This window comes from Neovison vison, chromosome 7 (assembly GCF_020171115.1).
Source record: "Neovison vison isolate M4711 chromosome 7, ASM_NN_V1, whole genome shotgun sequence".
Lineage (NCBI taxonomy): Eukaryota > Metazoa > Chordata > Mammalia > Carnivora > Mustelidae > Neogale > Neogale vison.
In genome coordinates, this window is record NC_058097.1 from 132,016,068 (window position 1) to 133,169,500 (window position 1,153,433).

The 1,153,433-nt window shown below is 41.2% G+C and overlaps 2 protein-coding genes, 1 long non-coding RNA gene and 1 pseudogene across 6 annotated transcripts; 2 read left to right on the forward strand and 2 right to left on the reverse strand.

Annotated features, from left to right (window-relative positions):
- Positions 1 to 9,067: 9,067 nt before the first annotated feature.
- Positions 9,068 to 14,498, forward strand: LOC122914066. The gene is made up of 3 exons (XR_006385767.1): positions 9,068 to 9,127; positions 9,265 to 9,332; positions 14,336 to 14,498. It is a non-coding gene; the product is annotated as an uncharacterized LOC122914066 (long non-coding RNA).
- Positions 14,499 to 34,902: 20,404 nt separating this feature from the next.
- Positions 34,903 to 46,996, reverse strand: MTNR1B (melatonin receptor 1B). The gene is given in 3 exon segments (XM_044260196.1): positions 34,903 to 35,467; positions 35,469 to 35,751; positions 46,774 to 46,996. Coding segments are annotated over 3 exon segments (1,071 nt in total).
- Positions 46,997 to 96,265: 49,269 nt separating this feature from the next.
- Positions 96,266 to 737,351, reverse strand: FAT3 (FAT atypical cadherin 3). Of its 4 annotated transcripts, XM_044258324.1 has the most exons (28): positions 737,290 to 737,351; positions 591,261 to 594,569; positions 437,187 to 437,501; positions 273,650 to 273,711; positions 217,317 to 217,631; positions 214,741 to 214,951; positions 205,719 to 205,858; positions 192,779 to 193,054; positions 190,165 to 190,375; positions 181,486 to 185,559; positions 177,645 to 177,841; positions 176,514 to 176,667; positions 174,058 to 174,291; positions 153,500 to 153,889; positions 150,699 to 150,913; positions 149,083 to 149,220; positions 147,980 to 148,123; positions 144,950 to 145,147; positions 142,797 to 143,595; positions 130,768 to 130,902; positions 128,768 to 128,925; positions 120,978 to 121,446; positions 107,055 to 107,208; positions 104,507 to 105,162; positions 100,721 to 100,834; positions 98,557 to 98,616; positions 97,975 to 98,010; positions 96,266 to 97,367 (listed from the first exon to the last, which is right to left on the reverse strand). In XM_044258324.1, exons 2-28 carry the CDS (start codon positions 594,550 to 594,552, stop codon positions 96,745 to 96,747), a joined length of 13,770 nt encoding a protein of 4,589 aa, XP_044114259.1. In that variant the 5' UTR covers positions 594,553 to 594,569; positions 737,290 to 737,351; the 3' UTR covers positions 96,266 to 96,744. The 4 variants fall into 4 exon arrangements, with proteins under 4 accessions (XP_044114259.1, XP_044114261.1, XP_044114260.1 ...); XM_044258326.1 differs by lacking the exons at positions 437,187 to 437,501; positions 737,290 to 737,351 and having other exon boundaries at positions 591,261 to 594,817; XM_044258325.1 differs by lacking the exons at positions 97,975 to 98,010; positions 98,557 to 98,616; positions 737,290 to 737,351 and having other exon boundaries at positions 591,261 to 594,817.
- Positions 437,524 to 576,371, forward strand: LOC122914630 (annotated as a pseudogene).
- Positions 737,352 to 1,153,433: the final 416,082 nt, after the last annotated feature.

Consider the following 1,153,433-nt stretch of genomic DNA (forward strand, 5'->3'; position numbering starts at 1 on the left):
TAGGTTCAAAGGAGGTTCAAAGCAGTAACTCTCTAAAGGGACAGTCCTGTACATGGTACTGACTGTCTGATACTCTCAACCCAGTGGGACACCAGTGCCTCCTGTTTGTGACAGAGGCAGTGAACACAGTCATCACAAAGCTTGGTGGGAATGCTTTCTGTTCTCTGACAGAACCCTCCGGTACACCAAGAACCTTCTATGGCTTTCTGTACGTAGAGGGTAGAGCACAAATATTAGCCTTCCACCCCCTCCCCAAGAGCTGGGCAGAGAAACATCCATGAAAAGTGAATACAATTTCACCCTTTTCAGATCGAACTATGTTTCACAGTATGTGCACAATGATGGTAATTAATCCCCATGTGTATTTCACCTTCTTTATATTAAGTAATATAAACGGGCACTGTTGGAATGGGCACAGTTTCTCCAGGCTTCGAGCTGTGGTGTCAGCTGGTGGCATCCGTTCAACACCCTGGGCAGCGGTGCTTGGGCTCCAGAAGGCCCCTGCTGAAGGGAACCCTGCTAGAGAATGTAATTACTGTAATTACTGACCTGGTGGGGGTCATTCCACAGGCTCCTCCAGCCACAGCACTGTGCTCGCCCCTGAAGCCGGGGAGGCAGCCGAGCAGGAGAACAGCCAGGATATTCACAGGCCACGCTGGCTCCTGGGACCGCACCTCCCACTGCAGCATGGGGGGCACGTGGAAATGTCCTCCCTGAGCACCCAGACCTCAGTGCTTGATCATCATGGAATGATGCTTCAGGCAGAGGTGGCCGTCCAGGGGTCTCAGAGTTGATGTTCGTGTCTTAAACAGTGAAAACTTCTCTCTTGCACACACACAGAAGCTGAGTACAACAGAGAGATGACAGTGTGCCTCCCGAGAGGGTCGTGCTCACCGCGTATGTATTTGAAAAGACACAGGCAAGTTGTCTGAGTTGTCTTTACAATACAGAATACCAGCCCTCTTCCTCACCTGTACGTTCTCGCCATAACTGTATGGATCAATTTATTCCCTTCCTTCCACAGCAAAAACTCTGCTCCATCAGCTGACACTGTCTGCTTGAGCTCTGCTAGCCCATAGCTATCATGGACCTGTTTCTGCTTCTGAAACACTTTCTTAGAACAGGGACTTGCCCCATATTCTCAGGAAGCCTGGAGCTTTCTCACCAGGCTTTCTCACCAGGTGGCTGTCTGTGGTACTCACTCCAAGGCTTGTGTTGTGGGTCATATGTAGTCTTGAAAATCAGCTGTGATCAGTCGGTTTAGGGATTATTAAAATCGGTCCCCAAGTTCTCCCTTGATTTTGAACACGTGTGCTGCCTAATTTAATACAAAACATATAGCTTGGGTTCTTGGGTACATTCTAAGTATTTTAGAAGTCTAAAGCAGATAGATACTTCAAAACAACCTTCCATGATTCCATAGCAAAGCCTCACACTCATATGTCTTTGAGGAAACACATCAGAGGCACTGACCACGCCGTGTTTTTTCTTGAAAGCTAATTTGTGCTTTTCTGAAGGAGCTTAGGTGGGGAGCAGGGTAAGTCGCTCCTCACACTGTAATGATAGACAGAGGCTAGAAGAATGTGTTCGCGATCACATCCGTGTTTATTCTTTTGTTCTAAAAAACATTTGTAAAATTTTTATTTGTTTCCTTAGAGAGAGAGCAAGAGTGGGAGGGGTAGAGAGAGAGAGGGAGAGAGACTCTTGAGCACACTCCACACTGAGTGCAGATCCTGACAGGGGGCTTGATGTGGGACCCGATCTCACCACCTGGAGCCATCCCCGAGCCAAAACCGAGAGCTGGACACTTCACCCACTGAGCCCCTGGTGTTCATTCTTATAAATGACATGGCATTGGGCACAGATCTGAGTCAACCCAGAAACATCCCCATATTTCCCATTCTGTCATAACCTCAGAGTATAAAAGTCTCAAAACCAATTAAGGCATTGCTGACACCTCCAGGAAAGAAGCATTCCCATTCACCACGGTGACGTGGGAGCCGCATCCAAATGTTCTCTCCACCTCTTCGCTGGGTCACTCTCTGAAAAGAAGACCCCAGACCTTGTGATGTGCCCCTGCGGGGACACCAGTAGCGTCTTTGTCTTCTGTCGGAGTTGCATAAAGAGTGGGAGCAAAAATACACGTGAGCCTCCAAGTGTCGAAAATCTACAAGGTGCTGCTCATTTGATGAGTCATCTGAGGACAAAGAATAGATTGAAGATTTGTCTCCACGTTCCCCTCTTGCTCTTTACCACCATCATGAAATCTTCACCATCTAAAACTAACGAGGTCACGTTAGTCTGCTACGAGGAGTCTCACAGCATTCTGGCTTGTGCAAGGACTGTGGCTATTGAACTTCTCTTGACAGTTGGAGCTGGGTCTAAACCTCTAGGGTCAGTTCTGCTGATGAATTTGTGAAACTCCCCGGGGTTCTGTAAAAGATAGTGTCTGGTTTGGAGAAGGAATTCGTGATTCTATTCCATGCTATGAAAATGTCACATGGGAATTTTTGGTTTCTTTAAGAATGAAAATCTTTTAAACCTTACCTTTATTAGGTTGCTTTGGAATCCCTGCCCTAGAGCCTGCATGTTCTCAGGTCCCTGAAATTCCGATTCAGGTGCTTTCTCTGCACAAGGCTTGTCCCCCGAGTGTCTTAGGAAGGCTGGCCAGCCCCTGGCAGCTGGCGCAGCTGCAGGCTGTATCCATCTGAGAAATGATCTGTGTGATTCAGAGACACCCTCTTTGTTCTGATAGCTCAGGGCTCTGGGGGAGAAAAGAATAAAATAAAATAAAATAGCCAACAGCTGTGCCCCAACCAAATCCTTGGGGCTCTTGGCCACACTTCCCACATACTGTCATATTCATTTTTAAAAATATGTTATTTATTTACTTGACAGAGAGAGAGCACAAGAGAGGGGCGGGGAAGAGAGAGAAGCTCGATCCTGGGACTCCAGGACCATGATCTGAGCCAAAGGCAGATGCTTAACCAACTGAGCCACCCAGGCACCCCATGCCATATTCTTAATAATCTGTGTTTCTAACTTTAATTCTCTTGTTGTGAGCATCCAAGCACTTCCTCCAAGATGGATAGATAGCCATTAACAGTACAGTCGCTGGGTTTTCTGGTTCTTTGTTTTTTGTTTTGCTTTCTGCCATCGTACACCAATATTATAATCTACATACATGTTATATGTATGTACATGTGGTATATGTACATATTTGTAATATTAAAATGTCCAATAACACATGATTGTGTCACAATTTCCACCTTTTAGCAGGCTTATCATTCGCACATTTTGGGCACATTGGGGAGGGTTAGAGGTGGTGTCAGCAACTATTTTCCTGTCTTTATTACAGCTTCTCATACATTATATTCATACATTAACCATCACCACTCTACAGAAGACAGGAACATTTGTCAAAAAACATAGTTTCTTTAAAAAAAATAAGTATACACAACCGATTTTAGACATCTTTTCCTTCTGACCTTCAAAAACTAAATATTTTCACATCCCTTATGTGGTAGGTATGATCAGATCGGGTGAAAAAGTACAACAAACCAACCTCCCACCATTTCCCATCATACAAGACTCAAGCACATAAGACCTACCCTATATTCCCTCCCAAACATTTGCTTCATGGGCTCCCGGGTGGCTCAGTTGGTTAAGCACCCGGCTCTTGACTTCAGCTCAGATCACGATCTCAGCATCGTGAGATCAAGGCCTGTGTGGGGCTCCATGCTGAGCCTGCTTGAGATTCTCTCTCTCTCCCTCCCACTCTCTCTGTTTGCACACATGCTCTCTCTTTCTCTCCTTAAAAATAAATATACAGAATCTTTTTGAACAATTTTGCTTCAGATTGCTGGCTGGTGAGGTTCAGGAATCAGTTGGGATGACGTGGTAGAATCATGAGGGGGGTCTGTGGCCTGTAAAATGGAGAGTAAGGGATTGGTCTCAAGTTAGCCCCGTGAAGGCAAAAATGAAACGTAATTCAAAAGACACAAGGGTACCTGGGTAGCTCAGTCGGTTAAGCAGCCAACTCTCGATTTGGGCTCAGGTCATGATCTCAGGTCATGAGATGGAGACCTGCATCAGGCTCTGCGCTCAGCACAGAGTTTGCTTGAGATTCTCTCTCTCCCTCTCCCTCTGCCCCTCCCATCCTCCCACCCCACCTCAAATAATAAATACATATATCTTTAAAAAAAAAATTGAGAGGCACATCTCTTCCTACAAAACGAGCTTAGTTACCAAATCTTTGTGAGTCTTGGCTAAGGTTGTCTCCTGCTGTAGCCTGAAGAATAAGGAAGGTCTGAGCAGTTGCTAGCCAGCAATGTGTCCATCGTTCTAATATCCCCAAATAAGATCACTGCCCCGTTCCCAAAGATCTGTTTGGCTTCTGTTTTCTTTCTGAAGACTTAAATCCTATTGGAGTTGCCCTGTAAGATCCAGAGATAGAGCCCACCCAGAAAGCTTCTTTCTTAAAAACTGCAGGAGAGACCAACATTAACCTCTCTGACTGCTAATCCAACTTATGGTCCTGATAACAAGGTCATTCCCTTAGTAACTGGTTAATAAGACACACTTTTGGAACTACTCTGTCCATGAGAGTGCAGGCAAATGTTAATCCATTATTTTTTTAAGCAAAGGATAGTATGTTCACATGCTAACAAGTTACCCTAATACAGTTGACAAAATACATTAATGAAAATTACTACTCTCCCCACCCAAGTTTGACAAAAACAGTACTTAGGATAGCAGAAAGGAATCTGTTAGGAGTTATTTTAATCTTTCCCAAAATAATCTTATTGGTGAAGTTAGTGGATTTCTATGTCAGGATCTTTAGATCCAAAGCCTTTCCTTCCAAAATCATGTCTAAAATGACCGATGTGTACGTTGACGGACTGTTTTGTTGGGTTGTCTCATTCTCCCTTTTTGGGAACATTTTAATTTTTTAGTGGTGCAGGAACAGGGGGGTACATGCTTGTATTACCCACTGTGGCCAGAATCATCAAAGGTCAGTGGCGAGAACTTTGAGCTTCACCTGTGAACATGTTATACTTTGAAAAAATTCAGTATGTTTTCTATATGGTAATTTATTTAAAAATACTTCAGTAGTAACAGTATGGTATAAATCCATTTGCAGAGTAACCTTGTATCAGTCAGAAAAATGTGTTTCCCTGAGAGCGTCACTCTTCCCAACAGCCTAACAGCAGAGCTCCCCCACTCCCTCAGCCCCACCGGGGAGAAGATTATCTTCAGAAGTTTGTCCCAGTCAGAGCCTGATTCCCTCTCTCCGCCAGGCCAGCAGCTAATTGCTGGTTTCTGCTTCTCCTAGTGTTTGAAGGCAGCTGTTCTCATTAGCAGTCACTCAGCTGTGATGTGAGTCAGAGGCTAGAGCTCCATCGGTGCTCAGATGCCGGTAATGAAAGGGAAGAGTCACTCCACATTTCCAAAGGAGAGACATACCTTCTAGTAGAGTTCATAGGGAAGCAAAAAGTATTTTTCAGAATAGATAGCACTCTCAGAATTAAAGACCTAGGACATCACGATAGGACTCTACACATCAGCTCTTATCTAGAGAGAAGAGAAACGTCCACCTGCTTTGTGGGCCTTCCCATTTACCAACAGCTTCAATGACCTTTATAATAATGACAACTCCAGGTCTAGCCTCCTCAGCTGGAAATGCTCACCTGAGTTCCAGACAGGTCCACCTGCTGTCCACCAGCTCCGATGTCTCACACATGTTCATTATTCTGTCCCCAGGACCTGTTGCTTGCTGCTGCCCCCTTCCCCTGTGTCTGTCCCACCCAATGTATCATTAGATCACCTACCATCTGGAACTCCATGTGTGTCCACACCACTAAAATGTGAACAGCTTAATTCAAGAGAATTTTTCTTTTCATTCATCAGGGGTGTGTGTCTCCTTTCTGCCCATCAAGGGCCCAGGCAGAGAGATGCCATTTTCACTGTGGCTTCCAAGGTCACTCTGTGCATGGATGTCCAGGCAGCCAACAAAGGCACAGAGAGTAGATGTGGCCTGCAACCTATGGTTTGCTGACCCTTGCCTGAGAATGTCGGCTCTATAAATTCAGGAGCCTTCTCTGTCTTGTTCATTCTATATCTCCTGTATTCAACATACAGATCTGCTGGAGGAAGAGAACATCTTCCTATTAGCTTGAACTAAAATCTGCTAGAGGTGCTCTTTATTTCAAGCAGGATGCAAAGAGAAAAATCTTCACTGGGATCTGATTTTTTCTTGCTAATGGAAGAAACCACTACATCTACGTAAAATAGTGAATTAATAGGAGATGTAGTGAGTGCATTTAAGACTTGCCAGCAAAATCAATTTTCTTTAACAAATATATTCAACAATCTAAACAATTATTTTTCCCTAAAATGAATGCTAAACCCACTTTGTAGTTATAATGGATACCTGGTTAAGGTTTGTAGTCCTGTGAAAGTAAGTGAAATTTTTGTAGTTAAATAACTAAATATCTTGGAGAACCAACAATTTGCTTTTCAACACCCTGAGACTATTGGTGAGATAGAGATATTTTAATCAAAAGAGATAACGTACAATTGTGGATATCAGAAAGCATTAAAAAGGACAACTAATGTGGCCAAAAGATTATGTAGTCCAACTTTCCTTCCAACTATAGAAATTTCACATAAGTCATGCATCAAAGAAGAAATCATAACAGAAATTAGAAAATGTTTTATACTGAAAATTAACAAAATTCAATGTATCCAGCTTGAGATGCAGTTAAAACAAGACTCAAAGGAAAATGTATCCTTTTCCTGTGTGTATAAGAAAAGAAGGGAAGCTGAAAAATTAAAGATCTAAGCATTCAAACAGCCCAAAGAAATTTTAAAAGGAGACGGTTAAATTCTAATAAAATAGAAAGCACACATATAACAGAAAGATTCTTTGTAAAACTAATAGAACTGACAAATTCCTAACGAGATTCATAAAATAAAAAAGGGAGATGGTACAAAAGAAGGAAATCTTGTCATTTGTAACGACACAGGTAGACTGTAAGGGTTTTAGGCTAAGTGAGTCAGACAGAGATGGTAAATAGCACATGATCTTCACTGATACGTGAAATCGAAAAACAAACAACAACCCAAACTCACGGATACAAAGAATAGATTGGTGGTTGCCAGAGGCAGGGACTGGGGCAGGGGGAGCTAGGCAAAATGGCTAAAGGGGGGCAAAAAGTAACAAACTTCCTGCTATAAAGAAAACTGTGGTTTAGTGCAGGGAGAGATAAATAGGTCCATAAAACAGAGTAGAGAGCTCTGAAATAAATCTATTAATATGTGGGCAGAGAAACACGGACACCACAGAAAAGGTATTGTGGGTTCATGGGACAAGGTCAGTGTTTAGAGTGAATGGTGCTCAGACAACAAGATATTGTATATGGATAAAAATGGAGTTGACTTCCTATCTTATACCATACAAAGTTTATTCCATGGGGAAGGCAGGATTCTAAAGAATACAGGATGATTCTTTCAAGAGGTTAAAAAAAAAAAAAGGTAATAATGGAGGAATAGTTTGATAAATTGGACCACATTAAATGAAGAACTTAAAAAAAAAAAAACCAGAAAACAAAACAAAACCAAAAAATACCATAAAGAGAATAAAAAGGCAAGCCACTGAGAGGAGAAAGCTACTCTTATCTCATAAAACCAGTAGCACAATAGAATGCAGAATATATGACAAACACCTATAAATCAATAAGGCAAGAGAACAACCCAAGAGAAGAGGAGAGAAAAATGCTCAATAGGGCCTTTGCAAATGAGAAGATCCAAATGCAGAATAAAAGGCTTATCCATCAACAAGTCAGTCTTTAGGGAAGTGCAAATTAAGGAGATAACATTGCATATCCTCCCGATTGGCAAAATTAAAATATCTTACACTACCCAAAGGTGGCCAGGACAGGGAGTATAAATTGGCACCACTAACTGGGTAGTATTCAGTAAATTTGAAAGTGCCCATGAACCCAAGACCCCACAGCTCTGCTCCCAGCCATATTCTCTAGCAAAATATGCCCACGTGTGCCCCAGGATACACAGATGATCACGGCATGAAAAATGACACTCAGTATGATGCCTTCATAGTAGATTCTAAATAGGCAAAACTAAATAATGGTATTTGGTTATACCCATTGGTCATAAAATGATAAATGTAAACAAATGATTTTTACACAATTTAATGCAGTAGTTAACTCTTTGGGTGGAGACATTCGTGGTAGAGAATGGGCACGAGGAGAGCTTCTAGAGTGTTGACAAGATCTTTTTTTTCCTGACTAGAGTGGTAGTCACATGGGCATTTGCCTTGTAATTATAACCCAATCACGTATGGGTACTGTATGTGCTGCTTCGTATGTTACATTTCACAATTGAAAGAGAAGCAGAGCTTGCAACGTTTTTGATTCGAGCAGTAAATTATATTCTCTATAAAATATTGTGGTAACATAATTTCCCTTAACATTTTTAAAGACTGATTCAAAGTCTAGGCTTATCATTTAGTTCTACATAGAGCAGGCGCTCAGATTTGTAGAACAGATGCATAGCCTGATGTGGGAAACAAAGGCAGAAGAAAATTTTAAAATTTCCTTACTACCTGCAGCCCTTTGACAAGTCCTTGAAATGGGCAGAGTGACCTTCCTCTAGGGACTCAACTGCCTCGACTGTTGACACCCTGCTAAGGGCAAAAGACCCACCTAGCCTTTAACTTACGGAAATTCCACCAGAAACTTCCCCAAGATACGTGTTGGCAACCATCCCCCAAGCATATGGCTCACTGACAGCCACCTGAAGGGTCTCCTGACTAAGGTCTTAGTAGATAGTAATAAAGGACCTTTCCCAACAAGAGCTAGCCCCCTCAAGGCCCTGGAAACCTTGCTTCCCAATTCCTTAGAGACTTACCCCTCCCAACTTGAAAGTATATAATGGGCCACTTCTCATGCTCCTGGTGCAGATCTTTCTGCCCAGGGATCCTGTTCCTGTGCTTTAATAAAATTACCTTTTTGCACCAAAGACGTCTCAAGAATTCTTTCCCGGCCATCGGCTTCGAACCCTAACATCTCTCCTACATCATAGCCCATGCATATAATCCTTTTTGGTAAGAAGAATCAATGTCTTTTTTTCTTTCTAGAAATTCCCTTGGGATTTTAAGTAGCACCTGAAGCCTCTTTGCGAACTTGTAAAACTTGCTGAAAGTACTAGAAACCAGCTGAATTAATTCCACATTTTGTGCAGAGGAAGAAAGTGGATTGTGCAAGCCTCTGACAGGTGTGGATCTTCCAAGCAATATTTTGGAGTTAAAGGTGAGCATATTTGCTTTTAGTATTCTTAACAAAACAGGATGTGATTATTTTCTTATAAAACTAAATACTAAAAAAGACTTTTTTCCTCCTGAGTACCCAGCATGAAATTTTCTCCCCCATTGTGATAAGAATTTTGTCAGGTCTCAAACAGCTTTGGGCTCAGCCATATCAACTATGAAAACCTTTACAGTCTGCATAATTGGATTTTATTTTCTGCCTCTGGTCAGTTCTCCTATTCTGCTTTAAAACTCTTGGGCCCTGCTTAATAGTGCTTATTTGTGCCTTACCATTATGTTGTAGGTTTTCCATATAAGATATCCCAAATCCTTAGTAAAACAAGACAAGGAAGAGAGAGGGAGGCAGGGAACATAAACTTGGAAGAGAAAACCCGATGATGGGGCGCCTGGGTGGCTCAGTGGGTTAAAACCTCTGCCTTTGGATGGTGTCATGATTCCAGGGTCCTGGGATCGAGCCCCGAGTCAGGCTCTCTGCTTGGTGAGGAGCCTCCTTCTTCATCTCTCTCTCTCTGTGCCAGTCTCTCTGCCTACTTGTGATCTCCCTCTCTCTGTCACATAAATAAAATCTTAAAAAAAAAAAAAAAAGAAAGGAAAAGAAAACCTCATGATAAGTTTTGGCATAGTTTCCTTAAGTTACAAGTGATGGAGGACAAATTTAATGTCTTTCTTTAACAAAGGAATTAGGTTGAACCAATAGATAAGGAGGGTAGGAGGTAGAGGTACCTCTTTTGGGCAAGACCCTCCATGAAGTGCCATGACCCCTTCCTACTCAACATGGAGAAATCTATAGGAAAAGCAAAGCACCAGGGAGGTTCAAACCATGGCTAGGCTAAGATGGTGACCTGGAGGAAGCTTCCGAGTAGTAGGGTTTGTGCTTAGTCCCAGGCGCTGGCCCCAGGCTCATGACCTCCATTAGCGGCTTGAGTGAAGATGTCAAAGGCATCCTCATTGAAGTGGCTAATGCAATGTATTATAATCTGGACAAGGCATGGGCTGGGAGTGAAACACAGCGGTGTCAAACTCTGCCTCTAGCGTGTCATCTCGGGTGAGCCACTGCTGAGCCGGAGTTTCATAGCCTATCAAATGAAGATGTTAGTAATACTTACCTTTGGGCTTGTTACGAAATTAAGGGTGATCCACAAAGTACCTGGCATGGAGTAGACACTCAATAGATGTTGAATATTTATTGCAGAATTAAGATTGGGGAAGATTCAGCAGGCTGGTGAGGAATCAGATCTAATAAAATAATAGAAGGTGGTTTTATTGTATCATTTTGTTTCTTTTTTGTTTCTTTTTTTTTTTTTTAGATTTTATTTATTTATTTGACAGAGATCACAAGTAGGCAGAGAGGCAGGCAGAGAGAGAGAGAGAGGAGGAAACAGGCTCCCTGCTGAGCAAAGAGCCCAATGCAGGGCTCAATCCCAGGACCCTGAGATCATGACCTGAGCCGAAGGTGGAGGCTTAACCCACTGAGCCACCCAGGTGCCCCTTATTTTATAATTTTGAATTTGGCTCAAACAAATAAAGAATAAATGAACAAAAACAAATTGCAAGAGCCCAGGGAGGAGACGCTGTGGGACTAGCTCTCTCTATGAACTCGTCTGCACCAGACTCCAACGTTCACGTTGCGCATGCCTTTTCGCCAAACTCGGAAACTGAGAGCTTTTAGGCAGAAGCAAAGCCCCCATGTGTCACTGTGTGACCTTACACTGTCAACAACATGAGCTGGTGGTGTTTCTGCTCTAGCAGTCACTAAATGGCAACGTTCCAGTGGCAGATCCCATGATCCTACACAGGTTTTTACAGCCCCTACTCCTCCCCCACCCCCAACGAATAGGAAATACTCTGTTTTTCCTAAATCCATCTGTTCAATCCTTTGAGCATATCTGAGGAAAATTCTGGCCTTCTTTTAAAGAAGTAGAACTTACTGTTCATGAGGACCGAAGATCTTTTAGATTCTTCTTGTACCTTGGAGGATTAACGACAGTTCCCCAAGCATAAAGAAAAGAATACAAATAATCTCTTGAATGTCCTTCTTCAGGCCTGGAGAGGCTAGGAGGGACAAGAGTTTTCCACCAGGTCTCAGGAGAAACAGCAAGTCGATTCTTGATTCCCTAGGCTGACCCATACAGTCAACAGAACTGGGTGAGAAGCTACCAAGTATCGGGTTCTGTTTTTGGTTCCTCGACTGTCATGAGTCAGTCTTGCCAGTGGCCACAGACATCCCTTAAAAAGTTACTGCTCATCCCTGAATTCTGGCTCACTGCCTCCAAGCTCCTCTTCCCTCCATCCGCTGTGCTATCACACGGCGGAAATTCTCCACCTGCTCGATTTTTAACCCTCACCCCGTCTCATCTTGGGCCATAGCTTGGGTTCAGACGGAGTCATAGCTTGGGCCCAGACTGCTACCTAGGCTCCGGGCCGGAAGCCCACAGAAGGTTCCATCTCATGGTTGCCTCTCCATCCTGCACGCTGTCTCACAGGCCAGCTGAAGCGGGACCTGGGTCCTTGCAGGCCCAGCCAGCACTTCCCCGCCCCCTCTTCCTCCCAGGAAGGGACAATGGGTATACTTGGGGGGATTTGTCCACTTGCAAGGCCCTCGCACCCCCTGCCCATCCCACAGCCAGCACCACGTTAAGGCCTCCCCACACACCTCCCGGGAAGGACCCCCACGGGCAGAGCAGGTGGTCTCTCTGAACTCCCCTGGGGAAATCATCTATGCAAATGCACAGTAATTTAACTGTGGTGTGAACAGTATTCTGGGACCTGAGTGACACAGGGAACCTGTTGGATCCCCGCTTGTCTTCAGCTGCTGTCTGATAGATGACAAGCCTGTGCCCGCCGCCTTCAAAGGCAGCCTCGCCTTTGCTCTTGACATCCCACAGCTTGGCAGCTCTGCTAACTAATGGTCCACACAGCTGGGGCCCCGGCTTCCGGGTGACTTCCACTGTGAGCAAGCGACAGCAGCATATGCTCCTGTTAGAGCTAAGGAGTCCTTCATAGGAGCTCCAACTGCACCTGCCTTTCACAGCAATGAACTGTTCTGTAATTAACATAGCTCATCAGAAATGAGGGCACCTGGGTGGTTCAGATGGTTAAGTGCCTGCCTTCAGCTCAGGTCATTGTTCCAGGATCCTGGGATCGAGTCCCACATCAGGCTCCTTGCTCCTAGGGGAGCCTGCTTCTCCCTCTGCTTCTGCCTCTGCCTTCTCTCTCTCTCTCTCTTTCTCTCTCTGTCACTCATGAATAAATAAATAAAATCTTTAAAAAAAATGAGAATGTTATTCTCTGGGCTGGAAGGGGCTGGGATGTTTCCATTAAGAGAAACTGCCGAATGTGGCCTAAAGAACTCTGATCTGAGGGATGAAAATGGAAATTTGCTGAGCATCTAGTCTTCTCCACTAAACTTTTTTTTAAAAAATATTTTATTTATTTATTTGACAGACAGAGATCACAAGTAGGCAGAGAGGCAGGCAGAGAGAGAAAGAGAGGAGGAAGCAGGCTCTCCACTGAGCAGAGAGCCCGATGTGGGGCTCGATTCCAGGACCCTGATATCATGACCTGAGCCAAAGGCAGAGGCTTTAACCAACTGAGCCACCCAGGTGCCCCTTTTCCACTAACTTTTATCAAACCCAATTAGCTAAATACTTTTATCTTCATTTCATGGCTTAGGAAACTCAGAAAATTAAAAAATACACCTCACGCCCAGTGGTGGATAAATGGCAAAAGCAGGATTCACACCCAGGTCCATCTGGAAAGCCCATGCACCTGCTATACCAACAGCCGCCTGGGAGCAAAGGCCCTCTGTGGTCCCTTGCTGTGCTCAGCCCCTTCTCTCTCAAATGGGGGTGCCTGACCTCAAAGTAGACGTGATAATCAGATGCGAAAGTGGAGGTGAAGGCGTTTTGACAACTCTGAGGTGCTCCGGCCAAGGAGATTAGCACAAGCTACCTGCATATGCCTTCAGGGGCTGGGAAGTGGGCCACAGTTTAGAATTGAAAGGCAAGTTCTTGGGCACCTGGGTATCTCAGTTGATCAAACGTCTGCCTTTGGCTCAGGTCATGATCTCAGGGTCCTGGGAGTGAGCCTTGCATCGGGCTCCCTGCTCTGCCTGGAGTCTGCTTCTCCCTCTCCCATTGCTGCTCCCCATGTTTATAATCTCAATCTCTCACAAATGAATAAATAAAATCATTCTGAGAAGGGGGAAAAGACGGCCCTGTAATCTTCAGGAGAGGGCAGTGGCAGTGGTGAAAGCCAATGGCACTGACAAGGTCAGTGGGCAAAAACAGCAGGAGCTCCTTGCCTGCAGAAGCCAGGAATCATAGTGGTCCAGAAGAGCGGACGTCAGGATGAGGGTGTTCCAGGAGCAGTGGAGGAAGAAGTAAAAGTAGGGGAAAACCTAGGAACCCCGCTAGGGACTCCCACAAAGGGATCTTTGAGACCCAGCAGTGTCTGGGGCAAGAGCACAGGAAGGACTGAAGGGTCACCTTTGGATTGGACTGTCCTGCTGAACTATGCAGAAGAAATTCTATTTATTAGGGTTGGTTAGGACTCACCCATGTGTTAATTTGTTGGGGAAACTGGACTTGTTTTTTTAACCACACCAGGTTCACTTTATGTCTACACTTCATATTCTGGACATGAACGAGGTCAACCTGACTTTTCTTGTGAGGGCAGAAACCAGTTTACATACAAGTATACGACACCAAAATGAAACAGCATGGTCATCTTTTCAAAACAATATCCTTGTGCCAGCATGGAAACAGAATGCTGTGTATGCATTCTAGATCACCACAAAACACTTCTGGGTTTCTACCTGACATAAATGCGCAAATTTGCACTTTAAATGACCCCTCTCTTTCCTTTAATGGTTGGTTAAAACTCCTGGACTGGAGGAAAATTATGGTGAACTACCAATGGGTGTTTTTGTCAGGCTTCTTTTTTCCCATTATTAACCTTATTTTGTTGTCTTTTCCCTTTCTCAAGATTCCTTCACTTCCAGCTGATAGATGATCCCTTCTACTCAAGAAGTTTCATATACGTCGTCTGTGTTGGATTCAGCTGTCTTCCCCTTTCATAACTCCCCTATATGTTCCCCATCTAACCAATATTGACCATATGTAGGGACCTCTCTACACCCCTATTCAGCAGGAAGACATCACAGAAGATGAGACCTTCCACCTTCAGCAACCTTAAGGATTTAAGGGTCAAAATTGTTCAGGGGCAAATGAGGAGGGAGCCGGAAGCTAACTGAAGACAAAGCATAAGCTGCCACCCTGAAACCTTCGCTCACACTCCCAGTTCTGGGTGGGACACGTGTGCTATTCCTCCAGGAAGCTCCCAACCTAATGTTACTGCTTTGCTAGAGGAAAAAACAACCTGAGCTTGACAATGGCAAGGCCTCTGTTATCTTGTAGTTCCTCTTTAGCATATGAAAGTTATTTTGAAAACCTCCTTTTTAGGGGTGCCTGGGTGGCTCAGTGGGTTAAGACTTTGCCTTTGGCTCAGGTCATGATCTCAGGGTCCTGAGATCGAGCCCCACATTGGGCTCCCTGCTCAACAGGGAGTCTGCTTTCCCCTCTCTCTCTGCCTACCTCTCTGCCTACTTATGATCTCTCTCTGTCAAATCAATAAATAAAATCTTAAAAAAAAAGAAAACCTCCCTTTTCCCTTTCTCTCCCAACCCCATAGTGTAAAATCAGTTGCTCCTCACAACCCCAGTATGGCCCCTTCTGCCCATGGGTTCTATCCCTATGCTTTAATAAACCACCTTTATGCACCAAAAACAAAAACAATAACCCCCTTTTCCCCGTATAACAAAGTCAGTGCACATTCATTGAAGAAAACTGGGAAATGCAGACAAATAAAAAGAAGGAAAAAATATCCACTATTCAATGACCCAGAAATAGCCCCATGGTGGAATTTCTTGTGGAATTATCCTTCCACATATTTTTTTTACACACATTTTCTAAAAATAAGATCACGCTACTCCTGGTGATTTATTATGTGCTTTTTATTCACTTGGCTAGGTTTTTTTCTTCTTTTTAAAGTTTTTTTTTTTAATTTTTTAAAAGATTTTTAAATTTATTTGTCAGAGAGAGAGAACAAGAGAGTGTGCACAAGCAGAGAGAACAGCAGGCAGAGGCAGAAGCAGGGTCCCTGCTGAGCAAAGATCCTGATGTGGAACTTGGTCCCAGGACCCCGGGATTATGACCTGAGCCAAAGGCAGAAGCTTAACCGACTGAGCCACCCAGGAATCCCTCACTTGGGTAGGTTTTTAAGAAAATACTGATGATACTCCAGCCCAGAGGAGCTGAGAGCCCGGGGCCCCACTCCTCAGTGCGCCCTCAGAGTAAAGCGCTCAATCACTCCTGTCTCCCTGGTCTCCGGCCGTGCTCCAAGGTCACCCGGCCTGTGACCATGACTTTCTGTCTCTGGCGCATGGTCCTGTTTGGAGTCTCCAAACCCAGCAGATTCCTGCCGCGCTGCTCCTCCAGAGGAGAAAGCCACAGAGCACTTGAAAACTCAAGCATGTGAGAGAAATAAGAGAGAAGGAGCAGGGACTGCAGTCTTGATGTGCCCTCAGTACGCACTTCCAGGCTGCTCTCTCCAAGGATAAGATCGAAGGAGAGTCTATTTTGAGATGAAGGCTAAGGAAATACAGAATAATCTCAAGGCTCTGAGATCATGACCAGAACTGAAACCAAGAGTCAGATGCCCAGACAACTGAGCCCCTCAGGCGCCCCTATCTGCAAAGTCTTAAAAAAAAGGAAAATAAATAACTTTTAGTTTAAAAAAAATACTGATAATATTCATATCCAACATCATTTTTGATGGTAAAATAGTATTTCATAGTATTGATATAACTTAATGATTCTTTCAGTGCTTGAATATTTAGATAGTTGACAATTGAATTTTATAATTTGGGGAACATATTTAAAATAGATCTAAAAATATAAAGAATGACACAAAAATATCCATGTAAAAATTGCATTTGACTATGATAAAAAAGATGAATAAAAATCTTGCAGTTCTTTGAAAAAAAAAAAAAATGGGTCACCTGGGTGGTACAGTTGGCAAAGCGTCAGACTCTAAGATTCAGCTGAGGTTGTGATCCCAGGGGATCATGAGATAGAGCCCCATGTCTGGATCTGTGCTCAGGGTGGCATCTGCATGAGATTCCTTCTCCCTCTCCCTCTTCCCCCACCCCCCCGTGCTCGCTTCCTTTCTAAAATAAATCTTTAAAAAAAAAAATTCCCATAGTTTCATCTTTGTGCTTATCTCTAGTTACATCACTAGGATAAATCCTTGGAAGGTAATTATTGGCTCAAGTTGCATGCACATTTCCTCCCAAATTTTTATTTTAAAATTATCCAGATGTATAAAAAAACCAAAGTAGGGGCACCTGGGTGGCTCAGTTGGTTGAGCGTCTGCCTTCAGCTCAGATCATGATCCCAGTGGCCTGGGATCGAGTCCTGCATCAGGCTCCCTCCTCAGTGGGGAGTCTGCTTCTTCCTTTCTTTCTGCCCCTCCCCCTCACTCACGGGCTCTCTCTCGCTCACTCTCTCAAATACAATCTTTTAAAAAAGTATTAAAAGACCCCAAAGGAATAGAATAATAAACACATAACCTTCACCAAAATTCATTAAATCACATTTGCTTTATCTTTTTCCATAAATTTATGTTGAAAGGTGTTAAATACTACAAACATTTCACCTAACTAGTCCAGCTTGCATCTCCTGAGAACAAAGTCATTAACTCCCTTAACCATAGTGCCATCAGCACACCCAAAAACTTAAACGTTAATTCAAAAATGTTATCCAAATTTCCCCAGTCATCCTCCAAATAAAAATCCTGTCAGCAATGTCCCCCCTTCCAGGATTCAGTGAAAAGCAATACCTTACCTTTGGTTGTCATGTTCCTTTAGTTCTCCTTTAATCTGGAATCATCCTTTTGCCTTTTTTTTTTGGTTTGTTTTTCATGATGTATTAGTCATCTATTGTTGCCTAATAAAATAATAAGTTGCTATCTAACCACAAAACTTAGTGGCGGAAAACAACTATAAACATTTATTATCGCATAGTTGCTGCAGATTAGGAATCTGAGAACAGCTTAGACGTGCGGTTCTGATTTGAGGTCCATCATAGGGTAGTCAATAGTTCACCTGAGAATTCAGTTATCTGAAGGCTTGTTTGAGGCTGGGGAATCACTTCCAAGGTGGCTTTCTCACATGGCTAACAAGATGGTTCTAGATTCTGGCAGGAGAGTTACTCCCCAGTCGGCCTCTCCACAGGAATATTTATGTGTCCTTCTCAGGTCATGATGATTAGCTTTCTCCAGAGCAACTGATCCAGGAAGGTACAAGGCTGACTCCAAAATGTCCTTTATGACTGAGACTCAGAAGCCAGACACAGTTCATTCCACTATACCCTAATTGATGTGGGAGGGTGCTACATAAGGGGATGACCAGGATGCTAAGATCATTGTGGGATGACCTTGGAAGGTAGCTACCACACTTGTACTGATGTTTTTGAAAAGATCGGGCCAGGTGTCTTGTAGGATGCCCAGGCTCTGGATTCTTCTTATTGTTTCCTACTAACTAGATGCAGATAATGAGTATTTCCCATTGAGTTATGCCAAGAGGGTTATCTTGTCGGTTTGGTCCATTACTGGTCATGCTAAGTTCAGCCACTTAATTCAGGTAGTCTGGTTCACATACCAAGTCTTGGATTCACTATTATCACATGTCAAGGCCAGAGATAATTTCTTCAGAGAAAAATGGAAGGTTTTATTGTAGTTTTACACTCCTAGTCTCTTAGCGACGACAGCTATGTTTGTGTGTCTGTGTGCGTACGCACATTTGGTGTTGATACCGATAGACATTCTGAACACAAGAATGCAAATTCAATAGGCAGGAGGGAAAGGGCATGCAAAGGGATGAACTCCTTGAGAACAAAAACTGTTTTATTCTTCTATGTGTTCTGATTGCCTTCACAATGTGGAACCAATAATAGGCATTTAAGAAATAAGGGTTGAATAAATGAAAGAAAAACCAAAAAGGGAAAAAAGGCAGAAAAGTAGAGGGGCACATTCTAATTTATAAAAATGTAGAAATCAAAATACCGCTTTCTACCAGAATAAATGAGTAAGTCCCTGGGAATCTCCTGCCTTCCCAATCCCCACTCTGGGTGGCCTTGGGGGCTTCCGGTCCTGTTGTCCTCGGGTCCTGCCACCACAAGGCTCCTGATCAAAATCTCCAGTCTCCTTGCTTCCTTAGAAAGCTGAATCTTCCTCTTTGCTACCATGGTGATAAACTGCTTGCCTGATGACTTGAGCCTCGCTCATACACTCAGTCATTCTGGGAAGGAAGCGAAGTCTGGAGGAGTGATATTTTGCTGATGGAAGGGCCGTGCTAAATGGAATTGCCTGAGCTCATCTGAGGGCACTTCCATGTAGCCTCTCACATTCAATTTCATCTTTACTTTGTTTGCTCTCTACCATATTGATTCATGAGCCATCCCTCTGAGATGCATAGAACTGGGGTAATGTGTCCCCTGGAGAACAATAATTAAAACGATGGGTCTCATTCTTTAACTGCCTTTTCTAATATAGCAAAAGGGCTTGGAAAAGCGTTGGGCACCATGGAGGTAAATGCCTCCCTCTTCAAGTCTGCCTCAGTGAACACTCTCTTATCCCGCTAGATAAGGACTGAGTAAGAAGAGGAAAGAAAAAGGAGGGTGGGAGGGGGATTTATTGAGAGTCCACTGTGGCCGGAAATGGCCCAAGCACTGTCCTACCCAGGCCAGGAAGTGTGGGGTGGGATTCTAAAGCTGGGTGACATAAGCTTGATACAGAGAAAAAGCCTGCATGATCTCACTTTTCCATGGAATGTAAAATAGTCAAACTCATAGAAGTAAAGAGTAGAGCAGTGGTGACCAGAGATTACTGAAAGTTTATATTTATTTTTTATTCTATGTTGTCCACTTTGTTTACACATATAGAAGTCTTCCCTACCCACTGTTCACCAGCTTGTGCTTTTCCTTAGTAATAGATCTTGGAGATCATTCCAACTCAGATTATAAAGAGCCTTCTCTCTCTCTCTCTCTTTTTTAAGATTTTATTTTCTTGTGACAGAGAGAGATAGCCAGAAAGGGAACACAAGCAGGAAGGAGTTAGAGGAAGAAGCAGGCTCCCCGCTGAGCAGGGAGCCCAATATGGGGTTCGATCCCTGGACATCAGGATCATGACCTGAGCCAAAGGCAGATGATTAACAACAGAACCACCCAGAAACCCCCAAGCCTTCTCGTTCTTTCATAGCACCACAGTGTGCATTGTGCGACTCTGTCCAAGTTATTTGCCTACCCCTTATGACATACACTTCAACTCTTTCCAATAGTTGGCTAGCACAAACTATGCTACAATGATTGACCTGCTACAGTTTGCACAAAGATGAGTGTATCTCTAGAACAACTTCCTAAAAGATGAATTGCTCAGTTATGCACAGGTGCATTTGTGATTGTGATCGATCTGCCCAGTTGTCCTCAACAGGGCTTGGACCAGCCTCCACTCCAACCAGAAGACCTGAAAGGGCTTGTTTCCAACACTGTTACCCACACAGTATCATATGCATCTTTTAATGGCTGACAATCTGATAGGCATAGACTCAGACTATGCGTTCCAGGCTTCTATGCCTTTCCTTTGCATTTAAGTCTGCCTTATCCACCCTTCTCCCTCTGACCAGTGACCTTCTAACTAATCAGACCACTGCCTGAAGGCGTTGTTTCTAGGGGACATCTACAATCCCATAAGCTTACAAAATGTTCCCACAGCACTTTGATCTTGCTGGGTTACTGTACCTTCCACATTCTCTGTTCAGATATCTATCTCCTGACCATGAACCTCTCCAGGACCAGAATCTTGACTTACTCATTTTGGTGTCCTCAACCCCCAGCAGGCCTGGCAGGTATGTACCTGTTTAATGAATTTGAAAAATAACTCGGTCACATATCCACTGGTAACAAAATTAGAAAACTAGATTTTAGGAATCTGAAGGAATTTCTCCCCTCTGACATACTTGGGTGATGCCCTGCTCCCTGAAATCTAAGTCAGGACGCTTCTCTGCCTTGCCACTGAGCACCCATTCCTCGCAGAGAACAAGGAGACGGTGCCTGGGAAAGAACTGCGGACTTGCTCATCAGATGGGACTCTGCACTTCCTGGGGATGGTCTGGCTTTGATTTCAGCGTGCACTTGAGCCAGGCTGGAAGAATACCGAATCCCCTGCTGTCATGTGTGCCAAGCCTCAAGGGAGCTCATTCCATCCAGGACTTAACTAGAAAGGTGTTAATGCTCTAATATCTCAGCCATCAAAAACTTCCCCTGATTTTCCTCACAAATTTGTGTTGCTAAAATAAAGGATTTTATTATTGCCAGACAGAACAAGCCACATTGTTTTAAAATGAAAACATGGAGCTTGTTTGTACCCTAAATATGAATTTTAGCTTCACGAGAACAACTCTCGACAACTCTGGAGAGGAAATGAATGCAAATGTATTACCAACCCTGCCCATTTTTCTCATTTATGAGATGCGTCTTCCTCTGGGCCACCTCTCAGCTGGATTAAATGAGGAGGAATGATGATGTATCACATCTACTTTCCTTAATTTCACTGTTTCTCATCATAAGCAATTTATATGAGGACTGACATTAATTAATTCGGCTTCATCTATCATGTAGTTCAACATTTAGCCTAGTCCCGTGCATCAGATAAGAATATAGTATTCTGAATTCTGGAGTTCTTACCTTGAGTGAAAAAAGAGGTCATAAATCTAAGACAGCATTGGTGTCTCTTCATTTTGTTTGCTCCTCCATCCATTACAGGCAGATACTGGCTTCCGGAAAGATTGGGAGGGAGAACTGCCAAGATTGATGGGCTTGGACCTAATGTGGAGATGTGTGGCCGATCTCTCAACGCCTAACGACCCTCAAAATAAGAAGCCATTTCTGAGGAGTATCTATCAGAGATTCTAGAAATCTTCAGTTTGAGTCAGCACTAGTTCTAATATTTCTTCAGATTATGTTGTGACATCCTATTTTCGATCCCCGGTCTAGACCAATACCTTCTGATTGTACAGCTCTGGAGAGCCAACTCAGGGGCCAACGTCCACAGCACTTTCTTAGTTATCCAGAATGGCACTAACACTGGCCTGTTTGCCCTCTCCACAGTCTTCTTACCCCGAGGTCAGAACAGGTGGCTGTCTGATGTAGGTCCAGCCCGGCCCCCCACACTGGTCAGTGGTCATGCTGTATGTGAATAAATAACTTATTACCACTGTTCTAAAACTGGGGTCTGCCTTTCTCTTTATGGGCCCATAACTGTGGCCTTGTCACACTCTCTGACTCAGGTTGACGTGCGTACTCAGAAGGTTCTCCTTCGTTCTTGCAATCTGCCATGGCTTCACCCTAGGGCCTGAGGGGAACCCCCTGCACGCCAGGCTTTTGGATAGGCCTCTGATTCCTCCTTCCAGCCACATTCCAGGTTTCTTTCCTAGTCTTCCACCTGGGAAGAGGAGGGGAGAGGATATTCTGTAAATCTCTGAGACCATAGACACTTGCTATTAGCCTTGACCTGTATCTCTCACCATTGTCCCTGAACACCTGATTCTACATGTTGGGTCTCCTTCTTCCCAATCTTCTCAATGCAAAAATATATGCCTTGGCCTGTCCCTTGCTACACCAATAGCCTCAGAGAGTTCATCCAGACCCTCTTCTGTTCATCTTCTTTTGCTGTGGTTAAGCCATCTTTGTTCAGTGACTTAGTGATAGATGACAAGCTAGTGGGACACTTACAGAAATTTTTATTTTTAACTGTTATTTCCCCAAATAAGACATGTTAGATTGGAAAGAAAATACAGAAAGAAGTAGATAAAGTAAAACATGGAAGGTCTCTTCCTACAATCACAGTCCATCCCTTTCCCCAAAGGTAAAAATTAGGTAACAGAATATAAATAGGTGAACATACGTACACAGAAGATATAATATGGGGGATCTTCAGTGTGTAGGTTCTCACTTACCTATGTAACAGTCCATGAACACCAGCACAGTATCCCATAATTTCTATGCTGCTTTCTGTGTGACCATGATTCTGTTGATATATACCTAAACTGAATCTAATTTATCAGCACAAGAAATAGGGAGGTGTTATACATTATTATACTAAATGGTACAGATAGTTTCACAAGTTAAACTCCTAGGTATATATGTATAAAATTTTGATGAGCACTAAAAAATTATTTTACAAATATTTTATGACAACTTGCATTTCTAAAATAACAAATGACAATGTTCGTATCCTTGCCAATATTGAATACCTTCAATCTTTGATTCAGTTTGCCAATCTAGTGAGTGAAAAATGATACCACATTGGCATTTTTAATAATTTTTGGTTGAATATTTTTTCAAATGTTTAAAAGTCATTTCTATTTCTTCCTCTGTGCATTATGTCTATTTGACCTTTTGTTTTTACATTTTTATATTGTACATTTTTAAATAAATTATAATTTAGATATCACTGCTTTTTTAGGTATTGCAAATATTTTCTGCTCATCTATTGTTTGCTTTTTAAAAATTTATTCATAATATATTTTGCCATCTAGTGGCTTTAGATTTCTATGTAGCTAAATCTGTCAGTCTTCATTTAAGGCCTCTGGATTTCATACCATTCTTTAGAAAAGCCCTCCCTGCCCCAAATTATAAAAATATTCTTTATTTCCTCTAGACCTCATAGTTTTGTTGCATTTTTAGTTCCATAGTTCATCTCTGTATACGGTGTGAGTAAGGGATCTTTCTTTACTTTCTGCAAAATGAAGAGATAGCTATCCAAGTACAATTTACAAATACACCATTTCCTTATTGATTTGTAATAACAGATTTTGTATTCTAAATCCAAATATATATGACTCTATCTTTGGATTTGTTTCTGGTCCACGGATCTACTCACATATTACTGCAGTGAGCTTTATGTGAACCCAAGATTAAATGGTTCATGCTGTATTAAGAGATATTAAGGTTGCCCTTCATTTGTATTTGTATCATACTAATGAACATAACTATAGTGCTCTGTAACAATTTTTAAAAGAGGGTTTGAAAGTGGCTTTCCTTAACCGTGGTCCTTTTGGATCTATACTATCTTCAGTTGGGCATAAAGAAAAGGAGTTACATGAATCTAAAATTTGAGGACAACTTAAAAGATTTCTTCTCCAGATGCCCTAGAGTCTATCAAAAGATCCTCAAGAGTTCTGTTCATTCATTCATTCATTCATTCAGTTGACATATATTTATATTGCACACTTACTATATACCGCGTATACTGTATTAAGCATAGGAAAGACAAAACTAGATACAGACCCTGTCCCCAAACTATTTAAAGCCTCATTAGGGGACACAGAAATATGAACAAGTGTTGGTTTAAAAGGTATAATGGAGGGTAAATACAAGATAGAGTGTTGATCCAAAGTGAGGGTGGATGAGCCCAGGGGAGGGGACGGGATACATAGCTGGGTCCTGAAGGTGAACATGAGCTCAGCAGGTGGCCAAAGGCAGGACAGATGATCCAGGAGAGCCAGCGCAGACACCAGGACAAGCCACTGGAGCGCTGAGGTAATGGCTGGAGGAGAGACAAAGAGTGGAATGGAGCAGGGGATGGTGCTGCTGGAGAGAAAAGCAAAGATAAAAATCAGGAAGGGCTTTTGAACTTCAACAATGTAAAGAAATACGAGAATTATTTTCCCAGGAAGATGAAAGTGCCATTTTTACATTTTGTAAAAATCACTTTGGTTGAAGTATGGCAAATAGATTGGACAAGAGTGAGATTAGAACCATGGAGACATTTAAGAGGTCGTCATAACATCCAGACTATTGTGGAATAGACAGACAGACAGACAGATAGATAGATTTGTGATATATCTATGTATAAAATGATGTGTGGATATATACGGTTTAGCTACACATGTATCTGTGGAGAGTTGTTTACACATCATCTAATGGGTTAAATAGCCATGTTATTTTTCCTTCAAGCCACCTTAATAATGATTCATTATTTGAAAAGGAAAAATAATTAATCCATACCTACTCTGATAGCCTATTAAGATATTTTTATTAATAATGGGGTAAACCAGCCAACAGAGTATATACATGAACAGAAAGTTGGGCAATAAAAGTGGCTTACAAATAAATTCCAAGAAAGATTTCTCTGAGTCATTAAAATAAGGGAGACTAAACCTTGGGCTACGTTTAAAGTCTATCTTCTCCCTGATTAAAATTTTGAGAAAGACCCACTATCCTTTTGAGACCCAAAACATGCTTTTAGGTCTAACCAATTCCAAGAGATGGGTCTAACTATGGTATAGGGTAACTGGTAAGGTTAACAGTACTCTTCAAGTACTCTTGAAAGGAACCCCAATTCGATGGGGGTAGGGGGTGTTCCCCACTTACACAGCAGAGGTCTGGAGGTCAAAACACTTGGAGTTTGTCCCTATTTCCCTTGGGACACAAACCACTGCCCGCCTGCATTTCCTATTGTCTTAGAGTGCTTGCTTCGGTAGCACATATACTAAAATCCTATTGTCTTAGAAATTTTCACCTTTGCCTTTATACAAATTGATATTTTATATTCATTTAATATCAAGTTGATCTGTTCATATTTGGAGAGGATCAAAGTAACACCCCTGATCTGGTCGTAACATGTAGAAGAAAGCTCGGATCTTGCTGGGAAGTTTTTAGTGACCCACGGGCGGGTATCATCTATCTCAAGATACAGAAGCTCACAGAAAGAGACCGAGACTGGAAATTCGAGGCTAAACTCAATGGGAGAGTCACTGGGTACGTTTGGTTCTTCTGTCTTTCGCAATGATGGCTTCGTCCCTTGTCATAGGGTGTGGTTGTTAGAGTGACAGGGTCTTCCCTGTCCCTGGCTCTCAGGCATTCTTGCTGAGTCTGTCCCATGGTGTCTGACATTGTACTCACTGGATGGTTTTTCTCTCAAGGTCTGTCATTCCCCTGATGCTCTCTCACTTCCACGATGAAGCAATCCATCCATCTTTGTCTGTTTATGCCTAAGCTTTAATTAGAAACACGGTGTCTGTGCAAAATAAGAAATCCATCTGGATACTGGTGGCATGCTGCCCCCTGTTCTCCCCCAGCCGCTCTCCCCCAGTAGCACGTCCAATCCTGCCCTCCATGCAGGCAGGATCCTCATGATGTACACAGAGCACCCAGCACAGTGCATGGGACGTGTTCCTAGTAGGATCTAAGATAAGGGAAAGAAGCAGATAAAGATCTAAAAACACAAAACCAAAGATACAGAAGACAGAAGAGAGAAAGAAGATAGTTGTACCAACAGGAAAGGACAGTCCCAGTACCCGGAAGCTAACATGCTTGATGTCTGTGCATGTGCACATGTGTATACACGTGTGCACGTGTGTGTGTAAGCAGTACAAAAGAGACCAAAAAGTAATAATCTGGTACTCTGAAAAGAACTAGAAGGAACCTATTTTGTAAAGCCGGAACAGCTCTGAATTATCCCAGAGATCTTGGTTTTAGAGTTTTGCATTGAAGGAAAAAAATTAAGATTTTGCATTTCCTTTGACTTGTTCTCCTTAAATGCTTTGGATTTCAAAAAACTTTTAAAATGAGTTTGGTGATTCCCGGTCATGGGCAAGGCACAGGATTGGCATCTTTCCCTGAAACACAGAGGGTGCCACAATCAGCAATAAAACAAATACGTTAATACAGCTCTAATATGAGGCAAAGGAAAGTAAGTAACCCCAAGAGCGTGGGGGGAGATGGGGGTAGGTGGTTAGAGCAGGGAGCGGTCTCACAGCTGGAGGGCAACAGGTGTGGCGTGCATGACCATGGTCTCCGAGCAAGCAGGCAGCGCAGACAGAAGAGGGGGAATCGGGTGTGGCTGTGGATTTCAGGTTGGTGGATTTGCCTTGACACTGTCAGCTCTGCAGAAGGTCCGCAGAGGGTCTCTGGGCCCAAGTTAGGTTCACAAGGTTGTATGCAGTAAGGGAGAACTCCTACTGGGTCTTGGTAGGGTCTCAGACGGGGGAGGTCAGGGACGGCATTTGCAAGGGGTGGGGGTCTGGTTTTAAGTGGTTTAGGGACAAATGATTGCCAGTAATGAGTTTTATGACATAGTAGTTTAGAATTAGCAGTTCTTGAGAGGTAAACTGGGCTAGTGAGAAGCCGTTTATCCAGAGGAGCAAAATCTATCCTTCTCAGAGCTGTTTGCCTAGATGAACACACTCTTGGCCTTAAACCAATCAGTTTATCAGCGTATAAGAATTCCCAGAAGCGGGGGCACCTGGGTGGCTCAGTGGGTTAAAGCCTCTGCCTTCGTCTCAGGTCATGATCCCAGGGTCCTGGGATCGAGCCCCCCATCGGGCTCTCTGCTCAGCAGGGAGCCTGCTTCCTCCTCTCTCTCTGCTTGCCTCTCTGCCTACCTGTGATCTCTGTCTGTCAAATAAATAAATAAAATCTTAAAAAAAATAAAAAAAAAGAATTCCCAGAAGCATACAGTGAAACGCGATATGGGCATAAACCTTACCCTCCCGTGCAAGCATTTTCACGGAACAAATAAATTTGTATGGACGCTGGTGGGCTCATCTCTGTGCTTCACACCTAAGCCAAGACGAGTCAGGTGGTCAGGTCGCTGGTTGGCATTTGGGATGGGCTGGAAGATATTGGGACTGAAACCTGATGGTGGGTTGTCCCAGCTCACAATGACGCAACTTCCGGTGGCAGAAGGACCTTGTTACAGCCTATTTGAAATCTGTAGATGTGATCCCTGCCATGTTGCTCCTGTTGAACACCTGCTCTCTACATGGCTACAACCCCTCTTTTTTTTTTCTCTGCTTTTCCTGGAATTAGAGCTTTTTAAATGGTCGCTGCCTTCCAGGCTTTCTCTTCCACACATCCGACTGGAACACCCAGATTAATTTTGTCAACATACAGCTTGGGCCATGTCACCCGCCCCTCGCCCCCCCAACTCTGGTCCTTAACACACAGCTGTTGAACTCTGATAAGTAACCTCTGCCAAGTCCTGACCCTCCCTATCTCCTGTAATACCCTAGGCGTCCACAGGCACCTGTCATGCCTTTGGACCTTACTCTGAGATCTGACTTCCAGCCTTTAGACATAGTGAAGCCTCAGAGCTGGGGGACACTGTAGACAGGGCCTGGCCTCCAAGGTAAGAGGAAGGGTGTAATTTACAAAGGCACATGCTACCAAAGTCTGTGAAAGAGTCTGAAACAGAAATCAGTGCATGACGCTTAGGGTTTAGTGAACTTGAGATTTTATTATTATTTTTTTAAAGATTGTATTTATTAGAGAGAGAGAGTGTGTGTATGTGCACACACAAGACTGGGGTGGGAAACAGGGGAAGGCCAGAGGCAGAGGGAGAAGCAGACCTCCTGCTGAGCAGGGAGCCCAATGTAGGGCTCGATCCCAGGACCCTGAGATCATGCCCTGAGCTGAAGGCAAACGTTTACCCGACTGAGCCACCCAGGCATCCCGGATTTTGTATTCTTTAAAAGTGGCTTTTTAAGCCATGTGCTCAATGTATTTAAAACAACAACAACCTGCTTTCAAGAGAGTGTGAAGCTCATGAATTTTCTTTGGATCTCACCTACCTCAGTTTCTCCCTCAGCATACATGAAATTCTAGGGACGTGACCACTACTTCGCTGAACAAGAACTTTGTACCGGCTGCTTGACGATGCACAGTCATTCAGCACCCCCTGGGACCCGCAGAGGAGGCTCTTACCCTCTGCGTGTCACAAATAGGGAGCCCGGGAGTCCGAGAATTTAGACAGTGAGGCGAAGTTCTCACTGCCGCTAAGCGGCAGGTCAGTGTTTGATTTCAGGCGTATGAAGGCCGTGCCCTGCCGCCTTTGGGAAGCTACACTGACAAACCCAGACTGCAGGGGGGCCCAGGGGCTCTCCACCTCACTCCATAGCAACTTGCCCCCATCCTCTTGTTCCTGCTCCTTCCTCTGGGGACAAGCTGGCTCGTGTTGACCAGCTATGGTGCCGTGGGGAGGCCTTCCATTCGTTCACAGCTCTTTGCCCACAGCACAGAAATGTCGCCATCAGATTGTGACACACTGCTGAGACTGTCCCTCTCTCTCCCGCCACCACCACCTTCGGCCACAGTGCTGAACGCCTTCCCTGGCTCAGGCTCAGCGAAGCGCTCAACAAACACGACGTTGAATGTTCGCAGCAAGCCTTGTGCGCATGGCGCTGGTGAGGCATTTATAGATGTATGTCCGTCTAATGGCTTGCATTCTTCCATTTTTCTTGCAAGCATTTGGCTTCCTGTGCACAAGAGGAGTTTTCTCCTGGCTTTGAAGTCCTTCCCCAGGACGGTGAGCTGCCCAGAGGGCAGGAACCCCGTGTGACCCCATCTGCACGTCCTTCTCCCAAGCCCAGGTAAGGCAGCCCGTGAAAGGATCACAGAGCGCAGCTGACTCAGTCCGTGGCAGATCAATGCCACCGTCCCTCCCTCTGGCCTGGCCTGTCGTTTGGCTGTGCACACTGGCCACCCAAAGCAGGTCATGGGCGGACTCCGTCAGTTAGCCAGGCTCTCTGTTGACCTTGCTTGGGGCGGAATCAGCCATCATGCACAGTATGGCTTCATCCAAGAGCATGTCAAGTTCCTTGCCCATCTCCAAGCTATACCTTACTACTATAAAAGAAATTACACTGATGCTTTATGGGTATATTTCAGATCATTTTTCAGATTTCAGATTACAGTTTGTGACCATGAACTCTCCCAAAGAGAAGAGACAGACAACTGTATTACTAGTTACAATCTTCTCCATTGCCCCAAACTGGAAAAAAGCAAAGAATCATTATTACTTTGTCTGCTTTAGAAAAACAGAAGTGCATTTTTGAAAATTTTATATTTAATCCCTTGAACTTATTTCCTGAGGAAATTAGGCCAGCCAATAGATTTTTTTACCTTTACTGGCCCTCTGCTGGGTCTCTAAACAAGTAGGCAAACATTTGTCAGGAAACGCTCTAAAATGCAGACATTCAAATGTGCATTATTCTTCATAGTAGTCCTCCTCTAGTCACTGGATACGGGTTCCTACAACCCTGTGGTCCCAAGGATGGGTGGAAATTCCTTTTTGGGATCACTTTTAGAAGTCAATCTATAAATTGCACAAGAAAATCAACCTCAATTCCAACCTTAGTTTTCAACTCCGTCTGTACCTCAGATCAGCTAAGGAGTTTTTTTTGTTTTGTTTTTTTTGTTTTTTTTTTTTTAAGATTTTATTTATTTACTTAACAGACAGAGATCACAAGTACGCAGAGAGGCAGGCAGAGAGAGAGGAGGAAGCAGGCTCCCTGCTGAGCAGAGAGCTTGCCGGGCTCCATCCCAGGACCCGGGGATCATGACCTGAGCCTAAGGCAGAGGCTTTAACCCACTGAGCCACCCAGGCGCCCCAGCTAAGGAGTTTTAAAACCCAAACTGGGGGCACCTGGAGCGCTCAGTCAGTTATGCATTTGCCTTTGGCTCAGGTCATGATCTTGGGGTCCTGGGATCGAGCCCCACATCCAGCTCCCTATTCAGCAGGGAGTTTTCTTCTCCCTCTGCCTCTCCCCTACCTCTGCTTGTGTTCTTTCTCTCTCAAATAAATAAATAAAATCTTAAAAAAAAAAGATTAAGTACTTAAAAAACAAAACAAACCAAAACCAAGGACTATCTCACTGCAAAGTAATATCAGTAAGCATGGCTGGGCACTCACAGCTTTTTAAAATTTCTTAGATGATATTTATATGTGGCAAGGATTAAAAATTACATCTTTTCTTTTAACCCAGCTTCTCTTTGAATGATTTTTCTCACTTCCAAAATTTAAATCTATCATCAAAAGACAGAAATGTATATCTTTGACAATGCCCCTTCCCCAAAAAAGTGCTATAGTTTCCCAAAGCAACTCCCAAATTGTTTGGAACCATGGGATCTTATTAGAATAAACATGTACCTTCTTAGGGGACCATTTAGAAAAATACAAAAGTTGTCACTTGCTCATTCATTCTTCCATTAATGAGCATTTGGGTTGTTAAGATTTTGGTAAGTGTAAATAAAGCTGCTATAAACATTTGCGTGCAAGTCTTTGTGCAGACATGTTTTCATTTATTTTGCATGATTACCTAGGGAGAGAATAGTTGAGTCATAAGACCAATTATAATAAAAAAAATAAAAGCTATGTGTAATAATGTAGGATTACAAGGAACTGTCAAATGGTTCTTTGAAATTTAATTTTACACTCCGTCCTATAACGTATGAGAGTTTCAAGAGCTCTACTTCTTTGTCAACGTTAGATACTTTTCAGGCTTTTTGATTTAAGCCACTCCAAAAGGTATAAAATTTGATGTAATTATGGTTCAAATTTACATATCTATGATGATTAATGATACTGAACATTTTTTTCTTGTTTTTATAGGCCATTCATCTATCTTCTTTTTCAAAGTGACCAAATCTTTGGCTCATTTTTTAAGGTAAACTTTTATTTTGAGACAATTGTAGATTCACATGCAGTTGTAAGAAAGAATACAGACATTGTGTTCATCTTTTACCTAGTGTGTCCCTTGGTAACATCTCGTACAACTGTAGTACAACATCATAGCCAGATACCGACATTGCTATAGTCCTCCCATCACATTCAGATTTACCCCCCGTCCATATACTCATTTGTGCGTATGGACTAGCTGGGCATGATTTTATGACAAGCATGGGTTCCTGAATCCGCCATCACAGTCAAGACCCACAACAGTTCCATCATCATGAGGATCTCTCATAACCCTATCCACCCATCCCTAAACTCTGCAACCACAAAGCTGTCTCCACTTATAAAATTGGTCATTTAAAAAATGTTGTGAAAACATATATGTGTATATAATCTTTGGGGTGATTTTTTTCACTCAACATAATTCCCCGGAGATTCATTCCAATTGTTGTTTGTCTTGATCGTTCATTCATTTTTTTTTGGTTAAGTGGCATTCCATGGTGTGGACGTACTACAGTGTGTTTAATCATTTACCCACTGAAAGACATCAGGGTTGTTTACAGTTTTCACTATTATTTACGAAGCTGAATGAATGATCATTCATGTACAGGTTTTTTTGCTGGGTCAGGGGGTCATTGCATGGCTAGTTTATAAGGAACTGTAAACTGCTTCCTAGAGTGGTGGTACCATTTTACATTCTCACTAGCAATGCATATGGGATCCAATTTCTCTGCACATTCACTGACATTTGGTGCTATTTTTTATTTTAACTATTCTGATAGGTATATGGTGACATATAATTGTGGCTTTATTTCATTTCTCAATGGCTAATAATGTTGAACAATTTTTTTCATGTGCTTATTTGCCATCTGTATATCCTCCTTGGTGAAATTTCTGTTTTGTTTCCCCCCCCTATGTTTTAATTGAAATGTTTAGGCTTTTGCTGTTGAGTTTTTAAAATTCTTTATATATGTCCTAGATACTAGTTCTTTGTCAGATATGTGATTTGCAAATATTTTCTCCCAGTCTATAGCTTGTCTTTTTATCCTCTTAACAAGGTCTGTTACAGAGCAAAATGTTTTCACTTCAATGAGGTCCAAATAATCCATTTTTTTCTTTTATGGATTGTGCTTTTGTTGTCAAATCTAAGAACTCTTAACTTAGCCCAACATCTCAAATATTTTTTTTCCTTAAAAACAGTTTTACATTATACATTTAAATGTGTGATCAATTTTGACTCAATTTTTATATAAGTAATGTAGTTTAAATCAAGATTGTTTTCTTTTGTCTGTTTTTTGAATTGTTCATTATTTTGTTGTTGAATTGTATGTGTTCTGGATACAACTCTCCTGTTAGATATATGTATTGTGAATATTTTCCCCAAACTATTTTTTAACAGTATCTTTTGATGAACAGAAAATTTTAATTTCAGGTATGGAGGTACTTCGATGAAGACTATGGTTAGTTCTTTCATTTCAGCTAAGAAGTCTTTGCTTACTACAAGGGCATGAAGACATTCTCCTATATAGTGTTGTAGAATATTTATCATTATGTCGTCTATATTTAAGGCTATAATCTATTTTGAATTATTTTTGAGTATGGAGTAAGGGAGGGATTGAAGAGAGTTTTCTCCTCCTTTTGATATCCAGTTTTTCCAGCACCATTTGTTAAAATTAGACTACTTTCCTGAATTATTTTTCTTATAATTGTTTATTTATTTGAGAGAGAGAGAGAGCAGGAGAGAGGCAGAGGGAGAGGGAGAGACTCTCAAACAGACCTCCCACTGAGTGCAGAGCCTGACATGGGGCTCAATCTCACAACCCTGAGATCATGACACAAACTAAACAAGAGTTGGCCACTTTACCCAGTGAGCCACCCAGGTGCCCCAAACTTGTCTACTTTCCTATTGAACTGATTTGGTGGCTTGGTTCAAAGTCAATTGACCACATGTGTATGGGTTTATTTCTTGATTCTAGTCTGTTCTACTGATTTTTCTCTCTCTCTCTGTCAAATAAATAAATAAAATCTTAAAAAGAAAAAAAAAAAAAGAAAAAAAGAATGAAAGGCGAATCCCTATAGCTGGTGTTTGGGGAGAGAAGGCAGAGAGACCAGAAAGCAAACATGTGCCTGACCTGATGAGCTCAGGTTCTGCTCAGACTCAAGAGAAATGGCCGAAGTTCGGGGAGAAGCCCTAGGTCTCCTGTGTTTCCCTCTCAGAGACCTTCCTGGATCAGACTCAACACCCAGAAACGGGATCCCAACAGGCAGGCAACAAGGGCTGAAACCTCTGTATTCCTAACAGTTTGGTAAAGGACTTCCAGGGTCAGAATCAGATTCCCAGGCCCTTCTGCGATCTCCACACTCAAAACGTGCTCAGTGGAGCCAAGAGTGCATGCATGTTTAACAAGCTCCCGGGTGACAAGATGACTGGGCACATCACTCCATCTAACAACTCAAATGACAAGGGGAGGGAGAGCATTCAGAACGCCAAGAGGTCAGTGTTCCAGGCTCTTGGTTCTGCAATGCAGCCAGCTGGCTGAGATAACTTTTCTCTCTTCTGGGAACCCCTCCTGGCACCCTATGTACTTGGGGTCCTTACCCTCCTCCACTTTGTTCCTTCCACACATTCTAAGGTGGGGGGTGAGGGGCAGAAATGGGGTGTTGCCGTCAGACAGACTTGGGCTCTGTGAACTCGGGAAACCATTTAACTTCTTTGAGTTTTAGTTTCTTACTACAAATGTAGATAAAGATCCCTTTTCAAAGAGTTTTGTAAGGATTACATGAGATAATGTGTATCAAGCATTGACCACAGGGTCTGGTCCAAAGCGAACATCCAGAGAGTGTCGGCTGACACCATTCAGTAACTGACTGTGATCTCCAAGAGGGCAGGCAACATGCCTTTTGTTTCTCCTGCTGGACCTGGTTACAGACTAGTCAGTCATGTTCGTGGAGCTGAAGAAGGAAGCTCAATCTGTCGGTGCTGAAAGAAGACCTGAGGCACCTGCAAAATAGGTACATGTGCCCTTCCCCCCCTCCTCCACACACAACCTTCCTCACTCGCTTCCTTCCACTTCCTGTCTTTGCGCATCACCCCTTCTCTCCGTCAAGATTATCTCTCATTTTGTGTAGTGAGAAGAATAATACAGTTTGTGATTACTGAGGGCTAGCCCCTGGTCCGGCTCTGTGCTCAGCTCTTCAGCTATATTATCCCAGCGAATCCTCACCACGGCCCTGGGAGGCAGCCCCTGGCAAGATCTCCAGGGCAAGGTAAGTCAGCCTCAGAAGACAGAGGTCACGGGCCTGCCTCAAGTCACACAACTTCAACATGGTGGAGAAGCCAGGCCGACTTCGTGCTCCAGATGCCTGCGGACTGTGTGTGTGTGTGTTGGAGGTATGTGTATATGTGGCTGTGGAGGTGGGGGGTGTGTGCTTGTGTGTGTGTGCGTAGGGAGAGTCCTTGGGGGAGAGTACATAACACGTGCCCTCTGAGCCATGCCAGCCCCCTGCGACCCCCTCAGAGCTACCTAGAGCTCCCAGCACTGTAGAGCTCGTGCTTTCATTCTTGCCAACAGGAAGACATCCGTTCCTACTGCCCTTTGGGGAAGAGAGAAGAAGAAACAAAGAGGCCCAAGTAGGAGGAGAGAGCAGCTCACAGGAAGTCATTGGCTTCTTTGACCCCAAACCTGTCCTCGTTCTGTCCCTTCGTTGGTTGACGAAGGCGCCAAGCGCCCAGCGCACTGACAGAGCATCTGTGGGAGCCCGTGTTGGGACACGACCCCCCCTCCCCCACCCTGTAGCTATTGGCCTCCTTTGACCAGCCTGAACCTGTGGTGCTGACAGGCTTCTTGTCCACATGATGATGTTTCACAAGCTGTATGCGGTCACGTCAACAGGACGGCGTAGCCCAGAATGCTGCCTGATCTCCCCCTTGGGGCAGATCTCCTCCTACCGCTTCATGAATCTGGTGCCGGTGATCCAGGCTAGAGAGTGTCTAACCGGACTGGGTGCTGGGCTTTCCCCAAAGGGAGAGCTTGGCTGCCCTTGGAAGCATCCTGAATGCAGCGCCAGGGGTTCCAGAGGGCCGAGACAATCCTCCTGTATTCCCTGCGGAAGTTCTGGTTCAGGAGGCCATAGACGACGGCATTAAGGCAGCTGTTGAAATAAGCCAGGAAGTAGCTAGCCACGAAGAGCCCCTCTGGGACCCGGGGAGCTATTGCCTCCGGCTTGATGGCCACCGCGAGGCCGATGCCGTTCAACGGGGCCCAGCAGATGGCGAAGACCACAAACACCACGAACATGGTCAGAAAGCTCTGGACGTCGCCGGGCTTCAGGCGCGGCTTGGTCTCCGGCTTGGCCCTCCTGCGGGCCTGGAGCACCAGCACCCAGATGCGCAGGTAACAGAAGGACATGACAGCGACGGGGAGGAGGAAGTGAACGACCACCACCGCCATCGTGTACCGGGCGCTGGCCGTCTGAATGAAGGGGCAGCAGTGGATGCGCAGGTCGTATGCCAGGGACCCCGCGAAAAAGCTGGGCACCAAGGCCCACAGTGAGGAGCCAGATGAGGCAGACATAGAGGGGCGTGTGCCAGGACCGGCAGATCTGGTGGTAGACCACGCTGTGGCAGATGTGGCAGTAGCGGTTAAGGGCAATGGCAGTGATGCTGAAGATGGAGCCAATGGCACTCAGGCCCATCACGAAGGCACTGGCCTTGCAGTGTGCCTCCCCCAGGGCCCAGCCATCTTGGAAGATGGCCGCGAGGATTAGCGGGTATGGGTACAAGGCCGCCGCCAGGTCAGCCGATGCCAGACTCACCAAGAACGAATTGCCTGGAGCAGGAAAGAGGGAGCAAGAGTCAGCAAGAGACCCCACAGCTCCTAGCCTGGAGAACATTCTACTCTTTATCCAGTCGCTTAAAATGAACTATGCCACTATTAGTATTGGGGTTGGGGACCTAGTGGCTTTTAGGGACATGGAATTCAGGCTCAGATTGTGTTTCTTCTCACACATTGTGAGGCTTAGGCAACTTACCCAAGTGCCCCAATGCCTCAAGCCTCATTTTCCTCATTTGTAGAATGGTAATAGTGATTCCTACGTTATACTATAGTTGTGAGGATCAAATGATGGGGCAAAGTCCTGGGGGCACCATGGGTGCTCACGGATGATGACTGTTTTCACCACAAGCACAGATCCTCTGGAGCTCTGCATCACTGACGCTCCGGCAAGGGTTCTAAGGGAGAAGCATCTGAATATCCAGAAAGTGGCTTCACTAGCACCAGTCCCCACCCACACTCCCACCTTCCCACAAGTGTCTCTGGTAGTCTCCTTTTGTTCCTTCTCCAGCACTGGTCAACAGGCTACTTTCTAAGTGTCTTTACCTCAGTTTTCTAAATGAGAATTGCATCTTGCAAGTGGGATCGAAGAAAGTTCTGGGAGTAGGAACCATGTGTTCTGGCGTTCCCCTGCCTGCCTCATCTGGGGCCTCCACTCACAGTCAGGCGGCCTTGTTGGCGGAGAGTGCCATCCTGTGAGGTCTCGCGGCTTCCGGTGGCCAGCCTGCATTGCCCGCACCTTCTCCAGCTCTCTGAACTGCCTTCCTCCTCTGAATGCAGAGTTCTCTAGCGCAAGAGAGCCTCAGGAGCCATCAAGAGAGCCTCTGGAAACCACAACATCCATTGAGTGATATGCTTCAGGCATGCTCTGGGCCAGGATCCTAGGGAAGAGCTGGGGCTAAAGCCAAACTGAGAAATCCAGTATTTCTATTTCTCAAGCATTTGGAGTCTAAAGCAAACACTGACACATGAAGAAGGCACCAAGAGTTCAGAAGGGTGGCCAAAACAGAGCTCAGAGCACGAGAAGCTCCAACCTTGATGTGACTCATTCCATTCACCAAGTGTACGGTTTTAGCGCCTACTGCATGCCCAGGAGCTGATATCCTTTCCCGGCATGCAGTAGGTACTAGTGTCGTCTTCCAAGTCCTCTGGCCTCTTGCCATGTGGTGAAGTGCGAGCTGCCAGCCCTACAGTGGCTAGACACAGAGAGAGGATGGAACGATTGCAAGAGGGAATTCCCGAGGAGCTAAGGGTGCTCACTCCCCCATGACCACGCGTGTGCTCTGTGTGCTGCAGAGGCTGATATAACCTTCTCGGGGATGCAAAAGCATCGGGAAGATGGAAAGGGTCCAAAAGATGCAGCAATCAGAGAGGCCAGTCTGTAGTCTGGCTTCAAGAGGGTAGGGGGAAAGGGATGCTCAGAAGCACCCGGCTGGGGTTCCACTCTCCCCAAGTCAGACCTTCAGGTGAGGGAAACTCCACTATTACAGTTATAAACCCACAAGGCAGAGAAAGGGCTGCTTCCAGGCTTCCCCTGTTCCCACCCACATTCATTCAGCACACCTCCAAGAAAATTCCACAGGATGCACTCCATGTGGGTGTGGGAATATGGAATACCCCCTGGCAGCCTTCGTTTGGATGATTAAAATGCTTACAAGGTGGTGAGCTCTCCTGTCTCTCCAGACATTCACGGAGATATGGGGTGTAAAGCGGTCTGGCCTCGGCTTGAACTGCTGCTGGCTTCCTTCTCCTTCAACTCTGTTAGGGATCTATTTATTCAGTGGGGTAAATTCTGCCTGGTACAGCCTGACAAGAAATGCACATCTGAGACCTACTCCAGGGGCGGAGAAGGTTTCCTCCTTTTCCATTTAATTCCCAGTTTTGTTTGCGTTCTCCACTGGTGGATGTCAGCCTCTGACTCTCCTAGGCAGACCTCACCTGGTCTCAAGACGGTGAGGCATTTCCCCTCTCAGAGTTCTTGTTCTCAGCTGTATCACTTGTCCTTGTCTCTTCCCAGAATCCTAAGTGTCTTTTTGGCATTGGGAGGTGGTGCTGGAGGGTGGGATGACCTGGGGAATCTGTTTTGCAGCTTTGAATTTGGACAACTTCCTGAAACTTCTTTCTCCATGACTGTTCCTTTGCAGGTTCCCCCCTATTCTTTGGAGGCCCTCCTTCCTTTTCTTTACACGCACTTGGTTGCTTCTGGGAAGAAAATCTCTTCTTTCTGACACAGGGATATTGGTCCCTGCAGGGCCCTCTGCGGTGCCAGTAGAGCCGCAAACAGGCTTTTGGCACTTGCAAGCACGTGCGGAGGAAGTCAAGGGCTGCTGGGAGCGGCTGCCAGCTCAGCCAGCTGTTTCCCCCCCGAAAGCCAGTCAAGCTCCACCGTGTTAATGTGGCTCATCCCCTAATAATGCCCCGGAGGCTGGCGAACAGCTTGTAAATAGGGGGAAGAACACATTCAACTCCACAGAGAGAGTGATTCAATTACTCTCCCCTATTACTCGGGCTGTTCCTGAAAGGCTGAAATCAACCAGTTCCTGCTGTAGGTTCACCCGCCCAGACGTCGTACTGTCTCCCAGATTTCTTGACATCATTCCAAATTAGGCAAATAAAATTCTTGTTTTGTCTCCCATCTGTAAGAAGCCAGGTCCTGTCTGGATGGTAGTCAAGGGAGACCTAGTCGTCTATCCGTCTCTTCCCCAGACAGGTGAGAAATCCATCAGGACACGCACAGCACCGCTCAGCCCGCTCTGCGCAGGCGTCTAATGAATATTCATATCACACATCCTGGCGTGACTTCTTTCCATCTGCCTCCACCAGACAGGGTGTGTGAGTGGAGACAGACTTCAACAGCAGGCCTTTGTTCACTAATATGGAATTCCCTTTTAACGATCATAGGAAAAGCACATCCCTCCACAATCCACTCCTGCTTCCTCTTCCCTTTTTTCCAGGAAATCTATTTTTCTTTTTCTTTTTCTTTTTTAAGATTTTTAAATTTATTTATTTGACAGAGAGAGAGAGACCACAAGTAGACAGAGAGGCAGGCAGAGAGAGAGAGGGAAGCAGGCTCCCTGCTGAGCTGAGAGCCCAGTGCAGGACTTGATCCCAGGACCCAGAGATCATGACCTGAGCCCAAGACAGACGCTTAACCCACTGAGCCACCCAGCTGCCCCAAGAAATCTATTTCTTAAGAAGGATCTGGTAACCCTGGGGAAAAAAAGCCAGCAAGCCTTGAGTGATCAAGTCTTCAACAGATAGGAGAGTTCCGAAGGTCAAGCCACCTCCATCCCTTACCCCTTCTCCCTGTGACCACCCAACATGCCCAAAGAGTTTGTTAAATTTAAATTGGTCACTGAGCTAAAAGCCAGTGTAGAAATAGATAGTCATGGAGTCATTTCCTCAACAGATATTTCTGAGTATCTACTAGGGAAGAGCTTTGCCTTTGCCAAGGCCGAGGGAAGCATGGTGAGTGAGAGAGGCATGCCTCCTCCCCTTACAAAGCTGGTGGTCTCAGAGAAGAAAATAAAAAATAAAAACAAGATGTGCAAAGGTTAATATAGGGAATTCAACAGAGAAGCTATCGTTTCTAACAGGGCTGAATTTCCTGTGCCTTGAGGCTTTTTTCCATCCTTTACCTATTCAAGCATACAATATACTTGCTGAGTGCCTACCTCATCTGTCTTGCAGGGCACAGGGATGGGTCAAAGACATGGCCCCCGCTGGGGAGATGCCAACAGGGCTGTTGGGCTGAGAAACAGAGAAACAGCAGGCAGACAGCCCTTCAGTCTGCTGAAAGCCAAGAGGGAGCCCAGGATAAGGGAACAGTGAGGAAGAGCTAAGATGGCCTGGAGATGGGGTTGGCCCGGCAGGAAAATTCACCAAGGAGTTGAAGAAAATCACAAAGACCTTTGCCACTGGCCTACTTCCTTCCTAGAATGGCTGTTTTCCTCAAAAGGGATCTGTATGGGAAAGGAAGGACATAGGAAACACTAGTAGTCTCGAAATGAATGCGAAATATTTTCATCAGTTACTTTCTGGAGATAAGCATTGGAAGTCAATAGGCAGATTATTTCTTAAAAACCTGATTTCCTTACAAATACTTAAACAAGGCATTTTTATATTAAAGTAAGCTCTTAATTTGATTCCCAAGTTCCTTGAGGGCAGAGATTGTTTTCCACTAAAATCACATTATTTTTGAAAATCTTAGAGGGGCAAGTTGAAATATAACTGTGCTTTAATTAAAAACAAAGAGGCCGGCTAAGTAAGCTCATCGCGTAAACAAAAGCAAGATGGGGGTATTCCAACCACTTAAAAGAAGAGAACATATTTAAGAGCATAAGCATCTATTTTTTTTTTTTTAACTGAGATGCCTATTACAAAACATCCTTACATAAGCATCACCAGAGATCATTTGGAAACTCTTCCGATAGCATTTTATTACTTCAATTACACTTAATACTCACAACAAAACCACAACTGGTATAGCACCTTCAAGTTTATAATGTGCCTTTACATAAATTGACTCAATTGTATCTCAAAAGAATCCTTTAGGGTTGATTTCGTGATTTCCATTTCTAGAAACTGGCACTCAGATTATGTGACTTGCCCAGGGCCATAACAGTGAAAGAGTGAGAAAGAAGAGACACAGGAGGAAATCAGGAAAAAGAAATGTCAAGGGCAACCAAAGTGAGAAAGAACAGGAAAGCAAGCCCATTTAACCCGGCAGTTAGGAAGTCAGCCACCTCTGACTATTCACAAGGGCACGGTTCTGTCCAATGTTGGAAAATAAACTTTAGTACCGTGGGTTGTTCTCCCAGTCGGCTTTGGCTTTAAGAGAAGAAACGGAGTAATACTTGCAAAAGGATATCCCTTTGGTGGGGGGTTGTACAGGGTTTTTTTCTTTTTCTTCTAAATGGGAGAGATTTTATCTGGCATGTAGTGAGCACACAGTAATAGCAGCTATTTTTTATTATGGCGGCTTTTATATTATTAGTGGTGTCAAAAGAACAAGAAAGAGACTCCAAACATTGGACTACAATCCCTAGGAGATAAGATAGAAGTCACAGTGCGGGGAGGACAGTGACGGGCGGGAACTCCCTAAGCACCGGGCAGCAAGAAGTATTTTAAATCATAAGACCTAATCCAGGCATTGGTATGTCCAGAGTTTTGTGATGTATCGTGCTAAATACAGACCCGCAATTTCGGCGGGTGGGGTGGGGGGGATAAAGCAGTCAAACACGAAAGTTCTCCTACCCCTGGGCTACTGAGAGCTACACGGGAGGAATTAAAGAGGATTATGAGCTTTCCTGATTGTTCAGCTAAAGACATAATTATGGGATTTAAAATGTGTTCGTCTTTGCTTGGTGAAGAGATAAGAAAGGATTCAGAGCAGAAACCGGAAGTTGGAGAGCTCAAGTCCCATCAGGGAGGGAGTCCAAGTTTAAGCCCAGTTTGGTGTTCAGCTGATAATAGGCACTTCAAACCTCTGCAGGCTGAGCGGGTCAAAAGACACCCGTCACCAAGTGGCATCTCCGTGAGTGGTCGGAAGCCGCATAAAACCGGGATGAAGTGGGTTCCACCTTACCCTACAATGCCTGGAGCGTAGGGACTGTGGATCTATTAAGTATTTCCTCCAAGCTTTCCAACGGCCTTTATCCAGAACTAGTCTATGTACTCATTCATCATCTACACCCTCAGTCAGCAAGTGGGGGGAAAAGGTGGGCTCAGCTCCCCCCTGACTAGGGATGCAAAACACCTGTCAGGCTGAAAATGCCAATCAGGAAGCCTGCAGTGCAGTCCCTATGTCTGGTTAAAAGATGGTGTGGACTAAGCATCCATGGGTTCCCGGAGACAGGACAGACTCTAGAGGAGGACCTGTGTGTTCAGAAACCAAATCCTCCATGTTTTCCTGGGCAATTCCAATGTCAATTTCATATCCCTTCTCTTTACATATCACCCAACTGTCCTAGATACGGATTCGTGTCCATTCATTCACAACTCCTCCCAGACAGCCCGGGAAATCAGGCACTGTGCCCATGGGCCAGGAATACCTGATACCCTTTGGACTTTCCCCCCTGTTAGCGGAGATTACCTTGACTTTCCAGTAAGGACATGTTTCTCTCAGCTCTCTTCTGGGGGGTCAACTGTCTGGATGGTGAAGGTAATGGCCGGAGGCTCACATTTTAGGGGCAGCCTGATGGGGGGCAATCTCAGGACAGACCAGCAGGGGGCAAACTCCCTAAAGAGGCAGGGAGGCGCAACCTGGGGGAGGCCAGGAGGCGCTGGAGACCGCTAGCCACACAGGAGCAGAGGGAGCAGACACACCTCTGAGCGGATGGTGCCAGTGAGGTCGACTATGGGCTTTTCGTGCTGGAAGCCATTCAGTTCCACAAAAACTCTACCGGTGGCATGAGCAAGGCTGAGTGCTGTCACTGAGTCCCCCCTACCTTGTGACACAAAATCTATTCCTTCTGTCCCACTGCTCTCCTGATGTCTTGTCCATTTTCAATTCATTTCAACAGACAGGTGTTTTTGTCTTACTGTGTACTCAGCTCTGTGGACAGAAAGGGCGTACAAGTTTCCGCTCTCAACAGATTCTCAGTGCCCTGGGGAGAGCGGGACATGGACAACAGCAGGGCGAGGTGGATTCTGTCTGGGGAGGGCATGTGGCAGCCAGAGGAGGGAGACCAGCCCCACACCCTGCTTGGTATTAATAAGCAACATCAACCACCACAGAGGGAAGCTGAAGAGGGGTCTGAAGGAGAAGTTCGATGGCAGAAGAGAGGCAGGGAGTTCTCCAAGATGAGGCAGTGCACAGGAGTCTGGCGGCATGGGAGCAGCAGTGGCTCACAAGCAGGATGAGAGGAGGGAGGCAAGGCTGTCTTGTTAGACAGGTTAGAGGGAGAAGGGCTGTGTGGGCAGAGTCTGATGCTGTATAGACAGCGCAGCCACTGATAGGATGGCATGCTTCCGCCAGCGGGGTCAGCCATCGGAGGAGGGAGCCTGGCAATCTGTCTGGACACTACAGACGTAATTTGTTCCAGAGATGGTGAGCATGGGGCGTGACTGGTCGGCTCAGATGGTTAAGTGTCTGCCTTTGGCTCAGGTCATGATCCCATCGGGTCCTGCATCAGGCTCCCTGCTCAGCGGGGAGTCTGCTTCTCCCTCTCGCTCTGCTGCTCCCCTATTTGTGCTCTCTCTTTCTCTCTGTGTCAAATAAATTTTTTTAAAAAAAGATGATGAACGTGTAAAAGGAGGCAGTGAGAGGAGGGAGGGCCAGAAAGGAGAATGTTGAGAAATATTAGAAGACAAAAATCATGGGAGCTTGGGGAATGAAGGAACCAGGAATGACACCCAGAGATCAGGTGTCTGGGAGAGGAAAAGAAGGAGATCCAAAAAACTAGCATGAGGTAAGCCAAAGGAATGAAAGTTTTCAAGGAGGGCGTAGGCTTGAGAGTCACACACTGCACAGGCGGGCATTTCAGAGGCCAGTCTCCAGAACCCTGAAGAGGAAATGGGAAGCCACGAGGTAGCCAGTGCATGGAAATTGATGTCTGGCTGTGAAGGGAAGGAGAGCGTAGTGATGAATTCAGAAACAGGCATAAAATCAGGGCACCTGGATGGCTCAGTCAGTTAAGCGGTTGCCTTTCTGCTCGCTCCAGTTGTGATCTCAGGGTCCTGGGATAGAGTCCCAAACCAGGCTCCCTGCTCAGCGGGGAGTCTGCTCTTCCGTCTCCTCACTCCCTCTCTCTCCCCTATCTCCCCCTCCATCCTGCTACCCTGTGCTCCCTAGCTAATGCTCTCTCTCTCAAATAAATAAATAAAATCTTTAAAAAAGGGAAAAAAGGATATAGAGGCGCCTAGGTGACTCAGTGGGTTAAGACTCTGCCTTCAGGTCCGATCATGATCGCAGGGTCCTGAGATCAAGCCCTGCAGCAGACTCTTTGCTCGACAAGGAACCCGCTTCCCCCCCTCTCTGCCTCTCTGCCTGCTTGTGATCTCTTCTCAAATAAATAAATAAAATCTTTAAAAAAAAAAAAAAAAAAAGAACATAAAATCAAGGGAAGATTTTTTTTTTCCTAACACCGAAGACCCTTGTGTGTACATGCCTGCATGTGTGGGTGCATGTGTGGGCTAAAGGGAAAGAGACAAACACTGAAAACACAGAAGAGGGAGAAAGAACTTGATGGGGGAAGGTTCCAGAAAAGCAGAGAAAGGAAGAGATGAAAACTGAAAACACAAAGATTATTATTGGCAAAGTCTAGACCAAGGCAAGCATGGCCATAGCAGGCACATGAATGTCGTCAGATGCTGTCAGGACAGCCCTAAATAGGACAGGTCCCCACGAAGCACGCACTCAAGTGTGAAATGCACACATAGTCTTACCTTCCAAGTTGGGTCAATGTTCTGCATCTGTCTCCCACCTTCCCTCCATCCCTCCCTCTCTTTCTCTAGTGCCATCTCTGAAAAAGTCAACCCAACACATGCAGCCAGGGGGGGCGTCCAGCAGCGTGGTCCTGGGAAAAAAGGACAATTCAGCTAACCACTCAACCTGCTCTCAGGATCACCACTGTGATGGATGATAAAAAGAGCTGCTCTTGCAGCAGTCACATGAAAGATACGGATGCCTGTTGAGAAAGGTCTGTGATCGTAATATGGGCTGTGTGGCTTGGTTATGGGACCTATAAGTGTTTTCATTGCCACGGTCCTGTCTTCTTAATAGCAGTGAATTAAGGAACCAGACTTAATTATAGAAAGGTCTGAGATGAGGGTTTCTTTTTCTTTTTATTATTATTATGTTCAATTAGCCAGCATATAGTACATCATTAGTGGCTGATGTAGTATTCAACGATTCATTAGTTGCGTATAACACCCAGCGCTCATCACCACACGTGCCCTCCTCAATACCCATCATCCGGTGACCCCATCCCCCCATCGCCCTACCTTCTGTAACCCTCAGTTCTGTTCCTGGAGTCCAGAGTCTGAGATGAGGGTTTCTTAAGGTCACCCTAAACTCTCAGTAGAGAGACTCGATTCCTAGAGGAAAAAGGGCAAATTCCAAGTGCCGTCAGTTTTTAAGCACCTTCTGAAATCTCACTGTGCCAAGGGTTAATGGAAGTCAATAGCAGATTTTTCAAGACTGTTACCAATAAAGCCAGTGTTCAAATAAAAGCTGGTTAAATTGCAAGGCTGGAGCAGATACCAGCGTATCAGGAATTCATGTCATTTAGCTATGATGTTAGCATTTGCTTCTGGTGCTGGGCTATAGCCTACTTAACAGAGTGGAGGAAGGAGAGAACAGGGAATGGGCCGCCAGCTGAAAGCCCAGTACCCACCCCCAGCCATGCTCCCCAAATCAGTAAGGTTTCTGTGAGCCCGGCTAGGAAAGCAGAAGAGGCCAGCCCTCCTTGGGACGAGGAAGAGGAGAAGATGCCTGTCTGCCTCATGTAAAAGGAAGCCACACTCCCCCTACTCAGCCACCCCTCCAACCTCTGGCATCTCAAATTACTGACCACGGACCAATAGCCCACCTCACCAGGTTAGTCAGGGAGAGAACTGGGTCAGAGTCAGAACCTGGAGGGCCCAGCCCTGCCTCCTTCCTGCCTCGGTGCAGGAGATGCATGTTTGTGGTGGCTGAAAGGGACAATGCAATAAAAAATATCAAATACATCTCTTCCCCCAGCATGACTTGCTCTTTCCTAATATATAAGCTTTTAGTCAAAGGACATGACAATATCTTGAAAAAGGTATTCCAGATGATTCTAACCATCACTGAGTCAGAAAGCTCAGTGGCTTTCAACAACAGCGTTGTTTCCCATATTATAAACAGAAGCTCCTATTTTTATTTTTTGTTTGTTCTGTAGATAAAAATACTGGAGCCAGAACACAAAATATATATACCCTCGGGGTGCCTGGGTGGCTCAGTGGGTTAAAGCCTCTGCCTTCGGCTGGGGTCATGCTTAGGAAAGCGTGGTTAAAGGACATGCCTGGCTTTCTGCTGTTGTCTTTTCATTGTAATTCACTCAAATTGGAGTAACGCCCATATTAGGAATTACAAATTGACAACCAGGCCATGAGCTTTCCCTGATGAAATGGTCAGCATGTTCCAGTGACCTCTCAGGGTCAGAGTTCAGAGTTCCCCCTGGTTTTATTCCCTTGCAGACCTAAGGAATGCCTGCACCCCAAGTCATCCTCCCAAACCTACATTCTCTCTATCCCTGCCCACGCCTAATTACTCCCTCTAGGTCCCTCTCTACTGGTCAGGGCACACTTGGGGATGGCAAGAACTCCCAGCGCCCCGGCGACATCGGCTCCCTCCAAATTTTCCCTCCAGGAAAAACTGAAATGAGAGTGAACAGAAGGGAAAACATACTTTTCCCCATTGCAACACTACTTTGCCGAATCGCTGTTTTAATCTTCATTTAATTCCACGAATTCCCTATCTGCAGAAAAGAACACGTTATCCCAAAGTAATGTTGTTCCACCGAAGCAGAGCCTGCAGATTTCTGCAACTGCACTCTCTGGGTTGGAAATAGGTCTTCAGATGACCTGGAGAGAAGTTTCTGACACAAAACTTCCCCACCCCACCCCACCCCTGGGCTTCCTTGTCTCACCACCCACGGCAGGGGAGGGAGAGAGGTGTTAAAAATCCCGAGATTCTTGTGGTCGGATACAGGCAGCCTCTGGACCCCTACAAACTGGGGCGCCCTGGATGACAGAAGCTTCCAGCCGCGTGGGTTCCCACAGAGCGCACGCCCCGCTGAAAAGTGCACAAGAAAAGCTTTGCTCAGTTCACGCGGCACAGATGTGCCCAGTGCGCTCCGGGCAGCGGCGAGAGGTGGGCGCCAGAAACGCACGTTGGGGAAAGGCAGCAGCACCCCCACCTTTTGAACACAGGGCTCAACTTGGGGACGAGGTTAGAGAAAAGGGAACGGGGCGCCGGGGACCCATGAAGGGGTGAGGATGGAGACCGGACTTCAGGGAAGGGTCTGCCCCAGACGCGGGCGTGACGCTCACCCGCGTTCCGCAGTTTGCGGTTCCTGAGCACCGAGAGGATGACCAGGAGGTTGCCCACGACGTCCCCCGCGGTGGTGATGATGAGCACCGCGGACAAAGTGGGCGCCACCCAGGGAGGACGGGCGGTCCCGGAGGGCCGCGCGCTGCCCTCCCCCCGCCAGCCCGGGCGCCGGGCCAGTTCGCCCGCCTCGCAGCAGTTGGAGAAAGAGCCGTTCTCCAGCATCGTGGACCGTCTGGCGCCGCGCGCCAGCCACCGCGCCACGCGCTGTCACCCACTGGAGGGAGCACGATGTCGCAGCGGCACCGGGAGTTATTGCCACTCCCAAGTGGGCCCGGACCGTAGGGAGGGGCCTAGAGGGAGTAATTAAGCATGGGCACGGAGCGGAGAAAATGTAGAAATGGGAGGAGGACTTGGGGTGCAGGCATTGCCAAAAGGAGTGCGTCCCTCCCTCTCCTTCCCTTGGGGGCCGGCTCAGGGGCACCTGAGTCCTAGAGCCCAGAACTGCTCAGCCCGGTTCAGGCCTCAATTCCTGAGCGCACCTCCACACTCAGATCCCAGATTCCCTCCGCCCCTCCACTCCCAAGAGAAGCTGTACCCAGGAAAGGACAGCCAAATTTGTGGATTGAAGAAGGTGCTGGTGGTGGGGACATGCCTTCCTGTTGTCCCAAGGGTCAGGTTTGAGGCCCCCACGGTGGGTGGGTGGGTGGGGTTAGCTCCAAAGAGAACACAATCTCCAGGGTAAGGGGGCAGATCCCAGGGCAAAGTGGGGTAGAGGGTTACATTCCAGGCAGCAGCAGGAGAAAAGCAAACCCCTGCTATTTATTGAGCACTTGTTTATCCTGGGAGACATTGATGATGACCCTGCCCTGTCCTCTTCATAAAGCCAAGACATCTATTAATATATGAACATCTATTTAAATATGACAATACTTAACTAGACACATGGTCGATGCTGGGGGGTTATTATAATATGGTTTTGGACAGTTTTTGAACAAAGAGTGAAATATGACTCCTGGAAAGAAGGAACTCAGATGCCCTTTATTTAAAAAATTTGAGCACTTTCTTTGATAACAGCAACAGCTTAACCTCTTCCAAGGGTGAATTTTACGCCAAGTGCTGTCAGTGCCTTTCACATCACTGGAACCACTAAAATCAAAATGATGGACAATTTTAAATTTGAGGAGTCCGTGAAGCATCTGGATACATTGCTTCCATGAGTATGCAAAATGGTCCAGCCACTTGAAAGAGCTGGTTGGTAGCTTCTTAAAGAGTTAAACATACACCAACTTACAACCAGAAATGAGACAAAAATGAAACATATGTCACAGAAAAGACTCGTGCAGAATGCCCAGGGCAGTCTTATGGATAGTAGCCCAATCCGGGAAACAGCCCAAATATCCAGGAATAGGTAAACAAATTGTGATATACTCCTACAGGGAATACCACCTGACAATAAAAACTGCTGAGCCGCACATCGAAAAATACTTCATTGAACAAACGAAGCCAGACCCAGAAGAGTATATACCATACAATTCATTTATATGAAGTCAAAAAGTGAGAAAAAAATTAATCTATAGTGATAGAAAATTAGAGAACAATGGTTGACCATGGGGGTGAGGATGGACCAGGACAGAGTGCAAAATAAATTTCTGGGGTGTTATTTGCATGTTGTTTTTATATAAATATGATTCTGTATTTCATGTAAATCGTACTCTCCCACTTGTTGCCTATCCCAGCTCCCAAGAAACAAAAACAAAGGAAGAGTGCGGTAGAAAGGGGTGATGATTCCGGAGAAGAATGTGAGAGTTGGAGGACAGCCTCCCTGAGCAGTGAGCCCATCCGGAGCCCAGAGAAGGAACAGCAGGGAGAGGCTTCGTTCCTACAGTAGAAGGGAAGCAGAAGCCAGGGACAGATTCGAAGTGTTTCTAGACTGGGATGAACAAATGAAGGAGCTGCCTTGTGTCTGCTTTAATCTCAAGGAGTTTGAGGCTACCTCATTGGCCGGGACTGGGGGAAAGAATGTGGGAGGTCTGAAGACAGGAGAAGGTACTGTACGTCGATAAGTCATAAGTCGTTTCAGAAAATAGGTACACTGACTAGGATCGGAGGCAGGTTTGTGAGGAGAGGGAGTACCCCTGAGCGGCTTCAGATGTCGCTTTAAGGGAAGACAGTCAGCCTCTTGGGGTGCTTTTTAATCAGCAACTTGGATCTGCTCAGGACAGGCACTGAGGAGGAAGGGGGAGGATCTTCAGGAGGATCGGGTTTGCTGGGGAGGAGTAAATAGCAGGAGGAAGTGGGATTCGTGATGGCAAGAGGGATCCCGGGAGCTACAGTATATGACGGATGCTGGGAAAACGAGAGAGCGGGCTGATGGGCCATGACACAGAGATGGGATCATGGGCTCAGAGGGGCTGAATTCAAAGACTTGTGGTGGGTGAATGGGAACAAGTAGGCTGTGCTGTTGAGAGAGTGACTGCTTGGAAGCTTGTTTGGAGATTTCTTAGGAGTGCAGCTTCTTTCTGTTGAAGGGAGGGCTCTGAGTGGGATGACAGGAGTGGGTGGCCGGAGGAAGGCGAGGGAACGTTAACTGGAAATGAGGAGGTCAAGGAACAGAAAAACCCAGGTACAGGTATTGTGGTGGTGAGAGAAAAGAGAAACTGAGTCAGGGGGCGAATCCCAGTGAGGGGAGAGGAATGACCAGCCAGTTGGTGAGAGAGATGTAGGCAAGAGGAGGAGCAGAGACCTCAGGTGGAAGGAAAATGTCACAGGCTGTTTTCAAAGAAGGGGCAACCTTCCTTGTTCAGACAATGCAATATCATTCCTCCCTAAAAAGAATGCTCCAAAAAAGCCACAAAAAGATACAGAAGAATCTTAACTACATATTCCTAAGGGAAAGAAGTAAACCGAAAAAGGCTACATACAATATGATTCCAACCACACAACATTCTGGAAAAGGCAAAACTATGGAGACAGTAAAAAGATCAGTGGTTGCTGGGAGATAGATGAACAGGCAGAGCACAAAGGATAGTTAGGGCAGTGAAACAACTCTGTATGATACTGTATGGTGATCTGGTGTCATTATACATTTATTCAAAGTCATATAACACCAAGAGTGAACCCTAATCTAAACCATGGGCTTTGGGGGATGACAATGTATCAATCACTTTAAGTTCATCAATTGCAACAAATGTACCACTCTGGGGAGGAGGCCGATGTTGACAATGGGGCAAGTCCCTGCATATACAGGCAACATATGGGAACTCTTTATACTTTCCCCTCAATTTTGCTCCGAACCTAAAACTCCTCTAAAAAATAGTCTATTTAAAAGGGGGAGAGGGGTGCCTGGGTGGCACAGTGGGTCAAAGCCTCTGCTTTCGGCTCTGGTCATGATCCCAAGGGTCCTGGGATCAAGCCCTGCATCACATCCCATTGGGCTCTCTGCTCAGCAGGGAGCCTGCTTCCCCTTCTCTCTCTCTCTGCCTGCCTCTCTGCCTGCTTGTGATCTCTGTCTGTCAAATAAATAAATAAAATCTTAAAAAAAATAAAAAAGTTAAAAGGGGGAGGAAAGGGAAAGAAGGAGCGTTGTCAGGGTCTGTGAAAATGCCCCCAAGGATCATACCACTTCAGCAAAAATAGAATCCACACCACTGAATAGCAGCAAGACCAACTAAAGCAAACCCAGAAAGCAAAATCCTGATGGTAAAGAGGTTGTAGCTAGGACACCCACGGTGATGGAGTGGGGGGTGCCCTGATTCAAGAGAGAGGGTATCACACTGCAGAAACAGAGAAGACATCCAGAAGGAGTGAACTCAGGGCAGAGAGGCTAGACGGGGCTGGAGAATTGGGCAGGAACTGGACCAGGTAAGCATCAAAGCCAGGAATCCAAGGCTCCGGACTTTTCCCCTTGCAGAGGAGTCTGTTGAGGAGTGAGACATTTATCTGTGCTCTGCCCTCCTTTGCAGGCTGCCCTTCCAAGGCAAAGCGGATGTCTGCCGCAGAACAGTTCCCGTGCCGACTCCTCGGAGGGTAGAAGAGCTGTGATTGCTTCAGCATTCCATGTTGATGGCCTCGAAATGGGAGCAGATTCTTTTCCCAATAGGTGAAATCCACAGTGGCTGCCGACAGTGAAATGAAACTATATGGGAGGGAAAATTACACCCTGGAGGAGGAAGGGGAGAGAAACAAAGGAGAGAGGTTCAAGATTCCTAGCTGGTTTCTCAACAAAATAAATCAACATGCTGAACCTAAGGAGAGTTCTAGTGTTACAAAAATGAGGACTGGTGGCCCTTACACCTGTCCCCAGTTCCAAATGCAAATCAAAATATGCTCGAAGCAGCCCAGCCTCCTGCAGCCCACCAATAATACCTTTCAATCTGGATAATACTTGAAACCCTTCCCAAACCACTTCACTCGCGGCCATCTCATGTCCCCTTTCAACAGCTCAGTGAGACTGGGAGGCACATATGAAGGGTCCATCTGGAAAAGAGAGGACAGGCTCTCGGGGATAAGTCGCTTGCCAAGGCTGGTGGCCAATGAGTGGCCAAGATGAGTCTCTATACCAGCTGTCTAACAGAATCCGTTTCTTTTACTGAATTACAATGGTTTTTCCTCCTTCAGTATGAAATATACAAAGACCGTAATCAAATTTTTCTGCAGGTCGTCAGTTTGCCATGGGAGTAAAACAACCCCTTGCCCTTTTAATAATACTATACATGCTAGGGTCGCAGCCCCAGCTCATAGGGAGTGTTTGCCGGACACACGAGTCATATGGAATCCTCATTTAACTCTCACACCTCTAAGAGATGGATACTTACTGCTATGTATGCACTGTGAAGGAGCGGAGACGCAGAGAGGTTAAGCAACTGGCCTCACATTGCCCACCTAGTGGATCTAAGAGTTAAAATTAGGATCGAGGCTGATTCCAACACCACGTGCAGTCTTGCTATGGCATCAGGGAATATTAAAGCCTCTGGACTATTCTCCCCCTCAAGAGAAGGATGGGGAAGCTTGATGTCATTGGGCAGGTTGAACCTTGGGAGAGAATAGATCTGTCAGTTTTGAAAAAGATGGTTTTTATATAGATCACTTAGAAGATATCCACTGTCTAGCATTGGGAAGCTGTCCCATCTTTTCCTGATGAAGAATAGTCTGGAAAGGAGATATTGTGCAAGAAAAAAAAGTATAAAATAAACAACAACAACAACAAAAACCATCCTCTGGGCAATCTTTGTCCTGTTACCCAGCATGCAGAACCCTTAGGAGACCTAGTGACCTTGCAGGGCCAGGCAGGGTCAGAGCCTCAAATTCTCTCTACTGCTGGTCGCACGATCTTTACCTTTTCTGACTTTTTCATTCCCTTCAGAGGAAACCTCAGAGTGAGAGTTAGTGCCCTGGTTATTTCAGATGTGAATCTGATCTAATAGTTCAATGTTCAAGCAGAAGGGGCTGACCCTTTCCTCAGAATCTGCTGAACAGCAGTTTAGGGCCTTTTTATTATTGTACCTGTCCAGAATAGATTATTTAAGGGGGAAATTTATATATATATATATAAAATACATGCAATATTATATATATATTTATATATACAGCTAAAAGTTTTTGTTTTATTAGAAGCTTTTTATTGACGGTTTACAGTTTACCAGAACACTATACTTTCCTAGTAATTGCATAATGTAATTATATTTTATATAAAATATATATTATATATTACATGTAATATATAATTTATAATTATACTGCATAAATTTAAATTAATATAAATTATATATAATATATGTAATATAATACATAACATATAACATATAATATTATATAATATATAAAATAGAAAATAGAAAATATATAATATTATATATTATATAATTACATAATTATAAGCTGCAAATCATAAGAAAGGTTCAGGGGTAAGAGCTGGACCAACGTTGTGATGGTTTTAACTTTTATAGAGGAAATTTGTTTTGGAATCTTAGTGCTTGTTTTTAAAACCTGGGATGAGAGGATCCAGTCATGGGGAAATCAGTCCAAAGACAAGCTGTTTGGGGAGGGAGGCTCTAGCCAGACCAGTCTGGTCCAGGGGCCAATGGGCACTGTGTCCCCGGGGTAGAGGGAACTCCACATGGTCCTGGAGCCTCAGCTGGATGGGATATGTACCCAGCCTCCTGCCTCTCAGGAGCACGTTCATTACCAAGAATACCCAGTGCCCCGCCAAGATGCTGGTATCAGCCCAAGCACTCTCTGGGGAAGAGGCCTCTGTCCCCTCGGTCAATAACGTATCACTTTTGTTGTTAAGGCCAATAAGTAATAAACTCGGCCTAGGACAGACTTTTATTTATTGTTTTTTGTTTATTTATTTATTTAATTATTAGAGATGGAGTGGAGAGAGGCAAAGGGTGAGGGAGAGAATCTTTTTTTTAAAGACTTTATTTTATTTTATTTTTATTTTATTATTATTATTTTTTATTGAGATGGAGTGGGGAGAGGCAGAGGGCAAAGGAGAGAGAATCTTTTTTTTTTTCTAAATATTTATTTATTTGACAGAGAGAGACACAGTGAGAGAGGGAACACAAGCAGGGGGAGTGGGAGAGGGAGAAGCAGCCCTCAGGCCGAGCAGGGAGCTGGATGCGAGGCTTGAATGGACCTGAGTCGAAGGCAGATGCCCAATGCAGGCGTCTGAAAGAGAGAATCTCAAGCAGGCTCCATAGTCAGCATGGAGCCCATTACAGGGCTCGATCTCACAACCTTGAGATCATGACCTGAGCTGAAATCAAGAGTCAGACACTTAATGGACAGAGCCACAACCCAAGCACCCCCAGGGCAGAATTCTAAACATGAGTGATTCATTCTGGCTGTGGCTGCCTAACTAAAGCAATTTTTTTTTTCTAGCCAAGCTAATTGGCCAAGACCTGGCTTGGCCTGGTCCCCAAACTCACGTCCACATGCACCCTGAAGCGTCTTTATCACGGGTTTGAGTCTGCTGCTCTGCTTGGAGGACCAGTTGCTGGTCCTACAGGGAACGCCTGTACCTTTGACCCCAAAGCCACCTTTCCCGGAAGCTTTGCAAGGCCCCAAGGAAAGTGTGGATTAGACGTGGAAAGCCGGCTGGTCCATAGGGCCCATCACCACCTGTGCCATCAGGAAGGAGCTGGGACATTGCCACCCACCAATCGTATGGCTGACTCCCGCAAAGCCGTCATTGAAGGTATGGATGGATAGATGTGCAAAATGGTCCGTCTGCAGAGCAGAGCTACCTCTTCTCTATCCAGGGCTCGGGACATCACAGCCCAGAAAAGCATTTCATCCAATATGCCTATGGCCCACCCGCCCCAGCCTCCATTCCCACCCACAGGATCCTCCTGGCCTCTAGGACCTACCTTCACCATCAGGAGGAAGCAAAACGAGGTTGGATCTCTTGTAGAGTCCCCAGACCAGCCATGGGCACTCTCTCCCATACCTCTTCTTTTTCCTTCTGCACCCACAGTCCCTGGCCAGTCTTCATGGACTACTGACTGCTGTTTGTTTAGCACATCCAGTGACATGTTACCACTTCCTCTGCGTTATCTCAAAATAATCCTCAAAGGTCAATAAAGTCACGATCCATATCTTAGAATTGAGGAACCAGGCATAGAAACATTAACTGACTTTCCCAAGGCCAGAGAGCTAAGAAGGGGGTTTGTCTGATGGCTCTTGACCATGATTGTCTTCCTGGTAGTAGCATCTCTGAGACACATGATGTAGTAGTTAACACGGAAGCCAGATTACTAGATGTGTGACCCTGGGCCCTCTGCTTAACCTCCCTGTTACTTAGTTTCTTCATGGGCAAAATAGGGATAATAACACTGAAATCACAAAGATTTGTGAGGATGAAATGAAGCAAGATAGTGCCTGGTTCATAAGTTAGCACTAAGTGTATTTCGGGTATTATTGTTCCGTCTTCAAGGATGTTCACATCTATATCTCATTGCTTCTTCAGATACAGAGACAGGAATGTTCTCATTTTACACTCCCGGAGAGGAGTTGGCCTGCCCAGCCCTTGACAGCTGGTGGGGAAGCCAGGGGCAAAACCAGATTTCCAGACTCTTCTTCTGGACCTCTCCTTTCTCACCTTTGGGAGCGCACGGAGATGGGCGGCCCGCTCTGAGTTCAAAAACATCTCCTCAGAATCCAACATGTGAGTCTGCCATGTGCCAAGTTCACAAGATAACCAGCTCAGCAAAACAGGTTGGCTCCTGCATCGTAGGTCCAGACCCACATTCTGCAGGCATGAAAAAGTATAACCAGTGACGTAACAGATACTGATGGCACACATAAAAATGTTTCTAGAATCCAAACCTTGGAGCGACCTTGTTGGATGTGATATTGAGAGTCTTGCCTACAGTAGGTCCCCCTTCTCACCTGAAAAGAAGACATATTCTCAGCATAAGCCTTCTGCTGACCTCCCACCATACACCTGCTGGGCTGGACCAGGAAGTACCTCCCCACTTCTCAGTGAGCTCTTCTTGCTACAAAAGCCAATTCACAGAACTAGATTTTCCATGACACTCTTTATGGTCAAAAATATCTTATCCTGGGCACCTGGGTGGCTTACCTGGTTAAGTGTCTGCTTTCGGCTCAGGTCATGATCCCGGGGTCGTGGGATCAAGACCCCACTCAGGCTTCTTGCTCAGCAGGGAGCCTCCTTCTCTCTCTGCCTGCCACTCCCCCTGCTTGTGTTCTTTCTCTTTCTCTCTCTCTGACAAATAAATAAAATCTTTAAAAACCAAATAAATGAGGGCAGGGCAATTGGGGAGGGAAATTGTGTGGGTGTTGAAATGGCAATGTAAGTTGATCACTATTGAAGTTGAATAATACACAGGAGTTCATTATACTAGTCTTTCTACACCTATACATGTTTGAAACTTTCCATAATGAAATGTACAAAAGAAAAAATTCTTAAGCATTTTCAGAGAAAGGGAGGATGACAGAAGGAAGGTGGAAAAAAGAGGAAGGGAAGGTGGTCTGTGAAGAAAGTGAAAATGGGCCTGGCTGGGTCCTCCAAGGAAAAATGGGCAAGAGGCATTTCATTTGCTTTTATAAATTTTATAAGGTTAATGCCAAATCTAAAACATTTGGGGGGCTAACGGTGCTTTCCTCTGAAATACTTATGGGAAGGTTGTCAGAACACAAGAAATTGTTGCCAGGAAAAAAAGAAGGGAAAGTATAATTTGATGTCCATTATATTGCAAGATTATTAACACATATGTAAGGAACAAAACATATGTCAAGCCATTTCACCTACATTGTCATCATATTCACAAGAACTCTGTTGGCACATTTCTCCATTATCATGATTCTCTAAAGTACAAAAAATCCAAGTGATTAGCCCGACATCACTCAGTCAAAGGCAAAGACAAGACTTAACTCTCTTATCTGGCTGTCAACCCAAACCTCTTTCTTGTGGGGTTTGCATGGTTAGTAAACCGTCCTTGAGTCAAATGGGGTCCACAGAAGCCCATCAGGCACTTTTCAGTGACTCTGTCCTAACAAGATGCCTTCGACACATCGCTGGGAGCTGATCTTGCTGACCCAACGCTACGACGCTTAAATGGAGAAAATCGTTACTGAGAAAAGAGCTTCGGTGTGAAGCTCTTGACTCAAATCTATCACATCTTAAAGGGCACAGAGCCTCTGGAATGATCACTGCTGTCAGTACAAGGAATATGTGCAACCCTCAGATGCAAGGACTTCTCAACTTGGGGCCCTGTTTTAAAACAAAAAAAGAAAACCAAAATGCTTGACTAGACCATGTTCTCAAGAGCAAAAATGATTTTATTTACCTACATCTTGCCAGTGCCTGGCACAGGGCATGGCATATAAAAGAAGCTTAAGTATCTGTGAGATAATTACAACGACAGCATGCCCGTGTTTAAAAACATGAGAAGCAATTAACTTCTCCAGAGTTGTTGAAGACGAATGCAAATATTTGCATAAAGATTCCTGCATATGCACAGTGTCTCTGCATTTCCGGAGAGGCATGGGACATAGAGTCATTAAGAGCAATGACCTACAAAAAGTCTGCTCCAGACAATCTACGATTTCTCTCAAATCCTTCCAGTCTCCATCCCCTGCCTACTTTTCTGGGAAGTAGAAAGTCACCCCCTATTTTTTAGGTACCCACATCTCTGTCAGCTACCTGGGGCTGCCTAACAATTTTGTCATAACATCGACGTTTTACAATAACGTTTGATTACGGCACCGTTTCCGTGGGGCAAGCGTCAAGTGTAGTAAGCTGGTGTCTCCGACTTGGGATTTCTCACAAGGCTGTGGGAGAGATGCTGACTGGGGTTGTGGTCATGTCAAGGCTCACAGGGGAAGACCTGCTGCCAAACTCACGTGCATGCTTGTTGACAGAACTCGGTTCTTCAGCTGTGCCCAGAGGCCACGGGTCCTTGCTGCCCAGTCCGCCCTGTAGAGCAGCCCACAACTTGGCAGCTTGCTTCCTTCAAAGCCAAAGAGTCAGAGAGCAAGAAAGGGTGCTCAAGACACAAGGGACAGCCTTTTGGTACCTAATCTTGAAAGTGAGTCCCCATTACTTTTTCCATGTTCACTTTTTTAAAAGATTTTTTTTTTTTTTTTTTAATTTATGAGAAGCAGGGGTACAGAGGGAGAGAAAGAATCTCAAGCAGACTCCCTGTTGAGCCTGGAGCTCGACGCGGGACTCGATCTCATGATCCTGAGATCATCACCTGAGCTGAAATCAAGATTGGAGGCTTAAGCGACTGAGCCATCCAGGCGCTCCTTTTTTTTTTTTCCTTCCATATTCTGTTTATTAGAAGTGAGTCACTAGGACTGGCCCGCACTCAAGGGGTGAGGGGGTGACACAAAGTCATGGACAGCAGAAGATGGAACTCACGGGGGGCCGTCTTCCACAAACACCGTCTTAGCACACATACCTTCCTTTCTTTCTGTCTCCTGACTTCCTCCATTCCCTCCCCACTTCTTTCTAGCACTCACTGAGTGCCTACCAGGGCCCAGGAGCTACACCAAGCACTGAGGTCCCAGACTAGTGGAGGAGAAAGGTCCAGTAAAATAAAGGTTTCCCATGGTCACTTACCCTTTTGCCACAGACAGATTTCTTAAACCTTTTCTTACTCCGAATTTTTTAGTCTATTTGCCTCTAAAATATGACCTCATCCTAAGCCAGTTCTTAGCCATGGTTGCCCATTAGCAGCCCAGAAGGAGGCCATTCATCCTGTAGGGAAAGGAGATGTGGTTAAGGTCGTGCTCTGAGTGTGTGGAGTTCTTCCGACTGCCCTACAGGGGCTTTTTCAATATCCCCAAGCGGTCATCAGGTGGCAGGTGGCAGCCTCCCAGGGAGGAGACCTCAGCTCCAGCCCTGTGGCTTGAAGCTCCGCCTCCTTGTAATTTCCCCTCCCCACTTCCATCCCCACACAAAGGACCCTGACCCTCTCCCATTAACACAGAGGCAGAATGACCTCGTTTCAGGGAAAAGGTAACCTCTGCTTTCTTGAAAGGAGACGGAGCATTATTGTGGGTACTTGTGACCCCCAGTGGTAGAGAAGGGAAATACACGCGGTGAGATCCGGTAGGCGAAACAAAGAGCTCTCGCCAAAGCCCCAGTGGCAGGCAAAACCGTGTCTACAGGGCGACATATAACGATAAGACATCTCTGCATCTCACCTCATGTCCCAGGGAGTTTTATTCACATCGAAGCAGTCAGCACCTCCACCAGTACAAAAATGCCCAGAAGACACAAATGCCCCCCTCGCTGTCTGCATTTTGTCCCTCAGATGCTGGTGCATGATGCAAAAGGAACTTCTCAAACTTCCCGAGGGCCAATCTCCGTCCTCCCTGGGAGCCTGGGGGAATGGTCCTTAGCTGCAGCAGCAAAGGCAAAATTGTTCTGTTGAAAGCTTCATTTTTATTCTAAACACTTACATGAACACTACACACCAATGCGCTGTTATCACTATGTTTAACATAAACATATTTTATCCAAATCTCTGAATAAAATCAACTCTGCAGAAGGATACCCCATTTTTATGCAGAGCACCTTAGTCAGTACCCTTGAACCTACAGCCACCACCCCCCCCCAAGGGCAGGGAGACTGTGGTCTGGGGCGGGACTCAACAGCTTCCAATCCCAGCTCTCCTGTTTCCTGTGTTCCTGTGTGACGTTGGCAAATGAACTTAACTGCTCTGAGACAGTTTTCTTACCGGTAAGGCAATGGTACCCTGCGAGCTCTGGGGACAGTCAGAACTTCTGACAAAGGTAACACTGTTGTTATTATCAGTAGAGTGTTTTGCAAAATGCCAAGCAGTTCCTTGTGCTACTTTATTTTGACAAGGCACCTCGATGTGGGAAGGAAGAGAACAAGCTTTGGAAGCCAGAAACTTCAGCATCCACTCAGCTTGTCCACAGAGCGCCTCTGTGCACTGGCGCGAGTGACTTAACCTTCGAGGACGTCCGCAGGCTCAGCTCACTCAACAAAGAGACGTGATGCTGATGTCGCAGGACACTGGGATAATTAAGCATAATTATTATAAGGTGGGCAGTCCACAATACGGGGTACATTTCCCTGGTGGCTGGAGGCCGCTGTGGTGGGTGGGTGAGCACACCAGTTCTGCATTCAGACAGGATCAGCCCCTTTTTTTTTCTTTTCAAATTTGTGTTTAAATTCTAGTTAGTTGACATATAGTATAATTTTGGTTTTAGGAGTAGAATTTAGTGATTCATCACTTTCATACAACACCCAGTGCTCATCAGAACAAGTGACCTCCTTTTAATTTTTTAAAGATTTATTTATTTGAAAGAGAGAATGAGCATGAGAGAGAGAATGAGTGGGAGAGGAGGGGAGAGGGAGAGAGAGAATCTTTCTCACTGTCACCTCCAATTCAACATGGCTTGCCCCATGAGCCATGCGCCACCCACCCAGTTGCTAAGCTGGACACTTGAAATTCATCCTGCATGTTTCCACTGCTTTACCTCCGCATTTACTTAGCTCCATGCCTTGAAGCCTTCCACCTCTCTCTACATCCTCTAGAAGCCAGCAACGTGTTTGTGCCAGTTTCCCAAATAGCTCACAATGTGCAACCCTGCCCACCTCCCCAGCATCAAATCATCCTGCTTAAAACCCTTACGTGCCCCTCCCCCACTTCTAGATAGGTCCTTACAAAACAAAATTCCTCTCATACCCTGAAATGTCTCCGTCCTTCCTATGTCTCCCATCTTTTGCCATTCCTTCTCCATGTTTCTCTGCCCCCTAGATATACTAAGTTTCTTCAGTTCCTTCCTACTTCAGGGTCTTTGCACGTGATGCTTCCTTTGCCTAGAAGAATCTCCCATGTCCTCCAGCTCCTGGCTTTTGGAGCTTCCCAGGAAAACCTCCCACAAGCCCCAGAGGAAGTAAGTCAGAGCTCTCTCTCCACATGCCCAGAGCACCTTGGGTTTCTCTTTCATGGCATTGTCCCAAGTGGAGCAATTATTTAAATAGTTATTCAACTACTATTGTTAAATTGTTGTTTAATTATTAACCAGTTGTTTATTCGTATTATCTGCTCCATACCAGGTCTTCTCACTGTGGTATCTCCAGGGTCAAGGGCAGTGCAGGCAGCAATGAGAGGCTTTACTAAGCGGTACCATCCTTAGATGCAAACCAGAGGCTCCTCCCTGGCATGTGCTCCCACCCTCCTCCAGTGATGCCCCTTCCCACAGGATAAGGAGTCTACTGGGCCACGGGAATTGTTTACCCTAGATGACACCCTCCTTCTAGATGCCCAGGACCTGGATTTATGTATTCCAGTGGTCCAGGATTCACTTCCATTGCCTACCTACACCCCTTTCCTGGGTCTCTCCTCACAAGGGGGGGTTGAGGCCATCAGGGTGAGCAGCATGGGGTGCGTGCCACGGGGACACGCAAGCTAGAGCACCCACATGCTTGTGCTCGAGGACGCAGGGGGAGGAACTGAACTGGGCTGGGAAGAGCAGGTGTCAGATGATGGGCAGGGCTGGCCATCCTCACACTGACACATTTGGGCCCAGAACTTGGAAAGTTCCAAGAATCCTCAACTCAAACCTGGCTTTCTGGGTCGTCTTAAAAGTGAATTTGTCAATGTGAGAAAGTCCAATTTATGCAATGACTTGTGACCTTGATTTGCGATTATTAAATGTTTAGACACATGGTATGCGGACCTCTATGGGCACTCTAGCCCAGAGCCTGATGAGTATTTAATGAATTAATAAATGAATAGATTTTATCCCTGGACCTCAGCATTTACCGCATGGAGTGACCACATGAAAAACATGTCCATAGTTCATGCAAATTTGCCCCCACAATAGCATATGCATTTTGTTTACTCAAAGTGAAGATCTAGCTGTCAGGTCAAGTTTGCCCACGAAGGGTGAGATATTTTTTCTCAAGGCAGCTTGGACTTGGGTGCATCCTTTCTACAGTTCAATGACAATTAGAAGTAAGCCCAATAGCAGACATTCATTGGTCACTTATGTTCAGACACTGTCTTAAGCCCTTTATGTGGATTAATTCATACGATATTCATGATCATAAGAGAGAGGGACTATTATCACCCTCATTTTACAGATGAGGAAATTGAGACTCAGAAAAGTTAAGTGACTTGACCAAGGTCACACAGCTACTAGGTAGCAAAGCGTGAGTTCTCAGGCAGTCTGTGCTCAGGATGTTGTGTTACTGTGTGGGCAGAAACCCTGGCCCTCCTGTGCCTCCCCTTTGGTTATTGACCTCTGGGGGCTCTTGGAGAATGAGCCTGGATCTGTCGGAGTCAGAGCCACACCTCCAATGCTGAATTGCCCTTGCAATGGGTGAGAAACAATAAGGGATTAAATTTGGAGTTTTGTTGGCAGGGAAGCATTCTGTCCAATTTCTACATTCACTATCTCCTCTTGTAACCATACAGGAAGGTAGAGATAAGACAAAGACCAACTCACTGTAAAGAAAGTTATTGGATTTTCATTTATGAATCATGACATCAGGGAGCCTGGTGGGCAAAATAAATCATAACCCCTTAATGGTGAATTTTTTATATGCTGTAAAGTTCCATTGGTAAGAATATTGAACCTCTTTAAAAACTCTAGGCCCACCTGGGTAGGTTTCCAAAGTTAGGCTGGGAAAGCCCAAATCCCAAAGTGAAAGTGAAAATCCCCTTCTTATTCCCAAGCCAGAGGTTCGCCAGCAGGAGCTCCAAGGACTCCAAGGACCCCAGGGCTGGGCTAAGTGAGATCAAGGTTGGGGAGTGAGATAATTAGCATGGGGGAAAGACAAGGCAGAAGGGACTGGGCACAGACTCCAGGTTCTGGAGCTCCCAGAATATTACATCTCCAGGTACACATTTTCAGTAGATGCTCAGGGTCTCCTTTGCGTGGGAGCAAAATGGGTCCATTGCCAAGGTCAGGCTCAGTATCAGAATGATACACACTTTCCCCGGGGGTCGCTCAGAAGTCATTAGAGGAATACAGACTAGTTTCAGGCAGTGTCAATGTTAATCAACAATTTAGATCAGTATTTTTACATGACAAAATGTTTATTATTTCAGTGTTATTCTCTGCAGTATATTTCAGAATAGCAAAAATGGGAAACACCTTTTGAATTCTGTAACCGGCACTCAACTCAGTTCTCTCTTCCTCTTCCCTTCTCATCCTGATCTTCCACTTCCAGATTTACAAACCCATATTCCATACGATTGAGATGAAACATTTAACCCTTCCACACAATTACCATTTACTAGTAATGATGGTAGAGTGAAATGGTGTCATGGGAAAGTTTCGACACATGGCAAAGGTTTAACACATTTGCTAAGGGGCACCTGGGTGGCTCAGTCAGTTGAGTCTCTGCCTTCGGCTCAGGTGATGATTCCAGGGTTCTGGGATCGAGTCCTGCCTCGGGCTTCCTGCTCAGCCGGGGGCCTGCTTCTCCCTCTGCTGCCACCTGACCCTCCAACCTCCCTACCCGTTTGTGGTCTCTCTCTCTTTCTCTGACCAATAAAAAAATAAAATCTCAAAAAAAAAAATAAAATAAAGAACACCTTTGCTAAAACCAAACCAAATCAAACAAAAATGGTTGGAAACTGACTCAACTGGAAAGGCTGACAGTCTCCCTCCCAGGCTTCCACAGATGGGTCCCGAACCAAACCTGAGTGGAAATAAACCAGACTGCGAACTTGGGGTATCCCCAATGACTTCAAAGCAGGTAACGAAATCCAGGCATTGGCATCAGGTCCCCTAAAATGCAAACAGCACAAAATTCTCAGAAGAGTCACTTGCAGCCCATAAGAAATTACCTACATTCTCTCATGTCATTCAGAAGTCGTATTTGTCCTGTACTAGCAAGCACTTTGAGTTTCCACTCCCAGTGGCTGTTTCCATGACTGAATCTGATCTATTCCTTGGCACAGTCACCTCGCCTTTCCAGACTTGTTCTCAGATTTGTTGAGGAGGGAGGCATAATAAAATTATCATTTATTCAGAGTTTAATATATGCTAGACACCATCCTATGGATTCTTCCTTGAAAGCATCAAAGCAAATGTAAGGGGGTAGGCAACAGTATTATTTCAACTTTGTGGTACAAACCAAGGCTTCTGAAGTTCCAGTTCAAAATCACTTACCTAGGAAGTAGTAGAGTGAGGTTTTTGCCCAGCTTGTCTGATGCCTCCAACTTCTAACAATTCTGCCCCACAATCTTGAGGCCACAAGGGCATCTCACCCTTTTCCCACCATCATTGTAAAGTACTAAGTCCCCTCATCTCTTTCTTTTATATGTTTAAAATATTGCTTTCTTTTTCTTTATCTTTTTTCCCCCCTAAAGATTGTATTTATTTATTTGACAGAGAGACAGTGAGGGAGGAATACACGCGGGGGAGTGGGGGAGGGAGAAGCAGGCTGCCCAGCAGGGAGCCCAGTGAGGGGCTCGATCCCAGGACCCTGGGATCATGACCTGAGCCTAAGGCAGATGCTTAAGGACTGAGCACCCAGAGGCCCAGATTTATTTTTCCATATTCATTTAAAATTTTCTTTTTTCTCCCAGTACTGGGATTTAAGGCATTTTCTCCTTCTTTTATTATGACCTTGAACTTGAAATCATTTTATCAGGGTGCCTGGGTGGCTCAGTCGTTTAAGCATCTTCCTTTGGCTCAGGTCATGATCCCAAGACTCTGGGATGGAGCCAGGTGTGGGGAAATCCTTACTCAGTGGGGAGCCTGCTTCTCCCTGCTGGTTGTGGTCTCTCTTGCTCTCTGACAAATAAATAAATAAAATCTTAAAAAAAAAAAAAAAAAAAAAAGAGAGAGAGAAAGAAGTCATTTGTCAGTTCTGTGTCATGAATTGATGAAAGTATTAGAGGGCAGAGGGCTATTTTTTTTTTTAAGATTTTATTTATTTATTTGACAGAGAAAGGGCTAGAGAAGGAACAGAAGTAGGGGGAGTGGGAAGAGAGAGAAGCAGGCTTTCCACAGAGCGGGGACACCAATGTGGGGCTCAATCCCAGGACCCTGGGATCATGACCTGAACTAAGGGCAGACGCTTAACTGGCTGAGCCACCCAGGCACCCCAAGGAGAGAGGACTATTGAGATAGTTTCCAAACTTGGCTTGGTGACATTCATTTCAAGCTCAGTGGGTCTTTTAAATCTCCTTTTGCTTAGAGTCCTGACCTGTCCATTATGATTAAAAATATCCAGCGTTCTTCTTAGGTGCCTGGGTGACTCAGTTGGTTAAATGTCTGCCTTTGGCTCAGGTCATGATCCTAGAGTCCCGGGATCAAGTCTTGCATCAGGCTCCCAGCTTCATGTGGAGTCTACTTCTCCCTCCGACCTTTTCCTCTCTCTTGCTCTCTCTCTCACTCTCTCTCAAATAAATAAATATAATCTTAAAAAAAAAATATCCAATGTTCTCTCCTGGACCAAGAAGAAATTACACATCTACCGTAAAGATCCAGAATTTAAGGTCTGGGGACATCTCTTTTGATTAATGCCAAAAATAAACAGGAGCATGACTTACTTACTTTCTTTCTTTTTCTTTCTTTCTTTTAAGATTTTATTTATTTATCTGAGAGAGAGAGAGCAAGCACAGGGAGGGGGTGATTTGTTTTTGATGAGAACTATGGCCACCTTGGGACCACTCTTCTGTCCTATTTTTTATGTGCTAAACAAGTATTTTCTAAAACACCTTTCTTAGCACATTGGTTCCATGAGTGGTTAATAGTGTGCTTCTAAAAATGGGCTCCGCAACCAAATGTACGTGGTGAACTCCAAGATGAGTTTTCTTTCTCTAAAACTGATTCTTATAGAACCTAGAATGGCATGCTCTCTTCATACCACTGACAATGCTGCTGCTCTATCCACACTAATGAAGACACGATTTTCCCAAGATTACATTTTTATTAGCTTCTCAGGCACTTAAAACCTACAGATTATTGCTCAGTTGGGGTTACTTCTCCAGTACATTAACTTCCCCTATTAGTAGTGAATTTTCGTATTCTTTCTTCTCTTCCAGTTTCACTTTCTGAGGGTTAGAAAAACAGATTTTTCACCACGCGCTCATGGTAGCCTCAACCCTCCTCCCTAACCTTAGTCCTTGCCAAGTCTTCAGACTTCTTCAAGGCCTCATCAAATGCTATGACCTTGACCTTTTCCACTTCATGACCATCTCCCTACCCTCATTCTCTGCATGAAGGCAACAAATGTTCATGGGTCTTGTTAAAATGCCATTTCATTCATTCATTTGGATATTAAACACTGAGGACCTACCTTGAGCTCGGCATTGTGTCAGGATCTGATTGAAAGGCTCAGTAAATGAATAAATTTACTCATCCCTGGGAGTTGGGAAGATGTGTTAAACAATACATGACTAGGTATGCTTATCTTTTGGGGAGAAGAAGGATCTATAAATCAGGGAACAGTTTGAGCTTTTACAGGCTGGTCCCATGAAAAAATGGTATAAGCAGTTTTCACTATGCTACAAACCCTGATAATTTGCATTTCTATAGCACATCATTGGCACAACAACTCTGTCCCTTTGAGTAGCTTCATTGAAAGTTGTTTTGCTTTCATTATCTCTCACAGAGCAACCATGAAATGATTGTAAAACAGCTCTCAAGTATGTGTGTTATCCATAAATGCTAAATAACAGTTAAATTATCAACACTGCACAGTGGAATCTGATGTTCCTCGGGATAATATTTTAATAGTTCAGCCTATGTGTTGTCAACCCTGGAGTCGGGGAATCTGGATTAGGATAGATACCAGTTTGGGAGGAGGGGAGGGCGAGAGGTGTACTGAACCTACAAGTTTCCCAGAGGAAGGAGAACCTTGTTTTGCCTTATAATTTTTTTCCCCTGTCTCTTACTCTCTCTCAACAGACCAAATAAAAGTTACTTCCAAAAGCAAACCAAAGTATTCATAAAACATGCATGTGTTCATGGGCTAATAGCATGAGTTCAGATGTGTAAGTGCTTTAGATGGAACCAAAGTATGGACACTGAATAGACATTCTGAGCACTTCACTGATCCTTCATGAATGGACTATGTGAAAATCACTGTGAGTAGCATCTTGGAAATAGAGATGTATAAGTCTGCCGTGATCCCTGAGCATCCATCAAAGGAAGTCCCTGGTCATATTTACATAATCACTTTTCTCCTCCAGTGCTCTGGGTATGATGTCTATTCTTCCCAGCACAGCAGAGTCAACATCAAAGCTCTCGGTCTCTACTCATTTTGATTCTAGTTGCTCTTTGGGTCCCTCATGGAGCCCGTGGGTTCACTCCCAACCACTTGTCTGATTCTCCTAAGGACTGGTAGAGGGATGGGGCAGGGATGGTTATCAGTCCTGTTCTACTGGTGAAGAGCTCACCATTCAGTGGATGGGTGGCTTATGGAAAGTCACAGTGATCGATGAAAGGCAGAAACTGAACTGAAATCTCTAGAATCAAAGGTAGAAAGGGTGCAGAAATAGATGGGGTATCTACAAACTGATTTCCCCCCCTATCATACACTTTACAATGAAAAAAGGTATGATTGGAAATATGTACTTACCCATTGCTACATAGATGAATGAATGAATGAATGAATGAATAGGCAATTCTATGCTCACTTGCCTTTACTGACTTCCCAGACACTTGCTGTTTTCAGAGTGAAAACTCCCAAGACAGTTAACTTGAACTGTGTCCTTAACATCCTCTTCTTACCACCACCTACTACCACCCTCTTCTCATCCTTCTTCCTTCTCTATCCGTTGAAATGCAAAGGAAAGGAGCCTCTCCTTTGCTCCAGTCCTTCCCCTGAAAGATTATTCTCCGAGCTGACTCTGGGGCTGGAGGACGGGCTGCCTTGACAGTTTTAGTCACCATCCTGGGCCCTGCCCTGCCTCTGGACTGAAGTTCAAAATCTACTCACTTTTGGATTTATGTTTCTACCTGGCCTATAATCCAATGTGAATAGAGATTGGGAGCCTTAAAATTAACCGTGGTCCTGGCAGAAAGAGATATTAACTCCAGAGCACCAGAAGAGGAAAGTAATCATGTAACTATTACCAGGGGCTTTCTTTGTTGGATGGACGTTGGCTCCGGGGAGGCACCTAAGGTTAAGTGAATCAGCAGGGTCTCCTGAAGGTTTGTGTTTTCCCCTTCCAAGGACAGACCTCTGTATTGTGAGAGCCTACAGAGTGTGGGTGGGAGGGCATCACTATAGCTGGCCTGGGATTTTCCAGAAGCATGGTTCCTCCTTGCTCAGTGCCTCTCACATAAATGATTATGGTCTCAAATCAGATTGAAACATCCTTACTCCGAGCCTCATCAAAGATGAAGGTACCATACTAGAACAATGTCTAGGGGACTTCCAAAGAGGCAGCATATTTCAGCAGGGGTAAGAATGGTATTTTTAAAAGGAATGGTTTGGTTGGTTTAAATGTCACACCCCCACTCCCCCACACTCCCACCTACAAACTAGTTATGTGGTTTGGACAATTCGTTTTACTTCTCTGGGCCATTCCTAAAGGAAGGTTTGGCAAAAATACCCAACCACGGCACTGGCGGGGTGGTGGTGGGGGTCCAATAGCACAAAATGCTCAAGAAATTTTTGTTTAAGGAATGATGCCTGGATGGTTCACAGGAAAAGCTCTCTGCTTTACTGGGGCTTGGCCAGAACTTCCATAATGCCATGTTCCCTGGAAGTGGTCATGCTCTGGGACATAAAGGAAAGGACCCTCTTCCTTTGTCTCCGTTCCAGACCTGAGCAAGACTTATTTGAGCAGGAAGATCACCAAATTAGAGTCACTACAACATTAAAGGCTTTGTTTCATCTAGAGTTTTGACTTTGTGCAGCTCCTGGGTGCGATGGGATCTGAGCCTGTTGAGTCAGTGGGAGCAGATCATCAAGGTCTATCTACTATTCCAAGACTGCCCGAGAAAAGGCATTTTATAAATATTCATTCCAAAGAAGTAAGTAAGGCCTTCCTACTTATTTGATTTCCTATTTCTGCGGGTCTGTAAACTAGAACTCTCTTTTTTGAGGCAATCAGACCCTGGGAACAAGTTGGCTCTATCTACTTGTTCACACATTTGAAAACCAGGCTGAACTAAGTCAAAACAACTGTGAAGTTGGGAAAATTCCATTTTATAAATAAGAATACCAGGAGCTTGGTCAGTAGAAGGAATCAGAAAAGGAGTCTTCCCCATATCCACCTCAACCCAACCCCTTGTGGAAGACACCCATAATCTTACTGAAGCTTCCCCCAGAGAGAATGGCTTTGTACCTACCAGGGACACAGAAGATAGGTCTATGGTGCAGTGAATCCATTTTGTTCAAATCAGATCTAATCCAGCCGCCCACCAAAACCAAAGTGCTGGTGGCTCTTCTGACTTGTCGGTACGAGGTGTTAAACTTCCATCTTTTAAAGGTCCCCATTGCTAACTCTGGTTCATTTCATTTGTTTGTCAATGTCCTGGTGCCATGAACAGACTTGGTCTATGTCTGCAATGCGTTCTGTGCCTAGACGCTCAGACAAAGTAGCGGAATCTGATAGCTATATCTCTGCTCACTAGCTTTAGAGACCAAGGGGCTTTGGTTAATAGTTATCTAGAGAGAGAAATTACTTGACAAATGTATTTACTTCATATGCTAAAATTGGAGATATCTTCTAGTTAGTCCTTTAGGAATTAACCCCCTCGGCGTGGTGCTCCCCAAAGTCACTGCTCTTCATTTTTATGCAGCTGCCCAGCAAGTGTCTCTCGACCGTGTCACTCCATTTATCTCAGCATTTCCTCACTGCCTTGGCTTGTCCATCTAAATGATCTTATTTCATCCCGTCCAAAGCCTGCATGATAGTCACTATAGACTCATTTCTAATTTGTAACCATCCCATTCCAGAAACTCTGGTGCCTTATTGTTTATGAATTGTAAATACTATTTCCAATAAACACATAATGAATGGCTGGGTCCTTTCAAAATTGTAAATAGTGGGGATATTTCCCCTAGCAACAGCCAATTATACTAGGCAGGAAAAGTCATTCTATCAGGAACACTTACCCTTCAGTTTATTTCAAAGTCAGAAAACCTCTTAATTCTGATTATTCCTCCAGTTCTGAGTCAGCCAAGACCACAGAGATACGATGTAAGTGGCTCAAATGGAAGAAGTGTAACAATAATTCTTAATGAGGAGACAGTCTGGCTCAGAAGAAGCCTGGAAGCCCAGGGACTGAGAGGTAGCCTCCTGTTTCTTCATTAATGTAGTCTGTGACCTTGGGCAGATCGTTTTGTCTATACAGGAGTGCTTCCCCTCTCAGTCAGAGGAGTCTGGCCACACAAGACAGGGAGAGGAAGACGAGCTAGTAGGTACCCATTATTTATCACCTGCCATGGGCCATGTGCCATGTGTCATGTGCCATGTGCCAGTGGGCAGAATGATCTCACATAATCCATCCAAGAAGCAGGAGGCAGATATGTTCCCTACTTTACTGATAAGGAAACTGAAGCAGAGAAAAGCTAGTTCACATACCTCATATGAGTAGGGGAAGCAGCATTTAGATTCAGGCCTGACTCTGAAGTGAATTTGTCTTATTTGCTCAATTTGCCTCTGTGTGACTTTGACAAGGCTGAAATGAGATGTCATTACGGTTTCACGTTAAACCTGGGGAGTTTCACTCAGGGAGGGATCAGTTCAATTGCACATGTGCATGGGATGCAGAGCCGGGGAGAGGTCTAGACTCCAATTCCTTAGAGCTCACAGCACAGTTCTCCAGGAGCTGGGAGCTGCTTCAAGGGTTTGAGCCTGACTCTGGGAGGAGGGAGAAGACATTGCGCTCCCCATCCTGATGACAAGGGCCCCCATGAGCGCTCCTGGTCTCCCTCCCTGGCTTCTGATTCCCTTTCCACTTACATCCAGTGCACATCCGTGGCTTGGCGTGGCTAGGGCCCCACCACCTCCCTCCAGGACTCCTGCATTAGGCTCCTAAGGGACCCCCTGCTTCCAGTCTCAGTCTCATGTAATGAACGGGTAATTTTCCCCCTGAGGGCAATAAAGAGTAATCAAGAGATTTAAGCAGGGGGATTATATAATTAGATTTACAGTGGAGGAAAATTAAATGCTGAGGAGTTAATGCATAATCTTTCCCTCTTCATCTTTTTAGCTACCATTTTCTCCAATCCGTTCCCTGCCCTCTGGGCAAATGGAGTGTAGGCATCGTTGGCTCGGCAGACTCCTTTGCCTGGCGAGTGGCCCTCCCCACTCCCCCCATCCCCGCCCCCCCCATGGGCCCCAACATGCTCACTGTCTAAGACCCAATGAAGTCCCTTCTCTGTGAAGTCGTCCTCACCTCCTCACATGCCTGGGACTCTCCTAAACCAGCCGGCCCCGCTGACGGCCCTCCTAGTCCTATACCCTTACATCAAAAGAGCTTTGTGGGGTCCAGAGTGTGAATCCCTCTAACAGTCACAGGGGAGTATCGTCCATATTTGCATCTACCGCTCCCAGGGCAGAGGAAGCAGGGCTACTCCTCGATGTTAGAGGAATGGACAAATGGGCTCTGCCTCTTTTCTTCTAGAAGGTGAATGGATGAGGGGAACATAGTGACAGTGCTGAACATGGAGTTGCTGAATCTTTGAAGAAGCGTTTTATCACCTGAGACCTTAGTTGCTTCTGCAACAAAGGACGATTTCGATGTTTCCTAAGGCCCTCATGTCTCCGACACTGTAGTTTCTTGGTGCTTTAAAAAATGGCATGTGGGCAATACTCAGGGATGTGGGCCTCCATGGGACCAGGAACCCGGAAAGTCCAGATGCATCCCAGGCCTCCCATCCTCCTGGGCCCAAGCAGGAGCTGGGGCAGGCGGCTGGGGAAACAAGGGAGCATTTACTGTGTGTGACAGAGCTCTGCCAAGGACCTCCCAGGGGAAGGATGAGGACATACTTGGCCTCGGAGAAGGCTCCAAAGAGCCACAGCCGGTCTCAATGCAATCCAAGCAGCCCCCTCTTTAAGCGATTCTGGACTGCTGACTTGGAGGAGACCCAAAAGGGACTGCCATCTCTCCAGGGGCCCAAGATCTTCTCAAAAGAGAGGCCATGAGTGCTTCCTAATTTGGGGGTCCTCATTCTTCTGAAAAGTGTTGGATGCTGTACTCCTCAATAAATGCTGAATGAATAAATGAAAAAAATGACCACTCTGCCTTTAGTCTTTTTTTTTTTTTAAGATTTTATTTATTTATTTGACAGATAGAGATCACAAGGAGGCAGAGAGGCAGGCAGAGAGAAAGAGGGGAAAACAGGCTCCTGCTGAGCAGAGAGCCCGATGTGGGGCTCGATCCCAGGACCCTGGAATCATGACCTGAGCCGAAGGCAGAGGCTTTAACCCACTGAGCCAACCAGGCGCCCCCTCTACCCTTAGTCTGGAGGGAGCACCTGCACAAATCTGGTCTTATGCACCTGTATTGTATATTTTCTTTTTTCTCATATCCAGCCCTTCTCCCATCCCACTCCACATGCCCAGCGAGTCTACTTAAAAAAGCATTAGGGATCCTCACCCACACTTTCTTCATCCAAACACCCAATCAGTCAAGGTCAAAGTCTCCCAAATTGGGCCTGGAGTTAGGGAGTGGCATTTTCTAAGCGGTTAGCTGTGGTTTCAGATTTGGTGGGAGCCAGAAGGAGGGTCCGGTGCGAGCTTAACAAAAGCAAGATGCAAGATGTTCTCTGCCTTCGCAGCTACTGTCATTCTTGCTGGTCCCTGGATCAAGCTTGCCTCTTTTTCTTTAAGGTGAGGACTAAAGGGAATTAGCTGCAAACCAGAGAGCATCAGGGTCTCTTGCACTAGAAGTGAGCCAGAGGGGGTGGGGGTGGGGTTGGAGGGGTAGAGATTGACTGAGACTTGGTATTCTGGGGAAGGCCCTCATAGGAAAAAGGACGAGGTAGAACAGCTTGGAAATGCCCAGCAGGGCCCTGGGACTCATCCCCGCATGTGAGCCTAGGCGGGGTCAGTGTTACTTGTCAGCTTACACCTGCCACCCTATCCTGGACTCTGGGCTAGGCTTTGAGGTGGAAAGGGGTGCTGGACCCAAGCTGTGTGGAGGGAAATAAACTAAAAAGGAGGCAGGATTGGAATGCTTTGGCCTCATCCACTCCCACTGTCTGTCCAGCAGGGACTCGTGAAGCCTCAGCCATGGGCAAAGAGAAGACCCATTTCAATATTGTTGTCATTGGCAATAATGTGACTCCGGCAAGTCCACCACCACTGGGCGCCTTGTCGACAAGTGTGGGGTTATCGATAAGAGAACCATGGAAAAGTTTGAGAAGGAGGCAGCTGAGGTAAGGCACCCACTCTGGCTAGGAATAGCAGGGGTTGGGGTCCGTCCCCTCTCTGGGTGGGTCTAGTTGCAGAGTGCAGAAAGCAGGGTGCACGCTGCAAGTCAAGGTGCCTGCAAGTTGGCTGTGATCAACTTGTCTGCTTGCCGTCCATGCAAGCTACCCCTCCCCAGATGGGCAAGGGCTCCTTCAAATATGGCTGGGTGCTGGGCAAGCTGAGGGCAGAGAGAGAGAGTGGCATCACCTTCGACATCTCGGTTCTGGAACTTTGAGACTGGCGAGTACTGCATCACCATCATCGATGCCCCAAGCCACAGGGACTTCAAGAACATGATCTCTGGCACATCCCAGGTAAAGCAGTCTGCCCCCAGGAGCCTCCTTGGGCTCCAGGAAGGACTAGAAGCTCATTTGTGGAACTAGAGGAGAATTTCACTAGGAGGCAGGACCCCTGGGCATGGCCAGGCTGGGCAAGGGGAGACTGTTCACTCCTGAAGGAGGAAAGGTTAGGAAAGAGCTCTGGTGTGTGATGGCCAGGGTTCGCACCCCGACTTGAATCCACAGCTTCTGAGCTAGGATTCAAAGTCTAAGAGCACCTGGCATTTCCTGCTTAGGTCATTTAAATGCTTCCCAGTCCATTTGGTGCTTCATACCGGCTCTGTAGGTGGTCCTTTGTCCTTGACTGCAGACCAAGGGACCTCTGGAGAAGTCGTTCTCTGGGGGCAGAGCTGTGTGGGACAACTCTGACTTCTCTGGGACAGGCATTGGCACCATGTCTGTGGACTTCGTGGAGACAAGCTCCCTGAAACCTGGCGTGTTGGTCACCTTTGCCCCCACGAACATCACCACAGAGGTCAAGTCGGGAGATGGCATCGTGAGGCCCTGCCCAGTGACAACGTGGGTTTCAATGTGAAGAATGTGTCCATAAAGGACATTCACCGTGGATTCGTGCGGGAATGGCAAGAACGATCCACCCCACTCCCCCGCCAACCCCATCCCCCTCCACCCCACACGGAGGCTGCCAGCTTTCTAGCACAGGGGATTGTCTTACACCACCCCGGGCAGATCCACAATGGCTCTCGTCCCCTGCCGGACCGCCATACAGCTCACATCTCCTGCCAGTTTGCCGAACTGAGGGCAAAGATTGACCGGTGCTCGGGCAGGAAGCTCGAGGTCAACCCCAAGGCCCTGAAGTCCATCGTGACGGACTCCATCGTAGGTGGTCCCTGGCAAGGCCATGTGCGCAGAGACCTTCTGCGCAGAGTCCCCACCTCTAGGTGAGTCAGGTTACTACTGAGTCACGGGAAAGAAGCATTGTCTCCTTTAGGCGAGGCACGGGCTAAGGAGCAGCTCCTTCCTTCCATACCACTTTCCAGAAACTCATTCTTCCTCTTCTAGGCTGCTTTGCCATGTGGGGCAGGAGAACAACAGTGGCCGTGGGAGTTATTAAGTTATTAAGGCGGTGAAGTCCTCTAGGGCTGACAAGGTCACCAAGTCCATGGTAAAGTCCAGCAAGAAATGAAGCATGCAGTTTCTATAGCAATCTTCCACCATAAAAATAGATTGTGTGTACCTACTGAATAAGATTAATAAAAACTGAAGTAACTGTCCTGGTTACTGATTTCTTCGAAAGAGGTAAACAGGGAACCTCTAGGTAGGCTAATGAGTTATGATTTAAAGCCCATTGTCTGCAAAGCGTTTATGCCCTGGGCTGTGATGATTCAGGACCCTCTACCTCATTCCCAGCCACGTCTCTATCCCAGCTTTTCTCATTTCCCTCAGACTTAGTCACTTCCGGCCTATCCTTCCTCCGGGGAGGTTAAATTGTTCTGGGATGTGAAAAGTATACTCACAATGGCATAGGACAGGATCTCAGGAGTGCCTGTGGGTTAGTCCAGCATTCCTGTGTGGTTCCTGCTGCTAGGTGCTCTGTTATGCAGACCCTGATAGGGCAGGACATGTCAAGATCACTCAGCCAACAGTGGGGTGGGAACTCCAAGCAGCTCAGTTAGAAGCTTGGGCTCAAGCTGTTGCCCCACATAGTAGTCTAAGTCAGATGCCTGTAGGAAGAGAAGTGAACAGATATAACTCAGTGGCCTTTGTTCCCTAACTTTTTACATGAAACAGGATAACATCTCATGGACCCTAAGCTAAATTTTATGCTCGTTCAACATACACTGGGAATCAGGTCCCCAGGGTCTGCTGGGGTATGTTCCTTGTCCATTTATCCAATACCAGCACTTAGCATGAGCCAGATGCTGTTCTCACCCCATGGCCTTGACGTCGTTAGAGATAGAGGCAAACATCAAATGCCTGAAGAAAGTGAGTCAAGAGAATGGTAGAGGGTGGGGAGGAGACTATGAAAGACAGCACAGTAGAGGCTGTTCCAACAATCCAAGCAAGTGGTGACTCGGACCAGGGAGGAGTTAAGTGGTGAGAAGTTCCAAATGTTTTGTAGAATTTCCAAAAATCTTTACAGACTGATACATTCCTAAAGATTGCATGTGTAGTATGTAGAAGTCAAAGCTGATATCTGGGTTTGGGGCCTGAGGATTTGGAATGGTAGATCTTCTGTGAAAGGTGGAATGGTAGAGCTTCTATGAAAGGCAGGAGCGGATTGCCAATTAAGCTCCTGGGGTGGAGAGAAGGGAGAGGCTCAAGTAATCAGGGCATTCCTTAAAATATGGAAGCAGAATCCCTTGCCCATAAGCATCTACTGGGAGGAGTCAGGACAAGCATATGGATCTTTCCTGCTGGAGGGTCATGAAATCAATTATGTGATTGCCATCAGTTATCTATTGGGAAAACCATTAGTTTTACACTTAAAATGTATCAGAGAACTGTGGAATCTTTTCTTATTTTAATTCCAGTATAGTTAACATGCTGTGTTACATTTCAGGTATACAATATGATACAACACTTCCATACATTACTCAGTGGTCATCACAGTATATTATCATTAATCCCCTTCAGCTATTTCCCTCATTTTTCACCCCCTTCCCCTCTTGTAACCTCAGTTCTCTGAGGTTTAGAATCTGTTTCTTAGTTTCTCTTCTTGGTTGGTTTTCTTTCTTAAATTCCATATAGGAGTGACATCCTATGGTATTTACCTTCTCTCATGGACTTACTTCACTTAGCATTAAATTCTAGATCCAATTTTCAGTGTGGCAAAATTTCATTACTTTCTGTGGTTGAATGATATTCCATTGTGTAGATGTATATACACCACATCTTTATCTATTCATCAGTTGTTGGACACTTGGGCTGCTTCCATCATTTGGCTATTGTAAATAATGTTGCTATAAAAAAAAGGCACAGTTATCTTTTTGAATTAGTATTTTCATATTCTTTGGGTAAGTATCCAGTGCTGGCATTACTGGATCAGAGGGTGTTTCTATTTTTAATTTTCTGGGAAACATCCATACTGTTTTCCACAGGGGCTGCACTGGTTTGCATTCCCACAAAGAACGCGTGAGGGTTCCCACTTCTCCCATCCTCACCCAAATTATTGCTTCTTGTGTTTTCTATTTTAAGTCATTCTGCCAGGTGTGAGGTGATATCTCATTGTGGTTTTGATTTGCATTTCCCTGATGATGAGTGAGGGTGAGCATCTTTTCATAGGTCTATTGGCCATATGATTGTCTTTGAAGAAATGTCTGTTCATGTCTTCTGCCCATTTTTGAATTGCATTATTTGCTTTTTGGTGTTGAGTTGTATAAGTTCTTTTTATACTTTGGATATTAACTCTTTACCAGATATGTCATTTGCAAATATCTTCTCCTATTCCATAGGCTGTCTTTTAGTTTTGTTGATTTTTTTTCCTTTGCTGTGCAGAAGCCTTTTGTTTTGAGTCTCGATAGGTTATTTTTACATTTGTTTCCCTTACCCCAGGAGACAGATCTAGAAAGAAGTTGGTATGGTCAATATCAGAGAAGTTACTCCCTGTGCTCTCTTCTATGGTTTTAGGTCTCAGGTCCTTAATCCATTTTGAATTTATTTTTGTGTATGATGTAGAAAGTGGTTCAGTTTCATTCTTCTGCATGTTGCAGTCCAGTGTTCCCAATACCACTGGTTAAGGAGACTTTCTTTTTCCCCTTGCATATTCTTGGCTTCTTTGCTGAAGATGAACTGACATGGGTTTATTTCTGGGCTCTCTATTCTGTTCTATTGATCTATGTGTCTATTTTTGTGCCAGTACCATTTTTTTTTTTTGTAGTGTATCTTGAAATCTGGGATTGTGATACTTCCAGTATTCTTCTTCTTCAAGATTGCTTTGGCCATTCAGAGTCTTTTCTTCCACACAAATTTTAAGAGTCTTGTTCTAGTTCTATGAAAAACGCTGTTGGTACTTTGATGGGAATTGGATTAAATCTGGAGTTTGCTTTTGGGTAGCATTTTTACAGCATTTGCTCTTCTAATCCACGAGCATGGAATATCTTTCCATTTGTTTGTGTCATCTTTATTTCTTTCATTAATGTTTTATAGTTTTCACAGGTCTTTCACCTCCTTGATTAAGTTTTTTCCAAAGTATTTTATTATTTTTGTTGTAATTATAAATGGAATTGGTTTATGGATTTCTCTTTCTGCTGCTTTGTTATAATGTATGGAAATACAACAGATTTCCATGTACTGATTTTGTATCCTGAGACCTTAGTGAATTCATTGATCAGTTCCAATACTTTTTTTTGGTGGAGTCCTGAGGGTTTTCTGTATAGAGTATTGTGTTGTCAGCAAACAGGGAAAGTCTTACTTCTTCCCATGCAGTCCTTTTTCTGAAGCCAGTTTGGGAAGATCACTTCCTGCCCTTTCCTGAGACTTTGATGTTCAAGATTTAGACTAGGAGTCCGGTGGCCTCTTCTCACTGATCAATCACATTACCAGTCCATGCCTGTAGAGTTGGCTCCCTCTCAAGTGTGACCACCTAGGGAAACCCCAGACCTTGCACAAACCTAGAAATAATATCCGGATAGCCCACCAGAGCTGTCATCACATCAGGCATCAAGAAACTCAGCTGTCTGTGAGGCTGGGGAAACCGTCAAGTTCCAGCTATTGTCAGCACAGATCTGCCTGACAGGACCTGGAGCACCTCAAGCCAGTCAGTGTCATCAAGGGCCATCCTTCCTGCCTTGGGGTGACAGGCTTGTCACAAAGCTTTGGTGGGGAGAGAGTGCAGATCACCTGCCTTGCCCTTCCCCACTCCCTCCTGCTACCTTGCAAAATGACTAGTCCTTTTTGTCCTCAGAACTCTTTCTTAAGGATTCTGTAACTCCCCTCCACAGCTTTGCTGAAAGTGATCGGGGAACTGAGATCGTAGCTTTGCTGGATCTGGGTCCCTGATAAGTCCTCAATAAATATTTGTTGAATAGTGAATGAATGAGTGTCAACATGTGTGTTGAAGTCTGTGAATGACTGTGAATGCCAACTTACTCTTCCTTCTCAAGAATGATCACGGTTCTGAGGCTTGTTTCTTAAAAATGCTTTGAAAAATTCAATTTGAAAAAACTAGGGGCACCTGGGTGGCTCAGTGGTTAAAGCCTCTGCCTTGGGCTCAGGTCATGATCTCAGGGTCCTGGGATCGAGCCCTGGATCGGGCTCCATGCTGGACAGGGTGCCTGCTTTCCCTCCTATTTCCCCTTGTGTCTCTGCCTGCCTCTCTGCCTACTTGTGATCTCTCTCTGTCAAATAAATAAATAAAATCTTTAAAAAAAAAAAAAGAAAGAAAAGAAAAGAAAACGAAAAATATCTTTATTAACCCTCCCAAGTGCTGTGTTCTCTACTCAGTAATTCCTCACCAGGTTGGGAGGAAATGTGGCTGGTAGGAGGGGGAATCTTGTCTCATTAGAAACTCTGGTAACATTTCTGTGCAGTGATGCCAAGGGCTGCCAGGATTAGCTGAGATTTTGCACCCAAGTCTGACTATAGCAGTTCAGACCAGTACATAAGAGCTTTGCCAGTTGGCCTGAGAAATATTCCTGCTGGTCTAGGTCCCCCTCATTTAGTCCTTAACACAGTGTTGCAAATGGATCTGAGGCCACTCTCTTAGTCATGATGATGAGGTTCTTTGTTGGCAGGTGTGGGACGCATCCCCTTACTTGATCTCCCTGCGCCCACCCCTGAGACAGGTGGGTGTAGTGAGGCAAGCCTCAGGCGGAATTCTCCCCCACATACTTCCATTGAAAGGACTAGAACAGGCATGACAGCTGTGCAGTTTGGAGTCTCAGCGGTCTGTCCTTGCAAACCCGACAAGCAGCTTGCAGGGAGATGACGGCATCTGGTGGTGGGCTCGAGCGAGGCTTCTAGTGCTGGACAGGATCCTCTGAAAATGACTCCATGTAGGGTGGAGTCCCGAGGCCCTGGCTGCCACTTCAAAGGGTAGAGGCTTCTAGCCCCTTCTGGGCTCCCCTGTTCAACCAGCAAATTGCCTAGGTAGTAACTCATATGTTAGAGACACCACCTGGATTCATTTCACTGAAAAATCTTTCCTAAAATCCGTTAGGACAAACAACAAAACTCCCTGTGCTAACTGGAGATAAATAGGGTTGAGGTCTGCCCGAGGCTCCCGGTGAGAGCCATCCCACCCCCAACCCACAGCCTCTCTGCCCCTGTGGGACATTAAACAACCACCTCTCGAGGGTGTCGTCCCAATTAGGGGACTTCAGATATTAAACAACCACCTCTATTGTGTAGAATAAACTATCCTACAGACCATAGATCAAATCAGAATGTGCCGTGAAGTCCTTGGGCCCACCGTCTCCTGGGTCTCTCCTGTCTGATTCAGCATCCCCACTCTCTTCTGGGGAAATCCTGCCTTGCTTTGGGGCAGCAGCTTTCCCTCTAGGGGTAGATCAGTGCTGGCTGGAAGCTTCCTCACTGTCCCTAGATCACCCTCTCAGGGAGAAGCCTGCTGCACCCCGCCCCTGTCTCTGTTCCTGATAGCCCCTGCGGCAGAGTGACCCAATGGTCTCGGACACACAAGGAGCTCCCTGGCTGCCAGATTCCAGTCTGTTCTGTCAGGCTCTTTTCCGGTCCAGGCATCTGAAAGCCCATCTCCCCAGGCCCATGTGAGGAGGCTCAGCAGCTCCCGACCTGCTCCTTGGGTGTTCTGTGAGTGCTTGAAGGGGGCTGCTTCTGGGCTGACACCCAGAAATCACTGGGTCGGGCCTCTCAGCAGCCTGTGCTGTAGCTGCTCACCCGGGACCCCTGACACTGAGGAAACCCTGCTTACCTCAGCTACGAAGACTGGGAGGACAGGGAATCACTATTGATTTATTCATCTTGTTATTTTCCAGATGTCCATTGATCACAGACATGATTGAGCTGGGTGGGACCATTAGTCCTGCCCACCCAGACCTCCTAGTCTGGCAAGGAAGATACATAAATAGAACACTGTAATATCACATGAGAAACCTCTGGTATGGCTAACCTCAGGAGGCTATGGAAGAATGCAAGGGGCCAACAACAGAGCTTGAGGAATTAAAACAGTTCTTGGAAATACCAGCCTCTAAAGAAAAGCATGTCCAAAGGCCCAGAAGGGAGCAGGAGCCAGGAGGACAGTATGGCGGGTATGCTGATAAGGAATGCCAACATGGGCGGGCCTTGATGTGAGGGCAGTGGGGAACCATGATGTACCCACGTGAATGCCTTTCCTCTAAATGAGAAAGGTGGGCTCTGAGCGGACTCAGAAACTTAGGTTGGGCCCTAATGCAAAACCCCACAGTGGCTAGACGTGACCTGATACCGCCATTCACTGCGAGGTGGTCAGGGAAACTCCACCTCTCATTAGAGCTCAGAGGGCCCAGAAGTGAGGCCCTCATGTCACTGACACAGAAATTAATGATCAAGTCTCCATCAGACTAAGGGTCCCCTCCCTGGCTAGAAGCTAAATTGAAATTCTAAAAATGACTCTATTGTCATTTGTCTGAACACAGAATCGATTTCTTCTGGTTCTATTAAACCAAGGCCCAGATTCCAGAAACAGACACCCAAGCTGTCATTGCCCATTCATTTAAACAATTGGTATTTTGGCCTTGTAGGGAGAGGCACGAGCTCATGTTTACAGAGCTGTTTGCATTCAATGATGACAACACAACGCCACTGAGAGAAGTCACCCTATGGAAAAATCTGTTTGCCTTCTGTTCTGAAAAGGAGGATCTTGCCCCCTCAAACAGAACAAGCATGCCCAGCATTTGGAGAAAGCAGTAGACTCAGGCCCTCCAAGATAAATCCGCCCTCCTCCTATTTACCTACAGGCCAACTGGGGCTTGGAAATATTTTCCGAGGAAAAACTTCCTACCTTACTCACTCACGTTCCCATTTCCCATAATTAGCCAAGTCCTAATTACTCCCTGTACTGTCTCCGCCACATTAGCTTTGTGAGACAATGGTGGGTAAGACAATGGTGCATAACTCAAACACAGAGCCAATCTGAATGAGAAACTGGCAGAGGACTCCCGGGATGATTGCATTATTCATGAAAAGACATCAGAACAATTGGAGGATAACATTAGATTTTAAATCACAGCAGCAATTACAAGACAATTATCCAAAATGGTGTAATTGCCACAGCTACAGGGCGTGTGGCGGAACCTATACAGCCCTCATGTCACTTTCCTTTAAAGCCATGATGAAAACGGGTGGCTTCGTTGTAGGAGGAAATTGTACAGAAGAAAACATTTGTGTTCCTCCCTCTGAGCCACATAAAGCTAGCAACCAGAGCCTCAGGAACAAAAACGGAGCCCGAGGCCACCCTCAAGTCTTTTAGGATCCCTTGCCAGGCTTACTCCAAAATATACCATTCTCGGATACTTGACCATGTCTGGTGTCGATTTCAATCCGCGTGGAAGATAATCCCACTTTTTCTAAATGACCAAGGACCTTGGTCTCCTCGACCAAGGACACCCCATACGAGGCAATGGGAGGTCATGTGCTCTGCAAGCAGCAAACTGGGATTTGCTCACTTTCCAATGCTTTGTGCCAGCATGATTTTGTATCTGCTATAATAAAAGCAGTTACCGTGTGCTGAGTGCCTAAGACGCACAATATCTTTTTCCTATCTTATTTCCCTTAAACTCAGTGGGTCTTGGTTTTCTTTATACCATTATCCAACAAATATTTCTCTATCTGGCATCTTCTTTTTATCAGGCCTGACGGGGTTGTATCAAGGACAAAACAGCCCTGTCTTCTTGGAACTTGTCTCATGGATACAATGTATTGTCTACAGCAGCAGCTCAGCCAAATGCAATTAGTATCAAAACATTTTCTACGGTCTTTCCTAATCTCTCTTCTTTCCTTCCTTTTCTCTTTCCTTTCCTTCTCTGCTGGTCTTTGCTTTAGGACTCTGTCTTTTCAAATCAACTCAACGAGCACTTCTTAAGCATCTATTAATTTGACAATATCCAACAATATCTCAAGCGGGTATATACTTTGATACAACTTTTTCACTATTAGATCTTTATTGTACAATAGGCTTGTACAGAATTGCTAAGATATGTTCAACAATATACACTGCGGTGTTGTTTGTGATGATCCCAAACTCCAAATAATGCAAAATATCCATCGCTAAGAGGACTGCTAAGTAAATTAGAGTGCTTCCATACAGCAAAGTAGTATGCAGCTGCTAAAAGAATGTACAGATTATGGGAAGATGTCCAGGGAGTCCCATGAAATGGAAAAAGCAAATTTCAGAAGTGTATGCAGTTGGATCCTGTATTTGTATAACAAGTTTATAGAAATTATAGAAAAAAGGCTGGAAGGATGTGCATCAAGTTATTATCTTTGAGATTATTATTATATATTAATATATATGGGAAGTATGTTGGAGATAGGAAAGATTTTAGCTTTCTTCATTGTCTTCTTTTTTTTTTTAATTTTATTTATTTATTTGACAGAGATCACAAGTAGGCAGAGAGACAGAGAGAGAGGAAGGGAAGCAGGCTCCCTACCAAGCAGAGAGCCTTATGCAGGGCTCGATCCCCTTATATTTCCTTTCAAATATAAGGAAAGCAAATATAAGGAAATGACCTGAGCTGAAGGCAGAGACTTTAACCCACTGAGCCACCCAGGCACCCCTCTTCTTTGTCTTCTGATTTAAAATATGTATAGATTACTTTTACCATTAAAATAAAAATGTATTTGGTCCAACATTATTTTGGTCAAATATTACTTTCTTTTTTTAAAAGATTTTATTTTTAAGTGATCTCTGCACTCACTGTGGGGCTAGAACTCACAACCCCAAGATCACGAGTTTCATGCTCTACCAACTAAGCCACAAGGTGCTCCTCAAATGTTATGTTCTGAAGGTGTTTTAGATAAGATTAACATTTATTTATTTATTTGTTATCATTATTATTTTTAAAGATTTTACTTATTTATTTGACAGAGAGAAAGAGACAGAGAGGGAACACAAGCTGGGGGAGTAGGAGAGGGAGAAGCAGGGGGAATGGGAGAGGGAGAAGCAGGGTGTCCACTGAGCAGGGAGCCTGATACTGGGCTCAGTCCCAGGACCTGAGCTGAAAGCAGACGATTAACAACTGAGCCACCAGGCTCCCCGAGATGAACATTTAATTCAGTGGACTTTGAGTAAAACAGACTGCCCTCCATAATATGGGTGGGTCTCATCTAACCAGCTGAAGGCCTTCAGAAAACGAAGACTGATCCCCAGAACAAGAAGGAATTCTGTCAGCACACTGCATTTGGACTTGAACAGAAGCTCTTCCCTGAGCCTCCAGACTCCTGGTCTGACTTATCCCCACCTTGTAAGACTTTGGAGCCACAAAACCTCCATAGCCACTTGAGCCAGTTCCTTAAAATAAATCTCTCTACATACACACACTTCCTGTTGGTTCTTGTTTCTCTTGGTAACCCTGACTAATCGAAGGAGCATGAGGGCTCGTGGTCTAGTGATGGTGCCAGCAAAGGGCTTGTTCTTCTAGGCAGCCCCTGAGGCTACACAGGTATTGGCAGGCACACCAAGGGGTGGCTTTTAGGGGTGTTTTGAAGCTCCATAACTTCCTTCTGCCACACCAAATAAACCAAATGTCCAAGAGTGTGCTGTGTTTTTTCAGCAAAAGCAGTTTCAAGAAAGTTTTCCCAGGATAGTGATTGCCTCTGGAGAGTAAGGCCTGACGTTTTTGAAAGCATCCATTCCTTGTGACGAGCAGGGTACTGGACCCTGGCCTCCAGGTCTTCCAAGGCCTTTCATTCTCTACATAAGACCTCCCTCCTGGTGGACAGGTCCACCATCTGGGGATGTACCAGGAGAAGGGGGCTTCTGTGATGACCAGCCTCAGCAGGTGAAGGGTTCCTACCTTCTACCCCATCAGCTCTCCAAGCTTAGGAGAAGTTCTATCTGCCTTGAGGTCATCCAGGGACCTCAAATATAAGGAAAGCAAATCATTCCAACTTAAATATGATGACTTGCAAATGCAATAAAAATACCTAAATACACAGAGTGAGAGAATAGGATTGGAATGTAAAAATGATGTCAATATTGCAATTACAGCTGTGAGAAATCATGCAAATGAACGGCTGTGTTCCTGCAAAGTAACGATGGAAAATAAAATAAATGGAAAATAAAAACAGAGATCACTAGTGTGGTAGAGGGATGGTGAAGTCTCCTCTTATTATGTATTATCTCCCCTTATTTAGAGCTTATTTTGTATTGCTTTTGTTGCTTGTCAGTCAAAATGGAAAAACCGATGAGGCCTTTTTGTCTGAGGAGGACAGGCTTGTTTATCTCTACCTGGCTTCTTGCGTCCAGGCCTCCTTGAACTGAGGCTGGAAGGTGTTTGTAGCTACACTTTGTATCGACAGCATGTAGCGACTCTTACACTATTTGCACCCGCTGGAGGCTTCTCGCATAACCGCCACCCCAGCTCTGTTCCGACCCTCTCTCCTAGTTTCTGGTGGTTATGACAATCCCTGGGGTTGCTTGGCTTGAGACCTGTCCCTTCAGTCTGTCTCCACCTCCACATGGTGTTCTCCCTTTTGTGTGTGTGGTTTCTCGTCCCCCCCTCCTCCTTCTCTTCTTCTTCCCCCTCCTCCAGTTCCTCATCCCCTCCCCCTCCTCCTCCCTCTCCTCCCCCTCCTCCTTCTTCTTCTTCTATTGGGTTGGAGAGAACTAAGACAACAGTTCTATTGGGTTAGGGACCACCCTAATCCAGTGTCACTTTGTTTTAACTTGCTTATATCTGCAATGACCCTATTTCCAAATAAGGTCACTTTCTTAGGTTCCCAAGGCTAGGATTTTTTTTTTTTTAAGATTAATTTATCTATTAGAGAAGGGGAAGGAGCAGGCAGGAAGGGGTGGAGGAAGAAGGAGAGAGAATCTCCAGTAGACTCTCCACTGAGTGCAGAGCCAGATGCAGGGCTTGATACCAGGACGATGAGATCATGATCTGAGCTGAAATCAAGAGTCCAATGTTTAAAACACTGGGCCACCCAGGCACCCAAGGCTAGGACTTTAACATATCTTTTTAAGGAACACATTTCAACCTGCAACAGAAGGAGTCAAACCCAGTCTCTCTGAAACCAAAACTATGCTTTGGGTGAGCCTTCAGAAATTTTAGTATACGTGGTGCCGAAGCGAGCACGAGGCCTTCAGAAATCTTGATAGTGCGATGAAAGTAGGGATTTTATAGGTACAAAATGAGGCAATAGATATTTGGGAAATCACTGTAATAGCCTGAAAATGCATACTGGATAATTGATGCATTAATAAAAAGCATCACAAGTACACTTAGAAATATTTAAATAAGCAATGCCTGAAATAATGTGAAAAATGGGTAATTCAAGTACAATAGATTACGGCATCGATGAATGCTGAGTTCATCCGAAAAAATAAATTTGGCTCTTCACTTTTAACTCTATGAGTACTAATTGGAGACTAAAAAGTGTTGACAGCCTCCTCCTGTCAAAGAAAGTGAGTGTAATTTGTTGGTAGCTTGACATCACCTCCATTATATATAGGAATAATTTATTCATCCCCCTTGCCCCAGATCATAACATCAAATAATGCAATAGAATCACACACACACACACACACACACACACACACACACATTACAAAGGGAGCAACACAGGCAGCTTAGTATTAAGACGGGAGACTCGACTGTAATTTGTACATTTTCCTCTCAAGTATCTTCCAGCTCTGACAATCAGGTCCATGATTTAGATTCAATCACATGATGCTGATTTTTGCTGGAAAATCAAATCAAAAGAAATAGTTTAATTTGCTGACTGCACTGTATGAACACTCCTCGTCACATTACCCGAATTTAAAATCTATGCCACATGATGGGAAAATTAAATTTTCTCGTTGTTAAAAATGATCAGAATAATTCAGCAGCATGCCTCCAGGTTACGGTTCCTCTAATTACCTTGTATTCTGAATTCTTAATTAATTATATTCTAGAATGTGAAGAAGTCCCTTTGTGCTCAGAGCCTGAGCCTTTTTCTGTGCGAGGTGAATTATTTACACGGTAAATCTTATCACGGCCTTTCAGTTTTGTCCCTGAAGTTGCTGCCCTTTTGGTCATTTCAATCTCACTCTTCTCAGAGTCAGTTTCCTACCATTTAGAACAAGCATACCCACCATGAGCCTTCCCCTACACCAACATCTTGTCACCTGTCACTGAATTCCTTTGTGACCCAGTTAAATGCCAGTTCTTTCTGGGTCACAGAAATGATACAGTCTTAAAAATCTCTGTCTCAAGAAGTAGGACCTGGCATTGATCAGGGACTCAGCTTCATTAGGAAATGCCAGGACGAGAGGAACGGTGACCTCGGTAGCGATAGGCAGCCGCCTCAAAGCTCTGTCCCTCCCATCTGTTTAAAACACATTTATTTAAACACAAGGCTTGATCATGCACCGAGGAGTGTTCTCAGAAAGCATGACTCCAGAGAACGTCTGAGCTTGAACTCAAAGGATTTTTCTTTTTTATTAATACTTTCAATCACTATGAACTGAACGGTTTCTCCAGTAGCCAGACGAGATGGAACCCTTGGAAACGATTAAAGCCCCTTCTGCACAGTGGGACCGGGATGGAAATTAGGAGAAACAGTATGGGGCTACTATCTGAGTGCTTGTTATGTGTCAGACATTGTACCAAACTCTTTGCATGCACTGCCTCACTGTGTTCTTGTAAGCTACCTATCTTCTAGGTTATGCAGCTCAAATACAGGGGGATTAAGTAACTCACTCAAGTTCACATGGCTAGTATGTATCAGAGTCCAAGTCAAGAATCTGGCTGCACTTCCCAGACATGAATGTGCATACATATGAATTGCCTGGAAAACTTGTTAACATGCAGATTCTGACTCCATGGGTCTGAGATTCTGTATTTTAAACATGGTCTTCGGTGAGATTGATGCTGCTGGTCTGTGGACCACAATTTGAGGAGCAAGGAGGTAGACCCTAATTCCACAGCTCCCAAAGCAATACATACTGGTCCTTCTTTGGTTTTGACTGATGGAACCTCATATGGAGCTTCACATTTTAAGGATTCCTTTGAGTTATTCTACAGCTCAGACGTAAACAACTTCAAGGCTAACAGTTGCGGGAAAACGATTGTTCAGATATGACCTGTTGGTATAGGACCCTCAATGTTCAGTCTTTATAGAATCTGATTATGTTTTTCTTGGTAAGGTTTATCCCTCCTGGATAACCTTGTCCCCGTGGAGGGCCTGAGAGCTGGATATTCAGTGTCTCAGAAAGAATGAGTCCTTGGTGGTTCTACCAGCCAGCTCTCCGCCCTCCTCTGTGAGGCCTGCCCCACAGATGAGCAGCACACATGACATGTCTAAGGAAGTAGAGACTTACGAGGTCAGTTCTCAAGGTGGTGGGAGCCTGCCATAGCAGTCTTCAGCCTAGGATCTCCAGAGAAATCTAGAGCTGCACATGGCTCTGGAACATGGGGCCAACTCCATGGACTGGGTGGACAGAGTGAGTTACATTGTTTTCTACATACTATGTGTAACTACTGATAGGATTATTAGTTGATGAAACCATTTTGAAGGCAAATTAAAATAGGAGAAATTCTTGGACTTAAAAAGGGACATACTCTTGGACTCAAAAATTCTGGCTTCCAGAAATCTATCCTTCAAAAATACTAACACATGTGCACTTTGGCAAAAGGAAATGCATGGGAGCATTATCTGTAATATCCAAACAGCAAAACAGTCCATCAATAATGGCATGATTAAACAAATTATGGAACGATCGTTATACGGAAAACAATGCAAACATTAAGAATATAGCACTAACTGCTAAGACATCTAAGGTAGATGGTTAGGCAAACAGCAAGTTTCTGGACAATTAGATCCCATTATATCTCTTCCTCCTATCTACATATATGTATTTGTACATATACAGGGAGTCTCCATCATCTGGATCTTTTACCATGAAGAGGTTGAAGAGGGAAGAAAAGGTATTTACGCTAAGGAAATATTCACCAATGAACTGTAAATTCTCTATTCCGATGTCTCTTCCTGCTTGGGATTGGAGTTAAAATCTGTACTGTTCTGGCTCTAGCGGATTGTGGGTTCCCTAAACTTAACTGCTAATTCAGTGCCAGGCAGTAAGGGCACAAAACGAAAGGGAGCATTTGGCAGACAATGCAGGATTTCCTGAAGCTTGAAAAGGTGCTTGAATCTGGTACAATCCTATGGGTCAAACAGAGGGCTGCCGGATCAGAAGCCATAAAAAGGAAATCATCAGGGAAGATCACAGAAGGGTACTTAATGGAGGATTATTTGCATATAAAGTGCTGAAAATGTCCCCTCCATATTTAAAGAAGTGATATTTTGAAGGTAGAAGAGATGTGGGAATGTCAGTTGTGAAGTGAAGTGAACTTTCATGCCTTGTTTTGGATGCCTTTTTTATTTTTGTCTTTTCATGAGAAAGTAGTCATCTATTGGAGTAATCTTTTTTTAAAAGATTTTATTTATTTATTTAATAGAGAGAGACAGTGGGAGAAGGAACACAAGCAGGGGGAATGGGAGAGGGAGAAACAGGCTCCCCGCTGAGCAGGGAGTCCAAGGCAGGACTCCATCCTGGGACTCTGGGATCATGACCTGAGCTGAAGGCTGACCTGAGCCAAAGGCAGAGGCTTAACGACTGAGCCACCCAGGTGTCCTACAGCAGTAATATTTTTTAAAAATTCCCAAAAGTAAATTAATAAAGATTTTCCTTTCAAAAACGTGTTAATGAGTATCTACATAGAATGATATGAAAGAATAATATTAATAATAATAATAACTGTTTTTAGAGACATATAGGGGTTCTTTATGACCTTCTGTTCCCTGTCTTCATTTTCTTCTTTGTAAAGAACTTGCACTGGTTTGGAGTAAAAGAAAATGAGGAAAGAAGGGGGGAAGGAAGGAAGGGGGGAAGGAAGGAAGGAAGGGTGGGCGGCAGTACAAATAATTAAGGGAACACTAAAAACAAAGTTCTGGAATTTTCTATTTTTAAGGCACTTGTTCCTGCTTGGCTTGTTAGGCTGTTCTAATTTTTGTGCCAGTTTGTTCCAAGTTATTATTTATTGTTAGATAGTAAGGCTGTTCCAAATCTTCTTATTAAAGACAGTATGAAATGGGCATAATTGGCTAAAAATTCATTAGAATTTAACAAGTAAAATAATGGACACAAGGGGTAACTGACTGGATTAGCAGAGCATGTGACTCTTGATCTCAGGGTCATGAGTTCAAGCCCCACATTGCATGCAGCACTTACTTTAAGAAAAAAAAAAGAAAGAAAAAAAGAATGGAGACAAAAATGGAAGAATTTGAGAAATGGGCTAAAATGCTTCAAGATGCAGACGTAGGTGGAGAAACTGCCCTGCTATGCACCCAAACTAGCAGTTATCCAAAGCTGGTGACTGATGATGATAATTTTTGCTCAAATCACCATTGAATAGCATCATTCTAATGACCAGCTTGCATTCACCCAGGAGGTTGTGGCAGAATTTATGTTGCTGCAATCCTTTGTTTCCAAGGAGAAGGCCGGATAAAGAGTTGAAGAGCAGTACTGTGCAGGCCACATGGAGGGTCCCATGAAAAATGTAAATTATTAATTACTATGAGTTTGGAGAAACAGAGGAGTGTCCATTTGGTAGAAATTTCAGGGGTCTGTGGGTAACTCGATTTAAGTCCCACATCTGCTCCCTGCTCCGTGGGGAGTCTGCTTCTCCCTCTGACCCTCATCCCTCTTTCTCTCAAATAAATAAATAAATAAATAAATAACATTTTAAAAAGAAGGAAATTTCAGAGGGACTCTGCAGGGACCAGCCGGTCTGATACTATTCTCTGAAAAACCTTGTTAACAGGTGGGCTCTTGGCTCGTGTCTGGGAATGGAACTTAGGGAGGTGCTCCCCACTTCCCTATCATTAATGCCGAAGACCTGCATTTCTTCTGGGAGTCTGGAATTTCAGTACATCCTAGGCAGAGGCTGCAGGTGACCCGAGCCTCCAAAAAAACCTTGGAATTTATAAATACAGTGTATAAATATTTTATATATAAAAATATTAAAAATGGAGTTTATAAATATAGCTAAATATCTAATGAGCACCCCTGGTTGGCAATATTTCATAGCCATGAGTACGACTATATACTGAGTCCTGGGTCCTAGGGTATCATCCAGACCAGGAGTGGCACTGGGGACCCCTGACCCGGGCATAGAAGAAGAAGTGACTTTTCCATGGAGACCTAGGTCCAAGCTAGGACCTGACCCCTCTACCTCAGAGAACCAACAGAGAATAATTACAGACAGGAAAAGCCTTTTTCTTCTTCTATTTCCCCAACAGAATGGACCAGTGCTATTTCTTAAGTGACGTCTCTGGATTGCTATCATTTTTGAGGCACGGATGGAGATGTAAACAAATTATCTTTCTTCTAAGGGTGGCCACATGAAAGGCCCAGACATGAATATTTTCCTGGTGCTCAATTCTTGACCCTATCACTGTGCTGTTGGCTTGAAAGGCAAAAGACTTGGCATATTTTCAACATCTGCCTCTCTGGAAATCCTTCTCATTGCAGTTACCCAATCCAGCAAGATGAGGGAGGACCGATGAGGTCCAGGGGATTTCGCGGTAGACAACATCAAGTATACTTAGCGGAGGGCTGGTATTGTACTGGGAACCTGGAACCAAAGCCAATGAAGACACGACTTGACTCAGACTGGCGTGCATCAGCCAGGGTTGGCTTGACTTTCGGGAATTCGTGAGCCTCTTTACATTACCTGAGTAGGTTGAAATCAGCCATGATTGGAGTATTTATACCATGGAAGTGGTCTAATGTGCTAAACTGGTGCCCCCTTTCTCTTATCCAGTGGTTTAGCATTTACTTTTGCTGAGGGTGGGTTAGGGGGTGGCGCTTATTGCTGCTGGGGCTCAGACAGGGCTGCTCTCTCGGCCTGCCAGCCCTCCCTCACCGAGGCAAAACAGAGGGTGCCCTTCTGGAGTCCTTCCTGGTCTCAAATTAACCTCTTGTAAGGTCACTGCCTCTTCAAAATATCAAATTGTCTCCCACCCCAACTTCTGTATATCCTTTGACTTTGGCTCAGTATGGAAAACTTTCTAGAGCTTTCTGGCAGAAACCTGAAGTGCTAATTGTGTTTTAAATTTTAGGATTTTTTGTTCGTTTTTGTTTTTGTTTTTGTTCGGGGAGACGAGTACTGGAGAAGCTGCCTAGAAGGTGTGGGGAGGTATATAGGAGACATTTCTGTAGAGGTGGGGGACTCCACAGCCCCTGTTTTTCCAAGTCCACAGGACTGTGTTCCTTCTCATCAGGGCAAATCCCAGTTGTGGGGTATGTGCCCAGTAAGAAGCTACCTAGGATTCCAACACGAGTGCACCAGAATCAATGGAAGGATTTCTGGAGATAAGAAGTCTCTGGAGAAAACAGCATCCCCTGCAAAATAGGACTGCTCACGTTCCAAAGGAGCCAATAACTGAAGGCGAATAAAGGAAAACACTTAAAAAGGGTCAACACAATTGCTAGTTTCTTTTTTTTTCTTTTTACTTGAAAACTTGTTTTAACCATCAAATTTTGGCAATTACAAACCTGTACACTGTTGGGTTTTTTTTTTTTTTTTTTTGGCTGTCTTTTTGTTGTTGTTGTTCTGTTCTTTCTTTTCTTTCTTTCTTTTCTTTTCTTTTTTTTTTTTTTAGAAAAAGAACACAAGACTGAATACTGCCAACAGCAATATATGCAGAAACAATCCATCTGTAAGGGACAAGGCTCACTTGAAGTGCTAGCTTTCCCCTTTGCATAAGGTTTGGTGTGTGGTGTGTGTGCAAGTTTAGGGGAGTTCACATGTGCACGCATGCGTGCGTGTGTGTGTGTAAAGAAACGACATACTTCATCTGAAACTGAAATGGCATAAAAATCAGATACTTAGTAACTGGGCAAAACACACTTTTTAAAAAAAATGTCAATACAAACATTTTCTTGGAAACAGAGAAAATTAAACGAAAACAGTAGAAACCCAAAAAGATTACAGTACATTTTGAAATGATTAAAAAACATCCTTTTCAAATTTAAAATCCTGTGTGTTTGTTTGTATGCATGGAGTTACCTTAAAAGTTTGCAGACCAACAGCATGGGTGACTTAGAAGTATACTCGACCCCCCAAATTAAAGCATCCTGATAGGCATCAAATACAGTATCTACAAAAAGCCTGGAAAATTGTAACCGTTATATACAATTTTATAAACATTTTAAACACCAAAACATACATCTTTTACAAACCAGCCTGTTTGTAACAGGTAAATTTACAAGACAATCTCTCTGATACAGTGCTTCCATTTCCTGAACACATTTGTCACCTCCTGAAATGCAGTAGTATGGGCTCAGAAAGTTGTCAAGTAGTAGCAATTCTGGTATTTGTTGGCTGGAAAGGGTGCTACGGTCCATACCAATGGGTCCAAACACACTTTGAATGGACTGTACAATTCTCTAGTGCATCTTCAACACTGGAAGAGACTAATTATGGCCTTTGTGTAATATTACATACTTGTAATTATTGCTTTTCATTATTACGTAAGGAAAAGAAAATCTTACTTTTCCTACCTCGTAGCCAGCTGGCTAAGTATTAACTGATGCCAAACCCACAAATGGTGACTTTAAACCCTAGAATTATGCAACCAGAAGCTCAAAGCCCTTGTGGATTTCCACCAGAAAAATGTGCAGTTGAATGTCACAGGACGAACACCAGCCTAAACATGTAACCGCTTTCTCACAGACCACACAAAATGAGAACTCTGAAGCAGCACCTCTTCAAATCTCCCTTTCTCATGGTTGGAAATGAAAAATAGAAAACATGCAAGCCTAAGGACTTTTAGCAAAACCTGTGCACTGGGAGGGCAGAAGTGTGAAGAAACCAGACAGTTATCTGGGCAGCCCATGCAAAATGAACATCAGATCTTCCCGAATTCGTTCACAGGGAAGTGTTGTCTGGATCTCACATGATTCCCTGTGGTTCTCTCTCTTCTCAGTTCCCCTGACTTTGATGATGTAGACACAGCATTCGTGGGGGTAGCGGGCGCAGGGGAGGGGACGGGGACGGGGTGGGAAGTAAGTGGGCGATGGCCAGTGGTGTCTATCTTTTTTACCTGCTTCTTTTTTAGGCTGTGCTGGGCATTCTCGACGGCCGTTCCAGATAAGTACCAGGAATGCATCCTAAATGCCCATTCCAGGTCTTCTGACTGATTGTCTGATAGAGTAAACCTCAAATGCATAGCTTGACCCGCTCTTCCCACTGTCTTCTACAACGGCATTTCACGAATGGGCAGGACATGAGTAAATGGAAAGCTGGCGTGGAATGAAACAGCAGCAAAACGCTTGCAGGAGAAAACAAATGAACACCTACTCTATGCATCTTTTACAGCCTCATAGCTTCTGCTCGCTACATGACAAACATCAAAGGTCCAGTCCAGCTACTCTCAACCTCACAAGAATGTGTGTAATACAGGTAAAGTGCCCACAACAGGCTATGGGAAATGGTTCCTCAGAGGTAGCACATACGTGATCGAAAAAAAGGCAAGACACTTATCGGCTTACATATTTTCCATGTGGTTCATCATGGCGGAGGGGAGGAGGGGGAGAGGAACAAACAGCAGGACTGGGAAGGGGAGGGAGAACAAAAGAAAAACAGAACTGCATCCAGTAGGTAACACTGTAATCAAAGTCTCACTATAACTGACGCCTGGTCTGAGTTCATTCTGTAATTAACATTCCATCCTCATTTTAGAAAACATTCATTTGGTAAAAGCAGCATTTTGATGAGTGTCCAAAGAAATGTGTGAATTCTGAAGCTACATCCTTACTGGGGGTGGCTGCAAGGAAACTTGAGATCCTAAGGCTTCCAGAGAAATAATCTCCATGAATTCTCTTTGCTAGCATATTCCAAAGCAGGAGTACGGGATGTCGGACGGTCCCGCAGAAGCAGGCAGATACCACGTCCCCAGAGGTTTAGTGGTGAACAATGTTATATAGAAAGAATATTAGCCAAATGACGGGTTCTGGTCCCTGTTTAGCTCTTTCACTTCCTGCATGAGCTTAGGCAAGTCGTTTCCTCTCTCTGGCCATGTTTCCTCTTTCATAAAAAAGTAAAAAGGGGAGGGGGATTAGATAAGCAGATTTTAAAGACCCTTCCAGCTCCTTGGATCAGTGGTGACCCCACCCAGTTCCATGCTGGCCGGACTGCAAGCCATTCTGTAACCTACAGGGAAAACCGACTATCCCCCAAGTGAAAAGATACCATGTGCTTAAAGGTAATGAATCAAAACATAACACATGCTTGTCTGGTATACACTTAGCCGCAGAACTCTTCTGCAGAAAATCAGGGGAAGATATGCTGAAAAAAGAGGTATTTTATATAGGTCAGAGCGAAAAGAGTGGGCACAATTTTCTTAGTGACTTCACAACCGCATTAGGGTTCTATTTATTCCTTCATTACCGTGTCAGTCAGGCATTCTCCTGGAGGAGAAGCTGTGTAAGCAGTAGGGACTCATTGGCATTAATCTCGTTCTAATATTTCCTGGGGGCAAGAAATGAATTGTTGGTTTTACTTTGACGGTTTTTATGTCATTGCATTATTAAAAGTGTAGCAGTGATTCTATTCTAGACCATTAGCTCATCATTTTCGCCTTGATTCTTGCAAATGTGCTTCTTACATAAGAAAAATACCAGAGACACTATGCTCAAAAGCAGCCTCAGTGAAATTTCATTTATTTCAAGACCAGAGTGCGGATAATGCTTCCACGAGGAGGTCTGACCAAGAGAAGGGGAGAGAAGAAAAGCTGGAAAATCTGTGAAGTGTATCCTGAACTCAGGAAGCTTGGAATGAAAAGGAATTTTTTTTGCTTGTTTTTGCAACGAGCTTCAGAAACACTGACTCCCACAGAGCAGTGGACTAAACACAATGGAAGCAACTAAAAATATGTCTTTGCGGATGAGACACAGAACCAGGACAGAACAGTCGACACACCGATGCCATATGCCACCAGAAACCGTGGACACAGAGATTTGCTCACGAAGCAGATAGTGCAAATATGCATTTATTTACCACGGCCGCTGTGCACGCAGCCATAATCTGATTGAAGCAAAAGAGGAGAGTCACTAAACTTGTAAGTTTCCTCCTCGAGGATGGGGTTACTACATTTCTGCTGGAAAGATTCTCCTGTCAATTTAGTAAACTCTTGGCCGAAGCCCACACGTCAGGAGAGAGAAGAACCCCCGGGAGGTGTAATTAAACATTACACATCTTTCAAATAAGAGTTTCATTCTGGAAAACTGTAACAAAATATTATTTCTTCAAAAACACAGTTTTAAGTCACTACAAATGGCAATACCAAAAAAAAGTTAAGTGAACCGGAGCAAAATATGGCATTTGGTGTTTCTCTAACATTGTAGAGATCAGAGAAATTGGAAGGTCTGCCTCTGGCAGGATTTTTCAACACGGTCCTTATCCTAAAACCTTCACTTTCGCTTTCCTCAAGAGCAGCCTTATGGAGTGCAAGCACATAATTGTATATAGGCCCAGACACACACACTACTACAATCTATACACGAGAACTACTCTACTTTCTTCTTTTTGCAAACATAATTGCATTTATAGTGATGATGCTACCGATTTAAAATAACACTTGGATTTTATCTGCATTATCAAGAATTGTGATTATCCAGCTGAAAACTTTGAAAGTATATTTTTCCCTTCCCCCCCCCGAATTTGAATTCTGCTTACACCCCTAATTCCTCTCATTGTAGAGAAGAGTGTATCAAAATACACTTTTTTTTTTTCTTCCCTGATCCTCAGAACAAAAGCCAATTTCTGCAGTAATATTAAAGTTGTAGCTATGGCCAGGAATATTTACTGGAAAACACAAAAACAGATAATCACATTCTTTCTAATGTTGGAACAATGTTAACCTTCTCCCTGACCCCCAAAATCAAGCCCAAGTATCCTCACATTCCTTCCACTGATACCTTTCTCAAAGATCATAAAGCCCAGCTATATTATATGGGATGCTTAACACAAACAAAAATAACTAAGCATACAAACCATGTTACCCAAACCTAATTTTATAGCTGAAAACTGGACAGCTTATTTAAAAAAAAAAAAATAGAGTTGACTTTAAAGGCTTCAGCCCATTTTCTTGTGTTTTTTTTTTTTTTTTAAATAATATGTGTTTCTCTTTTCTTTCCCTAAAAGACTAACTTTTCCAACCATCATAACTACTGTTTTCATCCCCTCCCCCCATTGGCTCAAAATGACATGCGACGATGCGTCTTTGCTCGTTGCCAGTACTAATACTGCCCGCTCTGCTGCTGTAACCCTTCCCGGGTCCCAATACTGCACAAAGCCATACGAGATGGGCTGTATAACCCAGCAGGTGGTTTACTCCCCCTGCAGAAACTCGGTGCCCGTGCTTGGTCGTGAACGCAGGTACCTACTGCAAGGCTATCCGTCCCCGCTAAGAAACTCTCGGAGCCTTTTCTTTTCACCGAGCTGGACAGGAGCTCGCCAGTGACCACAGGACTTGTGAAGAAGTTCCCCGGGGGCAAGTCCCTGTTTCCGTCCGGCTGCTGGCGGTGCAGATGCGAGCCCCACCTCCTTCCCGCGGTCTGGCCACGGACTGTGCCGAGGGCCCTGGGCAGGCGTGCTGTCTACACTTGGGTCTGGTGCTGAGTCTCCAGGAAGGGAATGTGCAGGCTGGCGAGGCTGAGCTCTCCCACGCTCTCGTAGTCACTCAGGGCGGCTTCGGAGTCGTCAAAGCCACAGCTGGCCGACACATCCGAGGACGAGGTGCCTCTGGAATTGTGCAAGGATAGAGACGGGTTGTCGGCGGGGCCTGCCGTCTCTGCGCCCTGGTTCATGCCCACGGCAAAAGTACTAAATTCACAGGCGGCAGGTGGGCCCACCAAATCCGTGTCGTTGGGGAATGGGTGGGGAGGGAGGTACTGGCTGGGGTGGAACTGGGGCCTCCTCCTGCAGTCGGGGCTCAGTGTGCTGGCCAGTGACACAGGCTGGGAGGGCGGCAGGGCCTCATACTGGTCTGGGAAGTCCTCAGGCAGGGGCGGGGGCAGCTGGTCCTGGTTCAGGAACTCCTCCTCCTGCGGGGGAGGGTACTCGCTGTCGATGTCATAGCCGCCCAGGTAGTAATCGGTCTCTAGCTCCCGCGTGCTGCCTTGCTGGGCCGACCCTCCCTCCTGGTTCTCATAGTTGGGCACTTCTTCTATGTCCGACAGGCGGGCCCCGGGCATCCAGTCGGAGGTGTCCCAGTGATAGGCTGTGGGAGAAAAGACGGGAAAGTCAATTTCCTCCAGACCCGAGCTGGGGCAGGGCTCAGGAAAGGAACGGACGCGGGGAGCTGACATGCAATTAACATCCCAGAGACACTAAGACTCTGGGGTCACGTGCATGCTCCTTCTAGGGCTCTATCAGGGACCCGCCATGCTCCGGCTTCCTAGACAGTGAGGCTTTGGCGACTCAGAGAGAGGGTGCCTGGTGCCACAAGGGATGGCCTACCAGGGCATGTGGAGTAAACCCGGTTCCCGTACCCCCTCCCTGCTAGCCTCTCTTCCTTTCTATATGCTAAATGCAGAGCGAGGCTGGCAGCATGCTCCCGGAGAGAGGAGGGGTGTGGGCCCTACTGTGGTCCCCGGAAGGCAGGGGGATGTGCTGCAAACGGATGAAGGACACACACGGTGGGGAGGCCAGGGGAGGGAGCCGGTGGGACTCTCGCTTCCAATGCCAAGCACACAAGACACCTGGAACATGCAAAATGCAGATCAAAGAACCCCCGGAAAGGACGGAGGGAGAGGGACGGGGAAGAACGAACTCAGCAATTCAAAACGTGGAAGTGAAATGTTATGCTGGGGTCATGGCAGAGTCACCTCGGTTGTAGTTCTGTCCTTGGTCCATGATAGACACTGTTCAAATACAAAGCGAGAGGTAAACCCGATAATCTGGGCCACATGAAGAGGGTAAAACAGAACATTTCAGATGACTTAAAAACATGCTCCTGTTTCTCCTCCTTGTTGGGGGAATAAAAAGGTAAACCACACCTGTTCCCACCCCTAACTGTACTAAGCCACTAATAAAAGTTACCTGATTTAAATCAATCCCCATAAGATTACAGCTTGGAATGCTTTCTTAAGTATTTCCAGCTTATAATAGGAGCTCAGTACATACATGTTAATGTAAGAACGAATTTCTTAGTAATATGGATTCCAACTGATTGGGTACTCTTAGAAGGGCTTTTATAAAAAAGAGTACCTCATCTATTTAACAACTTATGAACTAGATTTTTTTTTCCTCCAGAATGGTAAAATTCACTCCAATGCCTAGAGAAACAACCAGTGTCCCCGAGGTTGCCAACCGATTAAAAGCAACCCTGGATCAATGCAACAAGGAAGCCGAATTTCCAAAATGATAACTCTTTTACACGAGAGGCTATGGAAGAAAAAAGTAAATACCTTCATTCTCTATAGTGTCAACTACATTGTTGACAAGCTGAATGACAGTCACAATGGACGCTTGTGGCCAGGAAAAGCAGACAGAGGGGAAGGGAAGGACAGTTTTTGGTTAGTCACGTATTTCAGATAGAAGAGAACTTCTCTTCACAACAATGGCAACATCAAAGGCACAGCAGGCAAACATCCAAAGCCTCCCCAGTCTGTCCATTAGGCAGTGTTCTGGTGCTCGCTTTTATCTGGGGGGTCCCGGGGCTCTTCAGAATGGAAGGGCCAGGGCAGCAAATCTGGAGCCGGTCCTCGGAAAGGCACGGTCGACAGGAAGGGCTGGATCATAAATTCACACCTCATGGCCCAGTGAAATCAATCTAGGAAGGCAGTGGCTCATCAAGTTCAAGCTAATTTCTCATTAATAACTCCCAAAGGCTCTCAGGGGAAGACCTCGCTGTTCCCATGGATAATTATTTGTCAGTCAGCCATGCCGCTCTAAACCAAATGCCAGAGATGGAGGATCAGCTCTGCAGGACGGATGGTGTCACGCTCCCATGATGGCCCGGAGAGCTTAGAGCAAGCCCGAGGCCCAGCGTCTACCAGTAAAGCACAGACGGAAGTCAGTGTCTGGCCTCTGAAACTGTTAGACTCTGGGAAGGAGAATTCTGTGCTCCATATGGGGTTGCTTTCGCACCCAATACCAGCAGGTTGCCAGAGAGGCAATCAGGCTTAAAATTCAGTTGCTGAATATTCTTACTACCACCCACTTTCATCAGGAATGATCCAGAAGGTTGAGCATGAAGGGTCAAATGCGTGAGCTTAAGGGCGCATAGAGCAGAGCCCGTGAGAACCATCAGCCAGGTAGCATCACGAGAACTCTGGCCAAAGTGAAAGATACCTGTTCTCGGCTGCTTCTATACAAAATGCCAAGCAGCACCAGCTTTTCTTTGGTTGGAGACGAGGGAGGGAGTAAGCATCACGGCAAACAGATCTGGAGGTATGACCCTGACCTTCTGGGAATGGTCAGAAGAAAGCCACTGTTACGTGGTTTGTTACCCCAGCAGTCAGATACAAGCAGGCTCTGTACCTCTCTGGAATGCCAGATATCGGGGTAGAAGAGATTGGGGGACGAGGGTTGTGAAAATAGACTATTTTACTACCGTAATTGTATCTATGGCCTTGGAGTTCCCCTTTTCCTCTATTTACCTGCGGTGCAAAGACGACATCTTTTCCTTTTGTACTTCTGGGCTCAAAATACTCAGCACAGGGTTCAGTATGTAGGAGAAACGTGGCATGCATACGGGTTGTGTGATTACGTTAATTGATACCTATTCAATTTTTGCCAATGGCTTATTGGGAGGGAAATGAAACAAGGTATTGACTAAGAGAATGTTGTCTCTGGGGATGACAACTGGAAATTAGTCTTAATTCACTCCATATAGTAAACTCTCACTGTTTTGTGACCATTTCTGCCACACCTCCTGGCCTGGGGAGACCAACCCATCCTCCAGAGCAGGTTCCTGAGCTCAGAAAACCCAGTCCAGCATTAGGACCCTCTCCAGAAAGATAAGTTCCCAGGAGTTAATGGCAGCTTTGGAGTGTCAATGAGGTCCAGGAACCATATGGAATGTCCATTTTTCTAACTGTGGATTGACAGTCACAGTTTTCATAGAGACTCCAAAGGCCCATGACCCCAGTTGCTTATAAGGGGACTTTAGCTGAATGACAACGGCACTTCTAGGGGAAGAAGGTCTCACCGCTAAAGCAATTTCTAATGATGCGAGGAGGTTGGATACACAGTGAAGGGTGACCAGATCACCAGAAATTAGAAAGAAAGAAAGAAAAATAAATAAATAAATAAATAAATAAATAAATCACAGTTTTCTAGAGAGGATCATTTGGGATGAGGCAGTTCCAGCAGGAAAAATTCAAAGTGGATGCGTTCTTGGAGGTCACGGAACTTGGTCCACCTCTGATAAGGACCTCTGGAGCACCCATGGCAGGTGCTCCTGCTGTGATGACACCCCACAACGGGACCAGCCCAAAAAGCTGGTGAGCATGCTCTGAAGTCCATGATCAGGCCCAGAAACAGAGCTGGTCACCTTACCCTCCTCCCTCCCCACTGTCAGCACATGAGGCAAAGCTACAGGGAACACAGCTACTACCCAGGGCTTACCATTGTCGTCGCCAGAATCCGACTGGAAGGAGCTCAGGGACTGAACCTCAGAGTTGCTGCCTTTGTTACTACCTGCGAAGCAGGTCACTTCTCCGGGATCATCGACCCCTTTGTCTTTGTGGACAGCCAGGGAGAAAGCAGAAATGACACCGGTTACCTTGTGCGGATGTCTAGCCCGCCTGCCCCCGGAGTTCACTTCTCTGAGCTTTCTTTTGCTTCGAGAAAATAATTTAGCTCCACAATAGAAAATTGATTGTGCCACTGGGGGCAAAGGTCTGTCAATCAAGTGATTTACATTATGGATTCGAAACCCTTAACCCATGGTAAATGAGCTTCCAGATCGCTGACAGCCGAAAGGAGCTGTTCCCTCCTCAAAGAGGTGACTAAGTGAAGAGTGAAGGCAGGATGAAGCGGCCGGGCTGCTCTTTGCCATTCAGAGTTAATTTAAATCATTTACATGAACCGACATGGTGTCAACACCAGGTTAAATGAGATTACTTATAAAATAAGGATATAAATATTTTATAGGTAAGAATGCCATTACATTCATCCCAACTTTCATGTCTGGGGAGCGAGTGGAGTTCTCCATCTTGCCTCCTAGAGGGCAGCGTCACACCATTTTTGGGAACGGCAGTGTTTGGAATCTGTGTGGTAAGAGGGCAGTCAGCGGTGTAGACCTGTTCTCATCTGCCCACTTCCCCCTTTTGGCTATCCAGAGACAGCCTGAACAACACACACACACACACACACACACACACACACACACTCACTCTACAGGGCTATTTTCTTATTTGATGGACTAAAGAAAGCAATAAAAACAAGCCGTATCTTGAAGTTGTCAAGTAAAAAAATGAATTAGTTGCCTAGAGATTGTCTTGCCAGCTAACTCTGCCTTGCTTAACAAAGAAGGAAATCTACTCAATAAAAACATAACAATACTTTTGGGGGAAATGTGAGTTTTGGCCCGAGGTAAATTCTGGAAATAAAGCTGTCACATTAGGAAGGAAGTAGAGGAGAAGGATCACCAGGAGAAGCTTCAAATCCTCACGAAACATGATGGAAAGAAGAGACAGGGACTTGTGATTAAGGGGGAAGTTGTTCCCCTTTGTGACGGTGGAAATCACTCTCTCCTTCACGAAGGGTGAGGTTAATATTGGGTACTGAGACTCCACATCCGCTGTCAGATGCTGAAAGCATAGCGGGACCAGGAGCTGGATAAACAACTGATCTAAGCAGAGAGAGACGCCTGAGAGGAGTTCACCCCCCAACAGCCATGCTGCCCCAAATACCAAGATATGTCTCCGAAGAGCACGGGGTAATGGCCGAGCTTAGCGCCGAACACCAGGAAGGGAACAACAAATGTTCCATCTCAGTGAAGGCCGTGCATAAAACTCCTTCCTCCACCTCATTTTTTCCACCCTCTCTCTTTTTTCATTGTTAAATAAAAAAGAGCCTTTCCAAGAGCTGTTTGACTGGCAAGGCTTTAGTGAAGTCATTGGACAGGGAATACATTTATAGTGAAAATCCAAGGGCAACAACTTAGAAGAGTGTCTATAGGAAGACAGACTCCGCAGGTAGTGTGGTTGGGTGGCCCCAGAAAAGAACAGAGACCCTCTTCTGTCATCAGGGGTCCTCTCCCAATTTATCCCTCTCCCTCCTGCTAAAGCTCCCAACAGGAGTGTTGGTAAGAGCACAGGCTGTGGACCGTGATGGGTCAGGTCCTAGTCCTCATCACTCCTTCTACTAGCTATTTGTTCTTAAGCCGCTATCTCACTCATCTACTCCTTCAATTGGATGCCCACATGGGCCCCTGGGAAGATTTATGAAGATCCAAAATATGGCAAATGTTCACCTGCTGCTTCCATTGTCTCCCCAAAGCTCTTTGTCCTTAATGTTTACATTCCGGATTCTCTCTTGACGACCTACTGAAACACTCTTCAGATGACCAAAGATCTTCTAGGTGTCAAGCACACTGCTGTTGTTGCTTTTTTCTTAAGCCTGTGTCCTTCTGGACTATTTTACAGTACTCAACCCCACTAACCTTATTGACAGTCTTAGCTTCTGCACAGCTGCCATGTCCTCTGTCCCTGCTCTCTTTGTTGGCAACTGTTTGCCCCCCTTCTTGGCCTCTGACTTCTGCCCACCTCCCACATGTGGGCATCTCCAAGTTCTTTTGGAGGTCCAGTTCAGCCATCTTTATTCTTGCTCCCTCAGTGAGCTTATCACTAACCCCCTTTCCCAAGATTTAACCATTGTGCATCCAGATGGTGTCCAAACTTTCATCTCTAGCCTCCTCTTTCTCCTGAACAAGAGAACCTGTCAGGTAACCCTCATGTGCCCCCTACCTTCATCAGGCTGCTTCCTGCTTCTGGAAGGCCCTCTCTAATAGTTTCCTACTAAGATCTAACTTATGCTTGAAGACATAGCAGAAATTCCCTCTTTTCCCCCAAAGATGCCCTTCACCTCCTCTGCTCATAGGCTCTCCACTTGAAAACAGTGTTCCCCGACCCTCTACCCCAACATGTATCATAGTACTAAAACCCCAGCCTTTGGAAACTCCTGCTACAAGGGCAAATCTGCTACTGAAATATAAAGCCATATGGCCTGATGAAAAGCCACAGGTTACAATAGAGCTTGCCGTAGCTTCATCTTCACTGTGTTAGGACAGGGAAATCAAGCACCATTGCTCAATTAGATGTTCATTAGCTGTTCATGGAAGATAGCTAACTAGTCTCTGCTTTCCCTCCTCTTTGGTCCTTTTTAGTCTGTTCTCCATGGGTCAGTCAGGGCCATCTTTCAAAAATGTAAATTGGATCATGCTGCTTCCCTGCTTAAAAAACTGCACTCATGTTGCTATTAAAATGCATTCCCTTTCTAGGCACCTGGGTGGCTCAGTGGGTTAAAGCCTCTGCCTTCAGCTCAGGTCATGATCCCAGGGTCCTGAGATCGAGCCCCACATTGGGCTCTCTGCTCAGCAGGGAGCTGCTTCTCCCCCTCTCTCTCTGCCTACTGTCTGTCAAATAAATAAATAAAATCTAAAAAAAAAAAATTGCATTCACTTTCCCTTCTTGCTCACCAATCTCCAACTACCTTGACCTCCTTTCTGTTCTTCAGCATGTCAAGGCCTTTCCCACCACAGAGCCTTTGCACCTATGGCTCTCGGGCTAGAATATTGCCCCATGAGGCCTGAAGGAGAGGGAAATACCACTATCTGGACTGGACTTTTCTTACCTTGAGGTTCACCCTCTTATTTCATGGATGCTGCATTCCAGCCAAACAGAATGGCTGGTCTTACAGTTGTGTGGGTCCCTCTGCCTTTCCCCAGACCTTTAATCCACCATGGTCCAACTCAGATTTCTCTCGGCTAACCTCAAGTCTTCACCTTAAGTCTAGAAATACTCTCTTCTTCTGACCTTCTGGAACACGCTTTCTGTATCTCACTTCTGTCGCCACACTGCTTGCAATACCCCAATGCTATGCTAGTGTGAGTATAGCATGGGTTTTTAGAGCTGGCGGCTCGGGACTGGCCCACCGGTTCTGCTGCCTAGCTCTGTGGCCTGGGGCACCTGATGCACGCTCCCGGAGCCTCATTTTCCCCATCTGTCAAAGAGGGATAAGAACCAGAGCGATTTTTCTGGACACTCAGTGCCAGAACATGTCACAGGGAGTGCTCTGCCCAGGCGGGTTCTCTCTCCTTTCCCCGATTTCCTTCCCCAGTGCCAGGCACACCACAGCTCCCCAGCGACACTAAAGGCACAAGCCGACCCACGAGGGCCTCCTACTCACTGTCGGTTCCTGCGTCCCAGCCATTCTTCCGGATGGAATCGCAGTCCGAGCGGCAGGGCGACACGGCGGGCAGGTTGGGGGCCACGCTGCACACGACTACACCACGCCTGGCCGTCAGGATGCGCGGGGACTCCGGGTGGAACGTGGTCATCTCCTGGTGCTCGCCCCCCAGCCCGTCCACGATCTTATCCAGGTTGCTCCTGGAGTCGCTCTGGAAGCACGGCGTGTAGGCCATGGGGCGCACGGGCACCTGCGGGGGCCCCACCTCCTGGTAGACGTTGCGGCCGTCCCCGCTGCCGCGCAGGTTCCGGAACGGGATGCCGTTGCTCTTGTTGAGCAGGGCGGCCGTGGCGGGGTCCTGCACCAGCGTGATGTTGTTGCGCGAGTAGTTCTTGCGGAAGACCTTCTTGCGGAAGACGATGAAGACGATGACCAGGATGAAGATGACAAAGAGGACCACGGCGATGCCGATGAGCTCCTCCTTGCCCACGTACGAGTGGCCGGCCTGGATGTTGGGCACGACCACGGGCCGCAGCCCGCAGTACTGGCCCACGTAGCCTGGCGTGCAGTTGCACACGAAGGAGCCGAACACGTTGACGCAGGAGCCCCCGTTCTCACACTCCTCCCGCTCGCACTCGTTGACGTCCTCCTCGCACCTTCGGGACAAAACACAAAACGCCTCTCAGACGGCGGGCCGCGCGGCGCTGTTCACCGCCGCCTTCTTTACAAGGAAGTCCAGCGCCCCAAAGTCACGTGAAGCGAGACAAAGATAGAGTGACGGTGTGCGGGTGTGCGTGGGTGTGTTGGCGGGGGGGGGGGGTGGCGGGCCCCTCGGCAGGTGGCCCGAGTTGTCGTGGTGAGTGAAGGTTCTTCTCCCAACCCACCGGGTGTCTCCCGGATAGTCCGACCCCCTCCAGAAGGGAGTAGGGCAAAGGCGTCGGGAGGGAAGAGGAGAAAGAACAGATGCTGTTGGAGAGGGACTGGTCTCCGAATCCCCGGGGCCGGATGCACTTCAGGGTTTGCATTTTTGTAATTTGAGAAATGTCATGCAGTACATGTCTTTCCCGTTCTGTAACACATCCGCCCCGCTGCGGGAACGGGTGCTGCCATAGGACCCCAGAATGAAACTGTACCGTGCCTCTATGACAAAATATACGGACATTCACACTGAATCAGAGAAATAAAGACTAGAGATAGTCTTGGAGCAGTTTTGGCCGGTTTTGCCACCAAATTAGTTTGCCACTAACTTATCCTCAACCCTTTTAGTTCTCTGAGCTACTAAGATTGAACTGCAGAGGAAAAGCAGTGAACCTGTATAACTTACACAGGCTTTCCCAAGAGGAAGAAATCCTTGGTTCAACAGTTCCGGTAATTTTAGGTCCCTTTGGGAACTCTGTGTGTGTGTGTGTGTGTGTGTGTGTGTGTGTATGTGTATAGGGTGCATAACAGAGAAAGTAGACTGGTGGAGGGCTAAAGATCTATATATCCTACAGATTCTGTGCTTACCATAAAGGTTAGTACTAATGCAGATGACCAGGAAATAAATGATTAAAGCATTCTAATGAAAATAATTAAATCAACTTTATTCTTTTTAAAGCAATCCGTGACTCCCATTGAGTATAATTATAAGGCAAACATTTCAGTCCTTTTCTTTGTTAATTTAACATTACATGAGAACATAGACCTTACTCCTTCACTTTTCTCTTCACTTCAGCAATTGCTTCGGTGTGTTCTTTTAAAAGGTGTGATCACTTATATCTTTGGTAATCCACCTTTTAAAATGTAGTCAAACGTTCCTAATTTGAACAGATTGAGGCCAGGTCATTTGGAAATTAGAATCACAGAGTATTTAAAAATAAATGCAGCTTTATTACTTTAAATTACATCCAACCATTCAAAGTCCGCTAAGTATTTCCTGGTAAAGTCCTCGGGAGATTTGCTTTAATGAATACATAAGACTGATCTGTAATTAGAATATCACTTGCTTGAGATTACATATATATACTTCTCAAACGATCAAGGATGGTTGGAAGTGGCGTTTTACTAAAAGCTTAAAACATTCCCTTTCCGTTTGGCTCACACTTTAATTTCCCTCATTTCTTGGGGGAGAAAGAGTTTGCAAAGGAAAGGTAGGCTCTAGTTTCTCAGAACGATCATAAAACATTAGGCAGTAGAGTCCAGTTAATGAGTTCTGGGGAAATGGGTAGTATGTCTGTCTCAGAATTATACTGGAAATATAAGAGGTTATAGATGATTTTCTTTAAAAGAACTGTATTCCTAACTACAGAACACATAGTAATTATGTAAAAATTTGCAAATAGAGACATATAAAGTTAAAAAAGTATAAATCACTAACAATCCCATTACCCAGAGATAATCCCTGTTAACAGTTATATCATTTGTAAGCCCTCTTTTTGTAAAGATATTAACCTTATGCCTGTCCTACTGTGGTAGGTAAGTCTTTTATCCCCTCTAATTGTTTACTGTTTGGCTTTCTTAGCAACAAGAAGCAGAGGAGAGGAAGGCTTGTTTGCACAATCTCACTTACGTGACTCCAGTGAGCCCAGCTTTGCAATTGCAGATGAAAGTGTTCCCTATGGGGTCGCAGGAGCCTCCGTTCTGGCAGGGGTTTGGGAAGCAAGCTGTGATCTCCGACTCACAGTTTCTTCCGGTGAACTGTGAGAGACAGGTACACTGATAGCCTAGAGAGACAGAGGTCCTCATGAGCCATGTACCATTGGCAATGGTTGGAGTGCAGGGACTTGGCCATCACTCCTCTTCCCGACTCCTCCTAAACCAAATCTTCAGCGGGGCCCAGATTCCAAAGATGATTATCGTATTGGTTGTTTTGAACTTAGGACTCATTTGCCACAAAGATGCCAAGTAACGCTTTGGATCCCCCACTAGTCCACAAAAACGCGCCTAATTAACCACAGGGCAAATGAGAGTGAGACCGGTAAGAGACACCCAAGGAACAGACTCGGAAGAGCAGAGGCCAGGATGGGGAGAAGATGCTTTCCCCAGCACACTCCTTCATAAAAGGCAGGGTGCTTCCAGGGATAAGCACTTTACCTTAGGTACCGTTCTGGCTCCTTTCCTGAACCCCTCTTCCCAACCCCATGCCGCTTCTCTGCTTAGCCAAGAACCGCAATTCCCGCCTAGAGAGGAGGTGAGGAAAGGAAGGTAACATGCGGATATATATAGACTCAAATGAGCCTCAGTTTCACAGATGCACAGGGAAATGGAAGAATCCCAGCCTTCACCCAGCTCCTGTATTTGGTCCCTGATTTTCACATCTTTGTCCACTTTCTCTATTTCTGCTCATGAACCCATCAGGAGGAAATGGGGGGTAGCATCCTTACCACCAGGAATATTAAGTGTCAGAGAAGGTAAGAGTCTAAGAGGACAGTGGCATTATTTACCTCTCAGAGATGGAAGGGATGAATAATTAGTAAGGGCTTTCTTTTGCCTACTTTAAAAAAATTTAAATTCCTTTTCCTATTAAAGGTGTAATGCACACAGTAAAGAGTCTGATGGTTCTCTAAGTCCCACTTAGTACAACAGCAGCCCTACATGCCATTGAACAGGAAAGCTGACCTTTGAACAACATGAGTTTGAACTACCTCTGCTCACTCATGCATGAACTTTTTATAGTTCGGTACTGTAAATGTATTTTCTCTTCCCTATGATTTCCTTAATAACGTTTTCTTTTCTCTAGCGTACTCTATTGGGCGAATACAGTATATAATACGTAGAGCATACATGGTATGTTTTCATTGGCTGTTATGTGATCAGTAAGTCCTCACGTCAATAGTGGCCTATATTCAGGGGTTAAGTTTTGGGGAGTCAAAAGGTATACAGAGATTTTGGCTGTGCAGGGGATCGGCATCCCTAACTCTTCACGTTCTTCAAGGGCCAACTGTACTTACTGCTAATTCAGCACCGAATTCTTCACATACTAGTTCTCTCTGGGGGTTGCTGTTTGGCCTGGTGTTCTGTATTTTTATACGCTGGAGAAATCTTTCCTCTGAGGCCTTCTGACTGACAGCCTTTGAGGCTGCTGTCCCTGGGATCGCCCTCTCAGCTCTCCTGGGCTGGATCTAGTGTTTTTGGTATCCCCTATCAATCTAATTTCTTGGCTTCTTCTCTATTTCCTTCGGATCCATCCTACAGTAGCTGAGAAAGGGTTTGCAAGTCAATGTTGTGAGACTGTGCATAGCAGGATATGTCTTTGCTTCACCCTTACCCCTCTTTGGTAGGCTGTGCCCAGAATTCTGAACAATTCCTTCCATGTGGCCTTTGAGAAATCCAAGGCCTTTTGGTCCCTGAAGTTTGTACAGGACCTGGTTTCTTTTCCTCTACAGCAACGTGGAGGATCTACTCTTGGCCCCCAATTTTCTGAGATTTCACCATGATTTGCTGTAGTGTGGGTTTATATCAATCAGCCCTGGGCACTCTGGAAATTCTTGTCCTTTAAATTCTTCAGAAAATTTAATTATTTCATTGATGATTTCCATTCCTTTGTTTCCCCTGTTCTGTCTTTATGAAAGTTTTATGATTTGGATCTCAGATCTCCTGGACCTTCCTCTAATTATTTTTCTTATATTACATATCCGTGGGGTTTTTTTTTTTCTTTCTGTGCTTTCTGAGATTCTCATCGTCTGAAACTTTTACTGAGATTTTCATTTATGTTGTCATTTTCCAGGAGCTCTTTTTTTGTTCACTAAGGTTGTGTGTGTGTGTGTGTGTGTGTGTGTGTTTAAACAATAGCACAATAGCATCCTGCTTATGTTTTGTGGTTACAATATCTTATCTCTTGAGGATATTAATATTTTTATGAAGTTTTCTCCCTCCATAGTTTTGTCCAGGTTGTTTTTTCTCTGTTTCTTTGCTTTGGTCTCTGCGATGGTGAATTTCATGTGTCAGTGGGACCAGGGTATGGTGTCCAGCTGTTGGACAAATACCAGTCGAGGTGATGGTGTGAGAGTATCTGTGGATATGATTAACACTTACAGTCAGCTGACTTGAAGCAAAGCAGATTGCCCTCCATGATATGGGCTAGACCTTATTCATTCATTTGACTGCTTTAAGAAGGAATTCTGCAGCAACAGAAATTTTGCCTGAGTTTCCAGCCTGCTAGCCTGCCCTGTAATTTCAAATTCAAGACTACAAAATCAATTCTTCCCTGAATTCCCAGCCTCTTGGCCTACCCCATAAATAGGTGATTTGCCAGCCCCACAATTGTATGAGTCAATTCCTTAAAACCCATCTATCTGTCTATCTATCATCTATCTAATCATCCTATTGGTTCTGCTTCTCTGGAGAAGCTTGGTACATTCTTTATCTTCCAAATTAGAGGATTTCCTACCTTGTCCAGCAATCCCTCCTAATCAGCTCAGATCGCAGAGTGGGACAGTAGGAAATTAGAAATCTGATGGGAAGCTCTGAGACATGAGTGGGGTTTGTCAACTGTGATACTGTGATACTGTTTCAGTACCACTGGGTTGGTAAATTTCCCCACTTATGACCCTTATCACCTGCCCAGAGGGAGAGTGAAGGCCTGGTTTCTAACATTCGGGGGACTGGATGGTGGGAGAGGAGGGATGGCTGTGGGTCTCAGCATCCAATGAACACATGAGATTCACTTCTACCCACCCCAGTTCTGACCAAGTGCAGGGCAGACCCAGGCCCTCCCTGCACCCTGTCTTCTCACCCCTGCAATCCACCATCACCTTCATCACCCTCTGCCAGGGCATGGGGGGCGTGGTCACCTGGCTGCACAGAGAGAAGGCAGGAATCTAGGGTTCTGACTGCCTCTCAAATGGGTTTTTGACCAACTCTTATTTTAAGCACTTCTCCGCATCTCTTACCTTTCTAGAAGTGACTAATGCCTCCAGTTCCTGAGCCTTTTGGGGATTCAGTTCCCAGACTCCCTTCTGCTGGTCAACATTTCAGCCTCTTGAAGCTTTACTTCTCTCTTCCTTACCACCTGTCCCTTTGCCTCCCACCTTCACCCTTGGTTGATGCTGTCTCCTTTTCAAGTCCCCTTACTCCTTGGGGCTTCTGGATTATGAAAATGCTCTTACTCATGTGATGGTGGGATTGTGATGGAGAGCGCCACATTACCTGGAAGTGACCAATGAGACTTTCCTCATTTCTAAGATCTTTTGTAAACGCTATAAATAACCATTCTCACTCTTAGTTGAAGGGTTCCTGGGCTAATCTCTGTTCCCCAGTGACTGAGGTTGAGATTTTATAGATTGATTTTTTTAAAGTTTATTGATTGATTGATTGATTTTAGTAATCTCTACACCAAACATGGGGCTCCAACTCATGATCTTGGAGATCAAGAGTCATATGGTCTTCCTGCTGAGCCAGCCAGGTGCTCCTATAGATTGATTTCTATAGGCATAACATAGTTAAAAATCTCTAGGTTGAAATAGTATATATGTGCTCATTTATGTGTACTCAACCCACAATACAGAAATCTCTACATTTAGGGGGAACTTATGACTCTCTGGGTGTTCCTACATTCCGAGAAAGACTTGCCTTTGGGAGGCAGGTGCAGGAGGCAAGAGAGAACTCTTTACATTCACAAAAGGAGGGGGCCGTGTGGTCCCAGCCTCCCCGGTACCAAGAAGCATAAAGGGCCAGAGATTGAGGCTCCGAGAGAGACATGGTGCTCTTGAATGCAACAACGGTGAAACACCAGGGAACTAACTCTTAAGGAAAGAATGTTGTTGATTCAAACTGTGTCCAAAGGCGGTCGGCCTGATGTCTGCGGACAGGCTGCAGGAGTCTGAGGTATGCTTGCTTTAAATTATGCTGACTTGGAATTTTTTTTTTTTTTTTCCAATTTGGGAAGCTGCTCGCCCTTAATGGAGTCAAATGGGATTGATGAAAACAGTTAGAACTGGGAAAAATGTGTCTTTGTGTCACCCGGCTAGTCCTTGGCCAGAAAAGCATGCCATTTAGAGGTGGAGTAACCTGTGAGGATGAATTAGACTCCCTTCTTGACTAAAGGGACGGATGCCACAACCACAGGAGAGAACTTAAAGGAACATCAATGATGAGGTGGGAGGGAAGCCAAAGGGGGGTAGCAAGGTAGGTTGGGGCAGGTAAAACTCCCCCCTCTCCTGCTCCTATGGGCAAGCTTCCTGCAATCCCCCAAATAAAGCCACAGCAGAAGACGTTGGGGGGAAGGGAGGCACAAGGAAGTCCTGTCTGGAAATAAGGGACATTTGAATTACTATCATGGAAACTGGATTCTAACTAAGGTCATGGGTTTGATTTCTTTGATTTGATGTCTCGGTGCCTTGGAAAATCAGAATTTAAAATGAGGCAATACCTTTAGTGCGCTATTTTACTCCCACACATTCCCTTCTGCATTTTGTCATTTTCATTATCTTTTGTGGGCTAGCTGGTGTTACTGGATGCGGCTGCCAGGCTGACTGATTAACCTATTCACTGACAGTGCCTAAGCCACAGGCAGTGGTCGGCTGGCGCCGGCGCACAGCGTTGTGAGAACGGACTGCTAAATGGTTGGGAACTTGGCAGGCCCGTTGTAATACCCTTGGTAGCCTGACGTGAGTCACGGTGGGAGTATCTACCTTACAGAAATCAACAAACACTATCAACTGGGGCTTCAATTTCTAGAGAGCTGGTTCCCAGCACACCCCGCAAGAGGGACTAAGGTGCGCACTGGGGATATAACGATAAAAATACACCATCTACACACATAAAGGCAGCTACAAGACCACCATGAGAGCAGGCACGGGGTGTGGCAGGAGTACAGAACGGGAACATTGGATCTAGGCTGGAGCAAACCACACCTGACAGAGGGGATCTCTGCTTTACATCTGAAGGTGATGATGTCAATGACGAGGATGGCAGCTGACACTTGTAGGACGTTTATTCTGTGCCAAAAACAGTTCCAAGCACTTCGCATCTACTAACTCATCTAATTTTGAAAAGAAGACTGTATCGGAGGTACTGTTTTTCCTCCTATTTTCTAGATGAGGAAACTAGGGTACAAAGAAGTTGATTACTTGTTCACGATCATGAAGCTGGTGCGGATCTGACTCCAGAGTCCCCAAACTATTCAATATCCTCTGAACTGTATTTTTAACAACTGTACTACATTACAGCCTCTTTCTGGATTCTCTGCTTATCCAAAGACAGAAGGAAGCTGTCTGGTATCTGCTTGCACCATCTTAAAACCATGGGGCAAAGGAGGCAGAGACTGTTTGGAAAAAAATAATGCTTGTAGAACCTTGAATTTGAAGTTTTTATGTTAACACAGTGAGAGGAGAAAGTGACTGGATCTTATTTTAAAGTGGTCAGATTTTTCTTTAAATGAAAGAAGAGTGAGATCTATTGTGAAAGAGGTTTCTAGATCAAGAGTCACTGTTATCACCAAGTTTTCCTTATGATCTCATTCTCCTGGCCTGGGCCTATTATTAGTAATTTTAGAATATCAATAAGTCTGCCACAGTGATACTAAGGGATCTAATGCTATAGTGGTTTAAAATCACTCTGAGTCATTTTATGAAGGACCACAATAACCCTAGGAAGGAAAAATGAAAAGCCCCATTAACATTTCATCTCCATGGGGGCTGGAGAGGTTAGTGGTTCGTTCGAGTACATATAACCAGTAAGTGATTGAGCTTGAGCTTGAATCCAGGCTTTCAGATTCTCAAACATTTCTACAAGATGATATCGGCATTGAAACTCATCAGGAGCGGGAACTTATCACTAGCTAGGAATGAGGAGGGGATTGTACTTAGACCCCACAATGCTCCAGGGAGATAAGGAAGATGGACATCAGACATCCTCTGGGAGCCAAATAATCATTAAATAGTAAGATACTGGCGTCATAAAGTTTCTGCTCTTCCCAAGCATTACCATATGTAGGTCTAAAATACAAATCAAGGGCGGGGGGTGGGGCGCCTAGGTGGCTCAGTTGGTTAAGCATCTGCCTTCGGCTCAAGTCATGATCCTGGAGTCTTGGGATCAAATACCATGTCAGGCTCCTTGCTCAGCAGGGAGTCTGCTCCTTCCTCTCCTTCTGCCCCTCTCCCTGCTTATGTACGCGGGCTCATGCTCTTTCTCTCTCAAATAAATAAAATCTTAAAAAAAAAAAAAAACTCCTACAAATCAAGGAAACGGAATTTCAAGAACTATCCAGGCATTATATGACCACAAATAATATTTTAACACTTTGCAAATGTGAAAGAAAAATAAAATGCAGTGGATATTATCCAAGTCTTATTAAAAAGAGTAGTTTTTTTTTTTTTTTTCAGGGTTAGGGGAAAAGGCCAAATAAGGAAGTTATTAGCAAGAACAACAGCCTAGGGGTGCCTAGGTGGCACAGTCGGTTAAACAGTTGACTCTTGGTTTCATCTCAGGTTATGGTCTCAAGGTCGTAAGACGGAGCCTTGTTTTGGGTTTCCCGCAAATCTGCTTCACATTCTTTCTCCTTTTCCCTCTGCACCTACCGCTTGGGCTCCCCCTGTCTCTCTAAAATAAATAAATCTTTCAAGAACATTTTAAAAAGAACAACAGCTTATTATGCACTAGGAAAACGTAAAGAACATTCTGTGCATTAACTCATTTAATTCTTGACAATGACCCTATGTTGTAAGTACTATTATTACAGTTATTTCAGAAATAAGGGAACTGAGGCTTAAATAAGATGGTTTGCCTGAAGTTACATAGTCAATAAGTGGCAGACACCACTTAAAGCAGTTCAGTTCCCAGGTTCAAAAAATACAAATCATATTCTTAGCATTGGATACATGTTACAAAAAAATAATACTGTTATAGCCTCTCTTGCCCGGAATCCTGGCAGAGTGAGAAGTGTATTTTTAAGCCTTGCCTCAAAGCTGTGCTCTTGTTTACAATCCTCTAGTTACAGCAGATGCAGATGGCTTTGAAATCAGCACCCAGACCAACTTAAAATGCCCCCTCCTTTCCTCGTTCAAAGAAAACTGCAAAACCTATTACATGCAAAAAATAGAAACGGCTTAAGCAATTACAGAGTGACTAGGGGCTGGGTAAGCAAATAGTCAAGATCATTTCTATCTGACTCCTTTGACTTATTAGTTGTTCTCCAAGCTGATTCATCCAGGTAATGGCCTCAACCCTTAGCCTTGCTCCCTGGTCTAGGTGACATGATTCCAATCAGGTATGGCTGCCTCGATAAGGTGATATCTGCCTGGTGCACAAAGGTGGACGTAATGACAAATGTGAGCTGGCATTTGGGATCTGAAGTCAGTATCAACCACTACGTTGCTGGATTATGGATTTCATCTAGAGACTCCAAGAGCTCACGTGATCTAGGGAGGCAGCCGTAAGGGGTTAGGGAGCTCCTGGGTCCTTTTAAGTTCTGGCTGTTACCCACCAGCCAGATATGGTCACAGCTGAGCTGCCTGGCCTCCAGGAACCTCCCTATTTTTATCTGGTAATTGAATCTCACTAATACCCACTTCACGGAGGATAATAAGGCTTTTGGATTCATCAGCTACAATGTAGCACACACACATTAGGTGCTTTGTTGTTATAATTATTGTAATTACCAGGGATTCTGAAATCAGCTGCGTTTCTGTGTTGCCCATCAACCAAAAGACTGAAAGCCATGGGAGTTTCTTACTCTGACTTTTAGGCTTAATCTTGGGAAATCCTGAAACGTCTAGTCTGTGTGAATCTCAGTAAGCATGAGAAAACTCATACTTAATTCAGTGGGCCCATTATGAGATGCTAATCACAAATGGGGAGGGGTTTTGGCTGTAGAACATAGCCTCTGTCATTCCTGTGTTTTACCACACAGGGTGCAGAATGACCTTTGAAAGTGAGACCTGTAACTTTCCCTAGGACAGCTTGCTTACATTTCAACCACTGTATATTGGGCTGAGCTTCTAGCTTTTTTCTTTGAGGATCTGGAAACACGTAATGTGTTAACAACATTAGGCACACAATAAATTCTCACATTCCAGCATGTTCTTTTGTGTTTGCAAACATTCTGACTGCTTTTGGGTTTTGAGAGTTTGGGTATTTTTTTGTTTTATAGCAGTATCTATATGATTAATGCTGTTACCATGAGGTTTTTTCCAAAGTACCAAAAACAAGGTGCCTCAGGAAAAAAAAATCCCCATAAGCTGCAAAGCTCAGGCAAAGTGTGTCCACAGTAAGTGCTCCTGGCGGGCTCAGTCAGTAGAGCAAGTGAGACTTGATCTCTAGGTTCTGAGTTGGAGGCCCACTTTGGGTGAAGAAATTGCTTAAAAATAAAAATATTTTTACAAAAAAATGATGTCCACAATATATCGACTGGGAGTCGGTTCCTCCCTTCTCTGTCCCACTTCGCTCAGTGGGCCAGCGGGCTAAACTCATACAGGAACCCTGTTCAATTCCCTTAAGCCAGTTGGGAGGGGAGGGAGGCCACACAGTGGAATTTGTTGGTCCAAGAGACAGCAATGGGATTCCAGAATTTACCAAAAGTTTGAAGGCCTGAGCTTTTCCGGGCCCTTAACAGTTAGGGATGCAAAATACTCACTAAAACATCACTCAAAGTATCTCGGGTAGCTTTGTTGTTGAAAACACTTCTACGCCCAACTCCTGGCAACATCCAAGAACTTGCTGTCCTGTGCAACTTACTTAGAGGGAGTAGGTAGACACTCTCACTTTCCTCTTCAGAGGGGAGCTCAGGGGGACCTCAAACTCCTGACCAACCAGGGGTCAAATTTCAAGCTTCACACTAAAACAGTGACAATCAAAGCAGGCCGCACACCTAATGTTCACTCCCTGAACATCCAATGTCTGCTCACCTCTCCTGGAAATCATTGACTCACATTCCTGCAAACATAGAGTTTATTGGCATCCTCAAACGTCACTGGTTTGCAAGCTCAGATGTGCATAGAACTACCTTGGAGACTTGTTAAAAACAGAGATGTCTGAACTCCCTTCCTTTGCAGATTCCGAGATTCCAATTTGTATGTTTGGGTGTTGTTCCCCACCCCCCCACCAAACTTTCACTGAGAAATTTTTCTTGGTAGTAAGTTTAGCAATTTGCAACTATGACTCAGTGATCTAGCAGAAGGTTCCTTTGACTTGGGCAGCGAATGAAGGAGGCAAGTAAAGAGATTCTTCTCTTCCCTTAACAATCAAGAGACTCTTCCACAGCAAGGTTTCCTTTTAATAAGGTCCTCAGGTGAGGCAGGTGCCTCTCAGAGACTGAGAACCACCATATATGTGTATGTGAAAACAAAAAAAGAACTAGTTTTCTTAGGTTTCAGGGCAGTTCAGAGATAGAGAAAGATATCAGCCTATCACCTAGAGATCTTGTTAAAATATAAGACTTGGACTCAGTGGGTTTGGGGTGGGATCTAAGATACATTCTTAGTATTTGCAGGGATGCCGATGCTGTTGGCTCCTAGAATACATTTTAGGTGACAAGGATTCCAAGAGCACAGGCTGGAGGGGGGTTCCACAAACCTGAATCAAATCCTGGCTTCCCCACTGTTCTAGCTGTGTGACACAGGGCTAGTTCCTGAACCTCTCTGGCCTGTGTTTTTAATCTGTAAAATGGGGGGTGGGGAAGACTAGTACTGAGCCCAGCGTATTGTAAGAATTGTCACAGCATGTAAGCGCCTATCAGGCAAGCACGTACCACAGTACCAAGCACAAAGTAAGAGCGTAATACATGGTAACTCTTAGCATTTACAAATTTACCAAGTTTTCACTTTAAGAGTTAGGCTTCTGGTCTCATGCAGAGCTGACAGAATGGCTATTTCTGGCCTGGTGCCTGCCTGGCTCGCTGCACTGCTTTGCCAAATTATAGCTTAGCTTCAACTAGGTTTTTCCAGTAATGGGCTTGAGCAGAGCAGGACAAGGCAGGGAGGACTGAGGACTCCTTATCCAGATTGTGGGTGCTCAGTGGGCAGCTCCCTACCCCACAGGGTCTGGAAATGCAGGGGTCAGCGTGGGACGAGGCCGTTTCTCCTCCACGGTGGTTGCTATTTCCAGTTCATGTTTATGAAATATATGTAATTCCAAGGCTTTAACAAGAGGGAGCCTTCCTTTTGTGGTTGATTTACAGAGTCATATTTACACTCTTATTACAAGTTAGCATTCCGGGCTCTAATTCCCTCGGGGCTCCCGCAGATCGTTCTCAGGACAGCTAGAGTTATACGCTGGTCAAACCTGCTGACCATGTCATTCTGAGTGAGCAGACGCGGCTTCCTGGCTGCTTCCTGCCAAGGGTCTGCTTGGGTTTGGAGGAGGCTAGAGCACAGCCCCGCCTCTTTGAAATAGAATGCCTCTTGCTGTGGGTTGCTGCTTTAAAAAGTCTGAATGCTCTGCAAGCTGGGATAGCCACAGTTGGAGAGTGAAGCCTGTCCCCAGGAGAGCCGATGACCAAGACGCCAGCATTCTTCAGTGGTCAAGGGGGTGATTATACTCAATTATGTGTTCTGGAAATTTAAAGCGACACACAGCACAGGGTTCGAACAGCAGGAAGACGCTGAGTCAATTAACTTTTGTCACCAGCCTCCTCCCTTGTATGGAGTCACACCGGAAGCACCTCACTCCACTTTCTCTAGCCCTCTCCCCCTTTTTGAATACTGCCTGTATCCCAGCCTTTGATCTGGGGGAGGGGGGCTCGCTCTTTCTGTGATTACACACCTCTGCAGCCAGAGGGCATTCTTTAAGGCATGAATATTCTTCCATTAACGACTGAGGGTTTTGTTCTTTTTAAACCATCCCTCACAACTAGGATGATTTTTTACTTTCTTTTAAATACCCTTACAATTAGCTGCATAGTTTCACTGACAGGAGTTAAAGGCCAAATTATTGGTTATTTCCTTCCTGGCTTTTCTCCCCCAATTTCAGGCGTTCACAGAGAAGATATAAGGGCCTAGCAAAAATTCCTCTCATAGGTACCCTGGGTGGCTCAATCGGTTAAGCGTTTGCCTTTGGCTCAGGTCATGATCCTGGGGACCTGGGACTGAATCCCACTTTGGGCTCCCTGCTTGGCAGGAAACCTGCTTCTCCCTTTCCCACTCCCCCTGCTTGTGTTCCCTTTCTTGCTGTCTCTCTCTCTGTGTCAAACAAATAAATAAAATCGTTAGGGGAAAAAAAAAAATTCTTCTCATATTAACAGATAATAGTGGCAAGAAAATGGATTTCCTCTCCTCTTCTTTTAGAAGCTGAGGTTTTAATCCTGATACCCAGTAGCAGGTGGATAGATACCTCCCCACATATCAGAGGAGGAATTCTGTGTCTTTGCTTTAACAGAAACCCAGTTCTTGGATTTCCTGGTAGGTGGTGAGGAGTTTGCTGGCCCTACATTCAGTACTACTGTGCACGAGACCCCCAGATTGGGGATCATGGCCTGGGGGTCGCTGAGGTAAGAACCACTGGGCCTCCTCAACTCAAGAGAAAGTAGACTTGAAAGAAGAGAGTCATATAGATGGAGATGAGGAAAGATACTTTGTTTTAGGAAAACATGAGCCTCCAGGCACAAAGGAGACATTTGAGCTGATGGAAGTCTCTATCGCCTTGGAAGAAAGGGCACCTGTTGTGGAATCCCAGTCCCAAACCCAAAGAGAGGGCAAAGTGGGGAGCAGGAACAAAGAAGAATAGGAGAGAGAACCAACCAGGCCAGGGCAGGCCTGCGGGGAGAGGAAAGCAAGCGCTTGAGGCCACGTGAAAAGCATACAGCATGGGGGGTCCTCAGTGTTAAAATGTGGTTAAGCCAAATGAGATAAAAAAAAAAAAAGAAGTAGAGGAAAATTGCCATGTTGACACGAGTCACATTCACTTAATGAACATACCTGCACTGAATACTTAGTTCACGGATTTCAGGCAATTAAAAAACACTAAAATGCATGTCGCAGAGCAAGATTCCCTTTTTCCTTAAGAGGGTGATTATTATCGTTACTATTATTTTAAAGATAACCCATGGTGGAAGCCCATAGCTTTGCCAGCAAAAACACCGTCCTGCCATCGCTGAAAGTATGTTACAATTTGTGGCTATGCACCGGGCATTTGACATGGAGTGGTGTTCTGTTTCAACCCAATTTAATTATATGCTCCTTTTATATATCGTGGATGGCTCGCACTAGCAGAATTGTTTTGCCTGGTGAAAAACTGGCCATGACTTGTCATAATGGGCTGGTTTATAGAACCACTGAAGTATAGTTACTGCCCATCAGTCGGGAATTATGGCACCATAACAACCCTTTATTTACATATACTGCTGAGACAGTAAAAACAGCAAATAGATTTCTTAAATCGAGACGGCAGAAATTTCCCCCCAGGGCACTTGGCCCTCATTGTGGCAGCAACATATGCAAGTCTAAATAACTTTGGTGTCTGTATTTCGGCAGTGTATCATTTCATGGACAGTTTATAACATTCTAATAATAAAATGGACTCTAAATTCGGAGTTGGGCTTCACGAACATTAGATGGTAATGCGCACAGCAGAATCTCTAAGTGATTTGTGAGGAAGGTTTAAATTTGCTAATCACACTACTGCTGAGAGACTCTGCAAAGGGGCTCGAGTGTGATCAGGGGCTGTTGGGAGGCAGCAGAGGCTTCAACCAGGGGAGTGCCTGACCCAGTTTATGTCAGCGCAGGAACCGCAGCTGGGGAAGTCAGGGATTCTTTTACTTCCAGACTCCCAGGACTTAGATGATGTTGGCCTTTCCCTCAAAGGGCAGAAGCCCTCCATTCCCTTCCTACGCTTTTGTCGTCTCTCCTGTTCTTTCTTTCTTCTTCATGATATAGGTTTGGGGAAAAATTTTATTGCCGTAGAGCCTCGTACCCTCACTGTTTATCTGTCCTGAGATTCCCTGTAAAATGCCCTCTCTTTAGTCCTGACCCTCTACCCCTTTACAGAGCAGTCACTGGATTTATTTTTAATGCGCATGTTTAAAAAGCATTCTCCAAAGCATCTCCACTCTCTTTCCATTCCTGGAGTGGTGGCTTTAACCCTTCCCTCCCTTTCTAGTGAAGTTCCATGTCTGGGCGACAAAGGATCGCGTGGGGATGTCATGATTCAGACTCTGCCACCAATCATTCTGCAGTGACGCCCACGTGGCTCAAGAGGGCTGATACCTCAAAGAGGGTCCTAGTCCTCCCCAGGCCTGGAAAGGTGTGGGGGGACAGGGGACGGCCCCGGTGACAGCATCTCTGGACCCCTGAGGTCACAGCCCTGAGCTTGTAGCTTGCTGTGAAAGGACCAGTGACACTGGACACTTCTTAAGCTCCCGGACCTTCCTAAAGGAAGCCCGGCCAGTGTCTGAGTGGGAGAACACTTGAGTGGGGGAAGCCTGTAAAAGCCAGTCCCTTGCAGGTCCATAGGTCCCTCTGCCTCCCCACCCCCACTGCCCCTACCTTCTCTACCCCTATCCTCCCACCATCCCCAACCCCCCACCCCTGCCTGGTGCAGGAGGGGAGCGAGGTGCACTCACCTCCGGAGGGCAGGCCGGAGCAGCTGCCCCCATGCTGGCATGGGCTGCGCTCACAGGCGTCAGGGTAGAGCACGCAGCCCAGCTTCAGCTCGGTCAGGCCCACCACCTCCGCGAAGCTGCTGCGCTTGTTCTGTAGCGGAAGCTCGTTGTTGTTCAGTACCACCGAGTCCAGGCAGCCCTGGAAGCCGTTCAGCACCTGCGTGACCCGCGCGTCCGTCAGGCTGCGGATGTTATCCGCCTGCACCAGCGCCCCGAAGTAGATGGTGCTTTCCGTGCTCAGAGTCTGGAAGTAGAGGGGTGCCCTGCGCCGCTCCACATAGCTGTCGTCCAGGGACAGGCTTGTGAAATTGCGGTTGAGCTCCAGGAAGACAGAGTGCCAGCTCCCATCATTGACCGCCCTGCCGGAGATGCCCAGGATCCCCGGGCCATTGCCGCAGTCCAGCTGGAACCACAGCTTGCCGTCCACGATCTGTGTGGGGGAATGAGCACCGGGCGCTTTTCAGTATGCATCTGGCAACAGACTCCTGGACACCCCGGTTTCCGCCCTGTCCACGGGAAGCCTCTAGGATAGAGGTTGCTTTGGGGGTCAGTCCTAAGTCTGTGGTGATTTGATCTCTCCCCATGATGTGCCGTACCCATGCCTGAAATGTCCCAGATCTTGCAAGGAGTAACACCAGCACATCTGCATAGATCTGCCATTAAATTTAAGAATGTTCCTATTCTTTGGATCTGTGCCTTTAAGAGGTCACAGCAATATCTTGTTGAGGGGGTCTGTTGATTCTCTGCACCCTTCTTTGTTATTACCACCACAGGAATGATTTCTGTGAACTCAACATTGATTTACAAATATTTATTGAACATCTACTATGTCCTAAGCAGTGTTCCAGGTGCAACAGAGACCACTCTGAGCAAAAAGAGTTACTATCTCTGACCTCAGGGGCTTATGTTTCTTTGTGGGGGAGATGGCCATAAGTCAGATAAGCACTGAAATAACTAGGTACTCCATAAGCAAGTCTGTGTGAAGTTTCTAGAAGGGAGGAAAAGAGGCCAGGCAGAAATAAAAGATCCCCTACTTCCCGGCTTCATATATAGTTAAGATTTAAAAATGCTTCTATATTAAATACTCGTATATTCTTAAGACAGTTCTTAAGGGTATGCCTGGGTGGCTCAGTTGATTAGGCAGCTGCCTTCGGCTTTGGTCATGATCCTGGGTTCCTGGGATTGAGTCCCACATCGGGCTCTCTGATCAGTGGAGCCTGTTTTTCCCTCTCCCTCTGCCCCCTGCTCCCTCTGCTTGTGCTCTCTCTCTCTGTCAAATAATAAATAAAATCTTAAAAAACAAACAAAAAATGGTTCTTTAAGATGGCTGCCCATCATTTAGGTTAAGATTATCCCACAAAGTGTTCAGGGCTTGGCCATTTGCTTGGAATATAGCAATGTATGTTTAATGACATCTGGTCCCCCAGAAGGGTTTATCTGGGTAACTGTTCACACCTCATCGATGCTCCCAGCCCCGGTCCAGAGTCAGCTACAACAGAGACCTGCCTACTTTGATTGCACTGGTGCAAGGAGGGCATCCAAGTCCGTTCTGGGAGGCTAACAAACCACAGGGGGACATTAAACTCAGAAAGTGTGTGCTGTTGAGTGATGGCGGCCGGCCAGGACCTGTTGGCCGGGGACCGGTCCTCCATGGAGACCCAGGTTCAACTGTTGCTGAGGAGACAGACTGGCCTTTGAATCCCCGGGGGTCCACCCTCCCCTCTGCATTTCCTAGAAACGCAAAGTGGCTTGAGGATCCAGGGAATGATGCTGGATCCCTGTCCTGCCGACAAGCCGATACTGGGCCTTGCAACGACCTGCAGCTAGAGATTGTGAAGAAACAAAAGGTACTTTGCAGGCCTTTTTGTGTGACCCAGCAAGGGGGTCTGGTGGGGGCCAACATCTGAGTCATGCAAGGCTGACAGGCCTTCATTTAGGATCTGCTGACATCAGTATTCTCGTGCCAGAATGTGGGCAAAGAACACAGACGTGGGGAGAGAGGGAAGGGGAAGTGAAGGGAAGGCAGACCTTCCAGATCTCGAAGAGCGAGGGAGGTATACACGCCAAATGAATTCATGGAAACAGACTGACCCACTCTTCCCAACACGTGCTTGATTTAGGATGGCCTGATGGGGATTTTTCACAGTATTGCTCATCCTCACGAATGAAGTATTTCTCTCCCTGTGCTTCAGTGTGTTCCCCAGGCAACGAATTCTCAGGGACTCACATTCCTGCCTCTGTGGATTCTCTAGCCCCTTCTCTTCCTGCATATAAAGTCATGCTGTGGGAACCGTGCACAAATGGAAGGCAGGGCGCTGTGCGAATAAGACAGAGCCCTGGGAAGTATGAATGAGGACTCTCATGCAGGATTTGTCGTGTCGCACCCAGGTGACCTGGAGAACACTGGATGACCTGTCTGGGCTTGGGACCCCTTATGTGGTGAGCAGAGATCGTTGCTATGGCTCCTTTTCCGAGGAGCCCGTGCCCGCTGCGGAATGGTTAGCTACCTGGTATGCAGTGCACACATACTCCACTCTGAAATGCAATTGTATACACATAAAGAGACCGGAGGCAAATATTTGTGTGTTTTTTTCTAGAGTTTCCTATGTGATCTATGCTGTTTTGCCTCGGTCATTTTTTGTTTCCACAAAATGGACTGAATGGATATTGTAAATCATACCAGTAGACTTGCTCAGGAAAAACTCCTGGGTAATATCCATATTTTTATTTCAATGTAAGTAATAAAATGATCAAATGCGACGTTGGGGACTTCCTTCCTCTGGCACAGTCCATCTGCTGTTATGCTCTGTGGCTACAAAGGGGTGTCCCCAGACTATCAAGGAAGATCTGATGGTGAAGCTGCGATTCATCGATGGTTTTGTAAGACGGTGTATTCCATTAACAGATTTCCTCGGTCCATTCCCTTCTCCATCCCCACTCCCTACCTCTTGGGATAATAACCAAGTTGCAAATTCATCCAGGAGAGCCACTGTAGCTCTAATGCACTCATATACATCGAAGTTCTGTAACTAACAGACATAAAATGATCCCATAGGAACAGTGAGTACGGTTCCGTTTCTTTTCTGCTGAGAAAAGTAACAGCAGCGACCTGCTGAATGATTAGGAATCCTGATGCCTTTGGAAAACAAGAGTGATTAGTACCCTCAAAATTCTAGGCATTTGGAATTATAAGCCTTGTTTAGGTGACACGCCAGAGTGCTGATGTCAGGGGTAACTATGTAAACGTTCACCTTTTCCTATGTCACAAGCCTATTACGCCAGGGAGGGAACACTAGTCTGTTCACACCGGAAACTCACACTCTGATCATATTTAGCTTCTCTGTCTCCAGAATAGAGTAGACCTCATTTGAAAGGATCTCTCTTTTAGGAGGACAGAGCCTTCTCAAGCCAGACAGCAAGCTATTTTAATAGAAATTGTATTGCAGGTGAACGTGTAAAAAAAAAAAAAAGTTTGCAGCAATGATCTGAAATGATGTGCTTGGAGGAGGCAGGTAGGCAATTCGGTCAATGAAATGCAAAATTCTGAACAGGACTCTAATGTTATAAGATATTTAGGTCCTTAGTTTTGTCTGAAATCAGAGATGGGCTTTAACCTGGATCTTGAGTGGCTTGGGGCTTGGAAGACAAGCCGTCAGAGCTCTAAGTCATTTTGTAGGAAACCAGGATTTTGAGTGAAAAAGTTTATAAATCATGGCACAAAGTCTTCCTGCTTCGAATCTTTGGTTTGTGGCTCCAGCAAATGCACTGATGCCCCAAACTTGTGAGGATTAGGAACTATTCTTTGTAAAGGGAACTTTTGAAAAACCCGTTTTCAAGGCTGTCATCGATGGTTATCTGGCTCAAAAAATATGCCTTAAGGGTGTGCCTGGGTGGCTCAGTTGTTTAAGAGTCTGCCTTTTGCTCAGGTCATGATCTCAAGGTCCTGGGATCGAGCCCTGCATCAGGCTCCCTGCTCAGTGGGGAGTCTGCTTCTCCCTCTCTCTCTGCCCCTACGTCTCTTGCTCTCTCAAATAAGTAAATCAAATCTTTAAAAAAAAAAAACCTCATCATATGTTTTTACTCATATGTGGAATGTAAGGAAGAGCGTGGAGGACCACAGGGGAAGGGAGGGAAAACTGAGTGGGAAGAAATCAGAGAGGGAGACAAACCATGAGAGACTCTGGACTCTGGGGAAACAAACTGAGGGTTACAGAAGGGAGAGTGGGGGAGGATGGGGTCCCCAGGTGATGGGGATTAAGGAGGGTACGGGTGGTTCTGAGCACTGGGTGTTACACGCAACAGAAGAATCTTGAATGCTACATCAAAAACTAATGATGTACTATATGCGGGCTCATTGAACATTAAAAAAAAAAACTTATATGAATGAATAAATGATCACCCCAGCCCTCCCAAACTCTTCTTTTGATAAACACCTTCAGTACTCCTGACCCGCTTGCCCTGGTCAGAGGATCAGATCCACTCCTGACTGGTTATGTTTGGGTAAGCCCACCCATTTTCTCTCTGAACCTGTTTCCTCACAGGCGAAAAAGGACGGGCTCCTATCTAGGCACAGGAGAGTACAAAAATACATGCATGTATTTTGTGAAGTAGTTTGTAAACTTATAGGTATCTTATTATTATCATCCTGTAATTGCTATCAGTTAACTCACTTCTTAGGGATACGCTTACACAGGTCCTGGAAACTCTGGAATCCTGTGTGGGCTTCCTTGCTAGTTTTCTGTGTTAGAAAGATCCGGCCATTCCAAGTGGGCTGTTTTAAAAACTCAATGAGATTTCCCTGACCATCTTCCTTTTATTCCTGGGGTTTTGAGTTAGCTGTATTGGAGAATCATCGAAATGAAACCATGTGTCATCTCTAACTTCCCCACAAGATGAAATGATGACATTTCTAGATTAACAAGCAAGGACTTCTTGTGCTTTCACTATAATATTGGACCCAAAAGACGGATACAGGGGGAAAAGCTGTAAATTTCTCCTGGTGATCTGACAGGTTTCTTACACAGGTTTGAGAACAGGCAGAGAACCTATTGCACCATTTTTATTCTTGTTTGGGCTGCCTGAAAATTCACTCATGGTTTGTGTTCAACTGATATAGCAACCCTTGGTCTAGATTTTTTAACAATGATATTCTGCTCTTCCCCACTTCATTGGCTGGGTCTTAACCTTTTATTTTCATCTTAATGGTGCTCTGATCTTACTGCATTTCGGTATTTATGGTAAGCCTGGGATCTCTTCTGGAAGAAGACAAGGATCTCTTCTGGAAGAAGACTTCATTGGTCAACTGAAGAATGAGCACCTTCACTGCTGTTAAGAGACAGTGGTGCTCCTTGTCCACGAGCATTTTTAACCCTTGAGGTCCCACGCAATACTTTGACGGTCTTCAAGGGGTTCCCTACACCCCCAAGGATTGTCTCAAGTACTTTTTAGAGAACGGGCTCTAACTGGGAAAGTATAAACAACCACGAGGTGCAACTTAAACAAAGCATTTCAGTATAGTCGTTGAACCTGAGTACAAGGCACATACTGTACCTAAAGCCAATGAAATTAAATCTTGCATGAGGCTGGAAATGTTAAGCAAACAGATTCAAATCCCCTAAGTGGATATTCCTGGCAACTGTAGGAGAATATCTGCTATAGTTCAGTACAGCTGTGTCCTGCTTTAGGCAAACTCAACATATGAAAAGCAAACGTACCGAACAGACAGATTGGGGGTGATTATTCACATCACAAAGGGATTAATGGAAGGGTTCCTTCAAATAGCCACCATCCACCGTTTATTAGAATTCCATTTACAGAGATTCAGTTTACACAACTCTCAGAAACACGCTTGTTTCGTGAAATACAATATACCTTAGGAGCCAGAGCTGCCTAAAAGGTTTAATTATTCTTCTTTCCCATCCCCAGGGTCCTGTGCGTTTTAGACCTTTGCCAGCGAAGTGTCAAATGACAAGCTCCGTTTTTAAGATCTGGCCATTCAGGCACAGTAGTTTTGTTCGCTCTCAGATTCGGTGCTCTAGAAGAGATCTGCTAGTAGGAAGTGTCTGCCTCGTAAGGAAGGTCTGCAAACCAGAGGTCCTATTAAGAGCTTGAAGGAAACGGAGGCCGGTGACACTTCAGCTGAGGTCTTGGAGCTAGAAGCTCTGAAGGGCCAGAACCCTTCCCCAGCAAGTATACCAAACCCCACCTCCCGGGGCTATTTAGAAAGTGATCTGCTGACCCAAGGCAGGCGGCTTTGGGGCTAGAGGTTAAAAAGACAGGACTTGGGTCTTTGCCTGTGTCTTCCTCCACCACAAATATTGGATTTGAATTCACTGTTTGCTAAAACCGTGCCTCGAGAGCTTCTCCTTTTGGCTTTCCGAGAGCTGAAAGGATTCTCTGAGTTCAAAGAGTGCGGGTAGAGGGAGAGCCCCCCACGAAAGTTTTAAACCCTCCCTCTGGCCACCACGGCAGCTCCCTGCAATACCAGAAGCAGGCGAATAAAAGCCAGTGTGATAGGAGAAGCCACAGGCACTTATTGTCCTACATTCTTTCTCCCTCTGGGATGAAAGCCTGGGACACCTCATCGACTTGGATGTGACCAAGCTAACGATCAAAGGACAGACACTCTAAAGGCCCACCATAATCCTGATTAATCCCAGTGATGGAACCCTAGGAAGGAAACAATTGCCGGCCATTTCCACTTGTCTGAGCACTTCCTACCGGTCAGACTGCACTGGCCTCTGAACACACCATGGACTGGTACAGGGACCTTGCAAGAATGGGAGAACAGCATCAGATTAAACATCGCCCTCCTTCTTCTCCCTTCTTCTCCTGTGCTGGAAGGCTTCCTTGGGTGGACAGATGCCCAGAATGTGACTTCTGATGAAATGAGGGTAGCAGCAAGACTGAGAGCCCTGAGAGCCGGAGGAGATCAGGCAGGAGAGCAGCATCTACAGTGAGGGAGACGGGAATGCAGGTCCCGGCCCCGGCGTTTATGAGCCGGCTGACCCTGGGTAACGAACTGAACCTTTCTGAATCTCTGTTCTCTCTTTGATCAGATGGGGCTGATTGTGTGTCATAAACGTATCATATTAACTTAGTCATAAAAAACAGATGAGGGAAAAAAAAAAAAAAACAAACGAGGGGCACAACACCGTTAGTATTCGTGTCGTCATTGGTTTCACGAAGGCACCAGAAGCTGTGAGCCAGAGACTTGCTCTCAGGGAGATCTGGCTGCTTTGGAGCGTTTCTGAGATTGGCAAGGATTGCAGCCGTGGACAACCAGTGGGGGGGGGGGGGCCGCGACAGGACGCAGGGAACCTCCTCCACCCTAGATCTCCAACTTCCTCCCCGAGTAAGGACAGAAGTCACCTTCAGGGTCAGTGGGGGATAGGCCCGAGCGGGAGAAGAGGAAACAGCCAATCTTTTTAAAGGACCACCCCTGCCGTGGAATTGATTAGGAAGTGCATTCTAATGAACTGTGGCATGATTATAGCTCCAAGGAGGGCAGCCCTTGAAACCACTCTAGAGAGAGATGCCCCAATATCCGAAGAGCCTATTCTGAAGCCGAACGTATAAAAAGGAAATGGGGTGTTGGCGCACTTCCCAGGACCGCGGCTGCTCCTCTCTGCCCTCCAGCCAGTTTCTGGTTTTCAGAACTTAAAAGACAAAAAAGATTTCAGGCCCCAGTCCGAGAGCCAAAATATTAACATGAGAACTGACTGCAGGAAAAGATAACCCATTTTAATTACCTTCAGAATTATGCAGGGATTTGCTCTGGTGTACATTATAATCCCGTTGCTTTGCAGGGTGCGCAGACGCAGAGCGAGCCGAAAGTCCTCTTCTTTGCTATTTTCAGACAGCCGGTATTTGATGTAACTGTTTCCAGCAAAGCTGAGAGAAGTGTGCCCTGAGAAGACCATTAGGAGAAGACATATATACTGGCAATATCCAGACACGGTCAGAGACACAAGAGATCACCCAACAACCACCAAGCACGTTGATGAAAGACTGTGGGAAGTCAATGAAGGCATTGAGGAGAAGCCGCTTTTGATTAAAAACGGGTTCTCTCCACTTCAGGTCACAGCCTAATTCCGAAGTGAAAAAAAAAAAATTAATTCATCAGCTACCAAAAAAAAAAAAAAAATCCCAGTGGTCTCATGCCAAGGGAAACTTGGTGAATTCTATAAACTGGTTTCTCTTAAAGTCTCAATGCCCACTTTCTAAAATTAGCACTGTTAATAGATAATGCCCTTCCTGCCCACCGTCAGCCACTCAGACACTCAAAAACTTGCCACTCCATGAAACAAGGGAAAGATAAGGCCACTTGCAAAGAGCAGCCACCTTCCCGAGTGTCTGAATGCCAAACAGCCAACCGATGTCATTTGCGCTAATGTTGGAAGAAGGAAGTTCACGTCTTGCTTGTGTGTCATCACAGTTCTACTTTTTGACCGTGAATTTTAAGGCTAGTCCTTCCAGAATCCGAAGTCCTACCCACGTCGTCCCATTCTGAGTTCACCCTCTTTTGTACTGACTTCAACCTTATGTTCTAATGAGAAAATTGATGCTGAAAAGCTGTCTTGCTGAGGTAAGAGTTGGCAAGTGTGAAAATACATCCAATGGATGAAAGTCATGGACAATCACAAATTTTCTAGATAGAAAAGAGATGGGAGATGGGCAGAAAGTGACATCGGAAGTCAGGAGACGTGCTGGTTTTCTTGTCACCCCTACATACCCACCTGCTGTGTGCCCAGGGTATGTGTAGGGATGGGATCAGCCTAAATATCTTTCAACTCTAAGCCCTAGAGGACTTCAAAGGCAAGTATGCCGGTGACCTCTTCACTTTGCAGGCAGCTCTGTTCCTGACATCACCTATGAAAGAGCTTTGGCTTGAGAACAGTTCTTTCTCTTTGCAGAGACTGAATTTCTAGAGCCCACTGCTTAGGAAAATGCCTTGCATGTGGCAGGCATCACTGTTCTGTATTCCCCCTCTAATTGCTATTATAATCACCACTTCATAAATATTTCTTGGATTCCAAGAAGGGTATCAGTGTAACTGTATTTTACATAGACTTTCTACCAGAAAGAGTCCTACTGGTACCAAAAATGAATACTCCTAGATTTTAGATGTGATAGGGAATATGCAAATCAACTGAAGTATTGGGATTAAGGGAGGATCAGAAACAGGATATTTGGATCAAAATAACATAAATACGTTTCTTTCTTTCCTTTTCTCTTCTTTTTTTTTTTTTTTTTCCCAATTTAGGAAACAGAGGTGAGCACCTGCCCTTTCGGGAACATGAAGCAGAGAGTCCGCTCCCTTGGTGATCCAGGCTGGGCTTACCCCATGGGAGGTCCACTGCACTAGGTCAACTGTACCTTCTGGCGAGCTCTGCTTTGGGGCTCTGGCTCTGCAGCCATCTGACCATCAAAGGCCGTGCCATGGATACTCTGACCCTCTGCCTAACCCACGGCCTTCTATTTTCCATTTTACACTTTTAACGTCCGTGCGACACCATCGGAAACACATGTTGTGGTCCTCTTGTTATACAAGGAGTCCATGGTCATTGCACGTTTCCTGAACACAAGCTGAAGCTGGACTAAATCCCAAGTACAGGGAGGGCGGATGTTAGCTGGGGGCCCCTGAGAGTGAACGTTGCATGCAGACAGAAATGCTTGCCTGAAGAGCTAGGGCAGAGTCATTTACTCAAGGACAAGTGCTTCAGATTTAATAATTCCACCCCCTCTGCACCTGAGCACTCTCCGAGCTTCCCTGGTGGACACTGGCAGAGGTACGGTCTCCTGCTGGCTTCGTAACCAACACACTGCATGTCTCCCGGACATGGCTTCTCCATGCAAGGATCGTTGGACCCCGGGCACAGTCCTCCTGTGATGAAAGGGAACACACATGATCAGTACGGAGGGAATCACCTCACATCCTAGGTGGTACTGGGATGGTTCCAGGGCTGGGCTCTACAGGCTCTGGGCTAAGAGACAAAGAGGCCACCCAGAAGTGAGAGCACCGAATGAGCTTCAGCTGCTGTGAGTGACCATCCAACGTCCCTGCATCCGCCAAGAGCTCACAGCCAGCCAGAAGTAGGTTGGGCCTCGAAGAATAAATGGAACTCTTCCTTTTCGGTTCAGATATGCTAAGGTTGTAACTGCACCAGCATCAGCTGAGAAAAGGGCACACTGCACGGGCTCTGGACATATTTATTAGAGCGGGGTTCTGCTCACGGGGAACTACCCAGATGCATGGCTGGAGTTCCCAGTTGTCTTACACCGTTTTTCTTTCCTGCCCTGAAAAAACTTCAGGGGATGCTTCGGAGGAAGTTGGCTATTGTTTTCAGAGGGGAAAAAAAAGGTGTTTCTAAAGAAAAGTATGACTAATTCTAAATGGGGCAAACACAATTCCCATTGTTTCCTAATCCCTTTTGCTACCTGCTTGTGTATTGATTTGTGATAAAGGTGCCCCACCGTCTATCAAAAACAGTCGAATTATAGCTGGCAAAAGCACGTTTTCTTGCTACCTGTTCGATGCTCACAGCACAGTGAGATGGAAGGTTAATCCCTCAGAAAGAAAAGCCTGGAAAGCAGATTAGCCAATGAAGGCAAAATCCAGGACCCAAGTGAGTCATTTCTGAACTGCAGTGAGGATAAATGGGGAGTCCACAGGAGGAAGGGCACGTTTCAGAAGTCTCAGCTATTTCAAACGAGTAGGTCACTTTCCATGTAGTGAGAGTTTAGACAGTAAAAGGACAGTAGGAAAGGAGAAAGGAATGAAAGATTGTCGGAACTGGGTTAGCAGTGGCCTAAAGCGGCACCTTCTCTATGAACCACGAATGCCCGGACCTCAGCAGCTTTCTTCCTTGGGAGGATGTGACCCGTCACCAAACTCCCATCCATCCTCCTCCTTCCTCGTCATTAAGCATATTGTCCCCTTATACAGTAATTTCTTTGTCCAGGAGGAAGCAGACATTTAATGCTAACTACATATAAACATTTAAGAACTGTAATCCTCGAGAAGAGCAGTATAAGTAGCTCCAGAAAACTCAGAATTCATAAATCCTATTTTCCACCGGTTTAGAGCTCAGCCATAAAAGATCCTCCTGGCAATGATCCAGCTTACAAAGTCTTAGAAGATGAAGGGATTTGCAACTGAAAATTTGGAATGATCTCTACAAATGGTTCTAAAAGACATAAGTACCCCAAAATACATCTTCCTATTTTCGTCCCAAGAAATCTTTACTCCTGCCATGTATTTATCAATATTTATGCAGCTTCAAACAGCTGTTCTACCACCTTATGATCTGCTTCAAAGGGCTTTGGATAACCAGTTTTAAAATGATTTTTGGTGCATTCATTCAGCAAATAATTTTTTTAGGGCCAAAGAAGTGAGAAGCCTGGACATGTAGATTATATATTTCTTTCTTTGGAAGAAAGAGAAAGAGAGAGAGAGAGCCCCTGCCACGGGGCTCGATCCCAGGGTCCTGAGAACATGACCTGAGCTGAAGGCCAACACTTACCCAACTGAACCACCCAGGTGCGTGAAGCCTGGACATACAAAGATGAAAGGAAACCATGCCATCTCTTCCTCCCTCCAGGAAACAACCAGCAAACACATGAAGACAATGCAATGAGGTAACTGCCTTGATAGAAGTCTGGGAATGCAACCAGAGAAGGGACAACTGTGTTTCCTGGGAGAATGTCAGAGGTCCTCACCAAAGAAGGGAGTGTTTTAAACTTCAGGCTTGAAGAATGAGGTCCTTTGAGGAAAAAGGGGCTGTGTTCCATGGGAATGAGCCAGCCGTAGCCCGTGGCTTGACTGCTTGCGTGTGTTAATGCTCATTCACGAAGAGTTCATAACTCTGCCAGCTGACTCTTTGCTGTCCCCATACATGGCTTCATTTCAGTTTTGGGTGGCCTTTGGCACTTCCAGGTTGCTCCTAAATGTGGACTTGGTAGTATATGCTCAGAGATGCTACCTCAGCCCAATGCTAACCTTGGCCACATGGAGGAGGCCATGTGCATAAATGAATAACAAAATGGATCTCATCCAATAGATGTAATTCTGAATTACCTGGGCCTCGCCTTCCAGTTGGACACAGAAACAGTAATTTACGTAGTTAAGAAGTCCATTTCTTCCCATTCCATGGACATGACTTTTTCCATGTCCTACTTTTGCCCACCGACAGATAGCTTTCTCTACATTTCTACGTTTCTGAGACACAGAAGCCTAGACCCCATTTCTGCTCTAGTGCAAGTCTCCACTTCTAAGAAACCGTGCAGTATTAAAAATCCTATTTAAAAGCCATTATTTCAGAGGGGGAAGAGAGGGCTAGATGATTTCAGACTCATGACAGGAAAGCTATTTTCTTCTGCAGGAATTATGGTGAGATTAAAACAAACAAACAAACAAACAAACAAACAGCTATAAGCATATATAATAAAAACTAAACAAAATATTTCATATTAAAACAGGATTTGAGTACTTCTCCCTTTATCCACATTTTTTTTTTTTTTTTTTTTTGCCTCTTCTCTTACCATCAGCCCTGCCCTGGTGGCTGGCACAGGCTTCTTACTCTGTCACCATTTCTCTTATCTTGGGGTAAAGCCAAAGCCACTCAGACCAGCAGCTGGGGTTCAAACTCACAGCTTTTTCTTTTCTCTCGTGTTATAACCGTGGAACCCATATAATTACATCCACTAAATTAATGGATTATGTAAGATTCAATGCCCATTATAAAAACTCTAGCTGGAGGATATGTAAAAAAAATTACATTAAAGTATTATAATATGTGCATTTAAAAAGTAATAACATTAATATCCATATTAGATACATAGTAAGTATATATCTATTCATTCTAGCAGCCATTGACTTCAATAGGCTCTTTTTCTTTCTTTCTTTCTTTTTTTTTTTTTTAATAGGCTTTTTAAGGCAAAGGGGACAGTTCTTGGCAAAGTGAACTATCTCTTGATGCATTAAAAATCCTCCGGGGCCTCCCCCCTGCCAAGTCCCAGCCCGGGCCGGGAGCAGTCGTAAACATTCGGACTCCAGCGGCTGCTGTCAGCTCACTCTGCTCACAGTTGGTTTGCTCTCCTGTGGCTCAAAAGAGCAGGAAGGCAGATTAGAAGTCTGGAGGTTGGTGTAAAACGTAATGTCCTCCTTAGCTGGGGACAGATGTGAGCACGTGTGCAAAAGAAGGCCTATTCCGAATAGAGACTTCTGGCTACAAAAAAACAGTTCTCCCCAACTGAATAACCCCCATGTACAATATTGTAGTTCTTCCTTCCCTATCAGTTAGGATAAGGCATTAGGTCCTTTCTGACATGTACGTTGTCAGAGGGACTTGACCTTTGTATACCAATGCTGAACACTGTCATATGTCCCTCGACTTCAGGTATATCCAGATATTTGGGTCCTGGGGACACTTTCCTGGGGATAATAAGCCTCTCTTCAGCCAAAGCCCTACCTTCTCCAGCAACAAGGAACCCAGTATGCTTTACATGGATGCTGATGGATGAACTTGTTTTTAGAAATCCCATGTTTATTCCATTCCCCTCTCATGGAAGTATAGACACTATTGTGAGTCTGAAAGACCCTCTTTCTGGTAGCACTCGGTGCCTTACTATAGTAATAGTTACGAGACAGTAGGGTCAGGTCCCATTGGCCTCTGGGAGGAAGTTTATCTTATTAACTATCATTAAATAAACCAGGTTTAATTAACTTGCACTGTGATCAGTGACAGCTGGGGAAGGGGAACTCTCTAGACCTACACATTCTGCATCTCCAGGCATCACTCAGTTTGGAGCCAGAGCGAGTGTGAAGGGAGAAGGGGGCCGCTTGATCAAACCAACTGATGCCGGTTTGCTGCAGCAGTACAGAAGGATGGGATGTTTCGCCGCTCTGAGAACACGCAGCAGGCAGAGAACTCTCTGCTCCCCATGCCCAGGTCCCCTCAAGAAGCCAGCGCAGTTTAACAGGACAGGATCTGCAGTGCAAGTAGTGGGCTGGATCTTGGCTCTGACCAATTATGCCACTTATTCATTCACTGTGTGGCTCTGAACAGGTCACTTGACTTCTGAGAGTCTCGATCCCCTTTTCTGAAAAACGAAGCTAATAATTGTTGATGGAGTTGTGAGGGTTAAATGGGTGTATAATGTGTGTGTATGTGAAGGCAATTTTTATTCTACTTTTTAGACTTTATTTATTATTTATGTGTGTGTGTGTGTGTGTGTGTGCGTGCGTGGGTGTATGTATGTGTGTAGGAGAGACAGAGATACTGCCGACACAAGCAGGGGGAACAGCAGACGCAGAGGGAGAAGCAGGCTCCTCGCTGAGCAGGGAGCCTGATGCAGGCCTCGATCCCAGGATCCTGGGATCATGACTTGAGCTGAAGGCAGACGCTTAACTGACTGAACCACCCAGGAATCCCACGAAGGCAATTTTTTTAAAGGGAAAAACTGAAAGTAGAAACAAATTAGTACAAGGTCTCAAAACTGGAGATGCTAGTTGGATTCAGCCCCATGGCAGAAACCTGAACTCAGATGTCATCTTTCTCTTGCTGTCTTTTTTGGGTCAAATTCATGATTTGTAAATTGATAGATGATATGAAATACTGTGTGCCTGGGAGGTACAAGCTAAGGCCTGGAGCATTTTTAGTCAGCGTCCCAGGCCACTATGGGGGGTCAGACCCTTGGCCACCTTGTCTAAGGCAGAGGTGGCCTTGTATGCAGCCTTGGACAAGAGAAAGGTGCAGAGGATGTGGCTACTGTCCAAAAGAAGGTTTCCACATTCTAAAGCATTGCTCAGGTGGAAATTTAGGTCACTTTTCACAGAGCTGACAACGTTTAATTCCCTGGAGCAGAAGCTTCAGAGCTTTGGAAACTGCCCAGAGAATCATGATTCTCTGGGGGTTTTGGAGGTTCTTGCTGCCATATTTATGGCTCTTCCCCTTGTCTCCCCAGAATTCTCACAGCCCCCAGGATAAAGTCTATGCCTTGAGCAAATACATCAATATCCAGCAGTCATTATTGTCGCCAACACTTTGAGCTAATTCAACCCCTTGATGTACGTTTTCTGCCTCATTATACTTAGGTTCCAAAACCTAAGGGTAAATATCCTACGCCCTGAATTCACACACTTGGCCAAGGTGCCATGTCTTAGCAAATACTGCACAAATTAGTAAGCTCTCCTCCTAATTCTTGGCCTGCATGAGGTTTTAAAACATATTCTCCAGAGGTCTCGGGTTTGAAGTGGTCTCTTAGGGTTCTCCCACAAGCACAGAATCATCTGGAATGGTGTTTGCTTGGCTCAGCTGTATTTTCCAGATGATTTCGCTTAAATTTCATTTTAAGACATCCTCTCCGGGGCAGTTGTGTGTGGGTGGAATATATAAGGGAAGATCCACACTCTGGGAAGCTGGTGTCATCACCAGTGTAGACACCTCTAACCCTCTCCTGGCATTTGGGGACTTGTGTGTGTTGGAGATGAGGGAACTGCAGAGACATAGCTGTTATGAATGTAAAATGGAAATGTCCTGGTTTGCAGGTTAAGATTCAAAAACTACACTGAAGGTTATTTGAAACCACTGGGTTGGGGACTGTTGGCTTTCTTCTCTGAGCGCTAGCCTTAACGAACCCCAGCCCAAGGCAAACCCGATCTCAGATTTTTCTCTGCTTTTTAAAAACTCACCAAGGCTAAGTTTAACATGTCATACTGCCTCACAGAACTCTTCATCATTTTATTTTATGGTGCTTATTAGAAGTGCATTAAGGAGCCCCTGGATGGCTCCATCGGTTAAGCGTCTGCCTTAGGCTTGAGTCATGATCCCAGGGTTCTGGGATTGAGTCCTGCATCAGGTTCCCTGAGTGGGGAGTCTTTTTTTCCCCACTACCCCTTCCCCTTGCTCATGATCCCTCTTCCTGTCAGGCTCTCTCTCTCTCCTCAAATAAATAAAATCTTTTTTTTTTCCCCCAATTTATTTATTTTCAGAAAAACAGTATTCATTATTTTTTCACCACACCCAGTGCTCCATGCAAGCCGTGCCCTCTATAATACCCACCACCTGGTACCCCAACCTCCCACCCCCCCGCCACTTCAAACCCCTCAGACTGTTTTTCAGAGTCCATAGTCTCTCATGGTTCACCTCCCCTTCCAATTTACCCAAATTCCCTACTACTCTCTAACGCCCCTTGTCCTCCATGCTATTGGTTATGCTCCACAAATGAGTGAAACCATATGATAATTGACTCTCTCTTTCTTGACTGATTTCACTCAAAAAGTTCATTACTGTGATTGCCTATCACAGACTCCATGTGACTGTCCCCCTGTACTGGACTACCCTGACTCCTAACCATCCTTGCCATGTGTCCAGGGCATGATGTCGGTTCATGCTTCTTGAGGACAGGAACCACAATAGCCTCACTTACCCCTATTCCTCCAGCATCCTGCCCAGGGCCTGGTAAAGTCTTCATGTCACTGCTGAGTGAATGAGCAAATGAAAGGATGCCCCAAATCTCTGGGCCCTTCTCTTCACTGCATCCCCTGTCTGGCAAAGACCCAGTAGGACACGCTTCACTGCTACTAATGCCTTTCGTGGACTCCTCCAGTAGGACCGAGGACCCTCTCCTTTGTCCCTCTTCTCTGCCCTAACACCACCACCTACAACTGTTTCTAGCTTCTGTTTGCAGCCAAGGAGCAAGGGAACTTCTGCAGTTTGCCTAGGAAAAGAGGATTCAAGGCGTCACAACCACTGCCCTTTAATATCTGGAGGGCAGCTTGTACAGGAGGAGTTAGACAGGTCAGGTTCTGGATGGTTCTAATGGATGGAGCTGGGTAACATGAGAAGAAGGTGGATTTGGGTGTACTAGGAGAGAGAAGATCATCTCGGGTCTATATTGCGAGGTTGTGAGGCTGGCTGAATTGCCCTGTCAGGAACGTAGTTAACGGGATGTCTGTCGTGGGAGAGAGGTTGGATTGGAAGCCTTGAAGGTCCTTTCAAATGGTTGCAGAAGTAGTAGGGAGCCATGTTTGAGGCTGCCCGCTATGAATCATGGTGCAGCCATTGGCGTAGCTCTGTGAATTTAAGCAAGTCCACTGATCTTCCCAAGTCTTTATCTCCTTAACTTTTGAGGAAGGTGAATGATACTCTGCCTTTACGGTTATTAGGAAGGTTAAATGCCATGATGTATGTTGGAAAAACAGCACAGTCCCTGGTCACCACTCAATAAATGTTAGTTGTTACACTTGTTGTTGCTTCTCCCCTCCAGGCCTTGGCTCTCACATGCTTCTCGGCCTGGAGCACATGTGTGATTCTAGGCATCCTTTCAGATCTAGCTCAGTGGGCATCACACTCAGTGATGTGCTCCAGTGTGGCTCTCCCCTCCCTGAACAGTCTCTCGTGACAGCGCCACAGGCCACGGTTGAGAACAGGACTGCTGCTGCTCACACTCAGCCTGGCCACCGCCATGCTTCCCCCATGGCCAGTGCTCCCTTTACCTTGTTCAGAGCTCTGGCTGTCACCGCCATCAACACCCTGGTCTTAAGCTCCAGTGGTCTCCTAGGGAGTCCATTCTCCTGGACAACTGTCTCCTTTTTGACAGATTTTTATTCAGACTTCTGTTTTTTTCTTTTTAAAGAATTTATATATTTATTTGTCAGAGAGAAAGAGCCAGAGACCACAAGTAGGCGAAGCCAGAGGGAGAAGCAGGCTCCCCACTGAGCAAGGAGCCCAATGTGGGACTCGATCCCAGGACCCTGGGGATCATGCCCTGAGCTGAAGGCAGGCGCTTAACCAACTGAACCACCCAGGCATGCCTATATTGAACTTCTGAAAAGTCATTGACATTTTTAAAAAAATGAACAACTGGCACAGCCCTATGGGACAGCAAGGGGGCAGGGCATCAGGGACAGCCCACAGGGCACCCATCGTTCCCTTCGGGCTTTCTTCCTGAAGTGCTGATGTTCACTGAACTTGTAAAGTTCACCAGGCGTCATCTAGTGACATCAGAACTCTGTGTCTCTTGAAGTTCAGTTCAAACATGACGCTTGATGGTGGCTGGAATTTAATGAGCTGATTTGGCACTAAAATTCAAGTCTGCTTCCATTTAGTCAAAGCCACTCAGCATTTTGGTTCATGATGCTAATTTTGTTAATTGGACCTAAAAAACTGTGCAGGAGAGAAAGAGGAGGTGGAAGTGGGGAGGGGTATATTGAGGCCAGATCTCTATAAATACTGCGACACAGACCAAAACAGGCAGCTACCTCTCCTTACCGTTGTAATTATTCCACCAAGTGGTGGAAAAGTCCATTTACTGTATCTGCCAAGCTCCCAGGGTAAACCAAGGAGCAGTGAATACTAGTTGTGCATATGTGTGCACACATGTGTGCGTGTGTGTCTGTGTGTTTTAAGGGGGGAGAAATTCACTGAATTCAATTACTTCCCTATCCAATAAACGAGAAAATGTCTAAAATGCCTAGTGTTTCCTTAACAGTTCCTCACTGTATTTCTATCAGAGGACACCTGAGAAGAAGTGAGAGCTATTTCTGTTCCTAAGAGTTTGTCCCTGAACTTGCAGAAAATCTTTCCTATTTTATCTTGCTATGGGATTTCCCCACGTTTGCTTTCCTGACTACCAGCGTTAGAATCACCCAGGGCTATGTATATAGACTCCTGGTCTGCACCTGAGACCCTCTGTTATGTTGGAGTGTGGGCCTGGCGGTAGGTATTTCTGTTCAGACCCATGCTGGTCAGTGGTCTGCCAGGGAAAACGGGGCCATCTGAGTATTCTACAAAGCATACAGCACTGGGCACGTGATTCACACAGGGAAGGGAAGAGCCCCTGTTCTTAAGATGCAGGTAATAAAAGAGGGGCCCAAGAAGAGACAATTGAATCCACCTGCCACCCCACCAGCCACACAGCCTTGGGCAGGGCATGGAGCGACCACATTCCATCAAACAGAGAGGCTCATACATCACCTGCGGAAGATGGGTCTGGGCGAGGTGACCTTTCAATGTCTTTTTACTATGAAAATCCAGTATTTAACTTTACAGCTTAATTACAAGAGTGACTTGGAGGTGAGAAGAGACCCCAAGATGAGTCCGAATCTACATGTACAGCCTTCTTTGAGGAAATGCTCTTTTCAAACCAAGAAGGCCTCTTCGTGGGATGCTTGGGGGTTGAACCACAAAAGCTTCTGGAATGGGGACCTGGGTGGCTCAGTCGGGTAAGCCTCTGCCTTTGGCTCAGGTCATCATCTCAGGGTCCTGGGATCAAGTCTGCTGCTCCCTCTGTTTGTGCTCTCTCTCTCAAATAAATAAATTAAAATAAATAAATTAAGCTTCCAGCCTTCTGGATTTACTGGGAGTAGAAAGGTGTATGGGGACCACAGAATAGAAGTCCTGGGCGGGGACCCCACTATGAAACTAGCTGCATTATAAACATTAGTGTCTCAGGGCTCCTGGGTTACGCATCTGCCTTCGGCTCAGGTCATGATCCCAGGGTCCTGGGATTTAGCCCCGCATCGGGCTCCTTGCTCTGCAGGGAAGCCTGTTTCTCCCTCTGCCTCCCTCTGCCCCTGCTTATGTTCTTTCTTCATCTTTCTCTCTCTCTGTGCTAAATAAATAAATAAATAAAATCTTAAAAAAAATATTAGGGGGCGCCTGGGTGGCTCAGTGGGTTAAAGCCTCTGCCTTCAGCTCAGGTCATGATCTCAGGGTCCTGGGATCGAGCCCCACATCGGGCTCTCTGCTCCTCAGAGAGCCTGCTTCCTCCTCTCTCTCTGCCTACTTGTAGTGTCTGTCTGTCAAATAAATAAATAAAATCTTAAAAAAAAATATTAGCGTCTCATGAAAAACCTCCCTCTCTCCAACAAAAAAAATCACCCTTCTGAGTTCCTTCTTTCAAGGAATTCTGCCCATTTGGGCCTCCTCTGACTCTTCCTGATGAACTCATACCCATCCCTCAAGACCCAGGACGCAGACCGTCCGTGGTATAGAAATGTCACAGAGAGCTTCCCTCCGGCGAGAGCAGGGATCCCGTCCTTTCTACTCCTTGCATGTATTTTAACCTTATTATTGCAAATTAGTACTTGCAAGCTGACCTCCCAGTGGCCAGCTCCTAAGGGCAGGGTCGGGTCTTTTCCACGTTGAAGCTTTAGTGCCTCGCACACGGCTGCCACCACACACTTCTACTGGCTGAAACGAGTTCTCAGAGCACAGGGATTAATTAGCTGGTTTAGTTTCTCCCGCAGCGTCTGCCCCGTCCTGTAGTGAACCTCTTTCGAACCCTGCCGTGAATCACTGCAGGAAGTCCCCAGCAGAGCTTTGGTGCATAAATCAGTTTGCCTACAAAGGAAGTCTAGGTAAAGCCCGGGACAGCTGGCGCTCATAAATCCTGCATGTTGGTGGCACCTGCCAGAAACGCATCCTTTCCAGCCGGCGCGTTTTGAGTTACTTTGGAGCTGATGTACATATTCAACAGGTCAGACACACTGCACCCACCTGATGCAAACACAGAATTCACCGGGTACCACCACGGGGTGAATGGCGAGCACCTTCTGTGCTGCCGGGAGGCTGTTGGAACATCTCTTGGCAGGAGCTGTGATCTCAGGACCTGTGCTCTGATGGTCTTGTTTTTCAAGCTGCAATCAAGAACTTTCTAAAGGGAAAGAGGCCAGGGGCCCTGCCTGTCCCCAATTTACCTAAAGGGATGTTTTACAAATGGCCTTTCTTCTGGCCACAGTTCTTTTGGGTCAAGTTCATGCTGGCTAGAAAAACTCTGGGTGCAATTTTCTTAGAAGAGGGCAGTGAATCTATGGCTGCACGTGTCAGAGAGGAAAAGAGGCAGAGGGTAGCACTTCTCACTGACCACCATGGGCACAGGACTCTGAACAGCTATGGCCTCTGACCGGGAAAGGTCAAGGTTCAGGGACTCTAGTTACATCAACAAACTTGAGCCATTCCATTTCCTCTGCTTTGAGGGCTGACTCTCTCCCTTGGCTGTGCTCCTCTCTGTGTGGCCCGTTTTTCTCGGAAGCAAATTGAACTGCCCTTACCCTCAGCCACGGCTTCCTAACTTGTTGACCTGCCTTTTGCCTGGGCCCAGCTAATTCATTCCCCTCTGTAACCAGCACGCTTTTTGCGAAAGACAGCTCTGATCCTGTCACTTCTTCACCTCACATCAGCCTACCACGGCTCCTCCTGCCTTGGAACAATTTCTACCACGTTCATCCTGGCTAATGGCCCTTGTGTGAACCCTGGGCCTGCTCACAGGTCTCATCTGTCATCATGCCCCCACTTCCAGGAACAGAACATCTCTGTCACTCCCCTGCTGTAGGCTTCTCTCCTGCCCTGAACCTTCCTCATCCAAGCTGCCCCCTGGCCTGGAATGTTCTTCCTCCCCTACCCGTTCCCATGTGTCTGTTTCCTACTTATCCTTTCTCCCAACTTGTCAGGAGACCTTCCTCCTCGATGGGTCCTCTTGCAGGATTTTGTACTTCCCTTAGCAATACTTGGTGCCCGGGCACCTGCTAGCCTGCTGGTCTGTGCTGCTCAGTGAGCTGTTTGCTCCCCGGGAGGAGGGGATTCCCTCGTCTTGCTTGCCCCTGGCCAGGCATCAGTGGTTTGACTCACCATAGGTGGTCAGTAAACACTTGCTGAGTGAGCGAATGCACGCTTATGTGAAGGGCACCGGGGTCTATGCAGACCGGCAGAGGTGCAGGAGCCGGGGTGGGGGTGGGGGTGGCGCGAGAGGTGGGGGCCTCCAAATCAGACTCACCGTTACAGGTGCAGCGCACATTTCTATAGAAACGTGGGCACACGAAGCTGATGCGCGCCGTGCTGTAGGTCATGAGTGCGTGGGAGTCCAGGGACAAGCCCTGCTGGCAGTGTTGCTCCTGACAGTCCAGCCCCGAGCAGTTTTTCTCCAGGATGGCCGAGATGCGCATGACGTTCTCCAGGTGCCGCCGGGCGTTGGACAGCTTCTGGATCAGGTAGGCCGGCTTGTAGAACTCACTGCTGTGCATCTCCACGGCGAAGAGCATGTCCAGCTGGGTGGTCCCCGCCACGGGCTGGATGCTGATGATGCGCAGACTGTCCTGCTTCTGCGTGAGGACGGCGTTGCGCAGGGTTCGGCGGAAGCCGTGCATGTGCAGCCCCACGAAGTCCTCGGGGGACGCGTTCTCGAAGCGGATGGTGACGGTGTTCTGCAGTATCTCATGCACCAGCTGCTCCACGTGCACGACTACGTCGATGGGCACCTGAAAGCGGCCGTCGCTCACAGACACGTTCAGCACGTACTTTCCGCTGTCCAGGCCCCCCAGGGCGATGATCTTCCCGTCGTGACTGTTCACTTTGAACAAGCTCTTCTGCTCCGATTTCAGCGCAAAGGTGAGCACATCATACATGTCTTGGTCCGTGGCATGGATCTTCCCAATGACCCCACCAGGAAAGTCGTCCTCCATGGTGACGATGTAAATCTCCAGTGGAATGGCCGTGGGCTTGTGGATACTTTCCTCGATGACCCGCACGCGGATGTAGGAGTGGGAGACCTGCTGGGGTTTTCCCGAATCTTTTGCCTAAAACAGCCAGGAGGGAGAAAGGCAAGAAACTCAGAGAGAGCGGAATCGTTGGAAAACCAATCAAACTTACCGAGAAGACGTTTATTCCTTTACCCGTGTTTGCTCCTTCCTCCATCCCCTGCTCCCGTTTGGCGAAATTGCCGAGGACGTGCATTGCAGGAAGAGAAGTGATTTCTCACCTTTGGCTCCTGCAGCAGTCAGCATGCAGGGCGGGACAGGACACAGTGAGGCAAAGACAAAGGAAATGTAACTGGTGCACTCAGGGACCTCAAGAAAATAGAAACTCAGCACCTGGAGGTAGTTTCTCCTTAGGGACAAGGACGAGAAAGCTCTCTGTGGTGTTCCCAAAGTCTGAAATGCAGAATCTACTCTCTACCAGTCTGAAAGTGTAGGCAAGGAACCGTACTAGCTTCTGTGAGAAGGCTCAAAACGTCTCTCCTTGCTCTTGGTGCCTCTACTGTGATATCAAATTATTTACATAGTATTGTTGGAGGAGTGGAAAGCAACTGGAGCATTCACAGATGTGCTCAGAGCCAAAAGTCATTAATCTGCAAGGTTTCTTGGACCAGAGTAAGCTGTAACTTACCCTAAGAAATAATGAACACAACAAAATGCCATCCAAATATAATTATTATTGTTATTATTGCTGCCATTAATAATGACTTTGGGTTGCCCTCTGTGGCAACTGTGAGTAAAAAAAAAAAAAAATCACTTGGTTTCATGGAAGGGACCCAAACCTTCGTATATGCAAACTTCAATCCTGGGAACTCACTTCTTGCTCCTGGCCAAACCCTTTCCATACCGGCCACTTTTGCCTCTTCGTCCTATTTCACTTTACACAGGCCACTGATCTTGAGTAAGCTGACATGTTGGGAGACCATGGCCATCCGACTTGGTCTCTCCTGTCTCCCTGGGATAACTCACCAAACAACGGTCTCCTCAGAAGCAGAGGCCATGATACGCCTCAATCACATTAGGTAGCTTTGACAGGTGGAGTGTGTGGCAATTTCTAGTGGGTATAGAGCTGCAAGCCTTGACCAGCGAGTCATCTCTGAGGGTCGGTTAGAATGCCAGGAACTTGGAGAATGCAGATTTCGGTCCAGTGACTATCTGCCTGGCACAGGCTACAGGAATGTCCCTTCTGAACACGGATGTTTCCCTTCCTTCCTGTTCAATTTCACACAAAGAAGCTGCTTTTATTGGTGTGAAATTGAATTTGAGATTAAAAGGGGAACATTCCTGCACGGTAATGAATTATGTTGACTCGCTCAACAAAGAAAACCCATCCGACGGGCACAGAAACCAGCACGAGGGAGCGGGGGCCTGATGTGGACAGAGGACGGAGCCGTACCTGGACACACAGCACGTACTCTGGAGACCCCGTGTGCTGGAAGACCACGGCGGACCGTAGGATCCCATGCGGGTCCAAGACGAACTCCTCCTCTTCGTTTCCCGACAAAATTGAGAAGGAGAAGGGAGGCCCGTTGTGAAAGGAGTCTCTGTCTGTCACCACCAGCTGCAAGATGCTGGTGCCTACCGGCTTATTTTCCTGCATAAAAGAGGATATTAAAAAGGAAGATAAAATTACACCTCTCTTTACACTGAAAAAAAACCCCATCATTACCGGCTAGAAAACAGGGCTTTCAGCAGAAGGGATTCCCTGTGATATTATCTTGTCTTCTGAAAACATGCTGGCGTCTGTAAGCATCATGTTCGGCATCCTTGGCTGCCTCCCCACGACTGCCCCGTGCATTGAGGAGCTGCCGGTATGCATACGAGGACCTCCCAGACTGGCGCCGGCTCCATCTTGTCCTTCACAGGTTGGAAAGGCCCTGAGTTCACCTCAATGGCTCTCGACTACAGGGTGCCCACCAGCCTTTTGTGGTTGGTCATAAACCCTCTCAGGCCAAGAAAACATCCGCCTTTCAGAATGGGAAGGCCCTTTGTCACATCCTGTCACCAGGAGATCATGCTGAGGCCCAACACTGTGACACAGTGTCACAACATCGAACTTTCTGGGGAGAATGTAAAGAGACATCCTGGCAACTTCCCAGTAAACACACAAAGGCACATGCCAGGTGGGAAACGGGCCTTTACGCCTCACCCCTCAGAACACGGGTTTGCCATGTTCCTCGAGGAAAGGGAAAGGGGGTGGATTGGTTCCTAGGCCAAGAATGAAGAGAACAAAAATCCTTAAAGTCATCAGAATTTTTGGAAACCCTCATGTTAGCATTGAAGCATTAGTTCACAGAATCATCTCTTGCCTGTGCCCCAGAATAGAAACACAAAGGCTCTTTGTCACTCCTCCGAGGGTTGAAGGTTCTCCTCACTCCGATAACGCCAAATTAAATTTCTCTGTAGCTTAGGCATTGGTTTTCTGGCCCCCCTCTGTTTAGACTTCAGCAAGACCACAGCTTTGGGCCTGAAGTCAGTTTCATTAGTCAGGCCTGCTGATGACATTGATTCAGCATTAAGTAAGTTTGGGTCACAGAGATGGAGACCGTGATACACGGCCGCGTGGACGGGAGTCATGCTTGGGGCAGGCACACTCAGGCTCTATGTGCTGAATTCGTCTTATGAAAACCATGTGTTGGGATAAGGGAATTATCTTGGGTTGGAAAAAAGGGAGGCACATTCTTTGAAGGAGGAAGAGAAATGGACTTCAAAGACTCTTATTTTGCTCCTTCTCTCAAGTGGCCTTTTGGTCATCAAGGACTAGACACCAGATCCCCCTGCTGTCCGCCACCGCGTGGCCTCAGCGCAGGGTAGATTTACTGTTTCATGGTGACAACACACTCAGCACCACACAAAACAGCAGATTTATTGATTTGTTTGCTCACTTTATAAAGGCCATTTCCTCCAGTGGAGAGAGGGGGAGAGAGAGAGAGAGAATGGGTGCCCCAGGGGTTAGCATCTGAGAAGGAAGGGGGAGAGAAAGCGCAGACAGGCCCCAGCGCTGCTGTGAGCCACGGTCACTGCTCATGGCTGAGATTCTTGTTTCTTTCACTGCTGACTTCCCGTGGTGCACGTGAAAACAGTCTGTCAAGCTGATCGATGGGTGTCATAAACCCGAATGTTGAGGAGGCGAACCCATTTTGTTTCGGGGCGAGTGTGCAGGGGCTGTGCGCGGCGGACGGTGCCGCTGTGGGAGGCAGCCTGGCAGGAGAGCGGGGTTCCAGGAGGGGAAATGCAGGAGGGGGCAGACCCCAGGGGCCAGTTTGGTGGAAGCGGGAGAGGGAGAAGCAAGCAGGACTGCTGGGAAGAGCATCAGAGAGGAGAGGAAGACCGAAATACCACCAGGGAAGGAATCAGATTTCGCGGACGAAGTGGGAGGCGAGAAGCAGAGGGGTGCGTCCTGCACATCTTGGCGGAGGAGGTGGGGAGCCGGCCGTGGAGGGCCAGTCTTGATGTTATTCCAAAGAGGTCCCTCAGGCCCCGGCTCACTCTCATCTCACCTTCTACCCACAAAGCCTGCAGACCCCGTGGGAGGCTATTCTGAGGCCAAACAGGATGAGGCAACTGGCTTGTTCTCCGGACTCTCTGAGGCCCCCCCACAACTTGCATATCAATCCCCATTGCCTCTAGCTCCTCCCTGCTCACGGCATCCCCAGACTGGATCCCCTGATCCTCCCGGAGCTGGAAAGGTGGGGGCGGGGGTGGGTAGCTCTACCCCTAGCACCGGGCTCATGAAACAACTTTTGAATTAAAAAATGCATGGGAAGAAGAGGCATCTCTGCCCCACCCCCACGCTCCCCCCTACCCCACCACAGCAGAACACCAGCAGGAAGCTACTCCATCCTGCAGCGTGATTTTAAGGAGCAGGTGGATTGAAAGTGCTAAGCAAATTGCTTCTGGAAGATTGATTTTAATGAGTAGCAGCTCTTTCCTGATACCCGATCTGTCTTGGAGAGATGAGACAGTTTGGAGCAATCTCCCTCTGCTGCCGGGACAGCATGGAGTGGCGGAAAGCCAGCCTGCTGTGGGGGGATAAAGAGGGTGGTTTCTGCAGAGGACTGACTGGGTTCAAATCCCGACTCTGACACTTACGAGCTGCAGGATCTTGGGGGAGCTACTGAACCTCTTAGGCCCTCAGCTCCCTCACTGTCAAGTGGGGGTGGGGTTGCTGCTCCCTCCCACTTCACTGACTGGGCTGTGGTAGGGAGAGGTGGTGCCTGCAAAGTGCCGCACCCCGGAAGGACGCCACGGGCAACAGCGCTCATCAGTGGTTCTCAGTCAGCTGCTATGGTAGAGTCAGGCTCTTTTCATCCCAGGCTCGTAACAGGTTGAGTTGATAGGAAAAAAGAAAAAAAAAGTGGACAAAACGATGAGTAAACCATAGCAGAGGAAGAAGGCTGAGTGCGTCAGGCCCAGATGTGCTCACCTGGATCACAGCGCTATAGTTAGCAGGCGTGAAGACTGGGCTGTTATCGTTCACGTCGGAAATGTCAATGTTGACAGTGGCTGTGGATGACATCGCAGGAATGCCGCTGTCGACGGCCTGGACGAGGAGGGAGTATCCGGACACCTGCCAGAGCACACAGGGCCCACCACAGTGAGGAAGGGCAGCCTTTTCGTCCTGCTGCCCACACTCGGGGGAGCTGCAGGCTCGGCCGCGGGCTGCTGAAAACCGGCACCTTCTCTCTTGGTTCTCTCGATTGGGGTTTCTCAACCTCGACACTCTGATATGTGGGCCTGAGGTAATTCTCGGCTGCCGGGGCCTGACTTGTGCCTTTGTAGGATATTTACTGGCACGCCTGGTCTCGGCCCACTAGAAGCCAATGTCCCTTGCTGCCCATTTGGGACAACCAAAACTGTCCCCATACATTGCCAAGGGTCCCCTGGAGGGGCCAAACCACCCCTGATTAGAACTGCAGCTCTCGGCCTTTGTTTCAAACACAATAGCTGTCTCCCGGACATTATTTCTCTTCTGATCCGTCAGGAGTTATGGGTCCCTGCCACGTAGGGAGTTTCTTTTTCTTTTTAGTGACATCTTTTCCCATATTTAATTTCACTCCGAAGGCGTATATTTTTAGTCAAAACACACAATGTTTAGAAACTTAGTTTAACCTTGGCAGAGGAGGAGTTTTCTGGATCATTCTTTCTGACCTAAATATCTTCAGATGGTCCTTTTGTAACTTCTCACCTAGGCCTAAAGCTGCCGATGAGACCAGGGCCACAGGATCCCAATGCTGAAGGAATTTTCTTGCCTTCTCACTCTAGGAAGGACTGAAATTCAAAGCACCCAGAAAGACACACCTTTGCTCTTTCTTGAAAACACCCATAAATAAGAAACTGCCCATATCTATTGGCAGAAAATGCTTTCCAGGACTTAACCCCAATATGTTATGCTGCCCTTCAGGCCATTCTATTTACTGTCATTATCTGGCGTGGAGAATCTTCCTGCATGTTCCTCAGGGAGCCTGTGCTGAATTCCAGTGAAGGGACAGGGGTGGATGTGAGGGGAGCTGGCCCAGACTAGCTTACCCGTTCCCGGTCTAATTTCTTCTTAACCTTTACAAGTCCTAAGACAGGCTCCACGGCAAATTCATTGTCCCGATCTCCGTTCACAATAGAAAAACGAATCTGTCCGTTGGGCTGGCTATCCGCATCTTCTGCTACTAGCTTCATGGGATATAAGCAAAAAAAAAAAAAAAAAAACCCAAAAAAAAAAAAAAAAAACCAAAACAAAAAACACAAAACAACAACAACAAAACCATTACATGAGAGACCGAGAAAAGGTTTATTCTTAGGGTCCCAGGTCTTACAAATGGGCATAGCTGGGACAGTCTTCTTAGGCACTGTGCTCATGTGCCAACGATCACCCCCCACTGGAAAAGCTGATGGCTTGGCTGAATGAGTGAGGTGCCATTACTGGAGCCACCATTTTCTTTCCAGTGATTTCTGTCTGTCTGCCATTTGATGCTTGTTAGACATGAATTTCCTCAGGCCTTGAGCAGGTAAGGGTAGAGCCAAAGCTAACTGATAGGGATAGTTGGGTGATTTTTTTTTTTTCTCTAATTCTGCAAAACAATGGTCTCTGTCATGGAGTCAAGACATTCTCTAAATCTATGCATTTCCATGTTAAGGAAGCCAAAGAGAATTCCCTTTCCCACGTGGCAAACACACTTGCCCCACTGTCTGCTGCTCCATTTTGGGGATATTGGGATTTCTTTGTGTGTGCAAGTAGTCTCTTCACAGCCAGGAAGGGAAGAGGGCCTGGGAAGTCCACCACTGGTACTGCAGGAGCCAAAGATAGGGATAGACGGAAGGGACTTGTCCAGTAGGGATGGTGATGATGGTAAGCGTGGGACTGATGGTTTCCAACATGTAATTTGTAAGTCTGAAAGGACCCATGTTCTCCTAACACATGGCTTGCTCTTACTGGTATTAGAAAAAAAATTCCTTCCAGAAGGAGTTCCTTTAAGAGTGGCCAATCAGGGACACCTGGGTGGCTCAGTTGGTTAAGTAGCTACCTTCAGCTCAGGTCATGATCCCAGCGTCCTGGGATCGAGTCTTACATCAGGCTTCTTGCTGGGCAGGGAGCCTGCTTCTCCCTCTGCCTCTAGCCTGCCACTCTGTCTGCCTGTGCTTGTGCTCTGTCTCTCTCTCTCTCTCTCTCTAACAAATAAATAAATAAAATCTTTAAAAAAAAAAGAAAAAGAGTGGCCAATCAATCTTAATCTTGCTCCTATATAAGCTGTCCTACTCTTTGTGCATGTGTGTGTGTGTGTGTGTGCTGGTTGGGGGGTGAATTTATTTTATCCTTAGCCATGTAATAACTTATTATCTAAGGTCAGAAACTGGTGAGAGCTATCATTACAAATGTATTCCATGGTCTGTTTTGTTTTCTTGGAAAACATACACTCCAAGAAAGAAAGTAATTATTGGTCATTTATACCTTGCTATAAACGAATTTATCAGACCCTTCCAATGTATGAAAGAAGGAACAGCTGAAAGATTGGTGACTGACTAGAGTTCTTGGGGACAAAAAGACCCTGAAAACAGAAAGTATGACAAGAACCCAAGATACCTTTTGCTCACTTTTTCACTCTATTTGGAATCATGAGTCCCAGGCATCTGGGCCACCCACTGGCACCTACCAGAATGACAGAGTCACCGACCAAGGCGTCTTCACTGATGACAGCACTGTAAACATCCTGGCTGAACCTGGGAGGGTTGTCGTTCACATCCGTGAGGTTGATGCTGACGGTGGCCACCGCACTGAGAGCTGGTGTGCCCCCGTCTTTGGCTTCCACCACCAGGAAAAACTTTTTGCATAATTCATAGTCCAGGACCTCAGAGACAGAAATACCCCCTTTGAAGAAAAATGGGAAGTTTTTAGATTTGATTAGGGAAAAAAAAAAAACAACACTGGTCAGCAGTTCCGTAATCATGGGAATATTTATAACATCATCTCCAGCCAGGAATTGTAGATATTCAGGAATCTGTTTATTTAATGCTCCGCGGAAGGCATTTCAGAGTCTGATTAATGCTGTCAGTTAAAACACAGCCATCCATCAGATGCAACACTGGACAAAAAAAGTCTTTGACGGTTTTTACAATAGTTTCTGAACTTCTCTCAAGCAGCCCTAAACTGTCTGGCATTATTCGCCTCTATGCCGCTGGGGAAAAGGGACAGAAACAAGCTTCCCTGATAAGGGTTTCCTGATGATCCCTTAATTGGACACAGGCAGACAGAGAATGAGCTGAGATGTGGGGCTGTGATTTCATGACCCCCCCCACCCCGCCGCAGACTTCGCTGAATTCAATTAACCACTAACGTGCTGTGCCAAGTTATGATGTGCTTATCTAAAGCTATTACAGCACAAAGAGGGCAAAGAGCTCAGACAGCTCAAGGTACAGTGACCTAAAGAAAAGCAAATACCTGAGATTAGCGGTCAAACAGTAAATGTGAGTTTAGTGTCCACAACTACAGGACGTGGTGTCCATACCATAGTGCAATTCAAATTAAGCCAGTAGAACAGGTGAAAGTCCCTGGTGAGATGCCACCCCTTGGAGGGGCACTGAGAGTGCCTCTCCCTCCCACTAATTGCACCCTCCCACCCAATCCTGCATTCCGCAACTGGAAACTGGTCACAGTCCTGCCTGCAGAGCTGTTCTCAAGGGCATTCACCTCTCTGCCTACTGGAAAACAATCATTAGGACCAAGATCAGTAAGTCACATCCATTCACATCTCCAAACCATCACCTTCCCTAGCTGCTAAACTTGCCCTTCTATTTAAGGTGAGAAACAAAGTCATACCTATAACGAGAGCCTCTTTTCCCCCATAATTAAGTTTTCTTAGCAGTTACCACTCTTAGTGCTTCGTTTTGTACTCAGTCTTGTTGTCCAGTGCCAAATTTAAACAGCACTTAACCATTTCCCCATGGTGTTCATATACAATGACCGCAACTAGACAGACCAAGTCTAACACGTATTTAAATGAGGGAAATCCCATACATTTTAATTTGAAGTAGAGACCATAATAAACGGAGTTATTATGCTGGGAGAAGCTGCTAATGCAATTCTTCCATCAATATCAAAAAATGAAACAAAGCAAAAACAATTCTTTCCATCAATATTTCCTAAACCTGATGGCAGGGACTGTATCTCCTTCCCTTTTTTGCACCACCCCCACCCAGCAGAGTAGGGTCTAATGGAGTGAGAGCGTGTATTCCAGAATCAGGTAGATCTGGGCTCAAATCGTGGCTCCCCCACTGACTCCCAGTGGGCGCTGGAGAACTTACTTAACCTCTTCGAAGCTCTGTTTTCCTCACACGGGAAAGGAGAGAAATAACTAACAATTTAATAGGAATCTGGCGTATTCACTATGTTAAGTAAATGTTGCTAATTATGATAGTTTCCTGTTCATGTTAACTGAATTATTCAAAGGAGGATTTTGCCACCTTTGCCACCTTGCTCAACAAGTACATTTTCCTTGTGTCCAACGGACGGAAAGTGGGAGAGACTTACCTTTCTTAGCTGAAAAATGGGCCTGCTTTGACTAAGATTATTTATAGGGGAATAGGTAAGCAAATGAGAGTATCTATGAAAGTGCTTTCAAAACATTAATACAAACATTATAAATCATAGTGGAAAGTTATATTTACTCTTCAAGGAATACCCAAACTTGTTTCTTGAATTACTATCTTTATGGTCCTAAGTGCCCCCAATAGTTAACTCCCTAATAAAAAGAAAGCCCTAGCGTCTTCATTTTGTTCTCTTGATTTCTTTCTAGACACGTTTTCCCTAGGTGATGAGGCACCTTCCCTGAGTTTGCAAAGCACGAGGCCTGGGAGTCTTCTGACTGGGAGTAGGGGGCGGGACTCCAACACAGGGCGGGTTCCGTCTGACCAGGGTGCTGAGCTGATGAGGTCTGCGTGTCACCGTGCACACACACACCACTTTTCAGTGTCTGCTTGGATGGGTGACCAGAGAGTGGAAGCCTGAGCGTGGACGGGGACAAGCGCTCCTAGATTCTAGGAGCACTTGCACACACATAAACACAATGATCCAGGTAAAACAACAAAAACAGAAAAGACAGGGAAAGAAACAAGCCCTTGTGCTTGGTATGCAAATACTACTTCCTGTCCCTCATCTATGAGCAACATAGCTGCTCCCGAGCCTTCCTCCAAGACATTACTAGAGCCCACCTAGAGGTCAAGTGTTTGCTGAATGAGCCCACAGCTAGAGGCTTTAACACTTGGCAGTGGGCATCCCCAGAAGCAGGTACCAGAAGGACCCCTCACATCAGCATGCAGGCCCAGCCACGAGAAGATGTGCTTCTAGTGGGAGGGAGGGAGGAGGAGGAAAAAAAGTCCACCCAGAGTTCAGTTAGAAGGCTAAGAGAAGCAGGATATACTGAAGCTGAGAGTTCTGAGCAGGTTACCCTGTACCCACCTGTCTTGGGGTTGATTCGAAATCGCCCTTGCTCATTCCCAGACCGGATGAGATATGTAATCTCAGCATTCGTGCCGATATCTTTGCTGGTGGCAAAAACAGCAAGCACTTGGGTGCCCGGGGAGGTGTCCTCAGGCACGCTGACCAGGTAGTCCCTCCTCTCGAACACAGGCGGGTTGTCGTTAATGTCCAGGACGGTGATGGTGACCGTGGCAAGAGAGGACAGAGCCTGGCCGGGGCTCTGGTCGGTGGCCTGGACGCTGATATTGTAGGAGGGTTGCAGCTCTCGGTCCAGCGGCTGCTCCAGGATGACGATGCCCGACGAGCTGTCGATGGAGAAGAACCCGTCGGCAGAGTCCGCCAGGGAATACACCACCTTCCTGTTGATGCCTGAGGGAGACGCGAGAAGGTTAGTGACAAGTGCGTGGCTTGACGCTCTGCACTAGAATTTTATGGCCGTGCTGACTTAGGGGGCTGCTCAAAGATCTGTACTGACAGAAACCAACAGTTGTGGTCCTACAAAAGTTTTAAAAAAATATGCAATTAAATTAAATGGTACGGAAATGTAAAATATTGGCAAGAAATGTAAGTAGTCGCGTATTCTTCACATATTAAACAAGTCCCCATATTTTTAAAGAAAAAGTCCAAGATGTCAATAGATATACGGGTAACGATGTGCCACAGAAAGAGAAATACAAATTCATCCATTCCATCAACACGTGTGTGTGTGGAATCGATCAGGCACTATTCTAGGTGCTAGAGATTTTAGCAATGGACAAGAGTCAAACATTTCTTGAGAAAATTATTACACTTAGTGGGAGTAAATAAGAAATTAACAAGCAATAAAGAGTAAAATAAATGGTATGTTAGGGGGTAAAAAGAAGGAAAAATAAAGCCGTAAGGGGTGATGGGAATACTACAGTGAGAGAGCGTGTGTGAGGTGGAGGGAAGGGTGGTCACTTTAAACAAGGTGGTCACAGAAGGCCTTGACATTTGAATAAACACCCAAAGGAGGGGAAGGAGTGAACAGCACAGTTGTTGGTAGGGTGGGGAAGAGGGCAGGCAGAGGGACCCACGAGGGCAGATGTGGAAGCCCCTTTGGTGTGTTTGAAGACACCATCCAGAAGGCCCATGTGACCACAGTCAGGAAGAAAGGAGTAGAAGATGGTTTCTGGGTGAGAGCAGGCTGGGGAACAGAAAGCGTGGGGTTGTGGTGCTGAGGTGGGAAGCACCTCTCTGAGGTGGGAGGTCATGACATGGGACTCAGATTTTAACAGGATCACTCAGGCTGCTGGGTGCAAAGAGCAGGACAAGCAGCGAGCCAGCGAACCAGCCGAGACAGCGGGTCGACTCCCGGGAGCTCAGGCGTGTGACAGCGGTGGCTCACTCAGGCCTCTGAGATGATGAGAACTGGTCAATGCCAGCCTGTTCTGAACACGTAGGTGATAAGACTGATTTCTGATAGTGGGGCTGGCAGGATACAGGGTGTGAGAGGAAGAGAAGATCCTGGGATGACTCAGGTTTGGGCCTGAGCAGCTGAAAAGAGGGAGCTGCCATTGGCAGGGTTGGAGGGAATGGCAGGAGGACGAGGACGACAGGCCAGGAGCCCCATTTTTTTTTTAATGATTTTATTTATTTATTTGACAGACAGAGATTACAAGTAGGCAGAGAGGCAGTCAGAGATAGGAGGAAGCAGGCTCCCCGCTGAGCAGAGAGCCCGATGTGGGGCTCGATCCCAGGACCCTGGGATCATGACCTGAGCCGAAGGCAGAGGCTTTAACCCACTGAGCCACCCAGGCGCCCCGTGGGAGCCCCATTTTGGACAGATTAAATTCAAGATGGGCATCTTATACATAAGTGGAGATTCAAGTAGGGAGCTAGCGTAGGAGGCTGGAGATCAGAGCAGAGGTCCACGCGAGCTATGAATGGGCGGCTGCCAGCATTCAGATGCTGTGCAGAGCCATGAGAATGGGTGAGGCCATAAGGGGATGTAAAGAGAAAAAAGAAATCCAGTAGCCAGGGAGCCTGGAGCACTCCATCAAAGAAGGGAGAATACCTGCTCAGAAGGTGACCTCCAGCTCTGTGATTTAAAGGAAGGCGCTTACTTAACCAAAATATCATTTTACCTTAATATACACAAAAGCTAGAACATATCAGCCAGGACACGTCTACCAACAACCAACAAATTAGTGAATGATGATCTGAGTGAGTTCTGGTTCTGGAGACCGATTTAACTCTTTTCATCAGAGGACTTTAGCATTTCAAAATAGTTTATGCACCCCAAATTCAGCAGGTGTGAAGATTTGTAAGAGGCAAAATGTAATAACTTTGCAGGAGGAAAAAGCATTATTTTGATCCTAAATGCTTTTTTAAAAAGATTTTTAAAAATTTATTCATTTAAGAGAGAAAGACACACACAGAGAACACAAGCAGGGGAGGCAGTGGGAGAGGGAGATGTAGACACCCTGCTGGGCTGGGGGTCGGACATGTGTTCGATCCCAGGACCTGAGATGGTGACAGATGCTTAACCATCTAAACCACCCAGGCGCCCCTTGATTCTAAATGCTCTTAATGAAGACAGCCATGAATCAAGGGTCTTTAGCTAGAATGGCCAACTGAAAATGTCTCTTGCAAATCATGGACTCCTAGAATGTAAGCTTTTAGAGGGGAGGGCCTCCGTCTGTGTTGTTTTCCACTATAACACCTTACCATGGGGTCAGGCATTTGGCAGTAATAAGAGTTAAACACTTTACCTCCCCCTCACAATGTGTAATTTCCCTTAAGCCAAAATTCCCAGCAAACCAATAAAATCATATATCTAGAGGGAATGACATAAATTGCAGTATGTGGCTTTCACCAAAAGGTCAACACTGAGAGAGCTTGTTCTTGGTTCCATTCCAGAGAGTCCATTTTTTCCCAAAGTTTCATCATTTACTTTTATTCCTCTTTCAAAACAACTACCCTGTGATATATAAACATCAACTTCTGATTTTATTGGTGCGGGGATTAAAAACAAGAAGGCTTTCCTCTTCCCTTGCTGCCCCTTGACATAAAGCCCCAGAGCAGAGGGTTCAGGGATATTTTCTGACCCTTTACGGGGTGGCTCCAAGTTTAAATTCTTCAGCGATTCTGGGGGTGAATATACCCAGTGTTCCAAGATTGCTGTCTGGGTGTCAGACCCAGAGGTGGCCTGGACTGATTAGCTGCTCTCAGGAAACTTTTCAAAGTCACAAGCACAGATTTATGGAAACACATCGGCGATGGACATAAATATACCACACGGCTTTTCAAATCCCACACGCGGCCTATAGCATGCCCAGCATCTGGAAGACCAACGGCTCTTACCAATGACGAGATGGAGCAGGAAATTCACGCAGGGGCTTTCATCTGAGCATCTGCTGACAACTACAAGACCCACTTCTCTGAGGCACAGACCAAGGACTGAAGGATTTGCTCATGGCCACTAACATTTTTAGGTAAGCACAAGGGACAAAGTCCTGGGTTCCCTAGGCAAAGCCCCTTGAGGATTTCCAGAGATCTGCTCCCAGACATGATGCCTTTAGGTCTGGAGATCGTCCAGGAAGAAGGGAATTTGTGACTCGCTGTTCTGACAGCAGGGGCACTCAGGACGAGCTGAGTGAGGAGAGGAAGGGGTTGGAGCCACGCATGGCTGCTCCCTGTGGCAGCAGGGCCTGAAGGAAAGGTGCCTCTCACGGCTGCCTTGGGTTTCCTTCACTGGGACAGACAGCTGAAATCTAATTAAAATTATCACATATGTTCCCCGTCTGCTGCTTTCTCTTCCAGCCTTTTCCGAGGAGCCGGGCTTTGCTCCCATCCTCAAGCAGGAGATGCTGTGTTCTCTGAGCATCCTGCTCAGCGGGCTAGCCAGAGAGCGGTGTTGTTGGAGTTCCGTGTACAAGGCTGACATTAATCAGCACACAAAGACCACGGCTCCCCTCCAGGCAGAGTCTGTTAATTAAAATTCGGTGACGGGTTTTTTTCTGCTTTACCACAGCAGAAAACCATCCCTTTCTCTCCCCCCACCCCCACCAAGCTGCTGACCCAAACTCCCCCCAACTTCCCATACATTTTGCTTCTGACAGTACCTTGGGCATTCACACCAGGAGAAACTGGGAGATTTATTGTTTCCTTCTCCTCTCTGTTACCAATCAGACTGATACGGAAGCGAGACCAGAAAAGGGGAGGGGAAAAAAACACCTCAAACCAACAAACCTGCTTAATGGTATCACTTATGATTTGGTAGCTCTCAAGAAATGAGCAGAATATATTTTTGGAATATTTTAAAATTCCCATTTGGACCCAACTGCAATGGATTTCGATGATTTCTAGAAATAAAGTCAGATGGGTAAATGCCAATTTGGAGGTGCAGTACTTGGATCTTTGCTGTGTTACCATGTGATGGGAGCTATCTTTGCTAAATGAATGAAGGTCATGTCGCTGAAGAGGTAACTTTCTACCCAAGGGCGTATGATAAATGCCATCCTTCAAATCACCATCCCTTTGCTATGTTCCCCAGCAGAAAAGATGAACCCGAGTAGAAAACTTGCTTGCTAATTGGTCTAATGCTCTTATTACATGACACCATGTATTATATTAAGGTATAACATTAATCCATCATTTTGTGTCTGTGTTTTTAAGTATGTAATTCTCTTCTCCAATTTGAGCCTAATTTAATGAGGACGGAGCTACTTAGCTTCTCAAAATGCTGAAATGACAGGCTACTAAGAGAAGTACGCCTTTCACTGTAAGTGAAGTTTCTTCGCCTTAACTGTGGCAAACGGAGCAGGCAGGTCTTCAGAGGACAAAAATCAAGTAAAAAGAGAGTGATTAAAATCCGATTTGCTCAAAGGAAGTCAGAGGCGGTGGCATTTTGTGGAGTGGGCTGGGAGGGAAGAAAGAGCCTCTAAAAATTCCAAGTTTGGGAATGCTGTGAGACTGTGTGTGTGTCGGGGGGTCGGGGGTCAGGGTGGCCAAGGGCATCTATATTCCCTTCCTTGGAAGGTTTCTAAATGACGGTTAGGTTCCTCTCAACTCAGCCAAATGGATGATAGATCTTTTGGGCATGGAACAGCACATAAAAGTCAAAGTTGTGAATGCTTTCAGATAAAGTGGTCCAGTTCTGCAAGGAGATCTTGCCTCTGGCCCATGGTTTGCCCAAACTACCCAAGCGTATTTGGACAGGTCACTTCACTTCTTCCCTGGGTCTCAGGTCTCTTCATTTTTAGAATGACAGAACCCAGGTCAGTTGAGGCCCAGGACGACCTTCTAGACCGTGCTTCATGTCCAGATTAAACCAAGAGAGCGAGTTTCGTTTATATTTCCAAAAGATCATCCCCCACTCTCAAAGTGCTCATTAAGTTGCAGGCATGGGCATACATGGGCTTCATCACTGAAGTACAAAGTAAACCTCATCATGATGAGCTACTGGAATATCCTGGATGGGAAGAAAACTTAGCACAGCCATTCTTACCACTCAGTTAAGGGTTCTGAGTTCACATATACAGCTTCCAGCAAGGTTTTATCACTTCAGTGAGAAAGAACGCTCACTGTAGGATCATTCCCAGGGATCTAACCCAGTGTCAGAAGAACTCACCTTTACGTTTGAGATCGTTAAAGGTGTTAGAATCAGCACTGAAACTGAATGGCGACGCAGCAGGTACATTGAGATTGTTATAACGTGGAAAAAAATGTTTTCTGCCCTCCCTTCTAACATAAAGCTCTCTAAGCTTAAGGAAACTGCAAGAGCCCTGTCATGCTTGCTTTGGGGTTTTTGGTCGGAGGCTGTTATGACTCTGTCAGGACCTTGCCTGTGACATTCATACCCCCACCAAATACACAGCATCTGGTCTTTAGGAAGCCCAGTAAAAATGGGGGCTCAATTCTTATAAACTGGCTTTTTTAAAAAGATGCTATTTATTTATTTGACAGAGAGAGACACACACAATGAGAGAGGGAATACAAGCAGGGGGAGGGGGAGAGGGAGAAGCAGGCTTCCGGCTGAGCAGGGAGCCAGATGCTGGTCTCCATCCCAGGACCCCCGGATCATGACATGAGCCGAAGGCAGACGCTTAACGACTGAGCCACCCAGGCGCCCCTAGACTGGCTTTTAATAAAGGAATTTGAATTCCAATGGAATAGCTATCTGGGGAAGAAATGATCTGAAACAATCTCGACAATCAGACTCTAGTAACCTAAATTTTGGTTCTCATCACTTATTTTTTTTCATCAACTTTATGGTTATCCTGAGGCATCGTAATTAGTGTATTGCCACAGGAACACATTTTAAGTGTCCAGCCATAAATTCTAACAAATGTATACCCCCATGGAACCGTGGCTCTCATTGGCATCTAGAACATTTCGATCACCCCTGACAGTTCCTTCATGTTCCATTTTGGTCAGTCCCCCGATCCCACACTGCAGGCAATCTAATAATGTTGGTTTTGAACCAGCAGTTTTCCGGCTTTCATTAATGCCTATTCATCAGTGCCAGAAATCCCACAAGTATATTGAGTTTTCACAGTCTTTATGGCCCAGACTTGGTGACTAAGGCACGCTCTTATTTAAGCTAGAAGGATTATCCCTTGAAGAAAAATGATAAACAAAGCTTTGGTTCTTGAGTATGTCATTGTATTCTTTTTTGACGGCCTTATCCTTAAAAGACAGTAGTTACTTCTGACAGGGGCAAGGGTTCTGTCTTTCTCACAGCAGACATTGGACATGACCCTTGCATTTCATCAGGTTTTGCCAAGTGCCACCTGTTTGACTAGTCTGAGTACAGCTCTGAGGGGAAGGGGCGCCCAAAGGACACCATCTTTAAACCTAGGAGTTTAACAATTGATGAGGAATTATTTAAACTAGAGGGTTTATGGTGGCACCTGGGTGGCTCAGTGGGTTAAAGCCTCTGCCTTCAGCTCAGGTCATGATCCCAGGGTCCTCGGATCAAGCCCCGAATTGGGCTCTCTGCTCAGCAGGGAGCCTGCTTCCTCCTTTCTCTACCTGCCTCTCTGCCTGCTTGTGATCTTTTTTTGTGTGTCAAATAAATAAATAAAATCTTTAAAAAAATAAAATAAACTAGAGGGTTTAGATTTTCCTGAATGCCTTCCCTCAGTGTCCTTCTCCCCTTTGAATTGGAATGGCGGGTTCTTTTGATTCTGTCTTGGAGACATCTCTTGAAGGTCTGTGGCCAGGTCTCGCCGCCAGGGGAAGCTCCTCTCTAGTCTCCCTCAGACTGTAGCCAGAGACTCCTGATGGCTAACTACCTCAGAGGCTTTCCCCTCGTGGCCAAACTTAACCAGAGGTCAGCGCTTAAAACTCTCCATCCAGTTTTGCCTCAGCTGCTCAAGATAGTCACTGACTGCTTACTTCCTCTTTTTTTTTCTTTTTTTTAAATTTACAGATTTTATTTACTTATTAGAGAGAGAGAGAGAGATTGCAAAGGAGAGCACAAGCAGGGAGGAGAGGGAGAGGCAGGCTCCTCACTGAGCAGGGAGCCCGATGCGGGACTCGATCACAGGGTCCGGGGATCATGATCTGAGCCAAAGGCAGATGCTTAACCGACTAACACACCCAGCCTCTCTGACTGCTCATTTCTTATAGTCAGAGGTGGAGACCTTTGAGGACGGCTTTCCAATCCTCTGCCCTCCAGTCCCAGCCCACTTTTTGAGTGTTACCTCTTGTCCCTTCCACTGTGTGCTGCCTCCCCTGGCTACCCCTAAAGACTCCATGCACACTTACCCTTCCAGGCCTCTGCTCATGCTTGTCCTTTTACTCAGAACACTCTCTTCCCCTCCTTCTCTTATCAACATTCTGCATGCTCTCTGTAAGGTTTCCTCGGGACAGCTTCCTTCAGTTCCCCAGTTACTTCTTTCTCTGTGCTCCCTTACCAGGATTTTTACAGTATCATCAGTTATGTCCTCTCTCCCACTTGATTAATGTAGCTTTTAGGCAAAGGGACGTGTCTTGTGATTTCTGTATCTCAGTGCTGAGTCTAGGGCCCCGCACACAGTCAGAAAGCAAGGAACGCTGAATTATAGAAGGAACAAGTGGGGGACCAAAGCAGGAGTATGAGCTAACACAGCACAGGGAGGCGGGAAGCACACGGCACACACTGGAAAGTGTGTGTGTTAAAGAACAGAAGAGTCCCAAACGGCTGCATCAGAGAGAAGTTGCGAAGATTTGATATTAAAAATGTACTGGGTGGCTCAGCTGATTAAGCGTCCAACTCTTGGATCTGAGGGTCAAGCCCTGCGTCGGGCTCCACACTCAGTGGGGAGTTGAGTCTGCTTGAGGTTCTCTGTCTCTCTTTCTCTCTCCCTCTGCCCCTCCCTTGTACTTGCTCACGTGCACACACACACACAGCCTCTCTCTAAAATAAATAAATAAATAAATAAATAAAATCTTTAAAGATGTACACAAAACGTTCACAAATATATACAGAAACTATTGCCAAATGGATATTTGTGTTTGTGAATAAAATTGGCAACTACCCAATTGTCCAAGAATGAGGACTGGCTGAATAAGTTACAGTACATTCATATCACAGAATACTACATACACAATCACACAAAAGCATGAAAGAATATAGAGCGACACAGAACTATGTTTCTGAGCCAGTGAAAAGAGGAGGTTACAAAAAAATATCTAGTTTTTGGGTCCATTTTTGTAAAGAAAAAAGGTGGAAGACACTTCACCCAAACCTCAACAGTGGTTAGAATTGACTTATTTTTCCTTTTGCCTATCTTTCTAGGTTTTATAGTGGACACAGATCATGTTTCTAGCAAGTAAAAGGACTATTATAATAATGATGTATGGAAAATTTACTACCAATTTTGGAAATTTTGGAAAACAGTCAAATTTCGGAGTTATTTTCCAGGCCAGTTCAGTTCTCAACATACATGTCATTTGAAGTACTTGTAGAAAAGGATATCTATATATTGTATAAGCATTCTTTTTCTGGGTATTTCCATTCCTCATTTTTTTTCTTGTGCTCTTAAACACACTGACTTTACTTAGAAAATGTTTTTTGGTCAAGGTTTCATTATTGAGTTATTTCAAGTGATACACTGTTTTGAACTATTTTGTATCCTTAAATTAAGTAGTAGAAAATGGTTACTCTCAAATCTCCTCTCATTGTTTGTGGAAGGCAAGTAAAATCCCATTACAGCAAAAGAGCTCAAACTGACCACTTTTTTATATCTTTAAAATAGGCATCCAGATGATAGAAAATAAAAGAAAGTTGTCATTAAGAGGTCCATAGAACTGCAATTACTTTTCAAGTTAGACTTTATTTATTAATTTTTTAAAAGATTTTATTTATTTATTTGACAGACAGAGATCACAAGCAGGCAGACAGGCAGGCAGAGAGAGGGAGAGGAGGAAGCAGGCTCCCTGCAGAGCAGAGAGCCCGATGCGGGACTTGATCCCACGACCCTGAGATCATGACCTGAGCCGAAGGCAGCGGCTTAACCCACTGAGCCACCCAGGCGCCCCTCAAGTTATACTTTAAATAGACTCTCTTGATTATTTCTGTTTTAAGTGCCTTTTACAAGTTATTCATTGGGTGATGACTGACACTGGAGCATTCCCCCAGGCGAGATACCAACTCTGGGGTCAGGAATCCCCCAAATCGTCAAAAAGGACAGAAGGAGCCCCAGTCAGGGTTGGAGAGATCCTGACGATACCACAGAGACTGGGGACTCTCCAGTTGGGCTGGTACCAGTTCTGCTGGGCAGCACCGGCAACATGATTGAGATGTTCCATGAAAGATAAAAATGCAAGGCCCCTCGTTTTTAAAAAGTTGTAAAGTTCAGCATAGCCCCAGCAGAGTGATAAACCAACATGGTGTCCTTCTAAGTAAAGGACTATATGCAAAGGCTGCAGTCCCATATAGCCAGCCCCGCTGGTGAGCGACACTACCTTCCATGATACCTCAAAAGCTGCAATTCATCTAGACATAAACCCTCTCAACCATCTATGGCTTGGCACTTTCCTAAGCCCAGAAGAGTCAAGTGTGGGTAAATGAATTCATCAAAGTACTTGAAACTCTGACTTTATTGGTGCATAGAACTTCTATGTTCTATGCAAACACAGAACATAGAACTTCTATGTTCTATGTGATAATACTAAAAATGTTTCCAAAGAGGATCATTATGTATGACCACCGGATCAATCATTCATCGCTCCAATAAATCACTTCCATCCAATAAATCCTCACAGAACTCCTGCCAAGGGTAGACACTAGAAGTGTGCAGAAAAATCACAGCCCCTCAATGTCTCCCATCTGTCAGGAGACAATCATGGATCTAGTTGATTGTTGGAGAGGGACGGCCAATAGACATTTCCCAAGGAAGAAAACAACTCAGTTGAGTCATGAAGGAAAGATAGGAGTTGTCAGGAGTACCAAAGTGGAAAAGTGTTGAGAAGAAGGGGCATTTCGGTGACGCACACACACCTGAAGTCAAGAATGATGATACTGGGTGCTTGCAGAAGGGCAAAGGGCTCAGTACTGTTAAATGAGAGGTTTAGAAGGGCAGAAGCTAAAGCTGTCCATTTTCAGAACCACTAGCAAATTACCATAGCTATGATAAACAGAGCTAGAGTAAATGGAAAGCTGGGAATAAGTGAATGGATGAATTAGCTGAGAGAGAAGGAAGACTAGAGGAGTAGGAGGAAGAGGCTGTCCGAGTGGGGAGTTTTTTGTAATCTGTGAGAAGTTATTTAAGGAGCTCCCCACAGGTGACGGACAACATCATGGGGCCTGTCAAGAAGGCTTCACAGGTGAAATGATAGTGAGTATGCTGATGCAAAGCTGACGAGCACACTCCACTGAGCCTCAACATACCCGAAGAGGCAGGAAAAGTGGGGGTGTAGGGGGTTCGTGGTGTCTGCACAAAATGCCCAGCAGTAGGTGGAAATTCCCCAAGACACCAGCACTCCTGTAAATCCATACCCTGAATCCCTGCATGCTGGATCAGAACTGACCCATGGAGAAGCTCAGAAGCTGTTACCCAACCTCATGGCACCCAGGAGTGAAGTCCTGTGTGAATGGGTGAATAAGTGGCAATGAATCACTACCATCAACCATAGAAATCCGAATTCCCTGACTATTCCCTCCCTATAGGGAGTGGTGCTAAAGCCCTTCATTTATATATTCCTTTCTGGAAGGAATTAGCTATCTTATTGGTTTAGATTCCCTGTTTGAAAGAAATTGGATTTTACTTTATTTTGTTATTTATTCCTTTTTTTTTTTTTTTTTAGAGAGAGAGCATGCCCATAGGTGGAAGTGGGTAGAGGGGCAGAGGGTGAAGGAGAGAGAGAGAGGATCTCAAGCAGGCTCCAAGCAGGCTCCATGCACAGGCTCCTAACACAGGGCTCGATCTGATTTCATGTTCCCACGACCCTGAACTGAAATCAGGAGTTGGATGCTTAACTGACTGAGCCACCCAGGCACCCCCCGAAGAAACGGGGTTTTAAAAAAACATAATAATGACAACAACTTATATGTGACAAAGGCAAAGTCTTCTAAACCAGGAAGGCATCACAGTCAAAAAGAGGAAAACAAGTGCTTACCCAGCCTTCTCTCAGACTTTCTGAATCAGATTTTGGAGATGGAGCACTCAGCTGTTTGTGTTTATTTTTGGCTGTTTATTTTTAGAAACTCCCAAAGGGATTCTAATGCACAGTCAGGGCTGTAACATGTTTATCTGGTTCTTGTGGGTTATTTTTCTTCTGGTGTTGGATCCTGGAATTTGGGAGGGAGTAGTTTTTGTAGGGCTCTAATCAACTGAAGGGATCCTAATTTCTTAGGCATAGAGGGTCATTTCATGGTCCCAAATTAAGCCCCGTGTGACAGAAAGCACTCACATTCTTCCCAACGGAGATGGAGAGATTAATTTCCAGCACCTGAGGCTTCCTCCACGAGGGAGTTGAGGCTCTGTGAGTGGCAGAAGGAACCCATATACGCACTAGACATGACATTAGAAGTTATGTTGGAATGGCTCCCGTGGTTCATCCAACAACTTGGCAGTTCAGCAGACAGGTGTGGGGTATGTATTGGGTGGCTGGTCCATGGCAGGGCTGGTGCCACAGAAGGCAGTGCCCTAGCCCTCCAAGAGCTCATGGTCTGGTGGGAAAACAAGGAATTCGTATCTCCCATTTTTTCAGAGAGGAAGTGGGGTTCAAAAGGGCTGTGGAGCTTATTTAAGATGAGACAGTAAAGGCTGGAATTGGAATATTTCATCCAGTCTCCTCCCAAAGCCACTGTAGGATGTTGCTTCCCAAAGTAACAGGCAAATGTGACAAGGAGGAGATAGGATGTCACAGTCCACCATTGAGCCACAGAGACTGCAGAAGGTATCCTGAAGCTGGTGGGAGCTCAAGAATTCAGGGCTTTATGGGGCCATGGAAACCTTTGCTCAGGACCACCATCTGTAGACCAGATGGCTTAAGAGGAGTGACCTAAACTTTTTGAACCTCAGTTTCTCCATCTGAGGTGAGACTGTCAGTGGCTCTTTGGCCATAATAAGATTACATGTGTCAGCATGTGGGACTCTCTGCAGACAGGCTTTAAGCATAACATTATATTTTTGATATCCCCAAGAGACAAAGGGTTTCAGAAATGGCTTATGTCTCCAAGTCTTTAGGGGATTATTTAATTTTTATAAAAATTTTAATAGTCCCTCAGCCACTTTCAAAGATCTAATACTTTAGAGAATAACAGTGCTTTAGGGAAGAAAAAAACCACATTAAATCACTGACCTGTGCAGCTTAGAGGTAACAAGCTCTAAGGCTTTAGGAAAGACATAGAAAAATGGTATGTAAGAGCATACAGGCTGAATCAGAATTGAATTCCTCTTGAGTCATCTGATAGAAATTACTAGAATACAGAAAAGAGCCTTGGACTGAAATGTCAGGATACCCTCCTTTTAGATCCCATTCTGCCACTAAGAAAGTCATCTTGGATACGTCTCTTTATCTAAGGGTCTCAGTTTCTTCTTCAGGTTTAGAAAGGGTTTGAATGGATTTTGTTTCAGGGCCTTTCTCAGTGTAATATCTCAAGATCTGCTAGACTCTGATGCCTATGGCCTCAGAGAAAATCCAGGAAACCATGAGAACAGCGACAAGGAGCAGCCAATGCTGTGATATTACCACTCACCATGCCACACCAAAGCAACAGGTTCTCAGCTTGGCTGAACCACTCCTCCTTGAGGGAGGGCCCTGTTTTTATTGCCACTGCCCTGCACAACAGTTCTTCTTCCTCCCAGAGTGGAGCCTGTGGGAGGGTAATGGCAATGCTAAGGGATTCTTAAGGATATGCGGACAGAATTCAGAAGGCCCATACACTTGCATTAAAGTGATCATTCTCTATTGCTCCATGCCAAATTACCTCACAACTTAGCATGAAACAACAGATATTTAGTATCTCACAAGTTCTGTGGGGGCAGGGATCCAGGCATGGCTTAGCTGGCTGGCTACGCTCAAGGTTTCTCATTTCCCTGTTGAGTGGGGCTGCACCTTCATCTGAAGGCTCAAACGGAGGTAGGGGTCCACTTTCAAGTTCCCTCATCTAGTTGCCAATAGGGATTCAGTTTTTTGTCATGTGGGCTTCTCATAGACCTGCCTCGATATCATAGCTCTCTTCCCCAAGGTGAGTCATTCAAAGGAGGGAGAGAGAGTTCTATGCAAAGAATTGTGTCTCCCTGAAATCCATATGTTGATGTCCTAATCCTGATGTGACTGTATCTGGAGATGGGGCTTTTAAGAGATATTAAATTAAATGAGGTCATAAGGTTGGGGTCCTGATTTAATAAGATTTGTGGTCTATAAGAAGAAGAAGACAGAGAGAGCTCTTTCTTTCTCTACTACATACACCAAGGAAAGAACATGTGAGCCTAAGGATGCTGTGAGGTTTTTACAGATTAATGTGAATGACACTCCCTTGAGTTTGTCCCATGAAGATGTAGGAATCTGCTAGCCCAGAGCTCTCAGCGTGTTTTCTGTCATAGTTCTAGCACCTACTCCACAATACTTTGCTGAGAACTTATCTCCTCTCTTGACTTTTCTTCCCAGATCACTTTTCATGGCTCTCAGTAAGTGGCACATACACAAGGCTAGGATGAGTCAGAAGAGATTAAAAAACAATGGGAGAGATCCATGTAATGTGGTTTGGTAGAAAGATCTCTGCTTAACAACCCTCATGGATTATTTTTATGAGCATTACTCAATAAATAATCTCTGCTCCTTCATAAGGAGCTACCCTCTTGGAACAAATAATGCTCCAAGATACGAGGCCAGCCATTCAGTTCCTCTGACAAGATTGGTGCTTCGGAAAACCAAATTCATTCTGGTATCTGCTCCATGAGAGCACAGCGCAGAAGCCATAATATCAACTCCCTCATTAAATATTCATAAAACGAACCCTCAACATGGATAGCAAGTTTACATTATTATAGTGAAGGACAGCACAAAATTAAGAATTCTGAGGGCTGTGGCAATACAAATATTTGGGTCAAAACAGGAAAGTTCTGCCACAAGATCATCACTTTTTTCTGTCTCTTTCCTGTACTCTGTTAATATGAGGACCTAACCATTCACTTTAGAGGGAAAGGCATCATTCTGGAAGACTCTAAGAGAGACTTTCTGTATTTTCTGTTAATTCATTCCTTAATGTAATGCACCATCTACACAGCCCTCACTGGGAGAGGCATTTCTTCTCATTTCTTGGTGAATTCCTCTCACTTTTCTTTAAGCCCTTGAAGCGCACTCCCTGCTGGTTTTAATTATTATGTGTTATGGTGTGAACCTCTTTGGGTTCATCTTGCTGGGGCTTTTTGTGCCTCCTGGACCTGGATGTCTGTTTCCTTCCCTGGGTTAGTGAAGTTGTTAGCTATTATTTCTTCAAATCAGTTTTCTACCCCTTTCTCTGTCTCTTCTCCTTCTGAGTCCCCTATAATGCAAATGTTATATGCAACATGCTTGATATTGTCCCAGAGGTCACTTAAACTACCCTCATTCTTTAAAATTCTGTTTTTGGCTCTTTAGTTTGGGTGCTTTCTGTTACCCTGTCTTGTAGCTCACCGATTCATTCCTCTGCATCATCTAATCTGCTGCTGATTCCCTCTATTTTTCATTTCAGTTACTGTATTTTTCAACTCTGGCTGGTTCTCTTTTATATTTTCTATTTCTTTGTTAAAATTCTCACTCTGTTCTTCCACTCTTCAGTCCAGTGAGGATCCTTCTGACCATTATTTTGAACTCCTTATCAGGTAGATTGCTTATTTCTGGTTCTTTTAATTCTAGGTTTTAAAATTTTTTTTCATTTGGATCATATTCCCTGCCATGTCATTTTGTCGGCTCTCAGTGTTCCTTTTCTTCTCTTCTCTCTCTCACTTTTTTTTTTTTTTAAGATTTTATTTATTTGAGAGAGAGAGCATGAGCAAGGGGGGTGGAGGCAGAGAGAGAGGGAGAAGTAGACTCCATGCTAAGCAGGGAGCCTGATGTGGGGCTTGATCCCAGGACCCCAAGATCATGACCCGAGCAGAAGGCAGATGATTAATCAACTGAGCCATCCAGGCACCCCCTCTGTGTTTGTTTTTGTGTTAGGTGGATCAGCTGTGTCTCCCAGTCTTGAAGGAGTGCCCTTATGTAGAGGGCCCCTGCTGGTGTCCAGAATCAGGTACTACAGGGGTGTTGCCTGTGTGGACTGTGTGGCTGGGCCATGACAGCTGTGGGTGCACTGGTGTGGCTAGCTGAGAGGTCCAGCCATGGCCTCTGCTGGTGTGCTGGTGGGGAGGGTTGCTCCCCTTCCACCCCTCCCCCTCTTCTCCTATGCCACGAGAGTCACTTTGGGTGATGGCCATGCTCCTACTTTTTAAATCCCAAAGCCACAACTCTAATTTTGGCCCTTGTGGTCTTTTTCAGTACCCTCCTGGGAGCTTTCCTCACCTTCAATTTAGAGGCTTCTGTCAGATTAACATTTCCCAAACCTAGAATTGATGAGTTCTTTTCTCAGAAGTACTCAGTAGCTCTTTTCCACTGATTGGTTTAAGTACACAATCCTGGCCTGTTTGAACCACCACAGTCAAGCACAGATGACTTTTCTCACCTCATTTACTTCTTTCCATCCCGGCTAACATGATACTCTCCCAGTTATTGAGTTGGGTCCATATGTTCCAACTTCACAAGTTTATCCTCATGGTTCCTGTCTTCCTAATGCCTTCCTACCCCTGCCTGTTGAAATCTTATTCGCTCTGGGAGCTCTGCCTTTTGTTAAATGTGTGTGTGCTCCTGATTCATGTTCTTCATTCCTGCATATGACCTGAGGCCTGGCACTGCATATTCCTCATCTTAGAGAATCTTGTGTTTCCTTCTGTAGTGTCTTCTACATAGCTACTCACTAAATTTCTGTTAAATTGAATGGAAAATAATTGTAATGTGTGTTATGAGTCCCCAAGTTTCTCTGAAATCCCTAAAAGATGTTCCAACCCTTGCAGGAAATAGTCAATAAGAAAGAAGTAATTGAGTTGCTTATTAGAACCTTTCTTTGTTTTATGTCCCCGGTCCATAAGAGGAAAAATATGTCTTCCTGCATCTCAAATATGTTGGAAATTGTCCTCTCAATAAATCATGAGCTATAGCATATTTTGTAGAGCATGTTTACATTTTATTTTCATATAACTTTGCCTAACATGGTCACAGACTTTAGCTCTGATATTCATCACTGCATGTTTCCTTTGTTAGCTTAGAAAACCCTCAAAATTAGGAAGCTGGACACAAATCCTATCTATATGAGGTAGACTAAATAGGGAGATATTAACCCCAAAGAGGTAGTACAAAAGGTCCCCTAATCTTTACTCAAAGGATCACATTTTTAAGCATGTTAGGTCATAAAGTCATGCCATTAGTTTATGGGATTGAGGATATTTCCATTTTACAGGAAGACTAAAGCTTTGATATTAAAATCTAGACAGTTGCCATATTATTTCTTAGAGCTCATAAAATGGGTGTTGAATTTATCTTGTCCTCCTCTGTTTTGATTTTGTTCCTAACGTAGGCAATTATTCTAACATTAGTCTGGTTGTATTATGAATAATGAATTCAGCATAGGAAAGAGATGTTTGGCTAAAAGTAGTAATATTTTTTCAAATTAGAAAATCAGGCTATGAAAGTTTAGCAAGTCTATATAAAAGCTTTGAATTCATGAAGTTATAGAATCAGATTTCAGAGGAATATGCCCTTGTCTTTTCTCTGTAATTTACAGTGACTTAGTATATGCTGTAGCTAAATGGTGATGAAGTAATTTATATCTTCAGGTAAAAGAATATGCTGAACAAAGGAAATTTCATGAACCAAACAGTCCCATCATCTACACAGATGGAGCCAATGTTCTTTCCTCACACCAAAAACCAATTGGGGCAAATCTCAAGGGAATGGGCAACTAGAATGGATCTTTGTTTCATGAAAAAAGCCAATCTCAGAAAATGATAAACTATATAATTCTTTTTAAATAATGTTTTTGAAATAATAAAATTATATATATGGAGATTAATGGTTGTTGATGGGTTAGAGATTGGGAAAGAAGCACCAGGAGGAGGTTGGTGTGGTGATGAAGGGGTGACAGGGGGGAACCCTGTGATGGTGGTTACATGAAGCCACACAAGTGATAAAATTGTATAGAACTAGACACTCACACACACACATGCACACACCAAATCAGATAGTGTACTACATTATACAAGATGTCCTCACTGGGGGAAAGTGCTGGGTGAAAGGTACATGTGACTTTCTGTACTTTTTTTTTTTTTTTGGCAACGGCCTATAAACTGCTTACTATTTCAAAATGAATTTTTTTTTAATCAGCTATTTTCTTGTCCCAAAGAGGCCCAGAGGGTCAGGCAGTAACATAAATTAATTAATTTATAATTAATTAATCAATTTATAATTAATTAAATCAACTAATAATTAATTTATAATTAATCAAATCAATCAATCGATTAATTTATAAATAATTAATTATGATTAATGTTAATAATTAACATTATCGAAGTGGCTGGAAATAGAGTGGGTAAGTGATGGCTCCTGCTTCTCCTCCAGCTCCTGCCACTATGGAGCTGTGTATCTGAAGTCTTCTGAGGGCTGTTGCTGTCTTGATAATATGCTAGAAACTGGAATTTTGAATAAAAATCTCCTGACATTTATTGACAAGGGGGTCAAACTTTTTGGAACACCATTAAGCCAAACTAAAGACACGAGAGGGCTGGATTCAGTCTCATGATGAATGTGCAAACTCAGCTTCGGCTCAGAGGTTCACCTTGGCCCCGAGATGAACTGTCCACTGGATGAGCCGGTGATCTAGTACACAGCTCAAGCTCCTCTGTGGTCCGTCATGACAGATGAGAAAGAAAGTGTTCTGATCGGGCTGCTAAAGAAAATGGCCGAGGCCACAGCACACTGATGCCCAGGGACCCGGAGGAAGTTGGCTTGATGAGGGCTGAGACAGATGCCTCCGTTGTGGGAATCCCCTGCAGGCTTGGGCCAGGACTGGCACACCCACTTCCTCGGCCTGGTGCCCGAGACATGGTCAGATGCCTACTCTGCTTTTTCATGTGTTCATGTGTTCGTCTTAGCTATCTCAGCTCTTTTATTTTTTTATAGCTTAATGAGTTGTACGAAAACTGAGAAATAGAAACCAGGTTGCTATGCTAGAATTTTTCTGAGACAAACACTACGGCTGGGGAAAGTTTATTACATGAGCAGCACTCACAACCTCAGGATCTACCTGAAGAGCTGAACATGAGACTTTGGCTAATGAGTGCAAATGAGCAAAGTCAGGTGCTGATGAGATCATTATTCTGGTTTTGGTCCTTTCAAGGCTTTATCATCTCTTCCCAGCTAAAGGCCCAGAATCTAGTCATCCCTTCTGCCCCAACTCCCAACCTGGATGGCTGACTCAGAAGAAGCAAAAAGGAGGATGGAGCTAACTGTATGTTCTTCACTATAAGCTGCATCTGGGAGCCCGTAACATCCCCCCACTGTCCACTGGTCATGCTACCCTGTGCACTAATCAGGCTCCTTCTGTCTTCAATCTCTGGGAGACGGAACTGACCCAACTTCTTCATGAAGGAAATGAGTAGAAACATTTCAATTTTTAAAAATTAGGATTTTAATATAACTTAATTGAAAAAAATCAATCTTAACATTTCATCTATGGCTCAACTACACATTCTCAAATTTAAATTATTAAAAGATTTATTTGCATAATTTCCATTTATGTTTTCCCCCCAGAAGTCTCCTCCTACAAGTCCAGAGAATGTTTTCTAATGATCCTTTAAAAAAGAGTATTTGTACAAGACCGGTGGAGCAAGGTGAGGGACATACATGAACCTGGGTGCTTGGGGCCTTGTTTTGGAAGAAACTTGAAATACAGTTACAAAGAGGAAAAAAAAGAGTATCTGTAGGTACTCCATAATTATAAATCCCAAATGAGTCTTTTCCTGCTCACCATTTTATACCAAGCTCTACATAATATGCAGACTTTTAAAGGGTTGGTTCTTAGCCTGGAAAATTATGTTAATGAGATAAGAGCAATAATTTGAAGTAGCCACTAATTTCTTGAAGGGGAAATATGCAGAGACCCCAGGTTCTATGCTTGTTTTCAACTAATTATCATATATTTACTTTTCCATTAGTCCAATAATTTTTCTTTCAATTCAGAATTAAGCAATAAGACACTGAATTCTATAAAGGCCTGTTTAGCATCGCAGACACACCCCATCATTCTCTTGTCCTCTGATTTACAGCTCTTAAAATGCACACGCAAGAGGCTCTCTATATGCCCTTTTGTATTTACACTCCATCATGCAGTCACCTCGATAACTTATGCATTCTCCAAAGGACTACCTCGCAATTAACTCCAGTCTTCTCTAACCCACCATCTCATTATGCAAAGTGGATTTGAACACAAACTTTATTAGCAACTTTCACTTCAAATTCCTTCTTACTTCCACCACCCTCGCTCTGCCTAGTAATGTCAGGATCTATGTGACCAAAAGACTATTGGAAAGCGGCAGTTTAAAAAAATTGACATTGGACCGGCAGCCCATTTAGTAATTGTTCTTTGCACTAGGGGGCTCTCCCATAAATCGTGATTGTCATATGTCAGCTGAAGCATGTGATGCAATTCTTTTAGAAATGGAAATGAATTCTTTTGGCCACACGACACAGCATTTTAACTGTGTTCAGGAGGAATGGGCAAATAAGAAAGCTATTATTTTTATTCTAAAGGTTAAAAAAGCAAACAAATCCCAAACTCTTTGTTAAAAGGCAAGGACATTCAAAGCATCACTTCTTTAGATGCTAGAAAGTGGGGAGGACACCTTGCAGAGTTCTTGTGCACACGTGAAGTGTATCAGGAGAAGAGCTGACACGTGGTCATTGGTTTAATGCCAAGGAACCCAGGTCGGCTGGTGACACCAAAGAAAAGGTGAAGATATGCCAAGTGCATGAAACATGGAGGCATTCCATCAATTCAACTGACTTACCAACGTCAGGATCCACAGCTTGAACTCTGGTCAACAGAGCCTTAGTGGCTGTGTTCTCATAGACACAGGCATTGTAGTGGTCGGAAGAAAACACAGGTGGGTTATCATTCACGTCCTCCAGGATCAGGTGGATGTCGGACTGGCAGAACCTACCACCTCCGTCAGTGGCCCTGGCAGTCAGGCTGTACACGGGGACCCTTTCCCGGTCCAAGAGAGCCAAGGTTTTTAACTCACCTGTGAAAATAAATGGCCTGGCTTTTCAAAAAACCCTCTTTCTTTGAAGAGCAGAGAACCAAGTTTATAAAGAATCCCCAACACAGGAAGGAGCAATGACATTTGGCCCAAGTGTCTCATACTTAGAAAGACAGAGGAAATTCAATGTTAAGCACCAGGGAAACATTTATGGGATTCTCGAGGCAACGACAAATCAACTGTGTGGCCTTTAAATTAATTAATCCCATTGTGAAACCTCTGGTATTATGATTTCCTTCTTTTGGCTACCTTGGAAGGCTCTATGCCCCTTGAAACCTCTGAAAACATGCTCTGGGGACCAGCAAAGCATGTCTCTAGATTTCTGCTCAATTTTCAGAAAAAGCATAGCGAATGGACGAGCATCCTTAGTTCTCCTGTGGTCAGACATGTCAATAATCCACAGACCCAGAAGGGGCTGGGTCTCTGCTTCCAGAGACTCAGTATCTTTTTACTCCATGTTTTAGAGGAAAACAATCAAAGCAGAAGCTGGTTTTAGCAGAAAAAGGTCTGGAAGGAATTCTATCGTGTCGGGGTAAACCTGACTTGCCGGGATACAGAAGGGCCTATGGTTGTTGGGGGGAGGATTCTTGGTGGAGGAATATTTGCAGAGTTGGGATTGGCAGGTAAGTCATGTCTGTACTTTATCCACTGGATCATCTATGCTCCTACTGGGCATCAGTCCCTGTGGAGACTCCAGGTGGTTGTTTAAATTTCAATGGACAATGGCAACGAGCAGAGACAGACCCAAATAAACGCGATTTGGGGAAAAGTATGACTCCTGAAGTATAATTATTGTTGAATACAATTAGTAGACCTTCTTCCAACCAAGCCATCTAGGCTTATAAAGCATTTCCTTCTGTGGCCTCCTTGCTGTAGCCAGTTCTCAAACACGGTTTGGACTACTTCCTTCTCCTGCTCAGAAACCTCCAGGGGTTTTTCACTGGGGCCTTAGGGACCTCCCCACGATTGGCCTGCAGTTCTTCCGCCCATCACCAGCCCTTCCACAACTCTTCTTGCCAGGGACAATGTCACAAGCGGCCCTCCCCCGCTGTGCTGTGCGCTGTTCCTGCCGCCGCTATGGCCTGCAGGAACCTACTTTCGTTTCTAGAATCCTGCCTCGGTTCAGATGCTAGCTCTTCTTTAAAATAGTTTCCTCTTCCCCCTTGTGAGAATATTAGCACCTTTTTCCTCTGTGCCCAGATATAACTCCCTTAATACCATTCTAGGATACTCATCTCATTCTGCCTATTATTATTATTATTATTATTATTAGCTTACTGGTCTGTGTTTCCCACTGGCTTATAATATCCCGTGGACATGGCTGGTTCTGCAGCCCATCACAGATATCCCATCAAGTGCTTTTATATCTACTAGTTACTCAATGAATGTTAGCTATTTAATAAATAATTGCTAGGTCTATGTAGCCAAGCAGTATATTTCCGTATAGTTAAGTGCTTCCTAGTAGGACCCAGCTGACACGGGAGAGGAGCAGGGAGAAGCCATCATCTTTGGAGGCTCAATAGTTAGTTATTATTCATTAGGACCAAACACAACATTGGAAATGTGCAAATTATTCAGTCTTTACACCTCATTTAAAATTTGCCATTGGACTAGACATCCAGTATACAGCACTGAAATGACATACCTCCATTAAGAAATGTCTTTTCCATTAGCTCTGGCCCTCAATGTGGGCATCTGCCATTAACATACCCAACCTTTGACCTTATAAATTTTGTCTGAATATCAATGCTAATCTGAGCGCTCATAGCTTTGGAGAAACTAGGCAGGAATATTTAATAAAAACCAGACAAGTGTATTAATAAGCATTGGGAAGGGACCCAAAAGGGATTTCAAGAGAGAAAAACTCTTCCTTCCTATGCACTGATGTCTGGTTTGCGACTTATATTTGTGATGTAACTCTATATTCTTTACAGAGCAGATGCCTAAATCAGATATGAAAAACAGGAAAACCACATCTGATTACTTGATGCTAATAAATGTAAGGAAAGTCAGGGCAAATTTTATAGGCCAAATACATCTTCAGACACCAAGTGTGACTAGCATTTTTTAGGGTCCTAGAGAGCAAGGGCATCATATCAAAGTTCTTGTATGCTAACTACCCAGTAGTGATGAGACCACATGAGAATTCAACTTTTCTCACGGATTAGCAATGGCATTTCCCCAAGGAATACATTTCACCTTACCACTTTCTGGATCTAGAAAAAATTCGTCATTTCCAGATCCATAGAGTGAGTATTGTATATCTCCATTGGACCCAATGTCGGCATCCTTGGCACTGACTTTCAGGATAATTTTATTTGATGGAATGTCTTCAGGAAATAATGCTGTATATGCAACCTGCCAAAGTAAAGAAAGGTAATGAAGTCATTAGTATTTGTGAGGCGATAGTCATCTTTCACATTATAAATGGTTTCTTTAAAAATGCATTCATATAATTTAGCTCTGGCTATTTCTCCCTTCACCACAGAGCTATCTTACAATATATGATGAAATGCGGTATGTCTTTTGCCCTGCCCTAGTCCCCGGCCAATCTCATTCATTCGACAAATACTGATTGAGTCCCTCCATGTGCTAGGTACGATTTAGATGCTAGGACTACAAGGGTGAAGAAAGCAGACAAAGGTCCCGCCACGTGTTGATCACGATGCCCTTTTCTGTTAAGCAGCAGGGACTCTTTGGACCCTTCCACTCTTTAAAGAATGCCATGTCTGGCGTTCGTGTGATAGAGTCAATCTATTTGCAACGGTTTTCTAAGCTATAGACTACCAATATTGTCTCTTGGTCCACATAGTAAGGCAAAGGTAAATTAACAGTGATTTAAGTTCAGTAAAAAAGAAAATAAAATTTGTTACTGGTACCTTGTGCTGGCTGTCATGTTTTGTATTGTGATGGACAAGCTATTTCATGAATTGCCTGGAGACCTGGGTTCATAACCAACATTGCCACTAACCAGCTGTGCAAACTTATTAGAAAAACAATTTCTACTTTTGAGTGGCCCATTTTTCTTTTATAGAATCAGTGATTTAGACCTAAGTCCTTACGTCATTAGGTCTCTTATGATTCCTTAAACACTATTTAATTTTAAGGTTTTGTTTTGGGGTTTTTTTTTTGGAGGGTGGGCAAAATTAGGTATTTGAACTTCCCACCTATGCCTTTTCCTACCCTCTGGCATCCAAATGGAGCTCACTAATTTAAGGAGAAAAGCGCAGAAAGGAGCTTGACCCTAAGGAGAAAAATGAAATGGGCTCTGATTTAATTTTAGAAGGGCAGAGTAAAAAGCAGCAATATATATAAGACATTTGCGCATATCTCACCTGATCGCACACTGGGCTGTTGTCATTCACATCACTGACGGTCACTTCCACCATGGCCTGGGTGACAAAAAGCCCGTCAGTGGCAGTGATATTGAGGAGGTAAATGTCTTGTTCTTCTCTATCTAAAGGTCTCTTCACATAGACCTTCCATTCACTCTGCACCAGACCCAGGGCAAATCTTCCTCGGGGGTTCCCTCCTACAGTGAAAAAAGCATTTATGAAGATGTGCAATGAAAAGCTTTGATCTACGCCTCCACTGAGAGGCCCGTGTGGGGTCATCCAGCTGGTCTGCCGATTGTATCATTTACAAAACTGAAAAAAAAAAAAAAAGACAGTCACTTCCTTCTGATTCTCTTGTAACAAAACACGATATTTATATGCTTCGCTTGTAAGGACCGTCAAACAGTAACTTTCCAAGAGAACAGAATGCACTAGAGAAGCTGGAGATGATCTCTTGTTTAGTCCCCCTGAAGGACAATCAAATTCAAACTGCGAACAATCAATCCTCTTCCCGGGATGATACAATTGTCTTTCCACTTTGTCTCAAGAGAGGATGTGATACACTATAGCTCTTGTTACCAAGACAATTTCATTAGCTGGTGATTATGCAATCAAGGGAAGGCAGTCAGTTCTATTAAGGAATCCTTTAATGAAAACTCTCTCATACAGCTTCGTGCGTCTTACCAGCCTGGGTGTTTGGGGGAAAAAAGTTTGCATGACCGAGGAAGACCCATCAGTATTAAATGGCCCTAACCAGGGGTCACGGAACAAGCGGTTCAAAGATAAACGCTGCAATTAGATGAAATTTATCAGAGTGACGCTGGTGCTTAGAACAGCTTTTTATGATACGACACCACCGACAGTGGTCCCAGCAATATGACTTCCCTACGTCATTACGTGACCTGGAGACAAAAAGCTGCGTGGACAAGACGGGAAGAGGAAAGGAGAAGACAGCTGCGTTGACCTTCTAATGTTAAAGAGGCAAACAGTGTCACTCACGTCACGGAGGAAGACCGCACAAGACTACTGGCAAGAAGCCCGAAAGCCAGTTAGATCATCACTGTTTTCGTTGGGCATTTAACAAGTATCTATCACCTGCTCCAGTCCAGGCACTGTTCTGGGCAGTACGGCTAAAGCGGCGGACAAAACTGACACAAATCCCCGCTCCTGGGTTGGAGCGCACATTCTAGTGGGGGAAGACCGACCCTAAACAAATAAATAAGGAAAGCGTATATACTGCTTCCTGGCTGAGCGGAGCCATCTCAGCTTCTCACAGCGAATCTTTGAAAGAGCAGAGGGCCAAGACTTGGGTCCTGCCCGAGGGACTGAGGGGGAAGTACAGGGAATTTAGTGCCCCGCTGCACTTCTCACTACTCAGGCGTGGGGCGGTGTCAGTCCAGGGGCTTCTGCCGTGGGGGGACAGCCACGGGATAAATGAACGATATTGGGGGTAGACGGTACAGAAATGATGAGGGCCGTACATTCCTCTAGGGCAGTGGCTCTCAGCTGGAAGACCCCCCCCCACCGGGACATTTGTCAACATCTGGAGATATTTTTGAATGTCATAATAGCATCCCCGGTGGGTGAGGATGGGGCTAACTGGAGTCTCTTGGGCAGCGGCCGGAGATGCTGCCAGGCATCCATCCTACAAAGCACAGAGCGGCCACCTACAACAAAGACTCATCCAGTCCCAAATGTCAATAGCGTTGAGGTTGAAAAGCCGGCTCTGGCGAGGCTCAGGGTCCTCCCTGGGATATCACTTTCCTTCAACACTGGCTAGGATTCAATTATGCTTCAGTTGAATATTACTTTAGCATGCACAAATTTAACCTCTCTCTTAAATGCTTTCAGTGCAGGCCCACATCTTTTGTTAAATAAAATGATTAATGGTCCTTTGTTAAACTGCGGCAGCACAGCCAAGTTGTGTTACATCAAGAGCAAAAGTTAAATCTAATTAAAATCGGTTGGTGGTTGGCAGGGCTAATAGTAACAGTAGCTTTAAGCTACTCTGTTCTTATTACTTTGGTAGAGTTGATGGGAGGGTCCCTTTAAATCATCCATTGACAATTCAGAGATGAAGGATAAATAATTAAAGCTGAACATTCAGCAAGCCTTTCCAATAGGAGAGTATCCCTCAGAATCTCTAAAAAGCTTTTTGTCTGAAACTGAATGCCAATAAATGCAAGCGAGTCTTTGCTCACTTTTCTGCCCTTGCCACTACGGCTCCTGTCTTTTCTGCAGAAATATACATTTTAATGAAAAAAAGGGAAGGCATCAGATAATGCACCAATGCATACAGAGTTTAAACAGAAAGCACTGTCAGGAAAATAGTTTCAGGAAGAAACAGGAGAGGAGTAACGCGGAAGAGTGGCTCTCCCAAGCACTGACACATGCTCTCCCGTGGATCTTATTCTGCAGTGATTAATTAACTTTCCCACTAACGTACTTAAGCAGATTCTGTGTCCTGAGGGCATTCTAATTAATTCATTTTTCACTTTGAATAATGTAGTTTTTCTAAAGGGAAGCCACCTGACTACAAGTATTGATGGATTCTTTAAAATCTTTTGGCACTTTGCTTATGTTCTGCCTTTGAATGTCACAACATCAAAATACTAGCTTTAAAACACTTCAGTCGTTTTTAGGAAGACTACTCCCGTCCCACCAACCTTTCCACTTGCAGTTTCAAGCCAGTCACCCCCAGGAAGCGACCCCTGCTGAATGACACGGACATGATATCCTTTCCCCCTCAGCAACAGTGACACTTTTTTGGTCCGCTCTGGGTGACTTCCTTGATCTAGTTTGGCTTTTCCACTGAACTGCTACTTATTATCAGGAAAGACAAAAAAGGGATCCAAGAAAACTGAGTTATCAGGAGAAATACCCTTTGATTTAGAGTTATAACTTAAGAGTTTTAGTAAAAGGTCAAACCACGCCCTTTAATTGGTACAGGTATGTACGTGTGCAGGCATAGGAATTTTCAGCACTGGGAGAAACTTATAAGTCAAGCTTACTGGGATCAGCTAGTTATTTATTTAGTTTAGATTTTTTTTTTTCAAGATTTTGTTTATTTATTTGAGAGAGCATGGGGGCGGGCAGAGGAAGAGGGAAAAGCAGATTCTCGCTGAGCAGGGAGCCTGATGCGGGGCTCGATCCCAAGACCCTGAGGTCATGACCTGAGCTGAAGGCAGTTGGTTAACCAACTGAGCCACCCAGGAGCCCCAGCTATTTATTTTTCTTACCAATACAAGAAGTAGGATTAGAGTTAAAAATATATGCGCCCTACCCCAAAGCTGTTATTTTTATTTCTTCAAGTGAGATAATTGGCTGGACTCCTTCCTTCCTTCCTTTGACACACACACACACACACACACACAGAGAGAGAGAGAGAAAGAGAGAGAGAGAAGAGCACAAGCAGGGGGCATAGCAAGCAAAGGCAAAGGGAGAAGCGGGCTCCCCAGTAAGCAGGAAGCCCAATGCGGGGCTCCATCCCAGGACCCTGGATTATGACCTGAGCAGAAGGCAGCCACCTAACTGACTGAGCCACCTAGGCACCCTGGCTGGACTCCTTTTTAAATGATATAGCAGCTCAAGGACTGGGTACCAATCTGGGTAAAGTGTCATAGGTGAAGGAATGGACTCCAAACTAAGGCTCATTCAGCCACAACCAACAACTGAGAAACCCTGCCCACTCGGAGATCTTTTACTCAGCCCCAGAAAGGTTTTATTACTCTCAATCCCCATCTCATCTCCCTTCTTCTCTCCAACTCTCACCTCCTGTCACTTCCCACCTTTCTTGGGAGAGCAGAGTACACAGAGTGAAAGCCAAGTGTGGCTGACTTACCCGTAATATGGTAGCTCACTTGGCGATTAATGTCGGAAGTGTCTCTGTCCCAAGTGCTGAGGACGGCTACCACCTCTCCAGGAGGGTCACTCTCCTTCACATTCCCTCGGTACACCTCGTGGGCAAAGACTGGCGCATTGTCATTTATATCCATCACCCTGACAGAGACCAAAGCTGTGGACGAAAGAGAGAAGGCCTCTCCAAGGTCAGAGGCCACCACAGAGAAGGTGAAGGTGGGATCTGTTTCGTGATCCAGGTCCTTCAAGGTACTGATCCAGCCTGTGTTGCTGTCAATGTTGAAGGCTTCCATGACCTTTTCAGGCTGGGAATCTGAGTGCAGGGAGTAAGTGACCTGCCCGTTGGCTCCCCAGTCCGCATCGATGGCTCTCACCTGTGTGAGTCTGGTGCCCACAGGCATCCCTTCCATTATGATCGTCTCGTAGCTGGAAGTTTCAAAGACTGGCTTGTTGTCATTCAAGTCCAGTACCTTGATATCTACATCCACAGTAAACACAATGTCTACCTTGTCCAGGGGTATGGTGGCTGCTACTTTAAAGTGGAATGCTGGGCTGACTTCATGATCGAGGCGTTTGTCAACCTTGATCGTGCCTGTTTCCTGCTCTATGATGAAGACACCCCCTTTGTTATTTTCTGGCCGTTCCCCATTAACTGTGCTGAACCTGACATTCTGACTGGGCAAAATCCTCAGGGTGTCCACCGTGCTCCCAATGGCTGTATCTTCTGAAACAGTGAAAGAATACTGAGACTGGGTGAACGAAGGCAAGGACGTTTCAGGGGGCAGGACATGAATATAGACAGGGATAAGGGAGTGCTTTACTGGAATGCCCCCATCTACTGCTTTGACAAAGAATGACAGCACTGTGCTTTTCAGCTGGTTAAAATTGCCCTTAGTGACCATCCAGCCATTGTCAGGATCAATTTCTAGGAGGTCAGCCACAGAGACCGAGGCCTCGCTGTATAGAGAATAAGTAATCCTTGAATTTGCTCCATCATCTGGATCCATGGCTTGAACTTGAGTGACCAAGTGGCCTCTTCCAACGTCTGCCCTGACACTGGCTCTGTATTCCAAGGTCATGAACTGGGGAGCATTGTCATTCTCATCCACAACGATCACTCTCACGGTGCAAAAGGTCGTCCTCCCTCCGCCATCGAGGGCCCTCAAAAAAATACTAATGTCTCCCTCCAGAGGGTTTTCCCGGTCAAGCCTTTCTGTTGTGATGACTTGTCCATTGCTGTCTATGAGGAATCGATCCTTGGCAAAGTCGTTGATGATGGCGTAGCTGATCTGCCCATATGGCCCAGGATCCCCATCTGTGGCTCGAACGTGAATGACCTTTGTCCCAGCGGCTGCATTCTCTCTCACCTCAGCTACGTAGGTGCTTTGGGAAAAGGTAGGGCTGTACAGGTTAGCCCCGAGTACCCTGATGTGCACCTGTGCAGTGCTAGTGAACAACCCATCAGAGACTGACACATTGAGACTGTACAAGGGCTCCATCCGCTGCTTCCGGTGGTTGGACAGGGTGATGACGCCACTCTTGCTGTCCATCAGAAAGCTGGTCCGGTCATTCCCAGATAAAATGCTATATTCCAAGCGGTCAAAATCAGAGCTGTCTGCATCAGAGGCTTGAACACAGGTTACAAAATGGCCCCGGGGGGCTAATTCACTCACATATGATTCGTAAATGAGCTGATTAAAAATGGGAGGGTTGTCATTTATGTCCGAGATATAGATATGAACCAAGACCTCGCTGCTCAGTGATGGGAAGCCGTTATCTGTGGCTCTGACTTTCAAAATGCAGTGTTGCACTGACTCATGGTCCAGCATCCGCGCTGTCAGGATCAAGCCACTTGCGCTGTCTATGTGAAAATAATCTGTGCTGTTGTAAGTATCCTGGATGATCTGGTAATGTACCATTTTATTGTTTTCTGAGTCTGCATCAGTAGAGACAACTTGCAAAACAGGTGTCCCAATGAGAGAGGCTTCTGATAACGTCGTATTGTATGTGGGTTGATCGAAAATAGGGGGGTTGTCATTTACATCATTAACCAGTAAGTCAACAGTGACTTCAGCTCTGGCACCAGTAAGGGCATCACTGGCTCTTACTGTCAACTTGTAAACAGAGGTGATTTCATAGTCCAAAGGGCTAACCACTTTCAAGACCCCAGTGTCAAAATCAATGTTAAACTGTTTATAAAGATCCCCATCAATAATGATGTATATGATGCCTTGGCCTTCTGGACTGGTGGCATTGATGCTTAGAATGGGGGTATCCATTCTAATGTCTTCATTGACTGATGCTGTATAAAAGGGCTTATCAAACACGGGCATCGCTTTGTTGACAATTGTGATGGGAAGTTCTACAGAGGTGGATAAAGAGGGCTTTCCACCATCTTTGGCTAGGATGGTGACTTCATACTCAATGTTGGATAAGTCAGAGTTGAATGCTTCTTTTAAAATAACGTTCCCTGAATTAGGATTAATCTCAAAGTGGCCATAGTCATCCTGTAGTACATAGGTCACTTCTCCATTTGCACCTTTATCTTTGTCAATGGCTGTCACCTGGTAAATTAGAGTCCCGGGCTCAGCATCAACTTGCACAGCAGCATAGTAAGGGAGGCCCACAAAGACTGGAGAATTGTCATTGATGTCTTCAATGTTAACCCTGACCACCACTCTAGCCACACGCAGATGGTCCAGCTCTCGGCTGGCTTCCACCACCAGCTCGTATAACTCTTGTTCTTCACGGTCAAAGGGGACTCCAGTGGTCTGAATGACCCCTGAGGTAGATTTTATCTTGAACTTATTTCCTGGGTTTAAGATGCTGTATTTTAAGGGCTCATTAAGGCGATTTCCAATGGCATTGACAATAGCAACTTTGGTTATGTTAGTGTTGTTCTCTGAAATTGAGGTCGAGTAAAAGCTTTGTGTAAAATGGAGGCCGCTATCCATGGCTTCTTTAACCAAGATGGTGACCATGGATGTACTGTAGAACTTTCCATCAGACACTTTAGCTATCAACATGTAGTGATCTTTGGAGAGGTTGTTGTTTTTTATGGTGAGCACTCCACTATTTGAGTCAATTAAGAAATGATCCAAGCTACCTTCCATTAAGCTATATGTCAGTTCCGGGGGCACCTCGGAGTCAGGATCCGTGGCACTAACTTTCAACACCTCCACTCCAACGTAGGTGGGTAGAAGTAAGACAGTCTCAAACACAGCCTGGGTGAAAACAGGTGGGTTATCATTCACATCCATTACCTCTATGTTGACTTCAACAGGACTCTCTGCTGTCAGCTGGGGGCTGCCACTATCTCTCACGTGGACATGGAAATGGAAATGGGCAATAGTTTCATGGTCCAGGTTGGCAATTGTTCTGATTGCACCTGTACTGGAGTCCACTGTAAAGAACTTCTTGGCCGTGGACTCCACAATCTGATACACCAGCAGAGCATTCCGGTTGCTGTCGGCATCAGTGGCTCGAATCACCAGCGGGCTATTATCCGAGCTCCTGACAATGCTATTGACTGGGGCAGCTTCACTCAGACTGCCTGAATATTCAGAAAAGAGAAAAACTGGGGCATTATCATTTTCATCAACGATCTGAATATTGACTGTGGCATTGGAAGCCATGCCTGCCATGTTAGTGGCCTGAACGATGAGCTGGTAGGAGGAAGTACGCTCATAATCCAGTGCCTTCCGGGTGGTGATGACTCCAGAATATGGATTTATGGTAAAGATCCCATCAACGTTTCCATCTTTGACTTCATAAATGAGGGTAGATTGACTGATGGCAGCGATTAGAATGACTGATGTTCCAATATCAACATTTTCATTTACTTCTGCTTGGTAGTCTTTGTGAGTGAACTTGGGATGAGAGTTATCAGACATGGTAACAGAAATGCGCACAATTGCAGTGGCAGACATTGGCGGGGAACCCTGGTCTGTGACTTTGACCGACAGGACAAACTGACCCGTTGTTGTCATGTCTGGTTCTTTGGAAACGGTGATGATGCCCAGGACTGGTTCGATCTTAAATGTGTTCCCAGTGTTCCCTAAAATACAGAGATAAATGGAGAAATAAGTCACACATCATGTTTTGAAGATTAATTTTTCATCTAAAGGATACTTCGCAGCAACATGGCAAGTTGAAAGCAATTATTTGTATTTGTTCCATCTCATTCTGAAATAGAATGAAAGACTTCTCTTTTAGGGGTATTCAAAAGCAACTGAAGTGAGTTTTTTAAGTAAAATTGTGAATTTCAGGTCAATATCCTCAGGTCAGAATTTCAGGTGGTGGTAACATCACTACCACCACAAGATTGTGTACGATGCCACTGTTCAAAATGGATTTTTGCCTAAACCAGTGCCATAGTCTATGTTTAATGTTATGAGAAAGACATTTGTAGGAGCTGTTTCAGAACATTATCCCACAGATTATCCCAAAGGTGGGCTTTGCTATATTTCACCCTATCAAAACCAACTTCACTCCAAACACTACTTTGGTGAGGGGTGGTCTTTTGTTTGGGTCTGAAGGACTCTTCCCAAGCTGTTTGCTCTGTAAGTTGTCAGGATATTTTCTGCCACCCATCTTGTTCACCCCCTCAAACCCTAAAAGACACACGTGCATGCACACACTTAAAACTAGATGTAAAAATTATAAGGCCATTCCTCCAATCTGTAACTGTCCCATTTGCTAAGTACCAGAGAGGTTTCTGGTGACGTAGTGAACTGCCAATCATCTGAACCAACCTTAAAACCCAAAACTGGAGGCATCACCCTCCTGAAGCCGAGGAACCGGCAATGGGAAGCTCAAATGGGAAGGGCTGTGAACCATGACGCCTCAGACGTTTAGCGCCTCACGTCTGAAACATGCCGTGGTGTGGAGTCTGAGATCGCTGAGAGATGAAGATAATGAGAGAGGAGCAGAGAGTGAGCAACACGAGGTTTGAAGAGTGTAAAGAACCTGGCTGAAAAGTAGTGGACAGTGTTACGCAGAATCCTTCAGCAAGCTGCTTTTGCTGCTCTCATCAGGCTTTCTGATACTTCCCCAAGAGCACACATGCTTTCCTGTCTAGATTCTTCGAAAACAAAGTGAAAAATCTTGGTCATTCAGTTATAGCTGCTTTTCTTTTTTTTTTCCTGCTCAAAGGACAGCAGTATCACAGACACAGAGATGGTTTAAATGTCATTTTTGTTAAGACCGGCTCCCTTCCTGACGGCACTTATATGTATCTCCTGAGATGTGAAGCAAATACAGCTGTATACATACTTCTTACAATGTACTTATTCATTAAACTTTTCCATGTCCGAGAATAAAAAACTCATGTTCCTATAAAACCTGCTTATTTTTAAACAATTAAGTTATTTTATTTTTTAAAAGATTTATTTATTTAGAGAGTGAAAGCATGAGCAGGGAGTGGGGCACAGGAAGAGGGAGAGAGAGAGAGAGAGAAAATCCTCAAGCAGACTCCTGCTGAGCATGGAGCCCGACTTGGGGCTCTATCCCAGGACCTGAGATCATGATCTGACGCAAAATCAAGAGTTGGCTGCTTAACTGACTGAGCCAGCCAGGTGCCCTCAAGAATTAATTTAACAAACAAGAACAGGATTCCAGCCCCCACATGTGAATACCGCATGGTGTCCTCTTCCGTGTCAGCATGATAGTTTTTCCTTGCCACCTGAACATGAGCACTTTGTGAGGTCAACATAAAGTTCAATGATCTCATGAGTAAGCGTGCAAACTTTCAATAAATAGTGGAATTGAGCATGAGTTCAACGTCTGATTCATAGACCCTCGCAAGGAGACAGGAATCATTTCACATCAGCATATCCGAAGAGGAAAATGTAGAGATTGTAGAGATAATGGGGCCAACAGTCAACCCCAACTGATAAATGCAAGAAAGTCAAGTGTGTCTGTGTTCCTTGTCTGTGTTCCCCTGCTGCGGAATCTCCAGCCAAGTCCTCCCTTTCTGCAGACCCAGCACATTTCTTCATGCCCAGCAGGACGTACATGGCAGGGACCAAGGGGAGCCAGCTTCTGGTTTCAAGTAGAACTTCATAACCCTGCTGCCCCACAGCTGCTCACCTGCCTGGCACACCACTCCGGGCTGCTGCTCTTGGACAGCAGGTCGAAAGTGGGCTCTTGGCCTCTTCCCCTCTTCAACATACTCCCTGCCCATTTTCTTAGCATCTGCTTCCTGCTTATTCTCTCCGGCTATCCTTGAATCCCCGGAAACTAGCGTCTGCTTATTTCCTTGGAATCTACAGCTTCTTGTAGACTTTTGGCAGCTGAGCAAAAGCTGGGCTTATCTTACATATCATGACTTATTTAGAATGTAGCACAGTCTGGCACAAAGATGGTGTTCAGTAAATATGTATTAAATGATTGAGAGGAGAGGTGGATCTGAAGAAAGATTGTTAGTCTTCTGTCTGCATGCCCCTTGGGATCCGAGAGGCCCCCGCTGTAACTTAGTTCTTAGTCCTCGTGTCTCCTGTTTCGGAGCCACTCATGAGCCCTTGTGGCACGAAGGAGAAACCTGAACCAAATACAGGAACTGAAGCTCCACACTCAAATATCCCCTTAGTTCTGTGGGCCCAGATAAAAGCTTCCATAGTTACTTCCGAGGCCGGGCAGGGGTTAGGAAGCATACGGCCCACCAGTAAGCAGAGGTTTAGAAGAGAACCTACGGAATATATACACTCTACACAACCACCTGTCATTTATTTCACAATGTTGTGGCATCTGGGTCCTCCCTTTCTCCTACCAGGATCAGGGAAGGAACTGGCTTGGCCAGGAGCAGTCCAGGGCTTGTGGAGGACTGTCTGTCCACAAAGGAGCCCCAGGAGCACTTGGGACTTACTGTGTACACTGAAATCCTCATTATCTTCCTACACAAACAATCAGAGGTTGGTTTTTTGTTTTGTTTTGTTTCATTTTTTTTAGTTACCGATCATTCCTATGAGTTTCTGGAAATATAAGTTTTCTACAGAAAAGATGTTTTAAGAAAAAAACTTTTCTCTCTATTTTTAGTCAGCAGGTAAGGGAACGACGGAATCCTTTGTCTACCCATAGCACCAGGCCTCAGCGTGTGGCTGTGGAAAGATAAGGAAAGTGGTCTTGTCAGCAGGATGGGAAATGGCGCTCCGGCATCTCCTCAGAACTTCCCGATTGGCTTAGAAGTTATCTGCCTAACTAGGAGACTGTAAATAGTAGCCTTAATGACAAATACAAAATCAAGCAGACACCGTAGACAATGCTTAAGGAATGCTAAATAAAAAAACAGAAATCAAACTCCCCACCTCAATGAGCACAGGGATATGGAAAAATGTGAGCACGTGGATGAATACCAGAAAAAGAAAAATATATCTAAGATTAGGAAAAAACTGTAGAAAGAGTCCAAAGAGCTCCTGGATCAGGCGATACTTTCTGTGACATAATTTAAACATTTGTATTTTTAAAAGAAGCTTCCTTACATTATTTGTGGAACTAGAAGAACAAGGATTATATAATTAAATAATTAAAATTTTCTGTGGTAAACAACAGATGCCAAATAGCACTTAAAAAAATACTGGTCAGGCTTTAGGTTAGAAGAAAATTCCATAAATATCTACAAAAGAAACAAGTTGCTTGGGGCAACTGGCTGTTTTGAACTACTCTCTTTTATTTCTCTACCTTTTTTTTTTTCTTTATATAGAGCTTAGCTTCAACGCTGATAAAATGTGGGTGCCTAATACAGGAAATAGTTTTAGATTATCATTTGTTGCAGTGGCTTTTGTATAAAGAAGATGGTTGGCTTTTCTTTCTCTAATATTTTTTAGTCCCAAACTGTCATTCTAGCATTCATATTTTAATTCAACCACTCACAAAAATGCTCCACATTTAAATCATGGGAAAGAGGCCTTTCCAGCACTGGCATAAAAGGAGACATCATTTGGCATTATGCACGACAGACATAATGTTGCAGAACATTTTGGAAATACGTGGCTTGAATATTAAAAAAAAAAAAAAGATTGAAGAGGGGAAGGGAAAATACAGCAGATAAGGGGTATTTGTAATTGTTAGGTTCATAGTCTCATCCCTCACTTGGACAATCATCTCTTCTGTCATAAATGTTTTGTTCCTGTCCATCCTCACACCATCGGGGAAGTAGAGTCTGGCCTTAAGGATGTCAAAATTGATTTTAAAAATCTCAGATTTAACAGAATGTGAGCCTGCATGAATTCATCTGTCTGCTTAAGCAGGCAGTTCAGTATCTCCCACCGAGACATGTAGGATTCAATTCATGGAACAGCCTGGCAGCCCCCAGGAGATGGGAAACTTTGGTTATTTTTGTCTGAGGCCATGGCTTGTTGACCTATCGGTAAAAGCCACTGAGCTTACCATGCACTTCTTCTCTTTCCTCCATTCCAGAAAAATCCAAGAACACCACCGAGAACACCATCAAAGGGAACTCTTTCCTCACCGTGAGTGCTGGAAAACGTATTACCAAAAATGCCAAGAACTTGATAGAGCCATCATCACGCAGCTGGGGCAGTGGCTTGGCCACACAATGCTTTTGGAGCCATTCCAGGGTGACTATGTGAATGTCACATGGTGATAACCACTGCAGAGGGTCAAAAGCCATGCATTATGTTGCAATCTGTGCAACAGCTCTCACCTGCTTCTATGGTATATATGAGTTCTGCGTTTTCCCCTTTGTCTTTGTCCAGAGCGGTCACTTGCAGAACAGCTGATCCCAGAGCAGCCGATTCAAACACAGATGCTTCATACAGCGGGTTGGTGAAATAGGGGCTGTGATCATTAGCATCTTCCACATTCACAATGACGCGGGCCAAGTTTCTTCGATAAGGAAACTCCTGATCTCTGACCTTTAGGCAAAATACAAGAAGTGGTAGGACTAAAATCTTAAGTTGCAAGGAGCTCGCACGGCTATGTCTGTGGCAAACAGAAAATGAGGTAGCTCACGGAAAGTGCTTGATGCCATCCCAGGCACGGGGCAGGGCCATGTAAGTGATGCTGTTACCAGGGGAGGGCGCTAATGGTGAGCAATGGAGAGCCGCGGCCCGGGGCCTGTGTTCAGCCTGTGTTCCTGGAGCTGCCACTGCACTTTCCTCTGAACCACCGCCCACAGCCGTTCCCCTCTCGTTCGTGTATCTAGCTGCTAATGGAATGGTGGATGGACGCTCTTCTGAAAGGGACACTCGAACGTTCAGTGAGAGAACTCATAAATGCAAAGCAGGCATTGCCCTCCATTCATTCATTCAACAAACATTTATTGTCACCTATTATCTGTCAAGCCCTGGCTTCGCTTGGGGGGTTCAGCAGTGATTCAGATCTGGTGCTTGCCCTCCAGATGCTAACAGGTGGGTGGGGGATAGAAACAAGCAAATGGGTAGGAGGCCTGGTGGTGAGTGCCGGAATGGGAGGGAGTCATAAGAAGTAGATAACTGGGCGCTCAGCTTCTTGGAACAGGTAACAAAAATAAGTAGAAATGGCCAAACGGTGGTGTGGGCAGCATGTTTCAGGCAAGGACAGCCTCCAAGGCAAGGCCCAGGACTGAGAGAGAACCCTGATTCCCAGGAAAATGAACCAAACCTTAGTTTCTAAAACGCCAGACCCCTCCTCGTGACTTCACTGAGCCACCTGACTGCTTTAAAGCCTCCCCTGGTTTGCATATGCCAGAAACTTGCAAATAATCAACCCTTTAACCCTCACTGTGTGATTTTGCTATAATTTTATGTTGGGCTAATCAAATGTGTGCTTTGCGTTTGTTCAATTTTAGACTCCATAACTTCAGAGAGATGTGGAGAAATTAGAAAGCAGACTGAGGAGAGCATCAAAGTAAAAGGGCTTTTCAGAAATAGTACCTAGAAGGAATGAGCAAAAGGACTAAAATGGCTTAGCACGGAGAAAGGCAGCCTAAAGGACATGTTTGCGCTAAATAATCCATTACAGCCATGACAAATGATACAGGGTGACCAAACTGAATTTTGAGTTTGTTAAGGAAAGCATGAACAGAAATGCATTGAGTCGTGAGGATGGAGTTAGTCCTTGGCATACGGTTTCTACCCCTGAATAAAGCTCATGCAAAAACAACAGGGTGAGTGTGCTCAGTCCTCCTGCATGTAGACTGGCCTGCCACACCCAGGGACCAAGCTGATCTCTGTATTGGGGGATTATTGAGACCTAGGTCTGCTCCAGTGGAATGTCCAAGGGTACAAGAGTTTTGTCTCTTTCCCACTCCCAGGGTTTAGAATGGTGCTTGGTACACCGTAGGTGCTGGAGAAATATCTGTTGAAGGAATGAGAGGGTGGATCTGATCGTCCCTCTGAGTCCCTCTTGCTCTTCCCACCTGGGGTGGGTCGGGGCAGGAGGATGTTCTCAGCTGGAAACTTCCAAGGGCATGGTCTTCTTCCTCTGGCCCAGGAGTGTTTCCAGACTTGGGGAGAAGGAGGAGTAGCGCTTAAAGGAACATCACTTCCAGCTGCTAGGAAACTGGTAGCATCTTAACATGTTTTAAAAGCAATCAGTACCCGAGGTTTAGTCTGTGTCTCAAGAAACTTAGGGGGTCTGTTAAGCAGGGGCTGTGCCATTTCCCCCAGGTTTCTTGGGTGGTCAAAGGGATAGATTTTGGTCAATAAACTAGTCAAGGATGTTTCTTATCAATCTCTACTTCTCATTTATGTGAACTAAGAAAATTCCATTTTAAAATTAAAGCAACTTCCACATAATTTGGAGGTCCCATGAACCCAAATTCAGACTTAATGAACACTGTCCGCAGGCTTTGGTATGTTTTGAGATCTGTTTTGGGTGGCGGTATTTACGACTAGATCCAATGCCAGTGCAGTAAGTAATAAATCAGTCTTCTAAATGCTTCCAAGGACTGAGCAATGCATATTTTGAGTAAATGATTACCCTTGTGATTAACTTCTCAAGGAACTTCTTTTAAACTTTTCCACAGAATCTTCTGGATGAGAACCAATATCATAGCCTGGAAGATTTACCGAAACATGGCCTGTTCCTTCTCTTCCAAGTCAGCCTGTCAGCAGCCACTGTTGCAGAACTCATCTACTCTTTCAGTCTGGCATAAATATCTGGTCACTCCAGGAGAGTAGCCATTTTCCTCAGGGAGATAAAAAGGCAGAAACGAAGGTGGCCCTGCTGTGAGAAGACCAAATTCACTCCTACTTACAACATTTAAGGGCCCCGTACTTCTGAAGACCAAGGGTGACAGACTGTGTTAGGAGACCGCAATAGCAGTGTGGTCCTACCATGATGTTGAGGATATGCTTGTCCTGGGCCTCGTGGTCCAGCCTCTCAGCAGTGTAGAGCACGCCAGTGCTAGGGTCAATCCGGAATTTCCTCATGCTGGCCGAGTCGATGCTACTGTGGACAGTGTAGCTCAGTTTGTGCTTCTCGTCTCTATCTGTGGCTTCAATCTGCAAGATCTCTGTATCTGGAAGCACGTCCTCAGAGATTGTGACATCGTAATTCGGCTGAGAGAATTCTGGGCCATTATCGTTATTATCCAGCACTTTGATAAATACCTATAGTTAAAAGAAGACAAGAGTGATGGTGAATGCCAATTCACTCATTGCTAATAAAGAGGCCCCCTCCCTCTCTACTCCCTCCACATCCTTGGAGCCCAGCTTCCAGTAGTAGCTATCTCAATATGTAGGAAGATCTCATATGAAAACATTCCGTAATTAGAGGCTGACAATAAACCAGTAGTTCACATAAGCAGGAACATAAACTATGAGCTAATCAATATTCTCACTATTAATTGAACAGCTGAGACAGGCCCCCGGGAGTGATAAAGCCATGGACTATCTCAGGCATAATGTAAGAGATCACAAGGTGACCTTAGTCTGGTATGTTTCTATTATCTTAAGTTTTATTATGAGCTCCTTCAAGTGGATGCAACATGGAAACAGTGATGGGATAGTAAGAGTAATAATGAGGCAGAGGAAGGGGAAGCCCAAACACAGGTGTGGTTTTCTCAGAGCAATCAGAACTCAACTGCAGGGGCCCCACACAGTGGTTCTTCTTCAAATGGGAGACATCTGGCAAAAAGCATGTTACTGATGATGGTGAAAATATGGCATTCCCAAGTTTTTTTCTTTTCTTTTCTTTTTTTTTTTAAAGAGTTTATTCATTTGTTTGACAGAGAAAGAAAAAGAGTGTGAGCACAAGCAGGGGGAAAGAGAGAGAGAGAAGCTCCATCCTAGGACCCTGGGATCATGACCTGAGCTGAAAGCAGACCCTTTACCGACTGAGCCACCCAGGTGCCCAAGTTGTTTTTTTTAATAAGGCATTTTCTTACAAAACATTTCAGGCAGACATAAATAAGTAATAGTAATAAAATAACCAAGTCATAGTTTAATGAACCCTCACATATTCATAGCTCAGCTTTGATGGTGATCAATTTATGGCTAATCTTGTTTTATATATGTACTCACTCATCCCTGTCTGCTCCCCATTTTAGTTTGAAGCAAATCCCATCTTTTCAGTATGTATCTTTAAAAGATAGGGACCCTTACTATTAACACACAAACACATACACACTACCATTACTGCACCTAAACCAAGAAAACAATAATTTCTTAATATTAAATATTTAGGGTGTTCATAGTTCTATAATTTTTTAGGGTGTTAGGTATATTTATAAAAAGAAACAAATTTTAAAAAATCAGGACATGTAAATAAGGTCCAAACCTTACATTTGGTTGGTATGTCCTTTAATTATCTTTTAATTTATAGGTTCCCCTTCTGTCTCTTTTATTTCCTTGCAATTTTTATGTTGTTGCTGCTGGTGGTAAACAAACTGTACCATTTTCTCTTTAGGTGTCACAGCCCAAATTTTGTTCATTCTTCCCCTTTGTTTTGTTCTCCATGTCCCTTTGTTTTCTGTATTTCTTATAAACTGCTAGTTTGATCTAGGAGACTTGATAAGATTCACATTCAATTTCCTTTCTTTTCCTTTTTTTTTGACAAAAAAAAATTTCTAATGAGTGAGACAGTATATTTCCATCTGGATATATATGCTATCTAGTTATCATCCTTGTTTTGTGGTATTAGCAACCACTGAAGATCATTACAGAGATAACATTTGTTTGTTAAAAATATGAAATGGTAATGTTTTATTCCTCATTTCTTAGGTAGAGTAGTTCTAAAAAGAAAGTTCTTTCCAATTACGTGGTTTATTCTGAAGGACAATTTATGTAGTAAAGTCATAACAAATATTTCATTCTTTGCTTTCGTTTACTATTTCAAAATAACAAATTGGTTCTCCAACTCATTATTTTTTTTTCAAGCATTGGTATGAGTGCATGAATTTAATCAGATGATATATTTCTGTCTGTTGCAGGTACTATACTTACTGATGCACGAATGGCCCTTCCTTGGCCAGTGGGAGCCTCTTCAAGTTGGCCTTTGAGATCTTTCAACACAATTCTTAAAGTCTTTGATAGCTTCTTTGCTTTCTAATAATTGCTACTGGTGATTTTTTCCAGGGTCACCTTGTACATTTTCTGACTCAGTCTTACATTATCCATTTCTCTCTCCAAAAATCATTGATTTCTTTTTAGTTAGAAAACGGTGCTAGGAATGATCATGGCTATTGGATTTGCTATTGTATTTATCTTTTTTCAGTGGACGGTCAGCAAAGGTCTTTTGATTTTAATAATCATTTCAGGAGTTCATACTGACATTTCCAATTCAAAATTAGGGTATCACATTTTTTACTTAATCTCATTCTTTTTATATTTGTATCTCATGCTGAAACCCCAACCTAAAATTTCTCATGCTGACTGACATCATCACAATTATTCACTGTTTTATATGAAATACATGCACACAAGCCTCAAATTATAATACAATATTGGCACTGCAATTACATTGCAACTATGATCATTCAAAAGCAATTTAATATTATTTTTAGTTCTTTTGGTCTTTGAGATTTATTGCACTAGGGATATATAGTCACATTAGTATGTTTAAAGTCACAGAAGAGTTCTTCTTTGTGCAGCTATGCCATCAACATATATATGTTCATTTGCTTCCATTTACTTTCAAATTTCAAACTTGTTTTAATATTGAATTTTGTTTTACATTATATGTAAAAGTACCAATGTCAAATTTACAAAAACAGTATAATTAAAGTAGTTTAGCTTCTGTCTCTTTCCCCCTCATCCTATTCACTTCTTCTTTTTATAGGTAATGATATTTTTAAAAGATTTATTTATTTATTTGAGAGATAGAGACAGAGAAAGGGTGGGAGGGGGGCAGGGGCAGAGGGAGAGAGAATCTCAAGCAGACTCTGCCTTGAGCCTGGAGCCCCAGCTTGATCTCATGACCCTGAGATCATGACCTGAGCCAAAACCAAGAGTTGGTTGCTTAATTGACTGGCCACCCAGGCACCCACCCCCCAGGTGCCCCTGGTGAATGATTCTTAAAGTTTAATGTTACGTTTTATCCATCTCTTTCACTAATATAAACATATTGTATACAACCCCTGCCCCCCACCCCCGGGGCACACCGACATGCTATGTCACTTAACATCATATCAATGATTCTCAATTGAGGATGACTTTGTCCCTAAGGGGATATTTTGCAATATCTGGAGACATTTTTCGTTGTCCAGTTGGGAGTTGGGGTGTTCCTGGAATCTAATGGATAGGGGGCAGCGATGCTGCTAAATATCCTACAATGTACAGGCTTGTGCTCGCAACAAAGAACGATCTGACCTGAAACATCAATAGTGTCACTGTTGAGAAACTCTGCATTATCATATTCTAAAGACTAACCCACACCATACAGAGATACTCTTCCGGTGAGTAGGTGGGTCACAGTTTATTCAACCATTCCTCTATTGATGCTCACGTAAGATGTTTCCAATTTTCACTCTTAGAAAGAATGAGCAAAGAGAAGTCTTGGGCTGGGGTCTTTTTATATTATGCTTGGGTCCCTACAATTATGAGTGTTGGATCAAAGGATAAGTGCTTATATAGTTTTGTTAGTTATTTCCATATTCCTCTTCCTGAAAGTTTTATTAATTTGTATTCCCATAGCAATATATAAGAATGGCTATCTTCCATAGCTTTGCCAACAGCATACATACTCAAACTTTTGTATTTTTTGCCAATCTGATGGATAAAAAATAGCATTTCAGTGTACTTGTAATTTGTCTTTCTCTTATTATGAGGATGAGCATCTTTTCATATGTTTAAGAGTCATTTGCATTTCTTTTTCTGTGAAAATTATATCAGCTCATTCTTTTATGGGTTAGATGGCCTTTTACTTCTTTATTTTTGGAAGCATGGTGATATAAATTGCAAATATGTTTTCAATTTTTGTCACTTAACTTCATTTTGCTATGGTGATTTTTTTTTGCGGGGGTCATGCAAAAGTTTTTATTTTTATTTTCTTGGAATTGAATACATCAGTCTTTTCCCTTATTGTTTCTGGAAGCTGAGTCATAGTTTAGAATATTTTGTACACTTTCAGGTTACAGGTGAATACACTCATTTTTAAAAAAATAGCACTTGCATGTTTCCTTTTCTTACATTCTCTACTCCATTTGGAATTTTTCCTATATTATGTGAGGAATGGATCCAGTTTTATTTTTTCCACATGGCTTTCCCTTTATTTTAATACCACTTTTTACAAGACCATCAAATTCCCACTGATTTGAGAAGCTTTTATTGTATGCTGAAGTTACATATGCAAATGGTATATTTCTAGATTTTCTATTGTGTTTCATTGTTTATTCATCTTTTCATATGTCAATATAAAATATTTCAATTACAAAGGCTTTACAGAATGTCTTAACTGGAAAAGTTAGACCCTTTCTTTGTTCTTCTTAAGGGTTTTCCAGGCTATGCTTGCTTTGTTGTTCTTCAAAATGAATTTTATAATTGACTGGTATAGCACCTGACAAAAAATTGATAGTGTTTTAAATTGCTTTATGGCAAAAGGATAGGTTAACTCTAGGAGAACTGATCCTTTATGATGGAGTCTTCCTATCCAAGGACATAGTTTGTCTTTTTTCATTTATTCCTATCTATGGTTTCATTTTTCAGGGATGTTTTAGTTTTCCTCAAATAGGTTTTTGTTTTGTTTTGTTTTAAGAATTACTTATTCATTTAAGAGACCGAGAGAGCATGTATGCAGCGGGAGGGGCAGAGGGAGAAGAGGAGAGAGAGAGCCTCTTCAGCCAACAGCACTGTAAGTCATGCCTGAATGAAGCCCATCAAACACACATATTTTCTTTTCAGGCACATTACGTCCTTCTTGCACTTGGGAACACCAGATTGCACTTCAGTACTATGTTTTGGGGTCTTTCTTTTATTTTTTTTATTTTTTAAAGATTTTATTTATTTATTTGACAGAGAGAGAGAGAGAGAGAGAGATCACAAGTAGGCAGAGAGGCAGGCGGAGGGGGGGGAAGCAGGCTCCCCGCTGAGCAGAGAGCCCGATGCAGGGCTCGATCCAAGGAACCTGAGACCATGACCTGAGCCGAAGGCAGCGGCTTAACCCACTGAGCCACACAGGCGCCCCTGGGGTCTTTCAAATCATGAGATTACCAACAAAGAACATAAAATGCAAAAAAATGTGGCACTAAATAGACTGCAAACAGGACACTTGTACATAGTATTAGAGCTGAGACAAGATGGTGGAACATTACCTTGTTCAACAATAGCAGGGAAAATATTTTGCTGCTCTGCACATGTCAGGGAATGAATACAAGGGTGCTGAGAACATTGATTTTGGGATTATAGATAAATTTCAGAGATCATCAATGCATACCCAGCATCTTGCTCAGGGATGGATACTTCACAGGCACTTGATAATATCATAGTTAAATATTTGGTATCTTGGTACATGCAGGTACTTTAGGCATAGATGGAGATACCACAATTATATCACAAAATCTTTGATACCACATATTTTATTCTCTTAAGCCATGATCCAGGTGAAATGATGATTATAAAGAGGATGATGATGATCACAATATTAATAGTATAATTTAACAATAACAATGACAACAATAAAACTATTAGACATTGTAGTAATAATAGTAGCAGCAATTAGATCAATGATGATATACTTTTTTAAATTTTTATAGTACTTAAAAAAAGCTCCTTTATTTTTGTTGAGTTTTCTTGAATTGGGGACTATCTTAATTATTAAAAGCACTGAGGGGTGCCTGGGTGGCTCAGTTGGTTAAGTGTCTGACCCTTGATTTTGGCTGGTTGTGGGATATAGTCCCATGTCTCGCTCTGTGCTGGGCATGGAGCCTGCTAGGGATTCTCTCTCTCCCTCTCCATCTTCCCTTCCCCCACCTCCAGCTCTTGCATGGGTGTGAAATGACTCTCCCAAAAACAAAACAAACCAAAACAAAACCACCCAAACTCATATATCCAAAATGCACAAACCCCAGGGAGTCCATGTTGAAGGATTAAATTTCTTTTACCTTTTTTCTTTATAAATTTTATAACACAGATTGCTTTATCTCATCTATTTGCACTGGCTAATAATTATAGCACAATGTTAAATAGTAGTGAAGATGGTCACCTTCTTGTCTTATTACTGACTAGCAGGAAAACTTTTACCAATTGTCCTTGAAAAGTAATATGCAGGCATTTGGCTGCATTCTACAAAATTATTTACTTTTTAAAATAAATGTGGTCAGACCACGGCTCCCCCTATAAATTTCTGCACGGTCATTCATTTTGGTGCATATGAGCTTTTCTGAAGAAAAGAAAAGGGCAGTGCTATGACCTCTGTGTCAGGAAGACTTGCCCACAGAGTGAGTCTGACATGGGAACAAGATTTGCCTGGAGTTTATGGGAAAAAAAAAAAGGAGGGGGGAAGCAAGAAGTGTGCTGTGAGTTTTAGGTATTATTTCTAATCTTCACTGTATTTGGAAGTCATACTAGATTCTTTGATTGCCAATTCTTCCTTTTAAAAAGTTCAAGTTAACTTAGTCAAGATGCTAAAATATTTGTGTTTACAGAAGCAGTTATATTAACGGAATAAAAAAGCCTTTCCAGCCAGCAAGGCTGCCCTGACCTTCACGAAGTTTCTAAGTTGAAGTGCTCCTGAAAAGCTTGCCTCTTTCTGCTTGCTTTGTCTTGAGCCTAATCTACAGTCAGAACAAGTGTTTCTCTGTCAAAGACTTCCTTTTCCTCATTTGCTTTTTATTTCCCACAGTTGGGGCCATTTGTGAGCTCCTGAACTAACAAACAAAGCAAAGTAACCCTCAAAGACGTTGTGCTCAAAATGGTAATTGAAAGGCCTAAGGAATTACAATGGAATCAAAGTGGGAGGAAACCTGAATGTAGGAAGTCTCTTCAGAGCTGGATTCAATGCTGCTCCCCACAAACACTTTGGGTTTTGCAGGCTCATCGAAGCTAAGTTTGGGTAGATGCCAAGCCTGGCTTTACAAAGGCTCATGGAATGAAGTGTCCATGGGGTGTGTTAGAGGGTAAGGCCTCCGTCTTTTATGAGAACCAATTAAGTCTTAAATTACTGAACCTCTGTTATGCCCCTCTTGGCATTTCAAAACCATACTTAAAATACTCAATGGTTGTGATGTCAAAGGTAGTGCCCCTTTTAATCTCCCCAGGTTTACAAGTTTTGCAATTGAACGTGTATATAGAAAAAAAATGTTGGTATGTTTGTTTAACAATGTATCAATCCATATCATATATGTGTCTTAAACTTTATGGTCCCCAGGGTATTAATGGGAAAAATGAGAATCAGAGAAGTCAAAGGTTGTGCCCAAAGTACCAATGGCAAGGCTAGACTTAAACTTGGTCATATGGAGTCAAATTTGACACTCATTTTATTATACCATTTCCATATACCCTTAAATTATATACACACTAATTATAAAAGCACTAACATGTATGTGAACAAGTACATGTGCAAATATTATATGCTTTGCTATACAGTAATCCTAACTGACACAAGAGATAATTGACATGATCATTGTCATTTGGGGAATATTAATCGTAGGATTATTCTAAATAGAAAGTTCCCTGCTGCCTTTAAAATTGGAATCCATCTTCCAAAATTGATTTACTTGTAAGTTGTTAGGCACAGATCTATGACATATAGTGAACTTTTATCATTACTATTTTTTTTTAACAGAAAGTCCCACCTTGAGTGCTGTGAAGTGTGTAAACCTGGCGATTCACAGACCTGTACCCCTGGGGCTAATAGTACATTATATATTTAAAAATATAAAAAAAAATAAGAAAGTCCCACCTTAGGTTTGGCCTACTGCCTTTTTTTTTTTTTTAAATCTCTATATTAATTGTACTAGTTCCAGTATTTTCCTAATGTAAATGTATAAGGAGGCTCGTGGCTACTTCCTTTCTCACCTACTAAGAGGGAGATGACACTAAAGAAGAGAAATGAAAAGCTTTGACAACGAAGGTATCCCTTGGGAGTTCCTTCATCTAGGGAATCACGGAGCAGCTTTGGGCAAAAGGATTCATTCCTATCCTCACCGGCCTTTGAGCAGGTATAAGGTAGAGGGAAAGGATAAGACAGAGTCTAAGTCTTCAGGACAAAGTCTGCTTTTTGAGGAAGGAGGCCAGTTAGGAATGCCCAACACATCCCTTAGAGACAAAAGAATGGAATCCTCACGGCTGTGGAGGGCAAGGTCAACCCAGGGAACGCTAACCAGGCTACCCAAGGCTACCCAAGGCTAACCAGACCCCCCAGTCCCAGTGCATACACTCTTTCGGTAGAAAACCTCTCTGGCTCATTAACTCAATTAACTGCTTTTGTGGAGCTGAGGAACTTTGGAGATTATCTGAAAGAGATTTTTAATCTCAGGTTTGGCTATGGAGCATACAAATACAAGCTGATTTTCATATCTTTATAAATCAAAGCAAGACTTAAATAAGAAAAGCATATTAAAATCACAAAAGCATAAATCACAAGCCCCTGAATCAAATCAATGTAATTTTTATATTATTATTTGGGCATGAATATCTCTGCTGTCTTTCATGAATAACAATGAAAGGCACACACACAGTATCTTATAGCTATCAGGTATATTATTCCAATTTTAAGTTGAGGATTAGACTAATAATAACAGCTGCATATGTCCAGCACATCACAGATCTTGAGATAGCTCAAAAAATCTTATTTTATTCTGATAATAACCTATGAAGTATGGAAGGTGTTATCCCCATTCTACAGAAGAAGCTGAGTCTCACAGAGACAGTACTACATTTCACGAAAACAAAGACAAGAACTGGTTCAGTGCTGACTTGAATTTGGGTCACCTGATTCAAGGTCAGTGCTCCTTCCTTTATACCAGATGCTTCCACTAATGAATCATATATTCTGCATAAAAGTGTAGGGAAAAGTTTCTGAAATCTGATTTTGAGAAGGAAAAAGTGGGTTTGGACCTCGTTACCTACGTACACCGAGGATAGACACCCAACCCATCTGTGTGCCAATTTCTCACTAGAAAAGTAAGTGTAGGGATAATACTTGATTTAACTATTCCCAGTAAGACAGGAAAATAAAACAAGAAAGAAGCTTGGTTAAGTGTCATTATGCAAAGACCAGGCATTATATATTACTATATATTTCTATCCATTGGTCCTTTGGAAGAGCCGTGTTCTGCATTTATTTAAATTTGTTATGAAGATGCAGTAGCTCAGATGGACTTGATAGATGTATGGGGAAGGTTTTTAAAACTCGTAATTTCTCATTCTTGGTAATGTGTGTCCCTGTGGCACATAAATGCATCTGGCTAAGTGGAGGCTCTGAGGAGACTGGGATATTTTGCTTTCTCCCCAGCATGGCTGGCTGGCTATGAGACATTCTACTAGTCACAGGTGGCACTATGTTCCCCAGGCAGCAATCGTAACTGGTGTCCCCCTCATAACCAGGAGAGCCAGGTGGGTTTCTCTGGCTAAGTGTTCTAAGGTGGCTACCTTAGATCAGGTAGCAAAGATTTACCCTTGCTTTTGAGAGGCGGCTCAGGGCAGTGGTTGAGAGAGAAGGTTCTGGAATCTAGCTACCTACCTCTGAATCCTGATCTACTCAAGTTACATAAACTTGCTTTGCTCAGTTTCCTTTTCTGCAAAATGAAGATGACAACAGTTTCTTATTTCTAACATAACAAATGACCACAAACCTGGTTTAAAACAAGACCCATTTGTTATCGCCTGGCTTGGTAAGTCAGAAGTTTGAGTACAATGTGGCTCACTTGTTCATGAGACTCTTACATAGAGTTCCACGAAGCCAAAATGAAGAGGTCAGCGGGGATGCGTTCCTTTAAGGAAGTTTCTGGGGGTGAGTCAGCTCCAGGCTCATTCAGGTTATTAACCAAATTGAGTGCCTTGAGGTGAGAGGCCCGAGGTTCCCGTTTCCTTGTGGGCTGTCAGCTGGAGCCCCTTTCAGCACCTCAAGGTTACCTTCATTCCTTGCCATGTTGTCCCCTCCCCAACTCAACTAGTGATGAGGTTTCAAATCATCTCACATTTGGAATCTCTGACATCCCCCTTCGCTGCCCCTCTTCCTATGCCAGCTGGAGAAACTCATCTTATGTGCTCATTTAGTACATCTGAATCTTTAGAACTCGAAATCTGCAGAATCTTTTTATATTCTGTACTCACGCTAGGGAATCTCAGTAAGGAAAAGGATATTTATTTGCCACCAGGAATTGTAGCTCTGAGGCACAAGAATTCTACAAGTTGGGACAAAAGAACAAAAAGGAAGATGAAGGGAGGGTTTTCATGTAGACACAGAGATCCCTGAGGCTCTGATAAAGATGACATTTGTGAAGTGAAATTCTACATGTTGTTTCTGGCTGATTTGAGCCCTTGTCATAGATGTTTTATGATTCCAAAGGAACAAAGGAGAGAAAAGTTCCCAAAGGAAAAACTGAACAGGTGTTTTGGGCTACAAAACATTGATTTAGTTATATGGTGAAGGGTACTGTTTGATGATGGAATCATGAAGTTGGCCTTGGGTCATGGGTTGGAGTGTGCTTTAGTGATTTCTAAAAGAAATCTAGAATGCCTTTTCTTTACCAAAACATCTTTTTGTAATAATGTCCTTGATACTGAGGGCTTTGACTAATTGAGAGAACTCTTTCTGTCTTTATTGTCAGAGGTGCTGTGGCAAATGTGAGCAGAGGCCTGGATTGATATAGGATGGACAGGGCCTGGGTGGGTGTTCAGGCCCAAACACAGCCTTATGGACAGAGTAATGGTTTTCTGGTGATAATAATGATGACACACAAGTTTATACTTTGAAACTGGTTAGTTCTCACTTCTTGAGATCCTGGAGACACAGAGTGACTTGGAAGGTTTTGACAAGAAAATCTCTTGCTATCCTTCATTAACCTACTTAGCTCGCCCTTGCCAAAGGAAACCTCCAAGTTCCCCCCCATTCTCCCACTTTCCCATCTGCTCTGGAGATATGTATGTTAGTCTGAACTAAAAATCAGCCAAAGTAGGACTTGAACAATGTGTACGTTCAAAGTCTGATAATATATGCTTCCAAGTTAACTTTTAAAGAGTGTGTGCCTATCAGTCATCTGGTTTTAAAATTCTGAATCACTGTGACCTCAGGCATCTAGCATAGCTCCTACCACATGGTACGAACCGAGAAATACTTGTGGAATACACGCCGTTCAGTGATTTCTCATCTGGTCCTAATGAAAGTCTAAAAGAAAAGTTTCATTGATAATTTTTTTTTCAGTTAACACGAATCAGTTGTGTGCTTTCAAGATCCGGCATATCTGCCATGCAGACCCTGCTAGCTGTGTCCAACCTACCATTCGCTCACTCATCGTAAACATATTTCATGTGTATCTAGAACATTCTGGACACACACCAACTTACCGTTTCATTCAATTGTTGTAAAACCCTGGAGAAAAGTGTGAGAATGAATATGGCTCCATGCTCTATTTGTATTTTACTCAAATCCGTCTTGTGTTTTTAAGTGGTGCTAAAAAGTTGAGGTTGACTGTGCTAAGAACTGGTGAATTCCAAAAGTGAATGAGCGATAAAGACTTAGCAATACTGCAAGTGGGTTGTTTTTGTTTTGCTTTTTTTTTTTTTTTAAAGACTGTATTTATTTATTTGACAGACAGAGATCACAAGTAGGTGGGGAGGGAGGCAGAGAGAGAGAGGGGAAAGCAGGCTCCCCACTGAGTAGAGAGCCCGATGCGGGGCTTGATCCCAGGACCCTGGGATCATGACCTGAGCCGAAGGCAGAGGCTTTAATCCACTGAGCTACCCATGTACCCCACAAGTGGGTTGTTTTTGTCTTAGTCTTTAGGACCATGATTGATGAGTGATGGCATCTGGGGTTGTGAGAACAGGAGAGAGAAGTAGGGAGAATGGAAGGGGTATAGGACAGGTGTGTATGCCAGTCCTAATATAGAAGACAAAAAAAATCTTGTATTTGGGGTAAATCTTCCCCCGCTGATATCTAACACTGTTTTAATTTCACCCAGAGATTTTCTTCTCGTCCTTGCTCTGAATGCTATTTCATCAACACTCACATGCCAAAGTCCGAGCAGTGGTCCTCACCTCTGGCTGCTTGTTAGCTAGAATCCTATAGGATCTCTGCAGGTGGGGCCCAGGCTTCACTCATTTTAATACCCTATGTCCCACGACCAGGGGATTCCACTGGGCAGTAGGGATGAAGGGCCACTGGCACAGAGACTAGAACCAGAGATGGGATGCCGGGCACCCAAATCTCAGTCCTTGTACTTAATGAAGTCTGTGTGACCTTGAACATATAACTCATCTGAGTTTGTGGAATTAACTTGGACTCTTTGGTGTGTCTAGCTCTAACTCTCTGAGACTGAAAAGTGAAAAGGTGAAGAATATAATGGTGTGTTGACTCAGATGATGTACATGTCCTCTTCTATGTAAATTCAAGGAAAGCTGACTTTGTTGTCTAAGAGGGCAATCTATAGTCAATGATCAGGAAGAAAATACTTATCACTCTTCCATGCATGAATAGTCACAGCTAAGTTAGACAATATCATTGATAGAATCCTTTCCTAGGTTGTTCTCTCCTATGCTTTTGCTTTTTTTTTTTTAATAACAGTAGAAATCCATGGGCAACATTTACAAATTCCAATACATTCTTTAATCACTTGCACCACTGACATTAGCAGATCGTTGGGCATTCTCACCATTTAGTAATTTGACATCTTACCTGAGTGACAGCAACATTTGTCCCATCGGTGACTTCCACACTCATATTATAGATGGACCTCTGTTCTGCATCCAAAGGTTTTGCAATGACAATGGTCCCGACACCCTTCTCTGCGTCAAAAGAGCTGTCAAAATTCCCCCCTGATGATTTCACAAAAACAACACAAAATTAGCATATCTGAGAAGTTATTACATCTGTTGAAGCATATAGCTTTAAAGGGAGATCTCATACAGAAATATTTTTTGACAGGCATCCCCATGGTTCAATTTTATACATCTTAAATGGGACCTCTTTATTTCCAACTTAATTTGTATTTCCAAACACAGCCTCTACAATGCATAACAAATGTCACAAAAAAGAACGTATTACAAAGAAAAACCTCAGCACTAATGTTAAAGAAGTAAAGCATAACCTGACTCAGTAAAATATTTAGAAAGCTTAAGGCCCTCCAACCCCTTGTGGTTTTTCTGCTAAGAATTTCTAGACCTTTCTGCTTTTTCTAAAATAGATTAAATTCTAAGTAAATAAGTAGTCTAGTTATTAACAAAACTGTGTAGACATTCTTAAATCTAGGATTGATGGTAAACATTTGGTTGACAGAATTCAGATTCCCTCCAGTAGATGTCAGAAATAAAAGTACAAATAGTAGAAAATAAGAAAAAGGACAAAAAAATTGAGTTTCAAGTAAAAAACTTTGTATCTGCAAGTTGGGGTGTTTATAGAAAAAATTTTTTTTGCCATTTTGACAGTGTGAATTATTTTTGTCCCCCATAAGTAGCAAGTTTATGGGAGATTTGTAAAATAAAATCTGGAAGGAAGTAGAAGAACACCTCAGTTTATGTGACATCACTCATAAAGCAATCAGTACAAAAGTTTAAAAAACTTTCCTCTCTAGTCTGTCGGCCCAAGTACAGCCCACAATCTGTGAACAATGTGCAAAGACAACACAGGCTATTTTGAAATTACTGTAGCTGTTTCCATCTCTGTGAACTAAAATGTGGTTTATGATTTTTCCCAAAATGATTTTTTTTCTTTTTAAGGAGGAGAAAAGATAATGGTATAAATGCTGGACTGACTTTAATTAAATATCAGTACATGTTCACAAGTTCTATTTATTTTAGTCTGAAATTTAATGATGTCAATTAATTTTGTTCTTGGATAGTAATTTTATTTAGCTACAGCATAGAGGGCAATGCTTTCACTGAATTTCATGTTTTAGGAAAGAAATCTTGGCTTCTCTTATGTTCACCATACTCTGCATTTCATTTTGTTGATCAATGAAAAATACCATATACAATTTCTATGATACTACAATTACAAATGAGTGGATGACTGACTTCAGAGAAAGGAGAATTTAACCTAAATTAGTAGAATGGGATGTACGGTGATACAAAATAAATCATATGGTTTTCTTAAAAAAAAAACAAAAAAAACACCGGTGGTATATATTTCAAACACTTATTGCTTGCAGCTGTCATATACACTTAAGATTATTTAATTGCTAGAGGGAACATAATTGCCCTTGACATTTAATTAAAGTTATGGAGATACGGGGGGACCACAGAATTACTTGGAGATGATATATTTTTCAAAAATTTCATCTAAAAAGAGACTCATCTTCCAATTAATATCTTTAATTGATTTACTGAGGAGCACTTAATGTTAACTCCAAAAAAAAAAATCTTTTGAAGAACAGGACAAGGAGAAAGGGGAGGAAATCAGGGAAGCAAACCTCAGGTCACTGTTTCTCTTTCGAAGGGAGTGCTTCCTGTTGATAACTACATGAAATAAAATGTAAGACTGTTTCAAGCACCTTGAACTACCACCCTAATGAGCAAAGAAAAATCATTTGCTATCAACTAGTACATTCTGAAAAAAAACTTTGCCACCGAAAGTTTCAAAGGAAGGACATCAAAGACGTCAGACCTGTGTGAAAGGGTATACTGCCATTTTCTGGGCTGTTTTGGGTGGGTGCTACTTCATATTTTAAATCACATTTAGAATCATTTTTCGCATGTTTTCCTAACCAGGTTGTTTACTTTCTTAAATATGAAAACACATTATGTTGGCGGGGGCAGGATTAGGATCTAGGAAAAGGTCATCCTTCTATGTCAATTAATTTCAGGAGGTGGAAATTGGTAGGTCAGGGCAAAACAGAAATTATGCAAATTATAAAACTTTGGTTTGCTCCCGTTTAAAGATGCACGAAAATGAAATGCAGAGAACAGACAAGCCAAGATTTCCAATTTCAGTTCCTGTTTCAATGGGGCAATCCTATGTTCTCTCTCTCACTGCCTGGGATGCACATTTTCCTCAGGGCCCTGTGCTGAAAGACATAATCATTTCACAGGCCGAGTGGCATAAAAGTTGCATAGTTTACAAATGGCATATAGATTGTGTTTTCTTATTAGTCATTTTTCATGTGAAAAAGCATTTTTGGCTACTTTAAGGGTTGTGATTTTTTTAAGTTCTCTCTCTTCCTTTTGCTGTGTGTGTGATTTTGTGTATATGTGTGTGTGTGTGTGTGTGTGTGTGTATCTCCCTCACACCCCGTTACTGTTTCCAATACTCTAGAAACTTCTAAAAGGGTGGGAGATAGACAAATGAAAAGCAGGTCAAGGAGAGCTTGAGAGACAGGGTCTGTGAAGTGTCTCTCAGCCCGTCAATATGGTGAGCAGCCTTTGAGAGTTGCTTCCAGAGCTTGTGCTCCGAGTTAAACCAAGATTGCATGCGAAAACAAGGCTCCCCAAATCTTCCCTTGATTTTAAATTGAATTTCTGACAAGGGAGGCAGAATCCAGACCAGCAGTGCACCATCAACCCTCACACGATTTAATAAGCTACCACTTAGGCATCCCATTTCATGAACGACTCCGTATCTCTCCCCCAGGGCTCATTTCTCAGGCTCCCTTTTAGCCTGAAAGGTGATTTCATTTCACGGGGAACCACGTCCCATTCATCTGGGGTGAGACTATCAAATGGAAGGAGTCTTTTCTCGCTAGCAGCATTCTGTTTCAACAAGATGTGCTTCCTCAGAGCCAGTAACACAACATGCAAAGCCAGAGTGTGCTAGGGCAGCAGCGTTAGGCTAAACGAAAGGTGGGGACAGGGGAGGACACCGCCGAGCTGGTCTGAGCTTCAACAAAGTGGGAAATTAGAAAAGTCACAGCCTGAATGTTGCTGCGGGGGTGTGCGGCAGAGATGGTTAAAAGCGAGGTTGTGAACAGCCCACATAACAGATAGTTCATGTCAGGAACATGGCTCTGTGACCATTTTTGGTCAAGACGGGTGTAATAGAGTAAACGAAGAGCAGAAGAGGAGGGTTGGGTTTCTCTTGGATTCTCAAGTTAAACATAACAAGTCAGAATATCCTAAAAAGCTTCAAAAATGGGACAGGGGTGAAAATACTTGAAGCCAGCAGTTACCGCTTAACTATGCTGGGCAGCAGGGCACTGGCCTGTGATCTGGTCAAGCCTTTCTTTAAAGAAGGGTACAAAATGTCACCATGTCTCCATAATGAGATCCAATGGCGGGTACCCTACCGCCTCCCCTTTAGAGAAGCTTCCAGGCCCGGCCCCTAGCATATGATTCCGTTCTACTCTGTGTGTAATTGTAAAAACACCAACCGAAATCTAGTAGTCACCAAGGGGGGAAGTGTTATGTGAGAGGCTTCCAAAACACCGAGCTGCTGAATCTCAATGAATTAAGGGAGTCGTTCACAAGCTGTTCATTCAAGTTCGGCATGTATGTCGAACTTAAGGAAAAATGCTAAACACCGATTATGGTTTGATCATGAATAATTTTCTGTCTTGGAATGAAGCAAGCACAATATGGGGCTGAAAAGGATATTTACATGGAAGGCAGGAGATGCTGGGTAGAGGTCAGGAAACAGTGGTAGGAAGGAAAATCCTTCTAGAATCTGGTTTTAAATTCATTTTCTTAAAATAATTGATGTACGAGGTGCTTTTGGCGCTTTTTATTATTTCACTGAAACCTCTTCAGATGTGCTCCTATGGTCTGTAATGTCACTATGGAGAAACGGGAGGGCTTTGGGGGATCAAATTAGGGACAGAGTGCAGAAGAGGAGAAATGAAGTATTTGAGGTCCACTGAATGTCTTTGAGCAAATACTACTCTAATGGGTGTGCAACTGTGTTAGAAATGGTACACAGACATGGCTTCTCTCAGGAGGGCTGGGTAAGAGTTTTGGGATAAGGAAACATGGTTGCTTGATTAGAGAAGACTCAGTCTATTGTCAGAGACCAGACCTGCTATTAGCGCTACCAAAGAGTTACACTTGCCCACTTGATCCAACTCTAAGGGATGGCTCCACTTGGGGACAAGGCTCGAGAAGGACAGATGTAAGCTCATGTGATGAAAGCAGCCCAGAACCCAAAGTCTGTAGGAATCTATGACCATGTATGAGCCAAGGTGATCTTTATATACCTACAACATGGACAGGTCTTTTGGCTAGAGCTGGACCTTTGTGCTAGCTTGCACCATCAGAGAATTGTTTTCAAGGAAAATAAGCAAGATATTTCAAGTGCTTTCTGTCCATAAGAAAAGCCATTTTCCTAACCGAAGTACCAAGTAAAAAGCAAGAAGAGTGGGTGGCAGCATCCACCATCAAACTGTGGGTGAAGTGGAATTGTTTAAAGTGTATAATAATGGTGGTCTTTACAATACAAATATTTGCCATTGGGATAAAGATATGTGGAATGAGCTGCGAACCAGATTGCCTGCACATTAAAAAGAATGTAAATCAAGGAGCTGCTGAGTTGAATCATAGTCTCCTGAGAAGTGTGAAGATATGTGATAAAAACCACAAAGGATTATGGGTTATTTTTGTTCCCTTCATTTCTCTTTTAACACAGAGAAGGAACATGCTGTGCATTGGGCTGTTTAAATACAGAACAGCTGAACTTTATGGTGTTTCCTTTTAATTACAGCTTTCTTTATTGGGTTACAAGTAGGGCTTCTGTTTCTGGAAGCTGAAGAGGGTCCCGCTACATAATATTGTAAGCAGTGGTCTCTTCGGAGGAACAGGAAAGTGACTGGCTGATCTGTGGTAAAGGGGTCCACACTTGGGAATGAGATCTCGCTTGCTATAGTTTTTGTGAATTTATATTACGGTGGGAAGAAAAGGAATGCGGTTAAACAAGAATCGGGTAGATCCGGAAATATGGAAATGAGGAGACTACACTCCCAGGGGGAAAAGCATGCAGAAACACTATTTCTGCTTACTTAATGAGAATTCGTTTGTTACGGCATCTGTAAACTTCAAGTGCTAGGCCAGGATGCTGAAAGCTCTGGAATGTCTGTATAGGTGTCTAGGTGTTCTAGGTGTATAATGGAACCAGGTCTTGACTCTCTTGGAAGAGTTGCTGAGTATTTACCTAAGCAAGACCGCAGCTTCAACATGAGATCTCATTTCAGATCTATGCTGATGGTATATGCCAATATTCCTCTATAGTTTATTGCCAAATTTCTTAAACATCAGGAAGCCATGTTCCCTATCTTTTCCCTCTGAGTTAGCTTGGCTGAGGAAGACACTCATTTACCAAAGGGAAAAGAGAGTAGAGCCTGGATGGTCAAGGATAACTATGCAAGAAATACTGAAAGTGAGAAGGAAACATCTGAATATGATAAAGAAAACAATAGATTTTTAGAGAAGGGAAAGGCATTGTCAGCAGATTGAAAAAAAAAAAAAAGACTCTGTTTGATTAGAAAGGATTCTAAAAAGGGGGATTTGGTGGAAGGGAGACCATATTGATCGTGAGAGCCACCACAGCACGTGGGGATAAGATTTAATGTCTGTGGTGAAACAGAATCGGTGTTTCAAGATATTGTTGGCTGGATGTGGGGATGGAAATAAAATCATGTTCTGTTTGGGAACTGGGCCCAGTAATTTCAGTTTGCAGAAGAAGCTCAGCTAGAGGTGACCGGATCTACAGTGAAATCTCTGTGATGGAAGCATCTAGACTAGAGGGACAACGCTGTAGGCTTTTGTTAGGAGAACTGACACCGAGAGGATTAGGAAGAGGGTAGCATTTAGAAACAGGAAGGTGGAGAAACCTGAAAACTGGTGCTCTGTTTTTGATGATTCCTGGCTATGTATTTGGGGCAGCCTGAAGGATTCCATCCGGGGAGGTTAGTCACCTATAAACTGCCCCTCTCTTCTCGGGATAGTTCTCATTTTGTCCACGGTGCCATGGTTGCTAAGGCTGGGAATATAGCAGAAGGTCATGCTAACTCTGGATTGGTCTCAAGAGGTGTTAGTAGGGTTAATAATTGACTGCCTGGAGCATCTCCATGGGTCACCACTGTTTATCCCACTCACCCTGAAGCAATCAACATAAGCATGGGCAGGAGGAAGGGATGAGGAGACAAAGGCCTTGACTGTTAAGAATGGAGATTGGATCAACACAAATGAAAAGACACCATTGCACTGAAAATGCTAACGTGAAAACATGCAGGTAAGGTGACATGCAGCATTACCAGCATTACTACACACAAACACACACGCAGGAAGGCTGAGGAATTGCAAACTGATCAGGATATCTGGGATCAAATGGCTGGTGGGACTGAATGTCAGAGAAAAGTGTGCTTGGAGGATTTTTTGAAGTGGGTACATGTGAGGTGGGGCGGGGGGGATGGTAGCAGGCTGCGTCACGGGGCAGGAGGTTGCATGTGTGGATCACACAAGGGTGTGAAGCAGTGCTGTTGGGTGTAGAGGAGCTTGTCAACTGGAGTGTCAGGGGAGGAGGAAGATAAACGGGTGGCTAATAAGAGACAGTAAGCCCTCCCACAGCAAAGGACAGCAATGCCAAGAGCCCTGCTGCCTGCTGGGTTTTGACTACACTCATCTCTGGGCTATTTACTTATTTCTTAAAAGATTTATTTATTTATTTTAGAGAGAGAGAAAGAGACAGACAGACATCAGGGAGAGGGGCAGAGGGAGAAGAGAATCTTAACTAGATGTCATGCTGTGTGCAGAGCCTGATGCAGGACTCCATCCCACAAGCCTGAGATCATGACTTGAGCTGAAACGAAGACTGACACATAACCGACAGGTGCTCCTGGGCTATTTAAGAGAAATCCCTCTTGCACATGCCCCTGGAGGCCTGGCGCCAGGGACACAGGGAGAAAGCGAGATGCGTTTCCCGTGACTCCAGTTGGAAGTGGCAGTGAAGTAACCACCAAAGGGGATGGCATAGAGAACGAGGAGATGCGCGCGTGCCGTTCTCTGTTTCACTAAGAAAGAAGCAGCATCAGATAAAAACTTAATGGACTGAAAACTACTGAGAAGATACAGACTCAAAGACATCTTTCACGGATCAGAAGAGGTTCCATTTCAAATGCTTTAAAAAGTGGAGATGAAGAAGGAGTTGAAAGCTTGGAATGAGGATGGCCAGGTACAGGGATGGTAGATTTAATGCCAACTAAGCAAAACAGAGACATTCTACCGGCATTCCAGCAAATGAAATAATGCAGAAAACACGCCTATTTTGGGGAGTTCAAAGGACCTTCTATGGAGGTTTGATTGGAGGCCAGGGGGCATTCTTTTTCTGTGCCTCATTAAAACAGATGTGGAATGTTCTCAATGCTTTCTGCAGATCCAGCCATTCCTGGGAAGAGGGATAGGATCTTGCCCATCCCATCCAGGCAGGGACATATGGAAGAAAATGATTCCCCCAGACCAGGTCTCTGGATTTCTGGTCTCCCACAAAGAAGCGTGGGAAGTCAGCTCCCGCTCGACCCGGTGTCCAGTCCGGGGTCAGCATCCTCTCCCTGCTGTCTCCTATGAGCTATGGCCCATTCTGGTTCCTGGTCCTCGGCACTTATTTGCCCTGCCCTGCCTCTCCTTGCCTGTGTGTGGGGGGACAGGGGTGCTCCTTTGCCCTCTCCTTTTGCAGCCTGCTGTGCTTGCTTGCTTTCTTTCAAGGAATGTAAAGGTTGGCTCCCACGGTCTGTTCTGCACGCTTCCATCTGCTTTCTCTATTCCGTTCTCGTAGGAAGCGCTCACTGGCTATATATCTAGGTTCCATTTCCTGCCTTTCCTTTTGTGGACAGCAGCCAGGGACCCTCTTGGTGGAGCTTTTAGGTCTATGAATGGCGCTACTGCTGCAAAATAGAGGTGTTGGAAAAAATTTTAATTCTTTTTTCCAATTGGAAAAGGCCCCATCACATAACCCAACCTACCAAATGATAGAAACAAAACAACCAAAAACCCATATACCTCAAAAGCAGAGAAAAAAATAATTTTTTAAGTAAATCAAAACCACCCCTCCCCCAAATCCAAACCCCATCAAACCTCAAACAAAGGAGTCAGTGGATTCGAGTAATGCAATAGTTGTTAGAGGCATTGTATGAAATCTGTGGGCTGCACTTGAGCCTGTCATAGGCAGTTATGAAAGATGTAATTTAATTTGCTTTAAAAAAAAAAAAAACCGTAAAAGGCAGATTGGATAGCTGTATTTTAGCAAATGTGTTTGCACTAAGGGTACCTTCTGTTGAACAGTTCTGCCCACAAGCTGTCTGTAGAATATAGAACATCTCTCGAGCATGCTTGCCACCTTGAAGCAGGGCAGTCGGGAGCAGAAAAAAAAAAAGAACAGAATGCAGAAAAAAGGTGAAGAAAAGAGAGAAATGAAGGACAGCAAGTCTAGTACCATCAATACATTTAGAAATGAGATTAGCCAAGTGTGACAATAGAATTTAAATGACACACAGAAAGACATTAAGATTGCAGTAAATAACATACTATGGAAAATCCAGCCAAAGAGCACTTTCTGTTCAGCTTAGCTACAGAGTTGGAACGAAAGCACAGGTCGATTATTCATTTTACTGGCTCTTTTGCATTCCAGCACTATACATCTTTTCATCTTAGCACTAATTGTTAGTGGGTTGTTTTTTTTATTTTTGTATTTTTTGTATTTCTTGGTATTTTTTGCATTTTTTTTGGCTAGTTACTCCAGTCCATGATTACATTGCCCATTACTGCTCTGGAGGACTCGAACTTACCAACTATGTCAAACCACAGAGGGGTGTTAGCTGGCTGCACAGACACCACCCCTACAATCTCGGTGACTCTATCGCTTTCCATGACTGTGAAGTTATAAAACGGCTCGTCAAAAGTCAGCGGTATAGGTGAAGGGGGTGGTTTCTTAATCCATTCAATGTGGAGGCGGGCCGTGGAGGATTTCTGTGGGCGCCCATTGTCCACTGCCTTTATCTACTCACATATGGAGAGAACATAGAAAGAGGTCTTAGAGCTCAGATCCCTGTGGAAATTGGGGTCTGTCCCTCATCCATCGTGGGCCCAAGAATCCCTCCTCATCACGGTGTCCGCAAAGGGAAAGGATGGCAGAGTCTGGGAAGAATGTGCTCAGGAATCAGGGGACACAACTGAGTCATGTTGTGGGGGGGGTCCCATACCACATTCACTGGAAGGTGATCTGAACCACCACCAATTTTACAGATGTGGAAAACTTGAAAAACAGAAGAGGCACTTACCATTTGTAGTGTTTTATGGGCATGACTGATAGTCACATAAGTAGGAATAGCTCATTTGATTCCTTGTACCTCTGGTGGTGATGCTTGAAAGGGAATGAAGTGCGCCGTGAATCCTTAAGTGTGGATGAGAATGTGTGTGGTCGTGTTGTGCGGCTCCTTCCTTCTGCTTTATTCTGGTGAAAGCATTGTGTTCACTCAGAATCCGAGGAAGGTAAGGGGATAGGTGTGGGAAAGGCAGCAGCTTTGCTCATACTGCCTTGGAAGCCCCTCAGATAGGCCAACTCTGAAGGGGCAAACAACTCTTTTGGTGAAAGCATGGGTTCCTGGAGACAGCAGGATGGGGAGGAGGGTATTAATGACTCTTTCCTATGGTCTTATATAAGCACTGAAGAAAGCAGTTCTGCCCACTCAGCTGTGCAGGGTGAACTGCTATGTTGACCTGGACTTCAATGTCGGTTCAAGTTCAACAAGCAAAAACCATGGACAGAAAATTTTAAAAAATCAATACATTAAAAAAAAAAGGATTTTAAAATATCACATCTTAAAAATAACACGTACAAGTGCATGGTCACTTGTTACAGCCTTTAAAAACAGTGACAATTCACAGCACCCAAATGCCATGGAATCATGACAACCACTTTGCCCCAGAAATTTCCTGTGGGATAGAAGACCTACGAGGATTCATGTCTTAGGTCAGGTTTCCTAGGAGCAGGGTCTGAGACAGGGATTTGAGTACAAATCGTTTTGGGTGGAAGTGTTCTTGGGAAAAAGGCACTGAATGAAGCAGGATGAACAGGAGAAAGAAGGTAAACATAGGTGTGGTCTCAGCTGAAGTTTAACCTCAGCCTGATCCCATGGGGGGGTTCTGAATCCTCAGTTGTACTGCTGGGTTGAATCCACCTGGAGGCAAGGGGTTGGCCTTTTGTACCACTTAGTCATTGGCTATGGGCTGCTGGCCTGGGATGGGAGTGTGTAACCTCCTGGGTCAAGAAGGTCAGCCAAGGATGATTCTCTCTAGAAGGGGGCAAATATGAGCCCTTAGCGGCCAACACTCTACAGCAGTTGGGGCATAGCAGCACCAGCCTATGGGGATCTGGCTGGGGCACAAACAGTATCCACTACAGTTCATCTATCCAGTCTTCAGAGTCTCCCATTGTCACACAACTATAGTAACACATATTACATCAGAGCTGCTAATGGTAGAAACAGGGTCACTTCTCTATTATCTTCTTTTCTCTGCCCACAGTTCTGGATAGGTTATTGAGCAGGGAAAGAAACCCAAGTCCAGACCATAAGACGGTAAAGACAAATCAAGGAACTCAGACCATCCTTTAAAATAATACAGGACTGACTCTATACAGCAGAGAAGGCTACAAACTAAGAGAAGGACGGCAGATGGAGCTGACTCTCGACAGTTGTTGGGACACTGGCAAGGACCCATCACTCATAAGGATGATCCATCCCCTTTCTGGCCTAGATGCTACCTTTCTAAAGTGTTGGGGGTGGTGAGTGCAGGTGGTACTTTTAGATACAGGAATTCTAAGTCTCTATTTGAGATAGTGCTCATTTTTTTAAAAATTCTCTAACAATGAAGAATGTAGTCATTTCTTACTTAAGTTTTTTCACTTTGGCAGCTTATGCAGAATAAGCATAGCTGAGATTCGTGTCTCAATTTTCACGGCTAAATTCATGTCCTATTACGCTGTCAATGATTACAAGAGTTGTTTTCTTTGGGAAGTGAATGATATGTTGGGTGGTGGGTGTAACATGTCACTCTCGTGTTCCCCTACCCTCAGTTTTCATCTATGCTGAGTACCTTACAATGGCTTAAGGCTGTAGGAAGTGTGGCTGAGTATGTGATGGGGCAGGCTGTGTACTGGAGATGGAGGAGGTTTGCTTATAGGACACAACGGAAGGAAATGGTCTCATTATTTAAAAATTTCACTGAAGGAGAAAGTAGTAGCCTTCCACAGCCATGTAGAGTACTTATCACTCTAAAGATTTATTACTCAAATGCATATGCATGAGAAAGAAAGGAAGTCCCCCCTTCCCATGAATGTTACTGAGGTTCAGAAAGATCTTACCGTTAGGATGTCATAACTCCCTGCTGTAAACTGCTTTCTGGAAGAAACCATGCCAGTTTTAGGGTCAATAAAAAACTTTCCATCATCATTCCCATCCACGATACTGTAGGAGATTTCTGCATTGGGGCCTTCATCTCTGTCAAACGCAAAAGCTCTATAAATGGGTTCTCCCCTTTTTTTTCGGTCACGTTCTGGCAGCTTGATCTGGTAGACCTTCTCTGGGAACTGTGGTTTATTGTCATTTTCATCCAAAACCTGAACCACCACCCAAATTGTGGACTGTTTTGGAGAGGAACCGCCATCTGTCACAGTCACCTGAGTTTTGAAAGAGAAAGCATTTTGCAATCAGAATGGAGAAAAACCTTTCTTGCTACTCCTCCCTCCGTCTGCCCACAAAAGGCCTCTTCTGTGCCTTAGGGCAGCTCAACTTTTCTTATTCCTGCCGTTCGTAGTCAATGTATAACTTTTCTTAGTTCATCTGTAAAAGCAGGGACTGCTCTACATCCAGTAATGGAAATCCTTGCTGAAACGGTGGGAGGAAAGCAGAGTTCTCATTGTGCTCTGGAGTGGAGAGGGAGCGGAAAGTAAGACTGACTTTACAAAACGTACTAGCTTATATAAGCTTATGGTCATGAAGTATGACCCTCGACAGACACAAAAAACCATATCATCATTAGTACATGTTAACCAATGGGCATTTATTCTAATTCTTGGACAATGATATCACCATCTTCCAATTTCATGGAAAATTTGTGAGTTTTGCACTGCCCCTATACAAAAGGAAAACCGAAATATATGCTTCATAATTTTGATGGTTCATTATAAGTACATTTAACAGTTATAATACATTTTTTTAAACAGTAACAAAATAATGGCTTTTCCCCTCTGGGAAACTTGAGGGGGATGGACACTTCTTTCTGCATCTCTGAGGTGCTATTCTTACGAGTGTCTGGGAAAACTGACAGAGAGGAGAGAAATGAAAAGGAGACTTGGTGTCTTGGTCATCTTCTTCTTGGTCATAGTGATAATAATTACTAGCATAGAAATACTTGTACATGGGGATGGCAACACTGTTTATAAAGAACTCTTGCATATGTTGTATCACTCACTTTCCAAAACACCATCTTCACTAAGTGGAAGTTTACTTGTTCCTATTTGACAGATGAGTAAACAAAGGCTCAGAGGCCCCCTTGTTACCAAGAGTCAAAGCCAAGTATTAAATTTTTGGCGATTCTTAATGTTGTGTGACCACAAACCTGGAAGAACCTGTGTTTCCTTTTTAAATCATTACCTAGAATAAGACAGCTTATTCCTACAAAATACATATTTGGAGGCTGGAAGGAACATGAAGACATATTCGGCACCAAAAGGAGAAAAACAGCAGTAAATTACAGCACCTGGTCATCCAGTTTTTCACCTAATAAAGCAACCTGACAGGAATAATGGAAACAAAGGCCAGAAACGTGCAAAAACAAATTAAAGGCTTTTTGCAAAATGGAACTGCAGTGTAGTTCAGTTTCTCTTACAAGCCGCCTAGGAGAATGGCTTTAATAGACTTAAGATAAATTTTCATAGGAGTTCTTGCTTTCTTTGAGAAATCAATCAAGTTTCCTTCTAAAGTTATTTTCCCAATTGGTTTGTTATGTTTTACAAAAGATCACGTTGGGACCACTATGTGCCAACGCTGGATTTTGACTCCTGAGATTTTCCCAGACACGCTGAGCTCTAAATGTTACACTCCCAGGTGAGCTGTGTTGACCAAAACGCATTGATTTCTTGGCCGCTCCACTTCCCTGCCTCTCTTTTCTCCTTGAACAGCCTCCTTCCAACACCAGACAGCTCTTGCAGTCTTCACTGTGCACAAAATCACCTCCTCATAGCTTCTCAAGAAATCCCCTGCCGTGGACTTGAGATGGGGCCCTCGGGCTGGTTCAGGGCCACGTGGCTGCCAAGGAAAGGAGAGGCCCTCCTGCCTGCAGTTCACCACTCACTCAAGGATCCTGCTGCTGTAAAAATGGTTTCTTTTGGGGGCGCCTGGGTGGCTCAGTCGGTTAAGAATCTGGTTCGGCACTGGTTATTATCTCAGAGTCCCGGGATCGAGCCCCAGATCGAGCCTGCTTCTCTCTCTGCCCCTCACTCCCCTTGTGCTCTGTCTCTCACTCTCTTTCTCTCAAATAAATACCTAAAATACTTTTAAAGAATGCTTTCTTTTGGAGTAGAGCTAGATTTATACACCCAGGTCTTCCAGATGTCTGCTTAGCAGGGAAAGGTGGGTCCCCACAACCCCCTCTCACCTCAAGCACCCCGCTGTCTTGCTCTCTCAGTCCACAAAGGCGTCCTTGGGTCCTCCAGGGAGCAACAGCTCTTCCCTCTAGGGCTTTTGCACACCCCGCCCTCTCTTGCTGGAGCGCTCTCCCCATCCCTTCCCCTCCGTCTTGCCTCCTCATCCCTGGGGTCCAGCTGAAATGTCATTTCTTCAGGGGTGCCTTCTCTGAACCCACAGACCAAGCGCCATCCTCCTGCCCCCCTCGCCATCCCTTCCTGAAGCGTACGCTTTACGTTACCCTATACTTTTCTTTCATCGCGCTCTTTTGGAAAGTAACTAAATACAGTCTTCTTCGTCTGAGCTGATAAGCTGTATAAGGGCAAAACAGACTTTGCCTGGTCTGCTCGCTGCTCTCCCTCCTACGTCAAGCCGCGCAGGTCGAACATGCACCACAAAGGCTTATTTACTGAATCAGACTCTAACTCGGGTCTTACTTGGGCAATCTCTTCAGCCAAAGCAGACTCACCTTATAAAACTGGCAGAGACCATTCGAGGCCCTTTTTACAACAGAGCCCAGCTGCCTTTCCGGCCTTCTGGCCTGGGGCTCCTCCGTCTTATCCATAGCTTCCAGCACCCACTGCAGCTGATCCTTCCCCAACGTGTGCGCCTGTGCCTGTGCCGGAGGCTTGTTCTCCATAGCTGACCAGTATGTCCAACTATATACCAGCAATCTATTCTCTGGACCTCTCATGTCACAGACTGAAAGCATTATCTTCAAACCTCCTCCCTCTCCTGTTTTGCTTCTCGTGAAGGACACCCCCTACCTACTTCCACGCTGGTTTGTCCCAGAACCCCGGGCATCCACCGAGAGTCCTTTCTAGAGTCCTGTTCTAGCTATCCACATCCAGCTGAGCTTGGGAGGCCAGCAGGTGCACATTTTCTGACACACTGCCCCAGGTTAGACCTGTTGTGCACCCTGCTTGGACTGCTGCAGTAGCCTCCTGGTCTCCCTGTCTCCAACCTTCATCTTTGTTGTAAAGTTATTTCTTCCTTAAAAATCTGATCATGTCACTGACCTTGGATGACACCCTTCCAGGGCTCCTTGAGGACAAGGATCTGGCCAGATTACTTATTACTGTGCCTTATCCATCCCTTTCCAGCCTCTGTGCCCGGTTACACTGTGAGCCTGGAAGGTTCTGAGTATGTCATGTTCTTAATATCCCCATTCCACTATACAGCTGACTGTCTGCATGGAATGTCTTCTCTTGGGAATACGCCTGACTCATTCTAGAAGCTTCAGTTCCAACACTCCTTCTCCGAAGTCAATCCTGCCTCCGGCGGACAGATGGAAGTGCCCTCGCCATGTTCCCACTCCACTCTGTGCATGACTCCAGGACATAGTAATTATCATCTGTGTTTTTCAGTGTCTGTACGCTTGTCAGTCTCCACTCAAGCCTTCCAGAACAACCCTAGGTCAGGGATTGTCTCTTATTCATTATTATGCTCTGGTACCCTATGCAGCCCCAAGTGTCAAATAAAGGTTGTTAAATGAAATTAAGAATTAATTTATCCAAAACTCTTCCTTATGATAATAAGTGGAGGAAACATTCAGACACTGAAAAGTCTCTGTTTCTTTATCTGTAAAAAAAATTAAGAGATGGATAACATACAATCCCTAAGTGCTCCTTGCTTTATGAATCTAGGAATCTAGTTGTACTAGACAGAGCTAGAACAACTTTCATACCCACCAGACATCACGAGAACATCACCAATCCCATGATTACTCATAGTGATTTCTAGCCACTTCTCAAACTGTGCTGGTCATTGCAGACACTTATCTACAATCTACTGAAGTGATCTATTCATGTGTTTTGGCTCTTTCAACAGGCTCAGAGGCAGGGACCTTGACTTTTTCATCCTTGCTGTAACCTAGTGTACTCTCAGTAAATGCTTCCTCAATGCCTACGTCATTTCTGACCTCAGAGTCTTCATTTCCATTTTTTATTTCTCTAGACCCACTCATGTGTCCAGCTCTGTTTGTACCTGGAATATCAATCATCAATGATTCCATCAGCTTTTTAGACTTCATTTTTCCGTGTTGCCTTAGGGCTCAGCCCACTAGCTGGAATCAGTCTCTATGGAAAAGGAGTAGCAGCACCAGGGACCAAAGCAAAACTAACGTAAGTCCCCACCATCTCTCCACTGAGCCATTTTTCATTAACGATGAATTCTATTGTTTAGAAAACTCTCCCTTCTGGCTCTGCCACAATGCCACAGGGGAATACCAAGCCATCCTAACCTGGATTTTCTGTTCTCATCAAGGATCAATAATCAGTGGTTTGGCAATTAATCAAAGCCTGAAAGACTCATTTCTTTAGGTGGTTACAGCGAGCGCCTAACAAAAGGAACCACAACACAAGCAGTTCCACTGAAAGTACAGTCCAGTCCATTTCATTTTCCTGTGGTGTCCTTGGGGTCTGTGATTAACAGGTAGAACCAGAGGAAATCAACACAACCCAGTGGATTATAACGATAAAACCACAAAGAGGAACATGTTTATATGTCTATCTCTGGAAGATGCAAAAACTTTATAAGACCAAAAATGGATGGACATGGGGAATTCTGGATTCATGGCAGCTGTGGAGGCCACGCTTCTTACTCACTGAAATTTCCTGATGTATTTGTATTTATGGTCTCTCTCCCTACAGTAGAATAGAAGTATGGATGCTGTCCGAGTGTGGAGACCTTGGGTCTTGTCCACTACCTTGTCCCCGGGGATTATTGAAAGTATCTGAAAATATATTAAATATTTCTAAAATGGAGAGTCCAATTCTGACATTCTCCTTAACTATTAATTAATCATAAATGGCTATTTCCAGGCCATTACACTTGGCATTGTAAACCTCTCTTCAGGGATTACATATCCCTCTTCCTATACTTTGTATTTTATCCTTGACATTTTCTCATTATCAGACATATATTTAACTCACAATCTTATTTATTGCATGTCTTCCTTTATTAGAATATGAGCTCCATGTGCATTGGCATTCATCTATTTTGTTCACCCATGAATTCCTGGCACGCAAGTATTCAACAAATAAATATTCATTCAACAAATGAAGTTTTCATCCAGTGCCGTGTAGTTACACGGCAGTTTAACTTTTCGAGGGAAATTGGGAGATAACACCAACCAACAAACCACCCAACAAAAATTCTGGATTCATACTAAATTCACCCTTCTTGCATGCCCCAAATCTTCTATAATATTCTGGACCTACCATGAACTGGCCTCAGTTTACATGCTTTCAATAAGACACACTCACTGTCTTAGGAAGCGGCCCATTGGTTGTTTGACAGGTACATTGTTCCCAAAGCTCTTTTTAATACTGAACCTGAATCTACCTGCCTGTCATTAGCCCAGACTGCCTGTCGCTTCCCAAAGACCAGGTTTACCTTTTGTAACTATACAGAAAAAGTCAAATTTCTCTTGCACCTTGTCTTGGTAATCTGCTGCTGTGTAACCCAAAACTCAGGGGCTTAACTAACCCATAATGATTTATTTATCTCTCCTGCCTTCTAGGGCTGAACGGGGATGTTCTTACTTGGGGTCTCTCATAAGCAACTGCAGTCCCAGGGAGCTGGGTCTGTAGGTCACTGGACATGTCTATTGGTTGACACTAGCCACTGCTGTGACCACAGCTGGGGCTGAGCCTATGCTTCCTTGCAACACGGTGGCTGGGTTCCTTTCATTATTTCCTTTCATTCCTTTGATTGTCCAAACAGTCTCATGAGATAGATTACACCTATTTGATAAAGAACTTTAATTTAAGAACTTGTCCTGGGTCACAGTGCTCTTAAGTGGAAGAGATTGTTTTAACCCTGGAAGTTTGGTTCTAAACCAGGGAATTGGCAAACTATAGCCCTGAGGCCAAAACCTGGCTGCCTGTTTTTATAAATAAAGTTTTATTGGGATGCAGCCACACACTCATTAACATGTAACCTGGAGCTGCTCTCCCGCTATAAATACAAGAGTCCAAAGGTTGAGGCAGAGACAATGTGGGTCCCAAAGCCAGAATAGATGCTATAGTTGTTATTTGGCTCTCTACATAAAGAATTTGCTGAGCTCTGTTGTAAACCTTACATTCTGCCGCGTCTTTGGTCACAGGGCTCTCACTTAACAGCATGCCTGCTTTGCTCAGTCCTTTGCGTGGTGATTTATGTTGTCCCTACTTTTTACAGGAACCTGGTAGACATCGCCACTTGGATTCTACAGCTAGTAAGACAGTGGGGCTCAGAAGTTAAGTGAGGAATTTTTGCAAGGCCACTCAGCCAGTAAGTGACAAAACACAGGTTCGCACCCAAGTCAGTTTGGCGTCACAGCTCATGCTCTTTTCCCCACCCTGCAGAGTCTCCGGAGAAGCATCTGCTAACCATCTGTTTGAAACTCCCTCTCCAAACATGGCTCCAGATCAACACCGAGCTCGGAGCCCTGCTTCTAGAATCCAGCTTTTCCCTCCTTTGAAAACTGGGACCATCTTGGATGGGCCCTGGTCTTTTGGCACCTTTCCTGTTCTCCTCAACTGCTGAAAAACTGCCACCAGGTCTTGGGCGGCCGCTGCGACTTCCTTCGGTTGTCTGACTTGAGACGCAAACTTCTTCAGCGCAGTTCTGTCTCCTGCTATTTTCTTACAGTTCCGAGCCCTCAGTTCCCGCTCAATTATCTGCTCTCCCCTCCTCCCTGATAAAGGAGCCCAGGCAGGAGGGGAGGGCTTCAGCTTCCCTGTTACCTCTTATTTATCCTGCACTCAGTGATGTTCCTCTGGGCAGGACTCTTCCAAGTGCTTACAGACACTAACCCATTTGTCCTCACGTCCCGGGGGAAGGAAGGTGGGGGGATGATCCCTGAACTACAGGTTATAGACAGGCAGGGAAAGGTGAAGTAGAGTGGATTCCATCCAGTCCAGGTTCTGTGCCCCCAACCACGACCCTCTGCTGCCTGTCCCCTAAATGCTTGCACCAACTCGCGGGTGTGGCCACACTCCTGACTCTGAATGCCTTCCAATCCACCCTTCCAATGGCCTCAGCACATCCTAGCAAGACATCAACGGTTTCCTCTTTGCAGTGCAGGTGGCCTCAGCACTCCCGAAACAGAGCCCTTATCCTACCAGTCCATCTGCCCACAGTCCAGGCTGATCACGCCCCAAATACCAAGTATCTCTATGTTCACACGTGGGTGCCACATACTTTCTCCCCGTCCTGGCAATGCCCCTTCTTCCTGAGTACTTTGCGTCCTTATTCTGAGTCTCCTGATTTCTAGGAGCTATTTTTTGTCCCTGAAATTCTTCTAAGGCAGAAGACAAAGCGCAAAGGGGATTTATGTTTCTCTCCTCCATCTCATTATGAAAAGTCTCAGGAACTAGCTCATAGATTTGTGCGAGGAAGAAATCTAAAGATAAAGCCATTTAGACCAAGGCAGAGCTTCCAACCACGTGACAAGTAGGTTTCAGATATCCTGTGACACTGAACTTCTTAACTCTTGGGTAGATGAGTGTGACCTCACAGAGCTGGATCCCCGGGGCTGGTCATCTCTGGCTGGGGTTAGCCTTTCTCTTTACCTGACAGTCTTGTACAAATATTATCATCTTTTTGTGCACCATAATGGGACAAAGGTTATGAAGCCTGTAATCAATTACTAATAATGTTACCCTTCTCTTGGCTCCGATGACATTTTAAAGCAATATGCCTAGGGTAGTCACTGGGTGCAAAGGACATATTCTCTATGCAAAGGATTTGAGATGCTACGGCTGTTACAATTAATTCCAGTGAGGATGCCTATCTATTTTCACGCTTTTCTCACAAGACCAGTTGTGGATAGCAATGCTCTTACCCTCTATGTCTCTATTCTTGATCATCAAGAGTAGGCAAACAGATGGAAGGGGACCCACTATTGAGTATTTTCTTTTCCCTATAACATTCTCATATGCACTGAAGAGCCTCAGAGCAAAGAAACTGGCTTTCCTTACCCTTACACTCAGCAAAGCACAGAGTCACTAGACACTAAGAGAACTCACAAGTAAGTGGGAGTTTAGACATCATTCTGGTTCATTCCGCCCGCTTTACAGATGAGGAAACAGGTCTAGACAGATGAGCTTCTTAGACCAACATCGTATTACTGGCAATAACCTTAATTTTTCCAAGACATTGGCTCCAGAATTCCAAGCTGCCTTTTGAGCTTCAAGTGATGCCTCGTGTTCATAACTTCTCAGCTGTGTGATTTCAATATTGCAGAGGTTTTAATTTCGGTATTTTTCAAAATGCTACATGCTTTTTAAAAAGAAGAGATGCGTTTAGAGGAGAGGCTCTGTTTACTTTCGTCTTCAAAATGTTTCCCAAACATTAAAAACTTAATCTTCTCAAGATAGTAGAGAAGTTGAAAACAACTTTATCTCCTCCCTACCAGGGGAGAAACAGAGAAATGACCTCCTCCAAGTATACCACGGCATTGAGTAGTCATGTGGGGGTCAGAATCCAGACCTGTCTGCTAGTGGGCGCAGATGACTGCACTGTTGGGAAGACAAGTGTTTTCTTCCATTTCTGGAGAGGAAACTATGTACAAACACTAAATTAAGGGTAGGTCTTGAAGGAGGAATAGCTCTTGAAGATAAATCTTCTGAAAGGTAAAAATCATTGAGCTAAAATTAACCTGTACTATCTCCCATATTTTCCATGGAGGGAAAGAAATAAAAAGCCTGTTTTATACCACCTGCCCTCGGTTTTATTACATGTGATTTCTCTGATTTGCCCTATCAGTTGGCATTAAGAAATCATCTGGAGGCGCTCTAGTCACTCACCATCCTGCCTAGGTACAGTTGAGGGACATATTCTCTGGACTGTGAAAGATTCGTGTCCCTGCGCTTTCCAGTTTGCAGTAAGTTAGGTACTTCAGGAGGTGTATTCAGTTGAATATCTTCGTGGAATGGTTTGTTTTTTTATGGGAAAAGTCTTCCTTTGAAATAAGAAAAAGGTAGGAATGAGGAAAAAAAGGAAACAAGGGAAGAAGGAAGAGATGAGAGGAAGGAACAGGAAAGGAGAGTGAGGGAGGTAAGAAAAGATAGGAAGGAAGGATGTAGGAAAGGCAGGCACACAGGTAACGTCCTGCGAAGAGGTGAATCTAGGAGGCACCGGGCAGCTTTCTGAAGAGAATGGGGTGTGTTCCCTTTCACATAAGGAAGGCTGGTTACAAAGGCATGGAAACAAGAAAATCTATTCACTGAGTGGTCGGGTTAGCAATCTTTCAGGGATCAGATGATGTTAATCTGATGAGAATTTACTCTGAACTATTTTCTAGAAAGTTTGCCCTGAAAAGTTAAAAGCACAAACCAGAGGGGGATCATGATCCCTGGAACCTAGGTCTTGGGGTCACTGAATCATGCTGTTCATTTTTGCACACTCTTTGTCCCAAGATGTCACATTATTGGAGGGCCCCCAGGACAAATCTGCTCACGATCCACCCAGAGACCCCTTGTGAGCACTTGTGGTCTGTCTTCTGCAGGGCATGGGTTCCCGTAAGTCTGTGAGCCATTCCAGGGGCTGGCCCACACTAGCACACAGTGGGTCCTCAAAAAGCATTTGTTGGTTGGATGCATGTGGGAACCTTGCATCTCAGGACAGTGAAGGTACCTTTTCACTGCCATGTTTAGACCCGGCGATTTCTAAATGGCAACTTTTTTAGAAAGATCCTTGACCAATTCGCTTTGGCAGTGGCGAAAAGATTATAAAGCTTTGTCCAAATCTCTTCTTGGCACTTCAGGAAATAAAGTATTTCCCAGCCTGACATCTCTTAAAGCTTTTTTTTCCTGCAGAGAGGTACACATCAGCTACTAATCTCATCACATTTCCATTTCCTTCCAGGCTCATCTGCTCATCATTTTCTATTCATAAAACTTGCTTGATTCTAATCTTCCCGATCAGCAGGAACTAAACACCTCCTCCAAGTTTCTTTAGAATGATGGTGATTACCACACATGTGCTAACTCCCCCTTTCCAACAGATGGGTCCAATCTATGTGCCCACATGTGGGCCATTAAGAAAGTTCTGCTACGAACTAAGAGGTGACATCATATTAGCCCCAGGACTCAATCCCCCTGTATCATTTCGTAATTCCGCCGACATTAAGGCCTCCGTCCGTATACTATTCCACACCCCCTTCTCTGTGAAACCGAATCCACCAGGTATGAATTACTATGTGAAGTGTATACTGGTAGGCTCCCTACTTCCCAGCACCGGACCTCACACTTTATGTTACTTTTATCCTGCAGACTCTCGCGTCTTTAGCTCCACTGATGATGTTTTTTTGGATTTCAACGCTAACACTTACACCAGACACCAGATTTTTGGTCTTTCTTCCCACAATCAAGACTTAATGCAAAAAAAAAATAAAGCTTTGCTCCTCTCGCTTGGTAATTCAGCATGGGTTTGTAGGACAACTCAGCAGGTCCTTTAACACTTTATCTACCTAAAAATACGAATTTTAAATCAATCCACTTAAAAAAAATTAGGCCCAAGGATATGTATGAAAGCACATATAGACTTAATGTAAAAGTCATGAAGAAATTGGTGGCCCAGAAATAGGATTTTCCTAGGCCTATGCAGGGTAGTACAAAAATTTCTGCCAACATTCATAACTATAGAGGTTTCATATAAAAATTCCAATTCTCAGCTTCTCCTGAAAACTCAGAAGGACCGGCCCATCATCTCTCTCCTCTGTTCCTGATGTTTCCGCCACGTCAACATCATTCAACAACATCGTGCAGAAATTTTTCTTCGAATGCAGAAATACTTCTCACTGCCCATATTCTTATCAAAAATGGTTAAAAAAGATAGATGGAGAATTCTGCATATTCGAAGACAAATGGAAGAGAGCACATTTCTTTCGTAAGCGAAGTACACTCCTGTAAGCTTCATACGCAAACACTCTGCCTGCTATCCCTCACTCACTTACGATGCCAGAGTGGGCTCTGCTGACATTTGAGCTTGTAACCCTTGGTTCAAGGTCTTGGTAAAAATCTTTCTGTATGGATAGGATGTATGTTTTAATATGTTTCAGAGATAAAACTGCAGCTCTTGGCAGAGACCAGAGCAAGGGGAGTTGAACATACATCATTCCTACTCCGGGTATGAGGATTTTAGGCACTACGATTTTATAAAAATCTAAAGAACTTTCCAAAAAAAAAAAAAAAAAGAAAGAAAGAAAGAAAAAACCAACTGAAGGCATCTTTAGCCCTACAGTCACCTAGACAACAAATATGAGTCATCTGGAACACTTCTCTGGCCCTCCTCCCATATCTCATCAGTCATTAATGAGGGACATTGCCAGGGGTGAATCAGAAATAGGTGAAGATGGGGAGCGGCTTTGCACCAGGATGCAGGACTTAGGAACAAAGTGTGGGTGGGCTTCGGTGGTGGCTCCGTGACCGCCTCGGCCAAGTGTCCCTGAGCAGGGCACCACCTGTGTTGTTCTAATAGCAGCCCTGACAATTCTACCGCTGAAGGGTCAGTTGTATCTCTCAGTTCTTTCTTCTCCCTTCTTGGGGTCAGGCTCTCATTATCTCCTCCCTAAATCATCTTGTGCCAGTCTTCAGCCTGGTTTCCCTGCCTCTAGTTTTGCCTTATCCCAGTCCATTCTTTAGAAGACTGGAGAATCTTCTAGCAAGAAATTCAGATGATGTCAGTCCCCTGCTGAGAGGACTTCAGGGACTGCCCACTGCTTAAAGCAAATCTAATAAAATGTGTCATGGAGAACATCGGTCCTGCAATGAGCTTGCCTTAAAAAGAGAGGGTCCAGGATTCCAGAAGCCTGAAGAACACTGTAGGTAGAGCTTTCTATCTGAGGGAAACGAAAGCAAAGAGGCTGGTTTAATTTTGTTTAAATCTGTGTGTCCCAAGCTTATGTGACAATAAGATCCTTTCGTTGAGCGATGCTTATTAACATCCTTTAGACTTGATATTTCAAGGAGCGTACTTTGGGAAGTGCTGACTTACAAGACTCTTCAGGATTAAAATGTGAGATTCTTTAGTATTGATACAGCCTGTTACTGTTACTCTCAGCTTCTAGCTTTTACCCAGTCTTTACCTGAAGTTCTTCCTCTTAAGATTTTACTTATTTATCTGAGAGAGAGAGAGAGAGAGAGAGAGCGAGCGCACAAGCAGGGGAAACAGCAGAGGGAGCAGGAGAAGCAAGCTCAATCCCAGGACCCTGAGATCATGACCTGAGCCTAAGGCAGCTGCTTAACTGACTGAGCCACCCTGATGTCCCCATACCTGAAGTTTTAATCACAGAGTACATTGTTTCAACACACATAAGCCAGTGCTTTACAACATGCCTTGTTTTAGACAAACTGGATATACGGTGGTGAGCAACGTGGGCTCCCTTCTCTCGGGAAGCTCCCAGGCTACTTCTTCCAACATGGGACATGTATTTCAATGCCCTTTTGCCTTTGATTGGGATTCCCACTTCATAGAATACCCTTTATTCCCTTTTTCTTGTAATTCTTGTAAAATCCTTCAAGGCCAGATGCAAATGTCTGTTCCTTTATGACACCTTCTCAGAGACCAGGCTCAAATCCCTTCCTTTTTATGATTCACTTGTCTCACTGATCACATATCTAATTATTCTGTCTGTCCTCCTTAACACCCTTGCATTGAACGAGCTTCACTTCCCTGGCGGTGAAGACATGTCACATCAATCACGATATTGGCAGCACCAGGCACGATGTGCTGATATATAATAAATGCTAAACTAACATCAGTTCCCTTAGGTTTTCATAATAGGGATCAGGAATGCAGCTATGGATTGGTGAAGGAATTATTTATCCTGCTTTGTTTTCCTACTTCTAACAGCATGTTATTTTAATTTTGAGTCATAGTAAGGATCTTAGATTGCCAGTAAATTAGGATAAATTAGGAAGATATCCTGTTGGTTAGAAACAAACATTATTCATTATCCCATCAACAGAGCTATTAAAAATCCTGCATACTCTTGTATTTATTGCACAACAGGTAGGGTTTGTTCTTTGCACATAATAAAATTAAAATCCCTGGGGAAGCATGTCTCAGGATGCAGATACTAAAAGAGAAAGATGGGTCATCTTAGATACTTAAAGTATCCTAATTACTTTCTCAAGATGAAAGGGAGTATAGGGAAGTTTTAAATAAAGATCAATTCATTAAACTTACACGGATTCGGAAAGACAAACTTGACAATGAACATAATGGTCAATATGCAATATTTAGGAATTCTTATAATGTATCCGTATTCAGCATATTTACCAGATGTGCAGTTATGTTCATCCAGTTCTTGCCTTCCAGGAGAATGTAAACACGTCCACCCAGTCCCAGGTCTGAACTATATTCTTCTTCGAGAAGAAGAATTTCTATCAAACCGCCTGAAATCGCTCATTTCTATCAAACTGCCTGAAAACTATTTGTGAATTCCCCAAGGGCAGAAACTTTCTTTCCATTCTCAGGAATGGGATGGATGAAAGCAATGTAGGGAAAACTAAACGGCCAAAGATACGGAAACTCAAATAAGACAAATAGCAATGAAATAATTCCATGCTGCATCCAGAAAAGGAAACCTAAGCACACGTGTAAAATATAAATCCTACCCATCAAATGAAAAGCCTGGAAATGTTAATAAGATAGTAAGGAATTAAAAAAGCACAGACCTGGGTGCTCTAGGAACCTTTTTGGTTAAAAATTCTTGAGTATTTGAATGACTGTTGCAAAATAAAAAGGACGACTGTCTTCTTTCTAAGGATTTACATGTTTTGTTTTGTTTTTCTTAAAACTCTTCTCCCAGAAATAAAGGAGAAAAAAATGCCAAGTTGTCTTCTGACCCTGAAATCAACTAGACTCAGAAATCCAATAACTTGAGACAATGAATAATCACCTGCAAGAATAATTAGAAGAAATAAAAGCCTAAAACTTGCACTCTGCTCCCAGTCCACACTCATCTGTTTAAATTCCATTTAAAATGATTCTTCACTTTTTACTTTTTCAACATTGGAGGCAGAGGGCTCAGCAAGAACATTCTCATCGTCATGCCCCAGAGGCAGCTCTCCCCACCAAGCCTAAGTAATGTAAAAAACAGTGGCTGGTGAACTTTCTGCCCACGTCAAAAGCAAAATAGATTAAATGTGTTAAATCGTGGAAGATAAATGAGAGTCACACTGCCCCAGGAGTCAATTAAAAATGTATAACTCAAGTCGCGCATCTGTAAACTCTAGAAATAGTCGTTTTGCCCACGCAAAAATATTGAAAAGTCATTTGAAATGCAAGGCCTTCCATAAGTACTCAGTTTCTCTGCTGGGTGAAAATGTAATACAGTAGTTTTTACAGATGACACTCTACGATGTTGAATTTTTATTCTCAGAGTACGATTATGATGATCAAATATGACTCCCTACTATGTGTTCTATTCACACAGGCCAGAGTCCTTCCCGTGCTTAACAGATATACCCTCTTTGTTCATTTTATGAACCAGGGCATAACATTGCCAGGACAGTTCTCCCTCCCTCCTCCCTCACTCCCTCCCTTCCTTTGTTCTTTCACTTCCTGCCTCCCTCCTCTCCCCTCCCTCCCTTCCTCCCTTCCTTTGTTCTTTCACTTCCTGCCTCCCTCCCCTCCCCTTCCTCCCTCCCTTCCTTTGTTCTTCTACTTCCTGTCTCCCTCCCTCCCCTCCCCTCCCTCCCTCCCTCCCTTCCACTCTCTTCTCCCCCTACTTTCCTCTCAGATGATCAGGCCTACAAGCACCTATGTGTGAAAGAGATCCCTGGTGGGCAGCACTGTGAGTCATGAATAATGACTATCTCTTTGTAAGACTCTACTTAGCAGGCAGCTGATACTATTCTGACTTTATGGCAAAAGCTCTCAGGGAAATATATTCCCAAACCATGTTTCAGCATGTGAGAGGCAGCAGGGATTGCCAAGCACTTGGCAAGATTTACCACCACAACGCACACTCAGAGAAGGTTGAGTGATTTGCTCCAAGCGTCCTGAAAAATCTCATTCCAGATTTTAACATGTAACTTTGCAAGTGAGCATCTTTCTTTTCCTTCTGGTTTTGTCAAAGGAGTATGTCAAGGATTCCAATAGCTGACCAATGTAAGAAACAATATTTCACTAAAACATACGGAGAATGTCCTAGGCAGCCTTCCATGACAATAAAAGGAACTAGCGTATAAAGCTTCCAAACTGAGTAGACTTTTACCAGAACGAAAAACTCTGTAGAAAGCTTATGATAAAAATGATTTTTGAATAGACTTAAAGGCGATGAAGATTTCTTTTGATCATAAAGATGTATTGGTTTCCATGCTCCAATGAATAGGCCCATTACCAAAATATACAGGCTCACAGCCTTCCCCAGAAATCTCTAGAAATGATACAAATAAAAGATCACATGAGACATCAGGTAATTGTGTGGGCAGCAGTTGAAGGCTCCCTGGTGATGACATATGGTTGTTATCCAGGTTCTGGTCCTTTTTGGTCTTGAAATCCATTGGTCAGGGGTCCAGGACTCACCACTGAAATCAGGGCAGGCTGAGTATGGACGACCTGTGTGCCCTCATCCAGCCGTTCCCCTGACATACTTGGGGTCCTCAGGCCAGCTCCAGTCTTAGTGTTCTTTCTCAGAGCCTTGTGGAGTTTGTGGGTTTGCCATCAGGGGTGAAAACTATAGGGTGACAGGGACTCTTCATATTCCGGGCCCCTAACCCATTTCAATAATAATATTGTGGCCACATCTTTCATGCCACGCCTTCAGAGCACTTTCATATCTGTGATCTCATTTGATTCTCCCAACAATTTGACAAGGGAAACTGGTCAAGCAGGATTAATTCCATTTGATAGCTGATGGAAGACTGAGCAAGGTCAAAAGCTTTTTCTAAAGTCACTCAGCTCGTGGGTGACAGCATGGTCTCAAAAGACATAGCACTTTGTAAAATCCAGGCTAATGCTCCCACATCCTCCTAGACTCAGAGGGCTTGAGCTCAAGTTCATGGACACTTGGAAAAACCAGCTAACAGTGAGGAAGTATCGTCTTCATATATTTATATGAGAATATATATTCATATATTTCCTAGTCTCATATATATAATTCATATATTTACTAGTCTCAATCTGAAATATGTATTTTTTAAAGATTTCATTTATTTATTTCACAGTGAGAGAGAGAGTGAGAGAGAGAGAGAAAGAGAGAGATCACAAGCAGGGGTTGGGGCAGAGGGAGAAGCAGACTTCCTGCGGAGCAAGGAGCCCGATGCAGGACTCTATCCCAGGACCCTGGGATCATGACCCGAGCCAAAGGCAGATGCTTAACCAACTGAGCCACACAGGAGCCCTGAAATACACATTTTATGTTCAATAATTACTCCTTGGGGACCTGCAATGTGAAAGCACTGTGGGGGACAGAGGGATGAATACATCCAAAAACATGGTCTCTGCCCCTACATGAGCTTGCCACCTAGAAGAAGTAACAGGCATGTTTACAAATAAGGAAGAGATAATGGAAGTGGAAAGAGCTCCATTATGTTGGTTGTGTACCAAAGTCCTCAGTCCAAAAATTCCTAATGGCAACATCTATCCTATGGTACCATTTTAAATGCCACCCAAATGTCCTGGGGAACCTGGTGTTTTGAAGGAATGCCTTCTACTTTTGGAAAATCGAAGTCCTGGAAAAGGAATCTGTATCATCGAGTTCTCTTTTAAAAAGTGATTATGGAATTCAGCCTTATAAAATGGGATGTTTTTAAATCTATCTGGGGTGATGTATTTGTGTTGTTTTGGAGGGCTGCCCAGAGGGTTTCTTAAGGTTCTCCTTACCCTTAGGACGTATATTTCTCACAAAATGCTACAGAAGAAAAGATCATAGGTTTTACACATCTTTTTTATAGGTTTATTGGATACCAGGTTTATTTGCTACTTGTTCCCTGCACCTCTGCCCCTCCCCTATCCCTGTGTTGGTGTGAACAAGCGAGCACGTTGTTCCAGCTGTTTCCTCTTAGCCTTCTTAGATGCCGGCTTCTGGGGGGACCAACACTGAGGACAGCCAGTCAAGAAGCATCAGAGTTTTCGGCATTATCACATAGCTGAACAGTTCCTAACCCGGCATGGCTCCTGGACTTCAGTTATGTCAGTTATGTGAGTAATGCATATTCTGGCCTCGAGTTTATTCTTCCCAAATGCCAGTAACTAATTCTATGAAATTTTATTTTATCATCATCGTTTTCCCAAAGATTGATTTATTTATTTATCACACACACACACACACACACACACAAGTATGCAGCAGAGAGCCTAAAGCAGGATTCGATTCCACGCCCTGAGATCATGACCTGAGCCAAAGTCAGAGGCTTAACCGACTGAGCCTCCCAGCCACCCCAAATTTTAAAAAGCTGACTGAGATAGATTGGGAATTCTGACTGCTTATGCTTAGTAATTCTGTGTAAAAATGAAGCTAATCAGGTAAATTCTTATCTAATGACTGGGTTATCCACTTTCGTTACTCACGTAACTATCTCATATGTTCCTTTATAAATAAATTTTTCTACATAGACAGTGATGCAGGCGTGTTCATATAGGTGGCTAAAGAAGGTCTTTCGGCTGAGGTCCTTAACCTGCCTTTGCATTGCTGTAGGTATGGATTAGAATCAAATTACTTGCCTCTGACATCACCACATTATAAAAGAACAAAGTGCCCTTTGCTCTCCTAGACCACCAATCCTGTGCCTGCCCAGACAGAAACCCTGTTTGTAATGAAAGGACCCCAGCTGAATGGCAATCAGAGACCAAAGTCACAGGCTGGTCTATCCTCTTTGTTACAGAGTGTAATCAGTAGACCCCACGGATTACTCGAAATTCCAATTTCTTCCCCCTCTGCTGACAGTACGCTTCATCTTCTGCTTTTCCAAACATTTTGAATTGTGACAGAGAATTCGGTGAGGCATTACTGTTTCAGTCTTCTGAAAGCTGCAATTAAATACCCTGTAAGCGGATGTCACTTTGCCACCTTTTTGGAAAGGTATAAGAGAAAAAAACAAAAAACAAAAAACACAACAACTAGCCATCAGAGGAAAAGTATTCATAGTTAAGGATCTTCTTCAGCCAAATTTTGTTGTCTCTTTATGGCAACAAAGGTCTGCAATCAGAGTCTGGTTCCAGCTTACTAAAGACATTGATGACATGGGCAGGGGTGGGGGATTGAATCTCCGTTTTACATGGAGTAGAGAAGGAAAAAAATAAAAGACCACCCTAGAAGTGACTAAAATTGCATGGGACGTTATAGCGCAAACACTTGGAATCTTTCCTTTTCGAAAGGGGATGGTGTTGCTATATGTATGACTTTCTTTTTAAAGCAAAATTTCTACACTATCAGTAGCTAAATGACGCTTGGGTGCTTTCTGGAGAGGATATTTTCTGTTCTGCTAGGACAATGCTAATACCCTTGAGTAGGAATTCACAGAGGTGCAGGTGTCTGAAAATGATTTTGTTCTTTCACCAGTCTTCTGAGAGGGTCTGACCAAATACCTAAAGGGCCAACTGGCATGATTTATCTTCTATTACTCAACAATTCTGCCTCTGAATGCCATTCTTCTACTCCATGTCACTCTTCTGCCGTGTAATAGGACTGCACTGAATCAATGGGAACCACTTTCATGGATATCTGAACGCAGTCTGGTGGCCCACAGGTGAGGAATGACGGCGTGTTCAGCAGAGGGTGCACATCTCGGCTTGGGGACCAAGGCTGGGGTCAGGAGAGTCACTGTCTTGTTCATTTCACGAAGCGGGTGGGCTAGGCTCCCCCCCAGCTCAGGCTCTCTGTTGGGGCCTTTCCAACAGCAGCTCCAGATGGAGACATGAAATGTCAGAGTCAGCACAGACAAGTTAGCAGCCAAAAATTGATGAGGCTTCTCCAGGACGTGAAAGAGTAACTTGGTCTGTAACTAGGGAACTGTGTGGAAGTGTTCAGTGGGATTACTGTACCTTCAAAGGGCCATGTTGGAGAAGGAGAACAGGGCTTCTGGATCATGTGGGCTTGTGTCCCATTCCGAGTTTTCCCACTATGTCCAAGCTGCACCACCCTTCAGCAGATTGTTTAAATTATGTCTCAGTATCTACGGCTATTAAATGGGAAGAGTAAAATCACCTCCAAGAGAGTTTTCTGGAGTTAATGAAATATCGTATGCAGTCTTCAACAAACAGTTTTTAGGGCACTAGCTACCTTCCCCGTAGCCACTGGGGACACAAAGGTGCAAATCTTCCATCTCTGCTCCCAGGAGTCTTCCCCCCACAGCACTGCAAAATGATTACCACCGTAGCTTAGCCCCCCCGCCCCGATCACATCACATAATGACCATTTTCTTTTTTGGGGGGGTGAGAACATTTAGGATTTAGTCTCTCAGCAACTTTCAAGTATATAATACAGTATTTCCAGAGAAGACACCTAAATGGCCAACAGGTGCATGAAAAGGTGTTCACTAACCACCGAAAATGCAAATCAGAGCCAGAATGAGCTATCACCCCATGCCTGTTGGAATGGCTACCCTCAAAAAGACAAGAGATAGTAAGTGTTGGTAAGGGTGTGGAGAGAGGAAATGCTTTTGCACTGTTGGTGGGAATGTAAATTGGTGCAGCTAAAAACTGTGAGTCTAGTAGTGTATGTAAGTGTCTAAAACAGTACCTTGCATATAGCTGATGTTTAATAAATGTAAGTTCAGGGGCTCCTGGATGGCTCAGTCAGTTAAGCATCTGAGTTCGGCTCAGGTCATGATGTCAGGATCCTGGGATCAAGCCCAGAGTGGGGGTCCCTGCTAGATGGGGAGTCTGCTTCTCTATCTCCCTCTGCCCTTCTCTCCACTCATGCTCACTCTCTCTCAAGTAAATAAATAAAATCTTTAAAAAAAAAAATCTAAGTTCACTTTTAATAAATCATTTTCCTCTAAAAATATTTCTAAATAGTCCTGGGGCATCTGGGTGGCTCAGTTGTTGGGCGTTTGCCTTCAGCTCAGGTCATGATCCCAGCGTCCTGGGATCGAGCCCCACATCCGGCTTCCTGCTCGGCAGGAAGTCTACTTCTCCCACTTCTCCTCCTTGTATTCCCTCCCTCACTGTCTCTCTCTGTCAAATAAATAAATAAAATCCTTAAAAAAATATTTCTAAATCGTCTTTAAATTTTTTTATTTTATAATCACCCTTTAAAATTGTTAACATGTCTATGGAAACAGAGGACTAACTGCTATTATTAATTTCTGTCTATCTCTATTTATCTATCTATCTATCTATCTATCTATGTCCATCCTTCTAGTCATTCATTCATGTGTCCATTGGTTTAACACACAATCTCTGGAAGGAACAGGGGATTTAGCATTCCGTGGACCTCTGGGGTGGGTGGCTAAGTATCTGAGAGCAAAGGCTGTATATATAATGTTTTTGATGATAGTGGCCTCACTGAATGGTCTTAATGCAAATGACTTTGTCCTTATAAGAGAGCAAAATCCTCTTCCAAGAAAGAACCCTGTGCCAACTGCAGTGATTATTCTCAGAACAGCAATTCAACTTTACAGTCATAAAAATGGCTATGATTAGCCCCCTAGTGACCTGAAAGTGTTAATGCTTCTTCTCAAAGTGTCAAGCAAACAGTCTAGGAGAGCAAGGGCTATAGTGCTGGAAAAATCGGGCTCCTCATTCAGCCGTCAGGTGGGTCAGACATGACTTGCTCAGACTCCCCCAGGAGTCCCTGAATGGCGGCATTCTAGAATCCTGGCTTGTTTATTCACACATTCCATCAACCACCAAATTCTTTCAATCTACCATCAGAGTCAACCTCAAAGACACCTCTACTTCCCCACCCAACCTTAGTTCAGATCCCCTTCATTTTCTTCTAGACCAGAGCCATAGCTTCCTGACTTGTCTGTTCGGTCTGGTCTTGCTCTGGCAGTAATCCATACTCCCCATCCTCAGCTCAGGGAACATTTTAGAAAGCAAGTAAAATCATTCGCTTGCCAGCATTTTCAGCATGATCGCCCAGCAAACTTGCATACCATACCCACTCTTCCTCTAGGTTTTTGTACCCATAAGGTTGTTCCCTCATCGTGGAATAAACACACTCTATTCTTTTTTCTCCTTGCCCACCTAGCAAACATTTTTTTTTCATTTTTGAGTAGTTACAATGTTCCAAGAAAACAAATATGCTGTTTAAAAAAAAAAAAGTAGCTTTAACTTATGTTTTTATAGTAATGTTAGGTTTACAGAAAAGTTGAGAAAAGTACAGTTTTCACACACTCCCAGTTTCCCCTATTATTTGTATCTTTTATTAGTGTGGTGCATTTGTTACACGTGATGCAACACTATTGGTATATTATTATTAACTAAAGTTCCTAGTTTACATTGGCGTTCACTCTGTGTTGCACATTTTGTGTGTTGACATGAATAATGACATGGGTCCACTGTTAGAGTCCTAGATAGATTGGTACAGAGTATTATATAGATTATATAGAGTATTAGGTAGATTAGTCTCACTGCCCTACAAATTCCCTATGCTCTATCTACCCATTCCTCTCCCCCTCCCTACAAGATCCTGGCAACCACTGACTATTTTCTGTCCGAAAAGCTTTGCCTTTTCTAGACTGTCCTGTAGGTGGGATCCTACAGCCTACAGCCTCTTCAGATGGGCTTCTTTCTCTTAGTGATGCGCTTTCAAGTTTCCTCCATCTGTTTTGGTGACTTGTGAGCTCATTTCTTTTTAACTCTGAATAATATCCCATTGTGTGGATGTAGTACCCTTCATTTGTCCATTCACCTTTTGAAAGACATATTGATTGCTTCAAAGTTGGGGTGATTATGCATAAAGCAGCTATAAATATCCACATGCAGGTTTTTCTGTCACCGTAAGTGTTCAACTCATTTGGGTTAATACTAAAATGTATGATTGCTGGATCCAATGTTGAATTTTGTAAGAAGCTTCCAAAGGGTCTTCCCAAGTGGCTGTCCTATACGGTGTTCCCAACAGCAACAAACGAGAGTTCCTGTTGCTCCACACCCTCACCAGTGACCACTGGTATCAGTGTTTTGGATGTTAGTCGTTCTGAGAGGTGTGTAGGGTGTATCCCATTGTTATGTACCTGCTCTTTTCCCCAGCTCAAGTGTTCTACCTTTGTGATGCCCTCAGAACTCTTATACCAAGTGTTGATGATCCTAAACCATAACCTCTGTGATGATTATGAATTTTAGAAATTTGTATGCAATGCAACTACCATTTCGGTGCTGAATGAATATTGTGTTAATCATGACATTGTCAACATTAGATAAGTTTTTGATGTACACTTAGATAGAGACTAGATGCTATTGATGATAGAGAAACCCAACTTAGACATCACTAGTAACGGCAACACCTCTGAATCTCAGTTTCAAACATAATTATCACCTCCTCTGTGATTATCACTTCCTCCCCCAGACAACTTCCTATGTACTCTTGCTCAAACAGCCCACATGAGCCCACATCCAAGGGTCCTCTGTCCACACTCACTACCCATCCATCCTTACTCAGCTTGGACTCCCCACCCATCCACTCAGGGGCTTTGCTCCTGCAATTTCCTCTTCTTTCTCCTGGAGCACCAACATTAACTCCTTCCTTACTCGATCATTCACTTAGAAACAACAATATGCCTTCACAGTACACCTTAAAAAAACAAACCCAATGGGGCACCTGGGTGGCTCAGTGAGTTAAAGCCTCTGCCTTCATCTCAGGTCATGATCCCAGGGTCCTGGGATTGAGCACCGATTCGGGCTCTCAGCTCAGCAAGGAGCCTGCTTCCTCCTCTCTCTCTGCCTGCCTCTCTGCCTACTTGTGATCTGTGTCTGTCAAATAGATAAATAAAATCTTAAAAAAAAAAAAAAGCCAAACAAAACCCTTCCTTGACTCAAACCTATTTGATGTTGTTGTTGTCAGTGCCTCATTTGCTCACTCTCTTTTCTAGCAAAACCCCTTGGAAGAGTCGGTCTGCTTGTTACCTCTATTTCCTAACTCCCCCGCCTTTCCCCCCACCATTTAACTGGGCTTTTGCCTCCACAGCTCCACGTTAAGAGATCTTATCAATGTCACCAATGCCCAACATTAGCCAAAGTCAATGGTCTGTTCTGTCTTCATCTTACTTGACGTCTCACCACTTCTGACACCTCTGACCACAGCTAATTCAAAACACTGTCTTATCTGGACCACCGAGGTACCCCTGCTTCCCTGCCCTCCTCCTGCCTTCACTACCTGCACCCCTGCAGTCTTACTAAGATGTGGGACTGCCCGGGGCGCCTTGCTGGCTATGCAGGTTAGGCATCGGACTTTGTTTTTAGGTTATCATCTTGAGGTCCTGGGAGGGACCCCCCGCATCCGGCTCTGTGCTCAGTGGGGAGTCTGCTTCTCCCTTTCCCACTACTCATGCTCTCTCTCACAAATAAATATATAAAACCTTAAAAAAAAAAAAAAGATGTTGGACTGTCCAAAGCTTTCAGCTCTTTCCTCTATTCTATCTACATACTTTATCTCAAGGCTTCAAAACTTATCCATGGAATAATGACTCCCAGCTTTGGATCCCCAGCCTGGGATCTTTCCATAGGGTGCCAATTCCCAGTGCAAAATCCTTTAATGCCTTCGCATTGCATTTGGAGTACAATGACAGAGTTTTTCTATGCATGTCTCCTAAGGCTCCTACATACACTGCCAGTCCTCCAGCCCTCCCCCAGCTCCGTCATCTGTTGCTGTCTTACCCACTTAACTGGTTCTGGCCACTCCCCATGGCTGTCTTTCTTCTTCATCTCCTGAAACATACCAAGTTCAGTACTGGTTGGGCCTTTGTACTCACTGTTGTTTCAGCTGTAAGTCTTCTCTCCTACCTGCCTTCTTCTTCTCATTTAGGTCTTAACTGAGATAGGACCTCCTCAGAGAGGCCATTTGCTGACTACATTTGCTAAAGCGACTCCCTGGTCACTCCAATACACTATTCTACTACTTTTTTTTTTTTAATTAAGATTTTATTCGTTTATGTACTTGGGGGGGGAGAGAGAGAGAGAAAGAGCATGAGTGAGCACATGGGCAGGGGGAGAGGCAGAGGGACAAACAGACTCCCCGCTGAGCAGGGAGCCTGATGTGGGGATTGATCCCAGGACCTTGGGATCATGACCTGAGCCAAAGGCAGACACTTACTTAGCCCACTGAGCCACCCAGGCGCTCCTGCATTGTTTTACTTCTTAACATATTTCCTGCTCCTCTCGTCCTACTTCCACCAAAGCATCAGGAAGATGGCGACTGGGACTTTCCCATCTCTGCTACACCCTCAGTGCCCAAATAGTGCCCAGAAAAGACTAGATGCTCAACATATGAATTTGGCGCTAGCAGACAGTATCTCATTTAACTGTTAAAGCACATGTCACTTGGCCTTCAGGGTTCAGGGCAAATGATTAACTTTTCTACTGCTCTTCCACAGACAAGGGTGGCCTCTGCTTCCTTGGTGCTTCTAAAGCCTTTGGCACAGACCCCTCTTTGAGTCCTCATCCGTGCCCACTGTGTTTGCCCGTGGGCCTCTGCCCCATAAGAACTTGCTGTATCTCCAACGTTTAATCCAGTGTGTAATCCATATAGCTTCTCAAATACGGGAGGGCCCCACTGCCATAAGTGACACCAAAGGGAACCTCGGCATGCTTCTCTCTCTCCCCACCAAAGATTTTCTTTTTCTCACAAGAGGCAGGTGGACTCCCCTACCTGCACAGGGTCCAGTTACTAAGAGCTCTCACCATGACTAAACTAGTGTTGTTCCCCTAGGCACTCAGACACTTGGGGAGGGCTCTGGAGGCTCGAACAATTCACACAGCTCCTGAAGGTGTCAATTTATCACCAGGGGGTTACATAACATAGCAGCCCTCACAGAAAGGACACTTCCAAGTGTTGCTCTGTAAATCAAACACCAGCCTAAAGCAGCTATTGAACGCTAGAAAAACTTTTAAAAACTGACCTGAAGAACAGGAAGAAGCGTTTATTTACTCTTAAAGCAATCATCTATGATTTGATAATTCCTAAGCCATACCTCCAGATTCAATTTCTTGCAAATATTTTTGCCACAAACAACTCATGGCCAAATGGGGCGTTTCGCTTTTTTGGCTCCCTTGCTTCTAAAACATAATGCATCAAACTCAACTCACTAGACTCTTTCTCAAACCACCCCATGTCAGCTTAGGTCACCCAGGGACTACCCCGCTCTCATTCACCTAAGCTGAGAGCTACATGTAGGTTCCCCTTCTCCTCTTCAATCTGTCAATTCTTCCTCTAGGCAAGATTGCCACCCGTCCTGTCGTTTGTTTCTGTGGCTCTCCCCTGCACTTGGTCCGCGGCAGGTAAATCACAGTCACCTATCTGGTGTTCAAGCTCCACATCTGTTCTTCATCTAGGCTACCGCAGTTGTGGTGTGAGAATGCTCTATTGCTTCGCAGCTAAGAGGCCACCACAACAACCAAATTACATTATAGTCTCATCTCTGCTACTTATTCAAATTGGCTTCCTGAACTTTCAAACAGGAGCCCGGGACCAATAATCCCAGGATATGTCAAGTTCACTTGAGTCTTCATCCCGAACTCCTGGAACACAGAATTATGTATTCATCTAACAAGTGTTTACCAAGCAGTCTGATTCTTCCAGTCTGTTCTCCCAGTTGTACACTAGCTCTCTCATTGGCACACAAAACCTGTTGACGTACAGCTTTGCTCCTCTCTTCACTACTCTTGTGTTCTTACAGTCCTTGTCCTTTTTTGCCCCTCATGTCTCTCCTTCTTCTAGGTCCCCGTCAACTACCTACCCCTTAACAAACCTGGTTTAGTTTTGTTTTAGATTTTATTTATTTATTTTATATATATAGAGAGAGCGAGCATGAATGGAAAGAAGAGCAGAGGGAAAGGGAGAAGCCGACTCTCTCCACTGAGCAGGGAGCCTGACATGGGGTTTGATCACAGGATCCTGAGATCATGACCTGAGCCAAAGGCAGATCCTTAAATGAATGAGCCACCCAGACACCCCAGACTTACTGTTTCTTATGTCTGGAACACTCTACTCAGTTTTTCCCTAAGACTGACTTCCAATCATTTTAAACAATAAATTCAGTGGTTTTCTCCTCTGGGAAGCTGTCCTTCATCACCTTTCCACCAGTCAAGCAAACCTGCTCTGTAATCCCTTGGATGGAACTTATCAAACTATCTTGGGAGGTTTGTTTACTGTTCATTTTTTGCTCACTAAATCATGAGCTCTTTTATTCATCTTTGTATCTCTAGACACATGGAAGGCACTCAAAACATGCTTACTGAATCAGTGAGTGTGTGAATGATGGACGAAAAGAACCTGTTCCAATCCCACCTCCCACTCCCCACCCCCCTTTTAGGAGTGTAGACTGAGTCATGTCACTTCCACAAGCTCCTCCTCTGTGATTCAAATTCTGTTTCAGCCTTTGAGTGAACAGATTCCTATAGCATCCAGACATTCTCTGTGTAATTGAATTATATATTGTCTTTACTTGAATCTTGCTTGCACATTCCTGAAAGACAGGTCTCTTGCACCTTTTCTGGCAACGCTGCCAGCACCTATCACAAGAAATAATTAGTAAATTGATGAATGGACTAACTGGGTGAAAAATAGATCCCCCGATGACAAAAATAAAACCAATGGAAAAAGTGAAATTGAATTCAGAAGACAGAATAATTCTGAGGAAGATGACAGGAAACCATAGGCAACTCAAATTTATGATCTATAACTTGTATACAAAACTCTGAACAATACAATTAAAGTCATCCACTCAACAAATATTTATTATGTGATTTTTATGTGCTGTCATTATGTTAGGTACTGGCATTATGCCCTCATTTAATTTACGGAGGAGACAAAAAAAGCCACCCTTAAATTATACATATAAAAAAGCAAACCTCTATTCAACTAGGGATGTAGAGAGAGGATACAGAAGAAGGAGCTACCAGCTGAACTCTTGAGGATCTTCTTATTGTACTTGATACTTTGTTTTACCCCCAGGGGACTGAAGCTAAGGGCTGACAGAAATCCTTGAGCCACCACAGACAGAGGAAGCCACTTCTGTTATCCTAGACTGGAGATGATATGAAAGCCATCTGCTATGGGAAAGTTGCTAAGAAGTAAGAGTGAATCTGGTTCACTGGAATAATGCTGGGTCTCCTGGTCTAAATGCACGTGCTGTAAAGCCTGCATCTCTATGCAGTTCAGTGAGATAGAGATGAAAGTTGGGGGCTGCTGACCTATGCCTGCATTTCTTATTGTGGGCAGTGCTGACATCTGAGCTCCATAACTCTTCGTTGTGGGGGGCTATCCTGTGCATTTGGGGATGTTTGGCAGTATTCCTAGCCTCTAGCCATCAGATATCCCTGGGTTCCCCCCACCCTTCAGTATGGTGACAATAAAAAATGTGCCCTGAATCTGGTTGAGAACCAGAAATGTCTCTAGGCTTGAGATCAACTGGAAAGCAAACCATCAGTTAGTTTTCTCATACACATATCCATATTTTTCCTTTCAATGACTTTGACTAAGAGTTTTTTTTTTTTTTAACATAGCTATTTAGAGATAGGTATGTCTTAATCACACTGTACATACAATTTTATCTCTGGTCTTTATCTTTTTTCCCCCGACAAATCCTAAATATTCAAGACCTCTCTCTCTTTAAAGATTATATTTATTTCTAGAGAGAATGCAAGAGGTGGGAAGAGTAGAGTGGGAGGGAGAGTCTCCTGCAGACCCTGAGCTGAGTGTGGAACCCTACACAGGGCTTGATTCCACAACCACAAGATCATGACCTGAGCTGAAATCAAGAGCTGATGACCCAATCGACTGAACCACCTGGGTACCTCAAGGCTTCTCTTAATACTATGAATAATTTCTCTTCTAGTATTAGTTAAGGTCAAACGTTGGTATCCTCAAATCTAGACTCTGACAGTCCTGAGATTTTTAAAAAAGACTACCTGGGAATAGAACAGTGTAGTAACCTTAAAACACTCCCTGGAAAGTGTCAGCAACCCAAATCCTACATATAATGAATTTTAGGGGTTCAAACCTCCTGCCTAGAGGCATGGCAATGCTATGACTGGCCAGCATGTTCTCTCAAAGGCTGAGAACAGGGAGAAGAGCACTAGGTGACAGAGAAGAATAAGAATAAACACAAGGAGGACAAGGAAAGGGCAGTGGGAGAGCAGCCTCAGGGGAGGTGATGGCAAGTGGTCACAGAACAGCAAACAGCAGGTAGAGAGAAGCTGGGACCCACAGGTGAGGCCAAAGACAGACACATGTGGGAAGTCTAGAAAGTCACTTTAAGAACAAAGATCATCTTTTGGAGACATGAGAAGACCAGAAAACGCCCCTGCACAAGATGAACACTAGAGAGTTTAAAGAAAGCCGGCTCCTGCTCCTCCGGATGAAGCCCTCTTGGCCCTTGGGCTGTCCCTGCTCCTGCCCAACCCAGCACCTGTAACACCGGATATGGTGACAACACTTAGCTCTGAGCCTGTGGTCTCTTTCAGCAGCTAGAGACCGCATTTCCTATTTTACAGAATTCCCAATTGCAACCCAATTAAAAATAAAAAGTTCTAACTACAAGAGCTTCCTCTATAACCCTCTCCTTTCACACCCTACCTTTAAAAAAACCAACAACACTCATTACAATTTCAGCTAAATAATTATTTGTATAACATTTATTTGATGAGTCTTTTTAACATTTTGACTTGAGCAGCATCTTTGTGAGTGTTCTTTTCATTTTATGAATTTATTTGCGAGACAGAGAGAGCACAAGCAGGGGGAAGAGTAGAGGGAGAGGGAGAAGCAGACTGTTGACTGAGCAGGGAGCCCAACAACAGGGCTCCATCCCAGGACTCTGGGATCGAGACCTGAGCCAAAGTCAGACACTTAACTGACTGAGCCACCTACGTGCCCCTAGTGAATGTTCATTTTATTGAGAGTTTAGAACCAGAGTGATTGAAGACTTCTATGAAATAGATTTACTATTAAGATAAATTTGATAGTGTCCTGATATTTTGAGTAATTCCATCCTTATTTCCTTTCTACTGCATTAGACAGTTTTTACTTTTCATGTTGAATCTGTCTGCCCACTGCTACTGAGTTGACACATTCCGTTTATTATATACCCCAGTTGCTAGATAATAACAAATGAGCTTATCATTTGAGAGGAAATGGCTTTAGACATTCTAGAGTTCTTTAGTTGTTTCTGAATGTCATTTTCTATTATTTCAGAGTTTAACGATTCTTCTATTTTCAACCAGAATGACTTATCAGCTATAATTTGGTGCTTCTGGCAACTCACTTGTTAAATTTTATCAAATCATGTGTCAAGAGGTTGTTCTGGGCATCTGAGTATCTTCCCTCCACTGTCATTAAAACTATTTCAAATGTTAGGCATTTCATCATTCTTTTACCAATTATTCAAAGGGTAAATCAGCTGAAGATTTGTATTTCTAACAAGTAACCAAAATGTCACCATTTCCTATTGATATGGTTGCTCTCAATCTTTCCTCAGCAAATTGCTATTTATGACGATTATATGGGAGACTAGTATCATCTTGAAATAGTGGCTGCTATTAAAACAATTCCATCCAGTATAAAGTTCTATGAACTTTATAGTTCGTATTATAGTAAATTTAGTGAAGTGACTTAAAGCTCTAGATAGCAGAATTATCTTGGTAATTGATTAGTTAAAATTTTTTACAAGTAGAAATTTTTACAATTTTGGGGTGCCTGGGTGGCTCAGTGGATTAAGGCCTCTGCCTTCTGCTCAGGTCATGATCCCAGGGTCCTGGGATTAAGCCCCGCATCGGGCTCTCTGCTTGGCGGGGGGGCCTGCTTCCCCCTCTCCCTTTCTGCCTCCCTCTCTGCCTACTTGTGATCTCTGTCTGTCAAATAAATAAATAAAATCTTAAAAAAAAAAGAAATTTTTACAAATTAAAATAAACACAAAAACTGTCTACTTATAGAGGACTAATGGAGAGATGGAAAGTCTCTCCAGTGTGGAGACCTGGCAAGAATTTTGTCATTACTGCCCTCTTGACTTAGGAGACAGGCATGTTGAAAAGGAGTCTTTGTATAAATCTACTAACCTGAAGATGAGAGCATAGAAAAGTGTTCTCTGTTTTGAAGGGGGAAAAAAAAAGCTTTTTATAATCCTGCATTAACATGCTACTCAGAAACTTGTCTACTGCTTTTATTAGAAAAATCACAACCATATCTGAGGTAACAGATTATAAAAAGAAAATGGCTTTTTAGATACTTTTAAAATACTAGGTTTCTATAGCCATAGCATCAGTTAGAAAAAACAACTTCTGAAATAAAGATATTCTTTTTTAAAAAATGCTTTCCCCCTTATCAGATAGTTTGGAAGCAGGCATTTAATTTGACAACATCACATTGGGACCTCTATTCACAGAAAATAGATGCCTAATTTGCCTATCCTACGATAGGGAATCAAACTCAACACTATACTTTCATGGGGCACCTGGGTGGCCGTCAGTTAAGTGTCCAATCTTGATTTCTACTCAGGTCACGATCTTGGGGTCCTGGGATCGAGCCCTCAGTACGGTTTTGTGCTCAGTGGGGAGTCTGCTTGCTTCCCTCTCCCTCTGCCCCTCCCCCCACTTTCACTCTCTCCCTCTCTCTCAAATACAATCTTAAAAAAAAAAAAAAAACCAGCAAAATTGTGCACTATACTTTAAGTAGTTGGAAGATAGATTTTCCTGAGGCTCAAACTCAAAAACTCAAAAACAAAAACTCAAAAACAAAGAGGATTTTCAGAGTTTGACTATAGAACATGTTAATGGATGTACACACAGCTCTTTGCTTCTGATGTAGCTAATGTCAAACGTTTGTGGAATTGAGTGGTTTTTCTGGCTAGACCCGGGTGCTCTGCCCTCCATTCATAAATTGTTCTCTCTCAGGGACTACTGGAAGTGGGATGATAATCTCATGTCTTTAACAAGGCTGTCAGATTGTACTTTACAATTTCTTACTACCTGCTGCTGATTTGCCTTATGATGGGATTTTATTAATTCCTTCTCTGGCATTAGTCAATAAGGCTTAGGGTGTTATTTCCCACTCCAGTCTTGTGTTTCTGCTTGTATCCTTGTGAATGCTTTGGAACTACTCCTTAACTCTTCCCATCGCTGGGAGAAAAGCTCTAGCTGGCAAATGACCAGAATCAGAACATAAATCATAATGCAGTCAATCCTCAATAACCCGATGTGTATTAACCACTGCATAATTTTAATCACATCTTGAATTCCCCTTGCTCTTCTGGCTTTAGGCTCCTTTTTAATGATGTGCAATTTAGGAACACAAAGAAACCTTGTTAGATAAATCGGTGGCAAAACTCAAAGGCAAAATGTAAATAATGTCTGCAATAGCTGCTGTTATTACTGCTACTTCCAGTGGGGGGATTAATCCAAAATTTAATACCTGTGTAGTAGTATGACTGTATTTTAACAACACTCAGGGCCAAATCATCTTTATCACGAGACTTACTTTATTACAATGGAGCAGGTAAGCTGGATAGCACCAAACTAGATTCTGCTAGATTGATGGTCACTGTGGATTGTAAAAATAGCCCCCAAACCACTGTAGCTCCTATGTCAAGAGGTGAATCCTATATCCCCACCTTTTGTAGTTGGGCTAGCTCAGTGTTCTAGAATAAGTGTTTGTGTCCTCCCAAATTCCTATGTTGAAATCTAACCCCCGTGATGGTATTAGGAGGTGGGGCCCTTGGAAGGTCTTTAGGGTGGAGAGCTCATGAGTGGGATTAGTGACCTTATATGAAGAGCCCAGAGAGCTAGTTGACTCCATTTCCTTTATGTGAGGGTAAAATGAGAAGCTGGCAGTCTGTAACCTAGGAGAGGGCTCCCACCAGACCCTAACCATGCTGGTACCCTGATCTTGGGCTTTACAATCAGCCTATGACACTTAGTTACAGCAGTTCAAACGAAAACATTTGGAGGCTTGATTTGACCAATAAAATGCAGTGGCAGTGACCCTGTATCAGCTCTGATCCTGAGCCTCAAGACACTTGGTGTGCTCTGCTCTTGCTATACTTAAATCAAGAGATCACTGTGTGACCAAGCTCGAGGATGAAAGGCCACATGGAGGAGAACTGAGCACTGAGCAGTGAGCACCTGGGATACCAGCCTGCCAGCTGCCACACAAGGGAGCAAATCTACCTTAGATCAACCAGTCTTCTCACCAGCTGGCCACAATCCTTGGAAAAAGCCCAGTGGAGATCAAATGAGCCAGCCCCGACAAGTAGAACAATCCAGTGATGCAAAACATCAGGAGCACAGTAAATTGGTCATTGGCTTAAGCTGTGAAGTTTTGTTACAGGGAAATAGGTTAACTGATGTAATTGTGTTTTACATTTTATACTTTTGGTTCTCCGGGAGCGGCTCCTATCCCAATGGGCCTCAATGAACACCTGCCAACGGCATTAGCGTCAAGAATGGATCAGGTAAACTGGATCTGTATGTCATAAGATACAGCCACAGCCAAAGACAAGACAAAACTTTAGCAAAACTCCTTGGGCTGCTGATGTTCACACCTTGAATGTTGCAATTACTCGTTGTTTCACCTGAAAGTTTATTGGGCTCACCGATGACCTATATGTAAATTATATGTATGTAAATGTACATATGTAAAATATGTATATGTAAATGAGAGCATTATTTCAGGGGCGCCAGGGTGGCTTAGTTGGTTAAGCGGCTGACTCTTGATTTTGGGTTCAGGTTATGATCTTGGGAGGTCCTGGAATCGAGCCCCACACTAAGGTTCCCGCTGAGCAGGGAGCCCACTTCCGGATTCTCTCTCTTCCTCTGCCCTTCCCCCGTCAAATAAATAAATAAATCTTAAAAAAATTATTTCATTCCTTTACCGGGACTTAGCTTTTTAAAAAAAACAGATTTACAGAGATACAATTTATATGCCATTGAGTTCATATGTATTTTTACACCTGGTTTAGTGTATTTTTTACAGAGTTGTGCAATCACCAAAATCTAATTTTGATGCAGCAATGTGGATGGAACTAGAGGGTATTATGCTGAGCAAAACAAGTCAATCAGAGAAAGACAATGTCATATGATCTCCCTGGTATGAGGAACTTGAGAGGCAGGTTGGTGGATTGTCGGGGGTAGGGAAGGAAAAAAATGAAACAAGATGGGCTCGGGAGGGAGACAAACCATAAGAGATTCTTAATCTCACAAAACAAACGGAGGGTTGCTGGGGGGTGAAGGGATATGGAGAGAGTGGTTGGGTTATGGACATTGCGGTGGATATGTGCTATGGTGAATGTTGAGAAATGTGCAATCCTGATGATTCACAGACCTGAACTCCTGGGGCAAATAATACATTATATGTTAATAAAAATAATTTAAAAAAAATCTAATTTTGAGTATTTTCATTTCTCAAAAAGAGACTTAGCTTTTGACTTCAAATTTTTCTGTCATTAAAAGCTGGTAAGATACATCCCACTTCATTTGTGCTAATGTATTTCCTGCATTAGCCCAATTAACCCATATTGCAACACACACAGGTCTTGTTACTAAGCAATGCCATAGCATTTAGAATCCTGGACTCTCACACAGAAATCCTAAGAGGATAACAAAAGCCAAGTTTAAATACTTGCCTTAAAGAACTTATTTAGCAGATTTTTAATTTGAAGCCCTGGTATAGTTTAAATCATTTTAATTCAATGCAAAAAAATTAAGCAAATGTGGATAGCTATTAAGACCCTTGAAATTGCTGGAAAGGCAGGGAGGAGTTAGCTTCCAGAAGATGGGGTATGGAACCTAGAATTGGGGATGAAGAAAAAGGGGCACAGGAACAGAGTGGGGGATGTGCTGCAGATTGTCAAGGTGTCAGGGACCCTTCTACTGCTTCCCCCACCCCAGACTGCAGCCCTGCCAAACTGCAAGTCCTTCTTCACCAAATGCTTCACAGTCCAGCATCTCAAGACTTGCTTTCAATGAAAACGTATCTCCAACTGTATGGTAAGAAATAACGGGCAAATAGATTCATTTCATGGACACTATCTCTATAGTTCACTGTACATGTACCCATCTGTTTCCTTAAGAAAAGGCTAACTGGATTATATTGTTCACACATTTTAAATTATAGGTTAAAACTACATTAGGAGCTCCTGGGGGCTCCTTCAGTTAAGAATCTGCCTTTGGCTCAGGTCATGATCCCAGGGTCCCAGGATCAAGCCCCACATTGTAGTGCTCCCAGCTCAGCAGGAAGCCTGTTTCTCTGTCTCCCTCTGCCCCACCCCCTACCCCCATTCCAGTGTGCCTGCGTGCTCTCTCACTCTCTCAAATAAATGAAATCTTTAAAAACAACAACAACTATATTAACAGTGAGTTCTTGGTTCGTTTTCAGTGTATCAAGCTGTAGGTAAAAGAAGACAACCAATCCCAAAGTTTCAAAGATATTAAAGTGCCCCAAAGGTCAGTAAATAATGAGTCCACAATAGCTTTCAGGGCCTTAGAGTCAGGCACTGTGTTCAGTAGTGAGAGGCTGCAGATGAAAAATCAACCTCTATTCTACTTAAAAGATAGCCTCTGAAAGATCTCTGAAACATGGATGCATTTGAAATTCTAGATCCCTACATTCTCTACATTCTGGCCATCAATGGCATTAATTCAGCCTCAATGGGATGGACAAAACCTCATGGCAGAATAATGCAGCAAACATTTATTGACTACTTAAAGCTTGCTATGGGAAACAGAAGGGTGAATCACACTGACCTGATAGCATTGCACTCAGTTTCCCCCTAAGCACCAGCCCTCCCTGAAACAGAAGAAGGGTAATGGAAAGGAAAGTCTTCCTTGGACTTCCTTCCAGTACATCTCCAGAGTATGTGTCCTTTTATTATATATATGATATATATTATACATATGTTATACACATTATAGATATGATAGTAGAAAGGTACAAAGACAAGAGCTGGGGTATGAGAGTGGATAATACTATGAGGAAATCTAGGTTAAGGGAAGCTACTATTGCCAGCACAGCAGTGAGTTTTATAACAGATGGCTAAACTCCTCATGTAATAGAGGAGATGCCCCTTAGCCCCAAAGGTAAACTCTGAGACCCTGCTGTAGGGGTCTTTTCAAGGAAATAGGAAATAGTGGGAGGGCAGTGTTCTGAGTAGGACTTCTACAAAATATTCAGTGACAGGTAGACATGGCTGTGTAACATAACAGCTTCAATAAAAACCAAGAATGTAATGCTGTAAAAAGACTTCCATGAGAAGCCAGAATAACCTGATCTAGGTTTATGATGTTCTGGAAATTTAACTCGATATAAGGACATAGCACAAATCATAGAGAAGAACCAAAGACTAAGATCTCTGAACCATTCTTTTGGGGGTATCAATTCATCGGAGATGCAGAGCACTATTTTCAAACTTAAGATCGTTAAAATTACCTGCAGTACAGCTATTCTCCAATAGGACTCTAAGCATCAGAATTGGATGCAGAGAAACTAATGTTCACTTAAAGAAATCCTTTCAGACACAAGTATTTATTGAGCATCTATTATATGGTCAGTTATCCATCTAGAGGGAGGAAGATTCAGTGGAGAACAATGCAGACTTGATTCCAGCCACTACTCAGTTTATAATCTGTAAAGGTAGATACAGGAATAATAAATTACAAAGAAAAAATAATTTCAGGTGTGATATGCTTTGAGGACATCTACACTAAGGCGGAATAAAGAATTTTATTACATTTTTCAGTTTGACTGCAGCCAGCTTTTAGGCCCCACACTTTCTTCCCCTTCTGCTCCACAATCAGGCAAGCTGAAAAGAAAGCTCAGCTACTCCTGCCTTTGGTGCTGGCAGGAAGTTCAGATCATGTTTGCCCAGCCCCAGGGCAGAAGTGCTCACCCTAGCTCCAACCACCATATAATCCCCAAATCTGTCTCCTTTCCCTAACTTGCTCAAGCCATTTGTGAACCAACTTGGAAGTTTATCTTGCTCTCCCCTGAAAGGGCATTACTGGAGTAATAAACCCTTCTATAACCAATGTGTATGTGTGTGCGTGTGCATGTGTGTGTGTGTGTCTGTGTGGCATCATGAGTCCACATTCAAACCACTTTGTATGGGAGGTCTATCTGGCCTCTGAGGAGTGATCACATCACTAAAACAAGCAAAGCCTCAGAATATACAAACATAGTAAGAACAGAAGCAAGGTCTCTTGGGACTAGGCTCAGCAACTGCACACCACTACTGCAGGAGGATTTTGGTCCCAGCAGTCACCAATCCAAGTCTCCACCTCCTGACAAAAAGGAACTGTGAACATCTGTGGTCATTTTTACAACCCACCATAACCATCTAGCTGAATCCCTTTTTGGCACCACCTAGTTTACCTCTTTCCCAATAATGTGAGTAAAAATCTTTTGATGAATATCGTGACAGATAATTTTGTCCTGATGGAGGGATCCCCCACTCTGCAAGTGGTGAGAGCTGGGGGACTCAGTGGGCCAAGTCTTATTCACCTACTGTTCCTATCACACGAAGCACAGAACCTGTCAATCCTAGGTACTAAAGGAATTGTTGTAGACATGAACTAAAACCAATTTTAAGTTAAAGAACAATGTAACAGCTAAAGCACAGGAGTGAAAGGAAAAAAGTCTGTCATAAAACATTTTGAAAAAAAATCTTCCATATATGTTCATACATCACCTCATATATCATTCACATTTTTTAGGCATTTTGAATACAGCAGTATCAAACTTACTTCTCTTGTTAGGTGGCTGACAGAACCATTCCAGATAATTCTGACATTCTAATAATATAATTAGCCCCCTGATCTGTAGGAGGGTGAGTCATCATGCGCCTCCTGACAGACCTGTGAGATGGGATAAGACGGCTCACCTTTAGAAGTACAATGTGCACATCCACAATTATATGGAAGAGCTTTCCTAGGTTTTCTTGTTGGAAGGCAAATAGGGATATTTGACTGTGGATACTGCTGCTTTTCCTAGTCCTCAAAATGTACTTCTGCTTTTGCATCCACGGAGCAAAAATACTTATTGACGATCCTAGGACTGTGCTAGGTAGGAGGGTATTGAAATGTGCAGGAATTTTAGCCTTAAAAAAAGATGGAAACTAATAGTAGTTGATACATTGCTCTATGCAAGTCATGTTGCTATTCTCTCTACATAAGCCTTCTACATGCTCCTTACAACAAGCCAATGAGGTGGCTGTTATTAGTCCCACTTGACAGTCGAGGATACAGAAACTATTGTAGAATCTGAATTTGCTCCAGATCATTCAGCAAATAGATGGCAGAATCTTGATTCAGACCCTAGTCAGCTTGAGCTTACACCTAGGCTCTTTCCAGCCTATAGCAATGGACTTCTTCCAGCTAAGGAAATGCACCACTGGTTTCTCTTCTCCATTATGTTAGACCATTACTACAGTTACAAAAGGGAAACTTCCCTCCCTTCCTTCAATGAATCTCTCTCTAGATTTCATCTCCAAGCCACTGGGATTCCGCTGGGATGTTGGGCTCATCAGACAAAGTGGCTGTGGTGAGTGAACTGTCTACATCTCCAGGATGAACCCCAAACACACATGCAGTGAGGGAGAAAATTAAAACACTTGGACCCTAAGTAAAAATCATGTGTGCTCGAAACACTGCAGTTGTCAGAGTGGTCACAGTGTGCAGAATCAAGAACTTTATGGAAATGAGTAAAGCTGAAATACATGTAAATTTACAATAAAAGAGAAGGACCTTCTCTCTATTCCTTTTCAGAAAATGCTAATGAAAGTCTTCTCTTTGCACAAGGCAAAAGTAGATCGAGCTTGAGATCATATCTGATGGCGAATGAGAAGGGGCTAACCAAGCAGGTGGCAGCTGGCCTGATGGCGCGTCACTTCATCTAAAGGGAAGAAACATGGATGAAGCTATCCACTCTTACAATATATCTCTACTGGTCTGCTACTGAATACCAGCTTTTGACAACTGTGGGAAATAACCACCCTGGTTCCTTCCCTAAGTCGCCCATTTAGTCCCAGAGCTTTGCCCATGTTCCTATGTCTCTTTCATCCTCCTGATAGCCCCATCTGTGATTGGGTAGTCACTCCCTTACACCAGAATCCACCTCCCAAATGACTGGTCTGATCCTAGTCCTTTTCTTATTCCAAAGACCCCTTTTACCAGAGCACTTGTCTTTTTTTTTTTTTTAAAGATTTTATTTATTTATTCATGAGAGATAGAGAGAAAGAGGAAGGCAGAGGGAGAAGCAGGCTCCCCACTGAGCAGGGAGCCTGATGTGGGACTCAATCCTAGGACCCCAGGATCATAGCCCCGATCCAAAGGCAGATGCTAACCATCTGAGCCACCCGGACACCCAAACCAATTGTCTTTGTATACAACTTTTATCATGTCTTCACACTGCTCAGAAACCTTTCATTGCTCTGTACTTCCTCATGTTTCTGGTCAACACTACTACACCTCCGTCTCCCCTTCTACTGTTCTCCAAATCCTACTTCCCTCGACAGGTAGGCTAATCTTGTCTCAGTCGGCCAAGGTGCCATAGCCATTCCTCTCTGTGTCTGCATGTGGATCGTGCAGGTTCTCTTGTTTTACACTGCTTCCCCTCTGATCCAAAGCCCAGGCCAAATCCCTTGTTTTCCATGAGGTCCTCCCAGATAAACATAGCCCTTAACTCGTATACGATATATATATATGTTATTTCTCACAATTAGGCATGTAATTTTATTATGTATTGCCCTACAATTAATTACTGTTTCATGTGCTAGTCTGGTGTCTCCCAATTGCTTCAGGGTAACCTTGAACATTACCATGTTGTATGTGTTGCTAAGTACTCACGTGTGTCTAAACATGTGCACATACCTATCTCTAGTTACTTATTTATTGTATTAACCATGGCTGTTATGCAAAGTTTACACCACATATTTGCATATTCTCACAAATGATAATTTATGTAGATTTATTATCAATGTGGATGTTCTTAGAGCATTTTATTGCATTTATTGATGAAGTCGATTTCTAAAAAGTAGGCATTGAGCCTCAAATGAGATGAAAGAAAAAATTAAGAATTTTGTCAGGAAACCCCAATAGTTCTTTCCTTTTAAAGAGTCAATAAAAATAACCAAGATAACCAAGACCAGGGTTTCTAGAACAGTTGGGAACGTCCCTTTATGGATGATCCATTCATCTATTCATTCCACTAAAGAGATTCAGAATGCCTATTAGATACTAAGTACTGTGCCAGATATCAAGGATATTATTTGTATCAAAACTACCTGTGGAGATAGTTTTTATTAAGCCTAAAGGAAATTCAATTTCATAGAAAAAAAATAATAATTGAAAACTGTCAGATACTCCAAAGTCTAAAAACAGCTGAATGAGGCTGAGGGACAAACTTGGTTGTCCTAATAAAAAATAAACACATAAAATAAAAATAAACTCATCAGGTCCATCTGATTTCTATTTCAACCTGTACTGTGGGCACAGCTTGGTTGAAGTTGGTCAGAGCTACTTAATTGTCAGAGATATTTTTGTATTTTCTCTATTTCTCTCTCTCTTTCTTTTTTTTTGGTCTGTTTGGGGGGGAACTATGATGTGGATGGCTTGGAAGGTAGAGAATGGAAAAACCAGTACACTGAGCCCCTGAATTTCAGTGTGGGAAGTAAAATTTCTCTGCTTTTTAATGAATTCTTGGACAACCCAATGGCTTTGCTCCAAAACTGTCCTGCTGGAATGGAGGATTATCTCACATGGGTCATTACACTTCCAAGCTTTAAGCCTCAGAATGAGCATTAAATTAAAATTCCCTGCACCTAGTAGGCAGAACATTGTGACACTTAAAAGATGTGAAAGCGCTAAATGAATTCTGAGCAATAATATTATCACCACCGCATATTTATTGAGTTCAAGAGGGTGCTAAGTACTGTAGGGACAGATAATATAAGCAGCCGATACAAAAAAGCAACAGCAATACTCTTATAAGAACTCTCCCATTCATCTGCTTTAGGAACAGACAGTGTAACTAGACTTGTTAGAAATAGTCTCCTCTTTTCAAAAGTATCCTCAAGGTTCTCTCTGCTTTTGTTTGATTTGAAAGTGGTCGATTTTCTACAGTTACCATTTATGAATGTGGCCAAGTCTCCCAATTTCAAAATTACCATAAGAATGCTGCAGGCATTACAACTGAAGAAATTCATCCCCTTGCAACGGGAGATTACAAATGGCGTTTCCTGAGAAATCTTAAATAAATCGGTTGTAAAATATGATATACGTACCATTGTGTTTTTTATTCAACAGGGGAATATGCATTTTCAAAATTAATAAATTGCTCTTTTTAACTAGCCTTCAATTTTCTGTGAAAAAAATGCATACATTTGCATGCCAAGAGAATTTAAATAGTTTAGTCTAAAATCGGAGAGCACGATTATTCAACGCAGAGGCATGAAGCAAATTTCCCGTTTTTAACGAATCTGGACCCAAATGGAGGAAGAGTTAAAGTACGATGTACCCAGTATGCATGTGCGAGATCCAGTATATGTGGAGATAAGCACAAAGAATAACTCCGCATATACAAAAACTAACTGAATTTCAGAATCCTGACTTTCTTTATTTGAATGCCAGCCCATCAGGCTTGTAAGAAAAAAATTAAGCACTTTAGAGAAAATGGGTTATAAACTGTCATTGTTGAGGTTAGTGTTCTGACAACTTTGAAAGTAACTATAACGTAATTTCCCAAGTTGGTAGCTAAAATAATGGAACATCTGGGTGCCATTGAAATGTATGACAATCAAAGAGAGAACAGAAAAGGAGTGTGAACAATGCTCTTCCTTTGCTTTATCATTCTTCGCGGTTTTGAACTCTTGCTTCAAACCTCGGTTGTGGCAGTCAAGGGCAACTCCCTTCTCAAAGCCCCACCCCTTGAGTCCTGATCCTAGAGTCCCTCTCCAGGCCTCCCTCTCAACTCCGGCAGCTGCCCTCCCTTTCCCCCTGACTTGCAGTCTTTATCTGCTATTGGAGGTTAAGCCCCAATACCTGCGTGAGGCAGGAAGCCAGAAATGTCATATGCAGCCTGGTCAGATAGCTGCTGATGGGCTCCTTGTACGCTCTGTCTGGCCTTTGGAAATGGAGGCATCTCCAGATGATATAATTTATTAAGCAAGCAGAGCCTACCATGTGCTGTCCTTCTGGGGACAAGTGAGCCTATCGTGGGCAGCATAATGAAGTTGAACTGTGTAGAGACAAATGAGCGAGGTACATTTATCTTCCCATCTGGCAGCCTCATGTACGGAACTTTCCTGTACAGTTTCTAGATCGGCCTTGCCATTTGTCAGATGTCCAATGTTACATACTACGTTGCTGGAAATAGCCAGACGTGGGCCTTCTGCTATAACTCAATCTCCCCCTGGATAAGAACTCGTGGTAACCGAGTTGGGATTCCTCTTCTCCCCCCTTTGTCTAACCACAACAAAGAGGATGGGCGAGAATATTTTTTCAGTCTTACCCAGCCAGGACTTACCTGTGGGTCTAGTCAGTAACACCTCAGTGTCAGGAGGAAAACAAAAACGGTCCTTAAGGACTTTGTACTCTCTGGTCTCACAACAGATGCCCATTCATTGATTATATATTTATTTACGTTTTTACCCTCAACATGGGGTATTTCAGTGAAGCAGACTGTTTTTCCTGCCCTCTCCTACCAACCACCACATTTCAAGGTTGTCTGAAAATGGAGTCTGTCTGAGGACAGAGCTGACTGGTTCTTGGCATACATGCTAGAGTCTTTCCAGAGTCCCTTTTACCGAACGGCTCCAAGTTGAAACTTCTGTGCTATGCGTAAAGGCTGCCCTTTTTTCACTAGGTCTGTGTGCACATCTGATGGTAGCCTGCTTTTCAACATGGGAAGGCATATGTGCCCTCTCAAAGACATGTCAGACCTGAGCTAGTTTGTTTTGGATCCTTTCCCTCTTTTTACTCCTCACTTTGTCACCAGCAGGGAATGTAGACAGCTATGCCAAATGTCAATGTTGCCTGTGTGCCCACATTTGGCAAATGTCTGCCCAGATCTTTAATTTGGGACCTAAATAGTCTATCATTCCATAGACAATTTCCGAGGTACTATTTAATGCTGACGTTTCATGATTCTGTGGGATTTACTTGTACTTTTGTGAAAAGACTCTTATGATGTGTCATATTCCTCTCAATGAGAAAGTGTTGGAATGTCGACTATTAATCTGCAGTGCAAGAGAGGAAAGTAGTTCCTATGTGTGGGTAAAGTGTTCATATGTCTGCGATTCCATATCAAGCTTTCATGATCGGGCTTCTGATGTCATATTTCTAATGACATGAGTTAATATACAGTAGACTTTTTTCAAGTGTTTCAGAGATACCTAATGTGAAGATTTTCTTACATTGTGCAATTTTTCCTTTAGTAAGTGAATACTCAAAGGTAGAAGATCATAACTCCAGCTGAAGGAAGGATTTCTGTTCATATCTGTGTGTAGCTGGATCAGTGCATGAAATAATCGCTAGATGACCTTAGATCATGTACAGCAGTTTTGTTTTTTTTTTTCCCCCAGTTGATCTACAGGCAGAGGTAGAGGTAAGTGAATTTTCAGTGCCTGAAAGTGGGCACCAAACCAACTTACAGAAGTATCAACAGGGGAGCTAGGGGGCTGGACCGTAGCCATGCAGTCTTCCAGAAACAGCGATGGATGGTCCATTACTTGAGGTCATTAAAAGCCAACCACAGACTGCTGTTTAATGCAATCTCACACGAGTAAAAAGGAAATTAACACTAACACATGGAATATAGAAAAATGCCCATAAATTGAAAAATGCAAAAAGGAGGTTACAAAACAATATGTAGAGTGTTAGTTATTTCAATCTTTCTGACAGATTTATATAGGATTATATGATCTTAAATATACATAAATGCAAAAAAATGTCCTGAAAGTTCATATTCCAAAATGTAAAAAGGGACCATCATGGCATGGATAAATTATGAGTGTGAAATTCTTCTGTTTTGCATATCTTTATGTCTATCTCTCTCCCACTCTCCCTCTCCTTCCCTCCTGGGTCTCTCTTTGTTTTACAGTAAATATGTATTATACATTATATGCTTCTGGTGCATCACAGTTACATGTTTCTAATTACTCTATAATTAGAAACAACTATATTTAACAATTCTACTATAGGCTCTATTTAATTTCTAAAAGGACTGTTTTCAAATAGACCCAAATTTCCTTCCTTTCACTGAGGTACATATACGCGTGTTTTAAACCATTAGACACTGAGTTCATTCTTCCCTACATACTGATGTCCTTGTGATATGACAGGAACTTTTAAATGAGTTGCTCCCAGAAGCATCATTTTTGAAGATGGGTAAATGGTTTTGTGCATGTATCAAGGCACACATCATGGGTCTGTCACGGCCTTGCACAGAGAGATTTGTAATTCGTCATTCCAACGTGGGGCAAGCATGTCCTGGGTACTGCTGATAGAGACAGAACAACATCTCCTGTTGTAAAAACGCTAAATAAAAACCCCGTCATATCCTCTAGCTGAAACCACCTGAGCGTGTTTCTAACTCGTGCATTTCACAAGAGTATCTGCTGTAGCCCTGCCTTCTGCTGCAAAGGCTATAATGTGGCCTTAAATTTCACTGCAGAATTTCTGACTTCGCTTTCACCTCATAAGAAGAGATCTGAGGCCTTCGGATGGTAACCCTGGAAAGGTGAGGCCTCGTCAAATGTACTCTCAAGGCGCAAAGAGGCTGTCCCCACTCTGAGAAGAGAAAAATCCCATCATTTATTTGGTAAGCCAAGGGAGAGAAACGGTTGCTTTCACAGCACTCAAATTAAAAATAAGGCAAGTACAAATGAGGCCCCTCTTTATACGAAGAAAGTAAGAACACCGGGCTTGACTGGTCAGCAGCCCCTTGCTCGGCTGGTGCTCTCTACTTTAGAACGTCTTCATAAAGCTTCTTCAGACGGCTGTTAATGAGCACTCGGACATTTTAAAAAAATATCGAACTTTTAAAATTTTATTTACAAGTACTGTCCTAGATGTAGGGGTTGTCTCAATTACATAACAGCAAAGTATACATTCGCACAGAGTTTAGCCCCATGTCCAATTTCAAGATTGATCAGCATCTTTAAGAGTGTACAGTGGCATGCCAGGAATTACAACAGGGCACCTTATGAAAAATCTATGATCTTCCTTCTGAATTATATATTTACGACTTACTGAGGATGATAGATTTCACCACAGGTAAATGTGATTTAGGAACTGCTTTTAGGCTCCGAGCACTCTGGAGTTGGCCAGTGGGGCCTCTACAGGGACTGGAATGCAGTGGGGTGAAGCCCCCCTCCCCTTCCTGCGTGCTGCCTGGCATGGCAAGAGGCCTGCCAACCTCTTGCCTCCTCGTGGACTTTCTGCGAATTTCTGGGCAGCACAGATCTTGGTAACCCGGCAAGCATGCATTATCTGGTTGGTGGGTGACTCGTGGCCTTCATCTGAAAGTTCATCCCATTCACAGTGGTTATGATGTCCCAGGTATTGTTCTAGATTCTAGTACAAAGAGCAATACTACTCAGCTGCGGCATTCCAGCTTACAACGGACCTTCACCAAAGGGAGGGCCAGGCAGGGAAAAAACAGATGCAGACTCTCTGGGGAGCTCATCCTGAGCCTGCTACCAGTGTTGAGGATGGTCTGAAGGAGGGGCAGAGCTCGAACCATCTGAGGGCAATGAATTTTGAATTATGCTATCTGTCCTGTGTGTTTTCTTTTTATTATTATTATTAAATATTTAATTTATTTATTTGACAGAGAGAGACACACAGTGAGAGAGGGAACACAAACGGGGGGGGGGGGGAGTTGGAGAGGGAGAAGCAGGCTTCCCACTGAGCAGGGATCCCAGAACCCTGGGATCATGACCTGAGCCGAAGCTAGCCGCTTAACAACTGAGCTACCTGGGTGCCCCAATTGAAAGATTTTATTTATTTGAGGAAAAGTAAGAGAGATAGAGTAAGAGCACACACAAGCAGGGGGAACAGCAGAGGGATAGGGAGAAACAGACTCTCTGCCCAGCAGGGAACCCGATTCGGGATTCCATTCCAGGACCCTAGGATCATGGCCAGAGTGGAAGACAGACGCCTAACCTGACTGAACCACCCAGGTGCCCAACTGTGTGTTTTCTTGACGTCTCATGAGCAGTCTACTATTTCCTAAAATTGAGGTGTAGACATCTGAATAAAACAGAAAACAAAAATCCCAATATTTGTTTAAATATTAAATATACTTACTCTGTTAGCAGCTAACCCCCATTTAAACTCTTAAAATGGTTATAATTCTGGGGAAACCTTGGGAGTTAGTGACAACACTGGGAGGGCCTAGAGATAGCTAACTGGAGAAATTAGCTATCTGTCCCAAGCTAGTCTCAGGGATAATCACTTTACTGAGTCCTTCCTGGGAACACTATAGCTGTCCCATATGATCTTGGATGCCTTAGTTTCCTCTCAGATTCTGACTCAGAAAGCCAACAAGACTGCAGAGGAGGCTCAATGACGTTCTTCACAGCTGGGCCAGGCCCATGGCTGACTCCTCATTCAGCCTTTCTTAGGAGAATGAGCCGTTCCAACTTACTTGGTCACAATCCTTTTAAACGGATATTGGCAAACGGAAGTTGAGAAATCTCTGAAGCTTTGGGCTCTTCAGAAAAGGAAGGAAGAAATTAATACTCTCTTGAGGGCATATCACGTACCAGGAGCTACCATTTATAGCTGTCATCTCATAAAGAACCATACGTGTATTCAACAACTACGAGAAAAATTCAAAATACATTGCATAATACAATGCACTGTATGTTCTGAATTTTTCCACTAGAAGACCACTTCAGAAATCCCAAGGAAAAATCTTAAGCTGCGTCACAATAGCCAACATACATTAAACTCTTAACGGGGAACAGACACGCAGCATGCCTAGATAAAACTGGACAGAGAAAGCTGGTACAGCTGGCAAGTGGCGAGGTCTGTCTCCAAAGCCCCTCCAAAGTTTAAACTGTCTCTGTCTACATCTGCAGTACAAAGGACATTGTTTCATGAGATATGTTTTATTTCTTAAGTGAGATTGAAGAACTGTATATATACATACAGTGCTACATTCCCAAAGACAAAATAACCAAATTTACAACAGGTTTTCTCAATTTCAAAGGAATTGATGGTATTTGCCCTCACATAACAACCCGCTTTCCTTGGCTGTGACATCCAGGACTGCCCCCACTGACCCTCCTCACAGTAACCGGCATCCCGCTGCCAAGACCTCTCAGCCTTTCCCTTACTACGGTCTTGCCCACAAAGAGATGAGGTTGGTAGTCCCCAACCCATCCCCCCCACCCCCAAGCAAGTCACTCGGAAGGTCTTGCAACAACAACAGCTCACTTGAACAAAGCTGTCTGCAGCCAGCAGGAAGCAAGCCAGAGTCGGTTTTCCTTTTTATTAATAGAGATCCCACTTGAGTTGGGATCTCATGTTCTGAACCTGCTGTCATTATATTTTTATTTCCCCCAAGACAGACTTAACGTGCTCAACTGGGTCATACGCATCCGGTGTTAGGCACAAGCTTGGATGATTTCTGAAGGGTCCAAGTGAAATCAGACTGGACAGATCGTTCTGTGGCTCAGAGAGTGGGCTGCACAAGATAAACTAGGAAAGCCACACCAGGCAGCACGAGAGAAAAGGAGCTGCGGAAGCCCAGGGCAGAGGGTCAATTTATCATCACTGTGCCAGGGGGAGAAGTCAGCCTGGGCTTCTGGGACGTGAGATTCATGGTGGGGAGTCCTCAGGATTATGCAGAGAGCCATGCAAGGAATCTGGCCCTCTTCTCTGAGAAGGGATCAGCCCCGGATGTGATCCCAGACCCGCTGGGAGAGAGGTTCTCTCCCATCCCTCCTGTCTCCCCCAGGACCCCATTAGCGCTTGCCCAGGAAGGAAGCCACCACAGAGCATGGCTTTCAAAAGGATTCACAACTGAAAACAAAAGCAGAAAGCCTCAGTTCCTCGCAGCTTGTGTGCCCAGCTCAACAGGCTGTGACCGGCCTGGAGAGCTTTCTGCCCGCCAGCACCACTAGTCAGCAGCCTGCAGAAGCTGGCTCATTTCCATTTCCAGGCGGGGCCACTGGATGGAGGTACCTTTCCAGGTCCAAGGGAACAGGTTTCATTTACTGTTGCTCGACTAATTAGTGTTCTGATTTAAGGAGAAGGAAAACAAACGCCATCTTTCACCAACTGATAAATTAGAGGTGGCTATTTATAGAATCAAGGACTCATTCCAGACAACTCTCCCAGCGTCTAGAAGTGACTGCAGATTATGCACGGGGAGGCTAACCAGGGACACAGACAAGCAAAGCTAAGACGTACAAAACTGCCAGGGGCAGACAGAGCAGGCAGGACGCCCTCGAGACTCTATGTCATCCAAGGGGCCAAAAGAACTCTTCCCTTCCTCGGTTTGGATGGAGACAGAGTGGGAAGGGGGTCCTCAGCTAAGATCCTAACCAAGTACTCACATGCTGTCATTTCCAACCTCAACAGGGGCTCTTCAGACATGGCCCTGGGCTCATTTCTTGTATTTTGAGGGGCTCAAAAGGGCACAGTGTGAAAAAAATGTGGGACAAAGAGATGATGAAAAACAAACTGCATTTTACAATATATGTAAATTTCTCTACCGTGAGAGGATTACAAACTATGAGGCAGTAAGAAACAAAATCTTTCCCTTCTATCAAATGTTGAAAAATAGGAGTTCATTGGCTCATTACAGTATTAAAAAAAATGCAAGTGTCAACGATAGTGTAGAGAGATGTGACATATAAATCGGATTTGGGAATTTTTTTGTTTTGTTTTCGAAAAAACAAGGCTTCCTAATGAAACTGGGCCCACCTGCTTCCACATTTGCCACTGGCCAAGCCTCTTTGGAAGGGGCAGGTGAGACCTGCCATCTTTCCCCTCTGCGCCCGCATCCACACCCATGATGTTCCTCTGAATTATCAAACCAGGATTCTCTTGCAATTTCCGTTTTGAACAAACTATCTCTGAGAATTAATATTTGCTTGAAAAAATGTGTGTGTGTTTGATTTAATACTTAATGTTTGGTCAGTTGGGAGAATATAGTGGTGTGTGTATATCTATATCGATATCGATATCGATATAGATATAGATATTCACAATTCATAGTGCTGGGAAGATATCTCAAGAGATCGTTCTTGAGAGCTCTCACCAACCTGGACTCTTCTGCAGGATTGGGACCTGCAACCCTTATTCCTACCTCATACGCTCATGTTCCCACACACAAGTAGACATGCACACACACCATCTCCACCACGACCATCACCACCACCATCACCCCAGGACCACCACCACCATCGTGATCACCACCACCAACACCATCATGGTCCCCAAAACCACCACCACCATTACCACCAATACCCCTTATTTAACTGTAGCTGTGGTGCTCAAAGCCACCCCTGGTTGGCCTGCTTAAGCCCTCTTGGGGCACTATTTGAAATGCAAAAATGACATTGATTTAGAAAAATCTAAAATGAATGGTTTGTTCCTGAGCCAAGCTACAGGATTTCTGGGAAAGATGGGCTGGAAACCCTCACTGCAGACAGTGGAGGAAGCAGGCCCTCAGAAAAGTAGCCACTTGAGGGGAGAGAAGCAGTTAGAAACCAGTACATGCCATGAGGGAGACTTCAGTGAGGACTTTTAACTTGGGGATACTTCTCATACACACTCATAGTTATGGAGTGTGCAACATGGAAATGACCAGATTTATGTGGAGGTTTTTTCCTTGTTGTACAATATTTATAGTTACCCTTGCCCTCAGTAAATAAAGTTGGATGCGTTTCTATAGCCTTGTGAGGGGGTGGTATGAGGAGAGAGGGGCAGGGGTGGGCCCATGTAGGAAGTCGGCCTGCTGCAGTAGTGAGCTCAGGCGGCCATGACAGATGACAACAGGCTGGATGGAGTACACAGCAATGTATTTTCTCACAATCCTAGAAGCTAGAAGTCTGGGGTCAAGGTGTTGACAGGATTGGTTTCTTATGAGGCCTCTCTCCCTAGCTCATAGATGGCTGTCTTCTCTCTGCGTCTTCACATGATTTTCCCTCTGAATGGGTCCTTATCCAAATTTCTTTTTCCTATTAGGACACTGGTCCTACTGGATAAGGGGCCACCCTCATGGCCTCATTTTAACTAATTACCTCTGTTAAGACTCCAAGCACAGTCACCTTCTGGGCTCCTGGGGTTTAGGACTTCAACCTAGGGTTTAGGACTTTCAACACAAGCAATCCAGCCTTAATGCCTGGTCTATTCTTCTGCTATTTTGGCCACAGCATCCTCTCAGGGGGACTTGGTCCTGGAGCTTGGGGTGGTAGCCAGCAGGGTGAACCCCTGCTCAAAGCTGGGCAGGCAGTAGAAGGCAGAATAGTGGGCACAGAGGAGCAGCTGAGGGAGTGGCAAATGGAAAACCAAAGAGTCTAAGAGAAAACCTCCTCTTATCATACATATATATGCTGATGCTTAAGGGTGGGCTGACCTGACAGTTCAGTAAATGTTCTGTGATCCAAGAGTGGGAAAAGATGATTCCATTGGCCGCCATTTTAATGTGCTGATGGGCGTGTAGGGCCATACTGTTCTATGAGGAGAAGAAGACATATCCTGGACACGACTATGAAGGAACTGTGGGACCTTGGCTCTCTCTTGTCTAAGTCTTAGTTTCTACGTCTGTATAGTGCAGGAGCAGCGTCTGGAGGATATGAATGAAAAATAGCCCCTTGATAACAAGATAGCAGCTAACTACAGTAACTCATGAATAAACAGCAGGTTAGACTCTAATGACCTCATTGTGAAAGGCAAAGAAAAATATGTTCAGTGGGCAAAACATACTCGCTCCAGTAACAGAAGCTTGGTGTCTTGCCCAATGCCAGGCCTAGAATCAGCACATAATAAAGCTTTTAAGACAGGAAGGAAAAACAGTGAATTTTCATTAATTCTGTCAAAGTCAGCATAACACAGGAAGAAGGAGAAGTGAGGACCAACTCTATCTGAGGCCAACGTCTGCCACAAGTACTGTTTTTGCACAGGGATAGACCATCTTTTTTCAAGGCCTGCTGGTACTTTCCTCAAAGTTTCTTGAAGGTAGCAGAAAGAAGAACCTAATGAGAGAAACTTCTATTGCTCTCATAGTTAAATCATCAAACTTCGGACTACTTAATTGAAATAGGTCTGCAGTTCTTCACCACCAGAAATTACCATCATTTCAAGAGTAGAGGCTTACCAAAGGAAGAAACCACTAAGGCAGTACACGCACGGAAGAAATCAATTTGCATCCTAAGGCAAGAGGAACTGTTACAAAAACTTACCCAAGAACAGTATTTTTTTTTTTCACTCAGAAAATAAGACTATAAAAAGGGATGAGAATTTCAAATGGGAAGAAAAAATAGTCATATGAGATATACCTTACAGAGGACAATGGATGATATGCTAAAGGGACAGACAGTAAATAATTTACATTCTTAGAGCTCTAGTGTATCTCTCTATAATGTGTTTTGTTATTTATATCAACTGTACTCTAAAGTCTCACCACGTTCTCTGAGCTACTTCAAGTAATACACACACACACACACACACACACACACACACCATAATTTCCCATCCCCTGTCTTTATGCTGGTTACTCAGCCTTGTCATCTTTTTTTTGATTTGCAAATAAAATCACGCTCTCTGTTCTCTCTGGAAGACTTTTATCAGAACCATCCAGCCCTGAACAGAGAAGCATTTCAAGATCAAAAGGGAGGCAAATAATACTCTTTCAGACGCAAGATAAAGATTCACACATAATTAAGCCGGAACTATAGGATTATTTAAGTGGCTATATCTTTTAAGAATAATTGAACTGCAATAAGCTTTTCAACATACTGGGGCCAGGACTGAAAAAGAAAGGGAATTGACAAGGTGTTTGTTGAGGACAAGGGGAGAAGGGAGTGGATGGGGAAGAGGGAGGGACAGGTAATGGTTTAGCAGTGTCTGTGTGTGCCGGGCCCTCTGTGTGGTTCATCAATGAGGTAGGGAATCATTGAACCCCACTTTAAAGATAAGGAAATGGGGAATCAAATTTAAGTTGACAAGGTGGATCGAAAGAGGCAGTGTATTCCATTATTTCTGTCTCCAAGCCCATGCACTTCATGGTGTCCTAAACTGCCGTCCATCACCTCCTTGAGGGTAGAACAAGGGCCTGTTAGAGTAGTATTCATTCACAGGACATTTCTTGAGTGCCCCCTGTGGATCAAGTGCTAGAACAGACACTCTGAAGACAAGTAAGACACAGAACTGACAACAGCTGCTACTGTTCAGGGAACCCTTGTGTGACAGTCAGCGTTCTGAGCACTTTTCACCTTGTCATTCCATAACTCTTCACATCAAGTCTGTGTTAGGGATTGTTATCCTCACCTTGCAGGCACAGGGAAGGGGTCAGTGATCCCTGCAATGATTCCTATTTCACAGCTGTCTTCTCTGATAGTGAGTGGGGCTAACATCCTAACTGTTAAGCTAAAACATTCATTATATTATTTATGCATTTGTTATCAACGTCCTGCATCTATTTCCCTGAATTATCCTTCTACCTCTGCTACAAACATAAAAGGCCATTGAGGAATGTATATCACTTTGAGTAAATGAACTAAAAAATGCCCTATTTTTGCATTTTATAGTAGGGACAGAAGACCACTCCAATGTTTACATCGAACAGACTTCAAATTTGGTAAGAGTGAACACTTAGAATTCACCAAAGGAGATTATGTTGAACTTGCGAATCTTTCTACAGTTCTCTGCTGCTCTTCTTTAGCAAATCCCTCGGATTCTGATTGTGACGACAGTCGTCTTATCATCCGACATGGAAGGTGAATGCTTACAGACTCAAAAACCCTTACGGCCCATACGTGGTCAAGTTAAATATCTTAATTCAGTGTACAGGCAGAGTACCAGCAGTATACAATTGAAGCACCTTCTATCATGGGGATAGCAAACTAGAAACAAATCATTAATGCCCTTCTGGTTACGCATTCAGAAGTGTCCTCACCAGGTCAGCCTCTGAACGGGTCTTTTCAAGAAGAGTCAATTTTGTTTCATTGGGAAGGAGAGATATGAAATAGAGCCAGAAGGTTAATATGAGTTTAAGAGGAGCATAGGGTTATCTTGGCAATTAAAGGCTCTCCAGGAGGTTAATTACCCATACCCAACACTTAAGACTCACACAATGTATCAGCAGTTACAAAAAAATCTGTGGATAGCAGAGAACTCTATTCTGTACTTTGAATGATACTATTTTAACTCAGTGTTTGGAGGACTGAGTTAAAGCAACACCCTTTCCATGATCCATCCAGAAAAAAAGAAAGGAATGTTACTGAAACCATCACAACAAAGTTATGCAGGGAAAAAAGTAGCCTGACAAGAACTATACAATTTAGAAAGTAAGAGCAAGAGAGGGTGCGTGTGAGAGAGAAAAGGGGAGATGGAGGGACCGAGGGAGAAAGAAGAAGGCTGGGATTAGCTGAAAACCTCAGCCACAGAAGTCACTAAAAGAAAGAGCAGAAACGATGGGGATCCTGGAAGATGGGAAGAATGACGGTGGGAGCTTGGGGCTAGTCGGATTGGTTCGGCTGACTCCCAGTGTTTCAGATCTCCACACTGAGAATTCAGAAAAGCCAGCGTGCTGCCGGTTAGCCAGAATCATGACGGGGTTTTTTTTGTTTTTTTTTTTTTTTAAGATTTTATTTATTTATTTGACAGAGATCACAAGTAGGCAGAGATACAGGCAGAGAGAGAGAGAGAGAGGGAAGCAGACTCCCTGCTGAGCCGAGAGCCTGATATGGGACTCGATCCCAGGACCCTGAGATCATGAACTGAGCTGAAGGCAGCGGCTTAACTGAGCCACCCAGGCGCCCCTCATGACGGTGTTTGTATCAGCAGACCCTTCCCTCTGACCGACTGCCTTCACCCTGGGTGAAATCAATTTCTAGGCCCAAGAGGGAACCGTTCTGTCCAAGGTGCCACATCAGCAAACTAAAACCTAGGTAACTTTGGTGCCCCTGTAAATGCTCGGGTTGACCAGAACAAAAGGGTATCCAGTCAGTCAATCTCCGAACGCCAAGCCAACGCTGAGGCTGGCTGTGTGGCCCCAGCCAGGGAGATATTTTTAAATCGTTCTCTTCTTTGTTCTTTACTCTTCACCCTGTGGACACTTCTTGCCTCCCACTGCATTTTCAGCTACTAAGTGGAGACACCTGCTTCGACATTTGTTTTTAGAACCTTACCTGCCTCCTCTAGTTATTTTTTTTAAAAAGCCTTCATCCAAACCCATTATCATGACTCATGCAGATCCCTCTAGAAGCTCCCTAGGGTCTCCCCCACTACCCGTGCGCTGTCCCGGCCCATTCCGGCTCAGCTGAGTAGCTTACACTGGGGCAAGCATATCACGTCACCCAGGCTTGCTGACTTTCCACTGCACTCAGGGAAAAAAAAAAAACAAAGTCATCCTTACAACAAGAAGGCAAACAACCCTGTTTGCCTTCTGCAACTTCATTTCCTACCCCCTGTACCCAGTTCCACCTTTAAACCCTTAAATCAGACGGCCTGGGTGATCACATTGGCCTTGAACAGAATCTTGGCTTCATGTCCCAAATGTCACCTACTCAAAGAGGCTTTCCTCACCAGTGTATTGGGTGTTGTCTATCATTCCCACTTCAGACACTATCGTGGAGACTTCTTTGAGTGGCCTCGGAGAGCTTGTCTCTGAACTTACAGCCTTTACTTGTTTATTATGTGCCCTCCTGCCCCTTCCTGTTTACTTTGTATCCCCTGCATGCAGGGCAGACCCTGGGACCCAGGCCAAGTCCAAGGGCTGCTGTCTGAGGCTCCTGTCTGCACATCAGCTGTCTTGGAGCTACTCTCTCTTCTGGAGCGCGCAGATGAAGTCGGATGTTTGGAAGGCTTAGGAATCATGACACTATATGCTAATAATAAAACTGCAACAGGTACAGCAACTCTTCACTGAGTACCTACTTAGTGCCAGATCCCAGACGCGGTGTTAAACACGTTTCCCCCCGCAGCAACTCTAGGGAGGTGGATAGCGGCTATGCGGCACGACTTCCCTAGGCAGATTAATACCTGGTACTGGGAAATGATATGCCAGATACATTGGTGTTACCCTCACGATGGAAGTATTTGGGCAGTATTTATGTAAGTCTGTAAAGGATGCACAACAGTTAAGGATTCTTCTGGGAAGTAAATTCAAATGCCTGGAAAACACTCTTCCCTAGAGTCACACTCTGCACCAACCTCCCCCCTCCGGAAGACACCACCCTTTCCAGGCACAAGGCAGTAAGCAACCTCGGGCAGATTCCCCAGCTAATGAGACCCCCTCCTTTTCCCCTGTGGGCAGGTAAAGGGTTCAACTATATGAGCACGCCACCTCCCCAGGAGTCCTGACCTCTGTTGCGAAGAAAAGGAGCACATAAATATAATATAAGGTGTTATTATTCTGGCAAATGTACTCTAATTCTGGACCAGACGCTAACTGCAGCCCAGTGGTATGATTTTGAAAAAAGAATTATAATAATTATTTTTTGGCAGCCTGGAGTCTTTCATCTTTATGAGATGATAGCAATGTTTTAAAAGGATTATCACAGTGCTACATGGTAATAATAATAATCCTTTATTATGTATAATGCTTTAAGAGTTTTAAAGGAACTTTGATATAAAATATAAGGGTTGGTTCTAATAGCAATCCTTTGAGGTATATGGAGTGGTAATTATTTGCCACATTTCACAGTAGGGGAAACTGAGGTCCAGGGCAATTAAACAGCTTTTAGCCATGCAAGATATCTTGGCCGGGCAGCTCCCGGATCCTTAGGCACCACTTCCCGGTCTAGGGCTTGTTAAAGAAATCATTGCTGGTGAACTGATTTAAAGGAAAACACCAGGAGAGATTTGAAGAGAGTGTGTGTGTGTGTGTGTGTATAGGACCTGAGGATGAGAGATTTGAAGAGTGTGTGTGTGTGTGTGTGTGTGTGTGTGTAGGACCTGAGGATTCTAGTAAGCGATTCTTAGGGACTAACAGACCATTTTAGAAGCGCAGATGTGTGATAAAACCTTAATAAAGCCCTAACTTTCAAGCATTGTCATCTGTTCCGTATCAGACTGTCACACTGAAATCCCAGTGCCATACATACTACCCAGGCTCCAAGCTTCCCAATAAAGATACTCGATATGTATAGAAAGAATGTTCCACGAAGCTCTTTCATGTCTATTTTCTCATTTCTTGCCTTATGGTGGTTTTTTTCTTTCCCTCCAGAAATAACACTCTTCCAGTTTATATTGCTGCTGTTTCTGTCTTAATGAATTATAGGAGTACATTTTATGGTTTCAGAAACAGTTGTCTCGGGCAGTGAATCAACTAGCAGGCTTCTCTTCCTCAACCCTCTCCCCAGAAAAGAAATGAGAAGCAAAAGCAACTCGCGTCTTCACAAATGATGTACTTTGCTCTGATCACAGCCCTTTGGCTCTTTCTCCCTTCACATCCCAGGCCCTGGAGGCTTCTAGGGCTCTGCTTCTGAACCTTCTTTTCTGATGATTGACAGGCTTGTTTTCAGAGGAAGGCATAGGCTGCTCGCTCTACCACCCCCGCTTGGCACATAGGAGTGTGTTCGGAGGAAGGTACCAGAAATCTCCACCTTCAGAACCAAGCAGCCCAAGAAAGATATCTTTATTTAGGAATCCGTAGTTCAAATATATTAAAGTTCTAGTTTACACGGAAGGTTAAAGAAGTTTAGTGAAAGTCAGTTTTAATGAATGCTAGTTCCCTCTATGCACTTACCTCCAGAAAATGTTCTGCCTGCTGTTCTCGATCCAATTTCCTTGAAGTTGTTGTAATCAGACCTGCGTAGAAATGAGAATATTTGACTTTTAAATATCTGGGGCAAGTAGCTTACTGAGCATGGGAAGCAAATCCAGTTAAAGGAAAAGCAAAACTGATGGGGAACAGTAACTCTTCCATCCCCGGTGCCCATCAAGATGGTCTCTGAATTTTTCTTATAAATTTTATAAGTAAAATTTATAAAGGAAACCTGGAAAATTTGTTCTGGTTCTGCTTACCTCCGTTAGGTACTGTAATCACTCTGGGGATGCAGAAACTCACTGAAGAACCATTGTTTTCCTGATAATGAGGAATTTCAATGATTCATTTGCATATGACTGAAATTCTACAGTAAGAACCTCATTAAAGATTTCAGAGTTCTTGAACACTAATAGGTTGTTGATGCTGATCAGAATCAGGCTATGAAACAGCCCTTTCTTATTTAACTTTTTAATGCTGATACAATTTTTTGTTACCCTTGACAAGGAAGGTTACTTCGGTAATAACTACTTGTACACATAATTATTTCAAATTTAATAACTTATATACCAAAGACCTCGCACTGTAATTTTATCATTTTGTTTTATTTGTTGAAATCTTTACACAAAATCAGTTCCACATGGGAAATATCTCTATATCTTTCTTTCGAATGGTGTTTTCCGTAAATGAATCACCCCTTTGAGTATAAAGACAAAGAAAAGGCAATGAGAAGCCACAACCTTCAAGGCTGCCCAGTTATTACACCAATTTGTCTTTTGCAGGTATTATTATTATTATTGTCAAATGGCAATTAGGAGGTCAAATTTATATTCCATTTCTTGATGCTACACCGTCCCTGAAGATGAGACTATGGATTGGGCTGATCTTGTGACCTGTGCTGATGGACAGAAAAGAGCAGGGGAAATCGCATGTCAAGCTCGCTCCCTACACGAGTGAGGTACAGGAAGTATGGAAAAGGCATTTTACCAAGATCTGCTGAGAAGCTCAAGACCTCTAGCTTTTGTTTTACATGTACCTGGTAGGTGGGAGCACGTGGATTCTAGAGAAAGCCAAGAAGAGGTCCCAAGAGGTGAAAGGGGCATCAAAATAAAATCCCACTGAGGGTAGCATATCTCTTTACAAAATGGCCCCACTCCCCTTTGCTCTCATCTGTCCACACACCCCATGGGAGGGAAGGCTGTGTTCCCACTCTACAAATGATCTGCCTTCCCATAAATTCTTTCTGGAACATGCCCCACCCCCCACTGCTTCACTTATAGATGGTTTACATTTAGCTCAGATGTTAGAGAGGTGACCTGTCTTCCAGGGTTAGGTGTCCATCTGGTGTGTCCCAAAACAACCAGTACACGCCTCCATCACGGCTCTTTGCTCTGTGCTAGAATCCGTTGTTCACATGTGTGTATTTCCCCACTAGACAAGTTGACAGAGTTCCTTCATGGGAAGGCTCTGCCTTTTTATTTTGAAGCCCTGCTGTCCCCCTAGCCTCCGGCCTGTAACAAAGAATAGGAAACTTCATTAATGCTCAGTTGACAAAAGCTGCTATAGAGGAGATTATTAATTTTCTAATCTCCAGTTTTGCTGCAGACTTAGAATGTGTTTCTTCAGGAAGGTACTGGTTTGTGTGCCAGGAGAGGGTTTGCAGGTGGACCGGGGGTGCTGGCTTCTCATATTCATTTGAAACCACATTCGGAGTGTCTCCATGGGAATGGCGCACCGCTAGGCACCCTTGGGATACAAAGATGGGCTACTGTCTGAGATTTTGGAGAGAAGACTGGTATCAAGACTTTGAAGTGGGAGAATCAGTAACTTCTCTTCCCTCACTGCTCATCAGAACCCCTCCGGGGAAACTCAAAAACTCAGATTCTGTGCCCTAGTCCACCTCTCATTTACTGTGTCCAAGTCTCTTGGGACGATGCCTGAACAGGTTCTCTAATTCTGAAAGGTGGCTCTGTGCCATTCCACTCTCTTTTGTTGACTCTCAGCATGACTTTTTATTGACATTAATTTTTCTGCCCAGCCACATCCAAGAATGAAATGCATCGAGCTGCTTTAGCATCTGGCTCAGTGTGTCGGTGGTGGGGGGGGAGGGTTGGGGACGAATGTGGGGGAGACAGAGATGGTGTGAGTGCCCCGGTGGCTGAGGTGATAAAGGAAGAATAAAGCGGGGCACAGCTTTCTGGTTCAGATCGACTGAGGGTCAGTGTGGTCACACCAAGGGGCGTCTCACACAGAAATCTGACTCCTTCGTTTCCAGGCTGTTCTTTCTGACAGGGTCACATGTCACAATGGCACTGTCCAAGTGAGAAGTAACCGTCTTCTCAGAAAGGGAAGGGAGGCTTTCGCGAACTTCAGCACCTCCTCAGGGGGCATCCTCTGTGAGAAGTCACAATGGGAATGAGGAACACTTATTAGAGGGATGCTATACATGGATGAAAGAGCCATCAGCCTTCACTCTGCTGGTTGCCTGCTGCTCTTGCAGGCACAAAAGACCAAGAGCCCTTTGCCCTCTGCTCTCCCTGAGGACACTTGTGTCACGTCCTCACTGGGTCGGGAAGCCATGGACCCCGTGACGTGCTGTGCACAGGGAAGAGGTCAGGCTTCCTCTCCTGATTCGTGCTAGGGTGGTTTCTTCCTCCGTCCTTCTTTCCTTCCTTCCTTTCTAAGGAAAGCCTCTTATTTGCATAATGCTTATGTAGGACTGAGGGAGCAGTGCAACACCCCTGTCATCTCCATCCCGGGATGTGTTATTCACATACTTAACAGCCAACCGAGAAAGAGACAGCCTTCCTGAAAAGTCTGAAACACACGCAACAGGGAACCTGGAGCATGACAAAGCCAAGCTGACTCTGTTCCTGAAGAAAGGCAGGAAAGCCTCTGTAGGTTTTAGTTCCCTGTGTTTCCATTATTGTTATTTTCACAGAGAGATGGTAAAAGGCAGGTTAAAAAAAAAAAAAAATCTAAGTCAAAAGTGAAAATCGGTGGGAAATCAGATGAGGTAGGGTGTGGACAGGAAATGCTATTTGTGGGGACAAGGTTTCTTCTGGGGTGATGAAAATGCTCTAAACTTACAGACTGTGGTGAAGGTTGCACGGTTCCACACGCATTCTGAAAACCACTGAATTGTATACTTTAAATGCGTGAATGTCATTGCATGTAGATTACATGTCGGTAAAGCTGTTTAAAAATCAGGAAGAGATCACAAACTGCCTTTTAGATTTTTAACAAGCCCCTCATGTTTGGAGAAGACAGGCATTTAAAAATAAATGAATGAACGGACAGAGACATTACTTTAGGAATCAGGCATGAAGAGGGAGGGGTTGGGATGAATGGTGTAATCGGGTGTGTCCACAGGGAGTCAGGAACATAAAAATAATGAACAGAATGTTTTGGGGTTAAAGCTACAACTGGTAGTTATTTGTGCTAGGAAATAATCCTTGTTATGAAGATGGGACCAGCTACACTAAGAAGAGGCAAGAGCTCTCTTCTCTTAAAGAGACACACTTGGATGAGCTCTGGCCCTTAGCAGCACTGGTTTTCAGTCAGAAAGGAATGCAGTGAGCCATCCTCACAGTCCAGAGGAATTTGTCAAAATAGCCAATGCTGTGTCTTCATTTTTAACAACTCTGTGGTCGCTGAATGTAGCTGGGCCTTAGAAAAGAGGAGAGAATAAAACAGAGCACACTCTCTCTCTTCAGCTTTTCTGATGCATCATGGTGGATGGCAATCCCATTGTGTAATTTCAGCAGGAGAGAGGCGTGGACATCACACATGTAACTGAAGACCCATTGGGCACAGTAAATTGGGGACTGACATGATGAAATTGAATTTCAAAGATAAATCATAGGCGAGCTTTTGAGTGTGGTTCGGAGATATAAACAAACACATCATTTGATATAATTACATATGCAAACCTCCAATTTAGGAGGGGAGTTGTGCCAGTACTAAGTGAATGATACTCACTAAAGGGGGGGGGAGCATATGGCTGAAACCATGCAATTACATTAAAAATGACTAGCTTTGATTTTTTGTTGTGGAGACGGGGGACTCTTACAATCTCTCTGAGAAACAGCCTGAGCATGAAAATGTCACTCCTGTTCAAAAGAGAACATAGAGTGTTCTAAGTAGTTATGGTCAGAGAAGCCATACTTGTGGGAAGGCATCTTTTCCTGGCTTTTTCTCCCTGTGGGTGTCCTGGTCGCAGCTGTGTAATCTAAGTGTCATGACATTCACATTTTGTTTAAGTGCTACTTGAAGCAATGTGGGTCTTAGCTACTTCAGCATAATTTTCCAGGACTGTTGGAAACTGTGTTTAGTATCAAAAAAACACAACTAGAATTATCAGCCCTGTAAGCTACAATTAGTACTGTCTGTCCTTCTTATCTCCATTTCCTCTGCTCTCTACTTCTCCTCGTCCACCCCCGATACCTGGAAAACCCCTCACCATCCTTCCAAACAATTCACACATTGCCTCTCCACGAAGCCTTCTCTGATTTTCCCTCTAGCATTTTTCGGGTAACCCATCTGTCATCAGGATCCCCTTCCAGACCACAGTTTCAAGAAGGCAGAGATTTGGGGGAGTTTACCTGCTGATCTCGGGAACCTAGGGGAGAACCCGTCACAGGTGTTCAACATACAAATACTATGATCACTGCACCCAATATGTGGCTCTGTTTGTTAGTGAACTGTTCCTAATATGATACAAGTAAAAGGGTAAAAAAGAGATCTTAGTCATCTCGTGTTCTTGGTACTTAATAGAAGCTATCACCTTGTAAGCAGAACTTGTTTGAAAGAAGCTTCCAGAAAGCTCAGAGCTGTTTTATACAGAGTGGCCATAATGGTCCCAAACCACGGGAGTTGAAGTGACCTAAACGCTCTATTTCATCCTTTGAGTAATTTCAAGGTCTTTCCAATTTCTGGAATTCTCTCTCATGCTGAATGTTGAAGGTGTTTAGAACAACTCCTGACAGCCTGTTCCTTTTTTATTTTTTGTTGTTGATGACAGCTTTTTAATCTTTAATGTTACACACAAAGGCTTTGTGGCTATTTCCATAGTCTTCCATATCCTGGTTTCTATCAAATCGATGCAGAAATGATCTCATAGTATCCCACATTTGCTGAGTACTATGTGCCAGCCACTGTACCAAAGAGCTCACATACATGCTGTCATTGAATCTCACAGTGATGAGAGAGATAAGAACTATTCTGACTCCATTTATAGGAGGAAATTGACTTACATAAGTTGTCCAAGGTCACCAATGATTAAGCCATCATTTGTACGAGGGACACTAATTCTGAAGCCTCTTCACTATCTCCCTAGCAGATGAGTACGTACAGTGGTGGCAAAGCCCCTGCCTGGGAGCCAGGAGACCTGGGTCCTGGTCTCAGCCCTGCCGGTTATTGGGTGAAGAGTCTAGGCAATGACATGGTTTCTCTAGGCCCCTGTTACCTTACCTGGGAATACGCTAAGTCTCTTTTCAGTGTAAGGAGTCTAAAATAACACAAAAACATTAAAAGGAGATCATTCTTTGATCTCTCACTGACCCTGCTTTCTTCATGGTGGACCCGAGCCCAGCTGAGCAGGACGTGGGTAACTCATGTCCCGGCGGGAGCAAGACGGGCTGCATTATGTTTTTTATTTACCCACAAAGTCTTTATATAGCTTGAATATTATCCCCTTATTGGGTATATCATTTACAAATATCTTCTCTCATTCAGTAGATTGCCTTTCTGTTTTGTTGATGATTTTCATTTGTTGCACAAAATCAACACTTAAGGATAAACTTGTCTCTCAAAAAGAGGAAAATGAAAACATCAGTTAACTATAAGTGTGTTTTTCTAAGTGGAAAAAAAAAAAACCCTTATTCTCATGTTTATTGTCTCTTCCATAATATCCCAACTTCTAGAACTTCCATTTCCACCTTTCTGTTCAGCCCATCAGGGAACCGTGAAATGTCGCCTGCGTATTTACACATGGATGTAAGGCTGTGAACTGAATTTGGAGAATGAAATAGACACACGATAAGTGTAAATTTCCATGCAAATGCAAATTCAAATGCAAAGATTTTTATAGGAAAAATTAAAGTTGGAGTGAAGAGACCTATTAAATTTGTTTTTTTTTAAATTTTATTTATTTATTTGACAGAGAGAGATCACAAGTAGGCAGAGAGGCAGGCAGAGAGAGAGGGGGAAGCAGGCTCCCTGCTGAGCAGAGAGCCTGATATGGGGCTCAATCCCAGGACCCTGATATCATGACCTGAGCCAAAGGCAGAGGCTTTAACTCACTGCGCCACGCAGGTGCCCCTTAAGTTTGTTTTAAAGAAACAACCAGATAATATGTTTTTAGACTAAACAGTGTTTCTTTCTTTTCTTTTTTAAGATTTTATTTATTTGACAGAGAGAGACACAGTGAGAGAAGGAACACAAGCAGGGGGAGTGGGAGAGGGAGAAGCAGGCTCCCCACTGAGCAGGGAGCCTGATGCGGGGCTTGATCTCTGATAGAGGACACTGGGATCATAACCTAAGCCAAAGGCAGATGCTTAACGACTGAGCCACTCAAGCGCCCCTCTTTTTTTTTTTTCTTTTCTTTTTTTGGAGGGGGTGGTTTAAGATTTATTTATTTATTTCAGAGAGAGTAGGAGAGAGAAGCTCAAGCCGACTCCCCGCTGAGCACAGAGTGGGGTTGGGGCCCAATATCATGATGCTGAGATCACGACTTGAGCCAAAATCAAGAGCTGGACACTTAACCGACTGAGTCACCCAGGTACCCTAAACAATATTTCTTTAAAAAGAAAAGAACCACCAGAAATAAAAAATATATACAAGAGTTAATGCATTGGTTATGATGGGGTTAAAAAAAGGGTCTGGAAACTGGCTCCAGCAGACAAGCTTCTTAAGTAAGAGCTGTTTCATGAGGTGTAAAGATTTGGAGTTGCTTGACTGAGTACATAGTGCCACTATTAAATTTTCTTAAGAAAATCTGACAGGGAAATCATGGATAGAGCTTCCCTCTGCAGCTTGAGCTTTTCTTTATAAATAGTGACTTTGAAGATGTCAGTAGAAACTTCAAAACTGCATGAGTGAGGATGTATCCTGGACCAAGGATGGAGACCCTGTGGCTCACATGTGGTGCAGAGCTGGTGGCCTTCTGGCAGTTAAGTTTCATTTTCTTTCTTTGCAAGCCAATGGATGGCATTTCTCAAATCTGCCTGAGCAGCACGGAAATTGCAGTCAGGATTCTTCTGCCAGAAATGCTTTCTCCCTTGGATACAGGATGTTGCAGCTGCTACAGGTAGCAAAGGGAGAAAAGCCAGCTTGTGTAGGAAGAGTGTTGGGGCTTGGCACACACCTCTGTATCTTCATTTCAGGCCCAGCTGACGGATGCAGTTGCCCACAGCCCGGAGGGAGAGGCCTAATGTTCTGGCAAGCCCTGTTCCCTTGCTGTACCACTCATTACAGACAAGATTGATTAAGGGCTTGGGGTCAAGGTAACTTGTCATCAGGGTGAAGGATAAGACAGTGGCCAACGAGGGAGGAATAATGAAGAAGATGTTGTATGGTGGAGAATATTCCAAAGACCTCTTCCCCTGAATAATTCTCTCCCATATCACGTGTTCCTGCCACATACATCGACATATGCATGCACACATATGCAGACATATACGTACACACACAGATACACACAGGACCAGAGACGCTGTGTATGAGTCTACTTTAGCCCGAGTACCTGGATACATACCAGACCCATCTGTTCTTCCCTGAGTTTCTCTCCTCATCACTAATTCTCATGGCTCTCCCTCCTGATCTCATACAGCCCTCTGGCTCTGCCTTCTGGTTTGGCCTAGATGAAGAAGGATTTATGCACCTGAAGAAGTCTCTAGGGGATTTAGCTAAACCTTGAATGCCATATTGGATTTCTTCAGAGAAATTAAGCTACAGATGGTGAACCCATATTAAGGATGTTGTATGAAATGATGCCATCTTTAGGTGCCATTAACATACCACTGACGTGTGTGCTCAGATGTGCAATATGGAACACATCTTCCTCTTTCTCTTTCTGCCAAGGTTTTCTTCTGCATAATTCTGAATATTTGATGATCAAGATAAGGAAGAAGTAGTGGCTAGAAATCTAAGGACACTCTGTGGATGGGCCTCCGAGGTGACCTAGTCTGGGAAGCATGATGGGGGACTGGTTAGCAAGCACTAACCAACACTCAGGCTTTGGCCTTAAACCATCTACTCTTGCCTCTCGGTCCTGCCCCCAGGCAACTGCATGTCTTCAGCAAGTTACTTAGCTTCTCTAAACAGCAGCTTCCTTAGTGGTAAAATGAGGCTTCTTAAATTAAATCATCGATTTAAAATGCTTAGTTTGGTTTCTGGCACATACTAAATGCTCAAGTGATGTAATTCTCATTATGAGCTCCCCAAATAATGCTTGTTGTATCCTATGCATTCAAGGATATAATCGTGCTTCCCTCCGGTTTTAAGACTTCCCACCAAATGTGTCTGAACATCTGGGCCACAAAAATTGTAAAATGTCTCTTACTCACAATGTCACAGGACAGATACGAAAACTGATGGTTACAGTTTAAGTAACTTGTTCAAAGACTTTTGAGAAGTCCTTCAGCCACACATTGTTACCTTTCATCCAGGAGGTAGTATACAGACCTGCAGCTCAAAGTGCGGCAAGGGTCGCAGCATCAGCATCACCTAGGAGCTTGGACGTGCAAACCTGCAGGCTCCTCCCAGACCTAGGTGATGTACTTTGAGAAGCCTGGTTCAAGACCATGCCTGGTTTTCACGCTTGGTGGTAGTCTGGAATCCCATGGGGAGCATGAGCAAACACGGATGCCAGGGTCCCACGTTCAGAAGTTCTGAATTATCTGGGATGGGCATAGGTCAGAGCATAGAGATTTTTCAAGAGCTCCAGGTGATTCCAAAATTCAGGCAAGGGTGAGAATCACTATATAGATAGTTGTTCTTGCTGGTTTTCTGTTTGTTAGTTTGTTTGTTTTTTGCTTATCCAAATGGTCTAGTTTGTTTTTTTGCTTATCCAAATGGTCTAGTATGAAAAATACTCCATTTTTAAAATACAAAAGAATTTAAAGGCCAATAAAATGGGGCCCCTCACGCATAGTCTCCTGTGTGTCCTCAACTGAATTTGCTAACGTTCTTTCTTTTTAAATATTTCATTTCTTTATTTGACAGAGAGAGAGAGAGAGAGAGAGAGAGCATGAGCAGGGGGCGGAGGTTGGGGAGGAGAAGCAGACTCCCTGCCGAGGAGCCTGATTTGTGGCTCATCCCAGGCCCCTGAGATCATGACCTGGGCAAAAGGCAGAGGCTTAATCACCTGAGCCACCCAGGGGCCCCTGAATGCTACCAAGTTCTATTCCGAATCCACCCAGCAAAGGACGAAACCCCATGATTGCCAGGTTTAGATCGAACTTTAGGTCGGACACATGCCTTGTATCTACCCCTAACATAATGGCTATCTCAGCTACAATTTGACCTCATTCTGGGGGCTTTCTTGTGCTTTGTGATGCCTCTCTTGGCTCCATCTGGCCCTCAGGTAGCAGAGGGAAACATCCCCTCTGTGGCGACGCTGTCTCTTCACCACAAAAGCATACTGAACACAAGGCACATTGGGAAGAGATAAGACGATACAACGGTAAGCCTTTACGTTGGTCTCCGTGGCACCCAGTGAGGGAGACACACACCTGTGCAAACAGCGATGATACACGGTGTGATCTATTACATACCCTGGGGAGGTCCAGGTGCCCCAAAGAAAAAAGATAAACACTGAATCATGTGACTGGAAAATTTAAGGGAATAAATTGAATGTTGAATTTGCACTGGGCCCTAAATGGAGAACCAGATTCCAAAAATGGAGAAGATGGAAAAAAACTGAAGTAGCAAATCTGTAACTAGGTCTGAAACAAATTAATGAGAAAGAGGAGTCTGGTTTTCAATCCTGGCTCTCTGATTTCTTAGCTGTGTGACCAAGGACAAGTTATACAACTTCTCTGTTCTAAGTCTGTAGTCTCTGAAATGGGGATAGATCTAACTCCCTTACAGGCTCTATGTAGCTAATAGTATAGACAAAGTGTTTGGGGTAGGGCCTTGCACTTAGCTGGGCTGTTTAAAAAACAGAAGTACCATCTATGAAAAGCAGTGCATTATCTTTTATTTTTATTAAAAGTGGGGCACCTGGGTGGCTCAGTGGGTTAAGCCGCTGCCTTAGGTTCAGGACATGATCTCAGGGTCCTGGGATGGAGCCCCGCGTTGGGCTCTCTGCTCAGCAGGGAGCCTGCTTCCTCCTCTCTGCCTGCCTCTCTGCCTGCTTGTGATCTCTGTCTGTCAAATAAATAAATAATAAAAATCTTAAAAAAAAAAAAAAAGTCCTAACAGCATTGGGATGCTATTTATAATTACATTCAAGAGGGACACTTTGGGTAGCCTGGGAGGCTCAGTCTTTAAGCATCTGCCTTCGGCTCCTGTCTTGGTGCCAGGGTCCTGGGATGGAGCCCTGAATAGGGCTCCCTGCTCTTCGGGGGGCCTGGTTCTCCCTCTCCCACTCCCCTTCTTGTGTTTCCTCTCTCGCTGTGTCTGCCTCTGTCAAATAAGTTAATAAATAAATAATCTTTTAAAAAATTTAAAAATAAAAAAGAGGGACACCTTACTGTTTTCAGACATGTCACCTCCGAAAATGTCTGCAAATGTAATAACCAAGTCCGTGAGAGTTAAGTTTCCTTCTACTTATTCAAATGAACACTATGAAGTTCTTTGATTTCTACACACTCCAGAGGTGTGAAAACCACCACTGCACTCCCCTTAGAAATGATTTCACTGCAAATAATTTGTTTCTACATCTGTTTTCATGTGACAGATAAAATCAGAAGGTTGGAGAAAGTGCAAATTACTCAGAGGATGTGCAAAGTCTTGAAAACACATTTGTGCTTTGTAGGCGTGCCATTCTGTAAGATCAGCTTTGCTCTGTAATCTGTACAAGGTCTTGGGTAGGAGCAATGTTTTGCAACTCAATTTAAAAAAAATCTAGGAAAAATATCACTTGTTATGGAGAGCTTTGAATGTTATCAGAAGACTGACAAGCCTCTCCCCTTTTTATATCACACGTTTTCCAATTAATTTCCACATAATTCAATCCTTCCTTTTGTCCTAAATTTATATATACACTGTAAAACCTCATTATTTTGCATCCCACCTATCTGAGGATTTGTAATAGTTCTGGGGATAGTTGAAGTTTACCTTTGTACTACCTACGTAAATTAATAGGGTGGAAAGGTCCCAGGGGAATATTTAATGTACTTGAGACAAACCATTTGCAAAGCACTTGAATTTTAACAACCCCCATTTTGATGTTCTAATTGCATATAACCTATGTAACTATTCATTAGAGTCCGTCCAACCAGGTCTTTTGTTTGGCAACACTTTAATAGTTGCATTAACCTTATGTGTTGATTGGAAAGCAGTAAACGTGTGTTTCCTGAAATATTCTAGAATCTGCATTTTCAACTGCTGTAAAATCCTCTTCCACAAGAGTCTGAATTAATGGAATTTCATGGTATTTCTGTGCTTTGGGAAGAAGTACCACCTCCCCTCCAAATGCTGAAATATGTGCTTAATCATTTGGAATGCAGCAACTTTGTGCAAGTCTCTAAAATGTTGTGTCTCTGTTTCTTCCTCTGTAACACAGCAGTGATTTAATAGGGGAGGAATCCCCTTTTCCTCACCAGGAGAAATATATAATATTTTTCTTCCCTTGTAAATTGAAGTGGAAATAGAGGAGAGGTTAAAATTTTTTAGAACTCCTTGGGAAAAATTGCTGTATCAAGTCAGTGAAGAGATGTATACTCCTGACAGTCTTTTATAGAGGACTTTATAAATAATTGCATTCTAGCTTTATTACTTTGTATTTTGTTTATTGTTTGTCTCCCTCAGTAGACTGTGACCTCTCCAGAACAACTATGCTTTTATTCATTCATGTTCATTAAAAAAATATAGGAATCAGGGCGCCTGGGTGGCTCGGAAGCAGGGCGCCTGGGTGGCTCAGTCAGTTTAGCATCTGCCTTCGGCTCAGATCATGATCGCAGGGTCCTGGAATCAAGTCTCGCATTGGGTTCTTTTCTTAGCGGGGAGTCTACTTCTCCCTCCTCCCCTGCCACTCCCTTTCTCTCTGTCAAATAAAGAAATAAAAACTTATAAAAAATATAGGAAACTAGGCTAGTCTGTATCTTCCATGCCTAGCAAAGTGCATATGGATGGGGATCAATCAGTATTAGTCTATTGGATGAACAAAATATACTATTGAAAATGTGAACGGAAGCGTGTGTGAATGCCTCCACAGGTACCACCACCCAGAGCAGGTGACGGCCCATTATCTATGGGAATGCTCACTCAGCATTGAAACTACAGCTTGTAAAAGCGCCCATGTCTTTTGGGAAAAGCTTCCAAATAAATTTCAAAATGGAATTATGTGCTGTGATAATTATTATTTTGGGTTTTTAACGCAAAATGTTACAAGTTCATACAGCCATGTTTTTTTGGATCACATGTCAGAGTCTGCAGTCTGTGTGGTTAATTGAGGTTAATGGGGGGAAATGGCAGATTGCCAATGCTAATGAGTTTTTCTTGACTCTTTCTAAAATGTATTTTATTTCTCTTTTGCCTTTACTTTTTGTTTAACTAAATTATGTTATTTATCCAAGAACCTGTCACATAGAAGTAGGGTTGCTCACTGCCTGTCAGAGAGGGCTCAGCCCATGTTTCATTTCGCAAAGAACATTAGGAGTGCGTATGTGGGGATGAAAAATAGGAAACCTCTGACTTCCCTAGGTCCGCAAGGCGCTCCGCAGTGAGTATCAAAATGGAGGACAAGTCAAAGGGCCTTGTAGGATCACACTCCCAGCTAGAATCTGATGAATGAATTCTTCCAACATGCAACCAATAATCTAGTAAGGAGTGTGCTAAGGGGGAAACTCCGCCATGTTTCATCACAAGAGGGACTTAGGTGGCCATTTTAGCTTCTTGTTCGAAGAGAATAACTGAAAGAGTAAGACTGGGGAACAACCAAAGGGCAGCAAATACTGGCTCGTGGGATGGGGTTTGGTGTAATGAGGAGGGGAGGTAGGCAGCCTTGAAGACCATCATGGAATCTGTCTCTAGATCTTATTTATTCCCCATTTATCCAGAAGATCAACATAAATACGTATCAGTTGTTAAGAGCCACACAACCAAGTGACCATCAAATTTAGGAGTGGGACTCCTAAATTTGAGCCCTTCACCAGTGCACTGTAATTATTTGCTTGGTTTTCCTTTCCTGGTTCCCTTAGGAAAGGTGGCAGAAGCTTATTGAAATTTTCCTCCTACTTCAGGGATGAGAAAGGGACGGCTGACCCTGGAAAACTGAAAATTAAGGGCTGCAAGGACTGGCAGGTGTCCTGGGCACTTATGTTCAAGTCTCTGTCTGTCTTTCCCTCCTTCTTTTCTTGGCATCCCAACCTCCAAGCCCTCCCACGAAGTCAGGAGAGGGGGCCAGTAGCACAGTTGCAAACGTTTCCTCTACATTTTTAGCAGTTTCATATTTTGTCTTTGGGGCTAACAGTTTGTAATGGGTGGGTACACAAGAGGGACCTATTTAAAAACCCACTAGCCAAATAAACACGCCACCCAGATTAAAAGAAAATGTTATCTTCTTTGTTAGCCCTCCGAGAAATTCAGTATCTTCTCAACAAATGGCTGAGCCTCCAGAGCCTGAGAGTAGATTTTTAAGCCATTCACAACACTGTGTCAGTCCTTTCTCCGTGAAAATGAGCTCAATTCTACTGTGGTTGTGATTAGTGGGTAATTAGTACTTGTATATTTCAATGCTACATGTCATGGAACTTGGCGCCTGGTTTAGCATCCATTCCACAAGATTATTTAGTTTTGCTGCAGTTTTAATTCTTCTGAGTCACACTGGTGTCCTGGCACTAGAGAGACTGGGGCTCAAGCTAGAGAGACTAAGGTTTGAAATTATATTAATGGGATTCATTTTTCCCGGGGAAAGGAAAATTGTCAGAAGGCTTTGCATTAACAAACTGAAGCAGCGGACAGGAGTGCACAGAGAAGGCATTCCACAGTCTCAGCAGCCATTCTGGGCTCTGGGTTTTTAATAAGACATGAGGTACAGACAGTGTATTCCCACTGCAGACTTGGCACCAACGTACCTGCCTTCAGAGAAGCCTGGGAGTAACGGCGAATGGGCAGTGAATACATGATTATAGCCAAGGGGTTAAAGACTCAGGTAGAATTATGCAAAAAGGTAACATGCGACCCAGAGAGGCTTCCCAGGATGGGCTCTCTTGGGTTAAAATGAGGAGTCTGTCAGGTACACAAGGAGGAAAAGGGCCTTTCACCATGCTCTGGTGGGATAGAGACAGCATGCAGGCAAGAAGGACTACAGTTCTGTCCCAAAGTTACTTCGAGAGGCCTTCAGGGAAACTTTGGAATTCTGTGTTATTTATGATACATTTCCCCCAGGGACACTCAGCACCGCAAAGTGCTCTTTTATGAACATGGAAATGTTTTTCATCTTTACACGTCAAGAAATAGCACTGCAGATGCCAACAGCAACAGTCAGCTCTCCATTCTTGCAAGACTCACAATGGAGAGACCAAGACCACCTGATAAGCCAGTACCTGAGCCTAACACAGAAACAGATAGAGGATGCTAGAAGAACACCACTCAGCTCCCTCTGAAATAGAGCCTTTCCTCACCACTCCCTTGGTTTCCTCTTGGAAACAACACTTTTGCATGGTGAGCAACCATCCCAGTGTGCCAGAGATGGTCGTGTTGTGGCAATCAAAATCCTAGTTCCCCGTTCCACAGAATCCTCAGTGTTAGGGAAACCAGGATGAGTGGTCACCCTAGTTTTAGATCACAATGTAATGCCAGGTCTCTGGGACTGACTTAGTAAACAGACCTTCGAGGCTGGGTGCATGTGAGAGTGTTTGCCATCTTGCCGTGGCATCCACTTTGGCTGGCAGATGGGGAAACCGAGGCACAGAGAGGGACAGTGCCGTGTCAGATTCCACAGTGCTCAGCTCTGACTAGGTAATAGCCCTGTTCAAAAACACTCAGAACTGCTTTATGACTTTCTTTTCTCTTCCTCATAATCACACGTTTCTAAACAATCTCCTCAGCTCCTCCCTGACCTAGCTAAGAACTGATATCCTTTTCTGATTATTCTCTACGCAACCGGGGTATTCTGAGCACTCTACAGGCAACACTTCAATCTTCCCCCAAATTCTAAATTTCTGTTACCAAATTGCTAAACACCATTATTGCCCCATTTTTCAGACAGAAGAGACTGAGTCTTAGCAAGATCAGGAAAGCTTGCTAGAGGTTACACAGCTAGTGACAAAGATTGGAAACTCAATCAAATTGTTTGATTCCAGAATCCTTATCCTTACCACGAGGATACAAGGCTCCTCCTCTTATTCAATTTGACCTTCTGCTATTTAAGATTATTCGATCATTTAACCAAAATATTTGCAAAAGGTAAAGGAATGGCTTTCTCATTTATTCCACCTTCCATTGATTATTTCATTCACCAGAAAGACATCTTCATATAAGAATCTCTATTTGCTTTTCAGTCCCAGTGGACCTGGGGCCACATCAAACCTTCCCACTACAACATTGCTTCAGAAAAATGCAAATCCGATGTGTGGATAGTGTTTTTTGTCTTAAGCCACTGAGCTGTTGTAGGACCGATCCAATTAAACATCAATGACCCACCATCGACCGATCCTAAAGGAATCCAAGCGCCATGCTTCTCTTAACTCTGTCAAGACCTTCACCATTTGGATTTCTAGTTCTTCTCTGAGCTCTTCTCTCCTTAGGTAATGTCCTCTTCCAGATTTCCTCTTGCTAGTCTTCCTTTTGAAAGTCTCTTACTTAACAAATTCAATTCAATTCATCAATGTATTGAAGTTTATCGCCAGATTCTAGCTACTCTGCAATTTTTTCTGTTCCTGGAGCATGAAAGCTTACTTCTGCTTTAGGCCTTTGTCTTTGGCCTTTCTTGGCAACATTCTTCTCCCCGCACCCCACCCCCATATCTGCATGGCTGATCCCTTCTCTATCACATAGAGCTCGGTTCAAAAATCCCCTCTTGAGAGAGAACACTTCTCCTCTCTCTGGTCACCCTGCTGAAAGTCTCTCCCTCCTGGTTTTATTTTCTTCTGACCTTCTCTGTCTGTAATCCTGTTTGCATATGTGTTCATTTATTGATCGTCTACCTCCTTCTATAGAATGTAAGGCTGAAAAATATAGGAGATTCACACGCACCTGCCGTATCTGTGGTACCTAGAAGAGTGTCTGGCACATGGTAGGCCCTCAACAAATGACTGCTGAATGGAAGAAGGAATGACTTTATGCAAAATACTTATGAATGTTACCGATGTCCTCCTGTCCTTGCATTTGAACATCCTGCATGGTTTTTGTTCTTTCATCATTTTCACAATAAATGTTTTCAGTATTGCTTTCAACTCGAGTCGAAAGTTTCTGGAAGCCCTCCGTCTGGGAATTAGTTTAGAAGGACAGTCAAGGAAGATCCAGGTTTGTTTCTACCCCTTCCCGCTTCCCAGCTGAATGATCTTGAGAAGGTGACTCCAACTTCCTTGCCATAATCTAGGAAGGCTCCTATTGTCTCATGGGACACCTGTGACTATGAAATGAGATGCACACCAAAGCACCCGCCATGCAACACGTATCCTCTCATGTCATTGTCAAGTATATTTCACTTTTATAATTTCACCTAATTACCTGCACTGAGTACACAATTAATTTGTTACTTTGAAAACAGAGAAACTGGGATATATGGAAGTTCAGGAAAACCTCAGGATTCTCTATGCTTTTTAGGAAAACCAGGAGCCTTTAAGGACAGAGAAGGTCAGTTAGAGGTTTGGTTGCATGGCAATGCAGGGAGGACAGCGGCCTGTCGGCAAGACATTCCTGGGAGATGGATGTCACTTCTACCACTGGACCTAAGAGGTTTGGTGAAGGTTAAGAGATCCAATATTATTTGAGTCAATGGACTGAATTCAAATATCAGGTTGATTTCAATCCCTTGCAAATGAGATCATGAAACCAGTTCTCTGCTCTCCAGGGAAAGCATCTCTGGCTCTCAGATCACTTATGCTCAGTTGTATTCTTCCACCTGGATAAATGAGGCTCGTTTGTGCCAAGAGGCAGAAGTTTCCAGCTATCTCTTTTCTTTTGCACTGTCCCTGCTTTGTGGCAAGGCACTGGTGGCATTAGTAAGAAAGATGGTTGCTGAAGGTAGTGGAGAAAGCTCCAGAGTCCAGAGAACCAGGCTCTATGTCTGTTTGTCCCCTTAGGTAGTCTGTAGCCTTATGCAAGTCACACAACATCTCTGTGACTCCACGTCTGCACTTGCCACGGGGTATCAGTAACCATCCAACTGCATGGCTCCACCATTTATCACCATCCATGGCTGCCCTACCACCGTGTCTCAGTAGCCTATGGAGTAAAATCCCAGTTCAACCTGACATCCAGGGCCTTTTGTGATTAGATCCCAGACTTTTTATAACCTTCAGTCTCCTGTGCCTAGATAGAGTGCTTTCATAGATACCAGTGGAGAGAATGAAGGAAAACGAGAGGACAACTTTGAAAGAGCTATTTCAAAAAATAAAAAAATAGTTCTATTATAAAAATAGGATAGTCACGAGAGTCACTCACATTTCAGGTCTCAGTATAGAGATATAAATAAAAAAGGATGTGTAATGATAAACTCTCCAACTGTCCCACAATTAGACAGTCAGGGTTTGACTGACACCAACTTCTCAACCTTTTCCACTTCAAAATCCCGTTTAAATTTCATCCCATTCATTGATTTGACTAAATGTACTGAACGTTTTCAAGGTTTTCAGGCTACACACAAAGGATTATTACCTTCAGGAATTTCCCATGTGTGACCCTTTGAGTGTCAGGCCTGCTGTTTTATGGGCCTGAGTGTGAAATGCCATCATGGCCATCATGGTGACCTAAACCAGATCTCCAGAGAGATGATCAGAATCAGACAGATTGGATTTCCACCCAAGCTTTGCTATTTGCTTTCCAGAGGAGGTTGGACAGATTTCCTTTCCTCATCTGTTAGGTGGGGAATACCAAACTTATATGATTATTGGACATATAAACTACGATCATACACACAAAAGCATGTAGCATGAGGGTTGGAGCACTGTGGAGGATGAGCCTGTGTGAATATCTGCCTTACCCTGGCCTCAGTTGGACCAAAACAAAACCATTCCTAGTTGTAGTAGAGTCTTTATCTTGGTGAAGCACATTGTATTACAGCAAAGCTAGCAGTTATTGTAAGCCGGTACATAGATGTACTACTCATTGCTCTACAGGCATTCTCTATTTCTTTTTTCTGACCCCTGTGGCCTCAATCTCTACCCTCATTGCCCCCACTCCTATTATTATAAACTGTAAGGAATCTCACAAAAGGCTGCCCCTTTCAAGTGGTCTCAGGATGAAAACAGAAAAGACAGCAATAGGATATCCCTTTTACAGCTTTCTCACCAGTGCAAGTGAGAGGCTGAAGGCATCGCCCCAAATTGCCCAATCAACCTAAAGGGGGAGATCATTTGTTTTCCTCTGGCAGAAACTTTAAACAAGGAATAATATGAGAGAAATGAATCTTACTTTCCTCCTCTAGGAATGGTTCTTAGCAGAGAAGGATCAAGTGAAATTTAAGTTCAATTTGACCCAAGTTCTTGTAAGATAAACACACCTCAAATGGAGGGTGATGGGAACCTCATTACTTAGAATTGGACAAATAACCCAAGGCAGTATGATTATAACCTGCCAGTAGTAATGGTTTGCTCAGCAAACCGCCTGAACCTCTACTGGGAACATTTAACACCACTTGTATTTTGAAATCACAGGCTAGATCTACAGGCAATAAAGACTGTTATCTCTCCGATTCATTGCAGTTGCACAAACACCCAGTTAATTCAGCTATAACACATCTGCCCAGAGAAATATTTACTTTTGGAGCCTCCCAGGTATGCTTTAAATTTCTCCTAATTGCTACCCATTGAGTTCTAAGTTTAAGTGCTGTTGAGATGGACCTCAGGTCCTTATTCTGTACAGAGAAGTTCACCACTATACAAACACAACGAGCACATTCTCGAATGACCTAACTGTGCATTTAGGAACTGCTTCTTTTCTCCAACTGAATGGATGAGATTCTCTCTGAACCTAAGAAGATAAGTCTTTCTCACTGCTCATTTGGCTTCTCAGTAGAGCAAATGGATGATAAGTGTTTCTCAAGGATCACAAAGAGAGTAGCATTCATGCTTCCTGCCTGAGAATTACCTTTCTTGACTATTCAAGCTGTAGGAAATGAATTCTCAGGTCACCTCTTTACATTGTGAGGGTAACAAGTGTTCTTATACCATTAAAACGACAAGAAAACTCGAGTTAAGGGAAGGCCAGTTTCAGAGGAGGAAAAAAGAATAAAACCTCCCAGAGGTTTATAAAAACATTTTAATGAACATAACTTATTTATCTTGTTCCTTCCAAAATCCTTAATTATATATATATATATATATATATATGATATAAAGTCACAAAAGGATCTGGGAAAAAATAATTTTATATATATATGTATATATATATGTAATTTTTTTTCCAGATCCTTTTGTGACTTTAAAAAGCAATGTAAAGTAACCCAATGTGGAACCAAGAGTCAGGACTGGTGTGGGTAAGGGAGAAAAGAGAGAGAGGTTACATATTGACTCTGGGTTTGCAATGTTTTTGCATGAAAAGCTGCACTTTCCTGTGCACCAGAACACACACCGGTAAATTGCATTCTTTCTTTCCTTGTCCTAAATCTCAGGAACTCACAGTCCTTGGGAACACCAGCGTCAAGTTCTCTAGGCTCTATGCCTCCAAGTTCCTTGCCAGTCCTCCCATCACAGCCCACATCCCCTCTGGACAATAAGAAGTATTTCTATTGGTAAATGTGGAAGAGTCTGGGAGAAGTCAAGGGGTGCTCCTCACCTGCCCCAGTTTCATAGCTATCTTCATATTTGGGGCCACACCCACCCCAGATTTCCAAGAATTTTTTTTTTATTACAAGACTGGAGTCCAGGCTAGGTGGAAAGATAATATATCTTATGTGTGTGTGATCACATCATAGCCCAGAAAGGATGTTGACAGTCCAACACTAAGAACTAACATAACACCTTGTGAGCATTTAGACATCTTCTGGTTAAAATACCAATTTAATTGAAAACTCATGGAGGATGAAAAACATGTCTCATGCTTCTTTTCATCTGGATACCAAGCAGTTCATCTCCACTTGTAAGATTTCCTAACACCATATTCTCACACAAGGTGACTTCTGTACTGTTCTTTGTACACACATAGTACCCTGGGCAAATGTCTATCACAGCACTTACCACAGGGGCTGTTACTGCTGACATACTTGTATGAAGTTGACCATGAGTTCCTAATGACAAGGTCTATGTTCTCATTGTTTAATACAATCTGGCCCATAGTTAATATGCAATAAAGATTTGTAGGATGAATGCACATAGTAGATATTCATCAGCATTTGTTTAACTGAACATAATCAAATACTTAGCAGGAAAGATAGAAATAAAAATGATACTTGGAAAAAGCTTTTCAGGTTATGACTTATTTGCAGAGTACTGAGTATGAGTTGTTTACATAGAACTGAAGAAATAATCTAATTTCAGTTTGAGTCCCCTTTTAAATTAGTTGAGAAAATTAGCCTGACCTTCTGATCCCAGGGCCTAAATTAACTTAAATCCAAAGCTAGATCAGACTAATGGATGGTTTTTAATAATAACCCCAAGCCGAATAAGAATTACTAACTCCTCGAGCTAGAATGACCTTTGGAGCTCATCTCAGAATCAATACATGAATACTTTTTGCTATATCCCTACCAGATGGTCAACCAATCTCTACCTGAATTATTCTCACAGTTTCATGACAGGTCATCCTTCACTTCTGAATCCATAAAGGGGCCATAAGTTCCTCCGTGTAGTGATAGAAATGCATATCCCTATCATGTTCTCCTCATTTGGCCCTCCAGCAAAACACAGGGAAATATTCTTCTGTCCTACATATGCTTCTTTGAATGCTTAATGACAAACACTGGATTTCTCCTTCATTTTTCAAGAATAATCCTTATGCTCCAATTCCTCACTTTGAGTCAAGGATTTCAGACCATGTTCCGTTGTGTTCATCCTCCTCATTTTTTTAAAATTAAGATTTTATTTATTTACTTGACAGAAAGAGAGAGAGCACCATAAGGGGGGAGCAGCAAAGGGAGAGGGATTAGCAGAATCCCCACTGAGCAGGGAGCCCGACTTGGGACTCGATCCTTGGACCCTCAGACCATAACCTGAGGGGAAGGCAGCTACTTAACCAACTGAGCCACCCAGCAGCCCATGGTCATCCTCCTTTTAATAAGATTCCCAGTCTGAATATCGAGTAGATCACAAAAAGGCAAAGATATGAGAACAACTGGGCTGGCTGGAATTTTTTGTTTATTCATTTGTTATTTTTAGTTAGTGTTGAGACATGCCCTCCTCTTTCTTGGTATGTCTGTTATTGGGGACTAAACAACAATATAGTTGCCAGAGACTTTCCATTCATAATAACTCACAACTATTTAAAACAAAGGGCATTCTTCTCCGTATTACTTACTCCAAGGCTTCCAATGTTTGGAAACATTGCAAAATCCATTTCTGCTATAAAGATACTTCTGTTAGATTTTCCATTTAACAATGGGCAGGTTGTAGACCAGGTGGATGGAAAGCCCGACTCTAAAAAGTGTCTCTGAAAAATAATAATGACACCAGGTCAAGTGAACCATGAGCAGATGGGTAAGTGTGGGGATAAGAGGCACCCCTATATATTTTGTCCTATTTGCTTCACAGTTAACCCTACTAAACACCTCATTCATTCATTCATTCATTCCAAGGGTTGCTAATAAGCCACTACTGCTATAAGCACTTTACTCAGATACAAAAGGGATACAATGAGGAGCAAAACCAGTACAATTCCTACCCTCACAGGAAATACAGTCTACTAGGAAAGTACACATTAAATAGATAAGCACACAAATACAGGATTGGAGACTACAGTCAATGCTTTGAAGGTAAACCAGTGAGTGCATTACAGTGGATAAAAGAAGATAGAATTTCAGCTGGTGTGTACAAGGGAGGAAGGCCAGTTTGAGTAAGAGGGCTTACAGGTGACTTCCAGAGGACGGGCACAGTTTAGCCCACCTGAGTAGGGAGAAAACATCCTAGCCATAACTGGCATGTGGTAACAATCTGGAGGGAAGGGATGTGGGGGGAGGAGTAGGGAAAGCTTGCTGAATCAGTGGAAATTAAAGAAGGCCAGTGTGGCTTCAGAAGAAGGAGCCAATGACTCATGGGCTGGGATAAGGGACAGGCAGGGGCTGCATATGCTGAGTTTAAGATTTTTTTTTTTTAATAATTTACTTTTACAGCAATGGAAAGCTACTTAAGGGTTTTTGAGGAAGAAGGTGACATGACTGATTATCAGCATGGGATCTAGAAGCTTCCTGATCCTTCCTGTTGTCCTATGAGTAAGCTCTGACTAGACACGGAGCGTTTCTGAGTCCAGACACTCTGTCCATCCTAACCTGTCTCGCTTTCTGCCACAGGTGTGACCCATTTATTAAAACGCTTTTTCTCTTTTGAAATCCAAGCCATTTCTTCTGCAGATGTTATCACGGTGTAAATAATCTAGTTCCCGCTTTGCTGCAGAAACTTTCAGGCGATGGAATTCAGGAAACCTGTGTCATGAAACACTGTCTGGCCCCAATTCCCAGGCACTCGGGCACGCTGGCTCAAAAGGATATCTGATATGTCAACACAACTCATCCTCCTACGCGAGGCAGTTCGGCTCATTAACAAAGTACTTCCTCCCAGAGGTAATTTGAGTATCCTCTAAAAGGATGCGATTTGCCGTGTTTCATTAATAAAGAAACATGCGAAGCGTTTGCAGATCCCTATCTGGAGAAGGCTGCATGGTGTTTTTGACTAATAGCACTGGGGCAGCCATGGGGGTTGGTACTGATCAGCATCGGCTCAAATGAAATTTGTGAATGGGAAGTCAGCTTTTAAGGAATGCTCCAGGATGGAAAGCAGATACTTCAACCGAGACGACTAAAATGTCCCTATCACAAACATGAAGATAAACTGAGGACGGCCCACGCCTCGAGAGCATGTGTCTAAAGCAGATGCCAAGCCATTAGGAACCAAAGCCACCTCTGGGCAGTGCCAAGAAGAATAATTAGAGCATTAATAAGGATACTGACACCATTTTTATGTTATTTCCTTTTAGCCAGAAAACACCACTATGGTACCCCTATGAGAATTATACCTTTTGCCAGCCAAGAGAACAGATATGGAGGGGTTAAATCGCAGACGTCAGTAAAATTGGGTCTTTGACTTCTGACCCACTTCCCACCCATAGACCATGCTGCCTTTCTGAACGACGATAATGCCATTCATTTACATCCTCTTACGCGATCGCCACAATCACACTGCAAGGTGGCATGATTATTCCCATCTTATGGGTCGGGAATTAAATTAAATAAACAGAGTTAAATGATCTGCCCTAAGGCCAGCAGCCAGTAAGTGATGGGTCTTGCTGGTCTCCAAAGAACATGCTCTCAATGTCGTCATATTGCCACCCAGTCCCTCTGAAAGAAGGCTTGCCATCTTATCCTCACCCGGATGGGCAAATGGTCTACTTGCTCATGTGGGCCATGACAAGGACAGGTTCAGTACGGAGGAATGCTGATCAATGAGTCCAAAGTGTAAATTCTGTGAAGAATAGATTAGGTCTGATAGCAACAGGCACAAAAAGGTATGTGGTCAAAACCTGTATATTCGCAATAAACATGGGTTTGCCCATGAAGTTAAGAAGGGAACTGTCGTGTGTTGAGCTCCCTGACACAATGTGCTTTCAGAGGACAGAACACAAGTTATTTCATTTGATTTACACAACCACTGGCCAATGTAGATTTTGTGGTCACCACTCTAGAGGCTCAGAGTATTGAGTGGCTCTATGAGATCACATATGTCTGTCTGAAACTGGGCTCAAGCTCTGAAGGATGAAAGAATGAGTTCTACCAAGTAAAAGAAAGTATTACTTAAGATGGCAAGAATCAACTTAGACCCTTCATCCCAGGGCAAAGAAGAGAGTGAAACCATAAGAAAGCTGACAAAGGATCTAGACAAGTCATCATTGGTTTGGACTGGACAAGGGGTCTTCGAAAACCAAGGATGTTTTACAGGACCCCCTATAATCTTATAAATTAAAGTCCCTGAAGACAATTATGTTGGCATGCACACAGCCTTTGGTGCTGATGTCTCATTGCCCTATTTGGTTCATGTCTTCCACATTTCACTCTAGCCAAGGGACTCCTTCCCTGGCTGGGGAATATTGCATGCTCCTTAGACACAGCCTCCTCTGACATTTGACATCAGTACCAGAGGAGAAACATGGACTGCTAAAGCTTAGGAGGTTCTGAGAAGTCATGTGGTCCAACCCTCCCATTTTACAAAGAAGAGACTGAAGAAATAGGCCTCAAGTAAAGACAGACCTACTTACTAAGCAGTTCACACTACTTCGGGCATAGGGCTAGGAGCTCAACACACATTTTAGAATATATGTGGATCCCCGAGCAAGGGACTATTCTCCTTGTTTGTAGATAATGGAAAGCCATGTTCAGAAGAGTCAGATGATTGCATAGGGTCACGTAGCTCGCGGGCAGTAGAGTCCAGATTCAAACCCTCATTGTGTGAGTCCAAGTCCCATATGGTATTTTCCATCTCAACCGCAATCTCTTTTTCTACTCAGGAGGTCCAGACCACGTGTTGAGGCCAGTTGAATGAGAACCACCTGAATCACAAATACAGAGATTCCCAGGCCTACACACAAAATCCCTGACCTACCAAATCTTCTATGGGCAAGGATTGTATCTTATTCTTCCCACTTCTTGTGTATGTGGAAGGTACAAAGATGAACCTTTGTAAAAGCCTCTGGTGTAACAGAATTAAGGGCTATCAATTTAGGTCATGTTCAGCCAACCTCGATCTTAATACAGGTTACCATGAAGAAGTCCCAATTGGTGACTTTCTATAAGAACTCCAAGGGAGTCCTCTTAACTCTGTTGCCATGCTATTCAATCATGAAGACATGCTGTGTTCCCAAACCAGAAGAGACAAAAAGGCAAAATACCGACCCAGCAATCAATGCAGGTCTCTTGCTGACCTGATGATCTTTCCTAACGGGGAGCCCAAGGCAGGCTCACGTCCCACTACCCTTCCCAGAGGCGGGTTCACGTCTATTTGCACAAGGAGAGCACACACATCACTATGCTCCTATTGAAAAGGCCTCAGTGGCGAAAGTCGCTCATGATCCACTTTTATATGAGCGTCTGACATTTGGGCAGCAGAAAAAAAGAAATCAGTTCAAGCCAATGACATTTCTATGGGAAAGGCCCCAGCTCCACAAAAGAGCAAGTGAAAGTGGCAGTTAACCCTGTGGTCGCCTTATTGTTCCTCATTCATGACTGGGAACACTAGGACCTTCTCAAGGAGCGCTCACAGAAAGAGGGCTGCCACCTGTTGCCAGGGATGACATCACCGCACCAGCAAGAGCCAACATTCTTTGGGCAGCTTGTGTGTACATCGTTAATCAGCACTGGCTCGTCTGCAGGCCCATTCACTAAGGTCTCAACTGTCAGCACTCTGGCTTCAGAATTCCAAAGGGATCTGCCAAAATGCCTGGCCTCCATCCTAAAGGGAGTTGGCCCGCATTCAGAATTACCTTGGACGGGAGGGGTGACGGGAACGTGCTGACGTCCTCTTGGTTTTCTGTTTCTGCTGTGTTTGTTTACAAGGCTGCTGGAGTTAAGTAGGAGAGGGGAAAGGGCAGAAGGGGTTGGCGGGAAGAGCAAGCAAAGCCCACCTCATCCCACGTGTTGGGAATAGGAAAGAGGTCGGACGGGACACTTTCTTTTAGCATGAGTGCTCTCGTTCGCGTCTCACCGGTTCTTTTTTTTTTCTTTTTTTCAAAATCTAAATGCTGGGAAATTCCTCTAAGAATTAACTACAATGGCACGCCAGAATCCGATTTGCCACGGAGTTGGAATCACAGAAGTTGGAGTCACAAGCAGAATTTTAGACATCGCCCCTTCGTTGTACAGGTGCATGAATGGAGCCCAGAGATGATGTGTCTTGGCCCGGGTCCTGTGTTGGCAATAGCTAGCTGCTCACCAGAGCCGGTCTCCTCTTCTTCCTGGGCACGGAGCTGGGCTGGATATCTCAGCTTCCCTGGCAGCTGAGTGTGGCCACGGAATAGCCCATGGGTTGTGTGTGACTGTCAGGCTGACCCAGGATGACCTCTGGGCCCCAGCTCCAGGATCCTTCCCCTTCTGCTGGCTTACTGCAGTCAACATAAGGCTGGATACCACTTAGTTCTCCTACCCACCCCCCGCCTCCCCGCTGTGCTGTGTCATGCTGCTATCTCTTGCTTTAGCAGAACAATTTACAACAGCAACCTGCTCCTTAAGAACATACTTGAATGACCTTCAGATTCACCTTTAACTATGCATCAAAAATAAAATACAGATGAATTAATCACCCAAGTCTTATCTATTTCTTGCCAAATTAACATGTTTATTGATTACATCACCACACAGACATTTTACCCAGACTCCCCTCAACCTCGATGTTCCTGGCTCACTATTTTTACTATCTTCATAATTCAACTTTTTTTTGAGCCTCTTTTTAGCCGCAAGTTGCCAACAGGCAGTGTCATAAAACTTGCACCAAATGAGGCAGAGAAGGTGTTTTCGAATAAAGTGCTAAAAGGTAAAAGATAAGTTTGGAGTGCAAGTGATTTTGAAGTGGAAGAAAAGGAAGACCCAATTAGGCAAGTTGCGTCTTCCCACCACAGAAATGGCCAGCGTCCTCATGGGATCGGGCTATACAGCACATGAATGGGAGGTTTTCAAGGCAGCCTGGTGGAGAAGAGCAGGAGGGAGGGCCATAATGAGTCAGAAAGGAGAATTTGAGCCTAAGGACGGTGCCCCCAGGAGTCCGGAGTTCACACCAGGAAGTGAGAACCACTGAGCACACGCTCGACTGATCTCTGGTCGTTCTCTTAATTTTTAGGGTTTCAGGGACCAGCAACTGAGATAACACCACTTCTGCTACAATTCAAGTCAGGCAAGTTACTAGAACGCTCTCAGAGGCTCTTTGAGAAACATACCTATTGCCATCACTCGCTTTTCCTATTCAGGGCTATTTTCTTCCCTCATTTTATTAATTAACAAGAGAAACCTTGCTGTCAGTAGAACCAGATGAACCTAACTACAGCTGGTAGTTATTAAATTTTCAAAAATCTGTTATTTTTACTGGAGTCATCCTTCTGTACTTGACGATGTCATGTTGCGAGACGCACCTGGTCAACCATTCCTCTCTGGCAAGAGCGCGACGACGATGAAGGGAGATCAGGTCGAGTGGGGCTACGGCATTCAAACCAAACGTCAACATGATCTGTGGGAGGCTCGGGGGGAATCTCAATTTATTTCTGAGGCAAACAGAGACTCTTTTAAGCTCTTCTGTGTCACAATATTAAAATGATTTTGACTGTAGAACATAATTGGATGAAAGTGACCTAATAAGCTCTTGGAGGAGTCTGAGCACAAATCAGCATGGCGACTGTCACGGATGGCAAATGAGACAAATGCGACTCCTTCCTGGGGACTTTTTTTTTTTTTTTTAAAGATTTTATTTATTTATTTGACAGAGAGACAGACACACAAGTAGGCAGAAGGAGAGGGGGAAGTAGGCTCCCCACCTTCCTGGGGACTTTTAGGGTAGAAATTTCAGACCAAAAATAGGACCAAACACAAACTATTCCTTCTTCATTAAATCTAAGCCCACAAACAAGAGTCAAAACAAATAAGAAATCCACCCTCACGGGGAGTGAAGGGGGTCGTGGGGAGGGTTAGGGAGAAAACACTAACTAGAGGAATAGGAATTAATAAAAACGCCCACTTCAAATGGCAAGCAAATAAATAAACATTCTTCCTAAAGGCTCAAAAGTCAATCTGTTGTCTAAAATTCTGAGATGGAAATATATATAAAATTCATTACATATTTCATGTTCTCTTTCATAAGCTACATTGGCCAGTTGTCATTCTTTAGAGAAATATAAATTATCTCTTAAAAATGTGTGTATGCGTATGCATGTTGGTGGGAATGACTCATTCACCGAGTGCAGACAATGTGTGAGACTTTTTTAAAGATTTCATTTATTTATTTGGAGGTGGGGAGCACGAGAGGGAGAGGCAAAGGGAGAGGGAGAGAGAGTCTCTGGCAGACTCTGATGTGGGGCTCGATCCCATGACCGTGAGACCACGACCTGGGCCGAAATCAAGAGTCAGATGCCCAGATGACTGTGCCTCCCAGGTGCCCCCAACGTGTGAGGTGTCTTATTTTAACTAATTTTACAGAAAAGTTTAAAAAGTAAATTTCAAGGAGACTTGGGAAGCTAGTTAGGAAACAGGACACCAATAATCAATCACACACCGCGATTCTGATTGTGCTCGTCCCTATCCTTCATTGATTCCACATACACTGATTAGTGTCTCCTGCATATTAGATGACAAAAGGAGAACTAATATCACTCAGACTGTGTCACTACCATAAAGCAGCTAATAGCCTGGTGGGAGAGACAGATAAGGAAAATTAGTTTGTTAAAATGCAACAGATTTTAAATGCTAAGCCATCTGCTCTGTGCACTATGCCCTACTGGAGCACGGAGCAATGAACGAATCATTGTCAAGAGGAAACAAAGAAAAGGATCCAGTTGGGTTTTGAAGGATGGGTAAGAGTTTGCCAAGCAGGCAAAGGGTATGCCATGCTGAGCATGCATTTTATATAGAAGCATGAAGATGAAGACAAGCATGAGCATATGAAAAACACAAGGCCAGACACGTGTGTGCTGGTGAGAGGGGAGCAGTGATTAGAGTTGTTGGGCTTGGAAGGAGAAGAGGTAGGAGAGGTCACATTGGGATGGCTCTTTTTGATACCCTATGAAGCATGATTTTGTCCTTTGGTACTGGAGAGCCAACAGAGATTTTAGAATCTCCAAGTTATATGAGCTTCTCTCTGTTTTCAAACAATAATTAGCAGCCACATAAAGCCAGGACTGGGGAGGAAAAAACCAGAAACAAAAAGTAGAACTGAATTGGCTGATGTGGGCCTGCCTTAAGGCAGGGGGGTGGCAATGACTAAGAGGAAAGACACAGATTCATGAAGTGGGAGTGATCGTCTAACAGATGTGATGACTGGTGTGATGTGGGAAGTGGGAGACGGGACCCTGAAGGATGAGGAGATTTTTTTTTTTCTTTTAGTTTGACCAACTGAGTGGGTAGATGTGCTGTTTCTCAAAAAGCAGGATTAAATTTAGATTGGTTAAAACTTTTGGATATGCTGGATGCAAGATTTTACAGGAGAAATCTAGGTGGAGCTACTGCAGAGGGGGTATCTGGGAGTCTACCAGCAGCTACTCTTCATGAACTGAAGATCTGTCCCTTTCCTGCACTAACTCCTTTTGGCTCCTCCAATGCCTGCAGAATGCAGTGCAGACTCCTTACCCAGGCCTTCTTAGACCACTGTGGTTTAGCCTCAACCTCTCTTTCCAGCCTAGGACCCTCACCCTGTATGCCCAAGCCAAGTAAACCACGCATTGCTTCTCGAACACATCCTTAGGTATCATCGGCTACCACTTGCTCAGCTTATCCTTCCCTTCTGGCCCACATTTACTCCACTGGTTGAAATCTGATTCATTACAGGTTTCAGCCGAAATTCCATCTTGTCCTTAAGTGTTCCCCCAGCAGCGCTCCCTTAATGATAAATAACTCCTTCTCCAGGTTCCCAGGACACATGGCTCCCACCTCTGATGTATGGCCTTGCCTCCTCCACCTGCCTCCTCACCATCTCCTTCAGTCACTTTCCTGTCCTGCATTGAGGGTTTATCTAGAGCAGGACCATCCCTAGAGGACATGCTAAAGGCAGGCAGGCTGAGTGGAAACGGATCTCTCCTTGGGCTTAGAGCATATATATAACATCCTCGCTCCGATACTGGGTACACGGTCTAGCTATCACCTTGGAAGCTAAAAGCTTCAGGGCTGATCACTTGTGCCCCAGCGGGGAGCAGAGAACTCAGGGTGATGTGATGAAACATGACAAATGACTTAGTGAGCTGACAAAATGGCACAGATTAGACCTTCCTTCTTCCCTGGTGTCATCTGACTTTCGACTTGTTACGACCCCTCCTGCCAAGCCCAAGGATCAAGACTTCCGCGGGCAGAGCACATGAAGAGGGAACGTGTGTTTTCTTTGGCAACTTGATTGTGAAGTTTTCATGTTACAGGACGCATTAACACTTTTTAAAAATGATTATTGCTACTTGCATGAAAACTCAAGCCCCTGCAATCCTGACTATGGCTAAATTCAGCATCTACTGTAGCCTCTACTGTCAACAGTTTACAATCTTTCCAGAAGACAGCACAACTTGGCCTCTAATTATAAAGGAATTACTCCAGGACGCTATCAGGTTAAACAGGTGGGGAACCTCAGAGTAGAGGAAGCTGCTTCTTTGTGAATTCTCTCACCACCCAAGAGCTAGGGATCTAGAAACAAGGAGAGAGCTGCCCTCTATCCCCCTAATGGCTTGCCTCTACTTCTTGCTGTTTGTAAGGCTGATACCACATTTGCGCCTTCTCCTGATAATGGCTCCCAGCATATGATGCCCTTCCCTAGTGTCTTTGTTGACAAGACACTAGCAACTTGGATTCCAAGTGTCAACATGAATAGATAGGTCCTTAGATTATGCTCACAAAATATAGCTCCTTTTATATTGATACTGGTCAGGCACGTTAATGTCATTCTAAAAATCACAGTGACAGCACTGATAACATCAATACAGGGGTAAGAGAAACACAGATCATCTTCCTGGCTACCAAGAAAGTCACTTTTCTGTATGATAATCACCCCCCTCCCAGATGTGCAAGGCAGACATCCTACATCTGCTTGGAGATATTCCGACTGTCAAACGAAATACAAAGATTCTTTGTATTTCTCCATCTTCTAATTCCTTGCTCACAATCTCCCGCTGGATTATATAAATAGCCAGAGCTTATTTTAGTAAAAAATGAGATGCTGATTTATTGATCATTTGTAAAACACCTCTCCCCACTCTCCAGTTCTTTCTGAGACTTTGGCTTTTTCCATTTCTAAAGACAAATGAACTTCCCCCTCTGCCACGTGAATTTCTCGATGCTTCCAAACAGATCAGTGGAGATGGGAACATTTATTCATTTGAATGGACATGTGTCAACACGCTCTAAAAGAGAAAAGAAAAAAAAGAAAAAACCACCAGTGCATCGTATGAGCCTTGCCAAGCACACACTTTAATGTCCATCCATTATGCCTCGGAATCCATGTGTGAAACTGTCTTCGTGACTCTAGGGGGTGTTTGGAGGCAGGATGTGGATTTTGGAATTGCGTTCATTTTGAGCCTTTACTACATATGGTAACAGCATCTCCCCTCAGAGCTGCAGGGCAGTTCCGGACCCATTATGGACCATGGCTAAGGTTCAAAAGACCACACACCTTTCTGTCCCCTTAATGTGATCACATTTCATCAAATTTATTCCACAAATATTTCTTCATACTCTTGACTCAGATGTCATTGGGTACTGAACGTGAACTTGGACAAGCTGAGTCTGAACGACTTACTGGTTCCTCTTAGGTTCCCAGGCACTTCCAACAACACCCAGCACATTTCTCTGGCTATTTCCGCCTCATTATCAAGACCTTACACAATGAAGTGCCCGGATTAAAATACAGATGTGGAGATAGAGAAGTAGAATAACGTTTTTTCAAAAATTAACTTTTACTACTCTTCTCGCCACTGGACCTAAATGTGAAAGAAGCCCCACTGTGAAGACAGCTGTTGCTGTTTAAGACATAATCTAGGGCGCCTGGGTGGCTCAGTGGGTTAAGCCGCTGCCTTCAGCTCAGGTCATGATCTCAGAGTCCTGGGATCGAGTCCCACGTTGAGCTCTCTGCTCGACGGGAAGCCTGCTTCCTCCTCTCTCTCTCTCTCTGCCTACTTGTGATCTCTCTGTCAAATAAATAAATAAAATCTTTAAAAAAAAAGACATAATCTAGAAGATGAAACATTTTATGGGCTTATGATTTCGGAGCAAATTTTAGGTGAAAGCTGTACGATAAAAGCCTTTCGCCCCATGAGGTCAGTGACAGTTGACTTTATTATTTACCTTTTTGTCTCCACGCCGCAGAACCCAGAGCAATGAAAGGGCACTTCTACAGTTGAAGACCACAATATAAATCACAGCATGAGAGACCCAAACTTCTCATCCCCTGTTCTTTCATATAACACAAACTTGCAATAATTACCATTGCTCTCAAAAAGTAACTACCATGGGACACCCCTCTGTCATGCTTAAAACATGATTTCGCTAGTGCACGCGGGATGCAGGCTGGGGTAAGTGTGACTTTTCTTGGTGTAGGATCAGTTATCACTTGGGGATATCTTCATGGACAGACCTCTGCACCAAACCCCAAAGGATAATGCTGACTGATCTCATCACCCACCCCTGACGGCTGCTGCCACTGCTCTCCTGGCACCCTACCCCCCCAACCCTGGCCCACTACCTAGTAAGATGTCAAAGAAAATGAAATGCTCTGGGTATCTTTCTTCAGTCAAGGCTCTAATGTTAATTTAGGAGACCATCTCTTACATGGATTTAAAGACACCTTTATAAACCTGGCCATGCACTGCCCCTGGCAACCTAAGCACAAATGTCAGTCTATTTTATTTTATTTAATTTTTTAAATTTTTTAATTTTTTATAAACATATATTTTAATCCCCAGGGGTACAGGTCTGTGAATCGCCAGGTTTACACACTTCACAGCACTCACCAAAGCACATACCCTCCCCAATGTCCATAACTCTACCCCCCTTCTCCCAACCCCCCTTCCCCCAGCAACCCTCAGTTTGTCAGTCTATTTTAAATCAGCAATTTACACTTAGTTTGGATGCTAAACACTTTGTATAAATAAATAAATAGCAGTAGAAATCCAATGAGTTCTTCGGGTTTTAAATTATAGTATGCTATACCTATGCACTCCCTACAGTTTATCAGACCAAAAACAAAACAAAACAAAACCAGTCTTAGGTGATACACATTACTGCTACATGAAGCTTTGCCCCATTTTCCTCTCCTGTCTTTCTGTCTGCCGCCTAGAAAGTACTATCACGCTCTCAACGTGTGGCTTGAGAAAGCCCCAAGAAAGGTCTCTATGTCTAGGTAGGTGCTTCCGACTTTTTTCCCCCTAGAACATTCCAGTTCCTCAATCAGTTACTATGTAAGAGCAGTATGTACCCTTCCTGGAGGTCCCGTGTGAGATTTCTAAGTGCGCTTGGCAGGGGCTCCGTCGTCTCTCTGGCTTGGCTACTCCCTGCAGTGTCTTCATCACTGTCAATCAGCACTTGTCACTCACGTTTTGGGAACAAGGCCATCTTCTACCATCAGCTTCACACTTTCTTTCTGTTATGCTCCTGACTTTACAAAACGGAGTCTGAAGCTAGGCAGCAAGCAGCCCTCCTGCAGTAGTATTTCTCCAGAAGCCAAAATTCCTCCACTAACTTTTTGACTGCTTGTCCTCTCAGAAACTCCCTGAAGTTTTCCGCAGCAAAATTGGGGTAATTATGAGGAAACCATGAGATGATATTTGTGAGCATTCTTAGGAAGAAAAAGTGAAAGCAGATCCTTATTTGAGGCTCAAGGACATGACTATAACAAACGGGTGGGAAGAAAGTGTTGCCAAATCAGCTATGTCATCTAATGGCCCCACCTTCATCTGGGAGTAGAAACCCAACATGCAACACAATTGTGTGACAATGACGACTGGATATATTATTACCTTCCCTGAGAGCTATTCTCCGATCGCAATGAAATAGCAGAAGTGGCATGGACTTGGGAGTCAGGCCCCTCTCAGAGTTAACCTGAGCCCTGCCGTTTAATCTTGGGTGAGCTAGTTCCCCTCGTGAATTTCAGTTTTCTCAACTGTTTGATAAGAGAGCTAACAGTCTTGAGCTCTGGCTGGATACTGAGGGCTCGAAAGATTGAACGGGAGCAAGGGAAGATAGCAACACTGATGATCATGAGGAGGAGGAAGGGGAGGAGGAGGACAATGGCCAATACAATGAAGACAACAACAACTCTTAGCCCTTTTACCTACAAGGCGCTCACAACTCACTGAACAGGGTATAGGCTCAGCTGAGGGCACAGATCTAGCCAGCTGCCTCTTCGAAAGAGGGTTTACCTATTCAGAAAATGCCTTGAGGAGTCCTTGAGGAGTGATAATCATGTCTACTTTTAGAGAAGAACTTGAGAAGACAAGTGGCATCGTACTAGGCTCTGACCCTATTTTATTCACTTAGCACTGAGGCAACGCCTCTGGGAAGGCAGCAAGTGAAGGTCACTGGATGGGGTTCTGACAAACTGGATGAACTTGAAGCAAGGTAGCAGTCATTTAATTCTATTTCCTTCCACTGTGTCCCGGACGGAGGCCGAACAACTTCTACTCTGCCTTCTGTTCCTGATTAAGACCTTGCCTCATCATGATGCTCACAATGGAAATGATGATGAATCTAGGCCTTGCTGTCCAATATGTGGGCCAGCATCCTCACCTGGCTACTGAGCATGTGACCTATGGCCAGTGTCGCTGGGGAGTGAACTTTTAAATTCCACTCAATTTTAAATAGTTTCAACTTAAATTTAAAAACTGCCACTTGATTCCTTTTGGGGAGAACTTAAATACATTTGGAACAACTTGGATACATGAATCTGTTTTTTTCAACTGTAATTTTATGATATCTATATAGAGTTGAGGCATTTCTGATGAAAACAGCACTGAAATTGAGATGTGCCACTAACGTAAAATGCACACTGAATTTTGAAGATTAAGCATGAAAAAGTACATAAAACAACGTGTTAGTATTTTTATATACATTATATATCAAACTTGTGTTTGGGGTATATTAAGTTAAACAAAGTCATTAATTAATTATTACTTCATTATTAAATTAATTTTGTGTGTTTATTTTTACTTTTTATGTAGTTATTACATGTTTTTAAATTGTACAGAGAGCTCATATTATCTTTCTACTTGACAGCACGGATCCATACACTCCAGAAATGGACATAAAATTTCAGATATTGTCTCACCACTCAAAATGTGCTTGGAATATCATATCCTTTGTAATGGATTTATCAGGTCTAATAGCACTCAAGCTTCAGAGCCAAGAGTTGAATTTGAATCTGTCTTCTACCAATTTAAATATCATCAGCCTCTTCCTGCTGTCCAAGATCTCCCTGAACCCTGATGTAATATTCAAAAGTATTTGCTTTCCTTTTTATCCTTATACCCTCTGAAACTTTGATAAATATGTCTTCTACTCTTTGGTTCAATGACAAAATACCATGAAACTCATCTGGGAAGGCTTCAAAGAAGACATGCAAATTCCACAGCACATTCCAACTTTCCACCATCATTTGTAACAGTGAAGACGTCTCATCTCATAGTCCCATTGAAGGGGCTTTTCTGTACTCTGGTTGCTGATTTCACAGCCCTCATCTTAAACTCACCATAAACCTCAAAGACCAGGGCCACAGCCACCATTTCCTTTCTCTGTGCCCACAGTGCAAATAATAATCAAATGTTGCCTACTGAACCTTTACCATCAAAATGATTACTCAAGAAATCTTAAATGAATAAATTCACCCCTTCAGGATTACCTTTATTCAGCAAAATGTATTCACTCTGTTTATCAGGCATATAAGTGGGGCATTACAGAAGATGTATTTTGGGGATGGCTAAAAAGGATCAGCCCAATCCCAACCTGGGGATGGTTGTAGGTCTTTTGGGGATGCCACAGACAGATATGGCTTATCCAAAGAGATCTGAAAAAGGCTTAACAATGTGGTTTCCTTGTGGAAATATGAGCCTTTGTTTCAAACCATCTTCTTTCCTAGGGCATGGTCTTGTTTAACTTTAGTCTTGGTGGTGGTCATCAAGTTTCCTTTTGTGCCATAATTATCCCCTACCTTTCTCCCTGCCCCACTTCACACACACACACACACACACACACACACACACACACACACACACGGCAATCTGTAAAGCCAGGTGTTTAGGAGGAGGGAAAATGTGGTAAACTAAGCAGAAGAGGGGACAGAGAAGTACATAGTAAGTGACGGGGCTCCAAGGGGCACGTCTGAGTTAATCAGTTTTGGTTCCTCCATCTCTAAAATGGAGTCCAGGCTGATAAAGTCTTTCACCCAGGGATGCTGTATTAATTGGCTAATTAATGACTGTAATTCACTCTTAAAAACCCAAAGAATGCCATTAATGCTAAGTATTTCTTACATAGAAACCATTTAAAGTAATTAGCAAAACTATGATTGCTCTGAATTAGAAGATAAATTTAAATTTGAGAATCCATTATTGGGATGGCAAAATAATAGCTGAATTAATGGTGGTCTAAGCCATCATAGTGGGAATTTCATGTCAGTACCTGGTGATTTAGTTGGATCATGACATCAAAAAGTGGGGCTACATGCAATGAACACACAGCTTGGGTTATAAAAACAAATATGTATGCATGCATGCCAAGTGCAAAGAATAAAGTAAAAAAGAAGGCATCTGTATTTTGGAGGCTGATGGACCTAGCTCAGGGCAAGGAATCACTTCTGAGCCACCAGATCACTAGACTGGATTTTAAGGGAACAAAGCAAAATCATCAGCAGTTGGTTCTCCATGTACTACAGTGAGACAAAGTGAAACTTAACGACCCTGCTCTATCTTCATACCACTGAACACTATAATTTTGTTTCTGTACCCAAGGTGATCTAGTGATCATAGTTCCCAGTAGAAACATTTGTCAAAGGGAGCAGAGCAAATGTTTTGAATCAAATGTGGGGTCAAGCAACTCAATTACAAACCAAAAATACAGAGGTCTGTGGGCCTTTGCCACTATATAGGCAAAGATCTCAAGCATCCCATAGCCCAGTGTTTCCTGAGTTCCCAAGAAAAGCAGTGACAGATGGGGGGGAATTGTTTTAGTGCATCTAGCTCCTTAAGATTCAGTTAAGGCGATCCACTCATCCATCTATTAATTTAGTGCATATGAAATGAGGACTAAATGCAAGGTGTAATACTGGGCAACAAGAGGTTAGAGTGCTGAACCTGGCCTACTTTCAAGGAGCTTCCAGGCAAGCTTCAGAAAGAAAGCAAATAATAACCTACAAAAATAAATACCTTTGCACCCAACACAGTGCTCAGTACCTTGTGGGCACTGAAAGAATGCTGAATGGCTGAATGCGGGGCACAGAGAGGTAAATGCCACGTTCAAGGCAAATGCTCTGGGAAGTCAAAATCGGGAGAGAGCATTTCCCACCTAACATGACAGATGAGCCTGAACGAACTAGAGTAGACAGATGGAATGATGAGAAAAAAAAAATGCTATGAGAAATAACAGCAGAAATAACAAACATTTATTATTGCTTATTTTGCTAAGAGGTTTATACAATTACTATACTTTGTCCTGACAACAGACCCATTTGTAGATAAAAAAAAACAAGTGTAGTAGAAGTAAGCAGTAAATCTATGGGCACCGAGTGATAGACCCAATACTCCTTCATTGATTCCTTCATTCATTCATCCAGTATTTAATGAGCGTCTACAAAGTAACAAAAATTGTTCTAGGCGCTGGGTATAAATAGCTTAATGAAACAGATACTGTTGCTGCCCTTCCGGTGGGCTGGAATTCTGGAGGAAATATATAAGAAGCTCATTCAGTATCAGTTTATCTCTTGAACACTACAGAAGTTATAATACCTACAGTTCCTTAAGTAAGTGGATTTCTGCCGTCATTGGTAAGGAAAGATATCCAAACTAATATGAAAAGATGCCACAGGAAAAGAAAGAAGCAATGGCTTAACCTGGAATCATCTGGTAATTTATAAGCAATTTTAAATACAGAATATCAAAGGACTTAGAAATATTGCAATATCTCCATGAGATTTATAGAAAGCTTTGAATAGTGGTGGGCATTCTGTATAGGGAGTTATTTGTCTAGGGCCAACAGAGGCCTGTTTTAGGGGTGGCACAAATACTCTATTTTAGTGAAAAATATAAAAGGAAAGTGGATATATTTAAAATTCACTGACGATTCAATGCTAATTAGGCCCCTGCTTTGGCAGCCAAAAAGAGGAGATGTAATTCGGTAGGTTTGTTCACAGCAAGAAGGAACAGCAAGGAACTGGCCTTTCCAACCACTCTATACAGAAACAGTGACCAAAATAATGATTAAAGATGTATTGTGAACCAGACCCCATTGCTTAATACTATCAGAGTGACCAACAGCTTTAGGAGAGGAGCTCTGTAGGCTCCCCAACCCATTGATATTTCAGTGCATTTTTGGAAAGCAGAAAGCGGATCTGATAGCTTTACTGAGCTCTGATATATCCAAGCATCATATTGGTGGGAAGGTGAGCTGCATAGATAATTTGGGACTCATGCCTCCGAAGAGCTTAGAGTGGCGTTCAGGAAGTGAGCTATGCCCCCGTTGCTAATACCACAAGGCAGCAAATGAGGGTCCCTGGAGTGGCAGACTGGGCAACGGGGATGTAGAAGCGGGGCTCAGTAAATTCTGGCTTGGGGCTGAGAATAAGCTTCACGAAGGAAGAACAATTTAGCAGGATCCTGGAAGACATATACATTCACCCACACTTTATGACAAATAGAGAAGGAGGTTGTAAGCGGCCTGTGAGCCCAAATATAGGACAAAAGCCCAGGAAATATGGTAGGAACCAGGGCCAGAGTAGGTGGAAATGCTTCCGGGAGCATTTTCCAAACTCTTCTATTTAAACGGAAGATGCAAAATTATTACGCCAATACACATATATACAAGAGAACAGCTTTCGTTTCGCAGCCAAGTGCCTTCAGATCCCCACCCCCATTTTTTCTTTTCTGTTTCTGAGGAGCAGTGAAAGCAAAGGGAAACTTTCATGCGAAGAAGACAGGCTCTTGGGGAAACCGAGAGTGAAAAGGAGAAGCCAGCATTGGCACATTTTTGTCCCAGGTAGGCTAGTCGTTTCTGAGTTTTAATCAAAGCCCCATTGGTAGATCTGAGGGACACAAGACGGGTTTTATCGGAACCTGTGGGCCAGAGTTTTGCATGAGTTTCTCTCTTCAAAGCGGCTTAGTAAACTCTTGAAAGCAGAATCAGTTAGATAGCCTTACGAGCACAGTGAAATTAAATATTTAAAAATTAAGTCAATTTGAATATCTGACCTCCTTAACTAGAGAGGGAAATGTGTGTGTATGGAGGAGGGCTTTGATGAGAACCCAAATCTGTTCTGGCGTGGATCTGAGCAGCCAGAGGCAGCAGAGGTAGTCAGAGCACAGGCCTTGGGACCCGGGCTTCAGGGTCAGGCCACCCTGGCTTTACCCCTGCAGGAACCAGGCCAACTCTGGAGCGTCGGAGAGCCCGCATTTGTTGAGAGGCGTTGCAATAACACTTCCCTCACAGGACCGCGCAGTAGCCATGGAGAGTCCACGTGGTCTTTCGTTAATGGCCACTCTCCTTGGGGATCTGGCAAACTAAAGCACACTCCCTTACTCTCAAAGTGTTTACCATCCATACAGGAAAGACAGACCATTAAAATGAATTTTAAAATCTAAAATTTCTTTAAACCAGAGCATCCCCTGAATATCAGAGGCAACATTTGCTGTCTCAGAAATTCAAGAGCTAGGGTAGGAAAAAGCTGACAAGGACAGCTTTGGCATGGCCTAAAGGAGATAAATGCTGACTGGATGGATGTTCGTTCCCCTCACAACACAGATGAGGTGGACAGACCTGAGGACAGCTGGAGAAGCCAGAAGTATGCAAGGAGCCACCTATTCTCTCTATAGAGGCATCCTCTCTCATCCTTAGCATTAATTTGGCATGGTTCCTGTCCACCTCTTGACTCCAGTGGGCAGGGATGGAACTCTGTGGGGTTGGGGGCATGTCTTCGATTCTGAGTGAAAACAACTGTCCCCACAAACATTAAAAGTCACCCCCGAGTCTCTAAACCCTGGACCATGGGCTTAGAAGAGCAATGGGCCTTTTCCATGCCACACTGAGGTGGGGCTCACACACTGGCATAAGCATATTCCCCATTTTACCCATCTCTAAAGATGGGTAGGTGGACCAAGCCCGGCAGTCTTCTTGGAAGAACCATCCAGTAGCACTGAGAGTGCTGTCCTGACTTACCTCAGCCCAATTCTTCCCAATTCTGTGTCACTTGTACACATCTGCCTCCCTCCACTGAACTGTAAGCCCATCGAAGTGTAGACTGCTCCGGATTTCTCCTCACATTATCCAGCACTGTATATTCTTTTGTCAAGAGCCATCATTTAATAACCAAGAATTGGTCATTAAGTAGAATGATGGAGTTGTAGGAGGTGAGCCGGCCTGCCAGCCCCACTTGATAAGAGTCTCCCCTAAGCCAAGGGAGGTCAGTCCCATTCCTCAGCTGAAACCAAATCATGAACTGGGTGTGTTTACACTGGAAAGTTCTGCAGAAGGAATGCTATTCCAGAAAGAGAGAGAGCTAGATTACTGACGAGGTTAAGGTGCCCAGGGTATCCAGCTGACTAGGGATTCGTCAGTGGATTATGAGGACATTCCCCTCCTAGGTTCTATATATAAATTAATTGTCAAATGTCACAATAACCCTTTAGGGCCATATTTTCATACCACCTCCATGTCACACATGAGGAAGCTGAGAATTAGAAAGGATAAGCAATGTTCCTTGGGATTGGCAAGGCTCTTGGGTCCCTTATGAGAAACAACAGTTCTCCTCTTGTCCCAGTTCTGTGTTCAGTGATTTCACTTTGGTAGCACAGATGTGGCCATGTGGGGAGTATTTACACCATGGAAGTCAACAAACACTACAAGTCAGAGCTTCGTGTGTATGTGTGTGTGTGTGTGAGAGAGAGAGAGACAGAGACAGAAAGAGAGAGAGAGATCCAGTTCTTACCACTGTACACACTATCTAGGGCTCTAAGACTCTGACATCCTTGTGCTCAGGGGCCACTATTCCACACATAATCAATAAGTAATAGTACACGGACTTAGCAATAGTTGTCCATTGAGACAAGAAGGGCAATGTGTAACGAGGGCAAACAGGACAGAGGTATGCATGTGGGGATCCTAGACAAAAACACTGAGTATTAATATTTGCCAGAAAGTCCCCAGAACACAGCACACACAGTATCTGGAAGACCTAAGACAGCGGAAAGTTATGTTCTCAAAAAGCAGAAGGAATAGTTCATTAGTTTTCACCAGGGGCTGGAACAAATAAGTATCTCCCAAGATCATCCAGTGCCCCTTCTTTGTTTCCTAGCAGCCTTCTGATACCTGGGACGAAGGGCAGACCCCAGCTTCCAGATCATTAGAAAAGTATATTCTCCATTGTAATGACAGAAAATGACTTATATCAGCTTCTTACTGATCTGGTTACTAGGTCACTGATGTTTGATCTCTCCTCAGTGAACTAATAAAACTGTCTTTCTCCAAAAACAAAGATAAGAATCCAGAAGTCTCCTTGGAAGGGCCTGATTTCCTCCTCATTTATGTGCTGTTGCAATGAAGGAAGAAGGGAGAAAGAAGGGGGATAGACAAGGAAAGGAGGGACATATGTATGACGATACAAAGTGGGTATTCAACAAATGCTTGATGAAGAAATGCAGCAAGACAGTGAAGAAAGAACCCATGATTTCAGTTTGATCTCTAACCATCTAATATCTAGATGTCTCACATCAAGGCATATCTAAGACAGATCAACCAGGCTTTATTGGGACGTTTCAAGGCCCATTTTCAATTTTGGATATCCTTCACATTCCACGGCAAGCTGTGTAGCCCTCTGAGATGAGGGTCTAACAGAGTGCTCAGCTGAGATGCTAATGGCTGCCTGTAGCTTTGGATCTGATCCTTCCAAAACATGGGTGATGGATGTCCAGAACGGGAAGCTCCTGGCAATAGGACAAGGAGATAATTCTTCAATAACAGCTAAAAAGGAGGGGAGTTAAGGAAGAAAGCAGCCCATCTGAAGAGAGTTCTAGAGCTCTGCATTAAACTTTGTAGTAGCCTCTGCCTCAATCAGGCAGGTATTACAAAGTATGACTGGGGAACATTTGCAGAGAAAGCGCAAGCAATTTTTTAAGCCATAAACCCTCCAACGAGCATCAAAAGCTGATTTTTATGGCACTCTCTAGAGTCTTGCTTGCTATAAAACACTATCCTAAGGTATCTATAGCTGTGGGCTTCCATTTTAAGATTCATAACTCTGCACAAGTTAATGGAAATCAATAGATCCAGTGATCCTATATTCTTTCTAATTAGTGAGAAATGCCGGTCTTCATCACAATCTGGAGTGAGGCCTGTTTCATCATGTGTCCAGACACTCTTCCACACACTAGATATGAAAGACAAATATCACCATTTATGCCTCACTGGGCAGGAACATGGAGCTGAATCATAAAGACAAATAGAGGTGGAGAGACTTTGAACAGGACTGCTGAGAAAAGGGACGGGAGACAGAAGGAAGGGAAAGCCATGGTTCATTTCCGGAGGGAGTCGCCCAGAGATGCTTGCAGCATTCTTGGCTGATCCCGGTTGTTTCTTGACAGCTTTGGATGGTGGAGTCCCCCAACCTGAAATGTGCATCTTCATGCCTGCCATGAGTCCATGGCACAAAACATAGTTTGGCCATTGTTGGCTGGATCCTGGTTGTGGGACACCATTTTGAAAACAGCCCATGTTTTGGGCTCAGCCGCCCCAGGAAGCAGACCAAGATAAAGAGCGGCGTGTAGGGAGTTCACTGGGGAGCGTGGTGGGATCAACAGTCGCGGGGCTGTGACAGGAGCAGGATTAGGCAGATGGACGAACAGAAATGCAACAGAAGCCTCCGCTGATCCAGAGAGTGCTCTGGAGCGGGGAGGCAGGCCTCTGTATATCCCCAGATGGGGACTGTCCCTGGAGAGGATGAGGTGGCTCTCTTCTGCTAAGACTATTCCCAGGGCTGGGATCAACTCAGCATCATCAGCTGCCAGCACTCCTGGAAGCAGGAGCAATGCTGTCTCAACCCTGAAGGGGCCGCACGGCACGCCATAGTGTCAGCCAGAGGCCGCAGTAGAGAGCGGTTAAAGATGTCACCCATATGCAATGCTATTAAAGTGCCTTATCTGGTTTTCAGTGGTGTCCCTGACTAGTTACCCTTCAAGTAAGCATCTTCCTGTACCTTCTTTGCAGAAAGTCACATTACTCCAAACGAACATATGGCTACTTCTTCATCTGCTGTGTACTTTACAACCCACCAAGAATTTTCTGATTGCCCAGAATACAGTATGGCAGACCAAACCATCAAAATGAAGATAGAAATGCCTTCTCTAACTCTAATATCTCTCCTGGTCTCTTGACCGCTTTCTTCTTCCTGGGACGCAGACAGGGGAATTTCTACTGAAATCTCCATTCAGGCCATTCTATGTCTGGGAGGTGAAAGTAACCTACTGAAATTCAGGTGCACCAATGAAATAAGACTGAGTGTACTTTGTCCCAGGGTGAGCATACAGCGTGGGAAATAAGCATGTCATTTCATTTAGTAATTTCCTGTTCTGTACGTGTAACATTAAGAACCCCTGCTCACGCATCACCCCCATCAAACCTATGATAAATGTCTACAATTTCCTGTGTTCCTTGTTTAGAAAGCCAGAGGAATTAGGATCCAGAAATAGGGTAGGTGAAATACAGCTCGATGGGCTACTGGTTGTTAATAAGCTACAGGGTTGTCTCCTCAACTCTACGATAAGCTTGCTGGAAGTACAATATGTAGTTTGCTGCTCCTGATGTCTCCCAGATCCCCGAGCAGAGGTAGCTATTCGTGTTGGGCCCTCAATGCTAGCGAACTGAAAAATGTTGTAAGAATTCTGACCTATTCTCTGAATGAGGAAACAATTGAAAAGAAAATATCCTTGACAAATTCAGCTCCTGAGGAAAGCACATGTTGTATCAGTTTGAAATACTTTGTCATAATGACATCAGGGTTTTTTCAATTTTCCAGATAAGACAGGCTTCTCATTCTAGCATGCAAGAACTCAGGTGACCACTCTTCTTGTTCACCTTATTTAAGAAATGACCTCACAATGGAAAAAAGAAAAGAAAAAAAGAAATGACCTCACTGGAAGTCCATTCCTCAAATCTACTATTGTTCTTAACATTCTCCTGGATCCCTAGTTAAACTACATAATTATGTAATTCTTTTTAAATAAGGTTCTATGTCATTGGCTCATAATTACTTATATGTCTTTTTTTCAGACTCTAAGGATTAGCATAAGTGCTCAGTAAATGTTGTTGAATTTATTTCGTGGACCATTTTTGAGGTAGATTAAAGCAAAAACTTCATACAAGGAGCTAGCAAAATAGGAGGAGAATTAAAACATCAGGATCAAAGACAAGGAGATGCTGCAAAAATGCCAAATGGACATAACTGCCAGAGTTTCAGTTTTGGGTTTAAGCCTGAAAGCCAATAGGAAAAATAAAATAGGAATCCTCCTTGTTCTTATCAGAAGGAAAAAAGCAGAACAGATCTAACAAAGCCTATTCTTAGCAAGATTCTGAAAGATAACTCTTAGCAAGGGATTCTATAAGGAGAAATGCAATCAGCATTTCACAGGAACTGCAGTTGGAAATTACATATGCTGCTTCCAACAGTGCCTTCCCCCAAAATGGTGATGGTCATGTCCTTTTGTCTTTAATTTATTGCAAACCAACAGGTGCCAGATCAGCAAATCCCATCAGTGTTGACCACCCCGGTTCTACTTCCATATTTAAGCAAAAAAAACCCCAACCAAACAAACAAACAAAAACTTTTTCTGATTATACTCTCCCTTCCATTAGCTTCAGGTTCTGAAATCTTATTCTTTCTTCCAGGCGCAGTTCAAAACTCAGATGTGATTTCCACAAAGCCTTCCTTTAGCATGCAGATTTTCTTACTCCGCAACCTTATGATAGTTACATATAGGGGACTTGCCATTCTTGTCTAAATGTCGCTTTAAGGTTGATCAGTTGGCATGCCTTTCTTTTCAGTTGGATGGTATGGTACATTAAAGATGGCTGTGGTTATGTTTGCTACCTCCACCACTGAGAAGGGGAGTTAAATTATCCTCTCATTGAATCCGAGCTGGACTGAGTGATGTGCTTAAATGATAAAATATGGTGGAGATGACCTTATGTCTACTCTAGGCCTCTCCTCTCAGACATCTGGCAACTTCTGTCTAACCCTCTTGAAACTCAAGAGCGGCCGTTCTGTGGGCAGCTTAAGCCACATGGAAGGGTCAGGTTTATGTTCTGATCAATGGCCCCAGTGATCCCAGCCTACGACCCATCTCTGTCAAGGACCAGGCATGGGATGAAGTGGTCTTGGACCCTTGAGATCAGTTTATCTGTCAACTGAACACCACCAAGTGAGCTCTACCAATGCTCATTCCCAGGTGGGTCCTGCCCAAACATCTCGTCAGCAAAATTCCGAGATCTCCTAAAATGTTAGTTGCTTTAAGCCACTTGATTTTGGGGATGGTTTATTATGCAACAATTGATAGCAAATCGTAATCACCCTGAGGCTGAAATTGTGCATTCTACTTTATTTACTTCAACATACCACCTTGGAGTAACTATCAGGTACCAGGCATAACCACAGGAGCTGGAGATACAGTAAAATGAATAGACAAAATCTCTGCCCCTTTTAAGCTGAGATTCTAGTGGGAAGATGGGCACTGAACATGAAAACAAATAACATTACTTTTGTAATATCCAAATTGCCAGGGACAGTGCTAACTATAGAAAGCAACTAATGAATGCCGTACTTCTAGGCTCGTAGAATGCAGCTAAATGTGTCATTCTCAATTTTACTTACAACAAAACAACAACAACAAAACTTAACCGAATCCAAGTATCTGGAAGGCTAGGTTACAAAGAAGACAAGTCAGATAAGCCAAAGAAGTTTATAAACAACACATTTCTGGAACAATGGGTATAATGACACAATGTTTACCTGTGTCACCAAAGCAGTGTCTCTTTTGCCTGTGGAGTCCTAAAACTTCCAGTAGGAAAGAGGGGGCGAAGTCCCAGGTTTTAGAAATGTAGGTTATTCCCTAACCAGGGTAGAACGTATTGCTCCATAAAATGTCAACATCAAAACAATATAGAAAAAATAATTACAGACAGTGTTAGTGTTGTAAGCTGATAAGGACCAGATGGTCTTTTGTATTTATGGTTTTCCTTGTGCATACAAATGCTTTGGGGATCTAATTAGCCTTCTACAAAACTCAAACTGGGTAATTACTATCATTATCCCCTTTTCAAATAAATCTGAAGTCTAAACTGCAATTATGTTTTTTATCTTACATTTGGTATTCACACATTTTAAGAATTGTTCTTTGCCATCTACTCAGAAAACTTCTTCACATGGACCGAAGTAAATAAAGTACAGGAGGATGATAAAAAACATGTTTAAAAAATGGATCACTCTGTTCGAGGAAAGTGCTGACACCCACTGACGCGCTTTCTCGGTGAGAGTCCTGTTTCTGTCACATTTTCACTCCAATCAAGAATAAAGTCCCCGTTCCCTGCGACTTTATATTTCCACTTGTGCTTTGCACAGCAAAAGAGAAGAACTTCTACACGGAGGCATAACCAGTCACGCATGTTACAGAAAGGATTCTCTGCAAGATGCAATGTGGCAGCCATTTCAATTAACTTCCGACTCTGCCCCCAAAGTGCAATACCTGGGCTGTGGGAGAGTGGCGACGCACGTAACAAGGCTGCCGTGTCATCTTTATTGGATTTTTGGCCTCGGGACAGTCAAGTCACATGGTAACAACATCTCTGCACTGCAGGGTGAAGGAGACGTAATCGCTTGCCAGTGAACTCATAATAGAGAATTCATCAAAATCTATCTCCAGTGAGAGGTCTGGGAGAAGAGGGTGTTAGGAAGCGATCATTTTATTTCAGGCGCAAGGCCAAGGATGAGAGGTTATGGGGGGATATGTGTGTCTTCCTTGACAGGACAAACCATGGACTGTGACAGGTGTCCAGAATTACCGCTTCTGCACCAGCTCCCAGTGAGGAGGGTCAAGAATACGCAGAACGGCTGCCTGACATCTTGAAAGGTAGCATCATGAAAACTAGTCCAGAGGGCAAAATCCAAAAATAGTTGACGGAGGGAGAAGAGAAATCAGATACACTGAAGACGAGGGGGGTGCTTGGCACTGGGGAGGCGCTTTACTACAGAGGAATGCTAGACGTCAGCACAGGCTTCAGAGGTACACATTGCCCCCCCCACCCCCCGCCCCCAAACCCCGGCCTGCCTGACAGAAGGAAGGCTCGAGGCTGACATCTTGGTTCTTCACCACAGAGACTGCCCTGGGCTGACCTGGCAGGCAGCAGCTCAGGCGTCCAGGCATTGACAAGGGTGGCTGCAAGGGGAGCACGTTTTCCTCCCTGCCAGAATCGCCATACGCTCACAGCTCACAGACGAGAATCTCGGAGGCACGCACTCACTCGTCCATTCATTCAACAAATAGTTCCTAGGCATCGACTTAGTGCTATGCCCTGTATAAGGTGATTGATGCAAGCTCAGGTGTCAAGAAAACACTGGCCACCATCTGGTTCCCACTGTAAGAGATGTCTAGAGGCCCAGCTCAACATGGTGCCTTGGTCAGGGTCCACGGAGCGTGGCTGGTGGCCTGGAAGGGGGTATGCACAGCAGTGGTGTGCTCTCTGCATCTTGGGCTTCTGGGCCAGCCTGGCGTGCTCACAGTTGTAATCATGGTGGGTGGATCTGGGATGCACCAGACTCCGTGACTTCATGCAACTCCTCATAATAGCACTTGCTTCAATACCATCACCATCGCTCCAGTTGAAAGCTTGGCAGGTGGTATTCTTGTAATTTTATGGACGCACAAGACAAATCAGAGGCACTGAGGGCCTTTCCCAAAGTCAATGGGTGAGTAAGAAGCCTAAGCAGGACGCACACCCAGATCTTTGCACCATAAATCCAGATTTTCCAGACACTGCACCATCTAATGGGGGTTTTGCTGAAGTCTCTGAACAGAAGCTTGGGCACCGAGGCAGCTCACTGCAGGGTTTTTTGGCTGACTGAGGCTGCTTGACGTCTTGAATGTCCCTCCTGCTTTTGAGGTTGAAAGTCTAGAACCCAGGAATCTGAGTCAGGTTGAGCCCAATAGGCCTGTACTCATTAACCTCCAACCTGATAGATCAGAAAGAGCCAAGGATTCCAGTCGGCAAGCACATGGTGAGATGGAAAAGAGTTTCCAGTCTTAGCCTGTCCCAGAAGAGCTTCACAGGGTAACTTAACTTCTCTGGGAGTTGGCTTCCTCACAGGTAATCACATGTGAGGGTAGGTAGCTGTTGGCAGTAAATCATAAGCACCTGGCCGCTGACCTCATGCGATTCTTAACACCTCACAGGGCCACTGTACGGATGGAATCAGTAATACCCAGGTGCAAAGTAGGGCAGAGTAAGCGCTAGTTTTGTTCCTTTCTCCATCAGACTCTCAGGTGGATTTTGTTCTCCTCTCTAAAGGGGGAGGAGAGTGTTTTGAAGATTTCCCAACATGAAAATATCCCTGGAACTCTAGGAGTCTAGGGAAAGCCTTGTTCCGGCTCACTGGCCAGGAAGTTTCCAGAAGGAAGTGCAGGGCATGACGAAGTGGGCTGCATCCCAGGGAGCGAGGTGAGAGAAGCCATGGCCCAGGGCCATCCAGACACAAAATCCTCCGAGAGACTGTACTGCTTCACCGTGTGCCCCTTGTTTAAAGTTGTGAAAGAAAGGGGAAAAAAAATAATAGCAGCCACCTTTGCCATACGATCAGCATTTCTTGCCAGTTTAAATATAGTCTCAGCTCTCTGGTGAGAATGAAATCCACAAAACCTTCTAACATCCGCTGAGCAGAGTGGGCTTCCTGCCAGTCAGGGGGTTGTGTGGGGTCCCGGACAATAATTGAGATGACAGTCCCATTTTGCACCAGTGGTTCAAGTATCAAATTGTATCAACTCTGTGTCCTGATGGTGATATACCCTGTCAACGTGCTGGACTTTGCTGAAAACATCTAAAGGGCCAGGCTGGCCTTGCTTGTGCATGAGGGTATCTGAGTCAGGGTCCTCATGGGCCCAAAGGCAATCATGGCACATGGTGAGATGGAAAAGAGGCTGAGGTTTTCCGCGAGGGAGGATGTGGCAGGAACCATTTCTCTACTTGCATCTATGGCTGCCTCAGATCCGTTCCTGAGGTTTCACAAGGGCAAATCACGAAGGGAGACTCACTGGCCCCTGGGTCATATCTACACATCCCATGCCCTTCTCTGGCTGCTCCCACTTGGGAAGACAGACATGTGGTCCCAGTTGGATCAGTGCCTTTGATAAGAATTCAGTCTCCCTCCAAGGACTCAAAGAGTGTGTTTTGTGATCTTCAACTCCACGTTGTTCAGATCTCAGCATCTTAGTAGTAATCAGAATGTTGAGAATTTTTTTCAGCCAACCTAACAGCTATCATGTTGTTTGTGCTTTAATTGTAGTAATAAACTCCACTGCCAAACTGAACACAAATCCTAGAGTAGCAGAATGGTTATAACGGGTATGAAGAATGGGTTAGAATGTGTATATAGTAAGTTGAAGGCTGGCTTCCCCCCCAACAAATGTTACGTCCATATCCTATTTCACAAAATCGGTCTAGGGGACCTTATACGGGAAAAGAATCTTTGCAACTAGAATTAAGGATCTTGAGACGAGATCATTCTGGCTTATCTGAACCCTAAATCCAATGACAGGCATATATAAGAAAAAGGTAGAGGGAGATATGAACCAAAGAAGGGAAAGCCATCTGAGAATGGGGGCAGAGATCAGAGTGATGCAGCCACAGGCCAAAGAGTTCTGGAACCAAGGAAGCTGAAGGAAGCAAGGGAGAATTCTCTGGCAGAGCCTTCAGGGAGAACATGGTAACCTACCACACCCCGATTTTAGGCCTCTGGCCTTTAGAACTATGAGACAGTAAATTTCTGGTGCTATAAACCACCAGATGTGTGATAATTTGTTACACCAGTCCTTGGAAACTAATGCAGTATGTTTAAAAAAAGTATATATTTAATCTATACTTATGTCTCTATCTTTATCTCTCTGTATGTCTATCTAGTATATGTGTGTATTACATGGTGAATGTGTTGGCTTATTGCACAGGATATACATCCTTTCAACATCCTGGCTTGCATGAGGGGCTGAGAAGGAAGAGGTTGTGCCCCACTGACCAACCATATTCTATAGCTAAGGCTTACATGGGGGAAAGAACTAAATACACTGGGTCCCTAAAATGGGAATGGAATAGAAAAAAAACAATATAGGGCTATATTTCCTTCAGATAGAATCATTAAATACTAAACTAGGCTTAGGCTACCTAAAAGAATTTGAGCTAACTATATTAATAAGATATACATTCAAATGCAAAGGTACAATACATTCAGTATTCAAAAAAAGATGCAGTATGAAACACAGAGTAATGGTTCATATCATCCATTTTGCAATCACATGTCCTTATTTTATGTATTAATTTAGAATAAAATTTTTTATATACTTTAAACCTGTTCTATAAATAACAATAAAGTAAATAGTCATAGTGGTTATAATTAATAACCTCTGAGCATTTGCTATGATTCTGGCAGCAAATGTACATAAATATGTACATTTACATACATATCTCATTTACCAAGTCCAAATACAATTCCTACAAGGAATGTGTCATTATACCTGCTTTTCAGATACAGAAGCAAATGTCATGTTTAGTGGGATGAAGACACTCACGCAAGCTGGCATCGGTTATAGCAAGTAATAGTGATAGGCCTCTGCTTCTCAGCTCCAAAGCTCCTGACCCTAACAGGTACATAGCAGGCCTGTTGGCAGGTAGAACTTAAAATCTGTTATGAAATTTTCTTGTGTACTCATAATTGGTGACAGGACCTTGATGTGGCCTCTCCAAACTCCCTGTCCTAATTTATTTGAAGACAGAAAATGACAAAAAAAAAAAATCGCAATACTAAATGCTAAGCAAAATAAGTCATTATTAAAGAGATGAATAGCGTTTGGACAAGGGGAGTGGTGGAATGGACATGCCAAGAAGAAGGTTATATGGGAGTGGACTATGCAGGCATGTTTGGGAATCTGTCTTGGCATCAACCACGGAAGCTTCCAATGCCAAACTCATGAGTCTGAGTAGAGCCAGGTCCTTTCCTAGAAGATGATTCAACTTCCACTCTAGAAAACACACTTGTAAAGTGGTTAAGTGTGAGTAAAACCCATGTAACTCGTAAGGCAAAGTGGTAATGCTCAATAGTGACAGAGTCTACCTGTAAATAAAAACCACTACTGGCTGGTAAAGAACTGAAAAGTGTAATATATTCAAAAGCAGAAGTCCCCCCACAACCCTCCATCTCCAAGGCCATCAAACTCATGCTCCTTTCTGGGAGAGTAGAGTCACACAACCCTTAGACATTTCTGCTGCTGGGTTATTTCTATACTCAGGTATATCATCGGGTACCATGCCTTGACATCAAATGGCTTCCAGCACAGTGGGGAGGCCAGGTGGGTTAAGGGGGGAGAGAGAGAGAGAGAGAGAGAGAGAGAGAAATTTTTAAAAAAATTTCAGTTAGTTAACATACAGTGTTATATTGATTTCAGGTGTACAGTACAGTGTCTAACCCTTCCATACGTCGCCCGGTGCTCATCACAGCAAGCACCTCCTTAATCCCCATCACCTGTTTCCCCATCCCCCCTCTCCCCTTTGGTAACCACCAGTTTGTTCTCTATACTTAAGAGTCTGTTTTTTGGCTTGCCTCCCGCTCCCTTTTTTTGTCCCTTTGCCTGTTTGTTTTGTTTCTTATATCCCACGTATGAATGAAATCATATGGTATTTGTCTTTCTCTGATTTATTTTGCTTAGCATCATACTCTCTAACTCCATCTGTGTCATTGCAAATGACAAACTTTCATCCTATTTTATGGCTGAATAATATTCACACACACACACACACACACACACACTTTTCCATTCACCAGTTGGGCTGCTTCCATATTTTGGCTATTGTTAATAATGTTGCAATAAACATAAGGGTGCATATATTCCTTTGAATTAGTGTTTTTGTACTCTTTAGGTAAATAGTATTGTGATTGCTGGATCATAGGATAGTTCTATTTTTAGCTTCTTGAGGAATCTTCATACTGTTTTCCACAGCAGCTGCACAAGTTGCATCCCCGCAAACAGTACATGAGGGTTCCTTTTTCTCCACATCCTCACCAACTCTTGTTGTTTGTTGTATTTTTAAAGATTTTTAGCTATTCCGAGAGGTGTGAGGTGATATCTCATTGTAGTTTTGATTTGCATTTCCCTGATGATGGGTGATGCCGAGGATCTTTTCATGTGTCTGTTGGCCATCTGGATGTCTTCTTTGAAGAAATATCTCTTCATGTCTTCAACCCACTTTTAATTGGATTATTTGCCTTTGGGTGTTGGGAGTTTTATAACTTCTTTATGTATTTTGGATACTAACCCTTTATTGGATACGTCATCTGCAAATATCTTCTACCATTTCATAGGCTGTCTTTTAGTTTTGTTGATTGTTTCCTTCACTCTACAGAAGCTTTTTATTTTGATGTGGTCCCAGGAGTTTATTTTAGCTTTTATTTTCCTTGCCTCAGGAGACATAACTAGAGAAAAGCGGCTATGGCCAATGTCAAAAAGGTTACTGCCTGTGTTCTCTTCTAGGATTTTTATGGTTTCAGGCTTCACACTTAGGTCTTTAATCCATTTTGAATTTATTTTTGTGTATGGTGTAATAAAGTACTCCAATTTCTTTCTTTTACATGTTGTTACCCAGTTTTCCCAGCACTGAGAAGGAACTGGCTTTTTCACAACCACACTGCAGAGCTATTTGCTGAGAACTACAGGATGCTGTGGTGCCTTGTGAACTACAGGAAGAGGCCTATGCATCAGTCTATGTATTCATGATCCTTAGAGTAGAATCTATTAGATCAGAGCAATTAGGTTCATTTGTTTCCCAATACAAGGAGAATGGGTGGATCATTAAAGACAATGTCAGGAAATCTTGCTCTCGAGTAGCAGACACTAAATCTGAAGCTCTCACCATCCTGGGAGGGCATTGCTGTTACTTTCTTTCCGCCTTGCATGCATATGCTGATCTACATATTAGGAAAGGGCTAGAAGGTGGATTCCAGGACAAGAGGGAATTTGATCAGGAAGGCACTCTGTGCCTCAGGCAATTAGCATAAATATACTTACCATGTTACAATAATTAATTAATGAGATAATCTGAAGAAATGTAGGTACAGGGGGAATGAAATATTTTGCTTGGGAGTATTTGACATGGCTTATGTCCTACTATTTGGGGGGGCATCTAAGAGATTAATAGTGTATGGATGAGCAAGTACCTTTATAGTCTGAAACATACTAATGTTATTGCCAGATCAATCATTATTGAGCTGCTTTAGTGTATCAGGTTGAACTTCTGAATGAAGGGTTAAGGAGTACTGGAAACCAGGTATGCTGTACACAATTGGCTAAGTTTCACTTATTCCTTCATACATATAATCCAGGAAAGCAAAATTCACATCAGTGTCTTCATGACTTCTGAAAACTGTTACTAACACTGACTTTGCAATGATGCATCTTAACAGGTTTCCAATTAACTGCAAAGTCAACAGTGAGTCCTAATGTGTACAAAGAGGTGGAAGAAACCAGACTTCAGAACTCGTTCACTTGGATTTACATACCACAGGGCAGACCATCGCTTTCCTCATTTATATTTATGAATTCCATGAAATCCTAACTTATAACAAGGCATAACTTATTCCATTCAGCTAGAGGTAAAGGGAGAATTACAGAGATGTTATCAAGGCTGACAGTCACATGGGACACACTTGCGATCTTAGCACAGGCCAAATGACACGGAAACAAGAGTTAAGAATGCTGAAAAACCAAAGTTCTGTGTTAGGATTCTGATTACCTTATTGCATTGAGGTCAAGATCATGTTCAGTAGATCATGAAAAGACACAGGAGTTTAGGGTCATGTATACACTTGCATATACATGCCTATTTGTTGTCCATACTTTTCAATGTAGCTTAAATTTAACATTCAAATAGTCACCCTATCACCCAGTCAGATGAGTATCACTCGACCTTCCAGAAAACATTTTAGTGACATCTATTATAAACTGAAGTCAATAAAATATGATGAGATTCCTCTTTTCACATGACTGTGATCTGAGTCACCAGATGTGCCAAACATCACACGAAGCACATGGGCTTCCAAACCCTCAACACCACCTGGCACCTGAAAGAGGAATTTGCAATATAGTAAGGGAAAAAAAGGCAATATTCCTACAACATGTAGCTTTTTTTTTTTTTAATTGCGGCTTTTTCTCAGAGTCACATTTGTTTCTGGTTGCTTCCTATACCTGACATGCCAGTTCATTTATATTAAAAACAAAAGCTCCATGTACAGTAAGGAGATACCGTTATCCAGACACATAATAGAGTTTGAATTATTTCCATGGTATAGAAAATATTCAGAAGCTCAGCAAGGTAAGATAAATTCTATTATTCACAGTTACCTTGCTCTTGTTTTCTTGGGAGATTTTCGTAACCACATGGAGGTGAACACTCACAAAATGCCTACAGGTCTTACGGTGCTTAACAACATATGCTGAAATCAGACTGTAAGTGACTCGGCTACCCAGTGAACATGAAAATTGTGTTGTTATTTGTCAAGCTCTGCTGTGAGGGAAGCATTGGTGACTCCAGTGCCATTAATGACAGAGATATCATATTGTTATCATTATTCTTTGCAATGATTCATTGCAAAAGTGAGAGAAAGTAACAATCTTTACAGCAAGATAGGAGGCAGGGTACATGGTCTTTATTTTGTTGTTAGTAAAATGAATGTCTTTATTCTCTTCTGAGATGACAGGACAATAGATTTAGATGGGGCTTTAAGAAGAAAGGATATGTAAGAAGTTTGGTATTTTGTCTTAAACCAGGATACAGTGGAATGTTGGTTGTTCGATGCCTCACACTACCCACTCAACGAGTTGTCAGCTTCACCAGAGCAGGGTCTGTTTTTTCCTTTTCATGTCCCTTGGTGCCCTGTCCCTTTTCTCACTTTGGTCCTGACTCTCCCAACATCAAAACTGGCACTGAATATGTGGACTCAATAAGGGATTGCTGAAGTTGAAAGAGAGATCCTTTGAATGCCGACAGAAATGGCCAGACTGGAGAAATCACTCTGAGGAGAAAAATGGGAATGGGTCGGCACATGTTGAGTTTGCTGTGACAGCCAGATGTCCAATTACAGAGGCTAGACGGGGCCCCCACTGAAGTCATGGGTGATACTGATATCTGTAGCCAAGATAACTTAATTTTACTCAAGAAAGATCAGTAAGGCATTTGAAGAATGAAAATGATACAGCTGGACTGTCATCATGGTTCTGTCGACAGAAACAGGCTTATGAGTAACCCAATTTGCACCCCTCACCTAAACAAAAGGAAGGGTTCAAAAACCTGAAGTTCATCCGGTTTAAGCAGAGTCTTTAGTGAATTCCAAAACATGCCATCCATAGAAAGCCCAAGAACTATGTGATTCTTGTTGACTTTTTTTACTTTTTTTTATAACTCACTGATTTCATCTGTGTTGTTGGATTTTTGTTTTTCAGAAACTAGTACATGTCCAAAGATGCTTATGAGAGCTGCTGAGATTCATCGCCCAAAACTTAGGATGATCTAATAGTCTCAGTTCTACCTGAACCTCTCAAGCCACAGTTGTCCCCAGTGCAGCAAGTGCTTTAAGAAGATGTGATGACTGAAAGGAATGGTAATTTCTGAAGAACTCTGACAGGAATATGGATTATGAATAAAGTAATGACAAGCCTCTGATTTATAAAAAGAAGAGTCTCTGGTTATAACTTAGCTTCACCTTCTGCTGCTCAATCATGTATCACGACCAAAGTCAAAGGATGTCTTTGCATCTTTTAAGAACAAAGAGTCCTGTAGGAACTGCTTAACGTCTGTCTCTAAGGCTTTGTTACCGAACACCCAATGACCCAACACACTTTTCCTAACGAAATTATAGCCACTTCATTTTGAAATATTTATTTTGAGCTGTAAGACAGAACACGTTTCTCCGATGCTTTAATCTTCCCTTAACACAAAAGACTGTAAGTATTTAAGTCACTCCAGTTAAATCAAAAGAGAATAATCAGTTTCTGTTCAGTACTAGCTGAGTTAAATAGCAGCTCTGTTTCCAGAAAGATAATAATGTCAAAAATTAGAGCGAAAACAGCAGGCATTCTGGGGAATTTAACTGTTGAACAAATGGCTGGAAGGTGCTTCAAAGTCAATTTAAATAAATTTTTTAAATTACACCCTGACTCTTTTTCTCCATATATAATTAAAACATAATGCCGAAGACTCATCAGACAGTGATTCCTGATATTTTAATAATAAAGTAGAATGCCCTCATGATATGGCTTACTCTGAAAAACACATGAAGGCATATCAGATTAAACCAATTCCAGTGGAACACTAATGACAGCAGCCAGTAAAATCCTGGTTCAGCGAACTTTTCCATGTGATGGACTCCTCAATATCAACGACAGGAAAATATTCTGCTGAAGATTTTGCCTTCAATAGTCTGCTGGGGAAGTGGGTCAGAATGACAGGGAGGAGAAATCTAAGCCATCACGGTAGGTTCAGTTGGGAACAAACTCTGTGAGGGTCAAGGTACAAATGTGTGGTACAAAGATTTCCCCAGAATTGCTTGTATCTGCTACCATAAGAGCACCACAGACCAGATGGCTTAAGCAACAGAAATGTATTTTCTCACACTTCAGGAGGGTGGAGGTCTGAGATCAAGTTGCTGGCATGGTCCGTTTCTGGTGAGGACTGTCATCGTGGCTTGCTGATGGTCGTCTTCTCACTATGTCCTCACACGGCCTTTCTTCAAGGCCTGTGAGTGGAGAGAGTGTGAGCTCTCTGGGGTCTCCTCTTATCAGGTACTAATCCTACCAAATCAAGGCTTTACCTTTTGACCTCATTTAACTGAATTACTTTCTTAAGGCCCCATCTCCACCTTGTCATATGGAGAGTAGGATGCCAACACATGGGTTTTGAGAGAACACACACATCTAGTCCATAACTCTGCTCATCACATTCCTTTTCTGGGTGGGGTGCCAGGATCACTAAGTGTGCAGCTAAAGTGGGCCTGGGAAAGATCTCCCTGATTTGCTGAGGCCCTGGAAAGCTCCTGTAGCTCTATTCCTTAGAGTCAGTGAGTAACACACAATTCAAGGATTAGAAAATGAAACTTATTTTTTTTTTAAGATTTATTTATTTATTTGACAAAGAGAGAAAGGGAGAGCACAAGCAAGGGGAGCAGCAAGCAGAGGGAGAGGGAGAGGCAGGCTCCCTGCTCAGCTAGGAGGCAGATGTGGGGCTGAATCCCTGACCTGAGCCAAAGGCAGATGCTTAACCAACTCAGTCATCCAGATGCCCCAGAAAATAAAACTTAAGAAGAAAGATCAAAGGAACATGAATTGTATAGATGACAGAAGATGGAGATGGCTCCTAAGCTTCAATACAGGAAGGGATACCATGCACGGAATTCTGACCAGGAATTCTCTACTGCTATGGGGGGCGGTGGCGCAGTTAGGAGAAAACAGGTGTAAGTTACAACACTGATAGAGATTTAAATGAGATATAATGGAGAGAGTCCTTGACAGCACAAATTTGTTGCCAGACAGTGAGGATTACGAAGTGGGAAAATAGATCATAAAGGGAGACTTGAGCTCTCAGGAGGTATAAGAAATAGGCAGGGGTCCAGAATGGCAGGAAGACACAGTGGTAGGTCAAAACAAAACAGAGTCTATTACGCCAGCTCTTACGTAGGACTCTGCTGTATTGAAATGCTACCCATTTAAGACTTCACTGTTAGGATCTCTGCATTTCCAAATCTGTCCTGGGCTGTGCAGGGCTATCATGGTCAAGAAGATGGCTGTTGAAAGCACAATATTCTGGTAAGCAGGTGTCAGAAGACCTCAATTCCTTGGCAGAAGGAATAAAAGGTTATGGGTATACCGTGATCATTACATGCTCCTGTCTTTCTTTTAATCCAAGCTCCCAGAGAGAAGGAACCGTCCATTTTATGCCTGTATTCACAGCACTTGGCACAGCAGTCCATATATACAGACAAAGATAAATCTATCTTTCCCTCTGGGAGTAAAAATAGTGACCCTTACAGGCAGAGGATGAACCCAACTAAACCCTGACATGTTCAGTTTTACTCCATTTTTAACCTTGCACACTGAGGATCTCTTTGGAAAAACACCATTGGATCAAACTCCTATCTATCAAGTGATACATTTCCTCTTTTACCTCCAAGGCTAATAAGCAGCATGATGAGCAAAAGCCTGATAGAACTTGGTTTGCTGAGCAACGTGTTCTTTAAAATGGGGAGCCGTTCATTGCCTTTCATACTTATGCCTAAATTAAACCGTTTGTTCTCCTTTTTCCATGTCAGTCTCCCAAATCTGAGCACACAGAGAAAGAATGACATGCTGTGGAATCATTCAACGTTCTATAGACTACGCTGACCCTCTTGATCAATTGACCTTTGTGGAGTTCATAGGGGCATTATCCTGATTTTTAGGATGCTAGAAGATAAAGAATACATTTGAAGTCCCGCTCTGAAAACATATTTGGCTTATCTTGGCCTGGAAAATATAACCATCACACTGACTGTTATCTAGAAAGAGGCATCAGACCAATAAATGGCTGTCTGAGACCACATGGAGCCATGACTCCCTTATATCCAACTTGGGAAAACTCTGTCTTTTAGATTAAAAACTCCAGACACTTGAGGGATTAAAACCCCCTCAACTGTTGTCCTCTTATGGTGTGAAAAGTTTCTTTTGTTTGTGAGGCTACTTATGCATAGACCTAGTGACACTAATTCAAGCTACAAATGTGTCATAAAGCATCAGAGAAAGAAAAGAAGCAGGAACCTATACAACTAATTTAGTAATTATGCATTATAAAATAAATATTTCAGATAATTATGATCAGTGAAGGCAGCAGGTGCAAAATAAGGAAGAATATGGAGAGGATGAGCTGGTAATGTTCCCTAAAACACGAGACACTTGCTTAGAGGCAGTGCAAGTAACTGTACATACTTAACAGGCTAGTGCTACCGTGTGCTCTAAGACACGTGTTTCTCCAAAGACCGAGGAAGAAAAGACACGCTTGCTTTCTGACCTTAGGCCCAGAATAAGAATTAACCTCTGATTATACATCCACAGTGAAATTTGGAAGAATACATTTACAGGCCAGAAGGTGAAATCCCATCAAGATTTCTCTGCCTCCTGCCTCTGAACCTGTAACACACGAAACTTTCCTCATGACACCGATCGGGGGCTGTGTTCTGTTATAGGAATTTGTGTACAATTTTGTGTATGTCTTGTTTACCTTCTCGACTTCTCTCCTCCCGTGTGTCCCTGAACAGAACCTGGCTCTGAGGAGGTCTCAGTGAATGCCTTGGCGAACAGAAGCAACTGCCTGCTTTCAGGAGCAGTCAAGACGAGTTTAATAATGCTTTTTGAAGCCGATTTTCAGGAGCTGATTATCCAGTTGTTGCCTCAGCTCATCCCCCAGCTACAGCTCCTTCCCCAGTAACCCGCCTGCCTCTTGGCCATTTTGCCTCTCATTAGCGCCTTTCATGAAAGCGTACTGGGAAGGAATAGAATGTGAAATTCAAATGACTGCCGATTTGACAGCAGGCAAAGATAGATAATACTGAGTGACTCAAGATTTTTATATTATCTGTAGGTTTAAATTATCCATACCATGCCTCGTCCTCATTAGCATAGATAGTCAAGGTCTTGCTAGAATGGTTATATTTACGACATGGCAGATAGTGCAGCAAACTAGCTTACAAGTCTTCACAGATGTTCCACGTTGATGATCTTTCATAGGGAGTGGCTGAAGCCAAGAAAAATACTGCCAACAGAATCCTAAAAACAGTAGCTGTAAACATAGACTTTCACATGTCACCCATCACCCATGACTGTACGAATCATCATGCATTCCAGCTGACATATTTCCTCCAAGAAACTACCAATGCTTTTACACACAATGCAGCTATCCACTGAAGGGCCAGAAAAGCCAGCAGGTTTTACTGATGGTGACACAGAGTCAGAAGGAAGCTGAGTGGCTTCCATAGGGTCAGAAAAGAAGATGGACGCTTTCAGTGCTCCCAAGTCAACAGCAGATTGAGCAAGTGTCTTATGGCCCCCAACTCCACTTTCTACCCGTGTGTGACGTACAGTGGGGAAAATGGAATGAAGGATTTTAATTTTTCAATGGTATTTTATGACAGCAAGTATTCCTACTTTGTGAAAGATCCAACAGGAAAATCAGAGGTTCACTGAGGAGACTGCCATGGTGACACTTTGTGACAGAGAGGACCCAAACCACACTAACCAGGCCTGTCATTCACTGCTAATGTGAAGAGAGCAGGAAAGAATATATAAAAATATACAAAATACACAGTGAGTGACTCACTGTAAAGTGGAGAGTGGCGGCAATGGATCCATACTTTCTCTCAAGGGAACTTTGTCATTTTAGATGAAATAAGCTGACTCTTTCAGTGTGGAGGAAATATTCCAGCTGACCTAGTTTGGTGCTGAAGACCTAAAGGAGGGAAATAAATTGCAATATTCTCAGCCTAATACCAACACCAACCTGGTTGTCGGCAATTTGGGGTTTAAACACTCGAGCCCTCAAGCTCATTGCTTTATATGTTTGATCTGTAAGTAAGAATTTCCAAAGAAGCTGTGTGCTGGAAAGCTCATGCTTTCGTTTATTTCACTCTATTGATCACCTGCCAGGCATTCAGCTAGATGCTGAGAACAGAGCATGAAGAAACCATATTTTCTAACTTCATGGAGCTAACCATCCAACGGGGTAGTGGAAACATAAATTCCTCCTGGATATCTGGGAGAACCTGTTAGAAGATTGTCACTAGGGGTAATAAAGGGCTGAAGTCTGGAGGACACACACACACGCGCACACACACACACACACATAGAAAAACTGCAAGGATTTGGTAATGTTTAATGTTCGGGGTAAGAAAAATTATATAAGGGTGAATTCAAGTTTTTGGTTTGATTGACAGTGGGATCTCTCCTGGGAGAAAACATGCTGTGGAAGGTTTAGTGAAGAAGACAATGGATTCAGGTTTAAACAAGCTGAATGTAAGGAGCTTACAGGGCCTTGGGACACAAGTGTCCAGGGCATAAGGGTATCCGTGAATCTGAAGCTTAGGTAAGAGATGGTCAAGTCGGAGACACATCAACATAACTGGTACTTAAGCCATAAGAATGGATGAAACTGCTCAGCATCTGCAGGGAAATAAGATTAGAAGGCTGGACATAATATCTGTGGCAAAACATTTAAGGATAGGATGAGGAATCAGAAAGAGGCAGGGCAGATGATGGGACAAGAACAGTGTCACAGGTACCAAATGGGGTGAGAGTTGCAAAGAGGAAGTGGCCAACCATGCCCAGCGCTCCACGGCGGGCTACCATGCCACCGCACTCAGCAGCTAGGAAAGACCACAGTGACCCTGGCAAAATAACTTCCACTGACATGAGAGGGATGAAAGCCAGATGGGGGAGGGCTGATGAGCGAATAGAAGAGGCAATGAGAAAAGTGGAGTGTTCCAATACCCAGCAGCACAGAATTACTACCCAGGGAGCTTGCCAAAAAAGAAAGCAGATATCTGAGCCATACTTCGGATCTTCTGAACTGAAACCTAGAATCCATATTTTATCAGGACTTCCAGTGATTCTGATGAAAAGGTTGGTTGGGAAGACACACGGCACAGCAGAGTGAGTGAGATGGGGCGGAAGCCTGATTTAGACAGCAGTAGGAAGGAGAGGTCAACATGAGGGACAGTTGAGCTTTCTTTACAGGCTGGTGTTGCGGCAGGGGTCGGGGGAAGGAGACGTCATGGTGCCGGGAGAGAAGAGGCATAAGATCCTGAGCATGTGAACCTCTTATCACATAGTAAGAACTTCATAAAATGTTAGTCCTTTCTCCTTTCATTTTTCCCTTAAGGAGAATGAGATTTCTAGCAGAGTTAGGAGTAACTGAATTCTCTCACTGCTACCACATCTCAATTCATTTCCAGTTACGCTGATGAATAAAGAATGACCCGTTTGTAGGGAAAGAACTGGGTACATGCTACAAATTAACGGGTCTGCTACAGAGCGCTGCAGTTTTAGTAGAATCTGATGTTAAGAAAAGCTGTACATGCTTCTGCTTGTCCCTAGCTCTATCCTGAATGATTGAGCAGCTATGCTGTCTGAGAGCAGAGTATGAGTTCAACTAAATTATGAAAAGATAAACGGATGTACTTTTCCCTTCAAAGATCTTTGATAGAATCATTTCGATGAAGACCTCAGCAGTGCCATGTGTGTGTGTGTGTGTGTGTGTGTGTGTGTCTGCGCGTGAGTGCATTCAGCCTCCTTGTTTTAGAAGATCCGGCTGCTAAGTCACCACTTTAAATAATAGCTCCACACACATGACATCATAGTAGTCTCCACAGCAACCGTGAATGATATTACAAACCTGTCTGGGATTAAATGGGAAAGATAAGCAAGAAGACAAGAGTGGACAATCTCCTAAGCAACAAATGCACTTTTTCCATGGAAACACCGCCTTGTGGAAAAGAGATGGAAACACAGACAATAGACATAGGTATACAATAGTTCCTAAATATAGCATTTCACTAAGCACTCTGTCAATTGCAATTTAAAGAACATTCAACCTGTGAGAATAATCGCTGGAAGAAAAGCTTCCCCCAGTTTAATGTTTCAAGAGAGGAGGGCAGAGGCATTTTTCTTGAAGTCAGTGATCACATATCATCACAGCTGCTCACAAAAAAGGGCAAATGTGAACGGAACAAGATATTAGGAAGCTTTCAGGCTTGTGTCACTTTAAGAAAACACCAAAGAACAGAAGCCAAACTTAATAAGCCAGATAAATTATGAATAGATAATTAGCATCATAAAAATCCCCTTCTGAAGAGAACAGAGCTAGATTCCTTTGAAATAGTAAGCTCTCTAATGAACATATGATAAAATTTACATTCTAAGACTTATGTAAACCCCAATTTCAAGGGCTATTTGCTAAACATGGCAATGACATAGGGCACATTTGCATTACTCGGAAATTAAAAGCCCACTGCTAATAGCCCACTGGAACGAGACGCCATGCTCAGCCCTGGGCATCCAGCAGCTGAACTCTCCCAGTCAACAACCAAATGAGGAAGAGAGCGGCCTAATCCTTGTTATCTATTGTTGATAAATTATTTTCCTGCGTGGGCATCTCTATCCCTTCTTCCTTCCCCTCTCTTCATCCCTTTCAGCTCTAAATTCCTAGAGATTTAAGAGCCTTTTTCTACGAGGACAGTTTGCATCCCAGGGAGCAGTTTCACAGAGGACTGCCTTCCACTTGGCTAACTGCTGCTCTCCAGGAGAGGTTCAGAGGCAGGGGCAGCTGCCTCTTCCCATCCCTCCCCAGCCCATCTCAGAGCTGTTCTTCTCAGGTTGGATTCATCTCAGAAGCAACAGAACCTTCCCCCCGAAGCAATCCGCGGACTTTATTTGCTCATTGAGGGCCACTGAAATCACTGTGTATGTCTTTCTTGCCAATCTTTATTTCATCTTATTTATTTTATCTTTTAATAAATTTTATTTACTTCTTTATTTGAGAGAGAGAACATGAGCGTGTGATGGGGAATGGGGAAGAGCAGAGGGAGAGGGACAAGCAGATTCCCGGAGCCAATGCGGGGCTCGGTCCCACAACCCTGAGATCATGACCTGGGCCAACATCAAGAGCCGGACGCTTAACCAACTGAACCACCCAGGCGCCCTTGCTAACCCATTTTTCTATAAAGAGGTTTCTCTCATTAATCTGTGATGAGCACTGATTAATGTTAACATGAGTTAAACGAGTTTCAGAGAAGACCCCAATGACTCGACAACATTCACTTTTCTCCGAGGGTTTTTAAAAATTAAGGCATCTATGGTGAGTGCTGTGAAGTGTGTAAACCTGGCGATTCACAGACTCATACCTCTGGGGATAATAATACATTATATGTTTATAAAAAATTAAAAATTTTTTAAAAAGTGAGACATCAATAGATTACCTATCACTAATACATGGGGATTTGCAGGCTTATTAAAATTCACAGGGTGAGGAAGTCTACACCTATTTCAACAATGTTGCAGCTTCATTAATAAAATTCACTCATTTTCTTCTTAAGTATATGTCACTGGGTGAATTAAAAGCATAGTCTTATCAAGTGACTCTCACTGGATGAAGAGCATTAGGAATGGGGTGCCCTCTGTACCAGAGCAAGTACCATGTATAGTTCATGAGAAGTAAAATAAGCAACCCTAATAGGTGGCGGAACCAATGGAGCGGAGGAAATCTGCCTTGACAGCCCTATGATAGCCATCCCACTGCCTCCACACTCTCCCGAGTGTTTTGTCGGGCTGGAGAGAAAACCCAAACCTCGGCACAATCATCCCAACTCCTCGTGAAAACCCACTTCATTTCTCCACCAAGAGAAAGTTCCAGAATTATTCCCCATTCATTCTGAACTTGCCATGTATGAGAAACTTCAGTATCTTTTGGGATCTAACGAGCATCCCAACAAAGGACCCAAGCAAGTATCAGAAACAGAAGCCATCTGGCAAATAACTCATTAAGGAAAGCCTAAGGTTCTTTTTGAAGAACCGAAAAATTGGGTCATGCCATGACAATGTCAAACTCCCTTTTCCTTGATCTAAAAACACTTTCTGTCTAGCCAAACAAAACAAAACAAAAACCCCAAACAACAAAACTAAACTAAACTAAATGAAAAACGCCACAAAAACAAAACACATATGTTCTTTCTTTGGGGAATTCTCTTAAAAAGTCCCAGGAGGGGCACCTAGGTGGCTCAGTGGGTTAAGCCGCTGCCTTCGGCTCAGATCATGATCTCGGGGTCCTGGGATCGAGTCCCGCATCGGGCTCTCTGCTCAGCAGGGAGCCTGCTACCCTCTCTCTCTCTATCTCTCTGCCTGCCTCTCTGTCTACTTGTGATCTCGGTCTGTCAAATAAACAAATAAAATCTTTAAAAAAAAAAAAAAAAAAAGTCCCAGGAGGCTCTTTTTCTAAATTCCCTGACCAACTCAGGGAATTAAACCAGGCTACCAAATTAAATCCCAACTTTTGAAACTACTATTTCAGTGGTCTTCCTTTAAAAATGAACTCTCAGTAGCAATAATTTAGACAAATACAATTCCTTGCCTTTCTTCAGCTGTGGAGAAAAACTACCTTAGATACGTCCAGTTCAGGCTTGGGGGCTACTCCAGTGCCTATCATAAAAGGAGTTTCCCAGAGTAATGCTTGGTCATTCTCCAAACCTCAGGCATCTTCCAGCTAATCCTCTATTACAATATCATTTGTTTGGTTCACTTCAAAGCTCTGACTACTTTCTTGCATTTTTCTGAAAACAAGGAGTTTTCTGTGGAAATCATTTCGTCCGGTAGTTAGGCAAGTCACTTACAATACTCATCAATTTCAGTGCTTTAATTAAACTCAGGCAGTCCCTCTGCCCAGGGTGAGTCTCCTCTTTGGGTCACAATTCATCTCCATCTTCAGCAGGACCCAATGTTTCAAAGTGACAAAGGAGAGGGACTGCAGGCCTGGGGTTAGCTAAGCATGCCTCTGGATTTGGGCGATACGGAGCACCCTGCTTTCAAACAAGACAAAACAAAACAAACCCCCAAATAACTGAAGGACAGATACTTCATTTACTGACTTAGGGGCTGACAATCTACCTACCCTAACCCGCCCCACAGAGCATCAAATGACCAGAGCCAATGACAACACTGGGGAAAATAAAGAATCATGTGGTGTCTGAGTATATTTAGCTGATAAATTTGACAGCAACATCTTTGCTCTCTGGGCTATCGGTCTGGGTTTTGTTGGGGGCTCCTGCTGATGATATGTTTGTGGAGGGCTTCTGGAGGCTGGTTTTGCTGGCCTCAGGTGTCATTCTCAGCAATGACAGCCACGATCCTGAGGAGGGGGAATTTGAAACATGGATTAATGTCATCTAAGAAGAATGTCTCCAATGCCATAGAATCTGACAGCTCCTGTGTAAGCTGGCCAGCCTGTGGTTTCCCCATAGCACCACTCCTTTAGGCACTGTCGGAAGACTGAGCCAAAAAGCCACATAAACACAGAAATGAAGATGCTGCATAGGCAGAAAGTAAAAGTCACAGAAGCAAGCAAGCAAGCAAGCTTCTGTGACTCCTGTACTATGATGCATTTAAGCAAAACGTGGCATGGGCAGTATCACATGAAACCAATTTTGTCCTCTTATTCCAGCTCTCATCGAATCTCCTTCTGTGTTCTCAGCACACGGTCCCACATCAACTGTTACGGGTTGAATTGTGCCCACCAAAAAAATACGCTGGAGTTCCAACACCTGGTACTTCCAAAGATGATCTTTGTTAGAGGTAAGGTCTTTACAGAGGGTATCAAGTTCAAATGAGGTCATTAGGGTGGTCCCTAATCCAATAAGATTGATGTTCTTAAAAAAGAGAGAAATTTGGTTACAGAGACAGCTATACCTAGAGGAAAGGCCATGTGAAGGGACAAAAAGGGAAGATGGCCAGCCACACACCAAGAAGAGAGGCTTTGAACAGATCTTACCCTCACAGCCCTGCTGACTTCTTGATTTCAGACTTCTAGCCTCCAGAACTACCAGACAATAGATTTGTTTAAATCATCCAGTTTGTGGTACTTTTTGCAGCAGTCTTAGCAAACTAAAACACTCACCAAGCCAGACACTGACATTTCCTCTCTCAAGCACACTCTCTCTCTCTCTAAATGTATATCTATATATATATATTTCGCACACATGCATGCATGTGCATGCTAACTAGGGGCCAATGATAAGGAGAGAATCATAACTTACAACAGAGTACTTATGGGAGAGAGAGAGAGAGAGAGAGAGAATTTTCAGACTCTGTTCACTTTTGTCTACTTCATTGTCAGATTTCAGTTCAGACCACATCATATTTCATGTGGATCACCACCCCAGGCCTCCAGCTGGTCAGCTGGCCTCAAATCTCATGGTTTTCTAATACTGTCTCTTAACAAGGTGGTCTTTTTTTTTTTAAAAAAGATTTTATTTATTATTTATTTGACAGACAGAGATAGTAAGTAGGCAGAGAGGCAGGCAGAGAGAGAGGAAGGGAAGCAGGCTCCCTGCTGAGCAGAAAGCCTGATGTGGGGCTCGATCCTAGGACCCCGAGATCATGACCTGAGCCGAAGGCAGAGGCTTTAACCCACTGAGCCACCCAGGTGCCCCGACAAGGTGGTCCTTCTACAACACAAATATGTTTCTCAATCTTTAATGCATATATCCTGGCATCAGGATGGAGAAAGTGTGCTTAGCCTACACTCTGTGGGCCAGACCCTCGAGGATCTAACTCAGATGACTTCTCCCAGACATTCATCTGGTTAATTTTCCCTCCCTCAAATCCATGGGTCCAGCCTCACCTAGTTTCCTAGACCTGCCAGGCTCACCCACCTCTACGCATTTGTTTATGTTGTTCTCTTTACAGGGAACACCCTTCCCCTTGTTCCTCGCCTAGCAAATTCCTGCTCAACTCCAGCCAGGTGTCATTGCTTCCAAGGACTTCCCTGGGAAGATCTCTCTGGCCCCAGTTGGGCTTAGTTCCTACTGAGAACTGTTCCCATAGCACCCATGCATGGCTCTGTCTAAAGACTTATTAGATTGTGCAGTAATAGGGTCTTACTTGTTAACAGTTTGGGAGCAGAGGGCATGTTGAGTGTGCCTTTGTATCCCTTTTTATGGAGCACAGTGCTGGGCACATAGTAAGAGCTTCACACATATCTGTTCCCCTGTGTGACAAAGCTTCAATCCTTAAAAGCAGGTGATATTAATTCTATAACACTCTAAATGTTATAATCCCCGAACAATCACAGTATCTTTCTTCCCCCTGACACAATTTTGTATGCTTTATAAAGCAGCGATATATCATTTTACCCTTATACAATATCAATATGGCACATTCCCATTCTCTTACAGTATACTTAACAAAAACCCAAGCTCACATATCCTCTGCTAATCCATCTGACTCAAGACTAATTAAGACCAATCTGGTTTAAGTCAATTTAGTGCAGTTCTAACCAGCACATATGTACTGTGTAGTCCCGCTGTACATTGTATATTAAAGCATTGGAGGGGGTGGGAGTGAGGAAGGCAGGTGGTATGGGGAAGATTAAAAATATTCAAATGAATGAGACAAGAGCCTCATCTTCAGTAAGCTCACAGATCAATGGGGGAAGCATACTTCCTTCTCTGCAATATTTAATTAGACTGCTACATGGAACCATGGAGGGTCAGCATGCCAGGAACGGACTGTATTTGGGTTCTTTTCGGTTTTTAAGATGGCGGCAGGTACAACACCAAGGCTTTCAAGAGCGAGTAGTGAAAGATACTCAGACTCCCTCAGAGAGCCTTATTATGGGAGCGGTCTTGAATCCAGACTGGCTAGGATATTGGGGATCCCTTGGTCAGGCTCCCACAGATCACAGAACCACCCAGGAAAAAGACCACAAGTCTTCGGGAGAAAGCTTGTTCAAAGCAAAAGCAGACATGCTTTGGCACCCAAATTTCTTAATGGGAGTATTGGGGAAGAAGAGCCTAATTTCAGACAGAAGATTTAAGTTCGTTTTTGTTAACCTCTATGGCTTCACTCTGAAACTAGTAGGGCTTGAATGAGAACTCTATGTGACCCTGCTCTCGAGAAGCCCTCCCTCCTCTTCTTTTAGCTGATTGTTCACTACTTCTTCCTAAATCTCAGGAAAACAGGTCACACGTAACTCCTGATGTGTGATGCTTCCACTTGAAGGTTGAAATAGAAATATACACAGCAGGCCTGCTTCTTATCACAAAGGAAAACCTCAAATGCTCCCAGGAGTCAAGACTGAGGAAGCAACAAGACGCATTCACAATCAAATCTCACTCAGCAAGGATCTCCCCCTCTGCCTCTCTCTGTTTGCTTGTCTAAACACTTGGTGTGGGGCACACTTTGCTGCCTCCAAAAAAATGCTCAGCAAGGAAGTTTTTGGAGGACCGTCTACAACGAACAAGTAATATTTAGTACAAAACATAACAGCCTTCATACAAGAGCCAAACGTTCTACAAAGTTTTTCATGCTTACGTTCTACCAGGTTTTTTAAGGTGCCGGTAGAAAACTAATCAGGGGCTACTGATAAGGACATAATTGTTACTCACAATGGAGTACCTACTCAACAAGTCCCTAAATCCATGGATTAGGAAAATTTCAGGGCCTGAGAATGGTGTTGGTAAAATGCAGATTCCGGGCCACAGACAAGCCAGAGTTCCTAGGCCAGAATCTGATTTTTAAACAAGCATCCCAGGGGCTCTGCAGATCAAACTGTGAGAAACCACACCCACTGTTCACTCCGATTGGCTCTTAGCATACACTCATGCAAATTTAATGCCATTCTTATCATATGAACTCACGTAACACAAAGAAGAGACTTTCGGAGTCACAGCATTCACGGAATAGCATGGATTCGAAGGCTGCAAGTAGAGGGACAATTCTGATCGTTAACAGTAAAAGAAAGAAGATGGTCACGAGCTACATGTGTGGTGGAAACTAATGAGGTTGCAGCGGCATCTGGAGGAGTGAGCCAGATCTCACACACAGTGAAGCTTTTGCCGGAAGTCTTTGTGGGACACTTGATTCTCTCCATCTCCCCAAAAGAATTTGTCTGGTTCAATGAGCTTCAACATCTCAAGGAGGAGGATTTGGGAATGAAATACAAGCCTGAAGGATAAACAAGAAGTGCTGGTGACTTAATCCATTGGGAAATAGTTGTTTTTTAAAGATCTTAAGACTAATTTTTTCTTTTCTTCTGACATCTTGAATAAGACAAAGAGTTTTTCGGCTCTTTCTATTTCTCTTTGTTTGGATACTCTTGCTACCCTGATGAACCTACAGCATATGTAAGTGGGTTCTCTGGGAGACTGTGAAGGAGGCGTTCCGATAGGGATAAAAGGCATAGTTAAATTTTGGAACCAAGTCAGGAAGTTGTTTTCAAGATAAAGCCTTGATTTAAGATAGTATTTTTCATTGATCGCACATCGTATCCTTTCTCCCCTAAAACTCCTATGTTGAAATCCTAATGTCCAATGTGATATTTGGAGATGGAGACTTTGGGAGATGATGAAGTTATGCGCATGGAACCCTCATGATGGGTTTAATGCCCTTATAAAAAAGAGACACATGAGAGCCTGTTTCCTTTCTCTCTATTGTTTACCTGGTAAGGATACAATGAGACAATAGCTACCTGCACACCAAAAGAGGGCTTTTACCACACACTCAATCTGTCAGCACCTTGATCTTGGACTTCTCAGCCTCCAGAACTATGAGAAATAAGTGTTTGTTGTTTCAGCCATCTAGTTTATGGTACTGTTACAGCAGTCCAAAACCAGTAAGGCATGCTGGAGGGAAAAACCAAAAAAAGAGAAAAGTCAAATAAGAGAATCTTTGATGGAAATAAACCAGTAGGCTCAATCTTCAATTAAAAATGTAAGTTGCAAAAAAAAATTAATAATTGGAATAAAGCTATAGGAGAATGTACTGAATAAAAGAAAATGACTACAATTTTCTCTAATTACCATAGGAGATGGTATAATTGAAATTTGGTTTAAAAAAAGAAGCTAACAGTTTTGCTATAGGAAGCAACTGGAGAGAAAGGTGAAAAAAGTTTAAAACGCGAGCTTTAAGTCAGTATGAAACTTACACTATTGAGATTTCTATGTCAAAGTGCATACTCCACGGAGCAACTAGGCAAAAGTCAACCAGGAAACAGAAGACTTGAACAACACTATAAAGCAAATAGATCAAAGAGACACCTACATAATACTCAGCAACAGATTTCCAGAACATATGGAACATTCTTTGGGATAGGCCATACAAAATTTGATAAGTTTAAAAATATTAGGATCATGCAAAATATGTTCTTTCACCAAAATGGAATGAAATTAGAAAATAATATAGAAGGAAATTTTGGAACTCCTTCTATATGTGGAAAATCAAAGGGAAGATTAGAAATACTTTGAGATAAACGAGAGCAAAAGCATAACATATAAAATGTATGAGATACAGCAAAGGGGTGCCTGAAAGGGGAACTTATAGCTGTACAGATCAATAACCTAAACTTCCTTCCATAAGGAGCTGGAAAAAGACAAGCAAACTAAACCTAAAACCAAAAGGAAGAAAACAAGAGCGATAATGAAAATTAACAAAATAGAGAAAAAAACGGAAATTGTTTCCTTGAAAAGATTAACAAAATGGGCAAACCATTAGCTAGAGTGACCAAGAACAAGAAGAAAGAAGGTTCAAATTATAAAATTCAGGAATGAAATGGGGTCAATTACTAAATTGACCTTGCAAAAACAAAAGGGGTTATAAAGGAAAATTATGAAGATTTCCAAAACATTTCCAAATTAAAAAAAAAAAAAGAATATTCTCCAAAATAGATAACTTAGAACAAACAAAAATTCCCTGAAGGAAATTACCAAAACTGACTCAGGAATAAACAGGTAACCCAAACAGACCTATAACAATTATAAAGATTGAATTAATAATAATAGTAATTTTTAAAAATATCCTCCCAATAGATAAAAGCCCAAGTTCCAATTATTCCACTGATAAATTCTACCAACATTTAAAAATGATGTAATACTGGGCGCCTGGGTGGCTCAGTGGGTTAAGCCACTGCCTTTGGCTCAGGTCATGATCTCAGGGTCCTGGAATCGAGTCCCGCATCGGGGAGACTCTCTCTCTCTGCCTGCCTCTCTGTCTACTTGTGATCTCTCTCTGTCAAATAAATAAATAAAATCTTTTTAAAAAATGATGTAATACTAATTTTTCACAAACTCTGCCAAAAAACATGGGAGAAGAGAACATTTCCCAATTCATTCTATAAGGGCAGTATTACCCTGATACCAGACCATCATTAATAAACTACTTACCTACCTCTTTTATGAATATATATGAAAAATTCTCAACAGAATACTAGTGAACTGAGTCCAGCAAAGTATAAAAGTGATTTTGCAACAAGTCCAACTGAGATTTATCCCAGAAATACAAGGTTGGTTTAACATCTAGTAATTAATTAATAAATATTCTATTTCAATAGATTAAAGAAAAAAAAATCACAGGACCATCCTAATAGGCTAAAAGAAAAGGGGGCTTTCCAAAATTCAACAACCCTTTCATAATTAAAACACTAAACAAATTAGGAATAGAAAAGTTCCTCCACTTGATAAAAGGTATCCATAAAAATGCCCCACAACTAACATAATACTTAATGGTAAAAGACTAGATGCTTTCTGTTTAAGTTCAAGAGCAAGACAAGAGCATATGCTATTGCCATTTCAAATCAACTTTGTATTAGAGGTTCTGGCCAGAGCAATCAGCCAGGAAAAAGAAATGAAAGGCATCAGGGTTGGAAAAGAAGAAGTAAAACTATCTGTATTTGTAAATGACATGATCTTTTTATAGATAAACTTAAGGAATCCACAAAGAATGATGAGGACTAATGAGTTCAGCAGGGTTGCAGGGTTTAAGATCAATAGATGCCCCCGACCAAAAAAAAATCAGTTCTCTTTATATGCACTGTAAATAAATAATCCAACAATGAAATTAAGAAAGTAATTCCATCTACAGTACCATCAAAAAGAATGAAATACACAGGAATTAATTTAACATAAGTGTATGAACTGTACTTTGAAAACTACAAAATATTGTTGAAATAAATTAAAGAAGACAAATGGAAAGATACACATCTTGTTCATAGATCAGAAGACTAAATATTGTTAAGATGGCAATACTCTCCAAATTGACTTAAAGATTCAATAGTACTTACCAAAATCCCATCTGGCTTTTTTTTTTTTTTTAAAGAAATTAACAAGCTGATTTTAAAATTCACATGGAAATGCAAGGAACAAAAAACCAACACAATTTTGAAGAAAAAGAACAAAGTTGGATAAGTCAATTGCCAATTTCAAAGACTACTACAAAGCTTACTACAGTAATTTAAAAAGTGTGGTATTAGCATTAGGATAGACTTTCAGTTCTGTGGAACAGAATAGAGAACCTAGAAATAAACCCTACATTTATGATCAGCTGATTTTCAGCAAAAGTGTCAAGACGGGATGGGGGATGTGGTCCTGAGGAAGATGGTGGGTTAGGAGTACACTAACCTTACCTCATCCCATGGACACAACTACACAACATGCGCATCAACAAAAATAACCCAGTAAAAGACCTGAAGACTCACAAACCGACCCTCTACAGCTAAATGTAGAGAGCAGGAGGCATAGAGAAAGACAGGAAGAGTAGAGATGTGCTTGGGGGCTAAGTGGACTACTGGATTGTCTAGGGGAGGGAGAGGGTAAGAGAAACAGCTTCTTACACTGTGGAGTCCACAAAGGAAAGACAAATCCCCATAACACTCAGCTTTTTCAGACGGGTGAAATTTCGGGAATTCTCACAACCAGCAAACTTAAACCCTCGAAGTTTAAAAACCAGCAAGCTCAGCTCAGGAAGAGCCAAGAGGACAAGAGGAAGCAGTCCCCACCCTTAAAAGGAGATAACAAACAGCCCTGAGGAGATATAACAAAGAAGCAGCACTTTGAAAAAGTGCCTGGGACATAGAAGAGGGACATTTATTTACTAAACTCACCGCCTGTGTTGGAAGGGCAGGGATCTCTAAGACACTTCTCCAGGAACAAAAAAGCTAGCAGCAGCACTTCTCTTCCCCGCTTCTTCCCCCAAGTCTAAGCACAGAGCCTATGCTAACACTCCTTACCTAATTTGCTGAATCACAGCCCTGCCCTTGCGTTCTCCTGTGGACACATTCCCTCCAGCCAGGCCTAAGCTCCAGGTTTCCTCCCACAGCAGATCAGCTCAGCATTGCTAATAATCTGAGGTCCCCCCGCCCCATTCTGTGTGCTTCTGCAGATCCACCTCTTCCAACAGACTCTTGCCTAGATCCTACCCTATGTGGTATCACAACCCTGGCAGTGTGCAAGCAGCCGTGACAGTGGCCAGCACCACTCCAAAGTGACTCTCATTGCACAGAAAGGGAACGATAACCACACATACAAGTCAGACTGGTGGTCCCAGCAGCGGGTTGGGGGCAGAAAGCTGTTTCACTGAAGGTCCCACTTACCCATGAAAGCTTCTCAGGGGACAAAATAGGGAAAGCTCCCTGCATTCAGTGTTACTGTATCACTGGCAAATGCCTGGTCTGACTCCACACGAGCACAACGTGGTCCCAGACTGGCCAAGTAACAAAACAGGGACCAAACCCTGCCCTTAATGGGTAAGGAGAGTCACTATAGATGACTGGACTGAAGGCAAAAGCAACTCAGCCATAAGGCATGGTGCATGCTACACACATAGGAGATCTCTCTGAAGTGCCACATTGTGGTGAACAGGGAATACTATATTGCAGGGCATGACAGGACCTCTTCTTCATAAGGGCACTACTTTCAAGTACAGGAGATATAGCTGATTTTCCTAACACAGAGAAACACGGGGAGTTAGCCCAAATGAGGAGAGAGAGGGATATGTTCCAAATAAAAGAAGGGGAAAAAAATCACAGCAAGAGAGTTAACTGAAATGGAACTAAGTAGATTCCTAATGGAGAATTTAAAATAATGGTTATAAAGATATTCACTGGACTTGAGAAAAGTTGAAAAGAACTTGAGTGAGATCTTTAATGAAGAGACAGGACACATAAAAAAGAATCAATTAGAGATGAAAACTCAATAAATGAAATTAAAAATACATTAGATGGAATAAATAGTAGAGTAGAAGAAGCAAAATGGATCAGTGATCTAGAGAAGAGAGAAAATATAAAGCAATCAAGCTGAATAGGAGGAGAAAAAAGTTAAAAATGAAAATAGAGAACTCAGTGACTCCATCACTGATTTTATATTTATATTTTACATTACATTTACACGGTAGGGATCCCAGATGGAGAAGAGAAAGAGGGAGCAGAATATTTATTTAAAGAAATAATAGCTGAAAACATCCTGAATCTGGGGAAGGAAACAGAAAGCAAGATGCAGGAGGCACAAAGGATCCCCAACAAAATCAATCCAAAGAGTTCCACACGAAGACATATGGTAATTAAAATGGCAGAGTAGTGATAAAGAAAGAAGTTTTAAAAGCAACAAGAGAAAACTGTTATATACAAGGAAAACCCCATAAGACTATCAGCTTATTTTTCAGCAGAAACTGTGCAGGCCAAGAAGAAAGTGGCATGACATATTGAAAGTGCTGAAATGTAAAAACTGCAGCCAAGAATATTCCATCCAGCCAGACTATCATTCAGAAGAGGAGGAAAAAATTGTTAAATTGATAATTTTAAGAAGGAAGACAGAGGATCACAGGGGAAAGGAGGGAAAAATGAAAGAAGATGAAACCAGAGAGGGAGACAAACCATAAGAGACTCTTAATCTCAGGAAACAAACTGCTGGAGGAGAGGAGGTAGGAGGGATAGGATGGCTGGGTGATGAACACTGGTGAGGGTATGTGCTATGGGGTGTGCTGTGGATTGCATAAAATTGATGAATCACAGACCTGTATCCCTGAAACAAATGGGTTTAAAAAATTTTTTTCTGGCTAGACAAAAGTTAAAGGAGTTCATGATGATTAAACCAGGCCTCCAAGAAATATTAAAGGGATTCTGAGTAGAGAGGAAAGACCATAAATAGGAATAAGAAAGTAGGAAGAAAAGAGTAGTTAAAAAAATAAGCATATCTATAAAAATCAATTAAAAGATTCACAAAATAAAAGGATGCAAAGTATGACACCATACATCTAAAATGTGAGGGGAGAGGAGTCAAGAATAGGTTCCAGTTAAAACCACTTAATACAGACTGCTGTATGCTGAAGATGTAATACATAAACTGAATGATAAGCACAAATCAAAAAAATCAGTAACTGTGCAAAAAATACAGAGCAAGTAATCAAATAATATCACTAAAGAAAACCAATTAATTGTGAGATAAAAGAAAAAGAGAAGAAAGTTCAGAGAGGAACTACAAAAACAACCATAAAGGAAGTTAACAAATGGCAATAAGTACATACTTGTCAATAATTATTTTAAATATAAATAGATTAAACACTGAAATCAAAAGACACAGGGTAACAGAATAGATAAAAAACAAAATTCATCTATATGATGCCTACAAGACAGTCATTTCAAACCTAAAGACACAAGCAGATTGAAAGTGAAGGGATAGAAAAATATTTATTGTGTAAATGACTATGAAAAGAAAGCTGGAGTAGCAATATTTATATCAGATTAATAGACTTTGAAACAAAACTACAAACAAGAGACAAGGAAGGATATTATATCATAAAAGGAAAAATCCAACAAAAAGATAGAACAATTGTAAATATTTATGCAGACAACATGGGAACACCCAGATAAATAAAATAACTAGTAACAAACATAAAAAAAGTAACTGATAATAATGCAATAATAGTAGGTGACTTTAACACCCCATTTACATCAATGGACAGATCATTCAAACAGATAATCAACAAGGAAACAGTGGCTTTGAATGATACACTGGATGAGATAGATCTAATAGATGCACTCAGGATATTTCATCCTAAAACCACAGCATACACATTCAAATTTCCATGCGACATTCTCCAGAGTAGATTGCATAGTAGGCAACAAATCATCTCAACAAACTCAAAAAGACTGAAGTCATATGATACATGTTTTCTGACCACAACACTATGAAACTAGAAATAAGCCACAAAAAAAAAAAAAAAAAAAAAAAAAAAAAAAAAAAACCTGGAAAAAACCACAAATATATGGAGGTTAAATAACATGCTACTAAATAATGAATGGGTCAACCAAGAAGTCAAAAAGGAAATCACAAAATACAAAGAGACAAATTAAAATGAAAATATAACAGTCCAAAATCTTTGGAATGCTGCAAAATTAATTCTAAGAGGGAAGTTTACAGCAATACAGGCCTAACTCAAGAACAAGAAAACTCTCAAATAAACAACCTACTCTTGTACTTAAAGGAGGTAGAAAAAGAACAACAAACAAAACACAGAAGCAGCAGCAGGAAGGACATAATAAGGATTAGAGAAGTAATAAATGCTGTAGAAACTAAAATACTCCAATGGAATATATCAATAAAATCATGAGCTGGTTCTTCAAAATGATCAGCAAAATTAAAAAAATCTTTAGCCATATTCATAAAAGAAAGAGAGAGAGAGAGAAGATTCAAATAAAATCAGAAGCAAAAAGAGGAGAAATAACAACTGACATCAGAAATACAAAGGATTATAACAAAATATTATTTAAAAAAATTATATGCCAACAAATTGGGCAATCTAGAAGAGAGAGATAAATTCCTAGACATATATCTCCTCCCAAAACTGAATCAGGAAGAAGTAGAAAACTTGAAGATATTGATTACCAACAATGAAATTGAATCAGTAATCAAAAAGCTTTCAAGAAACAAAAGTCCAGTCGCCTTCACAGATGAATTCTATCAAACACTTAAAGAGTTAATACTTGCTCTTCTGAAACTATTTCAAAAAATTAGAAGAGGAAGAAAAGCTTCCAAATTCACTCTTTGAGGCCAACATCACCCTAATACCAAAACAAAAGACTCCACAATAAAGGAGAATTACAGACCAATATCACTGATGAACATAGATGCAAAAATCCTCAACAAAATATTGAACTATCTAACCACATATTTAAAAAATAATTCACTCCAATCCAGTGGAATTCATTCCTGAGATGCATGGGTGGCTCAATATTTGCAAATCAATCAACATCATACATCACATCAACGTGAGAAAGAATAAAAAACATATGATCACTTCAACAGACATAGAAAATGTATTTGACAAAGTACAACATCCATTCATGATAAAAAGCCTTAACAAAGTAGGTTTAGAGAGAACATACCTCAACATGATAGAGGCCATATATAAAAAACCCACAGTTAACATCACAGTCAATGGTGAAAACCTGAGGGGTTTCCCTTTAAAATCAGGAACAAGAAAAAGAGTTCCACTCTCACCAGTTTTATTCCACATAGTACTGGAAGTCCTGGCCACAGCAATCAGACAAGAAAAAGCAATAAAAAGCACTGAAATTGGTAAGGAAGAAGTAAAACATTCATTATTTGTAGTTGACATGATACTATATACAGAAAACCCTAAAGACTCCACCAAAACCTACTAGAACTGATAAGCAGATTCAGTAAGGATGCAGGATACAAAAGTCAAAATATGGAAATACAGAAATTATATATATATTTATAAATATATATAATTATATATAAAATAAAAATAAATATTATATTATATCATATCATATTATTATATATAAATATATAAAATAAAAATTATAATCTATACATAATTATATAATATAACATTATATTATTGTTAAATATTTATTATATAATAATATATATTATTATATATACTAATAATGAAGTAGCTGAAAGAGAAATTTAGAAAATAACTCCATTTATGTTTTCCCTAAAAAGAATACCTAGGAATAAACTTAACCAAGGCAGTGCAAGACCTGTACTGTGAAAACTATAAAACGCTGATGAAAGAAATTGAAGAGGACACAAACAAATAAAAGGATACTCTATGCTCGTGGATTGGAAGAAAACAAATACTGTTAAAATGTCACAATACCCAATGCAATCTATAGATTTAATGCAATCTCTATCAAAATATCAATAATATTTTTCACAGAACTAGAACAATCTTAAATTCTGAATGGACCCACAAAATGCTTTGAATGGCCAAAGAAATCTTGAAAAAGAAAAACAAAACTGGAGGTATCACAATACCAGATTTCAAGTTATATTATAAAGCTGTAGTAATCAAAACAGTAATGGTACTGACACAAAAACAGACATATAGATCAGTGGAACAGAATAGAGAGCCCAGACATAAACCTACAATTATATAGTCAATTTAATCTTTGACAAAAGAGGCAAGAATATGCAATGGGAAATAGTTTCTTTAATGAATGGTGTTGGAAAAACTGGACAGGTATATACAAAAGAATGCAACTTGACCACTTCCTTATACCATACACAAAAATAAACACACAATGGATTAAGGAACTAAATGTGAGACCTGAAACCATAAAAAATCCTAGAAGAGAGCATAGGTAGTATTATCTCTGAAATCAGCCATAACAACATCTTTCTTTATATATCTCCTGAGGCCAGGGAAATAAAAGCAAGGATAAACTACCGGCACTATATCAAAATAAAAAGCTGCTGCACAGCAAAGGAAACAGCTTACAAAACCAAAAGACAACTTAGTGAGTGAGAGAATATATTTGTCAATGACATATCTAATAAAGCTTAGTGTCCAAAATACATAAAAAATTAATATATCTCAACACCCCCAAAACAAATAATCCCAATTAAAAATGGGCAGAAGTCATAAAAAGACCATTTCTCTAAAGAAAAAATAAAGATGGGCAGCAAAAACAAAAAAAAGATGCTCAACATCATCCAGATCATCAGGGAAATGCAAATCAAAACCACAATGAGATGTCACCTCACACCAGTCACAATGGCTGAAATCAACAACACAAGAAACAAGTGTTGGAGAGGATGCAGGGAAAAAGGAACCTTCATGCACTGATGATGGGAATGCAAACTGGCGCAGCCACTGCGGGAAAACAGTATGGAGATTCCTCAAAAAATTAAAAACAGAACTACAATATGGTCCAGTAATTCCACAAGTATTTATCCAAGAAACATAAAAACACTAATTCAAAACCCCCTGTTTATTGCAGCATTATTTAAAATAGTCAACAAATGGAAGCTACCCAAGTGTCCATTGATACATGAATGGATACACACACACACACACACACACTTTCGGTTCTGGGGCAACTGAATTTCCACATGCAAATGAAAAATGCTGGATCTCTACTCACACCATGTAAAAACAACAACAACAACAACAACAACACACACACACACACACACACACACACCTCAAATGGAATCTTAGAATAAAATACAGGATTAAATCTTTGTGACCTTGGATCAGGCGAAGCCTTCTTAGATATGACATCAAAAGCAGATGTGACAAAACAAAAAAGATAAATCGTAGATCATGAAAATTTTAAACATTTGTTCTTCAAAGAATACAATCAAGGAAGTGAAAATATAACCCAGTGATTAGGAGAAAACATTTGCAAATCATGTATCTGATAAAGAACTTGTATCCAGAATACCTAAAGAGCTCTTACAACTCAATGATCAAATAACAAAAAACGCAATTAAAAATGACAAAGACTCTAAACCGACATGTCTCCAAGAAAGAAATACATATTGTCAATGAGCACATGCAAAGATCCTTAACATCATTAGCCATTAGGCAAATGCAAATGAAAACCAAAAAGAGATGCCACTCCAAATTCAGTACAGCTAGAATAAAAAGAAACATATAATGACCAGTGTCGGTGAGGATGTGGGGAAACTGGAACTCTCCTCATACACTTGTTATAGGAATATAAAGTTATAGGAATTAGCGGAATTTAAAATTATAGGACTCTCCTCATACACTTGTTATAGGAATAAGAACTATAGGAATATAAAAATTCCATAGCACTTTGGAAATCAGTGTAATGGTTTCTCAAATTGTGTAAAGAAATAGTAATCGTACGATCACATTCACTCCTAAGTATATTCCTAAGAGTTGTGAGAATACATATTCACACAAAAAGTTGTACATGGACTATTCATTATAACAGAAATGGGGAAACAGCCCAAATGTCCATCTACTGATTAAATGGGTAAAAAGAAATAGAATAGAAATGGTATTCTTCAATAAAAAGAAATTAAGAGCTGATACATGCTATAATGTGGATGACCCTTGAAAACATATTGGTAACTGGAAAAAGCCAGTCAGAGAAATCATCCGTATATTGGATGATTCCATTTATATGAAATGTTCAGAGCAGGTAAAAGTATAAAGATAGAAAGTAGATATGTGGTTACTGAAGACAGGGGATTTGAAGGAGGTAGGGGTTGACTGACAATGAGTATAAGGTTTCTTTTGGGGGTGATGAAAATGTTTTAAAACTGACTGTGGCGACAGGTACACAACTCTGAATACAGCGAAGACAATCAAATTGTACAATTTAAAAAACAAATAAGGTACATACTCTCTCATTTATTTTATGCCCAGAGTAGCAATTATCAGTTTCTCAGTGAAGTTGTCTGACTCTTCAGTGAAGAAAGTTCTTAGAGAATCAGCTTCCTCATTTTTCTTGGCCAGTTCCCCAACGGAGGCTGACAGATGGGGTTTGAAGAGTAATCCCAAGCAGTAAAGACAAAGAAGAGTTGGTGCATATTTAAATACGCACACACGCTCAGAGGTTTTAAAAATATGAATACTGAAAAACACTGATTAAAACAAGAGACATAAGCATGTTTTCCTTCTCATTGCTTTTAAAATCAATCCAAAGTAGGTTTAGAAGTTAACTGCAGTATTTGTAAACTCAGTTCATTTTTTTACAGTTCATTATTTTTGGACTCAATGTTTTCATCCTCAACAAAGGAATTTTGAAATGAACTTTCTTAAGTCCTGAATATGATAGATAGAATGATTTCTGAGTTCCACAGATGAGGAGAATCGAAGAAGTCAGAGGAAACAACTGAGAAAGAGCTCATCTCTTGAGTTCCAAAGCCTTCCTGCCCAAAGAAGGCCAGGGAACATGACTTAAAACAAACAGAAACAAACAAACAAACATTTAAGATGGATGAACTAGAAAGGCTGCACATACAGACCCAATTAGGTACTCCAATATGAGCTGCGGGAAACTGTCTTAGGACCAAAGAAGGTGATCCTTGACTTTGATAGACTATGACTTTCATTTAAATCACTTTGATGATTTAGATTTAGGAGATACTTTGGTGTGGTAAGTAAGGATTCTTCTATGACCCCATCCTATGTTTTAAGTTCTATTACTCAGTCTTCTGCTCCCAACACCTGCATGGTATACATCCCTGCGTAATGGAAACACCAGTATCCCTCATATGTCTCCCTTTATTCGGATAAGAGAAGGCCCTGCTCTCATTTCTTCCCATTTTTCTTATCCTGCTATGTCCATTCCCCAGTTACCCAGCAGCTCTGTTAGTCTCCAACTTTCTCCCACTCCTCTAATTGAGCCATAGTTCCATTGGTAAAACTTCTGAAGATCGCTTCTTGTCACTGTCATTTTTCTTAGGTGCGGACCCAGAGTCAGTTCGCAAAATGGGGGGTATTTAGGTGAAAGCGGGGCAGGAAGATAAGTAACCAGTTGTCATTTTTATGGGTCTTCTGGGACAAAGAAAATAAATGTTTACTATAACACTGAAATGATTTTGTCCAGAGAATCCTATAATAAGTAAAACAAGGAAAGAAAGAGGTGGAGGGCACCTGGGTGGCTCAGTTGGTTAAGCCGCTGCTTTTGGCTCAGGTCATGTTCCGAGGGTCCTGGGATCGAGTCCTGCATCCAGCTCCTTGCTCAGCGGGGAGCCTGCTTCTGTCTCTGCCTCTGCCCCTCCCCCTGCTTGTGCACACGTACACGGACGGGCGCTCTCTCTCTCTCTCTGACAAATAAATAAATAAATGAAATCTTAAAAAAGAAAAAGAAAGAGGTGGAGATGCTCTCACTCTGGGTGAACTCTAAGTAGCCAGAAACAATAACAACTAATATTTTTTGAGTGTCCCTGATGGGCCCAGTATTGTGTTAATGAGGCACTTTTCAGATATTATCTCTTTTCATATCTTTTCACTTACTATCAAGTAAGTGCTATTGTTTCTCCCCATTTTGGAGATAAGGAAACTGAGACACAAGAAAGTTAAGACACATGTTGAAGGTCAGGCAGTGAAAGCAAATGTGCTCCTCAAACCTTCTCACACAGTCTCAGCCAATTCCTCAACCCTTCTCTGTTATGACGGGTACAGATGTTTGGCTTCTGGGGGCCCTTCACAATATTTTCTGAATAACCTCTGTGGAGACCATTGCAACGCGATCTCTTCGCTCTCCAAATTATCCCTACCCCATAGGAATGTATCAAAGAGCAGAAAGAAGGCAGTCACTCAATAGTCTTGTTTGGATGGTTACTACTTTTGCCTTCAATTAAGGAAAAAAACTATTAAACATCAGAAGAAAAAAAGAAAAAGCCAGTGGAATCGAACATATTGGAGATTCAAAGTCAAAGAAGGAAGGTGAATGTGGTTTAATCCATTTTAAATTCTGGACTTGAAATCCTCTCCTACTCAATGTGTTCAGACAAGAACATCTTGTATGAAGGAGACAGAGAACTGGAACCCACGGCTGTCTTTGCAGATTTATTCCCCCCATAAATACCCATTAGGGGCCTCCTTCGTGGCAGGCACAGTCAGTGAGCAGAATAAACATGGTCCTTGTCCTGTGAAGCTTTTAGGATGGAGGGGAAGGGGCACTGAAGAAATACCTCTCATTATGTAATTTCCATCACGGTAAGTGCTATAAAGAAATCTAGGGTCTTCCAGATGATGAAGGGGGAAACCCCACCTGAACTGTGAGGCCAAAGAACACCTCCCCGAAGGCAAGACACTCTGACTGAGTTCTCATGGATAAAAAGGAAAATCAGAAGGCTGTAGTTTAAAAGGAAAAAAAAAATTAAAGGACACTAAACAGAGTAAAAAAGAGATGTTGGGCCTAACTCCTGGTCTGAAATATAGAAATGACTGGACTTTATAATATTTTGAAAGGAGCATAGCTTAATACTTTTCAAATACATATTACAGCATAAAGTAAAAGTCACCAGAGTGTTTCCAGAGAGAGCGCAAACTTGTCTTAAGGACTAGAGAGAACTCATTAGAATTACTTTATAGAATCCCATTAGTGTCTAAAACAAAATTTAAAAGAGAACATCCTTAGGAAGACTCTGTGCCTGACAAAAGGCTCTACACAGAATAGTGGCTCAAAAAATACTTCCTGAAAGTGTGCGTGAAACACCCCCTCTCACATGGTTTTTACTACTAACCTCGTCTAATAACTTAGTCAGCAATCTTTCATGCCAGTGCAATTATCAATGTCAGTTCAATCACAATGAAATTACCTCAAATTTTCACTTAACTTTGACTTACTGGAGTTTAAATCACATAAGAAAAAGAAATTCAAAAGGAATATGCTTTAAAATGCTTTGGGCACTATTAATATGGAAAAATAAGGATGAATGGGAATTTATTTCTAGAATTATTGACAATTTCAAACTTAATAAATACTTCTTTGTTTCACTTACTAACACGAAGGGACAACTTTAGTCTGCCAATTTCATGTAGTTCAATGTCAATTATCCAATGTCTGAACCTACAAACTGATAACAAATGAAACAGCTCCCACGTCCCAGTAACAGCCACTGAAAAAGGTATCGCTAGGAGAGACGTACTTACATTGCAGATAAACACACACATGCTCTCTATCTTTTTGGTATAGCTTTTATTCACAAGATGAACAATATTTTATTTGCATCCCTGATAATTGTTGGTTTTCACTTGTGAGTCTGTTCTCTAGTTCTTCTTCTTTTTTTTTTTATTCCCAACAAGCTTTGATATCAAAATATATTGTTTTGCCCACCACTTCCTTCAGCTTTGACAGTACCTGAGCTATAATGAGCTTTGGGTGCACTTGTGTTTCATGAATTCATAAAGCAAATCCAAATTTAGATTCAGCCAGGGATTTGTGAAGTGCACATTTAAAACAGAATTTACAAATATGTGCGCATCATGCCAAACATACACACCGTCTCGCTCAGGGAAAGCAAAGACATCCAACAGCCTGCAAGTTCCAAACAGGTTTTAACCCACATTGACACTAATTATTAACTAGAAACTCTCCCCCGCCACTCCCCGTTTTGTGCCTCTATATGCACTCTGTTATTATCAAGGAATTACTTCCAAGTTTACTTCTGTTCCATGGAGTGAGAAGTATACAGAGTGCATTAGACTTCTGAGTGCCGAAGGACCCACAGTTAATTATTCAGCAATCAGGAGCAGGTATCAGTGGGAAAGAAAGGACCTCCTTGCTCAGTCAGTGCTCAAGGACACACCATTCAAAATGTATGCAAAAAAAAACAGTTGTGTTCATAAACAGTGGCATTCATGAAGCCGCAGATGCAAAAATGAAAAATCAGTAAGTGTCTCTGGGAAAGATTCCCATTTATCTTAATAGTCTCCCTTCCCTGCTCTATGCCGTGGAGCCAGGGCCTTGGCAACAGCTGGCTTCCCATCTTTCCATCAGGCTCCGATAAAGAGGAGGTTCTCAAGTGCTCCCTGCCTGGCTGGCTCTCTAAGATTCCTTCCATGCTCTCTGAGAGAGTTGCTCTTTCCGACGTATTGACTGCTACATTGAAACCCTGCCGGGTTGGATAGGAGGCTTTTTTAATTGCTGAACTCAGAACTGTATTTTCACGGAGAACATTATCTCACTACCAGGTTCTTTTTAATTCTCTGATTGTTATAGGCATAATTACCCAGGAATACTACTGCACAATCAGCTAGCCCATTCTAAAAGCTATATCCTGTTTCATTATGCTGTCAGAAGAGAGGGGATAAGCTAGAGAAGTTTTGAGGTATGATAAAAGGAGAAGAAACAGACAGGAAGTATGTAACCTGCAAATTCACATATTTCACACTCAAGCAGGATTTTTCCATTTAGTTTTCTATTAAAAGCTGAGTAATTGCAATATGAAAGCGTGAACACAAGATTGAAAAGTAACAACTAACAGCATATCATTCCATAAGGAGTAGAAAATGAAAAGTAAATTAACTGAGCGTTGGCAAGTATCAATATCCTGGTAATATAAAACCCATCAGAACCCATGTGTGTAATACTGCCTCAAACAACTCACTGGAAATGGAAATAAAATGCATTAACTTAACGTTTGAAGATTTTAAGGTCAGGGAATTGGCATTTGTTCACAGCAGAAAGCCAGTGATGACTCAGCTCTTTCAGAGAGATGGAGAAATTTGTTACACTTATCACCCATGGATCATTATCTTACGGTTCCTGCAAGGAGCCCAGCTTTTAATTTCCTGAACACACCTTAGAACCTCAACTGCGATGTTCGATGTCAAGGTATTTCATTTTAGGGTGGAAAATATAAGTGTTCAAAAATGGATGGCACTCTGCTTACTTGACCAACATATCTAAGGAAGTTTGGGTAGATAGGAGAGATGTGGGTCCAAAGTCTTATCAGGATAAAGGAAATTACACAGAGCTACAGAGAGTGGAGGCCGGTAATATTAAGGGTGACCAAACATGTACTCATGGTTAGGCATGGGTATATAGAAAGCTTGCCTCAAAATGAATCAGCAAGAAAAGTAACCTGTTGCCTTTTCCACTTTAAAGGTAAATGAGAAACTGGTAATAATTTTTTGACTATATAACATGACTCAAGTGCAAAAACAAGATTATAATAATGTATAGTACATGAAATAGGACAGTTTTTTTTTTTTAAGATTTTATTTATTTATTTGACAGACAGAGATCACAGGTAGGCAGAAAGGCAGGCAGAGAGAGAGGAGGAAGCAGGCTCCCTGCTGAGCAGAGAGCTCCATGCAGGGCTAGACCCCAGGACCTTGGGATCAGGGCCTGAGCCGAAGGCAGAGGCTTGAAACCACTGAGCCACCCAGGCGCCCCAAAATAGGACAATTTTAATCACATGGTGTTCAGAAGGATTCTCCACATCTGAATTGTTTATCTTAGAGTTAAATACACGTTTAAAATATAGTTCTGCTTGGTTAGTTTGTTTTCAGACCAAATAGCAAAGCAGTAATTATTCCTTCATATATACAAGAAATTCCTAAACATTTGATTCAAAGCTGGTTGGGAAATAGTGTGGGGAAAACAGATGAAAGTCCTGAAGAAGACAAAATTTTCTGTTTTTAACCAAATGTTCTATTAAATGTTCCCTAGAAGTTAATTTCTAAAAATCGATGCAATTGCTGCCATCTTTCTTTGATCATATGGATAACAAGTCAGTCAGCCCACTGCATGCGTTGGGGCAAGTCATTTTCCCTGCCTTTTTGGGTCTCTGTCAACAGCCAACCTGCCCTGCGGAGCAGGAAGAGGTGATAGAATGCAAGAGAGAGAACGGGTTTCTGTGGGAAAATATCGTGAGGCATTTCCAGTGAGTACTTTCCTTGACCACCAGTGAAAATTCCTAACATTACAGAAAATTCACTTCTACCAAAAATACAAACTGGGGTCTCCACTGAAATCTTTCAACCAAGAGAGAAACAAAACATTATGAAAGACTACACGGGTGAAAACGAAGGACATCCATGAGAGGCGGTGGTTAGGTGTCACCTCTTCGTTGTTAATGGCAGGGTGGCTTGGAACCGAAAGGAAGAAGACGTAGGAAGCTGCTAGAGCTGCTCTGTAACATCAGCGTGGCGGGGTCGCTCCTATAACTTCCATTCTCCCCGCTTCACTCTCTGGTTGGGAAGGGGTACCCACGGTGACCCAAATGATAAGAAGTCGCAGTGAGGTACAGGAGGGTGGGTACTTCCCACTCCCATCTGCTTCAGAGCCCACACAAACTTGACTGGGAACCAGGCCTGGGATTCAGACAGAGCCAGTTTTGAGTCATGAGCCAATCAGCTGACCCCCTTGAGTCTCCGTGCCCTCAACTTTCAAATGTGGTTTCATCATAACGACTTCAGAAAACTGGTGAGGCTACAATGAAACCACACATGTGAAGCAGCTAACAGACTGCTGGAGAGAAAGCACTCAACAAGTGGAAATGCTCGCATTATTGCTTTTACCATCATCGGCAAATGTTCGCTCATCGGTGAGCTGGAAAGAGAAGGTGGGAGGGCAGAAGCAGTCCAAAGCAGACCACCTCCTCTGCCTGCCAGGGGTCCTGGCCATGCCCAGCTCCTGGGCCCTATGGAATGTCAGGGTCTGATCTCCAGAAATATCCATTTTCCTTCAAGGACGGGTGTGTTGCACTCTGGTCCCGATAGGAGGAGGGATAATGTGGTTCCATCCAGATGAGATGGAACAGAATTTTCTGCTTGGTAATTTTTAAAAAATAAGACCTCACGAGGAAACTCCTGGGACAGAGTTAGGAGGTACAAACACAGCCGTCACAGAAATGGTACAACTGGTGTGACGGAGAAAACATGGTGATGCCCTCTTGATTTTACAGAAAAGAAGTCAACAGGAGGGAGTGGAGGCCTGGGGATCAGTCATCAGTGGGTGACAGCCTTATGAGGGGAGAAGGCAGAAGCCTCACCACAGGACTAACTCACTCAGCTTGTAAATGGGGAGAGTACGGCAGGTCTTGATAATTTGGGGTTCACTGAATTTCCTGTCTGCCCCACTCTAGCCTGCTACCCTGGCCGGTCACCCATTCCAAAAACTGATGCTCGCTGGCAAGCTAGTGAGGGGCCCTGGCAAGGAGACTCACAGACTGATCGCTGACCCATGGGCCCAGGACTGAGCCCAGGACTGGGCCCTGGACTGGGCCAACGAAGAGGTGACACAGTCCTGGCTCTTGCTACTTCATAGAAGTTGACTCGGTAAGAATTACTCTCCCTGAAGTTTCAGTTCTCTCATTTGCAAAAGGGGGATAACGGTAGCTCTCGATTGCCTTACTTTGAGTTTAATTTTTGTGATGTGTACAGAGTACACCAAGTAACCTCCAAGTCATTTCAATTGTTAGTCTGCCATGTGTACCATTCAGAGGGTATTTGTTGAATTTCCAAACCATACTCGTCTCCTCTCCCCTTATTCTCTCTCAAGGCACCCTCTTCTTTTCCTCAATATATATGTTAATATGTGTATACTGAAGCACTTTCCCCCCCTTCCAGATGATAACCTGTTTAGGGGCAGAGGCTGTGCCTGTTCTGTTCCTCATGGCTTTGCAGGGCTACATCATGGCTGGGAAGAGTCAGTGCCTGGTCAATACTGTGGGGTGAGGCCCAAGGACCCCAGTCACAGCATAGTCTACCCTGGTGGTCACAGAAGCACGGTGACAGGTCCTCCAGAATGGCCTCCTTTTTTGACACACAAGCTGCTGACTTATATACCTGGCGGGAAGAGGTTGGATTGCTTTTGTCACTTAGATCAGAGTCTGTAAGCACTTGTGGAGTCCCTCTTTTATATCAGTCGAGGTGGCATGTGGGAATTCAGAAGAAGACAATATTCAGGCTTCTGCCTGTGAGGAAGTCCATGACTCAGATTCCGAGGGTGGGAGGAAGTTGGAGGAAGAACATTAGAATGTTCTTCCTTCTAATGCGCTGGGGAAGGCTTCAGAAGCTGGAACTTTAAAGCCAAGCGTGGATGGACGGTGGGCCAGGCACTGCGTTTGGTGCTTTACTTACTTAGATCATTTCCGTCTTCATGAACATCTCATAGGAGGCACTACATTTACAGAGGAGAAGAACCAAGTTCAAAATGTTTAAATAATGTGCTCACAGGCACTCAGCTAGCAATAACAGAGCCCAGACCTGCCTGACCTGAATTCTCTGCTCCAACCATATCATACCTCAGCATTTCCTCAGCTTGTCCAGGAAATGCCCAGGGAATGGGGGTGCCTTACCAGTGAGGGGTGCAGGGGACCAGAGGCCAGCCTTCCTGAAGCCCCATGCTGCTGCTGGGAGCAGAGAGAGATGATGTAGGATGGGTATGTATGTATATATATTGGGGCCAATTACCACAGAGCAGTGAAAGCCAAAATCCCCACATCAGGTTTAAGTCATAGAAGGAAATTTCCTTCTTGGAACAGTGATGCGGTTATGAAGTATAGCATGGTTTGGCTTGGGGGAAAGACCGTGGGACTGGAGGCCACCCAGGGAGGATCATAAACTATTCACTTGCAAAAAGGACAATTCTTATGTCATTGCTTTCTTCATGATTCCCAGTGTAGTACAGTAGGTGTAGAAGATATTAAAGTATAATTAAATATAATGAAGTTTACAAGGTTATTCTGCACTCTAAAGGCACAAAGTCATAATAAAAATGAAGAAAATAATCCTTAAGCAGCAAATTGGTCCATATATATTAACACTTGTGTTTTTACAACTCATTTTTTGAACATTTTACTATGTCTTCAGCAGTGTTATTCTGGGAGGTACACTCTGGTGGGAATATTGAAAACTCATCAGTATTGCTGATGGGCACACTCACAGGATAAAACAGAACCCTGAGCCTATACAAATACTGAGGGGCACCTCATGGAAATATGTACATGATCTCCATTTATTGTAAATGAAAACCGTTGGTCTCTTCCATGTAGGAAAATTATGATAGGTGCCTGTCATAGCATTTTAAATATAAGTGGCCGGGAGGGTACTTTAGACTGAGGATTAAGGAAGAAATGAAATATGTATCTTAGTTTGTTTTCAGCAGACAGAATCTAAGAATCTAGTCCATGTGAAAACAGATCTCAGAATAGCTAAAAGTCTGGATGAAAAATGTATGTTGAAAGCATAAACTGTGCCTCCTTGGGGTATGGTATGTCCAAAGCCAGTTACTTAAGTGCAATCTGGTGAACTCCTCAAAGGTGTTCAAGTCACAAACATGTAGTCGATATGTTCTACCTCCCAGGCTTAATGTTAGTTGCTGTGAAAATCCAAAGATGAAGCAAGATCTGGGGACACGGAGAGGTCAATGGGACTGTAGTAGACCCCAGTGAGGGCTCTCAGGGGAAAAGCTTTCAAACCAAATGGCTAATGATTTAAGTTCAATCTATATCTTGATGAGAAATGTGGAACTTCTGAAATTCCAACTCCTTGTTGAAACCGAGGCACAGGTTTATCTCACGGAGCTCTAATGAGAAGCAAAAGCCTTTTACTGAAATGACCAAGGAATTAACCTTGAGAACAGCAGATGAACACACACAGTTCTTTATTCTCCTGTCGTTTAGAGTCTGATGAGTTGAGGGCTCTTGGCCTAATTCATTCATATACAATCGAGTCATTCGGAAGGAAGTAGAAGTTACTATGGAAGTGTGCAGTCCTGGAAATGTTTTTCCCAGGGCAGGACGTGACAAGAATATAGTTATCACCGGGGCAGACTGGCAGTAGCAGAGAGCTAGGGAAAGCCTGCAATTCTCAGTAGGGAGTTGGAAGCTCGGGGAAGCTTACCTTCCCTTGGGGAATTACTGAGACAACACAAGCCCCCACCACATGACTTCTGTACATTTAGTCTGATTGGCAAAGTTTGGGTTCATGATTTATCACCGCCTCTCACAGTATGCACACTGAAAGTAATGAAGTCTTTGCAATATGAACTTTCCTGAGAGCACAAGGCTATTAAATCTTTGGTGAAAAGCAGGTAGAAGCCGCCAGGATGATTACTTTTATTTTTTGGCCGATACCTGGCAGTGCCAACAAATAAATGAAATTAAAATTCCCCAACCCTTTGTTCAGGCGTTCAGAAATCTTGCTCTATATTCTTTTTAATTTTTTTTTTTAATAAACTCAACAATGAATGGCTACCATACTTCTATTAAGGGAGAAGACACTTTGGGGCTGGAGTGGGTTACAGTAGCTGTTTAGCAACAAGAAAAACTCCCACTTGTGCTCTCTCTCTCTCTAATAAATAAATAAATCATAAAAAAAATTAGGGTGCCTGGTGGTTCATTGATTACGCATCCGACTCCTGCCTGGTTTTGGCTCAGGTCACAATCTCAGGGTCTTGAGATTGAGACCTGCATCAGGCTCTATGCTCGGTGGGGAAGTCTGCTTGAGATTCTCTCTCTCCTTCTGCTCATGTTCTCTGTCTCTGTCTCAAATAAATAAATAAATCTTGGGGGAAAAAAATAAAAACCAACGGAGAAAAACAAACAAATGGGCATTGAGCGGAATAGCCAGCCCTTTTCCAGGGCACTGATTGGCAGTTCATGGGTAGTGCTTGAATTTGCCACATGTTTTATCTACATTTGTGTCCCTAAATATTACCACAGAAACATGCCATCAGCCCATGAGGCCCGGGGGGGTAGAGTGGACACTAGTGTGGACTGCGAAGTCAAGCTGGCTGGGTTCAAATCCGGACACACCTCTCAATTTCTGTCACCTTGAACAAGCTAACTAGCCAACTATGCTAGTTTCCTCATCTGCAAAACCAGGACAAAAGGGGATGTGGATAGTAAACAAAATAATATACATCAGCACATGGGACTGTGCCTTCTACACAGCATGAACTCCGTGAATATAAGCTGTTATTCTTACTGAGCTAGATGCAGAGTCAAGTGTGTTTGCAAACCCCAGCTGCTATCTGCCCAGATTTGTCTTCCAAAGCCCCATATTCATCTGGCAGCAGAGTTTAATAGCTGGATATACTGGAATGAAAACTGGATGCAGTGTCACTTCTTTTATGTGAATTTTCAGAGGCAATCAAGTCTTGGTGCTAGAGTCATGAAGACCTACCGTAAGCTGTTCTGCAGAAGGCTAAATGGAGACAACATGCAGCCTTGAGAGCTACAGAAATTTATTCTGCATGTAACAGATTCCAGTCTAAGATTCTACCCACTGAGGTCCCTCCTTCTAACTTTAATATTCTTTGTCATTCTTCTCAGACTATCTGCCCAGAGCTCACACTTTCTCTCTCTCTCTCCCCTCATAGCTTCTATGCTTCCTCTGCCTTTTTCCTTGAAGATTCCTGCTTGAAATGGCTCTGCTCGTCTTTGTACACATCTCCACTCTTGCTCCCAACCCCACCTTCTTCTCCTCACCACAACCAGGTGACCTTTTACCAAAACAGGTGGTTTGCCTCTCTTCCCATGTAATTCTCTGTCTCTGTTCTTCCCGCAGACTGCTCCTTCTGACAATCCAAGTTTCAGCTAGTACCTCACCTCTGCTGTGGCCTTTCCCAGCCACCTTCCTTCAAGTAGCCCATGAGCCCCCCCCCATCATCCTCAGCTCCAGTTGTATACCGTGTTTGTTTCCAGCAACCATGCTCCTCTGATACGCTCTTATTTCTTTTTTGTGTACTTGTCTGTATTTTTCTATTATTACCTATATGTTCCATGAGAACAGAAACCTTGCTTGGTTTCCCTCTTATGTCTTCTGTACCTACAACACCAGCCTGCCCCTAATAGGCACTCAGTGTTATTGAAAGAATGAATGAATAAGTGAACACAAGAGTCAATATACTACTCTAAGTGGTTCTTTGGGATCTTACTTAGGTTGACCTTATTCTACAAAGCCTTCTCCAATGGATTCACTTAACCTGAACTCCTAATATATTTACTATCCAAATATAAACATATTTGTCTAATTTCAGCTGTAGGAATATGTTTTTCTCTCCCCAACTGGCTTTTCTCCCTTGAGAGCAGCAACCTTAACCATGTCAAATGCAGGGTAAGTCAGAAGGAATCAGAAGTTCATGCGTTTCATTTGGAAGTGAGACTGCCTGGGCCTCACTAAGCTCCCGTATATTCTTATTTTAGGAACAATTCCAGCCACTTGGCAGATTCTGACAACAAGAGATGATAGTTAAGAATAGAGATGAGGAAGACAGCTATAAAAAGCAAAAAGTGGGGTGCCTGGGTGGCTCGGTTGGTTAAGTGTCTGATTCTTGATCTCAGTTCAGGTCTTGATCTCAGGGTCAAAAGCAAGTTTAAATCCTGCATTGGACTCCATGCTGGACATGGAGCCTATTTGAAGAAAGAGAGAAAGTAAAAAAAGAAAGAAAGAAAGAAGAAGGAAGGAAAGGAGAGAGAGAGAGAGGGAGGGAGGGAGGAAGAAAAAAGAGGGAAGAAGAGAGGGAGGGAGGGAGGAAAGAAGGAAAGAGAGAAAAAGAAAGAAAGGAAGGAAGGAAGGAAGAAAGGAAAGAAAGAAAGAAAGAAAGAAAGAAAGAAAGAAAGAAAGAAAGAAAGAAGAAAGTAGGTATAAGAAGTTAAAGGCACAACCATGTGTAGAGGGACAGCAATTCCTGGTCAAGGCCCACATTCTACCTACTGCAAGCATGCCTAAGGTGTCATGAAAGCTACTATGTTACAGCAAAGTGTGATCCCGGATGGGGTTAACCATCACAATTAGCTTTAAAGGGCCCAGGAAAGTATCATATATCCTGGAAAAGTTTATAATCAACGAAAATTCTTTAAGGACTAAGCAATTAAAGGTATGGATTTCTGTTCTCTAGATTTTTCCTCTTTGTGTGGGGCACCTGTTCCCCTGTAACGTCAAATAAATAAGGCATTCTTTTGCTGTATGCTTAGCACAGGCCTGGACCCATAAGTTTTACTGATGGAAGTATTTACTTGGGAAACCAGCCTAGAATGTTAAATTGAATTCCTGCAACCAACAGTTCATGTTGCTAGGGGACAACGGTTTGGTCTGGTATTTACTGGGTTAGTGATGGACTGATGCTTGGTGACTGGAATTTCTGAACTTTTATACCAAATGTTTCTTCCTGGGACGTTGAGACCATTCCCTTGGGCAGGAAATTAACTCCCTGGATAGTAACGCCAAGAAGAGAGGTCAAAAATAGCAGAGGACTATTCTCATCCCTAGATGTGAAGCAGTTCAGAGGGGATGTCTTCTGTAGCCAAGCACATGCAGCATGGTGTGGAGGAAAGAGCACAGAGTTAGGAGTCAAAACTACTGCAAAAGGATCTGATATTTGTTGTATATTTTGTGCTAGGGACTGTGCTGAGTTCTTTTTGATCCTTACCTCACCTAAGAATAGCCCTATTGGGTCTTGTCTATCACCGTTATTGCCATTAGTGCACACAGAGGAAGAAACTGAGGCACAGAGCTTAGTCCTGAACAAGGTTAGCCAATGGGAAATACAGGGGCCAAGCTCCACTCCACACTGTGTGATCCCAAAGTCCTTCAGCCTACCCTTATACCACAATACCTTGTAAGGTCTGGCTTCTCTTGTTCCTGCCTCTTTCTAGCTGGATGTTTCATAAACGTCTTCAACTCTCTGAGCCCCAGTGTTCTCAGCTATAACATGGAAATAAATGTAGCCATTGTCTCTCCTTCACAGAACTGTGTGAAGCCCAAGTGATGTCTCACATCCTTGTGGAAACTTACACATGGAACACAAAAGTAAGCTCTATATATCTCACTATGCAGATGATTTTTTTTTTTTTTAAGATTGATTGATTTTAAAGAGAGCACAGCAAGGGGGAAGGGCAGAGGCAGAGAGAAATTCAAGCATGGAGCCAGAGTCGGGGCTTGATCTCACCACCCTGAGATCATGACCTGAGCCAAAACCAAGAGTCAGATGCTTAACCAACTGTACCACCCAAGTGCCCCATTATGCAAATGATTTCTATGTGAACACCTACACAGCACAGAAAAAACACGTTTTTCTGAAACCTAAAAAACCCGTTTTAAAAAGGAAAGTGCTATCTAGCCTTTAGACCTCAAGTTCACATGCTTGATTATTTTCCCCCTATCTGATTCTTCAGTTTGGATTTTCAAAGTTGTTCTCCAACTATGTGCTTCTAAGAAAAAGTTTTCCTGCAGAGATTGTTTTCTTATAAAACTCCAAATAAAATACAAATGTTTTAAATGAATGAGGCCATTTTTATTCCCACGGGCTACTGATGAATTTTTCTTTTTTTGCGTTAATATTTCAAACATTTTCTCAAAGGCCTTTTTTGATTCCTATCAGTCTGGCATGCTGGACTTAGTTATAAACTTGAGACTAGTCATGGATCCCTGGGTCATTTAGTTTTGTATCCTATTATCAATGATATATAATAGGAACTACTTCAGATGAAAAGCCCACATTTCTCAGAATACACTTTGAATCAACATTTTCGGCAATTTCCTGGGGAGGAAAGAATATGCCAAACTCTTTACGCCTATTTCCCATGCAACTAAGCAGTTGAGGAAGATTGCTTGAGAAATAGTCAACTGGTTTCTAAAAACCAAGAGTTCTCCACCCATGAAGGGGGCCTCCATAACACAAATAGTCGACTTGGCAAAGTCAGAAAGACCAGAGTTTAAATCATGGCACTGTCCCCTCACCACTAGTGCAAGTCTAGGAAAAAGATTTAAACTCGGAGTCTCGATTTCTTCAGCTGTAAAATGGAAATAATTATATCCTATAAATTGCCTGTTACTTGTAGGTTCTCAATAAAATGTTGACAAGAAAAAAGGGGGCATTTATTCACTTCAAAAAGATCTGATGGAGGTGCCTGAGTGGCTCAGTGGGTTAAACTGCTGCCTTCAGCTCAGGTCATGATCTCAGGCTCTTGGGATCGAGCCCCACATTGGGCTCTCTGCTCAGCGGGGAGCCTGCTTTCCCCCCCACCCCCACCCCGCCTGCTTCTGCCTACTTGTGATCTCTCTCTCTTTCTGTCAAATAAATAAATAAAATCTTAAAAAAAAAAAAAAAAGATCTGATGGATCATCATGTAAAGGCTACTGGTTTAAGCAACAGCCTGAATTAGCATTCAGACCCACCTAGAGTCTATTTTTCACCAGAACACTACCCATAAATGACCCAGGTATAAGAGACATCAGACAAGTTTTTAACAATCAGGCTAATTTATGAAAGTACTCTGTAAACCATCAGTTTATCCAAGAGGATGCAATGAGACAGGTTTAAGGAGAAAGAATGTTGAGGAGGTTGTAGAAGGTGAGAGAAGGGACAGAGAGAAGTAAGGAACAGACACAGGGAAGAAAAGAAGAGCTAAGCCGAAAAGGGAAGGGAGCAAAATCCACACAGATGTCAAGGTTGGTCATTCAAGTGGCAAAGAGGAGGAGTATTGGGATAAAAAACTCACAAAATCTTAATAACACAAGGTGGGCTCATGAGGAGAGAACTACACTGTGACTGTGATCAGGCTCATGAGAACTCAGGTGGCTTGCCGGGGATGGGGGGGGTGTCAAGGGTGGGGTGAGGAAGGAACAGGGCACCTCCAGCCTCGGGTACTGTGACAGGCTAGATGCCTGACAGTTTTGAGGCCTATTGTAGGCTGTTTGGTCAAATCTTTTTGACAATCATGACCGCTAAGAAGTTGGGAGGAAAACAAGTTTGTTGTTCTTATAACTGGATACCAAAGAGCATGGTATCTGACTCCACAGAATAGAGAAAGAAGCTCATTCTCACTGTGCCCACGGAGCACTCTCTTGCACTACACACAAGAGGGTCAACAGCAAGATGGAGATCTCTCTCATCAGAAGTAATACGTGGTGGCCTGGTATGCTGAGTCATGGTATCTGCAGAACACTCAGTTCAGAAGAGCCCTTCACCAAAGCAAGGTGCCAACAATTTCCATTAGCCCTCTAAGTCTCCTTGAAGTTGCCGCAATCTGAACAAAACATTGTGTTGGTTTCTAAAAATGTGTCCCAAAGCAAGTCCCTGGAGTCCCTACTAATCTGACCTCTTCGCCCAAACGCATCCTATATCGAAATTCTAGAGCTGCTACTGGTGTTCCTCAGAAAGTGAGATTTGGTGGTGGGAGTGGGGTTGAAGATGGAGTTAGTTTCTTCAGCTCCCTCGACGGGAAGGCCTCAGAAACCCTATACTGACCTAACATGGCCAGGCTCACCCCTTAAAGTTTTAAAGAAGAATATATGTTAAAATATCGTGTATTTCTTATCCAAAAAGTGGTCCCCTTGTGGAAATTGTGTATTTCCAGAAGGATGACCTAAGAAACGTCACCCTCATAAGCCTTCTCACACCAATAAGCTCCTCACCACCCTGATCCCCCAGTCTTTCCTGGGCCATCTACACAAACCCTGCTCAATGTTCTCTATTTTTCTGAGCTAATCAATACAAATGGAGTGTTGATTCCCCTTCAGGCCCCTGGAAAGTGGATCTCTAGCATGAGAACATGATAGTGGAGGGGAAGGAATTAGTCTAGGGGTTCTGACCAGCAATGTCACTTTATAATATTAACAGCATTTGAGAATGTGCCTGTATGTACACAAGGTGTCCATCTCAGGGGCAAAGCTTCCTATGAATGAGGTCATATTTATTTATTCTTTCTAATGCCTGGTACACTACCACTAAGTACTTAAAATGCCTCCTAATGAGAAAGTATGTCCTGTACCTTGGAATCAGATGTGGGAATAAGCTTGCCTTTATAAAGGACTTAATTATAACTTCGTCATTTGAGTTCCAAAGGTCTTTTTCTTTGCTTTCTTAGTTCTCAAACCAACAAAAGAGAGACCAAATTCAACAACCATGGAAATCCTGGGCCAGGAAGTACCACTATAATGTTCGGGAAGAAAAGCAATTTGTGTTGTGGACAGAATGCATTTCTCTCCCATTATAACCACAGCCTGTTAAAAGTCTGTCAGGAAATAAATAAAACACTTTTTGTTCAGTTGCCCACATCCCTGTGCTCAATTCAACAGATTCCAGCCTTCTCAGAAATTCAGTCTTAGGTGAAGCCAAAGAGGACACAGGGGCTGAAGACTGGAAGCTTCTCAGAGGAGCCTCAGCGGGGACACTGGCTTATTACTTGCTTTACCAGGGACTCTGCCCTCACCACTCCCTTCTGAGCTCATGTGCTGCTAAAATTGGATTCAACCGAGAGGTTCACGTCCCTCTCAAGTCTCATCCTTCCTGTCAAAGAGAAGCGTCCAGAGTGAAATTAAAGAGCCCATGTGGTTTATGTGGAGTACATGTGGACAACAAGATGATCCTTATTTGTAGCTCTAAAGAAATAATAAATATATGAGTAAGTACTTTAATATGGGTGCTTTTTCTACTGCTATACTTTAAGTGAAACCTACTGTGTGTGTGTGTGTATGCATATATATATGAATATATATATATATATTTCCTTCCTGTAAGAAATTTCCCTCACACCCATTTAGAAGCACTACCAAAACAGAAAACGTTCTGAAACACACTGTGGATTTTGGCAGAAAATATTAAGGGTGGGGAAAGGAGGGCTGGGTTTACGGTAAGGCAATCTGGGGTACTATTGCAGAATGTATAGGCAGTCTTTCAACTAAGAGGCTCTTCCTTATGAATAATCCATGAACACGAGGAGACTCTCAGTGCCATCATGAGTTCAGACACCGTTGTCTTTTTCATGACCATATTGTCCGTGCCCAGCATAGTGCCTGACCCATACCAAGCACTGAAAAGACATATTCACTACAAGACTGGCCTGCTGAGTGAAGGATAACTAAGGTATGAGGGGAATTAAGTACACAGAGGTGAAAACGGGCCTTGATTTCATGTTCCAAACACCTAAGGAACAAGGAAGACTATTCGTGCATTCTCTTACGCAGATGTACAATGAAATGATTGGTATCTGGAAGTTTCTGCAGCACACACTCTCCACCCCACCACCCCATCTCCTTAACTCCTGCCTCTACACTCTTTCTGTTTCTAGCAGTGGTCAGGGAATTAGTCTAGGAGTTCCGACCGGCACTGCTGAAAAATAGGGGAAAGGAGAGTCAGGGAAGGGGGCTCCCGCTCCTCCTGTTTCTGTCAAGTGTGCACATCAACTCAAGTAGGGACCTCTGTTTCTGACATCACAATCTGCAAATGGGACCACACATGACTCAAAGAATGTTTTACAACAAAACCTGTTATACCTGGTTATCATTTTTTGCTCCAGTAGGCTTTTCTGGTCCCTCCAGGTAATCAAATCATATGTAATATGTTCCCGTAAGCGATGAGTAAATACAGTTTAAGTATAATCATAATCTTAGGACTGCTCATAATCTTAGGACTGTCTTCCCATGAAGTCTGAGTCATGGTTGTTAGTTCTTATGACAGGGTCAGTGTAGCAGACCCTTAACCTTGTATTAGTTACCCTTCTAGAATGTTCTAGAATGTAGAAGGTACACCATGTCCCTGACTGTTGGCAGCTGCCACTAGGTAACTGTGAATCAGTCAACTGATTGTAAATTGAAACATTCTCAGAGGTCCAGACGACCCTGCCCAGTGTCTTTTGCCCAGTAGGCGCTCCATAAACATTTGCTATCTGGCTAATTAAAATAAAATCAGACCACCTCACACCCATTAAGATGGCTATTATAAAAAAAATACAGAAAATAACAACTACTGGCAAGGATGTGGAGAAACTGGACCCCTTGTGTACTGTTAGTGGGAATATAAAAAGGTACAGCTGCTATAGAAAACAGAATGGTAGTTCTTCAAAAAAATTGAAAATAGAATTGCCATATGATTCACAAGTCCCATTCCTGGGTATATACCTAAAATAATTGAAAGCAAGGCTTCAAAGAGATATTTGTACACCAACATTCATAGCAGCACTATTCACGATAGCCAAAAGGTGGAGGCAGCCCAGGCGTCAATACGCACATGAATAGGTAAACAAAATGTGGTATGCACAGAAGGTGGAATATTATTCATGGGAATATTATTTACGGAATATTATTATTCTGTAAAAGGGAAGCAATGTCTAACTCTATATTCTGATGCTACAACATGGATAAATTTTGAATGCCTGATACTATGTTAAATAAACTTGTCATAAAAAGACAAATAGTGTATGATTCTGCTCATATCAGGTACCAAGGATAGTCTAATATACAGAAACAGGAAGTAAAATAGTGGTTGCTAAGGCCCACTTCCTGGGTATGAAGTTTCAGTTTTTCAAGATGAGAAGACTTCAAGACATTGGTGCCAAACGGTATGAGTGCACTTAACATTCATGAACTCTACATTTAAAAATGTTTAAGATGGTGACATTTATGTTCCTATATTTTGCCACAATTAAAAAAATAAAGTCCACAGAAAGAAACAAAAAAGATATCAATAATACCTAAAGACACAGAATTCCTTAATATCATCAAATATCTATCAGTAGCCAAATGTGAGAGACTATGGACTCTGAAAAACAATCTGAGGGGTTTGAAGCGGCGGGGAGGGTGGGAGGTTGGGGGACCAGGTGTGGGTATTAGAGAGGGCACGGATTGCATGGAGCACTGGGTGTGGTGAAAAAATAATGAATACTGTTATGCTGAAAATAAATAAATTTAATTAAAAAAATGTTCAATTGTCCTGTAAATACAACGAATGTTTGAAATATAGCTATTCTTTAAAAAACAGAATTATAGAATTTCTGATCTGTTGCAGGCAATATTGCTGTCTATGAAAGAGCTGGTAACTAGACAAGTTTAAAAATGATACGTATTCCTTGACCACGAGACTATAAAGACTATAAAGACTATAAAGGCAGGGGGCTGTGTCTTATTTACTCTGTGTCCCCAAAGCCTAAGAAACAGTGCTAAATAAATGACCAGACCGTGCACTCTCTTTCAGTTTCACTACTGTTGAAACAAGACAAGTCCAACGAAACAAAGAGAGAAAATGTTCATTTTCCTTTGCAACAATTCATATGTCAGAAGCTAGATGCTTGCTATTCTGCCTGTGGCTAAAATGATAAAATTCTATGCCTTTTTAGGAGTAGAAATATTTTAAGCCCCTGTTACAAACTTTGTAAAATAGCTGATATGCGTATAGTGTAGCAAAAAAAGGTATTTCTTCTAGTCTCTGCAATAGAGAAACAGCATTAGGCATTTAAATTCTGAGGAGATAACATTATAGGTGAAGTAAGGAGATTAAAAGTGACGTCATTGACATGCTTACTGGCTGCTGGGCTTCGTTGTGGTGATGTGGTTGTTTACGTGAAGCTAATGGATTCTTTGGATTGTTGGTAACAGATGAATATGTTTCACAGTGTTCCCGAATATTCCAAAACCACCTCTCCTGAAATGTTCCTCTCTGATAGTGCTCTGTTTCTAGAGGGTCCGTACTCTGGAAACCAGCCCAATGTGGAAGCCCATCTGGGCAAGCACAAGGGCCCATTCAGACCCATCAAATATTCTGGCACTTACGGAGATAAGGGATACTGAACTTTAGTCTAAGAGGATCTGAGGTCACCCAAACAACATTTTCAAAGCCAGCAGGCCATCTCAAGTACTTCAGTGGGTTTTATCATTTCATTCCTCTGGGCAGGTAGATTTACATTTGGCTTGGTAATAGAATTCTTTAAAGGGTTCTGAATTGGAATGAGCACTTTGGAGACTTTGCCTTATAAAATGTCCAGGCCTGTAGCCTCCCCTCTCTTGTATCTGATTTAGAACACACACGGTGGTCAGCTCAGTTGGGCTTGTGATGGAATTATCTGTCGAGTAGCGGAAAGGGTGGGGTGGATGGGGGCCCCCAAATGTGGGGCAACGGTCAGGTGGAAGCCAGCAAGCAGCACAGGTGGTGAAAGACCACCCAAGGCAGAACAAAGAAGATAGAATGCAAAGCAGAGACTGTCTGCAAGGAGGCCTTTTTTAACGGGAAAGATGAGGAGGTATGGGGACTTAACAGAATTCTCCCTCTGTTGGTATCTATGCCTGGTGGTAAGTAGCCCATTGTTCAGTCAAGGCCTCTGGGTATTTTGAGGTGGATCACCTGATGGGCCTATCTGTATTCAGCCAAGGGGTCCCCATGGGCCCTCTCTACCTTCCATCACTCAAAGGCAGCCTCTCCAAATGGGTTATGTTGATTCCTTCCCAATTTCTAGCCCATGCTCCCTTGTTAACCAATATTGTACACTTGGGCTCTGTGTCAAAATCCTAGCTCCTCTGACCACAGAAATGGAGATGGGGAGAAGGAATGTCATTAAAAGATTAAGGAAAAGAAAGAACATACAGAAAAAGCAAACACAAGAAAAACAAAATTCTTCTTCTTCTTCTTTTTGTTAACCTTACACTGAGTAAGAATAAGCTGCAGTGAATACTCAAATGTTTTTGAGACATTTGCACCTGACCAAGCTAGAAGATTACACTACGACACAGAGAGGACTATTCCATGGATAAATAAACATAAGTTTTTGAGTGCTCTTTTCTCTAACCATTTTACATAAAGTCAGCTGTGTGTAGGGTATCACAGAAGTAGCAATGGCCATAACTGGATTTTACGATGAGAAATTGTACTTTTAGGAGCCTGACTACTTTCTGTCATACAACTTGACAGGTACGTGCCCTTTTACAATATGGCCTCTACCTATGTACGTGGTTTTTCTCACTGACCTTCCACTGCCACCGAATACACCAGGGCACTGTCCTTTTACATGTTTGCGTCTCTGTAGCTCAGCTCTTCAGCCAGGCCAGTCACAGCTGACCTACTGTATGTGCTCCTCTAAAGTTTAAAGGTCAAGTTCAAATCTTTCTCCCAAGAAGCCTCTGCCACTTTCTCACTTTAAATTAATCTGTCCCTCCTTCATACTCCTACAGTATATTTTTTGTACTTTGGTTATATTACTTATGGGTAAATTCTCTGGACTAAAAACAAATTCTTTATGTGACAGCCTTTATGTACAAAACACTGGAATTATACATAACCCCCAAATAATAGCAGCTTCTTTAAGAATATGTACTGAAATGATATTCAATGGCACCAAAACACCACAATGAAGGAAAAGGTGAGGTTCCATAGGAAGGGAAGTTTGTTCCAACTTAAAAACCTTCAAGAATTTAATTTGGGATACAAAGGAGCCTCTAGGCATCCATTTATATTGGTCTGATGTAGCAGGCTGGTATGCCATGTGCTTGCTGATGGTACAAGATTGATTTCCTGTATTTAAGCATCCTTTTTATGACAAACGGTGCTTGATATAGAAGTAGACAGCAGCCTCACAATATGAATAGCCTCAATTAGGCCTCAGTTATACGTGTCACATCTTTGTTATTGAGATCTGAGAGGAAGGAACACTGTTTATGTGACCAAAGAGAGAGAAAGAGAGGGACCACCAAAAGTCACTCGAAAAGATAAGCTTATTCAAGTAGAGCAAATATGATATGTCCACTTCGCTGAGCAAGTGAGCAGATTTAGGCTTAAGTAAGCAACACAAATACATTAGAAGAAAATTGTGCCTAGATGATGTATGTTTGTACATGGGGGGAGGGTCAGGACTTGGTATCTGTAGAGTAGAACTTGCCATACTTCATACCTGAATCAACTCATCCAGTGAAAATATATTGGGTGCCAGGTATATGATGTTTGACAAAACTTTTAGTGGTCAAGGAGAAGTGCTCTAGGAAAAGAATCAGTGGTGGGTCCTGCCACTGTCCATGACTATCTCTTCTCTTCTTCCACAGTAATGGAAAATCATGGCCACTCTGTTGGAAACCACTTACATTTCTCAGCCTCTCTTGCATCTGGGTATGACTAGTGCAGGCCTATGGGATACAAATTCCAGGTCATCCCCAATGTAAAAAATGTCAAGCCATATGTCCTCAAGTTCCTGTCTTTCCTTTTTCCATGAGCTAGAACATGAACTTCGTGTCAACCACGGAGATTAAGAGTATACCCAAGGAGATGATGGGTCATAAGATGGTAAATTACTAGTTCTGGATTTATGACATAGAACAGAGCCACTCCATATACCTGGACTGTCACCTCATCCCCATTACATTAAAGAGAAACAAATGTTCATCTCTCTTATGCCACTGCACTTGGGCGTTTGTTTTGACAGCTTACTTTGTATACTAACTAATATAATTTCTCATTAACTCCTTAATACAAATCACCCTAGAACTATTGGAAGGTGGCTGCATTTAGCCTTTCCATCAAGACTCAGACTGGGGACCAAGTTATGATCATGTTTTATGGGAAATGTACCACATACTATTTGCTCTTCTATAGATCTTTGTCTGCCTTCACCTAAACTCATCTGGCTGATGTGGAAAAAAATAATAACTGTATCTTTCCCATCCATCTGATGGGTACCAGTGACTTCCCGAGTGATCTGGAACAAGTCTCTTAAACCTTTTCATCTGTGACAGAATACATACCCATTTTCCTCAATGAAGGGCTTTGTTAATTAATGTTGATAGAGCAGAGAGTGTTCTAAAGCAGGACTATTACTGTAAGCCTCCTTCACTCCAACTGCATAAGCAACATTGGAACTAATCACTCAGGAAGTAAAATCAGTAGGAAGTTGTCAAGAGGGTCAGCCTGTAATTAATCAATGAGGTCACTGCCAATAACAATAGTACATGTGTAACTGGACTTAATGGATGTACTGCACTAGCAAGTTACTGGAAAAAGAAAACATTTCATCTTTGTCCTGGAACAGCATCTTATTGCAAAAAAGAAAATGAAAAATCTGTGCATCTTAATAATAATTAAAAGATTTGTTAGAAAATGACATTACAAAATAGCAACAGAGAAAAATTCCATTCTAAAAATGGACTTAAGGTAAAGCGAAAAAAAAAAAAAGTGTTCCATAAGTCGAGCACAAATCTACTGGAAAAGATCAGAACATGGAGATCTTTAGGCCTCAGTGGTTATCTGGATGATGCCAAGTAGGAAGCCGACTGCCAAAAGTCCTGGAAATCTTTAGGTGGCTTAGAGAGGTAGCAAGGGATTTTCCAAAAGACTTTGAGTAAGTGGAGGGTTGTTAGTGTTGCTGGACAACCTTGTTCCAATTCTGCTTTTGGGGAAAAATAAAAATTTGTCCCTTATAGAAATCTGGCTTTAGAGAGAGCTAAGTGAAGGCTTACAATGGAAAGGGAGGAGATTTGGCCTCTAATTTTAGGTCTATAACTAAAAGAGCAAAAAGGCAAATGCTTGGCAAGAAGCGCCAAGTGTTTCTTAAAGGAAGGAGAAGCAAACCCACACAAGCCCTCCCGGCCCTCTTCAGGGGTCGGAACCTACACTCCCAACTTCACTGGAGCCTCCCCAGGAATTAGGAGTTCTGCTCTCCAGCACCATAATATGATCTGGGTCACCAGGGTCTATTCTAAGAACATAAGGGAACATTCAAAATCAAGGTTTTATTTCAGTAAGTTAAATATGCCACACTTTAGATATTGAGAATAACATAAATAGCTAACCTGAATGGGGGGCATTTTTGTTTATAGTAATTTTGCAACATTTATCAAGAGCCTCAAACATGTGCATTTCATTGACTAGCAGGTCTGTTTCTAGGAATTTATTCTAAAGGGAAAATAAAAACAGATTAGCTTACAAGGATGACGATCACAACACCTCCTTAATCTGAAATTAATATGCCTGGTTCAGTTGATTATAAGGGTCTGACTCTTGATTTCAGTTCAGGTTATGATCTCAGAGTTGTGAGACTGAACTCTGTGTTGGGGTCTGCACTGGGCATGGAGCCTGCTTAAGGTTCTCTCTCTCCCACTGCCCTCCCTTGCTCTCGCTCTCTTACCCTCTCTAAAATAAAATAAAATAATATAAAATAATTTAAAAAGACATAAAAAGAAATATTAAGAAATAGTACAAAATTTAAGAACAAAACAAAATGAAATGAAACAAAAAACAGAACCACCTTGGCTCTTGGATACAACAGTAATGGTGATACATGGGATCTGCTGTAATAAAAGTCTATGAATAGCCAATTTAGTGTAATTAAATATTCCACTCTCTGCAGATCAAGGTCCCTGTCGTGAAGATCCTAAATATAATTTAATGAATTCAATTGAATTTAAGAGGACTGTAAAAGTGAGCCCAATTTAACATCAAACAAAAAGATCCTTAGAAAATACCATATTGGTATTTTCCCATCTCTGGAAGAAAGTGAAGTGAAGAGCAGAAACCCAGATGTAAGATTCTCATAGCTACTAATCCAGGTAAACATATACTAATAGGAAATCTGTTGTGGAGTTTAGTACAATTCACTTCTGCCACACCTCTTATATTTGAAATTATTCTAAGACAAGGAAAACACCTTTTCCTTAATTACCTGGAGCCTCTGTTCTAAAAATTCTCCAGTTAGTATCATTCAGAAACATGTTTTCACAGAAGCGATTCAAGGAAAAAAGTTGCTGAAATGCAGCCCATTTCTTAAAAGCATGGTATTTCAGTGAATCAAAGTGTGCTCCCAAAAGAGAGCATATAAAAATATTGCCATTTTCAGGGGCGCCTGGGTGGCTCAGTGGGTTAAGCCGCTGCCTTCGGCTCAGGTCATGATCTCAGGGTCCTGGGATCGAGTCCCGCATCGGGCTCTCTGCTCAGCAGGGAGCCTGCTTCCCTCTCTCTCTCTCTGCCTGCCTCTCCATCTACTTGTAATTTCTCTCTGTCAAATAAATAAATAAAATCTTTAAAAAAAAATATTGCCATTTTCAGACTCATTATTTTTAATTAACAGAAATTCATTATAATCCACAATTAGTGGAATTTAATAATCTCTGATTCTGGGGACTTGGTTAAGTTCCACAATTTTAAATTTACTGACAAAAAGAACTAGAAAGTAACAACTATTATCCTGGCCATTTTACTTTCTTTCCTTCCTTCAATTTTTATTTCAAAATGATTTTTAATTTACAGGGTTCTTTATGAAGAACCCTCACATATCCTTCATTTAGAGACCTCACTTAAATTTGGTGAGTGGTCCTAATTATTCCCTTGACAGTAAAAGGATCCAATCCAGGATTGCATCTGACACTTACTGGCCTTGACTCCTTCGTCTTCTTCAATCAGGAAGACATTCTTTAGTCCTTCTTGACCTCCATGACTTTGTCCTTTTTGATGATGTAGGGTGGGCTCCAGTATGCTTATTGCTATAGAGATGTCCCTCCTCCTAAGTTTTTTTTTTTTTTTTTTTTTTACTGGACAGAACTAAGAAATATCTGGACAAATATACATACACACATCCTTGCATCTGTATTTATTTCTATAACTAACTATATACCTTGAAAACATACTGATACCTCTCATCGCAACCCAACACCATAGTCTAGCCCTCTTCCTCTCGTATTTGCAACATCTTCTCCTCTGACAGTAAAAAAACAAAAACAAACAAACAAACAAGCAAAACAAAACAACACAAAACATTTCCATTATCCACTTACTTATTTGTTCAATAACTCTATACAACACCAATCTCATCTACTGACTTGACCAGCCACTGATTTTCTCAGCACCTTCCTCATTCCATCTCTGATCCCCATGGGGCATCTTGCTCAGGAACCTTCCTTGAGTGAGCTCAGCCCCACTCTGTCACCTCCCTTTACATGGGTCTGCTTGTTTTCAACTAAAAAAAAGGAGGAAAAGAGGGAAGGAGAGAAGGAGAGAGGCAAGGAGGGAGAAATGAAAGAAGGGAGAGAGGGAGGGAGGGGGGAAAGGAGGAAGGGAAAAATCTGAAGCAACAAGAATGGTGCATTTAATGGGGGAAGAGAAGAAAAAAAAAGGAGTTGAGGAAGACAAGAGGCAGCAGAGGATAATGACTAAGAGCATGGGCTCTGGAATCAACCTTCTTGGGCTTGAATCTGCTACTTCCTAGCTAGAAAAATGTGGGCAGTTGACTTTACCTCTTTGACCTTCTATTTTCTCTTATTCTTAAAACACAAATCATGTACCTATTTTACAAGGCTAATGCATTATATATATAAAACGTTTAGAACAGCTTCTGGCACTTTTTAAGAACAATTGAATACGAACGATTTTGTTACTTATCTTTAGAAGTTCATAATTTATCTCTTTAAAATAGTATTATAGAAAGATGTCACTGTGAGACATCTTTTTTTGACACAAATCTGGTCCACCAAACTTTCTACCACATGATGTCCTGGCAAGAGTACTACTGATGGGAACCACAGGGAGATGCTGCAAAATTAGATTCACAGTCACCAGAATTTGAAACGCGGGAAATGAAACCCACTCTCCTACCATCACTAACTACTTGTTCTCCAACCTCTCACTTCTACAGAATGTCCACACCCTAAGAATGGTCTGGCTTATCTTAGTTATCAAGGATTTGCAACTATTAATTACTCTTCCAATAACTTACCTGTCAATGACTGCTATTACCATTTCCGTCATTTTCTTTCCTACAGAACAAGGTATATTTCAACAGCATTCCTAAGATGGACAACCTCTACATAAATAAATACAAATGAGTATCATTTTAAATTAAAAATCGCTAGCTCAAAGATTCTAAGTAAATTCCACAGACTATTTACAGTACAGCTCAGGGCAAAATACCGACCTCCAGCAGACATAATGACTTCATTTTCCAATCAGTCGTTCTTTTCCCCCCAATCTACTGAAACCATTCCTCAGCATGTTCGAAAAGTGAAGTGGTCCCTAAAGAAATATTCTAACGTATAAATAGTTACCACACACACCTCTGTGAGGATCATGGACTATCAGTCAAAATACTTACATTCCCACGCCTTGGTCACATTTTCCTTTTGAGCGTCACCACCACCATGCTGGCAGCCGAGCGGAAGACCGGTTTCAGCCTCCGTCTGAGTCCTGGGCGGAGCTGCGTCACAGAGCCACGGCACCGGCGCGCCCACGGAGCGCAACCCTAACCCGGCACACACTCTCACGCTTGGCTCTATGCATCGGCCGCTGCTGACCGAACGTTTGTGTGCGCCCCAAGTGCACATGGTGAAACCTACTCCCTCAGTGTGTTGATACTCAGTTTGGTTGGCAATTAGGTCATGTGGGCAGAGTCTCCTGAAAGGGATTTTGACCGAATAAGAAGAGATATGAGAGGAGCCTTGTGAGGTTGCAGCGAGAAGGTGGCCATCTAAGGAAATGGGCTCTCACCCGACACTGACTCCACCGGCGCCATGATCTTGGCACTCCCCCATATTTTTTTTCATTCAGACTGTGAGAAATAAATATCTGTTGTTTGTACGTCACCCAGTTCGTTGTCTTCTGTTACAGCAGCCCGAGTGGACTAAGACAAGCACATCCGGGTGATAAAACGATGTGGCGAGAAAGCCTCTAAAAGTATTGCTTAGCCTTCAGAAGCCGACCTACCTACATGTTATGTGGCAAAAGATGCTTTCTCTACCATAAAAACCACATCAGTAAATTCCACAAATCACAGTTACATCAATTTTAAAAAAAATGACTAAAAATACAAACATTGGGTCTTGGCAGAAGCCAAGGACCGCCACCATGATCACCAATGTCATGAACGTAATGTAGCTGGGTCCTGGGGGGGGGGGGGGAGATGAGGCTGCGGCTGAATGGCTGCTGGGGTGAATGGCGTCGCACATAATAAATACAATAATGACAGTTATTATTTATGAGAGGCAAAACTAACCGAGCCATATAATTTCCTTTAATATTCTCAGAACTCCAGAAAAGCAGCTGTACTGCATCACAATTTTTTAGACAAGGAAAGGGAGAATCAAAGAGTTTATAAAAATTGCCTCAGGCCACCCAGATTGCACAAGGCAGAGCCGGAATTCAAACCCTTTTTTATCTAAGGGTGATCCTAATAAGAACCGCATTTTTCTTTGCCCAGTACCAGTGAGAACTTGGTTTCACCTCGATGTCTCAATTAAAATATTTCATCTACTGACTCTCTGGTTTTCAGGATGCTGTTTGAAGCTGTACTCCGTAGGCAAGTAGTGTCCAGTAACCTCAGTTCCAGAATTCCTTCCAACAAAAGAAGGAAAGAAAGATAGAAAGAAAGGAAGGAAGAAAAAAAAAGGAAAAGGAAAGGAAAGGAAAGAGGAGAGAGGAAGGAAGGAAGGAAAGAAGGGAGGGAGGGAAAGGAGGGAGGGAGGGAGGAAGGAACAAGGAAGTAAGAAGAGTGAGAGAGAAAGGAAGGAAAAAAGGAAGAAAGAAGAGGAAAGAAAGAAGGTGAGTCTTCAGATGCTAAACTGCCTGGGATTGAAGAGGAAAATTACCCATAGCAGGCCTAGGCCAGGAGGCCCCAGAAGAGGCCCCAGGTATATTTCATTTCTTATATAATTCATCCCTTTAAGTGAAAGTTACTAACAATAAGCTAGAGATAACCAGAAGCCCCAATGGGAGCAAGAGATAACCAGCTGCTTCTGCTTCTGTAAACAGGCTTCCCGCCACAGGCCCCCTGCATAGCTGTTCCCACCTAAAGCAGCCACCACTCCCCCAGTTTAAACCCATCAGCATAGCCCTTGGAACCTGACTGCCTAGCGTCCCCTCTAAAGCCCTATAACCCTGTTGCCTGGGGCCCAGAACTTAGAGCACCAGCTCATCTGGGTCCAGGGGCAAAAAATAAATCCGAGTTCTCCTACTTCTCCAAGTGTCACTTGGTCTCTTGCCGGTCTGATTTTTAATTTTCAGGAGCAGGATTAATTAAATTCAGACAAATGAGGCAGAACGTCAGCTTCAGATATGGCTGATGACAGAGACAGCGGGGTGCAAATCTAAGTTTGAATAGCACATGAGTTCCTTTTGGAACTTTGGAGACAGGAGTGGGTAAACTGGGTAACTTTCCAAACTGAGAGTCATCACCAGAGCTGCTGGCAAAAAGAAGGTTAAAGAAGGGAGAATGACTCAGAAGACTATGAAGAAGGACAAAAAGACTTATCATTTACACTCTGCATTTTTGTTAACGATGCTAAAGGCAGCCAATGTGTCAGATGAATGTTGTCTTAGGATGGTCACATCTGAGCTAATACATTAGTATCTTAGTTTCTGAGGCTCCTGATCTCCATTTCTATAGACTAGCCCAGAGTAAGGCCTTCCACCAAATTTCTGCCTTAATTCAACAGAAAAGAGGGAAAGACAAAGAGAGGAGATGCCTATCTTGACTTTTCCCCTGATCTTCTTGTTAAAAGAGAAAGGAGTTTCTCTATTCAGGAGAAATATTCCAAGCCCCCTCTGTTAATGGGAAAGTTCTATGTAATGCTAATTAGATCCACTAAATCCAAAGATATTTTCTTTTAGACAAGGGAGCCAGAATTAAATTTAATTTAATGTAATTGTAGGAAATGGGTAGTTTAAAAAAAAAAAATCCTGCAAAGTGCTAATGTGATTTCACTATAATAACAGTCTAATAAGGAAACCAATATTTACAGGAAATATATTAAGTGAAACACAAAATTGTTAAAGAGTATTTAAAAGGTGCCTTGTCATACACAATATATTTTATCTCCTCTGCTTTCTATGGTACCCTCTGTAGCTAAGTTTTAGACCAAGGTTTTGTTTTCATGTTCACAAGCGGTCCATTCCAATTAAAATAATATTTAAATAAATGAATTTTCCAACTACTGAATAGGCCTATAATCTTTGCAACAGAAGGTCTGAAGATGATTCAGATTTATATAATTCATTCCTTTAAAACAAAGTGGAATTTAGATTATCCTGAAGGGTGTCATGTCACTTTACGCACCATCATATTAGTTCCCATTTACAAAGCTAAGAATAACACTTAGCGAACACATGCCTTTGTAGCCAACAGATTTCACCTGAAATCTAGCTCAGGGCAAATTACTAAATGTCACCGAGCCTCAATTTCCTCATTTACTAAATAACAGATGTGTTAAACACTGAACTTTTAGGTATGTGTGTAGAGGGTGGCTAGATTTAGTTAACTAGGATACAGGATGCTCTGTTAAACTTGAATATCAGATAAACAACAAATAATATTTGGGATAATCATTTCATATAGATTTTAATATTTGCATCCTGTATTTTATCTGGGAACCCTAATTGCGTAGTTTAAGTTAAATAACTCATGCAGAACATCTAGTATCATGAAGAAGTTACAATGGCATATTAGAAGTTCAGTGAATCATTCCCCCCACTCCTTGGGAGACTTTATAAATGAGCTGATAAGATGAGATACCCATTCCTGGAACAAACATAGGATGGCAAGTCAAGGCCAAAATCACAAGCGTGATATGTGCGTGAGAATGGGGGAGAATGAGATGGCGTGAATTGCTGGATAAAAAAATCATAGAGAGATCTTGAATTCAGTCCTAAAGGAATTGCTAAGAAAAAATGAGAGTAAGGAGGAGAATGTTTTAGAGGAAAGACCATCTCAGTGTAAGCAACTGCTCCCAGAGGTAATGAGCCTGCCATCCTCAAGGGTCACCAGAACAGCCCAGCTGAGAAGCGGGGGGCTATTGGACAGAACATGGCAGAGAAGCTTCCCCAGATAGGGTGAGAGCAGTTATACATGGTTCTGGATGCCAATGTAAGAAGCTGACTAGCTAGGTCTGTGAGAGTCCTAATTCCCCTTCCTGTAAGGAAGACAGTCAACCTCTGTGCTCCTGCTAGGAACTGGGGAATGCTAGGTGGTGACTTGCCCTGGGGTTGAAACAGATGCGGGGAAAGTGGAGCCAAGAGCCAGAACTGAAGAGGAAACCATAGCCAAGAGCTGTCTAGCAACAGCCAAGACATGACAAGATCAGCTGGTAGGGCCAAGCCTAAGCATGTGGAAACAGGTTAGAGACTAGGAACCTCAAAGCAAACACGGGAATGGAATGGAGTGAAGAAGGCAATGGTTGGAAAAGTTCTCTGAGCTGCTAAATTGTAGCTGTGAGGTTTTGATGGACTCCCAACGTTTAGCAGGAGGACAAGACGGCCAGGGAATGTAAACATGCACAGATGAGATAGCTGGGCAGGAATTCAGCTATGAATCACCAAGAGAAGCCTAGACCACAAGAGTAAAAGTGAGAACGGCCGGAAGACATCCAGTTCAGAGGCATCAAGAATAGAACCGCAGAGACAGTGGGTAAAGAGGCGGCAGGAAGCAAAGCAGATTCAACAGATAGTGATCCAATATGTAAAAGATAGTGTTCCTGGCTTTGCACAGAAGGCAAGGATAAGTAAAACCTCAATGCCTTCCCAATGCTCCTGATGAAAAGGAGAAAGACTGAGAGTAAGATCAAGAACACTCAGCAGCCAGATTCTGAGAAGGCCAGGAGAGGACGTGAGCTAGGTACCTGGGAGGCATCCCAGGCAGGAAACAGCCTTAACCAGGAAGGGAGGAAAGAGGAGAAAGGGTTTTTGAGTTGGATCTGAAAGATGGAGTCAAATCTTACAAAGATTCTAATAGGTGCAGCTGGTGCTGGGGGAAGGGCATTTCAAACAAAGGTGACATCAACAAGTCACAGGTAGTACCAGTGGATGAAAGGACATATTGTGCCCAGGATCTACTGAGACACCTAAGTAAGGATGCTGTGGAATTGTCTGGAAGAACAAAACTAGAAGGAAGGAAAGAAGCAGAAATCTCAGTGACAGAGATGAGTCATTATTCAGCCTGACCTAATCTTTTTCTTAACACAAGGATAAAGCTCATATATATTTTTTTCCATGCTAACTTAAAAATAACAAAAACAAGATTACAATCCTGGCTCCTTTGAATGCCTTAAGCAATTCAAGCAGTTATTGGGCATATAATGTACCCTATGTACCCATAACTATGCTTATGTAATAGACTAGTCTATGCCAAATTATTTGTTTACCCTATTGGTCCATTTAAAGCATATTAATTATATTGAAATATTCAGAGATTATATAATTACTGCTTTTTATAAACTTGTGATGATTTTCGAAGAAGGCACCCAGGACTGTTTGCCATCTGAGGTATAAAGTTGTTTCATAATATGATACCATATAACCCGTCCCCAGTATCTTTCCATATAGGTGGTTATCACAGGGGGACTTTTCTGGAGCCATTGCTAACATAGGCAGAATTCTGTAGCTATGAGAAAGAATAATTATATTACTTTTTTCTCGAAAATGTAGCAAAGATCTTTATTTAATTTATGCCAAGTAGTATTTGATTGGGATCCTGAAATCCTACAGCTCTTCTGGTGACAGAGTCCACGTACAGAAGTACTCTGTCCCCAAATTTAATTATCTTAGGGCATAACCACACTCCATGATAGACGTACCCTCTTACCCACAACCTCTAGCAATTTGCTGAGATGGAAATGTGGCCTGTTATTAAATACATCTCCAGAAAAAAAAAAAAAAAAAGAGATTCCATGAATTCAATCAATAGTCCATTCTAGTAGCTTACAACGTTCAGATGCACCAGGCTCTCTCCTGGGCATGAGTTATAATCTTCCAGTCATAATTTAAACCAATTTCTTTTCATTCTGGCTTCCCATCACCATCTGCCTCTTATAGTTCAGCCTTGTCTTCTGTTTTATTCTCTCCTTCCAATTTTTCCTTAAGAATCTTCTGCTTCCTCATTCTGGAATCATTTTCACTGATCTATTCCTGACCTTTTCCAAATACTTCATTTGTTGTAGGGTCCTGACATGGCAATTTAATAAGACCAGAGCGCTGATCTTTATGTTACAAATCTGGCTCCCAGATTAGTCTTGATTTTAGCTTGCAACACAATTAATGGAGCTACGATGCTCATCGGGTTTTTAATAAAGAACTGTCTTAGGGAACCAAGGGCTCAGAAATGCCCTTATAAGGTAATAACCGCTCCAGTCCCCAAGATAACTATTTTTATTTTCATCAGTTCTTCATTCCTTTCAATTCCTCTGTCAAAGCCACATACTTAATTGCCTTCCCAGCATTGGTTTTTATGACATATTAGATGATTATGGTGAAAAATGTTACTTCGCCATGTACTTTCCTTCTGAAGAACATAAAGCTTCTCTCATAAGTGATCTAATGTGTCCTTATAACACTCATCCCTGAGAGATGGAAGGTTTTATTACTCCTTATTTTATAAACAGCGAAAGTGAGGCCTCAGAAGATTACGTGATTAAGGCTTGACGGACTGCTAAAACAGGGGCAAGAATTGGGGTGCCTATCCCAAGCTCTCTGTTGCCTAATGCAGCTGGAGGATGGCATGGTGTAATAACTCTCTCAAATTTGCAGCCCATTATCAAAATAGGAAATACCGTGTCAGTGTTGCAGGCAACATGGCCTGGTGGAAAGCCCACGTGCTCAATAATCTAAAGACACAGGTCACCACTTCTTAGATGGGTGACTTCCATCACTTACATATTCTGGATTTTTGTTTTGCAAAACACTCTTGATAACAATCTGTGACCTACTGGGCAAATCAGGGAGTACGTATCAATACTTCCCAGCTGGGTGCAGAAGTTACCACTAGGAAGGAGCAAACCACCTTCAAACCCTTGAACTGTTAATGCACTGTATGATTATTTAAAGTTACTTAGCACACACAGAATCTGTTAATAAAGAGAAGGAAGTCATTCTACGAATACCACTAGTCAGGTTGGTGACGTAATCCTGGGAACAGCTGCAACCAGTCGGTGTTGGTCAAATTACCGTTTTTTTCTTATCCTTGACATTTAATATTGAAATTGTGATTTTCTGGCAATTATTTCGGCATCTCTGAGTCAACAGTTTATTAGCTTGCACATAACTTTTAAATGCAAAATTTAGAGTTTGCAAATTAACAATTTGTCCCATCATGCTATGCAACTTGCTAGTGTACCCTCAGCATCTGTTGACTTAATTTCTAATATATATATTACTCGGGAGTTGTCTCATTTTCAGTGTGTGTTCTCTAGCTCCCTGTTCTCTCTTCTCCCTCTCAATCTCGATTTCTTTCTCTCCAGCCTTCCTGCAAGACACAACTGAAGAAAAAAAAAAAAAAAAAGCCAAAAACTGGATCACAAAAAGAAAAAAACTGTCTATCACAAACTGATCTGCGTTCTCTTTTGTAAATGGATGGCTATCTCCTAATATTTGGATGCCGAATGAATTTCTCTACTGAGCTCGAGGCAGCCTGCCTATGAGAATACTAATTTTTGTGCCACTATATTGATTTTTTTTTTTTTTTTTCCTAAAGCACCTTCTCTTTCTGGAGGAAGTTAAACAATTTGCTGTAAATGAGTGTACTGCTTCTTTCTCTTCTGGGTGGTTATCAAAAGCAAAATCTAAGTTAGGGAAAAAAGCTTTTTTTTTTTTTAAAAAAAAAACAAAAACAAAAAAACACCATGTGCAGAAAGGTATACTGCTTTCTATTTTTCTCCTTCCTCCACATGACAAAGGCTCAACTGACTGGAACTTTTGAAGTCACTGCCAACTTTCAGAGGAGGGAGTCCTCAGAGTATATAAACTTAGGGTGTTCTGCCCAAACTGGCAATGCTCAACATTTGATCACAGAGACTAGAATCTGGATAGATTATCCCCACGGCATAAAAGTGTTTCACAAACTGTCCTTAACTGACAGAAGAACAGTGACTACTACATCCTTCTTGAGGATGAACAATGATCTATAACACAGAAAGATGACCTCTCCCCTCAGGCTGAAGATTTATAGATGTACTAGTGAAACAACCGCCTGTTTGTACAAAAGTCTGCGAGAATTCACCGCAGGAAGTGGTTTTTCGATGTAGGCAAGGCCATGACAAGGTTGAGACCAGCAAGTAACAGAATCCTAACCAAGTGATTAAATATTCTCCATGAATTAGCTGTAGGGAGTCCCCAGTCACAGAGAGGGGCTGCAGCTCTGGGACAAAGCTGGCACCGGGAAAGAAAGCTGCTTCCTTATCACTTCAGGACCTCAAGTCCTTCCTTTAGAAACTACCTCTGCTAATTTGCATTCGCTGTGGGGTCTAATAGCCAGGTCTCAGCAATTACCTACATTGGCAGAGATAGTACTTAGGATCAGCGCACACTTTTAAAATCCCAATTAATAATTCATTTTCTGACAGCTAATTATTAGACTAAAGTAATTAGTATGTAAACCTCTAAGTATGTTACATTTTAGTACAACCTAAAAGGCAAGATCTCGGATTCATTTAAGTATCTTTCTTTTATTCCAAACTTTAACTTTTCATTTCTCGTCTCCAAAACCTGCTGACAGTCCTGAAGCAAAGCCTTCTTCCTTATGCTTATTAACACATTTGAATTAAAAAACAATTCTTTAATTTTTTTTAATTGCCTTGTTTAATTGTTAAGGAGAAGGAGGAGGGCAGAAGATACTTTCGGGGAAGGAGAGAGACAAGTAATGTTTATCCATATTGCTTATCAAACTGTACTATTTAGAAGCACCAAGCAAGGAGTTAGCATATGTTCTTAACACTAGATTATAATGACAACTCTGTGGAGTAATTATTATCAACCCCATTTACAGATTGGAAACTGAGGCCTAAAATAATGGAAGAGAAATGTTAAAAAAAAAAAAAAATTTTTTTTGCTAGGTCTTCAGAAGGGCCTTTTGTATTTTATATTTAGATAATTAAGTTGTGTGAGAGACAAAATACAGAAATAGTGTTAAAAGCAAATTTGATTCATTTTAGGACATCAGATTACAGACTCACACACAATGTGTCATTATTATTACTATTATTTCTGCCACATCATTTACAATCAAATCAATTTATCCTGTTGCCTGAGCAGTGAAGAAGAAACTGAATGGGGGAAAGGGGAGGCACAGAAAGGGAAACCAAAGGAATAGCTTTTATTATGGGCCTTTATTGTGCTAGAACCTGGGTTAGAGGCTCCCTGTATTATCCCAAGTAATCCTGACATCACCTGTAGTAGTTTTATATGTTGTCTCTCAAAATTCATAGTAGCTGAAAGATACACATGGAAAACAACAGCAGAAATAATTTAATAGACGAGAAAAATCAAGACAAAGATAGCAATGATAAGCTAGTTTATAAAAAGCACATCGTAGGCATCATCATCATTATAATTATAATAATTATTATATAATAAAAATAATTATAATTATAATAATCTGTTTCATGTGGCTGGAAGCTTGTGCCCTGAAGCCACCAGATCAAAACCTGAGGGCAGGTCAGCAACTCCATTCCCTTCACGGGGATGGAGTTAATGGCAGAAAATGCCCAAAGCCTGTTTCCTTTTCTGCAGAGTAGAGATGACAAAGAGAACATCGTTTCCCCACACCTCGCTGCTAGAAGATATAAAATCAAGAATATATATTAAATACTTAGCACATCGACAAAGACGAAGCAATGCTCCACAAACGCCAGCCATCAATGCTAAAAATAGTACACAAGGCACAGGACACAAAGAGGTATATGCCAAAGACCTAGCGCATTTACTATGAGCTCACCGTGATTTGGCTCATTCTCAAACCCATTAAAGTAAGAGGAAAGAGATCTGCTTCAAGATTTACAGGTTGCATTGGAAAAAAACAAGTCAACCGTTGAGGAGAAATATGGCCACCTTCCACCCCTGGTAAGTAGGCTGGTGAGCAGCATTTTCTGGGGTGGGCATTATCATCCCCATTTTACTGACAAAGCAGCGCGGCCCTGCAAAGTTAAGCTCCCAGTTCGAGGGGCACACATCAGAGGCCAAGCCGACCAAGGACTTGTTCCATTTGAGCCCACGGCCAGTGGAAGACCCTGAGAGGCCATGGAGAGACTCAGGGATGCACCATCACATGAGCAGAAATTTCTGTCATCTCTGGCACACACTGTGAATGCATCTCAAATTCTCTTTGAAGTTTGAGGTGTGAATGGGGAGTCTGGAGTGGGATTTTTATTCATTTCTCTGTTAAGACAGTGCCGTCTCAGATATTTCTGTTCGAGATGACCATAACACATTGAAACAGGTGTATGGTGCTGCTCTGTGACAACCGGCCTTCCCCACTGTCGCCCTGTTGTCAACCGGCACAGAGACATAAATCAAACTTCTCTTTCCTCCAAAGGCCCTTGGGATATTCCAAGGCACGTCAGGCTTGTAAACAAGCATTTGCTCTTTTATTAAAATTGCCTTGAGAAGAATGTGCCATTTATATCGTGGCTGCACGGAGAACTTCCATCGCAGATGACTTCAATTTTCTTTATTAGTTTTTTTTTAACTGACCAGTGTGTTTGTTTCCTAAGGCTGCTGCGACATCGTACCCCAGGCTGGGAGGCTAAAAGCAACAGAAGTATATTCTCTAGCAGATCCAGGGGCTGAGTTCCAAAATCAAGGTGTGGGCAGGGTTGGTTTCCTTTGGAGGCTATGAGTGAGAATTTGTTCTGTGTGTCTCTCTTAGCTTCTGGCGGCTGCAGGCAGCTGTTGGCAGTCACTGGCTTGGAGCTGCATTAACTGCAGTCTCTCTGCCTCTGTCTTCACATGGCCTTCTTATCTCGGGATGTTTCTGAGCTTTCTCCTTTTCTGTCTCTCTTAAGCATATTTCCCTGGAGTTAGCGCCCACTCTAAATCCAGGATGATCTCATCTCAAAGTCCTTAATTTAATTATACCTGCAAAGACTCTATTTCCAGATGCGGTCACATTCCTAGGCACCGGGGTTAGGGCTTGGACATAGATTTCTGGGGACTACGATGCAACCCACAACAACCAGGGGTGATTGTAGTTGTCGGTGTTCACTTCCAGCAAACGGAAAACAGAGGGATGTTTCTAGGAGTCCTGGAGAATCTTCCTGCTGGGACAGGGTGAATCTCCTTGGGAAACTCCCACTCACCACCAGTGCAGTCCCCCTGGGTGGAGAGGGAGGAGAGGCGGAGCGAGCCACTGCTTCAGGGATCCCTAAAGCACAGGTGTTTAAACGTTTATCAGTGACCCAAGAGAGTAATGGAGCTGCTGCTTCCCCACTACTCTGTTGGCTTACGAGAAGCAGGGGCATTCTTTTTCATCTCTGTTACTTTACTACCCACATAAGTCCCAGAGCACAATAATTAACATAGTTAAGCTACAGGAAAGGTGGGGGAAAGTTAACAGAACAGAAGAGAGAAGAAGATAAAATGGCTTTAATTTGTACAATTTGTTGTTGCCGAAACCAAGTCACGGTATTTCTCAATTTTGACATGAATTCATTTCCAACAACCTGTCTTTTCTTTTTCACTATATCCTAGGCCCTTTTACATGGCAGCAGTTCCTTAATTAGATTAGCAAGACACTGCATGCTTATCAGTTAACTCAGGAGATAATCAAATGCTTAGGTTATAAGTACCAAGAACTCAATGTATATTAGGGAAGACGAAGGGTTCTGTTGTCATGGGAACAGAACAGGCTGAACAAGGACAACTCACCCATTCAGCAATTAGCTGCTTCAATTACTAGTTAACTGGTTAAAAGCACCTCAGTGTACACAGTCATCTTAATTTTCACTTTCCTATGAGATCTTTAATTTTTAGACCTCTCCTGCCATGTCAGTAGTTATAATGACGCCTTGCCACTCGCCGTTGTTCATTTAACTATACCATTAAGGTCACAATACTGACGGAGTTTTCAAAACCATGGTCAGATTTTCATACTCAGCAGCAGCAGCAGAGTGCCGTGCTCCCGAAAATATCCCTTGACACTTACTGCGTGGATGAGAAAATGCTGAACTATCTGCTGAGCTTACTTCATTTTATTTTCATCGTCGGATTTCAGGGTTATCATTTCATCCTGACTGGCTTCAAGCTGAATCTCATTTCAGAATCTATCAACTTTTGGCCCATAAAAATTACCCATGAAACTTGTTGATAGGATGATACAGTAACTTAAGTAAATAATATCCTTAAAATCAGAGGCCTCTAGGATGAGCATTCAATTTAAATTTTATAAGGAATGGTGTCTTTTGGGGGCACGCTGTTTCACCGTAAGACACACTGGGTGGTGAGCCCCATACGGGTAGGGAGTGTGTATCCTTCATGCCCAACTCTAAGAATCTCCAGTGCCAGGGACAGAGGGACACTCAGTGGACACTGAACGAACGTAGGAATTTATGGTCAGGGACCTATTAGGACTCTAAGAGCCAAGCCTGAATTTAAGGCTGTGACTTCAGGCTATCCTTCCCCTCCAAATCGATGACAGACCATGCTGACGTCCTCAGCCATTTTCAGACACGTAAAAATGCTCCATCCCTGAATGCTTTCATACAGTCACCCAAGGTAAAAGCCAGGAGAAACCAGGAAGAGGGACAATGAGAGAAAAGAAAGAAATCAAGTGCGGAAGCGAGTGACGATGGGGAAGGCGCAATCAAAGAAAAACAAGATTTAGAGAAAGAAAACCAAGAACCAAAAAAAGAAGAGCGAAGTCCTGAAGGAGACGGAGAAGGAGACACGGAGGTGGGAGGGATGACAGGGGCGATGCGCTCCTCCGACCATGCCGGGTCATGAGGGAGCTGACAACAGTATCACATATTCAAATTTCAAACATGACATTTCACAAAATTTACCTGACGTCATGGCGAAAATTGCAAAGAGAAATAAGATGTTACTGAGCGATGGTGTTATCCACTCTCTGAAAGGGCCACCTTTATCTTCAGGCTTCGCAGGCTGTGCTGAGGTCCATTATGGTAGCAAGGCACCCACTTGCTGACGGTTAGTGAGCTTTTGGGTACAGGTCCTGTGGGCAGTTGTGGCCCCTTGTCAGTCACAGTCGGAGCCATTGGCCACCCGTGCCTCTTAGCCCTGACTGCCTGTGTCCCAGAGCTGAGCAGCACAGGCATAGAGGAGGATGCCTCCTCTTTAAGGAAGAGCAGAGAGACTGCCTTGGGAGCCTCCCTCCAACTACACCTAGCTTGTCCGTCCAGTTCCCTTTTCTCTGCTCTGGGTCATTACCTCTTCCCCTTCCTTTCAGTCTTCCTTTCCAGGCTCTCTTGATAGAATCTAAAAGATCCTAATTTTCTAGCTACAGAGTTTTAGAATGTGCTAAGAGGCTTGCTGTTAAATCTGAGCACGCAGGGCAGCCCTCGGCATCAAATAATTCTGAATGAACAATCTTTATTAAACATACAGAGAATGAATGAATGAACAAATTAATGAGCTTCAGGCTCTGACACGGAAATCATACCTTGCTGGTCGTTTAGTCCCACCAGCTATTCAGCAATGAGAATCTTGAGAAACCCTGGAAAAGACTGGCTCTGTGTGGTCAAACAGGGACCAAATAGATCGAATTGGGCCTCTATGAATCCATGGCATTAATATGCCACACAGGGCTTCCTCTTGGCAAATATCCCTTGAAAACTGACAATGCAAAATAAGTTGTGTATTTATTAATTTACTAAATTCTCTGCACATAAGTGTCAAAATCTTTCCTATATGTTGTCTGTAAAAGAGTCTGAGAAAGGAATGCTAGGGGTATAGTACAACAAGATTAGCCAAGGGTTGATGGCTGCCAAAGCGGGATGATGGGTAAGCAAGAGTTCATTATACTCTTCTCCTTCCTTTTGTACAAGCTTGCCAGTGTTCATAATCAGAACTTTCCCAAGATAGAGCACTAATTACTACCCAACACCAAGCTCATGCAGTCCATCATCAGACATTTATGGAGGAGTAAAATATGCTGAAACTGTTTGATGTTCAAGGCCAAGGCTGACCAAGGACCAGGACTGCCTGCAGGGAGCTTACAGTCTAGAGGAGAGCGGCAACACCTGCCTCTGTGATTATGATTATTCAGCGGACACTCAAAAGCGCTATGGGCAAATACAGGGCTGAAGAATGAATTCAGTTGAACTGATCATGGTTTTTAACTCCAGCCAACTACTGCAAATTCACTTTGTCCTGTACTTAACAGCCAAAACCCAATTTTACTACATGATGCCAAAACGCCTGATAAGGACACCCCGACCACGATGCCCATCACCAATCGAAATGATGGATTTCAGATACCCGCTGTCGGTGACATTAAAGGAACCTCTATGTCAGACAAAAGACAGAGCCAGCACATCACAGGCTGCCAGGGAGGCCCGTGGTGAGATGAAATGCTCAGCCGTGGCTCCAGAAAGCGGGAGCTGCTGGAAATCACTTTTCCAACCAATTACTGCGATGAACCACTGAGATCGTAAAGTCTTGCGAGTCCCATAGCATACACTAGGCTCCTGATGAAGCAGCGAACATTCTAGCTTTATTAAATATGCAAAATGATGAAGTGAAAGGGGGGACGTTAATTGAGCAAGGATGTGTCCACTAAATTTCTTAGGGAGACAACCACAAATTTAACCATCTCTCTAGGGTAACAAAACAACAAGTGTGACAACAAACATTACATGAGCATTAGTGGGTTTTTTTTGTGTTTTTTTTTTTTAAAGATTTTATTTATTTATTTGAGAGAGAGAGAGTATGAGAAGAGGGAGGGTCAGAGGGAGAAGCAGACTCCCTGCCAAGCAGGGAGCCCGATGCGGGACTCGATCCCAGGACTCCAGGATCATGACCTGAGCCAAAGGCAGCCGCTCAACCAACTGAGCCACCCAGGCGCCCCCGAGCATTAGTGTTTTAACTCAACTTCCCACCAGTACAACAGGAAAATGGAGGCAATTGTGTTTTTGAGATCCCAGTCTCACATTTCTTTATTCTTCTTCCGGTGGTTGACTTTCCCTCCCTCCTTTCCCTCTCTCCTATGCAAAACAAGCAAGAACATAATGACATCAATGCTGTCATTTACACTTTGACTGATGGCTAAGTAGACTGGCATAGACTTTGCATTTTAACAGTAGTAGTTACATATAGGGATGCCTGAGTGGCTCAGTCCGTTAAGCATTTGTCTTCAGCTCAGGTCATGATCCCAGGGCCCTGGGATGGAGACCCATGCGGGGCTCTTTCTCCAACAGCCCCTCTCCTGGATCATGCTCTCCCACTCTCTCAAATAAATAGATAAAATCTTTTTTAAAATAGTAGTTACATTATAGAATAATGTTCTAAGGGCTTTGCCTTTCATATCACATTCCTCCTACCACATAAAAGTACGGTAAGATAGGCATGCCTGTTATGTTCATTTCACAGAAAAGGAAAGTAAAGCCCATAGAAGGTAAGTAACATAAGATCACAGAGTGGTATGAGGAAGAGCTAGGATCCTTCCTGACTAATATTCCTCCACCCTACCCACCGTAGCCCCTGGCCTTACTGCATCCATTAGAAACTTCTACTTTATTTGCAAACAGAGAGCTTGGATATCTGCTCAGTGAACTCCAGCCAAGTGACAGCTGAGGGAGAAGCCACACTGGGAGAAGAAAAAAAGACATTTTAACTCTTGACAATCAGGCTATCTCCAGAATGCCGCCCAAAGCAAGACTACTTTAGTTTTCCTGTGAAGAAGGTGGCACTTCTCATTCACAGTAGAGTAAGAGGAAGAGAACAGGTGCTCAGAATGCAGGGACCTGAGAGTTGACAGGCCTCCGGGTGCAGAAGCCGCTGGAGCACAGTGTGTGAAACCGTCTGGAAGCATCCAGGATGATGTCACAGAGGAGACTCTCTTCCTACCGAGTTTTGAAGGACAACTTGGAAAGCATCTGGTCAACAGGGTAAGGATGACACTTGAGCGGTGTACAAGTGTTAAAACATTAGCTAACAAGACTAGAAAGCAGGCAGAGGCCAGAGGGCGAAGGTTGCTGGACGCCAGGCCAAGGAGCACAAACAATACCCTGATAGGATCAGACTGTGACTCAGAGCCTTAAGCACTATGTTATCATCCATCTGGCCACAAGGATCCAGCCGTCCTAAGTCTTTGTTGAAGTTTCGTGTATGTGGGCCTATGAGGGACACATTTTCTGTGCTTTGCATCGCTGGCATTAATCCCAACTAAGCATCATCGCATACATTCTTGGCTCATTCTGAAGCATATGCACAGTATAATAATGGCTTCATAGTCCACTTCTTCAGAGTCTGAGGGTGCCTTCAGGACACTGTGACTGCTCCTCCTGGCACATCACCACCCGCCTCGTGGGTAGGGAGTGGTGCCAAGGGGAATCTGCATATTAAGTATCAGCAAAATTTCAATTCTACTGATCTGGTGCGCCTGGGGGCTGTAGTCATGAAAACACTGGACTCTGATTCCGGCTCAGGTCATGATCTCGGGATCTGAGGACCAAGCCTTACGTCAGGCTCCACACTCAATGGGGAATATGCTTGAGATTCTCACTCTCCCTCTGTCCCTCCCCACCTCTAAAATAAATAATTAAATCTTTAAAATGAAATAAAATAAGTTCTGATCTTGTGGGGGCATTAAAATACATGCATTTGGAAATCACAAAATGCATTCTGTTTGCCCCATACTAACCGGCTGATTTGCCTCAGGGCAGATACTGTATTTATTTTTGCCTTGCTGTATTCTCAGTTTCAAGAATAGTGACAAATGGCCAAGTAGACATCTAATAATATTTTGTACTGACTGAATGGGTTGCATTTTAAGCTGGGTTTCAGAGTTGGTTGAGGGAAAGTCAGTCTCAAGAATTTCTTCAATTTCTCAGTTAAAATGAGTAATTTATCATGATGCCTATCCTTGTTTATATCTCTTGGCTGAGACTTAAAGAATACTGAGACTTCTTAATTTGGTTAACCCTTTACTTTTTGAAGCTGGTTGACATATGTTTTCAGCAAATCACAAAATACTGGGTGCTTGCTCAAAAACATTTACTGAGAGGAGTACATGAAGAAACTTAGAAGACCATCATGTTAGTAATTCATGATTACTTCCACTTCCACCCTCTGTCTCATGGATTTTCTGTTGCTTCTCTACTTTCAGTATTATGTATAGAGGATTATTCTTATATTCAGAGAACAAAGTAAGCCCTGAGAAACCCATCAGAAAATATTTTCTGGGCAATTATCCTGCAGATGACATTGGACTTAGGAGAGAAGAGTATCTATGGGTGGAAAACAGCAGAGGCAGAGCCCACACAGGAAACAAGAGGCAGAAGACCCATTCTTCAGCTATTTCCTGGTATAGTTCAGGCATCAAAGCAGCTCAAGCGAATTCTCTCAGTTTATAGACAGTATAGCAGTGGAGTAACTGGGACATCAGGAAGTAAAATAAGAAGTAAATATATTTATCTCAAACAGGACACAGCCATTTACACACATTACATATGAATGTAAATATCCAAGAACTAACTCATATATATAAAAACTGAATGCTAGCCAGTGAAAGTCTGAAAGTGATAATTGGGGTTAAACAGAGCCAGGGAGGGACAAGCTGATACTGGTTGGGGGAGGTGAAAGCACACAGGTGACAGGGCAGAGGGGTAAAAGGTGACAACTGACCCCAAACAGGTCAGTTAATGACCCATCTTAGTGAATGGATATAGAAACTATGAAATCAGCATCCCCAAATACTCTTTCTTCGTGGGCAAGAGACACTTAAAATTATCAAATGGTTGATGCCAACTGGAAACAAATTCACTACTCCCTCTGAGAAAACTAAAGAACAAAGTTGTGGGGGTGCGCCTGGGTGCCTTAGCCAGTTGACCCTGCATTAGACTCCCTCTCCTGCTTTTCCCTCCCCTGCTCCCACTGCTTTTGTCCGCTCTCTTGCTCTCACACTCTTTCTCTGTGTCAAATAAATACATAAAAAACTTAAAAAAAAAAAAAAAAGAACAAAGTTGTGGGAATTCTGAAAGGCAAAATCTTTTATGGAGGTTGGATTAAGTCCTATGTAGGAAGAAATACATTTCAATACTTCAAGATACTTGAAATTACATGGGCTTTGGTGGAATTTTTATGACTGTTAAACAAATAAATAATTGACTTTTTTTCTTGTGTAAATTTCATACTTTCTTTCAAAGAGCTCTCAGAACATTATTAATACATAAGGCAGATAACATTATTAATAAATATAAGGCAGCTAAAAGTGTCATGACAGAAACAAACACGAAATAGAAGGATCTGAAAAACTGTCAATACTGAAGGAGTATAGCTATAAAAGTGTCAGTACACTAGGGTACTGTTAAACTTGGAGAATTTTCCTTACAAGTGCCTCAGATAGGCTATTAAGGAACCGAAAGAGAAATTTTCTTTCCTACTGATAAGTGCTGCTTAACTAGTCTTAAATCACCTTTTAAGTATTCTGTCAAAAAAGTTGACAATATAAGAAGGTATTATTATACCTTTACATTGATCAGTATTCTTCCTTTTCTAAAAGCTTCTTTCAGAATTTTTAAAGCATGAAAACTTTTTTTCAGTAAACACTCTCATATTTCTGCAAAAGTTTTCATAAGGCCTATTTGTGAATGCAATAGAATAATAGTAAACACACAAAATATAACAAAAAACATAAGCATAGATAAAACACAGAAGCTAAAATATATAACTCATTCACAAATGGACCAATGAACAGCAGCAAAGCCCCAACCACAGGACCCCTGGCACATATAAAGAACAAAAGTGATGTCTAACTGGAAGCAAAGAGACATTTAGAAAGCCCAAGGCCAAAAGTAGACAACAGAGGTTTTTAATGATCATGTGTAGCAGAAGAGTATTTTAAAACAAATCCAGTATTCCATAACCAGGGAAAATACCCACCAAAAATATGTTTTAGAGCAACAGAAATAAGTAGGGAAATATAGGAGTAAATTTTTACGACCTTGGATTTGCGGTGGGGTTCTTCAATATGACACCAATAAAGTGAGCAAAGGACTTGAGTAAACATCTCTAAAGAAGATAATTGAATAGGAAAGCAGTGCATGAGAAGATGTTGAACACCATTAGCCATTAAGAAATGTAAATTAAAAACACAATGAGATACCACTTAGTAGGTGTTGATGAGGATGTGGAGAAATTGGCACTTACACACACTGCTTGTGGGAATGTGAAATGGTCCAGCCATTTTGGAAAAGAATACAGCATTCTTCAAGGAGTTCAATATAGAGTAACCATATGACCTAGTAATTCCATTCCTAGGTATATTCTTAATAGAGTGAAAACATATATTGATGCAAAAATGTGGACATTGATAGCATTGTTCACGATGGCCAGAACAATATAAGTGTTCACCCACTGAAGAATGGATCCACAAACTGTGGTATATACCTATAATATTCAGCCAAAAAAGAAATGCCAGTACAAATGACATTAATGAGCCTTGAAAACATTATGCTCAGTGAAAGACATCCATCACAAAAGACCATACATGATATGATTTCACTTACATGAAAGGTCCAGAATACACAAATATACATAGACAGGAAGTAGGTCAGCTGTTGCTTGGAGGTAAGGGCACAAAGGGATGTGGGGGTGAGGAGTGGGGGTGATAGCTATGAGGTACAGGGTTTCTTCTTGAGGTGATGTAAATGTTCTGAAACTGATTGTGGTGATAGCTGAGTGACTCTGCGAATACATCAAAAACACTGACTGTACACAACAACAGAAGTGATTTCCCTGGTTTTGTTAGGAAGATTAAGTAAGATGTATGGAGGGAATGGAGCACAACACCTTGTGTGCAATAATATTTGGGAGATTTTTTTAAATCACTGGCAGAAGCCAGAAAATTGTGCTGGAAAATGAAGACTCTGGTTCAGTGTTATCACGCACCAAAGACTACTCACTGATATGTGTTTTAATACTCTCTGAAATCCTCCTTGACCCACATTAAATGGGGCTTGGAGAGTGTGTGAAGGTGAAGGAATACACCGTGGAAGGTTTCCAAAAGTTAGCTCTTTGTCATCGAGGAGAGTAGATTTCCAGCCAGGTGCAAAGCAGCTATTTGGAAAGCCTCCTAAAATATTCTTCTCTGGGTAATCAAAAATATAAAAACACCACACAGACAATTTTGTCCCTGTATTATTAATTACCTTTTGGGACAGAAATAAAACAAAACAAATTACCCCTGCTGAGTAGCGTGATAACCAGAGCCGGCACCAGATGAGCTAAGCCTGTTTCATGCCAGAGACAAATAGGGCTTGCTCAGTGCCAGAGATAAATTGGACAGGCTCATCTCCTACTAGAAATAACCCTCAAAATATAAAAGCAGGTTTAAGCACTCAGCAGCTCAGACACACACACACACACACACACACACACACACACACGTGCATAGCACTTGCACATATGAGCCCATCACATTGCATTCACACTTTGGCTTCTGAGAGACCATTTGAAATGTAATTTAATGCTGGTTAGTCAAGAGCTTACCTCCAGGAAAAGAAAATTCCCTCTTACCTAAACAAACATTTTCGGAGTTATTAAAATAAATTCCTATCAGTGGTTAGTAATTATGCTGCCTGGAATAAGCACTGGACACCCAAGTGCCTCTGAGAGGACAAAGAGTATCCCCCTCTCCCCCAGAGACCCAAGTCTCATGCTCACACCTGCAAGCCCAGGCCTGTCTTAGAGAATGACAGCACTTTATGGGAGGCTTCATACCTTAAAGAATTTCTCACAAGCCGGAGGCTGGCAGCAAATGTTGGATATGATAGCATGAGACATCTACCCTGGCCAAATAAAAGAAGCCATTCCAAAATAAGGCCCATAAAATATGTGGTAAGAGCCTTCAGGCCTATGAAACTCTCACATTTTGTCAAAGGCAATCCTGGAGATTCTTCATCCCCAAATAAGTCACCCCTCAGGAATAGAGGATAAGCTTTTTTACTTTCTGCATTGAATTAAGAACACTTCCAGGTTCTTAACACATCAGAGGTCAAGGTTTCAAGACCTCTTAAGGCATCATATGATTTTGTTTTCTTCCCTTCTGAAACAACACAGCCTTACCAAAGCAAGTTTTATCACCCCCTGCACTGCTCAGGAATTTACAAAGGCTTCCTGAAGTCTGACTGGGGCAGAGAGCTGCAGACTTGCACCACACCATGGCTGAGTTCAGAGTAGGCCTGGTATCAACACTGGTGTTGATCAAGAATTAACCAATTCCATTTTGGCAAGTTTAGGGCACCAGTGATAAGGGAGCTGTAGTTAAACAGGAGATGAATCAGTACAGACTTCTGGCATAAGGGTTGGCTACAGCCAATGAGGCCCAAACCAGGCAATGAAGATGCAGAGATTCGAATTGCAAAGCCACAGTGCCAACATTAGTTGCTTTAAGGTCAGCACTCTGGACAGCAACTTGGTAAGGGAATTAAAAAGTTAAAAGCCAGGAATATTCTTTTTCAAAAATATTTAAATTCAATCCATTAACATGTAGTGTACTATTAGTTTCAGAGATAGAGTTTAGTGATTCTTCAATTGCCTATAATACCCAGGGCAACAGAATTCCTTTGAGCCTGTGCTGTTTTGAGGGCAAGGAATCTAGGCCCGTCAGGAAGCATAGGGAAAGGGTAGTCCAGAGAGGAAGAGGGACCCCAAGATCCCTCCCATTTCCTCTCATGGTGGGTGGTAATGTGGTATAGTATAGGTAGAAACAACTTAAAGGGAAGTTGAGGAAACTCATATAAGTGATATAAACAGCTTTGATAAAATATGAACCAAACTCTTCAAAAATTGAGATGGAGAAGTGGACAGTGCAGGGCATTGGAAAAGTTTGAAAGCAAAACTGCGAAGAATGTGAAGGAGAATAAAAGGAAAATAAGAAATATAAAAAAATAGATTTTCCGGGACGCCTGGGTGGCGCAGTTGGTTGGACGACTGCCTTCGGCTCAGGGCGTGATCCTGGAGTCCCGGGATCGAGTCCCACATCAGGCTCCCAGCTCCATGGGGAGTCTGCTTCGCTCTCTGCCCTTCTCCTCGTTCATGCTCTCTCTCACACTCTCTCTCTCTCAAATAAATAAATAAAATCTTTAAAAAAAAAAATAGATTTTCCAAGCAGCAGTTAGAGACTTGTTACAAAGTTGAAAGTGAGAAATGCATTAATTGGCATGAATTCAACAAATATTAATTGAATCCCTACTTTAAGCCAAATTTGGTTCAGGGGCACAAAGACATGTGAAACAGTATATGGAGCTCTGAGTTTAGTTGGGAGACAGATAAGTAAATAGAAAGTTACAATTCAGTGTGAGGGAGTGCTCTAATGGTGGCAAGCACTGAGCTTTTGGGAATAATGATCTGTAATGGAGCTTATTAGCAACTCTGTGACTATTTGCTTCCCCTAATGGGGCTTGGAAGCCTAAAAGTAGCACACAAACCTGACAGCTTCTGTGACTCAGAGTTATAAATTGAAAAATTGGACATGGAATCAATGTGTTCATGAAATGATCATATTGTTCCATGTCCTGCTTCAGCACCTTGGAGAGCACCAGGCTCTGCCTGACCTCCATACTTTTTGTTTGTTTGGGTTTTGGAATTGGAAGGTGAAAAGATGAATTAAGTAATAATTTTGGCTTTTCACAGAATAGGAAGGCATGAGAACAGAAAAACCAGACCCAAAGATTATGAGAATTCAGTTTCAGGAATAGGACTTGATGAGAACATATGGTTTCATTTGAAATGACTAACTTTTGATAATCATCCATGAAGATATTGTAGGCCCCGAGAATAATGGTGGGGGCAAGGATAGAGAAGATGAGGGGAAGCTAGGTATAGAGCTCACAATTTGTAAGAAAACATCTGTGAGGCTGAGAGACTACAGCTTCAAAATAAATAAATAAATAAAAGGCAGTTTTAGGCAAAAGACAGAGTACAAGTTACCTTCAATTCTCCTCCTTCATGTTAAGCAAGATAGGATGATAACCTCTACATGAGACAGATTTCAGAAAAGTGAAGTCCTCTCCAGGGAGCAGAGGTGCCTATGGCTAAATCCAAAAGCAATAATCATAGCTAACTTTTGTTTAGTATTTACTACATCCCAGGTGTCGAATAAATGACTACTGATGCATTACCCTACTTAATCCCCACCATAACCCAGCATGGACAATATTATTATGTCTCATTTATAAATGAGCACACTGAGGCTCTCAGGGTTTATATTTAGCATGCCTGGTCACAAGCCAATAGTAGCAAACCAGATTGTCCACACAAACTGCAAACTCTTAACCAACAGTATTTGGAAAAGGATGATAAAAGGTCAGGTTTTAATGGTGAGTGTGGCAATTTATGTGTGTTTGTGTGCTTTTGATTAAAAACACAAATTGGCATAGACTTCTTAAATGAATCTGTGGATACTGCTGACTCTGCCAATGACTGAGCTTTCACTCTGGACCGGCCTTGAGGAGGACGAGAAGCTGCCAGGATTAGACAACACAGGCCACTGCTCTCCCTTTTTGCTCAAAACACAAGGCACAAAGGGGCAGTGATAAGGGAGCAGCTTTCCTGCTCTGCTAGGCTTTGGGTGTTAGCAGAGAATGAACTGACCAGCAGGTGGCCTAGACATGCCTGAATGAACAAAGCAATACAAGCCTTAAAGAAAAAACAAATCTGTCCCAGAAGTTAAAGGTACACAAACTGTTATCCCAGACGGCACTTGGCTTAATAATAAAGGAAAATGTCTTCAAACAACCACAGTTTCCCATTTTCATTTAAAGCTAATTTTATGGCATGCAGTTCAAGTCATTTCCAATGTAAAGTTGAACAAGAATCGTAGTCCTAACTACAACAAAAGGAAACCCCCCCCTTTTTTTTTCATTTCAGACTCAGCTACTTAAATCTTAAATGCAGCAGTACAATCCCTATTTTCACTGTAGAAGTGACAATCACAGACTCTCAAAATCTTCACATCAAGCCATTTTGCTTTCCAGGGAGAGACAATAATCTGGGTTGATAGTATCTCTGCAAATTTTCAATGTAATGCAACAACTACTTCTAGAAATCCCAAGAAAAAATTAAAATGATAATTATTTTTTAGTCTCAAAGCTTTTATTATGACCACAGGATTGAAAACATGCCTCTGGAACATCAGATATTCTCTTTCTAAGATACTAGTGAATTAGCACAGCCAAGTGAATGAATAAAAAGATGCTACCAGCTCTATAACCCCCCAATGGCATCATCTCCCCCCCACACCAATTATGAGCCTCTGTGCAACAGACATGCCAAGTTACAAAAGTCAGAGAAGGTGTTTCAGTCTTTCTCCAGTGAAGCCCTAGAAGTACCCACAGCCAGCAAAAATACATCATGAGACAAACAACACATGGTTCCTCTTAAGAAAAGGGGACTTCTTGGGTGCCCAGGTGGCTCAGTTGGTTAAGGGCCTGCCTTCGGTTCAGGTCACGATCCCAGCATCCTGGGATCAAGCCCCTAGTTGGGCTCCCTGCTCTGCGGAGGGCCTGCTTTTCCTTCTCCCTCTGCCTGTCACACTATCTACTTGTACTCTCTATCTCTTTGTCAAACAAATAAATAAATAAAATTTTTTAAAAAATAGAAAGTGCTTTAAAAAAAAAAAAAGAAAAAGGAAAGGGGACTTTTTGGCCTCGTAACCAGCACACAAGGGCCATAGGAAATATAAGGTCTGATACAAAAGGAGGGCCTAGGAGGACGTCCTTCTGGACTTGTAGATGACATTGAGTGGAGATGGAGTTACAGTTAGGCTGCAGATGTTACGAGCACTGACACCATTCACTGGGCCAGTCGTTGCTTCCTTCTACTTGCATCGTATTGCCTCTTCTAGACACAGGTTTGAAACAGACAATGCTGTGAAGTCTTCCACTTCCTTTCTTTCCTGAACCAAATCCTATCACACCCTGCCTTTCACAATGGCAAAGAAATCGTGGATTCTAGAATTGACGTCCTCCAGTGTCTCCATCAGTGTCGCTCGAGGGCTTAGATCTGCTCCTCTGGTGGCAAAAAGCCCAGCTTCATTCATTGTTTTGCACATAAACCTCTGGTTTTCATGTGTAATATCAGCCTTCCCACACTCAGAAGCTGAAGAGATGCCTGGTAATTCTCAGAGTATTCCCGCCATGAATTCCTTCTTTCTGGAAGAATCAACTTCTTCAAATTTTCAGTTCTTTGAAGTCAGTACTTGTGTCTCATTCATCTTTGAAATTCACAAAGCTCTTGGCACAAAATAGGAAATCCACGAATATTATTGTTACTTCAAGAAGAAAAGGTAAAAAACATCTGGCAAACAAGAAGATCTAGCTTTTGACCTAAGTATAAAGAGGTGATGCTCACAGTTGCAAAAGTACAACATGAGTGTTAAGTTTTAGCTATAATATTATAAAAAGCCATAAAATGGTCATTGAAGACTTTTTTTCCCTCTATTTCTTTCTCTTTCTGTCTCCATCTTCTTTTATGCTTTTCCATGATTCCAATTCCTCTTATCTTCATCAGTAAACTTTTATTAAGACATCACAAGGGGGGCACCTGGGTGGCTCAGTTATTTAAGCACCTGCCTTCAGCTCAGGTCATTATCTCAGGGTCCTGAGATTGAGCCCAGTGTTGGGTTCCCTGCTCAGCGGGGAGTCTGCTTGTTCCTCTCCCTTTGCCCCTCCCCCTGCTCATGTGTGTGCATGCTCTCTCTCTCTCTCTCTCTCTCCCTAATAAATAAATAAATAAAATCTTAAAAAGAAAAGACATTATGAGAGTGTTAGGGACCATGTTAGGTACTGTTAAAAGAGAACAGCAGTCAGTAGAGCAAAATGCCAACAAATCCTGAGGCTTCAAGATTAAAGAATTTGCTCCAAGTTATTTGTCTTATAAATAGCAGACCATGGACTTGAATCCAGAACACATTAATCTAAAACCCGAGCTTATTTAATCATATGATTCTGTGTCTCCCCTACTCTCAACAAGAAATGAAGTGCATTCCTTATATTTTTTTGGCAATAGTAAACAAGAGTGCTGTCCTTCATTTTAAAAACAGAAAGCTTTTTTTTTTTTTTTAAAAGATTTTATTTATTTATTTGACAGAGAACACAAGTAGGCAGAGAGGCAGGCAGAGAGAGAGAGAGAAGCAGGCTCTGCACTGAGCAGAGAGCCTGATGCGGGGCTCGATCCCATCACCCTGGGATCATGACCTGGGCCGAAGGCAGAGGCTTTAACCCGCTGAGCCACCCAGGCGCCCCCAGAAAGCATTTTAAAAACAAAAACAGAAAGCACCTGGCTGGCTCAGTTGGTACAACATGTGACTCTTAATCTCAGGGTTGTAAGTTGGAGCCCCATGTTGGATGTAGAGATTACTTAAAAATAAATTCTTTTAAAAAGCAGAAAATAAAATATTTTGGTTTTGTCTCCATAAGAATCTTAAAATGAGCTGGTATTTACTAGTATGATTTTTAAATTTGATTTCTCCCATTTGAGCATTTGCCTTGTTAAAAAAGTTAAATTATTTAAAATCACTTGTTTTAATTAGTTAGAAACACATCACGTTTTTATGTTAAAGAAAGAAAGGGTGTTCCTTTAAGTGGTTTTGCCATGATTTTCTACTATAATTTAATAACTGCTTAGTGCTGAGGAGGCTGAAATTTTCATTTAAATTTTTATATTTAAATTTTTACATCACTGGCTGCAACCTCAGGGTATGGGCAATTTGTAATGTTAGCAATTCTTTAGATGCTGAATATTAAAATCTACTTTTGTATTTCAAGGGTTATTTCTAATTACATGCACAATTGCTGATCCATCTGCCTACTGCATAGATATCTGTAGTTATATATGCTTGAATAATTATTGAAAATTAAATAACATCATAAACAGTCAAATTAATTTCTTTAAGCCTACCAAAGGCAGGAAGGCGGCACTTAGACAGAATATGATTTGCCCTGAGAAGGAAAAACAGGTTTTTCTTATACCTTACTACATTTGTCAGATTCTATTCTGACTAGATAGAGTTTAAGAAAAATCCTAAAATTTGAAACAAGGAACACCTGACAAATATTGCTGAAGGGCAACAAACCTTAGCTGCGTGAGTAATTTAAACTTTCAGTCCAAAGATGCCTTACTGTAAAAACAACAAGCCCATAATGTGCTTTCTGTAAAATCATGACCAAGTATAGCAGTTTCACTAAGAAATGGTCTCCTTGAATGTTCCAACATAATACACAATTGTAAAAGACAAATGTCCGGCCTGCCTTGCTTCTGCAAGATCAGGCAGTCATTGCAAAATATGGAAAAATATGGGAGGTTGGATTGCAGGGTCTTTGAAAATTATGCTTATCTAAATCATAGCAGAAAGGTTGAGGAGAAGTTTGCTGCTGAGACCCCACACACACGCGCGCGCACTCACACACAACACATACATACACACACACACACACACACACACACACACACACACACACACACACAGAGGAAAGGACAAAGATCACCTAGACAAGCGGCAGTAATCAGTTCAGGTGGGAGGAAACCCAAGGAATATGTTTCCTTGTTTTCAATATGGAGGGCAAGGGAGAATCAGATCCCATGTTTTATTTATTTATTTTTTAAAGATTTTATTTATTTATTTGACACACAGAGAGAGACGGCAAGAGAGGGAACACAAGCAGCGGGAGTGGGAGAGGGAGAAGCAGGCTTCCCGCTGAGCAGGGAGCCCTGATGCAGGGCTCCATCCCAGGACCCCTGGATCATGACCCGAGCCGAAGGCAGACGCCTAACAACTGAGCCACCCAGGTGTCCCTAGATCCCATGTTTTATAGGGTAAGTACTGACAGAACAGTTTTCCTACAGTAGAATGATTTGGAGAGTCTCCATGAACACAAATTTGAACTTTGTATTTTGACTACAGGTCCTTTCAGAGGGTGACTTCCCAGACAGAACCCAGACACTTTCTGAAGCTGATCTCCAATTGGTCTGTAGAAACCAGTGAAGCCTGGCCCTGTTCCTGAGAAATCAGGTTGCAGACACAGAGAGAGGATAATGAGTGGACAGGAAAATGTACTTTGTCTGAGGTTCAGCCCTTTATCTGGGCCAGGGAATATAAGGATCTGGAAGCCAAGCCACATTCAAAGATTGAGGGTGGTGCACTTCCCAAGAGGGAGGGGCAGAGATCAGGCCAAAATGGTAGCTTAGTGAGGGGGAAAAGAGCAGGAAACAAGTGCTGGTTCCTGGAGCAGGTGCCAAGCAATCAAGGAGGATGGGGAAGGACCTCAGCACTGCAGAAGCAGCTTAGCTGGACACCAGCAAGGGAGGCCCAAGGGGCAAGCAGAGGCTACCAGCACTCAAGGGCACTCTCCAGTTGGGGCCAAAATGACTATCTTCTTTGATCATCTAGTGTCCTGGATACCCTGGTGGGCCACTGTATTAGACACACCATCGTATCAAGCCATGTTTAAAACCTCATTTCAAATGCTCACTCAAATCCTTTTCCATAGGGGTTTCTTAAGGGTACAACTCTACATCATACAGACCTAAGATAGAATCTTGTTCCTCCATCTGCTGGCCAGGTCACCTTGGGCAAGTCAGTTGACTTTAGTTAACAATACACACACCACTTAACATTGCTGTGGGAGTTAAAAGAGGTGCACCCAAATGTTTATAGTGGCAATGTCCACAATAGCCAAACAGGGGAAAGAGATTAGATGTCCATCAACAGATGAATGGATAAAGAAGATGTGGTATATATATATACAATGGAACACCATGCAGCCTCCAAAAAACCTGAAATCTTGTCATTTGCAATGACATGGATGGAACTAGAGGGTATTAGGCTGAATGAAGTAAGTCAATCAGAGAAAGATAATTATCATATGATCTCACTGATATGAGGAATTTGAGAAACAAGACAGAGGATCAGAGGGGAAGGGAGGGAAAAATGAAACAAGATGAAACCAGAGAGGGAGACAAACTATAAGAGACTCTTTCCCTCAGGAAACAAACTGAGGGTTTCTGGAGGGGAGGGGGGTGCAAGGGATGGGGTGGCTCGCTGATGGACATTGGGGAGGGTATGTGCTATGGTGAGTGCTGTGAATTGTATAAGACTGATGATTTACAGACCTGTACCCCTGAAGCAAATAATAGATCATATATTAATTAAAAACACCCAAACAGAACAGATACTGTATGGAAAGGGTTTAGAACAGTGCCCAACACATGGCTCTTTCCCAGACATTTCATGCTCTTACTCGCTCCACTGGCTCCCTCCCGGAACGCCTTCCATCACACCTCCATTGGTTTACACACAACTCATCCCTAGCCCTCTGGGATCTGGGTTCACTGTTCCCAACCCTGCAGTTCCACAGAACCCTGTCTTGTCAGAGTGCTCATCACTCTCTACTGTTTCTCCCCATTTAGCTGGGTGCCCCTCTGGACCTCAAGCTCCATAATGGCAGCAACCACATGTACCTTTTGGTTGGGCTAACCCCCTAGTCTGGGAAGATCCTGGCCCAGGGTAAGCATCCAGTATATCTTTGCTGAATTAATAAATGATTGCATGATTCAGGTCCTAGATCTTCTGTGTTCTCTCAGATCATGAGCTCTCCTTTTCTCAATTAAATTAGTAACCTATGATAATATTTTATTTCTTAATTCTATCTAGATTTATGCTATTATTTACATCCTGAATATAGATAGGTATACCACATACAAAATGTTTTCATTTAATTGCTTCAATGCTACCCTCTTCCACACAAAGCAGGCAGGGGGTCAATGAACACCCAATAAATTAAATTAGGTTCATGACTTTTGGGGGATCAATTAAACTTAGTGTATCTCAGTTCCCTTCTCCATAACATGGGAAAGCTATGTTACATAAGCTCTGAATACCTTTTACAAGGAAAAATCAAGTATGATTTACCATTTAACATGTTGATATACAGCACAGATCGACAGAGATTATCTTCTTACCATTTTTTTAAAAGATTTTGTTTATTTATTTGACAGAAAGAGAAAGATCACAAGTAGAAAGAGAGGCAGACAGAGGGGGTGGGGGGGGGAAGCTGGCCCCCTGCTGAGCAGAGAGTCCAATTTGAGACTCAATGCCAGGACTCTGAGATCTTGACCTGAGCCAAAGGCAGAGGTTTAACCCACTGAGCCACCCAGGCGCCCCTCTTCTTACCATTTCAATTAAAGCACCGATAACATATCAAAAAGCAAGGATTCCCAAATCAAATCTCTTACCTAAGGGAAGAACTGAATTTCAGTATGGAAGGGCACTCATTTTTCCAAGCATCTGCAAAGACCCAAATCTGCATGTGTCAAGGACAGTTTCAGCATGAAAGATACAAAGTAACATACCTGCACGCACAAAGCCTACTTTTTTTTTTTAAGAGAAATGTGGCAACCAGGTGAAAGGAACAAGGTAATTTCAAAAGTCCTAGCTCTCTCTTGGCAGGGGATTTGGGTAATCGCTTGCCAATTGCTGGTTACTACTGCCAAGGACCAGGACTGCTGTGTTCAAAATTGCTGGCAATGGCCACCTATTGTTTGTGAATTTCTGTCCTAGCAGGGACTCTGCAGAGAGGCTACTCAGGTCAGCAGGGAAGCAGATTTGGCCAACACTCCCAGTGGTCCTCACTGCTTAATGCAGAGAAATCACAAGACAACAAGCAACGTGAGAAAGAGGACACCCATGAAAATTTCCCTGAAAAACTTTCGGGATTTTAAGTCAGTATGTGTGTGTGGAGATGGACAGATAGATCCTCTGAACAACAAATCATATAATAACATTAACACTTACCCACTATCTTCACTGAACATTTACAAAACCACAGCTTGCCATCTATTCATCTTCTGGCTTGGCGGGCCGTCTAGTCATTCAAGCTGGGGGGTCATACACCACAAAAGAGCTCACAGGACTAGATGAAAGGACCCATTGGGAAACTGTGGTTTGGTGAGCTCAAATGCAAACACCTTGGCATCTCTTTTATGGCTTAATTCCCTAGTTCTATCCACTAAAATACCAAAGAAAGTGATTTAAAACAAAAATTGGCTTTTAATTCTTGAAGGTTTTTCCACTTTCTGGTCAAAAGGCAAAGCAATCTAGAGGCTCTGGAGTATATCCCAACTCTTGAATTTACAAGCCAGAGGATCTGGGCATGTTTGTAAAACTCTGAGCATCAGTGTCCTCATCTATAAAAAGCAGCTAATAATAATATCCTTCTCTGGCTTGTCGGAATTGAATGAAATGAGAGCATATGTGTAAAGCAGTTCCTACTACAAAAAAATGTTTATTGTCATTTATCTCTCTGTCTGTGGCGTATTGGTCAAAAAATACAGGCTCTGAAAACAGACAAACAAACAAACAACACAGGCTCTGGAGGCAGTGAACCTGACCTTGAGCCCTGAACCTACTGTTTACTAACTCAGTGACTCTGGCAAGGTAGATGCCTAAATATCATTTTCTTCAGTGATAAACTGGAAACGATAGTACTAATATCAAACTTGAGTGTGCTATTGTGCTGGGAAGTATGCTTGGCAAAGATATACCAGAATATAAATTGCTGTACCACTGTCATCACGATCATCCACCTATACTTTCATCAAATCCCCAAATCATCATATTCTCATATATCTTCTTCTCCTGTTATCTGAGATCCACAACACAATCCATCTTCCAACCCATCGGAGCCATGTAGCTGATGAAGAGAGAGAGGTACTTCAACAACAGGCTGATGGTGAGTGAAAATAAAACCTTCATCTCTAACATAATAAAACTTAATGGGTTCTCTAGAATTAGAGCAGCAGAAAACATTTTGAATGGGTTTCCTGGTTTGAAATATTCTTACATACAACTAGATCTCCTGCTTATGTGGTATACTGAATGTCCTAAATCAAAATGTCCTGACAGGGGAACAATGCTTAAGGATAAGAAAAATGTGAATGAATCTATGAGAAAGTGGGTATCCAATAGTTTCTATTATTTTTCTGAGATGAAAAGGCGATGATGACATTTTTAGGCGTTTACAACTATTCTGGACATAAAAGAAGTATTCTCTAATGGGGTTTTTCAGGAGTATACAGCCTTAGAACCAGACAGTTAGCTTTATGATCTTGGCAGGCTAATTAGCCAGACTTTCCTTTTTAAGCAATTGACTTAATATGCTACATAAAAGAGAATATAAGCTTGATGCCAACACTCACTAGCCATTGCTGTTGGCCAATGGAAGCTGTCAATGCCAACTTCTCTCACTTCAGTAATAAATTCTAAATTCCATACACAAGTAGCCCCTCTTACTCTTTAAGAAAAGCTTTGGTTTAAATTGTGCTTAAAATATTTTCCTTTTAGAAAAGCAATATTTTCTCCTTCTCTTCTCTCCTTTCTTCCTAAAACAAAAACAAAAACAAAAACACTATCTTTCAAAAATTTTCTCACTGAAGAGATTCCAGAAAGTTACCTGAGTATAAGTCTTCAGGGAAGATTAGGCAAGAATCTACACGTCATGTCTTGTGAAAAAAATAAATTTTAGAAATCACACAGAGCTTTGAAAATAAAGGCCCTAAAAGCTGAAGTTATCACCATCAGATCTGGAGAGAAGACACAAACTTGTTCAAGTTTAAACAACGTTGTCTTGGTAATTTCCTTTCTCTATTGTTCTTTTTCTAATGGGAAAAACGGAAGATAATTCAAGAACTAGAAAGGCAGACTAAGATCATCTTTGTACTTAACCAAAAGAGTGTCATCAAACAACTGTAGCTGAGAGGGAGCTCCATGAGTTCCATACTCCCCGGGGTGGATGTTTTGTTAGGATGAACGGGTACCTAAAGATGATAACCACCATCGATCAGAAAAGTCCTTGAGATGCCAGAATAAAATGTATTTCATCTCCATTTTCCTGAGGAGCAAACCAGGGATAAATTACATGTCACAGACCCACAAGTGTCTGGGCATGGGATTAAATTCAGATATCTGATATATCTAACTAAAAAGCCTGTGATTCGAGAGGACTATGGACTGCCTCTCATAGCATGGGACTAATAAGGTGACCTCTAAGATCTCATCAGGAGCAAATATTCTATAAATCAAGGGCCCAAATACCGCCCTTAAAAGCCTTCACAATGCAGAAGACACCCCTGGTCCTCCTTCTGCTACGCCTCTCCCCACAAGACTGGGAGACTGGGAAGGCAAGGAGACGTGCCCACTTGGTGTCTGCTCATGGCTATCCAGACACATTCTAAAGTCGAGATTCTAGACCGAGCACTAGCTCTAAGCATTCTGGAATTCTCTGCCCAGATGACCACTTGGCTTGTTTCTCGGGCCTGAGTGAGTGTCTTTGCTGCATCCATTCTCTCTAGGACAGCCCTTGCCTGCCCAGGGCTCAAGATTGAGGACTGGTTAAGGGGAAGCTGTTCACAGAGGGGTGGAGAGTGGGGAAGTAGGAGACCAGAGCTTGGACATGTGGCCTAGGGTGTCCACACACATGCACATGGGGGAGAGCTAGGGGTGAGAAGAGAAGCTAGGCAGGAGTAGGGGCGTAGGCAGGGCCTGCCTTCCCCACTCCACCTCGTCTGGTACTTACAGGACTTAGAGAACTCTAGTTCCAAATCTGACCTTTCAGATTTGAATATTTGTCAGAGTGGAGGATGGAACACATTTTTTTTTTAAAGATTTTATTTATTTATTTGACAGACACAGATCACAAGTAGGCAGAGAGGCAGGCAGAGAGAGAGAGGAGGAAACAGGCTCCCTGCTGAGCAGAGAGCCCGATTCAGGGCTTGATCCCAGCACCCTGGGATCATGACCTGAGTTGAAGACAGAGTCTTTAATCCACTGATCCACCCAAGAGCCCCTGGAACACATTTTATTAACAGTTTTTTTGGCTTATTAGTTTTATATATATCTGTATGTGGCTTCTATTTGTTCTCCATTTCAGATCTGCGAATGTTAATCCCACAGGCTCGCTTCACTGGGCTGGTGTGAAGAATTGCTGCTTTTAGGTTTGAAATAACGCCCTATAGCAATCAGGGGATTCTGCATGAAAACAGTGATTTGTCGCCTCTCTTTAAGGAAGAGATCTGGCTGTTCCAGTGCAACATTCTGAATTCAGTCATCTTTCGGGATTAAACAGCAGTAGTCCCCTTCTAAACATGGAGGGAATGTCCACTTGGCCACCTTCAGGAGTTGAAGGGAAAACTACCTGCATAGCCAATGTCCTGTTTTCCACACCACCCTTTGACTGGGACCAATTTCACTCTCTTCCATTAGCTATTTGCCCATGTAGACTTCTGAGCCCTGGATCCCTGACCTGAGGAAACCTCTAGGTATTAGCTGAATCACCTCATCTACCAGGATCATCCACAGAAATTAATCTAATTGAGCTGGTTTTGTGACCAAGTCTGTCATTTAGCGTGACTGAAGATCTAACCCAAGTCCTCACGAGTCTCTCACTTAAGACAAGAACATGTGGTAATCACTTGAATTGGGAAAGAAAGCTCTTTAACTATCTGTCTTTCTTCAGTACAGGGCATTTCAGACAAGCAGTTAGTGAAGCAAGCCCTTTGCTATGGTGCTCACAGGAAGAAAATTACCCCCTGAAAAATTCTTGTGGAAAAGTAATGAATCCAAACAACGAGAATATCGTTTGTACCCTCATGTCAAAACATTAATCTTTAAAAGAAAGACAGTGCTTCCCTGTGTACAATCCTTTATTTCCCCCCCTTAATATTGAAAACTCTACGGTGACTCCAATTCCAGTTAAGATCAGAAAGCATGAGCATATGGTGTCTGAAAGCAAAATTAATTATGGCCTCAACATCTCTTCCGTGTTCCTTCTCTTCATCATGTACTAATCTTCTGGGTAGTGTTCTACATGTTAAAATACGGAGAATGAATTGCTGTTAATATGCTGTTGCCAGGTTAAAGTACTAGAGAATGTGAAGATGTCAGAAAACAAATCCCAGAGAGGGATGAAACACTGTTTTCCTTAGCTTATGATTACCATACAAATAGACTCCTTCTGAATTTAAATTAAAATGACAAAAAAAAAAAAAAACCTTTACATTCACTTTATATGCACTGACAAAGATGGAAGTGGGGACATTCTGCACACCACAGCTCGGGGTGGGGGGGGTACTTTCCACCATGGCTAGGGTTTCCCATGCAAAAACACAATCCGACAACACACTCTTCGCTTTGAAACTTGGAAAGTGCCTTGTTGCACAACATTACAGCAGATGACATTTCTTGAATTAAAAGCAAAAATCTGTTATCTTCAACCACAGGGAAAAGTTATTATAAACAACGTATGGAAAAATCTAACAGGCACGTGGAAAGAGGAGCAGAGAAAAAAAAAAATAACAATTTCTCTAAGTAGAGTTCTGAATGTTCCTGGGATGGAAAGCTTAATTTGGGAAATGCCTGGTCACATTCAGCTATCAGTTCTAATCCCAGGACGGAAAGGTTATTTTCTAAGCCCCAACATGTCTAAGAGTGGGCTCTATAATAGCTTTGGTCTATAGTGATGAAAAACCTATGACTCAGCCGGGAACAGGCTGTCTTTATAGAGAGGCTTGGCAGGCAAATTCCCAAAGCAACCCAAGACAGTGCAGAACGGTCTATGTCCCTGGCTGCCTCTGCTCCCACACCTTTGTGTGTACCTTGTAGATTCTGCCCTTGACCAGCTTGACAACATTTACACAATGTTGAAGACTGAGTTCCAGTTCACAATCTTACTTATGCCTTGGCCCCTTCGTGTGGAAGGTTAATATACAGCTACTGTGGAGTGAGTCAAATTGGGACACCATTGCTTGTAATCTCTGAATGAGAATTCAGGCAAATTGATTCTTTCACTAGTTCATCCATCCATTCCTGTATTCACTCAGTGAATACTGGCAAAATTCCCACTACTTGGCAGTCCCTGTTCAAGGCAGAATATGTAGCGGTCAGCAAAAACAAAAGTCCTGTCTTACGGAGACTCCATTCTAGTGGGGAAAATAAAGAGCCGGAAAAATAAAGAGATCACAGATATACTTTGTTAGTTAGCGATCAGTGCTAAGGAGAGAACTAAAGCAAGGGAGGGGCACCCCAAAACTGGGAATTACAATAGCAAATGGCGTGACCAGGAAAGGCTGTGTTGGAGAGTGACACACGAGGAAGGCTCTGAAGGGAGCTAGCGATCCAGTCACGTGGACGGTGGAAGGGAAGAGGGTTCCAGGCAGCAGAGTCAACATGAGCTATGGCCCAAAATGTGGCCCAGAGCTCAGCTGACAAAAGGAGGCTGGTGAAGAGCGAGATGAGAAAGGGGCAGAGGGGCACCTGGGTGGCTGTCGGTTAAGCCGCTGCCTTTGCCTCAGGTCATGATCTCAGAGTCCTGGGATGGAGGCCCACATCGGAGCCTGCTTCTTTCTCTGCCTCTGCCTGTTGCTCTGCCTACTTGTGCACTCACACTCTCTCTCTCTGACAAATAAATAAATAAAATCTTTTAAAAAAGGCGGGGGCAAAGAGGGAGCAGATTGGACCTGTCCTTAGCAGTTAAGGGTACAACTTGGGCTTTGCCTGAGTGAGACCCAACTTCTTTGAGTATCTGTAGAAGGGTAAGTGTTAATTAGAGCGATGCTTCTGACAGTTGTGGAGATTGGGTATGACCTTGGCAGAGTACGTGGCATGACCTTGGCAGAGTATGTGGCCCATGTCAGTCTCAAAACCAATCTGGAGAGCCTAACCACGTGAATGGCCAGCTGCTCCTGACCCGCTGCTGCCTGAGGGCTGACACAGCTGGTTCGTTCCTCTCACACAGAGAGGAAGGTGCCATGCCCTGGAAGGACCCAGAGTCTTTGCCAGTTCTAAGAGCTTTCCTAGTTGGGGCCTCCAAACACCTCTACTAAGGTGGAACCTGTTAAAAGTCTTGCTCTCACAATGTGATTTACTTCTTATGTTGTGGGGGACAGGTCAGATGATGAGAAGCACTCCGTCCTTGTCATGTTTGATTGACATTTGTAACAGATTGATGGCTTTACATTTATCTTTGAAAAGAAACCCAGTGTCTCCCCACTGGCATTTCCAGAGAAATGTACACATTTTAACATTTAATGGGTCCTGTGTACCCTGAAACAGAACCATCTGAGATTGTTCTCTGCCCAAAGGGCTAACAATGGGGTTCACACACAGAGGAGGACCCCCGAGTACATCACATGGTTGGCTTACAATCACTCTTGTCTTGACAAAGAACCTAGGATGCAGGGAAAATTAAAACCATAAAGGGTAAGGAGGCACTGGCTCAGTATGAATAATAAACAATAATGAGATGAAGTACCTCAAAAACTATACCAAAAATCCACAGGGAGAGAGTTGTGATGGACAGACCCTGCCTACCTTGAGCTATGATGCATTCTTGACCTTGTGCTCCCAGCACCTAGCCCAGAACCTGATGTAGAGTTATTCATACATGTTTGTTCAATCAGTTAGTGTGTAATTAATACATAAGACAAGGCACGATGCCATCAACTCATTAAAGGCCAGAGAATGCTGAATTTATTCATGATGAGTTCATAATACAGACTGAATTTATAAGCACACAACCCACTACTTTAAAAATTTTGTTCTTAATAAGGCTTATAGACATCTAGGCCTGTGTTTACCCCTTCCTTTATTTTACCTGTCAATACTATGGTTGATCTTCGTTAAAAATAAAGGATCTATTTCATAACCTCAATTTGTCTGTTGCTTTTCATCCTGAGGTATAAAATTCTAACTCTGGAGAACTTTTCTGTAGGTTCCCTAGATAGAGTTTAATCTTGTAAAAGATGTTATTCTAGAGCTATCACAGATAAAATATGTGAGAGTTTAAACACTGTGAAGTACCACATAAATTAAAATTATGATTGCAATTATTATTCTGACGTCTATTAGTAAAGACCAACTCCCATATTTTTCCTGTTTATGAAAGTAGAAGGCGTTTCCCCAATAATTGCTTGCTTTCTCCCCCACATATCAAATCACATTAATATCAAACATCATAGAAGGACAGTGATAAGGCGGCAAAAGGTCACCATGACATTGTTTTAACCACGCCCACACCTTTAACCATTTCAGTTATTGTTAAGTAAAACTTGGCCCAGAACTGATGAGGTCATACCGAAAGTGCTTTCATAACCTAGCATAAACTGACCTAAAGAGCGACTGATGACCCTTTCATTTTCCTTTATGAACACTTAGGAAATTTCCAGTACTGTGTACATTCTGACAACTTGCAGACTACGTCTACAAAATCTGTTTTAATTCCTCAGAGGCAGGTAAATCCAGAGATGACATTTTGAAAATAGTTCAAATGTCAAACGGGAGTTTAAACAAAAGCAACTAGTTGAGAAAATTTCAGGCATGTTTAGATTTCAGAAAGTTGTAAGCGCTTTTTGTTACAAAAGGAATTTAGAAATCCCTGTGTGGTATCAAAAAGTGACACACATTATCCAAAGCATGTCTTCCTTCCTTCCTTCCTTTCTCCCTTCCTTCCTTCCTTCCTTCCTTCCTTCTTTCCTTCCTTCCTTCCTTCCCTAGAGCATTCCTGTGTGGGAAGCATTGTTCTTGGAATGAATAACAATTGTCTTGCTCTCCACTGCATCCAAGTGCCTATCTTAGTGCCTGTCACACAGTTAAGTGTTCAAAAAACAATGCTGAATGTTGACTATATAAAAGAGTAAATAGATGATGAGTTAGTAACAGTGTTTTCCCCCACTCTGAAGAATCTTATTTTCTTTGAACAAAAATGCCAGCACACTTCCTGTCCTATGAATGGTCTAAGAATTGACAAAACATTTGTTAGGTTTTGCTTACTTTTGCTGCAGATCGCCTGGATGCTGGAAGGTGGAAAAGCACGCCAGAAAAATAAACAAACAAACAAACAAATAAATACACATCACTGCAGAGCAAAAATCCACCTTATTTAGCTGATAGGAGTCTAAGTAGACAGTGGAAAATGAAATTGTGCAACCGTAGAGAAAACCTACATTGGGACCTGTGTCAGAAAGGTACGCCATGGTTTCTTGCAGAACAAGGGGATGCCCAGTGCTAACATTACCATAAAGATACGTGAAAAATCTGAAAGGACACAAACTATTGGAATCCAAAAGGTTCTCTAAATGGCTAATGATAAAACCTTCATAGCTTATACGGATGCCACAGGGATATTACCAAAAGAAATTTCACTTACCTTCTTACCGTCTAATGATTAATTAAAAACAAACAAACAAACTAGACTTTTTAAACAGTTTACAACAACTTTCCCTTAAGGGAAATGGGTCAGAACTGTATGCCTTCCCTATCCCTTGTGTTTATACAGAGAAAGTCTCTTCAGCAACGCAGTCTGTGCAGGAGAAGAGAAAGCAATCATAGGACCCCAGAAAAAAAAAATGCCACGAAGACTGGTGAGGGATGCTGCGGTACTTTTCCTCTGTGGGAGGAGCCTTCAAGGTCACCCTTCAGAGCCTACTGGTTCTCAGCCTACTTACTATTCTAATACCTTATTTATATGATGTCTCAGCAGATGAGAAGCAGCAAATTAGAAGGCAGAGCCCTGGAAGAGAGAGGCGGACTGATAACAGAAGTGGGAACTGGCAAGCTGAGTGCAAGTAAGGAGACCCAAACAGGACTTGCATTTGATGGCTCCAGACAGTAATTCACAGTCCAAATGGAAACCCCGTGTCCATGACAGGCGACATAATTTGCAGAGCCCAGTGCAAAATGAAAATGCCAAGCCCCTCGTTCAAAAAAATTATTATGAATTTCCAGACAATGACAGCAGAGCATTAAACCAAGCAGGTGGCCCTTCTGAGCACGGGTCCTATATGACTGCAGAGGTAGCTGGACTATGAAGTCAGACCCGCTTGTATCATTGTGTTCAGCATGCAAGGCTGGAAAAGAGAAAGACACAGATAATCCACTATGGAAAGTGGTGCAGAAATATAGCTGCTTTTTTAAATTGTTGTTTTGGCACCAAAAAAATGTTGAATTTCAGTTATCTGGGAAAGCTGCTTGGGTATAATTCCTCCATCTCCGGAGGTGCAAGACATCATTACAGTCAAAACACGCGCCACAGAGACAAACTCAGCGCTCACCCTCGACCCAGAATTTGCTTTGCTGAAGTGTTTTTGTCTTGTAAACAGCCTGTTTGTTTGTTTGTTTGTTTTTTTTAGGTCTGAGAAGTTTCCTATTTCCTTATGTTCCTCCCTTGCCGATCTGCAGAATCCAAAATCCATAAAGGCTTATTAAATCAGAGAGAGATGAAAGCACAAGATAACTTAAGCCATTCACTAGTCATTATAACCCGGCAATGTATTAATGGAGATCCACTGAAAACATCTTCAGTATTTCTAAACATACGCATGTAAATATAAATCCACCAACTCTATTTGATTAAAGTCTACGAGGGAGACTTTGGAGACTCTGATTATCAAAGCCCACGTTGCACTGAAAGTCATTTCATTGGGCACTAAAACTATTTAACTACAAAAATTATAGAAATATGTCTAAATCTAGTCTTGTAATAAACCACCTTAATAAATATTCCTATTTCCCGTGCATGAACATCATTTCTTCAAGAGGAAAGCATTTCTCACTATGACAGAAAACAATTTAACTAAGTAAAAAATGAACAATTTAGTATGTACATAGCCAAGATGAAGTATGTCTTTATAAAATGGGAAATTTTACAGAGAAGAGAAATTAACTTAAGTGGTAGGAGGTAAAATTGGATTTGTCTTGCTTAACTGCAATGGCACCATATTTAAAAATGGTGCCCTGGCAAAGGTTCCGTATTGTCAGCCTGCAAGAGTCTGTTTCTAATGTGATGGATTTATTTTACATCTCCTCGCTCATGTTCTCAGATGGTTTCCTTCCTCAAACAACCAATAAATATTATAACCATTTATTATTGCCAGAAAAAGTCCCATAAAGAACCTTAATATTATTTACTTAATCTCTGCATTTTAACGCTGTGTGACAATATCAATAAATAACAGTTGATGGTGACACGACTCTGGACTATGAGATCTTGAAGGGTAGGGTCCTTGTGTTATCAGCCCAGATGCTCCCTGCTTAACACAGTACCTAGTATACAGTAGGCACTCATGAAACATAAACATGTAATATAAATCTGAGACCTCCAACACTTTTAATCCGGCATATTCTTCATCAATTTTCAAGAAAACAAATTCATTTGAAAGGCAAGAATGTTGAATGCACTTAATATTAATTAAGAGAGTCGATATCGATAACTATAGTAGTTAATATTTGTTGAACACTTCATATGGACAAGACTAAGCCAAATGCTTTATAAAATACATTAACCCATTTAATCCTCAGAACTCAGTAACCTGATTTTACGAAAGAGGAGCTTGAGCCATAAGAAGTTAAAAACCTGTCCATAGCCATATGGTTGGTATGTGAATGAAAAGGGGTTCCAACCCAGAAGTAACCCATGCTTCTCATGGGTATACTGAGTGAATTTCACAGAGTGAATTCCTACAGGACAGGTAAGGTTACCATGCTCACTTTGTTCAATAGGTTAAGGATAAGCAGAGTTGTCTAAAATGGTGTAATTCACTTTCAACAGAATTGTTGGCCAATTTTCCTATGGAATCCTATAGATAAAATTTAAAATAGTAAATATCTAAGAACTATTCATAAAAAAAGATAGGGCTTAATCCAAGCACATGCTGGAAATCACAAATATTTTTGATCATGACCCAAGGAACTACATGAATGAAAGAGAAAAAGTGATGGTCAATGTTCAAACCAATGTAAATGAAAGTCCCAGTAATAACATGACTTATAAAGACAAATGCCTTTCACTGATCTCCCCACCAATGACCAAATCTACACAGCAACCATTATCAGAGAACATTTCTTCCTTCTGAGCCTCTCTTCTGATTGGCTTTCTACAACAAAGGCCCTGTATGGTCCTTTCTTTGCATAAAGAGAAACCCATTTCAAGCTTTGATAGCAAAGTTACATGTAATTACTACAAGGTATGTTAGAGCAACTTGTAATGCAAAGAGCAAAGAACACAACTGGGTTTCACTGGCACCAGAACCAGCCATCAGAAAGTCTGCAAGATCAAGCCCATCAGAGCTGGTCTGCCTGTCAGTCTGTAGCTGTTTCACGCACACAGCTGCTATCTTAGTTCCTTCAGATTGTGCTAACAAAATACCATAGACTGGGTGGCTCATAAACAGACATTTATTTCTCTTAGCTCTGGAGTCTAGAAGCTCAAGGTCAAGATGCCAGCAGATTCGGTGTCTAGTGAAGGCCCGCTTCCTTGGTTGAAAGAAGGTGTCTTTCCAGCAATGTCCTTGTGGGGCAGAAAGGGAGAGGAATCTCTCCAGAGTCTCTTTGACAAGGCAATCAAGCCTCTTCCAGAGGACAGAGTTCCACCCTCGTGACATAATGATTTCCCAAAGGCCCCACATTCAAATACCATCACCTTGGAGATTTGGTTTCAACATGAATTTTAGAGGGACACAAACATTCATCTACAGTTCTCGAGTCCACCATAGCCGGAGATTATCTCTGAATCTCGACAACAAATTCCTGGAAGAGAGAATCTTGATTCTGGTATCAAGGAAGGAAGAATTGAGAGTTAATGCTCAGAGAAAAGAGATGATGCTGTAAGGTGGGGACATAGCTCTGAAGTTATTTACAACAATGTATCTTCTCTGTGAAGACTGTCTTCACCTCTCAAGTTCTCAGGCTGACCAAGTCCTTGGTAATTATTTCTACACAGTCTCTTCTATTAGCACCCTCTTTCCTTCTCTACAGTGCCAGGGTCCTTGATAGACTCTAGGACTTAGTCAGAGGTAGAGATGGCTTCAGGGCCCTCAATAGCAAATAAACATCCCTTCTCATGCCAGCTCCCCATCAGTGTTAGGTTGAAATGAATGCGAAGTGTGGGCACAATATGAAAGGCTGTTGTCATCAATTAGTGATGTGTGTGATGGGAAAATGAGCATGTGAGGCAGATGTTGATGCTCTTGACTCTCGTTCCAACTCTTTGATTTATAGGTGAGGATTCCGAGACCTATAGAAATGAGGTAAGCCTGTTATAAGAGGAGTTAATGGCAGGGGCTAGGTGAAAGTCTGGGCAACCCAACTACTGTTACTAGTGCTCTTATAAAGGCATCTTTTTCATTTTATTCTCGGGAGTAGACATATCTAAAATAGGGAGAGAGGCTTCTAGGAGGCTTAGAGAACCCCATCACAGTCCACTTTTCAGACATGACTTAGACAGTCACATGTATGAAAGTCAACAGGACATCACAGTCTCACAAGATGAAAATTTAATGAATCTATAGATGAAGTGTTATACTTATTTGTACTTTGAAGACACCAACTGCCTCCGGCCTTAATCATACAATGTGGATGCCGAGTTAGCTAAAAAATAAAAACTCTGCCTGAAAACAACATCATTTAACGTTTATTGACAGCTTACTACATGCTGAGTACTTTTAAAACGACTTCATGTATATTAACTCATTTAATCTTGGTGGCAATCCAATTCATTAGTTACTATAATTACTCCCATTTTCACAGAGCAGGAAACCGAAGCTCAGAGAGGTGATATAATGTGCCCAACATCATGTTGCTAAGAAGTGAGTGAGCTGGGATTTAGATGCGAAGACATCTGATTCTAGAGTCCAAGTTCTTGAGCACTACTGTGCTTGGCTCCTCCCCTCCCCCGTACTGTTGGGAAGCCTAATACGACTACCCATGTCGAAGTGCTCAACAAACCTCTGTCAGTTTGCTGCAACATACAAGGTCTGCCATCAACACCTCACTACATGTTGGTTTTAGAATTTTGTTAGAGTTCCATGTGCTTTCCTAGAATCATCTACCTCAAGGTGAATGACATTTAATAGATCTCTGGAACACGTATACCTCTTTGTAACAATGTCAAGAAGGTAGGAAAGAAGTCATACAAAGATGACAGAAAATGACAAGTCCAGAATATAAAGTAGTAACAGTACTAAAACTGGCCTTTAGGCTCTCAAGTTTAATGGTAATCCGGTAGTGACTTCACATATAGAAACCTTCAGTGCTTTGAAAGAACCATGCTTCCAGAGAATCAGCTTTAAAAAGCTGAGAAATGACAAAAAGAATAAGACTGATGAAATCCCGATTTGTGAGGGACACTGAATGCCAGTCAACAGCAACTTTCAGGTGGTCCCATGGACCACGAGGAGCATGTGAGCCCCATCAGGGATGGCCTTCCGGAAGTCCTGAAATGCTTCGAGTGATGTCATGTCACACAGTCTCTCATTGAAACCCTTATCCCTTTCCGAACTACCCAAATAAATAATCTTAACAAGATCACAAGTACTGCAAAACAAATGAAAAACTAACTATCTAACTAAAGCCAGGCTTGACTAGTGTAAAAATCACTAGAAGTCTTAATATTTGGTCAAGTAAGCAGAGCACTGCACTACGAACCCGTGACCCTTGACTCTGCATACTGCCCTCACCCCTTTAGGAGAGCGCAATCTTCCCTCCTATCTGTACCCTGAGACTGTACCTGATAGTAGCCTCCCAGGGCTGCTGGAACACAGCACCGCAAACTGGGAGGCATTAAAGGAGAAATTTATTCGGCTACAGCTCTGGAAGCTAGAAGTCCACAATTAGGGAGGGTTATGCTGCTAGGCAGGCTCAGGCTCCCTCTAAATGCTCCAGACAGGAATCCTTCCTTGTCTTTTCCTACTTTCTGGTGGTTGCTGGCAGTCCTCGACCTTACTTGGTTTGTGGCATCATTACTCTTACACCTCCTTCTTCACCTGACTGTCTTCTGTAACAACATCTCTGTGTCCAGACTTTCCTCTCCTAATAAGGACACTAGGTACTGAATTCGGGTCCACCCTAATCCAGTAGGAACGAATTTTAACTTAATTATATCCGCAAAGATCCTGTTTCCAAATAAGATCCCATTCATGAACACAGGGGAATGAGGACTTCAACACTTCTTTGGGGAGCGTCATGCACCTGTTTGGACAGCGTGTGCACAATCATCTGAAAGCTTTCCCAGCACCAAAGTTATAGGCTCATTAAAGTGTTTATTGAGTTTGCTCCCATTTTTTCAAATTAAATAGCCTTTGTCTTCAGCATTAGGGACCATTAATCAGACAAACCCCAAGCTCTGCGCCGACCAGCCGGGTGACCCTGGCAAATTGCCTAGGAGCCCAGAGCCCCGGTTTCTTTCCAGGATTGCAGTCAAAGTTAAAGGAGAAAACACCAGCATGTCTGGGACACAGGGCAGCACTATGCTCTGGGTGAAGGTTTCTCTTTCCACCTTCCTGTCATACCTGAGAGAGAAAGGCACAAACATGCCCAGGCAGGATCCAGGAGTCTCCCTAACAATGGTGGGGAAGAATGTAGAGAAGCAAAGCAGGGGTTTCAATTAAAATTCACTGTTTCTCTCAGAACAGAACAAAGTAATAAACCAATGCAGTAAATTAGTGCTGTGGAATTAACGCCCAGATAGAAGAAATAAAAGAAAAATTTATGACCTCAATCAATCTCTTTTTTAAGATATATATACACAGTCCATCATCTCCTTTATTTATACCCTCCCAAATAATTCTCAGTCATTTTCAGGAGCAGTTAGGCCCACAGCTGAGCCACAGGGGCAGGCTGAGTATCTCGGAGCTCTGCCCCATCTTGGCGGGTCAGCAAGAGGACAGGGGAGCTGCCCATAAGGCTTAGCACCAGCCACACCGAATGACCAGCACCCTACCCCTGGGGAGGCAGCTTTGAGCCTCCTACAGAGCCGGGCAGTCCCCAGCTAGGTGGTGGCATCATTCTCCTCCCTCCAGGGGTGCCCGCTCAGTCCTCTCTCCCTTTTGCCAAGATTCCCCATTCCTTACTGTCATGTGGTTTTATACAATCCTTTTTCCAAGTAACAGCTGTATTAATGCAAAGATCTGAATCTCCGAAATGGGTAAAATCTCATACTGTTGCCTTACTAGCAATCCTGTCCTTTGTAAGGACAAACTTGACTTAATTTGTGGGGGAGGGGTGGTCCAAAGATTTCCTTCCTGTTACTGAGGGGGGCACCAGTTCCCACTTGGCTACGTCTTTCCAATCCTATGGTGTGTCTAAAGATGGTGATCTGGGCCCCCAGTGTAAGTCCCCACATATCTACCGGTCGGCTGGGTCTTGTAGCACACTGCATACTTACTGGGAATGCCAACGGCCTCAGAGAGCCTTCATCTATGTACTTGACTACAGAATCCTCTGTGGAGGTCAAAAGTTTTTGTTGTTGTTGTTGTTGTTTTTGTTTTTTTTTCATCCACTTTTATTCCAGGAAAGGGACAATCCTCATATTTATCCATCAGAACGCTGACATTAAGCAGAAACAGGATTTGGAGTTGTGTAAGTCTTTCAAGGGAATAAAACCGGAAACCCTCAAAATAATCTCTTCATGCTGTCTTCTGAAGAATGCTCTTCAAAACTGACTCTGATGACAATTCTGTTACAGCCAAATCCTCTCCAAATACTAAGAGTAGAGAAAAGGATAACTTTATCCACATTCATTCTGTGTGAAGTTTTATTATTATTTTGTTCTTTTTTTTTTTTAAGATTTTATGTTTTTTGGTTTTTGTTTTTTGTGGGACAGACAGTGACACAGCGAGAGAAGGAACAGAAGCAGGGGGAGTGGAAGAGGGAGAAGCAGGCTTCCCGCCGAGCAGGGAGCCAGATGCGGGGCTTGATCTCACGACCCTGGGATCATGAGATGAGCCGAAGGCAGACGCTTAACGACTGAGCCACCCAGGCACCCCTATTTTGTTCTTCTTTTCCTAATGGAATTGATTCCAAGTATTCACAGAGCCTTTAAAATACAAAGAATCTGGAGTCTAAGGGAAGTGAGAGGCAGCTCTAGATTTTCTCCCATTTTTATTTTATTTCATTTTATTATTGATGATACAGAGGTACGTATATGTAGATATACGTATAGATGCCCTTTTTTTTGGTTAACTACACCATCATACCTTCATAACCAGTCATTCACTTTACACAGGTTGCTTTGCTAAGGGCCATATGGAAGAGTCCTGCAAAATATTCCATATTCATTTATTGGTTCACAACGGGGCTTATTTTACCCTCCGGAGACATAACAATGCCAAGAGGTATTTTGACTGTCACAATTCTTGTCCTATTCACTAATGCATAGGACAGCCCTCATCAGAAGACTTGTCCAGTCCAAAATGCTGATGGTACCGAGGTTGAAAAACTCTGAAACTAGCACTTACAATTATAACAAGCATGCAGACAAAATCGAGCCACAGGAAGGAGAGCCACAGTCCACAACAGGGAAAAGCATACTCTCCCTCAAGATGGCCAGCCCTGACCAAGCCCTCTGCCCCCTCAGAACCCCACCCCCATCCCTCCAGCCCATCGCTGTGACTTGATCAAGTGGGGAAGCCTGCAGCCTCCCAGGGAACATAATGACAGTGCAGAAAAGTTCCCTTTGTCCTTGTTCATTAGGAGCACATTCACGGGGATGCAAAGGTCACTGCTGAATTTAAATAACCCCCCTGTGATAAATCTGCATGAGCCCGATTTGTTCTACTGGACTTGTTGGATTAAATGAACACAATTTAATGTTCTATAGGACAAGGCCTCCTTTCATGGCTGAAAGAAGGAGCGAGGGTGATTTACAGTTTCATACATACTCATTCGCTACATTATCTGCTTTGTGCCTGTACTTATGAATATCAACTCATCATCTAGCGGCCATTTCTACCCATTCAGGAGAATTTAGCTTTCCATTAGGAAGGAATAAAGAATAAGACACGGTAACAAGAGGTTTCCCCAGCGTTCACACTGAAGAAAAAGCACCAATATCTGTACCCTTGTCCCTCACCTTGGGTGTTTTTTTCTTTTTAATCTCTGGTTTTATACATAAAACAAGGTTTCCTTCTGGTTTCCAGGAAAAGATAGTTTCCTAAGCAGATTATCACCAAACAGGGCTGTGCGGCAACGTAAGAATTAGGTTACTTAATATACTACATTATTTTTGAGTATCACTATCTTGTGAACTAACCCTTTTTTATAATGAGATGCTAATATCAAATGTCTGTTTATTTATTGAAGTAGGTCTGAGCTCCACTTAGTAATGACTTCCCCTTTACCCAAAAATGTGGAAATAATACAAGTGCATCCAAACATTTTATAACCCAGATTTTTTATCAATCACAAGCCTAACGGAATCAGTGATGTTTTTGCTCATGGATGATTAAAGACACTGGATTTTCGTTTGTCTCCACTTCATAAAACACAAAGTATAAGCAACGTTATGAGATCTGATTTTGGGGGGGGCAAAGAGAGAGCACTTTGAATTCATAGTCACACCTCAAAACTCCAGTACTGTGAGGAAAGAGTGTACGGATAAATTATAAGGTGGAAACAACCTTGCCCTCAGTTGTGTGTCTCAGCACCATGTTACCTCCCTCTTGTGTTTCTTGTGGGTACTAAAGTCTAGAGCCTTGCTAACGAGGCTCTCTAGGGAAGCAACATCCGACTCCCTTGGAAACTTGCTAGAAGTGCAAATTATCAGGCTCCCCCTCAGCGATCTGCAGCCTAATAAGATGGTCAGGTGATCATGCCGAAGTGTGGTCTTGGCTTTTTCCTTTTCCTTCTGTTACCCCTCCTGCTGACATACCCACTATGTCTTATACATACACCAAAAGGTATGCTAATAGTATCTGGAGTTGATTTAAAAACTGAGGACATCCAGTATTCTAATAAGCTACCCCTCCCATTTTAATAGGGAAAAAATAACTAAATTCAAAGATACCAACAGATGATGGCAGAATTTAAGGTGTCCCTGCAGCAGAAACACTTTTAAAGAGCATCTCTGCCTTTCCACCCACCTGGTGGGCAGGGCAGTTGATCTATCCACACATTAAGCACCTTTTGGTCAGGTTTGTCCCAAGATGCTCACAGAAAGTAAAAGAGAATTGGGCTTCATCACTACTCAAACACAGGTGGAGATGCCTGTGAACAAAGCATGCATCAAAGGGAAACATCACAACTGCAGGAAGGAAAACAGAAAGCCTGTGCCCTGGGTAATCGACCAGCAGAAGATCTGGAAGAAGCAAGGATCACTCTCACAGACATGGGCTCTTAAGGCAGCAAATGTCAATCCTGGTTGTTTAACAGAAGCAAAGGAAAACATAGAGGGATCTTTCCTATGTATGTTTTTTCCCTCTGAAAGTATTATTTCTAAGTTGTCCTCTCAAAAGAAAGAGATACAACCCAAGGCTTTTAAAAATCCAAATATCACCAAACCAAAAAGAGAGAGAGAGAGAAGAGATGCACATATTTGTTACTTCTAATATCTCACAACATTCCAGACATTTATGAGTCTTTTAAAATTCCTTTTCTAATTGTATAATGCCTCTCAAACTAGCTTCAGCAGCAGCAGATGGATTTTCAAGGTCAACTTAACTTGTTTTCTGGCTTGCTCTCTCTGCAGATGGACCCATTCTTCAGGGCCCACTTCAGATCTGGGAAGTCCTTGCCCCAGCCCCTTTGTGACATGTGACCCTGTTCACAGCTTACATTCCACAGAGTTTGACCATTTGTTTTTTATAAGTTGCCTTACACTCCTTGCTAAAGTACATTGTATGTGTGATGGTCCTATTTTCCCCATGAGAATAAATTCCCTGAATGCACAAACGACCTCATGCTTCTCTTCTATATCTCCCATCCCGCAACACCTGGGGTCTAAAATAGCAGTGGTAGACAATAGTGCGTAATACACTTTATAAGCCTGAATGGAAGGTTCCAGTGCTATACACCGTGTACTGAGGAAAAACACTGCTGCCTTTCAAGTACGCCTTTATCAAAAGACAGTGCTGGGAAGACTATGCGTGCAACTTACATAAACTTTATTCTAGGGTGGAATACAGGATGATTAATAATAGTAACAGCAGGGGCGCCTGGGTGGCTCAGTGGGTTAAAGCCTCTGCCTTCGGCTCGGGTCGTGATCCCAGGGTCCTGGGATGGAGCCCCGCATAGGGCTCTCTGCTTAGTAGGGAGCTTGCCTCCCCACCACCCTGTCTCTGCCTGCCTCTCCGCCTACTTGTGACCTCTGTCTGTCAAATAAATAAATAAAATCTTTTTAAAAAAATAATAGTAACAGCAACAGCTAACATCTGAGTGCTCTACCAAATGCCGGCGTGCTTGCGCTCTGCTAAGTGGTTTCCATACTACAGATACAACTAAAATAAACCTTTTAAAACCCTGGAGGAACTTCTCACACCTTTCCCCAACTGAGCCGGGATGACTTGTCAATGGCCAACTAAAATTTTGTTTCAAGGACTGGAAGCAAGCATTTGAGTGCCTGCTTCCCCAAAGAGGCAAGTGGACACCAGCCTGCTGGGGGACTGCGGCTCAGAACACACTGGTAGGGCTCTAGTAACCCGTGAGTTGGGGCAGACATCCACAAAGACGCTGCCCTGGACTGAATTTGGCTGCTCTGCCTGGAGTGAATCAGAGGTCCTCTGTACAGGTAGAAAGGACCTCAGAGGTACAGTTTTTGTTTTTACTCTTGAGCCACAACAATTACTCAGGAAGGTCCCAGATTACTGCTTTTATGTAGTTTTAGGTCTGTTAGAAAAAAAAAAATAAAAAGGCATTTTGGGTAGGTAACACTGTTCAACAGAGAAATTTCTCTCACTGCTTAGGTCTGGGACATCTGTTATCTGCTGCAGGCTGTGGACCATAACCACTGACATTATCTGAGCATGGATTAATCATTTAAATCTTATTTATTATGGAGGACATTGCCAAAACAAAACAAAAGTCTTTAAATTTCAGCTCTACCACAAAGGAAGGAATGAAAGGTCAGTTTACTAGAGTCTACATCCAGTTGAAAAAAAAATCTAAAGCACAGATCTTTAATAAATATGCTGGTGGGTGCACTCCCACTTCATTACTAAAAGATGTTACGTTAACATAACGATTTCAGACAAACGCCTTTAGAAAGACAGGAAGAAATGCCAAAGAGTAGTGTCCCTGTAGAGGGTTTGTAGAACTGGCTAAAGACTACTCCACAGGCAGCATTATATTAGAGCAACGATTTTCACAAGAATTACACCAGACTTGTGGTTCTGTGAATTTCCATAGAAAGGAATAGAGTGATAACATGATTCTTACAGAGATTTGTAGTTTACCGACAACTTTCAAACACATCACGACTTTCAGTCTTCATGAGTAACACCCCCCCCATGAAGTCAGCAATGCCATTTTCATTTTATAGATAAGAAGCTGAGGTCCAAGGAGAGTGAATGATGTGTCTGTAATCAAAGGTAAGGCAATCAGAATGGGGTATCACCGATTGCGGTCTCGATGCTGCAGGCTCTGTGCTAATTTCAGAGGACTCCTAAGTTCCTTGCAACAATCCTCGCTCAGTAAAAATGAAAATTTCAGAAAGGTTCCATAATTTTCCCAAGTTCATAAAAGCTGGTGAAGTCAGGACTGTCTCATTTGGTTTATGTTTCCCCTTGGTGTGGTCAGTTGTGTTTCCCAGCAAGGAAGTGCAGAGCAGGGACTTAAAAACCAGGACTTCTAACCCCAAATATTACCGCCTCCATGAAGCACTCCCTGATCATCACTCTCACCAAGGCCACGTTGAGTGAAATTCTCCCACCATGATCAATTATTGTACTCTTTCACTATGTGATAAACATGAGTTACTTTGTAAATTTCATGTATCTTTGGGTCCCAGGAAGGTTTGGATCATATCTTAAGTTTATATAGCTGTTACTAGACTTTGTTTGGAAACTAGTAAGCATGATAATAAATGTCTGGTGAGTAAGTGAATCAGTAAAATCCAGTGTTTTCTTACCAGGTGCTGGAGAACTACAAAGTAATGCTCTATCTTTCTTTTAGACAATTAGAAAAGGAAGTCTAAAATGCCATTCCTGGCACAAATGGTTTTTTAAAATCTGTGGCAAGGACAGAGAAATTGTAAATATAATTAAGGTTCTTATTATACATTATAGGTTAAATTGTGACCATACAAGAGTTTCTGAGATTTCATGCAAACTTCTAAAATCTGCACAAAAGACAGCTTTAGTTACATGTACTTCTCTGCAGATAACCTACAGCCTACCTTCTCCACATCCAATTCAAATCCTTCCCTGTGACTTTATTCTAAAATCTTTTTGGTCATCAGAGGAGAAAGAGAAGAGTTGAAACTGTCCTTCTGCTTTTACGTCTCAAAAAGAGGGTGGTGGGCTCACTCTGAATGACTCAAGTGGCAAGAGAATTAGAAGGAAGGCAGAAGGTGACTGGGGGTGTTTCACATTCCACGGGGGTTGTGAAATATGAAGACATCTGTGTCCTCAACTTCTTTATTGTGACATTTTTTTCAGTCTTCATCCTCTCTCTCCCTCTTGACTTTCTAAAGTATCTGAATTTGTTTCTCTGTCACCATATTCCACAGAGTCCTTAAGCTATGCTGAGAAAGTGAATCAGGAGGGGATTTCCAGCACAGCTCAGGGGTCCCAAGGGTCCTTGGGCAGTTTCCCTTATGTAACATGGTTCTGAAAGGCTGAGCTAGCCTCCAAATCTCTGAGACTTCTCTTGCAAGTTCTAGCAGGCTTCAGTCAGAAAGATAGAAGATGACCACTCTTTGTCTAGGAGTGAAATGCAAGAGAAATCCTGATTTCACTGTTCGCATGTGAGACTCTGCCTAACAAGATGACTGACCCACTTATAATTAGAGAAAATCAATTATTTCCAAAAAACATGACATTCCCTCTAAAGTATGTTCACAGGAATCTGACATTTATAAAATACATGGGGTCAGCTGTATGTTTCCTCTTTAACAAGCACAGGCAGGAGAAATGACTATCAACCCCATGAGTAGTTTGTTAGGAAAACTGGGTATATCCACACCAGCAAATACTAAACCAGCCTAACTTTTGACCACTGTCAATTCACTTGCCTGGGGTGAAACAACAATAGCTTTTTTCTTTTTTTTTTTTTTTTCCTTTTTTCTAACTTTCAATTAATTCAGACTCTATCCACCACAACTCTCACTGACGATTTGGCTCTCTTGTTCAGATCTAAACTAGGCAAATCACAAGAAAGCAAGGAACCTCTGAGACCTTCCCAGTGTATGTACTTGTCTCAGAATGCAGTCCACCGAACCCCACACCTGCCCCGCCTGAGCCTTAGCCAATAAATTGTCAGAATGATCTCTAGAAATGTTTTTATGCAAAAGACCAAAAAATCTACAGGTGGTACACTTTATGTAAAAATTGAGACACCGGAAGTTCTTCTAAACATTGACACTATACTCATGGGTACTACAGGAATCACAAAAAAATCTGTGGTTTAAATTTAAGGCTTAAAGGAGATCATTTACACCAAGCTAGATGAAGGTCAAGCAAAGGAGAAGTTCCCAGAAGTACAGGTGTCACAAAGCCAGCTTACCGATAGAACCCAGCATTGGCCAGGTTATTCCTTCCCCAGAAAGACAAAGGGGGCAAGCAGCCATTTTAGTGGCTGAGGAACCACTTTTTATTATAACAAGGAAAGCAAATCTAAAGCTTTTCGTGAAAGCCTCTCATTTCTATTAGATTATTTCACCTTGGTTCAGCTGAAGTTAAAACATACCAGCCAGAACATACCAAGTAGAATGCTCACCTTTTCAGAACTGGGGGGGTGGCGTATGAGAGAGAGAGAGAGATAGAGACAGAGAGAGAGAGAGAATGTTATTCTCCATATCATGAGAATGTTATTCTCCGTATCATAAAATAAGTCAGGGGGAAAATAAATGAAATAAATAAGCAGGTGTCAGGCTGATGGGTTTAAAAGCTGGACGACCAATTGGAAAAAAAGTCATATGAGAATTTCCTTACCTGTTTTGGTATTGATGGCAAAGAAGTTCTGGGGATTCCCACTTGTAATCCTGTATGTCAGTTTCTCATTGGAACTGGAGTCTGGATCCTCAGCCTGGATCTGAATGACAGATACATCCTTTGGCGAGTTTTCCATGACAACAGGATAATAAATAGGTTCCGAGGTCAGGGGGGCATTGTCATTCACATCTTCAATTTCAATGTAGACCTCAATAGTGGAATAAAGTGGAACAACACCCCGGTCTGTGGCGTACACAGTCAGCCAGTAGGACCCCGTTGTCTCTCGATCAAGAATGTCTGCAGTAGAGATGACTCCTAAAAGAAAAGTAGAGAGAACATGACTGCTACAGCAAAACTGGAAGACGGTAAGTAAACTGTTCCTGAATCAGGGGCGCTGTGTGAAGTAATCTCGGCATATAAAAAAATCCTTAATACAAATTTAATTAAGATGTTTATCTTTACATAAGAAAATTATTTTCTGCAACACCATATTAAAGAGTTCTCCTACCATTTGAGAATTATTATTATGTTCACAAATACTTTATTTGAATTTTGGGGAAAAGACATACCTTAATACACACACACACGTACACATGCACACAGATACACACACACACACACACACACACACACAAGACAATAGGGAGCAATGGGAAGAGAGTAGTCCAGAGGTCAAAACACTTCCCAAGGCTCATGGGAAATCAGGGCAATGTCAGGTCAGTATCTCCATTTGACCTGATATTGAGTTCATTTCCTATTCAACAGAAAGCTGTTCCAGGGTAAATTATTTTATTTGTTCATTCACAAAAATGAAAAAGTCCTTTCAAATATTCCTTTGCAAGCTAGGATGGAAAGTATTTTGCATGCAAAGATGGATGGTTCCTTCACACTGTTTCCCTGAAAATTCAATGTCACAGTTATTCCAAAAGAATGAGAGAAGAAGCTATGCCAGCATGTTTTCTGATTGGTCTTTACCCCGTCAAGAACGCTACAGAGAGCTCTAAATAAATTCTGAGCTACTCTGGACAATCATTTTAAATTAGGAGCAGAAAAATGCCTGGTCTCCTCCCTTTACCTTTCCCATTTCATGGTCAAAATAAGTGCCAACCAGGAAATCTGATGTCCTTCAGAAAAGCCAGAGAGAAAACACAGTGCTTTAGAATGTTTTCACAGGGCTCACCCAAAACACCATGGTACAGAAACTTGCTACAGGAGCTCCTAACCACTTTCACCAGGGTGGGAAAACTTGGGCTTAGCTTATAAAATCTCTTAGAGGAATCAGGATACTTGTGGAACGCATGCAATCTGTGTAAATCCTTAAACCTAAAAAGAAAGCCATGGAAAAAGTCAAGAAATAGCTCTCTAATTCTAGACTGAATGCTCTACCCTCTGCATTCCCATCAGACTTTAGAGTGTATTAGGCACATATTTTGACCTACCGACCCTGGATAAACAAAATGTCAATTATGGCAATTGGAAGAGAGGAGGGCATTGTCTGTCTAGAAATAGGCTGGAGTACTCTAAGTTGTCTCAAACTAAAAATGGATGATACTGTAAGGGAAAGAACCTAACTGATGGGGTTTCAGCTCCAAAGTTATCCAGCAAAGAACCATTATGCAATGGGACAAAGATAATCTTTTTTTTTTCTTTTTTAAAAGATTTTATTTTTAAATAAACTTTATACCAAACATGGGGCTTGAACTTACAACCCTGAGATCAGGAGTCACATGCTCTACTGACTGAGCCAGCCAGGCACCCTGACAAAAGATAATCTTAAATATTCTTAGTGTTAATATGTAAAACATGATGGGTTTTTTGTAGATTCACCAGTGTTACCTAGAAGTCAAAATAGGGATGGCCATATGGCATCAGGAGAATAGAGAGCAGATAACAGGGTAGGAAGAAAAACAGGAAGAGCAAAACACAGTAATTATAAACATACTGCTATGGGTCCATTGACTAAATGAGTAATAGACACCCTTATAAACTGGGCTGAAACAGTGTAGAATGATATGACAATAAGGTCAGAGAGGCTGGTGGGCCAGAGACCTGGCCAGGTGTGAGCATGTCCACAGGGCTCAGGCATGCACACATGCCAAGGTCAGTCTTCTGGAACACTCACAGCACTAAAAGCCATGAGCCACGATGTAGACATGGTGACAGAGCTCTTTGAGTCAGAGGATGGTCAAGTGACATGAAATCAAGCAGTTTCTGGAATGAAGACAAAGAGTAGGCTGGCAGGATCTGGGATGCGGGGTATGGGTTGTGAACAAAGCTCTAGAGATGCTGGGAAGTACATCTTGCATGAGACCTGTCAATTCAATTCATAACCATCTACTGCTCCTTAGGCTGGGCACTGGAGGAATAGAAATAACTGAGAGATGATCTCTGTCTTCAGGGGACTCACAGTCTACAGTCTTGCTGAGAAGACAGATCTCTAATGAGGAGATCTGCTCCAAGGGGAAAACTGCAGAGCCATTAGCCAGGAGGACTCAGTCTCATCTGGTTTGCACTGATGTACTAGGAAAGGCAAAGAACCTAGCAGAACAGGGTGGAATGTAAACGAAATAGCATTTCTATTTCTGCTTCCCCACTGAGCATTTATGATGTGCTGTGAGGCTTGCAACACAACTTCTCTATAACATGAGCTTTGTAATTCTCTTCTGCGGATGAGCCATTAAGTCTCAAATATGAGTAGGTAACTTGCCCAAGGTCACATGGCTAACTGAAGAAGAACTTAAGTCTGTCTGCTTCAATCCTCCAATTTCAAATCCAGACACCATTTCCTGGACAAGGTGTTTAAACCAAGCTAGTCTAGTTCTACTACCCATAACCCAGTGTTGCAGTGATCATGTAATTAAATGTATGTCAAGAGCTTGGCAAAATACTTGCAATGTAGTAGAGGCTGAGCATATGTTCAGTCAGTGTAAATCAAAGGCAACACCAGAAGCTTTGTAAAGAGTCACCACACTCCAAAGCAAGGGCAGTTTTGAGAGGAGAGAAGTTTGGGATGGACTATTGTGTTAGATTTTTTCTCTGGTCATGTGGCATTCCTGCCTCGTCTTTGTGACCTGCTTGTAATATATACCCTTATGTTACAATACCTGGCCTATTCAGAAAATAGCAAAATAAGTTCACTAAAAAGAGAACATAATACAATAAGCAACCAAATCAAAGATGTTGGGTCAGCTTTTTTTATACCTTGCCTGACTGTCTACCACGTGTGCACTCATTGCACTCACATGTGCCCATGAGCACATGTGCACATGCACACATGTGAACACACACACGTGAACACACACACACACACACACACACACACAGATTTGCAGAATTGCTTTGTGATCCCTGCCAGCCACTTAATTCCCTTTTCTTGCACCTGTCAAACTGGAAGATGGTATATTACAGTCTCTGGACATTAAATGATTTTGAGAAGTCTTTGGGTGAAAGGCATCCATGAACGCCAATTAAAGTATATGAGTGGAATTTTACTCTATTTTTAAATAAAGGATCAGACATGTCCCTGTAAATGAGAATTCATTCTCATTAAAATAAAATGTCTATGGCTATATTTACTCACTAACTAGAAGTGGGAATGAGTATCTTGGAACATAGTGTTCAGATATCAGTCTCATGGTCCAAAAATGTAAGGACAAAATGAAAGAATGTGTTAACAATTACTCTAAGGTTCATCCCAGGCTCCATATTAATCAGACTAATACAACCAATGCCCAGTGAAAACATTTTCTCACTTTCTACTACGCACTCACAGCTAATTATGACCTATATGGTCATGACTAAAAATGTAAACCCACGTGACCTTTTCGATTAGGCAAAAACTCATGTTGAAGGTTGCCCAAAGATCACCAAAACCATGTCATGTGCTCTCAGTGTTGTAACAACCATTACACAATAATTATTAAAGATTGAGATATAAATGATCAACAACAAACTACACGTATGATAAGTAAACAATTCAGTAAGTTTTGATACCCATGAAAGCACCGCCTCAATCAACAAACATAATATCCCCCAAAGTATCATCCTTCCCATTTTTAATCCCAATTAAAAATGTTCCCAATTCTCCCTACTCCCAGGCAACCAGATTGGCTTTCTGTCAAAACAGATCAATTTACATTTACTAGAATTTTATGGAAATGGACCATGCAGTATGTGCTCTTCTTTCACTCAGGATAATAATCTCTTTTGAGATACACCCATGTTGTGATCGATCAATGGATCTATCACTCTATCTATGTATATCTATACACACACACACCAATGCATCATTCTTCCTTATTTTTGAGTAGTATTCTATTGAGTACATTTGTTTCATCCTTTGACTTGATGGGCATCTCGGTTGCTTTCAGTTTTTAGATATCACAAGTAAAACTGCTAAGAATGTTTATATGCAACTATTATGCATAAGTACTTTCATTAGTCTTGAATAATCACTGAAGTAGACTGGCTCTATCACGTGGCAGGTATATGGATGTACAAGTTTACATTCCCACTAGCTGTCAACATGGAACATTCCCGTTGCTACACGTCCTCACTTGTGGCTTACCTGGCATGGTTAGTTGCCTTAATTTTAGACATTCGGATACTACACAATGGTAGCTTGTAGTTTTAATTTGCACCCTCCTGATGATGTTGAGCATCTTGAAAAGTGCTTCTTTTCAATCTTCAAGTCTTGTTTGGTTAAATGTTCAGATTGTTTATCCATTTTTCTGACTGGGGTTTGTTTTCTTATTACTGAGATTTAAGAGTTCTCTGTATACAGCTAAAAGTCCTTTATCAGACATGTGGTTTGTAAACATTTTCTTCCAGGCTGCAGCTTGTCTTTTCAGTCTCTTAATTATAGCTTTTGAAGAACAGACATTTTTAATTTTAATGGTATCCAAGTTTAAAATTTTTCTTGTATACATAATGCTTTTGGTGCATCTATGAAATCATTGCCTAGTCTAAGGTCACAAAGATTTTCTCCTACATTTTCATCTATAATTTAATAGTCTTAGGTTTTATATTTACATCTATGATCAGTTTTGAATTAAGGCTTAAAAATGGTGAAAAGTATGGATCAGGGTTCTTTTTTTTTTTTTTTTTTTTTAATGTAGATGTTCATGGTCCCAACACCATTGGCCAAAAGATGATATTTCCTCCACTGAATTGCCTTTGCATTTTTGTCCAAAATCAATTGATCATGTATGTATGTATTTCTGAACTTTCCATTCTGTTCCATCAATCTATTTGCTATGATTGCATCAATATCACATTGCCTTAATTTAATGTTGCTTCATAGGAAGTCTTGAAATTAAGAAATGTAACTCTTGCAATTTTGCTTTTCTTTTTCAAAGTTGTCTGGGCTACTCCAGATCCTTTTTGTTTCTATATGAAATGAAGAATCAGCTTTAGAGTCCATATAAAATTTAGGAATACCTCTTAGCATTTTAACTGGGACTCTATAGATCATTTTGGAAAGAACTGACATCTTAACAACTTTGAGTCCATTGATCCATGAAAATGGTGTAGCTCTCCATTTGTTTATGTCTTCTTTTATTTCTCTAAACAATGCTTTATAGGTCCAGTATACAGATCTTGTGCATGCTTTGCCAAATTTACCTCCAGGCATTTCATGTTTTTTATTGCTATCATAATGATATTATTATTTTAATTTCAATTGTTTGTTCTTTGAATATAAAATGAGTTTTGCACGTTGATCTTATATCCTGCAGCCTTGTTAAACTCACTTATTAGTTATAATGTTGTTTTTAAAAATTCCATAGAGTTTTCTATATAGATGATCATATTATCTCCAAAGAGGAACAGTTTCACAATCCCTGTCATCACAGCCAACACCTCCATAGCCATCACTATTTAATCATAGCATGCCTGGTACTATGACAGGTACAATAAATGCATTCTTCGTTAGCATTTCTAAACCCTTTCATTCAGCCAGTATTTAGTGCCAAGCACTTATGAAGTCATTACTAATTTTATCCCCTTATTACAGATTAGGAAACAGATTTAGGTTAAGTAACTTGCCAGTGGTTACTTAGCCAGTAAATAGAAAACCTAGTTCTCCAGCCTTGGTCTGTCAAACTCGAAGCCAGCTGTTAACCAAAACTTTATATTGTCTTCTTAACTCATATAGATATCAAAATCCACATAGTATTTCATGCCCAAACATCCTTTTCTCCTCTGATAGAATTATTAACTAAGCAAACAATATTAAGTTAATATTAAACTCTTCTATTTGACATATCCATAATCATTATAAAAAATCGTAAGAAAGGTGTTTCATGGTCTATCCTTTTAGAATATTTTTTAAAAAAGTATTGATTCTCTACAAAGAAAGTCTGTTTTGATGTATAAAAATATGTATATTCTTAGTCCATTAGCTAATATAGTTCTGGAGTATTGATCTCTAGGAAGAAACCTCCTTCCATCTGCCCCTTACAGAAAATAGGTTCTACAAGGAGAGTCTCTATCTGGTTGTTTAACTGCTAGGTAATCTCACTGCCCACAACAGTGCCTGGCATATGGTAGGCACACAATAAATACGGTTCATGAAGGCATTTAGTTCCTGACACCAAATCAACCTCCAGTTAGTTTACCTACTAATGACACAAGTCAGCCTCTCTTATTCAGACCCAAAAGGGACTTCAAAGACCACTAGGTATTACTGACCACTAGTGAAAACAGCCTTCTTACAATATCTCTGATCCAACACCCAGCCTCTGCTTGGAATCTGGTGACTGGACTCTTTTATTAGGGAGTTTCAGGTAATAGGAAGTTCTCCACATTGAGGCAAAAGTCCATCTCTCTCTAGTTTTGAATGCTCTTTCTACATGCAGCCCTGCCCACATCCCAGAATAAAACAGAACAAGCCTGCAAACCATCATTCACCTGTGATAGGTCTTCAGATAGCAGAAGATGACCCTCTCTTTCCAGGGTTTTTCCTCTCTAGTCTAAGAATTCTGTCCTCATGTATCATGTAGGCTTCTGGTCTTTTCTTCCTCCCCAACTCTGCCTCTGAATCAAGAGGACATGAAGCTCTGTCCATTCACAAATGTGTACTGAGTGGAGGCAGAAATGGGTGATTACTAAATCTTATTTAGAATAGAAACCATTCACAGTGAGCTTTTAGCATGTTCCAGGTAGTGGAAAGGACTCAGTAGAAAGTACTCAGGTAAAATACTCCAGATGGGAACACACTTTATCCCTCACATTTTCATCTACCGTGGAAATGTTCCAAATAGATGCAACTGAGATGCTCAAATTTTATGTTGACATTTATGAAAATGTCATTTTTAAAAGTCTTTAATAATACAGTTGTGGGGGTACCTGGGGGGTTCAGAGATTACGTTTCTGACTCTTGATTTCAGCTCTGGTTATGATCTTGGTTGTGAAATTGAGCTAGGTGTCAGGCTCTGTTCTCAGCAGGGAGTACATTTAAGATTCTTTCCCTCTCCTCTGCCCCTCCCCTCTGGGAGCAATCTCTCTCTCTCTCTCTCTCCCTCTAAGTAAAATGAACAAATAAATAAAAAAATTTCAAAAATGCAGTTGGGATTTTAAATGATTTCTTTATTTTTGAGATATGCTTATGTTTATTAATTTTTTCTTATCCTGTTTCATCTTTATTTGCTATATAATAAAGGCAATGGAGGGCTGGAGTTCTTTGGGAAAATTAATACATAATTGTATAGCAGAAACACAAACAGTAATTAATTGCTACAGAATCATGTGCAACTTAAAATGGAATTAGTTAACCCCGGCATGAAGAACGTTAGCTGCAATTGTTCCTTTTTAGTCAGAAATATTAGAAAAAATATATGTATATTGCTGTCACTGAATAAGCTATAAATACTTGATATGAAAGGAAAAACTGTGTGTAGCTGTTTATAATCAGGTGGCCATGATAGGCTGGGTTACTCACTTTGCTGACTTTTCCAGCCATATCCCCATATGCCACAGCCTAGATGTGTCAAATGACACCTTACCCCAAAGGAATGACACCCCAACACCCCCAGTAGCTCCAAAACAACTGTCAAGTGGTTCAGGGAATGCTTTGGGGGTGGTGTGCTTATGATATGGTGAAAATTCCCTTACCAAGGTAAGTAATACAGATTCTGAGACAGTTTAGAGAAAAACAACCAAAAAACTTTTAACTTTTTTTAAAAAAAATTTTTACTTTTTGAGAGAGAGAGTGGGGTGAGGGACAGAGGGAGAAGCAGACTCCCACTGAGCAGGGAGCCCAACGTGGGACTTGATTCCAGGACCCCGAGATCATAACCTGAGCCAAAGGCAGATGCTTAACTGACTGAGCCACCCAGGTGCCCCAGACAAAACAACTTAAACAAACAAACAAAACAAAAAACCCCCAATGGCTCGGTGGCCAGCTCTTGGTTTTGGCTCAGATCATGATCTCAGGGTCTTGGGACGGAGCCCCTGGTGAACCCCGCATCTAGCTCTGCACTCAGTGGGGAATCTGCTTGAGGATCCATTCTCCCTCTACCCCTCCCGGCCCGTGCTCAGTCGCTCTCTCTCAAATAGATAAATATTTAAACAAAAACCCTTATGGCATATTCATTATAGATGCCCTTAATAGAGTTTATTTGTGCATATATGTTTAATTATTATTTTTAATATGTCAAAATATTAACTGCCAATTCTCAATGCATTGAAAACTTCCATTAACTTTTTATTCTGTGGTAATGATTGAGTCACAGGAAAGTGCAAGGAGATGTACAAGGAGCTCTCACACACCCTTCAGCCAGCCTCCCTCGTTGTTAGCATCTGAGGGCATTTTTAAATTGCTTATTGCTTCGAGAATCAGACTCTCACTAGAGTTGTTTCTGAGAACACATGGAATTCCTTCATGGGACCCATAACCACTTTCACCCAACCCTTGCTTGCCTGCAGCAGGATCACAGATACTATTTTTCTTTCTGTTCCTATTCATCCCTGGACTTGTGTAAGGCTCTTAATGCCTTAACGGGGATCATTGTTCTGAGCAGAGGGTGGTAATAATTAAGGAAGAATGGGGATTTTATCCTCCTAGGCCCGGCCAGGGTCTCTCAGTGCTCTCCTGTGGTTCTATCTATAATTGCTACCAGTCTCAATTATCCAGCACAACTGCAAGGAGCTGAAATGGGATGAGACAAGATGAACAGAGAAACTGCGAGTGGACAGAATCTTAACTTCGATGCTTACAATGCTTTGAACACATTTTAGTGTGCACATGGTATATGCGCATATACTTTATAACCCGCTGTATCACATACCTGATATAGAGTATATTTAAACAGAGGCTTTAATGTCCTTTTTAAATTGGGGATTTTTAAGTGAATCGCCTAGCTAATCATGTGGCAAAGTCAGGCCTGGAATCTAGAGCACTGAATAGGAGTCACACACTCTTTTCATTACAGAAGTTGCCCGCTGATCTATCCACATGTGTCCATTATCATGAAAAAGAAGGCAATTCCGTGCCCGTGTGCTCCTCACAGTGGGTTGGTATCAGGTCTCTGGTAATAGGAAATTCAATAGTTTCATTACTTTCCTCCATTTCTAAAAGTCGCGGCAATGTATCATTCAGAGTCCACATTCACGTCTTCTCAGAGGTTATCAAATGTTGGACTCGTTTGAGAACAGGCAACTTGGAGGACCGAGTCTTCCCTGAAAGGCCATTACTCCTTCGTTTGTTGTGTACATCTGCACATGCGTGCTGCTCCTTGGGTCCCCGCCTCCACAAAAAGACCTCAGTGCTCCTCACGTTTCAAGGAGGGTTCAGTGTCAGGAAAAACCAGCTCACTCAGATGGCGGGGGCTGGGACTTCGCCCTTTCGCCTCTCTTCCTTAGCACCTTCTTCTTGTCTCTTTATCCTATAAATGCTGAGTAAGTAAATGAGTTGAGTAAGTAAACTCGCATCATAACTTAGCTTGGCAAATGTGGGCAAGTTGGGATATCTGACTTTTTATAGACAAGCACCCTGAAAAATAACTACATTACAAAAACAGCAATGAACAAAACCTAAGGCAACTCGATTTTTGCTACCCTGTGATCGGGGGCAAAATAAAATGGGAATAGCTTGGGTTTGTCATCGAGACTTCTCTAATGTATATGCAGAATTGATAGTCAACGGATTCTGAAATTCAGCGCTATCTCTGTGAATTATCCTGTTTAAAAGACAAATTTTCTAAGAACTTACATCAGTTTGGGGTTGTCCCTTTACTACCTAGAATGCAGGCGGTGTCATGTGAATATCCTCAAGACTTGAAGCAGAAACAGAGCTTGATGAAGACATCAGTTGATTTCATCGCACACTTAAATGCTGCACGGCTCTCCGGTACACACTGCAGGCAAACAGAATCAAAGCCTCGGGCTCCCAGATAAAACCCCGGCAAGGCACCCCCTCTTCATGGGCTCTCGTCCATGGATTCGCATCCACCCTGGACACTTTTGTTCTACTCTTTACCCTCTTCCTCCCGCCGACTCCTATTGATTAGACATCTTTCATCTTTGCAGGAGGAGAAGAAAAACCCACAACACAGTTGTTGGGAACAATTATGTACTGAAATGCAAGCGGCCTTCACTCCATGTTCTTTCCCAAGCCTGGAAGCTGGAGAGCAGCTCCCAAGATAAAGTCCAAGGGCTGCAGGCTGAATTCACGCTTTTATTTGGAGTTAATGAAAACGGACAGCTCTCCTTGTCTGTTTGGAGCTCAGAAATTCCAAAACCTAGCTACAAAAGCTTGAAAGCCTCCCTGACCATGAAGTTCTGGAAGCTCAGTAAACATATGCTTGGTACTTGATTTTAAAAAAACAAAACAAAAAAAAAAAATCAAAAAACAAAAACCATTTTGGGACCAGTTTTTAATAGACTCAAAATGTATTCCTGTTCTCTCTTTATAGTAATTCTAGTCTGGGTAGCTGGCACCAGGCACCAGCAACCTGAAAACGGGAAGCCAACAGAGTACCAGGTTGTAAAAGCAACCATCGGCTTGCGTTGGTTTATTTTAGTTTTTGTTTTCCCTTTCTTGTCACCCAGATTCTTCTGGGCCTCAAACCCTTTCTGTGACCTGTGCTAATTGGCATAACCACTACACACAATGTGATGATCTAGATCCTCACAGCTGGCTAGAAAGGAAGGTTGAGATCTCAAGCAATGCCAAAATGCTCTTGGACAATCCAGAAAATAAACAGGGGAAGGGGTTTTGTTAAGTGTCTGAAAACATGGAGGTTATCACATTTACGCGAAGGGCAGCAATTAGCTAGATTCTATTCCTTTAGAAGAAGAAAGAAGGGTTTGAATTAGATATCTAGAACTAGTCTCTGGTAACAATGGTAGGCCACGAAAAGAATAGGTATCTGGAGGGAAGGGAAGTTCTCTTCTGCTCCTATGTTTCAGTGATGGATGACAGAGAGGTAGGTAAGGAAGTAGATAGATGTGGAAGCAGGAAAGAAGGGAGGAAGGCTCTTTGGCTTAGCAGGAAGTTTGGGAGCATTCACATTTGGTAATTAGGTAAGTCTTTATGTTTTAAAAAATGCTTAAGACTTCATTAAAGAAGAAATGAGACAATATCAATAAATTTTAAAAATCCCCCATATTTGCTCATGGCCTCGGATAATAACTGTTAAAAATCCTTGGTGTTGGGACGCCTGGGTGGCTCAGTTGGTTAGCAGCTGCCTTCGGCTCAGGTCATGATCCCAGCTTCCTGGGATCGAGTCCCACATCGGGCTCCTTGCTCCGCAGGGAGCCTGCTTCTCCCTCTGACTCTGCCTGCCTCTCTGTCTGCCTGTGCTCGCTCTGGCTCCTCTCTCTCTGACAAATAAATAAATAAAATCTTAAAAAAAAAAAAAAAATCCTTGGTGCATTGCCTTTGTTCTATAGAACTGTCACCTTAAAGCAGCATATTTTTCTATAATTGTTGATCCTCATTGACCACTGTTTACTGAACATCTTTCCACATCAATGAGTACAGTCCCATGTGATTAACTTTTAATGACTATGTCACAGTGATGCCCACTTGCCACTAGGCTACAAACACAAGAAAATGAAGTTCCCCAGATGCAAGAATTTTCTCTGTTACACCGTGGTTCCATATCCTAGTACACTCTAGATGCTCAAAAAATATTTGTTGAAATGCCCTTATGATGTTAATCCTTTACACCACGAAGCCCTCCTGTTAGATCATTTGTTAGGTTGTATTTTGTTTTTTTACTATGATAGTTCATGCATAGATGAATCACCTTGTCTCTCTATCTCTTTTCAATTATTCTGAAGGATCAATTCCTAAAAGTACAGTTGATAGGACAGAACATATGCACATTTTTGAAGCATTTAAATTAACTGCCTTCCAGAAAGTTTCTACTAATTATACTCCCACCAGAGGTTTCTGACCCACATCTTCGAATAAATCTTTACAAGATTTGCATTATTGTTGAGAAGAATAAAAAAAATAAAAAACAAATACTACAATTCTCCATGTCTGACATAACAGTAGACCTCGCAAATAAAAATCTTTAAACCATTCCTCATTGTAATTTAATCATTTGACTCGATGACAAAATGCCATGTTTTTGTGGTAAGACAAGACACTGCTGACAGAGAGATGATGCTGAAAATTCTATTGAAAAGACAGATTGTACATAAGGCATAACTTTAATTAAATTAAAATTTTTCCACAAAATCAAATCCTGCAGCCTTGAAAAGTGCTGTGGGATTTTTCAACTAAGTGTCAGAATATAACCTTTAGCTCTTCAAGGAAGAACATTTTCAGGTGGAGGTTCTGTCAGACGTTGGTCATACTTGAATGCAATATTTAGATTTATTTACTATTAACTCTAACTCAGCACAAAGACTATTTGAGGTCTTTGAGAAGAGTAGGTCTCAGGAGTCTTCATATGGTCAGAGAATTTGAGTTTTGTTTGGAAAAGCCTTTTTACTCTCAAGAAATTAGACTCCAGGAAAGACTGCCTCCATCAAGATGACCCGGGTAAAGCTGTGGAGAGTGTGTGCACCCTTTCGGATCCACAAAAATGCATGTATTTACCCTGTAAGTAAAGTAGGCTGGGACAAAGTCCACTTTTTTAAGCAGGACCAATCCACCTCAATGTCTTTCCTTTTTATGCTCAAGCTTTGTGGACATTTTTTTTTTTTTTTTTTTTTTTTTTTTGCGGGGAACTTCTTCTCCAAATCAAAGAGAACACTTCTTCTTCTTCTTTTTTTTTCTTTTTAAATTTCTCCCATATCAGAATATAAAAACTGAGGAAAGAGGAATCCACCCAGACAGAAATCTCATACCTCCTACCCCAGAAGGAGCAGCAGACTTCAGAACCTCCTAATAAAATAATGAAAGCATACAGTTCACTTACTCGTTTCTTAAGTGAATGCACTCTTGACTTTCACAGCTGATTTGATGTTTACCAAGAAGATATTTTTACGGAGGTTACACAGATAACTGCACATCAGATACCAAAATAGCTGAATTGCTTCCCTTGGCTAAAACACATTCTAGGTGACAAAAGGGAAACACACACCAAACGAAGATGCATCTGGGTCTAAGTTTAGTGTTGTTGTTTTTCTATTTCTGAGCTACAAACCTGGGCTCGCATTTATTATGACCAATTTATAAAAGCCTATCATGGGAAAAGCACCATAACAGAACTTCAGTTCTCTTTCACCCTTTCAGGTTAAATCTCACAAAATTGCTTTTTCCTTTGACCACTGTTGTCAAAATCCCAGACAATGCTATACTTAGGTAATTAAGTTAGGTTGATTAGGTTATAGAGACTATACATAAGCATTAGAACACATGAATGAAATCCTTGAAACCACCTTACCTTTCTTCACAATGGAAACAATAAACTCTTTGCTTTTCCATTTAAAACCAAATAAGCAACTACAATAGGGCAAAGAAACCAGGGCCCAGAAGGAGGAAAGTGTATGGTTTTCTCTAATTGAGTTTCTCCCTTTCTCATCTTCTATAGATATCTTGGATTGTTTTCCAATTTTCATTCGCATTTCATCCTATTAAATGGCTCTAACCTCTGACACACACACACACTACCCCGTATTCATCTTCTATTCGTAATTGAGATGAAATGTGCCCACTCGCTCTGTGGACAGAACCAGAGGCACTGACAAGACACAGACAAATACTAACTCACTCTGTTAGCCCAAGCTTTGACAAGAAAACAAAAGACAAATCCTCAACTAGTTAGAGCACTTAAATTCACAGTGCGTAGGCACAAGGCTGGCATTTTGGGACAAGATGGAGCAGCTGACTTGCCTTGAGAAAGTGAAAAAGCAGGAGAAAAAGCGTTGTGAGACTATTTTGTTGCACTTTCAGGCTGCAGATAGGATAGCTCTTTCCAAACGTCTGCTTAAATGTGCTTAGCCATTCTAAGCTCTGTAAATAGCAATACAGGTGAATGTTAGTTTTAGAACAAATTATTGAGATTCGTGGACAAATGGCTGTGCTGTTTCCTCAAGACGGAGATGAAAAATCATGTCTCATTCTTCCCCCTTGGTAAGAACATTAATTGAAACATGCTCATGATGTGAAGGAAGTCATATGCATTTGAGTCAGAAACAACTATTTTAGGAATTCAAAAGAAAGGGGGAGGGCCACAATGGGGTATCTGAATTACTATTGAGATTCAACACTAAGTGAAAAGTACAGAATATAAATACAAATATAAATAGTACCAAATATAAATATTATATCAGCATACCGTTTAAAATGTGTGTGAATTGGGGCACCTGGGTGGCTCAGTGGGTTAAGCCTCTGTCTTCAGCTCAGGTCATGGTCCCAGGGTCCTGGGATCAAGCCCCACATTGGGTTGTCTGCTCACTGGGGAGCCTGCTTCCCCCTCTCTCTGCCTGTCTCTCTGCCTCTTGTGATCTCTGACTGTCAAATAAATAAATAAAATCTTTGAGAAAAAAAAGTGTGTGTGAATGGTTGAATGAAGAATTTTGATGGTAGGTAGAGACAAAGTATGTACATTATTATAAACATCCAGTATCTAACGGAAAGTTGTTTCACTATACTAAAAATGTTTTAAGACTGGTATCCGGGAACCACTGCTCAACATAAAAAGTTTTAGCTTAAACTTAGGATAGCGTCTTGTTTAGATAATATGGATCAACTAGGAACAAAGAGAAAAGAGATAAGGTGTCCAGAAAGGATGGCTCCTGGGTTCTCCCAGGACGTTCCTATATCACCCTTCCTCTTTACATATATCTACACTTCAGGTCGAACAGAGGTACCCACAGGTACTTCCAGGTACCTACTACAGGAGGCTGCACCGGAAAGGAACAACAAGGAAAGTCGGCATTAAAAAGAGAATGCAGGAATAGTCTGGAGTTTCAGGAGATCATTCCAGACTATAGGTTGGGTGGGGGATTTTTGATTTCAGAGTTAGTTCTGACTAGCAGCAGCCTGCTCAAAATCTTGGGCATGCTTTGTAGCTACAGAAGTTTTTCTGAGCAGTGAGTTTCATCATATGTGATCTTGATTATGGGGTTAATGTCCTATCTCCCCCACTAGACTGTAATATCCCCCAAGGCGGAGAGGATCCTGCCTGTCGTTCTCAACAGACACTAGCACCTACAGAGCACTGGCTAGCTTGTAGACATAGTACATGAACAATAAATATTTGTTCAACTAGTGCATGGTGTTTCTACCTCCGGAATAACCCAGCTGAGAATTATTATAATTTGTTACATCCATTAACAGTGTCCAACATGTGGCAATGAGTTGAAAGCCAAAAAAAAAAAAAAAAAAAAAAATCACCTAGTTAGCCCCAGGAGAGTGGAAACAGGAAAGGCTGCTAAAAGCAAAGTTTAATTAAAATAGCAGGAGGCCCAGCGGAGAAAATCCAAGCTTCTCCCCAATTGGCACAGCATTCACATAACCCATAAGCTGCAGTAGATGGAGATCTGTAAGCTCACCCCACTACAGAGACAGCCCAGAGAAGGCAACGGTGCACACTTTCAGCTTTGGCTCCTCAAAAATGCATCTGCTACACAAACAGGAGCTGGGACCAAAAATGGAAACAGACCCCCAAAGTCATGAGTCCGGGGGCTGTCTGCTTAGTCTCCAATAGGAAGTCTCAGCAAGTCCAAGAACAATTGCAGAGGGAGCACAAGACAGACTCAGTCTCTGCAGGAAACCTGCCCGGAAAACTATCAAATGGGTGTTCCAGCATCCAGAGTTGGCTCAGACGAGATAGTAAGGGAACTTGGACAATCTCCGTTGCACTACCCATGGCCGTCTCTGTGATGCATCCATTCCTCTCTCCACCCTGGCCTCCTTCCACTCCCTGTCTCACTACCTGGATACTCTAGACACCCCAAAATTGCTCTATGTTGTTCTCTCTGGCTGGAATAACCGCTCTTCCTCACCTTGAAGATGCAAATTGAGCACTTTGATCACTGTGCAAAGCGATCAACCTTGCAAACAGATGTGGCCACTATTTCACTATATTTATGTATTTATAATATATATATTTATATATTTTTTATTTATACCTACCATCATTTTGTCATTTACATGTTATTTTGCAGTTTTCTTTAAATATATGACACCTCTGTTGAGTGTCTTCTTTTTGTTTTTTTTTTAATAATTTTTATTTTTTATTTTTTAATTTTTTAAAAGTTTTTATCTATTTATTTGACAGACAGAGATCACAGGTAGGCCGAGAGGCAAGCAGAGAGAGAGAGGAGGAAGCAGGCTCCCTGCTGAGCAGAGAGCCTGATGCGAGGCTTGATCCCAGGACCTTGGGATCATGACCTGAGCCGAAGGCAGAGGCTTTAACCCACTGAGCCACCCAGGCGCCCCTTTTTTGATAATTTTTTAAAGTAAACTCTATATCCAACGTGGGGCTCAAACTCATGACGCCAAGATCAAGAGTTGCATGCTGTACCACCTGAGCAGCCAGGTGGTCCGCAGTGTCATAAAAGGGCCAACGTCTTCTGTATCTTCAGTGTTTTCTGTCCCTGACACACATAATCCACACATCATCACTTAGCAAATGTGTACTGGACAATAGGGACACGTGCCTGAACTGCAGTTGTTCACAGAAATGTCCTGCCAGGCAACACACCAACAGGTAAATCTTTTTATTATTATTTTTTTAAGTGGGGGAGAGGGGAAGGGAAGGGAAAGGAAAAGATAAAATCTCAAGCAGGCTCCACGTCCAGAGCAGAGCCTTACGTGGGGCTCGATCCCATGACCCTGAGATCTCAACCTGAGCCAAAATCAAGAGTTAGACACTTAACCCACAGAGCCATCCCACCTAAATCTTGTCAGGAAGATTGTAGAGCCCACTAGGATGTTCTTGTACCCAAAGAAACAGAGCAAGGAAGAAAAGGCAAAAATATAATGTATTTGTTCCTAGCCAGTTAAAAGAATGCTTCAAAGAAAATGGCCAACATATGATTTTATTTATTTTTTTTTTAAAGATTTTTTTTTTAACTTTATTTATTTATTTGAGAGAGAGAGACAGTGAGAGAGAGCATGAGCGACGAGAAGGTCAGAGAGCGAAGCAGACTCCCCATGGAGCTGGGAGCCCGATGTGGGACTCGATCCCGGGACTCCAGGATCACGCCCTGAGCCGAAGGCAGTCGTCCAACCAACTGAGCCACCCAGGCGTCCCGCCAACATATGATTTTAAAATCAGCTGTAAAAATGCTTTATTTAAAAATTTTTTTAAAGATTTTATTTATTTATTTGATAGAGAGAGATCACAAGTAGGTGGAGAGGCAGGCAGAGAGAGAGAGAGAGATGGAAGCAGGCTCCCTGCTGAGCAGAGAGCCCGATGCGGGACTCGATCCCAGGACCCTGAAATCATGACCTGAGCCGAAGGCAGCGGCTTAACTCACTGAGCCACCCAGGCGCCCCAAAAATGCTTTATTTTATTGCATAGACCTAGTCAGCCATTTGCATGATTTCCTGCAGAGAACCAATACTGAAGTCCTAAGTAACAATTGTTCACAACCCACAGACCTTTGGAATACCTTACTTCTGTTTCTGCTATCAGACCCGAGCCCCGAGCAGAGACCAGAAAGGTTTCAAACGCCTCTTAAACAAACAGGCGTAGTCACTGAGAAGCATCCAAAAGAGATGGATGGGGAAAAAAATCACGAAAAGAAGTGAGACCTGTTCCCTCCGTGCCCAGGTCTGAGCACCGACCTCCCAAGAAGCCTGGCTCGTTCATGGAATCTGTGCAGCTCTCTGGCCCTCACACAATATTTTTCATGGCACAATTTGGCTTTGTGTATGATCTGGACCTGACAGCTATGGTTGTTTTATAATGAAAAACTACAACTATTTAGCTTCCATTACATAATAATTCACGATCTCCCATGGAAATGTTCAAGTCACTTAGGACTCTGATTTGGAACAACGTATCTGTTTTAATTCAGATGACAGTGGTAATTCATTTGGACAACATGATTCATATAATGTGCTTCTCCTTCACCATAACCTCTGCTGTCAGGAAATGACACCGTTTCATGGGACCATCTCAAAAGAGTAAGAAGTAAATCCTTTTACATACAGGAGTGCTATAATTTATCCAAATGCATAGAATTTTTATTCCTACAGGAAGAGAAAGAACAAGTGTGTCTTATTTTTTAAATTACAGTTAGTAAGGATCACTTAGTAAGATGTAAAATCAATTTAATAGGTCTGACCTGTGTATTTTGTAAAACGAAATGCAACTGAATAGGAAAATTGGAATGGGTTCTGTGCAATCAGGATAAACGGTGCTTTGTAGAGAGAGTACACTGTGCTGTGATACAAAATGTATTTCTTACCGAGGCTCATGGCCAGAAAAGGTGGGAAAAACCTGCTGAACTCAGGCAGCACCGTGAAAATTCGGGTGAAAAATCCTGATTTTATTTCTGACATTTATTAGTGATGGGCCCTTGTGCAAGTAACAACTTCTCTACCTGTTTCCTTATCTGAAATAGAGGAGGCACCTCATAAAGTTACTTGAGGTTTAAAGAATATCATGTGTTTAATTCACTTGTTGTTATGATAATATAGGGAACATAATTGTTTACTGTTCAAATGCTTTAGCACAGTGCCTACTACCTAACAAGCATTCACTAAGTGTTAGCAACTATTGCTGTTAATGTTATTGTTTTAAAATTGTTATTATTGTCTTATAAGGCAATACAAATATTATAATCAGGAAATTTCCAAAATATAAGAATCAAATACTACTTTCCAAGTCCTATGGGCATAACTAAGCAAAGTAGATTGGAACTTTGTGGTGGTTGCCCACTTTCTGACTCAAACTTCTTGACGTTCAGCTGAGAAATTAACCAGGAGTTCACCAGCTGGTATTTTTTGTTTAAGATTTTATTTACTTATTTATTTATTTACTTACTTACTTATGTGAGAGATAGAGACTATTAGCAGCGGGGAGGCACAGAGAGGGAGAAATAGGCTTCCTGCTGAGCAGGGAGCCCAAAGCAGGGCTCAATCCCAGGAACTGCATATCTTAACCTCAGCCGAAAAAAGACGCTTAGCCCACTGAGCCACCCAGGCCCCCCCGACCAGCTGATCTTCAGCTTACTTCTCAGGCTAAAGCCAAAAGGGAAGAGTTGGTATATATGGTGAGAGCAGGAATAGTTGCCTTTTATTGACTGCTTATTACAGTGTACTTACAGCACGTATTGAATCTATCTTAAAGGGGAAAAAACGGGTTTGAAGTCTAAGTGAGTTTTTCATGGTCCCATTATTGATAAGTTTTGGCATGTCTTGAGACGTTAACATGGGAAGTATATCATGATCATTGAACGCAAGCATCCGCCTATGCCAGGCCTCCATATTTAGCATCCTTTTGGTCTGGGTTGAAGACTCAAACCCCATTAGCTCCCTACTTCCTGGGCCTTTCTGCTCTACCAAAAGGCCATTGAGACTGTTAGGTTCTTTTTTGGAGTCAGCCTATACATTTGCCTGCCTGCACTTTGACCCCTTGAAACAACACAGATTATGTATTCAGCTTCTGCTGTTTCACAGGTTCTAGAAAAATGAAAAGGATTTATCTCCTTTCTCTCTTTTCTTTTCTGGAGTCAACATTCCGAGTTGCCTTTCAACTTCACTTTCATGGGATGGGTCTTACCCGTTTCTTCCCATATTGTTCATTTTCTCCTGGATGGTCCTCACTCTGAACATTTCCCTTAATGGAATACTCCTGAGGCATGTGGCCTGTTCAGTGTATTGGAAAACTGGTTCATTTAAAACCCATACTTATCTATCACTGTCCTCAGAGCGCATCAGGCTTCTTGGAACCAAACTGCTTCACACTCTGCTTCACCTCCAGGGTTTGGTCACTAAAACATCAAGGTATTTTTTCAAATGAAGTGCTGGGCCAATCTTTCCATCCTGCATTTCTATAATCACATTTTTGGACCTCAATTACAGTTTTATTTTTATCCCTGTAATATTTTCTTGCCTTGCTCTTGGCTCCGCTTTCCATCCTAGAGAGGTCACTTCAATTCTTAATTCTGCCTTGCATAAAATTAACTATTATTCTCCAGAGTATATCACATGCAAATGTAAAAAGCATGTGGTTACACTAGACTATAATAAGTTGACAGACTATGAGAGACAGATGGAAAAATATATATATATATACAAAAGCATACATTTTTGCTTCTCTCATTAAATTGTAAATGCCGTGAGTTCATGAGTACCACATCCTTCTCCTTTTAGAACACTGTGTGGGCACAAAGGTCATCATACTCATTTTGACTGAATGATTATTAATTTGCACATGTCAAAATTCACTGCTAGAATTGATGATAAGCCAAGAGGCAGGAGAGGAAATAAAACGCCACACATCTGAAGTGCAGGTTCAAAGGCAACGACTGGCACATGTTGCTTTCTTGAACCCAATCAATCATGGAGTTGACAGAAAATAGAAATTCATAGTAGAAAAGAGCCCAGCGGAAAACAGAAGAGAGAAAAGAGACCGGAAGAAAACACACATGTGCACATGCATATACACACAAGCCACTGATGGGTGACATTCCTTAGGGTAGTTACTAGAAGGCTTTCACACATGAATACCGCCATTTAATGGCATTAGGTCCTTGACTTTGTATTACTATTAATAGACAGCCTATTAGCGCATTGCTATTTACAGGCTTCCACAAGGCAACATGATTTCCCAGTAGTATATTACCATTAATTGGTAAAAGGCACTCTAGGAATACCAGTCTAAGACAATAGCTCAGCCACAATTAAAAGAGAATTGCATTTGCTGACCTAGACGACAAAGCAGAGTGTGCCTGGGAAATTCTCTGCAATATTTTATATCCTGAACTAATTAAAGATCACATTCCCCATACAGCCAGAAAGCAAACATGAGAAATACCCCCAGCTGAAGACTTTCTACTTTGATGGTTACTATAATGAGTTCAGTCCCAAAGGTACAAGACAATAGAAAGAAGCTTCTGTCTCAAGGTTGTGGAATAAGGCCCTGACTCCCCTTCCTTTTGGAGCAATTCCTTTTTGTGCCATATCAGCCCCATCCAAGGGCTGCAGTTCAATTTGTAAAGAGAATGTAGGGGGGAAACTGATCTCATTCTAGTCTGCTAAATTTCTCTAACAGATTTAATGTTGACAAAGATTAAGAATAGCATATCATCATTGCCAGATAGTATGCTGAATGAATTTCATTTATTAACTTGGGAGAGTCTTCCCTCATCTAAAGCAGACAGCAGACTAAAAATGTTTTTACTATATGATTAAAGTATCTTTACACAGGCAGCCCTAGGCACCCCAAGTTATTGCTCTATTGCCTAGAGGTAAATTAAGGTGATACTTTTCCTTCTCCCCATCTTTAATAGGATTGTACATTCTGCTGCTGGCAAAACCGATTACACTATTACCTATTGCAAAAACCTCATTCCTGAATGCTGATGTGTGTTCTGTCACATTTGGCTTGAAAAAAATTACCTCTTACTACTTTGTTCTGATAAGGGGGAAACTTGTGGGAAAGATATTTTCAGGGAGAGAGAGAGAAACATAAAGGAAAAATGCACAGTAGGCACTGAATGTGAGTTAACAGATGTCACTATTTTGAAACATTTCATCATATTTTTCCTCCAAATTTCTCTTACAATCAGCCTAATCATGTCAGCAAGCATTTTAGAGAATCAGTGCTGTCCTAACAGATACAGACATTTTTCATCTACAACACAGATACATTGCTAGAAGAAAACAAATACTCTATAGATAACAAGACACCTCAAATTAAACTAAATATATCATAATTTCATCTAAAGTCATGCTATATAGCCCAGTAAAACTCTCTGGGAATTGATCCTTAAAGGAAAAAGTAAATATGTAAAACGTTTGATGTTAATTAGCATTTTAATGTCCGTAAGACTTTTTAATTCCAGACAACAAATACATATGGAGCATTTACTACATTAGAGGTACTATCTCAGTCTGTGGATATAGTGTGGAATATGAAAACCCAAGGAGGTTTAAAAGTGTTTTGAATTTTACAACATTATTTGCCCTGTTATAGCATATTAGTTAGGAAAGTCCCAATCTAATATTGAACATCTCTGTATCTTTTGGCCCCTGTATCTTTTGGCCCTCTGTATCTTTTGTGAAGGGAATGGATACTCTGCATTAATACATCAAGTCTCAAATGATTCTATAGGCTTTTCTAGTTCTAAGCTATCACTTTTCTGAAAGGAGATATTTCCTCTGCTTTCTCTTCCAACACAAGTTAGCTACCTTTCTAGATTTCTCAAGTTTTAATATTTCAAATGATGGTCACTTCCAACAAAGCAATCAAAGCTTTGCTAATAGTATACAAGATGACTCAAGGTGACAGAGAGGTATGTGTTTGGGTGACTCAGTCGGTTAAGTGACCAACCCTTGGTTTCAGCTCAGGTTCCCATCCCAGGGTCATAAGATCAAGCCCCGCATTGGGCTGCATGCTCAGTGGGGAGTCTGCCTGAGATTCTCTCTCTTTCTGTCCCACCCCTCTACACGCATGTGTGTGCACTCACACTCTCCCTAAAATAAATAAGTAAATTTTAAAAAACAAAAAGATCACATAGGAGAACAACAAAGCCAAGTTCAGGTGTGATGGCTGGGCAGTCGGCTATACTCACTCATTTTACAAATCCTTTGCTTCCATGAAGCATTTTAAAGCCAGGTGATTTAAAAGCAGATTCTTAGCAAAATTAGTAACTGCTCATATCAAGAACCCTCAAAATAGTTCTTGAGTACTCAAAACCATGGATGTTAAATCCATGAATACTAAAGGTATATACTCTCCTGGGTATCATTTAGCAATATCTCATTCAGTTATCATGTAAAATTAACATCAGAATAGTAGATGACAATTGTGCCTTATATAACATAAAAAAATATATGGTTCTGAGCTATAACTCTGAAAATGAACTGAAATGATTGGGTCAGCTCACACCATTTGGGGACTTTCCCAATTCCTGTCCTGCCTTCCCCCCAGCAGAATTTGTAACCCCATCCGCTCAACCCCCCCAAATAAATTTGCAAACTACTGATACAGCACTCACAGACTCTACAACAATTTTCCCTTTGAACATATCATTCAAGGTCACAGGTCATGTAGTCATCACTTCTGTGTGTCAAGAAGACAGCGAGTCTTCAACAAATGTTTGCTGATTGAATGGTACCAAAACAGTACAGGGGCGCCTGGGTGGCTCAGTGGGTTAAACCACTGCCTTCAGCTCAGGTCATGGTCTCAGGTTCCTGGGATCGAGCCCCCACATCGGGCCCTCTGCTCAGCAGGGAGCCTGCTTCCCCCTCTGTCTCTGCCTGCCTCTCTGCCTACTTGTGATCTCTGTCAAATAAATAAACAAAAAATCTAAAAAACAAAACAAAACAAAAAAAGTACAAAAAGATAGCACAGATGTCTGAACTCTATAAAGAGGGAAGTTTAATGGTATTTTTTAACCAGCAGGTTTTTCAGGTACAGCAAGTAAAATGCTAGAGGGTAAGTTCTTTGAGGGCAGAAGCATGTCTGTCTTTTCCTGGTGCACAGCCTGCTACAGAAACTTGGCAGAATACTCCCCACACAACAAAGGCTCTTCATAAACAGCTATGGAATGAATTTCCATAGCTGTTTGAAATTCAAAGTATTAAAAGGGATCTCAGAACCAGAATCTTCTGTGCTCATGTGTGTTTTACCTGTAGAATAGTTTCCTTGATGGGCATAACTGTATTCAAGATTACAAGTCATGCAAAACTGTATCAAATTGCAGAGCAGGGTTTTAAAAAAACAAAACAAATAACAAACCCAAAACCTTTATTCTACCTTTTGCTTTTAAGTAAGACCTTTCAAAAATGACCACAAACTGGATTCTGTTATAAAGTATCCTTGTCCTATTGACCGATGGTTTCTGACCAATTCAAGCTATATCACCACAATAAGTACCAGGTGATGTCATATCATAAAATCTGGAGACAGACTTGGGTCAAGGTCTGATGCTGTCATTAACCAGCTGTGTGACCTCCAGCCAATGACTAAATTTCTCCAGAGCCTCCTCAGTTTCCTCCTTCATAAAACTGAAATGAGAAGGACACCCACCTCATAGGGGAATTAAGAGAGAAACGTACATGCAAAACAGACATCCACTTTCATTTTCATTTGTGTAAAATTTTCACTCTACAATATTTTTTTCCCCCAACCAAAACTCTGCACTAGGCACCCCCTGGTGCTATTTAAAATGCATGGACTGGGGCTCATAGGTGGCTCAGTGGGTTAAGCCTCTGCCTTAAGTTTAGGTCATGATCCCAGGGTCCGGGGATCGAGCCCCACATCGGGCTCTCTGCTCAGCAAGGAGCCTGCCTCCTCCTCTCTCTGCCTATCTCTGTCTGTCAAATAAACATTAAAAAAAAACAACCAACCAACCAACCAAACAAACAAAAAACGCATGGACTTTAGCAGGGATTTGAATCCTTTTGGTAAAAATAGCCCTCCTGATACAGATATATTTATCTAAGAAAATGCTCTCAGACTTCAGTGCCAGGCAGCACAGAGCCCGCTGTGGTCCCTCCTCTGACGCAGTGAAAAGGCTGGGGGGTGGGGGACTGGGGGGGGTCACTGTGCAGGAACTAAGCTTGCCACTGTGGCAAAGTGCAATGAAGTGTGACCCTAGAAACGCACTTAGTTCATTATGAAAGAAGCAGTCCAGGGACTTACAGAAACAAGTATAAGAGAGACCCAAACTAGGCTATAGAGTTCCAGACAAAGTCTAGGCAAATGTTACTGAAGTCTATCACCAAAGTCAGGTTCAATGTAAAGTATTCTCAAACCAAGCAAGGAAGCTGAACAAGGAACAGCCTGTGGCATGCTATGGGTTAATTTAATCTTGGGGAAGGGTATGGAATATGGAGTAGATGTGAATCATTTTTATGATTATCACCATGAACATCAGGCAGAATCTTTAGCGTTTCCCAGCTCTGGAGTGTTGCTGCCTTTAGTGCTCTCTGAAGACTCTCTCCAATAGCACAGGAGGGTCTCTTCAAATTCAGCTTTTGGAATTTAAGACTGGATCGCCTTCCTCTTTCCATAAAGTTGTTTGTAAGTCTAATACCTTGGGGCTGCGCACAGTGTTCCTTCCTTGCTTCAACCCAACCAGGAACTAGCAAGTGTCTGCTATGTGCTCACCACTGCCGGAACCACTCCAGTGTGAGGAAGACAGAGGGCCTACACTGGGGATGGCAGCCTAAGAGAACTCAGAGCTCCTGTTAGAGGAGGCAGTTAACGAGGTTCTAGCAGGATGTCTGGAGGCCAGCAGAGGGAAGTCGTGGCCAACCGTGAAGAAGTTAGAGGCCTACCCTGTGCTCCACAGCAAAACCGCAAGAAACCAGATCAAACCAGAGAGGCCCAAGATGGCCAACAAAGCAGGCCAAAGTTCACATTATTCTTTTGTCATACTACATTAATATACTTAAATCTCCTCCCTAAGGATCCCATGACAGAAAACTCTTGACCAAATAAAGAAAAGAAAACCTGTAACCTTACTTCCAAGAAATCCCTGACTCAGGTAAAGAATATTCCACTCCATTGTTAACACCTGTGAATAAAAGATAGAAACCCAAACCCTAGGGGACAGATCTCTCCCTAGAGCTCACCTGCCCTCACATCTCAAGAGTTACTTTCGTTTTAATAAATGTTTTTTCCTGTGCTACTCGTCCACCGAGTTGTGTCTGTCCTTGAATTTTTTCTCCTGATGAGACCAAGAGCCTCTGGCGACATCTTTGGGATGGGATTGGGGGGAGGCCTCACGCCCAATGTCTCCCCAGTGTAGCCGGCAACACCACTGCAAGTATATGACAGTAAGGTCTGTCAGTTATGACCATGGAAGTGTGCTCCCCAGGGAAGGGAGTTACAAAAAGAGAGGCATGGGGCGCCTGGGTGGCTCAGTGGGTTAAGCCGCTGCCTTCGGCTCAGGTCATGATCTCAGAGTCCTGGGATCGAGTCCCGCATCGGGCTCTCTGCTCAGCAGGGAGCCTGCTTCCCTCTCTCTCTCTGCCTCTCTGTCTACTTGTGATTTCTCTCTGTCAAATAAATAAATAAAAATCTTTAAAAAAAAAAAAAAAAAAGAAAGGCATGCTGTGAACTCTGACTTGAGTATCACAGAAGCTTTCACAGAGGAAAAAATGTGTGATCTGGATTTATAGGATGAATTAGTAGGAGATGGGCAGCAGGAGAAGAGGCCAAGACGCCATAGAAAAGATGGCACCCTTGTAATGGAGAGTATCAGTGTTAAAAGGTGGGCAGAGGGCAGCACCGGTGAAGTGGAGAGGCAGGGGGAGCATGAAGCGAAGGTCTGCAACACCACACAGCATTCATGCAACAAAAATTTACTGACCACTGTGTGCCAGGCACAGGGGATAGAATCATGAGCAGAATCTCGATTCAGCCTGAATATTCTTTAGGCAAAAGTCTACATATGCTGTATAATCCATTGGCTTTTATTAAATATCCATTTGGTAGATGGGACAGCTGCCAGCTGCCAGCATGGTTACATACTGGCAGAGTGACCCTAATCCAAACCTTCACCAATACTTTGCACAATAGATTTAATCAACCTACAATCCCCAAATTTTTGCACAGAAAATTGTCAGTACTCATCTTTTGGATCGATCAACACCAGAGAATATCGACATCTAATGAAATTTTATAGGTTACAAAAAACAAACCAACAACCCCACAAAAACAATTAAAAAAACACCAAAAATCTTGGAAATGTCTCTTGTACTCTGATTTAAACTAGCTAATTTGAGCTCAAATAGCTGAGCTCTAATGACCAAATCGTCTCTAGTTCACATGGCTTGCCCTTCAAAGAACTCTGTTAAATTCTTCTTCTTCTTTTTTTAAATTCATTCATTCAAAAGTAAGAGACATAGAGAGAGCACAAATCGGGGAGAGGGAAAGGGAGAAGCAGACTTCTTGCTAAGCAGGGAGCCCGACGCCAGGCTTGATCCCAAGGTCCTGGGATCATGACCAGAGCCTAAGGCAGAGGCTGAATCGGCACCCTTCTATTAAATTATTCCATCAAGGATCTGAAAAAACAGCATACTATGTTCCCAGTTTTGTAACTCTCTCAGAACCTTCTAGTGGGTGTTACATCTTGGAAATCCTGGGGTTTGCGCGGGCATTCTCTCCAATACGAGGCTGGACTCCACCATACCAGCTACAGGAAGATTATTCCCATGATGACCAAAGAGAGGCGAGTCTGTGATACAGCAGCATCAGGAAAGTGCCCTCGACAGAAACAGCCAACTTCCCTGCTCTGAAAACTTTTCAGATGTCTGAAGAAACAACTTTCAAGACTGATCAACGGTTTGCTTGCTGCTTCTTTCTGCTCACAGGCAAACTACAGATAATGCATTCCTCAGCTACTTGAGAGAAACAATGGAAATCATAGTGAAAAATATCTTCAATTGTTTTGAGCCAAATCAGCCAGTCAACATTTGTTGAAGATTTCATTGTGTACAAATTGTTGCAGCTGTCTGAGCTCACTCAAACAGGCATTTGGGAGAAGATGAACACTGAGCCAAGAGACCTGGATTCGAGCCCCAGCTCTGTCACCAATTCCTTGTGTGACCTAGCATAACTCCCCTCACTCCCACCACCTCATCTTTTCCTGCAGAAGAGTGTCCTCCACCTGCCTACCTTGCTGGGTTGCTAGGAGAATCGAACGAGAGAAGTTTACAAAAGCACTGTGGAAAGTATAATGTGCTGACAAATGCAATGACTTATTATTAAACAGAACATGCTACCTCTCCTTGAGGAGGTTATGGGTCAGTAGAATAAAAATACTAGATTATTGATCTTTTTTTCATTGAAAACCAGCATAGATTTCTTTTTCAGAGAAAAACATCAAAAATCCATCTGCTGAACCAATTTTCATACTGCTGTGAAATTATGCTCAGTGGTCTCATTATTTAAGTATATAGGGATATTAATGTATTAGAATTACCTTGGCCCTGTGGTCCATTGCTGAGTAGGTTTGGGGACCTGAAATAGTTTTTTTTTTTTTTTTTTTTAATATAGAAATTGTATTTTCCACGTGACTTTGTTAAGGGTTCCAGAGTCAGGACAGCTTCACAAAAACACATAGTTATTTCCCAGTAGTGCTAGCAGATAGAGGATTGTGGCAAGGAACATGGTCCTCTGCAGTAGGACTGGCTGGCTTTAAATCCCAGTTACTTATTATGGGAAATACTGGGAAAGTCACTTAATTTCTCCAATCCCCAGTTCCTTCATCTGTATAACATGTATGACACGAGAACCACTCATGTCATACATCTTACTCATCTTAAAAGATTACTAAGGAAAACATCAAATGAGAAAATGTATGGAAAGGGGTCACCACAGTGCTTGGGACACTAATGACAACAATAGGGCCGATGCAGAATACTCAGACAATGCAACAGATACTGCAGGGGACCCTCAAGTCACTAACCCATTAGATATGTTGGTTTTTTTTTTTTTTTTTAGATATGTTGGTTTTATTTTTAAGACTTTTAAAATTATTTATTTGACAGACACAGCCACAGAGGGAACAGAAGCAGGGGGAGTGGGAGAGGGAGAAACAGGCTTCCCGCTGAACAGGGACACCCCCCACCACCACCAATGCAGGGCTCAATGCAGGGCTCGATCCCAAGATCCTGGGATCATGACCTGAGCAGAAGACAGATGCTTAAGGACTGAGCCACCCAGGTGCCCCATGGTTATGTTAATAAAGACAATTCATTATCTATTGTGAGCCAAATGCATTGTCTCTAAGTAGAAGATACTAACCATGTTGTCAGGCAAACTGAAGTTGAGCATCAGGGAACAGAAACCATTTGCAGATCACAAAGCTACTTAGTGGTGGAATGAAGATCCGCCCCCAGACATATGTGGCTCTTACTCCTTCCACAAGGCCAGCGTCCCAGTCTACTGCTGATTCTCGCTCAGCCTCTGAAAATCCTGGACCTCCTAGGATCTTTACTTCCCACATGATCCGTTCCCAGCGGTGTTGAGATCATGAAATCTGAAGGGATCTACTCATAGTCCCATTCCTGCCATTATCCTCCAGCATGTCCACAAGGCCTTTTTGCTTCCTTCCTTGTTTCCTTAATGATAAGCATTGGGACACATCTACTCGATGCTTACATTGTATCAGCTGCCCTGGATTAAATGAAGATTCTTTTTCCACGGCCCCAGTGCCCTAAGGACTCCAAACTTTGCTGGGGACACACATGAAACTAACAATGCAATATAAGTGTTACAATAAAGATGATTGCCAGCTCTATGATTAGAGGAGGCGGCAAAGTTCTCTTGGGTTGATGCTTGGAAGTGACATCCTAGTGGGTGGAAGGACCATGCAATCAGAATGAAAGTGAGCACTGGCATATTCAAGGAACAGTAAGCAAATTAGGATGCATGAAGAAACAAAAGATTGGGAAGAAGCTTACTCAGGAGACCTGAACTCCAGGGGATCTCTCAGGCCTTGAAGCAGGAAACCACATACCCTCAGTAAAGTGCCAAGACAGTATCTAAGGCCAGGAGCCAAAGGGCAGGAGCTCTGAGCATAAACAGGAAAGTTCTGCCCATCTCCTGGGCATCTAGTGCAAGCAGACACCCACAGGCCAGGGCAAAAGTGAGTGAGCCAGAGACGAAATTCTAGAACCTCAGCTGGGATTAGAGGGGGCTTAACCAGGATAGATGCAGACAGAGTTGAGACATCTCCATCCAAGGTCAAAGCCATCTGTGAGAAATGTCTAGAGATGTCTAGAGATCAAGCAGAAAAATAAATTTCACCTTGGAGAATGACAAGTCATCGAAATCCACTGAAGGTTAAGCGAGAGAAGAATCTCTGAATATTTTGCAAAACTTAAAGAAAACAAAAACTCTGTAATTCCCCTTATTTTCACCCCTGACTTTAATTTAACCTCATTTGTTTTTGCCAGCAGTAAAATCCACAGAACATCTTGATGATGACTGCCTCAGGGAGAAAGGAACCATGCATTTGTTCTGTGTCTACTGTGTGCCAAGAATTTTAAATGTTTTCTTTCATTCAGTTTTTGCAAATCACTCAGTGATGCTCAGAGAAGTTAAATAACTTACCCAAGGTCACAAAGCTTTATCTTACCACTGTGGCTGCAGGGTTGTTACAGGATTGAGAGGGCAGGATTATGTAAGAACAACCCTTAGGGTGGGCTGGTTCACCATGAGTTCCAAAGGACAGGAAGCCATCTTGTTGACCTTCATGTCCTCCACACCACGGATTCCAATGCCATCACCATTGTCATAAGAGCAGTAATAACAAAGTTAATATTTATTTAGCATATCTACTATCACTGTTTTAGATTCTTTGCTTCCTGTCTCTAATCCTGAATGCAACTTGGCTAAGTGCTATGATGTCCGTTTCAGAGACGTGGAAGTTGGAGCTTGGAGAGGTGAAGGCACAGGCCGGAAGTTATACAGCCAAAGCCAGGATCCAAACCAACGTTTGCCAGCACACGCCCATGGGTGCATGTGCACACACACACATGGATAATGAATGCACTAAACTGACATTAACCAAATTAAAGCTGTGGTATAATACAAAGGAGGAAAATCTTCTGTGGTGTGCACTAGTGCATGTGTCTCTGTGCTCAAAAGCACGTAAGGCTAGCAAATTGCATTGGCTAGAGACCCGCAGCCCTGTATTACTACATAAGGACACTTCGAGAACCACTTCCGCACGCTGCCCCATCAAATTTCTCTGGCACTTAGACCACACAGGAGACACTGAATGGGGGGCATGGATACAAAAGCAAGGAAAGAAGTGTTCCGGGCAGGTGTTCAAGTGTTCACCTACATGTGATTCAATTCTTACAGACAACCATCAAGGGGCAACAAGCACAGGTCTGTGAAGACCTGAGATTGGGCTTGATTATCTGTCTATATCATTACTGGAGAGTAATCTCTACATGATCCTCTTTAAGAACTGGTGATGATATTCACAGGGTGTCTGGCAAAAAGAATTACTCTGGGGAATGAGGTAAGTTTACAATCCAACTCTCAATGTGAATTACTGTTGGAAAAAAAGAACTCAACACATTGCTCTAGTGTCACCCTACTACTTCTCCCAGAGATGCTACACAATTGTCAAAGAGCAAAAAAAATTCCTACATATGAGGCACAACTTTAGGCCTTTGTACTAAGGCAAATGCTACACCTCTTGTTTGGAATGCCTTTCCCTTCCCTTGTCTGCCTGAAGACATTTTAATTATCATTTAAACCCCAGCTCTGGTGCCACCTCTTGGAGGAAGTATTCCCTGATCCCTTCAGCTAGAGTGAGGTTTCTCAACACTGGCACTATTGACATTTGGGGCCATATCATTCCTTGTTGTGAAACATAGGAGAGTTCTACACATGGCAGTGTTTGGTGGAATCTGTGTTCACTTGGCTGTCAATAGCACCTAACCAGTTGCAACAAAAAAAGATGTCTCCAGATTTGGTCAAATGTTGAGGCAGGAGCAGGGGTGATCAACACCAGTTGAGAACCACTAAGATAGTCTATCCTTGGGATAGCTCTGCATGTTGGTTACTTGGCCCAGCCTTCAATTTAAATAGAGCAAGAATTTTTTTCCCCTGTTTAAATTTTTTTTAAAGATTTTTTTAAAGTAATCTCTCCACCCAACGTGGAGCTCAAACTTACAACCCAAAGATCAAAAGTCACATGCTCTACCAACTGAACCAGCCAGGTGCCCTTTGAGTAATAAATTCTCAGAGGAACTTTCTTAATTCCATGTTTCTCTGCTAATATAATATAAGTGAAGGTTAAGATCTAAAAAGCAGAATTTGTTGAGTGAGTGGTCCACTTTGGCAAACTCAAGGGCCTGCCCTGTATTGTTCACAATCTTCTTCACAGAACAGAACTAGGCCTAAGGACAAGAGAACAATTCATGACAGAGATCTAAGTTCAAGCTATATAACCTTGATCTTAAGTTTTCTTACCTAAAATGTGGACCTAATGTTGGCTTTCTCACAAGGTTTCTGGATTAAGTGAAATATAAACATCCAGCTGCCTAGCAAGAACCGCTTTCTCCTTCCACCAGAAGGTTAGGAATGGGTTAATATGTGAGAAAATGCTTGGTAAATTCTAATAGCTAAACAGCTGTAAAGTGTTATGATTGGATTTTTAAAAATCAGTAATAAAAATTGTGCTTTCTTTTCTGAATTCAAGGAAATTCAAAAAATCCCTGTGAGGATGATATGAATTAGAATTAATAATCACAGTATAAAGAACACTTCACAGTTTATAAGGTCTGCTCACACACAGGATATCTTTCAGGGGCCCCCATTGCTCAAGGCAATGTTACCTGAAAGGAAAAGAGTCTGCCTAGGAGACCCACAGAATCTCCCCATGTTCCCAGAGCTGGTAGGAAGTGACTCAAATCCAGTCTGCAATAACGGACCTCTTTCCAATGAACAGTGCAGTAATGTTTTAAACACAGAACAAAGAGCCATTCAGCTCAGCCTTTCTGAAATTTGAATTACATTCTTATATGCAAAACTAGGTAGACAGTGGAGACCATTAGAACTGATTATGTCAACGGCTATCATCATTAGTTGCATATAAGCCAGCATTAAGGATTTGAAAACATAAAAAAGAGCTATTTCTTTTGTCAAAAGCAATTATAATTAATTCTCAAAAAATGTATACATTCAACCCAAATCAGATGAAGGAATAAACCAAAGGGAAAGATGGGCTTTTTTTTCCAGTTTTGCATGCAAAAACTCTTAATTAAACCCAGACATGCAAAAGTAGTTTCAGAATAAAGGTTAATGGAATGGGGTAGGGAGGGAGAATGTCTCCAGAGAAATTTGCGGGCTTTAGTTTTTCTGGGCCAGCTCTTTGGTCGCTCTCAGGATAAAGTAAAAAAAAAAAAAAAAAAAAAAAAAAAAAAAAAAAAATCTACAAAACGCATTTCTCTCTTTGGAATCAAGAATGGATTGGGGCCACCCTCCAGCACACTGCAAAGAGAGCTGTGGTGTGGAATGTATGTTCCAGGACTCTGACCAGCCCTGATGAAGAGGAGCCAAGTTTTGGACACATAGTACTTGACCTTAGAGAAATGCTAATAGAGTTTGGTTTAGAGCAATGGTGTCCTCTTAGCATCTGGTGCATGTTACAAGTTTAGAAGGCAGTGAAGTAAGAAGGAACATCTCAAGAAGCAAAGATGCCCATGTGTTTAATCTAAGCATAATTATTCAAGACTACCTCTTCTCTAAGCTCCATGATAAAAACCAATTATACCTGATGGCACAGAGTTCACTGGAACCCAAGATCAAGGACAAGCCTAATAGACTCTCCATATGATCTCACCACAACCCAGTGGGTGAAGGATGGGGCTCAAGGACTGGTACAATTACAGACTGAAAACATGTTAGGAACCACATTCCACCAAGTGGAAAGAATACATATTGATCTGGGACTAGAACTCCTGGAATGGGGTCCTGACCCCATTATCATTCATTCATTCATTCAATAGATACTGTATCTTCTGACTGTCCATGTTGTACCAGGTACTGCATGAAGCCAAGGGGCTCAAATGAGAAGCAAGAGTAGTTCTACTCTCATGAAGCTTGTGATTTAGAAGGTGCAATGGGCATTCACATTACCAAATGCAAAATTTCAAGTAGTGAAGTAAAGGAGTATGGTTCTATAAGAAATCATGACAGTAATAACAAAAAGCAGCTATCCTCACCATTTACTGAGAGGATACTAGGTGCCCAACATGGTTCTATGAATATAAATCATTTGATTCTTCCAACTTAATGAGGTAAGCTCCTACCACACCTCATTTTAATGTAGAAGGTATTAGTTTTCCTCATATGATGAAACAACTACACTCATAGTGTTGCCCTTTAGTGTTGAAGAAGTGGAGACAGAGAGACATTAATCTGTCTAGGGTTCCAGATACATAAATGGTGGAGCTGAGATCCTAACCCAGACAGTTCAGAGCCCATATTTTGAACGCCTAAGTCAACGTATTATAGAAACTCCTCATCCAGGCTGAGATTGGAGAAGGCTTTGCTGAGGAGGAAACTCTTGAGCTATAGGTTAGTAGGAGTCCATCAAAAGAGAGCACAGAGTTAATCTGTAGGAATGGAGTCATTTGAAGCAGAGGAGGGAAAGTGGGCAAAGGAGAGGAGGCCCCTGTCCTTGGGGATAGCATGAGGGAGTGCAAGGAGATGGGCTTGAGTGGGAGCAGAGCAATTGAGTCTTCATCTTACAGCAGTGGGAAGGTACTGAAAGGCTTTTGGATAGCAGTAATATGATTTGTGATATAAGAATTTCTCTGACTGCAGTGTGGAAAATGGAGCAGAGAGGTTCAGAGGGCATATGAAAACAAATTGGATATAATGGAATTGTCTAGGGTCTAGACCAATGATTCCCAAAGTATGGTCTCTGAACCAGCAGCATGACTGGCCCCCAAGAGGTTCTTGGGACATAACCCATACCTACTGAAACAGACACTTGGGGGATGTATTAGTTAGTTATTTATTGCTATCGAAAAACCACCATAAACTTAGCAGCTTAATGCAGCTTATATTTATTGCTTTGTAGTTCCTGTGGGTCAGGAGTCTTGGCGCTGCTAGGTGGGTTCTCTGCTCAGGGTCTTTTAAGGTCGCAATCAAGGTGTTGGACAGGCTGTGTTCTCATCTGGAAGCTCAAGTGGAGAAAATCTGCCACCAAGCTCACTGAGTTTGTTAGCAGAATTAAGTTACTTGTGACTGTAGAAGTGAGGGCCCGGATTCTTGCTAACTATTATCCGGAGGCTTCTCCTAGGTCTTGCATGGCCCTTGCAGCTCCTAGAGGCTATCCAGAGTTCCTTGTCACATGAGATTGCCCAGCATGGTTGTTTACTTCACCAAACCAGCAGTGTCTCTGCAGCAAATCTGTTAGTCCAACAGAGTCTTATAAAATATACCATAATTGTGGGAGTGACACCCCATCACCGTTGCCATATTCTACTGGTTAGAAGCAAGTCACAGATCCTTGCACAAAGGGGGAGGATTATATTAAGGTATGAACACCAGGAAGCAAGGATTGTGGGGCAACACCTCAGAATCAGTCCACACAGTACTCTGTGTTTTAATCAGTCTTCCAGATAACTGTGTTGCATACTCAAGTTTAAGAACCTCTAGTCCAGATTACAGATTTGAGAGACATTTTGAAGGCTGGACCAAAAGAATGAGGAGCTCAAGTGGCTGTATTGCATTGTACAGATTAGCATTGTAGTCATGAGCATGGGCTTTGGAGCCATTAATATCCAAGGTCGAGTCTCTGCCACTTTCTTTTTTTGTGTGTGACCTTGGGCAAGTTATTGAAACTCACACAAAGATTCAGCTACTTTATGTGTATCATGGCATTCCCAAGGAAACTACTCCTTAGAATTTTGGGTTTTATGAGTTAAGTGATCATCAATGTAAACTATATCTGATTGTCTGACACAAAGAATGTGCTCAATAAATGTAGGCCACTGTTATGGACATCTGTGGGATTTAGTCTCTTCTGTAAAATGAGATTAGACCATGCAATATGAATGACTTGTGATTCAAGAATCCAAATATTATAGTTTAAAAAATCTTACTTTGAGAAGGGAGTATTTTTTTCTCTGATACCTAGAATAGTAATGGCAGCACTGAGATTATGAGTTGCTTTTTTTGTTGTTTAGTTGTTGTTTTTGTGTTTTTAGTCTCCTATAATCCTGGAAGTGAGCCACCACTAGCCTCCTTTAGCTTGTTAGAAAAACTTGCTCCATATGGAACTTCCTGAATGGTTGGTATATCTTCCAGGGCCCCAGTAACTATATTTGCCTCTTTTGAAATACAAAATATGAAACATTAAATTGAGTCATTACAAACACCCTAAGGAAAGTTTCTAAACACTTATTAAGTGGGAATCCCAATCTATGGAAATTTATGTTTTTGGCACATCTCACACAATACCGTAGTTGTGGACGTACTTTTCTATCTTCCTCATTGGGATAAAAACTCCTTGCAGGCATGGACCATATCTTACTGTCCTGGGTAAGGGGAGGAGAAGCCTCTTCTGGAAAGAGGCAATGACTCTTTTATTCCCCACCCTTCTCTCTCCTCTGTTCTCTCGTCCCCTTCCTCTTCTCCAATCACGGTTACACTCCCCAACATTTGGGAAGAGCTCTGCATTTAAGAGAATTCCTGTTAGTAGGAATCAGAAGGGAGCTGGACAGTGGGGCAAGATTTAGGTAGAATATGCAGGAAAACTATTGTCAAGCCCTCCTCTACTTCTCTGTGTTCTTCAAGGTAAAGGTCAGGGTTCATCTTCATGTAAATGAAAGCTCATCTAGGAAAATCACTTGAATTGGCTTTGTAAAGGCAAAATAAAGACACAGAGAAGAGGGAGGAAGATACAATAGAGGAAGACAGGACGAAACCTCTGGAGGATACCAAGCTCGTTGGTTGTAGAGTCTGAGGCATGTTATTGGGTAGGGCAAATAAGGAAAGACAGAATATATGGGATTTTTTTTTTTAATGGCCCTAGATTACAGAATCTGGAACAAAGAAAGTGCTTAATGAATGCCTAAGGAATAAATGAATGAATGAAACCAAAGTCTTTCTTATTTCCTCTATACTTTGTAATGTGATCTCTCATTACTGACTACTGAAATAAGAGAAGGACATGGTCCCCCAAACTAGCAGACTCACATGTAGGAAAAAGCACAGCAACATGTCCCTCTGAAACAGGCACTGCCATCTGCCTAGGTCGGAGAGTATAATTTAGTAAAGAAACAGGCAGAACACGTAGTTCAGAGAATGTTAATACACAGTCAATAAAGTAACTAACCAATCCGTAGTAACAGCCCCCCAAAGGACAATTCTGGAGTGTTTTATTCTGAGAGCAAATTAAAGCAAAACAAAGATGAGTCTACCAAAAAAACAGCAGACTCTCCTCTATTTCACATATGAGTCCTTAGAGGAATTCATGGAAATTATCCATATCTTTCCCATATCTCCTCCCTACAGTGTACAGTAACAGCCTAAAAACCCCTTTGTTCAAGCATAGCTCCAGTGTATGAAATCAGGGCTGAGAGCTCTACCTTTTCTAGTCTCTGCGTGCAGAATATGTTCAGAATTAACTATTCATGAGCAGTACAAATCTAAGAACAGATCCAGAGTTTTGATAAGGCTGCAATTAGCCAGTTACACAATCAGAAGTCCTTTCATCAATTCATTAATGATTATTTTAAAACAGTACAATTCTTAGGGTATATAAAAGCTGCTATTTTGTTCTTCATAATTAGAAACTACTTCTGTGCCTTTCTGGTTTGCTCCAGCAGCTGACGAGAATTCCCATGGGACATGTGGTTGTTTAGCACATATGAATTTGTGTGCTTATGTAGGGAGAGGCAGGATGGGGACCAATGTTTTCATTCACATAATACATGCATGGCCATAGAATTAGCTGTTCAGACGCTAATTTGGTGTTTAGTCCCTTTCATTTCTGTGCAGTTTATTGGATTTGGTGTCCTCATTAAGATGATTAAAATAAACCAGTCTATCAATATGTGGTCCAATTAGTTCAAATGTCTACAGCTTTAGTTTGGTCCTTTTCTGTCTCCAGGGCAGCACTACTTTGGGGATCTCTTTTCTGGACTTTTCTCAGGACACATGGGATGCCTGAGCCTCTTTTAGGTCATCCAAAATGAAGTCTCCCAATGAGCAGATGGGGTGGTGGGGAGAAAAGTCAATTTCTTCAGTCTTTGACATTTATTTAACAGCTCCTTTATATGCCACAGTTTCTAGAGAAACTATTTAGTGGGTACACATATAACTTAACACTAGGATTCCAAGAAGTTAAAATGCCCTGTTTTCATTACACTATTGACTCACACATGACACCTGCAAGCTTCTTTTTAATTTGAAGAATTGTTTTATTTGAAGTCAATTGAGCTTTAAAATGATCTGTTTTTTCCTTAGGGGGCCCACATATAAGCTCACTTCTATATTTTTTAAACTATAAATCTGGTTTTCCAAAAATTGCACATGGAATAAACCGTTAGGTTGTATAAATATATATGTGAACACTCACTCATTCCCTTTCAACGAATACCCATTTCTAAAGACATTTCTCAAAAATTACTTGTCCAATTAACTTCTTTATGAACAAATAAATTCTGTTCACCTATAGACAAGCTACAGTTATGGTCTAGCAGCCCGGGTGTCTAATTTCAGAATATTATTAACGGTGGTTATTAGCTGGAGAAGCAATGTAGACACGAACATATAGGGTGAAATTTACAGTTATTGCTCTGCAAAGAGATAGCAAGAATGACTCAGTCTTCTAATAGAACTTACAACCAATAAGCTGTAGCGTTTAGATTAAATGACTTGATTTTTTTCTGTAGTTCAATAATTTACATAAGATAAAATGGATGCAGTTTTATTATCGGTTCCTACGATCCAACATTTTAAATTGTTTTGCCTTCTCTGAGGATACTTAATGAAGGCTATATCCCATTGTCCTCAAGTCATTTTCCTTTCCTTCCAGGTCTATTTCCATGTGAGCTGCACGTGATCCCTGTTTTTATGCACCCAGTGCGAAGAGGCAACCTCGTTGACAACAACCTTCGAGCAATATCCTCCAGAAGTTTCTTTCTTTCTTATACTGGTCAAATACTAGTGGAACTTACAGGCATAGGTAAACACTGACCAATCTGAGCAACTACTTTGTGGTAACAGCTCTAGCATAAGAAAGTAAATAAAATCTAAAACAAAAGAAAACATGAATCTGCTATGGGGGAAAATACCACAATGGAACTTGTGAAGTGACAAGAATTCTTTTTATAATTTAATTAGCCTAGACATAGGGCCAGTGTGGGGGCTCTATGCCAAGAAGACATACCTTGGAACCAAAGATAATCTTTTAGAGAATTCATGCAGATCTCACAACCACTGAAAGAACTATGTATGTATGGCCCCTGACCAACTGTCTGTCTCACAAGCTAATTATTATAATCATTAGCACTGATCATGACGTGTGGCATACCACCCTCCTCCAAGTGTACAGCAATAATTGTGGCCTTAACCGGGCAGATCATTTGGAAACTGCATCATGGCAACAGACAATGGCAACCCATGTTTTATGACTGAGCGGACAAGTTGGTTAATAACCGGGAGTCAGTTGCCTTACCAGTAAATATTTAACAAATAAATAAGCATATATTGAGTTCCTTCCATGTTAGATAATAGGCAAGAGTCTAGGGTGTCCTAGAAGAAAACTTCCTATCAGGTTATGAGTTGGTGAGAGAAGAAGCCGTACCTTCCACAGATATCGCTGCACCTGTATGGGCATGACAGGCGTAACAAAGACTTGAATTGAAGGTGCGTAACAGACTTGAATTGAAGAAAGGAAGCAAATACTATGGAGGAAAATACAGGTGAGGATAAAAGATAAATGAAATAGGACTCATACCCACATGGACCTCTCTGTCTAACATACAGTGAGCCAAAAAAAAATAAATGTTAGAAAACAACTTTGTTTAGAAGTAATAAAACAAAATAAAAGGAGAAGAAGTGCTTGCTGCAGGAAGTGGGGAAAGGTTAAGAGGGAGCTGGGTTCTGAAGCACATACAGAAAATTTCCAGACGAATGTACTCCTCCTACATGATGCCCAGAAGTCATTCAAACACTATATTTTCTGTATACTGTGGTTCATGTAGGTTGCTTAAACATCAGCAACTGGATGCTGGTTTTTTCGGCAATATGAATTTTACCAAATGACATGCTGGCATCTCCCAGTACATCTACTTGGCTGCCCCCACTGCCTGGTGATACCAGTGTAATTCAAAGCACCAGAGAGTATCTATCAATCTTTCCATATTGTGGGTGCAGTAATGTATCTTTCCTCCCCTCCCCCTCGCCCCTGCCACCGGTTTATGATGACAGCTGCTCTTTGTGACTGCTTAAAGACTGGTGGTCAGCTGGAATCTGCTGGCTCACAGCAAAGGCATTATAAATCTAGGAAACCCAGAGGAAACGCTCCTTCTCCATCTCTCAGACCTAGGTAGGAATGCAGTCTCAGCAACAAAGTCTGATAATGGAATTCAGAAAGGAGCAAATGGGAGAAGAACTAGTTGCTTCTGGCCTGTCTCCAGATAGACAGGCAAAAGAAGAGGTCCTAAAGATTTCTCTATCAGGATGCCAAAACAGCAGAACAGAGAAGAATCTGGAACAGAAGCTCCAGCGGAGAGAAGAGAATGCATTTGGACAGAGCAAGTTAAATACTTGATACAGACACGGCCATTGGGGCCAGAAGGACAGCGATGATGGACTGTAAAATCAGAAAGACCTAGGGGTAAGTCTAGATTCTGCTTCTTATTTGCTACATAACTTTGGGGTCTACTTAATCTCTGTATGGCTTGGTTTTCTCAGCTATAAAATGGGGAAACACAAAAGAACCTGCTTAATAGTGTTGTTGTAAGGATTAGAAGGGAATACTGTACATTTCCAGCAGAATGACTGTCCCATGGTAGGGACCCAAAAGTTACCAACAGCTCTGCTATTATTATTAAATTTATAATATCCACTATAAGAATTTAATGCACAAAAATACACCCACAGTTGGAAAAGTCTTATCCCCTGTAATAATGTTGGAAATTATGAAAACTGGAAGACCATCCAAATGTTCGCTAACAAAAGCAGTGTTTATGGAACTGTTACCGTTTGAAAATGAATGAGATCTATCTATGTGCATGGCCACGGCAGGTGTCCAAATGTGTAATTAAGTGAAAAAAAAACAAAAAATAAACAAACAAAAAAAACCCAAGTTCATGACAGATATTGGCAAGGATGTGGAGAAAGGGGAACTTTCTCACACTGCTGATGGAATGCAAGATGGTAAAGCCACTCTGGAAAACAATATGGAGGTTCCTCAGAAATTTGAAATGACCCTGTAATTGCACTACTGGGTATTTACCCCAAAGATATAAATGTAGTGATCTGAAGGGGCACGTGCACCCTAATGTTTATAGCAGCAATGTCTACAATAGTCAAACTATGGAAAGAGCCTAGATGACCACTGACAGATGAACTGATAAAGAAGATGTGGGATATATGTGTGTGTGTGTATGTATATATACACACACACACATACATATACATACACACACGCAGTGGAATATTTCTCAGCTATTAAAAAATGAAACTGGGGCGCCTGGGTGGCTCAGTGGGTTAAAGCCTCTGCTTTTGGCTCATGTCATGATCCCAGGGTCCTGGGATCGAGCCCCACATCAGGGGCTCTGCTCAGCAAGGGAGCCTGCTTCCTCCTCTCTCTCTGCCTGTCTCTCTGCCTACCTGTGATCTCTCTCTGTCAAATAAATAAATAAAAATCTTAAAAAATAATTTTAAATTAAAAAAAATGAAACCTTGTCATGCACAACCACATGGATGGAACTAGAGGGTATTATGCTACGTGAAATACATCAACCAAGGAAAGACAATTATCATATGATCTCACTCACATGTGGAATTTAAGAAGAGAGGGAAACTGGTTCCTGTGATTAAGAAACTCTAAATCACAGGAAACAAACTGAGGGTTGCTAGAGGGAACTGGGTGATGGACATTAAGGAGGGCAAGTGATGTAATGCACACTGGGCATTGTATGGGACAGATGAGTCACTGAGCTCCACCTCTGAAACTAATAATACACTAGATGTTAATTAATTGATTTTAAAATAAAAAGACCAAGTTCAACAATACTCAGAGTATCGTCCCATTTCTCTAAGTAACATTAGTTTTTAAATATATATATATATAAGCCTTAAATAATTAAAAGATGTTATGCCTGTGGAACAAGATAAAGTAAAAATTATGCTTTGCATATTTATGTGTTTTAATAAATTATTTGCAATAATAATTTTTGCTATTATTTTCAAGAGGCAGATTTTGAGATGGTAGAGCTTTTTCTTAACAGTCTAATTCTCAACAGTCTGATTCCTGCATGGTGTCCCATTGGGCACTAGACTCTTCTGCTGTTTTTTTGCTTCCTCGTCAGAAACTTAAGCCTCCTGTGCTCTGAAATCTCATAAAGGAGAGAAATCAAAAAGGTGCAGTAATCAAGGACAAGAGCTGCAAGCATGGGAGACTTATTTATATTTTAGATGTTGATTCAATTCATTTCATTAGTCAGTTTGTCCCTCAGAATCCTGAGAAATGATTAGAACTAAGATAACATGACTCTGTAGTAGGCCTAGAATAGTACCAAGTGAACAAGCCAAAATCCACCTCCAATTAGAAATGCTCTTCCAAAAATTTTCTAAATAAAATAAACTGGGTTTATGCATAAATGAACTAACATAGGTAAATACTATACCCTTGAATGTATAAGCTTCCTATAACCTTGCAGCTTAGGCTCTGATTGGTTTTTGTTTTGTTTTTCTTTTGTTTTTTTACAACTTTGGGATTTGATTTCTAAAGCTATAATGCAAAACCTAAAAACATAGTTAGGATCTCAGTATATAACACAAAAAGGTAAATATTCTACACAAACATAATTTTTCAAACTATGTATAATTTAAATATCATCAGGGCCCAGATATTTTATTTAGATGAGCAAGGAGTGGAAACATGACTCCAGTTTAACTAATTGGAATAGTTTAGTATTTTCTTTGCAATGTTCACAGCTGGGACATCAACTTAACAAATGCTAAAATGAAGCAAAGATTAAATTGACAATCCAGGTCTTCCTTCCCAATCATCAGTTCAGTCTCTTATCCATAAGGCACTGTTAGTCATTTTTGTCTAGGGAGAAACTCCTAAGCGTGCAACAGTGTCGTGTCATTGATCTGAACGAACAAAAGGGAAGTTGAGCAGCTTCCCTAAGATCCACGCAACAACAAATGTTTTCAGGAACTCCTTAAATGTTTTTCCCTTAGTGCCTCATCCATAATTTCAGTCCACGTGATTTATTTATGTTTTGGTTATGCAGCATTCAATGAAAGCATTTTATTAAAGTCAAAATCAACAACTGGTTGGCTCCCCTTGTGCTGACAACTAGGCAGTTCCATTCACTTATAGTCACAATAAAATGTGCTTTGCTTCCTTTTACCTGACTCTGGAGCCTTTCTGACCTCCCAAGAAAATCTGCCTCCATCAAAGAATGCTGCCGAAAGGGAATGCTTGCTGGATTGGGTACCTCTTGCTAGTCATCTTTGCAGAAACCAGAAAGTCTGTTTCATGTGAACTAAGCAGGGACAGAGAACACAAGTTCAGTTGTTCCCCTTGCCTTTCCCCTTGGCAGTTGCCACAAAAACAACTCCTCCATGCAATATTGGTAGTAGGAGTCCTTTGATGCAAATGCTTTCCTTAATTCCAGAGCAAAAGCTCTAGTATTGGTTTGCTTCATCATGTAAGGTATGCAAAGGCAGCTGATGAAACTTACTCCCTTTAAAATTTGTGTTTGTGGCACGGTTTTAATGGCCCCCTAGTCTCCATGTTGGTAAGGGAAGAATTCCTACTTTGGGGTCATGGACATCGCTGGTACATGATACTCAATACTCGACAGGTGTGGTAGACAACAAGTCATTAGTCACATGAACTCACAGTCCAGAAGAGGACTGCCTACCATGCAGAGCCCCACAGGGGCTGTACTTGGGAACACAAGGAACAGCTGTGGAAGGCAGGTTTTGTAGCATAGAGAGGGTGTAATGCCCCATTTCTCACAGCACAATGTGACTGGCTTCTTGGCAGGTTGGTGAGGATAAGTAGCATCTGTGCCTGGCCCCTTGGTTAAAGGTTGGCCGGGGGTGTGGGGGGGTGTCTGACCAGGGGACCTTACTGGCATGAACAAAGGAGAATGGGAACTTAAAGTGAGGCCATTCAAGGACTTCCTGTTTTTACCAGGTGTTATAAATGCAACACGTAATACTGAGCCTTAATTGTAGGCCTTACCCCAGAGGCCTAAACACATAAGTATTTGCTAAATGAGAGTGAATGAATGAAGGAATGAATGTGTTGAAAGTGGGAGGATTCTAAAACGTTGGAGGATCCCACGACCGGGCCAGACACTGAACATCTTAGCTATACTGCCATCATTTATAAAACCTATAAAATGGGGACTGTGATATCTTTTCTGTTTATCTCAGGAGGTTACTTGAGGGCATAAAGTCATTAACATATTTGGGCAACAGCCTAATTCCTTCAAAAGACCTGAAAGGCCCTCCATCGCCCTTATACTTTGGACACACTGGCCTTCTTCCAATACACTTTGCAGACTCTGTGCATGAGCAACACAGGGTAAGATATACTCTTTATGTGCTTCCAAAGCACCCCTAATTTTTTCTGCAATTCAGGCTGAAATTGTTTCTTTGAGGTCTGTCTCTCGAATGCCTGGCACACAGTAAGTGCTCAACAAATGTCTGGGGGTGGAGGAAGGGAAAAAGTGATAACGATTTGTAAAAGCGTACTCAGAAGTTAAAAGCACTACACACAATTGAAGAAACATGACTTTTGCCTCCCTCTTCAGTCATGGGGAGAGCCCACTATACCCTTCTCTGCCTTGCCTCCCCTGTCCAAGCCTCACCTCTGTGGGGACGTAAGCCCTCTGAATAAGAAGTTAACAGACATCCCCATAAAGCCTCAGGTGGTATATGATAACATGCCAGATTTACAGCTACCTCCTAAGCAGGGAAGTTAAGATTCATGGTGTAGGCAACAATACGTAGCCACTAGAACCACCTGAGCCAAAGGATAATGATGGGAGAACTGGAAGAAAGCTGAATATGAAGCCACATGCACCCAACTAAATGAGAAATTTTGGTAAGTTTTTTTTGTTTTTAAAGAGAAAAAAGAACTCAATACGTTGAGTCTGGGTAACTGGGACTCAATATGTTGAGTCTTGGGTAACTGGGAAAGTGATGTTGTCATCTGTAGAAACTTTAGGGTCAAGAGGAAAGCTGGTTCTAGAGCGAGCTCAGGTGATGGTTACCGACTCAAGATGTTCTCTTTGAGATAAGTATCTTGAATACACAACTATCTTGAATAGTATTTTCCAGGTCTAAGAAAGCATTTTATTTTTAAGATGTATGTCTGGTCTCACAATAGCCAGTGTTTAACCAATGCTAGCTGCCTTAAACAAAACTTTTCTAACTGTAATTTTTCTCCCAAGGACACTTCAGGAAAGTATGTGCCTTGCTAGCCTCCTCACAGGTATATGAGGCCCTCTGGCTTCTGTACTAAAGGCTATTACCAGGGAGAGTAGTACTGACCTCTAATGAGCCACATGGTTTCAGAGACCCACGCCATGCTACCATTTTGACAGACTCCCAGAGCACACGCTTGTAAGTTACCCAAGGTCAAGGCCGACTGTGACTTGCATATCCTGAGCTGTCTAACTGACCTCATGTTCTAATACAGACATAGAAAAACTCAGTGAACCTTGAACAAATTCAGCTTCCACATTTACTGGGCATCTGTTCTGGGGTCTGGCACCAGCTGTGTTAAGTATAAGAGCTACAAAGCTAAATAGCACATTTTCTGCCTTCAGGAAGCCCCCACCCAAGTCCAAACACAGACAATAAAAGATATCAGTACACTAACAAACATTAAGTGCTAGAGGAGGTAGAGATTTAAGGAGTGAGAGAGCAATTGATTCCAGTGAGATAATAAATAAGCTCAGCGTGAGAATATTTAAACCAAAGTAGGACATTGGAAGTAAAGATGTATCTATAAGAGCAAGTGCTTACAAAAGGATAGGTACAAGAATTACCCAGAAAAAGAGGCACACTCTGTTTTGGGGATTAGGTTGCATCTCATTTTGGACCTTTTAATTCAATGTCCTGAACTAAAAGTCTGACAGTTTATTTTTTTTTTAAGTTTTATTTATTTATTTGACAGAGATCACAAGTAGGCAGAAAGGCAGGCAGAGAGAGGGGAAGCAGGCTCCCTGCTGAGCAGAGAGACCCATGCGGGGCTCAATCCCAGGACCCTGGGATCATGATCTGAACCAAAGGCAGAGGCTTTAACCCACTGAGCTACCCAGGCACCCCGACAGTTTAGTTTATATTTTTAGAATGTTACATTTGCCACCTACATAAAGCCCAGACAAAAATACACTTCACACCAGAAACCCCCAAATAGTGAAATCTACTTTTTCATCTGCTGTACAGAACAAATAGTCTCAAGTTACCATAGAAATCCCCACTCTTTTCTGTGGGAAAGTATTTAAATAAAGCTGTCAGACAGTCTCAATTAAAAATAATAAACGAAAGACCAATTATGGTCCCTTTGGATTCACTAATAAAGTTCATCAATGAACTTTCCATCAGGTATTCAGGAACAAAAAAGGTAGCATATGGAGGAATTTTCAGTGCAATTAAAGTACACCATTTACATTTTACATTGCCACCTTTGGCCGCCGGCAGTCTGAGCAAAATTAAATAACTGGTTACACAAAAGGCCTCAAGTGGTGGTCGAGGTGGCAGAAGGAATAAACAAGTAGAGGAGAAGGTCACAGCAAATATACTTGAAATGGGCAATTTCCTACAATTTTCCAAAACGAATTTAATTGGTTTTTAGCCCCTCTGTACCACTTGCTTCAACGTGATCCTCTAATGCAAAGTACTCAGAAAACTGGCACGTTTTAGCAAGGGAGAATTTTCCTTCTCTACACTAGAAGCTCTTTTTTTTTTCCCTTTAAGATTTATTTACTTGAGAGAGCGAGAGAAAGAGAGCAGAGGGGCAGGAGGGACAGAAGGAGAGGGAGAGGGAGAGACAACCTCAAGCGGACTCTGCACTCAGCACAGAGCCTGACGTGGGGCTCGAGCTCAGGGCCCTGAGATCATGACCTGAGCCAAATCAAGAGTCTGTTGCTTAACCGACTACACCACACAGGGGCCCCACCCCAAACTCTTTGGGCGTCCTAGTTTATACAGCTTATGGGCTTCAAGAGGGCAGGGGTTAGGTTTCCTTCTCACAGAGCTCAGCACTTACCACACAGATCACTCAGCGGGTTTTCATAGAGTCTGTGTATTTACATGTATTTGTGTAACTCAAAGGGAATCATCTGCTCTCCACTTCCTAACAGTATTTCATGCTACTCGCTTGTTTTGTGTGTTCTGCATGCTCGTAGATATCTGCTGCTCTGCCGATAAGTTCCATGAAATTCCAAATGCTCATTCTGCCTGCGCAGTAAGAAGGAGTCTCTGGAGCACACAGGCAGACTTGACTTTTATATCATTTTGCTTGTGACCCAAATGTACTCAGACGATGAATGGTTCTGAAACAGGATTTACACAAATGAGGGACGTGTCAGTCCAACACTTCCCTCTGATCAATGTCCTTCAGCTGGTCAGGTGACTGCAACAATAAGATGGTGGTCTAGCCAACACAGAAGAGGCTAAAGGCTGCCCCCTTGCTACCTGTTTCCAAGTCATAAGCTCCTTACTTTGTAGACACCTCTTTACTGTCCAGCCGTCCAGTCCCGCAGCCCTCCTCCCTCCCCCACACGTACACACGCACACACACTTGTATACACACACTCACTTGCTGCTGGCGGCTGGTGCTTCCATTCGACATGTGAACCTTGAAAGGGAGTTGATTTCTCTCACTTGAGTTGTCTCATAAATCACTTAACCTTCCTCCTTTGCTCCACATTAACCTTTGGTCTTTAATTTCTTCCTTTTCACTTGATTTTATGGCCTCCTCTCTCAATAAAGGCTTTTTATAAGGATTTTTAGGGAGGTGACTCCCTAAAAATAAATTTCATTTTATATTTGACTACAGTGAGTCTAGCTCATAACTTTAAATTTCAAATAACACGCTTCAAATGCACTGGCATAAAGAAGTAAACTAAAGATAATCAAAACATTCAAGAATCTGGGATATTCTCCTATACTCTCTCTTATGCTAAAGGTTTTTGTTTCCTTATTTTGCTTTTCTCTGGTCAACAAGAGATTGCTGGAAAACTGACAAAGAAGGTCAGTATTTTGTAAAGTTAGAAACTAAGAACTGTCAGGCTTTGTCTCCGTGTGGGCATCTAGCCAGCTTTTCACACGTATACATGTAGGTTCTCTCTGAGCTCTTTCCCGGTCCCCCTGACCCTGGGCTCCCCACGAAGAAAAGGAGTCCAGAGAGGCATCCTAGGGTATGTCCGTGTCTATTGTTCATCAGTGACCCAAAGACAAAAAATAGACAGCCCACGGAAAATAGGCAGCGGAGCGCTGCTGGTAGATGGAGTTCTCTGCCGGAAGATGAACAAAATAAAATGGCTGGGGAGAGGTCACTAAAAACATCACAGGGCTAAAAAAGATGCAGAGAATCCCAGAATCTCCATAGAGACAGGCGTGATTATCCCAGAGACTAGAGGAGAGACACAATCCCCACTTTCAAGGAGTTTGCCGTGAAAATGGTAAGACATACACATACAAAAATAGCCTGGAGTCAAGACCCACCGTGAGGAACAGCCATCCATTTCAAGTGGAGGATGGAAAAGGGAAAAGGCTTTGCGAGCCACAGACATCCAGGGAGGGCAAAGTTCCTCGTGCAGGTCATAGTGGTGACGTGGCTGTGCTTTTTTCTAGAGGGAACCAACAATGAATAGAATCAGGGAGAACAACACATCAGGAAGACAGCAAAGCACACTTTTAGGCACTTCTGGCATTTCCCCCACCTTCCAACTTCTGAACTGTCTTTTGTCACCAGCTAGGAGTCATCTAATATCTCTCCCCTTGGCACTACCTACATTGAAAAAAACACTTTTCTCTTCACCTTCTCAGCTCACAACGCCCCACTTAGACCTCAGGTCTTAGCTTCCATTTCTGATTTCTACCTCAGAATGCCTTCCCAGGGGCCCTGGTTTACAGCAGTCATGCCACGCTAGGCATCTAGAGTCGCCTCTTCCTACAGAGACCCTGCGCATGTCCTGACCTCATGTCAAAGGTCTCTGACCCTGGCCACATGACTCTAAGCACCTGCTGGGCAGAGGGGACACCTAGCCCATTCACCCCCATGTCCCCAGCATTCACAACACATTCGCTCATGAGTTCTGACCAATTAAGGTAGAATCTGTCCATCAGGCCACGGAGGACCCATATCACTCTGGACGAGGACAGCAGAAGTGGCATACATTCTTTATCTATATGAAAAAAAGAATCTAGATTTCTTGCCAGAGCCTAAGTTCACATAATGTTGTCTCTGTGAGGGGGGCTTGCTGACCAAAGCCCTCCTCATCTCCTAGATGAGGCATAAAAAATAAAATATGTCACTACTGGGATCCTGGCTCCAGTTTTTAACCTCAGACAAAACCAGTGAGAGCAAATGTCTCACAAGCACTTGGGAGATGCAGGAATAAGGCCGAAACTATAAGCTCTCTCTGCCTATACTTGGGCCTAAGACGGAGGCATCAAAGATGTGCTTATTAAATGTGCGGGTGGCGTTAAATTAGGTGACATTCCAACACTACAAATGGGTGGATAGAACTTCAGAATAATTGTAATCCACTAAGAAAGGATCCCAATAGAAAAAGGTGAAATGCAAAAGATACACAGAGGTGGTGAAAATATAGTAAGATGGTAGATGGCTGATTCAATCTCTCCCTTCTTTTTCTTTTCTCTGTCTCTCCCACACCCAGCCTCCTCCTCTGCACTTCCTCCGTCTCATACACACACAACTGAGATTATTGCTAATTCCAATTAAGTTAACAAACATTTACCGAGTACCTGCTCTATGGTAAGTACTGTACCAATTAAGTATACAAACACGAAGAACATAGTCTCTGACTCTAAGAGGCTTATAAGCCTAATTAGGGAGATAGATACACACTCCACAAGTCACAAGTGAGGGACAAAGTGTGCAGATGGTGATATGCACGGGGACTCAGCAGCACACAGGGAACACTGAGGATCAGGGAAGACTTTCCCCAGGAATTTACATTTAAACTAAGTCTTCAAGGATAAGTGGGGTTGGCCAAATAGATAAAAGAAGAAAATTCCAAAAGGGCAGAAGAACAATCTGGAAGTGACTGATAAATGAAAGACGGGGTGGCCTTCTCAGAACCACACAACAGGACCTGTAGAGTGTGCGAGCTGGGTAGGGCTGTGGGGAGGGCATAGAGGGTGACAGGAGTCCAACTGCAAGCTAAGTCACTGACCATCATCTAGCATCTTTGGAGGATTATACTGTAGATATTCATAAACATGCAAGGACTTGACTTACTAGCTTGGCCAGAAATAATCTGGAAGTCTTCCAGGGCCAGGTGGTTTTTACAGAGAAAAAATATGTTCTACTGCCCTAGAAAATACCCTGACTCCTGCCAGTATCTCCAAAATGTTTGGTGATTACCATCAGGCAGGCCAACTTGGTTTTATAGGTCTACCAATGAGGTCAAACCTATCATGGCAGGTAGAAAATATTCCAAATTAAACAATGGAGACCATGTTACCAAACTGCCATCAGCCATGGGGTGGTCAGTGTAAGGAAGAGCGGCAGGATTAGATAATCACTTCTAGTGTCGGGGGAAGTAAAATTGTTCGTTTACATTTCAGAATGCTAAAAAGTGTAGAGGAATAATATTACATACAGTACATACTGCTCATTTAGCTTAAGAGCTAAAATTTCAGATAGAACTAAAAGCCATATGCAGATGTTCCACTCCATTTCCCTCCATACATCACTACTGTGAATTTCTCATTTTCATGCATGCTTATTGATATATTTACTCCACGTGAATATCTCCAAAAATAATATAAAATAATTTCTGTATGTTTTAAGTATTATCCAAATGAGATACATAAGGTACAAAAAGCAGGATTTTTTTGAAGTCTCCTTTATCTCTCAATAACATGTTTTTTAAGATTTGTACTGATAAATGTAGCTCTGGTTTATTCATTTCACAGATCTAGGAGTATTCAACTGTATGAATATATTACACTCTGCTTATCCATTCTTCCAGAGATGGACTTGGAAAAGGTTTGCAGCTTCTTGCTAGGAGAAGCAACACTGTAATAAATTTCTGTGCACTTCAGAAGAATCTTCTCCAGTATTGATTAGCATAAGTGCATCTTCTACTCTCCCTTAGGAGATCTTGGTCAACTGTTCTCCAGAACTGGAGCAATTGACAACCTGCACAACAGAGCATGAGTTTCTTTATAACCTCAAAACTACTTGGTGAAAGCCAAATTTAACTTCTGCCAACCATATGGATGTGAAATGGTTCTTGTAGTTTTGATTTGTTTCCCTGATTACTACTAAAGGTGAGCATCTTCTCACATTTACTACACAGTTTGGTTTACTGTTCTAGAAAATGCTTTTTCAAGACATTTGCCAATTTTTCTATCGGACTGTGTTTTGTAGAATTTCTTTTTACATGTTGATACCGTTCCTTTGTTAAAAAAATGTAGATAAAAACAAATTGTTATTATGTATTAAGGCTTTGAAACTGTTCATGCCCCTTGATCAAATAATCACACTTAATGGATAAAAGCTAAGAAGGGAATAAAAGTAGATTGAAAGATTTAAGGCTCCAAAGATGTTCATCAGGGCATTGTTTATAATAACGAATACAACAAGCAGTATACTTACATAATAGCCACAAAAAGAAAAACACACGAAATACTCCAACAGGAAAAAAGAGATTGGCACTCCTGTAAAGTAGACTGCTATAGAGACATTAAAACAGAGTTTATAGAAGAATGTTTAACGTACAGAAGAATGTTAAAAATACATTAAATGGAAAAAGCACGCTGCAAAAAATTCTTATGGAAAAAATTATGACAGTAAGTGAAGTTATGCTAGTTTATGGGATTATATTTCCTTCTTTTTTTCCTGTATTTTTCCTCCAAAATTTCTATAAAGTATATGAAATACTTTTTTAAAAGCTAAACCTATAAGTATAGTGGAGATTCTCCCAGAATTAGATTCTCAGGAGAAAAATTCATCCAAGAGACAGAATTTTGAAGAGCACCAGATTGCAAGGGCCACGGAAAGCTGCAGATAACAACGGTGTGTACGTGTATGCCGGACTTGTGTTCACAAGGCCAGACATTCCAGCCAAACCCACAGAAAATGATCACTCTTAGATCACTGCTGTCTCTCCTAATGGAAAATAATAACCTGAGAAGTTCTGGGGCTTCCATACACAGCACAGCTCCCTGTTTCCCAAAGGGTTTACAATCTAAGCAAGACAGATGAGACAATTAAGACAAACAGACAGAGATAGGAAAGGCAATTTGTATCCCCGTCATGGAATAGGCACATGGTTTCTATGTCTCTACTTACATTTCAGATTGGTTTAAGGAGAGTCAAGACAGATTTAAGTGGAAAACGTAGCCAGAACTGAATCCTGATGGTTAGAAAGTGAACATATTTTATGTAGCTGATAGTAGAAGACATCTATTCAGAACAAGAAGACCAATTTTAATACACCTTGATCCCCAAGTCTGATGGTCTAGACCACTGGTCTAACTGTTTTTAGTTTATAGAATATTTGCTTGTGATTTTCCAAATTTTTCAAAGAATCAAGGTCAAGTATGGAACGGAAAAGAGAGGCTACCCCTCAGAGTCAGACGGACCTAGGTACCATCTTAGGCACAATAATGAGCCCCTTCATCCTCAAGTTCCTGCATGGTGACAGAACACAGTCTGAACCCTGCATGGCTGCTGGACCTTTAGAGATAGTAGAAATAACCACAATGTGTGGCATGTCTGAGGCCCTCGATTAATGGAAAATATTAAATCCTGGGAAACACAGAAATTTCTTCTATATCTAGAACTGGAGTATCATCAAGTACTATGACCCAGATATTTAATTGTTATGGTGTGTAAGCTGAATGAAATTCTAAATGTTTTGATTAAAAGCTCATTAACAGGGGCACCTGGGTGGCTCAGTTGGTTGAGCTTCCAGCTCTTGATTTTGGCTCAGGTCATGGTCTCAGGGTTCTGGGATCGGACCCCTGGTTGGTCCCCATCTGGCCCCACATCAGTTCCCGCAGGGGGGCTCCACACTCAGCAGGGAATCTACTTGAAGACTCTCTCTCTCTCTCTTTCTCTCCCTCTGCCCCTCTCCACCATCTCTCAAATAAAAATAAATAAACCTTTAAAAAAAAAGCACTATTCATGTTCAAGCTTTACTTTTCCTATTTACAATATATTTTTCATCTTAACTAATCACAAAGTAGAGCAATTTAGAAGATACTTTATAAAAAGGAGTCACCCATAGTCAAAGGCAAAACTACTACCTCCTCCTGTTTCTTGTTCATGTAAAATACACAATTAATATTTTAATCTAGCTCCTAAAATAGTATCCAACCATTTCTCCTGTTTTGCCAAGAAGAGACAGATGGTGAATCAGCTTATAAATCAGCCCCCAAAATTCTTGAAGGCAAATAAGTGCTTTATAAATCAGGGTTTTAAAAAGGGCTCATTTTTATAACAGTTATTACTTTGAAGCAATCTTTCCCTAATTATCTTTATAAACATTAAACATGGCTAATTTATGAGTTCCTGAACAGTTTTGGGTTTTTCAATGAAACAATCAAGATCCCAAATGCCTGCCTTTTCTCTTTTAATCATCGCTAACATATACAATGACCTTGATCGGCCCTCTGGTCCGTTAAGCTATGACCCTAACAGACAATGAAACCATGCTGAGAAATTACTACTCAGCATTAAAATTCAGAATATATTTGAAAATGACTTTGGAATTATAAGACACCTTGAGTGTTTGGCTGTGGCCTCACTTCCAGGAAAAAGAAACCATCGGGGGAGAAAAATGATATATAAACATTGCCAAAAGTCTCCCAAACCCCTCACAACCTCCAAAACATTTTTACCTTTATGCTGACATTTCCTCAGTTGCTCAGAGAAAAAGGGGAGGGTGATTATGCTACCCTGCTTTTGAATACACTGAGAGCTGGTGTGTTACCGAAACTGTAAGAAAGGGGATATAAGCAATAGCATGGAGGATGATAGGGGCAGGGAGGGAATCTGAAGAGGGAGAAATCAGAGAAGGAGATGAACCATGAGAGACTATGGACCCGGGAACCAAAAAGGGTTTCAGAGGGGAGGGGGATGGGGTAACCTGGGTGATGGGTACTAAGGAGGGCATGTGTTGTGACAAGCACTGGGTGTTATAAGCAACTAATGAATTGCTGAACACTACATCAAAAACTACTGATGTAGAATACAGTGGGTAACTGAACATAATAAAAAAAAGGGTGGGGGTATATGGGTATATAGACAGAACGTTCCAGGACTTCTATCAAGTTAATAAAACACCAAATTAGACCAACCATATTCTAACTCGGTGCATTCAATTATAAGAAAGTATGTACTGCTTTCTAATTAGAGAAGTCAAATTTCTATAACAAGGCACAATGGCCTGGAGAGTTATTTTATATAGTGACTCTTCTGTTATTACAGGGCTGTGATCCCTGATCTATCCACAGTTCGAAAATCCCCAAAGCACTGAAAACTCATTTAATTGCAAAACCTGGTCCAACCAGAAATCATTTAATGATTAAACCCAACCTGGCCCAATGTGAAGCTATGATACTCAGCCCACCAAAGTGCCTCCTCCATATGTTTTGTTGCTGAAATATTAAAGTATTTGGTTATAAGTTACTGCCCCAGACCCTGCTGAGGATATCATGCATATGTTACAGTATATGCCTTCTCCCTAATGCATTTTAAAAATTGTGCAGCATTCTGAATTCTGACTCCAAGGGTTTTGATACAGGACAATGAGCCTCTATTAACAATTATATCTTCTTTTCTCCCAGCAGGGAAAGAGAAAGAAGTTAATGCTTCCATTCTAGGGTTGTTGAAACAGCCAGACCTTAGGCCAGTCACCAAAAATGGTGATGCCGTTGCCTCCAGATCAGAGGCCACAGTGGTAAGGTTGGCCCTCACCAACGTGCATCAAGAGAATGGCTCCTTCTGGGCACACGATACAGGCACGCTGAACTAAATTACTTACCAGCCAAGGGATAAAGACAATAAGGACAGGTGAGTGCGTTGTTATGAGTTTGTATCTTTATATAGAACAGGGACTGAAGTTGGGATCATAACTCTTCTGATTAACCCAAAGAAGGGAAGCATTAATGGAAGAAAAGAGATAATAATTAAACGGTCCTTGGTGTGCATTGCTGTGTATGTCTGTGTATGTTTTTATGAAAGAGAAGCACTATATTACACATTGAACCATCCATGTCAAAGGACAGTAAGGAAGAAGTCAAAGACATGGCACTTTGGCCAGGTCAGATACAGAGGCACAATGGGGGGATACAGTCAGAGACGCTGGGTGCAGAAGTGATAGATTGGAATCATGGTTTCAGAACCAAGAGATAAAACTCTAAAAAAAGGCCTCCTGGGTAGTCACGATCCCAGGGTCCTGAGATGGAGCCCCACTGTGGGGAGTCTGCTTCTCCCTCTCCCACTCCCTCTGCTGTGTTCCCTTCTCTTGCTGTATCTCTCTCTCTGTCATATAAATAAATAAAATTTAAAAAAAAAAAAAAACAAAAACCTAAAAACAGATCCAGAAACACCCCTCAATTTCAGCTTTTTGATTGCTTGTTTTCCATTTTCCTTTCTCACTCTCTGGCTTAACTGAATAATTGATAACAGTAATAACCATCCCGTACACCTATATAGATAGTATTCTACAGTTTAACAAATACTTTCATTCCATGACTTTTTTTTTTTTTTTAAGATGACAATATTCCAAGAACAGGTAATATTATCCCTAAAAAAGAACTTTAGAGTCATGAAGTCAGTTCAAATCATGGTTTGATGATTCCTACCTTACATAAATGAACAAAGCTAGTAAAGCCTCAGTTTTGTCATCTGGAAGATGAAAACAATAACCTGCTGAACAGATTTGTTCACAGAATTAAATGAGGCGATACATATGAAAACGCTTCCCAGCCCTTACTAACACCAACACCCTACACCTAGCACTTGCGACCATGGCGATTACATCTGTGACCTTGACCACGCATGGTTTACTCTTAGGAGTTATTTCCAAACCTTTCTCTCTTCTTCCATGAAGGCACAATTTATTATTGACGGCAGTGCTTTATAATATGGCCCCAATCAGTACCAGGACGCCTCAATTCAATTTTCACTTTAAAAATAATTCTGATAATTGCATTGGCTTACTCTGAACTTCCTGGCATAATGTAAACTGTATTCTAGCAAGACACTCAACATTTAAAATGCAATTCCATTAGCTTGCAATTAGTAGTTTTCACACGTATTGGAAAAATAAATTGATTTAGCACCTTTCTCCTGTCCACAGTAATACTGAGTATTTTTTTCCTTGCTGTTATTGTACCCTGGCTGCAAATATTAGTTACCCTAACTGCGTATCACGTAAATCAAATAAATGCCTTTCCCCCATGCTTTCTCCCCCTTAATCACATCGGCAGCTGCTCCACTATGTTTCAATGGCCATCCACTGGAACTCATTAAGAAAGCATTATGTATAGTAAATTAAAATGCAAGGTCTATGATCTGCAGACAAAAAGATGACAAAGCTTATCAAATGTATGCTTTGGCCTTCTCATTAGCTCTCAGGGTTTAAAAGGCATTGTCCTCTCAAACAGGTCCCAGAGCGTTTTTATTTGTTATGAGTAGAACAAAGTCAGATGAGCATTCTGTGCTAGAGCTATTTCAACATCCCAAAGAAATAACTTTAAACAGAAATCGGAGCCTTAGATTGAGGCCAGGACTATTCTAAGAACTGTTCAGAAGCACTTATTTTTCCAATTCATCTTTTCAATGTTCTTCCACAATAATCAGATTCCATCCATTCCAGCACTGTTAGTCAATCCATGATTATCAGATGCAATGGTATACTTCTATGAGAAACAGTTCCCACATGGACCTTTTAAGAGGCTCTACCTCTACTTCCGCTGGGCATCCATGCCATAATAGCTGTTCCCTAAGCTACCCTCCTGGCTGAAGCCATTCCTGCTAATGGGAGGAGAATGTAGGTATGGGGGTAGTCCCAAATCATCCCATATGAGAAATAGCTGGGGTAGTTGTGGATACTGACTTAGGAAATTAAAATCAGAGGGAACATGATATCTTCTTCAGACATTTCAGGATGGCAACTTCAGCCAAGGATGAGACTCACACTGCAGGAACCCCAAGGAACCTATATGCAAGGGTCAATAATAACCATACATGACAGGACGCCTTTGGCTTGCTTTAAGAGACAGCCCTTGTGACAGAGCTGTGGGCCATTTAGATAACCACCACCTACAGGGAGTGTTAAAGGAGCAATCCCTCCACCACATGGGACTAGGTGAGTTTCTTTTTTTATTAAGATTTTATTTATTTATTTGACAGAGAGAGACAACAAGAGAGGGAACACAAGCAGGGGAAGTGGGAGAGGGAGAAGCAGTCTTCCCACTGAGCAGGGAGCCCGATGCGGGGCTCGATCCCAGGACCCTGGGATTATGACCTAAGCTGAAGACAGATGCTTTAACGACTGAGCCACCAGATGCCCGGACTAGGTGATTTTTAACTGTCCTTCCAATTATTACATCCTTTGAACTACGGGGTGTTATTGTCCATAAAGCACTAGTCACCCTTTATATTTTTTTTAAAAAAGATTTTATTTATTATTTATTTCAGAGAAAGAGAGAACATGAGCAGGCAGGAGGGGGAGAAGCAGACTCCCCATTGAGCAAGGAACCCAATGCGGGGCTCAATCCAAGGACCCTGAGATCATAACTCAAGCCTAAGGCCGATGCTTAACTGACTGATCCCCCCAGGAGCTCCCTTTATACTTCTAAGTGGAAACTTGAAGATGACTATTGTCTTCATATCCCCAGCATCTAACACAGTGGGTAGCACATACTTGTGAGACCAGTGGCCATGCTTTATTGAGGATTTACTAGATGCGATGTACGTGAATTCATTGTATCTTGACACTCCTATGGTTTCACCAAAATGCTGGTATGTATTATTTCTTTTTTTACAAGTTAGGAAACAAAGGCCACAGAATTTAGGTCATTGTCCAAAGGAAGGGTTTGAAAACTGCAATTCAAGCCCCTGTTTTTCTAACTGGAAAGTCCTGGAGTTGACAAACCCTAGTACAGATCCGGCTACCAATTGTCTAAGAGTTAACCTGGGCTGCTTGTTGGAAACACAGATTCTAGAATTACCTAGAAAAGCTGCCGGAGTAAGTCTCTGTGGGACCCAAGGGCTGGTATATTTTAACAAAATTCCCAAGTCAATTCTGATGCTAATAAAAGTAACTACCAATTATTGAACACATTAATTGCCAGTTAATACCCTAAGAGCTTTATCCGGGCCTTTTCGTTTATTGTCACAGAAACTCTATGAGGTAGCTTCTAGTATTATCCCCATTTTAAAGATAAGGAACCTGAATCTAGAAGGGTTCTGAGGGCACCTGGGTGGCTCAGTGGGTTGAGCCACTGCCTTCGGCTCGGGTCATGGTCTCAGGGTCCTGGGATCGAGTCCCGCATCGGGTGCTCTGCTCAGCGGGGAGCCTGCTTCCTCCTCTCTCTCTGCCTGCCTCTCTGCCTACTTGTGATCTCTCTCTGTCAAATAGATAGGTAAGGTCTTTAAAAAAAAAAAAAAAAAATAGAAGGGTTCCGAGTCTTCAGCAAGGTTACACATCCTGCCAGCTAGGAAAGCGGGAAATTGTACACGGGCCATTTTGTTTCAGAACCAGGACTTTTTCTACTTCTTCTTTTTTTAAGATTTCTTTATTTATTTTAGAAAGAGAGAGAGAGAGAGAGCAAGTGAGAAGGTGGAGGGACAGAGGGAGAGGAAGACAGAAAGTCTTGAGCAGACTCCCCACTGAGTGTGTAGCCAGACTCGGGTGCAGCATCACAAGCGGGAGATCACCCCCTGTGCTGAGACCAAGGCTTAGATGCTCAACCAGTGGAGCCGGGCAGGCAGGCACTCCTGGACCAGGACTCTAAAACACTGTGCTATGCTACCTATTCCACAGACTATATTTGGCGAACAGTACATAAATTTTGTCTTACATAATTGTTAAGGATCTTTTAAGGGCTGGCACAGGTAATTTGCTTCTCTGTGAAGTTTCCCAAAATACTCATGAAAAATAACCTTCACTCCACCACGCTTCTCAAAAACACATCGGAACACCCTCTGTCACCCCATGAACCAGCGAAGATGCGGCCCCTCCACGCAGACTGTGGGCTTCATGGATCTTGATGCTTTGTGACAGTTCTCAGCCCACAGAAGACACCAACGTGTGCTTGTGGTAGGAAAAAATAATGGGCATAAAAGGTGCCAAATGGACAAAAGATTTGGCCGCAGGATAGTAGTATTTCTCTCTGAGATGAAAGAGAACAGGAAGTGTTGGAGGTTCTGTTGGCCAGGGAAAAAGACAAATATTCTTTTAACCTCTTATAATTTGTCATAATTTCAATTCCTAAAGCACAGTTCTTTCTTCTCCCAGCTTTACTGAGGTATAATTGCAAAAGCATATGGAATTTTGAGGTTTACAACACAATGAATTGATATATGTTATGTATTATGAAATGATGACCACAATAAGGTTAGTTAGCATATCCCTACTACGTATATTTACGTGTGTGTGTGTGTGTGTGTATGTGTGGTAAGAAGTTTAAAGTTTTAAGATCTAATCTTTTGGCAACTTTCTCGAATACAGTGTTGTTAACTATAGTTACCATGCTGTACATTAGATCCTCAAAACTAGATCCTTAAAACTAGAAGTTTGTATCCTTTGACCAACAGCTCCCTATGTCCCCCATCCCACAGCTTTTGGTGACCACCAACCTCCTCTCTGTTTCTATGAGTTTGTTTTTTCAGATTCCATATACAAGTGAGATCACACAGTATTTGTTTTCCTATATTCAACTTATTTCATTTAACATAATGCCCTTAAGATCTATCCATGTTGTTGCCAATGGCTTCCACTGTATATAAGTATTTTCTGTATATATACATTTTCTTTACCCATCTGTCTTTTCTGATCAGCAGACACTGAGGTTGTTTCCATGTCCTCGCTATGAAACACAATTCCTAACGAAAAGCATTAACAAAGGAGAATCAGTCACTGTCCAGGATGCTAACACTTGAAAGCGAATGAATAATTGAAATTGTGAACCTTCCAACATGAGCAAAGGCACGACTGGCTAGATATTCACCAAGCATCCCGGGTTTTCTCGCTGAAGAAAAAGGGAGAAGCTCTGCTTTGTGGGAGTTCTGTAAGTGGCCCCCTGCTTTCCCCGGGTTGCCTTCTCCTCGGTGTTTGTTCACTTTGCTTTCACCTTCCCCCGCCATTTCTAAACACAAAAGGATGATGAGTCTGCCTTAACAGTCCAGATAAAAATCTCCCTACAGCTTAGATGAGCTGGCATTTTCTTTATAAGCCAAGGGAAAGAAGATTAACTAAGAAAACATATACAGTATAAAAACACTCACTATGCAGAGTATGAGATTCTGGTCCTAAGAATCTCAGTGATACAGCAAGGAGCTTTCCTAAGCCCCACCTCAGTCCCAAAGGGTAAGGGTATCATCAAGGTATCCCCCTTCTTTTTTTCCAGCAAGGTTGACTTGTCACTACTATCATGTCACTAAGGATTAGTTTATGTCACAATATATATTGAGCCCCATACCAGGCACAGGAAATACAAGCGAACAATCAAGACCCACCCATGCTTTGTCCTTGTAGACTTTTCCAACTAGAAAGGGATTTAAATACATATACAAGCATTCACTACACTGTAATGATCAGACTCCAGGCTGAACACAGAGACCAACGCAGGGCTTGATCCCACAATCCTGAGATCATGACCTGAACCTAAACCAAGAGTGGGATGCTCAACTGATTGAGCCACCCAAATGTCCCATAATTGCTTGTTTTTTTAATGGCACTTTGCATTTTGTAAAAAAAAAATTATAAATGTGTTTACACTGTTCCTTATAAAATGTGTTTACTCTGACTTTATAAATATGTTTAATCTGATTTTGCCTATCATTACTTCCAGACCATTAACTCCATGACTGTGGGGAACGTATCGAATTCAGTTATATCACATAGCCAGGCTTAATGGGGAGCAGAAGAGAGTGTGCTGGGCAGCACGGACAGGTGGGTGATGCTCCTATTTCTGTTCTCTGACCTCACAGACAAATGCACAGAACACTCTGAGGGGCTGGGAAGGGTGAAGCAAGTGAGATATCGGTCCCAGGTGCCAAACGGAAGAGGATGCAAAAAAAACCCCAAAACAAAAAGCAAAACAAGTAAACAAACAAAAAACCCAAACCCATAATCTAGATAGATAATATCACAATGAAATGTTTAAAAATTTTTGAATCTATGATAAAGGATTAACTAAGAATAGAGTCGGTCTTGCTGGTTTTTCCTTGAGCCACAGGCTCCTATATGGCTAGCACAGTACCGCCCTTCAAACATTTCCCTGGTCCATACAGCTCAGAACAAAAACGATCTCCTATTTGGTTTCTTGATGACTTCACGACATATCTGAAGGGCAGTGGATGATGGCTTACCAGGAGCGGAGTGCCCTTCCCTACTCACAGACAAATGTCTTCTATCATAAAACTTCCTATTGTACATTACAACATAATGATACTTTAGCTAGATGACGTCCATAACATCCATCTAATGAGCTTTGAGGTATGGGGTGCATGTGTTCTGCATGTAGGAATGAGGATGTTTCTGCAGGGTATAAAGGTCATTGCCTTTCAGCATGATTCTAAATTTCCTCCATCCGTCTTACCAGCCATGGTGGCTTTAGGCCAGGAGCAAGCTCTGTATCGCTGGGCCACACGCATGTACAAATATACTTTCTAATGTTGTTTTCAGAAAGTTTCCAATTGCATATGAATGCTCTCTCGCCTGCGAAAATACTACCATTGAAAGAGTGAAATTCAAAGCAACAAACACTGTCACAGATAAGGAAGCAGCACTCCCAGTCCATTCATTTACGAGATTCTGACAGCTGTGTAATTAGTCCAGCCCCACCGCCTGCCCGTGGGTTAGAGCCGGACCTGTGCGGAACATGACAATGCAGGGATCACTGCTATGGTTCAGCAGAGATCTGATTTCCCACATGGCATCTCCCTTTGAAAACATCACTCATTCACCAGAAAATAAAAACACATCAACAAGCTGCCAGGGAACAGGCAAGAGCTTAATTATCTGCCCTCTCTTTAATATGTGCCTTCAATATTTATGCTTCTACTTCTCCAACCTCTGATAGAGATACAAAATCTATGTCCCAGGACTCATTTTTACAGAGCATTGCTAAAATTAAGCTGTGCTCAAATATCCAAAGCAGGCATCATTGGAGGGAAAAAGAAGACAGAGAACAGCTGCTTTTTAAAACTAGCTAATAAATAGGTCTCTGGCAGCAATAAACCCTGGGCTAAAGACAAAACAAATAAAAACATATTTTTGCTTTGCTTTGCACCAACCAGAGCTCCTCTTGCTCAATATTACATTTTGAAGGGGCTCCAGGCGTGCAGAAAAGGCATGCAAAAAAGGCATGCAAAGTTAAAGATCAACCGACATTGGAAACAATGGCAAAAACACACCATGCCCTTCCAAAAGCTATATTCCCGTTCTTGATCCCCAGGGAAATGTGGGTTTGATGTCTGGCCAGGCAGAGGGATGGCAACATCAAAACACCGCTGGCTACTCCCCCAGTGAAGTCGGTGAGGCAATTGCTCTACCCTCAAAGGAGCGGGAAGTGAGCAAGACGACATCTGCTCAAAATCGAACAGGTTTGACCCAAATCCTCCGCGTGGTAGTTCACATTCATTCAATCATCAAATGCTTCTGAGCACCTCCTCTGTTCCAGGCATAGACAGTGAAGTCAGAGGAAGTTTTGGAGAACGTGAGGAGCTTGCTTAATGGAACCTGACAATAGCCCGGAACACGGGCAAACACAGAGGATTACTACCATAATAGGGATGACCATGATACTCTAAGGCTCAGAGACGCATCCAGATTTAACCAAGCTGCAAAGCTAGCAAGGAGCTGAGCCAGGTATGGAAAGCTGTTCTTCCCTTTCCATCACTCCATGCTCTGTGACCCGGTGAGCACAACAGGAGCAGCTGTTGGGACCACAGGAAGGTTCCAGGCTGCAGGGATGCCCCGAGCCTTGCAGGTGTCTGAAATGGCTCCAGTAGGCTCCCTGAACGTTGCACATAACCATCCAACCTGCTCACAGCCTCCAGTGTCTTCCTGGGCTACACTCACACACAATCCTTATACTGCTAAAGGATGGCATGTCCTCAGACCCATCTCCAGGAAGGGTTAAAGGACTGTAACACAGGACTGTCTGCATATCAAAGCTGTCAGAGGATGCCTTTTGGATACCAGGAAGCAGAATTGCCTGTCTTAAACCATGATAAAAGGCGGATGCAAATTTTGCCTAAATTCAAATTTTGGAAACCACAGTCAAGTGTGTGTGTGTGTTTGAGCCCTGGAAGGCAGATACAGTGGTGGCTGATGAATCTTGTTGAATGAAGGCTCCAGGCTAAACCCTGGAATCAAAGCAAGGACTCCTGTGTTCTCTGTGGGACTGGGCACAACTCTGGCTCACAGTCTGCTCAGCCTTAAGACCAGGGAAGATGCAGCTTCCTCTTGTCATTTCTCTCGGCGGTATGTCACACACTACTGTCACACACACTAGTATGTCACACACTATAAAGGCCTACCACGTAAAACATCTTTAGAGAAGCCAATGCAAAGCCATCCATCCTTAAAATGACAGTCACAATGGTCCACGCCACTTGGGAAACCTAACAGGTGAAGGACATAAATGAAGACAAAAGGTCACTCCGCTGTGGCTGAGAAGGAGGGTGGCAGAGACAGGGAGCACAGATCACAGCACCGGGTTTCTCAAAGTTCCATGACAAATTACAGGCAACAAGCGGGACCTTATTCTTAAATGAACACTCTTCCCTGTTGAGTAAATGGCAAAGAAAAATACATGTTTATGGGTCTGGAAATTTAAAGAAAATGTTTCCATGGGAAATGGAACTATATAAGCCAATGTACACAGGGGTAAAGTACAAGTAAATGTCAGAACCTAGAAAAAGCGAGGGAAGCGCGGCTTCTAAATATACATTAATGGGCATTAGGGCATTTATTATTTATCAGTTAGCCCTGCATGGTTCAACCTACTGCTTCAAGTGCCCCTGGTAAAAAATACAATAAAATCCCATTAGTTAAAATATTTAAAAACAACTGAGCTGGAATATGACAGTCTCTCACAGTCTCATCATAGCACTATGCTTATAATGGAAGAAAAAGAAATTGGAAACCCCCTAATAATAGGTTCTATGTTGGGAAAAATAAGAGATTTTCTTTTGGTCATCAGCAGGAGGCTTTGAAGAAGAAGGCGATGTTTTTTCTCTCAGCCACTAGCCAGGGGAAAGGCAGGTGGACTGCTGGCTTTCTTCTGACCCAGTGGTCTGAGATGTTTCAGCTGTTCATTTTAATGTATAATTACATTAAATAGTCTTATTCTGGGAGACTAGACTGATTTGGATAAGGAAATTTTAGATAAACTTTTTTTTTTTTAAGGAAAGGAGATCCACTGAGGTTCACTGATTAGCTTTTCTGCTCTATTTCTCTGGGCAACTTGGTGGGCCAGTGTCCTCTTTACAAAGCAGCTCACAGACAGCTACCAGAAGCTCTCCAGAGGGATCTCAGCCCTGAAGATGCACTAGCAGCTTCTCAGAGCTCATGGGTCCAAGCTTATGCCAGACCACATATGGAGCTTTCTCCCCTACCTGGAACACTCTTCTATTGTATCTCTATTAATTTTTTTTATTACTGTCACACAAAGCTGAACTAGAGTACCATGTTCAACAAGAAGATTTTCCATATTTGTAAGTAAAAAGCAGGCATTGATATATATTTACTCAATGATAGGAATAGAAGTTAATACATTTTTTGAGTACGTATTGGGGTAAGCAAGAGTTTGCATCTTCTGATGCTGCTCTATAATTATTCTATCATACAGGTAAAGACTCTGAGAGGTTAAGTCACTTCAAGACCCCAAAGGAAGAAGTAGGTTAGATTTAGGTCATGTTAAATCTCCCTCAACAGTTCACGTTTAGGGCACCCGAGTAGCTCAGTCAGTTAAGAGTCTGCCTTCCGCTCAGGTCATGATCCCAGGGTCCTGGAATCGAGTCCTGCATCAGGCTCATTGCCAGAGGGGAGCCTGCTTCTCGCTCTGCCTCCGGCTGCCGTTCCGCCCACTTATGCTGTCTTTCTCTGTCAAATAAATAAATAAAATCTTAAAAAAAAAAAAAAGAGTTCATGTTTACTACTACCATTCAAGTAAAAGGATTCCTGCTGAGGAGTGGCCCAGTGAAAAGGACCATACTCACCAAATGGTATTCTTTCCTCCCCAAAACATGTCATATAACCATGCTAGCAGAAGCAAGACAATTGTCAATGTTTTCCTGGCCTCCTTCATTTGATTTCCCAGATCACTAGCTACAGGAAGCCTTGCTGCAGTCTGGAAGACATCAGCCCAAGAATTAACAGCATAACTAGTGCGTGATATCAGCCGACACAGCACGGTGGTGAACAGGTGTCCTGCTAGAGTCAGATTAATGAAGTGACTGCAGCAGGAGCTTGTCAGAGCCACAATTTCTGGGAACAGAGAGAGTCATCATGTTAAAATTGCAAGGCTTGGATAAACTGAAGCTACAGCCAGAGAATAATTTTGACCTTCCAGGACTAGTTTCAAACTATCCCCTAATTTTAAGATAGAAATGCTATCATCTTCACATTCACAAAAATAAAGAAAGCATTTGAACACTGTCCTAGTGTCAAGGGTATTTAGAGACAGTCCCCTGAAGGGCTCATTCTCCTTTAATGGTTAGTCTACAGCCATCCCACCCTGACTGTGCCCAATGTCAGCTGATTCCAGAAGGCTGTGGATTCTTGGGTGCAGAGGCACATGGGAATCCCGTGCACTCTCAGTCCAGAGGTTTTAGCATTAAACAGAGCTGACAACTGCGGAAACGTAGCCAAATTTTCCTAAACTTCCAAAGTCTTATTTTCCGCAACTATACAGTGAGACAACTAGTGGAATGGTTAAGATGAAAAGGTGATGCATATTAAATAGGCCCTGACACATGGAGATGTTGAGCATTACTAATATTATCCATTTCCTAATAAAGACACACACAATTACCTATTATAGGTACACAGTATTTGACATTTCTCTGGCCCTCAAAGATCAGTCCAATATTTATCTAATAAGTCTCAATCATTTTTTAAATCATATCCACATACTATCAAGGTTCCAACATGCAGAAAGTCAACTCAAGGGCCTACCCTAAATAAAATTAAATTTTATCCTGATAAGGTTAACTTAGGTTTCTGGATGCCTTCCTGTTGACTTTTATTAAATCATGAAGAATTCTACCAATTGTGTTCCCTCCCCATTAAGCAAACTTGACACTGGAGCTGAATGAAACAGAAATATCAAAGAAATATAGATGTTCTGTGCTGAAATGTCTTACCAACCAATCCATAGAGGCTGGCCTGATTCCAGATGATGCTGTTTGGATGAAATGAAAACTGACTGCATTACACTCCTGGAAACAAGGGCAAACCGGACCTTCCTTGAGTCATCTCAAGGGATGGACCTTGAGATGGTCCTGCATCCCAAGGGATGGACCTTGAGATGGTCCCCCATCCCAAGGGATGGATGGACCTGCATGGTTCAGAATAGAAGCCACTAGGCACATATGCTGTACTAAGTCTGTATGGAGCCAGTAGGAATTGAGGTATGTTGGAAGTGCAAAATATGCCCTGGACTTTTAAAAAATATATAACATGTCTTATTAATAACCTTTATAATTCAGACACAGTGGGTTAATAAAATACATTGCTAGAGTTTCTTTCACCTGTTATTTATTTATTTATTAATTTTGCCCTTTTCACTAGAAAATTTACAATCATGTATGTAGTTAGAATTATCTACCTATTGGATAGTACCAAGTTAGACCATGAGGTCCACAGTCAAACACATGCCCTTCAATGGGCATTTGATTGTTTCACATGTTACTTTGACAGTTGATAGGTGTTATATTTATAAACAAAACAAAACAAAGAAAAAAAAAAGGACAGACAATAATACAATGTCTTGGCCAATAGTGTCCTTCAATAAATGTTAGCTTCTGATCATAATGAATGTGGTTAGCCAAAGCTTAAGTTTAAATAAAGCAAGTTTCTTTAGTCCAGGACTTCTCAGAGCTACTACTCTATGTTTACGTGGAATCTGATTCTAAAAATTAATAGCCAGTGTTTCTCAGACTCATTTGATCATATTATTTTTATTTAGTCAGTTATTTGGTTAGTTAGTTGAGCCACTTATAGAAATTTTCTTTTCTTTTTTTTTCCCCCTAGAAGTTGTTTTGGGAAATGGCTCCACTCTTACTTTGGAATCTGGAAAGGTACAAACAGATGAGTATTTCATTCAGGACCAGAGAATCTGGAATACAACTAGCACAACAAAAAGACCCAAGGAAGAGGCGACCAGCGGGCTGGCCTAATAGACACTGTCCATAGTAGATAATAGCATGTAATCAACATTCAACTTACAGCATTAGCTTTTACTAATGAACCTATGAGAAGCAGTATTTGAGCAATAATGTTTCTTACTATAACCTATTCATGAACCCAGGCCTCAGAATATGTTTTGCATAATCTTTTAATTTTCAAATCTTCTCAATGCCGACTCATTCTGGGAGAGAAGTGGAGGAGCGAATCGGCAATGATGTGAGTGGTAGTGGGTAGAGATCGATAACAAAAATAGGGATTATCGATTTAGGGTTGCCATGATGGATGTCTACAGACAGTTAATCCTCCTGTCCTCCTACTCATCATTTCTACCAAAGAATTAATATTTGCTTGTCCCATTTAGCACTAACTGCATCACAGTATACATGGTCATTAGAGCACCATCCCTACGGATATGTGTTCCTATCCCAGTAATCGAGCAATCCTTCCACGCTTTCCAGAAAATCTCTGCCATGTTCTTCACCAGCTACCACTACCAAGTTACCGGTCAACTCTTCCTCGGAGGCAAAAGTGTTTAGGATGCTTTTCATAATGGCAAAGGCCTTCTAGTAATTTCTAATCACCTGTTGGTTTTCCTACTACATTGCCTGGATCATTTACTTGCAGGTGTCTGAGGTCACCTTAAAATCCAGGCTTTTCCAGTCAGACAGATACTCTTTATCGTTATGAGCACTCAGACACAAGGACTTGCATACATTTTGGCATTAGTTTTTTATGAGCAATATTAGTTTATATTATTATCTATTATTAAACATGAAATAAAGAGTAGAACGAATCTAAAGGAAGAAAACATCATTATAAGAGCCTATCAGCGGACAGCTTCTATAGATGGAAAGCCAATGTTCATTGGCTGGGAGTGTAGCCACCCTCTAATCTTTTAATTCCCATTGGCTGAAACCAAGCACTCACAGTCAGAGCAACCAAAAGATTAAAAGACTGGGTTGTCCTACATCTTTCTCGCCTGCCCTTCCTCCCTCCCTGCCCCTCTCTCTTTCTCTTTCTCTGTATGTCAGTTTACCTATCTATGGATACTTAAAGAAAATTTCAGAGAAAACAGTGCTATAAAAACTCAGAGTCGGGACGCCTGGGTGGCTCAGTTGGTTGGACAACTGCCTTCGGCTCAGGTCATGATCTCGGAGTTCCAGGATCGAGTCCCGCATCGGGCTCCCAGCTCCACGGGGAGTCTGCTTCTCTCTCTGCCCTTCTCCTCATTCATGCTCTCTCTCCCTGTCTCTCTCTCAAATAAATAAATAAAATCTTAAAAAAAAAAAAAAAACTCAGAGTCATTTGAAAAAGTGTTTAAAAAGAGATATACTCAATGGAGGCACCCAGGTTGCTCAGCGGGTTGGACATCTGCCTTCAGCTCAGGTTATGATCTCAGGGTCCTGGGATCAAGTCCCACCTCAGGCACCCTGCTCGGGGTGGGGGTGGGGGTGGGGAGGAGAGGTGTGGGGCAGGTGGGGAGTCCTTCTGCCTCTGCCCTCCACTCCCGTGCTCTCTCTCTCTCTCTCTCTCACTCAGTCTCTCTCAAATAAGTAAATAAAAAATCCTAAGGGGGGAAAAAAAAAAGAGAGATACACTCAAAAACATTTGTTGTACATTTCTTAGGAATTGTACTCTGTGACCAGTTCATGCTAGGCACAGTCCCAGTTTAGGAATATAAAAGGCAAATACACAATGACCATGGTCTAAAAACTGCTTTCATTGGGAAAAAAAAAAATTAAAATAGCCTGCAACTAACCTTTTTCTCCCCCTATAATTTTTCAGTTCCTGCCTCTGTTCATTAATTCAGTTGCCAATTATTCACTTTCCCTCTCTTTCATATGATGTGTGCTACCAAGGAAAATAAAGGGAAAATGCATTACTAAATTTCAGAGAAACATCTACGTGCATGTGACTAACATCTAAATACTGCCGTGCTAACATAACTAATGTTCACTTCCCCTCATTCAAAAAGGTTTGCTTCTTCCTCCTTTAATGTCGTTCATAAATTTGGTCTCCAGGGACTGCTGGCTGCTGTTAATTACGCATATCAAGTCCCGCTGTGCCAGAGGAAACTTAATTATTCTAATTTTCAAGGTCACAGACATATCCAAAGGTGCTAGTTTGACAGTCCGAAGAATAACGCTAGCTCAAGGGAATCAGAGGCAGGATGTGTTATGGAAGGCTGGTTACAACCTTATCCACGACTCTGTGCTGAACATTCACCAGTTTTGCAACCCGAATTAAATTGCTTAGGACAGGCTCCCCCAGAGTGACTGGAACAATGAAGCTGGCCATGAATAGGGAATACTTCTTTTGCCATACTAGGGGGAAACTCTCTTTTCTGGGTGCCTCAAAACAGCAACTTCTCTACAGGTCAGTGCTGACAAGGTCTCTTTCAAAACCACTTAAACTGGGGCACCTGGGTGGCTCAGTCGTTAAGCATCTGCCTTTGGCTCAGGTCTTGGTCCCAGGGTCCTGGGATTGAGCCCCACATCAGGCTCCTTGCTCAGCAGGAAGCCTGCTTCTCCCTCTCCCCTCTCCCTCTGCTTGTGTTCCTTCTCTCGCAGTGTCTCTGTCAAATAAATAAATTAAAAACCTTAAAAAAAAAAAGAAAAAAACTTCCTGCTTACCCACTGGGGTTTCACACATGAGGACAGGAAAGAGAAAAAGTAAGAAACAAAGTGCTTGGTAGAATTTTAAATAAAAGCTCTTCTACAGTTGCTGGGAAAACTAATTGCCTGGTAAATTTCAAGAGACTGATCAGCAAGGATCAGGATTCTATTTTAAAACTTCTTGGCTTCTTGAGGAATCCCAAGTTTATAGGATTTTCGATATTGCAACTAAAATGGGCCATACTGAAGGACCAGTTTTTAAACAATGTAAACCTATCTCGTTAATAACTATTTCAAGAACATAACCTATAAAATGTATATTATCAGTTTATCAGAACCACAAAGGCAAAGGATATTTTCAGTTCCTAAAATCATCACCTAAAAGGTAACTCGAGTTAGGGATTTCATGGCTTTTGGAATATAATGTCTGATTCAGAAGAAGACGGCGATCCAAGTTCCCATGTCTGACTCTGGGTACAAGATTTACCTCGTTCCTCCTTACTTTCCAAATCTTGCAGCTGCTAATTGTTTCCAGCCGAGTGTGGTTCATAAGGCCTGTATGGGAACTAGAGGCTGTGATACTATGTCTCCTTCAGGACCTCTACGTAGCTCATTCAGAACGATCTTCCAGGAAGCCTCCTACAAAGACTGCACCCATAAATCCCTCCACACACGCACACACCTTCCCAAACACACACACAGACACAAGGAAGCCAAACTCTGAATATGAATGCGATTAGAGAGTAGGGTTCCAAGCCTGCAGAAAGCTCTGCAAACCATCCTTAAAGAAAATGCCATTCAGCCATCCGATTAAAAAAAAAGGCAGAGGCAATTTTAAAGAGGCAATTAAAATGTTTAAATATTAAACACCATGATAATGACAATTTGAGAAGAAGTTTTTACTAAGACAAGGCCTCAAGCTCAGTTGGTTAAGCATCTGTTTTTGGCTCAGGTCATGATCTCAGGGTCATGAGATGAGGCCTCACGTCAGGCTCCACACTGGACATGGAGCCTGATTAAGATTCTCTCTCTCCCTCCGCCCCTCACCCCATGCACTTGCGTACCTTCTCCCTCTCTCAAAAAACAAAACAAACAAAAAATCCCCACAAACAAAACCAAAAAACACAAAAAAACCCACAAACAAACAAACAAAAACCCAAGCCCTCAAGTAGGAAGTGTACAGAGGGCTGTCACAGCCCTTTGGCGTTGGGACAGCATTTGGCTCTGGCTAAGGAGGTCATTACAATAGGCAAGGTAAGGCATGGGGAAGGAAGCTGGTTTCCAAATAGTCAGTGGTCCCAAAGCAAGTTTTTCAGGATGCAGACTTGGGCGTCCCACCAGGTCAGAGGCAGTATTGGGAGGAAGAAGTCCAGTGGCCAAGATAGCTGCATGAGAAGAAAGTGGTCCATACTGTAAAAGCCAAGGCCACCAGAACTTTCAACAGAGAGTTAACAAAAGTACAGAGGTTTTAGCAAACCTAAGAGAGAAAATGAACCTATCTATCATTCTTGGATAGTTTATATAAAATGTTGTTTTGGATTCCAGAGGATAAATGACCTTTCAGGGCTCTTTCTTCCAAATTCTAATCTTTCCTTTGGAGAGACGCTCGCACTCAGTCCACGGTGGAAGAATGCACACCCACGTTCAGATTTCAGCTTGGCTGCTACGGAGCTGTGTAAGATTTTTGCAAGTGACTGGGTTTCTCTGTGCTCCTGTTTCCTCATCTGAACTTTCCTCCACACTGGTTTTCCTAAAGACATATTTTCCGTAAACAAACTCCTGGCCTCTCTCCAACACTTGACTCACTCCATTCAGCTCCAGGAGGGGTGATTCACTGGCTGAGTACATGTGGGGAGAATAACGAGGTGAGCTCCATTCAGCTCTATCTAGACTTCGGGAATAAGTTGCCCACAGGCAAGCCCATTTTGACTGCCCGACCTGAGCTCAGATATGCCTGGGGTCTGGCGAGCAGGTGTGGAGGCTTCCACCGATGTTGTAACTGGTGTGTCCATCTGCCTAATTCTGGGGTTCAACCTTTGCAAGCTCATTTGGCTCTGACAGTGTTTTACATCTGCCAACTTCGCATCTCCACAATAAAGAGGCTATTTTGGCTTCCATGTTTGCTCTTTGGTTTTCTTTCTCAGATTGCTTGGAACTCAGGCTGAGAAGAACGATACTTTTCATGGGTCTTCTTCATACACCCTCAACAGTCTGCAAAATAGGGACCAGGATGTTGCAAGGATAAACAAGGAGGCACGTAAAGCCACCTAGTCTTAGTCCCATCCAGTGTAAAAACCTCACTACATGCTGGCCGAATGGAATCTTGTACTCCCCGCAGAACAGGTGACCTGCGTGGGCCCAGCACCAGTGTGCCAGCCAGCGACACACATCTTCAGATTCAAGACAGCGCCTGAGCAGCTCCCCGCTGCCCCTGGGAACTACCTGAGTAGCAACATCTGTGAGCCTTGTAGTACATTCTGGAGTAACAGCATGAAAAACTTAGCAGAATTCAGAGATCAGTGGCCCTACACTGGGCTTAGTGACAAGTCGAATCCCTGAGACTCTGAATGCAAAAGAGCAGAGAGAAAGGAAGCGTGATAGCATAGTGGTGTTCTGCCAATGCACTTTCAACAGGCAGCAAGGACAAGAAATTAATGAAGGCGCAGGGAGTTCAGACCTGCCCCAAACTCCAGCTGTGGTTAGATGAATTTATCACAGAGAACAAGAAATGCACTTGGAATCCAGAGCAAATACCTTTGCTAAAACGAATTCGTGTTCTAATCTTAGGTGTGTGAGGACTGTTTAGAACTTTATCCTACCTACAAAGGTGTTCCTTGCTACCCAGGCCTATCAGAGTACAGATTTTGCCCATAAAGATCAGTAAGGATGACAAATAATTCCTAATATATAAAGTAACTGTCCCACAACTCTAACTTAATAACAGAACAGGCTCAGGACTTATCATTCATAATGTCATACATTTACCTGCCCCCAGAAAATCAGAAACCTCTTAAATAAAAATGCACATAAGTCGAGGTGCAATCATGAAAGAAAAAATCTTGGCAAGAACAAAAGTGACCATTCAGCCCTCCAAAGGTAGGTAGATTATAATAGCTAAGATTTATTGAGTACTTTTTATTTTTTGCCATATATTGTCCTAAGCAGCTTCATAAACTGATTTACTTAATCTTCACAACAACCGGAGAAGGTTAATGCTATTTTTTTTAAGATTATTTATTTATTTACTTGACAGAGAGAGAGATCACAAGTAGGCAGAGAGGCAGGCAGAGAGAGAGGAAGGGAAGCTTGCCCCCTGCTGAGCACAGAGCCCTATGCGGGACTTGATCCCAGGACCCTGAGATCATGACCTGAGCCAAAGGCAGTGGCTCAACCCACTGAGCCACCCAGGCGCCCCGAGGTTAATGCTATTTTTAATCCCACTTTACATTTAAAGGAATTGGCTGCAGAAAAGCAAAAGGACTTATCTAAGGTCATACACTAAGTGGCTGTACCAGGAGTCGAACTCAGGGCATATGTCCCCAGAATGACTTCGTTGAATCCCTTTCCAGAAGCCCTCCCACAGCTCTAGAATGAACTTTTACAGCTTCAAGTTGATGTGAACTTATTTCTGAATCCTGCCTTCTGGTACTGTGTTTGCAAGATTTTATAAAGTATCCACACTTCAGCAATGGTAAATCTGCTCTAAGTAGGCCTGCATACCCTCCCCTCTGATACTCTCAGGGTTAACCTTGGATGAAAGAAGGCATTCTGCTTCTTTTCTTTCCACTTTTCCTCCAGAAACATCTCTGCATTCCTGACGAGAGGTCTTAGCTCATGGCAGTAGATGGACATTCTCACATGAACACACTCGATCTGGTAACGGCGACAGGGAAACCTCACCTGGATTCAGCGAAATTGAAAAGCGTTTTTGTCGCTTTTCAAATAGGACCAGATTCTCATTGTAAGACTCTCATACACACGTTGTACCCTGCTTCATAACATGACTATAGTTTGGATGGCAGTAAATCAAATTTGCATTCCAACACTGTGGAGCTCTTCCTGGGCCAGGCCGGCACCACCTTTATTTTGCCACCTAATCTCTACCTCCAAGTAGGTATTATTTCTTCACATTAGAGAAAAGACAACTGGGGCTCAAAAAGGTTAAGTAGCTTCCCCTGTAGCGACTCAGAGAGTGAAGAGTAGAGGAGCAAGGATATTAGTTCAAATCTGCGTAATTCTGAAACACGTGCTCTACATGTGTATACATACACAGATAAAACATTAAAACAAATTTGTTTTGCAGTATGCCAAGCTCTGCAGATCGAGGGAAGAATTTCAGACAGGGTAACTACCTCCGAAAGCTTGCAATCTATGTGATTTTAAGACAGAGAAAGCACTGATGGTGCCAAGACACGAGAAGTAAATGCAGATCTGTCAACTCAAGGGTCCATGTGCAGATATTTACTTTGATGACTACAAAGAACTACTTGGAACTATGTAAAAAACTGAATATGAAAACCATATATGCTAATCTGGAAAGATACAAAAACGCCAGGAGGTCGAAGACAACAAGATAGGAGGCAAAAGAAAAAAGAGCTTTTGTGTAGGGATGAGATGATGAATACAGTAGATGGACATGTAGCTATCCTTATAATTTTATACATGAGAATATCATAAATGAGATTATTACAAAATCCATTGTAGTCAAGGAAATCATAGTATATTACTTTTTTGTAAATGAAAACAAAACAACTTTGTTTACCCTAAAAACACCTATTTTTACCTAATATGTAATATAATTTCTAGCTCTGGTATTTTGATTGGGAAGCTTGTTTTAACCTCATATTCGTTAGGAAACCTAAAAATCTAGCCTGCTAGAGTTAGGTCTGAAAGAGTATAAAAAAAATTCAGAAGGGCTCAGGGATGAGTTGCCAGTAAGGTCAGGGTCAGCAAAGAAGAATAACTTATTAAGAGCATGGGCTCTGGAGTCAAAGTGATTCTACCACATTTTGGTCCACGGACTCTAGGGGAGTTACCAGACACCTCTGACCTGGCTTCAATTTCCTTATCTGTAAAGTAGGGATAGTGGCACATCACACGGGGATGTTTTGACATTATGATTATAAGCACTTAGTATTATTCCTGACATATGTCAGTTATTATCGTAATATTGGCTTTGACTTTCCATATATATATATATATATATATATATATATATATATATATATTTTTTTTTTTTTTTTTTTTTTTTTCCTTCTAACCTGATCTTAACTTGTTGGGCTGGGTGGGGATCAGTGACTTCAGGTCAATGAAATGTTGCCTGTATATATGACTGCACAAGTGAATTTCCAAAAGGTGCTGATCAGTGTGTTCCTAAGGAGGAACGATTAGCAAACAAATGAATTAGAAGTCCAAATGACAATTCAATTGTGAACCCCGTAATTTGTTAGCATCAGACCTTTTGCCCTAACTGCAGGTTTCGAAAAGAGAAAATACTGATTAACCTAAGGTCATTGCTACAAAACACCAAACCGTGAAATTCTACCTCTACTTGTGAAAATCATTCCCAGTGTCTCTCATCTTGAAATGTCTAGTGAAGGAAAAAGACCTGAGGAAATCACAGGCTGGAAGTATGAACGAGCTCCTAGTTGGTGGCATTATAGGTAATTTTCCTTGTTGAAGATAACAGGTACACACACACACACACACACACACGCCCACCACATACAGATGCCGAAAACAAAATGTGAGGCCGTTCTCTACCTGAAGTATCATCAGAATCACTTACAGATAGACTTAACTCTCCTGTCTCCCTTCTCAGAGATCCAAAGACTACTTGTGAATCAGAATTTCTACAAAATTTGGGGGTGCCTGGGTGGTTCAACTGGTTAAGCATGTGCCTTCGGCTTAGATCATGATTTTGGGGGTCTTGGGATTAAGCCCTACCTCAGGCTCCCTGTTCCATGGGGAGTCTGCTTCTCCCTCTCCCTCTGCCCTTCTCCCTGCTTGTACTTTTTCTCTCTTGCTCTCTCTCAAATAAATAAAATCTTCCAAAAAAAAATGTCTATGAAATTTTAAGTAGATACTCAGATGATTCTAAGGACGAGCCAGGTTGGACCATTACAGACCCACGTGGGATAGCTTCCTTTGCAAATAAGGAGCTTCAGCCATCTAGAGAGTAGAAAAAAGATTGGTTTTCGCTTTATTTGTAAATGACCGTCTTCCCCCTGTGTCTTCACATTGTCTTCCCTTTATATATGTCTGAGTCTAAATTTCCCCTTCTTATAAAGACTAGTCTGTACTAGAGACCATCCCAATGACCCCAATTTAATTTAATTAGCTCTGAAAACCCTATCTCCCAATACAGTTTCATGCAGAGATACTAGAGGTTAGGACTTCAACATATGAATGGGGTGGGGGGAGCAGAATTAACCCCATAACAGGTTGTGACTTTGGAAATTATATTGTGTGCCATCAGAGTGGTAGAACCTTTTCCTTCTAAGACAGAAACATGGAAAGGGTGCAGGCATTTCATTTCAATTATGTAGTTTCTGCCAATTTGTCATCAATGTATCTTTGAGAAAGGGAAGGGTTTGTTCAGTGATGGCTGTCATAGTCAGATATAGGAAGCATTCTTCTCCAACCTCTGCAAAACTGCGTCATCCATTCTTAACAAATCAGTGCAGTTCTAAGAAATAACACAAACTATATTTTGCATTATTTTTCCAATAATATTCATTAACACATTAAAGTATTTTTCTTCTTAGGACCTTGGACATTCTCCCTCTGAGTTTGAGATGAGCATTAACAACTAGCTACGTTTTGTTCTTTCTTCTCCTGACAAAAATTTTATTTCATTTATTTATCAAATTTCAACATAGCAACCATGCTGTTCAGGACACTGGTTCAAGGTTTTTTGCAAACAGATTAACTCACACTGTAACTAGGTCCATATTTTACACGTAGAGCAATGAATGCAGATAAGGAATAAACTGGTAAAAAAAATGTCAGACTTTGAATCAGAAGTTCAAGTTCTAGCTCTGTCACCTTTAAGTTATATGAGGCATGGGAAATTGTGTGGAGCCTTGGTGGCTCAGTAGGCTCAGTGTCCGACTCTCGGTTTCCGCTCAGGTCATGATCTCAGGGTTGTGAGATCAAACCCCGTATTGGACTCTGCTCAGCGAGAGTCTGCTTGGGATTCTCTCCCTCTCTCTCTGCCCCTTCCCTCCTGCTCTCTCACTCTCAAATAAAGTAAATAAAAAATAAAATAATTTTTTAACTACATTTCTTCATGTATGAAATCAATGCTCTCACTGAGCTGTTTTAAATATTATGAGGAAACGCAGAAGTTAGACACTAACACATAAAATCACTTTGTAAAATAATAGAATAAGCACTTCTTCACTCTTCTTTTTTCTCCTTCTGCTCATTCTTCTCAAACCACCAACAGCAGTATGACACTTTGGAACAAGGGATTAGAAGTAAGGAGCTCGTTGAGAGACAGCCATCTGCCCACATACAATGGATTGATTTCTTGCAAAAACCCTTCTGGAAATATCTCAAAATGTAATGTTTTAGAATGAAAATAAAATGCATGCTTCCTGCTAGCCTGGCCTTGGTGGCTTGAAATATTAACTGGACAATTCTCACGTGTAAGAGTCCACATGGCTATTCATCTTTGGTTTTCAACTTCTGTTCTCAGGGCCAAGTTAAGGGCTTAAATCATAAACTGGCAACCGTTCAAAAGACTCCAGGAGAACCTGAACATTTCTATAAAAACAAAATAAAAAAAGCATACTGTGTTAAGTTGTTAGAACAAAACACATATGCCAGGAATTTTCTCAGTAGCTCTGCGAACATTTGACCATACAGTGCACGTAGCATGCACTTGGGGACTTTCGGCTACTGACATCCCAGCCCTGCTTCGCAACAGCTGTACCAAATTAGGAAAGCTTATTTTTAGAAACAATAAACTAGAAAGAACCTCTTCTCTGTCAAAAGACTGGTTTGCTCATGTGATTTGCCTCTCACTCATAAAGGAGATTTCCAAATTACTCCTCTAGATTTGAAAACACGAACTCGTGCAAACATACAAGACGTGAAAATATTTCTTGGCTAAACCTTTTAAACAGTAATGTTTACAATTACAATAAAAACCAAAACGGACACATGAGAGGAATCAGCTACGGGCAGGTTTATCGAGAGCCAGCCTCTACTGGTGTTTGCCCACGGCTGTAGAGTTTTCAAAGGGTGTTTCTATATAGCACGCTTTTTCATTTGTGACTAGAAATATTATTTGAAAATAGAAAAGAAAGGAATGTCGCCTCCATTTTAAAGGATGCTGAAGCCCTGTGAGGTCAAGCACCTCAGTTCAAGTAGCTCAGTTAAAAGGTGGCATCCAGGAAAAACTGAACCTCGGGACTTTTAAAGATGTAGCTGGGGTTTCTTTTGACATCATGGGACATGGACAAGTGCCTGATGAGGTTCATCAGAGAAGGGGGAGGCATCCTGCTTTTTGTTTCAGGGGTGTGAAAATACTGCTGCCCCTGGTACCCGAGCAGCTTGACACAGAAACCTATTAAGGCGCATTACATGCAGGCAGACAGACAGAATGAAGAAGCTGGACCGAAGTCAGGTCTCTCTCCTTTTGCCATCAGCTTTGCAGGAAATTCAAGGCATCCCTGCCTGACTGCTGCTTTGTAAAGTACATTATATTTGCCAAGAATATCTTAAGTTTCTCCAAGACAGGGAGAGTATAGATGTATTTGTCTTTTTTAGTTACTATTTTAGGTAGTAAAATACCTAAAGCAATCTGAATACCACAGTTGTGAAAATACGTTTCCTAAGTTTTGCATATAAAAAAAGCCAGTTGGGGCGCCTGGGTGGTTCAGTGGATTAAAGCCTCTGCCTTCAGCTCAGGTCATGATCCCAGGGTCCTGGGTTCGAGCCCCGCATCGGGCTCTCTGCTCAGCGGGGAGCGTGCTTCCCTCCCTCTCTCTCTGCCTTCCTCTCTGCCTACTTGTGATTTCTGTCAAATAAATAAATAAAATCTCTAATAAATATATAAATATGATAAATAAATAAATAAATAAATAAAATTTGAAAAACCAATCATTTATTTCAGGATGTCAACACCTCATAGAATGCCCCGTTAAAGCGGTACACTCATTAACCTCGAAAACATCTCATTTGTAAAATAATCCTGGGTCATGTTGGGAAGTTGCAGGCAAAGTACACTTCTGAGGGATCTTTCTAGAGTTTGGTCAAGTTTTGCATCCATACCTTAGAAATGGATGAAGCTGTGAATAAGATATTTCCTGAGGTGCTTTCCTGCTCGTGGTGTCTGAATCTAGAATTAATTTGGTTGTAACTATTTATATTTCAAATCCTAATCCAGGTCCACTGGAGTCTATGTGATGGTCAAGGGACAGAAAGAGACAAAGATTGTTTCATGGCAGTTTAAACACAGATGCCCCTAATTGGTATGAGATGCCACTTGTAGTTTTAAATCAGCGGGACAGACAGCAGATTCTCTGGCTTCTTGGGGAGCAATGAAATGAATCAAGCAGCTGAAGACCGATATTAAAGCCCGCACCCACTGCGGACTCCCAATTGGTCATATTCACCCCTCCCGATGTGGGGGTCAGCCACAATTCACAGTCAAGGCTAAAATGCTTTAAGAAGTATTTATTATCTTCCAGACATAATTTACTGCTTTTGATTATTCATTTTTCATTACTATGGAAAGCAAGATTAAATTGTTTCAGAAGCAACTGCTTATATTAATCTTTCAAACACATGCTCCATGTAAAAACCCTCTGTCAGGAAAATGCACATAACTCCCGCTGCCAAAACAGCCGTAGATAAAAGTAAACCCACACTAAATAATAATACTTTTAGAGTCCAAAATGTGGTGGAGAAACAGGAGCAGACAGAGAGAGAAGACACAAAGTAGACGATCGAAGGATGGATGGGGGTGGGGAGGAGTGCTCAAGAGTTCATTTATTAGACCCAGCAAATTTATCCTGTGAACATTTTAATTTCAAAAGTAATTTAAATTAGCTCTTTATTTAACTGTGAAATTAGATTACTTCTCTGTTTAACATGCAATACACTCAGGAACTTAATAAACGACAAGGAGTGAGGTAGGAGACACACCACATCTTTGAATCCATACAAATTGCATCTTAGCGCTGGGAGAGATTAGAAACAAACCACCTCCCTGGACAGGTCAGGAGGCTGGGATCTGGAGAGGAGACTGCAGCTTTCTGATCTGCAGAGGGGGTTAGATCACACAGCTAGATAGGAGCAGAGCCAGAACCAAAACCAAGTTACAGAGAAAAACTACTCCACTGTACCACTCAGCTTAACACATACTTGGATAGTTTGGGGTTTGAAAGCCCAGAGATTACTATCTTTTGGTAAAATATTACTTTCCTCTTGACTTGTTCTCCTTATTGAAATTCTCCCTCCTAGTGACCCCCAAGACACTGATGGCAATCTGCTGTGTTTCTTGCCATCCCTAGTTTAGTCAGTGGACGCCTCCCCCACCGACTACAAATGTAATGGAGGCACTTCCAACATTCTAATCTCTTCCTTCTCTACATGCTGAAAGCTGTAATTACCAACACCACACGCTGCCCAGGAGTTTTTTATTCTACTTACACAAGAACACTCCAATGGTAAGGGCCAGCATCAGGGCCCCTGAAAGCCATTCTTAACCAATGATGTCTGGGAAGTGTGGACATTGGGTTGCGGGTTCCTTGGCCCTCAGGTGAGATAAATCTGAGGTCGTTGCAAACTATGACCCCAGAGCTCCCTCCATGGGGCTGAGCTCTGTGGCCCACAGGGGATACTGGCTTCATGATACAACATTTACTGATTTACTTCCCTTTCTGACCTCACTTCTTCACTAACCTCTTAATGTTTCCCAGCATCATTCTCTAATAAACAACTTGCATTCAAATCCTTGCCTCTGGTTTTGCTTCTAAGAGAATCCCAGACATGACATTATCTAAACCCCATGCTAAACAGCTCCATTTCTACAGTCTGAGTGGGGCCATTCGCTCCATCTGGAACATATCTATCATGCATATCCATCCTTATCAAAGTTACCCACCCATCAAGGCTCAAGGCCAGGCTCACCACTACCAATACTCCTAAGACATTCACCCAGGAAGAACTCTACCCAACTCCAGAAACTCCATGGGTTTCTTATTGAAAGATTCTTCCTTATGGAGTTATTTTCTTATCTTACAGGGATCTCTGACTTTAACATTCTGGAATGAATATGCCTAATAAGGCAGAGTAAATGAGAGAAAAGTGCTAAAATGGTCTCAGTTCTCTTAGTTTTGGATCAGAGGCACTGGAGCCTGTCTGTTATAGAGAATTAAAAAAAAAAAAATACACTTACATCAATGGATAGCTCACCCAGACAGAAAATCAATAAGGAAACATTGGCCTTAAAGGACATGTCAGACCAAATGGACTTAAAAAAATATTTACAGAATATTTTATCCTAAAGCGACAGAATACACATTCCTCTCAAGTTCACATGGAAAATTGTCTAAGATAGATAACATATTAGGCAACAAAACAAGTCTTAAATTTAAGAGGACTGAAAGCATTATCAAGCATCTTTTCTGATCAAAATGGTATGAAAGTAGAAACTAATTACACAAAGAAAATTGGAGAATTCACAAATATGTAGGGATTAAACAACATGCTACTGAAAACCAATGATTCAAAAAATAAATCAAAAGAGAAATTTTTAAAATACCTTAAGAAAAAAAAAATCAAAATGTAACATCACAATTTATGGGATGTAGCAAAAGCAGTTCTAGAAGGGAAGTTCATAGAGGCCCATGCCTAGAAACAAGGAAAGTCTCAATAACCTTACACTTCAAGGGACGAGGGAATGGAAGAAAAAACAAACCCCAAAGTTAACAGAAGGAGGGAAATAACAAAGGTTAGAGCAGAAATAAGGGACATAGGACTAAAACAAAAGATCAATGAAACGAACAGCTTGTTCTTTGGAAAGATAAGACTGACAAACCTCTAGCTAGACTCACTGATAAAAAAAAAAAAAAGAGAGAGAGGACTCAAATAAATAAAATTAAAACAGAAAGAGGGGATTTTATAACTGATACCACAGAAATGCAAAGGATCATAAGAGCCTACTGTGAAGAATTATATGTCAACAAATTGGATAACCTAGAAGATATTAATAAATTTCTAGAAACATACAACCTACCAAGAATGAATCATAATGAAATAGAAAATCTGAACAGACAATTACTGCTAATAGGATTGAATTAGATAGTAATCAAAAACTTGCCAATAAACAGAAGTCCAGGAACAGACAGCTTCATTGGTGAATTCTACCAAACACTTAAAGAGTTATTAATACCAAACCTTCTCAAACTCTTCCAAAAAATATGAGAGTGGGAAGTCTTCCAAACTCATTTTACAACACCAGCATTACTCTGTTAACACATCCAGACAAGGATGCTACAAGAGAAGAATATTAAAAGCCAATAGATTTTTTAAAAATCCTCAAATGAATGCAAATTGCATTCAACAATACATTAAAAGGACCATTCACTAAGGTCAACTGGGATTCATTCCAACAATGTGAGTATGATATGATGTCTGAGAATCAGTAAATGTGATATGCCACATTAAAAAAGTGAAGAATTAGGGGCACCTGGGTGGCTCAGTGGGTTAAACCTCTGCCTTCAGCTCAGGTCATGATCTCAGGGTTCTGGGATCAAGCCCTGCATCAGGCTCTCTGCTCAGTGGGGAGCCTGCTTCCCTCCCTCTGTCTTCTCTCTGCCTACTTGTGATCTCTCTCTGTCAAATAAATGAAATCTAAAAAAAAAAAAAAAAAGTGAAGGATATAAATCATATGATCACCTCAGTAGATGCATAAAAAGGATTTGTTAAAATACAACATCATTTATAATAAAAATTCTCAACAAAGGAGGTGTAGAGGGAACATATCAACATAATATAGGTCATATATGACAAACTCATAGCTAACAATATACTTAATGGTGAAATGTTGAAAACTGTTCCTCCAGGTTCAGGAACAACACAAGGATATCCACTGTTGTCACATTTATTAAACATAGTATTGAAAATCCTAGCCAGAGTTCAGCAAGAAAAATAAAAAGCACCCAAATTGGAAAGGAAGAAGTAAAGCTTTCGTTATTTGCAGATGACATGATATTATGCATAAACCTTAAAGACTCTACCAAAAACTATTAGAATTAATAAACAACTTCAGTAACATTATAGGATACAAAGTGAATATATTCAAAATTCTGTTGCACTTCTGAACATCAATAAGGAACTACCAGGAAGAGAAATTAAGAAAACCATCTCATTTATAATTTCATCCAAATGAATAAAATATCTAAGAATAAATTTAACCAAGGTGATAAAAAACCTACATACTGAAAATTATGAGACAGTAAAGAAATTAATTGAAGAAGACTCAAATAAATTCTATATTCACAGAATGTAAGAATATTGTTAAAATGTCCATACTACCCAAAGTAACCAAAGATTCAATGCGACCTTTACCTAAATTCCCTTTTTTTTCACAGACATAGAATAAATAATCTTAAAATTTGTATGAAACCATGAAAGACCCTGAATAGCCAAAGTCATCATGAGAAAGAAGAATAAAGCTAGAAGCATCACATTTTCTGATTTCAAACTGTATCACAAAGTTCTAGTAATTAAAACAGCATGGTACTGGCCTAAAAACAGGCTGATAGATCAATAGAACAAAATAAATCACCCAGAAATAAAATCACACATATATAGTCAATAAATTTGTGACAAAGGAGCCAAGAATATACAATCATGAAAGGAGAATCTCTTCAGTAGATAGTATTGGGAAAATCAAATAGCCGCAGGCAAAAGAATGAAACTGGACCACTCCTTTATACCACACACAAAAATGAACCCAAACTGGATTAAAGATTTGAGTGTAAGACCTGAAACCTAAAACAGTTAAACAGTGTAAGACCTGAAACCTAAGACCTGTATAACCTAAAACAGTTATACAAAAGCACAGGCAGTAAGCTCCTTGACATAGGTCTTGGTGATGATTTTTTCTGATTCTGACACAGAAAACAAAGGCAGCAAAAGCAAAACTGAACAAGTAGGACCACATCAAACTAAAAAGATTCCGCACAGCAGAATAAAACACCAACAAAATCAAAAGGCACCTTAATGAATGGGAGAAAATACTGCAAATCATCTATTTGATAAGGAGCTAATATCCAAACTATATAAATAACTCCTATAACTCAATAGCAAAAAAGACAATCCAACTTAAAAACGGGCAGAAGATCTGAACAGACATTTTTTTCCAAAGAAGATATGCAGATGGATGAGCAAGGACAGGAAATGATGCTCTCGTTGTTAATCATCGGGGAAATGGGAATCAAAACCACACTGAACTCTCACTTCACACTGGCCAGAATGGCTGGTATCAAAAGAGATGATAACAAATGTTAGCGAAGATGTGGAGAAAAGGGAACCCTACTGTAGTGTTGGTGATAATGTAAATTAGTGCAGTTATAAAGGAAAATGGTAGGGAGTGTCCTCAAAATATTAAAAATAGAACTACTGCGTGATCCAACTATTCCACTGGTGAGTATTTATCTGAAAAAAATGAAAACACTAACTCAAAAAGATAGAAGCACCCCTATGTTCACTGAAGCCTTGTTTCCAATAGCCATGACACAGGAACAACCTAATGAGTGGATGAATGGGTTAATAAATTATGACGTATCTATATAACGGAATATGAGTCAGTTATAAAAAAGAATGAACTCTTGCCATTTGCAAGAACATGGATGGGCTGGAGGGCATTAGGATAAATGAAATAAGTCAGACAGAGGAAGACAAATTCTGCATGATCTCTTTTAATATATAGAAACTAAAACTAACTAGCTAATAACCAAGCTAACAGAGAGAGTGGCCTGGTGGCTCCAGAAGCAGGAGGTGGGGGATGGGAGAAATAAGTAAACTTATTTGTTTTTTTTACTTGAAATAAATTGAATTATTCTTTTTTAAAAAATAATTACATCATAGATGCAGTATCTGGCATGTTATAGGATCCTTACGAGTATTACTTTCATCCCAAGATGAGATTCACACGAGACCTTTGTCTATGTCCCTCAGTAACATGACATTTACAACTTGCCAATGGTCCACCCAATTGCCAACCATTATTTATCTTAGATAATTTGCCAGGGATGTGTGAGAAGAAAAGGAAAGAAGAAAGTCCTGCAGAAGGAATTTATTCCTGGGGCATCTGGACAGAATATATCTCCTCCTACACCATATCATGCAAACTCCATTCAGATATAAATGAGTACGACTGGGTTTCTGGGGAGAAAGGAAGGCTAAACTGAAATAGTCTTATATTTTGTTACTTTGAGACTTTTTGATAATGTTTGTGCAACAAAAGTTCCTGTAAGTGAAGGAATTTAGGCATCAGAGAATCTAATTATACAGCATGAAATTGATGTTGAGAGTCTTTCTTTTAAAGATTTATTTTCTTAAATTTTTTTGAGAGAGAGAGAGAGAGAGAGAGAGTGTGTCTGTGTGTGTGGGGGGGTGTGCGTGCGCATGCACAAGTGGGAGGAGGGACAGAGTGCGAGGGAAAGAGACAATGCTCAAGCCAACTTCTCACTGAGTGCAGAGCCCAATGTGGGGATCGATCCAGGACCCGAGATCATGATTTGAACCAACATCAAGAGTCGCCCGATTGACCGACTGAGCCCTGAAGCAGCCCTGCTGTTGAGATTCTTGATGCTAAACAAGAATTGTTCTCCCACAGTTAGCCACATGCCAGTGCAAGGACTTCTGCCTCTTTCTGTGTTTTCGTCATATACATAACCTTAACCTATTTGGATCTCTTGGTTTCCTGAAGTTGGTATGACTGCGTACCTGCCAACTTGGTTATGGAGCTATTGGTTTAGACACACTTTCCACGGTGCTAAAATCTCCTGCCTCATACCAGAAGCCTGCAGGTCCTCAGGAGCTCCTCGGTCCCATCACCATAAACTTGGCAGCCTGGGTTTATCACAGGAAAAAGCACCATCTAGTTCAAGGTGATTAAACACTGTAAATGAAAACATAAGGAAAACTTGGCCTTCTCAGTTCCTGCACTTCCTTTCTATTCCAACTGTGTGATCCTGAGTCAGGGTATGATTTCTGCGTCATGGCAATAATATTCTAGCTAGTCTCAAGTCCTCGCTTCATATTTTTAAACCAAAATTGTGTTTTGGCTACAAAATTAAAAAATTCAAACAACACATGAAAGTATCAAGAATACAAAAAAATGGCATATACTCGAGAGATGGAGAGTGGAGATGTTTACCCAACAATATGAATATATTTACCATAGAGCTGTACATTTAAAAGTGGCTAAATAGTAAATTTTATGTTATATATGTTTTACTATAATAAAAAAAAAGTCACCTATGACACAACCACCCAAATATAACCACTATTTTCATTTGGGTTTAGATCCTTTCTGGATAACTGAATGAATGTACAGGACTTTACACATACACATATATTTTTAAAATGAGATCACACTAACATAATATTTTATACCTTCCAAATTATTTCAGCACTATCTTGGTGATCTATGCTGATAAATAACACCATTTTTACTTGATAGATAATATTAAGTTATATAGATGTATCAATATTTAACCAAGTCCCCATTATCATGTATTTAGGTTGTTAGTTTTAAAGCATTGTTTTGGCATACTTTTCTAAAATTACAATTACCAGGCCAAAGGCAGGCACATTTTTAAGTTCTCAACAGAGACTGCCAGATTACAATCATAATTCCCCTTTTTTAACCTCCTGTCTGTGTGTCTGTCTCACTCTCAAATGCACACCAATTAAAGCCAGCCAGCCACAGCCCCCTCCTTTCCCCCAGACTACTCATTGAAGTTTAAATTCCACATCCTGGCATCCATGACCATCCGTGATCAGGTTTCAACTACTTTGTCAGAGTTTGCCACTCTGTCAGAGTTTACCTCTCCCTTCTTGCATTCAGGCCCCACACAGCACAGCCAAACTAGATTACTCCCAACGTTCCCATTAAGACTCCCAATTCCCTGACTCTGTGTCCTTCCTTCCTGGAATATCCTCACCCACCACTAACACCTGTTGAAAATGGGTTCCTTTTTCATGGCTCAGCTCAGAGTGGATTTGCTCCTGTCCTTCTCCACTTTCTGTCAGGGGAACAGCTAACGTTTACCACAGGGCACTAACCAGTGGCGAGCACATCTCACTTAACTTGACAGCTCTAAAAGCTACATTGAGATAATCCCCCTTCTCATATAGATGAGGAATACGAAGCTTGGAGAGGTAAAATAACTCGCCCAAGGTCACACAGTTAATAAGAGGGGGAGATGGATTCAAACTCAGTCCTTTTGCCTCCTATTAATCACTTTGCAGTTCACAACTAGGCAGAACTTCAACTTGGCTTTAAGTTTTCTCGCTGCTAAAATGAGGGAGGGTAGGAGGTGCCTGGGTGGCTCAGTCAGTTAGACTTCTGCCTTTGGTTCTGGTGTGATCCCCCTGGGGCTCCTTGCTCAGCAGGGAGTCTGCTTCTCTCTCTCCCTTTGCCTCGCACCCCACCACCCAGGCTCTCTATAGCTCTCTCACTCTCTCAAATAAATAAATAAAATCTTTAAACAAAAAATGAGTGAATGTAGGTTAAACAACAATGAACTTACTTTCAACTCTAATATGCTATGAGGAGTTAAGAGTTTCTTAAATATTTTATGCATCTGAGCTCAAATCCTTTGCATCCCGCAAAATAAGGGTGAAAGTTTATTTGCTGCCTGCTCAGAACATTGCTTAAATAAGTAAGATTTTGTCCTCCAAGTTCACTGGAGGCAGGATGAAAAATCCCAACACACTGAATAAATGCCATTGTTTTTATTACTTCTCAGTGATCAATCCAATGATGAAAATAGCAGCATAAATATTAACCAAAAATGCAAAGACAGGACTGAAAATGGCATTAGGAAACTAGTGTCAGGAAGCTGCTTTTCATGCAAGACTGAAGTTTCCAGAGGCTTCCATAGCAAGTGCAAAACTATGCCTCCTCTTGATTTTTTTCAGTTGAGGGTTGCTGTGCTCAGGAAGCAAAGCAATACAGAACAGGAACCTGAAAATCAAAGCAGATCTGTCAGAAATTGGGAACTCAGAGGCCAAAATGGAACAGATGGGCCTCAAAGCTGGCTCGGGGAATCGAGCCAGAAGCCTCTCTTGAAGGGACCTTGCTCCAGGATGTTAGAAGCAGATGTTCATCTTCGCCCATAAGAAGAGTGGTGCCTGACGCCAGCCCAGTCACTCAAGTAACTGGGAACAGCGGTCCAAGAAGATAGGGTCCTTGAAGATAGGCTCAGCTGACTGACAGTGTGTGAACTCTGAAAGGTGGGAACTCACTCCTTTGAGAAGGATGCTTGTCAAAGCTGAGATAATTTTGAGGATTCAAAGGAGGTTAAAGAGCCCTTCAGAACCATGAACAGTTAGGGTGTGTCCCAGGTGAATGAGAACAGCAACAACTTGCTTTAATTTATGCATTTATATGTTAGTAATCTGGGAAACACCGGACTACAAAAATGACATGAGATCAGAAAGGGTGTTTTACTCAACTTTAAACTCTCAGCATGTACCATGTTACTAGACACAGAGTAGATCATGAAAATACAAATAAAAAAAGAAGGGAGAGAATGTCCTAAAGATTAAAGTCCTTAAGAGCTGTGTTTTCACCTTTAGCTATTTCTTAGGATCCTTAAAGATTTGCTTATTTATTTTAGAGGGAGGGGGCAGAGGGAGAGAGAGACTCGCAAGAAGACTCCCTGCCAAGTGCAGAGCCTGACCAGGGCTCCATGTCACCCCCCTGAAATGATGACTTGAGACAAAACCAAGAGTCAGAGCTTAACTGACTGAGCCACCCAGCCGCCCCTGTTTCTTATTATTCTAATATCAGTTTTTACAATCACAGTACAGACATTGGGGAAGAGCCATCCACTGTGACACTGATTTAGAAATTATTTGGGCCATTCATTAATAAAAATACAAACAGCTTCGTTTAATGAATACTCAGCAATATGCCAAGTAATGTGTGAACTGCTAGAAGTACATTATGATTATACAATCCCCAAAACAACTCTGAGAAGTAGCTGCTACATCTCCATGTGACAGAAGAGCCGAGTCCCGAGGCATCAAGCAGTGAGTCAGTAACAGAGGCTGATTCAAAGTCGAAACCTCTCTGGTTCTAGAAGCAGTGCTACAAACCAGCATCAAACTCTCCAGAATGGGACAAAGTCTCTACAATGGCAGAAGCAGGAGAGCTTGGTGTTAACTAAACGTACTGTGGTAATCAGTTTGCATTATATATAAATACAGAATCAGGTTGTACACCTGAAACTAATATAATAGTAGATGTCAGTTATACCTCAAGAAAAAAAAAAACAGCAGCAAGAGGAGGAGGTGGGCAGGATTCCAAGTCCTTGAATCTTCCTCAAGGTCTTCCCACATTGCATCAGGAGCAAAGGTTTCTAGAGTGGTAATACCAGCTTGTCTGACCACATTTGGTGTGGAAATAAAGGCAAATTGAGGGCTCTTCAGATGGGCTACTGCTGAAGATTACTTTCACCACTCGTTCATTTTAAAGAGTAGAAAGAATGACATCAGATATGAGCCCTTCTTGTACTTTGGCTATCAGCAGAAATTATATAAACAGACATGTACCGGGGCCCTAGGTGGCTCAGTCAGTTAAGTGTCTACCTTCTGCTCAGGTCATGATCTCCTGGTCCTGGGATCTAGCCCTGCATCAGGCTCCCTGCTGAGCAGGAACCTGCTTCTCCCTTTCCCTCTGCTGCTTCCCGGACTTGTGCTTGCTTGCTCTCTATCAGATTAATAAAATCTCCAAAACAAAACAAAAAACCAAACATGGACATAAGATTCTCAGAGAGCTCTGGTCCTCCTTGCTAAACATCTCATTTGTGATGCACTGCCAGTGAGGACCATGAGCCTCCCCAGCAAGGCTATTCAGTTACACTGCACATTCTCTAAGCGCTGGACTTCCCAGCCTCCATGAATCCACTGTGAGGCAAGATACTCTAGGATGGAGAGTGCCTCTTCTCTGAAGTTCAACCTTCTCCACCCAAGTTAATGGCTCCCCTTAAGAAGTAGCTTTTTGTTGCCACTTAAAAGTAGTTGGGCTTTCCTTGAAGGTCTCCAAGGATACCAAGTGTTGGGGCCTTCTCTGGCCAACCTCAGGACCCAAAACAAGAAGAGTCCAATAGAAATGCTGTGTTCCTAATGTTTGAAAGCAACCAGAAAGAGACCTTTTAAAAAATCCAAAAAACAGAAAAGATTCATTCACAAAGCTGCTCGCTGCAGCATTATTTCCCACAATGGGAAATACTTAGAAAACAACTTCAAGGTCCAACAGGGAAGAACTTTCCACAACTTAAGTGTGACATGCCCATACAACACAATATTATACAGACTATCAACATAATGTTTATAAAGCACTTATTGTCATTGGAAGTTGTTAGCTTATTAAGTCACCTCACAAAAACACAAGGTGTAGACGTATGCCATCAATAAGATCTTAAATACATTCACAGAAAAGAGATGGAGGGAAAATACTCAAAAGCAAATGACCACACTGCCGTACGATCAGAGCTATCATTTTCAACTTCTTCCCCGTCTTCATACTTCTTCAATAGCTTCCCAATTTTCTGTAATTGGCAGGCAATCCTTCTAAAACTAGAATAAATGCAAAACTGAAGGAATTCAGCACTAGGTTGAAAAATAGGTCAGCATCAAGATGAAAGCACAAGGGTTTCACTTTGATATTTGTTCGGTATGGAAACATACAGAATTCTTTCTCTCCAAAGATCCTACCAAGGCCAAGTTGCTGCTGAGCATTTACCGCTACTCTGTGGCAGTCTAAAATAGGGAAAGGTGCATAAACCTTAGTTCCTGCCACTGCATAACAATCAAAGCCTTCACGAACTCCCTGGACACTCTGCAGACCCTTCCCAGTTTAACTGGGAGCAAGAGAAATGGCAAGTTGCTGAACACTGATAAAGTATTCTTGCAGCACGATGCCTGGGTGGCTCAGTCAGTTAAGCAGCTGCCTTCCACCCAGGTCATGATCTCAGGGTCCTGGGATTGAGTCCCATGTCTGACTCCCTGCTCAGTGGTGAGTCTGCTTCTCCCTCTGTCCCATCCCCTGCTCATGTTCTCTCACTCTCTCTCTCTCTCTCTCAAATAAATGAATAAAATCTTAAAAACATTAAGTATTCTTGTGGCAATTTCTGTAGCATAAACTGTGTCCCCTGACAAGCCAATCAGGAACATTCTTCTCCAAACATTTCATAAAGTATTTCATAAAAAACTTTAACAGCTCTGGGCGCCTGGGTGGCTCAGTGGGTTAAGCCACTGCCTTTGGCTCGGGTCATGGTCTCGGGGTCCTGGGATCAAGTCCCGCATCGGGCTCTCTGCTCGGCGGGGAGCCTGCTTCCCTCTCTCTCTGCCTGCCTCTCTGCCTACTTGTGATCTCTCTGTCAAATAAATAAATAAAATCTTTAAAAAGGAAAAAAACTTTAACAGCTCTAAATACATTGACATATAACTCATATCTAGTTAAAAAGCTATCTAAATTCACAAAGTGAGATGTAAAACTTTTTTTTAAATTAAGACGCCACAAGGTCACAAGGTTGATATTCATCAAGCTCGTTGCTAATAACTAGGAATGAGAGTAAACAGCACAACACAAGTCCTGACAAAGTTTTCAGCCTCAGCATAGTCTCTGGACACTAAAGAAAGTTCTGGACCTGTGCTCATCCCCACCTGCCGTCCTCCTTAAGTGGGTGACAGGTAACTTCATATGAGAATTTGGCTAAGTTAGAGTGGGCAGTTGTCTGGTCAAACACCAGTGTCAATGTTGCTTGTGAAGGTATTTTTTTAATATGTGATAAGCAGTTAAATCAATAAACTTTGAGTAAAGGAGATTACCCTCTGTATGTGTGTGGACCTCAGTCAGTCCATTGAAGGCCTTATCAGCAAAGCTGAGGTTGCCCCAAGGAGGAATTTTATTCAAGTCAGTGAAAGAGAAGCCCTGCCAGAGTTTCCAGCCTGCTGCCCCACAGCACAATTTGGATTCAAGACAACAGCATCAACTCTTAACCTGAATTTCCAGCCTGTTGCTGGCCTGCTTTATGGATTTCAGCCCTGCCAGTCCTACATTCATGAGAGCCAATTCCTTAAAACGAGTATCTCTTTGGGGCGCCTGGGTGGTTCAGTTGGCTAGGCAGGCATCCAACTCTTGGTTTTGGCTTAGATCACGATCTCAGGGTTGTAAGATCGAGTCCTGAATCAGGCTCCACACTTACCGGGCTGTCTGCTTGAGATTCTCTCCCTCTGCCCATTCCTCCCCCACCAGAAATACTTAAAAATGAATAACTCGTTCTCTCTCACTCAGTGGGAATAGTATATATAGATACAGACAGAAACATAGACATAGATATCTCAGGTTCTGTTTTGATAGAGAGCCCCGGTTAATACAGGAAGAGTGAGCATATTTCTTAGTAGCTTGAAGCAATCCTGGTTTACCACCTGTTGTTTCCTGTAATTAAGAACCACCTCTTTCGCTTTGAAATGTGTCCTGGTTGGGATGATAAATTACATGATCACTTTACATGTGGAGTTAAACACAGATGTATGGTATTCCAAAGTCATAAGCTCTTTTCACTTACAATGCTGTTTTTCAATCTTCTGGGGAGACACACAATAAGAAATATACCTTATGTCACAAAATAAAACTGACTTTAATGCATGCAATACCATGGGCTGTTTTGTATTTTATAATGTGTCCTTTCCAATGCTCTCTGCAACCCACTAGTTTTATTGAGTGATCCATGGATGGGAGCAAAATTCAGTTTGGAAAGCACTGACTTAGGGGAATCTGGGGCTGACGGGCCTGCAAGTGTTCATTCCTGTCTCAGGACACACTGGCGAGAGGGAGGGGAAAGGGAGAGGCATGTGGATCAGAGATTTTACTCTGCATTCCATACAGTCTTTGGTGGTATTTCTCCTAAATGTCAATGAACCAGTAGTAAACATAAAGACGTCCTACAGGAATATGATTCTAGAGTGTTTTCCCATAGCGTATCTCCAGTTTCCAAGGACTCCTACACACAGAGAAGTGAGAGAATGAGCCACACCAGCGTCCCATTGGGTTATGCTGTCTCTGGCTTTACTCTCCTCCAGTCCCACTTACTTTCCTGGCAGGAAGACCCATAACGTCCAGGCTCAGGCAAGGCACTGCCACTAAGTCCCTGCAGTGCTCGGCTGCAGACAGAATAAAATCTAGGTCTCACGTTTGTGTTGCAGGTTCCATAGAGCCCAGTGTCAGCCTCCTTCTCAGCTGTCTCCTTCCTCTCACTCCTCACCCTACTGTGCCCAGTGCTCATCCACATGCCCTTACCTCCACTCCCTAACCTCCTGCCTACAGCCTCTGGCCAGCCCTTTCCCCCTCTACCCCTGGGTGTCCTGTTGAAGTTCTCCTCTTCAAAGCCCCACTCAAACCCCATTCCCTTCACAGGGCTTTCCAGAGGCTGCCAGGGACTGGACAGATCCCACACCTTCAAGATGGGATTTGGCTCGAGTCCAAGGGGCCAAATTTCGATACAAGCACTTTCCCATCAAAAGTTGTTCTTACTGAGGGGCACCTGGGTGGCTCAGGGAGTTGAGCCTCCGACTCTTGATTTTGGCTCAGGTCATGATCTCAGGGTCCTGGGATCGAAACCCACACCTGAATCCCTCTCCCTCATCCCCTCCTCTCTCTCTCTCTCTCTCCAAAAACACATGAAGTTGTTCTGATTGAGGAAGTGCAGGAAGGTCAGTCAGAAACAGAGGGCAGGAGTAGGACTGGGCATGGTGAGGGGGAAGAGCAGGAGAGAGCACAGACAGCTCAGCAATGCATGGGCTGGTACTCAAACAAGGAGGAAATATGGCTGTGAAAAGAGACTATGACAGCGAAGTAGGTGGCTCTCCTGATGGCACCATCAAATGTGACCAGAGCACCCCCAAAAAACCATAATGTAATGGTTTGCTACATACGGGCATGGAGCACAGGAACAGCTCATGGCCTTAAGTTTCTGGTAGATCCGCCTTCAAAACGTTGACCTGTCACACTTGCAGGGTGACTCAGACAAGGGTCAATTCACCCTCTGAACTCAGGACCTTGATTTGTCCAACAGGGAGGACAAAACGGCAGCTATTGGAAAAGGGAAGTAGGAAGCTCCAGTGATGCTTGGGCCCTCTGCCTGGGGGCTCAGGGAATACTTTCCCTCTCATCTGTGGCCCCCTCACCCCCAGCCCCCAACAAATGAAAGCCTCAGCTGCAAAAAAACACAAAAACACAAGGGATGGCCAAGAGAAAAGGGAAATACATCTTGAGTGTTTTGAAGTAGACTGCCACTCAATAAAACGCAAAATCTATTTTTAACCAAAAGATGGCGCTTCAGAAAGCTTCCTCAAGTCTGTTTAGAGACAAAAATCCCAGATCTCCAAAAGTTGCGGATGCAAATTCCATAAACCCATGTAAGCACACAATTGCTCAATTATCATACACATGGTCACTTGCCAATAAAACAGGAGGAAGCTAACAAAATGATGCAGATGCCTCACTCAGGCTAAGACGGCTTTAGCAACAGACTGGAAGGGGCTAACCAGAGAATTATGCATCAAATTGAAACTTATTAATATAGGACCAGACATGTTTTTTCTAACTAATCTTATAGACAACAAGAGCTAAGTGAATGCAAACTGAATCATATCTTCCTATCTAAAATACAGAAAATAAAATGTTTTGTTAAATGGCTAGGCTCTTACCAATAAGAAATTATTAAAGAGCCAGCCATGAAAATGAATACAATTAAATTCAAAATGATACTCATGCTACAAAATAAGAAGTGAACTTTGACAAACAAAAACTGAAGAAATATTCTTCGAGATATTCTCAGATAAAATCAGCTTATTCAAACCTCAAAGAATATTTTGTTTGTTCTTTTGAAAGGCATATTTCTATGGAGTTTTGCAATAACAACAGGCAGGAAAATGATCTGAGACAGGAAAACATCGGTTAATGGAAAATGAGAAAGTTAATAAACGAAGTCAAACTGGGTATTTTATGAGCACTGCTGAAAATGCAATTCATAGATGTAAAATACCATCGTTATGACTGAGCACAATAAAACCGATTACTTGTCTTAAAGGCTATGTGTGATAGAAATCATTTAAATCAATTGAGTTACTGTTTCTTAGCAATTTGATAAAAAGGAAAAATAGTGTAATTGGAAATCAAGTACTCCTTTGGGAGCATAGAAACAAGCCAGCTGGGTTTGTAAGTGCACTTTAATCTGTTTGTGTGTTTTTTCCTTGTTTAAAAAAAAGAAAAGACAGGAAAGATTTACTGAATCAAGCTGCCAAAGTCCTGGAATTTGTAGAATTTAAATTATTAGTAAGGATTTAGTTATAGTTCTCTCTACCCCCATGCCCCATCAAAGAGCGGAGAGACTGAAGAGCTTACTGTAGCCATGTCTTCTGGAAGTGCTGAATCCTCCAGGACAGATCTTGGACACGGAATCCTACTTGATATGAAACTGGGTGAGCGACAACAACAGGGGCTCTATGATGTGTCCCTGAACTCGGGCTGGACGTAGCTACACACATGTGCAGTCTTGGTTCAGCCTCCTTTTTGAATGGTCACACAGCATCCTTTTTGAATGGTCAAAAAAGTTCCAATGCATTTTGAAAAAGCCCAAACATAATAAAGGACAAGATCCCTTCTCTTTACAGGTTAAAATTATCAGCTAAGTCATCCTAATAAAGAGTGAGCAGTAGCAATGCTCTAAGACAGGATTTGGCAAACTCTTTGTCAAAGGTCAAGTAATAAATATTTTAGGTGTTGTGATTCACATAATTTCTTTTTTTTTTTTAAAGGTTTATTTATTTATTTGACAGAGAGAGATCACAAGTAGGCAGAAGGCAGGCAGAGAGAGAGAGGAGGAAGCAGGCTCCCCGCCGAGCAGAGAACCCGACGCGGGACTCGATCCCAGGACCCTGAGATCATGACCAGAGCCAAAGGCAGCGGCTTAACCCACTGAGCCACCCAGGCGCCCTGATTCACATAATTTCTGTGGAAACTACTCACGCCTACTCTTATATGGCAAAAGCTGGGTCCCATTAAAACTTCCCAGAATGAGCGGCCAGCCACGTATTGGACTTTGTCCACCCCTGCCCTTACAATCAACTCAGAACGGACTTATATCAGAATGGACTTAAAATCTAAATGAACTTTCCATGTTTCTCAGGGTTTCTCCTGACCCAGACACCAGTAAGGGAATGATCTTTCTTGTAAACCAAGTTTCCCTCTTCCTTAAAGACTCTAAGAGGCAAGTATCCCTTAAGCCAACATGTGATTCTGTCGTTTAGCTGCAGTGATGGCCTGAAGTCTTTCAAACAATTAAAAAGAGAGCCACTACAATTGACTCTCTAAGTTCCAGACTGTCACTTACCTCACTTAAGACTGATCGGGGGCCCTGGCTTTAGTGACAGGTACACAATTGGAGATGAACAAATCTACAAGGTAACACCAATTACAAATACGCTTATTGAAAAGGCAGAACACGGGAATTCAGAATTCTTCCATTTGTATGCTAATCCAAACATGAAGGTAAGCACTATCCCGGGCCACCTAAGAATGACAGAAATTTGAGGTCTAAGAGAAATACAATACACTCCTCCTATCTCTGCTTTATATCTTGTAATTAATCTTCATAGAGATCTTCAGTGTTTTTCAGGCCCAAACTCTCCTCTTCAGGCACCCCTTTAATGGGATTAACAAAAACTGGGGCCTCATGAATTTCCTGGACCTTTGTAGGTTAATATAAATGCGCTTCACCTGCAACTTATTACAAAGTTTCCCTGGAAGCCAGGTCTATTTAGAAATGTGAAAGACCTTTAAACTTCGAAGAATGCTACACAGAGATGAAAATAACACCTGAGCTCACCACCAAGAAACATAAGAAAATTTAAAAGCATTAAAAAAGTGAAGTTCTCACGAAAGCTGTTTTATAATTAGAATCCTTACATAAGGAAAATAAAACCCCGAGTTCACAAAAATGGTTCTGGTTTCCTAAGGAGTTGCCATAGAGAACGCTAATAATTTAAGATAGAATATTAATTGGAAGTAGGGGAACAAGAAGCCTGCACCAGAGAGCTTTGCTTCATTCAACGAAAATGCCAGGAGTCTTGTGAGAAAAACCAGAGTCTCCAGGCACCTGGTTGCCTCAGTCATTGGGCATCTGTCTTCGGCTCAGGTCATGATCTCAGGGTCCTGAGATCGGGCCCTGCATCAGGCCCCTTGCTTGGCGGGAAGCCTGCTTTCCCTCTCCCACTGCCTCTGCTTGTGTTCCTGCTCTTGCTGTCTCTCTTTCTCTGTCAAATAAATAAATAAAATCTTTAAAAAAGGAAAAAAAAAAAAGCCAAAGTCTTCTCTGAAAACACCTTAGTTTTGTAATTTTTAAAAAACTAGATTGATATTTGGCCAATAGGTCTAGATATTATAAAATCATTTTTCTCTCCAGGCCCAGTGATGTCCTAAAAACTACAATAGGTATGTCTTTGTTTTGCAAAGACCGAGAGCATCCTGAGGGCAGCGGCTCTATGTTTGTCAGGCGTCTGTACCACGAACACAATTCCCAGCACAGTTAGGTCAATTTAAAACAACAACAACAACAACAACAAAAAGCCAAAACAAAACAACAAAAACTACCGGCTTTTTTTTTTTTTAAAAGATTTTATTTATTTATTTGACAGAGAGAAATCACAAGTAGGTGGAGAGGCAGGCAGAGAGAGAGAGAGAGGGAAGCAGGCCCCCTGCTGAGCAGAGAGCCCGATGCAGGACTCGATCCCAGGACCCTGGGATCATGACCTGAGCTGAAGGCAGCGGCTTAACCCATTGAGCCACCCAGGTGCCCCAACTACCGGCTTTTTGAAACAGAAATTTTTTTTTTTTTTTGAAACAGAAATTTGATTCAAAAAAAGAATCCAACCAAATTCCCTAAGCAAAGTATATTCCGCATCTGTTATCCACAGACGGGATGAGCACTCTTGGCTGGAGAGCTCCCCAGGGCACAAGGCCAATAAGCACGTCAGATGGGTCCTGGGGAACCTTCAGGCACAGGGAGGCTGACTTACTCGAAGTTGTGTTTTTGCCAAAGATGCTCCTGGCCTTCTGATGCGTGGTATGCAGAACCGCATGGGGACAGCGGCTATGAGGACTGCAGCGAGGCATAGAGGCTAAGGGATGGCTGGTGGTATTGGGATGGAAAGGTTTGTTGTCCCTTTCTGATGGAGGCACAGGTTATGGAACACTTTCACCCAAGTCTGTTGCTATCACTGTAACTATTACTAAATATTATTTTTTAAATCATTGTCTCCTCTAGCCTAGTGAAAGCTCCTTCCTTGGGCGAGGAGATTACAATTACATATGCTTGCTAAGTGATGGATTTACTAAGGGATACAGAATAATGCCTTGGTTATCCAGTAGGAGGGAATTTTCTAGACACATGAATTATTCTCTTTTATATGTCAGAATTTATTAAGAGGTGTCTAGATAGATGATGAAATCAGATTTGGAAAAAAATTAGATACTATAAAGTATTTTGATCAAGAGGCGGGTGACATGCTTAAGACTATGACCCCAGTTAGGGACTGACTGAAAGGAAGCTACACTTTCCACTTCAGAATCCCCCAGCCACCCATACAAACACTATTCACCATGTACCTGCTAAACCTATTATATCCTCTCTATTTAAAAAAAAAAAAAAAGGAAAAAAAAAAAGGTTCTTCCTAACTTTAAGGACAGCAATCTCTTAAAGGTCAGCAGGGAGCATAAATGGAGTTGTACACCATTATAACTAAAATCATTTTATTACTTTAGTTGTTTTTATTTTTTAATTTTATTTTAAAATATTCTTTTGGTCCGTTTTCCATCAAGATTATTTCAAGGGCTCTGGGGGAGGCTCAGTTGGTTAAGCAGCCATCTGGAGCAACCGACTGGATTTCAGCTCAGGTCGTGATCTTAAAGCCCTGGGATCAAGCCCCATGTGGAGCTCCGTGCTCAGCTGGGATTTGGCTTGAGATTCTCTCTCTCCCTCTGCCCCTCCCCCATCACTTGTTTTCTCTCTCTCTCTCTCTCTCTCAAATAAATAAATAAATAAATAATTTCTTTAACCTTTGGGTGCAACCAGCCAGTTCTCCTCTAAGTATCTCTTACCCTTCTGGTGAATTCCTATCCACCTGTCAAATCACCTCAGATATTACTTTCTCTCCAAAGACGTCCCTGGGTCACACGTTCCTCAGGAAAGTTAACCATGATCTCTTTTACGCTGATTGTTGCCTTACATATTTCTGAGGCTACCTTCACTGACCACATTTTTGTATTTTGTTGAATTGTATTATTTTACTGTAGGGAATATATTGTTGGCTTACCTACATGTCTCTTCTTACTTCATGGTCCACTCTAGGAGAATAGAGTCCATTTTTTCACATTTTGGTACCCCCAGAATCAGCAAAGTACCGAAGAGGTACAAAATATATAAATATTTTTATGATGAATTTGAGAGCATGTAATTCAAAAATAGAATCCCTAGCATGGGTTTACTTACCTAGTGAGAAACACAACCCTGTTATCACGGACAGTGAACTCTTCCCCACAGCTGTGATCTACAAATAACTTTCATAATAGGTTAGCATTTTTAAAGGAAGAATTCAACAACTACAACAAAATTATAATGGATTCTTAAGAACTGTCAAAACACCAGGTCATACCAAAGCAATGATGACTAGAAGGCCATTTCTAAACCTATGGAATCAAACAATTGCCTCAATATCCTTTTTATCCTCCATTCCTTTGCACCAGCCCCAAGATTGTTCTGCATGGCTGGTATTTTCCAAGGCACACATCCAAGCTGCCTTGGCCAAGTTCCCCAGGACACTGCCTAACCTCCAGCAACTGTCCTGGTACCATCCTTTGCTCCAACCGAAGCTCAGCCACATCAATCTTTCCCAGCAGGATGTGGACAGATCTGCACCTGTGAAGGACATTGGAGGAGTCTGCAAGAGAGTTATTGTTTTCTGGGTGTTTGCCCTCTGTACTGGGACCTAATAAACAAGAGCATCTTACAGGTGACCTCTTGCCCCACTAAAATCTCATCCATCAGGCACAATTTCTGGGTGGGTTGCTAAAATGTAAACAGTTTTCTAGGGACATGAGACAGCTTTTTTTGTGAACTGTTTTCATCTCAAGCCACAGCAGCGTTGTATAGTGGATAAAGCACTATAAAAGTTTATGGGGTGCCTGGGTAGCTCAGTCACTTAAGTGTCTGCCTTTGGCTCAGGCCATGATCCTGGAGTCCTGGGATCAAGACCCACATTGAGCCTCGCATCAGGCTCCCTGCTCGGGAGAGTCTGCTTCTTCTTCTCTCTCTGCCCCTCTCCTTGCTTGTGCTCTCTCTCTCTCTCCTCCTCTCAAGTAAATAAATAAAATCTTTTTTAAAAAAAGCACTAACAAAATTTAGAAATAATCTGATGCAGGTGAGTTCACTCTTATTATATATCCTTAAGAGAACACAGCAAATCCACTTTCCCAATTAGAGAAAAGTATATAAGAAATACTAATTTGAATGTCATATAAATTAATTATCATTAATGTTAACATGGAAAGCTTAAAAAATAAGGTTTTAAGGAATCCTGTGTGAGTGAGATGGTTTGCTCTGAATTTTAAGGAAAAAGGTTCAAAACAATACAATAACTAAATACTAGAAGATAAGTACATTTACCCATATGGTTATCCACATTCTTTCTCACCTTCTGAGTGGTAGAGGCTATCACAAAGCACATTTCAGGGGCCAGTCTGGACCTTGCAGAAGCCAGTAGTACCAGGGGAACCCCCAAACAACTAGACATCCGATGCCTGAACCATCTCCTGGCACGTGGACTGATGCCGGGTGACACCTCTGACAATGGAAGTGTTCCTGTTTTCAATTACAACAGCCACTTCCTAAACCATGGCCATTGATATTTGAAGCACGGAGGTAGAATATGGCCTAGCAAGCGAGACTTCACTCACCTGAAACTGTGGCCAACATGAGATAAATAAAATGCAATTCTGCTCGTCTGGTGAAGCAAGAGGATAGATTAACTAATGGCCTGGGGGCATCTGTTCCCACTCCAAGGATTCTGACGCTATCCCCAGTGTGCTTCGGACATGCCAAGAACACACAACCATCTAGGAATGCGGTACCCAAGGCGTGTAACAAACTGAGAGGCTGATCATTCCATGGAATGCCACCAGCACTCATTGCTTAATAAATTAGATCAAATGAGAACACATTCTAAATTGTGACATGGCAGAATTATTCTAGACTTGTAACTCACAAAGAGAACAAGTTAAACAGGCGCCACAGTTATTCATGCTGAAATTGGCAGGAGAATCTCATTTTCCCCCAGCACATCAGGAAAAGAAAGTTTTGTATTTTTCAATTGGGAATGTTCTGAAGCAAAGATTTCACTGAAAAAATATTAAAATACAAGCCAAATTTATCTAAGTAAGTGTATTGTTTGGATATTTTTAAAGCCCAGTTGTGAGAGGGTAGTGTATTTTATTCTCCTGCTGAGAAAATTGTGCTTTTATTATATACAGCTTTGTCAAGCATGTTTCCAAGAAATAAAATTATCTAAGCCCATGTGTTGTATTTCTCATAAGCCAAAAGGTAGCAGAGAAATACAAAACTGATGTAATGGTTTAAAAAGGCAAAATTAGAAAATACAAGCTAAAGCTAAAATAAGAGTCTATGAAAGGAACTACATTTTATTTTGCAGTGGAAAGTCCCTAGTGCCAGGGCTTGACAAAAGGGAAATCATCTATAAGACCTAAAATTCTTTCCTTTTTTTTTTTTTTAAAGGAATTTATTTATTTATATATTTATTCATTCATTTATTCATTTGAAAGAGAGTGTGTGTGTGCCTGGAAAGAGCAGAGGAAGAGGGACAGACAGACTCCACACTGAGCTAAGAGCCAAAAGCCCAATTCAGGAGCTCATGACCCTGAGATCATGACCTGAGCTGAAAGCAAGAGTCAGACCCTTAACTGACTGAGCCACACAGGCACCCCTAGAAAGTCCACCTTTCTAATCAACTTCAAATATCCTGTATTGGCTAGATCCCCAAACACAAGGAGTCTCTCTTGTTCACTTGTTTCCATGGCAGTCTTTGTTTCCTAAGAGGTCTTATTTCCCTGCTCATGAACTGAGGCATGGGGAATGAGAAGCTCCCCCAGCTTGTTTTTAAACCAGCGAATTTTGTTATAAGCAAAATAACTCAATGCAAAGCCTAAGAGTAGAAGACTAAGAGAAATGACAGAGATAGGCAACAGGATTCTGGCATGCAGAACAAAGAAGTTTAAGAAGTGAGCATCACTAACAAAGCAATCACTCATCAAAGCATGCATGCAAGGACATTCTCAGACCTTCTCACACAAAATGCAAGGCAGACAGAGAAGGCAGGTGTGGTGTCATCTGTTTCCACAGTGACAGCTGAAAGGACAGCGGATGCTGACATTACCAGCAGACAAACCGATCCCACAGTGAGAAAGAGGCTGGACCAAGAAAATGGCATCTCCTTCATAACCAGCCATACTTTCACCTCCATCTACTAAGAACATTTATTTAGTCTTCAACACATTTAAGACTCCTGGGTCAGAAACTTCCCTCTACTGGCTGTCAACATATATGGAAATAATGTTCTTGGCAACAAGTCCAATAATTATACAAAAAACTATCTTAAACTTTCAATTTTATGTTGTTTGGCCAACTCACCCTGTACTATTTCTTTTACTGCTTTTAGTTCAAGAGGGAAAACAGCAAATTCTAGACATCCAGTGGAGTATGAAGGGGCCTCTTATGGCAAGATACAGCATGGGGAAGGCCAACTCAGACTGAGGAAACTCTCAGAAAGGAACCTTTCCTGCATCCCGCTACGCACAGAAACTTAAACACAAGAAAGTGATGAGAATACAGATATGAAATTGGAGAAAAATGTGGCCCCATTTGATAGTTACTATATACATACTCCAGGGCTAGCTGAACAATGAATCATGGTAGGTGAAAAGGCATATGAGACAAAAGTCAATACACACAAATAATAATAACTACCATTTGCTGAACACCTACTATGGTCTTATATATACAGTAACCACTTCACCATTACGATTCACACCATGAAAGACAGATCCTTTTTTCCCTTCTTGTACAGATGAGGACAAGCCATCATGCTCACTGACTGGCCTATTGCCCCAACAAATGTGTTTTCAAAACAAAAGGGCTTCTTTGTTGACATAAAAAATTGCATAGATTCCCATGGGACATGTGGACTCTTACTGTGTTAAGAAAACACAAGAAGATAAAACAACAGATTTTGAATTTTAGTCCCTATGACAGCTAAGTACATTAAGAAACAAAAAGCAATGCATTTATGTGGGAATCATTATAGTTACAGAGTCTTCAGACAATGGTTGGTTCCTATATGAATCTAAAAATCCCATGTGAACAATCCCCAGTCCCCCATGAGTCCAAGCACAATAGATTCAACATACTACCCTACACTCTGCTACTTCTCTAGGTAAATTCCCTTAAAGGAAAGAACATGTAGAGGATAAGATCCATTTATTCTGCCTGAAGAGAGAGGAAAAGACCTCAACCCAGCACCAGGATAGTTTGGGTCTCTGTAACTTTTAGAGAACTACAGAAAATAGGGGAAAGCCCAGACAAGAGTAAGGAACATGTTGAAAGCATTGGAAGGTAAGAGAAGAGGCTGAAGAAATAAGGATTAATTAGCCCGAGGAAGAAAAGACAGTGGGGAACTTAATAGTTTCTTTGATACATAGCAAAGGTTATCCTACAAAATATGATCACCATGATTCAGTATTCCACTGAGAATGAAAAGAGAGGAAATATCATTGTGGAAAAGCATGACGAATCTAGATTAAATAGAAAGTAAATATTTCATTCTAAGAGTTGGAGGCACTAAACGTGGAGGCAGCGTAAGGGACTGTGCAAACTTCGCTTTGGCTCCTCTTGCCCAGTTTAATGCCACCTTTCCCAAGAACCCTTTTATTCTCTCTTTCTATGCTGAACAGAACAAATGCTTCTCAAATTTCAGTGGGCATCAATATCACCTGAAGGGACTTATGAAAATACAGATTCCTGGGCCCCATCCCAGAAGAGATTCCTGAGGGACCCATGAAATTGCATTTCCAGTAAGCAGCATGTCTGCAGACACATTTTCAGAAGCAAAGACTGAGACACCATCACTCCCTACTACTTCTCTAATTCTTTTTTTTTTTTAAGATTTTATTTATTTATTTGACAGAGAGATCACAAGGAGGCAGAGAGGCAGGCAGAGAGAGAGGGAGGAAGCAGGCTCTCTGCTGAACAGAGAGCCCGATGTGGGGCTCGATCCCAGGACCCTGGGATCATGACCTCAGCTGAAGGCAGAGGCTTTAACCCACTGAGCCACCCAGGCGCCCCTACTTCTCTAATTCTTATAAAAATGCATCTGTACTTCTCAGGGCTTTTGTCATTGTTCCTATACTACAAAATTTTATGTACTTTTCTAGCAGACTTTGGTCTGATTCAACCCTGATGCCTCTCTGGTGCCTAGCACAACGCCAGGAACATGCAGTGTTTAAGAAAGACCATCTTTAACACGTTCCCTTAAAAGTGGGTAACTCCAACTTGCCCACACATTTGCCCTGCCTTTATCATTTTTCACGTATTTCTTTATCTTGTTTCCTTGCCTAAGCCACTCCACAGCTCTAAGACCTGCTGCTGATCAATGCACATGAAATTGTCACATACACCAACTATACCTACTGTTTAAAATTAAGGGAAAAAAAATTTAGTGTGATGTATTAAAATTTCCTTCCCATAAGGTTTATTTTTCCTCATTAGAGTAGAGTTTTGGCTTACATCCCCAAGACTATATTCCAAGAAAATGGCAGGAAGAGAGCCATATTATTTTATTTATTGTTTATTTTGCCTGATTCTGGCAGGGAGGCCAGAGAGGTCAATGAGCAAATAAAGGAACTGGCATGTCTGAAATCACACTGGATGCAGCTGAAGTCTGGGCCAGAAACTGATCCGGAAAACTATTCAGTAGAACTCACTCCCTCTTCCCATCAGCTACCAAGCTTACTTATTGACTAAGAACTAAAAGTGAAAAAAAAAAAAAAATGACACAAGACTATACACAATAGCAAAAACAAGGACCCCCTAATGAAAAAGAAAAATGGGGGAATGTCTCTTGGCTTCAGGTTAACTCACAGCAACCCAACAAAGGTAAATGTCAGGTTGTACGTCCAGCTCTGGGACATTGTCATCTTTCAGATGCCTCCAAAGGATGGTGAGAGTGCCATTCTCCCTCCAAACTAGTCCCAGAGGGATTATTCTCTCTCACACACACACAGAAACCATTTAAAAAAAAAAAAATCAAGTGTGGCAAACTTTTGAAAGGCCAGATAATGAGGGTTTCAGAGGGAAGGGCAGGGGAGGGAGTAACTGGGTGATGGGTACGAAGGAGGGCGTGTGGTGTGATGAGCCATGGGTGTTACACACAACTAATGAATCACTGAACACTACATCAAGAACTAATGAATGATGTGCTCCACAGTGGCTAACTGGACATAATAAAAAATAAATAAAATAAATAAAAAATAAAAGGCCAGATAATGGAACTTCCATGAAGGTGAGAAAGCCAGGTCCGTCAACAGTACAAAGGACTTCTGGATTTGTGGAATCCCACACCAGCAGTACATCCGAGTCTTAAAAAAATGAAATCGCTGACCACTTTCCACAGAGCAGATATGGTCATAATGTAAAAAAGATCCTCAAGAAAAAGAAATCTAAAGAGTGGACCTTTTAAAAATTAGGATTCCCTACTTCTTCACCCTTGTTTACTCTGTGCCATTTTTTTCCTTTTCTGAGAAGCAAACAATGCCCGCTCTTTGTTACTTCTTCTTACCAATGAGTAGATAAACCAACGCTCCAGCGTGATTCAGCAGTCAGAAAGATTATGTCCATTCTGCTACACCCTATTCAGGAAAATTAAAGATCTGTTACCCCAACTGCTAGTATAAAACGCAGTCCGAGGCTGGTGACACACAAAAGAAAATTAAAACTACGAGGACACTTCACCTAGAAACTACCACAAGGAGTGACTCTAAGCCGTAAGCACTACCCAGCAATCACACCGGCTCATAACTGTGAAATATGGTCATTATCTACGGAACTGATCTAATTTTGTACTCAATGTCCTAAAATCAAGGATTTCTTTTGAATACCAAATACAAGGACTGGGACTGAAAAAAATAAATGATAATAATTTGACAGCCTTTTAAAGCAGAGCTTACTTTTCTCCCTCCTGACACACTAAATAGTACCAACAGACAACTACTCCTCGGACTGAATGAATGAATGAAAGCCACAGATGAGCTAGTGGAGGACTGCTAGTAGCTCAGGAGAGGGCTTAAAACATGGGGCACAAAAAAGCACATTTAATGAAAAACTACAAAGGTATTAGAAGGCAGCTGGAAAAACACAGGATGAAATCCTTTTCTTTAGCACTAAGAAAAGGAGAAAAATAGGCTTATCTCCTTAAAAGTACCAGGGTTTAGACAGTAGTGATGTATACATTTTATATATATATATATATATATATATATATATACATATATATACACACATATATATATGAAAACCTCGTTAATTCAGGTTAATAAAGAAAGCAAATACACTGTAGTGACATTTACTAACATCCACGCTCAAATCATGAATAAGAATTATATTTAACACTTGGTCGGAGGAATTTAATTTGAAATACCACAAGAAAAAAGCCCAGAGAAGATGCAGAATCTTTTCTCGTGAGACTTATTTGCAATGCAGGAAATAAAAACAACACTTCTACACATAATGTTTAATTCATTAACAGTTGACAGGATTATTAAAGAAAAATATTTAAAGATGAGCATAATTTTAAAACGGAATTCTGCTGAAAATTATTCCATTTTATTTTCTCATCAAAGAGAGCCCTTCGCCTAATCCCATAATTTTAAAGAATGGAATTAAGGTCATTCTCTCATTTACTCAAATCATTAAAAATGCCTTCCGCAGCATCACGATTCCATAATTTCTATTGGAGTTAATGCGCTTGCTAAGCCTCTCATTTTCTCAACATCACCGCTCACTCAGATAGCCACACGTTCCATATTGGATCCATGCTTCTGAACAGTTTTCTGCTCTCCTGGACTATGACCCACGAATCACTGAGAGGGACCTCAACCCCAAAATGTGCTTGCAAATCTGGAACCTCGCCTTCCCAGACAAAGGACAAAATTGGAGTGGGCATAGCGGGGCAAGGGAGAAGGTGGAGGGCTGGCGCTTGGTCACTGGTCGCTATGGGCCCCGGGTCAAGCCTTCCATACACTCACTGAACTCACTGTCATCTCCCAACGCAGGCTGTGATTATTACTCTCATGGTATTTGTAGTTAGGGGAACTAAGACTCCAGGAGCCTATGCAACTGGCCAGAATCCAAACAGCTACGCAGACAAAAACTGCAGTTAAAACCTATCCACTGCTGCGGACTGAACTGGGTCCCTCACATCCCTTAGCTGAAGTCCTAATCGCCAGTGTGACTGTATTTGGAGACAGAGCCTCTAAGGAGGTAATTAAGATTAAATGAGATCATCGGGGTGAGGCCCTGATCTAATGGTCCTGGTGTCAAATGAGATGCTGGAGTTCTCTGACTCCGTCTCTCCCTGTGCTTAGAAGAAAGGTCACGTGAGGACTAAGCAACAATCTCCAAGCCAGGAAGGGAGCTTTCATCAGAAACTCAATCCTGCTGAAACCCTCATCTGGACTTTGCAGGCTTGAGAACTGGGAGATGATAAACGTCTGTTGTTTAAGCCCCACAGTCTGTGACGTTTCCGTAGGGCAGCCCACGCTGACTAAGACGACCATTCGGAAGCTCTTCCCCGCCCCCTCGCCTCATGGGTTCAAAAGGTTCATTCCCCCTCGACGACTGCAGCAACGGCCTCCTTCTGATCTTCCTGGTCTTTCATTGTCTCCTTATTAGCTGCATCCATATGAATAAAATGTATGATTCTGCAGGAGGCTCATCATCATTTAACAGGAATTAATGTCCTCTTATTATAAAGGACCCTACAAGCTACTGCTTAACAGTCAGCAACAACGTGAATTAATTCGTGTCAGATGAACATCAAGAAAAATCCATTTATGACCCTGAAGTCATGAAATTTAGCATAATTACACATGCTCTTGTTTGGGTAATTTTTTCTCTCCTCATTAAATTAGGTGCCTACATTAGATTTCAATCTGATCAGTCCTGACTTGTTATATGTCTCTAATCACGGGCATTTCCTCTCAGATCAACCTAGGATTATGCAGGCCAGCGACACCAAACACAGGAACAAAAGCTAAGATACAAGCACAGAAAAATTTAAAAGATAACACATTGCTGACATCCGGGAAATTTATTCTTAATATGAATTCACACTTTCCCTCAATAAATATTTATTGAGTTCCTACTATGTGCTATGTAGAGATCTAGGTGTTTTGGAGACATATGAGGTAATGACGTGTGAGGATGATTTCTTCTCGTCCCTGAATCCCCATCTCTGGGCATAACACCTGTACTTGATATTTGTTCCAACACCAGTGGAGAATGAATGAACACATTTACTTAAAATATATCCCTTACCTGTTACTAACCAATCTCCATCATCTTTCTCTCTGAAACACACAATCTTCCTCTCCTCCTCTCTTGCAATATCTCCTAAATAACTTTTGTAAAGATTTTACTTATTTGACAGAGAGAGAGGGAGAACAAGCAGGGAAACAGTGGAGGGAGAGGGAGAGGCAAACTCCCCACAGAGCAGGAAGCCCCACTCTGTGCTCGATCCCAGTACCCTGGGATCATGACCTAAGCCAAAGGCAGATGCTTAACCTACTGAGCCACCTAAGCACCTCCTAAACAATTTTTCTATCAAATAAAATCACCTGGTTTACGGCTGCAAGAGACAATACCCATGAGACTGGTCTCTGGCAGCCAGAATAATTGTTAATTTCAAAAACTTTAGCCTTCCATAGCCCTTTTTCTCTGCTCGTCTCTAAGAGCCAATCCTTCTAAGATACTCAAAGAAACTTTAAAAGGTCATCTAACAATGTGATAAAGACACAGAGGCCTCTCCAGGCTCTGCAGGGTGCCCAGGTAAAAGGCACAAGCCTACAGAAGTCCATTGTGCCTATATGGCCCCATCTATGTAATCCCCACTTGATATCACAGTCACATAGATTCTAGAAGCACCTGGAACCCCCACATGGGGGATCTACTATGATGTGCTCTTTCTGGTTCCTGGAAAGGGGCTGAAATCAAAGTGTTCCTCCAGGCCAGGTTCACTGGGAGCACATGCTTGGAAGCACTCCACGTAAGTTATCTTTCCCTTTGGAAACAATTCTGGAAGTCTACAGCAGCCTGTACAGTTTTCAGGCCAGCAAATTAATCACATTCATGAAGCAAGGAAATCAGATTATGTTTGGGGAAATAAGATGCTGTTCCCTTGCTTACTCTAATGACAGAGGCACCGGGGTCCTTATTTGAGAGGGAACCATTAGTTACAAAGGAATTTTTAAGGACCCCTTAGGGGCTAAAAATACAATTAGAAAGGAAGTGTATAAAGTCCTACTAAAATATGCTTTTATCAGGGACTAGGGTAACACAAGGAAACCAGGAATAAACTAGCTCCAGTTTAGACTCTAGACTCCTAACTCCAAAACAGTTTCTTTCTCAAGGAATAAGACAGTCTCCATAGAAATATTAAGACGAAGTCATTCTATGGTCATAGGATGTAGGGCTCAAGTGGTAAGAGAATCCTTTTAAGATTCCACTTCTGCCAGATTCAAAACCAAAAATGGAGCTCATGACAAAGCTCATTAGTAAAAAGGTTAGACTTATAAGACAAATTGTGGAGGCACATGGGTAGATCAGTCAGTTAAGTATCCAACTCTTAATTTCAGCTCAAGACATGATCTCAGGGTCCTGGTATGGAGCCCTGTATTGGACTCTGCACTCAGCAGGGAGTCTACCTCAAGATTCTCTCTCTCCTCCTTCCTCTGCCCCTCCCTGCCTGTAGCACGCACACTCTTACTCTCTCTGTGTCTGGGGGAAAAAAAAAAAGGCAAATTGTGTATTTTCCTTCACTTCCCTCCCCCTTTGTTCATTTCCTGCAAAAGTGCATAAAACATGATTTATGTACATCTTGGAAGTCAGGTCAACTTGCATGTAAAACATGGGTCTAATAACTTGTTAATGAAGGAGGCAAGGTTAGAGGTAGGAAGACACCAGAAGAGTTTGACTTCTGATTCTATTTTTTGATGTTTCCCCCACCATAACCTGCTTCAAGATTTCTGCTCACTGTCTCTGGTTGCCTGCAGTTTGACTATGATGTAGGTAGGTTCAAGTTTTTGGTATTTTGTTTACTTGGTTGGTTGGTTGATTTGGTTTTAATTTGGTATTCATCCTGCTTAGTATTCTCTGAGTTTCCTGGGTCTGTGGTTTTGTGTCTATCATTAATTTTTGAACTTTCTCAACCATTATTATTCAGATACTTCTGTCCTGTTCTTTCTTTTCTCTTAAAAGATACATTACATCTTTTACATTGTCCCACAGTCTTTGGACATTCTTTTTTTTTTTTCCCCAAATTTTTTTCTCTTTACATTTCAGTTTTAGAAGTTTCATTGACTTATTTTCAGATTCAGTGATTCCTTTTTCTTGGCTATGTTTCATGTATCTGAGTCTATCAAAAGCAATTTTTATTTCTGCTACTGCTTGTTTTATTCCTGTCATTTCCTTTTGCTTATTCCTTAGAGTTTCCACTTCTCTGCTTATATTACACAAACGAGTTTGCATGTTGCCTACTTTTTCATCAGAATCTTTAACATATTTGCCATAATTATTTTAAATTCTCTGATCTTGGAAGAATCTGTGTCATATCTGGGTCTGCTTCTGATGCTCTGTCTCTTCAAACTCTCTGTGTGTGTGTGTGTGTGTGTGTGTGTGTGTGTGTGGTTTTATTTTTGTGCCTTTCGGCATGCCTTTTGATTTCTTGTTGATAGCCAGACACATTGTATAGCATAATATGTACTGAAGTAAACAGATACCTTTAGTGAGAGAATTTGTATTAACCTGGCTAGAAGATGAGCTGCGTTTAATGCTTGTTGTGGCTATTGGTTCCTGAGGCTTCAAATTCCTACAGTGGTCTTCTTTGTTCCTCCCCTCTTGGCTTTGGAGCTTCCTTTTATTTTCTGCTTCTCAGAGACAGTCTGTGTTGTGCAGTTTTTTAACTGCACTCCACTGTTATTATTACTAGAGGCTTGCTAGAGTGGTGGGATGGTATGGGGAATAGGATGTTCTCAAATCTTCTATGTGAGTCCTAGTCTTAGTGGCCTCTGTCTCAGAGTATGACTTCCAGAAGTGTTTTATGCCTCTCTAGGAACAGAGATTTATTTCTATCCTGCCCCCAGAAAAGGGTAACCTTTCCTGGCTATATTATTTTGAGTATATTTCCTTGAAACTCTCTCTCCTGTTGATCAGTGCTTCTATTTATTGATTTTTCTTCTTAGGTAAGACAGGAAGGCTGGAGGCAGCTTCAGTGGGGTTGAATTCTATTTCCTCAGCTGGAATAAGGTTTCAGAATTGCCCTCTGGAGAAGTTCTTCCCCTTAGAGATGAGGCCTTTGTTAGGGAGAAGAATCTGAGAAGGTTTCATGACCAGGATCATGAGTGGAGTTTTCTTGGATGCTCTCCCTGATGGGATTCCAGGCATAAAGCTTGTGAATGTGTAGTGACCCACTTAGACCATCATCCACAAGAGGTTTTCAATCTCCCATTTATCTGCATTCAGTCTCCTGCAATTTGTCAAACTTTCAATTAAAAACTGCCTCTCCAAAAGGGAACCCTTTGAGACTGTTGGTAGGAATGCAAGTCAGTGCAGCCACTTTGGAAAACAGTGTGGAGATTCCTTAAGAAATTAAAGATAGAGCTACCCTACAACCCTGCATTTGCAATACTGGGTATTTCCCCTGAAGACACTGATGTAGTGAAAAGAAGGACCATCTGTACCCCAATGGTCATAGCAACAATGGCCATAGTCACCAAACTGTGGAAAGAACCAAATGCCTTTCAACAGACAAATGGATGAAGAAAATATAGTCCATATATACAATGTAGTATTATGCCTCCATCACAAAGGATGAATATCCAACTTTTGTATCAACATGGACAGGACTGGAAGAAATTATGCTGAGTGAAATAAGTCAAGTATCAGATGGTTTCACTTACTTGTGGAGCATAAGGAATAACATGGAGGACACTGGGGGATGGAGCAGAGAAGCAAGATGGGGGAAATTGGAGGGGGAGACAAACCATGAGAGACTGTGAACTCTGAGAAATAAACTGAAGGTTTTAGAGGGGATGGGGTTGGGGAGTTGGAGGAGCCTGATAGTGGGTATTATGGAGGGCAGGTATTGCATGGAGCACTGGGTGTGGTGCATAAACAATGAATGTTGGAACACTGAAAAGAAATAAAATAAAATGGAAAAAAAAAAGAAAACTAAAAAATAATTAAATAAATAAATAAATATAAAAATAAAAAACAACTGCCTCCCAGTTATGGCACCTTGTAGTTTCTGCATCACATAACCAAATCTCAAGAATATCAATTTTTCCAGTTTCTCCCAGGTTTTTTTTTGCTATTGTAAGGTTGGGAGTAACAACTTCCACATGTCAGAGCTACAGCTAGAAATCTTTTTCTATCAGGATTTCTATTTCTTCTTGAGTCAATTTTAGTAATCTATATATTTTCAAGACTTTTTTTCAGTTCATTTAAATATAAAGAATTCTATGCAGGGGCACCTGGGTGGCTCAATCGGTTAAGTATCCAACTCTTGATTTCAACTCAGGTCATGATCTCAGGGCTGTGAGATGGAGCCCCATGTTAGGCTCCATGCTGGGCATGGGTCCTGCTTAGGATTCTCTCTCCCTTTCCCTCTAACCCAACCCCGACTAATAATAATTTTTAGAAATTCTACACAGTTTCACCAAACAGATGCTTTTAATCTTAAAAGGTACTGGTTGCAATTTCCCATTCACCTTTTCTTTGTTTTTACTATATTTAATTTACCAAGTACCTTTTCATATTTTCCTCTTAATTCTCACTACAAACCTGGAAAGTAGGGATTATAACCTCCATTTTTGAAAAGAGAAAACTGAAAATCCAAGAAGATATGGTTCAGATTCAGAACTTTTATTCTAAACAGTATTTTCAAACTGCTATGAAATCAATTTAGTGAGACACAATCAATATTTTTTTAATGAGAGGATGGGATAGACATTGAGGTATTATTTAAAGGTGAGTTTTTGTTGTGAATTTTATTGTGATTCCCCAAAATGGTATGGGGGAAAGTTGGGGGTATCCCCCATTGAGTACCTCAGAATGTGACCTTTTTTGACTTAATGCCATTACAGAGTAGTCAAGTTAAAATGAGGTTATTAAGACAAGGCTTAATCTACTACGACCAGTGTCCTGATTTAAAAAAAGGGAAATCTGACACAGGGAGAGGTCAGCACAGAGAAAAGATGATGAGAAGACAAGAGGGAAAAGAATGCCATGAACTGGAGTGGCGCATCTACATGCCACAAAACACCAGAGCCTAGTTGGAAGCAAGGAAAGAATGTCCCCTGGAGTCATCAAAGAGAACACAGCCCAAGCCAACCTTGATTTCAGATTTCTGACCTCCAGAACTGTGAGACAAAAAAAATTCTATTATTTTAAGCTGCCCAGTTTTTGGTTCACTGTTACAGCAGCCCTAGGAAACTATACAGTATCGTTTTGTGAAAGCCTCCATGGAGTGGGTGTGGGTGTAGGTGTGGGGGTGTATTCTGGGTCACAGTGTACACTTCATTCCTACTGTGGGTTGTGGCTGGAAGCAGTCTGTGAAACAGTGTTCTGTAACACAGGCAAATCCACCGGCACTGAAAGCTCACCATCCCCTTAAGACAGGAGGCAGGCAAAGAAAATATTCTGGGCAAAGAGAAGAGAGGTGGAGTGTTTGCGGCGTGGGGGATGAGGGAGGTTCCAGAGTAAAACACGCTTTCCTAGGAAGAAGGGCGGAAAGAGCGGCACAATGACAGAGTAGTTGATGATGGGGTAACATACTGTGTGAGACCGGCCATGTGTCTCCTGTGAGAGACAACAAAAAATAGCTCTTTGGGGGCAGATACTTGGGGAAAATGTTTTAGCCATCCACTTTGCATAAGATGATTTAACCCAGTCCAAGCTTCAAAGAAACTATGTGAGGTGTGTTAATGATATTGGGAACTCCATCCAGACAGGGAGAAAATCAGGGTAATGGAAAAGCAGACCTTAAGGGACCCATGCGCTGTTGACAGCAGACGGTAGAAGATTGCTTAATATTCTTACACAATTAAACTAATTCCCTTTAAGCTTCCTTCACATGATAAACAAGATCTCCCCATCCCTTGGAAATTAACTTTTAACATCTGGGCAAATGTATTGTTTAATGCCCAAATCCCAAAAATCCCAATTAATTTTTTTTTTTTTTGACATAGGCGAAACCAAGAAACAGTTTGTTAGCAGTGTTAGCCTTACTATTGGAATCATGACACAAGGTAAGCATAGTTCCTGCAAGAGAGGATCCTAAGATATCATCAATGAAGAAAAACTGCATTGTTAGCAAATCTCATTTATTTGTAAAGGCATCAAAGGGATAACAACATGAAACCGAATGGCTTATTCTGTTACTAAGAACAGGATGCTGAGATGAAGAAGGCAGGCATGATGTCCTTATGCTGCAGCTTCTCGTCTCAGCATGGTTTTTCCACAGGGTCCCCTGGCTGTTCGCTCTGGACTAGGAGAGGGAGTCAATTCATACCGCACCCCCATACCCAGTCCTCCCTGGCAATAAACCATTCTGTACTCTCTCCCTGCATGTGGACTGGATCTCCCCTTGCCAGGTTGAGTGAAAACACACAACTGGGCTTTTAAATTCCACCCCTCTAGCCCATATAAAATAGCTGCCCATGAGATAGCAAGGTGGTGGGCAGAGCCAGTGGGGAGACAAGGGTTTATATAAGTAAACAAACCACTCACGCTCCAACACTCTACTCAGTAGCTTCAGTGTCCCTGGTTCCTCAGAAATAAAGTGAATTTGGGACCATCTTCATGTCATAGAGTTTCTGAGAATTAAATGAGATGCTAACTGTAAAATGTGTAGCTTCTAGATGTGCTCTGTTCCCCTGGGATTTACTACATCCAACTCCAGTTTAAACCTAGCCCTGTACGTGAAGGAAGGTAGCATCCCTTTTTTCTATGAACTTGACAGTGTCTCCAATGTGCTGGGACTGACTACGTGTTGGGGTGGGATGGCTGTCAAGGAAGAGAGACAGGAGAGATTTCAAAGACAAAAAAAGCCAGCTTCCCTGGGCTGCCCAGACATGATACTTCAAGGGAGATACACCCAGGGGAGTTTATACTACAGTACAGCTGGTTAAATAATGCCACTGAAGGAGGAACAAGGAGTCAAGGATGCCCAGCACCGGAGAAGGTGCCGGTGAATCTGGATTATAAGGATGCAAGGTGAGACGGCAGAAGAAGGCACGCATAAAGGGCATCTTTGTAGGACAGCGAGAGATGTGGTCAAAGCGGGAATCCAGGGCTCCCAGCAAGCAATGGTAAGGTGTAAAGGTAGCATCAAAGGCCTAGCAGCCTGCGTACAGTCTTGCTTTCTAAATATTTATGAACAAAAAGATGTCTCTATAAACAAGATAACCAACAGTCAGTGAGACAGGCTGCAATGTTTCAACAAATATTCACTGAGCACCCACATGAGGGCAGACCGGATTCTAAGTGTTCACTAATGTCAATACTACCAAAGAGTTCACGAGGGTCTTTAAACTCTGAGCCTTATTTTTACAAAAAAGACAAAAGCAAGAAGTTGGTAAAGGATAAAAGGGGATATCCCTAGAGAAATTACCGAAAAAAAACTATCTAGTACTATCAACAATATTTTTATTAACAGCATTAGACTTTTTAAAAAAATGTTATTTATAGCACTCTCGACTGGTTTTAGAAAGGATCTGGGCTTCAGTCATGCCTCCAGCAAATATTCAATACCTGCCATGTACCAGGCAGCACCTTTCTAGCCAATGAGTGTGCCAGAAGAACAAAACAAGATCCGTGCCCTAACGGGAGTTGAATTCTAGAGATCCGTTTATTGTGTTTTCTTTAAAAAATTGGGGGAAAGTAGAAAAATACTAAAAAAAAAACAAAACTTTGTATGACTTTTAAAGATTCCAATGGTCAAATAAACAAACAAATAAATAGGTAATAAGTAAATAAATAAAGATTCCTGTAGCCTTCATCTGTAGAGGTAGGTACAAATATTCTATGGCATATATATTAAAGAATAAAACTTTTTTTCCTTTTAATTGCAGATTGTCCAAGAAACTCTGGAAGGACTGTCCATCAAATCTGAATAAAAAAGTTTCTACTTTAGTTCTTTTTACATGTAGATCACTCAGTAACAGTTCAAGTGTTTATAATCTGTTGGTGATGTAACCAGATTGTAATGCCTCCCAGATGACTCTTACCTGTCACTGTTATTCTTTCATTGAGTGACATCTTGGGCACTCCCTCAGACCAATGCCATACAGGTTTCTAGGAATGGAAGGCAAGAAAATATGTAGCCCACACCCTTAACAGACTTATCATTTTTTTAGAAGGAAAATAAAGTGGGAAATAAAACATACATATCCTAAACAACTAGAAAGCAACCAAGAGGAATTCCTGAAATAATGCAAGATAACGAGTCAGCAGCACATAAAAGTCATGCGTTAGTGTCAATGGAAAGTAGAATCTTCCCCAACAGGAAGTTAAGAAATGTTCTTCTGCCACTTTAGAAAAACAACTGCTTCCAAGAAAAGTCCTTCAATGCTGTTCTGTTTAATGATGCTTCTCACTACAACAGGCTAGTAGATTAGGGCTTAGAAAAATATTGCACTCTGTGTAACTAATTAATCAATTAATTACCTTGCCAATTATCATGGACTGGAAGTAAATTCAACATTATGTTTAAAACCTATTATTTCTGAAATCAAAACGGCAAGGCAACCCCCCACCCCGCCGCTCAGTGATCCAAGCCACACGCAAGCTGTTTCCCCCGCCCAAGACAGCAGTCATTGATCTACGATGCCTCACCCCTCAAAGACTCTGGGACACGGGTATTACCGATGATGAGAACATATGGTTTGGGTAGTTTGGCAGGCAAAATCCTGGCAGAAGAGTCCTGAAGCATCAGCAGATGCCGCCATAGCGCAGACATCCAAATGGTGGCATAATTGCCGCTGCTGCTTGGATGCCACATGTTTCCCTGTGATGACAGCAATGCCTTTCCCCTGAGAGGCTGGGGGCAAAACAGAACCCTCCCTGGTCCCCACCGACAAACACACATGAGCGTGAACACACACACGCACACGCAAGCGTGCCTGCATGGGCACACTCGATCGGGTAAGCCCTGTCTTCTGGCGGCCTCTTTCATCCACCCTTCACGGTAGAAACCCGGCTGGAAAGAACTATTTCATTCTTCCCTGACAGAGCTCTGATATTTCAGGTCCACTAAGACAACAGGAAGTCACCCCAGCCTTCCACCAAACTCATAGTCAGAGAAAAGATGGTGACCTGCTGGCAACAAAGAGATGGGATCAGAGCCCCCTGGTCTCCCTGGCAACCTCTGGCACTCCGAGATCTCAAAAGCTCTGGCCACAAATTGCTCAGATTCATCCTTATCAGACTCAGTCAGTCAGTTAACAAATATTTATTGATCACCCTCTCTGGGCCAGGAGGGGAGGAGGCTTTAAAGAGTCACAATCTCAAAATAGCTTAGGGGTGCTGTAAAGCATTCTCCTTCTATATCTGCCAAATCACTCCCATTTTCACTCCACCTTTATCGAGCAATGACAATCTGGCCATAGGCTGAGCCTGGAAACACAATACCAAACAAGAGAGATGTGGTCTCTGACCGTAGTGAAGAAGTGGCCAGAAAAGCCGGCCAACATTGTGCAGTAAGCACCATCTACAGTAGGGTAGAGGTTGGTATAAAGATACCGTGTATGAGTGTGTGTTTGTGTGTGTGGCAGGGGGAGGACAGAGGTAGCACACTGATTCTCAAAGATAAACCATGGTTACCCAGTTGACTAGGGAGAAACAGAGTCCGGGCAGGAAGAACAGCTTTAGTCAGAAATTTGTTCTGGTTCATCAAATACTCTAAGCCCTAGCTTTCTGTTTCTTAAATGGGAAAATAATAATACTCAATAAGAAAATGTGAGTAAAGAACTTAGGACTCAATAATTGATGGTTATCATTGTTACTACTACTGTCATTATAATTATTAATAACAACCACAATAGCAACATCTGCAGATGCTTAGAGGTAAAAAATATATATATACATATGGAACATTCTGGAAAATTAACATGGTTCAGTTGGGCTGAAATATATTGTGCATGTGTGTGTGTGTGGGGGGAAGGAAAAGACAGAGAAGGAGGGGAAGACGGATAAAGAGTAGGATTATCTGAGGGTAGAAGTCTGAGTTACTTTCAACTTGAGCAGGATGTTGAAAGCCAATGGAACGGACACAACTGGGCTTTTCCATTGAATCAGCTCAACTCCATTGGGCAGCAATGTAACTTCTGCATACTATATAGTCATTGTCTATGGAAAGAGTACCAGCATACTCGTCCTGTCAATCTCAAAGACTTTTGATGTTAAGGGATACCATTCCTAACCCTGAGGTGCCAAGGAAAACTCCAGAAAGGACAGGTACAAGTACAAAAAAAGGCAACCACTGTCAGGCTAATTTAGATAAATCTCCAAGTTGAAGTGAGTAAATGATCTAAAAGCACAAAAGTGCCGAGCTGTCTGTTTTGAATGTCAAACATTTGCATAGTCCACATTTGTCATTAACTGAACGAGAAGTAGACAAATTAATGAGCTGACAGAATATGGATCTGAAACACATACAAATAATCAGAACTTACAGGTAAGCATTCAGATTGTCCTCCACTAGAGCTGAGTTTCTCTGAAGAAGCAAAAAGAGAAAATAACACACTGAGATCTTTCACAAAGCACAGATCCAGAAAGTAAGAAATCCAGATAAAGAGCTATATGCCCACAGCCTCAGAGCCAAAGCTTATGGGTCACAGGCACTGATTTCACCTTTCAGTCAAAATAGAAACGAGGAGCATTAGGTGCCACATAACCTGGAAATAACCAGAGCAGGACAAATTCTGGGGGACAGGAGAGTTGGGAGCTCACATTCACTTGCAAGGTTACAGGAACACACAGGGATCTTGAATGGTCTGTCCCCTAGGAAGAGAGTCTGAAGTCTGACTACTTGTGAGTCAAGCATTACCAAGGGTGGCAGAGGGGTTGAGAACTGCTTGATAGAGCTGCAAAGGCCGAAGATTTTGTCTCATGCAGACAACCCAGAATTCAAATCTGCTGGGTTCTACCTCTTCCTAGAAATGTAGACTTAGGCCAGTTACTTAAGCTCTGGACCTGGTTGTTGTTGTTGTTGTTGTTGTTGTTGTTGTTGTTGTTGTTACTTAAGCTCTGGACCTGTTTGTTGTTGTTGTTGTTACTTAAGCTCTGGACCTGTTTGTTGCTGTTGTTTGTTTTGTTTTGTTTTGTTTTTTATATTGAGTCATATGTCTCTGTAAAATGCTTAGTAAAGGGTTTCATCAGGCCATTAAAAAGATAAAAAAACAACCAACATCTAGCCTCAGTGGCTCCCCAGTGCCCACAGGCTGAAGTCTAAACTCTAACCTCACATTCAAGACTCCCTATGCAAGATTCCAGCCCCAGCCTGTAACTACAGGATTTAATACTTCCTCGGCACTAATCATGCTTTTGATGGCCATGCCCTCAACAGCATTGCTCTGCTGTACTTCCTCACAAGCTCCCCTTAAGCCCTCAGTCCTCCTGGCTCCTACCCATCCTTCAAGGTCCTGCTTTTGTGTCGCGTGCTCCCAGAAGCCATCTTACTTCTCCTTTTGAAATACAATTAGTCCGTCCCAGGTAAGTGCTAGGACTTGTTTGTGAGGTTTTGACTGTCTTGGGTCTTAAAAGAGGAAATGTCCAAACTGGATTGTTCAAATCAAGGTTCAGGGAACCTCAGGACACAGGGAAGAAATCCTGGTTCTAGAGGAGAACCCACAAGCACCATGCATTCAAGCCATTAAATGAAGGCCTGAGAAGCAGTGGTGAGTAGCCCTGGGGCTCTATGAGGCACATGACAAGTGGTGCCCGTTCCAAAGGTGAAAGAGGTTCGGGCTTGGCTCCCCGAGATGGCTATGGCTGGTGCCTGACACACTCTCCACCCTCTTCTTTCTTTGTGGGGTAGCCTAGTTCCAGCCCTATCACTGCAGGCCCAAAGACCCCTTTTCCCTGCCCAAGTCCTATCTCACTCCCTCTTCTATAAGCTCAAAGAGCCTCAGTTAGTGTTGGGAGAGCTGAGCGGGGAAGGAAAACTCCTAAATCTCCATCCAGCCTCTTTCTAATCTATTTTCATGGCATAAATGCTAGGGCTCGCTTCTCAGAGACCTTCATTTTCTATTCTCAGGTGCCTTTTCTTCTCCCAACAAAACTTAGCTCTTAAGATCAAAAAACTTTGCTTTTAAAACTGTCATTTTTGATGTGGACTTCAAAAGCCTATTTTGGAAGTTAAAAAAAAAAATGCACTTTTTTCCCTTTGCTTTCTTTGCTTTTCTATGGACATACCTCCTGCTTTCTCTGCTCCCTGCCTAGAATGCCCCTGATTTTCCACAAGGCAATGTGAAGACCACCAGCTGGTCAGAAAGACCAGACATTAGACAGTGTGAAAAAGAAAAACTCCTCAGTTTAGTATCTCAGGGTGCTACACTGTTGTAATCCCACAGTATGTAAGAGAACTAGCCCTGGAAATAAGCAGACCTGACATTTACTCTGACACTTACTAATATGTGATCATTGACATTTAACTTCTCTGTGCTGATTTCATCATCAGGAAAAGGGAAAAGTAATAGTAGTCACTTCTAACTGCTGCTCTGAGGAGTAAATTATTATAGAGTTCTTCACCAAGACTGTCACATCTGTAATACTCAATAAACAGTAGTTTTCATTATGTACCATGCACGTAACAACTGAGCATGTGAGCATGTTCTACCTTGAGGTAGATATCTAATATCATGAATCTTTATTTTTTAAATCTATTTTTATTTTACTCACCTTGCATGTAAGTCTTCTCTCCTAAGCTAGACTTTAAGTTTGTCCACTATTATCCCGTTTGTGAAATAAGAATAGGAAGAACCTGCTTTGTGAAGTTGTAAGCATTATCACTGGTGGTGGTTATGAGTGTTCAGTCCAATTTCAGGACAGGGTGCGGTAGCCATTACTGTTATATCGCTTATGGCAAAAACCAAGTGCCTAAGAAACATATCTATGAGCTTGGATCCATGCAAGGAAAGAGGCAGGCTAAAAGATACTGACAGTACCCCCACCTAGTGACTTGGCCACCTCAGAATGCTTTGGATGACTTTCTGCTACATCTCTGGGTCTGAGGTTTTTTCTGAAACTAATGAAAGCTATTGTGCCCACATCATGGCAGACTAAGCAATTAGTGCCTAGGCAATTAATCTCCCCCATCCCCCAGCAGCCCCCAACTAATGATGGAACGAACATGGTACCTCAATACCTCAACTCCCTTTCCCCTTGAACAGAATAATTCTGAAATGCGTTTCATGCTATTTCCCAGAGTTTCTCTTCAGAATCAACCCTAGTTATTCATTGTGATCAGTCACTAATAATGTCCTTTATTAACGACCTGCCTTTCTTGAATTTCTTCTCTCTCACCACTCTTTGCTCCCCTCAAATAACCTCCCTGACTTCAGATTCGGAAGTCAAGCTAAGACAGTAGGGGCTCCTATGTGTGTTGGCCCACTATTCACAGAGCTTCCACAAGGACAGTCCATACTTTCTCCAAGTATGGTGATGCCACTCAGTGGGATGGTTTAGTGAAAAGAGCCTAAGAGTTAAAGCCAAAAAAAATCTAGATTTGGTCTTGGCTTTTACTTAACTAGCTCTGTGATCTTTGTGCTATGAACTGACTGTGTCCTCCCAAAATTCATACGTTGACACACTAACATCCAATGGGACGGTATCTGCAGATGGGACATTGGGAGATAATTAATTAGATCATGAGTTTGGAGCCACCATGTTGGGAATAGGTGCTAGTGGTATAAAACACAGGAGAAAGCTTGCTTCCTCTCTCTCACCCTCCCCCACCCTGCCATGTGAAAACACACAGAGAAGACAAGCCAGAAAGAGGGCTCTCACCAGAACCTGATCACCCTGTCACATTGATGTCAGATTTCCAGCTTCCAGAATGGTGAAAAAAAACAAAGCAAAACAAAACTTCTCTTCCTTATTTTATATTAAAAACTGTTACATTATATTATAAAATACCCAGTCCATGGTATTTTGTTAATGAGAGTCCAAACTAAGACACCTTGAAAAAAGTTTTCAACCCTCTGAATTTTGATTTTCTTATCTATAAAAATGGGACTAATAATAATAACACCTGTGCCATAGTACCAATCTGAGAATAAAATGAAAAATTTCGTGTGTGCCTATGCACTTACTGGGCATAGAATAGAGATTCTATTCTAGGCAATAGAAAGTTAAACAGATAGGAATCTTGACCTGAAGAGGCTCCAGGATAGTGTGGGAGAAAAAACTCATAACTAAAAAATACAACACAAGGCCAAAACAGCCAATGCATTTGAAAAAGCCTAGATAAAGTACAAAGAAAGTCAAGTTTAGGGAAAGGAACATGCATGACCTTCAACAAGTTGCCATTTGGTTCAAATGAGGTAAAGGAGCATGTAGACTGCCCACATAGCACTCTTGCTATAAAGAATTTCTTAGCACTTCCTAGGCAAAGTGCTCTGAACCCCCAAACTATTCTGGATATACTTCCCCTCCAGTACTTTTTTCATTGCTTTGCATTTATTTGTTTGGAAACCCATGTTCCACAGGAAATTAATAAAGCTTCTTCAGGTCAGGGACACTAAGTCCTAGGATTTGACAGACACACATACATAGTTTACATATCTCCCAACCAGGAAACTTATCCCAATAGCTGTTACATAATAAGAAAACCTAAATAAGTGCTGTTGAAGGATGAGCCCAATTCTCTACTCTTGCATACCTGAAATATCCAAAATACATAACTTTCTAACAGTTAAGAAATAAAATCTGGACCCATCTTCATTTTTCTCAATATTTCTTCCCCATCATTTTCTCTTCCCGGAAATATCTTGAACAGAGACACAGAGCATTAGAAAGCAAGCCAGCAGTAAGTATTACCTTCTACCCCTCGGTGATGATCGGATCAGGATGCAACACCCCTGAAGAGTGTATTAAAATGATCCAACCTGGGGCATCTGGGTGGCTCAGTTGGTTAAGCAACCGCCTTCGGCTCAGGTCACGGTCCCGGAGTCCCGGGATAGAGTCCCGCATCAGGCTCCCAGCTCCATGGGGAGTCTGCTTCTCCCTCTGACCTTCCCGCCTCCTCATGCTCTCTCTCTCAAATAAATAAAAAAATTAAAAAAAAAATGATCCAACCTAGTGTTGGGGGATAAAGGACTGCACCCTGGTCCAGCAGCTACAACGTAAGAGCACTGTTCCCTCTAAGAACTAGTATTTCCTTCCTTTCAAAAAACAGATAAATAATTGTGACACATCCACAAAACCACACTGAAATCATAAAAATTTCATTACTTTATCAGCTTGGAGCCAAAGCATCAAAAAACTATAGTCAGGGCTAATCCATTTCCCTCTGCTTCTAAAAGCTGCCTCAAATAGCCTGGCAAAAAGCCCAAAAATGAAAATTAGTTGTTCAGATTAATTCCCTTCCTCAGAAAAGATCTTTGTACTGTATTTAAAACAAGGACAGTGTACCATAGTTCTTTATTGACAGGACAATTACTCTAAGAAGACAGAACTTAATGTAAGCTGGTAACTCCCGAAGCTACTTAATGAGGAAAAATCAAGAGATAATATACTGATCCAACTAGAAGACGATAATCTGCACGAAGAAGTCTGTGTTTTCCAGCATGGCCTCCATGCTATTTTCTCCTCTATCCCCCTCCTCTTCAGAAGCTCCAACTGGTGTGTCAGGGGCTCACCGCTAACTGGAACATTATCTTCCCACCTTAAGCTAGGACTTTCTTGTATATTTTTAATCTAAATAAAAGATCTCATCATTCCATGCACACTGGGACAAGCCAAACATTGAGAACCATCATTAATTCATTCTTTTTTTTTTTTTAAAGATTTTATTTATTTATTTGACAGAGAGAAATCACAAGTAGATGGAGAGGCAGGCAGAGAGAGAGAGAGGAAGGGAAGCAGGCTCCCTGCCGAGCAGAGAGCCCGATGTGGGACTCGATCCCAGGACCCTGAGATCATGACCTGAGCTGAAGGCAGCGGCCTAACCCACTGAGCCACCCAGGCATCCCCATTAATTCATTCTTAATCACCCCTCCACCACTCTCCATGTCCCCTCCCCAACATAGACAGAGCCATTGGTTGTGTCTATGAATTCTCCTTCCTCAATACCTTGCAAATCAGTTCCTTCACACCACCCTTACTCCAGCCCCTTCTTCTGGGTATCCTACAACTAGTCTCCCTGACTCCAGTCCATACATACATGGCTTCGAACTACTTTTCTAAAATGCAGCTCTGATCATGTCACTCTCTGCTTAAGAGTCATTCAATGGCTACCAACCCCATTCAGCACTAAACCTGAAGACCCATCCATACCCTTCCTCACTTTATTTTTTTTTTAAAGATTTTTTATTTATTTATTTGAGAGAGAGAGACAGTGAGAGAGAGCATGAGTGAGGAGAAGGTCAGAGAGCAAAGCAGACTCCCCATGGAGCTGGGAGCCTGATGTGGGACTCGATCCCGGGACTCCAGGATCACGCCCTGAGCCGGAGGCAGTCGTCCAACCAACTGAGCCACCCAGGCGTCCCCCCTTCCTCACTTTAAAGCTCTAGTCCTGCTGAACTAAGAATGAGTGCTCACCTTCCCAGCTTCCTTACTCTCCTCACTCCTTACCAAATGCTCATCTTGGTTCTTTGGTTTGTAATGAGCCCAATCTAACACGTGAAGCTAAAACTTAGTCCTTGGCTGGGACTTGGCCCCAACAGGATCTTCTTAGGAAAAGATGGCCTGATACCCCTCCCTCCAACACACACACACACACACACACACACGTGTGTTTGCATGTGCGCACACACATACACACACATACTCCCACTGCTGGCTAACAGCATACACCATACTACATTATAATTCCCCTTTGAATCATAGGTCTCCTAACAAGACTGTGTCCTTTGCCAATGACTTTGGATCTGATGAACCTGACATAGTTCTTGCCACTCAGTGAGTGCTCGGGAAATGTTTCTTAAAAGAGGAAAATGAAAAGGCTGAATGAACAATTTTCCCACTCTGTGATGGAATGCACTGGTTCCAGATCTGGTTCCTGATCTAACAATCAGGCTGTAATGGGAGCAGTTTAATCCACTGAAGACAACAAGGAAACCTCCCAGACAAAACAGTTTCCAGACAGCTCTCCCCTCAAACTGGATACCAAGCGGATCACAATTTATTTGTTTCACAAATCTCCCCTTTCTTCTCTCTCAAGTTTAAACTACCCAAGGGCAGTGACTGACATGCACTCATTTAACAAATACCTAATGAAACTAGAAGCGTGCCAGTCAGTAAAAATAACACTTACACAGTACGCATTGTGCACACGCCAGGCTGAGGCACACACTCCGTGATGTTTTTAGCGCTGGGGTGGGCAATCAGCTAGGGACCAGATACACAAGCAAACAATTTTGTACTGCATGGGAAATATTCTACATAAGAGTTCATTCAGTATCTCCTCCAGCACTATTCAATGTTCTCTATGCTCAAAGCCTTTCAAGTGTATCAGGGCATTTTCCTGAGGAAGACATCCTTATTGTATCAAAGAAGAAACTGAGATACAGAGACATCAATTAATTCCCCGATCCCAAAGCTGAGAAGCAGCAAAGCCTGGATTTCAATCCCAGTGGCTGGTTCCAGAACTCCCCTCTTTTTAAAAAAAGTTTCTATTTGAATTCCAGTGAGTTAACATACAGTGTGATACTAGTTTCAGCTGTACAACAGAGTGATTCAACACTTCCGTACACCTGGTGCAGAGCTCGATCTTTTAATAGCTAAACAAACCTATCTTCTTGCTCATTGCCTCAAAATAATGAGAATGTTTATCTCTGAGCAATAGCCATAAGAATGAGTTTTCTTTTCTCACTTTTGAATTTTCCTTTTTTTTTTTTCGCTTATTCATGTTTTCTAGTTTTTCCACATCGAGGCATGCAATCTTGAACATAATTTATAAGGCAAAATTTGGCTGACCGTGCAGTGAAAACAGTTGCTGCATTATAGAGAAAATGTGCAGAGAGATCATAAAATGCTAATGCAATGAGCTGTCTAAAATCAGCGTGAGTCCACTTCCAGACACTCCACTGATGGACACTCGGGGACACGAGCCCCCTCCCCGTGCTGCCAGCTCTCCTAGCTACAGCCACAGCCAATAAAGACGCTCCCATAATTTAAATGCTTACAAGATCTCTCCATGAACTTAGAAGGAGACGTGATCAAGAATAAACAGAAGACCTGCTGGTTGGTGCTGCTCCCTTAGTAGGAAGCTACAACATGATTTCCAAGGGAAAACGTTCTGGGTCTAGCTGGGCCATGAGCACACGCATGGCGTAGGCGCCGGGTGCACCCCACACGGGGCTGTGCAGCCTGGAGCGGGCAGCTCCTCTCTCTGCTCCATCTTCCGGGTGTCTGCAGGAATCTGGGTCATTCCATCACATGGTTGACCCACATTTACAGAAACCCAGCCTTCCCAGCCTATTAGAGAAACAGCAGCCCGGTGGAAGCCAGCTTTATGAATAACTAAATTTACAGATAAGTCCATTTTAATTAGCTAGAGAAGAGGACCCCCCCGCCCCCCAATTCCTTCTTCCAGACAAAGCCGACGCTGGTTTTCCCACATCAGCACATCTGTAAGCAGCTCCACTGCACTGAGGAGGCTGCTTGAAATTCCTTTTGAATATCATTAATTTGCTTTCCCCACTTTAAAACAAAAAAACCTATACATCAGATGGGTAGTGCTTTTGAAGCCTCAGTTTTTGAGGGATGACCGCAGTGCACGGTCTCCCAGATGCCTGGGACTCCAGCTTTGGCATGCTGAAATCCAGCGTCCTTCAGATTTTTTACAATGAATCACCATGTCGAGGGGTTGGGGCTGGGGGAGGAAGAGTTTAAGCCAGTTGTGAGTCAAAGCTCCTGGCTGCGGTTTCATGGTCAGAGTTCCGAGACACACATATTCGCACTCCCCTCTTTCCTTTTTCTAGGAATAAACTCTGTGAGAAATAGAATTTTGTCCTTCAAATGTGCTGCAGGGTTTTCTCTTTCTTTTTCAGGCAGCAACCGTCTACCTGTTTCCTCCCTGATTCAGGGCTGTTCTTCTCCTTTTTAAACATCAGGGCCATATAGCAATAAGGAGAGGAGAGACCATTCCAATAAAAAAGTGAGGGATGGCCAGTTTGAAGTATTGTACTGAAGTATTCTGAGATTTTTACAGGAAAGTGCCCATCTCTGTACCCTTCCCAAGAATTAGGGCTGCAGGGGTTAAAGAGGCCCACCCTGACCTGCTGTCACACGCAGAGGGAGGGTGGCCATAATGACCTGTCCCACTTAGATCTGCACAGGTTCCTGTGAGGAAGGGGAACCTCTCTGTAAAACGCATGTGCATGTGTCAGGCCACAGCAAGGCCTGGGAAGTGTCTTACCCTCTGAGTGTGTTCCAGATGAAACACCCAAAACAAATTTCTGGTTCGAATCTGCATCTTTGGATCAACAGGACAAGGGATAGCTTGCTACATTAATCCTATTTTTCTTCTCCTTTTTAAACATTTCATTTTCCCTTCTCTTGTCTCCTTTCCTTTTTAAAAATGTGCTTGCTAAACTGGTAGATTGGGGGAATTCTGTAGATCCAGCCTAGCTGGCTGTCAGCAAGGCATTTGATAAAATCTCTCATGAGATCCCAGAGGACGAGACAGGGAAAGTGTGGGCTGAATGACAAGCCAGGAAAAGGGGGTTTAAAACTGATTAAATTTCAGTACACACAAGGCAGTGTCAACCTGGAAAGAAGTCTCCAGTGGCTTGCCTCAGGGCTCTGAATTCAGTCTTATATCTGTCAACATTTTTCCTAATGACTGGGATTAGGTCATGAACATCTTAACAAATTTTTTTTTTTTTAAGATTTTATTTATTTATTTGACAGAGAAAGAGAGAGAGAGATCCCAAGCAAGCACAGAGGCAGGCGGAGAGAGAGAGAGAGAGGCAGGAGCAGGCTCCCTGCTAAGCAGAGAGCCCGATGCGGGGCTCGATTCCAGGACCCTGAGATCATGACCTGGGCTGAAGGCAGAGGCTTAACCCACTGAGCCCACTCATCCAACCCACCCATACCCATCCAACCCATCCTAGCGAAGCTCGGCCCAAAATGACTTCAGTAGGGCCCGCATGGTGTTTATCAACGTGTGGTGGGTACATCACCTGTATCAGAGTTTCAAATGCAAATGCTTGTCCCCCAGTCCCCGCATACCTGCTGAGTCATGGCAGACCACTCTAAGAAACGCCAAACCATAATAGTCCCTTGAAATAGAAGATCCAGACCTATAATTTGGTGTGTCCGTTGAACATCCTTCTGGATATACACACCAAAAAATCCATCAGACTGTGGTTATCTGGACATTAGCAGAACCTGAAGAAGGAAAAAAACCCTCCAGAAAGTACTTTGTTGCTGTTGTTGTTTTAAAATGGAAAAGACCAAGAAGTTACTCTTGAAATAAATTCAAGCTGGAGGTTGACAGGTATCTGGGTGGTGGCAGAGGGATTAAAGCCAAGTGATAGTAAGGTAGAATGGAGGAAAGTAGCAGTTCAACCCTTCAGGGTCCCCACTGTGGGTCAGGAGCTCACAACGGTCTCCCCTCCAGAAACGAAAGTTGCCCTTCTGGGAGAGAACACCTGAGCAGGAAACTACATGAGCTTTGTCATTTTTATACCAACCGGTTTCCCAAATGAAAATTGAAGAAAATAGTGAACAAAGAACAATGTAAATATTGCTTATTCCTAAAAATGATACTCCTGGTATCAGGAGTATCCACACAGAGTTCTAGTGATTTGTGTATTTTTAATACCAGCTCTGAAACCCACTTGTAAGGGCCAGTTTAAGACTCATGCAACTTTCAAACTTGAGGACATTAAAAATACATGTGAAGCCATGTCTTTTATTATTAAATACTAGAAGTTGATATTAAAATCTGGAATCAAAGGAAAAGCCAGCTCCTGCTCCTTCACATGACGTGTTTTTGTGGAGTCTCCTGTCTCCTTACATAATTTTCAATTGATTTGAGCCAAAAGTTCAATTTTCTCCTTGATATTCTGGCATTCTATGAGATCTGGTCCTCTGAATGTAACTAATACTACAATGAAGAAGCAACAAAAACTCATGAAGCATCAATTCTGCCGAGAGGACACGAACTCCAATGTTTGAGAAAAAAGACAGCCTCTCATGTTTCTTCCCTTCTCTTTATAATGCCTGCTACACTCATCATCCCATAATGAACAATCAATGTTTCAAAAATATTTCCGTTGGGAAAAAAAATGGAACAGGATACTTAAAATGGGAGATTAATCCATAAATTTCCCAGACTGTCACTAGGATTCACCAAAAGAAATTTATAATTAAAATGGAAAAAAAATTCATCAATTAATTATCTTTCAGCTAGCTGCCTATTTGCTTGAACAAAAATATATGGGTTTACAAAAATATAGGGGTTTACTTCTTAAAAGTCAGATCAAAGGTGCTTTAGAAAATTAACATCTTTCTTTTATTACAAAAGGGAAGATAAATCAAGATGTGGTTTTATTCTTGAAACTCACCTCCTGGATTTATGATAACATAAAAAGAAGCCCCAGTCCTTAAGATTCCACCTTCTCTTTTAACATTGGGGTAATTGAATCCCGTTGCATCCCATTCTTTACTGTGGCTGTCCTCTATGCTTATAAAAAGCAAAAATAGGAGATAGAAAATAGACTACTAATTGCCAGGTGCTGGGAAGAATGGGGATTGGGGAGCTCAGAACTCGACAGAGAGGGTAAATGTGTAGTAGTACATTCACAATGTCGAATGTACAGTGGTGAGCGTACTAAATGCCACTGAACTGAGCACTTTTAACTGGTTATGTGAATTTCACTTCAATAACACAAAAGAAAACAAAAAGGAACAATTCGAGTGTTGCCCTAAGGACAGCATCCCCTCAGCAGCTCACTGACAGCGAGAGGTCAGTTAGGTGCAGGGGGGCATGCAGCGGGACTCTGTGCTACAGCACCCACTGGTGAAAAGAAGACTCTGTATCTTTCCCAACTACAGAAGAATTCTAGCTGCTAAACCAAAGACTGGGGCACCGCCAAGAGGTTCTCCCTCAAAACAGAGTTGGCCTGGGGCGCTTGGGTGGCTCAGGTGTTAAGCTGCTACATTTGGCTCAGGTCATGATCCCAGGGTCCTGGGATTGAGCTCCGCATCAGGCTCCCTGCTCTGCTGGAAGCTTGCTTCTCCCTCTCCCATTCTCCTTGCTTGTGTTCCCTCTCTTGCTTTGTCTCTCTGTTTCAGATAAATAAAATCTAAAATTAAAAAATAATAATAATAATAAAAAAAAAGTTGGCCTAAAGGTGAAGGGATCTGGGTTTGGTCTCAGCTCTATGGACAGAGCTAAATTATGCTGTGTCTCCTTGTCTTGAAGTGGGAATAATTATGCCTCACAGCACAGGGTGGCTGGGAAGGTCACATGGGCAGTACCCTACATGAGAAAGCATATACAACATGATTTCCTTTGGGGCGCTGAAAGGAAATGGCAAATCAAGCAGACAGCCAAGTCTGGCTGGAAGAGAATGACGAGAGACACACAGACCGATGAAGGACCACCAAACACTGAGCACCACAGAGCAAGTGGAATGTTCATGGACCAGCCCCAGACGGTTCACTCCACCCATGAGAAGACGCACTGTGAATATCCAAGGTTAACCACAAACAGGGATTTTGAAGATGAGACACTCTATGTGACAGGTGCATTCACACTTGCTTTCAAATTTAACATTTCCGGGGCGCCTGGGTGGCTCAGTGGGTTAAGCCGCTGCCTTCGGCTCAGGTCATGATCTCAGGGTTCTGGGATCGAGTCCCGCATCGGGCTCTCTGCTCGGCAGGGAGCCTGCATCCCTCTCTCTCTCTGCCTGCCTCTCCATCTACTTGTGATTTCTCTCTGTCAAATAAATAAATAAAATCTTAAAAAAAAAAAAAAATTTAACATTTCCTACACATAATCCCAGTTTTAAAATTTAACATCACTTATCGTGAGAACAGAACCTCGCCTGTAACCAGCTTTTTTAAACACACACACACACACACACACACACACACACACGATTCTAATTACATGATGGAATTCCAGCCCAATGACATCATCAAGCGATAACACTAGCCATCGTGTCTCTCTCACAGTTACTTCCTCTAAATGTTCTTCCAGTTAATGACCTAGCCGGCCCCCGCCCCAAGCAGGCCTAACCTAACTTCACAGCCCCATGCTAGGACATCGGTCTTCCAGAACCTGGTCTGATTCTCCTTGAGTTTCTTCCTCATATGGATAGAACTAAGAAGCCCATATTTTTACACTCCAAAGACCCTGTTCTGGTCATTTTAACAATTCTGAAACAGTAACAAATGTGAAGTTTGAAACTAAATGAAAAAAGATTGATATTTTTTCATTAGTTCTTAGGATATTTTGAGCACATCAGTGAAGATTCTGGCCCTGAATATGAACAATGTGGACACCAAAGACAAGAGTTGATCTGTAAATCTTTCTCTTATTTATTCATAAGGTTTCCCAGCTATCAGAAAATAAACAGTACTCGTCCAAAGTTCCAGGTTTTTTTCTCATCTACAGTCCAGCAAAGTGATTTTGACAAAGGCAAAGACCAGATAATCCCCCTTGGTCTGGATTACCACCACATAGTCTTAGAACTGCCTGATACATACAAAAGAGATGATTCCCTGCTCACAGGGACCCTTTTCCTGCTCCCGGCCCCCCACAGACAGAGTAACTCCATCAAAAGTAGTGTGTGCTGTCTGCCAGAAGAAAAATGAAGTCATGCAGAAATGCTGGATAACTGAATGCTTTGTGTTCACATTTATGAATGTCTGATGGTATAGGGGCAGGTCCGAGCAATCATCAGTAATACCTGTTAGGTTCCTTTTGCAGTGAGGAAGCTGAAATAAATATATAAGGAATAGAAACATTGTGCTCTGTGCTGTATACAAAATAACTCATTTAATATAAATTAATCAATGGTGGCGCAAGCTTTAAAACTATTCCTTAGTGAAGAAGATGACTGAATGAAAGAGAAGATAGAATGTATTTTGTTAAGATTCTATTTATTTTAAGGGCACCTGGGCAGCTCAGTGGGTTAAGCCTCTACCTTCAGCTCAGGTCATGACCCCAGGGTCCTGGGATCGAGCCCCGCATCGGTCTCTCTCCTCAGCAGGGAGCCTGCTTCCCTCTCTCTCTCTGCCTGCTGCTCTGTCTACTTGTGATCTCTCTCTCTCTCTAATAAATAAAGAAAGTCTTTTAAAATAAATCTATTTATTTTTAAAGAGACTGCAAGCAGGGGAAGGGGCAGAGAGAGAATCTCACACAGACTCCATGCTGAACATGGAACCCAATGTGGGGCTCGATCTCATGACCCTGAGATCATGACCTGAGCCAGAATCAAGAGTCAGGCATATAACCGACTGAGCCACCCAGAAGCCCTGAAGACAGAATGTTTTCTAAAGTATGTTTAGAAATGTTTATTATGTAGGGACACCTGGGTGGCTCAGTGGGTTCATCCTCTGCGTTCAGCTCAGGTCATGATCCCAGGGTCGTGGGATCGAGCCCTGCATCCGGCTCTCTGCTCAGCAGGGAGCCTGCTTCCCTCTCTCTCTGCCTCCCTCTCTGCCTACTTGTGATCTCTCTCTGTCAAATAAATAAATAAATAAATAAATAAAAAGAAATGTTTATTATGTAAAGAATGTTTCAAAAAAGTGTTGCCTACTGAAAACACATGGATGGGAGGGCAGTAGGGAAGTGACAAGGCCAAAGAACTTGGAAAAACACTTGGGAAAGTACTTTTGCAAAGAAATACCAAAAGAGGTCAATGTATATAAAATAGAAGTTGAAGGACCTGAAGATTAATATATTCACAACATCTTTATGAGACGAGTGAAGTCTGAGGTCCTTGGCACATTCAAAATTGTACAGAACACATTATATGGAAAACTTTTGCCTGAAATGAACCCAAAGTTCCAAACAGGATCAGGGAGGCAGCACCTGGGGGACGAGCTGCTTGGTGAGCTGAACTTGACAGTAAGAGGTTTAGAGGGCTTGACTGAAAGCTAGAGAAGAAAGATAATTTTAAAAAAATTATGTTGAGGACAAAGTCCATCAGAAAAGAGAAATATAAAGAGTCAGCCTAAGAATGGACCAGGAGAGCATTAAACACAGTGTAAGAGAAGAACAAGCCGGGTGATGAGAGAGTACTGGAGGGGACTCCTGGGTGGCTCAGTTGGTTAAAACGACTCTTGGTTTTAGCTCAGGTCATGATCTCAGGGGTTGTGAGATCGAGCCCTGGTTTTGGACTCTGTGCTCAGCAGGGAGTCTGATTGGGGATTATCTCCCTCTGTCTCCCTCTAAAATAAATAAGTAAGTCTTTAAAATAATAAGAATGCACTGGAAATCCGAGATGACTGCATTTATAAGAAAGTGACAGGCAGCTCTGCGGACATTTTATTGGCTGTTAGGGCAGGAAAAAAGAAGACTTAAGCTACTTACTCTAAGAAGTACTGAAATTATTGAAAATCAAATATATTTTTTAAATGTAAGCTATTATCATTATTTTTGTCATTACCTTAAATGGCCTGGAAAAAAATAAACCTCAAACTCTGGTATTTGACAAAAGCTCCTTGCAGATCATCTGTGTCTCAATCTCCTTTGTCTACATGTACATTATTCAAAGCTTTGAACCACAGAAGAACAAAGAAGGTTATGGAACAAATCTCCACATGCTCAGAGGCAAAGACGATGGGCAGGAAACATGCCTCCATCAAATCCAACTTCTAGAAAGGAATGGGACAGAGATAGAGAGTGGCATTTGCGATATACACAGCCAGACCTTCCTTCTCTTCCTCCTTTCAAAAGTGAGCAGTGATCCTATGATCACTATGATCCTATGATCCTACTGAGCAGTGATCCTCTGCCAAGAAGGCCCCGGAAAGACACGGGACACAAGGGTGCATATTTACTTATAGAAATAAATCCTGCCTTCAAGGAGCCTACAATCAAGCAGAAGGAGTAAGACAAATATGCCGATAACACTGAGCAAAGATAAAGTATCACCAGGGTGTACATGGCAAGACCTATATACACCCACATCCTGGGCATGTGAAGCAATTATAACAAACCAGGGAATTGGAAACAGTTAGATACTTTGGTAGCATGAATGTTAGCTAGAAAAGGTCTATCATCTGCTCTCTGAGCATCTGAATAGAATCTTAATACAGACAGAATGCAGAATGCATAGCCTAAATGTGATTTCAAATAACTGGACCACGGTTTTTATTTCCCAGCTGTACATGGAGCACAGCTGAATTTTTAAAAATCATCCTGTATAACAAGTAAGTTTGACCGCCAGCAATAACTCTTGTTCCTGGACGAATATTCCTGAAAGAAAAACATATTCAGACTTTGAAGACATGTTGCTCAAATTGCTACTTGGAAAAATTACACACTCATAAACCCAAGAAGAAGCAGTCTGATATGTTGGAAAGATGACATATTTGGGCAAGTCCTTAAAGCCCCCTGTGCCTCCTTTCTCAAGGGCAGATCACTCAGAGGGTGCCCATAACCATAAAATAAGATGATGCATGAGAAGATCCTTTTAAAACTCTTAACCATTACACCATCATATGTTCTCTCCAAGTTGCTGGTGCACGGTCATAAACATCTGTTCCTGCATGTGAGCTCTTGCTGGATTTCATCCATTTCCTCACATTCATAGGGTAGAGAATGCACAGGTTTGAAATTTTGTAACCTCAATATTCTGAAGCCTTTAGAGTGGCTTCCAATTGAAAGTCATCTTTTTAATGTCCACTGAAGGGAATTTGCACTGTATTTATGGTCTGGACATAATCATTACCTTCCAATAAAAATGACTCATTAAATAAAAAGCAATTTTCACCCATGAGCTCTTAGGATATATTTGCTTACTTATGGAAATCCAATAGCCTCTTGCTCAATAATTTCTGAATTTCTCAGGACAATTATTTGGGGTTCATATGTCTGTTCAAGAGTTGCCAACTCAGAGCAACTGAGAAACACTAAAAGACAGAAAACAATAACAACAAACACCCAAGTGGACAAAAACACACCTGCCTATCCAAAATGAGCAATTCTAGGATCCATCTGAGAGAGAGAGAAAACTGCTGATCTTTATTCACCTTCTGGTGAGAAGCCAAACACAGCAAGGCTGGTGTTTTCAGCCTCTTTATTAGAAACCCATGTGCCAACTAGGAAATACTTCCCTTCAACAGAGAGAAATCTTCAAGTCATCTACTCAAACCTGGTTACCAAGCTCTGCATGTTCCATTAGCATCTGAGGCCCCCAATATGATTTGCTGTTTGCCTAAGAGCCAACCCCACATCTGTGTTCCCTACGTGGGTTTCTTCCCCAATGTAGATCTGTCTGCCTGAAAACAGAACTGACTGGAACAGTATCAGACAAAGCAAACAATTTAAGTTTATGAAACAACTGGAAATATGGCCTCACAGCTGGAGAAACTGCACTGTTTTGAAAAGAACAAATGAATGCAGAAGCCTCTCTTTCCTACCCAGCCCTGCCTACGTGGCCTGGCCCGTCCTTCCCAGCAGAGAATTTCTAACATCCTAGAGTTCACACTTGGAGACAAGAGTACCAAGAGGTATCACTTGGCTCAACCTGCCTTCCAGGAGCCCCAGGGAGATGGTTTGTAATTTGCTCATGTTTTTAACAGCTCCCTAATATTTTATAATGGCAGTGCTACTGTTTCTCATTTCAGTGTCTAATGTTTTAATGTAGGGTTTATTTATCTTACCCAAAACAACATAATAATTGCAGAGTAGAAATACCACTTTGGGAAAAGGAGTGTTGTTTGCATATGCTAATGACTTAATTTAAGAGTTCTGTGACTAAAAACAGAGGATGTGGGATTTTAAAAAGTGCTCTTTCATCTTTGCTTCAAATGTGAGGTATGATGTTTTTAGGTCAGTGAAACAACAGAATTTAAAATAATTGTAAAACGCTGTAAAGTATGGTCATCTAAAAACCTCACATGTATAAAATGCGCACATAGTCAACTCTGACATCAGCCATTCTAGTAAAAAGTGATGTTTCTTACGGCCCATCCAGTAATCATACCTTTCAGTAAATAAATATGGTTAATGATGACAACCAAAAACATCAAAAAAAAAAGCGGCCAAACCCCAAAACTTCTGAAACATCTTCTGAATTAATACGGCTCTGAGCAGAGCAGAACGAACTCGTGCTTACAAGTCCTGAGTTCAAGGCTCCCTGCACCAGCTGTGGGTCATGGAAAAGTCAGTTAACTCAGTAAGTCGCACCTTTTTCCATTGTCAACTCAGGACACTGGGCTAACTGTGCCCAAAAGAATCAACAAAGGTTTTTTTACATATTTTTTTTAAGATTTATATATTTATTTGAGAGAGCATGAGCAGGACGGGCAGAGAGACAGGGAGAGGGAATCTCAAGAAGACTCCGCGTGAGCACATATGGAGCCCCAAACACTGGGCTGACCTCATGACCCTGAGATCACGACCTGAGCCAAAACCAAGACTCAGACGCATAACTGACTGGGCCACCCAGGTGCCCCAACAAGTTCATAAAAATACAGTTCAAGTCCCCACCCAGCCACTCAGGAATGCGTGCGCACATGCATCCAGGTGCGGAAGGGATAGGGAGTAGGGAAGGATCCTCGTCAAGGTGAAGGCTAAGGGAAGGCACGCTCTCCAATTCTCCCAGCCCTACAGTGAAGACACACCACAGCAAATCATCAGGGATCCATGTGGTACCTCAGAGAGATGAAAATGTTTGTGATTTCCTAGATGGAGGATAGTTACTTGGAGGATCTGATGAAAAACTGATTTATAGACATTATACAGCATTATGCCTTCTATGTGGATTCTTCAGAAAGTAAACTTCGCGTTTTAGATCTAATTCAATCATGCAAGAAGCCCAAGAATCATGGATCTCTTAACCATATATAACCAGATCTGACCTCCAAACCCACCCCTCCCTGTCTCTTGAAAATCTTTCCTAAAGTCCCTGGAACTCAAGGTGTTTTTGGAAACATTACAAAAGGGTTTTGAAAATACCTAGGAAATAAATTGAGTTTTCCACGTAGACAAGGTTCACAGTATTCTTGCGGAAATGCTGATGGGGTGAATGGGACTGGAGACCAACATGAATGAGATTATTACACAAATTGATGCACGCACACACACACAAACTGGAGAAGTCTAAGCAAATAGTTTACTCGGGCTTATTTTCTATCAGTCAAGATTTTTCTCAGGTTGGCTTAGTGGGAGCTCCAGCCTATGCTGTATCAGCTATAAAGAATATGAATCTTCCTAGGATTCCCAAGAAATAGGAACACCAGTGCCATCAGTATAAAGGTGCCAAACCTAGCCTCTTTTAAATTAAAAAAAAAATTGAAAAGACCACTCCCAGGTAAAAATCCAGGGGGAAAGTCATCCAAATATACCTGAAGTTGTTTACTCAAAATGGAGATGGAGAGTACTAACTTTTGCTCTTGGATTTAAGTCAACATACTATATAGAAGGGGTATGAAATCAGGGTGAAAGTTCAATGTTGCTTTTGTTGCTCAGGGATTTTGAAGAAATTGAGTCATTCCAAGTATGATATTTCTCTCTCTTTTCTAAATTGCATTCCTATGCCCACTTAAGGCATGCCTCTATGTATTGGCTACTACAGTATTTCAAAAAGGATTTGAGACATTTCTTCAAATTATATACAAACCAAAATACGAGTGCTTAGTATAGATCATGAGTGCAGCATGGTATAATTCCTTGTTATTTGTCACAACTGTTCAAGAATCAAAAATGTATTTCATGCAAACATGATGATTTTTTTCTCTTTGTTTAAATAAACTCCAGGGTAACTAGACCTCTAAAAGAGAATCCAGTTCAACTGTAATTCCTTGACAATCAGTAATTTGCATATAGGATGTGTATGTATTTCCACTTTTCCTACCAACATGCCTTATCCTCCCCATTAGAATGGAAGTCCTCTGAGCAAGGGGCCAACCTCCACGCTCAGCAGCTAGGACATCACACCTGACACAGAAGATGCTCAGTCCAATAGGTTTAAAGACAGTACAATTGACGAAAATAAAAGTACAACAGCGGCAAAACAGTACTCAGAAAAATGGGGGTCCAGAGGAAGATGAGAAACAAATATAGTAAGAGAGGGGGCAACAAAAAGTTGTTAAAGGAAATTTGAGATGGGGTACATTTACATTAAGACTTTTTTTTTAAGATTTTATTTATTTATTTGACAGAGAGACAGCGAATGAGGGAACACAAGCAGGGGGAGTGGGAGAGGGAGAAGCACGCTTCCCGCTGAGCAGAGAGCCTGATGCGGGGCTCAATCCCAGGATCCTGGAATCATGACCTGAGCAGAAGACAGACCCTAAACGACTGAGCCGGCCAGGTGCCCCCCATTAAGACTTTTGATTAACTGGAAAATACTTTTAAATGGGAGACTTCTGTGTTTAACTAATCTGCATTTATAATAATTGTGTCTTTTGTATTATTTTCTGCCTTAGTTCAGAGTGGTTTTGTTAATCACAGAGTACTGACTTGAGTTTGTCTGTGGCAATCAACCAGGTTTGCTCCTCGTTTGTATCCTCCATGTTAAAATCACCAGTTATCAATCTAAAATTCCTGCAGGACATTATCTAGAGGTCATCTTCTTAGTGAGGCATTCTTTGGAATCCACTGCCATGGGTGACACTTCCTTTCTCCTTTACTTGCATTGTTTTTCTGCTTACCACTTAAACCCATCTAACATATTGTACAATACACCTAAATTGACTATGACCTACTTTTCCACTAGAATATTACAAAGAAAAGGACTCTTGTCCATTTGGCTCATTGGTCTGACTCGGTGCCTAGAACTATGTCTGGCACATAGTTGGTGCTCTACATATATAATATAATATATATGATATAACATAACATGACATTTTATATAATATCAAATATATAACATAAGCTATATAAAATATATTATGTATATTAAATAATAATATAGAATAACATATAACTATACTATTATATACTATTGTATAGTTATATATTTTATTTTATATTATGTATTTTATTATTTATTTATGTTTTATATTGTAAATTGTATTCTATATTGTACGTTTGTTATATTGAATACATTTACTTAGTCTTATATGTTCATTATGCTACATAATGTATTATACAATGTATATTAAAATAAATGATCCTATACTGCAGATATTCCACTAAAGCTCCTAGCAACAAAGACACATGAGAAAATGGGATGCCCAGAGCAGGTGGGGGTGGCATTTTTCTGGGAAGGCCCAAACATGCAGCCCTCAGCAGCATCATACGGTCAGGAAAAGAGCAAGGGCTGTGGAGTAAGGTGAGCTGAAGCCTTGGCTCTGTTACTTACTAGCTCTGTGCAATTGGACAAGTCATTTAACCTCTCTAAACTTCAGTTCCCAAACCCATAAATCTGGGATAATAACAGCACCTGCCTCATAAGTTCAACTCGAGGACGGAGTGAGCTCAAGTACGGGAAACAGCCCGCAGAGCAAATAACAGAAGGCAGTCTGTCCTTAAGTGTGGGAGGATAGTGGGGACGGTGCTGGTGAGGAGGAATGGGAAGGTGAGTATTACTCCGTGACAAGGAGCGAAGATGGGAAAGTCAGTTCTGCAGACAAAACTCTCAGAAAACCCCCACCTCTAGCTCCTCTTCAACCTCCCTCTGCATTTCCAGCCCATGAATTCATGCACACGCATTCGAGAAAACAGCACTCAGATGTCCCAGGCTCACAAGAAAGGCGAGGTACTAAAAAGACGTTTTGCTGGCATCAATCGAAGACTACAAAGTGCGGGCACTTTCCCCTTGTACTTCTAAGCGGTGCAAGGGCCAGAGAAACAGGAATCCTAATGGCTTGACAAATCAGAACCTTTGGGAAATGTGTCATTTTATGTAGCTGAGTTTTCTAAGGAGTCGAGCGTCTGCCCAGGGAGGCATCACAGTTTGCGGGGTGGAGTTTAGCTTTTGATGAAAAAATCTTTCCCCAATACATTGAACTTCTCTACCCAGATCCAGTGTGTGTGGTGCCAAGGCACGCTCAGCCCAGCCCCCTCCACAACCCTCAGGCCTCAATTTGTTCCCCAGCTTCAGACAGGAATGCCCGCTGCTACAACAGAAAAACGAGCCCCCCACATACCACCCACCCCCTCCCCACAGAGCATGGACGGGTAAGAGACACTGTGCCAATAAAATCCTGGATCCCTCAGTTGCCCAGGCACACCAAGCACAACCCAGAAGAGGGAGTTAAACACAACCCCCCACCACCACCACAACGAAGCTCGTCAATAAGAGGTCAAAAATGGGCAAGAACCAACAGAAGGACGCTTACCCTCCCCTCCAACCCCGAGATGCAGCGCTCCTATGTGGCCTCCCTGGAGACACACAGGGAGACTGAGAAACATGCTGGGTTTTGTTGTAAAGCTGTAACCAATTTAATAATGTACCAATTTATATTTGGTCTCCCTTCCTTCAGGCTGGCTTCCTCCCCACTGCCCCCCCCAACTCCGCATTCCCCTGGGATCGCACCCTTAATAAAACATTAGCCTGCAGTGTAACTTTTGCCCCAGGGTCTGTTTTCTAGGGAACCTAACTCTCTACATTGATTGGGGCTCTCCTATAATGATCAGCTATTACACCGCGTGGTAATGAAGTGATGGGCTCCCTCTGGGTTCCAGCCCTTAAGGAGACACTTAGGGCTGTTTATCCAGAGAATGTCTGAAGTGTAGTGATTAAGAAGTCAGACTCTGGTGCTGGCCTGCCTTCTTAAATCCCAGCTCTCCCAGGGCTCTGAAACCTTGGACAGTCATTTAAATTCTAGCTTTTGTTTCCTCATCCATAATATGTGGGTAGTCAGGGTACCCACCTCATGGAATCTTTGTGAGAAGTAAATGACTGAATACTTATTTAGTGCCTGGGATATGACAAACACACGATGTGGGTTAGCTACTTGTTCCTCTTGCTGTCCGATCACATAAAGGGTAGCAAAGAGACTTCTCACTGTTGTTATAAGCCTTTCTACAACAATATCTCTGCTATGTGATTTCTAAAATACTGTAGGATAGGCATTGGGAAGTCTAGCTAATTAGAATTATGTGCAAAGTAAATAAGGTCTGGGCAAAAAAACAAGAGTTCAGGTATGTCAGAGCAAATTCTTTTTAAAGTCTATTTACAAGGCCCCCAACAACAGTGTTTGCTTCCATCCAAGTTCTTGAAGGTGTCCTACCAAATTATGAAGTTCTCAATTAGCAAGGTATTATTATATACATTTTGCAGTCATGCTGTGTGACCGTGGGATACAGAATTTTGACTTAGCGTGAACACCCTTGATAGCCTACACTATCCTACTTCAGAAACACAAGATCTTAGTGACCCATAAACATAGTTCTCACACATTCCAATCCTAATCATTTGCCCTCTGGGCTAAAACTACAGACAGAGAGGACTGCACTTCTTGCAACTAGAACAATGTTTTATGAAATTGTTATCCCAAACTGAATCACTGTGTTTGCCTTTTCAAGCTCATTCAGTTTAGCCACGTGGTAAACATTCCTTTAGAAGTGTCCTCAAGGGGTGAGAAAGATAAATTCTATCCAGGTCTAGGGAGAGATATGTGACCTCCATGAGGACAGGTGTGACCTTTCAGGAGAAGACTTGAACTTTATGCTCCATCCCCATGACTTTGTTCAGGATCTTGGAGCCTCACACTAATTCAAGTCTGATATATGATATCCCACGGATGGAATTCCCTATCAAAGCTGACCTCCAGTCAATGTGTATTTTTTTTAAAGACTTTATATTTATTTGACAGAGAGATCACAAGTAGGCAGAGCAGCAGGCAGAGAGAGAGGAGGAAGCAGGCTCCCTGCTGAGCAGAGAGCCCCTTATGGGGCTTGATCCCAGGACTCTGAGATCATGACCTGAGCTGAAGACAGAGGCTTAACCCACTGAGACACCCAGGTGCCCCAAGTAAATGTGTATTTTTAATAATTACAGGGCTTTATCAGGTTCTGGCCAATGAAATCATAAACATCCTACCAATGCCAGCAGCCCATGAGCAGGGAAATCATTGGGAGATGCGCTACTGATATATTCATTAAGACAGTCATAAATTAGATTATCTATAATAAATTTTAATAATAATGTGGACACGATGGTTCAGCGAAATCCCTCAAGATTTAGGGGAAATCCCCAAGTCGTGCTTTTAGGGTACAGATAATGAGTCTAAATGAAAGAACTCCAACAGTTATTAGGACAGCCCTCAAAGGTTCTTTATATCTGTTTCCAGATCTTGGTGTATCTTACTGCCGAATTCCCAAATGGGTGTTATAAAGAGAGTGGGCTCAAGGAACAATGCAATTCTCTCACCAGCCAGCTGCTCCAAAAAGGCAGTGAGCCCAAGATGATAAACTTCTTGACCTTGCAGATTTCTTACTCTCCAAGTGCTGCTTTGGCTAGAGAACTTCCAGAATACCTCCTTGAGATACTTGGACTTACCAAGGCCTGATCCATTCACATGCAGCCTAGATCTTGTATCTTTTGCACTGTCTGTCTGCTAGTTCAATAATAACGGAGAAGGATAATGACCTTAAACCTGGTGCAGGTGTCTCTGGCACCAGTCCTCAAATCAAGGACTAGTTTTTGAGGCCTGGTCTAGCTCAGTCACTAACAACCACCCCCTACCCCCGGACCTTGAAGACTTATTTCTCTCTGAAAAAATGTTCATTTACTAGCAATGCTTGGCAGATGCCGATCTAACATGAAGCTATCGGACTTCAAGCTTCCAAGCCCCAGAGAGGAACCTAGCAATGTTTACATGTTTATACATTTTTATACCTTTTTTGTTTGTTTGTTTTGCAAAAGTAATGTATCTAACCACAATAACTTAAAACTCCTTTCTCTTTCCCCTCCAACTTCTCCTCTATTACATTTGCATCATCAGGCATAGGGCAGAATTGAGTTAGGGATACATTTAGTTTGCATTCTGTGGCATATATTTACATGGTTCTCCATCAATACCAGTTGAGACAAATTGTTGTTAGACGCATCCCAGTGCAGGAATGGCTTCCAAAGACACTCCTACTACCTACCGGACTGAGAGACGCAACACTGTAGCATGGACATGAAAGACTAGAACTTATATCATTATATGAGCATATCCTGTGGTGGTCAGAATGATGATGACAGTTACTGACAGAGGAGGGGTTTGGAGTGGGGGCCAGACGTTATAAATATACAGAGCCAGATGTTAGCTTGTGGAAAATTCCCTGGTCATTAGATATGTACAGTTGTAACTGAAAGACTTGGTTCTTGCCTCTGGAGTTAAAAATGAAAGTTCTCTCCTGAAATGTAGCATACAAGTTATAAACACACCACAATCTTTTTTCCTTTGTTGATTAGACTCCCCAAAGTGAAAATTACTGGACTCTTTTTGTTTCCAGAGCACAGACACGTAAATGTATTAGCAGCAAAGTTGTTTGTTAGAGCTCACAGGAAAAAGAAACTCAATAGAGATTTTTTTAAAAATTTGACACCAGTGTAGAATACTTACATAATATTACCAATAACAAGCCACTACCATGGAGTAACATGTCTAAACCCTCACCAATAACAAACAAATTTCAATCAAACAGCACTGGGAGAAAACGAAATAATCTTTCTGTACTTTCTATAGAAACAATTGCAAAATTGTTATCCCGTGAAGAGGCAATCAAACCAAAAATGCAACCAAAAAAATGTAGGCGAAAGAAAGCATTAGAGAGGTAGGTCAGGAATTTAATCAACAGAATATATTATTTTTCTGAGTTTTGTGGTATTTGCGGTTGTTTGTTGACTTTTAAACTTAAGTGTTGCTGTGATTTCATTCCTCGGTTCAAACAAATACAGTAATTTTGTAGTTGTACATTTTTAGGCTTTTTCTCAAAGCAGGCACCCCAGATGATACAAGGTATGCACTTCACGCCTCACAGAACTTGGACCTGTTTCCGGGGTTAGACATTCCTTGACAATTAGGTCTGGCTTATATATCATCATCAACTCACTTTAATGCTCTGGTTATCTCTCATACTGTCTTGTCTCCAATTGGAATTTGTAAAAATCATCCCGCAATGCCAAAGGGTGATGCTGAGGCCACAATAAACATGATGAATGGCGAGCACAAGGCACTCACTTACTTTGTGTCACTTACGCATCACACTGTTTGTAATTACATGCTCTTCTGTCTCACTGCTAGCCCTTGACTTAATCATGTGTGCATCCTTTTTAGTGCAAAGTACCCTGCCTACAGGGAATCGTGAACTGCAAATGTGGGAATGAGGGAAGAAAGATGATAAGAAAAAAGGAAGACGGGAAATGGAGGGAGAAGAGGCAGTCTTTTTAGGAAGCAAGTGGAGAAAAAGCTATGAAAACTGTTTAAGTTCTATTTTATAGATCTTGGGGGTAAACTACATGTTTTCACCAGAATATCTGTGCGTGTGTGTGTGTGTGTGTGTGTGTGTGTGTGTAACTTCAATTTTCAGCTTAATTCCTTCAACTTTTAATCACTTTTTGACTCAAGACATTTCATATTCAATATGTTATTTTAGTTCAGTATTATTCTCACCAACATACTGCTTTTTAAAAGTAACTAAAATATTAACTATATTATGCAAATGAAAATGTGAATTTAATCACAAAGAGTGGCCCTAGAGGAGACACTAAATCCTCCAACATCCAAAGAGAAAATTGGAGACTCCTATTATATTCAGTAGTTCGTATACTGGTGCCCAGAATTTAATATAAATTGAATTGAATCCTACACACAACTCTTTGTAGATTCTGTCTGTCGATAAGACATGCTTTCATAAGAACCAGCAAGCTAAAAATACAGACTAGAGCCCATTTTCATTTTCACTTCATTTTCTTTTCAGTGAAACATTGTGAAGGTAGTGGCATCACATAAGTATTTATCAAACCCTATAATTCTTCAAATATAATGATAAATGACAGTATCCTTCAATGTGCACACAGAACACCTACAAAAAACATTTTTTTAGAAGACTGAAATGAGATGCAATCTATCCAAAGGAGAACTGCTAATAGAAGAAGTAATCATTTGATAGTCTTTGTAACCTCTCCTTACTGGACCTCTGAGGCTTTACTCTCTGTTAACTGAAGAAATAAAAACAATTTAGTATCACACAGCACTGAGCACTCTGACAAGAAGGGCCAGGTAAGTCACTCAAAACTTCCCTTATTGATATAAAAGGAAGATGGATTTCAGAGAAAAGAACCACACAAATTTTCAGGTGGTTGGCTTGTCACACTATTTGTACTTCCTCTTCACGGTTGTCATTATTTTTATCATTTACTAGTTGCACGGGGATAATAGCAGCTCAAACTTGGTACACAACACAGACATAATTACTGATTTGGACCAACAATCCTCTATTAAAACCTAAACTGCCTTCAGCCAACAGTTAAGAAAAGGTCAAGAAGAAGGCACCTGCTGAAAAGAGTCATAAAAGCATGCTGTGCATTATTTTTCAGAAGCTTCTAATCCTCGCTCCCACCTGGCTTACATGATAACTACTAAATTCATCTGAATGTTGTGCAGTGTTCAGGGCTCCTCTGGGAGACATTATTTTCCTCTTAAATAACTATGATACAAAGTCTGGAGCTAAGGTTAAAAATCCAGAGCCAAGAAAAGTTTCTGCTGTCATTGGATCGTAACTTCATTCTTCTGGTCCCGAGTGGAAATTTTAAGGGCAAGCTTGGGCCACAATTCAATGAGTCTCCTTTGACTTAGATGGGTGGTGGTGAAAATATTGCCTTGAAAACAGAATGAGGATGGAGACTGCTTTTAGTCTGGAATGGTCAGAAATTGTACCAAAACTGCCAAATAACATCTGTCTTACTCCTCACCCTGTCAAAGAGGAGTTAAAAGATAAGTTTGGGGAAAAGAAGCTGGAAAGATTAACAACCATCCGTAAGATAAAATAGGATTTCTGGAATCTCTGAATATAAGAAGAAGGAAGCTTGTATATTATTATATTATGTAAGATACATGCTACTGTGGGAATCACTCACTCCTTTAAATACCTGGGCTAGCACTAACAGCTTCTGCAATAACAGAAAGCTCCTCCTTTTCCCCACAACACAGATTTTCCTGTTCCTAGTTTTCATTTACCAAGCCCCCTTGATTCTCTGATGATTAGAAACTTCAGATAAAAGAATATTAGACTGAGCACTGGTGCTAGCAAACAACTCTTCAGTTGAACTAACTGAAATAAAAGCTACTCAGTTATAGAACTATATTTTTTTCCTTGGCCACTAGCTGAAGTGTGTCCCTCTCCCTGTCGAAGATCAAGGTACAGCGTCACAACATTTGAAAATCTGAAATCTTAATACCACACCATCCATCCAAATCCCTCTTCTTCCCACGTCTGGTGGGAGAGGGTCTTCAGGAAAGCAAAAATTATCTTCTTGTTGTAAACAACACATGGAAATATAAACGAGATAGGGACACAAAGTCCCCTAGTTTCACTTTCTTTTTTCTTGCAAAATGAAAGCAATAGATAATTATGACCTCTCTACTCTTCTTCCTGGCCTTCAGTGGAATATGCCAGTACACAGGGCAGCACTGCAGAAATTGGAGTGAATAGGAGTTGCTGAAAAACATTAGCCTTTGAAATATTTTTAAACTTAAAAATATGTTTTTAAAATACCTACATAAAAAAATATTTTATCAGGCAGCATCCTGACAGAGAAAAGATGGCACACTCCCATCCGGGTCATTGAGAAGCATGTAATAAACAGACTATTTACAAAGGCATAGGCAGGGTTTAGAGAAAATAATGCAGCATTACAGGGTTGAAAACAGTAGGGAGCTGTTTCTACCCCTAAGAGGGTACAGCCAAGCCACAGCAACCAGTATGGAAAGAATCAAAGGGATAAATACCCTGACCTAATTCTCTTCTCTACATTCCCAAAGGCAGGACTGACAGATATTAGGGAACAAAGGAGCCCACAGGCCAAGGAACTCAGGCACCTGGACACAAAGCAGAAAGAATGGTGGGAAATGGATCTGGAGAGGTCAAAGGGAGAGAGCTAGTACAGATACTGAACATAATCATAAAGCTATATTCATTTGTTGTTAGAATATATGTTCACTGAAAATAATAATTTGCTTTACAGTGTTTAGTAAGTGTGAGATATTCCTTTTGGGGGTCTGTGTGAACCCAAATGTATTTTAGGTCTCCTACGCTTCTGTCAATTGTACCAAAATATTTAAAAATAAAGAGAGCACCCATGCTTACATGTGTTAGAGGGATACTGGCTGCAGATTCAATGTACAGAAAGGTAAATATAAATGTACTTGTCTTGTGTATGTGAGCTCTGTCTCTTAAGACACCAGATGTGTGAAAAAAGGGACACAACTATGCCCACCTCATATGATGCCAGAATAAGACACAGAAATTGGCACACAGATAGCACTGGGTGAATGGTAAGCACTGTCACCATCGCCACCAGCAATGCCACCTGCTGCTGCCTTCTGATCTCTCAGGCAGCCAGGGAAACTTCTGTACCTGTAGCTCTCTGGGTCATCAGTGCCTGGCCCTGGCCCTATGCATAGGGAGCGCACAAGCAAGATTAGATGACGAGACAGTGGTTAGAAACATTTGGAATAAAGAGAGCATTCTAGGCTCACATATGTTGGAAAAATGCCGGCTGCAGCTTCAATTTAAAGAAAGGTAAATATAAATGTATGCTCTGCCAGGCTGTGTGAGTATGCAGTAATTCTTCATTCCTCGCCATTCCTCTGTAAGAGAAATATTCTGTGCCCCACCTCAGTGTTGAACATGGACCCATAGCCCACTCAGTTCATGGAATGGGGGCTGGGTCTGAGCAGGGGTCTGAGCACCACAGACTTCCATCAGCCCTCCTGAGCTTCTCACCTCTCCCCTGAGAACGGTAGCATGTCCCAAACAGAGGGTACTCCTTCAGCCCAGATCCTGGAACTGGTAGGCCTGTGAGGCAGGCTACAGTTCAACCTACAGTTGCATCTTTAACTGTTCTCCCAGACTTGGGAACAAGGAGAAAAACTGTTTCCATAAGCCACTGAAATTTTGTGGTTGTTTGTTATGCAGAAACATTACATGTGCTCAACAAAGTTACTACGGCACGCTTGGGTAGCAAAGGCGGGGAGCTCACATGAGATCTGGAGTCTACTGTGCTCAGCTCCACTCCCAGCTCTGAGAACTCCCAGAAGCTGACCCTGATTGAACAAGCCTCATGAAACCCCACCTTCTGGATTCCTGTAACACTTAGAAACATCACCCACCAAGCACCTAGCACAGTGCCTGGCACCTAACAGATATCTGGTGAATGAAAGAAATGATATAAGTAGCAGTAATGGACAGCCAAAATAGCTTCCCATGCATGTGCTGAACTAGAAGCTGTTTATCCCAATTAAAATGTTTTTTAACTTGAAATAAATAAAACAATAAAATCACTGCTCAAGTTTGCAGCTTAGAAAAAAATCTAACAGAAAAATCACAGTTTTAAAAAATACAACGCACTCTTTCTAAACCTTCTAAAACTTCTGAGTAATCAAGAATATGAATTCCTGTTGTGTCAGACAACAAGAATGCATTCTTTGTGAAGGAAAAATGATTAAATTGCATCTTCCAGACTAGTAATTTAAATTGTGATCAAATCCACTGTAGCTGGGGGCCTCCCACTTAATCCATTTACTGTGAACATCATTAAACATTTATTAAATACCGGTGCATGGTTAAAAAAAAAAAATTCAAAGGTAAGGCTTTGTTCACTGAGCACCCAAAAAAAAAAAAAATCTGGAGCAGAAAACTACTAAATGGATCAACTACTCCCAGTATATGCAGTTTTACAAAACACAAGCACGGCAATTACCAAACCACAGAAATAGATTTTTGATCCATTGGGGATGCATTCAGAAAGCGATCACCACTAATGAATAATAGAAGATTTATTTGGATTGTAAAACTTGACTAGAAAAGAAATTTATCTAAAATACGAGCTCAATTTCCTGCCTTTCAAAAGAAGAAGGAAAAGGGCTTTACAGAAAAGATCTAATCTGGGAGACATTCTCTAAGGAGCCCAAGTAAGATTCAGGCTGGTGTTTCTGAGTCATGTATAGAAGGAATGCTTGGAGGGCTTAAATGAAGATCCCCTGGGACTGCTACCCCACACCTTGTGATACAGAATCTTTGGGGGAAGGGCCCAGGAATCTGCATCTGTTAACAAATGCTCTCAGATTCTTGTGCACTCCTAAATTTGAGAACAACTAGACAATGAAAGCCATTAAATAGCCTTTGGCAGCTGACTTAAAGGTTCTTGAAAGACAAAAAACAAAAACAAAAACAAACAAACAAAAACACCCAAACAAGTTTAGTCCATTCTATGCCAAAGGACCAAATGAAGACAACAGAGTCTGGACTTGAGATTCAGTAACAGCCCTGGGGCTAAACAGCCATTCCTTCTGCCAGCAGGTCAAGCCATGCTTTTTAACACTTGGAGGCAAAGAGCTGATGGATGCCTCCACAGTAATGCAAACCCAACAGCATCACGGTAATGCCTTCTCCTGTTGGACACATGTTTGCCAAAGCTCTCCTCAACCCCAGCATCTTGCCAGCACAAGTCTTGGCAATCATTCTTTGTCAGTTTCCTGGGCTTGCAAATTAACATATGCAGAAGGTGAGAGGGGAAGAAGTAAGATGGTTTAGGATATTATTACACAGAAATTCTAAATTCATAAACAATATCAACATCCAGTCCTATAATATACTTAGAGAAAAACAGTTTTGCTTTCTAAGAGAAGGTAAAAATGATATGTGAAGGGGGTAAAAAAAAAATTGCTACTATAGTTTTAAAATTAAAAATCCTCTGGAGAAGTAAAGCAGAACGTTAGTGAATGCAAAGAAAAGGGCACCCAGTTAAAATGGAGAAACAGGTGGGTTCTAGATACATCTATGTCCTCCAAATATGACCTCACCTAACTCACTTAGCTATGCTTTAAACCTAAAAGACTTAATGTTTTTTGAATAAGCATCTTAAGTCACAAAGCAATGTCCAAATGTAAGTGGTGTTATTACAATCCATGGCAAAATTTATTTTATACAGTCCAGAATATACTAGAATAAAGTTAGAGCAATGAGGGGTTTTGTTTGCTTGTTTGTTTTGTTTTAACAGAGACAAAGGACAACAAACTCTTGGCATCAAGAATTGTGAGGTAAGCTATACCATCAGATGAAACTATACACACATTTTCTGAAATCACACCCAAGCTGAGAACAATCAACGTGGAACAAATAAGGGAAAGCTACGCCACTTCCACCAGCGTACTCCTGCTCTTCCCTGCACCAAGCTACACCAGCATGAAACTTGCAAACAAAACCAACTCAATGTGGCTGAAGCAGTCCCGCATGTAGCAGTGGCTAATGATTCCACCGGACAACTTCCTGTTTGGCCAACCTTACCCACCCCCATCTGAGTCCCGAGGAGAAGCTTCTTTCACTGGAGAGCCACAGACAATGAGACAAGGAGGAAAAAGGAAGGGTGACTAATGGCCAGTGCCATCACTCAATGAACCCAGGGCTATAAGGACTTTGAACGGTTTAACACTTACTGCTTGAGAGATTTTGAATCAACACTAAATTCAAGTGTATCTGGAAACATGAGGAAGCCCATATGTGTCTTTAGGCACGGGACAGCACACTATACAGCAGTTAACTTAGAGCTGAGCTTGAAGGCTCCAAGTTATCAGTCTTCTCTGCGTATCAGTTCACAACTTGATGATTATTATTTCTACCTCATGGGGCAGTTGGGATCATTAAAGAAGACTCTATTATAAAATTTTTCACATAGTGTTGTGCCCACCTTAAGGACTCCACGAGGTCATTAGTGGTAGCAAAGTAGTAGCACAGAGTAGACACTCGGTAAACATACTCCCCTTCTCATTCTGTATTTCAATAATGAAAATATACTCCAGTCGAATGAAAATTGATACACAATAAAATACAGTGTGTAGATAAATCAGAACTTAATTTCCTTGACATTTATCTTTTCCTTCATTATGGCTATGGAGACGAATTTTACCATTTACACTGGCGATAATTAGAGCCCGTGTATATAAAAATTACAGTTTTAATTTGTGATGATACATAGAGTTTTGTAACTTCTATCCAGTAGTTAATACAATTTCTCAAGTCCTTTTTCCACCACTATAACAACACCCCCTACGACCTGTTTTAATCATCATCATCATTACTGGGAACAAAGCACTCTGTGAGTGCTGCAGAAAATGAGTTAATATATATAAGTGTACCTTGAAAACTGTGAACAGCTAATATTACCATTTATTTGAGAACAGAGAAGACAGAGGCCTGTCTTGAGATGACTACAACCCATAGAAAACACACAGTGCTAATCAAGGAACACACACACACACGCACACGTCCAGGTACATGTCCATTTAAAGAAAAGTAACAACAATAACAAGAACAGAAAAATGTGTGTGTGTGTGTGTGTGTGTATCTGTATTTACAATGAAAAGTAAATAAAAAGGTGGGAGACAATGAAAATATTGGGGCAATTTTCCCCCATATTTTAAAATGTTCTATAAAACAACTCTTACAAATAATGTCTGAAAATCCATTTCTTCTGAGTATAATCCACAACATGCCCCCTCCAGCCTCTCATGAAAACATTTGCAGAAACACACTGCCATATGTTAATTAAGTATCTCTAGTGCAAATCCCTGTCATTCAAAGGCCAGATGTGCCCTGTGAAACATCAAAGGCCAGGCAATGCTGCAAAACCACTTCAGCAAACCTGTACTAGAAAGGGAAAGATCTGTGTAGAAGACCCATTCGAAAATCCACTTCACACTTATAATTTAAAGCCAATTCAAATGTAATTTACTTTATCAGGGCCCTTAATTTCGTGAAGGTCAGAAGTGCAATCAACAGAGATGAAAATTGCCTATGCTTATCAAAAGATAACCTGGTAACAGTGCTGAACAAGAAAAACAAAAAAACAGGAAAAAGGACTCCTATTGAAAACTACCGTTAGAACCACTCACTGTATAAAACATGCCTTCTCATAAACCAATGCATTCTGACAGAAAGCTTTCACTTGAGTCATTCTCTGTACCAAATGCGAACTCACTTGTCATTCTCTTTCAGTGGGAGAAGTTTCCTTTTCTTCTCCAATGGCATACTTCGTGAGACGGGAAACGACACTTTAGCACAAACTAGTAAACTTACCACTCTCGTCATCTATATTGAACCTTCCGAGACCACTGCCGTCCCTGATGGAGTACTGGATCTCTCCATCCCTCCCAGAGTCGTCATCTTGGGCTGCCACCTGCAGCACACTTGTTCCGATGCGTGAGTTTTCTTTTACAGATCCAACGACAGCAAAATCTGGGAAGTAGGGAGTGTGGAGGTTTTCATTGACATCCACCACCTCCACCTCAACAAAGGAAACAGAAGACAGAGAGACTGGTCGCCCTTTGTCTTTGGCCCGAACCGTGAGGTTATAGAATTGTTGCTTTTCGTAGTCCAGCTCTTTGCTCAAGCGAATGGCACCACTTGCTTTATCTATTTCAAATCTCCCGTTATAGTCATTGACCAAAGAATAGCGCACTTGACCCCCTAGCCCAAGATCCGGGTCATGGGTCTCCAGCCAAGCAATGACAGTGCCAACGGGGAGATCTTCCAGAACCTTCACGCTATAGCTACTGGGAATGAAAGCCGGGGAACAGTCATTGACATCATCCAAGAAAACCTTAAGGGTGACAACGGAAAACAGCTGCTGGCCACTTTCTGCCTTGTCTCGAGCTTCTATTTTTAAAGAGTAGTTTGCTTTAGATTCCCGGTCCAGCTGGTCGGCTACATAGACAATTCCAGTTGAGCTGTTGATAGCAAACTGCTGGGTATCTGTCAACACTGAGTAAGTTACTTCCCCATTAGAACCCAAGTCTTTGTCTCTGGCTTCCACTTGAATTATCTCAGTTCCAATACTTGAACTTTCAAGAATGTTAACAGAGTAACTGTCTTGGAGAAAAATTGGGCTGTTGTCATTCGCATCCTCCACATTGATGGTCAGCAACCTCCATGAAGATTTTTGTGGATTGCCTAAGTCATAGATGGTGATATTAAGGAGATAGAGGTCTGTGTGCTCTCGGTCCATTGGCAGAAGGACTTTAAGTTGCCCAGTCTCCATGTCGATATTAAAGCAACTGTCCGTGTTCCCGTCAGATATCGTAAACAGCACCTTTCCATTGAAGCCAGAGTCAGCGTCATAGGCTTTAATCTTCAGGATGTCGGCACCAACAGGCAGATTCTCCTTCACAGCCACATCAGAAGGAAATGACTTGTCAAAATGGGGTCCTTGCCTATTAACTGAATAAAAGTCAAGAAATCCGTCTTCCAGGTTCAGTTTCCCATTTGCTTTTGCCTTAATGAGCAGTTTCTCTGCCAGCTTTTGAGCCACACGAGTTTCTCTGCAACTAAAGCTCTTTGAAGACACCTTCCCATGTAGGACTGAAATGTTAACAGACATGGGGTCTGCAAAATTCTCTCCATCGGTTGCTGTAATCCTGAGGGCAAAATTACCATTTTTGATGCCAGAACTCATCAGCGACTTTTTAAGCTGTAAAACCCCGGAGTCTGGGTTTAAATAAAAGAAACCAAGTTCATTTCCAGAGATGATTTTGTACTTTACAAGTTCAAGTTCGTCAATATCAATTGCTGAGACAGCTGTGATGTGACCCCCGACTGGAAAGTCATAGGAAATAACTCCCTGGCAAGCCACTTTCTCAAAGAGAGGGCTGTTGTCATTGACATTTCCTATTCGAATAGTCACATTTACTTCACTTTCATGGCGGTATGGCGAACCCCAGTCAGAGGCTCTTACGATGAACCTGTAGGTTTCCGGGGAGGATTCAAAATCCAATTCTTCAGTTGTGCTAATAACACCTGTAAACTGGTTAATGGCAAAGGGTAACAAATTCAGACTGGCAATACTATAGGTGATGTACCCATTTTCTCCTTTATCCTTGTCAGAAGCTGAAACCATCAGAACGCTTGTGCCCACTGGGACACTTTCATTCACAAAAGCATCGTACAGCGCCTGCTGAAATTCTGGGGTGTGGTCATTCGCATCTTCTATGCCAACGGTGACTTGTGCTTTTAAATCTCCTTCCTTGTTTGTCACTCCCAGCTTATAAACCTCCTTCTTAACAGTATTCAGTGGCTGTGCTGTGACAATCAGACCTGACCGGGGATTAATTTTGAAGTACTGTGCATCCTCACCAGGAGATAATTTGTATTCCACATCGAGCGGTTCGGGACTTAATTTTACTATAGCAACCACGACACCAGGAGGGGAGAATTCACTAATGCTCACATCATACGTTTCTTTTTCAAATCTAACTGGGACAGTGTCTCTTTGGGGATTGGCAATGTGGACGATCTTCGCTGCTGAAAATTTCTGGGGGGACCCCTTATCTTTTGCTTGAAGAGTGAGATTGTAGCCATAAGGAAAACTCCCCCAGTCGACCTTCTTTCTCTCCTTAATCTTGTACTCATTCATCCACCTGCCTTCCTTAGCCAGGAAGAACTGATCTAAAGGATCCCCAGCCACAATGGAAACAGACTCAATTTCTCCATTGGCCCCCTCATCTAGGTCATCGACTGTCACCACCGCGTATGTCGGCTCTTTGTCCAGTGAGAAAGGAACATGAGTGACCACATGGAGAGTTGGGGCGTGTTCATTTACACGTTCAATGTGAACATAAAGCTTCGCAGTACTGCTCACTCCGTTGTTTCCATAGAGTTTCATCCCCCGGTCCACAGCCAAAATCTCCAGATCGTACCTATTCTTTTCATCATAATTTAACCGCCCACTTAAAGAGATGACACCACTTGTGGGGTGGACTGAAAAGAGATCAACTTTGTTTTTAAAGTAGTAGTAGAATTCTCCATTGGAGCCTATATCGGCGTCTGTGGCAGTCACCTGGGCAACACTAGTCCTTAAAGGGGTGCTTTCTGCTATTGTAACAGAGTATGTTGTGGGTGAAAACAAGGGTCGCAGGTCATTCATATCTAAAACCTGTATGTTCACTTTGGTCCATGCTTCCAGATCCTCTCCTCTGACAGAACCTTTGACTATCAATAAATAATTGTCCTGAATCTCCCGATTCAATATGGCCGAATTGCCACCTTTAGTTCTTATTCTGAGGAAACAGAAGTCTGCAATGATGACTTCCTCCGCTTTGAAGAAGCCTTCCTCATCTCCAGATACAATTCTGTATTTGACATCCCAGGACAGATCTATTAAGGTGATGCCCATCCTACCCTGGCTGTGGACGTAGGTCCTTGCGGCCGAGTTCTCACACACGGTAGCATTGTACACAGGGTGAGTGAAGTGGAAGCCCAGGGGCCCGGTCCCCGGCAGCCCCTGGGACACTGTGGCCAGAAGCTTGAGAAGCAGGAGGATGAGGCAAGAAGGGGGAGGCCTTGTACCCACACAGTATCCCATAGTTATATCCATCGCATCATACCTCCATCCTGGAAGGGGGGGAGAAAGAGAGAGAAAAATAAATTAATCTATGGGAAAGTGGGAGAAGATGTAGGAACTCGCTGAGATGAAATGGTGCTTTTCAAACACTTCCTTATAAAGTCTTCTTACCAAATGTCAGTGTGAAAAAAAAAAAAAATTAGAGACCTCATCATACTAGATGGCAAGGAGTTCAAAATCACTAGGGTTTAACTTTACATGGTTTGAGCTTTTTAAATCACACTTTTATAGTGCTGCTGGAATTGTTCATTGGTACAAATTCCTTCCATTCTGAAGGTCAGTTTAGAGATATCCCTAGAAGCCTTAAAAAAATGCATCTGCCTTTCACTTAAAATTATCTTCTATCTTCTATGCAATTACCCAGTGGAAGTAACTAGACAAGTATACATTTAATGTACAGATTAAAAGACAAAAGAACTGAAAAGAAACTAGATGTCAATCAAGAATCAAATAATTTTCAGTGCATTCATAAAATGAAATACTATGCAGCCATTAAAAATAATTATTTTTCAAATGTACATTTTCAAATGTGGTAAGATATAATGTGGAGTGCAAAAAAGATCATAAAACAGTATAGGTGGTTATAATTGTATTAGTATTTAAACATTTCAATGCACAACTGCAATTTTACATTTAAAAAGGATTAACTGTGTTGTGGAATCTGGAGGACTATTTGTTTTTCTGATGTTTTTCCAAGTAACACTATTCACCAATGGTTATATGATTACATTTATAACTATGAACTTTTAAAGAAATTCTCACCAGGCATCATTGTCTTTTTTTGTTGTGCTGACTTTAAAACTGACCAGGATTTATACAGAATCCAATATCGTGAGGCTAAGAATTCAGGACCCCTAGAAACACATACGACATGATTTAATTCTGTTGAAGTAATCACCATTTATCATTAATAAATGATAAATTTATAGCATCTCCACATGGTTATCTCCTTTCTGGTTTTAAACTAGTTCCAACTATCAGCTATCAGCTGAACAATCATGTTAAGTTTAACATCTTAAAATATTATCAATTGTAGGGTGGCTGGGTGGCTCAGTGGGTTAAAGCCTCTGCCTTCGAAAAAAAAAAAATTAAAAAAAAAAAAAAAAAAAGCCTCTGCCTTCGGCTCAGGTCATGATCTCGGGGTCCTGGGATCGAGCCCCACATTGGGCTCTCTGCTGAGCAGAGAGCCTGCTCTCTGCTTCTTCTTCCTCTCTCTCTCTCTCTGCCTGCGTCTCTGCCTACTTGTGATCTCTGTCTGTCAAATAAAACAAATAAAATCTTTTAAAAAATATTATCAATTGTTTTTGTACTTTATAAAACACTTTAATAGCCAGGGTTGGCAATGCACATGTAATTATACCCTTTTTGTAGATGAGACTAGACAATGTCATTCTCCTAGTGGTAGAGTCAGGATTAGAACCCAAGCCCTCAGGCCACCTGCAAGGCTTTCTCATTTCGTTTTTCCAACTCTGCTTTACAGAAGACTCTAAAGCCAATTTCTGGGCATGTGTTTGCCTGGTTCCAAACGAAGATGAAATACGCCTTGTTGGTTTCATCTGTTGAAGCAACTCGGGAAACGGGAGTAGTAAGTTTAAAGACTACGATTTAATATAGGGATATCATAAACAGAATAGATAGTACAAATGAATAGTGGAAAGATGAGATAACTTTTTATAGAAGGAAAGAAGTTAATTTCACATGTAATTGCTTTGGTTGCCCGTCCTTAGGCAGCGGCCCACATGCTAAGTGTGCGAAGCAGTTAGTCGGCTTTGTAGGCTCAAATATCCTCCCCCAAAGAATGGAGGGCCCCATGGGACCAGTGCACTTAGAGCTGCGTCTTTGTGGAGCACACTCGGCTAACACATGGGCGTGACAGGGCCCTCTTTAGGGACCACAGATACAAACCAGCAGAAGCTTTATTAATACCGCATACAACTCAGTAGACTCTTACTTCATCATCTGAGAACGTTCCAAAGTAGAGGAGAGATTTTTAGGTTCCCACTCTGAATGGAATGGAATGAGACAACGCTCTTACAGGGAATGACCAGAGGCCATGGATAGTCTCTCGGGGGAGAAAACTGGGGATACTCCCAGCATCTCCAAAGAAATACAAATTCAGATTCTGCCTCATTTCGCATTGGCTCTTCTATGCCAAGGGCATAGCCTACAAGCGTGATTTTGCTGATACTTTGCCCACAGAGTCCAGACTCTGTGGTCATCAGAGAAAATCTTTTTTTTTTTTTCCTTAAAAGATTTATTTATTAGGACGCCTGGGTGGCTCAGTTGGTTAAGCAGCTGCCTTCGGCTCAGGTCATGATCCCAGCGTCCTGGGATCGAGTCCCGCATCGGGCTTCTTGCTCAGCAGGGAGCCTGCTTCTCCCTCTGTCTCTGCCTGCCATTCTGTCTGCCTGTGCTCGCTCTCGCTCGCTCTCTCTCTGACAAATAAATAAAACTTAAAAAAAAAAAAAAAAAGATTTATTTATTTTTTCATTTATTTATTTACTTGTCAGAGAGTGAGAGAGAGAGCATGGAAGGGGGAGCGGCAGGCAGAGGGAGAAGCAGACTCCCCGCTGAGCAAGAAGTCCTATGCCAGGCTCCATCCCAGTACACTAAGATCATGACCTGACCCAAAGGCAGACACTTAACCAACTGAGCCCCCCAGGTATCCCCTCTCTGGTCATCAAGGAAGAAAACAGCCCTGATGGTAAATTCATCTCAGATGAACCTTTCTTAATCTATCTTGCACCCCATCTTCACCCCTGACTGAAGAGAGGAGCTGTCTGTGCTTCAATCTATGACCAGCATCACCCGGCCCACACAAGACATGCAGGACATCAAGGTACTGACGGAACCGGGGGCCCAGAGGCCTTTCACATGCTCTGTTTCCAACCCCCAGAAAGTACACACATCTCACTTCTGGAAACAGACTCAAGAAATTACATGAACTCACAAAAGCCTTAAAGATCATCAGGTTTGATTTCCTGGGTTTACAGATAAGGACACCAAGACCCATAAGAATAAAGAGACTCACTAAGGCCAGGTCTCAGGACTGCCAGGTTCAGAGCTGATACTACGTGGAAACACTGCATCAACTGAATTAGTTTCTCTTTGAGTTATGTAACAATTTGAGGGCTGTGGTTTATCATGGCTTTGCAGGGATCTTCGTCTCCTGACACTTTGTTAATCTCCCTGGTGCTACTCCCACCTCTAAGTAGTTAACTGTAAGTAAACATTTAAGTGCCCTGGGGGACAGTTACTTCTAAAAACCCTTCTGGTGACTCCTTCATAACGCAGAATGCTGTCATAATATGAAAAAAAAAAAAATCATTCGATTTAACCCTTCAAAAGTTGGAAGCTTTGCATACTGAGTCTTTCAGCAGGGCACACTGCTACAGTGTTTTCCTTATGAAACAGAATCTTATATGCAAGTAGAGAAAAACTACAAACCACACTGAAATGGCACAGCATTGTTGTGTACAGAAATTTGGATTTAACTCCAAAAACCTGAGCAGGACTAAGCTTGTCAGCTTCAGTTGTAGAGACCAAAATATGTCACCAAGTTTTGGTATCTTTATTTTGGGGGGGAAAAAGTCCTATCTGGCACCAACTATTTTTTAAAACCTGCAGATTTTTCCATTGACTTAGAAAATAAGTGAGTGCTAAAAGTGAGGAATTCTGTAAAATTCTGCAAAGTAAACACTAGAATAAGATTTTTGGCTCCTTTTTTTAGCATGCTAAGACAACTGTTAAGCTGTTTTAAAAAAAAAAAAAAAAAAACAGTGTGCTTTTCCACACTGAAGCCAAGCTATTTGTGAAGCCAATATGATAGTTACGGTGTTTTAGATGCTCTGCACATTGATTTATTCTACTGTTTCTGGATTAAACAAAGCACTTAGTTCCCAACCTCAGAGCCTATTTTCTATGACTTAGCAACATAATCAATATTTTTTGATATAATCTCCAAAGAAATCATCAAGCCATCAATCTTGGAGACATTTATTTTTCAGAGCAGTAGGCTGGGCCTCCCCCATTCTGCCCTGGGAGGCCTGAGTGAGAGTGGATCCTAGCCTTCAACTCAGAAGGGCATGCAGATTTTTCTTCCCAGGGATGAATAAATACGGGTGACCTCAGGGGCAGCTCCCAGCTCTTACAAAGGCCACCTCTCTGGGTGAGCCTGGACTCGGCAGGGGGCCTCTGCTTGCTTGGGTAACCTGGGGAAGCTCTTTTCTGCCATCATTAAACGGGCCTCCTTAAATCACTGGGATTTCTGAACATTAGAAATGGCATCTTGCAAGAACATTCTATTTTCATTCCATCTCTTCTTATCTTGTGTATTTTGAGAGGGTTTTACTGGCCGACAGAAAGGGTGCTTGGGAAATGTGCTATGATAGGCGGTAAAACAAAGAACAAAATCAGTCTCTGAAGGGCCTCCTCTTCCCTGGCTCCCTTGATGAAGACAACTTGTGTCAGAAGCTGCTCAGTGACACACTGGCAGTATGCGTGATGATTTCCGGACATGTGGTCTGGCACCGGACTGCCTGAGTTTGAATCCCATCTCTGCCATTTCCTAGCTGTGTTATGTCAGGCAGGTTACTTAACCTCTCTGTGCCTCAGTTTCTTCTGCTCACAAATGGGAATAAGGCTAGCCAATTAAGATTTTTGACTTAATAAAGAGAAAGCTTTTAAAACAGTTCATGTCACACAGTAAATATAAAGTTGCTAGCTATTAATATCATTAACTAAGGCAGTTTTTAGAGAAGAAAACAAAATCTGTGAGTCACAAGATAGGGATCATGGAGGTTTACAATGTCCTCTTACAGTTCCTTTTCCAGTAGCAAAAGGCACATCAAAAGTGAAGGAAAAGTTGTCTTTTCTTTATTGAAACAAATGATTACTACAGTAGACCCAAGGTTCAGAGAAATCGGACTTGAATCCAGGCTTTGTCACTGACTGGCAGGGTGACATTGGGATAATACTTAAACCTTTTTAAGTCTCACCTTAGGGATTATAAGAGCTCCCACTGTCACATAACAGGTTTACAAGTGTGTCTGGTACACAGCAAACATTCCGTAAATATTAACTGACATTAAAATTACGAAGGCGTTCAGAAGAAGAGATACAAAATGGAAAACAAATGAAAACTGGACCCTCTATGGGGTAGCCCCACCCTAACAGGAAAGCCACCCTTTCATGAAACCCAGACTCAGTTTCCCCCGCATCCGCCCAGGTTGGGGTCAGTGCCCAAAACGGGCTGTGTCTGGTGGCATGGGTCAGGGGCTGTGGCCAAAGCTCTGTAGCTGACTCCAACACTTGCAAGGAATATTTCACAACTCAGGAAACTAAAGCCGCATTAGGAAGCTATGTCTCAGACCTGGCATTTAATTCCTGAGGGATTCTAGCAGGATTTCCCCTTGCCGTGATGAGTCCCAGAACAGTCAGGTACTGCAAAACCCTATCTCCCAAAGCAACCAATTCTAATACTGCTCGAATTATCATTCTCGTGGCACTACTTTATGTTCTGGGCTCTTGCTTCTGGAATCAGTTATAGACTGTCTGTATGACACATTTGGGGATAAAGTTTTACTCTCTGCCTGATGCTAATGGCTGTCTGATGAGAAGAAAAAATGTTTACTCTGTGGTTTTCTTCATACAAACCATTGTAGCTAGAGAGTGCAGAGGATAATCTACTAGGCATTCAGGTCACAAATAATTCATGCCCTGCCATTATTCAGATTATATCATGATATATGGAACCAGGGCCATGTAAATTCACTGAGTTTTATAGTCAAAAGGACTGTAAAGTCATCTAGTCCAAAACCCTCATTTTAAAGTGGAGGGAACACATTGGGAAAGGTTAAGTGATTTGGACAGGGTCACACAGCTTGCCTGGGGGAAAAAGCAAACATCGGACCTTCGGTCTCTCCTGTGAATGGGACTCACTGCTGCTGCCTCATTTAAGAATACAGGTCTCTGCTTGTTCATCTCCACAAATGTTACTCATCTTCTCAGATTTAACTAAAATGCCACCTACTCTGTGAAGCAATCCCAGAGGTTTCTGTTCAAAAGTGAGCTCTAGTCCTTTTTTAAAAGATTTTATTTGAAAGAGAGAGAGAACGAGAATGAGTTGGGGGAAGAGTAGAGGGAGAGGGAGAAGGTGAGACTCTCACACTGAGCACAGAGCCCCGCACACGGCCCTGAGATCATGACCCGAGCCAAAATCAAGAGTTGGTCCTCAACCAACTGAGCCACCCAGGTACCCCAAAGTGAGCTCCAGTCTGATAGCTGTGATTGTTACGTTTTAGTGGACATCAGAATCACAGTAGGGCTGGGCTCCATTCCAGAGTTTCTGGCTCAGTTGGCAGAGACTTTATAATTCTAGCAAGTTCCCAGGAGATGCTGGTCCTGGCACAACCATACTCTGAATACCACTGCTCTGAACTTGTCTATATTTTATCTATATGTTCTTCTCAGATAGCACTTTCTTCCTTGTATTAAAGTTACTTATGTGGGCGCCTGGGTCGCTCAGTCGTTGAAGTGTCTGCCTTCAGTTCAGGTCATGATCCCGGGGTCCTGGGATGGAGCCCTATGTTGGGCTCCCTGCTCAGTGGGGAGCCTGCTTCTCCCTCTCCCTCTGTCTCCCCAGCACCCACTCGTGCTCTCTCTCACTCTATCTCTAATAAAAAAATAAAATCTTTAAAAATTAAAAAAAAATAAAGTTACTTCTGTGTGTTTTTAAATTACATATTGGACAATAATCTCCCTTATTTCTTCTTCTCATAGTATCTATCTAACAAAGTGCTTAGAAAAGACAAAAATCTGATGAATGTTGGTGAAGTAAAATTTGTCCGGTCAGCATCCACTGTAACTCTATAACATGCTCCAGAGAGAAGATCTAAATGAACTGTCGAACAAATCAGGAATTATGATTATAAAACTTATGGACCCCGGGTAAATAGCTAGTCTACCATTTCCTAAACCATGTCCCATGACACATTACTTTATGACATAGGAATATGTGTGCAACTAAAACAACATTTTAGGAAATACAGGTTGAATAAAGGTAAATAGATTTGTTACTTTAGAACTTCCTGGAGCTTTTTGTATGCTCCAAAAGAAACGGTCTTCCTGTCCCATCCTTAGTCACCTCTAATAATTTACCCCACTCTGTTGCCGCCTTATGAAAGCACGGTGTCTGCTGTCTACCTCCACTAGCAGAAGCGAAGTACCCTGGCACATGGTCAGGACTCAGTGAATACCTGTTGCACACAAAAATATACTATGCGAATTGTGATTCTAAGGTGTATAATAACGTGTGCAACTTCTAAAATCTATTTCATCACGAATTTCCTCCCCACCCCCCAACCTTCACAATAGCTACCTGCTGGAGAAGAAAAGAGTATTTTCTGGAATACAGCGACGGAGACACTGATTGAGTCCAAGCTAGACAATGTGGCCCAGACAGGTCAAACAGCTGCCTGGAAAGCTTTGGAGGTGGGATGTTATCCCAGGATTCTTCAGACGAGTTCATTGTTCTTCCTGAACCATATCACTGGGTATGGATTCTCATTTCAACTAAGCTGGGAGTTATCCCTGAAGAAATGGCTTCAATACTTGTTATATAAACACATCTCCGTGTTCGAACTGAAGAATGAGACAACTGTTCCATAGCTGGTTATGCTCTTCTCTTTTCCTGTTAAAAGGACAGACAAACGGGTTCCTGGCTGACTCAGTCGGTGCAGCGTGTGACTCTTGACCTTGGGGTTGTGAGTTCCAGCCCCACGCTGGGCAGAGAGATTACTCAAAATTAAAATCTTTAAACAAAACCCCAGAAGTTTCAAGAGCTATAAATAACAAAGACCAGCATGAGGCAAGAGGGGAAGAACGTTATTAATGTTAAATAATCACCCACATGGTCTCATAGTTTTTGTTATCTATTTTCACTACGGTCAACGGTGAAAAGCAGTTTGCCAAATCCAAAATACTCTTGAGATGTAAAGCCTAAAACCAAGTTCATTTTTCACTCCTCCCCGGAAAACCCTGCTTGACTGCCTGAGCCCCAATTCTAAGCAGAGTTTTACAAGCAAAAAGAGCATGGTATCAAAAAGAGATATGGTATCACCTTCTGTCAGTCTAAACAAGGACAAAAATCCCAAACCAAAGCCTCCAGTTGGTTCTGCCAACCAGCCAAGCAGACCATTACCCAAACCCAACCTCTTTCATTACTATAATACTGTAAATTCTAATTTTTTTTTCCAGTGGTGCAAATCTTTCCATTGTCTAAAAGTGTCTCTCAGGAGAAAAGTCAATCAGCATGAAGCGAGTGTAATTCACAGTGGTTCTGAGAAAAAAAAGGAAGATTCAGCCACACAGCGGCAGTATTATGAATACCTTCCTTTATTTTCTCCCCAGGTGCTAGAAATATTTCCATACAACACTGGTTAATGTCAAGTATCATTTCATCAGTAAATGCTTCAAATTCAGGGGTAATTCAACCAGGGGCTATCAGAAGGAAAGATTAGCATGTCGTTCAAGCCTTTTAAAAAATCATTTCTCCCTCTGGAGAAAGAAATTCATCATGGGGTAAAAGAAAAAAAAATGTATGGAGAGGATATAATTTTCTCCTATGCTTGGCTGTCTAAGAAAATGTTCCAGAAAAATGCATGATTTCAATTTTTCTCTGGTGGGCCTTGCTGACAGAAACCAAAGGGTAAATACACTAGTATTCACTTATGCTCAAGATTTCTTGAAAAAAAAAGAAAGAAAGAAAGAAAAAGAAAAGAAAAGCAATGGGGGAAAAAAAAAAACCAAAAAAAAAAACAAAAAACAAACCTTTTCCGAATAACTGTATTTACTATGGAAAAACTGCCTGAAAGAGAACAAAACCCACAGTTTCGAACAGAACAGTGTCTTTAAACAGTGTTCAATCCAAGAGTTAGGAGGGCAGAATTCAGGTGAGGGAAAAAGCTGCCCTCTGCTTGCGACCTTCTGATACAATCCACATTTACTGCTGTGCTCAGTCCCCTCAGCCTGTCCTATTTCCAAATGTTAACATCCTTTTAGCCATCCCGATGGCCGTTCTCCTTTAAAAGTGATTCTCCTTGCAGCTAAAGGCTATTCTACAACCGTAAAACTAGGAATCAGGTCAAGAATGAGGGGGAGCCTCCCTCAGCACATCCCTCTCCCGCTCTGGTAAGTGGTGGTAATGTCAGGGCAAGAGGGAGTAAATGCATCTGTGAAAAGGCTGTGCTGGGGGTGGGGGGGCTGTACACAGAGCTCCAGGACCTAAATGAGGGAAAGGATGTAGCAGGCTTCCCTTTTCTGGAAGAGCTGAACGGCCAAAGGAAGATGTGATAAATGACCAAATATCCTCAAGACTGCGGATGACTTTTGGGAGAATATAATTCAATTCCAAATTTCTCTGAGGTTACATGTGGGACCAGGTCTTACTCTGGACAAAGTGGACCACAGGCTCCAGACGGCAGTTCTGGAAATGTCTGTGTTTGGCTGAATGTCTCTGTACAACAGGTTAATACTCATGGGTCACCTCGTGAAGGCTGGGCAAAGGGCAGATAAGGATGGGGAAAAAGAATACAAGGAATAGGTGTGCAAGATAGAAGGAAACAATAGATCAGGAAATTGGTGAGAACCTTAGAAAGTATCTCTGGCAGCGATCCTGATCAATTCAAAAAGGAGAGGAGAGACGAAACAGTCTGACATTCGGAAGAGGAACGCACTATGGAGAGACGTGGGAATTACATTACAGGAGGAAATAAAGAAGATTATTTGGGACTAGGCAACAATAAGCGTTGTCAGGATTTCTAAGAGCTCACATGTGGGTCAAGAAATGCAGTCTGGAAGTTTGCTGACAGCCCAGAAATCTTGTCAGTCACGTCTCCTCACATCGCCATCGCTGACAACTATGTCTTAGCAAACAAGGCAAAAATGCAAATTGGGTTCCTTCAGCTCTCCCACACTCCCCATTACGGCTATTTATTATTGACTGATGGGTTTATACTGACGTGGCCTGGATTAGTACCCGGTGCTAATGAGACCAGGGTCACAGGTTCAATCCCACAGGGGGCTACACACAGGTCTACTCCTGAGAGCAGGTCAACAAGAACTGGTGAGCAGACCTCAGTGGGGTCTCGATGTTCACTTAAGAAAACATATTTCTTGAGAGGGGCAAAAGACATTTGGAGACATTTCCATAGATACAGGATGAAGGAGTGATCAAAGAACCTCAGAGGAGTTAGTAATTCTCAGCATAACTGCCCTGAGCTATTTCTACAAGGTCCAAGAACAGGCTTCCTCTTCCAAAGCAGCCCTAAATGGATTAAGTGGGAGACCACTCAGTGCATCGGGGCCCGCCTAACAAGAGCTCTGGCCCTGAGAGGTCCTGCCACAGAGAAAAGTCCAATGCCAAGGCCAGAGCCCAGTCATCTCTGAAGAATACCTGCCAAGCCCACCTGGACGACACAGATCAAGTGAGCTCAGTCTGAGATGCTGACAGACTTTCCGCACCTCTGTGACTACTCCCATACACAGCAACTGTGACTGAATTAGAAGCCCCTGTGGTGGGTGTGGCTCATGAGGTGGCTTCCCAAGGTACTCCTTCAATCCTCCTTCTTGGAACCCTGATATCTTTTTGGAAACTGAAAGCCAGACCTAAGAAAGAAGCCAAATGTACTAGGTTCAAAAAGAAAATGAATATTTAAGAACTTGGTGAGTTCCGATCCCAGACTTTCTGGAGATGGAGTTGATCAAAGTGCATGGCTAATGAGGAAAAGGAGGGTGTCACTGAGCTCTAGGTGCTGGCTATCTGTGAAGAGATGACCAGAACCCTGTAGCGTCAACCTCCTGACAAGCCTGACACATCATGCTTGGCCCCCCCCCACATTCTACTACAAACAGCCCACCACATACCTAAAACCTGGCGATCTCCTAACCCTGCAGAGACACTGCAACATCTTCCCCGTGTTTTCAGGAGAACAAAGACCAAAACTGTCAACATGGAGAAGGTTCTGCCAGACTTGGCCCCAACTGCTTTCCTGTCATCTCTAACCACTCTCCCTTCCAGCCACACTTGCCTTTTCAAATCAGGTGTTCCCCTCCTGCTCTTTCACCTCAGCTTCGCTCTCTTCCCATTCCTGGTTCCTTATCACAAAAACACATGCACAAGGTCGGTAATCCCAGTTTCTGTATCCTTTGGTGCCCATGTCTCTGATCCCCAAGACTAGCTGTGGCCTCTTGTGATACATTCTTACGGCACCCGGAACATTTCCTTCTTGCACTTATTACCATTTTAATTATATTTTAGCAAGAGGATTCGATTACCGTCTGTGATTCCAACCTGAGTATAAACTATCTGAAGGAAGGGACTGTCTCCTATGGTCACCATTGTTGTTCTGCCCCCCAAAAATGTAGAATTAAAGCAGTGATTCCCAACTGTCCCCAACAGAGGACATCTGGCAGTGTCTGCAGATATACTGTGTTGTCACTATAAGGAAAGGGTGACTACTGGCATCTAGTGGGTACAGGCTGATAGGATGTGGGTAAACATCTTATAAGGCACAAGAGAGCCTCCCAAGCAAAGAATTGCCTGGTTTAAAATGTCAATAGCGCTGAAGTCGTGCTTGGATTATAGAAACTAGGGCAATTCTTTTGAGAAGGGCAGAGGCAAGTATGTAGAAAGAAGTGTTTCCCAAGGAGCATGGTTCACAGCCAAGACACTGCTGAGTTCCTTTGGTGCCACGGAGATGGTCCCCAAATAAGGCCCAGGGAGATCAGCAGTGGGTATGTGGTGCTAAGAACTGGGTTCCCCTCCTCTAGGGCTAGGAAGGCTTCTACCCGCACAATATGACCCTGGCTACATTGTGAACTCCCCATCTGCAACACGGAGTGAAAAAACCTTCACCTTTCCATGGTAGAGACATGTGACCTGATTTTTCCAGGAAGTATTCACGTGTGGCAAGGCCATCAGTCACCCTGACAGCTAGAATCCCTGTTTGCTCCCAAGGACTGATGTTCTCCAGTTTTCCACCACCCTGACTTGGATCTCACTCTTTACAGAAGCATTTATTCTGCCAACAAAATCAAGACCCCGCAAGATTGATCTTTCCAGGTCAATAGAGGGCCACTTCTCTAGAGGTTTACATAATTTTCTCTGCATGACTACTAAGACCACAGCCTCCCAAGTATTCAAACAGTCTTTCACCTCTTCATAGCTTTGGGGGAATCATTTTCCTCCGCAGCCTGGTGTACAAGGCAGAGCTCTAGACCCTGCCCTGAATCAAGAGCCCAAGCATCACAGCCCCCAGAGCTGTGCCACAAGGTACAAGAACCAAAACAGATTTTTAAACACCCCTTAATATCCACAGCTGCCGGCAAGTAAACGTGATTGTTACTCCGACGAGCCTTAAACCGAATCCTCTGATTCCACGGACACAGAGTTTTCTCTAGTCCACCCCTGAGTATACATAGTTAAGAACTAAGTAGACTTTGCCACTAATTATGTATTACAAATAAATAGTTTACACAAGCATATGTAAACTGTGAAAGGGGGAAGAAGCCATTCTGAGCATCCACAGCAGATGTTTAGGGACAGCTGTACAGGGAAGCTGACCAGAATGTAGATGAAATTTATTTTAAAGTCCCACAAGGGCGAGAGAAGGTTTGTTTAACCTTTACCAAGCCATTCCATCTAAGGGGTTCAGATCGGCATTTTCCTTTCGAACAGATTTCTACCGCTGTGCTGAACAAGCCTTTTCCACTCCCCCCACCTTTTTTTAAACCAAAGAAAGAAGCCCTAGTGGCTTGACCATTATGAGCAAATGTCATTTCGCCATTACAAATGTAAGCTCCAAAGTCTGCTTTTTAGGGTCCATGTTGTTAGGAAATGCTAACAGGTAGGAGTAAACATGATTCACAAAGAATTTAGCAACAGAAAGGTCTGTATACCAAACACTTAAAGTTCTGAGCTTCAAGAATCCACTAGCCTACATTGCTGTTTTTAAGAACTTCTGTCTTGCATGTCAAAAAGAAAGATGCTGGGGTGCCTGGCTGCCTCAGTCAATTAAGCGTCTGCCTTCGGCTCAGGTCATGATCCCGGGGTCCTGGGATCCGGGGATCGAGCCCCATGTCTGGCTCGCTGCTTAGCAGGGAGCTTGCTTCTCTGCTCCTCCTCCCTCTCCTGCTTGCGCTCTTATTCTATAAGTGCACGTTCTCTCTCTCTCAAATAAACACATAAATAAACAGAAAGAAATGAGAGAGAGAGAGAGAGAACTAATTAGTTCTCCACCTCATAAGAGTAACAACATCATCCTTCTATTTCTTCTGTGTTTTTAGGTGAAAGAACAAATGGTACAATTAGTGAAAAAGGACTTAGATTAAAGATCCCTAACCAGAATTTTAGGCATTACCTACCCTTTGCCTCACATGTAATCTGCAAGATCAAAACCATTCTTTCAATCAATGCTCGTTGAATGGGGAATAATAGTGACTGTAGAAGGAGCGCTCACCCTATTGCCAGACCTGGTGGTATCGCTATGTTATCTCAAGTGACTTGAAGGCTGGTGTTTCCAGAGTTAGGGAAATGAAAAGGAAGGGATTTCAGAAGTAGTTCAGTCCAGCGGTCTTGCCATGGAGGGTTGAACAATGCTACTCGGAACTCAGTACTCACCCCCCAGGCTAGCTAATAACAGGGCCAGGAAGAGAACACAAACTTCAGACCAAAAACAACAGTTAAAATACCATTATATTTTAAAAATAAGTTTCTGGAAGTACAAAGAGAATGCTTATTTACCATACTCTCATAGAATCTTTGATGAACGTCATAGAGTTTATGACCCTACCTCTCCCACTCAAGAGTTTACTTGGATTCCACACACCACTAGGAAGAAATCAGAAAATGTAATTTAGTAGTTTAAGATTATTTGGCTTTGGGGGCCTGGGTGGCTCAGTGGGTTAAGTCTGCCTTCGGCTCAGGTCATGATCTCAGGGTTCTAGGATCGAGCCCCGCATCAGGCTCTCTGCTCAGCAGGGAGCCTGCTTCCTCCTCTCTCTCTCTCTCTGCCTGCCTCTCTGGCTACTTGTGATCTCTCTCTGTCAAATAAATAAATAAAATCTTTAAAAAAAAAATAGATTATTTGGCTTTGCATCTGAATAGTTACTGGCTATTTTATCTTATTTTTAAAAGATTTATTTATTTATTTATTTATTTATTTGAGAGAGACAAAGAGAAACAGGGGTAGGAGGAGAGGGGGAGAGAGAGCATCTCAAGCAGACTCCCCACTAAGTACAGAGCCAGATGCAGGGCTTGATTCCAGGACCTGAACTGAAATCAAGAGTCATACGCCCAACTAATGAAGCCACCCAGGCACCTCTGGTTATTTGACTTTATAAAAAATGGCCAAACAAACAAACAAAAAAATTAGTTTTGGTCTAGACCATCAAAATCCCTCCACTAAGTAAAAGTGAGGCAAATGAATAAATTATTTGTGTAATTTTGCCCTTCACAGTTCATGTACAGATTATATAGAACATACACCCATATGATTCAACACATATCAATGCTCTTTTGAAAGTTTGTGTCTATCTCATTTTGGATATTGGGGAATGACCCTGTTGCTCTAACTACTCCTTCCTTCTCCATCTTCAACTTTAATTTCAGTCCCAACCAATTTTTTTCCTACCTCACATTCACAACTCACATGGCACAGTGTGTCCACTGGATTCTGCACCAGGACCTCCCCCAAACCATTAGCCTACAATTGGAAAACTATGAATATACTTAACATTACTGAACTCAGCACTACTTAACATCACTGAACACGAAACTTAAAAATGGATAAAATGGTAAATTTTATGCTACATGTTATTTATCACAATTTAAAATAAAATACTTTAAAAAAACACTGACCTTCTTCAAAATCAGGGCTTTTATGTTTTTTTATATCATATTTATATGCTGGCATACAATGCAAAATATTTGAGATTTTCAGCAAAGCCACAATTTTTTTGGAGGGGTGAGAGAGTAATTATTGCAGACTACATAATTGTGAACAGTTACCATACTCAGGCCCCAGGAAGCACACAGGAACTGCCATACATCACCTTCTGTCCATCATCCGATCCATTTCAAAACTCTCCCGCCTGTCAAGCAAACTATAATCAACTACTTAAACCTAAATAATAACTTCAAGGAGTGTAACCTTCAATTTCAAGTCATTTGGGAATTTTGCATACATTCAGGTCTGAGTGGGGAGGAAGGCATTTGGGGACTTGGTGCCTTTTTTTTTTTTTTTTACCAAAAATAAGTCTGTAGATCAACTGAACATGGATCCAGCACACAGGACAGGAGGAAATGGGTAACTCTCAGGGATATTCAAAGCAGATGACAGAGATGGCTTTGTGTCTAATGCTCCCGCTGTGGCATCATCAGACTTTTACTGTGGTAAGCGCTTCTCCTTTCTAATATATGCAGAGTTCATCAAGATCCTGGCACATAGTCCCTTCAGGATAAGAATTTCCACAGGTCTAATCAATGGCAAACATACAGGGCAGTCCCTCCAGCTTGACATTCCCTCACATAAGCCTAATTTAATTGTGACCAATTCTTATCTGAGTCAGCTCTTCACTGACAGAAGAGAGGAGCTCTGAACAGGTTTCACAAATGCTCGCCTGGGGCGGTTTCAAAGTCTTTCCATAATGGAAGCCGCTATCTTTTCTCCTCAAGGTGGTGTTTTCATATTCTACCAGGGAAAGAATTATAAGCTCGAGACGAATGGCATTATTTGAACATAGGCTGTGCCCTCCTAACTCACAGAAAGAATCATGCCTTTTATCAAAAGCACTCTCCGGAATCCGTCTAGAGAGGACTGAAATTAAAAAACAGAAAAAGAAAATCATCGGTAACAGATGAGCCTCTTATGTGGGGGTATAAAATGAATCACACTAAAAGTGGGTCCTGAAAAGGTCACAGGGCATTCATAAGACAGTTCTCACAATCTACCAAATAAAAGTTATGACTCTCCTGCCTGCATGAGGTCACTCAAAACAAGAGGAAAAGGCAATATGTAAATGCTGGAATATTGGTCAACTACTTTGCTTAGAAACTCAACTTTGAACCTCAGTCTCTTACCAATTGTAATCTCCTTAACTGGGGGCAAAACTAAAGTTTTTCTCCCTTTTCACTGTTTTTGAGAGGGAAAGGGAGCCAGGGAAGGGTCATGATTAAAGAGACACTCTTTAGGAAGAGTATTATAGTTTTGTAGCTCAGTTGTATGAACTATAACTGGGGACCACTCCCGACATCTTGTCCTGTCTTCAAGACTATCTCACTGCTGCCTCAGTGGAGTAAAAATACTGTTACATTAGGACACATGTTTATGAGGTAGAAGTAGGGAGAGTGACACAAGTGAAGTTGGAAAGAAACTTTCATGGCTTTCCTTGTCTTTGATACTTCAAGGTAACAATTCTGGAGAAATCTGATTATGTTCTAGGACTGGTGGCTCTAAACTCCCCATGGGATAGGGGGATTTAGAGAGAAACCACATCCATGTAAAGAGGAGGAGGAGAGGCACAGAGGGTCTGCCAGACACTGAGCACTCACTACACCTTTTCCTGGTCACAGGTGCCAACTGCTGCCTTACTTACTTACGTACAATTTCAATGATTCAGGTAAGCCAACGGTTATGGTTAATAGAAAGTTAACATTGCTCATATGCTATAATGAGAATCTAAAACACAGAGAAATCGCTGTTATAATAAATTCTTGTGACTATTTTTTTTTTCCCCAAAGATTTTATTCATTCATTAGAGAGAGAGAGATCACAAGTAGGCAGAGAGGCAGGCGGGGGGCAGGGAGCCTGATGTGGGGTTTGATCCCGGGACTCTAAGATCATGACCTGAACCAAAAACAGAGGCTTTAACCCACTGAGCCACCCAGGAACCCCCACTCCTTGTGACTTTAAAAAGGATGCAGCTCCAAACACCCCTGACACGTTTGCAAGATAAATGACTTCCTGTCTGCTATTTGATCTCTACAGATCTCCCAGCTCTTTCTAATTTAAGCATCTGGCCTTCAATTCTTTTTTATTTTCAGCTCAATTTCCAGTTATTGTACTACAAAAATATGATTCTTGAGTTTGGGGTGTAACCTACGGCCATTAATTATCTAAAATACCTCATTTTTTAATAATGAAATAATTGAAAAATCACTGTCATTAAGTACATTGTTGTAGCAACTCAACTTACTCAGTGACATTTGTGAAAAACCTAGCAGAGGGAAACTTCAAGAAAAAAAAAGGAACAGAACGTGGCAAGTGATACAGAGTAAGGATACAAGAGGTTAGGGTCTGGCACAGGGAGCACTAATTGCTGTGTAGGTGTAGGAAAACAGAGAAACATCATAGAGGAGGAGGTGTTTAATAATATCTTACTGAGTGCCTAATAAATGCCAGGCACTGTGATCATATATGCTTTACATATATTGTTTTCTTTAATTCTTACAATAAATTCATAAAGTATCACTATGCTCATTTTACAGATGAGGAAACTGAGGTTTCCAGAGTTCAAGGTTCTTGCTCCTGTTCTTACTCACTTATGGCAGAGCACCAATTCCAACTGGGTGTGTCTAACTTCAATGCCCAGGTTCTCACCCATCATGGTATTATACACTCATCTGAGGTGGGTCACAGAAGGAGGAAAAAATTCCAATGACTGACTGGAATCTTTGTAGTCCCAACTCCAGAGGGAACAAAGGAAGCAAAAACACAGATGTGGGAGAGTGTGTGGCCACTGAATCAGGGACACAGGAGCCTGCCAGGGGGGAGCACAATGATACAATGAGGAAAGAGGTATACGATGTTTCAAAGGTAGGTCTTCAAACCTTAAATATCAACCTGAAGACCATGAACTTTACTCAGAGGCAATTCTGGAACCCACTCCCTGCCCTGTTTTGTTGACCATGGAAGCTTTATGATGAATAAGCTGCTTCAGGAAAATTATAGCATTGTAGCTAATGCTTATGGGATATAATTGAGCAGATAGATAAGAGGCAGGGAAGTCTGATATGCAATAACAAACTAGGAAAAGACCATCTTAAGAAAAGATAATGGCCATTAGTCAATTCATCCTACCTTTAGTATTTTCTAAATACATTATTGCTTAATGTATTATTTTTCCAATTGTCCATCCCCCTTGTTAGATTTCAATACCTTCTTTAATCCTCAAATTAAAAAATGACTAAGTCTGAAAAATAAGGGGTAGAAAATTCCTTTTTTTAAAGCACAGTTCAAATTCAGTTTTTCACTTACTTGGTATTCATTATATTATGAATTTGACAAAGCTGAAAACAAGAAAGTTAACATCTCGCTACTGGAGTATCTCAGCCCATGATCAAGGCAAAGAAGTGAGGATATAGCTTTTACGGCCACTTTGGTTCAAAAGAACATCAGCTGTTTCTAAAGCCCTGTGACAGAGACTTTAATAAGGAGGGGTTTACTGCTAAAATAACACTCTGCACCTGCCCTGGGGAGCAATGTCCACTGCTATTTTACCGTTTTCTGCATTTCATATGTCTCTGCCACAAGCTTTTATTTTGTTAAACAAACTATAATATATGACCTGCCTGGAAAGAAAATATTTATTCAGATCAGAAAAGGACTTTTAATATCTTAGAGAGGTTTCGATGGAACTCTCATTTAGAAAAAAAAGGGAAAAAAAGAAAACATACCTTATGTGCACTGCATTTCATTATCCATTCAACCATAGATAGTGTTTAACTGTGCAACAAGAGTGCTAAATAATGTTAAATTACTCGTGATCTACAACATCTTGAGATAAGCTGAAAACTTATCTCAAACAGTACTCCTAAGCATACATTTTTTTTCCATTTTATACATTTTATTCGACATGAAAAAGTATTTTATTACTGGCTTTATTTTCTTAATTTATTTACACAACTGTGTATAGTGTTCAGTAACAACATCTGAGGAGCTGGTAAATGTAGTTATACATGTTTTACACACACACACACACACACACACACACACACACACGCTGTATTCCTGTCAGTCCTGCTAACAAGAAATCCCTTCTTTTACTACATTACCATAATTTGCAAACTAAAGTCAATGGAAACTTATTAAAATACTTCACATTATTCAATATTTGCTATGTTTATCAGATACTTAAAGCCTTCCTTCCAAAAGTGCTAATGTTTTCAATAATAAAACAATTACACATTTGGAAGCATAATAGCAACATTCAAATGAATATTTACTCAAATAACAAGCAATAAAGTATTCCATTTATTTGCAAATTTTTGTCCATTACCCAAAGTCATATCCTTATTGTTTATCATAAACCCCAGGAAAGCAGTGGAGCTGAAGTACTGAATTTGGAAAGTAAATGTAAGTTGTAGTCCTGTTCGCCTTCCAACCCTGGACAACACGTTTCAACTCTCATGTGTTTATTTTTGCTTTTGTTACCTTTGTTTTGGGAGCTGGGGTCAAAGAAAATCATCACCAAGACCAATGTCAAGTGTACTATCTATATTCTCTACATCAAACTAAAAAGTTTCTGAATGGCAAACAAAAACTATCAACAAAATTAAAAGGCAACCTACTGAATGAATGAAAATATTTGCAAATCATATACATATGTTAAGGGGTTAATAACCAAAATATATAAGAACTCATAAAACTCTAGCAAAAAAAAATCCAATTAGGAAACAGGCGGAGGAACTAAATAAATGTTTTTCCAAAGAAGACATACAGCTGCCCAACAGGTACAAAAAAGATGTTCAACATCACTAATCACCAGGGAAACACAACTCAAAAACCACAGGGAGATATCACCTCACACCTGTTAGAAGGACTATCATCAAAAAGACAAGAAATAACAAGTGTTGGCAATGAAGTGGAGAAAAAAGGATCCTTCTGCACTGTTGGTGGGAATGTAAATTGGTGCAACCACAATGGAAAACAATAACATAGTTCTTCAAAAAATTAAAAATAGAACTACCATGTAATCCAGCAGTTCTGAAAATGAAAACACTAATTCAAATGATACGTTCATTATGTTAACTGCTTCATTATCCTAACAGCTAAGATATGGAAACAACCTATGTGTCCATTGAAGAATGAATAGATAAAGAAGATGTGATACACACACACACATACACACACACACACACACACACACACACTATGGAATACTATTCAGCCATTAAAAAGAAAAAATTTTGTCACTTGTGACTACATGGATGGACTTTGAGGGAATTACATAAGTGAGATGAGTCAGACAGAGAATGACAAATACCATATATTTGGAATCCAAAGAACAAAACAAATGAACAAATAAACTAAAAGAAAACTCATAGGTCCAGAGAATGGCAGTTGATTAAACAGAGGAAGGATGGGTTTTGGGCACAACAATGAAGGGGATCAAGAGGTAGAAACGTCCAACTATAAAATACGTAAGTCGTGGGGATATAATAGACAGCCTGATGACTACGGTCAAAAATACTGTAGTGCATATCTTAAAGTTGCCAAGAGAGTAAATCCTAAAAGTTCTCCTCAGGAGAAAAAATATTGTAACCATACAGTGACTGGTAGTAACTACACTTATTGTGATTATTTCATAGTGTATACAAATATCAAATCATTATGTTGTACACCTGTAACTAATACAATGTTATAGGTCAATCGTACCTCAATGTTTTAAAAAAAAATGTTTTCTTTACTCTTTGACTTCGTTCCTCTTCACCTACCTCATGGTGCAATTATGAAATCATGTATCCAAAAGCACCTTAAAGTTTAATACATAAACTGCCTTTCATTGCACTGATAAGGAGGCTAAGGACAAGAGAAACGTCTTGCCCAGAGGCAAAAGCCAGATGGCAACAGAGCCAAGATAGCTGTAGATTCCCCTACAGGCAGACTGAAAATTGTGAGGACATCAACAAAGCAGAGATGGGGAGACAGTGGCTTCCATGAGTTCATGCCAAATTCTGTAATCATACTATCTAGAAATATTTATTTTAATTTCAACATACATGGAGTCTTGTGAGATTTCTGAAAAACAGCATTCTGTTCTGCTTTACAGACAGGAAATACATCATGATTGTTCCATGTTTGGGTAAGCTGAAGGTCTTAAGTGGTCTCTAGGACAATAATTCAAGTCTTCTACTTTTTCCTTCAGTTCTCTCTCCTCCACACGACAACTGTTTTGGGTTTGTCTGTTAGTTTTCTTCTCGTGCTGAGAATTTTCAACCTTTGCTCTAAAACATGAAGAGTACAAAGCTATTTTAATGTGTGACTTCCAGAGCATGCCTGACGTCTAGCAACTGCAAAAAATATGTTCAAATGAAGCTGAAATTTATTAAGTACAGGTAAGAACTGCCTACAAAATCACCAAGCGTACAAGTGTCAATCCTAGCCAGCAGTTTATTACGGCAGAAACTGTCAAGGTTCTAACTTGCTGATAGGTAAGGAGTAAAAAGGCTTGGAAAAAAACTAACAAGCTAGAACAGGAAAGGCTTTTTGTTTTTCATGGTTTTGTTTTAATTTTTTTTTTTTTTAAGTTTGTGTGTGTGTGTGTGTGTGTGCACGCGTGGTTTTCTGTGTGTGTGGTGGTTTTTTGTTGTTTTGTTTTGCTTTGTTCTGTTTTGTTTTATTCAACAATAGGCTCCCTTTTGCAACCTGTTCAGAACTCCTTGCATGAAGCTCCCAGGCTATCACAAAAGAACTGGATGCTTGTGCGACCACTACTCTCTGTTTACTGTCTCGGACAAGAAACAAAGAGAGATAGGTGCCCAGCAACAGAAGCACAGCAGAAAGAATTCGGTCAGCCCCCAACTTCCCGCTTAAGTTAAACAAGTTTGCAAACAGGCAGTTTTCCACCCCCAGCAACTCCCTGAATCCTCACAGCTCAGATGGCTTAAAGTTTTAACTGTCAAGATTATGTTAGGTATGAATAATTCTTAAGAATGGCTCAAAGTAGAAAGTGAAAAGACTAGGACCCATTCAGAAGTTGCCTGCAAAGATAGTTCTCCAAGGTCTAGTTTTTGGAAATGTGAGCTCTGGAGCAAATGAGGAGTCATAGGTCTTTGTGGCAGGGAGCTGAGAAGGTACCAAAGTCTGGATGGGTGCTCTAGTGCCTGGTTCTAATTAGCTCTTCCTCTCCCCAAATGAGAGACGGAGGGACCCTTTTTGACAATCCATCTGGAATTCCAGCATTTTCATTTGAGTTCCAGCAGGGATACCTATATCTCAACGCTCCTGTTGTAGGTAAATTTGGAGCAGAGGTCAGTGATGATCTGTAACCATTGCTAAACCTCTCTTTAGCATGTTCTATGGACACAGCACGATACCAGCTGGACACTGAGGGATAAACAAAAGTAGACAATGGGAACTTTGCCCCAGAAAGTTTAATTCACCACACCCTCCTTTACAGCACAAAAAATACAATTCAAATTCCCTGCTAATGTCACATTTCTTTAAAATGTGTTTACACTGCCAGATGCTTCAGGGAGCAATGAGTCAAGAGAAATATTTTACTGACATCAGAAGAAAACTTGACCTGTATCAGAAAGATGTCCAAAAAAGGCTCACAACCATTGATATAGCACTAGTATGTTTTATAACCTCTTCCCCTACACAGGGGTTTCTAGCTTTTTCTCCACAGCAACTCTCTGAAGTTGGCATTATTTCTCCTTTTAAGGTGGGGAAGCGAGGCTCACGGGAGGTTAAGTGACTTGGGCAAATCAGTTGAGCCCCTAGGGCCCTAAGCAAGGACTCAACATCCTGGGCTCTTGCCTTAGAATGGCCACAATTATTATAGACTCCAAAAAAATAAAATAAAATAAACAGATCAATAAATAATTTCTGCTATGCTTCAAGACAGAAAAGACAAGCATTAATTCATGAAGAAGGTTACATTTTCTTCAATAGATTTTAGTTCACATCATAATTGGTTTCGTGAAAATTTAATTAGTGGGAAATCTCGCTTAAGAAAAATTTTGAATGTCCTTCTGTGATTACCACCCACCTGTGTGTGGCTGTTCCACTCTGCCACAGGCAAGGTGACATTCCTGGGTTTCCCCTGCTCCCCTCTGACCTTTGGGATGAACATGTCTATCACATCCTTAATCCCTTTTTTTGTTCTTTTATGGATCTAAAGGTATCTCAAGGAGAAGGGGATTCAAAATAGTCCAAAATACCACAAATGATCTTCAACTACCTTGCAGGCCACCACCCTACCTAAGATATGGTTTCTGTATTTTTAAGAAAGCTTTGCTGAGGATAAAGTCCTGCCACATGGACCTCTTCCTGAGCCCATTACCTCTACAAACAATCCTCTAGGCCAATCATCTATGTATGTTCCCTAAGCCACTAGGCACTCACATTATCTATATACATTTTCCATGAATTCAGCTGGCTTCCCATCCTGCATGGTCAACAACGCATCTGCTTATTGGTGGGGTTTTGAAATGAAATAGAAATTCTGCAACCCAGCTTAAATGCAAAACTCCACTTAATTTTCTCCTTCATCTCAAAGAGTTTCCTCTGCCAAGTATTTTCTTGGTCATCAAGGCTGTTCTTTCACACTGTCTTCAAAGGAACCAGTTCAAATGACTGACTTGTTATCTCTCATCAGTCACTAAACCCATGGACCAGTACAAAAATATGCCTTAATGGATTTAAAATAGGGGCCAGGAGATAGTCTACAACATCTTGAGATCTCAGTGGGGAAATGATATCACAGGACTTCAGCTCCCCTTTGTGGGACTTCAGCTCCCACCTTTGTGGGTGACGTGGATCCCCAACTGTCCCCTGAACAGTTCTCCAGATCCTGAGCCACCAAGAGTTCACTTGACTTTTTGGTGAATTATGTATCTAAGTTTATTCCCTAAAATAATCCAGTTTAAGGACTTCAGAGTTAAATTAGAAGTCTCCCTGGAGTCACACATGAATGAGGAATCTAACAAACAAACGTTTAAAAAAAAAAACAAAAAAAATTAAAGTACTAGAAAAAAAATTTTATAATATTTCTATCATCCTCCTTAAAGATGATTCAATGCTTAGAAGTCATTAAGGAAAGGTTAGCATATTTGACCACATACAACTTAAAAGCCTCTGAGCAGCAAAAGATACTATAAGGCTCATATTCCTCAGTGTTGGTGATGGTGAGGGGACTTGGGCACACTCAAACACTGCTAGAAGAGAAGAATTTGGAATGATAGTTTTGAAGAATAATTGAGTAGCTCTTATCAAAAATTTAAATGGAACATGGGCTTCAACACTGCAATCTCACTTCTTTGACCCTACCTATAGAAATACTTTCATACCTTAATTTTCCGATTTACTTATTTTAGCAAGAGAGAGTACGAGTGGAAAGGGCAGATGGAAATGGAGTGAGACTCTTAAGCAGAAGCAGACTCCGTGCTGAGCACAGGGCCCAACACAGGGCGTGATCTCACAACCCAAGATCAAGCCTGAGCTCACACCAAGAGTCAAACTCTTAACCAACTGAGCCACCCAGGCAGCCCTCATAATACATTTTACAAGATTCTTTATAATAGAGATGAACTTTAGACAACCTAAACGCTTTTCAGTAAAGAAAAGGTAAATGCCTCTCCGTGAGTCCATCCAATGAACATCGGGTACCCATGAAGAAAAACCAAACAAGTCTCCTTTTACCAACAAGGAAAGATCTTTTTTCAAAGCAACTAGGATTTGTTATTTAAAATATGGACAGACATTCATACATCTGCATGGTAGAGAAAAAGATATGGAAGATTATGCACTCAAAAGTAACCCCAAAGAGAGGAATCTGAATGGGGTAAGAAAGAGATTTTTTTTTTCTATTCTCTGTTGTTTGAAGAATAAAGAATTATATGAAGGATACTATTTGAAAGAAGAATTGTCATTTATGACTTAGTGATTTAAACACAGTCTTCTAAAGCATGAACACAGATGCTGGTCCTGCACCACCCCACCAAACTGTCCTTCTTTGTCATGTTAAATACTGTCAGCAGGCGGACAACTGCCCAGGTCATGGTATAAGATATCCTCTCTTGTCTCTGCTATACAGTTTTACACCTGTCCTCACTGAATCCACTTCTAAAAGATGGGGAAAGCCAAAAAAAGGGATGATCACAAATGTTTTATTGCTACAAAGCTGATCCTACATAGAGCTGAGCTAGGTCTAAGTCCGTGGTCATCTTCTAAAAAGTCAGTAGGTCTATGAAAGTCATAGTGGTCCTGGGGCCAGTACACTTGACTCAACAGGGAAAGAGAAGATGAGGAGTAGGAAGTGACGCTTGTGAAGAGGCGCTCCCACGGAAGCCAGAGCCCTGGATGGAAGAGTTGATGCAAGCTCTTGATTTTTCACTTTATAGCCAGGTGACTTTGAACAATTCCTGCTCAACTTCTCTGAGTCTCAATGGTTAAAATAGATAAAATCCCAAAGGGGTGTGAGGATTATGATGAATGTGATGATGAATGTGAAAACCTTTGTAGTGGATAAAGCATTATTCTTTTTTTTTTTTTTTCAGTAATTCAAGTATAATTAACATACAGTGTAATATTAGCCTCGGGGTAAAATATAGTGATTTAACAATTCTATACATTACTCAGGGCTCATCATGATAAATGTACTCTTAATCTCCTTCACCTGTTTCATCCATCTCCCCCAACACACACACCTACCTCCTCTGGTAACCATCAGTTTGTTCTCTATAGTGAAGAATCTGGTTAGGTTTTGTTTTGTTTTGCTTCATTTTTTTCGGCGGGGGGGGGTCCCTTTTCCTTTGTTTTGTTTCTTAAATTTCATATCTGAGGGAAATCATATGGTATTTGCCTTTCTCTTACTGATTTATTTCACTTAGCATTATACTACAGGGTGTTATTCTCATCTCTTCCACACATCTCAACTGGAGATCCTTTTCAGGGGGACATGATGCTCTTTAAAAAGTTAAACTCTGGGGCACCTGGGTGGCTCAGTTGGTTAAGCATCTGTCTTTGACTCAGGTCATGATGCCGGGGTCCTGGGACAGAGACCTCACATCCGGCTCCCTGATCAGCGGAGTCTGCTTCTCCCTCACCCTTTCCTACTGCCCCTCACCCCCCTGCTCATTCTCTCTCTTTCTCAAATAAATAAAATCTTTCAAAAAAAATAAAAGGCACATATCCGTGCTGATGTTCAGCACCATCTGACAACCTAATGGCCATGACTTTCATCAAATAACCCGGCAACTAGCTGATTTTGGCTTGGTGTCCAGAGATTGGAGAAGCTGCTGGTGCGTGTGTGTGTTTGTGTGTGTGTGTGTGTGAGAGAGAGAGAGAGAGATTTCCAGCAGGAGGGCATGCCTGGGTGGGTTAGAGGAGTGCAAAGCACTTCATCTCTGGGCAGAACTTAGAAGATAGAGAGAGGGAACAATGTCCCTAAATCCCAGATAAAGAGACAGCAAGAAGGAGACAGCAACTGGGGTCCATGGCACACTGAGACCAGGACAGATGGAAAATAACGCCTTCCTGGGTAACACCCTGTCCTCCTGTGGGAAAGAAGAAAAGAAAGAAGAAAGAAAGGGACCCAGGGAAGCTTCTCCTGCTTCTCTCCCCATTTTTACTATCTGGTCAGGACCAGAGAGATAACCCAAGAATTCCGAGATTATCCTGAAATCTCACATCCCACAGAGAAAGAAAACCCTGATTTTAGATGTTGAAGAGACCGAACAGCCCCACTATTTTATTGGTGAAAACTTTCAGGTGAAGTGCCTTCCTCAAAGTCACTACCAAATGGCTGGTAACGTAGCTAGCAAAACTGGTGGCCAGGACCTGCGGCTCTGGGCTGAGGGCACTGCTGCTGTCTCCCTGTCCTGAGCAGGTAGGAGCTCGTGATGGCTCAAAAGCACTCAAGGGCTGTGTGCAGCTGCAGGGACATGTTTAACCCACCTTCTAACAATCCTGGCAAAAGCCACCTGGCTCTTTTTGACAAACGATTTTTTTAAATTTCCAAATAATTTCCTTTTACTGGGAAAAAGTGTACTGCAGGCTGTCGTACACTACATATCTTGGCTTCTGACGTTTCCGAAACATTCTTCCCCCAAAGAAGAATCCCTCAGAGTCTGACCACTCCAAGAAATTCCTCATTGTCCTGGTCTTGAAAACACAATGTGACCTATTTCTGTCCATTCCCTGCTTCCCTCTGCTTGAACTATAAAGAAACTTGAATTCTCTGATTCTATGGTTTTGACTCCTGGCTTTGCAGGTAGAAGAAATACTAAATAAAAGGAAATCTTCCATTCAGTCTAGGTGCCTTTTAATAGGAAGCTTACAGAAGTCTTATTTTTTTTTTTCTTTTTATGCAGAAAAAAAAAAGTCAGTAGCAAACTGCATGATAAGCAAAAGAAACTCCGTATCTTTTCATAAATATTATTGGTAAGCTATCTGCACTGCACAAGGGATGTCTGAAAGTTTTGGTTATACCTATTTCAGCTTGAACAATGACTGAGTAAAGGAAAGTGAACTTCAAGTTTGCTTTTCAAATACAGTATCAGGATAAGGAAGCAGCTACTTTGTACTGGGCCAATCCTTGCTGATTCAAAGAAAGCTTTAGTCCATAAAAATATTACAGAATTATTCCACTTTGACTCATGAATCTAGATATCAATTGAGTCAATACAGGTTCCTATTTCTAAGTGAGTCTTGGGGGTAAATAAGCCAATAGGAAATAATTTCCCAGTTTCTGATGAAGTAAGGGTAGGGGTGCAAGGTGGGGAGAGGTGCAGGTGCAAAGGCGTACAAAGGGGAAAAGGGAGGGAGTAGGGATGGGTGGGCTCTCATCTTGATGAATACAGACGATGCAAGGAGAACACATCAGGGTCTGTGCCTGGTCCCAAGGGTTTGGGTCAAGAAAAACAGGCTTCACGCTTATTTGTTTAGATACCTTTTGGTGAGCACCCAGCCATCATTGAACACGGTCCAACATCATATCCATTATACCCATCACCAACTATAACCATCCTGATAGATGTGATTAAGAGAAAAGAAATCATGCTGAAGCCAAAGATGGAGACCAGGGGGTGGAGGTGGGGGGGTGGGCAAGGCAACCGGCTGGTTCAAATATTTCCTTTTTGCTCATTGCACCAAATAAATAACACAGACATTGAGCATGTTCAGTTCACATGAAGGGAGGCTGGAAGGATTAAGATCATCCATTTCCCCTGGCATTTACAGTCTCTAATTCAGAAGGTGGTCTGCAAAAACTAAGCTGGGGTCTTCAGTATTGTGACTATTTTTTGTCTACCCAATCAATGTTCATTGTCCTACTGCTGCTTAAAGCACACTATGCATGTATCTTTTGGTAGCATATGTCCAACCCCAGGTGATGATAATTATTGTTCTCCTTTGCAGCTAGGCTGTGATGCAGTTTAGGCCAATTAAACTGGCAGAAATACGGATGACAGAGGGGAGGGTGTGAAATTTTCTGTTTTTCTGATACTGGGTAACAGGAAGCACGGCCCTCCCCTCTGCTTTCCTTCTTCCTGCCTTGAATGGGGATGTGATATCTGGAATGCGACAGCCATTTTGCAACCGTGTAGGAGAAAAAAAATGACGGAAATGTACAACAATCACAGAAACATTAGCCCTAATACTGCTGAGGCCCTGAACCAAAGCTAGCAACCTCTCATCTCTGGACAATTGCTAAATTAGAATGATAAGCCTCTATATGTTTAAAATGTTGTAGTTGGGTTTTCTGTTACTTGTTGCCAAATGTATTTCTAAAGAACACAAATGTTTTCTATCTTCTTACAAAATGAGGCATTAGATAAAATATATCTGTATATAACTAAGGAGGAAAAGAACTCTAATAATAACCAAAGTCAAAAAGGGAAGTTAAGGAATTACTGAAGACTTTTTTTTTTTTTTAAGATTTTATTTATTTATTTGGCAGACAGAGATCACAAGTAGGCAGAGAGGCAGGCAGAGAGAGAGGAAGGGAAGCAGGCTCCCTGCTGAGCAGAGAGCTCGATGTGGGACTCGATCCCTGGACCCTGGGATCATGACCTGAGCCAAAGGGAGAGGCTTAACCCACTGAGCCACCCAGGTGCCCCATGGAATACCAAAGACTTAAGAATATAAGCCCTCCAGTAATTTAAACCTGGCTTCTGTGACAAGTGCCAATCTTTTCAATGCTTCTTTTTTTTTTTAGATTTTTTTGTTTGTTCATTTGAGAGAGAGAGAGCAGTGAGGACATAAGCAGGAGGCGGGGTCGGAGGGAGAGGGAGAAGCAGACTCCCCACTGAGCAGGAAGCCTGATGTGAGGCTCCATCCCACGATCCCTGAGATCAGGACATGAGCCAAAGGCAGACTCCTAACCGACTGAAACACCCAGGAACCCATCTTTATTCTGTTTTCAATCATAGCCAGCAACATAAGATAATTTCCTGAGAGCAGATGCGTTAATTTAGAAATTCTAGCCTGTGTTCATATTTTTATCATTTATCACAAAGGAAGTCAATAAAAGACCCCTATTTTCCAAGAGGATAGAAAAAAAAAAATATATATATATATACATATATATATATTTTATGTTAGTACAGTTCATTGCAAGCAGTAATTATAGCATCATTTATAAAGTACTTATTATGTACCTGACACTGGTGTTTTAAAATCACTGTCTCATTCCATCTTAAGCTCACCCTATAGGGTGGGTTTAACTAGCCAGTTTTCTCAGATGGGCAGATGGGGAAACTGAGGTTTACAAGCTAAATTACTTGTTCTAAATCACATAGTTAGTTATGATGGACCTGTGTGACCCTGTGCTCAGTGATCACGATAATATTACATTGCCCACTCGAGAAGCACTGTTTTGTTTTAAAATATTTTTCCAGGGCACCTGGATGGCTCAGGCTCTTGATTTCAGCTCATGTCATGATCTCAGGGTCCTGGGATTGAGCCCCAAGTCTGACTCTGTGCTTAGTGGAGAATCTGCTAGAGCATTTTCTCTCCCTCTCCCTCTGCCGCTCCCTCCACTCTCTCTTTCTCTCTCATTCTCTCTTTTTGAAATAAATACATCTTTAAAAAAAAATTAAATAAACTATTTTGCCAACAATGGATATGGCTTGGAATCCAGACCCTAAGTTACAAAGGGCTTACGCATGCACAAAAGAAATGGACACATCCCCACAAATAAAGAATGACCCTTAATCTATGTCACTCGAGCAGCTGCACACACTCCATAGTCCTGCATTCCAGAAGTGCCATTTTAGCCACATGTCAAATGAAAGCTAAGATAAGGGGTTACCTGTCAAGGAGGAGAAAATGTCTGCCTTCAATTAAAGCACAAGTAAAATGGGGGGGAGGGAAGAAAGAAAAGGAAGAAGAAGAAGAAAAAGAATTATACCCATTCTGTACACCTAGGGAGTCATGGATAATAGGGCCCAGGCCTCTAACTTAAGTACAGCCGTCAACCTGAGGGCCTTCTGTCTTTTCCCAGCAAAAGCAAAATTTCTTTCAAGCAGCGTTAGCCACAGGGAGCAGAATATTTTCACTGTTTGTGCTACAAGGAGGTAGAGAAGAAGTGTCTTCGGGTCCCTACAGCTGTTTGGAGCTGTCAGGGCTGGCAAGCAAATCAGAAAAGATCAAGTCAAGCCTGTCCTAACTGCACCATAATGACTTCACAAGGTGTAGGGCTGTCACCTGCCCCAAATGTCAGACAACAATCCTCAGAGAATGTTCAGATTCCGGAGACACCTCCCCAGAGCCTTGCCATAACCTACCGAACAAGCCCGAAATGGGTTTCATTTATTTATTTATTTCCCGAAATGGGTTTTAAAGGTTAGCAGGTTAAAGGTCCCGGTTCCTCAAATACGTCTGTGAGAACCATCTTCTGATTCCTGGTGGCGATCTTCCGTGAGGGCCTCCGTCTAACCTACCCAGAGAACCAGCCTGCACGACTGGCCTTTCCTCAGAGACTCTTTGGATCAATTATAATCATCAGGACACGGGTTCGAGGCCACCGTTCATGGACTCAGGGCGCTGCGTTCTCTGACATTCACGTGGCCTCCTCGGGCCTGAAGGCAAGGCCTACATTCAGCCTGAGTCTGCGCTTGAGCAATTTAGGTTTCTGACGACTGCACAGTTTTCACAGCCCTTTCATCCACCGATGATCTCGGGGTCCAGTTGCTCGAACCAAAGTGGTCATCTGCTTTACTGTGTCTTGGAAGGGAGGGAGCCGGAACTCTCGGGGGGGGGGGGTTTGCTAAAAAGTTTCCCACAGGGAAGAACACTCAGAACGAAAAGCAGGTTGTATTTAGGTTTAGCCTGAGGCTGATGCCCGAGAGAGGGTGACCACTGGAGCTTCTCATCACCGCCCCACATACAGCCACACCTCGCGCCATGGGGGCAGTCAACACACACCCGGAAGTCTGCGGGGAGCGCCCGGAAGTCTGCGGGGAGTGCACGGAAGTCTGCAGAGAGCACGCACACTCCACAGCCACAAACGCGCCATCAGGTGTGTGTGAAGAGAAAGGTAAGCCTCTGTGGAGGGCTTTCCCGCTTTTTTTTTCTTTCTTTTCCCCCAGGAAAATTATCTTCTTTTCAGGACTGGCATTTTTCATATGATATTTGCCTACTTTTATCACTTTAATTAAGCCACGGTTGCCCTCACAGCATAATAAATTAACAATCTCTTATCCACTCCCCAAAACAATGACATTTTTAAAAATGAGATACTCCACTCTCTCCTGTCTTTGAAGACGCATCTATTTAATGCCAAAACTAGCAAATACTCCTTCATTACAAATTTTCCTATCTCTGGGGATTTGGGTTTTATGAATGAAACTTTTAAAAAAGCATTATTCCTTAGCAAAGTGAGAGAACAGAACAAAGTTTACAATAGCATGTTGCATTCAACCTCTGTGGAAATGTCTGTTGGAATACAGAAAAAAAAGAAAAAAAAAAGTCTAAGGGTAATATAATGAAATAAGTGCCACTAGAAAAACTAAGTAACACATCAGTGTGGGTTCAGAAAACAGGCTTGATCTTTAGTGCTATCGGAACCACCGCCACAAGCGAAATATCCAGCTCAAAGTAAAGTCCCAAACCAATAAACTTGCAAAGGATCATTTTTTTCTTTCAGCCTTTAGTGAGAGAATGCGTGGGCCAGCATTTTCTAAACTGTTAGTTCCATAAATGTCAACATGTATTTCTTGGATAAAAGGAGTTCTGGTATTGAATAAGCAGGGGAGGGCTGCATCCCACACTTCAAAGGTGCCTCAGTCCAATGCTGGAACAGAGGAATTCCCTGCCTCAAGGTACTCTCCAAAATGTATTTTATTTTATTTTTTTTTAATTTTATTTATTTAATTGACAGAGATCACAAGCAGGCAGAGGGGCAGGCAGAGGGAGAGAGAGAGGAGGAAGCAGGCTCCCCGCAGAGCAGAGAGCCCGATGTGGGGCTTGATCCCAGGACCCTGGGATCATGACCCGAGCCGAAGGCAGAGGCTTTAACCCACTGAGCCACCCAGGCGCCCCTCCAAAATGTATTCTAAATTAAATTCCCCAGTGCCCCCACCTTCCCAAATTGGGATTCACTGAACGTGTGGAGCCCAGGAATTTGTGATTAGGATATCTGATTTGGAAACTACTGCTAAAACCCATGCTGCAGATTCACAATATATACCATCAAATCAAAGATTATGGAAAATCCACATTAAAAATCCTACTTCCTTCATTTGGTCCAATGTTTGCCAAACTCACTTGACATGGAAATGCCTTCTCGCCTCCCACTTTCTCCTCCTCCCCTATAACCTTCAACATTTTCTCACTGAATAAAGTTCAGAAAACACTAATATAAGCAAATCCAGTGTTTCCATAACACTCATAATCTCAGAACCTCATTTATATATATATATATATACTTGCTTAGAAATGGTAAGTGGCACTAGTAGATATATTTATAGTAGAAATTTATTGGAAAAGGATGCCCTGGATATATACTGGGTGGTTCATATTCAGACCTCAGTTTCCCCATCTCCTACACCTACACCTACAGAGCTACACAAACTAAATCCTTAAAGTTAGGAATCATTTCTTATTTATTTTTGTATCAGCAGCACTTTGCACAGAGTATGAAATGAATCAGTGTTTGTTGCTTGAGCTGTTAAAAGGAAGATTCATAATATTACACTTACTGAACACAGGATTAAAGCAGTTTACAGACTTTTTTAAACAGTGTGAGTTAAAGCACAAATGGTTCATCATTGCCTAAAATCTCAGGCAACACAAACAATGTACAGGGACTATAACTTCATATTTTTCCAATCATTTCATGCCACCAGCTGAATATGTATGGTTCACAACTTGCTGCCCTGATCCATTCCAAATTATTAACCAATTATACCCTATCAAGGAAGGGAGAAAGAAAATCAACACATACCCAGAGGAAGATTCTTTTGATAGTCTACCCCTTATTTTTTTTTTTAAGATTTTCTTTATTTATTTGTCAGAGAGAGAGAGAGCAAGCAGGCAGAGCAGCAGGCAGAGGGAGAAGCAGACCCCCCGCTGAGCAGAGGGCCGGATGTGGTCTCTACCCAGGACGCTGGGATCATGACCCAAACCAAAGTCAGATGCTTAGCCATCTGAACCACCCAGGCATCCCTAGTCTACCCTTTATTTGTGAAACATTCTGCTTACATGAGGGCAAAGATCCTATTTTCCTTGCCCAGTATTTTTAATCGAGGTGTCCAGTAACCATTTAGAGGACATCCTATTTCAGACTCTGTGTGTGTGTGTGTGTGTGTGTGTGTGTATGCATATATATATATAAATGACCAAAGTTCTCCAGTTCTCCCACTAGAATGAATTCCCAAGAGAGGAGGAGGTCTGTTGTGTTGACTGATGGAGCGATTCCAGTAGTAGGAGAGAGCCAGCATAGAGCTCCACAAACCATGGGGAACAGATCAGTGAATTAAGGAACTGCCACACTGGTCCCATGCACTTGCTGGGGATGTGGTTGCAGAGACCCAATACCTACCTCCTTGGCCTGCTTTTACCACAGTCCTCTTTTCCTGGCTAATCAAGATTTGAGACTACCAGATCCCCTAGCAGTGTTCCCAGACATTGTGCCTCTACTGAAACCTCTCAGAGCTTTTGTTTATTCAGGAAAGATCTATGCATTGGTCACAGGTGTTGAACACCTCTATGAACAACAATGCTTCGGGCGCCTGGGTAGCTCAGTTGGTTAGGCATCTGCCTTCAGCTCAGCTCATGATCTCAGGGTCCAGGGATTGAGTTCCTCATCGGTCTCGCTGCTCAGCTGGGAGTCTGCATCTCCCTCTTCCTCTGCCCTCCTTCACTGCGCACTTGTTCTGTCTTACTTGCTGTCAAATAAATAATAAATAAGATCTTTAAAAAAAGAAAAATAATGCTTTTACTTTATGGCTCTTTCAACTCCAAGAAACAACAATGTCCTTATTCTCTGAGCAAAGGAATTTTTCTCCATAAGCTGGACTTTTTCTTCAGGGAGCTTACCTACCAGGAGTCTAAGGAGTGAAGGGGAAATAGATAATTAGGGCTAAAATAAACCACCTGAAAAAAAAAAGAGGAATCCTTTCTTTTACAATTATATACACCCTGAAATACAAATCTCACTGGATTAAGTCTCTCCATGACTTCCTCTCTCTGCATATCCCTTATTTTCAAAATACACCACCATTGTTAAAGACAATACTCGTAATGTTAGAGCTGCAAAATTGAGAAAATGCTTATAAATGACTAAATGAAAAGAAGAGGAGGAGAGGAATGGGGAAAGATAAGGAGTGGAGGCACAAAAGGCCATGTCATCATTCCTGGGGAAAAGCTAACTTTTCTTCTGCAACCTCAGAGAGGAGATTGCTTCCTACCTCACCAGCAGGTCACTTGGGGATGAGACATTAAAACTACCACACTACCTGACGCTATCTCAGATTGTTCATTTCTAGAAATTAGTGCCCAGTATGGTGTCTCTTCTATATGATAGGATCTTTATATGCGTTGGGGGTTTGCAAAGTATTTTCAAGGTAAAGGCAAACAATTGCTGTTAACTAAAAAGCATCCCAGCAGGGGCAGATGTCTTGGAATACTCTTTCCCTCCAGTCACTTCGGCCTACTCCCATCACAGGCAGGAGCTTTTGTACTTAACAAATGCAAGCAGAAAAGTAAGAACTATTAGAATCCAGGCACCATATTTTAAAGCTTAATGAGGCTGAGGTCACTTAGGGAAAGGGAACTACTCAGGAGCAGTCCATTAAGAGTAGTGATGGCACCCGAAGGCCAGTCTCCGGACTCTGGCCAGAACTCTTTCTTCCACCATATTTCCCACACAACTTATGCATCACGTAATTCTAGAAGCCTGAAGATAGGAAAAGATTTGAAGAAGTTGTGATGACTACAAATCACTAGCTGGTTCAGGCACCCATTTACTGACAACCATGAAGAAGCCACAGACACTTGCAAAAGACTTCACTCCAAATCAAGAAGGAGAACTTGATAGTCAGCAATACTGGAGAGCATGGCTTTATTTCTTTATTGCTCAACAATGGAACAAAGACTCTCCAGCACTCTGAAATTCCCTCACCACCAGCCCAGCCTCTTTCTGCAAGGTTACCTTCTCCAGCACACCAGGCAACCTTCCTTTCTGATGCTAATGCCTTTCAGACAACCAAATCCTTTGGTTTTCAAGCTAAATAGCCTAAGGTCACTCAGCTGTAGCAGGCAGAATGAAAGAACTTACATTTAAGGAAATAAATAAATACCATTATATTCCTTAGAACAAAAGAACTAAAGGAAGGAAGAAATTTACCTGAATCTCTGTGTCCCCTCTGTGTGGAGAAAGAAGAGGGAAAGCATTTTGAACTTGCAAGCTCTAAATTTTCTTAATCTGTCTATCCTTCCATCCATCCTCTCTTCCTTCCTTCCCACCCACCAGTTTATCTTCAGAATTTTCAGTACAGACATCCCAATTCCTCAACTGCTACCTTCTTGGTAGCACAGCTCTATCTTCCCTATGTCCTAGGGGAATGATGACTGGTTAATTCCATCCTTATGCAGATTAAACCCTGGGTCTCCCTTTTCCCAAGAAGCCTTGTTCCTGAGTGGAGAAAGATTGCAGTGTGGGAAATCATTGCCTGCAAGCTCCAATGAGGCTATTAATTAGTCACTCGGCTCAGGACACAGCAGCATATAGGTCCCACATACTAACCCCTAACTAGACCGATGATCAAAAAGTTGATTGAAATAGAATGATTCCCAGAAAGTGATGTAATCACTTCCCTCCTCAACACAAAGAGAACATGGGTACCCTGCAATTCCAGCTGCAATTTCCTTTGTATGCATTTTGTCAGCATAATTTTGTAGAGGCATTAGAAAACAGATCAATAATTTGGTTATGTAATTTGCCAAGACTAACCAAAGCAGTTAATTGTGAAGTACTCAAGATGTAAACCATCTCCCATTGAACCTGGGAAGTATGGATAGCTGGGGCATATTTTTGGCATGACATTAAGAGGACCCTTGTGAATAGAAAGACAGACATTTAGATTAGTTTTGTTTTTAATCAAAGCAACTAATAAATATGTATTTTGTATATATTTCTTCAAAAACCAACAGTTCTACTGCTGCCAACAAGCATGTTATCTTATGAGGCAGACTGTGTCTGAAAACTGAAACCTCACTCTTTTTCAGCTAAATGAGGCCTTCTGTACTTACTGAGCTCCAAGTGGAGTGTCTTGTTTACACTTCCTAAGTAGTCTCTTCTTCCTATCCATTTTTGTATTTCTAAATCTGCTTTATTCAAGAGATAACAGAACTGTAGCCTCTACAGAGAGTCCTTCGGGAATCTTTCAGCCTAGCGTTGTGCATTCATATTTTACTCAGAAACCCTTTTTTCACCATCATGTATAATCACTGGAAAACCCTTAGGAAATCTTTAAATCATTCCATCCTCTTCGCATGGTGTATGATAAGGGATTTAAAATAAAGCATTCATTTGAGATCAATACATTATTAAAGATTTTATCATAAAGTTCACTTAATATAATTTTAATAATATTCATTATGTACAAAGACAAATTTCGAACCTTCCCCATTTAATGAGTGATACATGCTGTTTAATTTACTTTAAATTTGTAAGAAAAATCATGATTTTCCTAGAATTTAAATTTAAAAGTAACATACATATTACAAAGGCGTAGTAATCAGAACAGTATGGCACTGGCACAAAAACAGACACATAGATTAATAAAACAGAATAGAAAACCCAGAAATTAGCTGACAACTATATTAATCTTCAACAAAAAAGGAAAGACTATGTAGTGGGTAAAACACAGTCTCTTCAACAAATGGTGTTGGGAAAACTGGACAGTAACATGCAGAAGACAGAAACTGGACCAATTTCTCACACCATACAGGAAAATAAATTCAAAATGGATTAAAGACTAAATATGAGACAGGAAACCATTAAAATCCTAGAAGAGAGCATAGGCAGTAACCTCTTTGAAATCAACCATTTTTTCTAGAACTATCTCCTGAAGCAAGACAAACAAAAGCAAAAATAAACTACTGGGACAACATCTAAAAGCATCTGTACAGTGAAGAAAACAATCAACAAAACTAAAAGGCAATCTACTGAATGAGAGAAGATATTTGCAAATGACAAATCCAATAAAGGGTTAGTATCCACAACATACAGAACCCGTAAATCCCAACACGCAAAAAACAATTAATCCTATTAAAATGGCCAGAAGACATGACCAGACATTTCTCCAAAGAAGAAATACAGATGGCCAGAAGATAACATGAAAATATGCTCAGCATTACCCATCATCAGGGAAATGCAAATCAAAACTACAATGAGAAATCAACTCACACCTGTCAGAATGGCTCAAATCATCATCACAAGAAACAACAAGTGTTAGTGAGGATATGGAGAAAAAGGAGCCCTCGTGCATGCTGTTGACTGGAACACAAACTGGTGCAGTCACTGTGGAAAATAGAATGGAGGTTCCTCAAGAAGTTAAAAATAAAGCTACCCTACAATCCAGGAACAGCATTACTGGGTACTTAACCAAAGAATACAAAAATACTGATTCAAAGGGGAACATGCACCCCATCTTTACTATACCATTATATGCAATAGCCAAGAACATGGAAGCAGCCCGAGTGTCCATCGACAGATAAATGGATAAAGATGTTGTATATAAATCCAGCAGAATATGATTCAGCCATAAAAAAGAATGAAATCTTGCCATTTGCAATGACATGGATGGAGCTAAAGAGTATAATGCTAAGTTAAATAAGTCAATCAGAGAAAGACAAATACCACACAATGTCTCTCATATGTGGAATTTAAGAAGCAAAAAAACAAGCAGTGGGAAAAAAGAGAGAGAGACAAACCAAGAGACAGACTCTTAATTATAGAGAACAAACATGATAGTTACCAGGGGTGGGGGGAGGGGTGAAATAGGTGATGGAGATTAGGAATGCATTTGTTGTGATAAGCACTGGGCAATGTTTGGAATTGCTGAATCACCATATGATACACCCAAAACTAATATAACACTGCAAAACATAATATAAAACGAAGTATAATTAAAAAAAATAACTAATGCTAAAAATATAATTGTAAGAAACAGTCCTGAAATCAAAATTTAAAAAAAAAAAAATGAAACTACGTAATAAAAGAGTATACCACTTGCTTTGTATGAGAATATTGAAGTAGAAAAGCCTATTTCAATACCTATTTTGACAAAATTACTGGCCTTTAAGAACAAGAAAAAAAGAAAGCAGATATTTAGGCAGGAATAGCAGTGAATTACAAACAAAAGAAAATTAGGTTATCATTAAGCTCTTTGATAGGAATGCTTTATTACAGATCAAAAGTGGAGTATTCTGTTTAAGATAGTCAATGAAAAAAATGTGGACCAAGGAGATAATATCTCACAGAAATTACTATCAAGTATAAAGTTCACAAACAAACTCTTAACTCAGGAAATACTGTTACAATGAAATCTTTTCTTTTAAAAGATTTAATTTCATTAATTTATTTATTTGAGAGCGAGAGAGTGCAAGTACACAGGGAGGGAACAGAGGGAGAGGGACAAGCAGATTTCCCGCTGAGCATGGAGCCCAAGTCAGGGCTTCATCTCACAACCCTGAGATCAGGACCTGAGAGAAACCAAGTGTCAGATGCTTTAACTTACTGAGCCATCCAGGCATCCCGACAATGATGTCTTACTAAGAATCTATTATAGAATAAGTTTCAGACAACCAAGAAGACAACATAAGGACTTGTGTGGGCACAAAACATATTATTATTTGTACAGCTAAAATTAAATGGGACTTAAAAGAGACAGAATAAGACATGTAGTGTGCAACTCCAAGTATAAAAGAGTTCGGGAAGATCATAAACAAAATTTAAAAATTAACTCTTCTCGGGATGCCCAGGTGGCTCACTGGGTTAATACTCTGCCTTCAGCTCAAGTCATGATCTCAGGGTTTTGGGATTGAGCCCCGCACTGGATTCTCTGCTCAACAGAGAGCCTGCTTCTCCTCTCTCTCTTCCTGCCTCTCTGCTTACTTGCGATATGTCTGTCAAATAAATAAATAAATAAATAAAATCTTTTTAAAAAATTAACTCTTATTTTAGTTGTAGTAGTATTATTACTATTACTCTGTGTGTAATATGAGATAAATAAGTGATCAATTGTGGGAAAAAAATAACATTATATACACTTTATTTTAGGATCAAGCACATATGAACATATACCTTGAGGTTTAACGACACAATATTATTTCAAAAATTAGCAAACTAATTTTTTGATCTGATAGGTGAAATGTTTTCATCGTATGCTTAAACAACTTTTTTTTGGTAATTTTCATGGTTTCAGGTTTCTATTTGTTTACACATCTTGTCAAATAAACTATACAGTGGGTGTGAATAATTTTATTCTCAGTAAATAAAGGACCTAAGCAGATGGAGTAGAGACTGTATTTCATATTTTTAGCAACTGATATGCAATATGAGAACCCTAATCAACTCAGCTTTAGGATCTATCTGCCCAGGACAATCTCGAGGTTATTAGCAAGACTTTTATTTCATGCTCCTTGTTAACATTTGTATTCCAACATTAATGTTTCATAGGTTTCCTCTCTTCGATCAGAACTCCATTAAGGTTATAAAAGAAACCGTATATGTGTATGAATAGGCTTGGGCTACCCTAACAAAATGCCACGGCTGGGTGGCTTGAACAATAGAAATTTGTTTCTCAGGGTTCTAGAGGACAGGGAGTTCAAGATCAAAGTGCAGGCCATTTCCACTCCCTGTGAGAACTCTCTTGAGGGCTTACAGACAGCTACAGGCTTTTCACTGTGTCCTCACATGAAGAGAAAGAGATCTCTGGTGTCTCTTCCCCTTTTTAGAAGGACATGATCCCTGTGGAATTTGAACTCCATGCTTATGAGTTCACTTAACTTTTACCAATCTCTTCACTGGCCCTGTCTCCACAAACAGTCACGTCGGGTGGTAGAACTTTAACATATGAATTTGAGGAGTACAGAGTCCCTAACTATATGTTTAAGAATAAACACAGGTTTGGGGTGCCTGGTGGCTCAGTTAAGCATCTCACTCTTGATTTTGGTTCAGGTCGTGATCTCAGGGTTGTGAGATGGAGCTCCGAGATGGGCTCTGCACTGGGCATGGAGTATGCTTGGGATTCTCTTTGTCCCTCTAACTCGGTCCTTCTATTTAAACAAACAAACAATAACAAAAAAGAATAAACATGAATTAAGTATATATAATGCTCAGGGCACCAGCCAAGTGAGTAAGTTCTGAGCATGATCATCTGACCTTCCCTAACTACCTCGATGTGCCCAGGAAGCTTTCAACTGGCTACGATTTAAAGGGAAAAGTCTAGAGAAGGAGCTAGAGAGGAGCTCTGTTTTACAACTTGGGACAAAAGATTTTGGCCATGTGGCCTGACAGATAACACAGCTAGAAACCAGCAGGCGACCCTAGGACTGCTCAGCCCCAGCTCAGCTCCAAACTCCCACCCAATCATGCTCCACTCTCTGGAGGACTTACGCAGTGTTCTAGAGCGCACATTCAGTGGTGAAACAAACATCACCCCAGCAGGGATTAGCAGGAGGATACCCAGAACAGGATCAGCTGGGACTGCTTTGGCCAAAAGTCAGAAGCCCAAGGACAATCAGAAACAAAAACGCAAACTCCAATTTCCAGGCCCACAATAAGCAGACACAAAGAACAAACAAACAAGCTTGCAGTCTATACTACCTCTCTATCACTTCTGAAGATTAAAATCTCCTTTCCCTTCTGCCAAACCAGACCAGCATTCTTCCTGCTTTCATATAATATAAAAATGATGACATTTGGATTCATTTGACAAAGTTTTATAATAACCAAAAAAGTATGATACTATCTCCATGTTTTGTTTTGTTTTTTAATTTAAAAAAAATGTTCAATAAACTGCACACCACACCTGGGGGTTGAAGTCACAACCCGAGATCAAGAGTCACATGGTCTACTGACTGAGCCAGCTGGGTTATGCCACCATCTCCATGTTTTAATCTGAATTTTAGAATCTGTCAAATACCTTTCCCTAAGATTTTGAGGTTTGAGAAATGATCAGTCCAAGGCTCCTACAGAGCCACTGGAAAAATGCAAAGTAGGAAGAAGCATGCTAGGCTGACAACATTCACAGAAAACAATCCTAGGATATGCCACATGTTCTCTGCACCTTGCCTCCGGGAATTTTATCATGCCAAAACCCATTAAAGCCAGTTCAGCTACAGCAAAACATATGTGTTCCTAAAAATCTCTATGCCATGCAAATCATGTGATAAAAACCATAGAGTTTTGGGAAACATGTAGTTATGGGTACAGCACTCCAAAAGGATACTAATAATAATTATTTTTTAAAGCAGGAGCTTAATAAAAATGGCAACAGTTTTATAGGGGTTAAATGCTTAAGATTTAATGCAAAATTACAATTTTGCATTACATTACAATTTAATGCAAAACTACAATCAGTATGGCACTTTACCTCATAAAAAAACCTAGGGTTGGGGCACCTGGGTGGCTCAGTGGGTTAAAGCCTCTGCCTTCGGCTCAGGTCATGATCCCAGGGTCCTGGGATGGAGCCCCGTGTGGGGCTCTCTGCTCAGCAGGGAGCCTGCTTCCTCCTCCCTCTCTCTCTGCCTGCCTCTCTGCCTACTTGTGATCTCTATCTGTCAAATAAAATAAATAAAATCTTTAAAAAAAAAAAAAGAAAACAAAAACAAAAACAAAACCTAGGGTTTACCTAGAACTGGGTGCAGAAAGGGATGCATCTTATGAGTTCTTGTGAAGCATGGTACGAGGGTGATCTGATATCAATCAGAAAGTTGTAACACCAAATGTGGATAGGTGCGGCTCATAATGCACGGATAAATTAAGTCTATGAGTGACTGGGATGTGTACACGTGTGCATTCTGGATAGTTCTAAGTGGTTTTCAGCTGGCTGCACTTTTCTGCCTTTATCTAATGTTTCTCTAGAAAGAAATGGACATAAGCAAATACACCATTTGCTTTATGTTTGTTCTCTAATATATGTTATATATAAATCTATAATAAAAATTCTCATTTTCAAAATAAGTGTTATGGCAGAATTGACTCTACTGAGAGCTGATTAAACTTATAAAAGAAATATAGGCTAAAATTCACAGATTAGAATCAAGGAATGATTTAAGGATCATCTATTCTAATTCAAGTCCTTATATTACAGACAATATTAAGAGTATCTTACTTGAATTTTCTTTCTTAAAAAATTTACTCTTTATTTTGTTATTAAGGAAGTATAGATGACAGTGTATTAGTTTCATGTGTATAATACAGTGATTAGACAATTTAAACACTGCACCATAATCATCCTGATAAGTACAGCTATCATCTGTCACCATACAATATTATGGTATTATTCATTATATTCCCTAAGCTGCACTTTTCACCCTTGTGACTTATTTTATCATTGGAAGTTTGTACCTCTTAAATCCCTTCACCTATTTTGTCCATCCCTCAATCTTCCTTCCTTCTGGCAACCACCCAGTTTGTCCTCTGCATTTATGAGTCTATTTCTATTTTTTTGGTGCATGTTTATTTCATTTTGTTTTTTAACTTCCACACATAAGGGGCACTAAATTGGCTCAGTTGGTTAAGTGTCAAACTCAATTTTGGCTCAGATCATCATCTCAGAGTTGTGGGATCAAGCCCTATGTCAGGTTCTGTACTCAGTGCGGAGTCTGTTTGAGGTTCTCTCTCTCCCTCTCCCTCTGCCACCCCCACTCATACTAGCTCTCTCTCTCAAGCTCTCTAAAATAAATAAATTTTAACTATCTAAAAAAAAAGATTCCATATATAAGTAATATCATGTGATATTTGTCTTCCACTGTCTGACTTCATTTAGCATAATACTTTCAAGGTCCATTCATGACGTCTCAAATGGCAAAATCTCATTCTTTTTATGGCTGTGTAAATATTCCATCGTACATAATACTATATTGTCTTTATCCATTCATCTATCAATGGACATTTGGGTTGCTTCTGTGTCTTCGTTATTTTAAACAATGCTGCAATAAGCAGAAGTGTGCTAAACTCTCTCTTTTATAAAGGTCTTGCTGCTGGGGCACCTGGGCGGCTCAATCAATTAAGCATCTAGGTTCAGCTCAGGTCATGATCCCCAAATGCTGGAATAGAGCCCCATGTCTCTGGTGAGAGAGGGGTAGCCTGCTCTGCAGGGAGCCTGCTTCTCCTTCTCCTGCTCCCCCTGCTGGTACTCTCTAGATCTCTCTCTAATGAATAAATACAATCTTTTTAAAAAATACATAAATAAAGGTGTTGCTCCTATAGCTTAGGTTCTAATAATTTTTTAGACTCCATCTAACTTAGAGAAGAGAAAGGAGAGAAGCTTTGATAGGAAAAACAAAAGCTTAGGACACAGACCAATTCCAGATCCATGGATACAGTCCCTCATTTGATATGCAATGTCAACCTGGGTGCCTTAAGAGCTGTTTAAGAGACATATAATAATTAGTACCCAAGTAACACATTCCTACTGGTTTAAGTGAGAAAATACACCTAACTTAAAAACATACCTGTGAGAAGACAAAGTGTTCAATCTGTTAATTCTCTCCATTATATCATTTTGAGATGCATAAGACAGTCATGGGACTGGGGTACACAGTAATTTCTAAGAAAGCTGGCATTAGTATCACTGCTATAGAACTATTTGTATGGGTAGTGGAAAATTATTAGAGGACCCTACTAGCCTTTTTAAGGGTGATTCATTTACTTTCAGAGTTTTGAAAACATCTGCAAAAGAAGCCCATCCTTTAAAAAAGAGGCCCTGCTTTTCTCTATATACAGGTAGGAAGCACAGAACTCAGGAAGTGCCTCTCTCCAATTTCCACTAAAGAGGAAGAGAAAAAGATTTGGCAGTGTCTTATCTAATGTGGCCTGTTAGAATCTACTTGGAAACCATTTCAGTAATTAACATTCAGAGACTATTACTGAACACCTATCATGTCGCCAGGCTCAGATACAGACTTCCAGAATAAATTCCCTGGGGGTGGCAGCTAGAGCATGAATTATTTAAATCCTTTACAGGTGAGTCCTTTAAACACCCCCTTGGTTGACAGTCACCAATTTAACACATGGAAAGGTTTTATATTTTATGTAAGGGATAAATCCAATTGAAATTTTAGAAAGTTTGGAAAGTGGGAAGAGAGGAGAAATTGCCTATGAAGAAGTATTTGGTGTGCTTTTCTTTCCTTGTTTTTTTTTTTTTCCTTTGTATTAAGAAGGAGATGTGTGGGATAAAACAGGGGAGGAAACTTTTAAGGTCTCCCTGAGTATGCACCCATCTGAACTATCTCCTACTGATTTTGAAAGGAATGGAAAGCCATCTTGTTGACACATAAAGAAACCAGAGCGCCGTGATGACAGACACTAGGTAACGGGTTGTGGGTGACGGGTATCTGTGGGAAAGAAACAGACCCTAATCTAGGCCTTATTCTACCTACATACTCAGTAAGAACTTTTGAATCAGGGCCAAAGAGTTAAAGCTTCTTCCCTTCATAGATACCATCTTGCCTTAGTATCCACATTGCTTCTGGTATCCTCTCAAGGTCAAATCATTGGAAAAAGTCCAGTTTGTTTTGCTAGTATCACTAGGTTATTGAAGCAGATACATCCATATGTCCTTTTGGAAAAAAAAAAAAAAATTCCCCATGCTTTTTGACCCAAATTGCATAAAGTAATAAATAGAATAAGCTGACTTAAATTGATTATCCAAAAATACACCTTCCCTCATGTATGCCTCATAAGACAGACTGATAAGCAGAACCAGATCCCAACCCACCCACTACATATTCTGAGCAGCAGCCATAAAGGAAAATACCGTTAAAGGGATCCTCCATCTCTAACAAAATACCTCCTACACTCCTACTGAAGTGTCTTCATTAATTACTGCCATTGAGAAAATAAAGTGTAATCATTTTTTTCAACAAAGCTCAGCTGGTTTCCAATGGTATAAATTCCATAGTGATGTACAATCTGTTTTTGAAATTATGCCTCTTAAAGAACGGCAAATTCTTCCCAGAGATAACGAGCAACTGATACTCTAGTTTCAATTAGTTTAAGTAGGTAAGTTTGAAAACATAAACTTAAGGTCTACATACATTTTTGGAGTGTCTGGGTGGCTCAGTCGGTTGAGCATTTGACTCTTGATTTCAGCTCAGGTCATGATCTCAGAGTCATGCGATCAAGTCCCTCACAGGGCTCTACAATCAGTGGGGAATCTGCTTAAGGGTTTCTCTCTCCCTCTCCTACTTCCCCTCCCTCCCTCTCTAAAATAAAATAAATAAATTTTTTTTTTTTAAAAAGGGTCTATATACTTTAATGAAGTTCTTATTACTAAGATTCTTTTGCTTGTAGTTCAGTCAGAATTCTAAATAGATGCAGAAAATTTCCTCTAACATACATAAAACAAGAGGCATAAATGGTGATTTATGTTTATCAATATGTATTTATCCATCCTAGAGTAACTGACCAATCCTTGTAAATGTTAATCCTCATCTAAATAGTCTCAAGCTTTCCTTCCTTACTTACTTATTACTCAAATGCACTATAATTTTTCATTGGTAAAAATGCAACCTGCTGAATTAAAATATTCTTATCTTGCTTAGGATGATATCCCAAAGTTTACAAAAATCATTGAAAATACTGACCACATATATATCACATCTTTTCACTGGCAAATGAAAAGTTTTAAATGTAAAGAAAGAAACATCATGGAATCAAAAGTTGGGATTTTTTTTTTCCTTGAAGACACGTACATGGACAATCCATCAATAACCATAAAATTGCCCAAATTATTTTTCCTTCAGATGTTCAAAAGTCAGAGAATTCTAAAAGGACAACTTACAGAAGTCAAGCAAAAAGTCTCATTCCAATCTTCTCTCAAGAGCCAATTAGTTGAAGGTCTTAGAAAGAGAACAATGTACCAATTCTCTGCCGCCGCAAATTACGGAAGCCCTTACCTTTTAGTCAGAGAAAGTGACAGAAAACCGGCATAATAAACTCAGCAAGCATGCCCGCAATGCACATTTCTCAGTGGACTCCTTCTGTAGCCCTCAAAGATCTGTGCATACAAGCCCAGCCTGCTGGCTCCATCCTTCACTGTCTGAGATACTGGCTACCACGGTAACAAGAGAGGGCAGAAGGAAGCAGCAATCTTAGTTTCTTAAAAACCTTTGTCCTGGAAAAAGAGAGGAAAAGAGCAAGGGGTGGGAAGAGGGGAAAAGGGAGAACAGAATAATTACTTTCACAAAGGTGAAGTGCTGTTTGCCATAAACTAAATGCACAGCAACTAGCTTTTTAAGTTTGAATGGTTCTGCTTGCAAAGCTCCTGAGAAAATCTGGCCCTACTTCTGCCTCTTGAGAGGAGAAAAGTGTGTGTGTGTGTGTGTGTGTGTGTGTGTGTGACTGAGAGAGGGAGAGAGAGATTGAGGGGGGAGGAGAAAGAGAGCTAGAGAACCAATGCATGGACAGGGAAGGGAAGGGGAGGTGGCTGGAGGGGTAAGAGGGAGGTGGAGGGGTGTGGGGGAGAGCGCTAGTATGTGACCCACATATGGAATGAGCATTAGAACAATGAGGACAGGACAGCCAAACCAGTGCACTCTGGGGCAGCAGTTTTCAAAACAAGGCTTCACAGCTTTGCAGGAAAGGGGGGTGTGGGGAAACACAACACAAAACAAGCTAATTGAAATAAGAGACTGGATACAAAACGAGCTGGCCAAATCACCAGCAACTGGGACATTGTGAGCTCCTGGATTTCATTTTTATGCAGCTTATGGGTTTTTTCCCCTCCTTCCTAGAAAGCTTTTGGTCCCAGGGGTTTAGAATTCCAGAGGACCCAATTAACACCATACTTGGCTAGCTTGCTGGTATGATCAATATGAAATAAGCTGCCTTTTAGCATCTCCATAAAATAAAACCGCCAGGAAACTGGGTCTGCTGCTTTTTTATATCCTCTGTAGAGTGACAGCCAAATTGGGGAGGCTAGGGGTGGCAGGAGCCACACGCAGATCAGAGATGAAGTGAGTGCAGGGAAGGGCAGGATGACTTGATTGAACATATTTTAAAACCTTAAGTATAATAGACCTCTGAAGTCAGTGAAATCATGTCTCCTGGATCTTCAGGTCTTTGATGGGCAGCAGGCTGTTTCTCCTGTGAGGTTTTCTAGGCTTTAACTCCCAAGGGACTTTCATGATTGCTGGGTTCTTCATAACATAATTCTGATGCTCTGGCATTTGACTCGCTCATGCACACTTTGGAGACTCTTGCCTGGTAAACCTGACTTGGTTTCCTCCAGTAACTTTTATAGCACATCTTTCTTAAAAATGGTATTCTCTCTAGTTCAGATTTCATTTTATTATCAAACTGGGTTTGTTTGTTTGTTTGTTTGTTTCCCCAAAGCCCAGAGTTAAAACAATATCGAAATGGACAAGGCTAGATTTAATTATTTCATTAAAAGAAATGGCGGGGGGCAATCATTCTCAAGTGGGGTTTCCACCCCGGCAATTCTTCATTTAACAATATTTCCTTTCTGGTGCAACTAGTTTAATTTTTTATTTCAAACCACTTCTACAGTCTGTCCTCTGCTTACTCTGGAAACAAATTCAACTAACTTGTGAAAGAAAGAGATGGTGGTAAAACTTTCCAAACACACACACACACACACACACACAAAACTGTGAAAGTCGGGGAAACAAGAGGTCAACTTCAAAATAAGTGCGTTGTTTCTGGTGTTGTAACTCCAAACTTCTGATTTCAGAAGTGCGTGACTAGAAAAATAAAAATGTCTGTGATAAATTCAGGACTGGAATAGCTAGATTTACAGCTAGCAAAAAAAAAAAAAAAAAAAATCCTTTAATCAAATTACTAAAGATCACATTTCCATAAGAATAAGCTCAATTTAAACTGTTCATAGAGAAAGAGATCATTAATTCCTCTGTGTTACAAAAGGTCTTAAAGAGTTAAATCACAGAATATGAAAACCTGTGTTTAAATAATTTATAGGCAACGACACAAGCTGAGGAGGGAAATAAAATTAATAAGCGGCAGGAATGAGGGGCTGTCAACACCAACTCCAAATTTCATGCTCCTTGGCTTGATCCCGTATTTTATTTAACACAGATTTCTGCATACGAATAACTGGACTCTTCTTGTGAGGTCTGCTACTTTAAAATGAGAGGGGAAGGAAGCCTGGGTTGCTAGCGTATCTGAGAGATATAAGGCAGAGGAGTGAGCTGGTGACCTTGCTGGTGGCCTCGCTGGGGGTGAGCTGGTGGGCCCTTGCGAGCATTAGGTATGTTTACAGCCCCAACTTGAGTCACAGTCTAAGCAATGTTGCTTCCAAGCGTCCCAGAGCGTCCTCTTTACATAGTGACCTTTTTAGATGCGGCAAAGCTGGTCTTCTGACTAAATGTGCCCCATCTCAGACAGCTTACAAGGACGCTTTCCGTGTGCATTTACTTTGGCTTTATTTGATTGCGATTTTGCCTGGCCAGGTAGTGTGCCAAATCAAACAAAGGGCAACTTTGGAAATATTCTATCCTAGCTTCTGCTTTTTGTTTTCTTCTCTGCAGTTTTGAAATAGGAGCCAGCATGCAAATGGGCGTGTTGTCTTAAAAGGGGCTGTCTAGGGCAAAATAACTCCCATTAGGTAAAAGGATTCTAGGTATACCCTAGGGCCTGACACTTAGACCATTTGGAGGGTTCTCTTTAAAATAGGGAGTATAAAATTATGAGTTCAAAACTAAGTAGAGAGTGCAGAAGAAGCCTCCTGAGAGAGTGAAGGGATCTGAAGCGTAAGAGTCAGTTACTTCACGGCAAATATGGCTGCTCTCAGTGCCCCCCTAAACAGCCCCTGAAGGGTGGGAAGACCCAGGTGTTGGGCAAAGCTAGCACTTCCTTCCGTCTACAGTGGAGCTGTGCCTTTTCCTACTGGTTGCAATAAGAGGACAGGGTGCTTCTGAGAAGCTAAAAAATGCAGTCTGAATATTCAAAAGGATAACATCAAAGGGAAGTGTCCGCCTGATTTTATTTTCTCAGCAAGGTGACTGTGTGTGTGTGTGTGTGTGTGTGTGTGCAGAGACAAGATAGGAGGGAGTTAATGAATCCATGAATTCAGTAAAGCTTAAGGTCTCTTAAAGAAAGGAGAATCTTGTTTATAAAAAAAAATAATAATTTCAAGGTTACTAAAAATAAGTGAAAAACTAGTTCAAAGTGTTTGTATATAGTTGTCACGCAGCTTTTCCAGATGTTGACGTCTTATATAACCATATACCAATGGCAGGCAATTAACAGTGATGCTATACTATTAACTAATCAACAGACTACTCATTTTTTGCTGACTATCCCAGGTATGTCCTTTTGCTGGTCCAGAACCCAGTTCAAGAACCCACGCATTTAGTTGTCAGGTCTCCCTAAGTCTCCTGTCATCTGTGACATTTCTTCAATCTTCCTTTGTCTTTCATGACCTTGCTATTGGAGAGTACTAGCTAGTTACACTGTAAAAGGGCTCTCAATTTGGGTTTATCAATGTCTTCTCATGACTAATTTAGGATGCGCATTTTCGGAAAGAATGTCATGGAAATGATGTTCTCCTTTCTCCTGCATCTTACCAAGAGGTATATGATACCAATATGTCCCATTACTGGTGATACTAACTTTGATCATTTGGTAAAACTGATAGCTACTAGGTTTCTCCACTATATAATAACTCTTTTCGCTCTTTAACTTAGAGATTTCTTGTGGGAAGATACTTTGGAACTATGCAAATATACTTTTTCTTATCATACTTTTACCCACGAATTTTAGCACCCATTGGTATCTCTTGCCTATGACAATTACTGCTGTGGAGTTTGCTAAATGGTAATTTTCTCTTTCCATTATTCCTTCAATATATATTACTTTGAATGCTACAGTAAGAAGAAACTGTCCCTTCTGGAATAGGGACTTTAAAAAAAAAAAAACAAAACTTATAAAAATTGAGTTACCCCCAAATCGACACAGGTGGTTTAACTATAAAATCACACCTCTCTGGGCCAACTGATTTTTTGATGATGTGAAAATTCTGAACCCTTCTCTTTCAACATTCTGGTGGCATTTCAAGATTCTCCAGCAGCTCCACTGCAGTAAAAAAGAGGGCCCAGAGAATGACAGGACAGAGAAACGCCATCAGCTTCCCTGTAGCTACTATGGCTTATAATGAGAGAACTTTGAAACAAATCGGTAACTTTCCTTACAAATGTCTATGAAGCAAACTTAGCCAATATGTACCATTTATGTCTTTTTTTTTCCTGTTCCAGAATTGAATTCAGCAACCACCCTGCATTTAGGTGTCATGCCTGGGTTGGTCTGACCCACTGAAAGGATCAGTCAGCATGGTGCATCCGTCCTGACAAAAGGACCCACAGGATGGCCACTACTGAGAGCTCATATTTGCTGATCGGTTCTCTGTGCACTTGCGACCTCCGCATCCATGCTTCCTCTGGGCCCCGCCTCACCTCAGCCCTTCCAGGTCAATGCAAGTCTCAGGATGATACTGTCCTCTTAACTTTCCTTCTTCTAATAATGTCCTCCCAGTTCAAACAGGACAGACCTCATCTTTCCCACCGTAGTGTGTCCAGATCACAGGTGGACCCAGATCCTCGCCATCTTTGCCCATTTGCATCTCCAAAGAGCAGGGACAACTGATCTAACATACTAGAGGGAGACTGACATTTCAGTCAGGCAAATGACACAAATACAAATAAACTCAACCAAGGGGAAATTCTGTGAGAGCAAAGGGTAGATATTCACTCTAGAAAGAGCTACTAAGACCTATGGTAACCAGTGATAACACTGTTACCAACACCGGGGCACATTCTCAGCGGGTGCCCAAGTCTTCAGCAATCCTTTGTCCCCGCATCTATAAAGCAGAGGGGCAGGCCCTGAGGTCTGTGGCCTCTATCACACTCTGCTAAGAACCAAAACAGGTTCAGTCACTTCCCAGAGAAGTCATTGTGGAATTGACATTCCAACCCAGACAGAACCCTGATTTATTATGCAGGAAGAAAGCAGGAGACCAACAAAGGAGCTACCAAGACCCCTTCTGAGCACTGATGGAGATCTATACTAAGGCATACTCTGCAAGCAGGCATGGCTCAGAGGACCAAAAACCCTGGAGAGGATTAAGGAGGGAAAATGCCTTATGAGAAAAAGGTTAGAGATGGCTGGAAAGTCACAGTACACAACTCCCTTACTTCCCAGATAAATACAAATACCCTTTAAAATCACTAAAACACGGGGTGCCTGGGTGGCTCAGTGGTTTAAGCCTCTGCCTTCAGCTCAGGTCATGATCTCAGGGTCCTGGGATAGAGTCCCACATCGGGCTCTCTGCTCAGCAGGGAGCCTGTTTCCCTCTCTCTCTCTCTGCTTGTGATTTTTCTCTGTCAAATAAATAAAATCTTTAAAAAAAAAAAAATCAGCCCAAATTTAAAATTACAGGGGCTCTCAATCCTCCTTATTACTTCCCTTAGACCAAGCATCCATAGACACATCACACTCTGGTAGAAGCCAAACATCTTTGATCCAAACTGCAAACCCTCTAATGAGGCCAGAATGCACCTCTGTGACTCATACCCTGTTTAGCTCTACCGACCTCTTTTTCCACAAGCACCCACTCTGTTCATTAGCTCTGCACTAAAACAGAAGATGACAAAACCCGAATCTGTGCCTATTTCCATAGTTGTTATTAAGTAAATACCGTTTTGGTGAATAAAATTAAACTAAACCCACATACATGAAATGACTTCTTTCCCTTCCCTGAAATCTTATTAACATAATGCTACCAGAAAATTAATCAACACTATACAATTGTTAAATGATTAATAAAAACAGTGATTATAATAATAAATTCCAACTTGAGACTATTTCTCATTCAAAATAGGTCTATGAGCTCTGTTTGGATTTTCCTGCCAGCATTAAAAAAAATGTTTATAAATGTTAGAGACTGTTTGTAAATGTGGTGCCTTCTATGCTACTATGGAGGTTAGATAATATTCCATAAAGGGGTGATTTCTACCAATTGGTTTTAGCAATTTTTTCTTTTCCCTAAATTGAACTTAATATACACATACATGGTGCCAAGACTATAGAAAAAATGGGAAATAAAACAACCTTTTCAATAATAAGCTTACCATGAGAAAAGACTAGGTAGATAATTATAATTTACATCTACACAATGAACTGCCAGAGGTTTTCAGCTGACTAAATGCTACTGTAGTTCATTATGTAGCCATGCTACAGACAAAAGCCATTTCTTCCTTAGAATTTCAGTTTCTGTGACATAAAACCACCAGGGCATCTGAATACTCTCCAGTAGTATTTTAAAACTTCACAGAAAAATACTTTGGTCTTTTGTTAGGCAGTTTGTACCATGTATGCTAATGATCACCAGTGAAAAACAAGGCTACCATATTTTCTGATGATGAGAGGATTATGGTATGTACATATCTATGTATCTATGTATGCGCATGTGTATCTCCATCCCCAAAGCAGAGACTAGATAAGTTCACACAGACGGTTCATTAGGATGTTTCAGTGGAATCCTAGAAGGCTCCACAGTTGGCTGTACACTGAAGGATTTAGCACTTCTTTGGGCTCTATGTTAAGAGGTTGGGGATTTTGTGGAGTTTTGCAGTTACAGCTTAACCTAAAATACATGTGTATATACAACACACAACAACTAGGAGGCATACAAAGAAGATACAGTTACATCTGACATTTTAATCATTGTGATTCCCTGCTCCTCCATAATTGCAACACATTATAAGCTCTCTCAGCATAAGAATACAATAATAATAATGTAACTGACTTGTTGAGTTGTTGAGTCCCAAAGCTGAGAACAGTACGTATAACTGCCCTCACTGAAGAGTGGCGCTGGACTCAGCATCCAGCAAAGCTAATGCCTCACCCCTAACCCCATTGCCCATCTTTAGACTACATAGAGGAAGGTGGTCCAAGTAAGGATGACTGGTTGTTAGAGAGCTGCAGACCCAGAACTGGGCCATTTTGCTTCCTCCTTATGCAAATTCTACAGGCGCACAGAGAGAAATCCTCACCTAGCCACCTTCAGTCAGGTGAGCAGGGCCCTTTGCACTCACTACACTCACGTGGTTGGAATCCTAGGATTTCCAAGGGCACATGCTTATCCACTACAGTATTCTCTCCCCCTTCGCCATCTACCCATCCTCTCTCCTCAACTCCACGTCCTTATTCCCTAAGGAGCAGTCAGCAGTCCTTGAGGAAAGAAGAAACTTACTCTCTTCCTTATCAAATGTAATACATGTATCAGTGTTGGTCAGCTGACTCCGGGGAGATAAACAGCTGAGAAAGACAAAGGCTTCGAAAACCCCAACCTTGACACCAGGCCAAGAGCCACCAAAAGCACAGAAGGGGAGGGTTAAGGCCTCCATGATTCAGAAAGAACTCATTTTCTGTGGGGCACGAGCTGAGAAAAACTCCACGAAAAGTCAGTGGCACAGAGTTGAGTGTGGCCAAAGAGAAACATCATCTGGCTGCCAGTATCTTCAAGGAAACAGAAGAACTGAAGCCCAGAGAGAGAAGAAAACACTATGAAAATCTGGGAAGAGCTCATTTCTTAATAATAAAAGACATATGCTTAACCAGAAACACAAACGAGGTAAAAAGGAAACGAAATGTCTTTCTATGGGTCTGTCACTGTTTCAGGTGCGAGGAACTCAGTGGTGACCCAGACAAGCAAGATCCCTCCTCATAGAGAGTGGACGTTAGTAGCAAAAAAGAAAAAAAAATACGAGATAGTTTTCACATAGTGATGCATGCTGTGAAACTACATAGCTGACAAAGCAATAAAGAGAAACTTGGATAAAAAGAAGTCTCTGTTTTATTTTATTTTAAGGATTTATTTACTAATCGGAGAGAGGCAGAGAGAGCAGGGGGAGAGTGAGAGAAAGAATCTCAAGCAGATTCCACATGGAGCCTGGAGCGGAAGGTGCTCTATCCCATGACCCTGAGGTCATGACCTGAGCTGAAATCAAGAGTCAGATGCTAATCTAACTGAGACACCCAGGCACCCCAAGAATGTTCTATTTTAGATAAGGGAGTCAGAGGCTTCTCTTAAACGGAGTCATTAAATCAAAGAGTTAGGAAGAAGTATTCTAGACAGAGAGCACAACTGACACACAATTGTGCTCTTGACACAATTGTCAAGTCCGCTACAACAGCTTGCTTGCACTCCTGCAAACTCCTATTTAAGTTCCTACTCTTCGCAAACGTGAACAAGGCACATCCTCTGCCATGAAAGTCCGCACATGTAGCAGGAAACGCTAACCCAGTGACACAGCAAGTGCACACCCACACTCCCACACAAACACCAATGGGAAAAGTCCATGACAATTTCTAAAAAGTCACCTTCAGACTTGAGTGTGGACTTGACTGAAAAGTTGGATTTTGCTGCAAGGGAAACATTCTTGGCATAGGACACACAATGAGCAAAGGAACTTGAAAATGTAGGTCATGTCTATGAACCACATTTGCATCCTGTAGAAATCACTCTTACCACATTTCAGCACTTAATTTTATGGATTTCTTTCATGTTTTCCTCTGCTTTTAGAACGTTCATCCAGACAACAGGAAACTTAATCTCTTTGAATCAGAATCTTCAGCTACTTGCACAAGGCCTAGCACAGAGTCAGTTAATATCTATTGAATTAATGGGATAAGGAGTAGAAATACAGGTTAATGACAGTTTGTGTGGGTTGAAATGTGCCAGGCTATGGAGCTGGACTTCTTTTTGTAGGTATGAGGGCCATGAAAGGCTTTACAATTCACAACAAACCTTAAGGATGACAAAAATGAACTTAACCTACCACTGAACCCAGAGCCTTCCCATATAAAGTCTATATTTGGTAGAGCTGACAGCTGCCGCTGATGTTGTTTCAATGAAGATGTGGCTTTTTGTTTCCTTCACTGAAGAGACATATATTAATTACAGTGCTTTTTAAGACATGAAACATGGTTTTAAAAGCTTGATAATCACTTCTGCTAAAGGTTTCCTGCTGTGATTGTCAAATATAAGTCTTCAGCCATTCCTTGTTACCCACCACTCCCCGCCACCCCACCCCACCCCCGCTTTTACCTTGTTCCACACTGAATCAGTCAATCCATATGGATCTATTGTCTTCTTCCTCTGTGCACAGCAAGGGGCATTGTGTGAGATCACATATTCTCCACACATCAGAATCATAAAGTAGCCTTAATAGCTTTTGGAAAGGGCAAGACAGTTTATGACATTTTTGTCCCTACTATACTTTATTATCTAGTACAACACTTTCCCAACTCATCTTAAAAATCTAGTGCAGGGCGCCTGGGTGGCTCAGTGGGTTGAGCCACTGCCTTCGGCTCGGGTCATGATCTCAGGGTCCTGGGATCGAGTCCCGCATTGGTCTCTCTGCTCAGCAGGGAGCCTGCTTCCTCCTCTCTCTCTCTGCCTGCCTCTCTGCCTACTTGTGATCTCTCTCTGTCAAATAAATAAATAAAATCTTAAAAAAAATAAAAATCTAGTGCAATCCAGGTAACTAGGTTGGCTCCTAGAAGCGCTCAGATGATAACCTTGGTTTCCTGGCTTCAGGTCAGCAGGGAGCATAGTTTGTCCTTGTTGGTATTTCCAAGGATGCCTAACACAAGTAAACACTTCCAAGACTCAATGCATTCCTTCAGATTAATTAACCCATTCTATACCCAACCATGATTATCACTCTCATTTCTGTCTGTGTACCTCTCCAATCTATACTCCCTTTTTAGGCTTCAGTCAGATGGCACGGCAGTATGTTCATGGAAGCTTGGAAGTCATCTAGAGAGCTGGCCCCCTACAGTGTAGCTCTGTTCACCAGCAGGAATGCTGGCATTGCAACAGATGCAACACTTGCCAGCCAGAAACAAGGCAGATGTGGTCACACATCTTCAAGCATACAAGACACTAAGATTAGGTAAGTGTCTTAATATTAACAAAAGCAGAGCAGAGACAGTGGAAACCCAGCTGAAAAAAGTCATTCCTTTCAAAGACCCATCCCACTTACAGAAAGGAGTAAGTTCAGATACAAAGAGGACACTCTGAGGTTGCCAATCTCACTCAATACCCTGATGAATCCAAAGCACTCTACTCTGTTGACATTAAAAAATTTTAAACATGTATGATATATGGGGTTGTCTGACTTAGAAAAAGAAAATTAAAGAGGGACCTTAATCACTATCTTTAATAGTCTAATGGGTTATCGTGAGGAAGATAATAAAAGAAAGGTAGCTGTCCAGCTCCAAGACATTGAACCAAAAGTCAAATTATCAGAAAAAGCATGAGACTTCAACAACTATGGCAAATGTCCCCTATACTATCCCATTTTTAATCCATGTTACTTGCTAATGATCTAATACCACCTCATTTTTTAAAACACTAGTTTGGAAATTAGAAAACTAAGACATATAAAGGAGACATCACTGTACACAGAGAAACCAGAAATCCATGAAGAGAGGAGGAAACAATTGCTCCTTAAAGGAATGAGACCCATGGGAAGGGACTGTGTATTCTTAGTAAACTAACAGATGAAGAACTTCTCTAACAGTTCTATAGATTCTCATTTACTGCGCAACAGTCATTTCCTTAAGCAGAATGCATTTATCTCTCCAAGACAGAAAACCATAATTTAATTAAATTTAAAATGAAGAACTTATGGATTTGCTACAGTATTAGATCCTTTTGAAAGAGTTAAACATTCCCATGCTCAGATCTCCTCTCTTCCTGTGCTAAAAGATAAGTGTTGGGAGATTTATGTGCCATGAATTTCCAATTACCCATCTCCACCAGCTGGGCTGTCAATCACCACTTGTCTTATCCTGGATGTCTTCACCACCCCCATTTCCTTGTTGTGCACACAAAAACAAGCTTATTCTTCCAAAAAGAGCTTACCACCATTCAGGCATATGCTCATTTTTTATGTCCAGCTTCTGCTGGACAGAATTTCTAACTCAAATTACTGCCACCCCATCGTCCCAACATATTCAAATAAAGCAAGCATTGCTACAGATTGTGAACAATTTAAGATTTCAAAAGAAAATTTACATCATGCATCTTTCCAGAGTCCACTGAAGCAGAATTGATGAGCTCTCAAGAGCATCCACCTCCCCACTTTGACATCTGGAAGCAGGTGGAAGAATTCTAAATGATAACTACTCTCAAACACCAGCAGAACACACAAAACAGTACGTTTGCAAATGCACGCTTATATACCACTTGTGAATTGGAAGGAAGAACACAATGGTGGATGCTCTCCACTGCTTGTGGCCATGGTTTTTTCTAGAGAATGGACATTTAAAAAGTAACATACCAAAGAATCTCTAAAGGAACTTGAAAGGCTTCATTGTCAGTATTGCCATTAAATATCTTATGAATAAATAATAGTTGTCATTCACAGGATTATAGTGATTATAGTCAGGATTATAGTGATGAGTCTTGATGGTACACATTCATTTCTTGTGATTCTGTCCAAAGCATATACCTCTTTAGTTGATAAATACTGAATACTTACTACATAAAAGGTTCTATATTAGATATTAAGGGAGATACAAAAATAATACAAAGCCTCTCCTATAAGAATCTAGTAGAAATATGTACATAAAGACTTTCAGTAAAAGAAAAACTAGCATCAAAATATCAACAAAACATCAGGAGAATTCAGGAAACAAGTTCTTGCATCTGGCTGAAAGATAGGAATTCAAGGAGAGCTTAATGGAGGAGAAGGACTTACTAATGATGAACTACCTCCAGTCAACTACTATTCCATTGCTATTGACCATCTGGCATTTGGTTGCTCCTCATGCTTTGCTTCGCTTGTTTCTAGGGAACAGGGCAGAAGCAAAGTAACTAATATTCATTCAAGCTCCAATTTTGTTGCCTATTTGAAGTCTGAGTAATTTTGATGGGCATAGAGTCTTTAATTACTAAAACAAAATCTAGAGATCACTTAAAACTCATGGCTCTGGGTCAATGAGGGGTCTAAATATTTAGCAAAGGAAGCATATTTAAATCCAGGAAAGAAGTCAGCCCTTCTTTACAGGTTCTGAGCCTGAAGAATACTATGGGATTGGGACTGTCATTACTAAGGGCAGCATGTGCAATGGAGTCAATCCTTCATGCACCATCCTAACAAAGAGGGAAGTCAGTGACAAGGTGGAAAAAGAAGGCTAACTACTGAGATAATCTCTATTTCATTCTGGGCTTTGAAACATCCACTAAGTATTTTATCCATTTATTCCACTGATTTTTAAAGGTCTATGAAATACATGGACTATGACAAGTTGGACCTGATGAGCCAGTAACCACTAGCAGGTCTTTAAACCATTCCTAGGTCATTAGGTAGATTGTAGTACCCCAGCATTGCTAGCGCTATGATGGTATTCATGGTCCAAGATCTTTGGCTGACCCTCATACTACATATGTAACCATAGTAACTACATACTACATATGTCACTACCATGACAACCAGTGTTTAGTGAGCCTTCCTGTGTATTTGGTACCATAAAGTGTTATAGACAGTCTCATTTAACCATTATACAACCCTTAAATACATGTAATACTCCACTATTTTTTAGAGGTAGAAACTAAGTCAGAATAATATTAAGTAACTTGCTTAGGCCACACACATTTTAAGTATAAAAATCAGGATTTGAATTAACTTCTTTACAGATCTAAAGCCTATGGTCTTAACCACATGTTCTTAGGTGCAACTCCATACTGTTTCCCCAAGACTGCATGGGAATTAGAGTTGGAATTCTGACCCTTTAACTCAAGGGACACTTTCAAAATTGTGGGTCTAGTTGGATGAAAATAACTCAACTATACTTACATATTTTGAGTTTGTCCCTCACCACTGAACCAGGCGAAACCACTAACATGGCCTCCTCCCTCTATTCCTTCTGTCCTATCCCCACCACTTGCTGGGAGCAACTGCACCAGACCAATATCTAGCAACCAAAACCTGGGGGAGGCTGAACTTGATCTGGTAAGATGGTGGTTCTCAACCTTGCCTGCACTTTAGAATCTCATCTATGGGGTGCCCAAATAGTATCCTTTTCTGGGGTAGAATCTGGGTTTTTTAAATTATCTAAAGTGATTCTGTTGTGCATCCAAGAATAGTAATTGTTGTGTTAAAAGAAAAGAAAAATCAAGAGTTTGAGGCACCTTCATTCCACCGTCAGCAGAACAGCTGGCTTCATCTCATGCTTTTGTGGAACACATTAATATACATGCCTGCTGACAATAAATTGTTCTCTCAAGAAGAGAACAATTTCCCAACTGGAACCTAAAATTTAAAAAGGAAAGGGAGGAAAATCAATAGAGGAAAAATTTTCAGAAGACTAAAATATATTTCTAACCAAAAGTTAAAATAACATTATAATGGGAGACTTCTTTTCCAACCAAGAGGAGGCATTTTTTTTTCTTTCATTCTTTCTTTTTTTTTTTAAGATTTTATTTATTTGAGAGAGAAAGAAAGAGCACAAGCAGTGAGGAGGGTAAAGGGGAGAGGGAAAAGCAGACTCCCCACTGAACAGGAAACCCAATGCAGGACTCACTCCCATGACCTTGAGATCATGACCTGAGCCAAAGGCAGACACAACCTACTGAGCCATCCAGGCCCCTTGCATTTTCTTGGCTCCAAAATTCAGCGAAAGAACTGCTTTTAGATATTTCCCAGCACAGGAAAGCAAATAGCAATATGACTGTCTACTGCTAAACTCCATGCCCTGGCTTACAGTGGCCCCGCTAACCCAGCACAATCTCCTGGCCAAGTCTGAATGCCGCAACTTTTAACATAGGTGTTCCTAGCAGCCTTGGAACCAAGTTTGTGTATGAGATGAACAGTATTTTCCATTCCTGGGCTAGCCTAAATACATATCCAGGTGAAGAATTCTTTTATTCTGCTTTGTACCCACTAGTTTCATCTAGAAGAGTTTGTCAACTAGTAAATGGTTGGTAAATGTGTACTGAATGAATAAATGAGACAATGACACAGGAAATACATTTTTGAGAAAATCTCCAGCTCTCTGATATCCTTTTCGTAGGAACTCTCTGATGTTTTTTTCTTACCAAACTGAGATTTCAGGTTTGCTTCTAACAAGATAATCAGAACTCGAGAGGAGAAACCTTGCCTATGGCCACTGAATAAAGCAATCAAACCCACTACAAGGGATCAATAGGGATTGATGGAGATTACACTAGCTCTACTAAATATTCCAACTTAGAAGAAAGAAACAGACAGGAATAGTTGCCTGGAATTAACATAAATGAGTACCTAACTCCAGGCTCTGCATTTTATTAATTAATATTCCCCCTTTCCAAAATTGGGGGGGGAGGGGTATAAGGTAGAGGATTTGCATGACTTACAAAATTTTATATAATCCAGAAAGATGATGTTAAAATAAGAAAGAAGAGCCAAGGGAGGGGAAGCAAGATGGTGGAGGAGTGGAAACTGAAAGAGCACTAAGTCCCAGACAAAGAGTCTGTACTCAGGAAACTATAAAGTACTCATGAAAGAAATGGAGAAAGACACTAAGAAATGGAAAAAACATTCCATGCCCATGGATTGGACGAACAAATATTGTGAAAATGTCTATGCTACCTAAAGCAATCTACACATTTAATGCAATCCCTATCAAAATACCATCATTTTTTTTCAAAGAAATGGAACAAATAATCCTAAAGTTTATATGGAACCACAAGAGACCCTGAATAGACAGAGGAATGTTGAAAAAGAAAGCCAAAGATGATGGCATCACAATTCCAGACTTCAAGCTCTATTACAAAGCTGTAATCATCAAGACAGTATGGTACCGGCACAAAAACAGACATATAGATTAATGGAGCAGAACAGAGAGCCCAGAAATAGACCCTCAACTTTATTTTCAACTAATCTACAACAAAGTAGGAAACAATATCCAAAGGAAAAAAGACAGTCTCTTCAAGAAATGATGTTGGGAAAATTGGATAGCCACATGCAAAAGAACGGAACTGGACCATTTCCTTACATCACACAAAAAAACACTCAAAATAAATGAAAGACCTCAATGTGAGACAGAAATGCATCAAAATCCTTGAGGAGAACACAGGCAACACAACCTCTTTGACCCCAGCCACAGCAACTTCTTCATAGAAACATCACCAAAGGAAAGGGAAGTAAGGGCAAAAATGAACTGTTGGGACTTCATCAAGATCAAAAGCTGTTGCACAGCAAAGGAAACAGTCAACAAAATGAAAAGATAACCGATAGAATGTGAGAAGATATTTGCAAATGGCATATCAGATAAAGGGCTAGTTTCCAAAATATAAAGAACTTAATCAATCTCAACACCCAAGGAACAAAGAATCCAATCAAGAAATGGGCAGAAGACATGAGCAGATATTTCTGCAAAGAAGATATCAAAATGGCCAACAAACACATGAAAAGGTGCTCTACATCACTGAGCATCAGGGAAATACAAATCAAAACCACAGTAAGATATGACCACACACCAGTCAGAATGGCTAAAACTAACAAGTCAGGAAAGGACAGATGCTGGCGAGAATGAGGAGAAAGGGCAACCCTCCTACACTGTTGGTGGGAGTGCAAGCTGGTGCAACCACTCTGGAAAACAGTATGGAGGTTCCTCAAAAAATTGAAAATAGAGCTAGTCTATGACCCAGCAGTCACACTGCTGGATATTTACCCTAAGGATACAAATGTAGTGATTCGAAGGGGCACATGCACCCAAATGTTTATAGCAGCAATATCCACAATAGCCAAACTATGGAAAGAACCTAGATGTTCATCAACAGATGAAAGGATAAAGAAGATGTGGTATATATATACAATGGAATACTATGCTGCCATCAAAAGAAATGAAATCTTGCCATATGCGATGACGTGGATGGAACTAGAGGGTATTATGGTAAGCAAAATAAGTTAATCAGATAAAGACAATTATCATATAATCTCTCTGATACGAGGAATTTGAGAGGCAGAATAGGGGCTTGTGGGGGGTAGGGAAGGAAAAAATGAAACAAGATGGGATTGGGAGGGAGACAAACCATAAGAGACACTTAATCTCACAAAACAAACTGAGGGTTGCTAGGTGGAGGGGTTGCTGGGATACGGTGGTTTGGGTTATGGACATTGGGGAGGGTATGGGCCATGGTGAGTGCTATAAAGTGTGTTAAGACTAATGATTCACAGACCTGTACACCTGGGGCAAATAATACATTATATGTTAATAAAAATAATTAAAGAAATCTAGACCTCTATCCAACTATGTACTTAGAATTAATGGCTATAGCCCAGTACCTCATTTCCTCATCTCTAACATGGACAAGAAAGAACCTCTTTTATTTACTCTTAGTGACACTACAAGAATGAGAGACTCTCTGAAGTTTTGAAAAGCTATGAACACATGGCTGTATGGCATTATTGTTATAAATAGCTATGGCCCTTTCCTATTTGCCTTGACACTCAGTCTCCAGGAGCCATGATAACTTGAATGGCTCCCAGTCCTCTTCTGGAGGCCCATCTCTACCCACACATTCTTTTTTTTTTTTTTTTTTCCCCAAGAAGAACAATAAAACGCTTATTAAAAGGTTCATTTTTTCACATTTTATTGAGAACCATGTGACATATATTGCTTTATAAATTTAGAACATGAAGATTTGATTTATATTTATTGTGAAATTGTCACACATGTTTAGCAAACATTCATCTTCTCATATATAAAAGAAATATTAAATAAAAAGAACTTTAATAAAGAAATATATGAAAAGAAATAAAGAGGAAGCTAAGAAGAAACGAATTTTTCTCCTTCTGATAAGAACTCATGGGCTTTTACTTTCTTAACAACGTCCTTACATATCATTCAGCAGTGTTAACTGTAGTCATCCATTACCAAGCCCCATGTCAAGCTTTATTCCTTCACTTCCTTCTAAAAGTTTTCATGGTTTCAGGTCTTACAATTAAGTCTTTAATCTATTTTGAGTTCCTTTTTTGTGAATGGTATAAGATACTAGTTCAGTTTCTTCTTCTTGTGAATATCCAATATCCTAGCACTATTTATTGAAGAGATTATCTTTTCACCATGTTTTCTTTGATTGATCTTGCCTCCCTTGTCAAAATAAGTTAACCTTATATCCTTTAGCTTATTTCTGGGCTCTCCATTCTGTTCCACTCGTCTGTTTATCTTTTTTAATGTCTATATTATACTGCTTTGATGGCTGAAGCTTTATTGTATAGCCTGAAATCAGGAAGTGTGATGCCTCCTGCTTTGTTCTTCTTTCTCATAACTTCTTTGGTGATTCAGGGTCTTTTGTAGTTCCATATAAATTTTAAGAGTGTTTTTCCTTCTTTAAAATTGTCAATGGAATCTGGATAGGGATTGTATTGAATCTACAGATGGCCTTTGATAGTATTGATGTTACAAAAATATCAATTCTTCGGGACGCCTGGGTGGCTCAGTTGGTTGGACGACTGCCTTCGGCTCAGGGCGTGATCCTGGAGTCCGGGGATCGAGTCCCACATCGGGCTCCCAGCTCCATGGGAAGTCTGCTTCGCTCTCTGACCTTCTCCTCGCTCATGCTCTCTCTCACTGTCTCTCTCTCTCAAATAAATAAATAAAAAATCTTTAAAAAAAAAAAAAAAAAATCAATTCTTCAAATCCATGAACAGAAGATACCTTTCATTTATGTGTTTTCTTTGATTTCTTTCCTCACTGTCTTATATATTACAGTGGAGATCTTTCACTTTCTTAGTTTAATTTATCCATGAGTATTTTAGCATTTTTATGCTATTGTATGTGGTATGAAGTTCCATATTTCTTTTCCAGAAAATTCACTGTTAGTGTACAGAAAAACTACTGACTTCTGTTATACTAATATTGTACCTAAAACCTTATTCAATTCATTGACTAGATTTAACAGTTTTGGGGTTTTTTTGGTTGAGTCTTAAAGATTTTCTATATATAAAATCATGCTATCACAAATAGAATCAATTTTACTTCTTCTTTCCAACTCTGATACCTTTTATTTCTTTTTCTTACCTCATTGGTCTAGCTAGAACTTCCAGTATTATGCTGAATTAGAATGATTAGAATGAGTATCCTGTCTTGCTCCTGATTATAAAGGAAAAGCTTTCCACCTTTCAACATTGACTACGATGTTAGCTGTGGGTTTGTCATATGTGCCTTTTATTATGTTGAGATATATTCTTTCTACACATAACTTGTTGAGTTTTTATCATGAATGGATGCTGATTTTTATCAAATGTTTTTTTCTGTATCTATTGGGATAACCACAGGATTCTTTTCTTTCATTCTATTAATGTGATGTATGATATTGACTGATTTAGGTATGTTGACCTATTGTGCATTCCAGAATGAACCCCATTTAACCCACAGTGAATGATCCTTTTAATGTGCTGAATTTAGTCTACTAGAATTTTACTGAGAAATTTGCATCTATATTCATCAGGAATATGGGCCTATAATTTTCTTTTCTATTAATGTCCTTTTCTGATTTTATTATCAGGTAATGCTGGCCTTGGAAAATGCGTTTGGGAGTGTTCTCTTCTTCTTGATTTTTTTGAAGGGTTTGAAAAGGACTAATATTAATTCTTTGAATGTTTGGTAAAATTTATGAATGAAGCCATCTGGTCCTGGACGTTTGTTCCTTACGGGATTTTTAATTACTGACTCATTCTCCTAACTAGTAACTGATCTAATCATATTTTCTATTTCTTTCTGATTCAGTCTTGATAGTTGCATGTTTCTAAGAATTCTTGCATTTCTTCTAGGTTGTTTAGTTTGTTGTGATATAGTTGTTCATAGTAGCCTCTTAAAAGCTTTTGAATTTCTATGGTATCAGTTGTAATGTCTCATTTTCATTTATAATTTTGCTGATTTGGGCCACTTCTCTTTATATTTTGGTTAGCCTACTTCCGGGTTTGTCAATTTTGTTTACCTTTTCAAAGACTCCTAGTTTGGTTAATCTTCTGTACTGTCTTTCTGTTTTCGATTTCATTTATTTCTGCTCTAATCTGTATTATTTCTTTTCTTATGGTAACCTTGGACTGTTTATTCTTCTTTTTCTAGTTCCTAAGGTACAGTTAGGTTATTTATTTGATATTTTTCCTTGCTTCTTAATGTAGGTATTTATTATTATGAACTTTCCTTTAAAAGCTGCTTTTGTCTCATCCCAGAAGTTCTGGTATGTTATACTTATATTTTTGTATGTTTCAAGAAACACTTTTATTTCTACTTTAGCATCTTCTTTGATCGGGGGTTGTTCAGAAGAGTATTGTTTAACTTCCACGTGTTGGTGAATTTTCTGGTTTTCCTCTTGTTTTTAAGTTTTATGTCACTGCAGTCAGAGAATACAATATGATTTCAATCTTCTTTTGAATTTGCTAAAACTTGTTTTGTGGCCTAACATATGATAGCCTAGAAAATACTCTATGTGCACTTGAGAAGAATGTGTATTTTGCTGCTAGATAGAATGATATATATGTGTATGCTAGGTTCATTTGGTACACAGTGTTATTTAAATCCACTGTTTCCTTATTGATCTGCTGCTGTCTGGATTACCTACCCATTGTTGAGAGTATGGTATTAAAGTTCCAAACTATTATTGTATTAGTGTTTATTTCTCTTTTTAAAGTTTTTGTTTTATATATTTAGGTGTTCTGCAGTTGGGTTTATAAACATTTACAAATATTGTATCTTCTTGATGTATTGACCACTCTATCATTATACAAAAACCTTTGTCTCTTTTTACTATTTTTAGTTTAAAGTCTATTTTGTCTGATTAAGTATAGCTACTCCTACTTTTCTTTGGTTGCATTTGTTTCAAACAACTTTTTCCATCTTACTTTCATTCTATGTGTGTCTTTTTTTTTTTTTTAAAGATTTTATTCATTTATTTGACAGACAGAGATCACAAGTAGGCAGAGAGGCAGGCAGAGAGAGAGAGCGAGGAGGAAGCGGGTTCCCCGCCAAGCAGGGAGCCCGATGCGGGACTCGATCCCTGGACCCCGAGATCATGACCTGAGCCGAAGGCAGCGGCCCAACCCACTGAGCCACCCAGGCGCCCTCATTCTATGTGTGTCTTAAGGCTAAAGTGAGTCTCTATTAAGCAAAATATTGTTGGAATTTAATCTTCTTATGCTTAGTGATTATTCATAGGTAAGGACTTACTGTTGCCATTTTGTTAGTTTTTTTCTGGCTGTTCTGTAGATTCATTGTTTTTATTTCTTATCCTGCTGTAATTTTTATGTTTTGATGTCTTTGGGTATCAGTATGCTTTGAGTTCTTCATCATATTCTTTTCTGTAATTACTAGAGGATTTTCCCTTCTGGGAAAGCCATAAGGTTTACGTAAAATATCTTGAACTCATAATACCCTATTTTGAACTGATAACTACTTAACATCCAGAGAATTCATAAATTTTACACTTTTACTTCTCCTTTTCCTCACATTTTGGGTTGCTGCCATTAAAACCTGGGTGGCTCAGTGGGTTAAGCCGCTGCCTTCAGCTGGGGTCATGGTCTCAGGGTCCTGGGATCGAGTCCCGCATCAGGCTCTCTGCTCGGCAGGGAGCCTGCTTCCACCTCTCTCACTCTCTGCCTGCCTCTCTGCCTACTTGTGATCTCTCTCTGTCAAATAAATAAATAAAATCTAAAAAAAAAAAATTTACATTTTTTACCTTGCATGTCTAATAACAGATTATTGTAGCTATTGGTTATTTTTGCTATGTTCTTTTTTGAAACTTTGGACTAGAGTTGTAAATAAATTAGGCACCACTACTGCCATATTGCAGAATCTAACTCTAACTATACTTTAACATTACAGTGCGATTTATAATACTTTTCAAATATTTTTATGATGTTAGTTAGTGGTCTTTTACTTCACTCAAAGAATTCCCTTCAGCATTTCTTCTAAGGCAGGTCTAGTGGTAATGAACTTCCTCAGCTTTGGGAGTTTGTATCCCTCCTTCATTTCTGAAGGACAGCTTCACCAGGTATTGAATTCTTCGTTGATGGTTACTTTCTTTCAATATTTTGAATGTCATCCCATTCTCTCCAGGTCTGAAAAGTTTCTGCTGAGAAATCAACCAGTATTCTTATGGGGGTTCCCTTGTACGTAACTTCTCTCTTTTTTCTCTTGATGTTCTTAAAATTCTTTGTCTTTGACTTTTGATGACTGAATTACAATGCCTTGATACAGCCTTATTGGGACTCAATATATTTGACATCCCTTGGGCCTCATAGAAATGAATGTTCATTTCTGTCCCCAAACTCGGAAAATTTTCAGGTACTATTGCTTTATATATAATTTCTGTCCATTTATTTCCTCTTCTCTTTCTGCAATTCCCATAATACAAACATTGTTTCTTTTCATTGTGTTCCATAATTCTGGAGGCTTTTCCACTCTTTGTTGTTGTTGTTGTTGTTTGTTTGTTTTGGTTCCACTCAGTGTAATGAGTTCCCCTGAGGGTTATTCCAGGTCACCAATTCTTTTTCTGCATAGTTGAGTCTATCTTTGAAACTCTATTGTATTCTTCAGTTCATTTTTTTTCCAACACTAGGATTTCTATGTTAGTGTTTATTTACTTGATAGTTGCTATATTTCCTTGTCACACTTCTTGTTTTGTTCATATGTTGTTTTCCAAATTTCCTCTCCTTCCTTGTGTTTTCCAAAACACAAGTTACCTGCGTATTCCTTGTAGTTCATTAAGCTTTCTTTAGAGGATTATTTTGAATTCTTTGTCTAATCTCCATTTCTTCAGGGTCAGCTATTGGAGCTTTATTAGTTTCCTTTGATAATGCCATATTTACCTAAAGTTTTTGTGATCACGGATTTCTTACATTGATATTTGTGCATATGAGTAATCAGACTCCTCTTTTAGACATTATAGATTTGCTTTGGCAGACACAATGATTCACCAGTCAACTTGGTTTGGGTTTCTCAGTGTGTCTGTTGGTAACAACCTTGGACTGGTGCGACATGCTACTATGGTCTATTTTGGGTGAGACAATTGAATTCTGAGGATGGGGTTGGGAAATTGCACATCTGGCTTAGGACAGCTGGTTGGATAGGACTGCTGGTTTGATTCCCTACCCAAATGAGGACGTACAATGGGCTCTAGGGTAAAACAGACCAGGCTTACTAGATGGCTGGAATTGGGTATTATATTCAACAATAGTCAGTCTATGAATTACCTTCCCTTCTCTAGTAGGCAACAAAATGGGACCCAGAGCTCATACAGTTCACTGTTTGGGAGCCCCAATCAGGCTAGAGTGTGTACTCAATAACCTGATCAGGTGAGATCACTGATTTTGCCTTGCAAATAAGGGAAGCCATGAGTTTTGCTGTCTGTTCAAATGCCACTGTATGTAGGACTATGAATGGGCAGCTTCCCATATGCTCTGTTTAGGTTCTATGGTCAGACAGGCTTAAGGTTGTCTTCAGCAATGAGTGGGACTACAAATTAGACTCCCTGACTGGGTGCAGTGGGAGAAACTGTTCCAAAGCCAGTGAAGGTCTTTGTTGTCTTAAGTCAATCCAAACCCGAAGTTCATTGGCTGAACAGGGTCACTGGCTTCACTTTGCAAAATACTGACTCTACCTGTCCTTCCCTGGGTTCAGAAACACTGCCAGGCTGCACAGCTTCCAGGAGTTGTCATCAGCCCTCCTGATCATATCGAGCTAGGTGAAACTCTCTACAGAGGATAGGGCTGTCTCAGCTTCTCTGTCTGGGAGGGAAATGGAGGGACCACTCCAGGCTAGTCACAATTTCCCAAACAGCCTCTCTGGTTGGAAGGGGATGGGAGCTACCCACAGCTATGGCTATGAATTAATCCCCTTGCTTGGGCATAACATAGGGACTAACCATGCCTGCTATCAGCTTGGCTCTGGGGGTGATCAGCTTTACCCACCCACCTCTTGGCTGGATCATCACCAGGCCGCATAGCTTCCAGTTGTCACCAGGCTTTGTGGTGGAAGATGGGGCTGGAAGACACTCTCCACACGGGGTAAGGCTATAATTCAGTTTCTTGTCTGGGTGTGGACAAACCAGGTTGTAGGGGTGGCAAAACTTATTCAAGGATCAGAATCAGGCAGATCTGCACCCCACCAAATTTCTTGGTCAGAATGAGCCCCCAACTTGGTTCTGCAGATGAGCAAAACCACTGGTTGGGATTACGACTTGGGTACTTCAGGTACGAATCACATTTGCCAAGACCCATGTGCTGGTTGTTATAAGTGCCATGCCCCTTCTCTCACTCCCCTCCCTTCTTTGTCACAGTCAGATTTCCAATGATTGTTCCTGAAGATTCCCCTGCAATCTCCATGGTGCAAGATCAGGGTAGTGGCTCCCATAAAGGAAACCCAATGCTGGAGACTAGGAGCTGGTTGTCCCCCACACACACACCCCATGCCCCACTCCAGTTCTTTTTTTCCCCTGGAGGAGCCAGAGGCTCGGGGGCCATCTCTTTGCCTGGTGCTGCACTGGTTTGGGGGAGAGGCAGTGTGATCAATGTGAAGCTGTTTCTGTTACCTTCTAATGAAGTCTGTCTGGGTGTCTACATTGAGGAGCTATAGCCTACCCTCCCCCACCATGCTCTAGGATTCTCTCAATGGTATCACATTCCTGAACGGTTATTAGTTGCTCTTGAGATGCAGAATGAAGTCGGGAACAATGTATTTCACCATTTTGGTGCTATCATTCTCCGGCCATTACTTTTTAATTGCTCAATTAAGAAAACTGATAGCTAATATGTTAAGGTAAAAGGGTACATGCTGTATATTCAAATTTGATAAGGAAAAAATCACTTATGCAACATTTTATTCTCCACTTCAAAATGATAACAGTCATTACATCAGGGTCAGGTAGTGATGGGGATAATTACAATCTGCTTTATAGTCCCTGAATTTTCAACAAATAATTGAATTACTTTTGAATTAAGAGAAAAGAAAAAAGAAAACAGACACAGGGTAAAGGCTGTCGACTTTCCCAAAGAAAAGAGTGATAGCCTGCCCAGCAACCTCCCAGCTTCTCCCTCCCTCCTGCAAGAACAGAGAAAAGAGTGAGCCCTCACCCCTCCTCCAGGGCCTTACCCTCATCTCTGCTTTTAACCCGACCCTCTCTCAGAAAACCAAAAATGTCCTGGGAAATCACCTGCCACTGTTCCCAAATTGCTGTTCTCCCCCATCAGTTTAGGTCACCAGAAGCTGATTTTACCCAGAAGTGTTCTAGATGTCAGCCCCATCAGTCTGTCCTTCTTAAAAACACTTTTGATCTGGGAATTCAGAAAGAAATTCTCCCCCCTCCCCAGCACAAAGCATGCATGTAACCCACAGTCAGGCATAGAGGAGGCTCTCAATAAATGTCAGGTCCCTTCTTTTCTACTGTCCACCTCCTGCCACTTACGCATCCCCTTTAAATAAAAGTGTCACCTCCGGTGCATAGATATTTGCCATACATAGTACAGTCTTAAACCGTTTACACAGATCTCCACAGATATGCACAGACATAAACGGGATTTGCTTAATAAACATTGTAGCATCTCCATTCTGTGCTTTAAAACTATGCATGCTAATTTTCTAGAAGACAGAAGGCAAGTGTCACACAAATTAAGTTTCCTCACAGACAAAAGCAGCTGTCTCACCTCACTTAACATCCCCACGGTCATGTTCAACAGCCCAAGCTTTAAAACTACCACTGGAGGTATGTTTAAATTTGAGGGAAAATGCAGTTCTGGACATCTGGATGCATTAAAAAATAACCTAACCCCCTCTTTTCCCTAAGGATAATATTGATAAATACATATAATATGGTCACACCCTTATGCTAGAGATACACACTTGGCATATTTTAAAAATTATTCTTCTGTTATTATTAATCTAAGAATTTGTTTAACCCAACAGTTTGTGCCTTAATTACAAGCCACTGACATGCCTTAATAAATAGACTTGCCAGGGTTTCACATCCATGGTTAAATTCTGCCTTGTAATAAATACGAGGGATTAAAAGTTGCACCAAATTTTCCTGTGATGGCATGCACATAGAGTATCACTTCTGCAAACTGATATTTTGTTTCAGGGAATAAACTGAAAATGTAAAAGTCAACCATGATACTGCTAATTGTCCTTACTTACTCTAGAAAAAATAACTGCCAGTTTTCAACTCTATTCCCCATCCCAGGCTAATTCTTGAAGCGCAACTTGAGTTTGCCATGGGACACGGAAGGAAAATTTGCTAGGAGACAGGACAGAGCACGCCAAGGCCCAGGGTGAGGATGAGAAGCACGGGCTGGAGAACGCGCATGCCTTCGTCACGGCTGGAGCACACGTAGGAAGAGAAGTGCTGAGCAGTCTCTAATGTCCATTTCAGCTCCAAAATCCTCCGATTTGGGTTATCAGAATACACCAGGGTATTCTCTGTGGCTTAGATCTAGGGAAGCAGAAATAACTTTTGGCTATCAAAGCGGAATATGCATTTAGACCAAATTTCTTGGTCCAGACAGAGGAAGTTGCACCCCCTATATCCTGGTCCAGGAAAGACAGACTCTAGGTTCCTTTCTCCATCTGGGTTTCTATCTAGCTAATGTTCCTCTCCACCCCGCCCCCATGACCCCAGCCTGAAGCACAGACCTGGGCCCCAAAACTGAGAGTATGGATTGCATACTGTCCTAACCCTTGAGGAAGGGGTACATACTATCCTCACCCTTCCCCCTCTCTACCCTCCTGGCTGGAACTGATTTTCCAAGTGCAAGCACAAGACCTCCATAAAGACACAGAAGCACCCCTCTGGTGAGTGAGGAAAGATACCCTCAGTGATCACCTGAGGGGTCAATGTCTCCAGCAGAGCAGAGTGGCTCAGACACCTTCTGACTTGGCCACCTGCTGAACTTTGAACTTGACAAGTTAAGTAAGCCTCTAAAACTCAGGGTCTTCATGTACAAAATGGAGAAAAAACCCACTTACCTCACAGGTGTGTGTGTGTTTGTGTATGAGGGAGAAAGAGACAGAAAGAGATAATAAAAAGCATTTAGCAAAACATAACCCAGAGGAAATGCTCAGGAAATGTTAGATATTTTTGCTATGGTTCCTTAAAAAGACAGCTGAGGGCCATCCAGCTTCTCATATATCTTTGTAAGTCCTAGCCTTTCAAGTGAGTATTTATAAGGTCACTACAGTAATTATGTGAAAATTCTCTGATTGGTTACACAAGAGAAATCACATTGGTGTTCTGACGAGGCTGGTGTGCCGCTGAAGAAAGGCATAAAAGTAAATCCATTCCTTCTGCTGGTAAGCTTGGAATATCTCTCATTAAATACCAACACCATAGAAAACAGAACCTTTGGGCCATGAAAAGGCAGATTTTGCTGGAAAGCTTTTACTCATTTATTTGTGTACTGATGACTTATTATAGGTCAAGCACCATTAAGTAGCTAGGGCACAGGATCAAACAAACAACAGATGATAATCTTTGCCCCCAAGGGGTTTCCATTCTAGGAGAGGGAGAATGAAAAGAAATGAAGATAAGAGCCAAACATACATGATAATAAGGAGTATAGAAAGAGGGCAGTAAAAGGTGGCAGGCAGCTCTGTGGGCAGGTGAAAATTTTCAGTAGGCTGTTTAGGTAAGTGGTCACTGAGAAAGCTGCACTTGATTGAATATCTGAAGGAGGTAAGGGAGTGAGCATGTAGATGTGTAGGGGGAAAAGGACACCAGGTTGATGTAGCAGAGGGGCCTCCAGGGGGAACAGGCTGGTGTGCTCAAGGAACAAGAATGAAGGCAGTGCCACGGGAGTTCACAAGCTAGAGAATAGTATAGATAAAGTCAGAGAAAAACAAGGCACCAGATTCTGCGGAGTCTTTCTGAAGTTAGGTGAGGAAGCCGTTAGTGTTTGGTGCAGAGGAAAGGTAAGATCGGACCAATGTTTAGCAATATTAGTAAGTGAAGTGTTAAAAACAGACCGTAGCAAAGAAATGCTGAAGCCAGCAAACTGGTTAATTATATCCGTAATACATTACAATTAGATATAATTAACTATTATTTACAACATACTGTAGTATGTCTACACCATGGAGACTCTGAGCAGTGCCATCCTTGAGATGAGGCAAGGAAGACCGCAGGAGAAGCAAGAGGGTGGGGTAAAGACTGGGAGACCCGTCTGGGCATGTGAAGCTGTAGACGCCCTATAGAAAGCCCAAGTGAGTGCTGAATAAACCGCTGAGTATAGAGTATGGAGCACGAGGGAGAGTCATTTAGGACACCCAGATGACATTATAAGCCACGTGACTGGAGGAGATTGCTCTGTGATCGAGTCTTGTTTTAAAAGAGAAGATGTTCGATGGGGCGTCTGGGTGGCTCAGTCGGTTGAGCCGCTGCCTTTGGCTCAGGTCATGATCCCAGGGTCCTGGGATCGAATCCTGCATCGGGCTCCTTGCTTGGCAGGAAGCCTGCTCCTCTCTCCGCCTCTGCCTGCCTGCCACTCCGCTTATGCGCTCGCGTGCGCTCTCGCTCTCTCTCTGACAAATAAATAAATAAAATCTTAAAAAAAAAGGAAGAAGAAGAAGCAGAAGAGAAGATGTTTGAGAGCTAATTCCAGGGCATTCCTATGGTCAGTGAGAAGGGGGTACAGGAGACCACGAGGCAGCAGCCAAGAATGCCAAGAAAGACAGTGCAGAGTACTGGAAAGGAAAACCAGTATGTCCTTCAATGACACAGCCAAGAATAGTTCCAGTGGAGTGACGAGGACAAACACCTGACCGGCTTGGAGCTAGGAGAATCCAGATGGAAAGAAAGTGAGGGAAAGAAGGATAAGCAATGCTTTCAAGGAGTATTACTGAAAAGGGGAGCATAAAATGAGGCAGTGTCTGCAGGGAGATGTGAACTCAAATGAAGGATGTTTCTTAATGCTGAGAGGGATTACAACACACATGCATGCCATTAGGAAGTAACAGAAAGCAGAGAATGATGCAAGAGAGAGACAGTGCAACCAGAGTTTCCACTCAGAATCGGGAGAGCCAGAAATGGGCCCCCAAGCCTGAGTCTAGGACAAAACACAGGTAAGAGGCAGGGGAAACGGCCTCTCCCCACCTTGACAAGCCCAGGAGTAGGACCTGCAGGATTAACGCTTCAAGTACTGAAGTTTCCACACTGCCAGCCAACCTGGGTGACTACAATTCACCAAAGAGATCATTTAGAGAACACAGGCTCCTGGGGGGACCCCAGAAGGACTATGGGTGATTGTTTCCGTGGCCCTGCACCTCTGCCTCAGGGCCTGACCTAACCTTCTGACTCCTAAGCCCTGGGAGCCGGGCTGAAGCTAACAGCAGATTATTATTCAGGCTCCAATAGTTCTGAGATAGAGGTGTCAGCACATTCCCAAGGAACAGAAAAGGAGGCTGGAACATGGGGCACCAGCCACTCTTTGCCAAAGAGCTAACCTGGTGTGGTCCAGCAAACGTGGAAAATAAAGAAAAAATGCAAATACCTGATTTATGATACTCATGCCCTAGGGACATTTTCTTTCTTTCTTTCTCTTTCTTTCTTTCTTTCTTTCTTTCTTTCTTTCTTTCTTTTTGAGAAATCACAGGCGCGTGATGGAATCTTAGATGCTGTAGGTTTGTTTTCCTTTAAACAAGGTTCCAGTCTTTTTGCAATTCCAAGTTTGACGGGTAGAAGACGGAAGGCAAGCAAGATAGGCAAACGTGTGCATATTTATAATATGGATAAACAAGCAGATTGATAAGAAAAACACCTTAAAACACAGAATGCATGAATTCGTTCACTTCTTTAAGTGCTGCCTTGTTCCAGGAAAAATATAAGATGAGGAAATGTACACATAAGGCTAAAATGCCGAGCTAAAGGACAGGAGATGCAAGAAGCAGACGTGGGTACCAGTTAGCTCTAGGCTCCAGGGATGCCCTAAGCACTCTGGGCCACGGTTTCCTCATCTCCAAAACAGGGGACAAAACCAGAGGGTCTCAGGGACTCCACTACACCGACATATCTTTGACTTCACAATTCATCTCAATTCCCAAAAGGCATTTCTCAGCCCAGCGAGGATTCGGCCTTATAAACGCCCGCCTCCACGCGTCTCTCTATCTGAGACAACTCATCTGTTCTGCGGCTCCTCTGTGCCTGCCGAATGGCTCCACAACAGGCTGCTTTCACAAATGCCCCCCATTCCACGGCCCCCCGGCACATGGGGGCCTTCTAAGCCAACGGGCTCTTTCCAAACTGACCCCGCAAGGCTGGAGAAGCTGCGCACATGAGTCAACGGTCCCAAGGACCAGCAGCTTAGAAAAGTCCATTCAACAAGGCGACTCCTGGAAAGCAGGGCTTGCTTCTTCAATAAATATCATGGCTGCTGATGAGAAAATCAAAAGAAAGAAGGCTCGAGGATCTCTTAGAGAGAGGAGCACAAGTGTTTGGGAGGGTGAAGAGGGAGCCTGGTCAACTTGAAAACAAGGCAATATAGGAGATTTGGAAGGTTTGGGGTTGGCTTACCATTTCTGCACACGATTCTCTTCAACACAGGCATTTCTGATCCAAACAGCAAGATAGGAAACCCAGGTCCAAAAGAAGAGCTAAATACGGCTATAGTACACCATATTATACTGTACACTCAGTAGAAAGAGAACAGTTATAAAGGACCCTTAGTGTTTCTGAACAAGTTTCTGAACCACACTATACATTTGCGACCTTAGATAGCACAGCAGGTTTTCACTCTAAACCACCTAAGTATGTAGATTTTTAAACACCACTTAAATGATCTTCTCCCCAAAGAATTAAATTACCATTTATAGCCTATTCCTCTATTAAAAATTAATGAATTTACTAGCTCCTAGGATGGAGGCCTTCATTTGTTTTATAATGAAAAAAGCTTTGATCTGCAATTCTCCAAGGCTGTGATTGTTTTTATTCTTCAGTTCTTCTCATTAAAAATAAATACCTCCATTCTCTAAGATACACCTGCAAAGCACTTAAAACACCCATTTGAACAATAGGAAACCTATTTTCGTCTCCCCGCAAAAGAATCTACTGTTTAAAGTGCTTCTGCAGTGGGGAAAAGCACTTTTCTTCACTACCCAGGCACCATTCTGGGTGGTGAAGGACCAAAATTGAAGGTTTGCAACTAATCAGTATTTACAGAGCGAGCTCAAAGGGCAACTTCTTAAAGCCAAAGATCTGAGCTGTAATCAGAATTCTTCACATATTGTCTTTTGCTCAAGAGGGAGTAACAAGCCAACTTGAAGTCACAGTCTGATTCATTGAGTACTTCAGGCTACACCCCCTAATGAAGTCCAAACCACCAGGAGCAGATTCTCTAGAACAGACGCCATGAGCCTTAATAGCAAAAGGCAAATGACCTCTTCGTGCATAACCAAAAAAATGGCTGATTTTTTTCCTCCCATGCTATCATTACAGTAAAATGCTCATAACCAGGTCCTAAGTGTTTTATGTATTATTAAGACAAGAAAGAGGGAGGCTTTTCGAAATGAGCTAGTTTTCAGAGACTGCTGCTAATTCAAATGTGGTCATTCAGGAAAACAGCTACCCCAAAACACATTCTATATTTGAATAACATGACCCACTCCAATCCAGTAACTCTTTGCTGATTACACAAAGGGCTCCATGAACAAATGGAGTCATAAGTCCCCTCTGTGTGGATAGGGGACAGTTTCTCAAAGCTATTTCCAGGGTCTGGGCATTCACATTCATTACTCACTGCTAGATTATCCAGGCTTCTGCGACATGAGATTTAGAATAATCAAAAACCCTGGGCTGATCCTGTCACTGGCAGTGATTGCCTGCCTAGAAGTCGATAAAACAGTCTTGAACCCTGAATTTTTCCAATCCACAGACACTGCATACTGAATCTCTACAATCTATCAGCTGCTGGAATGACAAAGCATCACCAGCAATGTGTATCCCCACTGCCAAAACTGGGGAGAGTTTCCCATTAGGAACCGTCTCTGATCTAAAGCCCGGAGCCAAAGGCAAAGAGAAGCAGTCAGTCTCCGGGGAGTGGAGGGGAGTCACGCTGCTGTTAAGCAGTAATTTTTGCCAACACTCTCATCTTGGGGAAGAGCATTAGCAGTGGCACTCAAGAGTGCTGCCAAGCTGTTTACCCACTGCCTGCCATCCTGCCCACCACACCCGTTCTCCTGAGAGGAGGGGAAGGGAAGCAAGGTGGAACATTCTAGAAAACAAAACACAGATTCCCCCAAATAAGTTACGTCGCCATTTCCATCCTCTACTGTCTCAAACACACATACAAAAATACATAAGTGATTAAAAAGATCATTTTCTTAATTTTGGCACTGAATTATAAATATGCAAATGACTCCTCTAGGAGACAAAACACTGACATGCACAACAGAACCAGATAGGATTCTTCTGCCAAGAATACTGCTTTCCCCTAAGTATGAAGGAAATAATTTCAAATTTGGCGAAGATAGATAATTTCTTAAAAACAGAGGGGACCTAACTGCCAGTCTCCAGATGTCCCACAGATGATCAGCCACTTGAGCAGATACCTCGAATGAGCTTCCCTGGAGCTATAAGAGGGGGGTGACCCTGTGAAAAGAACATGGTCAGCACTTCTCAATCTGCAACGCATCTTCCTTCTACCCAGTGTCCTAACTCCCTCACCTTCCACCACACATAAAAGCTTGGCAGCACAGTCAATCACTGTCCATCCTAGAAAGCCTAACCATGGGACAACATAAATAAAAATGACAATAATAATAATAATTATTATTATTATACCATCATGTTAACAGATAACCACCCGCCCTTAGTAAAAGCTGCAGATGCACACATGAGTGTCTAATTAGAAAAACAAACAGACTGGATGTGTTTTCAGAAGTTGTAATCTTAGCCGTGCCCATGCAACTCATAAGCAGAGCCCACAGAGCTGTCTTACTCTACATCCTCCCATTCCTACCTTCTACTCTACACTCTCCCATTCCCACCTTCTTAAAAATGGAAGACATCCATCTCTGACTTCACCAGGCAACCTCAACTTTCCTAAACATTCCCTATTTTGTGTCTCAGAGATATCCACTAACTCGATGAGAGCTCGCTGCCCTCCAGCTTCTGCTCCCTCCCAGTCTCACTGCATAAAGAAACAGGATCATACCTGTAATGTTATTTTCCTAATAGAGAATTCTATCACCCATGGGCTATGAGCATCTAACTCTAATCTAGATGAAACCTCCTGTTTTCTGATGTCCCCAAGGTAATACTGTCTTTGGCTATATTTCAGCAGTTCAATTCTCCTCAGACGGTATTTATAGAGTTTCCTCCATGCGCCAGCGCCACGCTCCATCTGAGAAAATGAAGGAACAGCAGCCAGTTGCAGCCATCTGTGGAGAAGACTGACCTGCAGGCATTCCTAGGACAACAGTTGAAGTACTCTGCTTGAAAGCACGTGCAAAGAGCTAAGGGGTAGAGCAAGGAAATCCTCCTAGTACTCAGCCTCTGCAAAGTTCATCTAAAGAAGTCCAGTACAGGTTTGTTCAAGCACAGTGGGCCCCGGGATTAACAACTAAAATCAACACACAGAACCCTACGGTAAGATGGGCCTGTTCCAAGAGGCCTGGCTACTTTCCCATCTTAGCTATACCCAGTCCCAAGCTACGGGAAGGATTTTCTAGGCTCGAATCCTCATAGCATGATATTCCCATTCTTCCCCTTATCTTTCTTTACCTTAAAACCCAAGAGAGGGAATCTTTACAGGTGGTGCGAAGGCCTGTGAGCAACAACATCACAGCCTGTTCATGGCTTCCTCTGTAAAACCCGTGTCAGCCCCAACCTCCTTTTCCAGCAATTTCCATGTTCTTACTTTTGTGGACCCCACAGTCCAACCAAAGGGAATCACTTCTGGGATCACAGAGGCTTGATGCCTTCCCATGTCCCTGTGGTTGACACACTATATCCACTGCTGTGATGCCTCCCACCACACCCTCGCCACAGCCCTTTCCATATGTCTGTCCTTCAAAGCCAGCTCAAATGCCACCTCCTCTGCCATCCTCCCAGAGCTATCCGGCTCCTAACTTTCCTATTTATTTACTTATTTACTTACCCACCACATGGCTATTAAAAACCTACCCTGTGCTGTGTTAGGTACTACGGGGGTAGAAATAAATGAACAGAATTTTCTCCAAGCCCTCAGGGCACCCCCAGAGGTAGGGCGGTATACACATGCAGTACAAGAGGGTGAGGGATTTCACAATGTCCCAAAAAACCTTTTGTGTCCCAAGATGCAAAGAACACCATCTGCTCTGATGGGTCAGTAAAGGCTTCAAGGAAGAGGCCGTGTCATCCCTTCTGGTCTTTGAGCTACTTTAGGGCAAGGTCTGTGTCTAGTTCCTACCCCTCCAGGTGGACCAGCCCAATAAACAGTCTGAAATAAAGGAATAAAGGCATGGACAAATGAATAACAAATCAATTCACCCCAGGGCTCTCACTTTGTGCAAGATCATTTTAACGAAAACTTCCAGAAAGCACAAAGATTCCAATCTCAGTGACAGGGGGTAGGAGAAGTACATCACTTAGCTGTTCCTGAATGGAAGGTTAGACCAGAAGCTTATTCAAGTGAACAGGCCATCATTAACTGTAAAAGCTGCAGAAGAAAACTGGATTCAACTCTTCAGGGCATTCACTGAACTGCTAGCTAAAAATCTATGAAACCCAAACCATGAAAACTAATGAGTAGAGAATCGAGGTGTTACAGAGCCAGTGTCCTGATAGAACTGGGCTTACCTGTCATAGCACTGAGGATGCTTTAGAAAATGATTTAAGGTTTAATGCTTGAGGTGGCGGTTTCGTGTCAAAAATTTTGACTGATGAACTTGATAATACTCCAAACTACGTGTCAAGTAGAAAATCTGACTGCCTCTCAACTCAGAGGCAAAGCTCGCTACTGATAAGCAAGTCTCAGATTTGATTCTGCTTTAATAGGAATAAAATGGTTACTGGTATGATCTTTTCTGGTGCGATAACACCAAGATGATTTCCCAGAGAATTAGTGCAGCTTGTAGACAGAGCACTGAACTGGGATTTGCATGCAAATAGGATCCCAAAGACCAGGTTTCAGAACCAGCCTTATAACTTAATTGTTATGTGAGGATAGAGCAATCATTCAACCTCTATACCTTTTTTCGCTCATCTATAAAACAAAAATAGGCATGTTGACTGGCTTACTTTGCAGCAGTGAAATCAGATTGTAAATTTCAGGTCAATGCAATGGGTAAAAGACAGAGCTGGTCATTGAAGTCAGGTTCAATGCTGAGATTACCTAACTTCACAAAATAAAGTTAATGTTGAACTAGGATTAATTTATATTTTCTAAACAGCTTCATTAGATTAAGCTAAACAGAATTCCTATTCTTGTTCTACAAATGAAGAAACAGAGCAAGGAGCAGAGTTCTACCGGTTCTGTCTTGAAAATGTTTCTTTGGAGCACTTTACGTGGCAAACTGTCAAGTTTCACGGATATAATACCCACAGCCACCAAATCCAACCCTTAATCAATTAACATTAGGTGGATTTCAGTAGATTCCTAAGGAATCTCTGTTCACTGTACCTACCCCCGATGCCAGCTCTTCCTTACTACAAATTACCTCTCTCAAGACTTGACAATATTGTCTTGTTCAAGATCCACAGGGATGCATGTGAGTTTAAGTAAAATTCCAAACTGTTTCCTTTGCCATCCCCTTCTTTATGAGTACGACAAACGACCTCTTTACTGTCTTCAAAATTCATTTCACCAGCTCCTGCTTTTCTCACTCTGACCATTTTCTCTACTTTTCTCCAGATCTCATCCATGTTTCAAGACTCAACTCTTGCTTCACAGCCTTCAAGAAGCCACTACACATACAGGGAGTGGGTGTCAAGTCTTCTATTCCTCAGACTCCCCCTGGACACGGTCGATCATTTTATCATTGCACTTACCAAAGTTCATGCTGAGTCCTGTCTGCGGTATTTTCTCTTAAATGAGACTGACAAATAATTCTGTGGACGAGAAGCCATGTTTTGTCATCTTTGAATTATCTGATGTTCTTTCTGTCATGCTTTACAAATAGTAAGCATTTAGTACCTGTTGTTGAAGTTACGGAACTGAACTTATTTATCCCTGAACTATTTATCCCACAAATATTTACTGGACACCTTATGACCCAGGCACAGTCATAGGCTCTGAGGACACAGTGTTAATAAAAGTAATATTCATCTCTATTATCTACCGCAGGTTATAATAAAGAAATGGGCAATCTATTTACTGTATCTGATTTTGATGATGATCACTTTATAGCAAAATAAAATAAAAACCAATTCTGAGACATGTACAATCCCAAGGCAAAGAAAGGTTTGTGATTTTAAGTTAACAGGTCAGGGAAGGCCCAAGTGAGAAAAATTCAGAAGGCGGGATGGGTGATACAAGGTAATGATCACTTGCAGAGTACCAGCTATGGGCAAATACATCATCAGGTACTGTTAAATACTGAAATCTAAACAAGACATGCTTCTTATCCTTGAGGATCCTTCAAGTATCATAACAGAGAAGGTACAGGCAAAAATGACTTATACAGAGCAGGAGACAAGGAGTCTTGCCAAAGAGACTTAAAATCTCTCCTCAGAGAAGAGACACAAGGAAGAACTTCAAAGAGCTGATGGCATTTGAAACAGATGAGAAAGAAGGGGCGTGGTATATACAGGCCAAAGGATGGGGGTGGGGATTTGAAGAGTAGGACTCTTGAATGTAAAGATGCTAGTTTAAATTCTAGGAAGAGGAGTAATCCAGACAAGGAGACCCTTCCCCCAGGTCTCCTGTAAGACACAGCATCCCAGTGAGTGATTAGAGTATCTGCCTAACTCCAGAAGAAGCTTCATTTCACGTTTATTGATTCATTTACCTTTGATTGAGCACTCACCCCAAAGCAGTTCCCGTGCTGGGCACTGAGAAAAAGTCATTTAAGATTTAGGCCTTCTGAAGAGATCGGTACTTCACGTAAGATTCCCAGGTGGGGTGATTCCCGAGCCCATTTGCACTGTGCCTAATTAGAAATGTTTTCTTGATTGTAAAATATACACAGCCTTGTAGAAACTTGGAAAACATAAAAAAAATTATAAAGAAAAAAATAAAACAAACCTACCACCCAAAGAGTTTCTATTAATTTTAAGATTATTTCCTTTCAGTGATTTTCTCTTCTTTTCTTTTTTTGTAAGTAATCTCTACTTCCAATGTGGAGCTTGAACTCACAACTTTGAGATAAAGGGTCACATGCTCTACCAATAGAGCCAGGCAGGCAGCCCTTCTTCTAGTGATATTTTACAATCTCTCTCTTTTCTTCCTTATGAAATATAATAAACACTAAGATGTATAAATGAGAATACATATACATGTGTTTGTGCTTCAGGTGCTTTTAATTTAATATTATCTTATAGGTCTTCTCTTATGTTATCAAAAATCTATGAAAATATAAATATAATAGCTATGCACTATTGCATTGTACTTACTCTGCCATGAGATATTTAAATTGCTTCAAAGACAGTATTTCTGCTATTATAAATATCTTCAACAAACATATTTACAGATAAATATTTGTTTCATTAAAAGAAACTCTTAGAAGTGGACTTATTAGGTCAAAGAGAACATGCATATTTTCAATAAGCTTGAGTTTTAAAGAACAAATAGAAGCAAACTAAGAGGAAAGGGAAGGCAGTGTTGGCACCAGGAAGAGTATGGACGAAGATTCATGGGCAGAGAACAGTACAATAGCTTCCAGGAACTTCAGGTAATTTGGTCAGGTGAGATCAAAGGGGTGTGTTCATCGGGCTGAGGGAGTGGCTGAGTTGAGATGAAGCTCAAGAAACAGACAAGAACCACATCATAAATAGTCTGGAAAGCTACATCGCAGGGATTTGACTCCATCGTGGAGGTAGTTATGAGAAACTCTGAAATATTTTAAGCAAAAGAGGAACATGGTCAAATCTGTGATTTAGAGAGGCCACACTTGCGGCAATGACAGATGGGGATACACTGAAGCAGAAAAGACGCCCCTGAGAGCTCCTGTAATATCCAGGAGCAAAGTAAGAACGGCCAGAAGCAAGGCATGAGGAATATACAAAAAGGGATATGTACAAAGGATATTAAATCACTTGAATGTACAAAATACGGTGACTGATTTCAAAGACAGTGAAGTACCCCCATCAGGGCGAATTGTAGTTGACTCTTCCCATTTGAGATGGGCCGATGTAAGTTCTGGAAGGAATCTACATGTCCTTCGTGTTAAATATCCTCTTTACCTTCTCCCCAAAAATGTCAACAGCTATCTGTGTTCCCACTTACTTCTGACAGATGATGTGTCCTCAGTATCTTAAAGTTTTGTCTCTAAACAAACCTACGTTTGCCTTTTATGCATCTACGAAGGGCATGATGGCCTCAGCAATGATCTAGCCGAGGGAAAGGCTGAACCACACACTGTGGTGGGTCACACCAGGGACAGGAGGCAGGTGGGCCCTGATGGATATTTTGACAAACCCACATGCCCTAAGGTCATCTTACGCAGAGCATAAAGTCTTACAAAAGTCTTACTGTACCTTACAAAAGATACAGTAGTATGATTTTAAATGGTATTACTTTTCTTTGGACCCACCTCTATACTGCTCATGCTAGGATTTCATCCGCCTGGTACACACAAGCCCTAATTCAGACCTACTGTTTTCCTTTCCTCTTCTCCTGGCATGACTATGGTTCTTAAAATCCAACAGTACCCACCAGAGAGGACAAGAAGCCATCCAAGATGGAAATGTGCAGGAGTAAACAGGGCACACTTATTCAACAAATATTACTATCCTTATCATACTGGAGACAGACTGTTCCCTGAGATGGGCTGGTCTCCAGAAAAAAACCCCTCACTCTATCTCCATACCTTTATTTATTTATTTGACAGACAGAGATCACAAGGAGGCAGAGAGACAAGCCGGCTCCCTGCTGAGCAGAAAGCCTGATGCAGGGCTTGATCCCAGGACCCTGGGATCATGACCCAAGCGAAAGGCAGAGGATTTAACCCACTGAGCCACACAGGTGCCCCTCTCCATACCTTTTTTAATTAGCACTTATGGGTGGAAGGACCTAATGAGAATCATTACATGTTGCAATTAAGTTTGGGCAAACAAGATTCAAAACTAAATTGTTGAGTCACACTTTTTTTATTCCTTCATCTATTTGCACAGTTTTGGTTGTAATTTGCTTACATAGGGAAAATATGTTTTATCTATCTAAAATATGTTTTATCTACAGATAGATAAACTTTATGAAGTATATACATATGAGTGTATATGTATATATACACATGCACTTCATGAAGAATATATAGAGAATATAAATTTATATATATTTATTTATATGTACATATGAAATTGTCCACCTACTATAGCTTCCTGCCTCCATTAGTCAGAGGACATGTGTATTTCTAGATTGAATAACCAAAAACAAACAAACAAACAAACAACAACAAAAAAAAAAACCTTAAAATTGAATCTGGGAAATCCAAAGAGACCCAGCAACTTCTGTAAATGTGCAGAACATCCTAATATATGCTGACCTATATGTAAGACCTATCAGAGTTACAATGAAACACAAACACGAGGAATAGAGTCAAAACATTTCATGAATGTCCCAACATTGTTTTTTAAGATTTTATTTATTTTTTTGACAGAGATCACAAGTAGGGAGAGAGGCAGGCAGAGAGAGAGAGCAAGAAGCAGACCTCCTGCTGAGCAGAGAGCCCGATGCAGGGCTCAATCCCAGGACCCTGATATCATGACCTGAGCTGAAGGCAGAGGTTTAACCCACTGAGCCAACCAGATGCCCTGTCCCAACATTTTTTTTTATAGCAGTAAATTCCAATGGAATATCCCAAACAAAGCTGCTCTTAATCTAATAGTTGGTCAATTAATCAAAAAGGTGAATTAAAATAAAAAATAATAATTTAAACATGTAATTTTTAACATAAAATACATAAATATGTGTATTCACCAATCATTTGACAAGGCCAGTGCCTGTTTCAGCTCTTATATACAGCATACATAAATCAAGCCCCATGATTCCCAATTAGGCATTCTTTAATGCCAATTAAACTTATACCATCAACGGGGTGCCTGGGTGGCTCAGTGGGTAAAAGCCTCTGCCTTCGGCTCGGGTCAAGATCCTGGAGCCCTGGGATAAAGGCCCGCATCGGGCTCTCTGCTCAGCAGGGAGCCTGCTTCCTCCTCTCTCTCTCTCTCTCTCTAACTGCCTTTCTGCCTATTTGTGATCTCTGTCAAATAAATAAATAAAATCTTTTAAAAAAAAAATAACTTACACCACCACTACTACATGTACAATTTTTTCTCTTCTCCTAGAGTTATCTCACCTGCCTAATTTGACAGAAATATTTTGGAAAATATCTTTTCCCCAGTGTTTCACTAAGTCTCCCAGAAACAACGACCTTTACACAGGCATGTAAGACTAATTTACATAATATTTAATAAAAATACTTAAGTCCAACTATCTCAGCAAGTTTGATCACAACTAAAGTTCATTTTTGTAAGTACCTAACAGCCCGTGGGAGTAGATGTGGGCATGCCAAAGCGTAAGCTACCATCTGCAGACAATCAACACATCAGGAGCATCAGTCTGACTGTTCCACAGTGCGAGAGACTGTCTGGGAACCCAGAAAGGAACTTAACTGGCTTATAGTTAAGAAAGTATCTGCCACATAAACAATGAATTTTGGAACACTGAAAAAATAAAATAAAATAATTTAAAAAAAAGTTTCTGCCACAAATAGAAATTATTTCATAACAAATACAGTTGTCTAATGAGACTAATTAGTTAGTTATGGCTGTAATAATGTTACAGAACAAACCACCTAAATCCAATGGCATACAATAATAAGCATCTTATTCCTCATGCTCATGAGTACCCTAAGTCAGCTTTGATCAACACAGGTGAGCACCCCTGACTCAAGCTTTGGGTCAGCTAAGCCTGATTCCTCCCTTTAGACTGGGCTGGGTCTGATCTACACATACCTACTCAGGCACCCAGTCACCAAGAGGAAGCAGCTATCCAAGGAAAAGTTCTGCTCATGGGGATGGCAAAGCATAAAAGATTCTACAAGCCCCTTCTTGACATATCATGGATGACAAACCATGAATTCCACTGGCCAACAGAAGGCACATGACCATACTATTTCTCAAGGACAGGTAGCAGACACCACCAACACTGAAGTCAAAACAAGTCATATGGCCAAGTCTGAGAAAATACACTTACTTCTGTGGAGATGAGGGAAGAGTGTGAATATTTTCAGGAATAATTCAATCTATCACACAGACCAAAGTGAAATACTGATGTAGGATCTTAAGTATGTTAAAATTCTGGTAAAACTTATTTTCAAGGTCAATTTAAGCTCTTTCTATGATGTTACAATGTTGTGACTCCTGTAATAAAAATGTACTGCTAGATTAATTGATAATGTTGATAGAAATAAAAAGGACTAGTGTTTCAGATATTGTTTTGTTTAAAAGTCTAAGTTAAATAAAATATTTTTGTTCAGGCCTAGCTGCCCATGCAGATTTGAGCACAGAGAACTACAACTTATCAGAAAAAGATATTCAGTTCTCTTCTATTGAAAGTAGTCTCCTCTTCACATTCAAACTTGATTTAATGAGATATGGGGTTCTTTTTGAAAACACTGCTACTTTATATGTATCACATACCTATGACATCATAAACCTATGACAAACTATATACACTCTTAAATTTGGTTCATATTTTAATCATGAAAATATTCTAAAGATGGGACCCCCAATTCAACTTCTTCATTTTATGTTAAGAAGGTTACTAAAAAACTGGCATTAGGAAATTCTATAAAAAGTTTGTGATTAATAAACATAAATGTACATAAATTTCAATTTTAAGAATCATTATCATCAAAACAAACGCTTAAAGGCATTTCTTACTTTATGCAGCATACATGCTCCTGAAAAAATAAAACAATCGATTAGTAGATAAATACTAAATTGGTGGCACAGAGGTGCTGTCTTCCAAAGTGAGGAAAAGCAGTGATTTGGGATACACGATGAAGGTAGGAATCAAGTTGGACTTTGGAGGATATATAGGTTTTGATAAAGTGAGGAATAAGAAATACATTCTGGAAAAGCTGGAGAAAGGGAGTCATAACTAAATATCATGTAAAAAAGAAGAAGCATGGTATGTTTGCCAATCAGTGGAACCAAAGATGAACAGGGAAGTTTGTATGCATTTAGGAAAAAAAAAAAAGACTGAATACAGAGGTTGAGGTCAATTATGGCAGCATTTGAAATCCAGACACAGTAGATTGAATTTGAGAGGAAGTTAAATGCTGAGGGCCACCTTGGTGGCTCAGTTGGTTAAACGTCTGGCTCTTGATTTCAGTTCAGGTCATGGTCTCAGGGCTCTGGAATCAAGCCCTGCATCAAGCTCTGCTTAGCAGGAAGTCTGCTTGAGATTCTCTCTCTCTTCCTAATTTCCCTCCCCTCCACTCACACTCCCTTGCTCTCTCTCTCACTAAAATAAATAAACAGGGGTACCTGGGTGGCTCAATAGGTTAAAGTCTCTGCCTACGGCCCAGGTCATGATCCCAGGGTCCTGGGATCGAGCCCCGCATCAGGCTCTCTGCTCAGTGGCGAGCCTGTTCCCCGCCCTCACTCTGTCTGTCTCTCTGCCTACTTGTGATCTCTCTCTGTCAAAGAATAAATAAAATCTTTAAAAATAATTAAATAAAATAAATAAGAAAATCTTAAAAAAAAAAAAGAAAGTGTTGAAAGTGGCTGAAGGTGAGAAGTTTCATGGATGGATTGCTAGGAAGAAAGAATGAAGGTAAGAACTGGGGAGGGTGATGGCCTAATGCAGCATGAGATCGGGAGAGGAGGGTCTGGTCTAGGATTATAGCACTCTACCTGGACAGATGGAGAGATGGAGAGGCTCCTGCTTGCAGGGAAGTACCTGGAAGACTGGGACAGTGAGGACTTAGAAATCACGGCCTATCCTGCAGCAACATTTCCTTCTTATCATTGCCGTGTCTATGCATATTGCATTGAATACCTGACATACGCACTAACATATGCAAGTAACCATCACATATATGTGCTAATGACTGTTTGAAAAATGTCTCTTAACATTCTCCATTTACAAAGCTTGTCATATGTCTTTCATATGGATCTAAGGGCTTCCTTCCAACAGCTGTGAAAACCTCTTTATATTGAACACTCAAAAAAGCACATAGCATATCAAGATAAACATCTAAGAAAGGCTAGACAAATGTGGGTGCTCATGGAGTCATCAGAAAGGTCAAGAATTCAGTGTTCTATTTTCCTCTGGGTTTAAAGAAATGAGTAAAATTAGATTGTCACAATGATATTAAGATCAATATTCTATATAGTTCTGTCCCTAAACTGGTAAAGAAAGCACAGAAATCTAATGAAATAACATAAGGATTTTACTAAATATTAAATATTTAGTAATATATTATAATATAGCAAAATATTTTTTAAAATATATATCCACTCTTCACCAAAATATCTTCTAGAAGAACACATCCTGTATAGTTCAATATTTAAGAATGCTTTATAACTGACATCTCATACTCACAGAAGATGAGAATTGGGAAAAGAAACCTGAAGTGGTCAAGTAAAATAATGTTTCTAAAGTGCTCAAAAATCTGGGTCTCTAACTTTAAACCTAACATTTGCAATCTATCTCATTGCAATTACTTCCAATACTATTTAATTTCTTAGAAAACTCCCCTTTGTAGCAATGATTCAAAATCAAACATTAGTGACCCCTCAAGTTATTAGAAAATTTTAATTGAAGACCAAATACAAGGTTTTGCTGTATTTTGGTAACAACAAAAAGAACTACTTTGTGAAATAACAGAAAATACATGCATTGGTCTCTGCCACTGCTCCCTAGCACAGCACTCTTACAACCCTTCTAATTTCCTAAGTGACCAGAACACAAAGATTATCTTTGGTTCTACTATTTGGTCTTTGGCCCCAGTTCCTGACACAGAACTTCTAAATACTTCATAATTTTCTGGGTGATGGGGTGTCTTTTGTTCTAAGGAGGCAAATCTTGGTGGGTTCCTGGATGGCTTCCGGCTGTTGACCAAAGAAATTAAGCCATGATTAGAATCTTGAAATTGACCACCCACACCCCCATCCTCTGGGAAGGGGAGAAAGACTGGAACTGAGTTAATAATTCATCATGCCTACCTGATGAAGCCTCCGTAAAAATCCCCCAAGTATGGGGTTTGGAGAGCTTCCAGCTTGTGAACACATGGAGGTTCTGGGAAGATGGTGTACCTAGAGAAGGCATGGGAGCGTCATGTCCCTTCCCACAATCCTGCCTATGCATCCCTTCCATCTGGATGTTCATCTGTATCCTTTATATTCTTTATTATCTAATAAACCAGTAAACGCAAATGCATAGTTCCCTGAGTTCTCTGAGTTACTCTAAAAAAATTATGGAACACAAGGAAGGGGTCATGGGACCCCTGATTTATATAGTCAGCAGGTCAGGACAGGTGACAACATGAGACTTATAATCAGCATCTAAAGAGTGGACTGTCCTCTGGCACTGAGTCCTTTCATCTATACAAACTTAATTGTAAGATACCCAGCTTGGTGTCGGAGAATGACTTGATGAGTGGAAATTTCAGACATCTGGTGTCAGAAGTGAAGTGGAGGGCAGTAGTCATGTGAAGGCAAAGGAAAGCAGGGAGAGTGTTTTTTTCAACTTACGCTTGTTTTCCAAAAAAAGAAAGACAAATCGTAATTATTCTCAACCATTTCTCTATCTATAATCATGATCTAGATTATGCATGTGAAGAAAGGATATTAAAAGAAGTGTGAAATTTCAAGAATTTAGTGCCCAAAAAGATAATGGGAGTACAACTGATTAAAGTAATAATGAAAGTTTTAGAAATACTGAGGCCTGATTTTTTAATAAGGAAGCTGAGAAATACCATCATAATTTTCATTAAATTTTTGATAACAGTAGACATTTCATTATGGGCTATAAAAACCAATGTGTCGAGCTATGCACTAACTTGCAACCTGCTGATAGCAGACCCCTCATAAAGTCGGTTTATTATACCAGAAATGTTCTAATAAACATAATCATATTCTACAAATCAAGCAACTTTGTGTGCTAACTTCCGTCAGCTCAGAAGAATAATAATGTCTAAAGAAAATGAGGGAATGAAGGCTTTGTTTTTTGCCCTCTGTAGAATAACAGGGTCCAAGAGACTCCAAGCCCCATGCAAGCATTTACTTAATCCTCAGAAATCTCTTCTGGTTACAGAGCTTTATAGTCTTCCCCTAATTTTGTCCTATAGGCCTTTCTGTTCTTCCTCCTTCACAATCTTCTAGACCCTCTGACTTTCATTTCATTTTACGCAGAGGCTCCATAACAACTTCATTTGCCGGCTTTTAAATTATTTTGATAAAGTGTATGATATTATACAGTTATTACAACGAGGACCGCAAGAAACATTATCAGATCGATATCACCATCTCCCATTAAATAGCGATTCAGTGTGTCAGTAATTTCCTTTCATTGCACTTCAAATCCAAAAATACCCAAGATCTTTTTTATTATGTCCTCTATGATCCCTGCAGGCCCAGAATGTTACAGAATCCGGAAGCTGGGGGTGGGGGATGAGCTGAGAGGGAGATGAAGGAGAAGGTCTTAATAGGACTGCTACGAAGATGTTGAAGAAGTAATATTATTTTTCCCCAAAAGCAGAAATGATTTCAAGGGCAGAAGATACAAGTTCTCTATAAACAAATAAAACACATTAATATAAATGAGTAGTGTAAAATACATGAGGTAAATGTAGTTAGTATATAATTTTGGAAAACACAACATTGGACATCAGACTCTAATTTCACAGATACTATTGTTTGGGAAGGGATTTATTTAAGTAAAGCAGAGGATCTATTTGAAATATATACATAAGTAGTGGTACGGGGGAACCAAGCGATGGCATGTCAATAGAAGGTGAGGTGTGAAAATCTGATGAATCTGTGGGGTGGGATTCCCCCGTTTCCCCATGACAAACACAACACTAGACAGGTACAGGTTAGATCTCCGTCTGGCAGTCAGAGATCAGGTCTGTAGATGAATGGTTTGCTTGGCTCAACAGACCTTACTTTTACAAAAGGTCTAGCAGGCTTTCTTGGCAATCCTTTCCTTAATAAGGTTGTCCAAGGTCATGGACAAGAACAGAAGTGAAAAGGCCTGGGGATGACCCTTTCTTTCACATTTGAGTCATTGGGAGCACATTTTCCCTGGGTTATTCAATCCCATAGGACTTGTGTGCTTCATATAACCTGTCTGCCATGCAGACCCCCTTCTCGATTCTTTCTATCCCCCCTCACTCTGCATGTGGTATCAAACATCCCCACCCCTTAAACACCCACTGCCTTGTGCTTCTTTCTTTCTTCTGGCCTAAATTAGGTTCTGTCTCTTATGTTGGTTATTTTCATATTTATTAATTAAGAGCTCCTTAAGCACATGGTCCATGTCTCATTCGTCTTTCCAGGTGCTATCACTACTACTACTCAGTAATTCACAAAATGTCACACGTGTATTAGGGACTCAGAAAGTAGTTCAGTCATGCCTGGGGAATGTAACGTTTATGCTAGAACACAGAATCCTTACCCAGAAAGTTGGCACAGACTTACCTGTTAGATTTCTATGCTGCTTGGTGATCGCAACCAAGTGGGACTCCCACAGAAGCAAAGCACAATGAACAATAGCAACCTTCCCGCCAATTTCCCCTTTAATGTCTTTTCAGTGTCTTCACTGCTCCTTCCCATCATCACCTCCACATCTGGCATGTGCAGGAATTTAGAACATCAATAAAAGAGCTCTCTTTGATGAATAAGCCACAGATTTTTCCTTCTGCAACCCCAGAGAAGTAAGGTGGAGGACAGTGACTGCTTGGGAGAACTGATCTAAATTCTCGTACAGCCCTATAACAAAACAGATTCAGTCTCGTGGTAAACCACTCCCAACCCAAAAGAGAATTGAAAGGAATCAGTATACACTTATTCCAAGAATTGTTCCTCACAGGTTTAAAAAATGGGACAACAGTTTTGCAATGTAAAGTAAATCTACTTCCAAAATGGGTACCTAGAAGAAGACAGAAAAAGCCAAGTTACATTAAAAAGATTAATGGGATTTGGAAAAATAGTTTCTTCAGATGAATGGAGCAAATCCAATTCACTCAGAGCAGCATATCAAAGGGAACTGTTAACCTCTCTCTTTAAAGGATAAATCACAAGAGCCATAAAAATCAAGAGGTAAATACAGTCATCCTGTGTTTATTGAGCAGCTACTATGTGCCAAGTACTGTTCTGGGCCCTGACGGTATAGCAGTGAATACAATAGACAGATTCCCTACCTCCCAGGCCAGGAAATTCTTGTGATGAAGGACAGGGTAGAATACCTAAAAACGATCATTAAAACATTATAACATTAAACATTAAACATAAACATTAAAACATCATAAAAACATTAAAGTATTGAAATGTACCTGAAGAAAAGGAAATAGGACCATGCTAAGGAAGAGGAAGCAGAAGCATCACCTGAGACAAAGGTCATAGGATAGGGCATTTGGGAGGTTTAAGGTACAGAGAGAAGACCACTGTGTCACAATAACCAAAGGGACAAGGGAGGGAGATGAAATCAGAGAGATCAACAGGGGCCAGGTCAGGTGGAACCTTAAGGCTATTGTAAGGAGTTTAAATTTTAGACAGCAGTGAGTACCTAGAAGGCCTTAAGGAAAGAGTGATGTGGCTAATAAGTACTCTGGCTCAGAGTGGGAGATGGACAATAAAAGTGCAAGACAGGAGGCAGGTAGTCTATACCTCCATTGGAGTCACGTCAACTGCCCAGGAGAGAGACACATGTTGGCTTAAATAGGGGTTGTGACAGCAGAGATGGTGAGAAGTTGTTAGGTTTGGGATATATTTTAGAAGTAAAACAGATAGGACTTGCTAATGGGTTGGATATGGGAAATGAAGAAAAGAAAGGAATTGAGGATGACATCTAGAGTTTTAGCCTGAGGACTGGGTGGATGATGCCGTTTATGGAGACTGGAGTGAAAGTGGGTTTCAGAATGGTGATGGAGAGAACATTAGTTCTCTTTAGACAGGTATGTCCACTTTGACATCCAATTGGATCTATCAGCTTAAGAGTAATTAACCTGTAGATGGTATTAAAACCAATGGACTAAATGATATCAGTAGAGGTAAGGAAAGAGAATGTAGACAAAGAAAGAAGATCCAAGTTCAAGACCTGAGATACCCTCAATCTTTACAGGCCTCCTCAGAATGGCCAGTAAGGTGGGAGGAAAACCAGAGCAGGATAAAGTAACTCAAGACCAGAAGTCAAAGTGTTTTAAGATGAAGGAGTTAGTCATCTATCCCAAATGCTACTGAGAAATCTCACTCCCTCTGGCAACTTAGAATCAACAAGATGTCATCAATCACCTGGAGAAAAAGAGCCTTAATGGAGAAAAAAGTGGCCGCACCCAAAGTAGCAAGTGAACATCTTATTCCCCAGATGGCTCCACCATCAATTATTTCTGAACGGTCCAAACCAAAAACAACACATGTTAAAAGAAGTGGACTTTGGGGCCCCTGGGTGGCTCAGCCGGTTGAGCATCTGCCTTTTGGTGGGGTCATGATCCCAGGGTCCCAGGATTGAGCCCCTCCAGGAGCCCCACAGCAGGTCCCTACTCAGCAGGGAGCCTGATTTTCCCCGTTTGTGTTCTCAAATGGGCTCTCTCTCACAAATAAAATCTTAAAAAAAGGGGGGGGGGGAGAAGTGGATTTCAATAGATAGCAAGAAGGTATATTCTCCAGTGGCATTAGAGGATGTAGGCTAGAACACTCCTCTAGGCCCAACTTCCCTGCTGGGCTGCCAAATGGGGGGGAGGGGCACAAGGAATACACTGGAGTCAAGAAAACAGAGTTCGTTTGTGGGTTGGTTTCTTTTTTCTGAAAACCATCTTCTTCATTGTTGATATGATGATAGTCCACATAAACTATATACACATGAATTAGGAAGAAGGTGGGTAAATATTTCATGAGCCAAGAGTGCTTGATAAACTGCACAGGCCCAGTCCTCATATCCCTCCTTCCGCTATCACTTCTAACAAGAAACACGCTTCATCTAGTTTCCATCCTCTGACTTCATGCCATAGGCCCATAACCCAAAGATTAACTGAAGAGCACCAAGTTCTGTTTGTTCAAACGATATGACCCAGATTCATGTTTTCATGGGATAATGAATAAGATCAAGAAAACAAAAATACATCAAGGAGTTAATTTCCACTCTCTTCTAAATATTTTGTGAAAAGAATGGGAAGCGTTTTCACCCAGTACTCACATACCTATAGATCAGAACACAGACTGAAATTATTTGAATTCAGGGCACCTGGGTGTGGATGGGGTCTATCCGGCCAGGAGAAAGAGGGTTTCCCACTCGTTAAGACCATGCGTCTCCCAGCTCCCATGGCCCTTCTGGAATCTGTCAACATTGTGAGTCACATCGTAACGATAAGGAAATGTTTTTAACTTAACTTATGACCTTCAGTCTAATGAATCCTCTAATTCTACCAGTTCAAACTGTTGAATAATTCAACAAACAGTCTTCTGACCCAAGGCAATTTAAGATATGGTGGTATTTTTGCTGTGAGATGAAGAGGGAAAAAAGAGCTGATTCTGCTTCCCATTCCAGCTCATTGTGTTAAAAACACCTGAATACAACTATTTTTTAATTTTTCCCATGCAGAGTAAAAAGCTGAAGTGGAAAAAAAATAACAGTTTCAAACCACAGTCTCTCTTTCCTGTAACCAAAATCTCCCTTAAAAATGTCTTCTCTTTCTTCTCCACTCCCCCCCTCCTTAAAAGGAAGAAAATTGTAAGCTGGAACACTATTCACCAAGGGGTATAGTTTGCTCATGTTTCTAAATGCCAGAAGTTTCTGAAGCCAAGGGTAACTTATATTTTAGTCAATTCTCTACAAATGCCTGGGGAAATATGTAACACATTAATCAGGGTAACCGCAATTGCATACTTACCATCTGAACGGAAAAGAAATAAACACAGAAGAGTGACCAGAGATTAAAATTGAGTTAGTGATGGGTCTGAAAGTTCAATGAGCTTCTATGCAAAGAACCAAACTTTTTTTTACAAAGGGGCGAGGGAATTGTGAAATTATAGTCTCAAGGAAAATAATTTTTACTTTTTAAGAAATCAAGAAAAGGAATTCTACACGAATCTCTTTTACAATTGGCATGTATGTTTAAACTCTTCCAAGTTAAGTAGTATGATGCATTGAAAAGATCACTGCTTAGGGGATTAAGAGTCCTAGGTTCTAGTCCCCTCTCTTTATTACTAACTAGCCAAATGGCCTTTACTTGGGTAGTGTTAAGAGCATGAGCATAGGCACTAGACCGATCTAAATCTGAAACTCTCTTCTGCTGCATGATATGTTTCCCTGGGCAAGCTCCTTAACCTCTCTGAATGTCAGTGTTCCCACATGTGAAATGGGGATGATAGTTATCACTCAGGGCTAGGATTAAATAAGTTAATGATCTGAAAGTGATTAGCACAGAGCTTGTACCGGGATTTCTTCCTTTTCCCTTTGTTTCTCTGAACTGATTAGTTTCTCTCTCTCTCTCTGTATTTGTTTTTAATGAGAGATTTAGGGCAGATAACTAAACTCCTTTTATACTCTAAAAGCCTGTGTGCTCGCTTCAGCTGCACATATATACTCTAAAAGCCCATAATGGTAGTAATGTACACTGAAGGAAGAAGCACCTCAAGCTTCATTCATCTAAGCAACTGCAGAAAGTGCCACCCTATTGCATGATTAGTGGAAATCCATTGAATCTGAAGACCTAGCTCCCCAGATCCTAACAAATAAAGGCTCATATATGTCATTCTACAAAGGACATACACGTGTGAGGTTCCAGAAAGGAGATTTTCACAGACCTGGATTCCTTAAGAATTTTAGGATGCTAGCCTTAAAAAGCAGTATCTCCAAACAAGTCATATTAAGTGATGGCTTCTGTTGAGAAGTATAGAATTAAACATGACTTTTTAACTTTCTCTTGACATACTTATAGATAAAACTATGCTTCAACCATTAATCTGAAGATATAAAAAATGGACAATAGGTAAGAGGTCTGACTGATAAGTCTAGTCCTTTGGGGTCATTTTCCATCCCCATCACTGCTTTTTCCCATATGTTCAAACACTCTGGTTTTTCATTCCTAAAAGCAATGGCTCCCTAAGCTGCCCCTCTCAGCCCAAGGGCCCTCTCAAAACTCTGTACACCTTCAAAGCAGCTGAGGGAAACTCTAGCACTCTGTGCTCATTCCCCTGTCCTCAGTCAAAACAAATCCATCATTTCTTCTTATACTTAAAGTTAATTCATTAGAACTAATTAACTAATTAGATTTCTGGTAGCAGATTTCAGCATGTACGTAGGAATTCTTCACAATTGTGAAGGAAGTTCTGTCCCTACAATGACATTGTGTACACTGTTTCCATCTTTGAGAAGTATAGATGTGTATTATCCCATTTCTTCCCTCCTGAATACCAAATAATACAATAAACTCAGAAATGTCAAGTAGATTTCTTTTCCAGGAAATGTTTTCAGTAAACGAGTTGGTATAAGGAGTGGGCATGGTAGGAACTGAGGGAGTGGTGGTTGGTGACAGGCATGGCGATATCAGGCAGCCTTTCTACATTCAAGTAGGGCTGGGGCAAAGTCCAAAGTTCTTGCAGCAGGTTTCCATCAGCACAGGCCAGCACGGGGACACATGCCATTTACTCAAGGAATACAACTCTGCGGACAACGTACCAGCATTAACAAAGAATTACAAACATAAATCACAGAGAATGAAAATCATCAGGTAAAATCAAAAAGAGGCACCCAATGGTGTCTCCATAAAACTTCTGGCAAAGAATCTGTCAACAAGGGGAACCTGGGTGGCTCCATCATTAAGCATCTCCCTTTGGCTCAGGTCATGATTCCAGGGTCCTGGGATCAAGCCCTGCATCAGGCTCCCTGCTCAGTGGGAAGCCTGCTTCTCCCACTCCCACTCTCCCTGCTTGTATTCTGTCTCTTGTTGTGTCTCTCTCTATCAAATAAATAAATAAAATCTTAAAAAAAAAAAAAAGAGTCACTCAACAAGTAGAAGATACATTCCCTTTATGAAACAGAAATGAGGAGAGTCTTGGAGAACAATTCCTGCTATCCCAGAGGGTGGGCAAAAATGGCTTTTTCAGCCACAGCCACCAGACAGAGCTGAAGTCATTGGAGTGGAAATGGACATGCCTTTCTCCAAGGCAAAAAGTTGTACTATATTCCCTAATATAAAATATATCCACTAGAGTTAATAAAGAAATGAAAGCACCCTAGATTGTCCTTAATTTTCTGACACAGACAGTGATAAAAGCTGAAAAGTACCTATCAACCAAGGCCACACAGCTCAATATGCCTCCCTAATGACATTTTAACAAGGAGGATTTGTACGTGTCAAACAGGGAATAAATAGCATTTTGGTTCTGAAGACACTTCTTTAGCTCCTGCCCATACTAAAGAGAAAATATAGTTTCAAGGATATTTGGACATAATTTTTCATTGTGAGGCCAGGTTCCCAAAGTGGAGAATGAAATAAACAGCATGAATTGCTCAGGGAGCTACTTTGATGAATTTTGAAAAGAAATGTAGCTTATTTATGACCCCTTTCTCTTAATGAAAAACTAGTCGGTATTTCTGTAAAAGAGACATTTAGAACCTGAGATAAATCTCCTTCCAAGTTAAAGATTTGGAGGAGAATATTACAAACCATGTCTTATATTTAATAATAAAAGGTAGTTATTGAAACTATAATTTCAGCTGGGACAACTGCTAAAGTTAATCCCGGACAACAAGGAGAATTGATGTCGGGAAACAGGAATGAAGGAGGGAGGAGAGGGAAAGTGATGCTGGAGCCTCCTCCCCTGCCCCCAACCTTAGCCATTCCCAGGGAAGTCTTCCCAGCACCCAAGATGTTCCCAGAGGAGGTGTTCCCCTTGCCCTCTCTGATAAATCTCAGCACTGGGCTGTCATCTCCTGTTAACTCAACTCTCTTCCCCATGAGACTGGGGTCCTATGATGACAGAGAAAAAGTCCACCCCATTCACCATTTTAACTGCAACACCCAGGATAGTGCCTGGCACTCAGTCAATATGGGAGGGCAGAGGAGGAAGGAGAAAAAGAAGAAAGTGTAGTGGAGGGAGAGGATATATCAAAGCATAAGGCAGAGTCATTTCTTTTTAGCTTTTGTTTTTATTGTTAGCCTGGTGGAGCAGAAGGCAGTTACGTTTTCCATCTTTCAAGTAAATACAGGATTTCAGCTTCTGGACAACACTGAACCATCTATAGCTCCCTGACTCTTGAGTGGTCATCTTCACTCACACGGTGGGTTCCAAAAAAGAGACCCCAAGACAAAAACCTCCAGGGAGCTGGTCATAATTTCTAGATTCTTGGCTTAGCAATTGTTTTGGGGTTTTTTTGTTTTTGTTTTTGTTTTTTTCTTTCTCAGGTCTTCTACTTTTTTTTTTTTCTTTCTTTACTGAATGTCAAGAAAGGTCCCCACAAACTATTCACAGAATTAAGTCCCAACCATCTGAAAGGTGAGCTTGGAGTATCTCTGATGCTGAATTCTCTTTACTCAAGGAGACTAAGGCTTCAAATCCAAGTTGAAATAAACGCATGGTGATATTTAAGTAATAATAGTAAGGACTGATGTCTGATCTTTCTCCATAACTGCCCTTAAGATGTCAGCATAGCCTAGCGACAGCCACGCTGAACATGGACCGCCACTAGGAGCTAGGGGTGAAAGGGAGAGAACTGCACATCTCTGAAGAAGCACGGCTGGTGTCTTCTCACGTCTTTGCCTTTCTAACATGAAGTCAGAAAAGATCAATATAAAATGCAAACATAAGCGATATTCAAGCTTCCTGTGTTTATACTCTAAAAAGGAGAAAGTGGGAAATATTTCTATTGTCATAGCAACCTGGATTCACCCACAGTAAGTGTATGGTATGTGATAGCGGTCAGGCTGAATTACTAGTTAAGCTCCTTCTAAACGCAGTTTGTTCTACAGGGCAAAGGGCAGAGAGGACTTTTTTTTTTTTTTTTAAAGATTTTATTTATTTATTTGACAGAGAGAAATCACAAGTAGATGGAGAGGCAGGCAGAGAGAGAGGGGGAAGCAGGCTCCCTGCTGAGCAGAGAGCCCGATGCGGGACTCGATCCCAGGACCCTGAGATCATGACCTGAGCCGAAGGCAGCGGCTTAACCCACTGAGCCACCCAGGCGCCCCAGAGAGGACTTTAATGTCCTTAAAACAACCCAAGACTGTTTTCTACAATTTAACCATTTCAAGACACGTTTCACTTACACTATCGATGACATATTAGTGTTCTATTCCAAGGTGGAAACCAATGCAGGAAGACCCACTATCCTGAAACATGGGCAACAAGAAAAGAAGGCTTAGAAATAACTGTTGGCGAGGACATGGAGAAAAGAAAACTTTCCTGCATTCTTGGTGGGAATGTAAAGTGGTGCAGCCACTATGAGAAACATCATGGTGGTTCCTCAAACAATTAAAGAGCATTGCCACGTGATCCAGTATTTCTACTTCTGGGTATTTATTCAAAGAAAACAAAAAAATAACTCCAAAAGATACATGATGCACCCCGATGTTCACTGCAGCATAATTTTTAATAGACAAGATATGGAAGTAACTTAAGTAGCTATCAAGAGATGACTGGATAGGGAACCCCAGGGGGCAAAACTGGGTAAACATCCAACTCTTGGTTTCAGCTTGGGTCATAATATCAGGGTCATAAGATAGAGCCCCATGTCAGGCTCCCCACTCAGCTCAGTGTCTGCTGGAGAATCTCTCTCTACCTCTGCCCCTCCCACCCATGCTCATCCTCTCTCTCTCTCTTTCTCTAACTCTCTCAAATAAATAAATCTTTAAAAAAAAGAGATGACTGGATAAAGAAGATGTGGCATATATATGCAATGGAATATTATTCAGCCATAAAAAGGAATGAACTCTTGCTATTTGCGATGACATACATGGACCTTGAGGGTGAGTAAAATAAGTCAGAGAAATACAGATACTGTATGATTTCATTTATATATAGCATCTAAAAAAAACAAAAGAAAGAAACAAAAATAAAACCCAACTTATAGATACAGAGAGCAGACTGGGGGTTGTCAGAGAAGGGGATTATTGGGGGGGGTGGGCAAAATGGGCGAAGGAGATCAAGAGGTATAAACTTCCAGTCATAAAGTAAGTAAGTCAAGGGAATGTAATGTACAGCACAGGGAATATAAACAATAATATTTTACTGATTTTGTCTGGTGGCAGAAGTATTTTGCTGGTCATTTCACGATATATACAAATATCAAATCATTATGTTGCACATTTGAAGCTAATATAATATTGTATATCAATTATACTTCAATTAAAAAAACAAAAACGAGGCTCAAAATATGAGTCTCAAATTGCTCTGCATTCGAATTTACAGTAAATATCACCATGACTGTAATAACCCTTAGTTTGTCACAAGACAGGAAAAATATCAAGGTATCCTGGTTTCTATTATTTATCATTTCTATAATTAAATTAGTCAAAGTTCACAAAATGAGACCTAGAATACGCAAGGTAGAGAGGTATACTGGTAAAATCTAAATGAGGCTGTGGGCTTGGCAGTTATGGGTGAATAGTTCGGACTTAACTATGTGCTCTAGTAATTAACCACTCTGCTGCTCAGTTTATCTATCTGTAAAATGGACATGCTGATACCTGCCTTGTCACACTTCCCTGAACCCTGCCTCCTAGCACAACACACAGAACACAGTGGTTGTTCAGTCAACGTCTGCTTTCTTTCATCCTAAAAGCTAGTATCAAATGCAGACCCTTGCTCTTGGGGGCCTGAGAGATGTCATTAGAAAAGTTGTTTAAAAGGAAAAAAAAAAGAGAGAGAGAGAGAGAGAGAGGATTAAATGCAACAGGATATGATCAATGCTAACAGATGACATACTGGGGAAATGTTTTATGATTTGTTCACTTTCAAGCATTTAGAATTAAAAATTAAAATTATAACATGCATATACTTATATTCAAATACCACACTTACCACCCAACATCTTAGAATACATGGAATTTTACTCAGCAGATACAATCTTCACGACTTGTGCAGACATGAGGAAGGAAATTTTTGAGGAAGACTATAAATAGTTTTTTGCAAACCCTTGAAATTATTATATGCAATGATATAGTTTTTGTTACCACAATACTGATGATATAAAATCTTTTTTAAGAAATGAATTTCACATATATATATGAAAAATTCCAGACTCTTATAGGAGCCCAAAATGTTGAGGAAGACCAAGTTAAATGAATTGAGAAGAAAATGATGGGCAGGGGCACCTGGGTGGCTCAGTGGGTTAAAGCCTCTGCCTTCGGCTCAGGTCAAGATCTCAGGGTCCTGGGATCGAGCCCTGCGTCAAGCTCTCTGCTCAGCGGGGAACCTGCTTCCTCCTCTCTCTCTCTCTGCCTGCCTGTCTGCCTACTTGTGATCTCTGTCTAATAAATAAAAAAATCTTAAAAAAAAAAAAGAAAAAGAAAAGAAAGAAAGAAAGAAAATGATGGGCAGAACCCATACCTATGTGCTGGGAACACTGGGAAAAGGGCCATCGAAGATTCCCAAGTCCATGTGAGTAGTACGCCATTTATTATAATGAAGAACGTGGGGCACAGTCACCAGCTACAAAGTAAAGATAATTAAGAAGGAAAAGAGGAGGAAGATAAAAGATGTCACTGCAGGGGTACAAGAGCCCAAAGAGGAATATCTGCAATTCAGTAGCCACTTTGACCTCAGTAATTTGTCTCTGTTTTTCTATACTTCTATGATCCTCTTGTTTGTGGGGCAGAATGGGCAATCATCTGGCAGAAGCATTTACACTCCACTGCATTTCAGCCAGGCATTGTAGCTTCAGAGACATAGATATTACCACCTCAACCCTTCTTCTGGGGATGTTCTCTCTTCCTGGTCTTATCACAGTCCCATGTGGAATCATCTCATTTTCTCAAGAAAGGTATGAATTAAAGTCCCAAATAATTATAAAAAATAAAAATTGTTTCAATCCTTTCACTAAATTATTTAAACCATATCATGCTCTGCCCTACTAATAAAGGACTGGAAAAATTCTACTGGATGGGGAAAGAAATTTGTCTGATTTCCTGAGATCCTGGATGTATCATTAAAGGGTCTGATGACCTTTCCTGAGCTCTAACAAGGGCCATGCCAAGAATGCCTTACTATATTTCATAACTGTTCAATGACTAGATTCTCCAAATTCTGAGCTAAGGTTTCATCAGCTGATGGAAAGACCTTGATATGTCAAGCAACTCCTTTGAACTCAAGTACAAGTGGGTGTACACTTGTTCTTCCTATCCATTACTCAAAAGATCCACTGAAACTACTTCTTGACACCTATTTTCAGGAAAATATAAGGGAAGGAAAGACAAGGATTTCTGAAGGCTATTTAAACTACCCATGAGCAGTTATTACCAACTAAAGGCAGCTAATAAGGCCTCCTATTTTGTAATCTGTTCAATAGTAGAATTTCCAATTAAATGTTCTGTCTCAGAAGGTTCTTATCACTATTTCATCATTTCAGATGCCTCTGGTAAGCAAAAGCTAATCTAATATGGTGGCCTTCGTCCAAGTCTCTTTAGATCGCATGGAAGCAAATTAATGCCTGCGTCCATTTACTCTTCCAGAGACAGGCATTAAAAAAAATTTTTTAATTAAAAAAAAAATGAAGAAAAAGTCAATATATATTAAAGAAGCAATATAGGAATAGGAAAACCTGGGATTCAGAGGGGAAAAGAAAGAGTAAATGTAACTGGATATTAATTAGAAGGCATTAATTGAAGAATCTTTAATAAAAGGAATGGCTAAAATGCCTTGGCATCAAGCCAGCATGAACAGGTCAAAGAGCTAATGGTTTGGAGATTCAAAGTACGGTGCACTTAACTCTTAGTTGTGGCATTTTTTTCTGCTTTTAGGAAGAAATACCTTGAGGGATCAGGATTAATATGTAAGTTATGTAGCCACCCAAGGCCTGGAACAGCACAAACATTTGGAAGATACAAAACTCTTAGGTTCCGTGTTGTACTGAACTGGGTCCAGTCAGTGGCTGTAATTCGGCTGTGCTATTCTGAGCTGAGCTAAAATATCACATGGTAAGATTCCAAGACAAATTTCACAAATAAGTAAATAACCAAATTAAAAGAAAAAAAAAAAAAGAATGAGAGAAAAAGAAAGCTTTGTTCTTCAAACACCTCACCTTAGAGGACAATTCTTAACCTTTGTAGGTATGAGGTCATTTTAATACCCAAAATGTAGTTTTTTTCTTTCAGTCTACAACACAAAGATCTGTCACACACATCAATTACCCAGAGGTCTGGGAAACTCCAGGTTGGGGACAGTTGCTTTAAGATATCTCTAAACTGTGCCTGTTCCTCCTTACCTTTCCTATTTAATGATATGAACTCATTAAATGGTTTCTTGCTTGGGTGAATTCCTCCTTACATTCTGAAATTCCTCCCATGAAGAAATTAAAATAATTTTGCCTCTGAAAATACTGTCTTTTCAAAAATCCCCTGAGTACAGGGATTTGAGATGATTTATGGAAACAACACTCATCTGAAGTAGTACATTGTCATAGCATTTTTTAATATGAGTAATGATACAGCTCTTTCTCTTTCAGTAACTCTGCCCTATAATAAACTATCACCGCACTACCCACAGATAATGATATAACAATTTTTTCCCAGCTATTCATACTACTTAATATGTGCAGACAAAAAGCGAATAAGATACCCACTACTTAAGTTATTTTGTTGTCTATCTGATGTCCTACATGTTGGCATACTCAGCTTGCAATTCTCAAATCTTCTCTACTCTTCTGTTAAAGGGTATTCTAATGTCTACTTGAACTTATCAAAGATAGGCCATCTATTGCATCTACCCCCTCAGGTAAAACCTAAGATGGTAACTACACCTTCTCAACTATAGGACATATAAGGGAGCCGGTGATACATTAACTTTACCACCTATTTATTAGAAATACATCAGATAGCCTTCCTGGTTTAGATGCTGGGTCCTGAATGAGTTTATGGCCTGATTCCTGTAACATACCTAGATGAGAGCTTGCTACATTGATATATTTACCCGCAGGGGCTTAGTGACCCTAAAAGAACTACTGAAAGGGGAGTTTACAAAGATTATTTTCTTTAATTGTGAGCAAAATTCAACTAAAGGAGATGTCTGGCTATTTTTATGCCATCTGTTCCAATTTCATGCCTTACCACTTTTATAACCAAATAAGAAAGCTGATAAGGATTTCTGCTCTTTCTTTTCCCTATAGGGCAAAATTTCTGAAGCCCTGAGTCAATTTTTTTTTTTTTTTTTGTATGTGACTCCTAGAAGACAAATAGTGAGTCTGAGTTCAAGCACATAAATGAATATTCTACACACACACACACACACACACACACTCACACACACACTCCCCTTCTAGGCTGCTAAACCTGGAACATTCCTAACCGGAAACAAAATTGATGAAAGAAGAGGGGTAGCAGGGAAAGAGGCTATAGGCAAAGGCTGCATCTGCCCAAGAAACCAGGTCACACTGACAGGTTTTATAAAATGGGTGCTTAGAATTCTGCATGACAGCTGTACAAAGCTCTCCAGCTTCACTTTCCTGCATCAAAAAAAGCAGAGGCTCAGGGGATAATAGATCCTACCCCTGAGAAGTAGAACTGTCTTATCCTTGAAAGACTTGAGGACAAACTGCACTCCCACCTTAGAAACATCCCGACCACATACATCTTCTGCTCTCCATCCCTGATGTGGGAAAAAAAAAATTTAAAAGCCCAAGGAAGATGAGATGAAAGCACACTGAAAACCTTCTCTTTTTTTAAGATAAGGCAGGCCATTTAGGTCTCCTCCAGCAATGAGGAGAGCCCAGTCCATTAGTTTTCAATGATAGGTCTGATTTCTTTCCAATTTATTTCAACTCAACAAAATTTCAAGTCATTTAGATGCCATAGGATTATTTGCAAGTTATCATATGCAGAGAAAGACTTCAGTTCTTCCTGAAGTGCTGTTTTGAATACTAAATACACCTATATCCCCACTCCAAGGTAGACGTCTCCTTGTATCATCTACCATATATAAAGGAAGACAGGAATATGACCTATAGTTCTCTTTTCATAGCTTGTAATATTCATTACACGGCCACTAGTGTGGTCTCTTTAGAAATTTCAACCCATTTCCTGTTTATTACCCATTGAACAATTAGCCTTGATTATAAACGTGGCCAGTGTAGGCACCACCCAAATTACTGCCATCTTAAGTGTCAAAGGGGAGAATTTCCTCTTCACTAACTAATTAACATACCCTTCTGTCATTCATTTGAATTGTATCTTTCCGCTTTAAATGTCAAGAGTCTAAATCTTATGCAGCAGCAAAAGATCGGAAGCTTTCCATACTGTGTTTTCTGCCCTTCCCTTTTCTTACTTCCTGAAAACTACTTGAACAATTCTGTTCTCTATTTTTCTAAAACAAATGATATTTGGAATAGTGAGTCATAAGAATTAAAGACGCATTTTACAGATGTGGAAGCATGCTCAGAGGGGTGAAGCTGCTTACCCAACATTACAGAGTTAGGAGGGAGTCATTCCTGCCCAACATTCCCCAACCACACACACACACACACACGCGCGCGCGCGCGCGCGCATACGCACACACACACACACAGGCACACACGCTCAGACATTCCCCCTTTCTCACCTAGTTCTGATAATGCGGCCACCTTTCTCTTTGTCCTCCAAATTCCAATACTCTTCCCTGACATCTCATCAGTGCTTCCACTGTGGTTCCCCCTCCAAATGTCCTTGGTCTCTGGTCTCCATCTCCATCTCACCTGCTCTAGGTCCATCCCCTAGTGTCCTCATCCTAACCCACCTGCCTCTTCAGTGTCTGTTTCCTTCACCCCCATGTCCTTCCAGTCCACAGTTCACACTGCAGTACAGAAAACTCAACACTCATCATGGTTCTCATAATGCCAAAATGCTCACATTTTTTCAGTGAAGGTCCACTGCCTAATGACTCAAGTCCAGGCTCCCACTCTGACATCCAGGACTCTTCAAAATCTGGCTCCAATATATTCCCCTTACTGCCATCCTTCATACCCACAACACTCCAATCAGTGAAACCAGGCACGGTCCCCTGCGGGTCACCTCTGTGCTCCGCAGTCCTGGGCCTCTGCTCATGCTGCTGTGCCCAGCTGGGACCGCCAGCCCTTCTAGCACAGCCAAGATTGGAGCTAATTCAAATGGCCTCTCCCGTGATCCCTCAAGCCAGGGTGAAATCTCCCTTATCCAAATTTCATTGCATTTTTAATCCCTTAGGGCTCTTGCCGTGGTATACCTGGTATTTTCGTTTCTTCTATAAATGACTTACTTCTCCCAATCAACAAAGCAGTGAGTCATTGCTTGTTTCACTGTGGGTCCATCTCAGACTTAACACAACATCAGGCACACAGCGAGGACTCACATGTGCAGCTCCAGTGAATGCATTTGGGATCCCAGGGGCTGGCTTCCTCTATTAGAGCACGGTTATTCCTGGAGCCAAGCATGGTCTTACACACATCAGCCAGTAATAATAAGAGCCAGAGAAGCAGAAGAGCGAGGAGACTCTTTGTCATTTTTGGGCAACGTGAATAATTTAAAAAGAAAAAAGAAACATTAAAATAGAAAAGGTACTGGGGCTATCTGGGGGGGGTGGGATGAAGGGGGCTGGCTTTAATGTTCCTGGTTCCACATACCATTTCTAAGCAAGGTGGGGGTGGAGGGTGGGGGTGTCCTGGGTGAAAAAACCAATTACATAATGTGCCCCTTTGACCAGGAAACTGTGATATGCAAACAGTGAAGCAGATACCTTCAGAGCCCCTGGAAAAATAAAATGCCCAATCATAATTAGGTTATATTGTTCATTAAAATATATTTCCAGCTGCACCCAAAGCAAGGCTGAAAGGAGCTGAATCTAAGCATTCAGCAGTGATTTAGAGGGGGTAAATGGGGCTATGTAATTCGTGAGTTTTCAATCATATGTCAATCTGATTTCTCTTCCACGTGTCTTTCCTTGCTTGTCTCTATCCCTCCACACACCCATTTTTCAAGGTTAGGCAGGAGGGTAGAAGGTTACAGGTCAGAGGAGAATTGGAAGAGTTTGTAGCTTTCACTTTTTTTGTTGTTATTTTTTAAAGGGGATTTTTTTTTCCTTCTTAAAATTTCGAGAGATGGAAACTCCATTAGATAATTAGGACCAGCCCAAGAGACCAATTCAAGACTGTTCCCTACAGTTCACTCTCCAGCAATTTTCCAGTCCACTTCCCTGGGGAAATGTTAAAGTTGCCTCCCCCACAGCCACTTTCAAATGTAGCCTAAACCTGGTACCACTGTAAAGGCTTGAAATGTAAACTTTATAACAAGACCGGAGCTGAAATTGCAAGCAGCTACGAAGACCAGGATCCCTGTTTTTTGCAAGCGGACAAAACAACCCTAGGCAGAAATGGAAAAGACCACACCAGGATTGCATGCATTTCTAAGTTAACCTCACCATAGCTGTTCTCCCCAGCAAGCCTCAACATGTGGGAACTTTCGTACTGTCCGTCTCAGAAGTCTCAACTTCTGAGCTGGGGTACAAGATTTTCATTTAGAATTTCACTCCACTACCAGAATGGTCAAAAGCAGGCTACCAACTTCTGAAATTCTCAATTAGTAAGGCAGACGAGCAAACTTACCAACCTAGGACCCGTTGCTAGTGGTACAAAGAATCCACATTGCCCAAAGGCTGAAACTGTATGATTTACAGCTTAATTGTAGTCAAGAGAACACCCTAGGATCACAGCAGACCTGGGTTCTAATCCTGACTCCACAATTAATTAGCTTCTATAATCCCAAATTAAGTGATGTTTCTAAACCTGTTTCTCAACCATAAAATGGACATAGTAATACCTACTTCATTGAACTCTGATGATCTTGGCATATGTAAAAATGCTTTGCACAAAGCACCCTGTGGCCCACAGAAAATACATAGTAAATGTTAATGGTAATAAATGCACTTAAATTACTATTAACCTGAATAGAACCACACTACCTTGCATTTAGAAAAGATTCAATTTACACATCCCAAACAATTCCTGGTTATTGTTTTTTTACTTTTCAAGTTTTGGTAGGTTTTTTTTTTCTTTTTTTGTACTGAGTTTTCTTATTCCTCATTCCTTTTTATTTCTTTATCTCATTTGTATATAATATTAACAACTTTAGATATGGAGGACATCTTTTCTCTTATGACCTCAAATGCTTTTCTAAAAAAGATTTTATTTATTTATTGGCTTACTTGTGAGAGAGAGAGAGAGAGAGAGTGCACGTGTGCAAGCGAGCACGTGTAGGGGAGGGGCAGAGAGAGAGGAAGAAGCAGACTCCACATTGAGCAGAGAGCCCGATGCGGGGCTTGATCCCAGGACCCTGAGATTATGACCTGAGCTGAAGGCAGATGCTTAACCCTCTTAGCCACCCAGAGATGCCCCCCCAAAATGTATATAAAACTCACAAATAAGTCCTTTATAATCTTGCTCACTTGTAAATTCCCGAACTATAAATTCCAAACACTGAAAGGATTTCCTCTGTAGCTGAGGGACATCACAGACATTTTAACAGTATGTGCGAATTAAATGTGCACCTTCCCAGGGTAGTCTCTACTAGGCACCCACATTCTTCCTGAAGCAAGACGCCCTGCTCCATAAAGGATCTATTTGCTATGCCAATGGATGGATGCCAAATCTTTTCAAAGTAGAAGAGGAAAAGGTAAAACAAAACCACGAGTATTTAGTTGTGTCATTTAGGCTCAAAAACAAAAGGTATCCATTAACACACATCAATATCCAGAAGAGAATGATGGATTTTTGTATTTTTTTAGATCAATGTTTGACAATAATATTTACATCAGAGCTCAACTACTTTCTATTTTTACTTGATTTCCTCTGTTGTAATGGCGTAGATGTCACCTCTACACTTCAGTTACTTGGGCAATGCCTGCTTCTCTGGTTTTACCCACTCTGGGTATCTTTGTTTCCAGTTGGTGACAGTGCAAAATATATATGGCAGTGAAATTTCTCCTTTACTTAGTCTTAAAGGAGGTTCATTGTTACCTACCCCACTTCTTACATGTTGAACACCCACTCCGTGCCAGATGCCTAATTCATAGTCATAAAATTCTTTTTTTTTCCAATTTATTTATTTTCAGAAAAACAGTATTCATTATTTTTTCACCACACCCAGTGCTCCATGCAAGCCGTGCCCTCTATAATACCCACCACCTGGTACTCCAACCTCCCACCCCCCCCCCCGCCACTTCAAACCCCTCAGATTGTTTTTCAGAGTCCATAGTCTCTCATGGTTCACCTCATAGTCATAAAATTCTTAAAGGTAGGTGCTATTATCATCACCCGTTTACTGAGAAGGACATTAAGCCACAGAAAGGTTAAGTAAATTCCCGGTCTCCGAAGTGTCAGGGAGTTACAAAGCCAGACTCAACCCAGAGCAGCATGTACTTAATTACTCCAAGAGACTTACTCCTCAATTCTCAAGTGTCCACAATAGCTCTTCTTCACTGATGAGCACGTAAAAATCTGATTGTTTCAGCCTTCCTTCCTTCCCTCCTTCCTTCCTCCTTCCTTCAATATGCTTTTTAATTGAATCCCTACTTTATGGTAGGAACTGCGCTAGATAGCAGGAATCCAGTAATAAGAAGACAAAGATTGTATCTGCCCAAAAGGTGTTTATAAAGGTAATGAGAAACTTCTATTTTAAAAACCCTAATATTAAAAATTATCCAAATAATTACATAAAATTTACCAAAGAATACCCTAAAATTAAAAATGATGTAAATGATTAAATAAAGCCAGGATCATTGCCTGGAGGACCCTGTGAAAGGAGATAGCAAGGGACCCATCCCGGTCTGGAGGACCAGAAAACACTGATCTCCGATGTTGTTGATGGGGCTATTACCCAGGGTTAACTTTGGTTATGGCATCTATAAATGCAAAGGTGCCACTAGCTCTGCTTCTATAACTTGTGAATTCCTGAGTCCTGCACAGTTGGCACAGCCAACTGCTTGATTTTTTTTAGTAATACAAGATGGCTGCCAATAAAGTCTCTAAATGCCAACCTTTCTTCCACCTCTCCCTGGCTGTCTGTGTGTACCTAGAAATTAAATAAGTTCCTATAAAATTTCATTAGGGTAACATGTCATAAAATGCTTCTCCAGCCCCCAAATCTCAAGCAGTTCTCTGCCTTCTAGTCTGGCATCCAACACTGGTTTGGAGGTTACGTAAGACGCTCCCCCCAACCCCGCGTAATTTAAAAGGTTTTTATATGTAAATTTTTAAACATAGGAACACCTCATTTTTTCTCTGTGCTCAGTGACAAGGGTTAATATTTCCAGCCAATAGGAACTTAATTGTTTGAAATTTCTTTTTCTACACTTTGTCCCTTAAAATCTTTCTAAAATGCATTAATGTAATATTTTATCTAGCAGTCTGGTGAATAAAATAAAACTCAGGCTCCTGGATCCTTCTGTGAGATTTGTCAAGATATCAATATTTCTTTAATCTTGTCTTATTGTCCATAAGACAAGTGGCGTGGAGAATAGGGCCCTTGGTGTGGGTAATGCAGTATAGTCTTAAGAGGTGAGAGAGAGAAGGCAGAGTCACTGGATTTCTACTTTGCCTCTACCTTCCATCTCTTGGCAAGAAGCACAGTACACCAGGGGCTCCTAAGTGGCTCAGTTGGTTAAGCATCTAACCGCAGCTCAGGTCATGATCTCAGAGTCCTGGGTTCAAGCCCCTTATTGAGCCCCACGTCAAGCCCCAAATTAATCTCTGCACTTGGCGAGGAGTCTGCTTGTTCCTCTCCCCCTGCCTGTCCCCAGCTCATGCTCTCTCTCAAATAAATATATAAAATCTTAAAAGAAGAAGAAGAAGAAGAAGAAGAAGAAGCAGCAGCAGCATGGTATGCCAGATAGAAATGACAAGGAGATAAGATAAGAATCCTTAATCCAGAGCCTACCAGAGTACAGAGCATTTTCCCCTCCAACCAGAGACACTTCATTTTTATCTATTTCAAATCTGGAGCTTCCATGGAGAATTTCAATGTCAAGAAAAGATGTCACTGCTTTAAAGGTTCAAGAATTACTAATACCTGATTTGAATTAGTTCAAGTATCCAAACCCAAATGAATTAAATTTCAGAGTGATCTAGGAATTTGCAATGGGATCTTTTCGTCCAGACTTCTTCAATAGTAGAAGACTGGGAATCTTTTCTATATCTCTTTCAGTTCGAGATTCTATAAGTCAATGAATCTGCTGTCTGCCTGGACCACTACCTTGGACCTCTCTGCAGTAAACTAGTTCCTCACAGAGGCTGACTTCCTTAAGATTTGCCTCTTAAAAAAGAACTGGGAAAGAAAATATGGCTAAATCATGGTTACAGTTTGGTTTAAGAAGAGAATTACTTCACATTAAAAGAAACCTGAGTTACTGTGAAGAAATACTCTATAAATCCCGAGTACTGAACAATTATCCTTACGCTTTCCAGTGGGCTTCCTTTCCAAAGAGCCAATAAATATGTCCGAGGTGCCTTGGCAAATGAGTCCCGTTCAAAGAGGAAAACCTCAGAGCAGAAAGGAAGGAAATATGCAGGAAGAATGAGTAAGAATGAAGGACAATGCTGGCAGAATGAGTAAGAATGAAGGACAATGCTGGCAAGTGTGAAGTTAATGTTTTGCGTGACATGTTTAAATACACCAAGGAAAAGACAGATAAACTAATAAGACATCTGAAAAAAGAGGAGGGACCAAATCTGCAGGGCTTTAGGAGGAGAAAGGGAAGCAGAAGCTGTCCAGGGGATGAAGGAAGAGAGGACTACAGCCCTATTCCTGGGCGATGGATCACAAGAATGTGAGAGAGGCTACAACGGACCCCAGTTCCTATAGAACACTGCTTGCTGCAGACAAAAAGGCAGCAGTAGGAGAAAAGTATGGCCATCATTACAGAAGGAGCTCGAGAGACTTAGGTTTGACTGCTGATCTCAGTGTGTCAGTCAGGTCCCTGGGAAAAACAACATGGGTACTGTCCACTTAACTCCTCCTTTCCTTAAGTGCTATAGGACAGGAGAGGAGGAAGGACGGGTGGGTGAAGACATTTCCTTCCAGCGGATTCATGGTGTGGAGTTCAGAGAGAATTTTGCAGACTGCTGCTGGAGGAAGGTTTACCAGCACGCCCTTGCTTCATCTTTGCCAAGTAAGTGGCCTAAGTCAGCAGGACCTAGGAATCTGTAACACTACAGCTGCCCCGATCCTAAGGCCCAGCTAGGTTTGGGAGCCAGAGCTCAGGAAACAGCTTTCACTAGCACATGACTGTTAGAGACTGAAGTGTACAGAGTCAAGAAACACCAGTAGGAAGGAGAGGAAATGACACATGGTCCCACAGCCATGCGTGGGGCCAAGTAAATCTGTTGAGGTGCTCAGCTGGGATGATTTAGGTGAAGACGGTTCTCTCCTTGATGTCCCTTCAAAGAAGAGCCCTCCAGAAGCACAGGATTCCGGAGACATGGTCATAAGGTTCCAGTCCTCGTTCCGCTGTCAATCATGTCACTTTGGGGCAACTGAGTCGGCTAGTATGGTTGAGATGGTCACAAGGGCGGCTGAACCTACACGATTTCAGTTCTTTTGATTCTACTTCACACACGCAACACTGACATGGATACACAGCTTAGGAGGAAGAGCTCTCAATTCCCAACACTGGGCAGCAAAGCTGCTCTGGGGCACAGCTGCCTCACTGATTTTCTCCATTCTTCCCCCGGCACTTCATGCTTCTCCTCAGATACTTGGTTCTTGGCTCCCTGGATCTCTCCAGAAGCTCGACCCAGCCAAGCAGCTTCTGATCCCTTTACGCATTTCTGAGCAAGCCAAGGAGCCTTGTTCTTTCAAAAAGTGATAATGGTTGAAAATGGAATAACACATAACCCTAGATAACCTAGTCGCGTCTTTAAAAGTAACCAGCAAGTTACCCGTGTGGAACTTTCAAGAAAAATAGGAGCGAACACATGGTTTTCCAAGTAAACCAAGAGCCCTTTCAACACATCAGTTTGTTCACAGGGACTTTCTAGGTCACAGAGAATTAAAAAAATTGATGAATTTTTAAAAAATGTTTATTGGCTATCTTTCCCCACAAAACGTAATTTTCATGAGGGCAGAACCTTGCCTTTGTCTCCCATGTTATCTCCTGCTGCTTCAAAAAGCCTGGCACAGAGTAGGCACTCATTTCTAATTTATTCAACAACTTTTTTTTTTTTTGATGAAAAAGTAATTTACAATGATTAAATATAATTTGTGGGCCTTAATCCAGTAGATTTATCTTTTTAAAATTAGATTTCTCCTTCAATTAATACTAAAATAAATATGAATTCCTTAAGCACATTACTGGAGAAGTAAGACATAAGGAAAATAGGACTGGAAAAATACCTGGTTGTGGAAAATCTATAATCAGATCATCATGAGGTAATTTTAGTTCAACAATTTCATTAACTGATTTTCATTGTTTTTAAGAACAAAGCACTTGCTTTTTTGTCTAAATGTAACATTCTAAATGTTCCTAAAGAGGGGTGCCTGTGTGGCTCAGTTGGTTAAACATCTGTCATTGGCTCAGGTCATAATCCTAGGGTCCTGGGATCAAGCCCCATATTGACCTCCCTGCTCAACAGTGAGCCTGCTTCTCCCTCTCCCTCTGCTGCTCCCCCTGTTTGTGCTCCTTTGATCTCTCTCTCTCTCAAATAAATCTTAAAAAAAAAATGTTCTTAGAGAAACAAGGACAAATCATTCAATGAACTCAATTAGTGTAATACAACATATAACTCCAGCTGTTAAAGGAAAACTGTAATGTCCCACATACTTGGGGGTTCCATTTCTCACCAGGTTTGCAACCATCAGCCAGGAACATGGCCTTGCTCAGGTTCAGTGCTCACCTATCTCAGAAGCCAGAGGTGAGGAGGCTTCCATGAGGCAACCTATGCAGTACTTAGCACAGTACCAGCTCTCAACAAACACAAATGCTTACTGTTACTAAAGAGAGTGAAATATATTTCATTTGGGTTTTGAGATTGTGGTTTAAAGGGAATTTCTCTAGATCCGTGTTTACTCAAACTATCTAAAGAAAACACCACACGCACTGTAGGAATTGACTGATCCACAGTCAAGATGGCTATCTTAACCACTGCACTTTGATTGATTTGACTTTCTGTAGCAACATTGTGAAAGTCAATGTCACTTTCCTAAACTAGTGCAAAAGACACACTTATGCCTGTAAATTCTGTTGGCAAACTGTGTTGAGAAATGACAGTGACTCCCAGAGCCATTCCTGTCCTTCTCCTGCCTCATCCTCAAGGAGAACATGTAAGCAATGGCTCCAAATCACCAAAGTGGAAATTGGCTCAGAGACCCTCTCTTCAGGCTTCATTCAGTTGTTTTGTTCTTTCAAAGCATTGTCCCTTCAGAATAAGCCACTTACTCACATGTAAGGGTTTAGCAGTCTGGAGTTCTTTAGAAGTGAGCTCCATTAATTACAGACATCCTCAAATGCAGTTTTTCTTTCTTTTTCCCTTTTGATGTATTAAACTGGCTGTCAGAAATTAAATTAATTCAGAAAGGAATGACTGAATATCTCCAAATTGAATCAACTGTTAAAAACTTCCTGGAAAATGATTTTTTGTTGCTAATGCTAGACTTATCAACCTACAAAGTTGACTTACTTGTTATTTAAGAGGACAATGCGCATTAATATTGTATAACTGCATAGGTCTTGCCAAAAAAAAGTCTCATATAACTTGTTTACATTAGAATAAACAATGCTTAGATGCCAAAAATAGAAAACCATCCCTTCACTCTGTTCTGTATATAAGTCTGCTTTGTAAACAGGAAAAAAAATGTTTTAGGCTTCATCTGTTAAATAAGAATTTAAAATGTCATACAACTGGTTCATATTATAACCCCAAAACACTTAGATACTAAAAATAGAGTTTATATCAGTTTGTATCCCAAAACAGTAAGAAATGAATGTATCAGGACCCAGGAATTTAGAATGTCTACAGCAGAGAAAACAATGAACTTTTTCATGGCAATAATGATAACAAAACTTCATTTCCTAAGATTTATGTATTCAGAAAATTTTAGGAGCAGAAGAAATCTCAGATATCAACTCATCCATCATTCTACTGCAGGCAATATAAAACATAACCCTGCAAGACAGAGAAGAATCTATTTTATTCTGTATCAGGACTATAGATTTGCAATTGGGTAATAATCTGTCGTAATTTGCAAGGGTGGCATGTCATTATGTAATGAATATTAAAACCTCTTCTTGGTTGTAAAGAGTCTCCAGTGCTCTCCAATGACTTCCATGAGAACAAGGCAAGAGCTTCCATCAAACCGAGAAGAGCTGGCTGCTAGCATCCCAGGTTTCTATAGGGTGTTTATACTGCTTTCAAATCTGTCTCATCATAATGACACTGTCTTTTGATGCTTCACTCTTGCATACGAAGCTGAAGGAGGGAAGATGAAGTTCTTTGTTACTCTGATTTGAGTATCCATCTTTTCCAGAACTCTCGGTCTACACACACAAAAGCCAAAAAGCCTCTCAAAAGAAGGTGATTTATGAACTTGTAAAACCCAAGAAGTCAATCAATATGTAATGAAGTAAAGAGAAAAAGAAAGAAAAGCAGGCAGGTGTGACAGAACGCTTGGTCGATGGCAATTACTGACATGCCTGGATTGAAAGTGTTCAGTTCACTTACTAAGACCTCCAATTCTGATAAACACTGATTGATGAGTGAGAGACACATTTCAGATTGCATGCACCTCTCTCTGCCTTCACTTCTAAGTCACAGGTGGTGGGTCTGTATGTACACACACCGGCTCCCTTGTTACAATCTCCCATTCCCCCTCCAGTTCATCATTTTTATCTAAATTACTCCCTACAAGTTCACCCGAGGTGATGATGTTTGTCCAAAGTGATGCAGCTGTCAAAACGCTTCCGTATTTCACAAGCAAAATGCATGTACTTTAACTTACTTTTAAGCCAAAACTAAGTCTTTCAAAATATCCACTACAACCTTAAAGTACAGCCTTAGATGCTGAAATGGCTGAGGTACTTAAATCTAGATGGCCAACTGGTGATGGGCACAGAATTTGGATTTTAGAGTAGGATTCTAGCCCCTCACTAGGTCCCTAACTGATCTTGGGCAATTCATTCACCCTTTCTCTGTACCTCAATTCATCTGTAAAAAAATTAATTAATTTTTTTAAAAAGGAGATTAAATCAAATTCACTCTGAAGTTTCTTCCAGCCTTAACACTCCATGATTCTTGTTATCTTTTCAGGATCATTAATGTAGTTATGTTATTGAAATTAATTCTGCCACTTAGAAACTCTGTACTACAGCTTATTTCAATACCAAACTATATGCCTCACCAAAACGTACATGGGAACGTCACTCTCATGCAGTAAGATGTGAGATCCTACTTATGACTGCCAAGTACTACCCCATCAGCTGTTCCTCTTTTACCAATATCTATTATTTCATGGGGTGCCTGGGTAGCTCAGGGGATTAACCAATAATCTATTACTTCCCACAATGACAATATAAACAAAGTTGGGCTAGCGTTGTTTTTGTTTTTGCTTTAAGAGTTTAAGTTTGTTTTTAATGTTTCAGTTCTCAAGATACTAATGGATGTCAAGTACATGGTAAACTTTTCTGCACAGATTTATTCAAAAGGTAAATACGTACACATTCCAACAAAACAGATAGGGTATTCATAACATCTGACAGCTATTCTAATAATCTTTCTCCAACATCCGTTACCTTTCATATTTACATCTTTCCTTTGGCAATTCCAAACTGGAAGGAAAAAAATGCAGAGGGCAATGCCATCTGCATGAGATATGAAATGTAGTGTGAGATGTGTTGATTCAAATACAAAAAATGATACACTTTTCTAATTCATTTTCTCTGATTTTTTTCAACTGATACATGAGAGTATGAGATATAAATCAAGCCATTCCTGTTAAAAAAAAAAAAAAAAGGAAAAGCTTCAAAGACAAAGACAAATTTAAAACCCAGTCCTCTTTTCTGTAGGTAAAGGATATGTTTGGCTAGCAGGAGGGAGAGAGGAAAGAAAGGAAGGACTGGAGCAAGGAGAGATAACCCTTTGAAGCATGGATCTTCTAGGAAGCCATTTTAACCATTTGTTCTAAACTTTTTTTAAATGTTCATTTGAACCTTATTTTTATTTCATTTATTAAAGTCATCATCTATGTGAGCTTGAATTTTCTTTTTCTTTTCTTTCTTTTTTTTTTAATGTGGAATTTTTTTTTAATTTTTTATTTTTTATAAACATATATTTTTATCCCCAGGGGTACAGGTCTGTGAATCGCCAGGTTTACACACTTCAGGAGCTTGAATTTTCTAATGGAAATAGTACCTATTTGTCTTTAGAAGACTCTGAAATCAGAAGCATGAATATAAAAAGACAGGTCCAAATCTGTTGTGACAGACAGGCTTCCTCAAAGAAGTCAGCCACAATATAGACTAGAAGTTATTAACAACCCCTAACAATTTGTAATCCTTGGTAGAGAGGAAGACTTGATCTCTCCTGTATAGAAGACACTGGAAAACGACTTCCTTCTGATTTAGAATGGACAGTCACAGAAGTTCAAGTTACGAACAGAGAGGTACCCTATGTGTCTGAAATCTTTCTTCATGCTTCTGCCATCTAGAAAAAAATGAGTAAAGAGGGATGCCTAGGTGGCTCAGTTAGCTAAGTGTCTACCTTCAGCTCAGGTCATGATCCCAGGGTTCTGGGACTGAGCCCCACATCGGGCTCCCCTTTTTGGAAGGGAGCCTGCTTCTCCCTCTCCCTCTGCTGCTCCCCCTGTGTTCTCTCTCTCTCTCTCTCTCTCTCTCTCTCGGATAAAAAAAAATCCTCTTTAAAATTTTAAAAAATTTTAATGGTGAGTGCTGTGAAGTGTGTAAATCTGGCGATTCACAGACCTGTACCCGTGGGGCTAATAATACCTTATATGTTTATAAAAAAAATAAAGAATCATTTTTAAAAATTTTAAAAAGGGAAAAAAAATGAGGAAAGAGTGAAAACGTGTGGTGAGTTGCTTCAGTAGTCACAGAAAGAGGCATGTCACAACTAGGAAGGGCAGAGAAGACAAAAATGAGCAAGGAGTAGCGGCTCTGAAAAAAATCCGAAGAGAAGACAAGGTTTCAAGGCTCAGCTCAGTAGCAAAGTTACGGCAGGTGGAGGATGAGGTCTCTTCTGCTGTGGTAAGAGCTTTCTCCTCTCTTCCCATCACATCATGTGACTTCAAGGTCTCCTCTGCTAACCTCCCCATCCAACTCCCCTCAACAAGGCAGCCACAAAACGCTACCTTCGACTCCACTCCAGAGTCTAATTTCACAGGCACAGCCTAGCTCTCTGTCATTCCTTGGAACAGCTCCATCTCTGAAATCGCTACAAAATACCCACACCTCTAATAACTTCGGATCTTCTCTAACCCCCTTCTATCTTTAAACCCCTCCTTCATCTTCCCCAAGACTTCGGGTGATACAGGGACACTCTCGCGTCCATTCTCTCTCCTACACTTGGTTTTTCCCAACATTTCTCCTCAGAGGCATCTGAAACTCTACCACCTAATGCCCTTCTGACCCATCTTTCTGGGCAACCTGTGATTCTGAATCAGCCCTCTTGTCTGTTTAGCTTTGTACGGGTCCCAGGCTGCTCCAGATCGTGGCAGAACCCCATGTAACAGGGACGTGTAGGTCCCAGCACGGCCCTCAGGGACGCCTGGCAAGCCTGGTACTTAGTTTTGACAGACTCTGCCTCACTGCCTACTCTCAGCCTTGACCGATTTCCGTAAGACCCCTACTCTCCTCACTCCAAACTTGCTTCCGCTTCCCCAAGGGAACACGGGCAGCCCTCCGGGAGCTCCTTTCCTTCCCTTCACCTGAATGGAGCGATCCTCACCCACTCCTGTCCTGGAAGGACTTCCCCGTTAGTAGTCCAACGTGCAATCCCTGCAGGCTGTCTTCATCCCTTCCCATCCTCTGTCTTGTGAAGGCTTTTTCTTCATTAATTATCCCCCTTTCCTGTATTTGCATCTGATTCCCTTTCAGCGCGTGCTGCACAACTCCCGGGGCGCCATTTTCTTAGGAGACGGTGTGTGTACACAGGTCAGGTTTCTGTTTCTACTGGCCCTTTCCTCTCTGCTCTAAACACACTTGTTTTCTCTACCCTCATTAAAACAAAACAAAACAAAACAAAACAAAACCTCCCCAGATCCAACTTTCCAACTTTCTCCTCAGGCTTCAGCCCCAACCCCTTCCATTCCTTCATTGCCAAACTTGTTGAAAGAGTATTCAAAATTTGCTGCTGCCACCTCTTCCCTCGCTTCAGCCCACTGCCATCTGGCAGGCATCCCCCTCCACCACTCTGTTCCACAGTCAGCATCACATCCTAATGGCCAAATTCAATGGCTTTTTTCAGCAGCCGTCCACCCCTGCATCTGTAATGGCCCCTCTAACAGTGGGGTAAGAGTGACTCATACTTTCATTCTTGAAAATCAGGTTCCTTGGCTTTAGGGTTCATCCCTGCCTCTGGGTGGTCCACTATGGCTCAGACTGCCCTTTCTCTGGTTCCTTCTTCTCTGCCCAATTCTTAAAACTGGGCGACCTCAACTCTTGCCTTTTCTCACCCTATAGCAGGGGATGCAAACCATAGCTGTCCTATGGGCCTAATGGGGCCAGTCGCATGTTTTTGTAAATAAAATTTACTTGCACCCCATTCATTCAGATACCTTTACATAACCTCTTGTGGCTGTTTTCAAGATACAAAGACAGAGTTGAGTGAGTAGTTGTGAAAGAGATGGTATGCCCTGCACGGCCCCAAGTACTTAACATCTAGTCTTTTCCATAAAACATTTGCTGGCCCCTCTCTAGACAAGTCTATGCAGTGACTCCCAAAGGATGGTCCCAGACCAGCAGCATTGACATGTAGTCTTTGAGCTCCCCCTGAAGCCAAACACATAGGAAATAATGGAAGGAAGCACAGGAATCTATGTTTTACAAACCCTCCAACTGATTGATGCTCAACTACGGTTTAAGAACCACTGGTCCAGCGGCACTGAGTGGCTCAGTCAGTTAAGCATCCGACTCTTGGTTTTGGCTCAGGTCATGATCTCATGGGTCTTGAGATCGAGCCCCGCATCGGGCTCCATGCTCAGCAGGGTGTCTGCTTGAAGATTCTCTCTCCTTCTGCCCCTCACCACACTCATGCTCTCTCTCTCTCTCACTCTCTCTAAAATGAATAAATGAATCTTGAAAGATAGAAAGGAAGAAAGAAAAAAGAAAGAAAGAAATAGAACCACTGGTCCACATAACACTGGACAATCCCCAGGGCTTCAAGTACCACCCATGCAGCTACGTGGGGGGCTCAGTGGTTAAGGGTCTGCCTTCAGCTCAGGCCATGATCCCAGGTCCTGGAATGGAGTCCCACATCGGGCTCCCTGCTCAGTGGGGAACCTGCTTCTCCCTCTGCCCCTCCCACTGCTCATGATCTCTCTCTCTCTCTCAAATAAATAAATGAAATCTTAAAAAAAAAAAAAAAAAAAAGTACCACCAATGCATGTGGTGACTCTTGAACTAAGCTTCACTGTGCTCTAAATTAGTATATTCAACTACTGGATATTTCCACCCAAAGGCTCCTTCCTCTTCATTCAACTCTTTCTCAACACCCTCTATAGGATAAGCTGCCATCTGTGCAGGAGTCGAACTGCCAGATACAAATGTGTCTTATGCAATATTTGAGACATACTTATACTGAAGAATTGTTCAGTGTTTATCTGCAATTCAAATTTCATTGATCTGTATTTTTATTTACTCAACCTAAGAATGCTCACAGGCCATAAAGTGAACATGAAAGAGTTTTTACCCCAAAGTAGCCCAGAGTTCATTCAGGGAGCCAATGATCTAAACACAGTGCAGAACAATATGATAACCTCAAAATCTCACATTTTAAAACTCTCTCTCCCCTCTTCCCATGGCAGTTAACAGCTGCATGGGCGTTTGGGGCTAAGCTACTTCAAAAGCCTCTCCTAAAAACCCAGAAAAGGGGATTCTGATCCTCAAGTGGAGGGAAAAGTCGTAAAGCAGAGAGGAACATTCTAATCAAATGTGTGTATGAGAAACAGACTGCGATATGAATCATAATGGAATGATAAGACATTAAATATACTTAGATGCTCATTTCTCTAAACTTTGATCTTTATGAACCGTTTCATATAATGAACAGTCAATACTAAATGAGCTGAAGTTAAGTATTTTAAGATATGTTAATAAAAATTGGGTCAATTGTTTAAAAAAATGATAGCCAGTGATAAGTTCATGGTTCGGAATCTGGATGTAAAATCAAAGTCCTTGGCTTCTGGTCCTGACCACAAACCACAGCACTGAGGCTCATCTGGTAGCATTTTACCCCATTAACAAGCCAGGAAGAACTCTTCCACATTGGTTTTGTGAAGTCTGATGACAACAGTGAGACTTAAGCATTCTGCTAACCGGCACCCTTCGAACAAGAAAACTTCGAACAAGTTTTAAAACAATGAGTTTTTTTTTTTAAAAAAAATTCTGACAGGGGTGCCTGGGTGCTCAGTCATTGGGCATCTGCCTTGGGCTCAGGTCATGATCCCAGGGTCCTGGGATTGAGCCCAGCATGGAGCTCTCTGCTCAGTGGGGAGCCTGCGTTCCCCCCCTCTCTCTGCCTGTTTCTCTGCCTACTTGTGATCTCCATCTCTGTCAAATAAATAAATAAAACCTTTGAAAAAAAATTATGAGTTTTCTAATTAGAAGAAAAAAAGACAATTTCTTAAAACATAGACCTTTTTTTTTTTTTTAAATCAAGGTTTCTGGCAATGAACATTTCCACCTCACTTTGAGCAAACTCATGTTTAAAACTTTCTCCAAAGGCCCCCAAAGAAAACTTACTGCTATTATAAGTCACCCACACTTGAACACAGTCCATGCACTCAGCTGTGGACATGGAAAACAATGACAGCGAGACAAATGAAATTCAGACTTTCTCTCATTTCAGCTAATACCTACTCACTCACTTTGTCTCCTATTCTCATTTTAATCAATACTGGTTGATTTCAATTCAACAAGTCCTGCACTCAATATTTAGTTTAGGTGCAAAAAGGAAGACAACAGAGAAGAGGCAGCTGCCAGGCACCAAGATAATTTAGAATATTGAAAACAACTATCCCCTGATTTTAAATTCCCAACACTGTTTCAGTAAATCCAAATTTGCAACTCATAAATGACATTTGTTTCTTGATGCAAGTTGAACTTGTAGGGCTTCTTGAAGTGAAGAGATCTCATTGCAATTTTGCTTTTTAAAAACACACCTCTGAAACCTATACATCCAGGTTCTCAGAACATCCCTCCTAGATAAAACAGCATTGCCTTCAACTTGCTCCTTGAAGAAATAAGAAGTGCCAGCACGGATCAGAAACATCTAGTTGAGAACCTTGACTCTTAAGTGGTAAATTACTGGGTAATGAACCACCCTCAGCTCTGGTGCTGGGAGGCACTGGCATCAGTCAGGGGAGTCCTGCTTTCACAGAAGTTCCTGGAGGACTCAGGTGAGTTCGGAGAGGACACGTCCACGTGAAAGCAGCAGAGCACACCCACTGCAGCAATGCAGGCCTGACCTCATCCCCACACCTTCAGTTCCCTGAGGTCAAGAATGGTGTTGTATTTATCTCCTTGACCCTGCCAGCAGCCAGCAAGGTGTCACAGGATAACAGGGTCTCTGTGAATATTTATGAGCCCATAAAGAACAGGACCAGAGCTGGGGTACCACACCAAGGGGAGGTTCGAAGCCTTCACATGGAAGTCGCAATTAACTGGCCCTTCAAAAAATATCGTTCCGCGGGGTGCCTGGGTGGCTCAGCAGAGTAAGCCTCTGCCTTCAGCTCAGGTCATGATCTCAAGGTCTTGGGATTGAGCCCCCCATTGGGCTCTCTGCTCAGCAGGGAGCCTGCTTCCTCCTCTCTTTGCCTGCCTCTGCCTACTTGTGATCTCTCTCTCTGTGTCAAATAAATAAATAAAATCTAAAAAAAAAATAAATAAATACCATTCTGCTATTTTAACTACTCATAGTTTTCCCCCTGCCCTTGATCCAAATCATAAGGAGTAATGCCTCTCTCAGCACAATTCAAGATAACCCGTCATTATCAGATGTCTGAGCAGTCTTTCTCGCCAGTAGGCAGTCAGATAAGACACTTCTAGCCCTGTGCTGGTTCATAAAAGGCCAAAGTAGCATCTTTTAAAAAGATTTGTATTTGATTCAATACCTTAATCCAGGGACACCTTCTTAATCCTCGAAAGGAGTCAAGCCCTCCTTTTAGAATCCTCGGTATTAAAAAACAAAGTTGCTCATATTCCCCCTTCTGGCAAAGTCATCATTTTAATTCTTAACGTGTAGGATGAATGTTCTTCTCCACAGTTCCTAAAACTTCTACGTCGAGTGTAAGGTGTGTTTTCTTTCAGTTAGTATTTATTTTAGCCCAAATCACAGAACAAACTCAGTGTGTAAACAGCACTGCATCTGCGGGAATGCAAAGAAAATCCACTGGACTGAAATAGTCACTAAAAGAACAATCACTCAGGGAGTTCACCATTCAAATATGGCCAGTCGCTCAAACTGCAGAAGGCTCACTCCTAACTGGAATTATAAAAGAAATGGATATGTTAATAACCACATTAAAAAAATACATAACAGACTAGTGAGTTAAGAAAAAAATCTTTTAACCAAGCAAACAAAACACCAGCAATAATCTGCACTCATTAAAGGCAGTGAGTTCTTACCGAATCAAAATCCGGTTCCTCCACCTTCAGTGACTACTTACACACAGCTGTGAAACAAGATGAAATCAAATTCGAATAGCAGACAATTAATTTTAAAATAAGTATTACCTAAACATTTAGCAGCACAGACCTACATTTTCTATGAAATATTTGCAGGAACTTGACACAGATGCAAGTGAATAAAACACCTATCTAAAAATACTGTATTTAGCAATGATAAAAAAAAAAAAAAACACTTCAGACAGCAAAGGAAACATCACAAAGGAGCTTTTCCAATGTGTCGTGGCATACAAACAAGTGTATCTTGCAAACAGTAGAGTACTAGGTTTCCTGAGGTCCCCACAGTGCCCAGAGGTAGAGGGGAGAAGCAAGGAGGTCCCCAAAATGAAGACATCCGCTGAAGGAGGATCAGTTTGGCTCAGCAGCATTGGAACAGCAGGTTCAAAGCCAACAAAGAGTTAAACACCTAGGCTAGCTCTGTAATGAATGCTTAGTAAGTTTGGCCAACGAATATCAAGTAGATACCAGGGCTACAGCAACTGTTAAAGGGATGACCTCCTTGAATCTTATTTGCATAGCAATGAGATGTCACAAAGGCATTAAGTCTGAAACTGCAATGCTGTTTCTAATCCATGCTTTATTTTGTTGTGACATGAAGCAAACTGCTTTTTAAAGTAAAACAGAAATGATTCCAGCAATTCAGGCACGGGGGAGGGAGCGGGGAAGGGGGAACAAGTATAGATTATAAAACGGACTGGAAAGTAGCTATGCAAAGAGCTACTAAGTCACTCTGGGAGCAAAACCAGCTGGGGGATAAAACGAACAGTAAAACAGTAACTTTCGAGGATTATTTCCAAAGTGAGACCAGGTAAGTTGCTGGCTTTTGTCAACTAATATATGTGACTTGGACAAAGAATAATGCATGTCTGCTCACAACAGACAAAATATCAATGAAATGAGCCAAACTATTTCAAAGTGTATCTGTTTCAGCCTCAGGCGGTTGCCTATAATGATGCGAAAGCCTTCAGTTACAGTTTGGCTCTTGTTTTTGTTTTGTCTTATTTTGTTTTCAGGAATTGTGCTTGCAAGTATTATTATCATTAGCTAATACTAAGGGAAACTGGGGGATTTTTTTTTCCTTTACCATGGAAGAATGCAACTTCTTTTTAATATACTGGATTAAATTACACACACAGCTAAGGCTGCAAAGAGAACAACAAGAAAACCACATTGAAATCAAGCTTTTGTGTTAGAAAATGAAAAGGCATTCAACAAAATCATGAATCCTCAAGGTCTACCTATATTTCTTTAAAAAAAAAAAAAGAGAGAGAGAGAGAATACTTCTACGCTTCAAAGGTTGTAAGTTCATTTCTCTCCCAGAGTCTTATGCATCAAATTCAAACGCAGAGTACAATTAAATGAAAACAAAATAAAACAACAACAAAAAACCTCCATGATGCCTTGAACATGCAACTTACCCAGTTACGTTGTTTTTCTGCCATAATTATCAAAGAACATAGAGATTTTTACCCATCTCTGTCACAAAGACAGGCAAAATGAAGTTTTAGCTGCCTGTTACTCAAATCCCTGAACCACCTTTCTGAAGGCATAAAAAATAACTCTCTTATTTTGTAATTCTGACAGAACCTCAAGTTATTCACCAGACCATATGAATCTACTTCGGGCAATGAAATTAATATTTTAGTAAGTCTTCTTCCATGAAACAGGAAGCCTTTTAGTAATGACCTTGGACCGGATAATAGGAAAGGCAAAAAAAAAGCAGGGTCCAAAGCCAGAGGGTAATTGTGATTCAAAGACTCTTTTATGCAAATAAGACCCTAATCATGCTAATGCAATTTTCTACATTTTATCTTCCATCTTTTTATTTACATTCAGCTGAGAAGCCAAAATCAGAAAAGAGCAGATTTCCGGCTTCTTTATCCAACCTGTCCCATGCAAGCAGGGCCCTGGAGAGCTGCAGGACCTTCATTGAGCATCCGATGGGCCACTCCCAGAAGTAACAGGACAGAACTAGAACATCCTGCTTAGACTGAAGTTAGTTCCAGCAAGCGGTAAATGACTCAAGCAGGGTGCAAAAACCCACACTGATTGGGCATTGCTTAACATTTCTGTTTTCTCTTGTGTTAGACTGGTCAGGAAGCGAAAAGCCATTTCCAAAAGGGAGCATCTGTACTGTCGCCCTCATCTCTGGATGCCCTCAGTGTGCTTCCTGCCGACCTGGGGGCACACTCCTATTTGCCATGTCCTAGCAGGCGCTTTCAGGGGCAGTGTGGTCTGGAGAAGCCTGCACGCTTCCAGTAGGATGGCTACGGGGTACGGTAACTATGAGTCAGGCTGGGGAGAGGCCAGGAACTCAGAACTCCGCTAAGGAGAATAGTTGTTGGACAAGCAGAGGTACAGAGAGCACAGTGTGTAAAGACAGACAAAACCAAGTTAGAATCCCGACTTTGACACCTCCTGTGTCATGTCACCTTGGACAAGTCACTTCCCAGCTCTGTGCCTCAATTTCTTCATCTGTAAAGTAGAGATCATGATAGTATTTATCTCAGAGGGTTGTTGGGGGTAAATGAAAGGATATACGGAAACCTTGTATCAGTGTTAGGTGTTGTGAACCAATACAAAAATGCATAAAGAAACTGTAATAAGTAAACCCAAGTTACTATCACCAGTATTGTCAATAATTTCTTTTTAATAGTCTATCAGGTCTATCAATCCCATGCCTACTGAGCAGCAGGAAGTTTGGGAATGTTCTGTTTTTCAGGATTCTTTATCCATTTTCCTTTTTTCAGCGTTCAGATGAAATCACAGGGAGTTTTAGTACCTTTCCCATCTCCAACAGCTCAGGCCATGGCAAATAAACATGCAATCTAAGTAAAAAACTATACTTGCTATGGAAACAAAACTTCAAAATAGGTGCTCCAGGTCTCTCTTCCAACCCAGCAGCCATGTCTGATTTTCTCTCCGTGGAAATTCTAAAGATGTCGCAGAGGATATCCTCAAAGCAACTTTTAGGTGTGTCAATTTTACTTACTTTTTTGAAGGTTTCATTTATTTATTTCAGGGATTCAGCACGAGTGGGGGTGGGGGGCAGAGGAAGAGAGAGAGAGAGAGAGAGAGAGAGGGAATCTCAAGCAGACTCCATGCTGCACACAGAGCCTGAGGTGGGGCTCCATCCGGGAACCTGAGATCATGACCTGAGCCGAAAGTAAGAGCCAGACACTGAACCGGTTGTGCCACCCAGGTGCCCCAGTGTGTCAATTATAATTAAGGGGTCTGGGGAGAAAATTTATGTATGCTGACAGCTAAGGAATTAAAATATTATTTCACGTTTAAAGAAACACGTTATGAATAGACTTAAAGTCACATAAAGCTTTAGAAAAAGATAACCATGAAAGGAATCTGACTGATACCCATGGCCTACCTTTGCGCTCCATCACCAGGCTTTGAGAGTATGAGACCATCCTGCTGTTTTGGTGCAAGGATTCGTGTGGCTACGTTTGAGAAGCCCTGGTTGCAGACAAGAGCTGTGGATTCAAATCCCGGTCCTGCTAACTAAGGTCCATGACCTTGGTTCAATTCCTAACCGTATCTTTGTTAACTATGGAATAATGATGCTGGGGTGTGTGGCTGGCTCGGCCAGTTAAGCATCTGCCCTCAGCTGGGGTCAGGATCCCAGGATCCTGCGATGGAGCCCCACGTTGGGCTCCCTGCTCAGGAGGGAGCCTGCTTCTCCCTTTCCCTCTGCCTTTCTCCCTGCTTGTGGTCTCTCTCTTGCTCTCTCTCCCTCAAATAAGTAAAATCTTTTAAAAAATCAAACAAACAAAATTTAAAAACAAAAACTCAAAAAAACAAAAAAGAAGAAAAGAGAACAAAGATAACAAGTGTTGGTGAGTAGGTGGAGAAGTTGAAACCCTTACAAAATAGTTCGCGGCTATGAAAACATTATGGAGGATCCTCATAAAATTAAAAATAGGACCGCCCTATGATCCATCAATCCCACCTGTGGGTATTTATCCAAATGAATTGAAATTGGGGTCTTGAAGAGATCACTAGCTCTCTTATGTTCACTGAAACCCTATTCACTAATATCGTGTGGAAACAATCTCAATGTCCATCAACAGGTGAGATTTTGCAAAATGTGATACATGCACACAATGGAATACCATTCAGTCTTTGTAAGGAAAGGAAAATTCTCTGGGGCGCCTGGGTGGCTCAACTGGTTAAGCCTTCAGTTCAGGTCACGATCCCAGGGTCTTGGGACTGAGCCCCATGTCCCGGTTCCCTACTCAGCGGAGAGCCTGCTTCTCCCTCTCCCTCTGCCTACTGCTCCCCCTGCTTCTTCTCTTTCTGTCAAATAAATAAAATCTCACAAAAATTAAAAAACATAATGACACGGACATCCAGCTACTAGAGCACAGTGGATGCTGGAACCAAAGTGTATATACAAGAGCCTGATGTAGTGGATGCTCGACAAATTAGCCATTTTCTTCTCCCCCTGCCTCCCCCTTTCCTACTGGTTGTTTAGGATCTGAGATCATAATGTGCTTGAAACTCCACCAGCCATCACCTCTAACTTCTCAAGGACGCTGACTCAGGGGTATCTGGGTGGCGCAGTTGGTTCAGCATCCAACTCTTGGTTTCAGCTCAGGTCATGATCCTCTGCCCCACCTGCGCATGCTCCCTCTCTCTCTCTAAAATAAAAGATAATCATAACAGTAACTTAAATAAATACATAAATAATCAAAATAAATCAAAATAAAATAAAAAGATGCTAAATCAGCCCAGCCTTGAAAACCTATACATCTCGTTCATTTCTCCATTCGGCAAATATTCCTTAAGCATGTATTTAGTGGCAGACACCGTCTGTGCAAGAAAGGGCTCAGAAGGCAAGAAAGAATGTGAAAATACACCATTCCAGGTCATCATTTCACAGATGAAGTGTTTTCCTTGACAGAAAATGGCTACAGAGCCTTCTCAGTTGAGGGAAGGAGAAGCAATGACAAAACACGCGGGCACCCCAGGTAATTCCAGCATGGTTTAATGCTCTCACCGGTGTTCACTAGGACACCAATGCCCCCATTCAGTTCACATCAGGGATATTAATAATAACCAAAAGCCATTAGTGAGGCCAAGAAAAAGAAATGAAAAGGCCCCAGACCCAAACAAAGAAGGCTTCCAGCAGCAAAGAGCCACCAAGAAGAAACTGCTGGAACTTGGTCACCAGTGGTTCATCTCTGCACCCTGCCCATTTACTCTCTTTCCAGTTCAGTGGTAACAGCGATCACACCATTCAGACTCAGCACTCAGACTGCTCCAGCCTGCCCGGAAATCTGCATGAAAGCAAAGGATCAAAATGCCTTTTCATCTAAAGAACTGTGATTTAACTCTCTGCCTTTTTAATTACTCTCAATTACTTTCCCACTATTTATAAGGATTTTTTTTTTTTTTGCATCACAAAATCCAACTCTAATCAATATATGCAGTATATCCCAGCTGATGAGTGTAATTCTTGCCCCACCGTGAGGCTGGACTTGTGCCAGCCTTACCTAGCGCACAATTAAATGTCTGGTACTGCCTGCTGCTACCCAGCGGGTCTCACGAGTTAATAGGGAAGAAACGGGATTCACATTTGCCTCTACCAGCCCCTAAGTGCCCTTGCTCTCTCTCATCTGCTTGTAGACACGTACAAAGTGTGCCTAGAGAAATAAAAGCCTGGAATAATCACACAAACCTAAAAGACACAGGAACTTAAGAAAAGGATCTCCAAAGTCTAACTCGTCATCTCCTCATTTCAGTAAATCCTTCCAGGAATAAGGTATAGCTCTTCCCACCTTCTATTCCGATACTGAACTGTGTGAGCACATTCTAAGTACAGAAAAGAATCAGGTATCTAGACCTACCTAAATCCAGTATTATGAATTATGTTCAGTGTACCTTCAAGCCAATTTTCAATAAACACAAATCACTTAATAAGAAATTAAGAGCATTACACACTTCTCATGCTCCCATGGATTTGGTGTTAATGAGATTTTGTTTGTTAAGCTCACAGAATGACATAGTGTCTAAAAGACAGAGCCTTTTCCAATTTCCATTCATTCAAGAAAGTTATTGAGCATTTTTTGTAAAATGACATTTCCAACACACACACCTGTTCATAGGCTGATTTTACCAGCCTGCCCCTCAAATAATGCTTTCTTGCAGTATAATTGGAAACAAAACAAAACAAAACAAAAACAAAAAAACCAACAACTAGGAATTTGGAATTTTACAAGACTTACATTTTAATCTATTCTATGACTCTCAGCCAGGTAATCTCATACATTCATTCACTCACACTATGTGCCTGACACTGTAAATCCAATGCTCTAAAGCAAGATTCTGTTGCCCACAAAGGTCAGTAGTAAGCAGCGGCGTGGAACCTCCATGTCTCAGTATATACCAGAATGGTGTATCAGTTGTAGGTTAGTATAGCAATAGATACAGCACAAGTTTGCAGATGATTTGATTTTTAAATGTAAATTAGAAAGACCCCAAGGACCCTCGTAATAACAACATTCTTATGTACATATGTATTCTTTGCTTTCTGGAGACAGAAAAGACTCAGTACTGAAGTGGGTTCCCACCTCCCACTGTATTTTACTTTAACCGTCAACACTGATTTCCATGCAGTTGTACCATTCGGTACAAATTTCTCTATCAGGACCTTCTCAGAAACAAAGTGGTGCACCTGGAAGGTAACCAGGCATTTGGATGTGTCCACGACGCCTTTTTAGTGTATTTGCCACACTCTTTGAAAACCTACGGGAAAGAGCCACAGCTCTGACAGGTCAGCCAGTCAAAAACCTGGGTGTGTCTATGCCTGGAGGATCTTTCCTTGGAATAGAAAATGTGGACCTCAAATGTACTACATCCCACCAACACCAGAATCATAATGCAGCCCCAATACCTCAGAGATATTTCAATATTTGGCTGTGGATGTTCCATTGTGAAGGTCAATGATACGCTATTCAAGTTGAACAGAAACAGATACGGTCATTCAGTTTTAAATATTAAACATGGGGAAGATCTGGCAACGGTAAGAGTGAAGGAGTAAAGGTTGATGTAATGCTACTGAGCCCTAGGAACGATGGTCCCAGGGAAGAGGATGGGGACACCCGGGGATACCAGGGAAGAGACACCGGGACAGGTAATTTCATGACCAGGCAGATGGTATTTGGTGCCATACCAGCAATACAAACTGTAGTGGGAACCTGAGTAGGCAATGTGGAAACGCAAAGCAGGAGGTAAGGATTAAGCGAACCTACAGGAGGGCATAGGGCTCCAGCTAGGGTTGGAGCAGGGGGCTTGTGCAGGGGGAACACAGAACCGGGCCAGCAGCCACCAAGGAGAGAGAAAAGGAGGAGGGGGCCCTGCAGCAGGTAGAAAGCTCTGAATAATCAGGTCTACTCCTCTGGACATTCCCAAGTTTGGGAACAGGAGAGATCCTCATTCAGTATCTTCACAAAAGAGCTGATGTAGTCAGAAGTGTGATTCTGGGTGGCACTGGCCTAAGCCCACCGACCCAGAAACTCCTCAGCTTTCCCATCTCTGCAGACCTTTCTCTCCTAATTCCAGTCCCACTCCAATGTGCCTCCGCCCCGGCTCCCCTCTGATGTTTCTCCTCAAAGTAGTGCTGAAGGAGAAGGTCACACTCTAATTTTCAGACCATCACATATTTGAAATAAAATACATTCTCCATATGCGTACCCTCTTGCCTTTCTCCAAGAAATCAAATATACAAAAATTTAAAGTTAAAAAAACAGACAAATTAAGGAGAAACAAAATATTCTTTGGAAAAGAATGTGCCCCAGGATCTGCTTAAATAGTGCGTTTTCCCTAATTGAATGCATTTAAAATGTGATTTGCTTTGAAAAATGTGATTTACGCTCATGTTTAAAAACGTTATCTATTGTATAAGAGCAATCTAGGCTTATTCACTTTGATTATTATAATAACCACTGATGAACTGTATGAAAATGGCATATCTCATAAAATACCTGTATCTCCCTCCCTCTCTTTGAAGAGGAAGTAGAATATGCTATTAATCCTACCTATTTAACAGAAATATAGAGAGTATAAATTGAACAGACTGTGCACTGCTGAATAAAACCTGGGAATAAAGTGACGTAAGTAAATAATTACACATACAAAATCCACACTTCCAAAGTAAAAGAAGATTATCTAATTATTGGATAATTCAGGAAGATCTAGGAAATTGATCTGGCTATAGAATATGTTTTCATCTTACATTTCCCAATCAAGTGCCTGCATTGCATAATTCCCTCATCCTAGTAGTTGTCTTCTGAATGTAAATGAGGTATCAGGGTCTCGTTGTTACTCCAGGCACTTCCAAGCAGATGAGGTCACTTCAACTCAATAAAAGATGGTTTGTGTCATCTTTCTGACTTAGGGCACACATGCTTTCTCTCCTTTTCTGGACCTACCTCGGGAAACATCAGCCAGTCCAGAAAGCTAACTTTTCAAGGGTCAGGCACCACATTTGTATAATACGCTTTCATGCAAAATCAGTCCAAGGTCATTAGAGCACTCAGTGCATTTTTGCCAACAATGGCATGGATTTTAAGAACCATCATAGGCCTCAGCAAGACTAACAGTATAATGCATACTTACTTCACCCAGGCTATGAAGGATCTGCTACATCTACAGGAAAGAGGGAATGGTAGATTATTTTAGATAGCTCCTAAAGAAACATACTTAGGAAGATGAAGAGTTAAGAAATCTCATAGAACTAGCTGTTTACATTAACACCGTTGCAAGAGAGAGCTAAAATTTAAATTATAAACAGGTAGTGACAAATCCTGGAGGATATTTCAGGATATGTGTTTCTCACATCTTCACTTGTTGTCAACATTCTCAATGTATTTCTTTACTAACTGTGGCACTTTCAAGCATTTATGATCATCAAAAAGATATCTATCCCACAACAAGGATATTAAAAAAGAAAGGAATTTCTCAGTCTCTTATATGATTGGAAACTTTTTCATGGCAACAATCTGGAGTCAAAAGGATCTATATCACTAACCCATCAACCCTAAAACTGAAAAGGACACTGAGAAATGCAGGTTTCAGATAAATATAATATAGGGCTGATAGTTACAAAGAAGAAATTGACCTCACAAATTACTTTTAAATTGTTAGAGCAAATATTCCACTAGGAGTTTTACTTGCCTACCCTTGTTTTTCAAAGGTACAAAGTCCTGCCCAAGGTTTTGGTGATAGTTCGTGTTAGGAGTTATCACAGGCTCACTCCATGGGCATGGCCATCAGTGAAAGAAGCAAAAACATCCTAATAAGTTGCAAGGTAAAAAAAAAAAAGGCACACACCACTGAAGTCAAGAAGCACAAAATGGCAAATGATCAAGTTCCAACAGCTAAAAAGATCCAAGACATTATGAGCTTTTAATGAGTGAAACATGCCATGAGAAAGAGACCTTCTGTCAATAAATCCAAATTCTGGTTCACTAATTAAACCATCTAATACAGTGTCTGAATATGTAGACACCAGACTTCAACATTTCTTAATTATATTCAATTCCGGGCATATTTTTCCATTTAATTGACATTCTAAAATGCCTTTACAGTCCTATCAGATAGGTACCAAATTCTCAAAGGACATTACTACACACTTCTGAATTCTGATTCATCTGATTGAAATTGTTATTCTGAAACTTTTCTTTGAATGTGGAAAAGATTCACACCCCCCACTTTGTCCATAACTCTAGCAACATTAAGGTCATCTATTTACATCTGGCCCACTTTCTTGTGTACCTTTCTTGGCAGTGGGGCTCTCCACAGCCAGGCCAATCTTATGAAACCAAGGCTTCAAACCCTGGCATGGAACTATAACCATGTGAATCACACAACACACCACTCAACCAATCACAGCACCGACCACCATCATTAAGGCACTGCTTAGAACCAAACACAGAGTCTCAAACTGCAGCCTTGAAATAGACTTTAGATACACCAAATATTTTTTTCAGATGCCCAAATTATTAATCATATGCTTAGACTTTTTAAAAAATCAACAAAATGTCATTTGCAATAGATGGTCTAGGTTTCAGAAAAGACCAACCTACCCCTTTACCACTCCTTCCAAAATGCGGGCCCATTCAGCTTTTGAAGAACACACCCGCCACACACACACACACACACACACACACACACACACACACACGGGCATGCCATGTTTATTCTGAAGGGAAAAAAAATGACATTTATACTATCATTAAGCACACTTGTCACTAGATTTAATCTGTATTTTCCAGCATGCTTTCAGATGATTACAAGTGTTAAGTAGCATCCAATGATATTTCGTAGCATTAATAATTTGGAATTTATTTCAAAATGTGAAACACAATCGCTGCTCCAACGCGCTCACTTTTTAACCTTCCACGGTACTGAAAAGCTTTAATTTTTATCAGATTGTTTGGAATTTAATTTAGTTGAAGTCCTGAAGTTACAATTAAACTTCCAGTTAACATTTCATATCTCTACCTCATTCAACGGCTGAACTCATCTCCAACATCTCAAAAGAAGAAAAGAAAAACTAAGAATTATGGAAATATCATTTGCAACTGCTCTGCAAAGTACAAACAGCAAGTCATGGTGAACATCCAAGGTAAAATTTCAAGCCTTCTCACACCCATTCTGGCAGCCAACCTTACCATGCATAGGGTTTACTTTATTATTATTTTTTTTAATGTGTGTTATAAAGCAAGCAAGAGACATGAATGCTGAGTTCCTAAAGGACAAAACACCTCAGAGTTCTCTGTGCCAAAGCTAATTCATAACTAAGCCTCAGAGGAAAACTGGGAACTATGAATATCCCAAGGACATCACCCTGTAGGAAGAAGCTACTTCCTTTGCATGCACCAGAACCGTGCCCACCAAACTTGGTAGATTTCTTCAACCTCCAACATTAAAAGGTGCTGTGATTTTTTTCTTCCTTAAGTATACACATCTTTAGCTAGCTAGCTAAACTGTAGTCTAGCTAACTAGACTGCAAGCTCCTTGAGAACATGATTCATTTTTCTACGCAACTCACCCCTTGAAACCCTTACAAATAAAAAGAAAATTGAGCAGATATTGATGGATTACATTGAATGCATTCCCTGAATCCAGAAATAGATAAAAAAAAAGACCTCAGGAGCAAGAGTCTAACATGGAAAAGGGAAGAATATTTATTCCTAGAGATGTCTGAAGCCTTCACAATTTCATTTCTCAGCTCCTGGGCCAGCCGTGATTACTATCTGGAGAAGGAACTGAGGCAAAGTCTAGAAAAACGGAAGATAAACTGACATTAGGCAACAGAGGAATGTTAACGACTGGCAAACTGAGGACTAAAAAATGCAGGCAGATGGAAGCCATGAGGGTCCCAGCCGTCTAATGCAGAGTGCAAGGGCTCCAGGTTTTCATTCACATTCCCTGAGGTCTGGGAGCTTTGGCCAGGACTCAAACTCCATTCCTGATGCCCGACCTTTGTAGTGGTACTTCTCAGCCCTGGTGACTTAATGAAATCTGCTGGGAGGCTTTAAAAGATAACTGATGTCTGGATCCTCCCCATGGAGATTCTGATTTAAATGGTCTGGATGCAACTTGTGCATCAGTTGTCTTAAAAGCCTTTGGGTGATTCTAAAGTGCCATCAAGGTGGAAAACTGCTTTAGGACCACTTCTGAGAGCCTTGGGTGGTGTGAGACACCTCAGGGAATTAACGGTGAATAATAATACGTAGTGCTATAAACAACCCATTAAAGTTTATGAAAACATCAAAAATGAATGATTCTTTAAAGGATCTGCTAAAGAGTAGTTTATTTATAACAATACAACTAAAAAAATCCCAGAATTGTTGATATAACCACTAGAAAGCCAGGGTGTGTATATGTTGGGGAGGAAGTGGGGGAGGTGGGTGCACCTGCAGGCAGGCTCCCAGACACCATTAAAACATGGAAGGGTCCTCTTCAAAGTTGGTGGTGGAGGGACCACCAAAGGAAAATGAAGAAAAGAGCCTGAATAAATTCTGATATCTTCCCAAAATAATAAATAACAGTCTAATAGCCTATTTGGTCTGTTCTGTGAATATGTTCTTCCAGAAAAGAAGCCCTGTCTTAAAGAAATGAAAGAATTAATTTTCTAATATCTTGCCCATATAAGGTTTCACTGAGAATTACCAAATTGGGTTGTATTCACTCTATATTCCTCCTAAAAGTTGACCTCTGTTCCTATTAATCTCTCCCTTGTCCTCGAGGACCCTTTTGTCAATTAACAAATATGCCCATGTGTTGATTCCTAGTTTGCACACATGGGTAACTCCCATCTTCCCAACAGAATTGTAAGCACAGATCAGCAACGATATATTTTACTTTGACAAAAGCTATATCTGAATCCTGCCCACTGCCTTGTAAAGGGAGGTAGGTTGAGTAAATATAACTGAAAGAAATTTAAAAAATGCATTTTTAAAGAGATAAAAGAAACAAAGAAAAAGAAAATAAGAAAAAGAAAAAAGCTTTTCTTAAAGAAACAAAAATAAAGAAAATGACTTTAAATTCCATGTGACTTTACAGAATAAGCACAAAGGGTAAAATTTAAGACATACAAGGGCAAGAGTTAATTAAACAAATTCCTTTACTAAATAGAGGCTAAAATCCACAGTCTTGAAAGCCTCTAAGTTCAGAAACGTGCAATACTAAAATCTATCCAAGGGTCCTTCACAAGGTCCCCTACACAACTTTTCTTGCCCAGACAAGGCCACACTCTCATCATCGAAGCGAGGACAATCCTACAAGGCTCCCCAGGCCTCCCTTTCATACATATCCACCCAGTAAAGGAAGCAACACACTTCCATTATATGGAGGGTTTGATTGTTACGTTTTGAAATTTGTGCTCTATTTTCTCTGACCACCATCAAGCCAGAAAATCCATTCTCAAATTTTTACCCTTTCTAGTTAATACAAATACATTCCAATCCTAGAATAGGCTAACAGCAAGACTAACCTGGGAGTGCCAATCCAATCCAAAGCTACTAGAACGGTCATTTGTCACTGTTACATGTAACTGACAGACTATTTTGGTCGACCAGAAATTGGCTGGAAGCCACTAGACAAGTGTCAAATATGTTCTCAATAAATTCAATCTGTGGCACTCAGCTGATTCTTTTTATTTTTGTTTCTTTAAGGAAAGGCATGCTGTTCTAAAAATTAGAAAGAAATTTGGGGAAAAGGAGGTTAATGTAAACAAAGACAAGAGCTTATTAGAGGAGTAGATAATCCTCAACTGACAGAAAATCGGTATGTTCGAGAAGCCAGTAGAATCAAATTGGCCAAAGCACAGAAAATATATTTACCCTCAAGGTCTTCAACCAGGAAGTCACCTAAGCACAAGTATCTACTTTGTGCCTCTTGAGCAGCAGGCACTGTGGTCAGCCTCAAGAGGACAAACTTATAAAACACAGACCCAACCCCCACAATTGGGTAGAAGGATTCCCACAATGACATATTCAACAACTACAGATTAGAAAAGTATTTCAGAAAATTTTATCAATAAGCAAGGCAATACACACAGGCGGTGCATTTCTGCCTTTAACATCTGTGGAAATCAGGAAGGAATTAGGCAGGAGACATGGCCCTCCCTCTAGGTCTGTCAGATCCCCTTTCTTTTAAATTTCCACTCCTCCCTGGTGTTTGTCACAATCAGCAAAGACAAGGGTTCATCAATAGTCCTTCCCCAGCAATCAAAGGAAATCAATCAGCATGGCCAGCCCACCTGATCCCATCAGATGATCCCCACTCTGTGCTCCTCCTGTCCAGGGGGAAAAAAGCCTAAGAATGACCCACAATAGAAGAAACCGAACACTCCCAATATTATCCTTTCCCTCTGGCCGCAGAGGAAAAGTCCCACCCATCAGTTAACCAGACAGATGTGGAGTGTCACCGAATGCCACACCCAGCTCCACAAAAGGTAAGATAAAACCACCTTGGTCCTATTTGCACTCTGAGCTATAAATAGAGCATAACACAACAGACACCAGGAGCACTCCTCAGACCAGCTGGAAATGACTAAATACCCTCTCCTCACTGGTAATTGCCTACTTCTTTCTATTTGACATAATTCATCATCCAGATTACAGCAGGTCATTCTGCAACATATGAAGAAAGCAAGGATAACGTAACCTGACACATCAAAATGTTCCTCTGCGAGCAGCCTGAAGAGCTGCTTTACAAAAAGCTGTGAGCTGGCAAAATAACCATATAGCATACAGGTCAGTGGGCATCCACTCTGCTTATTGCTACTCATTTCATTTTTGAGTAGCTCAGCACAACTGTAATTGCTAGTTAACAGACAGACTGGGTCCTGACTGTTAAAAAAAAAAAAAAAAAAATTCCCAAAAGAAGTCTGCCAGGAACCAAAATAAATAAAATGGGGGGGGGTGAGGGGGGAGCAGGGGGGTGTTGATCCCCAGTCACTGGTCAATAAACACTGGCTGTGAAAATCCTGCAGCTACAAGGGATGCAGCCAGCCCAGCAGCCACTGATTTCTGATCTCTGAGCCCCCTGCCTTTCATGTGGAGTTCTCTGTGTGGTTAAGATATGAAGACATTACAGCTGGACAGTTCTGGGAACTTTCTCATCCCAGTGCACTGTGCATAGACACTGGCCCCAGCAGCATTCACTGTCCAAGTTCCAAAAAGGAAACCACATGGATTCATAATTAAATATCAGCATTCGGTTTAATTCTAAGAGACAACTTTGCTCCTTGTAAAATGTTAAAAACCCTTCCCCCACTCCAACCCTATTAGGAGAAAAAAATCACATCAAAGCGCTGAAGTTATTATGCATTTTTTTGTCTTTGTCTCTTGGCGCCCTGGTTTTCTTGGCTGTTCTTTATTCTCTCACTGCTCAACTGCTCCAATTTAGGAATAAGAACTTAAAAAAAAGAAAGAAAGAAAGAAAGAAAGAAAGAAAGAAAGAAAAACAGGAACAATCCTGTGCAATTCCCAGGATTCTGCAGAATTTCCATCTCTCAATCCCTTCTCCCTCCTTCTCCCTCTTCCATCCCCTCCCTTCCTTGCCTTCTCAGATTCAAATCTTCACGTCACAAACCAGAACACCATTCAAGCCTCCGATAAACGTTAAGAGAAGTTCAGTGCCCGAAGGTAGAGGCGAAATCTGGGCTCTCCTTGGGCGACACTGACAAGGGGGAACCTCAAGTCCTCAATTCCTAGATGGCGGGCTTCCCCATTCCACCACCTGAACTTGCCGCCTGGATCCCAGGCAAAGTCGTCTGCAGATTTTCTGGCCGGTTCTCAGTCTCTGCATTTATTTTAACTCGGCCCGGGCGCAATCAGAGAATCTAATCCTTGCAACAAAGCCAGGAGCACAAATCCACCGTGATGAACTGGTCGGCCCGCTCCCCCGCCCCCTTCCTCCTACCGCCCGCGACTCGCCTTTGAAAAGACAAACGTTGGGGGCAGAAAATTAATACGTCCGAAGCTAGCTAAAGAAAAGCGGCAGAATACAAAGTGGCCGGGAGTGGTCTGGGTTTCGTGGTTTGTTTATGCGTTATCTTTTTTAAACAAGGACCCACCGAGGTGAACCCGGACCGGTCAAGCCCTGGGTGGGAGCGTCGAACAGCCCCCGGCGCCGCGCAGACAGCTCGCCCCCCGCCCCCTCTGCCGCCTGGCTGCGGCCGGGGTGAGTGGGGGAGGTTCGCGCGGGTTTGTCTGACACTTGTAAATGGAAGTGGGATCCAACTTGGAAAACAAACGCGCCGGTGTCTGGGGGCGGGAAGGAGCGGGAGGAGGGATGAGGAGAAGAAAAGAATCTTCAATCATTTGCGCGGTCCGCGCTTGCCTCCCTCCCGCCGGGGTTGCCGCAGGTTCGCCCAAACCCGAAGCGGAATCCCAGTGGGCGCCCGGCGGCGATGAGACCCGGCCGGAGACCGAGGCGGGCGGAGTCTGCCAGCCGCCACCCGCCGCCGCCACCGACCACCACCGCCGACCGCCCACGCTCCGGGGCCGCAGGCGCCTCTCCCGGCCGGGAGCCTCTCCTAGCCCCACAAGGCGACCTCGCCCGGTCACCGCAGGCTCTCTCGCTCCTCACATCCATTCAGGAACCCCCTTCCATTGCCCGGTTGGCCCCCATTATTACGAGGAGCTGCAGTCGCAGGATGCCATCATCTCTCTCTCTCTCTCTCTCTCACACACACACACACACACATCTCGGGGGCGCCCACCCCTTTCCTCCTGTCGCAGGCTACCCTAGAGGCTCCCTCAGCTCGCGGCCAAACTCTCGCCACCCCCGCATCCCAGCCCCAAGCGCACCGCCTCCTATGACAGTGGAGCAAGGGAAAGTGCACAATCAAAGTTGCTTTCCGCGAAGCCTAATTCAGGTCAATGTTTAACCATCTCGGAAAGCACGCGCGACAAAAGTCAGCGGGAGAAGGGAGGGAGGACCAGACCACAGCACCTCTAAAAATACCCGGGCTCGCCGCCTCGCGCACGCCCGGGGGCCGGATGCACTTTAGCTCAGCGACCCCCACTGGCGGAATCCTGGCGCGCAAGGCGCGCGGCGCGAGGACGGTCCCGGCTGTCTCCGCAGCTTCCCGGGCGCTCTCCCTCAGATCCCGGACCCAGCCCCGCACCCACAGTCGTCCCGGCTGGGGAGTCCATCCACACCCGTCCGGGAAGGGGCCCCCAGCGCAGAGCTGGCGCGTCCTCGCGTTCCCGCCTCCCGACCCAGAGAGGGAGGCAACGCACCCCCCGGGCGGTGAGACCCGCGCCGCTTTCTTTTCAAAGACAAGCAACCTTCACGCGTGCAAGCCCGCCCGCCAAAAATCATGCACTCTCCCTAGGCGCTCTGTTTCCTTCTCCCTGTGAAGGTAGCAAGAAAAATCCTCCCTCCCAGCCACTCCGTTAAAAGCTGGCGCCCCAGTCCGAGAGCCGCTGCCTCTCGGAACATTTCGCCCTGCCCGCGACCCCGGCAAGCCGGAGTCAAGTGTGCAGCTGACCTGCAGATCGTCCACAAACCCCTTTCACTCCCTAGCGAAAGTGGAGTCTGGGCCCCCTGCTCCGCCCTGCACCTCGGCTAGCAACGACCCAACTTGCGCCTCCAGGTCGCCCAAGTGCATCCATCGGCATCTGAACATCGCCGCTGCGCCCGACAGGCACCAGCTATCAAACAGGCTAGCAGCCTGGATCCTCCTATCCACCTGCAACCGGCGGCCGGGGCCTGGGGGACCCAGGGATAAGTGTACTGATCCGCAAGCCCCCTCGCGGCCCTCCCCAAACGCTCAGCCTCAAACTTGGCCAACTCTCCATACCAGCCTCCCGGCTACTGCCGCAAGACCGAGCCTATCTTCCCTCCTGGCGGCGGCGGCTCGGAGCTGTGCGGAGGCAGGAACTTTACAAGGTGAAAAGTTTCCCCACGCGCTCCGTCGGCTCTCGCCTACCCGAGCCCACCTCGCAGCCCATCTGCACCCGGCAGCTGGAGCTGTGCTCCTGCAAGCGCGCTTCGGCTGGTGCACCGGGCAGCCAAATAATTACGCTAAAATCCCCACGCACCCTTGCTTTCGCCGGCGATCCACGGCTCCACCAGGCGCAGCCTCCGTGGTCTTCCTCTCCGAGCGCTCCAGCCCAGGACTAGCCGGCCGCCCGGCCGCCGCCGCCGCAGTGCACGCCGCGCGCTCTCCCGGACTGGAGCCGCGGGCAGAGGCGCTCGGCGTTCGGAGGCTCGCAACGCGGAGGAGGGGAAGCCGGGAGGAGGAGAACGGCAGCGGGAGGAGGGGGACGGGGCGCGAGATCCCAATCCGCAGCCCAGATCACAGCGCAGCCTGCCGGGAGCAGCGCCGGCTCTCGTGTCTGCTCCGTGCTGCCGCCGCCGCCGCTACTGCTCGCCGCCTGGCTGCTCCCAGCTCCCCATCACAGCCGACGCCGACGCACAGCCAAACCCCTCTCTCGTCGCCCCCTCTCGCTTTTCTCTCGCTGTCTCCTCCTCCCAAACCTCGAGCGAAAAGGGCGAGGGGGAGAGAAGCCTTGGCGTCCGGGCCGACTCGCGATCTCGGAGCGCCGCGAGGGGGGGGGGCGGAGGGGAGGGGGTTGTGGGAGAGGCGCTGCGAGCTGGAGGGCGCTCCCGGCGCGGGGCCTGGAAGCTGGACTAATTTTAGAGCGCGAGTCTTCCCCCACCGGTCTCTCGGGGCTCGAGGATAACACCAGCGCGCCTTCCTGCCTCGCCTAGAGCGTGGTGCCGGCTTCAGGGAGCGCGCACACACCGCTCTCAGTGGGATCAGCACTGCGGCCCTGCGCACAGATCAAGCTCCCGTTACTCTTCGAGGACAGAGGAGGAAACTGAGGCACGTCGAGGTTAAAATGGCTTCTCTAAGATCCCATGGTTAGTTTGTAGCGTGAAGAATAAACCATCAAACGTTGCGCCTAGATTCTAAATGTGCTTCCCAGACAGGGCTCTTACGGTACTACTTTGAACATGTTTGAATCCTGGGGTCATCTGATTCCCTGTGGAGAAGGGAGTAGTATTCAACCGCAAAGGTGACGGGGTGCATTCTCTTTTCTCCTTCCCTGACCCCAAATGGTTTTAAACATTTTTGCCGAAATGAAAGGAGCGGTACTCTGAAGAGAATGAGTGATTCATTTGCGACTTGAGTTGCAGCTCCAACCTGCCATACTCCTGTTCCAGTAACTTCTGCGCCCACAGCCCTCCTAGTACTCGCAGACCACACCCACACGTCCACACTCTGATGCACCAGAGCCTACACTGGTCCCCCGCTCTGTGTATCCTCGCACTTCTGCCTTTCTTCCCCAGGAAAGGAGAGAGGCAGTCTTAGCACCCGCCTCCCCCTCCCCACCTACACCCCCACACACAGCAACGCACATCTGTCCCGTAAAGCAGCAGGCGCGTGGACTCAGATGCTCTCTCCCAGGCGCTCCCCACCCCCCGCCCCCGCCAACTCTAGTACTGGCACCCGCGGGAGAGGCGCGCTGGGCCTGCAGATCTATTCTCCAGAAGAAATCCTTACTCTTTGAACCATGAAATTCTCTCTGGGGAGTAAGGTGGGGGTTGTTGCTGGAGGGGGTGGGGCTTTGTGCTCCCTCACTAGAGCGAGCCCTTTGAAGAGTCACTTGAGTTTATCTCTCTGTCCTTCCAGCTCCCAGCCTGGGGCCTCTGCCCTGGTTGCCACTACACAATGGCCCCGCTACTCCCCACGGGTGGAAAGTTCCCCTTGAAAGTCTCCAGCAGCCTCGCTGCCTAGACTGCTCCATAAAGCACTGGCATGCTCTGGTCACTCTGCCCCGGAGAGTTTAATGTGAATACTAAAGAACACTGACAGCTCCCCATACATCAGCTAATTCAGAGGTAATGGGCATGATGTAACCTCGGGCTTCATTGTCACAGAAGGCCAGAAGATGGGTCTGGAGTGAGGGAAACCACTCTCAGGACTAGGAAGTCTTACCTGCCCTCCAAAATGTGATCATTGGAATACTTTTATTCTGATTTTATTTTTATTTCAGCATCTTCCGAAAGCATTGAAACTTTATTATCATATAAATATGTCTCTGGCATGGCATTTTCCTCTCCACAACAGGATGTGGCTAACTGTGAATCAGAGATGTTAATGAATCAATGTATTTCCTACCTGAGTGCTTCTATGCAACCAAGCACTGAAACAAGCTGGCTCCTGAAACTAGGCATTGGGGTAGAGTCAGCTGGTGGTGGTTTGGCCAGTGGGATGCTCATGGAGAGAGCGCTGGCAGAGGACATGGCATCTTCTACCGTCTTCCTGGGAATACTGCCAGCTGTGTGTAGGTGCGGCCTCTGCTGCCACTGCTGGTGATGCTCCTGGATTCCAGCTCCTCACACTGTTCTCTTACGCCTAGGAGGCACCTTACAGATAAGTACAGAAATCTGTCTAAATTTCACCCTCCCCTATCCCAAGGCAGTACACTGATAATAAAGTAAACAGTCTTTACTCCCAGGGCAGACATAAGCCATTATAGCCAGTGGGTAAGAGATTTCCTGCAAGGATGATAGAGTGGTTTATCTAGTGGGACATCCCTCTGGTCATTTCAGACCTCCAGAGTAGTTCATACTCATTTACTACTGATTGTATTAGAAGACTCTTTTCTTCCTTTAAAAATGCCTACTGCGTGCTGGTACCCAGTGCTAGTACTGCGGTAGACACAGACTGGATAATGTAGTAGGCTGTGTGACAGCAAGAATCTCTTCATCATATTCATATTTCTATCCCCTGTTCCCTACACAAGGCCTGACACACCCAATGAATATTCATCACAGGAATGAACAGATAATGAAAGCTGGAGACTCTTCTGCTAGACCCAGTGAGCAGGATATACAGGACATTAAAGCCCATACAGGAAAGGAGGCCAGCAAATGAAAAACTGTGACTCTATGAAAAAATAACGTTACTTTCTATCTCACACCTCCCATGTACCATTTCAGATCCTCGGAGCCTCGGAGTGTCTGTTTTAGGCACTGCAAGAGCAACCAGTTCTAAGTGGGCTCCAGCCAGCTTCACATAGGTACAGCCTGGCAATGCCTTGCTCCAAGGCCTCTCTCGCATCTCTCCCCCCATCCAGAGGCTTCTTGGTTGAAATTTCGGTGTACATGAAAACCCACAAAGAATCATTACAGATAAATACCCCATGGTAAATCTTTGTCTAATGGGAGATGGGGGCCCATGGATAAATGCTCCCCTTTTTATCTTCTGACAAAGGATCCTGAAATGCGTAGTTTAGAGCTCCTTCGTTGGTCTTGCTGAATTAAGCAACCTGTCACCTAAATCAGTGGCCGGTTGGTAACACATCCTGTACTGGTTCTTCATCTTTTGCTTGTTCCATCCCTGGAATCACACTCCCCAGTAAAGTAATTCCTTGTGGCAGGCAGGCTCTCCTTTCTGGCACCCCCAGGCTAAACACCTGACTACTGTCACCAATCCAAAATATTTATATCAAGAAAAAGAATATTTACAACAAGGAATAGTCAAATGATTTTTCAAAATGCCCTATAACACACACACATACACACACACACACACACACACACACACGGGCTCCTCTTTGTGATCACTTCTATCCTGCCCAGATTTGTTCTTATTAATCCCAATCATTTTGTTTTTGTGTTCATAAAATCAATAATCTAGGAAGTAATAATCTGGTGTGGTATTTGAGGAAGAACCTACTTTATTGTTAACTTTCCACAAATATTCGATAATGGTTTCCTTTACAGAGAGTTTCTTTCCTCAGTGGGCTATTAAGGAAAATGGTAGAATTTCCCTCACTAAAGTATTTAATCAAAGGATAGGTGCTTATCAACTTGGGATAGAACTGGTTCATTCAAGAAACTGGTAATACAAATTTTTGAAAACAGATAAATTCAAGTTATATTGTAACAGGGAGTCAACTTAAGGTGGTCATAAAGTGAGCCGGCCCTGAAGGGAAGGGAAACTGAGTTGGGATTCTCATTTTTGGGGGTGCCTGGGTGGCTCAGGGGGTTAAGCCTCTGCCTTTGGCTCAGGTCATGATCTCAGGGTCCTGGGATCGCTCGGCGGGGAGCCTGTTTCCCCCTTTCTCTCTGCCTGCCTCTCTGCCTACTTGTGATCTCTGTCTGTCAAACAAACAAACAAATAAATAAATAAAAATATTTAAAAAAAAAAGAATTCTCATTTTTCCACCTTTAATCTGTTTTATCTGGGATAAGTACCTTCCCTAAGTCTCAGTTCCTTATATGTAATATAGAACCTATAATGGTATCTATCCAATAAGATTATTTTAAGAATAAATGAGATAATTCAAAAAAGCATGTATTCAACATATAGTAAGCACCTAACGCATTTCAACTATTATTATTCTTTTAGAGACAAATCATAAAGCAACTATTTTATATCTTCTGAACTTAAAGTCAGTGCTAGAAGCCAGAACAAAATTTCAGACTCTACCACTATCCCTTCCATGCTAATATTTTATGATTCTAATCCCAGATCTGAAGTGGCATTTTCTTATCCACGTAGTTACAGGACAGACTTTTATTTAAATACAGCAAAAGGATGATGTTCCAGATATTCAGTATCATGCAATCCATTACACACACACACACACACACACATATCATGCAATCCATTACACACACACATATACACATACATTCATACATACATACATACATACATATATAGTGATAGTGGGTGGGAACATTTATTTATCCTGTTTTTGCTCCTTTTTTTAAACCTTCTTAGATTTCAAAATGACAATTATTATGTAATGAAAATGACATATACCTTATACTTCATACATGACTATAATTGTAACTCAAATATTTTTATAGAAAAATGTTTCTGCTCATTCCTCCTCACTATAAAACATGGAAGAATGTAAAAGCTACATTGGATACACCTTGTCCTGCTGGCTCTTAATGTTGTTGGGGTTACAGGCCTCTTTGATGAAACTAACAGAGCCTCTTGTTAAAAATACACACATACATGTTTTTGCATCCTTTTCAGAAGGCTCTGAGTGCCTCTGAAGTCCCCTTAATAGAATAAAGATTAAGGAAAATATTGTGCATAAAAAACTTTAGCCCAGAACTCAAGTCCTGTATCTTCAAGGTGTTACTTACTGTATTAACATTATTTTTCAAAATGTGCTATTTAAAGGAAAGAATATGAAGAACTGCAGGGGTTTCTGAAGCAAACTTGGATAATCCCAAACTCTTAAGAACCCACTCTTAAGTATTTGTAGGCAAGGCCACCTTTGTTGGGGACCCAGTATGCAACTATAAATTCTCTGAATTAGCCTCCACTTGGACTACAAAGCTTATTAAAAGATAAGTAATTAAAAATTCAACACTAGGGCACCTGAGTGGCTCAGTCGATTAAGCATCTGCCTTCAGCTTGGGTCATGATTCCACAGTCCTGGCACTGAGTCAGGCTTCTTGGTCAATGGGAATCTGCTTCTTCCTCTGCCTGCTGCTCTCCCTGCTTGTGCTTTCTCTTTCTCTGAAAATAAACAAATAAAATATTTTAAAAAATTAAAAATAAAAATTCAAAAGTAAGTAAATTGAAACAACCTTAACTGCAGATTTTTTAGTACTTAGACCAAAAAAGATCTTGTTACAGAGGATTATTTTATTATTGGTGTTTTTTAGAATTGTAGGTATACAGTAATACTGAAAAGCAAACTGACTTTTCAAAGTTTCTTTTTAATTCTCTACAGATAATGCTTCTACCCAACCTATTACCTGCACACTTCTCCTACTGCCCCCCCATGACCATGCACACCACTGATTATACCTGCATGGGGCCTTCTTTGGCCCTTAACTATTCTAAAGGCTGATGGATCCCAATCCCCCTTATTTTGAAACAACAACCAGACATGCTTGGACAGACCTAACTACTTGATTTTCACCAAATAAACTGTCTTACCAACTGTTCTCATCCTTGGAGAAACTTATTTTTATACCCCAGTCTTTGGCTATGACTCTCCCCTCTTTGGCTACACAGAGATTAATAATAAAATGTGATTTCAGACATTCATTTTTAAAACATCTATATTTTTAATACAATTCTACATTCTTTAGGCCAATCTTTTTCCCCCCTCATTCATTCATTCATTCATTCATTTAAAAAATACTCTCAAACAATTATGTAGTTGTCTTTCTGCTAAGTGCTGGGGATTTAGTGGTTAGCAAAATCTTATTATAAGATATCTGCCCTCTTGTGTCTTTGGGCCAGTAGAGAAGTCACCATTTATCAGATGATCATATAAGGACACGTAACAGAGAGAGGGGCTACAAATGAATGCTTCAAGTTGTTTGCTTGATGATCACCACCACCTCAGAAAGGAGGACTTTTCATTCCTCTCTCTATAAAGTGCATTTATAAACTATACTGAGCTAAAGTTCAACACTCACTAGGCCATTATGCAAACAGCATATTTAATGTTAAACCAGATACATGTTTTGACATAATCTTAAAAATGACAAATGCCATCAAATCCTGAGGTATTGGGGCTCCTGGGTGGCTCAGTGGTTTAAGCCTCTGCCTTCAGCTCAGGTCATGACCTCAGGGTCCTGTGAGCGAGCCCCATGTCTGGCTCTCTGCTCAGCAGGGAGCCTGCTTCCCCCTCTCTCTGCCTGCTTCCTCCTCTCTCTGCCTGCTTCACTGCCTACTTGTGATCTCTCTCTCTCTCTGTGAAATAAATAAATAAAATCTTAAAAAAGAAAAAATCCTGAGGTATTAACAGTTTCAGGATCCCACTTGAACATCTTCACCAAACGTTTTCATCTACCCTTTTGGCCTCTTATGAGACCTTCTTTTCCTCAAGTATCCTGAGATGAAACTTTAGAGGTTTTTATTCAAAATCACTGCTTTTAAAATTATTTATACATTATGGGTACTTATTACCTGCCCCTATATTTTGGTACAATAGATAAGTTGTGAATGAAATATGCTTAATGTGGGCTAATCTGGTTAGACCACAGTTTATAACATATTTCTGTGGGAAAAGCATTCTGGGTTTGAAACAACTGTCTTACAGACTTCTAGAACATTACCTGTTTGTAAACTAGGACGTTCCTTTGCCAATCAAAGGTTAGGTTGCTATGTAATATAAAAGTGAGGTAACCATTTATTAAATTCCATAAAATCTAAAAGCTAGAAAAGTAGAGTTTACTTCCCTCGCTGTCTTTTAATTTGCTTACATGTCACAGCTACTTATTATTTCTGTCTTTACTTACTTCCTTAGTATACTGTCAAAAAGTCATCTTGGCACAGAAGGGAGAGTTTTGTCTACTTGCTAAAAGGAAGAAGTATGTGGTCTTCTACTTCATTTTTTGACTGATGAAGAAAGGAAACTTAAAAAGAAATCCATCTAAACTAAGGAGCCCCCAAACCAAAGGAAAACGCCTTTCTAAGAAGTTGGTGAACAACTTACAGCAATTCATTTTTTTTAACTTGATCTTAATTGAATCAGCCAAATATTATTAAAAATAAACATTGGCATATTGTCCTAAATGAAGGAACGTAGATTCCCCCCATTTTCATTTTTGAATTCTTGAAAAGATCTACTTACTCTTATTTTTGGGATACTGTAGCTAAACAAGCTAATATCAATTCCATTTTGCCAGGCCTGGTGTTAGCCATGAATGTGAATGTAGTTTTTAAAAAATGAGCTGCATCAGACGACTTGCATAACAAAAACGACACTTTGAACCAGCACCTTGCTGCCCAGGCCTGTTGTCAACGGAAGCTGGAAGACCATCATCTATTTTCATACCTGATAACTTTGTTCACCCGAAAATAACTACTTCCCCAATACAGTTGATTTTCAATAAAGCGAAAAAGCTACTGATTATGAGGAAGTAGCAGGTTCAAGGAGTTGATAATCGGATTCAGGGTTTTTCTTTGTTTTGTTTTGTTTTGTTTTATTTCAAAATCTGCCAGCCTAAATTCAAACCAGGTTTGTGGTGATTAAAAGTTCTTTTCTTTTGGCTCCAATTCAGGAGTCCACTTGAATTGAGTTATTTCTTTAGTATTTTAGTATTTTCCACTGGGCAGATCAGGTCATTGTAGAGTATCTGTATAATTGCTGATCATTGCATTCCTACACTGAAAACCTATTATGTGCAGAGGGGCAGATGACTTCAAGTCCAGGTGGACTTTCTGTGTTCCCAATGGTACCCGGTCTTTATTTCTGTGGTATCACTTCTCACAATGCCTTATCCACCTCTTCATCTGGTTGTATCCATCTCTCCACCAAACTGGGAGCCTCTTTAAGGGTATAGAAAGGTCTTTATCTTGAGATCACCAAGATAAGCATCACACAGTGGGTGCTCGACAAAACACTTGTTGAATGAACATCTCAGTAGTAGTTTGGGTTTTTGAGAGATGGGCAGAAACGTGATTGCCATAGGAAGCATCACATTGCTTTCATCTTCCTGAGAGAGAGAGAAGAGTAATTCAGTTGTTCCCAAAATGTGGTCCCTGGACCAGCAGCATTTGCATCCACTGGGAACTAGTTAGAAATGCACATTCTGGGGCGCCTGGGTGGCTCTGTTGGTGTCTGACTTTGGCTCAGGCCATGATCTTGAGGTTCTGGGATTGGGTCCTGCATCAGGCTCCATGCTCAGCAGGGAATCTGCTTGTCCGTCTGTCCCTCCTCCTGTTCCTGCTCACTCACTTTCTCTCAACTAAATAAAATCTTTTAAAAAATACACATTCCCAGGTCCTACACTGGATCTAGTGAACCTGTAATTCTGGGGATGGAGCCCAGCAGTTTGAGTTTTAACAAACTCTACTGGTGATTCTGATGCTAGTTAATATTTGAGAGCCACTAACCTAGATTTTCATCACTCTTTTATTTTAATTTTTAAAATGTTAACTCCAGTATAGTTAACACAGTGTTATATGAGTTTCAGGTGTACCTTTTAGAAATATTTAATTTTTAATTCTAGTATATAGATCCTCCTTACTCTTAACATATACACATGTGCTCACAGTTCAGAGTAAGTCCATGTGAAGCCTGATACTGTGTCCCCAAAAAATAAGTGCAACACCCCTTTAACTTGACCTTTCAATCTGCATTCAGGATGTATTCAGTTAGCCTAATTTGGCAAAAACTTCAAATTATCCTCCTTTGCCTCTCATGGGGAGGTATTTGGGCTTGAATTGCCAGGTAATTGCTTCAATTAACCAACTCATTTTGCTTAGGTAAGCACAGCTGGTGGTAAAACCATCCACAGGATCCTAAAAGTGCTCTAGTCCATGCCCCTCCAGGTGAAGCCAACCAGAGCCCTGCCAGGGAGGGGAAATTGCCCACAAGGGGAGGGGAGAGGAAGAGTGTCTGCATCCTACTTTGCACTCTCACAGGTTTTTTCCTACACCCAGGTTCATCGTATTTCATGCCACCGGCACCTGGCACATGAGTGATAGAAGGAAGTGCTTTCCAGCACTTTCTGAGTACACTGTGGGCGCGTTTGCCCGTCCTTAGAATCACACACGCTAGGAAGAGCAGGGCCGGGTCTCTGGCCTGTTTCTTCAGCAGCTGATTTTCCCGTCATGTTAAGTGCAGCTGTGCGTGGACATGAACTGGAAGTAAGTCTGTCCCCCGTGTGCAGGTTGTTGCCATCATAGCACAGGGGTGCACGATTTCTGAAACCTTTAGACGGGAATTTTGTGGCAAGTGATTACAAGTAATCCTTTTGGTTTAAGAAGTAATCAGATTACCGACCTGGATTAGGGCACCTTCCAGAAATGAAAGAATACTTAAGGAGTTACATGGAAAGTAGTTTCATTTTCTTCAAGTTGCACCCAAAACCAGTAACCTTTTTTATTTGGGTTTGGTGTTTTGTTGTTGTTTTGTTTTGTTTTGTTTTTGTAGCTGTGCTACAGATATTACTGTCCCTGAAATATCTGAAACCTTGTGCCAGTAACTTTTTATTTGCCTTTAAGACAAAACTGACTCTCTTGATAGAACCTTCTATCTTTCTGAGTTGGAAGGCTTAGATGAAGGAATGTCTGAAGAAAATTTCATTTCTCAGTACATATTTCTGAGCTTGTTTCGGAGTGACAGTAATGGCATTACAAGGTATTGGAGCGCTGCTCCTGGAAGCTAGCGGGGAGGCCAGAGCAGTGTGAAAATCTCCTGCAAATCTGTCGAGCATCCCCCGGCTCCCGAAGGTAGGAGCGCAGGTCGTTTTTCATGAGTGGTCACAGTCAAGGAAGCCGGCCCTGTCTTGATACTGACAAAGAACATTTGGAGGTCACGTCATCGTTTGTGTAGTGTTTTTTGTTTTTTTGTTTTGTTTTGTTTTAAGCAGGGGCAACGTGTTTTATTTTAAAACTCTGAGTAAACATGCATGCCTTAGTCCATTATGGTTAGAGAATTTGGAAGCTATAGAGAATTCAGGAAACATTAAGTTTTAATTACGGTAAATTTGAGTGTTACAGTAGAGGATTTGTAACAATATTCTGATAATCTTGGGCTAATATTCAAGAAGAACCAAAATAGGAAAAGCCAACTACTTTTGTTCGTTTATTAGCCCATTTATTGACTTTGCAAACATAAATGCATCCCATAAACACTCCTGAGTGTCTATTATGTTCCAGAAGCAGAGGGCATAGAGGTTAATAGGACATCGCTCCCACCTCAAGGAGCTTGCCTCCTGCTCTAGTTGTATCTAGTTGCCTTCACGAGGCCAAGAACACAAGTGGGCAGTAATGGAATGCCGTGTACTACTTAAACTTGCTTCCTTTCCAGAGGGGCTTTCCCTGTCAGAGTATCCCTAGGTCCCTAACTTGCTTTTATTGTTCAGAAAAAAGGAAACCAATTTTTTTTTTTTTTTAAGAGAAGGACTAATTGAAAAGCATCTCCAGAGCAGCTATTAGGATTTCAGGTGTGTGTTTCTGTTTTACATGGTGTAGGACACCTGTCTGCTTCCTGAACAGTCTTTAGAGGGTTGTTCCCAGTGGTCCTTTTATTTTTCCCCTCCTTGGAGCAACTGGATTCCTCTGGGAATAGAAACAGCTGCTGCTGAGCGACGGCTCAGCACAGATCCTTCTCTTACCCCAAAAGGGTTAGAAATGGCCCTCCTGAGAATGGACTTGGACAGCTCTTTATCTGTTCTGGTGGCAGGGGCAGTGCAAGAAGGATAGCTTCTCCCTACCGCCACTCTAAGGCAACATATGTCCTGTTTAGCCAGATTCATTAGCATTTCCCTAACAACTGATTAACTTGAAAGAAACAGTATTTAGTCTGAATGATCCTCCCACCTTGAGTATAAGAAGAGGATCATTGCGGTTTTGCATGAACAAGGGCAGATAAATAACAATCTTTTTGAAACTTTGCTTTTCACAGTGCCGGTTCTTAACTTGGCTTGCATGTTGAGTGGCATGCCATCATGTCCCTGTTGAAGTCACTGAGGAACTGTATCAGTGGTAATCTTGCAGCAAAATCTGCCACTCAAAAGTCCATAGTTCTCGAGGAGTCAAGATGGCGGAGAAGTAGCAGGCTGAGACTACTTCAGCTAGCAGCAGATCAGCTAGAGAGCCTATCTAAAGATTGCAAACACCTGCAAATCCATCGGCAGATCAAAGAGAAGAACAGCAGCAATTCTGGAAACAGAAAAACAACCACTTTCTGAAAGGTAGGACTGGCGGAGAAGTGAATCCAAAGCGACGGGAAGATAGACCCCGGGGGGAAGGGGCCGGCTCCCGGCAAGCGGCGGAGCAACAGAGCACAAAATCAGGACTTTTAAAAGTCTGTTCCGCCGAGGGACATCGCTCCAGAGGCTAAACCGGGGCGAAGCCCATGCAGGGTCAGGGTCAGCATGGCCTCAGGTCCCGCAGTCACAGAAGGATCGGGGGTGTCTGAGTGTCGCAGAGCTTGCGGATATTGGAACGGGAAAGCTGGCTGCAGAGACAGAGCCGACAGTAAGCTCACAGCTCGGGGTTACCTTGAACCGGTCGCAGGCTCGACGAGCTCGGAGCTCGGCCGGAGGTCAGGCAGAGAGTAGTAACTGGGCACTGTTCGCTGAGGGCACATTGAGGAGTGGGGCCCCGGGCTCTCGGCTCCTCCGGGCCGGAGATCAGGAGGCCGCCAATTGTATTCCCGTCCTCCGGAACTCTACGGAAAGCGCTCAGGGAACAAAAACTCCTGAAAGCAAACCCGAGCGGATTACTCAGCCCGGCCCCTGGTAAGGGCGGTGCAATTCCGCCTGGGGCAAAGACACTTGAGATCACTACACCAGGCCCCTCCCCAGAAGATCAACAAGAAATCCAGCCAAGACCAAGTTTACCTACCAAAGAGTGCAGGTTCAATACCAAGGAGAGCAGCAGAATTCCAGAGGAGGAGAAAGCAAAGCACGGAACTCATGACTTTCTCCCTGTTATTTTTTTTTAGTCTTGCAGTTAATTTAATTTTTTTCTTTTTCATTTTTTTTCTCCTCTTCTGCTAAATTTTTTTTAACTTTTACCCTTTTCTTTTTAACTAGTTTAATATATATTTTTTCTTTTTTATATTTTTCTTTATTCGTTTTCTTTTTTTAAATTTTTTTATTTTCTTTTTTTTTTCTTTCTTTTCTTTCTTTCTTTTTGAACCTCTCTTTATCTCCTTTCTCCCCCCTCATGATTTGGGACCTCTTCTGATTTGGTTGAAGCATATTTTCCTGGGGTTGTTGCCACCCTTTTAGTATTTTACTTGCTCCTTCATATACTCTTATCTGGACAAAATGACAAGGCAGAAAAATTCACCACAAAAAAAAGAACAAGAGGCAGTACCGAAGGCTAGGGTCCTAATCAATATGGACATTGGTAATATGTCAGATCTAGAGTTCAGAATGACAATTCTCAAGATTCTAGCCGGGCTCGAAAAAGGCATGGAAGATATTAGAGAAACCCTCTCAGGAGATATAAAAGCCCTATCTGGAGAAATAAAAGAACTAAAATCTAACCAAGTTGAAATCAAAAAAGCTATTAATGAAGTGCAATAAAAAATGGAGGCTCTCACTGCTAGGATAAATGAGGCAGAAGAAAGAATTAGTGATACAGAAGACCAAATTACAGAGAATAAAGACGCTGAGCAAAAGAGGGACAAACAGCTACTGGACCACGAGGGGAGAATTCGAGAGATAAGTGACACCATAAGACGAAACAACATTAGAATAATTGGGATTCCAGAAGAAGAAGAAAAAGAGAGGGGAGCAGAAGGTATACTGGAGAGAATTATTGGGGAGAATTTCCCCAATATGGCAAATGGAACGAGCATAAAAATTCAGGAGGTTCAGAGAACGCCCATCAAAATCAATAAGAATAGGCCCACACTCCATCACCTAATAGTAAAATTTACAAGTCTTAGTGACAAAAAGAAAATCCTGAAAGCAGCCCGGGAAAAGAAGTCTGTAACATACAATGGTAAAAATATTAGATTGGCAGCTGACTTATCCACAGAGACCTGGCAGGCCAGAAAGAGCTGGCATGATATTTTCAGAGTACTAAATGAGAAAAACTGCAGCCAAGAATACTATATCCAGCTAGGTTATCATTGAAAATAGAAGGAGAGATTAAAAGCTTCCAGACAAACAAAAACTGAAAGAATTTGCAAACACCAAACCAGCTCAACAGGAAATATTCAAAGGGGTCCTCTAAGCAAAGAGAGAGCCTACAAGTGATAGATCAGTAAGGAACAGAGACAATATACAGTAACAGTCACCTTACAGGCAATACAATGGCACTAAATTCATATCTCTCAATAGTTACCCTGAATGTTAATGGGCTAAATGCCCCAATTAAAAGACACAGGGTATCAGAATGGATAAAAAAACAAAACCCATCTATATGTTGCCTCCAAGAAACTCATTTTAAGCCTGAAGACACCTCCAGATTTAAAGTGAGGGGGTGGAAAAGAATTTACCATGCTAATGGACATCAGAAGAAAGCAGGAGTGGCAATTCTTATATCAGATCAATTAGATTTTAAGCCAAAGACTATAATAAGAGATGAGGAAGGACACTATATCATACTTAAAGGGTCGGTCCAACAAGAAGATCTAACAATTTTAAATATCTATGCCCCCAACGTGGGATCAGCCAACTATATAAACCAATTAATAACAAAATCAAAGAAACACATCAACAATAATACAATAATAGTAGGGGACTTTAACACTCCCCTCACTGAAATGGACAGATCATCCAAGCAAAAGATCAGCAAGGAAATAAAGGCCTTAAATGACACACTGGACCAGATGAACATCACAGATATATTTAGAACATTTCATCCCAAAGAAACAGAATACACATTCTTCTCTAATGCACATGGAACATTCTCCAGAATAGTTCACATCCTCGGTCATAAATCAGGGCTCAACCGGTATCAAAAGATTGGGATCATTCCCTGCATATTTTCAGACCACACTGCTCTGAAGCTAGAACTCAACCACAAGAGGAAATTTGGAAAGAACCCAAAGACATGGAGACTAAACAGCATCCTTCTAAAGAATGAATGGGTCAACCGGGAAATTAAAGAAAATTGAAAAAAATCATGGAAACAAATGATAATGAAAATACAACGGTTCAAAATCTGTGGGACACACCAAAAGCAGTCCTGAGAGGAAAATATATAGCGGTACAAGCCTTTCTCAAGAAACAAGAAAGGTCTCAGGTACACAACCTAACCCTACACTTAAAGGAGCTGGAGAAAGAACAAGCAAGAAACCTTAAGCCCAGCAGGAGAAGAGAAATCATAAAGATCAGAGCAGAAATCAATGAAATAGAAACCAAAAAAACAATAGAGCAAATCAACGAAACTAGGAGCTGGTTCTCTGAAAGAATTAATAAAATTGATAACCCCCTGGCCAGACTTATCAAAAAGAAAAGAGAAAGGACCCAAATAAATAAAATCATGAATGAAAGAGGAGAGATCACAACTAACACCAAAGAAATACAAACTATTATAAGAACATACTATGAGCAACTCTACGCCAACAAATTTGACAATCTGGAAGAAATGGATGCATTCCTAGAAACATATAAACTACCACAACTGAACCAGGAAGAAATAGAAAGCCTGAACAGACCCATAACCAGTAAGGAGATTGAAACAGTCATTAAAAATCTCCAAACAAACAAAAGCCCGGGGCCAGACGGCTTCCCAGGGGAATTCTACCAAACATTTAAAGAAGAACTAATTCCTATTCTCCTGAAACTGTTCCAAAAAATAGAAAGGGAAGGAAAACTTCCAAACTCATTTTATGAGGCCAGCATCACCTTGATCCCAAAACCAGACAAGGATCCCATCAAAAAAGAGAGCTATAGACTAATATTCTTGATGAACACAGATGTGAAAATTCTCACCAAAATACTAGCCAATAGGATTCAACAGCACATTAAAAGGATTATTCACCACGACCAAGTGGGATTTATTCCAGGGCTGCAAGGTTGGTTCAACATCCGCAAATCAGTCAATGTGATACAACACATCAATAAAAGAAAGAACAAGAACCATATGATACTCTCAATAGATGCTGAAAAGCATTTGACAAAGTACAGCATCCTTTCGTGATCAAAACTCTTCAAAGTGTAGGATAGAGGCGCATACCTCAATATCATCAAAGCCATCTATGAAATACCCACCGCAAATATCATTCTCAATGGAGAAAACCTGAAAGCTTTTCCGCTAAGGTCAGGAATACGGCAGGGATGTCCATTATCACCACTGCTATTCAACATAGTACTAGAAGGCCTAGCCTCAGCAATCAGACAACAAAAGGAAATTAAAGGCATCCATATCGGCAAAGAAGAAGTCAAATTATCACTCTTCGCAGATGATATGATACTCTATGTGGAAAACCCAAAAGACTGCACTCCAAAACTGCTAGAACTTGTACAGGAATTCAGTAAAGTGTCAGGATATAAAATCAATGCACAGAAACCAGTTGCATTTCTCTACACCAACAACAAGACAGAAGAAAGAGAAATTAAGGAGTCAATCCCATTTACAATTGCACCCAAAATCATAGGATACCTAGGATTAAACCTAACCAAAGAGGCTAAGAATCTATACTCAGAAAACTATAAAGTACTCATGAAAGAAATTGAGGAAGACACAAAGAAATGGAAAAATGTTCCATGCTCTTGGATTGGAAGAATAAATATTGTGAAAATGTCTATGCTACCTAAAGAAATCTACACATTTAATGCAATTCCTATCAAAGTACCATCCATCTTTTTCAAAGAAATAGAGCAAATAATTCTAAAATTTATATGGAACCAGAAAAGACCTCAAATAGCCAAAGGGATATTGAAAAAGAAAGCCAAAGTTGGTGGCATCACAATTCTGGACTTCAAGCTCTATTACAAAGCTGTCATCATCAAGACAGCATGGTACTGGCACAAAAACAGACACATAGATCAATGGAACAGAATAGAGAGCCCAGAAATAGACCCTCAACTCTATGGTCAACTAATCTTCGACAAAGCAGGAAAGAATGTCCAATGGAAAAAAGACAGCCTCTTCAATAAATGGTGCTGGGAAAATTGGACAGCCACATGCAGAAAAATGAAATTGGACCATTTCCTTACACCACACACAAAAATAGACTCAAAATGGATGAAGGACCTCAATGTGAGAAAGGAATCCATCAAAATCCTTGAGGAGAACACAGGCAGCAACCTCTTCGACCTCAGCCGCAGCAACATCTTCCTAGGAACATCGTCAAAGGCAAGGGAAACAAGGGCAAAAATGAACTATTGGGATTTCATCAAGATCAAAAGCTTTTGCACAGCAAAGGAAACAGTGAACAAAATCAAAAGACAACTGACAGAATGGGAGAAGATATTTGCAAATGACATATCAGATAAAGGACTAGTGTCCAAAATCTATAAAGAACTTAGCAAACTCAACACCCAAAGAACAAATAATCCAATCAAGAAATGGGCAGAGGACATGAACAGACGTTTCTGCAAAGAAGACATCCAGATGGCCAACAGACACATGAAAAAGTGCTCCATATCACTCGGCATCAGGGAAATACAAATCAAAACCATAATGAGATATCACCTCACACCAGTCAGAATGGCTAAAATCAACAAGTCAGGAAATGACAGATGCTGGAGAGGATGTGGAGAAAGGGGAACCCTCCTACACTGTTGGTAGGAATGCACGCTGGTGCAACCGCTCTGGAAAACAGCATGGAGGTTCCTCAAAATGTTGAAAATAGAACTGCCCTATGACCCAGCAATTGCACTACTGGGTATTTACCCTAAAGATACAAACGTAGTGATCCAAAGGGGCACGTGCACCCGAATGTTTATAGCAGCAACGTCCACAATAGTCAAACTATAGAAAGAACCTAGATGTCCATCAACAGATGAATGGATAAAGAAGATGTGGTATATATACACAATGGAATACTATGCAGCCATCAAAAGAAATGAAATCTTGTCATTTGCGACAACATGGATGGAACTAGAGCGTATCATGCTTAGCAAAATAAGTCAAGCAGAGAAAGACAACTACCATATGATCTCCCTGATATGAGGAAGTGGTGATGCAACATGGGGACTTAAGTGGGTAGGACAAGAATAAATGAAACAAGATGGGACTGGGAGGGAGACAAACCATAAGTGACTCTTTTTTTTTTTTTCCCAATTTATTTATTTTCAGAAAAACAGTATTCATTATTTTTTTCACCACACCCAGTGCTCCATGCAAGCTGTGCCCTCTATAATACCCACCACCTGGTACCCCAACCTCCCACCCCCCCCGCCACTTCAAACCCCTCAGACTGTTTTTCAGAGTCCATAGTCTCTCATGGTTCACCTCCCCTTCCAATTTACCCAAATTCCCTACTACTCTCTAACGCCCCTTGTCTTCCATGCTATTGGTTATTTTCCACAAATGAGTGAAACCATATGATAATTGACTCTCTCTGCTTGACTGATTTCACTCAGCATAATCTCTTCCAGTCCCGTCCATGTTGCTACAAAAGTTGGATATTCGTCCTTTCTGATGGAGGCATAATACTCCATAGTGTATATGGACCACATCTTCCTTATCCATTCATCCGTTGAAGGGCATCTTGGTTCTTTCCATAGTTTGGCGACTGTGGCCATTGCTGCTATAAACATTGGGGTACAGATGGCCCTTCTTTTCACGACATCTGTATCTTTGGGGTAAATACCCAGGAGTGCAATTGCAGGGTCGTAGGGAAGCTCTATTTTTAATTTCTTGAGGAATCTCCACACTGTTCTCCAAAGAGGCTGCACCAACTTGCATTCCCACCAACAGTGTAAGAGGGTTCCCCTTTCTCCACATCCTCTCCAACACATGTTGTTTCCTGTTTTGTTAATTTTGGCCATTCTAACTGGTGTAAGGTGATATCTCAATGTGGTTTTAATTTGAATCTCCCTGAGGGCTAATGATGATGAGCATTTTTTCATGTGTCTGATAGCCATTTGTATTTCTTGATTGGAGAAGTGTCTGTTCATATCTTCTGCCCATTTTTTGATGTGTTTGTCTGTTTCGTGTGGGTTGAGTTTGAGGAGTTCATTATAGATCCTGGATATCAACCTTTTGTCTGTACTGTCATTTGCAAATATCTTCTCCCATTCCGTGGGTTGCCTCTTTGTTTTTTTGACTGTTTCCTTTGCTGTGCAGAAGCTTTTGATTTTGATGAAGTCCCAGAAGTCTATTTTCGCTTTTGTTTCCTTTGCCTTTGGAGACGTATCTTGAAAGAAGTTGCTGTGGCTGATATCGAAGAGATTACTGCCTATGTTCTCCTCTAAGATTCTGATAGATTCCTGTCTCACGTTGAGGTCTTTTATCCATTTTGAGTTGATCTTTGTGTACGGTGTAAGAGAATGGTCGAGTTTCATTCTTCTATATATAGCTGTCCAGTTTTCCCAGCACCATTTATTGAAGAGACTGTCTTTTTTCCACTGTATATTTTTTCCTGTTTTGTCGAAGATTAATTGACCATAGAGTTGAGGGTCCATATCAGGGCTCTCTACTCTGTTCCACTGGTCTATGTGTCTGTTTTTATGCCAGTACCATGCTGTCTTGGTGATCACAGCTTTGTAATAAAGCTTGAAATCAGGTAAGGTGATGCCGCCAGCTTTATTTTTGTTTTTCAACGTTTCCTTAGCGATTCGGGGTCTCTTCTGATTCCATACAAATTTTTGGATTATTTGCTCCAGCTCTTTGAAGAATGCCGGTGGAATTTTGATCGGAATGGCATTAAAAGTATAGATTGCTCTAGGCAGTATAGACATTTTAACGATGTTTATTCTTCCGATCCAAGAGCATGGAATGGTCTTCCATCTTTTTGTGTCTTCTTCAATTTCTTTCATGAGTGTTCTATAGTTCCTCAAGTATAGATCCTTTACCTCTTTAGTTAGGTTTATTCCCAGGTATCTTATGGTTCTTGGTGCTATAGTAAATGGAATCGATTCTCTAATTTCCCTTTCTGTATTTTCCTTGTTAGTGTATAAGAAAGCCACTGATTTCTGCACATTGACTTTGTATCCTGCCACGCTGCTGAATTGCTGTATGAGTTCTAGTAGTTTGGGGGTGGAGTCTTTTGGGTTTTCCATATAAAGAATCATGTCATCTGCGAAGAGAGAGAGTTTGACTTCTTCATTACCAATTTGGATACCTTTTATTTCTCTCTGTTGTCTGATTGCTGTTGCTAGGACTTCTAATACTATGTTGAACAAGAGTGGTGAAAGTGGGCATCCTTGTCTTGTTCCTGATCTCAACGGGAAGGCTGCAAGCTTTTTCCCATTGAGGATGATATTTGCTGTGGGTCTTTCATAGATAGATTTGATGAGGTTCAGGAATGTTCCCTCTATCCCTATACTTTGAAGCGTTTTAATCAGGAACGGATGTTGGATTTTGTCAAATGCTTTTTCTGCATCAATTGAGAGGACCATGTGGTTCTTCTCTCTTCTCCTATTAATTTGTTGTATCACATTGATTGATTTACGAATGTTGAACCATCCTTGTAGCCCAGGGATGAATCCCACCTGATCATGGTGGATAATCTTTTTAATGTGTTGTTGGATCCTGTTGGCTAGGATCTTGTTGAGAATCTTAGCATCCATATTCATCAGTGATATTGGTCTGAAATTCTCCTTTTTGGTATGGTCCTTGCCTGGTTTGGGGATCAGGGTAATGCTGGCTTCATAGAAAGAGTCTGGAAGTTTTCCTTCTGCTTCAATTTTTTGAAACAGCTTCAGGAGAATAGGTGTTATTTCTTCTTGGAAGGTTTGGTAGAATTCCCCAGGGAATCCGTCAGGTCCTGGGCTCTTGTTTTTTGGGAGATTTTTGATCACTGCTTCAATCTCGTTATTAGATATCGGTCTATTCAGGTTGTCGATTTCTTCCTGGTTCAATTTTGGTAGTTTATATTTTTCCAGGAATGCATCCATTTCATCAAGGTTGCTAAGCTTATTGGCATATAACTGTTCGTAGTAACTTCTGATGATTGTTTCTACTTCCTTGGTGTTAGTTGTGATCTCTCCCCTTTCATTCATAATTTTATGAATTTGGGATTTCTCTCTTTTCTTTTGGATTAGTGTAGCCAGTGGCTTATCGATCTTATTGATTCTTTCAAAAAACCAGCTTCTAGTTTCATTGATACGTTCTACTGTATCTCTGGTTTCTCCCTCATTGATCTCAGCTCTAATCTTGATGATTTCCCTTCTTATGTGTGGAGTTGGTTTGATTTGTTGTTGATCCTCCAGTTCTTTAAGGTGTAGAGACAGCTGGTGTGTTCTGGATTTTTCAATTTTTTTGAGCAAGGCTTGGATGGCTATATATTTTCCCCTTAGGACCGCCTTTGCTGTATCCCATAGGTTTTGGACCGAAGTGTCTTCATTCTCATTGGTTTCCATGAATTGTTTCAGTTCTTCTTTGATCTCCTGGTTGATCCAAGCATTCTTAAGCAAGGTGGTCTTTAGCTTCCAGGTGTTTGAGTTCCTTCGGAACTTTTCCTTGTGATTGAGCTCCAGTTTCAAAGCATTGTGATCTGAGAATATGCAGGGAATAATCTCAGTCTTTTGGTATCGGCTGAGTCCTGATTTGTGACCCAGTATGTGGTCTATTCTGGAGAAGGTTCCGTGTGCACTTGAGAAGAATGAGTATTCTGCTGTTATAGGGTGGAATGTTCTGTATATATCTATGAGGTCCATCTGGTCCAATGTGTCGTTCAATGCTCTTGTTTCTTTATTGATTTTCTGCTTCGATGATCTGTCTAATTCTGAAAGAGGCGTGTTAAGATCACCTACGATTAGTGTATTCATATCAATATGACTCTTTATCTTGATTAACAGTTTTCTTAAGTAATTGGCTGCTCCCATATTGGGAGCATAGATATTTACAATTGTTAGATCATCTTGGTGGATAGTCCCTTTAAGGATTATGTAGTGTCCTTCTGTATCTCTGACTACAGTCTTTAGTTTGAAGTCTAATTTATCTGATATGAGAATCGCTACCCCAGCCTTCTTTTGAGTCCCATTGGCATGAAAGATGCTTCTCCACCCCTTCACTTTCAGTCTGCGTGTATCTTTAGGTTCAAAATGGGTCTCTTGTAGACAGCATATGGATGGGTCCTGTCGTTTTATCCAATCTGCAACCCTGTGCCGTTTTATGGGTGCATTGAGGCCATTCACATTGAGAGTGATTATTGATAGATACGTTTTTATTGACATCGAGTTACCTTTGAAGTCTTTCTTTCTGTAGACTGTCTCTATATTTCTGTTCAATGCTATTCTTGGGATTTTTCCTCTTTTATAGAACCCCCCTTAATATTTCCTGCAGTATCGGCTTGGTGGTTGCATAGTCTTTTAAGTCTTGCCGGTCTTGGAAACTCTTTATCTCTCCATCCATTTTGAATGTCAGTCTTGCTGGATAAAGTATTCTTGGCTGCATGTTCTTCTCATTTAGTGCCCTGAATATATCTTGCCAGCCTCTTCTGGCTTGCCAGGTCTCTGTGGACAGGTCTGACGTTATTCTGATGGGCTTCCCTCTGTAAGTAAGGAGCCTCTTTGCCCTGGCAGCTTTCAAGAGATTATACCTACAATTATAATTTCTCAATTTGACTATCAGGTGTCGTGATGTTTTTTTGGAGTGTATAATCTTGGGTGGAGACCGTTCAGCCTCTAGTACATGAACGCTGGTTTCATTCGCGAGATTCGGAAAGTTTTCATGAAGGACTTGTTCCACGACATCTTCTAGACTTCTTTCTTTCTCCTCCCCTTCAGGAATTCCAATAATTCTGACGTTGGAACGCTTCATGGCATCACTTATTTCCCTAATTCTGCTTTCGTGGGATCTAAGCTGTTTGTTCCAGGCTTCCTCCTGATCCTTTCTCTCTATCTGTTTGTCTTCCAGATCACTAATTCTATCTTCTGTCTCAGTTACCCTAGCTTTGAGAGAGTTTAGATTGGATTGGAACTCATTGAGAGCATTGTGGACCTCCTCCCTGGTAGCTTTAAGCTCCGCCCTAACATTGTGAACATCCTGTCTGGTCGCTTTCAGTTCGGCTCTAATCAATTCTGTTTGGTCATCCATGGCTTTCTCCAACCTAGCTATTGCCTGGATAATTGTTAGCCTGAATTCTCTTTCCGACATATTGTCTATGTTGATAGCCGTTAGCTCTGTTGCGGAAGGTCCATCCTCTGTATTTTTCTTCTGTTGGGCATTCCTCCTCCTAGTCATTTTGGTGGGAGAAGACTGAACAGATGTAGCTGGATGTATCAACTCTGGTGCAGTCAAGGTGCACCCTGGAACACTTCCTGATCTCCGTCTCAGAAGCCTCAGTCTGGGTGCAGAAGCTGAATAAATTCCCCCTTGGATGCTGGCAGTGCAGGTTCCAAGTTAAAGACCCTGGGGGCGCAGGATCTTTTGCTCGTCCCCAAAGCCAAGGCAGTGGCGGCTGTCTGGGAGCTCCTGACCGCCAGAGAGGTTCCAAGCAGCGATCGCACACTGAGATTTTGCCGCCGGCCCGGGCTGGGAGTGCCCGGCTTGCGCGCACCTCTTTTCAGAGGCGGCTGTGGGTCGGGCGCGCGTCTGGGGCACTGAGAACGGGGCGCTGGTCCGTAAGCCGCAGGCTGGGCTTTTGCGCGCCTCTGTCCGGGGAAGAGTTTCGCGGGCGCGAGGCTTAGACTTTGAAACAATGGCCCGGGTCAAGAAGCGCCCCAGGGCCTTAGAAACCCAGGAGAGCTGGAGCGACGTGCACGCGCATCTCAAGCTTTGTGGTAGGGCTAGCGCGCGTTCTGCAGACCGGCTCCCATCCCCTCACAGGAGCCGGAACCCCGCGCTCTGGGGCACACTGGCGGCTTAGGGACCAGGATCCGGTTTCCCCGCCGCACTCTCTCTGCCTCCGCGCCGGGGAGGCCGTCTGGGACCGGGGACTCAAGCCCCTGTCCCTAGCCGCCCCGATTCCCACAGTTTGCCCCCGCGATCCTTTGCTCTTTTGGAGTGCTTTCAACCAGTCTCCGAGTTAATGCTGGTCCCCAGACGCAGGGCACTCTCGCTCGTATCGGGGTATTACTTTTGCACCGGTTGCCTCTGGTGGCTCCCTCCCCCTTTTGTTTATCTTCCGATATCAGTCCGCTGTTCCCATTCCGCTTTACCTGCTCACTGGCGTCTTCTGCCCCTGTAGAGATCCAGACGTGTATAATTCTGATCTCAGGCTGATTTCATGGGTGATCAGAGTTCTTTGGTAGGTAATCAGCTCACTTTGGGGTACCAGCTGAAAAGACGCCTCTTCCTAGTACCCCGCCATCTTGTCCCCCCCCCCTTTTTTTTTTTTAAAGATTTTATTTATTTATTTGACAGAAAGAGAGATCACAAGTAGGCAGAGAGGCAGGCAGAGAGAGAGAGGGAAGCAGGCTCCCCGCTGAGCAGAGAGCCCGATGCGGGGCTCGATCCCAGGACCCTGGGGCCATGACCTGAGCCGAAGGCAGAGGCTTTAACCCACTGAGCCACCCAGGCACCCCCATAAGTGACTCTTAATCTCACAAAACAAACTGAGGGTTGCTGGGGGGAGGGGGTTGGGAGAAGGTGGGTGGGGTTATGGACATTGGGGAGGGTATGTGCTTTGGTGAGTGCTGTGAAGTGTGTAAACCTGGCGATTCACAGACCTGTACCCCTGGGGGTAAAAATATATGTTTATAAAAAATAAAAAATTTAAAAAAATAAAAATCCATAGTTCTCAAAGGGAGCCACCTTGAAATCTTGGCCAGGATCTTTGAGCTTCAGTCCAGCCTCAAGGCTGTTGTGACCCTGAATTTGTCTCACTTTTGTCTCTGACCCTTCATGTTATCGTCCAACATGTCCCTCTGCTCTGCAAGAGGGACACAAAGGGACCCTCCCTACAGAAAGGGATGAGGAAGCAATGAAAGAGGAAAGGGAAGGGATATTTTACTGTATTGAGATATAAGAGTTAACCCTCTTTTGTTCTAAATCAATAACCCCATATATATATACACATATGCATATATATGTTATGTGTGTATATATGTTATATGAGATATGAGAGACCTTTTTTGTTCTAAATCAATAAATATAAATAACATGTATATATATATATGCATTATATATATACATGTTATGTGTGTGTGTATATAAGTATATATATAAAATGTATTTCATCTAGCTAGCATAACCTAAAATATTTAGTTGCATTAACCATTCAATCAATATTCTTTCATGCTACATACAGTGTTTGTTTTGCTTGCTCCTGGCCATGTTCCTTGTTCCCAATCGAAGAACAGTTGAGTCGTAGATTCATAGGAATATAATAAAGACCAGGAATCATAAGGAATATTATTTAACTGCCTAGAAATAGGATACATAATGAGAAATTATTGCATGCTGAGATGGTCAGAAAAGCTTCACTGAAGAGGTACAACTTTTTCCTAAAGGGTGGGAGGGGATCCAGAAAGGTGGGCAGAATGAATTGATAATTTCTAGTGACATATATAAACGGAGTAAGATCAAGGACCAAAATGCCTAACCCTTGTTCCAGGGGTAGTGAGAATACTGGTCTCAAGCTTTACTGTGAGAAATAATATGAAGTCCAGATCTTAAAGGTCCTGGGATGCTTGACAAGGGAGTCTGAAATGTCATCTTAAGGCAGCTGAGAGAAACTGAGGACTTTTAGTTGAGAAGTGACAAGATGAGGACAGTGTTCAGGACACTAATGGTGGCAGTATAAGCCCTGCTTTGAAACAGGAGGACAGGGAAACCAGGAAGAGTGGCTGAGAGGGCAGGACTTGGGATCCAATGGATCTGGGTTCCAGTCTCTGCTCACACCCCAATTTTCTAGCATGTGCAAGTCACTTAACCCTTCTGAGCTATAGGTTTGGATAGTGTTCCCTATTGTTTTCATACATTCAGCAAAAACTATTGAAAAGCTATTTTTCCAGGTACTGTCGTAGGCACTGGGGATATAACGGTGAGCAAAACAAACACATTCCCTACCCTAAGGGCCCGGGCTCCATGGAAGTAAGAGAATTGAGAGGATTAAGTGAGGTAATGTATATACAACCCATGGCAAACAGGAGATACTCATTAAATGGTGACCAGAAAGTCCACTGTAGCAATACTTAGTTACGAAATAGAAAAATACCAATAGTATGCTTTTTCCAGAACCATTATTTGCCAGAGAATAAGCACAGGTAAACATTTCAGGATATGGATCTCATCCCACTGGCTCCTTCTCAGGGAAGCACCTGTCCTTGTCCAGGTGGGCTGGATTTCAGTCACTTATACCTTTCCCGTCTGCGTGGATGTACCATGCTTGCTACAGAGCCACTGAGTCAGACCCTGGTGATCCAGGAACTGCTCCCCCTTCCCAGACGCCTGGGCTCTAGAGTCAGCCATAGGCCTTTTCTTAGCCTTTGCTTCCCACAGCCACTCCCATCATCCCCAGCTTTCTGCCTGATTAGATCATGAGAACTGGAACTCTCTTCTCCTCCTCTCTGTACTCAGGCCCACCCTGCTCAAGCAAAATGTGTCCTTGAAGGACTTGTTCAAGATCTGCGCACCTACTGTTTTTGTCACCAGATGGTTGACCAAGAGAACGAACTATGTTTGGTATCTTTAATATTCTCCCAAGCAATACCAAGCAAAGCACCGAAATACATTTTATTTTTATGATACATTAGCAACTCTATAATTTGACCTGGAGTCTGCTGCCGGTTCATTATTCAACAGTATTTACTGACTATCCATTGCTTGCAGAATGCTATGCTAGATATTAGGGTTCAAGGTCTGGCGTCAGGATCCATACTCTTCATGGTCATATCTCAGAGGAAATATCACTAGACTGGGAAACAGAACATAAGAATTCTACACTTGGGTGTGGCTTATGCTCCTGAACAATGCATTTAAATTCAATGTGAAATCAGAACAACATAAAAACAGTTAACATTCATTGAATTACTATACATTTGGCAGTGTACTAAGTGCTTTACATATATTATTTTATTCTCTCAGCAACCTAACGAAATTCATATTATCCCTATTTTCCTTTCTATGTGAGTGGAATGAGGCTTAGTGTATCCCTCACCCCACTCCCCTGATGGAAAAACCAAAGTTGAAACTACATCTCTCTTAATCCAGAGTTCCAAGTCTTACCCTCCATTCCCTAGCATTATTATAAATAGCAAATTAGTTAATATCAATTAAAGAGCACTTTTGAGTTCATAACAAATACAGAGAATGCTCTTTTTTCAACTGTAAAGCCTTTGAAATAAAGTGTTGTTCCTGATTCATGCATATATCTTTTTCGTGTTTAGCATGAAAGAGTAGGTGATCAAACAGTATTTGTTGGATAAAACATTTGTATGTTTGTGCTATCTTATTCCCAGCCCCACTGCTGTATCAAATTTACCTCCTTGTACACGGAACTGCCCCCAATGTTGCTATTTACAGGATGGGGATTTGATACTATTTATGTATTGAAATGAAGTACCCCTAGCTCTAAAATACTGTTTTAGATTACTTCACAGTTTTGAGTACATACATACTTATAAAAGACGTAACAGTTATACTTGGGAATTTCTACCCTGTTAAACTGAGAATCCATCCTACAATATTGTCATGACTGCAATATGAAGACAGTGCAAAAATGCCAAGGGAGCACCAGGCAAACAGTGCTCATTCAGGGAGAATAAATAAAGAAAGGCATCCCAGAACGGTTATTTTTAGGAGGATTTTGAGGGAAAGGAATGGCGGGCAGCTCTGAATGCCCTACTCAGATATGATACACAAACCCCTCTCCTCTGGTTTTCTTCCCCCTGCCCTTCCTCTCCTAACATTGTAAGACTAACAGTAAAATGTTTCTTTTTAAACATTTGTTGGGGCTTTCTTTATATCTTGTTTTGTGTTTTAAATTTGCAAAAGTTGCAAACACAGAGTAAAAGAGGCACTGTAGCAGACCCCTCGTCTTCATCACTTGAGATCTGCCTGTCTCTGTTCCGAAAGCTGGCCCCTGCACCCGATCCCATGTCTTCATGCAGACCCAGCCCGAGCAGGCTGGGTCCTGCCAGTGTCTTGCCAGTGACAGGGCACTCTGCCTGGTATCCCTGTGTGTGCAACCCCAAATTGCAGGAGAATTAACACTCTGCGTTGTGAATCTTTGTCCAAAGGGAGATGGGTACCTGTGGATAAAGTCTCTTCTTTCTGTCTTTCCAGCTTCCTCGACAACACTGTGGGGACCAGCTTGATAAGACATTTTGTGTGGGCTTCCTTTCCTGCCCTGCTTCTCTCACCTTGTCCCCCCACACCCCCCGCAGCCGAATCTTGCTTTCTTGGGATTGTGTTTCCAATAATAAACAGCACACATACCCTCTGCCATAGCCTCTGCTTTCTGGGAGACACCCATTATGGCTAACACTGAGAATGGGAGGTTCAGATCGTAGCAATGAGAATCCTTAAAATGAAGCCTTTATTTTTTGACTCATGGATAGCAAATGTGATAACCAGAAATGTAAAAGTGAAAGGTATCAATTTTCTTGATACAGACATAAAAATCATGTTCCTCAAGAATATTAATGAAAACGACCTGGGTTAATGCCCCCCAAATTAAGGACGTATAAAAGTAATGCATCTGTTCTCTGTGATCTAATTTGACATAAAATATGTATTTATGTACATGTAAGAATAACATGAAAAAACCCCACTAACATGTCAATTGTAATTATCTCCAGGTGGTGGTATTATGGATGTCTTTATTCTTTTAGTATGTCCTTCTGGAATTTTCCCAATTGTCTCTGACCATGCTTTACTTTTAAAATTAGAGGAAAAAATTACAGTTATTAGAGGTGAACATAAAAAGTCATTTATTCCTTCTTTTACATTTTTTTCTCCATAAAAGCAAATGTGTGTTTCTGCCTGATAAAGCACAGTGGCATGTAGATCCTTGTCTTTTTCACAGATCAGAAGTTGGTTTGGCTTATGCTGTAATTCGACTGCCAATGGAAGCCCAGAAATGGCTTCACACTTCAGGTCTGTGGGAGCTGCCATGGCAGTGAGGCTGAGTACACATTTCGTAGCTGGGGGATGATACTAATGGCAATAATGACGGGGAAGAGCACTGAGTGAGTCCTGACGGCATAAAGATGTTGTCAGAGCACAGAAGTGGACATGGTCCCAAAGTCTAGATTTAATCACCATTTCTTTTTTTTTTTTTTTTAAAGATTTTATTTATTTATTTGACAGAGAGAGATCACAAGTAGGCAGAGAGACAGGCAGAGAGAGAGGAGGAAGCAGGCTCCCTGCTGAGCAGAGAGCCTGATGCGGGACTCGATCCCAGGACCCTGAGATCATGACCTGAGCCGAAGGCAGCGGCTTAACCCACTGAGCCACCCAGGCACCCTTAATCACCATTTCTATAAGGCATCCTGGCAGCCCTTAGCATCACCCTCCATGGGTGATGACTGACAAGGAGAAATAAGTACAGAGACTGTTTCATATTCTTAGCATCATAATTGCTTTACATACAGGTAAAGTAGGTGTCTGCCTCTGTAGGGCAGCGAGAAGATTATGCCTAACCCCCAGTCTGTCACAGATGCCTGGCCTTCCACCATTATTACCTCACTGTGGTGGATTAAGTAATATCCACCACTCGGGCTAGACAGAGTCCCTCAATGTATTCCTGGGACCATTATCAGCCGTTATCATCTTATATTAAATGTCAGATTTTTACTTCTTTGACAACAAACTTTTAATTTGTTGATTAAAAGGACAGCAGATTAAAAGGACAAGGAGTAAAGAAAGGAGAGAATTTGACATCAGACGCTCTACAGAAGCAAGTTATTGGAAGGAAGTAAAGTGGATATTTACTAACTAATATCTATCTACCTACCTATCTCTCCATCTACCCATCTGTCTAATCTCTATCCATCCATCAAACATGACCTCAGGTCTATTTGACTACAAAGTTCATATGGTAAATTGCCCCCAATTCTTTACCTTTTCTATATTTGCTCCTCTTGACATGTGACTTTATAGTTGTTCGCTCTAAGCTTTGAGCTCAGCCGTAAATCTTGCTTGGACCAGTGATGCATGAATGGAAGTAAAGCCTTTGCTTATTTCCATTTGTTCCACACCATTATCATGAGAAGAGTAAGTCCCAACCAGCCCACTGACCCAAGGAGGATGAGAGATACTTGAAACATAGCCTCCCAAGTGAATGCAGACTAGATCAGCTGACCCCCAGGTGACCCCCAGATGTATAATCAATAATAGTATTCCTATTTTAAACCACCAAGTTTGGAGTGATCAATGGCAGGCAATAGCTGAGTGATACACTGCTCTTTGAGTTTCTACCCTCTAAGTTCATTGCATCATAGCTCAAATAACTTTGAGCATTTGTGGACAGGAACTATTTTTTTTCTCCAGCAAAATGTTTAGCATATGGTATATGACTGACAATGTTTATTGAATGAATGATTCTTTGCAGTAGTTCCAACCTCCTTTTCCAGCCTTAACTCTGTGTTGTGGATTAAATTAGATCCCCGCCCCCCCCAAAGATATGTTGAAATCCTGACCCCCTAGTACTTCAGAAAGTAAATTTATTTAGAAATAGGGTCTTTATAATAGTGATCAAATTAAAATAAAATCATTAGGGTAGATTGTTGTCCAATATGACTGATGTCCTTATAAAAAGGGGGAATTTGGATACAGAGAAGGAGATGGTGTGGAGAAAGTGGCCATCGGACTGGGCTGAAGCAATGACATGTTAAGGAACACCAGGGATTACCTGCAGCCACCAGAAGCTGGAGAGGTGCAAGGAGAAAGCCTCCCCTTGAGACTAGATTCCGCTCTGGTAATACCTTGATTGCAGACTTGTAGCCTTCAGCCCTGTGAAACGAGGCATTTTAGTGCTTGGGGGTTGCCCCGTGTTTGGGTGTTGCCCCGTGTTTGGTAGTTCATTACGCCAGTCACAGGAAACCAAATGCTCCACTGCTCTGCAGCCCACTGTCTACTTCAGCCATGTCATGCCACTCCCTGACCCTTCATTCCTCTCTGCTCTTATCCGTGCAACTCCTCTGTTGGGGAAATCTCTCCTTTCTCTTCCTCAGCTATTTAACTTCTTACTCAACTTTCAAAACTCAATAGAAAGCTCACCTCCTCTGAGAAACCTGGTCCAAACACCACAGGGAGAGTTCATTTCTCATTCTCTTGTGTTCTCATTTCCCCCTGCATTGCGGTTCTTCTAAGATGTGTCACCTTGTAGTTAACTACCTGTTTGGATACCTCTCCCCACCACCAAGACTGTGAACTCCTGGAGGACAGGAACTATGTATTATTTTTCTTTCCTTACATCATCCTTTTTTACTATGGTTCCCAGATGATATTTCACATTTCCTTTGAGAAGTATCAGTTTACTGACCACAGAGGTTTAAAGAATGAGGATTTCCTTTGAGAACCAATACCTGAGAGGTGGCCAGGGGGACACCTGGATGGTGGTAAGAGGACACTGCTATCATAGCGAGAGGACAGTCCACAGGCCTGGTGGACTGCACTGACAGGAGGATAGAGAGTGCCTATTTATGCTCTTTCTCAAGGAGAGTCCAGCTCTCCCCACGGCAAAGCTGTGACTTAAAGTGTACTTCTTGTTCAAGTCTACACACTGAGCATCTGCTCTTTGTCTTTGGAAGTTCATAACAGAAAGGAAAAGAAGACAGCTCAACGCCTCCTTCGAACCACCCCACTCAGAGCCCTCATATTGGAGAATAAAGATCTTGTGGGGTCTTTGAAGTCAAGAAGACCAGGCTTGGAATTTCCTTCCTACCAACTGCGTGACCTTGGGCAAGTTCTTCCACCACTCTGAGCCCATGTTTCCATATTTATAAAGACGGAGATGGTGCGTCCCACTTTAGAAGGCAGTTGTAAAGATTAAATGATAAACACAACCTAGAAAAATGTGGTGCATGGTAGGCATTCTTAAATGCCCGCTTCCCTGCTTTAGGCCTGCTCAATTAGTAATTCAACCCAGAAAGGGAATGGTGCCTCTGTTGCAACACAGGCAAGTGATTAGAACATTCTGATCTTCAGAGCACACTGGCTTATTCTGTGGTAATCACAGTAAAATATATGAAAGTGATTAAAGGTCAGAAAAAAATTGGTGCAAATCCTACGCCTCTGAAGAATTTATGTCAAGTTCAAACCTTTAAACAATTTTATAGATGAAACACTTACAGAAATCGGGCAAAAATGAAAGTGGACAGACCCTTAACTCAAGCAATAAAAGGGGTCTCTTTCCATAATGATGGAAGCATGATAACTCTTGGTTAAATTTATCAGGGTTCACAGCTTTTTAACTGCTGGATAAAAATCACAGTATGGCACCTGGATTCAGGAAAGAATATAAATAATATATTTATAAATGCCAACAATTTTGTGGTCTCATTTCATACCTGTCACCTCACATTAGGAAATACATCTTTTTGTGAGTATCCAAACACACTCACCTTCCTTTCGTCTTTAGAATGATTTCAGTTTCCATTATTAAAGCCTGTTCAGAGGTAAATTCTTGTTCTTGAAAATGACGGTTCGTGGAAACCCTCTTCAACCTGAGCAACATTATTTCCAGAGCATCTGGCTCTTCCATGTACGCATTTATTTCTGTTTATTAGAAGAGCTATTCTGGTAGCCGTACACAGGTTTAGCAACAGGTAGGTGGGGAGGCCAGGTGCCCCACACTGCTGTTCTTATAGCCCTGGTCAGCCTCTACTCAGAACAGCTCCCCCCACGCCCCCACCCCCCACCTAGGGTAGCTCCTAGACAGCCACTCTTCTCAGACTCAAAGAGGAAGTAGAGACAAATAGAGCTTTGCCTTATGGTGAATACAAATATATTTCAAATAAACTTACCCCTAGAGGATTAAGTTTTACTGTGTGTAAAAAAGAGAATGTGAGTTTTAGTGCCTTTCCTAACCAAGTTCTCCTATTAAATTCTTTAAATTACATAGGAGAAAAATAAAATTAAAGAAAAGCAATATAAATAACCAAATTGTAGAGCATGCATCATAAACACCTCTAAATCAGAAGGGCTCATAAAAATAATATTTTAAAGCTTTTACTAATAATATTAGTATAAAAACACTTAAAAATGAATATACCCTGTGCTGCCCTTTTTCCCTCCAGGAAGCTGAAAAGGCTTCACAGGTAGTCTCAGCCAACCTTTAACACGTGCTATAGGCTGTGGGCAGCTTACACTTTCTCTCTCCCGATTTATGTGATTTATGTGTGGGTAGACCAGACCACAGGGAGATTAGGTAAGTCTCCTGATTGTTAACCCCCACATCACCGGTTTAGGATTACACTTTTGTGAATTCTTTTTCCCCAGTACATCTCGCTTTATGCTAGCTCAGAAGATCTGGCTTTTAGACTTCCCACACCGCCTTCTCCCATCCCAGAGCCAGGAGGCTTCCTTTGTAAGTCTGGTGTTCACGCCTCCCTCCCAATTATGAAGTCACTTAACTCCTCTCCCAAAATCTGCCCTCAGGCAGAAGCCAGCTCAGATTAGGAAGGTGTTGTGCAATCTTTTTCCTCCCACAAACTCCTGCCTAACAATCAGACATTCCTTAGGGTACTAACTCAGAGGGTGTAAAGCTAGATGAAAAATATGAAAACCAAAGGCCAGAGTCAGAGCTGGCTACTTCTAAGCCTCAAGACAGTCCTGTACAGTAGGCATTATTTTCTCCTTGATTGGAGTCCTGCACGTCTGTGTTGATGCACTGATGCCTCAGTCATTGGGGCAGGAGGTGTGCTCCTTACTGGGAATACAAAGATAAGAGAACTTATGTCAGGGTAATATTGAAAATTGTGCGTTTAACTACTACCTTCCCCTCCAGATACAAAGAAAAACATAGAATGAGAAATTTTTAGATTTTTGTGCTTTAAAACAAGGTCAGTGTCAGGGCTCCAGATGGCTCAGGCAATTAAGCTCTGACTCTTGATATCTGCTCAGGTCATGATCTCAGGTCTTGAGATCGACCCCCATGTCGGGATCCACGCTCAGGGCAGAGTCTGCTTGGGACTCTTTCCCCCTCTCTCCTTCACCCTCTCTGCTCCTCCTCCTGCTCTGCATCGCTCTCTAAAATAAATAAATAAACAAACAAACAAACAAACAAATAAATAAAATCTTTGAAAAATAAATAAACAAAATAAGGTAAGTCTCTCCATACACCAGAAAAGAAATAAATGAAAAGTAAAGCTAAGGGGAACAAAGCTGAGAGGATGTTCTGCTGGCCTTCTGGCCTCTGACATGGAAATAGGCAGGGTCGACCAGGAGTCTGGTTTGAGCATTATGTTTCCTGAAGAGGTGGGGTCCTGAGCCAGGCTCACTGCTTGGAACAGTGGCAGGGGTGCATCTCCCACTCACAAAATGATGTGGAAAATGTATGTCACCTGTCTGCTAGGCTGGAATTTATATGCAGCTATAGAGCTATGGGAGCTGGAAGACATTGTCCCTGCCGCAGGACTGACAATGGAGTCAAGTTGACTACCAGTCCTGTGAAAGGCTGAGTGAAAATTAATTCAAGGCTTTCCCAGGAAGAGGCGGGAAGCAGATTAGAAAGAGAAGGGAGAAGGAACAAAAAAGGAAGTAGAAGAGAGCAAGAAAAAGAGAAAGTTACAGAAACATCTCTTCTGAGCTTAGCCTGCCATCCGAAATCTAAAATACGTTTAAAATAAACAGAACAAATAACATGGACGTCCCAAAAGTCTACAAATGGAGATGGGATTTACCACAGTATAAATAGGAGTGACAGAAGAATTTGAATAAAGGTTATATAAGTATGTTCATTGTTTTTAAATGAACAAATGAAAAAAATACCCCTATTATGAAGAAAAGATTGGGAAGATATTTTTAAAGCACAGTAAAAATAAAACAAAAATAAATGGATATGAAAATAACTTACAGCAAATATCATACTTCATAGTAAAATAGTAAGGCATCCTTTTAAAAATACGGAGTGGAAAAAAAAAATGCCACTGTGGAGAGAGAACCCGGTAAAATGAGATAAAACAAATATTGAAATTAAGAGCTTATTTTTAAAATTCAAAGACAGCATTGAAAACAGCATTGAAAAGACAGCATTGAAAAAGGATAGTCATGAAAGTATGAAAGTATGAGCGACAAATCCACAAAGGTCTAAAATTGAGAATGCATAAAAAATTCACACAAATCAATAAGAAAACCACAACCACTCAGCAGAAACATAAGCAAAAGTCGCAAACCTACGAAGAACTTGTATATGAAGACATGTCAACCTCATCAGTCATTCAGGAAAATGAAAAATATATGATTTCACACCTATCATACTGACAAAAATTTAAATGGCTTATGATACCAAAAGTGAGTGAGGATATAGGTTACTGGAATTCTAACACACTACTCTTGTGATGTTTTAATTCTAAGGCCATATTTACTTTAGAAAAACACCCTCACATGTTCACTACAATAATACTTATAGCAGCAGTGTTTTCAAGAGCATGTGATCCAAATATACATTGATGGGAAAAAGGATAAACTGTGATTATATTTATACAATGAAATATTACATAGCAGTGAGAATGAATGAACTAAAGATACACTTATCACTGTGAAGACATGTCAAAAGTAATTATATTAAGTAAAAGAAAAAGCAAGATAGAAAAGAATACTACATAGGGCATACCATCTGTATGCATTTTTGAAGTGCACAAAACTATTTTAGGAACATATAAATCTATAGTAAAACTATAAAGAAAAACCAAGAACTTTATATACAAAATTCAGAATACTAGTTTACTTCTTTTGGGAGATAGGAATAAAATTGGGAAAGGCTATAACAGAAGGTTTTAAAGGTTTTATGTCTTTTTTTTTAAGATTTATTTATTTAAGAGAGAAAGAGAGCACCAACAGGAGGGGGAGAGGGAATAGGACAGGAAATCTCAAGCAGACTCCATCCACACTGAGCTCTGAGCCCATCTCACTGAGATCAAGAACCAAGCCAAAAGCAAGAGTTAGATGTTTAACTGACTGTGCCACCCAAGTGCCCCTGTCTTATTTTTTTTCAAGCAGATTATTTAATGCATGAGTACTAATAAAATACCTGTATACAATGTACACATGGTAATATTCTTTTGTATGTATGACATTCCTAATAATAATAATTGAATAAAAGAAAACATGTGAGGAAGATAGAGGATAGATCACAAAGTCCCAAAATAGGTCTGAAAGTGGGGCACCTGGCTGCCTCAGTCAGTATAACATGCGATCCTTGATCTCAGGGTCATGAGTTCGAGCCCCATGTGGGGTGGAGAGATTGCCTAAAAATAAAATCCATATATATATATAATATATATATTATATATATATATATAATAGAAATTTCAGAAAAAAGGACTCGAGAGAATGGAAGGAAATCATCTGTGTTCTCTAACTCCAGGTCATCAATTCCTGTTGTGTAATGGAATGGAGCCAGAAGGGAAATGACCTGTGCCATACAGACAATATTTGGAGAGACAATGGAGAGAAATTTTCTGTAACAGAAAAATGACAGGAGCCCTCAGAGCTGAAGTATGCTTTGAATGATATATATCCAGACAAACTATCATTTAAGAATACAAGCAAAAAAGAGATCTGTCCAAATATAAAAAGACTATGGGTTTATTACTCTCAGACTCTCATGGAAAAGATACTCCAGAAAGAAGATAAATGAAATTAGAAGGAAAGAATGAAAAGCCAGAAACACTGGTGAACACAGACATTGGTAAATTAATAAGTTTTAATATAACTGATTTTGTAATTTTTTTAAATATCAAAACGAAAACTCTAGGTAACTGCAATAAGAAAGGTAAGCAATGGCAAGACAAGAGAAGATCTTCAGTACATGATTAAAACATAAAAATTAGCTAGGTCCTCAAGTTCTTTGGGAGACAGAAATCCTGAGACATTCTTAAAGTGTTTAGAAATAATATGTTAAAATTTTGAGGGTAGGCAGTAAAGAATAAAAGCCTAATGTAGAGTTTCCACACCAACAGGGGAAATTTTAATAGGTTGTAGGGGGTGCCTGGGTGGCTTACTTAGTTGGTTGAGCTTCCAACCCTGGATTTTGGCTCAGGTCATGATCTCGGGGTTCTGGGGTCCAGCCCGGTGTTTGGCTCCCTGCTCGGCAGAGTCTGCTTGACATTCTCCCTATCCCTCTGCTCTTCCCCCCACTTGTGTGCACACTCCCTTAGTTAATTAATTAAAGCTTAAAAATTGATAAAAGGATATAGAAACCTATATCACTTTGAACAGAAGGCAGAATAGCTAAATAAGAACTAAGGAAAAAGATGGTAAATGAAAAACAGAAAACTCAGAAGACAGTAAGAATAATTTCAATTATATCAAGAATCATGGTAAATATAAATGTATAAAGTTCCAACTGCCTACTGCAAATGAGAAATTTCATATGCCCCCAAATGATTTCCTGTTCTCCACTGCACCACTGCCAGCTCCACCTCAAACCTGTGTCCAAGGTATCCTTTAGCTTATGTATGGCAATTCCATCCCTTCAGTGGCTCAGTCCAAACCTTGAAATCGTCTTTGATTCCTTCTTGTGTTCCACATCCCATATCCAGTCCATTAGCAAATCCTTTGGGCTCTATCTTAAAAAGAGTTCCAGTCCATGATTACTTCCCACCTTCTTCACTGTTACCACATGGAACAAGCTACCATCGTTTGTTGTCTGGATTATTTCAATAGTCTCCTGATTGGTCTCCTGCTTCCAACTTAGCCAGCATTCCTCCCACACTGCCCTTCGGGCTCTTTCTCCCTTAGTCTTTCTTGCAAAGTCAGACATAGGGATCCTTTAAAATATAATTCATCGCTTCTCGGCCTTTTGGCTAAGATCAAGTGTAAAATATAATTCAGATCATGTATCTTCTGTGCTGAAAGCTTTCAGTGGTCATCTTCTCACTTGGAGTAAAAGCTAGAATTTCTAGAATGGCCTAAATGCCCTACATGATCTGACCCTCGTTATTTCCTTGGCCTCATTTACTGCTCTCTGCCTTCCTCACTGTATTAGTTTCCTATTGCTGCTCTAACAAATTATCACAGATTTCATGGCTTCAACAATACAAATTATCTCATGGTTCTGGAGGTCCGAGGTCTCCGTGGGCTAAACTTACAGCATGGGCAGGGCCACCTTCCTTCTAGAGGCCCTCAAATCCATTCTTTGCCTTTTTCAGCTTCTAATAATGTCCATATATTTTTTTTTCCTCCAAAAATTTATTTATGTGAGAGAAAGACAGACAGGGAGATAGCATGAGCAGAAGGAGACAGAGAGGGAGGAACAGACTCCCCACTGAACAGGGAGCCTGATGCTGGGCTCAATCCTAGCACCCTGGGATCCTGACCTGAGCCCAAGACAGATGCTCCACCGACTGAGCCACCCAGATGCCTTGGATGCCCATATATCTTGAATCACGTCCTCTTATATCTCCTTTTTAACTCTTCAGACTCCCTTTTTCCCTTTTAAGGACCTTCGTTGTTACACTGGGTCCACCCGGCTAATTCAGAATCATCTCCCAGTCTCAAAGTAACTGAATCACATCTGTAAAATTGCCTTTGCTGTGTACGGTGACATACTTAGAGGTTCCTGGGATGTCTTTAGGTCCAGGATTCTGCCTCCCACACTCACCATGCTGCAACCATGTGGACTCTCCACTGTTCTGCAGGCATTTTGGCCATGCTCCTGCCTCAGCACTTTTGGCTGCTCCCTCTACCCAGAATGCTTTCCTGGTGAGACACCCCGTGGCTCACTCACTCAACTCCTTCTCGTCTTTTTTCAAATGCTCCTTGTCAGTGAGGCTTTCCTTACCTACCCTATTTAAAATTACAACTCCACAATATTCTAAAATCCATAATTTCCTGATTTTTTTTCTATAGCTTTGTCTCCTTAAAAGTGTTAAGAATTTATTATGTATTAATTATATTAATTATGATTGTATTAATTGTGATATGTATAATTATGTGCATGTGCACGATTATAAATATGTACATATACATAATTATAAATACACATGTAATCTATTATGTATTCTGTACATAGTTATGTATAATTTTGTATTATAGTTGTATTAATTAATTGTAATAATTATTATTATGTATTAATTATGTGTTGTTTGTCTCCTCCCAGTAGGGGCAGTGATATTTGCTTTATTCACTGGAGTATTCTTGGCACCTAAATAATGCCTTGTCCCTGCTTGGTGCTGAATAATTATTTGTTGAATGAGTGAATAAATGAGTAGATGAATGGATAGATGTATAGAAGGTTGTATGGATGGATATACACATATATAATATGTAAGACATTATATACAATACATGTAATAAATAAGACATTATATAATAAATACACACACAAATACGCATAATGAGGCAGAATTAAATTGTTAAGAATAAGATGGCACTGGAAGCCTTAAGACCTGGGTTCAAATCCCGAATCTAGCACTTCCTAAGGATGTGACCTTAGCCAAGTTAATTAATTTTTTAATGGCTCATGTTCTTCATCTATAGGTTAGGAGTAATAACCATATCCACCTTGAGTTTTCTTGTGCAGATTAACTAATAAAGGTAACCATACTTGGCTGTTTATTATTATTAAAATAATAATAATCCTGATTGAACTGAAGAAAACATGGCCCTTATCCTCCAGGAACCTGTCCAGAGCAGCACTCCTCTGAAGGCAGGGGTAGATGCTTATTATTATCTTTTATCTAAAGGAGGACATGCACTAGGCTGTTGCTGTTGCTGGCTGGACTCTTCCTGGACCCTTGGTCAGGAGAGTGTTGTGGGAAGAGTGGTAGTTCTGCAACCTGTAAGGAGGGGTTCTTTCCTTGCTTATTTACCGTCCCTTCCATTTACTGTGTCAAATGGGTGTCTGGTCAGTTGGCTTATGACCGTCTAACCCTCACAAAATGGAGAAATGGCTGAGAAAGATCCCTTCAAAAAAAGAATGGATTGGAGATAATATTAATAACATATACAAAAACAAACAGTAAAAAATGGCAAGGTAGACATTTTTCTGGTCAGCCACGTTAGGAGGTAAAGAGAACGCCAAACTGATCTGATCTGTTGCAAAGCCACATGGAAATATATCAAGATGACTGTTTGAAATATTGATTTATTTCCACTCTCTTAATGATCAGCTTTGCCCTGAGGATCTATTGTGTCCTAAACTATTAGCAAATCAGTAATGAGAAGACATGATAATCATCAAGATATAGAGCACATCATTAAAATTTGTTTCTCATATTATAGTTTTGTATTTCCTGTATGAGTTTACAATATACATCAGAAAGATACTACTGCAAATGATTTTTTAAAAGATTTATTTATTTATTTGAGAGAGAGAGAGCATGTAGGGAGAGGGACAGAGAGAGAAGGAGAGAGAATCTCAAGCAGACACTCCGCTGAGTGTGGAGCCCAACCTGGGGCTCAGTTTCACACTCCCAAGATCATGACCGGAGCTGAAATCAAGAGCCAGCCCCTTGGGGAACCTGCGTGGCTCAGTGGGTTAAGCTGCTGCCTTCGGCTCAGGTCATGATCTCAGGGTCCTGGGATCGAGTCCCACATTGGGCTCTCTGCTCAGCAGGGAGCCTGCTTCCTTCTCTCTCTCTGCCTGCCTCTCTACCTGCTTGTGATCTCTCTCTGTCAAATAAATAAATAAAATCTTAAAAAAAAAAAAAAAGAGCCAGCCCCTTTTCCAACCGAGCCACGCAGGCACCCCTGCAAATGATGTCTATATACATACAGACATACATGGCTTACCGATCGGATGCTGGTATCAAATCAATGTGGACATCATGCAGGGGAGGAGATGCTTAGGTGCATTCTCACGGGGAAGGACATGAGACAGGTGACATAGAGACATATAGCCCATACCCTAGAGGAAATCAGGGCTGAAGACTGAAGGGCAGGTAGTTCTTAGCTAAGCATGGAGCGGATGGGAGGGCCATCCAGGCAGAAGGAGCAGACAGCAAGGATGTGGCAGACACTGAGAACTGCAGGTCCCACAGGAGATTAATGACGAGTCCAAAAGGGTGAATGAAATCCAAATATGCAGTTGAACAGAGGTTTTGGCTCAAACCTCCTGGTATTGAATATCAAGTATTTCTCTTGGGAAGCAATGAGGGATGCATAGGTTAAACAAAAACAAAACAAAACAAAAGATATTCACAGGCTTTGGAATCAGACAGACTGAGGTTTGAATCCAAATAATGTCACTTGTTCTGTGACCTTGATTAAGATGCTTCTCTTTGGGACGCCTGGGTGGCTCAGTGGGTTAAGCCGCTGCCTTCGGCTCAGGTCATGATCCCAGGGTTCTGGGATCGAGTCCCACATCGGGATCCTTGCTCGGCAGGGAGCCTGCTTCTCCCTCTGCCTCTGTCTGCCTCTCTGTCTGCCTGTGCTCACTCGCTCTCTCTCCCTCTGTCTCTGACAAATAAATAAATAAAATCTTAAAAAAAAAAAAAAGATGCTTCTCTTTTATAACCACGGATCCCTAATCTGCAAGTGATAATAATGGTAAGTATCAGCTAGCACCACTCTGAGGTTCATCCGAGATGGCGTGCTCTACCCACACAGTGGCTGGCCTATGGCGAAAGCTCAGTTCCTGCTGTAAGGTAAGGAATTTCTAGGCAAGAGCAACACATGGACAGCATTGGTCTGGAGCCACCATGGGCAGCCTGCAAACTGCAGTGCCAGAGAGGACACGTTTTGCTTGCACATTCTTCACTGAATCTTAAATGGCAATAGAAAGAAGGCTTCAGTGCTGTGAGGCCAGGAAGAGACTTTTAAAATGAGTTGTATTGGAATGGGACAAAATTGAAGAGTGAGAGATGCTTGGAGAAACTCCCTGTGGGAAACTGCTTTTAGAAGGAGCATTCTGAGTGGGAGAAAAGGAAAAAGCCTTCCCTGTGGAAGAAGTATCTAGCATAAACTGCGGCCACACTCCATGGTCAGAGCTTGCATGTGGCCAGGGACAGGGATAGGTGAGGTTTTCCTCTGGTTTGCTGCAGGTGCGTGTCTTCAGCAAAGCTTTGAGGAAGGCAGGGTGCACAAGTAGGTTCTTTGGCGAAGCAATGTCTGGAGGAATTCTATTACCTAGTGAAGAAAGGGGAACAAAAGACAGGAGAGAGTTCTGCATGGGTGTGTGCATGGGCACGTGTGTGCTTCTGCACATGTAGAGGGGATGATGTTTTATTTCTGTATTTTGAAGAATTCATTCAATGAGAATTCACTCATTTTATCTCAGGAAAACATAATCCAAGAGAATGACATTAGAAATAAGAAGAGGTTGGGGCACCTGGGTGGCTCAGGGGGTTATTAAGCCTCTGCCTTCAGCTCGGGTCATGATCTCAGCTCCTGGGATCGAGCCCCATGTCAGGCTCTCTGTTTGGCAGGGAACCTGCTCCCCCCCCCACCAGCCTTCCTCTCTGCCTACTTGTGATCTCTGTCTGTCAAATAAATAAAATCTTAAAAAAAAAATTGGAAGAAGAGGCAGAGTTCTCAATTTCACAGGACACCCCACAGTAGTTGTAACTCAGTCACGGCATCTGTCGTAGTCTCCTTGTGTCACTGTTTTTCCATCCATGTGGCTGTCTGGACTACTGGCAGCTCTAGAGGGCACAGGCTGAGTGACACAGGGGACATACACCAGCCTGGATTTGCTTTGAATCCTTACAGACACTTTCAGGCTCTCTTCCCCCAACATGTGTATCTGGTGACACAGCCTAACCATTAGATGGTGGCAGCCCTCGTCACAGCTGAAGAGTAGGCACATTTCAAGCCAGTACTTCATCTCTTCTAGGCAGCAAGAGGGCTAGACTTGGCCTCTCCCCAGTTCTGCTCCTACCACAGGAACACCCATCTTCTTTGTTGGGGGAAAGAAGGCTGCTCCAGCCACTGGACAATTTTCACTTTCATGGAGATTGTAGATCATCCTATGGTGTGACGGAATGAGTCTTTTTCATTCTTGATCTTCTAATTACTGGTAATTTGGTTTTGGTCAAGTAACTTCTCTGAATCTGAAATAGCCCATCTACCAATGGAAAGATAATATTCATCTCAAAAGATGGTTACAAAGATTGAATAAGATAATATGGTTGAAGTACCAGGAGCAGTGCCTTGCATATACCACCAATGCAACAAATGATCATTTCTTCGTTTAATTAGAGGTTACTGAATTCCCTGGCACGGCTTTCTCCACTTGGTGAGGAGGAGCACTCTGGACCTGAACAGTCCTCTCTGCTAGTGATCCCATAGACAGAGGGTGCTCTCTTCCCTTATCAATATCAATTTTCAGGGGCGCCTGGGTGGCTCAGTGGGTTAAGCCGCTGCCTTCGGCTCAGGTTATGATCTCAGGGTCCTGGGATCGAGTCCCACATAGGGCTGTCTGCTCAGCAGGGAGCCTGCTTCCCTCTCTCTCTCTCTGCCTGCCTCTCCATCTACTTGTGATTTCTCTCTGTCAAATAAATAAATAAAATCTTTAAAAAAAATAAAAAAAATATCAATTTTCAGAGAACACGGATCAGTTGTTTTGGTCCCATGTCCACCTTCGGACCATGACAGTGTCCAGAGTGATGGGTTACTTTGACAGCCTCTGTCACTTGACCACTCCTAAGTAGGCAACGTAGAGAGATAAAAATAGCAACAGTGCAGAGGGGTCCATGACATTATTATTAGACAAGAACCTGAGAAACACTAATGACAGATCTCTTGGGCTTTAGAAAAATCTAACTGCACAAAATCTAACTGCACAAAGTTCTTGCTACCTGGACACCACGACTGGACTAAATGTCTGTTTCTGATTTCTGTGAGGTGGGCAGCGAATCCTGGAGAAATCTGGCTGAAGCATCAAGCAGGAAGTCAGAGAAAAGAACAAGTTAGGGAAGATGGCCCACCGTAAAGTCGTAAGATAGACAGTAAAAATGTAACTTGGAAAGACATCAGGTTGTATGGAGTGGACGTGAGATTTTCATACCCAACATGTGTAGTAGTAGTAATAGTAATAATAATAATAATAATATAGCAACATCTCTATAGTGTGTATTGTGTACTGTTCTAAGCATTCCATATATCATTTAATCCAGATAAGAGTCCTGTGAGGTAAGGATGTGATATTGATCTCATTTTGACACCAATTAGAGGTAACAAAAATAATGAGAGGGTAAAAGGTCACTCATTAAAAGAAGTAACACCTTCCCTGGTGAGTTGTAACCTTCCTTTACCTATACGAATGTCAATTTGACACTATCTTCATCAAGCATTGCAGTTATTTTAAAACATTGCCACCAATTTATTTTATGTAAAGATTGTACACGAGCAATCAAGTGTCATTACATGGGGAGAGATCTTCGGACTTCTCAGAGCAGGGACAGGACTTACATGCTCAGGTGTCACTTCTGTAGATTTTGTTTGTTACTTTTGGCCTTGTGAAATGAACAAATCTGTATCTTTGTTGCTACAGAGTACAGAGCATTTGATTTATAAGGTTGCCAAGTTAGGAAATAAAGCAATTTCTATAATTAACAGTCTCATTAGAATGCATTTCTTACTTTCGAAGTTAACAGCAGAGAGGACACTTAGGAGAATTAATGAAGGATTGTCCAGAGACAGTTCATAGATATTTCAAATCATGAGATTTGATAAAGAATATCAACTGAGCACCAAAGAAACACAATAGATTTAAGTACGGTTTAGCTTTACCTTTACTTATTTTTATAATATAGAGTGTCCTTGGCTCCATGTATCATTCTTTTAAGAAACTGGTGACAAGCTACTGCATTGCTTATTCCTCACAGCTACGGGGGAGCCAGATTGCTATTTTACTCCTCAGAGATGAGAAACAGAATCAGTGAGGCCAAACTACTTAGCCCATATTAGTTACAGGTTAAGAACTAGACCTTAAATCTTCTGGATTTGCATATTTCTTAATTCTTTGAGCTAACTGATTCTCTTTAAATCATGTATTTATTATGATTCCTATGTTTTCAAGATAATTTTAAAAAAAATCTTAAAGGAGAAAAGAATCACTCACAAACCCACCATTCTATATCTCATGATCTAATAATTCCCTAGTCTATATCTGTATGCACATATATTTTATGTAAAGGCAACACAAATGTACCACATAGTCTCAGGCTTCAGGAATTACTTATACCTTTAATCCCCAAATACCAATACATGGAATTCTCATTTCTGTTGCAGGAAGGGCAATACGTTGTTAGGGTCTCCTCAAAAGTTTCTATGTATCCCAAAGGAGGTTTAGTGTTTCACAATTTCCATTCTGCTACAGAAGTGGCCTAGACCCAGTGATGTACCGATTTCACAACTGGCTCTCCAGGAAAAAAGTATATAAATACATATATTATATATATACATACATATATAGGTATATATATATGGGTATATATATATATGTATGTATATATATAAAATTTATATATATATGTATGTATATATATAAAATTTTTCATTAACTTTACTGATATAAAGATGTATGACACAATTTACCATTATAATAAAGTATACAATAGTTTTTATAGTAAATTCCATATAGCAATTGACACTTACAGAATGATTTTGTTGATTTTTGCAGAATTTTTGTGCTTCTAGAAAACATATGGTTGCAATTGACAAAAAAGTGTGGTTCCAACATAAATGCTGGTTGATATTTTGGTTTACTCCAGGAGCATTTTCACAATGTAACAGCTACAGATATGACACAATTTTAAGTTTACTGTGGATTTTTAACATTTTCTGTTTTACTTTCTTAAGTCTAGAAAGTCAACAAAGTAATAAATCAAGCCCTGTTTTGCAGCATTTGCCCACTTCTATGGCTGATTTCAAGCTATCAACATGAAATCATCAAACATGGAGTTCAGAAGAGTTACGCAGTAGCATTCTGTTGTACACTGTTTCCACCCTCCTGATACAAAAGATGTAAGTAGAGGTCCCAAGGTTAAGTGTCCCACTTCTGGTTTTGGCTTAGGTCATGATACCAGCATCCTGGGATGGAGCCCCACATTCATGTAGAGTTAAACTTCAAGGTAATCCTCTTTCCCCAATCAATGCTACCCCATAGGTAAACCAATTTTTAATCCCCCTTTTATCTTAGAAAAGTTGAGTCCTTTAAAAAAGATATCAAGATACATCCAAGAAGAATCAAAATAATCTTCCTCGCCCACAGTGAGAACTTATAACCACCCTCCCATTTTTTCTTCTGCCAGTGTTTCTGTGTATTTGTGTTTGTCCTGATAGTATATAAATCTTATACTTGGGGTTCTTTTTGACGAGTTTCTTTTTTTTTTTTTTTTTGCTTTTATTATATATAAATATTTTTTTTCTCTTATCACATACTTTTATCAGTCTTTTTGTTTGTCTGTTTTTGTTTGCATATGTCATAAATCTACCTTGCGGCCCATTAAGGCTGAGCCTTCTCTTTTCTTTTTCTTTTTTTTCCTGTCTCTCTCTCTTCTTTTTCTTTTCTATTTTCTTTCATTTGGGTGGGGACTCCTGATTACTCAGAAGCATTCCAGGGTGCACCTTGACTGCACCATGGTCGATACATCCAGCTACATCCATTCAGCCATCTCTCACCAAAATGACTAGGAGGAGGAATGCCCAACAGAAGAAAAATTCAGAGGATGGGCCTTCTTTTTTTTTTTTTTTTCAATTTATTTATTTTCAGAAAAACAGTATTCATTATTTTTTCACCACACCCAGTGCTCCATGCAAACTGTGCCCTCTATAATACCCACCACCTGGTACCCCAACCTCCCACCCCCCCCAGAGGATGGGCCTTCTGCAACAGAGCTAATAGCTATCAACATAGACAACACATCAGAAAGGGAATTCAGGCTAACAATTATCCAGGCAATAGCTAGGTTGGAGAAAGCCATGCATGACCAAACGGAATTGATTAGGGCAAAACTGAAAGCCACCAGGGATGATGTACACAATTTTGGGGCAGAAAGCCACAGAGATGATGTTCACAATGCTCTCAGTGAGTTCCAATCTAATCTAAATTCTCTCAAAGCTAGGGTAACTGAGACAGAAAATAGAATTAGTGATCTGGAGGACAAACAGATAGAGAGAAAGGATCAGGAGGAAGCCCGGAACAAACAGCTTAGAAACTATGAAAACAGAATCAGGGAAATAAATGATGCCATGAAATGTTCCAACATCAGAATTATTGGAATCCCTGAAGGGGAGGAGAAAGAAAGAAGTCTAGAAGATATAGTAGAACAAGTTCTCCATGAAAATTTTCCCAATCTCATGAATGGAACCAGTGTTCATGTACTAGAGGCAGAACGGTCTTCCCCCAAGATTACAGATTCTAAAAAAAAAATCAAGGTACCTGATAGTAAAATTGAGGAATCATAATTGTAGATACAATCTCTTGAAAGCTGCTAGGACAAAGAGGCTCCTTACTTACAGAGGAAAGCCCATCAGAATAATGTCAGACCTGTCCACAGAAACCTGGCAAGCCAGAAAGGGCTGGCAAGATATATTCAGGCCACTAAATGAGGAGAACATGCAGCCAAGAATACTTTATCCAGCAAGACTGACATTCAAAATAGATGGAGAGATAAAGAGTTTCCAAGACCAGCAAGGCTTAAAAGAGTATGCGACCACCAACCTGACACTGCAGGAAATATTAAGGGGGGGGTTCTATAAAAGAGGGAAAATCCTAAGAATGTCATTGAACAGAAATATAGAGACAATCTACAGAAAGAAAGACTTCAAAGGTAACATGATATCAATAAAAACGTATCTATCAATAATCGCTCTCAATGTGAATGGCCTAAATGCATCCATAATATGACACAGGGTTGCAGATTGGATAAAATGACTGGACCCATCCTTATGTTGTCTACAAGAGACCCATTTTGAAGCTAAGGATACACCCAGTCTGAAAGTGAAGGGATGGAGAAGCATCTTTCATGCCAATGGGCCTCAAAAGAAGGCCGGGGTAGCGATTCTCATCAGATAAATTAGATTTTAAACTGAAGACTGTAGTTAGAAATACAGAAGGACACTACATAAGTCTTAAAGGGACTATCCACCAAGATGATCTAACAATTGTAAATATCTATGCCCCCAATATGGGAGCAGCCAATTACATAAGAAAACTATTAATCAAGATAAAGAGTCATATTGATATGAATACCAAAGACCACACCAAAAAGAAAAATTTCAGACCAATATCACTGATGAATATGGATGCTAAGATACTCAACAAGATCCTAGCAAACAGGATCCAACAGCACATTAAAAAGAGTATCCACCATGACCACGTGGGATTCATCCCTGGATTACAAGGATGGTTCAACATTCGCAAATCAATCAATGTGATAGAACAAATCAATAAGAGAAGAGAGAAGAACCACATGGTCCTCTCAATTGATGCAGAAAAAGCATTTGACAAAATCCAGCATCTGTTCCTGATTAAAACACTTCAAAGGGGGATAGAGGGAACATTCCTGAACTTCATAAACTCTATCTATGAAAGACCCACAGCAAATATCATCCTCAATGGGAAAAAGCTCACAGCCTTTCCGTTGAGATCAAGAACATGACAAGGATGCCCACTCTCACCATTCTTGTTCAACATAGAACTAGAAGTCCTAGCAACAGCAATCAGACAACAAAGAGAAATAAAAGGTATCCAAATTGGCAATGAAGAAGTCAAACTCTCTCTCTTTGCAGAAGACATGATTCTTTATGTGAAAAAACCCCAAAGACTCCACCCCCAAACTACTAGAACTCCTACAGCAATTCAGTAATGTGGCAGGATACCAAGTCAATGTACTGAAATCAGTGGCTGTCTTATACACTAACAATGAAAATACAGAAAGGGAAATTAGAGAATCGATTCCATTTACTATAGCACCAAGAACCATAAGGTACCTGGGAATAAACCTAAACAAAAGAGGTAAAGGATCTGTACTTGAAGAACTACAGAACACTCATGAAAGAAACTGAAGAAGACACAAAAAGATGGAAGACCATCCCAGGCTCTTGGATCAGAAGAATAAACTTTGTTAAAATGTCTATACTGCCTAGAGCAATCTATACTTTTAATGCCATTCCAATCAAAATTCCACCGGTATTTTTCAAAGAGCTGGAGCAAATAATCCTAAAATTTGTATGGAATCAGAAGAGACCCCGAATTGTTAAGAAAATGTTAAAAAACAAAAATTAAACTGGATGCATCACGTTACCTGATTTCAAGCTTTACTACAAAGCTGTGATCACCAAGACAGCATGGTACCAGCATAAAAACAGACACATAGACCAGTGGAACACAGTAGAGAGCCCAGATATGGACCCTCAACTCTATGGTCAAATAATCTTCGACAAAGTAGGAAAAAAGATACAGTGGAAAAAACACAGTCTCTTCAATAAATGGTGCTGGGAAAGTTGGACAGCTATATGTAGAAGAATGAAGCTTGACCATTCTCTTACACCATATACAAAGATAAACTCAAAATGGATAAAAGACCTGAACGTGAGACAGGAATCCATCAGAATCCTAGAGGAGAACATAGGCAGTAACCTCTTCGATATCAGCCACAGCAACTTCTTTCAAGATATGTCTCCAAAGGCAAAGGAAAGAAAAGTGAAAATGAACTTTTGGGACTTCATCAAGATCAAAAGCTTCTGCACAGCAAAGGGAACAGTCAACAAAACAAAGAGGCAACCCACGGAATGGGAGAAGATATTTGCAAATGACAGTACAGACAAAAGGCTGATATCCAGGATCTATAATGAACTCCTCAAACTCACACAAAACAGATAATCATATCAAAAAATGGGCAGAAGATATGAGCAGACACTTCTCCAATGAAGACAGTGGCTATCAGACACATGAAAAAATGTTCATCATCACTAGCCATCAGGGAGATTCAAATTAAAACCACATTGAGATACCACCTTATACCAGTTAGAATGGCCAAAATTAGCAAGACAGGAAACAACATGTGTTGGAGGGGATGTGGAGAAAGGGGAACCCTCTTACACTGTTGGTGGGAATGCAAGTTGGTGCAGCCACTTTGGAGAACAGTGTGGAGATTCTTTAAGAAATTAAAAATAGAGCTTCCATATGACCCTGCAATTGCACTACTGGGTATTTACCCCAAAGATACTGATGTAGTGAAAAGAAGGGTCATCTTTACCCCAATGTTTATAGCAGCAATGGCCACGATCACCAAACTGTGGAAAGAGCCAAGATGCCCTTCCACAGATGAATGGATAAGGAAGATGTGGTCCATATACACTATGGAGTATTATGCCTCCATCAGAAAGGATGAATACCCAACTTTTGTAGCAACATGGACAGGACTGGAAGAGATTATGCTGAGCAAAATAAGTCAAGCAGAGAGAGTCAAGTATCATATGGTTTCACTTATTTGTGGAGCATAACAAATAACATGGAGGACATAGGGAGATGGAGAGGAGAAGGGAGTTGAGGGAAATTGGAAGGGGAGGTGAACCATGAGAGACTATGGACTCTGAGAAACAATCTGAGGGTTTTGAAGGGGCAGGGGGTGGGAGGTTGGGGGTGGCAGGTGGAGGATATTAAGGAGGGCACGAATTGCATGGGGCACTGGGTGTGGAGCAAAAACAATGAATTCTGTTATGCTGAAAAGAAATTAAAAAAATAAAATAAAAAAGGAGATGTAAGTAACCTGAAGAGCATAAGTGATAGTACAATATAACAAAACAGTAAGTGGTGAGTTTTGAATATTTGTTATCTTTGTTTTTGGTAAAATTTATTTAATTGTAAGATTACATAATGAATTTTTAATAATGTCTGCATTTAACAATGATCTCACAAAATTCCTGAAAATTTGGCAACTGAGTCTTAGAATCTATCATGAGCTGCCTTCAGCGCACTAATTCCTAGGCCTTGTTTCTACACAGTTCATGTTCCAGCATCTTAGAAAGACTCTCCCCCTCACTAGCTACCCACTAGTGGAGGGGAGGAGAAGGTATGCTCAGGAGGTTTTTCAAAAGGAAAGGCAATCCACAGAAATGCAAAGTCATTATTATGCAGAGCAGGTAAGTTCCACATACATTCCTATTTCAGGGAAGAATTTTTACTTCACTCAGTGTAACCAAAAGGGCCACCAAAAAATTTCCTTCCAGACAAAGGAATCATCTGCTCCAAAGACAAACTTTAGTTTCTACCTCAGAAGGCAGACCCTTTTTATAATTTTTTAAACAGATCTCTCTATCTGTAAAACCAGGATTGTTTTGAAAGATATGCAAGTCTATTCTGTTCTAAGGGGCTCAATCATATTATAAATATTATATATAACATATACATGTTGTAAATATGTTAATCATTCTGTAAATGTTATGTACAACTGTATTTTATATGTTTCTTATTCTGCTTTTTCCACATAATGTATTGTAAATATTTCCCCATTGTGTTTGTAATTTCCATTTTATAGCCTGCATATAATAGAATATTTCCTATTGATTATAGCAATTTTTACTTAAGTTTATTTACTCATTTAATAAAAAATTATGGAGACCCTATATGAGGTGTTTTGGTATAGGCAAATGATCACTGATGCATAAAACCATTATGGTCCCCCTTCATGCAACAGTCTCGTGGGGGAGAGAAGCATTACACCAAACACACAAATTGGGATAAAACCTGCATGGAAAGTTCAGCATATGATTGGAGGGATTAACAGAGGCAAAAGTATATAGGGTCTTATGGGCAATTTTAAGAAGATTAGATTTTATTCTGAGTGTAATAGGAAGCCTTTGAAGGTTCTAAACCATGGTGCCTGGAATGCATTTCACATTTTTAATAGCTCTGCATGGCTGTTATTTGGAGAATGGATCAGATGGGGCAGGGACAAAAGTGGATGGATCACTTTAAAGGTCGGAAAGATTATGGTGGTTTGAACCAGAGTGTTTTCTGTGATGCTAGAGGTAAGTGGAGACATCTGAGATGTCCTTTGGTGTGGAGGTGATTTGATGGAGATTTTGATCCATTAGGTAGGTGGATGGAGCAATTCTAGTTCAGAGGAGAGGAGTCGAGGCACCCACTACACGGACTGGCAGGTACCTGACCTTGGAGGATCAAGGCTTCAGAGTGTGTGTGTGTAAGTGTGTGTGTGTGTGTGTGTTTGTGTGTGAGTTTTAATTTATTTAAATATATTCAGTACTTCAAAGTGTGATAAGATGAGGTTAATCTCTGCATATTTTCTGGTAACTAACATAAAAAGTAAATGTAAAGTCTTGGAGAGCAACTTAAAGAATATATCTGATAGGCAACAAGACACAAGAAGCAAAAGAGCCTTGGAAACTACTAGAGGGAAGAAAGAAGGAAAATTCAAAGAGTTTCTGTTAAGTCACAAAGAACCTTTGGAAACACCATGTTATGAAATTCTTCAAGGACTAGCTGGTTATTGGCATAAAATGATTAGAAGCCTAAAAGTTTCATGTATGTGATTTTTTCCCCTACTTATTAAAAATGGCTTTTGCTTAAACCAGGAAAGAGGCTAGGGGTTAAATCGTGTCATAAATGGGAAAAAACTTGGTTAAAAGTGATTTAGCGTATATTGAAGCTAGATCTTAGATGATCTGAGTTATGAAGCCTCTGAATAAGTTATGAAGATACTTTCAGTTTCTTGTCTAAAAAGAAAAGTCCTTTTGCAGTGTGACACCACAAATATGGATAGATTTGATTTAGTTACTCTAGTTACTGGAGCTTCTAACCTGACCTACACACACTGGGGTCCAGAGTCCTGACTGTGGTTGTCATTTAGGTCCCACAAATGCAGTCCTTCTTTGACAAGATCTTGAAATGTGCTTTTTGAGGAACTTCATGAGGGCATCCAATATATATGCTTAAATAGATGTCAACAAACTACACATAATAGCTTGGAGGTATCACCTCAGAAAAGTTACTTGGCCTCTCTCAGCCTTGGTTTCCTTATGCGAATTATAAAGACAATCTTTTTTTTTTAAATAAACATATAATGTATTTTTATCCCCAGGGGTACAGGTCTGTGAATCGCCAGGTTTACACACTTCACAGCACTCACCATAGCACATACGCTCCCCAATGTCCATCGCCCCTCCCCTCTCCCTCCCTCCTCCCCCCAGCAGCCCTCAGCTTAACAATCATTTTTAATATACAGAGTTGCTTGAGGATTAAAAGAGATCCTGTTGAAAAAGTGTTTCTCACCAGGCTTAGCATAGGCTAAACACTTAATCATTAGTAACTATTATTATTTTATTTACTAAGGTAAGTGTCATCATTTTATTGTTACCTCAAGTCTTCCCCAAGAGGGTTTGTTGAAATACTTATTTTCTGTGCCTCACTACATTTTGATCTTCCTGTCACTTTATTTCATAGTGTCTGCTTACCTTGTATTGAGAATTCCTCCCATGCAAATTGCTACCATTTACCTGAGTCTCTACTATGGGTTACAGAAAGTTTATAGAGGACCACTTGTGCCTCAGTTTTGGCTGAGGCCCCAAGTCAGCAGGTGGATTATATTTCTATAATGGAGTGAAGTACCAGGTCATCTATTCAGGATTTGCAAGAGAGTTGTCAAACTCCAGTCATGTAACCTTTGAGTCAACACCCACCTTTTGAAGAATGAAAAGGTAGCAGTTAGAGAACGTACATGGAAAAAATTTTCCAGCACTGAGACATTTTCTCTTATATCACCTTCCACTCTGTCCACATTCACCCCAGATTGAGTGAAAGTTGCTTCAAGGAAACCATGTGCAAAAATTGACTCCTGTCTCCCATAGGCCCTAGGTCAAGCCTAGAATGGTCTACAATTATGAGGCTATTGTTGTTTATGGTGTTCATAGCAGAGTGAGGAGAGACAGCTGTGTTAGTTTGCTTGGTTTGTTAGAGCAAAAGTGTAGGTGAGGAGTGCTTGATGAGCAGATGTGGGACAATGAGAGACGAAATCCACCCAGAGCTATTTTGAAATGACTTTAAGAAGGAAGAGTGATGTGTCCTCAAAAGGGAGGGTCTGTGCAGAATAGATCACTCAGATGGGGGCAATAAGAGAATAAACAGATGAGGCATTTGCTTCAGGTGTGGGAGATAAAGTGAACGATCCCAGCATTGACAAGGTCTGCAAAGAATCCACAAAAAATGTCTAAACTTCTGCCACACCCAAAGAAACTCAGTTATAGCCTTATAACAAGTCCAAGGGAAACCAAATAGATTGGTGATATCAGAGAGTAACACCTGTCCTGTTCCTTACCTCTTTCTCTTCCTTGGCTTTGGACTTGAAGAGCATATGAGGCTCAGGAATGGTAGAAAAGAGGTGGGAAGGAGGTAAGAAGGAGCTCACCTCACTGTTGGAGGAGGTGATCAAGAGGAATGATATGACCACCAATTGCCCTGGCAATTGGAGGCTCCTCCTCCCTCCCTTGTCTCTGGAATGTTACACTCCACCCACCATTCCACAACAAGCCATTTTAAAAGACTCGAGAGAGCAATATGCTGTTGAGCTCTTGAACTCCATTAAGGTTTCTATATAAACTTTTAAGATTCTGGCTGACAAAGTTGGTGCAGCTGCTTTGGAAAACGGTGTGGAGATGTCTCAAAAAATTAAAAACAGAGCTACCCTAAGACCCTGCAATTGCATTACTAGGTATTTACCCCAAAGATACAGATGTAGTGAAAAGAAGGGCCACATGTACCCCAATGTTCATAGCAGCAATGTCTACAATCGCCAAGCTGTGGAAAGAGCCAAGATGCCCTTCACCAGACGAATGGATAAAGAAGATGTGGTCCATATATACAATGGAATATCACACAGCCATCAGAAAAGATGAATACCCAACTTTTGTGTTAACGTGGATGGGACTGGAGGAGATTATGTGGAGTGAAATAAGTCAAGCAGAGAGAGTCAATTATATGGTTTCACTTACTTGTGGGGCATAAGGAATAACATGGAGGACATTAAGAGAAGGAAAGGAATAGTGAATTGGGATAACTTGGAGAGGGAGATGAAGCATGAGAGACTGTGGACTCAGAAATAAATGGGGGGTTTTGGAGGGGAGGGTGCTGGGGGTATGGGTGAGCCTGGGGGTGGGTGTTAAGGAGTGCACGTATTGCAGTGAGCACTGGGTGTTATACATAAACAGTGAATCATGGAACACTACATCAAAAACTAATGAAGTACAGTAACAAAAACTAATGAAGTACAGTATGGTGACTAACACCAAAGAAAAAGCTTCTGTAGAGAAAAACAACAGTTATCTACAAAGATAAGAGCCCAATGAGCAGAAACTCTCTTTAGCTGCATTGACTGACAGATGGTAACAGAATGACACTTAAATATAATTCTAAGAGAAAATGATTTTGAATCTATAATTTCATTCCCAGCCAATCTATTTTGAGAGGTAAAATAAAAACACTTCATTTATTCAAGGATTATACCCTTCCCGCTCCCTTTCTATGCAACCTTTCTAAGAATGGAACTCTAGTGAAATTTTGGTGATTACCAAGATAAAGAATTCAAGAAATTGTGGGACTCAACCAAGAATATGAGTAAAATATATCCTGTAATGATAAATTGGGCAAAGGTCTAAAAACTGACTGTTGTACATTGCCAAAGGCAGCCGAAGGCTTTACTAGAAAATCCTCATGAAAAAGAAATGGAACAGATTATAGGCAGTAGAGAGAATTATCAGAGGGCTGGAAAACTGGCAATATAGTGAAATAATAATATTACTCTGTCAAGAAGAAAAAAGGAAGGCAACTAGAAATGTTTGAAAAAAATTAACAAAAAGTTGTGTCAGAAGTCCTTGTCCAAATATGAAGGAAATAAAAGGTATTGCCTGAATTAACAATAAATGGGGTAAAACACTAGTGAATCAACTTGATCTTAATAGTAGAAGCAACCTCCTTGGGAGGGAGGAGAGGTAGAATTAAAGGAAGGAGCATTAATATCTTCATTGTACATAACTTAGAGTCAAGATGTACTTCCCGAATTTCGTGAAACAAGATTGGTAAAAATAAAAAAAATAAAAATTGAGAGAGGACCAGGAATATGGAAAACAAGGCAAAGAAGTTTAAATCGATTCTTTCATAGCAAGAACCAAGATATAATGCCTTACGTTTATAACAAAAACGTAGCTATTATGTTTAAGCGCTAGTACCTACAAATTATTAAAAAGCAGTTACCTAAATAAAATACCAATATTTTTATTTTTTAAAAATATTTTATCTATTTATTTGTCAGAGAGAGCAAGAAAGCAAGCAGAAGCAGAGAGGAATGTCATGAGCTGAGTAGAAGACAGCTGCTTAACAAACTGCGCCCCCCCAGGTGTCCCAGCAGTTCCCTTTAGAGAGTGGGACAGTTGGGGAAGAGGGACGTCCAGCAAGATAAGGGAAACAGAGACTTGCTTTTCATGATGACTCCTTTTGTGTGATACTTGATATCATTCTTATATGATTACTAATGTAAAGTTATATTTTCTTGATACTTAATTAAAAACTTCAAAAGGTACACAAAAAGATCTACAGTAAGAGATACAATATCAAGTGTTGTACGTGAAAGACAAATGGTAAAATATTCTTAGGGAATACAAGAGGGAGAGGTCATCCTGAACTTAAGAGAACTGGAGAAACCTTCATGGAGAAGGTGATTTTACATATTTACTTGGAAAAGAATTTGTTTATTTGAGAAAGAGAGAGAGAGATGGAGAGAGAATGAGTGGGGTGGGGGCAGGAAGGGGGAGGGAGAGAGAAGCAGACTCCCTGCTGAGCAGGGAGCCCAGCATGAGGCTCAGCCCCAGGCCCCTGAGATCATGACCTGAGCTGAAGCAGATGCTTAAGTGACTGAGCCACTCTGGCTCTCCAAGAAGGTGATTTTTAAATCAAATATTTTTAACAAGAAAAAATTAGGAACAAGACATTTCAGTTGTGTGTGTAGACTGTGAGATTTGTGTGTACTAATTATAATAATAAACCTTTCAGCTTGAAAAAAGAATCTATAATGCATTTTGCTTTGTTCAGAGACAGCTATAAAAGACAAATGAAATTAAAGTAATTATAAATGACCATTTTTTACTTCTAACACCTAACACTATATGTTGAATGACACACAGTATATGGTTGGTAAATGCAGATGAGGTAATTAGTTAGTAAATGAGTCAATGAATTGCAAATGATTAGGAAATTATGTCTTTATTTTTTTTTAAATGCTTTATTTATTTGAGAGAGAGAGCATGAGCGGGATCAGGGAGAGGGAAAAGCAGGCTCCGAGCAAGGAGCAAGGAGCCCGACAATGTGAGTCTTAATCCCAGGATCCTGAAGTTCTGACTTATTAAGCTACTTCATGATCTCAGGGTCCTGGGCTGGAGCCTCACACTGGGGTCTCTGCTCTCGCAGGAAGTCTGCTTCTCCCTCTCCTGCCAGTCACCTTGCTTGTGCTCTCTTTCTCTCAAAGTAATAAATAAAATCTTTTAAAAAAAAAAGAGTTAAATGACTCTTCTGTCAACTATGCCAAGGTGTTTATTCATATTGAATTTATAATTATTTCTTGTATTTTTCTTCTTTTTAAAAAAGATTTTATTTATTTATTTGAGAAAGAGAGAGAGAGCAGGCGTAAGTAGGAGGGGGTGGCAGACACTTGGGCAAAGCAAAGTCAGATGCTTAACCCACTGAGCCACCCAGGCCCTTTGTTTCTTGTACTTTTCTACATGGGTGTACATTAAACCAGATCTTCCTCATTTTTGCATTTATGAATTATGAATTTTGTGAATCAAAATATTTTATACTTATCCCTGTTATATTTTGGGTGGATTTTTTTCCTATTAAAAATTTAGGCATAATTTGCACGTAGTAAAATTTGCTCTTTTTATGGTACAGTTCTGCAAGTTTTCACAAATTTTTATAGCCATGTAACCACGACCACAGTCAAGATAAAGAAAAGTTTAATTGCTCCAAAATACTCCCCAGAGCAGTTCTGTAGACAACTCCCACCTCTGGCAACCACTGCTCTGTTTTCTGTCTCTACAGTTCTGCCTTTGCAAGAACGTCATTTCAGTGAAATCATTCAGGCTTTTGACGATGGCTTCTTTCGTTAAACAGAATGCACTGGAGATTCAGTTATATCTTGTTGCATGTATCGGGTTTTGTTCCTTTCCCTTTTCATTGCTATTATTCCATCATACAGATATACTACAGTGAAGTTTATCCATTCTTCAGTTAAGTGATACTTGTACTGTTTCTAGATTTTGGCAATTATAGGTAAGCTGCTGTAAACATTTTTGACCATCTTTTTGTTTGAACCTGAGTTTTCATTCACTTGGAGAAATATCTGGTAGTGGGATTTCTTTCTTTCTTTCTTTCTTTCTTTCTTTCTTTCTTTCTTTTTATTTTTTTTTTTTGGTAGTGGGATTTCTATGCTGCTTGTTAGCTGTATATTGAATTTATAAGGAATTGCCAAAATGTTTCCAAAAAGTAACTGTACTATTTTGCATTCCTCCCTGCCATGTATGAGAGTTCCAGTTGCTCTCCATCCTGTCAGCACTTGGTGTTGTCAGGTTTTTTAAAAATTAGATTTGATTTTAGTAGGTATATAGTTGTATCCTACTGTGGTTTTACCTTGCTTTTCTCTAGTGACTCTTGCTATTAAGCATCTTTATAGGTTTTTATTCTAAATCTTTGTATCTACTTTGATGAAGTGTTTATTCAAATATTGCCCCCATTTATTATTGAATTTTGATTGTTGTTTATGTTCTTTATTAGAACTGTGATTTGCAAACCTTTTTTCCCTTTCTGTGACTTGTCTTTTCATTCTTCTGATTTGTCTTTTGAAGAGTAAATGTTCTTAATTTTGATGAAGTCCTGTTTATCCAATGTTTTCTTTTATGGATTGTGCTTTGGGGTGATAGCTAAGAAATTAATGTTTAACTCAAAAATGCAAAGATTTTCCTTTATGTTTTCTTTTAGGAATTTTATAGTTTTAGGTTTGACATTTAGGTCATCATTTAATTTGAATTAATTTTTGTACTGAGTGAGAAGTACGGATTGAGTTTCATTTAAAAAGATAACCCATTTTTATCTAATTTCCCCCCATTGTTATCCAGTTGTCTTGGCACCATTTTTTGAAATGACTTTTCTTTCTCCACTGAATTGTCTTTGCATCTTCATAGAAAATTAATTGATCCTGGGAGGCCTGGGTGGCTGCCTTCATTTGGCTTGGGTTATGATCCCAGGTTCCTGGGATTGAGTCCCGCATCGGGCTCCTTACTATAAGGGAAACCTGCTTCTCTCTCTGCCCACTGCTCCCCCTGCTTGTGCTTACTTCTGCCTCTCTCTCCCCCTATCTCTGTCAAATAAATAAATACAATCTTTATTTATTTATTTTTTAAAGATTGTATTTATTTGACAGACAGAGATCACAAGTAGGCAGAGAGGTAGGCAGAGAGAGAGGAGGAAGCAGGCTCCCCGCTGAGCAGAGAGGCCGATGCGGGGCTCCATCCCAGGACTCTGGGATCATGACCTGAGCTGAAGGCAGAGGCTTTAACCCACTGAGCCACCCAGGCGCCCCTAAATAAATACAATCTTTAAAAAATTGATACTATGTGTGTACTTCTATTTCTGGACTGCTCTGTTCCATTTATTTATACTATGTCTGTCCTTTCTCCATCAGACTGTCTTGACTTCTGTAGTGTGATATTGTGATTTATAAGAAATATATATTTGGTCATTGAGATGACTAACATATATTTCTCATATATATTTGGTTTTCCTCCCCAGTTCTTGGTTCACAGCTCCCCTAAACCTTGTAATTTCCTAAGGGTTTAGAAAGATAAAGGTGTCTTTTGTTATGTTAATGAGGTCTTTTGGCGTGCTCTTAGGTCACCTGAGAATGGGAGCTGGTCACCAGAGACACCAACCAAAAAATTTAGAGAGTTAGAATTTTCAGTCCCACCCCCACCCCCAACTTCAGGAAGGGTAAGGGCCTGGAGGTTCAATCAGTTGCCAATGACCAGTTATTTAATCTATTGTGCCAGTGTAATGAAGCCTTCCTAAATGCCCAAAAGGTCTGGGCTTAGAGATCTCCAGGGCTGGTGAACCTAGGGAGGTGCTGGGAAGAGTGTCACACCTGGAGAGGGCAAGGGATCCCCATTCCCCATGTCTTGCCCTATGTATCTCTTCCACCAGGCCTTCTAAGTTATAGCCTTCCATAATTAGCTAGTGATCTAGTAAAGTCAATGTTTCTCTGATATTTCTAGTAAGTAAAGCTTTCTTTGAGTTCTGTGAACCACTCTAGTAAATGACTCAAACTTGAGGAGGGGTTCTTGAAAATCTCTTCTTTATAGTCAGTGGGACAGAAGTATAGGGACCAACCTGGACCGGGGACTTGTATGTGAAGTGCATGTGTGGGGCAGTTTTGTAGGACTGACCCCTCCATCAGTGGGGTGTGATGCTATCTCTGGGTAGATAGTGTCAGAACTGAGTTCAGCTGGAGGATGGTCAGTTGGTGTCAGCACATTGCTTGTTGCATGTGCCCCTGCTACCCACACTGGAATTGTCACCAGAACCTAAAGATATAGTTTGATAGTAAGTTTGGAAATCAGGTAATGGGAAACTTCAACTTTGTTCTCTTTTCTCCAAAATGTTTTTTCTATTCTAGGTGATTTGCCTATCTATGTAAATTTTAGAATGAGTTTGTCAATTTCCAAAAAAAAAAACAAACCCAAAAAACAAAAAACAAACAACAAACCCACAAAACTTTCTGGGATTTTGATGAGATTATGTTTGAATCTATAGATCAGTTTGGGGTGAACAGACATATTAACAATTTTAAACCTTTCATCCCGTGAACTAGTGTATTTCTTCACTTATTTAGATCTTCTTTGATTTCTTTCACCAATGTTTTATAATTTTCAGCACAGAGATCTTACACTTACTTTCTAAGACCTATACATAAATATTTCATTTGGGGGATGCTATTGAAAATGGTACTTCAAAAAATATAAATTTCTGATTATTCACTGCTAGTATATAGAAAAGATTAAATTTTACATTGACCTATTCTTTAACAGTGCTATGCACTAATTAATAGCTTTTTATTTTTGAAGCTTCAAGATTTTGTACATAGACACTCATGTTGTTCTCAGGTAGAAACAGTTTTATGTCTTCCTTTCCAATGCATAATAGAGTTTAATTTCTTTTTGTTGCACCTCTATTACCTTTTTCTTCCTTTATTTAGCCTATTGTGCTAGCCTGTCAAAAAATTCAGAATCATGTAATTGTCACCTTGTTTTTTCACTGTTGATCATAAAGTTTACCAATTCTTCATCTTATTTTTAATGTAAAAGCATGGAACCATATCACTTTTTTAAAGCAAACAGAACAAAACCACCTTTATTAGAAGAAATTTGGAACATATATAGATGTGGGAAAATAGATTCATGAACACCCTGTCCTTATCACAGAGCTTCAGAAGTTATCAATTCATGGCCAATCTTATCTCATCTATGTCTTTACTGACGCTCTCTTTGTGCTCACCCACTGAGTTATTTTCAAGCATATCCAAACAACATGATTTTCAGATAGAGATTTGACAATCAACTCCTCTACTATGCTCTAAGTTGCTGAAAGCTCGAAGTGGTGTCTTATTCATAATTTTATACCCACTGCATAGCTCAGCACCTTGTAGATGGAATATATGCTCAAAAATTGTTGTTGAACTAAAATTTTATGGGATCTCTCACTTCATATAGTTCTAGAAATACTTTCTCTCTTTGTTTTTTGAAAATCAGTTTACCTTACTTCGAGGTCCCTTTTCTATATTTAGTTGTTTATACAACCTTCTGTTTGAAAATATTCTATCTAACACACATGACAAAATATAGGAACATATGTGAGTACAAAGCATGGTAAATGTATACTCAGCACCCAACTCAAGAACTAGAATTTTACCATATCACTGAAGCTGCTGTTCCTCCTTCAAATTCTGTGTTCTCAATCTCTTTCTATAAAAATTTTGAATTTTATTATTTTGAATTTTATTATTCACATTTTAAGTACATATATACAAATAAATGCGTCCTTAAGAAGGATATTATTTAGGGGCACCTGGGTGGCTCAGTTAGTTAAGGGCCTGCCTTCCACTCAGGTCATGATCCCAGATTCCTGGGATCGAGCCCTGTGACTGGCTCCCTATGCTCAGTGGAGAGCCTGCTTCTCCCTCTGCCCCTCAACCTGCTCATTGTTCTCTCTCTTTCTCTCCCTCTCTCTTTCTCTCAAATAAATAAATGAAATCTTTTTTTCTTTTTAAAATATTTTATTTGTTTATTTGACAGAGAGAGACACAGTGAGAGAGGGACCACAAGCAGGGGGAGTGGGAGAGGGAGAAGCAGGCTTACTGATGAGCAGGGAGCCCAACGCAGGGCTCAATCTCATGACCCAGGGATCATGACCTGAGCCCAGGACAGACACTTAATGACTGAGCCACCCAGGCACCCCTAAATAAATGAAATCTCTTAAAAGAAAAAAAAAAAAAAGGTATCGTTTTGTTTTGCTTATTTTTGAGGCTTATGCAAATGTTATCACATTGTAGTTAAATTTTTGTGCATTATCATTCCTTAATTAGAGCATTCAGACAATATACATTTTATGTAATTATTGGCATGGTTTGATTTGAATATATTATCTTACTTTCTATTTATCCAATCTCTTCCTTTTTCCTTTTTTTTCTGCTTTTCCTGACTTTTTTTGGATTAATTGAATATTTTTTGGATTATACTTCATTTCCACTTGTTTTTTTAGTTAAGTCACCTTAATAATGATTTTGGTGATTACTCTAAGGTTTGCAATATATATCTTTTAATTCATTATTAGTGTATCTTCACATAATATTATATTACTTCATGTGGAACATATGAACCTTACAACAATTTCCTTCCTCCCAACTTTTGTGCTGTTGTCATACATTTTAGTTTTCATATGCAAACCATTCAATATATTGTTACTCCTTATGCCTTAGATATATATATATTTAAAATGATTAAAAGTAAGAAAATGATATTTATTCTCATTTTTACCACTTCTGATGCTTTACATTTCCTCACACAGATTCAGAGTTACATTTGATACCATCCTTTTTCTGTCTAAAGAACTTTGCTTAAAATTACTGCCAACAAAATCTGCTGGCAAAATATTATCTTCGCTTTTGTTTTTCTGAAAAAGTTTTTGTTTTGCCTTCCTATTTGATGGATAACATAGCTGCGTACAGAATTCTGGAGTGGCAGATTTTTTCTTTCAGTGCTTTAATTATGTTTTTCTGTTGTCTTCTAGGTCACAGTGTTTCTGATGAGAAGTCTGCTCTTCTTAGTAGAGCTCCATCTACATATATGTTAGACTATTTGATATTATACCATCACTCTTAGATGCTCTGTTCTGATTCTCTCTCTCTTATCTTTGTCTTTAAGTTTGGCTAATTTCTACTGATCTTTCCCAAAGTTCACTGATTCTTCCCTCAGCCATATGCAGTCTACTGGTACATCTGTTGAAAGAATTATCTGTGATATCAAGTTTTTATTTGTAGCTTTTTTTTTCCCCTCAGAGAGGGAGGGGGATTAGGGCAGAGAGAGAGGAAGGGAGTGAATCCTAAGCAGGCTCCATGCCAGGCACAGAGTCAGGCATGGGGTTTGACTTCACGACCCTGAAATCATGACCTGAGCTGAAATCAAGAGTCAGAGGTTTAACAGACTGAGCCACTAAGGCCCCCTATTTACAGCTTTTCTGTTTGATATTTTTGATAGTTTCCATCTCCCTGCTATAATCCTCCATTTTTAAATGTATGTTGTCAATATTTCCTGTTAGGCCCTTCAGCATATTAATCATAAAGTTGACTATCTTTGAGTTCTAACACCTGAGTGTTCTCTAATCTGGTTCTATTAATACTTGGTCTCTCAACAATGTTCTTTTATTTCCCCTTATTTTTTTGGTCTGGCTCAGAATTTCAAGATTTATTATTATTATTATTATTAAGTAATCTCTATACCTGATGTGGGGCTTGAACTCACAACCCTGAGATCAAGAGTAACATGATCTACCAAATGAGCCAACCAGGCGCTCCTCATAATTTTTTTATAAAGATTTTATTTATTTATTTGTCAGAGAGACAGAGACAGTATAGGCAGGCAGAGTGGCAGGCAGAGACAGAGCGAGAAGCAGGCTCCTTGTGGAGCAAGGAGCACAATGTGGGACTCGATCCTAAGAATCTGGGATCATGACCTGAGCCAAAGGCAGCCGCTTAACCAACTGAGCCACCCAGGCATCCCTCCTCATAATTTTTGATTGAATGTGTTACATCATTTGTACAGAGTAGAAACTGGAACAAATAGCATTTATTCCTGGAAATGGACTTGAGTCGGCTCAGACTGTTAGTGTTGGTGATTGAGTAAATCTAGTCTCTAGTTCAGCTGGGTTTCTGTTATATAGTTGCTATAGATACTGATAGTGCACCATAGGCTTCAAGTTCCACTAGCACTGAAGAGCATTACCTTCATCTTATAGTGTGGCCTAGAGTTCTAGAGGGTTATTCCCTGTGCCTTGGTGCTACCTTCAGCTATTAGGAGTTGCTATATGCTTATATTACAAGATTCTCTTTCCACACTCTTTTTCCTTTCCTCAGGGGTAGATTGGTATTGCTTCTTACTCGATGCTAGGGGGGTTTGTTTGTTTGTTTGTTTTTTGTTCTTTTTTTTGTGGGACCAGAGGATATTTTGGTTTTCTTGCGCCAGTCTCATCTTTAGCCAGGACCTATGTGCTTGGGCTTTTGGGATAGGGTATTTTTAGTATGCCTGTCAATTCCACCATGGCAACCAGACTCTGTCTTATGTCTGTGGCAGGTATTGAGCAGAAGGGTTTCTTGACACAGAAGTGGTAGACTTCTGCTGTGTATTGGTGCAGGACCCTGGACATAAAGATTTTCCTTTCTTTCTCCTGGGAAAGAGAGCTTTGTTTCTACTCTTCACCAAGAAGGTTTCTGGTCTGGGAAAAAAGTGTCATGTTCTTCCTGCAGATGCAGATGGGTTTGGCTTCTGTCTCTTACCTTGTGACCCTGAGGAGAGAGGACTTGCCACCCTTCCCTAAGTGCTGCCCTCCCCTAGGTGGTTTTGCTTTTTATAGAAGATGGGTCCAGGGAAGTCGACGGTTTTGTGCCAACCCAAGCAGATTATTTTTTAAAAATTATTACTTATTCTAAAGTTATATGCTGCCCATATTTGGCCTTTAGGAATTTGTTAATATTTTAACTAATTTATTCTTACCTTCTTCTGGAGTGGCTCCCTGTTTCTTTCATGCTCTGGCAAAGGTAAAATCATTTCCATGTCTTGTTTCTCCTTGGAGCGGCTTGCCTCTTTTTGAAATTCAGTTCTTGTGGTTGCCTTTTGACTTCAGTTCCCTCATGGGTTCAAGAAAAGTTACAATTTGGTTATTTTATTACTGTTATTAGGACAGGAAGATCATTCTCTTGCAGCTTAAGTGGAATCAGGATTTATATGTTTTCTTCACTCAGCTTTATGTTTTTAGGATTCATTTATGTTATTGCATGGAGCTGCAAGTCATTTATTTCCCCGGATGTATAATATTCTATTATGTGAACATAGCATCATTTATCCATTTTCTTGTAAATAGGCATTTGGGTTGTTTCTACTTATTTATTTTTATGAATAGCCTTGCTTCGAACACTCTTATTCATACTTGTTGGGACACCTTGGTAAGTTTCTCCAGCTCATACAGCTACAGTTAAGTGCTGCTGCTGGATTGTAATGTATGTATGTTTATACTCAATCTGACAAATAATGCCTTCTCTTTGGTTTTTCATTTAGGCCTTCATACCTTCTGAACAATAGAGAAAAGCTGCATGTGTCACTAGTAATCATCCCATTTTCTTTTGGTCATCACCTATGTCTATCCTTCCTTTCTTTATGACCTCTTAAGTTCTAATTCCTCCTGGTTTTTTATTTGGATCTTGGCTACACCTGTAGCTTATCATCCAGTTCTTTTTCCCTTGATATTCTTTTTTTTTTTTTTAAGATTTTATTTATTTATTTGAAAGACAGGGGATCACAAGTAAGCAGAGAAGCAGGCAGAGAGGGAGGGGGGAAGCAGGCTCCCCGCTGAGCAGAGAGCCCAATGCGGGGCTCTATCCCAGGACCTTGAGATCATGGCCTGAGCTGAAGACAGAGGCTTAACCACTGAACCACCCAAGCGCCCCTTCTCTTGATATTCTTATTAGTTCCCTTTGCTCAGGGAACAACAGACTTTTGTCCAATAAACAATAATATCTCACATTTTATTCAGCCCCTCAGCTCCCCATCTCTAGCCCTGGCTAAATGAGCCAGCAACCTAACTTAGTAGTCACTCCCTGGCCTACTGTGTTTGTGTGTTATTATTTGAACACTTTACAGTTGAAAAAACCCCATCAGTCATTATCCTTTATGTAGACTTAACTTCACTCTAGAAATTAGTTAAATAGTTAACTAGTCACAACACCAAGTCTCATTTCTCTGCTTTGTTTTCAATGATAGTAAGGAAAATAAAGTCAAGATTTAGATACACAGTTCATGATACACAGTGATCTATTCTCTGCCCTCAAACTAATGTGCTTCAGAGAACTTACTTTATAAGGCACAAATTAAGATTTTTCTTTCTGCTTTGGTCTCCTGGCAATGAATCTATGAGCCAGCATTACAGTACTCACAGGAAGTCATTAATACTTGGGCCATAATATGTATGAGGACAAATTTAGAGAGAGATTCAGTGTTTATACTCTTACTGTCAATTGTCTAGGAATATATTTTATGATAACAGAAATATAGATTAAGAATAAGAAGTTTGAGAGGAATTAAATAAAGAAACCCTTATTTTCTGTATGCTCCGAGTTTTATTTTCCCTAGGGAAATATTGATTCAAAGCAGCCATGAGGTACATAGAATTCTCTTCCCTCGATAGCTATAAAATTAGGAAAAAACATGGTCTGTGCTCTTGAGAAGATAAAAATTTAACAAAGATTAGTATGCCAACCAATACCAATGAATGCATCAATGAACACATGGTAGAAAACACATAAAAATAAGTTAAATGCCCAGATGGATATAACTTAGTATCAAGAATTAGCTGGACCAGAATAGGTGAGGCAAAGACAGTCAAAGAATAAGCAGCCTCATCAAAAAGAGAACGGTCATAAATCAACACTTCCTTATTCAGAGGTATGTTATAAAAAGTCTGTATCTTTCCTGATGCAAACTCCTCAAAGTCTTGTACCAGAGGCTGTGGATGCCCTACTGAGATAGCTTCCACTCGGTCAGTGCATTGGGCCTCTAGCTGTTGAGAGTGTGGTTTACAAAAGGCTCACCACTGCCCTCCCTCTGGAGAACTATGGAGTTCGTGATCCTAAAGAGTGGTTCCCAAGAACCACTGGGTTCTTAACCTCACAGGGAAACTTGCTCCGAATGCAAATTCTCAGACTCTAGTCTACAATTACTAAATCAGACACTCTGTGTGGGGCCCAGAAATGTGTGTTCTCTGGAACACCATGTGATTCTGACTCAGCATGAAGTTTGGGAATTGCTGTCCTCATTGCTGAGAACCACCTTGTCTCGGGGGGTGAGGCAGCATCCCTACACCAGCTCCACAGCTGATGACTGACAATACAGAGACAAAAGGCCAAACTCCTTGCATCTGAGGTAGGGAGAAGGGAACAGGCAATTCTGTGGCGTGATTTATACTCTAGAGCATGAATCATCAAATCATGGCCTTGGGAGCCAAATCTGGCCCACGAATGTTTCTGTAAATAAAGTTTTATTGGAGCAAAGCCAGACTCATTTATTTTATTGTCTGGGGCTGTTCTCATGGTATAATGGCAGAGTTGAGTAGTTGTAAGAGAGGCTATCTGATCTTTTACAGAAAGATTCTGCCAAGTTTTGTTCTGCAGTCTCACATAATGTTAACTCACCAGGCCAGCACTAGACTTCACTTGACACCATGTCCTTGCTTGGTTCTCTCTTTTCCATTCTGCTCCCTTCTGTGACTTACAGAATGTATCCAAATCTTTGCCTCAGGCTCTGCTTCCTGATAAGGGGACCTGTCAAGTACATTTGCATGCTTCCTTATTTTTTGGCTATTTTTCTCCATTTGTATTGGCTTTAAGGGAGTAGGTTCCCAGACTGATGTGCCAATATTGTTCAATAAGCAGTCCCTCCTAAATGGTCTTTTCGATCAGACATACTTCTCGGAAAGGGATGGCACTTCTCTCTGCAACCCCAACTTTTTTTTTCTACCACTTCTCTAACAGAGTGTCAGCGACTGCCTAGAATTGTCTTTCTTACCCTGATTTAAGGACCATATGTTATTATTATTTCATTTATATTTATAATCTATAGAGCACCAGAAGCTTCTGTGACACATTTCACCCCATAATATTTGATTTGGCAGATGTCTAAGGACCTCTAAAAATACAAGTAAAAGTAAGACAAAAATATGTATTCCAACCACCAGTGATGATTGCAAAGTATCGACAAGAGTTAGGTGAGGATATTCTTGTGATTCATTAAGTTAAAAATAAGATAGAGAAAATAACTTTGTCTGTAGCTTGCCGAAAGAATGAAGCTTTTCTTAAATGTCACCCAGTCCTGCAATCTACTCCCTGAGTTGTTTACCATCTTAATAATGAAACAGCCCCAGAATCTTCCCAATATGGTGATGTTTTCATTGTGCTGTAGTTGCAGTTGATGCCTGGAAACATATTCACGGTTTGTGATGCCTTATGTTTTAAGCTTTTTTTTTTTTTTTCCTGACAAGCCAAAGGAAGTAGGACTAACACACAAAATGAAAAATATAATTAGTATCCAGAGGTGAAATAGCAAAAGTCATTTTATGGGAGAATAAAATGTTGACAGTGAGAAGAGAGAGAGAGGCATTAATGAAATAAGTTCGGCATCATGAGGTTGTACTTTATTTGCCGAGGATTCGGATGGAGGTGAAGAATGAATGGATTGTTCTTATCTGCGTATAGAGATGGTTGATCATTTCATAAATTCTGAGGCTGTTTCTTAAGACATAGGAAAAAACAGTTTCTCTACATCTCTTCTTTGAAATAGCTATTTGCAGGTCAGAGGACCACTGTAGGGTTTTCAAATGGATGGTTTCGTATGGCTTATAGGAAGGTGCTATATGTATAGTATAAGAATAATTTCCTTACTAGGATAGGAGTTTTATGAGCTGAAGTTTAATTTAGAATGTCAATTGTTAATGAATTTCAGTGAAGTATTTTACATCTGAGGGACTTTTGTCAAAGCCCTTTTCAGCTTTCCACTTGATTAAAAATCATTGTTGAAAACTATAGTTGACTCTTAAACAATGTAGGGGTTAGAAATGCCAACCCTCCTTGAAGCTGAAAATCCACATATAACTCCTGACCACCAGAGCTTAGCTACTGATAGCCTACTGTTGACCGGAAGTCTTACCAATAATACAAACAGTCAATTAAAACATATTTTGGGGGCTCCTGGGTGGCTCAGTGGGTTAAATCCTCTGCCTTCAGCTCAGGTCATGATCCCAGGGGTTCTGGGATTGAGCCCCAGCCCCACATCAGGCTCCCCTCAGGAGGGAGCCTGCTTCCTCCTCTCTCTCTGCCTGCTTCTCTGCCTACTTGTGATCCCTGTCTGTCAAATAAATAAATAAAATATTCTTTAAAAAAAGGAGGATATAATTTAAAACACAGATTTTGTATGTTTTATATATTATATACAGTATTCTTACAATAAAGCAAGCTAGAGAAAAGAAAATATCATTAAGAAAATCACAAGGAGAATACATTTACAGTACTGTATTTACTGAAAAAAAAAAAAAAATCCATGGAAGGGCTGGGTGGCCCAGTTGGTTAAGTGTCTGTCTTTGGCTAATGTCACAATGGCAGGGTCTTGGAGTTGAGTCCCACATCAGGCTCCCTGCTCAATAGGAAATTCTTCTTCTTCCTTTACCCTCCCCTCCACCCCATTCATCTCTTTCTTTCTCCCTCTCTCTCTCAAATAAATAAAATATTAAAGAAAAAGGAAAAAGAAAAAAATCCATATATAAGTGAAACTGCATGACTCAAATCCACGTTATTCCCACATCAACTGTAATAAAGAATGGAGCAGTCAAGAATTAGAGTTGCATACTTAAACACACATTCCTTAGATTTTAATATAGTGATTCAAATCTTATAATGATCAGTACAATGGAGTAAGAGAATAAAACATTTCACCTTTGTGTACCGTTTTAAAATTCTTTCAAAGTACTTGCATGCTTTCATTTTATTTTACCCTCACAACAATATTGCAAAGTTAATTAATTAACTTAATAATCATGCTCAAAATAAGCTTCTTTTAAAAATTAATGTTTAATAAATATACAGTAGAGCATGTACTTTGGACAAACCCAGAAAAGATTTGGGTTCAAATATCAGCTCCACTCTTACTAGAGTTTTCACATTGGTATGTCATTTGACATATCCAAACTTTGTCTTTAAAAAGATTATGGTGTTACTGATTATCACCTAAGGTGATATGCATATAACTACCTGGCACAGAGTAAATGATCAGTCAATTGTGGTGCTTTTTCTATATACCCTCAGCTATATGCCTCCCAAATTTGGAAAAAACAGAAATCAACTTCCAAGTTAAATATGATGTAAAATTGATAGCTGCTGACTGATGACTAGAACAGAAGAAATGCTACCTAAACCCTGCCCTCCCTCCAAAATAATGCCATAAACTCAGGGTGAGTTAATTTCTAAGGTATGTCTGAATTTAGCTCTAAAAGGATTCCTCATTAGCTCCTTAATGTTCACTACAGACAAATGAAAGCATACACATCTACAGACAGAAACAAACCTTTTCTGAGAATTAAGTTAAATGAGGTGAATTTCTGTGGGGCTTTTTAAAACTGATTATTTGCAACCACAGTGGACACTGCCTGGCTACAGCTTTACAAAAACAACAGAAATACCGATGAGACAGTTTTCACATCGACCCTCTGTAAAGGCTCAGGGCAAAACCTTGCATCATCAATCAGTAAAGGCATTTCTACAGAGAACGGAGATAATTTGGTCCAAGTACATTGCTTCTTGGTGGTCTAACTTAAAGTGCAGCTGGAATCTGGGAGAAAGAGTATTTAGCATGTCCATTAGACTGTATTTTTCAAATATCAGATGTCTTAAGCCAGCTGTTGGCAGGTGCCGGCTCACAGATAATTCAGGATCGAACTCCCTAACAACTACCCACGGTGCAGCCATTCCACAATATTGGCTAATGGGAAGCCCTTTAGCTTTAGATACTAGACATGAGGGAGGCAGAGTCATCATTATATTATGAAAGGTAAGAACTTTACTTATATTTTTGCTAAGTCAGGAGGCCAACTCATAGAAGCTTGGGAAGTAGGAGTATTTTTAGATGGGGATGCTATTTTCTCTATGAAAGAACTCTGACTTTTCTCAAGTGTTTGCTGGAAATTCTTGGTTGCATTCTTCAAGTTTTGTGCTTTATAATGCATAAGGGCAAGTGTCATCCTTGTATAAGGGAGGTAAAGTGTCTTTCCTGTCTACAGTTAGCAACACAGGCATTACTAGAACTTTCAGTCTCTGATTCCCTGGGCTAGAGCTGTTTATAGTAAGGGTTACTAATCATGATTCTACATAATCATGATTCTACTTCAGCATGTTGCTTCTGCCATTTCTTCTGGTTCAATCCATTATGGATTAAATTGTCAATAATCTTGTTTCACGTTACAAAATTCGGTTTGGGAGTGTGTTTCTACTGACTCAGCTAGTTTTCCTGATAACAATATATATTTTTAGGACTTTGGCCCAGTCATGTAGAGTGGACTTGATTGTGGGGGGGAAAAGTCTATTTCACATTATTTATGCTGTTCTTACAAATATTTCCATGTATTTTTATAGTTCCTCTTTTAAGAGGCCATAATTCTAAGATTTGGAGAACAGAATGTGCCTTGGAGGTTCACATGTTTGACTCATCAATGGAGTGATGTCTGTGCAGGTGGCGTTTGCTTGGGAGATTGAACTGATGTTTGTACAATATCTGCTCACTTATTTTTAAGATTGCTTTACTGATGGTGTTGCATCTTCCATGTGCCATACCTCTGACATCCACAGCAAAGGGGGATTATGGCAATAACACATTAGCTTAATTTTCAATCCAGTGTTGCACCTGGACTCTTAGTTAATGTTAGTACTTCTTTATTATTATCTGTCTTTTGTTAAGAGAAAATTTCTCAGGCATGGAAATATATCATGTTCTCCTGGGTCTCATCATAGAATCACAATTTGGCAGTTATAGCCCCCATCTTTATTGTATTTTGCATTACAAAAAAAGAAACCCTAACTTCTGAAATGTTCAAAGTGAAAAATGGAGTGCATCCTCACCTCAAAACTATTCCCTTAGGGATAGCCCAAGTAAGTACTTTGTTAGGTATCCCTTTTGAAAAATTTTGATTAAGGTTTAGTCTCAACAATTTAAAGGTTTATCACAAACAGAATATGTTCATAAGAATATTGACTGAAAAGGTTACATAAAGATCTTGTGCTGGAAGCATGCCGCTGTTCAGAAAAGTATTTTTAAATGTGCATGCCTGCTCTTTAAGCTGTGACTAAAAGCCAAAAATAAAATGAAATAAAATAATAAAATAATAAAATAAAATAAAATAAAAATCATTTAAAAACCTTCCTATAGAAAAACATGAAGTATATCCATGCCAACACCTCTCTCCAGAACCACTCAGTAAGGATATTTTTAAGTACTCTTACTCTCTATTTTTCCAGGTTCACTCAATTGGGCACAAGTAGATGCAGATTTCCCAGGGTGAAACAAAGACTTCTATGCCTCAGAAGTTTAGCAAAGAGGTCTGTGGTCCTAATGAGGAATGTCTTCGATAATAAGTTTGCATGAATGAAGCACTGGCATGTTTTTATATACTCTGTAAACACTGCAGTTGTGACTGGTGTTCATTTAGCAACAGTATCACACATGTGAGTCAATGACATCTTGCTCTGTTCTGTGCCTCTAGCATACACTTCCACTTTTCTCAGGAGAGGATCACCGGAAACTCTGCAGTACAGAGTTAATGTAGTCAATGCCACTAAAGTCTGAGTTAACCAAGGGCAAATGGAAGAAGGGTCCTAAGCCTTCTTCTAAGTCCTTCAAGATCGAGTGAAGAAGCTGACTTGACCAAGGAGCTTTTCATGATCCCTCAAACTGGGATTAATGACCCCTCCCCCATTTCCATGTTATTCTGTGCACATGGAACATTCTATTATAACTGAAGTTTACTTGAATTTCTAAATGGTAAAACCTTTGATGGTAGGGGTTATGTCTTATTCATGACTGTCTCTCCATGTCCTAGTACATTTCCTGAAACATAGTAGTTTCCCTATAAGTGTTAATTGAATGAATAAACACATAAAGGCATGAATAAATGTTTACTAAATTCTCCATCCTCATTGAAGGCTTCTAAGCTCCAGCTCCAAGATTTTGCTAACAGCCACACTAGTTGGTTAACACACTTAAGAAAGCTAGCCAGCTCTTTTCTGAGGCTTGTCTCAGCTGTCACTACTTTCATGATTCTTAGAGAGGGGAGCTCTTGTTCTGAGCTATGCACTGAGTTGAACCAGAGCCTGAGAACTCTGACATTCTTCTAAAACCAGTACATTTAGAAGTTTGAGGGGGTGCTTCCTGTTTGAAAAACCTAAAATTCTATCCCAAGAACTAATCACCCTCTTAATAGACAATACCTTTAAAGCAGGGCCTGAACCTTGTTTTTTTTTTTTTTTTTTTTAATTGTGGCTGAAGGGCTAACACACACCTGCTGATGATTGCTGCCAGGGCACCAGCACACACCTCTGCCTCAGGCACAGGGTAGAGAACAGCATTAGAATGGTTGAGTTTCACTTCTGGTGGAGTTGGGCACCTCAGCAACCTGCCCTTCGGACCCCAGGTCAGAAAGTTACTCTCTGGTGCAAATTACAACATTTTCCACACCTGAGCTATAGTTTTCTGGCTTCTTGCCTCATTTCTTCACCAATCTACATATCCCTTGAAGGCAAGATTGTACCTGTTCATTGTGGTGTTATAGCTTCTCATATACTAATGGAATACAAGAAATAAGGTAGAGCTAATTCTTTTCTACTCTGGGTGGGAGATTTCTCAGGTAGTATTGAAGTTGGAAGTTCTATCAGGAAGCCAGCATGTGTTTTTGGTCCTTTCCCTCCACAACTGAGCAGAGAGAGAGAATTAAAGCGGGTAGTTTCCCCGTGTATGTATCAGAGAGGTGAGCTATATGTTCTTGCATCGCACAGACTGATCCGGTAGGAAATTAAGTACAGCCATGTGTAAAGCTAATGAAAGAGAGATAGCAGAGACCGTCCTGAAGTTGTTCATTCAGAATTAGTTTTAAAAACCATACAAAATGGGGGAGGGGAAAGTATCCTAAGAGAATTGGTGAAGTAAATGAACAGTGTGGAAGAGAAGGAAACAAGAAAAGGCCAGAGAATTTTAGCTTAGTCACCCCAGCCTAAGAACTAAAAAAGTTTCTTAAGAGAAGTTAGAAGCAAACAAGAATGTCTTCATTCATTCATTCCTTCATTCATTCGTCAGCTGACTGCCAGGACATGTATTGGGTTTAGGGGATGTAAAGAACAAAACAAACAGAGTTCCTGCCTTCATGGAGCTGACTGTCTAGTCTCAGGCAGCCCAGCGCAGTGAGTTTAGTCCTGGGTGTTTACATTTCAAAGACAAGATAAGGTTTACCTCTTCAAGGGACAGAGAAAGAATGCAAATCTTCTCTTGGAGTTTTTGGGTATATTTCTCTCTTATTAGAAGTCAAGAGTGGGTCACCTGCATGGCTCAGTCATAAAGCGGCTGCCTTTGGCTTGGGTCATGATCCCAGCGACCTGGGACGGAAATCCCCGGGTCGGGATCCCGGCTCCTCCCGAAGCCTGCTTCATACACACACCCCTGCCCCCACCTCCCGCTTGCGTTCCCACTCTTGCTGTCTCTTCATAAAAATAAAAAAAATAAAAAAAAAATAAAATTCAAGTGTAATTGCTGTTTCAAATTGTCCTTTGCATTAGGGGTCCAATATCACAGGGTGCTTCCTCAGCATCACCGTCAATCACAATATCTTCACCTTTGGTCTCCTCACTCCCCCAAGGATCCCTCCTCTAGGCAGCTTACTTGAGCTCCGTCCCAAGCGTGCAGACCTCCATCCAGGTGGCCTGCGCCCTCCCAGCTTCCGGAAACTACACACAAAGTTCCTCCACTGACGATCAGTTTTGTGGTTGAGTTGATGAGTTTGAAGTTCTAGGTGAATATATAGGTATAATACTAACAGGAGGAAATGAAATGCAGATATGAATTTGTATATATCATCAATATTTAGCTTGAAATCATGAAAAAAACCTAATTTTACATTGTTTTATATGCATATATTAAGTATATATTTATATAGTAAATGAACACATGAATTAATATATTAATATCTAAATACATATTTATGTATTTATATATAATTTTATATTTAATACATTATATAATTCATAGCTTATAAATTCTATAAATCTATACTAATATTTAAATGTATAAGATATCAGGGTGCCTGGGTGGCTCAGTTGGTTAAATGTATAAGATATCAATATCAAATAAATATACTATAAGTAGGTTTATATAATATGAAAATATTTATATATTAAATTCATATATATAACTATTTATAAATTTGTTTTTATATTTAAGCAACTTTGCTGACAGATCATGTTTTAGAAGGCAATTACACTATATTTTAAACAGTAATGCAATATGGTCATTAGCACTTATGCTTTACTCCCAGGATTCCTGTGGTCAAGAGTGAGTGATTGGCCTTAGTGACTGGGTCTAGTGCTTATTAAATCTCTCTAGTACACAAAATCCCAAATTTTCAGGACCAAGAAGTTGTCTGTGAAACTCAAGGCCATCCAACCTTTTAATTTCTGGATACAATGAAGAAATGCATTATATTTGAGAATTTGAATTGTAACCATCCCTGAGGGATCAAATGAATCCAGTTTTAATTTACCAAACTATTCTGTACGAAAAGTCTCAAAAAAGGACCAATAATCTTAACAGGCATTTTAGTTCTTTAACATAAACAGGATTTAACATCCATGCAGTCCTACTTTAACACTATTAACCAAAGGAGTATGCAAATTAGCAGTGTTCTGGTCTGTGCTGACACTTTGTTAACACTTCATTAAGGAAAGTCAGCTCTTGGTACTTGAGGTTGTGCTAGGGAGGGGATATTTCTTTCCCTTTAAATCCACAGATATTTTCCCAAAGTCTGAGAGCTCCTTAGAATTTCTTTCTTTCTTTCTTTCTTTCTTTCTTTCTTTCTTTCTTTCTTTCTTTCTTTCTTTCTTTCTTTCTCTTTCTATTGTAATTAAAAAAGAAACAACTTAAGGCTTCTCTTAACATCCCTAAATCCATGGAGGGATAAGTGTCCTTTTTTAAAAAAAATTAATTAATTTATTTGACAGAAATCACAAGTAGGCAGAAAGGCAGGCAGAGAGAGAGAGAAAGACAGGAGGATGCAGGCTTCCCGCTGAGCAGAGAGCCCAATGTGGGGCTCGATCCCAGGACCCTGGAATCATGACCTGAGCCAAAGGCAGAGGCTTTAACCCACTGAGCCACCCAGGTGCCCCTCAGAGTGTCCTTTTAAAGATTAACAGTAAACTAGCTACACTTGAGGATGGTTGTCCTGACAGCTGACCCTTGTGGTGGTGGGCTATGAAATAATCTAGAAGAGATGCGTATGTTCCATTCAACCATGTTTTTATTTATTCAGTAGTTATTAAACACTTAACTATGTTCTTATCACCTTGTGAGGCTTTGTGCCAGGAAGATAGATAGGTTTCAGTCTCTATTCTTGAGGAGTTAATTGATTAGTTGGGGAACCTGGATGTAAATATTGATCTTACCATATGATATGTTAAATTTCAAGACGTAATTATGAATAGCATGATATGGGAGCTCTTCCCATAGGACATTGACATAGAAGAGCACATATTTGGTTTGAACCCTTAAGGATAAGTAAGAACCTTCCATAGGAAGAAAAACTGGTGTGTGTGTGTGTGTGTGTGTGTGTTTTGGATTCATAGTGGTGGTGATGGGACAGGGTTTGATAAAACCCAAATGTGTCCTGAATTATGATAGGGCATAGTCTATTGAGAAGAAAAGTGGTATCAGAGCATAGCATATTTGGCCATAGAAATAGGTCATCCTTGGTGGTTTTAACAGGATGGTTGGACCTCAACGAATTTCAACTCCTGGAGTCCTATTGGAAGGCCTGGGGGAATTTTCAATATATGAAGGTATAACTTATTGAATAATGTTTTAAGCTATAATAGACCTCTAAGTGTGAAATACCTGGGGTCTGAGACTGTTGAGGCTCCACAACGAAGCCCAAATGAGGCCCCCAGTTTCCATCTAAGTAACCTGAAGTCCTAGGATGACCAGTTGCTCGTGACTTTCAAGCTCATGTTTGTCTACAGTACAATCCAGACTTCTTTGTTTCTCCTCCTCTGGGATTATAATGCCACCAGAAAGAACAGGCAAATAAACATCAGCCTCCACATCTTCTGCATGCTGAGCAGCGCATGTTTACTTGCACTTTTAGTAAGTTAACCTGTGTGCACCTTGCAGCCAGTGTGCTGAGACAAAGTGTCACTCTGATATGGAAAGATGGAAAAATGTAGACCACATTTAAATTGTGACATTTCTGGAGTACTATGTCCAGTTTCAGGAGGGATTGGTTATTATGTATCATCAGTTAACCATTGGTGAGGCTCTCCTATGGGATTAACATTGGATAAGATGGGTTTTCCTTATAGGAAAAGGGCAGGTTGGAAAAATTTTTTACTTCTTTTAAGATCCTGGAGGCAAACTCTAAGCAGCTTGAGGGCAGTGGTTGTGTCTGTCTTGTTCATCTTTATTTTCCTGGCACTTACAAAAGTATCCATTATTTATGAAATGAACAAATGTGTCCTTTATAGTGTCATATAAACTTTTATTAGATATTTTTAAAGTTCTGTTTACAAATATTTAAACTTAGAGGATGAATGAGAAAAAGCAATGTAAGTATCATTCTATATATTGAGAATTTCCTTATAAAGTATTCCTATGATCTTTCTTTAGAAACAAGGAGTAGCAGAAGTCATAAATACTATATTTAGGGTTCAAATAGTATGTCTTGACTTCAGATGAATACAACAACAACAAAACCCCTACACTTATTCATATTGGTCAACACGACCTAACCAGGATAGTGTTTAGCTTATTGTATTTCTTTAGTTAGTAGAACAGAGCAGTTGGGCTAATAGTAATAAGACCCTACCTGACCTTTTGCCTTAGGTTTTGGAGGAGATAATAATAAGGGGAAGGCCCCTATGTCTGAGCTAATAGCTTTGGGGAAAAGGACCATTTAAGTCAGGAGGTGGTGAATGAGACCTCTATGAAACTCTAAGCCCTGTCAGCTTCTAACTGACATTCACAGTTGTCATTACATTCATTCAGATGATCCCCAGGGACCTAACACTACATCTCTATTTTTCCGCAGGACAGGAAAAGCCAGATGACACAGCTGAACCCTAGTTCAGAAGAAGTCATCAAAGCTACATAGCAATTAATCAGTATCTACCCTGTGGGCCTCATGTTTTAAAGGAAGAATTTTTTTTTTTTTTAAAGATTTTATTTATTTATTTGACAGAGAGAAATCACAGGTAGATGGAGAGGCAGGCAGAGAGAGAGAGAGGGAAGCAGGCTCCCTGCTGAGCAGAGAGCCCGATGCGGGACTCGATCCCAGGACCCTGAGATCATGACCTGAGCCGAAGGCAGCGGCTTAACCCACTGAGCCACCCAGGCGCCCCTAGGAAGAATTTTATAGGGTTACCATGTGGCGGGTCTCCAGGAAGGGCCATTTCTATTGGTGACCATTGGAAGGTTCCCTTGAGTTGTACAGTGAGCAGTGTGGCCATGGGGTGGCCCTGATCTTCTATGCTGGAAATAGGATTAGAAACATGGGGGTCTATGGAGCTGATAGAACTCCTGTCATTATTCACAACCCCAAATATACTTGATATATTGCTGACATGGCAGGAAACAGGTACATTAGAGACAACAGAAAAGATTGTAAATAACTCAGTTTGGTACAGTAGACTTTCTGTGATTCTATCCATCTTTATTTTAATTACCTATCAATTAACTTGGCACTTTCTGTAAGCCATTCACTATGTAAATGTTTAATACATGACTTCTCACTAGAGAAGAGTGCTCACCATTATGGCAAGAGGTATCCAAAACAAAGCTTGTTTCTCTTCTTTTCCTCTCTCTCTTTTGTGTTTATTTTTAAACTTTTATTGTTTCTTATTTTAATTAAGAATTATTTAACATGGTTAACATAGTTAACATACAGCATGTAGTTAACGTACAATGTTGTATTCATTCCACGTGCACAATATAGTGATTGCACAAGTCCACATACTATTCGGCACTCATCAAGAGAAGTATACTCTTACTATCCTTCACCTATTTCTCATATCCTCCTACCGACTTCCCCTCTGATAATCACCAGTTTGTTCTCTATAGTCAAGAGTCTAGTTTTCAGTTTCTCTCTCTCTTAATCTCTCTCTCTCCCTTTTCCCCCTTGCTTGTTTGTTTTGTTTCTTAAATTCTACATATAATTGAAATCATATGGTATTTGTCTTTCTCTGACTGAGTTATTTCATTTAGATTATACTCTCTAGCTCCATCAATGCCCAAGTAAATGGAAGATTTTCTTTTTTTATGGCTAAATATTATTCCATTTATACATGTAATTTTATCCATTATAAATGGATTTGTATTCCATATAATTTATATTCCATATAAATGGAGTCTTTATCCATTCATCGATGGACAACAGGACTGCTTCCATATGCTGGCTATTGTAAATAATGCTGCAATAAGCATAGGGGTGCATGTATCCCTTTCAATTAGTGTTTTTGTATTTTTGGGATAAATACTCAGTAGTGTTATTACTGCATCTTAGGATAATTCCATCTTTAACTTTATGAGGAAGCTCCATATTGTTTTTCACGATGGCTATAGCAATTTACAATTCTGTTAACAGTGCGTGAGGGTTCATATTTCTCCACATTCTCTCCAACCTTGTTTCTGGTGTTTTTGATTTTAGTCATTCTGACAGGTATGAGGTGATACCTTATTGTAGTCTTGATTTGCATTTCCCTGATGATGAGTGATTTTGAGCATCTTTTCGTGTGTCTGCTGGCCATCTGTATTTCTTCTTTGGAGAAATGTATGTTCATATCTTCTGCCCATTTTTAATTGCAGTTTTTGTTTTTTGGTTGTTGATTTTTTAAGTTCTTTATATATTTTGGATACCAACCCTTTATCAGATACGTCATTTGCAAATATCTTCTTGTATTCAGTAGACTGCTTTTAGTTTTGTTTATTTTTTCTTTTGCTATTTGGAAGCTTTTTATTTTGATGTAGTCCTAATAGTTTATATTTCCTTTTGTTCCCTTGCCTCAGGAGATCTAGCTAGAGAAAAGTGGCTATGTCCAGTGTTGGGGAGATTATTGCCTATGCTCTCTTCTACAGTTTTTATTGTTTCAGGTTTCACATTTAGGTTTTTAATCTATTTTGAATTTATCTTTGTGTATGCTGTAAGCCAGTGATCCGATTTCTTTCTTTCTTTTTTTTTTTTTTTGCATATTGCTGTCCAGTTTTCCCATCATTTAGTAAAGAGGCTTTATTTTTCCTATTGTGTATTCTTTTCTCCTTTGTCAGAGATTAATTGATCGTATAAACATGGGTTTATTTCTGAGCTTTCTATTCCATTTCATTGATCCAAATGCCTTTTTTTGTGCTGGTGCCATACTTTTTGATTACTTTGTAGTATAATTTGAAACCTGGAATAATAACCTCCAGCTTTTTTTTTTTTTTCAAGATTGTTTTCGCTATTTGCAGGTTTCTGTGGTTCCATGCAAATTTTAGGATTGTGTTCACGTTCTATGAAAAATGTTGTTCCTATTTTGAAAAATATTGCAGTATATCTTTAGGTTGCTTTAGATAGTATGGCTATTTTAACAATATTTTTTATTCCAATTGATGAGCATGAATATCTTTCCAGCTGTTTGTACTTTCTTCAGTGTCTTTCTTTTTTCAATTTCTTTCATCATTGTTCTAGTTTTCAGAGTACAGGTCTTTCACCTCTTTTGTTAAGTTTATTCTGAGGTATTTTATTATCTTTGGTACAATTGTAGTTGGGGTTGCTCTTTTAATTTCTCTTTCTATTGCTTCATTATTAATATATAAAAATGCTACACATTTCTATACATCAATTTTGTATCCTGCAGCCTTATTGAATTCATTTATCAGTTCTATTAGTTTTGGGGTGGACTCTTGAGAGTTTTCTCTATATAGTATCATGTCATCCACAAATAGTTTACATTTTACCTTTTTAAAAAAAGATTTATTTATTTATTTGAGATAAAGAGAGAGAGAGAGACAGAGAGCAGGGGGAGGGGCAGAGGGAGAAAAAGAGGGAGAGAAGAGACTTCCCACTGAGCACAGAGCCCAGTGGGGCTAATTTTATGACCTGAATTGAAATCAAGAGTCAGACAATTAACCAACTCAGCCACCCAGACACCCTGAAAGTTTTCTTACTAATTTGGATACATTTTATCCCTTCGTTTTGTCTGATTGTTGTGGCTAGGACTTCCAGTGCTATATTAAATAATAGCAGTGAGAGAAGACATCCCTGCCTTGTTCCTGACCTTAGAGTAAAGCCTCTTGGTTTTTCACCATTGAGTATGATATTAACTGTGGAATTTTCTTATATGGCCTTAAAATGTTGAGGTATGTTCCTTCTAATCCTACTTTGTTGAGGGTTTTTATCATGAATAGATGTTGTACTTGGTCAAATGCCTTTTCTGCATCTATTTGAACTAATCCTATGGTTTTTATCTCTTCCTTTTTTTTTTTTTAAGATTTTATTTATTTAGAGAGAGCATGTAAGCAGGGGGGAGGAACAGAGGGGTAGAGAGAGAGAGAGAGAGAGAGAGAATCTCAAGCAGACTCCCTGCCGAGTATGGAGCCCAGTGTGGGGCTCGATCCCACAACCCTGAGATAATAACCTGAGCCGAAATGACTGAGCCACTCAGGTACAGCATCTCTCACTGATATGTATCACAATTGACTTACAAATATTGAATCACACTTGTATCCCAGGGATAAATCCCACTTGATCATGGTGAATTATTTTTTAATGTAGAGTTGGATTTAGATTCCTAATGTTGTGTTGAGGACTTTTACATCTGCATCTGTGTTCATTGGAGATATTGGCCTGTGGTTCTCTCTCTCTCTCTCCTGTTTTTCTTCTTCTTCTTCTTCTTTTTTTTTTTTTTTTTTTTTTTGTAGTGTCTTTATCTGATTTTGGTATCAGGATAATGTTGGCTTTATTGAATGAATTTGAAAGATTTTCTTCCTTTTCTAATTTTTGGAATGGTTTGAGAAAAATAGGTATTAACTGTTCTTTAAATGTTTGGTAGCATTCACCTGGGAAGCCATTTGGCCCTGGACTTTCGTTTGTTGGGAGTTTTTTGATTATTGATTCAATTTCATTACTGGTAATCAGTTTATTCAAATTTTTTGATCCTTCCTGATTTAGTTTTGAGAGGTTATATGTCTCTAGGAATTTATCCATTTCTTCTAGGTTTCCCAATTTGTTGGCATATCATTTTTCATAATACTGTCTTGCAACCCTTAGTATTTCTGTGATGCCAGTTGTTATTCCTGCTTTTTCATTTCTGATTTTGTTCATATGACCCCTCTTGCTTTCTTTTCTTTCTTTCTTTTTTTTTTCTTCCCCTGAGGAGTCTGGCTAAAGATTTATTGATTTTGTTACTCTTTTCAAAGAACCAGCTCTTAGTTTTATTTACGTGGTTTTTTAGTTTCTTTTTGGTGTATTGCTCCTCTAATATTTCTTTTTTCCTTACTTCTACTACCTTTGGGTTTTGTTTATTGTTTTTTATTTCCTTTAAATGTAAGATTAGGTTATATTTGAGATTTTTTTTAACTTCTTAGAGATACCTGTATTACTATAAACGTCACTCTTAGAGCAGCTTTTGCTATATCCCAAAGATTTTGGACGATTATGTTTTTATTTTCACTGGTTTCCATGCATTTTTTAAAATTTTCTTGTTTATTTCTTCATTGCCTACCCTCATTTAGTAGCATGCTGTTTAACCAATATGTGTGCCTTTATTCTTCTGGTTGACTTCTAGTTCCATAATGTTGTGGTATGAAAAGATGTACAGTATGACTTTAGTCTTTTTTAATTTGTTGAGACTTGTTTTGTGGCCTAAATTGTGATCTGTTCTGGTGAATATTCCATGTGCACTTGAAAAGAATGCATATTCTGCTGTTTTAGTATGAAATGTCTTAAATATATCTGTTAAATCCATCTGGTCCAATGTGTCATTAAAAGCCACTGTTTCCAGGGCTCCTGAGTGGCTCAGTTGGTTAGGTGACTTCCTTCAGCTCAGGTCATGATCCTGGAGTCCTGGGATGGAGTCACGTTGGGCTCCCTGCTTGGCAGGGAGTCTGCTTCTCCCACTGGCCTCTCTCTTCTCATGCTCTCTCTCTCTCTCTTTCAAATAAATAAATAAATAAAATCTTTAAAAAGAAAAGCCACTGTTTCCTTGTGGATTTTCTGTTTGCATGATCTATCCATTAATGTAAATGGGGTGTTAAAGTCCCCTGCTATTATTTTATGACTACCAATTAATTCCTTTATGTTTGTTATTAGTTGCTTTATTTTTTGGGGTGCTCCCATGTTGGGTGCAAAAGCATTTACAATTGTTATATCTTCTTGTTGGATTATACCATATATGATTACATAGTATCTTTCTTTGTCTCTTGTTACAATCTTTGTTTTAAGATCTATTTGTCTGATAAAAGTATTGCTACTCTGGCTTTCTTTTCACTTCCATTTACATGATAAATGTTTCTTCATTCCTTCACTTTTGGTCTGCATGTGTGTCTGGGTCTGAAATGAGTCTCTTATAGGCAGCGTATACATAGGTCTTATTATTTTTTTTTAATCTGTTCTCTTACCCTGCATCTTTTGATTGTAGCATTTGATCCATTTACATTTAAAGTAATTACTGATATGTATGTCCTTATTGCCATTTTGATACTTGTTTTATGTGGTTTTGTATTTCTTCTCTGTTCCTTTCTTCCCTTGTTCTCTTTTCTCATGATTGGCTTTCTTTAGTGAAATAATGGATTCCTTATTTTGTTTTTTTCATATCTATTACTGATTTTGATTTGTGGTTACCATTTAGTTTATTTGTAATCTCTGCATATAACAGTCTACATAAAGCTGATGGTTGCTTAATTTTGAACTCATTCTTTACTTTTGTCCCTTCTACAGTTCAGATATTTGATATCATCTTTTGCATACTTTTATTTTGTGCTTCTCTCTTTTTTTTTAAATTTATTTTTTATTTTCAGCATAACAGTATTCATTATTTTTGCACCACACCCAGTGCTCCATGCAATCCGTGCCCTCTATAATACCTACCACCTGGTACCCCGACCTCCCATCCCCCTTCAAAACCCTCAGATTGTTTTTCAGAGTCCATAGTCTCTCATGGTTCACCCCCCCTTCCAATTTCCCCCAACTCCCTTTTCCTTTCTATCTCCCTATGTCCTCCATGCTATTTGTGCTTCTCTTGACTGATTATTGGAGATATACTTTTTTTTTGTCTTTTGTGCTCCCTAGTTTTATTTCTCTTACTTTTGGTTTTGTTTTTCACTCATAGAGTCTTACTTATGGTTTTTATTTTCCACTTACAGAATCTACCTTAACATTATTTGTAGGGCTGGTTTAGTGGTCATGAAGTCTTCGCTACCCCCCAAACTCCTCTGGAAAGCTCTTTAACTCTCCTTCTATTCTGAATGATAACCTTGCTTGATAGAGTATTCTTGGATACAGATTTTCCTTTTCAGCACTTTGAATATATCATTCTACTCCCCTCTGGCCTGCAAGATTTCTGTTGATAAATCAGCTGACAAGGTTATGCAGTTTCCTTTCTATGTAATTGCTTTTTTTTCCCCTCTAGCAACCTTTCAAATTTGTGGTTTATCACAAATTTTTTTTTGCCATTTTATTATCTTATTTATTTTTAATTGACTATTCCATAAGGAAATGATAGGAAGGATATCAAAGGAGAGACTGTCTGCCTTGAGATAGTGCCATTTTAATTACTCTGTGTCTTGGTGTGGACCTCCTTGAATTGGGTGTTGTCCATACCTCCTAAATCTAGTTCTCTGTTTCCCTTCCCACATTTGGGAAGTTTTCAGCTATAATTTCTTCAAATACATTTTCCAATTCCTGTTTCTCTCTTCTGCTTCTGGGACCCATATAATGAGAATGTCATTCTGCTTGATGGTATCACTGAGTTCTCTATGTCTGTTCTCAATATGTAGTGCTTGTTTGTCTCTCATCTCTTCAACTTGATTGCTTTCCATTACTCTAGCCTCAAGGTCCATTATATGTTCCTCTATTTCCTGCAGCCTATATTTATTCCATCTGTTGCATTTTTAATTTCATTTTATTGAGTTCTTTTTCTCTGATAGATTTTTTATCTTTTTGTTAGGGTCTCACTGATGTTCTCCACCCTTTTCTGAATTCCAGAAAATTAAATTCTCTATCTGACCTTTTGTTCTGTTCTTTAATTTGGCATATATTTTTCCGTCTCCTCATTTTGTCTATCTCTATGTGCCATTTTCTTTGTTAAGAAAGGCAGCTACATCTTCTGCTTTTGAGAGTAGTGACTTTGTGGAGAAGAGGTCCTGGGGTGCCTTGCAGTGCAGTGTTCCCTGTTCACCAGAACCTGGCACTTCAGGTGCCAGAGTCTCCTAGGTATATTGCTTGTGTTCTACTCTTGTCACTTTTTCTTTCAGTCCAGATGTCTTTACTGACTCTCTTTCTGTTGTGGGCTATGTTTTCTCTGTGGTGTTAGTGAGGCCCAGGCAGGTCAGCCCTGAGGGGGTCTTCCCATAAGAGGGCTTGGAGGCAGGGCCATGGTGTTAGCAAAATTTGCATTGAGCCACTACTCCTTGGTCAGGTTTCTGGGAAGTTCTACAGCTGGGGCCACAGCGTTTGGTGACTGGGGCCCTGTGTACAGTAGCTGGGCAGGGCGTGTGGGAACATGGTGTTAGAAAAATCTCTGCTCAGCCCAGGGCCAAGGCCACCAGGCTTGGAGTGGGAGCATTCTCGGGAGAATGCGTGGGCAGGGTGCACTGCCAACAGGTCAGGTAACAAGTGTCTCTGAAGTCTTACCTCCTGTGGGTGGCTTGCTGTTTTTGCTGGGTGGGAGAAGAGAAGAAGACGCCTGCCAACTACTTCCTTTGTTCTGAGAGAAGTCCTCCAGCATGCTCCAAATCATTATAAACAGATCTTCCCCCAATTTTCCTGAGATGTGCAAACTGTCCCATCTATGTTGCCTCTCCATGGGTTGCTATCTCTTTAAGGGTGGGGACCCAGCTATCACTTACCCTCTTGGCTCACCTAGTGCTGAGTCAGCTGACTTTTAAAACTCCAAGCTCCTTGTCTGACTTATACAGACTCATGGAATTTAGCTCAGGTTTTCAAAACTGGATGTTATAGGGGGTTCATCTTCCCTGGATGATTTCCCTGGCACAAGGGACCATTTACTTCCTTTCTCCATGCTTACAGAAGAGCTCCCTCTGAAGGCAGCTCCCAACTGCTGTTTCAGTCCTTCTTAGCCTCTCAAATGTGGCTTCTTCTTCACATTTAATTGTAGAGTTTGTTCTGCCAGGCTTTGGATTGTCCTCCAGTTCATTTACATGGATAGGAATGATAATCTAGGTGTAAATGTGGGTATCAGGTGAGCTTACGGTCTTCTTAGCCCACCATCCTCCCAAATTCTTTTCCAAAGTTTTGTGTTTCAATGAACTATGAACTATAAGGGGAGAAAATAACCCAGTAGCTCTGCTCTTAACAGATAAATTTACTAGTTTGAAAATTGCATACCATACATTATTGACCTACCATCTGTGGCTGGTGGCTATATTTTGGTGATACATTGTCTGGACAGTTGTTTCAGAAAAAGACCATTCCCTTGTTTTTAGTAAAATAAAGTTTTTGTCATGCATGACTTCAGATATCCTAATTTTCAGACTACAACCAGAATTTCCAAGGAAGTTTCTGGCAATTGGTTGAAGAAGGTTAAATTAAGCATGAATACAAGGTTAGTATTTGTTTCCTTTGATAAAATTGCCAAGAAATTAAATATCTAGACTTCTGAGACTACCTTTCAGGATTTTTTGCAGAAAAATCCCAGTATCAGTGGATGTGTGTGTGTGTGTGTGTGTGCTTTTATCTACATACTATTTTTAGAATATTAAAAATATTAAAAATTCTCTATCTGACCTGTGATGAAAATATGAGTTTTGATTTCTTCTAAGCAAAAGAATTTCAGAAGGAGTAGATTACTTATTTCCTTGAGGTCTTTGTTTATTGTTAAAATCAGGATATAACTAATTCATCTTATACAGGGGTTTAGTAGCTGCTTATAGATAGAATGACTATAACAAGTACTGTGAATATTGTGGTGGCACAGAAATGCTTATTATCAGTAATAATAGTAATAAGCAGTGAGGTATTCAGCTGAAGAAGTTGAAGGCAAGACATTGTCACATTGTTTTCTTAAGATTTTAAAAAACTTTGGCTTTCTTGTGCATGTGACACTTTCAATTGTGTTGGAGAGATTAAGAGCTATAAATGCAGTACTTCGTTGTCTAAGGAATTCTTCATAGAGACAGACTTCATATAAAGTCTAAATTGTGTCACTCACTGTCTGAGTTTTAGCATTAAGATCTTTAGAAGATAATTTGTTTATTCTTAATGTAACCTCAGGCTGAATTCTCTTAGGTTATCATAGAAGAAATGTCACCTGAAAGTAGAAAATATCCCTGAGATTGCTTCAGGCTTGAGCACATTTTTCTTGTCAAAAAATTAAGTCCAACCTTGAAGGTTACTAGTATTTGCATATTTACCCCATTCTTTTGGGTTCCCAGGGACTAAAGGATAAAGTGACTAGAAGCGGGAGGAAAAGAGATGATTCTTACACTGAAAAATACTAAAAAAATGGTTGAAAGTGTATTCCAAGACTGAGTACAGTAAAGATCTCTGTGTATCTTCTTGATATATCCCTGAGTGTCTACAAAGAAAGATTGTAAGGTTTTGTCTGTATGGATGGGACCCCAAAACAATTGCTTATATTCAAATCTTTTCACCATTTCTTTTCCAAATGTCAGTTTATTTAAAGGAATGGGTACTTTCAAAGTATACATGAAATTACATAAGAAGTAGCTTTTTAAGTAATAAAATTACAGATCTTCCTTAACTTCTGGTGGGGTTATATCCCAAGAAACCCATCACGAGATGAAAATATTGTAAGTTGAATGTAATTTAATACACCAAACCTGTTGAACAGTACAGCTTCATAGAGTATACCTTAAATGTGCTCAGAACACCCACGTTCTCTTACAGTCGGGCAAAACCATCTCACACAGTCTTCTTTATCATAGCGTGTTGACTGACTCATGTAATTTACTGAATGCCATATTGAAAGTGGAAAATAGAATGACTATGGATATAGAATGGTTCTGAGTATATTTAGTTGTTTAGCCTTATGGTCATGGGGCTCACTGGCCTGGGAAAATAGCAAAATTCAAAATTAGAACTACAGTTTCTACTGAATGCTTATCACTTTGCACCATTGTAAAGGCAAAAAATTTTGAAGTCACACCATCGTAAGTTGGGGACTGTCCATATAGCAAAGGGCAAATCAATGATATTTTATTTATATAGTGTGTTTGTGTGTGCTTTCCATGTGGAAATTAGAAGGGCAACATTCACGGTAAATTCATTTGACTTAACAGTATTCTTCCACTCATGAAAAGCAGCCTTGGTATACATTCTGTACATATTTTGGATAACTAGAAAGAAAAGGGCAAGAGAACAGAGCCTGAAGAGCTGCTGAGAGGGTATGGACTCAAAGCCCACCCTTTACCTCCTGAACAGAGGGGAAAGGGTTGGTTTGCATTCTGTAATTATAATGTGGGGCTTGCTAATGCTCCCATGAGTGCTGGAGTCCAAGACATCTTGATGAAGATCAGAAATCAAGTTACCCTAGAGGAATTTTGTTTTTGTTTTTAAGCAGATGTTCACAGAGCTGCAATCTTTATTAAGCAACAGCACCAGGGAAATGTTACAGACAGGAATGCTTCCTGTCGATCACAGTTTAGATTGGCTTGGCAAAAGATTAGTAATGATTTGGAAAATTCCAGAACTAGTTTGATGTCAGAATGTTAGGAACACTTTATGTGAAGGCCAGAAAGGTGACTTTGTACCTCTGGGGGTAGTCAGTTACCCAACCAAACCACAAATGTTTTATTCAAGACACTATCCTGGGCCTTTAGAGGGGCACATAAAGAATTATCAGATATAGTCTCTGTTCCAAAGAACTTGCATTTATTTGCAGAAAAATTCAGAGATGTATGAAAAATTAATGGAATAAGGCAGTATATGTAAAGTGCCCAGTGAAAGGTACAGAAGGTAAAGATTAAAGGGAAGAATATGTATGACTTAGGGTTCTTTGATTCAGATCAACAATATTGCTCTCAATAACTTGAAAAAAGAGCTTTTATTTGAAGACTTTTAGGAACTCTCAGACTTGCCAGAAGTCTTAAGAGTCTTAAGGTCTTAGGAGACAGGCTTGCAGGAGCTGTCCAACAGGTCTGAGGTGCCTTGGATCCTGGGGTTGGAAGGAATTGTGTGTTAGGTCCCTCCAAGTTGTGGAAATTATTTGACCATTTTTTAATATCCTACCATAGATGTAGAAGTGATGTATACAGTAAGCTTAGGATAATGCACAAATTCTTCTGCTTCTAATGGACACTAAATGCACAAGGAAAGGGAGCAGTTTGCAAAGTAAGTGGGAACCAGATTACAGAGTGCCTTGCTAAAATTATCTTACTGGCAGTGAAGAACACTTTGCAATGTTTAGCAAGAGTATAGCATGGTAATAACTGCAAGGCTTTAACTCTGTTCTTTATAGTGGTGAGATTTAAAAAAAAATAGCCCCTCCCTACCTTATTTCTGATGGTTTTGAATTCAGCCTCTGGGTGGTCTGTTCCTGAACTGCTTCCATTCTTTACAGCAGTCATTATCATGCCTTTCTTAGGGCAGTGTTTCTCAAAAGAGCAACCAAAGGCTACCTGCATCAGAAATGACCAGGGAGAGATGTCTGGGTGTCTCTATTGATTAAGTATAACACTCTTGGTTTTGGCTCAGGTGAGATCTCAGAGTCATGTGATGGAACCCTGCTTCCAGCTCTTTGCTCAACAGGGAGTCTGCTTGAATTCTCTCTCCCTTTCCTGCTCATGCTCTCTCTCTCTCTCAAATAAATAAATAAATATTAAAAAAAATGACTGGGGAGATTTGTTAAAATGTGTATTCTTAGGACCCTACTGAATTAGAATATTGGGGAGTGGGGGAAGAACCTGCATTTTCAGCAGGTTTCCTGAGTGATTGTTCTGTGAACTCAGGTTCAAGAATCACTGTCCTGAGCAGTACTTAAATGGACCCATAGGCACAGGGACAAGGGTAAGATCCTTCCTTCCTGCCTTTCCTTCTCCCTCATCTCCTTCTCTTTCGCCCCATCTCCTCTCATTCTGTATGTTTTGCTCCTCTTCTGTTTTCTCTTTCATTTAAGAAACACGCCACTCATACGAACCATGAGAGACTGTTGACTCTGAGAAATAAACTGAGGGTTTTGGACGGGAGGGGCGTGGGGGGTTGGGAGGGTCTGGTGGTAGGTATTAAGGAGGGCAGGTATTAAGGAGGGCATGTATTGCATGGAGCACTGGGTGTGGTACATAAACAATGAATCTTGGAACACTGAAAAAATAAAATTAACAAAACAAAACAAAACACTCCGCTCACTGAGCACTCCCTGTGTGCAAAACAGTGCTAGATGACTTTCCGAATGCTGGAGACTTAAAGACATACCTGGGGAGCTTAAAATATATGTCTGCTCAAAATAGACATTGGCAGGAAATCAGTTCTATTTCAAGGTGAGCCTTTTATGGGAAAGACGTTTAGAATTTGCGTTAAGTAAGGCTCACTTTGATTTTCAAGTGTGGTAGGGCTCCAATCAGGAAGATCTAAGGATTTTCAGCTGTTGATAAAGGGGCAGCAGCTGGTGAAATCAAATGGTAGGCATCAGGGTGAGAATCTCCATGACAATTCAGAACATCAGAGAGAGTGTAGGACCCGGCACTAATGCTTGGGTGGATTCTCTCTTCCCTTGTCCACTGCTCTTGTTTGAGATGTCATAAAGAGAAAAAAAAATTATTTAGCATACCTAATGCTATGCAGATATCATCTCATTTATTATTTATAGGAATCCAGTTACTAGAACAATACCTAGTACAACTAGGTTTTGAACGGATATTATTACTGATTTGTTTTTTAGTAAATGCTAGGCAATGTACTAGACATTGAGATGCATCACTGAAGAAAAGCAAAATAAGAATCTTTGCCTCATGTTGCAGGTGATTTTATATCAACCTTGTTAGGTTGATAAATATAATTCCCACTTTACAGATGAGAAACTGGAGATTAGTGAATTTATGAGGTCAGACAGCTAGAAATCTGTAAGGTTTAGCTCTAGGAAATGGATTCCCACACCTTTTTGGCTTCCAAACTCTTATTTTCTATGACACTGTTATAGATTCAGGTAGATTTTTTAAAGTAAAAAACTATCTTCCTTTGTTTGGATATGTTGGTCATCCTCAGAAACTGAAATGAATTTCCTGAAGAATAGCCTTTAAGCAGCAAAATGCTAAAGAGAACTGAAAAGACCCCAAACAATGCCTTGTCCCAGTCTCTTGTCTCCTGTGCAGAGATCAGAAGACTCCAGTTAAGCTCCTGTAAACTGACTATAGAACTGAAAACTTAGATGCTGTTTGGAAATGTCATATCCCTTATCTAACATATGCCCTCGCTTCTGATATTTCAGCCCATTACTTTTGGGAAGGGTGTGGTGCTCCTGCCAAGAAAGTGGTGGATCAGCTGGTCCAGGTGAATAGTCCTGCAATTGGAGTAGTAGTTGAAGGTTATCCACCGTGCCTCTAACCTCTGTGTGGCTTCCTGTTTCCTTCCTGTCCTGGTGCTCCTTTCTTCTTAGGGCCTTGTGTGCTGACAGTCTCAGGGTCTGCTGACACAGCTGAAAATGATCTATAAAATGAGATGTAATACCTTCCTCCTCCAGGAAGAGGTGTTTGCATTTTAGAAGAGGGCATTGCTTCACCCAAAGGGTTGATCCTTATTAGGGATGGCTTAGAGAGGGTACTGTCTCTGAGGTTCACTCAGATGCACCTTTCACTGTGCATTTCCCTCTCCTCCCAAACAGAATTAATTGCTTTTATTTTGAGTCTGTAAAATTTTGCTGTTACTTCTTTTATAATGCTTAGCTCTGTCTAACCTGTTTGTTAATTAGCTGTGATTGTGGCCTTGTTATAAGACAGCACTGGGCATGCATCTCTAAAACACGGGTATGCCTGAGGTGCCAGGAACAGTCTTTGCACTCTGCCCGTGGTCCATAATGGTTTGGTACATTGAACTGAATTGGAGTTATTCTGGAGAGGGCACATTTTAAGGGTAGAGGGTGTACTTTTACTTTTAATCCACTCAGAATAATTTGCCAGAAATGTAAATAGGCATAGAGAAATGAGATGGACATCCTAAGTCATTTTCTAAAGAGATGAACTAAATACCATTTGTTTGGTCCAATTATACACTTAAACACTACAAATTTGGGTACTGTGTACTATCTGTCACTTATTAACTTCCCAGGAGCGTTGGGCATGCTACTTTCTGTCTCAGGGATTCCAGTTTCTTCACCTGTTAAAATAATACGTTGATCCTTAAGATACAATGAGATCGTATGAAAAAGCACAGTGCACATTTCCTAGCACATGGTACCTCCTCATCACCTGTTCTTTATCGTTATTTTTATTTTCACAATGCTCTGAAGTTGATGATCCCTCCATTTTACAGATAAAATATAACAATGACTTTTGTGTATTGGGTGCAGTCTTCCACTGGATTTTTACAGCAAGCTTGTGGGGAGGTACCGTTATCACTGCCGCTTTTACAAAGAGGAGCCAGGTTGTGTTCGGGGTCACTCAGCTGGGTAAGTAGTGGAGCTGGGATCCATGCTTAGTTCCCATGAACTCCCGAGACTTCATTCTTTCCACTATGACAAGCTGCCTGTAAGGAATGATTGCCACTTCAAAATTGCACTCAGCCTTCTTAAAATACTTCTGTTCTTCAAACGAAATACCTCACGTCAGTTCTAAATCTGTAATACTTGGGGAATTAGAGCCTCATCCCATGTAATGCTGCAATGTGCTCTCTGCGCTGCAGAAACCTCAGACGCAAGGGTTTTCACCCTTGAGGTATCTGCTGGTGGGCGGCTCATCCTTATGCCATCTGTGAGGTGCTGTGAGAGCACTCTAGATGAAGAATGCTTGTAAATGCAAGCCAGTGTTTCTGCGCAAGACCTATGTGTTGCTACTACTGAATATATTAGTTCATTACACATCTTCCAAATAATTAGAAAGAATGTGCAGCATGCATTATAGAATGTATATATTTCAAACCCTAAGCTGGCATGTTACAAGCTTTCAGTTACTAACTAACATGTGAATTTTAACACTAGTTCCCTGTCAGAGGTAACTGGCGGCAGAATGAAAACTCTGGAATATAACTTCATTCAAATGTGAATAGATAGGGCCAAAGGAAAATCTTCTGATTTTGAAACTGGACTCGTGCCAGCTTTTGAATTCTGAGGGAGATCTGAGACCTGGGAAGAAATAGCCAAGTTATAAAATATGATTTCCTTTTGCTTTCACTTTGTTTCTTCGAATGTAACATTCCTTCATAGTCCGTAGTTATGTTTGATCACATCAAAGCAAGGTTAGATACATCTTCTGCAACACTCAAAATATTTTGCTATGCAACCTAGAGAGGTTATTTTCACTTCAGTATGAACAAAATACAGATCTATTAGAAATTATTACTAAGCTCTTTTTTTTCTTTAATTCAAGATTTGTACTGGCTCTTTACAAAATTTTCACAAATCTTTAGCAAAATGGAAAAAACGAAGGGCAATGTGGTATGTTTTCCATGAAGCTAAATTCATTTAACTGTAAGTGTTGATCTTCTATTTTGAGATTCAGCCGTTGCAATGTTTTCTGTGTTGCAATGTCCCTTTTATTATGAAATGGTGGTAATAGTAGGCTGAAGTTTCTACATTTAATGTTTTTGACAGTATCTGAAGTTGCTAGCTCTATTTCTGTTTGCCAATTTTTGTTTGTTTTTAATTTACTGACTTGTGTAATTTAAGTCTGGGAACCACTGGCATGGTAGAAAGAGCACAGGGTTTGAAATCAGAAGCCCCTGAATTTCCTTCCTTGCTAAATCTACTACAAGCCAGATGAGCTGGGCCATTATTGGTGCTCCTAGAATCTCAGCTTGTCCATTTGTAACGTAAAGGAACAGAGTTGTTGGGAGAATTCAATGTGATTGAATATGCAAAATGTCTATCTCACAGTCCTACTTAACAATCATTTTTCCTCTTTATTTTTTTCTTCTAGAAACACAATTCATTAGAAGAGTGTGACCGTTGTCTGAGATACGGGAGAAGAGCAGATAAGGGAGCCAAATCACAAAATGGAAAATGGTGATCCCAGAGGCAGGAAATGTTTGACGTAGTCTTTCTTTCTTTCTATTCCTTACATTTTCTTATATTAAGCTCTTGGAGGGCAGTGATTTATCTTGTTTGTGATTCCCCAGCATTGAGCACAGACGGCAGGCTCAGAGAGGCCTCTGCTAAAAGTGGTATAACTGGGGACGTGGACTCTGATTTGGCTATTTGCATGCAGGAAATTTATTGGGGTGTATTTGCCAGTTTAATGGCTGTAGGGGAATTGAAGGAAGAAGGGCCAGGCAGGGATCTCTGACAATGCTGCAGTGCGTTTTGGAGCTGGAATAACCATGCACTAGTTCTGAATTAGGGGATTCAGGCTTTTTACTCCCTCTGTCAGTCGGTCATAGGATATGGGTTGAGATAGGGAGGGGGGCAGGAATTAAGAGAGGTCCCTCTCTTCAGCTAAGGCAATCTCAGGAGGGGTTTTAGCGGCAAGCTCTCAGTTGCTGTTATGGGCAGAATTGTGTCCCTCCAGAAACTGTTGAAGTCTTAACCCCAGATACCTGGGAATATGACCTTATTTGGAAACAGGGTCTTTGGAGAAGATCAAAGTGAGGATCAAGTTAAGATGAGATGATTAGGATGGTTCTAATCCAATATGACTATGTCCTTATAAAAAGGGGACATTTTGACACAGACATAGACATATGTAGAGAGAAGACAATGTAAAGGCCCAGCAAGATTGCCATCTGCAAACCAAGGAATGCCTGAGGCTCCTAGAAGCTAGGCTCCCAGAGGTTAGGATCAGATCTTCCCTCACAGCCCTCAGAAGGAACCTGTCTGCACACACCTTGATTTTGAACTTCTGCACTCCAAAACTTTGAGACAATACATTTCTGTTACCTAAGCTGCCTGGTGTGTGGTGCTTTGCTACAGCAGCCCTGGGAAACAAATATAGTGGCCAGAGCTCTGACAGCAGGGGGCCTGTGCTGAGTTCTGAAGGGGTGGGGCACGGCACATCACAGTGTTACTGACAGAACTCCATGATGTTTGTGGCGTGAAGGAGCCTTCATGTTTTAGCTTTGACCAAAGTGGGGTTATGTTTCTCCCTGAAAGAAGTCTGCTAAGTAGGTGGACGGGTCCTTCTATCTAATGATAGACACACCTCAATGCAATGAAATGCCTGGGTCTATAAGGCTGCCTTCAGGCTAACTATGTCCAGAAATTGACAAAGGAAGAGTGCTCTGTATGTGCTCAGAGAACACTTTAAATCTGAGGTGCCCTAGAAACCAGGTAGATTTGTGGACCTGGGTCTCAAGGTAGGCTTGAACTGTTCTGGGGCTTGTTACTGCTCTTGCATTGTCAGCTTGACGAGCTTGTTTAAGGAAATGAGGTTTTAAAATATAACAAGAGTCTTGGCTATGGAGGAGGATGGAGGAATCAAAAAGTGACAATAAGGAATTTTTATATCACAATATGGCTCAGAGTAAATGCTAATTTACTGAGCTGAGCAGTTCTATCAGGGTAGAAGAGAAATGGGGATGGATTCACGTAATTTTAGATTGATGTTTGCTGGTTCTTTGTGTTTCTCTATTACTTTTGGATTTTGTCCAGCCTATCAGAGGCTGGGGCTATGTCTTATTCATCTCTGTAGTCTCAGCACCAAACTGGATGGACAATTCTGGGAACTGAATATGTATTTAGAGCTGAGGAGTATATGAAATCGGCCTGTGTAATCCCCTTGTCTTTTTCCTGCAAGTTGTGAGCATTAGCTATATTCTTGCATCAATAGAACAGTAGGAGCAGAGAAATCCATTATCTCTTTCATGCCATCAACTGAACTGTCATCAGAGCTTGCATTGCAAAATTTTTATTTCTGGTCATAGGCAGGGAAAGAAACAATCTTCTTTCTACTGAACTCCAGATAAGAGGTTGAAAACAAAACAAAACAAAACAACAGCAACATAAACGATTGTTGAATGGATATTGAAAGCGTGAGTAAAGCCCTTCAATACTTACAAGTTTTTGTCTTTGGATTGTAAATGATAAGTTTATGTCCATCATGGAAACCACATGGCTTATTGGAGAAAGGTCCCAGACTCCATCCTTGCCTGCAAATCAACACTGAGGATTCATGACAATCATGTAGTAGATGCTCGGTAAATATCTTTGGAATGAAATTCCATGCTGCAATCGGAAACAGGTTCCTACAGAGTCTATGTCAGGTCTCCACTGAAACTTCTTTCAGGAGAGGTCAGCCATCTCTTAACTGGTATACTTCTCAGCTTGCCTGCCTGCCTTCCTTCCTTCCTTCCTTCTTTCCTCTGTCTCTGTCTCTCTTTTTTTCTTCTTTTGGTGAGTTCCCCACTCAGTTCCCTGGTCTTTCACTTCTAATGTCTTCTGGGAAATCCAGAGATGCTTGGAATTTATTTGCAGTGTGTGTCTGTGGGGGCAGATGATGGGGGTGGTTGTGAGAGCCCAGCATCCCCAGCTTCAGGTTTGGAGAGCTCTGAAGGTACCTTATACCACACAGTTCCCCTGATGTGTTAGGCAGAAGTTGCTGCCAGCAGGACCTTCCAGAAATCCCACCTTTGTTGGACCTCCTCCTCTCCTCATTTTGTTTCTCTTGTCCTTTACTAGTATCCTAGGGGACACTGTCTTCAAAAATTTCTCAAACATGGGGTTCCTGGGAGGCTCAGTGGGTTGAGCATTTGCCTTTGGCTCAGGTCACGATCTCAGGGTCTTGGGACTGAGCCTGCAACTGCCTCCCTGCTGGGTGGGAAGTTCACTTCCTTTTTCTTCTCCTCCTCTCTGCCCATGCACTGTCTTTGTCTCTTTCTCTCTCTCAAATAAATACATAAATAAATCTTTTAAAAAAATAAATAAATTGGTCATACATGAATTCTCATCTAGGGAAGCCCAACCTTAGGCTTCCCACAGTAAGAGGGGAGAAAAGCCCTTTTGACTGAGGTCCATCTCTAAAAACGACCCCGTTTCTCTGCTCCCTTTCAAAGTAGAACTTCTCAAAAGAGTCATGTAGTGCCTCTTACGCTTCTCTATTTCCTTCCTCAAACCATTCTAATTAGGCTTCTATACCAAACACTCCATAGAAACTGCTCTTTTCAGTATCACCAGTGACCTCTATCTGGCCAAATTCAATAGCTGCCTCTTGTTCTCTTTTTGCAGGAGTTCTCAGCAGTATATAGCTTATCTGACCCTTCCTATAGAGACACTCTCTTTTCTTGGCTTTACTGACATCACACTCCTAATTTTCTTCATGCCTCATAGGTTATTCCATCCTACCTTTTGAGCTTATCCCCTCTTCTCTTTTTGGCCTACTATATGTTGAATACCCCATGGCTTAAATCTTGGACCCCTTCTTTTATCTATTTATGCTTCTCCCCGTATGTGCTGAAAAGTTGTGCCTCTTGCCCCAATTTCTCCACGAAATTTTAAGTTATATGCCCTACTTCTTATTAGACGTCTCCACTAGTGTATTTAATTAGTGCATCTCAAATGGAAACATCCAAGAACGAACTATTGTTTCTTTATGCCAACAACTTAAGGAACACTTGTGTTTCTCACGTACTACACCTGGTCTTTGTGAATGCGTCACTTTGCACTGTACTGCTCAAACTAGAGACAGAATAATTCTCCTATGTGGCTCTACTCTGTCCTCCCTATCACATCTAATTGATGACACACTCCCACTGACTATGCCACTGCCTTATGCTCTTCATCTGAACTTCTCGTCATCTCGGTTGCCACTACCACTGCTGCTATCATCTTTTATCAGTCGGATTACTGAATCCGTCAGCCAACTGGTCTCTTACTTCCTCTGTCTATCCTTCTCCCCACCTGCCTTAAACCATTCTTGGAACACATAATGAGATCCCATCATCCTCCTGCTTAAAACTCTGCATGGCCTCTTACTGCACCGACGATGAAATCTCGAGTCCCTGCTACAATTTATAATCCATGCTTCCCCTCTGGATTCTTCCCTTTCCTTAGTTTGAGCCATCAGCCGTTCCAGACTTCGGTCTTTCCTAGCACATGACAAGTGTTGTGCTTGTGGCTCTTCCTTCTGCCTACAGTACGTTGCCCTCAGTCTTTTCTTCATGTTTGTATGAGATAGATATCCTTTTTTCCATCTTTATTGAGGAATAACTGACACACATAGTTTTAGGTACTTAGGATATACAACATGATATTTGATATACATATTCATTCACTGTGGTGATTATTAAGATCAAGGCAATTAAGACATCCATTACCTCACAAGGTTAACTCTTTGGTTGTTGTTGTTTATGGTAAGAACATTTAAGCTATACTCCTCTTAGCAAGTTTCAATTTTCAAATTTACAATACAGTATTATTAAATGTAGTCAGCATGTTATACAGTAGAGCCTCAGGATTTATTCTTAAAACTGAAGTTTGTAACTTTTAACCTATGTTTCCAACTTCCCCATCCCCAGCCCCTGGCAACCGCCTTTCTATTTGCTGTCTCTATGAAATTGATTTCTTTTTGTTGTAGATTCCACATACATCTGATACCATACAGTATTTGCTTTTTATTTTTTTCTCCCCTCTGTCTGGCTTACCTTACTTATCATATTGCCCTCCACTCTCAAAACCATGTTGTCACAAATGTTAGAATTTGCTTCTTTCTTGTGGCTAATTAATACCCTATTTCACCCATTCTTTTATCCATTTTTTCTTTATCTATTTACTTATCCGTTGAAGGGCATTAAGGTTGTTTCAGTATTTTGGGTATTGTGACTAATGCTGCAGTAGACATGGGAGTGCAGATACTCTTTTTGGGATACTGATATCATTTTCTTGAGATATATACCCAGGAGTAGGATTGCTAGATCATATGGTTGTTCTATTTTTAATTTTTTGAAAAACCATCATATTGTTTTCCATAATGGCTATACCAACTTACATCCCCAGCAACAGTGTATAAGGGTATCTCATTCCCCAAATCTTTATTTACATTGCTTATCTCTTGTCTTTTTGATGATAGCCATACTGATAGGTGTGAACTAGTATCCTATGTGGTTTTGTTTGGATTTCCCTGATAATTAGTGATGTTGAACACCTTTTCAACTGTATGTCTTCTTTGGGAAAATGTCTATTCAGTTCTTCGACCATTTAAAATGGATTTTTTTGCAAAGCACCAGGGTGGTTCAGTCAGTAGAGCATCTGCCTTTAGCTTATCTCATGATCTGGGGGCCCTGGGATAGAGCCCCATGTCTGGCTTCCTGCTCAGCGGGGAGTCTACTTCTCCCTCTGCCCCCGCCCCGCACTTGTGTTTTCTCTCTCTCTCTCAAATAAATAAATAAAATCTTTAAAAAAATGGATTATTTACTTTTTTTCCTAGTAAGTTATATGAGGTGTTTTTTTGTTTTGTTTTGTTTTGTTTTGTTTTATTTTTAAGAGGGGGAATGGGCAGAGGAAGAGAGAGAGGAAAAAATACTTAAGAAGGCTCCATGCCCAGTGCAGAGCTACACTTGGGGCTTGATCTTATAATTCTGAGATCATGATCTGAGCTGAAATCAAGAGTCAGACGCTTAACCCACTGAGCCATTGTGGCAACCCTTGAGTTCTTTTTTTTTAAATTAAGTTTTTATTTACATTCCACTTAGTTAAAATGCAGTGTAATATTAGTTCCAGGTGTATAGTCTAGTGATTCTGCACATCCATGCAACACCCAGTACTCATCACAACACGTGCCCTCCTCATTCCCCATCACTTGGGGATGTTTAACCCCCCCACCTCCCCTCTAGAAACCATGTTTGTTCTTTATACTTGAGTCTATTTCTTGGTTTGCCTTTCTTTTTTATCCTCCAATGTTCTTTTTTTTTTTTTTTTTGAATGAAGTCATAAGGTATTCGTCTTTCTCTGATTAACTTATTTCACTTAGTATGATACTCTCTAGTTCCATCCACAGCATTGCAAATAGTGAGATCTCATTCTTTTTTATGGCTGGGTAATATTCATACACACACACATATACCACCTCTTTTAAAAAATATTTTATTTATTTATTTAAGAGAAAGAGAGTGAGCACACAAGCAGGGAGAGCAGCAGAGGAGAGAGAGAAGCAGGCTTTCTGCTGAACAGGGAGCCTGATGCAGGGTTCAATCCCAGGACCCTGGGTTCATGACCTGAGCCAAAAGCAGGTTTACCGACTGAGGGACCCAGGTGCCCCCTATACCATCTCTCTCTCTCTCTCTCTCTTTTTTTTTCATTCATCAGTTGATGGACATTTGGGCTCTTTTCATATGTAATTTGGCTATTATAGATAATGCTGCTATAAACATTGGTGTGTTTGTATCCCCTTGAGAGTTATATGAGTACTTTATGTATTTTGGACATTAACCCCCTATCAGATATATGGTTTGCAAATATTTTTTCCCATTCTGTAGGTTGTCTTTTCATTTTGTTGATGGTTTCCTTTGCTGTACAGAAGCTCTTTAGTTTGATGTAGTCCTACATGTTTATTTTAACTTTGTTGTCTGTGCTTTTGGTATCTTACCTCGGAAATTTATTGCTAAGACCATTATCAAGGAAATTTCCCTATATTTTCTTCTAGAAGTTTTATGTTTCAGATGTTACATTTAAGTTTTTAATCCATTTTGAGCTTTTGTAAATGGTGTAAGATAGGTATCAACTTCATTCTTTTGCATGTGGATTTCTAGCTTCCCTAGTATCATTTATGTAAGAGACTATCCTTTCCCCAAGATGTGTTCTCAATGCCCTTGTCAAAGATTTGTTGACCATATATGAGTGGGTTTATTTCCAGGCTATTTTGTTTTACTTGTCTATGTTTCTGTTTTTATGCCTGTACCTACTATCTTGGTTACTATAGCTTCATAATACAGTTTTAAGTCAGGAATTGTGATACCTCAATATTTGTTTCTCTTTCTCAAGATTGCTTTGGCTATTCAAGACTTTTTAAAGTCCACAGAAATTTTAGAAAGTTTTTCTATTTCTGTGAAAAATGCCATTGGAGTTTTGATAGAAATTGCATTCAGTCTATAAACTGATTTGGTAGTCTATCCTACCAAATAGTTTATCAGTATTAATTCTTCCAAGTTTCTTGGATAAACTTGGAAGTTTATCTAAGATAAACTTTCATTTATTTGTGTCTTCAATTTCTTTCCTCAGTGTCTTACAGTTTTTAGGGTGCAAGTCTTTTACCACCATGGTTAAATGTGTTCCTAAGTATTTTATTACTTTTTATTTTATTTTATAGTATAGTATTTTATTATTTTCTTGCTATAGTAAATGTGATTACTTTCTGAATTTCTCTTTCAGATAGTTCATTGTTAGTGTATTGAAACACAACTGAGTTTTGTATGCTATTTTGTGTCCTGCAACTTTACTGAATTATTAGTTCTAACAGGGTTTGTTTGTTTGTTTGTTTGTTTTGAGGAGTAGAGTCTTTAGGGTTTTCTATATGTAGGGTCATATCATCTGTCTGTAAACAGATAATTTTATTTCTTTCTTCTAATTTGGATGCCTTGCATTTCTTTTCCTTGATTAATTCCTGTGTTTAGAACTTCCAGTACTCTGTTGAATAGAAGTGGCAAGAGGGGGATCCTTGTCTTTTCCTGGTCTTAGAGGAAAGGTTTTTAACTTTTCTTCAGAGAGTATGATGTTAACTATAGGTTTGTCATGTATGGTCTTCATTTTGGTGAGGTACATTTCTTCTATGCCTAATTTGTTGATGGTTTTTATTATGAAAGAGTGTTCAATTTTGTCAAATACTATTTTTTTGGTCAAATACTGCATCTATTAACATGATCGTATGATTTTTATCCTTCATTCTGTTCATGTGGTAAATCACACTCATTGATTTGCATATGTGAACCACCTTGAATAAGTGCCACTTGATCATAGTGTATCGTCCTTTTAATATGCTCTTGAAGCTCTTGGATTTGATTTCCTAGCATATATGTTCATCAGGGATATATCCTTGTAATTTTCTTTTCTTGTGGAGTCCTTGTCTGGTTTTGTTATAAGGCAATGCTGACCTTCTAAAAAGAGCTTGGAAGTATTCCTTCCTCTTCAATTTTTTGGAGAGGATTAGTATTAGTTCTTCTTTAAATGTGTGGTAGACTCCATCAGTGAAGGCATCTGATTCTAGACTTTTATTTGTTGGGAGAGTTTTGATTATTGATTCAATCTCTTTGCTAGTTATTGGTCTGTTCAGATTTTCTATTATTTCATGATTCAGTCTTGTTAAGTTGTAGGTTGCTAGGAACTTATCCACTTCTTTAAATTGGCTAATTTTTTAGCATTAATTTTTTACAGTAGTATCTTATAATCCTTTGTATTTCTGTGATACCAGTTGTAATGTCTCCTCTTTTGCTTCTAATTTTATTAATTTGATTCATCCATTTTTATTTCTTAGTCTAGATAAAAATTTATCATCAATTTATCTTTAATAAAAACTCCGAGGGGCACCTAAGTGGCACAGTTGGTTAAGTCTCCTACTGTTGGTTGTCATCTCCAGGTACTGAGATTGACTTAGGACCCAGGGAGCAGTCACAGAATAGCAGCTGCATGGCCCCAGCAATAGCCTGTGGAAGCCTCATGTCAGGACTCAGAGGAGAGCGTACAGAGCAGGGAGAGCTTCAAAGGGTGGACTGCTGTGCAGTGGCGGCTCTGTTCCTGTAGGTGGCGAGGGACTATGGTGTCCTGATCCTGGAGAGTGGTTCACTGTGGCAACTAGAGTCTCTTGGAGCAGGTCTCACTGTAGATAGAACTCCAGCTCTGGTAAAGAGGTGCAGTGAGGGGGACTCTGGCCAGCTCCATCAGCTGGATTCTGCATTGGTGAAGACTGGTGGGTGAGGGTCCTCAGTAACAAAGGCTACAAGCGTTAACAGTGGTGATGGGACTTGCTGTGTTTCTCTTGCTCTCCTTTTCCTTTTGGGGTGAAATCTCCCTGAGGAAATCCTGGGCACTGATTTGCTCTGGAAAATTCTGGGCACTGAGCTGCTCTGGACTCAGGGCTGGGGTTATGTCGGTAAAACGTTTTCTGTGCTTGTCTATGTAGCTATCCTTATTTTTGAGCTTTGCAGGATTTCTGCTGCTTCTTTCATTGGAGTCCAGAGCTTTCCCAAAGAGACTTTTTGTCAGTTGGTGGTTCATTTATTGTTTTTGTAGGAGAGACAAGAATTGGGACCTCCTAGCCCATCATCTTGCTGATGTTTGCTCTGGGTCTTTTCAAAACTGACCCTAATAGCTGTGGGAAGCATTGACCTCAGTAAAATATCTCTAGATTGAGAGAAAGCTGAGTAACACATGAGCCCTACATTCAAGCAACTTCCATCAACAGTCTGAAGAATGGAGAGACATTCTAGCCATAATAGAATGAACTCCTAATTTTATTCTGAAACTCAGAGACTGGTTTCTAATATACAGACTTCTCTAAACTGTGAAGCTAGACTCCATCCTATTGTCAAATAAATATGTAATAATTTTTTAAAGATTTATTTATTTGAGGGGAGTGGAAGAGAGGGAGGGGCAGAAGGAGAGAGTGTCTCAGGCAGATTCCTTACTGAGCACAGAGCCTGATCTGAGGTTCTGTCTCATGACCCCGAGACTGTGACCTGAGCCAAAAACCAGGAGTCAGATGTTCAACTGACTGTGCCACCCTGGTGCCCCTATTTGTGAGGTTCTGGAGAGCAGAAACTATACATCACTTACTTGGACAAGTGGCATAGTGTATGGCATCTCTTCACAAGGTAGTCAACAAATGTTTGTTTGATGATGCATTGATCAGTGAAGATTGGGTTTTGCTATTAGCTTTGAAAATTTAGTCAACATTCAAAATCACTCTGAGCCTAGTTTTCTTTATACCTACCAGACAGGACTGTGGTAAAGAGCAAATGAGAGAGTGAATATGAAAGCACCAAACACATGCTTGGTGTACATAGTAAGCATTGTAGGTATATTTATTTTTCTCTTCCTCCCTCCATCTCTATTCTTCTCAATGCCTCCTTCCTACTATAGATTTACCTATGATCCCAAGTTCAACAGTAGGCATGATGCTTATATTCCTTTGTCTTCCTTTATTCTTCCCTCAAACCCTCCCTTCTTTCTCAACTGTTTCTCCCTTAGCCTCTTTCTTTCTTTTTTAATTTAATTTTTTTAGAGTTCCAAGATTCATTGTTTATGCACCACACCAAATGCTCATGCAATACATGCCCTCGTTAATACCCACCACCAGGCTCACCCAACCCGCCACATCTCTCCCCTCCAAAACCCTCAGTTTGTTTCTCAGAGTCCACAGTCTCATGGTTCATCTCCCCCTCCAATTTCCCCAAACTCACTTCTCCTTTCCTTCACTCAATGTCCTCTGGTTATTCCTTATGCTCCACAAGTAAGTGAAACTGTATGAAAATTGACTCTCTCTGCTTGACTTATTTCACTCAGCATAATCTCCTCCAGTCCCGTCCATGTTGATACAAAAGTTGGGTATTCATCTTTTCTGATGGAGGCATAATACTCCATTGTATATATGCATAATATCTTCTTTATCCATTCGTCTGTTGAAGGGTATCTTGTCTCTTTCCACCGTCTGGCAACTGTGGCCATTCTTAGCCTCTTTCTTTATCATATCCTCTCTCCCTTTTCTATCCCCCCCTTTTTAAATAAGATTTTATTTATTTATTTCACACAGAGAGAAAGGGCACAGAAGCAAGGGGAGGTACAGAAAGAGAGGGAGAAGCAGACTCCCTCTGAGCAAGGAGCCTGATGAGGGGTTTGATCCCAGGACCCTGAGATCAAGACCTGAGCTGAAGGCAGATGCTTAACTGACTGAGCCACCCAGGCACCCCTCTATCCTTCCCTTCTATTCAACTTTCAGCTCAACCTGTACTTTTCTCCTCTGCCTTTCTTAAAGTTTAGCATGAATATCTAGTCTCTCTAGCCTACCAAAAAGGTTAATGGGTTGCTCTTTAGTCAGACCTAAATACTCATTCTCAAACTCCCTATAGGAAAAGACCCTCTATGGAGCTTGTCTTTTGCTCCCTACTGAGACAAAAGGGCTTCCCAAGCCCATGCAACCCAAGTGCTGAAATATTAATAGGAAAAGACAGCAAGGCAAGGGCACGGCAGTTTGGGTGCGAGACCAGCAGGTCTTCTGGAGCTCTCTTCTGCGTGGAGCCTGCGGGAGGGCTGACATTCAGCCTGCCTCCACACGGAGTTGCAGATGGCTGCTAAGCTTATTCCAGCGAGCATACAAGGAAGGGGGTGGGAGAGACTGGCAGAACACAGCCACACTTCCTATCCATGACATCAAGATGCCAAGATCTAAAGACCATTAAAAATGGATAACTTGAGGGAAACTCACAGAGAGACAGTTTGAGCCTTATTAAAATGGATTGAAAACTTTTTTTTAAAAGGAGGAAAAAATATTCTGATTTGTTTTTGAGTTTTAAAAAATAAACATCCCTCAAGATTGGCCTCTTCTAAATAAGGTTGGTATGGGTATGTCTATGTAAAAATAAATCCAGTCGGACCTCCCACAGCATTTTCCTTAAAAAAACATGCCAATAAATTTGTAATACTGCCAAGTTCCAAAAGAACAGATTGAAATACCCAAGATTAAATATTCAAATTTTTCCCCATTGAAGTGGCATTTTAATTTCCTTCCCTAGAATACCCTGGTCGGGGGGGGGGGAGAATCACTGTCTTTACTTTCTTATTTTCATTTTCTTTCAAGTGGTGGGTTATAGTTGAAAGAGGTACAAATACTTAGGTAGACTTAGAGATCTTTGGGATTCCCCAGTAGAGGCCCCAAATGGGGAGAATGTCCATATGTGAGGATGACAAAACTATTAGTTAAGTGTAGTTTATTATTTTCTGATAATGCATTCAGGTCCAGGCAAAGCCCATCTACTCATTTTCATTGTTAGGTTGTAAATGAGCCTTGCATATATAAAAGTGCGCTCTTCTTTTATTGTTGGACTTTTCTTTATGATTATAAAGTTCAGTAGCTCATCTTTTTAGTATAGTCCTTAAAAGCTTAATAAGCTCAAGATCTGGATTTCATTTTAGGACCCATCCCATCCATCACTTACTGCTGAGTGACTCTGAGAAAATTACCTCATTGCTTTGAGTCTTGGCATAGTCGTCCATAGGATGGGGATGTTAATACCTGCCCTTTGAGGTCTCTGTGAGAATGACAAGGAAGTCAGCTTATATAGCACTGAGCACAGTGTCTGGCATGAGTGCAAGGAGTCAATATTTGTTAACTAGTATTATTTCTGCTGCCTCAGGAGTTTATTGCACTGACATAACTTCAGATATTTTCCTAGCACTTTGCAAATTTCAAAGCATTTTCACTTATTATGTCATGCATCCTGTGAAGATGGTAGGGCAAGAATCACCTAACCTTATTTAACGTATTTGTATTTAGGCACTTCCCAAACTCATGCAGTTAGAAAGTATTATGTCAGGACTTGAACCTTAGTGTTTTTGAGCCCATTGTTACATCTATGAAATATTAGTAATACGTTTGGAATTCAGTGAGTCCTTATTGTTTCAGCACTGTTCTTAGTGATTTATATGAACTATCTCATTTAATACTCACAATATTATGATTAAGGTACTATTACTTCCCCATTTTACAGGTGAGCAAACTAATGTTTGAACATTAACATTGGTCTCTTAGCACAGTACCTAGCTTTCAGGTAAAAACACTTAGGCATACCTTAAGTATGCCTGAATTTTCAGCTGTGTAATCTTAGGCAAAATCACTGAATTTCTCTGTATTCTTATCTGTAAATTGGAAATAATAATTCAAGCCCACTTTCCGAGTTGTGAGGATAAGATAGAACATTTGAATGTCCTTTGGAAAGGTAACATGCATGTACTAATTATTATAATATGGTAATGAGTCTTTTAAGTGGATGGGTGTAGCTAAAATGATCACCAATGATCTGGGAATAACTATTTTCTACTTTTTAAAATGCTGTGTTGGCAATAGGTAGACACAGATATGAAAGGAGCTCACTAGGAGCATGTCAGCTTAATCACAGTTAGAACAATTGTGGTTTCTTCCAGAAATGACTAAATTAGCAACATTTTCACATTCAGATAAGATGATTTTCTAGGCCCAAATTGTCCACAGCTGGATCTGTGTTGGGGCTGGTGCTTCCAGCTCATGGTTTCTGGACTGGTGGCCAGTGAATTCCAGACACCACTCTTTGTGTTAGAAGTTGATTCTAAATTCATGGAAGGTATTTTAATATTTGTGCAGATAGCCCATGTGGACTCTGCAACTCCAATTGATTTTGGCTGTTCATTCCTCCCCTCGAAGTTTACTTAATACCATTTTTGAGGGATGGTGACTGAGTCAATATCTGTGTGGACAGACCTGGGAGCCTCTTCACCAGTGTTGCTTACCTTGGTATTAAAAAAAAAAAATCAAGCAGTGCTGAATTGAAACACAAGACTATGAGACATTGTACTGTCTTCTTGGAGCTGATTTCTAGGCTCATAGGATGTCATGTCTTCCTAAATGGAATATCACTGGTAAAGCCTGGATATAAGAGCACCCAGTAATGATAGTTCCCACTCCTCTCCCTTGGTCTGTATTTCCTCACAGACTAGCACAGAGCAGGGCTTGCGGATGTGAAGCTAAGTCCCCACTCCCGCAATGTACAGGAGCAGAATGGCCAAAGCTCTGCAACCTGGCACTTTGATGGGGCCCCTGATGCTAGAGCTTATGGACACTGCAGACTTGAGTAAGTTCCTGAACTTTCCTGACACTGTTTTCTTCATTTGTAAAATTCCGTTGATAGTAGACACAGTTTTGGGATTGAGGATAATGAAGATGGTACAGGTAAAAGTGAATACCTTGTGTAAAAATAATATAACCATTAATTTTCTGTGAGTTCTTACCATTTACCCTCTTCTCTCATGGTATGAAAGTTCTAAATGAACGGCTTTAAGGGATGAGGTGGGGTGTTTCTTAAATGTGAGGTGCTTTATGCTCATTCTCTTGGTTTGTCCTCCTACAGTTCTGTGCCATGGGTGTGCTATTACTATCACTTTCCAGAGAAGGAAATGAATCCACAGAAAGGTTAAGTCACATGTCCAAAATGCCCCATTTAGTAGGTGAAATATTCAGAATTTGAATCCTGTGTTCTTTACTGAACAGAAAACTGGATTTGGAGCCAGGGTGACTTTTGTTTAAATGACAATAGGGCTAATAATGTTAACTATGCCTTCACTATATACCAGGTCTGTGCGAAGCAGTTTGAAGAACTAACTTGTTATATCTGCAATGACATGATGCCCCTTTACAGGTGAGTAAACTGTGAGGTTACCTGGCCTGCCACAGGTCAGCAAGTAAGCCGCAGAGTCAGGAGTTGGCCCGAGGCAACCTGGATTAAGAATCTCTGCTCTCTTTTCTGTGCAGTATTATTTGGGGCTAGGTTCACCTTTGCCACCCTCAAGCATGGCACTTCTCTGCTCTGGGCCTTGGCTTGTTAATTGGTAAAATGAGGAAGTTGTTTAGATAAACCATAAAATGCCTTCCATGAGTCTATCCAATAGAGTGAATCAATGTTGTCATAATAAAAATCACATAAGGGCATGTCCTGCAGGTCAGACCCATCCTCACTGCTGAATCATGAAGTGGGACTACTCAGTGAGTAACAAGGACTGCATGTCTTTTCCTGTGTTTGTGAGCTGTTGACACGGAGCTGAGGTGTACTGGATTCCATACAAATATGGTATCTCCACGGTAGGACTTTTCTTTCCTCTGAGGTGATTCCTCCTTGTTCTCCTTGTAATTTTCTTCCCAAACTTGCATTTTCTTTCACTATAGTCAGAATCAAAATAAATGTGGCAAAAGCATTGGTTATGATAGGGTTGTGACAGTCACCAGGAATGGCCTCATTTTGGTTGAGCACAAAGAGGTTTCTGCAGGTACTTTGGTTTCCTTTTTTCCACTGGAGGATGAGTCCTGCAAAACGTCAATTGAAAATGTGTAAGCTGTATAGCAGAATATCAGGTACGGTACTTATTCTCTGGCGTTTTGATTTCAATCTCCTCTTATAGAAATTCAATTAATGCATTTTCAAAACAGTACAAGGAAAACTCAGCCATGGGTATGTAGGGAGTTCCCAGTGAGGGATTTCTGCTTCTCTGAGAAGGACCCTTTTTCTCTCACATAATTCTGTTTCTAGCACAGACCCTTTGGAGAATATGATGAAAACTACAGACTATTTTCCCAGCAAAAAGTATACTCCCATTCACACAGAATTTCACAAACAAATTCAGGGGTTCACAAGACCCCCAGGCCTGTCCATGGTCAGTGGTTCCAGCTAAATACACTCTTCTCTAGGGCCTTGATTTCTTTCTTTCTCTCTTTTTTCTTTCAGCCTCTCTTTGTCTCATTGATTTTCCTGACTCATTTTCTCACCACTGAAGTGCAATAACAGCATCTTAGATGTGGAACGGACCTCAAAGACCAATGGACTGACTTTTCACCAGCTCCGAATGACCCGTTAGCTCAGATCATACCTCTCTAGTGATAAGGAATTCACCCCATACTGGTGACTGCTCATTAAATTTTAAAAGTGAAATAGTTAATGACTAAATAATTCTATTAGAAGTGTTCACATTTTCTTGAGCAGAATTCTATTCTATTAGATGCTATTGAGTCCAGGCTAGAGCCTCTTTACCTCATTCCCCACACTCATTCCCCTGCTGCTGTGAGGGCTGGCTGATTACTGTTTATGGTTGCTCTTTCCCTAGAGAAGTACCACTAGCTCAATGTAAGCTGCAGTTGCCCCATGCTCACATGTGTGTACCACATGCTGGGATAGCCTGGCATAGGTGCTTCAGAGGCTGGGCCACTTGCCCCAGGGTAGGAATGCTTCTGTTGTACATTTTGTGCTCCAGTTCCAGAATGACCCTATGGGATCAGATCTATACTTCTTTTTAGCTGTGGTTACTTTCTTGCTTAGCAGTTGTCCTATTCCTGACCCTGCTTCCCTTGCTCTTCTTTTGAGAGCAGTCCTGTTTTTGCTCTTGGGCTCTGCTTCTGGATTGGAGACAGTTTGGACTGCAGATGGTCCTGGGATGAGAATCTGGAGTTGGATCCCTCATTGGCTGGGTGGTAATGACGACTCCTGTCACTGGTGGTACGTGGGATCTTGATAGTCTCCGCCATGGGCAACAGTGCAGTTGCTAAGACATTCTGCTGAGTTGAACTGGGGTTGGGACAGATATGGAAGAGTTGCCTTAGCTGATGTATTGTATTGTGCATTTGAGATGTGCAGGGAAATAGTAACCCAAAGACTGTGGAATTAGGTAGCTGTTGTTAGCATAATTAATTCATTCGAAAGAGAAAAAGACAGTCTCAGATATAGCTATCAACAACTTAAAGCCAACGGAGAGGCAGGGAATTTTGTTGGAAGTTTTCAAAAAGAGTCTTATCTCCAACAGCCAGAGGGGAAGCACAGCTGAGGGGTCGAACAAGACTTACTAAGAAGAGGGCAGAACTTCAGATAGCCCTGAAGTCTAAGCTGAGGCAAGTCTCCTATGTGAAAATGAAGGCTCTCAAAGGGAATGAGTGAGACTGTGAGACTTGGGTTGGGGATAGCTGGTAAGATGCACTTAAGAATCCAGAACTGCCCAATTCCCTGGAACCCTCTGAGCTGACAGAAGTAGGTTCTGGAGATAGAGTACTGCCCCCCTCCCCACCTTGCTTAACTATGAGAGGCTTCAAAGGAGTCTTACAAAGAGACTTATAAGACATGTTGGAACCTGTTCTACCTCCTCTGGTCCCATGCATACAATTAAGGTCAAATTGCAATAAAACTTGACCATCCTGCTGAGATAGGACAGGACTGTATGTGCGAGTAACTGTAGGACTGGGCTAACAGGTACTGGTATGAACTGGAGATTGTGTCCGTGAAAGAATCAATGCTACATCATGGGGAATAGAATATGAAGTTAGATAAGGGAGGGTTTGTCTGTATCGAGAGAAGTCTGTTTTGATACAGGATTTACCACCTTGGGAAGGACCCTGCATGCCAGGATGACTTGCAAAAACTTGGAAATCAGCAGCACATGGCTACGGCATCCATTGCTCCTATCTCATACTTTACCATCCGAAGATTATAGCTTAGTAGAACAAGGAAAATAAGCTTCTGCTGTCACAGCTGAACATCATGTGTCTTTGAGAAGAGACCATGCAAAGATGGAGTGCTATCAGTATACACATTAAACCATTAAGCATTATATGATATTACATTCCCAATTGGTTGAATACATAGACCTGAGAACCAAAGAGTGGAAGTAGAAATGGTGCCATTCATTTTGACTCCCTGTAAACCATTTATAGAATTTTTGTAAACCTTTTCTGCAAATTTAGGCTCTGTGGGTTTGGAGGTCTTAGGTCCCAGAGGGGATTGTTTCTACCAGGCGATGTAGTTAAAATACTCCTCCTCTAAAGTTATGGCTTCCACATGGACACCTTGGGGTCCTTGAGCTAATTGACCATCAGCCAAAGAAGGGAGTCACCCTAGTGGCAGAGGTATTTAACCCTGATTATCATGAGGTAGTAGGATTGCTCATACATAATGAAGGCAAGGAAGAATATGTCTAACATAGAGATAATCCACTTAAGCATCTCTTGTATTTTCATCCTCATCTGTAATTTCAAAATGACTTATAAGAGCAACCACTGTCTAATAAAAGCATAGTAACCAGATTGCAGACCCCTTAGGATGAGAATTTGTGGTAACCCATCAGATAAGCCACCTAGACTAGTAGAAGTGTGGACCATGGGGAGGTAAATCTAACACAGACATTAGAAGTTAGGACAGATGAGTGTTAGTTATACCTCAGCAACAGAGGCAGCAGGAGGGGATGAAGTTCATCCCAACTCACCGTCTTCCTGGAAGGTCTCTGAGAAGTTGAGGCACATGAGAATTCTAGAAGCTATACTCAGAAGGAGGAGCTTAGGAAACAAATGTATCTAAGTGCTGTAAGCAGTACACTGAGTCAATACAGGTGGGGCTTTGTCCATATATTTTTAATCAATAAGGGTACCCAAAACCCAAATTCTGAGATTGTTGGCTGGAAATAGTTCACAGCTATCCCGTTCTTTGGAGAATTGCCTTAGACTGTGGGGCACTTCACCTTAGAGGCTGTCCCTTATTCCCTCTTTTGGGTCAGAAGTCTCACTGGGATGGTCATATAAAGGCCATCCCACATGCTGCAAGGCGGAAATAACTTTGTGGTACAACTTGTTCTCCAGAGATTTCTTGTTACAGTGAAGCCAGTCTCTAGAGGAAACCATTTCACTTTTCCCGCATTCACTCACCCCTTCTCCTGAGAATGCTTCCTGAATAAATCATTTGAAGAGATTTCTAGGGAGCTCTATCTAACACACCCTGTAGCTTTTATTCCTTATTTCTCTGGTAGCCATATTTCTTCATACAACACAATGGCTGAAAGATAAGGAAAAGGAATAAAGCAAGCCATGGTAATGACAAAGTAAGTTCTGTCTTTTCAGTTTTACACTCTACAAAGCTGAGGCCTCTTGACACCCACATCAAAGTTTATTTCCTCACTAGTCTCTGAGGATAATCCTAGTTTAATTCCAAGATGGTTTAAAGAGGGATAGCTGAAAAGCAGCTAGAGCATGTCATCACATTTCATATTTTGAAGGTTTCTTTCTATTAGACATTGTTCTGCTCTGACCATTTTGAATGGTTACTGTATCCCAGTCTCATTGCCCATACTTGAATTTCTCCTTTACTGCCCTTGCTGGTACTTAAGTTCCTTCAAGACTGTGCTTCGTCATGGTTTCGATGAACTCTGCAAGGATCTGTAGTTTCGGTCCAGAGAGAGGTTTGCATGACTTGGAAGGACTGGGAAAAGAAGATTAGGAGACATCCTGTTGGATTTCAGATCGCTCTGAAGCCACTACCTGGGTCTCAGCTGCCAGTATCATGGAAGTGGGGGATTAACGGGTATTTGCTAGAAAGCATTTGGATAAATACTATAAGGTCATGTCCATATGCCTGCACATAGCTTAATACAATAACCTCCTTTCTTCTGTTTTACAAATCTTGTGCACATAAAGGGAATCTAGTAAGAGGGGAGTCAGAGGATATGATAACGGAAGGTACACACCACAGCCTTTCTCGAGAATTTCGAGTTGGGTGCTTAGTTGGATGATCTGTAGTGAGGAATGGGCAAGTTCCAAAACAGAGATCAGTGATTGGCTTTGATAAGGACATGCTAAAGCTTGGACATAGACATTCTTGGATAGTTTATTGCTAGCCCTTTCAAAGGAGTTAAAAAAAAAAATCTGAAACAGAGATGCATCTGTTGGAGAGGACATCATCTCACATACTTTTACTGCTGACAATGCATCCCTTTTCATCTTATCACGCTTGGCTCCAGCCCTGATGGTTCTCTCTGTTGCCTTCAGAGCTGGCGTCGCCTACACAGGGATCCAGACACAAAGTATTATCAATCCCAACACTAATGCTGGGAACTAGGTGTAGGAGGGGCTAATGGCGAGTGACTCCTATATTTCCAGTTGTTTACACTGTGCCTGTCATTTAGAAAGTGCAACAGTAAGGTTAAACGAATGAAAGAGTATTTAATCCAACTACCCACACTTCGTAGAGGCAGCTCATTCCAGTGACTGTTCTGATTAGTCACAAGAAAACTAAGTAGCAATGTAAGCTTTTGTGGATTGTGACCATGAAGTTAGGGAACATTGAATTGGGAACTCCAAGGAGCTGCTTGGACAGCTCTCAGTCTATCTTGCCTGTAAAAACAGTGAATTCAAGGTCACTGTGTACATGCTGAATAAATAAATAATGGGAGGGGCTGTCTGGGCTCTAAGCAAGGAAGAAAATGCCCTTTGGGGATGCTGAAAGGCTAGGCTAAGTGCTCTTCATGATACTCCAGGAGAGTGGAAGCTAAACCCAAAGGATCCTTAGACCACTTCTGCACTTTGCAGAGGATAAGCAAACAAATCCCTTTCATACATCCTAGGGTCACAGAGTTTCAGCATCAGAGGGAGTCTTGGAGGTTATCTGGCTGTGCTCTTATCTGATAACTAAATTTCTTTTTTAACAGTTTTCAAAAAGTGCATGTCCCGAGTCCTTCCATGGACAGAGAGCTCACTGCCTTCCTACTCATTTAATTTCCTTTTTAAAAAAATTTATTTGGATGTAACATCTCCTCTATAGGCACCTGTGTTTCAATTTATTACTCTATAAGGTAACAAATTTCCTTTCCAATGCCTTCACCTCCATTTCTCTTCCTTATTATATCTTAGCTAGAGAAAACCTGTTGTCCAGCCCACTTTAACCCTCCCTTTGTAGGGTCCCATGAAATTAACAAGTGATAAAGTAAAATATGATGCCAGGGTTGTTTGATGCCCAAGTCTGGGTTCTTAACATTGCATTATAATATTGGGCAAACACACACATATGGGTGCCCACACAAATGCAGTTGCATATCTTTGTGTCAAGTCAGTGGTCCTGGTTAAATTTTGGTCCCCAGAGGCACCCTGCACATGAACCTTGCAGACTAGAAGTAGTTCTTTAAAGAATAGTCAGACCCTGAGGGCTGCTTGTGTGGTCCTTTACCTTTCCTGTAGATTCATTAACTAGACCATCTGAGCCTTGGTGAGTGTTAAATAAAACTCCCTCATTTTACTAAAGGGGAATATAAGGACTACAGTTGGCCCAAGCTGTCTCAACTAAATAGCTGAAAAGTAAAGCCTTAACCTCAGGGCTCCAAAATCTTTCTTGTATGAAAACCAGTGGGCTGGTCAGAGTGAGTAGACAAATCACACATACTGAAAAGTTAAAAGACTAATTGATACATGTCTTTAAAAGGTCTGTAATTTGGCTTTTAATCTTTTTTTTGTTGTTGTTGTTGAAACCTAGACTAATATATCATTATACTTTCTTTTGGCTCAACAACTCACATCATTCACAGCTGTGGATAAAAATTATTGCCAAACAAGAGAACAGAGGTAGAGGAATAGATGGGGTGGGTGGAGTGGGGGAGTCTCAGTTACTAAGTGAAGACAACACAGATCCGGGGTAAAACTAAGCTTCCTTTGTAACCAGAGACCAGATCCCCCAAGATCTCATGAAGTCAGGAGGTGACAGTGATTAAGAGCCATGCATGTCTGGATTCAAATCTTACTTCTGCAACTTTCTAACTGTGGGTCCTTGGATGAGTTTCCTACTCCTCCTGGGCCCACTTTTCTTAGCAGTAACAAGGGGCTTTGTAAGGATAATGAGAAGCCTATGCATAAAAGTGTTTTCCTTGGTAAACGGGACACAATAAATTCTCATTAGATATCATACTTTATTATTATTATTATTACAGCTTGTTTTACCCCTTCTTCTTTTCCCATAAAATAAGTATTCAGTAGATTTCTGTAGAATTAATGTATAAGATTCACAAGATTTTGTTTTTACAGGAAAGGAAGAAAGATGGTATCTTTCATTCTTACCCTGATAATTAGAGGAAGTGGGCTTCTAAGATCAAGAGTAGGGAAGACACATCTATCTAGACCAGAGTTTGGCCCACTGGCCAAATCCAGATCACTGTCTGTTTTTGTAAATAAAGTTTTATGGAACATAGGCACTTACTTTTTCCATATTGTCTAAGGGTGCTTTTGTACTACAGAGAGAGCTGAATAGTTGCTATAGAGACTATATAGCCTTCAAAGCTATTTACTGTCTGGCCCTTTACAGAAAAAGTTTTCTGGCCCTTGATCTAAAAAGATAGGAACCAATTGAATGCATGACACAGTTCACAGAATGACCACATCTATGACTTAAGGCATGCAAAGGACAAAAATGAAACAGGGCAGTTGGGGTGCATGGTTTAGTGAAGCAATTGTGGCTTAAAGTCAGGAGATTCGGATGATAGTCTTACCCTCACATAGTCATTAGCTGAATGACCTTGGGTAATCATTTCATTCCTTTAGGTCTTTATCTTCAGAATGAAGGAGGTGGGTTAAACCAGCCTTGTGGTCACTTTATCACTAACATTCTATGATTCCTTGGAAATTGAGGCTAGGGCATCATCTCTTTAGGGTGTGGGAAAGTCTGGAAAGGGATCCTGGATTGATACTGGGATGGACTTGACTTCAGGAAGAGTTAAAAAATATTCTTACTTTCCCCTGAATGAAACTTTATTAAGGCTTATCAAATTCTAAGGGGAATAAAAAGGCTGCATTTTATGAAGCTATTTTTGGTTTTTGTTAACTACAGTAAACTCATGTTTCAGATATAAGAGCCAAGCACTAAAAGCATTAGAGGAAATTCCTTTCCACAGCAATGCTAACATGAGATTGTGGAAACAGAGCAGTCAGATTGAAAAGTTTAAGTAGATTTTAGTGTATATATATATATATATATATGATATTAAATATACATGTATACATATATGTATGTACATATATACATTCATATATAAGTATACTCACAAATATTTCAGTATGCCATTACCTGGTACCTAGCCTGACACTTAGTAGTAGTTGACTAAATACTTACAGGTGAATGAATAAAACCCATTGGTACCTCTGCATTATACCCCTTACTACTTTAATTCGACAAACACTCTGTGGCTATTGCTTGGATCATTGAGTCCTTTTTCACCTTACTGAGAGTAATGAGTTACTTTTAACACTCCTGATGTTTTTAATAATGTTTCTGAGATGAAATCCAAAAAGGGAATCTCAGAATCATAGTTTTAGAGCTAAAAGGGACAGGATGAAACCTTTTGCTCTTGGATGTATTCTTCTTCAGGCTCTTATCCAAGGTGCAGGGCTACTGTAAGGCAGTGAGGAATAAAACCCATTCCTTAGATTCCTAGTTCAATGTTTTTTCCTACACAGTACCTCAACTTATATTTTAGAATTGTACTTATTTCTTTTTCTTTCTTTCTTTTTTTCTATCTTTCTCCTTTTCTCCCTCCATCCTTTCCTTCCTCCCTCCCTTCTTTCCTTTCTTTTTAAGATTTTATTTATTTGAGAGAGAGAATGCACACTAGCAGAGGAAGAGGGAGAGGCAGATTCCCCAGTGAGCAGAGAGCTGGGTACGGGACTCGATCCCAGTATCTACTGAGATCATAGGTAGAAGGCAGACACTTAACTGTCTGAGGCACCCAGGTGCCCCACATTTTAGAACTTTAAAAAAATTTTTTTTTCAAAGATTTTATTTATTTATTTGACAGAGAGAGATCATAAGTAGGCAGAGAAGCAAACAGAGAAAGAGAGAGGAGGAAGCAGGCTCCCTGCCAAGCAGAAAGCCCGATGAGGGACTCGATCCCAGGACCCTGAGATCATGACCTGAGCTGAAGGCAGAGGCTTAACCCACTGAGCCACCCAGGCGCCCCCATTTTAGAACTTTTTTTTTTTTTTAAGATTTTATTTATTTATTTGACAGAGATTACAAGTAGGCAGAGAGGAAGGCAGAGAGAGAGAGGAAGAAGCAGGCTCCCCGCTGAGCAGAGAGCCCGATGTGGGGCTCGATCCCAGGACACTGGGATCATGACCTGAGCTGAAGGCAGAGGTTTTAACCACTGAGCCACTCAGGCGCCCCCATTTTAGAACTTTTTTAGTGAAGTTCTAACATACTATCCTTGATGGTAAGGAATTTTGGTGTTCTAGTAAATGGTAATTTCATTTACTCCTTCATTTATCCTTTCATTTTCTTCTTCAACAAGTATTTATTAAACACTAATTGTACTGATTGCCATATGCTCTTCATGGATAAAATGGAGTGAGACACAGCCCCTTCTCTGGGGGGTCTCCTGTAAGAAGATTTCCCCGGGCCTCTTCTGCTGCCCCCCAGGCTCACCTCTAGCACTGCACCCACCATATTATATTGGAATGTCCTGTTGATAATCTATCTCTTGTAGTAGTGTATAAGATGCTTGAGGTCAGAGACCATTTCTTACTAATCACTGGACATATTCTGTCCCCTCTCTCCCAAAATGCACTCATCTGAGCTCATGATATATTTGAGAGAGATGTGAATAATATAGAGCTTGCTAGTTCAACACATACATTATGAAGTAAATATTTATGTCCCTGCCAGATTCATATATTGAAGATCTAGCCCACAAGACAATGGTATTTATTTGGAGATGGGGCCACTGGGAGACAGGTTAGATGAGGTCATGAGGATGAGGCCCTGGTCTGATGGGATTAGTGGCCTTCTAAGAAGACACACTAGAGCTCTTTCTTTCTTACATAGAACCAAGAAAAGGCCATATGAGGATAGCAAGAAGGTGGCCATCTCTATGCCAGGAGGAGTCTACCAGAACCTCACCATATTGGCACCTTGATCTTGGACTTCCAGCCTCCACAACTGTGAGAAAATAAATTTCTATTGTTTAAGCCACCCTAACTTTACTATTTTGCTTTGGCAGCTTGAACTAACTAATGCAGTATTTTAAAACTTATAACTATATTGAAAATCACAAACTCTTTCACAAAATTACGACATTTAAAACTTTGTAGTCTTTCTAGATTTTTGTGAACTTTCCGACTGAACCAAAGCGTCTCTAGTTAGTTACGACTAACAGCTAATAAAATGCCTGTGAAATAGACTCTTCCTCTTTTCCTTGTATATGAATCATGACTGTATTAGTTTTTTGTAGCTGCCATAACAAAGTACCACAGAACAGGTGATTTAAGCTAACAGAAACTTAATTGCTAATAATTCTAGAGGCCAGAAGTCTGAAATCAAGGTGTTCGCTGGACTCTGGTCCCTCTGAAACCTCTATGGGATGAAGCTTCATTGTTTCTTCCAGCTTCTAGCATCCTCAGGGAGTTCATAATGCCAGTCTCTGTCTCTAGCTTCATATGGTCGTCTTCTCTCTGTGTGTCTCTTTACTGTCTTTCCTCTGCGCATGTCTGTTGTGTTTCTTCTTTAGTCATAAGGACTCCAGTTGTACTGGATTAGGGCACACTGTCATGATCTCATGTTCACTTGATTGTATCTGCAAACACTCTGTTTACAAATAAGATCACATTCTCAGAGATCAGGGATTAGGAGTTCAATGTATATTTTTTGGGGGGGGGCATAGTTCAACCTGTAACAATGACCTGGTCTAAAATTGTATTTTTTTCTCTTCCTCACAATAATAGCATCAACGTCTACCATTTGGGACGATGCATTACATGCTAGTTGTGGTATTAGGTATTTAAAGATTTCTTTTTATCGCCTCAACAAGGCTGAGAGGTGGGAAGTGTTAGCATTGGTTAGAACTATGAAACTGAGACTCAAGGAGGTTGAACACCTCACCAGGACCTGTACTAAATAGTGGAGTGGGATTTAACTCAGATTTCACCTACATAAAGGTTCATGTTCTTAACCACGATGTGAGTATTTCTCTTTTTATACTTATGAGCCTATTAATCATTCTGGGATTCCTTGTATCTTAAAACTTGAGAAACCCTTTCCCTAATGTCTACATGGAGAATTGTTCTATCATATATTCAGCTGTAAGCCAGCTGCAGCCAGACATAGAGGTCTATATAAACTGTGACCTGGTTAGGTTTGCTAAGAGTATCTCACCCCTTTCTTAGGTTGGCTCATCTGTCAGTATTCCTTCTCTTTTTTCCCTTTGTCCTGGTAATCCATATCATCCCTGAAACCATTTCTAAACGCTAGGTCAGGCCCAAAGAGAACGTCTACAATTCTTGTATATGCTGTTATTCCAACCTTGGCCTGAAATCAGTTTCTGTACAGAGAGAGTCTAGCATTCATACTGCTGAGTTCAGCCACTGCATCTTCAAAGCTGAAGTCAAACACAAGTTCAGTCAATTTGCCCTGGATTTGGAATCCAACATGCATTGTGCTGGCTTCCTCATCCCTTTGCCTCATCAGAGGCACATCCATGTACCAGCCCCAATTAGTTCTGCATGGTTTTTCCCAAGGTACTTGGAAAAGTCATCAAATTATTTGCAGTTGTATTTCTACAGTTTGCAGCTGTTTGAAAAATTCCAGATTGATTTTCAGCTGAGCAATGCAGCCTCAATCCTAATAAGGTTCAAGCACTGAAAAAGTACAGCGATGAACCATTGATTAAGTTGACACCGCAATCTATTTTCCCTGCCCCTGGTAGACTGAGCTGGGTGCTTACGCTGCTTACACTTGCATTTGTTAAATATTCCAGGCTTTTGTCTTTATGAATAATCTTATCTGAAACCAGAGATGGTTCAGTGCTTAGTTGTTCTGTCTGGATATTTGTGAGTGCCTCTTTCTAGGGATCTGAAAATGAAAGGTGAGGAAATTAAGTGAAGTGCACAGGGAATTCGCCAATCTAAAAACCTAGTGTCCCGCCCTGCTACCGTGTGCAATCCCAGTTTTAGAACTGAAAAGGAAGACTAGTTGGAAAATGAACATGTCCACAGGGAAATAACAGAGCAGGAATGTGTACTACTGAGTGAGTGTCAAGTTAAGAGCACGAATGGCCTTTCCACATAGACAAGTGTCCCTAGACAGTGGCCGTTCTGCTGCAAACATAAATCATTAAAGTATACAACATCAGATTCTCTTCCCTCCATCAAAATGCACCCACTTACCCAGCTTCTTTGAAATGATGTGCTTCATATTGAACCAGGCTTTTAAAACTTACTGCTATGTGATCTTTGGAAAGAGCTTAAATTATTTCAGCTTTAATATCCCCATCTCTATTATGGGCAGGTTACTGGTACTGTTCATGCACGACATTTGTATGGTCAAATAAGCTAAAGGATAGAGTGAGCCTAATATACAATAAGCATTCAATAAATTAGTAATAATGAAATAAGGTTTACAATTGAGGCAGATAAAAGCACATTGAAAATCAACCTATTTCGATAAAAACTTTTTTCCTTATAATTACACTGGTATTTAAATATGTTGATAAGAGACACTTGGGTGGCTCAGTCAGTTAAGCATCTGGCTTCATCTTAGATCATGATTCTGGGGTCCTGGGATCGAGCCCAACCTTGGGCTCCCTGCTCAGCAAGGAATCTGCTTCTTTCTCTCCCTGCCCCCTGCTTGTGCTCTCTCTGTCTCTTTCTCTCAAATAAATTTAAAAAAATCTTTAAAAAAATATAAATGGGCTGAAAAAAAAAATAAGTGGTGTGGTTAATTCTTACATTGGGAATGGGTAAGAGGGAGCAGCCTGACAGTCCGAGAGATTCCCCCGATGAAGTAGACAGCAGGACTCAGCAGTGTTACGGCGATGAAGCTGTGCGTCCGCAGCGGCTGGATGAAGACAGCAATGGCTGGAGAACAGGCATTTTGCTCACTCGCTGCAGACCCCTGGCTGCTCTGCCTTGGCGAAGGCATATTCCCTGCTCTCATTCCTTCAGAGTGATTTCTGGTTGCATAACGGTTGTTCCAGAATGGCAAACATCAGGTCTTTCAAGTCTAATGTAGATGAATTTTAACCATGTGCATAGAGTAAATATACATATACATCTATACAGGTATATTATCTTCTATAAATATTTATGGGGAGCATATAAATGATTCACACACAATCCCTCACATCCTAGGAGAAGAATAGAGAGATGCACTCTGTTTTGTGACCTAACCCCCCTCAATCCCATCAGAATGCAAATCACCTAACCCTGGACATGTAATTGCTCAGATAGCACAGGTCCTAGGGAGCTGAATCTCATGTGGAGCATCATCACATTCTAGACACTTTCATCAGTCTATTCCTTTACCAATAGTCCCCTAGACATTTCTTACCAGCTCCGTGCCTGCCTCAGATTATTCTGAAAAACCACAGCAGTCATGTGTTTGCATTTTAAAACATAGATGAGTGCTGGGGAAAGCTTGAGTCAGATTCTTGATAAAGGTGTTGCCTTTGGAGCTGGGGGCAGAAGGAGGTCTTTCAAGCAGTACTATCCAAGAGAACTTTCAGCGAGGATGGACGTGTTCTCTATCTGTGCTGTCCGTACAGAGGCCATTAACCCCATGAGGCTCTTGGCCACTGAAATGAAGCGTGTGGAAGGAAGTGTTGAGTTTTTAATTAAATGTTAACTAGTTTAAATGTAAACAGACATTTGTGACTAGAGGCTACTGTACTAGAAAGTAGAGCTTTAAAAAACAAGCAGCCCAATCTGCTTAAGAAGATGAACAGGAAGTCGGTGGAGAAGATTGGATGGTTTGGGGTGGGAGCAGCAGGGAGGAAGCTGGCAACAGGTTAAATCCTATTTTATTCTTTTGACTAAAATACTCCATCTCTCCTGAGGCAAAAATGGATTACTTAAATATTACTTAACAATTTCTCAGTCATTTACTGAGAATTTTCATGTGCCTTTTTATATCTTTATTATGCAGGAAACTAAGGATGAAGAAATAAATAACATTTAAAAAGCAAGATGCCTTTGCCCATAAAGTGCATATATTTAGACCCTCAGACAGGCACATGCCAGAAGACACTTTATATGTATGGTATGTGTATGGTATACAGTATAGGAAGGCTGCAAGAAATAATGAAAGTATTATTACATTTTCTTTGACTGGTAAAATTAATTCTAATTGGTGTTAATAATTCAAATTCATAATGGTCTTAAGGAAATAGAAAATATGACTTCATGAAATTAAAATGCCTTTTTAAAAAATGATCATTAAATACTGACCATTGTTTCTATTTTCTAACTCTTTGGTCATTCCTCTGACCTGTGTTGTCTGTGTTGCCCTGTCTGGCTAAGGTCAGCTGGAATGGAAAGCCCGTGCTTTATGATGCAGACCTAGTCTCAGAAGCCTGGGATATTTGGGGTGAGATAAGTCACCCAAGAGTGTTTTCTCTGAGTAGCCTCTGGACTGTCACCACATTGCTATTATTTATAGACCAAACAAGTACGTAGGAGTGGATACAGCTGTGTATTCAGGTTGCCCTCTTTACGATAAATCAGAACTCCAAATATTTACAAATATATTGCTCTTCAATGTCTGCTTCCTGGAGACAATAGTCCTATCACTACCACGAGCCACAGGAATATATCATTCAGATTTTCTGATGGATAATTTTTTTCCTAAGTCAAAGAGCCTCCTTTTTTTTTTTCTCCCTTCCCATTTTATTTTTATCCCATAGTAGTTATTGAGTGCTTGATGTTTGCCATGCACACTGTAAAATGCTGGAGATGTAAAACTAAATAAAATTAAGCCTGAATTTCTTCATTTATGGAGTGGGTAGTGTCTTCTGTTGGTTAGGATTATAGGCTTTGGGGTTGGTGGTCTCATCATGAATTACCAGTGTGATCCCAAGAAAGCTTGTTCACCCTTTTATGCTTTAGTTTTTTCTGCCATAAAATGAAGGTAGGGAAGTATGTTCTTTAGAGGTTTACTCTGATAATTAAGGAGATAATACATGTAAAGCACTCAGCACTTTATTGTGGGAAGTACCCAGTAAGTGTTAGTGTATACTATTGTGGTTATTACTATGATTAATGTCCCAGCTTTTTAAACGATATTATGTTAATTAGACCATGTTTGTGAAAACTTACATGTGCTCCGCACTTCTGTTTTAATTCACCGCATTTTCAAAATTCTGGTATAGCACTGAAAAGGTTATTTTCTTGTTACTGTTTACATTTCCAATTTCCCAAGTATTCAGTGTGCTGCTTGAAGGCAGGACTCTTAGGGCATTTGTCTTTGTTTAGTGACACAATGTCTGGCTCTAGGTCAGTGCTTAAGAGGTATTTATTGAATACGTGTTGCTGGTTTCGAGAATCTTACAATGAATTAGGAGAGACAGAAGTTTATGACCCACTCTAATGACACCGGACATGCAGAGCCCACCCTTCTCTCTCCTTAGATGTGAGATGCCCAGTGGGGACCTGCAGCCTTCTCCCATCCTTCCTGTGAGACATGTACCCATCCAGGGCTGCTGCCACCTGCATTAAGTTAGAATAATTTAGAAGTTCAATATACATGTTCAGTCTCTTCTCCCAGACTCACCAATCAGGTGGGTCACTCCTTCTTGCCTGGCATGAAAGAAAATGGGGAGAGAAGCAAGGACTGACCTGTTAAAGAAGCTACTTTGACACAGAAAGAAACATCAGAATTGAGGAAGACTATTTACTTCCAACAGGATGATTAAATAATCCATTTCAGAGATAATAAATCTTGAAGAGTTTTAAGACATTGCCCAAGCTGCTAAGTGGCAGGTAAGGAATGTGAACTTTGGAATGAGAGAACTCGTATCTGAAACACTGTAGGGAAGGACTGTACTATAGCCATCTTTGCATTAGTGACTTCTCCATTCATAGGCTAAATATTCTTTGAAATGTCTACTGTGCGCCAGGTACTTTCATAACATACAAAATACTGGCAGAACAAGGAATAAGCTCTGGGATTCTGTCAAGGTGAAGTAGCCTCATTCCTCCCAGGTCCTCTCTTTTACAACCAAAACCCTGGCCATAATCTAACAAACAAGGTTTGTTAGAAGAAGACTCTCAAAGTAGACAGAAGAAGATGGGCTGCTTAGGAACATTAGGTCTTGAGGAATGGCACTGTGGTAAGTTCCCTGGATTTTTCCTTAGTGCCTCCAATGTATCAACAGGGTGCTACAGAAGCATCCATCTCAGAAGCATTAAAGGGCACAGCCAAAAATATGCAAACAAGACCTCTTCCCCTAGCCAAAGGACCAGGAAAAGGGTGGTCTAAAAGTAGGAAGTCTTTTTGGTGATACCCACCTTACTCCAGGCAAACACCAACAGAAAAGCCATACTACTCCTTCCCTATAGTTTCAGCCTGCCAGAGAGGAGCTGATCTTTCATTCTACCTTTCAGTCCCTTCCCTGTGGAAGCAGATATTGTGCACCAATTCCCCGCTTCTCTTCCATTCTCTACTTGGCAGAAGCAGGTGGCGGTACTCTACCTCTCTCACCAGATGGTATTGGTGGACTGAGTGGGCAGCTGGTCTTCCATCCCACACCCAGCAGAACTAGGCAGGACTTGGGTTCTCCCACAAGATTGGTGTCATTGGATCTGTCGCTGAGCCCTATTTGGCATCAATGACAGTGAACAAGATGGTGCAAGTTGAGGGTAGTATTAAGGACTTCATTTTCCCCTATTCCCCACCCCATGTCAGTGGGACCCATTGGGGAGCTGAGCCTCTACCCCCACTCTACAGCAATCGAGTATGAGTCAGTCCTCTGCTTATCCCTATTTGATGGTAGCAGGACCCAAGTTGGGACTCAATCTTTACTCCCACCTGGTGACAGTAAGGCAAGTTGACTATTAATGCATTATTTTTTAAGGAAAGGAGTCAGCAGAGACAGGTGAGCTGAATGTTCACTGCACTGGTCTGTTACGGGGCATTGTGAGTCAGAGTCAGTGCCCCTCTTTTGCTGGATGGTATTGGTGGGACCCATTTGGTTCTCATGCTACACCTTAATAGAGGTATTGAGTACCAAAATAAAAAAATTAGGATCCAGAGTCCTATAATATCCAATTTGTCAGAATACAATAGAAAATCACTCGTCATACCAAGAATCAGAAAAATCACATGAATGAAAAAGGATAAACAGACAGCAATACCAAGCTGAATCAGATATCAGAATTACCTGATATTTTATTTAATTTATTTATATTTTGAGAGAGAGAGTATGCATATGTGCATTTTAGTGGGGCAATGCAGAGGGAGAGGGAAAGAGAGAGAATCTTAAGCAGGCTCCAGGGAGTCTGACTGATGCAGGGCCCAATCTTACTACCCTGTGATCATTACCTGAACCAAATTCAGGAGTTGGATGCTTAAGTGACCGAGTCATCCAGGTTCCCGCCCCCACCCACTGACGAGTATTTTAAAGCAGCCATCAAAAAATTCTTCAATAAACAAACAAACAAAAAGAAAAAATTCAGAACCAACCAGTAATTGCCAGTGGAGAGGGGGATGAGGGCATGGGTAACATGGATGAAGGAGAGCGGGAGATATAGGCTTGTAGTTATGGAATGAATAAGTCAAGGAGAAGAAAGTACAGCGTAGGTAATATAGTCAGTGATCCTATAATATGTATGGTGGCAGATGGTAGTGACGCTTGTGGTGAGCACAATGTAACATATAGAATTGTCTAATCATTGTGTTATACACCTGAAATGAATGTAGCATTGTATGCCAACAATATTTCAATTCAAAAAAGTCTCAACAATTATCCTGAAATACATAAAGAAAATAGAAAATCTCAGCAAAGAAATAAATCTTATTAAAAGCAACCAAATAGAAATTAGCTGAAAATACAGTAACTGAAATTAAAAAAAAAATCACTGGATAGGCTCAGGAAGTGGAATGAAGATGACAGAACAGAATCAGTGAACTTGAAGACAGCTCAGTAGAATTCACCTAATCTGAAGAGAGAAAGTAGACTGAAAGAAAATGAGCAGTCTCGGGGAACCTGTGGTGTAATAACAAAACTGCTAGCATCCATGTCATGGAGTTCCAGCAGAGGAAAGAGTGGTATAAAAGCATTTTTTAAAGAAATAGTTGGTGAAAATTTTCCAAGTTTGGCAAAAGACAAAAACCTATAGGTTCAAGGTGAGCAACCTTCAAATAGGATAAACCCAAAGAAATTTATGCAAAGGAGCATCATAATTAAACTTCTAAAAATTAAGACAAAAATGGAAAGCAACAGAGAAATGCTGTATTCATTACTTATAAGGGAGCACCAATTAGAATGATGGTAGATTAATCCTCTGGAGCCGTGAAGGATAGAAGGAAATAATAGTGCAATAGTTTCCAAGTACTGAAAGTAAAGAACTGTCAAGCATGAGTTCTGCATTCAATGAAAATATCCCCTAGGAAGGAAGGGGGAAATAAAAACATTTTCGGTTGAAGGAAAACAGAATTTGTTTCTAGAAAATCTCTCTTTGAAGAATGGCTAAAGGAAGCGCTAAACAGAAAGAAAATGATAGCAGAAGGAGGGTGGGAGCTTCAGAAAAAAAGAACATGAGAATGGATACAAATAGAGAAGAATATAATAGACTACCCTCATGAGATTTTTTTAAATAGTATTTGATGATTGAAGTAAAAATTATAAACATCTGCTGTCATTCTCAATGTATGCAGAGGAAACAATTATATTTATATTATTTAAACAATTATATTTAACAAGGAGGAAATGTAAAGAGACCTATGTGAAAATAGATTTCTTATGTTACTTGAAGTGGTAAAATGTGGATACCAGTAGACCAAGAGAAAGTATGTATGTATATTATACACCTAAAACAGCCACTAGGAAAACTAAACCAGGTGGTATACTCAAAAACACTAAAAATGAAACGAAACAAAACAAAACAAAACAAAAAAGACAAAAAACCCAAAACACTAAAAATGAATCAAGATGGAATCCTAAAAAAAAAGTTTGAATAACCCAAAGGAAAGTAGAAAATGGAAACAGGAATAAGGAATGGAAGGAACAAACAGAAAAAAAAAAGGAAAAAAATGGCAGACTTAAGATCTGCCATATCAGGAATGAACATAAATTGTTTAAACTTAAATTAAAAAACAAGCACTGGGTGTGGTGAAAAAATAATGAATACTGTTTTTCTGAAAATAAATAAATTGGAAAAAAAAAAGAAAGAAAGAAAAAGAAAAGAAAAGTACTCTCATATAGGTCATCAACAACTGCACAAATCTGCACTAAATAGGCAGGATTACAGTTCAATCTTCATTATGAAGTCAATAAAGACTCTATTTGAAAAACAAAACAAAACAAAAAAAAATTGCCAGAGTGGATACAAAACATGACCCAATAATACACTGCCTACAGGAAATTCACATCAAATATAATAACACAGATAGATTAAAAGGGCAAGATGGAAAAGTTACACCATGCAAACATTAAAAAAAGAAAAAAAAGAAAAGCAGGAGCAGTACTAATATTGGATAGACTTTAGAGCAAAGAAACAGTCTCTGCCCTCAGAGAGCTTAACATTTACATGTTACTTGAATGTAACATTCTCAATTTTTATTTTTAATTTTAATTTTTATAAAGATTTTATTTATTTGAGAGAGAGCATGTGGGGGAGGGGCAGAGGGAGAGAGAGAAAGCAGACTCCCAGAGGAGCCCAATATGAGGTTCCATTCCTGGATCCTGGGGTTATGACCTGAGCAAGGCAGACACTTAACTGACTGAGCCATCCAGGAACCACATACATTTTCAGTTCTTAGAAGGAAACTATAAGTAACTGCCTCCAAAGCCAGATCATGGGGTTGCCGAATATAATTAAGTAGTGATTTCAAAGTTAATTCCTTTTCAAATATAATCAGCCCACGATATTTACTTCTAATGTACATGGAGCATTCTGCTTTGTGCTTTTGGGTGATGCAGCTGGTAGGGAAATTCCATGTAAAATGCTGTGTAATGGGGTTTTGAGCCATCTCTGAGGTATAGGGAAGGGAAGTTTTGAGCGGCAAACCCTTTCAGGTGATTTATTAAAGCATAGATGAACAAGACAGATACGGTCCCTGCCCTCATAGAAATTAGGGTGAGGTTGATTAGGCAGTGATGTACTTGCGGGGTTGGGAAGTAGAATAATGCTGAGGTCAGATTCAGGGGCATTAGGAAAGAGATTGGCAAGAGATTGTCCATTGCCTGGATTTTGTCTCTTGCCAAATTCATAGTGAAAATGGACTATATTTAATGATTGGATTCTATTCTAGTATCTGCTTAATCTTGGTAGCAGTGATTCTTTAGAGATATGTTAAAAATTATTCTATAATATTTAGTAAAATAAAACTGTTTTTTCCTGTCCGGTAGTTACAACTATGTAAAAAATGTTCATGCGTGAGAACAAAGAGGTATCAGGCCTGCAAAAATAGTTAATCTCCTAGGGTGCTGGGATCGAGAGTGATTTATGATTCCTTCGAAGTGACCTTTTATTGGTATAATGTGATCTTCAGAATAAGTAGAAATGGGCAGGAAATGGGTATGCTGAATTCAGAGGATGAACAGAAGGCTCCAGGTATGTGGCTGAGATCTGAAGACAGGAGGGAAAGCCGAGACCCTTTCCTCACAGGAGCGTGGACTCCTGGCTGATGCCCACTGGGGGATGTGGCTCTAATTGGTAGAACCTGTTTTTGTTTTGTTTTGTATCTTTTAAAGATTTTATTTTTAAGTAATTTCTACCCCCAACATGGGGCTTGAACTTACAACCCATAGATCAAGAGTTGCATGCTCTATTGACTGAGCAAGCCAGGTCCCCCTGGTAGAGCCTGTTGTTGGCTGAAGATCACACTTTACGACCTGCTTTCTGACACTGCACATATATTGGTCTTTTACTCCCTTTATCAATGTACAGATATAATATCAAAGGTTCTTCCTATTGGTACTTTTCCAAGCATTTTTAAGAAGATTTTATTTATTTATTTGAGAGGGAGGGAAGGAGAGAAAGAAAGAGAATGAGTGAACATGAACAAGGGGGAGGGGCAGAGGGAGAGGGAGAAGTAGGTTCCCCCCAGAGCAGAGAGCAAGATGCAGAACTCGATCCCGGGGCACTGGAAACATGACCTGAGCTGAAGGCAGAGGCTTAACTGACTGAGCCACTCAGATGCCCTAGCCCAGCACTTTTATTTCATTATCACTCTTTGTGAAAGTGCTGTGAGGTAGGCATGAGAGGAGTTATTTAACAAGTAGACTGAGGCAAATACTGCCACTTAGGATCTGTGGAACCTTTGGTAGTAAACTTCTGTGCCTTAGTTTCCTCATCTATAAAGTAGATGATACTACTTAAATCATAAAGGAACTTCTGTAATTAAACAAATTACATGTAAATTAATTTGAACAGAGTCTGGCATATAGTAAGGACTCAACAAATGTTATCTATTATTATTTAATAATAATTATTATATTACCTATTTTCCAGTGGGTTGTTTTTTGTTTGTTTGTTTTTGTTTTTTTGTTTTTTGGTTCCACCAGTGCTGTTAGGACTACATCTCTGTTTTCCAAGTTTCCTATATCCTATACTTCTTGAAAAAGTATCATGGTGGAAAAGGGAAAAAAAATAAAAACTTTGTAGTTGAGGAAAAAATTCTGTTTCAGGGGTGCCTGGGTGGCTCAGTTAGTTAAGCATCTGACTCTTGGTTTTGGTTTAGGTCATGAGCTTGGGGTTGTAAGATGGAGCCCTGCATTGGGCTCTGCACTTGGCACAGAATTTGCTTGGGATTCTCTATTTCCCTCTTCCTCTGTCCTTCCCCCAACACATACTTCCCCACTCTCTCTCAAAATAAGTAAATAAATCTTTAAAAAAAATCCTTATTTCAAATACTGTTTTTCACTCAGCCATGAGATATTGGAAAATTCTATGAATCTTAGTTTCTTTGTATTTAAAATGAAGACAATGAGAATATGAATGGTTTCAGTCTTAGCCTAGGTTCTTTTAAATACAGAGCCTGGGTAAAGGATTAGTTGCTGTGTTTTATTTGGGAGATGTCATCGCAGAGCATTGAAATAGACCTTGAGTCTAAGCATCGCATAGACCTTGAGTCTATGTTCCCACCCCCTTAAAAATGAGAAAGGAAGTGCAGCAAGTAAGAAAAGGAATTGATGTAACAGGACCCAGGACTCTGTCGGCCACTAAAGCATGATCCACAGAGATGCAGTCAGTCCCCTAGCAGGTGCACCAGTTTGGCCTTGCAGAATTTCTCCAGACTAGTAATACTGTGCTTCCAGACTGACTGTCAGTGGGATGAAGGGAGAGGGAATTTATCTGCTGGTTCCCTTCTGTATTCTGTCTGCAACTGGTCACAATTTGTCCCACGGGGAGTTAGCTTTGGCAGCCACTCAGAAAGTCAGATCCCATATCCTGTTACATAGAAGTTTAGTGGAATCTGGAAGTAGAAGTGGTGGGAGGAGTTAGCAACCAGAGGAATGAAGCTTATCGGCTGGTGCAGGCAGACACTCCCAGGGCTGCGTGTTTGTTTTTGCTACAGCAGTACCGGTTGACAACGAAGCAGCCTGGAGTCTAGGAATGTGAGGAGGTCCAAAAGATGTGCCTATTATATCCTCAGAAGGTGGAATAGAATATAGGACTTGTCTTAGTGTGAGCTGCCACAACAAAATACCAACAGACTGGGTGGTTTATAAACTACACAAACTTGAATTTCACCATCTGGGAGGCTGACAAGTCCAAGATCAAGCATCTGATAGGTGTGTTATTTGTGAGGCCCTGTTTCCTGGTTCCCAGATGTCTGTCTTCTCCCTGTGTGCACAAATGGCAGGAGAGTCAAGGGAGCTTTCTGGGTCTCTAAGTTCACACTAATTCCATTCATGAAGCCTCAACCTTGTGACATAATCATCTCCAAACAGCCCCACCTCCTGGTACAACTCCAAATCACATAGGAGATTGGATGCCAGCATATGGATCTGGAGGAGACATAAGCAGACAATATATAGCTATGCCATATTAATATCAGTTATTAAACTTGGCCACTCTATATTGAATAGCGGTGGCAACAGAGAGAGCTGCTGTGTGGAATTCTAGAATGCACTTCTAAAACCACAGTAAATCACATGTGTCATCTGAGACACAACATCATCTACCAATGTGCATCCTGAAGACAAGGCCATTCCAGTGTTCACAGGCAATGCTTTATTCCCTTAGCAGGGGAACCTAGTGGTCTGACACAGAAAGAACAGTAGCTGGTGGCTAGCAACTACTAGTAAGAGCACAAAACATTTTTATTATTTAAAAAATGCTTACAAATTTAGAAACCTCTGTCTCCTATAGTGCAGATTATATTTCCTCTGATGGCCGCACCAATATATATCTTATCCCAGATGATGCACTTACAACCAATATGCCTGACATTAAGATACCTCTGTAAGGACCTTGAGTCTATGTTCCCACCCCCTTAAAACTGGGGGGTGGTGGGGTTTTGTAACTGACTCAGCCAATAGAATGCAACAGAAGTAACGCTGTGTTTTTTCTAACACTGGGTCATAAAAGGCAAAAGCCCTCCCCTCTAGCTCTCCTTCTTGGGACATGCACCTTGAGAGCATAGACTGACATTAAGAAATCTAGCTTCCTAGCGGTTGCCTGCCTACTAGGGAGCTTATGCAGAGAGACCAGAGAGGGAGCGACAGAGACAGGGAGAGAGGTGGGGAGAAAGGAAAAGAGAGAGGAAGAAAGATTCCCAAGTTGCTGTAGCTGTTCAGCCCCTGCTGTTGGGTTCTTCCAGCCCAGGTATCAGAAACGTGTATGAAGTCTTTGAGATGACGCCAGACCTACCAACCATCTGACTGCACCATATTCCCACCCCACAGAAACCTTGAGTGAAAATAAGTGATTATTGTTTTAAGCTGCTAAGTTTTAGAGTGATTTGTTTGCAGCTATAAAAACTGAAACACCTGTGAAGCCCCACGTGCTTTGATTAAAAGGCTATCATGACAGTTGCTTTAGGTGTTGCCATGTCTTTCATTTTGTTTGCAACTTTTAACCCTAATGACTTTGTTAATAAATAAAATATTTACTGAGTGCCTACTCTTTGCCCAAATGATGTAATAGTAAGAGGTACAGAGTGAGCAGTAATGTCTCTGACTTCCTGAGGTTTAAAGCTCAGTTGGGAGGCAGGTCTACCTGCATATGAAGAAGAACAAAGATGGGGACCAAGATGTCAGCTAATGCATGATGCCGAGATGCCGTGTCATGCACTTTTTCAAAACTATTCTCTGTTTGAGGAACAACAAAACATTATTGCACTCCCCAGAGGCTGATTTACATTGAACTAATGAAGCTTAAGCTTCAGAGCCCTTGGGGTTGGTTGCAATCACCTGGTTGCAGTACACCTTTTATAGACCTCATGAAGTCATGGACTATTACTGCTCACCCTGTACCTCTTGCAGCCAGATCAGTTTTGAGCAATGAGTAGGGGCTCCATAAATACTTTATTCATTAACAAGATGATTAGGGTTAAACGAAAGGAAAGAAAAGGCAATACTTAAAAAAACACCTGTCCTGACAGCCTTCTAGTCAAAGCACCTGGGGCTCCATAGGTGTTCCCGTTTTTATATACTATACTATATATAATAGGATTTTGAAAAGTAAGATATTTTAACTGAAAGCATTTGTAACCTTTTAGATACTTAACCAAAAGCATTTCTGCTCCAGCTTCCCTCCATCTGTCTTTCCCTCTTGTCCAGGGAGGCTGAAGAGGCTCTTACGCTTTTGGTATCTCATGAAGAGGAGGCTAAGTTGAGGATACTTTCGGTTTGAAGTCAGTGGGTAATATATATGTGGTTCACAGTTAATTCTCTGTAAGGCCAAGTGATTGCTAGTCACCCTGGTGTGGGAACAGTTTCCAGGAATTCTCCTGCTGCCACAGTGCTGATTCAACTGATACTGTGAAACCGAAGCTCAGAATTACAAGTGGTCTTGTAAGAGCATACCCCAAACACCCAGCGTCCGCTGCTGGAAGTACATGGGGAGTGGAAAAGAAGCAAGGCTTAATAGACCAGGAGCTGGTCTGTGGAAAATTCTTCTAAAAATGAGCCATATGAAATTATAACTAGAGGATTCTTTACTCACTGATACCCCGTCAAAAGGGAAGGCCTTGCCTACTGGAAAGGTTCTTAAGAATGCAGTGTATACAGTTTTAAGCACAAATGACTAAAAGCTGAGAAATAGCTCAAGCATTATAAATCCAGAAAAAAATAACATGTTAGTTTTGTTATTTAAGTATCAAATCAGGGAAATAAAAATCTTCTGCCAGTGTTTTCATATGATTCACTCCTCTTCATTAATTGGATTATCAAATAGCCCAGAAGTCTGTTTATTGTTGTGATTCAAAATTCATCTCTTTCTCTTAATAAATTATTGCCTTGGGTATGATCTGAAAAAAATAAATGTTCAATTTTCTTCTCCATGCCAAAACAGTTTCTATTGATTTCAGTGCCTATCTTGTTTGCCTTTCTTTTATATTTCATTAACTTTTAATTGGATTTTCTTCATTCTTTAATAAGTAAATATAAGACAGCAAAGAAGATAGGCTTCCATGTTGACCAAATTGTGTATAATTTCTGATTTGCTTTAAATTTGTAGTGATTGTGATTATTTTTCTTATTGTAAATAGTCACTTTTGTAGCTATTAAAGAAGAGCATCCAAATTGTAGAAGCGTCGGGCCTCATACACCTGGATTCATTCCTGACTAGACCTTGGGAAGAGGTGAATGGGCCTGTTGAAGCTTGTCTTCTTTTGGGACTTCTGTCCTGATATCCCATGTCTGAATTAAGCACCCCCTTGATTCCCAGATTGCCCTTTGCCATATTGAGAACTTACCACCTTGAATGAGATGCACACTTTTTCTTCTAAAGCTAACAAAAACTGTGAAGTAGCATGATAATCAGTTTCATGTATCAGCTTGGCTAGGATTTGGTGCCCAATTGTTTGGTCAGATACTAGTCTAGCTGTTACTGTGAAGGGATTTCGTAGATGAGCTTATCATCTACCATCAGTTAATTTTAAGTAGAGGAGAGTCTCCCCAGTGATGTGGGTGGAAATCATTCAATCAATTGAATGGCTTCAGAGGAAAGCCTGAGTTTCCTGGAGATGAAGGAATTCTGCCCCAAGAGCAATATAGTAATTCTACCTACTTTTCTAGCCCACTGCCTTACCCTGTAGATACAGGACTTGCAGGCCCCCACAGCTTATTCATGAAAATAAATCTCTCTCTCTCTCTCATTCTCTCAATGCACACCCACGTCCACACCCTCCCTACCCCCTGCACCTTCATAACCTGTTGGTTATATTTCTCTGGAGTACCCTGACTGGGAAAGGTAGTATTTATCAGTATTTTTATGTAAACAAGGTTAGCAAGTAACTTATCTCAGGAAAGGTAGCTTGTATGTGGCAAACCCGGGAAGTAGACAGACCATGCTCTTTCTACTCTGGAGCCCTTTCTGGAGTTAGAAAATCTTTCTAGTTGAGCTTTGTTTCATTGAGTTTCATGATCTTGGGGGTTTGGTACCACCCTCCCTCAATCTCTCTTTCCTTATATGTCCAGTGTGGTAACAATGGATCTTGACCTATATATATTGTAGGACTCTTCTGAGATTCAATGAAGAGGTGTGGGTGAAAGCAAAAACCACTACAGGGATATAATTAATTGTTAAGTAAAAATTAACTTCATGACTTTTTCCAAAAAAAGTGTCAGGCTTTCCTCTTCTGAGTATTAGTTTCTTTCTCTTCTCTTGTTACCTGTTTCCCCCACCTCATGCCCCTTATGTTTTTCAGTGGTAATTATATTAAAACCTTTGTACTCTCATATACTGTTTTATTTAATCATCAGAGCACACTTGGTTAAATAAATATTATACCCATTTTGCAGATGAGGAATTAACATGACATGTAGAGTTGCTCAAAGTAATGTGGCCAGGTAACAATAGAGATGGAACATTCTCTCACTATATCAAAGTAAAAGAAAGAAAATGCTATAAAATTTTAATCAATTTGAACCCTGAGACCATTGCCCTACAAAATGAATCCCTTACGTTGCAGGAAGATACGTCTTTAACTCAGGTCCCCTTCCTGCCCCAAAGGGAGCAAATTATAATTTTAGTGATTAAGCTTTTAGAATCAGTATTTCCATTGGAAGACTGTGTCTGATTCACCTGCTAGTACAAAACTGAAGCTATCAAGCATTTGGTGCCCAGCTGGCTGAAGAAGATTAAACTCGGAAAGTATTTAAATAAAATTTAAATAATTCATAATTTGCCTTCCTCTGAATAGTAGGCCTCTCCAGTGCAAGGGGAAGTAGCGGTAACATCTTCAATAGAAGGCTGAATTATGAAGGGAAGAATATTTGGGATCTGATTTTCTATGTAGATTGCCACAAACAAGAGGAGTTGATATCTTTCCTTTACAAATCAGTAAACTAACTACTCTTACAGACTAGTTAATTTAAAGTACCCAGAGAGTGCAGTGTATATTGAGACTAGAATTTGGTTGTCATATTTTCAGGGGGATATTCACAAGTCAGAGCAGTTTAGGAGTGTGGAGACTGTTGAGGAGAAATAATTGCGGAGCATGGGATGCTCAGCCTGATGAAGGGTTAGAGAAAATAAGCAACTGCTTTTCATTATTTGAAGGGTCAGTGTTTAGCTCCAGAGGACTGATGGGTAGAGTATAAGGGGAACTGGATGAAAATTCTTTGTCACCAGGAACGCTGTCCAAACATGGAAACAGACTGGTTTGTCGGGCTGATCTTTGTGGTGCTAGAGATGGTGACCGGGACGGGGATCCACTGATGCTGATGTTTGAATTCCTACTTTAGGACATGGGGTCTTAGGCTCCACAAAATTTAAGGCCTCTTCTGTTGCTAATATTCAAAGGTAAAATGCCGATTAAAATGGTCTTTTTCCATTTCCAGACTTGTGTCTGTTCAGATAAAAAAATCATAACTTATTCATCTGATTTGTCTTCAGAGGAATTGGTATGTATTGAAGATCTTTTATTCATCTCTACAAATCTTACTTACTTAAGTACTTTTTAGAGTGAGAGAGATGGAGACGAAGACCAAGAGTAAGGTGGGGAGGGGAAGAGGGAGAGGGAGAAAGAGAGAATCCTTTTTTTTTTTTTTTTAAAGATTTTATTTATTTATTTGACAGATCACAAGTAGGAAGAGAGGCAGGTGGGGTGGGAGCAGGCTCCCTGCTGAGCAGAGAGCGCGATGCGGGGCTCCATCCCAGGACCCTGAGATCATGACCTGAGCCGAAGGCAGCGGCTTAACCCACTGAGCCGCCCAGGCACTCCAGAAAGAGAGAATCTTAAGCAGGTTCCATGTGCAGCCTGGAGCCCGATGTGGGGCTCCAGCTCACAAACCTGAGATGGTGACCTGAGCCAAAATCAAGAGTCGGTTGCTTTACCAACTGAGCCACGCAGGCACCCCAACAAATCTTATTTCTACGTCTCAGATTCTTAATATATGGAATGGGATAAATATGGTGCCTGCTTAGTGAGGCTATTATGAAGATTGGTTTGAGGTGATGCACATAAAGTGTTGAGTGCCTGACACGTAGTAATTTCCCAGTGAGTATTAATCACTATTATTACTGTTGTTGTTGCTATATGTAAATTGATTCTACCTTATGATCTTGCGAGGTTGATGATGTCATCCACATTTTAGAAATAAGACATCAGAGGCCTAGGTCAAATAAATTGCTTGAGTTCCCATCGTTGGAAAGATGTGGCAATGGAAGTCAAATCTATGTCCTGCTCACACCGAAGCTACAGCATTTCTTTAGTACTCTATGTGGCTATCGAGCCCTCTCTTGCTTGCTCAGAAATTTACTATATAAATGACCCTGTTGTTTCATTTTGATGTTTAATCATTCTGCATTCCAGTAGAAGCAAAACTGTGGCTTTGTTGTTAAATACATACACACATCCATACCCATACATACAACCTCAGTGACTAGAGTAGAAACTGTAGGCCTCTTTGTGACTTTATTATTTGAAACATCATTTACTGGTGGCTCCAGCAAAGCTTTTGATCATGCCAAGCTGTGTGGCTCAATGAAATCCATGTATAGAATCCTATCTAGCTGCAGAAAGATTGCATCAGAGAAGGCTGAATGGTTCAATTGCTGTTATTCTTAAGCCAGCATTCTGGGGAGAGCATTAGTATTCACAAACTTCAAAAGAGTCGCTAGAATGGAAATTGACCCTGTCTTGTAATATAAACAGGTCAGCTGTTCGAGGGTTTTCAAAGACAGTTATGATGTAATAGCCTATATACAGTACTCACAGTCTAATCTGTTTTAAGCTTCTCCTCTGGCATTTCTCTTTCCCAGGAATGAAATAAAAGGAAAAGTGAATACAGATAAAGAAGAGAACTCATCCCTTTTGCCATTTAAGAAACAGCCCTATTGTCCATCCTCCATAGGGATATGGCATGGCTGGTAAACTCAATATTTACATCACGGGGGCTGTTTTCTCAGAGACTTTGTTTTCATGTGAGATGTTATCGTCTTGTGATTTATGATCTGTGTATCTTTGCTGGCATTTTTTCTGAAGTTTTCATTGTTCATAAATGGACATGACACCAGGCAAATAGCTAATACTGATCAAGTCAGCTGCAGGTGCAGTAGACATTTTAAATAAGATCACAATTAAATGGAAATCTGAATTCTAGCTAGCAGGATGTTAACAATAATATAGCACACTGGGGTACCCTGCAATATTGATCCTGTGGTGTCTCTATAAGCAGCAACTCACAGTGCATTTGCCACAAAAAGATGTATGCGTTTCAAAGGAGCCATCTCCCACTCATTGCGGCGGACTGTTGTAGGAGGACTTGAGTTGAGGCAATCCATTCAGATGTAAAATATGAATCAGGGATGAAATTATATTTGGTTTTACCTAGGTTTTCCTTTCCCTTTAAATTTGTGACTCTCATCTCATTTCTCTTGACAGTCCCTCTCCCTCACAGAATCCTACAATTGTTGATGAACATAAAAACTAGGAGTGAAGAATTAATTTGCACCGAAAAATATAAAATCACAGTTTTTCTCTGAGTGACTTTTTCTACAAGCGAAGGTGAAAAGCCACCAATAAATTGCATTTGGCAAAAATGCAGACTGATGTAATGCATCTCTATTAAAAGAATTAAAGTTGAAACACAGCTATAACATCATGTGTGTTTTACCCAGGCCAGTCTTTTCTGGGCCATGTTTGATCTGTAAGACTCAGACCAAATGTCACATATCATTCAGAAACAGGTTTAGAGTTCTGTGATTCCAAATCAGATCAAAAGACTGGTGAATTTTTCATATGGCAGGAGACTTTTCAATTCCGCTTTTATAATCCACACTGTAGAATTCTGAAGCTTTTTTTTCTTCCCCTATAAACACTTATTTCATAATGGATGGTGGGCAAACATCTAATAATTTGGGAAAATATATCAATGTATAGGTTTAAAAACAAGAGTTAAATGGAGAGAAGAAAGTACCTCCAGTATATGCATTTTTCTGATATATAATTTGTCAGCAAGCATCATCTTCTAAATTAACTACCCATAAGCCATCCTCTAGTCACTTGGCCCAGAGCATTCTGTGGCCAATGAGTTTGGTAACCACTCCCCATTCTCTTAGAATCCCCTTAATCCCCCCGGATACCCACTAGCAGTTCAGTCTCCTGTCATAGCCCTGCCACACCCTGAAGTGTGCCGTGTCATTCCTGTATTACAATGTCATGTACCCCCTTTTGTCTTACAGCTCCATTCTCTCAAAGATGAGGCAGCGTAAAAAAGTAGAAAGAGCTATCAAATCAGAAATACCAAATCCAGAAACCCGGCTCTACTATTTCCTGTTTGATTCTGTCCAATTTCTTATCTCCTTTAAATTTTGAGGTTCTTATCTGTAAATACATATTTTACAGAGTTGTGAATACTAAATGAAGGGACGTGTGAGTGCCTAGTACAATGCCTGATGTGTAGATGTTGGTCTGCAAATAATAAGTTTGCTTTTTCCTTGCACAGAAAAGATAAAGGAGATAGAAGGGATCACTTAAGGTTTTGCTTTCCCTGACATGAGTCATTTGCATTTTAAAAGAGAGCCCTTGCTGACCCAAAGAAATAAGATACCGATGCTGGAATTTTAGTGAGTTGATCAGGCTGGTGTGAAAGTTATTTTTAAATAGACTTCCCAGTTGCACTAAATCTTGCAGTGAGGATACCTAGTCCATGCATGTCTCCTCTAACACAGAAATAAGAATGTCATCATAAAATTGCATTAAATAAGGTCTCTTATATGCTCAGTGATCCCAATTTTAAGAAATTAAAAATCATTATTATTTGATTAAATTTAATTAAAGGGAACCCACCACCTTAGAGCCCCTGGGCTTCTATAAAGAGAATATGAATGTAATGATTAAATTAAGTCATAACTAATAAAGATTCTCATCAGAAAAGAAAATGGGAGGAATTATCTGATTGAGAACACTGAGTCAGTTATATGCTTTGGATAGTTCATGAAAGGTCACTGAAGTCTACCTGTGCCAAAAGGGAAAGTAGATCCCTTAGCAAGTGCTTCTTACCTCTTCATCCATCCATCCATTCATTCTATGTTTATCAGGCCTGTCGTCAGGGTAGAGAGTGTGCTGGACATCTTGTGAGAAACACAAGGATAAATGAGATGCATTTCCTGCCTCCCCACCCCAAACGTGGAGGAGGACATACTCACAAATGAATATAATCCTTAGCATTGGGAAGCCAAAAAAACATACCAGTTTTGAGCTGAAAAGACATTTTGAATAGATGGTATCGAATTTAGGCCTGAGTTGAGATGGCTCAACCAAAGTCATTCACCCATTTTTTATTAGATCCTTACCGTATGTCCATCTTCCAATTTCAGATGGAATGGGGTTGTGTTCCAGCTCTGCGATTTTCTAGCTGTGAGCCATAGTAAAATTTAGCCAGTCTCTCAAATACTTAGTTCCTTAACTCAGATCAAATAAGCTTTGACCTCATAGGTAAATGTTGAATGAAACAATGCACTTAACAGTAATTATGTGTTCAATAAAAGTTAGCCATTGTTATTATGACATTCCATTGATCTCCTCTTTTCCATTGTCTTTCTCTAAACTTTCCTATCTCTAGCTGCCAGTTTCAGTCTCATTAAGCAGCCCTTTAATCAGCAAAATCTAAGCAAAAATACTGGTAGCTTTTCAGCATCTTTTGAGAAATTCTAATAAACACTTTGCTTTTATTTTCACAGAGTTTCATGCTCTGCTTCTACCCCTCCTGTTAAATGTACCACCTAAAACCTGGATAAACTAGATTCCAGGATGTTGTTAGAATGTGACCTGGGCTCTGCTGCCTTTGTGTCTACTCATCTTTGGGGAAGGGACTTTGCCTTTCTTTTGATTAATATTCTTATTTTTTGAAATAGTATTCAAGACTCAGCTAAAAATTCACCTCCTCTCTTATGTCCTCCCTGGTTTTCCTGACTCATTACGTTTGAAAATAGTGTTGATCATGTTGTGACTCTGCTTAAGAACTTTGCTGGTTTTTCATTCCTTCATGAATCAAGGCCAAACATTTTAGCCTGACATGCCCTTCCTAATTAAGTCATCCACATGATTTTTTGCTATATACTTCTATACTGCTACATACTACATACTTCTGTGCCTTTCTTATGCTGTCTTGTCTACATGGAGTGTCCTGTGCTACTTTTCAGTCTTTGGCCTTTTTAATGTCCAGATCTGGGAAGCTGTTCTGGATGTTCAATAGGGATTAATCTGTCATCCTTTAGGTTGCCTTACCACCCCATTTTCATTCTATTACAACCCTCAGCAGCATCTCAACCCAGAGAGCTAGCTGTGTGTTCATACCACCTTAAAAGAGTCTGAATTCCTTAAGACACAAACCAATTTTTAAAGATCATTGAAAGCTCCATTTGTATCACAATGCCTGACACATTGTACACATTGTAGACTCAATAAATATTAACTGAATGGTGTAGAGAGCACAGACTGTCCCAGCAACAGACAGAATAGTGACTCTTGATGTGCTCATTTTGCTGGTTTCACGGAGGGACTCATCTGGGGTTCTTTGCTTCATTTTTGTGTCACAAGCATGTAGGAGGAATTCCTCTTGGATTTCTTTATCTCAGCATAATGGCTTGTCTTAGGTTGCTTACATAAATCAGTTTGCTTGCAGTGGCTTTAAGACAAGAGACCTCCAGCGAGCCAGGGGGTAGCTGACACCCGTTGGTCTGACTTGTCCGTTTGGGGACAGTGAACACCGGAGAGCACTTCCGTAACTAAGCCGATTCTGGGGTTTTGACTCAGTACCCAGGCCTTAGTTCCACCTCTAGGTTTAGTCATTGCTTTTGCGAGTAGTGAATAGTGGTATGTCTGGTACCAGGCCTGGCATATTGTAGTTTCTCAGTAAAAATGAGATTGATTTGTCTTGTCTTTCCTTCCAGTCAATCAATTTAAGACCTTTTAATAGAAGGTATAATTAAAGAAATCATGTCCCTCTCTCCCAATCTAAATGAAATCCTAAATCAGAGTGATAGGCTCTTTCGTTGCTCCGGATCTTCTCTGGGTGCTCACGCAAGCGCTGCCCCACCTCTCCTTAAGGCCCCCTCTCAAGGGCAAAGGCTGGATTGAACTCAGCCTTCTGAGTTGTGCCACTCAAACCACCAGACGGTCAGAGACTGGTGCTTTCTGTTTCTTGGATAAATTTTGCAGATTTTATTTATTTATTTATTTATTTTGGAGATGGGGAGTGGCAGAGAGAATGCATCTCAAGCAGACTTCCACCCTGAGCACGGAGACTGACATGACCCTTAATCTCACAGTCCTGAGATCCTGACCTGGGCCACACAAGAGTCAGATGCTGAACTGGCTGAGCTACCCAGGAGCTCCTCATGGATGAGTTTTAGATGATAGCAAGCTCACTCCTTAAGGATGTGTGGGGCTTTATAGTGTTTGCTAACCAGCTGCTCTGCGCTATTGTTTGGGCGCTTGAATTCAGGGCTTGAGGTGGGATGAGGTCTAAGACAGCCTTTCTGTCTTTGCTATCTCATCCATGATGCTTTGCTGAGAGGGAGGATGGGAATAATGAATAATGACAGAAAGGGAGTCGTGGAAAAATCATAGTAATATTAGTGATGTTGTAAGAGATAAAGCTACAACTATAGTCTAGACTGGAACATGCTCTTCGTTTTGGTTTCATTAATCCTCAAACAGGGAATGAAGTTCAAATTATTATTTTCCATGTAGTGAGCTTCTCATTAATGGTGCTGTGCAAATGAGGGCTAGATAATTTCTTTTGGAGGAGAAATACAAATCTTCATACTTAGTTTTCTCACAACTGGGAGATTCTGCATTTTCATGGAAAGATGACCTCACGTCTTATGCGCCCCTACATGTGCAGGCATCACAGAGACCACATGTGTGATAAGTGCTTTAACATTCTGGGCTCAAAAAAGGACATTGAGGAAATCAAAGGGTCTATTTCCTTCTACTTCCCTCCCTGGCAGGTTTTGGCTGATGAGGGCATGAAATGGAGAATGAAGGGAAGGCTCTGGTTCCTGAGAAGGGGTGAAGGTGGGAAAGATCCTAGTGTCCTTCAAATTTTAATCTTTAAAGCTCTCCCCACTGATTGGTTAATGAAATCTAGGATGGGAACATCAGGAGATTAGAGTTAGTCTGAAGCTGACAGTAGATGTTGGGTTTATTTTTTGTTTTTTGTTTTTGTTTTTTTCCAAAATATAATTTTCCTGGTAATCCTGAAAGGATTTGAGCATTGATGTAGAAAGAAAAGAAAACAGGTACTCTCAGTGTAGGCAAAGAGTTTTAAAAATTGTAAGAAAAATGTCCGAGATATTTGATTAAATAACATAAGGTCGTCCCTTTTTAGCTTTCAGTTCTGTCTAGTCTGATCCTATGACCTCTCCAGGCCAGTTCATAATGGGTGAAAATCTAAAGATGTGGCCTCTTGAGGAAAGCAGAAACACACCTCACTCTGTGGCAGCAGAGAGGGAAGTCATGGCAAGCCTGCAGTCCTAAGTGGGCAGGCAAAGTCAGCCTCAGAAGCCATGCCCAGTAGTGGAAAAATCTCAGTGAATTTGTAATCACTCTATTACCCATTCAAAAATAAACAATAATACTTTGAAGATATAGTACCAAGAATGATGTGAGTAGTAGTGGATCCCATCACTGAAGGGAGTAAAATACTTTAAATTTTTTTTTTTTTTTTTTTTGTAATAGCTTACTGAGATAGAATATGTATTCCATGAAATCCCTTACAGGTGTAGCATTAGGTGTTTTCTGGTGTATTTACAGAGTTGTGCAGCCATCCACACTATCTGATTTTAGGTCATTTTTATTACCCCCCAAAAGAAATACATTCCTATTTGCAGTCACTCCTCATTCTCTCTGCCGCAACTCTTAGCACCAGTGAATCCACTTGTTGTCTCTGCGGACTGACTGACTCTGGACGTTTCACAGAAATGGTGTCACGCAATGGATGTCCTTTCTGGTATAGCTTTTTTCAATAAGAATAAAGATTTCAAGATTCATCAGTGTTGCATATATGGTGCATTTTCACTTTATATGGCTGAAAGATATTCCATTATAAGGATATACCACATTAAATCATTCATCAGTTGCAGAAATCTGGGTCCAACTCCACTTTTTGTCTATTCGAATAGTACTACCATGAACACTTATAGACAGGCTTTTGTGTGGACAGACATTTTCAGTTCTCTTGGGTATATACCTAGGAGTGGAATGACTGGGTCGTATGACTCTGTTTAGCCTCTTGAGAAACTGACAAACCTCTTTTCAAAGTGGCTGTGTCATTTTACATAACATCTTTTTAATCTCCAGTGTAGGCGAAGAAGTTTATTCTGCTCTGCAGACCATATTGTTGCTGTAGTTGTATTTTTATTTTTTTAAAGATTTTATTTATTTATTTGTGTGTGTGTGTGTGTGTGTGTGAGAGAGAGAGAGAGAGAGAGAGAGAATGAGCAGGGGGAGGGGCAGAGACACAAGCAGACTACCCTCCTGAGCCCCATGTGGGACTCTGTCCCAGGACCGGCAATCATGACCTGAGCCGAAGACAGACACTTAACCAACTAAGCCACCGAGGAACCCAACTATAGTTGTATTTTTGAAAAATCTGTCACATTTTGAGGGTTTAAAATCTTACCATCCTGACATTCTTCCTTCTGTCTTGGCAAGGTCCCCCTCATGAACATTTATGGACAGTCTGATTGTAAAGAGAAAAAGTCCACGCCAGAGCATGAAACTAGGCCTTGGACTACTGCATGCCACTTAGCCTTAAAATTGCCTGGGTGGCTCAGTTGGTTGGACGACTGCCTTCGGCTCAGGGCGTGATCCTGGAGTCCCGGGATCGAGTCCCGCATCAGGCTCCCAGCTCCATGGGAGTCTGCTTCGCTCTCTGACCTTCTCCTCGCTCGTGCTCTCTCTCACTGTCTCTCTCTCTCAAATAAATAAATAAAATCTTTAAAAAAAAAATTATTTCCCATACTCTTTCTCCACTGGACATCATTGTTTCTCTTTATCATAATTGTATCACCTGACTTCAATAGCAATAAACAAATGATAACTGAGCACCTACTTTGTGCCATGTACTGTATTCCCTCCTGGAGAGAGAAACCAAGTTGGCAGAAAACCAGCATTTAATGGTTTCACAATTCCCCATAGGTGCTGAAAAGTGCATCAGTTGAGATGCGGAAAGGCAGAATGGTGTAAAGCAGCGTTTTTCAATTTCAATAGTATTGATACTTTGGGTGTGATAATTCTTTGTTATAAGTGCCTGCCCTATGTGTTATAGGATGTTTATCAGCATCTTGGGCCCCTGCTCAGTATATGTCAATAGTACCCTCCCCCAAAGCTGTCACACCCAAAGGTGTCTCCAGACATGGCCAAATATTCCCCTCAGGGAACAGTTGGTCCTGGATGAGAATCACTAGTGTAAAGGTTAGAGCATTGGCTCAGGTTTCAGGACTTGGGTAAGGTAACTAAAACTTTCTGTTCCTTATCTTAAAAAATTAGGAGAAACAATAGCTACCTTGAAGGGTTGTTGTATGGATTGGATAATATAATGTATATAAAAGCTGCAAAAAAGGTGCCTGGTACACTGCTCTCCTGTAGTGTGATGGTGGCAATAATACAGAAGGTTCATAGTTCAGTTTGAAGACATTGGAGAGGGAGACTCTCTCTTTCTTTTCCTCTCTTTAATGTTTCCACTCCCTAATTTAAACTTGAAATCTATTTTATTTATTTATTTTTAAAGATTTTTCTTTATTTGTTTGACAGAGAGAGACACCACGAGGGAGGGAACACAAGCAGGGTACTGGGAGAGGGAGAAGGAGCCATCCCACTGAGCAGGAAGCCAGATGCGGGGCTTGACCCCAGGACCCTGGGATCATGACCTGAACCGAGGGCAGATGCTTAAGAACTGAGCCACCCAGATGCCCATTTATTTTATTTTTTTTAAATATTTTATTTATTTATTTATCAGAAAGAGAGAGCAAGCACAAGCAGGGGGAGTGGCAGGCAGGGGCAGAAGCAGACACCCTGCTGAGCAAGGAGCCTGGTGCAGGACTGGATCTCAGGACTCTGGGATCATGAACTGAGCTGAAGGGAGACCCTTAACCAACTGAGCCACTCAGACATCCCTAGAACTTGAATTTAAAAAACGTAGACTGGGAGAAGTCCAAAGGACTAATAAGCAAGTGGAGTTTGCTTGAGTATACTTGCTTGAATGAATGGATGGAATGCCAGATGCTTATGTAACTGGACACCTATTCATTCATGGGTTCCCTCATCCATTATCTGCTCCCTGGAAACATTGACTGAGTGTCTGCTTTGGATTCCTTTCTGCCTTTCTGCTCTTCAGTCCCATGGGTCGCTTCCTTGACTATCTTACGCTCCTTCCTATCTCAAGGCTTTTCCATACTCTCTTTCCTCTGCCTGGGGGCACTTGTCCTACATCACTCTTATTCCTTATTGAGATCTCAGTTCAAATTTAGCTTTTTCAGAGCTGGGTTTGCTGACCATCCCCACATACACTCTATCCCAGTTGGAAATAGAGCTCAGTCTTAAGCACTCAAAGCCCCTGAATTATTTTACTAGATCAGTATGTGTTGATCCCCTCAACTGTAAGCCCCGACAGGGTAGCAGTCATACCTGTGTTTCTCAGCACAGTGCTAAGCACATAATGAGTGTTCGGTCCATGTGTCCAGGTGAATTGTCTGCTGAAGCGCAGACAGAATGAATGAACAGGTGTTGGGCGTGGTTCAGGTTTCTTCTGGCCGCTCTTTCAGTGTTCTGAAAAAAGCTAGACTAACAGTCACCCTGCCCTGTCTCAGGAAGGATGGCCACTTGCTGGGCAGGTAGTCTGAGATTGATGAGTGAGGTCCTCTGATCATAGGAGGGAGGGTGAGGTGGCACTGGGAGTGTAGACAGGAAGGTCTAGCCTTCTGCAAAGGTGGGGTCTACAAGCTTCTTTGAAGGTAACTGCCATCTTTACCATCAGGTGCTTCAACAACTTTGGCTACAGAATAAAAATTATTCCTTTGCTGCCCACATGACGCATGCACTTTTTGCTTTGCCATTTGAAGCTAAAATCCTTCTTTATCATCTGGTGGTTTTTTTTGCCTTAGGATGTGGTGATTTTTAATTCTTGAACATATTTTTTCTATTCAAAACAACTTTCTCTTAGCTGGTTGGGGGTTAGGTTAGCTTTTGTGTTGGCTTCTTGGTGAAGGCATGGTTGGTGGGACGGCGTGGGAAGTGATGACCAAATATATTTTTAATATATATAGACTTTATTCTTTAAGTCTATAAAAAGCAAATTTAAAATGTGCATATTTGTTAAACAGTCCTTAGGCTGCTGAGAAGATTGGAATTAAAAAAAAAATAAATGAAAGCAAGAAGCCTTTATCTGGGCTTGCAGTGTGCCCAGTGAAATATCAACCACTCGTCTCCTGTGAATACTAGCCTTGCTCTGCATGGGCTGAGCGTTTCTGCGGATTTGTGGCAGTGGCACTTTCGGGTTCACCAAAAGAGAGGCGTCTTGCTTGTTTCTCTGGTGAATGTGAAGCAAGGCCTCGTTCCCATGATCCCTGCTGCCCACCAACTCTGAAAATACATCTTGTCGCACCTGGCCCAGAGGCCAGCGGTGCAGCATTATACAGTACGTTGTAAAGCTAAAGACTGAAACTCAGTGCGAGTATTTATTTGTCATTTTGGAAAGCTTACTCCTTTTTCCTGTGTCTGAGATTGGAAACAAAGACTGGAGACCAGCCTGGAGAGGGGCAGTGAGGAGGGAGAGGAGAGATAGAGAGAGAGGTGGTGTCTATATGCCTCTATCCATTGCCTTGATTGCTGACGCAATTCAGACGAATGGGTCTATTTCCCACCCCTTTCCCAGAGGCCGGTGACTCTGAGGTGCAAGTAAGTCGAAGTGAATCTCCAAGGCTATATTCAGCATCATATATTAGAGGTATCATCTGTGGTTGAGATTTTCATTTCTCTGTTTATAACAACCTGGAATTAGACTTGTTTTGTTATTCACAACAGTTGTTTGTACAGTGGTCTCGATAATTAAACCAAAATGTCACTACATCCATATGCCTTTCCATATTCTATTTCCTTATGAAAGGTTTATCCCATAGGAAGTACCCCAGCTTCAGTCAGGTACTGCTTTGCCTTGGGGAAAAAAGACACAAAAAAACAACTCGTCTTCTCAAATGTTTCACAAACTGTAGAACGATTAGAATTATTTATATACAACTATGACACAGAAGTAATGAGATGATTAAAATATTCTTAATGAGTTTGCATTTTCCAATTGTTTGACTTGATGTAGCAATACATATTTATGATTTTAATTATTGTTTTGGCCTCAGAAAATGTCTGTTTTTAAAGATCAGCAGGGTTCACGGGAGAGTTGATAGGTTGTCTTGTTGACTTCTTGATTCTTTCCTTAGACTACTAGCAATTAGAATAATATGCTGTGGTTAGGAAATAATTTAACAGATTTATTTACATATGTTATGGGCTTTAGAAAACTAATGTTAAAGTCCTCTTCTTTTTTTCTTTTTTAATGTTATCTTTAAGCCTACAGGGTCTGGTGAGTGCAGTACAATCCATGTAGCATTAGAGGCAATTAACTTGTATATGAGGCCAGAGTTTTATCTCTTCCGCTCTCTTTATCTCGTTCTCATCTTGGTAGGTGAGAGGGGACTCCGAGAAGTGGAGGCTAATCCAACCATTTGTGCTCTGGCACCTCTTTCCCCCCAGGGACTCAATTCCTCACTATTCCACTCGTCTGTTTCTTTAACTTCTGCCATTCCTTTTCTCTTAGTAAAAAACTCTAGTCCCTCCATGAGTATAAAACAAAATCATAAGAAACTCCTTCCTTTCCCTTATTTTGATAATTCTCTATCTCTTGCCCTCTCTCTTTTCCTTCCCTTCTTTTTAAAAAATATTTTATTTATTTATTTGACAGAGAGAGAGAGAGAGTGCAAGCAGGGGGAAAGGCAGGCAGAGGGAGAAGCAGCTTCCACACTGTGCAGAGTCCGGTGTGGGACATCTGGATCCTAGGACCCAGGGATCCTGACCTGAGCCAAAGTCAGACGCTCAACTGACTGAGCCACTTAGGCATCCCTTGCCCTTAACTTTTAAGTTGTCGTCCCCCGCCCTCATTTATTCCTCAACCTTCAGCAGTCTACCTTTCATCCCTGTTCTCTGTGGAAAACAGAGTCAAGGGAGACGTCCCAATCCTAATGCTATCGCTTTCTGTGGCAAGCGTTCTTACTGAAATCCTAAAGCTCTTCAGGTTTGTGAAACCACATCTTCCTGGTTTCCTTTCTCTTCTTTTCTGCATTTCTTCTACTCAGCTTTAAATGTCGATGTTCCTCAGGATTTTCATTTATGTCTTCTTCTCTTTTGCCATTTATGTATATTTCATAAATGATTTAATCAGGCTAAGAGTTACGCTTGGTCATGATGGCATGACTGGGACTGAGAATATTTGGAAGAAAGAATATAACATTTAGAGTCAAATCCATCTGTCTTTGAATTTTGGTTCTACCATTTACAGGGTTAGTAGTAGATTTATCAACCTATGCTCTAATAACTCTCAGCTTCTTTTGTCCATCATGTTCTCCTGAAGTCTAGTCGTGCATAGCTGTCGTTGGAAATTCCTGGCAGATGACCCACAGCCGTATAAACTAATCATGTATGAACCGATACTTGGTTCTGGGTCCCGCCCTGCCTTTAGCTCTTCTCTTCATTCTGTCTGCCTTCCCCTAGTGAAGGTATGATCAGATATTTAGGAGCCATGTTGCCATTCCCTATTTCTCTCCTTTTTGCTAACTTTATATGATGTTAATCAATATATCCATTCCTTTCCATCTTTACCTCCACTTTAGGTCATCGTCACCACTTTAGGTTCAGCCTCATTAACCAACCCGAATTATTGACTTGATATAGCAATACAATACATATTTATGATCTTAGTTATTGTTTTGGCATCAGAAAAATGTCTGTTTTTTAAAAGATCGTGGAAGAATTGATAGCTGACTTGTTGACTTCTTGATAAGGTCTCTTCTTTTTTCTTTTTTAAGTAATCTTTAAGCCCATGGGTTCTGGTATTCATAAAGATCTGTCAACATTCTTGGTTTTCCCCTGGTCTCTACAACTCTCTACAAAACTGGCAAAATAGTATTTCTAAAGCACATATCCTTCAAAATATCTCATTTACTTTGTGGAAACAATTTAAGTTCCTTAGTAACAGCACAGTACTGTTCATGAATGCTCTTTGCCTTTATTCTATAGCCATTCCTTAACTATTGCCTGGTGGTGATCATCTATATTGAACTCCATGTGTTTCCAAGAATTGCCATATTTTATTTCATCTTTGTGGCTTTACAATAAAATCTGCTTTTATAAGGAATGTCCTCCTACTCATTTTTCACCTGTGTAATACCTCCTTCTATTTCAAATTTCAGTTACCTCATGGGAATGTGAATGTAAAATACTGCAGCCTCAATACAAAACAGGTTGGGTCCTCAAAGAGTTAAACATAAAATTATCACATGACCCAGAAATTCTAGTCAAATATAAATATATAAATATAATATAATAAGAATTGAGTTATATTATGTAAGAATATAATAAGAATTGATAATATAATATCAATTATATTACTGATAATATAATGTAATATGATTATATAATATATAATGTATAATATAATATATAATAATATAATTATATTATTGATAATATAATAAGAATAATTAAACATAGTTAAACATAAAATTATCATATGACCCAGAAATTCCACTCAAATATAAATATATATAATATTATATAATAATATATCTATAATATAATAAGAATTGAAAACTGGGACTCAAACAGATTTTTACACAGGAATGTTCATTGCAGCGTTATTCACAATAGTGAAAAGATGGAAACAATCCAAGTGCCCATTCAACAGATGAATGAACAAACTAAAATTGGCATATCCATACAATGGAGCATTATTCAGCCATAAAAAGGAATGAAGTTCTAGTACCCGCTGCAGCATGGATGAACCTTAAAAACACTGTGCTAAGTGAAAGTAGCTAGTCACAGAAGGACGAATGTTGTATGTATATTGTGAGATGTAAGATATCTACAGTAAGCAAATTTATAAAGAAGAAAATAGATTCAAATTTACTAGTGACTTAGGGAAGAGAAATAGGAAGTTATTGCTTAATGGGTGCAATCTTTCTGTATGGGATGTTGAAAAAATTTAGGAAATAGTTAATAGTTGGTGATACTTGAACAATAATCTGGTTGCAGTAATGTCACTGAATTTCACTAAAATTTGTTTCCTAGAAGTTTTCATTCATTGCTAGTGGAAATTCAAAGATGGTATAGCCACTTTGGAATACAGCGTGGCAGTTTTTTTTTTTTTTCCCTTTTTAAACATTTCATTTATTTGTTTATTTATTTTTTTAAGTTTAAAAAATATTTATTATTTCATTTAAAAATAATTGATTACATCTTCACACAAATAGCATATTTTTATGAAAAAGTGATCTTTTCCAAGAAGCAAATTATTTAACAGGAGGGCATTGTTTTACATTTTTGCACATCTCTTTATTACCTGACATAAGACAGCCACTTCTCATATGTGCTTCCGTTCAGTCTGGTGTGATGTGTTGTTTTGGTTGAAGTAGATGATGAAAATTCAGCCTCACACAGATTTATAGTTGGAAAAGACCATAATATTTCAGTAGCCATCTCATATAATCATGGATTTTCTCCTTGGATAGATACCTCACCAAAATTTGAAAATGGTAGTGTTTTAAGGTTAGTTGTTACACAGAATCTGAAATTACAACAATGAGTTTTTCATACTATTAGATTCAAACCCATTGAATGTCTGTGAGATACATTTTTGTTTGGTTGGGGTTTTTTTGGTGGTATACTTTTTTTTTCAATAGTTCTTTTTTTTTTCATTCATTTTTAAAATTTTTTTATAAACATAAAATGTTTTTTTATCCCCAGGGTACAGTTCTGTGAATCGTCAGGTTTACACACTTCACAGCATTCACCATAGCACATACCCTCCTCAATGCCCATAACCCCACTACCCTCTCCCGACCCCCCCAGCAACCCTCAGTTTGTTTTGTGAAATTAAGAGTCTCTTATGGTTTTTCTCCCTCCCGATCCCATCTTGTTTCATTTATTTTTAAGATTTTTTATTTACTTATTTATTTTTAAGATTTTATTTATTTGTTTATTTTTATGATTTTATTTGTTTATTGGAGACAGCAAGACATAGAATAGTGAGAAAGGGCAGTAACAGGGAGAAGCAGGCTCCCCACCTAGCAGGGAGCCCGATGCGGGACTCCACCCCAGGTCTCCAGGATCATGACCTGAGCCAAAGGCAGTCACCCAACCAGCTGAGCGACCCAGGCACCCTAAAGATTTTATTTATTTGTTTGAGAAAGAGAGAGAGCAAGCATGAGCTGAGCAGGGAGCCTGACATGGGCCTTAGTCCTGGGACTCCCAGATCATGACTTGAGTCAAAGGCAGACCCTTAACTGACTGAGCCACCCAGGCATGCCCAGTCTGACAATTTATTGAAAACGTTTCTTTCTTACCATATGATCCAGCAGTTGTATTCCTTCACTCAAATGAGCTGAACGTTTATGCCCACACAAATGTTAACTGCAGATTTATTCATAATTGCCAAAACCTGAAAGCAAACAAAATGTTCCACAAAAGGTAAATGGACTAATAGACTGTGGTACATCCAGCCAGTGGAATATTATTTATCACTGAAAAGAAAGAAGAAAGAAGCTCTTCCAAGCCATGAAAAGACTTGGAAGAACATTAAGTGCGTATTACTAAGTGAAGGAGGCCGTCTGAAAAGCCTGTGCACTTCATGAATCTAACTCTATGTCATTCTAGAAACGGTACAGTTACGGAGATAGTAAAAAGTGCAGTTGTTGCCAGGGGTCATAGAGGAGAGAGTGATGAACAGGTGGGGCTCAGGAAATTTTTAGGACAGTGAAACTACTGTGTATGATCTTATAATGGTGGATACATCTTATTATATATTTGTCAAAAACCGCATAATGTGCAATGCAAAGAGTAAACCCAGATGTAACCAAAGGACTTTGGGTGATAGATTCAACACTTGTAAGAAATATACCACTCTGGTTCAGGATTTTGGTAGAGGGGGAAACTTTCTATATGTTAGGGGCAGGGAGTATGTGGGAAATTTCTCTATCTTCTGTTTGATATTGCTCTGAAGTCAAAACAGCCCCCACCCCCAAAATGAAGTCTTTTAAAAAATTACTGCCTCCCTTCAGTTTCCTCCATCTTTACATTAGCTTCTTCTCTCCAGCTAGACCCTTTTTTCAGTATTCTGCCCGCCCAGTAACCCAGTAAGACAAACCAGCAAAACCCCTGCTGCTACTCTCCTACCCTACTGGTTTATCTCACTCTCCTGATTCTAATGCAAACATCTTAGTAGGGGGAGTCTCTGTGTCCTTGGCTTCACTTCTTTCCCCTTGACGCTACTCTGTCATCAGCAATGTCTCTTCCATCCTTCCTACACGTTGTTGACTGCACTATTTTGGTCCTTGTCTTACTTGACCTCTTGTCAGAATTGATACTTTGTACTAATCTTCCTAAGAACTGCCTTCATCTGTTTTTGTTTGTTTGTTTGTTTTTTGGTATCTTCTCTCCCCCAATTCATTGATTCTTCCTTTCCAGTGTCCTTAAAAATTCTCCTCCACATCCCTCTAATGTTGTTACTTCACCAGAGGCTCTGTCCGTAACCCACTGTCTCTCACACTACTATTTCACCCACATTAGCAACAATTTGAACATGGTTTTTTCTAAGGAATCCTTATATACAAACTATTCTCAAATCTACATCTTTACCCTTAATTTTTCCTCTCGTGTAAGACTCTAGCTTCCTCCTGATGATTGACACTTCCATCTTGAGGCTCTGTATTTCCTTTGAACTCAACATGGTTAAACCTGCTTTCAATGTCTGCTCCTCCCACACAGCCTGTTCACCTGCCTCTGGTCACTATCTCCAAAAATCTTAGCATCACCCTGGCTCATGAGCTCTCTGTGAGGGTTCAGTGAGTCATATGTGAACGTGTTTAGCACAGGTCCTGACAAATATTTAGATCTCAAGAAATGCACACTATTATTACTGTTGCTATTCTTATCTCAGTGAGAGGTTTCACTGAACCACGCACCCAAGTAAGGTATTTGAAAAGCATCCCAAATCTCACCACCTGTTCCAAGCCCCTCCTTTTCTTCCATAACCAAGTATAAGATCCAACCTTTGCCTACTTGTCCAGGCTGCATCCCCATCACTACCTGCATTATGAGTTATGTTTGAGCAGGCTTAGATTTTGTCTTTTTTAAAAATTCCCTCTCTCTCCTTTTTTCTTGTGCAGTTCCCTAAGCCTGGAGTGATCTTCCTTTTTCTCTTTACCTGCTTCATTTTCTACTGATTCTTCAGTTCAGCATCATCTCCTTCGGGGAATCTTTTTTTGCTTCTCAATCCTTAGTATGATTTGGATGCCTGTTTTCTGATTGAACACAGTGTCTTTTGCTTTCCTATAGTATACACAGCCTTCCATACTGGACTGTGAGTTTCAAGAACTGTCTTATTCATATTTGTTTTCCTTTCACCCAGAAGAATGCCTGGCATATATCGTATGTTCAATAAATATTGGTTGAATTAAGCTAAACTGTTGATTCAACGTAGACATTGAGTGATAACCTTAAAACCTTATGCTGGATCCCCTCAAACGTTTCAGTCCCAACTCTTGAGTTATAGAAGTATAGATAAATCCTCATTACATGTTCATGTTGAAGTCCTTGGGTATTTTGCCAGTTAAAAAGAGGTCTTTTCAGATGTGATATTCCCATTTTGAACTTGATGATCAAAGCATCAAAAAGTATATTTAATGGTAAGCCCAGCAGGAGAAGAGAAATCATAAAGATCAGAGCAGAAATCAATGAAATAGAAACCAAAAAAACAATAGAGCAAATCAACGAAACTAGGAGCTGGTTCTTTGAAAGAATTAATAAAATTGATAAACCCCTGGCCAGACTTATCAAAAAGAAAAGAGAAAGGACCCAAATAAATAAAATCATGAATGAAAGAGGAGAGATCACAACTAACATCAAAGAAATACAAACAATTATAAGAACATACTATGAGCAACTCTACACCAACAAATTTGACAATCTGGAAGAAATGGATGCATTCCTAGAAACATATAAACTACCACAACTGAACCAGGAAGAAATAGAAAGCCTGAACAGACCCATAACCAGTAAGGAGATTGAAACAGTCATTAAAAATCTCCAAACAAAGAAAAGCCCAGGGCCAGACGGCTTCCCAGGGGAATTCTACCAAACATTTAAAGAAGAACTAATTCCTATTCTCCTGAAACTGTTCCAAAAAATAGAAATGAATGGAAAACTTCCAAACTCATTTTATGAGGCCAGCATCACCTTGATCCCAAAACCGGACAGGAAGGATCCTTTTTTGAAGGATCCCATCAAAAAAGAGAGCTATAGACCAATATCCTTGATGAACACAGATGCGAAAATTCTCACCAAAATACTAGCCAATAGGATTCAACAGTACATTAAAAGGATTATTCACCACGACCAAGTGGGATTTATTCCAGGGCTGCAAGGTTGGTTCAACATCTGCAAATCAGTCAATGTGATACAACACATCAATAAAAAAAAGAATAAGAACCATATGATACTCTCAATAGATGCTGAAAAAGCATTTGACAAAGTACAGCATCCCGGGCTCCTTGCTCGGCAGGGAGCCTGCTTCTCCCTCTGCCTCTGCCTGCCTCTCTGTCTGCCTGTGCTCGCTCTCTCTCCCTCTCTCTCTCACAAATAAATAAATAAAATCTTTAAAAAAAAAAAAAAACTCTTCAAAGTGTAGGGATAGAGGGCGCATACCTTAATATCATCAAAGCCATCTATGAAAAACCCACCGCAAATATCATTCTCAATGGAGAAAAACTGAAAGCTTTTCTGCTAAGGTCAGGAACACGGCAGGGATGTCCATTATCACCACTGCTATTCAACATAGTACTAGAAGTCCTAGCCTCAGCAATCAGACAACAAAAGGAAATTAAAGGCATCCAAATCGGCAAAGAAGAAGTCAAATTATCACTCTTTGCAGATGATATGATACTATATGTGGAAAACCCAAAAGACTCCACTCCAAAACTGCTAGAACTTGTACAGGCATTCAGTAAAGTGTCAGGATATAAAATCAATGCACAGAAATCAGTTGCATTTCTCTACACCAACAACAAGACAGAAGAAAGAGAAATTAAGGAGTCAATCCCATTTACAATTGCACCCCAAACCATAGGATACCTAGGAATAAACCTAACCAAAGAGGCTAAGAATCTATGCTCAGAAAACTATAAAGTACTCATGAAAGAAACTGAGGAAGACACAAAGAAATGGAAAAAGGTTCCATGCTCCTGGATTGGAAGAATAAATATTGTGAAAATGTCTATGTTACCTAAAGCAATCTACACATTTAATGCAATTCCTATCAAAGTACCATCCATCTTTTTCAAAGAAATGGAACAAATAATTCTAAAATTTATATGGAAGCAGGAAAGACCTCAAATAGCCAAAGGGATATTGAAAAAGAAAGCCAAAGTTGGTGGCATCACAATTCCGGACTTTAAGCTCTATTACAAAGCTGTCATCATCAAGACAGCATGGTACTGGCACAAAAGCAGACACATAGATCAATGGAACAGAATAGAGAGCCCAGAAATAGACCCTCAACTCTATGGTCAACTAATCTTCGACAAAGCAGGAAAGAATGTCCAATGGAAAAAAGACAGCCTCTTCAATAAATAGTGTTGGGAAAATTGGACAGCCACATGCAGAAAAATGAAATTGGACCATTTCCTTACACCACACACAAAAATAGACTCAAAATGGATGAAGGACCTCAATGTGAGAAAGGAATCCATCAAAATTTTTGAGGAGAACACAGGAAGCAACCTCTTCGACCTTAGCCGCAGCAACATCTTCCTAGGAACATCGCCAAAAGCAAGGGAAGCAAGGGCAAAAATAAACTATTGGGATTTTATCAAGATCAAAAGCTTTTGCACAGCAAAGAAAACAGTTAGCAAAACCAAAAGACAACTGACAGAATGGGAGAAGATATTTGCAAATGACATATCAGATAAAGGACTAGTGTCCAAAATCTATAAAGAACTTAGCAAACTCAACACCCAAAGAACAAATAATCCAATCAAGAAATGGGCAGAGGACATGAACAGACATTTCTGCAAAGAAGACATCCAGATGGCCAACAGACACATGAAAAAGTGCTCCATATCACTCGGCATCAGGGAAATACAAATCAAAACCACAATGAGATATCACCTCACACCAGTCAGAATGACTAAAATCAACAAGTCAGGAAATGACAGATGCTGGCGAGGATGCGGAGAAAGGGGAACCCTCCTACACTGTTGGTGGGAATGCAAGCTGGTGCAACCACTCTGGAAAACAGCATGGAGGTTCCTCAGAATGTTGAAAATAGAACTGCCCTATGACCCAGCAATTGCACTACTGGGTATTTACCCTAAAGATACAAACGTAGTGATCCAAAGGGGCACGTGCACCCGAATGTTTATAGCAGCAATGTCCACAATAGCCAAACTATGGAAAGAACCTAGATGTCCATCAACAGATGAATGGATAAAGAAGATGTGGTATATATACACAATGGAATACAATGCAGCCATCAAAAGAAATGAAATCTTGCCATTTGCAACAACATGGATGGAACTAGAGCGTATCATGCTTAGCGAAATAAGTCAAGCAGCGAAAGACAACTACCATATGATCTTTCTGATATGAGGAAGTGGTGATGCAACATGGGGGCTTAAGTGGGTAGGAGAAGAATAAATGAAACAAGATGGGACTGCGAGGGAGACAAACCATAAGTGACTCTTAATCTCACAAAACAAACTGAGGGTTGCTGGGGGGAGGGGGGTTGGGAGAAGAGGGGGTGGAGTTATGGACATTGGGGAGGGTATGTGCTTTGGTGAGTTCTGTGAAGTGTGTAAACCTGGCGATTCACAGACCTTTACCCCTGGGGATAAAAATATATGTTTATAAAAAATAAAAAATTAAAAAATAAAAGTGTATTTAACCTGGTGCAAAATTTGACAGGTTCTAGAAGAGAGTACCCGGAATCCTTATGCTCCTTTAATCAATAAGTACTACTGGGTGTGGCCTTTTCACAAAATAAGGTTTGCAGTTTTTCCCTAATTACAACTAAAGCTCAATATGATAATATTGGAAAACCTGGAGATTTACAGAGGAAACAAAACCAAAGGTAACTACTGTTAAAGTTTAGTGTACGTTCTCTCAGGATTCTCCATAGTTTTTCTTTATAAAAATACTATAATTTAAGTACTGTTTGAAGCCTGTTTAATTTTTTTCTTGGCAATAGAATAAAAATTTTTTATATGTTAATAAAGATTTGGTTCTATTGCTATTTTTAATTTTCTACTTGATATTTTATTAGATGGATATAAGCTTTTACTGTTAAACATGAAAGTCATTTCCAAAAATTGTAATGAAAAATTTTATGCACATATTTTTGCTGTATCGTTTATATAGATATTTGTGTGATAGGGTACCTAAACACATATATTAAGTATGGAGATTAACCATACAAATATATTTTAAAATGTTCTCTTGTTTATGTGGATGTATGGCTTGGGATACTGACAAAAAAGAAAAAAAGAAACAATGATTTCATATTTTCCTGTTCTGCAGTTGAGATGAAATTAATACTTTGTTTTGCAGATTTCTGGTGCTAATTTACAAGTGGTTCATTTATGTAGGATTGTTAAGATTTGTGACTTTATGGTCCTCAAGGTTTTACTCATAAAATGGAAATAATACTCTGACCTTTGTGGAAGATAAGAAAGTATCTTAAAGCATCTAGAAGAATGATGCCACATACAGTTTTCATGGCTATTATTTTCTGATTTTTCTCATTGTCCTTCCTTACTGTAATTTTGTTTGGTATTGTTATCCTCCCCCATCCCTCTGACCATCTTATCATAAATCAGTGATGACTTCTAACTACAACTTCCTTTTTCTTGGTGACTGTTGTATGGGGTTCTTTATATATATATATATATAATATATATATAATATGTATATATAAAATATATATATAAAACAGCATTTTGTACTACATAGAGACACATAATAATAAGTGTGCTTCAAAATTACATTTCAAAATGAGCTATTGTTTCAAATTGGAACTTAAAATATGGGAAGTCTCTGAAGTGGAGGAAAAGATGAAACGGATGGCTTAAATGAGATGTGGCCACCACAGGGGACATTCCACTTCATAGAAGTCCCAGAAATCTCAATGAAATCACTACATAATTTACACATGTTCATAAATAATCCATCTCAACCTTTTTCTTTAAGGATCCACTTTTCAAGTGCATAAACTAAGCAATCCTGGTGACCCACCTCCAGCATGAGATATTTCAAGTTTAAAAAATGACTTCATGGGTTGTGGTTAATGGAATATTTGCCAGTTTCTCTATTGAGGCCAAAGGGACATTAGAAAATGCACACCCTTTGATCATTTATTAATGTACCACGCTCTGAGCCTGTTCAAATAATTTTAGCATTCAGGAATTGGCTTATGAGAGTGGAAGAAGCTTGAGAGAATGGTTGAACTCTAGTTTGAAAAATGCTTTTACCATCCTGTTTGAACTGTGCTACATAATCCTAGCCCTTGCTATAATTAGACACAGGTCTCACGATTACAACTCCACTTTTATTAGTTGGCTAAAAAGTAGCAGAGGAGATAAAGAGTAGTGTTTTTCCCTTGAATGATTCAGAGTCTGCATAAGGGGAGGGAACACTAGGGTCTGACGCAGAATCCTAGCCACCCCACCATCCTGCATTCCAAGCTTCAGAAGTAACTTCAAGTATTAAAGGACACAGATTTCCCTCCATTGATGGATGAGGGGTCTTGCCTTAGCCAAGAAAGGAGCCTCACATGTGCCTGAAAACTGGGGATTAGCCCTGTGGTGACCAGACATGCTCGTCCCTATCTTCTGTGTGAGTTATTCCACGGGTAAAGAGATCATTCATCATCAGTGAAAACACAGTTCTTCCAACACACAGGATTGGTCTCCCAAATGTGCACATCTGGAAATCTTATCTCAGCCTGCATAATGACCAGTGTTAAGCATAATCTGTGTGTAAGTGAATTCAGCTGAAAGGGAGTTTGCCTTTCAGCTTTTGCTGTCTGAATCTTTGGCACTATTGAGCTCTCTTCTGTTTTATCGTCTGCACAAGAAAGTTAATAGGGGCTGGGCAAGAGGCTCTAAACTGATGATTTCTACAAAGAATATGGCTGTACTTCTCGCCATAACATTGTATAGAGTGTATGGTACCACTGGAGAGCTCAGCAGCTTTCAGGGCTGTGAGTCAGCTTTTGCGAGGTTTTGGGCTAGAATTTCTTTGGATTTCAGGGATGCATGTTCATAAGGAAGGGTGACTATTGCAGGAGAGCTGAGAATTTGTGTTCTTTGTGTATCATGGTCAAAGAGCGTTCCAGCTGTCTTGGAATCTCAATCTCTGCACGGCCTTGAGAGGGGCAATGTTGCCCAGATTTATAGAGGACAAACCTGATAAAGGGTGAATTGACATGTGTAAGCAGTGGTATAACAGAGTTTGAAACCCATTTCTGTAACTTCATGAGGTTTCCTTACCATTTCTTCCACAAACATTGTCTGTGGAGCTGAAGACTCCCATCTGTGGGCATTTGTTGACTTTTCTCCTCTGTTAATCTGCTGGAGATAATGACTGGAAGACCATCTCTGCCAATGGAGAGACCTGGTATGAATGGAAAGACCACATGTAATCCGTGGAGGGCAGCTTCTGGCTTGCCTCGCAGGAGTAGTAGATGATGTCGTTGAGGAGCCAAACTGAAGGAATCACTCTCTGTGCCTTCCTGTTGAGTTCCAGGGGGCCTCCATGGGGACAGGTATTAGTGGCCTTACTGATGTTTAAAGCTGTGCTATGTGTGGTTTCCATCATAAACCCCTTTATGACCAGAGCTTCTTTTCATCTTGTCTTTGGTTTGCAGAGGTCCTAGGCCTTTACTGGAAGTGCAGAGTCCTTGAATAATGACAGGTTAGAATGGAAAGAAATACCACTTCTGGAGGGAGTCCCATTACTTCTTGCTGTCTCTGCACCTTTTAGAAAACTGAGAAGATTTTAGTGTTATCAGAATGTTATTCAATGTATTGCTTTAGTTAAGAGCTTGGGCTCTACGTCAGGCAGATCTAAGTTTAAATTGTGGCTCTGTTATATCTATGTGCCAACACCATGGTGAGTTGTTTAACCTCCTGGAGCTTGTTCCTTTATCTATAAAATGAGACATTCATAATTCCTTATCTTACAGGATGATTTTGAAGGTCTAACAAGAGAGTGATGGATGGTAAAGCAGTTAGCACAGTGTCTAGCAATGTTGATGTTGTTTGTTATTTTTGTTTTTAAATATGAATTCAAGTGCTTCCAGAAAGTGTTTAGAGAAATATTAAGCAAAAAAAGCAGAACCTCATGCTCACTGTTGTAGAAACTATATAAAAATATGAATGACTATAGATGAAAACAGAATAGCTGAAATATTTAGACCCTGGCCTTTAGAATCTGAAAGGCCTGGGTTCAAAACTTGGCTGAAGTTATGTGTGTGTGATCTTGGAGATTTTCTTCCTCTGCTAGTCTAAGCCTCACTTTTCCTATTTGTAAAGTGGAATTAATCATAACTCTAGTGTCCTCAGGATGCTCTAAGGATTAAATGAGATAGGTCCTATGAAGTTCTTTGCACAGTGCCTGACATAGCAAGGCATCAATACACATTAAATACTGCAAGGCAATAAATGTATTTGTGCCAGTGCAATGAGATTATCAGCATTTTAATTTAAACAAATTTTCTCAAATATTATTTTTGCACATATCATATCAGTACAAATGTGGGAACCCTTTCCTAGGAATGGTGCAATTCAAGTCTGCCCTTAGAATTAGGATTCAAAATGTTATTTATGATTTCAATATTTACAACTCCTGACTCTTGTGATCATTTTTAGTGGATATGGCCTGAAAATATGCAAGGAAGTCTACCTTGTGACAACCCAGACTGAAGATGACAAATCAAAGGAAGCAAAAAGAGGAAATGAATTATTCTTAGTACATATGGAAACATGATTGGTATTTGGGAGTATACTTTTCCAGATGAGGAAGTTGAATTATAATGAGAACCTCATTCAGCTCCCTATGGGAAGAGGGAAGACAGGGCCATCCTTGTGAATGGAAAAGTGAAGGAAGCAGGGTGATGATCCCAGTAATGTCATCACTATCGGTTAGGCCCACTGAGGTCCCATGAGATGCGTATGCTTCTCTGTCTCCAACCCTGTCGCATGGAATCCGTGTGTCAGAGCCAGGAGTGACCTTAGCAAACACCTTGTCAGCCCTTCTCATTTATAGAGTGGTGAAGTGAATTGCCCCTTTGTGCAGCTGATAAGTGAAGTGACCACTGCTTAAACAGTCTCTCAGGCTCCTCATCCAGCTCTCAGTCCTCACGCAGGGGCCTCCCTGCTCTGGGCAGGTTTGATGAAACTGCCTGATGGAGGGAGGTGCAGTGAGTAAAGAAATTAAGATAATGTGAGAACCTAGGACACTTCCTCCACTTCTCTGAATTTCAGTAGCCTCAACTGCTCTGGGCTGAGAGGATTGCATTAGAAAAGTCTCCATATGGCGTCAGCTATATGACAATAAAAAACGAACAAATGTGGAGCGCTTACCATGGGCTGGGTATTACTCTATCTGCTATTTTACAGAAGCATCTCATTTAATCTTCAGGAGAACTCTGCAAAATAGGTACTATCATCATTCCCATATTATTGATATTATAATCAAAGCTTGCGGAAGCAAAATCAAGTTTCTAAAGTCATATAGTTAGAAGGGGATGGAGTAAAATTTTAGAGGGGTTCTGACTCCAAATTCCACATTCCTCATTCTTGTGAAATTCTACCTCCCTCTTCCGTACTCCATACATAGAAGCCACTCTTATCAGGACCAGCTTCACACAAGTACTCTGACAAAGCAATGCTTTACGGTGGGAACTTTTGAGTATCTCTGATATAGTCAAGGCAGGATGGGTGATGTCTCTAATAGCTAAGCAGAAAAGTCACCCTGGTTGTTTGGGTTGTTAATGGAGTTCTTAATGACTTACGTTACGGCAGAAAGGGCTCTAGATGAATGGAGAGGAGAAGGCTCCCAAATTACAGAGCGTACTAGCAAGGGATGTTTCTCCTTTCAGAAGGGAGAAAAAGGAACGTAAGTCACTAGTGTTTGTGAAGTGCCAAGTCATTAGAGCTGCATAATTCTTTCCATTTAATCTTACCATAACCCATGGAGGTATATGCAATTGATCTGTTTCACTTAAACCTGTCCAAGATCATATGACAAAGTAAATGTCGGAGGTAAGATTTAAACTTAAAATAAACTTATACCTGTTGGTCACCAAAGTCCCTGCTTTTCCTGTATTGTACTACACCTCAGACGTGTTTATTTTTTCCTTTTTACCTCTGGGACACATTGAGACTAACACTCCCCAGGGCACACCCACACTTCTCCCCACACATACATACCCTGCCTGTCAGCTTTCCCTTTACTGCTCCACCCCCGTTCTCGTTCACATCCGGTGGGTCCTCTGCTTCTTCACCATGACAGTTAGATTGATGCTTAGGGATTGATGGGGCGGAGAGACAGCATGTGCTGATGGAGGTTCTGAATCACTGCACTAATGCACTACATCATTTATTCATCTGTGCTGACCTATAAACTAGATATACATAGACAGAAAGCAGTGACTCCTTCTAATAAAACCCAGATGAGCTTGCAGAGCATACTCAGGGCCGCTGGGCATTTAAATTCTGAGGCAGGCATCAGGGCTGCCCTTTGAACAGGTGCTGCAGCTGAGCCCTAGGGAAATTATATGAAGATACCGAATTCACCTGGAAAACTGTGAGTGTTCCCAGGAGATATATATAGGTGCTTCTCCATCAGAGTCCAGGGCTTACTCTGAAGCCCACCCTCTGGCCTCAGATCATCAGAGAAAGAAAGACCTGACTTAAAATCTGCACTGAGATACATGGATTTTTGTATGCTGCTGTCATTCATTTTTTCAGCAAGTATTGAAACTCTGTTGTGTTAAGACACTGTGTTAAGTGCTGAGCTCACACCAGGGAACCAGGTGCAGACCCTGGACTTGTACACAGAGCTAACAGTTGAGATGCTGTGTTTCACCACCTTTTCATCTGTCCTTTCATTCATACCACCGTTCATTCTCTGTCCATGTCCATGTCATCATGTCCATCACATGATGGACAGTCTTAGGCACAACTGTGATTGCCATTGCTGTACCCCTTTGTGTCATTAGAGCTACTCCAGTGTGTTACCACATCTGGGCAAGGAAGGATGGCAAGTTAGAGCATGTGGTCCATCCGTTACCTCCCACCTTCTTTCATACACCGCTTAAGGCATGCTCCTGTATTAAAGTTTTGAGTCACTCAAGTCACTTGACTATCTTTACTGCTGTAGCCAATTTGATCCACTTATTGTGTCTGTCCTCTGAAGTAGGACTCAGAGTTCTCCTTCCCAGAAGTGCAGGCACTGTTCAGACACAGCCTGATAGTCCTACCATTGAAGGGGAGCCATGTGGTACAATGGAAGGAACCAAGTTCTTGAAATCAAATGTATCACGTGGGCATCCTAGGCCTGCCACATATTTGCAGGTGATGAGGGACAATGTTTCAGCCATGGAGTCTCTATTACTTCCTCCATGGAAGGTGATAACAATTCTGCCTTTGAGGTTTGATGTGAGAATGAAATAAGTTATATAAATGTCTATTCCCACGCCTCCAGTAATTACTCAGTTTTGCATCAGTTCTCTCGCTACCTAAGAAAGCATATTTGGAAATATGTTACTCATTGTATACGAATCCTCCTGAACTGGGCCCAGTTTACTCCCCATCCTCAGGTATGGACAGTGTATTGCACATCTCCAATCCTATCCACCACACTGGGAATTCTTGATGGCTGGAGTCATGGCCAGTTGGTTATTTTATCTCTCAAGTCTAGTTCAGTTCTGGCCTGCAATGTTTAGGCACTTAATAAATGCTTGTTAAATTAAAGGGTATCTCAATATCAGAATACCACTGCTATATGCCAAGTACCTCAATGACTTTGTGTTTATGAAAACATTTGAATCCCTTCACCATCAGATTAGATCTTATCTCTTGAGTCTCTTTTATTTTCAGAGCTGTTACCTTTTAAAATATAATAATTTAGAAAGACTTTGTATTAAGAATGCCTTTTAAGACCGCTTGACTCTCTTGGGTTATAGCCATTTGATTATACAGCTAAAAGTTATACTATGAAATCCTGCAGCTTGCTGGGAAAACCCATAAGGCTAATACTTGATTACTAAATCAAGTTTGCCACAATTGGAACAGAGCTTATGTCAGCAGAGTATCTTTAATGAGAAGGTAATTTTAACTGAAATGTCTGTATTATTTTGTTTACTCAAGGTCTAAGTGCATGACTGTTTCTTCATGCCTCATTCAGTCACATTAAACTTACTGTAAAGCATATTATTCAAACACAGCATTTTTTTTTCTTATTTAGTGAATTCCAAGTGCCAGGAAATAAGCACTCTTCCAATATTCCTATTTTTGGGATAAGAAAATAGAGGCTGTGATTAAAATGAGTATAAATAAAAATAACCCATGAATCAATAACAACATTATGTAGGATTAGCTAGGGAAAAGGCCCAGGTAAATAAGTGAAAGTGTGAATATCTGTTATGAAAATACAGTATTATTGTTTCTGATGATATACAATTATACAGAGAAAATCCTCCTTAAAATGTCCTATATTGTAAATTATTTGATAATAAGAAAGAGGGATTTAAAATTAGTTTTTATACAATATTATTCCTATGAGAGCAGTCAGTTAAAATTGTAAAATATAAGCTAAATAAGCTAAATTCCTGAGTTTCTCCCCCATATGAAAGAACTTAAGAATAGGAGACAAATAATGGATTAATAATTGTAACAGATAATGAAATAATTGTGAAGATTATTATGGTGATCTCTGGCCAAACACTAAGGAATACATGACTTCAGCTTTGGTTGAGCCTTGCTTCCTTGGTATAAAGTCTCTGAGGGAGATTCGTGTACAAAGAAGTCAAAGCAGGGCACACTAACCCTTTATTACTCAGGACTTTGGTCAGTGTATTGGGCTGGACCATAAGGAAGGCTATTTCTTTCCTAAGCTTTTTAAGTACTTTCCCCAAACCCAAACCAGAGCCTTCTATCTTTCTCATTAGTGGAAGGAAAGATCATCCAGAACAAATTAGGCAGGCACAGGTAGTGGTGCTAGAGACAAATCAAGAGAGTTGGCATCCTCAGCTCTTCAGAGCTGAACTGGCCTGGGCTCATTCCCTCACCCTTGCAGCATGCAGGAGAATAGGATGGTGGTGAGAGGGACAAAGAGAAGGAGAGAGAGAGAGAGAAGAAGGGGGAGAGAGAGGAGGGAGGGAGAGAGTGAGGAAAAGGGGGACGGAGAGAGGAGTGGGGAAGGAAAGTAAGAGGAAGGGAGAGAGAGAGGGAGAGAAAGGGAGAGAATGATAAGAGCAAGTGAACCCCGGGTATCCTTCCCACTTAGATACAACAGAAGAAATAGAGAAGAGAATGAAGTCAAACTAGGAAAAAGGGTCATTTAATTCTAAGTGACTCTACTCAATGGCTCAGTGCCAAAAAAAAAAAAAAGTGTAAAAACTGATCTAACAAGAGTGGGTCTCCTTCCTCTTGGGATACAATAAATGAAAGGGTTCCTAGACTCCCCCCTAAAGGCCACTATTAGAACCATTTATGTACATTTTCTCACCAGGTATGTACTGGGTACTATTATTAAACCCATTTTACAGATGATTAAGCTGCGTCTCAAAGGATTTAGGAAACTCTCTCCGTTCACCAAGTTATTAAATTAAGGAGATTCTAACACAAGTCTGTCTGACTCTAAAATCAGATCTGGCAACAATTTCAACTCTTCATTGGGTGACCTCCAGCAAACCAGACAAATAAATAGTTGTCAAAGGAATAAATTCCCAGATGAAGCTATCTGGTTTTTCAGCCTGAGGATACTTAATCTGTATTTTTTTTAGGGTTGCTGGAAGGATTAAATGAAATAGTTAAATGGTGAGTTATGGATGAAAATAGAATAGAACTCTTAAAGGGATGAAAGAAATTCTTACTGAATTAGGAAAAGGAGCTAGGACCTTTTTTATTTTATTTTTTTCTTAATTCATCAACTTTGAGGTAGATGTCAGAAGCAGCAAATTTTTTTTTTAACTGTCTATTCTTAGTAATCTAATGAGGAGTAAGACTGAACATTCCTCTTTGAGTTGACCATGACCACTCCGACATTCTTATGTTAATGTACAACTGGGTGTTTTTAAAGTGCTTGCAAGCATTTAGTTCCCTAGAGTAAAATAAAAATTCTTTCTATTTTATATACATGATTATTTTACCTGCCTGATTCTTTTCTTTACTAAGTACAAAGATGCCAATTCAAAGATGAATAGTCACACATTAAAAATAAGTATTGAATGGGTGAATTTTTCCTTCCTCTGTAAATAGAAATTTAACCAGCTCTTACTTGCAAACAAAAGACATGATTCTCGGGTGAAGCGCTACAAAACTGCTCAGGAGGTCAGGTTGATCTCAAGCAAACCTTGTGTATGAAACCTCAGTGAGGTTCTTGGCCAGGATGGGTCAGTCAGCTTACCTTGAACCCCTTCAGTGAGACTCGGTGCCTTTTGAAATTGCTAGCCTCTCTGTATTATTTAAAATATGACTGAATTTTGAGAGATTTGGCAGAATTGTTCAAAAATACTTACAGCTTCATCAAGGTTTATCTAGATAATTAAACACAGGAGTCTAAAGATATATTTTATTTGTTAAATTTAATATCCCCTCGCTTTCTATAGAGCAATATTCCACTATTTCCTCCACCTACCACGTGAAATCCCAACATATTACATTGCATTTTCCATGCCTTACTCCCTCTTAAATAAAGCCAAGAGTATACCTTGGTTCAAAGAAGAATTTGATTTTAACCAAAATATCCTCTTTTCACTTGCCACACTCTGTCTCTTGAAAAGACCTATTTTATCTTCATTTTTTCCCCTTACCTTCTGCTCTATTAGACACCTCCATTTCCACAACTGAACTCTGAGAAAACACAGAAAAATTAACACATTTTATTTGGATCCAACTGATAACAACGCCAACAAAATTCAACAAACGTGCTAATCTGCTCTTCTCTCCTTTTTTAAATCAGTGTCATTATTCATCTATGTCACCCAAGGTGGGAGCCCCACCTCTGAGGGCGCATTTAGTGTGCAGACTTGATAAGAGAACTTTATAACTTGCAATCCCAATTCCCATATTTTATTCATGATTTTGATACTCCTAGTCATTATTTCCGTAACCTTCTATTCAAGGCAGCAGGTTAATGTATATGATAAATTTGTCTGCTAATGGCTGTACCAAATTGAGTGGCATGGCTGGAGGCGGCCCCTGGCAAATGGTATTAGGCTCTTCTTGGTCGGAGATACAATTGTATACATAGCTTATTTCAAAGGGACTTAAACTCTTTGAGAGAAGGTGCTCAACTAAGTTACATTTCTAAAATGTGAATTGTAAGGATCAGAATTAAACTCACTTGAAACATGCTAGTTCATAACCTTGTTTTTGTAGCATTTTAGATGGATAGATATGGATTCATTTTTCTTGAGGTAACTGGAGCATTCTTACATATAAAACATTGAGTTGGAATCACTGGACTATAAGACCTGTATGAGAGTCTATTATACCAGTAATTATCTGTATGACCTTAGTTAATTTAGTTAATTTTCTTGGATCTTAGTTTCCAGATAATGATTTGCATGCTTTGGTAATAGATGTTCAACATGCGTTGCTGACTGAATGTGTTAGAATTTAAAACCTCCTGTACAGCCAGACTTCTGTTTGGTGATGATCCAGACTTGTAGGATCTCGCTTGTCTGTTATGTCTATCCCTGTTCTCATTCTTTTCCTTCAGACTACCACCACCATCATTTCTCTCCAAGATTACGTTAGCTGTTACTTATTTTCCTGCTTCTGCTCTTGCCCCTCTATTAGTGTCTTCTGCAGTGTTATGAGAGTGATCTATCTGAAACACACACTGGGTTGTTCACTTTCAGGCTTCAGGTTTCTTCCAGGGACTGAATGCTTATGACTCCTCCTCCCACCTCAGATTCATATGTTGAAATCCTAACCCCAAGATGATGATTTTTAGAGCAAGGGCCTCTAGGTAGTGATTAGGTCATGAGGGTGGAGCCCACATGAATAGAATTAAGGACCTTATAAAAGGGACTCCTTTCCCCTTCTTCCACAAGAGGACACAAAGGGAAGTTGGTCATCTCTGAAACAGGAAACCAGCCCTCACCAGACACCAAATCTGTGGGTGCCTTCATCTTGGACCTCCTGGACTCTTGAACGATGAGAAATAAGTGCTTGTTGCTGAAGCCCCTCAGTCTACAGCAGCCTGAGAAGACAAAAACTATTTCTCTGTTGCCCTTACTATCAAGTGCAGGTCATTTGTCTTCTCTTAGATTTGCCCCAGTGCTTCTTTTCCTTATCACTTTTTTGAACATTCTGAACTTCCAGGGTGTTTTAGATGCCCTTTCATGTCTGGGTCTTTGCATATGACATTCCTGTCCTTAGAACAATAATCTCGTCTCCCTGACATGCTGGCACTACTCATCCTTCAGAGCATTCTTTGCAAGTCACTTTCTTTAAGAAAATTTCTCAATTCAGCATTCCTGTGACATTCTATTCCTCACCCATCTCAGCAGATTTTGAATTGTAATAAATAGACTATTTTCTTGTCTGTAGCTTTCCTTACACTAAGTTGTGCTGAGGGACTGAGGCTACATCTCCCTTGATCACTGTAGAATCAACAGTGCCTAGCAAAGTGCCTGGCATATTGGGTATGTTGGTTGAATAGATTAGAACATGGAAGTAAATTTGTTACTAAACACTGTTTTCAATTGTATACCCCATCTTATGAAAAATATGTTTTATCCATACAGAGAAAACCAAAAATAAGAGAGAAAGGACATGTGAGTAGAAAAAGATGGAAACAAATAAATGATTTCTTTCTTACTAGTTACCATGCAGGTACACTAAACTAAAAATGTATGCCCTTGATTACCTTCACATACCTTAAATTGTATTAATAGGCTTTCTGGAGTATTAAATGAATAGTATTATGCTCTTCTGGGAGAAAAAATTGTCAATTTCTAATAATGAACTAGCTGTGGGGCATTAGCCTCTGTGGGGAAAGATGGATATTTAGAAAAAAATAAAGCAGAAATTAAACCAAAACTTCATTTTCTTTCATTTGTATGTTCAGAGAAGAAACTCAAAAACAATAGTTTCAGGTGTCATATGCACTTTTTTAGGTTCATTACATGGTATAGAAATCCATGTGACCATGAGCACAGAGTGTTGCTTAAATTATATTTCACTATTACAAAATATGCTTTTTCCCCATAGATATTTCTGGAATATTTGGTTCTCCGGATTAATATTTTGAAGGTAGAGCCAAAAAGATTGGCTGATTTAATTAAATGTAGGAGCCAGAGAAAGAAATCAGTCAAAGATGCCTCTAAGTTCTGGCCTAAGCAAATGGACAGATGGCATTACTAACAACAGGGAGAGAGAAGACTGGAGATAAAATAGATTTGGGGGAGAAGATCAGAGATTCAGCTGTAGTCATGTGAAGTTTGACATTTTTATTAGACATATGCAAGGGAGATGTTGAGTAGGAAGGGGATAGATGAGTCTGGACTTTGGGAAGATGTCAGTGTTTGCACAAGCTTGAGACTCACCGGCATGCAAGTAGTAAACAGAACTCTGAGACTAAGTAAGATCACTAAAGGAACGAGATTAAATAGAGAAGGGAAGAGGAGTAAAGACAGATAAACACCTGGAGTACTCCGATGGTAAAGACTGTTGAGGAGGAGTAGCCAGAAAGGAGGATGAGAATGAGAGACCAGAAAGGGAGAAGGAAAATCAGGGGAAAGTAGTGTCCAGGAAGTGAGGTGAAGGAAGTGTATCAAAAAGGAGAAAGTGGTCAACTATGTCTAACACTGTTGGTAAATCTGTACGAAGACTGAGAATTGACCACTAGATATGGAAACATGGAGGTCATTGGATACTTCGAGAAGAATGGAACAGAGCAGAGCAAGATCTTGAGTGAAGTGGGTTTAAGAGAGAGTGGGAGGAAAGGAATTGTAGACTGAGAACGCAGACAATTCTCTGTAATCAGAGATGTACATGATACATATAGGATATCATATGCTTACTGGAACTTCTGATCCAATTCTTAATGATCTTTTTTTCTGTACTTTTTATATATTAAAAATTCCATAGAACTAGAATAATTTTCCTTCAATGAAAAAAAATCCTAGTAACCAAAATACAGTGTACATGAGCAGCAGTGAGGAAGCATATGGACTTGAATAATTGCTAAGATTCCCACAACCCACCTACAAGCTCACTGGCTATACAGATCTTTTTTCTATTTTTTAAAAATTTTTTCAATGTTCCAAGATTCATTGTTTATGCAATCCACCCAATGGTCCATGCAATACGTGCCCTCCTTAATACCTACCACCAAGCTCACCCATCCCCACGCCCCCTTCCCCTCCAAAACCCTGTTTGTTTCTTAGAGTCCACAGTCTCTCATGGTTTGTATCTCCCTCCGATTTCCCCCATCTCACTTCTCCTCTCCATCTCCCAATGTCCTCCATGTTATTCTTTATGCTCCACAAGTAAGTGAAACCGTATGATAATTGACTCTCTCTGTTTGACTTATTTCACTCAGCATAATCTCCTCCAGTCCCATCCATGTTGATAACAAAGTTGGGTATTCATCTTTTCTGATGGAGGCATAATATTCCATTGTATATATGGATCATATATTCTTTATCCATTCATCTGTTGAAAGGCATCTTGGCTCTTTTCCACAGTTTGGTGGTTGTGGTTATTGCTGCTATGAACATTGGGGTACACATGGCCCTTCTTTTCACTACATCTGTATCTTTTGGTAAATAGGATTTGCCATGAACATATAGGCAGAAAAAAATATTAGTATCTCCAGGAAGTTTGTAGGTCACTCACATTCCCTGGTCTATTTCCACTGAAATCTGGTAACTAACTGCTTTGTTCTGTCAGCTCAACTCTTAATGACTTATACATCCTAGAGAGGACAATACGGTCTTTTAAAGGAATGGGAAACTGTATTAAGTTTTCATTAGTTTTTATAATAGTTATGAAATAGGGACACACTTTTATTAGTCATCTCTGTGTGCCATAATCACAGTTTGATGGTTTTGTTGACCCAGGGCTGGGACTTCATCCTTGGATTATTGTTATACATATTAATCCCTGTCTATCACAGCTCCAATTAACTGCCCAGAGTGAAAAACTGGAATTAGTCTGCCACCCCCATTTCCATTGTATGGTGTTCTTGGAATTAAACTAAATACATGAGTACCTATGTGAGTTTTTTTTTAAAAAGATTTATTTATTTATTTGACCGAGAGAGAGAGAGAGAGAGAGAGAGAGATGACAAGTAGGCAGAGAGGCAGGCGCAGAGAGAGAGAGAGAAAGAGAGAGGAGGAAGCAGGTTCCCTAAGCAATCAGAGAGCTCGATGTGGGACTTCATCCCAGGACCCTGGGATCATGACCTGAGCTAAAGGCAGAGGCTTTAACCCACTGAGCCACCCAAGCACCCCAAGTACCTATGTGAGTATTAACTGTGATTTCTGCCTACATGTGTCCAGTTTATATAATGGACTATCCTCTTATTTGCTCCCATTGCAGCAAGAAACCTGGTCTCCTCTTTCTCAAGAAAGGGGTCTAGACAAAGAAATAGAAATAAGTCATTTTTCTTCCCTCAGCTACTCCTACGCTACTTAAAGTCCAGAGCAGTTAAAGATACTTAGGTTGAGGACATTATTAAATAGGAAAGATACTTTCCTAGGTATCTTTTATCATTGAACGCATAATCATCAAATCCTAGGGACACATATATGTAAGAATATTGTATTCTAGGCTCTGTGATAGAGTTTGATTGTGAAAATGCTCTGGGAATATAGAGGAGGCAACAGTGTTTGGTTAGACACTTGAATTTGATATTAAAGCAAGATTGGTGCACTGTTGGTGGGAATGTAAACTGGGGCAGCCACTCGCCACTCTGGAGAACAGTTTGGAGGTTCCTCAAAAACAAGAGAACTATCCTGTGACCCAGCAATTGCACTATTGGGTATTTACCCAAAGAATACAAAAATGCAGATTTGAAGGTGTACATGCACCCGGGTGTTTATATATAGCAGCATTATCAGCAATAACCAAAATGTGGAGAGAACTCACATGTCCATTAGCTGATGAATGGATAAAGAAGATGCAGTATATATACATAATGGAATATTATTCAGTCATCAAAAAGAATCAAATCTTGCCATTTGCAATGACATGGATGGAGCAAGGGTGTATTATGCTAAATGAAATAAATCAGTCATAGAAAGACAAATACCACATGATCTCACTCATATGTGGAATTCAAATAAGAAAACAAATGAATATATGGGAAGGGGGAAAAGAAAAAAAGAAAAGGGGGAAGAGCTTTAAGTGACTCTTAACAATAGAGAGCAAATTGAGGGTTGATGGGAGAGGTGGGTAAGGGAGGGACTAGATGGCTGATGGGTATTGAGGAGGGCACTTGTTATGATGAACATTGAGTATTACACTTAAGTGGAAAACCATTGAATTCTACTCCACAAACCAGTATTGCACTGTATGTTAACTAAAATTTAAATAAGTTTTAAAAAAAGATACTAAAGCAAGGTTGGGAATTGATCAGGTGGCCAGGAGCCACAGGAGCACATTGGCAAAGAACCAGCATACAGCATGGGCAAAAGCTTGGAGGTGGAGACAAGCATATGTGCTCAAGCAATGTAAAATGTCCAGTGTGGCCAGAACACTAGGTGTGTGAGAGGACTCTGTATAGTAGTAAGATTCATGGTCTTACTGCTTGATTCATGCCAAATGAGAGTCATATCTGGTTGAGACTTGTGTTGTCACTTCTTAAAACCTTTTGTCCTCAGCTACCTATTTTAGTCATTTGTTTGGTAAGAGACTAAACAGTTTTTAGCATCAGTCAGTAAAGAAGATAAAATTCTAAGTACTATATAGGTCAGGGAAAATGAGAGGGTGCTGTGTCTGAGACTTAGTAGGCAAGACCGTACTTGGTATATTCAGTGAACATGGCGGCCAGCCTCTGGTACTCTTATCTTGCTGTTAGGCTTCCAGCTCCCAGTGTTGGCTGCATACGTCTGTGACCAAACCACGCGTGTAATTTAAATAGGAAGAGTGGCAGGTGACCTCTTTTTAACTCCCTAGCTCAGTTCCAATGGAAGAAAACTCCCAGTATGGCGTCATGTCTAACACAGAGTTTCTAGTTTTAGCTCTGCCTGGGTAGTTTCCCCTCATCCTGGGATTGACCATTTCTCTGACCTGGCTCTGTCCCTCACATTCAACATAGCACATCCACTCTCCTTTGTGGTCAGAGGGTAAGTGTGAATAGAGTTCCAAGGCTATGAAAATCTTTTTTTTTTTTCAATTTATTTATTTTCAGAAAAACAGCATTCATTATTTTTTCACCACACCCAGTGCTCCATGCAGTCCGTGCCCTCTATAATACCCACCACCTGGTACCCCAACCTCCCACCCCCCCGCCACTTCAAACCCCTCAGATTGTTTTTCAGAGTCCATAGTCTCTGGTGGTTTACCTCCCCTTCCAATTTCCCCCAACCCCCTTCTCCTCTCTTAATTCAATGTCCTTCTTACTACCCTGAGCAAAACCGAAGAAACTTTGGCTCTGTCTTCCAACTTAACCTCCTGTCTCTTCACCATCTGATCTTCTTTTACTAAAACTTTATTTTTGTCATTAATCAATTACATTTTTAAAGGGTCTGATAAAAACTAGTAATACATGAGAGAAGGTTCCCCTTTGCCTATAAAATGTCCAGAGAACATTTTATTTTAAAAATATTTGTTAGCTTTCTGGGAAATGAGTCAGTCAATGTGACTAACTTGGAATGTAGCTTTTATCTCTGGTTTAAAATTCATAATATAATTAGGTCATGGTTTCCTATGTTGATATTTGCTCCACAGTAATTCTGATAGCTGATAGTTTAATTGAATTTTCATGTGTGTGAAACAGATGCTAAAAGCTAACTCTCCCATCAAAGTGCAATGTTAGTCATGCAAATTTAGAGGAGAGGGTTCCTTCATTGTTCATGCTTACATTTCAGGGCTGTAGCTGATTTAACCATTGACTCATTTAGCCATGAACATTGACAATAATCATAGGGGTTGTGTGTTAAATTTTAAATGGCCACCGAAGGAGACATTTCAGAAAAAAGATTCAAACCAAGAGTGTGATGTAAATTGCTTTTAAAAATTGTTTTCTATAAGGGGTGCCTGGGTGACCCAGTTGTTTAAGCGTCTGCCTTCACCTCAGGTCATGATCCCAGGGTCATGGGGATTGAGCCCTATGTCAGAGCTCCCTGGGGAGCCTGCTTTTCCCACTCCCCGCTGCTTGTGCACACACATGCTCTCTCTCTCTCTCTCGTAAATCAATAAAACCTTTAAAATATGTTTAAAAAATTGTTTTCCATAAGCAAAGATAGAGAATGAAAGTGACTATGCTTTTCACTATCCTATACACTTTTAAAAAAAATTTTGGTATGCCAAAAATTGTTTTGCTTTTTCTCTTGATTAGTGTCAAAGCATACTGTGTGTATTTTTGGTTTAATGACTGAAATTTTGGGGGGAACAGATGCACACATCAAGAAGATCTAAAATAACATTACCATGAGTTCTATTATAATATACAAAACACCTAGAATTTATAGTAATTACATACAAACTTATAAATAATGGAAGAGACTTAATCACGTTGACCTTGCTCAATCATAAATAACAAGGCTGCCTTAAACTCACTCTAATTGCCCCCTCATTATACAGAAAAACTTTTCTAATCCTTTCCAGTCATGAGAACCTGTATAACAAGCTACAGTGTTCCTTTGGGCTGCTGGATTTCTTTTTGAGAAATTATTCTCCAGTTCTACCTTTTTTCCTTTAAAGCCTCCTCCCTCCAGTTCTGTGCACATTATTTCTCACTATGATCTCTATCTTATTGATATAAGTGATTCTCCATGTGTCCCTCACGGGATCTCTGCAGGTCTTGGCTACTCATGTGGAGATTTAGACAATGAAGTGCAAGATTTCATATTGAAATTGCTACTGCTATGTAGGCAGTTGCGTGAATGATTTTTCTCCTCAATGTTGTTAAGTAATGTTTTCTGAGAAACAGAATCTATCACTGGTGTGAGGATGAAATCTACTTTAAAAAGAATAAAGCTGCATGTCTTTTGGGGGTATAATGTGTTATGAAAGGGCATAGTAAAATTCTGGGGCATTTTTTTTTTTTAAAGATTTTATTTATGTATTTGACAGACAGAGATCACAAGTAGGCAGAGAGGCAGGAGGCAGGGTGGGGAAATAGGCTCCCTGCTGAGCAGAGAGCCCCATGTGGGGCTCAGTCCTAGAACCCTGAGATCATGACCTGAGCTGAAGGCAGAGGCTTAACCCACTGAGCCACCCAGGTGCCCCTGCTGTGGCCTACTTTTATACAAGAGGAATAAACATATGAAGAAAGAGAGAAATTAAAAAAAAAATGTGGGTAGAACATGAGTATTCCCTGAGCTTCCAGTCAAACAGTTGGAAGATATGGTCAGAATATGCTAGTTGGGGAAAATTTTTTTTCTTAAAATTGTATATATGACGGGACTACAACTAGGCATACCTATGCACACATATGTTTATGTAATGTGTGTGAAACAAACCGCAGACCTTTAAAAATAACACTAAAATATTAACAGTGAATTTTTTTTTTGAGGGACGTAAAATAATAGATTTATTTTTCTGTTAACTGTGGCAACTAGTGTGAAGTGAGTTCCACTGTGTGTATATTTGATACCGACAATATCGGCATTAGAAGTCAGAAACTCTGCTCTGATCTCCATGCCTGTGCTCTGGCAGAGGAGCCACTAAGAACTAATCACCCAACTACTGTTGGTTTGCTGCGTGCAGCACGCTGTGGAATGAATGGTAAAGAAAGCAGTGGCACAATTATCATAAAAGATTGCTGTTCTGGTGTTAATGGTTAGTATTTCTCATCCGTATGCCTTGGGCATGAATAAATAATGGACACAGATATATTGTTTTCCACTCCCGATGACTTTGTTGTGAGCTTGCCATTCTTATCAGTGGAATAAATTGATAAGTGCCTGGAACACAGGCTGTGGAATGAACAATGTGAGCTGGATCCACATTAGTTTTGCCTGTTACTCCTGCCAGCCGGTAAGGTTTGTCCTGTAAAGATTCCCTGGGCTCGCTACTAGCCACTGAACAAATATTTCTGGTTAACAGCAAAATTCATCAATAAGCAAATGGAAAACAAATCAGCTTAGCAATAAAGTTGAAAAATAAGCACGGCCTCATAGAGGAAACCTGCAAGGTGACTTACAGTAGGAGTGATAGCAAAATTGCTGGGATGTGACTCGAATTTACACTGTAAATGTCTGTCACGGGCCATACCCCAGAATGCCAAATGACGGTGATATGATTGCTGGGCAAAAACATATTTGTGCTTTCCAGTTACAGACAGGAATGCCAAGAGCTTTCTGAAAGTAGAACCTCCTGGTGCTTAGTCACGCGGTACTTCAGGGTATACAAAGGGTGTTCTTGTCCATTATACCATACAAGCAGAGAACAAACAACATCTCATTTCCAGGTGGTTTCCTGGGCATTGGATAAAGATGCTGAAAAGAATTGTTATATTTTTGCATGATTTCTATGTGCCAGGCACCGTGTTAGCACTCCCAATACGCCTTGTTTACCAACCACAAATGCCTGTGAGCTCTTTGGCACTTCCCCAGCTACCTCATTGTCTTGGGACGGACTTTCTGTCACAGATACATGCTTTACTCTTATTATTTGATAGATAGTCCTGACCTTCTGGATCTCCTTCTTGGTTCTCACGTTGCACCTGATTTCCCAGTCCTGTACTTACTATTCTCAAGGTATGTGTAATAATAATGCTAGGAAAGACTTGAAAGTCCTTTCTGTGATATGCCCAGCAGGCCCAGCAGGCACTATCCTTCTCTCTACCTCACATCCATCTATCATCAGTGCCCTTCAGCCGAAGACCTCAGGAACAACAACAGAAGTTGAACAAGTTGAGTTTATTACTAGTTGCCAAAAGGGAGAACTCATGAGAACATGAGAAGGAAACTGTAGGGGGTCTCAATACTAGGGTGTTAGAAAAAACTGAAAGGATTTAGGATCCAATTCAGAGATTTGGGAGAAGGACTAAGAAAGCAGGAATTTCTGCAAAATTGAATGCTGTCAAAAAGCCGGGGCAGTTTTATGTTCTAGTATCTCATTAAATCTTATCTTTGGAGAGTGGAGATTAGAGCCAGAATAAAGCTGTCATTGGCAAAGAAGTAGCAGTTACTCATTTTACTCAAGGGTGGTGTTGGGGGGATTTTTTTGTATTTTATGGGCAGCACAGTTACCTTGTTTTTGTCTGTTCTTAGCAGCTTTGCTTTGTCTTTCTATATCATGGTCTGAGAGTAACATTATCTGAAGTTAGTATTCTGCAGAATTTTTATTTCCAACAGGAGAATAACATAGTTTAGCTATGGGTGTCAGGCCAGCTTCTAAATGTTAAGGCGTATTCCTTTTTATTATCTATCCACCAGTCATCTATCTATCTATGCTTTTTTAATAATCACAACAATGCTATAGGATAGGTATTACAGATATCTTTATTTTACAAATGATGAATCTGAGAAACAGAAGTATCATACTCTGAAATGCTAATAAATAATGATCTGGGATTCAAACTCAGGCAGCCTGACTTCATAATCTGTTTTTTCCCCCCCCCTTAAGATTTTATTTATTTATGTATTTATTTGTCAGAGAGAGCGAGAGCGAGTGAGTGCACAAGTGGGCAGAGTGGGATGGCAAAGACGGAGAGAAAAGCAGGCTCCCCACTGAACAAGGAGCCTGTTGCGGAACTTGATCCCAGGACCCCGGGATCATGACCTGAGCTGAAGGCAGCAGCTTAACCAACTGAGCCACCCAGGTGTCCCTGACTTCATAATCTGCTTTATTTATCATTATACTGTGTTGATTGACAATGAATCAATCTATTAAGTAGTCCATCATTCCATCACAAATTGCATGGATCTTTCTATAATGATCTTTTACATTGTTGCTTCAGGGACCGGATGATAGACTACTGAGCTAGTTAGGAGGAGAGCATGCCGTCATGGCCGCTTGATGGGCAAAGATTTTTGTGAAGCAGCGGTTTAAGAAAATCCCAATTTCTTCATGAGGATACCCACCTAATTTACCCATGCGTTGATCTGAATCGGGGAAACAACTTAGAAGAGGTGAACAATAGACATCTGGAAAGACAAGCTCAGCAGACTGTGCTTCCCAGCCCCTGGGAGGAGAGGTATGTCTGAGAACAGGGAGACAAATGCAATCACTCTGGTCAGGAGGAAGAAAGAAAAAGAAATGAAAGAGCATGAAATAGTGGAGGAGGGAGGAGAAATGTAGGAGGCATGGAATCAGAAAAACGGGAAGCAGGTGCTTGTCTTATTCCCCTAGGCTTGTAAGAGCAGGTGAGGCCCCAGAGTGCGGGAGCAGGGGAAGAAGAGAGGTGGCCAGAACGTCCCTTGGGTTCTGTTACTGCGTTGGCCCATGGAGGTGTTTGCCTAATAAATCCATGATGGCTGTGTTCCTATTTAAGGTTTTTCTTTCTGGAAACATGGGCCTGTTTGCATTGTTGGGGCAGAGGGAAGAGACAACACAGAAGGAGGAACACAGAGAAGCCTATAAGTCCTGCTGGAGAGCAACAACAGGGGGGACAAAAATACCACATTTATGATGTCTGTCCTCAGCCCCAGTCTAAAAATCAAAACAGAGAAAAACCTCTTAACTTCTCAACTTTTCAGGTTTATCAAGTTAGACAAAATGGAAAGTCAAAGCAGAAAAAAACAAAATCAATCAGAGCTTTAATTGAATAGAAGTGCATTCAGCACATATGGATAATAATTTTGGTTTTAATTTATTTTACTTTCCCTTTTTCTTTCCTTCATTCATCACACACTTATCAAGAGTCTGCTGTGTTTTAGGCACAGCGCCAGGTATGGGGACACAGTGATGAATGAGACAGTCAGGATCTCTGCCGGTCACAAAGTAGGCCCCAGACACTAGGTCATAGATGAGAAGCCTCAGAATCTTAAATGTATTCTGGGGTGATACGTGAATTTGAGTTGTAATGTATTAGATTTCCAAGAACCAGGCTGCCTGCATGGTAGCTTGCTTATCTACTTGGAAGAAAAGTAAGTTGAATTTTGAATTGCTGTGTTTCCATACCAGGTCACTTATATGTGTTGTGTCTTCGGGAAGCCAACAAAAGGCGGGATCTCCATGGCTTACCTGGGATTCTTGGATGATCAGGTAAACTCGATTTACATGTTCTCATCTTTCTCTACCTTTGCTTTCTGCCTCCTTTTTATGATTTAGAAGCTGAAATCTCAGCTGGGTGGGTGCTTGATCAGGTGCTTGTGGAGGGCAGTTGCTCAATAAATGAAAATAGGTATCATCAAGGTAAAGCAACCACAGAACCCCGGTGAATAGGACTTCCTAAGTGCCGGTATCAGTGTTCACTCTCTTCTTCCTTTTGAACTCTCCCCGAGGGAGGATGGGTTAGCTGACAGGTCTCAACCTTTCCCACCTGAATTGAGTCTTCTAAATAGCCGTGTAAAGATATTTCCAATAAATAAAGTAAAGTAAGTCCAATCACAAAAGAGTATTCAGGGATTTTGTTTCTCAAGCAAAAGAAAGTGCGGGGGAAAAAAACCCTCTCTGATATTATCACGCTTTCAGCTTTAATTTCTCATTAGAGAGGTATTTCCAAAAGTCTGAAGAACTCTTTCAATAGCCTGACATCTTGTGAATATAAGCTATTGTGTGGCTGAAGTGTCTGTTCGTGTCAGAAAACACGAGGTATGGGTGTGCTTGTCCTGTTGATCCACTTTAGATATTTTTCATTGTCTCTAAGAAACTTTTCTTCACATACCTTTCCCTGCCCTTCCCGGTGGAGTGGACAGCAGTTAGGCTTAACGTGTAGCTCACTTTCTGATAAAAATGAGTCATCTCGTTCAGTGTTAAATTTTGTTTTTCCTAAGTTGACAGTTACAGGATTGGCCTATGGGAGATGCTGAAGGACACCACCTCTTGGACAGAAATGGTGAAATTTCTGAGAAAAACTCCAGCAAACCAAAACCAAAACCGCAAAGAAGAACTCACCACAACAGAAAGAGACAGAGGAACAAGAACAAAATTAAAAAAAAAAAAAATTAAAACCTCAATAAAGGGCAGTTTTCATCCTCTATCTCAGGTACAAATTTTCTTGAAATCATATGTGATCTTCATTGTGAATGTACATGTGCTTTAAAATACAGGAATCAGGACATGTTCTTACAGTGCCCGAGATTGCAGCTGGAAAGTGTGCAGGACAAAGTCCGGGTGGCAAAATTGTGGGAAATCAACAATTTATTAGCCATTCATGTTGATGCATTTCACACAACAATTTATCAGCCATTCAACATCTGTGGCTCCATTTGAAGTTAGCAAATAAATGGATTCTATATTGGTTTTTATTGGATTTTAATGGGCAGTCATCTTTTGATGAGAGAGAGAGAAGGTGAGAATGAGACATTATTGAGTTATCACTAGATTCCACAGGGGACAGTGTGGTGTCATCTCACTTGCCTCTGCTTTTATCAGCTGGTCTCTCATCTGATGAAAATTCCAAACACTATGGCTTCAAATCTTACTATACATATAGTAAATGGTCTAAGAAGACTGTGGAATGGCCTTGTGAATAGGATCCTAGGATATGTAGATCCAAGATTATTTGGCTAATGAGTTGCTTGCTGCCAAATATCAAATGTGAACCTACCATTCTCCATGATTTCTTTGAAGTCAATTAATGAATCATTTGCATTATCTCAGCCTTCCACATGAGGTATTGAATTCTTTGTGTGCTTGTTAATACCTATATTTATGGATCTTAGCATGATGTCTGGTGCATAGTTGGTGCTCATTATTAGTTATCAGAAAACAAGAATAAATGAATGAATGAGTGAAGGAAAACATGGATTTGAAAGGTTGTTGGTCTTTGAATTTCTCATTTGAGTACAGATGGAGCCATATTATTTTGTTTTAAAAATATTTTATTTTATTTAGTTTTGAGAGAGAGAGAGAGAGAGAGAGCATGAGAGGGGCAGAGGGAGAAAGAAGAGCAGACTCCATCCTGAGTGCCCATCCCAACATGGGGCTTGAGCCCAGGACCCGGAGATCATGATCTGAGCCAAAGTCAGCCACTTAACCAAATGAGCCACTCAGAAACCTCTAGATCAAGCCATATCTTGAACAGATAAGAGCAAACTTTTTTTTTTTAATATGTTGTGAAATGAGACAATACGGTAGTTTCTGACACACAGCAGGTACTCCATAAAGGTCAGTTCTCTTTCCCAGCACATACCTTGGTGGTGTTTAGTTTGAAGTCTGAAGAGAGCAGGATCTTGAAGGACATGGAAGAGGACTGGCCTTGAGTGATGAAAGGGCAGAGAGAGTTGCTGTAAAGAAAGTGGGATGGTTCCAAAACTACATTTTACCAAACCCACAGTTTTCCATACACTGTGTGTGAAGGACTGCCTGAATTAACAATATTTCCTCCTATTCAGGGATTTTGACTTAGTAAACAGCCTTGGTTAGAACTTTTATTCATTCATGTCAAGATTTCTTGGATAATAATGTTTAAATTTTTATTTGTGACCTTGCATATTGTACAGAAACTAACTTGAAGCAAATCAAAGACCTAAATATAAAATTTAAAACTACAGAAATTTGAGGAAAAAATGGGAAAAAGCTTCATGATAGTGGATTTAGTGAGGATTTCTTGGATATGACATTAAAAGCACAGACAATGAAACAATACAAAAAAAATAGATAAATGGACTACACCAAAATTTCTGTTTGTGGCAGGTCTAAATGCTCTTTCCTATGTGAGACTGAAGAACGGTTGGCGTTTCTGCCTTGTAAAGATGGGTAGGTTTACTTTTAGATTGTCTCCTTGGTTAAAGGCACAATGGAAAATAAATCAACAACAGTTGTTCCCATAAAGTCTTATAGTTGACTGAAATAATTTCATCTGAGCACCACAAGGTTAGGGTATCATGGCATTTTTTGTTTTTACTTATTTGGGGATGTTTGTTTTAGTTTTGGTTGCTGGCAAAGGAAGCCCATTCTAACTAATTGAAAGAGAGGTGGTTTAATGAAAATGCATGAATTATTTTACAGAACCAAAGGAACATTTGAGGAATTGCAGTGAAAAGTGTTTATAAACAAGAGAGTTCTTGGGAAATCAAGTAGCACAAGTTAATCACAATCTCATCAGATAACACTCCAGGATGAGTCAGGTCCAGCCATCTTTTCCAGTCCTTTGTCTTTACGCTCAGTGTCTTTTTGGCCAAGCCTGAATCATGAACCACCCAACCTTCCCTTCAAGAAAGAAATAATAACTTTATTTAAAATTTGCCGAGACTACACAGAGTCAAAGAGCCAATTCTACCAAAGGAAATAGGTGTGCTTTTCCAGAGAAAGAAAGCATGCTATGCAGCAAACACACATAAATAAACATACAAACAAGAGAGCAAATAAACAATCCAAGAGTGCGTGTACTGTGAATTTGTTGTTATCATCATCCCATTCATGGGGAGAAACCAAGGCTTAGGAATTAAAGGGAACCTAAAGAATGATAAAGCTTCTGTTGAAGCCACCATTTCTCCAGTGAATTGTATTTCCATGTTAAACTCCTTGAGCCATACCGTAACACTCAAAGCTGTTGGAATTAAAAAGGAGCTTGTTTCTCATTAAAGAAGAGTCATTTAGTCTTTAATTATGTTTGACTGTCCCGTTTTAGGTTTATAGCCATATTTGTCAAACAGAAAAGATGAGTTCCAAATGCATATGGATATTCCAAAACCCTGGAATGTAGCCTGATAGTATCAGAGCTTGCTCTCTCTCCTTGAGCTAAAATCTCATTTGTAATTTCTACAGAAAAATAAATATAGTTTCCCAAAGATTCTTCATCCTGATTATTGCTCTGCTGCTCCCTCGTTCATGCTTCAAATATCAATAGGTAGTAGCAATCCCTGGTGGAGTCTGTGAATTATTATCCTATCAATATTTGTACCAACCCATCTGTGAGCAGAATCACACTAACAGCTCCCATATTCACAGTATATTTTCACAGATGCTTTCTCCATTAATTTTCATCAGCAGTCTGGGAAGATAGAGATTTATCATTCCCATTTTACAGATAGGGAAAAATGAGCCTCAAATTGGCCATATCCTTAACCAAATAAATAAATAAATAAATACCCATAATAAGTCAAGCAAATAGTAAGGCCACCAGGTCTTTTGCTGCCATGTTGCATAGAAAGCACTTGGTAAGGTTAGAATCAGCTTTTCTACTGATTCTTGTTATTCTAAAAATTTCTGATAGCCAAATAAGCCAAACAGAGAAAGACAATTATCGTATGATCTCTCTGGTATGAGGAATTTGAGAGGCAGGGCGGGGGTTCATGTGCAGAAGAGAGGGAAAAATGAAACAAGATGGGACCTGGGAGGGAGACAAACCCTTAAGAGACTCTTAATCTCAGGAAACAAACTGAGGGCTGCTGGGGCTTGGGGGGAGGGATAAGGTGGCTGAGTGATAGACACTGGGGAGGGTATGTGCTATGGTGAGTGCTGTGAATCTTGTAAGACTGAGGATTCACAGATCTGTACGCCTGGAGCAAATAATACATTATATGTCAAAAAAATTTTTTTTAATTTTTGATAAAAAATTAGCATTAAGTTGGGTATAAAGATGTTACTCTTCAATGCAGAAGGCAGAACATTTTCTTCCTTTTTTTCAAATTGATTTATTTTCAGAAAAACAGTATTCATTATTTTTTCACCATACCCAGTGCTCCATGCAATCCGTGCCCTCTATAATACTCACCACCTGGTACCCCAACCTCCCACCCCCCACCCCTTCAAAACCCTCAGATTGTTTTTCACAGTCCATAGTCTCTCATGATTCACCTCCCCTTCCAATTTCCCCCAACTCCCTTCTCCTCTCTATCTCCCCATGTCCTCCATGTTATTTGTTATGCTCCACAAATAAGTGAAACCATATGATAATTGACTCTCTCTGCTTGACTTATTTCACTCAGCATAATCTCTTCCAGTCCTGTCCATGTTGCTACAAAAGTTGGGTATTCATCCTTTCTGATGGAGGCATAATACTCCATAGTGTATATGGACCACATCTTCCTTATCCATTCGTCCATTGAAGGGCATCTTGGTTCTTTCCATAGTTTGGCGACCATGGCCATTGTTGCTATAAACATTGGGGTACAGATGGCCCTTCTTTTCATGACATCTGTATCTTTGGGGTAAATACCCAGGAGTGCAATTGCAGGGTCATTCTTCCTAATGGTGTTTGTTACATTCGCTTTTTTATCCATTTTTCGTATATCTTGCTTTGCTTTTAGTCAGTTGCTCTCTCAACTTTAGCTGATACTTACATTCATTCATGTACTTTAAGTACTGTAAGGTATAACAATATCTATATTTGTATAGCACCATGTTATATGTAAAGGACATTGATCTATATCAGCTCATCTGATCTGACTGATTCTCTTAACATTCCTATGAAGTAGCTATTATTCTTAGTTTTCAGATGAAAAAACAGAGACAGAGAGCTCAAGTTGCTACTTAACCTTCACGTAGTTAGTGAGATCTGGAACAAATTGTATCATTGAGATTTGAATTTAGATGTTTTTAAACGATACAGTATTCATTTTCTGTTGCTCATATTGTCTCTCACCAGCCTATCAAAATACAAGACAAGACATCTTAGAGACCACAGACTTTGCAGGCTCAAATTATTAAATTGTGTATCATGAATCATGAATGGAAGACAATATTTTTATGCTCCCAGACAATATTATTGCCTAGATGTTTCCTAAATATAATATTTCCTTAGTCTAATTTTATAAAGGAACTGTGCTTTATGCCATGAAAACATGCAGTCTAACATTTTTATAGCACTTGATTTGATGCAGGTTTGCTTTGTTGAGGACTTTTTGCAGAAGGAATGCCTGCCTGAGAATAAACAAGTTCTCCAATGCTTGGGATAGTCAAACAACAGAGAGATAACCATGTAGTGATCTTGAAAAGGAGTAATGTTTCATGTCTACAGTTAGGTTTCATTAGGCCACAGGTAAATTCTGTAAGTTTTACTGAGATTCTCTTTGACATTGGTTACATACAGACCAGAAAAAAAAAAAAAGACAAAACTGCAAAGTTCTGACACCTGTCTGTATTAGGTATCCATATTGGTATATGATTATCATAATGGTAAGCTTCAAATACATGAACCACAGAGAACATCACTGTTTATGCACCTAGATTTTCTCAAGCATTAACTCTTCCACAAAACTTTGCTTTCAAAAAACAAAATTATTCTTGAGGTGCCTGGGTGGCTCAGTGGGTTAAAACCTCTGCTTTCGGCTCAGGTCGTGATCCCAGGGTCCTGGGATCGAGCCCCCCATCGGGCTCTCTGCTCGGCAGGGAACCTGCTTCCTCCTCTCTCTCTGCCTGCCTCTCTGTCTACTTGTGATCTCAGTCTGTCAAATAAATAAATAAAATCTTTAAAAAAATTAAAAAAAATTATTCTTTACATTTTTCTGGGTACACAGGCAGCGCGGCTTCATGAGTGTGCAGCCTGTGCAATTTCCCTGGACATCATGCTCACAGGGCCCTGTCCCTGGTTTAATGCTCTGCTGTCACCGTCTTCAAGTTTCTTAGTGATTTTATTCTTGACCCTATAATCGTAGATAAAGTCCACAGAGACAGTAGAGCATGCAGATGTGCAGGGAGCTGCACATAATAATGCCATCCACAGCCCCTTGGTGACCCAATTGCATAGAGTGTTTGTGTTGCCTCATAAAAGAGAATTCTGGTGCACCCACCAAGCATGGGAGTTCACTGAGACTCAGCACAAACACAAGACAAATGTGTTACATCTATGACTAAGGAAGCTGAGTCACTGACAATCTTGGGAGGCCACCTTGGAACACCCTTTGAACCTGAACTTGCTTTGAAAGCAGAAGGCCGTGATGTCCTAAGAAACATAAGTGACAAAGAAACACTATCATATCATTTTTTACTCAGGTTACTTCATTATTTTAACTAGCCACTTACACTGAAAATGATGATGTGAAAGGAAAGGAAAGATAGGGTGACCCAGAGTGACTTTTCCTTTTGGTTCTTCCTTACTCACCAGTAAGCTGAAGGTAGAGTGTTGGCAGACTATATCAAGAAGTGAAATAAAAGTAGTTGAATTTGTTTTGCACAGTGTTTCCATTGTCCTGCTAAGAACAAAATATGCATACTTATATAAGCTATGAAAAAAAACAACTCTGAAATTTAGTGATGTCTTTGCGTCAAAAGATGCACATACAAGGATGAATAACAAAATTCAGGCTAATAATCTAAAATTTTAATTCTTAGAATGATGTTCGATATCAAAAAACCACCATAGCAAATTGAGACAGAGACCGTGTTAAAAAGGTAAAAGTTTATATTTTAGTGTCTTTAAATAGGACTTTTTTCTGCTTTTTGAACAAGAATTCTCTCATTTTCATTTTGAACAGAGTCTTGTTAATTATGTAATCAGTCCTGTGGCTAGAATATGTTTTTCAGTCTTGATTGTGGTTAGGTATAGCTATGTGACTCAGTCCCAGCCAACAGAATTTGAGGAAGAGATGTGTACCACTTTCAGAGTCCTGAAACTTGCACACATGAAAAAATTTCCTCTAAAGGATTATCAAAGTCCGAGGAGACCTAGGAAAGCATGTATTGAAGATGATGAAACCTCCATTTGTCTGGATTCTTAAATGGATATATGATATCAAGTCTTCCAACTGATACAGAAACTCTTTGGATTGTATATGTATCAGACATGACTAACCAACACATCCATCTGTGTTTTCATCTGTGTATAATTCTGGGTCTATGAGTTGGCTTATAGTAACCATCTGATTTATAATGCTTTTGCCTTTCTCTAAACGCTTATACCATATTTTTTTCTCCTACAGTAAAGTTGATAAGTGCAGCATAAAATCTTCTATTGTTGTTTGATTTTTGTATTTCCCTTCTAATTAAAGTGACTTAGAACTAGAAACTATCCTGTTCTTTGGCACTCACCATTCCTGTTCACTCCAACCAATATCATGCCAGTCTACTATGTTGATGACATCAGGTAAAATCTGACTTGGTAAGTAGAAGGTGGCAAGTAGTATGAATTCCCACATAAGGAACCAGAGAGTAGAAAGTAAACTTATCATCTTTCGGAGACCTGCACAATGATAAAGTAGTCTAGGGCAAATCAAGACATCTTTTTTTTTTTTTTAAAGATTTTATTTATTTATTTGACAGATAGAGATCATAAGTAGGCAGAGAGGCAGAGAGAGAGAGAGAGAAATAGGAGAAAGCAGGCTCCCTGCTGAGCAGAGAGACCAATGTGGGGCTTGATCCTAGGACCCTGGGATCATGACCCAAGCCGAAGGCAGAGACCTTACCCCACTGAGCCACCCAGGCACCCATCGAGACATCTTTTTAAGGATAAAGTTACTGGTTCTTCACCTTCAACCATTAGGGATGAAGTATAGAAGCTGTATATAATACCTCTAATTCTAGTATAGTTAACATATAGTATTATATTAGTTTCAGATATACAATATAATGATTCATCAGTTCTATACTTTACACAGTGCTTATCCTGATGAATGTACTCTTAATCCCCTTCACCTCTTTCATCCATCTTCCCTTCCCCTCTCCTATGGTATCCATGAATTTGTTCTTTGTAGGTAAGAGTCGGTTTTTTAGTTTGTCTCTTTTTCCTTTGTTCATTTATTTTTTTTCTGAAATGTCATATATTAATGAAATCGCATAGTACTTGTCTTTCTCTAACTGACTTATTTGACTTATCATTATACTCTGTAGCTCCATCCATGTGGTTGCAAATGGCGAGATTTCATTCTTTTTTATGGATGAGTAATTCTCCTTTGTATGTGTGTATACATACACACAACTGTGTCTTCTTAATGCATCTCTTGGTGGATACTTGTGATGCTCCCATAATTTGGCTATTGTAACTAATGCTACTATAACAAACATAAGGGTACACATGTCTTTTTGAACTACTCTTTTCATATTCTTTGGATGAATAACCAGTAGTGGAATTACTGGATCACATGGTAGTTCTATTTTTTACATTTTGAGGAAACTTCATTATGTTTTCCACAGTGGCGTCACCATTTCCATTCCCACCAGTGGTGCACAATTTTTCCTTTTTCTCTGCATCCTCACCAACAGTTGTTGTTTCTTGTGTTTTTGATTTTAGCCATTTTGACAGCTGTGAGGTGATATCTCATCATGGTTTTGATTTGCATTTTTCTGGTAATGAATGGAGTTGAACATCTTTTCATGTTGGTCAACTGTATGCCTTCTTTGGAGATATGTCTATTCATGTCTTCTGCCCATTTTTAATTGGGTTATTTGTTTTTTGGGCATTGTATAAGATCTTTGGATATTTTGAACACTATAACCTTTTATCAGATAAGTCATTTGCAGATATCTTTTCCCATTCAGGAGGTTATCTTTTAGATTTGATAATTCTTTCCTTTTTATTTTGATGTAGTCCTAATAGTTTATTTTTACTTTTGTTTTCCTTCCCTCAGGGGACATATCTAGAAAAGCACTGCTACAGCCGATGTCAGAGAAAGTACTGTCTGTGCTCTCTTCTACGATCTTAATGACTTCAGGTCTCATATTTGGGTCTTTAATCTACTTTGAGTTTATTTTTGTGTATTGTGTAAAAAACTTGTCCAGTTTCATTCTTTTGCATGTTGCCATCCAGTTTTCCCAACACCATTTGTTGAAGAGTTTGTCTTAATCCCATTGTATATGCTTGCCTCCTTTGTCAAAGAGGCAAGAGTTGACTATATTATCATGGGTTTATTTCTGGGCACTCTGTTGTGTTCTCTTGATCTGTGTGTCTGTTTTGTACCAGTACTGTACTGTTTTGATTACTGTAGCTTTGTAGGGTATCTTGAAATCTGGGATTGTGATATCTCTACAATTGTTCTTTTTTTTTTTTAAAAAAAAAGATTTTATTTATCCATGGACAGACAGTAGTAGTAGACACAAGTAGGCAGAGAGGCATGCAGAGAGAGAGGAGGGGAAGCAGGCTCCCCGCTGAGCAGAGAGCCCGATGTGGGGCTCGATCCCAGGACCTGAGCTGAAGGCAGAGGCTTTAACCCACTGAGCCACCCAGGCACCCCTCCACTATTGTTCTTTTTCAAGATTGCTTTGGCTATTTGTGGTCTTTTATGGTTCCATACAAATCTGGGGATTGTTTGTTTAGTTCTGTAAAAAATGTCATTGCTTTTATGATAGGGATTGCATTAAATCTATAGATTGCTTTAGGTAGTAGGGATATTTTCACATTTTTTTTTCCAATCCATGACCATGGAATGTCTTTTCATTTGTTTGTGTTGCTTTTAGATTTTTTCATCAATGTTTCATAGTTTGCAAAGGATAGGTCTTTCACCTCCCTGGTTATGTTTATTCTGGAATATTTCATTATTTTTGTTACAGTTGTAAATGGGATTATTTTCTTTTTTTTTTGGGGCGGGATTATTTTCTTAATTTTTCTTTCTGTTGATTCAATGACTATTCATGTATAAAAATGTAACAGATTTCCGTATGTTAATAGTGTATCCTGAAACCTTACTGAATTAATCAGTTATAGTAGTTTTTTGGTAGACTCTTTAGGGTTTTCTATATATAGTATCCTATATATAGTATCATGTCATCTGCAAAATAGTGAGTGTTTTACTTTTTTCTTATCAATTTGGGTGCCTTTTATTTCTTTTTGTTGTCTGATTGATTAGTAGGACTTCTAGTACTGTGTGGAATAAAACTGATGAGAGCAGACATCTTTGTTTTGTTCTTGACCTTAGGGGAAAGGCTCTGTTTTTTGCCATTGAGTATGATGTTAGCTTTTTCATATATGGCCTTTATTATGTTCAGGCATGTTCTCTCTAAACTTACTTTGTGGAGACTTTTTACCATGAATGGATGGTATACTTGGTCAGATGCTTTTTCTGCATCTATTGAAATGATCATATGGTTTTTATCCTTTTCTTGTTGATGTGATGTATCATGTTTATTGATGTGTGCTTGTATCCCAGGAATAAATCCCACTTGACTGTGGATAATGATTTTTTTAATGTGTTTTTAGATCAGATTGCTAATATTTTGTTGAGGACTTTTACATCTTTGTTCATCAGAGCTATTGGTCTGTACTTTCTTTACTCTTTTCTTTTCTTTCATTCTTTCATTTTTTTTTAATTTTTTTTTTTTTTTTTTTTTTTTTTTTTTTTTTTTTTAATTTTGGAGTGTCCTTATCTGGTTTCAGTATCAGGGCAGTGCTAACCTCATGGAATGAATTGTGTTGCTTTTCTCCCTCTTCTATTTTTTGGAATAGTTTGAGAATAGGTATTAACTCTTTCTTAAATGTTTGACAGAATTCAGTCATGAAGCTGTCTGGGCCTGGACTTCTGTTTGTTGAGAGTTTTTTTGTTTTGTTTTGAAATTACTGATTCTTTTTATTGCTGGTAATCCAACTGTTCCAAATTTCTGTTCTTCCTAATTTAGTCTTACATGGTTATATGTTTCTAGGAATTTATCCATTTCTTATAAGTTGCCCAATTTGTTGGCATATAATTTTTCATAATATTCTCTTCTAATCCTTTGTATTTTTGTGGTGTCAGTTGTTATTTCTCCTCTTTCATTTCTGATTTTATTTGAGTCCTCTCTCGCTTTCTCTCTCACTCCTTCTCTCTTTTTTATGATTCTGGCTAAAAGCTTATCAATTTTGTTGATCTTTTTCAAAGAACCGGCTCCTGGTTTCATTGATTTGTTCTGTTTTCTTTTTTTTTTTTTAGTTTCTATTTTGTTTATTTTTGCTCTGATCTCTATTATTTTCTTCCCTTTCCTGGTTTTGTTTTGTTTTGTTTGTTTGTTTGTTTCTTTTTCTTGCACCTTTAGGCATCAAGTTCGGTTGTATATTTGGGTATTTTCTTGCTTCTTGAGGTAGGCCTGTATTGGTACAAACTCTCTTAGAACCCCTTTTGTTACATCCCAAAGATTTTGGACCATTATATTTTCATTTTCATGTGTTTCCATGTATTTTCTATTTCCTCTTCCTTGGTTGACCCATTCATTATTTAGTAGCGTGTTGTTTGACCTCTGTGTATTTGGTGTTTCCTTATTTTTTCTTGTGGCTTAGTTTTAGTTTCATAGCTTTGTGGTTAGAAAAGATGCATGGTGTGACTTCAGTCTTTATAAATATACTGAGACATTTTGTGGCCTGATATGTGATCTTTTCTGGAGAATGTTCCATATGCACGTCAGAAAAATTTGTGTTGTGCTGTTTTAGGATGGAGTATTTTGAATATATCTGTTAAATCCATCTGGTCCAGCATGTCATTTAAAGCCACTGTTTTCCTGTTGATTTTCTGTTTGCGCAGTCTATCCATTGATCTAAGTGGGTTGTTACAGTCCCCTACTATTATTGTATTACTATAAATTGGTGCCTTAATATTTGTTATTAACTTCTTTATACATTTGGATGCTCTCCTTTTGGGTGGGTAAATATTTACAATTGTTATATCTTCTTATTGAATTATTCCCTTTATGAGGATAAAGTATCCTTCTTTGTCTTTTGTTACAGTCTTTGTTTCAAAGGCTAGTTTGCACAGGGATTGTTACTCTGCCTTTCTTTTCACCTCCGATTGTTACTCTGCCTTTCTTTTCACCTCCGTTTGCATGATAACTGCTTTTTCATCCATTCACTTTCAACTTGCTTGTGTCTTTAGGTCTCAATGGGTCTCTTATAGGCAGCATATATATCAGTCTTGATTTTCAGTCCATTCTATCACCCTGTCTTTTGTTGGAACATCTTGTCCATCCTTGAAAGTAATTATTGATAGTTATGTCCATATTGCCATTTTTTCCCTTGTTTTATGATTGTTTTTGTAGTTTTTCTCTTTACCTTTCTTGTCTTGCTCTCCTCTCAGTTTGTTGGCTTTCTTTAGTGACATACTTGGATTTCTCTCTCTTTATTCTTTGTATATCTATTACTGCTTTTTGATTTGTGGTTACCTTTAGGTTTGTTTATTAACATCTGCATTTAGCAGTCTGTATAAAGTTGATGGTTGCTTATGTTTGAACCCATTCTTTACTCCTTTTCCCCTTTTGTTTTAGGTTACAGTATCACACCTTACAACTTTTTATTTTGTGTATCTCTTGCCTGATTTCTATAGATGTACTGCTTTTGTGTTTCCCACTTTCTTCCTCCTACTTATGATCCACTTACTTTCCACTCACAGAGTCTCCTTTAACTTTTCTTTTAGGGTTGGTTTAATGGCCATGAATTCCTTTAACTTTTATTTGTCTGGGAAACTCTCTCTCCAGCTATTTTGACTGATAGCCTTGTTGATAGACTGTTCTTGGCTACAGGTTTTTTTCTTTTCAGCACTTTGAATGTATCATGTCACTCTCTTCTGGCCTGCAAAGTTTCAGAATCAGCTTATAGGTCTATAAGGTCTCCCTTGTATGCAACTATTTTCTTTCTCATACTAGCTACTTTTAAAATTCTCTTTATCACTACATTTGTAATTTTAATTACTATGTGTCTTAGTGTGACTCTCCTTGAGTTGATTTTTCAGAGGATCTTTGTGTCTCCTAGATCTAGATTTCTGTTCCTTTCCCACATTGAAGAGCTTTTCAGCTGTTATCTCTTCAAATACATATTCTGGCCTCTTTTGTCTCTCTTTTCCTTTCGGAATCCCTATGATATAAATGTTATTATGCTTGATGGTGCTGCTAAGTTCCCCAAGTCTACTTTCACTTATTATTACTTTTTTCTCGCTCCTCTTCAGACTGATTGCATTCCAAGCCACTGAGCTATTCTTTTGCTTCCTCTAGTCTACTACTTATTTCATCTAGTATATTTTAGATTTCATTTATTGAGTTCTTCATCTCTGATTAGTTCTTTTTTATATGTTCTGTCTCTTTGTTAAGGTTATCAGTGAAGTCCTTCACTCTTTTTTCAAGTCCAGCGCGTATCTATATGACTGTTACTTACTGATTTTATTTATTTATTTACTTATTCATTTTTTATGGCCGCTACTTTAAATCTCTATCAGGCATGATACTTATCTCCATTTTGTTTAGTTCCCTTGCTCTAATTTTGCCTTGTTCTTTCATTTGGGACATATATTTTTTTTAATTTTTAATTTTTTAAAATAAACATATAATATATTTTATCCCCAGGGGTACAGGTCTGTGAATCGCCAGGTTTACACACTTCACAGCACTCACCATAGCACATACCCTCCCCAATGTCCATAACTCCACCCCTCTTCTCCCAAGAGACATATTTCTCTGCCTACTCATTTTGTCTAACTCTCTGTGCTTGTTTCTGTTCATTAGAAAAGTCAGCTATGTTTCCTGCTTTTGAAGGTAGTAGCCTTATCACTACATTTATCACTACAGTGGTGCCCTGCAGTACAATGTCCTCTCTTCACCAAAACCTGACACTTCAGGGGAGTCTCCTATGTGTGTTACATGTGCCCTGCTGTTGTGGCTGAACTACTTCTTCATTCAGTCCAGTCATCTGCAATGGCTCTCTTTGCCTGTTGTGAGCAGAATTTGGTCCCTGTGTTGTTAGTGGGTCAGTCTGGGGCCTCCCTGGGCTTGAGTCAGACCAGATATTCACCAGAAAAGTGGTAGCACAGAACTTCAGATGTATGTGTGGATGGGGCATGCTGCTCCAACAACATCTGTGTGGGACCTGCAGGTCCAGGGACCAGGGGGGCTGGGTTGGAGGAGTGGATCCATAGAGGCAGGCAGGGGTCGGATGCCTGGTATTAGCGAGGTTTCTGTGGGATGGAACCTGGAACTGAGTCCTGGCTGGAAGCGGGTGGCCATAGGAGAACATGGGGGTGGGGTGAGCTGTTAGCAAGTTAGGTAGAGGGTGTTGGCACTGTGTTGGTTTCACAGGTGTCTATGTATCTAGGCTTGTGGGGTGGAGGAAGGCAATGGCATGTGACAGCATCTTTGTTCTTAGAGAAGTCTCCCAATGATTTCTGCTTCTCTGGCAGGACAGCTCTGAGATTAGTAAACAAATCTCCCTGCTGCTTTGCCCAGATGTTTTTCAGAAAGCTGTTTCTGGGCTGTATCTCTGAAAGGCTGTTTGTAGTGCTATCTCTTTAAGGGCAGGGACTCAGTTATCTGTCACCCTCCTGGCTTTCCCATGAGTCTGCTGATTTTGAAAGTTCCAGGTTTTAAGAACTCAAGACATTTAGCCCCCAAATGTTTTGCAGGATCCCTGGTGTGAGAGTGTGTTTTTCTCCCCTCTCCATGCCTGCAGCATTTCTTACTCCCAGGGACAGCCCTGGTAGTGTGTTTACTTCTGACTGCATGTCTGCCTTTCCTATTCTCTTGCATGTGGTGTCTTCTCTACATGTAGCTGTGGAGAGTTCATTCTGGAAGTCTTTGGGTCATTTTCTGTGTGTGTTTTTTTTTTCCCCCCACACCGATATGACTGTTATCTAAGTGTATCCATGGGACAATGTGAGCTTAGGAACCTCCTATTCCACTATCTTCCCCAGAAATCTCAAACTTATATAGCATTTTTGGACTTTATAAACAGCATATGCCCTACTTGAAAATACTGCTCCAAGCCATTTATGAAGTAACTCAGAAGACTGTCAGTTTTGAATTAAACCCAGAGCAACAGATGGCTTTCCAATAAGGTAAGAGCAGTTCTGCCTTTAGGACCTTAAGACCTAGTAGATCCAATGGTGCCAAAGGTATCAGCCTTAGATGAGAAAGTTGAGTGGAATCTCTGGCAAGGCCCGAGTTGAAAGTCATAGCACATGCTCTTGAGTTCTGGAGCAAGATCATGTCTTCTATGGCAAGAACTGATCACTGCTCAAAATGTGGTTCCTGCTGTGCTGTTGAGTCTTTATAGAGACTAAATGCTTGATCAACACCAGATGTTGACTGGCCATGTAGCTGAAGTTGCCAGTTAAGAGTATTGTCAGAAAAGTCATGAATTTGGGTAGGCAAAGTGGCAGTCCATTATATGATAGCAATGATAATTAGTGCTCAGACCCAAGCAGGTCTGGAAGCTGTGGTAACTTATGTGAATAGGAACACAGAATCCCAAATTACGCATCTGTTGCACTGACATCTCTCCCTCAGTTTATACCTATAGCCTGGCAGGCTCTCTATGGCCTGAAGGAAAAGTAAAAAGTCTGGGCTTTATTCCCTGCCCTGTGTAATAAGTTTCTTTGTCTTTGTTCCAGGAATTAGGTCTTCTGCCTGTGTCCATGAAACAGAAGGAGTAGCAGTCAAAACAAATACCAGATCCAATAACATGTATATGTAATGTGTATATCTGTAGCTCCATATTTGCAAATATGTGTAATATTTATATATTTATATATGTATATACACATACATTATTATCTCTGAATTATACTGTCACAAGTAACAATTTCCATTGTTTTAGCTTTATTCCCATATTTTCACAATGACACATTATTTACAGTCAGGAATAAAGCAATAAAAAATGTATTTTTAAAACTAAGAACCAAGATTCCAAAACAAAACTTGGGCCTGGTTCGTGAATGAGTTAGCCTAATGTGTTTAGTATGAGCTAAAAGTAGAGTACTCAGCCCCACTCAGAGGTGAAAGACAGTGGTGAAGGGAAATCCTCTTAGTGCACAGAGCTTTAAATTACCTGGCCATCAACTTTCTGTTGAGCATGGTCAGAGGTAAGGATAATACTATACCTATTCCTGAAGTAGCAAATGACTCAAGTAGTTGGTCAGCAGCCTGGAAGGAGCAATGAAGAAAGATAAGAGTCAAACAGGTCTAGTGAAGAGGTGAGTGGATGGACCTATAGGAGTAGGCACAAAATATGTGGATCTTTGTGTTTAATGAAAATACCCATTGGAGATTGTGGCAGACAGATTCTAAGATGGCTCCAGTGATATCTTTCCTATTATCCATGTCCTGTATAATTCCCTTCTCTTTACTGTGGGCTGGCCTGGCTGCTACAGCTAGTAGGGTAGTCAGGGTGGCACAGATGGAGAATATGCATAAGCTCTACAATACGGATACCCCCTCAACACAGCTGACTTGACTACCACTGATGCTTGATGTCTGATCTGTTACCGTAGAGGCAAAGCTGAGATTCAACATGGTACTGTCCCTAACAGAGGCCAAATGCCTACTCAAACCATCTGAACTGAGAATGCTGAATTATATACCCATGCCTTACATCCAAAGTTTTTAAGTCAAAGACTATGAGCAATTTATATAAAACTTAGTTAATAGCAAGACTAATTACTAGCATGACTCCTACTTATTATATTCATCCTTTGTTCCCTGAAACTTTCCTATTAAAATGTTTTGGCCTCTTAACTTTTACTGACAGATTGGCCCTATAATTGGAATCACTTTCCTAAAGGCATCACAGAATTTCTATTCTTTCAATTTAATTAAGCAACTATGAAATCCCAGCAACTCTAATTAAGGAGGAGTACGAACACAAGTATTGGGATTGAAAGAACTTAGAAGAATGGATAGAATGTGTTTTTGTCATATTTGTACAGACTTCTCTGGAGTAATGGGCTATTGATTAATTCTGCTCCGTAAAGAACAATAGTTTTTCTTTTGGGGCCATTACCCTAAGCAAAACCCTTTGGAAACCAGCTGTGTGTAGAAGTATTATTTCTGATTCTAAGGCTGAAGAATTTAACTTTCAAAGCCCCCATGTTAGAGGCTAAAGGCTATCTATGTATTTCTAGAGTTGATAATAGATGATACGAGTCTGGTTCCTCACTGTATCCATTAATCACATTGCTTTCACCCTCAATTTATTCACCATCAATTCCCATTGACATAGACACTATACAAAACATACATCAAAATGGGGCCTTGCTCTCAAGGACCTACCTTGGCAGCATGTAGAATCTATATCAAATAAATTAGAGGGATCATTTTCCATATCATCTAGTTCCTAAGGCAGTGTTCCTTATTTGTATTTCTTATACTTCTTAACAAGGAAAATAACAGCCTCAAATGCTTTCAGGGATAAAGTATTAAAAATTAATTAATACCTACTTTTCACAAAACACTGTAATAGAGATACATAAAATGTGAACTCTTCCCTCAAGCAAGCCAACAACCTAGTACAATAGGAGATGAGATGAAGCAAGCTTTGTTAGAATTGGTACCCAGAGGCTCTAGAAAGAGAAAATGACAGATGAATTAGAGAACCATAGAAAATGAAAACCGTCTTGACATCTAGAGAGCATCTTGACTAGTAGTGCCCATATTTTCACTGCCAATGATATGCTTTATTGTATTTTTTCTTTGCCTCAGCTCACATATTGAAAAAAACTTGCTATCAAGCGGAATAATTTACAAGTGATTAATGAATGCAGTATTGTTGTTTCGCAAACAAATACAAGTTAAGTGAAACTTGTTTGTAGGATGGGGAATGTTTGATGGCCAGGGAGAAGAAGGTGACGTGTAAGTCATGAGCGGGAGAGAGAGAAAAGTATAATTAAGGAGATAAGCCCCTCAGGAAATGAGACGGTTTCCATACAATGGTTGGAAGTGATATAGTAAAGATCTCTGATGGGTGCTCTTTTGGGAAATACAAGAAGAAGGTGGAGAGAGGGAAGCATGTTGTCAGAGTGAGGGTGAGAAAGTGGTAAGGAAGGGAGTTAGGGAGGTTGTTCCTCCAGGACAAGGAGAGGGAAGCTGAGGAAGTTAAGAGTCTGATGGCCACCATCTCCTCAGGCAGGAGATGATTCTCTTTGAGAAAATGAAAGAGGAAGAGTGTAAGCTAGGGACTGAAATCAAGTGGGCAAGGTGTAGGGAGCCAGTTAAGAGCACTTTGTATAAGAGCATTCAGGGGAAAGAAAAAGGATCCACAGACCCCATTAGGAGTCCAGCAGAGATGAAGTATTGTTATTATTCTGGAGGCAGTCCACTGAATACTTTGATTTTTGATGATAGCTCTGAGCATTCTGGGAGCAGAACTGGAAGATCAGCAGCCTGGGGCCTGGGGAATCGGCAGTTGCTGAATGCTAAGAGCATAAGAGAATCTGAAGTGATGCTGAATATTTGTGGGAAATGGCGGGGGGGGGGGTGTTTTAGGGCCCAGGCAAATTCTGGAGAGGCACAGTGTGGGAAGAGAATTGATAGATAGGGACGACAGGGAAGTGACAAAAGATAGGAATTCACCATGGTGGTGGAGGTTGGGTTCAGAGAGTAGAAGAATAGGGGTTTGGGGTATTTATAGCAGATATTTGCCATCTCATAGAGGATGTGTGGGTGGCCAGCAGGAAGTGGAAGGGGAGATCTCTGAAGCTCAGCAAGTTCATGAATTGTGAGAGTAGGGTGTTTTTAAGAGGATCATTCACAGGGATTCTGAGGTTGCACAGGGTGCTGGCAAGATTAGAGAGACAAATGGACATTTTTCTTCTACTGCAGAGTGATCCTATGCAAATACTCTTAATCGAGTCCTGATTGTACTAAAGACTAGGCTTGTGACGTTAGATATAGATCTCCCCTCCCTTCTTTGCTTTGCTTCCCCCTTCCTCTTCCTTCCTACATACCTACCTATCTTCCTTCTTTCCTTCCTACCTATTTCTTAAAACATTTTATTATTTTTGAATAGTTTTACATTTTCAGTGAAACTGAAAAGATCATGCTGAGTTTTTATATACTCACATCACTTTCCCCATATTATTAACATCTTACATTAGTATGATACATTTGTCACAATTTTGAACTAATTATGATACATTATTATTAACTAAAGTCCATACTTCATTCATATTTCCTTAGTTTGTATCTTAGGTCTTTTTTTTTCTCCATTTCAGGATTCTATGCGGATACCACAGAACATTTGATTATCTTGTTTCTTTAGATTTCTCTTGGCTGTGACAGTTTCTCTGACTTTCCTTGTTTTTTAATGACACTGATACTTGTGGAGGCTACTGGTCAGGTTTTGTACACTACTCCACCTTTGGGATTTGTCTGAAAAAAAAAATTTTTTTTTTTCTGTGATTAGAGTGGAGTATGGGCTTTGCAAGGAAGCCCACAGAAGTTAAGTGTCTTTCTCAACACATCATATCAAGGGTATATGCTATCAGTATGTTCTACATCTGTCAGTGTTGATCCTGATCACCTTGCTGGGGTATGTTTTCCAGGTTTCTACTCTGTAAATTTCTTCTTTTCCCCCTTTCCACACTGAACTCTGTTCAGTTTCTTAACTGTGTTCAGCTCTCTCTCAAGGAATAGGAGTTATGATCTACTTCCATGAAGGCAAAGTATCTACATAAATTATTTGGAATTCTTCTGCATAGGGAGATGTGCCTGTTCTCTGTCACTTATGTATTTATGAAGTTATTTATCTATATCAGCATGGGTTCATGGATATTTATTTTATACTTTGGGTTATAATCCAGTGCTACTTTATTTATTGTTTTGCTCAAATTGTTTCAGGTTTGGCCACTAGAAGCTCTTTCATTTGGCTTCTGCATCCCTTTGAATTACGTCCATCATCTTCTGTTTGTTTGTTTGTTTTGTGCACTTCCTCACTTTCTGGCACTATATTTTGCTACTAGCTCACCTAGTTTATTTCCTATCCCAATTCTTTCCCTAGGAAGCCTCGGTTCCCTTTGTTGTAGAATGGTATTAGAAACCAGGATGTGTGTGTCATATGTACTTGTGGCTACTGAAGATCAAAGTTATTGCTGCTGTGTGTATGGACTTTAATGTATGAACTGGATCCTATATTTCTCTCCAGCCTTAACTTCATTGATCCTCTCCATCACTCCCTGAGTTTCATTCCAGTGTTTGCTGATGGTGGTGAGGGAGGAAACAGGCAACAACTAAACAGACAAATAGACGAGGTAATACAGATTACTGATCACCGCTATGGCTTGTACATTAATGTATTTCCTAGCACAATGTGTGGTATGTAATAGGTGCTCAATAATTATCTGCTGACTAAAATGTATAAATGCATATTTGGAAACTCAGTTCCAATGAGCTTGATACTCTTTTTCCATCTGATAACAAACTCGTGTTATGTCTTTTGTCTCAAACATGCATTTTAACAGTGTTTTTTTTTGGTTAATGCTGGACCAGAAGGAAAGACTGAAATGGAGCATTGGTAAAACCAGTAGAAAGAGTCTCAGGGAATCAAACGCTTCGGGTCATTTTTTAGTTTACATTTACTGTGACATTGACATTTACATTTATATTTACTTCTCTTTTTAAACTTAGTGTCCGTTTTTCAAGTAGGTGAGGTAATATGGTACTAGTAATAAGTGAATGGAATTATAAGCTTATTTTATGATAGCCAATTCTGAATTGTTTGAACATCATTCAGGTCATTATTTAATCTGCCTAACACAAGCTTGCCAAAGATTTAATTCAACTATGTAGACAACTCAGTCAGATGAATTATTTGCTTAAATGCTTGCTAAGTAAGACTGTAAAAAGAAAATCTTAAGGGACCTCTTGAATAGATCAGATATTTTACAAGGACTTAAGATTCTTTTTTTAAAAATTTTTAAAAAAATTAAAAAAAAAATTTTTTTAAAGGGGGAATTAGCAGAGGATTTTTTTTAAGTTTTTTTTTTTTTTTACTTCTTCATGTAACAGAGAGAGAGATCACAAGTAGGCAGAGAGGCAGGCAGAGAGAGAGGGGGAAGAAGACTCCCTGCTGTGCAGAGAGCTCGATCCCAGGACCCCGAGATCATGACCCGAGCCCAAGGCAGAGGATTAACCCACTGAGCCACTCAGGTGCCCCAGGACTTAAGATTCTTGATAAAAAAAAATGTAATTCTTTGCAAATTCCCTATGGGCTCAAATAATAACTATTTTCTAAGACTTTAACTCAATGTAATATTGTACAGTGCTAAAGAGTGGACAGGGGAAACAAATGGTTTTTGAAAAATATGTCTCTTTTTCACTTCCTTTGCACCATAATTTGGCTGCTTGATTTTTGTAAAAGCAATAATTGTCTATAAAAGATGATATGTAGTAGAATTAACCTAGTATTTGCTTAATTAAAAGTTTAATGATATTACAAATGAAGGGTGATTGAAAAAATAATTCTAATTTTTAGAAAGATAAACTATTTATTTATATTGATTAGTTTTACAGCACTATATATTTCAGTAGACTCTAAATTTTGAGGGAAGAGGGAATAAAGCCGGTGTGGTACATTAGACTGAGTATCAGGTATTAACAGTTCCAATAACAAGCTATGTTGCTTTGGGTAAATGAAAAAGTGATTTAACTTTTCTGACTCTATATTCCAAAGCTGTAAAATGTGAGGCAGGGAAGGTGTGATGTATAATTTCTTTCTAGTTCTAATACTGGATGATCTTTTTGATACCTGTTTTAGTATTTTAATTGTGGAACTAGGAAAGAGCCATTTCTTTAATACAGAAGTAAGAATTTCTGATAAATTAAACCCAATATGATATTACTCATTGTGTGTCCTGAATCAGTTGTACTTAAAATATTCTGACTTAATTTAAGCTTTTTCCTCCTCAAATGATATGCATGCAATTTGTCTTCTGGCTATTAAATACCAATTTAAGTTAGAGACCTCTCATTTTTAAATTCGTATGAATTAATTATCAATCTTTTAATAAATGATTGGAATGTAATGATTCAGAAATATAAAAACAGCCCTAAAGTATCCACATAAATTTTCTAGTTTAGCATTTCCCAAAATTGCACAGGTGAGATTTTTGTTGCTGGCTGTGAAGGAGATACTGATATGGGACTTATCACTCCACTGTAAACAACTAGAACATTGGGTGAAATCGAAGAAACAATTATGTTCAGCCATTGGACAAGAAAGAGGCTTTGCAGGTGGTGCCTCCTTAGAGAAGGTGAACACATGAGGGGTATCCTGTGATTGCTTTGGCTTTCTGCTTGGGGGCAATTTAGGAGCCATGGCATAGGGAGGAAGAAGTTGGGCACAACATGGTGTCTTGCTGAGTTGTGAAATGAAAAGTTCATTGGATGGACATAAATAAAGGATTAGATTCTATAGAAGAAAAGATTGCTGAATTGGAAGTCAGTAACAATATCATCAACAACAACAAAAATCTAAAGATAGCATTGAGAGAAAAAAAGAATTAAAAATTTTAAGAGGGACCCAGTAATCTGGTAGACAATACCAAGGTGTTTAACTTTGTCAATGTGTAGTTGAACCGCATGGAGGAGGATGTAGAAAAGAATACTAGAGAAAAGCAGTTAAAAATATTTCCGTATTTGATGAAAACTATAAACACACAAATCCAAAAGTTTCAATAGACTCCCAGCAGGATATAGTCCAAAAACCCAACAAAGAAAAATTACACGGAGGAAAAGAAAAGATAAGAATATCTTCACACTACCTATCCAAAACAAAAAAGCCAGAAAACAATAGGAATACATTTTTAAAGCTATTAAGGAAAAAACAATTTCAACCTAGAAATCTATATCTGATGAAACAATAGTTCAAAAATAAGGACAAAATAAAAAAACTTTTTGAGACAACCAGAGCTGAGAGAATCCATTGTTGGCAGACCTGTACTATAAAAAATACTAAAGGAAGTTCTTCAGACAGATGGAAAATAATACCAGATGGAAGTGTAGATCTATAGAAAAAAAAAGGCAACAGAAATAGTAAATATTAGGGATTCTTCTTTTTCTTAAGAAGATAATTCACTGTTTAGTACAAAAGATACCAATATATCATAGGGTTTGTAACATGAGCAAAAGTAAAATATATGACAATAACAACACAAAGGACATCAGGATGGGGAAGTAAGTATTTTAACGTATATGTGAAGTGGCATAATATTTGAAAAGCTAAGGATGTAAATGCAAACTCTGGAACATCCACTTAAAAAAAGGACATATATAGCTAGTAAACCAATAGCAGAGATAAAACAGAATCATGAAAAGGTTCACTTAATCCAAAAGAAGATGGAAAAGAAAATAAGAAGTTAAAAATAGAAGGGATAAATGGAAAACAAATAATAATAGATTGAAATCAATCATATTGACAATTGCATTATTATATTTTGTGTAAACATACACTAACTGTATGTTATGTAAACATGACATTTAAAAGCAGAGACTATCAGACTGCATAAAAAATATACTATCTGTGATAACACTTAAATATGAATCCATGGATGGCTTAAAAAACAAAAGTAATCAAAGGAAATTATTAGTATCAGACAAGAAGCCAATTATCAGTATCAGACAAGGTATTCTCAAAAATAGAGAATATTACTCATGATAATGAGGGAATTTTCCCAATGATCAAGAGGTTAAGTCATCATTCAGACCTACCATTTCAATACATCTAATAGTAGAGCTTCAAAATACATGCATCAAAAATGGACAGAGCTGAAAGTAGAAATAAATTAAAGCTATCATTACATATAAAGTTTTCAAAATCCTCACTCAGAAACTTATAAATTAGAAGTAGAAGTACACTCTGGATGAATATTTACTGGAACTATTAACCAAACATGACTTGACAGTTACAGAGTACTCTACCTAGTGAGAACAGAATATATTTTCTGGCCAGTTGAATAAGGAATAGTCACTAAGATATTCTATATGCTGGTTCATAAAACAAAAATAGACTCTATGCTGGTCTGTAAAACAAATATCAGTTAATTTAAAATTTTGAAATCTTAGAGTCTGCTTTCTCACCAAAACAGAATAAAATGACAAATTAATAATAGAACAATGCATGATAAAACTGAATAATTAGTGATTAAACAACATACAACTCTAAAATTTAAAAAAAAAGAAAAAAAAAAAACTGTCCACACTCATTGTTGGTAAAGATGTCAAGCAACTAGAACACTCATGTACGTAAAATGTAAAAGAGTGTGAAATGGTTTAACCCACTTTGGAAACGAATTGGCAATTTCTTTGAAGTTAAGCACACCTAATATATGAGTCAATAATTGTACTCCTTGGTATTTACTCAAGAAAGTGAAAGCATATGTCTACACAAAATCTTTTTTCTCTTTTTTTTTGCAGATTTTATTAATTTATGTATTTGAAAGAAAGAGAGCGAGCGCAGTTTGGGGGTTGAGGGGGCGGGGTGGAGGAAGAGAGAGAAGCAGACTCCCCACTGAGTGTGGAGCCTGATGCGGGGCTCCATCCCAAGACCCTGAGTTCACTACCCAAGTCTAAGTTAGATGCTCGGACTGAGCCACTCAGGTGCCCCTCTACACAAAATCATATACACAAATATACCTAGCAGCTTTATTAATGATAATCTAAAAATGCAAACAATGTAAATAATTTTTAGAGGTGAATGGATAAACAAATCCCAGGATATCTGTATGATGAAATACTAAAGACTATTCAGCAGCAAAGGAAGGAAGGAGCTACCAGTACATATAAAATCACGACTGAATCTTTAAAACATTATGCTGAGTAATGACACCAAAACGAGAGTATATACCATGTGATTTCCTTTACACGGAATTCTAGGAAAATGAAATCTAGTCAATAGTTGCCTGAAGTTGTGGTTCTTTTAGGGACTGAATAAAAGGGCATAGACAAATCTTTTAGGTGATCCAAATATTCTCTGTCTTTATTGTGGTGGTGCTTACACATGTAAGTGCATATATTTGTCAGAACAAATCAAAGCTTATACTTAAAATAGCTATCTTTTATTGTATGAAGGAAGTTTTTCCTCAATACCTTTGATTTAAAAACAATTTTTTTTCCCAATTTATTTATTTTCAGAAAAACAGTATTCATTATTTTTTCACCACACCCAGTGCTCCATGCAAGCCGTGCCCTCTATAATACCCACCGCCTGGTACCCCAACCTCCCACCCCCCCCCGCCACTTCAGACCCCTCAGACTGTTTTTCAGAGTCCATAGTCTCTCATGGTTCACCTCCCCTTCCAATTTACCCAAATTCCCTACTCCTCTCTAACGCCCCTTGTCCTCCATGCTATTTGTTATGCTCCACAAATAAGTGAAACCATATGATAATTGACTCTCTCTGCTTGACTTATTTCACTCAGCATAATCTCTTCCAGTCCCGTCCATGTTGCTACAAAAGTTGGGTATTCATCCTTTCTGATGGAGGCATAATACTCCATAGTGTATATGGACCACATCTTCCTTATCCATTCATCCGTTGAAGGGCATCTTGGTTCTTTCCATAGTTTGGCGACTGTGGCCATTGCTGCTATAAACATTGGGGTACAGATGGCCCTTCTTTTCACGACATCTGTATCTTTGGGGTAAATATTTCCATGTGTGACCTAAGGAGAATAATTTTGTGACTTAATATATTAAGGAACAGGGGCACCTGGGTGGCTCAGTGGGTTAAGCATCTGCCTTTGGCTCAAGTCATGATCCCAGGGTCCTGGGATTGAGGAAGCCTGTTTCTCCCTCTCTGACTCCCCCTGCTTATGTTCCTTCTCTTGCTGTCTCTCTCTCTTTGTCAAATAAATAAATACATAAAATCTTTTAAAAAATAAATATATTAAGGAACTTTCAATTTTAACAAATTGAAATTTTTTTCTATAAGAATTCTTACAGTCTTTAGTAGGCCTTTTAAATTTAAAATCTCTAAGACATTTTCATGCTTTTAGCCATTCCCAAACTGTTAAATGGAGCATCTTCCTGGAATAATTTTCTCTGTAATGTGTATTTGAAAAATACTTCACTATTTTAACTAGACATTCTGTGAAGTGATATGTAAAGTTATTTTTTTCTTATCATCCCTCAGTTTTATGTTAGTGACAGAGAGACTTTTTTATTCTTCAATTCTGGGCAAGAATAGAAAACGGTTTGTTAGGAAGAGATGTTGTAAGTAAATGGACAAAAATACTGTGGTACATCCAGACAAGGGATATTATTCTGTGCTAAAAAGATATGAACTATCAAGTCATTAAAAGACTTGGAGGAAACTAAAATTCATATCATTACATAAAAGAAACCAATGTGAAAAGGCTACATGCTATATAATTCCAACCATATGACATTCTAGAAATGTCAAAACTGTGGAGACAGTAAAAAGGCCAGTAGTTGCCAGGGGCTGAGGAGAGGGAAGGGATGCACAGGTGGAGCATGGAAAATTTTTAGTGCAGTAAAATACTCTGTACAACACTGTAATGGTAGATACATGTCATCATATGTTTGTCCAAATCCATAGAATGTACAATACCAAGAGTGAACCCTGAGGAAAACTAAGAGCTTCCAGTTATTAGGGTCAAGTTGTTACAAACAATAGTTGCAACAAATGTACCACCTTGGTGGGGGATATTGAAGTGAGGTAGGCTCTCAGGACAAGGAGTTATGTGGGAAAACAGTATTTTCCTTTTAATTTTGCTGTCAATCCAAAGCTGCTCAAAACAAGTAGCATCTTTAAAGAGAAAGGGGAGATGTAACCACTTAGAAAAGGAAGCCATGATTATTATTAGACTTCACGGGTTCACCAAGAACAAATCATCCACGGTAGAATCATTTCCTTCTTTGGTGGGTTAGGTGTATATGATACATGTTTGAATTTCATTATGATGTCATAGTCTTCTAGACTCTAGATTCAAAGAGTCAGTGTTTATCTGAAGGATATTTCTAGAGGCCTAGGACTCTTCCTTCAACCTTGTGTTTGTGTGTATAGTTTTTGTTTGTTTGTTTGTTTATTTTTACATTTTACACAATGTCATGTTGTTTTTTTTAAACAAGTTCTTGCATTCTTTGAAAGTATTTTATGGGCCAGCAAGCTTCTGCTGCAGGACTTTGCGTCTCTGAAAGCATTTTAAACAGTGACATGCCATTCAATTAATGATCAGAATTTTATATAGCTCAAAGTTAGAAAAATATTAGTTAAAATATTTAATCTTTGAATTGTCATCCATACACAATTCAAGTGTTTGAAATAATAGATAAATGTTTGGAATAAATAAAAGTAAATAGGTAAAGGTAAATTTATGTCCCTGGTTTCACAATAAAGTAGTTGTGCTAGTAAAATGTGATAAGTAAAAGGATTTAAGTATCTTGTGATTGTAAGGGACTATAGATTAACCAATGACATACCTCACCAAAACACCAAAATTAATAATATTTACAGTTTGTTGAATGTCGACTATATGCCAGGCATTGATAGTTAGGATGCATACATTTATTTGTAAATTTCATGTCCATCTTTAATTTTTAAGTGTAATTTTTGCTGTTTTGTTAATTTAAATTTTAAGTTTAGAGAGATTAAATAACTTGCTTACACAACTAGTAAGAGTTGGAAATAGGTCATTGATCTCATATCCTTCTTTCACAATATCCATGGTCTCTTTCTGTTTCTGCCTTGTTTGTATGATCTTAGGATGCCCTAAGGTGGAAAGAAATGACTAACATAAAGAAGGTTAAAGGCACATTTTAATTTACACAATTCTGAGTCTCATTTGGGATTCTCCCTTTGATTGAGGACACCACAGACTAAGAGGAAAACTAAAGTACATTTACAGATAAACTTGTACTAAAGTACAATCAGACAATCATATAGAAAAGAGATTTGAAGTCATTTAAAATGAGTAACAGTCAGAAGAATTAATGATTTTTGACCTGTACAGCTGTGGATTCTGTTGGCCTGAGATAGTTGTCTTTAACATTTGAAGAACTATTATTTGAGAGAGGGCTCACATTTTTCTTTGTGACTCTACAGAGTAGAACTAGGACTAATAAATGAAAGTAAGAATTTTCTAGCAAAGTTCTCGGGTGTACCAAGATCTCTGAATGGTAATGAGCTGTCCAGTACTGGAAGTGTTCAAGCGGAGGGTGGGTAGTTGATCGTTCAGTTAGATATCAGCACAGAACCACTGGCATCTCAGCTGACTTCTAAAGTGAAATAACTCAGCCAGAGAAAGACCGTTATCATATGGTTTCACTTATTTGTGGAACATAAGGAATAGCATGGAGGACATTAGGAGAAGGAAGGGAAAAATGAACTGGGGAAAATCGGAGGGGGATATGAACCATGAGAGACTATGGACACCAGGAAACAAACTGAGGGTTTTAAAAGAGAGAGGGGTGGTTGGATGGGTTAGCCTGGTGTGAGTATTAAGGAGCGCATGGGTTGCATTGAGTGCTGGGTATTACATGCAAGCAACGAATCATGGAACACTACACCAAAAACTAATGATATACTGTATGGTGACTAACGTAACATAATGGAAAAAAAAAAAAAAAAGAAAGAAAGAAAAAGAAAGAAAAGAAAAGAAAGAAAGAAAGAAAGAGAAAGTTCCTTTTAATACTTGGAATTTAATTTTATAGAAACAGCAGTAAATTAACTGGGTGGAAGCTAGCTTGCCTTTCTTAAAAAGTAATTTTGTTGAATACCTTCATTATGAAGCTAGATTAAAGCCGAAACAAGCAACAACACACCTGCAAGTTAAAAGCTGGCAGGCAGTTGTTGGTAAAGAGAGAACAGGATGTATGTATTGTCCCATCCATTGTTGTACACACTCGCCAAACAATAATTATTTACTTTTGGACAAAGCTCCCTTGTGTGTGTTGTCAGCGTTCTTTAAGGGGCTGACTGCAAAATGTTTTTATCTCCATCTCCACTCTGAGTCTTTGAGTCTTGGCAAAGGAAGAAGCCAGGGAAACCTTCACTCTATGGAAGGTGAATGTTCTTGGCTGTGATGGAAGAAGCTCGGCAGTTACATGGCCTCATTCTTTCCATCTCACACATTGCAAAGACCTCCCAGGAGAGCTGTCAAGACTTGGTGAGTCCCTGTGGCCTCTGCAAGCAGCACTCAGGACCCTTCCTTGAAGGCATGGCTGGCCTTCATGCAGCACTTGCAAAAAATAAGATGCATCCTACCCCCCCCAACACACACCCTCAAATATTCCAGTTTTCTTTACTGACCTATTACATAGTCATCTGTAATAATACCCATCTGTCTAAAAGCATCTCAAAAATCTCCTTTTTGCATTTTAAACCCTTGCTGTTCAAAGTGTGGTCTGTGGACCAACATCAGCATCAGCGTCGCTGAGAACCAGTTAGAAATGCAGGTTCATGGGCCTCAACCAGGCCTACTCAACCAGAATCCACATTTTAATAAAATTCCTGTGATTCGTGTGCACATTAAAGTTTGAGAAGCACTATGTTAGACTACCTGCTCATGATGTTAAGCATTTTATAAACCTCCTGTATGATTTAGTACTTTCTCACATTGGTCTAATTGTACTTTTTAATGCTTCAAGACGTATCCCTTAGTTTGAGGATAATGATAATGCTGGAACTATTGCCTGAACTAGAATTTTCCACTCATCCTTTACTCTCAAGCCTCATAACCCAATTGGCCATCAGGTATAGAACTTTCAGTCCCGCCTCCAGATCGTCCCTCTCCCACCAGCCACATAGACCTGAATCAGGCTCCATCGGTTCAGTCTGGACTGTTTTTATGGCCTCTCTGTTTCTCTTTTTTCTCAGCCCTCATTCGTTCTGCAAACTATGGGAAAAGGTAATTTTTAATGAAAACATCATTCTAGGACAATGTCCTGACTTACTAGTGTGAAGTCACACTCTTCTCTAACCAGTCCCCAGTAACCTTTTATCTTCTGTTGTCTCATTCCTACCAAACACCTTAATTCTTTTTTTTTCCCAATTTATTTATTTTCAGAAAAACAGTATTCATTATTTTTTCACCACACCCAGTGCTCCATGCAAGCTGTGCCCTCTATAATACCCACCACCTGGTACCCCAACCTCCCACCCCCCCGCCACTTGAACCCCTCAGATTGTTTTTCAGAGTCCATAGTCTCTCATGGTTCACCTCCCCTTCCAATTTACCCAAAAGCACATACCCTCCCCAATGTCCATAACCCTACCCCCCTTCTCCCAACCCCCTCCGCCCAGCAACCCACAGTTTGTTTCGTGAGATTAAGAGTCACTTATGGTTTGTCTAACCATAAAGTACCATTGGCTATTTTGCATTTCTTTTTTTCCTTGAATACTCATCCTAAGGCTTCTTCCTCCTCTTTTTTTCCAGACTCATCATAAAAATAGTCTCCCCCTTCACCCCAGAAGAATGGATTGCTTCTTCCTCAGCTAATGTAACAGTTACACATATATGTCCTCATGTACCAGTATTACCTATTTTCTTCGCTCCATATACTGCTAGATTGTAAGTGTCTGCAAAGCAGAAATAAGGGAGATGTTATAGTGTTTAGTTTAAATGAATAGGTTTTAGAGTGAAAAATGATGCCAAATTCTATTCTCTCCTTACTACTGCCTGACCTTAGATGAGTTACCCTTCTCTTCAGTTTCATTTTTGTAATTGATACTTGTATTGAATGGATTCTGTGAGGATTAAAAATGAAATATGAAAGGTCAAGTTTTCATGATGTTTAGGTCATAATAATAACTTTGTTCTAGAAGGATGGTATATTGGGTGGTAATAAAGAAAAGACAGGGCTTTAACCATGGAAAGTGATGTGAATCTAAATTCTAGATTTAGAGGGCAAGAGTGGGGGTTCGTCATAGGGAGAAGAAAGAAGCCCAATAATTAGAACTATGGTATAGAATTAGAGGGTACGCAGTGATCTGCCTTATTGCCGAATTCCTTGTTCTAGAGTTTCTGAGGACTGACCCCAGTGGTCCCAAGAGGGTGGGCACAGGTGATGCAGAGTTAGAGAAGAAGCCGTGTCCCCACAAAGTGACCTGTAGTCACCCATATAAAGTGTGGGTTCATGTTTTCATTTTGTTTTTACTGTCTTTCCTGTTGACATCCAGCATTTTGTGGGTCTTAGTAAGTATGTGAAGTCTATCTGTTCCCTCTCTTTCCCTCCCTTCCTTCCTTGCTTCCTTTCTTTTCCTCTCTCTCTTTCTTCCTGCCTACCTTCTTTCCTCCTCCTACTTCTCTCCTTTTTTTTTGTCTTCATTCTCCCTGCTCAAAATGCCAGAAAGATCGAGCAGAATTAGTTTAGTGACAATGAATATTTGTTCAGTGTACACACAATTAAAACCAACAGGCAGAGCACACACAGTTGGAGACAATTTCCTGTCATTATCAGCACAGACAATTTTGAACTAATATCCTAGAAAGGAAAGAGTGACCTGACACTTTCTATGAGTCAAATACAGTGATTCTGATTGAAGAGGACAGTGTTAAGTTGGAGACATAATCCATATAATAAAAAAAAAAAACAAATCTTTAATCTTAATTCCTAACATGTGTCCTGAGAAGGCTTTAGTTTTGAAGTACCTTTTTTTTTTTTTTTTAAATCATACAACACATTCTTACTCATTTTGAAGATGAAGAGAAGCAGGAAGTGGAAGAGGTGCATTTCTTGGCATCCAGCCTGGGTACCTAGGACTCAGACAGCAGGATCTGGGAGTGGAAGAGCAGGGAACTGCAGACTTGGAGTTTTGGGTCCATCTGGAGCTCAGTAGCCAACTAAGCTCAGTAGCAGACTGCCCCTAACCATGTACCAGGTTGCTTTCATAGGTGTACGCCCACATTTGAATTAATGCACATTAATTTTTGCTCCACCTAACTATATACACTGTTTTAGAGTGCCAGGGAATTTGGTATAGGATTAAGTGGAAATTTTTGCAAGAACAAAGAGGAAGAGTATGTGGCCAAGCTGTGACAAAGGAGTGGTGTTGACTAAATCACATGAGAACTCGGTCTGTGAGTGTGTGTTGGGCATAGTCAGGACAGTAAACAGTTGAACTCATATGGGGACGTGGTGCTGATGGGCAGATGACAAAATGAGTAAATAATGTGGTAACTGTGGATTTTTTATATGATTTTTTTTATGCTAGAGTAGTGACCATATTGTATATTTTGTTTAGATGTCTAACACTGTTTTGAGTCTTTTGTTTCTTTCAAATGTGATCCACAATTCTAGGATTTAAGTGTGCTGAAAGAGAAAAATAAGTTAATAAGTGCTTCAACAGTGCTGTTGCCACTTTATGGTTTTTTCCTTAAGTTTGTAAGAAGCGAGGGGGGAAATTGCATTCTTTTTGCATGGCTACTATGTGCCAGGCTGTTCCAGATATTTTGCCCATGTTGTTTCATTAAACCCTTAAAACCCTTAAAGTGGGGATTAATATTCCTATTTTGTAGATAAGGAAACCAAAGTTTCAAGGGATGGAATAATATTTTTCAGGATCACAAATCAAGTGGAGAAAGATTCTAGACCTTTCCTTGTTATTTACGTGTTTGTTTTATCTTGTCACCCCTTTAGATGGAAACAATAAACACAACATTGGTTGAAATACACATATATTATGTTTGTTTCTGTAACTCGTAGATTATAGGACTCAGAATCTCAAGATATCCTGAAACAGACATAGGCCTAGACTCTGTTATTATCTTCGCTGCTATGTGGTTTTTAACAAACACTCTTAATCTCTCAGTGACTCAGTTGCTTGATCTGTAACTTTAGAGTATTTGGACCATTTGCTTTCAGTAACCCTTTCATGCGTGCATCTCTGTGTCCACATAATTTTAAGGAGTTCTACTTTAAATTCTGTTTGGGTTCCAAAGGAGGAGGGGAGGAGTATATGGAGAATTGAGTATTATCAGTGAAAATCTTTAGGAAGCAGGGTTCATGGCATAATTTACTTCAAACTAGCCAAGTCTAGTTAGAGTACCATGTGCTTCATGGTGGGTGAGTGGGAATGGGGCAAGTCTCATTAGAAATAATCATGACCAGGGCGGTGTTGGACTTGGTAAAGCAGAAAAAGTATGGGGTTTAGAATAACAGATACCTGAATTGAGTCCTGATTTGATCAATTACTAGTTATGTACCTTGAGCATCATTTTGAGCCTCAGTTTCCACTTGTGTAACTTCGAAGTAATTGTGATGCTCTTGGAAGAATGAAGTGAGGTATTGGGAACTACCCACCTAGCACAAGACGTGGAACATGGTTCTGTGCTTGGTACTCAAGTGCTAGCTTCCTTGTCTTCTCTCACACATGGGTGACTGTCACAAACTTTACAGGACAAAAAGCTGAGCCATGTCAGTACAGAGTTCCTCATGTGACATTTCAGGATCATCAAACATTTATAGGAAGATAAGAATTGCTGAAGAGTCCAAAGTGACTCCATTCTGACTTTTGATTCCAGAAGAATCCCTTTCCCTGGTCTTTCTATTTTCTAACAGTCCTTCCGTAATCCCTTTTGCATTTTTGAGGAAAGTTTGATGTGTGCAGGCATGGAGGCCTGGCCACACACCATGGATGTTTGATTTTCCTTCTCTCCCCTTCTCCCACCATCTCTCATGAGGAAGCCTTAATCCGAGCTGTTGCCAGGTGATGAGATCTCCACATTCCTTCCAGCAGCTGCTATTTATGTATGGGTTCTGGTGGTGTTTTAACACCTGGTTCAATATTTACCTGTGACGGCTTCACTTTACTCTCTGACCTTATTCACAGAATGGAGCTGTCCAGAAAATGACACCGTGGGGATTGTTCTTAAGTATCCCCAAAGTTTACCACTCAGTATCCACCCATCTTTCCAAAAAGATTCTTCTAGGTAGCAGGTTCTGATGTGAAATCCTCTGCTATCTTTCTTTTCTTTTTCTTCTTCTTTTTTTCAGACTCTTGAGCACCAGGAACATGATGAATGAATTAAAAGAGGTACATCCCAGGTTTGTGGGTAACTAAAAGAACAAAGGAATGGAAGTGTTTTATTTGTCTCTTATGACTGAAGAGAAGAAATAAAATAAAACTCTTGATTCTTAAACTCTTCCTCAGCTGCAATGCTTACTTACAAAATCACATTGGTATAGCACCTGGCAATACATAGTTTTCAGATCCATTATTTCATTCCATCAACCCCACGTGCTAGCACAAGGCTGACGTTATTTGGAGATGGAGTATGGAGACCTAGAACCGTTAGATAGCTTGTCAAGCCATTTATAAAGCTCATTTGAGTGAAATGGAGAATAACTAGGCAAAATAAAACATACGTAGAAAGAAGCATGCATGACCACTTAACAACCAGATGTTATGATGGGACTGTTAACATTGAACCCATTTTACAGATGGCTAACAATCATGTCTTGATTTGCCCAATTATATCAAATACTTTGTGAAGTGGTGGACAGGATGCATTCATACATTGTTAAATAGAAAATATTATGGTAAGAACTGTGTCCCACAGTGGGGAGCATGGACATGGGTTCAGATAATCCTGTCTTTGAAACTTTGTTCTTCCATGGGCAAAGAACTCAGCCTTCTGGTTTTTATCTTAGTTGCTAAACATTCTGCACCTCAGTTTTCTAATTTTTAAAATGGGAATGAATATTGTCTTTTTTTTCCCAATGGTCTATCTTTATTATGCCAATGGAAAACAAGAAAGATTCCCCAAGTGTAAACAAGAGAAAGCTCCTTATCATTATCTTATTATGAACAACAAAAAAGCAGTATCTATGTTTACAGTCATTAAAAAAAAAAAAGAAACAGCCTGGATAGAAGTTGGGCTTGAGGGAAAGGTAGGGAGGAAGGGAAGATTTTGCGTGCAGGGGTTGGCCCAGACACCACATCTGCCCCTGTGGGGTTTGGGGTTTCCTTCCCACCCTGACCCAAGGACTGTTCTTTGAAGACAGGTGCCAGTGGGATTTTTCTTAGGGAAACAACTTGTCCATGTGAGCAGGAGCTGAGGCACGTTCCCCAGTGTGAGTGACGGAGGCTAAAGGAACAGACAGGCAGAGGGACAGAATCTTATCCTCACCAACCCAAGAAGGAGGAACCCTCTTCCACTCCCTACTCACCAGTTGCCATGAGGAGGGGCCCTGGCTCTCCAGGGCTTCTGTCAACTGTCAGGAAGAGGGGCACCAACGTCTGGCACTCAAGTTGGGACCAGGGGCTGGGGCACTAAGACAGAGCTCTTTAGAGGCTAAGCATATTCCCATGTTGCTCAGAGCTAAAACTAGCTCTGTGGGAACTGACCGGCAAGGGAGAGTCAGGGAAGGAGGGAAGGTAACAGGCAGGGGAGGTCAGAGCAGCTGGTGGGCCCTGGGGCTGACCAGGGCCCTTACAGAAATCCAGATTGACCAGCGGTGTCAAAAGGGCAGAGGCAGACTCCAAGAAAGGGAGAAAGAATATCCCTACAGAGAAACGAGGACAGAAACGCACACAAGGACACGTAGAACCTGAGACGCCCATACTGACAAAAAGGTAGCAATCTGGGGACAGTGGTTAGCACCACCGTAAGACTTAAAAGTCGAAAGCATGCCTACTATACGGTAGAGACTCAGTGTTGGCTCACACACTGAAGAGCTTGTTGTCAGTGTTTACAATCCCAGGAAGGTGCACACGCAACTGTGTTGTCTCAATTTTTTGCTGGGCCTCTGGGAGTTGAGGAGAGGGAAGAACTGGTTTGAAGCAAACTACCCCTGCACACACAAAGCCCTGGTTTGCTGGCCAGGTCTCCGTCCTATGTAATTACAATGACATCTCAATATGTTCTCACGTCTCAAGGAGTCTTGCTTGTATCCCATTTGCATTTGAAAGTTACAGCTCCGGAACCATAAACACTGAACGGTGTCCAGGTAACTTGATGCCATGTGGAGCAAAGAGCTCGCCTTCAAAATGCTGCCAGGAAGATTCGCTTTTTATAGCACTTTTTATAAGAATTCCCGTGGAGGAGAATTCTCAGGAGAAGAATTTGGCCTCTTGGTTTGAAGCACATCTGGTTTTTTGAGTTGTCAAAGAGCAAGTAGTCCATAACAATTGAGAGAATGAGGTCAATGTGAAATTGGAGCTGGGCAAAGGAGAAATTCAAATTGCAGACAGCTTTGTTTATCTTTCAAAACATCCTGCCGGTTCACAAATTAGATGATTTTTTCAAATTAATTAAAAATGAAAAACCAGTGGAATCCCAATGGAGCTATGTTGATCTAATTAATTCAGAGGCTACTTGCTAATTTTGGGTTTTGTAGGACTCTTGCTTTACCCACTCACACCCAGTTGTTTACTTTTTGGTTAGTTCTCAGCCTATCCATGTCTGCCGTAATGTGTGAGTAAAGAAGACAAAAGGGATCCAGTAAGTTACCTATGAGTGGAATCTAATATCTCAGTCTCAGGCGCCTAAGAAATGTTTGCTAGATGAAGGAAGTCTGCTACTTAGAAGTAGTTCTGAGCTAATTGAGTTCTGGAGCTGCCGGGGACTTTGTCGATCCATTTTATTCTCACTCTCTATGTGTATAGTTAATTGAGCCTGGGTGGCTCAGTGGGTTAAGCCACTGCCTTCGGCTCGGGTCATGATCTCAGGGTCCTGGGATCGGGTCCCGCATCGGGCTCCCTGCTCAGCCAGCCTGCTTCCTCCTCTCTCTCTCTGCCTGCCTCTCTGCCTACTTGTGATCTCTCTCTGTCAAATAAATAAATAAATATTTAAAAAAAAAAAAAAAGTCACCCTTAGAGGTTTTCTTTTGGGTTCCAGCAGTTCTTCACATTTCCATGGTAGCCTCTGGGCTGGAGAAAAAATTCAGATTTGGAATTCAGTGAAAATTCACTTATAACCAAACCAGTGAAGATATCCAATTATCCTAATCAGAAGAAATTTTTGTCTTCTGTAAACTCTTAATTAAGTAACAGTGTTTGTGTGTCCCCCTTTCGCAGGTATCACATGCCTTACATTGTACTGGTTTGTATACACAGTCCCACCTCCCCCACTGGAATACAATGCAGTCACCTTGAGGGCATCTTTCTACTCACCTTCCTAATCTCCAGAGCAATCTCATAAAACTATAATGCCAGCCAAATTTGCAATTTACAGTTTTCTCTAAAACCACGTTAGTTAAAATAAAACCAGAAAGTCAGATCAAATTAATTTTAATAACATACTTATTTAAGCCAATACTCCCCAATTATTATAATTTTATATGTAGGGAATATAAGGAAGTATTAAAGAAATTTTGTATTTTAAAAAAATATGAAGTCTTCGACATCTGATATATTTTCCACTTGTGGTACATTTCAGGTCAGACAAGCCAGATTTCAAGTGCTCAAGAGTCACATGTGGCTAGTGTTAACCATATTGGACAGCCCAACTTTAGAACACTTCACTGTGGGAGGTGATACAGTACTCTGCTCTCAGACTGCCAATCATGTGGGTTCACATCCTAGCTCTCACTGATCTGTACACCTCAACTTCTTTATCTGTGAGTAATGTTATAACGAGAGCAATACCTAGCAAATGGTAGGTACTCAGAAGGCATTTATTTGTTAAATGATTCAAAATATTTTTCATAGGGGGTTGTTTGAGGGGTGAATGAAATAATGCACATAAAGCCCTTAGCACAATGTATGGCACATGGATTCTCTTCAATAAAAATTACCTACTATTGTTATACTATTATACATAGATAGTATCTAGATGTTAGAACATAGTCAATAGACATTTGTCTCTTGTGTCTGCTAGCCAAACTTTTATCCAACCTTTATATGCATCTCATAGTGGATCTTCTCTGTGAAACCTTCATCCATCCCAGCCAAGTCCAGAGGAATCTGTTCTTTCTCTGTTCTTTTGAAGAACTTGATTCATCTTTTAAAAAATTTACTTATCACATTATAATAATAAATTAAATTATAATTTATAATCTTATAAATTAATAATTTATTATAATTTATAATTTTAAAATTTTCATTTTCTTATAGGTTATAAACCCCCACATGCAGGGGCATCATCTATTTATCTAGGTATCACTCATTATGAACCGCACATTAAGTAGACATGGTAAGTGCTCAGTATACCTTTAATGTATAAGAAATGAACAAATTCATTTCTCTGTAGCATGACAGGTTAAAATCTCTCCCAGAAGAAAGCTTGTTGGACTGCTTTTCTGATCTGAACTGTTCTTAGAAATAAAAAAAATATGGTGTCAGCTTTGAGTTTCCTTTTAAACTTTTATTGAGCTGATGGAGATTTCCTGAGATATTAAAACTCATAATTGGTTTTAATAGGACAATTATGGGCCCTGAGGAGAAGGTAATGTATCTATGATTGCCAGGAGATGGAAATTTTATAAAAAGCCTCTGAAACTAATATAACTCACACATCTAAACTGAAGATAATAAGTTCTTTTTTCATTGTGGGTCACAGCTGTGTAGGGCACCAGCTAATTCATGAAGGGTATATAGTTACCCAGGATTTAAACTTAGATAAACTTCAAGTCTGCCTCTGCCAGTCACAGAACATTCTTAGTACTGGTCAGCACAGAGCTGTCACAGGTTTCCTTTTGCTCCTAGGACTTGGTCCCTAGAGGCACATCTGCACTGGCCCCAAGAAGCTTCTCTTTGGGGGCTTTTGTTCATTTCTTCCCTTCCATAAGGTAAAGCAGAAGTGGGATTGAAGTCAGAATCAATGGCATTAGGTCAACTAGTTTTAAGTATGGTAAAATTGTGTGGAAGATTAAAATTTTGTTTTTTTCTTGGTGTTCATTATGCCTGTCCTTGAATTTCGCTCACGTCTTCTTAGTTTTCTGGTACAGTTTAAGCAAAGGTAAACAGTTAATTCAATGAACAAGTGTTTATTTATTCCACTGAAATTGGTAACACTGTGTCGGGCCATCGGGCATAAATAAGTGGCCTGCATTCTCATGTATGGTAGGGAAAATGGACACATGCAATCGCAGGAGTGCTGTGAAGGCTGTGGTAAAAGTTTGTATAGATTGCTGTAGGAGTAGAGTAAGGAAAATTAATATTTGCTATGTATTAGATAAATTGTAAAGCAGAGAAATCATGTGGGTCTATTTTTTCTTGTCCAAGTAACCATAAGTAGGTGAATAAACCCATCTAAGCCTTGGTCTCCTCAATGGCAAAATGGGGACAGTTAAAGTGTTTGTCTCTGTTGGAGCTGACTGGGGCTACAGGAAGCATCACTGAGCACTAAGAGGACTAGATACGTAGGCTCATGCATACAGAACACTTTGGCATAGTGGCAACGTGAATGAGTATTTGCCGTTCCTGCTCTAACCTAATAATGAGAAGATTCTGAAGTGTATAATATACCTACATTTTCTGTAATTATACAGACTGCGATTGAATTTTACTTTATATTTAGATCCAAGGTATTCTAGTGACAGTATGAAAATTTGTAATTTTTTTTTTTTCAAATTAGGATTTTCTAATTCAGTTCAAACCTCTTTGGGAGCCTAATTCAGGGAAACTTACTCTGTCAATGTGAAGAGGTATTTTAAAGCCAAGACAGTGTAAAACTTGAGATGTCGGTGAAAGAATAGATAGGTCAATGTATAGAATAGACAAATCAGAGGCAGCTTTAGTTTATAGAGCAGTTTATATATGATAAAGGAGGCATCACAAATTAATAAAGAAAGAACAGACTGTGTAATGTTATTCTGGGAAATTAAATGTTTCAAAAAGAAAATTAACATATACCCCCATTTCAAAACCTGTGGAAAAATTCAATACCTATGGATTAAGATTTAAATATAAAATCCATATACAGGTAGCAAATATAACCAAATAGGTGCTCTTTGGTTAGAGAGATGGCTTCCCATTGCCCTTAGATTAGAGTCTTAATTTTTTTATTAACATATATTATTTGCTTCAGGGGTATGGATCTGTGAATTATCAGTCTTACGCAATTCACAGCACTCACCATAGCACATACCCTCCCCAATGTCCATAACCCAGCCATCCTATCCCTCCCCCTACTCCCCAGAAGACCGCAGTTTGTTTTCTGAAATTAAGAGTCTCTTATGGTTTGTCTCCCTCCCTGGTCCCATCTTGTTTCATTTTTTCCCTCCCTACTCTCCACAACCCCCGTGCCCTGCCTTTCAAATTCCTCATATTAGAGAGATCATATGTTAAATGTCTTTCTCTGATTGACTTATGCTTAGCAAAATACCTTCTATTTCCATCCATGGCATTGCAAATGGCGAGATATCGTGGGGCTTTTTGAGGACTACATAGTAATCCTGTGTGCGTGTGTGTGTGTCTGTGTATTTCAAATCTTCTTTATCCATTCATATGCTGATGGACATCTAGGTTTTTTCCATAGTTTGGCTATTGTGGACATTGCTGTTATAAACATTTGGGTGCATGTGCCCCTTCGGATCACTACATTTGCATCTTTAGGGTAAATACCTAGTAGTGCAATTGCTGGGTCATAAAGCAGCTCTATTTTCAACTTCTTGAGGAACCTCCATACTCCTTTCCAGAGGGACTACACCAGCTTGCATTCCCACCAACAGTGCAGGAGGGTTCCCCTTACCAACTGTAAGTTAGTGTCTGTCACCTCAGTGCACTAAAGCTTGTGTAACAGCAGAGCATATGTCTGTCTGGTTTGCTGTTGTTACCCTAGTATCTATTCATTACTTGACACATATTGGACACTTAGAATCTGTTAGACCAAGTGGAAAAAAAAAAAACGAGGAAAACAGAGATTTGATTAGATAAAAATTAAAACAAAAAAAAAGTTGGTGCTATTATAAATCATTGTGGAAGATAAATGATTTCAAAGTGGTTGAATGAAGAGCCTCCAACTCTTTTCCTCTACTCATAAATTACACCTAAAGTAAGGACAACTCCATCTTCAGTGCAACTCTCTCTATCTATGGCACAGAGGAGAATTAGAGGTAAATGCCCACAGACTGTGGCACTAATTGGAAATTCTTTGATTTACCCCACGAATTGGAGTCACCAAACACAAGTTAAGAATAAAGTGTGTGGGTATTTGTTGGTGTGTGTCTGGGATTTGCTTGGAAGTCTTTTCGAGGAGGAATTAGATCCCTAGGTATTCACTCCCTATGCAGAAGAAGCTAGTGATTGGAATAGAATGGAACCAGAGAGGCTGGAGAGAACAGCATGCATGGAGAAGTGGGGAGTTGGGACCTGGGCTAGCAAGTAGATGGACTAATGCAAGTCCTCTTGTTGAACAGCACCCAGTTCCAGAGCCTAGTAGCCAGGCTGATATGTCTCAGGAAGAGTTGAGAGGAAACTTCCTGGAGATTTGGGATTGCTAAGAGAAAAGACTAGCAGACCTTTGGCCATCCCGTTGAGAAGGTTGCTGGCCACCAGATCACCTCATACTGACAAACACCAGTGGACAGACCTTGCTTTCCATCCTCACCCAGAACTTCCAGTTAGCATTTTTGCATCCCACCCAGAAAAATGTAGTCTGGCAAGGCATTTGAGGAAATCTCTAACATGAAACAAGGAGATTACAATAGTAAATAAATGAATGAATGAATAACTAAAGATACATAGGTGGTGAGAGGAAGATTTGGAGTAATAGAAAATTTAGGAAGAATAAGATATTACAAAACAAATGAAAATTACCATTAATCTTTGAAAAGTCATGAAAATATATTGCATTCATGAAATAAAAACAGGATGCTGTAAAAAAAGATAAAAATGTAAAAAAACATAAAATTAAAAATTTTATGTTTTAAACTAGCATTTTAAATGAAAATGAACTACCATTCATTTAGTCAGTAAACACATACTGAGTGCTCATGATGTTTGAGGCAGTGGCCCAGGCATTGGTGGAAAGAAGGTCTTACCTTAAATACATATACAAGTAAAACATAGCTACTGTCAGCTGGGATGATAAATGCTTTGGTGAAGGTAAGGAAGAAAGCACTCGGAAGTTGTTACTGCTCAGGTGACATTTTGCAGAGACCAGAAGTAACTCAAATGGAGGGCCATATGGACATATGAGTGGAGAGCATTTCAGGCAAAAAGAAAAACCAATGCAAAGGCCCTGAGATGAAACCCTGCTTGGACTGCTAACAAGGAAGCTAGTGGAGATGAAGTTGATGAGGCTTTGGAGACCACAGAAGTGACATAGACCAGATTATGTGAAGTGACCCTGTCAGACCCAGTGGCTCACACCATAGAAAATGTTTTATAATGCCTTCCATGCTTTCCTGAAACGAAATACATAGATAATATGACCTACTTATATGTATATAATTTTTACTAACTCATTTAATTTCCTAAGGGTAAAATATGTGAGGAATTTCTAAATATATGTGTGTTTAGTGTATGATTATACCAGAGGTCATAAAGAAGTCATCAAATGCTTCACCTTTAGTCAGAATCACCAAATACATGACATAAAAATGTAGATTGATACAAATGTGATATCATGGTGACTCAACTATCATGAGTGACATTGTCACTGATGACAGGACTTCATGAAAAGAACAATTCTTGACAAAGTTCCAAATGAAGTGTGAGGTTTAATGTCAGGTGAAGATGCCAGAAAGTCATGTAGGAGGTGAGGAGATTTGTCACTGTGCTGTGTGGAAGAACCTACCAGTCCTGCCCTGCTCACTAGCTCAGGAGAGTGCCACTCGTGGGAGCAGTAAAATTCCCCTGGAGAACTTTATAAAAGGCTCCCTGCATTGCAGCACCACCTTCATTGAGAGACACAGACTACGTCTGATCTCAGAAGCTAAGCAGTGTTGGGCCTGGTTAGTACTTGGATGGGAGAAACACAGACTGAAGGCCTTGAAAACTCTTCTAAGGGTTTTTGACATTTCATAGTGATATGGAAAGCCCCTGGAGTGATATGGCAGTGATATGGAAAGATACTGGAAGATTTTTATCAAGGAATCTTATGACCCAACTCATATTTTAAAAGAAGATCTGTGTTGCGGATAGGCCATAGTGAGGAAGGGCAGCAGGAAGGGAGACTCTGCAGCCAGCCAGGGTGGGTCTAGCTCAAAGTGTTGTTGAGAAGTGACTGGATTCTGGAGATTATATATATAATTTTGATTTTAATGTGAATGAAACAGGATTTGCTAATGAATTGCAAATGAAAATGATAAAAAAAAAGATGAGTTAAGAATGGCAAATGATAAAAAGAGATGCATTAAGAATGGCTTCTCTGAGGCAGTGTTCTAACAGACTGTGATTCTTTTATAATGCTTTCTTGGCATGAAAGCCAATCCAAAGTTGTTAGGTTTTGCAAAGATATGCCGTTATTTGTCAGTAGTCTCCTAAGTTGAAGGTTCTTCACTTTTTTTGCCTTTCACATGGCCACCTAGAGCCATCAATGGGGGCTGGGGCTATGGATATATTAGAATGGACACTCATTTTGGGTTTATTTAATGAAGGTGCATGCATGGTCCTATACTGGAAATCTCATTAACCTGATCAACCTAACATCATTTCACTACGTAATCATCTTACCACTGGACAGATGGTAAACTGGAGGGAGAGGTGAAATGAGTTTTCTAGCCCCCAAGGGAATAGGGTCCAAGCAACACAAAACCTCTCTTTTCATAGACAGTATCCTTCAAGACTAGAGGCTAATCACTAAAAACAGAAATCAAATTAAGAAATTAAGGTGAGTTATTGTAAGGGTAGTTAGTGTTTAAAACTCTCATATCTTACAGAACTGATGAGCCAACTTGTCCCAGTGGCTGGATCCAAGAATCAGGGAGTGAAGCTAAAAAGGACCTTCAGTGGGTTATGAACTTCCTTCAGATTATGAGTTTTGTCTGTAAAATTCATGTGAATTCTACTCCACATTATTTCTATGCTTTCTTAAAATGGAAAAGTTATATTAAAACTATTTTCTATTAAGCGAAACTTATATATTATTTTTGTCTCATGGCTTCCTATGTGTGTACTCCCATGTATGCTGCGAAGTTACCAAAGCACATTTGTATTAGAGTGTGTCAAAGAGATGGCACAGACAAGCAGAGTAATTGAGAAAAGTCCAATGAAGGTATTATAGTTATTATTTTTGAAGGCATTATTTTAAACCAGAATGGGCAGGGCTAAGGAAAACAAGCCCACTACAGTGGGTTGAATGGTACCCCCAAAATACTGCTTCACAATTCCTGGAACTAAAAATTGCCTTATATAGCAGAAAAGTGAATATTACTTTTTAAGGTAACAGATGTGGTTAAGGATGTTGAAATGAGGATTTTATCTGGGATTATTCAAGTGGACTCTAAATACCTTCATAGGTGTCCTTATAAAAACGACATAGTGGTAGGGGTGGGTAACACAGACAGGAGAGGACAAGGCAATGTGAAGATGAAGGCAAGGCATGGACTGCGAGGCTTTAAGCCAAGGAATGTAGACAGTCACCTAAAGCTCCACACGGCAAAGAATCGCTTTTCCTCTAGAGCCTCTGGAGTGTAAACTTGCTGATGCCTTGACTTTAGACTCTAGGTTCTAAAACTGAGAAAATACATTACTTTTTTTTTTTTTAAAGATTTTATTTATTTATTTGACAGACAGAGATCACAGGTAGACAGAGAGGCAGGCAGGGAGAGAGGAGGAGGCAGGCTCCCTGCTGAGCAGAGAGCCTGATGCAGGGCTTGATCCCAGGACCCTGAGACCATGACCTGAGATGAAGGCAGAGGCTTTAACCCACCGAGCCACCCAGGCGCCCCCATTTCTGTTGTTTTAAGCCACCCAATGTTGTAGTGATCTTGGGGTGGCTACAAGAATGTAACAGAGGCATCTTTGTGCTAGCAATCATGTGAAGCCATTAATACCGCTAGGTCTGGAGTGTCAGGGGAGGGAGTGACTACCAGCACTCAGAGAGAGGCTGCAGTTCTAGCAGGGAGAGCCCTGATCAGTGCTGTGATCTTTGGTAGAGGAATCTTCCCAACAGGAAGGGAGCCAGGAGTGTAAATACCCTGGCCTCTGCTTCCTTCGATCTTCTTCTCTTATGTCCATGGCTCCCATTGAATCCAGATTGAAGGAGGGAAGCTTGGCTGATGCCATTCCTAGAAACCAGCCTCCATGGAGAGAGAAGAGTGGAACAGGATGGACAAGGGTGAAGAGAGAATATCCAGCATCGTGTCTGTACTCCGGGTTGGTTACTTCAGGATGGTGAAAAGATTATTGGCTCATGTGTCAGGAGACTAGGGGCACCTTAACCCCCAGTGGGTTAAGCCTCTGCCTTTGGCTCAGATCATGGTCTCAGGGTCTTAGGATCGAGCCCTGCACAGGGCTCTCTGCTCAACAGGGAGCCTGCTTCCCCCCTCTCTCTCTGCCTGCCTGTCTGTCAAATAAATAAATAAAATATTTAAAAATATTTAAAAAATGTCAAGAGACTTAGATTCTAGTCTTTATGTTATTAGCTATCTCCATACTTACTTATCTCTGAGTTTCACTTTTCAACATATTATAAAGCAGGTTTGTTTTTTTTTAAGCTTTAGAAGTTGGTGGTTAGCTGCGAAGACCGAGCAGGAGAAGGGGACTTAGTTGTGCCCCTTGACTGAGCAGGTCAAAATAGGGATGCCACCTCATATGCTTTAGTGCTTGTGGTGGTTTTCTAGGCTTTGTGAAAGAGCCTATTGTTACAGGCTAAGGGATGTGGAAAGTGCTCCCAAGTATGAGGTGAAAACTCCCTTGTTGGAGTGGGAGCTCTCGTCTTCAGAAACACTGTGTGACTTTCTGGGTCCTGCCTGTGCTGTTTTTTGTGCTTCCTGCCCCATCCTCCTCCCCACTTCACTCCAGGCCTCAGAAAATCAAGTCGAAGTCTGTTCCTCAGAGATGCCTCTCCTGACTACCCAAAGTAGACCAAATCTTAAAATTCTTCAGGTCACTGGTACACTTGGTACATTTCTCTGATATTTCACCATATTTGTCAATATACTACATGTTTGACTCTGCTTTTTGACAATAAGTGCTTGCGGGCAAGAAAAATATTGTATTTCTCTTTCTCTCCGGTTCTTAGCACAGTATCTGGCACCTAGTGGATCTTTAGTATTATTTATTCAAGAATGAATGAAATAGCAGAAAACAACAACAACAACAACAACAAAACCAAAACCAAAATCCTGATTTTTTCCTAAGGGAATAACTTCCTCAAAACCTAGATGTACCCAACTATTTATATTATGTGCCTAGATTCACTCTAGAATTCAAAAGTAGGTCAGTCCAAACTTGCAAATCCAGACTGGCTCCTTGACTATCCTGGTGTTTTCCACCTACCAAACTGTCCCCATGGCATCTCGGAAAAATATCAGGGCAGAATATTTCCTAATGCATGAAATTATCTTCTTGGTGTAAGTGTCCCCACTATATTGGGAGCCCCTGAGGTTGGAATATATGTCTTGCTATACTCCTAGCACATATCACAATGTCTGACACAGAATAGATAATCAATTAAAATGTATTAGAAATAGCTGAATGCCTACATAATTGAAGTTAGTTTTATTATATCTTTGACAATTGCCACAGCATATAAAATGGCTGGATGGATTTTTATCAGTTTTCGACAATAGGTTTGGAATTGTATGATGTGAATTTAAAAAGATGTGTGGCATATGCAAGATTTATTTTTGGAGGAGTCCCAGGAAGCAACTCAGAGAGTCATTCACTGGAGTGGTTGAAACTGAGAAACAATGAAGAGCCCATTTGGATTTTGGACCCTGAGAGACATGGCATATGCATGAGAAAACATATTGTGCTTTCAAACTGAGTCCCAAAGCAAAAGTCACTAGGGTAGATGCTTTAAATAGTCAGCATTGATTTGTGTTGAGCTGCTTCTCAATTGGACATTTCTGTGTTGCTTGCTCCAGGGTGACTAGCAGTAGGGATTTTCAGTATAACTACAGGTAATGAGTCTCTCCAGCAACAGGAGATAGCCAGCTAATCTTTATGATGGCGTGTGTTTTACAAAAACCCTCTTATATTTTAGTCTATTTGCTCCTCCCAATAATTCTGTTAGGAAGATATTTTGTTCTTAATTTATATGAGGAAGCCAGGGGTCAGTAAGTGACGGGTCCAAGCTCACAGGACTAACAGAGTCAGCTAGAATGTGTACCAACATTTCCTAATGACAAAGATAAAGATTATTTCACTAAATTACACTCCCTTCCCCAATAATATTTGCTAAAGAATGTCAGTCTTCCAGTGGGTACAGTGCTCTGATGGATCAGGTCTTCTTTCTCCCTCCTATTGATGATAGATACAATGTTAATGAGCAGGAAGCCAGGTAACCCACGGGCTTATGGTCTTGCATGACTGCCCCAAGGTTTTTGATGAACCCCTTTGTCTCTTAGCAAGTTTTCAATTTAGTTTTATGATGGAGTAAAGACACAATTAGAAATATAGTGAGAACCTTCTGAGATGAAGCTGACGGAGAAGTTTTATGGATGTAGCTGAGTCTTTAAAATTTTTTCTCTGACCATCTCTGTGTCAGACAATGAAGAGGAGCTGGAGTGAACCAGGCTGGGGAGTTTCAGATGCTTAATGACAGGTACCGGAAATAATGGGGACCTATTGCATTACTGTCAGACAACGCATCCTCTACCCCTAGCTTCTTGCCAGGGTTGGACATTAATCAGTTGCCTCCTGGTTCTGAGTCTCTCTGACATGGCGACTGTTACTCAGTCTCATTTGCCACCAATTCCCTTCCCCTTGCCCTTCCTCCTGCCAAATATATTTGGAGTGACAATGAGTGATTCCAAATGGTAAGTTTTGATTAATCCATTGGGCCGTATGGTTGAAAGAGGAAGTGGTGGGCAGCAGTGATTGGCAAGCACAGTCTGAGAAGACTAGAAGGAAATCTAGTCTGGGTCTCTACTAGTGAGATACCTGAGAGTTTTGTTGCCTCCAACTCTGAGCTGGTCTGGGATTTTGCTGTCTTTTATCTGGCTTAGCACCTTTTAAGAACAAAGTGGGATGACTGTTGACATTGCACTGTGGGTATGATGCTAACAATTCATGGAAGAAGTGGTCTAACTTTGAGATGCACAAGGAAGTGCTGTGCAGTGGAATAAGAATGGCCTGTGGACCCTGTACTGTGACATCATCAGCTTGTGGCTGCTGGCTTGGTCTTTAAAGGCAGAGGCATGAATTCAATTCTCTACAATCCATTTTATAGCTTCATGACTTTAGAGAAATTATTTCTTTGAGTCTCAGTTTCTTCATGAGTAAAATAGTTACACTCGCCATGTAACATTGTGAGGATTAAATGCTTTGTGATTTGACAATGTTTAGCATCTGCAAGTGCTCATTAATACTGGATTTTAACAGACTACAGTCTCAACATTGGCTGTACTTTAGAATTATCTGGGGAGCTTTAAAAATTCCCAATGCCCAGGCCACACCCCAAGCCAATCAAATATGGATCTCTGGTGTTGGGTATCAGCAATTTTTAGTCTCTCTTGGTGATTCTAATGTGTGACCAAGGATGAGAACTACTGTTAAAGTGTATTTTAGCCTATAAAATTTCATCTTGTGCAGACTCCATCTGGATAAAAATGAATGATGGAATGAAATTAAATCTTTTTAAGTTCAATCACCTGCCTGTGCCTTTCATAATATTCCCATTTTATAAGTGAGCAAACTGAGGGGTTCAAGGGTATGGAGCTGGGATTCTGATGCAGGGATTCTAAATTTCAGTAAATGAAGTTTCTTCTACACTTGGACCACATACTTTCTAAGCTGGTCTTGTAGCCTGGTGCTTGAATTTAGATCAGAATCTGCTTTTCTTGTTAAGTTCTGGAATAAGCCCTATAAGAAACAACCAGGCAAGTGTTATGAAGTATTAATTGCTCTTTCCCCATTATCACAAAGCTAAAGGAGATTACAGCTGATAGCAGGTCGTTACCTGACTGAGCAGAAGCCTGAGAACCAGATGTGCATACAGATTTTGTTCTTACTACCTCTTACCCCAGTGGTGTTAGGCAAGTCACATACTCTCTCTAAGCCTCTCATGCCTCATCTGTAAAAAGGCAATAGACTATGCCCAAACAAAAACCTGCCCATGGATGTTTGTTAGTAGCTTTATTCATAACTCCCAGAACTTGGAAGCAACTAAGATGTCCTCCAGTAGTTGAATGGATAAACTCTAATACATTCAGGCAACGGCATATTATTCTTCACTGAAAAAAAAATGAACTATCAAACCATCAAAAGATATGGAGGAAACTTAAATGCATATTACCAATCAAAATAACTAATGTGAAAAGGCTACATGCTATATGATTCCAGTAATATGACATTTTGGAAAAAGCAAAACTGTGAAGACAGTAAAAAGATCAGTAATTGCCAGGGGTTGGGAAGAGAAAGGAATGAATCTTCAGAGCACAGAGGATTTTTATGACAGCAAAACTACTCTGTATGTATTATAATGGTACATGCCATTATATGTTTGTCCAAACCCATAGAATGTACAATATCAAGAGTGAACCTTAATGTAAACTATGAACTTTGGGTGATTAGGATGCATCAGTGTAGGTTCATCAACTGTAAAAAATGTACTAGTTCGGTGGGGGATGTTGATAATAAGAAAGCAATGCATGGTATGGAAGCAGAAAGTATGTGGGAAATCTCTGTGTCTTCTGTTCAATATTGCTATGAACCTAAAACTACTCTAAAAAAAAATAAAGCCTGTTAGAGGAAAAAGGCAATAGGTTTGAAAATTCTGATTGTTTCTCCCTTATTTTTTGGTGGTAAAATTAGGGAAGTATGTTCTTATGCAGTGTGATCTCATGCAGGAACCCTTATAGCCCCTTATGCTCTTTTCCAAATTCAAGGCAAGCCAGACATAAACCAAGGAGGAGTCTTCTCTGATCGTCATGGACTAGGTTAGATCTCCAAGGCCAAATAATATAAAAAGTATATTGGATAAAGCAGAGTAGTAGCCAATGTTGGAGACCTGCAAATTCTCCACTTTGGAACTTCCTAACCAATGACCTAAAAGAGTGACAACTATAGAAAGACATTGATTTTCTCTGTTCTTGAGGCAGCCAAGGGGGACCTAAGATGGCCAGAGCCTAGGCTGCCCCTTCTGGCCCACAGAGTCTAGTCTATATCCCTGAGTCATGGGATATGATCAGACTCTTTGTGGAGTAGGATGAGAAGAAGATATGATAAGCACTGCTTTTGTCTGTCTTGTCCCCTCACTCACTTCCACTCAAGTCTGTCCTTGTAGTTAGGCACTGAGGAGGCTCTGAGAAGAATGTTCACCATAGCACTCTGTCATTAATTCTAGCCACAGGATGCTGGTAAACTGAGATGACTTAGCAGTGAACCCGGGAGCTAAAGAAGATTATTGAGAACTGAGATACTGATTCAGGAGCCCTTCTGCTGCGTGGTAATGGCATTGCTCCAGTATCTTAGTCCAGGCCCAGATCTGTAAAGAATGCTATGGAAGATGGTGACTTTTATAATCACTGTGGAGGTTTTGTGCTTAAAACTATATTGGGGTGCCTGGGTGGCTCAGTGGGTTAAAGCCTCTGCTTTTGGCTCAGGTCATGATCCCAGGGTCCTGGTATTGAGCCCCGCATTGTGCTCTGTGCTTAGCAGGGAGCCTGCTTCTTCCCTCTCTATCTTCCTCCCTCTCTATCTACCTGCCTCTCTGTCTACTTGTGATCGTTCTCTCTGTCAAATAAATAAACAAAACATTAAAAAAAAATAAAAACCTATTACTGTACAAGGAAGCACAAGGAACTGGACTCTGGAGTCTGCCCTTCTAAAGGAAAAAACAGCACATTTTTTTATAGGTTTAGCCACACTGAAAAGGAATTTGGAGACATTAAATTAACTAAAATAGATGTTAGACTGAGAACCAAGTTTCAATTCTAGCAAACATAGAGACCATAAGTAAAGAGCTTAAAAGCTAACCTTCTTTACTTAGTCTTAAAATCAATTCTTATAAGAAAGCATGGAAAGAAGAGAAATCTAAATGTTTACAAGTTTAGCTGGAGACTGACATTGCAAGTAAGATTCAGCTCTCAGAAGACTCAATAAAGCAAAATCAGCATCAAGTATTTGCAAACAAAATATCCCTTAAAACCCATTAGAGGAAGGGAGAAGTGATTTGGACAGCACCAACAGAGGCTTTAGAAGAAATTTCTGATGTTCAGAGAAGCATAAAGGTGCTTTCATACAAAAGTGGAAGGGAAAAGCAGGAAAACTTCTTTTAAAGAGTGGGTGGGTGGTGGGGAGTTTCAGAAAACCCTAACTGCCTACAGAGCAAGTTCCAAATAGAGAAAGTCAGATCAAGGCTCTAAGTGAACCTTGCTAAAGATGAGTGGCTGGGCTGCTATTTTGGGGGAATACAACATGGATCGTGGGAGCTTGGAATCAGATATATTGAAGGGATCTAATAAAGATCTCTTATAGGATAAAATTAGGGAGTTTTGAATGTGGTAGTTACATACTTATTCATGAGATCTTGGAAAAAAAGGTAACCAAATTCACAAGAAATTAGATGGTGAAATAATCGATTACTGAAACATATATGAAAAGTTTTGAAGCCAAGGAATGTTGGCTTCATTTAGAAAATACCCAGTTAGAAAGGGAGAGGTAAAAGCTCTAGAAGGAACACCAAATCCTACAGCATCAAGAAAAACAAATGTGTATCTCTTACTCAATTTATTGAGAATTTATCCTGCAAAGAAGAGAATCTTTCCAGAAGATAGGAACATCATTAAATGCTTGTGAAGAGCTGCACACTTATAAATTCCACTAAAATTTATTTCAGGAAAATACGGAAACATCATTCAGTATTATCAAATTATTCTGATTTCTCAGGAGGGAAAGTCACGATATTGGGATGACAGCTTTCTTCTGAGAAACTCTGAGAACATACCCTCCCCCAAAATACATACATCATGCAAAAATTGGTTTAAGGAGGATATAAAGGCATAGAAAGTATTGTTCCATTCTTGATATAGGCACATTTGGCAGATGTGTGAGAGGAATAGTAGGAATCTTCTGAATGACCAGATCTCCAAGAAAGGAGGAGCATCAGGCTGTCAAGGTATGGGCACAAATGGTCTGGTGCTCAGTGAGGATCATCTGCCTCCAGTTTGACTGGATCTATCCTGAGATAGCACGTCTTCCACAAGTAAGGCAGAGCCTGTCTTGGTGCTGTTCCTCCTACAGGCAGAAGCTCAACAGATTCCTTAAACTACACTTCCATGTCATAGGGAAACAACTGATACAGGCTGTGGCTCTCCATACTGTTCTTCAGTCAGAGGCAAGGTGTAGAAGAAGGAAGGCTGTAGGAAGAGAATACCCTGCCCTTCCCCTCTCATGAAAAGTAAGGACAAAGCTCCCTAAGAATCCATTCTGTGAGAGATTGTCCCTCCTGCAACACTGTTCTCCTCTGGTAATAAGGAATGTCAGAACATCAACCACTAGATTTGCCTGTCTGTCCACACAATCTGGAAACACAAGTAGATCACATCCAATTGGTCTGCTTCCCCAGAGTCTACTTTGAAGATCTAGAAAAACAGTGGGATGTTTGTCTCTCTCTACAAAATATCCTTTTGTCTCTTTTAGTATTACTCTGTTACGAGACTATACAGTGGCTCACTTTGAAATATGATAGGTTGCAATTGTTAGTACAATATACTAGAGCTTTAGAATATAATCCGAGGGGCACCTTGGTGGCTCAGTCAGTTAGGTGTCTGCCTTTGGCTCAGGTAGTGATCACAGGTCCTGAGATTGGAGCCATGTGTTGTCGGGCTCCCTGCTCAGTTGGGAGTCTGCTTCTCCCTCTCGCTCTTCTGCTCCCACTGCTTGTGCTCTCTCTTCATCCTCTCTATCAAATAAATAAATAAAATCTTTAAAAAAAATAGAATATAATATGAATCGCATAGGCCAATCGATTTCACTTTATTCACTTCACAGATAGTATAATTAGATATTTTTGTTGTCACTAACTAAAATAAGCTAGGTACATATACATAGTATATGTATTCTTGTTTAGCATGTCCCCCATAAGATCAAGTGTAATAAAAATTTTACATGAAAAGTTTTACCAGTAGAAACATTTAAAATTCAAGGTTTATTTCTATATAACAAGGGCTCATTACCCTGTGGTTATAAGATTGGTATTATTTATTATTATAAATTTGGTTTATCAAAAAACCAAAAGAGTTTTTAATAAAAGGCATAGACCTACATTAGTGACTAGAAAATTAACTCAGCTCACAGGGAATATATACATTTCTATAATTGGGAGATTCAGCATCGGTTACTGTGTTGAGGGCTCTTGTAGAGTACAGCCTTTCGGATCACCTAAATAATTCTATCATACTTACAGATTATTGTAGTCACTGTATCATTTGGTTTATAGGGAGGTTATATAGTTAATATGTGGTGTGGGTTGGGAAGGAACTATTTAAGTCAATGCTTATTTGTACCAGGCTTAGAACGTTGAGTGATAATTGAGACTTGAATTGGAAGGCTTATAGAATATTTAATTTTAGGATTTGGGAACTTATAATAAAGTCATTTTGTTTTTTTAGTTAAATGTGTCTGCAAGGTCAGTGATTGTTATTGAGAGCTGCAATTTCTGATAATCCCCATGGTTTGGCAGAGAATTCATTCCAGGGTGCATATCCATGCAAACCTTTGGAAGAAAATAGCCTGGCATGGATTTCTATATGTGTGATGTGTGACCAGGGACCTGAATTACTTTAGTGAGTGTGTAGAGGCTGAATGACTATTATATTTCCTATTATACACAGTCACTATTCATCAAATACATTACAGTGCATCAAAAAGGACAGGGGCTTTGTGCTGAAGTGCAGTGGGGGCTCTCTACGGAAAAGCCTTATGAAAGAACCTGAAGAGGTCAGTAACAGGAGCAGAACTTGATAGAATGGGATTCAGTATTGGCAAATGCAGTTTGATGCATACAGGACAAAATAATGTGCAGTACAGATATTAAATGGATTAGAAAAACCTGGAAAGTACTGATGGTAAAAAAAAACAAAAAACAAACAAACAAAAAAAACCCCAAAAAACAAAAAGCAAAAAACAAAAAACAAAACCTTGGAGTCTTGCTAGCAGATAAAAATTTGATCTGGATTCATAAGGGACAAGAAAAATAAGCTAATGTTATTGTTAGCAATGGGGAATAAGTCAAGTACCATTTTATTTGAGATCTAAATCTCATATCTTAAAAAAAAAAAAAAAAAAAAACTATTGGGACGCCTGGGTGGCTCAGTGGGTTAAAGTCTCTGCCTTCGACTCAGGTCATGGTCTCAGGGTCCTGGGGTCAAGCCCCACATTGGGCTTTCTGCTCAGAGGGAAGCCTGCTTCCTCCTCTCTTTCTGCCTGCCTCTGCCTACTTGTGCTCTCTGTATGTCAAATAAATAAAAATAAAATCTTTAAAAAAAACCCAAACTATTATTCTTATCCTATTATTCCCTTTTCCTTAATTTATGAAGCCCACTTCCCCTGGATTTTTCTGTAGTGTTGGAAATACTGCTTGTTTGGGGGAGGGGCCTACAGAGTGCAGGGTTTTACTTCTGGGACATCTCATTTCACAGCTACATATAGCATTTAATGAGGTAAAAATGACTTCATAGTTAAAAAGAAATGAAATAAAAAAAATCAGATCCATCTTTTCTGAAGTAAGCCATTTCCATTTCTCTACTAATTAGATGTGAAGAAATAAACTTCTCCTGGGTAAGAAAAGACCAGCTTCTGTAGAAGGCTCAGCATGACTCTACTCACATACATCAGACTGCGAGTTGGCAGTAGAAGAGATCTAGGATTTTGTGTTTGTGGCCAAGACCAAAGGGTGTGTAAATTGCTGATCTAGTGCTCTTATCTGTCTTAAGGAATGAATGACTGAATTTAGAAAGTTGAGAGTACAAATTCTGATTTGACTACAAAGAGTCAGGTAATTCATTTATCATCTGTACCCTGACACGCACAGTTCATTTTTGATAATGGATTGCTTATAAACCATTATTTATTGGGCATTTTTGGTATATACATGTACAGTAATAATTGTAGGAATTGCTCCCCAAAGTCTAAAGGATTGCTAGATTTAAGTGTAAGAATTCTGAACAAAGTGTCCATAGGAAGGTAAAAGATAATAAAACGATTATATACTGAATCTCTTTGAGGATTTATATTTATTCAAGAAAGGTGACCACTGAGTTTGAGTTTTAGATAATTTAAAAACAATAGAGCTGCCCCCCAAATATGTTGGTAGGAGAATCACCATTGCAGTAAAATAACTTTTCTTCCCCTCCACTGCTGTATTTTATGGCAAACTTGTATTGCATTCATTTATCATTCCATTTGTTGAGTCTTTCACACAAATGATGTTGATGTTGTACTAGGCAGTACAGTGAATATAGAAAAATAGAAAACCTGGATTTTTTACTCAGGAAGAAAAAAGAAAAAGTGGTAAAATGATGTGCTGACCAGGGGAAATTGCTGGCACTTATTTAACACTCTGACCATATAAGTTATTTAATGTCTCCAAGATTAGGTTTCTTCATCTGTAAAGAGAATAACATTGTCCACAAAAAAAAAAAAGATTTTTCTTGCAATTAATTCTGTGATGAGTCTGTATGCTCATACAGTGCCTCATACCTTGTAAGCACTCCATAAATTTAAATTCTCTTCTTTTGAATGATACTGTGTGATAGTATACGGTGATTGCTAAAAGTGCTCAGAAAGGAAAGGTTTGAGTATAATGCAATGGAGAGAAATGGCTTTGCTAAAAATATGGAATTTTAAGAAGAGAAAGATGAGCTTAGTATCAGACATTTTTGGAAAGATCTTTAAGACAAGAGAGGCTCATAATAGCTAGACCTGACCCTGTCTCCCCTAGATAAACCAGTGCAGCTCTGCAGTGGAAAAGGGCAGGTGTGGAGAGTGTAGTATATTTACTAAAGGCCTGTGCTTTGGCATCAGTTAGGTTCTTACCTGGCTCCATCAGTTACTTTGTGATCACAGGAAAGTTACATAAACTGTGAGCATCAGCTACCTCACCTATTAAGTGGGATAATGGTACCTAACCTCATGAGAAACTGTGAGAAGTAAAACAATTGATTATATAGGAGGTGCTCAGAACACAGCTGACGGTCACTGTATAAGTATTAGTTCATGTTAACTTCTCTGAACTCAGAATGCACCTTAAAATCAATAACCTGTCCAGTTCTCTCAGAGTATTCTAGAACACAGAGCCTGAGGTCAAAAGTATATATTTTCTTTTGGGTGGAGGGGAGAGAGAGGTATAGATTGCAGTTCAAAGACTGAGAGAGAAAAGAAAGTGAGTCAGGAAAGGAGATAAGTAAAAGCAAAAATAGCAGATCATTACCCAGCTTCACAAAACACCCATATCGTCTAGGTCAGAAAGGATCTGACTGGAAAAGCCATATGGAACCACTGTGTCTCACAGCATTTTGATATCTGTGGGGGAATGGTGAACAATTTCCTTCCTCTGTCCTGTTTTTCATTGGTCAAATTTTGGTTTAATTCCCCTCATACCTGGGGTTTGTTATCTGATGTCTCCACTGGGGAAAAGAGAGCTTGAAGGGATCTGAGTGGATTGGACGTGAGGGCTGGTGATCTGAAGGCCACACCACGGTAAACATGATGGAGGCCATGCTGAGATTGGATGCTTGCATGTTGGAAAACTGATTCGCTTTCCGGCCTGCCTGCCCCACTAGGCTTAGATGGTCACATCTTTATATCAGGAAACTGTGGGATATAGCAGTGGACCTGGAAGCAGGACAAGCAGTCCAGGCTTAGGAGGCAGGTAAGATTGAGCGTATCTCATGAAGAACAGAACTGGGTCCAGTGCAGAGGCACATAAGTAAATTTACAGTGTCTTAGTTTCAGTTAAATACCAGAATATTAGCACCAACTTTTTGGGTTTAGGGACTAAGTGAGTTTAGCACAGAGTGGGCACAAGAAAGTTCTCATTCAATTTTAACTCATGCTACTAATATTGTAGTTCTTATTCTTTAAAACTTTTATGGGGACAAAAAAAGGTTAAGGTAGGGTGATAGAAACAAACAAACAAAAAACGAAGATTTAAGACTGATTTTAAAAACCCCGACAGGAAAGTAAAAGTGTCCTGCTTGTTCTTGAACTTGCACTGTCTTTATTTCCTACCTTGGGTATAGTCAGTCTTTCAAACTTGTCTCAGCGGGCCTATTATTATTTTTTTCTTCTTTAAAACAATGCTATATTCATTTTAATTTTAGGGGGGGGGAAGGCAGTTTTCATCAGCTAGTACATCCCCACTTAATTATGCGACAATTATTTGAAAATCAATAATTTTCACTCACAGTCTTTTTCAGCATTGTATATTTGCTCAATGTAGCAAGCTGTATAGATGACATGAAAAAAACAGTGCAAGAGACTAGCAGTTTTTCATAGCAAATTCCCAAGAATGTCCACATGCAAATTGATTTTAACTTCATGCTGCTCAGTTTGGGAGCACAATTCATTGAAACCAAGCATGAACCTGAAGGACTTCTTTTGGAAGAGAATGGCCCTTGATGAACCATACATTTTTCAGTGTTTAGAGTCTAAACTGGCTTTAATTTTATGTAGTTCCATGGTTGTGTTCTAGTTTGCAATGTAGTCCTGAGTATCAGAGCTCATTAATGTCTTTCATTGCTTTCTCTTTACCACTGAATTAAATCTCCATAAATTCGATGTTCATACTGTCCAATGATATGATTCCTCTTCTCAACTTGCATAGACCCATAATCATAGTGCATCAAAGAGATCTGTGATCTATAAAGATTACATTGAGTATAGAAATGCCTGATATTAAAAACCTTTGTGTGTATAATGCTTTTCCAGATTCTTTTCAAGCCATTTTATGGATAATGTGATATTTCTTTAATTTAAGGAGCATACAACATATGCTGATGAGATACTTCTTATGTAGACTGCATATTAAGAACTAGGAATAAGCACTTCCAGGTTTTGCTATTTAGACAAGCTCAAGTATATGTCAAATTATTTGCAAAGGACATGTAATTTTTTATGCACATACATTTCATAATATCATTCCATGGCTGCAAGGCAAAAACTCTGCATCTTGAACTCAATCCATTTGGAAAAGTTATCTCCCAGTATCTGCCTTATCATACATGTGCCAGATAATTTATAATGGTACCTTTCTCTTTATCATCAGTTGTCAGGTTTTTTTGGGTGTGTGCATGTGAAATGATATTTAATTCAACATGAATGCCAAAATAACACACAGATCCCAATTAGGAACAGGGCACAATAAAAATTTTATAGAGGAGCCAAAGCAGAATTCAAATGACTGAAGATGCTGCTGTCAAGTGGAGAGAACTTTATTTCACTTGGGTAAGACTGCTCCTGGCTTCATTGCTGACTTACCTTTTTTTGAAATTATACTGAACTCCTCTTCAAAATATGTGAATGTTATAGCCTGGGTGGGAAGGAATAAGAGGAGGGCTGCTGGTCATTGCCCTTTTATTAAAAATTTTCAACAATCCCCTATTTCCTTTAGGGTAAAAGGCAAACGCTGAAGTGAAAGACGAGGAACCAAATTTTGTCCTCCTCAATTCATATATTGAAACCCTAACTTCCAGTGTGAAGGTATTAGAAGACAGGATTTTTAAGATCTTTAAGATTCAATAAGTAAATCACTCTTTAAGATTAAATAAATAAAAGATCTTCAAGATTAAATAAAGGGAGGAGTCAAGATGGTGGAGAAGTAGCAGGCTGAGACTACATCAGGTAGCAGGAGATCGGCTAGATAGCTTCTCAAACCATTGCAAACACCTACAATCCAACGGGAGATCGAAGAGGAGAAGAACAGCAATTCTAGAAACAGAAAATTGAATGCTTTCTGAAAGGTAGGACTGGCAGAGAAGTGAATCCAAAGCGATGGGAAGATAGACTGCGGGGGGAGGGGCCGGTTCCTGGCAAGTGGCAGAGCAACCAAGCACAAAATCAGGACTTTTAAAAGTCTGTTCCACTGAGGGACATCGCTCCAGAGGCTAAACCAGGGTGAAGCCCACATGGGGCTAGTGTGGCCCCAGGTCCCACAGGGTCACAGAACGATCGGGGGTGTCTGAGTGTCGCAGAGCTCGCAGGTATTAGACCAGGGAAGCCGGCTACAGAGACAGAGCCAGGGAGTGAGCTCTTACCTTGAACCGGTCGTAGGCAGGGTGAGCTCGGAGTGCGGCCGGAGGCCAGGGAGATGGGACTGATTGGGCTCTTTTCTCTGAGGGCACACTGAGGAGTGGGGTCCCAGTTCTCAGCTCCTCTGGGCCGGAGACTGGGAGGCCGCCATTTTCATTCCCATCCTCCTGAACTCTATGGAAAGTGTTCAGGGAACAAAAGTGAACCCTTGGTAAAGGCGGTGCAATTCTGCCTCCGGAAAAGACACTTGAGAATCACTACAACAGACCTCTCCCCCAGAAGATCAACAAGAAATCCAGCCAAGACAAAGTTCATCTACCAAGGAGAGCAGTAGAATTCCAGTGGAGGAAAAAGCAAAGCATGGCACTCATGGCGTTCTCCCCATGATTCTTTAGTCTTGAAGTTAATTTAATTTTTTAAAAAATTTTATTTATTTTTTTCTTCTGCTAATTTTTTTTAACTTTTGCCCTTTTCTTTTCTAACGTTTTTTAACTAGTTTATCTAATATATATATATATATATATAGTTTGTTTGTTTGTTTTGTTTTCCTTTTTAAATTTTCTTTTTCTGAACTTCTTTTTTTTTTCCAATTTATTTATTTTCAGAAAAACAGTATTCATTATTTTTTCACCACACCCAGTGCTCCATGCAAGCTGTGCTCTATAATACCCACCACCTGGTACCCCAACCTCCCACCCACCAGCCACTTCAAACCCCTCAGATTGTTTTTCAGAGTCCATAGTCTCTCATGGTTCATCTCCCCTTCCAATTTACCCAAAAGCACATACCCTCCCCAATGTCCATAACCCTACCCCCCTTCTCCCAACCCCCCTCCCCCCAGCAACCCACAGTTTGTTTCGTGAGATTAAGAGTCACTTATGGTTTGTCTCCCTCCCTATCCCATCTTGTTTCATGGATTCTTCTCCTACCCACTTAAGCCCCCATGTTGCATCACCACTCCCTCATATCAGGGAGATCATATGATAGTTGTCTTTCTCCGCTTGACTTATTTCGCTAAGCATGATATGCTCTAGTTCCATCCATGTTGTCGCAAATGGCAAGATTTCGTTTCTTTTGATGGCTGCATAGTATTCCATTGTGTATATATACCACATCTTCTTGATCCATTCATCTGTAGATGGACATCTAGGTTCTTTCCATAGTTTGGCTATTGTGGACATTGCTGCTATAAACATTCGGGTGCACGTGCCCCTTTGGATCACTACGTTTGTATCTTTAGGGTAAATTCCCAGTAGTGCAATTGCTGGGTCATAGGGCAGTTCTATTTTCAACATTCTGAGGAACCTCCATGCTGTTTTCCAGAGTGGTTGCACCAGCTTGCATTCCCACCAACAGTGTAGGAGGGTTCCCCTTTCTCCGCATTCTCGCCAGCATCTGTCATTTCCTGACTTGTTGATTTTAGCCATTCTGACTGGTGTGAGGTGATATCTCATTGTGGTTTTGATTTGTATTTCCCTGATGCCGAGTGATATGGAGCACTTTTTCATGTGTCTGTTGGCCATCTGGATGTCTTCTTTGCAGAAACGTCTGTTCATGTCCTCTGCCCATTTCTTGATTGGATTATTTGTTCTTTGGGTGTTGAGTTTGTTAAGTTCTTTATAGATTTTGGACACTAGTCCTTTATCTGATATGTCGTTTGCAAATATCTTCTCCCATTCTGTCAGTTGTCTTTTGGTTTTGTTAACTGTTTCCTTTGCTGTGCAAAAGCTTTTGATTTTGATGAAATCCCAAAAGTTCATTTTTGCCCTTGCTTCCCTTGCCTTTGGCGATGTTCCTAGGAAGATGTTGCTGCGGCTGAGGTCGAAGAGGTTGCTGCCTGTGTTCTCCTCAAGGATTTTGATGGATTCCTTTCTCACATGGATAGCGCATTGGACTTCTGAACTTCTTTTTATCCCCTTTCTCCCTCCCATGATTTGGGGTCTCTTCTGATTTGGTCAAAGCACATTTTTCTGGGGTCTTTGCCACCCTTTCAGTATTTTATTTGCTCCTTAATATACTCTTATCTGGACAAAATGACAAGGCGGAAAAACTTACCACAAAAAAAAAAAAAAAAGAACAAGAGGCAGTACCAAAGGCTAGAGACCTAATCAATAAAGACATTGGTAATATGTCAGATATAGAGTTCAGAATGACGATACTCAAGGTTCTAGCCAGGCTCAAAAAAGGCATGGAAGATATTAGAGAAACCCTCTCTAGAGAGATAAAAGCCCTTTCTGGAGAAATAGAAGAATTAAAATCTATCCAAGTTGAAATAAAAAAAGCTATTAATGAGGTGCAATAAAAAATGGAAGCTCTTACTGCTAGGATAAATGAGGCAGAAGAAAGAATTAGTGATATAGAAGACCAAATGACAGAGAATAAAGAAGCTGAGCAAAAGAGGGACAAACAGCTACTGGACCATGAGGGGAGGATTCGAGAGATAAGTGACACCATAAGACAAAACAACATTAGAATAATTGGGACTCCAGAAGAAGAAAGAGAGAGGGAAGCAGAAGGTATATTGGAGAGAATTATTGTAGAGAATTTCCCTAATATGGCAAAAGGAACAAGCATCAAAATCCAGGAGGTGCAGAGAACCCCCCTCAAAATCAACAAGAATAGATCCACACCCCGTCACCTAGTAGTAAAATTTACAAGTCTTAGTGACAAAGAGAAAATCCTGAAAGCAGAAGTCTGTTACATACAATGGTAAAAATATTAGATTGGCAGCAGACTTATCCACAGAGATCTGGTAGGCCAAAAAGAACTGCAATGATATATTCAGAGCACTAAATGACAAAAACATGCAGCCAAGAGTACTATATCCAACTAGGCTATCATTGAAAATAGAAGGAGAGATAAAAAGCCTCCAGGACAAACAAAAACTGAAAGAATTTGCAAACACCAAACCAGCCCTACAGGAAATACTGAAAGGGGTCCTCTAAACAAAGAGAGACCCTAAAAGTAGTAGATCAGAATGGAACAGAGACAATATACAGTAACAGTCACCTTACAGGCAATACAATGGCACTAAATTCATATCTCTCAATAGTTACCCTGAATATTAATGGGTTAAATGCCCCAATCAAATGACACAGGGTATCAGAATGGATTAAAAAAAAAAATCAATATGTTGCCTACAAGAAACTCATTTTAGACCCGAAGACACCTCCAGATTTAAAGTGAGGGGGTGGAAAACAATTTACCATGCTAATGGACATCAGAAGAAAGCTGGGGTGGCAATGCTTGTATCAGATCAATTAGACTATAAGACAAAGACTATAATAAGAGATGAGGAAGGACACTATATCATACTCAAAGGGTCTGTCCAACAAGAAGACCTAACAATTTTAAATATCTATGCCCCTAACGTGGGAGCAACCAACTATATAAACCAATTAATAACAAAATCAAAGAAACACATCAACAATAATACAATAATAGTAGGGGACTTTAACACTCCCCTCATGGAAATGGACAGATCATCCAAGCAAAAGATTGACAAGGAAATAAAGGCCTTAAATAACACACTGGACCAGATGGACATCACAGATATATTCAGAACATTCCATCCCAAAGCAACAGAATTCTGTATTCTCTATTCTTCTGTAGTGCACATGGAACATTCTCCAGAATAGATCTCATCCTGGGTCATAAATCAGGTGTCAGCTAGTATCAAAAGATTGGGATTATTCCCTGCATATTTTCAGACCACAATGCTCTGAAGCTAGAACTCAATCACAAGAGGAAATTTGGAAAGAACACAAATACATGGAGACTAAACAGCATCCTTCTAAAAAATGAATGGGTCAACCAGGAAATTAAAGAAGAATTGAAAAAAATTCATGGAAACAAATGATAATGAGAACACAATGGTTCAAAATCTGTGGGACACAGCAAAGGCAGTCCTGAGAGGAAAATATATAGTGGTACAAGCCTTTCTCAAGAAACAAGAAAGGTCTCAAATACACAATTTAACCCTACACCTAAAGGAGCTGGAGAAAGAACAAGAAATAAAGCCTAAACCCAGCAGGAGATGAGAAATAATAAAGATCAGAGTAGAAATCAATGAAATAGAAACCAAAAAAACAATAGAGCAAATCAACGAAACTAGGAGCTGGTTCTTTGAAAGAATTAATAAGATTGATAAACCCCTGGCCATACTTATCAAAAAGAAAGAGAAAGGACCCAAATAAATAAAATCATGAATGAAAGAGGAGAGATCACAACTAACACCAAAGAAATACAAACAATTATAAGAACATACTATGAGCAACTCTACACCAACAAATTCGGCAATCTGGAAGAAATGGATACATTTCTAGAAATATATAAACTACCACAACTGAACCAGGAAGAAATAGAAAACCTGAGCAGACCCATAACCAGCAAGGAGATTGAAACAGTCGTCAAAAATCTCCAAACAAACAAAAGCCCGGGACCAGATGGCTTCCCAGGGGAATTCTACCAAACATTTAAAGAAGAACTAATTCCTATTCTCCTGAAACTGTTCCAAAAAATAGAAAGGGAAGGAAAACTTCCAAACTCATTTTATGAGGCCAGCATCACCTTGGTCCCAAAACCAGACAAGGATCCCATCAAAAAAGAGAACTACAGACCAATATCCTTGATGAACACAGATGCGAAAATTCTCACCAAAATACTAGCCAATAGGATTCAACAGTACATTAAATGGATTATTCGCCACGACCAAGTGGCATTTATTCCAGGGCTGCAAGGTTGGTTCAACATTCGCAAATCAATCAATGTGATACAATACATTAATAAAAGAAAGAACGAGAATCATATGATACTCTCAATAGATGCTGGAAAAGCATTTGACAAAGTACAACATCCCTTCCTGATCAAAACTCTTCAAAGTGTAGGTATAGAGGGCACATACCTCAATATTATCAAAGCCATCTATGAAAAACCCACCGCAAATATCATTCTTAATGGAGAAAAACTGAAAGCTTTTTTGCTAAGGTCAGGAATATGGCAGGGATGTCCATTATCACCACTGCTATTCAACATAGTACTAGAAGTCCTAGCCTCAGCAATGAGACAACAAAAAGAAATTAAAGGCATCCAAATAGAGAAGAAGACAAACTATAACTCTTTGCAAATGATATGATACTATATGTGGAAAACCCAAAAGACTCCACTCCAAAACTCCTAGAACTTGTACAGGAATTTAATAAAGTGTCAGGGTATAAAATCAAGGCACAGAAATCAGTTGTATTTCTCTACACCAATAAGACAGAAGAAAGAGAAATTAAGGAGTCAATCCCATTTACAATTGCACCTAAAACTATAAGGTATTTAGGAATAAACCTTACCAAAGAGGCTAAGAATCTATACTCAGAAAACTATAAAGTAGTCATGAAAGAAATTGAGGAAGACACAAAGAAATGGAAAAATGTTCCATGCTCCTGGATTGGAAGAACAAATATTGTGAAAATGTCTATGCTACCTAAAGCAATCTACACATTTAATGCAATCCCTATCAAAATCCCACCCACTTTTTTCAAAGAAATGGAACAAATAGTCCTAAAATTTATATGGAACCAGAAAAGACCTCGAATACCAAAAGGAATATTGAAAAAGAAAGCCAAAGTTGGTGGCATCACAATTCCAGACTTCAAGCTCTATTACAAAGCTGTTATCATCAAGACAGCATGGTACTGGCACCAAAACAAACACATCAATCAATGGAACAGAATAGAGAGCCCAGAAATAGACCCTCAACTCTATGGTCAATTAATCTTCAATAAAGCAGGAAAGAATGTCCAATGGAAAAAAGACAGCCCCTTCAATAAATGGTGCTGTGAAAATTGGACGGCCACATGCAGAAAAATGAAATAGGACCATTTCCTTACATCACACATGATAATAGACTCAAAATGGATGAAGGACCTCAATGTGAGAAAGGAATCAATCAAAATCCTTGAGGAGAACACAGGCAGCAACCTCTTCGACCTCAGCCGCAGCAACATCTTCCTAGGTACATCGCCAAAGGCAAGGGAAGCAAGGGCAAAAATGAACTATTGTGATTTCAAGATCAAAAGCTTTTTGCACAGCAAAGGAAACAGTGAACAAAACCAAAAGACAACTGACAGAATGGGAGAAGATATTTGCAAATGACATATCAGAAAAAGGGCTAGTGTCCAAAATCTATAAAGAACTTAGCAAACTCAACATCCAAGGAACAAATAATCCAATCAAGAAATGGGCAGAAGACATGAACAGACATTTCTGCAAAGAAGACATCCAGATGGCCAACAGACACATGAAAAAGTGCTCCACATCACTCGGTATCAGGGAAATACAAATCAAAACCACAATGAGATATCACCTCACACCAGTCAGAATGGCTGAAATTAACAAGTCAGGAAATGACAGATGCTGGCAAGGACGTGGAAAAAGGGCAACCCTCCTACACTGCTGGTGGGAATGCAAGCTGGTGCAACCACTCTGGAGAATAGCATGGAGGTTCCTCAAAAAGTTGAAAATAGAACTACCCTATGACCCAGCAATTGCGCTACTGGGTATTAACCCTAAAGATACAAATGTAGTGATCTGAAGGGGTACGTGCACCCGAACGTTTATAGCAGCAATGTCTACAATAGCCAAACCATGGAAAGAACCTAGATGTCCATCAACAGATGAATGGATAAAGAAGAGGTGGTATATATATACAATGGAATACTATGCAGCTATCAAAAGAAATGAAATCTTGCCATTTGCGACGACGTGGACGGAACTAGAGGGTATTATGCTTAGTGAAATAAGTCAATCGGAGAAAGACAACTATCATATGATCTCCTGATATGAAGAAGTGGAGATGCAACGTGGGGAGTTGGGGGGATAGGAGAAGAATAAATGAAACAAGATGGGATCGGGAGGGAGACAAACCATAAGTGACTCTTAATCTCACAAAACAAATTGAGTATTGCTGGGGGGAAGGGGGTCGGGAAAGGGTGGTGGGGATATGGACATTGGGGATGGTATGCACTATGGTGAGTGCTGTGAAATGTGTAAACCTGGCGATTCACAGTCCTCTACTTCTGGGAATAAAAATACATTATATGTTTATAAAAAAATAAAAAAATAAAGATAAAAAATAGATTAAATAAATAAAATTAAGTATGATCACAAGGAGGGGACCTTAATTTAGTAGGTTTGATGTCCTTGTAAGGAGAGACACCATATCTCATTCAAAGTAAAAGCTACTATGCCAACACTTTGAACTCAGGTTTATGGCTTTCATTAATGAGAGGGGGGGAAAGTTTGTTGTTTAAGCCACCTTGTCTTTGATATTGTTTAAGTGTATGGAAGCCTGAGCTGGCTAAAACAAGTTGATAGGATCTGACTACCTCTGTAGTGTTTGTCTTTCTCTTTTCTGATTTTCTTTTCTTTTTTTTTAAGGGAGAGTGGGGAGCAGGGAGAGAAAGATGGAGCTTGGGGTGAAGGGCAGAGGGCAAGAGACAAGCAGACTCCCAGCCCAGCCAAGTGCAAGTCCCATGTGGGGCTTAGTCTCATGACCCTGAGATCATGACCTGAACCCAAATCAAGAGTTGGCCACTTAACAGACTGAGCCACCTAGGTTCCCCCACTCTGTAGTGTTTCAAACTTATCCTCTCTCCTTTGCCCAGTCATCCTAAACCCCAATCCCTGGTAACTGGATTCACCATGCCATTCTTTTTCTATTTAGTTCATTCTCACTTACTCTGAGAGACACGCCTGAAATGGAATTTGGAATAGAAGCTTTTCCTTCCACTCTAGGTGGAGTTCTAGTGTCTTGCTTCTCTGTTCTTACAGAACTTGTACATAAATAAGAGCCATTTTCACCCAGTTCTACAATTACTGACTCATTGTACTGACCCTAAAGGCAAAAATTTCATTATCTTGTTATTTAAATTCCTGAACCCTACGGAAGCGTGGTTTAATCGTTAAGGTTTAGGACTTCAGAGTTAGCATCTAGATCTATCACTTATTAACTTGGGCAAATTATTCAACTTTTTTTAGTCTTTATCTGTAAAATGGGAATAATAAAATAGTCATAACTGGAGGGCTTGTTAAAACACAAATGGCTAGACCATACCAGGATTTCAGATTTGGTAGATCTAGGTGAGGTAGGGTACAGGAATTACATTTCTAATGTGTTTCCAGGCTGTGAGAATCATGACAGTTTGAAATTCTCAACAAAGTGATTCATATATTCATTAAACACATATTTATTAAATATCTTTATATTTTGAGTTGTGAATCAGCATTAGGGTTACGGGAGTGAATAAGTCAAAATTTATTCCCTCAGAAACCTTAAAAATCTTGTTGAAAATAGAAAAAGAACAATAAATAAGCAATAAACTCCACAAGAATACTTCAAACGGTGGTCAATGTGGAAGTGGTAAGATAGAGGGCTTTGCGGAGGAGTCTTTAATGAGATTTTGGTTAAGGAAAGGCTTGTCTTGAGTCGGTGATACTTAAGACCTGTGGATAGGAAGGAGTCTACTATATTTGAGAGTGGGGAAAAGAGGTTTGTAGGCAGAGGGAAAAGCAAATGTAAAGTCTCAGAGGCAGGGCAGAGCCTGGATTCTTCAAGAAGCACAAAGATATCCTATTTGACTTCAGGATAGTATATGCAAAGGAAATGGGAGATAAAGTGAGATGATCACCTACTGTCTGACAGACTGTAAGGTATTTGGATTTTATTCAGAGTCCAACACATTCAAGCAGAAGAGGGGTCATCTGCTTTATGTCTGAAAAGATGATTGGTTGCTTTGTGAATGGTTATAGCATGTAAGAATGAAAGTTGTCGTCAGGCTTTGCAAAAGTTCTGGGAAGAGATGGATCTGAAGATCATCGGGCAAGATTTGAGAAGGAGTTTGAAAGTAGAGCTATAGGACTTGGTGAGAGATTAGGTGTGGTGGTTAGGGCAAGAGGGTATTCAATAGAAATGAGATTTTCAATAAGAGAAGCAGAAATGATTGAAATGCTTTCAAAAATGCCTATTGGTTCCAAGCCTGACATTTAGTTTATTAAAAATAGTAAGTCATCATGGATAGCATACTGACTTATTTATTTTTACTAGATAGCAAACAGCTGACTTAAGCTGTCAAGATATTTCAGGCCTTGTTTGAGGAAGTGGGCACACATCAGGAACACTCATGAGCTCATTAGAAGAGGTTCTGATGGAATCTGGGATGAACACATTTCTACCCCAAATTCTTAATTGTGCTTCAAACCAAGGCTCCAGTAGTAAGGACTGTGAGTCATTTGGAAGAGAAAGGGGGCCTGAGCAGTGGCACAGGCTTTCTCTCCTACCTAATCTTTCTATCTCCTTTCTATAAGCTTCAATTGCTAGTCCTCTTAAAATTCCCTTTTTGAACTTAAACGTAATAATAATTTTTAAAAATGGGTAGAAACGGACATGTCCAACAATAGGATATTGGTTAAACACATCTTGGAACACGAAAAAAATGGAACACTTAAAGCCAAATGCTGTTTGACATATGACCAAATGCATGTTCTCTTCTTGGTCCTTTCTGCCCCTGCTCTTCCTCCATTACTACTATGCCTTCAGGCTGTGCTTCTGGCCCCTTTGAAGAAAACAGAAACCTAAGAAGTCATTGCTTTAAGTTTCAAACAATTCTATTTTGAAATTAGTAGCTAGACTTTCAACTCGGGTAGGATTTTATATATGAAAAACCAATGCCTATAAGGTTGACTATAAAGAAAAAGAAAAATGGAGGGGCACCTGGGTGGCTTAGTGGGTTAAGCCACTGCCTTAGGCTCAGGTCATGATCCCGGGGTCCTGGGATCAAGCCCCGCATTGGGCTCTCTGCTCAGTGGGGAGCCTGCTTCCTCCTCTCTCTCTGCCTGCCTCTCTGTCTACTTGTGATCTCTGTCTATCAAACAAATAAATAAAATCTTAAAAAGAAAAAAGAAAAATGCAGAGGAGGATATGATATAAAGGAGATTTCTGCTACCTATAAAAAGGAAATTTGCTTCCTGGAATTGCAGGTGGGTAGGGTAAAGCCAAAAGAGAGAAGAAGAGTAGGTCAAAAATAGAAAAGCAATGCTTTGGCTTTTTTCCCCCCTTTGTAGTTGAATCCTTGTAGTAGAGAAAGAAACACTTGTGAATGTGGGGGAATTCAAAGATTAAGCCTGGTATCCTAAATCCTCTGGCATAGTCTGGGAGGGATAAAAACTTCTCAGAGGGATTCCCATTCAACACAGTCCTTTTCCAAAATGCCATCAGAATGATGAAACAACAATGACTATGGGAAGTGCCAAGACATGTGGGACTGAGGAAATCTCACAGTGTCATGAACACTCTAGCATAAAGTAGAATGAACAGCTGAGAATTCTCAGGCTTTTAAAGTAATATGTAGTTATGCTTAGAAGACCAATAGAATTTAAGAATTTGAGATTTAGGAGTAGAAGCGTACAATGTTGTGATTAAGAGTGGAGCTAAGGGCAAGGTTTACAGTCACTGGCAGTGGGTCAAAACATGATTCCCAAAGATCAGATGATACCAGCCATTCTCAAGTGGACACCAGTGAAGGACACCTAGTCACCAGTCAGGCCAAGCTGCACTCTGGTGAATGAATATTGCAAGCATCTGAAAGGCATCATGAAGCCCAGATGCCCTTCATGTAATGCTACCAGAAAGCCGTCATTACAATGAGACACCATCTTGGGAAGGAGAAACCAAAGAAGAATGGGAGAAACCCTGAGAAACAAAGGAATTACCTGGAAATGAGAGTTTTATTTAGATAGGAAGATAGCAATACTTACACTTGGTAGATTGAATGTTTAATCTTCAGTGGGAATGAGAGCACAACAATACAGAAGGAAAATGGAAACTAAAAGAAGTCTCTCTCTCTCTCTCTGTCTTTTAAGTGGCAGTGTTGGAATAGAAGTCTTTCTGATACTCGTTGCTGTATTTAAGATTTTTGCATGTTTGTGCAAACCCTTGATCCAGCTACATTTATACTATGTAATCATTTATAAATTACTGAAACAGAACACTTACTGATATGAAACACTTACCATTGCTAAAGTTTAAAACGAAAAGAAAGCTACAGTAAGCTATTTATAATGTGAAAATTTGTGTAAAAAAAGCGTACAGAACTATTATACATTGAAATTTATTTTATTTCTTTTATTTTTTATAAACATGTCATGTATTATTAGCCCCAGTATACATCAAAATTTAAATTATTACCTGTGAGTGATGGAATTATGAGTATTTTTTGTTTTTCTCTTAGTTTCTTCTATATTTATGAAGTTTTTTTTAAAAATCAACTTTATGGAGACACAACTTAAATATAATGAAGTGCAGAGGTTTTCAGTGCACAGTTTATAATCAGTTTTGACAATCTCATATACCTGTGAAAACATCATTCCTGTCAGTATCCTACAGTATACACTTGTGTTCTTTTGGGGTCAAAGTTCCCTTCGGCCCCAAGCAAATACAGATCTGATTTTTATCACCATAGACTTTACAGAATTTGTGTTTGACTTATTTGGGTGAATAATGTTTATAAAGTTTATCCACGCTATTTTGTGTACCAGAAATTAATTTATTTTTAATTTCTAGCTTTCTGTTATATGAATATATCATAGCTTGTTTATCCATTAACCTTATCAAAGATGTTTGGACTGTTTCTAGTTTTTTAATTAGTTTCTCTAAAGATTACAATATAAAGTCTTAAATTATCACAGTCTCCTTAGACATTTACATTGAAACACTTTACACTTCACTCTTCAAAAATCATATTTCATGAATGTATAAATCTTATAATCATTTATTCCACTTATCCAATCCTTTGTGTTATTTTTCCATATACTTCGTTTCTTCATACATAAAAAGACACATAGTACAATGTTATTTTTGTTTCAAACAGTCATTTGCCTTTTAAAGAAGTTAAAATAAGAAAAATGCTGATCTTTTATTTCGGCCAAAAATTCCTTTGGCACTTCTTGTGGTACAGATTTGTCGGCAATCCATTCTTTCCACTTTCATTCATCTGAAAATGTCTTTATTTTATCCTTACCTTCATGGGATATGTTCACTGGACATAGAATCCTGGGTAGACTATCCCTCCCTCTGTTCCCTCCCCACTTCCTCAAATTCTAGTTCTTTAAAGGTATTATTTTGTTGCCTTCTGGCCTGTGTTATTTCTCACCCATTGTTACTAATTTTTTTTGTTCTTGTATATAGTGTGCCATTTGCCTGTGGGGATATTCATAATTTTACTCTTTATCTTTGATTTTCAGTGGGATGGCTGTGATGTGAATATCACTAGACATTGGGTAAATTTTTTGCCACTTTTCCATTAGTATTTTTCACCAAATTTGGGAACAAGTTGACCAAAACTCCTTTAAATATTTTTTTTTCTGCTTAATTTTCTCTCTCCTTGTATCATGGAATTCTAATTACACATATATAAACTTTGTGATGTCTTTCCATAGATCAATGAGGCTCTTATTTCTATTTTCTTCCTCTCTTTCTCAGAGTGAATGATTTCTGTGAATATGTCTTAAAGTTTATTGACTCTTCCTACTGCTGTTTCCAATAATTTATTAATGCCAAGCAGTGAACATTTAAAAAATTTCAGACATTTTAATTTTTCATATTATCTATTCAGCTTTCAAAAAATAATTTCTATTTTCTTACCCAGTCTCTTATAAAGACCATATTTTTGTCTTAACCATTCAACATATTTAATAACTATTTTATTTTTTTATTTTTTAAACATTTTATTTATTTATTTGACACACAGAGATCACAAGTAGGCAGAGAGGCAGGCAGAAGAGAGAGGAGGAAGCAGGCTCCCTGCTGAGCAGAAAGCCCGATGCAGGGCTCGATCCCAGGACCCTGGGATCATGACCTGGGCCGAAAGCAGAGGCTTTAACCCACTGAGCCACCCAGGCGCCCCCCTTAATAACTATTTTAAAGTTATCATCTATTAATTATAACATCTGGGATTTTTCATAGTCTTTTTCTTTTGATTGGTATTTTTCTTGATTATATATCATATTTTCCTTTATCTTTGCATGGATAGGTTTTTTTTTTTTTTAAATTGTATATTGGACATCATGGATAATATATTGTGCAGAGTTTGGATAGGTTATCTTCCTTAAAAGAGCATGAGTTTGGGCACCTGGGTGGCTCAGTGGGCTAAGCTTCTGCCTTCGGCTCAGGTCATGATCTAGGGTCCTGAGACTGAGGCCCGCATCAGGCTCTCTGCTAAGCAGGGAGCCTGCCTTCCCCTCTCTTTCTGCCTGCCTTTCTGCCTACTTGTGATCTCTTGGTCAAATAAATAAATAAAATCTTAAAAAAAAAGAGAGAGAGAGAGAGAGAGCATGAGTTTTGTTCTGACAGGCAATTGATTACTGGAAGGTTTTCTTTTTCTGTTGAAGCTCTGGTTAGTGTTTATCAGGGCAGGTCTCGAGTAGGTTACACTAAAGTGGGGTTCTTACTTCGGAGGTGTGGCCATTCTGGTGTTTCAGGTCTGACCAAAGCTCTACTAAAATATATCCATGTCACTGTCAACCTTATAGCAGCCACTCTCTGATATCGGCTTATAGAGTCTTACACTGATGATGTGCAGCCTGAACATGTCATTGTCCGGGGGTCTGTGGCAGTGCTCTCTCCCTCTGCCTTCACCCAACCATAGTATCCTGTTACCTCCTACTGCACAGCTTCTTCCTCTGTGCATATTTACGCTGTAGCTTCCAGATGCTTCAGAAGCCCTGCCCTCTGATCTTTACCTCCTCAGCTCTGAGCGAGGACCACCGGGTGGGGCTTGGGTTCTACTTCTTTGTGCTGTGGTTGGGAGAGTGTATCTACCCAGGCAGAGAACAGTGTAGATGATGACGCTTACCTCTTTTGTTTCCCTTCTCTTAAGAACTGCAGGACTGTGTTGTCCATTATCCAATGCCTGAAAGTAGCAGCCTTAGGTATTTTGTCCAGTTTTTGTTGGTTCATGGCAGGGAGGTAAGTTCGGTATTGTTAATCTGATATAGCAGGCAGGAAAAATCCTTCAAGTAAGTACTGTTGTTGGTGATAGGAATTCACATAAACATTAATTCACTTTATGTTCCACTTTGTTATATGTTAGTCTTGAGTTCCGGGGTAAAAAAATAAATAAAAAAATAAAATCAGTGTTGGTTCAAGGATATGGGTCTGTGGCACACAGTCAGGGCTCAAAAATAATTGTGACCCACTGAAGTTTTTCACAGTTGTTAGGAATTGTGTTCCCAAATTCATATCTTTTCTCTTCTATTTCCACATTACACAGTTATCTTCATTCTGTGACTAATTTTTGCATGTATAATTCGGGATGAAGCCAGGAAATGACCAGTATGTTTTATCACCTATCACAGGAAACTTGCTTCATTTTGTTCATTATGAATGCTTAAGGAAAGAAATGAAAGAGAAACATTGTTTTAAACTTTAAACTGACAACATGTATGAACTAACTGATCCTTTCCTCGTCCCCTCTTGCTCTTTCCCTTTAATTATTTTCTTTGTAACATGTGTTTATTTTCCTTTTGATCTACCTTTAATATCAATCATGGAAACACACTGGTACAGAATTTGCTTCATTTCTCCTTGCTTTATATACTCTATTCTATCTTCACCAACCATTAGATCAAGGGTGTAACTAGTTCTAACACTTCTAAATCAGTTTCTAAATCAACTGTAAGATGTTTTTCCTTCTGACAAGTTATTGAAGGATACATCTAGTTTAGCCTCTAAATCAGATATAGAACAGCAGTGCCCAAAAAAAGAAAAATGTCTGTTTATTTTTAAATATTTAATCAAGCAAGTCTATGCAGTTGACTTTCAAGACATACACTGGATACCAGGATACCTATTTGTTGTTTTGTTGCTCTGTTTCTTTTGTGAAAATTTATACAGAACTTTGCTCTTTTTGAATGCAGTATTTATTATTTCATATTATAGTACTTTGTATCTTCATATCCATAAACCTCTGGGCAGGGAAGCATTGAAAAACAAAAGCTATAAATTATAATTATAATTTATAATTTATAAATTATAAATTAACAAAACCAAAAGACAACTGACAGAATGGGAGAAGATATTTGCAAATGACATATCAGATAAAGGGCTAGTGTCCAAAATCTATAAAGAACTTAGCAAACTCAACACCCAAAGAACAAACAATCCAATCAAGAAATGGGCAGAAGACATGAACAGACATTTCTGCAAAGAAGACATCAGATGGCCAACAGACACACGAAAAAGTGCTCCACATCACTCGGCATCAGGGAGATACAAATCAAAGCCACAATGAGATACCACCTCACACCAGTCAGAATGGCTAAAATTAACAAGTCAGGAAATGACAAATGCTGGAGAGGATGCGGAGAAAGGGGAACCCTCCTACACTATTGATGGGAATGCAAGCTGGTGCAACCACTCTGGAAAACAGCATGGAGGTTCCTCAAAATGTTGAAAATAGAACTACCCTATGACCCAGCAATTGCACTACTGGGTATTAACCCTAAAGATAAAAACGTAGTGATCCGAAGGGGTACGTGCACCCGAATGTTTATAGCAGCAATGTCTACAATAGCCACACTATGGAAAGAACCTAGATGTCCATCAACAGCTGAGTGGATAAAGAAGAGGTGGTATATATATACAATGGAATACTATGTAACCATCAAAAGAAATGAAATCTTGCCATTTGTGATGACGTGGATGGAACTAGAGGGTATCATGCTTAGTGAAATAAGTCAATCAGAGAAAGACAACTATCATATGATCTCCCTGATATGAGGAAGTGGAGATGCAACATGGGGGGTTAACGGGGTAGGAGAAGAATAAATGAAACAAGATGGGATTGGGAGGGAGAGAAACCATAAGTGACTCTTAATCCCACAAAACAAACTGAGGGTTGCTGAGGGGAGGGAGGTTGGGAGAAGGGGGTGGGGTTATGGACATTGGGGAGGGTATGTGCTATGGTGAGTGCTGTGAAGTGTGTAAACCTGGCAATTCACAGATCTGTACCCCTGGGGATAAAAATATATTATATGGTTATAAAAAATAAAAAAGTTATTAAAAAATTAATGTAACTCGTTTGCCTATGATTTCTTAGCATATTACTCAGTTTGGTCTCCTCCCACACAGCCCCATTTCTAGAAGATAAATGACTCTAGGATCCACCAACTAACATGCCAGCAAACCTTTCTATCCTGAAACATTCTTAGGAAAAAAAAAAAATCTCTTTAGCACTGCGTGCTGACTCAGTGCTGCACACTGATCATGAAGCTTCATGACTACATTTTTCTCTCATACATACATTTACACAACTCCTATTCTCAGTCATATCACATTTTAAATGGTGCTTGAAACTTCTGATTCTGTAAGATATAGTGCAAAGAACACTAAACACAGAATTAAATAAACCTGATTTGATTCTCAGCTTCGTTACTTAGAAACTGTATAATGTTTCTCAAGGACACATTCCTTACTTGTAACATTCCAATCATAAATATCATTCATATATACTTCACAGGTAGGTACCTTGCAGGATTTATGAGCCAAAGTAGGAGCTCTTAGTAAGTGTGTAGTATTTGTAACTTGTTATAAATTCTAGTCACTTAACTGTCAGGACACCTGGAAATAATGGGTTCTTTTTTCACCAGAGTTGATTTATAAAACAATTAAAATTTTTTATAATTAATTCATCTTGTCTTGAGAAGAGAGCCTATACCACCCTTTAGGTAGTTGGAACCAGTAGGCTATTCCATATTAACCAAGCCATGTGGAAGCATAAGTTATTTATGCCTAACCTGACAATGGGTGTTTCTCAAAGGAAAAAAAAAAAAAAAAAACAGTTTTGCAGAAAGTTTAAATTCATTACCTCTGCTGTAGATCTCATTTAAAGATTATGTCTTACTAGATTTTTTTAAATCCATCTTTAGAGATAGACCCAGGCCCTGCCACCAAAGAGAATTGAGTAAAAATCTGAAGTTTCTACTTAATACTCTCATGACATTGCTCAGGCTACATACGCTTTATGAGTCTCACCTTTCTTACTGATGAAATGGGAATAACAACACTTACCTTCCAGGTCATTTGTCATGATTAAAGGAGATAGCCTGTGTAAAGATGTCTACCTTTGGCTGTCATCAAATTATTAAGTCCCTCTCCATGTTTCCATTTGTCTCTGATATATGCTGCTGAATAATGAGTTTAAAAATCTACTGAATTTTAGAAGCCAACTTATTCAGTCTTATGATCAAAAAGGTAAGCTTGTACTTTGGCCACTCATTTTGGTCCAACAGCCCATTGAATTTCTGAATTTCAATTTTACATCAAAGAGTGTAGCATAAAAACATACATGTGGTGGAAATTATACAGATAGAATAATTTTAAACCATTTCACATTTCTCTTAATATTACTAAAAAGAATACTGATACTTTCATTGGAAAAATTGTAAAGCCCAAAATGATTTCTTTACTCAGTTTGGTCATAAACTGGGGATAGTCCATGTCATACCTAGATCTTTATTCATGTATCAAGATGACCCTGTGTGATATGAATGACTTTAGAGTTTCAATATTTTTGAATCAGTAACACAGAGACTGAAAAGTACTGGATGGATATTAGGGCAACACACATTCCATTAGGCTAATAATTTAAATAATATATTTAAAGCACTATAATAAATAACTTGGTAAATGTGCAGATTTGAGATTATTGTGTGGCTTTCTTTGGCGTTCCCAAGGACTAAACTATATTTATTGTTAATCACACTAAAATGAAGTGAATTTTTACATGGGAAATGAGGACTCAGGAGCCAGGTTTTGTGACAAAATAGGAGGAAAATATTTTTTCCTTTCCTTGGGGTGGAGGGATAGTTTGGTCGAGATATTGAGTGAGAGAGATGACCTGAGCCTTTCTGGCAATGGGGATGGGAAACTGCACTTGGTTACAGGGAGACAGCCATGGCAGGGGGCAGGGAGATGGTCTTTTAAGAAACACTGAGATTGTTTGGAACCATGAAGTTTGTTGTAAATCATTCTGTTCTTGCTGTCTTCCTTCTATTCCTGGACCATCCACTAACCTTCATTAAGAGTTACAGGAGGATCTTTCCTCTTTTGTGAGATTAAGGGGAAGGTCAAGTTCTATAGTTGGAACCACATAAAAAAGGAATAGCTATATCATCTCTCCTGAAGCTTCAGTGGCAGCTATGGTAACCAGCAAAGACAGCTGTGTACATCCAAGCAGTGAGTGCTTCGTGGTTATTGGCAATAAAGGTAATCAAATGGTGCCCACCAAGAAGAGGAAAGTATCTGGGTCAAAAGAACACGGGGAGATTTTTCTAAAGATGGTGCCCTGGAAATTCTTCTGACGAAACTGTACACATATTCAAGGCTCTAATTATAGCAAGGAAAGCAGTGAAAGCTCTTAGTTTTGGAATTTGAATTATACATTGACTAAATATAATTTATTCATAGGCTATTTTGAATGAACATTTTAACATTTATAGAAAAAATTAAGAACTCAAATAATTCAGTTATAGGCATTTTTATATTAATCTTGGAAGTTGACGCATTTTAAGCAAGGTTATAAAGATTTGTAATACCTTGCCATTAGGAAAAAGAAGTGATTTTCCAGATCAGGAAATTGCATAAAAAGGTGGAGTGAGGGACGTCTGGGTGGCTCAGTGGGTTAAAGCCTCTGCCTTTGGCTCAGGTCATGATCTCAGGATCTTGGGATTGAGTCCCGTATCAGACTCTCTGCTCAGCAGGGAAGCCTGCTTCCTCCTCTCTCTGCCTGCCTCTCTGCCTACTTGTGATTTCTCTCTATCTATCAAATAAATAAATAAAATCTTAAAAAAAAGTTGGAGTGAGAAGAAGAAATGGAAGAAATGGAATTATAAGATTTTTATTTCTGGGAACTTTAGGAAGAGGAAGTTCCAGAGCACTTCTTTTGTGAAGGTCACAGAAGACAGTTTGCAGAGGTTTTTGATCTAAAGAGAAAGTATATGCTTGAAGCGTTTGAGCTGCGTAATTAATATCACTTATAAAAATCAAGATTTGTTTATTCTCCCTTAAACAATTTATTTTCCAGTCTGTGTGGTAGTGTTTCTCTGGCAAATATGTACTGCTTTGTTTGGTCAATATTGATTATTTCCCTCTCTTTCCAACAGAGCTTGAAATAAACATTTTTGTTAGAATTTTTTGCATGTGCTAAGGTATCAGAATGTTAGCTACCTTTTACTTATAGGATTTAGCATTAAACCAGCAGAAAATTACAAAGACAACTTAGAGTTTCATGTTTTTCCTTAAGAAAATACCTCACTAGGGTAAGCCTTTTATTTGTATTGGCTCTCTTCTGGGTTTAGAAGCTCAAATGTCTGAGATATATGTAAAATTTTAGCTTTGGAAGTTATCTTAGATGTCATCTTGTCTGATCCTCTTAACCATTCAGGAATATTTTCTGCATTATCTCTTGTATTTCTCCTGTTAAATGTGCCACTTCTTATTCCTAATAAGTAACATATTCCATCTGGGACAACTTTAGTAAAATAAGACTTTCATAGGTACCTAAAGGCTATGAACTTTCTGAGGTTTAAACTATTAACCTTCAAACTGCCCATAAAGAAGGCCCTTATCAAATTTACCACCATTTTATACCTCTTTGAGGCCCACCAATTTCCTCTAATCAATCATGAAGCTCTCCCCTTTTACGTGGAGGTTAAACCTTGAGACTTCTAAGGTCTCTGCCAACTTAAAAGCTTTCTGGTTGTTTGGAAGTCTGTAGTCTGCAGTCATGCTCAAACTCCAATGTCATCGTATCTCTGCCATAGCTATGTGAGGTGAGCAACCAATATTGGGAGACACTTATGGGTTTTTGAGAGATCCAGAGCCCTTTGTTTACTATGGGATTCTGTGTTTGGGATGCTGTCTCCATTACATCTCCATGGTTGGTCAGAACTAATGTGAATGGAAAGAATCATTAAGCACAATGTAGCTAGTATGGGCTTTAACGATGCTGAATACTCAGGAATGCAGCTGAATGGGAACTAGAAGCCCTCATGATACTAGGGATCCTAGCTCAAGCAACAGAACACCCTAGGACCTTCAGGAAAATAAGAAAAGCAACAGCGGTATTTAATCAAGCAGAATGCTGAATAATCTCTGTTGGACTCACGTACGGTCCTCTTCTCTCACTTCTCTATTATCTCTACATCTCTGCTGCCTACTTTGACCTGGTGGGTTTTTTTACCTACTCAGCAGGATATTACATTAAACCCTGATGACTTGGTGTAAATAACTTTAAGAATTGTGTATCAACGGTACATTCCACAACTATTTACTGGATTCCCATTGCTTTCTGGCATAGTACAGAAGACTCACCTGCTTCATCTTACCATTTATCTCATCATTAATCTGTAAAGTAAGTATTCTTATATTCAATAAACAGATAAAGAAACTGAGGTACTAAGGAGGTTATGGGCTCCAATCACACAGTTAATGAGTGGCACAGTTGGCCCCACTGAGCTAAACTTTAAGATATCTATAGAAATTCTTAGCTTTCTGGAGGCTCTGGGGGAGAATTGGTTTCCTTGCCTTTTCCAGGTTTAGAGACTTCCTGCATTCCTTGCCTTATGGTCCCCTGTTACCATCTTCAAAGCTAGAAACCCAGCATCTCTCTTATCCAGATTCCATTATCACATTTCTTTCTCTCAACATTTCAGAAAGGTTCTCAGTTTTTAAGGACCCATGTAAGTAGATTGGGCCCAAGATGAACTCTGTACCTCAAAGTTCATAATCCTATCCGCAAAGTCCCTTTTGCCATGTAAGATATTATCTTTGCATGTTCCTGAGATTAGGATATAACGTGGGGTACGTTATTCTGTCTACCATCCCTCTTTTTTATTCTATTCCCATAAACTTATTGTTAGACCATGTAATAGTTTTGCTTCATAAGTTTTGTATTATTTCCAGCATCTAATCCATTCCCGAAGATGGTGAACACTCAATAATTTTTTTAGCAAATTAATGAATATGCTACAGTACCATAATTTGGAGGTGTTGTTGCCCTGCACACAAATGGAGTAATAATGATTGATTCAAGAGGTAATTGTTTGTAACATCATTCTAGATTCTTAAATTGGGAGATAAAGGTTAATCAGTTTTCTCAGAGGAGCAGAGATGCTTACGTGGTGTGCAGTTGAAGCAACAAGATGTGCTCTTGCTGTATAGTCCTGGCTAATTAGTGGACAGCCTTGCTAATGCATGTGTTATTGGAAGTATTATGGATGCAACCGATCTCTGCTTTAAGGGTGATTTTTTGGTCTGCAATCCTGGGAAAAGAGCATTCAGAAGCTTCAATATGCTAAAAACCTCAAACAGAAAGCACTGATGAAGATTCCCTTAAATGATAAGGATTCTTTTCTTGTTGTTTTTTGTTCTTTGTTCTGTTTCTTTGGCCTGCTTAAGTGGAAACTGGGCATAAGCAATTAGTCAGGATGCCAGAAAGAAAGACCCTTATGGATGCATGTTAATTGGAGTCAGTGGGAATACCACAGGAATGCTTCCCTGAATTAAACTCTCAGTGTTATCTAGCAAAAGTGGGGAAAAATTAAAGCCTGGCAATTCAGCAAAAAGTATTAGGCCCAGCTGGGCAGGAGTAGGGGAGGAGGCCTGGAGGAGGACATGGATGAACAAAGGTAGGTTGTACCTGACACAGTACTAAGACCAGTCATGCTGAGCCCAGAGGAGGGGGTTGGAGCCAGTAGCCTCCCTCGGTATTGCTATAAGCAACCATAATCAGTACTAGACCAATTTTTAGAGAAAGAGTAAAATTAGATCAAGGATCATTCAGGGTATATAGCAAAACAGTATCTTGACTAGGATCTGGCACCTTGATGTGACTAAGAAGTCCTATTTGAACAGGGAGGGAAAGGTGGCACAGTGCCTTTGGCAGGATTTCAAAATGCCCAATGTTTCTCTTGACATACCTCAAGTCTCCCCAGCGACAGGTACCTATAGACATTACACAAACTGAAACAGGCAGCTGAGAAAGCCAGGCAAACTACAAAGGGAAGACGAGTGCCTTTAACAAAAAGCTAAAGGTGTGAATTTGAGCTTCCCGAAACAGAGATAAATATATGCATTTCTCAGCGGCACTGAAAAATAACTGGGAACATAACAGCAATGTCACTTCAAATTACTCACTGCTTGTGTTAGAGGAGGCAAATGTTTTATTAATAAACAGGCAGTTAGAGCACTATTTGTTCCCAAGTATCAGTCTGGGAGGGCAGGGTAGGCCAAGCTGAAACCTCTGACAAGAGAAATGATTTACCGATTTAGTGTGACTGACAGAGCTGGTGATGAAAAGGGACTTTACTTTGTAGCATCAGGGAGCAGCTGAAGGGAGGTGGTCACGGAACTCCCGCGTTAGCAGGAAGGAGAACTTCTCACAAGACCAAGACCCTGACCTGAATGATTAGGATGGACTTGGTGGTGGAGATTAGGGGCTTGGGGGAGAGGAAGAGGGGAAGGAAGGAGAGAGACACATACGGCTTCATTTGGTGCAGAGTATAATTTAGGAACAGCATACTCATCTATCACAAACTGTCTAATAACTAATCAATGATTGCAAAGCACTTGGAAAGTAGTGAGTTTTATATAAATGCTAAGTAACAAAAATGCTAGAATTTGGTTCAGGATTGCAGCCAAATCTGACCTGCCAGCAGAAAACTGGAGAGGTTGTTTGGAGAAGCATCTGGGGTCACTCTAGGGCCTTCACTGTAAACTGCAACCAGATTCTCCACATATGTGGCTGGGGGTGGTGCTGGGTGGTGGGGGGATCAAATGCAGTTTAACTGTGCTGTGTTGGGGGTATCACACTCCAGGGGGCACTCCTGACTTATGCATTCTTTGCGGATGCATTAAAACTGGCAGGCTCCAAGGACAAGCTCACATGACCCATTGGTATGAATGAAACTTCCTGATTAGCGGCTGCACTAGATGTGATGCATTAGTGAAGAGCTGTCCTAACAAAGTCATTGTAAAGACATCCAGCATTTACTATCAACACAAATGCTGCCTCCTGCAAATGGCTTTGCTTTCCCATAGACACCTGCCCCGCCTTCCCCTAGGAGCAAGACCTCACAATCTGGTAAGTCTTTACCCTGTGACAGCTCTTTGAAGAGTAAAACTTAGCACACTTTCTGATTCCCTCAGCTCCTTTTGCCATTTTAGGATCTTTGGTATCTCTCCACCTATAATTGGTACTATACTTGTTTCATTTATTTTTTTAGGAAGAGAGAAAAAGCTCCTCCCACTTTGGAAATTTAATTACCAGAGTATTAATCTGTCAATTTTAGGCTGCTCAATGAATTCTTATTGCAAAAACAGCTGTAGCCAACAATATTACAATAGTGTATTCTTAAACAAACAGCAACGGGGCTCTGGAATGTGTGCACATAAATATTAATTAGGAAGAAAAACAAGACAGCAATGAAACAGTTTCTATTAATTATTTTGGTTCATTTTCAAATTTGTTACAGTTTATCTGACTTTTTCGGAAGATCTCTGAACAATCTGTCTTAGCCTATTTATGCAGTGAAGGTGTCTGAAAGTGACTAAATTTAGTGGTAAGTCCTCCTGAGAAGGAAATTTTTTCTTCTTTGCTAATCTGGGCTCCTGATGAAGACAGAGAGGAGTTATTTTGATTTTCCCTGGTTTGGCCAGATGGTTCTCGTGGACAAGCTGTCAGGGGATTCCCAGGACTTCTTGCCTCTAATTGGGCCTATTTCCCCACAATTGTTGACTCAAAACTTCCCAGAATTGTGTGGTGCTTCAGAGCTCAAATAGCTCCCATTGGCAGGAAAGAAAAAGGGGCACAAGCAGCAGTTTCTTGGACATTCAGACGGATTCACCTGGGATTATCCATTATGTATAGCACAGTCCCTCCCCACAGGCAGCGCCTGAAATTCTCTAGGCACCGGATGGCTGCCCAGAGCTAATTTTATAGATTGTTTGACAAAATTCTAACCAGTTTGATTATCTTTCCCTTTATTTCCCCACAGTTTGTTTATGTAATTACTTATTTTAGCCCATGGAAGATTAGAAGTAAGAGATAAAGAAGGTAAGGACAGTGCAAACTACCAGAGACATGTAAAGACAGTAGTACAAAGTGACAGCTGATGTCAAGTTAATAAAGATTAAAGTCACCAGACACAGCAAGTCTAAAAATCAGTGTTAAACCGTTGGGAGTATGGAGATGGAAACCTCCATATCCCCTTCACCTGCAAAGACTGCACCATAGAGTTTTTGAAATTGTTAACCACCCACCTGTACCATCAAGAACAGAATCTATTTAATTCCCAAAAGAAGAACTGCAAATGGACATTGAACAAATGAGAAAGTGTTTAACCATAAGTAATTAACAAATGCAAATGAACCATGGGAACAATATTTATTTATCTGTCAGATTGGCAAACATTTAAAGACCAGGCGATATCTACTATTACCAAAGGGGCAAGGGTGCAGGCTGTCTTGGGTGCAGACATAAATTGGTACAAACTTTTTAAAAGGTACTTTGGCAGTGCATGTTAAGAAGTGTTAAAAATGTGTACCTCTTTTGACCCAGCATTTCTAAATATAAGAATTTATTCCAAGGAAAATATTAATGTATTGTATGGATTTCTATGGTATCAAACTGACACTACTCCCTGTGTATAGCTTGTATCCTAGCCCATAGAGTCACGGGCAAATGTAAATTCCTGGTATGACTGCCCCAAGGGCCCTTTTGATCATCAGTTTCTTCTGCCTCCCAGGGCCATCTCTTTGAGTACTGCTCAGGTACTGTGGAGCTTACCAAAACACTGCTCTTTTGGGTTTTCATTTACCAATTTAGACCTTAGCCTGGAAACCCCGGCACCTCACCCATAGACCCCAATAAAGGCAGGTACCCCAGGTCCTGCCTCTCTGCCTATACCCTACCTCAGTCTTCTTCTGTGGACACATGCTTCTTTCAGGATCTTTGAGTGATAATCTCTGTTCAATTTTTTTATGGTCTTTTGTTGAAACAGAGTTCACCACCCAGGACCATGCACTTCATTTAAAAATTATTACTGCTAAAATACTGCAAACAAAGTCATAACATAAAGATTTAACTTCAAAGATTGTTAACAGAGAATTTTTAGTTGGAAAAGAAAAACGCTATAATATTCTAAAAGCAAATTATGACCTAGTCAAGTAAAATAATACAACATAGTTGCTAAATATGATGTAGAAATTATGTTGATATGAAAAGATATTTCTGATAAATTAAGGAGAAGAACCAACAAGTTACAAAAATTACTAGCATATCTTCGTTTTTGTTTAAAAACACACAGAAAAATATATATATCAAAATACTGCCAATAATCTTTCAATACTAGTTTGTGCTTGGCTTTTTTTTGTACTCACCTTAATTTTTTTCTTTTTTAACAAAAGCACATACTACTTATGCACTGGCATGGAATAGTGTTTAAAAGTTAAACTTAAGTTAAAATTAAATTTAAGTTAAAAGTTAAAATTAAGTGTTTAAAAATTAACAAAAATTGTTCAAGAAATTCTATATACTTTCTAAGGAAAGCATTAAATAAAATGACAGTCTCCAATTTATATGAGCATATTCTGAATGAAAAGAAATAATAGGAAAGGGTATAGAACATTTTAGAATTATTTCCTTTTTATAATTTTCTCATTTATTCATTTATCTGTTTTTGTCGCACTATTTTCTCAGTACCTACGATGAGCTAGGCACTGAATATACAACAGTGAACAAAAAAATATGTTCCATTCTGAGGATATAATGTACAGCATAGTGATTACAGTTAATGCTACTGTATTATATACTTGCAACTTGCTAAAAGAGTACATCTTAAATGTTCTCCTCACCAAAGAAATGAGAAGTATGTGACATGATGAAGGTGTTAGCTAATGCTGTGGTGATAATCTTTTTGCGATATATATGTGTATCAAATCAACAGGTTGTACACCTCACACTTACACAATTTTATGTCAATTATATGTCAGTGAAGCTAGGGGGAGGAAGTAGGTTCCTGCCTTAATGAAACATCCAGTCTACTTGGGGATATGGACAATATTACAATTACACACATAAATTAGAAATGGCAGCTGTGACCAGTAAGAAAGCCTCAGAGCCCATCAGAGAGAATTAGGATGGGTACAGAGGGCCTGTGGAGGGAGGGGCCCAGGGAGCATGATGGACCATGAAGGCTTCCGTGGCCAGTGTAGCAGGTGAGGGGGCTGTTATGCAGCGTATGGTTCCAGGGCTGGTGTGGATGACGAGTGTGCAGAGCCTAGAAGTCCATTCTGAGTTTTGCCTTAATCGTTCCAGTGGGAAGCTTTGGACACTTGGAGGCATAGGTATGAATGATTTGTCTTTTAAAAGGGTAATTCTGACTCTCTTGTGGAGGGCACATCAGAGAAAAATCTGAATGGATGTAGAGATACAAATTAGAATGTTACAAAAATAAAAGAAACAGAGAGTTAGGAGAAGAGGTTGCCTTGAAACACAGGGGCATGTCAGCGGGAATGGAGAAATATTATTCCAGAAGTAAATTATGTGTGGCCAAGGGAGAGTGGGATAAGGGTGACTCCTGTTTTGTTTGTATCAGTACTGGCAGGATGGTGGTACCATCCCAGGTAGTAAGAAACAGTGGCTGGCAGCCATCAGATCTGATAATGAGCTGATTTGGACATGTTAGCCCGAAACACATTTGACATATCTGGGAGGAAATGACAAATGGTAGGTGATAATCCTAGCGGGGATTTAAGGGAAAAGGAAGGCATCATAGAACTTTCACAAGTCTGGCTTCCTCATCAAGCCAAAAATCTGTGCTATTTTTTATTTTATTTTTCTCACAATAACTCTTTCCATAGAGTTTGTGTCCTTTGAAGGGGCTTTGGAGGCATACTAAGATTGCCATACGTGAGCTGAATTTAGTTAAATGCAAGCGCTGGGATCTATACTGGCCACCTTCATGGGAGGTCATAGTGAGGCCCGTGTTCTGGTTGTTTCAGTTTGTGTAGCTATTCCAATTTCCTTCTAGAACAGGTCGTTTATTTGTATATTTTCCTCATTTCTTGAACGATGCCCAGCACTGGGCTGTTATTTTAGTATACAGTTGGTAAAACTTGTTCAATAAATAAATCAGTGGATAATTAGCTGAATAAATATATGTATTTGTAGGTATTACTGGTGTTTCTGAAAACTGTGTCAAGGACCTAGAATTTTTGGCTTGTTCCAGCCGCTGCCTTGCTGCCTTGATTGGTTCCTGCACGCAGGTCTGGTAAACATGTACTCTACTGCTAGCTAGAGTCCAGCCTTTAAGCCTTAGCTGGGCATGGCCGGAGGACTTCTCTTGTTTCCACCAGGATGAAAATCATCTGAAGTCTGTGTGTGCTTGCATTTTCTCCAGACTTCAGTAATGGGAAAGTACAGGACAGGGGCATGAGCATCGCATCCACTTTTGTGGAGTGAAAAGAGACACAATTGAAAGCAAGAGATTCTGTTAAAAAAAAAAAAAAAAGTAACTTGAACAGTAAATTCACATACATAGAAAGCCATATATAAATATATAAAAATGCCTCAATCTAAGTGACTAAAACAACGTTATAGTGTTTCTTTTCAGATTGACAAGAATTTAAAGATTGATATCATTTAGTACTGACAAGGGAATGAGACATACTATGATCAGTTTATCAGCAATACATATACTCTTGGATCCAGCTCTGTTACTTCTAGATATTTATTATCTTCCTAGTAATACCAAATATTTTTGAGCTCTTACCATGGACCAGGTACTACTTTTTGCCCTTTACAGGTACTAAGCCATTTATTTTTCACAAAACTCTATGAGCTAGTTTATATTGTTACCCAGCTTGTAGAAATGAGAAAATTGAGTAATAGTGAGGTTAAATATTTGTCCAAGGCCACACTGATAATGAGCTACAGAAATCAGCTTTAAATCCAGGTGGTTTGGCTCTGGAGCTACTTTTGTGTACCTGTCTTTATTATCTTCTTGTACAGAGACAGAATGTGATGGTGTTGAAGAGTTCAGGCACTCTGAAGCCGTCTCACCACCCCTTCCATCTAATAATAGAGCCATGATCAAAATAGTACCACCACCACCATTTTGCTGGACTGATAAGTGGGATTCAGATTCTGTCTAGTGCAGAAACTTTGACACTTATGCGTCCTTTCCGATCTCCCTGACACCCAACATGGTTCTGCTTGAGTCTCCAAGGTACCCGGAACTCCTCTGCACATCTCTATCAGATGCCGCTCCTACACGGTGTATGGGTCCCTGCCTCTGGTTTCCCAGGCAGAGAGGCTGAGACTAGCTCTTGGAAGTTTTTAAATGAAAGTCTATGTTATTTTACTGTTTACTTTGTAAGAGCAATCATAATGATAACGACAGTGAGGATGATGTGATGACACCAACAAAAATAACAGCCAAGAGTTCAGGAGTCCTACCTAGGCACTATTTTAAGAACTCATATATGTATGTGTGTGTGTGTGTGTGTGTGTGTGTGTGTGTATAAAATTTCTGTTAATCCTCACAAAAACCCCATGAGCTAGCATTAATATTATCTCCATTTTTAAGAGAAGGAGACTGAGCACACAGTGATATTATTTGACCTATAGAAAGGTTTAGGGGAGCCCAATTGTCACGGTGTGTTCAACACAAAAGGTAATGAAGGCCTGAACTATTTTGGGAATGAAGGGGAGGGGGACAGATGTGGACAACATCATGGAGGTAATATCTGTAGGACTTTATTTTTTCTTTTCTTAAGATTTTTGTTTATTTATTTGACAGAGAGAGAGCAAGAGAGAGCACAAGCAGTAGGAGTGGGAAAGGGAGAAGCAGGATTTTGGCTGAGCAGGGAGTCTGATGCAGGGCTCAATTCCAGGACCCCAGGATCACGACCTGAGCCAAAGGCAGACTCTTAACGACTGAGCCACCCAGGCGCCCCTATAGGGCTTAGTAACTAACAAAATATGGGTGACAAGTGGGACCAGTTACCACCTCTTCTTGGGCTTTTAAACCTCTGGGGCTGGAAGAATAATAGTGATTTATATTTATAATATAATATATATAATATAATATAATTTATATTTATATCATATATAATATATATTTATATTATAATTTATACTAATCTCTACCAGCTAGTTGTATTGGTGCCTTTGAGTTTGTGGGAGTTGGCCTATGCCAAACTACTTTCTCTGAGAAGGGCATATGTCAGTCATTTGATTACTTAAAGGCTCAAAATGAATTTATTCTTAGGCTAGAAGAAAATTTGTACAAATTTGGTCCAAACAGTTTTCAGAGAGAAAATGCCATGATACATATTTTAATACTAGGATCAAAAGGAAGGAATCTGGTGTTTATTGAGAGTTTGTACTGTTAGATAAATTAATTTATGTTATTTATTTGCATGAGTAGGAATTATTTTCCTGTTACCATATATAGATGAAAGAAGTACTTTGCCCATGGTCACACAGATGGCAAATGACAGAACCATCTTTTTACTATAATTTCAGTGCATTTCAGACCACCAAAGACCCTAGTGTTGATTTTTTTCTACCCCTTTCTTTCTTATTAAAAAAAAAATGAAGATTGAGCAGTCCCCTGGTTCCTTTAGCAACCCTGTTCTTGTCTGGTACTGTGTGGTCTCACTCTAACACAGACCAAACATCTATGAATTTCTGGTCTGTGACTCATGTAACTCTTATCATTGGGCCTGGCATAGTCCAGCAGCACTTGCCTCTAAGGCATATCAGCTTATTTACCACTTTCAGGCTTTACTCCTGGAAAAAGAACATAAAATAGTTCGCCTTTGGTGTCCTTGTTTTTGTGCCTTTCTTCCTTTTCCTTGGCCATGCCCATCATTCCCCGATACTCTCAGATGCTCAGATATCAGTGCTCAGTACAAATCAGTTCTATTTATTTCAGGATTCTCCATTATTTATCTTGTGTGCCATTTTTTTTTCAGAACCTAGAGATCTGAATAACTAATTTGGTAATGAAACATGACGACTTTATTGTCCATATTAGTCATGGTTCTCTAGAGAACTAGAACCAAAGGGATGTATGTACATGTGTGTGTGTTGGTGTATAATTACATATATGTGTGTATGTTATTATATAAAATATATTTATAAATCTCTGTAAAGAGATTTGTTATAAGGAATTGGCTCATGAAATTACGGAGCCTGAAGGGTCCAAATCTGTAGTGTTGGCTGGTAGCCTAGAGATCCAGCAAAGCCAGTGGTACAGTTCCAGTACGAAGGATTGCAGGTAACGACCCAGGATGGCCAGGGGTGCCAATGAAATCTGAAAGCAATCTGCTTGAGAATTCCCTCTTGCTTGGGGAGACTGGTCTTTTTGTTCTTTTTTAATTTATTTACTTAACAGACAGAGATCATAAGTAGGCAGAGAGGCAGGCAGCGAGAGAGAGGGAAGCAGGCTCCCCACCCAATAGAGAGCCTGATGCAGGGCTCGATCCCAGGACCCCGGGACCACAACCCGAGCTGAAGGCAGAGGCTCAGCCCACTGAGACAACCAGGCACCCCTGGTGTTTTTGTTCTATTCAGGCCTTTAGCTGATTGGATGAGGACCACCCATATTATGGATAGCAGTCTGTTTGCTCCAAATTTTCTGATTCCAATGTTAATCTCATCCACAAACACCCTCCATGTTGTCTCATAATAGTAACCATTATATCCTTTACCAGATACTCCTGGATAATACATTTTAATACTATAATTGGTGACTAATCAGCAAGTTAAGAGAGGATTTTTCAGGAAGGGGTTTTCTACAACCATCCTCCCACTCATCCATTATATAATTAAATTCCTTTGCTTCTATTTTATGAGAATTGGCAATTTGGAGGAATCTTTGTAAAACATCTGTAATGTAAGGGTACCATTTATTTTATTCTTTTTTTTTCAGATTTTACATATTTATTTTAGAGAGGGAGAGCACAAGCAGGGAGAGGGGCAGAGGCAGAGAATCTCAAGGAGACTCCCCCCGGGGCACAGAGCTCCTTGTAGGGCTTCGCTTGGGGCTCCTGGCATGGGGCTCCATCTCACTACTCTGAGGTTATGACCTGAGCTGAAACTGAGAGTCTGACTTAGCCCGCTGAGCCACCCAAGAGCCTCTATTCAAGTTCACATAACTATCAGCTCAGCAAACGTGAGGTGCATTGCTGCTCATCCTAAGGGCAGGGGTAGTTTTCCATCTACTTCCTTGTTTATTTCCTGAATAACTGATCGCAGACTATCATAGTGTAGGCCACAACCCAGCTTTCTTTGATGTCTCCCTGGTCTCCCTAGAACTTGGACATGTTTGCCTGCATGAAGCATGCCACTTTTTTGACTGGGCTGATAAAGAATACATGACAGCAGCAGCCTCTGGGTACATACATAGGGAAAATACATAAAGGAATAGGAGGAAAATGTTGCCAATTTGCAGTTGTTATCTAGCAGTATTTTCCATTTTATTCTGTAGAACTGAATTAGGCACCTGCATAACTTTTCAGCCATGGTCTCCTTCTCTTTGGTTCAGAAGGCTCTTGAACATTGGGCATCCATTTCTGTATGAGACCATGCCATATGACCCGAGACCTGACGTGTTCTTCCCCAGATTTACAGATGTTGCTGCTGCTACTATCAGAGGTTTTGGCATTTTTACTAAAACCAGTAAGATATTTAGGAATTGTAGGTTTTGTGGGGACTGGTGCTAAATGGATATTTAATAGATTTACAAGATGTAATAATTAGGAGACTGTCTTAGGCCAGAATTGCAAACCCCTGCACCTACATGGAACCAGAATGGTGAGTAGATGCATACTAGAGAAGCAATTGGCAAAGTAGAGAGCTATGCTTCCTCTAACACAGGCAACTGCCACTCGTAACAGAGAAGAATGAGAGCCCAGGATGGACAGTTCTTTGGATTTATACGTGATCTGTTCAGATGGAAAGACAGGTAGAAGCATAGTGGGATTTAAAAAACAAACGAGGATATGTTATTAAAATGACTAGATTTTTCTAAGAAAAAACTGAAGAATCCTAGTTTATTCCATTCACCAAAATAAATTATAGATACCAAAATGTTATTAATTAAATTACAGTTAATGAAATATTAGGGTTTAAAATTCATAGAAGTACAAGAAAGAATTATCATAATTGAAGATTTATCTGAAAGAGGGGAAAGATTTTTTCCAAGAGCTCTCTCAAGACCAGAACCTGAAAGCATGAAGAAAATAATGGATAAATTTGACTACTAAAAAACCCACGCTTAAAAGCACCACCTCAGACAAAAGTATACTAATAAAAAAATTATGAAATGATGGTAAGCTATTCTTAACAGATAAGAGAGAGAAAAGGTCAATATCTTAATTATAAGTATTTGACCTGAAGAAAACCACTTTTAGAATGATGAGCAAAGAATATACAGAAGCAGCTCACAAAAAATGGAAAGAAGTGTTAGCTTCATGAGTAATAAAAGTTGCAAGTTGCAAATTAAAATGAGATATGATTATACATCAACCACATTGGAAACACTTTAAGATGATTAAATACGAGTCTGAGGTAGTGGAAAATTAAAAATCTTGTATATTGCTGGTGAGAAATGAAACTGGGAAAAAATTCTGGAAGGCAATTTGGCAAAATGTAATGAAAGTCTTAAAACCCTGCTTACCATTTGACCCAAGAATTTTACATTTAGGAATATATATATATATATATATATATATATTCATATTCCAATATAATATATATGTATTCATTTTCTAATCTTTCTCTCTCTGTGTCTCTCTCTTCTTCTCTCTCTGTATTCCTCACTAGACTATAAGCTCCACAAGGTCAAGGGGCTCTATCTGTTTAATTCCCTGTGCTTTTACTTGAGCTTAGGAAATGCTTGTCATGTAGTATGTGATCAATAAATATTTATTGAGCTATTATTCTTTTTTAATATTTGCAAAGGACCTTGGCATCTTAGAAAATGTCTAGAGGAGAATAACTAGAATATTGAGGAACTTGAAATTAAATCATGAAAAGGCAGGAAGAAAGAACTATTGGACAGGTAGCCAGCAAAGGATTTGATAATGGTCTTCAAATATTGGAAGGAATATCATGTGGAAGAGTGATTTGCCTCATTCCATATAACTTCTAAGTGCAGAAATAGACCAATAGATGGAATTTATAGAAAGGCAATGTGGGGACTCTATTTAAAGAAGTACTTTCACACAACCAGAGCTGTCCAAAATGGAACTGACTACTTTGGGAAGAAGCAGTTCCCTATGGCTAAAAATATTCAAGCGTAAGTACTTATAGAAAAATCCATAATGTAGAGTAAGACCTTGACTGGATAACTGCAATTTCCTCTGCTTAGAAGACTCACCCTTCTTCCTCCTCAACATTACCTTCAACACCCTCTCTCCTTTCATTTAGTTACTCCTACTTACTTTTCAGACATCAGACTAAATATTACCATTCTCTGGAATCCTTCTCCAGCTACTCATCTCAACATAGTGTTGTTTGTTTATGTCTCTTAGATCCATCTCTCTTTGCCTGCATATAAATTTCCTTTTGCTGTCCTCCACTGTCACTCTCCTTCACTAGGTCACAAGCTTTATGGAGGCAAGGACTAGTTCTATCTTCTCCAACTTTTTAATATCTGGTGTCTAGTACAGTGCCTGTCACATAGTAAGATCAAATTAATCTTAATGATGTGTGTACAAAAGTTGAAATAACTTTACATTTCACTCCTTTGGGAATCAGAAATCATTGAATCAGAGAGAGACATCTATTTTCTTCCTTATTTTTATTCACCATTTTCATTTCCTCATGATTCTTTCACTTTGTTGCTGCACTGGCCTAAGTATATGCTTTAGGGCTTGTAAAGGGAGGACTTACAATGGCCTTCCTCCATCCCTGGTACTGCATGCCTCCAGTCACCCCAAATGGGTCCACTGAGTCATTACCTGCAGTTCAGTCCATCCCTAGATGTTGACCTAGATCTTTTACTAGGAAGACTTTAAAAAGCTTGGTCAAATTCTCTGGGGGTTCAGCATGCTCAGCTTTGGTGCAAGCCTTTCTCAGATATAACTCAACATCAGGAAAGGAGCTCTTTTGTTTTCCCAAATTGGAATTAGTTTTACTTTTTGATTATAAATGTCAAATACAGTTACTATAAAAAATTCAGATTAAACAGGACATATGAAGGGAATAAGTAAAATCACCCATAATCCACTTGAAGATGACCTTTGTTAACATTTTGGTATATATCTTTATAGAATTTTAAAAAATAAGCATTTTATGACAAAGCACTATTATAATACAGAAACTATTTTATAACATACCTTTCCATTTGATATATTGTAAAACCTTCTCCATGTCCATAGTATATAATTATACTATTTCTTTTATCATGCCTCTATAGCTTTCCAGAAGATGAATATGCCATAGTTTATTTAAATTATTTTCTGTTTTAGCATAGTTAGGCTGTTTTTACTTTTCACACTTATGAGCTGTGATACAATAAACTTTCTTGGTCGTATATATAATTGCATGTACTCAATTATTGCATTTATGTAAATTTGGATATAAAGTCTTAGAATTATTGGATTACAAGGTACAGGAATATTTTAGCTTTTGGTATATATAGTCAGATTGCACTCTAGAATGTATGTAGTCATTTCCACAGATCCAATTAATTAGCCTAATGTTATTGGTGTGAATGACCAGCTTGATGTTTTGTTATTTATTAATATAATAAAGTTCCCTTCAACCTACATGGTAGGATATGGAAAGTTGATATAGCCCTGAGGCCAATACTATTATTCTTGCAGGAAATTGTTCTTGATTGTTTTTTAAAACTGATAGAGATGAGGAAAAATGTATTCATTAAGTTGAAAGTTACATATCAGAATTAAAAGTCTGTGTTGATATATTCACTGAAAATTTCACATTCAAAAACATACCTGTAGGGGCACCTGAGTGGCTCAGTGGGTTAAAGCCTCTGTCTTCAGCTCGGGTCATGATCCCAGTGTCCTGGGATCGAGCCCTGCATTGGGTTCTCTGCTCAGTGGGATGCCTGCTTCCCCCTCTCTCTCTGCCTGCCTCTCTGCCTACTTGTGATTTCTGTCTGTCAAATAAATAAATAAAATCTTTAAACAACAGCAACAACAACAACAAGAAAACATACCTGTAGGGGCACCTGGGTGGCCCACTAAGTTAAGTGTCTGCCTTCGGCTCAGGTCTTAATCTCAGGATCCTGGGATGGAGGCCTGCTTCAGACTCCCTGCTGAGCAGGGAGTCTGCTTCTCCCTCTGCTCCTCCCTGCTGCACGTGTGTGTGTGCTTGCGTGCTCTCTCTCTCAAATGAATGAAAGTTTAAAAAAAACTTAAAAAAAAACCCCACATATATAATTGTCATCGTCTCTTGAAAAAAGCCTCTAGCCTTCCCTTAGTTGGATGTACTTAGGTATATGAACTGGCTTAGATCTGGAAACTGTGTTATAAAGGCTCTGGGTCCTCACTACTGATAATGACATTAGGTTTCTATCCACCAAACCTCTGTATGTCAAGCTATATCTTAATGGGATGCTTATCTGTCTTGTTTCTAGGAAACCGATGATCAATTAACCATTGCTGCAGATCCCTTGGGGTTGGAACACTCTGATCACCACTTTCCTTCATCTTACTGTAATAATTGCACTCACCTTCATTATGAGAATTTAATACCATTATCTGGGTTGCTGCTCTAGCATCCCATTATTTCTTTTGAAATCAGGGACTGTGCAGTGTAGCAGTCTCCACCATTATCTCCAGTCTACGGAGGACAACTATACAGAGTTCTTCCAGAAAACTAGCACTCCCCTTCCCTCCAACACCAATAATATCTTTCATAATAAGAAAAAGGACTTCTGGGTCATCCAATGAGATATAGTTTGAGGGATGGATGAGCACAAAACTGATTCGTCCCATTGCTCCCCTTTTCCTGAAGTTTTGGTCTTTGTTCTGAAATGGACCTGGGATTTTCTTTTAATCAGGTATGAGATGACAGACATGAGAAAATTGCCTTGAGGAATGATTTTATTACTCACAGTTTCCAAGAAGAAGAAACATGCCGTGCTATGTAGGGACACATGAGGAAGCACCTGGGTCAGATGGAGGCAGAAGTAAAGGGGAAGCAGGTACAGAGACTTCGTTGCATTTTTTTTTAAAGGGGGGCAAGATAGGGTAGGTATGTTAAGTAAGCTTAGGCTTGGACAGTTTGAATATTTTCTGTAGACTCTAGGCTATGTGTGTGGTTCCTAGTATTCAGGTACTTAGCTGTCAGATGACTTAGGGCAGGGGAATATTGATTTGCTATGTGAGTCTGATAAAGAAGATAACTGGGTATAGGTCCTCTGTATTAGTTAGCTTGAATATCAAAGGTATGGTTGAAGGCAACTTATTTGCTATCTCTAGGAATCACCTGACCTTTTGAGGGGCAGTCACTCCTTGGGTCTTCAAGGTTCTTATGTGTCAAAGCATGAAAAAATACATTAAAAAATAAGAAAACATGATTAATACAGTCCTCTTCTTCTATAATATATGAGGAGAGTCCCAGCTTTTTTTCCCCCCTCTCTTTTTCTTTTCTTCTTCCTCTTCCTCTCCTCCTCCTCCTCCTCCTCCTTCTTCTTCTTCTTCTTCTTTAAAGAGAGAGAGAGCGAGCATGCTTATGCATGATTTGTAGGGAAGAGGCAGAGAATCCCAAGTAGACTCCCTGCTCAGTGGAGAGCCCTATATGGCTCTCCATCTTAGGACCCGAGATCATGACCTGAGCTGAAATCAGGAGTTGAATTCTTAATCAACTGAGTCATCCAGGTGCCCTTGGAAAGTTCAGGTGTTTTGTTCTCAACTGTTGACCACTTAGCAGTTAGTTAATGCTAATCTTATACCTTTGAGCTAATGTTAGGGAAATGGACACCTCTCATTGAATTGGGGCTACTCATGACTTTAATTTGTTCATCATTTAATGAACGTAAATCTACTACCATAACACAAATTCTAGGCCTATGGTAATACAGAATAGTGTGGTTCTAGAAAAGTCCTTCTGTTTATGGGCTGTCTTATCCTGTAGAAAGCCATGCATTTCTCAATGTGGACTCTATTGGAATTCAGCTCTTAAACAGAGACCTGGAGGTAATAATGGATGCTGTGTGGAGGGCCTTCACAAAAATCGGTATCAGTTGATGAGCCACTGTCCCAGCTTTCATGATTGAACACTGTTTGCAGGGAAATCAGGTTCCTTCATAGTGTGTATTGAGGGTGGGTGGGGAAATATCTTGTGCCAATAAAAATGATCCAGATTTAGGAGTTGAGAGTTTTCAGTCTCAGAGTCCTGCTTTTCCCCAGCCAGTATATGAGAGATCTGGTGGAATTCAACTCTCAGCTGGAATGCCATTTTGCATGTCTTACAGTTAGGCCCTGGATTATCAGTCATAGCTGCTCTGTGTCCACATATAGGAGGAGAGGGAATCCTTTTGTGCTACCATAAGCTTTATGATCTTCCTCACTGTGTTCTCATTGTATAACTTTCAATTTCTTTCTTTCTTTCTCTATTTATTCTTTTGGCTGTCTAGGGCCATAAGCAAAGACAAGTGACTCCATAATTTCTATCATCCACATAGCAACTAGATTAGAGGCCTTCTGGCATCCCAGAGCCTTGCCCTCTATTCACATTTTGCCTCATATCACCACTGGAGAGAATCTGAGTAATTTTCTTGCCACCAATACTGTGTATTATTCAAGTCCCAGTCGCCCCAACTGGAGGTTGTAGAAGTTCTCCACAGTTATAGAAGCATCCCAATCCCCAAATACCATATTTTTTATCTGTTTCATGGGATCCTGATCCCAAAGACTATACCAGTTAGGATCCTAAGAGGAAATAAATGGAACCCTAAAATTATAGCCCTAAAACAACATTCTAAGGTAAATTACCTAAAATTTAATTTGAGAAGGGTTTGATAAAGGGACTACGAGTAAAGATATGGGCACTGTGGGGAAATTACAAGGGATAAAACAGTTCACAGAGCTGGTAATAGTGGAGGCCAATGTTATCTCCAAGCCTGAAGGGGTGTAGGGAAGAAATGATTGGCGGAATCTGGAGACAGAGAGCTTTGTGGAGAGGACTGTTTAGCCGAAGAGTCTGGGACCTTTGGTTCAGGGTAACTGAGAGCCAGCACTACCGGCAAGGGCAGGAAAATATATATCCTTATCTCATCTTCATCCCTTTCTTTGATCTCCTTCTATAGGTGGTCCTTATGGATTAAACTTAACTAAAACATGAAAGACTAGGAGTTCAGAAATGTGGTCAGCCTCCTGGAGCACAGGGGAATTTTCTTGGGCAGACTGTGGATAAGGAAGTGCTCAGTTTGTGCCTTGTTGTATATTCTAGCTTGATTTTGGCTGGGTTTGCTTTCTAAAAGAGTTGAATTGAGGACCTGACTCCAGCAATCTATCCATTTAGTGCTGTCACCTAGAGAGAGGCTAGATGGTTAGGAAATTGAGCCAGTTCCTAGTGGAGACTATGTATAAGAGCAATCCCTAATGTGTTGAGGCATTTGCTCTGTGTTCTCAAATTTAGGACAATTTTAGTCACAATGGCAGGGGCCAACAAATTTTCTGTAAAGTGCCAGGTAATAAATATTTTAAAATTTGCAGGTTATATGGTCTTTAACACAATTACTTAATTCTCCTCATAGTGCAACAGCAGCCATAGACAACCCCTAAACAAATGGATGTGACTGGGTTCCTATAAAACCTTATTTATAAAAGTAGGTTCAGAACAGGATTTGGGGGGCACCTGGGTGGCTCAGTGGGTTAAGCCTCTGCCTTCAGCTCGGGTCATGATCTCAGGGTCCTGGGATCGAGCCCCGCATCGGGCTCTCTGCTCAGAAAGGGAGCCTACTCCCACCACCCCTCTGCCTGCCTCTCTACCTACTTGTGATCTCTCTCTCTCTCTGTCAAATAAATAAATATATTTAAAAAAAAAAAAAAGAACAGGATTTGGGCCACATCCATAGTTTGCATACCTCTACTCTACAGAAGCTGGGATCAGAAACAGGAAATTGAATTGGAAGCCCAGTTATATAGACTGGGCCAATCCAGCGGTAATTGGTAAATGCTGTGAACATCAGTTAGCAATTTTGTGCTCAGGTTTTACCTTCAGGCAAACTGATTTACAACAGTGAAGCTATGACTGCAAGCTTAATTTCTGACGCCCCTGGCTGGAGGGTTGATACTGCTAAAATGTTGTTTTTCCAGCTACATTTGGTTCAGGAACCTAGTGGGACCAAAGCTTTGGGTAGCAGATACCCTCTACCTCTACCTCTACACCCTCTAGGAAGTGAGCTACCCTATTCCAATGGTACCTGCATGCATGAGCCTCTCTTTCCTATAAGATCCTCCCCCATATGTTCCTGCAAGTGGGCCTTACCTGTTACTCTGAATTTCATCCCCGTGCTTATTCCTGGGTCTCAGAACAGACCTGCGTTCATCCTGTTCAGTGGGCCTCCTCTGCACATTTACCTTTCCCCATCTGGCCAGTTCTAGTTAGGCAGGACATAGATTATGATTGCTTGCATCTCCAGTTAGTATTTTTATGTATTTTTCATTTACTTTGCATCTAAAACCTTGGTTGTATTTTATTGGTTATTTTTTTGAAATTGAGTTGGACTTGGTGCATGTAGTTTTAAGCCATTAAAAGGTTTAATTGGAGATTCAGGAATGTAATCCACTTGGTTCTCTGGATTTATTAGTCCCTGAGTCATACACAGCAGAAACCGGAACGTTCACGAGTTCTTGTCCAGATTTTGAGTTACTTCATTGTGGTTTCAAAATAGAAAAGGCACAGTTCAGAGCTTTTAGCTTGAGATTCAAATACTTGACAGTAGAGAGTTCTGGATTTCTTCCAAAAGTTTTGACACGTTAAAAAAGTTATGCACTTTTCTTTTATAGTAATGGGAATGGATTTCCATGTGTGTAACAACCTTTGCTCAGTCCCTCACCTGTTAACCTTTCTGACCATGGGTGTGCATTTGAGCAAATAGGGGTTGGCTTGAGAGTGTGGCCACAGGGCAGGGCTGTGCTAACTGGCCCATGCAGGATTGTGTCAAAGAATTAAGCTTTGTTTTCACTTTGTTAATTGGACTAGGCAGAATTGTGAGCCGGCCTGAAGTGATCTCTAAAACAGACCCTCTCACCACACGTCTAGTTTAGTGGCTGTTTGCCATTTATAAGGCAGGATGTGAAAACCAGCACAGTGGCTGCTAACTCAGCCCTTCTGGAGGCGATCCAGAGAAGCTGGAAGGGAGCATAGACTTAGGGTGGAGGTTCTGTTAGATTTCTCTCAAGATGCCAAGTGGGGGTTATAGCTTCACATAGTTGCTCCGACTGCCATGGAAAAGTCAGGAGAGTGGCCGAGGGAGGTGCCTCTCCTCGGGACTGTCCCATGAATTCTGCTGAGCTTCAGAAATGTGAGGTTGGGTGGGATTGCAAATTGGAAAGAGTTCTTGATGGAGGAGTAAGAAATCAGGATTCCAGTCCTAGCTCTGCCTTTAATTGCTATGTAAGGGAGGTGTAATCACTCAGCCTTTTCTGGGAGTTGGTTTCCTTATCTGTAAAGTAGGGATAATTAGTCCTGTCCTATCTCTCACAAAGAGATGATGAGTACCGAATGAGAACATTAATGAATGTGAAAGAACTTCAAAATAGTATAAAGCACAAGAGAAAGATATTATTATCATGGCTGCTAATAAAATTGATGGACTCACTAGCACACAGTGCTTGCTGAATAAAACACAAACTCCTCCCCCAAGGCTTCCAAGTCCCTTTTTTCCACTGGACTCCACACTGTGAGGTACTGTTACAAATCCCTTACCTGGACTCAGCTCTAACAGCTATTCTCACAATATTTTTTTCCACATCACAGTTTGCTCCTCCCTACTTTTATGTTTTTGAGCATTTTGTTTCTGGTTTCCTCCCAAGTCTTTTTTCCCCTCCCCTCCAAGTGTCACTCTGTCTATTAAAGCAAGTTCCAGAAGGGCACCTTCCCCTCAGCTCTCTTCTCACTCAAAATAGTCCTTGAAAGATCCCAGGGCATTAACACTATCCATCTGCTTATAAGTTCTTCTCATTTTAGTTGATGACAACATTCTCTCACTGAAAGTTAGACAAGATTCCTTCTTTTCCCTCTCCTTCCTCCTTTCCTGCATATCCTGCATTTTCTTATCCATCAAGTCCTGTACCATCTTGTCTCCTGACTCTCCGTAGCATTGCTGCTGCTTTACTTCCATCCCAATCTCTGACAACTTGGATCATTGCTGCAGTTTAATGATCAGAGCCCCTGATTCCAGCCTGGTTCCTCACCAATATATCTTCCACCCTTCTGCCAAACCGAAGTTTCTAAAACACAAGTCTGATATGCCCTCCCTGCTTCAGATGCTTCAGTGATTCATGCTTTTCAGAATTGAGTTCAAACGTCACCTCGTATGACATGCACCTCCTCATGTTCTGGCTCCCACCTAATGCTCTCGCTTCGGGGTACAAGCCTTTGTAGGTCTTGCACTCATCTAAGGATCTGAGGAAAAAGAAAATTTTATCGGTAAAAATTTGCAAACGAATGACCATTTGCTTCTGAAGCTCATCCTTGCCACACTTATGCGTCACTACATGCTTAGTCTCTCTGCAGCCTTACCCCCTGTTCTCTCCCCACGTAGATAACAGAGGTTCCCAACGATGTGTGGCTTTTTCATGCCTCTGTGCCTTCATATTTTGTATCCCCTCTTCCAGGAATTCCCTTCTTACCATTTTTGTCCAGCTGAAGACTACTTGCCCTTCAAAGCTTAGTCCAAATATTACTCCTTCTAGGCTATCTTCTTGAATTGTCTACCTGGTTTATTGATTCCTGCTTTGTGGTTCCAGAATAGCCCGAGTAGCCTTGCATCCCGCTTTTCCTCCACAGGATTTTGATCCACCGCATGTTTACTTGCTAGATTAGTTTCATGTAAAGATCTTGTCTTAATTAACCATGTGTTTCCAGCTCACTGAATATTACTTGGCATGTAAGAAGCAATCAGTAAACTGTTTGCTGAATGGCACTGAACTGTTCCAATCTAGAATGCTCTTCGCCCTCCCTTTCACGAGTATGTACCTTATCGATCTCTTAAGATTAACCACAAAGATAATCTTTTTATGTAATCTTGCTTCATATTCCCCATCATTTAATGATCTTTGAATTTCTTTACGGCTAGTGTTTGTTTTAGTACTGCATATTAATTTAGAGGTTGCTTTGAAATATATCATCGTAAATCATCACTATACTTTAAAGTGTAAGATGCTGTGTAGGGTAGAATGTCCTGGGAAAGGAGTCAGAAGACCTTATTCCAATTTTAGCTCTGCTGTGAACTAACTGTGTAGCCTTGGGCAAAGTATTGACTTCCCCCGCCCTTGGTTTACGTTTTTTTATTTTTAAAATGAGGGGTCTGTACAGTCTATAAGATGGCTGCCTTTTAAAAGGCTATATGCCACTAATGTCTTTAATCTTTTACATATTGTATCTATATATTTCAGTTTTCCAATTACACTGTAGTTTCTGCATGCAGGAATATCTTGTGTTGCAGTCCCTTTTTTGTCTGTGTGTCACTAATTACATGTCTGTAGATATATCAAATGAGCACTTAGGAAATTCTAAGCATCACCCTGGGAGATTCAGTGTGAAAGAATGATCTAACAAAGAGTTAATAAAATCATCTTTTTTTGCAACTTCAAATCTCTGGATTACTCAGAAGTTATGTGTTATTAATGTATTTCATGAATATACCCCTCTAACCAGGCCTTCCCTGAGAAGGAAGGCCAGATTTGAATCTTCAAACCTTCTTTTTGAAGTAGGAATTTCCTTCCATCTTGGGAAAAGATGTATTCTGATTCAAAGTGGGAAAAGGAGCTTTAGGAGTCTCTAAAAGAACTTCAAAGGAATTTTTGGAATCCAAATTATGCCAAGAAAATTTAGCAAAAATAAATCAGAAAAAAAGATAACTTTTTTTTTTCTTGCTAATCTAAAGGAAATTGTGCTTCTTTTCAGAGTATAATTTAGGATATCACCAGACTATGAATTTTTGACTGGTGGTCAGAGACCTTTTATAATTTCAATGAAAGGCCATAGGTTAATGGCCTGGGTAACAAACAGTGACATTCATTACATCATACTGGCTTTTTTTTTTTTTTTTTTAATAATTCTGTGTTTACCCAGTACAGGGGCTCTTCATTCTCCTTCCATCTCAGCTTTTAAAATCAGCAGCATCCTCCCTGAGTAGTGGCCATAGATGTGTAGAGGACTCGGCCATGGCTTACAGAGGTCAAAAGAGTTGTATCTGAAGCAATTCTGTATATTGGAATAGTAGATCCTAAACACTAAACCCTGTCTTGCAAAGAATAAATCAAGTTTTTCCTTGGCTAATTTAGATTGACTCTGTTGAAACTGTAACAGCCACTAACTGCTTAATTTACTTCAATCAGCTATTTCTTTTCTGTTGGTCGATGTGGGTGGGAAATGGACTTCATTTTCTAATTGAAGGAGTCCAAACTGTACTAACCACACACTTATCATAGATTTGCATTTGTAATTACTTATTTTTATATATCTACCAGCAGCGTATCTGGAGCATTTGACACCTAAAGCAGATCAATTTTTAACCCTCCCCTGCTCTATCTAACACAATTATCTTCTGTGATGATTATTCTTTTCTGTAGTACTTGGTATACTATACCATGAGTTCTTTGAAGTCAGGGACCATGTGTTGCTTATCTTTGAATCTCCAGGGCTAGTATTTTGCCTGATCGTTAGTACATTTCCAAGAAATGTTTATAAATTGAATGAATGAAAACTTGGCTGGATCATCATCTGCAGCGTGGCCAGGATTAATTACCAGGTGACTTTTAGCCTGCTAAAGATGATATACCGCATTGGACAGAAGTCTGCATTGTCTTTGGTGTGCCTAGATAATGACTTTAAATGTGTCATGTAGGATTCCACCAGAAGAAACCTGTGGACTTGATGGTAAGTTCTTATGTTTCAGTGTGAGGTCTGATCTCTCCTAGCTCCTGGCATTTCAAGTGCTTTAGCTATAGGCCCAAAGTGAGTCAGATGCCCAGACTGTCATAGCTAATTTGCCCTTACTGTCAAAATTCTGTGATGGGTAACAGAATCACACAGTTGTGTCTCTTACCCCCCAATTGTTACTCCACTTTCATTTTTCACACTCATATGGCAAGCACTGAAGTGCAAATTAAGTAGTAATTAGGGGGTAAAAATACACAACTACATGATGCTTGAGTCTTCTATACCATATCAATTGCTGCACAGAAACTCTCAGTAGAGACGCCAAACTGAGTGCCACCATTTAAAGAATGTAAGTGCTCTGTCCCTCCGAGGGTAATCCATTTTCAAATAATCTTCCTGCTAGGACTCCTATTTACCCAGAGATACAAAAGTGAGCAAGAATTCAAACAGTCTTAAAAGGTAACTCCTTTGCTAGTTTTATAACTCTAGCATGAAAAGCAGTTTTTTATATATGCCTGAGATCTTAATATGCTTCCCAGGTGATACTTTTTTCCCCACCCCTGGAATATAAGTGTATTCGTTTGTTCGGTTAGTGATATCTTAAGTAATTTCAGGCCTTAAGAGGCAAGCAGTGTGTCATTTTATAACACACTTTACAAATTCTTCAGTGGCCCAGTCTTTAAGGTGAAACCAGGCTGCTGGTAGGAGAATATGGTCTCTGGGATTTCTCACAGTGTGGCATGCAGAGGGCCATTTGATCAGTGCCTTGACAGTTCACAACTTTGCATTCGAGGCTTGGCCAGATGATGTAGCAGAAGATCTTTTAATGGCTTAGAAAATTCTTTTTTTATTATTTTTCTTTTTCTTTTTCATATTTGTTGGGTTTTGTTAATATTTCCCTGGTACCATGCTAGGTACCTTGCATGAATTGAGTAATTGACTTTAATTCTCTAAATCAACCTGTGAAATGTTTTTTATTTCTCTTCCTTTGTATATGAGGTAACTACTGTATTTAGGTAATGAGCCAGTATTTAAAATTAGGTTTTCTTATTAATTGATGTGCAGTACTCTTTCTATGATACAATAGCAAGGACGTTGGTCAATGGCTACTGGCTTACATCTTCCTTTCTAGGCACTTTTTTTGCCTTTTTTACTTCAAACTTTAGTTGTAACCATTGGCAACATAAGTTGTAACCCAACAGAAAAATTGACCATTTTTCTGTTTGTCAAGCTTGCCGTGTGTTCTCATGCCTTCTGGCTTCACACAGGTTATTCTCAGAGATCACTATTTCCTTTCTCTGTACCTGACAAAATTCTCCCTACTGGAGCCTTCATAAAGGTTTTTACTACATCTGGGAAGCCTGTGATTTCCCCTAGCACCTGGCACTTCTACAATTACAGCACTCATTACACTGTGCGCTGAGGTCTCACTTGTCGTACTGCCATAGCTATAAACCCTGTGACACAGGGTGGGGCCCATTAGAAGCACCAGCACTGTGCCTGGAGCCTAATGGGTGCCCAAGACAGAGCTACTGATTGATGGTTGTTGAATCTGATTGTAATTCCTCTGCTTTCTCTTCGGAACCTCCGGTGTAGAATGTACCAACAACACCAACAATGGTTGTCTTTGGAGTGTGGGACTGGGAGGTAGGTGGGGGCGGGAGGAGGACACTTTTCTTTGTACAGATTTGGTATAAATAACTTAGAGTTTCATGACTTAACTGGTAAAGAAAAACAACAAGTATTAAAATGAAAAACAAAACCTCTGGCCATATGATTTTAAAAGGCTGTACTTTTTTCCACACAGTCTTTCTCTAAATTCTTTCTATGTATTGGCAAACCAAAAGCTCTCAAGAGAATAACCAAACCAGTGTGGATCAGTTAGTGGTGAAATATTACTAGGGGGACAAGTGTCTACCTTTTGGCTAGTCACCCTGGCTATGAACCATGGTTTGCTGTTACTGAACACAACATAGAAGACCAAAACTCGGCAGGGAAACTTGTGATATACAAGACTTATGAAATCGTCATGCCCAATGTATTTGGTATATCTATAGGAAAACTTTAATTTTCCCAAACATACATTATATATCATAAATCACTTGGAGTTTGAAGAAAATGAAGATATTTTGGTTGAAGTGTAATAGGATATTCTCTTTTGATAAGAATACAATATAAATGTACTAGATATGAATCAGCTCCAATAAATAATCCAGGAAATTTTTTAAGGTAGGAAAAATAAAGTTTTTCAAGGCTATAAATACATAAGGGCACAGACTTCTAGAGAATATATTGAACCAACTAGAAGGCAAGCTCCATTAAAGGAAGATTAAATTAAAAGCTTGGAAAAACTTGAAAGTACCCTTGTTTTGGGGGAAAATATAGAGACTCTCAATTGGAAATGGAATGTATAGTAGTTGATCATTAATATAATCTGTTAATAAGGAGCATAAATTCAAGTTATTTTAATCCAAATAGCTACTAAGTGCTTTTTCTAGAAATGGAGCCCTCTTTTAGGAATTGCAAGGGGGTATAGAACAGAAGGCTGAGAGCTTTCCTTAAGGGAATTTACAATTTAAAATGCTAGAAATGATAAAACAAGTATAGAACTAACCATAATAACCCTAAAATTAGAATTATCATCTGAGAGGTATACACAACACCCCTATAAAGTAGAAGAGGAGAAGAGGAGGGAGTTGATGAGAGACTTTATTCATGCCAAGTGGTGTTAGGGTTCTTTAGTGAAGCAGGGAACATTCTAGGAACAAGGAATAAGCAGGAACATAGGCTCAGAGATGGGAGGTAAAGAGTGAAGGGAATAGCAGGGTCTACTCTGGCTGTAGCAGAGAATACATGTAGGAAACTGTGGGAATAAAGCCTGGGAACCTAGTTTTAGATGAACTTGCCTACCAACTAGCATAGGAGAGGAAATGTAGAACTTGAGCAAAGTACTGGGACTCAGAAGACCTTGATTCAGTTTCTACTTGTACACTTTGACATGATATTTACCCCTCAGGATGCTCTAAATAATTATTTTGTTCTTCACAGAACTGAAAGTTGATGTAAGGCTCCAATGAGGTTAAGACTTTGTGAAGTATGAAGAAATACACATGGAAAAATCATCATTCCCATTGTACTGAGGGTCCCAGCTTGAGAAACTAACCTGTGTTCCTCACCTAAAATTCATTCATTCATTCATTTCTTGCTGAATTTTGATTCCAGAAATATATTTCCATGAGTGCCTAAAGATTTATCTGGAAAAGAGCATGTTCTAAAGGAAGAGAGATTTGAGGAATGAAAGGCACGATGGGTTAGTGGGTATGAGTACAAACCGAAGTTAGACCTGGAGCCGAACCTTGACTTCTTAGCCTCGATTAAGCTATGCAACTTCTCTAAGTGATTGAGATAATGATTGATGTAATGTATGTAAAGTGCTTAACAGAGTGCCTGGAAACTATCACAAATGTAACAAATTATGAATATAATTATTATAATTCTTTTTATGCTTGGTTTAAGGGCAATGGGCCAGCGTCGGGGTGCAGCAATATTGCAGTAATACCAGAAAACACAGTTGTGCTTTCTGGTATTACAACTCCACAGAATCATGTCTGAGACCCAGGGAAAGACGTGAATGGGTAAAAATAGAGAGTGAATTCATGAGGTGTGGGGAGTGCAAGGGAGCACGGGGTCATAACTCACAGAACAGACTGATGGGGTACTTGAAGTCTATTGGAGCTCGCTGGATATGTCACCCAATGTCCAGAGCCACTGATCACACACGCTACTTGGAATAAGGAACATATCATGGACTTTGGTGGCTTCTACAGCAGCATTATTCAAGGATCCAGAAGAGAAAGGGAGGAAAATGGTGGAAGGCAGTGTGTTGTTGAGGGTAGAACTTGAGAGGTGATGTGTAACCTCTTTGAAGACTTTAACAATTGCAAGGAGGAATTTGAGGAAGCTGGCAAAGGAGGCCATGAACTATTACTTACTTATTGTTTTGTGCTTCTCCCCACCCCCCCACCCTGCACCTCCCCTTCCTCTCCCCAAACTGGTGTGACATAGGGTACCACTGGTTCTACTGAGAGGAAGAGGAACACAACTATGCTCAGGAAGACAGAGTAGCATGAGTGGAAGAGGTTAGGAGAGAGGCTGGAGCAGAGAGATTCTTCCAACAATTCATGTTGTTCTCTCCACCACAGAGGATAGGCAAGACTGTCCTTAATCAGAAAGAAGAAAAACGTTAGAGTTGTTATGTCTACTTCTCTAAGGGAAATAAGAAAAAAATTGACTCACCGAACACTTTCGTTCCTATTTGACACTGACTTTTCAATTTCATTTCTCATATCAAAGAGCAAGAATCCTAATTAAGGCTGACCACAAACTATTAATCATTTTTAATTGGGCCTGCATAATACTGTCTGTTGGTTCAGTAGATGAGTCTCTGGTTTGTTACACTTTACAGCAGTTAAAGGCTTTAGACAACTTGCTGTTTTAGCTTCTTAATCACATGTTGCTCTATCAACATTTACTATAATATTTAGCAGCACATGATTTTGGTGCCCATGTAGTATTATTCCAGTGCCCCCCTCGATTCCTTGCCCCATCATTTTCCTGAGGTAGTTATAAAATAGGTTTTCATTTCAACCTGTAGGTGACTTTGAAGACATATTGCCATATGGTGCTAAAAACATTATAATACATCACCGCTTGTTTGCCAGATGTTGTTCTCCTCTGCTAGGCAGTGATTCAGATGCTCTGTGATGATTTTGCAAAATGAATCTTGCTAAATTGGAGAGTTTTACTTGTCACATCCCATCTCATTATTATTGGCTGGGTATTTCAAACATACAAGAAAAACACAGTTTGAAATGAATCCATTAGATATGCAAATAGCAGTATTTCCTTTGCCCAGGTGTCTGCCAGCCTTGCATGGGGCAGCGTCCTCACTGCACAAAGTGAGAAATGGATTCAGAGGATGAAGACTCCACAGGATACTTGGGTGTGGATGGGCACTGCCAAGGGTTCATTCAAGGCCTGGGATATCGAGCTGCTTTCTATGCTGTGCAAGCAGAGATAGGCCTCACCTCTCTCTAGGCTGAATATCCAGCTGTTTACATAGCATGATTTGACAAGGACTAGGAAGGCCCCAGATTTTCTCCTTATGCATTTTCACCATTATTGATTTAGTATTTGAAGTAAGGGGCTTTCCTCCAGATTTTCTCTTTGAAATAGTCATATGTCACAGAGGTGGGACAGTGTTTGCTGTGTCGGGGGTTAAACTCAATTGCCTACCTTTGGTCGTTTTTATCCTATATCCATCTTCATCCTGGTATCTTTAGTACCTGCAAAGCACTCAATGAATATTCATTGGATGAATAAATAAATGAATTAATACATGAGCAAAAAGAACATGACTAGTGTCCATAGGAAAAACACTGGTGAAGAACGTAGGTAATACCAGAAAGAAGCTGGGCATAGGAGGATAGCAAAATGGCAAGTCTATTTACCACCTAACATGCCTTGGAGTGCCAGGACATGTTTTGGCAGAAAGACTTTCTTGCTAGGCCTCATCTCCATAGAGTTCCTGAGCGCGGCTTTATGGCTGGGCCATATATCCCCAGTGCTGGGAACAGTGCAACGGATTCCTTGTTGGTATGAGTCTTTCCACCCTTGTGATTGAGAAGGCTTTCTCCACACTGTTCTGTATTGGTTGTGAGATGGCACCAGTGTTTCACTCAGCCCAGGTCAAGCTCTAGTCTGTCCAGTTCCGCTGTCATTAACAGAGGTGCCACTCTGGTTGACAGCAGCTCTGTCACTGGCTTGCTGTCAGATGCTTGCTGTCATGTGTTTTGGGAGTTGGACCACAGGACTTTTCCTGGCAAAATACCAGTTCTTATAAAAATGTTTTTAACAGGGATAACCCTTGGACCGGGAATACATTTGAAATCATTATAGCAGGATACAAATTCACAGTCCGACTTTGGTATTCACATCACAATGGAAAAATTCAGACAGTGATGGATTTCTGATAGTGCAGAATGAAAACTTAATTCACAACAAAAAGGCAAAGCCAAGAGAAGGACTGTTCCTCTGGAGGTGACGGCTTCAGGGAATAGCAAGAAGATTATAGGACAAAATTCAAATGTTCACTGTGTGAATTCAAACTATGGTGAGAAAACACTAAGGTATTATAGGGGCTGGAAATGGTAAGGTTTGAAATTGCTGATGGGTTAAACAAGTACTTCAACTTCTTTTGCTTCACTTTGGAAGAAATGGGCAAAATTTCCCATCGACAAGAGTCTAATATATACTTGCTAAGGTACTAACTGCTTGGGCTTTAAGTATGTGTTAAGCATAGTGCTGAAGACATTTTGTTTCTCATGTCTCTTGATTCTCATTATACTCGTATGAAGTTGATATTATTATGCCCATTTTCTGGACAATGAACCAGGCTTAGAGATGGCAAGTGATTTGGCTAAAGGGGCTTAAGAATAAATTTATGTTTTAAAACTGGCTCTACCCTGTGTCTCAGCCACTGTGTTCAACCACTTTGCTAGGCTCGTAGAGGTATAGGAGATCCTGCTGTGCCCACACATATCCCCTTTCACTGGACCGCGCACCCTCCCTACTCCTAGTTGCCGTGTTACCGGTGAATGGCTTGCAGTTGTCCCATCCCCTTCTCCTGCTGCCTTGCTCAGTGTTACTCATCCCTCCCCAGCACTGTGGCACGTGACAGACTGGTGCTTCAAGGCAGGCAACTCTGTGCTGTGGTTTATGCTCTAGCCCCATGAATACAGTCAAGAATGTATTGCTCTGCAACTACTTTCTACTTTGTATCCCATTCTACTCTTCCCTCCCTCCCAGGTTCATCCTTAAGAGCACTCTGTCAATAAATCACATTCACCGGGGACACCTGGGTGACTCAGTTGGATAAGCAACTGGCTTTGTCTCAGGTCATGATCCTGGAGTCCCAGGATTGAGTCCCACATCAGGCTCCCTGCTCTGCGGGGAGTCTGCTTCTCCCTCTGACCTCTCCCCTCTTATGCTCTCTCTTTCTCTCATTCTCTCTCTCCCTCTCAAATAAATGAATAAAATCCTTAAAAAAAAATCACATCCACCTAAATGCCGATCTCAGGCTCTTCTTCTAGGCAACCTGAGAAATAAAGAGCTTCTTCCTCTAAGAAGCATACAACCTTAACGTAAGGAAGAACTTTCAAAATAGCCAGGACCATTCAAGGATGGAATGAATTATTTGGGTCAATACAGAGTTCCCTCTTTCAAGAAATATACAGTATAATCTGGGTACAAAGATCACTTGGGCAGGGTGTTGTATAGGGATTTTAGGCATGAACTAGGAGGAGGCATTAAATAAACTTCAAGAGTCAACGATGCTATGAACTAAGACTTGTTAATATTTTTCTTGCAGATAGTGCCTTATGTTTTCTAAAAAATTGGTATTGTCTCATGGTTAGGAATATGGATGCTACAGCCTGACTTCTCAGGATCAAACCTAGCTCTATCTAATATTTATATGTAGTATAATCTGGGGCAAATTTCTTGACAATTCTGTACCTTGGTTTCCTTATCTTAAAAATGAAATACCTAACTCAAGGTTTGTCGTGAGGATTAAATGAGTTGGTAACATGTGAAATGCTTAGAACAGTATCTAGTGTATAATGAGTGCTCAATAAATATTCACTATTGTTTTGTTTCTCTCCATATGTATGACACAACTCATTGAAGCTTACTATATTGAATAACAAATATATTTCTTTTGCATTGTAAGTATTTTCTTTCTCCTTCCCACTGTGTTATAAACTCTGCAATTAGGAACCCTGTCTTTTAAAAAAATTGCAATAAAATTCATACATTATTCACATACATTTCATTCTTTGAAAGTTTACATTTCTGTGGTTTTAATATATTCACAAGCTTATGCAACTCCCATTGCTATATGATTCCATAATATTTTTACCACTACCCCCCACCCCCCCCCCAAAAAAAAAGAAAAAAGAAACCAATGCCATTAATAATCCTTTTGCATTCTCCCTCCTTCCAGTCCTTGGTAACTGCTAATCTATTTTTTTTTTAAAAAAGATTTTATTTGGGGTGCCTGGGTGGCTCAGTGAGTTAAGCCTCTGCCTTCGGCTCAGGTCATGATCCCAGGGTGCTGGGATCAAGCCCCACATCAGGCTTTCTGCTCAGCGGGGAGCCTGCTTCCTCCTCTCTCTCTGCCTGCCTCTCTGCCTACTTGTGATCTCTCTCTCTGTCTAATAAATAAATAAAATCTTTAAAAAAAAGATTTTATTTATTTATTTAAGACAGAGAGAAGAGAGAGAGAGAGCATGCACGAGCAGTGGAGGGAGAGGGACAGAAGCAGACTCCCTGCTTAGCAGGAGCCCGACACAGGGCTCCAACCCAGGACCCCAGGAATATGACCCTGAGCCAAAGGTAGCTGCTTAACTGACTGAGCCACCCAGGCACTTCTGCTAATAGACATTCTTTGTCTATTTCATGATTTGACTGATGATTCTGTGTCTATTTTATAATTTGATTCAACAGATTTGACTATTCTGATTATTTCATGTAAACAGAATGATATAAAATGTGGTCCTTTGTGACAGACTTCTTGCACTTAGCATGATATTTTCAAGGTTCCTCCATACTGTAACATGTATAAACACTTCCTTTTTTTTTTTTTTAGTACTTCATTCCTTTAAATGACTAAATAATATTCCACATTTTGTTTATCTATTCATCATTTGCTGAACCATTTCTCCCTCCACTTTTTGGCTATTATGGATAATGCTAATAAGAACATTTGAGTATATGTTTTTGTGCAAATATGTGTTTTCATTTCTTTTGCTCATATACTCAGGAATGGCACTTCTGGGTCATATGATAACTCTATGTTTAACTTTTTAAGTAATTGCCAAACTGTTTTCCAAAATGGTTAGATCATTGTACATTCCCACTATCAATCTATAAGGATTCCAATTTCTCCACATGCTTGCCAATGTTTGTCCATCTTTTTGATTATAGTTGTCCAGTGGATATGAAGTAGTAATGGATCTCTCTGAGATTCTGAGTTCTATTTCTTTTTTTTTTTTTTAAGATTTTATTTACTTATTTGACAGAGAGAAACACAGCAAGAGAGGGAACACAGCAGAGGGAGTGAGAGAGGGAGAAGCAGATTCCCCTGCTGAGTGGGGAGCCCAATGCGGGGCTTAATCCCAGGACCCTAAGATCATGACCTGAGCTGAAGGCTGACACTTAATGGCTGAGCCACCCAGGCACCCCTTGAGTTCTGTTTCTGTAATGATTAATAATGTTGAGAATATCTTTATATGTTATTAACCATTTGTATATCTTCTATGGAGAAATGTCTACTTAAATCCTTTGCTCATTTTTTTTCATTTTATTTTATTTCTTTTTAGTGTTCCAGAATTCATTGTTTATGAACCACACCCAGTGCTCCATGCTATACGTACCCTCCATAATACCCACCACCAGACTCCCCCAACTTCCCACCCCCTGCCCCTTCAAAACCCTCAGTTTGTTTCTCAAAGTCCACAGTCTCTTCATGGTTCATCTCCCTCTCTAATTTCCCCCACTCACTTCTCTTTTCCATCTCCCAATGTCCTCTGTGTTATTCCTTATGCTCCACAAGTAAGTGAAACCATATGAAACTTGACTCTCTCTGCTTATTTCACTCAGCATAATCTCTTCCAGTCCCATCCAAGTTGATACAAAAGTTGGGTATTCATCCTTTCAGATGAAGGCATAATATTCCATTGTATATATCTTTATTCATTCATCCATTAAAGGGCACCTTGGTTTTTTCCACAGTTTGGTGACTGTGGCCATTGCTGCTATGACCATTGGGGTACAAATGACCCTTCTTTTCACTACATCTGTATCTTTGGAGTAAATACCTAGTAGTGCAATTGCAGGGTCATAGGGTAGCTCTCATTTTTAATTGGGTTATTTTTCATTTTATTTTATGAATTATAGTTCATTATACATCTGAATATTAAGCTGTATCAGATACATGACTCCCAAATACTTCCTTCCATTCCTTTGGTCGTCTGTTATTTTTATGGTAAAGTACTGTGAAAAACAAGTTTTTAACTCTGATGAAGTCTACTTTACGTATTTATTTCATGCTTTCATGTCATATGTTACACTAGTACTTTAGGTATTATATCTAAGAAACCACTGACAATCCAAAGTCACAAAGATTTAGAACTATGTATTTTTCTAACTTGGCTTCTTTTGATTTAGAATCCCTGTTGAAAAGCATGATGTCTGGAGTCTGGTAGATCTCAGAACATGGTGGTTGAACTAGTGATGGAATGTATTAGAATGCCTGGCTAGACTGTGTGGGCATAGGTTGCAGTATTTAGTATTTCTGCATTTCCATCTAGCATCTGGCATTGTGTTGGCAGTGTAGGCAGTGTTTCAAGTTTCTTAGCTGCTTGGTCATTGAAATCAGCAAGTCTTGTAACATTCTCCCTGAAAACTTGATTTTGAGGCAAGGAAGAGTGATAAAATTGAGAACCAGAGATTAAGTTACTCAAGGCCATGCAACTAGTGATGGAGCTCTATCACTTCTTCAGGGCTTTCTTATTCAACTCAAATGTGTAGGTTCCTTTTTCTAGGCTTAGCAGTCACCATGGTTTCTTGGATATTTTTTCTTCAGCCACACTTCTATAACTGTCCCTGAGACTTTTGAATGAATACCTAGTTCTGTGTACATTGAGTACACTGACACTGACAAATATTAAAACAAATAATCCCCAAAGCATTTCCATCCTCACTCTTATGCTCTCTTCTCTTTGCCTTTGGTAACATTTGCTTCATTCCTTTCCTCCTCATAGACAAACGACTTAAGATCTGGAAAGTGTGACCTCTGAGCACCATCAGTATTCTGTTGCCTGTGCCACACAGTTCGCCATTCAGTCACTATGTGTGGCGCTCTAGATTGTCATTCAGTTATTTTGTACTTGTAGTTCTGTGTTACTTAGTTTAATTGTAAGGCTCGTGAGCATAGAGATTATATTTTATGTGTCTCTTACATCTTTCCACAGCAGCAGGCAATATTTTTCCATTCTTCTGAAATTTCTACTATGTTTTATACTTCTGTCCTGTTTGTCTATGCATTACTGAGTCTTGTTCATTTTATCTACCACCTTCTCCAGGAAGCCTTTGCCACATGCTTCCTTCTTCTTCTGATTGCACAGGACTGCTGTTTTGAATCGTTCATGTGCCACTTATTTCATACTGCCTCATGTCAAGAATATTTATTGTCTTATTTCTCTTACTACTCCTACTAAATTAAGGTTCTTGAGAGGAGCCATTATTTATTATCTATTTTTATGCTTTTCTATTCCCAAGAACAAGATCAGTGACTTGCTCATACAAAGGCTCAAAACAAATATGTGCTTTCTGAGGATCCTTAAAATTATGGGAAATGGATAGGATTTGGAATCATAAGACCTAAGTTGAATTTTCATCTCTGCCATTGCATGATCCTGCAAGTTACTTCTTAATGGACCTCAGATTCTTCATCTGTAACATCTGTCACAAACCCTAGCTCAGATCAGAGTTAGGAGGTTTGAGTTACAAAATACAAAGGATTTTGGACTGGGTAACTCAGTCATTAAGCATCTGCCTTCAGCTCAGGTCATGATCCCAGGGTCCTGGGATCCAGTCCCACATCAGGCTGCTTGCTCCATAGAGAGCCTGCTTGTTCCTCTGCCTGCTATTCTCCCTGTTTGTGCTTGCTCTCTTGTTCTCTCGCTCTCTCTGACAAATAGATAAAATCTTTAAAACAACACAAAATACATAGAAGAGCACAACACAAGTGATGGTTGTTCTTGTCACCACTCTGAAATAACAGACAAGACTTGAGTTTGTCATCAATAAGTGTATATTGCTTTGAAACATCTGATCCCTACCTACAAAGTCAGGACCAGATGCTGAAAATCAGATGAAAGGAAAGAAAACAATTTTAGGAGGTTCCCAAGCATAGGTTCAGTGCCCAAACACGTGCATTTTGATGCTAGACAGTTTGCTTTTTCTGTAGACCATTTCTAGGCTTAACCAGGTCTGTGCCTTTTTATATAATTCGATTTGCAAGTCTGCCACTTACTTAATTATTCTATTGACCAATATAGCACAGCAACTGAGAAGGAGAATGTGTCCATATGCAATACAGTTTCTAGCTCACTGTTGGTTCTCAATGAATGTTAATATTAGATACTTAAAATAGAGTGGCTTCTATTGTAAAGAGAAAACTTTTAACAAAAGTCAGCCATTCTCTCTTTTGGTTAACATACAGACACCATTATTAAAGAATTGCTACAGAAGAGAGTTCACTGCCTTGAATGTTCTCTGTGAAGAGAGAGTACACACTTTAAAATGTTGGATTGTGTACCCAGCACAGAGCTATGCTGACAGTGTTGAGGAACCAATTTCTACTCAGTTAATCAATGCATATTAAAAAATGAAACTAATAGGTACCCAGAATTCTCCTAGGAGCTTAAGGGCAAGCCTAGTAATTGATCTTCCATTGAGCATGTATCTAAGAATAGAGAACCAAACTGCATTTCATTATTATTATTTTTTAAGCCAGTAAATGAGAGTGGAGTAGATCCTGGGTAAATGTATCAGCCATTGTTTGGTACGTGATTTTTTTCCTAGGCTGTGCCTCCAGCATATTCTTCCTATGCTCCTGATGGGTGAACACCAAGGATCTCTTTGCACTTCTTTACATATTTCCATGTCTAGGGTCTTTCACTGATGAATAGGAGAGGGACAGGCAAATAATGATCACAAGTATATCAAAGATGCTTCACTTACAGGAAATCAAGTGAATGGAGTTAGTTCTAACATTACAATGTCCCAAACAGATAATCTGGCAGATGAATTTGATAAAACACTAGTGATATATGTATATATATCAGGTGTACTTTAGAAATCAAGAAGCCTACTTCTTAGTGATTATTTTGAAGACTCCAGGTCCAATCTAGGATATTCTGAGGACTACCAGAGATAAATGAAAAAATATTCTGAGGGCTACCAGAGATAAATGAAATTTGCTCTAATAGGGAATATGACATTCATTCTTTCAGGCCTTTAGTCACAAGCATTTCTAAAATATCTGCTAGGTATCATGTACTTGGGCTACAGACATGACGTTCTTCCTTTATAAAAGAATTCACAGCCTCTGGTTAACAAGCAAAAGAAATGGTTTCTATTCTCAAGGAAATTACAGTTCTCTTAAATTGTGGGGCAGATTATAAGTGGGAAAATATGAAAGAGGGAGAACTAAATGATATATTTTGAGGAGTGACTAGAAATTCAAACAAAAACTTTTTTTAACCTTTTAGATACAAAGATCTCTTTGAATCTCTAATAAAATATAAGGTTAATTACATCTACTAGAAAATAGCACATGAACATTTACACATATACATTTGCATACAGGAGCGCCTGGGTGACTCAGTTGTTTATGCATCTGTTTTTGCATCCCAGGGTCTTGGGATGGAATTCTACATCAGGATCACTGCTCAGTGGGGAGCCCGCTTCTCCCTCTGCCTCTGCCTGCCACTCACCCTACTTGTGTGCTCTCTCTGTGTCAAAAAAATAAATAAAATCTTGAAAAAACATTGAACATACTTTCAGGTAAACTTTTAAATTCTTTGGTGACATCAAAATTAGGAGCTCATATAAGAGGTGATATTATAAAATAGAATATTTTTATATATATATAATGTATATAAATAATTCAAGGCAGACTCTGTGGGTGAATTAAGACTTGAATGAAGGGAGGGAGAGAAAGCACAAAATGAGATAATATGTATTCTCGGTGAAATTCTTTTTTTTTTTAAATTTATTTTTTATTTATTTTCGGCATAACAGTATTCATTATTTTTGCACCACACCCAGTGCTCCATACAATCCGTGCCCTCTATAATTCCCACCACCTGGTACCCCAACCTCCCACCCATCCGCCAATTCAAACCCCTCAGATTGTTCTTCAGAGTCCATAGTCTCTCATGGTTCACCTCCCCTTCCAATTTCCCTCAACTTCCTTCTCCTCTCTAACTCCCCATGTCCTCCATGCTATTTGTTATGCTCCACAAATAAGTGAAACCATACGATAATTGACTCTCTCTGCTTGACTGATTTCACTCAGCATAATCTCTTCTAGTCCCATCCATGTTGCTACAAAAGTTGGGTATTCGTCCTTTTTGATGGAAGCATAATACTCCATAGTGTATATGGACCACCTCTTCCTTATCCATTCGTCCGTTGAAGGGCACCTTGGTTCTTTCCACAGTTTGGCGACCGTGGCCATTGCTGCTATAAACATTGGGGTACAGATGGCCCTTCTTTTCATTACATCTGTATCTTTGGGGTAAATACCCAGGAGTGCAATGGCAGGGTCATAGGGAAGTTCTATTTTTAATTTCTTGAGGAATCTCCACACTGTTCTCCAAAGAGCCTGCACCAACTTGCATTCCCACCAACAGTGTAAGAGGGTTTCCCTTTCTCCACATCCCCTCCAACACATGTTGTTTCCTGTCTTGTTAATTTTGGCCATTCTAACTGGTGTAAGGTGATATCTTAATGTGGTTTTAATTTGAATCTCCCTGAAGACTAGTGATGATGAACATTTTTTCATGTGTCTGATAGCCATTTGTATGTCTTCATTGGAGAAGTCTCTGTTCACATCTTCTGCCCATTTTTTGATATGCTTGTCTGTTTTGTGTGTGTTGAGTTTGAGGAGATCATTATAGATCCTGGATATCAACCTTTTGTCTGTACTGTCATTTGCAAATATCTTCTCCCATTCCGTGGGTTGCCTCTTTGTTTTGTTGACTGTTTCCTTTGCTGTGCAGAAGCTTTTGATTTTGATGAAGTCCCAAAAGTTTATTTTCACTTTTGTTTCCTTTGCCTTTGGAGACATATCTTGAAAGAAGTTGCTGTGGCTGATATTGAAGAGATTACTTCCTATGTTCTCCTCTAGGATTCTGATGGATTCCTGTCTCACATTGAGGTCTTTTATCCATTTTGAGTTTATCTTTGTGTACGGTGTAAGAGAATGGTCGAGTTTCATTCTTCTACATATAGCTGCCCAGTTTTCCCAGCACCACTTATTGAAGAGACTGTCTTTTTTCCACTGTATATTTTTTCCTGCTTTGTCGAAGATTATTTGCCCACAGAGTTGAAGGTCCATATCCGGGCTCTCTACTCTGTTCCACTGGTCTATGTGTCTGTTTTTATGCCAGTACCATGGTGTCTTGGTGATCACAGCTTTGTAGTTAAGCTTGAAATCAGATAGCGTGATGCCCCCAGTTTTATTTTTGTTTTTCAGCATTTCCTTAGCGATTCGGGGTCTCTTCTGGTTCCATACAAATTTTTGGATTATTTGCTCCAGCTCTTTGAAGAATTCTCTGTGAAATTCTAATAGGAGTATTATATTATTAACAAAAGAAGATGATTTAATGGGGTGGAGGGTGTGAAGACGGATTCTGGTGGATCAACCTGCTTAAACAAAAGCATAGATCTGGGGGATAGGCTTGGTGTGTGCATTCTAATTTCCTTTCAATTGGAGGTTTATGCTGGGAAGTATCGAGGTGCAAGGTTAATGGGTAGTAAGAGATGAATTTGAGAGCCACTGGTGACCTTTGAACAGGGACTCATTACAGAATTTTTAAAAACCCCAAAGCTGTAGGAGATATTTGAGCTGATTGGATCTAACCTCCTGGCATACCAGTATCTCTGGCAAATGGTCACTTCCTCTATGCTTGAGTGAACACATTAGTGGGGAATCACAATGTAATATGCAACTATTCCACTGTTGAATGGTTTTTATCTGCTAAAAATTACTTCGTCATGTCAAGATTAGTATTTTTTCACTTTTCACCTTCCCATTCCATGTGGATCACCATGATTTTGTTCTCTGGAAACACAAAATAAAACTAATCCTTTTCTCACTAGATAGTCCTTCAAGTGATTAAAAATAACTATTATATCCACTTTAAATTTTTTCCTTAAGAGCTACACATCTTCGGACTCCAATCTGATAAATATGATATTTTAAGAAGATTAAACTGGCAAACATGTGGGATAAATTGGAGCAGGAGAAAAAAACTAAAATTGGGGAGACTAGTTGCAATGGCATGTAATAATGATGGTTAGAAAGAACTAAAAAGAAAATGAAGAATAAAGTGAAGTTTTGGATGGAAGAATTATAGTACTGGATGACAAAGTATAGGGGATGAAGGAGAGTTGTGATCCCAAAGTATCTCAAAGAATTCTGGACTGGGACACTGGAGGAATAATTATTATAGCCAGCTATTTTCAGGGGTTAAGTTTGGTGTCTTGTACTTAATGAAAGATGTTGTGGTGCTGTGGTTAAAAGCATGAGCTCTAGCAGCAGGATGAGTAGCAGGTTCCAGTTCTGGATTCATACATACATAATTGGGCGAATTACTGGACATATTTGTGTCTTGATTTCGTCATCTTTAAAATGTAAATATTATAATATATATCAAGATTTTAGCTTGACCAGCAGAGAAGCAACTCTAAATAGCAATACGTTGTTAATACTTTGTTGTTTTAATCGGAAGTGGATGAAGTCTGAGTCAAGAACTTTATTTTTAATTTATTTTTATTTATTCATTTGAGAGAGAGAGAGAGAGCACAAGCAGGGCGGAGCAGTGGGGCAGAGGAGAGGGAACAGCGACTTGCCACTGAGCTGGGAGCCCTAAGCAGAGCTTGATCACAGGACCCGGTGATCATGACCTCAGCCCAAGGCAGACGCTTAACCGACTGAGCCACCTAGGTGCCCCAAATCAAGAACTTTAAAACAAACTATCTGGGGAGGGAACAATGAGGACGTGTACTCAGGTCATCATGTTAGGGTAGGAATAAACACCACTGACTGAACTGAGGTTAGAATACACAAAAGAGTGGAGTTGGCTTCAATGTCAGAACCACAGGAGGTCAGACTGTGGAAATATAGGCAACTTGCCATTTTTTCAAGAAACAGGGCAGGTTTGAAAAGGCATTTCTCCAGCCCAGGTAAATAGTGCCTACAGTTTAAAGACTTATTTTTCTGTACACCGCTTTTCTTCACCCAAGCCTGGCTCATGGGTTAATCCTTATATATACAGATTACCTATTTCTCCCAGGTAAGGAGGCTAAGAAGGTCACCTGGTTGAGGATGTCAGACTCCAGGCAATGGGCAAACCTGCAAGTAGAGGTGTTTTACGAGCAGTCAGAACTCAGCCGGAGATGTAGCTGGTGGCAGATAAAGGTCAGTTTATAGGTGTTGGTGGATGCTTAGGAATGGTTGAGCTTACTATGTATTAATGTGTTCAGATATCGACATCTCTCAGGGATTCTCTTGGTGTTGGTGTCTGCCCATCCTGAAAGAATCTTTTTCCCATCCTTAGAAATTGTAAGATGATTGATTTATAACCGAAGTTGATAAAGTGCATGCAAGTTTTGACTAACGCAATACAGATGGTTTTGATCAGGTGCAAATCAATTGCCTTTCTGAACGTGTTTCTTCATTTGTCAAATGATTATTAATAATAACACTTATTTTGTACAGTTGTTGCAAGAACCACATGAGATGGCATTTATAGATTCCTTGCATAGCACTTGACTTGGAGGTCACCAAATTAATATTAGTTGAAGCGAATGATGACTGTCATCAGTTATTTATTGAAATCCTGTGAAAATACACATGGAGCAATCTATGGCAGAGAAGCTATTTGCCGGATCTGATTTATTTATTTATTTTAACATGATTTTTATTTAGTTCATCTAATTCTCACCTAAAAGTTTCTGGAAACCAGGCAAATGTCACCAGCATTTTTTTTTTTTTTTTAAACTGCCCTTGGCTCCAAATGCTCGGCCAGAAAAATCATTCCATATGTTTATTCACCTTGAGAAGCTGAGTTTGCTGTATCCAGTTTCCCTGTTTACTCTTTCCGTGCTAATGTTGCTGAGCATGTACAAATATCATTCTTTATCATTCCAAGTAGGTCGTGGGCTTAATTATGGATTATGAGAAATGAGCTGAATGTTTGAGTACTCTGGAGCCTGGTGAGACCGATTTGTTCAGAATGGTTAAAGGCATTTCATTCCTTTGGAAAAAAAAAAAAATAGAGCCTGGTGCAGCTCACTTGTGATTCATGAAGGATGAAGTGTGGCTGAAGTCAAATGATGGGTCCCAGACCTCGCTCACTCAAATTGATTCATTAGGACTTGTGTCAACTTGCCCCAAGAGGCACACATGTACTCAGAGGCTCAGCAGATCCAAAGGACATATGTGACCTCCCAGGAGCAGAAGTCAGCATGGAGCGCTGCCCTCCAAGTCAGCTGAGGGGTGATGGAGTTGTGTGAGTTGATTAGCAGCCGTTTCCTGGCTTCGTCTTTCTGTGCCCCTCAGAGGTGGTGCTGGTAAGGAGCATCTCTGCCCTACAGGGGGATTAAGGCAGTCTTGGAAAGTTGTGCTTTGCCAATGATTAAAAATAAACTGGCTTAAGTTAATATCTAGCCCCCTTCTTGAATGGGGGAATTGAGGAAAGCCAAAAAGATAGGGAAAATATGTGCACATTAAAGAAAACCAAATTTACGAATTAATTGCAAGAGTGCCATATTTATAAAATAAGAGGCTACACATTGCAATGGGACAAAGGGTAGTTCTATTAGAGCAAGTGAAGGTTCAAATTCATTCATTTGTTTATTTAGTCTTTCATGTATCAAGTATTCTTTGAGCTCTTTTCTGTACTAAGTAATGTGCTAGCCACAGAGAATTGTATGATGAACAAGACACAGACTTTACCAGGCTTCAAAAGGCTCATGGTCTAGTGTGAGAGGCAGACTGGTGGACAAAGGATTGCAACACAAGGTGAAGGAGGCTGTGACAGAGGGGAGCATGGGGTCATGGAGTACTGGAGAGCAGAAGGGAGAAAGCTTAGTCATTTCTAGGAAGAGTCATGAGAAAGCCAGCTGAAGAAGGGACACAAAAGCAGGTGCAAAAGCAGGCTGGGTAAAGGCTCTGGGTGAAATGGGGAAACTTCCAGAGAGGCAGCTGGAGGAGGCAGAGGCTAGTGGTTTTATTTGAAGTTTTCCTTGTTAAAGTCTTTGACCCAAGATGGTTTTCAGTCATGGTGCAAGTGGCCCTCAGAATTTTTCTCCAAATCAGCTAAACCAAGCACAAGTCATACAAGAACCCTCAGATTTCTGTTTTCATCAGTGATGAATCCAGATCATCTAAAATCCCAAAGTTCTTTCTGTCTTAGTAATACATGTCTTACTAGATCAGAATCAATGCTTCATCTCCCTGTTTTATTCCCATGCAGCCATCAGCAACCTTGCTCCTCCGTGATGATGCTTGGGAGATGATACAGAAGCCTGCTGAAACCAATAGTCCTTGCTAAACCCAAGGATAACCTTGGTTGGAAACTAACGCTGATGCTTTGTACCTGCTTTTGGCTCTAGCTTCTGAGACATGTGGCCACAACAGCAATACAACATAAATAGAAGCCGTGCTCAAGACCGAGGCACAGAGTAAGGTTGCTTCCTGCTTCACTGCAGTCCACAGCATTGCTGCAGGGTCTGGGACATACTTTAGAGCGATTGTGAAAAACATCAGGTCCATGGACACTGGGGATTATTAGCTCAGGGAAATAGTGTATATCAGAGGGTGAAATCCAAAATTGACTTAAAAAGGACATTGGCGGATAGGCATATAGATAACTCTGCTACAGGCACATAGAGATAATTGAGATACTTAACTGTTCAGTTGACCATTCCGGGAATATCTGAGAGAGTGTCCTCTGGTTGGCCCTACCTGTTAGGAAGGTCACAAACTTGCGAATGGTCTGCCATGGCTTAGGTGGGTCAAAGAGACCAAAGAAAGATAGTTATGATTCCTCAAAATGTGAGGTTTGTGAACCCTCAGCCTGTAAAAATTTCCAAAATATTTTTGTGCATTGATTTTCACGTTTGCTTTAGATCTACACTACTCAAAATTCACCAGCTTTGATGTATTTAGTATAAAATGTCATGAGGTTTGCTACTTAATTTAAATGGTTCAATTTAAATATATACTTCTGATCCTCATTATGCATGGATTCCATCCTTGAAAATTTGCCTACTGGTTAATTTTTTTGTAATCCTAAGACCAATACTTACTGTGCTTTCATGGTCTTTTACAGACGTGTGCCAAGTGATGAAAAATCTGTATCTCCTGAAATGTGTGTGCCCAGCTGAGGTCAACAAGTCATCTCTCTGCCATCTTGTTTCAGCTCTCATATTGTAAATGAGTATCATTTTTATCATCTGTTTAGTGCCAGTTTTAATTCACTAATTTATTTTTGCTTGTTGTTGCTCCTCTTTAAAATGGCCCCCCATAATACTTAAGTCTGTCTAGTGTTCCTAAATGCAAGAAGGCTGTGATGTGCCTTATGAAGAAAATACCTATGTTAGATAAACTTCCTTCCGGCATGAGTTATAGAGCCACTGGCTCCAAGCTCACTGTTCCTGAATTTACAGTAATATCAAATAAGGTGACTCTAAATAGAAATACAAATGAAACAAGGTTATATATTGATTGGTTGATGAAAATATTATGACCAGAGTCTCAGAGGAACCTAATCTTGTATTTCCCCTTAGAGCAATGGCTCATTATAGACAAATTTAGTGTTTACAGTGACTTAATAGAACACATTAATATCAAGTATCATGAATTGACTGTATATGAACAAAAAATATGTTTGTACACACACACATACACGTACACAAACCTACTCATATGCAAATACATAAAACCAAAGCCTAGTAAGCACAAATGTACTATTAGCAGCTAGTGGTTCTAGATACTGGATATGTGACTGTTCATTGTACTATGCTTACAAAAAATTTTTTGATTTAGTTTGGAAAACTTTTAAAAAAAGCTGAGGACAAAAGGTGTCATTTTAAGAGATTTTATGATGGATGCAAACTTTTAGAGATAAAAAATTTCACAGGTTCTCAGAAGTACAGGAATGGAGGTCTTATGAGACCTGAGTGTTGAGCTGTCTTAGTGATCTGGACCCAGCACTATCTTTACCTCTCTGTGTAATCTTGAGCAGGTCAGCTGACTCTTTAGGCCTTGATTTTCTCAAATATTATAGATAAAATTGCTTCTGAAATCTCCTCAAGCTCCACTATTCAGTCATTTTAAGTGAGCCCCAGACAGATTAATATACCAGTATAATTTAGATATTTGGTAAAGAGTTAGCCATAGGATCCAGTGTGCTGCTAATTATGTGATGCTAAAGTATGGGTTAAAAACAAAGTGCCTGTTAAAATGGAAGAACAGTAATGCAATTGGCAAATACTTAGAGAATGGAATTCCCCTGTACAAAGCCAGGCATATTGAAGAAACAAAAACCTTCAAGTAATATGGGATGCATCTAGTGACAAGATTGCCTTGTCACTTGAATAGTTTCCATTTGCTTCCATTTCTGTTTAAGTCAAAAATGACTTATCCTATTATTCATTTGGAAAAAATTGTCTTGTATCTGTAGCCTTTTCTTTAAGTGTCTTGAAGGCACTATTGTGTAAATAGAAAGAAAATAAGATTTGGAATATGTAAAACCTGAATTCAAATTCTCATTTCTCCAACTTCCTATTTCTGTGATCTTGGCAGAATTATGTGTCTTCCTTAAGGCCCAGTTTCTTTATCTGCAAAAATACTGATATTTTCCTTACAAGAAGAAGTTTATATGAGATAATTTTACAAAAATGGCAATAAGAGGTATTCAAAACTATTTGTTTGCCTTTTTCTCAGTCCATAATTAACCATATTTTTTTTTCTAGAAAGACTTTTTGGGGGCACCTGTGTGGCTCGGTCAGTTGAGCATCCAACTCTTGATTATGGCTCAGGTTTTGATCTCAGGGTTGTGAGATTGGGCCCCAAGGCAGACTCTGGCTCCACGCTCAGTGAGGAGTCTGCTTAAGGTTCTCTCTTCCTCTGCCTCTGTCCCTCTGTGCTCTCTTGTATGCTCAGATAAATAAATTAATTTAAAAAGACTAAGACTTATAATGTATTATTAAGAGCACAGTCTTGGGACACCTGGGTGGCTCAGTCGGTTGAGTGTCTGACTCTTGGTTTCAGCTCAGGTCATGATCTCAGTGTCCTGAGATCAAGCCCAGTGTTGGGCTCTGTGCTCAGTTGGGAGTCTGCCTGAAGCTTCTCTCCCTCAGCCCCTTCCCCCACTCTCTCTCTCTCTTTCTCTCAAATTAATTAATTAATTAATTAAAAAAAAAAAAAAAAAAAAAAGCACCGTCTTTGGAGCCAGACTACCTGAGTTCAAATCCTTGCTCTGCTGTTTATCAGCTGGCTGCTTAGAGCAAGTTATCGAAACTCTTTGTGCCTTATTTTCTTTGTGTATAAAATAGGGGTAATAAAAGTACTTACCTCATAGAGCTGCTACATGCATTGAATTAGTAATTATATAGTATTTAGAATGGGGAGAAGCATCTTAGTATCTCTTTCTATTACTTCTAAGAATGGTAAGAAATCCTGCCTATGCTAATAATAAAGGAAGAAAATTTTAGAGTAATAAAGAGTCCCAAATTGTATAAAACTATACATGAGACTAATGGTCAAGGTAATTGATTGTGTACTTTTAGACTGATAGGAGGAAGGAATAATCTTTAGTCACTGATGCTTAAATGAATTTTACTGTACTGAAATATAAAGATTGTATTTTAAGACTTTTGTCCTTAATTTCAGCTCTTGGAATGTATCCCTAGGTCTTCCTTACATCTTCTCTTAGTGCAGTTGCTGAAATGTATACTTTTAAAAAATAACAATGGCTGCTTTTGTTGAGTGGTTCCTAGGTGTGAGGTCTGAGGTTTAACTCTACTTGTTAGTCTGTTTTAATGGATGCTGGGAAGACACAAGGCTGTTGGATAAAAGACAAAGAACTGTTTGTCACTCATGCTACAGCAGTCTTCATGAACATGCACTTCTCCTTCCCCTCCCCCTGTCCCTTGAGCCCCACCAGGACATTGTGACAAAGCCCCACACGGATGCTGTGAACATACTCAGATTTCATTGTGGCCAAGGACCACCAAATTTGGGGAACTTACATTTTCTAGCTAAAAGTAAACAGCATGCTCTTAATCCCAGGGGGAGACATTTTTATCATCTTCCATGGCTGCTCACCGCAAAACAACTCTGAGAAACACTCGAGTAAAGAGCATTCAGATTTCACCTTCTTAGTATACCCAGCTCATGGCAGATTGCCTCTCTCAACATTGGATTCTAGGACCAAAGCCAAACACCTTAATTGGGGCATTTTTACTGGTAGATCACTCTATAGCTAATATTCCATGTGCTTTTACTCCCTATGGCTTCTTAAGGTTTCATGGAGAATTTAGCATGGTTGCCTCTGGGCAGTATTACAAATTGGGTACATTGTGTTTGTGCACCCCATATTCCTATGGAAATCGCTTTTCCTTAAGCAATCTCCCACATTCGGGGCTTACACTGTTAATGGTTCTAACCTGATCTTTAACTGCCTTCTTGGTTTGCTCCCATGCCATGTTCCAGCCCATTGCTTTCTGCTTCTTTGCTTTCAAGCAAGGCTTACCTATTCTGCAGCCAATATCTTCGGGTCCTTCTGTCTCATAAGACTGAGACATAAAATTGACATTAAAATTTCCTAATAGAGGGGTGACTCATCAGAGAAAATAAAATTTTATTTGAAGAGAGACCTTTTGAAGACAAGCTGCTTTAACCTAAAGAATAACCTGAAGGGTGGGAATTTGGGATTTTAAGAAAATATATATACAGCTCTGTATGCTTCCTTTGTACATGGTCAGCTGTGGGTCTGAGGGATAAATTTAGTTTTGATTTTATATGAAGCATTGATTTTTGTGTTCTCTGAGCAGGAAAAAGAATATTTCAAGGTATGGATTTAAATAACATTTTCTTTTCACTCCTTATCGTCCACAGGTTTATGAGATCTAGTGTTTGATCTTTGTGAACGCTAAGAGCAGTCATGACTAACTGTTTACAAGTCTATATAGTATCAGGAGTTGCTCTCCTACTAATAAGCAAACCATTACCAAAACCATACTTTTTAGTGGAGGTGCTACCGAGGGACTTCCCATTAGAACATGGAAAATGAAGCTGTGCTTAGGCTGCGAAGCAGCCATTCCGTGACCTAACACTTCTATTGGCACCTGCATTTTGGGTCTGTAATGTTTTCCTAACAGTGCTTTCAAGACCCAAGTGATTTAAAAAGAAATGACTGTGTTCATAAAAACGGGAAACTGTAAACCAGTATAAATGTCAGTTTTTATGTTGATATTTACATATATCCCACAGAGAGACTGAATTGTTTTGTAATATGACTCAATATTTGGGGTCAAATATTTTGGTAACATTTACAGATCAATAAATTAGATACATTCTATCTTAAATGACCAGAAAGAGCTTAGTTTCCCAATATGAAGCAAACTTAAATTTTCAGCAGGGAATGTTCCCTGCAGAATTGTTAATTGCACTGATGCTATAATAGTATTACATTTTAACTACAACTGTGTTAGATTTTCAAGCATCTCAGAGGTTATAAACTAGTCATTAAAATTCATTCCTGTTGGCAATTTGGTCTGCAGAGCCTTTACCCAGTAAAGCACACATCTAATATTTATGTGATTTCCATTTTAACACAACTATTTGAATTACTTGCAATACTATAGCCTTTGTAATGTGCTCCCTTTCTTATCCTTCTCACATGAGCTCTTACAGTATTAATCTGTTAAGGGTGAGATTCCCGACATTAGGAAACTGGTTTGCCCCGTGTGATTTCTCTTAGTTAGGGACTAACTAGATGAAGTTATGTTGCCCAGCATGATAGCGGGGATGCCATTTTTATACTGTTCATATGAGGGAAACGTGTGAGGGAAGATATAAGCTGGGTGTACTTCCTCAAAACATGCCTATCAAATAGAAGTCTGGTACTATGTATTCCCTGCTCTCTAAAACACAACAGGTATGTAGTCCACCAGGGAGTTGGCTTATAGAAAGTCATTTTGCCTTCCCAAGACATTAATTTGTCTCTCTCTTCTGGTCCATCTTGGTTTTCTGTCCTCGAGTGTGACTTCTTATTTCTACCTGGTCTGACAGTTTTATCCTCACTCGTTTCCCTTTGGAGTGAATGCAGCTAACAGCAGGAGCCATACATGTGTCCTACTCCCCCTTCTTCCTAAGCATCTCGCTCAGCGCCTAGCAGTTAGCAGATGCATCATAATGTGTTGTGTGTTAAATTTAAGGATTTGGCTCTAGGCAGGCCTTGACACTTTAATTCTGGTCTATTTGATTAAGTTGGACCCAGAGGAAATAAATATTTATGGATTACCTATTGGGCAAAGAAACTATTAAGTATCATAAAAGCTGGGAAAATGTGATGTGGCCTCATATTAAATTACGAAAAATAGGGTGGGAGATGAGAAAATTAAGAGAAATAAGATGTGCCACTTAAAAGTTACAAGCAAAACTAATGAATTTAAAAGATCACACCCAAATTATACAACATGGTATGTATATTCATGGAAGGTTTGATTTATGACTTCTAAAATGAGGTGGGATACAGGAGAAATCACTTGGCCTAACTTTTGATAAAAAGGTTTTTGATCAGGAGAGTAATGTGATGACACATTAGGAAGGCATGTTATGTTAGGGATGACATGGTAAAGAAGGTTTGTTAGTCTGGATGCCATGTGAGGATAGGTTTGAGGAAGAATGAATTAGAATGCAATATGGCTAGAAGAGAGGGGAGAAATTAGGAAGCTGCTGTTACAGTTTAAATGCAGATAGATGATGGTGCCCTAAACCTATTGTTGGCCATTAGAATGCTTAGAATGGAAGGTCTTCTGAAGATATTGTGGAAGCAGAATTAGCAGGACTTGACAAGGAGGGGATTTGAATCTGCCTCTGATATTGAGCCTGCATGATGTAGAAAAAATTCAGTGACATTAACAGGAATAGGGAAAGCAGGCTGATGAATGCCATAGGAAGGTAAGGGGGAAAAGAGGAGAAAGACAGTGACATTGGATGTGTTTTTTTAGGTGTTTTGGACACTGAGATCTCTTGGGTCTGGTAATTCAGGAGCTGTGATAACTTAGGGCAGATGTAGCTAACCAAGAAGATGCTATTAGTCTGATAGACCAGGAATCCTGTTATTTGCCAGCCCTGTGACCTAGGGCAGGTTATTATATGACTGCCTCTGATTTTCATTTTCCTTGCCAGTATAAAACAGGAAGGGCTTCATAAAAGAGAGCTTAACAAGTAGATGCAATCCAGAAACAGTGGCAGGTAGAGATGATTTGGAATCTGTAGAGAGATTTCTCATGGGCTAAGGGAGTTTGCCCTGGATTCTCTACTGACCTCAGATCAATGCTATCATGTCACTCTGGTTCCTCCCCAGACTTGGAAATTTTCGATCACAATGATCATCAAGGCTTTCCAAGCTGATGCTCATAAATGCCAACAGGGCCTTTGCTTCTGAGTCATGAATACACAGTACATGTAGTGAAAAGGAGGCCTCTATCAGATGCATGCTGGCCAGCTTTAAAAAAAAAAAAAAAGGTACAAGTGACTCCATCCCTTTTTATCCCCTTTCTACCTTCATATATATATATATATATATATATATATGAAGATGAGAAAAACCACAGATTATTTTTGCTGATTTTGTGAGAAGTTCCTCAGTATAGCAGTTCAATCTTCAGTTCCTCTTCTGAGCACCTACATCATAACCTAATAACATCTGATTAGGTAGAGATCAGTTGCCAACATTCAGTTAACCTCAGAATACAGAGAGAAAATGGTAAAAATGTTGCTTAGCTGATTTCTGCCTCTGATGAAAAAATTTGACTTTCTGGTTGGAATATTTTCTTATATAGTTAGATATGTATAAGTTTTGTATTTGCAGCTGGGACTATTTCCCTGCTGATTTTCAGTTCATTTTGTTTCTCATTAACCTTTATAAATATTCTAGTCAGAAATTCCCTTTTATTTAGGATACAGTGCCTTCTTAGCCAAAGAATGAAATGATGCTTTAATGTTGCTGTTATTTTTCTCTATCACTGGTCCTGAGAGAACTACAGAGAAAAGCATGCTTGGAAAAGGAGTTTGGGGTAACGGATACCGGGAATTCCAGCTCTGTGATTTACTTCCTGTGCAACTGGAGGCAAATTATTATCCAGCCTTCCTTGGGTTTAGTTTCTTCATTGGTATGATGGCAATGTTTGTTGTTGAGAGTGTTGTCGGATTATTGAGCAAGATAATGGTGACATTTGTCTAAAGACCTTTAAGCCTAGGCATTCTAGATTTATGTTCTGTGGGTCCAAATCCAGTTTATATCCTGGTCAAGATATTTTACTTTTCTAAATTCCTTTCCTCATCCATAATATAAGGATTATCATAGCTTCTTGTGATGATAAATGAGCAAGTCTGTGAAAAACAGAGTGACTGGATATTTTAAAATGTACAGTAAATATTAGCTATTTCAGTGACTACAGAGCTGGTGCTCAGTACATGGAAACTTCTTTCATTTTCCTCCTCCAGGTAGTCCTTATATAACCTTTCAGGATTTCTCTTCCATATGTTAAGCAAAACAATTCTTAGAATATTGGAGGAAACAGTCCTTACACCTGTGCTGCTCACCTACAAATACAGAGGACTGTTTGCTGAATTAGCCAGTTCCATCTTTTGAACATGAAGCTTGGTAACATCAAGCTCAAGGAGGGTCTCCTTTCTTTAGAGTGGTTGCAAATGGCACAGTCTTCTAGTTAATGAAATTACAAGCTACCCGGCCTGTTCCCTATCTATTTTTCCAGCTTCAGACACATTTCTGGAAAACCCTCTGGGTGCTATCTTTCTTCTTAGTTACCCTTTGCCTTACTTCTCTCTTTCTTATGAGGAAATTTCTCAGGTTTCTCAAGGCACTGATTTATTTTTCCTTTTTCTTTTTTTAAAATTTTTATTAACATATAATGTATTATTAGCCCCAGGGGTACAGGTGTGTGAATTGCCAGGTTTACACACTTCACAGCACTCGCCATAGCACATACCCTCCCCAATGTCCATAACCTAACCACCCTATTCCTACCTGCCTGTCCCCGGCAACCCTTAGTTTGTTTTGTGAGATTAAGAGGAGTCTTTTATGGTTTGTCTCCCTCCTGTTCCCATCTTGTTTCATTTTTTTCCCCCTACCCTCCAAAACCCCCACTCTCCTCTCTACTTCCTCATACGAGGGAGATCATATGATTATTTTCTTTCTCTGGTAGACTTATTTTGCTTCGGATAATACCCTCTAGTTCCATCCATGTTGTCACAAATGGCAAGATTTCATTTCTTTGATGGCTGCATAGTATTCCATTGTATATATATGCCACTTCTCCTTTATCCATTCATCTGTTGATGGACATCTAGGTTCTTTCCATAGTTTGGCTATTGTGGACATTGCTGCTATAAACATTCAGGTGCACATGCCCCTTCGGATCACTACATTTGTATCTTTAGAGTAAATACCCAGTAGTACAACTGCTGGGTCATAGGGTAGCTCTATTTTCAATGTTTTGAGGAAACTCCATGCTGTTTCCCAGCGTGTCTGCACCAGCTTGCATTCCCACCAACAGTATAGGAGGGTTCCCCTTTCTCCACATCCTCGCCAGCATCTGCCATTTCCTGACTTGTTAATTTTAGCCATTCTGACTGATGTGAGGTGGTGTCTCACACTGGTTTTGATTTCTATTTCCCTCGTGCCGAGTGATATGGACCACTTTTATATGTGTCTGTTGGCCAGCTGGACATCTTCTTTGCAGAAATGTCTGTTCATGTCCTCTGCCTGTTTCTTGATTGGATTATTTGTTCTTTGGGTGTTGAGTTTGATAAGCTCTTTATAGATTTTGGATACTAGCCCTTTATCTGATACATCTTTTGCAAGTATCTTCTCCCATTCTGTCAGTTGTCTTTTGGTTTTGTTGACTATTTCCCTTGCTGTGCAAAAGCTTTTTATCTTGATGAAGTCCCAGTCATTCATTTTTGTCCTTGCTTCCCTTGCCTTTGGCAATGTTTCTAGGAAGAAGTTGCTGCAGCTGAGGTTGAAGATGCTGCTGCCTGTGTTCTCAAGGACTTTGGTGGATTCCTTTTTCACATTGAAGTCTTTCATCCATTTTGAGTCTATTTTTGTGTGTGGGATAAGGAAATGGTCCAGTTTCATTTTTCTGCATGTGGCTGCCCAATTTTCTCAACATAATTTGTTGAAGAGACTTTTTTCCATTGGACATTCTTTCCTGCTTTGTCAAAGATTAGTTGATCATAGAGTTGAGGGTTTATTTCTGGGCTCTCTATTCTGTTCCATTGGCCTATGTGTCTGTTTTTGTGCCAGTACCATACTGTCTTGATGATGACAGCTTTGTAATAGAGCTTGAATTGTGATGCCACCAACTCTGGCTTTCATTTTCAACATTCCTCTGGCTATTCAAGGTCTTTTCTGGTTCCATAAAAATTTTAGGACTATTTGTTCCATTTCTTTGAAAAAAAAAATGGATGGGATTTTGATAAGGATTGCATTAAAAATGTAGATTCCTTTAGGTAGCATAGACCTTTTCACAATATTTGTTCTTCCAATCCATGAGCATGGAACATTTTTCCATTTCTCTGTGTCTTCCTCAATTTCTTTCATGAGTATCCTATAGTTTTCTGAGCACACATTCTTTGGCTCTTTGGTTAGATTTATTCTTAGGTATCTTATGGTTTTGGGTACAATTATAAATGGAATTGACTCCTCAATTTCTCTTTCTTCTGTCTTGTTGTTGGAGTATAGAAATGCAACTGATTTCTGAGCATTGGTTTTATATCTTGACACTTTACTGAATTCCTGTATAAGCTGTAGCAGATTTGGAGTGGAGTCTTTTGGGTTTTTCACATAAAGTATCATATCATCTACAAAGAGTGATAGTTTGACTTTTTCTTTGCCAATTTGGATGCCTTTAATTTCTTTTTGTTGTCTGATTGTTGAGGCTAGGACTTTTAGTACTATGTTGAATAGCAGCAGTGATAATGGATATCCCTGCCGTGTTCCTGACATTAGCAGAAAAGCCCTCAGTTTTTCTCCATTGAGAATGATATTGGTGGTGGGTTTTTCATAGATGGCTTTGATGATATTGAGGTATGTGCCCTCTATCCTTACACTTTGAAGAGTTTTGATCAAGAAAGGATGCTGTACTTTGTCAAATGTTTTTTCACCATCTATTGAGAGTATCACATGGTTCTTGTTCTTTCTTTTATTAATATATTGTATCACATTGATTGATTTGCAAATGTTGAACCAACCTTGCAGCCCTGGAATAAATCCCACTTGGTCGTGGTGAATAATCCTTTTAATGTACTGTTGAATCCTATTGGCAAGTATTTCAGTGAGAATTTTCCCATCTGTGTTCATCAACGATATTGGTCTGTAATTCTCTTTTTTGATGGGGTCTTTGTCTGGTTTTGGAATCAAGGTAATGCTGGCTTCATAAAATGAGTTTGGAAGTTTTCATTCCATTTTTATTTTTTTGAAACACTTTCAGGAGAATAGGAATGAATTCTTCTTTAAATGTTTGGTAGAATTCCCCTGAGAAGCCATCTGACCCTGGGCTCTTGTTTGTTGGGAGATTTTTTTAAAAAATTTTTTTTTAAATTTATTTTCAGCATAACAGTATTCATTGTTTTTGTACCACACCCAGTGCTCCATCCAATCCGTGCCCTCTATAATACCCACCACCTGGTACCCCCGACCTCCCACCCCCCACCCCTTCAAAACCCTCAGATTGTTTTTCAGAGTCCATAGTCTCTCATGGTTCACCTCCCCTTCCAATTTCCCCCAACTCCCTTCTCCTCTCAATCTCCCCATGTTCTCCATGCTATTTGTTATGCTCCACAAATAAGTGAAACCATATGATAATTGACTCTCTCTGCTTGACTTATTTCACTCAGCATAATCTCTTCCAGTCCCGTCAATGGTGCTACAAAAGTTAGGTATTCGTCCTTTTTGATGGAGGCATAATACTCCATAGTGAATATGGACCACATTGTTGGGAGATTTTTCATAACTGTTTCAATCTCCTTACTGATTATGGGTCTGTTCATTTTTTCTATTTTATCCTGGTTCAGTTGTGGTAGTTTATATGTCTCTAGGAATGCATCCCTTTCTTCTAGATTGTCAAATTTGCTGGTGTATAGCTCATAGCTCATAACATGTTCTCATAATTGTTTGTATTTCTTTGGTGTTGGTTGTGATCATTCCTCTTTCATTCATGATTTTATTTATTTGGGTCCTTTCTCTTTTCTTTTTGATAAGTCTGGATGGGGGTTTATCAATCTTATTATTTCTTTCAAAGAACCAGTTCCTAGTTTTATTGATTTCTTCTATTGGATTTTTTGTTTGTTTGCTTGTTTCTATTTCATTCATTTCTGCTCTGATCTTTATTATTTCTCTTCTCCTGTTGAGTTTAGGCTTTCTTTGTTGTTCTTTCTACAGCTCCTCTAGGTATAGTGTTAGGTTGTGTATTTGAGGCCTTTCTTGTTTGAGAAAGGTTTGTATTGCAATATATTTTCCTCTCAGGACTGCCTTTGCTGTGTTCCACAGATATTGAACAGTTGTGTTTTCATTATCATTTGTTTCCATGAATTTTTTTCAATTTTCTTTTAATTTCCTGGTTGACCCATTCATTCTTTAGTAGGATGCTGTTTAGTCTCCATGTATTTGGTTTCTTTCCAAATTTCCTCCTGTGGTTGAGTTCTAGCTTCAGAGCATTGTCTTCTGAAAATAAGGGCACTGATTTCTTTTATGACAACTTTGAAACTTGTAGATTTCTGTAGAACACATTTCACTGGATTAAAAAGCACGCTGGTAATAGCAGAGGATTTAAAATCAAATAAATAAACAACCAGTTCTCCAGTTTCTTAAAATCTCCCTAAATAAGATATGATATTGATTAGGTAGGAAATAATGAATTTATTTACAGTTTTCCAGATTTCAGATCAGAGAGGAATGATCACAGGCCCTAGCACAGTTCAGATAGAGCTATTCCACATTTATCTATTCATTTGCTCAGTCTCTCTCAGTACAGTTAGTGAATGCCTAATTTAGGCAGGTTATTATTAGAACAGTAATAATATAACAGCAACAGTAATTGTTATGGGCTGAATTATGTTCCCCCCCAAATTCATATGTTGAAGCCTTAACCCTCAATGTTTCAGAATGTGACTGTATTTGGAAATGTAGCCTTTAAAGAGATAATTAAGTTAAAATGAGGCTGTTAGCATGGGCCCTAATTCAATCTGACGGGTGTCCTTAGAACAAGAGAAAAATTGGACACGAAGAGACATGGAGGGGTATATAGGCACAGAGAAAAGACCGCATGAGGACACAGTGAGAAGGTGGCAACCTGCAAGCAAAAGAAAGAGGCTGCAGCAAAAACTGTACTTACAGAGTACCTTGAACCTGTATTTCTAGCTTCCAAAACAATGATAAAATAAATTTCTGTTGTTTAGGCCTCCTAGTCTGTAGTACTTTGTTATGGCAGCCCAAGCAAACTAATACAGTATATTTCATATCTATATTTATACTTCTAGAAACTTGTTATTTTCGCATACATACCATAGCATATTGGCCAAACACATTGGCTCTGAAGCCAAACCTCCCAGGTTTTAATCTACCACCTACATGACCTTAGGCAAGTTACCTAACCTCCTTATTGAGGTTTCTTCGTCTATAGAATGATTACAGTATCTACACCACAGGACTGGTATCTATAAATGAGTTAGTGTTTGTAAATCATTTTAACAGTGCTGGGCACATAGTAAGCTCTAAAAAGTTATTCCTTAAATTAATGAAGTAAAATGTTATGTCATAGTTCATTTTATTCCTCTTAAATCTTATGAGCTAAAGGGAGAGAAAGAAAGGGATAACATTTGTTGAGCCTTTATTATGCAGTAGACAGTGTGGTGACAATTCCACTCACGTTTGCGCATGTGAGATTAAATTACTGGCAATGTTTATATACTTCGAAGACATTGGGACATTGGGACATTAGCAGAGTGTTAAGGCATTGGCTTGGGACATTCTCCCATTTTGAATCTAAATCTATTTTCCTTTTTCTATTCAGTATTGCACTTGTGTACCAGGAACAGTGGTGGTATCCAAATAAAATGAAGAGGATAGTCATCAAATTGGGTATTGTATCAGTCAGGGTTCAGAACCAGTAGTGCGTGCATGCGTGTGCGCGCATGTGCACATACACACACACACACATGCATGATCTATCCCTCTGTATATTTTGTATATAAATACATAGTGAATCTGTATCCAACTACCTAACTCATATTATGTAGTTAATTTGGGGGAAATTTGAAGTCCATAAGGCAGTCAGGAAGGGAAGATCGTGAAGAGACTGGAACTCCATAAACACAAGCTGGAGCTTTTTGTCCACAGGTAGAGGTCTCTGTCTGTCTGTTTCTCAGAAAGCAAAGCAGTCTCCAAAACGGCTTCCAACTGATTGAAGCTCTCCAAGATAATCTAATTTAAAGCCAACTGATTAGAGACTTTAATTACAGCAGTAAAACATTTTCACAGCAGACCTAGAATCTGATTAAATCATCGGGGGAAGATGTATGTGTGTCACAAAAATGGCTGCTACTTTCTATTCTTTGATTCTCCTGAAAAATTATCTCTTGTAGCTCACCCTCTCTGGAAACATACTGGAAAGGGGATTCTGGGAACATAGGTTAGCTTGGTCAACTTAATACACTGCAAAGCCATTGCTGTTAATTAAAGAAAAGAGACTATAATTTACTGTGTGTCTAACAGTGGAGTATTTTTAAATGATTTTTTAAAAATTCTCACAAAATTGTTGATATTATGACCATTTTCTGAATAAGAAAACAAAGGCTCTGATGGTTTAAATAACTAGCCCAAGTCAGACAGCAAGTTAGTGACTAAAATTAGAAATCAGAGCTGACTCTGAACACTATTGTATTTAAAGACAATGAAAGATAACCTCAAACTACCTTCAGTTCTGAGGGAACTTTAGGGTAGAAGAAAAATCAGTGCTGGTTGGGCCATGTCAGCTGAGTTGTATTTTAAGCAGGTAAGAGACATGAGTTAGCAGAGTAGAATCTACGATTTTTAGTCCCCTTCATGAAGACCTAATTGTAGACTCTTAAGATTTTCTTTTAGGGATAGATGTCCACTTACAAGAAATTAGGAATCACTCTCTGCAGCTGTGTGCGTGTGTGTGTATGTGTGTGTGTGTGTGTGTGTGTGTGTGTGTGTGTGTATGCACATTTGTGTATGATACACTGCTTGAAGAGAAAGGTCTCTTAGTTTTATATACTGGATAATTTCTCCATGAGTTAGATATTACCTTTCAGAGTTCTGTGACAGATCGTGTGATACTTGAAATGATGTTATTTATGAAATAAAATGTGCATATTTAAATATTTGTTGATGACTGGGCCACTTGTAAATTGGTAAGTAGACTCACTGCCTTTATAATAATTTTTATTATTCTGTATTTTACAATGTGCCAAGAACTCTGTGTAGAGCCTTCATATACCATGCCTCAGTTAAGCCTCATAACAGCCCTCTGAAGTTTGCTGCATCCCCATCTACATAATGAAGAAATAAAGGCTTAAAAGGAATCAATGGCCTGCTCCAGGTTTACTACCTTGTGTGTGGAGTTGCTACCAAGTGTGTAGTGAACTAGGTCCAGCTATGTCTGAAGTCCAGATGCCTAGTAACTAATAAAGCAAAATCCTTGCACAATGTTTAAGTGACACTCAGTTATTAAAGTTATAAAGTTGTCTAGCTCTTTTAAAAACATGATGCAAGGATTTAAAAAGACAATTTTTGTAAAGTTATATTGATTTCAAGTCAGTCACCTCAAGTAAAATTTTACAAATGAATGATCCTTCGTCTTTTGCAATATTCTTTCAAAGTCCCGAATAACCTATTTGCGAATTTTGCTTTCACTGTTTGGTGAGAATAGTTCTGAAGTCACAAAGCCAGCCATGTTGGAACTCTGCCACAGATTCTGGTCCCATTTTCTTTTTCTTTCCTTTTTTTTTTTTTTAATTCAAATAGTTATGTTTAATAGGAGCAAGGTACAGTGCTTTACATACATTTTCGATTTCATTAAATTCTCAGTTTTGATTTATTTGTCATAATATTTCAGTCAGGAATTATCATGACATACATTCTATTTATTTTTTAAAGTTTTTATTTAATTTTTATTTTAGTATAATTAACATACAGTGTTATAAAGAAGATGTGGTATACACAGTGGAATATTTTTCAGCCATAAAAAGGAATGAAATCTTGCCATTTGCAATGACATAGATGGAGGTAGAAAGTATAAAGCTAAGCAAAATAAGTCAGTGAGAGAAAGACATATACCATATGATTTCACTCATATGTGGAATTCAGGAAACAACAAAAAAAATGAGCAAAGGAAAAGAGAGAGAGAGAGAGAAACCAAGAAACAGACTCTTAACTATAAAGAGAACAAACTGATGGCTGCCAGAGGGGAGCTGTGTAGGGAAATGGGTAAAATAGGTAATGGGGATTAAGGAGTGAACTTGGTGTGATGAGCTCTTGTCCCATTTTCTACTTATCACTCATGATTGATTCTAATTCTAGAAGAATCTCTTCAAGTACCCATTTGTTGACACACAGAAAAATGATTTGGGAGAATATTCCAAAAGCGTGACATCATTTGATTGTAAGTACAAATACCAGTTAACTTTTTTTTTTTTTTTAAGATTTTATTTATTTATTTGTCAGAGAGAGAGGGAGAGAGAGCGAGCACAGGCAGACAGAGAGGCAGGCAGAGGCAGAGGGAGAAGCAGGCTCCCCGCCGAGCAAGGAGCCCGATGTGGGACTCGATCCCAGGACGCTGAGATCATGACCTGAGCCGAAGGCAGCTGCCCAACCAACTGAGCCACCCAGGCATCCCACCAGTTAACTTTGATAGTAACAATCTGACTTCCTTAGTCAGTGTCTACAAACACATTTTGTTTGAACACATTTGTTATAGTCTTGTTTTATTTCTATACTTAAAAAGTAACCATTTGTCAAATTTGGTATAATGCTATGCTTTCATAATGGCTGTATAATAATATATGAAAATACTAAGGGAGTCTGGCCTTCTTTGAGAAAATTAGGGCTGAACAATTTGTATGTGCTTATGGAATTCTAGCATATCACATCTCAATGATAAGCTATAATGACTATAATAAGCCTTGGAAAATTCAGTCCAAATTTCAAAATGGGGTTCTAGTTAACAATAGAAGTTTAAAGGTTACTCTAATTAACGAATGTGCTTGCAGTATTTTAAGTGTATTCATTTAAATTTAGTCATATATTATGAAGCATTTAAATCATTTTAAACATGCGCTCAGAAACCACATCCGTTGTACTTAATAGCTAAAGACTATATTTTTACATGGAGAGTACAATTCATATCAGAACTGCCTGTTGTGGAGTTCACCATGAGTCCTTTGGATATTAATAGTTTGAGCACATAGTTCTAAAAACCTAATTCCCTTGGAGAAAAAGCATAATTTGGTTTTAGTGAGAATAAGGTCACTGTTTGAAAGGAAGGAAGGAAGGAAGAATGAAAGACAGAGAAAGAGGACAGAAAGAGAAAGAACAGGGAGAAAGAGAGAGAGGGAGGGAAGGACAGACGGGAGGAAGGAAAAGAAAGAAAACATAATGGGCGCCTGGGTGGCTCAGTGGGTTAAGCCTCTGCCTTTGGCTCAGGTCATGATCTCAGGGTCCTGGGATCAAGTCCCGCATCAGGCTCTCTGCTCGGTGGGGAGCCTGCTTCCTACTCTCTCTGCCTGCCTCGTTGCCTACTTGTGATCTCTCTGTGTCAAATAAATAAATAAAATATTTAAGAAATATATTTAAAAAAAAAAAGAAAGAAAACATAAGTACATCAATCAGTAAGAAATAATACTGATGCTGGACAAATCAGACCAGTCTCTAGACTTGTATTTTCATGGAAATGCGCTTTTTTTCTTTATCAGTATATGTTTCCATCTACACAAAGTAATGTAAATCAAAGGTCTCTCTCACAGTGTGTCTTTCCTCCTTTTTAAGAAAAGGCATGCATTTAAGTGTTACCTTCTAAAGTAAGAAAGAATGAAAAGGTGAACAGTCGCACTCTCTCTGTAAGTAAGCTTACAAACAAAATGGATGCCCACTTTGGTGCAGTCACAAAGGAACAAACACACACGCACACCTCATGAGACTGTCCCTGTGTTTAGGCTCAGATGTTACTTTTCTATAAAGGGAATGCAGGTAAAGTGTTTATTAGTTCTTCAGAAAGCCTTTACTCGTGTAAACAAATTGACAGGAAAAGCCCAGAGCAGGCACCCTGAATGAGATGGTTTTACTGTCAGCAATGAGGCATGAAACCATGTCTGTGCCACTTCTGGGAGAAGGAAAGAGGGGGAGGAGGGAAGGGAGGAAGGAGGAGAGAAGAAGGGTCCCACACCTTCGTTTAAATTGCAGTCTACCTCTTAAAATAGAATGCGACGTAGTCCTCAAGGAAGTATCCTGAGAATATCTGGGAATCTGGCTTTAATTAATGGGCTCAGATACAGCTGAACTGAGTAAAAGCAACTGCTTTGGTGAGCTGTTTATGACCTAGGCTGTGCTGCCCTGAAAGGACAGTGGTCAGAAAGAAAGGGCCCAGCCAGCGATACCCAGGCTGCCATGGTCCACCTTTCCCCCTGAATATTCAAATGAAATGTGTGGAAAGGAGTATCAAGATGACCCTCATGCCTGTAATACACGATCCATTTATGACGCATAATATTCTCCATGAAGCACTCACACCATTTGTAACAAGGAAAATGAAACAAAGCAGATGAGAAAATGTGTCTCTATGTGGGGCATCATTCTGGAATCCAGTTTGATGACAGTCCATTTACTTTTTAATCTTGTATTTGCTCGTTTGATACTCACAGAAGGAAGGAGGGAAGTAGAGCAAGCAGTAGGACTGGCTCCATGAAAACACATTCCCCCGTCTTCGTCCACTTGCAGCATGAACTGATCTCATTTTCAGAAGCACTAAAATACATTGAGGGTCTCTCATTGGCATGGCAGCGTGCCCCCTGAGTGACATGTAGGCGACTGACACATAAGTAGGCTGTGCACAGAGCACTGGGTACAATATCAAGCCCCGAATTTCAGTTCTAGGTTCTGTGACTAACATCATGACTGAGAGTGACTTCCTTGATTTCCTTGAACCTCAATTTCCTCCTCCGTAAAACACAGTTATAATAATATTTGACACTTAAATCATCTCTGACATTGTCATAATTTCTTATAGAATATTAAGTATCCTGAAAGCAAATTTATGTAAAGAGAGTTTATAGACTTAAAAGGGCTACTTAAGGTTACTCATCATCACTGGTATTTTATTTTTCTTCATGTCTTTGAGAGAGAGAGAAAGCATGAGCAGAGGGAGGGGCAGAGGGAGAAGGAGAAGCAGGATCCCTGCTGAGCAGGGAGCTCCACTTGGGGCTAGATGCCAGGACCCCAGAATCATGACCTGAACTGAAGGCAAACACATAACTGACTGAACCACCTGGTGTCCCGTCATCATTGGTATTTTATTTTATTTTTTTTAAAGATCTTATTTATTTATTTGACAGAGAGATCACCGGTAGGCAGAGAGGCAGGCAGAGAGAGAGAGAGGGAAGCAGACTCCCTGCTGAGCAGAGAGCCCGATGCAGGGCTCAATCCCAGAACCCTGAGATCATGACCCGAGCCGGAGGCGGAAGCTTAACCCACTGAGCCACCCAGGCGCCCCATCACTGGTATTTTAAAATCACATTTGTTTCCTCTCATGTGTTGTTGACAAGTTGCTCCTCTGTCACTCAGCCCCTGCTGGACTTCTCAGGTCTATAGACAAAAGGTAGTGAGCTAGGAATGAAAAACTTAGAAATTATTCTTTCTGGAGGTCTTACTAACCTGCTAGACAATTCTCTCTCTTATTTAGGACGATCTTACAGTGCTTATGATGATTATCACTTAGTGCTGCTTTTGGTCTAAATAAGAAAAAAAAATGTGGTGATTAAAAAGAACCCTCCTATTGGCAGCTGAATCTCAACTCATAAGTCTAGTCTAATTTAATGTATGGTATTGGAATAATGACTTCCTCAGATTGCAGTCCCATAGTGACTGTGGAGAAAGAAGGTTATTGAGTAACCCAGCACCTAATACAGACCATATGAATTTTATGTTGGCTATATTAAGTACTTATTTTCTTTTCACAGTAGTTAATAAGCTAGTAAAAACCATAGGCAATCTTTTGAAACCCTGAACACTCTGCCTAAAAGTCTAAATTTCCTGGTATGAGAGACCCTTAGGCCAATAGCTGGACTGATAAGCATCTGTTCTGGCAGAGTTACTTTAGTCATTTAACAAAAATAGGGTGTTGCATAATGGTTAAGGAACTGGACTTTGGAACCAGACAAATCTGGGTTCAAGGCCAATTCAGGCACTTCATAGCTATGCAATTACTTTTAGCCTTAATTTGTAATAATAGTACTTTTAAGACTTCTTGGGAGGATAAAATGTAATAACGCATAAAAAGGCATTGGCAAAATCAATCATCAATTCTAAAATTATATGTTGGTTACCTATTGCTGTTAACAAATTATCTCAAAATTTAATGGCTTAAAGCAACAAACATTTAAATCAGAAATTCAGGAATAGCTTGCCTGGGTGGTTCTGGCTTGGGTTTCTAATGAGGTTGAAGTTATGATGTTGGCCAGAGTTGCAGGTGTCTCAAGGCTTGACTGGGCTAGAAAATCCAATTCCAAGATGGCTCACTCACACGGGTATTGGCATAAGACCTTAGTTCTTTACTGGCTATTGGCATAAGGCCTTAGTTCTTTGCTGCCTCTAAGCAGAAGGCCTCAGTTCTTTGCTGCATAGACCTCCCTATAGGGGTGTTTGAGTGTCCTCTCAATGTGGCATTTGGCTTCTTCCAGAGCAAGTGATCACGAAGAGAACATATGTTAACCACAGTGTCTTTTATGACATGACCTAGCTTTGAAATTCATACTCCGCCATTTCCATGAATGAGATCCTATGAGGTACAAAAATCAACCCCACTCACTGTGGAGGAAGAGGGCTATGTAAGACTGAGAATGCTTGAGGCAGGGATCATTGGGGCCATCTTTGAGACAGGCTACCCCATTTGGGGAAAGTGAGAACCTATCTTTTGTTGTGTACTCATGATATTTCTAAAGAAGAATGTCCCTTTACTCAAAGTGCTGAAAGGGAGTCTGAGAGCTAATGTGTGTGACAATGATAGAGACTCAAAGAAAAATGCAGGGGGGAGAAACACACTTCTCATAAGTACTAATGGAGTTAGGCTTTTATAATTCTTTGATTCTGAATTTTACGCTTAGTTAAAAGTTTCTAGTTCTCGCTGGGTATCTGAGGTCATGACCTAAATAATCAGGTTCTCCTGACCTAAAAAACAATAGTTCTTAAAAGATTCCAAAGTCTATGGGTAGGAGAAGAATCCATGAAACAAGATGGGATAGGGAGGGAGACAAACCATAAGTGACTCTTAATCTCACGAAACAAACTGTGGCTTGCTGGGGGGAGGGGGGTTAGGAGAAGGGGGATAGGGTTATGGACATTGGGGAGGGTATGTGCTTTTGGGTAAATTGGAAGGGGAGGTGAACCATGAGAGACTATGGACTCTGAAAAACAATCTGAGGGGTTTGAAGTGGCGGGGGGGTAGGAGGTTGGGGTACCAGGTGGTGGGTATTATAGAGGGCACGGCTTGCATGGAGCACTGGGTGTGGTGAAAAAATAATGAATACTGTTTTTCTGAAAATAAATAAATTGGAAAAAAAAAGATTCCAAAGTCTGATAGTTTTTTGAGAAACTCCTTTCAACCTGGAAAAAGAACGAATTACTGCCTTTAATCAAATATTCTTATCAGTGGAGTAGTTCATGCTCTCTTGATGCTGAATCATACATGCTAAGGTATAAGGCTTGTCCATAAGCCTCTTTCACCTGGAGGGGTCCCAAGTTATCTTCCTTATCAACTCTGCTATGATTTTTCTCTCTTATAGTATTATAATGAGTCTTTATTGTATTTTATTTTAGATGATGGTGGATGGCAAAGATTATCAAGAGAGCCAGGGGCCTCACACAGGTCCACTATGACCAGTATGGAAAAATCAAATGTACCGTAAATGGTGTTGCTCTCGTTTCATCAGTGCAGTGACTAAGTGCTCAGGGATTCAGTGTTCCAAGGATTGACGATGGCAGTAAGCCTGGTGGAGCCTCAACTCACTCACCATTTTCCACCTTTGGGATCTTGAGCAAATTACTAACCTCTTTGTACTTCATTTTTCTCATCTTCACAGTGTAAATAATAATAGTATCTGTCTCTTAGGGTTTTGTAAGGTTTAAGTAAGTTAAGATAGGGAAAGCATTTAGAACAGTGCCTGGCAAATCCTGATTATCATGCATTAATTATTATTACTGTTATCTGACTAGAAAACATACAACATATATATTTATTTATATTCATACCTCTCTTTCTTTCTCTCTCTCTGTGAATATTTTTTTAATGTGTACTTGAGATGAAATTTTTGGTCTTTTTGCCAATTCCTTAGGCAAGATTTATATTCTTAATCTTAATAAGTATCAATAGGAAGAAAATTTCATTCATTCATTCTCTGCTTACTTAGCAAATCTACTTTAAGTCTCTGCTATGGGCTACGAATTGTGAATGGGAAGGTCCTGGGATAAAATCATATACACACATAGACACATACACACACAGATTTGGAAATTTATATTAAGGAGATTAAAATCCAGTAAAAGAGATAGGCATACTTATAAATAACTCTAAACCAGTATATGTACCAGTGTGACATGTGTAATAAAGAAGCTTACAGAAAATTCAGTGGTTGAGTGAAATAGAAAGCAGTTGTTTCCCAAATGGGATGTTTGGGATAGGCACCATAAAGAAGGATGAATTTAAACTGGGCCTTAAAAATGGGTTGGTTCAGACAGACAGAAAATGTCGAAAAAGGGAGAAAAGCACTCCTGATATGAGGAAGTGGTGATGCAACATGGGGGCTTAAGTGGGTAGGAGAAGAATCCATGAAACAAGATGGGATAGGGAGGGAGACAAACCATAAGTGACTCTTAAACTCACGAAACAAACTGTGGGTTGCTGGGGGGAAGGGGGTTGGGAGAAGGGGGGTTGGGTTATGGGCATTGGGGAGGGTATGTGCTTTTGGGTAAATTGGAAGGGGAGATGAACCATGAGAGACTATGGACTCTGAAAAACAATCTGAGGGGTTTGAAGTGGCGGGGGGGTAGGAGGTTGGGGTACCAGGTGGTGGGTATTATAGAGGGCACAGCTTGCATGGAGCACTGGGTGTGGTGAAAAAATAATGAATACTGTTTTTCTGAAAATAAATAAATTGGAAAAAAAATCTAAAAAAAAAAAAAAAGGGCAGGAAAAACTTATGGCAGAAACAGCCCACTATTTGAAGTAAGTGAGGATATGTCCGCATTCCTGGAACATGGGCTTGAAGACCAAGAGTCAGTCCTATATCAGAATGAATGCTGAGAACTCTGGACATTAGTTGATAGACATCCAGAGCTATACAAAATTTCTTACCAATGTTTGATGTGTATTAGCTCCTTTTCTTTGAATCATTAACCTACATGTTTGAGAAATTTGCTAGTTCTGGAAAACCCTTTGTGAAAAGCTACAAAAACCTGTGAAACCAGTATGACCATCTATTTGGGAAGTGCTTAGGAACCACATTGCACAAAGTAGATTTGTGTCTTGTTTTGGGATTTGAGTTTATCAGAATTGATGCCATAGGACTCAGAGGACTCATGTATGCAAGAATGATAGGCTTATTTGGAGTGGGAGGCTGCTAGCCCCCAGGCACAATGTTCTCAAACAGGAAGTGCCAGAGTCCCTAGAAGGACAAAGGAAGGGAGTATATGAAACACTTAGAAGCACGGGCTTTAGAGATGTGGGTCTTATTTAGAGATTTAGGGTCTTATTATGTAGTAGCTCTGCCATTTGCTATCTGTGTGATTTAATTAATTTTTTTTATTTTTCATTTTTTTGTGTGTGTTAAGCCTGTATTTTTCAACTTACTAAACGTCTACTTCTAAGCTGACTCATTTTTTTCTTTTAATTTTTTGTATTTAAATTCAATTAGCCAACATCTAGTGCATTATTATTTTTGATATAATTTGTAACAATTCATTAGTTGCATACAACATCCAGTGCTCATCACATCACCCAGTTACCCCTTCCTCCCACCCTCCTACCTATCCACAACCCTCAGTTTGTTTCCCAAAGTCAAGAGTCTCTTATGGTTTGTCTCCCTCTCTAATTTCTTCCCTTTCAGTTTTCCCTCCCTTCCCCTATTGTCCTCTGCACTATTTCTTATGTTCCACATATAGGTAGAAACCATATGATAATTGTCTTTCTCTGATCGACCTATTTCACTTAGCGTAATACTCTCCAGTTCCATCCATGTTGATGTAACTCATAGGTATTCATCCTTTCTAATGGCTGAGTAATATTCTGTGCAGTTTTAAACAAAATATTTATTCTCTTCTTTAGGATTATTCATCTATAAACTTACAATAACTAAGACCTCTTTATTGTATTATTCTGAGGATTTATAGATATCATTGCTGTAAAGTGCTTGGTATTTGGCACAAGAAAGTGCTCAGTCGCTGAGGAATGTAATTATTGATGCTGTTGTTGACGCAGCGTTGTTGTTGTCACTCTCAGATGTTCCGGATGGAGAGAGAGCTATGTCCCACAATGAAAGCATTGGTTGAGAGTGAGGTATTTGAACTGTTACCATGTAGGATATCGTTCTATTGAAAGTCTGCCTCCCCATTTTTCTATAATTGGACAATGAGGACTAATCTGGAGGGCCTACCAGGTCATTCACCTTCGTGCTATAAGAATAGCTTTTTTGTCTAAGGGAAGATTATTTTCTTTGAGAGCACATCTGTGGGGCTGCTAACTTACTATGAATGAGGAGGGAGGAGTCTCTATCCAGCCAATGGGAAGAGCTGAATGAACCCTGGTGCTTCATGGAATGAGAGATGCTGTTCAAATTCTGTTGCTTGTATTTGTCTTCTTAGAGCTTCTGAAGGAAACCCAGGAATGAGTTAATGTACCTCCTCTGTGCTTCTGGAGCGCTCCTAGTAATATCAGGGACTATGTAAGAACAAAGGCTCCGATGTTAGACCTTTCTGTGCCTCAGTTTTCCCACCTACAAAATGCTGAATTTTTGTATAGCTTCACAGAACTAATATATATAAAGCTGTTCTGACAGTGCCTGGAACACTGGCCCAGGCGTGGTAGCTGTTGTGCTAAATGATCATCACGATGTACAGTGATTGTGGGCTTGATTGTTTATATCCATTGTTGGACTCTAAGCTGATGCATTTTGAAGAATGTATCAACGATATGAACTTACATTCCTAGGAAAATTGTGGGAAAATAGAAACTCATGAAGTAGGAGAGAAGGCCCATCATCCCTCCAAAAGGAGAAGCATTTCCTATCCTGAAAGTGGCCTGTAGCAACCAAAGAGAGCTAGAGCCTGCCATGCATTAACACCAGTCATGCCCAAGGCCTGATTTTAGCCCTTGAGTTGCCAGGTCTATGCCAGCAACATCAGGGGTGACCAAGCCAGAGCCAGTCGGAGCAGGAAGACCATACTGGCTAAGCCCCTTTGGGCTCCTGGCAAGGAAAAGTGGAACTGGGCAGAGAGTGTAGGAGAAAGCTCGGGAAATTAGGGTGCAGAGAAGGGAAGTAGAACACTGAACACATTTCAGCCACCTCTCTGTTTCTCATCCAGCCAGTTCATAACCGTAGCAACAGATGTGTGATGCCTTCAGGTACCACACTTTATAAGCCAGAGAGGTGTTTGAAAATTATTTTTGACATAATGGCTATACGTATTCTAGATTCCAGGAAGTCTGAGTCAAAGTAGCTCCTGAGAACTGCAGGGTTTGGAAATGTTATATCTTCTGGGAAAGGTTTCATTATTTAGTGTCAGCCCCATTATTAGGTCCAGGGTCATCGCAAAACTGCATTTCAATTTTGCCCTTTTAATCCTCAGAGCTGACACTTAAACAAGGTCACTATAGCCACCCGGGCACTATTAAGTTGGATTTAAACTTGGACCTTTTTTCTTACATTTTGACGTGTGATCAGAAAGCTAAGGGGTAATATATTCTGCATTGTATCAGAAAGTATTCATATCAAACCCTTATTTTTAACTCTGTCTTCCTATTACTCAAATTATTTGTAACCATTGGATTTTTATTTGTTTCTAATATAACTCCATGGTAGTAAATTTGGGAAATTTAAAACTCAATCACAATTCAGTACACAAAGATAAATAAATAAATACCACTTCTTTTATTTCTAGTTTTTTTTTTTTTTTCTGTTACAAATTATGCGGCTAAAAATATTCTTGGACCTGTCCTCAGGATCAAGAAGTTCTCCAGGGTAGAGCAAGAAATTCTATGGAGCAGTCTGAAGAATTGAAGGTGTTTTGATAGATCTTAGGATGTTCAGAAATTTAGTAGATAATTCTGAATTCCATTGTGGCTGAAATTACTTCTGCTTCTATGAGCTATTAGTTCTGTCACTCCTAAACCTCAACAATACGTGGCTTTTCAGACTTAACAATTTTTTTTCTTACAATATGACAGATATTATTTAAAATATTTGCTTTTGAAAATTATCAGGAAGTTTGGGGTGCTTGGGTGACTAAGTCGATTAAGCATCCCGCTCTTGATTTCAGCTCAGGTCATGATCTCAGGATAGTGAGATCGAGCCTGGCATCACTCTGGGCATTGCGGTCAGCTTAGGAATTCTCTCCCTCCTTCTTCCACTGCTCCTCCCTCCTGCTCTCTCTCTCTCTCACTTTCTCAAAAAAAAAATTATTAGCTATTTTTTGTGTTTAATTATTTTGTATATTACACTTTATGATTGGAAACTTTATAGCCTTTGTGAATTTTTTTTTTTTTTTTTTTTGGAGAGGTGGAGGGTTACCCAGCCTCTAAGATGCCTCCAGTTATCCCTGCTTCCCAATTTCATGCCTTTACATCATCTCCATGTGCACTGTTTCAGGATTTTTCCTGTGTGATTGATAGACTGTAGCCAAAGTGATTATATATGATTTTCAAGGCTAGATCATAAAATACAATTTTATGCCTTTCTTTCTATCTAAGATCCCTCTCTTCAGGGAATGCTAGCTGTCATGTTCTGAGAATAATCAAGCAGCCCTGCAAAAAGGCTCACAGGGTAAGGCACAGAGTCCTTCTATCAGGAGTTATGTGGATAAGCCATCTTGGAAGTCAATCCTCAGCCCCAGTGAAGGCTTCATACACTAGAGCCCTAAACCACATCTTGACTGCAACCTCCAGAGAAACCTTGAGCTAAAACCACCTGGCTAGCTACTCTTGGATTCCTGCCCCACAGAGACTGTGACATAATAAATACTTGTTGCTTAAGCTATTCAGTTTGGAATAATTAATTGGCAATAGATAACTAAAACAATAGGATTTAGAAAAGCATCTTATACAAATGACATATAAAAGTAATAAAAGCTTATTAATCATATATGGTATAAAATTTTCTTTCTTAATTTGAATTGTGCTCCTTATTTATACAAAATATCTTTTGTCTTTTGAACTGAATTTTCTCTGGAATTTCACCAGAGCTGACTTTTGTTATATTAAACCACAATTTTTTTCTTTTGTTTTTCTAATATGTCTTCACTAGACCTTATAATCATAAGTTTATGATTTAAACATAAGTTTAAATGAGTTTAAACATAAAATAATTTGTTGATTTTTGTTATTGCTGTTAGCAGCACATGAGCAGGTCATTTGAACCTAATTTCAGATTATTTGTTTTATCGTTTGGGCATTTAACTTATTTTCATCTATTTTGAACAAATGTGTTTTGTTTGATTTTTACATTTTGATTTATGCTTTCCATTTATGCTTCCTTGTTGACTCATTTCCTACACATCCTTATAAAAAATTCTACTTCAGAGATGTGTTTATAAAGTCACACAAGTGTAAAGAAATACTTGAATTATCAAAATCGGTCAGATTTATGTTCTTCAAAATGTGCATCATAACATAATATTGGGACATAAAACCAATTTCGTGCAATGCATTTCAAATCTTTTTAGCCATGGCCCACATTAAGAACTCATTTTATCTTACAAGCAAATATATATGTACATTAAGATGTTGGACAAGAAAGATGCATATATTTGTGTTGGAGAGTAATGGAAAATGCATACAATACTGTGGGTTAGAGGCAGAACAATTTGAAAAATGTTGGTCTGGCCTATTTAACTTTTCTCTATAAAAAATGAGGGAAGTAACATGCCTTAGTCTTGTCACCACTCCCCTACACACTTCCTAATTTTTATTACTAATAACATTGATTTTATATATATAATATAAATAAATATTTATAGATATTATATACTTTATATATATTATATTATATATTTATATAGAGAGACTGAGAGACTATATATGTATGTATATATATATAGACTATATGTGTGTGTGTCTGGTGTGTGTGTATATATATGTATATATATACACACAATATAGACAGTTTTCCCTTTGTGTATCTCTCATTCCCTTGATTTATCCATTCCATAGCTAAAAGGCTGAAAGATGGACTTCCTGCCCTTCTTCACCCATTTTGCCCATCTCCACCATGCCCCGCTCCCTCTCCCTGCTGTGGCAACTACCAGTTTGTTCTCTGTATTTATGGGTCTGTTTCTGGTTTTTTGTTCATTTATTTGTTTTGTTTCTAGACTCCACATATAAGTGAAATGAAATGTATTTGTCTTTCTCTGTCTGACTCATTTCACTTAGCATAATACCCTCCATTCATGTTTTTGCAAAATGGCAAGATCTTTTTCTTTTTTATAACTGAGTAATATTACGTGTGTGTGTGTGTGTGTGTGTCTGATGTCTTCTTTATCCATTCATAATAGAAGAACATTTAGGTTGCTTCCATATCTTGGCTATTATAAACAATGCTGCAGTCAGTATAGGGATGTATATATCTTTTGTAATTAGTGTTTTTGTTTTCTTTGGTAAATATCCAGTAGTGGAATTGCTGAATCATATTTTATATATATATATATATATATATATATATATATACACACACACACATATATGAAACTCCATATTGTTTTCACAGTGACTGTACCAATTTACATTTACACCAACAGTGCACAGAGTTCCTTTTTGTCTACATCCTCACCAACACTTATTCTTGTCCTTCTGACAGGTATAAGGTGATATCTCATTGTGGTTTTGATTTGCATTTCAATGTTGATTAGCGACATTGAACATCTTTTCATGTGTCTGTTAGCCATTTGTATGGTTTCTTTGGCAAAATGTCTATTCAGATCCTCTGCCCAGTTTTAGCCAGATTATTTGTGTGGTTATTGTGGTGTTGATTGTATAAGTTCTTTATATATTTTGGATAATAACCCTTTATCAGATAAATCATTTGTGAATATCTTCTACCATTCAGTACATTGCCTTTTCATTTTATTGATGGTTACTTTCATTCTCCAAAAGCTTTTTATATTGGTATAGTCCCAATAGTTTATTTTTGCTTTTGTTTCCCTTGTGTGATGAGACATGTCTAGAAAAATGTTACTAAGGCTGATGTCAAGGAGATTATCGCCTTTGTTTTCTCTGGGATTTTTATAGTTTCAGGTCTTATATTTAGGTCTTAAATTCATTTTGTATTTATTTTTATGTATAACATGGGATTTTAGATACAGTGATTATTACTAATGCATTACTTATATGTGAAACATCTTTCAGTTTTTTCATCTATATTCTATTTATAGCAATATTTATATCAATATATATTCTTGTTATATTTAATTTGTTTACATATTCACCATCAGTTTTACCCATAATAACTCAGTTATTGAATTTTTAAGTTATATTCTTCTTTTAGTTTTGCTATAGAACTTCTCTGAGTAACTTATCAAGGAAGGTATTATTTTAATATGATGAGAACTGGGAACTAGAATAGTATGATTTGAGCAAGAAGAAACAGCCCCTAATCCCTTGGTTTTTACTAGCATAGTTTTCAAAAATGTGTCATTATTTTGAATAGATTAACATGCATTTTTAAAACAACTCTTGCTCAGCAAATATTTTAGGAATACCAAATTATTTACCAGACATTTTTGTAGGCAAAAAGAATATAACATCTAATTGAGTGGCTCACAAAAAACATACGGGATGAACTCTATGTGCAGAATTTAATACAATAATGAGGAAGAAGATGCTGATATCAACTAAGTCTCATTAACATTCACTGTGTGTTCTCGGTGCTAAGTTCTTTAAGCATATGAAAATCGTATAATGTTCAGAAAACTCTACAGTGTAGGTGCTATTATTATCCCTATTTAGAATTTGATGGAATGGAGGCACAGATAGTCCAGTTTAGTCAAGTTGAGTGGACGAGTGGAAGCAGAGCCAGCATTCAGCGTCCGGTAGTCTGGCGTCAGAACCTGTATTTTTAGTTGATTCTTAATCCAATATGTTAAGGTTGAGGTTTTAAGTTCTTTTAGGGTTTATTTCTACTAAATTTCTTATGAATAATAATAAAAAGCCACTTTAAATGATATCTTTTAATTCCAATACGGTGGATTGGGCTAACAGAGACTCCCTTACTACAAATATATAGAAATGGTACATACAGCATGACCAAAAAGAAAAAAAAAAAAGTATCTGAGCTTAAAAGAAAGAAGTGGAAATTCTCACATGCTAGAAGCAAAGAGGGAATTTAAAACCAGGCAAATGCTCAAGCTGAACGTGTAGAGACCCTGGGGGAGTCTTGTATAGGCAGAGTTGAGGTGCTGGGAAGGCTGCCCTTATATGAAAAGATGATGAGAAAAACACCTTCTACCAGCCAAAGTAAAGCTGTTGAAAGTGTGACTTTTTGGCTCTGAATGGGGAAAAAAGCAGTAGTTACCCATGAGCAATCTTAAATTCAAGGCTCCCTCATATGTGGATGCAGATTTCAATTCTTGCAGTACTGGGTTTGTGAGATTAATGTAAGTCTGGTACTGAACCAGAGAAAGCCTTAGAGCTCTTGGCAGTTGCACACATAAAGTCCCTTGTAGGGATGCTCCCAGGACACAGAACAAATGGACTCTACACAACAAAAGACTCTGCAGGAAAGATAAGCTCACAACAAAAATCACTAAGCACATGCTATACAATATTCAACGACCTGGAGGATTAGCAACCCAAGAAATTTCAGATAATTGGAAAATATGAAGGCCTATAAAAATTTGCATTTAAAATAATTTTAAAAAGAGGCAGAAGACTATAAATCATAATAAAAAGTAGGTTGCTATGAAAAATTCCAAATGGAGTGGAAAAATGACAAAAGTTGATCAAATAAAAATATATAGATGAATTTTATGGTATGGGGATTATATCTCAATAAAGCTATTATTAAAAGACTTTCAATGAGAAAACAATGCTGAATGTTAAATCATTATATCTGAACAGCATGTTAGGCACAGCTGAAGAGATCCAATACAATATGAGATTTAGATGAAGAAAGTAACCAATATAGAGCACAAACAGAAAAGGAAACAAATATGAAAGAGGGTTTAAAAGACATGGAGAACGCATGTGTTCATTCTGCAAACACTAGTAAGTTGAGCACCAGCTACATCTATGACAGTTTTCCACATGCTCGAAGGGGGAGGATGGGAGAACTTGTCCTCACTGGGAGTATGTGTTTTATGGGGAAAATGAGAGAGTTGGCAAATAACTTTGGTAACCAAATCCACAGCATTTCAGATAGTGATAACTGTCTTGGAGTAGGGCACAATGCACAGGAGCAAGTGTGGTTGAAGAGCCAGTGTGGTTGTGTGGTGTTGGTGGAGTAGTCAAAAAGATCTTCACTGAGAACTGACATGAGGTCAGTGATGCAGACACCTTGGGAAGGAGGTTTCTAGGCAAAGGGAAAGGATTAGAAACACCCTTAGCATGATAGAGGAGCAAGAAGGAAGTGCATGGGTTGGGGGTGGATTGGGGGACAGAGAGCGGAGGGGCAAGAAGCCACAGAGGTAGACAGGACTGGGAGTGGGGAAGATGTTTTCAGACCCTGTGAGACTGTAAGGACTTTTGCTTTTTTTTTTTTTTTTAAGGTTTTATTTGACACAGAAAGAGAGATCAAAAGTAGGTAAAGAGGAGTAGGGAATTTGGGTAAATTGGAAGGGGAGGTGAACCATGAGAGACTATGGACTCTGAAAAACAGTCTGAGGGGTTTGAAGTGGCGGGGGGGTGGGAGGTTGGGGTACCAGGTGGTGGGTATTATAGAGGGCACGGCTTGCATGGAGCACTGGGTGTGGTGAAAAAATAATGAATACTGTTTTTCTGAAAATAAATAAATTGGAAAAAAAAAAGTAGGTAGAGAGGCAGGCAGAGAGAGAGGGAGAAGCAGGCTCCCTGCTGAGAAAGGATCCTGAGGCAGGCACTGGATCCCAGGACCCTGAGATCATGACCTGAGCCAACGGCAGAGGCTTAACCCACTGAGCCACCCAGGTGCCCTTGAAAAATGGTTTTACCAGGACTCTTCTTGCTACTGTTTTGAGAATAAACTATAGGAAGAGAATGGAGAAATAAAATCAGTGAGGAAAGTTGCAAAAACTTAGGAAACATATCATGTTCATTTAGACAAGGAAGTAGCAAAAGAAATAAAGATAAATAACGAGATCCTGGTTATATATTTGAGTAGAGCCAACATTTCCTACAGATTTGATGTTGGTATTAGAGAAAAAGAAGTAGAATGTTTATGTCTAATGAAAAACTAACAGGAGTCCTAGAAGGAGGGAAGGGACAGAATGAGGAAGAATTTTGTCTTAGTGTGGATGACAGAAATATTAATCCTCAGGTTAACCATATAGATAGAAGTTCATGTGTTTTGTATGTGGTGCAGGAGAAACATTTGACCTGTATGGAGCCAGAAGTCAGGCTGGAATCTTGCAGTTCAGACATGAAAGGAACTTGATCCAGATATGATAGGAATTCTACAAATTTTGATGACATTACCATTGACAGGTGGTGGAGCTGTTTAAAAAAAAAAGGTTTTCTAATTAATAAATAATGAAAACAAAATTTAATCAGCCATGCTAGAGGAATGGTAAAATTAGCACTGCATCATCACCATAAAAATGTTATAAAATTATTATCACATATTTATGTGATCAAAGAGAGTGAACCAGAAAATGAAGTTGAGATAAAAGATAAGCGTATTATAGAAATGTGTGGTGAAGGTATTTAAGAAAAATAATATGTTTTGTGGATTTTGTCATATCTTTGGTACTTGTTTTTTTTTTCAAAATTTGAAATTATTCTGATTTCTTTCTGCATTCCAACTCATATTTAATAACATAAAATAAAGAAGTATTTACTCTGTACCTAATTTTGGACTTGTAAAAAGCATTCAGTCTGGCACATTGAAAACACCGATGCTAATACTGATGGTGCTGTTGTAATATCGTCAGAAGCTGATTTCCCCAAATATAATGATCTGTGAAATGGAGTTTCTGTTACAACTCTTAAGGATTAGAAAAAAGAGGTTCCTGTTAAAAGGTGGACTTGACGACCTGTTCAGCTGCGTAGAAACTGCCTGATTACCTGGCAATAATACAGAAAGGATTTCAGTATCATGAAGAGGTTGGAGTAACTTATTTTTCACTTCACTTCCAAAGCTATGATGTCATGATGGACTTTACCACCGTACCTGCTACTCTTGGTCTGGAGAAATTATCATCAGAGTCAGGGTTCAAAGTCCCGAGCGCATTGGAAATGATGAGAGAAGTCATGTCTCCCCACAGGGACCTCTGTGTGCAGGGACTGAAGGCAGCTTTGGGGTGCGTTTAACCTGTGTTACAAGGGGAAGATGGAAAATGCCCAATTTAAGCTTTGTTTAAAATTCTGCCCAGTGCACACCTCAATTCTCACTCAATCAGGGATGGTTCGATTATTCCTCAAATCATACTCTGTGGCAATATTTAATATTTTCAGGTAAGTACCCATCTAACAAATTATGAAGAAACTTTGTATATACTAATAAATCACAGAGAGAACTCTGGGATGTGCATAGGGAACTCACCGTGAACCCAAGTCTATGGTTTTCATGCGACTGTTCTATTTTTCTTCCTCTCCCAGGTACATGCCACTGAGAGAAATGCTTTTCTACATGATAATGAATTTCTGTCACTCTACAGGCAGTTAGTTTGATCAGAAATTAAAGTTAAATTTAGACTCAAAGCGGGGCCGGGGGTTGGGGAGAGAGCAGTGATATCTAACTTTGGAAGGATACATTTGCCTTTCAGCAGTCTGCAAAATGGTAAAGGAACATTGCCTCGTTTCCTTTGCCAGGGACTGTTGCTCCTCAGAAGTAGGTTGGACCCTGCCTTGTTTTTATAAATTTGGGTAATTTGTTTTCTTCTTTTGGCCTCTGCCATGTTTCTTCTTTGATTGTTATGAATTCTCTACAGTTCCTATCTGAATACCTAGCTGTGATGTAGTGTGTGTGTGTGTGTGTGTGTGTGTGTTTGAAGTCTTTCATACTAGAACCTCTGAGAGGCTAACATATATAGGAGAGAAAGTTGGAAATATCTCACCACAGAAGTGAAACTCCCGGCAGCTTAGACGTTATTTTCCATAAACTTTAGTGGAAATAGGGCCTTTTCATCCTCGCATGTATTTCCCACATCATAAAAATAAAAATTCCTCCTTTGTCAGGCTTACTTTATCACTGGCCGTCAGACTGGGTCCACTCAAATCTGGAACAACTCATTGGTTCATATGTTTGCTGACCAAATCTGTCAAATTGCATTAAAAACTTCTGAATGGTGATTTGGCAGAAACCTGAATGGATAACTTTGCATAATGGGCAGCATTGTAGTTTGTTTTCATCTACTTCAGCTTCTCAGACTTGTTTTGCGAAAATAACATGTATTCATTTATCAAGTTTCCTAAGCCATTCAGGTGTCCCAGCCACTGTGTGAAGCACTGTGGAAGATGGGTATATGAGACCTAATGACTTCCCTCAGAAAGTTCAGTTCAGTGAGACATATCCGGACAAGTTTTCTGTACGATGTGCTGGAGGCCAGTAGGCACAGGGTGCTGGGGGAGCTTACTTCAAACCAGCTAAGACACACCTTACAAGCTGTAAGGAAGTCATAGAGTAGGTATAGGTCTGGACCCACACCAGAAGTAGAACTTAACTTTTTCCTACAACCTGACAGTTTCTTTAATGTACCACTCTATTGGAGGGTGATAGAAAATTAGTTATCAGTCTGGGGCTTCAAACTCTAACATTTTCCCTGAATTTCTTTTCATCCCAGGGAGTTCATTTCATAACACAGCATTATGAGACAGGGCCCATTGGGTCCTCTTTGTGATGTAATTATGCAGGCCTTCTCTAAGACCCCTGTTGTCCCATGAGGGTTTGGTCAGAGGTACAAACACGAGATCTGTTTACTTTTTTTTTTTTTAAGATTTTATTTATTTATTTGACAGACAGAGATCACAAGTAGGCAGAGAAGCAGGGAGAGAGTGAGGAAGAAGCAGGCTCCCTGCTAAGCACAGAGCCCAATGAAGGGCTTGATCCCAAGACCCTGGGATCATGACCTGAGCCGAAGGCAGAGGCTTTAACCCACTGAGCCACCCAGGCACCGCTCTGTTTACTTTTAAATGACAACTTACTTCTGGTCTGGCTATTAGCTTTGCCACATCCAGCCACTCTTGGGGATGTGAATGTCATTCTTCTAGACCATGTTTAGGATATAGGTCAGTCCCTAAGTTTCTCTAAGTCCTGTCTATGAGAACCTGTCTAGGTCCTTCCAAGATGTGTGGCTCAGTTGTCCTCTGAGAAGGCCCAGGCCAGCTAGCCCAGGCCAGCTACCAGAACTCATCTGGAGCTCCTCCCAGTGGGGCACACAAAATCATGACTGCCCTTTCCTTTCTGACTTCCTTTCCCTTCAATATAAGGTATCCTTGAGAGTGAAGGCTAGGTCAGGCTGTTGGTTTATATATACAAAATATTGTATATCTCTCTATATTTTTTATATACATATATATATTTATTTATTTATTATTTACATATATATATATATTTATTTATATATGTTCCTTTCCAAATGCCTAAGCTTTTAATGCATAAGAATCAATGGGGAGGGACACCTGGCTCAGTTGGTTAAGCGGCTGCCTTCAGCTCAGGTCCTGGGATCCAGTTCCACATCTGGCTTTTTGCTCAATGGGGAGCCTTCTTCTCCCTCTGCCTGTTGTTCCCCCTGCTTGTGCCCCTGCCCCCCACCGCCTTGGGCAAAATAGATAAAATTTTTAAAAAATCAAAGGGGACCCTCCTTTCCCTTTCTCCCTCCCCTTCTTCTCTCTTCTTGGGACTGTCACAGTCATTTCCTAAGTCCTTGAACACAGCTTGACTGCTGAAATAATAAAAAAGGCCAAATTGGGGAAAAAAATAAAAAAAGAAGTAGAAAGCAAGAAAAATAGTTAATTTAAAAATTATTGTATTACCACAACATTTATTTTTAGTAGAAGATCATTTTAGACACATGGAATTGGAAATCCTTTCAAAAACCAATTATTATAGCCTCTTAACAAATGCTGGGATCATCTCCATGTACAAGTAATGGGCTGTGGCAGGAATTTACTGTGCTTTCTTGACTGGGGTTTTAATATGTTGGAAATGAAGCTTTCCTATTTTTTGTTGGCTTAGTGCAGTTCTGTATACAGTGACCTGATAGAACTTCACGAGTCATCATATAATTCCTCTGCTTAAAAAATGCTTCTTGGAACTCATATTTTTTCAGGATATCTTACCTGGATAAGTACAAAAGTTTGAAAGTGGTCCTCTAGTTTTTGTTTTGTTTTGTTTTGTTTTACCTTTTCTCCTTTAACTATTGTAAATTCTGCTCTTAGATTAAGCTGTCTATTCCCTCTCTGGCGTTCAAGGCTTCCCATGAAGGCCTCCATGGTTTAGCCCCTGTGCAGTAAAGGGTTAACTAAGCAGACCCAAGGTACTCAAACCCTGCACTTTCTAAAGAAAGGACTGGCCCTTGACAGTGTCTTGAAGATAACCCCTAAACCCTTAGATTATCCTGCCTGACTAGAGTGTTTTTGTATATCGGGAGCCCTTGCACAGAGAGTCTATGCTAACAGTGTGATTTATGGTGGGTACTTTGCTCTATGCAGTCTATCAGTTTGACCTTTGAAGGGGCTGCAGACCGGGTACTAGGGTCATCAGACAGGTCCAGGCTTATGTGAGTGACCCCCAATAAGAAAACGTGGATATCAGAACTTGAGTGAGCTTTCCTGGTTGGCCATACTCCATACCTGTTGTTACAGTGGGTTGCCAGCAGAATTAACTGCCGGCTCCCTAGGATTCCACTGGGAGAGGACAACTGGAAGCTTGCACTTTCTCTCTTCTGAACTCTGCCCCATGCATTGGCTAACATTTGAGGATTTTATTTATTTATTGGTTGTCATCAGATTTTATTTTATTTTATTTTTAATTTAATTTAATTTTTTCAGTGTTCCATGATTCATTATTTATGCACCACACCCAGTGCTGATTTTCATCTGTCTCCTTTCGACGTGATAAACTGAAATCTAGAGTACACCAACTTTTCTGAGCTACTAGTGCTTCTAGCAAATCACTGAAACTGAAGGTCGATTGGGGATTCCTAAGACTCTCCCCACCTGTCTTTCTAGCCTTGACTCTCAGCCCTCACTCCAGGTACTCCACTTTCAGCCAAATGTAGCAACTTACCTTTAGGCATACTTCTTTTGGGCCCATGTATTTGTTTATCCTGTTTTGTTTTCCATAGAATCCACCTAATGCTTGCCATTTGATGATCTCACAGTGGTCTAGCTCAAATCCTGGTCTGCTTTCTGTTCTTAGAATTTACAATTGTAGTAGAGTCTCTCATGGCCATGCTGGTATTCAGAAATCAGTTTAAATATTAATTGAAAGTATCCCAGTCAAGCTCCCAAATCTCTATCAATTTCTCTTCAATGTTTTTGATTTCAAAGTCTCTTCTTACTTTCCTTTTGTACAGCTATCACCTGAATGAATGTGAATCCTGTCCAAGAACTTCGAGTTACTTCAGATTACCAAATCACATTCTTCTGACACCAAAAGGGATTTTGTCTTCCTCATCTCAGGTCCATACATGTAACAACTATTTTTAAAGGCCAGAAGTTTTAGGTGATTAGAAGGAGAGGGGTAAAGTCTCAGACCTGGCAACCTCTCTGGCTATGCAAACCTGAAATCTATATGTGCTATTCCCCCCCACCCCCTGACAACAAAATGCAGGCATACATCTCTGAATAGATTTTTTTTTTTCTTTCTGGTGAATAGAATCTTAAGTATTCCCTATACAACTGTGAATAATTGAGGGTTGAAAAATTTTATGCTTTATTAAAATGTATCTTCATAGGAAAGATATACAATTTTCTTTTACAGGAAATCCCAATTGTTGGTAACAAGATACAATAACAACATATCAAAGGCAAACAAGTAAATAATTTACATTCCTAAGTAGCAGAGACTGAAAATATGCAGGTTTGCATTGGATATTCTTTAAAATCTTACATAAGGAAATTGCATAAATTACCTGTTTTGTAGACGCAGATGGGCTGTGGCACTAGAACATTAAAGATAAAAAAGAGTGATTGGTTGTCCTCTACTGCTGAGGTCTGGGAGGGAATAGGGCTTCTCTCCTGTGACATCTGCATTTTGGTGACTGCTGTGAGCAGCTTTTCACTGTTCTCAGGCAGGTTTGTTTATGGAATAGTCCCAGTTCAGGTAGAATTTGAAGCAACAAGGTGCAAATTCTTCTGTTTTTAACTGGCACTGCAAGCTCAAATGTGGATCTCAGTGGCTTGACCTTGGATTCATGATAAGAAGTTTCTTAGTCTTCTGTCTCCTGGAGGGCCATTTCTATGATAGCCACTGTCCTTGCCTACTTACATTACTTAGGAAGTAGAATTTTTTTTAGAGAAATCTCATTTTCTTTCTCAAATCTTCCCTAAAGATTTGAAGCTTGCATGGTAGTTTCAGGTCTGGGAGTCAAGAGACCTAGTTCTAAAACTTGATTATACCATTTATAGCTATGTGACCTTCAGCAAGTAATTAAAATATTAATCCTCAGTGTCCTCATCTATAAAATGGGGGATAATAACTAACCAGCCTGCTTCACAGAGCTATTGTGAATATCGACTGTAACAATGGGAATAGTCCCTGATATTAAGCCATACATAAATGCAAGCTTTGTCTTTTCTATTTTTTCTTTCTTTCTAAATATTATCACTTGCTTTCTTTGCCACCCGATATGTTCAATGGTATCTCATGGGCCACAATATGAGGGCACTGTTAATATATCTGTTCTGTCTCTGTCCAGCCGCTAGCCTGCTGCTGTGCTGTGTTGCTCAGGGACAGGGACCACACTGCTCCTGGTGCTGGGCCAAGGCTGGCCAATGCCTGAGGAAGGTGGCCAAGAACTCCCAGAGGAATTCCAGCTCCAGGATTCAAATAGCATTTAACCAAGAGCTCTGCAAGTGCCATTCTCAGGGAGCATTTTACTTTCATGGGCTAAACCTGATGGTTTTGTTTTTTCTATTTTTAGATTCCTCTTTCAAATAACATTTATTTTGACAGATCAAAGCTGGAAAGAAACAGCAGCTCTGGGACCAAAGAGAAGACCATATTTCTGAGGTAGCATATGTGTGAAGGAATATAAAGATGAAAAGATGGGGAATTTCCTCAAGGAGTTTATAGTCTAGTTATGAAACATATGCAGTTAAGCTAGGCAAAGATAATCACTACATAGAGACCATATGTACCACGTGTAGGGTAAGGATGGGGCTGGGGTGGGGATAGTTGGAGGAAATACAAAATGGGACTTGATGTGGGGTGAGGGAGGAGATACAGGAAAGGCTTTATGGGAGAGGAAGGTTGGAACAAAGACATAGAGATTCTTGCTCTGGAATGCGCAATAAAAATTGTAGAATTCCTTAAGAGGAAAAGCCCTGCTCTATTAAAAACTTGACAAAGCAAGGGTAGTAGTGAATAAAGAGACTGAATGGAATTCTTCCCACCGACTGTGCAGAGGAAGCAAATAGGTAGGGGATCTCAAACCACAGATTCTCTGGACTGGTAGAGATAGAGCTAGAGAGGAGTGGGGGTTGTACCATTCCTGGGACCACTGCCAAGGGAAAACTTCATTGTCTTATCCTTTTACAGAAATAGTCTCTGCTTTCTTCCATTGATAACTCTCTTAATGCCTTGAGCTAGACATGGCTTTTTTTTTTTTTTTTTACTTTAAATTTATTTATTTATTTATTTATTTATTTGACAGAGTGAGAGAGATCACAAGTAGGCAGAGAGTCAGGCAGAGAGAGAGGGGAAGCAGGCTCCCTGCCTAGCAGAGAGCCCGATGCAGGGCTCGATCCCAAAACCCTGAGATCATGACCTGAGCGGAAGGCAGAGGCTTAACCCACTGAGCCATCCAGGTACCCCTACACTTGGCTTTAAGTAGCACTGAGAGCATCATATATATATATATATGAAGAAGGAATGAGTGTGTGTGTGTATGTGTGTGTGTAGGCACACGCACACCTGAACTTAGGGTAGCACAGGCCGTAGTGCTAGAAAACACCATTTGCAAAACAATTTGCTATTCAGTATTTAACAGATATTTATTAAGTACTAACTGCATACCAGGTATAGTGATAGTCTCTAGGGAATATAGAAATGTTCAAGGCAGGCATGATCTGTGTCTCCATTGAGTGTATAGTCGAGGCGGTAAACTCTAACAGGATTTCATGACACACTCAGCAATTGTCTGATGGGCTAAGCCAAAAGTTACATTTTCATAAAAAATCCCATTTCTTTGCACCGAGATGGAGCATTAAGAATTTAGGTTAAGTCGTAAACATGATCAGCACAGCAAGCTGCACCAAGATGCATAGTAATTGAGGCCACAGGGAAGGCTTAAAATGCCATTGATTTATTGTGCACACAGGCGTCCTTAGACTCTGATATGATAAGAAGGCAAAGTGGAGGCAAGCTGTACGAAGATGAGGCACGTCTCATTCCATGAGACAGGGGTCTGAACATGCATAGCTGCTTCGCGCCAGGCCGCTGGGTGAATTGTGGATTCAGGTAAGGACAGTGATAAAGGCGAGAGGAATAAGGGTCCAGAGAGTCCTGAGAACTTGCTTTCCACCATCAGTTGTATGACGGCCTGACAGAGTGGTTTTTCCAGCTCTGTGGTCAGATGAAGTGGTTATTTTTTTTTTTTTTTGGTCAAATAGTTCTATTAAAACATGAACTTATGTGATATCTAGGCTGGGAGATAGAGAGAGATACTGACCTGATTTTATGTCGAATAGGGGGGACAGAGAGAGACAATAAAAACAAAAGATAGAGCCTCCTGGGTCTTTCCTTTATAGTCTCACAGGGATTCTCACAGGCACCGTAGACCCATGTCTATGGTAGTTAGAACTGTAACTTGGATTTTTTTGTTTAAAGATTATTTATTTATTTATTTGAGAAAGTGAGAGAGCAAGAGCAAGCGTGAGTTGGGAGAAGGGCAGAGGGAGAGGGAGAAGCAGACTCCCACCGAGCAGGGAGTCTGATATGGGGCTCGGTCCCAGAACCCAGGGATCATGACCTGAGCCGAAGGCAGACGCTTAACCAGCTGAGCCACCCAGATGCCGCAGAACTGTTTTATAACTTCCCTGTGCTAGTTATTTTGTATTATCTCCTGTATGCTTCCCCATAGTCACTGGCAGTAAAACTGCATTTGCCCAGAAGCAACAAAGATATTAAAAGACCCTGTGTAGCCATGGTTCCCCGCCCCCCCCACTGCCTTGAAGGGGAAACAAAGGAATAGAACAGGTAGTGACTACACTGAGAAGAAGGGAAATCTGGTTGTATTCTTGAGTCCTTTGCATGGAAGAATTGGAGTTGGACACTGGCTGGGTCTAGGCTGAGCCTGTCTAAAAACCCTAAAGGTAGGTTATACTTGGCTCCAGATTATATTTTCTTTCTTCTTTAATAATCTATATGCTTATATACTTTAATTGTTCTTTGCTCTACACTTTGAATGCACTCACATCCATCTAATGCTATTTATTTATTTATTTATTTATTTATCCTGTTCTGTTCTCTGGGGAGACTAGCATTATCCCAGAGGCTCTTTGCTGTCTGCATTCCAGTTGGGTTTAGGTATGGGAGGCAGGAACTGGAGATCAATGTGTGAGAGGAGAGAGGGCAAAGCATGTACTCCCAGCTTTCATATCCTTTGTGGTTGGGTCACATCTCATGGTGGTGACATGTCCCTCCGGGACTGTACCTCCTCCTGGGTGACTCAGTTCCAAGGCTCCAGGTTTCACTGGACCTTATTAATATTATTTCCTCCCTTGCCTTTTCAAATGTAGAAGTGGTGGTGTCTTCTCACTTTTGATACTTTCCATGTTCTCCACCCTCCTTGCTGGTTCTTTTCATTTTGCTTATTCCTCCATAGATAATTTCTTTATTAACGTCTGAGTAGGATGCTGTTTCCTCCCAGGATCCTGAGAAATACAGTTTGGAAGCTACTTAAAGGCAGGCACTGTTATATAATCATTGTTTTGAGCCTTTTAAAAAATTATATATTTTGGGCTTAATCAAGTGCTGGACAATGAAGATATTAATAGATTCTTCTGTTTTCAGCTTCCTATGATGTCTTATCCATGAGAAAGTCCAGTTAGTTCTATTCTAAAACGTATTTAAACCTATCACATTCTTTCTATCTCCAGTGCTATACCCCAGCTCAAATGATATTAATGCTAATCTGGGTTCTGTAGTAGCCATTCACTTCCACCTGGTCCCTCTGCTTCTTCTCTTGGACCATATAATCTACTCTGTACACAGAAACCAGGGTGATTCTTAAACTTTCGAATCAGATCATGTTACTCTGCTCAAAGATCTCCAGTGGTTTCCCATTGCATTAAAACAAAAATCCAAAGTCATTATCTTGGGTGATGAAGCTCTGCCCATGCTCTGGCCCTTGCTTGCCTCCTGGAGTTCATCCACCTATACTTTCTCTTGTCACAAGGCTATCTTCCTTGAACACGACAAGCCTGTTTCCACCACGCAGCATCTGCACATGGCGTTTCTCTGCCCCAGACCCTCACATGCTTAGCTCCTTCTGGTCATTCAGATCTCAGCTCAGACTTCCTCAGAGCATTTCTCTGGCTACTGTAATATGGCACCTGAGTCATTCTCTAGAACCTCATGTCATCTTTTTTTTTTCTTGGAGCTATCTCCATTTGAAATTATAGTCTTTATTTACTCACTTCCTTGCTTAGAGTCTGACTAATGCCTTGTCTCCTCAGTGTGTGAGAGTGTACAGGAGTGGCTAGGCCAGGGTAAGTGCTCAATACACGCACACACACACACACACACACACACACATACACGTACACAGAGAAAGAGAGAAAGAGAGAGAGGATTTACTGATTTGATTAGCCGTCTTCTAAATTCTTTACATAGATTATTTAATTTAATCCTCACAACAACCTCATTCATCAAGAACTATTATTATTCTTGTTTTACAAATGGAGAAACTGAAACACAGTTTCAGTGAGGTTGGATAACTTGCCAAAGGACATACCCAATTAGGAAGTAGCAGAGACAGAATTTGAAATCTCGCCATCTGGCTCTTAGTCCCATGCTCTTAACTGCTAAACTATACAGCGTCCTAACATTTGTTCAATAAATTAATGAACACTTCCCGTCAACTTCTTCCGTTTCTCACTTGGACATTAGAAAGAAGGAAGCTATCTAATTTTTGAATGTGGGCGCCTGCCCAGCCTCATGCTGAGGGGTTTTCTACCCTTGAGAAAGGATACTTTGAGCCCAGGACAGCAAGAGAAGCACAAATCTTTTTCTAGAATACAACTTCTTTGGGGAAAGTTCTCAAAGAGCCCCAGAAGTGCTGAGCATGTGGACTACCAGAAATGTGGGCTGGAACTTCCATGCAAGAATATATTTTTTTGGTCCCAGTTTTCCATCATTAGTTAACTCAGAAAGCAGTGAGTAAACATATCTGTTGCACTAAACACTTGGATACAGTGATAAATGAGACAGGGTCCCAGCCCTGTGTGAGCTTCCAGGCTAATGAAACATCAACTGTATTTCTAGATACGCGTTTTACTTGTTCAGCCATTTTTCTTGAATCTTTAAAAAAAAAATAAATAAATAAGAAAAGAGACTGGATGTTATTCGAGCTGACTAACTCTGTGCCTAGACTGATGATGGAACCCCTTGTCAGAATGTCAGAAGCTGGTCTCAAGTTCAGGTTCAGCCTCCAACGGCTGTTTTCACAGTCAAGTGTACATCATTGACAAGGCTTCTATTACAGCTTCCTTCGGACGACTGTGCCATGGTTACAGCCCATTTGAAAGTACTTGTCAACTTTTCAATACTGCCTTTTCTTCTCTGGGACTTAGTCCCCTTTTGACAAGCAACACTCCAGCCGAGGTTTCTCCTCATTAGGGCCCACGGTGTTCCTGGGCTCATCTTCATCTTTACTCTCTTGGCACCGGATGTGATTACCTGCATCAAACCCGTCTCCTTTTCATAATTCAGTCTCTCCCCTCCATCGGTTGTTTCTGTTCCTGTCTTCCAAGGGCCCCTGTCTGTCTATTACCCGCGCCCCTGAAGCCATACTCATTCCACCATGTGGCAACTCCACGCAAGGATCACTTTGCAGCCATGTGTGGTCATGTGACTTAAAATACAGCCAAGAAATGCACCCTGTTTTTTATTCTGCTCACTGCACCATAAGCTTATGTTGAAGTGTTTAATATCACCTTCCTGTTCTTTTTTTCTTTTCTCTCCCCTCCCCCCTTTTTTCTTGCTGGTCTTGTGCTATCCAGGTTTCTTCCTGGAAATTTAAATAGCTGTGTTTCAGGTTCCTTTCCTCCAGCTGGATTAGATTTCAGGTCTTCATGCTGAGGCTCATTCGGTAATTTCCTGCCCATATTTCTAAGCTCTGCAGCTCCTTTATGTTCCTTGCCGGTCCTTAGTGGTTTTTCTATGCCTTTCGTTTGGCTTGATCTGCAAATTTAATTAGTGGGCCGCATGTCCTTCCATTTTAAAGAGTGCATAAGATAAAGGCAGTTTGCTGCAACAGCAGGTGGATAATAGAAACAAGGAAGGGGGGAGTTTGTACTGTAAACAGCTCTCTGCAAAATAAGGAGGTGGGGGAGGATGAAAGAAGAGGTGGAAGACATGCCAGAGCAGCTGGGAATGTGACCTTATTGTAGCAAATGCCCCCTGCATTTGCCAGGCTGTTTTGCACATACGGGGCAGCAGCACCTAACTGGTACAATTTCAAAAGCAGAAATGCAAAGGGCAGCTGAGGTGAAGGCGTGAGATCCCAGTTCACGAAGGCGCCCAGGGAGACGCAGCCCCGTGTATGAATGATTTCTGCAATTTAATCTCTAGGAATAAACTCCACATCTGTCTGAGGTCAGGTTTCTGGGAAACAGACTCTGCGATGAAATTTTACTGGGGAGTGCTTTTAGAAACACCACCTGGGAGGGAGTGAAGGCAGCAGGCCCGGGCAGGAGGAGGAGCTGGACCGTCCGGCAGCTTCTTCAGAACCTCAGTTGATTCTTGTGATCTTCTCGCCATCTGGGTGCCCCTTCAAAAGAGCCACTCAAGGGTCTCAGCCTTTAATATCCTCCCGGGGCCCAGTTATTATGGGGGCTGAACTCGGGTGGGTCTGTTCTTTTCTGAGGAAGGTAATTCCAGAAAACGTTTCAGTGGAGAGTCACCAGGGCCAACTTTATCAGCAGCTGGGCACACGAGAGCTTCAATCCTGCAGAGGTCTTGATGGCGCCCGACATCGGCCATGACAGCCTCATGCGAGACGATGCCAACTCTTCCCTGACAGCATCATTGAGCTTTCCCTATTCAGGAGCGCCTTCCATGACTCACCTATCTTGGTTCTCTGAGCTGTTCCTTCTCAGTCTCTTTTCTAATTCTTTACCCTTTTTTCTCCTCCCATTTGCTTTTTAATATAGGCACATCCATTCATTCCAACAATGGATGTTCATTTTGTTTTAAATTTCCACTGATGAATGGTTTTTAATTCCTGTTTCACCATTCTTTCTCCCTGGACTATCTTATCCACTCTGGTTTGGCCTTTTCCTTCCCTTCCTGTGATATCCTACTCTTTACAGCAAGCTTTCGTTTCACTTTTAGAATAGTCCAATTTCTAACTCTTGGCTGGGGTGCCTCACATGAAGAGTGCCCAGTAATGCAATCACATCTGCTCCCAATCCAAACATCGCTCATTCAGTAAAACTTCATGGGACCAGCCTCACGAGAATAGTATACCTGGGGTGGTCCCAAATCTTGCCACTCAAAGTCTGATGAGTGAACAAGCAGTGTGTTAGAAAGACAGAATCTTCATCCCCATCCAGACCTATGGAATGAGAACCTGCATTTCAACAAGACAGTGATTCACAAACCTATCCAAGTTTGAGAGGCATAGATCTAAACCTCCCTTCTCCCTCAAGCTCCAATCTAGTGGATAACCAGTTCAATCTATTTTGTCTTTTGATCCCTTTTTTAGTGATATCATAGTGACCTCCTAAGTGATCTTATTTCCCTCAGTCTCACTCCTGTAACTGATCATTTGTACTGATGTAGACCTACCTCCTGAAACATAACATGTTCTCTTGCACAAACTTTCAGTGGCTTCTGTTGCCTAGAAGGTAAATTTCAAAGTTCTAATGTGGGGCTCCAGCCCTTCTCTTCTGTTCTTACCTTTCACTGCCCCTTCTACATACCAGAGCTCCAACTTCCCTGGTCGGCTCCTACCTGAATGCACATTCACAGCTTCCTGGCATCCTTTGTACTTTTCTTCTGAAACGTCCTATTGCCTCCCACTATGCCTATCGAAATCTTACTTAGGCTTTAAGATCCAGCTTAAATGCTCTGTTTTCTAAGAGTCCCTCAAGCTTCTTGCCTGAATGAATCTCATAACACATTGGTTATCTGTTTTGCCACACTTTCATTCTGTTTTGTGTAAAGTCTAGATCTTAGTACCTACCGAAAGGCTTAGCACTGTGTGTGTGTGTGTACTTATGTATTTATATAGTTTCATCTAATAAATCTGTGAATGAAATAAATGAACATCTACCCTCAGCAATTTTTATACATACTGTAAACATTTGGAATATTTAGTTTTTCAGTGATTTGCCAACCACAATATCTAGATTTTTCAGAAACAATCCCATTGCAGTAAATTTTCTAATTTTCCTGTTAGTATATATTTTTATATTTGACTAACAACTTAAAAGTGTGGTCCTCCACATCCTTGCCTCTAAACTGCATCACTTAGCCACCTCTGAACCAGGCTTTGAGGGTACGGCAGGGTTCCCTGTAGTGAGTGATGGATTACACGGAGTCTCCCAGGGCAGGTTCATCTGAGATTTCCCCCTGGTTTTCCACAAGCCTGGCTGCTTTGCCTTAACATTTACACAACATGCCCTCTTCTCCTCTCTTTCCCTGCCTTCCCTGGTTCCCTACAGCCAGAGTGGAAGGAGAGAGATCTATTCCCCTTTGCTAACTCTGTCTGAAGTGACAGAATTGATCAATGAGTTTCTGTGCCAGTCTGGGAAAGCCATGTTGATTGTCCTCCCATGGCTGGGCTGACAACATTCAACCTTTTATGAACTGAATAGTGAAGCACTCTTTGGAGCTCAGTTTCGCCTATTTATGGTGGATTCCAGCTGTATTTTTTTATGTCTGCTGTTGTTATATTGTTGCCATTGGTATTAATCTCTGGCTAGTTTATTTGCTGTGGATTTATATGACTTTACATCATAAAAATAAAAAAAAAAAGAAAGAAAGCACTAGAACAAACTTTAGATAGTGAGGACATCCAAATGAAAGGGGGAGGATACTGGAGGCTAATTAAGACCTATAGAGCTTCACAAGCCTGGCTCTGAGGCAGTTGTCCTCCTGGAAAGGGGGACCTGTTTGGATCATCACACTTTCCAAACTTGTTAAAGATGAAGTAAGTTTATTGCTGGAGCAGCAGAAAAGCTCATTCCTGGGATATGAATACTGCTATAGTAATCCTCACGTTAGAAGTAAAACAGGGAACAGCATGGAGTGAGAGGCCCTCTAAGGCTTGGTATGTATTTGATTTTTTAAATACCAGTAAATACCAAGCTAAAAGAGTCAAAACATTTCCATGAGGACCCACAAATTTCATCTTAGGACAGTGGTCATATTCTTAAACTCTACACTGTATGATTTTCACAGCAAAGTGTGTACTCCAGATTCCTCCATGCTTGACAGACACTGTAATTTTCTTGGCACCTATGTTTTGTCTAAAAGTGAATGCATTTGTCAAAGCAAGAAGATACCTGTGATAGGTGCCATGAAAATAATTAGATAGCTAAACCCTTTTTGATAGGTGAGCCATTAAAAAAATTAAATTTTAAAATATATCCAGACTTCAACCTAATTAACATATTTTATTGAAATACTTTAAAGTTATTGTATGAAAAATTATAATAGACAAATAAAACTTAACGGGGAGGAGATTTATTTTCTGTACTTCTATTTTTGTCTTTTTCCTGATGGACTTGCCCAGCTGTTAAGACCTTCATATGTGGAAAAGATTCTTCTACTTATAGGAGGGATTAAAAACAGGTTTGAGATCCTTAAGAACCTGAAGACAAGATTTTGACAGCCTGCAAACTCTTACAATTTCCTTTAATTGAAGTATAATTGGCATATAATATTATATTAGTTTAAGGTGTACAACACAGTGATCCAACATTTATATACACTATGAAATGCTCACCATGATAAGTATAGTTACCATTTGTCACCATGCAAAGTTACAGTGTTGTGGTCTGTATCCCCTAGGCTGTACTTTGTACCTCTGGGACTTGTTTATTTTATAATTGGAAGTTTATACTTCTTAATCCCCTTCTATTTTTCCATCCATCTCTCTACCCTCTCCCTTCTGGCAACCACCAGTTTGTTCTCTATTTATAAGCCTGTGTCTGTTTTATTTTGTTTGTTCATTTGTTTTGTTTGTTAGATTCCACATGTAAGTGAAATCATATGATATTTGTCTTTCTCTGTCTGACTCATTTCACTTAGCATAATATCCTCTAGGTCCATCCGTGTTGTTGTAAATGGCAAAGTCTCATTCCTTTTTATGACTGAGTAATATTCCAGTGTGCATATATGTAGGCATGCCCCACATCTTCTTTGTTTGCATAAATGTTGATGGACACTTAGGTTGCTTCCTATTAATTCCTTAAGGCTCATTTTTGATCGTTTTGTTTTTTGGCAGTCCTCAGCAGAGCCGATTACTCTCTTCGTTATACTTTTGTCCCTTTTTGATTCCTTCTCTATGCTGCTTTCATAGTACAGCGCAGTGTTCAAGCGTGTGTGTCATTCCCATGAGACTGTAAGCTGCACATGGTGGCACCATCCTCATCATCCTACTTGTCTCATCTTCATCACCACCTCACCATATAAGCTGTCATTGATTAAATGCTTCCTCTGAGCCAGTCATTATTCTAAGCAATTACATGAATCAACTCATTTCATCTTCACAGTAATTCTGTGAGATAGGTACTTTCTAAAATCCTTATTTTAAAGTGAGGAAACTGAGGCCCAGAGAGGTAGGGTGAGCTAATCATTGAGTGAAATGAGTGAAATGAGTGAAATGAGAAATGAGTGAAATCATTCACCTTTATAACCTTATTGCCTAGCACTCTGCTGGCACAGAGCAGGCACTCAATATTTGTTGAATGAACGTCTTCCTAATTTCTACCAGTTTATTGTTTAGATAGAAAATCATCTATAACATTGAACATAAAGGCTATGACTTAAAAATTTCTCTCTTGTTTGCTTAATTCTAATTTAATTCCATAAATACATTCCATTTCCTTACTTGTTGATACAATTCTTGTTGATAAAGAAGGTCTAAAAGTTCCCTAGGGAGATGCACGTGTGAAATGTTAAAGACTGTAAAGGAACTATCGGGGTAAACCCTCTCAGGACTTTGGGCTCAAGTGTGCATGTACTGTCCTGCCAATTTCTCCCAGCTACTTTCGTATTCGTGTCTGCGACTCTGGTCAGTGACTGACTTATTTGTTCATTCAGTAAAACCTTGGTGAGCTTAGATATAGTGCTAGGCCCAAGGTACACAGAACAGCTGAAAAAATAGCTGCTCTCAAAATGCTGATAGTTTAGTGGAGACACGTAGATAAGGAGAGGATAGAGGTTGATACATACTACCAGAGAGGTTAACAAAAAAGCAAGAAGGGGTTACTTACCCTTGTGTCATAAGAGTTTGGAGAAGGCTCCCTTCTATATTAAATGGATGGAAAAATAAATGGACAGGAGGCAAAGAGAATGTGGGAAGAGTATTCCAGAAATAGGCATGTGCAAAGATCTTGAGGAAGAATGTGTTTGGGTATATGCAAATAGTTCAGTATTACTTGAACATACAGTGTGATTACAGATGAGTGTAATGAGTTCTACCAACCTAAAGGCAATGATGAGAAAATCAGCATATTGTAAGGAAAGAGTAAAGACCAGATTTTAATTTAGAATATGCTGGCTATAAGTAACACGTAGAGACTTTTACTCTGTATGTACTTACTCAGCATTGACTATATAGCAAAACACAGTAGTATTTAAAATTTGGATGGGTTGGAAAGATGCTGTTGTGGAGGTAGGAAGGTCAGTCGAGGAGGATGTTGGAATAAATATTAAGGAGGGAGAAATAAAAGAAGTAAGATTTATTTATAGTCAGTCATTTTCCTGATGGTGTCTGCTGTTCCCCTTCTGCCCCATGACTCCATGACTGCCTAAAAAATATTATGGAGGTAAGAGTTTATTATTCAGCCTATACTTAGACTTACATTAGTTTAGGAGCTCCGTTCACTTTCCCTGGAAACCACGTTTGTTTATCTGAATGACACCTACTAACTAGCCTGGCAAATGGTTCAGTGGGAAGAGTAAATGCTTTGGAAACAGACAGAAATGGGTTCAAATTGCAGCTCTGCTACTTTTTAACTGAGTTGTGAGCATCTGTCTCATGTATGTTCTTAAAAGATGCAATCCTATTCCTTTTATTTCCTCCCAGAAATCTCACATTGATGTGGCTCCTATTTCTTCTTCCACTGTAAAATGTCACCACCAAATGACTAATGCCATTGAAACAGGGTCGAGACTAGAGAACAAAGGCAAAGAATGGATTATAACTTGGCCTTTTAAAATTCTGAAGGCCAGAATCCTTGGTCAAAAGTTTTGTCTTAAACTATACCCAAAGTGTGAATCTGAAGGCTACCTCTTGGGTTGTATGGTAGATTATCGTGATAAGAATTTATCTCGTCCAATTTATCTAATCCAATCTAGTTTTTGTTGCTGTTTTCCAAGTAGTGTGTTAAGTACTTTGCCTAAGTAATCTCATTCAATTCTCGCCATACAAACATGGGGGTGGTTTTTATGCTTTTATTTTATAGATGAGAAAGCGGAAGCTCAGGAAGGTGGAGGGATGTGCCCCCAAACGCTAAGAACCCTAAGTTCTTAAAGTCCATGTTCACTCCAGGACACACTATGTCCTTTCTCTTGGAAGAAGCATTCAAGATACTGAAAAGACACTGTGAAGAAAAGTGACATTCCTCCCCGCCCTAAGGAAATGCACAGCATAGTATAATACACAAATAGCTGGGATAACTAACAACATCTCTATAGGTGTGTTTATCTGATACAGACTGAGCATGTTGATCAGGGTATCAGTCTAACTTATCTCCATTCTTCCTTACTCCCAGGAACTTAGCACTGTGATCCCACCATTTACTCAGCTGGACTTTACAGAAGACAGTGGGGATGTTTAGTGTGCCAAAACATCTCAACTGAGATGTGAAACTGGTTGTCTCAACTGAGGAGTGAAACTGGTGCCATAGTAGCCATTTGGGCAATGACAAATGGCTACTATGAAAGAGTTAACTGCTCAGCCTGAGCAGGATTCCATGTGCTGAGCCAGAGGAGCTAGACTGAGTTATGGCTCTGGATCAGCTTTCAGGCTATTGAAATGAGTAGTCTCTGGGCAGTTCCTGCAGTGGCTCTGGTGGGAGGTTTGGCTAGCCTGGTTTGGTTGAACAAGTGATATAATTAGCCAGGAATGTCCAGAAGTAAACATTATTGAAAGGGAAATAAAACCATTACCCATGGCTGCCTCTACCTCAGAAATGGCAGAAAGTGCTCCGGGAATGGCCAAGTAGACCAAAAAAAAAAAAAAAAATGATAGGCCAGTCACTCTAGATGAGAATGTAAAGTTAGAAACAGATTCAGTTTCTGTCTGTAGGGTTGGCCACTGGTCAATTTGCCTCTTCCCAACCTCTGGTTTACATTAGAAGGGATTTTCCTTAAATACTTCTGGCTTCTCTCCACTCCCTTATTCACTCAGCACACTGGGGAGGGCCAGTGCCTAATCTGATTAGGAAATATGTGAAGAATAAAGCACAGCTCATCAACTCCTCTTGGGAACAAGTGCCCATAGAGAGCAGGGGGTTCTTCACTGTCCTTCCATTTTGCAAATCTTACCTGCATGGCCTGGGACTTGGAGGGGGCTGTAGAGAAGAGTGAGTCTGACTTCTTCAGAGGTGTGGTAGTGAGAAGCCCATTTAGCTCTCATACTGGGTTACATCTCTGCTTCAGCCATTACTAATCATAAAGGGATATTTTGACCACCATCTTTCACTCATTTCTCAATTTGTTCAAAACTTAAGTTAGGGAAAAGAATCATTAATTATTCTTCCCTGCTCAGAGATCTCAACAACCCCATGAAAACGAAACTGTCATCAATCAGATTATTAAGTTGATGTGGAAGAGAAAGGTAGAGGAGTACAGGGGCACATGTGGTCTTTATTTCTACCTAGCATAGAAACTCTGGAAAGGGGCTGAGCCTGCAGCAAGCAAGTTTATCTCAGACATGTGGAGAAGCTCTCTGACTTCCTTGGTTACATGACCAGAAGAGATTGCCAAAGGACGTTGTGGAATCGTGTCCCCAGAGTTGCTCTTGAAAGTTCTTACATATGTGTGTGTGGGAGATTAAGTATGGGTAGTCATCATCATCATCAGTAAAATTGGCTGAGGTGGTTAGTCACTCAGAAAGTCTGCACAGCGTCTGGCGGCCCGTGTGCCAGTTGTACTAACTCCCTCAGGCCAACAGAGCACTTACTATTTCAGAGATGACTTTAGTGTCTATGGTAAGGAAGTGAATCAGAACTCTAGTGTTACAGGACCTCATGTTCATTTTATGCAAAGGATCCTAGACAGCAATCTGGAATTAATTTGATCTTATTATTTTCTTTCTCCCTACCTCGTTGTTTCCCTCATCCTTCTCACCTAGTTGAGATCCATGCTTCAGCTTACGAAAGTTTTTTTTTTTTTTTCCAGTATATTGTAATAAAGAGCCTGGAATATAAGGATTTTGGAGACCTTGGTAGAGGTGAAAATAGAGGAAAGCAAGGTTGAGATCAGGTATTAATGACCACCCATGAGGGTTATTAGATTGTGGGGAAGGGGGAGCGTAGCAGATGGAAAGGAGAGCTGTCGATACCTAGGATTAGTAGCCAGCATTCACAATAGCCACTCCAGAGGCCCCTAGTCCAGTTGCAGAAACAGTATGCAGGCAGATGTGGTGTTTAGGAGCTTGAGATCAAGCTGAATGTGGCTCCCGCTTCATGTAAGTCTTTGGGGTTTTTCCTGTTGCTTTGCTGCGTTTTATGGGGCCATGTGCTCATGGGACAGTTTCACCCTGGGGCTCTTGAAAGTGCCATTGATGAAAAGAAAGTAATTATTTTATACATTCTTTCTGTTATTCAACACGTATCCTAGAAGTATCTGCCAAGTGTCTTCAGTGGATGGGAGATGAAAGGAAAATTGGGAGAGTGCATGGTGGCCGCAGAGGAGGGCAAAATGCGTAACGTCCTTCCTGCATGGTTGTCACTTTATAAATACTGCTCCAGGTTAACATACTGTGATTCAATAGATTATATAAATTAAACTGACTGACTTCTCAACACGATGGGAGGATACATAGAAGTAATGGATGCCCTCATAGTTCATACAAAGAAAGACATCACATTATTTTATTGTTGAGAGTAATAAAAATTGCCCTAATTCTTCAGTGAGCAAATGGTTCTTGAGAGAGGTGGTGGGGGCAGGCAGTAGTTTCAAGAAGAGATTTGCAGGAATTCACTAATGAAGACATGAAAATGTCAAAACACAACTGAAGCATTAATACATGTCCAAGAGCATGGATTTGTAGAAGTGCCTTCTTTAAGAAAATGCCACAGTATATGTATCTCGTAGGAATAATCATTATTGGAATATGAAAAATGGTAGTCCCTGGTTATAAATTCAAGGGTGACTGTTTATAATGGCAGTGAAGGGCCCTGTACATTTTGCCAACTGGCCAAATTTTCCTTTAGAAATTTTATGAAGAATTGGCATAAAGAAGGAGAGATAGATGCACTCCTTCTCATTCCTGTAAATTAAAAAAAAAAAAAGTCAATGTCAGAGTTTTTGTTAACGAAGGTCATTTAGCCGAGCTACCCATTTGAAAGGTATATATTCTAAGACATTCCAGATCGTCATTTATCAAGGATTCCACCAGCTCATATGACTTCTATAGGTGAATTAGGGTACCCTCTTCAGAGTGGTCATAACTTGGTATTTCTATAGTGGTTCAACATGTTCCTATGCCACAAAGCATGCCTTAGTAAGTAAGTGGGAGATGAGAATGTTAAGCTTTAGTCCCTATCTACCACTATGGGTGGACAGTCTTATGCAGTGACCATTCAACACAGCTGTACAGAAAGCCTGACAGAGGGTAAACCACACGCTAGCTTCTATATTGAAGTGCCAGGCAGAGAATCAGATTCATTGTAAGAGCTGACTGCAGTTCTGGGATCCTGTTAAGGTTAGATGGGTAGATAGCTTTAATTACTGGGTTTTTCTGCTTAGAATGTCACCCCAGATAATATCTTCCCCTTCACTAGTTCCTGAAGTTCTCTACTATTCCTGCCAGTGATTCTCCTTGGCCTGACCCATTTCAGTTATCCTCATCAAAGCTTCAGGGAGGGCAGAGAGAGGCTCCAGGATGCCTCTCTGTAAATTCAGAAGAGATTAAGCCATTCTTGGCCAATTCACTTCTTTCTTCAAGCTCTGGGTATTCTTGTCAGTAAAATGAAGAGTTTATGTACATAGTTTTTAAGTCCTATTACAGCTCCAAAATCTGAGCTAAGCAAAGCCACATTTTCTGTGATTGCTTACTTATATGAAAAATCCCAAATAAAATATAAACTGTCCAGGGAAACACTGGCACATTTGTTAGCAATGTTTTATTTATTGTGAAATGTGGCAAAGAGGGTTTTTTTTTTTTTTTTTTGCTCTTGTACATTTTTTAAAGTAAACTCTAACTTACTCTAAAAATACAATTTCTATTTTTGCTTTAATTTATAGGAATCCAGACTAAAAAGAAAAAGGCATAAATTATTTAATTTCCAGTCAATCCTCAGAAGAACCCACAGTTAACATAGCATGTATAAATATTTCTGTAGATTTTCGGGAGGTAATGTTCATACTAGCCAAAAGTGAGTGAGTGGCAAGCCCTCAGCCTGTGAGTCATATGTTAGAAAGCTCTGAAATAATAAGTACTGTTTTTAAATTGCAAGCTCATTCTTTCAGAGTGGTTATTTAGAAAAATAAAGAGTCCTTGCCATATCAAAATTCTGCAAAACATACATTTTAAAATTTCAGATTAACCACAGAAGATTGGTCAAATGAGTGGGGACTAATTTTAGAGTGAAGGGCCCCCCAAAAGGCAGCTTCCTGATAACAGTAATATAAAAAATGTATTTTTCTCTCATCCTAGAAAGTTCAATTTACTGTGCTCTGGGTAAAGTCCATAAGGCTTAAAAAACCTTGTCAAATGAGCACATTTTCAGAATAATACCCTGAGATGCTGAACTCCAATTTGTGCTTGTCTAAGCACAAGTTGCGGGGTGATAAAGGTTTTCCAAAAATGTGATGTTGCAAATATTTCCCACTGTCTAAGAATACTAGCATGTATTTTTCACAAAAGTAAAACAATCTAGAGGAATTAATATCAAATATAATAAATTATTTACTTGAGGTTTTATTCCCTAGGTCCAATTTTGAATAAAAGTCTACAGTTTGCCTAGTAGGAACTGGAAAATGTCCCTAAGCAACCATGTTGAATTAATTATAGTCTTCCAGCCATAAAAAATTAAGGAAAAAGAGAAACTGAAGCAAAGGGAATTAAATTAGGAGAATACTTTTAGCTCAAAAAATCCAAACTATTTATTTATTTAGTTAGTTAGTTAGTTAGTTAGTTTCAAGTAGCATTTCTTGGAAAACTAAAAATAAAATTAAGGCTTAATGTGCAGGTAACAACATGGCAGCTATATGTGCAGATGAACCAGATCATCAGATCCTGGGAATCTTTGCTCTTCATAAACTTGGGAGTAGAGGATTTAGATCAGGCCATGGAAGGGTTGGCCCTTCCATTAAGGAGCAGCTCTGTCCATTTCTACACTCTCCCTCTGTCTTCAGCTGCTTTTCTGACTCTCTATCTCCAATGTCCGTTTTCTTGCTTTTAATCTGCACGTCTGAACCCACTGTCCTTGATTTTCAGACGGCTCTTCTCTGAATTTTGTATCCAAGGGATCCAGAAGGAAAAAAATCTGATTTGGATTATGGGTTACTAAAAATCTGTGTTTATCTAATTTTCTGTCTTTCAATGTTCTTTGCTTCAAAGGAGAAATGTCAGCATCTCAAAGAGGACTTCTGAGTGCCACCCCCTCAGCTACCCGCTGCCTCCCAATCTGAAACAGCATCCCATTCCCCTTAGGGTCTAGACCTAGTGACCAGCATACCGAGAGCTGAAGGGGGAGCACTGAGGCCCACTTCCCATCCAGTGGCCTTACAGGGAGGGCGTGGGAAGACATACACATACACAGACACACACACATACACACACACCATACTCCCTTACTGTAGTCTGCCATCTCCTGCCAGAACCTTTCCACTGGCAGAACCCAAACTGGAAGATGCATGTGGAAAAGGGTTCAGAGCAGATCTGGAGAGGATGGAGAAGATCTTCCCATACCCACTTTGCCTCATTGTACTTTCTTAAGAATCTCTGCCATCATATTTAATGCTCGCTTTTGTTAGTTGGTTATTTTTATGGTAGAAGGGAACTTGATGAAATACTTTATTTTGAATGCTCTCTAGTTTTCCAAAACTTTACTTGGCACATACTACATACTCATTAAATATCTGTGAAGAGAAAGAGTAAACAAAAGAATTTTGTAAAAGAAAGGAAGATAGAAAAAAGAAAAAGAAAATAAGAAAATTTCCATATATATATACACACCGTTGGCATATATATATATTTCCATATATATATATCTATATATATTCCATAACAGATATCTGGAAGATCCATTTTTCCCCTCAGGTGCTATGTAAGATGGTTTTAGGTAGTATATGGATAACTGTTTTTTATTTACTTATTATGTAAATTAGATGTAGATTATTAGATGACTTTTTTCCCTCATGATGGGTCTTTAGAAGGTATTCAAATATTAGAAACTAAGTTACAAGTAAGATAATACCATGTAAATAAATGAAATTTAGGAAAAAGGTAGAAGGAAATGTTCCTCTTAACTCCATGTTTTTATAAATAATAAGTTTTACCCTTTGTATCTATATAGTGTTTAAAGCCCTGCAAATATATTTCACACTTACTATGGGTTCTCATAACAACCCTATTCACCAAGGAGTTTAAAAGGCATTTCCAGGGTCCTGCATTGAGGTGATGATAGATTTGGGAACATGGCTTAGGCGTTCTGATGTGATACTAGTTCTATCACATTTTGCTTTTTCTACTTGGAACTCCAAAAGATGAGTAGTGGGTGAGCCCTGGCCATTTCTATAGGATGGGAGGGCTAATGCACAAGCTCTGAAGCCAGATCAGGCAGGCTCAGTCCCGGCTGCACCTACCTTTAGAGGCGACCTTGGTAAATTACTAATCCTTTGTGCGCCTTGCTTTCTTTATCTGCAACATAGTATAATGATAACTCTACTCCAGTTGGTTTATTGCTATGACCAAATAAATTAACATAAGCACCTAGAAAAGTGTCTGGGACATAGTAAGTGTAAGAATTCTAGTTTTCTAGAATTTTCTAGTCTAGGAATATTTCAAATCAGTTGGAAGTAGAGCCTACATCCTTCTATTCTTTTCTTCTCCCTGCTGTATGTTCAGAGAAAGACTCCCGCAGCATACCCTAAACCAAAAACATATCCATTTGAGGTGCCTAACATTGATTTATAGCTACTGGAGTACTGACAAATACATTTTAATAATTGAACTCTGAGTGAGTGGACATTTCATAGCTGTGGGAGATGACAAGAGAATCTACTGAAATGATACAAAACGTGCATGTTGTGACTATCAGCTTTGGGATACTTCAGGAAAAAAATTTTATTGATGTGAGGCAGAAAGTAATTCTATTAATAATAATGGGGTCTGCACTTCTACTTTCTCCACTGGAGACAAGCACTTGAATTTATTTGCAATATGGAATATTCACCCATGTGCCACACACCTGCTGTTGGCTGAGCTTGCCTAAACCTCGTGTTATATTACATACAGTTAAGTCATTTTTATAAGTTTCTGTAAATTTACACACTGCCATATGTAATTTCTGAGCAGTGTTCCTACCTGCTAGAAATGGTATTTCCCTCCTCCCACTGTTTAATAAATACCTATTTATTTGCAGTTTTTATTCCTGAACTTTAAGTTAACATTGAGATGAATGTACTGAATAAAGCCAATTAACAGTCTTCCAGCTTTGAAATTTAGTGATTTTAATAATTCCCACATATTTTCACTATATATATATTTTTAGATCAGACAGTGTGAGGAAGCAGGGGATTTTGATGGAGAGATGAGCGCCTCTGTACACCTTCATATAATGAAGATAGTCTCACTTTTCATCCCTGATTCAAGGAGATGGATCCAGAAAGAATGATGTCACTTCTGTTAGAAGGGAAAAAAATGAGTGAAGACACAAGAAAGCAAACAAATGGAAGTTCGGTGTCAGTTAGGTTGTCCTGAATGATCGTAATGCTCAGTAAGGGCTGTCTTGTCCTGATGGGAGAGCAGAGCAGTGGTGTCTTCAAAGAAAGATGGTATCAGAAGGTTTGGACACCAACTATAATTCCTTTTGGGGAGGCCTTAGAGGAAAAAGGTCCTAGTGGCCTCTAAATACTATAGATAATGTATTTATTTTATTGATGACATTCTGCCTCTGTAAGAGATTCTGTTCTATTTTTTATTGGGACGTTAATGTGAGAATCTACTGCATTTGGATGCTTTTGAAAAAGGAGGACTATATTAAACTTAACCAGCTGATCATCTCTTGTTTGTTATATTTTTAATAGCAAGATTTTTCCAAACCTATGTAGTAAAAAATACCCTGATTTATCAGTATTCTTTTTTATTTCAGCCAGTACAAGACTTTTTAAAAATTACTCTAATAAGTCTCAAGCCTTCAGACACTCCTGCATATGAAGATGGGGAGAGTTAAGAAGATGCCAGCTGGGTAGACCAGCTTGGGCTTTGGGCTTGATTGAATTAGTTGGGTGAGGGATTTAGAGCACACATGACCTAGGCTATTTTAAGGCCAGCACTGGAACTCACCCACTGTCTTGCTCTCAAATAAATAAATAAAATCTTTGGGGGAAAAAAAAAGAAATATAAAGCTCTTAGCAAAGTGTGTGTAACTCAGCAATAGCAGCTTTGCTTTTGTTCTAATAATAATAATAGTAATATGATAATTAATATTATTATGATTGAGACAGCACAGAGGAGGAAAAATCTTACAATGATGGAGTATTTCAAAAGGTTTTTGTTACTGATTCAAGAATCTTTCGTATATTTAACCTTGAATGTCTGAGGTAGATTGGAGAAAATGGCAGAAGGATTTTTTTAAACGTTTATTTTCTCCAGTACCACAGGTGAATTGGGAATAAAGGAGCAGGCGGGATAACAGATGAAGAAATTTCAGTGAGTCAGAAAAATACAGCTCTGATAGCTTCTCCAGTTTCATATTAGGGATGGCCTGCATTGTTTTCAAATTATTACTTTAGTCACAAGCAGTCTTTTCCAAATGGTCTCATTAAAAAAAGATGCTACTTGGCATATTCCCCTTACAAAACATAAAGTGAATTAAGCTTAAAATCTGGTCTTTTGTTTTCTTTTGTCCATGAACAAGAGACAGTGACTGTTGTCCTAAACTAGGTATCTGTAGAATGATTTAAAGAAGCATATCATTGCCAAAATGGGAAGCTTCCAGAAGCCAGCAGTCTCAAGTTGAATAAAACTTTGATGATGATATTTGTAGTGATTTCCACTGAAGAGACCTGATGTTATTGACTGTATTATGTCCTCGCAATTTTTTTTATGTAAAAGTCCCAACTCTCAATATCCCAGAATGTCACCATATTTAGAGATAAGATCTTTAAAGAGGTGATTAAGGGGGCACCTGGGTGGCTCAGTTCATTGAGTTTCCAACTCTTGGTTTGGCTCAGATCATGATCTCAGGGTTGTGGGATCGAGACCAACATCGGGTTCCATGCTCAGCATAGAGTCTTCCTCGTGTTCTCTCTCTCTCTCCCTCTTCCCCTGGCCCTCCTCCCAACTCATACTCTCCCTCTCCCTCTCTCTCAAATAAATAAATAAAATCTTAAAAATAAAGAGGTGATTGGTGGAGGAGTCAAGATGGCGGAGAAGTAGCAGGCTGAGATGACATCAGATAGCAGGAGATCAGCTAGATAGCTTATCTAAACATCACGAACACCTACAATTCAATGGGAAATCAAAGAAAAGAGCAACAATTCTAGAAACAGAAAATCAATCACTTTCTGAAAGGTAGGACCTGCGGAGAAGTGAGTCTGAAGCGAGAGGAAGATGGATGGCGGGGAGAGGGGCCGGCTCCCAGCAAGCGGAGGAGCAACAGAGCACAAAATCAGGGCTTTGAAAAAGTCTGCTCCACTGAGGGACATTGTTCCAGAGGCTAAATCAGGGTGAAGCCCATGCGGGGTCAGTGTAACTCCAGGTCCCACAGGGTCACAGAAAAATGGGGGGTGTCTGAGTGTCACAGAGCTCACAGGTATTAGAGTGGGTAAGCCAGCGACAGAGACAGAGCTGAGGAGTGAACTCTCAACTTGGGGTTACCATGAACCGAGCACAGGCTGAGTGAGCCTGGAGGGCAGCTGGAGGTCACGGAGACGGAAGTGACCGAGCACTTTTCTCCAAGTGCGGGCAACCGAGTGCTTTTCTCCAGGTGTGAGCGACTGAGCGCTTTTCTCCAAATGCGACCAGAGGTCAGGGAGATGGGGGCAGTTGGGTGCTTTTCTCTGAGGGCAACTGAGGAGTGGGACCCCAAGCTCTCAGCTTCTTTGGGCCGGAGATCTGGAGGCTGCCATTATCATTTCCATCCTCTGGAACTCTACAGAATGCATTCAGGGAACAAAGGCTCCAGAAAGCAAACCCGAGCAGATTACTTAGCCCAGCTTCGGATAAGGGCGGGGCAATTCCGCCTCGGGCAAAGACTTTTGAGAATCACTACAATAGGCCCCTCCCCCAAAAGATCAACAAGAAACCCAGCCAAGACAAACTTCACTTACCAAGGAGAACAGTGGAATTCCAGAGGAGGAGAAAGCAAAGCAAGGAATTCATGGCTTTTTCCCCATGATTCTTTAGTCTTGCAGTTACTGTTTTTTTTCTTTTTCTTCTGCCAAATTTTTTTTTTAACTTTTACCCTTTCCTCTTTTAACTTTTTTTTCTAAACTAGTTTGTCTTAATAATACCTTACCAAAATAATAATCATCATCATCATCATCTTTTTTTGAACCTTCATTATTATAGTCATATTTTATCCTCCATTGTATCTAACTATATTTTTTATATACACATAGGGTTTCTTCTTCTTCTAAAAAATGTGGGGTACAACTTCTCCTAATAGATCAAAATATATCCTAAATCTAGTTCCGGGCTTGTTCTAGTCTCCAGCCCGAGGAAATTCTCTCCACTTTCTTTTTCTTTATTCTCCCAACCAACTTGTTTTATTAACTCATTTTTAAGAAATTTACAAAAAAATTCTCATCTTTATAGGCCTATTCCATCTCTTCATTGTGCCTACCCTTATATATGTTTTTCATCCTTTAACATTTTGGGAGGTAGTTCCTACTAAGAGACCAAAATATCCCAAAATTAAGTGAGTGATTTTGTTCTAGTCGCCAGTCTAATATATATATATATGTGTATATATATATATACACACACACACATATATTTCTTTTTAATATTTTTTCCTTATTTGTTTTCTTTTCTTCTTCTCTCTCTCTCTTTTTTTTCCCTTGTTTATCCCCTTTCTCCATCCCACGATTTGGGGTCTCTTCTGATTTGGTCAAAGCACATTTCCCTGCAGTCTCTGCCACGCTTTTAACATTTTATTTGCTCCGTTATATATTCCTATCTGGACAAAATGATAAGGCAGAAAAACACACCACAAAAAGAACAAGAGGCAGTACCGAAGGCTAAAGACCTAATTAATATGGGCATTGGTAATATGACAAATCTAGAGCTCAGAATGACGATTTTCAAGGTTCTAGCTAGGCTCGAAAAAGGCATGGAAGATATTAGTAAAACCCTCTTCGGAGAGATAAAAGCACTTTCTGTAGAAATAAAGGAACTAAAATCTAACCAAGTTGAAATAAAAAAAGCTATTAATGAGGTGCAATAAAAAATGGAAGCTCTTACTGCTTGGATAAATGAGGCAGAAGAAAGAATTACTGATGTAGAAGACCAAATGACAGAGAATAAAGAAGCTGAGCAAGAGAGACAAATACTGGACAATATACCAATACTGAATTCGAGAGATAACGGACACCATAAGATGACACAACATTAGAATAATTGGGATTCCAGAAGAAGAAAGAGAGAGGGGAGCAGAAGGTATATTGGAGAGAATTATTGTAGAGAATTTCCCTAATATAGCAAAGGGAACAAACATCAAAATCCAGGCGATGTAAAGAATGCCCCTCAAAATCAATAAAAATAGGTCCACACCCCGTCACCTGATAGTAAAATTTACAAGTCTTAGCATCAAAGAGAAAATCCTGGAAGCAGCCCGGGAAGAGAAGTCTATAACATACAAAGGTAAAAACATTAGATTGGCCGCAGACTTATCCACAGAGACCTGGCAGGCCAGAAAGAACTGGTGTGATATATTCAGAGCACTAAACGAGAAAAACATGCAGCCAACAATACTATATCCAACTAGGCTATCATTGAAAATAGAAGGAGAGATAAAAAGCTTCCAGGACAAACAAAAACTGAAAGAATTTGCAAACAACAAAACAGCTCTACATGAAATACTGAAAGTGGTCCTCTAAGCAAAGAGAGACTCTAAAAGTAGGAGATCAGAAAGGAAGAGAGACAATATACAGTAACAGTCACCTTACAGACAATACAATGGCAATAAATTCATATCTCTCAATAGTTACCCTGAATGTTAATGGGCTAAATGCCCTAATCAAAAGACACAGGGTATCAGATTGGATAAAAAACAAAAAACAACAAAACCCATCAATATGCTGCCTATAAGAAACTCATTTTAGACTCGAAGACACCTCCAGATTTAAAGTGAGGGGGTGGAAAAAAATGTACCATGCTAATGGACATCAGAAGAAATCTGGGGTGGCAATCCTTATATCAGATCAATTAGATTTTAAGCCAAGACTATAATAAGAGATGAGGAAGGACACTATATCATACTCAAAGGGTCTGTCCAACAAGAAGACCTAACAATTTAAAATATCTATGCCCCTAACATGGGAGCAGCCAATTATATAACCAATTAATAAAATCAAAGAAACACATTGACAAAAATACACTAATAATATGGGACTTTAACACTCCCCTCACAGAAATGGACAGATCATCCAAGCAAAAGATTAACAAAGAAATAAAGGCCTTAAATGACACACTGGACCAGATGGACATCACAGATATATTCAGAACATTCCATCCCAAAGCAACAGAATACACATTCTTCTCTAGTGCACATGGAACATTCTCCAGAATAGATCATCTCCTTGGTCATAAATCAGGTCTCAACTGGTATCAAAAGATTGGGATCATTCCCTGAATATTTTCAGACCACAATGCTATGAAGCTAGAACTGAACACAAGAGGAAATTTGGAAAGAAACCAAATACATGGAGGCTAAACAGCATCCTTCTAAAAAATGAATGGGTCAACCAGGAAATTAAAGAGGAATTGAAAAAATTCATGGAAACAAATGATAACGAAAACACAATGTTTCAAAATCTGTGGGACAAGCAAAGGCAGTCCTGAGAGGAAAATATATACTGGTACTAGCCTTTCTCAAGAATCAAGAAAGTTCTCAAATACACAATTTAACCCTACACCTAAAGGAGCTGGAGAAAGAACAAGAAAGAAAGCCTAAACCCAGCAGGACATGAGAAATAATAAAGATCAGAGCAAAAATCAATGAAATAGAAACCAAATAAATAATAGAACAAATCAATGAAACTAGGAGCTGGTTCTTTGAAAGAATTAATAAGATTGATAAACCCCTGGCCAGACTTATCAAAAAGAAAAGAGAAAGGACCCAAATAAACAAAATCATGAATGAAAGAGGAGAGATTACAAACAACACCAAAGAAATACAAACAATTATAAGAACATACTATGAGCAACTCTATGCCAACAAATTCGACAATCTGGAAGAAATGGATACATTTCTAGGAATCTATAAACTACCACAACTGAAGCAGGAAGAAATAGAAAACCTGAACAGACCCATAACGAGTAAGGAGATTGAAACAGTCATCAAAAATCTCCAAACAAACAAAAGTCCAGGGCCAGATGGCTTCCCAGGGGAATTCTACCAAACATTTAAAGAAGAATTAATTCCTATTCTCCTGAAGCTGTTTCAAAAAATAGAAATGGAAGGAAAACTTCCAAACTCATTTTATGAGGCCAGCATCACCTTGATCCCAAAACCAGACAAGGATCCCACCAAAAAAGAGAATTACGAACCAATATCCTTGATGAACACAGATGTGAAAATTCTCACTGAAATACTAGCCAATAGGATCCAACAGTACATTAAAAGGATTATTCACCATGACAAAGTGGGATTTATTCCAGGGCTGCAAGGTCGGTTCAACATCTGCAAATCAATCAGTGTGATACAATAAATTAATAAAAGAAAGAACAAGAACCATTTGATACTCTCAATAGATGCTGAAAAAGCATTTGACAAAGTACAGCATCCCTTCCTAATCAAAATTCTTCAAAGTGTAGGGATAGAGGGTATATACCTTAATATTATCAAAGCCATCTATGAAATATGCAAATATCATTCTCAATGGAGAAAAACTGAAAGCTTTTCTGCTAAGGTATGGAACACGGCAGGCTGTCCATTATCACCACTGCTATTCAACATAGTACTAGAAGTTTTAGTCTCAGCAATCAGACAAAAAAAAAAATTAAAGGCATATAAATCTGCAAAGAAGAAGTCAAACTATCACTCTTTGCAGATGATATGATACTATATGTGTAAAACCCAAAAGACTCCACTCCAAAACTGCTAAAACTTGTACAGGAATTCAGTAAAGTGTCAGGATATAAAGTCAATGCACAGAAATCAGTTGCATTTCTTTACACCACCACCAAGACAGTAGAAAGAGAAATTAAGGAGTCAATCCCATTTACAATTGCACCCAAAACCATAAGATACCTAGGAATAAACCTAACCAAAAAGACAAAGAATCTATACTCAGAAAACTATAAAATACTCATGAAAGAAATTGAGGAAGACACAAAATGAAAAAAATGTTCCATGTTCATGGATTGGAAGAACAAATATTGTGAAAATGTCTATTCTACCTAAAGCAATCTACATATTTCATGTAATCCCTATCAAAATCCCACCCATTTTTTTTTCAAAGAAATAGAACAAATAATCTTAAAATTTATATGGAACCAGAAAAGACCTCGAATAGCCAAAGGAATATTGAAAAAGAAAGCCAAAGTTGGTGGCATCACAATTCCGGACTCAAGCTCTATTACAAAGCTGTCATCATCAAGACAGTATGGTCCTGGCACAAAAACAGACACATTGATCAATGGAACAGAATAGAGAGCCCGGAAATAGACCCTCAACTGTATGGTCAACTAATCTTCGACAAAGCAGGAAGGAATGTCCAATGGAAAAAAGACAGCCTCTTCAACCAATGGTGCTGGGAAAATTGGACGGCCACATGCAGAAAAATGAAATTGGACCATTTCCTTACACCACACACGAAAATAGGCTCAAAATGGATGAAGGACCTCAATGTGAGAAAGGAATCCATCAAAATCCTTGAGAACACAGGCAGCAACCTCTTCGACCTCAGCCACAGCAACTTCTTCCTAGGAACATCGCCAAAGGCAACAGAAGCAAGGCAAAAATGAACTATTGAGATTTCATCAAGATCAAAAGCTTTTGCACAGCAAAGGAAACAGTTAACAAAACCAAAAGACAACTGACAGAATGGGAGAAGATATTTGCAAACGACATATCAGATAAAGGGCTAGTGTCCAAAATCTATACAGAACTTAGCAAACTCAACACCCAAAGAACAAATAATCCAATCAAGAAATGGGCAGAGTGAAATAAGTCAAGCAGAGAGAGTCAATTATCATATGGTTTCACTTATTTGTGGAGCATAACAAATATCATGGAGGACAAGGGGTGTTAGAGAGGAGAAGGGAGTTGGGGTAAATTGGAAGGGGAGGTGAATCAGGAGAGACTATGGACTCTGAAAAATAATCTGAGGGGTTTGAAGTGGCGGGGGGGGTGGGAGGTTGGGGTACCAGGTGGTGGGTATTACAGAGGGCACGGATTGCATGGAGCACTGGGTGTGGTGAAAAAATAATGAATACTGTTTTTCTGAAAATAAATAAATTGAAAAAATTAAAAAAAAAAAAAAGAAATGGGCAGAGGACATGAACAGACATTTCTGCAAAGAAGATGTCCAGATGGCCAAAAGACACATGAAAAAATGCTGCACATCTCTCGGCATCAGGGTAATAAAAATCAAAACCACAATGAGGTACCTCACGCCGGTCAGAATGGCTAAAATTAACGTCAGGAAATGATAGATGCTGGCGAGGATGTGGAGAAAGGGTAACCCTCCTACACTGCTGGTGGGAATGCAAGCTGTTGCAACCACACTGGAAAACAGTGTGGAGGTTCCTCAAAAAACTGAAAATAGAGCTACCCTATCAGTGATTGCACTACTGGGTATATATCCTAAAGATACAAATGTGGTGCTCAGAAGGGGCATGTGAACCCGAATGTTTATAGCAGCAATGTCCACAATAGCCAAACTATGGAAAAAACCTAGATATCCATCAACAGATGAATAGATAAAGGAGAAGTGGCATATATGTACAATGGAATACTATGCAGCCATCAAAAGAAATGAAATCTTGCCATTTGCAATGATGTGGATAGAACTAGAGGATATTTTGTTTAGTGAAATAAGTCAATCAGATAAAGACAACTATCATATGATCTCTCTGATATGAGGAAATGGAGATGCAACATGGGGGTTTCGGGGGTAGGAAAAGAAAAAATGAAAGAAGATGGGATCGGGAGGGAGACAAAACATAAAAGACTCAATCTCAAAAAAAAAACAGACTGAGGGTTGTTCGGGGGAGGTGGGTAGGGAGAGGGTGGCGGGGATATGGACATCAGGGAGGGTATGTGCTGTGATGAGTGCTGTGAAATGTGTAAACCTGGCGATTCACAGACCTGTATCCCTGGGGATAAAAATACATTATACGTTTATTAAAAATTTTAAAAGTTAAAAAAAATAAAGAGGTGATTAAGATAAAATGAGGACTTTAGAGCAGACCCTATAATGCCATGTGATTTATAAGAAGAGGTGAAGGCACCAGGGCTGCTCACACAGAGAATAGGCTGTGTGATGACACAGGACAGGGTGGCCACCTGCAAGGCGGGGAGAGAGCCTGAGGGGAAACCAAACCTATTAATATCTTGATCTTGGACTTCCAGCCTCCAGAACTATGAGAAAATAAATTTCTATTGTTGATGCTACCTGGCCAGTCTCTAGGATTTTGTCATGGTAGCCCTAGCAAATTAATACACCTGCCTTTCTCTAGAAACTTCAGCCTAATCTTTCACATTATGTGGGACCTGACTATCAAGAAAGATGAAGAGGAGGGCTCAGATGCCACCTCCTTATTTAGGTTTTACAGTCACAAGTAAGTCAGGGCAGTGGGGTTGTGTGTGGGTAGTACGTGTCAGATGTCTGAGTGGCGCTCATGATTAGAGGCAGGCTGTGGCCACTGAAGTAGAGGATGCCACGGTGTAATTCCAACCCATAGACATATGCTGGGGGAATCATGATACAGCCATTTGGAAAGATCCTTGATTTGGATGCCTCTGTAAAGCTGTGTACATGTGCATGAGTGATGCACATGTGCTTATAGACTTGTACGCACAGGTGAGTACATAAAGATGTCCCCATTGTTAAGGAAAAGCAAAACCTTCCTGCAACATCCTGGAGTCACGAAGCATTATGATCTACCCAGAAACAGGAGGAGCATGAGAAAACCACTGAGAATATGTGCAGTCAGACTCCTCTGTGTGTTTTTCTTTATTTTTTCAATGGCCTAATGCTATTATCGCTGGGCATACTACTGACAGATTTTACAACAGGCCTCAGATGCTTCTTAGAACTGCAGTCATATTCTTCTAAAGCCTTAGAAATGATTTCGAGAAGCTTCCTGCACAGGCTAACATTAAGGATGGGGTGGGGGAGGGGCGTCAGGAAGGCCAGGAATTCCAGTTGTTCTATCTTCCTGGAAAATCTACCCAATGGCTTCTGAGGCTTGGACTTATCTCTCTGCCCAGTCACCAGTGTGGTCATGACCGTGATTGGGCCCCAGGCAGGCAGAGAGCTGCTGGCCATGTGACACTCGCTGTCAACGGGGGAAAGACAGTTGAGGAACATGAAGTCTCACGGACCTCTCCGTCCGCAGAGGCTGGCTAGAAGTGCAGCTGGTCATAGAAAGGAGCATGACACTTCATCATACGTTTCACTGCTATTAATGTGGTGAAAAACATCGTCAGCTCCTCTCTTAAATCACAGAAATCACAGGCAGCAGCAGCTAATAGGGAATCCACATGTCGGCTCGTCCAGGCTGTGTGCTAAGGGAAGCCAGAAACAGCCTCGCTTTTCGATGAGGTGACAGTGAGTTGGATCTGAATGGTGCACAAGTACTCCTTTCTTCCACCCCACACCCGTCGGCCCTGCTTCTCTCATTAACATCAGCTTGCAATTAAGCCGAGGTGCTCTCCAGACACACGTGTTCCTTCAGGCCCAGGATGAGTCTGTGCCTTTTCCTCCCTTCGAGGAAGTGCGGCTGCCCATTTGAAAAATCCAGAAATAAAGCTGTCAGTTTTAGCACATTAAATCATGAAATGATGAGAACAAAGCCACTAACCAATCCTGAATCCCAATAACAAACCTCCAGAGGGACATTTTCCTGTCAGGGAAGCTCTTTCTGAAAGTGTCCACCTTTGAAAATATTTGGCATTCTTGAAAAAGATGCATTAACTTTTATTAAGTCTAAATGAAGTTTATCTTACTTTTATGTGTTTTAATCTATATTTTAATGCAACGGGAGTTGTTATTAATGGACACATCTCGGTCCCTTTTTCCGTGTGAGCAAATGATGCAGCTTATCAAGCAGGCTTCTGATGCCTTTTCCATTAAAATGTTGAAGGCATCCAAACTGTAAAACTATCCAGCAGATATTTATGAAGGAGAGCTCTGTAGCCCAGAAGTCCATGCACAGTAGATCTATAGAGGGAGAAATTAAATCAAAAGAGATGAACAAGTGTCTGGTGAGGCTGAAATAAATGTACAAATGTACAATGAACACAAAAAGGTAGAGGAAGTATAGACAAATAAAAGAAAGATTACAAATTATAGCAGCTATGCAAGCAATCTTATTTTGTTTATAAAGAGTCTTGCTTCCAAGAAGTCCAGTCTGAATGTCTGATCAGCCGTTTATCTGATAAATATCTGTAGTGCACCTACTAAGTGCCAGGCATGCAGTAGGCACTTGGGATATAATGCTATCCTCCTGTCTCTGAAGATATCATTACCCGGTGGTAATGGGGGAGTGAGAGCCTGACTTCACGCTCAAAACTCTGTAAAGATGTGAAGAAGTGCACTCTGGGGGAAAACAAACAAACAAACAAACAAACAAACAAAAACAGGCCCTCATAAGGTTCACATTGAGCTGAGGCGGTGGAGATATTGGGCGAATGCTTCCTAAATGGCTTCCCAATGAAATCTTAAGGAAAGAAGAACTTAAAGAAAAGGATGGGTTTGTGCGGGGGCAGAAGCACGGTTCCAGGTGGAGAGAGAGGTTCCGACGGCTCTGAGGATGATGGAGCCCCTCACATGATGGGAGTGTGGAGAGGGAGGAGATGGGACCTTGGGGGTGGCACTGGGCCGGCCCAAGCTAAGGCATCAGTTGTGTATCCTACAGTCATGGGGAGCTCATTGGAGTTTTTAGACATAATCAGCTTTGTTCTCCTGCTGACCTGTTCCACTAAGCAATGTGGAGAGTGAGCCATAGCAGGGGAGTGGCACCAAATGGAAGATTTTACAATAGTTTGAACCAGCTTAACACCTTTCCTTTCTCTGTCCTCACCGGGCAACCGGGTCTGCAACTATGCACTCTCTAACCCCTCAGGAGATCATTCCAGGATCCTACCTTTAGTTGACCCTGCCTGCTTGCTCTGGCTGCTGCTTCATTGGTTTAACCTGTGTTTTTCCTCTCTGTCCTCAGGGCAGCACTCTGTAAGTGGAGAAGAGAAGAAGATTCGAGAGATATCTTTGACAAGTGCATTTATTAGTTCAGTCCACTTAGTCCACGCACAGAAGATTGCTTTGGTAAATTGCTTTTATTTTTCTCTTTCCCTTTTCTCCCTGTCTCTGCCCAAGTTCCTGTGGTTTCCCCATCTGTTCTGATGTTAGGGACACTTCTTTTGTCTGGAAATTTTCAGATACATTAAGTTCAATCAGTTTGAGAATTCAAGCTTTCTTTCCTTCTTCTCCAACCCGTTCTCCCCCTCAGGTTCCTGTAATGACCACACTGACGTGCTATTCCCTTACAGGTCTCTGGAGTGCAAAAGGAACAATATCCCATTACCCAGGGCTACAGTGAACTTCTCCCAGACACTATTTTGAATGCTTAGCATGAATTCACTCATTTAAGCTCACTGTACTTGGGACTTCTCTTCTGCCTTTAAAAGTGCACCTTATTATATAAGCATTATTGCTCTCATTTTACAGATTCAGAAATGGAGAGCCTTTGCAACTTCAAGCAGGTGAGAAAGATCTTGTATCATGAGAACTTCCTTTATATTCCTCAAATCCCTCTTCAGCCAGCAAACTTGTACTAGAATCACAGATCTATAGAATTCTAGATTCTCAAAATGGGAGGAACTTTATAGGTCATTTTTTCAGCTTCACGTCCCATCCCTCCCTATGTGTTCTGGGCCTTGATACATTGATTACTTGAGTCCTTCCTTCATTCACTCACTGTGGATGGACTGCTGACTCTGTCTAGATACTCACCACAGTGAAGTATGCTCTGCCTTTATGGTCATCTGTCTGGTGTTGGCTTCAACACTTTCAGGGATAGGGAATTCACCATCTCCTAAAACAGACCATTCTGTTATGTAGTTAGTTTGTGAGATTTCTTATTGTAAACCAAATCTGTTCCTCTCTAACTTCCAGTTGCTGGCCCCAATTTATTTCATGAGACCACCTAGAGCAAGTTTAAGCTTTCTTCCACATGCCAATCCTTTGATTATTTGAAGACCTTATTACTATTTTTTTTTTTTTTAATAATTTCCATCCCCTCTACCAGGTCTTCTCTTCCCTGGCTGTACTTCCGTGGTTCTTCATGTGGCCAGTTTCATATCTTCTTAGGACCTCAGTGACTCTCCTCAAGTTGTGCCTGTCTAAACTTACCCACTTCGTCTTCGTGAGCCTATGCCACAGGGCTCAATGCTCCATGTAAGCCTCCAAGCCTGCTCTATTTTAAGAAGGTTCCCTGAGTCCTTAAGCATCTGCCTTCAGCTCAGGTTATGATCCTGTTCCTGGGGTCACGTCCCACATCGGGCTTCCTGCTTGGTGGGAAGCCTGCTTCTCCCTCTCTCACTCCCCCTGCTTGTGTTCCCTCTCTCATTCTCTTTCTCTCTCTGTCAGATAAATAAATGAAATCTTAAAAACAAAAACAAAAACAAACAAAAGAAGAGTAGAAAAGAGTTAATCTTACTTCCTTCTCGCCTTGTATTAACTCATTATATTTGCAATTATGTAATTGTGCTGGTGTATTTACTTGCCTGCAAGACAAGAAGAGTGATAAAGTCCATGAAACATAGTGTTTTCGGGAGTATCCCCAGCAGAGTGTCTGGTGTGAGTAAGCATGCAATTAATGTTTGTGGAATGAATGATTAACTTAATGAATGTGTATACTGCTGTTAAAAGACTGAACAAGAACATTCTGGTTTTACTAAATAGCACAGAATTAGACTCACTATTCCAAATCGGCCTATTTTCAGGAAAGAAAACAGACCAGAGAAGTTAATGATTTGCTTAAGGTCACACGGCAGAGCTAAGACTAGAAGTCAGGCCCACTGATTCCCATTCCAGAGCCGGTGAGTGACAGGGCAAATCCAGATGTCAGGGATGGGCATGGCAGTCGTGGTAGTCAATATGAGACAGCCGTTTTATAACCTCTGAACACCAGGCATCTAGGGCTCTTCTGGCCCTGGGCAAACCACAGGCGAGTAGCCTTTGCCATCCTGCCTCACTTCCAGGTCAGGAGCCTACTCAGTGGGTCAGGGCTGCATTCAAGGCAGCTTTGGGCCTCCGCTGTGTATTCAGGGCTTTTCCAGGGCCCACATAAAGCTCAAATATTGATTCGGCTTCTCTCCTCTAAGATCTCCTAAGCTGCACTGGGAGAGGACTGACAAATAAGAAACAGCCAAGGATGTGCCCAGAGAATTGTTCCAGGGAAATGAAATGAAGTGTTGGCAGTACAATGAAATAAATTCTGTTTTTGTTCTGCTCAAGCTCACTGAGAGGAAGGAAGGAAGCGGAGGCCATTACAGTTCCTAGAAAACAAAGCAAAACTGGATGTCAGTTACTGCTTGCTCCTGTGTGTGTTGTTCATAGATGTGTCTGGACTGATCACAGGAGAATTATGGCTCTCATACCATAAACAGCACTGATCCATATCCTCCCTCGGAGACTACGAGGGGGATTCTGCAATAGTATTTTATGGCTTGAAACAACGTATAATATAAGTCCCTAATAGGAAGGTAATGGTCTCCTCCGTCACCCTGTGATATAGAAGTGCCAGTAACAACATGAACAACGCTCACCATTGTAAACTCTGTGGTTTTGCATGATTTCCTTCATTCCTCACAATAGGTATCATCCCCATTTTATAGGTGAGGGAATCGCGGTGCAGAGAGGGCCAACTTTGAAACCAGGTCTGCCTCATGCTAAAGCCAGTTTTCTTAACCGTATGCTCAGCCCTTGTATAATGAGGTAGGAAAATTAATATTAATCCAGGTGTGGTTCTCCTGTTTTGGCAGAGACTTTCTCTTCGGGGACTTCACACATTGCTGTCTTCCTGCTTTGAATGTCCTTACAACACACCCCGAACGTCAACCAGTTTCTCCTCACCCTTCTGGATTCCATGCAAGTGCCTCCTCTTCCAAGAAGCTTTCTCTGCCTGCCCCCCACCACCTGGGTTTGCATAGCACCTGCTTTAGATTTCTGTCATTGCATTCATGATTCAGTCCTTGAAAGTCTTGTTCTTCCGACTGCTAGGGTGGGAGCCCCTTGAGGTCAGAGGCCATCGCTTCCCCCATCTCTGACCACAGTGCCGGGGATAAACAGGTGCTCCTGACGGGCTTCAGTTACCAAGTGGAAGACAGACCCTGGAGCCCCCGATACCTAGTAGGGCCATGTTTTCTAATCACATGGTGGTGGGATCAGTTTAAACAACTATGTTCTTCCAGGAAAGGAGGTTTTTGCTTTGGCCAGTGTCCCCAGCTGAGCACTGGGCGGGAGAAAATATGCTATAATGTAAAACACCCAGAAGAATTCAACCAAAGAGATGCTAAACTAAACAAAAGACAAAGCTAGGAGGGGACAAAGAAAGGCTTTCAAGGTGGCAAAGTGCAGCAGGACGGAGCTGGGACTCTGTGGGGAGGGAGGCCTGGGTTTAGACCCCAGCTCTGTCCCTGCCTGGCACTTGATGTAGCAAGGGAACGATTGTCTCTGAAACTCAGTTTCTTCATCAGAAAACTCGGGATAATACAAATGCCAACATTATAGGCCCGCTGTGAGAATTATTTACAATCCTGTGTCTTAGCATACAGCTTGGCGGAATATTAGCTCCGGCAAACGGCTGCACTCTTCAACCGGCTGCGTGCTTCTCTCTTTGCCCACAGGGGTGAAGGTCTTGAAAATACCCCTTTCCTTGAGAAATGCTTTGACACTGAGATATGTTCGGAATGTTGAGAATCCGACATGGAGGTAGAGGGGCTAGGTGTCTGCGGTTCCACATTGGTGGCATCTAAAAGCGGGACTTGCCTTCTCTGGTTGGAATGTAGGCGTATGTAGAATCTTGCCCATACGCCGCTCTCAGGCGGAATCAATCACTTGAACACAGTGCATTTTATAATTTATATTTTATGGTAATTTTTATGTTGCATTTTCTTTCTATACTGTGAGATACTTAGGGCAGAAATTGCTTCTAATGTACCTTTCTTTGGGCTTTGTATATAGCACGAAGCCAGACATACAGTAGATAATTTTTATTTTTAGCACTTATCACCGTGTTCTTAAAAATTTTGTAAGGTATAATTATATTTAATATATGTCTCTCTTAAGAGGATGTGAGAATCAGAGTTAAGAGGGGAGAAACAGGGAGTGAAGATGAGAAAGAAGCTCATTTAACTTTATAGCTGCAAATACTAGGACCTCCACAAAAATAGGCCCCTCCCCCTTCCTTCCTTCCTTCCTTCCTTCCTCTCTCTCTCTCTCTCTTTCTTTGTTTTTCTTTCTTTCCATAAGACACTGGAGCCAACTACCTCCTCCATGTCCACCACTGCTCATACCTCCTGAAGAGCTGTTTCTAGGGTTTGGGTCATAGATGTGACAGCAGGAGTCCCACATCTGTGCAGTTCACTCACAATTATCTCCCCAGTGCCTCCCACAGTGTCAGGTGTGTAGCAAATACTCAGAAATAACTGATCTTGAATGCTTTCTATCACCCGATAGGGAAAGGGAAGTCATGGGAAAGAATCCCAAGGAGCCCTCGTTTCCCAGCCCTAAGTAGGTGTGCCACTGACCTTCCTTATCAGTGGTTCACAGACTTCAGAGGGCGTAAGGATCACCTGGAAATGCTGTCAGGATGTGTCCGAAGGTGGTGGAGAGGATGGAGGAGACAGAGGACAGAGCAAAATCCTCGTCTGGCAGGAGAGCACGCAGGCTATGTTAAGGTAACGATAATAAGGCTGTAGAGCCCGCACGTGCCCAGCAGGCTGCTGACCCGGCGCCTCTGGGGAGGCAGTGTCAGAATCCAGGCAGGGGCAAACCCTTCGGGGTACCTTGTTAATGTGGTGTGGGCACCCTAACCATGGGATTGACCATGAGGGAAAGACTGGAGTCTCCAGGAGACGGGTGGACTAGAGCAAAGTAGGAGCCCCATCCCGGGGGCACCGGAGTGTCAAGACCACGAGTGAGACAGAGTTCAGACCCAGCCAGTAGCACTTGGGATGGGGAATGGTGAGCAGCAGGTGTTGTGTATGACACAGACACAGCTCCAGCATCTGCCCGTGGTAGCTGGCCTCTCTCGCTGTAGTCCTCTTGCTGCCACGCGTGGTCTGCATCTGTTTCTGTCTCCTTCACTAAATGGGGAGCAGCTTGAGAACATGGGCCCTGTGTTGTTATTACTAATTATTAGCACTACTATTATGTATGTATCTTCATGATTCCAGTACTTAGCTCAGAGCCTGGCGCATGATATCTCTTCCTTAAGGGTTTACTGAATGATGACATGAGTGGAGGGATGGGTGAGTTTGTGAATGATTTCTTCTCCTTCCATCCTCTGACTGCACACTGGGAGAAAGGTGTTTAAATCCTCCTGACAGGAAAGCAGGGCACTCCTAGGAGCTGGAGCAGGTCAGAATATGCATGTGGGAATTAAACGGTCTCAGCTGTGGGGAGAAGCAAACCAAAGAGGCCCAGCCAGAGAAGGAAAAACTGAACAACTATTTGTTGGTCCTTGCTTGATCTTGGTGTGGTTGAATCAATCATTCTCGTCTTGTCTTTTTTTTTTTTTTTTCTTTTTTCTTTTCTTTCTTTTTCTTTTTCTTTTCCTATCAGAACAACTTACCAGAAGGGTGGGAATGGGGGGAAGGTGGGAGGGTAGGTTGACATGGATCGTGTATTTTATGCTGTTACTTTATTCACATTTTCAAATTTAAACCTTGTAAGATTCTTAAAATGCAAGATTTATTATTGCCCCTTTAAAGATGGAAACTGGATAATTTGCTTAAGGTCACAGTGCTGTTCCAGGGCAGTCTAGAACTGGAGGCACTCTCTAGTGAGTGCTTATTTTAATTTAGGGCTATGAGGATAGAAGAAGAGTGTTATCAATGCATTGGATGCCAAGGGAGAGGGAGGACTCCTATTTCATTCCAGTAACCTTGACATATACAACGGGATCCCCAAGACATGAAGACCACTTAGGAGAGATTTCATCAATCCTCACTTTGTTTTTGTATAGTTTTATGATGTCAATTAATCTATCAGCCAATGAAAGTGGTATTCATTTAGTTAATAATGGGCATTTTGGGGGCACACATATTCTGTGGCACTTGGCATCAGGGACACAGGAATAACAAAAATACAGTTGTCCTTTGATGAGTAACTGGCACATTTCCTATGTGGCCCCCTAATTCCTCCTCACATGAACTCTAATAAGTAGATACCATCATCTCCAACTGACAGGTAAAGACAAGGCTCGAAAAGAACTTAGCTCGACCACTTTCCAGTTCTGACCTTGGAGAATTCTTTCTGACTTTAACACCCGTATTCTTTTTATGAGAGTGTGCATGTATCAGGGCTTCATAATCCATTCGGGGAGGCAGATTATAAATGTATAATTAAGTATAATACATGACACAAGTGCTTTAATCTAGTTACAGAGCACTGGTAGGGCTCATCCACTCTTTAACCAGAGAAGGCAGCAGTGTAGAGGTGGTGTTCACATTGGGCCTTACATGAAGCAGAGTTTCATATCTGAAACTAAGTAACATTGTGTGTCAGGGATACAGCAATTAAAGAAAGGAGGAATAGAGGCATCTGGGCGGTTCCTTCGGTTAAGCTACTGACTCTTGACTTCAGTTGGGCCATGGTCTTGGTGCCATGAGCTTGAACCCTGCGTTGGGCTCGACACTGGGCAGGGAGTCGGCTCGGGACTCTCTCTCCCCCTGCTTTTGCCGCTGCTTCCTGCACGTGAGCATTCTATCTCTCAAATAAATAATCTTAGGGGGAAAATGAGAAATAGTTTCTAAAGAAAGTACTCATCTGCCTTGTGTATTAATACAAGTAAATCCCTAGCAAATAACAGGAGGGCAGAAAAACATATCCTGTGTATGCAGCTTCCTTTAGCTTGGGGCCCTCGCCTCCTCTGCTTCCCGGGGACTTGCCTTCTTTCAACACAGTACTGTTGGCTGCTACGCCTGGGTTCATTCTCATGGTTAAACTGATGGTCCATCTGTTCCCAATGAGAAGTACAAATATTCCAATGCAAACCTTGAATATGGAACTGACACACAGTCAAGGTAAAGCTGTCAAACATCTCTTCTGAGGGGCAGAGTACATTTTTAGGGATGTGTTCCTGTAACCACGTTACTCATTCAGGACTATGGTTCAAGCAAGAGTGTTATCGGAGATTTCCTGCTGGTATGGCAGGAATCTGTGCATAGATCTAAGTAATAAATGGGCAGTCATTACACATATGAGAGGAGCATTCAGCATCCTATGGTGGGATTTATAATTGACTCTTCAGCCAGCACCATCGTTGTTAAGTCTTACTTTCCCTTCCTTTCTGTTGTATCTTTTCAGTAATCTCTCTTCTTCTAAGTTACCAAAACATGTTTTCAAAAATATACTCTTTTTGCTTCCTTTCCTTGTTTTTTTTCCCCCTAAATATTGCCTCAGATAGTGTTTCATTTGTCTGTCCTGGGCTCCCCAAAGGTGGTCCATTGTAGGAGCTATGGGTTCCCGGAGCCCGAAAGCCTGGTTTGAATTATAGCTCCATGGCTTACCCACACACAAACTCTTAAATGTAAATTCAGCCTTCCATAAGATGGGGTGATGATAGCACTGAGTTCACTGAGCTGGTGTGCCAATAAGTAAGATGATGCTTGTAGAAGACATTTCCAGTACATAGGGAGATCCTCGCAAAGTGTTAGCTATTATGATGTCTCCTAGCACAGCGCTTGGTACATAGTAGATGCTTGAATATGTTTTTAAATGACAAAAGAATACACAGGTCTTGGGGAAAAGGACTGACTTCTTTAAGGACCCAGAGTTCATGGCAGAGCTGAACCATGATCTGCTTCTTTTAAACCAATGGGATTTCTGTCTCTAGCAGGCTTTCTTCTTTTAAAAACACCTTGTCCAATTCTAACCTTTGAAATATTAGAAATTTTATTTCTAAATGTCTTCTACTTCCAAAAAAAATGTTTTGTGAGAAGCAATACAATATAGTATTGACTGTCACTTGTCAGATATTTAAAAAATAAAAAGTAATCAAAAAACAAAGTGAGAGGGGATGGGGAATTAGAGCCAAGGCCATCCATTGAGGCCAGAGACAGAGGCTTGAACTATGAATTTGGCTCTGTGTTTCCCAGCAGTCAGGTGCATGCCCGTGCCTGCCCAGAGAAGGTTCTGGAGTTGGAGCCCCCGAGGTCTATATGGAACTCCGCCTTATAATTCTAGTGAGTTCTCCGTTGCCAGTATGTCCACCTTCTCTCTTGAAGTGTTTACCACACCTAAAAGATCAAATTCAAAGGCTGGGCAGCTATGAGACAGTCTTTCGAGTACTGAGATCTTGATAAGGAGCAATAGATCAGCATAGTTAGTGTTCACCCAAGATGCTTATGAGTGAAAGTGCAGCTGGTCCACAGCACTGTGAGCCCGTGTTCCTTCCAGCTGCTCAGGCAAAAGGTCAAGTTGGAGAGTAGCCTGAGTCTGATGTTCGAGCTGGACATATCATATCTTTAGACAGGTTGCAGATGGCCTGTGGTTTAGCCTGTCAGATCAATCACTGCTTGCACTTCACAAAACGATGGCCCAACCAAGGACACTTTATTACCATACATACTTCATAACGCAATTTGCCCTCCAGGCTTCAACATGATCACAGATAATTAGAAGCTAGCTGGGTAGCAGGCAGATCCTGTTACTCGGTTGTGTGTCATGCCGACTGCAAAGTGAACTTCCTAACTCTAAGCCAATGCCTAGAGTGCTGATGGGCATTGCCCAAGAAGGAAGGGAGTCGCCAGCCACTGAGAAGAAGAACGTGCATTTTCCATTTTACATGACATGAAGAGACAGTGCTATATTAGTGAATTATCTCCTGTTCCAGATGATATGCAGAGGAAGTATTCAGAATCCAAAAATTGTAGCCTAATGTCAGAAAGCTGTTCTTTTTTTATTACATCTTCACAGTACCACTCTTTCAAATGTTGTGGTCAATATATTTGCTTCTGAATGCTTTTGAAACAACAGTACTTTGAAAAGTTGAAAACATCAATCATATGCACATCCATCTATCCAGTGATCCACTCATGCGACAAAGATTTACTTCCATCTACTATGGAGTTCCATCTATTTCCATCTACTAAGAGTTTGGTAGTCATCAAAGGATATAGAGTGGAAACATCATGATCCCTAAAGTTAAGGAACTTACAGAAAATAAATATATACTCTTTAGGTTGAAAGGAAATTTAAATGTATTTAATCTAACTATCAAGAAGTCTGACCCTACAACCCAGCAATTGTACTACTGGGTATCTACCCTAAAGATACAAATGTAATGATCCAAAGGGTCACGTGCACCCGAAAGTTTATAGCAGCAATGTCCGCAATAACCAAACTATGGAAAGAGCCCAGATGTCCTTCAACAGATGAATGGATAAAGAAGATGTTATATATATTTATAAATACACACACACACACACACACACACACACACACACACACACACACACTGGAGTACTATGCAGCCATCAAAAACCCCGAAATCTTGCCATTTGTAACAACATGAATGGAACTAAAGGTATTATGCTAAGCGAAATAAGTAATTCAGAGAAAGATAATTATCACACAATCTCTCTGATATGAGGAATCTGAGAGGCAGGGCGTGGGTTTGTGGTGGGAAGGGAGGGAAAAATGACACAAGATGGGACCAGGGAGGGAGATAAAACATAAGAGATTCTTAATCTCAGGGAAAAAACTGAGGGTTGCTGGGGGTGGGGGAGTAGGGATAGGGTGACTGGGTTATGCACACTGGGGAGGGTATATGCTATGGTGAATTCTGTGAATTGTGTAAGACTGAGGATTCAGAGACCTGTACCCCTGAAACAAATAATACATTATATGTTAATTAAAAAACAAAAAGACTGATAGGGCAAATTTGATTTGTAGAGAAATAATTATTTTTAAAGTCTAAGGAATAATAAAGTGTTAAGAGTTGTAAAAGCAAATTCTATGGATTCTCAGGTTGTGGAAAGACTACTTTGAGCTGGAGGCTATCACGGAAGGCTTTGTGTGGGAAGTGGCATTTATTTGGTTCTTCAGAGGTGGTCTAGGGAGCAAAATGGTGGCCACAAAAGATGTATTGATATGTGAATCTCGAGAACCTTTGCATATTACTTTATACGTTAAAAAATGTGATTAGGTGAAAGATTTTGCGAGAAGGAGGTTACCCTGGATTATCAAGGTGGGGTCTGTTCAATCCAATTACAATATCCTCATAAGAATGAGACAGAGGAAGATTTGACAGACAGAAGAGAAAGAGGCAGTGTGACCACAGAAGCAGAAACTGGAGTGATGTGGATATGAACCAAACAATGTGGATAGCCACAGGAGCTGGAGGAGGGTCGCTGGCAGGCTCCAGAAGGAATGAAGCCCTGCTGACCCCTTGATTTTAGACTTCTGGCCTCAAACCTGTAACAGAATAAATTTCTGTTGTTTCAAGGCACCATTATCTGTGCTAATTTGTTATGGCAACCATAGGAAACCAATACAGATGGTTTTAACATATGCCACCAGAGGAAAAGGGTGCTAGGGTAGAGGGAACAGGTATGAAAAAAATGCAGGGAGACATTGTGTTGGGGATGCACATTGGGGAATCCCAGAAGTGGTTTGGAGTGGTCAAACAAATAGAGTGTCGGGAGCACGAATAAATATAATAGATTAGCTGACATTTTTTTGAGCACCGTCTATATGCCAAACCCACGCCACATCCTCTCCATGGAGTTTCATTACTCCCCCACAGCCACCTCGTAAGACAGGCATTTTCTCATCCCCACTTTACAGATAAAGGAACTGAGACACAGAGAGGTTGAATAATATGCCCTGGATCACAAAAGTGAAGTCTTTGAGCTGAAATTCCGACCTGGTCTATCTCCTGGTGTGCTAAGCCTCTATGCCACCCATACTACTTATTAACAAAAGGGTGTTTTTCCTCTGCTCCTGCTACACGTGTACTCAGCAATCAGAGCACTTACCACAGTGCCTTTTAATGTAGCTTCATTTCCCTGTTTCTCCTATTAGACTATAAGGCCTATACGAGAAGAGACCATATCGTTCCTCATTGCTGATGATTCTCCAGGCCTGGCATGCAGTGAATTACAAGTATTGGCTGAACCGAAGGCAATTGTAAAGCTCTATTCTAGGATGTAGTGCACAGACCAGAAAGCTTTGCTCTGTGTGTCTTAATTAGAAAGGGGTCAGGAAATATTAAGGCCCTCTTGTTCTCCATTTCCATATTGCAACAGGATTTTCCACTCTTTAAAGGAAATATTTGATATGTGGGGACATCGGGTAGGTACAATCCAGTAGTCTCTATAGGAAAGAGTTACTTTAGACTAGGTCTTGGGTATTCAGTGGCCTTTCGGCAGAGAATCTAAATTCCTTCTGCTGCTGTGTAGAACCCCATCAAAGAACACTCCATTGCAGTCCTGCTTAAAGAGGCTTCTGAGACATTGGGAGGAAATAAAAAAGCACCATGTATGGCGTAGTTAGTTGTGTCGCCTGTTAGAAGGGTGATCCCTTAATGGGAGTTTTTTTTTGTTTGTTTTTTTGTTTTTGTTTTTAAAGAAAACAATCTCTTTTTACTTCAAAGCCAGGGTTTCCCAAGGAATTGATTCCCAGTTCTTTCCACTTCTTTTTAGGGCAGAACTATAAATATCATTTCTAACTGTGGAAGTCGGCTTTTCCTCTAGATGTCAGAGGTTGAGGCCCGTACTGGGAGTTCTGGTCCGTGGAGAGGGTTGTGGTCAGAAGCATGAGCAGTGGAGGGCTGAAGAGGATATACCAGCCTGTCCCTGACTGAGGACATCATGTGGACCACAAAGGCAGCCAGATCAGGAAGAATTGCAAACCACGTCACATGAGGGTTTGAAGTGAAGCATTCATTAAAAACGGTGAAGACAGGGGCGCCTGGGTGGCTCAGTGGGTTAAGCCGCTGCCTTCGCCTCAGGTCATGATCTCAGGGTCCTGGGATCAAGTCCCGCATCGGGCTCTCTGCTCAGCAGGGAGCCTGCTTCCCTCTCTCTCTCTCTCCCTGCCTCTCCATCTACTTGTGATTTCTCTCTGTCAAATAAATAAATAAAATCTTTAAAAAAAAAATTCTCTCTCCCCCTCACCTCTCTCTTAAAAGAAAAAAAAAAACAGTGAAGACAAGAAAGGGGACGAGGTCAAAGGAAACATCATGAGGATTTGCAGGGAGGATTAATTACCTAAAGGGATATTTGTATTATAAGCCGATAACCCTCTATAACATGTGTACGCACACACACACACGCAAATGCATGCACATGTGCACACACACTCAAACACACCCACACAACCATGCACACACAATGGCATAGCAAGACATGAGAAGGTGAAAGAGAGATAAAGAGTGAAAAGGGCAATAGGCAAAGGATTTATAAAAATTAATAAAAAATTCAAAAGAATAAAAGGAAAAAGAAGAAATTAACCAGTTAAAGTGACTGGTCTGACTCTGATTTACCTTTTTTCATACCCAGAAACGTCCAGTGTTTCTACCTTTTAAAAAGAATTTTATTTATTTTTTTTTTAAGATTTTATTTTATTTATTTGAGAGAGAGAGACAGTGAGAGAGAGCATGAGCGAGGAGAAGGTCAGATTAAACTCCCCATCCTGCAGACTTTCTGCAAGCCAACTCTGACAGGCATTCTGTGTGCCGTTCTTTACCACACCAGCCCATGCTGTGTGTGCGGCTTGCACACACGGCTCAGACAGCCTCGGCACTGGCATTTTCCTATCTTGGTATCTTTGCCCACTGTCTCCTCAATGCGGATATTCCGTTTTATTTCTTCTTCTCAGGACTTTCCTCCCATCTCTACTCTTTAAAGCCAAACATAAGCCAACATCACTAATTCATTTGTTCATTCATTTATTTGACCAAGGTTTGTTGAGAACTTTTTTTGTAAAGCGCAACAAACGTTTACTTTCTATTCCTGTTATTTATCTGTTTAGCACAGCTGTCTTATGTGACAGTGGCAGCTTCAGCTTTGTAAGTCCAAAGTGCTTTGTGTATGCCAATTCTCACAGATTTTTAAAAATTTTTTATTTAAATTCAATTTAGTTAACATATGCAGTATTATTAGTTTCAGGGGTAGAGTTTAGTGATTCATCAGTTACATACAACACCCAGTGTCCTCCTTAATGCCCATCACACAATTATCGCTTCCTCTCACCCACCTCCCCTCCAGCAACCCTCACTTTGTTTCCTATAGTTCAGCGTCTCTTATGGTTTGCCTCCTCCTCTATTTTCATCTTATTTTATGTTTCCTTCCCTTCTTCTCTGTTCATCTGTTTTGTTTCTTAAATTCCACATACGAGTGAAATCATGTGGTATTTGTCTTTCTCTGACTGACTTCACTTGGCATAATGTCCTCTAATTCAATCTACATTGTTGCATATGGCAAGATTTCATTCTTTTTGATGGCTGTATAATAGTCTTATATTCATATATATATATATATATATATATATATATATCCAGATACATATATATCGATTTGTCTGTTGATGGGCATCTGAGCTCTTTCTGTATTTTAGCTATTACGGACATTGCTGTATAAACATTGGGTGCACATGCCCCTTTGAATCACGATGTTTATATCCTTTGGATAAATACCTAGTAGTACAATTGCTGGGCCATAGGGTAGTTCTACTTTTAACTTTTTGAGGAATCTCCAAACTGTTTTCCAAAGTTGCACCATTTTGCATTCCCACCAACAGTATAAGAGGGTTCCCCTTTCTCCACATACTTACCAACGTCTGAGGTTACCTGAGTTAATTGTAACCATTCTGTCTAGCATGAGGTGGTATGTCATTCTGGTTTTATTTGTATTTCCCTGATGCTGTGTGATGAAGAGTATTTTTTTCATGTGTCTGTTAGCCATTGGTATGTCTTCTTTAGAAATGTCTGTCATGTCTTCTGCCCAGTTCTTAACTCGATTTTTTTGTTTTGGGGGAGTGTTGAGTTTGGTAAGTTCTTTATAGATTTTGGATACTAGCCCTTTTTCTGATAAGTCATTTGCAAAAATCATCTCCCATTCCATGGGATGCCTTTTAGTTTTGTTGAGTTTGCTTTGAATAGCCAAAGCAATGTTGAAAAAGAAAACCTAAGCTAGGCACATCACGATTCCAAACTTCAAGTTGTATTACAAAGCTGTAATCATCAAGACAGTATGGTATTGGCACAAAAACAGACACATAGATTAATGGAACAGAATAGAGAACCCAGAAATGGACTCTCAACTCTATGGTCAACTAATCTTCGACAAAGTAGGAAAGAATATCCAAGGGAAAAAAGACAGTCCCTTCAACAAATGGTGTTGGGAAAATTGGACAGATGTGCTCAGAAGAATGAAACTGGATCATTTCCTTATACCACACACAAAAGTAAAGGCAAAATAGATGAAAGACATAAATGTGAGACAGGAATCCATCAAAATCCTTGAGAAGAACACAGGCAGCAACCTCTTTGACCTCAGCCATAGCAACTTCTTGCTAGACACATCTCCAAAGGCAAGGGAAACAAAAGCAAAAATGGACTATTGAAACTTCATTGGGATAAAAAGTTCTCACAGATTTTTTTTGAATAAATGATTCCCTAGCTACAGCCTATTTGTGTGAGGATGCCTTGCCAGTTAAAACAAAACTCACAGGGGTGCTTGGGTGGCTCAGTGGTTAAAACCTCTGCCTTCAGCTCTGTTCATGGCCTTGGGGTCCATGAACCCCAAGGTTCATGGGGTCCTTGGGGTCCTGGGATCAAGCCCTGTGTCAGGCCTTCTGCTCAGCAGGGAGCCTGCTTCTTCCTCTTTCTCTGCCTGACTCTCTGCCTACTTGTGATCTCTCTCTCTGTCAAATGGATAAATAAAATCTTTAAAAGAAAAAAAAAACGAAACTCGTGAAGTGTGTTTGCAAGTAGTTAAAATGTTTAACTTATCTGTTTGGTAAAATTTGCTAAGATTTATGCACAATGAAGAATTGATATACCCAGAAAGCCATTTTTATTCCAAGATCCTATTGCTACTTCTCTCTCATCTGGCTTTCTTCAGCCTCCTCCTAGCCATCTTGTTGCCTTCAGCTTTGCTGCCTTGAACCCATTCTTCATCCTACATACACTGTGATCTAGTTACTAGAGCACAGATCAAATTGTGCTTGTCCCCTGCTTAAAGCACTATGGTGGCTTCCCTTTGTTCTTAGGATGAGTCCAAGCTCCTGAGCCAGAAGCCCCTGCTGTATCTTCTCATAGCTCAACTCTGTGGAGAAAATGCTCCTCATTTTCTTGTCACTCCACATACCTTTTCTGTTCCTTCTTTCCAGAATAATGGTCCTCCACCCTAACAGATAAATAACTCTTACTTATCTTTTATATGACTATTCCCCTACTCTCTGCCGAGGTCTGACATTTTGTTTATATATCATTCTACATATTCTCTATTGTAGCCTGGTTCACAATATTTTTTCATTGTGTGCTAATTTTTATCTAAACCCCATGAAACTCAGGATTCATAAGGGTGATAATCATATCTGTCTTGTTCACAAATTAACAAAAAGGTCTGAGACAAGATAGTCCTCAATGGATAATGATTGACTTAAGTTTAGAGGAGCCTCATTAATGAAACTAACAAGACACTTAACCTATTAAAAAAATATATATTCTTACCCAGCCAATTGTACTACTGGGTATTTACCCTAAAGATACAAATATAGTGATTCAAAGGGGCATGTGCACCCCAATGTTTATAGCAGCAATGTCCACAATAGCCAAACTATGGAAAGAGTATAGATGTCCATCAACAGATGAATGGATAAAGAAGATGTGGTACGTGTGTGTGTGTGTGTGTGTGTGTGTGTGTGTGTGTGTATATATATATATATATACAATAGAATATTATACAGCCATCAACCCCTCCCCCCCAATCTTATCATTTGCAATGACGTGGAGGGAACTACAGGGTATTATGCTAAGCAGAACAAGTCAGTCAGAGAAAGAATTATTATAAGAGCTCACTGATATGAGGAATTTGAAAAACATCATAGGGGATCATAGGGGAAGGGAGGAAAAAATGAAACAAGATAAAACCAGAGAGGAAAACAAGTCATAAGAGACTCTTAGTCTCAGGAAACAAACTGAGGGTTGCTGAAGGGGTGGTGGGTGCAGGGGTGAAGGTGGCTGGGGGATGGACATTGGGGAGGGTATGTGCCGTGGTGAGTGCTGTGAATTGTATAAGACTAATAATTCACAGACCTCTGCCCCTGAAACAAATAATACATTATATGTTAATTTAAAAGAAAATTCTTGAGTAAGAACAGTACTTTCTCATTTCATAACACTAAACTGGTTACCTAGCGAAAATGGAATAACCTTTCTGGAGTCAGTTATATCTTCACCTAGTTGTCCAAGAAAAGAAGGGGAGATACCCCACACAAAGAAACGCTCTCCTGTTTCCTGGGGCGACTCTCGGGCCAGAAGCTCCTTGCAAAAGCTGGAATCACACTGTATGGTGACTAACATAAAAAAAAAAAAAAAAAAAAAAAAAAAGCTTGGATCATCCAGTTATGACCCTCAGTAAAACAGTTGTAATCTGTACTTGTTGAGTGCCTTTGACGTGACGGCACTTCTAATATACATTTTTTAAGGCTCAGGACTACCTTATAAGGCAGTATCACCATCGTTCCTTTATATGAGGCAGCTGAGCTCAGGGGGAAGTAACTCATCCAAGGTTTCCTATGTCCGCAAGTCTTAGAGCCAGAATTCCGTCAGAGTTGTTTCTTACTCCAGAGCCTCTGCTCTTTGGATTTCAACACATTGTCTCTCTAAGGGCTTCCTCATACATCGAGGCTGGCAATGAGCTGGAGACTGGAAGATCTGCCTGAGGGGACTCAGGGAATTGTGAGTCTCTCCTAATAACAGAATGCTGGGAAAATAAGACTATCCATCCTTATCATCCTTGTTCAAAAATATATCACTTTTGAGAGCCCACTGCCTAGGTGAGAATAAGAAAGAAGTGAGTTTTTGAAAAGTTTTAAAGGCAGATGAAAGTCTTCTCCTTCAAAACTTGCTTTCACCTACGTAGCCAGCAACTCCAAAACCCAAGGAAGGGCCTGCCTGTTCAGCCAGCTGGCAGAGCTGCTGCAAGCAACTGTTCATTATCACAGTGTCTGCGGTCTTACAGTAAGTCCTTGTCTCTCTGACCCATGACAGATCCAGTCATCCAAGACATGGCTCCTCAGATACATCTCAACAAGCTGCCTGAGAAGCCAGAGCTTCGTAGTTGAGCTGTTACTGAATGGGAAACTTCCTATTATTCGAAGGGATGTTATGCTAAATGACCAATCATTTTTTATTGATTCTCAGTGCTATTTGTCAGGAAGTCCTGAGTACATAATCCTCGCTGATCTTGTGGTCCTTGGAAATGACAGCTAAAGCCAGCAGCTGGCTTAGTGGAAGAGTGAGATGAAGATAGCAATGTCTCTTCTGCTGCATTATTCATGTAAGTAAGCCCATTCACTAATGGCCGTGCAGGACTCCTATTAACTCTTGGTGCTTAGGAACAAGAGTGGAGGATCAAAGTCTTAGCAAAAGTGCAAGTATGAGGTTATGTGAAAATGTCAATAATTTTTAGGTATTTTATTCCCATAGCTTAAGGCTTTAAATTCTGAGTTTCAGAAAGGTGGGCTTGATGGCCGTGACAATTTCATTTCCCCTGGCTGGTAAGAGTATGTAACACATGTCACCTCAAAAGTATCTGTGGTTTGGCTAAATGAGTGACAACACTAAACCACTCAACTCCTTTAACAAAACTTTCAGAAAGTTCTTACCACTCATGCTTTTGCATGTAATGCACGTGTGCATGCATATGTATATGTATGTACATCACATATACATATGCACGCACATACATGTATATGAAAATGTGCGCACAACATATGCATATCTATGTATGCACATGTGTATATGTTTATATTTCTTTCTACCTATCAACTATCTTTCTGTTTATCTTAAATTATTGACTCCCATCTCACATGATTGTGGAGGCTTGCTGAGTCCAAAATGTGATGGCTTGGCCAGCAGACTGGAGATGCTGGGAAGAACTGCACTTTGAATCCAAAGGCCGTCCACCGACAGTATTTTTTCTTGCTCTGAGGTAGCTCAGTCTTTGTTCTACTAGGACCTTCAACTGGCTGGTTGAGGGCCTCTCACATTATGGAGAACAGTCTGTTTTATTCAAAACCTAACAATTTAAACATTAATTTTGTCCAATAACATCTTCAAAGAAACATCCAGAATAATGCTTGATCAAGTATCTGGGCACCATGGTCTATCTGTGTTAACACACATAATTACCAGCAGTCTGCTACCCGTCATTCTGCAGTATCACTTTGCGTTCTCACCAATAATGTTGGAAAGTTCTAGTTGTTTTGCGTCTTTGACAGCATGACCTATTTTTAATATTTTTATTTTTGCCATTCTAATAATGGCGGTATAGCAATTGAAACAGTAGTTTTTAGGGGTGTCTGGGTGGTTCAGTTAGTTGAGCATCCAACATTTGATCTCAGCTTAGGTCTTGATCTCAGGGTCATAAAGGCCCCATGTTGGGCTCCATGCTGGGCATGGAGCCTACTTAAACATCAAGAACAACAGCAGCAACAACAACAAAAAAGAAACAGTGGCTATTAATTTGCATTGTCCTAATGGCTAATGATGTTGAACTTTTTGAGCTCTTATTTGCCATTCTTATATTCTCTTTTGTGAAGTTCAGGACCTTTGCCCATTTTTGATGAGGTTGTTTGTTTTCTTACTATTGAGCTTTAAAAACTCTTTATGTATTCTAGATAAAGTCCATTGTTGGATGTGTAATGTGCAAATATTTTCACCCAGTGTGTATCTTGCCAATCTTTCGTTAAATATCTTTGGCAGACTAAAAGCTTTAGATTTGGGTGAAGCTCAGTTTATCTGTGGGTTTTTGTTTTGTTTTGTTTTGTTTTGTTTTTCCTGTGTCATTTTTAAGAATTCTTTACTTAGGAGCGCCTGGGTGGCTCAGTGGGTTAAAGCCTCTGCCTTCAGCTCAGGTCATGATCTCAGGGTCCTGGGATCGAGCTTCGAGTTGGGCTCTCTGCTCAGCAGGGAGCCTGCTTCCCCTTCTCTCTCGCTGCCTGCCTCTCTGCCTATTTGTGATCTCTCTCTGTCAAATGAATAAATAAAATCTTTAAAAAAAAAAAAGAATTATTTACCTAATAACATGTCTCAAAGATTTTCTCCTATCTTTTTTCTAAATGTCCTATAACATTATTTTTTACATTCAGAATTATGATTTGAGTTCAACTTTCTGAAATGTATGAGGTTTAGGTCAAACTTCATTTTTTATATATGGACAACCATTTGTTCCAACACCATTTTTTGAAAAGATTATCCTTTTACAATTGAATTACTTTTGTACTTTCATCCAAGTTCAAATGGCCACATTTGTATGGGTATATTTCTGGACTCTGAAATTTCTCTTCTTGATCTATTAGCAAAGCTTTACCGTCTTATCTTGATTTAATTATTGTAGCCTTATCATAAGTCTTCAAATTATGTAGTTTGATTTTTCTCATTTAGTTTTTCTTTTTCAGAATAGCCATTCTATTTTTCCCCCTCCATATAAACTTACAGCTGCTCTCCACTATATGTTCTATATTAGGCTAATCCTTGTTTTAAGATAATAGCATGTTTTCTTCTGCTTCTAGGTCTTTGTTCACGGCACCTTCTCTACTTGGAATGTCCTTTCCTGTTCTCAAAGTCCCACCCATGTTATGCAAAACAGATCAAATCCTGAGCAGTTTTTGTCTTGTGTTTATAAAACACTGGGTGAATTGGGTGATGTTAATCATAGTCCAGTACAGAGCAGACGAGAGAACTGGAGAACCCACTGTTCTCCTGGACTTTCTGCCTGGGCTTTTCAGAGCTGAAGGGAAGCCTTGCCTTTGCTGAATTCTAGCCAGTGACCTCTCACAAATCCATTATGGATCAAAAAGATGGATGGATGGATGGATGGATGGATGGATGGTTGAGAATGCCTTCACAGATGTGTTTTCATTCTGAGGTCAACAAATACTCAGAATTGACAGTGGAGGTGAAAGGTGGCATTTTAGGACAATATTCCTTTAAAGCATGCTGTCCAGACTGGTGACAGTTTATGCTATGGAAAAGTTGGCATTCCCATGGCACTGTATCCACTCAGACCTCTTGCCATACCCTATGGTGAAGATCAAGGTCAAATTTTTATTATTTCCCCCAACAATGAAGCAGAGATAAAAAGTTGAATTTGCTTCTTCTACCTGTCAAAAAAGGAAAGGGAAGGAAATTAGCATATCCCAGGCATTCATTAGTTCAATTCCTGTACCAGGTATTTCACACACTACAGTCATTATCACAATAGTCCTTCCACTCTGCCCTTACCGCCAAGATGGTGTTGTTCTCTGCACTTCGTAGGTGAGGAAACTGCAGTTAGGAGACTTGACTAGGATTCGCTGTTTGGTAGAAATAGAGCCTCAGTACACACGGGCACTCACACACACACACACACACACACACACACATCGAAGTGGAAGTATGAGTGGGAGACATGATGCATGGACTGTAAGATGGATACCATGGGCTAGTATTGAACTCAGAGCATGCACTGTAAACTGTTAAGGAGCTTTTTCATGTTTATAAACACCTCTAAGTTATCTAATGATGTAATTTCTATTTGGGTTAATTTTGCTCAGTTCATTTCTGAAATGCACATTTTGTCAACTACCACCATTTCTTTGAAGGCACTTTGGAATAGACACAGAAAGTTAGTTCTCTGCAGTAGAGAAGCTGGTTTAGAAGGAATGTGGCTGGGAAGGATGTAGGTAACAGAGAGAGGAGGCCAAAGGGGGCTACCGCTGATCACAGCTGGCTGAGATATCATTGCTCCCAATGAGAGATAAGGACAATTATTTGTTTATTTATAATTTTCCTCTACTTGGATTTAAAACTTTTCACAGATGAGATTAAGTTAGAAGATACAGGACAATATTCACTAAGGAGACTAATGTCTATCAATTGAAAGTAATAGAAAAATCCTAATCTCCTCTAGTTTTGTTTATTCATTAAAGCACAGTTAATATGGACTACATGATAGGGACCCTGCTTGTGTCCCTCATCTCCTCCCTTGTCCTTCTGCACTGTACATGCTATGCTTTTATTGTACTGACATACTTCAGGCACCCCAAAATGATTCCTCTGTTCAGATTATTCCTCCAATATCTACCACCTTCCCTTCGCAAGACTAATTTCAATAATGATAGTGGCAATTTTATGAATTAGAAATTAGTCTTATTAATTAATAATTAAGTAAGTCAATAATCTCATTTGGCAAGAGAGGAACCATACTTTGCAGAGTTTAACACAAACTTTTTTCCAACCTCGACTCATTGAGGATCTACAGAAACGACCCAGCGTTACTGGTGATAGAAGTAGGAATTGCTGAGAAACTCAGTTATGTTGAAGAATGGAGAGTAACTTGAGACACATGCACATAGAAGCAGTGGAGAGTCGATGTTGAGGGGAGATTTTATAGCTCCCTGCTGAGTAGGGAGCCAGAAATGGGACTTAATCTCAGGACCCTGGGATCATGACCTGAGCTGAAGGCAGATGCTTGGCTGACTGAGCCACCCAGATGACTCTATTTTTTTTTTTTTAAGTTTATATAACTTTGTAGTTACTACAAGTTTGCAGAATTGGGAAGGAGAGCATAGTGTATTTTGAGATATGTGCTGTGCATAATGTTAACGTTCTTTGTGAGATATAAGTAAAGATTAGAATTCATTTTTAATTTTTGTTGATGGGCTGTACTATGTAAAATTTCTGATTTTAAAGAAACTGGGCCATGTCAGGTTACAACTTGTGTTCAGATTATACTTCTACTCATTCTTCATGTTTCAGCTACATCACATCCTCTGGATCCATCTTTCTTTACCTTTGAGTCTCCAGTAGGTTCATCTCCTGTACCTTATGCTTCCTATCATAGCATTTATGAAGTTATACTGTAAATGCACCTTTGTCTCTTTCCTCCCACATGCTATAATATCTATACAGGCTAGGCCTGTATCTATTTTGTTAATCATTGTATTCCAGCACTTAGTATTGGCACAAAATATCTATTCTAAATATTCAGAGAAGGGAAAAAAAAGGGAAAGAAAATGACAGTATGATGATTAAGTCATATAGTAATCATTGGGCACTGGGAGTCCTTCTTTTTGGCTGCCTTATAGGTGATCATTTAGTAAATATCTGTTGAGTTTTTGCTATGTGCAAGAGCTGTTCTGAGCATGGGGATACAAGAGAGATGGAAACTGATCATATCCTTGTCCTAAAGAAGCATGCACTCTGCACACTGAGTGAGAGAGAGTTAAAAGTTCATTGAATTTCTGTTTTGTTGATCAGAGTAAACATTTTCTCATGAACTACTTATAACATTATAAGATACTACTCGTTTCAAAATATCTTTAATATTTGATGAAAAAAAAATGTCTGCACCATCCAAGAGAAGCCCCTCCAATGTCTTGATGGCAACCCTCAGGCCAAGGAAGGATCCAGAAAGAAAATTAAAAGCTTCTCTAGGATGCACTCTGAAAGCTAACTTCTTAACCATGATGGGACTCTCTCCAAAGCAATTATGGGTGTAAAGAAGAATTTGTAAGAACATGCGTATGTATGAATGACATCATGATACACGGATAATTTGGAAGTGACCTCAGAGAAGGTAAGGACAATAGGAATTGTGCAGTGCTTCAAAGAAGCTGAACATCTCACATGAAGAAATGTACTTAAAATCATATCTCGGTTATGAATTTATTAATTCACAGGAAGTATGCATCCTCAGTCTTATACTGTAATCAACTCAAGTTCATAACTCATGCAGGTAGGGGCTGCAACCCATTCATTTTCCTGTCCACCATGCTTTATACCTGGTAGTCACCCTAATGTCTGGGCTCATAGAGAAATCTATAAAGTGGATAATTCAAAACAAGAATAAGCAGAAGATTATTTGATTTTTTTTTTGCCTTTGGTGTTTTGCCTCCTTTTTAATATTTTCTTGAAGCACTATTCAGATAGCTTTCTATTGCCATAAATGCAGCTTGGTGTTGTGAAAAATTGAACTCCTATTTCTTGACTCCATCCCACGTAGCAGTGAATTTATATACCTTACCTTAGCTAATCTTCACATCAGTCTTCTGTAATAAATCTTATGTGTTAGCCCCATTTTGTAGATAAAGAAACTCAACCTCAGGGGGGAAGACTAACTTGCCCAAAGACACAAGGTTGGCAGGATCCAGAGTGTAGAGTCACACTGAGGTATCTGGGCTTAAATCTTGTGGTATTCTGTCTGCTGAATCACCTATTTAAAAACAAAACAAAACAAAAACAAAAAACAAAACACACACTGGAACACCAGTTGTCCATTTTCTTGGGGGTATGCCAATCACTCTACCTCTTTGAATCTGTTTTTTCTGTTTAATGGGGAATAATAACATCTATCTGATGAGTAATAGATACTAATTACTGACATATTTACAAACATCTATAATCGTCATTGCAATCTTGAAATAGGCATTAATGCTCCCATTTCACAGATGAGGAAACCACATTTTAGAGATATTAAGCAATTGGCCACCATCACATAGATAGACGGTAATGCCAAAGCTGAGATTTGAACCCAAGTATGTCTGATTCAATCCAGTTATTCTTCCGTTCTATCAAGGAGCTGGATTGTAGATATTTTTGGCTTTGTGGGCCATGGGTCTGTTTTGCAACTTTTACTACTGTCATTGTAGTGTCAAAGAAGTCATAGGCAACATTATGCAAATAAATGAACATGGCTGGGTTCCAATGAAATTTGTTTACAGACATTTAAATTTTTCCTACCTTTAATAATGTAAAAAGCCATTCTTTAACCTCAGCCAGGTGAACAAAGTTAAGATCATCAGTGAAAAGTTAGACAACAACGCTGTCAGCACCCTTGATATACAATGAGAATGGAACTCTGCATGTATGTCCTTCTTCCATAAAACCTATAAACCTTATCTAGCTATGGGAAAAACACTGGATCCAAATCAGAAAACATTCTACAAAATACCAGAGAAGTATTCATCAAAATGGTCAAGGTCACCAAAAATAAGAAAAGTCTGAGAAAATTTTAACATCCAAGAGGAGCTAAAGAGACATGATGAGTGAATATAATATGGTATCCTGGATAGGATTCTGGAACAGAAACTTTAGGCAGAAACTAAAGAAATCCTAATAAGATATTGACTTTAGTTAATAATAATGTTTCAGTATTAGTTATCTCAGTCATACTTCGGTAATGCAAGATGTTCATAATGGGAAACTAGGTTGTGGAGAATATGGAAGCACTTTGTGATATGCTTGGAAATTTTCTGTAAATCTAAAATTATTCAAAAGAAAAAAGTTTATTAAATGTTTTTTAAAAACGTAAGTCCCCACCTGCCAAAAAAAAAAAAAAAGAAGAAGAAGAAGAAGAAAGGAAAGAAACGAAAGGAGAAGAAAAAAGAAAATCACTCAGGGGCCGTAGAGAAACAGATCTTGGGATAAATTTGGCCTCAAAGATCAGTTAGCTGTCCTCTGCACTATACTACTCTGCCTCTGTACTGTCCTTATTGACCCATTCAAAGAAGATTTTGTACATAAAAGTACTTTGTAAAGATGCAAGCTATTACATAGTTAATAGCTTTGTGTGTGCTCTTAGTATGTTATTTCATCTAACAAACATTTACTAACCGAGTTCTCTGTACAGGGCAAGTTGCTAGATTTTTACCAGTAAAGTAAGAAGGACACAGCCTCTGCCTTCAGAAGCTGGAGATGTAGAAGATTTAGGCATGTTTAATAATTGTCTCAATGTCACCAAGAGAATATTAGTCACTATATATGCATACCAGCTGGAAGAGATTTGTAAAGGAAGGAGTGATACATTTTTATGGTAAGAAGAGAAGAGGGAAAGATTTTCAAGGAGGGAGTGATGTTTCAACTGGGTCTTACATGATAAATATGAGCCCAGTGGGAAAATAAAAGTTGAAGGTGAATGGGAGCCAGAAGACAACTTAGGTAGAAAGAAGAACCTGAATTAGAAGGCTGGACATATGAGAGAGCCTGGCATGATTTGAAATTTGCATGAGGTTTGTTATGTCTGAGACACATGGAATTATTATGGTGTCTACTGAGCAGCTCACTGCATACCAGGCACCACATAAGTGCATTTCATGAACAGTTTCTTGCAGTCTTTATAGCCTGGTAGGCTTCTGAAGTGTATTTCTGTCATTGGCTGAATTGTTCGCCCACCCACTCCAATTTTCTAAAAAAAAGTTAAAATATTTTTTTAAAGATTTTATTTATTTATTTTAGGCAAAGAGAGAGAGAGAGCATGTGTGAGCAAGGAAAAGAGCAGAGGGGGAGGGAGAGAGAGGGAGAAAGAATCCCAAGCAGACTCAGCACTGAGTGCAGAGCTGGGCATGGGGCTTGGTCTCATAACCCAGAGATCATGGCCTGAGCCAAAATCAAGAGTTGGAAGCTCAACCAACTGAGCCACCCAGATGTTCCCCATCCCCCCATTTTTATGATCGAGTGCTAACTGCCAGTTCCTCAAAATGTGACTGTATTTAGAGATGGAGATTTCAGAGGTAGTCAAATTAAAATGATATCATTAGGGTGGGCCCTAATCCAATATGACTGTCGTCCTTATGAGAAGAGGAAGTTAAGACTTGTCTAGAAGAGAGACTGTGTGAAGTCAGGGGAAAAGGAGTCACCCACAAGCCAAGGAGAGAGGCCCACAGCAGAAATCAAACTGGCTAATACCTTGACTTCTGGCCTCCAGACCCCAGAAAAAATAAATTTATGTACACACTCAGTCTCTAGTACTTCGTCATGGAAGACTTAGACAATGAATATGATTTTCTATGAACTTCCATTGCCCATATCTCTCCAACTCTCCTGCTATTAGCCTGGCCCAAAACAGTGTCATCTCCTTGAGCTATTACTATTGTCCATTAAATAGTTACTTATGTTTACTCTCACAGTGCTCCATACAATTGCTCACCTAACCTTGAAATGCAAAACATTGTGCCACTTATCTTCGATGATTACATGTGGTGAAACTTCAGATCAGGAGACCAAACAGAAGAACTTTGCATTAGTCTGAACAAAAAGAGGTAGGGACTTGAAATAAGGCCAGTGGAGTGGGGACACAGAAGAAGGGAGAAATCAGACAGGCTCTGAAGACAAGATCCAAAGGAATGCATGGCTCTTTAAATGGTGGAGGAGAGTAAGAGATGGATCATGAATGTCTCCCAGACAGTTTATATCTCTAGAATTGTTGCCACACGGAGCAGATAATTTTTAAACGTTCCCTTCTTTATGTAACAAAATCATTTTTTTAAAAAATATTTATTTATTTATTTATTTATTTGACAGACAGAGATCACAAGTAGGCAGAGAGGCAGACAGAGAGAGAGAGGAGGAAGCAGGCTCCCTGCTGAGCAGAGAGCCCCATGTGGGACTCGATCCCAGGACCCTGAGATCATGACCTGAGCCGAAGGCAGCGGCTTAACCCACTGAGCCACCCAGGCGCCCCAACAAAATCATTTTTAATAATAATCATGCTACGGTTGATACAACATTACTTTCTTGATTTGTACTTTGTAAACAATACATAAAAGAATACATTTAAATTTTAAAGTCATTATTTAAACTTATTAAGATATTTTATATATTTTTACTAAATATTTATTGCTTGCATTTTCCAGACAAAAATATTACATCACCCAATTCACATTTATTTCACTATTTTAAACTCTTAACACAAATGAAAACTCCAAGTGGTCATTGCATTCTAATGAAAGAATGGAAGAACCCAAGCTGTCTTGCTTTGTTTTTTTCAATCACTCTGCTAGTTTTGTTTATTTTAACCTGCTGTTTTAATACAAGACTATGTATTATCATAGGAAATGGGGACATACATTATGCCTGAAGTGAGTTTCACAGCTTCAAGCCATTTAGTAATAGCCAAATTATGGAAAGAGCCTAAATATCCATCGACTGATGAATGGATAAAGAAGATGTGGGATATATATAGACACATATATATATGTATATATATATGAAATATGAAATAAATGAAATATTACATTTATTCATTTCATTTATAGTATTAAATATATCTCATTTATGAAATAAATGAATATATAAATATTATATATATATAAATGAAATATGACTCAACCAACAGAAGGAATGAAATATTACCATTTGCAACAATGTGGGTGGAGCTAGAGAGTATTAAACTAAGTGACATCAATAAAAGGAAGACAAATACCATCTGATTTCATTCAAAGTTACTTTGGAAAGAAGCAAGTGTAGCTGTAACCACACATGTCGGAAATCAACTGTGTAACTGGAGATTATTAGATTAATTCCTCTAAGGATAAAATGTTTATTATAGTATATCACTAAATAGGCTAATTTGAAACTTGAACGTATATTAGTAAAACTCAAGAATAACCATTATTTAGAACTTAGAAAAACTTTTTGAGGGAAGAAAATTTTTATCACTGACATCATTCTGACTTGCCAGCACATGGTGATAAAAAAAAAAAAAAAATCAATTTCTGAGGCACCTGGGCGGCTCAGTCAGTTAACTGTGTTTCTTCAGCTCTGGTCATGATCCCAGAATCATGGGATCGAGTCCTGTGTACGGCTTCCCACTCAGTGGGGAATCTGCTTCTCCCTCTGCCACTCTCCCCCACTTATGATCTCTCTTTCTCTCATTCTCTTTCCGTAAAATAAATAAATAAAATCTTTCAAAAAAAAAAATCAGCTTCTAGTCAGGTGTACAATTATGCTTAAATTCTCCATATAAGGAATCCCATAATTGACTGTACCTGTGATAGTATATCACCTTGCCCTTGATCCACCACTGTTCTCAGGTATTTGACTTAGACAAAAAAAAAAAAAAAAAAAAAAAAAAAAAGAAAGAAAGAAAAGAAAAGAAAAGAAAAAAAAACCCACTTATTATGTTGTCTGTTATGGTCAAATTTCATCCCCTTGAAATTTGTATATTGAATCCCCCTGTATACCTGAAAATATGACTATATAGGTTTAACTAGGCTATTAAGTTAAAAGGAGGTCACTGGGGTGGGCCCAAATCCAATATGACTTGTATCCTTAAACCAAGAGTTCATTAGGACACAGACACACAAAGAGGGAAGATGGTATGAAAACACCAGAAGAAGAGAACCATTTACAAGCCACAGAGAGAGCCCTCTGAAGAAATCAAACTTGTTAATACCTTGGTCTTGGGCCTCCAGCCCCCATAACTATGAGGAAATCGTTTCTGTTGCTTAAGCAGCACAGATTGTGGTATTTTGTTATGGAAAGTCTAGAAAAGGAATGCATTGCCTGACTCCCAGAGAGAGAGTTTTTATTAGAAAGATAATGACTTCAATTTGAATCAATTTAATCTTGTGAATTTTGGAAACTTCCTTATGTCCCTGAAATAAAATGCCACTTGATTGTGATGAATGATCCTTTCAATGAATTGTTGTGTGCTTTGTTAATACCGTGTTGAGGATTTTGGCATCTATGTTCATCAGGGATATTGGCTGTTAGTTTTCTTTTTTGTGGTCTCTTTGTGGTGGCTGATACTGGTTTTGGTATCAGGGTGATGTGGGCCTCGTAGAGTGTGTTTGGAAGCTTTCCTTCCTGTTCTATTTTTTTTTTTTTTTTTGGAATAGTATGAGAAGAATGGGTATTAGCTCTTCTTTAAACATTTGGTAGACTTTACCAGTGAAACTATCTGGTTCTGGATTTTGACTTTTGGGTAGTTTTCTTTTCTTTTCTTTCTTTCCTTTTTTTTTTTTTTTTTTTTTGAATTACTGATGTAATTTCACTACTAATAATTGGTCTGTTTAGATTTTCTATTTCTTCCTGATTCAGTGTTGGAAGATGGTGTGTTTCTAGGAATTTATCCAGTTCTTTTAGGTTGTCTAATTTGTCGGCACAAAGTTTTTCATAGTATTCCCTTATAAAGTTTGTATATCTATGGTGTCAGTTGTGGCTTTTCCGCTCTCATTTCTGATTTCATTTTTTAGAGGTTCCCTCTCTTTTCTCTTGCTGAGTCTGGCTAAGGGTTTGTATCCTCTGGGACACCCCAGAAATTTCAGAACGGAATTTGGAAAATGACAATGAACCAGATAAATATATTTGCATGTCATCAGTATTTAGGTGGTGGTTGAAGCCGAGACAATAGATGAGATTATCCAGAAAGAAATATGAAGTAAGAGAAAGAAGGCCAAGGATGGGTGCTTGGGGACACCCCCACAAATCTGAATAAATGTGCATGTTTTCTCACAGATATACTCAGACATTCACCAGACAGAGGTCATTTAGAGAGATACTAAATTTTAGAGAGAAAATATTCTGTAAATGAAAATTGTTCCTGTGATCATCCTCAAAATGAACAATTTTCTCTTCTGAGGCCAGCTATCCCTGTGATCCACCTAAAAAATATTTAGCTAAAAAAAACTGGATAGAAATAAAGTCTGAGCTGTTTCTGTCAAAGGAAATATCACTGGCACATAAAGTGACTGTTGAATAAAAAGGCAAATTGAAAATTTTGGTTCCTGAAACCTGAGGTCTTTATATGCTGGAAGGGCCATGCTTTGAATATCTCAGGATGCTATAATTGTCACTGGTAAGCTAAGAAATAGGAATATCTGTGAAAAGCTAGTATGAGAAAAAGACCACATCAAGGCTTTAGTGAGAAAGAAAAAAATGTCACTGATGCTTGAAATAAAAAATATCACAGGGCTTTTTCAACTTCAAAGTTAGCCCACTTTGTGTGTGTATTGGATGTGTGTGTGCATGTGTGTGAATATGTACAGATTTAATGTCAGATTTCAGTGTATCTTCCAATGAGAAAATAATTATTTTCTTTAATAAAGATTACTGTGTCTATTTTATCTCATTCATATAGATATTCATCTCTTAAAAATAAGTACTTTTTTAAAAGCAAAAAGTGAATATGTTAAAAATTTAAGGGTAAGACTGGCCTCATTCAAGCTTTATGTAAGAGCTCAAATGGTAGAAACAGGAATCAGTTAATCTCTTGATTCATCTCTTAGGCCTGTTTTCTGTGTTAGCTCACTTCTCTGGCAGGGTTACTTTAATGGAGGCAAGATGACTGTATGTAAACCCAGTATTCTATTCAAGTTCAAATGTCCAGGCAAAATTCTCATTGTATCTCAGAGGATCTGATTACAATATATGCTCATTAATGGACAAGAATTGCCTGGAGATCACATGATGTGCTAATTTTCCCAAGCCTTGTTCACGTGCTGTACTTTGATTTGGTTTGGATCCCATATTGTTTGCGAAGTCAAGAAGGGTGTATCTGCAAATATATGATACCAGATGGAGAGTGCATGAATGTTGAGTGGTTTAAAAAATAGACACACATGCATACACATGTGTTTATATATCCATATATACACAATTATAAGAAAATACAATGCAAGCTAAGGAAAGAAGGAGTTCCTCACGCCATTTCATTTGTGTGTGAGAGAGGAACAAGTCAAAGGGGAAAAAAGACAAATGGTTGAGCACATTGCTATTTTAATATTGCTATTCGACTGCTCCAGGAATATAGTTTTCAACAGAATGTTAAGGGACTAGGGAATTTTTAGGGTTATTTTTGTGGGAGAATATTTTAAAATGCCATTCGCTAGCCTCTATTTAGAACCAGCCAGCAGATATGTGTTAAATCCTATTTGTATTTATATGGAAATTTTAATTAACTAGAAGTTTTAACAATTTCAATTTAAGTAATTTAGTCTAATATTAGATAAGGATGGTTGATTGGGATTAGGGATAATGTATTTTGCAGAAATGTGTGTGTGTGTGTGTGTGTGTGGCTTCACCTAAGGTGACTGGATGACACCATATCTAACACCCACAAAACTGTTTTATGTTTCATGAGGGAGGCTACTAGTACGAGGGAAGCTCCTTACATACTTTTAGTATTTGAGGAACTATCCTCAGTGGACCCATTGGGATAATTCCTTCTACAGATGCACTGGCATTACATAAAACGGGGGAAAATGCCTTCCATTTTTATTATTTTTCTTCTGGATCTCTCTCGACCCCCCACATCTCCCATCCTCTGAGGTATGGAGCCCCTTCTCCCGCGTCTCTCCGCCTTGCAGCCGTCCTTCTTCCACAGCCTCTTGCTTCTCCATCCTTTCACCGACTGTAACTTACTCACAAGTGTGTACCGTGATATCCACCTGAAGAAAGGGGCATCAGAGGTGGGTTTAGCCAAGCCTTTCGTCTTACATTCTCTGAGTTGAGCGAGAGGCAGAGCACTGGGCTTGCCAGCATCCCTCTCACCAGTTCATGTGTGACGTGCAGTCAGCACCCAGAGCTCTTTTCTCTCAGCCCGTCAGGTGAGCGTTCTCTCATACCGCCCGCCTCATCTGACCTGCAGCCCAGACACATGTCTCCTCTCTGAGCTCCCTGTTTTCTGCATTTTCCATAATTACATCTACCTTTCTGCCTTGCCCCCCAGTCGTGGACTTCTGTTGTGGCCCAGCTCTACCTTGGGCATGGTGCAGCGGTGGTGGGGATAACACACATTGAGTCCTACAATATACCATCCATTCAACCTTTTACATCTCTAGCCTCATTTAATTTTCACACACTCCATGAAGCACCTGCTATTGTTTTCTTTATTTTATAAACGAGGTTTAGGGAAGCTAAGCAACCTGTCTGAAATCACACTGTTAGTAACGGATGGAAATATGATTTGAACCCACCCATCTGATTCCAAAGTTGGAGAATGTGTAAGCAGGGCTATCTGGCCTCTCTGACAGAAGGCCCCACATGTTAAAGCACAGCATAGTATGGCTGGCAGTAGGAGAGTCTTCCTAACAAGCTGATGTTTACCTTGAAATGGGGACCCACATGAACCATTCAGTGTTTCCATCTCAGTTTTCAACCCCAACACCAGCTGGACGATTCAGCTCCCTTTCAACCTCAACCTTGAAATTGGGGAAGACAGGAAAGAATGCAGAAGAGAGTGGTGAAGGGCGAGGGAAATAGGAAACAGGAGTCATTGAGGTGGGGGAAGGAGTGGCCAGGTGGGAAGGAGATGGCTGTAGCAGGAAACAAAAATGTGAACCTGACTCTCCTTGCCTTTCTGACCCAAATGATTAACCCTGTGCCGTGTCACCCTCCTGCTTTGTCGCCTGTTTTCTTACTAGTCTAGGATCTTAATAACATAATAAAATAAAATCCAATTGTCGAGTGTAAAACATGGCTTATGTGGACAAAAATCTGAGTCATCCTAAAGCCTCACCAAATCCCTGCAGCAGATACTGCCGGCAGCTGGTAGTCAGACGGACCTGAAGTGCAACCGAGTTCAGGTCAATAGGAAGTATTTGTAGCTTGAACTTACGAGTTACAGTAAAGAGGAAATACTCCGGCTGTATGCAGCAGAAGCATGTAATAACCCAGTCCCAGTACACTTCAAAGTTGTTTTTATTGAACTGCAGCCATCTATCTAATTTGCTCTCCAGGGCGTTCTTGGAGAGTGATTTTATGATCTATATTTTTAAAAAGCTGACTGTTTTCAATAGTTTAGATTTAATTTTTTTCTCAGTCTATTAGGTGTCATTAAGTCATGGTATTTTTAAGCTGTAATAGACAAATGCCTTCAGTAGGCAAATTAAAAATGGAAGATTTAATAAGTGAAAACAGTGTAACTCAAAGTCAGAGCGAACCAGTTTTGTATTAAATGGAGGAGTTAAAAGACAAAAGATAATCAGGAAATTCAATAGAGTTAGAAATCTTGAAGACAACACAAAGGAATAAAGAAAGGTGAGAAAGTGTCAGCAAAACTTTCTAACTCAAATTACAGTTATCCCACACAAGGCAGCTCTTTTTGGTGAGGCTGGGAAAAAAAAAATAGTATCAGCTCAGGAAGAAGAGGATCTGAGCAAAGAAATGTCTGGGATCCACTCTCCTTCCCCCATTTTGCTCCTGAGCCGTGACCATTTGTTCAGGATGCGCTCATGGAGCACTGTTACACCGTTGAACAGACAGGGTGCTGTGCTTCAAGGTCACAGGCTTGACCCCTTTACAGTCACGTGATGAAGCAGTGTGCTGTGGTGACCAGAGGTCTCTAAGCTCTGCTGCTTATTAGCCAAGTTATCTGGCCCCTTGGTCCTCAGTTTCCTCATTTGTAAAAAAGGGATAATCTTAATACTCACCTCCAGCTTCACACCTAGGAAGGGCACAAAAACGTGAGTGGTGATGTACAAACATGATCGATTGGCTATTGTCTTTATGGGTTCACGGCATGCTCACTCTTTCAGCAGCACAGAAGGACAAATGAGCCTATCACCCCGTCAGCCAGGATCATTCCAAGAATGAGGCACCACTGGAGGGCACACAGCATTGTTAACATGTCTGTGAGCTGTAACATCAGCCACAAAATTGACTTCATGGCACATTTTGTGAGTGTTGTTCATTTCAGTTTTGCCTATTTGTGAGGTTAAAGTGAAATGAGGATTCTTTTTTTCAGAGCAACAGAATCTCATTCCAAAACTTTAAATACCATTTAACAAAATGCTGGCTTCAATCCACTAAATTGATTTTTAAGTCCCATGAATGGGTCATGACCCACTGTTGAAAAGTCCTGATACTGATAATAATATCCAATTTCTCAAGGAAAACCCAGCCTGTGTGCTCACAGCAGGTTTTGTAGTTACTTTTCTAGTATAAAAAGCCTTTGATGATTTCTGAGAGAACACAGCTATCCCAAAGCATAGGATTTAGCCCATGTGGCTCTTCTGCATGTGCTTTCTGCTCATCAAAGAATACTGGCGTTTTAAGTATCTTGGCTTCAGAGACCTTGTGTGAGACTGACCTCTCGGATGGTAAATGGATAGCTACCTTACAAAGGGATAAGCAGGAAAAAAATAGTTTGGGTTTGCCTCCTCCCATGGCTGGCTGAAATTCTGGCCTAGAAGAATGGGCTGGGTGAGGAAGTGGGGTGTGTGTGGAGGGTGTGTGTGGGGTGTGTGGAGACGATTCAGGGAAAATGGATAGAGTGGTTGGGAAATAAATTAAGAGAGCTCCAAGGCCTGATTACTTCAATTATTTGTAGTTAAAGCACCATTATGAGCAATTAATGAGGAGCCATATGGTGCATCTCTAAATCTAACCAATAACTAAATATTATTCAGTAACGCTGTTCACTTCACATCCAGGTGGTTATAAGCAATATAATCCCACTTCGTTGGCATTAAAAAGTCAAACATCAAAACGAAAAGCAAGCACTTTCCCTAACACACACACACACACACACACACACAATATCCCTCCCCTCAACAATATCCCGCATTATTTCATTTATTGGGCAGAGTTTTGAGACTGATTGTTTGTGATAAAACTCATATTTCCATTAGGAGTCTTTGTGCAAGCTGCAAATGCCAATTCTGGCAAAGTTAAGCCATGGAGGTGTTGTTACAAGGGTGTGATGATGGTTGACAAATAAAGAAAAGGCGGAAAAAAGATCCATATTAGGAAGGGCAAGGTCCAGATCAGTTCTGAGAGGCTCTCTAAATGAAAAAGCCCTAACCCTGTCTGTGTTTGTGGATCAAAAAAACCACTGGGTCATAAAAACCTGTGCATTTATAACTGGATTGAAAAAGAATGGTAAAAAAAAATTCTATTAAATTAAGCTTATATTTGGGGGTACCTGGGTGGCTCAGGCTGTTAAGAGTCCAGCTCTGATTTCAGCTCAGTTCATGATACCCGTGTCATGAGATCGGGCCCCATGACTGACTCTGCACTCAGCAAGGAGTCTGGAGTCTGTTTGTCCGTTGCCCTCTGCCTCTCCCCTCCCCCCACTCATGCTCTCTCTCTTTCTCTCTCCCTCAAATAAATGAGTAAAATCTTTTAAAAAATTCAACTTCTATTTAATCAAGGGCCAACTTTGGGGTGCCTAGGTGGCTCAGTGGGTTAAAGCCTCTGCCTTCAGCTTGGGTCATGATCCCAGGGTCCTAGGATCGAGCCCCAACATCAGGCTCTCTTCTCAGCAGGAAGCCTGCTTCGTCCTCTCTCTGCCTGCCTCTCTGCCTACTTGTGATCTCTGTCTGTCAAATAAATAAATAAAATCTTAAAAAAAAAATCAAGCACCAACTTTATCTCAGGGATTGTTCTAGAGGTTTGTGATGTATCAGTAAGTAAAACAGACAACGTGCTCTGCCATCATAGGGCTTATGTTCCGTGTTTTTTAAGTCCATCTAACATTCTATTCTTAAGCAATGTTGATCATGGGTGGTGGTAAACTTCTTTGGATAACATTCTTTTGGCCAAATGTTACTTAAATTTAAGATTGCTTACCTTTTGGTTAGTAAAACAAATCTTTGATTCAGAGGTATATATGTGTTCTTCAGTTTTAGGAGGAGACAGACTACCAAACCATTCTAACTTCTAAAAATACACAATAAACATGTAACAATATACTTGTATTTGGCCAAATGTACACAAAAATAACTAAGTAAACTGTGATCCTAACCACTACCTAGTTTACAATCTAAGGTTGAAACGTTGAAAGGAGTTCTCTTTGCTTAAAACTGCTATCTGGGGTGCCTGGGTGGCTCAGTGGGTTGAGCCGCTGCCTTCGGCTTGGGTCATGATCTCGGGGTCCTGGGATCGAGTCCCGCATTGGGCTCTCTGCTCGGCGGGGAGCCTGCTTCCTCCTCTCTCACTCTCTCTGCCTGCCTCTCCGTCTACTTGTGATTTCTCTGTCAAATAAATAAATAAAATCTTTAAAAAAAAAAAAAGCTGCTATCTGGGGGCGCCTGGGTGGCTCAGTGGGTTAAGGCTCTGCCTTCAGCTCGGGTCATGATCTCGGGGTCCTGGGATCGAGCCCTGCGTCGGGCTCTCTGCTCCACGGAGAGCCTGCTTCCTCCTCTCTCTCTGCCTGCCTCTCTGCCTGCTTGTGATCTCTCTCTGTCAAATAAATAAACAAAATCTTAAAACAAACAAACAAACAAAAAAAAACCCTGCTATCTGTGCCTAACATAACACTTTTAGGAAACATTATTAAATGAATTAAAGGAACTCCCTAAAGTACTTACACAATTGTACACTCAATGTAACAATGACCAGAGTATATCTCAAAGCTTGCAAATCCAGGTTACCTGAACACAGGATCTCCACAAATTCTTGGGAAAACTAAAAGCAAAACAAAACAAAACAAAAACAAAAACAAAAACAGTAAAATTAGCTTCAAACTTCAAAATTCAAGATGAGAAACACAAGGTAAAGGGTTAACGCCCATGTGAAAATTCTTCGTTAAAATCAAAACAAGTGATACAGTAATAAAATAACACAAATTAACACAAGGCAACTTTTGACTCCATGGTAAGTAACTCTAGTAGGATAAAAACGATATTACAAATATTGGATTCACTTTAAATAGAAGAATTCTTTCTCTTCCAGTGAATCATCAAAGACTTTTAAAATCAGGTTAATCTATAGGACAATTATTATATTTTGGAAATGTTATTTTGTGTCTTCCTCTATCCCACTTGCCCCTGTGAAGAGCTGAATAGAGGAAGAAAATGAGAAAGCATAGGGCATTTGGAAGCGTCTTTTGTTTCCTTTCTGGCTTTTGCAGAGAAAGCATTCTCTATTTCATAATGCATCCACACACAGCTGTGCTCGGGCGATGGCAGCACACCACTGTTGCTGCTAATGGCACAGTACGAGGCTCCTGCTGTCCAGCCGCAGGAAGAGCTCTTTAACGAACCAGACATAGCCAGAGTCCATGCTGTTTTTACCTAGTCCAGAAGCATTGTTTAATAGAACCTTGGGATTTAGTTGCCTCTGGAAATATGAAATGATTTCTCTTAGTCAAAGACAAATGGTGATGAATGTCATAATTAAACACTGAAGTATATATCACAGTGGACTTTTCAATGAACAGCCTACTTTTTTGTCTTAATTACATAGAATGGTGGGGGAATACCTCTTCGGAAACAGAAACCTTCCCAGCTGCCTTGATTTTTTGTGAGTCTATTATTTTGGCTGTCTGATAAGGATCTGTGAGTAAGTGGAGGACAGGCTGTGAATGATTCCAAAGTCTGAGCAGCCGTAATGACCACCAGTGGCTCTGTGCATCCCATTCACCTGGGAAGTCAACCAGTGACTTCAGAGATGAACAGAAGGTAGAGGATCATGTTTTATATTACCTTAGATTTTTTTCCCCTGTTACTTCTAAACTGGTCTGCAGACTATAAATTTCTCCAAGAGTGGCATTTCTTATGACATTTTTGCAGCAGGAGGAACAGACTCAAAATAATAAGCGCTTCCAGTCCCTACCTTATGTTAATGATACTTTGATGTTAATTGTTTGCTTATGAGTGATGATTTAGGATCAGATGTAGAAAGGAGTGTGCTTCCAGAGTTTGAGCTAAAGCCTCAAAGTGAGTGAGTCAGCAGGCATTTTAGCTAGAGAGCCCTTAATGTACCAACCGTCATTGTCCCAGTGGCTTCTGCATTTCTGGCTTTTTAGGGAGTTCTTACCTACAAACCCTAGAGGTGACTTTGCTTGGATCTTCATAGCTATGCTGTGGGGATTTATTTGTGTGGGTTTTTTTGAGCTAAGAATTTGAAAACATAACGTGCATCCTGGAACTGGGAAGATGAAAAGGACAGAGGAAAAGCATGGAATCACTTGTCAAGAGGCCTCAGTTGGACCCTGGGCTTACTTGCTGAGTAATAATACTGAAAGTTATTTAACTGCTCCGAGATTAATTTTCTTAAAAATGATCATAGTAAAAACATTCCAGCACTTAAAGAGTTTTGGGAAGCAATAGTGCATTGTGATTTAGGACATATTGTTTATGTTGGAATTGTAAACTCTGCAAATAATTAGTTGAGTGACCAGTTCCCTAATCTCCTAATCTTGTTTCTTCTTAGGTAAAATGGTACTTAACTTTAGGATTACTTTGAAGTAATAAGTGAGATAATCCATATAAAACTGCAGAATAGTGTTTCACATGTGGCTGCTGTTGTTACTATCATTATCATTGGGATCATTATGTGAAAATCAAATGAAACAATGGCTACAAAGTGTCCTATCAAGTTCTTCATGCATCACTGTGAAGCAATTTGATGTTCAGTGACTTAATCCATTGTAATTGAACCTACAAAAACCTGCAAAAAAAAGGTAAAATTTCAATTTTTAAAGATTTATTTATTTATTTTAGAAGGAGGGCAAGAGTCGGGGGAGGGTGAAAGGGAGAGAGAGCCCCAAGTGGACTCTGCACTAAGCACAGAGCAGGACACGGGGCTTGAGTTCATGACCCTGAGATTATGACCTGAGCTGAAACCAAGAGTCTGTCACTTAACCTACTGAGCTGCCAGGCACCCTGGTAAAATAAATTTTTAATGAATGGGCCTCCACACATAATTGCCAGGAGTATATTTTTCTTATCATCTTTATGAAACATTTCATAAGCACACCTTTTCCAAGATATTTGGTTTATGCTTAGAGAAATCTTATTATTTCCCAGGTAATGCCCAAATAAAATTTTCCACAGGTGAAACAACCAATCACTCTTTTATTTAATAAGTAGATTAATTACAATTTATTCTGTAAACCTATGTCCTCAATGTGGTAAGATTTTGTTACCCAAATCAAATACAGTGACATCTCACTGCAGGGTTATTTAGGGTAATAAAGGTGAAGTTACTGTGTAACTGAAGTTTTACCATTTGACCAAATGTTTTCAGCCATTTTTGGAAGACATTTTTCCATACTATTTAAATTCATGCTTCCTTAAAAGTATAGATTATAATGTTACTTTTTTCCAATGACTCAAAATGAGCATTTCAATTATTAATTACATCAAGTTCTAATCCGATAAGTTTGGTTTTTGTCTTTTTTGTTTCTAGCTGCACCTGTTAGTTGTAGGGTAATAAGTAACCTTGTCTCATGTAGCCATCTGCCTTTTACTGCACCCTTTCTAATCTGCCGAGCTCTGAGAATTCAGGTGACTGAAATACATAGTCTTGTGTATAAATGACAAGAATATTCTCTTATTTTACAAAATACTAAAATTTAGTATTTTAAAATTTAAGCAACTATTTCAGGATTTAGGGAATTTCTTTTTTTTCTGGTTCCCAATGGCTATAATAATGATAGATGCATCCAGACAAAAAGAATAATTTGCTGGTACATAAGAAACCAAGTTACAAAAGACTTAAGAGTATAGTTACTCTCTATTAATGAAAACAATTATATTTTTCCTAATTATCTATAATTGTTAAGATTTTATGAATATTCCTAAAACAAGAATAGCAATATCTAGTATTAGCAAATGGTTGTTGTGTGCCTTTTTTTATCTGTGTGTTTTGATTGTGTGTTTTGTTTTGTTTTTATTAACATATAATGTATTATTTGTTTCAGGGGTACAGGTCTCTGAATCTTCAGTCTTACACAATTTGCAGCACTCACCATAGCACATACCCTCCCCAATGTCCATGACCTAGCCACTATGTCCGTCCTACTCCCCTCCCCTCCAGCAACCTTCAGTTTGTTTCATGATATTGAGTCTCTTAGGGTTTGTCTCCCTCTCTGGTTTTTGTCTTGTTTCATTTTTCCCTCCCTTCCCCTATGATCCTCTGTCTTGTTTCTCAAATTCCTCATATCAGTGAGATCATATGATAATTGTCTTTCTCTGATTGACTTATTTCACTTAGCATAATAGCCTCTAGTTCAATCCATGTCATTGCAAATGGTAAGATTTCAGGGTTTTTTTGATGGCTGCATAATATTTCACTCCGTGTGTGTGTGTGTGTGTGTGTGTGTGTGTGTGTGTATGTGTGTGTGTGTGTGTGTATAATATCTTCTTTATCCATTCATCTGTTGATGGATATCTAGGCTCTTTCCATAGTTTGGCTATTGTGGACATTGCTGCTATAAACATTCAGGTGTATGTGCTCCTTTGATCATTACATTTATATCTTTGCTGGGACGTAGAGTGCCTCTATTTGCAACTTTCTGAGCAAGCTCCATACCGTTTTCCAGAGTGGCTGCACCAGGTTGCATTCTCACCAACAGTGTAGGAGGGTCTCCCTTTATCTGCATCCTCACCAACACCTGTCTTTTCCTGATTTGGTAATTTTAGACATTCTGACTGGTGTGAGGTGGTAT

Coding starts and splice junctions, on each gene's coding strand:
- FAT3 (XM_044258324.1), bottom strand. CDS start 594,552: ATGGATATAACTATGGGATACTGTGTGGGTACAAGGCCTCCCCCTTCT. Junction 121,447..128,767: donor ATCCCTGCATAATTCTGAAG/GTAATTAAAATG, acceptor TCCCCCACACAG/ATCGTGGACGGCAAGCTGTG. Junction 98,011..98,556: donor TGACACTATAGAGAATGAAG/GTATTTACTTTT, acceptor GTATTTGAACAG/TGTCTATCATGGACCAAGGA.